The 1,153,433-nt window shown below is 44.8% G+C and overlaps 5 protein-coding genes and 2 long non-coding RNA genes across 23 annotated transcripts in view; 2 read left to right on the top strand and 5 right to left on the bottom strand.

Moving 5' to 3' along the window:
* DYNLT5 (dynein light chain Tctex-type family member 5) overlaps positions 1–8,348 on the bottom strand; it is an 18,553-nt gene extending 10,205 nt beyond the window's left edge. Inside the window, exons 1-2 of the mRNA XM_073642664.1 lie at positions 8,222–8,348; positions 103–246 (exon numbers count right to left, since the gene is read on the bottom strand). Coding sequence (XP_073498765.1) covers positions 103–221 — 119 coding nt within the window. The 5' untranslated portion in view covers positions 222–246; positions 8,222–8,348. The remainder of the gene's footprint in view (positions 1–102; positions 247–8,221) is intronic.
* A 20,142-nt stretch (positions 8,349–28,490) lies between these two features.
* On the bottom strand, positions 28,491–105,254 carry SGIP1 (SH3GL interacting endocytic adaptor 1). Of its 12 annotated transcripts, none has more exons than XM_073643836.1 (24): positions 105,009–105,254; positions 81,964–82,027; positions 81,303–81,327; positions 78,862–78,918; positions 78,567–78,627; positions 76,864–77,039; positions 65,072–65,083; positions 64,041–64,065; positions 59,701–59,752; positions 59,439–59,506; positions 58,630–58,722; positions 58,020–58,088; positions 56,782–57,675; positions 56,095–56,216; positions 55,748–55,874; positions 51,686–51,742; positions 50,244–50,303; positions 40,147–40,276; positions 35,849–36,004; positions 34,945–35,077; positions 32,962–33,164; positions 31,450–31,514; positions 31,050–31,214; positions 28,491–30,148 (listed from the first exon to the last, which is right to left on the bottom strand). In XM_073643836.1, the coding sequence occupies exons 1-24, from the start codon at positions 105,016–105,018 to the stop codon at positions 30,126–30,128; spliced, it is 2,847 nt and encodes a 948-aa protein (XP_073499937.1). In that variant the 5' UTR covers positions 105,019–105,254; the 3' UTR covers positions 28,491–30,125. The 12 variants fall into 12 exon arrangements, with proteins under 12 accessions (XP_073499937.1, XP_073499939.1, XP_073499941.1 ...); XM_073643838.1 differs by having other exon boundaries at positions 40,147–40,258; XM_073643840.1 differs by lacking the exon at positions 50,244–50,303.
* A 224,118-nt stretch (positions 105,255–329,372) lies between these two features.
* PDE4B (phosphodiesterase 4B) lies at positions 329,373–900,164 on the bottom strand. 4 transcript variants are annotated; one of them, XM_073643831.1, is made up of 17 exons: positions 899,950–900,164; positions 810,096–810,197; positions 807,436–807,668; positions 507,331–507,525; positions 506,455–506,491; positions 506,210–506,280; positions 486,267–486,316; positions 348,883–348,995; positions 336,345–336,438; positions 333,949–334,127; positions 333,169–333,267; positions 332,915–333,079; positions 332,531–332,630; positions 331,412–331,566; positions 331,197–331,319; positions 330,626–330,808; positions 329,373–330,026 (listed from the first exon to the last, which is right to left on the bottom strand). In XM_073643831.1, exons 2-17 carry the CDS (start codon positions 810,135–810,137, stop codon positions 329,667–329,669), a joined length of 2,199 nt encoding a protein of 732 aa, XP_073499932.1. In that variant the 5' UTR covers positions 810,138–810,197; positions 899,950–900,164; the 3' UTR covers positions 329,373–329,666. The 4 variants fall into 4 exon arrangements, with proteins under 4 accessions (XP_073499932.1, XP_073499933.1, XP_073499934.1 ...); XM_073643832.1 differs by lacking the exons at positions 807,436–807,668; positions 810,096–810,197; positions 899,950–900,164 and adding an exon at positions 732,104–732,817; XM_073643833.1 differs by lacking the exons at positions 807,436–807,668; positions 810,096–810,197; positions 899,950–900,164 and adding an exon at positions 605,077–605,574.
* On the top strand, positions 345,277–399,571 carry LOC141157054 (uncharacterized). Its single transcript, XR_012247741.1, has 3 exons — positions 345,277–345,419; positions 396,102–396,220; positions 397,667–399,571. It is a non-coding gene; the product is annotated as an uncharacterized lncRNA (long non-coding RNA).
* LOC141156466 (uncharacterized) lies at positions 668,240–716,604 on the top strand. Of its 2 annotated transcripts, XR_012247631.1 has the most exons (4): positions 668,270–668,350; positions 669,019–669,077; positions 706,192–706,287; positions 714,922–716,604. It is a non-coding gene; the product is annotated as an uncharacterized lncRNA (long non-coding RNA). The 2 variants fall into 2 exon arrangements; XR_012247630.1 differs by lacking the exon at positions 669,019–669,077 and having other exon boundaries at positions 668,240–668,350.
* A 59,589-nt stretch (positions 900,165–959,753) lies between the features above and the next one.
* On the bottom strand, positions 959,754–1,040,145 carry LEPR (leptin receptor). Of its 2 annotated transcripts, none has more exons than XM_073643829.1 (19): positions 1,039,994–1,040,145; positions 1,026,125–1,026,182; positions 1,024,115–1,024,426; positions 1,021,311–1,021,434; positions 1,008,130–1,008,305; positions 996,134–996,282; positions 995,105–995,249; positions 992,036–992,323; positions 990,824–990,941; positions 975,895–976,094; positions 974,492–974,652; positions 972,186–972,339; positions 970,614–970,696; positions 969,894–970,110; positions 966,979–967,158; positions 966,216–966,311; positions 962,846–962,951; positions 962,418–962,493; positions 959,754–962,206 (listed from the first exon to the last, which is right to left on the bottom strand). In XM_073643829.1, the coding sequence occupies exons 2-19, from the start codon at positions 1,026,159–1,026,161 to the stop codon at positions 961,412–961,414; spliced, it is 3,417 nt and encodes a 1,138-aa protein (XP_073499930.1). In that variant the 5' UTR covers positions 1,026,162–1,026,182; positions 1,039,994–1,040,145; the 3' UTR covers positions 959,754–961,411. The 2 variants fall into 2 exon arrangements, with proteins under 2 accessions (XP_073499930.1, XP_073499931.1); XM_073643830.1 differs by lacking the exon at positions 1,039,994–1,040,145 and adding an exon at positions 1,033,745–1,033,767.
* An 82,951-nt stretch (positions 1,040,146–1,123,096) lies between these two features.
* On the bottom strand, positions 1,123,097–1,130,334 carry LEPROT (leptin receptor overlapping transcript). The gene is made up of 4 exons (XM_073643828.1): positions 1,130,193–1,130,334; positions 1,129,046–1,129,121; positions 1,126,978–1,127,164; positions 1,123,097–1,123,612 (listed from the first exon to the last, which is right to left on the bottom strand). Exons 1-4 carry the CDS (start codon positions 1,130,206–1,130,208, stop codon positions 1,123,496–1,123,498), a joined length of 396 nt encoding a protein of 131 aa, XP_073499929.1. The 5' UTR covers positions 1,130,209–1,130,334; the 3' UTR covers positions 1,123,097–1,123,495.
* Between the last annotated feature and the right edge of the window lie 23,099 nt (positions 1,130,335–1,153,433).

Raw genomic sequence — 1,153,433 nt, 5'->3', positions numbered from 1 at the left:
AGGTCACTATGACTGATGGCCCTATTATATATAAGTGACAGTGGAAATCCCTTTAATGGCAGTGTATCTGCCTCTATCCCATAAACCATCAGATGTACATACTCTCTGGATTCCCGAGGTTTGTGGCTTTCCCGGTGTCTGACATCATGACTACTCAGAGATGAAATGCTTCCTCTCTTCTTCAGCAGGCGAGCGGCCTTGTCTTTTGCAGCGTCGGACATTGCTCTAAATATTTTGACGAGGTCACTGCAGGTGAGTGAGAAAAAGTCTTATAAATTTCATTAAAAATTGTCAAATTAGTAACAAACACAAAATAAATAAGATCCTTCTAATAGCCGGACACTGCTCTGCTGCATCTTTGTTGTTATATTATAGGGACAATATGAAAAAGTGACAGTGGACATCAGAGGAAAGTCTCTGCACACACACAAAGCTGCGCAGCAAATAACTTCAAGACAGTGTCAGATTGTGTAAGAATTAGAGATGAGCGAAAAGATTCACGCTGCCCTGGTCCGGCGTCCACTTGGGTCCTCCATGGCAAACTGGGTGCATCCTGCGATTACTAGACCCCCTGTGATGTTGTGTACTGGCTGAGGAAGTTGGCACTGCCCAGTCTTGCTACCATTGAGAACTGAAGTGGACCGGGCCAGGGTAGTGTGAATATTTTTGCTCATCTATAATAACAATTCAACCTGGATCCGGCTGGAAAGCGAGGTACAGAGTGTCCTGCCGCCGATAAGTCAAGCAATCCCCTGAGGTGAATCTGGCAGCAATTTCCCTATAGCGCCACCACGGGAGAAACAAAGAGTTACACAGTTTGCAATGAAATTAATGGACTGTCCTTGTAATGCACAAACCTGCCGAGCCTTCCAGAAGAAGAGATGCTTTTATTAGCTGCTTTGTACCCTAGTTAATACACACATGGTCAAAATTGTTGGTACCCCTCTCGTTTAATGATAGAAAAAAAAAACAATGGTCACAGAAATAACTTGAATCTGACAAAAGTAATAATAAATTAAAAATCTATAAAAATGAACAAATGAAGGTCAGACATTGCTTTTCTGCTTCCACAGAAATTTAAAAAAAATTAAACTCACGAAATCGGCCTGGACAGAAATGATGGTACCCCTGAAAATAATGTGACAAAAGGGACATGTGTAATCAAGTTGTGTCCACTAATTAGCATCACAGGTGTCTACAATCTTGTAATCAGTCAGTGGCCTGTATATGGGACTACAGATACTCACTGTGCTGTATATAGAGCTACAGATACTCACTGTGCCTGTATATAGAGCTACAGATACTCACTGTGCTGTATATAGAGCTACAGATACTCACTGTGCTGTATATGGGGCTACAGATACTCACTGTGCTGTATATAGGGCTACAGATACTCACTGTGCTGTATATAGGACTACAGATACTCACTGTGCTGTATATAGGGCTACAGATACTCACTGTGCTGTATATAGGGCTACAGATACTCACTGTGCTGTATATGGGGCTACAGATACTCACTGTGCTGTATATAGGGCTACAGATACTCACTGTGCTGTATATAGGACTACAGATACTCACTGTGCTGTATATAGAGCTACAGATACTCACTGTGCCTGTATATAGAGCTACAGATACTCACTGTGCTGTATATAGAGCTACAGATACTCACTGTGCTGTATATAGGGCTACAGATACTCACTGTGCTGTATATAGGACTACAGATACTCACTGTGCTGTATATAGAGCTACAGATACTCACTGTGCCTGTATATAGGGCTACAGATACTCACTGTGCCTGTATATAGAGCTACAGATACTCACTGTGCTGTATATAGAGCTACAGATACTCACTGTGCCTGTATATAGAGCTACAGATACTCACTGTGCTGTATATAGGGCTACAGATACTCACTGTGCCTGTATATAGGGCTACAGATACTCACTGTGCTGTATATAGAGCTACAGATACTCACTGTGCCTGTATATAGGGCTACAGATACTCACTGTGCTGTATATAGAGCTACAGATACTCACTGTGCTGTATATAGGGCTACAGATACTCACTGTGCCTGTATATAGAGCTACAGATACTCACTGTGCTGTATATAGAGCTACAGATACTCACTGTGCCTGTATATAGAGCTACAGATACTCACTGTGCTGTATATAGGACTACAGATACTCACTGTGCTGTATATAGGGCTACAGATACTCACTGTGCCTGTATATAGAGCTACAGATACTCACTGTGCTGTATATAGAGCTACAGATACTCACTGTGCTGTATATAGGACTACAGATACTCACTGTGCTGTATATAGGGCTACAGATACTCACTGTGCTGTATATAGGACTACAGATACTCACTGTGCCTGTATATAGGACTACAGATACTCACTGTGCTGTATATAGAGCTACAGATACTCACTGTGCCTGTATATGGGGCTACAGATACTCACTGTGCTGTATATAGGGCTACAGATACTCACTGTGCTGTATATAGGGCTACAGATACTCACTGTGCTGTATATAGGACTACAGATACTCACTGTGCCTGTATATAGGACTACAGATACTCACTGTGCCTGTATATAGGGCTACAGATACTCACTGTGCCTGTATATGGGGCTACAGATACTCACTGTGCTGTATATAGGGCTACAGATACTCACTGTGCTGTATATAGAGCTACAGATACTCACTGTGCTGTATATAGAGCTACAGATACTCACTGTGCTGTATATAGGGCTACAGATACTCACTGTGCTGTATATAGAGCTACAGATACTCACTGTGCTGTATATAGAGCTACAGATACTCACTGTGCCTGTATATAGAGCTACAGATACTCACTGTGCTGTATATAGAGCTACAGATACTCACTGTGCTGTATATGGGGCTACAGATACTCACTGTGCTGTATATAGAGCTACAGATACTCACTGTGCTGTATATAGGACTACAGATACTCACTGTGCTGTATATAGAGCTACAGATACTCACTGTGCCTGTATATAGAGCTACAGATACTCACTGTGCCTGTATATAGGGCTACAGATACTCACTGTGCTGTATATAGGGCTACAGATACTCACTGTGCTGTATATAGAGCTACAGATACTCACTGTGCTGTATATAGGACTACAGATACTCACTGTGCCTGTATATAGGGCTACAGATACTCACTGTGCTGTATATAGGGCTACAGATACTCACTGTGCTGTATATAGGACTACAGATACTCACTGTGCTGTATATAGGGCTACAGATACTCACTGTGCTGTATATAGAGCTACAGATACTCACTGTGCTGTATATAGGGCTACAGATACTCACTGTGCTGTATATGGGGCTACAGATACTCACTGTGCCTGTATATAGGGCTACAGATACTCACTGTGCTGTATATAGGGCTACAGATACTCACTGTGCTGTATATAGGGCTACAGATACTCACTGTGCTGTATATAGGGCTACAGATACTCACTGTGCTGTATATGGGGCTACAGATACTCACTGTGCCTGTATATAGGGCTACAGATACTCACTGTGCTGTATATAGGGCTACAGATACTCACTGTGCTGTATATAGAGCTACAGATACTCACTGTGCCTGTATATAGGGCTAAAGATACTCACTGTGCTGTATATAGGGCTACAGATACTCACTGTGCTGTATATAGAGCTACAGATACTCACTGTGCCTGTATATAGAGCTACAGATACTCACTGTGCTGTATATAGAGCTACAGATACTCACTGTGCCTGTATATAGGACTACAGATACTCACTGTGCTGTATATAGAGCTACAGATACTCACTGTGCTGTATATGGGGCTACAGATACTCACTGTGCTGTATATGGGGCTACAGATACTCACTGTGCTGTATATAGGGCTACAGATACTCACTGTGCCTGTATATAGGACTACAGATACTCACTGTGCCTGTATATAGGGCTACAGATACTCACTGTGCTGTATATAGAGCTACAGATACTCACTGTGCTGTATATAGGGCTACAGATACTCACTGTGCTGTATATAGGACTACAGATACTCACTGTGCCTGTATATAGGGCTACAGATACTCACTGTGCTGTATATAGAGCTACAGATACTCACTGTGCTGTATATGGGGCTACAGATACTCACTGTGCTGTATATGGGGCTACAGATACTCACTGTGCTGTATATAGGGCTACAGATACTCACTGTGCCTGTATATAGGACTACAGATACTCACTGTGCTGTATATAGGGCTACAGATACTCACTGTGCTGTATATAGAGCTACAGATACTCACTGTGCTGTATATAGGGCTACAGATACTCACTGTGCCTGTATATAGGGCTACAGATACTCACTGTGCTGTATATAGAGCTACAGATACTCACTGCGCTGTATATAGGGCTACAGATACTCACTGTGCTGTTTGGTGACATGGTGTGTACCACACTCAACATGGACCAGAGGAAGCAAAGGAAAGAGTTGTCTCAGGAGATTAGAAAGAAAATTATAGACAAGCATGTTAAGGGTAAAGGTTATAAGACCATCTCCAAGCAGCTTGATGCTCCTGTGACTACAGTTGCACACATTATTCAGAAATTTAAGGTCCAAGGGACTGTAGCCAACCTCCCTGGACGTGGCGGCAGGAGGAAAATTGATGACAAAATCAAAGAGACGGATAATACGAATGGTAACAAAAGCGCCCAGGATAACTTCTAAAGAAATTAAAGGTGAACTTGAAGCTCAAGGAACATCAGTGTCAGATCGCATCATCTATCGTTGTTTGATCCAAAGGAGAACACCATTGTTGAAAAAAAATTATAAAAAAGCCAGACTCGAATTTGCCAAACTACATGTTGACAAGCCACAAAGCTTCTGGAAGAATGTCCTATGGACAGATGAGACAAAAATGGAAGTTTTTGGCAAGGAACATCAGCTCTATGTTCACAGACGGAAAAATGAAGAATATCAAGAAATGAACGCTGTCCCTACTGTGAAACATGGTGGAGGCTCTGTTATGTTCTGGGGCTGCTTTGCTGCATCTGGCACAGGGTATCTTGAATCTGTGCAGGGTACAATGAAATCTCAAGACTATCAAGGGATTCTAGAGAGAAATGTGCTGCCCAGCGTCAGAAAGCTTGGTCTCAGTCGCAGGTCATGGGTCTTGCAACAGGATAATGACCCAAAACACACAGCTAAAAACACCAAAGAATGGCAAAGAGGAAAACACTGGACTATTCTGAAGTTGCCTGCTATGAGCCCTGACTTAAATCCTATTGAGCAACATTAGAAAGAGCTGAAACATGGCGTCTGGAAAAGGCAACCTTCAAACACAAGACAACTGGAGCAGTTTGCTCATGAGGAGTCGGCCAAAATACCTGTCGAGAGGTGCAGAAGTCTCATTGACAGTTACAGGAATCATTTGATTGCAGTGATTGCCTCAAACGGTTGTTCAACAAAATATTGAGTTAAGAAGAAGAAGAGAACCATCATTTCTGTCCAGGCCTATGTCATGAGGTTAATTTTTTTTTTAATTCTGTGGAAGCAGAAAAGCAATGTCTGACTTTCATTTGTTCATTTTCAAAGATTTTTAATTTATTATTACTTTTGTCAGATTCAAGTTATTTCTGTGACCATTGTGGGTTTTTCTTTCATTAAACGAGGGGTACCAACAATTTTGACCACGTTTGCAGATAAGGGTCCTGAATTTGGGGATACCAGCTGTTAACTCATTCATGGACAGGATAATTAAGGATATAGAAAAAATGGTGAGAACCAGGAATCAGGTCTATACAGACCCAGCACTGCTCAGACCGGACTGACCTGCTGCCCCGGGGGGAGTGCGACACCAGAGCTGTCAGTTCCTTAGATACCCACAACGCTGCTAACAAGAAAGGTGTCTCACATGGAGCCAATCTTCTTAGTAACCCTTCTGAGAACGGGATCTTGTGCTCCACAGGGGAACTGGACAGCAAACATACAAAAATTGTAGTGACAAATGATAAATTATTCTTAAACATCTGGGTGACCAAAATCCAGACCAAAAAGCAAAAAAAAAGCCCATACCAAGTAAAGTTGACAGTGTCTCCTGCTGGTCGGGTGACATTGTTATAGGATTTCAGCATTCCTTAAACGTCCCAGTCCGCTCCGAAGGAATACAAAAGGCTGCGGCGGTCTTGGGCCAAAACAAGGTCACATGACCTCCAGGAGACACAATGGAGGGGATCGCAGGAGCGACACCGGTCTGGGAGATAAGGGTGCACTTTTTTTATTTTCTGCACCAGACTACTAGTACAAAGAAGGGGATAACAAGGGGTGGACAAACTTAAAGAAAAGGAGCAGATTAAATCATGAATCAGACACAAATATTAGAACACTTTTTTACTTAAAAAAAAGGCGCAAAAGCAATGATGAATCAGTTCCTTAAAGGGGTATTCCCATCTCCGAGAGCCTATCTCAATATTTAGAAGGTGTAGTAATTATAATATTAGCAAATACCTCCAATTAGAAATATAGTATAATTCTTCCGATTTGCTATGTTTCTTTCCTCATGTGCATGCATTGCAGGACCTCAGGTATCCATGGTTAAGACCACTAGCAACTAGCTGTCAGTGGTCGTAACCATGGATACTTAAGGTCCTGCAATGAGGAAAGATAAAGCAAATCAGAAGAACTATACTGCATTTCTAATTTGAGGTATTTGCTAATATTATTATTATACCTACTAAATATTAGAATAGGATCTTGCAGATGGGAATACCCCTTTAATGTAGAGCGACATTTTTGCATGACACCCTGAAATCTATTCCGTTTTCATTCATCTTCGTATTTACTTCAATGTAAAAACAACAGAAGGAAAAACGGATGTTGAATGGGAGGAAGGATGGAAACACACAGGCTTGTGCAAAACTATAACCCCCAGCATCTCCCAGGTTGTCAGGGCAACCACCGACACGTGTCATAATTGTATGTAGAGAGAAGGTGTATGGAGCGGGCTCAGGAGCCAAGCGGGTGAGATAAACAACCGCCATTTGCCTCTAACAGCAGTGACTTGAGCAAGGCTCCGATCGCTGCAGTCTAACCCCTTAAATTTCGCTGTCAATCACCGTCAGTGGCATTTGAGTAGTATAATCCTGGGGGAGCACTGTTTCGGGTGTTTATTGTCCCCAATGCAACACAATGACATGGTGCTTGGTTTGCCAAGGCAGCAGGAAGCTTGCAGAAGGGCTCTGTCATTGCCATCTTGGTACTCCAGTGAAGCCCTGTCACAGGCTAAGCTTTATAGGAGGCCAGGATTTCCACTATATACTGCAATAATCAAATATAATGGTATAAAAAAAATAATAATAATCACAATCAAAAAATAAAATAATATATATATATTTATTTAAAAGTTTGACCTTCTCAGTTCAAAAAAAACTATGAAAAACACCATATTTAGAATCGCTGCGTCTGGAAAAAGTCTGATCTAACAAAATATAAAATTAATGAACCTATATGGTGAAAGCCGTATAGGGTAAAAAAAAATCAACAAAAAACTGACTTTTTTTGGATGCTGAACTTCTCTAAAAATTGTAATAAAAAAATTGCAAATAATAAAAAAAGCTCCATCCACAGAAAAATAAAAAAAAATTACCAACACAAACCTCCATTTTTTTTCACAATCGTCTGAATTTGTTTGAACCACTAATATATATATATATATATATATATATATATATTAAAAACTAAACAAGTCTGACTCCGTCATAATCACACCGACCTGGAGAGTCGCGTTACCAGGTCATTTTTACCGCACGATGATTGTCGGAAAAACAAACAATGATGGAATTATGCTTTTTTTTTCATTATTTCACCACATTTGTTTTTTTTCCCCATTTTTCAGTACGGTATACGGTAAAGTGCATGGAGCAATTCACAACTACGATTCGTCCCGCAGAGATCAGGCCCTTGTACTGCTACAGGGAAGAAGACGAGGAAACAATGAAATCTAAAAAAAGTAAATAAATAAAACGCCCAGTCATGAAGGGGTTAATACGACAGAGTCATACAATGTAATCATTCCATAGATTCCTCCACACACTGGTTGCCATGGCAGCAGGGGAGCGCTCGTATCACGGGGCACAGCACTGTGCCTCTCCCTCTCTCCCCACTGACAGATATTACGATGTCAGAGATCGTACATTATGATCGTCCGATACCCCGGTCGTTACCTGCTGCTCCTCTGCGATCAGACCCAGGACAGCGTTCCGTTGCCACGGCAACTAAGCAGCCGGTAAGAGGGCGGGACTTCCTTTTTTTTTGCCGACGAATCACCGTTTAGAAACTGGGAAAGCGACTGGCAGGTCCGATGACGTCATCGATGCCAGCCTTCAGTTTGTAGGTGGCAGCCGGGTCCTAGTGTCGTTGTGTATCGCTGCTCTTTAACAAACCTGTGCTTAGTGTATTTTAGGCTAAAGCTAGAGAAAAAAAATCGCATTGTATGTCAAATAATTTTTATGCTAATGATTATTGACTCCTTGTGCAACAGAATAGTTGCAGGTTTCCAGTTGACAGACAGGACCACCTCCAAATTTATTATGCCCCCACCCACTTCGGTTTTTATTTTTTCCTTCTCACCTTCCAGGACCTTTTTATTTTGCAATCTGAGCTGTAGCTGCTATCATCAGCACTTGGGGGTCCATAAGACTTTCTGATCTCGGTTTCTTCCATTTTCTTAGGGAGGGGATGTTATGAATAAAACATGCCAGAGCCGGTATGTCACTCTCCACAAGGAGAAACGCTACCCCTTAGACCTCCAGAGCCTCTCACCTAGCCAAATCAGTTCTCATACTTTGCACTGATGAGGGGCAATAGCCTGAAACACTGTGTCTGTCATATTGCGCGACTCCGTTAAAGGGTTGATTAGGACTTGTAGGATTGCTGTTACCAATAGGCGGCGCTATAGAGTTCAAGTCCTCTTTTTCTCTTAAGAGGCAATTTGAATAAAACAGACATTTTTGTTTGTGTTGGAGTTCAGCGTTTATGATTAATATTCTGGTATTTTATTGGTTCTGGCCGATAATGCTGCAAAACCAAAAAATAGTTTTTATTTTATTTATTTTTTTTTAGATTAGTTTTATACTTCCAGAAAAGGGGGGGCAAAATTAACTTTTATATTTGAAAGGTATATATATATTTTTTTATCAGTCTCTTCAGGGGAATTGAACCTGTGATCACTTGTACAATTTTGTAATATTGGAAGCGTTTTGAAAAATTAGCGCTCTCCTCTGAAGCCTGGTCACAGCCAGGACTCGCGCTGCCGGCCGTATGACACAGCCAGGACTCGCGCTGCCGGCCGTATGACACAGCCAGGACTCGCGCTGCCGGCCGTATGACACAGCCAGGACTCGCGCTGCCCGCCGTATGACACAGCCAGGACTCGCGCTGCCCGCCGTATGACACAGCTAGGACTCGCGCTGCCGGCCGTATGACACAGCCAGGACTCGCGCTGCCGGCCGTATGACACAGCCAGGACTCGCGCTGCCGGCCGTATGACACAGCCCGGACTCGCGCTGCCGGCCGTATGACACAGCTAGGACTCGCGCTGCCGGCCGTATGACACAGCCAGGACTCGCGCTGCCGGCCGTATGACACAGCCAGGACTCGTGCTGCCGGCCGTATGACAGCCAGGACTCACGCTGCCGGCCGTATGACACAGCCAGGACTCACGCTGCCGGCCGTATGACACAGTCAGGACTCGCGTTGCCGGCCGTATGACACAGCCAGGACTCGCGCTGCCGGCCGTATGACACAGCCAGGACTCGCGCTGCTGGCCGTATGAATGGGACCGAGATCAGACCGAAATGCACAAAATGGCCTGAAAGTCTCCCACTATGTATAGAAATATATGAAGCTGTCACACTCTGGTTGGAAGACCCAACAGCCACTCCTCCGTGTATTGCAGTCTGATCCCAGTCCGATTTCTACAGTTGTCTGAATGCACCCAAATGAGTGGACTCAGCTCCTGGAGCCAGTTATAACACGTAGCCCCCACATCAGCCATGTACATGTGTAATATCTGAGACCTGCGCAGAGTTGGCCCCAGCACTTGCCAGGGTTTGCAGGATGCTGCTGGCTCTGGCAGAGGAGACAAAACTGCAGGTGCAGAACCATTAGTTGTTGCAGTCTCCTTTAGTCTAGACCTGGTAGATTGGAAAATGGGGTTCAGGCGATTAGTACAAATATTCTGATCTGGATGGATTTGTTGAGCAGATTGGAAGGTCATGGGCAACTGTTTCTCGGGAGTATATTTGGGTTGGAGGTGACCAGTACATCATAAAAATCTGTGCAGGCCTGACAGTTGCTGTAGTTTTTTCAGGGGGTAGATCAAATAGCAATTATAGCCCATTTTAGAACATCTTGAGATTTTTAGGGTTATAGCGTGGATTCAGATGTGGCGGACACAGAGGTGCGGTACTTCACATCATAGAGCCGCCATTACAATATGGTTTCTACATTGTAGCATTTGGTTGTAATAGTAACTGCCGTAACCACAGCAAAGTAACTTTTGTAAGGGTATGTGCCCACGATGCAGATTTGAAGCAGAAATTTCCTGAGCGTTTTTGTCTCTCCTTGCCAGAAAAAACGCATGCGGTTTTTACATGCATTTTTGACACGTTTTTACATGCTTTTTTAAGCGTTTTTGAGCATCAATGAATGATTTTTGGAGCTAAATAAAGTTGGGGGGACATTGCTTAAGCCCTTGGATTACCATAAGAACTGGGGTGAGTATATTGGTTCATTTAAATGATTAAAGAATGGGTCTGTTGTATTTCAAATAAACTGTTTACACTGTGTCTGTGTGTTTCTTTACTTTGTTTGGTCATGAAAAGGTCTGATTGACACCTTGACATCACGAAACAAAAGAGCTGGGTGTCAGCTAGTCCCATTCACCCAATCTTCATTAGCATTTCTATTCACATAATTTATGCGACTGCTGTGAGCGTTTTTTTTTTAGCCTGGGAATGCTCCACTAGGCAAACATTTTCCCACAGCTGGTTCGTTAGCCCCTACGTCCCTCCTTCCCGATCAGCACTCAGCAGCGCTTTGGACACAACATATTTATGTTGCGTCCAAAACGCAGAGTTATAATGCCGCACTTTTGTTGTCGGTACAAGTGAATCCACCGCATATAATGACACTTCAATCGGTGAAAATCTGCAGCGGAGACTAGCGTGTCCGCTACAGAAGTTGACATGCTGTGGGTGAGTTTGTGTACGTGGCCACGGTCAGGAGCCCCTGCAGGTTTGACGCTGCGTGTTTATACAGCATCAAATCCGCAGCTTCCAGATGTTACAGCATAGTGGATGGGATCTCTAGAAATCCCATGTCCCCTATGCATGCATCTGAGGCTGCAAATCACCCGCGGACACTGACATGCGGCACGTCTTTCAGGACCGCAGCATGTCAAATTCTGTTGTGGAGTCACTAGTCTCCACGACAGAAATTTGGCCACTAGAATATATAGAATGCGGTAAATACGCATGGTTCAGTGAACACGTGTGGATTTACCTGCGTTCAATAGAATGCATCGTTTTGGACGCAACAAAAATTGCGTCCAAAGTGGTTCTACGTCTGAATTATAAGCACAAAGCCTAAAATTTAAAAAAAATTGGCGTAGGCTCCCACGTCATTTTTATAACCAGCAGACGGAAAGCCGACCACTGGGGGCTGATATTATTAGCCGATTAGCCGCGTAAGGGGCCATTAGCCCAACAATGTTCCATGGCTATTAATATCAGCCCACAGCTGTTTGTTTAGCCTTTACTGGCTAGATTATAGGGGGACCCCAGAAAAAAATTGACGTGGGGTCCCCCTATAAAATCGAGCCAGCAGGTGACTTATCAGCCAGAGCAGCGGTCGGATGAGAGAAGTAGCAGTCTCCTCTCCCGACCCGGGTACCAGCTGCGGCACAATTCCGGCGCGATTTTGCGCCCATTGATTTACATTGAAACGCAGCAAATCAGCATGTATATATATTATACAATCACAACCAGAAGCTAGTATCCTGTTACACTAGTTTCAAAAATAGGAAGATAACCAACATCATTTTAAAATAAATATTTTTTATTTTATGCAATTTAAAATAAACATTAGAAAATCCAGGTACTTTCAAAATGCAATCACCACCAACCACAAGCTGAAATCACAATAACTGCCGCAGAGGTCTTTCCGGGTGCTCTGCATGATGTAGGGAGAGAAACCAGTGATTTAACTTTTCAATATAAGATAACATTACAAAAAAAAAAAACTATGGTGGAATAGAACTTCCCTGGAAAATTATCAGGAACAGAAAATTATTCCTAGGGGCTTAAGAGTTCAGGTATACCCTTCATTTGATCTTGAGGAAGTTGAATTGATAGAAAGGTGGAAAGCGGCTGCTACCACCTGCTCTTTGGAATTTTTAAAGATTGTTATAGAGAAAAATACTTTGACTTTAAATGCCATAGACAAAAAAAATTGAGGAGTTACATAAAAATATAAAAAAAAGAGATGAATACAGAGAGATTTGAGGTTTATTTGAAAACCATAGAAAATGATATTGATAAATGGGAAGTTGACATCAGTAAGATTAAGCATAAAAAATGCTTACGAGATATCCAGGACTATGAAAGTAATACAATTTTCAAATGGCAGTCACGCAAAAAGTCTAATCAAACTCGTACAATTTCAATAAGTTCTATCAGTCAAGATCTCTCAGTATCAGAGAACAGTGCTTCTTGTAGCGAGAGTGAGGAAACCAATACGAAATAGACCAAACACCAGAATGAATCAGAAGAGATATCCAGAGATGTTTATCAAGAAATCAAATAGGAGACATAATGATCACCTCAAGGTAGTTAATTTATCCAATCATGTGCTTACCAATACCCAAATAAGTGTGTTAGAGATGGGTTTAACTTTCTCCCCATCCTTTCATTTAGACCGGTTTACGGTGGTGAAGGACTGACACCTTTTAGATAGAAAAGCTATTCTACAAAATCTACATTTCAGGTCCGATTTAGATCAGCTTTTTCCTACTGAACTAGAGAAAAAAGCTTTGCAAGATCTTGAGGACTTGGAGGCAGAAAATACCAATACTGGAGGTAAGTTTCCTACCCACTTGGTTAAGACAACTAAAAATTTTCCCCCTAATTCCACATGCTCTGCAGTGGAAATGTTTACCAAAATGGTCACAACGGAAATAGATGCACTTCCGGGATGTTCCACAGGAAGGTCCAATCTAAACAAAGAGGAAAGACAGGCTCTTGAACAACTGAGAACTTTGTCGGACGTTGTTATAAAACCGGACGATAAAGGGGACAACTTGGTCATCTGGCCCCATAAATTATATATAGATCAAGCCGAGATAATATTGGAATTTCCTTCATGCTATCAAAAGTTAACATATAAACCCATTAACTGAGTTTCAAAACCAACTATTAGACATACTGGAAAAGGCCTATGAGGATAACATAATTCCCAAAAGATTGGTGGAATTAATAAGGAAATTACACCCCAAACTACCGACTTTTTACTTGCTACCGAAGCTACATAAGGATTGTTTGAACCCCCCCTGGTAGACCAATAGTGTCAGGAAATGGCAGCTTATGTGAAACTATATGTACGGTCATTGATTTCTTTTTACAACCTCTGGTGTTGACCCTACCTTCATATATAAAAGATTCCACTGAGGCTCTGAGAAGATTGGACTCTTTGCAATTAGATCAAAGCTCTATAATGGTAACAACTGATGTAGAAGCATTATACTCTTCAATAAGACATGCAGATGGCTTGAAAGCAGTGTCACTCTTCCTCCATGAGAGCAACTTGGATACGCAGCTAGTGGAAGTGATTTTGACCTTGCTTAAATTTGTTCTGGAACACAATGTTTTTTTGTTTTTAATAAAAAAATTTACTTGCAGGAACAGGGCACCGCCATGGGGGCATCTTGTGCCCCGGCGTACGCAAATTTGTTCTTGGGGGCATGGGAGAGATTCATTTTCCAGAGTGATGAAATCGAGGGGATCCACCACGTACAGGGATGGATCAGATTTATAGATGATATTTGTTTTATCTGGGAAGGATCGGAGACTGGATTAATGGACCAATTAAACAAAAATGATTTGAACATAAAACTTACGTACCAACATGGAAGAACAGTACATTTTTTAGATTTACATATCAGTGCTACCACAAATGGTCTTATGGTAACAGATGTCTTCCGAAAACCCACGGCCACAAATACATTATTGCACGGGTCCTCATCTCATCTTCCTTCCACTATTAGAGGGATACCAACAGGCCAATTTTTGCATTTAAAAAAGATTTGTACTAGTGAGGAATCTTTCCAAGTGCAAGCTCAGGATCTCACACGACGCTTTAAAGATAGGGGGTATAGTAATAGGAGTATCAGAGAAGGATTCAAGAGAGCCACAAAAACAAGTAGGGAACAGCTCCTTTACGGAAAAAGGATAAAAAAATGGGAGTAAATTCCCTATTAGATTCATTACCAATTATAACAGTCAGTGGCCAGAATTAACCAATATTATTAAAAAGTATTGGAACATACTGCTGATGGATCCCGTGCTACAAAAGACCCTTCCCCCAGCTTCATCAATTGTAGCTCGACGTTCTAGGAATTTAAAAGATACTCTGGTACATAGCCATTTTGAGTCAAATCTAGAACCAGAAGACAAGTCTAAATACGTTTTTTTTTTACCTGTGGAAGGTGTAAAGCCTGTAAAAATCTAGTAAGGTGTAAAAATTTCTGCAAGAACGATAATAGCAGGATATTTGAAATCAGGAAAAATCTACATTGCACTTCTAAAGGTGTAATATATCATGCCCAAAGCCCATGCAAAAAAGTGTATGTGGGTTTAACAACTTGTGAGCTCAAAATAAGAACTAGAGAGCATGTCCTGGACATTGAGAAGTCAGCCGCAACAAATGATATTGCCTCTTTAAAAACCCTTCATTGACACTTTAAGCTATGTCATAAAAGTGACCCTAAAGGATTACAAATAAGGGGGATCGATCAAATAGATATGGGCATTAGAGGGGAGATCTGGGCAAAGCACTCGCCCATTTTGAGAGCAAATGGATTTTTAGGCTGGGTACTCTATCCCCACAGGGGCTTAATGAGCACTTTGGTTATGGTGTCTATGATTTTGGGATCTCACTGGGATGTTATATAATGGGTTATACCCTAGTTATTGCTACCCTGGAATTCTTTACATTTGGGATTCCCCCCTTTTCTCCTACATCCTGTTTTGCATTCTTTTAAAACGTTTTTTTTAAGTAGATTTTAATTGTATTTTAATTATTTAGATCTTACCTGCTATTGCGGTCCTTACATTATGATGTACGCATGAAGAGGTGGAGCCCCCCCCCCCCCCCTCCTTTTTGGAGTTGTGGCTAGGAGAGAGAATCCAGTTCGGATGACATCAAGCCAAAAAGGAAAATTGAACTTTTTGAGTGAAGAATTGGAAGATGAAGAATACTTCCTTATGGCTAATGGAACATTATGTGGAATCTTTGCATTTGTATTTTATTGGAATTGGCTCAGCAGACGGAAGTGTTTTTGTAATTTTTGGAATTCCTTACAGGATATTTTCCTTTTTATTATTAGTATGAAGATGTCATTGTCAGGCAAAAGGTATTTTTTCCCGAATTTTAAAAATGAGAGATGTTTTAAAGAAGAAAACCCCCCACCCCCTATCCGTTTGTAAGAAGACATAGAACTGCAGTGCTGGCCCCCACCCTAAGAATTTTTATTAGCGTCGTAAACCCTCAGTGTAGCGCAGCTTCCAGCTCAAACTAGATTATTCCCTCCAAAATTCCCATTGTTTAAGAGCTTGTACAGTTAATGTAGAATTTAAAAACGCACATGACAGTCACTAATCCAGGGACCAGATTTTTGGAATGCTCACATTTTCCTGGTTACAATGATATATTTTTCATAACTGGGATACCCCCAGAAATCGAGGAATTGGTTTCTTAGCTTCTGAGCATCATAGAGAGGTCCTGTTTAATATCCATCTGCATGAAAATTAGTGACGGCCAACATGATGTCTCCATCTTGGATGTGGGACCCCCCCACACCAAGATATGAAACATGAAGGTTTTTATGTTCTATGCAGCTGGGTGGTCTCACAAAGCTGCGCCCCCCTTGTGAGGTAAATAATGGGTGTCTCCCAGAGTTTTGGCTGCTTTTCTAAAAAGCAGAACGGTCATAAAACTGGCATTCTTCTCAGGGACATCGGACGCACGCACACCACGCGGCGTAGAAGAATCACCTCTAATTTCCGGGGAGCCGCCCCCCCACAGAATCTGAGACTATCACCTTGTGAAGCAGGTTTTGCTATTACTTATCCCTTTTATTTTAATAACTGTTTATGCATACATGTAAATTGTCTCTTTTATAATATCTTGCATATCTTTTGTAAACACTGCCCCCTTTTGGGAGTAAATCATTAATTATTTACCAGTTTCGTCCTTCTTGTCCTATGTCGAGCAAACACGTTCCTCACCCGCTAATTCACGTTACCTACCAGGTACCTTATCCACCTGTTAAGCGATCGGTGGTGGCAGTTTAATAGTATTTATGTGATATTGTGGTTTGAGGGTGGCTGGTCGGAGGTATATATACGTTCCTGGAAGGAACTGGTGGTATATATACGTCCTGTCACATCATGTGCCGCAATAGTCGACATAAACTAGAGCAGCTGCACCCGTGCTTATCCTCGGTCAATATCGTGTTTGACCAGCAGGATAAGGGGGCGCCAGAGAGCTGCAAGGCCTGACCCAAAAGTGGGTGTCGTTTTCCTGACAAATTGGTGGCAAGCGGTGGGATCATAGGACATTAGTGATCTGGTTTGAGCAATCATTCCTCTCACTAAAAGCTTGCACGGTTCTTACCTGGACCCTGCACAAAAGTTTTGAAGATCGAACTCAGTCTTTATTAGATCTGAGACAATACTGTATGTGTAGCAGTTACCCCTACCCTTCTTCGGTTTTTCTTTTCTATTCTTATTTTGGTGATCATGGTCGTAGTTGGGGAGTCCTGGTACCGCCAGCAGAAAAAGGACACTCTTATTGGAATATGTATAACCAGAGGCATTGACCACCGCGACAAAAACAGAGAACAAATGGCTGCTGCACTGGCGCAACTGGAGACTGAGCAAGCCCTTCTCCAGACCTCAGCAGGGCCAGGGGTCAGCCGAGACATGGACAGTACTACTGCAGGGGTCCCACCTGTAGACACACGCCGCGTCAGCGACCAGGGCAGCGTGGACCCCTATCTGCAGATGGCTCTACAGCAACTTCCTGCAGAGGATCATGAAGGATGGCTGAGAGTAATTCAACAGCACCAGGAGGCCGAGAGAGCCCAGCGAGAGGCTGAGAGAGCCCAGCGAGCCGAGAGAGCCGAGCGAGAGGCTGCCGAGCGGCGAGCGGAGGCCCAAGCTCAGAGGGCCCATGAACTGCAGATGGCCCAACTCGGGATCCCAGCATCCACCTCACGGAACGGTGAGACCAACAATGCGACCCTGTTTAAGCCCCGTCCAGAGCATTTTCCTGTGATGGAAAAGGACGGCGACCTCGACACCTTTCTGAGGGGTTTTGAAAAGACTTGCAGACAATACCAGCTGCCTGAGGAACAGTGGGCGCGATATTTAACTGCAGGGCTGCGAGGCAAAGCTCTGGATGTGTTTGTGGCTCTTCCTCCAAGCCTTGATGGGAACTATGATGCCATTAAGCAGGAGCCTCCAGCGTGGACCGCACGACAGTTACAGCGATGTGGTGCATGGGCTCCGGACCAACTTTGAGCAGTGGATCCAAGGACTGTCAGCGACCACCTTTGAGCAGCTAAAGGATCTGATGGTGAAAGACCAGTTCCTGCATCTGTGTCCGACTGAGGTACAGCAGTTTGTGATGGATCGAGAGCCACCAGATGCCAATAAAGCAGCGCAGATCGCAGACACCTACGAGGCCAACCGGAGACCAGAGGTGCGGAAGCCGGTCGTCGCCAGCTGGAAAGGGGGTAAGCCATCAACCACCATCCCTGCCCCTGCCAGCCGACCTTCCGGAGGCCATTTCCCCATTACCAATGCCCGGCCTTCATCTGATGTCCGTAGGTGTTATTTCTGCAACCAGACTGGTCATCTCAGCGCCACTTGCCTAGAGAAGCAGAGGAAGAACCCCCCATCCAAGGCCCCAGGGCCTAATGCCTCAGTTCTTTTGGTGGGTGGGCCGGTTGGGAGGGCCTGTGAAAACTTTCAGTCTGTCAGGGTGGGGGACACTGTCACTGTAGGCCTCAAGGACAATGGGGCCGAACGAACCCTCATCCGACCCGAACTGGTGTCCACTGAAGAGCTTACTCCGGGAAAGACCCTGACTGTCACCGGGATTGGGGGCGTCCGATGCCCCTTGCCCGGGTTTTTATTGATTGGGGTGCGGGGAGTGGGGTGAAGGAAGTGGGAATATCTGCAAACCTACCTGCAAATGTTTTGTTGGGAACTGATTTGGGGAGGATGTTTGCTTATTATGTCCCTGACACCCCTCCCAGATAGGAGGAGGAGGACGACGACGAGGAGGAGGAGGATCTCAGCCATGTCACTCTGCGGGGTGATGTTGCTGAGGATCCCCTAGCAGGAGCAAAGGTCAGTGCCAAGGGTAATGGGGAGAGGCAAGAGGACCATGAAGCAGGTGGTGCTGTGCCAGTGACCAGTGTCACAACAGAAGGTGACCTGGCTGATAGTCGCTGCCCCATACGTAGCACTGTGCCTGAGGTAATGGAGGATGATGAAGTAGTTCTCATGGCCTCGCATGCTAATGAGATGGTGTTATTACCCGGGGAGACGGCCTATATAGCCGCTGTTACCCGCAGTCAGAGTGCCCAGAACGCAAGTAACGCCCTGCCTTCTGGACCCTCCTCGGACAGAGGAATAACCGGATCATGTATGGACCCAGAGCTGGTCCCAGAGGGTCCCCGTGAGGACGTGGCCTTAACCTCACTTCTGGCTTCCTCCAGCCAGGAGTTTCAGGCAGCTCTGCACTCAGATGCTAGCCTGGAGACGTTAAGGAACCTTGCGGAGAAACCCACCTCCGAGTCGGATAAGGAGAGGGTATTCTGGGACCAAGGAAGGTTGTACCGGGAGACAGTTCCCTGTACACCCCAACAGGAGTGGCTGAGGGAAAGACAGCTGGTCGTCCCCTACCAATTCAGGGACGAGTTGTTGCGGATCGCCCATGAAATTCCACTCGCTGGACACTTGGGGGTCAGCAAAACCAAGGCCCGGCTGTCTCATCACTTTTATTGGCCCAAAATGAGAACAGATGTGGTGAACTACTGTCGCTCCGGTACCACGTGTCAAAGAGTGGGAAAGTCTGGGCTGGCCCCCAAAGCCCCCCTGATCTCTTTGCCAGTGATAGAGGAGCCTTTCCAGAGGATTGCTGTGGACATTGTGGGACCACTGGCCATACCCAGCAGCTCTGGAAAACGTTTCATCCTTACCGTGGTAGACTATGCTACCCGATATCCGGAGGCAGTAGCCCTGTCCTCAATTAGGGCGGATAAGGTGGCGGACGCCCTCTTGGCCATCTTTTCGCGAGTAGGATTTCCCAGGGAGATGCTTACCGACCAGGGGACTCAGTTCATGTCACGCTTAATGGAGGCTCTATGTAAGAAAATGCAGGTGCAGCATTTGGTATCGAGCGCGTATCACCCACAGACCAATGGTTTGTGTGAGCGATTCAACGGTACCCTCAAACAGATGTTATAAATGCTGGTTGAAACCCAGGGTCGCGACTGGGAGCGTTACCTCCCACACCTGCTATTTGCTTACAGAGAGGTTCCACAGGCCTCGACGGGGTTCTCCCCCTTTGAGCTCTTGTATGGCAGGCGTGTCCGAGGACCCCTTGGGTTGATAAGGGAATTCTGGGAAGAAGAGCCGAGCTCCCCAGGAGTGTCCATCGTGGAGTATGTTGTGCGCTTCCGTGACAAGATGCAGACCTTGACGCAGTTGGTGCATGACAACATGGCGCAAGCCCAGGCTGACCAGAAGCATTGGTACGACCAGAACGCCCGAGGACGGACCTACCAGGTGGCTCAGAAGGTGTGGGTGCTGGTCCCCGTACCAAAGGACAAGCTTCAGGCGGCCTGGGAAGGCCCGTACGTCATTCACCAACAGCTCAACCCGGTCACCTACGTGATCACACTTGACCACGAGCGGGGTAGGCGGAAGGCGTTTCACGTTAATATGATGAAGGCTCATCAAGAACGTGGAACCTGCGTCCTACCCGTCTGGAACCTGCCCGAGGATGGGGAGGATGACCCCCTCTTGGACATGCTGGCCCAAGCGAAGGCCAGCGGGTCCCTAGAGGATGTAGAGATAAGCGACTTGCTATCCGCAGACCAGAGGTCTCAGCTGCGAGCAGTGCTGAAACCCTTCCAAGCAGTATTCACCAACATGCCTGGCAGGACTGAGGCGGCGGTCCATGACGTGGACACTGGGAATCATGCCCCACTCCGGCGGACAGCCTATCGAATCTCCGACGAGGTGCAGTATGTCATGCGCCAGGAGGTTGAGGAGATGCTGCAGTTGGGGGTGATTAAGCGGTCCAAGAGCGCGTGGGCCTCACCTGTAATCCTGGTGCCAAAGAAGGACCGGACCACCCGGTTCTGTGTGGACTACAGGGGGCTCAACGCTATCACAGCCTCTGATGCACAACCAATGCCACGCATTGAGGAGCTGCTGGAGCGGTTAGCCAGTGCGAGCTATCTCTCCATTATGGATTTGAGTCGGGGATATTGGCAGATTCCCTTGAGCCCCGGGGCCCAGGAGAAGTCCGCCTTTATCACCCCCTTCGGATTGTATGAATCCACGGTCATGCCTTTCGGCATGAAAAATGCCTCTGCCACGTTCCAGCGAATGGTCAACCACCTGCTCCAGGGACTGGAGAGGTACGCAGTGGCGTACCTGGATGACATTGCCATCTTCAGTCCCACCTGGGAGGATCACCTCGAGCATCTGCAGCAGGTGCTCGGGCGCATTCACCAGGCGGGCTTGACCATCAAGCCGGGAAAGTGCCAGATGGGCATGAATGAGGTCCACTACCTGGGGCACCGGGTAGGTGGGGGTACTCTGAAGCCAGAGCCTGGAAAGGTGGACGCTATCGTGTCCAGGCCCACCCCCAGGACCAAGAAGCAGGTGCAGTCCTTTTTGGGCACCGCAGGGTACTATAGACGCTTCGTACAGGACTATAGTAGCCTTGCGAAGCCCTTGACAGACCTCACCAGGAAGAGCCTACCCCATTCCGTCAAATGGACAGATGAATGCGAGGTGGCCTTTAGGGCGTTGAAGACTGCCTTGAGCAGATCCCCTGTGCTAAAGGCGGTCGACGGCACACGGCCACTCTTAGTACAGACCGACGCCAGTGAGTTTGGCCTCGGTGCTGTACTCAGCCAGGTCGACTCGGGGAACCAAGAACACCCCGTGTTGTACCTAAGCCGGAAACTGCTGCCGAGGGAAGTGGCCTATTCCACCATAGAGAAGGAGTGCCTGGCCATTGTATGGGCCCTCAACCGCTTACAGCCTTACTTGTACGGGCGCCCCTTCACTGTCGTGACTGACCACAACCCTCTGAGTTGGCTGCACACCATGTCAGGTGCCAACGGAAGGTTGTTACGCTGGAGCCTCACCCTCCAGCAGTACGACTTTACCGTTCAACACCGCAAGGGCAGCGAGCATGGCAATGCCGATGGGTTGTCCCGGCGAGGGGAGCCTCCAGACATACGCTTGGAGGAGTATCAGAAGGTCCTACCTCCATAGCGCAGTCTAAAAGGGGGAGGTGTCAGGCAAAATGTATTTTTTCCCGAATTTTAAAAATGAGAGATGTTTTAAAAAAGAAAACCCCCCACCCTTGTTTGTAAGAAGACATAGAACTGCAGTGCTGGCCCCCACCCTAAGAATTTTTATTAGCATTGTAAACCCTCAGTGTAGCGCAGCTTCTAGTTCAAACTAGATTATTCCCTCCAAAATTCCCATTGTTTAAGAGCTTGTACAGTTAATGTAGAATTTAAAAACACACATGACGGTCACTAATCCAGGGACCAGATTTTTGGAATGCTCACATTTTCCTGGTTACAATGATATATTTTTCATAACTGGGATACCCCCAGAAATCGAGGAATTGGTTTCTTAGCTTCTGAGCATCATATAGAGGTCCTGTTTAATATCCATCTGCATGAAAATTAGTGACGGCCAACATGATGTCTCCATCTTGGATGTGGGACCCCCCCCACACCAAGATATGAAACATGAAGGTTTTTATGTTCTATGCAGCTGGGTGGTCTCACAAAGCCGCGCCCCCTTTGTGAGGTAAATAATGGGTGTCTCCCAGAGTTTTGGCTGCTTTTCTAAAAAGCAGAACGGTCATAAAACTGGCATTCTTCTCAGGGACGTCGGACGTATGCACACCACGCAGCGTAGAAGAATCACCTCTAATTTCCGGGGAGCCGTCCCCCCCATAGAATCTGAGACTATCACCTTGTGAAGCAGGTTTTGCTATTACTTATCCCTTTTATTTTAATAACTGTTTATGCATACATGTAAATTGTCTCTTTTATAATATCTTGTATATCTTTTGTAAACACTGCCCCCTTTTGGGAGTAAATCATTAATTATTTACCAGTTTCGTCCTTTTTGTCCTATGTTGAGCAAACACGTTCCTCACCCGCTAATTCACGTTACCTACCAGGTACCCGATCCACCTGTTAAGCGATCGGTGGTGGCAGTATACCAGTATTTATGTGATATTGTGGTTTGAGGGTGGCTGGTCGGAGGTATATATACGTTCCTGGAAGGAACTGGTGGTATATATACGTCCTGTCACATCACGTGCCGCAATAGTCGACATAAACTAGAGCAGCTGCACCCGTGCTTATCCTCGGTCAATACCGTGTTTGACCAGCAGGATAAGGGGGAGCCAGAGAGCTGCAAGCTTTTGGGTGTCGTTTTCCTGACAGTCATGTTTCCACATTTTTCATTTTTATTTTAGCACTTTATTTTGTCATTCATGTTTCACACACAAACACACACACACACACACACACACACACACACACACACACACACCCCCTTTAGAATCTTATTTTTGGTCACTTTATTATTTACTTACACTTTACACATTCACACATCCTTCAGAATCTCACTCTTTTTTATAGAAAATTTTTCATTTAGATCATAAAATTGGTTTAATAATTATCATATTTTAGTTTTGCTCACCTTACATTGTTGTGCCAGTGCCATATGTGGAATCTATGTTCATACACCACTGCAATAAGTGCGCATGGAGTTACCCAGAAACACCCTTTAGAAATGCGTTGTCATATAAAATCTTCTATTTGCTCGTAAAGCCCCTGTCCAGTAATCACCGCACCTTAGTCACACCCACTTCGAACGGTGCTACTGTTATATGGGGAACCTAGGCAATGAGTGCGCATGCGATGATCCACAAACCCTTATGACTTCCGGACCTGCGCAGTGAACACAGCATGCGTTCCATCGCATGGGTGTCAAGCGCAGCGCCACAGGAAGTCCATTTGGCATACAGGGGTATGGAGTGATCGACGCATGCGCCGTGATCTTTGCCTAGGTAGGTCAATTAAGGACAGCTGTTAAATAGCATATATGTAGTTATACGAACGGAAGTTGGTTATGCCCCCTTTTGGAAGAAGAAACGGCGTAGTCGGGGTAATGACCAACACCCCCATACACTCTCTGACACTGCTAATCTGTAAATACATTCTCCATATCATTGCTAACATAGATGAGAACATGGTAGAAATACCAACAAAAAGACCCTAGCCTGACCCCTGTATATTTGACTACTCCATGGCTTATACTTGAATATATTTTGGCACTTGCACTTTATTTGTATATGGAACTGCTATTTGATGGTCAATGGGACAGAGGGGTATGAAAGGGCCATTTGGTTCAATGAACCTGGCATTTACACTTTACAGGTTTTTGCACCTTTAATATGGGGATAGGTGCAATAAAACATTAATTTATAGAATAGAAATCTGCAGCAGTTATTGTGATTTCAGCTTGTGCTTGGTGGTGATTGCATTTTGAAAGTACCTAGATTTCCCAATGTTTATTTTAAATTGCATAAAATAAAAATATTTATTTTCAAATTATGTTGTTATCTTCCTATTTTTGAAACTAGTGTAACAGGATACTAGCTTCTGGTTGTGATTATATGATAATTGGGAAGCAATTATAATTGGACCTTGAGTGTATTAATGTATGCGGGTTTGCTGCGATTCAATGCAAGTCAATGGGCGCGATTTCGTCACAAAATCGCGCCTGAATTGGTAGTGCTGCAGTTTGTGTCGCAATGATAATCTGCAGCAGAAATTTCCGCATCATGTGCGCAGCACACGCGGATTATCATTGGTATACATGACAGACCTCTTACCAAGCGATTTTAATGCGTTTCCGCAGGGAAATAACCGCCGCGGAAACGCATTAATACCGCATCGTGTGCACTCAGCCTAATGCAGTTTGCTTATTGTCTTCTAAAAGTTCCTGCTGTGAGTGAATAGAAAAATTCTTAATGCCCAGTCAGAGGTTGCAAACTTCTTCTGACCTGAGCTGCTCACACTGAGGACTGGGTCCTGACCACTCGTGTAAGACTAGATGCATACTGCATGGATGGTCACAGTCAGGCATATATACCGATCAGACGTAAGCCCAACGGCAGCCACAATCTATTTAACCCCCGTGTTCCCTACACTTAACAGTGGGTAAAATAAGTATTTGATACACTGCCAATTTTCAAGTTTTACCCCCTACAAAGAATGGAGAGGTCTGTAATTTCTATCGTCGGTACACTTCACCTGAGAGACAGAATCTAAAAATAAGAAAACGTCACAATGTAGGATTTTTACATAATTAATTTGCATTTTATTGCATGAAATAAGTATTTGATACAATAGAAAAACAGAACTTAATACTTGGTCCAGATACCTTTGTTACAATTACAGGGATCAGACGTTGCCTGTAGTTCTTGACCAGGTTTGCACACACTGCAGCAGGGATTTTGGCCCACTCCTCCATACAGATCTTCTCCAGATCTTTCAGATTTCGGGGCTGTCGCTGGCAACGTTGAGTTTCAGCTCCCTCCAAAGATTTTCTATTGGGTTCAGGTCTGGAGACTGGCTAGGCCACTACAGGACCTTAAAATGCTTCTTACAGAACCACTCCTTAGCTGTTCTGGCTATGTTTCGGGTCATTGTCACGCTGGAAGATCCAGCCACGACCCATCTTCAATGCTCTTACTGAGGGAAGGAGGTTGTTGGCCAAAATCTCACGACACATGACCCCATACATCCTCCCTTCAATACAGTGCAGTCGTCCTCTGCACTTTGCAGAAAAGCATCCCCAAAGTATTGTTTCCCCCACTGTGCTTTACGGTTGGGACTGTGTACTCCTTCTTCCTACAAACACTGCGAGTGAAGTTGATACAAAAAGTTCTATTTTGGTCTGATCTGACCACATGACCTTCTCCCGCGCCTCCTCTGGATCATTCAGACGGTCACTGGCGAACTTCAAACAGGCCTGGATATGTGCTGGCATGAGTGGGGGACCTTTGTGTCTTGCAGGATTTTAATAGTGTGTTACTAACGGTAATGTTTGAGACTGTGGTCACAGCTCTCTTCAGGTCAATGACCAGGTCCTCCCGTGTAGTTCTGGGCTGATTCCTGGCCTTTCTCAGAATAATTCTTATCTCACGAGGCGAGATCCTGCATGGAGCCCCAGACCGAGGAAGCTTGACAGTCATCTTGTGTTTCTTCCATTTTATAATAATTGTGCTAACAGTTGTTGCCTATTGTCCTGTATCCCATCCCTGCCTTGTGCAGGTCTACAATTTTGTCCCTGGTGTCCTTAGACAGCTCTTTGGTCTTGACCATGGTGGAGAGGTTGGTGTGTGATTGAATGAGTGTATGTACAGGTGTCTTTTATACAGGTAACGAGTTCAAACATGTGCAATTAATACAGGCAATGAGTGCAGAGTAGGAGTGCTTCTTAAAGAAAAACTAATAGGTCTGTGAGAGCCAGAATTCTTGCTGGTTGGTAGGTGATCAAATACTTATTTCATGCAATTGAATTATTTAAAAATCATACAATGTGATTTTCTGTTTTTTATTTTTAGATTCTGTCTCTCACAGGTGATGTGTACCTACGATAACAATTACAGACCTCTCCATTCATTGTAAGTGGGAAAACTTGCAAAATCATCAAATACATATTTTCCTCACTGTATCTGTAGGTATTTTCATGTGTGGCAGAATCACAGAAATTTCTGCATGTGGTCGTTCTTTTCCTTAGTTGTGATTGTTTTTTTTTGCAGCTGGTGCATTTATACTAGCCCTATTTAGATGCATGGAAGTAACAAAACTTTCTACAGCAAACCTACTATGTGTGTACGATGGTATTAGATCAGTTATGAGAGCATGCCACTAATCATCTGGCAAGCAACCATGATCACCATCCTTGGTGAGTACCATGTACTGTTTATTTTCATAGACCAAAATATAGTTGAGGGAAATGGAATGAAATTGGAATAACTTGTTGATAATGGTCAACAATTTTGATTCTCAAGTCCTCAGACAGTTCTCTTCTCCTCTTTCTGTGGCACACATAATGCAAAGATTGAGTCAACTTCTCCCCTTTTTATCTGGTTTCAGGTGTGATTTTCATATTGCCCTCACCTGTTACTTGCTACAGGTTACTTTGAACGAGCATTTTTACCAACAATTTTGTAAAGGTGCCAACAATTTTATCTGTGTGTGAAATGATGTCCAATTTGCCTTTTTTTCTCTGTTTTTGTGTTGTTCCAATACACACAAAAGGAAATAAACATTTGTATGACAAAACGTGTATAATTGCAATAATTTTCTGGGAGAAATACTTCATTTTCTGGAACAATTTCAAGGGTGCCAACACTTTCGGCCATGACTGTATGTGGATATATGTAAGAGATGGTTTGACCCCCCATTAAGTGTCACTGTATGATCCAGCATCAGAGGTATAATGATAATTCATAGGGCCAGAATGAACGATATAGGAGAACGCTCGCCAGGGTCTCCTCAGTGTCTGGATGCTGTTATAAAGCTATAAAGAAAATGCGGTAAACCAGAACGTTTCTTTTCTTTTTTTAATAAAATAACTGGGATGCATTAAATAGACAGAAACTAAAATCTCAAGCATGAAACTCCGCAGACTAGAACAGGGAGACCTCACAGCAAACATTATAGCGGGAAATTCACCGAAAATGGTGACAAATTGATGCCTGGAAATAATTGGAAACAAATGTCTCTTTTCGCAGCCTCCGGGAAGCGATGAATGGAAACTTGGTCCAGGCGACATGAAGATAAAAACCATAATAAAATATAATGGGTGCTATGTGACAGTCACATTATAAAGCCTCTATATAATAATGCATCAAGAGTAAACCAACCCTTGTGTATATCACCGACCCTCCCCCTATATGATCCTGCATCGGGTTTCTATTTCCAGCGTCTCTCACCACATTTCTTCTTCGTGTTAGAGGAGTTAAAATGCCACAAAATAGTTTGCAAATTTCAAACTGAAATTATGAAAAAAAAAACAAAACGCAGATTAATTCAGATAATTTTGTCTATGGGATGTCTTTTATTGAAGCTCAGCCCAAAAGGTATAAGCAACAATAATATAGACAAAGCAATTGTCATGCCTGCATTGTATGTAATTCACCTCCAGAGGGTACTTTCTATACCTCCGCCATTCTTTACACTTCAGCTCAGCTCGTTCAGACAATGCAGTACTTAGTCCCTCTATACCTTCACAGTGTATCAGTTTTGCCCAGACTTAAATGTCTTATATTGCCTCCGTGATTTCTCTAGCCTCTTGTGGTCCGGCGGAAGACTTCCTCCCACAATCTGCACGGTCTTTGCTGAAACATAATTGTGAACTCATTGGCTTTCGTGTCTGAAAAGTGATCCGATTGGACGGCATGAGCAAAAACTGTCCCATTTTGCTATTTAAAAGGAAATAAAGCAAAAATGCTGATTCTTCCGTTCACGCCCTTTATATTGTATGTAGACTAGTATTGGCCTGTGACTACACCGCCTTTGTAATTGTTAGACTATAATAAGTGACTCTGTAGTACGTGCGACTGTTCCTCAACTTTTTCTTTCAGACGTCACAAGATTTGAAAACTTCAATGGATCAAAATATCAATATCTAAGAGAAAAAAATGTGGATGTCTTTACTTGAGTCAATGTAACTCCAGCTTTGCACCTGGATAACATAGGACACATGCTGAGGTTGCGATATTTTACATAGCACCAACTGGATGTTACAGGGATTATACATATCGGAGTTCTTATCCACACTGCCTGGTTTTTAGTTTTTTTCATAACTTCAGCGCTTTTATTTTTTTGTGGCAAATGTTTCCCATTGACGTATATTTGTTGTGTTTCTCAATGGCATTCATTAAAGGGATTGTCTATTGATAGGGCAGACCCGCCTCTATAGGCTTTTTTTTTTTAAGTGTGAACTGCCCTGTAAGACTCAAAAGGGGAAGAAGCTTCATCAGGTTTTTGCCAGAATTGTGGCGTAAAACAGTTTGAAGTGTTGCAAAATGTTTGCACAACTCGTAGTTGCGCAATTTTTTTTTGCCCTTTTTTTTTTTTTACACTAGTCCTATCAACCTTCAACAACTTTTTGGAAACTAAGCCGGGATTAACAAATCATCATAATTTAAGCCACAAAAGTGGGGTAAATTATGATAGTATCGTTAGCCAGTCCCTGACTGCATTTCTTGCGGTGGGAGACAGCAGTAGAAAGATGCACCAAATTAATTAAGAGGTGCACTCTTTAGCTCGCTTCATCAGGACGAGCTTATAAAATTCCACACTTGATAAATTGGGGCAAGAGTGTCCATATATTACATGGACGGCCATTCAACTGAATGGCCAGAATATAATACTTCAATGCTCCTGTACTGTCTCACTAGTGTCCCCCAACAAAGTCTGTTTTTGGTCAGGATGCTGATTGGAGCAGAGGTTCCAAACTTATAGGGGATGTTTTTGTTGAGAGACCCCCTTTAACCTTACTATTCAGATGTAATACTTGAAACCACCACTAAAAGACCCAAACATGTCTGGCTAGCTCTAGTAATTCAGATAGATTTCCCACAATGCTTTGCTCCTGGCATTAGTAATACCGATTCAGGGTTCCAAAATAACACAACCGCTGTAATGTCCTTTAATTTTGTATTCGAAAGCTTTATTGATTTATTTGACAAACCTTGTTCTGTGTGGGTTCTAATTTTTTTTTATTATTTTTTTTTCCCATCCCGGGAAAACCTTCTGACGTCGTCATGCAAATGTCATGTCCGAATGATTTGCATGTTTGGAGGTTGTTGTCATGTGCATAGACAAGGATTCAAGACATTGTTTACACCTTAGGCACCCCCTATCAGAACTACTGATATTATACATCTGAATCTATATATGGGTGGGCTGCAATCTGTGGACCCTCAAGTCATTATGGAGTTCAGATGTCACGCTGAGAGTTGTAATTCCACACCTGCTGGGGGGGCCGCAGATTGCAGCCCACTCTTTTATATTTACACAAAAGTCTCCTTATAAGCAGTGTGCTATTCAGCATTACTACTCCGTTGTTTTTTTTTCCCTTTATATATATTTATATGTATATATAACCGCTTAAATTACATCCATTTATCAATGGTAAAATGTTGAAACGAGAGTCTAACTGCCAAAATACAGCCTTACTGAATTAAGTACAATTTACAAATACGATAATTACATTTTTTTTTTTTTAAAACCATCAACAATGTTACACCTAGATATAAATACTGCAGGACGGGGCAACACGAAGGTCTCTGCGGAAAATGCTCGGGCTGAAGTTGACGCAACTTCCAGCAGAACTTTCCCGCGTTCCAAATAAGAGTTTATGTTCATGAGCTTTAAAATTACAACCTGTAGGGGAACATTGCTCCTTGGGGCATAATCCACCATTACACATCAGCCAGGTACTTTCCTGAAAGAAAAATACATGAAAAAAAAAGAAAATAAGCTCTAAAAGGAATAGATTTTACAAACAGTTTTGTTCATGGTCAGTCAATTGTGTCCATTAAATTCAGCCAGAAGTGAAAAAAAATGGGGATATGATGACACTTTAGAACTTTGTTCCCCAAAATTGACCCACAGGAATAAGAAACCAAAAGCCCAAAACAAGGTATAAGGCAAAGAATATCCGTTCTAAGAGGAGAAATTTCCTTTTTGATCCCAAAAATGGATCAGGCTGCATCAATGTGGGTTATGAAGTATTTACAAATGTATCTTTAATTATGTAAATGCACTAAATTTTAGAAATTAATTAAACTACTATTCTATTGAATATTTTTTGGCTACGGCCCAAGGCCGTTTCCAGGAGTTACAGTAAAATTGCTGTATTATTGCAATGTGTGCGTAACCTTCATATTTCCTACAGGGAGAACTATAGCACGGAAATCTGAAGAATTTCAACACAGAGATCCAGGACCTTTACTTCAGCACCATGTTGAAATTCTAGCAATCGTAGCAATGAGCTGTCCATGTAATGCAAGAGCATGATAGGTGTGCATTCGGTAACGCTCCTTTTGGGAAAAATGTGTACCATCCCATTTGGCTGCTATTGAAGCTTTGGTTCCTCAACAGTAAATATTTCTAGTTATGATTTACGAAGTAAAAAAGTATATTTATAATTTAGGAATTCCAGAAAAATGTCTGACAAGCCCTTTGAGAGTTGCATTAGTGCCAGATTTTCCAAATACAGATGAAAAAATATAGATGAAAAAATCCAAACACAACTGTAACTTTATATGTGGTTTCCAGTGACTTTACTTGCTGAAACGTTGCAGAAAATAAATAAAATTTGAATCACTGTTCTTTTCGCTTACCTGCTGCAAACCTCTTTTTCACAAGTGAGAACCTGTATCCACCTCCTACAAGCTCGATGTCACATCCGGACAAAGTGCTTCCTTCACTCGTGAACTGTACAGCTAATGGTGCTGGTTTACTGGGGCCTTCTGTGAGCTGGAACCTCGCGAGTAAAGAACCGACACCTTAAAAGAAACAACAAAACACAGAATAGGGCATTAAATTATGAGTCCCAAAAAAACACAAAGGCAGTGGTTTCTCACTGAGGCATGATGGGAATTGTAGTTTAGCAACAGCTCTAGAGCAATGGCTAATAACAAATACATTAGGAAATTAAAAAAAAAACAGAACAAAACAAACAAAAGCAAAAACGAAAGCCAATAATGTGTAAAAGCAGATGCAAATGTGTCCTGAATTTACCTCCATTTTCTGATTTCTGGGAAATATCTGGAATTTTCCATAATATCCTCTGTTGTTCTGCATTCCTGAAATGAAGAAAATTGGTGAATGTAAGAGACTGATCTCACAGCAGCTTCACCATCCTCCAACCATCCAAAATGCGTGCGGTAAGTGTTGTTATTGTGACATTTACACTGGTTATATGGTCATTAAAAAACTTTGTACAGAAATTAATGTGTGAGTGCGCGGCTTTAAAGGCACTCTGCCTAAAAAGCAGAAAAACAATGGATGGTAAATAACTAATTTTCCAGGTTTTCTGCTTTGGACGATCTCCTTGTGAAGCGGGTTACAGCGTTACCTGCTACAAGAGTTGAAAACTCCAGTAGCAAAATGTTTAATTTCCCTACAGCTCCCCCGCAGGAAAAATAAAGCATTACATAATTCCCATTAAAATCAATGAGAAGTATCTGTAATGCACAGATATTTCAGGTACTCTATAGACAGACACATTCCCTTCTGCAGGAATATAAAGGACAGAGGAAGGCTTATAATGAGGGGCCGCTTCTCTGTGAATTCTCATACAGCCTATTTTAAAATGGGTTTAATTAAGTTCTTTAAATAGGTGGTTTTATCCTATTAAATGGGTAAAATTGCAAACTGCTTGTAAAAACAAGCAACTTTACAATTCACCTTCAACTAAAAATCCTCTCCCTTCTCAAGAACACAGGAATATCAAATCTTGTAGTGTGTGGTTCGTTGAGAAGGTTAGCAATCATCGCAGAGGTGGCCGGTCTCCTAGGTAAAGAGAGTGAGCTTGCAAGAGGTTTGCGATTTAGCTTGCATGCATGCGCTGCTATCAAGCAGTCTGCATTGCTGGGTCTGGCCATCCTCAGCGTCCCTGGACTCCACCGATGTAAAGTTGACAGCTTACAGTTCGGATCTGCGGCTCAATCATACCACTGGACCAAGTTATCAATCTTCAGGAGCGCAATGCCTCAACCAATGCAAGCAAGAAACTGGGAAGCAGTGCGCTCCGGAAGTAAGTAACAGGACACAACCCCTCCAAAACTACAGCTTTGGATTAGAGAACTTATGATGGTTTACATTGGCACTGCAGTATTTTTGAAAGCCCAAGATCTTTCTTTCTAAAGTTTTAAGTCCGATTTTCATGCTTTCAGCTTGCGGTCAGTGAAAGGAAACATTCATTGTTTACAGAGACAAAAAAACAGCTGGAATGGGTGCACGGCTCATTACAGTGTATCGGAGATCTACATTGTAACAGAATGTGCACCTGTCTCAACCGAATAGGACCAGGACAGGATTTCCATTCGCTAACAACAGAGATGCAGAAAAAGGTGAGAAAATCTGTTAGGCATGTTAAGCCATTCATTACAATTCTCCTCCAGTCTCCAGGATTTTGATATCATTTTGGTCCACTTAATGTTCCCAATGTCTCGATGGTTGCATCAGGCTGAATCAAGAAGCGATACTTTTACATACAAACAGCTTGGGGCTATCACTATCTTCACTTACCATACAGCAGTCGGAAGCACGGCCTGGAGTTTATTTACTCCACCATCTATAGGGATGACAAACTGGACGTTGTTCAGGGCTACGGGGGAGGCCATGCACTCAGGGTTGTACTTGTAGTCTATTCGAAGATCTGTGCTGGTAGCGTCGCACCTCCAGTTCACTGCAAGATTCAGAGGCGTAGACTGAAGCCCCTGGGAAGATACCTGGTAACATACAAGAGAGGATGCCGGCTGAGCCCACCTCATGTCCTCAAATAAAACAACACAAGTGTGTATTCATTGTCCAGCACCATTTCATAGTTTGCATATTGATGCAATCTATACAGAAAATTCTGCAACACTGTACTTATATTTTACTGAACCCAAATTATGCTTCAGTGCAGCAAATATTTGTGCATACACTAATTTCACCAGCAAAATAGTGAGTGCGGCTCTGGAGCATAATACAGGATGTAACTCAGGATTAGTAATGTAATGTATGTACACAGTGACTGCACCAGCAGAATAGTGAGGGCAGCTCTGGAGTATAATACAGGATGTAACTCAGGATCAGTAATGTATTGTATGTACACAGTGACTGCACCAGCAGAATAGTGAGGGCAGCTCTGGAGTATAATACAGGATGTAACTCAGGATCAGTAATGTATTGTATGTACACAGTGACTGCACCAGCAGAATAGTGAGGGCAGCTCTGGAGTATAATACAGGATGTAACTCAGGATCAGTAATGTAATGTATGTACACAGTGACTGCACCAGCAGAATAGTGAGTGCAGCTCTGGAGTATAATACAGGATGTAACTCGGGATCAGTACAGGATCAGTAATGTAATGTATGTACACAATGACTGCACCAGCAGAATAGTGAGTGCAGCTCTAGAGTATAATACAGGATGTAACTCAGGATCAGTACAGGATCAGTAATGTAATGTATGTACACAGTGACTGCAACAGCAGAATAGTGAATGCAGCTCTGGAGTATAATACAGGATGTAACTCAGGATCAGTAATGTATTGTATGTACACAGTGACTGCACCTGCAGAATAGTGAGTGCAGCTCTGGAGTATAATACAGGATGTAACTCAGGATCAGTAATGTATTGTATGTACACAGTGACTGCACCAGCAGAATAGTGAGTGCAGCTCTGGAGTATAATACAGGATGTCACTCGGGATCAGTAATGTAATGTATGTACACAATGACTGCACCAGCAGAATAGTGAGTGCAGCTCTGGAGAATAATGCAGGATGTAACTCAGGATCAGTACAGGATCAGTAATGTAATGTATGTACACAGTGACTGCACCAGCAGAATAGTGAGTGCAGCTCTGGAGTATAATGCAGGATGTAACTCAGGATCAGTAATGTAATGTATGTACACAGTGACTGCACCAGCAGAATAGTGAGTGCAGCTCTGGAGCATAATACAGGATGTAAATGAAGATCAGTAGAAGACAAGTAATGTAGTGACTCCACCAGCAGAGTACAGAGTGCAGCTCTGGAGTACAATACAGGTGGTAATATAAGTAAGATATGTAATGGGATGTATAAAATTTGTGTGAAATAACTAAATAAACTGTAAAATTGAGTACAAAGCTGTATACAGGCTGTCACCAAGTCAAAATACAGCTCTTATTGTACTGCCGCTGCTCGCTTGAGAAATCAGTTTTTGTCTTTTATAAAAATCTGCCATTCAGTTCCAGAGATATGAGCCTTTTTTACTAGTGCTAAATGTTCTGGTCTTTACCAAGGGGGCGGTGTTCACAGGGAAATTATGCAAATTATACTAAAGACACACCCCCAGACAATCCATGAGAGAGACACGCCCTTTTGTAAAGACCATAAAAATAGAATAAATATAAAGGGCGATATCTCTGGATCCGTACGGCGGATTTTAAAAATGAAAAAAGCGCAATACTCAAGGGAGGAGTAAAATCTGACCACTTTTGCCCAGGTGACTGGTTCTCTTTAAGCTGCCATCATTACCTGATATTTCAGCATGTCTACATTATAATAAGTTGCTTGTGGCTTTTGTTCTGAGACTTTCTTCAGATGCGTCATCAGGTTTGGCATGTTGACCCAGAATTCTTTTGCATTAGGAGTGGACTGCGTGTTGTCACTGTAAGCAAATGTAAAAGTTATAAAATTATTCCTGTAAACTAATCCTACGCTTGGTCACACATATAAGTTTTAATTTTGCCAACAGTTTTCTGTCCGCAAAAATATTGCAAAATTTACAATAGCTAAACAAATCAGGGTGTGTGTGAATGAGAATTTGGTAAAATGACTATAATGAGAAACTTTGTCATCAAAACTTGAAGTACTGCAAAAACAATATATTACACCCTCAGTATGTCTTCTTGTACGGTACATAATTCACTATAGAAGACGTAACACTCGCTTTATAAATCTGGTGTTTGCTACATCTTAAACAACCCAAACGACAGGGACAGACTTTTTTTTTTTACATAGTGTGCAAGTTTTCACCCCTTTCAATCAAAATCTATGATAAAATGCAGGAGTCTAATTTTGAGGAATGATCTGGGCTATGAATTAATTTTTGTATCTGGTCTGATATCTGAATTCATGGGTGTGAATTTATTTAGAGGTCTAATTTGAGTTTAAAGTTAAATTACAAAAGGAAACATTTTTTTTATTCTGGCACAGTCACTTTCAGGATTTCCCAGTCCTAAAAAGGTGGATACACTGATATAGACAGTGTGCAAGCTGCCGTTAAATTGGACCTGCATATTTCTGACATATCTGCAGGAAAAGAGTGGCAAACTGATTTTTCCAACACTCTCCTGTCCTTACTGCGAACAAAAATATGAAGAAACATCACATCAGAAATTCATTGGTTTTGCAGCGGTAATGCAGTACGGATACTGACCAGCAGAGGAGCTGTGGGTTTGGCAGAACATGCTCTAACCGGCTGTAGTTTGTGATGCGGAAAGTCAGTGCGGCTGGTGCTGGGTTATTCGAGAAATGACGGGTGATTCCAGCTGGGAACGACAAGACCATTTCTCCTGTGATTTTCACTATCAACCTGAAACACAGAAAATAGATAAATGTTATTCACATTGATTCCACTTTTCCAGTTATGGCCAAAATGTTACATACATACACACACATTATATATCTACACTGTGTTCCAAATTATTATGCAAATAATATTTTCTCAGATTTTCCCAAATTACCTATATGAATTGCAGTCATTGTAATTTTCCAGTCAAATAACTATTAGAGTACAATTGAAAGGTTTTTGTACAAACTGCCTATGATAACAGTATCTTTTAAAAAAAATAAAAAACTCAAACTGCACTCAAAATGCATGTTCCAAATTATTATGCACAGCAGAGTTTTCAACCTTTTCATTTTAATAAAGAACAAAAAAATGGTCATTTTTTAAATTATAAGCATTAGCAGGTTATTACACACTGAAATCAAACAGTTTTCAACTCAAAACTTTATTCTAGGTGATGTTACATTTGCACATAGGACCCCTTGTTCGAAAGGAGCTTCTGAACTCTCTCGTCCATTGAATTTGTCAGGTTTTGGATGGTTTCTGCTTTAATTGTTTTGCATGAGGACAGAATACCCTCCCAGAGCTGTTGCTTAGATGTGCACTGCCTCCCGCCATCATAGACACTCCTTTTGATGATGCTCCAGAGGTTCTCAATGGGGTTGAGGTCAGGGGAGCATGGGTGCCACACCATAAGTTTGTCCCCTTTTATGCCCATAGCAGCCAGAGATGCAGATGTGTTATGTGCAGCATGAGACGGGGCATTATCATGCATGAAAATGATCTTGCTGCGGAATACACGGTTCTTCTTCTAGAACCATGGAAGGAAGTGCTGTTTGAGAAACTCAACATACATTATGGAGTTCATCTTTACCCCTTCAGGGATCCTAAAGGGGCCGACAATCTCTCTCCCCATGATTCCAGCCCAAAACATTACTCCACCTCCTCCTTGTTGGCGCCATAGCAGTGTTTGCATGGGGTGTCCATCAACCAGCCATCCTCTACTCCATCTGGACCATCGAGCGTTGCACGGCACTCATCGGTGAACAAAGCACTTTTGAAGTCAGTCTTCATGTATTGTTTGGCCCACTGGAGCCGTTTCTGCTTGTGTACAGTGGATAGAGGAGGTCGACAGGATGGCGTATGCACAGCTGCAAACCTCTGAAGGACTCTGCATCTTGTTGTTCGGGGGACGTTGGAGGCACCAGCAGCTTCAAAAACTTGTCTGCTGCTATGACAAGGCTTTTTTGCCGCTGCTCTTTTAACCTGACGTAATTGCCTGTAGGAAAGAGTCCTCAATTTTCCCTTATCAGCACGCACACGTGTGTACTGTGAATCAGCTACATACTTCTTGATTGTGCGATGATCAGGATGAAGTGTCTTGGCAATGTTGATTGTAGTCATACCTTGACCTAAACACTCCACAATTTGTTGCTTCTCAGCAGCCGACACATCCTTTTTCTTTCCCATTTTGGCAGAAAATGTAGGCTGCTTAATAATGTGGGACAGCCTTCTTAAGTAGTCTTGCCTTTCATTGGACACACCTGCCAAACTAATTAGCACAGGTGTCGGCAATTGCTTACAGTGATATAAAGAGCCCTGACACACATCACCATCAATGAGTTTAACTGACAAACAAAAAAATTCTTACCTTATCACTCCGAAACACTTTTTGCATAATAATTTGGAACACAGTGTACATATATATATAGTTATAGGATGAAAAAAGACCAAGCTCCAGTTCAACCTTTCTCTACCAATGAAACTGTTGCATTACTTGATTTGTCTTGCTGTTGGTGCAAAAATAAAAATCTGTACTTTTCATATTTCAGATGATCAACTTTCATAAACATATTTTTCATACTGAATTTTAGGTACATACTTTCTTCTCCATTTACATGCAAAATTAAAACAAACATAAAAATGAATTTGCACAAATTTAAAGACTATGGATACCATTGAGGAGGTAAAAATGATCAGAAGTCCTAATATGCAGATGGATCCAAGTGTCAGATTTTATATCTAGTGGGAGTCTCTCCCAGGAATACAGGCTGGATGTGACATCGGTCTTCATTAGCTTATATCAGCACAGCTTCTTACCTTTCACTTTATTTTGTGCTTAAGGCTATGTGCCCACGATGCAGAAATGCTGCATATTTTTTACGCTTCTCCCTGGCAGGAAAAACGCATGCGGATTTTACATGCGTTTTTCCCGCCAGGTAGAAGCGTTTGTCAAGCGTCTTTGCATGCATTTCTGCATGCGGGTTATCAAGTGCTTTTCCAAGCGATTTTAGCATCACTTGGAAAGTGCTTGACAACTTGTTCACACTATACAGATCCATGCAACCGGCATAGATTTATAGTAGTGTGACCAAGTTAGTTAAGAAAAAAGAATAAGAATGGTAAAAAATAAAAAAATAAAGTTTATACTCACCTTCCGTTGTCCTCCCGGTGTTTTGTCTGCGCCGTCCGGTGTCTTGCATTGTTCGCGGTAGTGTGAAGGACCGGCGATGACGTCATTGAGCTATGTGATGGGTCACATGACTCAGTGACGTCATGGCAGGTCCTTCACAACAGCGCGAGCAGTGCAAGACACCGGACGGCGCAGACAAAACACCGGGAGGACAACAGCAGGTGAGTATAAACTTTATTTTTTATTTAAAATTTTTCTTTTTTACAGGTTCTATGGTACCCAGGTCTGGATGAGACTCTCCTCCAGACTTGGGTACCATCCGCACATAGAAAAGCATAATATCCGTGTGTACAAATGTACTGACACGGATATTATGCGTTTCAATGCAAGTCAATGGCGGCGATTACGCTGCGTGTCTGCAAAATTAATGGACATGCTGCGGATCTTTGAGCGCAGCATAAATGCTACGGAAAAATCCGCAGCATGGGCACTGACATTGCGGCTTGTCATTGGGGACCATGGGGGGCGGATTACCAAGCGTTTATGCTGCGGAAATTCCGTAGCATATACGCTTGTAAAACGCTACGTGGGCACATATCCTAACTCCTTTTCTACAGCCTGTTTTTTTGCTGCCCTGCCTGAGACAATAAACACTTTCTCCCCTCTCTACATTGTGGAAATCTGGGTACAACCTCCTCCTCCTAGCTGCGGCTATCTTAAAAGGGAACCTGTCAACTGATTCACGCTGCCCAAACCACAGGCAGCACAAATCAGAGCCTGGCCGGAATGTTTCAGAGACAATAAAGGTCGTCATACACAGCCTGTGACCATAGCTGGAGACTAAACCAGTCCAGGTTCGCCCCCGCCCAGCTTTTCCCAGCATTGCTCCATGACTTAATGTCCGGCCACCTGTTTGTGACCTCAAGCTGAAGCGCACTTGCGTTATGCAGCAGGACAATGATCCAAAACAAAAGAAAAACAAAATGAAGACTTTGGAGTGGACTAGTCAAAGTCCTGACCTTAATCCAATTGAGATGCTGTGGCGTGAACTTAGAAAGGCGGCTCATGCTCAGAAACCCTTCAATTTTGGTGAATTACAACAATTTTGCAAAGATAAGTGGACAAAATTCAGAGCGTTGTAAAAGACTCATTGCCAGTTATCATAAACGCTTGATTGCAGTTGTTGCTGCTAAGGGCCCAACCAGTTATTAGGTTTAGGGGTCAATCAGTTTTTCACACAGGGCTCTGTAGGTTTGGATTTCTTTTTCCCTTAATAATAAAAATCTTCATTTAAAAACTGCATTTCATGTTTACTTGTGTTATCTTTGTCTAATATTTAAATATGTTTTGTGATCTGAAACATTTAAGTGACAAACAAGCAAAAGAATAAGAAGTCAGGAAGGGGGCAAACACTTTCACACCACAACTTAAAACACTTTATTATGGATTTTTTTTTTACATAAGCAACCTTCTCTTTCTTAACTGTTTGTAGCAAATAAAGGCTAGAAAAGTTTCTATAAAGTTAAAAAATTAAGCTGAGTGAACATCTAAACAGTGGCAACCCCATGGATAAAGAAGCACTATCATCTTCCACATCTTTTCTCCGCAGACACTGATACATCTCTTTGCCCTTTTGACCGTTATGAACCAAATGGAAAGAGGAAAACAGTAGTGGTCTGGTTACAGATTTGGCAAGAGACGGTGTCATACGATCCTTGTACTGGGCCGCATCATGTTACACAGCCATACTCACTTATTGGTATCAGCCCCTTTGAAGTAAGCGTTGACCGTCTCTGTGAAGGCGGCTGCCACTGGCAGGGTATCCTGGGCCCCCATGGTTAGGGGGCTTGGTCCTCGTGAAGATCCTGCAAGACAAGGGGCCGCTGATCTCTTGTTATGGGTGTAAGAATATAAAGTTGCAAACAAGACACAACAACTGCTGGGAATAGAACACACAATATGGGAGATGTAACAGTGAAAGAAAATGGAAAAGCAACAAAGCAACAAGACAGATGCAAACTGAAAAACAACATTTGCACAAATTCTCATCCAAATATATTATCTGCAAGATTGTAAATTAAAGGGGTATTCCAGTTAAAGGCATTGAAATCCCTGCTTGCTGTCCGTAAAAGGCAATATTTTTGTTTACATATGAAGACCGAAAATCTTGTAAGATAAAACAGCATTGTCTGAACTGCAAGTGTAAAACTCTCAGCTCTGAGAAGTATTAGGTCTGTAAAGTTTTCAGTCTCTGTGTAGTGAAGACTGTTTCCATTCATAAAGAATAAAAAGATGAAGTGAAAAAGTATAGTAAAAAGTTGTATAACTAACTATACATGTACAGAAAACTATGAAAAGAGTACAAAAAAAGCCGAAAAAAATGCAATGACATTTTGTTAAATGCTTCATGGGTTCTGAAAAACTGCACAACCATTAAAAGGTTGTCTTGCGCCGCTTACTTCTGCATCTAGAGGTGATCGGCACTGATGCTGAGTCTACACATTCCTGCCGTGAATAGCACAGGTCCAGAATAAATGCTCATCATGCGACCATAATACGGTAAGTTTCAATGGTGCAGGTGGAGGGCGGATGGCGAGTTATAAAAGGTATTTTCTCAGATGTGCTTTTCAGGAGGTGATGGTTTTATTTATTTATTTTTTTAAAGGGGTTGTCAACCTTTGGGGACAATCTTACTTAAATACATGTATTTGCAATTGGGTTTCCTTAAAAAAAACAAAAAAAAGGTCTATTGCTGGTCGAAAAATAAGTTAACGGAGAGTCCTTGATTCGGCCGTTGTGATGGTTTGAGAGGGAGTTTATAACTCCTCTCATCTGATTCATGACCCCACATAAAATCCAAGTTGAATGTACAAAAACACAAACAGCCAGTAAAAGGAAGGGACAAATTTTAATAAAACAAAAATTGCAAAAATTATTTTTAGACCCGAATACTTAAATATAAATAGAAAAAAATAAATAAAAGAAAATGGATGTGTCCCCAAAGGTGGACAACCCTTTAATTAATCAATCTCTGAATGAGCAGGGAAAGCAGGCTTTTTCTACGATTGGGTGTGGAAAGAAGGACTCGCATGATTTCTTTATTGAAGGGCAAAAAAAAGGACTCAAACGGTCCCCAGTGTGTAGGACACGCAGGAATTGATTGAGAACTGCAATGAACAGTTAGGCTTATTGCCCACGATGCAGAAATGAAGCAGAAATTTTCCTGAGCATTTCTGCATCTCCTTGGCAGAAAAAAGCATGCAGTTTTTACATGCGTTTTTCCAATGCATTGCATAGGCAAATCTGCATGCAGAAACGCACAAGAATTGGTCATGTCGAGAATTTTTCTGCGAGTAAAATCCACGCAGAAAAAATCCTGACCATGTGCACAGAACTTGCAGAATGTCATGGGATAAGGTATGCAATGCGTTTCTGCGCTGCAAATCCGCACCAAAAAACATACCAAAAACGCATCGTGGGCACACAGCCTTAGGCTAAGTTTCCACAATGAACTTTTGGTGAGTTTTTCATGTTGCAGATAAAAAAACCCCTCAAAAACTCATTGTGGGAACGTAGCCTCAGATTGGTTTTTGGATGCATCGCAGCCACTTTTCGGCCACTCAGAGCACGATACGTGCATCAAACCAATAAAGGATAGCTCAGTGGAATGGGATTACCGAGAAGCCGCTGTGCAGGGAAAACAGTAAGAGGACGATATGCTAAACCTACACCCTTTATTCTCAAGAACAGTGGAGGTCTGAGAAGTCCGACCCCCGCCAGCCCTATTCTAGCAATAGCTTTCACTTTTTAAGATAGGAATACCCCTTTAATTCAGCGTTCAAGGCATCGGGGGGGGGACTGTCCCTGCTTTAGGACCCCGCCAATGTGATCTAATGACAGAAGATAATGTATACTTTCCACACCTGAATATATGACAATACATGCACAATCTGGATTTACATTGTGGTCACATTCATTTGCACATTTTGATATACATTTCACTTGCTCTTATGGCAGCCCGACCTCCATAATACAGGCACCCAGACAAATGGCTAATCTGCAAGTCAAGTTACAATTGCATGACAGTTTCCTTTTGCTTTAAAGAAAATATGGATATTTGTGCCACAATCTGTATCACAGCTGAAAATTCACATCAGGACCAGGAGGTTATTCACGATACAAAAAAATATTAAGGCGTATAAAAAAACAAACAAAAAAAAAAAAATCATTTCTTTTTCCAAATGAAGTGAAGGCATGATGATTATCACAGTCGCAGTGGGGTTTTTTTTGTTTCAAGTTCCAGTCGCCAGGTCTTGTACAGATCCCTCACAATCATCTTTATAGCCGACACGGTACAAGATCACAACTCTAAGGCTGATTTCAGTCATCCGTAAAGCACGGTCCGAATATGGGCAGCAATTTCCAGATCTCACCAGCCTCGTAGGCGTATATAAGACCGGTGATATAGGTCAGGAGGCCCGCAGCTGATGTGGACATCACAGTCCAAACTCAGATTGTATTTTATGGATGTCTGAAATTATGATTCATTAAAGCAGACATCCGGTCCCCACATTGTATGAGGGTTCAGCTAGTACGAGTAACTCCAGGCTAGGTGTAGTGTCTGTTGGGAGTCTGCGGTAGTCAGAAATGTACGTCCTCTCTCGCAGTGCAACTATTTTACTCTGCAGCTCGGCTTGCTCTGGCCTGACTGCCGAGTCTCCTAACCTGAGCTAAATGCCTCACAGGCATATATGGGGCACGTAGCTCTGGCGCCCTGACAGTAAGACCTAGTACTCCGATCTGAGCACGGTCTGTGTTTCATAGACATGTGAAACCAGTCTGAGGATGCATTCACACGTTGTGGCTGTATCTGCAATATGTGAACACAGCTTAAAGATGGGGACACATGCTGGGGGGCTAGACAAATGGCTGACGCTCAGTCCACCCATGGCATTGATTGTGTAACAGCTAGCCACAGCAGGTGCCCGCACTATAAAGGAACTCTGTAGGCAAAACTGTTACACTGGCACACATGCATCAGCACAGAATGACTGTTCAAACAAAGTACAGGAGCACCCTTGGTGTGGCCAAACGATTCAGTGCCCCGTCCCACCTCAGCTCTTCTCCGGCTCTATAAAGCCAGAGCGGTCAATGGAGATGGATGGAAAACAAGTAGGCGGGACGGTGCACTGGAATGTATGGCCTCACTAAGGGTGCACCGAGCGGCTGTCCTTGGTTTGAACAGTCATTCTGCGCTGACAGATGCGCTTTAAACAAGCACCGATAAACCAGTATATAGCCGATCAATCCTAGTTCATGGGCTTAAATCTGCCAGTGTAAATGCAGCTTTAGTCAGTGAAGAAGACAGAAGCACTTGGCTTTTCTTCTAGGATTATGTTACACTTGCTTTAATAAGTAACCTAATGAAAAAAAAGGCATGACAATTTGGGAAGGGTTAGAAAGGAGCAGGAGAGGAAGATGTGGGGTTCTTGCTATATTGTAGAAGCAAAATGCCATATCAGCCAGAGCCAAGTGATATCATGCCACTAGACAGCTAGCAAACAGTGCGGACAACCTGTCGGTCATGTAATAATTAGACATAAATTAAATAAAATTACATGGCTGCACTCATGTATGGCTGATACAAACGCAACGTGGCTGCTCAGGCGAAAGGTCAGAGAAATCAACATTACTAAATTTTATATCATCCAAACCCTTAGTCCTTCGAGAAAGCGCGCGCTCCCTTCACATGGAGGAATGGGTCTCATACATGGGTCTCATACAACCTTTCCACACTTATGATTTCCTACACAGAGATCTGATTATTCTTCTCCATTTCTTCAGCTAATTTTATTACAAAACGGATCTTTCAAAAAGTAATTATTAGTGTTGAGCGAGTATGTTCTGTCCGAGTATGCTCGGGCCGAGCTCCGAGTATTTACAGCTGCTCGGTGATAAGGTTAAATCGCTCCCATGTGCATGATTTGCAACTGTTTGACAGTTTTAATACATGTGAGGAATGTGTAAGAAATAGACATTCCTCCCATGTAATAAAGCTGTCAAACAGTTGCAAATCATGCACACGGGAGCAATTCAACCATATCACCGAGCAGCTGTAAATACTCGGAGCTCGGCCCGAGCGTACTCGCCGAAAGCGTTAACACAACATACTCGCTCATCAGTAGTAATTATCCTTAAAACTTATACTTAGTGGTGTGAAGCTGTGGCTGCCTCGAGGATATACAAAGCTGTTGCTCTAAAATTAAAATGTAATTCCACCGAAAAAAGAAACTTTTAACAATCTGTTAATTTTCCCTTTTTCCCGTTGGTTAGAGTCCCTTAATAAGCATGCTTGGGAAAAATCAAAAGTCATTTTATTTGACACAAGGCTAAGTCCAGACAATGGTTGAGCTTGCAGATCACTTGTGTCTGCAAATTGTGTGCTCATCTACATAGACGGGTGCAGGAGGGTTCCTAATACTTACATGCACTAGTCTGGTCTGTAATTCAGGCTAGGCTATGCCACAATTCTATCCAAATGCACCTGCGGTTCGTGAGGAAAATAGCACATGGGCTAATATTGGTCTGTGAATGGCCTACTGCGCAAATAGATAGGGGATTTGTGTGAATTATGCCTAGGGCTGGGTTTTGACGGCCACACTAAAACTCAGGGTTAGTCAACTGCAAGAGTGACTGGCTCCGAGTGCAGCTGTGTGCTCATCCTCATAGCGGACGAGTGCAGGAGCTCGCTGCTATTTTACATGCACTAGTCTGGTCCGTATCGGGCAAGAATAGTGCATGCTACAACTATTCCCATGCAGATCGTTGGTCGAGTCCATATAACAGGCTCGTCTGAACGAGCCACAAGTGTGATCTGTGTCACTTCAATAATAATCTTGTACACATTTTGGTTCCATGTACCGATATGGCTACGCAGCACAAACCGATCAAGGCACGGCAAGGTCGTGCGAGTGTAAGGCTAGGTTCACACTTACATTTTTTAGGGGATTTATTTTTCTTCAACAAAGGATCAAGATGAATTGGACAAATGATATGGATTTTTAAAGTAAAAAAAAAAATTCTAAAAAACATTGACACGTCAGAAGATTTGTGAGATCAAGGCACGGATCATTATAAGGAAAGAGCAGAAGCGCTGCTCTACTCCAACACTGAAGACAGACGCCATAGACTTTCCATTGAGTGTTGGTGGAGAGCAGCGCTCGGCTGAATGCTTCTGCTCATGTGTTATAGCGAACGGTAGGGGTCTCAGCCTCTGCAGACTTCGAAAGTTTTTTTTTTTTAAATGTGGTTATACTTTAAAAGACTAAAGGGTCATCTGGTTAGAAAACTCATTTTCAAAACCTATAACTGCCAGTGTGTGGGAAATGGACGGCTCAAGATGGCCAGACCATCTCATAAAGGGGTATCCTGACCTAGAGAATTCCTTCAATGACGTTCTGTTTATATTCCTTTAATGGCGTTCTCAGTTTTCAGAAAACTGGTGTTCCCAGGCGTAGTTTAAAAACAAACTGCGCCTTACTCACCCTCCCCAGGTCCAGCATAGAGAGACTATTGCGGCTGCGGTGTCTGCTATTGTCTGTAGTGCTAACGTCACTTTGACAGCGCTGCAGCCAGTAGCTCAGCAGCTCGCGCCGTTTCGTTTACTGACTGGCTTCAGCACTGTAGACAAGCAACAGAGACCAGGGCAGTGGTGGATACTCAGTGCTGGACCTGGGGAAGGTGAGTGGAAAAGCTTTTATTTATTTTTTGTTACAAGAAACCTAGGATTTTGGAAAATGGCAAACCTCTTCATTTTGGACATAAAAAAAACCCTAGAAGAGAAGTGGTCCGTATTAAAGACCTTTATCTGCTTGCCAGAGTGGAGCCTGGTTACAAAGAATATATCTCACTCTGGAGGACTGATCACGTCCACATATTACACGGGCAGTCCATTGATTTTAACCCGAAAAGTGTACTGCATATTTTCTCCTGTAGAGACGCTGCAGAAAAACCGAACAGGTGTTGCTGGGTTTCGTTCCCCCATACAGCATAGCTAATTGCTTAAGGCACCAGCATTAGGACAGCCACTGATCAGTCTAATTTTCCAGGGTCTCATTTATCACTAGAAAGTGTCCTAAAGTACACAACCCCCTGTAATATAAATGAACCAAAAAAAGTGAAAAAAAACAAAAAACAAAACATTTTTTGCATCAATTGTCCAATCCATAACCTACTCAAGTAAGAAGAAAAAAATCAGGACTCGACTGCAATTTATTAAAAGTTATGTAAAAATGTTTTTTTTTCTTTTTTTTTTTGTAGTATAGTAGTAGGTAAATAGAAAATTAGAATACTGGTGTGAACGAGGCCTAAACACGTGCCGGGAGCGTATGGAACTGAATAAATGCATGTAAGATGCTGTGTACGCCCCATACATTCAGAGGGATGCATACGGCATGCTAAGAAAGGTTCAGTCCTTACCAGTATAGATCACGTAGCTAAGTGTGTCATCCCTGGCCACAGCTTTGGTGAGCACACAGACACAATAATTTATATGTCATAATTTGTGACATATGCATCTTCGTTTTTTCTCTGTTTTACAAGAAATGACTGGACAAATATATCACTTATAAACTTCCCATTTAGAAATGGGGCAATTCTGATTATTGACATCTATGGCATGTTCAGACCAGAGTTACAGACATCTCCACTTTAAGTTGTGACATTGCACAGATGCAAAATTCTAACTAAAGTTTCTCAATAAAGAAAACAGAAAATTCTCCTTGCACAGGCCGATCCATTTATCTCTCAGTCGGTGCTTTGGTAAGTGGCAATTACCAGTGCTTCCTATAAACATGTCGTTATTCATTTAGGGAAGCAGAAAAGCCATTGTGTTATAGTTATGTATAATTCAATACTTTATTCAGGAATGTCCTGTAAAATATCATAACACCCGAGCTCTGATGCAAGAACAGAACGTAGAATGGGGTCCAAAATGATTCATAGCATTCCTGAGATGCTGGACTGTAAGATTACATAAACCGTGTATGCGAAGGCTGAAAATATCAGTGGAGGATCCAGGAAAAGGGGCCCTGAGCGACTGATAATTTCATACTGTGGTTTTTTTCCCCAAGGAAAATAATTCATAGAATAGATACTTAACCATACTGTGTGATACATTGGGAACAGCATTATAGTAGTTATATTCTCGTACATAGGGGCAGTATTATAGTAGTTATATTCTTGTATACAGGAGCAGTATTATAGTAGCTATATTCTCGTACATAGGGGCAGTATTATAGTAGTTATATTCTTGTATATAGGAGCAGTATTATAGTAGTTATATTCTTGTACATAGGCGGCAGTATTATAGTAGTTATATTCTTGTACATAGGAGAAGTATTATAGTAGTTATATTCTTGTACATAGGGAGCAGTATTATAGTAGTTATATTCTTGTACATAGGGGGCAGTATTATAGTAGTTATATTCTTGTACATAGGGAGCAGTATTATAGTAGTTATATTCTTGTACATAGGGGGCAGTATTATAGTAGTTATATTCTTGTATATAGGAGCAGTATTATAGTAGTTATATTCTTGTACATAGAGGGCAGTATTATAGTAGTTATATTCTTGTATATAGGGGCAGTATTATAGTAGTTATATTCTTGTATATAGGGGCACTATTATAGTAGTTATATTCTTGTACATAGGGGGCAGTATTATAGTAGTTATATTCTTGTACATAGGGAGCAGTATTATAGTAGTTATATTCTTGTACATAGGAGGCAGTATTATAGTACATAGGCGGCAGTATTATAGTAGTTATATTCTTGTACATAGGTGGCAGTATTATAGTAGTTATATGCTTGTACATAGGGGGCAGTATTATAGTAGTTCTATTCTTGTACATAGGAGCAGTATTGTAGACTATAATACTGCCCTATGTACAAGAATAGAACTTCTATAATTTATAGTAGTTCTATTTTTGTACATAGGGCAGTATTATATCAGTTATATTCTTGTACATAGGGGCAGTATTATAGTAGTTATATTCTTGTGCATAGGAGCAGTATTATAGTAGTTGTATTCTTGTACATAGGGGCAGTATTATAGTAGTTATATTCTTGTACATAGGAGCAGTATTATAGTAGTTATATTCTTGTACATAGGAGCAGTATTATAGCAGTTATATTCTTGTACATAGGAGCAGTATTATAGTAGTAATATTTTTGTACATAGGGCAGTATTATAGCAGTTCTATTCTTGGACATAGGGGGCAGTATTATAGTATTTATAGTCCTTGTATACAGAAAGCACTATTATAGTATATTGAATTTGAACGCCCAATCCCCATGTTCTCAAAAAACTTAAAGCAAGCAGAAGATTATGGTGACGGCTCACTCATCTTTGCATGTGCATGGGAGGAGGGTGATCAGGAAAGATAGCTGTTTAGCTTGGTTCTTAACTTATTTCCTTCAACAGCAGGAAGATAAGCAGATCCAAGACACCACTACTGCCATTTCAAGGAGATTCCTAAGGGTATGATTTGAAGAATCCATCCAGTCATGGCCCAAGCACAGCCAGGAGTCTGACAGCCCTCATAGACATTAGATTGTCAGATTATCACAGAGGCCCTTAATATATAGGATTTACTGTGGTTACTGTGGCCTCAGAGTTTTCAGTGAAATCGCTCGATACTATAATTTGCATGACTGTCTTCTGACTCTCCAACAACAGACATAAAGCAGATTATATCTAATATAACATAACTGATGATGTAGAAATAAGCAGCGGCCATCAGAGTCTGACAGCACCTTTTTTCCCTTACCGCAAACAAATACACTCTTCCAACACCAATCTAAAGTGTAGGCTCTGCCTTTGCAAATTTTTTTTTCTTAACCTTAAATGAACCTAAAGTTAAAAATGAAGCTATTTTTTTAAAATAGTTTTATTAAAAACTTCGTATTATGTAGCAGTCTACAGCTCATATGCCGACCTATGTGTTTCTATAGTAAAAGACTCCAAACAACTCTGTGCAGTCTGATCTCACAGCCATTCTCCCTTCTATCTTATGTATTCTGTATTTCTTAAAAAGTTGATAAACTCTGGAACCAAACAGCATGAACCTAACATCAAACATAATCCATGTAATTATGTCTTACGTGATAGATTAGGCTTGGTCATGTTCATGCTTTTTTTTGGTTGTAGGGTTTATTGTAATGTATATGCATGATACAGTTTTGGTTACTGTGTGTTATATAATAGGGTGATTTTGCAAGAAGTGTGGGGCAGATAGAAAAGAGTATGACTACCATGGGGATGCATTGCTCTGTATAAGAGCTGTGGACATAAAATGACATAATCAGGACTATTTGCAAATTTGTTTCACTTTTTTTTTATTATTATTATTTTTGGTGCATTGTAACAGTAAAATAGGAACCCAGAACTGCTTCTATTAAACTTATCAGAAAAACATTCTGCAAAGCAACCATATGATACAGAATCAGAGTATGGTTTAGTCCTAGCTATTTTCATAGAGCTTTTAACCAGATTATCACAGGCCCACTAAGCAGAAGTCATAGCATTGCAGATGGAGCGGAGAAATGACCGATCAGACATGCAGACTGGATGTTGTATGGAAGAGGGAAAGTGTAGCAGCAATGTGAGCTTCGACTTTATCATTTAGCCAAAGTGATCCTTGTGCTGAGATTGCAAAGCCGTTTTCAGCCCCATCAGCAGCGAAAGGGTTAACTAGACAGCATCTACACTATGCAGGTGGAAACTGCCAGGGCAGGTAGGTGGTGGGGAGGGAAAGGGCAGATTGGTTTTGTATGCTATGTGCTACTTACCTTCAAAAGTCAAATAAAATTTTCCTCGGTCAAACCAAATGAGGGAAGGCTGTTCATTCTCTGTGTGGAGAGGATTGGAAGAGGGTCGGAAAAGGTTTTGGGAGAGGAGAGAGAAGGACATAACAGTCAGAGCAGGATAAGACTACAATAATGGGTAGGGGAATGGTACTGCAAGCCATGTGTTCTACATGTTTGGCGGGAGAAATAACTTACGCTTCCTAAGGATCCATAACTCATTTAAAAAGGGAACTCGTCATGTCAGATCTGCAGGCAGCAAGTTGTAGAGCGGAAGGAGCTGAGAAGATTGGTGTATAAGTTGGTAGGAAAAGATTTAGCATAACTTGTATTTAATTCACTTAAAAGTCTGACTTTTTGTGCTTTGGAGTCCAGTGGGCGGTCCTATTCACTAATAAGAACGCCCACTGGACTCATAAGTACAGAGATAGCAGAGATTAAAATGAATGAAATATGAGTTATAAATAATACTTTCCCACAAAACTAGATATAAATTTATATGCTCAGCTCCTCCGGGTCTATGACATGCTACCAACAGACAATGTGACAGGTTCCCTTAAAACATAACCTGTCCTGTACATGTTCTATTCACCTGCAATATCCCTATCAGTACTCAAGTGTTCACCTCTGTCAAATTAGGGTCAGACACCGACTTACAAGGTAGCCATCTACAGATAGCACTGGAGAAACTGTTTTCTTCAGTCTGGAGGAGAGGCATTTTGCATGCACATTGCATGCAAGACAATCTACATTAGCTGCATCTCCACAAGGAGACACAGTACCAAGAGTTGCATCACTGTGAAAAAAATAAATAATCTCATGTAGTACACCATTTCATACTGCACCCCCACAGGTTATGATTAGTACTGCAGCCACCAGAGCTTTTATATTTTTCCACCTAAAATGTAAAATATTAATTGACTTCAACAGAGAAAGCGGCAAAATAAATAAATGTTATTGTGCCACATAAAACCAAGTTTTTTTGAATGCAGCCTTAAAAAGGCCAAAGGGGTTTGGTTTGCTTAATAAACACTATGAAAATAATCTTTAGGGCATCAATGCAGGACAGAAAGGCATCACTGACAGCTGAATTCCTGAAAAGCAACTGAGAAACTGTCATGCAATGAACAATATCCTGCTGCTGCAGTGTGGGCCTGCGATGAGACCCCCCGGCGGTACCTAGGTCTCGTCACATCAGGACTGAAACATTTTACACCGGGCGTGGGCAATCAATAGAGATCTGTAGAGTCAACTAATCTGATCTGATATCATCTCTGACAACTGCTTATTACTCTGGAAAGAATTCTTTTAATCTGTAAGACAGATGGAGGATGATCCAGTTATAAAGAACGAAGGAAGAACTAGAGAACACAGCACAACATGCTAACACGGCTAGAAAGCAAGTCCCCCTCACTATAGTACAGTACCTGCAGGAGTCTCTCGTCTGTCAAACAGGGGCCGTTTGTCAGCAAATGCATCGCCTTCTGATATCATGATCAAAAGAACGAGGGATAAGTAAAAACATAGAATAAAAGCCAAGCCATGCAGAAAAGTGCTAACATACTCTGAACAGTCACGTGAGCAGAGAGGATGGCAGCGACATTGAACATTATGTCAACTGTATATTATATCCTAAAGTATCAGGAAAGTTCTATACATTTATATCCACACATGAGCAACATAAAAAGTTGGGTAACTTACAAGTACGAGATATGAAATATAATCTGTAAGAAGGTTCAGAGTTACAGCCTTATGTGCTCAACAACTGTAATTGCAATTTTGAGGGTTATCACTGGATAAGGTGAACAAAACCCCAGGCAAAATTATAACGCAGCTCCTGAGTATAATGCAATATGTAATTTAGGGTCAGTACAAGAAAAGGAATGTAATGTATGTACACAGTGACTGCACCAGCAGAATAGTGAGTGCAGCTCTGGGGTATAATACAGGATAGGATGTAACTCAGGAACAGTAATGTAATGTATGCACACAGTGACTGCACCAGCAGAATAGTGAGTGCAGCTCTGGGGTATAATACAGGATGTAACTCAGGATCAGTAATGTAATGTATGTACACAGTGACTGCACCAGCAGAATAGTGAGTGCAGCTCTGGAGTATAATACAGGATGTAACTCCGGATCAGTACAGGATAAGTAAATGTAATTTATGTACACAGTGACTCAACTTTATATGAAGTTATTTTTTATGGAGACTATAAAATATTGGACATATACTTAAATATTACAAATTCAGCCCTGCCTCATCTGAACAGAAAAAATAACAAAGCATGCCAACAGGGAAGAATAACATAACATGGTAAGGAAGTCATATTGGTAAACACTCAACTTTGCAGAAAACACATGATATGACCTAATAGAAGACGACTGAAGGACTTATCTAACGCTCATCACAAATGAGAACATATTTTTATGACAGCTGATTAGAAACGATAACCCTCTGACAACACGATATATAAGACCTTTCCTGAGGGCTATATTGTCCTTGGCATGAGGGGACTTCCATGATATATGCAGCAAGAAAATTGCAATATTATACAATGTATGTGTTATGAGAAAGATTGGAATTATCTGGGAGATTTTCTGCTTCCATGAAATAGTGCAATGATGACATCTGAGACCCCAATATGTATCACACATTGGATCAATTAACCAGTCAGAATAAAATGACTTTTTGTTGCTTAAATGGAGATTTTAGAAAATCAATGTATGACTGGTTGGGGATCTGATCCCCAATGGTCAGCAGAAAAGAGGGGCAGATGCACGTCCAGTATGGCTGCTGACCCTTCACTGGAGTTTACGACACAGTAGGGAAGATTTATTAGTAATGTCCTAAATTCAGATGGGCGGAAACTGGGCAACATTTATCACAGTTAAGAACCCTGATACATTTTGAAAGACTTGTTAACTTCCTCGCCAATCTCTTGGAAGCCTTTCTTTACAACAACAATTTGTAAACCAAAGTTAATGGCGGACGTTATTATTGAAAACTGGCAGATTTTATTGCTCCCCTTAACCTCGCTCTCTTTTATAGAGAATTTTCAAACTTGGCACCTTCTTCTTAGTAAATCGCCCCCTTTCTATCGTCACACAGGTTTGTTTGTGTCTTGGCTGCAATACTAAAAACACATGTTTATGGGTGTTTCGGCTTCCAGTACGGCGCATTGAAGGGGCTGAAACTTTACCAATCATGCACTGAAAATTCACCCTGAAGGCTCATTCAGTTGTCAGTTTTTTATGTATGACTTCTATACTAGTTTTTCACAGACAGCACTTATACCAATGATAGTCTATGGGGTGGTTCACATGTTCTATTTTTTTTTTATCTGGACCAAGTGGTCTGCACAAAAGCATCGAGACTTGTACAATATTGATCCGAGTGTCTATGGGTCTGTAAACAAAAATGGGTACAGAACTCTGATGCCATCTGTGTGCCGTTCGTTGTTCATGGACTGTTTGACAACTTTAGAAACGTCAGAGTTTTTTTTTCATCCAAGAAAAAACTGATGAAACTCTGACACTGACCAAACTGTGATATTAAACACTGATGAAACTCGGACCGTATTTTTGTGCACGAGAAAAATCACCGACATCTTGAATAAGCCCTAAGGATGAATGTGAAATCACAGAAAATCCCTTTAAGACTGGGCATGTACTTGGCTGCTTTCAGCTCCAGCACTAAGGATATATATATATATTCAGTAGTTGGAATAGTAATTGAAAAAAAGAAGTTACTAGGACCACCTTAATAATGAAGGAGAAAGTGATTAAAAAAAACCACATAACTAAAAGAAAAATTTAATTTTCGCTCGGGTCAAGCAACCAATCAAAAATTGTAAGCAAGAGGGCAAGTATCAGACAGAAAGTTAATTTTATCTACAGGTCAGTCATAAAACACATAGATGGAAATATGTTATTACATGGTGACCGTTCAGATATAAGAACATCCATGTGACACAAACTGCTGAAGTTTGTCAGGACAGCTCTTTATACTGACTCAGAGTAGGATCGTGAGGTTGGCCCCTCTGTGTCATCCATATGTGCGTACGCCATCAGACAACCTTTATGGCCATATTTCTATAAAGATTTGGTTGGGAGATTGTTTTCCTAACAGGAAAAGGCCAAATAGCAGGAAATACTATGTATCTTCATTACTCCACATGAATGCCATTATTGCCAAAACTACTTGAGGGAGCACTGAACTTTTTTTTCCTTTTCGGACCTTTTAAAATTTGGGAGATTGTTAAAAAAAATATATACAATAGGCATTTCCTTACCTGCTGAATGGCCTGACACTCTGGTGGGTCAAAAATTGATGACGTCCTGTTCCTTCATCTACTTCAGCTAATCGCTGGCCTTAGCAGTCATGTGTACTTGTGTGCAATGTGACCCCTGAGACCAATAATTAGCTACGGTATTCAGGTGACTAATGAAAAGGACATCATTTTCATGGGTGTGTCAGATGTAACAGACAGTCACTCTGCATTCTGGCTGCAGAAGGGCACTGCGTTTGGCTTTGCAGACGCCTTCTTAATCCTTCTTACTTTTGGACCCAGTGGCAACCTCCCTCCTGCTCTGATTATAAACACCCAGACAATGGTGTGTCAAACTCTCAGTATGCTTCAGGGAGTCACCGGTGATATTCTCATTTTCCCTTGTGAAGGCTTGGAACAATAGCAGTCGACTAGCTTCCTCTCTGTTGCCCTTGGAGGACGATTGGTGTTATCTCTCTGGTGTCTGCTCAAGCTAAGTCCCCCCCCCCCTTGTCTCCTTTATTATATTTAGTTTACAGTGGGGACTGACCAGTGCTCACACCCCCCTCTCTATATAGGGCCTAGCTCTAGGAACATACAGAGATTAGGTTTCCTGTTCGGCGATAGGTGCGGAACCAATATAGGGACGGTAGGACAGGTAGGGTGATATTAGATCTACCTAGGGGTCTCCACTCACCCTTTCCCTAGCGCTTGGTCTACCCTCCCCTCTTCCCTTCGTGTTGCACTTAGTCTTTCCCACACCGGGCGTGACTGTCATCCCATAGGAATCGGTGGCCTCAGTGGTCCGGTGACTGATGGAAAGGACATAATTATTTCCTATCCTGGCAGTGATCACTGGACCAGCAGGGGGTATGAATGATACGTAACACTTAATTATAATGATCACTACTCACTGCCAAATTTTGAAAATTCCCTAAAAAACCTCAAAGTGAGTACATCCACTACATGTGAACCCTCTTTACGAATCTGACTACATTGAGAGTCGGCGTGCTATTTGGACATGCTTATCACATACAGCAATGATGTGGTCCCTAATTTGCATATAGTCCTGGAAGAGACCCCTGCCAATCTATACAACCATCTCAACACCATAAAAGCCTACCTGCTGAGGCAGATTACGTATGGGTGTGTTGTATAATGTAGTAAAGTTTACAGTGAAACGCACAGAAAAATGTGACGAATGCAAAAAGTCTTTACCGACTGTTGGTGTGGTGGCTGCACTCAGGGACGTTGCTGAAGAAATGGAGGACGTGCTCTCAGCTCGTGCCAAGGGGGCAATGGGAGGTGGGCTGGATGAATGGACGGGTGGACTGAATGGTCGTGACTGCAAAAGAAAAAGTAAAGGTCATCTGTATGCACACACTTGAGGGAAGAAGACCCAGCTGTGTTCAGAAATGTTCACATCCCAGAGGTCAGACCTGCTGCAATAAAAGTTTTACGACAGCTACATAAAGCAGGAATTTAGGATCCGTAGCCAAATGAAATGAGTTATTACATCAATAATCCCGATGTATTATGTACAAATCCACAGGAAAATAACTCACATCTGTTACTGGAGGCTTCCCAGGTGGTACTTTAGGGCGAGATGGCGGACGAGGAGGTGGTGGTGGTGGGGTTGTACTGCAGGTGGCAAGAGGGGTGGCAGGACGAGCAGGCGAGGATGTTCCTTAAAAGGGAAAAAAGTAATAGTGTTGAAATGTTATAGTGACTGTTCACCTTACAGATTACAAAAACAGTAACAGCACAAGCTGAGAAATTATATTTCTCATTCTGTACTGATCCGAAGATACACCTTGCATTATACTAAAGAGCTGCACTCACTATTCTGCTGGTGGAGTCACTGCATAGATACATATACTGTACACTTAATTACTTACCCGGAGCTGATCCAAGAACCAATATGTAAATGTAGTAATAGTTATGTACACAGTGATTGCACCAGCAGAATATTGAATGCAGCTCTAGAGAATAATACAGGAGGTAACTCAGGATCAGTAATGTAATGCATGTACACAGTGACTGCACCAGCAGAATAGTGAATGCAGCTCTGGGGTATAATACAGGATGTAACTCAGGATCAGTACAGGATCAGTAATGTAATGTATGTACAGTGACTGCACCAGCAGAATAGTGAGTGCAGCTCTGGAGTATAATCCAGGAGGTAACTCCGGATACGTTTCATGCTATATAAATGATACCAATCATTGTTAGTGATCTATAATAAAACATACCACTTGCACTTCCTGCCCCACCAGGTCCTGGAGAAGACACCACAGCTCTGTACGTAGGTGGTGGCGGTGGGGGTGGTGTAGCTCTTTGACCAAGGCTAAAATCTTTAGGAGAAGCAACGGTCTCCAGTATATCATCTGTAAGAAATGACTTTTCTGCAATTTTTTTGTGGACTTCTTCCAGGTTGAGAGGTGAAGGTATATTTCGACAAGTTTCCGCAGGGGGCAGCAGTTCGCAGGGGCTGTTTGGTTCTTCAGGAGGTGGAGATTCAACCAATGTTGTGGACAGAGGGGAGGGTGGAGAAGGATCGGGAGGGGGAGATGTAGGAGGTGGTGGAGAAGTAGGAGGCATAGGAGAAAGTGCAGGAGGAGTAGAAAGAGGAGGCGGTGGTGAACGAGGGGGTGGTGGTGAACGCGGTGGAGGAGGAGAAAGAGGCGGAGGTGGGGAACGAGGGGGTGGAGGAGAACGAGAGGGTGGAGGAGAACGAGAGGGTGGAGGAGAACGAGAGGGTGGAGGAGAACGAGAGGGTGGAGGAGAACGAGGAGAAGAACGAGGAGGAGGGGGTGAACGAGGAGGAGGAGAACGAGGTGGAAGTGGAGAACAAGGAGGAGGAGAACGAGGAGGAGGAGGAGAACGAGGAGGAGGAGAACGAGGAGGAGGAAGGGGAGAACGAGGGGGACGTGGGGAAGAAGGAAGAGATGGAGAAGAACGAGATGGAGAAGAACAACAAATCTTTTCAGGGGAATGGTCATGAAATCTGATCCACTTGTCTTCAGTGTTGATAGCTACAGACTTGGGGGATAAAACGGGGCCGAAAATACTGTCTACATCACTGATAGAAGCGGGTCGTTCATCTGTGGTGGCCGTTTCTTTCTGCTCTTCTGAAGCTCCTTGATCTAAAAATGATAAAATATAGATTATATAAAATAATATCCAATACAAAGTTGAAAATGCAGAATTTAGTAAAAATGTACACATCTTTATGGTTATTTTTGGGCTTTCAGACTAGTAAAACTATTTTAAAATAAATATCATTAGATTAATGTGTTTGGAATCTATGATTCAATAAGGATTGAGCCATCTGGGATTGGGTGCTGAACGCGTTCTATGTTTAAGAAAAAATGTTAAATTTGATTATGAAAACCATAAAAAGCAGCTATTAGATAAAACACAGATTTTTATTTCCTCAAGGTTTAGCACTTGAATATAATACATTGAGAAGAAAAGTAGTAGTACTCACCTATTCCAGCTGGTGAAGCAGTTCTCGGTGGTGTGGCTGGAATATTTTTGGGTGGAATGGGTGGGGGTGCTAAAACAGAAAAAAAAATTGAAGAAACCATTTAGGCTAGAAATTGATCTGATATTGATGACCTAAATATTACATGCCTAGAAAACCCCTTTAATAGTAGAATGATGCAATAAAAAAGTAAATACTAATACTGTAAATATTACGGTATGTTAAAATATTTAATTAACAAAACCTTACTTTTGATCATCCAGAAATTGGCGAGTACCACGATTGCCTCATTTCTGCACTACCTAGCAGGTTTCGTGCCTATACAGGTTATGTATTATGGAGTCTGACGTTCATAATAATTTCCCTTTACAACTACTTTATAGCAAGGAGTTTGTATGTTCTCCCCGTGTTTGTGTGGGTTTCCTCCGGTTTCTTCCCACATTCCAAAGACATACTGATAGGGAAAGTAGATTGTGAGCCCCAATGGGGACAGCGCCCATAATGTCTGTAAATTATCTGAATTGTAAAGGGCTGCGGAATATGCTGGCGCTATATAAATAAAAAGATTATTATTATTATTATTAATATAAAGTAGCGTGGACAATCTGCTTACTTCCAGTCGGGAATGGTCGTGACAACTTTGGAGATTCTGAAGCTGCACCGCTTGTTTGAGAGGCTCCCCATATTTCAGACTGGTCTAGTGGAACTAGAAGAGAATTACATATGTCTATATAGAAGCAGATTTTGGCTACAAAAGAAAGTAAATTTCTGTTAATATTACGTAAAATTTATTTTTACAGTTTAATTTTTCTGATCCAGAGCTCCAAATTCCCTGCATTGCAGTGGAGCGTAACAGTAACATTTTGGCACCATTTGCGTCCCTCTAGGGTATTATTGCATACTGTTCAATTATTGAGTATACAGTGACCTCAGAAGCTCCCCCTTGTGGTGATAGAAATGTGTTCATATTCCACGACCTCTTATAAGGGACAGGATGCATATTACCCAGATCCTCCTTGGGGTACACTCAGGCATAGCCAGCCACATTGCAGTGATTATCCCCAGGAGATAATGGAAATGTGAACTTAGCCTTACTTTAATTCCATCAGTACTTTTTTAAAATACAATACACGTGCTGGGGAACTATGTATATTTTAATGGGGCGCAAAATATTTGCTTTGCCCTGTGCGCTGGCAAGCCACAATGTGCCATTGCTCACACAGATGTAGAGAACCCTGCATGAGCAGCCTCCTCTCAACCTACAAAGGCACACAATGGGGGCCTTGTTCTCAATATACATGCAGGTTCCTGGAGGTGAGACCTGCAGCCTTCATACATTCATAGCATATTCCGTATATATGCCATAAATGTACGAAATGTAAAGAATAAGAGGCTGGCATAAAAATATATAGATATTTTTACCTTCAGACTTTGGACCCTGAAAGGCAGACTCCAGGGGAGGACCAAATAATTCTACTGGAGCTTTCTTACTAAAGTTTATAATGAAGAAAAAAAGAAAAAAAAAAGAAAAGAAAAAAGTCAAATCGTATTTTTTTTTTTTTTTTTTTTTTTACTCGTAACAATTCAGAGCTTTGGAAAAGTTGCAAAACCAACAACAACGACAACAAAAAAAAGCTTTCCTGTGCACTTTGGTTTGCACATATTCTTCACGTTTAGCACTAACCTGGCAAGTTCAGCTGTAGGAGTAGAACGCCTTGGCCTTGCTATCTCTTCACCTGAAGAAATGAAACAAAGTTTTGATAGATGTGGGAAACTTCCCTCTTGGCCGGGCTGCACAAACTATTTATTACCCAAATGCCTACACATAAAACTCTCAAATTTGCAGTTATTTTACCCAATTTTTTTTTTGCTAAAGCTGTAATGGAAGGGTAATTTCCTATAGATCGTATGTCATTTCATCATTCATATTTAAAGCCTGTTTTTAAAGAAAGAATAGAGTAAAAGTGAAGATGAAACAACTTATTGGGTTAGTCCCATCTTGGCATCATCACTGGGCTATGCCTTCACATCATGATCGTGACGGCCGGACTTCTGGGTTCCTGGCGAAACAGGAAGAATGAAGCGCACATCCTGATCTAGTGTTTCATTTTCTTGTTTTTTTTTCCCCCTGTGTAAGAGCTCCCTGACCACCCGCTGAGGAGTGGCCTTATACAAGTGAACGTATGGAGTTAGCGGCGGTTGTTATACAGATGCGAATACAGGACTTTAGTTTTAGCATCGAGAAAGGAAACACAATGTTAGTCTACTCCATGTACAAAACATTAGGGATGCAGATGTCCTAAAACTGACTTACCAGGCACAGGTGGCCTCTCGTCTAGCTGAATTAATAATTACCATCCAGATTAGTTATTTTTTATTTATTTTTTTTTTTTTTTTTACAGAGGACCATTACCATTGCATTTTTTTTAAAAAAATATCAATTTTATATAATTTTTGTTTCTGCATATTTCTCTTCAATCTGCATTTCGCCATTCTTCTGTTATTCTAGAAACATAAATTGACAATTGGGTTGTAATTATTCCTCTAGGATGTGTTATTTGAATATTCCCTTTATTTTTTTGAGCAGTGCCTTCATCTTGCAGGAACTGCTGACACACTCCAGCCACATGAGGTCTGGCATTGTCCTGCATTAGGAGGAACCCAGGGGAAACCGCACCAGCATATGGTCTCACAAGGGGTCTGAGGATCTCATCTCGGGACCTAATGGCAGTCAGGCTACCTCTGGCGAGCACATGGGAGGGCGGTGCGACCCTCCAAAGAAGTGCCACCCCACACCATTACTGACCCACTGCCAAACCGGTCATGCTGAAGGATGTTGCAGGCATCAGATCGCTCTCCACGGCGTCTCCAGACTCTGTCACATCTGTCACATGTGCTCAGTGTGAACCTGCTTTCATCTGTGAAGAGCACAGGGCGCCAGTGGTGACTTGGCCAATCCTGAATCCGATTGAGCACATCTGGGACATCATGTCTCACTCCGTCCACCAATGTCACGTTGCACCACAGACTGTCCAGGAGTTGGCGGATGCTTAAAGCCCCCGTCTCACATAGCGAGATCGCTAGCTAGATCGCTGCTGAGTCATGGTTTTGGTGACGCAACCGCGACCTCACCAGGGATGTCGCTATGTGTGACACTTTGCAGCGATCAGGCCCCTGCTGTGAGGTCGCTGATCGCTGCAGAATGTCCTGGACCTTTTTTTGGTCATTGCACTCCCGCGGTCAGCACACATCGCTGTGTGTGACCAGCGGGACCAACGATCAGGCTGGTAACCATGATAAACAGCGGGTTACTAGGGGCACAAGCGCACTTCGTAACCCGCTGTTTATCATGGTTACCACTCTGCTACGGTGAGCGGTAACCTCCCGCTCACCATAGCAGAGTGGTAACCATGATAAACAGCGGGTTACTAGGAGCGCGTGTGCCCCTAGTAACCCGCTGTTTATCATAGTTACCAGCCTGCTCCTGCTTCAGCAGGCTGGTAACCAGGAGCAGGACATCGTGGAAAGATTCTTTCCACAATCTCGCTGCTCCCCTGATCGTTGGTGAGCCTGCCTGTTTGACAGCTCACCAGCGCCCACATAGCGACGCAGCAACGATCCCTGACAGGTCGTATCGTTGTCGGGATCGCTGTAGCGTTGCTAAATGTGACGGGGCCTTTAGTCCAGGTCTGGGAGGAGATCCCACAGGAGACCATCCGCACCCTCATCAGGAGCATGCCCAGTCGTTGTAGGGAGGTCATACAGGCACGTGGAGGCCACACACAATACTGAGCCTCATTTTGACTTGTTTTAAGGACATTACATCAAAGTTGAATCAGCCTGTAGTGTGTTTTTCCACTTTAATTTTGGGGGTGACTCCAAATCCAGGCCTCCATTGGTTAATAAATTTGATTTCCATTGATGATTTTTGTGTGATTTTGTTGTCAGAACATTCAACTTTGGACAGAACAAAGTATTCAGCAGTGTGTGTGTGTGTGTATATTATATACACACACACACATACATATGTGTGTGTGTGTGTGTGTGTGTGTGTGTGTGTGTGTGTGTGTGTGTGTGTGTATATTATATACACACACATACGTGTGTGTGTATGTATACAGGGTGGTCCAAAAGTAGGGGGACAGAAAGTGTAATAAGGTTATGAAGGGGGAGATTTATCAAACATGGTGTAACGTGAAACTGGCTCAGTTGCCCTTAGCAACCAATCAGATTCCACTTTTCATTCCTCACAGACGCTTTGGAAAATGAAAGGTGGAATCTGATTGGTTGCTAAGGGCAACTGAGCCAGTTTCACAGATCTAGTTTTCACAGATAGATCTCCCCCAAATCTGTTCTCTTTTCAGATAATTCAGATAATACATAATGGCAAATAATATAAATACAGATCAAAGAAAATATGGATTTTAACAGAGTATTAGAAATCTCAAAATGCTGAAACCGTTAGAGGAAATTGGGTTGAAACATTTGGTACTCAAGTCCCAAAGAGACAAACCATTTACCGCATCCGGTAAACCGCAGAGTCCAAAAAAGTCCTCCAGAAGAGCCTCTTTGGAACTGGAGATTTCACGAGCTTCTATCATGCGAATCCTGAAATCTATTGGGTGGAAAGCTTATCATCCATGTCTAATTCATGGTTTATTGGAGGATGATCCAGACTGGTGGCTGCAATTTAGTGTTTGATAAATCTCCCCCTTCATAACTTTATTACACTTTCTGTCCACCTACTTTTGGACCACCCTGTATACATATATATACATACATACACACACACACACACACACACACACACACACACACACATACATACATAATGATGATGTCAAAGTGCTGTTTTATGAAGAATGCAATTATTTACTAAAACGGAAATATGGGTCTATGTGTATTGAGGGGGCTGAGGAGCTGAGCGCACTCATCACAGGGCAGGTGCCGGCTGTGTCATACATCAGACATACGCCTCTAACTGCAACAATAGAGACTAAAAAATATAGCATAAAACAAAAAAGTAAATAAAATATATACTATTAAAAGCCCATAAAAAATCAAATCACTCAGTTAAAAAAAAAAAAATTAAGAAATTTAGAAACTAAATATGCATATTCGTTCAACCGCTTCTATAAAAGTCTGATCTATAAAAATGTAACATTATTTATATTTATGGAAAAAGTTGAAAAAAGAATAAAAATCTAAAAAACAAAAAAAATGTAATAAAGAGTGATTGAAATATCGTATGTACTCAAAAATTGTACAGCTAAAAACTCAAGCTCTGCAGAAAAAAAACACATGCCCTTAAACAGGTCGAATAACTTAAAAAAGTTTAACGATATAACAAACCAATTATTATTTTTTTTTTAACAAGTTCAGTTTATCTTTTTAAGGCTACTGGAATAATAAAAACCTATACAAGTTTACAAGCTCAGTAATCATACTGGTCAAGAGACATATTATCCGATCTTTTTTTTTTTTTTATAAAACCATGAACGTTGTAGAGATAAAACCCAAAAAACAATCAAGGAATGGGATTTTGTTTTTCCACCATTTCGACTCACTTGGAATTTTTTTTTTTACCACTACATTACATGGTAAAATGAATGGTGTCTTTCAAAACTTCAATTCATCTCGGAAAAGGAAAACAAACAAAAAACCCTTACACGGCTCTGTCAGTGGAAGAATTAAAAAAAAAAGAAAGTTATGTCTCCTGGAAGATGGGAAGGAAAAATGAAAGAGCAAAAATTAAAATCGGTCGCAGAGAGAAGAAATTAAGGCTGCATTCACACTGCTGTTTTATTTTGTAGATCTTATCACATTTTTTGAAGTAGTTAGCCCAAGATAGTAGGGTGGCTGTACGTGATCCCACAATTAATAGCTTTATGGTTTCTTAGATGCACAATTTGCAAAATAGACTTCTGTTCACAGTGATGGAGTCCCTAATGTTCTGTACACAGTATATACTATGAGGATACACTATGAGTCTATGAGTAAACTAAACTAGATCTTTCTACTTACTTGACAAGTGTCTCTTAATTGTGCCCTATTAATAAAAACAAACACTTATTAAAGCGCACAGCATGCACGGGTTAACACGCACTCTGCACAGACACACATTACTATCATATTAAGCTTGTTACATTAGGCAGCTTAGGAAAAAAACCAAAAGAAAAGTTATAGTCATAAAACAATCCAAGAGCCACATTTTAGTAACACCTGCTGGTTATTTAGTTGATGGAAGCAGAAAAGGAAGGTTATAGGACACACAATGATTCTCAACGTAATAAAACCATACAAGAACAAGAAGATAATAGCTTGTTTGTGTTAGCAGACTAGTAAAATCGGATTATTTGCAAGATGAGAAGGTTAAAAGGTCCGCTTACATGAATCAGCGTCAAAATCAGTTTGAAAGACATAGGGAATTTGCATACAATGCATGCAAATGGGTTTTTTGCAACCCAGTCGATAGGCAATGGAAAGTTCCCAGGCCAGTTTCAGCCAAGCATAATGTGTCTGTACTATAGGTGTAAGTTTCAGCCAGAACAAGTGTCTAAGGACCTGAACAGACAGCTATGAAATTGTCTGCACGGATCCTTACACCTGCAGTTGGAATCTGCGGGACTGGCATCCAGTACCCGAAGCAAAAATGAGGCATTACCTGCACCAGTGAGCAAAGGGCGGAGAGAGAAACGAGGGCGGAGAGAGAAAAGAGGGCGGAGAGAGAAACGAGCGAAAAAAAGAGAGAAGAGAGCGAAAAAGGAGAGAAGAGAGAGAAAAAGGAGAGAAGAGAGAGACTATAGATATTTAGCTGTAGGGACACTTGCAGAACAATGGCTTGTTGTGAGACTATCGGGAGGTATAACTGCCTCTTAAGAAATATAGCTGGTAAAACTTCTGAAATACAACTTGTTGCACTTCTGATACTGGAAAGGAAGAAAACAGATTTTTCATACTTAAAGCAAAACTTTTACACAAACGTTTTAATTGATAAAAAAAAAAGTACAAAGTAAATAAAACGTATCAGAGATATGCAGCAACGCTTATCTTACCGGGCTACGTCTCTGCGGCCAGCACAAGGGAAGAGAGAAGACACACCTAGTCAAAGAGTGATACATCAGTGATCACTAACACACAATCTATTGGGTGTCTACCAATCAATATCACAATGTTAATGTAGAAGTCAACCTATGCTTTACAATCTCATCCAGAGCTGTACATCACATACTGCTTATAAATGCAGCTCTAACTGGAGAAACACAGAAGATAATGGACTGTATATGATGCGCAAATACGAGGCTGTCCCCAGACAAACCTCTTACAAAATTCTTTAAACAAGGTTACAGGGTACATTTGCACCCAATAAATAGCCTCCCATGGAGCCTAGATCCTCTGGTGAATCAGGAGATTTGAGTAGTATTAGGTGTCATTTAATGGGTGCAGGTGCAACCACTAACTTCATTGCATTATATACAATTCTGTCTGATGAGGCTTTAAATCTTCTTTTACAGACTTTTATTCCCTGTTTCATAAGCAGCAGAATAACATTACTGTAAGGATTCAAAGTAAACATTAAGTGGCGGCTCCATTCTAGCAGATCAAGCAGCAGAAAAGTACATTATTGAGTATATACGTCCCACGATCAGTGTAGGGATTATTATCTTTTACATGAATATTTTATTTTTCAGATTTAGCACATTTACATCTAATCCTAAAGAGCATTTGCACTCAAGTGCATTTGGTTAAAAAAAAAAAAAAAAAAATGAATTCTAGTATTCCGAAGTTCCATTTATATGTAGTAAATAATGGTGCACCTAGATGCTACCCCTTTATGTGCCATCCTCCCTCCCCCACTCCATTCCAAACCTGTCGATGAGGGTAGGACATTAGTGCTGCATATTTGCAATGTGAATTTCTGTTTAGTGAAACTGCTCTTCAGGAAAAGAGAGCAGAATCAAATAGAAATCATGAAAGGTATTGGCGGCAATGGGTTAAAAACTGATTGATCAATTCCAATTTTATATCTATCATTATGACAAATCAGGAGGAAAACATTTGTTTATTACAATCATCTTCAAGCACATTCACCAGATGTAGTAACAGTGCAGCAGAGGTGAAGCCCAGTGATACTGTATGTGCAGTTTTTGGCACTGGTAACACAGCGGCAACTTTCTGATCGTTGAGTCCCGACTGCTGGGACCCCCGTCCATCACGAGAATGGAGCTCTGAAATGTCCTTTTTGGATGGAACAGTGGCCGCACGTGCATGCATTAATCAGAAAGTTATCACCTATCCTGTGAATAAGTGCTAGCTTTCAGTGTTGGGAATAAGTCTTTGATGAACACATTTTCTATGAGCTATTCCTGCAGTAATAGGATGGGTCTTGGAACCATTTCCACCTGTGCCACCACTCATCGGATTTTTTTTTCCTTTTTGACCACAGTTTTAACAATAAACTCTAAGTCTGGTATCTTGTGATTCAATAAAGAAAAATACGCAAGGCTCTTCTAATGAAGAATTGCCTGATGTTCTGTAAGTTTTAGCAGCATTCGGCAAACGTGGGACGGGAATGGGAGGTGTAGAACAGCCAAAAGGTTGGAGATCATGGATGAAGACCATATCAAAGTGTATCTTTTACTATTTAACTTCATATAAGTAAATAAAAAGTGAAAAGTTTTTATGAGGATGTCCATCCAACAACATATCACCTATGTATAATCGCTTGTCCATAGGATAGGACTCATCGATCGCGCTCAAAGTCCCTTGTGTGATGGGAGAAGTAGTGATAATGTGAAACCACTTGGTGTGGTGGTCACACATATTCACTACTTCTCTAATCAAAGAGGGGACATTGGACCACCCCGTTCTTGGGATCAGCGTGCTGTCAGCAGCAGCACCTCCAGCGATCATACATTTATCTTCTCATGGATAGGGGATAAGCAATGTTTAAGGGACACTGCTATATAAAAACTTGAGAAACTTTTCAAAAACTTTTCCCTTTTGTGATTCGGAGGTAAAATTTTTTCCTGGTTTCTTCTTGTTCATCTGAACTTTAGAGACAGCTTAGCGCCAGGGCTTCACTGTAAATTTGCCACTGCAAAATCAAGATGACAATGTCAAGCTGCTGAGTTGCAATTTATGACAGTGGTTGCATTGAGACGCACAAGTCGTCAAAAATTAGAACCTGCTGGATTCCATTAGCATTAGCTGTGAATTTGTCGTGTAGCCTTACTGTGTCCCACAATGCAATGCCCTCTGACAACAGAATTCTCAATGCAGCTTTCTGTGTGAATGGAGAGTAAATATTTAATTAAGAATTAGAAAAATGCAAAAAAAAAAAAAAAAGTATTTATGAAATCCCCAAACCCTGTGCAAAAATAGTTCTTTTTGCCATTAGAAGCCGCAGACGGTCAGACATTTTCCTTGAAGCGACCACTTTTTGGTCTGGTAAAGCAAATATGCCAGCGTCGCCTGTCCTGAGAATTACTCTGCCACTTCTGTAACACTGGAAGCAAAACACCAGACTTCTGAAGATACTTTATAATATATACTCCATATGAACCCCAAGGTTAATTTTAGAGTTGGGGGGGGAACAAAACCAACACCCCTGCACCATCAATACATAGATGTGTGTATAGCATTCTGCCAATGGAATAATACAGTACAGACCAAAAGTTTGGACACACCTTCTCATTTAAAGATTTTTCTGTATTTTCATGACTATGAAAATCGTACATTCACACTGAAGGCATCAAAACTATGAATTACCACATGTGGAATTATATACTTAACAAAAAAGTGTGAAACAGCTGAAAATATGTCTTATATTCCAGGTTCTTCAAAGTAGCCACCTTTTGCTTTGATGACTGCTTTGCACACTCTTGGCATTCTCTTGATGAGCTTCAAGAGGTAGTCCCCGGAAATGGTTTTCACTTCACAGGTGTGCCCTGTCAGGTTTAATAAGTGGGATTTCTTCCCTTATAAATGGGGTTGGGACCATCAGTTGTGTTGTGCAGAAGTCAGGTGGATACACAGCTGATAGTCCTACTGAATAGACTGTTAGAATTTGTATTAGGCTATGTGCCCACGTTGCGGAACTGAAGCATATTTTTTATGCTTCTCCCTGGCGGGAAAATCGCATGCGGATTTTACATGTGTTTTTCCCGCCAGGTAGAAGCGTTTGTGAGGCGTCTTTGCATGCATTTCCGCATGCGGGTTATCTAGCACTTCTCCAAGTGATTTAAGCATCACTTGGAAAAGTGCTTGACAACTTGTTCACACTATGTAAATCCATGCAGCCGGCATGGATTTATATAGTTTGACCAAGCAATAGTAAAAAAAAAAAAAAGAATCAGAATGGTAAAAAATAAAAAAATAAAGTTTATACTCACCTTCCGATGCATTCTCTGCCCCGTCCGGAGTCTTGAGCGGCTCACGCTGTTGTGTGCAGGACCTGCGGTGAAGTCATTGAGTCATGTGATGGGTCACATGACTCAATGACGTGGTAGGTCATTCACACAACAGCGCGACGGCGGGAAAACACCGGGAAGACATCAGAAGATAAGTATAAACTTTATTTTTTCTTTTTTTTTTTTACAGGTTCTTTGGTACCCAGGTCTGGATGAGAGTCTCCTCTCATCCAGACTTGGGTACCATCCGCACATTGATTCCGCTGCGCTTCCGCAAAATTAATGAACATGCTGCGGATTTTTGACCGCAGCATATACGCTGCGGAAAAATCCGCAGCATGGGCATTGACATTGCGGAATGCCATTGGGGACCATGGGGTGCGGATATACATGCGTTTTACAAGCGTTTACGCTGCGGAAATTCCGCAGCATATACGCCTGTAATAAGCAACGTGGGCACGCAGCCTCATGGCAAGAAAAAAGCAGCTAAGTAAAGAAAAACGAGTGGCCATCATTACTTTAAGAAATGAAGGTCAGTCAGTACGAAAAATTGGGCAAACTTTGAAAGTGTCCCCAAGTGCAGTTGCAAAAACCATCAAGCGCTACAAAGAAACTGGCTCACATGAGGACCGCCCCAGGAAAGGAAGACCAAGAGTTACCTCTGCTTCTGAGGATAAGTTTATCCGAGTCACCAGCCTCAGAAATCGCAGGTTAACAGCAGCTCAGATTAGAGACCAGGTCAATGCAACACAGAGTTCTAGCATCAGACACATCTCTACAACAACTGTGAAGAGGAGACTTTGTGCAGCAGGCCTTCATGGTAAAATAGCTGCTAGGAAACCACTTCTAAGGACGGGCAACAAGCAGAAGAGACTTGTTTGGGCTGAAGAACACAAGGAATGGACATTAGATCAGTGGAAATCTGTGCTTTGGTCTGAGGAGTCCAAATTTGAGATCTTTGGTTCCAACCACCGAGTCTTTGTGCGACGCAGAAAAGGTGAACGGATGGACTCTACATGCCTAGTTCCCACCGTGAAGCATGGAGGAGGAGGTGTGATGGTGTGGGGGAGCTTTGCTGGTGACACTGTTGGGTATTTATTCAAAATTGAAGGCATACTGAACCAGCATCTTGCAGCGGCATGCTATTCCATCCGGTTTGCGTTTAGTTGGACCATCATTTGTTTTTCAACAGGACAATGACCCCAAACACACCTCCAGGCTGTGTAAGGGCTATGTGACCAAGAAGGAGAGTGATGGGGTGCTACGCCAGATGACCTGACCTCCACAGTCACCAGACCTGAACCCAATCGAGATGGTTTGGGGTGAGCTGGACCGCAGAGTGAAGGCAAAAGGGCCAACAAGTGCTAAGCATCTCTGGGAACTCCTTCAAGATTGTTGGAAGACCATTTCCGGTGACTACCTCTTGAGGCTCATCAAGAGAATGCCAAGAGTGTGCAAAGCAGTTATCAAAGCAAAAGGTGGCTACTTTGAAGAACCTAGAATATAAGACATATTTTCAGTTGTTTCACACTTTTTTGTTAAGTATATAATTCCACATGTGTTAATTCATAGTTTTGATGCCTTCAGTGTGAATGTACAATTTTCATAGTTACGAAAATACAGAAAAATCTTTAAATGAGAAGGTGTGTCCAAACTTTTGGTCTGTACTGTATGTCAAATAAAATCCACATCAGGTTTTTTTTTGGTGCATCATCTCTAAGTAAGGTTCTTACCCACCACCATTTGTCAGAAGACCACAATTAACCCATAGATTAAAGGACCACTCTGAGCAAAAGGCGGTATGCACCAATAGAAAAATGCCAGTGCTATGCTTCACCCCAGGACCTGCACTGGGCATCAGCTTTGCCCAGAGTGTACCTTTAAGTGTTTTCTCCCCAAGTGAGTTCATGGAGGTATGTGTAAAAAAAAATAAAAAAAAAAATAAAAAAGTCCTAATTGCAAACCGGTCTTTGAGGTGCACCATGTGGACACAATTAAGTTATAATTTAGTTCAGACCGCTATATCATAAAAATGAAGGGAAAAACAAACATATATCGCTTACCGGACTTTTCCTCTACAAAATGAAGCATATTAAAATAAAAAAATAAGTACAAAAATTAGACATATGTCATTAATAGTAAACCTTGCCTATAGACCAGACTAAATCAAAATCAAAATGACATGTATAAAGGGTGCTGCATCTCTCATTTCTGCTTCAGGTAGGCCAGGAAGTAGGATGTCCTGCAAGTACCGTGCGTCCTGTTGTGAATAATAGGACATGTACACAATAACTGCAGATTAACAGGCGGCAGCAGCATTTCTCAATGACAGATATGGAAATAAAAGATGCTGCATTGTGAAGCAACCAAACAGTCTCCATGCATTTATAACATTTTTATACTTTAACGGTAATGTATCCTTGGAAAATGATATATCATTACTATCCACAAAAAACAAGTCTTGAATTATTTTAGTTTTCACACTGGGACTGAAGCTCATATTAGCTCCTCTGTGCAGACAGACAGAATTATAAGTCATCTCCATATCATTGGAGAGCAGGGTCACCTCATCACTAGATGGCAGGGTCAGCGGGGCCACCTCATCACTAGATGGCAGGGTCAGCGGGGCCACCTCATCACTAGATGGCAGGGTCAGCGGGGCCACCTCATCACTAGATGGCAGATTCAGCGGGGCCACGTCATCACTAGATGGCAGGGTCAGCGGGGCCACGTCATCACCAGGCGGCAGGGTCAGCGGGGCCACCTCATCACCAGGCGGCAGGGTCAGCGGGGCCACCTCATCACCAGGCGGCAGGGTCAGCGGGGCCACCTCATCACCGGGCGGCAGGGTCAGCGGGGCCACCTCATCACCAGGCGGCAGGGTCAGCGGGGCCACCTCATCACCAGACGGCAGGGTCAGCGGGGCCACCTCATCACCAGACGGCAGGGTCAGCGGGGCCACCTCATCACCAGACGGCAGGGTCAGCGGGGCCACCTCATCACCAGACGGCAGGGTCAGCGGGGCCACCTCATCACCAGACGGCAGGGTCAGCGGGGCCACCTCATCACCAGACGGCAGGGTCAGCGGGGCCACCTCATCACCAGACGGCAGGGTCAGCGGGGCCACCTCATCACCAGACGGCAGGGTCAGCGGGGCCACCTCATCACCAGACGGCAGGGTCAGCGGGGCCACCTCATCACCAGACGGCAGGGTCAGCGGGGCCACCTCATCACCAGACGGCAGGGTCAGCGGGGCCACCTCATCACCAGACGGCAGGGTCAGCGGGGCCACCTCATCACCAGACGGCAGGGTCAGCGGGGCCACCTCATCACCAGACGGCAGGGTCAGCGGGGCCACCTCATCACCAGACGGCAGGGTCAGCGGGGCCACCTCATCACCAGACGGCAGGGTCAGCGGGGCCACCTCATCACCAGACGGCAGGGTCAGCGGGGCCACCTCATCACCAGACGGCAGGGTCAGCGGGGCCACCTCATCACCAGACGGCAGGGTCAGCGGGGCCACCTCATCACCAGACGGCAGGGTCAGCGGGGCCACCTCATCACCAGACGGCAGGGTCAGCGGGGCCACCTCATCACCAGACGGCAGGGTCAGCGGGGCCACCTCATCACCAGATGGCAGGGTCAGCGGGGCCACCTCATCACCAGATGGCAGGGTCAGCGGGGCCATCTCATCACTAGATGGCAGGGTCAGCGGGGCCACCTCATCACTAGATGGCAGGGTCAGCGGGGCCACCTCATCACTAGATGGCAGGGTCAGCGGGGCCATCTCATCACTAGATGGCAGGGTCAGCGGGGCCATCTTATCAGTAGATGGCAGGGTCAGCAGGGCCATCTTATGAGAGAGCGAGACCATTCACTGCTAGAGATAGCCAACTATAGAGGATACATGATCAGTGTTGATTATGGGAAATCTTTATCATCTTTAAGGAGGATCTTGCACCACTTTTTGCATGTTCAACTGGCTGAAGATAAAGAAGCTGTATAAAAAGTAGTTTTTTATATTTAATTTTTCCTTCCCATTCCTTGTAAAGTTTATGGTGCCTAATATACTAATTCTCCCTTCAACCAAAAGAAGGCATTCTTCTCTTAGGACTTTTACTTTATTCGGTGTAATATGTTGCCCAATTATAATCTTTGTTGCTGCAATTTCAGCTTCTAGAGAGAAGAAATAAAAAAAAAGAAATGTATGTCTTATTCAGCCCTTTAGCCCCTTTATCATGAGATAGCCAGTTTAACAAGAAAAATTGGTGAAATGGGTAGTACTATCTAGAGCATTTATGGCAGGGCATGCTATAAATGTCCGAAGGATAATGGATACAGCGGAGCTATCTTTCAGACCAGGGCCCTGTCTTTGTCAGTAGGTCGGGGGTCACATAGGCGCAGCCTTCTCCATTCATGTGTATGTGAATCCTGAAATATGCCAAGCACGCTAGCTCTGCAATTTTCGTAAATTTCCATACAAGTGAATGTAGAAAGGCACGTGTGCATGACCCCCTCTCCATTCTTGGAGGACCAAAGAATGGAGTCCCAGTAGTGGGACCCTTCATTAATCGGAAATATATGGCAAATCCTACTGAGTTTTTTTTTTTTCTTAGAAGAAAATGTGACGTCACAGCTTCTATAACGCAGAACATTCATGCATTTGAAAAACAGAATTATCTACAGAGTTCAGTCGTGTCCATTCATTCTTGTTCAGAGGAGATAAGATGTTCTCGAGGACAAGAAAATCCTGTAATCCTGTTGAACGGCTTCCTCTCTAATAAGACAACAAGAGCTTCCGCTTATAACAAACGGCTCCAATACAAGGCTTTGATGTATAACAGTAAGTTACAGCAGTGCCGACCGCCGGGGACCAAATGTTAAAGAACCTGTCAGTATATTTTTCCATATGGAGGTAGTGGTATGTCTGTGTGGGTGCTTGTTCCGCAAGAAAAAAAATGTTCCCACAAGAGATGTACTTCAGTCAGGGATTGGAGTACATTTCTGTTATCATTTATTCCACATTTGTGGTGTAAATTATAATGAATTTGTCAACCATGCTTGGCCCGTGGTCCCTCTTCGATCGATGAACTCCAAACACCTTTTAAAAAAGTTGGAAGAGATTGAGTAATGATACAAAAAGTTTGCAATATTTTAAACAGTTTTACACCAGATTTCTGGCAAAAACTGTTTCATGAATAGTGGTCTATATGAGTCTATATGAGTATGAAGCTACAGTATGACCCATAGATATATTGATAAAGCTGCTGCAACCTGTCATTCTTACGATGCAGGTCTTACCATCTTGCACTTAATGTATGGAAGGTAAATGTAGCAATGATGAAGAATATATCTTTGATCTGCATACAACTTGCTGCGATATCTACATTATTACATGGTCTTGGAAATTATCCGATTATCTGCAGTCTTTCAGTTGCTGCAAAATTCAGTACATTTTCTAATAAACAGATGTGAAGGAAGCTTTATGGTGATGCAGGTTTATGCAGATGATACCTTGTAGAGATGGTGATTTAAAGGGGTTATCTACCTCTGGAGACATTTTTTTTTTTTTTTTTTTTACTTAAATGCATGCATGTATTTGGGACCAAAATACCATTTTTGCAAATAGGTTTCATTACAAATTCAGCATCGTGCGGCTTTTACAGAGTCTTTTTTTTCCCTGAACATTCAACTATGATGTTGTTTGTAGCCATAAATCAGCTGAGAGGAGTTCAGGAAAAGACAGAGAAGAGAGTCAGAAACTCAGCCATGGAACTGTTAAAATAAGCTCACTGACAGATTCTCAGTTAACTCACTCTGCAGCCAGAAATAGACAGAGCAACACAGAGGCTATAGAAGGTAAATGGTGCAAAATGTTTAATGAATTGCAAAAATTATTTTCAGCCAAACATACATGTATATATTTACTAAGTGCAATGAAAATGGCCTTGATTTTAGGGCATACTGCATCTATATAAAAACACTTTGTACTCTATGGGTGGCTTGCGGTTATGTGTTTTTTTTTTCAGATCACACATCTTTTGCAATAACTTCTGACTATACACAGCCTCCTACCATCCAAGTGACCCTTCTACTTAATGACAGATTTGACGTAACCATAGCAACAGTATTTGTCAAGGCAGTAGCCATAGAAACTTGTAGCTCATAACAAAAAGGGGACACACTGCACACGTACATTCACTTGCCACGTAACTGACCACAAGCTGTATCAATCAGTCGTTCATATTAATGGTGGGCTCGCAACACTGGGGTCTTAATAGGTCTCAGTTACTGACAAACACACTGCAATACAGAAGTAGTTCAGTGTATTACAGAAATGATTAAACAATGGTAATGGGACTAAAAAAAAAAAAATGAAAGAAAGGAACTTTGTAGAAAAAAGAAAATAACTACAGTTCTGCTTATAAAGTAAAACAAGGTACAATGGCAGAATTGCTGTTTTTATGCTGATCTTTCTCCCGTAAAAGAGATACAACTTTTTTTTTATGTAAAAATCAAAATGGTGCAAATGAAAACTACGGTTTGTCCCGCAAAAAAAACCCAAAAAAACAAGCCCTCACGCAGCTCTGTGGATGGAGTCATTAAAATCTTACGGGTTTTAGATTGCAGTGACAAATACTTTTATTTATTTATTTAAATAGCAAGACTGAAAAAACGATATCAAGATGATATCGCAGTAAATGTATCAACCTAGGCCACATGGTAAACTGCATAAAATAGAAAAAAGGCAGAATTGCTGTTTTTGTGTTAATTCTTAATGATAATTTTTATTTCTATAGCGCCAACATATTCCGTAACACTTTTCAAACTTCAAGATCTCCGTTTGCTGCCGCTCAATTGGAACCATCGATGTTTACTGTTAGTGGATAAAAATCAGTCCTGTTTATGTGATCGATAAACGGCGCATTAAGGCCATGTGCCCACGTAGCGTTTTGCGGCATTTTTACGGCCATGAAAACTCTTGTAAAACCGTCTGCCATGCAAAGCAATGTGAATTTGGATGTGCTGTGCACATGATGCGCTAATTTGCGCGCCGAATTCGCATTGCGTTGCAAAACGCAGCATGACCATTTCTACCGCGATTACGCTGCAAATTTGCGGCCATTGAAACGCAGCAAACCCGCAGGTATATGTGGATTTGCTGCGTTTCAATTAAATTCAATGGCCGCGAATTTGCAGGATAATCGCGGTGCGTGTGGTACCCAGGATAAAGAGGAGACTACAACTCCTCTTTATCCCGCCTACCACGCGGTGAAAAAAAGAAATAAAGTTAAAAATAAAAAATAACCTGTATACTCACCTCTCCGGTCTGCTCCCGGCGGCGCCCTCTCTCCTCGGCGTCCCGCGTTGTACTTGCAGGACCTGCGGTGACGTCAGTTAGTCAGCTGATGGTCACTTGACCATCACCTGACCGCTGACGTTAGTGGTGCCTCTTGTTAATGGTGTTACAGACTCTGTGGCCTTTCAGAAAAGGTAAAGTGCATATACTGACAGACATGTGGATGTCCTGTTACTAAGCATGTGACTTATGAAGGGAATTGCTTGCACCAGATATTTTTAGGGGCTTCATCGCAAGAGGGGTGAATACATATGCACATGCCAATTTTTAGTTATTTGATCGCATAAATGTAATTTATGCCTATATTTTTATCACTTCACCAACTTAGACTACTTAGTGCTGATGCATCACACACAAATCAGATTCCAAAAATATTTACACAAAGGTTGTAATGTAACAAAATATGAAAAAAGATAAAGGGGTGAATACTTTCTTAAGCCACTATAGTGATGGAATATCACTAGAGCATGCAATCATTTTTATAATCGATCTGACAATAAGTACTAAACCAGCACTGCGTCCCTACCCGACTATCATAGTTATAGAGAATTTCCTGGTGAAAGTATTTGATGAAAGGTCAGACAAACACATATCGGCGTGGTGCAGACCAAAAGGACACCCTTTTAAAATATAGAAAATAGAGTGACTGCAGACTTGTAGGAAAAGGACGGGCAACCCCTTTAAGGTCAGCTAGAAACCACTCAGAGTCTCTGAGGTCCAACCAGGAGGCCCAAGTGAGAGTAGCAATAATATTTTAAAGAGTTATTCCCATCTCTGCCTTTTATAGCTATGATGCTAATGTCTCCATCTGCGCTTCGACCACTCGGAGAGCAGCTGAAGTACGACGTTTCGATAAGTCCTATAGAAATTAATGTAAAAACAGAACAAATGCTCTTGAGTTTCCGCAGCTCCACCGCGAGTGGTCAGAGCCAGGACGGGGTTATTCACATCACAGCCATGAAAGACTGAGACAGGAATAACCCTTTAAACTATTCATATGATGTCAGGTTTAACCAGCAGAGAGAATTTATATCATTATTAATGTATGGTCGTTCTGTTCAGTTCAGACACTCACCACAGGCGATGGGGAAAGTGCAATGTTTCCTATAGAGGCTTTTAACTCGTCCACGGTTGCGGCGCTCTTCAGACTATCCTTGGCCTGTAGCGGCTTTATTCTGATATTGAACTTCTTCCGAGACTCTTGTTCTTCCTCAGATTCACTTGATGAATAGAAGTGTTTTCCTTTGGTAGGTGAATCACAGTTAAAGATCACACATGTTGGGATATGATAATAATAAAGTCACTGAAATATACCATTTGGACTTTAATAAGGCGCTATATATATATATATATATATATATATATATATATATATATATATATATATATTTTTAAGCATTTTAGTATCCAGAACATTGCACTAAAAAAAAAAAAATAATAATTGCAGATACTCGCCTACTGGACCTCTGCACCGCGGTGTGCCCAACCCACTCCGGTCTCAACACTTCCTCCTCCAGCAACAGATGTCAAGTGACCACTGCAGGCAATCGGCTACAACTTACTAAATGCAGCCTTACGCTCTTCCAGCTCAGACAGATCGTCATGTCTCACTGGCCATAGCAGTCACTTGATGATGATTTAAAAAAAGAAGAAGAAGTCAATGGATTGGGGAGGCAGAATCAGTGAGGAGCGCCAGTAGGTATCTGTTATTGCTTGGGTACATTTGTAATATAATAATATCTAGCATACAATGCCTTTACATGGCCGGAATCGGATCACCAATCCCAGTCGTTAGAATGCGAGTGGATCTGTTATTAGACGACTGAGCGCCCGCTCCAAGGCGGCACAGGATACCCTCACAGGGAATCTGTAATGGTCACACAAAAACATGGTGACATAGAATTAAATGCAGCCTTGCACTCTTCCAGCTCAGACAGATAGTCAAACCTTAAACTGCCAGGCATTTTGGCAGTTGTTAAAGGTGAGCTGCATTAGAAAAAAAAAAGGTAAGTAACTGACTGACTAAGGCTACTTTCACATATCTAGTAGTGATCAATTAGAATGGATCCAGCAGCAGTCCATTAGCAAAAAAGTTGTGCAGACGCAACCTTTTTAATCTGTTTTTAAATAACCGATCTCTGCTGGATCCATTTTTTTTTTTTAACATTGAAGTCTATGGAAAACGGATCCATTAATTAGCGATCCGTTTTCCTTTCAATTGTAATGGATCCGTTTTTTTGCTTACTGGATCCAGCAGAGATCAGTTATTTAAAAAACGGAATAAAAAGTTGCATCCGCAAAACTTTTTTGCCGATGGATTGCTGCTGGATCTGCTTTAACTGATCGCTACTTGAAAGATGAACATAGCCTTATTGCTAATGGAAACAGTCAACAATCAGACAGATTTTTAACAGCGATAATCAGATTAGTGTAAATTTCCAAGAAATCAAATCCACTACAAAAACTGGAACGGCAAAAAAACAACAACAGAGATTTCAGCTCTGGGGTGCATGCAAAGGGAGCACAGTGGCTCAGTGGTTAGCACAGTAACTTTGCAGCGCTGGGGTCCTGGGTTCAAAACCCACCAAGGACAACATCTGCAAAGAGTTTGAATGTTCTTTCCATGTTTGCATGAGTTTACTCCGGTTTCCTCACTCACTCCAAAAACATACTTATTAGATTGTGAGCCCCAATGGGAATTGTGATGATGATTTCTGTAAGCTGGAATTAATGGCGCCATATAAGCAAGTAAAATAAATAAATGCAACAAAAGGATATAGCCACCAGGTTCCATATCAGGTCTGATGCTGTAGCCCTCCTCATCCACCTCTGGACAAGTCTGAAAAATAAAATGCAATACATGTTCAATGACTAATAATAACAACTAGTCTCCTTGCATCCAAATCATTTGTTCATTGCACGGGTCTCACATGTCTCTCCCCTACAATGATGTACAGTCAATAAAAAAAAATTGCATGAAATTTTTATTTTGATTACTGTTTTTTTTCCCCTGATCATATGAGGAAATCAAAGCGTTATATATAAAAGAATATATAGTTGTTGGCCAACTTACATATCGCTCCCAGTCAATCTCTGCATAGAATCCATTTGGTGCTCCATTTGCTTTCTTCTAAAAAAAAGTAAAAAAAAATTACAATTAGACAGAACATAATATATACCTTACAGGTGAAAAACAGCGGAGGTCGATATTGGAGCTCCGATATTACCCCATGAGATAGAGGGAAAGTTATGCTCACAGTACAGAGACTTTCTATCATATGGGCTCATCCACCTTTGATAAATCATCTGAGGCTGTAGAAGTCAAGCGGGGCAGAATTGTTAATAAAGCCCAATTGCAAAAATGATTTTTAGCCAAAAATAAATACTTTTAAATAAAAAAAAATTGTCCTCACAAGGTGGCAACCCAACACTTTCTGTCACAGTAAGTGCATATTATTTTTCTCCTCCATGGACTGATAATTTTCAGATGTGGTTATTGTAAAGGGGTTTTGCATAAGCAGAGATCCCCGAGTTGATCACAAGGGGATCCCACTGATTAAACCCCATCACTAGTCAGGCTAAATGAAATCCACTGGGTTTAACAGGCAGATTCTCTAGACCCTGCCCTGCTTATGGTTAGCAAAAGGGGTTCTTGATGGAAGAGGAACCCCGTCTCTCTTAGTTAAACGGGTTCTCCAAGAATGTAATAAACTGGTCCTCATCGCACACTTAAAATGGCAGGTCATCCTGGTCAAGTTTCAGGATGGGCTGAAGTCTGAAGAAACGCAGCTCTTGAGACCTGTGTCTCAATTAGCAGAGGAGCTGTTACCGGAGAAGGCTTTTGACATGAGAAGAAATAAATCTTCTCCCCCATGGCTAACTGCGCTGAAAAATAAAAAATCCTTTGTGCTCAGTCAGCCAAGTAAAAGATATATTTCTTCTCCTGTCACAGCCATTCTTCTCAGCTCACCGGTTTGTGTGCTTACAATACGGCTCTCTGTCAGTTGAGACACAAGTCTTGGGAGCAGTGTTTCTACAGACTGAATCCTGCCCTGACAAATTTTTAATAAAACCCAATTACGCCCCCAAAAATGCATTTAAGTAAGAAATTAAAGTGTCTCAATTTGCAGTATCTGAACCTGCAAATATCAATAGGATCAGGCGACACTCTGATATGCCGTCTGGGGCTCCCCATGCACATGTCAGGGGAGGAGAAGTATCTGGGCGTTGGATCGCCACCAGAGAACATATGCATGCTCAATGAAGCGTTGCGTGCATGCGTAAAGGGATATTGGAAGAGAAAGCCATTAACAGCGTGTGCCCAGCTAGAGCTAACTAATGTGTATGGCTAGCCTTACTGCCTGGTGTCCTTGCAGATTACCCTGTAGTTCCCAGCATGGGAACATTGTATGAACGGCTTATTGTCAAGGGACCCTTCTAAAAAGTAATGACGGCCCAAATTGGAAGACCCCTTTAAGAAAAAGGCTCTTTAAAAACAACAATTAACATCCAGCATTGAAGTCCATTTACTGATTTCCAGTAGATGTGTGAGGAAACAGTCTAGATGTGATTGACTTCAAGGGTAAATCAGCAAACGGAAACCACATTAAAAGGAGCACTCCAGCTCTTGATTTTTTTGGCTCCTATAGTTCAGTATAGACTGTTATTACAGAACGATGTCGAATTTTGTGTAAGCCTTGTGTATACCTGTACTATATGAGCCACCATGTTTGGGTTGTCTGCCATCTTGATTCCTTCTTCCATGGTTCCCCCAATGCAGACTACATTTTCCAGGATGCCACTATCTCACTATAATGCTCTTGCGCCGATATAATGGCAGTCAGTGATAAAAGAGATAGAACTGCTGTCCCTTGAGGTATACAGTCCCCTGCTATCCCATCGCTCTCGGAAATAATAGGCAAGATTTACAAAACTGTCCAACAGAAAAAGCAACCAATCACAGCACAGCTTTCATTATACCAGATCTAAATAAAAAAAAGCGGCTCATTGGTTGTCTTTTCTGGCCACAGCAGCCAATCACAGCACAGCTTTCATTATACCAGAGCAGAATATCAATAAAAAAGCTGCTCATTGGACAGTATGCAACCAGGAGAGTGAATAAAAAAAGTCCAACCAACTTTACACAAATCAACTTTGGAAAAGAATATAGAATATTTTAGCCATCAGTAAAAATACGGAATTCATTCGTCCATCTGGCACCCAAAAGTTGACACATAGGGCAAGATTTATAAAATGACGCAAAACTAAAAGTTGAGTAGTTTCCTGAAACAACCAATCACTTTTCATCTTTCATATAAAAGGGGCTGCAATCAGATTTGCTGCTATATGCAAACTTTTTCCCCTATGTACAAGTTTGATACCTTTTTTTTTTCATTCTACAATATTGGTCTTTGCAGTTGTTTTAGTTCTCTAATGAAAGCGTAAAATTCATTTGGTGGGTATTTAAGAACTAGACAGACAAAAGCAAAATAAAGATCAAGGCTGATGACTTACAGAGCCGTCTCTGTCTGGCGATCCCCTACAGGAAGGAAAGGAAGGAGTTCATTATAAAGGAGTATTAATTGCTGCAAATGTGGAAGAGACATTAAATAGAAAAGCTCCTGTCACAGTGTAAAGATGGCCTGGAAACTCCCTGGAATCCCGTCTGATGCTGGGAATAAAAGGAGCTAAAGATTGGGGAAGTTAAAATGCGGTGGAGTAATTCCGCTGAGGATCTTGGAGCAAATCTGCAGCAAAATCCATGAGTTACATCCGGTTTGTTCTACAGATTTATAGCGGATTTCACCCCTACTAAACTTCAAGCAAAATCTGCTTCGAGCTAGCTTGTGAATGAGGTTTGTAAAATCCTATTTTCTTGATTCCACTGTGAATTCAACCTGGGCAAATCCACAGCTATGGTTGGATTCACATTAATATTTTGTTTTTATGTTGCCTTATTTGAAACAGATCCGCCCACGACGGACAGACATTGTGCTAAACGAACCCCGTTGGAGTAGTCTGGTTTTCGCTAGGGTGTCCGTCATTTTAAGGGGAAAAAAAATGGTGCATTAAGCTGCGCTTTTTATTTAGGGACAAATAACAGAACTAAAATCTATGGTCAAGTTCAGACAGACACACACATGAAGATGCTGCCAACTGCGAATTATACACTCACGTAGAATCAGTGTCCTTCTCTTTCTTCCGTATACCAAACGCCTTCCTGGTACGTTTTTTCAATCCTAAAAAAAAATAAAATAAGTGAGGTTAACATTTTATCTTCAGTTTCTTTCAAGCGATGGGTGGGTGTCACAGCATTCGGTCCCCTGCCGATCAGTCTTTGATGGGATGCATTGCAATATCCCAGAAACTGCAGAGGTGCAGAATATCAATAGGATAATTACTGGTTCTTGTCGCACACATCTGCAGACAGACTAGTGAGATCCGGATGTCAGTCACTTGGCTCAAGAGGCCTGAACATGACTGCAATTAGATTTATGGCTGGAAGAAACACCACCTGTACCGTACCATCAGCCATGTAAAGCTCAGCAAACATACACTGTGCTTTGCTCCATTCATATTGCAATGACTTTGAATTATACACACCATTTATAACATCCAGAGCTGAAATCTGAATTCTGCTGCCGTACCTAATATCTCACCATACCCCTTCAGCAATATTAAAGCTCCTTTACTAGGAAAGTGTGTAGGTATCATTTCAAAGCTACTTTTTGCATTATACACAGCAGTTAATTTAAAAACAAAACATAACTGCAGTAGAAAGCATAGGGGACAGAGCCTTGGCCTGGAATCACTGATTATAGTTTTCAAATGTGATGTTTAAAGGGGTTGTCTAGTGTTCGACACACTTGCCTCCCCACCCCCACCCCCCCAAGACAGCACCACATCTGGTTGCATTTGTTATTGCACCTTAGTCCCATTCATTTCAGTGGAGCTGAGCTTCAAGTGACACTCTGTTTGCAAGAAGGTAGCCATGCTTTTCTAATCCAAGACAACGCCTTAAATTTTTAAGACTACAATTGCACTAAAAATTTGGATATTCCCATGTTATAGATTTATAGCATATCGGCAGGATACATCATAAGCGCCCGACAGGTGCAGAACCCACCTCTAGGATACAACCAGGTACCTGCCCAACATTTGGATACGGTTATCATTCAAGACATTGTAGAAGAGCAATCAGGGACACTGAGCTCAGCTGCAGAGCTACAATTTACTCGCTCCATGGATAAGAGGAAAGCTCATCAGCGGCCCTGACCCATGGGACAGACATTAAGCCTGGAAAAGAAAGCAAATATTTTCTTTACATTACTATATGTCCCCTTCCTATTTGAATGAAACTCTTGCACAACTGTGATACAATGGTGTCCCACCTTCATGATGATGCACCACATCGCTCAACAGCAGAAGTCACCTTACTCTGAAAGGTTATCAGGACTTAAGTGTTTTTTAGGGTAGGTGCACATTGAGTCTTTGGTCAGGTCCACTTAAAAAAAATCCCTGAAAAAAAAAAATAGCTTCAAAAACGCTTGCAAGTATTTTTGGGGGGTAAAAATGACTTTTGCATTAGGTTTCATTAAAAAAAAAATTGTATTTTAGCATCTGTGTTGCATTGTACATTGCTGGCTCCAGAATGAGCTAATTATGAGTCTGTCACTGAGCTCTTCTATAAAGTTTATAATTCTTTATCTTCCTTTCTATGAGCTTCTCTCAGCTGATTTATGATCACAAAGTTCAGCTGAATTTTCATTCATAAAAAAGGAGAGCTCAAAAGATGGAAGATAAGAGTTATAAAGTCTATGTCAGAACGAGCTCAGGCCATGTTCCCAAATGTGGAAACACGGCATTTTTCTGCAGGTTTCTGCAGCAAAATACACAATAACAATCTGCATTTCTCCAGTTTTTGATGCAGATTTGAAGCAGAGTTTCGTATTGCATTTTTATAGCAGAAACACTGGGATTCTGCACAGAAAAATTCAATTGTCATTTTATATGCATTTTTACAGCCTCCCCATAAAAGCCCATAGAAAATAAAAAGTTCTAAAAAAATGCACACGATAATGGCGTCTTTAAACACAGAGAAGACATCAGCTTCATGAAATCACATCCACTTTTTGCTTCAATTGTTAAATGCAGAAAAAAAAAAAAAAGTGGGAAAAAAAAGCAGTTACGCAATGTGGGAACATGGCCTTAAAGGGTTCATCTCATATCCATACCATAAGGAATAACTTGCAGACTGCTGCAACACATAGTAATCCCGATATTGGAGCTGTAAACTCTGAGAACGGGGCTCTGCAGCACCATGAACGGAGAAGAGGTGTGCTCGATCGGCCTCCGCTCTACTCAATGTCAATGGGAGTGCCACAAGCGGAACGGAGCAGGGGCCAAGTATGTGGTATCTGCTCCATTCAAGTTGGGGCTGCAGAGCCTATTTCTTGAGATGGTTCGGGGTTCCAAAAGAAGGACGGACCCCCCAGCGATCAGCCAGTTATCCTTTATTCCAAAAATAAGGAATAACTTGTGAGGACTTGTCGCCAGATCAAAAGTGTTCAGTTTTTGCTCTTATTGGGAACATTTTAATCCAACATATAGTTGCAGAGATATGGGATTTTAGTGTTAATTTTTATGGTGTTTATCACTGGGGGCATGCTTCTAGGCTGCACTGCATATCTACTCTGTGAGCACCACAGGGTCATAAAAATTATCAATAAATAAAAAAGCCCGTATCTCACGAATATTTTGACCTGGTGATAGGTTAGATTCTACAGCCAGCAATGCACAATGCAAAACAGAGACTGTTTGTCTTCTACAATGTAACATTTTTAATAAATCCCAACGCAAAAAGTGCATTTATGAATGTAACAAAAAAAAAAAATGATGTCCTTGAAGGTGTATGTATCCACATGGGACATATCAGCTTTTTCTATTTGTGTATACACCCTAAGGGTATGTGCACACAATGTATTTTTCAGGTGGGCAATCCAAACAAGTTTTTCAAGAAGACGACGCTTCAGGAAAAGAACAATCTCCATTTACCTTACACAATTTTTGAAAATTGAACGCCAATTTTTTCGCTCGCCTAACCGATTTTATGCACAATGAAAGAGCGTTGTTGGACACATCGTTCAGTCTTTTAACCCATTCACATTACACAATTATCGTGAACGATGGGTCATTAGTGTGAGAATCTGACAGATTATCAGCCAGTGTAAATGGGACTTAAACGCCTGCTACCGAAAAGGTTAACAAATAAGAATCAGAGCGCAAAACACACTGGCACATCAGGTAGGCGTCCAGAGAGAGGATTAAAAGAACAGAAAGGCGCTCTAACATGTACATTACACCTCTATCTACACACAAGATGGAAGGAATGAATGAGTGATTGTAGATCTGAGGATTATTCCCTACTTGCTCTATGGAAGGGATTCTCTGATGGGTTGTTTTCCACACTGCAGCAGGGAAAGTGAAGGAATTGTACTGTGCACCACAGCAGGTAACACGAGCCGTTCCAGTGGAAAAGCAAACACGATCCCTTCATCAATAATTTATCTGGATTAATCTGCGGGTATAACGGACTTGATGTTCCATGGTAGAGTTAAATTTTGATATGAGCTGCTTCTGTGCAGGAGATGGATGTGTGAATTGCGCTTTATACGAAGGAACGACTGATCGCACCCTCTCACTGAGCCAAGAACACAAGGGAAGAAAAATCTACTTTTAGGCCTCACTCACACACTGCGGCTATTGTATGGGGACATGCAAGTAGGAGACGTTTGCAATGACTGCAGCCAAAAGCACTTCGTTGTTAATGGCCACGCCAGTTATGCGGCTAAACGGCAATTCAGTATGCGCCCATTAAAAAATGAAAGTGCAGTTATTTGTAAACTGGAACAATCTACATATCTTTCCTGATCGTGGCTCCAATGTGTGAACGAGGCCTTAGTAATGATTTTGCCCAGAGGCATCAGAATTTGGATGGATACAATGTGGCAAATGCTGTAGCAAGGAACAGGCATGTTGTACACCATCCTTCATGCTGCCACATTTCTTCTATACAAAAAAGATCTCTCAGTCATCAGTGGATAAAAGCAATGAACAAAATGTGTACCAAAGTCTGGCGATCTGTTTCTGCGCTTTTTCTAATTTGTAGGCCCAGTGCGACGTCATCAATGCGGCCCGATGTATGCATAAGGTTGCATCAGGTCTACTAATCAGAAGAGGTGCTAAGGATGCCGGCTGGTAGAAAGCAGCTTGCAAGGCCCCCGTCCGGAGGCGATGGACTATTGGCATGGCCGCTGGACAAGGGTCCTGCGAATCTATTTGCTCACCACTAGTATATACACTGCTCAAAAATATAAAGGTAACACTTAAACAACACAATGTAACTCCAAGTCATTCACACTTCTGTGAAATCTACCTGTCCAGTTATGAAGCAACACTGATTGTGAATAAATTTCTCCTGCTGTTGTGCAAATGGAACAGACAACCGGTAGAAATGATAGGCAATTAATAAGACAACCCCTATAAAGGAGTGGTTCTGCAGGTGGTGACCACAGACCATTTCTCTGTTGTCATCCTTTTTGGCGACTTATGCATTTTGTCATTGCCCTCACCCCCAGAGGTACAGTAGCATGAGGCGGTGTACCCACAGAAGTTGCTCAGGTAGTGCAGCTCATCCAGGATGGCACATCAATGCGAGCTGTGGCAAGAAAGGTAGCTGTGCTGTCAGCGTAGTGTCCAGAGCATGGAGCAGATAGCAGGAGACAGGCCAGTACACCAGGAGACGTGGAGGGGACCATAGAAGGGCATTAACCCAGCAGCAGGACCGCTACCTCCTCCTTTGTGTGAGGAGGAACAGGAGGAGCAGTGCCAGAGCCCTGCAAAATGACCTCCAGCAGGCCACTAACTTCCATGTGTCTGCACAAACTGTCAGAAACAGACTCCATGAGGGCCCGACATCCACAAGTGGGTGTTGTGCTTACAGTTCAACACCGTGCGAGGGCGATTGTCATTTGCCAGAGAACACCGAGATTGGTACATTTGACATTGGCGCCCAGTGCTCTTCACGGATGAGAGCAGGTTTACACTGAGCACATGTGATAAGAGTCTGGAGACTCCGTGGAGAACGTTCTGCTGCCTGCAACATCCACCAGCATGACCGGTTTAGCAATGGGTCAGTAATGGTGTGGGGAGGCATTTCTTTGGAAGGTCGCATAGCCCTCCCTGTGATTGCCAGAGGTAGCCTGACTGCCATTAGGTACTGGGATGTGAGCCTCAGACCCATTGTGAAACCATATGCAGGTGCAGTGGGCCATCCTGGGTTCCTTCTGATGCAGGACAATGCCAGACCTCATGTGGCTGGATTGTGTCAGCAATTCCTGCATGGTGAAGGCATTGATGCTTTGGACTGGCCTGCCTATTCTCCAGACTTGAATCCAATCGAGAACATCTGGGACACCATGTCTTGTTCCATCCACCAACGTCACGTTGCATCACAGACTGTCCAGGAGTTGGCGGATGCTTTAGTCCAGGTCTGGGAGGAGATCCCTCAGAAGAACATCCCCCGCCTCATCAGGAGCATGCCCAGGCGTTGTAGGCAGGGCTGTGGAGTCGATAAGCTAAACCTCCGACTCCCTCATACATGGCTCATGTTTAAAGTGATAGATTTACTGTAGCACAGATTCTTCTCAGCTAGAAGTCTAGACCCTTAGATCAGGAATAGGACAGACATTTATAGGACATTTCATAACTTTCCCAAATTCTTTTGAAAAAAATATTCCCCACAAACTGCATTGAACTACTGTACTCAACTTATTATATATTCTAGGACTGGGAGTCGGTCCATTTTATATAGACTCCACCAAAATGGACACCGACTCCGACTCCACAGCCCTGGTTGTAGGGAGGTCATACAGTCACGTGGAGGTCACACACAATACTGAGCATCATTTCTTTGTCTTGAGGCATTTCCACTGAAGTTGAATCAGCCTGTAATTTGATTTACCACTTTGATTTTGAGCATCAGACTTCCATGGGATATTAATTTTGATTTACATTGATCATTTTTATGTTTTATTGTTCTTAACGCATTTCACTATGCAATGAATAAAGATTTGCAACTGGAATATTTCATTCAGTGATATCTAGGATGTGGTATTAATAAGGTGTTCCCTTTATTTTTTTGAGCAGTGTATATTATCCTGCAGCAGCTTACTGATGGTTTCCAAGCAACAAACAGTAATACACTGTATGAAACTAAAGTGGATCTGTCATCAGATTTCACAAGCTTCAAATATAATTAAAATAAGACACTTAGTCCTGATGAGGCTGGTATACACACCTTGCCAATCCATTTCAGAATGGGTCTATAATCTGAATATCAAACTCAAGTGAACTCAAAAAAACTTTCATTTTAAAATGGGGGGAAAGAGGTGGCCATACTGACAAGGATTTTCATGATAAGCCCACCAGCCTCATCAAGCAAAAGATTTATTTACTGATACATGCAGTCTGTATTATGAAAAATGAGCTAAAAAAGTAAAATCTGCAAAAAGTAATGTGTAGACTACAAAAGGGATTGTTTGCAGACTTCTGACTAAGTAAATTAAAGAGGCCACACATACAATAATGAACACTCAAAATAAAAACCTACTTCCTCATTAATTCTCAAAAACAAAAGCGTTGCACAACCGTCCGCTGTGCAGTGAATGCAAACATTGTTCAGATCCTTGTGACGGTTTATTGTTTTCTCACAATACAGTAAATAAGGGGAACAGAGGCGTTACTGATAAATGGACTGTATTTATCCATCCATTACAAGCTGCAATTCCTGTACATAGCAGCACGTCCTCCAGTCATGTACAACATGTAAGAAGACCTTGACTTATTGTTATGGTAACCAGTAACGCTCGGGATGAAAAAGGAACACAATGGCAAAGACGTATTTCTGATAACATATATGCTCCGAGAACAAGCTCTGCGGTTTATAATTACTCACTTGTTCCAGGGTAGATTTACGAATTACAGGAATTGTGTGACCAAAGCGGACATGGCACGTCAGCATTTTCACAGTGCCTCTCCGGACATAGTGGAGCTGATTTGTAAAACCGGTTTCGGGTCACCACGTGAAAAAGAAGGAAAATAGTTCCTGACTAAATATCGCAAAAATGCCAGAACTGACGTCCCATCCAAGTGTGGTCTGACTGTTGACAAAAGCAAAATGTTCTGGTCATAAGCATCTATTCCTCTTCTGATGCATTAGTAGATTTCATTGGCTTTGGCTGCAGCTGCCTGGCACTGGTTGCTAAAGATGACTTCTGTCCAGTAGAGATGAGCGAATCGATTCGCAGGACCCTGGTCAGTAGTTCGTGGTTGCTGGATCGGAGCCTTTGGAACCGATTCCTACCTGTCTCTTCTAATTTGCAGGTCAGATGCGACATTATTTTGTAGCATGACGGATACATGACCTCATATACATCAGAATAGGCGGCAGGGATTGTAGCAGGCAGTTCTGAAGGTTTCCCGTCTGGCATTCACGGACTACTGCAGGGTCCTGCAAATCTCTACTGCTCACCAATATCACTACATCTTTTTCAGTTATAGTTTTACCCAGTGTTTTATTATTTTATACATAAAAAGCACGATCTTAAATTTATCCACATTAGTCTTCATTTACCAGTTCCCCATCATTTTCCCAAATGTGCAGAGCCATGTCCCTCCTTCTCACCGTCTTGTTTCTGGATGTAAGACAACTGGCTGCCGCAGGAGCCTCCCCTCTCCATGCCCCGGCTGCCGCAGGAGCCTCCCCTCTCCATGCCCCGGCTGCCGCAGGAGCCTCCCCTCTCCATGCCCCGGCTGCCGCAGGAGCCTCCCCTCTCCATGCCCCGGCTGCCGCAGGAGCCTCCCCTCTCCATGCCCCGGCTGCCGCAGGAGCCTCCCCTCTCCATGCCCCGGCTGCAAGTGGGTATAATGATTAAGCCCCTCCTTATATGACTAAGCTACACCTCAAGTATTTCCCCCAGATATAAATGAAACAGATTAATAGAAATTAATCCTGAATTATACTACAAGACTGCTTAGGAACATGAACAGAAAATACTGCAAACTGCTGTTTATTTGCATAATTCATTTCTAACTTCAGTGTTTTGTTTTTTTTATAACACGAATACAAAATAGCTAATCTTAGAATACCGATCATTGCTTTGGCTCAATAATCACCGTCGTTTCAACAAACTTTGCATAAGCAAGTTGGTAATAGAGCTGATCAGAGAAGTATGCCTCTTTCTCCACTTATGAGTCCCTTCTTCCCCTCCCTCCGCCTCTTGAACTCATCATTTGCTGCTTGGTCAAAACTTCTTGGTCACAATAACATGAACTCATGCTCACTGAGGGATCAGATTACAGCTGCCTAATGAAGTCTATGGATACAGTATGGCGGAGCAGGAACAGAGTAAGGCTAAGTTCACATGGGTATTAAAAATCCAGAAAAAAATAATGGACAATTTTAATAATAATAATCTTTTCATTTATATAGCGCTTTACAATTCAGACATTATCGTCACTGTCCCCAATGGGGCTCACAATCTACATTCCCTATCAGTATGTCTTAGGAGTGTGGGAGGAAACCCACGCAAACACGGGGAGAACATACAAACTCCTTGCAGATGTTGTCCTTGGTGGGATTTGAACCCAGGACCCCAGCGCTGCAAGGCTGCAGTGCTATGCTAATCGATTTTTTTCATCTGTATTGTCATTCATATGCAATCCATATCATCCATATAGCATTCATTTTTATACATTAACAGTGAATATAATTTACAAGACCAGTTTCCTACATTAATAATGGCAATGTATCCATAAAAATCAGATGCTATACGGTTGATACGAATAGGATCCAATTTTTATTTTTTGCACACCCGTACAGATGAATAGGTAAGAGACACACAGGCCTGTGCTTCTGATTTTTAGTGTCTCTCTCATTCCACTGTTGTATTCACAGCTACAATGCTCAGTAGTGCAGTACAAACTGCTGCTGCTGCTTCTGAACATTTTATACAAAGACAGGAAAGAATTAATCTCTCATGTCTGGGTGTGTTGTGTATGGGAGACATCAAAGCCAGTCTCCATCCACTAGCTCAGAAGCAACTGAAAATTAGTGATAGAGCCTGCAGATGAATAAACTGGTGAGAAATAACTTATTCTAAATAACAAGCAGGCTTTAAAGGAAAAGAACTAAAAATCATCCAAAGAATGAAAAAAAAAAAAAAAAAAAAAAAAAAAAAGGAATGAATAACATGTGTATCGCCCAAAGGTAATATATTCTGCGAACAGCTTCAATAATAGAGCTTCACTGATGGAAATTGTAGCACTGCTAATTAGAGCTGCAGTAGCTGATTAAGAAAGTGAATTTAATTTCACACTGAATAAGGAATGTTTTCCTGTTTCGTTGGCAGGTAGCCAGTGGTGATGTGGTTGCCTCTAATGCTCGGTAAACACATTTTACATATTAAGTCGCATAACTTGGTAAAATTACCCCTTAAATACAAATTATATTATATATATTATATGAATGTTCAGTACAATGAGGGTCCTGCTCTGATGACCACACATCATTTTACATCTTGAGTATATCATTGGCTGCACAATTGGTTATCGCTCTGGGATTTTAATGCAAAGAATGCTGAATGAGTAATATCGCTGAGTAATGAGATCTGTCTAGAGCTCAGCCATTAGTCACAAATGGACAAGCTGCAAGGAAAAAGCCCGCCATATGCTTCGCATGTGCACCAATCGACTACTGCATAACCACTTCTTAATCGCTCTAGTGCCCAAACTAAAGATGCTTGATACTTACCAGCGATGGTTTCCTGAGATTCCTTGTAGTCCCGTGACAGTACCATGTCACATGACTGCTGCAGCCAATCCGAGGCCATAGATCGGCTGCAGCCCCTCAGTATTCCGTCAGAGCAGACGCATGCTCTGACGAAACTGTGAAGGCTGCAACTATCACATGAGCGCCAGGAATCGCCTCACCGACATCGCTGGAACGGCCCCTCTCCAGGAGGCATGTATCAAGCATTTTATTTTATGAACAAACAATTAATAGTCAACCCCTTTAATAGTGACTTGAGGGGGAAGTGTGTAATGCATTATTTAATCTGAGGTGGCGCTGTATCACTTGCTGACAGTTACTTCCACATATTAAAGCGGATTGCTAAGGATATCATCAGTGAGATACCCTATGATTAGCTAAAGGAGTCACTCTAAGAAAACGCATTGTCCGAAGAAAACTTTGCATAAATCGATAGTGCTAGCGTATATATAAAACTTTAAAATACATCTTAATCAGAAAATCTACTTATTTCTCCACTTAAAAGACACTTCCCTTTACCCCACTGCGGCATAAACTCATCATTCACTCAAAAAACAGCTAAAATCCACCTTGATCAAGAAAAAACAGGCTGCCAGCTCAAAGATCTAGATTACAGCTGCCTATTGAAGTATATAGAGAGAGAAGTCTGATGAGAAGTTAGGAGCCAACAGAAAGGCACCGACATAGACTTGTACGGTTGCTTCCTAGGAACCGTTTATGTCACTCCGGTGTCGGTAGTGCTGGGAGAGGGACCGCAAGTATGTGATTTGCAGAATTCCGGTCACATTCCGACTGTGTCCGGCCTCGCTCAATACACTTGCATTGAGCGAGGCCATGCCCATCTAGTCGTCACATGACTGCATATACGCAAATCACATACTGGCGGTCACGCGTCCGCGGCCGGCACCAGAGAATCCTCACAGCACACAGTAAACATGATGTAAGGAGTCACAAGTCTGCAATCACATAGTATAACCTAAGGACAGACAAAACTTTTAAATTATTTTGCAGAAATCCAACCAAAACAGGCAAGTATACTTTACTTAAATTTATATGGCTTTCCTCCTACAATTCTAAATTTCTTCTTAAAGTGAATCTGTCAGCAGGATTGCACCCTCACTCCGAAAAAAAAAACTACTTATATGCAAATGTAGCTCTTACAAAGATACATCCAGGCATTCCTTTTTATAGCCAATACCTTTATTACCAAGAAATCTTCATTTGAATCGATATGCAAATGAAGTTGAAGTGCTTTGAGTGCATGAAAGCACTTCCCAAGCCTCTTTCTATTCCCTAAGTAGCACAGCCTTCTCTGGCTTGATAGCACCTGTGCTGTAACTTTTAGCAGCAGATCTACAGATATATGTTGGGGATTTGTGGAAATAGGTACAGTACAGACCAAAAGTTTGGACACACCTTCTCATTTAAAGATTTTTCTGTATTTTCATGACTATGAAAATTGTACATTCACGCTGAAGGCATCAAAACTATGAATTAACACATGTGGAATTATATACTTAACAAAAAAGTGTGAAACAACTGAAAATATGTCTTATATTCTAGGTTCTTCAAAGTAGCCACCTTTTGCTTTGATGACTGCTTTGCACACTCTTGGCATTTTCTTGATGAGCTTCAAGAGGTAGTCACCGGAAATGGTCTTCCAACAATCTTGAAGGAGTTCCCAGAGATGCTTAGCACTTGTTGGCCCTTTTGCCTTCACTCTGCGGTCCAGCTCACCCCAAACCATCTCGATTGGGTTCAGGTCTGGTGACTGTGGAGGCCAGGTCATCTGGCGTAGCACCCCATCACTCTCCTTCTTGGTCACATAGCCCTTACACAGCCTGGAGGTGTGTTTGGGGTCATTGTCCTGTTGAAAAATAAATGATGGTCCAACTAAACGCAAACCGGATGGAATAGCATGCCGCTGCAAGATGCTGTGGTAGCCATCCTGGTTCAGTATGCCTTCAATTTTGAATAAATCCCCAACAGTGTCACCAGCAAAGCACCCCCACGCCATCACACCTCCTCCTCCATGCTTCACGGTGGGAACCAGGCATGTAGAGTCCATCCGTTCACCTTTTCTGCATCGCACAAAGACACGGTGGTTGGAACCAAAGATCTCAAATTTGGACTCATCAGACCAAAGCACAGATTTCCACTAATCTAATGTCCATTCCTTGTGTTCTTTAGCCCATACAAGTCTCTTCTGCTTGTTGCCTGTCCTTAGCAGTGGTTTCCTAGCAGCCATTTTACCATGAAGGCCTGCTGCACAAAGTCTCCTCTTAAAGTTGTTGTAGAGATGTGTCTGCTGCTAGAACTCTGTGTGGCATTGACCTGGTCTCTAATCTGAGCTGCTGTTAACCTGCGATTTCTGAGGCTGGTGACTCGGATAAACTTATCCTCAGAAGCAGAGGTGACTCTTAGTCTTCCTTTCCTGGGGCGGTCCTCATGTGAGCCAGTTTCTTTGTAGCGCTTGATGGTTTTTGCAACTGCACTTGGGGACACATTCAAAGTTTGCCCAATTTTTTGCACTGACTGACTTTAATTTTTTAAGTAATGATGGCCACTCGTTTTTCTTTACTTAGCTGTTTTTTTCTAACCATAATACAAATTCTAACAGTCTATTCAGTAGGACTATCAGCTGTGTATCCACCAGCCTTCTGCACAACACAACTGATGGTCCCAACCCCATTTATAAAGGCAAGAAATCCCACTTATTAAACCTGACAGGGCACACCTGTGAAGTGACAACCATTTCCGGTGACTACCTCTTGAAGCTCATCCAGAGAATGCCAAGAGTGTGCAAAGCAGTCATCAAAGCAAAAGGTGGCTACTTTGAAGAACCTAGAATATAAGACATAATTTCAGTTGTTTCACACTTTTTTGTTAAGTATATAATTCCACATGTGTTAATTCATAGTTTTGATGCCTTCAGTGTGAATGTACAATTTTCATAGTCATGAAAATACAGAAAAATCTTTAAATGAGAAGGTGTGTCCAAACTTTTGGTCTGTACTGTATATCATTTAGAAATGCCACAAACTCCAACACTGATCAGCCTACTGATGACTGCCAGCGAATGTATGAGGAAGACACTTGAGTGCTCAGACGCTGGCCATGGTGCTGATCTTCACCAGGAAAGCTACAGTAATTGTAGGTACTGGACCTATTTTGCTGCTTACCAATAGACCAACGCAACAGGTGATGTGTGTTTTGCTTTATAATTTCTGGTATTACAGTCATCCTCTATTCTGATCCAGGTAAAGACACCAGGATATGATAGATAATTTTCCCTTTTCATATGTGCCCATCTCGCATGACTGCATGCTACTGTGTAACCTAAATCCAACAATTCCCCAAATGGTTAGCAGGGATCAAACGCCTCTCTTGAAAACTAGCAGCATCAATAATGGCTTACAGTCCAGCTCTACTAATCTTTGCCTTGATGTAGAGATTGTGAGTTCCTCGTAAACCCCGAGTTTTCATGCTTTCCCTCTGTTCTGTGTCTCTCCGGCTCTCACAGCGATACCCTCTGGCTTTCTGTCATCACAGAGCAAAAAGCAAATTCCAACTTACAGCAACGACAAGTGGAAAAAAAAAAAAAAAAAAGAGGCCAGGAACGGCGGGATCTCTCTGGCGTTTATTTTTTGCCTCTGATCCTTGTAATAGATTACTTAGTGCCAGTACGATGCACGTGAATATTACAAATTACATAATGAAAGATTGAAAATGCACCAGAGAAAATTATGCATTTGAGCCGAGCGACTATAATAGTTAATGAATGATTAATTGCCCCCTCCAAGATTAGTGTAATTGACACTTTTAGTTTGCAGTTCAGCATTTTGCAAACAAAAATAAATAAATTTTGGAGTGTGAAAACACGTACTGCCCATGAAAGATTACTGTGACAGCTTTTCTTAGAACTCTAAGTTGTATCATTCCTTGGTTATTCCACCTGGAAATGCAAAACGAATGAGAGTTACCACGACCCTGTCAATAACCTGTGTCTGTACATAGTCCAATACGGTCAGTAGTGATTTTCCAGTGTAGAAGGTTCAACTCTTTGACAATTGGAAAGGTGACATCCAGTTGTCAATTTATGCACATAGAGTACATCATTAGGAATGCAATTATTTGATATGGCAAGCATATCAGGAGGGTGGATGGGCCCTCTAAGGGTGTTAGTCAGACAGCCATATAAACCGGACCGCAATGCTCGGACTGTCTGCAGCTCTCCAGACCAGCACATGGCAGCTACATAGAAATTTATGAAGCTTGGGTTGGGAGCGCCACTCGCCAGTCAGTGAATTGCAGTTCGATCTCGGTCCAAATTATACAGTCATCTGACTGCACCCTAAGAGGCTGTAAAAAATTATGCAATACATAGAGTGAATAAATCCAGGACAGTATTCCATGGCCGCTGGATGGGAGCCCTGCTAACTGCATGCTACTTGTTGACATTCCCTAACTCTTCTTATGTTTAGCCGATCAGGCGCGACCTAGTCTGTGCGTCACATTGGAACAATGACGTCGCGATAGGTTGGCCAATCAAAAAATGACCCAAATTGCTGGCAGGTAGGAGAGGTGGTTCACAAGGCTCCCATCCAGTGGCCATGGAGTAGTCACCTAGCTGCTGGACCAGAGTCCTGAGAATTGATTTGCTCATCTCTAAATGCATATAAAACCCCACCTGTCACATAATGATAAATTGTGCCATGATACCTAATAGTATGTACGAACAGGTGAAAGAGGAGAGTATTGTTATTAGGCCTCACTAACATGAAGGAGTAAACAGTCATAATGTTTAGGTTAGTCAGTGTTAAGTGCACTGACTATAAATGCAGACTGAGCCACCCGACCACCAGTTTTATCACAGGTATACAATTTATGCTTCAAATTAAAAATCAGATAGCTCCATTTCCATGCACCCGTTATAAAGTTTTTCATGCACAGCAACACCCCCCCCCCCCCGAAACCTGACTGTGCAGCTAACTGCAGTCAACCATGTCCACTTGCATGGGGCTGACAGCAGCTCCCTGCACAGTCATAACTGGGGTAAAAAAAAAACAGTAAAGGGGAGGGATACAACGCTAAATCAATACTGTGTCCCCTTCATTCTTAGGGTCAGAGGGGATTTCAGTGGCTCGACCCACAGCAATGAAAGTGATGGTATATAGATCAATATAACAACTTTTATTAGTTGACAAGTCACTGTGTCACACAAGATCAGACCACTCCTCTCCTGCTGCTAGCTGGCACTGAATGAGTTATTCCCAAGACAGAGGATATCTTAATATCCATAGGATAGGGGATAAATTACTGATAACTGGGGTCCGATTGCTGGGACACTCACAGATTCTCAGAATGGGGCTCTGCAAAACCCCGTCTTGAATGAAATGCAGGCAATTATGCGCAAATTCTGCCGCATTCATGGTCTATAGGACTGTTGGAGAAAGTCGACAAGCAAAATGCTTATCTTATGGATAGAGGATAACTTAATATATTAAGAAGAAGAATTTAAAAAGAGCCACAATTACAACAGATTAATTTTCAAATGGATCTCAACAACTTATAATGGGGTTCATCAGGTTTCTGCCATTTTTAGTGGGAAAACTACCGGTAGCTGTACAGACTATACATCAGAACCTTAAAAGAACAAACCCAACTAAATTGTAGAATAAGTTTATATGTGAATCACAATCCACAATCAGCGATACATAATAACCTTTTCTGTCATATCTTTCCCAGTCACACGACCGAATAGCAGCCATCTTTTTCTGGTCCGATTTAAGGGGTTAGGGTCAAAAGACGGAAACTGCGGAGTTGAGATATGGGGAGTTGTTTGAACAAGTTGGTGATCAGCGATTTCTTTTTTTCTCAGTCCAATTAAATAGTATAGTAGCCATTATAATGCATAAAATAGAAAAACACTTGTGACTATTAGTGTTGAGCGAGTATGTTCTGTTCCGAGTATGCTCGGGCCGAGCTCCGAGTATTTACAGCTGCTCGGTGATATGTTTTAATCGCTACCTTGTGCAAGATTTGCAACTGTTTGACAGCTTTATTACATGTGAGGAATGTGTAAGAAATAGACATTCCTCCCATGTATTAAAACTGTCAAACAGTCGCAAATCATGCACACGGGAGCGATTAAAACATATCACCGAGCAGCTGTAAATACTCGGAGCTCGGCCCGAGCATACTCGGCGAAAGGGTTAATAGAACATACTCGCTCAACACTAGTGACTATCAATTCTTCAATGTAAGGACCATGACAGAACCCTTTATATCTCAGCTTCCTCTGCAACTGCGAACGCGTCTTGGGAAGAGTGTTTTCACTAGGTGTTTAGCAATCATTACACGCCATATAAACTGGTCGACTTCCGCCAACCCATAAATTAAGTCAATGGCAAGATATTTGCGTTATTATTATTATTGTTGTCATCACAAACCAATAGGATATCAATAATAATGAAAAATAGACATTAGACAGATCTCTTTCTTAAGCCACAGCCCCACTATCAGTATTTGGTCAGTATTTTTTCTCAAGAGTGGGAGTGGGAGCAAAAACCAGGAATGGGTGATAAATGCAGAATTGGTGACTTGTTTCTATTATACCTTTTCTCTGATAGTTCCTCACCTGGTTTTGCCTCCCACTCCTGAGAAAAAATACTGACCGAACACTGACCAAATACTGATAGAGGGGCCGTAGCCTTATGATGACCACCTCTGTACAAAAATATTTTTAATGCAATTTTAGGTGGTCTGTAATATTTAATATTCACATGTTTTTAAATCCAGGAGTGATGCGTCTAAATCTGCGCTGCTGATGAAGATCTCAGGACATCAAGAGATTTCTTCAAATGCTTTATTAATACAGGTTTTAAAAGTCAACGCGTTTCAAGGTCACTCAGGACCTCTTCTTCAAGACAAAACCCGGGTTTTGTCCTGAAGAAGAGGTCCCGAGTGACCTCGAAATGCGTTGACTTTTAAACAGGACTGTGGAGTCAGAGTTGTGGAGTCGGTGTCCATTTTGGTGGAATCGGAATAAAATGGACCGACTCCAACTCCTAAAATCTATAATAAATTGGGTACAGTAGTTCAATGCAGTTTGTGGGGAATATTTTTCATAAGAATTTGGCAAAGTTATGAAATGTCCTATAAATGTCTGCCCTATTCCTCATCTAAGGGTCTAGACTTTTAGCTGAGATTAATCTGTGCTACAGTAAATTTATCACTTAAACATGAGCCATGTATGATGGAGTCGGAGCCATGGAAATTGAGGAGTCGGAGGTTTGGCTTACTGACTCTACAGCCCTGCTTTTAAAACCTGTATTAGGCTATGTGCCCACGATGCAGAAATGTTAAGGACTTTTTCCTGAGCGCTTCTGCATCTCCTTGGCAGAAAAAAATGCATGCGGATTGTACATGCGTTTTCCTGCCAGGGACATGAGGAAGTGAAGCGTTCTTCACATGCATTTCTGCATGCGGGATGAAAAGCGATTTCCAAGCGATTTTAGCATCACTTGGAAAGTGCTTGTCAACTTGGTCACACTATATAAATCCATGCAACCGGCATGGATTTATATAGTGTGACCGAAAGAATATATACTTACCCTCTGATGGCCCCCGGTGTCTTGCTTCCCTCCGTTCTCCCTTGCCGGCAGCGGTACACTGAAGGACCTGCCGACGTCAGCGTCGCGTGACCCATCACATGACTATGACGTCAGCGCAGGTCCTTCAGTCCATAGCGAACTGCTGGCATGCAAGGAGGAGCGCACCGCAGGCCGACAGAAGGCAAGTATATATTTATTTTTTATTTTATTCTTTTTTTTTTTTACAGGTTCTATGGTACCCAGGTCCGGAGGAGAGTCTCCTGTCCTCCACACCCGGGTACCATCTGCACATTAGAATGCATGGAATGCGCATCTACATATACAGTGATGCGTAATCCATGCGTTCTAATGCAAGTCAATGGCAGCGAAAACGCAGCACTTCCGCAAAATAATTGGTAGTGCTGCGTTTTTTTCCGCAATGAAAATCTGCAGCGGAAATTTCCGCAGCATGTGCACAGCACATGAGGATTATCATTGGGGAACATGGCAGGCCTTCTACCAAGCGTTTTTTAAGCGTTTCTGCAGCGTTTTTGCCACTGCGGAAACGCTTAAAAAACGCATCGTGGGCACACAGCCTTAGGCTATGTGCCCACGATGCAGAAATGCTCTGGATTTTTTCCTGAGCGTTTCTGCATTTCCCTGGCAGAAAAAACGCATGCGGATTGTACATGCGTTTTTCCTGCCAGGGACAAGCGGATGTGAAGCGTTCTTCACATGCACTTCCGCATGCGGGTTGACAAGCACTTTCCAAGCGATTTTAGCATCACTTGGAAAGTGCTTGACAACTTGGTCACACTATATAAATCCATGCAACCGGCATGGATTTATATACTGTGACCGAAAGAATGGTAAAAAGTAAAAAAATATATACTTACCTTCTGATGACCCCTGGAGTCTTTATTCGATCCGTCCTGGCTTGTCGGCAGCTCGCGGTACACTGAAGGACCCGAGTCCTTGAGTCCACCGTGATCTGACGGCAAGCCAAGACAAGCGCACCGCGGGCCATCAGAAGGTAAGTATAATATTTATTTTTTATTTTATTGTTTTTTTTTGTTTTTTTTTACAGGTTCTATGGTACCGGGGTCCGGAGGAGAGTCTCCTCCAGACCCGGGTACCATCCGCACATTGAAACGCATGGAATGTGCAAGTACAGATTCAGTGATGCGGATTCCATGCGTTCCAATGCAAGTCAATGGCGGCGAAAACGCAGCGCTTCCGCAAAATAATTGCTAGTGCTGCGTTTTTTCCCCGCAATGATAATCAGCAGCGGAAATTTCCGCGGCATGTGCACAGCACTTGCGGATTATCATTGGGGAACATCGCAGGCCTTCTACCAAGCGTTTTTTAAGCGTTTCTGCAGCGTTTTTGCCACTGCGGAAACGCTTAAAAAACGCATCGTGGGCACACAGCCTTAGGCTATGTGCCCACGATGCAGAAATGCTCTGGATTTTTTCCTGAGCGTTTCTGCATCTCCCTGGCAGAAAAAACGCATGCGGATTGTACATGCGTTTTTCCTGCCAGGGACAAGCGGATGTGAAGCGTTCTTCACATGCACTTCCGCATGCGGGTTGACAAGCACTTTCCAAGCGATTTTAGCATCACTTGGAAAGTGCTTGACAACTTGGTCACACTATATAAATCCATGCAACCGGCATGGATTTATATACTGTGACCGAAAGAATGGTAAAAAGTAAAAAAATATATACTTACCTTCTGATGACCCCTGGAGTCTTTATTCGATCCGTCCTGGCTTGTCGGCAGCTCGCGGTACACTGAAGGACCCGAGTCCTTGAGTCCACCGTGATCTGACGGCAAGCCAAGACAAGCGCACCGCGGGCCATCAGAAGGTAAGTATAATATTTATTTTATTTTTTATTTTTTTTACAGGTTCTATGGTACCCGGGTCCGGAGGAGAGTCTCCTCCAGACCCGGGTACCATCCGCACATTGAAACGCATGGAATGTGCAAGTACAGATTCAGTGATGCGGATTCCATGCGTTCCAATGCAAGTCAATGGCGGCGAAAACGCAGCGCTTCCGCAAAATAATTGCTAGTGCTGCGTTTTTTCCCCGCAATGATAATCAGCAGCGGAAATTTCCGCGGCATGTGCACAGCACTTGCGGATTATCATTGGGGAACATCGCAGGCCTTCTACCAAGCGTTTTTTAAGCGTTTCTGCAGCGTTTTTGCCACTGCGGAAACGCTTAAAAAACGCATCGTGGGCACACAGCCTTAGGCTATGTGCCCACGATGCAGAAATGCTCTGGATTTTTTCCTGAGCGTTTCTGCATCTCCCTGGCAGAAAAAACGCATGCGGATTGTACATGCGTTTTTCCTGCCAGGGACAAGCGGATGTGAAGCGTTCTTCACATGCACTTCCGCATGCGGGTTGACAAGCACTTTCCAAGCGATTTTAGCATCACTTGGAAAGTGCTTGACAACTTGGTCACACTATATAAATCCATGCAACCGGCATGGATTTATATACTGTGACCGAAAGAATGGTAAAAAGTAAAAAAATATATACTTACCTTCTGATGACCCCTGGAGTCTTTATTCGATCCGTCCTGGCTTGTCGGCAGCTCGCGGTACACTGAAGGACCCGAGTCCTTGAGTCCACCGTGATCTGACGGCAAGCCAAGACAAGCGCACCGCGGGCCATCAGAAGGTAAGTATAATATTTATTTTATTTTTTATTTTTTTTACAGGTTCTATGGTACCCGGGTCCGGAGGAGAGTCTCCTCCAGACCCGGGTACCATCCGCACATTGAAACGCATGGAATGTGCAAGTACAGATTCAGTGATGCGGATTCCATGCGTTCCAATGCAAGTCAATGGCGGCGAAAACGCAGCGCTTCCGCAAAATAATTGCCAGTGCTGCGTTTTTTCCCCGCAATGATAATCAGCAGCGGAAATTTCCGCGGCATGTGCACAGCACATGTGGATTATCATTGGGGAACATCGCAGGCCTTCTACCAAGCGTTTTTTAAGCGTTTCTGCAGCGGAATTGCCGCTGCAGAAACGCTTAAAAAACGCATCGTGGGCACACAGCCTTAATAAACCATTTGGAGAAATCTCTTGATGTCCTGCGATCTCCATCAGCAGCGCAGATTTAGACACATCACTCCTGGATTTACAAGCTCTTTGGTCTCTTTGACCTGTGTCCTGCAGCAGCTGTTTCATGAGTTAAAAATGTTGCAAATTAGCAACGCCATCAGGTGAGCGTATTACTCTCCTTCTCTTTTCCAATTTTGTTACCAGTTAAGACCCCATTTTGCTCCCCAGTTTTCTTCTTCTTCCATGTTCATGTTGCGTTTTTTTTGTGCATTTTTTATCGCAAATTTTCAGCTGCGTTTTACAGTACCAGCAAAGTCTATGAGATTTCAGAAGCTTGTTTTTTTTTTGTCCTCAGTATTTTGTCAAATACCTTGGTTTTTGCAAAATGCAGCAGGTCACTTCTTTCAGAGTTTTTTCACCCATTGAAAGCAATGGGTAGTGCAAAAAACACTGCAAAAACCCAGGTGTTATGTTTGGTTTCGCTTTTGGTGCCAATACCTGAGGAAGTGGAATCAGGTTATTTTTTTTTATGCTCTAAACTTTATCGGCATGCACAAGAAATAAATGTACACTGACAAAAAAGCAGTAAAAACTCAGGAAAACCTGCTTTTTTGAAGCAGCTTCTTTACTGCCAATAGAGCAGGTTTTGCCTGTAGAAAAAAAACGCATCAAAAACGCAACGTGTGAACATAGCAATACAGTACAAAATTTCAGCAAATTTCATCTACAAAAAAATTGACCTGCAGGGCAGATTATTACATTTGCACCATGTGAATTTTTTTTTTTTTTTTTGTATGGATTCAATACAGATTTGTCTTTTTTTTCAACGGAAATCCAAATCCATGCACATTTTGCTGCAGGAAAAAATAAATAAAAAAAAAATGCAAAGTGTGAAGTTGAAGAAAAGAAAATATCTAACCAAGTGGTTAAATACTGTCCATATTCAGACAAGCAAGATCGGAAGAGGAGGAAGTTGTATGGATGTGCCAATAATGTGCAATGATCATGACACTTCTGCTTTGATCAGGATGGATCCATCGTTCATTGTGCAGAAGACACATTTGCACACACACTGATAGAAAGCATAGGGTCCTCCCGCTGACATCATGTGTGATTCATTCACTGCCAGCCTGGCTAATAAAGGCCGCTGTTTAATCCCGGTATAAAACATACCCAACGTGAATTAAGCTCCCGCTGACATGCAGGGCGAGATAGACGCCAAAGGCTGGGAATTCATTCAGTGCTATAGGAACAGACTGGCAGCACCAATGTCAATGAAGCTACAGCGGATGCAGGACCCCCCCCAACCCCTGCTACGTGGATATCAAGAAAATCACAATTACCATATACATCACAAGCACAGATAAAAAGCAAAAATCTAAAATCTGCTTCTCATTGCGGGCAGAGTCTTCCACATGACACTGAAATGTGCTCATGATGGGTTAATAAATAAAGCATCTACCCACATCCTAAGGGCAGACTTGTAAGCGATCTCGGGAGAAATAATCCTTTTGGAATCAATGCTAAGATTTTAGCCTGGAACAGACCTCAAGGGGAGGTTATTCATTACCCGAGCCGATACCCAGCCCTTTTAACCCTCGATGGCAGCCATGGAATGAAAAAAAAATAAATAAGGAAAAAGAAGTAGTGAGGTTTTGCAAATAGGAAACATTAAGGTGCCTCTAATGCAAAGGAAAAAGATTGCATAAAAGTGCACGCCCCGGATTAGGCTTATACCTTGGCCTTAAAGGGCTCATTTTACGTTAGCACTTGATTTAGATTCACCATATTTATTTTCCAAATATATAGATGAAAAGATTTCTGCAAAATCGATCTACGGATAGCAAAACTGACAGAGGTGCCCATTATAATGCCGCCAATCGTAAATTCTCTAAATGCAACAACAGTGACAAGAACTGACAAGCAAGAAAAACCGCATACAGATCCAATCACATGAATGATTTGCAGTGACAGATGCACAAATTAACTAATAATTGGTCAAATAGGATGGATTATCACTTGATACACGACCGGACTTGCAAACAATCCTAGGGTATACTCACATTTAATGCAAAAAGGGGAAGAAAAAAAAAATAACGGCGCCATCTGAATATACACTTTGAGAACATATAGTCCTTGGACCTCAGAAGGAGGTATATACACCAGGCCTCTTTATCCCCTTCTGCACATTGGATAACAGGTTGATTAGACATATGTGCTGCAGATGATTGCCAAAAAAAGTGGACTAGAACAATTGCAAACGTATGTGCACCCTGCCTGGGGGGGGGGTTGTGGAATTTTGCACTTGCACATACAAGGCCTAGATATACAAGGACTTTACCAAGACTGATGTCACATTTCCAATACTTTGATTTCTTAGCAGAGATTTTGCAAAAATGCAATAAAACCTGCATGGTGCATGCAATGGGGGGTCCTGCATTGGCATCCTACGTACAGGGGGCCCCCAATATCTGCTCATCCAGGACTGACCTGATTAATGCATGAAAAGGGGTGAATTGATGAATGAAGGAGACGGGGGAGGGTGACATGACATTCAGGAGCCCGGGGAGAGCGGGTGTGTGGCACTGAGGAGCAGATACGGGAGAGGAGGGGGTGAGGGGCACTGCATGGTGCAGAGGAGAAGACGAAGACACCTACCTTCCATCATGGTGGCACAATATCATTCCTTAATCTCCCAGGAGGCTGAAGAGGGGCAGTGTGTAGCTGTGAGGAGTCAGGGACCCGGTGTACTGAGGGCCCCGGGGCTGGTGGAGGTGGTGGCGGCGGCAGCGGAGGCACAGGAGGATGCTGCGAGGAGAGACTGGAGAATCACCCCGCTGCCCGGAGCCGGCCAATCCCCGCCCTCCTCCTGCATCACGTGACGCCATCTCCTCACACAATACACACCGAGCGCGGCCGCTGACGCACTTCCCGCTCACAGTGCCCGGTACCGGCCCCGGTCACCTCAGCGGACACAGGCACCCGCTGCCGCCGAGATAATGCCCTTTCACTCGGAGGGATACGGACTCACTAATCCTAGTTTAACATTTTAATCAATTTTGCACAACAGTGCAGTATAATCCGATGTGAGGTGATATTATCCGATATATGAAGTAATATCATTCTGTCTATGAGGTAATGTCTGATTTGAGGTGATATAATCCCATATGAGAATATATAATCCAATATATGAAGTAATATAAACTGTTATATGATGTGAAATCCGATATGTGAGGTAATATAATCCCATACATGTGCAAATAATGCAATATATGAGGTAATATAATCCCAACTATTAAACGATATAATCCAGTGTGCGAGGAAATAGCCTATCTATGAGGTACTATAATCTGATATATGAGGTGATATATGAAGTCAAATAATCCCATATATGAGCAAATATCCAATATTTAAGGTAATGTAATCTGATATATGAGGTAATAAAATCTGCTATGTGAGGTGATATCTGTTATATAAAGTAATATAATCCCATTTATAAGGAGATATCGGCTGTATGAGGTAATACATTCTGATATATGACCATTGGATACTGCTATCCAATGCGTTCAAGAAGTGACACACATGTGTTTGAATAAAATATACATTTTATTATTGATTTTATATTAAAACAGAAAGGAACTAAAAAATACACTGGGGCATAATCATTAATGCATTTTTATAATATTAGGCACAATTGGACTATACAAAGGGGGGAGAGGCCGAAGCAGAAAAAATGATGATCTGTAACAACAACATATTAAAATGGTATAAATTTATTAACAATAGGGGTGAAGATACACACATAAGATGCAAAGTATTAGAATGGCGCGCACATTAGATGGAAGAACTCAGGATCAGGTAAAATGTACATATGGCTACAAATACACAGCCGCCTGGACCTGAACTGACTTGAGTAAATAACAATTGTAATATAAAGCATAGTTCATGGAGACCTGATAATATATATAAACCATACTAAATAGCATGAGAACATGTCCCCAATAAAGAGTATACCTGTTCCTGTTATGTGTGCGCCAACCCCGACGCGCGTTTCGGCGATCAGCCTTTGTCAAGGGGTCTAATACTTTGCATCTTATGTGTGTATCTTCACCCCTATTGTTAATAAATTTATACCTTTTTAATATGTTGTTGTTATGGATCATCATTTTTTGTGCTTCGGCCTCTCCCCCCCTTTGTGTAGTGCTACACAATGATCCTTTACTGAATAGTCCTTAGGTAGGCAATTTGTTATAGATATGGAATATAGGGTGTGTACGAAGGCCACTATTACCATATTGCCTAAATCTACCAAGCTCTTTTGTACAATTGGACTATAGTCTAAACAAGAGGTATGGATGTGCTGAAATGGAATTATATGTAGATATAGCCATCCCTCTACATTAGTAAATTACTGCATGAAGGGTAAATATCTTAATTGTGACTACAGAGAGGCTATACTGCAGATAATCACCATTGAGGGGAAAAGTCTCCACATATATCGTTGAAAACAATAATAAAAACATTACTGCCATCAATTCCTGATAAAGACATGAGGTCTATATCCTGTATTAATTTTACTGTCATGGCCAAAAGTTTTGGGAATGACACCAAAATTATATTTTCACATGATCTGCTGGCCTCTGGTTTTTATTAGTGTTTGTCTGATGTTTATATCACATACAGAAATATAATTGCAATCATATTATGAGTACCAATAGGTTATATTGACAGTTAGAATGAGTTAATGCAGCAAGTCAATATTTGCAGTGTTGCCCCTTCTTCTTCAAGACCTCTGTAATTCTCCCTGGCATGCTCTCAATCAACTTTTGGACCAAATCCTGACTGATAGCAGTCCATTCTTGCATAATCAATGCTTGCATTTTGCCAGAATTTGTTGGTTTTTGTTTGTCCACCCGTCTCTTGATGATTGACCACAAGTTCTCAATGGGATTAAGATCTGGGGAGTTTCCAGGCCATGGACCCAAAATCTCTATGTTTTGTTCCATGAGCCATTTAGTTATCACCTTTGCTTTATGGCAAGGTGCTCCATCATGCTGGAAAAGGCATTGTTGGGCGCCAAACTGCTCTTGGACGGTTGGGAGAAGTTGCTCTTGGAGGACATTCTGGTACCATTCTTTATTCATGGCTGTGTTTTTAGACAAGACTGAGTGAGCCGATTCCCTTGGCTGAGAAGCAACCCCACACATGAATGGTTTCAGGATGCTCTACAGTTGGCATGAGACAAGACTGGTGGTAGCGCTCACCTCTTCTTCTCCGAATAAGCTGTTTTCCAGATGTCCCAAACAATCGAAAAGGGGATTCATCAGAGAAAATGACTTTGCCCCAGTCCTCAGCAGTCCACTCCCTGTACCTTTTGCAGAATATCAGTCGGTCCCTGATGTTTTTTTCTGGAGAGAAGTGGATTCTTTGCTGCCCTCCTTGAAACCAGCCCTTGCTCAAAGAGTCTCCGCCTCACAGTGCGTGCAGAAGCACTCACACCGGCCTGCTGCCATTCCTGAGCAAGCTCGGCACTGCTGGTAGTCCGATCCCGCAGCTGAAACAGTTTTAAGATGCGGTCCTGGCGCTTGCTGGTCTTTCTTGGGCGCCCTGGAGCCTTTTTGACAACAATGGAAGCTCTCTCCTTGAAGTTCTTGATGAGGCGATAGATTGTTGACTGAGGTGCAATCTTTGTAGCTGCGATACTCTTCCCTGTTAGGCCATTTTTGTGCAGTGCAATGATGGCTGCACGTATTTCTTTAGAGATAACCATGGTTAACTGAAGAGAAACAAAGATTCCAAGAACCAGCCTCCTTTTAAAGTGTCCAGTGATGTCATTCTTACTTAATCATGACTGATCGCCAGCCCTGTCCTCATCAACACCCACACCTGTGTTAATGGATCAATCACTAAAACGATGTTAGCTGCTCCTTTTAAGGCAGGACTGCAATGATGTTGAAATGTGTTTTGGGGGTTAAAGTTCATTTTCTGGGCAAATATTGACTTTGCAAGTACAGTAATTGCTGTTAATCTGATCACTCATTGACGTTCAGGAGTATATGCAAATTGCCATTACAAAAAATGAAGCAGTAAACTTTGGAAAAATTACTATTTGTCTCATTCTCAATACTTTTGGCCATGACTGTACACCAACTTGCTATACTGTATGTATTTATCAGCCATACCCTCATGCCACATAGGTGAGCAGAATAATAAGCGCAGTTATCTCTTCGCGCTAATAAGAATAAATTGCTTGTATACAAGACCAAAGTCAAAGAGGCTATTTACCTAATATAATTGCTTGATATAGACCTGCTCCTCAGTGCAGCCCCGACGCGCACGTTTCGCCCTGTTTGCTTCTTCCGGGGGCGTGTCTATATTACGGAGGATGGGTGTTTAAATACTCGAATAGTCCAATCAGGTGCCGCTATGGAGGTGACGTCATGAGCTCCGATATTCTCACAACGCATGCGCCTGCTGAACCAGCTCCATCATCACGAGGTCTGCCATCTGCGGTCAGCGCCGAAAGATACGCCCACTCCGCGTCAGGTATGACAACGGAGAAGCACATCCCGGCATAATTGACCGCAGATCCAAGCAGATCCAACGTTTCAAAGAGAGAGGCTATAGCCATAGAAGCATTAAACGTGGGTACCAACGAGCTAAAGCAACATCAAGGGAGGCTCTATTATATCAGAGTGGATCAACTCGTAAACAGAACACTGACAAGAACCAGGTATGCCTTACAACAACTTTTCATAACCAATGGGATGGATTTAAAGAAATAATAAAAAAAAACATTGGAGAATTTTATTCATGGATCCAGTATTGAGAGAAGTCTTGACACCTAATCCTTCCATTGTTGCTAAACGATCACGAAATTTAGGTGACATCTTGGTTCATAGTCATTTTGACCCCTGTGCTAACCATAAAGACATCCATGACAATCCAGGCTTTTTCCCTTGTGGATTATGCAAGGCCTGTGCCAATCTAATAAAAAACAAAAATTTCAAGAATCATGATGGCACACGAATATATGATATTATATATCATATTACATGCTCCACAAAAGGAGTTATCTATCAGACCGAATGCCCTTGCAACAAGATATATATAGGACTCACCAGCAGGGAACTAAAAATCCGGACTCGTGAACACTGTCTGGACATTGAAAAGGCCAGAAAAGTCATGGATGTCTCTTCTTTAACCCCTTAAGCCCCGCGGGTGGTTTGCACGTTAATGACCGGGCCAATTTTTACAATTCTGACCACTGTCACTTTATGAGGTAATTACTCTGGAACGCTTCAACGGATCCCCCTGATTCTGAGATTGTTTTTTCGTGACATATTGTACTTCATGATTGTGGAAAAATTTTTTCGATATCACTTGCGTTTATTTGTGAAAAAAACGGAAATTTGGCGAAAATTTTGAAAATTTTGCAATTTTCAAAATTTGAATTTTTAAGCCCTGAAATCAGAGCGATATGTCACACAAAAGAGTTAATAAATAACATTTCCCACATGTCTACTTTACATCAGCACAATTTTGGAACCAAAATTTTTTTTTGTTAGGGAGCTATAAGGGTTAAAAGTTGACCAGCGATTTCTCATTTTTCCAACAAAATTTACAAAACCATTTTTTTAGGGACCACATCACATTTGAAGTCACTTTGAGAGGTCTTTATGACAGAAAATACCCAAAAGTGACACTATTCTAAAAACTGCACCCCTCAAGGTGCTCAAAACCACATTCAAGAACTTTATTAACCCTTCAGGTGCTTCATAGGAATTTTTTGAATGTGGAAGAAAAAAATGAACATTTAACTTTTTTCACAAAAAATGTTACTTTAGACCCAATTTTTTTTATTTTCACAGGGGTAACAAGAAAAAATGGACCGCAAAATTTGTTGTGCAATTTCCCCTGGGCACGCAGATACCCAATATTTGGGGAAAAAACACTGTTTGGGCGCACTGTAGGGCTCGGAAGGGAAGGAGCGCCATTTGACTTTTTGATTGTAAAATTTGCTTGAATAATTAGCGGACACCATGTTGCGTTTAGAGAGCCCCTGTGTGCCCAAACATTGGAGCTCCCCCACAAGTGACCCCATTTTGGAAACCAGACCCCCCAAGGCACCTATCTAGATGCATAGTGAGCAGTTGCAACCCCCAGGTGCTTCACAAATTGATTCGTAAAAATGAAAAAGTGAAAAAAAAAACACTTTTTCATTGTTACGAATCAATTTGTGAAGCACCTGGGGGTTCCAACTGCTCACTATGCATCTTGATAGGTGCCTTGGGGGGTCTAGTTTCCAAAATGGGGTCACTTGTGGGGGAGCTCCAATGTTTGGGCACACAGGGACTCTCTAAATGCAACATGGTATCCGCTAACAAATTGAATGGAAAATCGGCTCAAATTGTTAGCGGACACCACATTGCGTTTGGAGAGCCCCTCTGTGCCCAAACTTTGGAGCTCCCCCACAAGTGACCCCATTTTAGAAACTAGACCCCCCAAGGCACCTTTCTAGATGCATAGTGAGCACTTGGAACCCCCAGGTGCTTCACAAATTGATTCGTAATAATGAAAAAGTGAAAAAAAAAACCACTTTTTCATTTTTACGAATCAATTTGTGAAGCACCTAGGGGTTCCAAGTGCTCACTATGCATCTAGATAGGTGCCTTGGGGGGTCTAGTTTCCAAAATGGGGTCAATTGTGGGGGAGCTCCAATGTTTGGGCACACAGGGACTCTCTAAATGCAACATGGTATCCGCTAACAAATTGAATGGAAAATCAGCTCAAATTGTTAGCGGACACCACATTGCGTTTGGAGAGCCCCTCTGTGCCCAAACTTTGGAGCTCCCCCACAAGTGACCCCATTTTGGAAACTAGACCCCCCAAGGCACCTTTCTAGATGCATAGTGAGCACTTGGAACCCCCAGGTGCTTCACAAATTGATTCGTAATAATGAAAAAGTGAAAAAAAAACCACTTTCATTTTTACGAATCAATTTGTGAAGCACCTAGGGGTTCCAAGTGCTCACTATGCATCTAGATAGGTGCCCTGGGGGGTCTAGTTTCCAAAATGGGGTCACTTGTGGGGGAGCTCCAATGTTTGGGCACACAGGGACTCTCTAAATGCAACATGGTATCCGCTAACAAATTGAATGGAAAATCGGCTCAAATTGTTAGCGGACACCACATTGCGTTTGGAGAGCCCCTCTGTGCCCAAACTTTGGAGCTCCCCCACAAGTGACCCATTTTGGAAACTAGACCCCCCAAGGCACCTTTCTAGATGCATAGTGAGCACTTGGAACCCCCAGGTGCTTCACAAATTGATTCGTAATAATGAAAAAGTGAAAAAAAAAACACTTTTTCATTTTTATGAATCAATTTGTGAAGCACCTGGGGTTCCAAGTGCTCACTATGCATCTAGATAGGTGCCTTGGGGGGTCTAGTTTCCAAAATGGGGTCACTTGTGGGGGAGCTCCAATGTTTGGGCACACAGGGACTCTCCAAATGCAACATGATATCCGCTAACAAGTTGTCGGCTCAAATTGTTAGCGGATATCATGTTGCATTTGGAGAGTCCCTGTGTGCCCAAACATTGGAGCTCCCCCACAATGACCCCATTTTGGAAACTAGACCCCCCAAGGCACCTATCTAGATTCATAGTGAGCACTTGGAACCCCAGGTGCTTCACAAATTGATTCATAAAATTGAAAAAGTGTTTTTTTTTTTCACTTTTTCATTATTACGAATCAATTTGTGAAGCACCTGGGGGTTCCAAGTGCTCACTATGCATCTAGATAGGTGCCTTGGGGCGTCTAGTTTCCAAAATGGGGTCACTTGTGGGGGAGCTCCAAAGTTTGGGCACAGAGGGGCTCTCCAAACGCAATGTGGTGTCCACTAACAATTTGAGCCGATTTTCCATTCAATTTGTTAGCGGATACCATGTTGCATTTAGAGAGTCCCTGCGTGCCCAAACATTGGAGCTCCCCCACAAGTGACCCCATTTTGGAAACTAGACCCCCCAAGGCACCTATCTAGATTCATAGTGAGCACTTGGAACCCCAGGTGCTTCACAAATTGATTCATAAAAATGAAAAAGTGTTTTTTTTTTCACTTTTTCATTTTTACGAATCAATTTGTGAAGCACCTGGGAATTCCAAGTGCTCACTATGCATCTAGATAGGTGCCTTGGGGCGTCTAGTTTCCAAAATGGGGTCACTTGTGGGGGAGCTCCAATGTTTGGGCACACAGGGGCTCTCTAAACGCAACATGGCGTCCGCTAACAATTTGAGCCGATTTTCCATTCAATTTGTTAGCGGACACCATGTTGCGTTTGGAGAGCCCGTGATGTGCCTAAACAGTGGAGCTCCACCACAAGTGTCCCCATTTTGGAAACTATACCCCTCAAGGATTTTATTAAGGTGTATAGTGAATATTTTGAACCCAGAGGTACGGCACAGAATTTGTTTACATTAGGTCATCATATTGAATAAGTTGTCATTATTCTTGAGCGCAAGTGCTCGCTACTTGAGTTTGCATCGGGTACTCAGGTATGCACCATGTACAGCGTGTGCTCGAGTGACATGCTCGAGTCCCTGCTCCGCATGTTTCACGGTTATTAGACACCCAAAAAAAAACATGTGGGGATCGCTCGTGCATGGCAGGCAATCCCCGTAAAGTTTTTTGGCCGCGAAGCATATGGGGCAGAGACTCGAGCATGTCATTCAAATACCCACGATACTCAATGCATACCAGAACACCCAATGCAAACTCAAGTAGCGAGCACTTGCTCTCAACACTAGTCGCCATATCGTCATCTTTTTTTCTTACTTTTGAAAAAAATCCCAGCCCTAACCCTAGCACAACCCTAGCCCCAGCACAACCCTAGCCCCAAACCCAGCCCTAACCCTAGCCCAATCCTAACCCAAGAGTTTATTTTTGACGCCGTTCCTTGTGCGGTATAAGTGATTAGACGACTTTATTCTTCGGGTCGGTGTGATTACAGCAATGCCAGAATCATATGGGGTTTTTATGACTGACAGCTGTCACACACTAAAAGACGCATTTTTTGTAAAATCTAGTTTTTGCATCGCCATATTTTGAGAGCTATAATTTTTCCAGATTTTGGCAGACAGTCATGTGACGGCTCGTTTTTTGCGGGATGACTTGACGTTATTGGTGCCATTTTCAGGCACGTGACATTTTTTGATCGCTTTCTATTCCGATTTTTGGGAGGCAGAATAAACAAAAACCAACAATTCAGGAATTGTTTTTTTTTTGTTTTTTTTTTATTCTGTTCCGTGTGTGGTAAAATTGATGAGGTAGCTTTATTCTTCGGGTCAGTACGTTTACAGCGGTACCACATTTGTATCATTTTTCTATGTTTTGGCGCTTATACACAATAAAAGCTATTTTATAGAAAAAAATATTTTTTAGTATCGCTTTATTCTGAGAGCTATAACTTTTTTATTTTTCGGCTGATGGAGCTGTATGGCGGCTTGTTTTTTGCGGGACGAGATGACGTTTTCAGCGGTATCATTTTTATTTATATGCGTCTTTTTGATCGCGTGTTATTCCACTTTTTGTTTGGCGGTATGGTGATAAAGCATTGTTTTTTGCTTCGTTTTTTTTTTTTTTTTTTTTTACCGTGTTCACTGAAGGGGTTAACTAGTGGGACAGTTTTATAGGTCAGGTTGTTCCGGACGCGGCGATACCAAATATGTGTACTTTTATTGTTTTTTTTTTATTTTTTTTATAATAATATTTATTGATGGGTACATTATATTTTTATTTTTGGTGTATTATTTTTTTTAATTTTTTTATAATATTTTTGCACATTTTTTTTTTTTCCCCCCACTTTCACACAGTTTATACACTTTATTACTTTGTCCCACTCTGGGACTTTCACTTTTTTTTTCTGATCGCCTGCATGGCACAGGAATGGAGCACCATCCCTATGCCATGAAGGCTGTCAGAAGTGCACAGTGTGAAGATTGCTTGGAGATGCACTGCGCATGTCCAAGCAATCTTCCTGCTCTCTGGTGACCCGGATGTTGTCATGACGACATCGGGTCGTCATGGCAACACCCGGGAAGCCTTTGCAGACTGGGCTGGAAGCCGGAAGAGGAGGTGAGTATCGCCGATCACCTCCCCTTGCCCCCGCAATGCCGCGATCGACTTCGATCGCAGCATCGCGGGGGTTAATGTGCTGGGAGCGGTGCAGGACCGCTCCCTGCACATAGTACCGGGTGTCAGCTGTGACAATCAGCTGACACCCGGTGGCGATCGTGCCCGCACAGCCTGTGTGCGCGCGCGATCGCGATGACGTACTAATACGGGTCTGGCTCTTAAGTCCCAGGGCACAGACGCGTATTAGTACGTCAGATGTTATTAAGGGGTTAAAAACCATACCAAAGCATTTAAAAAAATACCATAATTGTAACCCCAATTTATTACAAATCAGGGGAATTGATATGGTGATGATGGGTTTCAGAGGGGGTGACATAGGAAAGAGCTTGGCTAGGTAAGAGAGCAAATGGATGTATAGATTAGGAGCACTCGTCCCACAAGGGCTCAACGAAAGCTTTGGGTTTGGAGCCTTTCTTTGACTTACCTCTTGTTTTTTATCCTATCCCCCTCGTCTTTTGTCTGTCTTTCCCTTTTTCTCTGATTTATATGAGATTACCTTGTTCAATATAAAAGAAAATAATAATCATCAAGAGATAAAGTCCAGCATTTTATCTCAAGACTGTGGTTATAGGTTTTAAGGTGTGTTTTATTGTGATTTTAATTGTCCTTATGTTCTATTTAAGGACCATTCGCATTCATCATTATCTATGTGGAGACTCGGTGTCTAAATTGGTGAAACTTGGAGGATGTTGTTGTTCGCAAGGATTGTCTCCGGAAGTTTTACGTGTCAACATTATTTTTGAGATGTGACCAAGGTCCCATTCATTCCTATTGGACTTACAGTGTCATTCCTATTGCAAGCTTTATATTATGCAGTGTAACACTATCTGTGTTTCTAATCAGTTACAAGTGAAGTAATTTATTAATTTTAACTATTTGCCTTTTCTTTTTTTTTACACTTTACATTTACACTAACACATAATGTATCTACATATATCACTTATTATTTATGTATGCACACATCACACAAGTTATCTATATTAGGTAACTATTGTATGAATTTCTCTAGCGATTCAGTATTTATTTATATATAATCACTTATATATTCATATCATCCTATCACAATCACACTGTTTTCACTTTAAATTACTCATTTTTCACAATAAATTATTTTTTTTTAAAACAAAGAAGTATTATTAGATAATTAATCACAATGAATTTTTTATGATATTAATATTCACATGTTATGGTTGATTATGTAACCTTGTATGTGATTTTTTAATATTTATTTATAGTTCATATTTATTCTAATTGATGAATTATGCCATTATGTAGTTGTTATGTGCATTATTAATTTAATTTATTATTATGCGATCTATTCTTTTAATTATTGGTCCATTTCCCCCGTTTGTTCAGTATTCAACTAGAAGGGAGAATCTGGATTTATAGTGGAGCCCTGTTTACACTGGATGAATGAGAGTATGATTTAGAGATCCCCCGTTTTTCAATTGACACATGCTTCCTGTTATGCGCATGCGCAGGCTGCGTGCCCACAGAGGCTTGGATCTGCGGTCAATTATGCCAGGATGTGCTTCTCCGTTGTCATACCTGATGCGGAGTGGGCGTATCTTTCGGCGCTGACCGCAGATGCCAGACCTCGTCAATGATGGAGCTGGTTCAGCAGGCGCATGCGCTGTGAGAATATCGGAGCTCATGACGTCACCTCCATAGCGGCACCTGATTGGACTATTCGAGTATTTAAACACCCATCCTCCGTAATATAGACACGCCCCCGGAAGAAGCAAACAGGGCGAAACGTGCGCGTCGGGGCTGCACTGAGGAGCAGGTCTATATCAAGCAATTACATTAGGTAAATAGCCTCTTTGACTTTGGTCTTGTATACAAGCAATTTATTCTTATTAGCGCGAAGAGATAGCTGCGCTTATTATTTTGCTCACCTATGTGGCATGAGGGTATGGCTGATAAATATATATAGCAAGTTGGTGTAGAAATTAATACAGGATATAGACCTCATGTCTTGCACTTTATGAGGAATTGATGGCAGTAATGTTTTGATTATTGTTTTCAACTATATATGTGGAGACTTTTCCCCTCAATGGTGATTATCTGCAGTATAGACTCTCTGTAGTCACAATTAAGATATTTACCCTTCATGCAGTAATTTCCTATTGTAGAGGGACGGTTATATCTACATATAATTCCATATATAATATCCGATATATGAGGTGATATCTGAAGCAATATAATCAGATATGTGGGGAATTATCCAATATATGAGGTAATATAAACTGATATATAAAGTAATATCTGATATGTGGTGAAATAATCCTAGATTAGACAATATAATCCAATATATAGGGTGATATCTGATATATGATGTGATATAATCCAATATATGAGGTAATATCTGTTGCACAAGGTAATGTACAAGGTAATGTAATCCCTATATATGAGGCAATATAATCTTATATGAGATAATATAATCCAATATATTAGGTAATCCAATATATTAGGTAATATCTGTTATATGAATAATATATAATATATTCAGAAATTATGCAATATAATCATCAAGAGAATGCCAAGAGTCTGCAAAGCAGTCATCAAAGCAAAAGGTGGCTACTTTGAAGAACCTAGAATATAAGACATATTTTCAGTTGTTTCACACTTTTTTGTTAAGTATATAATTCCACATGTGTTAATTCATAGTTTTGATGCCTTCAGTGTGAATGTACAATTTTCATAGTCATGAAAATACAGAAAAATCTTTAAATGAGAAGGTGTGTCCAAACTTTTGGTCTGTACTGTATTAGGAAATATGTATGAGGTAATATCCAACATATAAAGTAATATAATCCCATATATGAGGAAATATGAACTGATATATAAAGTAATATCTAATATGAGGTGAAATAATCCTATGTTAGATAATATGTGATATAATCCGATATATGAGGTAATATCTGAAATGAAGTGATATAATCCAATATATGAGGTAATGTAATCCGAGATTTGTGATAATATCCAATATATGAACCAACATCCGATACATGAAGTGATATAATCCTATGTATGAAGTAATGTAATCCAATATATGAGGTTATATCTGATAAGAGGTAATATAATCTGATATATGAAGCGATATATGAGGTAATATACTCACCTGTCCTAAGTGTCCCCCGCTTTAATCCATGCGACTTTTTAAATTTTATTCTTATTTTTACAGGTGGACACCCCGGGAACAGCCTACTACTCTAATCATTATCACCTGCTGGTGCTGATCGCAGCGCCGGCAGGGTACTATGATGAGGGCAGCGTTCAGCACCCGGTGCTTGGGAACAGTGCTGTACGCTGATTCCCAGGTGCCAGTACGTGCCACACGGATGACATTGACTTGAATGGGTCCGTGTAATCTGTGCTTCTGGCCAAAAACGGACATGTCTACGTGTGGAGCACACAGACACACGGTCCGTGGAAACACACTGACATGTGCGCAGACCCATTCATTTGAATGGGTCTACTTGTCAGTGTCTCCGGTACGTGTGGAAACTCACCACACGTACCTGAAACACTGATGTGTGAAAGAGCCCTAAGGCTATGAGCCCACTATCAGTAATAGCAGCGTTTTGGACGCAGGTCACCTGCGCTGCATCCAAAGCGCCTCGTTGTAGATTAGAAGCACAGCGGATGGAATTTATAGAAATTTCATGCCCACTGTGCTTCTATTTGGCTCTTCGTAAACTCACACACGGCACGGGTTTACGAGCCGCAGCATGCCAATTTCTGTTGCCGAGACATGCGGATTTACCTGCGTGATCGGACGCAGCTCTTTGGATACAGCAAAAATACACTGCGTCCAAAGCACTGCTATTTCCTCATCGTGGGAACATAGCCTAAGTGTTAGATGAGATAATGGTGTTTCCAATTTGCGTGATCTTGCACAATTTTTCATTTGATGCCAGATTATAGGCTACTATAGGCTTCAGTGACCACTAGACCATTGAGTCCTTGGTCCATTTGTCATTTTCTGCTGCACATTGCCGCTGCCGACCAGCCAGGTTGCAGTAGACATAAGTTGCCTAGTACCAGATGACCATTTTAGCTTGTAGAGGCGAGGTTGTGCAGGGGATACCTTCTATCATGTCCAAATGTTCTAAAAAAGCATATGGGTCAGCTAAAGAGTCTGGTTTCTTAAAATTCTTGTGAAGAGTTGGTCTGTCACTTTACTTCTACAGGGCTAATGCACTATCACATAGAGATAAATGATCAAACATGGTGTACATGGTCAGGTAAAGTTTAATAGAGCCCCAATATGATGGATTTCTACCCCAACAGGGTTATTTTCTTGGAAAGGTTATATGTGGTTCTTTATTTTTTTTTGTTAAAATGTAATCCCCAAAAATCAATAGGTATGCTAGATCTGTGTCGATTAGAGATCCTTATGATCACCAAAACAGAGAGGTTTGGTCCTCCATGACCTCCGTCCACAAGACTGCAGTGAGGTGAGGCCACTCTGTACCCTGACCATGCAACTGGGAGAAACGAGGGACTGATGTCTGGCGATCGGTATGGTCCCATTTAGCATCTAGCTGGTGGATAGATAATAAATGCTATGGCAGGAACAACCCTTTAAAGAAGTTGTCCGGTACTTTTTTTAAAATTGCCCAATGTATTCAGCTTGTGGGCATAAGTATATTTGTAAATACCTTGTGTTGCTGATAATGCCTGTGAGCGGCGCTATCGATGGTCGCTCACAGGCATCACGTGACCCAGCGCTGACGTCACGATAAGTGAGGCGTGACTCAGCGCTTGGGTCCCTGTGGTGGCTGCTGGGTTGTGGGGTTATTCCAATTGTTACACCCAGCATCCACCGCGTGCTTTCCCAATGAATTGGGAGAGGGAGAGCGCACGGTGGATGCCGAGTGTGACGCAGGGGAATAACCCCGCCCACAACCCAGCAGCCACCGGTGGAACGCGGAAGAGGGACCCTCAGTTGCAGCCTGGACTTATCGTGACGTCAGCGCCGGCTGCTGCCGGGGGTCACGTGATGCCTGTGAGCGGCCACCTATGGCCCCGCTCACAGGCATTATCTGCAACACAAGGTATTTACAGAGATACTTATGCCCATATGCTGAATACATTGGGCAACTTAAAAAAAAGTACCGGACTACACCTTTAATTATCCTAAAAGTATATTTCTGCATCATTTTGTAAGATTCTTCATTGTCGCATTTGTTCTTTTTTAGGAGTATTTTACCAAAACTAGTTTGGGAAACATGGGATGAACATGTCTAAGGGCTAAGGACCGTGAACTTTACTGTCTACAAACAAAAAATCCTTTTTTGAATGAGATGAAAGAATCTACTGACTAATAGACAAACCAGTGATTTTTGGTAATTCAGATAAGTGATCACTGCTTCTAAAAGTTTAGTCTTTATTACAGTCAGATCTGTATTTTTCAGAAACGGAAATCCAAATAAAGGTACACAGCTCCAAATCTCATCTCCTGCATACACATGGAGTTGAATTCTAACATTCTTGCTGCATGTAGCCACCACTAGAGGGAGCTGACTGTATACAATTCATCAATTAATCTCAATAACAAATCTGCCTTCATTAAGCGCTGAACTCCCACTGGTAACAAATTGAGAATTTAATTTTGGCTGTGGACGAAAATCAGAGAATTTGGGGCTCTGTCAAATAAACATAGTGTTAATCGCCTATTTTGTCTCCAGACCATCTTCCCTCCTGCGTCTTCTGCACCTTCCAGCTTTCTCTGCATCTGTGCGCATCAGGATACTATGGTAACTCTGCATGCACCTCTGACGTCATCTCCCCAGCCTCTTAAGGCCCTTTTCAGGTACTTATTGCATGCTACTAATACGTACATATACCTTACCAAGCCAAACTACAAATCCAGCTCTGCTATTGCTGAGCTGTGATACTCAAAGATATCTACTGCCATCTCAGCTTTGCTACTTCAAGGTGCTGTCGGCGCATTCGTCTCTGTTATACCAAGCTGCCTGATTATGTACTTTGCTGTATCACTGTAAGTGCTAGCTGCACACTTAGCTTTTCTGTATCAGGATGTTTAAGGGTATGTGCACACAATCAGTATTGGCAGCGCTTTGAACGCAGCATGCTTTCTGTGTTCATTGAACCATGCAGATTCACCACATCCTATACATTGCACTCATAGAATTTCTCTTGCGGAGACTAGCGTCTCTGCAAGAGAAATTGACATGCAGTGGTCTGGAAAGACGCGCCGCATATCCGTGTCCATGGGTGATCCGTAGGTGCACAGAGACGCATTGTGGGCATGGGATTTCTATAAATCCCATCCACTATGCTGTAACATCTGTCCGCTGCCTGCTGCGGATTGCATCGTCCAATCCGCAGCGATTACTGATCGTGTGCACGTACCCTAACAATGTACTTTGCAGTGGTGCTCTAGACACTCTTTGCACACATTCGGCTCTTCTAGTCCAAAGTGTCCAACATATCCAACTCTGCTGTGCCACATGTAAATCTGCTGCATCAATGTCTAGTTTCCAAAATGGGGTCACTTGTGGGGGAGCTCCAATGTTTAGGCACACAGGGGCTCTCCAAACGCGACATGGTGTCCGCTAACAAATTGAATGGAAAATCGGCTCAAATTGTTAACGGACACCATGTTGCTTTTGGAGAGCCCCTGTGTGCCTAAACATTGGAGCTCCCCCACAAGTGACCCAATTTTAGAAACTAGACTCCCCAAGGCACCTATCTAGATGCATAGTGAGCACTTGGAACCCCCAGGTGCTTCACAAATTGATTCGTGAAAATGAAAAAGTGGAAAAAAAAACACTTTTTTATTTTTACGGATTCATTTGTGAAGCACCCTGGGGGTTCCAAGTGCTCACTATTCATCTAGATAGGTGCCTTTGGGGGTGTAGTTTCCAAAATGGGGTCACTTGTGGGGGAGCTCCAATGTTTAAGCACACAGGGGCTCTCCAAATGCAACATGGTGTCCGCTAACAATTTGAGCCGATTTTCCATTCAATTTGTTAGCGGACACCATGTCGCGTTTGGAGAGCCCCTGTGTGCCTAAACAGTGGAAACACCCACAAGTGACCCTATTTTGGAAACTAGACCCCTCAAGGATTTTATCAAGGTGTATAGTGAACATTTTGAGCCCAGAGGTACGACACAGAATTTGATAACATTAGGTCATCATATTGAATAAGTTGTCATTAGTCTTGAGCGCAAGTGCTCGCTACTTGAGTTTGCATCGGGTGCTCAGGTGCTCAGGTATGCACCATGTACTGCGTGTGCTCGAGTGACATGCTCGAGTCCCTGCCCCTCATGTTTCACGGTTATTAGACACCCAAAAAAAAACATGCGGGGATCGCTCGTGTATGGCAGGCAATCCCCGCAAAGTTTTTTTGGCCGCGAAGCATATGGGGTGGAGACTCGAGCATGTCACTCAAATACCCACGATACTCAATGCATACCAGAGCACCCGATGCAAACTCAAGTAGCGAGCACTTGCGCTCAACACTAGTCGCCATATCGTCATCTTTTTTCTTACTTTTGAAAAAAATCCCAACCCCATCACAACCCTAACCCCAACCCCAGCCCTAACCCTAGCACAACCCTAACTCGAGAGTTTATTTTTTACGCCGTTCCTTGTGCAGTATAAGTGATTAGACAACCTTATTCTTCGGGTCGGTGCGATTACAGCGATACCAGAATCATATGGGGTTTTTATGATTGACAGCTGTCACACACTAAAAGACGCATTTTTTGTAAAATCTAGTTTTTGCATCGCCATATTTTGAGAGCTATAATTTTTCCATATTTTGGCAGACAGAGTCATGTGACGGCTTGTTTTTTGCGGGATGAGTTGACGTTTATATTGGTGCCATTTTCAGGCACGTGACATTTTTTGATCGCTTTCTATTCCGATTTTTGGGAGGCAGAATAAACAAAAACCACCAATTCAGGAATTGTTTTTTTTTATTCTGTTCTGCGTGTGGTAAAATTGATAAGGGAGCTTTATTCTTCGGGTCAGTACGTTTACAGCGGTACCACATTTATAACGTTTTTCTATGTTTTGGCGCTTTTACACAATAAAAGCTATTTTATAGAAAAAATTATTTTTTTGCATCGCTTTATTCTGAGAGCTATAACTTTTTGATTTTTCGGATGATGGAGCTGTTTGGTGGCTTGTTTTTTGCGGGACGAGATGACGTTTTCAGCGGTACCATTTTTATTTATATTTGTCTTTTTGATCGCGTGTTATTCCATTTTTTGTTTGGCGGTATGGTGATAAAGCATTGTTTTTTGCTTCGTTTTTTATTTTTATTTTTTACCGTGTTCACTGAAGGGGTACTAGTGGGACAGTTTTATAGGTCAGGTCGTTCCGGACGTGACGATACCAAATATGTGTACTTTTATTGTTTGTTTGCTTTTTTTTCATAATAATATTTATTGATGGGTACATTATATTTTTATTTTTGGTGGATTATTTTTTTTTAAATATTTTTACAATTTTTTTTTTTCACTTTCTGGGAGTTTTTACACTTTTTTACTTTGTCCCACTCTGGGATTTTCACTTTTTTTATTCTGATCGCCTGCATAGCATAGGGATGGAGCACCATCCCTGTGCCATGCAGGCAGTCAGCGTTGCACAGTGAGAACATTGTTTGGTCGAGCACTGCGCATGACCAAGCAATGTTCCTGCTGCCTGGTGACCCGGATGTTGTCATGACGACATCGGGTCGTCATGGCAACACCCGGGAAGCACCCGGGAAGCCGCGGCAGACAGCGCTGGAGGCCGGAAGAGGAGGTGAGTATACCGATCACCTCCCCTTGCCACCGCAATGCTGCGATCGACTTCGATCGCAGCATTGCGGGGGTTAATGTGCCGGGAGCGGTGCGGGACCGCTCCCTGCTCATAGTACTGGGTGTCAGTTGTGACAATCAGCTGACACCCGGCGGCGATCGCACCCGCACAGCCTGTGTGCGCCTAAAGTTGTCATCAGAGGGCACGTGGCACACTCCTGAATGTGTATACAGGAATCGTGTCAGAAAATGTGCTTGTCTTTATCCTGTCTTAATACATCATGATGCTAACAATAAACTAAAGTTTTATCTACATGTGGAACGCTGGATTCTACTATTTCATCGCTGTTTCCTGCAGCCTAATCCTGCTGCTCCGGACAGTCCAAGTTTAATTACGGGTAAGCTGTAATATGTATTGTTATCTATTCCTGAATATAAAGTACGGTCATCTGGAAATCTGCAAAGTGGAAGGGGAGAGAGTCCATTGCAAATCTGCAGCAAGATTTTTCTTTCTATGTGTGGACTTTTCTGTGAACACCATTTGCAAAATAGGGCAAATAGAGCAGTGCAATGGTCACATCAAACTGTAACACCTTAGTAGTAGGTAATAAAAAAGGGCAAACTATTATGGCCAGTCAGGACATGCCACCTGTGCATTTGTGGCGCCCCTGCGGGTCCAGTTGCCACAGAGGTACTGCATCTCAGCTAGAGATGTGGTACCCCACTCTCAGGTAAGGAGGGAGCACTACCCAGGACCCACACACTCACATCCAACACTACACCACTTCATAAGGGAAGGTCCAGATAGCTCCTAAGGGAGAACACAGGCCTGGTCCCTGTTAGGAAGGTGGAACTAAGTAGAGGAGGTGGGTGGAGGAAGTAGTTTAGGGGAGCACTGACAGAGGAGTATAAAAGCAAGGGTAGGAACATCTAGAAGGGTTATCAGTTCTAGAGGGGTTGAGAGAGAAATAGGGCCCAGTCAGAAAGGCCCAGGAGGAGAGTGAGGAGAGAAGACCAGAGCAGTGAGGAGGGCTCCAGAGTTAGAAGGGATCCTAAGGGCACGGCGAGTGCGGGATGCCACCCGTGCTCCCGAGTTCACGCTGATCGTCGAGGGATCAGGCCGCAGAAGGGGACCGGCCCCAGACTAGTGGAGGACTACAAGACTCATCTAGCAAACCAGAGGTTGCGGTATCTTCATGTGCCGTAGCCACAGTCTACACACATTCGCTGAAAAAGTGGTCATATAGGACAAAAGGGACAGACCGGATGTCGCCCAACAAGGTCCGCGGCCACCGGCTTGGGACACTGTGTGTGAGGGGCAGGAGAGAGAGAGAGCCAGCGCAGAGAGACGACCTGGGAAGGTACACAGAAAGGGGTCCTGTTCAAGTGCACCTAAGTTATCTGAGAGTTGGCTGGAGGACACAGGACGACGTGGGCAGTTATAATTCGGTGGTTGTAGCCTGGAGCATCTTGGCAACTGTGAGTAATTACTTGAAGACTGCACCCCACTGTGTCCTTGACTAAATGCTGCTCCACCTGCCTTGCACTACACCAACATCTACCTCATCAAGTCCTATATACTGCCCTGGAGCTTAGCTCTACCCGTGGAGAGCTGAACCATCTCTGCTGCGTCACCAACAGCCCCAGTGGATCTGAATAGCAGCGGCGGCCACATATAGCCTCATACCACGGGTGGCGTCACAAACTTTATTCCCCTTTTCTTCATTGCCCAATTGACTGTTCTTTATTGACCGCCCTGGGCCACGGACTGGGTCACTGCCGCCGTGACTACCCCCAAATAGAACCGACCGGCCCGGCTACCCGACCGGCCCGGCTACCGAGTACCCCACGGCCCCAGGGGGCGCGTCACATCCACTGCAGCTACTCAAGCACCTGTGGAGGAGGGAGGCCTAACAAGTCTGTGTCCATAGTGAGTTTTCAACTGTATTGTCTCATGCAATCACAGTTCTCTGTCCTCTCTGCTGTGTCTTCTGCCATCTCTCTCCTGTGAGGGCATATGTGGAGGGCCCCACATTCTGGCATCTGACTATGGTCAGTAGATGCCCCTTTATCACGGCTGTGGAGTCGGCATCGGTGTCCATTTTGGTGGAGTCGGAGTCGCTATGAAATGGACCGACTCAGACTCCTAAAATATATAATAAATTGGGCTTATTAGTACAATGTAGTATGTGCTGTAAATGTTTTCATAAGAATTTGGTTAAGTTTTGAAATGTCCTATAAATGTCTGTTCTATTCCTGATCTTAGGATCTAGGCTTTTAGTTGAGATGAATCTCTGCTGCACTTTATGTACATGTTCAGAAGTGAGGCCGTGCTGTGGAGTCGGAGTCGGAAGTCAGGGAAATTGAGGAGTCTGAGTTTGTGGTTTGGTTTGCAAACGGCATGGATTTATATACTGTGACTGTAAAAAATGTTTAAAAATAAAAAAATAAATCTATACTTACCTTCTGATGGCCCCCGCAGTCTTGTTTTTCTCCATCCTGGCTTGCCGGCAGCTCGCAGTGCACTACACTGAAGGACCTGCCGTCACATGACTATGACATCAGCGCAGGTTCTTCAGTCCACCGCGAGCTGCCGGCAAGTGAAGACAAGGAGACCGGGGGCCGTCAGAAGGTAAATATAATATTTATTTTTTATTTTATTCTTTTTTCACAGGTTCTATGGTACCCGGTTCCGGAGGAGAGTCTCCTGTCCTCCACACCCGGGTACCATCCGCACATTGAAACGCATGGATTCCGCATCTACAGATGCGGAATCCAGGCGATTCAATGCAAGTCAATGGCGGCGAAAACGCAGCGCTTCCGCAAAATAATTGGTAGTGCTGCGTTTTTTTCCGCATTGATAACCCGCAGTGGAAATTTCCGCAGCATGTGCACAGCACATGCGGATTATCATTGGGGGACATGGCAGGCCTTCTACCATGCATTTTTTAAGCATTTCTGCAGCGTTTTTGCCGCTGCGGAAACGCTTAAAAAACGCATCGTGGGCACACAGCCTAAAGGATGCAGTCAGTTGCTGGGACACTGTAGGATTCAAACAGATTTTTTTGTTACTTGGTCTTCTCTGTCTGAAAAATCAACATCTAAAAACTGCTTCTAAGGGCTCATACACATTCACCCGGACCAATGTTATGCTATTGGGCCGTGCACATGTCAGATTTTTATCCTCAGACTGAGATGTTCCGAGGAAAAAATCTCTGCATTCACGAGTTTGATCCGATATTCAGATTGCAATTGGCATTTGGCCATGCAAGTTAATGAGTCCATGGAAACCATCGGACAGCACTCAGATGACATCTGAGTGCAGTCCAATTTCCATGGACTGACACAATGGAGAAGATGGAGACATTTTTTTCTCCATCTTCTCATCAGAGAGAATCAAATCATACTATGCTGACACTCTGATCAGAGTGTGATTTGCATAAAACACCCCATTCTCTTGGATGAGAGAATATACGGTTGTCTGCACCTAGCCTAATAGAAGCATGTTCTTTGGCACGGTTTTGTAAGGACTTGTAATTGTTGACACTGTTTTGAAGCAGGTTTTTTACACATTTTTTTCAGTGTGTTTTTTTATGTGTTCTTAATTACAATATGGCATGTAGCAACAGGGTGTGTTTTTTTTGTGCATTTCTGCGTCAAAAACCTTGGCAAAAATGCATTGTAATAAAAGCTGTAGCAAAAAATCACGCAGAACAATTGACAAGAATTGCTTTTTTTTTTTTTTAACACTTTAGGAAATGCTACATGGTAGGTGCATTTTCTCATTTTTTGCAAGGAGAATTGAAGGATTTTTTAATGTGGTATTTGTCGCAGAATTTGCATTATGTACCATGTCAAGAAACTTCATGTGGCCCATTTCAACCCATGTGGACTGCTACATTTGCACCCAAAAAAAGTGCTTTGTTGTCCTCTGTGTCCCAGTGCACCAACTATACTAATACAGACTAAATTAGCTATACGGGGTGTATTAAATTTATTGTATACGACAGGGCTTTGGAGTCGGAGTTGTGGAGTCTGAGTCGGAGCCCATTTTGGTGGAGTTGGAATCTATAAAATGGACCAACTCCGATACTTAAAATATATAATAAACTGGGTACAGTAGTTCAATGCAGTTTGTGGGGAATATTTTTTCATAAGAATTTGGGAAAGTTAAATGTCTGTCCTATTCCTGATCTAAGGGTCTAGACTTTTAGCTGAGATGAATCTGTGCTACAGTAAACTTATCACTTAAACATGAGCCGTGTATGAGGGAGTCGGAGTTGGTGTCATGGAAATTGAGGAGTCGGAGGTTTGGCTTACCGACTCCACAGCCCTGGTATACAATGGGTATTTGAAGAATTAGCAATCATACATTCTGCTGCAGATTCTTCTCACATTGCACAGTCATTACTGGCAGAACTTGCACCATGATCCTCATTAGATGATTCATTCCCACAATCCAGATGTCATTTTTTTTTCACTTTAGGTTTTTTCCTTCTTTTTTTTGGCTGAAGTTTTTTTTGTATCTGAAAATAGAACTGTATGAAAGACATCTGATGTCATCTATACATGCCAAGCCTGACTCCCCACTATCTTCAGAGCACGTAACGAAGACGTCACCCTGCACTGACACATTATTATTGTTAATAATGGTAATTCTCAGCAGATTGCATTTCCTTTTAGAGGTTGGCAAACAGTTTTTAAGGAAAATTCCTAGGGGGATATATTATTTTATTTTTATTTGCGGTTTGTTTTAAGACACAAGTAAATACATTGTTTTTTTATTAGTCGTTATCAGTGCGCACTTTATTTTGATCTGGGGCTGTGTTCAGTGACAGTGACTCTGTTGGTACTTACATCTAAAGCTTTGGAAAACGAAATTCGGGCGTATTTGCTAAGAGGGCCTTTGACTGTAATGATGCAAAGAGAGTCATACTCGGTCGGACGTGACCTACAGCCAAAAATGTGACTCCACCTGCATTACACTCAATGGCCTTGTCAGCAGATACGCCCAGATTCCATTTTCCAGGGCTTCGGACTTAAAGGGAGCCTGACAGCTTCCACATGCCCCACCAAGCCACCTTTTTGTATATATTGTTATCATAATGCCCTTCCTAAAATGACCATTTTGTTGTCTTATTGTCACGCTGGGTATGGGGAGACCCCGGCGTATAACGACAGGAAAAGGGAAGGGTGCCCTACAAGTGGGAAACGGGGAGTGGAGACCCTTAAACAGCTCAAACGACAAATCCTGACTCCCCTATGGACCCTATATAGGTTTTGCACCTATCGCCGAGCAGGAAACCTGGTCCCAGCTGACCCTAAAGCTTGGCCATAGGTAGGGAGGGGTAGAGGTGAGCACTAGTCAGTCCCACTTCAAACTAAAGTACACACAAGGGAAACAAACAAGGGAATACACTTAGCTTAACCCCTTTCTGACATAGTAATAGTACTTCCCTGTGCCCTGGGCCTATTGGGCCAGGGACGTACTATTGCTGCATAATGGGATTGCGCCCGCACGCAAGCAGTGTGGGGCGATCGCTGCCTGGTATCAGCTGATAGCACCAGGTGTTAGCTGTGACAATGTGCCAGGAGCGATACCGCACTGCTCCCGGCACATTAACCCCCGAAATGCTGCGATTGAAGTCGATCGCAGCATTCCGGTGGCAAGGGGAGGTAAGCACCGATACTTACCTCCTCTGCTGGTGTCCCGCGCTGTCTGTTCGGGCTCCCGGTGTTTGTCATTGTGACCCGATGTTGCATGACGACATCCGGGTCACGAGACAGCAAGAAGTTAGGTAGACTGTGCTCAGTGCACGGTCTAACTAACTTGTGTACACAGGGCTGCAGCCTGTATAGCATAGAAATGCTGCTGCAGCATTTCTATGCTATACAGGCAATCTGGGTGAAAAAAGTGAAAGTCTCATAATGGGACAAAGTAAAAAAGTTAAAAAATAATCAGAAAGTAAAAAAATAAAATAAAATGAAAAAAAAAAAAGGTAAATATATTTTTTTAAAAATGAAAAAAATAATCCTCCAAAAATAAAAATATATTGTATCCATGAATAAATATTATTCTGAAAAAAAAAAAACAATAACCGTACACACATTTGGTATCGCCGCGTCCGGAACGACCACACCTATAAAACTATCCCACTAGTTAACCCCTTTAGTGAACATGGTAAAAAAATAGATAAAAAACGAAGCAAAAAACAATGGTCTATCATCATACTGACAAACAAAAAATGGAAGAAAACGCGATCAAAAAGACGAATGTAAATAAAAATGGTACCGCTGAAAACGTCATCTTGTCCCACAAAAAGCAAGCCGCCATACAGCTCCATCAGCTAAAAAATAAAAAAGTTATAGCTCTCAGAATAAAGCGAAGCAAAAAAATTATTTTTTTTTCTATAAAATAGCATTTATTGTGTAAAGCCAAAACATAAAAAAAGATATAAATGTGGTACCGCTGTAAACGTACTGACCTGAAGAATAAAGCTGTCTTTTCAATTTTACCACACGCAGAACGACATAAAAAAAACAATTCCTTGAATTGTTGGTTTTTGTTTGTTCTGCCTCCCAAAAATCGGAATAGAAAGCGATCAAAAAGTGTCACGTGCCTGAAAATGGTACTAATAAAAACGTCAACTCGTCCTGCAAAAAACAAGCTGTCACATGACTCTGTCGGCTGAAATCTGGAAAAATTATAGCTCTCAAAATATGACGATGCAAAATCTAGTCTTTGCAAAAAAAATGCGTCTTTTAGTGTGTGACAACTGTCAATCATAAAAACCCGATAGGAATCTGGCATCGCTGTAATCGCACCTAACCGAAGAATAAAGTCGTCTAATCACTTATACCGCACGAGGAAAGGCGTAAAAAATAAACTCTAGGGTTAGGGATTTTTTCAAAAGTAAGGAAAAAAAAAATGATGACGATATGGCGACTAGTTTTGAGCGCAACTGCTTGCTACTTGAGTTTCCATCGGGTGCACTGGTATGCACCGAGTATCACGGGTGCTCGAGTGACATGCTCGAGTCTCCACCCCACATGCTTCGCGGCCAAAAAAACCTCGCGGGGATTGCTTGCCATGCACATGTGATCCCCCGCAAGTTTTTTTTTTGAGTGTCTAACAACCATGAGACATGCTCGGCAGGGACTCGAGCATGTCACTCGAGCACCCGCGATACATGGTGCATACCTGAGTACCCGATGCAAACTCAAGTAGCAGGCACTTGCGCTCAAGACTAATGATAACATTAGGTTATCATATTGAATAAGTAATCAATTTCTGTATCGTACCTCTGGGTTCAAAATGTTCACTATACCCCTTTATAATATCCTTGAGGGGTCTAGTTTCCAAAATTAGGTCACTTGTGTGGGGTTTTCCACTATTTAGGCGCATCAGAGGCTCTCCAAATGCGACATGGCGTCCGCTCTCAATTCCAGCCAATTTTGAATTCAAAAAGTCACACCGTGCTCCTTCACTTCTCAACCCTGCCGTGCGCGCAAACAGTGTATTTTCCCCACATATGGGGTATTGGCGTACTCAGGAGAAATTGCACAAAAGTTTTTGGGGTCCATTTTCTCCTCTTACCATTGTGAAAATAAAAAATTTGGGGCTAAAACATCATTTTTGTGGAAAAAGTTTGACTTTTTTATTTTCACGGCTCCATGTTATAAACTTCTGTGAAGTACTTGGGGGTTCAGGGTGCTCGCCACACATTTAGATAAGTTCCCTGACGGGTCTAGTTTCCAAAATGTCAGAGATGCAGATGTGTTATGTGCAGCATGAGACGGGGCATTATCATGCATGAAATGATCTCGATGGTCCAGATGAATGGAGTGGAGGATGGCTGGTTGATGGACACCCCATGCAAACACGGCTACGGCGCTAACAAGGATGAGGTGGAGTAATGTTTTGGGCTGGAATCATGGGGAGAGAGATTGTCGGCCCTTTTAGGATCCCTGAAGGGGTAAAGATGAACTCCATAATGTATGTTGAGTTTCTCAAACAGCACTTCCATGGTTCAAGAAGAAGAACCGTGCATTCCGCAGCAAGATCATTTTCATGCATGATAATGCCCCGTCTCATGCTGCACATAACACATCTGCATCTCTGGCTGCTATGGACATAAAAGGGGACAAACTTATGGTGTGACCCCCATGCTCCCCTGACCTCAACCCCATTGAGAACCTCTGGAGCATCATCAAAAGGAGTGTCTATGATGGCGGGAGGCAGTTCACATCTAAGCAACAGCTCTGGGAGGGTATTCTGTCCTCATGCAAAACAATTAAAGCAGAAACCATCCAAAACCTGACAAATTCAATGGACGAGAGAGTTCAGAAGCTCCTTTCGAACAAGCGGTCCTATGTGCAAATGTAACATCACCTAGAATAAAGTTTTGAGTTGAAAACTGTTTGATTTCAGTTTGTAATAACCTGCTAATGCTTATAATTTAAAAAATGACCATTTTTTGTTCTTTATTAAAATGCAAAGGTTGAAAACTCTGCTGTGCATAATAATTTGGAACATGCATTTTGAGTGCAGTTTGAGTTTTTTATTTTTTAAAAATATACTGTTATCATAGGCAGTTTGTACAAAAACCTTTCAATTGTACTCTAATAGTTATTTGACTGGAAAATTACAATGACTGCAATTCATATAGGTAATTTGGGAAAATCTGCGAAAATATTATTTGCATAATAATTTGGAACACAGTGTATAGCTGACACCTTGCTGTTGGCACTGACCATCGCTGTTTAACCCCTTAGATTCTTTAGTTATTTTACTCACTTATATAGCGCCATTAATTCCACAGACATTATTATGGGCGCTGTCCCCATCAGTGTTCACAATCTAAATTCCTTATCAGTATGTCTTTGGAGTATGGGAGGAAACCGGAGAACCCGGTGGAAACGCAAACATGGGGAGAACATACAAACTCCTTGCAGATGTTGTTCTTGGTGGCATTTGAACCCAGGACCCCAGCGCTGCAAGGAGGCAGTGCTAACCCCTGAGCCACCTTGCTGCCCATTAGATGCTGCTGTCAATAGTGACTACAGAATCTAAATAGTTAACAGAGTGTGGGGTCTCTCTCTTTAACCCCATCGACATCCTGAGATTTTGATTGTGTGGTCCTCATGCTTGCTATGGCAGTTCATGCCCAAATAAAGGCCTTAGAGTTTGCCAGTTATATTGATCTGTTCAGAAGTTATAATTTAGGCGGTAAAAATAAACTTTTTCATTCTTGTCATGCCACTTTTGCATTAATTTCTGAAAAGCACCTGAAGGGCTAATGAACTACCTGAAAGCAATTTTGAATATATTGAGGGGTGTGGTTTTTAAAATGGTATCACTTTTGGGTGGTTTCCAAAATATAGGACCCCCAAAGTCACTTCAAAACTAAATAGGTTACTATAAAAATAAGTTTTGTAAATTTCCTTGAAAAAATGAAAAATTACTGCAACATTTTTAAATCTTCTAAAGTGCTAACAAAATAAAAACTATTTTTTTTTTTTTTTTTTACAAATGGTGCTTATATAAAGCAGACATGAGAGAAATGTTATTTATTAATGTTTTTGTGTGGTCTGACTATCTGTATTAAAGGGATAATCATTCAAAGGCCACGGCCCCACTATCAGTATTCGGTCAGTATTTTTTCTCAGGAGTGGGAGATAAATGCAGAATTGGTGACTTGTTTCTATTATACCTTTTCTCTGATTGTTCCTCACCTGGTTTTGGCTCCCACTCCTGAGAAAGAAATACTGACCAAATACTGATAGTGGGGCCGTGGCCAAAGTTTGAAAATTGCAATTTTTTAAAAAATGTTCTCAAATTTCTGTTATTTTTTAAAATAAATGCAAAACATATCAACCGAAATTTACCATTATTATAAAGTATAAGGTGTCACGAAAAAACAGTCTCAAAACCACTAATATCCGTTAAAGCATTTCAGAGTTATTACCACATAAAAGGACAGTTGTTAGATTTTAAAAAATTGGTCCGGTCACTAAGGGGTTAATGCTCATTTACACTGCAAGATTATCGTGAGGGAGCGAGGGTTCCTAGGACTAAACAGGCTGCTGCTCACCCAAGAAACGAGCAAATTGATCATTCGTCAGATAAAGTGATCTCTTGGTCTGACCAAAAGATTAATGTTTTCGGCAGCACATTGTTCTGTATGAGTTATACATACCCCTGGCCAGTGGGAGCGGCCTTGCTCCATACACTTGTATTGAGCCGAGGCTCCCCCCGACCAGTGACGCGGAAGGCCAGTGGGCGTGTCCGACTAGAGGGCACAGCCTCGCTCCATACAAGTTCATAGAGAGCGAAGCCGCCGCCCACTGGCCGGGGGTATGTATAACTCGTACATACCATCCCTTCCCGGGTATGAAACCGGCGAATCCCCGCAGCGCACAGTGCGTGCACTGGGGGGATTCATAAGTCTACAGTCACACAGAGTAACTTCAGACATATCGGTCTTGACTGGACAACCCCTTTAAGGCACTCTTGGGTTGATGGCATTCATGGGAGACTTTGCTTTTTACTATGTACTACAACACTGTGTTATTGAAGTATATAGTACAAATGATCAGAGAATCGCAGGTTCAAGTTCCTTAAGACGACTTTAAGAAAAAAATAAAGTTGTAAAAAGTACATATTTTTTAATTTATTCAAATTACCTCCCTTTTTCCCATTAAAAATAAAGGAATTAAAAAACTAACATGAGTAGTATTGCCGCATCCGTATAAGTCCATTCTATACATTAGTTAACCAGATTAGTAAACGCTGTACAGAAAAGAAAAATCTAGCCACCAGAATTGTGTTTGATCAGTCACCACAATGCAGCAAAAAAAAAAAAATCCAATAAGAACTAGTAAAACTTAAGCCCTCATATGGCTATGTGGACAGAAAAGTAAAAAAGTTATGGCCCTTGGAAGAAGGGGAGGAAAAATGCTACCTTTATTATAAACCCTTTAAAGAGCCTTGCCACATGACTTAGGAAATAAAGCCAAACCAGAATCCTAGTCTGTGCCATATCTTATATATGAGATGCATGAGCACTAGGGTTGAGTGAGTATGTTCTGTCCGAGTATGCTCGGGCCGAGCTCCGAGTATTTACAGCTGCTCGGTGATATGGTTGAATCGCTCCCGTGTGCATGATTTCCAACTGTTTGACAGTTTTATTACATGTAAGGAATGTGTAAGATATAGACATTCCTCACATGTAATAAAACTGTCAAACAGTTGCAAATCATGCACATGGGAGCGATTCAACCATATCACCGAGCAGCTATAAATACTCGGAGCTTGGCCAAGCATACTCGCCGAAAGGGTTAATAGAACATACTCGCTCAACACTAATGAGCAGAAAAAACACACAGTGACGACTCCTGTCAGAACACTATTACGTTGTATTTACAGAACTAGGATTGCATTGAGGGCCTGACACATTACCTGGCACCTCACTCCTTCCTAGGCAAGTGAAGAAGAACACATCATGAACTTGCACTGTAGTGGAGCTCTCAAGGAGTCACTCCTGCTGTCTACACAAAACAATCTGCTGCTTCTGTACTCCCATAGAAAGTGACTGCAAATAATTAACTGTTCCATTCTCTGAAACTTTTAACAGGTTTGTCAAATCCAGAGGTGTATCTAGGTTCTCTGGCACCCGGGGCAAGAATTCGTTTTTTCCTCCTGCCCACTAAGCACGTATGTAATTTGCACACTTAGTCACATGCCGACTAGCTGCTCTTCCTAATTCTCTCAATGTTCAGTGAAAAACTGAGAAAAGCAGGAAGAAAAGCTAGTTGTCATGTGACCAAAAGTCTGAAAATCGCATATGAGTGAAGTGGCTATGTGATGATTGCTGGAACTAGCAAGCAGAGCTGAATCCTGACAGTGAGTAAATTACACTCTGTTAGAATTGCCATGCTACAGGAGGGCTTTCTTTTATAATTAAAGTGCTTGTCCAAGTTTGATTTGAAATTCTGCAGTCACTCTAGTTGACTGCAGACTTTATGAATTTTAACAGCACATGCACTGCGCACTTCTAAGATTCTCCCTTGCCTGTGGCAAGTGTGGACGGTCATGTGAGCACAAGTATGTGATTTGTATACTTCTGGCCACATTCCGACCAGAAGTGTCCAGCCTCGCTCAATTAATTTTCCTTGAGTGAGGCAATGCATGCCTAGTCTGCTCGTGACCTCATGTATGTAAACCGCATACTTGTGGTTTTGTGACCTCCCGCTCTCACTGCCAGCACCAGAGAATCCTGACAGCGTGCAGTCCGCACTGTGAGAATTCAGAAGTCTGCAGTTCAGTCACATAGAATGACTGCAAACTCATCACAAACTTGGACAACGCCTTTAATGCTCCTAACATAAATAAAAACGTAGTAACCCTTAACTTGTCGGACAGCACAACACTTTATTAACATGGCCATGTATCACCTAATCTTACAAGTTATAGATTGTTACATGTGTACAGGATCAGAACCAATAACAGCACAAGAATTCATCACCAGAACCTCCAGAAGTACAGAAATGCATCACTAGAACCCCTAACAGTACAGAAACACAGCATCACATCCCTCATCGGCACAAAAATTCATCATCAGAACCACCAGCAGTGCAAACATTCATTGTCAGAAACACCAGCAGTACAGAAATATAGCCATATAACCCCCATCAGTACAGAAACACAGCTTAAAAACCCTCATCAGTACAGGAATACATTACAAGAATCTCCATCAGTACATTAGTTCAGCACCAGAACCACCATCAGTACATGGTACATCAATTGTAATCTCAGGTCATATACATTTGTATCGCATGAACCTACAACTTCCAGTACATTCTTAATAATGGTAAGGAAATACTGAGAATTGTTACTATCAGTCAGACTGTGGACCATAGAGGAAACACAGTACTGATGAGAATTAGTCGGTATCACAAAAAACATTTACATCCAGGTACCTGATAGATGACGTCTCTGATTGGAGTCATTCTCTTTCTTTTCTTCATCTTGTCAAGACGCCATGATGACTTTTCACAGCCACAACTTGTCTCTGCACACTACCATCTTCTCTGGTCTTCTGCAGTATATCCTCACACAATACCCTTTAAAAATAGCAGTTTCACTATAATTCTCCTGAATAAAAATATCTTCCCTACTCTGAGCGCCTGAATAAATAATTGCCCCTAACTGTGTTTCCTGCACAAAATATGACCAACACACTGCCCCTCATATGGTACATGCCCTCCACACTGCCCCTTCCTTTCCATACTACTGTGCCCCCTCTTCACACTGTCCTCACACTGTGCCCCCTTTAGGGCCTAGTCTCTATACTGTGCCCCCTCATCACACTCCCCCCTCCTTGGCATACTGTCCCTTCCTGGTTGTGCCCATACACTGCCCGCCCACACTACTCAATCTCTATTCTGTGCCCACGCACACTTTTCTCCTCCCATACTGTCTCACAGATTTCCTCTTTCCTCCTCATGCTGTCTCATCTCACTTACCCACTGCTAACCATACTGTCTCATAACATTTACAACCTCGCTCTCCATACTGCCTCTTCACGCATCCCCCTGACTGCCCATACTATATCCGCACCCATCCCATCCCCCTCGCTACCCATACTGTGTCTGCATAAATTCTGCCCTTTGCTCCTCATACTGTGTCCGCATACATTCCCCCCTCACTCATACTGTGTCCGCATACATTCCCCCCTCACTCATACTGTGTCCACATTCATTCCCCCACCCACCACACCAAGTTTTTGCTACCGCATCTAAGATGAGCATGAACTAGTGGCAAAAACCCTGATCCAGCGCTGTGTAATTTTCTTGCTGTAGTTTTGATAAAGTTCCTATTTTTTTCTGCTGCAGATCTCTGAATGCTGAGCTCTGTGCAACTACACCCACATCATTGATTTAAAGCTTTCTGTCTACAATGAATGGTTGTTGGAGAGGGATTGACAAAGCTCATGAATATCAAGCACTACATTGCTGCATTTACTAGTCCACCAAGGGAGAATCTCCTGCTGATAAAACACTGTTTTATCAAAACTACAGCAAGTACACCAGAAAGCTACTCAATGCTGGATTCAGGGACTCTGCCCTTACATTATACTGCTCTCAAATGAGATAGGAATAAGCTGGTGACAGATTCCCTTTAAAACTCCTTTACCCTTTAGGAATGTTTCATCCCTCTGTGGTTAAGCCAGTTTTGGCATCAAAGGGGTTATTTACCTTTGGGGACAATTTTTTTTAATAAAATGCATGTTTGCATTGTTTTTCACTGATCATTTTGCACCATTTACATTCTATGGCCTCTGTGTTGCATTGTCTGTTGCTTGCAGCAGAATGAGTTAACTGACATTCTTTAATTTCCAAGCCCCATTTTTCCACTAAAAAAATTGTTTTAGCCTAAATTTTTAATTTTCACAAGGCATAATAGGAGAAAATGGACCACGAAATTTGTTGCGCAATTTCACCCAAATATGGCAATATCCCTTATGTGCTCGGAAACTACTGTTTTGCCAGATGGCAGAGCTCGGAGGGAAGGAGCACTATTTGATTTTTGGAGCGCAAATTTGGCTGGAATAGGTTGCAGATGTAATGTCATATTTGCAGGTTTCCTGAGGTGCTAAAACAGCCGAATACTCCACAAGTGATTTCATTTTGTAAACTATGCCCCTCAAGTAATTTATCTAGGGGTATAGTGAACATTTTGATTTCACAGGTGTTTTGTAGAACTTTATAACATTGGAACTTGAAAACAGAAAACTTTTGTTTTTTTTCCAGTAATTTTTTCGCCTTTCATTTTCACAAGGGGTAATAGGAAAAATGGACTCCCACAATTTGTTTCACAAGTTCTTACAAAAACGGCAATACCCCTAGTGTGCTTATACACTACTTTTTGGCACACAGCAGGGCTTCTATAGGAAGGAGAACTCTTTTGGCTATTGGAACACAGATTTTGTTTTTAATAAATTGTGTGCGCCCTTTGCAGAATCCTAAAGGGTATGTGCACACGGTGCAGATTTGCTGCGGTTTTGACGCTGCGTTTTTATGCAGCATCAAAACCGCAGTGGCCAGATGTTACAGCATAATGGATGGGATTTCCAGAAATCCCATGCCCACTATGCATTTTTGTGCACCCCGCGGAAACTGACATGAGGCGGTTTTTGGTGCGCTTTTTACATACTGTTTTGCAGCATGCTTTTTTTTTATGCGTTTTTCATGTCTTCATGTTGAAATTTGCAGAGTTTCAGAGAATAGGGTTTTTTTAAACAAACTTTGTTGATCATTATGTAGCGTTTTTGTGTGCGTTTCCGCTGCGGAAACGCTATTGAAACACATGCGGATTTTCCTTATCAAATCCAAGTCTATGGGGAAAATCCGCATGTGTTTCCGCAAGAGAAATTGAACAAGACGCGCCTCATGTCAGTTTCCACAGGGTGCACAAAAACGCATAGTGGGCATGGGATTTCTAGAAATCCCATCCACTATACTGTAACATCTGGCCGCTGCGATTTTGATGCTGCATAAAAACGCAGCGTCAAAACCACAGCAAATCCGCACTGTGTGCACATACCCTTTTAATAACGTTTCCGCAGGAGAAACGTATACAAAAACGTTACATGATGATCAATAACGTTTGTTTTAAAAAAAAACCTATTCTCTGAAACTCTGCAAATTTCAACATGAAGACATGAAAAACGCATGCATAAAAAACGCATGCAGCAAAACTGTATGTAAAAACCGCACCAAAAACCGCAATTAACCTAATTTGCATATTAGGTGCTGAAATGGTGCAGAAATTCTGCAGTGTCAAAACCACAGCAAATCCACACCGTGTGCACATACCTTAAAGTGCCAAAACAGCAACTTCTCTCCCCCCCACGGAAAAGTGACCCTATTTTGGAAACTACTCTGCTCAAGGAGTATTTTGAATCCACAAGTGCCTTATATAATTGTATAACATTGAGCTGTAGAAATAAAATGAAAAAAAAATTACATTTTTAATTACAATCAAAATGTTGTATTAGCTGCATATTTTTCATTTTCAAAAGGGGCTAATAAGAGAAAATAAACCCCACAATTTGCTACGCGATTCTTCAGAATTCGGTGATATCTCATATTTCAGCAGAAACTACTGTTTGGCCACACAGCAGGGCTCAGAAGGAAAGAGCGACATTTTACTTTTGGAGTGCAGATTTTGCTGAAATAGTTTGGAAGCGCAGTTTGCAGAGCGCCTAAGGTGTCAAAAAGGCAGCAAGAAAGGAGAGCGTATTTAGGAGAATATGTTTTTACACTGCTTAACCCCTTTCTGACCCAGGGTGTATTAGTACGTATCTGTGCCCTGGGCCTTATGGGCCTGATACGTATTAATACGCCCTGGCGATTTCTCCCGCACACAAGAGGTGCGGGCGAGATCGCCGCCGGGTGTCAGCTGATTGTCACAGCTGACACCCTGTGCTATGTGCAGGGAGCGGTCTCGCACCGCTCCTGGAACATTAACCCCCGAAATGCTGCGATCGAAATCGATCGCAGCATTCCGGTGGCAAGAGGAGGTAAGTGCGATACTTACCTTCTCTGCCGGCGTCCAGCGGCATCTGAATCCGGTCACGGATGTTGCCATGGTGACTCGACGTCATCATCACAACATCCGGGTCACCAGGAGGCAGGAAGTTGCTTTAGTCATGTGCAGTACATGACCAAAGTAACTTCTCCCTGTGCAGCGCTGACAGGTTGTATGGCACAGGGAGCTGCTGCTCTCTATGCCATGCAGGCGATCAGGCTGCAAAAAGTGAAAGTCCCATAGTGGGACAATGTGAACAAGTAATAAAAATGTCAGAAAGTGAAAAAAAAAAAAAATTGTACAAATTTATTGTTAAAAAAAATAATAAAATAATATATATATTGTACCCATCAATAAATAATCTTATGAAAAAAAAATAAACCAATAAAAGTAAACATATTTGGTATCGCCGCGTCCAGAACGACCTGACCTATAAAACTGTCCCACTAGTTAACCCCTTTAGTGAACACGGTAAAAAAAAACGAAACATAAAACGATGTTTTATCATCATACCGCCAAACAAAAAATGGAATAAAACGCGATCAAAAAGACGAATGTAAATAAAAATGGTACCGCTGAAAACATCATCTTGTCCCGCAAAAAACAAGCCGCAATACAGCTCCAACAACAGAAAAATAAAAAAGTTATAGCTCTCAGAATAAAGCGATGCAAAAACAATTCTTTTTTCTATAAAATAGTTTTTATTGTGTAAAAGCTCCAAAATATAAAAAAAAATAAAAATGCGGTACCACTGTAAACGTACTGACCCGAAGAATAAAAAAAACAAAAAACAACCGTGGGCTAGGGTTAGGGTTGGGCTAGGGTTAGGGTAGGGTTAGGGTTGGGCTAGAGTTAGGGTAAGGTTAGGGTTGGGCTAGGGTTAGAGCTAGGGTTAGGCTAAGGTTAGGGTTGGGCTAGGGTTCAGGTTGGGGTTGGGATTTTTTCAGAAGTAAAAAAAAAAAAATGACGATATGGCGACTAGTGAGCGCAAGTACTCGCTAAGTGAGTTTGCATCGGGTGCTTGGGTATGCACCGAGTGACATGCTCGAGTCTCCTCCCCAAATGTTTTGCAGCTGTTATGCAGCCAAAAAAACCTTGCGGGGATTGCCTGCCATGCACGAGCGATCCCCGCATGTTTTTTTTTGGGTGTCTAATTAAAACAAACATGCGGGGCAGGGACTCGAGCATGTCACTTGAGCACCCGCAATACTTGTTGCATACCCTAGCACCTGATGCAAACTCAAGTAGCGAGCACTTGCACTCAAGGCTAATGACAACTTATTCAATATGATGACCTAATGTTATCATATTCTGTGTCGTACCTCTGGGTTCAAAATGTTCACTATACCCCTTGTTAAAATCCTGGAGGGGTGTAGCTTCCAAAATGGAGTCACTGGGGGGAGGGTGGGGTGGTTTCCACTATTTAGGCACATCAGGGACTCCCCAAACGCAACCTGTATCCTTGTGAAAATGCAAAATTGGGGGCTGAAAAACATTTTTGTTGAAAAAATGTGAAAATGTTATTTTTACGGTTCAATGTTATAAACTTCTGTGAAGCACCTGGGGGTTCAGGGTGCCCACCACACATCTAGATAAGTTCCCTAAGGGGTCTAGTTTCCAAAATGGTGTCACTTGTGGGGGGTTTCCACTGTTTAGGCACATCAGGGGCTCCCCAAACGCAACATGGCGTCCGCTAATTATTCAATCAAATTTTACATTCAAAAAGTCAAATGGCGCTCCTTCCCTTCCGAACCCTGCCGTGCGCCCAAACAGTGGTTTTCCACCACATATGGGGTATTGGCTTACTCAGGAGAAATTGCACAACAAATTGCATGGTGCAATTGCTCCTGTTACCCTTATGAAAATGCAAAATTGGGGGCTGAAAAACATTTTTGTTGGAAAAATGTGAAAATTTTATTTTTACGGCGCAATGTTATAAACTTCTGTAAAGCACCTGGGGTTCAAGGTGCTCACGACATATCTAGATAAGTTCCCTAAGGGGTATAGTTTCCTAAATGGGGTCACTTGTAGGGGGTTTCCACTGTTTAGGCACATCAGGGGCTCCCCAAACGCAACATGGCGTCCGCTAATTATTCAAGCAAATTTTACATTCAAAAAGTCAAATGGCGCTCCTTCCCTTCCGAGCCCTGCCGTGCGCCCAAACAGTGGTTTTTCCTCACATATGGGGTATCTGCGTGCTCACGGGAAATTGCACAACAAATTTTGGGGTCCATTTTTTCCTGTTACCCCTGCGAAAATAAAAAAATTTGGGTCTAAAGTAACATTTTTGTGAAAAAAAGTTAAATGTTCATTTTTTTCTTCCACATTCCAAAAATTCCTGTGAAGCACCTGAAGGGTTAATAAACTTCTTGAATGTGGTTTTGAGCACCTTGAGGGGTGCAGTTTTTAGAATGGTATCACTTTTGGGTATTTCTGTTATAAAGGCCCCTCAAAGTCACATCAAATGTGATGTGGTCTCTAAAAAAAATGGTTTTGTAAATTTTGTTGTTAAAATGAGAAATCGCTGATCAACTTTTAACCCTTATAGCTCCCTAGTAATAAAAAAATTTTGTTCCAAAATTGTGCTGAAAAGTAGACATGTGGGAAATATTATTTATTAACTATTTTGTGTGACATATCTCTTTGATTTAATGGCATAAAAATTAAAATTTTGAAAATTGCAAAATTTTTATACATTTTCGCCAAATTTCCGATTTTTTCACAAATAAACGCAAGTGATATCGAATAAATTTTACCACTATCATGAAGTACAATATGTCACGAAAAAACAGTCTCAGAATCAGGGGGATCCACTGAAGCGTTCCAGAGTAATTACCTCATAAAGTGACAGTGGTCAGAATTGTAAAAATTGGCCTGGTCATTAATGTGCAAACCACCCTCGGGGGTAAAGGGGTTAAGGCAGGGCCCTAACAGGCTACTTTACCCTGAGGCCATTATTTGAACTTGGGTTTCCTAGTTCCATGGCAACTACTGAGAAGGTTAAAGAGGGAGCCATCTTCCTCTGTTAACCATCTAGATCAGTGGTTCTCAACTCCATTCCTCCAGACCCACCAACAGATCATGTTTTTAGGATTTCCTTAGTATTGCACAGATGATGGAATTATTATCTGTGTAATACTAATGAAATGCTGAAAACATGATCTATTGGTGAGTCTTGAGGACTGGAGTTGAGAACCACTAGGGGGGTTATACATCCACAATCGGTGCTGAAAAACATTTGGGGCCAATTTCCTCAGAGTATAAGCTATAATATACAGATGATACCCGCTGCATTTTTGTCTGTTGGGGGCACTATATACTTATTCCTCAGCACTGCCTTTTAACAGCTCTGAGGAGTTAGACACCTTAGACCACAGCCCCACTATCAGTATTTGGTCAGTATTCGGTCTGTATTTTTTCTCAGGAGTGGGAGCCAAAACCAGGTGAGGAACAATCAGAGAAAAGGTATAATAGAAGCAAGTGCACCAATTCTGCATTTATCACCCACTCCTGGTTTTCGCTCCCACTCCTGAGAAAAAATACTGACTAAATACTGATAGTGGGGCCGTGGCCTTAGAGGAGTTGTCCACTAATAGTACAACCCCATCTCAAGCTGAATGTTTGCCCCCATTAAAATAAAAACACATATACTCACCTCTGGTGCCTGCGCCGTTCCAGCGGTGTAGGCACTCGTGTTCCCAAGGCTCACATGAGGTTGTCATGTCACCTGAACCCAATCAGCGCCAGCTTCACTGTCCCCTCCTTCAGACAAATTGAACATCAAGAGGAAGTGAGAGAGAAGGCATACCTCTGAATTCCTGTTAATTTTCGATTCATCCAGAGGTGGGGACAGTGAAGCCGGTGAGTATAAGTGTTTTTATTTTAACGGGGGCAAACATTCAGATTGAGAAGGGGTTGTCCCAGTAGTGGACAAAACCCTTTAATGACCGCTTTTAAAAGTCATCAGAGGTGGTTAAGGGGTTAATTTTATAATTTACTGCTCGTTGCCTAGGTTACCGGCCACCACCCTAGTCTATCAGAGATCCATAGTCTCCTAGGCAAGGAGTGCAGCTCTTGCTATATCCTTGCTATAGAGCTTGTAATCATTGCTCTGAAGCCGACCGGATTGTTGGATCCAGCCAGCTTCAGTAGCACTGCGCTCCTCCAATGCTGCAGAGGCAAACCTTAGATTTGTGCGTTGAGAGACAGCATGAGGCGTTATTGCAACCCCCATTATTAGAGGTATTGTTTCAACTTTTTATTCAGGGGTCTAAAATTAATTTATGAGGCTGGTCAGTGTCAGATATTAATACAGGAAGCCTGTGTATATTTACCCTTATACCTTTTATATGATCCTCTTTCGCAAAGCTCACTCCAGTTTTTGCCATGACCTACTTTTCGATTGTCACCTTGTGAAGGGCTCTCCCAGGGCTACTTTTTGCCATGAAGTATTAAGCTGTGTTAATGCTTGAATCACACAGTATTATTTGTCTCTATATCAGTGGGAGGTCCTGTTGCCTTTTGAGGCAAAAATACTTATGATGCCATCACGCCATCTGTCCCACAAATTTGACGTTCTCTATGCATTAACAAGTAAGAAATGTGCATTCCGAGAATTTTAATGCAGTCTTGGCAGTGGTTCTGACTCAACAACCACGTAAAATGTGGATTTTGAAGTAGATCTGTTTCAAAGCCACGTTAAAAGCTCTATTTGAACCTAGCTTTCCTCTGATCACACATAAGCAATACAAGGATTCGCAAGCTGCCCCTTCTTCCACTAGGTGGTGATATTATCATTGATAAAATGTAATGCGTGTGTTTGTGTAAAACAGAGAAACTGATCACTGGCTTCAGATGGTAAGCGTTGTAGAACTAAAGAGCCACAGGTGCACATCACTGCCTTAGAGGGAACCTGTTAGAAGAATTTATCACTATAAAGTAAAGGTATGGCTATAGCACTATTAGACTATGTTCACACGTTGCATTTTTTTAATGTGTTTTTGTATGCAAATTTTCAGCTGCGTTTTACAGTACCAGCAAAGTCTATGAGATTTCAGAAATCTCATGCGCACGCCTTGGTTTTTTCCCCTCACTGTTTTTGTCAAAATGCAGCATTTTTCACCCATTGAAAACAGTGGATAGTGCAAAAGCGCAGCAAAAATGCAGCAAAAAAACACAGGAATCAGGCTTTGTTGCATTTTTGGTGCCAAAACCTGGGGAAGTTGAATTAGGTTATTTTTTCTTCACTAAACTCTATCAGCATGCACAAGAGAAAAATGTACACTGACAAAACTGCAGTAAAAAAAATGCAGCAAAAACTCAGAAAAACCTGCATTTTTGATGTTACTTCTTTACTGCCAAGACAGCAGGTTTTGCCTACGGAAAAAAACACATCAAAAGCGCAACGTGTGAACATAGCCTTACACTGATTTAAATTGCTACCTTTGTTGAAGGAATCCGATAGTAGGTTCTTTTTTAATCATGGTTTTAAGTTTTCTTCTGATGACGCATATCCAATCTGCATGCGCAGATCGAGTTCTGAGACGAGATTTCGACTCCGGCACCATTTTATTGAAGACCCGCAGACCAGACATGGAATCTCACACTACACCCGCGCAGCTCACCCAATGATGGCTGCAGTGGCTCGAAATTTCAAAATGGACGCAGGTCGCTGAATCACCAGTGATCTGTAGAAACACAGGAGGCAGACAGAGGGGCCGGAGCAGAAGAAGAACCAACCCCGCATGCCCGCCCCAATGCACAGAAGACGTCATTAGAAGAAAACTTGAAACCATGATTAAAAAATAACCTCTGATCGGATTCCTTCAACAAAGGTATCAATTTAATCAGTGTAATAGTGCCATTATGGCCATACCTTTACTTTATAGTGATAAATTCTGCTTACAGGTTCTCTTCTAAGGATACAGAAAGAGTGACTTTTTACCTCTTGTGATAGATCGACTCACTTGGTGGCACATAGAGGTGCACAGGAACACTCTGTTTAAATCTTCTGTTGAGTTTATTATGAGCACTGTATAAACTACTGAAATGTTAGCAAAACAAACACGGCCTAACAGGAAAACAAAAACATAATGTATGGCACAGTCTTTGTTGCTACGGATAACCGCCCGCTTCAGGAGCAAAACAACCCAAGGTTTAGATTTCCTTAACATGCACACCACAGCTCCAGAGCTTGTGCCTCCAGGCCCTCCCCACACCAAATGCTCTGAAAGTCTGTGATTTTATCCTGAGTTCCTCCCTTTCTACAGGTGTCCAATCACCCCAGCACCAAGATGGCTGATTTAACCCACTCGTTAGCTGGAACCTTTTTTCTATGTATAATTACTGCAGCTATTAATCTCAGTGCTCAGTGACTTTATCACATATCCCCCCCCTCTGCCCAAAGCCGTAGGTTTTGGCACCTTCAGTCACCAAACAGTGGAGTCTAAACTGGCATCTGCGTTACTATGCAGCTTTCCCTTCCCAGGCCTGTGTTCACATGAAAGATGAAGTCCTGTAGTCCTAAGTTTCAACTCTTGGAATGCCATCTCTGCTTCAAGAGACCATTTGGCCATTGACGTCTTCGTGCCCTTAAGAAGGTCGGTCATGGGTGCGGCTATCATGGCGAAATTTGAGATACTCCTCTGATAGTATCCCACCATTCCCAGAAATGCCTGAAGCTGTTCCTTGGAGACCGGTTTCGACCAATCTTGGACTGCCTCCACTTTATTTATTTGCAGCTTTACTTTGCTTCTTCGAACAATGTAGCCCAGGTATTTTCCCTTCTTTTTCCCGATGGCACACTGTCATAAAAATATCAAAAAAATATTAAGGATTTTTCCAAACCCCTCACCCCCCCCCTATACCATTTGTCAATGGAGAAGAGCTGACAATCTATGGAGCTGTCTGTATGCAAATTAGATCCCACAGGAGAAGTGGCTAATGGGCAAATGCCAGTACAAAGGGAGCTACTAACCCAATTAACGTACGTGTGTATTTTCTAGTGGCACCGGCTTGTGATAAATTTACACCTGGGTGAGGAGGATGCAGCTCGTTTAAGCTTCAAACACTACTCACAATAGCCAGGACAATTCTCAGCTACAAACTTCCGGCTCGCCGCACCGACATGAAATATGGAAGATCGGAAGTTCTATGATTCCGATAATAATGGGACACATATCTTTAACGGCAAGGTCAGCTAAGGAACAATATGCTTATTTTTCCGTAGCTGTATGCCCCGTACAAAAGTACCAAAATAACGGACCGCAGCTATGCCATGTGTAGTCTCTAAGGAAAGGTAAATTCATAATAAAGAATATGGCATCACTTGCAAGCTTCTGTGATCAACCAGCGATAAGTTATCCCAGAAGTTAGAGATTTTAATAAAAATATGAAGACTGGAGCCCAGCCCACATGATGTCATCACAGGGTGTGTGGGCAGATCCCCCCTTCGACATAAAAGACCTAGCCGAAGATGGGTCAGTATTCATTGCCGGGGGGTATAGATTCTATAAGCAAGGGGTCCCGTTTGATAACGGTCAAATCAATTTGAGCACCTCCCCTCCAGCTAGACTGAATCGCCTCTGCGATCTGTCAAGTAAGTTCTTCATTAATCCTGTTTATTTTGTGTAATTGTATATTCTGTACTGTAAATGTCTCCTTTTGTAAACCCTTCAGTATATTTTTCATAAACACTGCCTCCCTTTTGGGTTAAATATAACATTTAATAGTCCTGTTTCTTTGGTCTTGTAATCGTTCCTCCCCCGAAGCCATATACGCTACCAGAAAGCAGGCGTCCGATCAGGCCTGTATTATATTTTAAAATTGATTGTTGGTGACAGCGAATAATATTAACTGGGCTATCGTGAAGCTGGCACTGACCGTACGGGGGCGTATACACACATTCCATTGTAGAAGGGAAGTGCCCCAATATGTACATATAGATATATAGAAATCTATATACACTGTGTTCCAAATTATTATGCAAATAATATTTTCTCAGATTTTCCCAAATTACCTATATGAATTGTAGTCATTGTAATTTTCCAGTCAAATAACTATTAGAGTACAATTGAAAGGTTTTTGTACAAACTGCCTATGATAACAGGATATTTTTTAAAAAAATAAAAAACTCAAACTGCACTCAAAATGCATGTTCCAAATTATTATGCACAGCAGAGTTTTCAACCTTTTCATTTTAATAAAGAACAAAAAAATGGTCATTTTTGAAATTATAAGCATTAGCAGGTTATTACAAACTGAAATCAAACAGTTTTCAACTCAAAACTTTATTCTAGGTGATGTTACATTTGCTCATAGGACCCCTTGTTCGAAAGGAGCTTCTGAACTCTCTCATCCATTGAATTTGTCAGGTTTTGGATGGTTTCTGCTTCCAATTGTTTTGCAAAAGGACAGAATACCCTCCCAGAGCTGTTGCTTAGATGTGAACTGCCTCCCGCCATCATAGACACTCCTTTTGATGATGCTCCAGAGGTTCTCAATGGGGCTGAGGTCAGGGGAGCATGGGGGCCACACCATAAGTTTGTCCCTTTTTATGCCCATAGCAGCCAGAGATGCAGATGTGTTATGTGCAGCATGAGACCGGGCATTATCCAACTAGCACACAAATATCCAACCTAGAGGACACAAAAAGCCATATCTAGTCACTCAATTCTTATGCATGCTTATATAGTGAGATCAAAACCCATGGAACGAATCCTGTGTCCAATCAATACAAATAACAATCCCACTACTGACAATAATGGACGTTGAGTGTCCTCAGGACAAAGTGATTAAGTTCAAAGTGATATAGTGCAAAAACACATACAAGAAATATAGATAAGTCTATAACATCCCTATCCAAGCTAATCTGGCCCTATGATAAAGGCTATGAAAAATATCCTGCCTGACAGCGGAGGTTGGCACCCTAGGCGAAGATGCCTAAATCGCGCCCCCGCTCCTCGCCGGCTCTCCCTCTCTGGCCCTAAATGGCCCTATTACTATGTTGCGTCACAATTCGATGCAACCTCCTCAATTAGGAAAAGAAATTAGAATATAAAAACTTAAAGACATCTCAGATGAACATCATGGATGTAGATCCCATAAATAGCCTCAAAGGCAAGCCTCGACGCGTTTCCCCATCGACTGGTTCCTCAGGAGGCAAAAAAGATGTGTGGTAAATCCACAAGGATATCTGTTACAGTCAGATCATAGTTCCGTATTGATGACACAGTGAGTTGTCATGAGGGCTGGGATGAATGATTCACCCCTCTCTCACATAGCCCATATATACAAAATACTCCTCCCAACCTCCCATTATGTTATTGGAGTGGATTTGAAACACCTGGCATCACCTGCATAGGTAAAAATCCTACCCCCCAGTATTAGTCTCAATGCTGCCTGCATTGTGCTCTAAGCGTGCGTTCCAGCTGCTGAAGCGCTGAACTTCCGCTTTCGCTACGTCACTTCAGGTGCGCGTCTCGTATGCGTACCACCTTGACGTGCCAGAGCTGGTGTGTCACTCTCCATAAGGAAAAACACTACCCCTTAGGCCTCAGTCCTGAGCCTCTAACCTAGCCAAATCAGTTCTCATACTTTGCACTGACGAGTGCCAACAGCCCGAAACACCGTGTCTGCAAATTGAGATTCTGATTTGGCTTTTATCCTAAGTCATATTGCATGACTCGTTAAAGGGTTGATTGTGACTTGTAGGATTGCTACTTCCAATAGGTGGCGCTATAGAGTACAAGTACAAGTAGAATGTTCAGCCATGTGCTAAAACAGGTTTTGCTAGGATAATAATAATAATAATATGATGTCTGGAAATGAACAAAGGACGACCTTGCCAGTGGGCAGGGAATAAGACATAATTTCCTGTCACATTAAACTCTACACTTCCTCTTGTGTGGAGGGCTTAAAATCCCCAGAGCCAGCCACATTTTCCTCGCTCAGATACTGGATCACCATGAGACATGTGTCTCTCTCTCTTACACAATGACGACCATGATGAGTAGATCTGGCTAAGTATCTTCCCCTGTATCCCCTTACTTACTAGACCCTGCACACATAGGGATAGTTAGTTAATGTTAGACGGAAGGCCTGCTTATTTGATGTAATGTGGGTGGAAAATATATTAGGTAATTGGGAATTGTATATCCATCTTGTTATATTGCTATTATTGTGTACTGTGTTAGTATGATAACTATTAGTATATTAGCTGTAGACTTGTGCGTAATAAATACCTTTTATTAGTACACGGTTTTGTCTCAGTTGGTATATAGTAAAAGGCACAGATAACGTTAAGGCATAACTTAGTGGATATTAATTATTAATAGACAAGTTTGATGTTAATAGTTAATATCAGACCTCAATAGAGGTGTAGGAGAGTTCCCCCACTAATAACTGATATTTTTGGAGGGAAACCCGTCCTTTTACATCCATGCGTTGGAATCCGGAGGTGTGTACGCCATACGCTCACTGGTCGCTTGACGATAGCTATTGTAACGGGTCTGGGAGGCGGAACCTCTGAGCTACTATACAAGGGGGCGGTCCTTGTAAGGGAGCTGGTGGCGACAAGGCAGGCAGTCACAGCAGGTGACCGGGGCAGTCTCTGGATGAACGGGCAGGAGGTCACGGCAAGTGACCGGGGCAGTCTCTGGGTAAAGGGTTGGTACGACCTGTGGCGGCTGATGGTAGACGTGAGCTCCCAGGTGAGCAGGCGAGAGTCTCTGGATAAACGGGTGGTCACAGCATGTGACGGCGGAGCCTCCAGGAAGACCAACAGACAGGCAGCAGATGAGTGCTCCCAGGTGAGCGGGCAGGAGTCTCTGGACAGGCGGGTGGTCACAGCACGTGACGGCAGAGCCTCCAGGTAGGCTAGCAGACAGGTAGCAGATGTGCGCTCCCAGGTGAGCGGGCTAGCTGGTCCGTAGACAGACTGACAGGAGTTGGAAGGCAGACCGTCGGACCTCAGGCAAGCAGGCAGGTAGCAGATGTGCGCTCCCAGGTGAGCGGGCAAGCTGGTCCTTAGACAGACTGACAGGAGTTGGAAGGCAGACCGTCGGACCTCAGGCTAGCAGGCAGGTAGCAGAATATCAGGCAGGAATAAGACAGCAAGCTGGCAGGAATCTGGCAGGTAACTGGCAACGGGACCTGAGGGCTGAAGCAGAGTAGAGAACAGTGCAACAACATTGCTCGGGCACCTCCATTTTGGAGGAGGTGCCTTATATATGGTGAAGTCCTCCGGCCATTGGCCGGGGACTCCTTAGGACGGCGCGCGCGGCCCCTTTAAGAGGGAGGGAGCGCGCGCACGCGCGCCCTAAGCACAGTGGCCGGGAAGGAGCGCGCGCTGCCAGCAGAGCGGGAGGAGGACGCTGGGCTCGGAGCAGAGAGGTGAGGGGAACAGCGTCCCTGCCTAGCAGAGGGCAGGGAGGCCGGCGCTACAGTAACCCCCCCTTTAGGCCCCCCCTTTTTTAGGCCAGATAGAAATTTAGCAAGGATAAGAGGGGCATGGATGTTCTCCCGGGGCTCCCACGTTCTCTCCTCAGGACCAAACCCCTTCCAATCTACTAGAAAAAAGGTCTTTCCTCTTACCCTTTTGGTGGCAAGAATGTTCTCTACCTCAAACTCGTCTTCAGCAGAAACCGGAGCAGGAGGCGTACCTGTAGACTTGGAGAAAGAGTTAAGTACCACAGGTTTGAGGAGAGATACATGGAAGGAGTTACGGATCCGTAAGTTGGCCGGGAGTTTCAATTTATAGGCCACCGGGTTGATCTGACTGATGACCTCCAGAGGACCGATGAACCGAGGCCCTAACTTGTAAGAAGGTATCTTGAGTCGGACATATTTAGATGAGAGCCAGACTTTATCTCCAGGACGAAATTGTGGAGGATCCAGGCGTTTTTTGTCAGCGTGTCTTTTCATCCGCTCGGACGATTGAAGGAGTGCGGATCGGGTACTCTCCCAAATGGAGGAAAATTTGCTAACGAGAGATTCCGCAGCCGGATTGTCCACCGAGGTGGAGACGGGAAATGTGATCCGAGGATGCTGACCGAAGACTACAAAAAACGGGGATTTGGAGGAGGATTCGCTCTCGTGATTGTTGTAAGAGATCTTGGCCCATGGTAGGAGATCCACCCAGTCTGAATGATGGGCATTAACGAAGTGCCGGAGGTAAATGGTCAGGTTCTGATTGATCCGCTCCACTTGCCCATTGGACTGTGGGTGGTAAGCGGAAGAGAAGTCCAGGGTGACGTCTAGCAGTTTACAAGTGGCTCTCCAGAAGCGTGAGGTGAACTGTACCCCACGATCCGACACGATGTGGAGGGGCAGGCCATGAAGACGAAAGATGTGACGAATAAAGTCTTTAGCTAGCTCGGGTGCAGACGGGAGGCCTGGCAGGGGAACGAAATGAGCCATCTTGGAGAAGCGGTCAGCGACCACCCAAATGACCATACAACCGGCAGAGACTGGGAGGTCAGTTATAAAGTCCATTGCTATATGCTGCCAGGGGGCAGCAGGTACAGAAAGCGGAAGGAGGCGACCGGCTGGCAGATGTCTCGGAACCTTGTTGCGGGCGCAGGACACACAGGCAGAAACAAAGTCTATTACGTCCTTGTGCTGGGTAGGCCACCAGTAGTGCCGGGTAATAAGCTGGAGGGTCTTTTTCTGACCGGCGTGGCCAGCCAGTTTAGACGAGTGACCCCAGTGAAGGATCTTCTCCCGATCAGGTACTGATATGAACGTCTTTCCTGGAGGGAGACGATTTAGACTCACGGGAGCCACCTGCATTACTCTGGCGGGATCGATGATGTGTTTCGGATCTTCCTTGAGATCAGACACCAGAAAGGATCGAGACAAGGCGTCCGCCTTGACGTTTTTGTCAGCCGGGCGAAAATGAAGAACAAAATCAAAGCGAGCAAAAAACAAGGACCACCGGGCTTGGCGCGGGTTAAGTCTCTGGGCCTGCTGGAGGTAAGCCAAGTTCTTGTGGTCAGTGTAAATTATTACCGGGTGAAGAGCCCCCTCGAGCAGGTAACGCCACTCCTCCAATGCCAGTTTGATGGCCAATAACTCTTGGTCTCCTATGGAATAATTGCGCTCTGAGGAGGAGAAGAGTTTAGAGAAGAAGCCGCAAGTTACCATCCTCCCGGAAGATGATTTTTGAGTAAGTACCGCTCCGGCTCCAGAGGAGGAGGCGTCAACTTCCAGGAAGAACTGCTTGTTGCCGCCTGGGCGATGCAGCACCGGGGCGGAAGAGAAGGCCTGTTTTAAGGAAAGAAAGGCCTCCTCTGCTTCGGGTGGCCACTCTTTGGGATTAGTACCCTTACGGGTGAGCGCGGAAATTGGGGCAGTCCGGGAAGAGAAGTGTGGTATGAAGAGGCGGTAGTAGTTGGCGAAGCCCAGGAACCGCTGAATGGCCTTCAACCCCTCCGGTCGAGGCCATTTCTCGATGGCAGACAGTTTCTCTGGATCCATTCGTAGGCCGGTCTGAGAAATAATGTAGCCCAAAAACGGAAGCGAGGTCTGCTCAAAGAGGCACTTCTCGTATTTAGCGAAGAGGTGATTCTGCCTGAGCCTGAGCAGGACCTGACGAATGTCCCTCCGGTGAGTCTGGAGATCCGGAGAGAAGACCAAGATGTCGTCCAGGTACACCACTACGCAGGAGTAGAGAAGGTCCCGGAAGATGTCATTGACCAACTCTTGAAAGACAGCAGGAGCGTTACAGAGACCAAAGGGCATTACCAGATATTCATAGTGGCCGTCCCGGGTGTTGAATGCCGTCTTCCATTCATCCCCCTGACGGATACGGACCAGGTTGTACGCCCCACGGAGGTCCAGTTTGGTGAAGATTCTAGCCCCCTCAGACGATCAAATAACTCCGGAATGAGCGGAAGGGGGTACTTATTCTTCACCGTGATCTGGTTAAGGCCTCTATAGTCTATACAGGGACGGAGAGAGCCGTCCTTCTTTTTGACGAAAAAGAAGCCTGCTCCCGCCGGGGAGGTAGATTTCCGGATGAATCCCCTGGCCAGATTCTCCTCAATATATTCGGACATCGACCGGGTCTCAGCAGCGGATAATGGATAAATACGCCCACGGGGAGGAGTAGTACCGGGTAACAGGTCGATAGGGCAGTCGTATGGTCTATGAGGGGGTAGGGTCTCTGCCTCCTTTTTATTAAAGACATCAGCATAAGACCAATAAGGAATCGGAAGTCCAGGTAGATTAGCTGGGGTAGGAGAAGGACGGACGGGATGGACGGGAACCAGACAGGTCTTGTGGCAGTCCTGTCCCCAGCGAAGGACTTCTCCGGTCTGCCAGTCAAGCACGGGTGCATGTCTCTGGAGCCATGGTAGGCCTAGCAAGAGGGCGTGAGAGAGTCCAGGCAGAACATGAAAGGAGATACTCTCAGAATGCAGCATTCCCACCTGCAGAGTAATGGATTCGGTGATGAGTTGGATGGGGCGTGGTAAGAGGCCCCCATCCACGGCAGCAACAGACAAGGGTACAGCCAGAGGTTTGGTGGGGATGCGGTATTTCTCTACCAGGGACTGTGAAATAAGATTCCCGGCTGCTCCAGAGTCAAGTTGGGCTAGTTCAAAATAACGGTTCTCTCCGCAGACGATTGAGACTGACAACAGCAGAGATGGAGAGGATTTATTCTTGTCTAGGTCGACCTCTCTGAGCCAACCTAGACACAGGCGTTTCCCGACTTCTCCGGGCAGGCACGGATCCGGTGCTCCTTACTGCCACAGTAGAAGCAGCTCCCCTCGGCACGGCGTAAGTCCTGACGGGTTTTGACCATCTTGGTCTGGTCGACCTGCATAGGCTCAGGAGAGTGTACCTGGGGAGAGACGGAGGGAGTGACGAGTTTCTGAAAAGTAGGAGCTAGACGTGGAAACCTCTTCTCACGGGTGACCTCTTTGGCACGCTCCTGGAACCGTAGGTCAATCCGGGTGGCAAGAGTTATTAGGTCATCGAGAGTGGTAGGAATGTCCCGACCGGCAAGTTCATCTTTAATACGGCCGGACAGACCCTCCCAGAAGACGGATACCAGAGCGTCGTTATCCCAGGCCAGCTCCGAGGCAAGGGTACGGAACCGTATGGCATATTGGCCCACGGTGAGACTTCCCTGACGGAGGCGTAGCAGTGATGATGCAGATGAGGTCTTCCGTCCGGGTTTGTCGAAGACTTTCCGGAAAGCCGTGAGAAAGGCAGGCAAGTCGGACACCAGGGGGTCTCCTCTCTCCCATAGAGGATGTAGCCAGGCCAGGGCCTCCCCGGTGAGATGGGACATGATGAAGGCAATTTTGGCCCGGTTGGAGTTAAACTGGTGGGACAGGAGTTCAAAGTGCAGGGTGCACTGATTTATGAAGCCCCGAGCCTGGGCGGAGTCGCCTCCGAAGCGAGGAGGTGCAGAAAGCCGGGGTCCGGGGTAGGATACCATGGTATTAGTGGGCAGCGGAGCTGCCGGATTGCGAGTCATGGCACTGGCGGTGGTTGCTGGCGGAGCAGTCAGAGTGTCCAGGCGAGAATTGACACTCCGCAGGTGACCCAGGATGGACTCCTGTTGGGACCTCTGACGGGACAGTTCATGACACAGGTCCGAGAGCGAGGGAGCTTGGGTGCCACCGGGTTCCATGGCCCGAGCAAACTGTAACGGGTCTGGGAGGCGGAACCTCTGAGCTACTATACAAGGGGGCGGTCCTTGTAAGGGAGCGGGTGGCGACCAGGCAGGCAGTCACAGCAGGTGACCGGGGCAGTCTCTGGATGAACGGGCAGGAGGTCACGGCAAGTGACCGGGGCAGTCTCTGGGTAAAGGGTTGGTACGACCTGTGGCGGCTGACGGTAGACGTGAGCTCCCAGGTGAGCAGGCGAGAGTCTCTGGATAAACGGGTGGTCACAGCATGTGACGGCGGAGCCTCCAGGAAGACCAACAGACAGGCAGCAGATGAGCGCTCCCAGGTGAGCGGGCAGGAGTCTCTGGACAGGCGGGTGGTCACAGCACGTGACGGCAGAGCCTCCAGGTAGGCTAGCAGACAGGTAGCAGATGTGCGCTCCCAGGTGAGCGGGCTAGCTGGTCCGTAGACAGACTGACAGGAGTTGGAAGGCAGACCGTCGGACCTCAGGCAAGCAGGCAGGTAGCAGATGTGCGCTCCCAGGTGAGCGGGCAAGCTGGTCCTTAGACATACTGACAGGAGTTGGAAGGCAGACCGTCGGACCTCACGCAAGCAGGCAGGTAGCAGAATATCAGGCAGGAATAAGACAGCAAGCTGGCAGGAATCTGGCAGGTAACTGGCAACGGGACCTGAGGGCTGAAGCAGAGTAGAGAACAGTGCAACAACATTGCTCGGGCACCTCCATTTTGGAGGAGGTGCCTTATATATGGTGAAGTCCTCCTTAGGACGGCGCGCGCGGCCCCTTTAAGAGGGAGGGAGCGCGCGCGCGCCCTAAGCACAGTGGCCGGGAAGGAGCGCGCGCTGCCAGCAGAGCGGGAGGAGGACGCCGGGCTCGGAGCAGAGAGGTGAGGGGAACAGCGTCCCTGCCTAGCAGAGGGCAGGGACGCCGGCGCTACAGCTATGTAGTGAGTGATCGGGATCGTGTGAGCGCGAATCCCTGACAATCCTGACACACACTTCTTTGGGTTTATGGTAAACTCCACTTTCCTCAGCTCATCCAGCATGGCCTGGACCTTCTGCAGATGACTTCCCCAATCCGGGCTGAATATCACAATATCATCAAGGTAAGCTGTGGTGTACTTTTTGTGAGGGGCTAAGGTCAGGACTCCGGAAGGTAGCTGGGTCTCTTTGCAGTCCCAATTGGCTTCTGGCATACTGGAATCAACCATCAGGTGTAAAAGAGGTCCGTCTTCTTCTTGGCACTTTGAGAGAAGAGGATTTGCCAGTAACCTTTCGTTAGGTCCAGGGAGGTGATGTATCTGGCTGACCGTAGCTTCGATATGAGTTTGTCACGGGGTATCGGATATGCATAATTTTTAGCCCTTTCCTTCAAAATCACCTTGCGGCAGACTTCAGGGATTCTATATGGCTTTTGGTTCACCTACACATGTGGTTCCATCAGGATACCTTGTTCATCAACCTGCATACGTCTTGGAAACTCCGAAAACAGGTCCCGGTTGCGCTGAAGTAGTTCTCGGCACTGTTGTTTCTGGGCCGGTGACAGTGTCTCTGCCACTGTGACATCCTCAGTGTCCCCTTCTGGCTTGTCCAGTCCACATGGAGTTTCAACGGGGCTTCCCTCTGTTGCTTTGCCTTAATGGATGTCGGCATGAGAGGATTTTGGAAGAGAGAGGTGGTAGTTAACTGGCAGGTGGGACAGGACTTGCAATATCTTAGGATTTCTCTGTGACATCTGGGCCAATAGAATCTCTGCATGACTCGTTCTTGAGTTTTTTCCACCCCCAGATGGTCACCTAAGACATGTGATTGGGCTCTATCCTACACCCTTTGTCTATAGGGTGCTGGTACCAACAACTGCTCCACTATCTCCTCCCTCACTTTATTAACTCGGTACAATAAGTCCACACTCAACATAAAATAGGGAAACCTGGTGTCAGTCCCCGACTCCTGTGCCATGCCGTTTATGACGGTTACCTTATTGAACACTTCTTTTAGCGATAGGTCTCTATGTTGGGTGAACCCCAAATTTTCTCTGGTCACCCCTAATCTCAAGAATGTCTGCCTCAGGGAATACTACTTTCTCCTCTTTTTACCATCACACAGAAGGGAATCCCGTCAGACTCAGGGGTTGGTGAGACTTTTTTTAGGGGCAACCCGTTTCTTACCCGAGTAATTCAGGTCTCCGCCCCTTCCCCACAAGTCCCAAAACAACACAAATTCCCGGCCTATGATGATTGGGCGCAACAAATCCAGGACCACGCCGACCTCATGAGACTCAGTTTGTCGGGCTGTTTCAATGACCACTCTGGTCACCGAATAGTTTTTAGCATCCCTGTGCATGCAGTGGACGCCAACCTTCTTCCCAGGGATCAATTGGAGAAGGAGTGTGGCCCTCACGAGAGTTACCAAACTTCCTGAGTCTAGCAGTCCAGTCATTTGCAGACCATTCACTTTTACAGGACAAGTTTGGGGCCTCTTGCCGGGTGGACAGTCGACACTGCACGCTGGATATGCGTAGAAGGAACACCGGCGTCCCATGCTACAGTCCATTTGCTCGGTGGTCAGGGGACAATGGGCTGCTATACGACCTGGACCATGTCGTCTCCAGTAAATTACATCCCCCGATGAGGGCCTTGGCATGACCTCTGCCGCCCCCTTTGACTTTGGATGCCCCACCCCCTTTTTAACATCCGCCCCCCCAGAATGGAATGGGTTGCCTCCCCACGGACCCGTCGACCCCCTGATACCTTTTGACCAGTCCGACCAAGTCATCGGCATTCTGGGGATCAACCCATGTCTGCATCAGGCTCGGAAGGGAGTGCACAAACCGGTCCCTTACAACTCGCTCCAACATTTGCGCTGGGGTAGAACACTCCGGCTGTAACCCCTTTTGGATGAGGTGCAGCAGATCAAACATTTGGGAGTGAGGGGGTTTGTCACCGTAATATGCCCAGCGGTGGACCCGTTGTGCTCTGACAGATATTGTCACCCCCCAAGCATGCAAACATTTCTGTTTTCAATTTTTCATATTCTTTGGCGTCCTGTAAAGCCAAATCATAGTAGGCTTTTTGTGGCTCCTCCGTTAAGTATGGTGCCAGGACTTCCGCCCACTGCTCTGACGGGAGTTTCTCTCTATCTGCTACCCTTTCAAAAACTGTTAAAAAGGCCTCTATGTCATCACCCGGGGTCATTTTCTGTAAGGCTCTCTTCACCACCTTCCGGATAGAGAAATCATCAGCTGACATTGGAGTCGGAGCCGCTGCCATGCCACGAACTGCCTCTGTGAGTAAATCAATCTGCTGCTGTTATCGACTATGTTGCTGGTACTGTTGCTGCTGCTGCGGTTGCATAACCAGCTTACTTGTCTCCTGTTGTGCCAGCTGTTGCTGCAGCAGCTGCTCCTGATGCTGTTGCTGCTGCTCCTGATGGTTGTACAGTTGTTCTGTTGGAGCTGCTGCTGCTCCCGATGCTGTTGGTGCTGCTGCTGTAGCTGCTTTCGGTGCTGCTGCAGTTGCTGCTGGTGTTGGCATTGGACCAGGTGCTTGATCAGCTCCTCCATTTTGTCTGACCGCTGTTCCATGCTCACCACAGCCTTCACCCAGGAAATGCAGTTTGTCAACAGCCGTCACACTGGCTTCCTGGGGATCTTGCCCGCACTTCTAAGACCAATTGTGGTAGATAGACTCACTTGGTTTCACATACAGGTACACAGGAACACTGTCTCTTCAAATCTTCTGCTGAGTTTATTAAGAGCACTGCATAAACTACAGCAATGTTAGCAAAACAAACACGGCCTTTCTGGCCTAACAGGGAAACAAAAACATAACGTATGGCACAGTCCTTGTTGCTACGGGTAACCGCCTGCTTCAGGAACAAAACAACCCAAGGTTTTGCTTTCCTTAACATGCACACCACAGCTCCAGAGCTTGTGCCTCCAGGCCCTCCCCACACCAAATGCTCTGAAAGTCTGTGATTTTATCCTGAGTTCCTCCCTTTCTACAGGTGTCCAATCACCCCAGCACCAAGATGGCTGATTTAACCCACTCGTGTGCTGGAACCTTTTTTCTATGTATAATTACTGCAGCTATTAATCTCAGTGCTACATATTCCCCTCCAGTACTTTGCCAGTGACTTTGTCACACTCTACAATGCTGTATTAAATCATTCATGTGTCACAGGCTGATCATCCAGTTAATAATTACCCCACATACTGAAACTAATGATCCTCTACATTTTATAGTTCTCTGTATATTTTGCCATTTCCATACACATGCTAATACATTACACATCATTAGGTATATAGCACATTCTAGTGATTAGTTTCCCATACCAAAAGCAGTATGGAAGTACTACCCATAACTTCATTGCCCCAGCTTCTTATATATTTGAATACAACCATAGAAATTGATGGCAGAGCTCATAGCAAAACAAAACCTCTATTAGGAAAACTCTGTTAGGTCATACAGTTAAAGGCGCCAGTGCTTTAATTTGATAAGCGGGACCACAGAAATACCTAGAATTCCACCACATGTTTCCTGGCTTTGTGTTATGTCAAGATAGAGGGGAAAGGTTGCCCATACTGACATCATATAAATTTTACCAATGACATTTGCTAAAAACAGCATCGACCATATTACTCTATAAAAGTTGATCCTCCTTACTAATGTAGCCAACATGCTTTCTACAGCCTGAGATAATTCAGACAGTTATAACGAGTGTGGACATGAAAAAAATAGTAAAAAAAAGCAGACAGGGGAGACAGGGCAAAAACTTAGAACAAGGATGAATTCTCATCGCCACACAATAAAATAAAGAATAGATGTACCTGTGGCCAAACATTTTTGTATCCCTTATCACAGCATCATGGACATGAAATTACTGGTATTAAAAGTTAATTTCAAATCTCAGAGAGACAGGAGAATCTGGGAATACAAACTAATGACAGCCTTTGACACACTCAGAACAGGAATGAATGTGTCTCATGGATTTATGTCTTTATATATCAGCTAAGGAATGTGCTCCACAGACCTTGTGAGGGCATCACAGTCATGGACTAGACCTCAATCACATGACAAAACTTTCACACTCCTTATCTATGAACTTTTACAATATTTACGGCCACAACTGTTTATCCCTCTCCCATAATAATAGTTCTGCTTCACGTCACTTGTTTCACCTATGGCATTATTTCTGTGTCTTGTGTATAAATATGTGATTCTTCAGATTTTGTGTTATAGTATGCCTGATGAAGAGACCTGAGTAGTCTTGAAAGCTTGCAATTTGTTACCATCTTTTCAGTTAGCCATTAAAAGGTATCAACAACTGAGCACTCTCCAATCTAAATATTTTTCTATCTTCTGGCTAGCACCATACAAAGATATATATATATTTCCTGTAAATAAAGCAGTAAATCACAAAGTAATTTAATTATCTTATGTGGTGCATTATACTAGAACATAGGAGATAATAATACTGCCCCCATGTACAGGAATATAAAGTCTATAATACTACTTCTATTTACAAGAATATAATTACTTTAATGCTTGCTGCCCCGTATATACTAGATTAGAACTGTGATGAAATGGCACCAGAGAGACCCAGCAGAATCTCGCTGTTGCCACCACTTGTGATGGATCCACATCCCGCCACCCGCCTGACTTCACAATTACGTCAGACGGAGCTCGTGGTACGGACCTGCCCTCTGCACCTACGTGACATTCCGCACCCCCCTCGGGGACGTGTAAGGTCAGATTGGTACCGTTCTGCACAGACACCCCCTGTCCACACGGGTACAGGAAGGCACCAGGAAGTGAGAAGAGGAGGCCCACTCAGTCACTGATGTGGCACCACACTCGCTCACACCCCTGACAGGCTGAGAGGCTATTTCACTAGCTCCAGTGAAGCATAGCCTGGTCGGCCTTGGAGAGCTGCCACCAGTTTCTCTTTGATAGCGTGTTCGTTGGACCGAACAATGGACATAAGGTTTGTGAATCGAGATAAATGAACAGACCAAGGTTAAATTATATATTTAATCGCCTTAGGGGCACAATATACATAAGGGTTATACATACACAGTGGTCAGAGTTACAAACACAAAAGTATGGATACAAAAGATATAAAGCAGTTATTGTAAGTTAGTTACCAGTTAGATGGATGATCTGGCTTTCGGGGGAAGGGATGCCACATGGGAGGTTTGTGGGCCCTCTCTTTGTTGTTGCAGTACTTTTCCCATACGACTTGACGTCATGCTGTCCCCAGGAAAAAGACAATGGAGCCAGGGCTGCTGGAGTTCTTAACCCCTCTGGATCACTCTCACTTCTTCCTACTGGCTGTTCCCAAATCTCCTCCCCTGGTCTCTCTTAGCTAAGAAACTCCCCAAAACTAAAATCGGCCATACGTCCTGATGGGACACTCCTAGGGAGTCAGTTCTGGCGTCATCGGACCCAGCCAGGCCCCTGCTACGCGTGGATACCAAGTATCAGGGGCCCCCACAAGGCTGTGCCAGGTATCTCCCTTTCCGTACGCGCTAGACTGCGTTGAAAGCTTGGGTGACATTCTCCCGATTCGTGCGTTTCCAAAAATCTAGTTTGTTAATCACTGGGACGTATATTATTCTCATAACTCGATGTTGAATTATAGTACCTTACTCAAAGAAGCACATGGCGTGGGGGAAGGGACATCCTGTGCAGCTTACAGCTGCTGTGGGATTTGTCACCCCCCCCCCTTCTTCTGGCTGCAAAAAGTATTCAAAAGAGTCGGATTACACTGTGCATTGAAGATCTCTATAAAACCCGCCAAACAGTGCACAGTGATTGACATGGTATTATCTTGAAAATTCTTCACAAGAACTATTATAATACTCCCTATGTACAAGACTGTAACTACTATAATACTGCCACTATGTACAAGAATATAACTACTATAATACTGCTCCTATGTACAAGAATATAGCTACATTAATACTGCCCCTATGTACAAAAATATAACCACTATAATACTGTTTAATTTGGTCAAAAGATCAAAATCAGTTACTCTTTTTTCTAATGACAATAATATGCATCTGAGTTGCTAAATTACTTCTGTTCATGGCGCATCATATAAACCTTAACCTTTCATCTACTGTATATTTTTAAATGCAGAATGTTCATAATACTCCAGACATCCCATAATTTATTGGCAACATTCACAGTATATTGGCAACTGTTCTGAGCCCATCCTTCTGACCCCATGCTTGTCTGTTATTTTGTTCTCTATTGCCCAAGCTTTTTTGGGTACAGCCCATATATTTCTGTCCAAGCTATCCCAGCTGTGAAAATCAGATTGTTCTTGGTAAACTGAAGAAAGTCCCTAATGAAATCATTGTGAAATCCCCTAATGAGATTTCTGCAACTTTCCACCTATATAAATATCCAGAGCTGCCAAGAGAAATAATGGATTGATGTCATTTTTGCGCTTCTTCTTGGACAGAATTGAGAATCTATCAGTCTAGACAGAACTTCAAACTGGCCTCTCACAATTAACCCTGACAGCTGCACGTATTGTGGAAACATTTTGGTATCTATTCAATACAGACTGTCTGCGATACAATTGGGAAAACTGGTGCCTAGATAAGTGGGGAATAAGAGGGAGAGGATGGAAAGACGAAGATGACATAAAAGGTTTGCATATAACAGACCCCCACATTTACAACTGAGAATATAGATATCACGTGATCGAAACCGAGGATTCAGAGGATCATAGAATGTTAGAGGTGAAGGTACCACCAGGGTCAGGGCTGCCATCAGGGCATTACTGCCGCCAGTGACTATGTAATTTGTGTGACAAAGTAAATTTTTCATTCCCCAAAATGGCCGCCAGCGCATGCGCAGTAGTATCTCTCGATTGCTGAGAATTTCTACTGTGCAAGCGCGGGCGCCATTTTGCTGGAGGAAAAATAAATTTGCCTGCAGCAATATGGCCCCCACTGCCCGCGCTTGCGCAGTAGCATTTCTCGGTTGCCGAGAGATGCTACTGCGCATGCGCGGCGCCATATTGCTGCAGGCTAAGTCTTTTTCCTCCAGCAAAATGGCGCCCGTGCGTGCGCAGTAGCATTTCTCGGTAAACAAGACATGCTACTGCGCATGCGCTTGTGGCGGCGGCCATTTTGGGGAATGTAAATTTTACTTTGTCACACAAATTACAAAGTCAGTATTTAAAATAGTAGGCAGGTCACTGAAAGCACAGTGACTTGTCACAAGGCAGAGATAGGAATACATGAATACATAATGAGAGCACCAGTACACCAGCATATCATTATGTCAGAAATCAAAATAAAGATTATAAAAGAACCACTGGTTGGATTTCATCAACAAATGTATCATTTTGCTCAGTATAACGGTGCCCACCTGACTGTTAAAACCCTCCTGTTTGTTTTTTCCATCTTGTGTTTTGCGGTCACGTGACCATCTGCCTTTATATTCCAGCTCCGCCCTTTTGGCTGTGCTGGACTTCAGTGTTTGACTGTTTCTCTAGCCAGGTGCTTCTGTGCCTTTCTCTGTCAGTGCGTTTGGTCCTTCTGGTACCTCTTGTACTTTTTTGTCTGTTTGTCTTTTTGTGTTCTGCAACAACGTCTCTGTTTAGGAGGTGTCCCATTTTTGTCCCAGTCCTTAGTCCTTTTAGGGACCCCTCCCCTTATGCTATAGGTCTTCGTTCAGACTAGCCGAGGACAAAGGCGGGTCGGTTCGCTAGGAACAGGCAGCCCGCTACATCGTAGGGATTCAGCTTAGTTTTATTGTAGGGACAGTTTTCCCTTATCTTTCTTTAGTACTTGTTGCAGATCATAACAGTAAGTCCAGCCCAAAAAAACTAATAGGAAAGAAATTCGGGGATCAGTATGGTTTCCGTCCAGGATTTGGCTGAACACTTGCAGAGATTGTCTCTGGAGGTGTCCAAGCTCCAGCAACACGTGAGTAGCTGTTCTGAAGCGCATTTTGTAGCACCCAAGGTAGGACTGCCTGATGTTTTTTATGGTAAACAGCAAGATTTTTTTTCCTTTAAAAATGCTTGTTTGTTATATTTTCATTTGAGACCAAGGTCCTCTGGGAATGAATCACAGCGCATTGGTTTTATTATGTCACTTTTGCGCAAAGAACCACAGGGGTGGGCCTTTTCTTTCCAACCTAATGATCCATGTTTAAGGTCTGTAGAAGAATTTTTTTCTGCTATGGGGCTATTATATGACGATCCTGATCGAATCTCATCTGCTGAGGCAGAACTCAGGCGTTTGAATCAGGGGTTAGGTGATGTTGAAAATTATTGCACACACTTCAGAAGATGGGCCTCAGAGGTTAAATGGAATGATCCAGCTCTGAAATGTCTATTTCTTGCTGGTCTGAGTGAAAGGGTTAAGGATTTGCTAATTGCATTCCCCGCACCTAAGACTCTGCAGGATGCCATGCAACTAGCTGTTCATGTGGATAAGAGACTGAGATTTAGACAGAATGAGGTAAAGACTCCTGTAATGCCTGGTCCTAGTCCCCAGAAAATCTGCTCTTACGGCGGAGAACCGATGGAGGTTGGGGTGAAGTCGCTACCCTCTCAGGAAAGAGATCGGAGGTTCCCCGAGGGATTGTGTCTTTATTGTGGTAAAGCTGACCATTTGATTAAGTATTGTGAGCTTCGTTTAAGTACAGAAAAAAAAAAAAAAAAAGGTCAGTTACGCCCGTATAGCTTGTTTACGCTCTGCAGGAGTATTTCTTTCTGGGAGTACTACTTTGCAGGAAAATTTGATTGAATTTCAGGTATTTGTGGATTGTGGTTCAACACTTAATGTGATTGATAAAGGGTTTTGGAAAACCTTAAATCGAAATCCAAACCTTTGTCATCACCTATTTCTGTGATTGCAATTGATAACACTCCCTTGAAATGTATTACTCACAAGGTTGCTGCATTTCCCCTCACTATCAGTGGAGTTCACCAAGAAATTTTGGACTTGGTTGTATTTGATAATTTACCCTCTCCGGTCGTTCTAGGATTGTCTTGGTTAAAACTGCACAATCCTTTGTTGGACTGGTCTACTAATGTGATTAATTCTTGGAGTCCGAAGTGCTATGATAAATGTTGTAATGGTCGCATTGCGGCTGTGGAAAAAGGGGAATTACCTGTACCTATTCAAGATTTTTGGAGGGTTTTTTCGGAGGAGGAGTCGCAAGTTGTACCTCCTCATAGGGATTATGATTGCACCATTGAGTTTGTTCCTGGAGTTACTCTTCCCAAGAGTCGCTTGTTTAATCTGACTATCCCTGAAAGAAAGGCCTTGGAGGAGTACATACCGACTAGCCTGGCTACTGGTCACATTAGACCTTCTAAGTCACCTGTGGCAGTTGGATTTTTCTTTGTTAAAAAAAAGGGACGGGGGTTTACGTCCATGTCTGGATTTTCGTGAAATTAATAAGATTACCGTATGCAATTCCTACCCATTGCCGTTAATTCCTGATTTGTTTAACCAGTTGGTGGGGGCCAAGTGGTTCTCTAAAATTAATCTCCGGGGGGCATACAATTTGTTACGAGTGAAGGAGGGTGATGAATGGAAAACTGCTTTTAACACTCCGATAGGTCATTTTGAGAATCTGGTGATGCCTTTTGGTCTTACCAATGCACCTGCATTTTTTCAGAACCTTATTAATGACATCCTGAGACCTTTGATTGGTAAGTATGTGGTTGTGTATTTGGATGACATTTTGATTTATTCACCAGATCTACAGTCATGGCCAAAAGTTTTGAGAATGACACCAAAATTATATTTTCACATGATCTGCTGGCCTCTGGTTTTTATTAGTGTTTGTCTGATGTTTATATCACATACAGAAATATAATTGCAATCATATTATGAGTACCAATAGGTTATATTGACAGTTAGAATGAGTTAATGCAGCAAGTCAATATTTGCAGTGTTGCCCCTTCTTCTTCAAGACCTCTGTAATTCTCCCTGGCATGCTCTCAATCAACTTTTGGACCAAATCCTGACTGATAGCAGTCCATTCTTGCATAATCAATGCTTGCATTTTGCCAGAATTTGTTGGTTTTTGTTTGTCCACCCGTCTCTTGATGATTGACCACAAGTTCTCAATGGGATTAAGATCTGGGGAGTTTCCAGGCCATGGACCCAAAATCTCTATGTTTTGTTCCATGAGCCATTTAGTTATCACCTTTGCTTTATGGCAAGGTGCGCCATCATGCTGGAAAAGGCATTGTTGGGCGCCAAACTGCTCTTGGACGGTTGGGAGAAGTTGCTCTTGGAGGACATTCTGGTACCATTCTTTATTCATGGCTGTGTTTTTAGGCAAGACTGTGAGTGAGCTGATTCCCTTGGCTGAGAAGCAACCCCACACATGAATGGTTTCAGGATGCTTTACAGTTGGCATGAGACAAGACTGGTGGTAGCGCTCACCTCTTCTTCTCCAAATAAGCTGTTTTCCAGATGTCCCAAACAATCGAAAAGGGGATTCATCAGAGAAAATGACTTTGCCCCAGTCCTCAGCAGTCCACTCCCTGTACCTTTTGCAGAATATCAGTCGGTCCCTGATGTTTTTTCTGGAGAGAAGCGGCTTCTTTGCTGCCCTCCTTGAAACCAGCCCTTGCTCAAAGAGTCTCCGCCTCACAGTGCGTGCAGAAGCACTCACACCAGTCTGCTGCCATTCCTGAGCAAGCTCGGCACTGCTGGTAGTCCGATCCCGCAGCTGAAACAGTTTTAAGATAGGGTCCTGGCGCTTGCTGGTCTTTCTTGGGCGCCCTGGAGCCTTTTTGACAACAATGGAAGCTCTCTCCTTGAAGTTCTTGATGATGCAATAGATTGTTGACTGAGGTGCAATCTTTGTAGCTGCGATACTCTTCCCTGTTAGGCCATTTTTATGCAGTGCAATGATGGCTGCACGTGTTTCTTTAGAGATAACCATGGTTAACTGAAGAGAAACAATGATACCAAGAACCAGCCTCCTTTTAAAGTGTCCAGTGATATCATTCTTACTTAATCATGACTGATTGATCGCCAGCCCTGTCCTCTCATCAACACCCACACCTGTGTTAATGGATCAATCACTAAAACGATGTTAGCTGCTCCTTTTAAGGCAGGACTGCAATGATGTTGAAATGTGTTTTGGGGGTTAAAGTTCATTTTCTGGGCAAATATTGACTTTGCAAGTACAGTAAATGCTGTTAAGCTGATCACTGTTTGACATTCAGGAGTATATGCAAATTGCCATTACAAAAAATGAAGCAATAAACTTTGGAAAAATTACTATTTGTCTCATTCTCAATACTTTTGGCCATGACTGTAGAGTCCCATTGGCAGAGTGTACGTGAAGTCTTGCAGTTATTGAGTGATAATTCACTCTTTGCTAAGCTGGAGAAATGTGAGTTCGCTGTGCAGAAAATTAGTTTTTTGGGCTACATTGTCTCCAGCGAGGGCTTTGAGATGGACTCGGTGAAGGTTCAGGCTGTTCAGGAATGGCCTAGGCCTATTGGTTTAAAATCTATACAGAGATTTTTGGGTTTTGCCAATTATTACAGGAAATTCATTAAGAATTTTTCTGTAATTGTTAAGCCTCTGACCGATCTCACCAGGAAAGGTGCGAATACGGTCCAGTGGACTACTGAGGTCATTGAAGCATTTCAGTATCTCAAAGAGAGGTTCAGTTCTGCCCCTATCCTTATGCAGCCTGATGAGACCAAGCCTTTTTTGGTCGAGGTCGATGCTTCATCGGTGGGGGTCGGAGCAGTTTTGCCTCAGGAGAACAGGGATGGAGTACATCCTTGTGCCTTCTTTTCGAAAAAAAATTAGGAAACCGAACTGAATTATGATGTTGGAAATCGGGAGTTGCTGGCTATTAAACTTGTGTTTGAACTTTGGCGTCATCTTTTGGAATGCTCTAGATTTCCTACTCAGGTTTTCACAGATCATAAGAATTTGATCTATCTGGATGCTGTCAAGCGCTTGAATGCCCGTCAAGCTAGGTGGGCACTTTTTTTTTCTCGGTTTCATTTTTCTGTTACCTATTTCCCTGGTACAAAGAATGTAAAAGCCGATGCTTTATCTTGCACCTTCTCTCCTACGATTGGTGCCGAGGAGGAGGAGATAATTTTACAGAAAGGAGTTGTGGTGGCGGCATTGGACTCCGTTTTGGAGAATGGGATTCTGAAAGCTCAAGATGATGCTCCATCTAACACTCCCCATGGGAGGTTGTTCGTGCCTAGAGCCTTTAGGAGAGATTTGTTTGTGGAGTGTCATGAGTCTCGGTTGGCAGGTCATCCAGGAATTTCCGAGACTAAGAGACTTATCAGTCGCAGTTTTTGGTGCCCTGGATGGCAGAAAGAAGTCATCAAGTCGGTGCGTCAGTGTACTGTGTGTGCTAGGTCACAGGCTTCACATACTCCTGCTGTGGGGTTGCTTTGCCCTCCGGAGGTTCCTAGTGCGCCTTGGACGCATCTCACAATGGATTTTATTACTGATCTTCCTGTGTCCAAGGGTTATACTGTCATCTGGGTGGTCATGGACCGTTTTAGTAAGATGTATCATTTGGTTCCATTCATTAAGTTGCCCTGCTCCAAGACACTCGCTAAGGAGATTGTCAAGCTCCATGGCGTTCCCACGGATATTGTTTCTGATAGAGGACCTCAGTTTGTGGCTCTCTTTTGGCGTGCTTTTTGTGACAGGTTGGGAGTCTATTTGTCATTTTCGTCTGGGTATCATCCTGAGTCTAATGGACAGACTGAAAGAAAAAAACAGGATGTTGAACAGTTTTTGCGTTGTTTTGTGGCGGACGATCAAGAGGTGTGGTCTGGGTTTCTGCCTCTCGCAGAATTTGCTCTTAACAATCATACATCCTCCTCTGCTGGATGTTCTTTTTTTTTGTTGTTCTGGGAGACATCCGTCTTTTGGTTCGTTCTCCAAATTGGGGTCGGCGGTGCCGGAGGAGGAGAATTTTTCCGGTGATTTGGAGAGAGTTTGGACTAATGTACGTTGCTACCTTCAAGTGGCTAACAAGAAGTCCAAAAAGTATTTTGACAGGAAACGTAAGGAGGTTTTGGTTACTGTGAGTGACATGGTTTGGTTGTCCTCGAAGAACCTGCGGTTGAGGATTCCCTCTAAAAACACTGGGTCCTAAGTTTGTGGATCCATTTAAGGTGCTTCAGGTTGTTAACCTGTCTGCTGTTAGGTTGGATGTCCCTATTTCCTGGAAGATTAATCCTGTGTTTCATGTTTCCTTGTTGAAAAAGACTGATGTGTCAGATAGGGATACCTCTGTCACAGTTTCTCCTGTGGTGGAAGACGGCGAATATGAAATTTCTCGTATCTTGAATTCTAGATGGCATAGAGGGAGATTACAATATCTTGTCTCCTGGAAGGGTTTCGGTCCCAAAGACAACTCCTGGGTAAGGATTGATGATGTCTCTGCTCCTAGGCTTGTTAAAGCTTTCCACAAGAGGTTTCCGGATAGGCCTGGGACTGGAGGATCCGGAGGATCCTCATAAAAGAGGGAGGGTACTGTTAGAACCCTCCTGTTTGTTTTTTTCCATCTTGTGTTTTGCGGTCACGTGACCATCTGCCTTTATATTCCGGCTCCGCCCTTTTGGCTGTGCTGGACTACAGTGTTTGACTGTTTCTCTAGCCTGGTGCTTCTGTGCCTTTCTCTGTCAGTGCGTTTCGTCCTTCTGGGACCTCTTGTACTTTTTTGTCTGTTTTGTCTTTTTGTGTTCTGCAACTACTTCTCTGTTTAGGGGGTGTGCCATTTTTGTCCCAGTCCTTAGTCCTTTTAGGGACCCCTCCCCTTATGCTATAGGTTTTCGTTCAGACTAGCAGAGGACAAAGGCGGGTCTGTTCTCTAGGAACAGGCAGCCCTCTACATCGTAGGTATTCAGCTTAGTTTTATTGTAGGGACAGTTTTCCCTTATCTTTCCTTAGTACTTGTTGCAGATCATAACACTGACAGTGTGTGTGGTTTACTAAGCACAATCCTGCTGACAGTTGCACTTTAAATCATCATGATAAATTTTGGTGTCCTTGGTGCTTCGGGCCGGGACAGTGGGTAGAGTCTTCAGCTCAGAGGGCTCAGCCATGGACCCTCCGCTGCCTCTGTTGCATTCATCATCATGCATTCATTTAAATTTTGGGCTGGTGCCATCTTAGCTGTGGGTGGCGGTCTTCATGAAAATGGCATCGGTGCATGCGTAGATTATACTCCGGTGGTTTTCAGGAAAATGGTGCCAGAGGTGGCGCATGTGCAGAATGAGAACTCAACGTCATTTTCCCGAAGACTGCTGTAGGTCGATCTGCGCAAGCCCCGGCGCCATTTTCATGAAGACCTCTACCAGCGAGCGCGCCGCACACAGCTAAGATGACGGCAGACCAAAATTTAACCCCTTAAGGACCCTGGTATTTTCCGTTTTTGCATTTTTGTTTTTTGCTCCCTTTGTTCCCAGAGCCATAGCGTTTTTATTTTTTGGTCAATATGGCCATGTGAGGGCTTATTTTTTGAGGGACTAGTTGTACTTTTGAACGACATTACTGGTTTTATCATATCGTGTACGGGAAAGCGGGAAAAAGATTCCAAGTGCGGTTAAATTGCAAAAAAAGTGCAATACCACAGATGTATTTTTTTTACCATGTTCACTGAATGCTAAAACTGACCTGCCATTCTTATTCTCCAGGTCATTACGAGTTCGTAGATACCAAATATGTATAGGTTCTTTATTATTTAAGTGGCTGAAAAAAAAATCCAAAGTTTGCTAAAAAAAATGGCGCCATTATCCAAAACCCATAGCGTCTCCATTTTTCGGGATCTGGGGCCGGGTGAAAGCTTATTTTTTGCGCGCCGAGCTAAAGTTTTTATTGATACCATTTTGGGGTAGATCCGATGTTTTGATCGCCCGTTATTGCATTTTATTGCAATGTTGCGGCGACCGAAAAACGTAATTCTGGCATTTAGAATTTTTTTATCGATACGCTGTTTACTGTTCAGATTAATTCTTTTTTATATTGATTGATCGGGCGATTCTGAACGCGGCAATACCAAATATGTGTATGTGTTTTTTTTTATTATTATTTTATTTTGAATGGGGCGAAAGGGGGGTGATTTAAACTTTTTTTTATATTTTTTTAAAACATTTTTTAATATTTTTAAAAACATTTTTTACACTTTTTGCTTGCATCTATAGTCTCCATAGTAGACTAGAAGCAGCAACTGTCCGATCGCCTCTGCTATATAGAGGTGATGAGCAGATCACCTCTATGTAGCGGAAATGCTCCTGTGCTATGAGCGCCGACCACTAGGTGGCGCTCATAGCGATCAATACTGTACATGACAACCACTGGGGTCTGCTGCAGACCCAGGGTTGTCATGCCCACCCATCAGTGACCCGCAATCACGTGATGGGGTCACCAATGAGCGGGGTAAGTGACGCGCTTCCGCCGCGACGGTGTTAAATGCCGCTGTCAGAGATTAACAGCGGCATTTAACTGGTTAACAGCCGCGGGTGGATGTGATTCCACCCGTGGCTGTTGCGAGCACACGTCAGCTGTATAAATCAGCTGACATGTGCCCGGTTCAGTGCGGGCTCAGTGCCGGAGCCCTCACTGAACCGGGGGTGATTGCCTGGTGCGTACTATTACGCCCCTGGCATTAAAGGGGTTAAATTAATGCATGATGATGAATGCAACAGAGGCAGCAGTGGGGCTGTGGCTGAGCCCTCTAAGCCGAAGACCCTATCCACAGTCCTGCCCACAAGTTCCTCCTCGAAACACAGAGGAAACCAAAATTTATCATGATGATTTAACGCAAAGCAGGCTGCAGATTTTTACACTGAAGGTATGTATTAAAACAGTATGACAGCGTCATTTGGCCGACACCTTTGGTTTGACATGAATGATCCTGCTGACAGGTTCCCTTTAAGAGAGTGACCTTATTCAAACATTGAGTCAACTTGCTGCAATCTCCTATTGTTATTTACATTGTGAACTTTATTGAGTGTTTGTGTTGTTGGTGTGTAACCACTAAGGTCTGTGCCTCAACTCTCCTGTGTCACCAGGAAGATCTGTGCCTAATTTCTGGTGTTTAACCATCAAGCTCTGTACCTCAACTGCGATATATACACACGGGGTCAAAATTGTTGGTACCCCTTGTTTAATGAAAGAAAAACCCACAATGGTCACAGAAATAACTTGAATCTGACAAAAGTAATAATAAATGAAAAATCTATGAAAATTAACAAATGAAAGTCAGACATTGCTTTTCAACCCTGCTTCCATAGAATGACCCAAAACACACAGCTAAAAACCCCAAGAATGGCTAAGAGGAAAACATTGAACTATTCTGAAGGGGCCTTCTATGAGCCCTGATCTAAATCCTGTTGAGCATCTTTGGAAAGAGCTGAAATGTGCTGTCTGGAAAAGGCAACCTTCACACACGAGACAACTGGAGCAGTTTGCTCATGAAGAGTGGGCCAAAATACCTGTCGAGAGCTGCAGAAGCCTCATTGACAGTTACAGGAATCTGATGTGTCACTTGAAGATCTCTGCCTAATTTCTGGTATTTAACCATCAAGCTCTGTGCCTCAAGTGTTATGTGCAACTGTCAAGTTCTGTGCCTCGGGTTTTTGTGCCTCAAATCTGATGTGTCACCAAGCTGTGTGACATAAAACTGTCATCATGCGAGCTGAGGGAGAACAGTCGCCGACCTGTGGAATAACGCTGATGCGGTAGGTGATAATTATTATTATTATTTATTATTATAGCGCCATTTATTCCATGGCGCTTTACATGTGATAGGGATATACATAACAAAAGCATTTACATAATCTTAACAAAACGAGTCAGCGACTGGTACAGGAGGAGCGAGGACCCTGCCCGCGAGGGCTCACAGTCTACAAGGGATGGGTGAGGATACAGTAGGTGAGGGTAGAGCTGGTCGTGCAGTGGTGTTTACTGCAGGTTGTAGGCTTGTCGGAAGAGGTGGGTCTTCAGGTTCCTTTTGAAGGTTTCCACGGTCGGCGAGAGTCTGATATGTTGGGGTAGAGAGTTCCAGAGTAGGGGGGAAGCACGGGAGAAATCTTGTATACGATTGTGGGAGGAGGAGATAAGAGAGGAGTAGAGCAGGAGATCTTGTGAGGATCGGAGGTTGCGTGCAGGTAAGTACCGGGAGACTAGGTCACAGATGTATGGGGGAGACAGGTTGTGGATGGCTTTGTATGCCATGGTTAGAGTTTTGAACTGAATTCTCTGGGCAATAGGGAGCCAGTGAAGGGATTGACAGAGAGGAGAGGCCGGGGAATAGCGGGGGGACAGGTGGATTAGTCGAGCAGCAGAGTTTAGGATAGATTGGAGAGGTGCAAGAGTGTTGGAAGGGATGCCATGGAGCAGGAGGTTGCAGTAGTCGAGGCGGGATATGATGAGGGCATGCACTAGTGTTTTTGCAGAGTCTTTGCTGAGGAATGCACGGATCCGGGAGATGTTTTTGAGTTGGAGTCGGCAGGAGGTGGAAAGGGCTTGAATATGTGGCTTGAAGGAGAGATCAGAGTCCAGGGTTACCCCAAAGCAGCGAGCTTGTGGGACTGGGGAGAGTGAACAGCCATTGACGTTGATGGATAGGTCGGATGGGGGATGTGAATGAGAGGGTGGAAAGATGATGAACTCTGTTTTATCCATGTTGAGTTTTAGAAACCTGTCGGAGAAGAAGGATGAGATGGCGGACAGACATTGTGGGATTCTGGTTAGTAGGGAGGAGATATCGGGTCCAAAGAGGTAGATCTGTGTGTCGTCAGCATAGAGGTGATACTGAAAGCCGTGAGACTCTATGAGCTGTCCCAGGCCGAAGGTGTAGATGGAGAAGAGCAGAGGTCCTAGAACTGAACCTTGGGGGACACCGACAGATAGGGGGCGAGATGAGGAGGTGGTGCGTGAGTGGGAGACGCTGAATGTCCTGTCTGTTAAGTATGAGGAGATCCAAGATAGAGCCAAGTCCGTGATGCCAAGAGATGAGAGAATCTGGTAATCTGTTACTTTTATTTTACACTGGGGAGGACAGTGTTTTAAGAAGGGTTTATCCAAGTAGTGGACAAACCCTTTAAGGCTGTGTGCCCACGATGCGTTTTTTAAGCGTTTCCGCAGCGGCAAAAACGCTGCAGAACCGCTTAAAAAAATGCATGGTAGAAGGCCTGCCATGTTCCCCAATGATAATCCGCATGTGCTGTGCACATGCTGCGTAAATTTCCGCTGCGGATTATCATTGCGGAAAAAAACGCAGCACTACCAATTATTTTGCGGAAGCGGTGCGTTTTCGCCGCCATTGACTTGCATTGGAACGCATGGATTCCGCATCACTGTATATGTAGATGCGCATTCCATGCGTTCCAATGTGCGCATGGTACCCGGGTCTGGAGGAGAGGAGACTCTCATCCAGACCCAGGTACCATAGTACCTGTAAAAAAAAAAAAAAAAAAAAATATATGCTATACTTACCTTCTGGCAGCCCCCGCTGCGCACGTACTCCAATGCCGGCAGATCGCGGTGGACTGAAGGACCTGCGCAGACGTCATAGTCATGTGACGGGGCACGCGATGCTGACGTCGGCAGGTCCTTCAGTGTACCGCGATCTGCCGGCAGCCAGGACGGAGTGAAGCAAGACTGCGGGGGCCATCGGAAGGTAAGTATATATTTATTTTTTTATTTTTAACCATTCTTTGGGGTTACACTATATAAATCCATGCCTTTTGCATGGATTTATATAGTGTGACCAAGTTGTCAAGCACTTTCCAAGTGATGCTAAAATCGCTTGGAGAGCGCTTGTCAACCCGCATGCTTAAATGCATGTGAAGAACGCTTCACATCCGCATGTCCCTGGCAGGAAAAACGCATGTACAATCCGCATGTACAATCCGCATGCGTTCTTTCTGCCAGGGAGATGCAGAAATGCTCCGGAAAAATCCGGAGCATTTCTGCATCGTGGGCACATAGCCTAACAGTTATCAAATTTCTCAGTACAATCTGCAATATATCAAGCCTCCCGCTATGTATCTATATTTCATATTCTGATACTTAAAGTATAGTGTTGACTGTAATAGACATAATATGCGAAACAGTGAAGTGCAGGTGTTATTCGCACACTTTAGCTCAGTTATTTAACCCCTTAATGACCGCCGTAACGCATTTTTACGGCGGTCATTAAGGGTACTTATACCTCAGCGCCGTGAAAATGCGTCGCTGAGGCATAAGTGTATAGCGCGGCCCATCCTATTCCTGCGGGTGTCAGCTGTATATGACAGCTGACACCCTGCAGTATCGACCCTGGCCAGTTTCAATGCCGATTGGGTCCGATTAACCCCTTAAATACCGCTGTCAATTGTGACAGCACTATTTAAGTTGTTACAAGGGGGTCTTGCAACCCCCTTAGTAACCATCGGACCCCCGTAATAAGAATCACAGGTCCGATGGTTACCATGGTACCCTGAGATCATGTGATTATCCCAGGGTACGGTGGCCTGTGAGATCCAGCAATAAGCTATATCTCACAGGCAGAGTCAGTGACTCACTGACAGGTCTCATGCACTGCAGTACAGCAGTACTGTAGTGTATGAGACAAGCGATCAAACTGAAAATTACACATGTCCCACAGTGGGACTTAGTGAAAAAGTAAAAAAAAAATTAAATAAAATATGTAAAAAAACACACAAAAAAAGTGCACACAAATCACTAAAATCCATTAAGCCACTCAAAACGCAGCGTTTGTGATAAAACAAAAATAAACAAAAAACGTACACATAATTGGTATTGCCACGGAATGACCTGCTCTATCAAACTGTTATGTTATTTAGTCTGTTTGGCGAACGCAGTAAAAAAAAAAAAAAACGCCCAAAATTACGCTTTTTCATCATACTGACGAATGTAAAAAAAATATACATAAATAAAAACGCCAAACCGTCCTGCACAAAAATAATATGGCTCATTCGGCAAAAAAGTAACCTCTCAGAATGTGACGATGCAAAATCAAATTATTTTTTGTAAAATACTGCTTTTAGTCTGTAAAAATAGCAACGCATAAAAAATAAATAAATCTGGTATTGCTGTAATCATACTCCTCCGATGAACAAATCAGTCTCATCACTTTTACCACACTGTGTATGGCGCAAAAAATAAACCAATAATTCAGTTATTGTTTTTTTGTTCATTCTGTGTCTGAAAAATCTGAATAAAAAGCGATCAAAAATTACTATGTGCCCCAAAATGGTACCAAAAAAAATCTGCAACTCGTCCCGAAAAAAGTAAGCCCTCATACAGCTCTGTTCACCAAAAAAATAAAAAAGTTACAGCTCTCAGAATATGGCGACGAAAATAACTACTTTTTATAAAAAACAAACAAACAAAAAAAAAAAAACAGCATTTTTACTGTGTGATAGCAGCAAACCTAAAAAAAACATATAAATCTGGTATCGCTATTATCGCGCCGACCCGAAGAATGAATCTGCCTTAGCACTTATCGCACGGTGAAACGTGCAAAAATAAAAATAAGGACTATTCTGGTACTGCTGTCTATCTCTTCATTCTACCTCCAAAAAAATTGGAATAAGGCTCGGCTCACATTTTTCTGCGCCCTCCGCTGAGCGCTTACGTTGGGGTTTCCATGCAAATTCACCAAAACCGCAATTCAGACAATGATGAAGCCACTCACTTATGAGGCCGATGGTGTCACGCACAGTGTGGGAAAGACTAAGTGCAACACGAAGGGATGAGAGGAGGGTAGCCCAAATGTTAGGGAAAGGGGAGTGGAGACCCCTAGGCAGATCTAATATCACCCTACCTGTCCTATCATCCCTATATAGGTTCCGCACCTATCGCCGAACAGGAAACCTAATCCCTGTATATCCCTAGAGCTACGCCCTAGATAGGGAGGTGGGGTGAGCACTGGTCAGTCCCAACTATAAACTAAAGACAACAAAGGAGACAAGCAAAGGGGGGAAAACTTAGCTTGAGCAGACACCAGAGAGATAACACCAAACGTCCTCCAAGAGCACCAGAGCGGAAGCTACCCGACTGCTATTGCTCCAAGCCTTCACAAGGCAAAATGAGAATATCACTCTCTGAAGCATACTGAGAGTTTATAAACACACAGACCAGGGTGTGTCAGAGCAGGAGGGAGGTTGCCGCTGGGTCCAAAAGTCAGAAGGATTAAGAAGGCGTCTGCAATGCCAAACGCAGTGACCTTCTGCACCCAGAATGAAGAGCGACTGTCTGTTACATCTGACACACCAGTGACAGATGGAGTCCCTTTGGACTGGTCTCTGTTCCGGCGGAGTCCCATCATTTTAGGCTTTTTTTTTTTAGCGCACAAGTGTGAACGACCACAGATCTGTGTGCGCCTAAAAAGATGGATACCACGGGAGCAGACGTTAAACGGACTCCAAAGTGTCTCCATCTCCCTCATTATAGTGGGTGGTTCCATTGTGGGTTTCATCTGAATCGCATTTTTGTAGTATTTACACGGAAACCCTGACGTAAGTGATCAGTGTAGACTGGCGATTCAGTCTTATTCTGGAAGCAATCAAACATTATGTACCCTGTAAAGCGGCGGTGTTCACACCGTGCAGTAACTGAGGCAGTGACCCAAGCAAATCCAACATAAGCAGCTTTTATTCAGCAACTCACGAGTAAACATAAAGTCCTTCGGTACGCAGCCGGGTTAACCTAAGTCCATAAACAACGGTTGCCATGGGCAACGGCCACGCTGGGCCGCTCAGAGCCTGACGGGTGCAGAGCCTTCCCAGGCGTGGGTACAGCTACTCACCGATCCGCCGAGCTTTCCTGCTATGCTCCTAGCAGGTCCCAACCCTGAATAACACCAATCCTTAATGCAGGGTTTTTAAAGAACATGTGGCAAGAGCCACTGGAATACCCAGGTTGGAGGGAGGAGGCCGCCCCACTGCCTTCCTGTAGCCTCCCCCAAGAAATGAAGGTCCTGCCGGGATTTACTTAATCTGCCTTAGCCAGATAGCCTGACCAGGTCAATGCTCACCTTCATTCCTGCATTGCAGCCGCAGCTGTGTCTGTAACTGCAATGCACTCCAATGGTTTAATAGGTCTCTGTACACATTCTGGGGGATATGTAACGTCCCTCGTATACGATCCCAGTCACTACCTCACATATCCCACCCCCTCCACCCCCCTCTGTACAAACTTGTGGGGTTGAACATTTGTCATCATACAGGGTGCCCGGGACAGGGCATCCGCGTTTACCTGCGACTTCCCAGGGCGATGTTCTACAGAGAAACTGAAATTTTGCAGTGATAGAAACCACCTGGTGACTCGCGCATTCTTCTCCTTGGCGTTCCTCATCCATACCAAGGGTGAGTGGTCCGTCACCAAGCGGAACTGTCGCCCGAGTAAATAATAACGTAGCGATTCCAAGGCCCACTTAATAGCCAAACACTCCTTCTCTACCACGCTATAGTTTTTCTCTGCCGGGATAAGCTTTCTACTCAAGTAGGTGACAGGGTGCTCTTCACCATTCACTTTTTGTGACAATACCGCCCCTAGGCCTACCCCCGAGGCATCTGTCTGTACAATGAAGGTTTCCTTCATTGGGGCTGATGAGGACCAGCTGTCCACACAGGGCCAATTTCATGGACTGAAACGCTTCTTCTGCCTGAGGGTTCCATCGAACCATTACCGATTTTTTTTCCGTTCAAGAGATCGGTCAGAGCCGCCGTTCTCCCAGCAAAATTATGTATCAACCGGCGATAATACTCAAGGATGCCAAGGAATGCCCTCACCTGCTTTGTACTTGACTTTTTACGCTAGTTTTTTATGGCCTCAACTTTATTGATTTGGGGCTTGATAATTCCTCGGCCAATCACATACCCCAAATATCGGGCTTCCTCTAGCCCTATCGCACATTTTTGGGGTTGCCGTTAACCCCGCGGCTCTGAGAGAATCCAGCACCTCTTGTACCTGGGATAGGTGCATATGCCACTCGGTGCTAAAAATGATAATATCATCTAGATACGCGGATGTGTACTCCTGATGAGGCTTGAGTACTATGTCCATCAGCCTCTGGAATATAGCCAGGGCCCCATGTAACCCAAAAGGTAAGACCACATAGTGATCTAGACCCTCCGGAGTTATCAAGGCGGTCTTTTCCTTCGCCGATTCCGTGAGAGGTACCTGCCAGTAACCCTTGGTGAGATCGAGCGTGGTAAAGTACGGGACCTGCCCCAGTCTCTCAATCAGCTCATCCACCTTGGGCATTGGATAAAGGTCAAATTTTGACACTTAATTTCCGAAAATCGTTACAGAAGCGTAACGATCAGTCTGGTTTCGGAATCAGTACAATGGGGCTAGCCCACTCACTCCGTGATTCCTCGATGACGCCTAACTGGAGCATTTGTTTTAACTCAGCTGTGATGGCTTGCCTCAGGGCTTCGGGTACCCAGTACGGTCTCATTCGTCGTCCCCTTATCCCAGGTTTGGTGACAATGTCATGTTGGAGAACCGTAGTCCTACCCGGTAGCCCTGAGAACACGTCGGTATTCTGCTGCACCAGCGAGCAAGCCTCCTGTCGCTGCTGTTTAGTGAGAGCATCACTTATCCTGACCTCTCTCCCGGATGCATCTGTGGCACCCCAGGGGTCTGGTCTCCACAATAATAGCAATATTATGTCTGAGAGCAGGTGGGAGGTCTCTTGGTCAGGGATCTTATGCATGCCACACCTCCTGCCCAGTCCTGGGAGGGGAAGAACTTCCCCTATATAAACCTGGGGCTGAGGCAGGGTTAGGGGAGAGAGAACAAGAGTAGAGAAGAGAAGCAGCATAGGAAGAAACAACAGGAGCTCTGTGGGAGCAGTGCTACAAGGAGTCAGGGGCTGGCAGCTGCAGAGCTCGCCCTGACTGAGAAGTTATCACCGGACCCGGAGTCCGAGGCTGTGGGGACTAATCCTTACCCAGCAGCAGAAACCGACCGGCAGGGGATTGCAGGTCCTCTGGCCCAGAAACCCGAAGGCACGGTCACACGCGTGGGACCAGCACCGCCATCGTGGAGCGGAAGCCATTAGAAGGCCCCGAGTCACCGGCCATACGGGTGAGCACCACACGGTACACTCAGGGACGTGGGCTACTTTTACCCGCCTCTAGCAAGGTAGCCAGAAGAGTACAGTTAGCTGGGAAGGCCTACAACTCCGCCTGGCCAGGGGAGATCCCATCTGCTCAAGGACTGACCAGGCCCCGATCGCTAGCAAGTACTCCGGGAGGGTCTATCTTTGTCACCAGTAAAGACCCTGAACTACACGCATCGTCTCTGAGTGGTTCCTGCTACCCCCATCATCCACGTCGGCTGCCCTGAGGCCATACCCCTCCCGTTGGGGGTTATACCATCCCCGCTGCACCATCCTTCCACCGGCCTCAGCGGTCTGCCCTGCAGCGGCAGCTCCAAAGCTGCATTCAACGGGTGGCGTAGTCATCCAACATCTACTGCTAATAGACTCGCCACTTAGTTTGACTCCCTGGGCACGGACCGGGTCACCGCCACGAGACTACTACCCCCATCTGATCCGGCTCCGGGTAAGCCCCCATGCGCGCGATGCCGCACGACACAGAAGGCCCAGGGGCGCGTCAACTTTTGGCGTAGTTGGCAGGATTTCGTGCCCGCAACCACCGGGTACTGCGTGCCTGAAAAAGACTGTTCAAACTTACCAGTGGTGAAGTTTCCCGCCATCCGGCGCCATCTTTTGCCTTCTTCCCGCCATCCGCGAAGTTTTCCCGCCATCCGGCGCCATCTTCTGCCTTCTTCCCGCCATCCGTGGAGTTTTCCCGCCGTTGGACGCCATCTTGAAGACGCCGCGCGGGAAGAAGAGGGGCGTGGACTCCGAAGGCGCGCGAGAACTGAAGCCCCGCCTCACGTCCGGACGTTGCGTAAGGTCCTGGAAGGAGCCCAGCAGACGCCGACGTCACAGGAGCGTGACGGAAGGTCCTCGACCCTGACGATCCACTGCGGAGCCGCGGCCTACGGAAGAGGATCATCGCAAGGTAGGCCACGGTCCACTAGGGGGAGGAAGATGTCGGATACGGAGGAGAGCTTCACTGCCTCAACCCCCGCCAGCGCCAGCGCTGCTGCAGTCATGCCTTTCACCATGCCCTATATCCCGGGAGCAGGCTGGCTACCCCAATACTCAGGGGAGTCACATACCCTGAATGACTTTAGAGAAAAGCTGGATAGCCTCTTCCAGGTGTACCCCCTCACAGAAGAGCAAAAAGTGAGCATCCTGGTGGCCCAACTAACCGGGGCAGCCCAAAGGGAGGTAAAGTCCTGGCCACCTGGGAGGAGGACTGTCGCAGGGATACTAACCCGGCTGAGGGACACCTTTGATACCCGCACCTCAGCTGAGATTAAGCTTAAATTCTATGGGTGCAAGCAGCGAGCACATGAGAGTATAAGGGACTATGCACTAAACCTACAAGAGGCCCTGAGAGCCATTAAGCAGACCGACCCCGACAGCGTGGGAAACGAGGACAGGCTGTTGACCGAACAATTTATAGAGGGACTATATTGCAATGTCCACCGAACCCAGTTGCGGGCCATAGCCTTACAGGATCCTCATCTGGACTTTGCACAGTTCAAGGACAGAGCCATCCGGGTGCTCCGAGAACCGGCACCGGGTGGCGTTGTGACCCACAGGCGCCCAGCTATCACTTACCACCAGGAGGCGGCGCCCTTGTCGGCAGGGCCTGTGGGGGCTGATGCGCAGGCTTTGAACAATGACCCGGCTCCAGACCTGCACCATCAGGTCCAAGAGCTAGCTAAAAGCGTTGCTGCGCTAACCCGAACTGTGCAGTCTTTACAGGTTTCCACTCCAGGGAAGATCCAGCTGGCATCCGGACCGGAGGACATCCCGTGGCGCCGACCAAGGAGGACCCCACCGGCCAGAGGAAGACCCAGCGACCGATACAACGAGGACGGACAACCCATCTGCCGCCGCTGCAATCAACCCGGACATATGGCAAGGTACTGTCCTTTAAACTGGCACAACCTGAGGTAGAGGGCCAACCCCCAGGAAAAAGATCACCAGGCCCATCGAACTGGCGCGACAAATATGTGGGAGGATGTCCAGTCTTGCCTGTGGTACTGGATGGCATTCCTATGAGTGCCCTACTTGACACCGGGTCACAGGTCACCACCATCCCGTACGTGCTCTTCAAGCAGTACTGGAATGACTCGGATATAACCCGCTACCCTGACGACGACTTGAGTATCATCGCCAGCAATGGTCAACCCGTGCCGCAGATCGGATTTAAAGAGATGACCATTAAAATCGGTAGAGTCGAACTGGCAGCACAGGGACTGATCATTGTAGACATTGACAAGCGTGAGAGTCACCCAAAGATAACTCTAGGAACTAATGTGATTGAAAATTGTCTTGCAGAGGTGATTTTCATTTTACAGCAGGTTGCCAAGAACTCCAGCTCCGGCCAGCAGCGAGTGCTCCAGAAAGAGATCCGGGCACTGATGCGACGGCAACAGGTGGAACTCTCCGGCGGTGAGATTGGTAGCGTAAGAATGTGTGACCCTTTCCCTATTGCCATGCCCCCGAAAAGTGAAATGATGATTTGGTGCCGGGCAGCTATTGGTCTGAGAGGTAGAGATTACCAAGCAATGGTAGAACCAGCCTATTCAGACAGTAGGCCCACCATTTTGACAGCCCGGGGGGTGGTTGATGTACGCCATGGGAGGGTGCCCGTTCGCATAATAAATATCGGGAAGAGGGAAGTGTACCTACCCCGGTATGCCACGCTAGCCAAATTATACACCATCAACCAAAATTCTATACAGTCTGTGGAACCCTTGCCTCCATCTCACCCGGAGGAAGGTAACGGCTCTAAGAAAATAATGGAGGATTGGTGTCAGCAACTACATTTGGGTACTGACTCCACTCCCTCCCATCAGAAACAGGGAGTCTATCGGGTGGTTCAAGAGTACGAGAGAGTGTTTAGTAAACACCCGTTAGACTTCGGGCGAGTCAAGGGGGTGGAACACCACATCCCCACGGGAGACCATCCTCCCATAAAAGAGAGGTATCGACCCGTACCCCCTGCACACTACCAACACGCCAAGGGGATGCTTAGAGACATGAAGGAGGCTGGGGTAATCAAGGATAGCTGTAGCCCCTGGGCAGCCCCACTAGTCTTAGTCAAAAAGAAAGACAACACCATGAGAATGTGTGTAGATTACCGGAAAATCAACCGAATCACACACAAGGATGCGTACCCCTTACCAAGGATAGAGGAGTCTTTGGCTGCTTTAAAATCTGCTAACTTCTTCTCTACCTTGGATCTCACTAGCGGGTACTGGCAGGTTCCTGTAGCAGAGGCGGACCGGGAGAAGACCGCATTCACCACCCGATGGGACTTAGCGAGTTTACTTGTATGCCGTTCGGACTCTGCAATGCACCAGGAACCTTCCAACGATTAATGGAGTGCTGTCTGGGACACAGAAACTTCGAGACGGTCCTGCTGTACCTGGACGATGTCATCGTATATTCCAAGACTTATGAGGACCACCTGAAACACCTGGCGGAAGTGTTCGAAGCCCTGGCAAGTTATGGCCTGAAGGTGAAACCCTCTAAGTGTCACCTCCTGAAGCCAAAGGTGCAGTACCTGGGACACGTGGTGAGTGCTGACGGAGTGGCTCCCGACCCTGATAAGATCACCGCAATTAAGGAATGGCCAAGCCCCTCCAGCGTAAAGGAAGTGAGGCAGTTCCTCGGGTTGGTAGGCTACTACCGAAGGTTTATTCCCGGTTTCACCAGAAAGGCAGCTCCTATGCAGGACCTCCTGATAGGCCAGTCCAGGAAGGCCAAGAACCAGAAGCCACCCTTCAGATGGGAGAAGCTGGAAGAAGAGTCCTTCCGCCAGCTGAAGATGGCCCTCACGGGGGATGAAATCCTGGCATACCCTGATTATAGCCAGCCCTTTATCCTCTACACCGACGCCAGTAACATCGGGCTAGGAGCCGTACTGTCCCAGATTCAGCAGGGGAAAGAACGGGTAATTGCTTACGCCAGCCGAAAACTGCGACCCACCGAAAGAAACCCTGAAAATTACAGCTCATTTAAGCTAGAGTTCCTGGCAGTGGTGTGGGCAGTCACCGAACGCTTTAAGCACTACCTCGCTTCTTCCCGGTTCACCGTGTACACGGATAACAACCCGTTGACACACCTGGACACAGCAAGACTCGGTGCCCTAGAGCAGAGATGGATGGCCCGTTTGTCCAATTATGAGTTTACAATCAAATACCGGGCAGGACGCTCTAATACCAACGCGGACGCCCTGTCCAGGATGCAAAATCTACCGGACGTAGGGGAAGACTCAGAGGGACTGGAAGAAGTTGAACTCCCCGCATTCCACCGTCATGGGACTATCCAGTATTCCCACCGTGTAAGGAGTAAATCCGCTACGTTCAACCCTTTACCTCATTACAACTGGGCGGAGACGCAAGACAGTGACCCTGCCGTCTGACTGGTAAAGGAGATGCTGACTCGGCCAGATGCACGCCTTGACCCAGACGCTCCGGAGGAAGCCAAGCAACTGTGGGCTGAGAAGAGTCGACTGTTCCTTTACAAGGGGAAGTTGTGCCGCAGAATGGTTAACTCCCGGACGCATGAATTAATCTGGCAAGTAGTGGTGCCAAGAAGAGACGCAGCTATGGTGATGGAGGCATACCACGATGGAGCTGGGCACTTCGGATGGAAGAAGCTGGAGTTCCTGCTGCGCGGGCGGTTCCATTGGGTGGGCATGAGAGGAACCATCGAGAGGTGGTGCAGAGACTGTGGCCCGTGCAACCTAAGAAGGAAGGACCGTGCCAGCCAGAAGACTCCCCTGCAGTCCATCGTCACCCGGCAGCCGTTGGAACTGGTAGCCTTGGATCATGTAAAACTGACCCCAAGCAGAAGTGGCTACGTCTACGCACTAACCATCGTGGATCACTACTCCCGGTTCTTGGTTGTCGTCCCCGTCAAGGACTTAACAGCTCGAACAGCAGCTAGAGCCTTCCAGCAGCATTTCTGCCGTCCACACGGGTACCCGGACCAAGTGTTGACGGATCAGGGACCTGCCTTTGAAGCGGAGGTCTTCCAAGAATTCTGCACTCTGTATGGCTGCCGGAAGATAAGGACGACACCCTATCATCCGCAAACTAATGGACTTTGTGAGAAAATGAACCAGGTGGTGATAGATCTTCTAAAAACATTGCCCCTGGAAGAACGCAGTCTGTGGCCCGAGAGGTTGCCCGACCTAGTGGACCTATACAACCACATCCCGGTAGGTTCCACTAACTGTACCCCGGCTTACCTGATGAGGGCAAGACCTGGTAAGCTACCTGTTGACCTGGATATGGGAGTCCTGACACCCGAGGACACTTCACCAGAAGCAGACTAGGACACAGAGAGGCAGCAGCAGTACCGGAAAGTACAGGAGAGCGTGGAGCGTAGTCTCTGTCAAGCTAGGGAAAGACAAGAGAAAACTTACAACCAGTATGCTCCCGCTGTTCCCCTGGTGCCCGGAGAGCAGGTCTTGAAGAGGAAAAGACGGCTCCATAAGTTGGACGACCAGTGGGAGAAGGACCCGTACACCGTACTGCCCTCAAGCCACGACAACCCGAAGGTCTGTACCATCAGCAAAGACGGAGGGGAAACCACAACCATTGTATCCCGGGATCACCTGAAGAAGTGTCCCGAACAGCTACGGAACCCTGAAGAGGAACAAGAAGACCCTCGACCCGTAGAGGAAGGGAAAGATATGGTTAGTACTGTGCTCGGAGACTTCCCTCGGTCCTGGACTCAAGTCAATGGTGCAGTTGTGGTACCCGTCCTCACGTTCCTCCAACCAGCATCCCAAGTACTTACAGAGCAACAGGTAGAGCTGGAAGAACAGCCGGTCCAGGAGGCAGAAGACTCCACACAAGCAGACCAGGAGGATCAACCCTCTGCTTATAGTGAGCCTGCCATACCCCTAGTGAGCCAAAGGGTCCGTAGACGGCTGCCCAGTTTACCCTTGACAGCTCCTATACCCTGTAGCTCAGGACCAGTTAACCAGCTTCGTAGGTCCACTAGGGTCACTAGAGGCCAGTTGCCCGTACGGTGGAGGATCTAAGTGTTTAAGTTATTTTATTAATGTTTATCTGTTATTGTTGCTTGTGTATAATTCTGTGTTTCTAGTTATTTACAGGAGTCTTTGGTGGATTTACCGGGAATCCTTTGTGTATAGTTGGAGCGTAACCCAGGACGGACTAAAGACTGTTAAGGACTCGGGGCAGGACAGACCCCTACCTGGTTACGTCTCCCTGTTTTGGTGAAATGGACACCTTTGTTTTCTTCAAAGACTGCACCCGGTTGCGGACACACCGTGACCATCTTTATGTGTTTCCTTATTGTATTTTATTGTTGTTGTTATACCCTGTTATGTTTTTGTAAAATATGTTTAGTCCCGGAGTACTAAATTTCACTAGGGGGGAATGTGGCACCCCAGGGGTCTGGTCTCCACAATAATAGCAATATTATGTCTGAGAGCAGGTGGGAGGTCTCTTGGTCAGGGATCTTATGCATGCCACACCTCCTGCCCAGTCCTGGGAGGGGAAGAACTTCCCCTATATAAACCTGGGGCTGAGGCAGGGTTAGGGGAGAGAGAACAAGAGTAGAGAAGAGAAGCAGCATAGGAAGAAACAACAGGAGCTCTGTGGGAGCAGTGCTACAAGGAGTCAGGGGCTGGCAGCTGCAGAGCTCGCCCTGACTGAGAAGTTATCACCGGACCCGGAGTCCGAGGCTGTGGGGACTAATCCTTACCCAGCAGCAGAAACCGACCGGCAGGGGATTGCAGGTCCTCTGGCCCAGAAACCCGAAGGCACGGTCACACGCGTGGGACCAGCACCGCCATCGTGGAGCGGAAGCCATTAGAAGGCCCCGAGACACCGGCCATACGGGTGAGCACCACACGGTACACTCAGGGACGTGGGCTACTTTTACCCGCCTCTAGCAAGGTAGCCAGAAGAGTACAGTTAGCTGGGAAGGCCTACAACTCCGCCTGGCCAGGGGAGATCCCATCTGCTCAAGGACTGACCAGGCCCCGATCGCTAGCAAGTACTCCGGGAGGGTCTATCTTTGTCACCAGTAAAGACCCTGAACTACACGCATCGTCTCTGAGTGGTTCCTGCTACCCCCATCATCCACGTCGGCTGCCCTGAGGCCATACCCCTCCCGTTGGGGGTTATACCATCCCCGCTGCACCATCCTTCCACCGGCCTCAGCGGTCTGCCCTGCAGCGGCAGCTCCAAAGCTGCATTCAACGGGTGGCGTAGTCATCCAACATCTACTGCTAATAGACTCGCCACTTAGTTTGACTCCCTGGGCACGGACCGGGTCACCGCCACGAGACTACTACCCCCATCTGATCCGGCTCCGGGTAAGCCCCCGTGCGCGCGATGCCGCACGACACAGAAGGCCCAGGGGCGCGTCACATCCCTGGCTGAAGGTAGAGAACTCTCTGGCGGCATGCCCGGAGTGACGTCTGTAACTAAACACTCTCGATCTTTCCAAGGTTTTAGCAGGTTTACATGATAAAGCTGCTCAAGTTTCCTCCTTCCGGGCTGATACACCTGGTAATTTAACTCCCTCACCTTTTCTCGAACTTCATATGGCCCTTGCCACTTGGCCATGAGCTTACTCTCGGCTGTGGGTACCAGTACTAACACCCGATTGCCCTTGTTAAAAGACCTGACCGTGGCTCTTTTATTATATGTATGCCTCTGTGCTGCCTGGGCATCTAACAGATGTTCTTTCACGATGGGCATGACCGCCGCGATCCGGTCCTGCATACTAGCCACGTGTTCAATTAAACTCCTATGTGGAGTCGGCTCTTGTTCCTATATCTCTTTGGCTACGTCCAATAGACCCCTAGGGTGTCTGCTGTACAGTAACTCAAAGGGAGAGAACCCTGTGGAAGCCTGGGGTACCTCATGAACGGCGAACATCAAATAGGGTAGCAACATGTCCCAATCCCTTCCGTCCTTAGAAACCACCTTTTTTAACATGGACTTGAGGGTTCTATTGAACCGTTCTACTAGCCCATCGGTTTGAGGGTGATACACCGAAGTGCGCAATTGTTTTATTATTAGCAGTTTGCACAGTTCCCTCGTCATCTTGGACATAAAAGGGGTCCCTTGATCCGTCAGGATCTCCTTAGATAGTACAAGGCGACAGAACATGGCAAACAGCTCCCGTGCAATCAGTTTCGCTGAGGTGTGGCGTAGCGGTACAGCCTCTGGGTACCGGGTGGCATAGTCGACGACCACAAGTATATGTTGGTGACCACGAGCGGATTTTACAATGTGCCCTATCAAGTCCATTGCAATCCATTCAAAAGGTACCTCTATCACTGGCAGAGGTACCAGTGGGCTACGGAAACTGGCAGTGAATGTGGTTCGTTGACATTCGGGGCAGGATTCGCAGTACTTTTGGACCTCCGCGTAAATCCCCGGCCAAAAGAACCGCTGCAAGATACGTTCTTGCGTCTTTTTAACCCCAAAGTGTCCACCCTGCATGTGTGTGTGTGCCATCTCCAGAACCGCCCGACTGTACGACTGAGGTACCACTAACTGTTTCACGACCTCGTCCCTGATTTTGTCTACCCTATAGAGCAACTCACCGTTGACTACCATGCGTGGAAATACAGTATCTGCACCGGGCTGTTGAGCTACACCATTTACCTCTACCACCCTTTCCCGTGCCCGAGTCAGGGTGGGATCCTGTAGCTGAGCTGTCCCAAACGTGTCCCGGGACACTTCCAGCTTGGGGATCGATTGGGTCTCCTCGACCTTTCCTGCCAGCACCTCTGGGGGAGACCTATCAGGGTTACACTCTGTCCCTAGGTTGGACACTCCTACGGCAGGTACCCCTGGCTCGGGTTCGTCGGGTACAGCGCCTATATTACATTTTACTGGGGGAGGGTGGATTTTATTTGTATTTTTTCACAGAACAGGGCACTTCTCTTCCCAACACAGTCCCATAGGGAAGAGTTTTTACCACCCCCACCACATGTTTTATGTCGCCACATGGCGTGGACAAAACTACCTCCGCGGTTGGGTACTCTTGGAGGTCCCCATGGATACACACAACCCCGACTGTCCGTCCACTGGGGTGGTCTCCTGCCACCCGCGACCCATGTACCAAAGTCACTAGGCTCCCCGAGTCTAGGAGGGCCTCCGTGGGGTACCCATTAACCAGTACCTGGCACAGTTGGGGTTCACTGTCGGGGGGGTCGGCACTCGCAGTGCAGACGGTTTGAGCGTGCATTGAGACCTGGCGGTTATACCCGCAGTCCATGGGCCCGTAGTCAGGGGTCAGTTAGCAACCACATGTCCCGGCCCCTGACACCACCATCACATAATGGTGGGGGTACTGTTAGTTCTTATGACTGTTTGGGAGGGAACCGGTCTCCTGCCACTGTCACTCCGGGGTACCCCTTTAGCACGGGTACGGTGCTGACTGTCCTCAGCAGAGGGACGTAACCCCTTTCCCGGTTCCTGGGTTGGCTGGGGTGACGGCCGCGAGGGAGCAGAGTCCCGGATAAAGTCCTGAGTGGCCGAGTAGCGCTCGATCAGGCTGACCGCCTGGTCGAGGGTGCCGGGGTCCCCTTGCCCCTCTCAAAATTGGATAGCGGCTGGCAGAGTCCTCACCAGTAGCTCGACCACCACCCTCTCCACCATCTGGGCTGGAGTCAAAGACTCAGGCTGGAGCCACCTCTTCACCAGCTGCAAAAGGTCATAAGCCTGAGTCCTCACGTATGTATTGACCCCCAGTTGGGCAAGGATCTCACCTTTGAGCCTCTGGTAGTCCCAGGCGTCCTCCCGACTGAGGTCGAAGTAGGCCGTCTGGGCATTGCCGACCTAAAACGGAGCCACCACTTCTGCCCACTGGCCGGCTGGTAGGTTTTCCCACTCTGCTGTACGTTCGTAGATGGTCAGAAAGGCTTCCACGTCGTCCTCCTGTCCCATCTTCCTCAACGCTGAGCGAACCTTGACTCGGGCCTCTAGACGTTCCGGACTCGGCGTCGTAGCCGTTTCCCGCAGGGCAGTGGGGCTGAAAGGTGGCTTGCCAGATTGTGGTCATGCAGCTGCCGGTGGGGTATGCCTCAGTCACAATGCCCGCATTCTTCACCAAGCTGTAAAGCGGCGGTATTCACCTTCTGCAGTAACTGAGGCAGTGACCCAAGCAAGTCCAACATAAGCAGCTTTTATTCAGCAACTCACGGGTAAACGGAAAGTCGTCTGGTTCGCAGCCCTGTTAACATAAGTCCATAAACAACAGTTGCCGTGGTCAACGGCCGCGCCGGGCCGCTTAGAGTCTGACGGGTGCAGAGTAGTGTTGAGCGAACATGCTCGACACTGCTCGGTACTCGCCCGAGCATCACGCTACTCAGGATGTTCGGCGAGCACCGAGCATTTCCGGGTTACTCGGGCGGGAGCTCGGGTCTCCGCCCTGCATGTTTGGCGCTCTTTACAGAGCCAATGAACATGCAGGGATTGCCAGCCAGTCACTGTAATGCCGCAGCCATGTTGGTTGTGGGCATTACAGTGATTGGCTGGCCGCACAGCGTCACCTCGAGTATTTAAAACCAGGCGCCGCCATCTTGGACACAGTCGCTCCAGATCAGACAGTGTAGGGACAGCGCTGCTGATTTAGGGAGAGATATAAACTGCAAAATAGTTAGTGTAGGGTCTGTAAAGGCTGCCAGATCAAACAAACAGTCCTTCTCAGGACTAATATCCATCCCAGATATCAGGCAGGCAGGCTGTATAGGAGACGCAGTGGTTATACCAGCAAACGCTGCATTACAGTCCTGTGTGCTGCTCCTGTTGCTGAAATTGCTGGACTTAGCTCCAGGTCTCAGGGGACAGGAAAAATCCTTTTTTTTTTTCATCTAAATCCCCTTTTTTTTTCGTCCTTTACACTGTACAAATACCCGTCTTATTAACCTTTTGGTGTCCCCCCCCCCCCCCAAAAAAAAAGCGTGTCTCTGATTTTTCAGGCACAAATATATCTGTTGAAAATAGTCAGGTGTAGGCTAGAGAAACAGAAGTGTTGTTTTGCACTTCCACGGTTCAAACCTCTGTATTATCCACTTTTGGGCCATTTGTATCTAAAAAAAACACAGTTTGAGTGTGTCGCTCACTGTTCAGCCGCAATTATATCTATTTAAAAAAGTCTGGTATACCCCAGTAAACAATAACTGTGGTTTTGCCATCCCACGGTAAAAAATCTCAATTATTCAGGTTTTGGTATATTTTCCGTAAAGAAAAACAGTAGTGTCTCCTGACTGTTGTGACACAAAAATATATCTGTTGAAAATAGTCTGGTGTAGGCCCGACAAATCCCAGTGTGGTTTTGCAGTTCCACGGGTCAAATCTCTGTACTATCCAGTTTTGGGCCTTTGGTATCTAAAAAAACACAGTTTGAGTGTGTCACTCACTGTTCAGCCGCAATTCTATCTATTTAAAAAATCTGGTATACCCCAGTAAACAATAACTGTGGTTTTGCCATCCCACGGTAAAAAATCTCTATTATTCAGGTTTTGGTATATTTTCCGTAAAGAAAAACAGTAGAGTCTCCTGACTGTTGTGACACAAAAATATATCTGTTGAAAATAGTCTGGTGTAGGCCCGACAAATCCCAGTGTGGTTTTTCAGTTCCACGGGTCAAATTTCTGTACTATCCAGTTTTGGGCCTTTCGTATCTAAAAAAACACAGTTTGAGTGTGTCGGTCACTGTTCAGCTGCAATTATATCTATTTAAAAAAGTCTGGTATACCCCAGTAAACAATAACTGTGGTTTTGCCATCCCACGGTAAAAAATCTCTATTATTCAGGTTTTGTTATTTTTTACGTAAAGAAAAACAGTAATAGTTTCTCCCTGATTGTTCAGATTGTTTAAAAGAGTCGGGTGTAGGCCAAAGAAATAGAACTGTGGTTTTCCTCTTCCACGGTTCTAATTTACTATTTATTACCCTTTTTCCATTGATAGTGCAAGTGTAAGCTATTTTACTTCCTTTACAATGGGCAAGGTGCGTGGCAAGGGACGTGGAAGTGGACGTTCTGGTGATGGTTCGTGCAGAGGACGGGACCGTGGCCAAGGTGAAAATGTGCTACAACCAACAGCCACATCTTCTCGCTCCCACTTCTTGACCGAATTACTAGGGAAGCACAGAACAACACCAGTATTGCGAACTGATCAGTGTGAACAGGTTATTAATTGGATAGCAGATAATACTTCCAGTTACCTGGGCACCACCACCTCCGGTCTGTCTTCCACGCGGTCAACTCTTAGTAGCCGTGAGTCTCGATCGCATACTCCTCCTCACCCTGATGCTCCTTCCTCCCACCATGCCGAGTGTCATCAGACAGCAATTGATCCCACACTTGGACACTCTGAAGAGCTGTTCACTGGTCCATTTCCATATTTGTGCCCCTCGCCTGATACGCTTGAAGTGGTGGAAGAGGAGATCCCATGTAGCGATGCCCAAATATTTGAACAGCCACGGCCACAGGAAGTCGACGCTGGCAATTTGTCACAAGAGGTGGACGATGACGAGACACAATTGCCAGGAAGTGAGGAGGAGCATCGTGGTGTGCAAGTGGAAGAGGAGGAGGTGGTGGATGATCTAGTAACTGACCCAACGTGGCAGGAGGACATGCAGAGTGAGGCCAGCAGCACACAGGGTGAGGGAGGCAGAGTACCCCAACAGGCAGGAAGAAGCAGTGTGGTGGCCGCAGACAGAAGGCGGGCAACCGTTCCCCGTAACACCAACACGAGGGACGTTGCCAGTACAAGCGGTAGGTCTTTCAGAGTCTGGAATTTTTTTAAAGACTCTGCTGATAACCCCAAAAAGGCCATATGTTCCACCTGCCATGCCAGCATCAGCAGGGGTGACAAAACTACCAGCCTGACCACCACCAGCATGATCAGGCACATGGCAGCAAAGCACCCGACTTTGTGGGGCGAAACCCAGGGTCCACAACCAGTGTCAGCGGGTGTCACCACTGCTTCTTCCACTGTTGTGCGTGCAATAGAACCCCCTGTTGTGTGTGCAAGGCAATCCCCTGTCCATACTGCATGTAAAGATGCCCCCTCCTCTCAGTCTTCACTAGTTATGGCAGTTTCTCAAGAAACAGCATCAACGTCCACGTCCACGTCCCACCGCAGCGTTCAATTGTCCATATCCCAGACCTTTAAACGAAAGCGGAAATTCGCAGCTAACGCCCCACAGGCCACAGTCCTAAATTCGCACATTTCACGACTGCTTGCGTTGGAAATGCTGCCTTTTAGGCTGGTGGAGACGGAATCCTACCGCAATCTTATGGCGGTGGCCGTCCCTCAGTACTCGGTCCCCAGCCGACACTATTTTGCCCGGTGTGCCATCCCCGCACTACACAAGCACGTGTCCCAAAGCATCTGCCGTGCCCTCAACAATGCAGTTACTGGGAGAGTCCACCTGACAACGGACACGTGGACAAGTGCTTGTGGCCAGGGACGGTACATCTCTCTGACGGCACACTGGGTAAGCATAGTGGAAGCCGGGACCCAGTCGGACCTTGGGACGGAACACGTCCTCCCCACACCGAGGATTGCGGGCCCTATGTCAGTCATAGTTGCCCCCACAGTTTATAGCTCCTGCGCATCATCCTCCTCCGCCTCATGTTCAGCCTCCATCTCAGATATCACCACATCAATTACAAGCTGGAAGCACTGCAGTACTGCCTCCGCCAAGCGGCAACAGGCTGTGCTGAAACTCATAAGCTTAGGTGATAAACCTCACACTGCTTGTGAGTTGTGGACAGCTGTGAAAGAGCAGGCAGATCTGTGGCTGAGACCGCTGAACCTACATCCCGGCATGGTCGTGTGTGACAATGGCCGTAACCTGGTGGCGGCTCTGAGGCGATGTGAGACCACACATGTACCATGCCTGGCTCATGTGCTTAACCTCATGGTTCAGTGGTTTCTTAAATCGTACCCCGAGTTGCCAGATCTGCTCGTGAAAGTACACCGCCTGTCAGCTCATTTTCGCAAGTCGGCTACAGCTTCCGCCGCCCTTGCTGTGTTGCTGCAGCGTTTGCAGCTTCCGTCACACCGACTGGTGTGTGATGTCCCCACACGTTGGAACTCTACCCTCCACATGTTGCAAAGGATTTGTGAGCAGAAGAGAGCAGTTGTGGAGTACCAGATGCAACAAGGCCGTCGATATTCAGGTCAGACTCCACACATAAGACCTCAGGAGTGGACCTGGATGTCTGACATATGTACCATCCTGACAAACTTTGAGGAGGCCACCAAGATGGTGAGTGGCGATGACGCCATCATTAGTGTCAGCATCCCACTTGTCTGTCTTTTGCAACGCTCTCTGCAGAGAATTAAAGAGGAGGCATTGCAGCCAGAGTATGATGAGATGGATCAAGAAGCCGTAGTGGGCGATTACACACAGCCCAGCCTCATCTCATCCCAACGTGCATTGGGGGACAATGAGGGAGAGGAGGAGGAGGAGGAGGAAGAACAGGAGCTGCTATCATGTTCTGTAGACGGTAGTACCTGTACAAGTGTCATACCGTCGGTTCAGCGTGGGTGGCCTGAGGACAGGGGGGAGGAGTAGGAGGAGAGCATGGTCAGTCGTCATCTTGGTGAGGACACGGAAATCTTGCCCGTTACCAGTCTGGCACGCATGGCTGACTTTATGTTACGCTGCCTTAACCGTGACCCTCGCGTTGTCAAAATGTTGGGTGACAGTCATTACTGGTTGGTGACACTTTTAGACCCCCGCTACAAGGAGAACTTTCACTCTCTTATTCCTGAGGTGGAGAGGTCTACAAAAATGGGGCAGTACCAGAAGGCCCTTGCTGCAAAACTCGTAAAAAAATTCCCATCTGAACACGCTAGCGGCAGAGGTCACAGTTCGTTGCCCAACTAAGGCGTACAGGCGAGAGAGATGCAACTCCAATCCAGCAGAGGCAGGTGAACACTGTCAACGTTCTGGGACAGATTTCTGACACCCGCCCAGCTTACAGGCCCTGAGGCGCAGGGTACTCTCACAAGGAGTGGAAAGTTTCAAAAGATGGTGAGGGACTACCTTGCCGACCGTACCAGCGTCCTCCGTGACTCCGCTGTGCCTTTTAATTATTGGGTATCCAAGCTGGACACTTGGAATGAACTCGCTCTGTACGCCTTGGAGGTCCTGGCCTGCCCTGCCGCTAGCGTGTTATCGGAGCATGTTTTTAGTGCCGCTGGGGGAATTATAACTGATAAGTTCACTCGCCTGTCAACTGACAATGCTGACAAGCTGACCCTTATCAAAATGAACAAGGGCTGGATTGGGCCAGACTTCTCATCACCACCAAATGACAGCAGAGTAACATAAAGTCAAATCCACTGTGTTATTTCGGGAGGTGTATTCACATGCACCGCTTCACACCCACACATGGGTATACGCTTCCTCATTTTGGCTGTTTTATGTTCTTCTGCTTATCCTCAGCCTCCACCACCACTATACCACCAGGGTGCCAGCATTGCAAGTTGCTCCGTCCTAATTTTTGGAAGCTTTTGCTTGGAAGGCATAAGCAAATCCTATGGGAGACCCACTCCCCAATAATGGGACTTATGTTTGTAATATGCTGTACTGCATGGCTCTTGTAAGGGGCATTGCAAGTTGCTCCGTCCTAATTTTTGGAAGCTTTTGCTTGGAAGGCATAAGCAAATCCTATGGGAGACCCACTCCCCAATAATGGGACTTATGTTTGTAATATGCTGTACTGCATGGCTCTTGTAAGGGCCATTACAGTTCCTCATAATTTTTGGAAAGCCTTCCATTCACTGCGTAGGCCAACAGTGCACAGGAGACCCAGTTGCTATAAATGGAAAAAAACGTTTAGTTAAGGCCCTCTGACCTCCATGTCATTTCCAATGGGCATTGGAGTGCCTCGAAATTTTTGGTAGGCATTGCACTCACTGTATGCCCTATAACTGTGTAGCCGAACCGCTCCTTTTGTTACAGAAACATATCCTACAAGACATATCTGGTTGACTGGCCTGATATTGATGTGAATGGTCCCTGTTCCTCCTGCTCTTTCTCCTTTGCCACTACCTCATCCATCATTTATCACCTGAAGCTTTGTTTTAACGGGAGTCATAGAACTTGGATAGTAGCAGGAAAACATCCAGCAATCCTCGGAGGAGGTAGGATATGCGCCAAAACGCTGACCACCTCAGGCCTAGCCGCTACTACGTACATGCTCTTGCATTCCAACAAAACAAAGCAGATGCTAACTTCTATCATCCTCATCATGCTCCTCACCTTGGCACTCTCAACTCCCCTGATGGAGAAGCCAGGGCCCACCGGAGGAGTCTGGTTGTCTGGTGGGCTCGGCCAATGCTGCCCTAAAGCAGGCCAGGCTAAGAAAAGTGTGGGAAAGGTTACCGGGACAAATAGGGGTGGCTGGGGACCGAGTATGGACACCCGGCCGCCCCCTGGAGACTGGGGAGCAAGCGGGGACATCCGGCCACCGGGCGGCTGGGGACTGAGTATGGATACCAGGCCGCCGACGCAGCCATGGCGTGGTGGCCAGATTCCACCTCCACATGCCTAAAAGGCCCAATTTAAAGTGCAAGCAAGCAAGCAGTATGGTATTGCAGCCTGGGGGTGGGTGGGTGGCAGGCTGCATACTTGCGCTTGCATTGCAAGGAATGGGAGAGGTACAATTGAACACTGCCCTGGGACAAGGACTTGAACGGGGATAGTTGCAAGTCTGCAACGACAGGTGCAGGGTGGGAGGCATCTTCGCATGTACCATGAACAGGGGTTTGGCATGCACACACTACAGCGGAATAGGCTCTCCTTCCCACTAAATGCACTGGGGAGGGCACAGGTAATGTTTTGGTATACGCTCTTAATCTTATGTATAAGGCACACCAGGACAAATAGGGGCGACTGGGGACTGAGTATGGATACCTCGCTGCCGAAGCAGCCATGAGGTAGTGGCCAGCTTCGGCCTCCTCCAAACTAAAAGGCCCCATTTCAAGTGCAAGCTAGCAGTATGGCATTGCAGTCTGGGGGTGGGTGGGTGGCAGGCTGCACACTTACACTTGCATTAAAAGAAAACAAAGCAGATGCTAACTTCTGTCATCATCATCAAGCTCCTCACCTTGGCACTCTCAACTCCCCTGATGGAGAAGCCAGGGCCCACCGGAGGAGTCTGGTTCTCTGGTGGGCTCGTCCAATGCTGCCCTAAAGCAGGCCGGGCTTAGAAAAGTGTGTGGGGGGATGTTCCAAGGAGAAATAGGGGCGGCTGGGGACCGTTTATGGACACCCGGCTGCCCCCAGGCGGCTGGGAGCCGTGTGTGGATACCCGGCCGTGGGGCGGCTGGGGACCGAGCATGGACACCCGGCCGCCGGGCGGCTGGGGACTGAGTATGGATTCCAGGCCGTCAACGCAGCCATGGCGTGGTGGCCAGATTACGCCTCCACATGCCTAAAAGGCCCAATTTCAAGTGCAAGCAAGCAAGCAGTATAGTATTGCAGCCTGGGGGTGGGTGGGTGGCAGGCTGCATACTTGCGCTTGTATTGCAAGGAATGGGGGAGGTACAATTGAACACTGCCCTGGGACTAGAACTTGCACGGGGATAGTTGCAAGTCTGCATCTTCTGATGCGGCAAGGATCACTTATGATGGGCACACTTTTAGACAGTGACCTGGGTGTCAGAGATGCTTCCAGGGGTCTTCCCCATGCTGTTCCCATGTCTTTTCAGCACTTTATGCATGTGTCACACAGCACATGGCCAGACAAGGTTGTAAAATGTTAAAATTACATTTCCCGGTGAATGCATTTGTCACAGTTGAAAGCAATACAAAAGTGCAAAAACGCATAAAAAATGCTACTTGTGAACATAGCCCAAGGTGTGGAGGAGTATTTTTGTTTTTGGTTATTTATTTTACCTTATACACAAGTCTTTACCCTGGAAAAGAAATTCCTAAACATATTTCACAGGAAAAAAGTTTCAGTTTAGTTTTTGAACGTTTTATTGTGAGCCCGTAAAAGTGGCTTAATACCTCTGACCACGTTGTTGACAGCAGTGACCTGGGGGTCAGAAATGCTTCCTAGGCCAATCCCCATGCTGTCCCCATGTCATTTGAGCACTGTCACTATCGTTTTGGGCACTTGTTAGGCTTTTAAAAGACTGCTGGGGGTGCCACCGCAAAAATGCTCGGGTCTCCCATAGACTAACATTGGGCTCGTTGCTCGGGTCGAGCACCCGAGTATCACGGCGAGCTCGGCCCGAGCTTCGAGCACCCGAGCATTTTAGTGCTCGATCAACACTAGTGCAGAGCCTTCCCAGGTGTGGGTTCAGCTACACACAGGCCCGCCGAGCTTTCCTGCTATGCTCCTAGCAGGTCCCAACACTGAACAAGACTAATCCTTAATGCAGGGTTTTTAAAGGACCTGTGGCAAGAGCCACTGGAAAACCCGGGTTGGAGGGAGGAGGCCGCCCCACTGGCTTCCTGTAGCCTCCCTCAAGAAATGAAGGCCCTGCCGGGATTTTCTTAATCTGCCTTAGCCAGATAGCCTGACCAGGTCAATGCTCACCTTCATTCCTGCATTGCAGCCGCAGCTGTGTCTGTGACTGCAATGCACGACAATGGGTTTAATAGGTCTCTGTACACATTCTGGGGGATATATAACGTCCCTCGTATACGATCCCAGTCACTGCCTCACAACCCCAAAATGTTACCAATAAAACCTCTAATTTATCCCACACAAATCCAGCACCCTCTCAGGTCCGTCATCTGTCACTGGAACTATAGGAGGTCACACGTTACTAGTAGAACAAAGACTCTGAAGTCTGCGCTCCCGAATCCAAATGCCCCACTGTGCCTTATCCGCAGTAAGCAGCCACATGTTTGGCATTATTAAAGCAGGTAGAGTACTTAGCAATTTACAGCATAAACATGTATAAATACATCAGGGGGCAGTACAGAGATCTCTCCCATGACCTGTTTATACCAAGGATGGTGACAAAGACGAGGGGGCACACTATGCGTCTGGAGGAAAGGAGGTTCCTGCACCAGCATAGAAGGGGATTCTTTACGGTCAGAGCGGTGAGACTCTGGAACTCTCTGGGAGAGGAAGTGGTGATGTCCAACTCACTTAAAGAGTTCAAGAGAGGCCTGGACGCCTTTCTTGAGAACAATAAAATTACATCTTATGCTTAGTTAATTAATCCAGGGATTTAATCTTACTGCCAGATTGGTGTCGGGAAGTGAATTTTTCCTCAGTGATGTAAATTGGCCTATACCTCATGGTTTTTTGTTGCCTTCCCCTGGATCAACGCTGCGGAATAGCTGCAGTGCACAAGAAATAGGCTGAACTGGATGGACGCTTGTCTTTTTTCGGCCTTATAAACTATGTAACTATGTAATATGTAACAGGGTGTGTGTCACCAGGAGAAATGTATGGGGGTGCTACAATACATAGGGGCACTACACTTTATGGGAGCACAATGTATGGGCACTGAACTGCCATATTTGGAATTCTCCAGAATAAAGCCTAGCGTGGATGTTACATAATAGTCACTGCAGACGTAGATGAATCCATTGAGATGTGTAATTTCTACAATGGGGTCACTTTTGGGGTTTTTGTGCTGTTCTGGCTCCTTCGGCCGCCCACAAACTATTCTACCAAATCTATGCTCCAAAAGCCAAATAGCACTACTTCCTTCTCAGCTCTGACGTGTGACCTAACAGTAATTTCTGATGACATATGGGGCATCATCGCATTAGGGAGAAATAGCATAACAAATTATGGGGTCTGTTTTCTCTTTTTATCCATTGTAAAAATTACAAATTTGGGGCTAAAGCTACATTTTCGTGAAAAAAATGAAAATTTTCAATATGATGAACTAATATTATCAAATTCTGTGTAGTACCTGTTTATTCACAATGCTCACTATACAGCTGGATAAAATACTTGAGGGGTATAGTTTCCAAAATGGGGTAATTTGTTGGGGTTTTCCACTGTTTAGGCACATCAGGGGCTCTCCAAATGCAACATGACACCCGCAGACCAATCCATCAAAGTCTGCTTTCCCAACGTCACTCCTTCCTTTCCAAGCCCTGCCGTGCACCCAAGCAATAGTTTTCCCCTACATATGGGATATTGGTGTACTCAGATGCAATTGTTCAACTAATTTTGGGTTCCATTTTCTCCTGTTACCCTTGTGAAAATAAAAGAATTGTGGCTAAAAGTACTTTTTTGTAGGAAAAAAATGTTGATTTCTTAATTTTACAACTCTACGTTATAACCTTCCAAAATGGGGTCACTTGTGGGGGTTTTCCACTGTTTAGGCACATCAGGGGCTCTCAAAGCGCAACATGGCGTCCGCTCTCGATTCCAGCCAATTTTGCATTCAAAAAGTCAAGCGGTGTGCCTTCCCTTCCGAACTTTGAAGTGCACCCAAACAGTGGTTGTTCCCCATGTATGCGGTATCGGCATTCTCAGGATAATTTGCACAACAAATTTTGTGGTCCATTTTCTCTCGTTACCTTTGTGAAAATAAAAAAAATTGGGTGTGAGGTAAACCTTTTGTGAAAAAAAAGTTAAATGTTAATTTTTTCCTTCCACGTTGCTTCAGTTCCTGTGAAGCACGTGAAGGGTTAATAAACTTTTTGAATGTGGTTTTGAGTACCTTGAGGGGTGCAGTTTTTAGAATGGGTATTTTCTGTCATATAGATCCTTCAAAGTCACTTCTAATGTGGTGTGGTCCCTAAAAAAATGGTTTTGTAAATTATGTTGGAAAAATGAGAGATCGCTGGTCAACTTTTAACCCTTATAGCTCCCTAACAAAACAAAATGTTTCAAAATTGTGCTGATGTGAAGTAGACATGTGGGAAATGTTATTTATTAACTGTTTTGTGTGACATCTCTCTCTTATTTAAGGGCATAAGAATTCAAAACTTGAAAATTGCATTAAGGACATAATTGACTCCGTCCTTAAGGGGTTAAAAAAAATATCAATATAGTAATTTGTTGTATTTAAAATTAATCATTGTCTGAATCTGGTGCTTGAGCTCTCTGAACATTTACTGTAGGATACAGCTAGAGGGAGACATGACTGTGAGCTCATAGCAAGCCATTACCGTGCCCTTGGCTGCAACATTAGATAAGATGTGGAAGACTTCACAGAAATGGCAACAACTAATGCGCATATCAACACATATCACAATGTAGTCCAGGCCTCATGTCAAAGCTCTGCATGACCCGTTTTGTGAATTATCTCATGGATGACCCATGTCTTGAAGTCTCTGAGACTTTTGCTTTATTTGCTCTTCTTATTTCCAGGTCCTAAGCTTATGCCTAAAATATAAACGCTTGGATCCTTTTTATTTTTGCTTTCATTGCAATATGTACAGTGGGTACAGAAAGTATTCTTTAATTTTTTTCACTCTTTGTTTCATTGCAGCCATTTGGTAAATTGTAAAAAATTCATTTTTTTCTCATTAAAGTACACTCTACACCCCATCTTGACTGACTAAAAAACAAATGTAGAAATTTTTGCAAATTAAAAAAGAAAAACTGAAATATCACATGGTCATAAGTATTCAGACCCTTTGCTTAGACACTCATATTTAAGTCAATGCTGTCCATTTCTTTGTGATCCTCCTCGAGATGGTTCTACTTCATTGGAGTCCATCTGTGTTTAATTAAACTGATAGTACTTGATTTGGAAAAGCACACACCTGTCTATATAAGTCCTCACAGCTCACAATACATGTCAGACCAAATGAGAATCATGAGCTCAAAGTAACTGCCCAAGGAGCTCAGAGACAGAATTGTGGCAAGGCACAGATTTGGCCAAGGTTATAAAAGAATTTCTGCATTACTCAAGGTTCCTAAGAGCACAGTGGCCTCCATAATCCTTAAATGGAAGAAATTTGGGACCACCAGAAGTCTTCCTAGACCTGGCCTTCCAGCCAAACTGAGCAATCGTGGGAGAAGAGCCTTGGTGAGAGAGATAAAGAAGAACCCCAAGATCACTGTGTCTGAGCTCCAGAGATGCAGTAGGCAGATGGGAGAAAGTTCCACAAAGTCAACTATCACTGCAGCCCTCCACCAGCCGGGCCTTTATGGCAGAGTGGCCCGATGGAAGCCTCTCCTCAGTGCAAGACATATGAAAGCCCGCATAGAGTTTGCTCAAAAACACATGAAGGACTCCTAGACTATGAGAAATAAGATTCTCTGGTCTGATGAGACGAAGATAGAACTTTTTGGTGATAATTCTAAGCGGTATGTGTGGAGAAAACCTAGCACTGCTCATCACCTGCCCAATACAATCCCAACAGTGAAACATGGTGGTGGCAGCATCATGGTATGGGGGTGTTTTTCAGCTGCAGGGACAGGACGACTGGTTGCAATTGAAGGAAACATGAATGCCGCCAAGTACAGAGATATCCTGGATGAAAACCTCTTCCAGAGTGCTCTGGACCTCAGACTAGGCCCAAGGTTCACCTTCCAACAAGACAATGACCCTAAAATAACAAAGGAGTGGCTTCAGAACAACTATGTGACCATTCTTGACTGGCCTAGCCAGAGCCCTGACCTAAACCCAATTGAGCATCTCTGGAGAGACCTGAAAATGGCTGTCCACCAATGTTCACCATCCAACCTGACAGAACTGGAGAGGATCTGCAAGGAAGAATGACAGTGGATCCCCAAATCCAGATGTGAAAAACTTGTTGCATCATTCCCAAGAAGACTCATAGCTGTACTAGCTCAAAAGGGTGCTTCTACTCAATACTGAGCAAAGGGTCTAAATACTTATGACCATGTGATATTTCAGTTTTTATTTTTTAATAAATTTGCAAAAATTTCCACATTTCTGTTTTTTCCAGTCAAGATGGAGTGCAGAGTGTACATTAATGAGAAAAAAATGAACTTTGTAGAATTTACCAAATGGCTGCAATGAAACAAAGAGTGAAAAATTTAAAGAGATCTGAATACTTTCCGTACCCACTGTATATATGTTTTTTACTTCTAAATCAACTGTGTGGAAACAGTTTTATAATCCTTTAGAAAAGAAATAAATTGTGAGCTTTGCTGTCACCCAGTGATAAAAATGTGAAACAACACTGATTTTCAGATTTTCCGTTCACAAGTTGTAAAGATCCAGAGTTTAGTTTTAAGTTTTCAAGTTTACTTGCACTGATACAAAAAGAACCACAAAGGAAACTGATGTTAAAGTCTTTGCAGAGAAATCAGTCATTTCTATGTATTTAGTAGCAATACCCCCTAATGTAGAGAGGGGTATATTCGCAGGTGATTTGTTGCAGAACTTTTTGCAACTGACCCTTGCATATTAATGTACCTTGCAGAAATCAATGTACATGTGCATGTCTTTCAGAACCGCAACATGTCAATTTCTCTTGCTAGTCCGCATGTGGACATTCCCCATAGACTTGCATCAATGAGGAAAACCCGCATGTGAAAAAAATAATAATTGCGGCCGCTCATTTGCATAATGAGGGTGGAAGTGGTGCAGCTATTCTGCAGCGTCGGTGCCGCAGCAGCTCCTCATCGTGGGTGCATATCTTTATGCTGCCTGGTCATTTTTACCTAACGCTAAATGCCATAACAACAAAACCAAATAAACAATGGAATTGTGTTTTGTTTTGTTTTCACACCATTTCACCCCACTTGGAACTTCTTATTACCACTTTTCAATACATCATATGGTAAACAGAAGCGGGTCCTTCAAAACTACTACTTGCTCCTCAAAAAACAAGCCCCCATATGACTATTTTGATGGAAAAAGTTATGGATCACGTAGGAAGAGGAGGAAAAAACAAAAGCACAAATAAAAAATATTGGCCCACATTGCTACAATTTCATATTTTTTTCAGTGTAAATCTTTGATATTTTGCAATAATATATCATGTTGTCAAATCTGTCATATGTCTCAACATGGAAAAAAAAACAATATTGTAAATCTACTATTTGAGTTTTCCAAATAAACGTAAACGGCAGTAGTAAATCGGGAAGGGCGGGGGGCTGAGAGAGAATTGTGTCAGGTTAGGTAAATTGGGGTGTGCAGAATAAACACAGGAAAACCAGAGACACTGGGTTGCTTCAAACTACTTGCAGATTTCGTATTTGTTTCTACAGATTTGCCAGTGACACAACCCAGACTCCTTCCCTCACAGAAGTCAAATGTGCTCTTGTGTTTACTCTGTGGAGAACAAATCCTGTGCTTTTATATGTAAACACTAACGGGGGACACGAGTAAAGGCCAGGGAGAGGAAATTAATGACCGCTCCAAAATGCATCACAGTACAAACAAAATAATAGAACATGTGATAAGATAATCAAAGTTACTCTGCTGGAGACTTTCTAAAATGATGCAATGTACTTTTCAGTACAGGTTTTTTAAAAAGTTTTGCATAATTACAGGAACATGTGGAAACTTGAGAATGTGCTCTCTCTTCTAGTGACAAGTCATTGAATCATGATACCATAAATAAAGAGGCAGGCACCAGCAATAGACACTATGTGGACTCCTGTGCATTAAAAGGGTATTTTGGTGTTCAGAAATTAACTGGAATGATGATCATTGTTGGATCGATGTTGGTCGTACAGGAAAAACAGGCCAAAAGGTGTTGAGTGGAGTAGCTGGTCACACGTGCAATGTTGCTCAACTCATGGTTTTTGGGAGTGAGGATGATAGCTGAGCATAGCGCTTCTCTATCTTTGTCAGTGCCATACACTTTGAAGCTGTGGGTACACACGTGCGACCAGCTGCTTAATTCATCTCCTTTAAAATGTTGCCTTCCTGCCAGGCAAAAATTGGGGACATTCATTTAATGCATCAGTCTCTGTACTGATGGTATCATGATTAAATGTCATGTCAAAAGTACAGAGCCCATCCTAAAGAGTTTCCATATGTTTTTACCATGCTATGATTGTTCCAAACTTAAAAGTACATTGCATCTTTCTAGAAACTCACTAGAATGGGATGCCCCTTTAACAATATTTTTAAAACCACATTTGATTTTACAGGAAATCCCTATGATACAAACCAGATTCATTCTGTAGCTTTGTTCCTAACCAGGATATGTATGTACGTTGGAGCATGACCTGAGAAAAACCCCAAACTAATTTTCACCTCACTGCTAAATACTATGGCTACCCCGCTGTTTGCCACCCGCTATCCAGTCCTCTTCTTTCCACCATTGCGTTCTGCATCTCTGTCCTCTTCACTATAGACCAGGACTCCGGGCCTCAGAGGTTGCTGTGTGTCATAAAGTGGTGACTTAAATGTCGCCACCTTATGACGTGCAGTGACCTATAGGACCTGGTCGCTGTTGAAAGTGTTGGTGTTGCAGCTTGCGCCAACGGAGAAAGAAGTCTGGACGGCGAACCACAAAGAGGCAGGAGAGGTTAGTTTTTTGTTATCCAATACTCATCTTTCAAGCTGCCCCTCTTCTCGCCGCCCAGTCCTCTTTTTTTCCATTGCCAGGTGCACCGCTAGTCCGGCCTCTATAGTATAGGCCATGACTTTCAAACACTTCCAGGCCGATGCTTACTGAATGTCATAAGGTTGCTATGACGACATAACCTTAGGACGTGAATTGAGCACTGGACTGGACACCTCCGAAAGACCTAGTTTATAGTAAAGAGATGGAGATGCAATGCGTGACGCAGTTTTCATTTTTCCGTTTCTTTAGAAGAGGACTGGACAGCAGCTAGATGGATCAGCGGTGAGGTATTAGTTTTTGGGGGTTTTTTTTGAACATCTGAAGTTCGTAACTAGGATTTGTATGTAAGTCGTATGTTCATAAGTCGGGGACTCCCTGTAGTGGAAAAAAATAAGAGCTTGCTGCAGGTGTTCTAACCTATAGAATGCTAATTTTGCCTTTGCACTTGCAATGCATAGGGTGAAACCCATAAGCAAATCCGTGAGAAAAAAATAAAATCTGCAATTTGCTTCGGATTCATTGCAGATATGCAGTGGAAAATCCTTCAGGGAAATTATCCTCCACATCTGTACTTATCCTATTATTGCAGTGACCTGATATGTTAGTGATTCAATCATGGTGAAGTAAAGGTGGGATACATTCTGGATACAAGGGGTTTCATAAGTGTGGTTTTTACCATCACCCCATGGTGCGTGATGCTTCACATTCCTTTTCAGCAGGTTGATATTTGCATGCATAGTTATAAAATGGAAATTAGCCTGCAGCTGGCTTGTAAAATGAGTCCCACATGCTCCTTTATAATTCATCCAGCATATTCTAGTAAGTAACCAAAAACTTCTGCAAAATTAAGAAAACCTCCTGTTTCCCAGCAAAATGACCCTTTTTTTTTTTTTTTAAATAATTGGACTTGATTTACCGGATTCCTCATCTCGTAACATATGAAACGGTCAATTTAACAGACTGAACTAATACAAAAAGTCCTTATTTGTACGAGCGTTGTGCCAAAATTGTGCCCTGTACACCTAAGGATGCAGAACAAGAATTCTAGACTTGATGCTTGGAAATGTAAAACTAAAGTACAAAGCTGAGATGGTGCGATAAGGTAGATTAACTGTGCAGAAAAATATTGGAAAAGGCCTGAGACTGCTAAGGGTCGGCATGAAATATAGTCAAAATGCTTAAAAACGGTACTAAGTAGGGTTCTGGAGTATGGTGTTGTAACACATTAGAACAGTGATGCAGAGCCAAAACCAAGTGTTGCGGGATGTATTTTATGACCTTGGTCATCATGTAAGAAACACCTTTTATTAGGGTCTACATTTTACAATGTAGGACTGAAAAATAACTTTAGATTAAGAAAATTAAATGGTATATAACTCAGAACTTGTCAACAGGACTCACTTCACTAGAATAGCGCGAGATGATCACCTTATTACTTCGTGTGTTCTTTACATTCAGTACCAAGCCGTATTTTTAATGGCACCATTATTAATTAGCTTGTATCTATTTTTCTTTGGGCTGTGGCGTCAGTAAAAAATATGGTAATACCAAATAAATAGTTTAACACAAAAAGAAGTACGCCTGCATCTGATCAAATGAAACATTGACAAATCCCCCGGCCAAGATGGTATTCATCCACGGATACTGAGGGAATTGAGCTCAGTAATTGACAAACCGCTGAATCTCATTTTCTTAAACTCTCTAATAAAAGGGGTAGTACCACAGGATTGGAGGAACATGCATTTATATTTTGCATGCACATCAATTTATGCTGCAGTTCAGACTCCCAGGTTTCTTCTTTGTAGTCTAATGTGCAGAAGTGCATATAAGGGTGTGGCTGCCCTTTGAGCTGAAAGTTTCATTCTGCCTCTCAGGTCCATCATGGACCGTCCATGCCTCTACTAAGGGTTCAGTCTCTCTGCCCTTATCCATATGTATGTCACTTGACAAATGGTAAGGGTTTAATATTAGAGTTAGCACTGTCCCATAAGGGGTGCCGTGACATAGCGGGATGGCTTTTACATTATTTTGATCAAAATTTATGTTAACTAAATACCCTTTATTATTTATCATTATTTTTATGCACTGTGCGATTTATTCATTTACTTTTAGGTATTAGTGTATTTAGCTTTTGTCTTTGTTTTTTTTTCAAGATTTTAGTATGTATAAAAAGAGAAATAAAATCCAGTGATCCCAACATACTGTTGCCCCTTTATAAATCACTGGTGAGGCCACTGTAGCATCGGCGTCTCTGCCCCCTGCCAGGCAGAGACGCCGTCCCACTCACTTCCTCGCTCCCCGCACTCCCCGCTCTGCGTTCTCCAGCTCTCGTCTTCCTGCTGCCGGCGTGCGCAGCTCCCCGGGCACTGTGCTTAGGGCACGCGCGCGCACTCCCTCCCTCTTAAAAGGGCCACGCGCGCCGTCCTAAGGAGTCCCCGGCCAATAGCCGAGGGTCCTCCCATATATAAGGCACCTCCTCCAAAATGGAGGTGCCCGAGCAAAAGTTGTTGCACAGTGTTTCTGACTTCTGCTTCAGCCCTCAGGTCCCGCTGCTAGCCTGACTACCAGTCCTGCCCGCCAACCTGTTACCTGCCTGTTACCTGCCGTACCTGCCAGCCCGCTCACCCGGGAGCACTTGCCTGTTGCCTGCCTGTTACCTGCCGTGCATGCCAGCCCGCTCACCTGGGAGAACTTGCCTGTTGCCTGCCTGTTACCTGCCGTGCCTGCCAGCCCGCTCACCTGGGAGCACTTGCCTGTGACCTGCCTGTTACCTGCTCGTTACCTGCCGTGCCTACCCGGCGGCTCCTGCCGTCACTTGCCATGACCACCTGCCAGCCCACCTGGAGGCTCCTGCCGTCACTTGCCATGACCACCTGCCAGCCCACCTAGAGACTCCTGCCGTCACTTGCCGTGACCACCTGCCAGCCCACCTAGAGACTCCTGCCATCACTTGCCGTGACCACCTGCCAGCCCACCTAGAGACTCCTGCCGTCACTTGCCGTGTCTACCTGATAGCCGACCTGGAGGCTTCTGCTCGCCATCCTGCCTACCTGCTATTCCGGTCAGTCCCTGCCATCTGTACCGAGAGAGTCACCTGCTCCCTTACAAGGTCATCCCCAGAGTAGCACCTGGTCCCTCTGCTCGGTCAGTCCCTGGTCACGGAGTCGTTAGCCGCCGTACAACCAGGGTCGGTCCGAGTTGATACTTAGTTAAGCCCCTCTGGGTCCCTCCTTGCACCGTGGCACAGAGGTTCCACCTCCCGGACCCGTAACAGTTTGCTCGGGTCATGGAACCCGGTGGCCCCCAAGCCCCCTCGCTTACGGACCTGTACCAGGAGGTTTCTCGGCAGAGATCCCAACAGGAAACCAATCTGAACTACCTGCGGAATGTCAACTCCCGTCTGGACACGCTGTCTGTCCCAACTGTATCCACCTCGAGTCGTGTAACTTCCGCTCCGGCAGCTCCACTGCCCACCAATACCACGGCATCCAGCCCAGGTCCCCGGCTTTCTGTGCCTCCTCGTTTTGGAGGTGACCCCGTCTCATGTCGGGGCTTTGTGAACCAGTGCACGCTGCACTTTGAACTTTTGGCACATCAGTTTCCGTCCGACCGGGCCAAGGTGGCGTTCATCATGTCTCACCTCACCGGGGAAGCACTGGCATGGCTAAATCCCCTGTGGGAGAGAGGGGATCCCCTGGTGTCCGACCTTTCGTCTTTCTCGCTGCTTTCCGGAAAGTCTTCGATGAACCAGGACAAAAATCCTCTTCTGCCTCCTCTCTGCTACGTCTCCGCCAAGAGAGCCTCACCGTGGGCCAATATGCCATACGGTTCCGTACCCTCGCTTCTGAGCTTGCCTGAGACAACGAGGCTGTGGTGTCCGTCTTCTGGGAGAGTCTTTCTGGTCGGATTAAGGACGAGTTAGCCGGTCGGGACATTCCTACCACCCTGGATGACCTGGTGTCACTAGCTACCCGGATTGACATCCGTTTCCAAGAACGTACCAAAGAGACTACCCGGGAAAGAAACTTTCCTCGCCTTGCTCCTACTTTCCAGAGACCTGCCTCTCAACCAGTCACTCCCCGGGCGCACTCGCCCGAACCTATGCAGATCGACCAGACCAAGATGGTCAAATCTCGCCAAGAGTCACGCCGAGCCAAGGGGAGCTGTTTCTATTGTGGCAGTAAGGAGCACTTCATCCGTTCCTGCTCGGAGAAGCCGGGAAACTCCAGTGTCTAGGACCGCTTGGAGAGGTCATCCTAGGCAAAAGTAAGCCCTCTCCGTCCCTGACTTTGTCTGTCTCTATCTCCTGGGGAGAGAACCGTCACTTTGAAATTGCTCACCTGGATTCTGGAGCTGCTGGAAAACTTATTTCCCAGTCCCTGGTAGAGAGATACCGGATTCCCACCAAACCTCTGGCTGAACCATTGTCAGTCGCCTCCGTGGATGGAAGACTCCTTTCGGTGACCATCCTGCTCGTCACTGAACCCATAACCCTGCAGGTGGGAATGCTGCACTCTGAGAAGATCTCCTTCCATGTGCTGTCCGGACTCTCTCACTCCCTGTTGCTGAACTGGCAATCCGGTGAAGTACTCCGGTGGGGGCAGGATTGCCATAGGACCTGCCTGGTTCCGGTTTGCCCAGCTCGTCCTCCACCTACCCCGGCTAATTTACCCGGTCTACCGGCACCTTACTGGTCCTATGCAGATGTCTTCGGTAAAAAGGAAGCAGAGACACTGCCACCTCATAGGCCATATGATTGACCGATCGACCTGGTACCCGGCGCCACTCCACCCCTTGGACGTATTTACCCGTTGTCGTCGGCCGAAACCCGGGCCATGTCGGAGTACATCGAGGAGAATCTGGCCAGGGGATAAATCCAGAAATCTACCTCCCCGGCTGGAGCTGGATTCTTCTTCGTCAAGAAGAAAGATGGTTCATTACACCCCTGTATTGACTATAGAGGACTCAACCAAATCACGGTAAAAAACAAATACCCCCTGCCGCTCATCTCCGAGTTGTTTGACCGTCTTAAGGGAGCTAGGATCTTTACCAAGCTAGATCTGCGTGGGGCATATAACTTGGTCCGAATCCATCAAGGAGACGAGTGGAAGACGGCATTCAATACCCGGGACTATCACTATGAATACCGTGTGATGCCCTTCGGTCTCTGCAATGCTCCCGTCATCTTACAAGAATTGGTCAACGACATCTTCCGTGATCTTCTTTACTCTTGCGTGGTGGTATACCTGGACAATATCTTGGTCTTCTCTCCGGATCTTTCCACACACCGGAGGGATGTTCGTCAGGTCCTGCTTAGGCTCAGGCAGAATCACCTCTATGCAAAATTCGAGAAGTGCTTCTTCGAGCAGACCTCTCTTCCATTCCTGGGCTATGTTATCTCCCAGACAGGCCTACGAATGGATCCCGAGAAGCTCTCTGCCGTCTTAAAGTGGCCCCGTCCGGAGGGGTTGAAGGTGATTCAGCGATTCCTGGGCTTTGACAACTTCTATCGTCTCTTCATCCCGCACTTCTCTTCTCGGACTGCTCTCATATCTGCGCTCACCCATAAGGGATAAAATCCCAAGGAATGGTCGCCCGAAGCTGAGGAGGCCTTCCTTTCCTTAAAGCAAGCCTTCTCCTCTGCCCCAGTGCTGCACCGTCCGGACTGCAACAAACAGTTCTACCTGGAGGTTGATGCTTCCTCCTCCGGAGCCGGAGCGGTGCTCACCCAAAAGTCTTCATCCGGGAGAATGGTAACCTGCGGCTTCTTCTCCAAACTCTTCTCCTCGTCTGAGCGCAACTACTCCATAGGGGACCGAGAACTGTTAGCTGTTAAATTGGCGCTGGAGGAGTGGCGTTACCTGCTTGAAGGGGCTCTATACCCGGTGATCATCTATACGGATCACAAAAATCTGGCATATCTCCAGAATGCCCAAAGACTCAATCCGCGTCAGGCCCGGTGGTCTTTGTTCTTCGCCCGCTTCGACTTCGTCCTACATTTCCGCCCGGCGGACAAGAATGTCAAAGCCGACGCCTTGTCCTGATCCTTCCTGTCCTCCGATCAAGAGGAGGAGCCTATGCACATCATCGACCCCTCCAAAGTGATGAATGTGGCCCCCTTGAATCTGACTCGTCTTCCACCCGATAAGACGTTTGTAGCGGTACCAGATCGTGAGAAGGTTGTTCACTGGGGTCATTCATCTAAACTAGCCGACCATGCTGGCCAAAAGAAGACCTTCCTACTCATTACCCGGCATTACTGGTGGCCTAGGATGTGGTAGACTTCGTCTCGGCCTGTTCGTCCTGTGCCCGCAACAAATTTCCCAGACATCTTCCAGCAGGTCGCCTCCTGCCTCTTCCCGTACCTGCTGCCCCATGGCAGCACATTGCCATGGACTTTATTACTGATCTCCCTGTTTCTGCCGGTTGTACAGTCATTTGGGTGGTCGCCGACCTCTTCTCTAAGATGGCCCACTTCATTCCTCTGCCTGGTCTCCCGTCTGCATCGGAGCTGGCCAAAGATTTCTTCCGTCATATCTTCCGTCTCCATTGCCTACCCCTCCACATTGTGTCGGATCGAGGGATGCAGTTCACCTCACGTTTCTGTAAGCTACTGGATGTCACCCTGGATTTCTCCTCCGCCTATCAACCAAATCTTTACCAGCTACCTCCGGCACTTTGTTAACGCTCACCATACCGATTGGGTGGAGCTCCTACCATGGGCCGAATTCTCCTACAGCAACCATGAGAGCGAATCTACTTCTAAATCCCCGTTCTTCGTGGTCTACGGTCAACTTCCTCGGATTCCGTTTCCCATCTCCTCCTCGGTAGACAACCCTGCCGCGGAGGCTCTTGTCAGCGAATTCTCTACCATTTGGGAAAATACTAGGTCTGCACTTCTTCAGTCCTCCGAGCGGATGAAGAAACATGCTGACAAGAGACGTCTGGATCCTCCTTAATTCCGCCCGGGAGATAAAGTCTGGCTCTCTTCCAAACATGTCCGACTCAAAATACCCTCCTATAAGTTGGGTCCTCAGTTCATCGGTACATTTGAAGTTCTCAAACAAATCAACCCAGTGGTCTACAAGTTAAAACTCCCGGCCACCTTACGGATTCTCAACTCCTTCCATGTATTTCTCCTCAAACCAGTTGTGTTTAACTCTTTTTCCAACAATCCAGGTACTCCCCCTGCTCCGGTTTCCGCTGAGGACGTTTTTGAGGTAGAGAACATTCTGGCCACTAAAAGGGTAAGAGGAAAGACCCTTTTTCTAGTAGATTGGAAGGGGTTTGGCCCAGAGGAGAGAACTTGGGAACCCAGGGAGAACATTCATGCCCCGCTTCTCCTTGAAAAATTCCTTTCTGGCCTAAAAAAGAGGGGGCGTAAAGGGGGGGGGGGTACTGTAGCATCGGTGTCTCTGCCCCCTGCCAGGTAGAGACGCCATCCCACTCACCTCCTCGCTCCCCGCTCTGCGTTCTCCAGCGCTCCTCTTCCTGCTGCTGGCGCGCGCAGCTCCCCGGGCACTGTGCTTAGGGCGCGCGCACTCCCTCCCTCTTAAAGGGGCCGCGCGCGCCGTCCTAAGGAGTCCCCGGCCAATAGCCGAGGGTCCTCCCATAAATAAGGCACCTCCTCCAAAATGGAGGTGCCCGAGCAAAAGTTGTTGCACAGTGTTTCTGACCTCTGCTTCAGCCCTCAGGTCCCGCTGCTAGTCTGACTACCAGTCCTGCCCGCCAGCCTGTTACCTGCCGTACCTGCCAGCCCGCTCACTCGGGAGCACTTGCCTGTTGCCTGCCTGTTACCTGCCGTGCATGCCAGCCCGCTCACCTTGGAGCACTTGCCTGTTGCCTGTCTGTTACCTGCCGTGCCTGCCAGCCCGCTCACCTGGGAGCACTTGCCTGTGACCTGCCTGTTACCCGCTCGTTACCTGCCGTGCCTACCCGGAGGCTCCTGCCGTCACTTGCTGTGACCACCTGCCAGCCCACCTGGAGGCTCCTGCCGTCACTTGCCATGACCACCTGCCAGCCCACCTAGAGACTCCTGCCATCACTTGCCGTGACCACCTGCCAGCCCACCTAGAGACTCCTGCCGTCACTTGCCGTGACCACCTGCCAGCCCACCTAGAGACTCCTGCCGTCACTTGCCGTGACCACCTGCCAGCCCACCTACAGACTCCTGCCGTCACTTGCCGTGTCTACCCGATAGCCTACCTGGAGACTTCTGCTCGCCAGCCTGCCTGCTGTGCCTACCTGCTATTCCGGTCAGTCCCTGCCATCTGTACCGTGGGAGTCACCTGCTCCCTTACAAGGTCGTCCCCAGAGTAGCACCTGGTCCCTCTGCTCGGTCCCTCCCTGGTCATGGAGTCGTTAGCTGCCTTACGACCAGGGTCGGTCCGAGTTGATACTTAGTTACGCCCCTCTGGGTCCCTCCTTGCACCGTAGCACAGAGGTTCCACCTCCCGGACCCGTAACAGCCACATCCGGAATATGGGATCCAGTTTTGGGCTTCTTTTTTTAAAAAGGATATTCAGAAGTTGGGATTCGGTTGAAAGGCGGGCAGCTACATTATTATAAGGGATGGAAGGGCTCTTATATGATGAGAGGTTGAAAAAGTTGAGCTTGTTTAGCTTAGAAAAACTGCGCCTCAGAGGGGATCTCATTGACATGTATAAATACATGTGTGGTCAGTACAAAGGACTGGCACATGACTTATTCCTTCCAAAGACCATACTAAAGACCAGGGGACACTCATTACGGGTGGAAGAAAGGCGACTCCGGCACCTAAACAGGAAAAGGTTCTTTACAGTCAGAGCAGTCGGACTGTGGAATGCCCTACCACAAGAGGTAGTGATGGCAGACACTATAACAGCTGTCAAAAAAGGGCTGGACGATTTCTTCGATACTCATAACATTGTGGGTTACAGTTAAATTAGACAAAATATTACACCTATAGCAGTACATTTAGTACGGTAATAGTAATTACCTAATTAGTATCATAATTAGGTTTGATCCAGGGTTCTAGGACTGATCGTCTTTTCTCGGGGTCATGAAGGAATTTTTCCCAATAATGCAAATTGGCTGAAGAGTTTTTAGCTGGGGTTTTTGTCTTCTGGATCAATAGATTTAGGCATAGGGATTTTAGTAATGCCTTTATTAGAATCACTAGAGTAATACAAAATATAAAACTAATTAAAAAATTATAAACGGGTTCATTTTTAATTGTAAAAGAACAGCAATAATAAAAATGGTAATAATACATTGGTAATGCCTAGTCCCAGTTAGGTAGTAAGTTAGTGTGATGAACCTGTAGCCGCCATCTTGGTAATGATAAATCATATCCAGGGATGGCCACACTTCAGCAGCCCCCACCCTTGGGACCTTCTGTTAAAACGTCAACTAGATAGTTTCCCCCCATCCAGGCTCCTGTAAGATAAGAAGCCTACTTAACACTTGAATGCTAGGAGCTTCAAAGACTTCGAGAGGAAACACAGCCAGCAGGGGGGGGTGCTTCGTCTATCTGTACCTGACCATTTGTCCCATAGGACTAGTTTCTTTGTCTGTCACAAGCATGGAGGCATAAGATATAGAAACATGAAAAGTACACGCATGTTGCATGGGATGGGCCAATAAAAAAATATCACGGCGTCCCGGAGCCATTGCGCACACAAGCCTCCGCGGTAGACGTTTGTACGTGCTCTGGAAGCCAAGATATAGCGCGGAGCCATTCCTGAGGACCGTATGGTATCATAATTGATATCAAAAGGTCGGTTACGGCGGCCCGAATCCATGGGAACCCCTGGGGGTATCATGAGACCATCCCAGAAGAAGTTATTGGGTTCCATAGAATTTGGGCTTCTGATCGAAGTTAGACCTGAGGGTGGAGACTGAGCCAGCTGACCTCACCAGCAGTGGGCGGGACGGGGCAGGTAAGATAGCAGGACAGACAAGAGATAAGTCGGTCTTGACCCAAGAGTGGGGTGCTGAACATCTGAGCACCAGCTGAGGCCACCAAGGGGAGGAGCAGTTTGACCATGCGGTGGTAGGCCTCAGCCTGTAACAAAGAACCGTGCCTGCGACCGCAGAATCCTCTCCCTGCGTCACAAGAAAATCAAGAAACCGGTAACTGATATGCTGTGGTGATTCTGTGTGTTGTATTCCATTGTTGTATAGTTTAGCCTGACCTTATACCTGTGTATATTTAGTTGTATATCGTGTATCTAGTGTATTATTATAATCAATTACCTCAAGTAATTGTGGGCCTGCCTTTTATTCTGCATAACGAACGCACGTCCGTGTGAGCTCGGCTCAAGCCAAAACGCTACCCAGGGTTGGTTCCTGACCCGATATAGGCCCATTCACGGACTGGGCGTATATCTAAAATAGGGACTGGTGGCAGCATACCAACTGGGGATTGGGGAAGGCTGGTAGTGACGGTCGGAGGTTCAGATATATATATTCCTGGCGCGGCCAAGGAAGATATATATACCGCCCTCACTACAGAGGGCCCCGATACCCAGTAGGTTACAGGACAGTCTCCCTGGCGACCGCTTATCCTAGGTGCAGTTCCTTGACTGACCTGAGGCTAAGAGGGCGCTAGCGAGTTGTGCTGTGTAGTGACGTTACGGTTTAGTGACGTTGAAGGGATAACACACTACCGTGTTCCCTGCGCGGGTTGCAGCTACCTGGCACTACTTTCTCTAGGTGCAGTACCTTGACTGACCTGAGAGGTAAGGGGGCGCCAGAGAGCTGCACCCACCGGCCGGCTTTCATCACATTGGTGGCAGAGCGGTGGGATTGCAGAATAATAGTGTTGTGGGACCCCTACTCCCAGGCACTAAAGACTGCCAGTGGTAACTTCCACTGCTGGAGTCTTAAGGTCAGCCCAACATTAGACGGTCAGGCTAAAAGTATAACAAGGTGTGTGCAAACTCAGGGTTGCAGCGGTGTCGGTTACCAAGATGGCAGACGGCACCAGGAGCAAGACCCTGCAGGAGGCTAATGCTACGGTCCGTGTGGCAGGAGGGGAGGACATTGTTACTCATGGCGAGGAGGAGTCCAGCCCGGGCACCTCAGGGAGCCAGTCCCCAGTATACGGTCCCGCAGTGGGCTGCCCACCACCTACCCAGCCCAGCCTGTCCAGATCACAAGCCCTTTTACAAGCGGCTATGGCAAGTCTCCAGTCTCATGGCGATGCCATCTACAAAACCCTCCTGGCAGCATCAGAGAAGGCAGCGGAGGAGGAGCGCGAAGCTGCGGAGCGCCGGGAGGCTGCGGAGCGTGCAGAGCGGGCTGCAGAGCGCCGGGAGGCTGCGGAGCGTGAAGCTGCAGAGCGCCGGGAGGCTGCGGAGCGTGCAGAGCGAGCTGCGGAGCGCCAGCACCAACTGGACCTGGCCCAGCGGGGGCTTCCGCTAGAGCAACCAACCCATCAGGAGACCAAGTCGTCCAAAGTCCGAGCTGAGGACTTCCCTCTACTGGAGAAGGATGGGGACCTGGACTCCTTTCTGGTGGCATTTGAACGGACCTGTCTTCAGCACCATCTGGCCCGGGATCAGTGGGCCAGATACCTGACCCCCCGTTTGAGGGGTAAGTCCCTGGATGCCTTGGGGGACTTACCTGCCGGGGAGGTACAGAACTACGACTGCATCAAGCGGGCCCTGATCCGGCAGTACAACCTCACTCCCGAGTCGTACCGCCAGAAGTTCCGGAGCCTGCTGCGTGGCCCCAAGGACACCTGGACCGATCATATGCGGGCGCTGTTGAGAGCCGCAGAGCACTGGACCTCGGGTCTAGCGCTTACTACCCGCCAGGAGGTCCAGGAACTGTTCGTCACGGAGCAGTTCTTGTGGAACTGCCCAGAGGACCTCCGACAGTTCCTCCGTGACCGAAAACCAACAGGGGCTTCTGCTACAGCCGCCCTGGCAGACGAGTATGCCAATAACAGGGCGCCTGAGCTGAAGAAGTCTGCCAGCAGCACCTGGAGAGGGGGTAAGCCCAGTCATGCCCCTGTTTCCCCGGCCCCTAGAACACAAGGGGTGTATCCCCCTGTTGCCCTCTCCAGGCAAGGACCAGACGTAAGACGTTGTCATCTATGCAACAAACCAGGACACTTTAGGGCTGAGTGTCCCCAGCGCCAAAAGACCCCATCCCAGTCCCAGAGAGCGCCCAATGTTTTGTGTGTGGGAGGGGGTGGTGGTAGGTCCCTGGACAACATCCAACCCGTCACCATAGGCCGTTCTGCGGTCATGGGACTGCGGGACACGGGCGCTGAACGAACACTGGTACGGCCTGAGGTGGTGTCCCCCCAGGACTTGGTACCAGGAAAGACTCTTTCCGTCTCCGGGGTTGGAGGCGTGGAGCCGGCACTTCCCGTTGCCATGGTGTATTTGGACTGGGGTGCCGGAAGGGGGATGCGGGAGGTGGGAGTAACGCCAAATATTCCCGCAAATGTTTTATTAGGGACCGACTTGGGGCGTCTAGTATCGCAGTATGTACCCTCTGAACCCCCAAGTTCGGCCCCCCAAGAGTGTATTGATTTGTCTGCTGCTAATGCCAACCATGTTGTATGTAGTGTGTGTCCTGCTGAGGAGGAGGGAGTGAAACCTGAGGGTAACACCTGCACAGACACAACACAAACAGGGTTAGTGAAAGCAGGTGGGGAGTGTGGGGATGCCCGCAGAGGTGCTCAGCCGGCGTGCCGTGACCTCTTGTCCTCCGGTGAGGGAGGGGGCGGGCAGGATTCTGTAGAGGGAAGCTCAGGGATGGAGAGGGGGGCAGCTACCGGCAGTGTAGGGCTCCCAGGGGTATCCAGGCTGCTGAGTATAGGCCCACTGCAGGGGGAGGAACAGGCCATGGGAGGTGGGGGTGTCCCAAGAGAGGAGCCGCCAGGTAAGACCCCAGGGCAGGAGTTCCCCACATCCGAGATGTCCAAAGGCCTAGGAAGCCTGCCTGATCGGGCGGCTTGGTCAGAAACAGAGGGGAAGCAGGCACTACCCACGGTCACAGCGGTCATAGCCGCTGTCACCAGGAGTGGGAGCGCCGGAGCCCAAGGAGCCTTGCAGAGGTCCGACGGCTTCCCCACTTCTGACCAAGTGTCTGCCGGGTCAGACAGCGGCCAGGTGACATGCCCGGAGGGGCTGACGGAGGATGTGGCAGTTTCGTCGATTCTGGCCACATCAAGTCAGGAATTTCAGGCTGCGTTGGAAGCAGACGACAGCCTGAAAGCTCTCAAGGAACAGGCGGCACAGCCTCCCATGGAGTCAGACTGCGAGCGTGTGGTCTGGGACCAGGGACGGCTGTACCGGGTAACGGTCCAGCAGGGTTCACCGGAGGCGTGGCCCAGGGACCGACAGTTAGTGGTACCCTATCCGTTCAGGGCGGAATTGTTGCGGATCGCACACGAGATTCCGATGGCCGGACACCTAGGGATCGCTAAAACCAAGGCCAGGATAGCTCAGCATTTCTACTGGCCTGGGATGGGAGCCACGGTGGGTGCCTACTGCCGTTCGTGTGACACCTGTCAGAGGGTGGGGAAGGCGGGGCCGCGCCCCAAAGCCCCACTGGTAACTCTGCCAATCATCGAAGAGCCTTTCTCGAGGGTCGCTGTGGATCTTATTGGACCTCTGTCCACTCCCAGCCACTCCGGGAAATGCTTCATACTCACGGTAGTGGACTATGCCACCCGGTACCCGGAAGCGGTAGCTTTGTCGTCCATTCGGGCCGACAAGGTGGCTACCGCCTTACTGGAGATCTTCTCCAGAGTGGGTTTCCCCCAAGAAATGCTCACCGACCGAGGGACCCAGTTCATGTCGCGGCTGATGGAGTCCCTCTGTAAGCAAATGCAGGTGCAACATCTGGTGGCCAGCCCGTATCACCCACAGACTAATGGCCTGTGTGAGCGGTTCAATGGCACCTTAAAGCAGATGCTTAAGATGTTGGTCGACTCCCACGGGAGAGACTGGGAGCGTTACCTCCCACACCTCCTATTTGCTTACCGGGAGGTTCCGCAGGCCTCAACGGGGTTCTCCCCCTTTGAGCTCCTGTACGGGCGACGGGTACGGGGCCCCCTGGCTCTGGTGAAGGAAGCATGGGAAGGGGATTTGGCCACCCCCGAGGTGTCGGTCATCGAGTATGTCGTGCGCCACCGGGACAGGATGATGGCCTTGGCAAAGCTGGTGCAGGACAATATGGCCCAGGCCCAGGCCGACCAGAAGCGGTGGTACGACCAGAATGCTTGTGAGAGGACCTACCAGGTGGGTCAAAAGGTGTGGGTACTGGTCCCCGTACCACAGAACAAGCTTCAGGCAGCCTGGGAAGGTCCCTACTTCGTGCACCAGAAACTCAATGCCGTCACCTATCTGGTCACCCTGGATCACGCCCGTGGAAGGAGGAAGGCCTTCCACGTGAACATGATGAAGGCTCATCATGAGCGGGAAGCGACTGCCCACCCAGTGTGCAACCTTCCCGAGGAAGGAGAGGTAGAAACCCTCCTGGATCTGCTCACCCAAGCCAAGGCGGGTGGGTCCATCGAGGATGTGGGGGTTGGCCACCAGCTCACGGAGGACCAACGGTCCCAGCTGGGGACCACCCTGCACCCCTTCCGGGGGCTGTTCAGCAGCCTGCCCGGAAGGACTGAGATGGCTGTCCACGACGTGGACACTGGCGATCACCCGCCGATCCGGCGTTCAGCATATCGGGTCTCTTTCGAGGTGCAGGGAAACATGCGCCAAGAGATAGACGAGATGCTGAAGCTGGGGGTGATCCAGGCATCCAGCAGCGCGTGGGCCTCGCCTGTAGTCCTCGTACCAAAGAAGGACCGAACTACACGGTTCCGCGTGGACTACCGGGGGCTCAACGCTGTAACGGCCACCGATGCGTTCCCCATACCACGCATCGATGACCTGCTCGATCGGATGGCCGGGGCTAAGTACCTGACCATCATGGATCTGAGCCGGGGGTACTGGCAGATTCCTCTGACCCCCGCGGCAAGGGAACGCTCTGCCTTTATCACCCCTTTTGGACTGTACGAGTCCACAGTGATGCCATTCGGCATGAAGAATGCCCCTGCCACTTTTCAGCGGATGGTCAATACGCTGCTTGAGGGACTTGAAGGGTACGCGGCTGCGTACTTGGACGATATTGCAGTCTTCAGTCCCACTTGGGAGGATCACCTAGAGCACCTGCGGCAGGTGCTCGGTCGGATCCACCGGGCAGGCTTGACCATCAAGCCGGAAAAGTGCCAGCTGGGCATGAGTGAGGTCCTCTACCTGGGTCACCGGGTAGGCGGGGGGGTTCTGAAGCCAGAACCGGGGAAAGTGGATGCCATCGCATCCTGGCCCACTCCTAGGACCAAAAAGCAGGTGATGTCCTTCTTGGGGACCGCCGGGTACTATAGGAGGTTCGTCCCACACTATAGCACCCTGGCCAAGCCCCTGACGGACCTCACCAAGAAGAAGCTGCCCGTCGCAGTCGACTGGACAGTCGCCTGCGAGACAGCTTTCGGGGCACTCAAGGCCGCCCTAAGTAGCTCCCCTGTACTGCAAGCTGCCGACTTCGACCGGCCGTTTGTGGTACAGACCGACGCCAGTGACTTTGGCCTCGGTGCTGTGCTAAGTCAGGTCAACACGACAGGCCAGGAACATCCTGTCTTGTACCTGAGCAGGAAGCTACTGCCCCGGGAGGTGGCTTACTCCACGGTGGAAAAAGAATGCCTGGCAATTGTATGGGCCCTGCAGCGTCTGCAGCCCTACTTGTACGGGAGCCATTTCACCGTGGAGACGGACCACAACCCCCTCAGCTGGTTACACACGGTCTCTGGGTCGAATGGCAGGGTGCTACGCTGGAGCCTCGCTCTCCAGCAGTACCACTTCTCCATTCGCCACAGAAGAGGCCGTGACCACGGTAACGCTGACGGGTTATCCCGGCAAGGGGAGGGTGCAGAAGGACGCACGGGGGAACACAGGAATGTGCTACCCCCTCGCGCCCTCGTATAGGGGGAGGTGTGATGAACCTGTAGCCGCCATCTTGGTAATGATAAATCATATCCAGGGATGGCCACACTTCAGCAGCCCCCACCCTTGGGACCTTCTGTTAAAACGTCAACTAGATAGTTTCCCCCCATCCAGGCTCCTGTAAGATAAGAAGCCTACTTAACACTTGAATGCTAGGAGCTTCAAAGACTTCGAGAGGAAACACAGCCAGCAGGGGGGGGTGCTTCGTCTATCTGTACCTGACCATTTGTCCCATAGGACTAGTTTCTTTGTCTGTCACAAGCATGGAGGCATAAGATATAGAAACATGAAAAGTACACGCATGTTGCATGGGATGGGCCAATAAAAAAATATCACGGCGTCCCGGAGCCATTGCGCACACAAGCCTCCGCGGTAGACGTTTGTACGTGCTCTGGAAGCCAAGATATAGCGCGGAGCCATTCCTGAGGACCGTATGGTATCATAATTGATATCAAAAGGTCGGTTACGGCGGCCCGAATCCATGGGAACCCCTGGGGGTATCATGAGACCATCCCAGAAGAAGTTATTGGGTTCCATAGAATTTGGGCTTCTGATCGAAGTTAGACCTGAGGGTGGAGACTGAGCCAGCTGACCTCACCAGCAGTGGGCGGGACGGGGCAGGTAAGATAGCAGGACAGACAAGAGATAAGTCGGTCTTGACCCAAGAGTGGGGTGCTGAACATCTGAGCACCAGCTGAGGCCACCAAGGGGAGGAGCAGTTTGACCATGCGGTGGTAGGCCTCAGCCTGTAACAAAGAACCGTGCCTGCGACCGCAGAATCCTCTCCCTGCGTCACAAGAAAATCAAGAAACCGGTAACTGATATGCTGTGGTGATTCTGTGTGTTGTATTCCATTGTTGTATAGTTTAGCCTGACCTTATACCTGTGTATATTTAGTTGTATATCGTGTATCTAGTGTATTATTATAATCAATTACCTCAAGTAATTGTGGGCCTGCCTTTTATTCTGCATAACGAACGCACGTCCGTGTGAGCTCGGCTCAAGCCAAAACGCTACCCAGGGTTGGTTCCTGACCCGATATAGGCCCATTCACGGACTGGGCGTATATCTAAAATAGGGACTGGTGGCAGCATACCAACTGGGGATTGGGGAAGGCTGGTAGTGACGGTCGGAGGTTCAGATATATATATTCCTGGCGCGGCCAAGGAAGATATATATACCGCCCTCACTACAGAGGGCCCCGATACCCAGTAGGTTACAGGACAGTCTCCCTGGCGACCGCTTATCCTAGGTGCAGTTCCTTGACTGACCTGAGGCTAAGAGGGCGCTAGCGAGTTGTGCTGTGTAGTGACGTTACGGTTTAGTGACGTTGAAGGGATAACACACTACCGTGTTCCCTGCGCGGGTTGCAGCTACCTGGCACTACTTTCTCTAGGTGCAGTACCTTGACTGACCTGAGAGGTAAGGGGGCGCCAGAGAGCTGCACCCACCGGCCGGCTTTCATCACAGTTAGTGTAGTGTTAGTGTAGGGATTACAATTTGGGGAGGAAGGTTGAACTTGATGGACCTAGGTCTTATTCAACCTATGTTGCTATGTAAATAAGCATACTTGTTAATAGCTGTAAGCGATGATCAGGAAGCACTGTTAAATTATAAAATTCTGGCTGGCTGCCTGCAACCATCTCTGGAGGAAGCCTAGTAGCGCAATGCATACCGATTTATTTTCAGCTTAAAAGGGCTTGTTCACTACTGGACAACCTCAGCTTAATCAATTACATGCCCTGCAGAAAATAAAAACAAGGTATACTCACTTCTCGATAGCAGCAGGATAAATATATAGAGGGAGTTGGTGCAATATTGAAACACAAAAACCTACAAAAAAAAAAAGACCCAATGCAAAAACACTATAAATCTGCATATCTTTACTACATACACATGATTAAAAGCAGTTTAAAAATTAGTCAGGGAGCTGCATTACATGTAGAAAGGGACATGTGTGTGTACAAGGAAAAGCAGAGCATTAAAAAAATAGTACTAAATAGTAAAGTGGTCCTAAAACCAATAACTCCTTAAAGGGGTTGTCCACTACTAGGAACATCCCCTTCTTTATCTAAATGTTTGGCCCCGATAAAGTAGAAAAGCCTATACTCACCTCCCGTGCTGGCGCCGTTCCAGTGATGTCAGCACTTGCTTTCCCAGGGCTCTCGTGTGGTTGTATGACACATGATGCCGGGCGCCCAATCAGCGCTGGCATAACTGTCTCGCTTTCGGACGTTTTGAACATGAAGAGGAAGTCAGACATCAGCTGCAGCCCTGACTTTCTCCTCATGTTCAAAACGTTCGAATGCAAAGACAATGACGCCAGCGCATAAGAGCCCTGGGAACACGAGTGCCAACACCGCTGGAATGGCGCCGACACGGGAGGTGAGTACAGGTCTTTTTATTTGATCTGAGCCAAACCTTTAGATGAAGAAGGTGTTGTCCTAGTTGTGGACAACCCCTGATTTAAATAATTATTTATGTAATACAACAAAACTATGAGCTGCTAATGCTAGCAAGATGTAAGTGGAGATGGAATGGGTAAAGAAAAAAAGATGGCTAATGGGTCACTATACAGATATACAGTACAGACCAAAAGTTTGGACACAACTTCTCATTTAAAGATTTTTCTGTATTTTCATGACTATGAAAATTGTACATTCACACTGAAGGCATCAAAACTATGAATTACCACATGTGGAATTATATACTTAACAAAAAAGTGTGAAACAACTGAAAATATGTCTTATATTCTAGGTTCTTCAAAGTAGCCACCTTTTGCTTTGATGACTGCTTTGCACACTCTTGGCATTCTCTTGATGAGCTTCAAGAGGTAGTCACCGGAAATGGTCTTCCAACAATCTTGAAGGAGTTCCCAGAGATGCTTAGCACTTGTTGGCCCTTTTGCCTTCACTCTGCGGTCCAGCTCACCCCAAACCATCTCGATTGGGTTCAGGTCTGGTGACTGTGAAGGCCAGGTCATCTGGCGTAGCACCCCATCACTCTCCTCCTTGGTCAAATAGCCCTTACACAGCCTGGAGGTGTGTTTGGGGTCATTGTCCTGTTGAAAAATAAATGATGGTCCAACTAAATGCAAACCGGATGGAATAGTATGCCGCTGAAAGATGCTGTGGTAGCCATGCTGGTTCAGTATGCCTTAAATTTTGAATAAATCCCCAACAGTGTCACCAGCAAAGCACCCCCACACCATCACACCTCCTCCTCCATGCTTCACGGTGGGAACCAGGCATGTAGAGTCCATCCGTTCACCTTTTCTGCGTCGCACAAAGACACAGTGGTTGGAACCAAAGATCTCAAATTTGGACTCATCAGACCAAAGCACAGATTTCCACTGGTCTAATGTCCATTCCTTGTGTTCTTTAGCCCAAACAAGTCTCTTCTGCTTGTTGCCTGTCCTTAGCAGTGGTTTCCTAGCAGCTATTTTACCATGAAGGCCTGCTGCACAAAGTCTCCTCTTAACAGTTGTTGAAGAGATGTGTCTGCTGCTAGAACTCTGTGTGGCATTGACCTGGTCTCTAATCTGAGCTGCTGTTAACCTGCGATTTCTGAGGCTGGTAACTTGGATAAACTTATCCTCAGAAGCAGAGGTGACTCTTGGTCTTCCTTTCCTGGGTCGGTCCTCATGTGAGCCAGTTTCTTTGTAGCGCTTGATGGTTTTTGCAACTGCACTTGGGGACACTTTCAAAGTTTTCCCAATTTTTCGGGCTGACTGACCTTAATTTCTTAAAGTAATGATGGCCACTCGTTTTTCTTTACTTAGCTGCTTTTTTCTTGCCATAATACAAATTCTAACAGTCTATTCAGTAGGACTATCAGCTGTGTATCCTCCAGACTTCTGCACAACACAACTGATGGTCCCAACCCCATTTGTAAGGCAAGAAATCCCACTTATTAAACCTGACAGGGCACACCTGTGAAGTGAAAACCATTTCCGGTGACTACCTCTTGAAGCTCATCAAGAGAATGCCAAGAGTGTGCAAAGCAGTCATCAAAGCAAAAGGTGGCTACTTTGAAGAACCTAGAATATAAGGCATATTTTCAGTTGTTTCACACTTTTTTGTTAAGTATATAATTCCACATGTGTTAAATCATAGTTTTGATGCCTTCAGTGTGAATGTACAATTTTCATAGGCATGAAAATACAGAAAAATCTTTAAATGAGAAGGTGTGTCTAAACTTTTCGTCTGTACTGTAGGAATAGCATAAATCTTACCTGTGATGCCCTCTCCTGGATTGCCACCAAACCCTGACCCATGTTTTGGCACACCCTTCCTCAGGATAGTTCTATATGCAGAGAGCTCCCTCTTGTGGTGGCTGCTAAAATGTTATCTTCTAATTTTAGTGCTGGGTGGAAGGAATCAGAACATGTAGAACTGTGTCATAAAAACAATAAACCCACCATGAAGATACAGTACAGACCAAAAGTTTGGACACACCTTCTCATTTAAAGATTTTTCTGTATTTTCATGACTATGAAAATTGTACATTCACACAGAAGGCATCAAAACTATATACTTAACCAAAAAGTGTGAAACAACTGAAAATATGTCTTATATTCTAGGTTCTTCAAAGTAGCCACCTTTTGCTTTGATGACTGCTTTGCACACTCTTGGCATTCTCTTGATGAGCTTCAAGAGGTAGTCACCGGAAATGGTTTTCACTTCACAGGTGTGCCCTGTCAGGTTTAATAAGTGGGATTTCTTGCCTTATAAATGGGGTTGGAACCATCAGTTGTGTTGTGCAGAAGTCTGGTGGATACACAGCTGATAGTCCTACTGAATAGACTGTTAGAATTTGTGTTATGGCAAGAAAAAAGCAGCTAAGTAAAGAAAAACAAGTGGCCATCATTACTTTAAGAAATGAAGGTCAGTCAGTCCAAAAAATTGGGCAAACTTTGAAAGTGTCCCCAAGTGCAGTGGCAAAAACCATCAAGCGCTACAAAGAAACTGGCTCACATGAGGACCACCCCAGGAAAGGAAGACCAAGAGTCACCTCTGCTTCTGAGGATAAGTATATCCAAGTCACCAGCCTCAGAAATCGCAGGTTAACAGCAGCTCAGATTAGAGACCAGGTCAATGCCACACAGAGTTCTAGCAGCAGACACATCTCTTCAACAACTGTTAAGAGTAGACTTTGTGCAGCAGGCCTTCATGGTAAAATAGCTCCTAGGAAACTACTACTAAGGACAGGCAACAAGCAGAAGAGACTTGTTTGGGCTAAAGAACACAAGGAATGGACATTAGACCAGTGGAAATCTGTGCTTTGGTCTGATGAGTCCAAATTTGAGATCTTTGGTTCCAACCACTGCGTCTTTGTGCGACGCAGAAAAGGTGAACGGATGGACTCTACATGCCTGGTTCCCACCGTGAAGCATGGAGGAGGAGGTGTGATGGTGTGGGGGTGCTTTGCTGGTGACACTGTTGGGGATTTATTTAAAATTGAAGGCATACTGAACCAGCATGGCTACCACAGCATCTTGCAGCGGCATGCTATTCCATCCGGTTTGCGTTTAGTTGGACCATCATTTATTTTTCAACAGGACAATGACCCCAAACACACCTCCAGGCTGTGTAAGGGCTATTTGACCAAGAAGGAGAGTGATGGGGTGCTACTCCAGATGACCTGGCCTCCACAGTCACCAGACCTGAACCCAATCGAAATGGTTTGGGGTGAGCTGGACCGCAGAGTGAAGGCAAAAGGGCCAACTAGTGCTAAGCATCTCTGGGAACTCCTTCAAGATTGTTGGAAGACCATTTCCGGTGACTACCTCTTGAAGCTCATCAAGAGAATGCCAAGAGTGTGCAAAGCTGTCATCAAAGCAAAAGGTGGCTACTTTGAAGAACCTAGAATATAAGACATATTTTCAGTTGTTTCACACTTTTTTGTTAAGTATATAATTCTACATGTGTTAATTCATAGTTTTGATGCCTTCAGTGTGAATGTATAATTTTCAAAGTCATGAAAATACAGAAAAATCTTTAAATGAGAAGGTGTGTCCAAACTTTTGGTCTGTACTGTATATGCGAGTTATATTTAATTAATTTGTGCAATTTCTTCAAGATTAAAAATGAAATCGTTATCGTTACACTTTGATATTAAACATGAGCAGGCCACATTTTTACTGACTACCCCCAACCCCTCCTTTATATACTGTTCATTTCTGGTTCAGGAAATATAGACTTCATAAACTTGGGGAGTAGAAGGCAATACCACAAATGACATTTACTATAAATGGTAATGAGGTGTTCTTGTACCAATGTTAACAAAACAAGAGAACTTACTGGCAGATGATGCATAGTTGGCTGCTATGGGTTCTTTGTATAGCAGGATCTGTCCTGTTTTCTGGGATATGTGACATGTTATTAGGTGATGCATATATGGTTTCTGTATACGGAATTATTCCCAGCCTACAATACTGTTACCGTTGGTTCTGAATAGTGGGCATTGTGAATAAGGCAGCCGTGCAGTGTAATATGGGGCGCATGTTGTTCTGCCTCACATAACCAGTTTTAGACGGTGTAGACAAGCCAAAATTAATATGATTTATGTTACTTGGAAATTGACACAGATCAGATAATCTTCCAGGAACTACCTCTACAAATAGAATATTCTCCTTGTATTACCTTATTATTATCTTCCGTCATTACAATAACAGTGAGATACCAGATTTATATCACAATAGTCTTTTTTGTACCATTGTGGTACATTTATTGTAAGTATAATCTCTACATCAGTTGACTTTACCCTTTGGGTCTTCAGCTTTTGTGAATCTGTAACATCCAGCTTTCTCTGGCAGCCTGCACCTCATGGAAATGGTAATTTCAGTGTGCTGGTGATTCGCTGGTTGGAGACCATTGCTCCACATCATTAGTCCCCGATTGACCGATTTGAATAACCCTTTTTTAGTCAAATGACTTACCCACGCAAAGTCTTCATTTCGCCTGTAATGATGGCTATAGTGTTATACTCATGTATGTTGGTTCCTCCAAAATATGTGCTCACTGCTCTTGATCTAAAAAAGAACCATGCTCATGGCTGATTCCTCAAAGCTTTTACACCAGAAAAGACTCACAAAAATTTTGCGACTTTTTTCGTTTTTCACTCCCATTTGAAACGGCTCCACTGAAATTTTCAGAGCTGAGCTGGGGAGGATATGGGGCGTGGCCTCACCTACCTATCCAATTACTCAAAAGTGCTGGCGTTTTGTATGGCATACATAGTCGCACCTGTATCTTAATGAATTCAGCGCCTTGTTCCCCAGCAGGACTGGTGTAGCGTGAGCGTGTGCTTTGCCAGTCTTGATCAATCGGCCCCAAAATGCTTATTATGTGCAAACAAAAGAAAATAAGAGAAAATGCGCTTCATGTGAATGTCTGCAATAAGAATCATTGGGAGGAGGATTTATTGCACTCACCTCCGAGAGTTGTACAGATCAGACACAACACTGACCCCAGCAAAATGGTTCTCCTGGATCACTGCTGCACCCTCCACCGGCCTCAGACTCCTAACACTGGAATCGTAACATGAGAGAGATTAAGCGAGGTAAAAGGAATACCTTCTTGAAGCTGCGAGTGAGGAGATCAGCCAGTGTGCAAACGGGAGAGCTAAACAACACTTGACTCTTTCACAAGATAGATGATTAATGTGTGACCCCGCTGATCGCAAGAATGAGGGTCCTCCATTCCCCAATAGTTGTGTACAATTTTTGTCGGTTCCTTAGACATTCACTAAAGAAGTAGCGTGTGTCAGGGATAACAGCAGGGGAATCGCGTAGTTCCCAACGCTGCCACCAATTTGTCAGGGGACACAACTCCGCTGCCTCCAATCGTCAGGACAATTACGCAATTAACGAGTGATGCACGAGGTCGCCACTGTTTCCACTACTAGTTATTGGAGCACTCACAGTGAGCGTACGGTATATACACCTCCGATTCAAAAGCATGGAAAATATATATATATACCCCGATATGATCACTGCCAACTCCATAATAACAAAAGGAACAACTAGCTGCCGCCTCCAATCATTTATACAGGCCGATTGGACACCTGTTACAGGTAACATATTGCTTCAGGAGTGTGGTTTACAGAGCAAGAGGAACGGAGCTATTCAGTTTTATATATTTAATCCGGAAATGTAGGCAGTGTTTATAAAAAATATACAAATTGTTTACACCATGTTGTTTTGTTCCCAATCACATAGAATAAAAGGGATAAGAAAAGAAAAGTACTAAACCTGTGTCACGGAAATGGCTCAGAACTTAGTGGAGGGAAGCATTCTTTTTTAGGAAAACAGAAACACAGCAAGCTGTGTCTTCCTGGACTGACAAATGACAAAAACCCAAATTCTACATTTTATTAGATCAAGGTTACGTCCACATATCTTCCCTTTGTGAGCTCATTTGGGGGGCTGATCATTAGATGTGTTAGGTCTTTTAAAAGTTTGAGATACCCAATTTTCAGGATATCTTTCTTTGCCCCTGGAGGTCCTAGGTGGGAGATATTGCTAACATGTTTCCTGTCATGTTTCAATATTAAGTTGGAGGTGTACGGCCAGCCTTACGGTGATGTGAGTAAATGCATTATGTTTGTCCCTTGCCAAAGATATATCTCCCATAAATATCAGATAGATGCAAACCCCAATATTCATCACTGGCTCCAGAGAGTCTAAGATAATGCCTTTGAACAGAGGAAGCCCCTGTACTTTTCCACCTACAAGTATATGAATCCTAGACTTGGCTGGTTCTCAGCAGATCATTTTTGTAGTTATCTCTTCATGGCAGAAGGTTTTACTTCAATGAAGGTTCAAGTGTTAGCTCTTTCTCACTTCTCCAGTTAGAATTAATCCCATATGTTCAATGTGAGGGTGACATGTCCCCTCTCCGTGAGATGTCCTTATTGATTTTACAGTTTTTTTCTCTAAGACAACGCACATGCTTGATCACCGGCCCAGTTAAAAAAACCTCATCACCTAAATGTATGATCTCAACTTGACGACTCCTACTGATCAAAAGAATGAGGGCCCTGTTTACTCTTACGTGGAGCAGTGATTTTGCTTGATCTGTTCAGTTGGGCATGCATGTGTTTTCAGTCAGTATAGAGGAGTAACCTGCTGCCAAACACCAGAGAACAAAAGAATCAGCACGTTCAATCCTCCTGAACATCTGAACATCATTTATCAGGAGAGAAGTCTGCAGACCTTTTATATAGATTAAGTGGTTGGTTGTTCCTTCCAAAATCAGCGAATACAACCAACTTTTATCTAGGGTTTTTGGGGGCACTAATGGAAGAAAAAATTAATATATACAGTACAGACCAAAAGTTTTGACACACCTTCTCATTTAAAGATTTTCTGCATTTTCATGACTATGAAAATTGTACATTCACACTGAAGGCATCAAAACTATGAATTAACACACGTGGAATTATATACTTAACAAAAAAAGTGTGAAACAACTGAAAATATGTCTTATATTCTAGGTTCTTCAAAGTCGCCACCTTTTGCTTTGATGACTGCTTTGCACATTCTTTGAATTCTCTTGATGAGCTTCAAGAGGTAGTCACCGGAAATGGTTTTCACTTCACAGGTGTGCCCTGTCAGGTTTAATAAGTGGGATTTCTCGCCTTATAAATGGGGTTGGGACCATCAGTTGTGTTGTGCAGAAGTCAGGTGGATACACAACTATTAGTCCTACTGAATAGACTGTTAGAATTTGTATTATGGCAAGAAAAAAGCAGCTAAGTAAAGAAAAACGAGTGGCCATCATTACTTTAAGAAATGAAGGTCAGTCAGTCTGAAAAATTGGGCAAACTTTGAAAGTGTCCCCAAGTTCAGTTGCAAAAACCATCAAGCGCTACAAAGAAACTGGCTCACATGAGGACCGACCCAGGAAACGAAGACCAAGAGTCACCTCTGCTTCTGAGGATAAGTTTATCCAAGTCACCAGCCTCAGAAATCGCAGGTTAACAACAGCTCAGATTAGAGACCAGGTCAATGCCACACAGAGTTTTAGCAGCAGACACATCTCTACAACAACTGTAAAGAGGAGACTTTGTGCAGCAGGCCTTCATGGTAAAATAGCTGCTAGGAAACCACTGCTAAGGACAGGCAACAAGCAGAAGAGACTTATTTGGACTAAAGAACACAAGGAATGCACATTAGACTAGTGGAAATCTGTGCTTTGGTCTGAGGAGTCCAAATTGAGATATTTGGTTCCAACCACCGTGTCTTTGTGCGACGCAGAAAAGGTGAACCGATGGACTCTACATGCCTGGTTCCCACCGTGAAGCATGGAGGAGGAGGTGTGATGGTGTGGGGGTGCTTTGCTGGTGATACTGTTGGGGATTTATTCAAAATTGAAGGCATACTGAACCAGCATGGCTACCACAGCATCTTGCAGCGGCATGCTATTCCGTCTGGTTTGCGTTTAGTTGGACTATCATTTATTTTTCAACAGGACAATGACCCCAAACACACCTCCAGGCTGTGTAAGGGCTATTTGACCAAGAAGGAGAGTGATGGGGTGCTACGATAGATGACCTGGCCTCCACAGTCAGACCTGAACCCAATCGAGATGGTTTGCGGTGAGCTGGATCGCAGAGTGAAGGCAAAAGGGCCAACTAGTGCTAAGAATCTCTGAGAACTCCTTCAAGATTGTTGGAAGACCAGTTCTGGTGACTACCTCTCGAAGCTCATCAAGAGAATGCCAAGAGTGTGCAAAGCAGTCATCAAAGCAAAAGGTGGCTACTTTGAAGAACCTAGAATATAAGACATATTTTCAGTTGTTTCACACTTTTTTGTTAAGTATATAATTCCACAAGTGTTAATTCATAGTTTTGATGCCTTCAGTGTGAATGTACAATTTTCATAGTCATGAAAATACAGAAAAATCTTTAAATGAGAAGGTGTGTCCAAACTTTTGGTCTGTACTGTACATTCACCAGTACCATTTCACTGCAGAAAAGCTATAGTGTTTTTTAGGAGCCTGAGAAAGCTTGGTTGCATCGTGTGGGATTGATCATCACCTTAGTTGTCACCAATGTTTCCCAGAAACAGGTCCTCATGAGTAGTCTCTATACTATCCTGTAATTCAGATGCATAGTCCTGTGCCAGTCAGAAGGAGCAGAGACAATTGAAGGCGCTGTCTCCTGATGGCATTGCAGCCGGTGTGTCCCCTTTTCCTGAATGCTATGAATCCGTCTTGTATATGTTCGTTCTTTATCCCCTGTTTACTTAGTGCACAGTAAGGATTAGTGGAAAGTATCTCCGTTCCCCTTTTTCTGTTTATTGTTAGCATCCCTGAGTACGGTTCACAATTAGCATTGAACAGTAGTCCCAGTATAAGCCAGTAGTCTTGCAAAACATATTGCCAAATAGAGAGTTGTGTTGTACCAGGTCCTGTCGACTTGCAAAACCAGCTTTAGATGGTGTAGACAGGCCAAAGACAATTTCATACATATTACTTGGAAATGTGTGAGAGGAGGATGTGCTATCTTCCAGGAAACAAAACAAGACATTACCGATATTATGAGGGTTCTTTTCTCTGTAAATAATAGGTGCTCATTGTCTAAACAGTCTTCAGATTAATCAGTAGAATTTGTCATGCATCTTGGTTCATGGTGATTCATGTATTTTGCTAGTTTAAAAAAATACAGTTGATCATAAATCTCTCACTTTTACGTATTATTTGGCTTTGGCTTTGGCACATAATTCAGCCAGTGGCTGTTGCCCAGTGTTAGGGTATGTGCACACTCTGAGTATTTGGATGCAGAAATTTCTGCACCATTTTGGCATCTCTTGGCAGGAAAAAGGCAGTGGCAAAAACACACGTTTTTTATGCATTTTTCTAGCGTTTTTGGACAACAATGAATGCTATAGAGTTTGATAATAGATATAGACAGACCGACATATAGACATATAATTGAACAATGTTCCCGACATATTATAAAATTGCACCTTGTAGAGTTTATTAAACAGATTTTTATGATTAAATAAAATAAATTAAAAAAAAAACTTAGTCCAACGCTTCCCACGACGTTCCCCAAATCCATTGTCCAAAGCCTATGGAGCCTCATTCTGATGCTCCATAGGCTTTAGCAGCAGCCACTCTCTGGTCCCGCTGCGCTGCGTTACTTATATGCACAGTCGCCGGGTCTCACTGACCGCAACGTGAGTCAACGCACCAGGGCAATTGGGAAGAGCAAAGGCAAAATGCCAATGCATTTAATGTGATGAGCCACTTCTGCGGCAGCTTCAAAATGGTACTTCTAGGTATTTTTAGTCTGGGAAAGGCCCAATAACTATTGATCTTCCTAGCATGATAATATCAGCTAACAGCTATCTGCTTTGTCTTTGCACATCCATTTTTTTTCGTTTTTTTATTAGGTTAATCCATGTACAATAAGCTACACACGCAAGGCACTAATTATTTCACGGATATCTATAATCTATTTAACTCATATCTATCTATATATTTGCAAATCTTTAACACCTAATCATCTGTAACTTCTATTCTGCATTCCATTCCGGTACGTGTCACACGGACAGCAGACATACACACAGAAGCCACATGGATGGCACATGGACACGCAACACTAATAACACTGGTACTGTTTTTTTCAGTACTGGAAAATTCAGGACGTGTGAAGGGGCCATAAGTCTGGACAACACACAGGAGGCCCTCTTACCTCCACAGCTGGACTTCCTTATATCAGCAATACCACACCCCAGGTTGTGGGTATGTGAGCAGCTAGTCCCTCCCATCTCTCTGACTCTGACTTTCTAGTAAACCCGGACCTTGCCACGCCCTATTAACACTCTCAACTTCATATCTGCTGGAGCTTGCTTCCCGGCTTACATCACTGAGGACAACCACATCTGTGATACATGTTATTCATCAATGATGTGTCTGGCGGTCATCTTACATACCACCCCTGTCCAGAGCCATTAACACTGGCTGTTTCCACAGGGCTAGCTTCAGTTCCTGGAATGCTGTCTCCACTTCTGTAGACTATTTGGCCATAGCCGACTTCGTTCCCTTAAGGAAGTCGGTCAGAGAGGTGCTGCTGTCACAGCGAAATTAGGGATGAACCGACGGTAGTAGCCCACAATGCCCAGAAACGCTCTGACCTTCTTTGAGAGCAGTTGTGGCCAATTCTGGATTGCGTCCACCTTATTCACTTGGGGTTTAATCTCACCCCTGCCTGCAACATAGCCCAAGTACTCGGCTTCATCTATCCCTAGGGCACATTTCTACGGGTTGATGGAAAACCCTGCCTTCCTTTAAGCATCAGATATCGCCTAGACTTTGACTAGATAGCTTTCCCAAGCCTGCCTGAAGATTACAATGTCATCCAGGTAAGCTGCTGCTTACTCCTTGTGGAGAGCTAGAATTCAGTCCATGACTCTCTGGAAGGTGGCTGGAGCTCCTTGCAACCCAAATGGCATCCTGACATACTGGAAAAAAACATTTAGCTTTGAAAAGGCCGGCTTCTCCTTGGCCTCTTTGGATAAAGGAATCTACCAATACCCTTTCGTGAGGTACAGAGTAGTATTGTACCGGACTGGCCCTAGCTTTCCAATGACCTCATCGACACGGGGCATTGTATATGTGTCAAATTTAGAAACGTCATTCAGCTTCCGGTGGTCATTGCAGAACTACCATTCTCCATCTGGTTTCAGCACCAAGACTTTGGGACTAGACCAGCCGCTCTTGGTCTCTACAATGACTCCTAGGTTTAACATCTGCTTCACCGCCTTCAAAATGACTCGGCGAGTTTCGGGAATCTGATATGGCTTCAAATTCACCTGGACATAAAGCTCCTTGAGGACTTCATGTCCTCTGACATGAGTACATCCCGGCAACTCTGAAACCAGGTCTCTGTTCTGATGAAGCAATTCTCGGCGCTGCTACTTTTGTGCATGTGACAGCATCTCTGCCACCGTGACATCTTCCACTTCGGGTTTGGACTTAGCCACCAAACATGGAACTTCCATCGGAAGGTTGACGTGGTACACTTGATAAGGCTTCCTTCTCCCTGGTTGGTAGACTTTATAGTTGACATCACCAACATTTTTGACCACTTTGAGGGGCCCTGCCCCTTGGCCAGAAAATTACTCTCTACTAGTGCCCGATCCCCAGGGCTTAACTGTCTCACCCTTGCTGACCAATTGTACACAGTTGACTGGGCCTCTTGTGCCTGGAGGAGGTGTTCTCTCACGATGGGCATCACTTCAACAATCCGTTCTTGCATTTGAGCCACATGCTCAATTGTGCTCCTGTAGGGTGTAGCCTCTGCTTCCGAGGTCTCCTTCATTATATCCAGGAGTCCACGGGAGTGATAGACATACAATCGCTTTGTCCTACACCCCTGCCCTAAGACTTGAGTTTAGGCCATGTCTAACACTCTGCCTCAGTAGGACCCTGGCACTAGTAGCTGTTCTATGACCTCACCTCTCTGCCTAACAACACGGTGTAATAACTCCCCATTCATAACAAAATAGGGGTATCATCCCCCGGCCCTTGAGCAACCCCATTTAATACCGTTACATTATCAAACGCTCCTTAAAGAGTTATGTTCTCGAGGTGGACGGTTCCAAAGGACCCTCAGACACCCCCAGCTCAGGAATGTTGGCCTTAGGCGACGCTGCCTCATCCTCATTGCCAACAAGCACACTAAAGAGTAACCCATCAGACTCAGGCTGCGATGAGGTTTCTTTAAGGGTGATCTGCCTGTTGTCTGGGTAGCCAGGTGACCTCACTTCCCCACAAATCTCAAAACAAGGCACAGTCCCGCCCTATTATAACAAGGTGTAATAGGTTCTTGAATTTGCCAACCTCATGGGACTCTGTGCTACAGTTTGTGTTTATGACCACTCAGGCCACAGGATGGTCTTTAGCGTCCCATGGATGCAGCAGATGCCCACCATCTTCCCAGGAATTAACTGATGAGTAAGTGTGGCCCTCATTAGGGTTACCAAACTTACCAAGTCCAACAGACCAGTCATTTGCACTCCATTCACTGATACTGGACATGCCTGTGGCCCCTCGCCTAGTTGAGGGTCAACACTTCAGACAGGATATTCATAATGCAAGCAGCGCCGACCGATGCTGCAGTCCAGTGGCTCAGTGGTCATGGGGCAACGGGCGGCTATGTGACCCGGGGTGTGACACCTCCAACAAATCTATTTATTAGATGGCGCCTTTGGCAACCTCTCAGACGGCTCATGGATGCCCCCCAGATGTGACTCTAGTTCCCTTTTTTGGGTGACAGACCCCCTTTGGGAACCTCAGTTTGGAAATGTTAAGACCCCTTGTTTCCCCAGGGATCTCTCAACCGCATTGTACTTTTCCACTAGGTCATCGGCATTCCGGGAATCTCCCTGGGAAATCCAGGACTGCACCGGCCCCAGAAAGGAGTGTATGAACCTGTTCATGACAATTCTCTTCACCATCTGCGCTGGGGAAGAAGATTCAGGTTGCAACCATTTTTGAACCAGGTGTAGGAGGTCAAACATTTGGGACCTGGGAGATTTGTCACCATGATAGGCCCAGTGATGCACCCATTGCGCCCCGAAAGTCAGAGTCACTCCTAAGCGCGCCAAGCTCTCTGTTTTCAACATGGCATACTATTTTCCGTCCTGCAAGGCCAGATCATAATAGGCCTTCTGCGGTTTCCCTGTTAGATATGGCCCTGGAACGTCTGCCCACTGCTCCGGAGGTAATTTCTCCCATTTCGCCGCCCTTTCGAAAATCGTCAAAAACGCCTCGAAGTCATCACCCGGGGTCATCTTTTGCAAGGCTCTCCATACAGTCTTCCTCATTTGTGAATCACCTTAACTTGGGGGGTGGGGTGGTTGCCCTGCCATGGATCGCCTCGGCTAGGAGTTCCTTCTGCTGCCTGTGCTGCTGCTGCTGTTGCCACTGCTGCTGCTGTGATATCTGATACTGCTGGAGATTAGCCTGAACCAGTTGCTTTATCAGCTCCTCCATGTTGTCTGCTTTCACTTCTGTAGTCGCTTTTACCTAACATGTGCGGTTTCCGCGGCTATCACGTGCCCCTCGGACTCCTGCCCTTGATTATGCACCAATTGTAAAATTTTTACTCATTAGGTTACTCTTGAGGTAGGCACGGTAAGCGGTTTAAGTAAAACGTCCTGGCCGGTTTATTAAGACTCCATAAACCATGCCATAAGCAAAGGAAATAAATGGCCTCAGTGCAGGGAAAACAAAGTAAACAGTTCAAATAACTGTAATTTAGTGATAATCTAGTACACGCAAGCTGTATAGCATCCAGTACACCAACTTAGTCTGGAGACATCACACAGGAGGTCTTTATACCTCCACACACTGTGCAATAATGATACAGCTACACTTCCTTATATCCTCCATACCATGTCCCAGGGTGGGGACATGTGAGCAGCTAGTCCCTCCCATCTCTCTGACTGCTCGTAAACCCAGCCCTTGCCATGCCCTATTAACACTCTCAGCACCAAAAGTACTGAAACTTGTTCCCGGGCTTACATCACTGGGGAAAGCCACCTCCGTGATGCATATCTCCCATCATTGATGTGTCTGGTAGCCATCTTACATTACATTTCTTGAATGTGCTAATAGGCCCCGAGTGGTGGTAAAATATAAAATAACACTGCACCAGCACTGCTCCTCTATTTTCCCGAACTGTGTGCCTTCCCGGTCTCCATGCTTCCTTTTACTGTCAAGGGGTGTCTGGCGCCGCTGATTGACTAGTAGTCACCAAGCTTAGCAGAAATCATTTAATAAAAATGTGATTACACAGAAACCAGACCGCTAATATGGGCCATACAGGTATGTATAGATTCACATTTCTGTAACTTGTATGCTCATATTAGCGGTCTGAAAAGTCCCAGGGGGGACAGATTCCCTTTAACCCCTTCAGGACCCAGCCTATTTTGACCCTAAAGACCTTGGCATTTTTGTCAATTCTGACCAGTGTCCCTTTACGAAGTAAAAACTCTGGAACACTTCAACGGATCCTAGCGATTCTGAGATTGTTTTTTCGTGACATATTGGGCTTCATGTTAGTATTAAATTTAGGTCGATAATATTTGCGTTTATTTGTGAAAAAATCAAAAATATGGGAAAAAAATTGAAAATTTTGCAATTTTCAAATTTTTAATTTTTTTTCTACTAAACCAGAGAGTGATGTGACACAAAATAGTTAATAAATAACATTTCCCACATGTCTACTTTACATCAGCACAATTTTGGAAAAAAAAAATGTTGGTAGGAAGTTTGAAGGGTTCAAAGTTCATCAGCAATTTATCTTTTTTCCAGCAAAATTTACAAAACCATTTTTTTAGTTACCACATCACATTTGAAGTCCCTTTGAGGGGTCTTTATGACAGAAAACACCCAAAAGTGACACCATTCCAAAAACTGCACCCCTCAAGCTACTCAAAACTACATTCAAGAAGATTATTAACCCTTCAGGTGCATCACAGGAACTAAAGCCACATGGAAGAAAAAAATGAACATTTTTATTTTTCTAACAAAAATTTTCTTTTAGCCTACATTTTTTAATTTTCACATGGGTAACAGGATAAAATGCATCCTAAAATTTGTTGGTCAATTTCTCCTGAGTACACTGATACCTCATATGTGGTCATAAACCACTGTTTGGGCAAACGGCAGGGCTCAGAAGGGAAGGAGCGCCATTTTACTTTTTGAATGGAAAATTAGCTCCAAAAGTCAAATTGCGCTCCTTCTCTTCTGAGCCCTGCCATGCGCCCAAACAGTGGTTTATGACCACATATGAGGTATCAGTGTACTCAGGAGAAATTGACCAACACATTTTAGGATGCATTTTATCCTGTTACCCATGTGAAAATTAAAAAATTTAGGCTAAAAGAAAATTTTTGTGGAAAAAAAAGTACTTTTTTGTTTTCACAGATCATTTTGTGAAGCACCTGGGGGTTCCAAGTGCTCACTATGCATCTAGATAGGTGCCTTGGGGGGTCTAGTTTCCAAAATGGGGTCACTTGTGGGGGAGCTCCACTTTTTAGGCACATTAGGGGCTCTCCAAACGCAACATGGTGTCCGCTAACAATTTGAGCCGATTTTCCATTCAATTTGTTTGCAGACACCATGTCCCGTTTGGAGAGCCGCTGTGTGCCCAAACATTGGAGCTCACCTACAAGTGACCACATTTTGGAAACTATACCCCCCAAGGCACCTATCTAGATGCATAGTGAGCTCTTGGAACCCCCAGATCCTTCACAAATTAATCCGTAAAAATCAAAAAAGTCTTTTTTTTTCCACTTTTTCATTTTTATGAATCAATTTGTGAAGCACCTGGGGGTTCCAAGTGCTCACTATGCATCTAGATAGGTGCCTTGTGGGGTCTAGTTTCCAAAATGGGGTCACTTGTGGGGGAGCTCCAATGTTTGGGCACACAGCGGCTCTCCAAAAGCAACATGGTGTCCGCTAACAAATTGTCGACTCAAATTGTTAGAAGACACCATGTTGCGTTTGGAGAGCCGCTGTGTGCCCAAACATTGGAGCTCCCCCACAAGTGACCCCATTTTGGAAACTAGACCCCCCAAGGCACCTATCTAGATGCATAGTGAGCACTTGGGACCCCCAGGTCCTTAGCAAATTAATCCGTAAAAATAAAAAAGTGTTTTTTTTTTCACTTTTTCATTTTTATCAATCAATTTGTGAAGCACCTGGGGGTTCCAAGTGCTCACTATGCATCTATATAGGTGCCTTGGGGGGTCTAGTTTCCAAAATGGGGTCACTTGTTGGGGAGCTCCAATGTTTGGGCACACAGGGACTCTCCAAACGCAAAGGGTTCCAATTTGTTAGCGGACACAATTGTGTAGTGCATGTCAGGTTGGTGTGCGGTGTGGTATATTGTAGTGCATACACCACACACACACACACACACACACAATCTCATACACTACAACACACACACACCAACCTGACATAGCCTCCTCAGCTGAGTACGCCCTAGACTGGGATGAGCGGGACGGGCGGGACATTTTGTGTGCTTTGTGCGTGTGTAAAAAAAAAAAAAAAAAATCAAAACTTTATTATAGTGTGAGTGTACGTGTGTGTGCTTGGTGTAACCTTCTGCAGTCACGTGTGGGGGCGGTCAGGCATAGGGGGCGGTCAGGCGTAGGGGGCGGTCAGGCGTAGGGGGCGGTCAGGCGTAGGGGGCGGTCAGACGTAGGGGGCGGTCAGACGTAGGGGGCGGTCAGACGTAGGGGGCGGTCAGACGTAGGAGGGGGCTGAGGAGATGGAGGAGCCAGAAGCAGCAGCAAGGGGGGTGATCACTGGGGCAGGAGCCAGCAGCAGCAAGGGGGGGTAGGAGGCCGGCAGCATCGGGGGGTGATTACTGGGGCAGAAAGGGGAGCAGGAGCTGGCAGGAGCAGGGGGCTGATTACTGGGTTTTCGGGGGGGGGTGATCACTGGGAACAGGGGGGGTGAACACTGGGGGAGGGGGTGATTATTGGGAGGTGGGGGGTGATATCACTGGGACTGGGGGATGGTGGGTTTGATCACAGGAGCAGGGCATTTACACTGAGCCTGCTCCTGCTGTGATCACAGTCCACCGGCTGTCAGAAGGAGAGCAGCAGCCGGTGGATGAAGACGTGGGAGAGGGAGCAGAGGGAGCGGAGGTCGGGGTGCAGGTATGAAAGTGGAGGGGGGGTGGAGAGGGGGGCGGGGGGGGTGGAGGGGGGGGTTGGGGGGAGTGGCGGCAATACTTACCGCTGATCAGCGGTGGCGGCGGCAGACGCGATCCACAGGGTCCACAGCAGGGGGTCCGCAGCAGGGGGTCCACAGCAGGGGGTCCGCAGCAGGGGGTCCGCAGCAGGGGGTCCACAGCAGGGGGTCCGCAGCAGACGATCTAGGGTTGGGAAGGTGCTGGGAGGTTTCAGCCATCCCTCCATATCTGATTGGGGCTAGTATCCATGTGACGCTAGCCCCCCAATCAGATCTGGGGGGGAGGGGGGGAACAGAGGTGACACTCCCCCCAGCCAATGGCTGATGCTGTAAGCATCAGGCAATGCCCAGATTTAAATATTACACCAATTTTCATTGGTGAAATATTTAATTCATACCGATTGGCAGTTTCACTAAAAGTGAAAATGAAACAGCCAATCGGAGGGGTCCCAGGCACGGGGGGGTTAATCCACCCCCCGGGGGGTCGACTTGAGGATGTCCAGTTGCAGTAGCAACTGTGACACCTGAGCAACCCCGCCCGCAGGCGCTGCAGGGGCTCTTTCCCTCCATGTCACAGACGCTGTGACATGGGTCGGGAACGAACTGTTTTCCATGTCACAAACGGTGTGACACGGGTCGGGAAGGGGTTAAAGCATGCATCCACCTATAAGCAAATAAAACCTAAAAAGTTGATAGATTTAAAGTTTTCAAAACATTTCTTGTCTTGATCTTGAGTTAGATTTGATATCATTCTCCAGATCTACAGTCTTTATTCTGTTGGTGGAGTCACTGTGCACAATTATTACATTGCTTATCCTGTACTTATCCTGAGTTACATCCTGTATTATACTCCAGAACTGCACTCACTATTCAGCTGATGCCGTCACTATGTACATACATTATTTTACTTGTCCTGTACTGGTCCTGAGTTACATCCTGTATTATACCCCAGAGCTGCACTCGTTATTCTACTGGTGCAGTCACTGTGTACATACATTACATTACTTACTTTATACTGACACTGAGTTACATCCTGGATTATATTCCAGAGCTGCACTCACTATTCAGCTAGTGCCATCACTATGTACATGCATTACATTACTTGTCCTGTACTGATCCTGAGTTACATCCTGTATTATACTCCAGAGTTGCACTCACTATTCTACTGGTTGAGTCACTGTGTACATACAGTACAGACCAAAAGTTTGGACACACCTTCTCATTTAAAGATTTTTCTGTATTTTCTTGACTATGAAAATTATACATTCACACTGAAGGCATCAAAACTATGAATTAACACATGTGGAAATATATACTTAACAAAAAAGTGTGAAACAACTGAAAATATGTCTTATATTCTAGGGTCTTCAAAGTAGCCACCTTTTGCTTTGATGACTGCTTTGCACACTCTTGGCATTCTCTTGATGAGCTTCAAGAGGTAGTCACCGGAAATGGTTTTCACTTCACAGGTGTGCCCTGTCAGGTTTAATAAGTGGGATTTCTTGCCTTATAAATGGGGTTGGGACCATCAGTTGTGTTGTGCAGAAGTCTGGTGGATACACAGCTGATAGTCCTACTGAATAGACTGTTAGAATTTGTATTATGGCAAGAAAAAAGCAGCTAAGTAAAGAAAAGCGAGTGGCCATCATTACTTTAAGAAATGAAGGTCAGTCAGTGCGAAAAATTGGGCAAAATTTGAAAGTGACAGCCAGTCACTGTAATGCCACAGCCATGTTGGTTGTGGGCATTACAGTGATTGGCTGGCCGCACAGCGTTACCTTGAGTATTTAAAACCGGGCGCCGCCATCTTGGACACAGTCGCTATGGATCAGACAGTGTAGGGACAGCGCTGCTGATTTAGGGAGAGATATATCCTGCAAAATAGTTAGTGTAGGGTCTGTAAAGGCTTCCAGATCAAACAAACAGTCCTTCTCAGGACTAATATCCATCCCAGATATCAGGCTGGCAGGCAGGCAGGCAGGCTGTATAGGAGACGCAGTGGTTATACCAGCAAACGCTGCATTACAGTCCTGTGTGCTCCTGTTGCTGAAATTGCTGGACTTAGCTCCAGGTCTCGTGGCACAGGAAAGATCCTTTTTTTTTCATCTAAATCCTCTTTTTTTTTTCCTCCTTCACACTGTACAAATACCCGTCTTATTAACCTTTTGGTGTCGTCCCCTCCCCCCCCCAAAAAAAAAAAAGTGTGTCTCTGATTTTTCAGACACAAATGTATCTGTTGAAAATAGTCTGGTGTAGGTTAGAGAAATAGAAGTGTGGTTTTGCAGTTCCATGGGCCATTTGTATCTAAAAAAAACAGTTTGAGTGTGTCGCTCACTGTTCAGCTGCAAATATATATATTTAAAAAAGTCTGGTATACACCAGTAAATTATAACTGTGGTTTTGCTGTTCCATGGTAAAAATCTCTATTATCCTGTTTTTGGCATTTTTTGCCGTAGAAAAAATAATAAGAGTGTCTCCCTGATTTTTCAGACACAAATATATCTGTTGAAAATAGTCTGGTGTAGGCCAGAGAGACAGAAGTGTGCTTTTGCTGTTCCACGGTACAAACCTCTGTCTTATCCACTTTTGGGCCATTTGTTTCTAAAAAAAACAAACAGTTTGAGTGTGTCGCTCACTGTTCAGCCGCAAATATATATATATTTAAAAAAGTCTGGTATACACCAGTAAATTATAACTGTGGTTTTGCTGTTCCACGGTAAGAAATCTCTATTATTCAGCTTTTGGTATTTTTTCCGTAAAGAAAAACAGTAATATTTTCTCCCTGATTGTTCAGATTGTTTAAAAGAGTCGGGTGTAGGCCAGAGAAATAGAACTGTGGTTTTCCTCTTCCACGGTTCTAATCTACTTTGTATTACCCTTTTTCCCTTGATAGTGCGAGTGTAAGCTATTTTACTTACTTTACAATGGGCAAGGCGCGTGGCAAGGGATGTGGAAATGGACGTTCTGGTGATGGTGCGTGCAGAGGACGGGGCCGTGGCCAAGGTGAAAATGTGCCACAACCAACAGCCACATCTTCTCGCTCCCACTTCTTGACCGAATTACTAGGGAAGCATAGAACAACACCAGTATTGCGAACTGATCAGTGTGAACAGGTTATTAATTGGATAGCAGATAATACTTCCAGTTACCTGGGCACCACCACCTCCGGCCTGTCTTCCACACGGTCGACTCTTAGTAGCCGTGAGTCTCGACCGCATACTCCTCCTCACCCTGATGTTCCTTCCTCCCACCATGCCGAGTGTCGTCAGACAGCAACTGATCCCACACTTGGACACTCTGAAGAGCTGTTCACTGGTCCATTTCCAGATTTGTGCCCCTCGCCTGCTCCGCTTGAAGTGGTGGAAGAGGAGATCCCATGTAGCGATGTCCAAATATTTGAACAGCCACGGCCACAGGAAGTCGACGCTGGCAATTTGTCACAAGAGGTGGACGATGACGAGACACAATTGCCAGGAAGTGAGGAGGAGGATCGTGGTGCTCAAGTGGAAGAGGAGGAGGTGGTGGATGATCTAGTAACTGACCCAGCGTGGCAGGAGGACATGCAGAGCGAGGCCAGCAGCACACAGGGTGAGGGAGGCAGAGTACCCCAACAGGCAGGAAGAAGCAGTGTGGTGGCCGCAGACAGAAGGCGGGCAACCGTTCCCCGTGACACCAACACGAGGGACGTTGCCAGTACAACCGGTAGGTCTTCCAGAGTCTGACATTTTTTTAAAGACTCTGCTGATAACCCCAAAAAGGCCATTTGTACCACCTGCCATGCCAGCATCAGCAGGGGTGACAAAACTACCAGCCTGACCAGGACCTGCATGATCAGGCACATGGCAGCAATGCACCCGACTTTGTGGGGCGAACCCCAGGGTCCACGACCATTGTCAGCGGGTGTCACCACTGCTTCTTCCACTGTTGTGCGTGCAATAGAACCCCCTGTTATGTGTGCAAGGCAATCCCCTGTCCATACTGCATGCAAAGATGCCCCCTCCTCTCAGTCATCACTTGTTATGGCAGTTTCTCAAGAAACAGCATCCACATCCCACCGCAGCGTTCAATTGTCCATATCCCAGACCTTTGAACGAAAGCGGAAATTCGCAGCTAACGCCCCACAGGCCACAGTCCTAAATTCGCACATTTCACGACTGCTTGCGTTGGAAATGCTGCCTTTTAGGCTGGTGGAGACGGAGTCCTTCCGCAACCTTATGACGGTGGCCGTCCCTCGGTACTCGGTACCCAGCCGACACTATTTTGCCCGATGTGCCATCCCCGCACTACACAAGCACGTGTCCCAAAACATCTGCCGTGCCCTCAACAACGCAGTTACTGGGAGAGTCCACCTGACAACGGACACGTGGACAAGTGCTTGTGGCCAGGGACGGTACATCTCCCTGACGGCACACTGAGTAAACATAGTGGAAGCCGGGACCCAGTCGGACCTTGGGACGGAACACATCCTCCCCACACCGAGGATTGCGGGCTCTATGTCAGTCAGAGTTGCCCCCACAGTGTACAGCTCCTGCGCATCATCCTCCTCCTCATGTTCAGCCTCCATCTCAGATATCACCACATCAGTTACAAGCTGGAAGCACTGCAGTACTGCCTCCGCCAAGCGGCAACAGGCTGTGCTGAAACTCCTAAGCTTAGGTGAGAAACCTCACACTGCTTGTGAGTTGTGGACAGCTGTGAAAGAGCAGGCAGATCTGTGGCTGAGACCGCTGAACCTACATCCAGGCATGGTCGTGTGTGACAATGGCCGTAACCTGGTGGCGGCTCTGAGGCGAGGCGAGATCACACACGTACCATGCCTGGCTCATGTGCTTAACCTCGTGGTTCAGCGGTTTCTTAAATCGTACCCCGAGTTGCCAGATCTGCTCGTCAAAGTACACCGCCTGTCAGCTCGTTTTCGAAAGTCGGCTACAGCTTCCGCCGCCCTTGCTGTGTTGCAGCAGCGTTTGCAGCTTCCGTCACACCGACTGGTGTGTGATGTCCCCACACGTTGGAACTCTACCCTCCACATGTTGCAAAGGATTTGTGAGCAGAAGAGAGCAGTTGTGGAGTACCAGCTGCAACAAGGCCGTCGATATTCTGGTCAGACTCCACACATAAGACCTCAGAAGTGGACCTGGATGTCTGACATCTGTACCATCTTGACAAACTTTGAGGAGTCCACCCAGATGCTGAGTGGCGATGATGCCATCATTAGCGTCAGCATTCCACTTGTCTGTCTTTTGCAACGCTCTCTGCAGAGAATTAAAGAGGAGGCATTGCAGCCAGAGTATGATGAGATGGATCAAGAAGCCGTAGTGGGCGATTACACACAGCCCAGCCTCATCTCATCCAAACGTGCATTGGGGGACAATGAGGGAGAGGAGGAGGAGGAGATGGAAGAACAGGAGCTTGTATCATGCGCTGTAGACGGTAGTACCTGTACAACTGTCATACCGTCGGTTCAGCGTGGGTGGCCTGAGGACAGGGGGGAGGAGGAGGAGGAGAGCATGGTCAGTCGTCATCTTGGTGAGGACACGGAAGTCTTGCCCTTTACCAGTCTGGCACGCATGGCTGACTTTATGTTACGCTGCCTTAACCGTGACCCTCGCGTTGTCAAAATGTTGGGTGACAGTCATTACTGGTTGGTGACACTTTTAGACCCCCGCTACAAGGAGAACTTTCACTCTCTTATTCCTGAGGTGGAGAGGTCTACAAAAATGGGGCAGTACCAGAAGGCCCTTGCTGCAGAACTGTTAAAAAAATTCCCGTCTGAACACGCTAGCGGCAGAGGTCACAGTTCGTTGACCAACCAAGGAGTACAAGCGAGAGAGAGGCAACTCCAATCCAGCAGAGGCAGGGGAACACTGTCAACGTTCTGGGACAGTTTTCTGAGACCCGCCCAGCTTACAGGCCCTGAGGCGCGTGGTACTCTCACAAGGAGTGGAAAGTTTCAAAAGATGGTGAGGGAGTACCTTGCTGACCGTACCAGCATCCTCCGTGATTCCTCTGTGTCTTTTAATTATTGGGTATCCAAGCTGGACACTTGGAATGAACTCGCTCTGTACGCCTTGGAGGTCCTGGCCTGCCCTGCCGCTAGCGTGTTATCGGAGCATGTTTTTAGTGCCGCTGGGGGAATTATAACTGATAAGCGCACTCGCCTGTCAACTGACAATGCTGACAAGCTGACCCTTATCAAAATAAACAAGGGCTGGATTGGGCCAGACTTCTCATCACCACCAAATGACAGCAGAGTAACATAAAGTCAAATCCACTGTGTTATTTCGGGAGGTGTATTCACATGCACCGCTTCACTCCCACACATGGGTATACGCTTCCTCATTTCGGCTGTTTTATGTTCTTCTCCTTATCCTCAGCCTCCACCACCACTATACCACCAGGGTGACCGTGGTCCGTGTTGCCATTATTGAAAGTTCCTCCGTCCTTATTTTTGTCAGCTTTTGCTTGGAAGGCATAATCAAAGACTGTGGGAGACCCACTCCCCAATAATGAGAATAATGTTTTTAAGATGCTGTACTGTATGGCTCTTGTAAGGGGCATTAAAAGCGTCTTGTTAAGCTACTGCGACCTCCACCACTTTTCCGAGGGGCATTAAAAGCGTCTTCTTAAGCCACTTTGAACTTCACAGCTCTTCCAAGGGGCATTGAAGTGTTGTTTTTAATTACCTCTAACCTCCACGATTCTTCCAACGGGCATTGCATTTCCTCCTAATTTTAGTCAGCTTTTGCTTTTCAATGCAAAGGCGAAAACTAAGGGAGACCCACTCTCCAATAATGGGTAGAAGGTTTTTAGTACTCTGTAATCCACGTCTGTTTCAAGGGGCATTGCAGTTCCTCATAATTTTTAGAAAGCCTTCCATTCACTGCTTAGGCCAACAGTGTACAGGAAACCCAGTTGCTATAAATGGAAAAAACGGTTTAGTTAAGGCCCTCTGACCTCCATGTCATTTTCAAGGGGCATTGGAGTGCCTCAAAATTTTTGGTAGGCATTGCACTCACTGTATGCCCTATAACTGTGTAGCCGAACCGCTCCTTTTGTTACAGAAACATATCCTACAAGACATATGTGGTTGACTGGCCTGATATTGATGTGAATGGTCCCTGTTCCTCCTGCTCTTTCTCCTTTGCCACTGCCTCATCCATCATTTATCACCTGAAGCTTTGTTTTAACGGGAGTCATAGAACTGGGATAGTAGCAGGAAAACATCCAGCAATCCTCGGAGGAGGTAGGATATGCGCCAAAACGCTGACCACCTCAGGCCTAGCCGCTATTACATACATGCGCTTGCATTCCAAGAAAACAAAGCAGTTGCTAACTTCAATCATCATCATCATGCTCCTCACCTTGGCACTCTCAACTCCCCTGATGGAGAAGCCAGGGCCCTCCGGAGGAGTCTGGTTCTCTGGTGGGCTCGTCCAATGCTGCCCTAAAGCAGGCCGGGCTAAGAAAAGTGTGTGGGGGGAAGTTCCAAGGAGAAATAGGGGCGGCTGGGGACCGTTTATGGACACCCGGCTGCCCCCAGGCGGCTGGGGACCGTGTGTGGACACCCGGCCGCGGGGCGGCTGGGGACCAAGTATGGACACCCGGCCGCCCACTGGCGGCTGGGGACCGAGTGTGGACACCCGGCCGCCGGGTGGCTGGGGACGGAGTATGGATTCCAACGCAGCCATGACGTGGTGGCCAGATTCCGCCTCCACATGCCTAAAAGGCCCAATTTCAAGTGCAAGCAAGCTAGCAGTATGGTATTGCAGCCTGGGGGTGGGTGGGTGGTTGGCTGCATATTTGCGCTTGCATTGCAAGTAATGGGGGAGGTACAATTGAACAGTGCCCTGGGACAAGAACTTACACGGGGATAGTTGCAAGTCTGCATCTTCTGATGCGGCAAGGATGACTTCTGATGGACACACTTTTAGGCAGTGACCTGGGTGTCAGAGATGCTTCTGACGCGCCCCTGGGCCTGTGCTGAGTAGCGTTGCGCACGCGGGGGCCTACCCGGAGCCGGATCTGAGAGGGGTAGTAGTTTCGTGGCGGTGACCCGGTCCGTGCCCAGGGAGTCAAACTGAGCGGCAGTATTTAGCAGTAGATGTTAGAATGTTCGACTACGCCACCCGTTGAATGCGGTCATGAGACCGCCGCTGCAGGGCAGACCGCTGAGGCCGGTGATACGGTTGTGCAGCGGGGATGGTATAACCCCCAACGGGAGGGGTATGGCCTCAGGGCAGCGGACGGGGATGATGAAACACTCAGAGACGGTGCGGTGTAGTTCAGGGTCTTTACTGGTGGCAAAGGTAGACCCTCCCGGAGTACTGGCTAGCGATCGGGGCCTGGTCAGTTCGTGAGCAGATGGAATCTCCCCTGGCCAGGTGGAGTTGTAGGCCTCCCCAACTAATCGTACTCTTCTGGCTACCTTGCTAGAGGCTGATAAAAGTAGCCCACGTCCCTGAGTGTACCGTGTGGTGCTCACCCGTATGGCCGGTGACTCGGGGCCTTCTGGTAGCTTCCGCTCCACGACGGCGGTGCTGGTCCCTTGCGTGTGACCGTGCCTTCGGGTTTCTTGGCCAGAGGACCTGCAATCCCCTGCCGGGCGGTTTCTGCTGCTGGGTAAGGATTAGTCCCCACAGCCTCGGACTCCGGGTCCGGTAAGAACTCTTCAATCAGGGCGAGCTCTACAGCTTCCAGCCCCTGATTCCTTTTAGCACTGCTCCCACTGAGCTCCTGATCTTTCTTTCCTATAGCCGCTCCTCTCCAGACTAGACTATGTCTACATCTGGGACTCCTCTTCTTCTTCTTCTCTAACCCTGCCTCAGCCCTAGTTTTATATAGGGGAAGTTCTTCCCCTCCCAGGACTGGGCAGGAGGTGTGGCATGCATAGGATTCCTGACCAGGAGACCTCCCACCTGCACTCAGACGTAATATTGCTATTACTGTGGAAACCAGACCCCTGGGGTGCCACATTTTCCCCTAGTAAAATTTAGTACTCCGGGACTAAACATATTTTTGTAAACATAACAAGTATAAACAGAAACCGCACAACAAAGAAAAACACATTATGATGGTCACGGCGTGTCCGCAACCGGGTGCAGTTTTTGAAGAAAACAAGGGTGTCCATTTCACCAAGGAACAGGGAGTCGTAACCAGGTAGGGGTCTGTCCTACCCCGAGTCTTTAACAGTCTTAGTCCTTTCCTGGGTTACGCTCCAAACATATATACAAAGGATTCCGGATAATCCCTAAACGACACCTATAAAATAACTAAAAATACACAATTATTTACAGGCAACAATAAACAGGTAAATACAAATAAAGCAGTCAAAACACTTAGATCCTCCAACGTACGGGCAACTGGCCTCTAGTGGCTCTAGTGGACCTACGGAGCTGACTGACTGGTCCTGAGCTACAAGATGTAGGAGCTGTCAAAGGTAAACTGGGCAGCTGTCTACGGGCTCTTTGGCTCACTAGGGGTACGGCAGGCTCACTATAAGCAGAGGGTTGATTCTCCTGGTCTGCTTGTGTGGGGTCTTCTGCCTCCTGGACCGGCTGCTCTTCCAGCTCTACCTGTTTCTCCGTAGGCACTCGGGATGCTGGTTGGAGGAAGGTGAGGACGGGTACCACAACAGCGCCATTCACTTGTGTCCAAGACCGAGGGAAGTCTCCGAGTACAGTACGGACCATCTCTTCCCTTTCCTCTGCGAGTCGAGGGTCTTCTTGTTCTTCTTCAGGGTTTCGTAGCTGTTCGGGACACTTCTTCAGGTGATCTCGGGAGACAATGGCTGTGGTTTCTCCTCCGTCCTTACTGATTGTGCAGACTTTTGGGTTCTCATGGCTTGAGGGCAGTACGGTGTACGGGTCTTTCTCCCACTGGTCGTCCAACTTGTGGAGCCGTCTCTTCCTCTTCAAGACCTGCTCTCCAGGTACCAGGGGAACAGCGGGAGCATACTGGTTGTAAGCCTTCTCCTGTCTTTCTCTAGCTTGACAGAGACTTCGCTCAACGCTCTCCTGTACTTTCCGGTACTGCTGCTGCCTCTCTGTGTCCCAGTCTGCTTCTGGTGAAGTGTCCTCGGGTGTCAGGACTCCCATATCCAGATCAACAGGCAGCTTACCAGGTCTTGCTCTCATCAGGTAAGCCGGGGTACAGTTGGTAGAACCTACCGGGATGTGGTTGTATAGGTCCACCAGATCAGGCAGTTTCTCAGGCCACAGACTGCGTTCTTCCAGGGGCAATGTTTTCAGAAGGTCTATCACCACCTGGTTCATTTTCTCACAGAGTCCATTGGTTTGCGGATGATAGGGTGTTGTTCTTATCTTCCGGCAGCCATACAGAGTGCAGAACTCCTGGAAGACTTCCGCTTCAAAGGCAGGTCCTTGGTCCGTCAGCACCTGCTCTGGGTATCCGTGTGGACCGCAGAAGTGCTGCTGGAAGGCTCTAGCTGCTGTTTGAGCCGTTAAGTCCTTGACCGGGACCACCACCAGGAACCGGGAGTAATGATCTACGATTGTGAGGGCGTAGACATACCCAGATCTGCTTGGAGCCAGTTTCACATGGTCCAGGGCTACCAGTTCCAGTGGCTGTCGGGTGATGATGGGCTGCAAGGGAGTCTTCTGGCTGGCACGGTCCTTCCTTCTTAGGTGGCACGGTCCACAGTCTCTGCACCACCTCTCGATGGTTCCTCTCATGCCTACCCAGTGGAACCGCCCGCGCAGCAGGAACTCCAGCTTCTTCCATCCGAAGTGCCCAGCTCCGTCGTGGTATGCCTCCAGTACCATAGCCGTGTCTCTTCTTGGCACCACTACTTGCCAGATCAGTTCATGCGTCCGGGAGTTAACCATTCTGCGGCACAACTTCCCCTTGTAAAGGAACAGTCGACTCTTCTCAATCCACAGTTGCTTGGCCTCCTCCGGAGCGTCTGGGTCAAGGCGGGCATCTGGCTGAGTCAGCATCTCCTTCACCAGTCGGACGGCGGGGTCACTGTCTTGCGTTTCCGCCCAGTTGTAATGAGGTAAGGGATTGAACGTAGCGGATTGCTTACTCCTTACACGGTGGGAATACTGGATAGTCCCATGACGGTGGAACGCGGGGAGTTCAACTTCTTCCAATTCCTCTGGATCTTCCCCTACGTCCGGTAGGTTTGGCATTCTGGACAGGGCATCCGCGTTGGTATTGGAGCGTCCTGCCCGGTATTTGATCGTGAACTCATAGTTGGACAGGCGGGCCATCCATCTCTGCTCCAGGGCACCGAGTCTTGCCGTATCCAGGTGTGTCAACGGGTTGTTATCCGTGTACACGGTGAACCGGGAAGAGGCGAGGTAGTGCTTAAAGCGTTCGGTGACTGCCCACACCACTGCCAGGAATTCTAGCTTGAATGAGCTGTAATTCTCAGGGTTTCTTTCGGTGGGTCGCAGTTTTCGGCTGGCGTAAGCAATTACCCGTTCCTTCCCCTGCTGGATCTGGGACAGTACGGCTCCTAGCCCGATGTTACTTGCGTCGGTGTAGAGGATAAAAGGCTGGCTGTAATCAGGGTACGCCAGGATTTCATCCCCCGTGAGGGCCATCTTCAGCTGGCGGAAGGACTCTTCTTCCAGCTTCTCCCATCTGAAGGGCGGCTTCTGGTTCTTGGCCTTCCTGGACTGGCCTATCAGGAGGTCCTGCATAGGAGCTGCCTTTTTGGTGAAACCGGGAATGAATCTTCGGTAGTAGCCTACCAACCCGAGGAACTGCCGCACTTCCTTTACACTGGAGGGTCTTGGCCATTCCTTAATCGCGGTGATCTTATCAGGGTCGGGAGCCACTCCGTCAGCACTCACCACGTGTCCCAGGTACTGCACCCTTGGTTTCAGGAGGTGACACTTGGAGGGTTTCACCTTTAGGCCGTAGTTTGCCAGGGCTTCGAACACTTCTGCCAGGTGTTTCAGGTGGTCCTCGTAGGTCTTGGAGTAGACGATGACATCGTCCAGGTATAACAGGACCGTCTCGAAGTTTCGGTGTCCCAGACAGCATTCCATCAACCGTTGGAAGGTTCCTGGTGCGTTGCAGAGTCCGAACGGCATGCAGGTAAACTCGCTAAGTCCCATCGGGGTGGTGAATGCGGTCTTCTCCCGGTCCGCCTCTGCTACAGGAACCTGCCAGTACCCGCTAGTGAGATCCAAAGTAGAGAAGAAGTTAGCAGATTTTAAAGCGGCCAAAGACTCCTCTATCCTTGGTAAGGGGTACGCATCTTTGTGTGTGATACGGTTGATTTTCCGGTAATCTACACACATTCTCATGGTGTTGTCTTTTTTTTTAACCAAGACCAGTGGAGCTGCCCAGGGGCTACAGCTATCCCTGATTACCCCAGCCTCCTTCATGTCTCTAAGCATCCCCTTGGCGTGTTGGTAGTGTGCAGGGGGTACGGGACGATACCTCTCCTTTATGGGAGGATGGTCTCCCGTGGGGATGTGATGTTCTACCCCCTTTACTCGCCCGAAGTCTAACGGGTGTTTACTAAACACTCTCTCGTACTCTTGAACCACCCGATAGACTCCCTGTTTCTGGTGTGAGGGAGTGGAGTCAGTACCCAAATGTAGTTGCTGACACCAGTCCTCTATTGTTTTCTTAGAGCCGTTACCTTCCTCTGGATGAGATGGAGGCAAGGGTTCCACGGACTGTACAGAATTTTGATTGATGGTATACAATTTGGCTAGCGTAGCATACCGGGGCAGGTACACTTCCCTTTTCCCGATGTTTATTATGCGAACGGGCACCCTCCCATGGCGTACATCAACCACCCCCCGTGCTGTCAAAATGGTGGGCCTACTGTCTGAGTAGACGGGTTCTACCATTGCTTGGTAGTCTCTACCTCTTAGACCAATAGCTGCCCGGCACCAAATCATCATTTCACTTTTTGGGGGCATGGCAATAGGGAAAGGGTCACACATTCTCACGCTTCCAATCTCACCACCGGAGAGTTCCACCTGTTGCCGCCGCATCAGTGCCCGGATCTCTTTTTGGAGCACTCGCTGTTGGCCGGAGCTGGCGTTCTTGGCAACCTGCTGTAAAATGAAAATCACATCTGCAAGACAATTTTCAATCACATTAGTTCCTAGAGTTATCTTTGGGTGACTCTCGCGCTTGTCAATGTCTACAATGATCAGTCCCTGTGCTGCCAGTTCGACTCTACTGACTTTAATGGTCATCTCTTTGAATCCGATCTGTGGCACGGGTTGACCATTGCTGGCGATGATACTCAAGTCGTCGTCAGGGTAGCGGGTTATATCCGAGTCATTCCAGTACTGCTTAAAGAGCACGTACGGGATGGTGGTGACCTGTGACCCGGTGTCAAGTAGGGCACTCATAGGAATGCCATCCAGTACTACAGGCAAGACTGGACGTCCTCCCACGTATTTGTCACGCCAGTTCGATGGGCCTGGTGATCTTATTCCTGGGGGTTGGCCCTCTACCCCAGGTTGTGCCAGTTTAAAGGACAGTACCTTGCCATATGTCCGGGTTGATTACAGCGGCGGTAGATGGGTTGTCCGTCCTCGTTGTATCGGTCGCTGGGTCTTCCTCTGGCCGGTGGGGTCCTCCTTGGTCAACGCCACGGGATGTCCTCCGGTCCGGATGCCAGCTGGATCTTCCCTGGAGCAGAAACCTGTAACGACTGCACAGTTCGGGTTAGCGCAGCAACGCTTTTAGCTAGCTCTTGGACCTGATGGTGCAGGTCTGGAGCCGGGTCATTGTTCAAAGCCTGCGCATCAGCCCCCACAGGCCCTGCCGACAAGGGCGCCGCCTCCTGGTGGTAAGCGGTAGTAGGGCGCCTGTGGGTCACAACGCCACCCGGTGCCGGTTCTCGGAGCACCCGGATGGCTCTGTCCTTGAACTGTGCAAAGTCCAGATGAGGATCCTGTAAGGCCATTGCCCGCAACTGGGTTCGGTGGGCATTGCAATATAGTCCCTCTATAAATTGTTCGGTCAACAGCCTGTCCTCGTTTCCCACGCCGTCAGGGTCGGTCTGCTTAATGGCTCTCAGGGCCTCTTGTAGGTTTAGTGGATAGTCCCTTATATTCTCATGTGCTCGCTGTTTGCACCCGTAGAATCTAAGCTTAATCTCAGCTGAGGTGCGGGTATCAAAGGTGTCCTTCAGCCGGGTTAATATCCCTGCGACAGTCCTCCTCCCAGGTGGCCAGGACTTTACCTCCCTTTGGGCTGCCCCGGTTAGTTGGGCCACCAGGATGCTCACTTTTTGCTCTTCTGTGAGGGGGTACACCTGGAAGAGGCTATCCAGCTTTTCTCTAAAGTCATTCAGGGTATGTGACTCCCCTGAGTACTGGGGTAGCCAGGCTGCCCCCGGGATATAGGGCATGGTGAAAGACATGACCGCTGCAGCGGTGGCGCTGGCGGTGGCTGTGGCAGTGAAGCTCTCCTCCGTATCCGACATCTTCCTCCCCCCTAGTGGACCGTGGCCTACCTTGCGATGATCCTCTTCCGTAGGCCGAGGCTCCACAGTGGATCGTCAGGGTCGAGGACCTTCCGTCGCGCTCCTGTGACGTCGGCGTCTGCTGGGCTCCTTCCAGGACCTTACGCAACGTCCGGACGTGAGGCGGAGCTCCAGTTCTCGCGCGCTTTCGGAGTCCACGCCCCTCTTCTTCCCGCGCGGCGTCTTCAAGATGGCGTCCAACGGCGGGAAAACTCCACGGATGGCGGGAAGAAGGCAGAAGATAGCGTCCAACGGCGGGAAAACTCCACGGATGGCGGGAAGAAGGTAGAAGATGGCGTCGGATGGTGGGAATCTTCACCACAGGTAAGTTGAAAAGTCTCTTTTTCAAGCACGCAGTACCCGGTGGTTGCGGGCACGAAATCCTGCCGACTACGCCAAAAGTTGACGCGCCCCTGGGCCTGTGCTGAGTAGCGTTGCGAACGCGGGGGCCTACCCGGAGCCGGATCTGAGAGGGGTAGTAGTTTCGTGGCGGTGACCCGGTCCGTGCCCAGGGACTCAAACTGAGCGGCAGTATTTAGCAGTAGATGTTAGAATGTTCGACTACGCCACCCGTTGAATGCGGTCATGAGACCGCCGCTGCAGGGCAGACCGCTGAGGCCGGTGATACGGTTGTGCAGCGGGGATGGTATAACCCCCAACGGGAGGGGTATGGCCTCAGGGCAGCGGACGGGGATGATGAAACACTCAGAGACGGTGCGGTGTAGTTCAGGGTCTTTACTGGTGGCAAAGGTAGACCCTCCCGGAGTACTGGCTAGCGATCGGGGCCTGGTCAGTCCGTGAGCAGATGGAATCTCCCCTGGCCAGGTGGAGTTGTAGGCCTCCCCAACTAATCGTACTCTTCTGGCTACCTTGCTAGAGGCTGATAAAAGTAGCCCACGTCCCTGAGTGTACCGTGTGGTGCTCACCCGTATGGCCGGTGACTCGGGGCCTTCTGGTAGCTTCCGCTCCACGACGGCGGTGCTGGTCCCTTGCGTGTGACCGTGCCTTCGGGTTTCTTGGCCAGAGGACCTGAAATCCCCTGCCGGGCGGTTTCTGCTGCTGGGTAAGGATTAGTCCCCACAGCCTCGGACTCCGGGTCCGATAAGAACTCTTCAATCAGGGCGAGCTCTACAGCTTCCAGCCCCTGATTCCTTTTAGCACTGCTCCCACTGAGCTCCTGATCTTTCTTTCCTATAGCCGCTCCTCTCCAGACTAGACTATGTCTACATCTGGGACTCCTCTTCTTCTTCTCTAACCCTGCCTCAGCCCTAGTTTTATATAGGGGAAGTTCTTCCCCTCCCAGGACTGGGCAGGAGGTGTGGCATGCATAGGATTCCTGACCAGTAGACCTCCCACCTGCTCTCAGACGTAATATTGCTATTACTGTGGAAACCAGACCCCTGGGGTGCCACACTTCCAGGGGTCTTCCCCATGCTGTTCCCATGTCTTTTCAGCACTGTATGCATGTGTCACACAGCACATGGCCAGATAAGGTTGTAAAATGTTAAAATGACATTTCCCGTTGAATGCATTTGTCACGGTTGAAAGCAATACAAAAGTGCAAAAACACATAAAAAATGCTACTTGTGAACATAGCCCAAAGTGTGGAGGAGTATTTTTTGGGTGGGGTATTTATTTTACCTTATACACTAGTCTTTACCCTGGAAAGGAACTTCCTTAACATATTTCACAGGAAAGCAGTTTCAGTTTCGTTTTTGATCGTTTTATTGTGAACCCTTAAAAGTAGCTTAATACCTCTGACCACTTTGTTGACAGCAGTGACCTGGGGGTCAGAAATGCTTCCTGGGGCGATCTCCATGCTGTCCCCATGTCATTTGAGCACTGATACTATCGTTTTGGGCACTTGTTAGGCTTTTAAAAGACTGCCGGAGGTGCCGCCGCAAAAATGCTAGGGTCTCCCATAGACTAACATTGGGCTCGTTGCTCGGGTCGAGCACCCGAGTATCACGGCGAGCTCGGGCCGAGCTTCGAGCACCCAAGCATTTTAGTGCTTGCTCAACACTATTTGTGATCTGAAACATGCAAAAGAATAACAAATCAGGAAGGGGGCAAACAATTTTTCACACCACTGTACATTACATTACTGATCCTATACTGATCCTGAGTTGCATCCTGTATTAGGTATTATACTCCAGAGCTGCACTCACTATTCTGCTGGTGCAGTTACTGTGTACATACATTACATTACATTACTTATCCTGTATTATACTTCAGAGCTGCGCTCATTATTTTGCTGTTGTAGTTACTGTGTGCAGACTTTACATTACTTATCCTGTTCTGATCCCGAGTTACGTCTTGTATTTTTACACATAGCTGCACTCACAAGAGCTCACAGCTGGAAATCCAGAAGAGGACCGAGATTTGTGATGCTGGTACGATCATTCTCATAGGGGATAGTTTACACTTATATAGTACATTATAACAATACTTTGTATTTTGAACATATCTAAAGATTTGTAGCACAACAATCTCTACTTATGCAATTCCTATTTTAAGCAGTTTACCATTACTTCTGCATGTACTACATTCTCTGCTGCTTTGTGTATCACCTGATCCACAAGACCCAGATACTGTACTTTGTATGTTACCTTGACTTGCTCCTTGTAAGGTCACCTTTACGCCTTCAGAGCCCACTGCTCCCTGAGTCACTCTTACATTATGTGGCCTGTATGAGAACAGCCATGTGTTTTCATCACGTAGCTAATACTTAGATTGTTTGCACATACAAGTCCTTAAATATGTCCATGAGACAGAACTAGGTCAACTAATAATAGTGGTAGGATATGACAACATGGACAGCTGCCGACTGGTGGAAAATCAGGTACAATTAGATGTAGTCTTACAAGGGAGAAGTGAGAGGCCTCATTCTTCACAGGTGATGGCAGGACATTCTTCAGCACTATTGTTCCCATGTAACAGAGCATCTTCTGTCCATAATTGGCAGTCAGATTACAAGATCCAGAATTTAGATTACTAACACCCTATGTTATGCAGAGGATTGCACTGTTCCGGCTTTCACCATCCAACTTACAGCAGTTCCAGGATTTTCATTTTCACACATTTTCATAGAATGATTTGTACAAATTAACGAGGACCTTATACTTATACAAAACTTCATATAAGTTTGGATCATTTTGCAAATACAGATGCATCTCACTAAATTAGAATATCATCAAAAAGTTAATTTATTTCAGTTCTTTAATGCAAAAAGTAAAACTCATATATTATATAGAGTCATTACAAACAGAGTGATCTATTTCAAGTGTTTTATTTCTGTTAATGTTGATGATTATGGCTTACAGCCAATGAAAACACAAAAGTCGTTATCTCAGTAAATTAAAATAATTAACAAATTTGTTTCAGTAGGCTCCACAATCATGGGAAGACTGCTGACTTGACAGATGTCCAGAAGGCAGTCATAGACACACTCCACAAAGTCCCAGAGTTCCAATTTTCATTTGGAAATCAAGGTCCCAGAGTCTGGAGGAAGAGTGGAGAGGCCACAATCCAAGCTGCTGGAGGTCTTGTGTGAAGTTTCCACAATCAGTGATGGTTTGGGGAGCCATGTCATCTGCTGGTGGTGGTCCACTATGTTTTATCAAGACCAAAGTCAGTGCAGCCGTCTACCTGGAACTTTTAGAGCACTTCATGCTTCCCTCTGCCGACCGGCTTTTTGGAGATGGAAATTTCATTCTCCAGCAGGACTTGGCACCTGTCCACACTGCCAAAAGTACCAATAACTGGTTTACACACAACAGTATCACTGTGCTTGATTGGCAGCAAACTCGCCTGACCCTAATCCCATAGAGGATCTATGGGGTATTGTCAAGAGGAAGATGAGAGACACAAGAGCCAACAATGCAGACGAGCTGAAGGCTGCTATCAAAGCAACCTGGGCTTCCATAACACCTCAGCAGTGCCCCAGGCTGATCGCCTCCATGCCACATTGCCGCATTGATGCTGTAATTGATGCAAAAGGAGCCCCGACCAAGTATTGAGGGTATTTACTGAACATACATTTCAGTAGGCCAACATTTCGGATTTTAAAAACATTTTTCAAGCTTTAGTTATAAAGTATTCTAATTTACTGACTGAATGATTTTTGTGTTTTCATTGGCTGTAAGCCATAATCCTCAACATTAACAAAAATAAACACTTGAAATAGATCACTCTGTTTGTAATGACTCTATATAATATAGGAGTTTCACTTTTTGTATTGATGAACTGAAATAAATTAACTTTTTGATGATATTCTAATTTAGTGAGATGCACCTGTATTTTGCTTTACTTCTCTTAATCTCACTCCACTGTCCCTTATCCAACAAACAGTGTTGCTTTCAAACTTCTGCAAAATGGTTCAGGCTGTAAGACCTTACATGTTGCTGCTATCCACTGCTGGTTCAGTGTCTGTACAGAGCATATCCTGCAATTAGGCCGTGAGGGAGATGCAGTGGTTACGAAATACACTTTAATGTAGTTGGATATTTGAGAGATTGTCTCTTCATGATGCCCCTTTACCAAATGCAGTGTCCCTGTTAATACACAGATCACTGCAGTTTTGGAAGTTGACAACAGCAGCTCATGTATTGTTAGGTGGTGCAAAATGAATAGATGTCCATGCAATGTGATGTAGAAGCCGCTGCTTGCTGTGGTGGTGCCCTTGAGGGTGCCACTCTATGATGTGCACTAGGCCATAAGGGTAGAAGCAAACTGTGTGGATTTTCCACGTGGATATGAGTATGGAAAATCCGCAGTATGAGCTAAGTAGATTGAAAAAAATCTCACCTACATGTTTCAGAAATGTATCTTGCTTAAACTGATCTTTGGTGTGAATTTTAATCTCTGCAGCATGTCCATTCTTTCTGCAAATTTTCATTGGGGATTTTACGTTTTGCAATGCAGAAATGTTGTGCATACGCAGTAGAAAAATCAGCATCAAATGCTCTGGGTCTTTTGGGGCTATCTAGAAGTTATGGCTATGTATGACCAGTTCTATAATGTATCCTTTACCCCTTGTTCTTTCATCAACCTACCCCAGTAAAAACAGTAAACACATAAAATATACAGTAGTTAGGGTGTGCCGACAACTATCTCTCTTGACTCCCTCATACACAGAAACAGTCAGCTTGGCCAAACTGTCCTGTGTTCTGCTGTCAGAATCATCTGGCATTGGCTTACCTTCCTTCCAAACATAAGCATCAGTTATTTAAATTCCAAAGGCCATATTCTCTCCCTCAACGTCATCTGTCATGGAATAGTCGAGTGGGTCCCATAGGCAGTAGACTGTTGGCTTGATAGGGGGCAGTGCCTAGAGGGGATAACTGTCGGTGAAACACTGAAAGGCTAGAAAACGTTCTATATATTAATGTGTTCAAAAGATTGCATGTCCAAGTTCCCATGTGGTATGAGTAAGTACTGAAAAAGAAAAAAATGTTTTTAAGTATTAAAAAATTAACCCTTTAGTGACTAAGCCAGATTTATCAAATCTAACATGTATCACTTTATGTGGTGATAACTCTGGAATGTTTCACCATATCCCAGTGATTTTGAGATTTTTTTTTTCATGACAAATTTTATTATTTTTTAGTACTAAGTTTAGGTATATGTGTTTTATGTTAATTTCATGAATAATCAGAAATTTGATAAACATGTCAAAAATTTTGCAATTTTCAAACTTTGAATGTTTATACCATTAACTCCGATAGTTATATCATACAAAATGATTAATAAACAACATTTACCATATGTCTACCTTACATTATCACCGTTTGACAAATATGCTTTTATTTTGTGAAAAGGATTAAAAATTTTATGAGCAATTTTTTCATGTTTGTCGAGGAAATTTAGAAAAAGTATTTCTTTTAGGAACCTATTCAGTTTTGACGTCACTTTAGGGGATCGATATATTAGAAACCCCCCAAAAGTGATACCATTTTAAAAAACAACACCCCACAACATATTTAAAACTGCTGTCAGATAGTTTGTTACCCCTTTGCGTTCTTTTCAGCGATTAACGAAAAATGGAGTTACAGGTGTAAAAAATTATATTTTTACAACTAACTATTGACAGCAGAATCTAGGTAGTTAAACAGCCATGCAGCAGATTGTCAGCTATAGTGTTTCACCCGTCAGGGATGCTATTCTCTTATTTTTCAGGTCAGTAAAAAAGGCACATTAACCTCTTTACGTCGTGGTACGTAATAGTACGCACCACGTCGTAATCCCCGGTTCAGTGTGGTCTCCGGCGCTGAGCCCGCACTGAGCCGTGCACATATCAGCTGATCTATACAGCTGACATGTGCCCGCAACAGCCGTGGGTGGAATCGCTATCCACCGCGGCTGGTAACTAGTTAAATGCCGCTGTCAATCTCTGCCATGTCCAGATTGCTATGAGTGCCTCCCAGTGGTCGGCGCTCATAGCAAGTGAGAAAATCTGCTACATACAGGCGATCTGCTCATCGCCTGTATGTAGCAGAGCCGATCAGGCAAGTGCTGCTTCTAGTCTCCCATGGAGACTATTGAAGCAAGCCGAAAGTTAAAAAAAAATGTTTTTAAAAATCTTTAAAAAAATAATAAGTTTAACCCCTTTCTGACATGTGACCTAATAGTACGTCATGGTGACCTGGGCCGATTGGACCAATGACGTACTATTAGGTCATGGTCTTTAATGCGGTCCCTTAGTCGCATTAAATTTCCGGCGCCATCTTACCTCAGGGTAGATGGCGCCAGCATCCTGGGGGGTGTCGCAGCCCCCCCGCACCCACGATCGCTGTGATTGGCTGTTCAATTCTGAACAGCCAATCACAGCATTCTCACTGTTTCCGGCAATCAGATTGCCGGAAACAGTGATGTGCAGCCTAGGATCGGTGCTCTAACCTGTTGCTAGGAGACCCCAGCCCTGACCCCAAAGTGCTATGATCGGTGCGATCGCCGATCACATCGTAGCATGACCGCTCGGTGACAGGGCGGTCATGCGGCGGTGACAGGCTTGTAACCTGCCTGTCACCGCCCCATGACCCCCTGTAATGTGATGAAATCCCCCAGACTGTTCTGATTGGAGTGATCGATGATGACATTGATCTCTCCAATCAGAGTACCTGAATACAGATGACCCCCTGTGGTGCAGGTCCATGAGACAGTTATCAAGGCCCTGACATTTGGCAGTGGTGATGGAGCGGGCCCCAGTACTTCCGGAACTGAAGGACCTCGAATTGTACCAGGCCAGCATTTCCCAGGGGAGATCCCTCAAGTCGCAAAAAAAAGGTAAGTCACAAAAGAGGTGCCGAGTGTGTTATAAAAGGGGAATACGCAAGGACACCATTTATCAATGTGACACCTGCCCCGACAAACCTGGCCTGTGCATGAAAGAATGCTTCAAAAAGTACCATACTTCCATGCACTATTAAATTAATTTCTGACGTATGACAACCCGATGAACACTACACAACTGATGTAGTGTTCGTCAGGTTGTCATACGTCAGTTGTGTGGTGTTCTTCAGGTTCTCCTACACAACTGACGTATGACGCTACGTTATAAACTTCACAAATCAGGTATCCGTTCAAAAAAGGGGGCACTTGTTGGGCATTTCCACTGTTTAGGCACATCAGGGGCTCTGAGAACGTGACATTACGCCGACAGACAATTCCATCACAGTCTGCATTCGGTCACATTCCAAAGCGTCACTCCTTCCCTTCCGAGCCCCGACATGCGCCCAAACAGTAGTTTTCTCCAACACATGGGGTATCAGCGTACTCAGGAGAAATTGGACAACAGATTTTGAGGTCCACTTTCCCCTGTTACCTCTGTGAAAATATTTTTTTAAACATTTTTGTGGAAAAAATGTTTTTTTTTTTTATTTTTAAAAGTCAACATTATAATTTTCTGTGAGGCACCTGGGGGTTCAAAGTGCTCACCACACATCTAAATAAGTTCCTTAAGGGGTCTAGTTTTCAAAAGGGTCACTTGTGGGGGGTTTCCACTGTTTAGGCACATCAGGGGCTCTCCAAACGCGACATGGGGTCCGTCAATTGGCGCTCCTTCCCTTCCGAGCCATGCCGTGCGCCCTGTGAGGCAGTGACCGGGATCGTATACGAGGGACGTTATATATCCCCCAGAATGTGTACAGAGACCTATTAAATCCATTGGAGTGCATTGCAGTCACAGACACAGCTGCGGCTGCAATGCAGGAATGAAGGTAAGCAATGACCTGGTCAGACTACCTGGCTAAGGTAGATTAAGTAAAAGCCGGCAGGGCCTTCATTTCTTGAAGGAGGTCACAGGAGGCAGTGGGGCGGCCTCCTCCCTCCAACCCGGGTTTTCCAGTGGCTCTTGCCACAGGTCCTTTAAAAACCCTGCATTAATGATTAGTGTTGTTCTATGTTGGAACCTGCTAGGAGCACAGCAGGGAAGCTCAGCAGGATTGAGTGTGGCTGAACCCACGCCTGGGAAGGCTCTGCACCTGTCAGGCTCTGCACGGCCCGTCGCGGCCATTGCCCACAGCAACCATTGTTTACAGACTTGTGTTAACCCGGCTGCAAACCGGAGGACTGTCCTGTTTACCTGTGAGTTGCTGAATAAAGCTGTTTATTTTGGACTTGCTTGGGTCACTGCCTCAGTTACTGCACGGTGTGAACACCGCCGCCTTACAGCTTGGTGGAGAATGCGGGCATTGTGACTGAGGCATACCCCACAATTCGGCCTGCCACCTTTCAGTTCCACCCCGTGGACAAAATGGACGAACTATTAAAACAGCTGACACTCGCCCAGCAGCAGCTGCTGCAGTCTCAGCGGCAACAGCGGGAGCAGCAGCGTAATCAGCAGCAACAGCTATTCTACCAGCAGCAGCAAAAAACAAATGAACTGCTGCTGCAACAGATTGCTGCCCTGCGGGAGACACCGACGGCATCAGCCCCGGAACGTCGAGAGGCCTGGGACAAGGTTCGCTCAGCATTGAGAAAGATGGGACCGGAGGACGACGTGGAAGCCTTCCTTACCATTAATGAGCGCACAGCGGAGCGGGAAAACCTACCGACCGGCCAGTGGGCAGAAGTGGTGGCTCCGTTTCTGGTCGGCGATGCCCAAAAGGCCTACTTTGACCTAAGTCGAGAGGACGCCCAGGACTACCAGAGGCTCAAAGGTGAGAACCTTGCCCGGCAAGGGGTCAATACATACGTGAGGGCTCAGCTTGTGTTTTCGTGGGCCTATGTGGAGACCCGACCCGCCCGGTCTCAGGCTTATGACCTGCTGCAGCTGGTAAAGAGGTTACTCCAGCCCGAGACTTTGTCTCCAGCCCAGATGGTGGAGAGGGTGGTGGTTGACCAGCTGGTGAGGACTCTGCCAGCCGCTATCCAACGTTGGGTGGGGCAAGGGGACCCCGGCACACTCGACCAGGTGGTCAGCCTGATCGAGCGCTACTCGGCCACTCAGGACTTTATCTGGGACTCTGCCCCCACGCGGCTGTCATGCCGATCCCTGCCAACCCAGGAGTCGGGAAAGGGGGGTCGCGTCCCTCTGCTGGGGACAGTAAGCACCGTACCCGTGCTGAAGCGGAACCTTGGAGTGAGAGTGACAGGAGACCGATTCCCTCCCAAACTGTCATAAGACCTAACAGTACCTCCACCCTTTGGTGCTGGCGGTGTCAGGGGCCGGGACATGTGGTTGCTAATTGTCCCCTGACTACGGAACCCATGGACTGCGGATATAGCCGCCGGGTCTCAATGTATGCCCAGACCGTCTGCACAGCGAGCGCCGACCCCCGGGACAGTGAACTCCAACTATGCCAGGTACTGGTTAATGGGTACCCCACGGAGGCCCTCCTGGACTCAGGGAACCTCGTGACTCTGGTACATGGGTCGCTGGTGGCAGGAGACAACCCCAGTGGAAGGCCAGTCGGGGTTGTGTGTATCCATGGGGACCTCCGAGAGTACCCAACTGCGGAGGTAGTTTTGTCCACGCCATGTGGAGACATAAAACATGTGGTGGGAGTGGTAAAAACTCTTTCCTACAGGACTGTTTTGGGAAGAGACTTGCCCCTGTTCTGGACTCTGTGGAAAAACAAAATCCACTCTCCCCCGGTAAAATGTATTACAGACGCTGTACCCGACGAACCTGCCGTAGGGGTGTCCAACCTAGGGACAGAGTGTGACCCCGATAGGTTTCCCTTAGAGGTGCTGGCAGGAGAGGTCGAGGAGACCCCATCGATCCCCGAGCTGGAAGTGTCCCGGGACACATTTGGGACGGCTCAGCTACAGGATCCCACCCTGACTCAGGCGCGGGAAAGGGTGGTAGAGGTAAACGGCGTAGCCCAACAGCCGAATGCAGATACTGTATTTCCACGCATGGTAGTCAATGGAGAGTTGCTCTGTAGGATAGATAAGATCAGGGACGAGGTCGTGGAACAGTTGGTAGTACCTCTGTCGTACCGTCGGGTGGTTCTAGATTTGGCACACACACACTTGTTGGGTGGACACTTAGGGGGAAAAAAACGCAAGAACGTATCTTGCAGCAGTTCTTTTGGCCTGGGGTTTACGCAGAGGTCAAAAGGTACTGCGAATCCTGCCCCGAATGTCAGTTGACCTCACCCACCGCAAGTTTCTGTAGCCCATTGGTACCCCTGCCAGTGATAGAGGTACCTTTTGAACGGATTGCAATGGATTTGGTAGGGCCCATTGTAAAATCCGCCTGTGGCCACCAACATATACTGGTGGTCATCGACTATGCCACCCGGTACACGGAGGCTATACCACTATGCCACACCTCGGCAAAACTGATTGCACGGGAGCTGTTTGCCATGTTCTGTCGCCTTGGACTACCTAAGGAGATCCTGACGGATCAGGGGACCCCTTTTATGTCCAAAGTGTCAAGGGAACTGTGCAAATTGCTAAAAATTAAACAATTGCGCACCTCGGTGTACGACCCTCAAACAGACGGGCTAGTAGAACGGTTCAATAAAACCCTCAAGTCCATGTTAAAAAAGGTGGTTTCTAAGGACGGAAGGGATTGGGACATGTTGCTACCCTATTTGATGTTTGCCGTCCGTGAGGTACCCGAGGCTTCCACTGGGTTCTCTCCCTTTGAGTTATTGTACGGCAGACACCCTAGGGGTCTGTTGGACTTAGCGAAAGAGACATGGGAACAAGAGCCGACTCCACATAGGAGTATAATTGAACACGTGGCTAGTATGCAGGACCGGATCGCGGCGGTCATGCCCATCATGAAAAAACATCTGTTAGATGCCCAGGCAGCCCAGAGGTGCACATATAATAAAAGAGCAAAGAGTCAGGTCTTTTAACAAGAGCGATCGGGTGTTAGTACTGGTACCCACAGCCGAGAGTAAGCTCATGGCCAAGTGGCAAGGGCCATATGAGATTCGAGAAAAAGTGGGGGAGGTAAATTACCGGGTATATCAGCCCGGAAGGAGGAAACCTGAGCAACTTTACCATGTAAACCTGCTAAAGCCTTGGAAAGATCGAGAGTGTTTAGTTACAGATGTCACCCTGGGCATATCACCAGAGAGTTCTCTACCTTCAGCCAGGGATGCGTCCGAGGGGGAGGTCAGGATAAGTGATGCCCTCACTAAACAGCAGCGACGGGAGGCTCGCTCGCTGGTGCAGCACAATACCGACGTGTTCTCAGAGCTACCAGGTAGGACTACGGTTATCCAACATGACATTGTCACCGAACCTGGGGTAAGGGTGCGAATAAGACCGTACCGGGTACCTGAAGCCCGGAGGCAAGCCATCACGGCTGAGGTAAAACAAATGCTTCAGTTAGGCGTCATAGAGGAATCACGGAGTGAGTGGGCTAGCCCCATCGTACTGATTCCAAAACCAGACGGATCGTTACGCTTCTGTAACGATTTCCGGAAATTGAATGAAGTGTCAAAGTTTGACCTTTATCCAATGCCCAGGGTGGACGAGCTGATTGAGAGACTGGGTAAGGCCCAGTACTTTACCACGCTCGATCTCACCAAGGGTTACTGGCAGGTACCTCTCACAGATTCGGCGAAGGAAAAGACCGCCTTCGTAACTCCGGAGGGTCTATACCACTATGTGGTCTTACCTTTTGGGTTACATGGGGCCCCGGCTACATTCCAGAGGTTGATGGACATAGTGCTCAAGCCTCATCAGGAGTACGCGTCCGCGTATCTAGATGATATTCTCATCTTTAGCACCGACTGGCATACGCACCTATCACAGGTACAAGCGGTGCTGGATTCTCTCAGAGCCGCGGGGTTAACAGCAAACCCAAAAAAATGTGCGATAGGACTAGAGGAAGCCCGATATTTGGGGTACGTGATAGGCCGAAGAGCTATCAAGCCCCAAATCAATAAAGTTGAGGCCATAAAAAACTGGCCTAAACCGTCAAGTACAAAACAGGTGAGGGGGCGTTCCTTGGCATCCTGGGGTATTACCGCCGGTTTATACCTAATTTTGCTGGGCGAACGGCGGCCCTGACCGATCTCTTGAAAGGAAAAAAATCAGTAATGGTTCGGTGGAACCCTCAGGCAGAAAAAGCTTTTCAGTCCATGAAGTTGGCTCTTTGTGGACAGCCGGTCCTCATCAGCCCCAACTTCAAGGAAACCTTCATTGTACAGACAGATGCCTCGGAGGTAGGCCTAAGGGCGGTATTGTCACAAAAAGTGAATGGTGAAGAGCACCCGGTCACCTACTTGAGTATAAAACTTGTCCCGGCAGAGAAAAACTATAGCGTGGTAGAGAAGGAGTGTTTGGCTATTAAGTGGGCCTTGGAATCACTACATTATTATTTACTCGGGCGTCAGTTCCGCTTGGTGACGGACCACTCACCCTTGGTATGGATGAGGAATGCCAAGGAGAGAAATGCGCGAGTCACCAGGTGGTTCCTGTCACTGCAAAATTTCAGTTTCTCTGTAGAACATCGCCCTGGGAAGTTGCAAGCAAACGCGGATGCCCTGTCCCGGGCACCCTGTATGATGGCAAATGTTCAATCTCACAAGTTTGAACAGAGGGGGGGGGGATATGTGAGGCAGTGACCGGGATCGTATACGAGGGACGTTATATATCCCCCAGAATGTGTACAGAGACCTATTAAATCCATTGGAGTGCATTGCAGTCACAGACACAGCTGCGGCTGCAATGCAGGAATGAAGGTGAGCAATGACCTGGTCAGACTACCTGGCTAAGGCAGATTAAGTAAAACCCGGCAGGGCCTTCATTTCTTGGAGGAGGCTACAGGAGGCAGTGGGGCGGCCTCCTCCCTCCAACCCGGGTTTTCCAGTGGCTCTTGCCACAGGTCCTTTAAAAACCCTGCATTAAGGATTAGTGTTGTTCTTTGTTGGAACCTGCTAGGAGCACAGCAGGGAAGCTCAGCAGGATTGTGTGTGGCTGAACCCACGCCTGGGAAGGCTCTGCACCTGTCAGGCTCTGCACGGCCCGTCGCGGCCGTTGCCCACAGCAACCGTTGTTTACAGACTTGTGTTAACCCGGCTGCAAACCGGAGGACTGTCCTGTTTACCTGTGAGTTGCTGAATAAAGCTGTTTATGTTGGACTTGCTTGGGTCACTGCCTCAGTTACTGCACGGTGTGAACACCGCCGCCTTACAGCCCAAGCAATGGCTTTTCCCCACATATGAGGTGTCGGCGTACTCAGCAGAAATTGCACAACAACTTTTGAGGTCCAATTTCTCCTGGTACCCTCGTGAAAATAAAAATATTGCGGCAAAAAGATCGCTTTTGTGGAAAAAAATGTTTGGTTTTTTTTTTCACGGCTCTACGTCATAAACTTTTGCAAAACACTTGGGGGTTCAAAGTGCTCACCACATATCTAAATAAGTTCCTTAAGGGGTCTAGTTTCCAAAATGGGGTCACTTGTGAGGGTTTCCACTGTTTAGGCACATCAGGGGCTCTCCAAACGCGACATGGGGTACGCTGTCAATATCAGCGAGTTTTGCATTGAAAACGTCAATTGGTGCTCCTTCCCTTCCGAGCCCTGCCTTGCGCCCAAAAAATGGCTTTCCCCCACATATGAGGTATCAGTGTACTCAGCAGAATTTGCTCAACAACTTTTGGGGTCCAATTTTTCCTGGTACCTTTGTGGAAATAAAAAAATGGGGTCTAAAATAAAATTTTAGCGAACAAAAAGTTATATGTTCATTTTTTCCTTTCACGTTCAATTAATTGGTGTGAAGCATGTGAAGGGTTAATAAACTTATTGAATGTGGTTTTGAGCACCTTGAGGGGCGCAGTTTTTAGAATGGTGTCACTTTGGGGTATTTTCTGTCATAAAGGCCCCTCAAAGTGACTACAAATGTGATGTGGTCCCTAAAAAAAATGGTTTTGTAAATTTAGTTGTAAAAATGAGAAATTGCTGGTCAACTTTTAACCCTTATATCTTCCTAACCAAACAAAATGTTGGTTCCAAAATTATGCTGGTGTAAAGTAGACATTTTGGAAATGTTATTTATTAAGTATTTTGTGTGACATATCTTTCTGATTTAAGGGCATGAAAAGTTTTCAAAATTTTCGCCAAATTTCCATTTTTTTCACAAATAAACGCAAGTGATAACGAAGAAATTTTACCACAACAATGTCAGAATCAGGGGGGTCCATTGAAGCGTTCCAGAGTAATTACCTCATAAAGTGACAGTGGTCAGAATTGTAAAAATTTGGCCCTTCATTAACGTGCAAACCACCCTCAGGGGTAAAGGGGTTAAATCACCCTCTTTCGCCCGTTTCAAAATAAAGCAAAAAAAACCCATACACATATTTGGTATCGCCCGCTCAATCAATATAAAAAAAATTACTAATCCACTCCGTAAATGGCATAACAAGAAAAAAATTCAAAATGCCAGAATTATGTTTTTTTGGTCGCCGTAAAATTGCAGTAAAATGCAATAACTGGCAATCAAAACATCGAATCTACCACAAAATGGTATCAATAAAAACGTCAGCTCGGTGCGCTAAAAATAATCCCTCACCCAGCGCCAGGTCACAAAAAATGGAGACACTACGGATCTTGGAAAATGGCTTCTTTTTTTTTTAGCAAACTTTGGATTTTTTTTTTCACCACTTAAATAAAAAAGAACCTATACATGTTTTGGTGTCTACAAACTCATAATGACCTGGAGAATAATAATGGCAGGTCAGTTTTAGCATTCAGTGAACGTGGTGAAAAAAAACAACAACTGAGGAATTGCACTTTTTTTGCGATTTCACCGCACTTGGAATTTTTTTCCTATTTTCAAGTACACGATATGGTAAAACCAGTGATGTCATTTAAATGTACAACTCGTCGTAAAAAATAAGCCCTCACATGGCCATATTGACGGAAAAATAAAAGTTATGGCTCTGGGAACAAGGGGAGCAAAAAACAAAAACGGAAAATTAGCCGGTCATTAAGGGGTTAACCAGTTAAAATAAGTACAGTTTTAATAATAAAAAAATGGTTTATTTGTTAAAAAACAACGCCCTTTATAAAAGACACATATTTGGTATCGCCACATTTCATAAGGACCTATACTATAAGGCTATGTGCCCACCATGCAGAAATGCTGCATATTTTTTCCGCTTCTCCCTGGCAGGAAAAACGCATGCGGTTTTTACATGCGGTTTCCCGCCAGGTAGAAGCGTTTGTCAAGCGCTTTTGCATCACTTGGAAAAGTGTTTGACAACTTGTTCACACTATATAAATCCATGCAACCGGCATGGATTTATAGTAGTGTGACCCAATTAGTTTAAAAAAAAGAATAAGAATGGTAAAAAATAAAAAAAAGATTATACTCACCTTCCGATGTCCTCCCGGTGTTTTCTCCGTTGCGTCCGGTGTCTTGGGCGGCTCTCGGTGGTTTGAAGGACCTGCGGTGACGTCTTTGAGTTATGTGACAGGTCACATGACTCATTGACATCATGGCAGGTCCTTCACAACACCGCGACCCATACAGCAGACCAGACGGAGGGGAGAAAACACCGGGAGGACATCGGAAGGTAAATATAACCTTTTTTTTTTATTTTAAATTCTTTTTTTAACAGGTTCTATTGTACCTGGGTCTGGAGGAGAGTCTGCTCTCCTCCAGACCTGGGTACCATCCGCACATTGAACCGTGTGATATCCGCATATACAGATGCAGTGATGCGGATGCCATGCGGTCCAATGCAAGTCAATGGCGGTGATTACGCTGCGTGTCCGCAAAATTGAATAAATGACGTCACCGCAGGTCCTTTCAGAACACCACGGGACGCCAATGACAGAGGAAGCCATCGGAGAGACCGGGGGCCGCCGGAGAGGTAAGTATAATGTTTTTTTATTTTTTACGTTTTAATTCTTTTTTGTACTAATGGTACCCGGGTCGGATGAGAGTCTCCTCTTCTCCAGACCCGGGTACCATACGCGCATTGAAACCGCATAACATCCGCATGTATGCATGCGGATGTTATGCAGTTCAGTGCAAGTCAATGGCAGCGATTACGCTCAAGAAATGTTTGTGCTGCGGATTTTTCCGCAATGATAATCCGCAGCGGAAATTTCCCAGCATGTTCACAGTACATGCGGATTATCATTGGGAAACATGGCAGACAGCTTAACAAGCATTTTTAATGCGTTTTTGCAGCGGAAATGCATTAAATCCGCATCGTGGGCACACAGCCTAAAACTGACATTTTTCAACCCATGGGGGAAACCAATTGATAAAAAAATAGGAGAAACAATGCCATAATTACCTTTTTGTTAATCTCGGCTTAAAAAAATTTGAATTAAAAAGTGGCATGTATTTCAAAATGGTAACAAGAAAAACTACAGTTCGTTACACAAAAACAAGCCCTGATAGATTTCTGCAAACTGAAAAATGAAAAGTTGGGGCTCTTAAAATGACCTCCAAAAAAAGAAAAGGCTTTTTTTTTTTTTTAAATGATTTTTCTTGTGAAAAAGTAGTAAACCATTGCAAAAGATATAAACTGGGTATCTCTGTAATCGTACTGACCTGCAGAATAAAGGTAACATGTCAATTATACCGCGCGTTATAGATTTAATGTTTTCTTTTTATACTACCAAAAAAAAAAGAATTAAGCAGTGATCAAATAGTTGTATGTATCCAAAAATGGTACCAGTAAAACTGCAGCTTTTCCCAGCAAAAAAAAAACAAGTCCTCATACAGCTCCAACTACTGAGAAATAAAAAAAAAGTTAGGGGTCTCAGAATGTGGTGACTAAAACTATTTTATTTTTTTCTATAAAGTCATTTGTTGTGCAAAAGTAAGAAAACATTAACTCCTTTAACCCTGAAGGTTGTTTGCACGTTAATGACCAGGCCAATTTTTACAATTCTGACCAGTGTCACTTTATAAACTAATAACTCTGGAACACTTCAACGGATCCCACTGATTCTGAGATTGTTTTTTCGTGACATATTGTACTTAATGATAGTGGTAAAATTTATTTGATATGACTTGAGTGTATTTGTGAAAAAAATTGGAAATTTGGCGAAAACTTCGCAATTTTCAAAATTTTAATTTTCATGCCTTTAAATCAGAGAGATATGTCACACAAAATAGTTATTTCCACGTCTACTTTACATCAGCACAATTTTGGAACCAAAATTTTTTTTTTGTTAGAAAGTTTATAAGTGTTAAAAGTTGACCAGCGATTTCTCATTTTTCCAACAAAATTTACAAAACCATTTTTTTAGAGACCATATCACATTTAGGCTGCGTGCCCACGATGCGTTGTTCAAGCGTTTTTGCTGCGGAATCTCCACAGCGGAAACGTTTTTAAAACGCTTGGTAATACCCCATGGTCCCCAATGACAATCCGCATGTTCTGTGCCAATGCTGCAGATTTTTCCGCAGCGGATTTTCTGTGCGGAAAAATCCGCAGCATGTCCATTATTTGTGCATTTCCGCATGCGGATTTGCCTTCTCAATGCATTCGAAAAACGCATGGCAAATCCGCATGTCAAAACGCTTCAAAAACGCGTGTTAAAATCCGCATGCGTTTTTACTGGCAAGGACATGCAGAAATGTTGCGGAAATTTTCTGCATCGTGGGCACATAGCCTTGAAGTGATTTTGAGGGGCCTTTATGACAGAAAATACCCAAAAGTGACACCATTCTAAAAACTGCACCCCTCAAGGCACTCAAAACCACATTCAAGAAATTTATTAACCCTTCAGGTGCTTCACAGGAATTTTTGGAATGTGGAAGAAAACAATGAACATTTAACTTTTTTTTTTTTTCACAAAATTGTTACTTTAGACCCAAATTCTTTTATTTTCGCAATGGTAACAGTAAAAAATGGACCCCAAAATTTGTTATGCAATTTCTCCTGAGCACACTGATACCCCATATGTGGGGGAAAACCACTGTTTGGGCACACGGCATGGCTCGGAAGGGAAGGAGCACCATTTGACTTTTTGAATGTAAAATTTGCTTGATTTAGCAGATGCCATGTCGCGTTTGGAGAGCCCCTGATGTGCTTAAACAGTGGAAACCCCCTCAAGTGACACCATTTTGGAAACTAGACCCCTCAAGGAACTTATCTAGATGTGTGGTGAGCACCTAGAACCCCCAGGTGCTTCACAGAAGTTTATAACATTAAGCCATAAAAATAAAATTTTCACATTTTTCCAGCAAGAATGTTTTTCAGCCCCCAATTTTGCATTTTCATAAGGATAACAGGAGAAATTGCATCATACCATTTGCACCGCTCCTGGCACTGAGTGCCAGGTTTCAGCTGTCAGAATCAGCTGACACCCGGCGGCGATCGCGCCCGCACAGCGTTTGTGCGGCCGCGATCGCCATGTCGTAAAAATATGTACCTGGTCTATAAGGCACAGGGACATATTACTACGTACAGGGCTGTGAAGTCGGTAAGCCAAACCTCCGACTCCTCAATTTCCATGACACCGACTCCACGACTGCGGCTCCCTCATACATGGCTCATGGTTAAGTGATAGATTTACTGTAGCACAGATTCATCTCAGCTAGAAGTCTAGACCCTTAGATCAGGAATAGGACAGACATTTATAGGACATTTTATAACTTTCCCAAATTCTTATGAAAAAAATATTCACCGCAAACTGCATTGAACTACTGTACCCAATTTATTATATATTTTAGGAGTTGGAGTCGGTCCATTTTACACCGACTCCACCAAAATGGACAACAACTCCGACTCCACAGGCCTGATTACGTACCATGTCAGAAAGGGATTAAAAGCTATGTAGATTTGGTGTTGGCATGATTGTCAACCCACAGAATAAAGGAGCATGACAATCATACCGAACGATGACCAGTGTTGTTTTGTTTTAATGAAAATGATCAAAAAGTCACCACAAAATGGTACTAATGAAAACTTCAACTTGTCCTTCAAAAAAAATAAGCCCTCATACAACTCTTCTGACGGAAAATTGTCAACTTGTAGCCCTCAAAATATAGCTATTCAAAAACATTTATTTATTTATTGTTTTCAAAATGAGTATTTGTAGTACAAGCTATTAAAATATAAATCTATATAAATGTGGTATTGTCATAATCGTAGATTATATTTGTGCAGCATGACGAGCAGCATAAATTTTAAGAACAATGGCAGAATTGTTTTGTTCATATTCCTTCCAATAAGCAGTTAATAAAAGTTTGTTTCTAAGTTATATGTATCCTAAAATGATTCCACTGACATATACAACTCATCTAGAAAAAAAACAGCCCCCATATGACAATAACACTTACGAAGGTACTGTACAGCATATTAGATTATCCGTGATTGGTGATAGCAGCGCTGCAGAGCATTGTTACTTTGGTAACTATTTGGCACTGCATTCACCATATGGCGCTTATAATTATGCACTGTATGGGGTGGTTATTTGTCAATTTCATAACTGTATGCCAAAGGGAACATTTATGAAGGTTTTGGTGCACATCTGTTTTGCTATAAATTGTAAAATTGTTTTCCTTTTTTTATGTCACCCTCAACACCTTTCAAAACGTGGACTGCCTTTAGCATAAATGGTGGCTTGTCACATTTACTATAATTTATAACAGATTTTGGTGTAGCTCATAGTGCAGATCTATGCCATCCTATAGCTTGTGTAGATTTGATTTGCAGATACATCGATCGACGGTTATGTGAAAAATATATTAAGATGTGGCTCTTGCTCCAATGTTTTTATTTCATTAAGACTGGCATAGAAGCGGCAATCTAAAATTTCCATCAATAGAAATTACCGCACATGGTATCATCTACCGTAAGGCCTGTATATTGTCATAGTCAATAATCCTGTGTTTTATAGCTTGTCAATGCTCACTTGCGGGGAATAAAAATGATTGCTAAAAAGCCTTAGACTAGTTAAACATGATTTATAAAATTATTTGCCCTTCCCAACCTCCTGCTATTTCTGCTGCAGTGCTCACATGCGCGTGGTCACTGTTCGTCTTTGCAATTGTTATTTTAGGGAGAATTTTAGCAATTTTTATTCTTTGGAGCACCCATTTAACATAATATAATCAAAACAGTTTTCCCAACACCATTGTCGTTAGATGAATCTTGCAAAAAATTACAGTAAGAGTATAATTCATAGCACAGAGATGTGAGGTGCAGGGAGTGCTGAGGCTTCCCAGCGGTGACACATTATCTACTAGCTGTGAACTGCAAAAGATATGATGTGGAAAAATTATAGAGAAGTCCTTCTAATTGTTTGCAGTTAATGATGAAATTCTGAAGACATAGGAGATCTGTTGTGGAAATAGGTAGTAATAGATGTGACTTGGTTAATATTCACTTTCTCAGGAATTGTATGCAGAGTTCACGTTAATGGTGCTTGTGAAACATTTACGTACTGTCAAAACCCTGGGAAATGTGTAACACCCTTCACTGAAAACACGAGTGATCTGTCCATGTGCCTGTTGTGTTCCCTTCTAGTATCAGATGGAATCATTTAGACATCCTTCTAGACTTTAACCACCAGAGGCTGTCAACTCTGTGAACTTTTTTGCATATTTTATCATATAGTAGTAAGCTTAGGTTACCTTCAGATGAACGTTATTTTGATCCATGTGATGTCTTTGTGCTCATTGGACCACACACGGACACTGAGCTAATGTAAGTCACTGTTCCAGTGCTCATGTGTGATTTGCCACGTGGAGCGGAAAATGAGCTACATGTTCTAGTCTTGTCCTTTATGCAGAAAGAAAGTGCTAGTCTCACTTGCTCATGCTCCTGTCTTATGCTCCAAACACACAGACACAGTTACATTCGTGTTTTGCAGTCAATTGCCTTTAGCTCAGTTCATATTGGTGTTTTTCTTTTATATCAGAGCTTTGGCATTTTGGAAGGGAAGAATACCATAGTCTCCAGTGATATTCTTGGCATCAGAAAGAATGAAAAAGTGGCAGTCACCATAAAAAGTAAATGGGAACCATGAAGTGTAACGGGTCTGGGAGGTGGAACCACAGAGCAACTATACAAAGGGGCAGTCCTTGTAAGGAAGCGGGTGACACCCAGGGAAGGCGGGCAGGCAGTCACGGCTAGTGACGGGGACAGTCTCAGGATAAGAGGGCAGGAGGTCACGGCAAGTGACGGGGACAGTCTCTGGGTAAGAGGGCAGGAGGTCACGGCAAGTGACGGGGACAGTCTCTGGGTAAGAGGGCAGGAGGTCACGGCAAGTGACGGGGACAGTCTCTTGACAGGCGGGTGGTCACAGCAAGTAGGCTAGCAGGCAGGTAGCAGGTGGACGCTCCCAGGTGAGCGGGCGAGAGTCTCTGGACAGGCAGATGGTAACAGCAAGTGACTGCTGAGCCTCCAGGTAGGCTAGCAGGCAGGTAACAGGTGGACGCTCCCAGGTGAGCGAGCGAGAGTCTCTGGACAGGCAGGTGGTCACAGCAAGTGACGGCTGAGCCTCCAGGTAGGCCAGCAGGCAGGTAGCAGGTGAGCGCTCCCAGGTGAGCGGGCAAGAGTCTCTGGACAGGCAGGTGGTCACAGCACGTGACGGCAGAACCTCCAGGTAGGCTAGCAGGCAGGTAGCAGGTAGGCGCTCCCAGGTGAGCGGGTAAGAGTCTCTGGACAGGCAGGTGGTCACAGCACGTGACGGCAGAGCCTCCAGGTAGGCTAGCAGGCAGATAGCAGGTGAGCGCTCCCAGGTGAGCGGGCAGACAGGTCCATAGACAGACTGGCAGGGCTGGTAGGCAGACTGTCGGACCGCAGGAATGTCAGCAGAAAGACACGTATCAGGCAGGTATCAAGCAGGAAACTGGCAGGTAACTGGAAGGTAACTGGCAGGTATCTGGTAACGGGACCTGAGGGCTGAAGCAGAGTGATAGGCTATGCAACAACATTGCTCGGGCACCTCCATTTTGGAGGAGGTGCCTTATATATGGAGAGGTCCTCCGGCCATTGGCCGGGGACTCCTTAGGACGGCGCAGAGCGGGAGGAAGACGCCGGGCACGGAGCGGAGAGGTGAGGGGAACAGCGTCCCTGCCTAGCAGGAGGCAGGGACGCCGACGCTACATGAAGGTTGAAAACATCTGTCACAGCTGGAAGTGCTCCATCAACAACTCATGTTTGCATCATGATTTTCAATCGGTCACCAATTCACCTCAATGATCAAAGATAAAGAAGTATAATAATCACAGATTTTGTTAATAAAATAAAATTATTATTATTATGGGACTGATAAAAACTAATGCAAAAAAACAGTTTCCAAAAGGTGTAAAGAACAAAGGGGCGTAAATTCGATAAACAGTAATTTGTCATCTTGCCCATTATTAGCCTTAAGTCCCTTTTTGAGCTTTTTTTTTTAAATAAAACAAATGTCATGGTCATCTAGGCCCTTTCACATCACGTACTGGAGATCTGTTCTTCCATATGTAATTTTAGATCAAAAAGTTTGAATCACTTCACAAACGAGAGGAGAAATACTACAAATTCGGCCTGTCCTGTGTATGTGGAAGCAGGATTATACATGACAGCCAAACCCTGTCATATAAAATACTAAAGTATTACCCCAGTATTGCTCAAGAAGTGCTCTACCTATAATATTCACTTCTCAAAAAAGCATATCACAGTATAACTCCAAGTCAATTAATCTGTCCTGTTAGGATGCAGAAGCGATTGTGAATCTGTTTAATCTGCTATGGTGTAAATGAAAGTGACAAGTACACTGGAGAGGAACAGTAAGACAACCCCCAAAAAGGGAATGGGACCTCCTGAATGATTCTTCTCTAGTTTTTTTTAGGTGGGGGGTGTAGTTCTAGTGTTCTTGTCACTGTTGGTTGCATGAGGAAGTTCCTGCCAGTTTCATTGGTAGTTTAGCTCCTCTGGGATGTGTAATGCAGCGGCTTGCTACATTGCTAAAATGTCCAGGGGGTGTGTTCTGGCTGACCATTTACCTCCCCTCAGGTGACTGATCACATGACTGTGACATCATCACATGTCATGACAAAAGGATATATGAATCCTGGTAGTTTTGAAACAGGGAGAGAAAGAGTGGCCTGGTGAGGCCTAGGGAGAGGCCTGGTGAGGCCTGGTGAAGCCTGGAAGGCGTGTGGCCTAGAGACTACATCTGGTGAGCCTTAAACGACAGCTTTGGCAGAACAGAGCTGAGAGAAGCAGCTAAGACCCGGCAAAGGTAAAAACGCTGCTTGATGCGGACATTGATATTGTTACCTTGCTGAAGGCTGTATCTGGAGCCAAGTGGGCATATCTGTCACTGGAAGGGCTCTTGGACATTATAAGTGTAACACGTCGGCGAGCCACTGAGATGGACTATGTTATGAGCGGTTTATGATATGTAATAAACTGCTGGACTGTGAATTACCAGAAAAACTTTGCATGTGTGCTTTAATTGACCCGGTGAAGCGAGTACCCCCAGCGTGATGAATAGCGCTACCTTACAGATGGCACAATGACACATCAATACATGTTGTCAGGTTTCCTGTCTCCCACAGCACACCAAAGAGATGGAGCAAATAAAAGGACATGGGCTGTTACACAATGAAAGCTGACAGGGCTGTAGAAGGGCAACAAAATGTACAGTGGTGGCCAAAAGTATTGGCACCCCTGCAATTCTGTTAGATAATACTCAGTTTCTTCCTGAAAATAATTGCAATCACAAATTCTTTGGTATTATTATCTTCATTTAATTTTTCTTCAATGAAAAAACACAAAAAGAATTGTCCTAAAGCCAAATTGAATATAATTCCACACCAAACCTAAAAAAGGGGGTGGACAAAAGTATTGGCACTGTTTGAAAAATCATGTGATGCTTCTCTAATTCGTGTAATTAACAGCACCTGTAACTTACCTGTGGCACCTAACAGGTGTTGGCAATAACTAAATCACACTTGCAGCCAGTTAACATGGATTAAAGTTGACTCAACCGCTGTCCTGTGTCCTTGTGTGTACCACATTGAGCATGGAGAAAAGAAAGAAGACCAAAGAACTGTCTGAGGACTTGAGAAACCAAATTGTGAGGAAGCATGAGCAATCTCAAGGCTACAAGTCCATCTCCAAAGACTTGAATGTTCCTGTGTCTTCCGTGCGCAGTGTCATCAAGAAGTTTAAAGCTCATGGCACTGTGGCTAACCTCCCTAGATGTGGACGGAAAAGAAAAATTGACGAGAGATTTCAACGCAAGATTGTGCGGATGGTGGATAAAGAACCTCGACTAACATCCAAACAAGTTCAAGCTGCCCTGCCGTCCGAGGGTACAACAGTGTCAACCCGTACTATCCGTCGGCGTCTGAATGAAAAGGGACTGTATGGTAGGATACCCAGGAAGACCCCACTTCTTACCCCGAGACATAAAAAAGCCAGGCTGGAGTTTGCCAAAACTTACCTGAGAAAGCCTGAAACGTTTTGGAAGAATGTTCTCTGGTCAGATGAGACAAAAGTAGAGCTTTTTGGGAAAAAGCATCAACATAGAGCGTACAGGAAAAAAAAAGAGGCATTCAAAGAAAAGAACACGGTCCCTACAGTCAAACATGGCGGAGGTTCCCTGATGTTTTGGGGTTGCTTTGCTGCCTCTGGCACTGGACTGCTTGACCGTGTGCATGGCATTATGAAGTCTGAAGACTACCAACAAATTTTGCAGCATAATGTAGGGCCCAGTGTGAGAAAGCTGGGTCTCCCTCAGAGGTCATGGGTCTTCCAGCAGGACAATGACCCAAAACACACTTCCAAAAGCACTATAAAATGGTTTGAGAGAAAGCACTGGAGACTTCTAAGGTGGCCAGCAATGAGTCCAGACCTGAATCCCATAGAACACCTGTGGAGAGATCTCAAAATGGCAGTTTGGAGAAGGCACCCTTCAAATATCAGGGACCTGGAGCAGTTTGCCAAAGAAGAATGGTCTACAATTCCAGCAGAGCATTGTAAGAAACTCATTGATGGTTACCGGAAGCGGTTGATAACAGTTATTTTGGCTAAAGGTTTTGCAACCAAGTATTAGGCTGAGGGTGCCAATACTTTTGTCTGGCCCATTTTTGGAGTTTTGTGTGAAATGATCAATGATTTGATTTTTGCTTCATTCTCTTTTGTGTTTTTTTCCTTGCAAGCAAATTAAATGAAGATAATAAGACCAAAGGATTTGTGATTGCAATCATTTTCAGGAAGAAACTGAGTATTATCTGACAGAATTGCAGGGGTGCCAATACTTTTGGCCACCATTGTACATGTCTCTGACCAGACTGTCGATAACCAACTCAGAGAGGATGGCATGAGAGCCTGACATCCTGTAGTGGAACCTGTACTCACAGCCCAGCACCATAGAGCTCGGTTGGCATTTGCCAGTGACCAGAACTGACAGGTGTTTCATTGACATTCTCTTCACAGATGAGAACAGGTTCACACTGAGCGCATGTGACTGATGTGAATGTTATGCTGCCTGCAGCATCATCCAATATGACCAGTTTGATGGTGGGTCAGTAATAGTCTGGGGATGTATTACCTTGGAGGGTCGTGCAAATCTCCACATGACAGCTAAAAGTTCTCTGACTGCAGTTAGATACCGGGATGAAATGTTCAGTTATTGTCAGACCTTACGCTGGTGCATTGAGCAACCTGGTACCCGGGAGCAGGACAATGCTGAGTCTTATGGGGCCAGAATGTGTAGAACGTTCTTGGATGAATAAAGCCCCCGTCTAACATAGCGATATCGCTGCTGTGTCACGGTTTTGGTGACGCAACAGCGACCTCACCAGCGATGTCGCTGTGTGTGACACTTTGCAGCGATCAGGCCCCTGCTGTGAGGTCGCTGATCGCTGCAAAGTGTCCTGGACCATTTTTTGGTCGTTGGCCTCCCGCTGGCCAGCACACATCGCTGTGTGTGACCAGCGGGACCAACGATCTGGCTGGTAACCATGGTAAATATCGGGTTACTAGGGGCACGCGCGCACTTAGTAACCCGCTGTTTACCATGGATACCACTCTGCTACGGTGCGCGGAGGCTACCGTTCACCTTAGCAGAGTCGTATCCATGATAAATAGTGGGTTACTAGGGGCACACGCGCACTTAGTAACCCGATGTTTACCATAGTTACCAGCCTGCTCCTGCTTTGCAGGCTTGTAACAGGAGCAGGACATCGTGGAACGATTCTTTCCACGATATCGCTGCTCCCCTGATCGCTGGCGAGCCTGCCTGTTTGACAGCTCACCAGCGATGTATTAGCGATGCAGCAACGATCCCTGACAGGTCGTATCGTTGTCGGAAACGCTGCTGCATCTCTTAGTGTGACGGGGCCTTTAGGCATTGATTCAATTGACCCTCACATTCCCCAGGCCTGAATCCAATTAAGAAGCTTTTGAGACATTATGTATCAGTGAATCTGATGTCACCAAGTAGCATCACAGAGCTCATTACTATCCTAATCCAGGTCTGAGAATAGATCACCCAAGACAATATTTGCCGCCTCATCACAAGCATGCCGAGATGTCAGGAGTGCGTACAGTTACACAGGGACCATACACACTTCTGCGTCACATTATGATTTGCAGTGATTAAATTCATACAAATTGGATTTGGCGAAAATGTAAATTTTGTATTTTTTGGTTGATGTTTTTGGTTTCCATTGACTATCGATATGCCTTTTTTTTTCTGAATTAATTACACAATGTATATCTGGAAATATTTTTAACTTGAATCTTTTGATTATCGAGATTTGAAGTGTGATTAAAGTGTTCCCTTACATTTTTTTAACTTGCTGAATTATCCTCATTCCTGTGCTGGTGACTGGTGTTCATCTTTATCTATTCAGGGTTAAATCTAAAAAGAACTGGAGGTGTTTGTCAGTACGCCACCACTCAACTAGCTCTCCACTGGTGAAGTTGGTGTTTTACTTTGGGGGGGTCTTTTTCTAGGCAATTGTTTGAACATATTTGGAAACTACTTAGAAAAGTAGAGAAGTTGCAAGGTTGTTATTATTGTACAGTCCTTCCAGTAGGTTAAACTGCTTCTAGATGCCATCAAGAATGTTTCTGCTGAATAACGGATGCTGATTTACCATTCAGATTTTCTGAGTCTAAAATCTGAAGCATATTACAGTAGCAGCAATATGCATTTCATTTTACAAAATCTCATTCACACAATTTGGAGAAAATCTGGGTGTAATCCATGTGGAAATGGACACACAGTAAACATTTTTAATCTGCTGCATGTTACTTTATGTTGCAGATCGCTTGCAGATTTATTACAGAAGTCAAAATCCGAAACAAACCCTTATTTGTTGTGGTCTTTGATGTGGAATACCTGCTAAGTCTGATAAACCCCAAAACAAAGAACGCCAGGACTGAAATCATCACTATTAAGTTAAAAGTTTTAAACTTTATTGAGTACAAAATATAAAATATTAATATAATCCAAAATACAGACACAAACACACCTTGGTGGGTGATTAACTGAAGGGACCCCAAAGCAAAGTTGTCCTCATGTAGGGTAATATATATGTGGCACCCCAGGGGTCTGGTTTCCACAGTAATGTAGTGTTATGTCTGAGAGCAGGTGGGAGGTCCTTTGGTCAGGGATCCTGTGCATGCCACACCTCCTGCCCAGTCTTGGGAGGGGAAGAACTTCCCCTATAAAAACCTAGGGCTGAGGCAGGGTTAGTGAGTAGAGAAGAAGTAGAGACGAGAAACAGTCATAGGAAGAAACAGCAGAAGCTCAGTGGGAGCAATACTACTACGAGTCAGGGGCTGGCAGCTGCAGAGCTCGCCCTGACTGAGAAGCTTTCTTACCGGACCCGGCGTCCGAGGCTGTGGGGACTAACTCTTACCCAGCAGCAGAAGCCGACCGGCAGGGGATTTCAGGTCCTCAGGCCCAGAAACCCGAAGGCAAGGTCACACGCGTGGGACCAGCACCGCCATCGTGGAGCGGAAGCCATTAGAAGGCCCCGAGTCACCGGCCATACGGGTGAGCACCACACGGCACACTCAGGGACGTGGGCTACTTGTATCCGCTTCTAGCAAGGTAGCCAGAAGAGTACAGTCAGTTTGGGAGGCCTACAACTCCGCCTGGCCAGGGGAGATCCCATCTGCTCAAGGACTGACCAGGCCCCGTTTGCTAGCAAGTACTCCGGGAGGGTCTATCGTTGTTACCAGTAAAGACCCTGAATTACACCGCACCGTCTCTGAGTGGTTCCTGCTACCCCCATCTTCCACGTCGGCTGCCCTGAGGCCATACCCCTGCCGTTGGGGGTTATACTATCACGCTGCACAATTCTACACCGGCCTCAGCGGTCTGCCCTGCAGCGGCAGCTCCATAGCTGCAAATCAACGGGTGGCGTAGTCGACACTCAAATAACACCTATCAAGACTGCCACACACTGAGTTTGACTCCCTGGGCACGGACCGGGTCCCCGCCACTCGGAGACTACAACCCTCATCTGATCCGGTTCCGGGTAAGCCCCCATGCGCGAGACGCTGCGCGACACAGCAGGCCCAGGGGCGCGTCAACTTTGGCGTAGTCGGCAGGATTTCGTGCCCGCAACCACCGGGTACTGCGTGCCTGAAAAAGAGACTTTCAAACTCACCTGTGGTGAAGATTCCCGCCATCTTCAGCCTTCTTCCCGCCATCCGTGGAGTTTTCCCGCCGTTGGACGCCATCTTGAGGACGCCGTGCGGGAAAAAGAGGGGCGTGGACTCCGAAAAGCCCGCGAGAACTGAACCCCGCCTCACATCCGGACGTTGCGTAAAATCCTGGAAGGAGCCCAGCAGACGCCGACGTCACCGGAGCGCGACGGAAGGTCCTCAACCCTGACGATCCACTGCGGAGCCGCGGCCTACGGAAGAGGATCATCGCAAGGTAGGCCACGGTCCACTAGGGGGGAGAAGGATGTCGGATACGGAGGAGAGCTTCACCGCTTCAACCCCCGCCAGCGCCACCGCTGTCGCGGTCATGCCTTTCACCATGCCCTATATCCCGGGGGCAGCCTGGCTACCCCAGTACTCAGGGGAGTCACATACCCTGCAGGACTTTAGAGAAAGGCTGGATAGCCTCTTCCAGGTGTACCCCCTCACAGAAGAGCAAAAAGTGAGCATCCTGGTGGCCCAATTAACCGGAGCAGCCCGAAGGGAGGTAAAGTCCTGGCCACCTGGGGGGAGGACTGTCGCAGGGATACTAACCCGGCTGAGGGACACCTTTGATACCCGCACCTCAGCCGAGATCAAGCTTAGATTCTACGGGTGCAAACAGCGGGCCCATGAGAGTATAAGGGACTATGCCCTGAACCTACAAGAGGCCCTGAGAGCCGTTAAGCAGACCGACCCTAACGGCATGGGAGACGAGGACAGGCTGTTGACTGAACAATTTATAGAGGGTTTATATTGCAATGCCCACCGAACCCAGTTGCGGGCAATGGCCCTACAGGACCCTCATCTGGGATTTGCACAGTTCAAGGACAGAGCCATCCGGGTGCTCCGAGAACCGGCACCGGATGGCGTTGTGACCCACAGGCGCCCAGCTATCACTTACCACCAGGAGGCGGCGCCCTTGTCGGCAGGGCCTGTAGGGGCTGATGCGCAGGCTTTGAACAATGACCCGGCTCCAGACCTGCACCATCAGGTCCAAGAGCTAGCTAAAAGCGTTGCTGCGTTAACCCGAACTGTGCAGTCTTTACAGGCTTCCACTCCAGGGAAGATCCAGCTGGCATCCGGACCGGAGAACATCCCGTGGCGTCGACCAAGGAGGACCCCACCGGCCAGAGGAAGACCCAGTGACCGGTACAACGAGGACGGACGACCCATCTGCCGCCGCTGCAATCAACCCGGACATATGGCAAGGTACTGTCCTTTAAACTGGCACAACCTGGGGGTAGAGGGCCAACCCCCAGGAAAAAGACCACCAGGCCCATCGAACTGGCGCGACAAATATGTCGGAGGGCGTCCAGTCTTGCCTGTGGTACTGGATGGCATCCCTATGAGTGCCCTACTGGACACCGGGTCACAGGTCACCACCATCCCGTACGTGCTCTTCAAGCAGTACTGGAATGACTCGGATATAACCCGCTACCCTGACGACGACTTGAGTATCATCGCCAGCATTGGTCAGCCCGTGCCACAGATCGGATTTAAAGAGGCGACCATTAAAATTGGTAGAGTCGAACTGGCAGCACAGGGACTGATTATTGTAGACATTGACAAACACGAGAGTCACCCAAAGATAACGCTAGGAACTAATGTAATTGAAAATTGTCTTGCAGAGGTGATTTTCCTTTTACAACAGGTTGCCAAGAACGCCAGCTCTGGCGAGCAGCGAGTGCTCCAGAAAGAGATCCGGGCACTGATGCGACGGCAACAGGTGGAACTCTCCGGCGGTGAGATTGGTAGCGTAAGAATGTGTGACCCTTTCCCTATTGCCATGCCCCCAAAAAGTGAAATGATGATTTGGTGCCGGGCAGCTATTGGTCCGAGAGGTAGGGATTACCAGGCAATGGTAGAACCAGTTTACTCAGACAGTAGGCCCACCATTTTGACAGCACGGGGGGTGGTTAATGTACGCCATGGGAGGGTGCCCGTTCGCCTAATAAATATCGGGAAGAGGGAAGTATACCTACCCCGGTATGCCACGCTAGCCAAATTATATACCATCAACCAAAACTCTATACAGTCTGTGGAACCCTTGCCTCCATCTCACCCGGAGGAAGGTAACGGCTCTAAGAAAGTAATGGAGGATTGGTGTCAGCAACTACACTTGGGAACTGACTCCACTCCCTCCCACCAGAAACAGGGAGTCTACCGGGTGGTTCAAGAGTATGAGAGAGTGTTTAGTAAACACCCGTTAGACTTCGGGCGAGTTAAGGGGGTAGAACACCGCATCCCTACGGGAGATCATCCTCCCATAAAAGAGAGGTATCGACCCGTACCCCCTGCACATTACCAACACGCCAAGGGGATGCTTAGAGACATGAAGGAGGCTGGGGTAATCCGGGATAGCTGTAGCCCCTGGGCAGCCCCACTAGTTTTAGTCAAAAAGAAAGACAACACTATGAGGATGTGTGTAGATTACCGGAAAATCAATCGTATCACACACAAGGATGCGTACCCTTTACCAAGGATAGAGGAGTCTTTGGCTGCTTTAAGATCTGCTAACTTCTTCTCTACCTTGGATCTCACTAGCGGGTACTGGCAGGTTCCTGTAGCAGAGGCGGACCGGGAGAAGACCGCATTCACCACCCCGATGGGACTTAGCGAGTTTACCTGTATGCCGTTTGGACTTTGTAACGCACCCGGAACCTTCCAACGATTAATGGAGTGCTGTCTGGGACACAAAAACTTCGAGACGGTCCTGTTGTACCTGGACGATGTCATCGTATATTCCAAGACTTATGAGGACCACCTGAAACATCTGGCGGAAGTATTCGAAGCCCTGGCAAGTTACGGCCTGAAGGTGAAACCCTCTAAGTGTCACCTCCTGAAGCCAAAGGTGCAGTACCTGGGACACGTGGTGAGCGCTGACGGAGTGGCTCCCGACCCTGATAAGATCACCGCAATTAAGGAATGTCCAAGTCCCTCCAGTATAAAGGAAGTGCGGCAGTTCCTTGGGTTGGTAGGCTATTACCGCAGATTCATCCCCGGTTTCACCAAAAAGGCAGCTCCTATGCAGGACCTCCTGATAGGCCAGTCCCGGAAGGCCAAGAACCAGAAGCCGCCCTTCAGATGGGAGAAGTTAGAAGAAGAGTCCTTCCGCCAGCTGAAGATGGCCCTCACGGGGGATGAAATCCTGGCGTATCCCGATTACAGCCAGCCCTTTATCCTCTACACTGACGCAAGTAACATCGGGCTAGGAGCTGTGCTGTCCCAGATCCAGCAGGGGAAAGAACGAGTAATCGCTTACGCCAGCCGAAAACTGCGACCCACCGAGAGAAACCCGGAGAATTACAGCTCCTTTAAGCTAGAGTTCCTGGCAGTGGTGTGGGCAGTCACCGAACGCTTTAAGCACTACCTCGCTTCTTCCCGGTTCATCGTGTACACGGATAACAACCCGTTGACACACCTGGACACAGCAAGACTCGGTGCCCTAGAGCAGAGATGGATGGCTCGTCTGTCCAACTACGAGTTCACAATCAAATACCGGGCAGGACGCTCCAATACCAACGCGGACGCCCTGTCCAGGATGCCAAATCTACCGGACGTAGGAGAAGATCCAGAGGAACTGGAAGAAGTCGAACTCCCTGCGTTCCACCGTCATGGGACTATCCAGTGTTCCCACCGGGTAGGGAGTAAGCAAGCCGCTACGTTTAACCCCTTGCCTCACTACAACTGGGCGGAAACGCAAGACAGCGACCCTGCCGTCCGGCTGGTAAAGGAGATGCTGACTCGGCCAGAGGCTCGCCTTGACCCAGACGCTCCGGAGGAAGCCAAGCAACTGTGGGCAGAAAAGAGTAGACTGTTCCTTTACAAGGGGAAGTTGTGCCGCAGAATGGTTAACTCCCGGACGCATGAACTAATCTGGCAAGTAGTGGTGCCACGAAGAGACGCAGCCATGGTGATGGAGGCATACCACGACGGGGCTGGACACTTCGGATGGAAGAAGCTGGAGTTCTTGCTGCGCGAGCGGTTCCACTGGGTAGGCATGAGGGGAACCATCGAGAGGTGGTGCAGAGACTGTGGCCCGTGCAACGTAAGAAGGAAGGACCGTGCCAGCCAGAAGACTCCCCTGCAGTCCATCGTCACTCGGCAGCCGTTGGAACTGGTAGCCTTGGATCATGTAAAACTGACCCCAAGCAGAAGTGGCTACGTCTACGCACTAACCATCGTGGATCACTACTCCCGGTTCTTGGTTGTCGTCCCCGTCAAGGACTTAACAGCTGGAACAGCAGCTAGAGCCTTCCAGCAGCATTTCTGCCGTCCACACGGGTACCCGGACCAAGTGTTGACAGACCAGGGACCTGCCTTTGAAGCGGAGGTCTTCCAAGAATTCTGCACTCTGTATGGCTGCCGGAAGATAAGGACGACACCCTATCATCCGCAAACTAATGGACTTTGTGAGAAAATGAACTAGGTGGTAATGGATCTTCTGAAAACGTTGCCCCTGGAAGAACGCGGTCTGTGGCCTGAGAAGCTGCCCGATCTGGTGGACCTATACAACCACATCCCGGTAGGTTCCACCAACTGTACCCCGGCTTACCTAATGAGGGCGAGACCTGGTAAGTTACCTGTTGACCTGGAAATGGGAGTCCTAACACCCGAGGACACTTCACCAGAAGCAGACTTGGACACAGAGAGGCAGCAGCAGTACCGGAGAGTACAGGAGAGCGTGGAGCGAAGTCTCTGTCAGGCTAGGGAAAGACAAGAGAAAACTTACAACCAGTATGCTCCCGCTGTTCCCCTGGTACCCGGAGAGCAGGTCTTGAAGAGAAAAAGACGGCTCCACAAGTTGGACGACCAGTGGGAGAAGGACCCGTACACCGTACTGCCCTCAAGCCACGACAACCCAAAGGTCTGTGCCATCAGTAAAGACGGAGGTGAAACCACAACCATTGTATCCCGGGATCACCTGAAGAAGTGTCCCGAACAGCTACGGAACCCTGAAGAGGAACAAGAAGACCCTCGACCCGTAGAGGAAAGGGAAGACATGGTTAGTACTGTGCTCGGAGACTTCCCTCGGTCTTGGACTCAAGTCAATGGCGCAGTTGTGGTACCCGTACTCACCTTCCTCCAACCAGCATCCCAAGCACCTACGGAGCGACAGGTAGAGCTGGAAGAGCAGCCGGTCCAGGAGGCAGAAGACTCCACACAAGCAGAACAGGAGGATCAACCCTCTGCTTATAGTGAGCCTGCCGTACCCCTAGTGAGCCAAAGAGCCGGTAGACAGCTGCCCAGTTTACCCTTGACAGCTCCTACACCCTGTAGTTCAGGGCTAGACAGTCAGCTCCGTAGGTCCACTAGGGCCACTAGAGGCCAGTTACCCGCACGTTGGAGGATTTGAAGTGTTTAAATTGTTTTATTTGTGATCACCTGTCTGTTACTTGTAAATAATTATGTGTTTCTAGTTACTTTTAGGAGTCCTTGGTGGATTTACCGGGAATCCTTTGTACATAGTTGGAGCGTAACCCAGGACGGACTAAAGACTGTTAAGGACTCGGGGCAGGACAAACCCCTACCTGGTTACGTCTCCCTGTTTTGGTGAAATGGACACCTTGCTTTTCTTCAAAGACTGCACCCGGTTACGGACATGCCGTAACCATCCTTATATGTTTTTCTAAAATATGTTTAGTCCCGGAGTACTAAATTTCACTAGGGGGGAATGTGGCACCCCAGGGGTCTGGTTTCCACAGTAATGTAGTGTTATGTCTGAGAGCAGGTGGGAGGTCCTTTGGTCAGGGATCCTGTGCATGCCACACCTCCTGCCCAGTCTTGGGAGGGGAAGAACTTCTCCTATAAAAACCTAGGGCTGAGGCAGGGTTAGTGAGTAGAGAAGAAGTAGAGACGAGAAACAGTCATAGGAAGAAACAGCAGAAGCTCAGTGGGAGCAATACTACTACGAGTCGGGGGCTGGCAGCTGCAGAGCTCGCCCTGACTGAGAAGCTTTCTTACCGGACCCGGCGTCCGAGGCTGTGGGGACTAACTCTTACCCAGCAGCAGAAGCCGACCGGCAGGGGATTTCAGGTCCTCAGGCCCAGAAACCCGAAGGCAAGGTCACACGCGTAGGACCAGCACCGCCATCGTGGAGCGGAAGCCATTAGAAGGCCCCGAGTCACCGGCCATACGGGTGAGCACCACACGGCACACTCAGGGATGTGGGCTACTTGTATCCGCTTCTAGCAAGGTAGCCAGAAGAGTACAGTCAGTTTGGGAGGCCTACAACTCCGCCTGGCCAGGGGAGATCCCATCTGCTCAAGGACTGACCAGGCCCCGTTTGCTAGCAAGTACTCCGGGAGGGTCTATCGTTGTTACCAGTAAAGACCCTGAATTACACCGCACCGTCTCTGAGTGGTTCCTGCTACCCCCATCTTCCACGTCGGCTGCCCTGAGGCCATACCCCTCCCGTTGGGGGTTATACTATCACGCTGCACAATTCTACACCGGCCTCAGCGGTCTGCCCTGCAGCGGCAGCTCCATAGCTGCAAATCAACGGGTGGCGTAGTCGACACTCAAATAACACCTATCAAGACTGCCACACACTGAGTTTGACTCCCTGGGCACGGACCGGGTCCCCGCCACTCGGAGACTACAACCCTCATCTGATCCGGTTCCGGGTAAGCCCCCGTGCGCGAGACGCTGCGCGACACAGCAGGCCCAGGGGCGCGTCATATACATACACTGAGCAATCATATAAGCATAGTGCAATAAGATTGTGATAGCAATACACACTGAGTCAGTATTAGTGACCATATGTACAATAAGGAATATTCCACAGTTGAAAGCTGAAATCATGTATAATATACTTTTGGTAAACGAATCACCCACCAGACACCTAGCATGTGTTTCACAACTGCTTCATCATACCTGGTAACTCTGTAACTTCTAAAAGTCACATTGGACTAGGCATCAAGACAGAAGGCCAGAAATTACTCAATTCTCTATGTAATATGTGTGAGATTCGCTTTTGGCCAATGAAAGGCAACTATTGGAAAACCTATTTGTTCTAGCGGCATGTAAGGCTAGATCCACTGGATTTATAAAGGGGTAAGCTGGGTTTTGGTGTTTAAAGGAAACACCAGGACTATTATGACATATTAGGCACTACCAGTATTATTTAGTCCACATGGTAGGTGGGGACTCTGTTACAAATTTTGCATGAGTGCCCAGGAGCCTAAAGTTACATACATGGGCTTTAATATTGCTATACAAATGTGCATATTAATACAGAACAATATTTTTAATTCTTAACAGTTTTTGCTTTTTACCTATTTTACCAGTTTTTCCCTGCATGCACCAGTAGATGTAAAGATAAAGTGTGCAACGATCTGGTTGTGCCTGTCCTCACAGCACTTCTTAAGAACATGATGTTCAGGACCCCTCCAGCCTTGGACTGGACTGTGCGGCACCATCATGCTGATCACAGAGTATTGTCAGAAATAGATAATGTTTTGCGGTGTTCAGGTCTATGTCATACTTACTTTATCGGAAAAACACCTCTTTCTGTTCTCTTGTTGTAATCTCTCATCTCTGTGGCAGCTATTACACAAGGAGAACAGTGAGGCTCTTTAATCAAGCGTTTCCCAGCTGGAGTACTCGGAACATTGCCCTGTAGCGTGCGGCATCTGTGCCGCTAGGTCACATCCTACTCTGCTTGTTATTACGTCGTGCTCTAAGCCAGTCAGTTCTGTCCAAGTGTCTGCACAGAGGGGACATACGTATGTTACAATTACTGGTGAGTGGATCTTTTCCTATTTTTAAATCTTCACGTCACACATTGGAAATCGTTGAGATTTGGTGACAGGTTTCATTTAGATTATATGCTGTATCAAAGCAGTACATTCAGGCACAATTGCATTCACTAAATGGACACTGAAAGTGCCGACCATAAGAAGTTTGCCCCAACCCTAACTTTTATACCTTATTTTTACAAATAGGGTTTTTTAAGGATATGTAGAATTTTGCAACATTTCTTCCTTTTTGCTCCAAATGAATCTAAAATGAAAAATAAGTAAGAATAGTCATGGTTAAAAATCTCCATCCTTTTTGCATCATGTATGCAAACTTGTTTGTCTTTTGGTTATAGATTTTATATAAACTGTGGGGAATATTTATCAATGCTGTGTAATAAATCTTAGACTGTGCACACTTAGACTGGACAGTTTGTTTAGTAGGCCAAATGTATGAAATTGGTTCTTGCTGTGTGATAAATATGGTGTAATTTAAGCCTGTCCAGTCTAAGTTAATACCATCTTTTAATTGACTTTGTGTCTGAAATTAACACCTAAATTTTGGTGCATTTTTGGAACATTGTTACCCATCAGGCCACACCCTTTTCTGATAAATCACAGTTTACATATAGTATCTGAAACATATAATGTGGTGCAAGTCATATAAGACAGTTTGGCACAAATTAGAATTGAATTCTGGCGCATTTAACTTGATAAATATGCCCTACTGTGTGTCGTCTGATCTGGCACTCATATACACATGTATAAAAATCCGGCGTAGCCAATATTTTGTGGTCAATCAGGTGCAAAAGGTGGTGCAAGCATGTACAGTTATATGAAAAAGTTTGGGCACCCCTATTAATCTTAAGCTTATTGTTTTATAAAAATTGGTGTTTTTGCAACAGCTATTTCAGTTTGATATATGTAATAACTGTTGGACACAGTAATGTTTCTGCCTTGAAATGAGGTTTATTGTACTAACAGAAAATGTGCAATCTGCATTCAAACAAAATTTGACAGGTGCATAAGTATGGGCACCTCACCAGAAAAGTGACATTAATATTTAGTAGATCCTCCTTTTGCAAAAATAACAGCCTCTAGTCGCTTCCTGTAGCTTTTAATGAGTTCCTGGATCCTGGATGAAGGTGTTTTTGACCATTCCTCTTTACAAAACAATTCCAGTTCAGTTAAGTTTGATGGTCGCCGAGCATGGACAGCCCTCTTCAAATGATCCCACAGATGTTCAATGATATTCAGGTCTGGGGACTGGGATGGCCATTCCTGAACATTGTAATTGTTCCTCTGTATGAATGCCTGAGTAGATTTGGAGCGGTGTTTTGGATCATTGTCTTGCTGAAAGATCCATCCCCTGCGTAACTTCAACTTTATCAGTGATTCTTGAACATTATTGTCAAGAATCTGCTGATACTGAGTAGAATCCATGCGTCCCTCAACTTTAACAAGATTCCCGATGCCGGCATTGGCCACACAGCCCCAAAGCATGATGGAACCTCCACCAAATTTTACTGTGGGTAGCAAGTGTTTTTCTTGGAATGCTGTGATTTTTTGCCACCATGCATAACGCCTTTTTGTATGACCAAACAGCTCAATCTTGGTTTAATCAGTCCACAGGACCTTCTTCCAAAAAGAAATTGGCTTCTCCAAATGTGCTTTTGCATACCTCAGCCGACTCTGTTTGTGGCGTGCTTGCAGAAACGGCTTCTTTCGCATCACTCTCCCATACAGCTTCTCCTTGTGCAAAGTGCGTTGTATAGTTGACCGATGCACAGTGACACCATCTGCAGCAAGTTGATGCTGCAGCTCTCTGGAGGTGGTCTGAGGATTGTCCTTGACTGATCTCACCATTCTTCTTCTCTGCCTTTCTGATGTTTTTCTTGGCCTGCCACTTCTGACCTTAACAAGAACTGTCCCTGTGTTCTTCCATTTCCTTACTATGTTCCTCACAGTGGAAACTGACAGGTTAAATCTCTGAGACAGCTTTTTGTATCCTTCCCCTGAACAACTATGTTGAATAATCTTTGTTTTCTGATCATTTGACAGTTGTTTTGAGGAGCCCATGATGCCACTCTTCAGAGGAGATTCAAACAGGAGAACAACTTGCAAGTGGCCACTTTAACCCCTTTAAAGCCCATGACGTACTAATATGCGTCAGTGCCCTGGGCTTTAAGAGCCTGACCCGTATTAGTACGTTATCGCGATATCGCACGGACACAGGCTGTGCGGGCGCGATCGCCGCCGGGTGTCAGCTGATTGTCACAGCTGACACCCGGTACTATGTGCAGGGAGCGGTCCCTCACCGCTCCCAGCACATTAACCCCAGCAATGCTGCGATCGAAGTCGATTGCAGCATTGCAGAGGCAAGGGGAGATGATCGCAGATGCTCACCTCCTCTTCCGGCCTCCAGCGCTGTGTGCCGCGGCTTCCCGGGTGTTGCCATGACGACCCGATGTCGTCATGACAACATCCGGGTCACCAGACAGCAGGAAGATTGTTTGGACATGCGCAGTGCATCTCCAAACTATCTTCTCCCTGTCCAGCGCTGACTGCCTGCATGGCACAGGGATGGTGCTCCATCCCTATGCTGTGCAGGCGATCAGAATAAAAAAAGTGAAAGTCCCATAGTGGGACAAAGTAAAAAAGTAAAAAAACTCCCAGAAAGTGGAAAAAAAAAAAAAATTGTAAAAATATAAAATAAAAAATAATCCACTAAAAATAAAAATATAATGTGCCCATCAATAAATATTATTATGAAAAAAAAAAAAAAACAATAAAAGTACACATATTTGGTATCGCCGCGTCCGTAACGACCTGGCCTATAAAACTGTTTCACTAGTTAACCCCTTCAGTGAATACGGTAAAAAAAAAAAAACAAAGCAAAAAACAATGATTTATCATCATACCGCCAAACAAAAAATGGAATAACACGCGATCAAAAAGACGAATATAAATAAAAATGGTACAGGTGAAAACGTCATCTCATCCCGCAAAAAAACAAGCCGCCATACAGCTCCATCATCCGAAAAATCAAAAAGTTACAGCTCTCAGAATAAAGCGATGCAAAAGAATATTTTTTTCTATAAAATAGCTTTTATTGTGTAAAAGCGGCAAAACATAAAAACTATATAAATGTGGTACCGCTGTAAACGTACTGACCCGAAGAATAAAGCTACCTTATCAATTTTACCACACCCGGAGCAGAATAAAAAAATGTAAAAAAACACAATTCCTGAATTGTTGGTTTTTGTTTATTCTGCCTCCCAAAAATAGGAATAGAAAGTGATCAAAAAATGTCACGTGCCTGAAAATGGCACCAATAAAAACGTCAACTCATCCCGCAAAAAACAAGCCATCACATGACTCTGTCGGCCAAAATATGGCGATGCAAAAACTAGATTTTACAAAATATGTGTCTTTTAGTGTGTGACAGCTGTCAATCATAAAAACCCGATATGATTCTGGTATTGCTGGGGTTGTGCTAATGCTAGGGTTGGGGTTGTTTGTTTTTTTCAAAAGTAAAAAAAAAATAAATAAAAAAAAAAAAATGACGATATGGCGACTAGTGTTGAGCGCAAGTGCTCGCTACTTGAGTTTGCATCGGGTGCTCGGGTATGCACTGAGTATCGCGGGTGCTCGAGTCTCCGCCCCATATTCTTCGCGGCCAAAAAATCCTTGCGGGGATTGCCAGCCATGCACGAGCGATCCCCGCATGTTTTTTTGGGGTGTCTAATAACCGTGAAACATGCGGGCGGGGACTCGAGCATTTCACTTGAGCACCCGTGATACATGGTGCATACCTGAGTAACCGATGCAAACTCAAGTAGCGAGCACTTGCGCTCAAGAGTAATGACAACTTATTCAATATGATGACCTAATGTTATCAAATTCTGTGTCGTACCTCTGGGTTCAAAATGTTCACTATACCCCTTAATAAAATCCTTGAGGGGTATAGTTTCCAAAATGGGTTCACTTGTGGGGGAGCTCCACTGTTTAGGCACATCAGGGGCTCTCCAAACGCGACATGGTGTCCGCTAACAAATTGAATGGAGAATCGGCTCAAATTGTTAGCGGACACCATGTTGCGTTTGGAGAGCCCCTGTGTGCCTAAACATTGGAGCTCCCCCACAAGTGACCCCATTTTGGAAACTAGACCACCCAAGGCACCTATCTAGATGCATAGTGAGCACTTGGAACCCCCAAGTGCTTCACAAATTGATTCGTAAAAATGAAAAAGTGTTTTTTTTCCACTTTTTCATTTTTCCAAATCAATTTGTGAAGCACCTAGGGGATCCAAGTTCTCACTATGCATCTAGATAGGTGCCTTGGGGGGTCTAGATTCCAAAATGGGGTCACTTGTGGGGGATTTCCACTGTTTAGGCACATCAGGGGCTCTCCAAACGCAACATGGTGTCCGCTAACAATTTGAGCCGATTTTCCATTCAATTTGTTAGCGGACACCATGTCGCGTTTGGAGAGCCCCTGATGTGCCTAAACAGTGGAGCTCCCCAACAAGTGACCCCATTTTGGAAACTAGACCCCACAAGGCACCAATCTAGATGAATAGTGAGCAATTGGAACTCTCAGGTGCTTCACAAATTGATTCGTAAAAATGAAAAAGTGAAAAAAAAATACTTTTTCATTTTTACGAATCAATTTGTGAAGCACCTAGGGGTTCCAAGTTCTCACTATGCATCTAGATAGGTGCCTTGGGGGGTCTAGTTTCCAAAATGGGGTCACTTGTGGGGGGTTTCCACTGTTTAGGCACATCAGGGGCTCTCCAAACGCAACATGGCGTCCGCTAATTATTCAAGCAAATTTTACTATCAAAAAGTCAAATGGCGCTCCTTCCCTTCCGAGCCCTGCCGTGCGCCCAAACAGTGTTTTTTCCCCACATATGGGGTATCTGCGTGCCCAGGGGAAATTGCACAACAAATTTTGGGGTTCATTTTTTCCTGTTACCCCTGTGAAAATAAAAAAGATTAGGTCTAAAGTAACATTTTTGTGAAAAATGAGAAATCGCTGGTCAACTTTTAACCCTTATAGCTCCCTAACAAAAAAAAAATTTGGTTCCAAAATTGTGCTGATGTAAAGTAGACATGTGGGAAATGTTATTTATTAACTCTTTTGTGTGACATATCTCGCTGATTTAAGGGCATAAAAATTCAAATTTTGAAAATTGCGAAATTTTCAAAATTTTCGCCAAATTTCCGTTTTTTGCACAAATAAACGCAAGTGATATCGAAGAAATTTTACCACAATCATGAAGTACATTATGTCACGAAAAAACTCTCTCAGAATCAGGGGGATCTGTTGAAGCGTTCCAGAGTAATTACCTCATAAAGTGACAGTGGTCAGAATTGTAAAAATTGGCCTGGTCATTAACGTGCCAACCACCCTTTTTTGTTAGGGAGCTATAAGGGTTAAAAGTTGACCAGCGATTTCTCATTTTTCCAACAAAATTTACAAAACTATTTTTTAGGGACCACATCACATTTGAAGTCACTTTGAGAGGTCTTTATGACAGAAAATACCCAAAAGTGACACCATTCTGAAAACTGCACCCCTCAAGGTGCTCAAAAACACATTCAAGAACTTTATTAACCCTTCAGGTGCTTCACAGGAATTTTTGGAATGTGGAAGAAAAAAATGAACAATTAACTTTTTTCACAAAAATGTTACTTTAGACCCAATTTTTTTTATTTTCGCAGGGGACCCCAAAATTTGTAGTGCAATTTCCCCTGGGCACGCAGATACCCCATATGTGGGAAAAAACCACTGTTTGGGCGCACGGCAGGGCTCGGAAGGGAAGGAGCGCCATTTGACTTTTTGATTGTAAAATTTGCTTGAATAATTAGCGGACGCCATGTTGCGTTTGGAGAGCCCCTGATGCGCCTAAACAGTGGAAACCCCCCACAAGTGACCCCATTTTGGAAACTAGACCCCCCAAGGCACCTATCTAGATGCATAGTGAGAACTTGGAACCCCTAGGTGCTTCACAAATTGATTCGTAAAAATGAAAAAGTATTTTTTTTCCTCTTTTTCATTTTTACGAATCAATTTGTGAAGCACCTGAGGGTTCCAAGTGCTCACTATGCATCTAGATTGGTGCCTTGGGGGTCTAGTTTCCAAAATGGGGTCACTTGTTGGGGAGCTCCACTGTTTAGGCACATCAGGGGCTCTCCAAACGCGACATGGTGTCCGCTAACAAATTGAATGGAAAATCGGCTCAAATTGCTAGCGGACACCATGTTGCGTTTGGAGAGCCCCTGTGTGCCTAAACATTGGAGCTCCCCCACAAGTGACCCCATTTTGGAAACTAGACCCCCCAAGGCACCTATCTAGATGCATAGTGAGAACTTGGATCCCCCAGGTGCTTCACAAATTGATTCGTAAAAATGAAAAAGTGGAAAAAAAACACTTTTTCATTGTTACGAATCAATTTGTGAAGCACTTGGGGGTTCCAAGTGCTCACTATGCATCTAGATAGGTGCCTTGGGTGGTCTAGTTTCCAAAATGGGGGAGCTCCAATGTTTAGGCACACAGGGGCTCTCCAAACGCAACATGGTGTCCGCTAACAATTTGAGCCGATTTTCCATTCAATTTGTTAGCGGATACCATGTCGCGTTTGGAGAGCCCCTGATGTGCCTAAACAGTGGAGCTCCCCCACAAGTGATCCCATTTTGGAAACTATACCCCTCAAGGATTTTATTAAGGGGTATAGTGAACATTTTGAACCCAGAGGTACGACACAGAATTTGATAACATTAGGTCATCTTATTGAATAAGTTGTCATTACTCTTGAGCGCAAGTGCTCGCTACTTGAGTTTGCATCGGGTACTCAGGTATGCACCATGTATCACGGGTGCTCAAGTGAAATGCTCGAGACCCCGCCCGCATGTTTCACGGTTATTAGACACCCCAAAAAAAACATGCGGGGATCGCTCGTGCATGGCAGGCAATCCCTGCGAGGTTTTTTTGGCCGCAAAGCATATGGGGCGGAGACTTGAGCACCCGCGATACTCAGTGCATACCCGAGCACCCGATGCAAACTCAAGTAGCGAGCACTTGCACTCAACACTAGTCGCCATATCGTCATCTTTTTTTTCTTTTTTTTTTACTTTTGAAAAAAAAAAAAACAACCCCAACCCTAACATTAGCACCATCCCAACCCCAGCCCTAGCGTTTATTTTTTACGCCGTTCATCGTGCGGTATAAGTGATGAGATTACTTTATTCTTCGGGTCGGTGCGATTACAGCAATACCAGAATCATATCTGGTTTTTATAATTGAGAGCTGTCACACACTAAAAGACACATATTTTGTAAAATCTAGTTTTTGCATTGCCATATTTTGGCTGACAGAGTCATGTGATGGCTTTTTTTTTGCGGGATGAGTTGACGTTGTTATTGGTGCCATTTTCAGGCACGTGACATTTTTTAATCACTTTCTATTCCTATTTTTGGGAGGCAGAATAAACAAAAACCAACAATTCAGGAATTGTGTTTTTTTACATTTTTTTATTCTACTCTGCATGTGGTAAAATTGATAAGGTAGCTTTATTCTTCGGGTCAGTACGTTTACAGCGGTTCCACATTCATATCGTTTTTTATGTTTTGGCGCTTTTACACAGTAAAAGCTATTTTATAGAAAAAATTATTCTTTTGCATCGCTTTATTCTGAGAGCTGTAACTTTTTGATTTTTCGGATGATGGAGCTGTATGGTGGCTTGTTTTTTGTGGGACGAGATGACGTTTTCAGCGGTACCATTTTTATTTATATTCGTCATTTTGATCGCGTTTTATTCCATTTTTTGTTTAGCGGTATGATGATAAAGCATTGTTTTTTGCTTTGTTTTTTTTTTTTTTTACCGTATTCACTGAAGGGGTTAACTAGTGGAACAGTTTTATAGGCCAGGTCGTTACGGACGCGGCGATATCAAATATGTGTACTTTTATTGTTTGTTTGTTTTTTTTTCATAATAATATTTATTGATGAGTATATTATATTTTTATTTTTAGTGGATTATTTTTTTTATTTATTTTTTAATAATTTTACAATTTTTATTTTATTTTTTTTCTACTTTTTGGGAGTTTTTTTTACTTTTTTACTTTGTCCCACTATGGGACTTTCACTTTTTTTATTCTGATCGCCTGCACAGCATAGGGATGGAGCACCATCCCTGTGCCATGCAGGCAGTCAGCGCTGGACAGGGAGAAGATAGTTTGGAGATGCACTGCGCATGACCAAACAATCTTCCTGCTGTCTGGTGACCCGGATGTTGTCATGACGACATCGGGTCGTCATGGCAACACCCGGGAAGCCGCGGCAGACAGCGCTGGAGGCCGGAAGAGGAGGTGAGTATACCGATCACCTCCCCTTGCCTCTGCAATGCTGCGATCGAATTCGATCGCAGCATTGCTGGGGTTAATGTGCTGGGAGCGGTGCGGGGCCGCTCCCTGCACATAGTACCGGGTGTCAGCTGTGACAATCAGCTGACACCCGGCGGCGATCGCGCCCGCACAGCCTGTGTGCGCTCGCGATGGCGTACTAATACGGGTCAGGCTCTTAAAGCCCAGGGCACTGATGCGTATTAGTACGTCATGGGCTTTAAAGGGGTTAATAGGGGTGGCCAAACTTTTTCATATAACTGTATATGGACAGCTATGACAAGTTTTTATTTACATTTTTTTTACTGATTGTTAAAATCAAGTAAATATTTACTCCATCTGTTCCCGAGCAACGGCACAGATTGCGTCAGGATATTGTCCGTGGAGAGGTGAGTTTCTGATGACACAAAAATGCACACCTCCATTATCACCAGTCAATAATTTATTAGTTTGTGACTACCATGTTCAACGTCATACAGAAGCATGCACATCTGAATGTTTCCTTTCTTGGCTCTGACAAACTGGAAAGTGAACATGTGACACCCCAGGGGTCTGGTTGTCACAGTGATAGAGATATTACGTCTGAGAGCAGGTGGGAGGTCCTTTGGTCAGGGATCCTGTGCATGCCACACCTCCTGCCCAGCCTTGGGAGGGGAAGAACTTCCCCTGTATAAACCCGGGGCTGAGGCAGGGTTAGTGAGTCCAGGAAGAGTAGAGACAAGAGCAGCATAGGAAGCAGCAGAGTCACAAGGAGTCAGGGGCTGGCAGCTAAAGAGCTCGCCCTGACTAAGAAGATTCTTTACCGGACCCGGAGTCCGAGGCTGTGGGGACTAACTTCTACCCAGCAGCAGAATCCGTCAGGCAGGGGATTTCAGGTCCCCTGGCCCAGAAGCCCGAAGGCCCGGTCACACGCGTGGGACCAGCACCGCCATCGTGGAGCGGAAGCCATTAGAAGGCCCCGAGTCACCGGCCATACGGGTGAGCACCACACGGTACACTCAGGGACGTGGGCTACTTACATCAGCTTCTAGCAAGGTAGCCAGAAGAGTACAGTCAGCTTGGGAGGCCTACAACTACGCCTGGCCAGGGGAGATCCCATCTGCTCAAGGACTGACCAGGCCCCGTTCGCTAGCAAGTACTCCGGGAGGGTCTATCGTTGTTACCAGTAAAGACCCTGAACGCTACCATACCGTCTCTGAGTGGTTCCTGCTACCCCCATCATCCACGTCGGCTGCCCTGAGGCCATACCCCTCCCGTTGGGGGTTATACTATCACGCTGCACCATCCTTCCACCGGCCTCAGCGGTCTGCCCTGCAGCAGCAGCCCCCTGGCTGCATTCAACGGGTGGCGTAGTCATCAACCATTTTCTACCGCTAACAGACTGCCGTCCAGTTTGACTCCCTGGGCACGGACCGGGTCACCGCCACGAGACTACAACCCTAAACAGATCCGGCTCCGGGTAAGCTCCCGCGTGCGCAACGCAGCGCGACACAGGCCCAGGGGCGCGTCAACTTTGGCGTAGTCGGCAGGATCACGTGCCCGCAACCACCGGGTACTGCGTGCCTGAAAAGCAAAGACTGTTCAAACTTACCAGTGGTGAAGATTCCCGCCATCGGTGAAGATTCCCGCCATCCGGCGCCATCTTCAGCCTTCTTCCCGCCATCGGTGAAGTTTCCCGCCATCCGGCGCCATCTTCAGCCTTCTTCCCGCCATCCGTGGAGTTTTCCCGCCATTGGACGCCATCTTGAGGACGCCGCGCGGGAAGAAGAGGGGCGTGGACTCCGAAAGCGCGCGAGAACTGAAGCCCCGCCTCACGTCCGGACGTTGCGTAAGGTCCTGGAAGGAGCCCAGCAGACGCCGACGTCACAGGAGCGCGACGGAAGGTCCTCAACCCTGACGATCCACTGCGGAGCCGCGGCCTACGGAACAGGATCATCGCAAGGTAGGCCACGGTCCACTAGGGGGGAGGAAGATGTCGGATACGGAGGAGAGCTCCACTGCCTCAACCCCCGCCAGCGCTACCGCTGTTGCAGTTATGCCCTTCACCATGCCCTATATCCCGGGAGCAGCTTGGCTACCCCAGTACTCAGGGGAGTCACATACCCTGCATGACTTTAGAGAAAAGCTGGATAGCCTCTTCCAGGTGTACCCCCTCACAGAAGAGCAAAAAGTGAGCATCCTGGTGGCCCAACTAACTGGGGCAGCCAAAAGGGAAGTAAAATCCTGGCCACCTGGGAGGAAGACTGTCGCAGGGATACTAACCCGGCTGAAGGACACCTTTGATACCCGCACCTCAGCCGAGATTAAACTTAGATTCTACGGGTGCAAGCAGCGAGCGCATGAGAGTATAAGGGACTATGCACTCAACCTACAAGAGGCCCTGAGGGCCATTAAGCAGACCGACCCTAATGGAGTGGGAAACGAGGACAGGCTGTTGACCGAACAATTTATAGAGGGTTTATATTGCAATGCCCACCGCACCCAGTTGCGGGCAATGGCCTTACAGGACCCTCATCTAGAATTTGCACAGTTCAAGGACAGAGCCATCCGGGTGCTCCGAGAACCGGCACCAGGTGGCGTTGTGACCCACAGACGCCCCACTACCACTTACTACCAGGAGGCGGCGCCCTTGTCAGCAGGGCCTGTGGGAGCTGATGCGCAGGCTTTGGACAATGACCCGGCTCCAGACCTACACCATCAGGTCCAAGAGCTAGCTAAAAGCGTTGCTGCGCTAACCCGAACTGTGCAGTCTTTACAGGTTTCCACTCCAGGGAAGATCCAGCTGGCATCCGGACCGGAGGACATCCCGTGGCGTCGACCAAGGAGGACCCCACCGGCCAGAGGAAGACCCAGTGACCGATACAGCGAGGACGGACGACCCATCTGCCGCCGCTGCAATCAACCCGGACATATGGAAAGGTACTGTTCTTTAAACGGGCACAACCTGGGGTAGAGGGCCAACCCCCAGGAAAAAGATCACCAGGCCCATCGAACTGGCGCGACAGATATGTGGGAGGACGTCCAGTCTTGCCTGTGGTACTGGATGGCATTCCCATGAGTGCCCTACTGGACACCGGGTCACAGGTCACCACCATCCCGTACGTGCTCTTCAAGCAGTACTGGAATGACTCGGATATTACCCGCTACCCTGACGACGACTTGAGTATCATCGCCAGCAATGGTCAGCCCGTGCCACAGATCGGATTTAAAGAGGTGACCATCAAAATTGGTAGAGTCGAACTGGCCGCACAGGGACTGATCATTGTAGATATTGACAAACATGAGAGTCACCCAAAAATAACTCTAGGAACTAATGTAATTGAAAATTGTCTTGCAGAGGTGATTTTCCTTTTACAGCAGGTTGCCAAGAATGCCAGCTCCGGCGAGCAGCGGGTGCTCCAGAAAGAGATCCGGGCACTGATGCAACGGCAACAAGTGGAACTCTCCGGCGGTGAGATTGGTAGCGTAAGAATGTGTGACCCTTTTCCTATTGCCATGCCCCCAAAAAGTGAAATGATGATTTGGTGCCGGGCAGCTATTGGTCTGAGAGGTAGAGATTACCAGGCAATGGTAGAACCAGTTTACTCAGACAGTAGGCCCACCATTTTGACAGCACGGGGGGTGGTCAATGTACGCCATGGGAGGGTGCCCGTTCGCATAATAAATATCGGGGAGAGGGAAGTGTACCTGCCCCGGTATGCCACGCTAGCCAAATTATATACCACTAATCAAAATTCTATACAATCTGTGGAACCCTTGCCTCCATCTCACCCGGAGGAAGGTAACGGCTCTAAGAAAGACATGGAGGACTGGTGTCAGCAACTACATCTGGGTACTGACTCCACTCCCTCACACCAGAAACAAGGAGTCTATCGGGTGGTTCAAGAGTATGAGAGAGTGTTTAGTAAACACCCGTTAGACTTCGGGCGAGTCAAGGGGGTAGAACACCGCATCCCCACGGGAGATCATCCTCCCATAAAAGAGAGGTATCGACCCGTACTCCCTGCACATTACCAACACGCCAAGGGGATGCTTAGAGACATGAAGGAGGCTGGGGTAATCCGGGATAGCTGTAGCCCCTGGGCAGCCCCACTAGTTTTAGTCAAAAAGAAAGACAACACCATGAGGATGTGTGTAGATTACCGGAAAATCAACCGTATCACACACAAGGATGCGTACCCCTTACCAAGGATAGAGGAGTCATTGGCTGCTTTAAGATCTGCTAACTTCTTCTCTACCTTGGATCTCACTAGCGGGTACTGGCAGGTTCCTGTAGCAGAGGCGGACCGGGAGAAGACCGCATTCACCACCCCGATGGGACTTAGCGAGTTCACCTGCATGCCGTTCGGACTCTGCAACGCCCCAGGAACCTTCCAACGATTAATGGAGTGCTGTCTGGGCCACAGAAACTTCGAGACGGTCCTGTTGTACCTGGACGATGTCATCGTATACTCCAAAACTTATGAGGACCACCTGAAACACCTGGCGGAGGTGTTCGAAGCTCTGGCGAGTTACGGCCTAAAGGTGAAACCCTCCAAGTGTCACCTCCTGAAACCAAAGGTGCAATACCTGGGACACGTGGTGAGCGCTGACGGAGTGGCTCCCGACCCCGATAAGATCACCGCAATTAAGGGATGGCCAAGCCCCTCCAGCGTAAAAGAAGTGCGGCAGTTCCTAGGGTTGGTAGGCTACTACCGAAGGTTTATTCCCGGTTTCACCAAAAAGGCAGCACCTATGCAGGACCTCCTGATAGGCCAGTCCCGGAAGGCCAAGAACCAGAAGCCGCCCTTCAAATGGGAAAAGCTAGAAGAAGAGTCCTTCCGCCAGCTGAAGATGGCCCTCACGGGGGATGAAATCTTGGCGTACCCGGACTATAGCCAGCCCTTCATCCTCTACACCGACGCCAGTAACATCGGGCTAGGAGCCGTACTGTCCCAGATTCAGCAGGGGAGAGAACGAGTAATCTCCTATGCCAGCCGAAAACTGCGACCCACCGAAAGGAACCCCGAAAATTACAGCTCATTTAAGCTAGAGTTCCTGGCCGTGGTATGGGCAGTCACCGAGCGCTTTAGGCATTACCTCGCTTCTTCCCGGTTCACCGTATACACGGATAACAACCCGCTGACACACCTGGACACGGCAAGACTCGGTGCCCTGGAGCAGAGGTGGATGGCCCGTCTGTCCAACTACGAGTTCACAATTAAATACCGGGCAGGGCGCTCCAATACCAACGCGGACGCCCTGTCCAGGATGCCCAACCTGCCGGACGGAGGAGAAGATCCGGAGGGACTGGAAGAAGTTGAACTCCCTGCGTTCCACCGTCATGGGACTATCCAGTATTCCCACCGGGTAAGGAGTAAGCAGGCTGCTACGTTGAACCCCTTACCTCACTACAACTGGGCGGAAACGCAAGACAGCGACCCTGCCGTCCGACTGGTGAAGGAGATGCTGACTCGCCCGGAGGCTAGCCTGGAATCAGACGCTCCAGAGGAAGCCAAACAACTATGGGCAGAGAAGAGTCGACTGTTCCTTTACAAGGGGAAGTTGTGCCGCAGAATGGTTAACTCCAGGACGCATGAACTACTCTGGCAAGTAGTGGTGCCACGAAGAGACGCAGCCATGGTGATGGAGGCATACCACGACGGAGCTGGACACTTCGGGTGGAAAAAGCTGGAGTTCCTGCTGCGCGAGCGGTTCCACTGGGTAGGCATGAGGGGAACCATCGAGAAGTGGTGCAGAGACTGTGGCCCGTGCAATCTGAGAAGGAAGGACCGGGCCAGCCAGAAGACTCCCCTGCAGTCCATCGTCACCCGGCAACCGTTGGAACTGGTAGCCTTGGATCATGTAAAACTGACCCCCAGCAGAAGTGGCTACGTCTACGCGTTAACCATCGTGGATCATTACTCCCGGTTTCTGGTTGTCGTCCCCGTCAAGGACTTAACGGCTCGAACAGCAGCTAGAGCCTTCCAGCAGCACTTTTGCCGTCCACACGGGTACCCGGACCAAGTGCTGACGGACCAGGGACCTGCCTTTGAAGCGGAGGTCTTCCAGGAATTCTGCAATCTGTATGGCTGCCGGAAGATAAGGACGACACCCTACCATCCGCAAACTAATGGACTTTGTGAGAAAATGAACCAGGTGGTAATGGATCTTCTAAAAACGTTGCCCCTGGAAGAACGCAGTCTGTGGCCTGAGAAGTTGCCCGATCTGGTGGACCTATACAACCACATCCCGGTAGGTTCCACCAACTGTACCCTGGCTTACCTAATGAGGGCAAGACCTGGTAAGTTACCTGTTGACCTGGAAATGGGAGTCCTGACGCCCGAGGACACTTCACCAGAAACGGACTGGGACACAGAGAGGCAGCAGCAGTACCGGAAAGTACAGGAGAGCGTGGAGCGAAGTCTCTGTCAGGCTAGGGAAAGACAAGAGAAGACTTACAACCAGTATGCTCCCGCTGTTCCCCTGGTACCCGGAGAGCAGGTCTTGAAGAGGAAGAGACGGCTCCACAAGTTGGACGACCAGTGGGAGAAGGACCCGTACACCGTACTGCCCTCAAGCCACGAGAACCCGAAGGTCTGTACCATCAGTAAAGACGGAGGGGAAACCACAGCCATTGTATCCCGGGACCACCTGAAGAAGTGCCCCGAACAACTGAGGAACCCTGAGGAGGAACAGGAAGACCATCGACCCGTGGAAGAAAGGGAAGATATGGTTAGTACCGTGCTCGGGGACTTCCCTCGGTCTTGGACTCAAGTCAATGGTGCAGTTGTGGTACCCGTACTCACCTTCCTCCAACCATCATCCCAAGAACCTACGGAGCAACGGGTAGAGCTGGAAGAGCAGCCGGTCCAGGAGGCAGAAGACTCCACCCAAGCGGAACAGGAGAATCCACCCTCTGCTTATAGTGAGCCTGCCGTACCCCTAGTGAGACAAAGAGCCGGTAGACAGCTGCCCAGTTTACCCTTGACAGCTCCTACACCCTGTAGTTCAGGGCCAGACAGTCAGCTCCGTAGGTCCACTAGGGCCACTAGAGGCCAGTTACCCGCACGTTGGAGGATCTAAATGTTTAAGTTGTTTTACAATGTTTACCTGTTTATTGTTGCTTGTGTGTAATTTTGTGTTTCTAGTTGTTTTTAGGAGTCTTCGGTGGATTTACCGGGAATCCTTTGTATATAGTTGGAGCGTAACCCAGGATGGACTAGAGACTGTTAAGGACTCGGGGTAGGACAGACCCCTACCTGGTTACGTCTCCCTGTGTTGGTGAAATGGACACCTTTGCTTTTCTTCAAAGACTGCACCCGGTTGGGGACATCCGTGACCATCTTATTGTGTTTCCTTATTGTATTTTATTGTTCTTTGATATACCTTGTTATATTTTTCTAAAAAGTGTTTAGTCCCGGAGTACTAAATTTCACTAGGGGGGAGTGTGACACCCCAGGGGTCTGGTTGTCACAGTGATAGAGATATTACGTCTGAGAGCAGGTGGGAGGTCCTTTGGTCAGGGATCCTGTGCATGCCACACCTCCTGCCCAGCCTTGGGAGGGGAAGAACTTCCCCTGTATAAACCCGGGGCTGAGGCAGGGTTAGTGAGTCCAGGAAGAGTAGAGACAAGAGCAGCATAGGAAGCAGCAGAGTCACAAGGAGTCAGGGGCTGGCAGCTAAAGAGCTCGCCCTGACTAAGAAGATTCTTTACCGGACCCGGAGTCCGAGGCTGTGGGGACTAACTTCTACCCAGCAGCAGAATCCGTCAGGCAGGGGATTTCAGGTCCCCTGGCCCAGAAGCCCGAAGGCCCGGTCACACGCGTGGGACCAGCACCGCCATCGTGGAGCGGAAGCCATTAGAAGGCCCCGAGTCACCGGCCATACGGGTGAGCACCACACGGTACACTCAGGGACGTGGGCTACTTACATCAGCTTCTAGCAAGGTAGCCAGAAGAGTACAGTCAGCTTGGGAGGCCTACAACTACGCCTGGCCAGGGGAGATCCCATCTGCTCAAGGACTGACCAGGCCCCGTTCGCTAGCAAGTACTCCGGGAGGGTCTATCGTTGTTACCAGTAAAGACCCTGAACGCTACCATACCGTCTCTGAGTGGTTCCTGCTACCCCCATCATCCACGTCGGCTGCCCTGAGGCCATACCCCTCCCGTTGGGGGTTATACTATCACGCTGCACCATCCTTCCACCGGCCTCAGCGGTCTGCCCTGCAGCAGCAGCCCCCTGGCTGCATTCAACGGGTGGCGTAGTCATCAACCATTTTCTACCGCTAACAGACTGCCGTCCAGTTTGACTCCCTGGGCACGGACCGGGTCACCGCCACGAGACTACAACCCTAAACAGATCCGGCTCCGGGTAAGCTCCCGCGTGCGCAACGCAGCGCGACACAGGCCCAGGGGCGCGTCAAACACATATGGGAGAAACCATGGGTCTGAACTCTATATGCAGGCAATAATTGCTTACGTCCAAGTTAATCATATTTCCACTTCTCAAAGTATTGAACAAGCTGCAATTGTGTTGCATGTGATGTATTTTATAAAGTACAGCAAACTTTGTAATCCTGTTTCCAGTTATGTTCACACGCTTCATTATACCCATACAGTAGTGTTCAAAATAATACCAGTCCAATATGACTAACAAGCTTAATAAAATAAAATTAGGAGGAAAAACACAGCGCAATAGGGTTTTATGCAAGGGAGATAAAGGTGTTTTTAAATAAGGTTATACTAGCCTGATTTAGTTGTGTATACACAACATTTCAATCACTTATAAATCCAGCTGCTGCAGGTCCAATGAGTCACCAGACCGGGAAAAGACACATAAGAAGAATTTGTGGATAATCTGCGCTGCTGGTCTCCCATATGATAAATCCAACTCCAGACCGAAAGAACATGCTGTTTCTCTTTATTTAGTCAATGCGTTTCGAAGTACTACGGATTTCTTGTCCTGATGAAGAAGTCTGTAGTACTTTGAAACGTGTTGACTAAATAAAGAAAAACCGCATGGTTTAGAGTTGGATTTATTATATGAGATACCAGCAGCGCAGTATGTCATGTGTTCTAGTACTTTTATTTAGAGCATACTCTGATTTTGGCAGCTTACTTTTGTAATTGATTTATGTGTTACCTGCTCTTCATTGGTGCTCCTCCAATGTTTTATTGTTTGTGTCTGAGTATGTGATTCACATTATCGATTTATTTCTATCAATAAAATGTTGCAATTTTACGATTTAGGACTTTTTGATTCAAAGTTTTTTGCTCTCCTTGTTTTCCTGTGTATACAATTTTGCTTTGTTAGTCCTCATTACATCTGCCTATATGTCCTCTACTGGGGTATTACTAACTAGGTATATACTGTATATATTTTCTACCCTATCTTCTCTGTGTTTGTGTTACTTATATATTAAAATACTTGAATCGGTCATGTTGCCTTACGCTGAAGAGGATATGCCCTTGAAATGGGTGTTTCAACAAGACAACGACCCTAAACACACCAGTAAATGAGCAAAATCTTGGTTCCAGTCCAACAAAATTGAGGTTATGGAGTGGCCAGCCCAATCCCCGGACCTTTATCCGGTAGAACACTTGTGGGGTGACATCAAAAATGCTGTTTCTGAGGCAAAGCCAACAAATGCCAAGTAATTGTGGGATGTAGTCAAAGCATCCTGGGCTGGAATAACAGTTGACAGGTGCCAGAAGTTGGTTGACTCTTTGCAACATAGATGTGAAGCAGTTCTAAAAAACTGTGGGTATACAAATAAATATTAGGTTAGTGATTCACAGGAATGCTAAATCCCCCCAAAAAAGAAGAGAGTACATATTGTGTGTTTGTAAAGACAAATGCAGACACTGCTATTTTTTAGAACAGCCCAATGTTCATTTTTTGTTATTTTCTGTAAAGTAGTTAAAAAATTATATACTTTTCTCTTCATGTTTTGAATTAGAAAACAGTGTGCAATGTTCCCAATGCATGGAAATAAAAACTAGTATAAAGATTTTGTGCTTAACTCATGTTTTGAACACACTGCTGTTATTTTGGACACTACTGTATACAGTGAAGGAAATAAGTATTTGATCCCTTGCTGTTTTTTTTTTAAGTTTGCCCACTGACAAACACATGAACAGTCTAATTTTAGCGGAAGGTTAATTTTAACATTGAGAGAGAGAATATCCAAGAAAATCACATTGTATAAATTAGATAATTTTTTTTGCATTTTGTAGTGAGAAATAAGTATTTGATCCCTCTGGCAAACAACACTTAATACTTGGTGGCAAAACGCTTGTTGGCAGGCACAGCAGTCAGACATTTTTTGTAGTTAATGATGAGGTTAGCGCACATGTCGGGAGGAATTTTGCTCCACTCCTCTTTGCAGATTATCTCTAAATCATTCCGATTTTGAGGCTGTCGCTTGGCAACTCTGAGCTTCAACTCCCTCCATAAGTTTTCTATGGGATTAAGGTCTGGAGACTAGCTAGGCCACTCCATGACCTTAATGTGCTTCTTTTTGAGTCACTTCTTTGTTTCCTTGGCTGTATGTTTTGGGTCATTGTCTTGCTGGAAGATCCGGCCACGACCCATCTTCAGTGCTCTTACTGAGGGAAGGAGGTTGTTGGCCAAAATCTCACAATACATGACCCCATCCATCTTCCCTTCAGTACGGTGCAGTCGTCATGTCCCCTTTGCAGAAAAGCACCCCCAAAGTATAATGTTTCCCCCACCATGCTTCACAGTTGGGACGATGTTCTTAGGGTTGTACTCATCCTTCTTCCTCCAAACACGGCGAGTTGAGTTAATGCCAAAGAGCTCAATTTTTGTCTCATCTGACCACAGCACCTTCTCCCAATAACTCACAGAATCATCGAGGTGTTCATTGTCAAACTTCAGACGGGCCTGCACATGTGCCTTCTTGAGCAGGGGGACCTTGCGGGCACTGCAGGATTTTAAAACTTTAACGTGTCATGTGTTACCAATGGTTTTCTTGGTGACTGTGGTCCCAGCTGCCTTGAGATCATTAACAAGTTCCCCCCGTGTAGTTTTAGGCTGATCTCTAACCTTCGTCATGATTAAGGATACCCCACTAGGTAAGATTTTGCATGGTGCCCAAGACCGATGTCGATTGACAATCATTTTGTATTTCTTCCATTTTCTTACTATTTATTGCACCAACAGTTGTCTCCTTCTCACCCAGCGTTTATGGTTTTGTAGCCCATTCCTGCTTTGTGCAGGCTATGATCTTGTCCCTGACATCCTTAGAAAGCTCTTTGGTCTTGCCCATGTTGTAGAGGTTAGAGTCTGACTGATTAATTAAGTCTGTGGACAGGAATCTTTTATACGGGTGACTATGTAAGACAGCTTTCTTTAATGCAGGTAACGAGTTGATTAGGAGCGTCTAACTGGTCTGTAGGAGCCAGAACTCATAATGGTTTGTAGGGGATCAAATAGTTAGTTCTTTTTGCATTTTGCAGTGAGAAATATCTAATTCATACAATGTGATTTCTTGATTTTTTGGGGGGAGAAATTCTATCTCTCAATGTTAAAATTAACCTACCCTTAAAATTATAGACTGTTCACGTCTTTGTCAGTGGGCAAATACTTATTTCCTTCACTGTAAATGCAATAAGAAACACGCCATTGAATGTATGTATACATTTTATATTCATGGACAGATATAGCAGAGCTGAGTTTGTCATCCTGGAGTGATTGCTCCTATGACAATGTTAGCTCTGCTATATCTACAGAGGTATGACGGGATGTGTGTCCATTTACTTTCTTTTACCGTTGACATCAGTTTGAGAAATAACAGACAAAACATCAGTCCGGGGATGTCCCATCATTACTGGTTTCCTGATGGTTTTCAGTTTCCTGTGTTTTGTGTATGTCTTGTTGCTAGGTTAAATAACATTGGTCTAGATTGCAGCTCTGAAAGTATAGCAACCAGGGTCGAGGAGAGGACAAATATTACCGGATGCCCAATGCCCTAAACTCAATCCGGTAAGATGCTAGAAGGATGCAGGATGTTCTTCTTAAAGGTACATCTACACGTGGCAGTCTTGATATTGCAGAAAGTCTCACCGTGACCACACTGCTGAATACACGTGGCTTGTGGTCATGGTTTTAAGAGAAAACAAGTGTAGAAATATTTTCTTAGAGTTGGGATTCGGATTGTTTTCATTAGATGACTGTAATTTTGGTGAAACTGCAGCAGCTCAATGAGCTAATGGTGTGGCTTTATACTGCTTGTGAATGCACCTTAAAATGGTTAGAGCATAAATGAAAGATATCACCAATCCACAGGATGAGTGATAACTTGCCGATTGTTGTGGGTTTGAATGCTTAGACCTCCACCGGTCATGGACCTCTTTTGAATGTGACAGTTGTCCTGAATGTGCACCACCGCTCCATTCATTGTTTATGGGATGACCAGAGATAGCCGAGCACTACATTGGGAACCCCAGTGATCAACACGTTATAACCTTTTCTGTGGATAGGTAATTACTTGCATTTATGGTCCAAGCCTTTTAAAACTCTTCATATTTGTAAATTTAGATAAGAATTCAGTGTTCGCCAGTCTCACCAATAGGAGCATAGCTATAAGAAGTACAGTCATTGCAGACCACCTGTGTTCTGCACCCTGAAGAAGCTGAAAGACTAGTTTCAGTATAAGTTAAAATCTGTGCAATGATTAGTTGGAGAGAGGGAGCACCATGATAAAGATTTTGCATTGGACTCCATGTTATTTTGGTCCCTAGATTATTGGATGTGGCAGGCAGGGGCTGGAAGATAAGTTAGGGTATTTGATAAAAAAAAATGGGTCTTTAGGATTTTGGAGAGTCCCCCTAGACCATCAATATTCTCTTTGCAAATGTTGATTTTTTCCTCCCTCCTGATATTTTTTTGTACTTTGAAAAAGCGCATGGCGAATGCTTTCTTCTAAATTGAGTTGGGTATTAGGCTTCTTAAACAGGGTTATACTATATCAAAAAAGAGAACAAAGACATATACAGTGGGGAAAAAAGTATTTAGTCAGCCATGAATTGTGCAAGTTCTCCCACTTAAAAAGATGAGAGAGGCCATTAATTGACATCATAGGTCGACCTCAACTATGAGAGGCAAAATGAGAAAACAAATCCTGAAAATCACATTGTCTGATTTGGAAATAATTTTTTTTTTCAAATTTTGGTGGAAAATAAGTATTTGGTCAATTACAAACAAGCAAGATTTCTGTCTCTCACAGACCTGTAACTTCTTCTTTAAGAGGCTCCTCTGTCCTCCACTCATTACCTGTAGTACTGGCACCTGTTTGAACTTATCCGAATAAAAGACACCTGTCCGCAACCTCAAACAGTCACACTCCAAACTCAACTTTGGTGAAGACCAAAGAGCTGTCGAAGGACACCAGAAACACAATTGTAGCCCTGCACCAGGCTGGGAAGACTGAATTTGCAATAGGCAAGCAGCTTGGTGTGAAGAAATCAACTGTGGGAGCAATAATTAGAAAATGGAAGACATAAAAGACCACTGATAATCTCTCTCGATCTGGGGCTCCACACAAGATCTCACCCCGTGGCGTCAAAATGATCTCAAGAACGTTGAGCAAAAATCCCAGAACCACACGGGGGGACCTAGTGAATGACCTGCAGAGAGCTGGGACCAACGTTACACAGGCTACCATCAGTAACACACTACACTGCCAGGGACTCAGATCCTGCAGTGCCAGACGTGTCCCCCTGCTTAAGCCATTATATGTCCAGGCCCATCTGAAGTTTGCTAGAGAGCATTTGGATGATCCAGAAGAGTATTGGGAGAATGTCATATGGTCAGATGAAACCAAAGTAGAACTGTTTGGTAGAAACACAACTTGTTGTGTTTGGAGGTGAAAGAATGCTGTGTTGCATCCAAAGAACACCATACCTACTGTGAAGCATGGGGGTGGCAACATCATGCTATTTCTCTGCCAAGGGACCAGGACGACTGATCCGTGTACATGAAAAAATGAATGGGGCCATGTATCGTGAGATTTTGAGTGTAAACCTCCTTCCATCAGCAAGGGCACTGAAGATGAAACGTGGCTGGGTCTTTCAGCATGACAATGATCCCAAGCACACCGCCAGGGCAACGAAGGAGTGGCTTCGTAAGAAGCATTTCAAGGTCCTGGAGTGGTCTAGCCCGTCTCCAGATCTAAACCCTATAGAAAACCTTTGGAGGGAGTTGAAAGTCAGTCTTGCCCAGCGACAGTCCCAAAGCATCACTTCTCTAGAGGAGATCTGCATAGAGGAATGGGCCAACAGACCAGCAACAGTGTGTGCCAACCTTGTGAAGACTTACAGAAAACGTTTGACCTCTGTCATTGCCAACAAAGGATATTTAACAAAGTATTGAGATGAAGTTTTGTAATTGACCAAAAACTTATATTGCACCAAATTTTAAAAAAATTTCTTTCCAAATCAGACAATGTGATTTTCAGGATTTGTTTTCTCATTTTGTCTCTCATAGTTGAGGTCTAACTATGATGTCAATTACAGGCCTCGCTCATCTTTTTAAGTGGGAGAACTTGCACAATTGGTGGCTGACTAAATACTTTTTTTCCCCACTGTAGCCCAAATAATAAAATTAGTTATTGTACTTTAATGTACAAAATATTCAAATGATCATAAATTATAATATATGAAAGATAATAGATAAAAAGAGGTGAAAAAAGATGGGGTATTTGGGCAATGTTGTTTGGAAGCCCTATACCGTATGTAAAGGGGGGAAAGTTAGGTATAACAATTAAAGAAGTTGGCCACTACTTTTACATTGATGCCCTATTCTTAGGATAGGGCATCAATGTCTGATCAGCCGGCGTCCGGCACCCCCTACCGATCAGATGTAATCGGTGTCGGCAGCCACTGGCTGGAAGTGCTTACTTGCAGAGCTTGGCCGTCTAGTTGTAGTGGCCACCGTGGGGTACTGCACATCCGCCTCTTATTCATTTAAATGGGAGGCGGATGTGCAGTACCCCGCGGCAGCCACTACAACTAGACGGCCAAGCTCCGCAAGTAAGCACTTCCAGCTGGCGCCGCCAACACCAATAACAGCTGATCGGTGGGGGTGTCGGACGCCGGACCCCGACTGATCAGTGTAAAAGTAGTGGCCAACTTCTTTAGTATATCATTGATGGTATAATATAGATGGCATGATGGTCATAAGTAAATGTCATAAGTAAAGTACATTAAAATCCCTACATCAGACCATAATGGAATATAGTAACAAACATATAATCTATTGAAATATTTAGTCATCTCATATCTCAGTAATGGGAAACACTGTCCTCACTGAATACAGATTTTACCTTAGAATTGAGAATTTTGGTAATGAATGATCAATTTTGGCAGAGAAAGAAGCAGATTTCTCTGATAAAAAATATTACAAAGTTTCTTATTTTCAAGTGTACGATTGATTTATGAAATAAAAATTAAAATGACAGTTACTTTTTAACTTTCTTAATCCAAAGAACTATTCCAGTTTATTCCTCTTTGACCAATAAACATTGCATCACTAGTACTACCCATAACACACATGAGCTCATCATGCAAAAGCCCCAGAGCACATAGACATCTCCCTTCCTGAGTTTCTGTCTTGTTTATATGACTTGTCCACTGGTTTCAGACTGTAGCAATGTATCAGCTGGGAAGCACCTTCCTGCTGCAGTTACTAAATACTTTACTATTCCTGTCAATGAGTTTTTTTGTTGATTATTTTAATTTACTGAGATAATGGCTTTTGTGTTTTCATTGGCTGTAAGCCATAATCATCAGCATTAACAGAAATAAATACTTGAAATAGATCACTCTGTATGTAATGACTCTATATAATATAGGAGTTTCACTTTTTGTATTGAAGAACTACTTTACTGAGACCTTATCTCCTATCTCTGTGTGATACTAGCATAACTCCGCCATATTGGAGTTATGTTTGACTTGGATCTTTCTTTACTCCCTATATGCAATCACTTGCATGCTCATGCCATCTACACCTGAAAAGCATGCCTTATGACTTGCTCAGTCTCATTTTTTTATTTGCTATAGTATAAAACATAAATTTATCATTGTCACCCACAAAGCTCTGCATGACCCTACATCTCCATCTTTATCTGCCTACCTCATTTTCTCTCACTATAGTCTGCCAGTGATTTAACATCCTCCATAATCCAAAACTTTCATTTGTTGAACAATTCTCGTGCTGCATACCCTAAAAATACATCTCTTTTAGCGGCCTATCACTAACCCAGCTGTATTCTTTTTCCGCCTTCTACATTGTTCCCAAAACCCTGATCCTTTCATCCAGCAGTGTCCGCCACACTTCTTGTATCCTGGTGCACTTCATATCTGGTGATGGCTCATTGAGCCTTACCATTTTAGTTTCCCTGTTGCTATACAATCCATAATTAACTGCATCTTATGTCTAAATGGAAAGGGGCACTCCAGTCGTTAGGCCTCATAACATCTGCTTTGCCATCTACTCTAGTAGTTAAACCCATGTGGACAATGCAGAGACATCATGGCTTACCATGATTGCACCACAGGGATGTATTCCCGTCCATATGTCATACAGAGTGATCTCACTATGAAAAATATTGCTGGATTGTATGTTACATGCACATCCTGTACTGCGTAATGTAATCACTGTTTGGCAGAACACAAAGTTGTCGTCTGTTCGGTGGTGGAACCAAATAAATCATCCTCTATATGATATTTACATGGAGCTGTTTATTTCATTAATGTTTACTGTAACTTATAAATGATTCTTGGAATGGTGAATTAACGTTTTGTTCTCATCCATCATTTACCAGTTTGAGTATTATGCAATATGAATTTAGAATAATTGCTAATAGTGCGATGAATGGGATTTACACCACCTCACATTGTCATGTTCTTGGGCGGAAGGTGGTCACAGGCCATACATCTTTGTTAGCTTTTTACCAAAAGTTTGTCCAGCATACAGCAATGTCCTGAATGTGTGAACATGGCCTTATTGTGGGTCTTTTCACTGGGCTCTGCTTTTGCTTGCATGACTTGTTGAGGAGTCCAGGGGAGGAGTCCTGAGGAGATAATTTGCATATTCCCACTGCATTTTGGGGTAAGTGAAGAGTCTCCGCGAGCTCAAAGAACACTGGATTTTGGCTGTTGGAGCTGAAAAGAGGACATCGGTAAACCAGGGGAGGAGTCCTGAGGAGATAATTTGCATATTCCCACTGCATTTTGGGGTAAGTGAAGAGTCTCCGCGAGCTCAAAGAACACTGGATTTTGGCTGTTGGAGCTGAAAAGAGGACATCGGTAAACCAGGGGAGGAGTCCTGAGGAGATAATTTGCATATTCCCACTGCATTTTGGGGTAAGTGAAGAGTCTCCGCGAGCTCAAAGAACACTGGATTTTGGCTGTTGGAGCTGAAAAGAGGACATCGGTAAACCAGGGGAGGAGTCCTGAGGAGATAATTTGCATATTCCCACTGCATTTTGGGGTAAGTGAAGAGTCTCCGCGAGCTCAAAGAACACTGGATTTTGGCTGTTGGAGCTGAAAAGAGGACATCGGTAAACCAGGGGAGGAGTCCTGAGGAGATAATTTGCATATTCCCACTGCATTTTGGGGTAAGTGAAGAGTCTCCGCGAGCTCAAAGAACACTGGATTTTGGCTGTTGGAGCTGAAAAGAGGACATCGGTAAATTTTTTTTTTAAGCTTTTTTCACTGTTTTCAGAACATTAACAATAAGAACATGGAAGAGTCCAGGAGCCATTTGGTGAGCTGCATATCCTGCTACATGTTCACAGACTTGCCAGTGGAAAAGCCAAACTTCACATGCCAGAAATGCAAGCTTGTGTCCCCGTTGGAGGAAAAGTTGCGAAATCTAGAAGAGAGGTTAACTACCTTGAAAATCATTAAGGAAGGTGAAGAGTTCTTAGACAGAGCAGAATTATCTCTTCATGATTCAGAAAGAGAAGAAATTCTAACTGCACCTGACGAAACAGAGGAATGGAAGCATGTGACCCACAGAAGCAGGAGGATCGAGAGGCAGTCAGCACCCATACTGCTCAGGAACCAGTACCAGGCTCTCACGCAGGAGAACCATGAAGAAATACAGCAAAATAAGACTTTGCCAGCAATGAATAACCTTGTAAGCCCTCAGAATCCTCCTGGATGGAGAAAGAAGAATGTTGTGAAGAAAAAACGGAGAGTGGTGGTCATGGGGGATTCCCTGTTAAGAGGAACAGAGGCCGCTATCTGCAGACCAGACATAACCTCAAGAGAAATGTGCTGTCTTCCAGGAGCAAAAATTAAAGATGTGTCTGACAGGATATCAAGACTCTTCAGACCTACAGATCACTACCCATTCCTGCTAATACATGTGGGGACAAATGACACCGCAAGAAAGGACCTGGAAACCATCTGCAGTGACTTTGAAGACTTAGGCAAGAAAGTGAAAGAATTGGGAGCGCAGGTGGTTTTCTCATCCATCCTCCCAGTGGATGGCCATGGAACAATGAGGTGGAATAAGATTCTACAGGTGAACAACTGGCTACGTCGATGGTGCCGTCAACAAGGATTTGGATTTCTGGATCACGGAATGAATTACCTATACGATGGACTACTTGCTAGAGATGGGGTGCACCTTACGAAGACTGGAAAACATGTATTTGGAAGTCGCCTTACCTGGAGTACCTCTGGAGAAGACGTGTTTGAGGCGTGTGCCAGGGTTGTCGCCGTCTATGCCGAATTGTTCTTTGTGTAGGAGGTGCGGCTTCATCCAGGGCGCATAGCATTATTTTGTTATAATGCTTCAATGCAGATTCGGGACATGAGAGGGAGGAGATTGGGGCCAATGATGATTGCAACCTTTTTATAAATTTCTGGGTGTTAATGGCGCGTAAATTTCTATAAGTGTGGACGGTGGGAGTGTCTTGAGTAAAGTCACAGTTCTTGACAGAGAATGAAAGAAGATTATGGTCAGAGAGTGGAAGGGGAGAGTTAGTAAAGTCATGTACTGAGCAAAGCCGGGAGAAGATCAGGTCCAATGTGTTCCCGTCCTCATGTGTAGGAGAATTAGCAAGCTGTGAAAGGCCGAAGGAGGAGGTTAATGATAAAAGATGCGTGGCAGATGGGGAAAGAGGATCGCCAATTGGGATGTTAAAGTCTCCCATGATTATCGTGGGGATGTCGCAGGATAGAAAATTTGTAAGCCAGGCAGCAAAGTGATCCAGGAATTGACGGGGGGGACCTGGGGGGCGATAGACAACCGCCACTCGCAGGGAGAAGGGCCGGTAGAGTCTGACTGTGTGGGCCTCAAAGGACGGGAAGATAAGGGAGGGTACAGGGGGGATAACCTGAAAAGTACATTTTGTTGAAAGAAGCAGACCAACACCTCCACCTGATCTGTTGTCAGGTCGCGGGGTATGAGAGAAATGTAGGCCACCATAGGAGAGAGCTGCAGCGGCGGTGGTGTCCGACTGCTGGATCCAGGTTTCAGTGAGAGCCAGAAGGTTGAGGGAATTAGAGAGGAAAAAGTCATGGATGTAAGAGAGTTTATTACAAGCTGAGCGTGCATTCCAAAGGGCACAGTTGAATGAGACAGAAGATATGCAGGGAATATTAATGAGATTAGCAGGGTTTCTGAATGTAACAGGGAAAGAGTTAGTGTTATTATTACTGGAGGGTCCTGGGTTGGGAGAAATATCACCTGCGACTAATAGAAGGAAGATACAGAGAGTGAGCAGATGATTGAGTGATTTGTGAGAGCGTTTCCTGCGTTGTATGGTGGGAATGAATGGATCTGCGTGGTATAACATTGTGAAGAGAGCATGACAACTGTACATAGGAGAAGAGAGGAGTGAGGGATTAATATGGATGAAGTGTGCCGCATTTGTGGGTGAACGGTGAATGTGGATGATTGTAGCAACCAGAGTATAAATGGCACAGATACAAATGGTGAATACTGTTTGCCAAAAAGATGACCTGGAAGCAAGTTTGTTTAATTGTCTTGCATATCTTACCTGTCTCCTGTCCAACTGCCATTTTCTAACTGCCAGGGCACTTTGCTAAATTATGGCACTTCGATAAAGTATGCATAAATGCTATATGCATAAATGCCCCCGCATAAATGCCTCCCCTTAACTAAGTCTCAATATATAGGGACGTATCTGCTTAGATCTGCACAGATTTAACTCATTAACAATCAATCACTAGCTTAAAAGACAACAGGAGACCATAAAGTGCAGGGAAAAAAAAAAAAAAAAAAACAGACTAGTAAACTCGGCATGGATCATAAACTCTTAAAGTAAGTGTGATGACCTTTAAGTATCATGGAATAAAAAAGCTAGAGGAGTGAAAAAATATATACCAGAAATTGATAGGCTGCAGAGCATTGCATGGAGATATAATGCAGTTTTCAGGACAGATCACACAAGCAGTGAAAAATATATACCAGAAATTGATAGGCTGCAGAGCATTGCATGGAGATATAATGCAGTTTTCAGGACAGATCACACAAGCAGTGAAAAATATATACCAGAAATTGATAGGCTGCAGAGCATTGCATGGAGATATAATGCAGTTTTCAGGACAGATCACACAAGCAGTGAAAAATATATACCAGAAATTGATAGGCTGCAGAGCATTGCATGGAGATATAATGCAGTTTTCAGGACAGATCACACAAGCAGTGAAAAATATATACCAGAAATTGATAGGCTGCAGAGCATTGCATGGAGATATAATGCAGTTTTCAGGACAGATCACACAAGCAGTGAAAAATATATACCTGTAAGAAGAGAAGAAAGATGAATATTAGCAATGCCATTTTCTAACTGCCAGGGCACTTTGCTAAATTATGGCACTTCGATAAAGTATGCATAAATGCTATATGCATAAATGCCCCCGCATAAATGAAGAGCTTTAAACTAGAACAATGTGGGAAGGGAAGCAAAAGGCCAGAAAAAGCCATACAGCTGACAAATACTATTGAGATCTCTGCTACTGGAAGTGGAAAGGAAGAACAAAGACAAAACAATTTAAATAATAAAAATATGGGAGGAAGAGAAACCAATCACAAACTAAAATGTTTTTATACAAATGCACAAAGCATGGGCAACAAACAAGGAGAATTGGAACTACTAATGCAGGAAAAGGAATATGATGTCATTGGAATCACTGAAACTTGGTGGGACGATACACATGATTGGAATAAAAGGCTAAAAGGATACAACTTATTTGCAAGAAACAGACTTGATAAACGAGGAGGAGGTGTTGCATTGTATGTTAGAAAAGCGTATATCTGCACAGAGATTGAAGCTTCAGAGACTGGGAGTTCTGTGGAAACTGTTTGGGTAAGAATACAAGGAGAGAACAACGGAAAGGACACCATTGTAGGCATTTACTACAGGCCCCCTGGGCAAGCTGAAGATATGGATGAACTCTTTATGTATCAAATGACCAAGTTCTCCAAAAAATATGACGTAGTGGTCATGGGAGATTTCAACTATCCAGACATTTGTTGGGAATCTCTCTCAAGTAAAACTAACAGGTCAAGCAAATTCTTATCCTCTCTTGCTGACAACTTTATCTTCCAAAAGGTAGGGGAGAAAACAAGGGGATCTGCTACTTTGGATCTAATCCTTATAAACAGGGAGGAAATGGTTGAGGAGGTAAAGGTGGCTGGGACCCTAGGAGGCAGCGATCATGCTATTATAGAATTTTGGATAACTAGAGGAGGAAGACATGTGAAGACTCAGACTTCAAGGTTAGATTTTAGAAAGGCAGATTTTAAGAGACTCAGAAAGAGAATAGGAGGGATCCAATGGCTGGATGTCCTTAAGGACAAAAATGTCCAGGAAGAATGGGAAATTTTTAAAAATGAGATTCTCAAAGCACAATCGTTAACAATCCCGAAAAGTAGGAAGAATGGGAAGCATTTAAGGAAACCAGGATGGATGAACACAGAACTTAAACACATGCTAAAAAGAAAGAAAGAAATGTTTATTAAATGGAAAGAGGGAGGCATATCTAAAGAAGATTATAATGCAGTCTGCAGATCCTGCAGGGCACGTATCAGGTTAGCTAAAGCTGACAATGAATTAAGGCTTGCAAGAGATGTCAAAAGCAATAAAAAAGGATTTTGGGGGTATGTCAAAAGTAAAAGAAAAGTCAAAGATGCTATAGGATTTTTACAGGATGAAAATGGAGAAATGGTAAGAGAGGATGTTGAGAAGGCCGAACTTTTTAATTCCTATTTTGCATCTGTTTTCTCTCAGAAAGAAAATGTAACATCAACTGATCTTCACTGTCCTTTTAAAGGAATAGAGGAATCCAAGTTAACTGTAAACAGAAAGATTGTGAGGGAATATTTAGCTAACATAAATGAGTTCAAGTCTCCAGGTCCAGATGAATTACACCCCAGAGTACTGAAGGAGATCGTAGAAGAAATTTTAGAACCACTCTCCATAATCTTTGAAAATTCTTGGAGAACAGGAGAAGTCCCAGAAGACTGGAGAAGAGCAAATGTTGTTCCTATCTTCAAAAAGGGGAAGAAGGTGGACCCAGGGAACTATAGGCCGGTGAGTCTGACTTCTATACCAGGAAAGATCTTTGAACAAATTATTAAACAACATGTATGTAAGTACATGGATAAGAATGAAGTGATTAACCAGAGTCAGCATGGGTTTGTAACTAACAAGTCATGTCAAACTAACTTAATTTCCTTCTATGACAGAATCACTGACTGGGTGGATCAGGGAAATGCTGTAGATATAGTATATCTTGACTTCAGCAAAGCATTTGACAAAGTATCTCACACCATCCTTATTGAAAAAATGACCAAGTATGCAATGGACCAGGCAACTGTTAGGTGGATTCATAACTGGCTTAGTGATCGGACTCAAAGGGTGGTTGTAAATGGCTTCACATCCAGCTGGATGAATGTCTCAAGTGGGGTACCACAGGGCTCCGTCCTGGGACCTGTATTGTTCAACATCTTTATCAATGATTTAGATGAAGGAATTGAGGGTAAACTGATTAAATTTGCTGATGACACAAAGCTAGGAGGGATAGCTAATACTAGAGAAGAGAGAGAGAGGATTCAAAAAGACCTAAATAAACTGGAGCAGTGGGCAGCAACCAACATAATGGTTTTTAACAGGGAAAAATGCAAAGTACTACATCTGGGCAATAAAAATGAAAAAAGCATATACAGAATGGGAGGAATAGAGCTAAGCAACAGTACATGTGAAAAAGACTTAGGTATACTAATAGATCATAGACTGAACATGAGTCAACAGTGTGATGCAGCAGCAAAAAAGGCAAATACAATTCTGGGATGTATTAACAGAAGCATACAGTCTAGATCACGTGAAGTCATTATCGGTCTTTACTCCTCTTTGGTCAGACCTCATCTGGAATACTGTGTACAGTTTTGGGCACCACATTTTAAAAAAGACATAGACAAACTGGAGCAAGTTCAGAGAAGAGCGACCAGAATGGTGACTGGTCTGCAAACCATGTCCTATGAGGAACGGTTGCAGGATTTGGGAATGTTTAGCTTGCAAAAAAGAAGACTGAGAGGAGACTTAATAGCTGTCTACAAATATGTCAAGGGCTGTCACATTGTAGAAGGATCATCTTTATTCTCATTTGCACAAGGAAAGACTAGAAGCAATGGGATGAAACTAAATGGGAGGAGACACAGATTAGATATTAGAAAAAACTTTTTGACAGTTAGGGTGATTAATGAGTGGAACAGGCTGCCACGAGAGGTGGTGAGTTCCCCTTCAATGGACGTCTTCAAACAGAGGCTGGACAGACATCTGTCTGAGATGATCTAGTGAATCCTGCTTTGAGCAGGGGGTTGGACCAGATGACCCAGGAGGTCCCTTCCAACTCTACCATTCTATGATTCTATGTAGGCTGCGCATTTTTTAAAAAAAATCGTAAGAAACTAACGTGTTTTCCAGCTATGTGACATTTGGCTCGTGGCAATAGTTGTGATATGCTCACTGGTATAAACGCTTTGAAATATTTACACCTACAGGACAGTCAACTTCATGCAGAAGCAAAGCTGCATATACCAGTAGGTGTATCACTGAAGTCAGTACACAAGTGATTTCTTTACGGTTATTTAATGCAGGTATCTCAGAAGTGGCTAAATAATGGTATCACAGCTGCTACCTGGCCTCTAACACATCTGTGTAGGAATCCTTATATTGTGCAAGTATTACAAAATTGGTTGCTAAAACATTGTTACCAATTTAAGCACTGTATGTGCAGTTTAGGCTATGTGGAGGCAGCGTTTTTTTGAGTTTTTTTTATTTTTACAGCAAATCTTCGAAAGACACCACAAAAAAAAACGCCTATATATTGCTTGAAATACTTTTCCTATTCATTTCAATGTTAGTCCACTGTGCTGGTCATAAACATGCAGGTTGCATATAGAACCGAGGTGGTAATCTGGGTTTTGTATATGCATTGTAAAAAGTCCAGAGTAGAAGGTAGTCACGCACATTGGGCCAATTTAGGGAAGTGTTTAACCTTCTATTCAAAAAAAGGGGTTAAGGAGCTTGTACATTGATAGATGAGCTTTATTAAAAAAAAATGTTAAAAAAACACAAAAAATACTCTGCATCGAAAACGCTACTATTCCTGATCGTGGCCATGTACCCTTATGGTTCCAGTTGTTGTCACATCATTGTGCTACGGAATATCGTTTGGTTTGCTCTTTACCCACTAAATCCCTAGATGCCGATAGCTTGAGTCTGATAAATTTAAAGGACATGTACACCTTTGCCCCTATAATTTTTTATTGCTTATTTGCTCGCTAAATGCAAAGGTAAGCCATTTTCTAAATATGGTTGGGACGATACAGCGTAAAATCTTAATTATGCCAGACATACTTTCTGATGGCAAGAGCAGCATACCTTTATTTTTACGTTGAATCTGTGTTCTTCTTTAGTTGACTAACACAGACTATTATTTGTATAACCCTGAATGTTATCTGCTCATTGATTCTGAAACAATGATGTGTATTTACAAGAGCCCCTGTGATACAAACTATGTAAATAGATTAGCTAGAACAATGATTGCTTGCTAGATATGTTAAATACCATTGTAGGGTATTTGCCAGTCAGTCAATCTTGGGGGATGAGCTGTGGATACTCAAGCCCTGTGGAATAATAGCATCCATAATTCTTAACCTGTGGATGTGTACTTAAAAAGGAGATGTGCTTCTGTAGTACTGGAGACAGAATGAGACTTGGGACAGAGAATCAAAGAACACCAGAATGACCTTAGGAATACGTGTGACAACCTTCATGAAAGTAGATGGATTGCATGGCATCCAAAGAGACACAGAATTGTATTCTACATGATTCTAGTCTAAGGGTACCGGCCCTGACTGGAAAGATTCGGATCTGCTCCATTAACCATCAGAGAGACATGGATACATTTTGAGGAGTCCAGGAGAGAAGTCACCTGGACCCATGGATATGTTGTTTTGGGGATGCTAGGAGGGACCCACCGGTCACCTGGCCCCATGGAAACTCTCGGAGAGGCCAGGTTGGGACCCTCAGGTCTCCTGGTCTTGTACCTCAATGGACTGCTAGCTTCCGAAGCTTGCCACCTTCTCTCTGTGGGGGCCCAGCAGAAGCGGAGGGCCACTGGTTGAGGTAGTTGGCCCTGGAAGTCTCCAAAGTCACAGCTGTTCTATCCCAGGCAGGTCAGTGGAAGGGTGAGGCTGTGTAATGTTGTACCATCTTCGGTATTTGCTGGGACCGCTCTGTGTGTTTATTGTCCGCTGTGTGGTTCAATAAAGTATTACCACACGGTTTTACCCTCACCCAGTGTTGTCTGAGTAGCGTTACACCCACAAAAGACCCGAGTCTTCACAATGGTAGATACTCTGTAGCAGCAAAAAGGTAGACAATTTTAATGAAGACGAAGTCCTTTATCTAGAGAAGCGAACTGCCAATAATGTACAAATCTTTCAGAACTCCTGTCCAATTCTGATGGCTCTTTATGCTTCTCTTTTCTGAATGTTACAGATGGTAGCAGGGAGCACAGATCTATACAGTTTGGAGAGGAGAGAAAGTATCACAGAGAGAGCATGAAAAACTGTCTGAAGATGAGGAGGAACGTACATGAAGAGGAAATAAGTTCAGGATTTAAAAGCTATTGAAGACAGCAGCACCCTGGATTACACAAAGGTCAAATCCAGCCTTTATTCCTGGGAGAGACACTCACAAGAGAAAAATCTGAAACTTGGATCATGCTGCAAACTGCATATCAGGGGTTCTGAAAATGAATGAAGGAATTGCGATTTCAGTCTGGAATTTAGTACAATTTTATCAACTAAAAGGTAATTTCCATGTCAAATGTGTTCATAGCCTTTAATTCAGGTAGGACTCTCCTTCGACCAGCCATCCTAGGGTCAGACCGCTAAGAACAAATAACAGTGCAGCCGCCAGATTCTCATGCTTCTGATTTATTCACTTAATATAAAAAAATCTTAAGAATGCATCTTAGCACAATATACAATACTTGAACATACCTTGTGTGAAACTTGTCAAAATAAAATCCACACCTGGAACAATGCAGTGTCAACAGACATACAGACCCATTGTTCATGCACAAGTCAGTGCGCCTATCCCAAACATGGGGTAGCCACTTATTAGACCAAAACTTCAAAACATTATACAAGCAGAGACAAGAGATATATTTTCTCAGGATGCGTGACATTTTTTTTTTCTTTTTTATTAAAAAAAATCTGCACATCAAAATAATTAGTTATATATTAATAACAAATACATAAGGACCACAAATTTTTGAGTATTACAAGTTTTGAAGGAAAATGTGGACAAAAATAGAAGTCTGTTTGGTACCAAGGAGTGAATTCACTCAGTTAATCATTCAGGAATTCAATGTCCTCTATCAAATTGGTCTACCATGGCACTAGCCGTGGGTTCAGTATGTCTTTTGGGAGTCACTGTTCAGGCTGGCTATCTAATATAAAAAAAACAAAAAATTACAAGAAAAATGCAACTCTCATCTAGAGTTTTCTACACAATCAACACCACCAGTGACAGGCAATGTCAATTCATATAAATTAATAACTTACAAAACGGTACATTATTTACATAATAGATAATAAATACACTGTTATAAACAGTAAAGTACGTGTTAGGCAGTGCAATAAAAAGATGGTGTCGCTAATGAAGTTTGGGAGGGAGTATGGAGAAAAAAAAAAAGTGGGTTCATGCAGAACTTGGTCTCAAACACACATCACATTACACACTGCCTTCTGATACATAGACCTCAATTGTAGTGTAGTGGATGCACATGAAGTAAAAATAAAACAAATAAAAACAGCTACCTCTTATTATATTGTGCAGAATTGGTCGATTCTATTGAACCAGACATAAAAAATCTCAACACAGAACAAGCAAATATGAAATGACTTCAGGTGCACGGAAGGAATGACACTGACCAGAGACACAATCTCTCTGTGCGATTGAGAATAAATGCAATAGAGTTCACATATATTGCCCACGATAAAAGGAAGACTGCTTCTTTCAGGAAAGAGAATTTAAAATGTACACATTATTCTTTGTTCTGCTTACACTCAATATTGTGTAATTAATAGGCATTTCAGAGACAATGGAAGTTTTACAAAAAAGGCACACACGTCCTCAGACAGCCGGACAGAGTTTTTCAACAAAGACCTATCGATTCATAACTTCTAGTATCTATCAGGTTTTTTGTGTTTTTTTTTTTTAAATTCACGTTATAAAAAAAAAAAAAAACCGAACAAAATTCTCTCAGTTTTGTGTCATTTGTTTTCTACAAACAAGTTTGACTTTTGTGTTTTTTTGTTTTTTTTTCAAGCTGTTATCAGAACACAACAATGCGGGTTGTTTTCCTTCTCTCTTCTACCTCGGAAACGATGCCGAATGATTATTACGTCCATCATCTGTTAAGTTTCCTGAGCAATCTTTCACTTCAGCATCCTTACCCACAGCTCCACTGACGAGCAACAGGAAAGATCTTTTAGCCAGGCTAAATCAAGGCCTAAGATCGAGATTACATGCTTGTCAAAACAAGACAGCTTTGCACGTGCTCTCCCCTTTCTGAGTTCTCTGCCCAGACGCAACCTATGTATCCAAAGGTGATGTATCGTCTGTCAGTATTTCCGTGTCGCCCTCTGGAGAGTCAATTCCCGGATCCACAATATGGAGTGTCTTGGTGCTGCTGTAATAGGTAATACAGTCCCCTTCTTTATCGTGACCTTCTGAATCTTCTTCCTCGAGGGTAAGCTCAAAATGGAACTTTTCAGACACACCTGGGCAGTCCTTATCCTGCTCGTCCAAAAGAGGAGAAGGACTTTGAGGTATCATGCTTTGGTACCAGTTCCTATTGTCCTCCAATGTATCCAAAATATCCTGAGCATCTGGCTGCACCAAATCTGCCCACGTTTCCCAAAGTGGATGAACAATGTAGTCAATAAACCCAACCTAGAAGACAGAAGAGGAAAATTTAGTATTCAAGATTGTAAAACTATGTCACAGGCAGCACTAGGAAAACTACAGTATCTACTGTGTGCATGCCCTGCAAAATCCCATTATATCTCAGCTTCCTGGACATTCAAAAATATAATATGCTGGCCCACTATCTGCCGAAAGAGCACTCCTTTGGGATGAACATGTTTAGTATGAATGTTGGGAGCTTTCTTGGGGTACACGCCAAACATGTACTAGAAAACAAGATGTGACCTGAACCTTAAACTAATGCAATTATTTCAGATTACACACTTATAGTTCTTTTTCTATCTTGCTTTAACTTAATTATCTACAAAGAAGTTCCAATCATAATGACTTGGACACTTTATTTCTTCCAAAGAAATGTTAACATGTTTGTGCGCTCCATCGCCATAAAATGTTTATCTGGGCAGATGGACATAACAGGATGATTTCCCTCCTGGGACACACTGTATTAGCATGAGTGTAAAGCTGCTGCCAAGAGGCTTCAGCCCTGGAGGACCTGATGTGACCATGTGCATCATGCTTTTCTACTTTTTCGCATTGGTACTTTGCATTACAACATTTGACCATACCTGTGATTTCTCCACAGAAGCTGTGTGTTTGTCACACATAGGGCTGATCTCCATTCCACGCTCTCGTTCTTTGTCTCCTTGCTGGAAGAACTCCTCCATTATCCTGTCTGTCCATTGTCGGTACAATTCAAGAGATTTTGTGGGATTGCTTAGATCAGCACAATGCACCATATTCCTGAGAACCTGAAACAAGAATTAACAATCCGTGAGCTCAGCACTGCCTCATGCTCTGCATAGGAAATGTCTCTTCTAGACAAGCAACAACTATTTCCTGACGTCTAGTCATTCCTTTGTCATTTTTGCTACTGCCAGTAAAAAATATTCCATCTTTTATCACTCTATTCTGGAAACGAGACCTTTGGAAGAATACCTGAATCTGCCAGGCACCAATTTGTACTTGTGTGAATGGTCTATTGTCTGATAATTCCACTGGTGGGATTTATTAAATCCTGGGATAATTTCTGATCTCCCAAATGATCCTGAGCTCTGTGGTGCCAGAGCGGCGGGCATTAAAAGTGGCAGAGATGGAGCTGGAGAGCTCCAGGAATTAGATAAATCTGTTGGTAATTACCTGTATACGATCAGTGTAGTTATCAAGGAGGAGAACACCGGAGCTGGTCACTTTCTTGGTTTCCACCATTGTTTTCAGGTCAGCCAGAAGGCTCATGTGCTTGGACATGTCTGTTGCAAGCACCTATGGAGACATACAGGATGGAGATTGAGAAATGTTCAAGAGATTGGCTCCTTTTATAGCAACTTATAATTACTCTTGCTCCCAATTCTTACCATGTCTATCACCATTTTCCTGAGGGACTGCCTCTGCTTCTTGGAAAGATTCTGAAAGATGTCACAATGTTCTTCCTGTAAGAGTTTAAAGCCGACTGCCAGATGGTGATTCTCTAATACAGACTCGTCGTTGTACATCAGTGCAAGTTCGGAATCTAGAAGAGAAGTAGTAGACAATGTAAAAACCTTTATCCTGCTCAAATTGACAGGTAAAGACTGCAAAATGAAGCTTGCCACACATCGTAGATACCGGTCTGCCAATCGATTGTTAAGCCAAAAGCTAATTTCCCTGACTCCTACAGACACATGTACACTCAACATGGTAAAACGTGCATGTGTTTTCAATAGGGAGAGGGAAATAAGATGCTGCAAGACATCTCTGGAAGTGGATTATCTCCCTTGAGATCAATAGATGTGGGTATGTCCAAATTCAACATGCTTCACCATTCTTTCCCTTGTTTGCTGCTGCTGTAGGAGTGGATTCAGGACACCCCAATAGACTTTTATAGGTTGGTCTTTTCAAAAATGCTCTCCCCACAGTCTAAAAAAAGGTTTGGAGTCAAAAGTCTGTATGGTCGCCTCCTATGAAGTGCAGATTAGTGAAGAAGTGGACCCTTGTTTGTGGAAGTCTGTAAAGGGCAACCTGCATCTATCAGACATATACTTTTAAGATAATGGTAATAGCCAGTTAGGTTTTATCGCCTTCTTTGGGCCGAGTGTAAACAAATATGGTTGCCATTATATTTCCTACTTGGTTGCCAGACAGTAATTCTAGAATGTTACTGCAAAACTGGGAGAGATAGGTGGCATCCCCTAAAATGGTGCCACTATTGATAGTCATCCAGTTTTGCAATAACTAATAAACAAGTGAGTCAAGTTTTTAACAACTTAAGAGGTCACTTGACATGGGACAGTCTAATGTTTATGTCCTGTACTATATTACGTGAACTTGATCTTGAGTAGCCAAATGAGTTGAAATCAAACTATAAGCAATGGGCTCTGACTTAGACATTGAACACATGCAAAATTTTTCATAAGTTTCAAGCTACTATATACATTACACAGACTAAAAGATTTTTGCAGCAGTGAAAGAAAAGAAAGAAAAAAAAAGAAGCTTACTTGTATTGATAAGGAACTGATTGGAGACTCCAGGGTGGTCTACATCATGAATTGCAGCTGCAAATATTGCGGCGAGAATTTCTAAGTCGGTAAAGACGGCCTGTAAGAAAATATAACATTACTGATACATTCAGAAAATCTCCAGTATCTACCTGTATCCTGTCCAGAGAACTACTTGCTTATTCTCATACCTACTCTTCCCACTAGGGGATGCTGTGACACTAGTGTAAAGAGTGAATGAGGACAGGACAACTACTTGGAAGGTGTCCTCTGGGTTAGTACTGTATTAATGATTTCTAATTTGGACTGATGAACAATAATTTTACATCCACCCAAATTACATGAGTTCCTGTCATATACCTGTGCCTCGCAACTGGCACTTACATCTAGAGCAGGAGTAGATAGCAGCACATGGGTGGACTGTGTAACATCAGCTGCATGAAGGCTGTTGTGATATGCGACGTCTAAGTGATAGTGATCTTCCAAGGTCATCGTGTAGGTGATCAGTGTATCAGTCGGTATCTTAAAGGTCTTCAGCAGATCCCTCTCCTGTTAATCAGAATAAAAGCACAAATCAGAAACCTGGGACATAAACAAGATTCAAGGAGTAAGACTTGTGAGGATGTTGCAGTACCTACCTGGAATATAGCGTACATAATGCAGGTCAGGGGTCGATTGCAGGAATACCCTGCCACCTTGAAAATATTTAGTCCCCATTTATTGAGGTCTTCCAATTCCTAAAAATGAAAAATCATCAGATTAACTAAGGGAAAAATGCAAATCACGTGGACTCAAATGTCATGGCAATGTAACAGAAGGCAAGAAAAGTCTCTACACTAAAGTATATAATCTTGCTTTGTCATATCTAGGGGTTGGGAGTTACTATGCATTAATAGAGGGAAACTTCTCACTGTGCCCCCATAAGGTGCCCATACCCATTAGATGGTTATCGGTAAAATCTGCTGGATATGTATGGCGGTTTCCTGATATTCTACAACAGCAGATGGGGGGGAAAGAATGATCAGGCATGTTGCATGTTAACATGCATACTCCTTATTTTTTAGGAGTTGTTATAGGCTGCTACCAGCCGTGTCTTGGCATTTTCCTTTCTTGCCATCCTCTCTCCATTGTGAACATCTGCATGGATATGTCCTGGGAAAATTGAAGGGCTGGTGCCACAGTGATGTGGAGATAAACAGTGAACCTCATTGAGGACAGGTTTCTATATTATTGTATAAAGCTGTGGTAACATTGCTGCTATGTGCGATATAGGTGGGTAAGTTAGATACTTTAAGTAATCAAGTAATTTGATCATGAAAAGATATTATATGAATCACTCTGAAGATTGTGATCTTAACCGGCAGAAATGAAGGAAAATCAAATTCCACACTAATACCAAATACCGCCATCATCCGCACCTTAGACAGCAAATCTTCATGCTCCGTCTTGACACCAAATCTGGACATGCTTGTGTTGTTCAGGCTTGAGCTGTGCATTAACTTCTTAACCCCACTGATTTGTGTCATCAGCTGGTGCCTTTTCTTTTTCTCTCTGTCTTTCTGTGTTGGGGACGGGATCTCCACGTCATTTTGTTTGTCTGTAAAGACAAAAAGACATAAACATTACATTTTTGTTAAAAAAAAACCAAAACAACCTGATTAAATGTGTAAAAAAAACAAGAGTAAGAAATATAGACGATATTACAACTGTTTCTGGGAAGTCTGGGTGATATGGCGCCTTTTTATCTCCCATGGGGAAGTCCCACACCTTTTCTAGAATCCTGAATGACCGATCTGTTTAGTTACATAATTACACAGGAGCCGCTGGTTGAAGCAAGTCTCATTATACTCTGCTTTTTCACAATCAGATATAACTACAAAATAACTAAATAGACTTGTATTCATGGCTAAGCTGCGGCCCAGAGGGAAACACCTATTATTAACCACTTGGATTTACGATGCACACGATTATTATATCATTTAGATTCATGCAGGGGATCCCTTGCATAATAATGGTGCTATTCTAGCACTACCATATTATCTGAGATGATGTGTGCAAAGGGTCCTAACAACAGAGCCCTTGGACCCTGGGGTTGGCGGACAGACGATTGTGAGGTGTGATAAAGTAGGTTATGGCGTTCCTCATTCCTTGCACTTAGCCATCTTGAAGAGGCCCCATATATGCACTTGCTTTTTAATTAAAGCCTCTGCACAATAGAGAATAATTGAGCTGATCTGCAGAGGTGTCTGGAGCGCTGCAGTAAAGAAAGCTGCTATTATTCACTTGCGCCATCACCTTGACAGTAATAGGTGTTTCCCTCTGGGCCGCAGCTTAGACGGGGAGAATTGATGAGCAGTTCCTGCGTGGAATCTCCTGGAGAGCCTGTGAAATCACCAGTCACCTCCAGAAGCCACCCCAAGAAAAGTGCACCTCGGATATTTAGATGACTGCCGGTGGTTTATAGATAGTATGATGTCACCATCTACATCCCAAATGACATCCTAGGCTTCAGATTTTAACATGCTCTCAGACTCCTCAAGAAAAGGGATTCCCCACGTGTCATTCTTATTCATATCCTTCCCTGTTAAAGCCCTATGCCATCCCCCTGCGATTATGAAAATCTAATCACACTTGAATTTAAAAGCAATGAAAATATGAAGGAAGGCATATACATCTCCTTCCTACGGGATCCACTGCCAACTTTGGCTCAAACATTTATATGAAAAACTTCATGCGTGATTTCAGTCTTATTCTGGCCATACACATCAAACACTGTAGGTCACGGGCAGCTGACTAATGAAGAGCCCCAATTCTAACTACATTATCAAGCCATCTAAAAATCACAAATTAAAACGGCATTAATACAAATAGAATACAGATCCAAGCCACCAGGTCCACAGACCACCGGACCCCTAAATATAAGATTCATACACAGGCAGCGATTCCTTATCATAGTGGAAAATGTGGCAGTTTATTCAATGCCAAAATATAAAACGTTTTGGCTCCAAGTGAGAAAGGCTCAGAATTGAAACAGAAACATCTTATACTTCGGCATGGAATAAATTGTCACCTTTTTCACTTTCATTATATGGAAGTGCTGCCTGTGTTTTGTTTTGTTTTTTTATCTCTCTATACAATATAAAGTATCTATATAAAGTCTAAATGTTTTATTTATCCTATATGTATCTCTTATCTCTCTATCGAATATCTAGTAACTAAGTCTACCTAATAATCTATCATATATCTTTAGAAAACATTTCCTGTCAAAAAAATTATTTTCAACCTTTTTTTAGTTTTCTGAATGACAGATGTGCCTAGTTATGTAGTGATCCATTAGAAGATTTGTCCTTCAGGACTGTAGGCCGGATGACATACTCTGTGGAGGCCAAATTTGCTGCCACAGAATCATTGGCCTCCTGCAGATTCAAACACAATCTTCCTATTTTTTCTATAAATAAACCTGCATCACAAATCTAGCTGTATTGTATCATTGAGCCTAAACTCAACAAGTCATTTTAATTTTTTTGTGTTGGGAAGATCTTAATTCATCTGAGGAGTGGACTGCTGTAATGACATGTGTCTGCCGAGATCTGATTCATATGTGACCTTAAGCGCAACATCCATTTTGCCTCTTCCATGCTGCACAATGCGTCTCCTGTATAGTATATGTAACAAATCTGAGGGAGTTCCCGTGGAATTCCACTGGAATAAAGAGATTCACCTGCCTGCAGCGATTTAATAATGGCCATTTAACAAGAGCTGTGTCAACCAGGCAAAGGATTGTGGGTATGCAGCAAATCAAAGGCGCCCTTACCCAGGAATGTGCTGGAGATATACTCAGACACCTGGTTTCCTGAACGGCTCATTTCAGAGAGGTGGGTGAGCTCCCGATTCAACATCCTTTTGAACTGTGACAACAAAGAAAAATGTAAAAATTTAGCCACATGTATATACATAAAATTATTTGTCCTTATTTGTTAAAAGGATCACAAAATCCTTATGCTCCCCAACCCCTTATCTCTGCATGGAAAATTTTAATATAAAAAAACTCCAGATCCCATGTCCAGATCCAAAACGGTGGACTGAGAATATCACAAGTCATAAAAGATTAAACTTCTATGTGATTGATGAGAGCGATCATCGTCTCTCATAGCAGATGCGGGACCATCACATGACCGCATCTGCTTTATCATGTAAAGATCAAATATTGCTGTCCTAATCACATTTTTACAATGCACAAAGTCCAGGATATCACTTCATAGAGAAAGCATACAAAATGCAGAAATACATGTGAAAAACTTAATAATGGTCATTTAAGGCAAATCTTGTAATAAAGAACGCTCCAACTGCATGATGAGAAATGGTCGACTAGGCAAAACCATGCATGGAGATTTCCAAAAATATACAGTTAAGCTTAGTATGCCCAAATGAAACATTGTTTAATATTATAAAATAGTGCCGAAAGTAATCTATAACACAACATAATACAATACTAAATTATTAAAAATATACAAATTAATACAGAAATATATATGCATAAAACACACATGTAGACATTATATGCCCATATGAATTCATGGTGGTCCCCAGATACCAAAGATACCCACCTTGATGTAGCCCCAAGACACAGAAAGCAAGTAATTTGCTTCAGGCATTTTGGAATCGTCTCCAGATTTAAAAGCAGATCCCTTGCAAAGAACTCAGATCTCATACAGAGGAATTCCAAAGCGATCACTAGATCCCAGGAAATCAGTTGTGGTGGCAAGCAAAAAAAAAAATAATAATCAACCGCTGGGACTTAGCTCCCGGATCCCAAATGTCTTTAGATCAAGGAGGCGAGAGCCCCTTAATTCCATGGTAGCAGAGCACAAACTATGGGCAGGGATAGCACAAAGGATGCAGATGGCAAAGTGCAGGCGGTCGTCTGAATGCAAGCACTTAGTGCCCATGAGCTGTCCGGGTTTTAGTGGGGATTCTGTATCACATTAGTCGTGCTTCGCTGAGCAATGCAGTGAAGTAATAATTATTCGATGGAGAGGGGGCTGTCAGTCTTGGTGCACCATCGCTCTGAACAGAGAGATTAAGATGGTGGAAGTCCCTGCATAATTGAATAGAGCATCACCACCCCTGTAGGTGGCACATCTCAGCCTGGGTATTTAACCCTTCAGTGTTGGGAAATCACTGCAATTTATTTTGAGGATTAGCAAATGGCAAAATTTATCAAAAGGTGTCGGATTCGACAGCCCCATTCACAGAGCATCCTTCTAGTCAGCAAAATGTGTAATCATTTTAAAGTGCATGCAATTTCTATGGGATATCTAGAGGTTTGTTATGCCTCTCACCTCATGGTAGTAACACAATCTAATCACTGTAGGATACGGTAATGCAATTAAATGAAGAGAAACAGATTCAAAATTTCAGGATAAATTGGGATCTATTGTTTTCGGCTGTGTTAAATAATTCAGTTTCGCCTGGTTGAGGATGACATCACCCCCACTACATATCCCCCCTCCCTCTCTCTCAATCTGCTCTATTCGTGGGAAACCTAGAGATGCAGTGTGCAAATCCCTGCAAACCCAGGAGCGGCTTCCAATCCAGCCAATTTAAGGAATATTCTGTTGTCATGGCAACTGCATCACATGAGCCTCCGTACTGTACTGCTCCTGTTTAGATGAAATCATTCATTAAATATGGTGTTCCTGCAATCATTCTCACTGTGGGATTCCACGGCATCCCCTTCCATATTAACCCTTTATCTGGCCCCTAATGGATGGACGTCTCCACCTCTGTCGCTGTGCATCCTGGCTTTACATTAAGAAAGGATCGCTGGATCGCAGTGCCCTAAATTGCTGCCTCAAATAGCTGACCCAGTTTTGTAGATTGCAAGAAATGTAAAAGACCGTGAATTTTTGCTGTGCTTTGCAAGGGTCACTCTCAGCGCTTAGATTAGAAAATTTGCACAGGAGGGCATGTTCGCATTCTAGTTCAGTATGCCACCAGGACTCTAAAATACCACTATTGATCACACACAATAGTGACTATATAACTAACCTTGTGATTGGGGCTGGCACTTATTGGGTCAAGTCATAAATACCCATCACTATTACATATTTCTGCTTACAAGTGAACTGCTGATCTACCAAGTACAGCACACACCTCTGCTGCTAGTGTTTAAAGACACACAGGTGCTCATCGTGAAAAAAACACAAACACAATGGCGAATACCCCATACTCGTTTCAGATGCATCTCTGCGGCTTTGGGAGAACCCCCAATTTATGAATGTAGCAAATTAATAGGACATTTCCGAGAAATTCCCTCAGGCTCCTCCTTGCCCTCCCGCTACTTGCACAATGACCTCTGCACAGAGCAGAGCAGGACCACAACACTGTCCCACAAAAGTCATCTCATTATCATCTCAGACAGAATTACAACTAAATGTATCACCCATATATAGATTACAAAGGGTCCACCATTTACAATGAGTAGTGTCACCTCTTTCCTCTCGCTGCACAGTGACCTCCACACAGATCCCAAGAGCTTGTCCACAATACTCCCATAAAAAAGTCATTGAACAGTTTATCCTATGGTTCATGTGGCTGCTGTAAAACAAATCTCTAAATATAGTTAACCAAAGCTCAGGCAAAATGGCCGATCCCATTATCATGTACAGAAAATAGGTAAAAAATATATATATATAAAAATCAGAACTCATGATGAGGAAAAAAATATGGTTCAGTACCTGAATTTAATGATAATATAGGCGATGCATTCCCATTAAGAATTTAAGAGGTTCATATAACACAGACGGCTCTTTAATTGTAACGGACACTGAACCTCTAAATTTTCTTAATTGAGCAGTTGAATTAAAAAAGATATTGTTTTCTGTTATCAGCCATTTTATAACAGTGTGATGTGACTCATAGGATTATGACTCCACAATGTCATCTCCATTGCGGGGAATCTCCATAGAGGTGGATGATAGTAGCAGCATTTTCATTTAGATTAGCTGTTGAGTTTGTTTAGTGTTCCTTTAAGAATCAACAGGGGTCTTATTTTATCGTTTTACAAAGGATGGTCCCTTAAACACAAGGGTGCATCACGTGTGCATGTTCATTCGTGAGGAGATGGGGCAGGAAATTTCCCATTCATCTTGCTAGAGTGTTTCTTTTCTGGAATGGTGCTGCCATTTGCTGGAGATCCCTAAAGGGGGAGGTCGCATTGTGTTGTCTGTACAGATCACTGAGCAATTCTCCGTGAATATTCATTTCATGAATTGTTGGATAACCGAGACTGACAGAAATGGCACAAAAAAAAAAAAAAAATCCATAAACCTGGAAGATGCTCAGTTTCTGACAGTCTGGACAGAGATTCTGGTGCACGTCGCCGTTTGATTTTTGGGTCTTGTATAAAGGTCATGTTCTCACCAGTGACTAACACGCTTCATTGACATTCATCAGATGTAACGTAACGTGCGCCTGACCTAAATGGGGTTTCCCTGGTTGAAGTTTTATGTTCAACTGCTAATCAAACCAAAACCTTTAAGACGACTTAAAAGAAAGGTTCACACGTGGAGATGAGATAACAGACCTCGTTTAACCCTCCTATTTCTCTCAAGGGTCTATCTATGATGATGGCAATGTAAGAGTCACTTGATGACCTCAATGGGAAGTCTACATAGACGGGGGATTATCGATGTGGGTGTAATTGTATACAATTTTTCACTACAATCAGAAATTAGAGAATTACTTAAAGTGAATGACAGAATTAAAAAAAAAAAAAATACATGGTTGCTTTCTACTACAAATAATGCCACACCGGTCTGCAGGCTGACTGTAGTATTGCATCTCAGCCATTTTCAATTCAATGTAGCTGAGCAATAATACCTCACAACCAATGGCAAGTGTGGAAGAAATCGGCCACGTTTTTGCATCCTTATTTTCCAATGCTACTGAAACGTCCGAGAAGTTCTCAAAAAAAGGCGAAACCTCATGAATTCCCAGAAGAGTTGGCAAATCTTGGGGGCACCAACAAATCCTAATAGAAAACAGCAATCCTGATATGTTTCTTGTTGTCAGGTGTCTTGGTAGATGGCATAAAGGGGGAGACTATAGGCATGCAGAGGCGGAGAAAACATGTTGAGGAGGTGTAGTATTCAAAGGAGGCCGTTCCTCGACACAAAATTTACAATAACCTGTTCTGCATGTTGAGAGACTGATGCCAGTGACTAAAAGCAAATATGTACTATATGTGCTATATAACTAGGTTAAATTGGCCAGGTTTCCATCTTTTCCGATAACTAAGAAATGGCTGAACAAAATTTTAAATTTTTTTTTTTTTAAACTGACAGAAAAAGGTCCTCAAACTTATGCTGGCTGACGTTTAGCGTATACAGGCTGCTATAAACAGCCACCATAGCTCACTGCTTACTTTAGCACCGAATTTACGACTCCAGTGGTCAAGGGAATATTTCCAATAATAATGGAATTGATAATCAAGTAATCCCTTGATACAATGTTCTAGGATCACCGAATATAAACCCACCATGCAGATCTGATAAAGATGTGCGTCTTTTACAAATTCCACGTATTTTGTGCATTAATCCCAACCTACGCAGTGGTGTAAAGAAAGATAAACATACGTGAAGCTTCCCTTTGATCTGCTATCATCTCCTAGAGCTGTGTGGCAGGCCCCGGCCTCAGTGCACACACTACACATAATCACAGACATGCCTGGCAGGAAGTGGTTTACAGACTTTTCTCGTTTTATGGTTCATGTGGGTTTTTGATGACGTTAATCGTTTTGCAAAACTCTTGCAGAATAAAGCAGGACTGTGTGCGACTGGGGACACGAAGCATGTGCAGCCCCCTGGCGCGGCTCAGGATGTTCAGAGCAACTAAATAATGATACAAAGCCTGGACTCCTGCACATATCATCCCTCTGCTATTTGGCTGTGCGGTGTCATAGGCTGTGAGAGTCTCAGCTTTCCCACACTGAGTGACAACCATCTTGAAATGTCTTTTCAGGATTCCTGAACAGCTGTTCATGGCTTTCTCCAGAGCTCAGTACAAACTTAAAGCAAAAGCAGATGCAGTGGAAGTTTAAGGCTAGCTGTACTCAGGTCTATGGTCTCAAAAGGGATATGCTTCCATTTAGTGACTGGGCGGTACATGCATTTTATGGTTTCTGGTCTTCTTTTTTCCTGGTCTCATCCTTTCCAGTTTGAATTGTGCCATTCTTCACCATTGTTAAATCTACATTTTTAAGCCATTACTTAGTTTTACTTATATTTGGGGAGACCATATATTTCCATAATGGCAGATAATTCTAGTTGTGCACAGATACAGAAGCAGGGGCTGTAGGAATATATATATATAAAAAAAAAAAAGTTTGTCAAAATAGGTGACAACCACTGTACAGATCTCCCTAGCTGACTGTATAAACAGATAAGTTATTAATTTGACAGAAGAGGGAGACCTGAGACTCATCCATTAGATCAATGGCAGGGTAAGCAAGTAGGTAAACTGTGACCCTTGATCTGTTGTGGATCTACAAATACCAGCACAGCCAATGCCCGATTTTTCCAGAAAAGAATTGGGGAGGCCTTACAATCCCTCATAGGACTGAACAAAGATGTTAAAAAAAGACAAAGTTGTCGTTGTACAGGCCTCTTCTACAAGGTGAGGACGTGATCTTGCTGGCAGGATAATGAAAACAAAGCATTTTTGTTATGGGCCGCACCATGAACGAATGTATCTTAAAAGCTGTGTTATCTTAAAGGCAAATCATATAGCAGGAACAGTAATAGAAAGACTAAACAACCTGGTAGCAGGCAGAGGAAGTGACATGTATTAGTGGGTAAACTATCTCCCCTGGCAGTCTAACAAAACAAATGATACCGGCACGCTGTGCAGAGAGGCACATAGGCTCTTGGCCAAGAGCCCAAAAATAGCGTTAGATGTAACAGACAGAGGCAGTAGATGGATCTCCACAATGCCTCGTACGTGTTATTCGACCATGCTGGGGAAAAGTCATCTACGCCTTTGCCCATATTAATGACAGAAGTGCCCCTTCCTATTGTCTCATTGAATTTCCTTTGTTTCAGTGTTTTGCCTTGAGATACACGTACTCCGAGGAGGGTTCCTGTGCAACTACAGAGTAATAATTCCTGTTCTGCTGTTTGTACCAATGTCACGTCTTGTCTTTTTCATCAATTTCCTCCTTCCGCGAATTTATTGTCCGGGTACTGCAGCTCTACGGGAACAGGCAGCTAAACAGTCGCTCTATTTTAGAGATCTGAGAAGACTAGAATATATATGGATTTGAATGTGGTGGAACTTTGGAGGTGGAAGATCATGGAAAAAAAAATTTGTCTGATGCTGTTTCATCCATATAGTCTTATACATGGTGTTCTTCAATGCCAGTATACTTCTGCTAAGTACCAACACAAGATTATAGGTCATGATGCAGCACACACCTTAGATGGAGCTTGTAAATCAAAGTGGCTTCCATTTTCCTTTGGGATAAGAACTTCAACAGGCCAGGAAATGCTCTTGGAAAATGGGTATCTAAATTAGCGTTCCTCCAGAATGACCCAAACTTGTCTCTCTTTTGCAACCTATTAGAGGTACTGACCCCCTAAATGATCCTTGAAACAGGACCCCAGAAAATTAGCCATATAAAAAGTCAGAAGCACCTATAGATTGTTGTATAGGTTGTCTGTGCCACTATGAAACTTGGACTGTCCATGGTTGACTTTTCCAGTCTTTTTTTTTTTTCATCTTGGAGATAAACAATGGAAGTGCTGTCTGGTGTCTCGTGATCTGCCATGGGCATGCATGTTATTGAGTAGACAACTGTTGGCCAAAACTTTGTGACAATAAACAGAGCCAATTTCACTCTTTACTCAGAGAATCAAGTGGGTTGAGTGACTGGTAGACAACTGTTGTGCCTCTTATCTCAGGGAAAATAATCTAGCCTGTTGGTGAAGGAGCTATTTAATGTCCAAATCCATTGGGCATAAGGATGCTCAGACTCCAGTCTGCTGTAGGGATGATTAACAGATCTAATAACGTGTTATACTGATCACAAAGTAAGCGCTTCAGGCCGGACCTCGAATGAGTTCCTTATTCTTATTTCTTCTGCATATTAAGAGGTTACAAAGGAAGTAATTTATGCAGTTTCAGCTATCTATTGTGTCCTTTGTATTAAAGCAGTTTCCTTCCCGCTGCCTTCCCAGAAAAAGCCATCACAAGCCTTAGTCGGATTTTGTTATTGAAGGCACTGGTAACTTACACGCTACATGTAAGGACAGACGTATCAATAAACTTAGCCCTGTAGTTAAAGTGGGGGCGAAATGGGGGGGGGGGGGATGGGGGGAGTGAGATCCCTAAATACAGATTTTATTTTTTATATCTGCTCTATATAAGGTCTGGACAAGTTGTAGGTTTTCTTGCCAATACCCAGAATCACTCTGGCGCTGTATACCATCTCGGCAGAGTCATTTTAATTATGTGCTATGTGACTCAGTGCAAAAACAAAATTCTGAAATAAAAGTGACAAACATGTTGAGTAAACTCTCCTGGCAAACACATTTTCCAAATTCCTTCACTAGTTAATTAACTGGAGCAAATCAGGAAAAAGTGACCAAACAAAAACCTATTTATCCTGCGAGTAACATTTCCAAACCTCCGGTGTAGCTCCCTGGAAGTAAAAATCCGGATGGCCGTTGCCAAGCTGTCATGTTACATGCTGACTTATGTTTTATAACCCTGCTGAGCTATGAGGGGACAATGGCTGCATTCAGGGATGGAGGTGTCACTGGCCTGGACCGTTCATCAGACAACCTGAAGGCAGAGCAGAGCTAGAAACCCACAACTCAACATCACAGTTTCCCTATAATCCCTGACTGCAGGATGTAGTCAAAAAGTGTACTGTCCCCTTCCAATGTAGCAGAGCTGAATTTGTAATTTTTCATAATTTACAGTGATATCATGATAGATTTACTTGCTGAATTCTTAGTGAGTTATCCGAACCAGACAAAGGATAAATTCAGCTCCGCTACACCAATGTTAGATAAACCTCCCTCTTTTCAGTAATTGCATATGGCAGCCATAGTACTGATTTTTTAAATTCCAATATGCCCTATAACTAAATGTGCTACTTACTTTCGCACTGATACATTGATGAAGCCAATTTGTATTATCCCAACACAGTAATTCCATGAAATCCCAGTTTTACTAAATCTGTTATAGCAGTGCTATACAATCGCCATGTCATTTAGACCTTGATTTGACAACGCTTTCAGGACTTATACGTAAAGGAATAATAGGTACTGATCATTTTTTTTTATTCACCTCTGTTGGAGTATTACTTAAAATGTCCCACAACTTCAATGGTGCAAAAATCACATTTGTGTCACACAGGAACCAGTCTTTGTTTTACCACCACTGAATTAATTATCCTTCCCTTTTGCATGAATTGTACACCATTCCTGCAGTAAGCAGGCGATAGCTTCTTTTTCCGCACTCAAGGTCAAATCCAAGTTCCAGACGGTGAAATTGGAACAATATTCGTATCCATACCACCGACTTAATACTGGCTTCCTAAACAATAAATACCCAATGGGTGTTTTCTTTCCACACAGAACAAGGCTTTGCATGAAATATCATGTCTCGAAATGTCTTGAATCAATTTGGCTAATCTCCTGCAGTCTGGAGAGAGCTGAGGCTTTTGTTGTTGTAATCATAGTCTCTTCTACCTAAGTCAGGAAGGAGACAGGAAACTGGAGTCACACTTAACAGCTGTGTCTTGCCCACTCTCCCGCTGCCATGACGTAGTTTGGCTGGGGTAACGCCAGGCCAGGAACTCAGGGAGCGAGGTGTCAGGAAGGTGGGTCACATTTTAGAGTGTTATTGGAGAAAGGGGGGTCCTACTCATTCTTTCTACTCATTCCCAATCTCTTCCTCTTATTCTTTCCCGAAACATCCTGTTTTCAAAACAAGTGTCTATGAGCATTCGATCATAGGCTACATAGTATTGTCAGGGGGCTGCATAGTATTACCAAGGGGCTACCTATTATTATTATTGGGGTACATAATATTACTAGGGGGCTACATAGCATCATCATCAGGCTACATGTTATTACCAGGGGACTACATAGCAACATCAGGGAGCTGAATACTATTGGGCTACATAGCACATACATAGTATTTATTATAAGGGGGCTACATATTAAATATAAAGTAATATTAGGGGGCTATGTAGTACATATATAATATTATCGGGCTACAGAGTACATACATATTATTAGGGGGCTACATAATATTATAAGGGGGCTACTTAGTACATAGAGACTAACGTACCCTAGGTCCATCACTCTTAAAGGGCAGGTGCACCCCAATTTATGTTCGAATAGGACGCAGTTGTAGGGCTTTGTGTGCTGGGACGCTTGCACTTCATAGTAATAAATAGATTATGCTGCAGGTTTACAGCAATTTATATCTTAAAAATATCTAGAATATTAGAAACCAGTACATTTCTCACTGTGTCAAATTATTTTGATCATTAAGAATTAAGTGTAGTGAAAAACAGCTCCACTAAAAATCTGTGGCAGGGATATTATATTTCCAGCAACTGAATAGAAAACAGTTGATCTATAAATTTGGTCGGTCAGATGTATTATAGTGAATGTGCCACGATGTAATTGATAGAAATGATGAGACCGTTTGGTAAATGTATGCCAATCAATCTATGCCATTGCTGTGTGGTAAAGAAAAAAACAAATCTGCAGCTTTGTAACCAAAAACTTCACTTAGTAAAAGATAAATGATATAAAAGATTTGATGCTGTCCTAACAGGTGGTCACTGTGTAGCAAAAATAATCTCAGTTAGATGTTTGTTTACACCGAGTTTCCTATAGACACCAATATTATATCCATTAAATTCAGCTCTGCTATATCTGTAAAACTCAGCCTTGCCAAATCTGTGAAATCTAGAAGTAATATATCCATAAAATCAAAGCTCCAATATATTTGTAGAATCCAGCTCTGCTACATCCATAACACCTCTCATACACCAATAAAAAAATCATCTTTACTACATCTGTAGCTCCGATGTATAATTGTAAAACACGACTGTGCTGTATAATTGCAGCCCTGCAACACCTATAAAACCATTCAATTATTAATTGTGAAGGTAACGAGTGTACAGCTTGTAAAATTTAACAAACAGGCTTTGATCCTCTGAGGCTATGTGCCCACGTTGCATTTATGAAGCAGAAAATTTCTGCTGCATAAATGCAAGTCCTCTCCCGGAAAAACGCATGCGGAATTCCGCACGCGTTTATCGCGCTTTTTTCGCGCGTTTATCACGCGTTTTCCACATGCGGAATTGCCTTGCGTTTTTTATGCATTGAACAAAGGCAATTCTGCTTGCGGAAACGCAAAATTAAATGACATGCTGCGGATTTTTGAACGCAGCATAAACGCTGCGGAAAAATCCGCAGCATGTGCATAGAACTTGCGGAATCCCATTGGGGACCATGGGGTGCGTGTTACCAAGCGTTTTTCAAGCGTTTACGCTGCGGAAATTCCGCATCAAAAACGCTTGAAAAATGCTACGTGGGCACACAGCCTAAGTCTTGTATTTTTTTTTTTGTACAATCCCCAACCAAAGTGGTCAGAGGCAGTCACTGCACTGTGCCGAAATCTCTGTAATACCCTCATAATCGGTAATCAGACCTGGTGAACGTGCAGAGAGATGAGAGGTTTGTGAAAGTTCTTTGGGTAATGGACTAGTGGAGACAAATGATTGCATTTAAGATACGACAAGTGCACAAAGTAATATTCACTCCAAAGAGTCCACAAATGCACAAAATAGCACTCCAAAGATACGACTAATACACAGTCCATATATACAAGAATTGCACAAAGTAAGGTTCACTCCAAAGATACGACAAATGCGCAAGGTAACTTTCAGTCCAAAAGATACAAGAAATGCACAAATGAACGCTCACGTCAAAGATACAACAAATGCACAAAGTAATGCCCATTCCAAAGATACGACAAATGCAAAAAGTAACACTCAGTCCAGCAATTGTCAGGTTTGAATATCATACATACACATATATATTATATTTAATATATGTGGATGACTAGCCTGTGGTTGTCAGTACCAATATCCAAACCAATGACCTGCACGTAGCGACAACCCAAAAGTACCTCTCCTACTGTAATATACTGGGATGGCATCACAGACAACTGATAAACCCCTCTGAATAAACACAGCACGTCTGACAGCCTGACTGGGTTAAATAAATTATAATAAATGCAAAAACCTGACAGTTCTAGAATATGAATCTTATAAAACAGGGACCTATATCATATATGTTTCCTGTGAAGTTATACACACATTTAATGCCAAGCCAGATTCCTTGCAGTAGTGATATCACCCCAAAGCACAAACTCGGCTCTACTTCTACGACCATCTCAGCATTTCTGTATTCACCATTGTTACGGATTAGGTTCTACATAATGATAACCTCCACGCGTTACATATTCAGGATCATTAACTTTCCACAATTCTATAACTGGTGCCGGACTTCATTTCTCAGTTTGCTTGGTACAGGTATTCTGGAATTTGTCATTGCAGTGTCTATAAAAGTATTATGTTTTCATCACCGAATGACAAGACATTAAAATTATCTTTTCACATAAGCTGAACAATTCATAGAGAATATAGATTTAGCAGCCATATATTGTGTAGCATGGAATGCTGTTACCACAACTGGAATATATTTTGTAAGTCAGTGTAATAATAGTGCAAGATTCATAGCAGGCAATGTCATGCACATGGTGGTCTCCGACCTGTGGCTTTTCAGCTGTAATTACCAGGCATTCTGAGAGTTGTAGTTTTGCAACATATAGAGAGCCACATAGGAGCCATACTGGAATATTGTGGTTTGGACACTTACTATAAATAATCAGGGAGAATTTATCAAACCATTTGTGACAGTTTCTGGCAGAAAAAAAGTTTCCCATTTCCCCAAACCAATTTTGGGGAAAAATGTGCTACTTTTCTTTTAAAATACTTTTTTTAAATTTACACAGCTCGTCACTTTTCCAGATGATCACAGCTGACATAGGTTTCAGGTGGTGGCCTTAATTTATTAGGTGTGAGCTTACTCCAGTGGGCTGCATGAAACGCCAGTATTAGTGAACTCCCCGCATTGTATGTTACATATTTTTCTTGCTCCTTTAAGACGTCTTCTATGTGCTTAGATATTCCTTTAGTTATCTTTCAGACAGAGTAAACACACATAGGACATTGCTGGTGGTCCATGGCAGACACTCACCTTATTTGATGCCATCTCACTGACCGATCTGTATGTCTGAATGGTTTCCAGCTGATCCAAGCACCAGTCCAATTCTTCCAGGGTGTCCATGGCAAGTTTCTGATAGGAGTCCTCTGCAAACAAACACATGGACATATATTCAGGCTCCAGGCTCTGCATGGTGGCTTCAGGTCCACCACCGCAGCTGAGACACACTGGACTGTAAGCTGAGCAATGCTCCTTCATCATGGGCAGCAGCAGCCTGTCCTGTCCTCTCTACTGTTCAGCACTAATCTGAGCTCCACACAAGCATTGCCTGTTTTCTATCAAGCCCTGTGCTGATGTCAGATGAGAACTAACTTCCTGCATGGGGTGGGAGGATCATCAGCCTGAGCACTGGCTGCATACTTTTCCAGCCCTGCCATTCCTCAGAAGCTGCTCTTCACTTCTTATAAGCATTAATCACCACACTCATACAGTTGAGCAACACAAAGCTTTCCAAAGTTTCCACTTATTAGAAATACAACAGCTGCAATCAACGTATATATCATCTTCCAATATACTACATACAGTACAGACCAAAAGTTTGGACACACCTCATTTAAAGATTTTTCTGTATTTTCATGACAATGAAAATTGTACATTCACACTGAAGGCATCAAAACTATGAATTAACACATGTGGAATTATATACTCAACAAAAAAGTGTGAAACAACTGAAAATATGTCTTATATTCTTGGTTCTTCAAAGTAGCCACCTTTTGCTTTGATGACTGCTTTGCACACTCTTGGCATTCTCTTGATGACCTTCAAGAGGTAGTCACCGGAAATGGTCTTCACTTCACAGGTGTGCCCTGTCAGGTTTAATAAGTGGGATTTCTTGCCTTATAAATGGGGTTGGGACCATCAGTTGTGTTGTGCAGAAGTCAGGTGGATACACAGCTGATAGTCCTACTGAATAGACTGTTAGAATTTGTATTATGGCAAGAAAAAAGCAGCTAAGTAAAGAAAAACGAGTGGCCATCATTACTTTAAGAAATGAAGGTCAGTCAGTCCGAAAAATTGGGCAAACTTTGAAAGTGTCCCCAGGTGCAATTGCAAAAACCATCAAGCGCTACAAAAAACCTGGCTCACATGAGGACCGCCCCAGGAAAGGAAGACCAAGAGTCACCTCTGCTTCTGAGGATAAGTTTATCCGAGTCACCAGCCTCAGAAATCGCAGGTTAACAGCAGCTCAGATTAGAGACCAGGTCAATGCCACACAGAGTTCTAGCAGCAGACACATCTCTACAACAACTGTTAAGAGGAGACTTTGTGCAGCAGGCCTTCATGGTAAAATAGCTGCTAGGAAACCACTGCTAAGGACAGGCAACAAGCAGAAGAGACTTGTTTGGGCTGAAGAACACAAGGAATGGACATTAGACCAGTGGAAATCTGTGCTTTGGTCTGATGAGTCCAAATTTGAGATCTTTGGTTCCAACCACCGTGTCTTTGTGTGACGCAGAAAAGGTGAACGGATGTACTCTACATGCCTGGTTCCCACCGTGAAGCATGAAGGAGGAGGTGTGATGGTGTGGGGGTGCTTTGCTGGTGACACTGTTGGGGATTTATTCAAAATTGAAGGCATACTGAACCAGCATGGCTACCACAGCATCTTGCAGCGGCATGCTATTCCATCCGGTTTGCGTTTAGTTGACCATCATTTATTTTTCAACAGGACAATGACCCCAAACACACCTCCAGGCTGTGTAAGGGCTATTTGACCAAGGAGGAGAGTGATGGGGTGCTACGCCAGATGACCTGGCCTCCACAGTCACCAGACCTGAACCCAATCGAGATGGTTTGGGGTGAGCTGGACCGCAGAGTGAAGGCAAAAGGGCAAACAAGTGCTAAGCATCTCTGGGAACTCCTTCAAGATTGTTGGAAGACCATTTCCGGTGACTACCTCTTGAAGCTCATCAAGAGAATGCCAAGAGTGTGCAAAGCAGTCATCAAAGCAAAAGGTGGCTACTTTGAAGAACCTAGAATATAAGACATATTTTCAGTTGTTTCACACTTTTTTGTTAAGTATATAATTACACATGTGTTAATTCATAGTTTTGATGCCTTCAGGGTGAATGTACAATTTTCATAGTCATGAAAATACAGAAAAATCTTTAAATGAGGTGTGTCCAAACTTTTGGTCTGTACTGTATGTAATCACCTGATAGTGGGGGAAGACTGTGGCTCCATGCAATGACCTTATACAGCGGGGTGATTGTAACTTCATACAACTGGGGGCAACAATAGCAAAGCGTGGCGAATGGTGCAAAATGGTTAACTAAAGAAACATCTGCTTTTCAGAGGATCTCCTATTTTAATACCATACAATTTTAGGTCTTACAGTTTGCGCTGTTAAACTTTTTAAATTTTAATAAATTTATTTCAATTAAAGTTCCTTTTTTTCTGATACAGAGCTCCAAATCCCCTGCATGAACACAGGGGTAAATAATACAATTTTAGCTTCCTGCAGTTACCAATAGGGGGAGCTCACTTCTTAGTGTTTTATTATTCAGTTCAATGGAAAAGCAATATACAGTCGGCTTCCTCTAGTGGTGGCTGCAGCCTGGGAGCTAGAATTTTATCCCTAGGGTATTAAGAGACTACATATCAGAAATAAGGAGCTCCAGCAGCTATCATGATATATTAAGAAATCACCTATTTAGATAAAAATACACACATCAAAATTATATTAACCCCTTAATTACCGCCAATATGACTTAAAACTGACCTGCGATAAAAGAGACTAGCATACTCTGACGGGTGACGGTACAGCAGCTATCAGCTGTACACTATGGCTGACAACTTTCTGCATCAGCCATGATCAGTGTTGGCAATTATCATGGCTGTTTAACCCCTTAAATTCAGCTGGCAATAGTGACTACAACACCTAGATGGTAACAGGAATGTGGGGGCTTCCTCTTTAACCCCATCGGCACCCTGGGATCTTAATCGTGTAGTCCTGATGTTTGCCATGGCAATTCATGGCCAACTAATGGCCTTAAAGTCTTCCAGCTATAGTGGCCTGTTCAGAATGTATCAACATTTAGGTGGTAAAAATACATTTTTTCATTCCTGTCATGTCACTTTGCATTAATTCCTGAAAAGCACCTGAAGGGTTAATAAACTTTCTGAAAACCATTTTGAATATGTTGAGGGGCGCTGTTTTTAAAATGGTATCCCTTTTGGGGATTTCCAGTATATAGGACCCCCAAAGTAATTTCAAAACTGAATAGGTCCCTAAAAAAATACGTTTTCGTAAATTTCCTTGAAAAAAATGAAAAATTACTGCTACATTTTTAAACCTTCTAAAATGTTAACAAAATAAAACAGCATTTTACAAATGGTGCGGATGTAAAGCAGACATGAGGGAAATGTTATTTATTAATGTTTTTGTGTGGTATGACTAGCTGGATTAAAGGGAAAATCATTCAAAGTTTGAAAATTGTTAACTTTTTTAAAAAATTTTGTCACTTTTCTGATATTTTTACAAATAAACACAAAACATATCAACCTAAATTTACCACTATCATAAAGTATAACGTGTCACGAACAAACAGTCTCAAAATCAATTGGCTATGTTGAAGCATTCCAGAGTTATTACTACATAAAGTGACACATTAGATTTCAAAAATTTGGCTTGGTCATTAAGGAGTTAAAGGTGGAGCGTCCTATAAAGTTAATTTAAGTTAAACGTGGGATTCCTAACCTGTTTAACAGTGTCTTTACTATGGATTATGCGTTTCAATATCCACTGCTCAACATTGATAATGCAACAACAAGAAGGTAATGTCATAGAATTATGAAAATCACAGGATCGATAGACAAGTTCATGATCTGCAAATGATGAAAAAATGGAAACATTTTCAAAATGTTTCAATTTATTCAGTCTGGAGCATGAGCGCCACGTGCAATTAGACTTGGCTGCTATCAGTGAGGTTATTAATGGTCTTCTGAGGAAGGTTCTGCCGCTGAATCCACTTGGGCAAATCATCAAGATCCGCTGCTGACAGCTCCTGTGTAACTGCCAGCCAATGATGTCCCATATGTGCTTTATGAGCGACAAGTCAGAAGACGCTGCAAACCATGGTTGCAGGTTTAGGCCACACATGCTGGCTCACAGTAGCATGAGAAGTATGCATCTTAGCATTGTCATGTTGAAAAACCGCTCCTGGGACACTTTGGAGAAGTGGCCGCATCGATGGTTGGCGATTGATCCTTTCTGTGCAAGTGAAATTGTGTCTACACAAAAACCAACAAAAGGTGTTTCCATGACATTGGGCTACGAGCCAGACATCCAGATATAGGTGTCCACTGACCTCACCCCACCACTCTCAAGGGCTAACATGATGCAGAACAAGATGGTAATGGAGGTTGGATTGGAGGTTTATCCTCTTCAGAGATGAGTCCCACTTTTATCTTGAATGCAATGATAGCCAAAGATCGGTCTGGAGATCACGTGGGAAACTCCATAACTTGGAAACATCACACTGATCCTACTCCCAGGATTATGGCATGGGTTGGCATAATGTTCGATAGCCGGACCCCTCCTTTAGTCTTTAATTCATGTACAGTAACATAACAGTTCGGTGTTACATTGATTTAGTCATGAATCAAGCGGTGCATCCATTTCTCCAAAGTGTCCTAAGAGCCATTTTTTAACATGAAAACACCAGACCGCATGTTGCTGGTGGTACTGTGAGCAGCCTGTGTGGCCTAAACTTGCTAATATGGCCTGCATCGACTCCAGACTTGTCTTCTATCAAACACATCTGGGATGTCATTGGTTGGCAATTGCAAAGGGAGATGCCAGTGGTGAAACTTGAAGTTCTATTTTTAAAAAAAAAAAAAAAAAAATTGCTACATTTAACATGTTGCAAAAAAAAACCAATGAATTAGTACAAATGGATACAATCAAATTAGTAGTTACATATACAGAAACAGGAGTCATATTTTTACAGCCTTGGAGAATTAATACATGGACCAGAATAAATATAAAGGACTTGCTGACTAGATAAGACATCAAGACTGATTGAGACTCCAGCCATGAGAAAAATGGCAGAAGAATGCTGGTATCAGAGACCCCAATACTTCAGACTGAGATGAGGGAAGGAGAAACAGAACACACATAACAAAAGAGAACACATCAAGAAAGAAATGTAACCACTGCGATACTTGAGGGTCAGGAGACTATCTATCCAAAGATCCCAGACCTTTTTGAAATTTAGCAGGACATCCTCCATTTTGAAAGATAGCTGTCTCATATGAAATAGGAGTATTAACCAGGACTTTCCAACTGTTAATTGTGTGTCATCCATCCAGTGGAGAGCAGTTTTTCTGGTTAAGAATAAAATTTCCCTGAGAAAGATATGTGTGATGCTGTCACTGTTCTTCGATATACAGCCGAAATAAAGCCTAAGGGGTTCACATAATATAGGAAATGATAATAGAGAAGAAAGCAACCTAAAACATTAATCTAAAAAGAGGATATGGGTGCAAGACACTATCGTATGCCAAAAATCAGCATTCGCGGAATGGGGATCTTGCTGACATGTGTGCCCAAGTGCATTTGGGACGCAGAACCTTCCTCATACAGTCATTAATAACCTCATTAATAGAAGCCGGGGCTGTAAGGGCCTGGATTTCTGCACGTGGCGTCATACTCCAGACTGAATAAATTGAGATATTTTGAAAAGTTGTTTTTTGTTTTTTCATCATTTGCAGATATTAACATGTCTATCGATTCTCTGGTTTCCTTAATTCTATGACTTTTCCTTCTCGGTGTTGCAATTTTATTGTTGAGGAGTGTATATTGTCTTTGGGCAGTTTCATTTTCTTATGTTTTAATACAGATATCAATATTTTCATTTTGTTAAGGGCTCTTGCACATGATTGTACTGTGAACTGCATAATACCGATCTATAACACCACAACATAGATGGCTGCAATTCCATGTGATACTGGAGGAGTATTAGTCAGTGCACATCTGTAGAGGCGGGCTACGTTTCTTTAGTCCATGTGCACCTGTTGTGCATTTATTTATATGCGTCAGCTTCTCCATTTGAAATGTGAATTACAAAAACCTCCTGTAACTCAGATTATAAAACCAGATGGAAATGCACATGTTGGGAAAAGTGAAACTGTAACTGTGGTGTTAATCTTATTCTGGTTCTGAAACCTTATCTTAATATACCCTATTAGGGAATTCTGAATTAATAGAGGGAGGGACTTTCAGGCTCTTCATTTCTTGGCCTGAGTTGGTAGCATTAATAAGAGTATCTCACACTCTGGTCCTGCATTAGATGGACAGCCATTGGTGTGAATGGGCTCTGTGTAATGCTTCATCTCTCCTATGGTGGTGCTGCAGTGAAATTGAATATATGCTTTCAGGTTTCTCCACAGATAATATATGATTATTGGAGGACCCAGCAGGAGGACCCTTTCTGATCTGCTTATTGTCAAGAGTACATTTTGATAATCTTCGATTTTCATAGCGGAGAACCCCTTTAAATCAGCCCTATACAGATAAATAACTAACAGAAATCTGCATGGATGCCACTTTCTAGTACACATTTGACCTAACTATTGGGAAGCAAGGAACAGTACTGTGATTTTTAATTAGTAACCCTGGGCCTGGCACGGATATCGGTTACACGGGCTGGAGCAAATTTTTATAGGGGCAAGTGTATGTGCTTAATCTTGAATTTCCTTTTGACAAAATGTTTCTTACACACTACATACACCACATATGCTGCTAACACCATAGTTGACCAAATAGCTATTCCTTCCACCTCCTCTGCTGGGTGTGCATGTGTTTTTATATAGGGAGAGATGTCTGTCAGCGACTTAGACATTGTGGGAACCATTAATCTAGCATGTGAAAATCCAACATATCCAATAGTTCATTACAGTCAACCTCTGCCATTAGAAGAGAGGACACCCCTATATATACACATTAGATGGTCGGACACTCCTGACAACAATAGTGGTTGCAGCTCACTATATCTAATATGTATTTGCATCCTAAGGTGTTGAATTGTGACATGAACATAGGTAAGACAGTACCATTGTTTTGCATGAGATTAAATTAAAACTTCATCCTATTTCTGCACATTTTCTACATAATTGCGCTACGGATTTGACATCCATAACCCATGACACGCTGGTGGGTGTGGATCTACTGCACCTCAGACCGGGGAGAGCCTGGAGGAGCGTAACTAAGCAACCACCTGTTTCTTCACTAAAGCCCCTGGTGAAGGTGCCTTAAGTACTAAGTGCCTCCCAGCCATTGGCTTGGGACACATCAGGTGCGTGCACTGTCACTTTAAGAGACAGGGTGCGTGCACCCTAAGCATGCTGCCAGGAGACCTGCGTGGCATGCGCAGGCCCTGGGACACAGGAGGCGCTGTGAGACCCAGAACAGAGGATGCAGCTAGGCGGCCGTGGCAGTGAGTATGTCAGTGTCCCTGTCCGGGTTAGGGGGCAGCAGTGTGCAAGGATGCCTGCTTTACAACATGCCATTGAAATATATGATGTGTTTGTTATGGATGCATTTTGGGGCCACTGTGGCTGGCAATGATATGGTGTTTGGTAACTGTTATGGATGCAATTGTGAGGCATTAATGGCTAGTTGTTAGGGTATGTGCTCACGATGCGACCGGGCCAGCGGCCCAGACACTGCGGAAGCATAAAATGAGCGGCGGCCTTTTTTTTCACATGTGGACTTTCCTCATAGAGGTTAGGTTTATGGGGAAAGCCCGCATGCGGACCCACAAGAGAAATTGACATGTTGCGGTCTCAAAAGACGCGCCTTATGTCAGTTTCCGTGGATGAGCCGCAGACGCATAGTGGACATGGGATTTCTAGAAATCCCATCCACTATGCTGTAACAGCTGGCCGCTGTGGGTTTGACACTGCATAAACACGCAGCATCAAACCCGCAGCGGCTCCGGATCGTGGGCACACAGCCTTATGGATGCACTTGCCAGGCACTGTGGTTGGCATTAGACTTCTGAAAGATAAAGCCACGCTACACTTAAGGTGACGCACACACCTGTCCATCTTTTTTACCTCTCTTACTTAAGCAGTCAGCACCCATTTGTGTTGTTATAGTCACAAGTTGGCTGCTGACATGTTGGGGGTCTATGTATGACCCATGAAAATTTATACAATAAAAAATCTCGACAATAGTGGGGAATAAGAGGTAATGAAATAATGGAAAGACATGACAGCTGAGAGTACAGATGCGGATAAGTCAAGCTGCTGTGTGTTTCACATAGAGTATTAATGCGCTAAGCCAGATACCAGTGGCGCCTTAGTGATGCAGGTTGCACTAGTGTTATATAAAATAACACTTAATGAGCTGCAAAATCTGCAACACATTTATAGTGATCAAGGCCAGTTATGTGGCAGAGGAGGCACCAGGAATTGGGTGGAACTGAACACCCATACGATATTAATTACACCCGCATTAACTGTGGTGATTTAACTTTTGCCGAGTTTCGGGTGTTTCTGTGTTAGATCAATCACACTCAGACGACTGTTTATTTCCTTGCGCATTTAATAAGTTATGACTCAGACGGGATGATGCATGGAAGAGACCAGACCTGCCAAGGACTGCAGCTTCAATGGTGTAAAACAAAATACGACATTTATGACATATTGCAAGTTTGTCATCAAACATCCGTCTGATGGGGTCACCGGACCGGATGAATGAGCACATTACATATTTGATCATTAGGAGTCAGTATGCTTTGCTGATGTGGAATCTATTAAACTTGGGCAAATAAAAAGTTGGCACTGGCAGGGTTTCAGCTGCGTGTGTGTTTTGTAGCCACTTCCTTGACGTAAGTAGTGTTTATTATTTCATTCATGCCCTCGTCCCACCACTGACAATTCCCCTACGCCCCACAGTAATGGCGTTACAATGTTATGTAATACAGCTTACTAGTTCTGGCACCAATAGGCCAGAGGTACCTGAGCAATAGAAGATAAATGCACACTAAGGCAGGCATGCTTTCATTTTGGCACATGTGATTCTTGCACAACACTTTGCAATTTTTGGGGGACTCCTAACACTTTTTAAACACCTTTACGCCCCTCCTAACACTTTTCAAAAATGCCCATGGTCAGCTGTACAAATGAGTCTTTCGCTACACTTATTAATTGCAACTTTAGAGACAAAAAATAGACAGAAATAAGTCACAAACTCACTCCAGTAAAGACACTGCATAAATAGTGAAATAAGATTTGTAGACAGAAGTGTAATATCTTAAAATGCGCCAAATTGACAAAAAAAAATCTTACGACGTTTGATAAATTTGGCACAGGTAACGGCAACGTAAGAAAAGTGAGTTTGACAAGTCCTCTAATAACATCTTTATTCTGCCATACACAGGATGCGACGGTTCAACCTATCACGTGTTTTTCGGTCACGAAAAGGCTAAAATCAAAATCAGGCTCAAAATGGGCAAAAATAACAAGCGCAAATGTAACAATGAATCAGAGCCTGTGTCTCAAGTGCATCTAATTAGAAGCAGCGCTAAATGCTGTAGGTATGAATTCAGCCCCTAAATAACAGCTGTTGAGATACAGGGAGCTCTCTTTATGCTTAATATATTGTATATTAAACCTTTCGCAACCCTGGGATTTTCAGTTTTTGCATTTTCGTTTTTTGCTCCCCTCGTTCCCAGATCCATAGCGTTTTTATTTTTTGGTCAATATGGCCGTGTAAGGGCTTATTTTTTGCGGGACGAGTTGTACTTTTCAACGCCATTACTAGTTTTACCATATCGTGTGCGGGAAAACGGGAAGAAAATTCCAAGTGCGGTGAAATTGCAAAAAAAGTGCAATACCAGAGATTTTTTTTACCACGTTCACTGAATGATAAACCTGACCAGGCATTATTATTCTACAGGTCATTACGAGTTCTTAGACACCAAACATGTATAGGTTCTTTTTTATTTAAGTGGTGAAAAAAAATTCCAAAGTTTGCTAAAAAAAAAAAAAAGGTGCCATTTTCCAAGACCTGTAGCGTCTCCATTTTTTGGGATCTGGGGCCGGGTGAGGGCTTATTTTTTACGCGCCGAGCTGAAGGTTTTATTGATTCCATTTTGGGGTAGATCCGATGTTTTGATCGCCCGTTATTGCATTTTATTGCAATGTTGCGGCAACCAAAAAACATAATTCTGGTGTTTAGAATTTTTTTCTCGTTACGCGGTTTACCGATCGGATTAATTCTTTCTTTATATTGATAGATCAGGCGATTCTGAACGCGGCGATACCAAATATGTGTATGTGGGTTTTTTTTTATTATTATTTTATTTTGAATGGGGCGAAAGGGGGGTGATTTAAACTTTTATATTTTTTAAAAACATTTTTTTTTCACTTTTTGCTTGCTTCTATAGTCTCCATAGGAGACTAGAAGCAGCACTTGTCTGATCGTCTCTACTACATACAGATGATCAGCAGATCACCTCTATGTAGTAGAAATGGTCCTGTGCTATGAGCACCGACCACTAGGTGGCGCTCATAGCGACCAGCTCATGACAACCACTGGAGTCTGCTGCAGACCCAGGGTTGTCATGCCAACTAGTGTTGAGCGAGTATGTTCTGTTCCGAGTATGCTTGGGCGAGCTCCGAGTATTCACAGCTGCTCGGTGATATGTTTGAATCGCTCCCGTGTGCATGATTTGCAACTGTTTGACAGCTTTATTACATGGAAGGAATGTGTAAGAAATAGACATTCCTCACATGTAATAAAACTGTCAAACAGTCGCAAATCATGCACACGGGAGCGATTCAACCATATCACCGAGCAGCTGTAAATACTCGGAGCTCGGCCCCGAGCATACTCGGCGAAAGGGTTAACAGAACATACTCGCTCAACACTAATGCCAACCCATCGGTGACCCGCGATCATGTGACGGGGTCACCGATGGGCGGGGTAAGTGACGTGCTTCCGGCGCGGCGCTGTTAAATGCCGCTGTCAGAGATTGACAGCGGCATTTAACATGTTAACAGCCGCGGGTGGATCGCGATTCCACCTGCAGCTGTTGCGGGTACATGTCAGCTGTAATAATCAGCTGACATGTGCCCGGTTCAGTGCGGGCTCAGCGCCGGAGCCCTCACTGAACCGGGGGTTACAGCCTTGTGCGTACAAATACGGCACAGGTTGTAAAGGGGTTAAAAGGTAATCTGTCAGTAGGATTAACCCTCCTAAATCACCTAGATGGGCATGTAGACCATAGTAAGCTGAAAAAGATGATACCTTGATATCTGAGATCTGATGCCTTGTTCCAGAGAAATCCATGTTTTTTGTAAATGAGCTGGCAAAATCAAAATAAAATAACCAAGTAACGTTCAGTAAATAAATAGCAATAGTGCATGAAAATAATATAGGGTACTTTGTTAACATAATTTTGATCAAAAAAGCTTAAAAGCCATCTCACCACGTCACGGTGACCCTATCCGGGGCGGTCCTAACCTCTAGTATTGAAACCTTACCATATGTCTTAATGATGTAAATGTGAATAAGGGCCAAAGGGACCAAGGCCCAGACTAATAGATACCCAGAAGTGGGGAGCTATATAAATGTAATGTCCAGCTTAAAGAAAAGGGAGGCCCTTGTTTGAACAGAGTGCAAAAACCTGAAACAAAAAACAAAAGAAATGAACCTTTTTTCTGTTTAGTGGCCAGTGTGAACATTCGCCTACACGCTCCATACATACCTACTTATATTCCGGTTCATTTCTGTCAGTTTTTGTTCCAGGTTTTTGCACTCTGTGCAAACAAGAGTGTGTCTTCCCTTTTCTTTGAGCTGGACATTACATTTATATAGCTCCGCACTACTGAGTATCCATTAGTCTGGGCCTTCGGTCCTTCTCAGCCCTTATTAACATTAACGTCATTAGGCATATGGTAAGGTTTTAATACTAGAGGTTAGGACCGTCCCGAATAGGGTCACGGTGATATGGTAGAATGGTTTTCATGTAAGACCACCTTTCATTTAAAATAATCTATGGAGGCAGATTCTCAGGGAGAGCGATGTCCGACCCATAGATCTTATTAGCTCATTTAAATGTTAAGAAAAATATGGATTGTCATCGGATCGCAGATATAAAGGTATAATTATATTCAGCTTCCTATGACTTACATGCCCATATAGACAGATAAGGAGGGTTGAGCCTACTGACAGATTCCCTTTAGCAACTTATTTCATGTTGGCTGCAATGTGCTTGATGCCCAGATGATGCTACTGCCTGGCACTCGCCCCAATCAGACATTAATGGAATATCCTATCTATAGGTTATACATTTTTAAGATAGACATAACTGTATAAATTGCTCAACTCTGCCTTGTCTCATGTTCTCCAATGGGAATAGTGCCGATAATATCTGTAAAGCGCTGTGGAATTAATGGCGCTATAAGTGAGTAAAATAAATAAATAAAATAAATGTTCATTCTTCAGGAACACACCACTCCCTTGCCTCCAAGTTTCCTGCTTATTGGGGCTGGTGTGCTTCTGAAGAGTAATAGTTCAGGCCAGTTGCATGGCTGTTGTGCTGGCCCATACTGTGTGCTCTCCAGACTGCAAGCAGAGACAGCTTTGCCTCTGCAGCATCGGAGCAACGTCGAGCCACTGATGCTGGCTGGATTGCGTGGCTCGACCAGCTTCAGAGCAACACTTGCAAGTTCTAAAAAAAGAGCTTGCAAGTGCGCTTTCCTTACCTAGAAAACTGCCCACTGCTGATCGACTGCAGTGGTGGCCAGTGACTGAGTAAACAAGCAGTAAACTATGAAATTAAAAAACCCTCTGTTCTTGAGAACATAGTCGATTTTTAATAAGATGTAAATTGCAGAGTTGCTTCTTTTTACTGGCACTTTGCAATTTTACACAGTTAACAAGATTAGAATTACCCATTAAAGTTTGATACAAACTATGTGCTGGGGTATCCAAAAATGGTGAGAGATTGAAACGTGGCTCCAAGTCATTAAGCAGTTTGCTGAAGGAGAACTGTTGTAAACATTGCAAAATTTTAGTGCAACACATACTGTAGTTGTGCAAAATTTTTGTGACTTTTGGCAGATTTATGCCCGCTCCCCGAACTTTTTAAAAAAAGAGTGGTGCTTAATGAGATTTGTGTGGCTTAAAACTGCCCAAAAAATTCATTATAATTTACGCCACAAAGGTGGCATAAATGAAAGTTTATTAAATTATATACATTCTTGGCTCTGCAACATTGTAGCTAAAAAGTGCACCAAATTCATTGAATGGCAGTCCTCTAAATGAATTTGGCGCATTTTAATCCAGTGGACACTGGAACACAAGCGTCGATCAAAAGAATATTCTTCATAAATCAGCACAAATGTTTAGAAAGTTGCAAAACTGCTCATAATTAAGCTTTACTTATATAAAAGCATAAAAATATCTGATTATCATCTGTTATATCTGCTTTTTACGGCTAAACCTCTTGTAGCAATTTATCACATCTGCATAGATTTATTTTTATTTGCTCTTTCAGTCACAATGGAGTTTATCTAGTGAGTGGTTTCACAATGATCTTAGCAGAGAAAAGGTTAAGACGCCAGTGGTTGGAAGTGATACAGTTATCAGCTCCCGTGACGTTTTATGTTGATCACAAATCACATGACCCCCTGGTGCTCAGCACTGAACAGGTCACACATAGGATGCTACATGCAGGAATTTACTGTGTGATTTTTTTTTTCTTCTTTCAGTAAGTAGTGACAAGTTCTGTGGTCAGGAGTATATGGCAGGAAAATGTTTAACTAAACATTTATCAGTAATAAGAATTTTACATTATTAAGGTCTGACAAGAGAAGACATTGCATTCTCATCTGCTTATTACCTACACTCAGTTCATATACATGTAATACTGTGAAAAGTGGTATAACTTAGTACAGACTTCTTATATATAGATGACAATGATACTGGACTGTATGTGTTAAAAATAAATGCTCAGCTTACATTTTTCAGTTTATTTAAATAATTAATGCACCAAATATGGTAAGATAAAGCTTTGTGCACTTATGACGCACCCCTGGGCCTGTGTCGCACAGCGTTGCGCATGCAGGAGCTTACCCGGAGCCGGATCTGTTGAGGGTTGTAGTCTCGTGGCGGTGACCCGGTCCGTGCCCAGGGAGTCAGACTAAGTGGCGCTGTATCAGCGGTAGATGATGGACGACTACGCCACCCGTTGAATGCAGCTATGGAGCTGCCGCTGCAGGGCAGACCGCTGAGGCCGGTGGTAGGATAGTGCAGCGTAGATGGTATAACCCCCAACGGGAGGGGTATGGCCTCAGGGCAGCCGACGTGGATGATGGGGGTAGCAGGAACCACTCAGAGACGATGCGGTGTAGTTCAGGGTCTTTACTGGTGACAAAGATAGACCCTCCCGGAGTACTGGCTAGCGGTTGGGGCCTGGTCAGTCCTTGAGCAGATGGGATCTCCCCTGGCCAGGCGGAGTTGTAGGCCTCCCAAACTGACTGTACTCTTCTGGCTACCTTGCTAGAAGCGAGTATAAGTAGCCGGTGACTCGGGGCCTTCTAGTAGCTTCCGCTCCACGACGGCGGTGCTGGTCCCATGCGTGTGACCGTGCCTTCGGGTTTCTTGGCCAGAGGACCTGAAATCCCCTGCCTGACGGATTCTGCTGCTGGGTAGGAGTTAGTCCCCACAGCCTCGGACTCCGGGTCCGGTAAGAAATCTTCTCAGTCAGGGCGAGCTCTGCAGCTGCCAGCCCCTGACTCTTTGTAACACTGCTCCCACAGAGCTCCTGTTGTTTCTTCCTATGCTGCTTCTCTTCTCTACTTCTGGCATGGCCCAGGAGCTGGGCCCAGCCGGAGCCACAGCTCCCTGTCAGCCCTCCTGGCTGAACTCTCCCTCTCAACTCTCTAACCCTGCCTCAGCCCCAGGTTTATACAGGGGAAGTTCTTCCCCTCCCAGGACTGGGCAGGAGGTGTGGCATGCATAGGATTCCTGACCAAGAGACCTCCCACCTGCTCTCAGACATAACACTGCCGTTACTGTGGGAACCAGACCCCTGGGGTGCCACATTCCCCCCTAGTGAAATTTAGTACTCCGGGACTAAACATATTTTTAGAAAAACATAACAAGGTATAAACAATAATAATACAATAAGAAAAACACATAAAGATGGTTACGGCGTGTCCGCAACCGGGTGCAGTCTTTGAAGAAAACAAAGGTGTCCATTTCACCAAAACAGGGAGACGTAACCAGGTAGGGGTCTGTCCTGCCCCGAGTCCTTAACAGTCTTTTAGTCCATCCTGGGTTACGCTCCACTAACTGTACAAAGGATTCCCGGTAAATCCACCAAGGACTCCTATAAATTACTAGAAACACATAATTATTTACAGGATATGGCCGCTCTCAGTCCTCGGCCAGTGGGGATAAGGATTGGCTGCTCACAGTCCTCAGCCTGGTAAGGGATAGGGGATGGCTGCTCACAGTCCTCAGCCTGGTAAGGGATAGGGACACACGGGGAACAATTCACTAATCCCAACGGGGACCATATTTTAATTAGCAGCAGTCCTTGTACCCTAACGGGTAACTATGTACAGCTCTTTATTCACGCTACTTCCCTTCAGTAGCTATGTCCTCTTTGTGCTCCCTCCTGAGGGTAGTCCTCAGACCCGTCCGGGTCCTCTTGGCTTTCCTCGTATTGGTAGTACTGCAGCTCCTCCTCGGTTAGCTGGGTTAGTATCTCTGCGACAGTCCTCCTCCCAGGTGGCCAGGGCTTTACCTCCCTTTGGGCTGCCCCGGTTAATTGGGCCACCAGGATGCTCACTTTTTGCTCCTCTGTGAGGGGGTACACCTGGAAGAGGCTATCCAGCTTTTCTCTAACGTCATGCAGGGTATGTGACTCCCCTGAGTACTGGGGTAGCCAGGCTGCCCCCGGGATATAGGGCATGGTGAAAGGCATGACCGCAACAGCGGTGGCGCTGGCGGGGGTTGAAGCGGTGAAGCTCTCCTCCGTATCCGGCATCCTTCTCCCCCCTAGTGGACCGTGGCCTACCTTGCGATGATCCTCTTCCGTAGGCCGCGGCTCCGCAGTGAATTGTCAGGGTTGAGGACCTTCCGTCGCGCTCCTGTGACGTCGGCGTCTGCTGGGCTCCTTCCAGGACCTTACGCGACATCTGGACGTGAGGCGGGGCTTCAGTTCTCGCGCGCTTTTGGAGTCCACGCCCCTCTTCTTCCCGCGTGGCATCTTCAAGATGGCGTCCAACGGCGGGAAAACTCCACGGAAGGCGGGAAGAAGGCTGAAAATGGCGTCGGATGGCGGGAATCTTCAACGATGGCGGGAAGAAGGCTGAATATGGCGCCGGATGGCGGGAATCTTCACCACTGGTAAGTTTGAACAGTCTTTTTCAGGCACGCAGTACCCGGTGGTTGCGGGCACGAGATCCTGCCGACTACGCCAAATGTTGACGCACCCCTGGGCCTGTGTCGCACAGCGTTGCGCATGCAGGAGCTTACCCGGAGCCGGATCTGTTGAGGGTTGTAGTCTCGTGGCGGTGACCCGGTCCGTGCCCAGGGAGTCAGACTAAGTGGCGCTGTATCAGCGGTAGATGATGGACGACTACGCCACCCGTTGAATGCAGCTATGGAGCTGCCGCTGCAGGGCAGACCGCTGAGGCCGGTGGTAGGATAGTGCAGCGTAGATGGTATAACCCCCAACGGGAGGGGTATGGCCTCAGGGCAGCCGACGTGGATGATGGGGGTAGCAGGAACCACTCAGAGACGATGCGGTGTAGTTCAGGGTCTTTACTGGTGACAAAGATAGACCCTCCCGGAGTACTGGCTAGCGGTTGGGGCCTGGTCAGTCCTTGAGCAGATGGGATCTCCCCTGGCCAGGCGGAGTTGTAGGCCTCCCAAACTGACTGTACTCTTCTGGCTACCTTGCTAGAAGCGAGTATAAGTAGCCCACGTCCCTGAGTGTACCGTGTGGTGCTCACCCGTATGGCCGGTGACTCGGGGCCTTCTAGTAGCTTCCGCTCCACGACGGCGGTGCTGGTCCCATGCGTGTGACCGTGCCTTCGGGTTTCTTGGCCAGAGGACCTGAAATCCCCTGCCTGACGGATTCTGCTGCTGGGTAGGAGTTAGTCCCCACAGCCTCGGACTCCGGGTCCGGTAAGAAATCTTCTCAGTCAGGGCGAGCTCTGCAGCTGCCAGCCCCTGACTCTTTGTAACACTGCTCCCACAGAGCTCCTGTTGTTTCTTCCTATGCTGCTTCTCTTCTCTACTTCTGGCATGGCCCAGGAGCTGGGCCCAGCCGGAGCCACAGCTCCCTGTCAGCCCTCCTGGCTGAACTCTCCCTCTCAACTCTCTAACCCTGCCTCAGCCCCAGGTTTATACAGGGGAAGTTCTTCCCCTCCCAGGACTGGGCAGGAGGTGTGGCATGCATAGGATTCCTGACCAAGAGACCTCCCACCTGCTCTCAGACATAACACTGCCGTTACTGTGGAAACCAGACCCCTGGGGTGCCACACTTACATCACAACACTTATCCTATACTGATCCTGAGTTACATCCTGTATTATATACTCCAGAGCTGCACTCACTATTCTGCTGGTGCAGTCACTGTGTTCTTATATTACATTACTTATCCTATACCGATCCTGAGTTACATCCTGTATTATACTCCAGAGCTGCACTCACTGTTCTGCTCGTGCAGTCACTGTGTACATAGATTACATTACTGATCCTGTACTGATCCTGAGTTACATCCTGTATTATACTCCAGAGCTGCACTCACTATTCTGCTGGTGCAGTCACTGTGTACATACATTACATTACTGATCCTGAGTTACATCCTGTATTATACCCTAGAGCTGCACTCACTATTCTGCTGGTGCAGTCACTGTGTACATACATTACATTACTGATCCTGAGTTACCTCCTGTATTATACTCCAGAGCTGCACTCACTATTCTGCTGGTGCAGTCACTGTGTACATACATTACAATACTGATCCTGAGTTATATCCTGTATTATACCCCAGAGCTGCACTCACTATTCTGCTATGGAGTCACTGTGTACATACATTACTGATCCTGAGTTACATCCTTTATTACACTCCAGAGCTGCACTCACTATTCTGCTGGTGGAGTCACTGTGCACAGAAATTAAATTACTTATCCTTTTATTATGCTCCAGAGCAGCACTCGCTATTCTGCTGGTGCAGTCACCGTGCACATACATTAGATTACTTGTCTAGTATTGGTCTTCTTCACATCTTACATTATTCTTCTGTGATCATGTTGATAATATTATAGAACATGATATGTTGGCGTATTATGCGTTTATTCATTTTAATATATTTCACCAGACATCTGGTGGGTTGAAACCTGCTGCAATGTCCCAGAGTGCACAGCAGTGCCTATAGGTCAGCAGAGCATTGCTCTTGCCAGAACTCATCTATCGGGCTGGATGTGTGTTTTTCCTCTGGTGTATATGTGCTATGAACTTGATCCCAACACAGAAGTTCTGCTGCTTGAGCAGGTCTATCATTCCAGGCCAGGAACGTTAATCATTCCTCATGTCATGAGATCTTCCTGTCCCTGGTATCCCTGTGACCTTACTGTAATGTATCTTCTCACACAGGCCTAAGATGTTAGGGATCACTAGACAAGAGGCAGCAGCCTGTACTTTGGACTGTAGGATCCTTGCAGGATCCGAGCCACAGAAACAACACTGACAATGCAGAAATAAAATATGGACTTCTGTGTTTTAGGTAAACGCGTGTCCTGTTATAGAGAAAAATAATTTCAAAGCTATCTATATATAGTATTTGTCCTTTTCTAAGAATGCATTTGCCATACTGATCCTATGTTACAGATTATTGAATGGCCACCGTCTGCAGTAGTCCCTCTATTCATTTTAGCCCTAGAAATACATAAAAGGGGTTGGCCAGGGTTTTAAAATTAATTTGGGCTCCAATTTATCAAACAGTTTTATCCAGAATTCCCGATTAAGACTATTTGAAGTGTCGCAAAAACGTTGCGACTTGGCATTTCATTGTCAGTCCTGGCCAGCTCCTTCAGGCAGTGTTACAGTGCAGATGACAAATTCATCATAATTTATGCCACAAAAGGGTGTAAATTATGACAGGAGTATATTCCAGTCCCTAACTGGAGTACATTTCTTCATGTGATGCATGGCCGCTGGAAGATGCAGCAAATTAATTGCGCATATCTCTTAATGAATTTGACGCATGTGGACTATTCATCAAGACCAAACTTTTGCAATCAGGGCCTTGGACTTTTAGGGCCCAATTCATCATTTGCAGGTTTTTTTTTAATTCCTCTCTCTTTTTTGTGTTGTGATATTCATTGGTCTTTTTAGTACCAATTCTTCAAAATGGTGCACGTAGGTTCATGAATTTTGCACAAAATAAAAAATGCTCTTTATTTTTGTCTTTTATTTTTGTTGCACCTTTTTAGAACAAAAAGTGACATGATTCAATAAACTGAAAAAAATTGGCAAAAAATTCTGGTGCAGAAAGAGACTCAATTGAGTACATTTCATCAAAAACTTTGTGACTTTTCAAAAAGTCGCAAATAATAAATTGACCACAATCATCTGGCCTGCAGAAAACAAAGAAAAAAAACAGACAAGCAAGTAGAAAATAGACTTGAAAATAGGTGCAAAACAAAAAACAGCCTTAAAATAGGAAAAATTACATACCTCTTGGACAAGCTTTTAACATACCAGTCAATTCATACTTATGTGTATGTGGGTTCAGGCTCATCTCACTCCCCCTCCCTGATATCCTCGACAACAAATGTCAAAGGAAAGAAGCATCAGGCAGTTGGTTCGCAATATTTCCAATCCTTTGTTCTTAAGACAGATAAACCACTGTCAGAGGATTCTGGCAGCAGTTTATTCTGCTAATTGAGCATACATGTACAATCAGCGTACATGTACAATCAGCTATGGTGAGCATTCATTTGTATGCAGGAGCCAAACGGAATAGCTGTCGGCCAACACAATAAACAGATTGGAGCTCGGTGGCAGAAATTGTGACTTGTAATATATTCCAATGAATCTATTTGGCAATTTCTGTGTCCTATCCTGTTATATCTAGTGCCAAAAGAAACATGTAACATAGCAAAATTCAATTTTTATTATATATCTGGTACCAATTTTAGGAAGCAAAATAATACTATTGAGTGAAACTGTTCCAAACTAGAACAAGTGACACACCTGGTTCCAGGTATGTTGTATATCACAGCAAATGTAAAATCATAAATCAACATCACTGACGCCTTCTCTAAATCAGTTCTCATGGGATATAAGCAAAAATGTGGAGGGAAAATTATTCTATCTCCACCTTGACTGCAATCATCATCCTCCCCCAGCATTCCTGCCCACAACAGCCAAAACTACTGCTGTGACCCTCTGGCATGGACAAAGGGTAAAGTGTGATATAACATGCAAATTCTAAGGAAATACTTGCGATTATTAAGATGCACTGAGCAGCATTCACACTCTCCGGCATTACTGCAGGCTGGATATCTTATGAGCTGTCATAACATGCCTGTAATATCATGATGACACATCAGGCGTCGGCCTGGCAGCCAATATTTCTCTTTACATAGACACATCTGGCCTGAGCTGTATTCACTGTTTCCAGCCAGATTTAATTACAAGACATTTATGAGGAAACCTTTGTATTTGAAAGAAATGAAAACTTTCAGCAATACCCACGCAATTAAAGGTTTGGTGGGATCAGGGGCACGAGGTCTAGATCCAGGTGAAGCAGAGAAGACAGCACAGGCGATGAACACACATATGAATCAGAGAAAATAAATCTCCATCTGTGCAATCACTGTCTTTATTATATTAGTGAATTGCCTGAATAGCAATGCTATATTGTTGGCTGAATTACAAAAGGCAGCGATCTGATATAATCTACTACTCACAAAAAGTTAGGGATATTTGGATTTCTGGTGAAAATTCAGGATGATAATATAATGCACTCCAACCTTTTCAGGTGAACTTATTCCATGAATTGCCCAATCAATTTCAGGGTTCAGCTACATTTGGTATTAAACAGTCCTCCAGATCATGTTGTTCACATTTTGACATCATGAGACCAAGATGACACCTAACAACTGATCAACAGTACCTCGCCATTGCGAGGCTTCAAGCAGGATGTTCTGAGATGGAAGTTGCCACTGAGCTTAGAGCAGGGGTCTCAAACTCAGCTGGGCAAATGGGCCGCACACGGAATAACATTTAATTTGGGGGGGGGGCCGCATTATTTGCATGACAAAGTGACATTTTTAGTGATACCATTTTATTTTCTATACACCTTTTGAACTGGTCCTCATCTTGCAGACATGGTCTCCCCACCCGGTCCCCCATATTGCAGACATGGTCTCCCCTCCAGGTCCCCCATATTGCAGACATGGTCTCCCCTCCAGGTCCCCCATATTGCAGGCATGGTCTCCCATCCAGGTCCCCCATATTGCAGACATGGTCTCCCATACAGGTCCCCATATTGCAAACATGGTCCCCCATCCAGGTCCCCCATATTGCAGACATGGTCCCCCATATTGCAGACATGGTCCCCCATCCAGGTCCCCCATATTGCAGACATGGTCCCCCATCCAGGTCCCCCATCCAGCAGACATGGTCTCCCATCCAGGTCCCCCATATTGCAGACATGGTCCCCCATATTGCAGACATGGTCCCCCATCCAGGTCCCCCATATTGCAGACATGGTTCCCATATTGCAGACACGGTCCCCCATCCAGGTCCCCCATATTGCAGACATGGTCCCCCATCCAGGTCCCCCATATTGCAGACATGGTTCCCATATTGCAGACACGGTCCCCCATCCAGGTCCCCCATATTGCAGACACGGTCCCCCATCCAGGTCCCCCATATTGCAGACACGGTCCCCCATCCAGGTCCCCCATATTGCAGACATGGTCCCCCATCCAGGTCCCCCATATTGCAAACATGGTCCCCCATCCAGGTCCCCCTTATTGCAGACTTGGTCCGACATCCAGGTCCCCCATATTGCAGTCATGGTCTCCCATATTGCAGACATGGTCTCCCCTCCAGGTCCCCATGTTGCAGACATGTCCCCCAGGCCCCTCCCCCATACTGCGCACAGGTTCCCCTCCCCCATACTCCGCTCAGGGTACCCGTCCCCCATACTCCGCTCAGGGTCCCCGCCCCCCCACACTGTGCTCAGGGTCCCCGTCCCCCATACTGCGCACAGTGCCCCCCCCCTATACTGAGCACAGGTCCCCTGTGCTGTATTTCGCATGACAGAGAAAAAAAAAAAGGATTCTCACCTGTCCTCCGTTCCCTCGGCGTCCTTTCTGCACCTGTAGCCCGCAGGCACATAGACCTAGTAATGATCGCGGCTCTCTCCAGCAGCCGCCGACATCAGCGCTGTAATGCAGTGTATTGCTGGGCAGAGACCGGCTCTCTGCACAGCAATACCAGTGTCAGCCGCCGGCCTATCAGAGGCCAGCAGCTGACCTCTGCGCATGGCAGTGACGTCATACGCCGCTGGGACGCAGAGGTCAGCTGCTGGCCTCTGATAGGCCGGCGGCTGACACTGGTATTGCTGTGCAGAGAGCCGGTCTCTGCGCGGCAATACACTGCACTACGGCACTGATGTCGGCGGCTGCTGGAGAGAGCCGCGATCATTACGGGGTCTGTGCCTGCGGGCCGCAAGAAGCGGCCCGCGGGCCGCGTGTTTGAGACCGCTGGCTTAGAGTGTCACAGAGTGTCATCAGCAGGTTACAACAGAGATACAGAGAGACTGGAAGAGTCAGACCATTGTAAACCATTTACATCAGTATGGTCTGCGTGCTAGACGACCTGCAAGGGTACCTGACCACACCACCAGGCACAGGCATCATCTATGCTGGAAGAGGGACCAGTGGGCCTCAGTTCTGTTCACTGATGAAAGTCGATTCACGCTGAGCAGAAATGATAGCTGCCAACGATGTTGGAGACGTCAAGGAGAGCGCTATGCATCAGCCACTGTTGTCACCAGATGAGCCATTTTTGGAGGTGGCGTTACAGTGTGAGCAGGTATGTCTAGTCAATACAGAACTGCCCTACACTTTGTGAATGGTACAGTGACAAGCCCCTACTACTTGAACAACATCATTAATCCAGTCTTTGTGCCTTTGCATGAACAACACATACCTAATTTCATCTTCATAGATGATAATGCTCCCAACTCATCGAGGTTGCATCATTAGGGAACAGCTGCTGGAGACTGAGGTACCTCAAATGGAGTGGACTGCACTTTCTCCAGACCAGAAATCCCATAGAAAAACGATGGGATCAGCTGACTCGCCGTGTAGTGGCTCATACCTCTGTACCCCAGAACCTCAATGACCTCAGGGCCGCCTTTCAAGAAGAGTAGGATGACATACCTCAGCAGACAATAATTCGACTTATGAACAGCATGAGACGTCGTTGTCAAGCTGTAATTGATGCTTAAGGCCACATGACAAGTCATTGAGACATTGACTCTGTAGTGCCGGCGTCCCTGCCCTCTGCTAGGCAGGGACGCTGTTCCCCTCACCGCTCTGCTCCGTGCCTGGCGTCCCTCTCCCGCTCTGCTGGCAGCGCGCGCTCCTTCCCGGCCACTGTGCTTAGGGCGCGCGCGCGCGCCCTCCCTCCCTCTTAAAGGGGCCACGCGCGCCGTCCTAAGGAGTCCCCGGCCAATGGCCGGAGGACTTTACCATATATAAGGCACCTCCTCCAAAATGGAGGTGCCCGAGCAATGTTGTTGCACCGTTCTACTCTGCTTCAGCCCTCAGGTCCCGTTGCCAGTTACCTGCCAGATTCCTGCCAGCTTGCTGTCCTAATCCTGCCTGATTTCCTGTTACCTGCCTGCCTGCCTGAGGTCCGACGGTCTGCCTTACAACTCCGGTCAGTCTGTCTAAGGACCAACTTGCCCGCTCACCTGGGAGTGCACATCAGCTACCTGCCTGCTTGCCTGAGGTCCGACGGTCTGCCTTACAACTCCGGTCAGTCTGTCTATGGACCAGCTTGCCCGCTCACCTGGGAGCGCTTCTCCGCTACCTGCCTGCTTGCCTGCCCGGAGGCTCCGCTGTCACGTGCTGTGACCACCAGCTATTCCAGACTCTTGCCCGCTCACCTGGGAGCGCTTCTCCGCTACCTGCCTGCTTGCCTACCTGGAGGCTCCGCCGTCACGTGCTGTGACCACCTGCTATTCCAGAGACTCTCGCTTGCTCACCTGGGAGCACACATCCTCCATCTGCCTTGCTAGCCTACCTGGAGGTTCAGCCATCACAGGTCGTACCTACCCCTTACCTAGAGACTGCCCCGGTCACTTGCCGTGACCTCCAGCCCGTTCTTCCAGAGACTGCCCCGGTCACTTGCCGTGACCTCCAGCCCGTTCTTCCAGAGACTACCCTGATCACTTGCCGAGACCTCCTGCCCGTACACCCAGAGACTGTCCCGGTCACCTGCTGTGACTGCCTGCCTGGTCGCCACCCGCTCCCTTACAAGGACCGCTCCCTTGTATAGTAGCCCAGAGGTTCCGCCTCCCAGACCCGTTACAGTTTGCTCGGGCCCAGGAACCCGGTGGCACCCAAGCTCCCTCGCTCTCGGACCTGTGTCATGAACTGTCCCGTCAAAGGTCCCAACAGGAGTCCATCCTGGGTCACCTGCGGAATGTCAATACTCGCCTGGACACTCTGACTGTTCCACCAACAACCTCCGCCAGTGCCATGTCTCGCAATCCGGCAGCTCCGCTGTCCACTAACACCATGATATCCTACCCCGGACCTCGGCTTTCTGCACCTCCTCGCTTCGGAGGCGACTCAGCCCAGGCTCGGGGCTTCATAAATCAGTGCACCCTGCACTTTGAACTATTGTCCCACCAGTTTAACTCCGACTGAGCCAAAATTGCATTCATCATGTCCCATCTCACCGGGGAGGCCCTGGCCTGGCTAAATCCTCTATGGGAGAGAGGAGACCCCCTGGTGTCCAACTTGCCTGCTTTTCTCACGGCTTTCCGGAAAGTCTTCAACGAACCCGGACGGAAGACCTCATCCGCATCATCGTTGCTACGCCTCCGTCAGGAAAGTCTCACCGTGGGCCAATATGCCATACGGTTCCGTACCCTTGCCTCGGAGCTGGCCTGGGATAACGACGCTCTGGTTTCCGTCTTCTGGGAGGGTCTGTCCGGCCGTATTAAAGATGAACTTGCCGGTCGGGACATTCCTACCACTCTCGATGACTTAATAACTCTTGCCACCCGGATTGACCTACGGTTCCAGGAGCATGCCAGAGAGGTCACCCGTGAGAGGAGGTTACCACGTCTAGCTCCTACTTTTCAGAAACCCGTCACTCCTTCTGTCTCTAACTAGGTACACCCTCCTGAGTCTATGCAGGTCGACCAGACCAAGATGGTCAAGACCTGTCAGGACTTACGCCGTGCCGAGGGGACCTGCTTCTACTGTGGCAGTAAGGAGCACCGGATCCGTGCCTGCCCGGAGAGGTCGGGAAACGCCTGTGTCTAGGTTCGCTCAGAGAGGTCCACCTAGACAAGAATAAATCCTCTCCATCCCTGCTGTTGTCAGTTTCAATTGTCTACGGGGAGAACCGTTATTTCGAACTAGCCCAACTGGACTCTGGAGCAGCCGGGAATCTTATTTCACAGTCCCTGGTAGAGAAATACCGCATCCCCACCAAACCTCTGGCTGTACCCTTGTCTGTTGCTGCCGTGGATGGGGGGCTCTTACCACGCCCCATCCAACTCATCACCGAATCCATTACTCTGCAGGTGGGAATGCTGCATTCTGAAAGTATCTCCTTCCATGTTCTGCCTGGACTCTCTCACGCCCTCTTGCTAGGCCTACCTTGGCTCCAGAAACATGCACCCGTTCTTGACTGGCAGACCGGAGAAGTCCTTCGCTGGGGACAGGGCTGCCATAAGACCTGTCTGGTTCCCATTCATCCCGTCCGTCCTTCTCCTACCCCAGCTAATCTACCTGGACTTCCGATTCCTTATTGGTCTTATGCTGATGTCTTTAATAAAAAGGAGGCAGAGACACTACCCCCTCATAGACCATACGACTGCCCTATCGACCTGTTACCTGGTACTTCTCCTCCCCGTGGGCGTATTTATCCATTATCCGCTGCTGAGACCCGGTCGATGTCCGAATATATTGAGGAGAATCTGGCCAGGGGATTCATCCGGAAATCTACCTCCCCGGCGGGAGCAGGCTTCTTTTTCGTCAAAAAGAAGGACGGCTCTCTCCGTCCCTGTATAGACTATAGAGGCCTTAACCAGATCACGGTGAAGAATAAGTACCCCCTTCCGCTCATTCCGGAGTTATTTGATCGTCTGAGGGGGGCTAGAATCTTCACCAAACTGGACCTCCGTGGGGCGTACAACCTGGTTCGTATCCGTCAGGGGGATGAATGGAAGACGGCATTCAACACCCGGGACGGCCACTATGAATATCTGGTAATGCCCTTTAGCCTCTGTAACGCTCCTGCCGTCTTTCAAGAGTTGGTCAATGACATCTTCCGGGACCTTCTCTACTCCTGCGTAGTGGTGTACCTGGACGACATCTTGGTCTTCTCTCCGGATCTCCAGACTCACCGGAGGGATGTTCGTCAGGTCCTGCTCAGGCTCAGGCAGAACCATCTCTACGCTAAATATAAGAAGTGCCTCTTTGAGCAGACCTCGCTTCCGTTTCTGGGCTACATTATCTCTCAGACCGGCCTACAAATGGATCCTGAGAAACTGTCTGCCATCGAGAAATGGCCCCGACCAGAGGGGTTGAAGGCTATTCAACGGTTCCTGGGCTTCGCCAACTATTACCGCCTCTTCATCCCGCACTTCTCTTCCCGGACTGCCCCAATTTCCGCGCTCACCCGTAAGGGTACTAATCCCAAAGAGTGGCCGCCCGAAGCAGAGGAGGCCTTTCTTTCCCTAAAACAGGCCTTCTCTTCCGCCCCGGTGCTGCATCGCCCGGACGGCAACAAGCAGTTCTTCCTGGAAGTTGACGCCTCCTCCTCTGGAGCCGGAGCGGTACTTACTCAAAAATCATCTTCCGGGAGAATGGTAACTTGTGGCTTCTTCTCCAAACTCTTCTCCTCTTCTGAGCGCAACTATTCCATAGGAGACCGAGAGTTATTGGCCATCAAGCTGGCGTTGGAGGAGTGGCGTTACCTACTCGAGGGGGCTCTTCATCCGGTAATAATTTACACTGACCACAAGAACTTGGCTTACCTCCAGCATGCCCAGAGACTTAACCCGCGCCAAGCCCGGTGGTCCTTGTTTTTTGCTCGCTTTGATTTTGTTCTTCATTTTCGCCCGGCTGACAAAAACGTCAAAGCAGACGCCTTGTCCCGATCCTTTCTGGTGTCCGATCTCGAGGAAGAACCTAAACATATCATCGATCCCGCCAGAGTAATGCAGGTGGCTCCCGTGAGTCTAAATCGTCTCCCTCCCGGTAAGACGTTTGTTTCAGTACCTGATCGGGAGAAGATCCTACACTGGGGCCATTCGTCTAAACTAGCTGGCCACGCCGGTCAGAAAAAGACCCTCCAGCTTATTGCCCGGCACTATTGGTGGCCTACCCTGCACAAGGACATAATAGACTTTGTTTCTGCCTGTGTGTCCTGCGCCCGCAACAAAGTCCCGAGACATCTGCCAGCCGGACGCCTCCTTCCGCTTCCTGTACCTGCTGCCCCCTGGCAGCATATAGCAATGGACTTTATAACTGATCTCCCCGTCTCTGCCGGTTGTACGGTCATTTGGGTGGTCGCTGACCGCTTTTCCAAGATGGCTCACTTTATTCCCCTGCCAGGCCTTCCGTCTGCACCCGAGCTGGCTAAAGACTTTATCCGTCACATCTTCCGTCTTCATGGCCTGCCCCTCCACATCGTGTCGGATCGTGGGGTACAGTTCACCTCACGTTTCTGGAGAGCCACTTGTAAACTACTAGACGTCACCCTGGACTTCTCTTCCGCTTACCACCCACAGTCCAATGGTCAAGTGGAGCGGATCAATCAGAACCTGACCAGTTACCTCCGGCACTTCGTTAATGCCCACCATTCTGACTGGGTGGATCTCCTACCATGGGCCGAGTTCTCTTATAATAATCACGAGAGCGAATCCTCCTCCAAATCCCCGTTTTTTGTAGTCTTTGGTCAGCATCCTCGGATTCCTTTTCCTGTCTCCACCTCTGTGGACAACCCGGCTGCGGAATCTCTCGTTAGCAAATTTTCCTCCATATGGGAGAGTACCCGGTCCGCACTCCTTCTGTCATCCGAGCGTATGAAAAGACACGCTGATAAAAAACGCCTGGATCCTCCACAATTTCGTCCAGGAGATAAAGTCTGGCTCTCATCTAAATATGTTCGACTCAAGATACCTTCTTACAAGTTAGGGCCTCGGTTCATCGGTCCTCTGGAGGTCATCAGTCAGATCAACCCGGTGGCCTATAAATTGAAACTCCCGGCCAACTTACGGATCCCTAACTCCTTCCATGTATCTCTCCTCAAACCCGTGGTGCTTAACTCTTTTTCCAAGTCTACAGGTACGCCTCCTGCTCCGGTTTCTGCTGAGGACGAGTTTGAGGTAGAGAACATTCTTGCCACCAAAAGGGTAAGAGGAAAGACCTTTTTTCTGGTAGATTGGAAGGGGTTTGGTCCTGAGGAGAGAACGTGGGAGCCCCGGGAGAACATCCATGCCCCTCTCATCCTAGCTAAATTTCTATCTGGCCTAAAAAAGGGGGGGCCTAAAGGGGGGGGTACTGTAGTGCCGGCGTCCCTGCCCTCTGCTAGGCAGGGACGCTGTTCCCCTCACCGCACTGCTCCGTGCCCGGCGTCCCTCTCCCGCTCTGCTGGCAGCGCGCGCTCCTTCCCGGCCACTGTGCTTAGGGCGCGCGCGCGCGCCCTCCCTCCCTCTTAAAGGGGCCACGCGCGCCGTCCTAAGGAGTCCCCGGCCAATGGCCGGAGGACTTTACCATATATAAGGCACCTCCTCCAAAATGGAGGTGCCCGAGCAATGTTGTTGCACCGTTCTACTCTGCTTCAGCCCTCAGGTCCCGTTGCCAGTTACCTGCCAGATTCCTGCCAGCTTGCTGTCCTAATCCTGCCTGATTTCCTGTTACCTGCCTGCCTGCCTGAGGTCCGACGGTCTGCCTTACAACTCCGGTCAGTCTGTCTAAGGACCAACTTGCCCGCTCACCTGGGAGCGCACATCAGCTACCTGCCTGCTTGCCTGAGGTCCGACGGTCTGCCTTACAACTCCGGTCAGTCTGTCTATGGACCAGCTTGCCCGCTCACCTGGGAGCGCTTCTCCGCTACCTGCCTGCTTGCCTGCCCGGAGGCTCCGCTGTCACGTGCTGTGACCACCAGCTATTCCAGACTCTTGCCCGCTCACCTGGGAGCGCTTCTCCGCTACCTGCCTGCTTGCCTACCTGGAGGCTCCGCCGTCATGTGCTGTGACCACCTGCTATTCCAGAGACTCTCGCTTGCTCACCTGGGAGCACACATCCTCCATCTGCCTTGCTAGCCTACCTGGAGGTTCAGCCATCACAGGTCGTACCTACCCCTTACCTAGAGACTGCCCCGGTCACTTGCCGTGACCTCCAGCCCGTTCTTCCAGAGACTGCCCCGGTCACTTGCCGTGACCTCCAGCCCGTTCTTCCAGAGACTGCCCTGATCACTTGCCGTGACCTCCTGCCCGTACACCCAGAGACTGTTCCGGTCACCTGCTGTGACTGCCTGCCTGGTCGCCACCCGCTCCCTTACAAGGACCGCTCCCTTGTATAGTAGCCCAGAGGTTCCGCCTCCCAGACCCGTTACAGACTCTTTTTTTTAGGAGGGGAGGTATACCCACCACTGTTCCTGGCTTTTGTTTCAATAAATTGTTTGAGATGAGGAAATCACCATCCATTGCATGCTTCTACTTAATGCCCTGCTTTCATGATAAAATATCACTGTTGTATGAACTTTTTACATTTTCCATAAATTTCACCCGAAAGAAGCCAGATGTCACTAACTTTTTGTAAGTAGTGTGTGTGTACATTATATATATATATATATATATATATATATATATATATATATATATATATATATATATATATACACACACACACACAGTGCAGACCAAAAGTTTGGACACATCTTCTCATTTAAAGATTTTTCTGTATTTTCATGACTTTGAAAATTGTACATTCACACTGAAGGCATCAAATCTATGAATTAACACATGTGGAATTATATACTTAACAAAAAAGTGTGAAACAACTGAAAATATGTCTTATATTCTAGGTTCTTCAAAGTAGCCACCTTTTGCTTTGATGACTGCTTTGCACACTCTTGGCATCCTCTTGATGAGCTTCAAGGAGGTAGTCACCGGAAATGGTTTTCACTTCACAGGTGTGCCCTGTCAGGTTTAATAAGTGGGATTTCTTGCCTTATAAATGGGGTTGGGACCATCAGTTGTGTAGTGCAGAAGTCAGGTGGATACACAGCTGATAGTCCTACTGAATAGACTGTTAGAATTTGTATTATGGCAAGAAAAAAGCAGCTAAGTAAAGAAAAACGAGTGGCCATCATTACTTTAAGAAATGAAGGTCAGTCAGTCTGAAAAATTGGGCAAACTTTGAATGTGTTCCCAAGTGCAGTTGCAAAAACCATCAAGCGCTACAAAGAAACTGGCTCACATGAGGACCACCCCAGGAAAGGAAGACCAAGAGTCACCTCTGCTTCTGAGGATAAGTTTATCCGAGTCACCAGCCTCAGAAATCGCAGGTTAACAGCAGCTCAGATTAGAGACCAGGTCAATGCCACACAGAGTTCTAGCGGCAGACACATCTCTACAACAACTGTTAAGAGGAGACTTTGTGCAGCAGGCCTTCATGGTAAAATAGCTGCTAGGAAACCACTGCTAAGGACAGGCAACAAGCTGAAGAGACTTGTTTGGGCTAAAGAACACAAGGAATGGACATTAGACCAGTGGAAATCTGTGCTTTGGTCTGATGAGTCCAAATTTGAGATCTTTGGTTCCAACCACCGTGTCTTTGTGCGACGCAGAAAAGGTGAATGGATGGACTCTACATGCTTGGTTCCCACCGTGAAGCATGGAGGAGGAGGTGTGATGGTGTGGGGGTGCTTTGCTGGTGACACTGTTGGGGATTTATTCAAAATTGAAGGCATACTGAACCAGCATGGCTACCACAGCATCTTGCAGCGGCATGCTATTCCATACAGTTTGCATTTAGTTGGACCATCATTTATTTTTCAACAGGACAATGACCTCAAACACACCTTCAGGCTGTGTAAGGGCTATTTGACCAAGAAGGAGAGTGATGGGGTGCTACGCCAGATGACCTGGCCTCCACAGTCACCAGACCTGAACCCAATTGAGATGGTTTGGGGTGAGCTGGACCACAGAGTGAAGGCAAAAGGGCCAACAAGGGCTAAGCATCTCTGGGAACTCCTTCAAGATTGTTGGAAGACCATTTCCGGTGACTACCTCTTGAAGCTCATCAAGAGAATGCCAAGAGTGTGCAAAGCAGTCATCAAAGCAAAAGGTGGCTACTTTGAAGAACCTAGAATATAAGACATATTTTCAGTTGTTTCACACTTTTTTGTTAAGTATATAATTCCACATGTGTTAATTCATAGTTTTGATGCCTTCAGTGTGAATGTACAATTTTCATAGTATATATATATATATATATATATATATATATATATATATATATATGTATATATATATATTACGCTTTTTGTCATCAAATTTAAATTTGGAGAAATTTCACTGACCGCCATCTATCTATCTACAGTGGCTTGTGAAAGTATTCACCTCCCTTGACATTTTTCGTGTTTTGCTACCTCACAACTTGGAATTTCACTGATTTCTTTGAGGGATTGCATCATTTCATGTAAAAACCATGCTTACAACTGTGAACATTTGGTTTTCTTTTTATTGTGAATCAAACATCAAATAGGACAAATTAACTGAAAACTTCAGTGTGCATAATTATTCACCCACCATAAAATCGGTACTTTGTAGAGTGTTCTTTTGCGGACATTACAGCTGCAAGTCACTTTGGATAAGTCTCTATGAGCTTTCCACATATTGCCACTGGGATTTTTGCCCATCCCTCAAAGCAAAACTGCTCCAGCTCCTTCAAGTTAGATCGTTTCCTCAGCAAACAGCAATTTTCAAGTCAGACCACAAATTCTCAATTGGATTATTACCATTTTCCCTGTTCCTGCTGACTAAAAACATTCCCATAGCATGATGCTACCACCACGTTTCACTGTGGGGATGGTGTTCATGGGGTGATGAGCTGTGTTGGTTTGGCGCCAGACATAGCGTTTACCTTTGGTGGCCAAAAAGTTAAATTTTAGTCTCATCTGACCACAGCACCTTCCTTCGTACATTTGGGAAGTCTCCCACGTGTCTTTGGGCAAATGCAAAACAAGCCTTACAATTTTTGTGTGTAAGTAAAGGCTTTTTTCTGCCCACTCTTCCATAAAGACCACCTCCATGGAGTGTATGGCTTATTGTGGTCGTATGGACAGATACTCCAGTCTCTGCTTGGGAACTCTGTTGCTCCTTCAGGGTTACATTTGGTCTCGGTGCTGCCTCTCTGATTAATGCCCTCCTTGCTCGGACTCACAGTTTTGGTGGGTGTCCCTCTCTTGGCAGGTTTGTTGTGGTACCATGTTCTTTCCATTTGATGATAATGGATTTGATGGTATTCCGGGGGATCATCAAAGATTAGGATTATTATTATTATTTTTTTTTATAACCCAACCCTCACTTGTATTTCTCAACAACTTTGTCCCTGACTTGCATTTTCATAAGGGTAACAGGAGAAATTGCACCATGCAGTTTGTTGTGCAATTTCTCCTGAGTAAGCAGATACCCCATATGTGGGGGAAAACCATTGTTTGGGCGCACGGCAGGGTTCGGAAGGGGAGGAGCGCCATTTGACTTTTTGAATGTAAAATTTGCTTGAATAATTAGCGGACGCCATGTTGCATTTGGTGAGCCCCTGATGTGCCTAAACAGTGGAAACCCCCCACAAGTGACACCATTTTGGAAACTAGACCCCTCAGGGAACTTATCTAGATGTGTGGTGAGCACCTTGAACCCCCAGGTGCTTCACAGAAGTTTATAACATTGAGCCATAAAAATAACATTTTCACATTTTTCCCACAAAAATGTTTTTCAGCCCCCACTTTTGCATTTTCATAAGGGTAACAGAAGAAATTGCACTATGCAGTTTGTTGTGCAGTTTCTCCTGAGTTAGCAGATACCCCATATGTTGAGGAAAACCACTGTTTGGGCGCACGGCAGGGTTCGGAAGGGTAGGAGCGCCATTTGACTTTTTGATTGTAAAATTTGCTTGAATAATTAGCGGATGTGCCTCTGATGTGGGTAAACAGTGGAAACCCCCCACAAGTGACACCATTTTGGAAACTAGACCCCTCAGGGAACTTATCTAGATGTGTGGTGAGCACCTTGAACCCCCAAGTCCTTTATAGAAGTTTGTAACATGGAGCCGTGAAAATAAAAAAATCAAACTTTTTCCACAAAAATTATGTTTTAGCCCCAATTTTTTTATTTTCACAAGGGTAAGAGGAGAAAATGGACCCCAAAAACTTTTGTGCAATTTCTCCTGAGTACGCCAATACCCCATATGTGGGGAAAATACAGTGTTTGGGCGCACGGCAGAGTTCAGAAGGGAAGGAGCACTGTGTGACTTTTTGAACGCAAAATCGGCTGGAATCGAGAGCGGACGCCATGTCGCATTTGGAGAGCCCCTGATGTGCCTAAATAGTTGAAACCCCCCACAAGTGACCCCATTTTGGAAACTACACCCCTCAAGGATTTTATCAAGGGGTATAGTGAACATTTTGAACCCAGAGGTACGACACAGAATTTGATGACATTAGGTCATCATATTGAATAAGTTGTCATTAGTCTTGAGCGCAAGTGCTCACTACTTGAGTTTGTATTGGGTACTCAGGCATGCACCATGTATCGCGGGTGCTCAAGTGAAATGCTCGAGTCCCCGCCCGCATGTTTCACGGTTATTAGACACCCCCAAAAAAACATGCGGGGATCGCTCGTGCATGGCAGGCAATCCCCGCGAGGTTTTTTTGGCCGCGAAGCATATGGGGTGGAGACTCGAGCACCCGCGATACTCAATGCATACCTGAGCACCCTATGCAAACTTAAGTAGCGAGCACTTGCGTTCAACACTAGTTGCCATATCGTCATCTTTTTTTTTTTTTACTTTTGAAAAAAAAAAAAACAACCCTAACCCCAACCCTAACATTAGCACAACCCTAACCCCAACCCTAACTTTAGCCCAACCCCAGCCCCAACGTTTATTTTTTACGCCGTTCCTAGTACGGTATAAGTGATTAGATGACCTTATTCTTCGGGTCGGTGCGACTACAGAGATACCAGAATGATATTTTATGATTGACAGCTGTCACACACTAAAAGACACATATTTTGTAAATTCTAGTTTTTGCATCGCCATATTTTGAGAGCTATAATTTTTCCATATTTTGGCCGACAGAGTCATGTGACGGCTTGTTTTTTGAGGGATGAGTTGACGGTTTTATTGGTGGCATTTTCAGGCACGTGACATTTTTTGATCGCTTTCTATTCCAGCTTTTGGGAGGCAGAATAAACAAAAACCAACAATTCAGGAATTGTTTTTTTTTTTTTTGTTTTTTTTTATTCTACTCCGTGTGTGGTAAAATTGATAAGGCAGCTTTATTCTTTGGGTCAGTACGTTTACAGCGGTACCACATTTATATAGTTTTTCTATGTTTTGGCGCTTTTAAACAATAAAAGCTATTTTATAGAAAAAAATATTTTTTTGCATCGCTTTATTCTGAGAGCTATAACTTTTTGATTTTTTCGGATGATGGAGCAGTATGGCAACTTGTTTTTTGCGGGACAAGATGACATTTTCAGCGGTATCATTTTTATTTATATTCGTCTTTTTGATCGCGTGTTATTCCATTTTTTGTTTGACGGTGTGATGATAAAGCATTGTTTTTTGCTTCGTTTTTTTTTACCATGTTCACTGAAGGGGTTAACTAGTAGGACAGTTTTATAGGTCAGGTCGTTACGGACGAGGCGATACCAAATATGTGTACTTTTATTGTTTGTTGGTTTTTTTTTCATAATATTTATTGATTGGTACATTATATTTTTATTTTTGGTGGATTATTTTTTTAAAATATTTTTACAATTTTTTTAAAAAAATTTTTTACTTTGAGAGTTTTTTTACTTTGTCCCACTCTGGGACTTTCACTTTTTTTATTATGATCGCCTGCATAGCATAGGGATGGAGCACCATCCCTGTGCCATGCAGGCAGTCAGCGCTGCACAGTGAGAAGATTGTTTGGTCATGCACTGCGCATGACCAAAAAATCTTCCTGCTGTCTGGTGACCCGGATGTTGTCATGACAACATCGGGTCGTCATGGCAACACCCGGGAAGCCGCGGCAGACAGCGCTGGAGGCCGGAAGAAGAGGTGAGTATTGCGATCACCTCCCCTTAGCCACCGCAATGCTGCGATCGAATTCGATCGCAGCATTGTGGGGGTTAATGTGCCGGGAGCGGTGCGGGACCGCTCCCTGTACATAGTACCGGGTGTCAGCTGTGACAATCAGCTGACACCCGGCGGCGATCGCGCCCGCACAGCCTGTGTGCGCGCACGATTGCGATGACGTACTAATACGGGTCAGGCTCTTAAGTCCCAGGGCAACGATGCGTATTAGTACGTCATGGGCTTTAAAGGGGTTAATGGTGTTGCAGCCTTTGTGGCCTTTCAGAAAAGGTAAAGTGTATATACTGACAGACATGTGACACTTAGATTGCACACAGGTTGGACGTCCTGTCACTAAGCATGGGACTTATGAAGGGAATTGCTTGAGCCAAAACCTGTTAGGGGCTTCATAGCAAAAGGGGTGAATACATATGCACATGCCAATTTTTAGTTATTTGATCCCATAAATTTAATTTATGCCTACATTTTTCTCACTTCACCATCTTAGACTATTTAGTGCTGATGCATCACACACAAACCTGATTCCAAAATATTTAAAACAGGTTGTAATGTAACAAAATAGGTAAAAAGCCAAGGGGGTGAATACTCTGGATCAACATGTTAGGCTATGGGTTGAACTAGATGGACTTAGTCTTCCTTCAACCTTAAATATTATGTTACTATATCTATATATGTTATATCTATCTCTCTATCAATCAAAAAATGGCACTCCAGGTTGAAAAGGGTTTCTTTATATCACCCATCTGTGGGCAATATTTCAGCTCTAAAATCATGAGCCTCTCTCTGTCACATTATTTTTCTCAGTGTCATATTCTCTAGCACAATAGGTTAGTCTTCTCGTTTTTTGTATGATCAGTTTCAGCCACTGGGTTTTTCCCATTTGCCACTATTAGACCTAGTAAGTGCGACCTTCACATTTATAGTAAAAATTGTTATCTAGATGTTGTTTCCTCATTCTTAGACAGAATCTGCTATTAATTCTTGAAAATGCTCCTGCCTGCAGTTCTTTGGCAGGAGTGAGAAAAGGGGCGGGCCACGGACTTTCTTAAATGACTATTGACGTCAATGGCATAGCTGAAATAGTTACTAGCCAACATGAATCTGAGTCTCTGGGGTGTGTGCTTAAAAAAACATGCAAATAATAAAGTAAAATCTATGTGTATAAAGTAAAGCACCTGACTGAAGAAACTGCTAAGCCTTGTGTGGTGTATGGAGCACTGTGAAATGCTGGACAATAGATAACCGGCTATGGACAATTCATACCGGGAGACGGGTGCATGAAAGGACAAAACTAAACAACTGTTGTATGTAGAAGGAGAGAGACAGTTTCCAGTTCAGCATCTGATACTCAAAATGTCTGATGAAAGCCACAGAAAAAAAACAAGATAGGAACTTCCTCCTTGTTAGAAAACAAAGAGATATAGTAGCAGATTCATGTCTTCACTGTAGTTTTACAGACTTTTCTGGGACAGTCCAAAATGCTGGAAATCTAAAGATACTAAACATATCAGGTTCCATTATTGTCATGTTGAAGAAAGATTATATAGATAGCTATGAGATGTATAAAGATAGATATTTCATAGATAAATGCAGATAGATGCGAGATAATAATTCACTTTAAAACATTCTGGATTATCCAGTGTTTCAGTGACCATGGTATTAGTGCAGAGAACTGTGTGTGATACTATAACTTTGAGTTTCTTGCAGCACTGGATTTGTTTTGCTCAATCTGGTCTTCAGTCATTTCAGCCCTTTGCTACAAATATGTATCTTTAAACTTTGAGTTATAGGACTCTTAATTAAAGAAAGGTAACTGTATACACAGTATACACTATATAAAGAAAAGTATGTGCCCCCTCCACATTGCACATACAGGAGCTTTTCTGACCTCCCATTCTACATCCATAGACATTAAAGAAGTTGTCCAGTACTTTATATTACCCCCCCAATGTATCCCCCCGGGGCTCCTAAGGATTTTTGTAATTAGCTTACGTTGCAGATACTGCCTGTGAGTGGCGCTATCCTTGGCCGCTCACAGGCATCACGTGACCCCGCGCTGACGTCACGACAAGTGAGGCGTGACTCAGCGCTGGGGTCCCCGCGGTGGCTGCTGGGTTGTGGGCAGGGTTACCCCCCGCGTCACACCCAGCTTCCACCGCGCGCTTTCCCAATGAATGGGGAGAAGCAGAGCATGCGGTGGATGTGACGCGGGGGGGTAATCCCGCCCACAGCCTGGCATCCACCTGGAACACGGAAGACAAAGACCCCCGGTTGCTGCCAGCACTTGTCATGACGTCAGCGGATGTCAGCGCCGTCTGCAGCCGGGGGTCACGTGATGCCTGTGAGCGGCCAGTGATAGCGCCGCTCACAGGCAGTAACAGCAACGTAAGCTACTTACAAAAATCCTTAGGGGCCCCGGGGGGATACATTGGGGGGTGAAATATAAAGTACTGGACAACCCCTTTAATATGGAGTCGCCCCTCTGCAGATGTAACAGCTCCTGCTCTTTTGGGAAGTATTTCTATAAGATTTTGGTTGTGTCTATGGGAATTTTTGCCCTTTCATCCAGAAGAGCATTTGTGAGGTCAGACACTGGGCCAGGCTCAGTTCTAGTTCATCCCAAAGGTATTGGATGGGGCTGAGGTCCAGGCTCTGAGTCGCCGGTCATGTTCTTCCAGTACAAACTCTAACCATATCTGTATGAACCTTGTGCACTGGGCACAGTTATGGGGAACATACGCGGGCCTTCCATAAACTGTTGCCACAATTGTCCACAATGTCTTGTGCTGAAACATTACGATCCCTCCACCGAACTAGGGGGTCAAGGCCGACCCCTGATAACAAGCCCATAGCATTATCCTCCTCCATCAAACTCTACAGCAGAGACAATGCACTCAGGCGAGTAGCGTTCTCCTGGCATTAATCAAATCTAGACTCCTCTAGACGCCAGATAAAGAAGTACGATCCGTTACTGCACAGAACATGTCTTCTTCAGAGTCCAGTGGCGGCTTAACACCACTCCATCCGACACTCAGCCTTGTGTTTGGTGATGTACGGCTGCATGCAGCTGCTCAGCCATGAAGCTCCCGATAGTGGCGCAGTGTTTGTGCTAATGTTATAGCTGAAGAGGTCTGGACTCTATAGTTATGGGGTCAGCCGAGTGGTGGTGACTTTTCTATCCTCTGCTCCTCAGCACTCGGCCCCCCGCTCTGTAACGTTATGGGGTCTCCACTTTATGACTCAGTTGCTGCGGTTCCTTCCACTTCTCTATATTATCACTTACAGGTGATGTGATACCAGCGCGGTGCTATAACAGGACCGCTCTGGTATCAGTGAGCTCTGCGCCACCGGCCGTTTTGTCACATTAGTAAAGGTAGACGGCATGGCAGGGTGTTTATATATTGGACTGAATAAAAAACCTAAATTCAATGATTAAGATATGTGTCCCAATACTTTTCTAAATATACACTGTGTTCCAAATTATTATTCAAACAATATTTTCGCAGATTTTCCCAAATTACCTATATGAATTGCAGTCATTGTAATTTTCCAGTCAAATAACTATTAGAGTACAATTGAAAGGTTTTTGTACAAACTGCCTATGAAAACAGTATATTTTTTTAAAAATAAAACACTCAAACTGCAGTCAAAATGCATGTTCCAAATTATTATGCACAGCAGAGTTTTCAACCTTTTCTTTTTAATAACGAACAAAAAAATGGTCATTTTTGAAATTATAAGCATTAGCAGGTTATTACCAACTGAAATCAAACAGTTTTCAACTCAAAACTTTATTCTAGGTGATGTTACATTTGCACATAGGACCGCTTGTTCGAAAGGAGCTTCTGAACTCTCTCGTCCATTGAATTTGTGAGGTTTTGGAGGGTTTCTGCTTCAATTGTTTTGCATGAGGACAGAATACCCTCCCAGAGCTGTTGCTTAGATGTGACCTGCCTCCCGCCATCATAGACACTCCTTTTGATGATGCTCCAGAGGTTCTCAATGGGGTTGAGGTCAGGGGAGCATGGGTGCCACACCATAAGTTTGTCCCCTTTTATGCCCATAGCAGCCAGAGATGCAGATGTGTTATGTGCAGCATGAGACGGGGCATTATCATGCATGAAATGATCTCGATGGTCCAGATGGATGGAGTGGAGGATGGCTGGTTGATGGACACCCCATGCAAACATGGTTGCGGCGCCAACAAGGAGGAGGTGGAGTAATGTTTTGGGCTGGAATCATGAGGGAGAGAGATTGTCGGCCCTTTTAGGATCCCTGAAGGGGTAAAGATGAACTCCATAATGTATGTTGAGTTTCTCAAACAGCACTTCCATGGTTCAAGAAGAAGAACCGTGCATTCCGCAGCAAGATCATTTTCATGCATGATAATGCCCCGTCTCATGCTGCACATAACACATCTGCATCTCTGGCTGCTATGGGCATAAAAGGGGACAAACTTATGGTGTGGCACCCATGCTCCCCTGACCTCAACCCCATTGAGAACCTCTGGAGCATCATCAAAAGGAGTGTCTACGATGGCGGGAGGCAGTTCACATCTAAGCAACAGCTCTGGGAGGGTATTCTGTCCTCATGCAAAACAATTGAAGCAGAAACCATCCAAAACCTGACAAATTCAATGGACGAGAGAGTTCAGAAGCTCCTTTCGAACAAGGGGTCCTATGTGCAAATGTAACATCACCTAGAATAAAGTTTTGAGTTGAAAACTGTTTGATTTCAGTTTGTAATAACCTGCTAATGCTTATAATTTCAAAAATGACCATTTTTTTGTTCTTTATTAAAATGAAAAGGTTGAAAACTCTGCTGTGCATAATAATTTGGAACATGCATTTTGAGTACAGTTTGAGTGTTTTATTTTTTAAAAAAATTACTGTTATCATAGGCAGTTTGTACAAAAACCTTTAAATTGTACTCTAATAGTTATTTGACTGGAAAATTACAATGACTGCAATTCATATAGGTAATTTGGGAAAATCTGAGAAAATATTATTTGCATAATAATTTGGAACACAGTGTATTGTGTGTAAGTGAGGTTTATTACCTGATAAATCAGAACATTTGATAAAATCCATCACTTATCAGGCCCTCACTATTTTCCAATTATTTCAACTAAATAATTATTTATCATATTGGCAGTTGAGGGTTAGCCATAATTTTGTGGCAGATTTTGGTTGTTCTTCTTGGGTTGGCAGCCAGCCATATTTGCACAGGAAGCAGCACTAGATGAACCTCGTCAGAGAGCTGCCTTCTCTCTTGTGTCTTACCTACTGACTAACACTGTATAAACCTGTCTTGAGTCACCGCAGCAGACAATGCACTTTCCATCTTGGAGTTGAATTAAGAGTTTCATAGTCTGAGCTTTGGTTACTCATTGGGGGCCGCTTCCTTCTCTGGAGGGACAGTTATGTACATTATCTGCTCTCCCCAGGTTATATATCTGCTTGTTTGTTTTACTTGTTGATTTTTCTTAATATAACTGCTGTTAAAATACTAATGGCCGTAGTTATATGGGGTGCACACACCCCAAATGATGACCCACATGGCCTTTATGAATGAGTGGTGTCCCAAAAAGACACCAGCCTGTCTATAATTGTCACTTGTAGTGAGGGTGTTGTGTTCATCAGGAATGCACACACCTAGATTACACCCAGCCAGGGCTTATGTACACATTGGCTTAGATCCCATGGCAGAACATGTCAGTCTTATATACAGAAATGACCAGAACTCCCACTGTCCATTTCAGTCTTTGTTGGACAATAGATGTTCTCTTAGCTAATAAAATGAAATGCAGCATTATATAGATAAAACTGGGATTTTATATTAACTATATTGCGATATATTTTGAAAACTTTAGCAATTTTCTAATATACCCTGTGTATTAATTCTACACAGTTACAATATCTGTGCTTGCTGTCATTAAATACGTACTTTTAGCGGCATTTTACCAAAGGTCTCTGATAGCTGTGCCACAACTGTTATGTGGTGTGTGCGCCCTGAAATTAAATAATGATTCAGGGAATTACTGCCCTTACTACTGTACTGGGCCCCATGAGCAGCAGTACAGACGTGGGGTCCCCCCTCTTGTGCTTCTGCTCACGGGGCCCGATGCTGTAACAAAGCGCCGAGCGCTAGGGCGCCACCTTTGGCAGTGCACACCTCGGCGCTCAATGCCTTACCAGAGCTCTGCAGCCGCACAGCTCCCTCATACTTCTCCTGACTTCTGGTCAAGGGACATTGCGTACGCGCCGCCACCTGGCCAGAAGTCAGGAGAACCCGGCGGCGTACATCTCATCAGCACTGGGATCCTAGGAGCGCTTACAGCCTTCAAGACTGAATGACCACACAGCAGCTCCAAGGGAGTCCCTCCTCCCCTTCAGTGAAGCGCTGGTGAAGGCGCATATGCAATGGCTCATCGCGTATGCGCCTGCAGAGAGCGCCAGGGTGCCAGTACGGCTGCAGTGATTGTATGAGAGGTAAATATAAAAACTTAAATTTTTTTAAATAGCATTAATTAAATGGTCTTGGGGGTGAGAACATGATGCATTGGGTGTGGGGGGATGAGCATATGGAGAATTGGGAGTGGGGGGATGAGCACATGGCGAGTGGGAAGAGAACATGAAGAATTGGGAGTGGAGGGTGGGAAGAGCACATGATGAATTGGGAGTGGAGGGTGAGGAGAGAACTTGGGGAATTGGGAGTGGAGGGTGGGAAGAGCACATGCTGAATTGGGAGTGAAGGGTGGGAAGAGCACATGGTGAATTGGGAGTGGAGGGTGGGAAGAGCACATGGTGAACTGGGAGTGGAGGGTGGGAAGAGCACATGGTGAACTGGGAGTGGAGGGTGGGAAGAGCAAATGGTGAATTGGGAGTGGAGGGTTGGAAGAGCACATGGTGAATTGGGAGTGGAGGGTGGGAAGAGCACATGGTGAATTGGGAGTGGAGGGTGGGAAGAGCACATGGTGAATTGGGAGTGGAGGGTGGGAAGAGCACATGGGGAATAGGGAGTGGGGGTGATTACAGAAAATGATGAATTGGGAGTGGGGGGGTGGGGAGAGCACATGATGAATTGGGAGTGGTTAGTGGGGAGAGCAAATGGTGAATGGGGGTGGAGAGAACAAATGATGAATTGAGAGTTGGGGAGAGCAAATGATCAATAGAGGGTGGGGGTGAGGAGAGCACGGACATGACATAATGAATTGGGGCAGAGGGTGCATGTAAATATAATGAATCGGGAGAGCAGGAGGTACAGAGTAGGGGGCTTTGAGGATGCAGGCGTGTGACTGGTAAATTGGGGGAAAGAGTACAGGTGCTAATTAATTTATATATTTATTAGGTGGGGAAAGTGGCTATTTACATTTAGTGGGGGCACAGTGGTGGATTACAATTTTTATTTGGAATGGTGGGTTGCATAATAACTAATTATATATTAATGGTGGGTGCACGTCTGTATTCAGCTGCGGAGTGTAGAAGACGGGGAATGTTCTCTAGATAACTGTGTGTTATTTTATGCAGAGACGAGTCCTGGCTGGAAGAAGTGATGGCGGTCTGTGCTAGATGAAGGAGAAAAGCGAAGATGAAGGACTTCAACTAGAGATGTCACCGGTGAATTAGTGTGCTATCTGTACACTGACACTATACACTATATACTATGTACAGGGCTCTTGTGTATAATGTCACTGGTGATCACTGTATTACCTGTACACTAACACTATATACAGAGCTCCTGTGTATAATGTCACTGGTGATCCTTGTATTACCTGTACACTGAAACTATATACAGAGCTCCTGTGTATAATGTCACTGGTGATCACTATATTACCTGTACACTTACATTATACACTACATACCATGTACAGAGCTCCCGTGTATATTGGCCCTTATGGTAATATTGTGTTTTTTTTTATGAATGATCAGTATTGTATTATTCGGTCACTATGTAGTGCTAATATGTGTTCTGGTCATGGTTTGGCGGTTTTTGTCCCTTTTATGTGGTATTATTCGGTCACTATGTGGTGGTAATATGTGGTCTGGTCATGGTGTGGTGGTATTTGATCATTGTAAGTGGTATTATTCGGTCACTATGTGATGGTAATATGTAGTGTGGTCATGGTGTGGTGGTATTATTCGTCATTTAAAAAAAATGTATATGACACATTCCCTTAAAGTAAAATATACCTAAAAAGAGTATTGGATATTTTAAGAAATTTTTAATCGGTTAGAGTTCAGTAGGACCCAGCCAGAAGAGTCTACCTTATCGTGGTGGCAGCTTTAAAAATCTTTTTGTCAAAACAAAAGCTAATGGCTATGTGTGATCTGGTGTTCACTGGGAACTGGTACTATGTGATTGGTGAGGACGTGGTGCAGAAGTGGAGTTTTTCCAAGAGCGGGCGGTGGGGCTGTAGAAGGTTTGGGGGATGGAGGCGGAGCTGGGGTGGAGCCTGGGCGGAGTCTCAAGGGGACCCGAAAATTTTGCCAGTATGGAGCCCTGAAATTCCTGGTGGCAGCCCTGTAATGATTCAATGACTGCAAGCAGAGATGTGCGAGAGGTTAAATGAGTAATAATAATAATAATTTTTATAGCGCCAACATATTCCGCAGCACTTTACAAATTTTAGGGGGGACTTATACAGACAATACAGAATAAGCATATCTCATATCGAAAGGAGTGAGGGCCCTGCTCGCGAGCTTACAGTCTATAAATACACCATAAATTAGTGATAGATGTTGGTCCCTTCACCGGGGCCTGCAGTTATCTCAAGAAAAGGGCCCCATGGCGCCACTGCCAGTAAAGAGGTGGTAACGAAGGTGCAGCTCTCTAGATTCATTAGTATAAGTGCTCTAAAAATTATCGAGTGCACTTACTCTGTGATTTTTGGAGCTGCTATAACAATTAAGAGAGACGGCTGCCTTCCTTAAAAATACAGAGGTGCAATATGGGAGCCACATTATAGAAGGTTACAACAAATCAGTGTAAACGTTACATATTGTTATTGTTTACTTTGAGAATCAGTTCCTTACGTTTTTCAAGATCTCCGCGTTCAGTCATAATATGAGACATGTCACTGTTTATGGAGAGGATGAAAATCTGTCCAGATAATGTCCCTGTGACAATGGTTGTTACAGTATCCTTATCAGAGGTTTAGATAATATTCTGTGTTATTGTAAAAACAAGAAGAAAGCTTTCCTCACTCCTTTCTGCATTTCTGCTACCCCTGAGAACCTTTCTCCAGACCCATCAGGTTGTGTCCTAACATAACCCATTCTCCACAGAAGCTCGGAGGCATGATCCATGCAATGCAGTGAGGAATAGCTTAAAGGATTCTTTAATTAAAAAGAGCTTTAATTTCCTCTGTGGTCGGCAGCCACTGAATAAAAGAAGGCCACTTCTTAAAGACTGGTTTTGCTTCCTTTTCTTTAGACTTCTCCTTCAAGTTTCTGAATGCCCAAGAGATGTTTCAAAGTGGCCACAAGTTTATGAAGTTTTGTAAGGTGCGGTTATATCATACATATCAGACTGGGGTCCCTTAGTTGCACCAAAAGAAATTATTCTGAGAGTGAACCCTCCATCTATGAAAAACTTGGGCTCATGGGTTATCCATATGATCTTATTTATTATTATATTAGCCACTAAAGTTGGCCATAAACATTGGATAGCTATTGGCTGAAAGATTGTTCGACCGACAGTCATATCCCCTGACTCCCCCATACGTAGGAACGCTATACTGGGCTGAACATTCCTGTGTGCTCTATTAGAGAGCCGCTGACAGACACCTCTCTACTGTGCACTAAATGAAATGATCGAGGGCGGAAATTCAACAGGCCGAGTCCTTCTCTTCCTCCATATCATCTGTCCAAGGAGATTCTAGAGACCCTGTACATATTAGATTATTAACTAATCCCATCTAACTTGTCGAGTTCAGCTGACTTTTATTTTTTATATGCAGGTGATTGGTTCCAAAGTTACCCCCATATACGGCTGCATTCGAATTGAAAAGACTTTCTGAATTTGCAATTGCATTTTTTTCTTTTGATTTGTTGGGGTATATAACAGATAACAAAATCAGCTTTAAGAGGTTTGTCTTAAAACATATTTCTTTTAATTCAGTCAAGACTAAAGGCTGATCTCGGTGAGACCTGCTGAGCCAACCATGTGATGTGTCTGGGGGAGTACCGACTCTCCCCTGGTCCATAATGTTCCGGGAGAGAAGGATCGGGTTTTTGTAATTTCAGCTCCAGATCCTTTTGTTTTCAAGGGAGATATGGCAGCAGGTTTTTTATTTTGTTCTCTTGAAAACACATGAATGCTTGAAAAAGTCAAGCACTTATGTATGGGGAGTCAGATGTAGAACTGTCTGCTGCTGAACTCCCATCTCGTGTGTATGGCCTTCTTGAAGGGTTTGTCCAGGCTTGGGGTTCAAATCTGCAGTCACTCTACAGAATGTGACTGCAGACTTGTGAATCCTCACAGTGCACACAGGATTCGCCAGTGCCATCAATGCAATTTGCATACTTCTGGAAACATTCCGACTAGACGTGTCCAGCTTTGTTCAATTCACATACTTGTGGTCACTCACCAGCTCTCTCCCGGCACAGGAGAATCCTGACAGCATGCACTATGAAATTTCACTAGACTTGAACCCAAAGCCTGGACAATACCTTTAATGCCAACACTTCTTTTGACTAGCTAAGTGTGGTTCTGAGAGGAGGATGTTCATTGGGGAAGGTGCAGACGGCCGTAGATTCTCTCATATGAGAGTTTGATCAGAGTGTGAGCACCGTGTGATCTGATTCTCTCAGATGATGAGAAAACATCTTCTCCATTCTGTGAATGCACTGAAATTGGACTACACTCAGATGTCATCCAAGTGCAGTTCGATGTTTCCCTAGGCACTTATTGACTTGCATGGCCGAGTGCATAACGACTCAAACTTGGGCATGCAGCAACTTTTTCCTCGGACAGTCTCTGTCCGAGGAAAAGAATCGGACATGTGCACGGCCCCATAGACTAACGTTGGTCGTCATTTGACCACAAGATGTCTCGCTGCTATGACCCCGGCAGTACATGAGAAACCTGTCAGCAGGTTTTTAAATCCCCCTGCAGCACCACCACATGAGAAATGAGGCATTACAATGAAATCAGTTGGCTGTCCATGTAAAGTACAGACTGTTGGGTGCTCCAGAAGTATGGTCTCTCTAAGTAAATGCTCTTTACCTTGGCTTATAGAAAAGGATCCTGAATAGGTGACCTCCTTTATTAAAGAGACATTCTCATCTCTGACATTTATGGCATTTCTGCGGATTACCTGCCAGAAATGTCTGATACAGACAGGTCTCACCTCTGGTTCTCAAAAATAGAGCCTTGTCTTGCATAGCTGTGAATGGACAGGTGGCTGTACATGGGTGACTTTCTCCATTTACCTAGCCATAACATTTTGAAGATGAGACTACCCCTTTAAGTATAACCCTATTTTCCTTGAAGTTGTATTTTAGCCCCCTGACTGGCACTTTCATTGCTGTAATTTCACCCACTACTGGTTTATATCTTTTTCTCAGTCTAGACCGTGCATTCTGAGTTTGACCTCCGCTAAGTACTAGGCTGGCAAAGATGCCAAAAGACATAATCCTGGGCAGCCCAGTGCGTTCCTGAGTCCTCAGTGACATCAATACTTCAGGTGTGTACACAGATGTGGGATTCAGGGGTGTTAATGTCTGGCCCTCGCCTCTTCTGTCCATTACCCATGTTACCTCTGGTGGGTTCGGCAGAAAATACCTTTCACACATTCTAATTTATTCCTGGCCAGTGACTCAAACGGTAAAGCTTCCAAAAAGTGATGCTCTGACATTAAACTGATGCAAGACTGTGTCTACAGTGTGTGGTTCACAACATTTTCTCAGAAAAGAGGAAATTTGCAGTCCCGGTGCCCACCGCACCGCCCGGCCATGCAACCACTGACAAATATGAAGCATTTCTAAGGTAATTGTGTGAAAGGTGCACAGATAACAGCCCAGCTTAAACCCCATCAGTAGTTATATCTCGGCAGCTGGTATCTCGCATCTTAAAGATCACAGACATCTGCATTCTCTTGTGGGTTTATTATTGCTCCTGCTACACTATGTTCTTGCCAAGAAACAATCCACCATAAATGTTCAGACGTTTGGTTTGCACCAGACATCTTCATCCCAAGAAGCCAATGACCTCCTCAACACATTCTTTGTCCAAGGGTTGTCCATTCCACAAGCAAAATAAGACAGAGAAGGTCCAAAGCCTGAGGCTGCAACACTGCTAAAGTCTGCAGATAATATGCCTAAATTAATATCTACATCCTGACTGGCTTATAAAGGGGAGTTTGCTCAAATATTGATTTGGATGGTGATACAGTGAACACACAATGTACTGAAGGAAACGACAAGGAGTCATACTGTCATATGAACTTGTCAGTTGAGCGGCTTCAGGCTTTGGGCTTGTCATTTCAAGCGACACAAAATTATAATAGAATTTGTATTTCAGTTTTTCTACTATTCTTAATAATAATAATAATAATAATAATAATAATAATGAGATGTAACAAGTGACAAATGAATGTTTGTTGTATCAAACAATTGTTTATTTCGCGCCACATCAAGCGTAAGCATGACAAAAAAGCTCATTAGGGTAGGCCAAGCAAAGCCTGGGTGACAACATTACGGGTTGTAGGTAGCTTTCCCACCAACCAAATTAGAAACATCTGATTAGAACTTGACAGATGGAAAGAATTTACACTTTGTAAGACATTTTTAGATTTTGGGGCATCAAACAATTTCATTAACCAAATTATCTCCAAATTCGGAGTTACCTTTTTACTGACTTTTAGTATAGTTAGGGTTATGGCCATTTTTTTGTCTGCATGTTTTCTAAGGCATTGTATAGAGATCACTGTGCAATATGATGAAAATATCTTGGAACAAGTCCATTAACAGAATGTGTCGAAGGACCTTATAAGGCTTTTTCCTGTACCCTCGGTGACAGTGTTTATCTAGGTGACCTGTACATCCAGGTCCTTCCTTTCCTGTTTACATCTTCCTCTTATTCTGTACAGTGTAAATCTTACTCACTGCTTGTATCCCCTCTTATCAATAAGTGACTGAATCACAAGACGTCAGCTCTCCATGTATCACAGCAAAACAACCACCTGGCTGTACAAAGAGGCTTGCTGTCAAAACACCGTGCGACTTCCCTGTCCCCCGGAGGAGCCACACTTCCTCAAGACGCCTATAGGCCCACAGGAAGACATACATCTTGTTTATCTATTTTTGATAGTCAAGTTTTTACCTATTTGATATTCTGTTTGTCTTTTTGTCCTTCACTTACAGTATATGGTCTCTATTGTAACTAAAGTAAAAATATGGATCAAGGTTATCTAAAGTTTAACTGACATAATTTTAGAATTTCTTTGCTAGGTATAAAAATAAAAAAAAATGAAGACAGTCATTCACTTTGACCATCTTCAATCAATTTTTTGACCGATTCAATATGCTTAGTGCTTATACAATGGTTGTAATTCAGCTTTCTTTAAGTGGCAAATCAATGTAATTGGGCCTCAATTATATCACTCTTGGTGGGTCTGCCCTTATATAAATTGGGGGATTGTGGCACAAGACAGAGGGGAAACATTACCAGGGTTATAACTATAAGGAGTGGAGAAGTAAGGCCTCCATACTCATTAAAGTCAAGTTGTCCTAACCCTCTGAATATTGGGGGATCGGTCATCATCATCACCTCATATGGATGGGGACATCCAGCATTGTCCCTAACAAATAAGCAGATCTTTTGGGGGGGCAATAGGGATCAGCCATGTTGACTTTAAATGCCTGATTCTTTTGTTCTCGGGGAAGATAAACCACAATAAGTGGTGTCTGGCCGCATTTTGCGCCCTCCTTTTTAATGCCTGTCTATCCCTTTTAAGTCTGAATTTGCATATATGTAGAAATAGCAGATGGCTCTCACTACTGGAAATAAAGGAGTGAACATGGGGCTCTCCCTTACCTGAAATGGCTGATAACAGGGACCAATAGATTATATGTTAGTGCACAACAAAAGAAGATTATATAAATTGGAGGGCAGATTCCCATTCATCTGATAAATGTAGTTTATCATTCACATCTGCTTAGAGAAACTAACAGCAGATGTGGGTGTTGTTGCCTCTCCACTATATTGTTATATATGTTAATTTGTTTATTAAGAATAATTATTTGAGATTATGTGTAATGCAATGGAGTATCTGGTAAAGCCCAAATATTCCCCTCCCCCTGCATACAACACAATGTTCTGATTGTTTGTTACAATGTATCAGTGCATATAAAATGTTAGTCTAGGATCATCTTTACTGGATACAATTGATGCAAATGCTCAGCTATGACAACATAAGGACTGTACAGGTTTCCATCCTCTGTATTTAAGCAAGTTTTCATTCACTTACAACAAAAATATCCTAATTCATATGATCAATAGAAAAATCAGCACTGAACATTTCATTAAAAATAGTGTCCTTTATTTCATGTGGCGGGATAATCCTTTTAGAAAAGCAAGGGGAGCGGGGAGATGGATCAAGACAACAGCCGTTTCACGCCTATTCAAGCGCTTCTGCGGGTCCAAGTATACCAAAACACCCACATTTACGAAAAATATCCTAATCTTTATTTACATTTCATTATTAAAACAGCAGACTTTATGTTTATATAAATTATCAGAGATCAGAAGTTACTGAGTGAAGCAGCATAGATTTCTCCTGCAATATCCACTGACTGATTACGTCTCTATTTTTACTTACAGAGCCCCTCTATTGATGTCCAGTTTTCCTAATAAGGTGTATGGATAGGGACTGACGTTGTAAGACAACCCCTTTAATAACTGGTTCATTCTATAGATCCAAAACAACCTACGTTACTGCCCCTGTATACAGCATACCTCCTGTAAATGATAGAGCAGCTCTGTGCTATGTTCAAAGGCAAAGAAAATACACATGTTCTAATGCACAGATGACAAAAAGTGCAGTGATGATAAATGTATTTTATCAAGAAGAGGGGGTGTAATAACACGACTGCAGGATTAGACTATCCAGGAGGCTCATAGCACAGGCATAGAAGCTGTGTACACGAAACAGTGATCTTTCATGTCAATCTGCAAAGTTGCTGTATTTTATTTTTTAGATGCTTCTGAGCAATAAAAAAAACTAATGGAAAAGTCTCCAACCCTTTCTTGAGAAAGACACTATTGTTGGTCTGACTCTGACTCTCTATATAGAGTAAACCATTGTTTTATATTAAAAACAAGTTATAATTAGGCGTCAATCACAGAATCATTGAATTGTAAACATTTATTAAGCATGGACTATAATGGTTTTTCAGGGCTGGGACATATTTTCACAGCTGTATAATTAACTGTATAGTTTCCGCATATGCTTCAATTTTAGATGAACGCTGGTTATGAAAACTGTACTTGTAAAACCTGGTATCTGGGTAATAGATATTCATCAATTTCTTTTCCTTTTTACTTTGCACTCTGCTGTATAGAATCCCTAAATGGACAGTTTTGTTACGTAATTGGGGTGTCTCAGGTTACATTCCAAATTTTCTATTGTGGATTTGCGTGCGAAAAATCTGCTGTGTTGCTTTGCGAATGAGATTTTAGGAAATCTCATTATGCACTGCGAAGAAAATTGATTAGACCTGCTTTTCATCTTTGATATCATTAGTATGTCAATATACGAGTATACTGTGGATTTCAGCTATGACCACTTTGCCATGGAAAAAAAAGGAAATTACAGGAATTGTTCAGGTTTGTGAGTATGCATATCGTATACTTGCAGTCACATGACAACCCACTCTTGCCACCGGCACCGGAGAATCCTGATCATGCTTTTAACGCGTTGTAAGGATTCAAAAGTCTGCAGTCACACTTTCGTCATAAATCTGGACAACCCCTTCAAGCATTTTTTTTTTCTGCAACTAAATTTTGCAGCAGTGATAGCACGTGTGAACATGCCATTACGGTTTTCTCACATACGTCAGATTTGGATTTGTGGGAAGAAAATTCGCACTGCATTACACAGGCAGCAAAGTGGATGAGATTTTACTAGATCCCATTCACACGCTGTAGAGAAAATCTTAAATATAACTGAACTATACGTCACTCTGTATAAGGCTTTATTCACACATCAGTATTTTTATGTCAAAACCTGGAGTTTCTTCAAAACACATACAGGTGTCAATCTTAAATTACTGTATTTTTCGGACTATAAGACACACAGGACCATAAGACGCACCTAGGTTTTAGAGGAGGAAAATAGGAAAAAAATTGTAAGCAAAAAATGTGGTCATGAAACATTGTTATGGGGAGGAGGTCTGCTGCTGACACCGTTATAGGGGTAATGTCCCCCAATTATGTACTAATATCCCCCATCCTGGTATATATGGACCACATCCTAATCCTGACATGCATGGTCCCCTAATCCCCATCCTGGTATGCATGGCCCCCTATCCCCATCCAGGTATGTATGTCCCCCCATCCTGGTATGCATGGCACCCCTCATCCCCATCCTGGTATGCATGGCACCCCTCATCCCCATCCTGGTATGCATGGCACCCATCATCCCCATCCTTGTATGCACGGCCCACATCCTGGTATGCATGCCCCCCCATCCTCATCCTGGTATGCATGGCCCCCCCATCCTGATATGTATGGCCCCCCATCCTGGTATGCATGGCCCCCCATCCCCATCCTGGTAAGAATGGCCCCCCATCCGCATGCTGGTATGCATGGCACCCCTCATCCCCATCCTGGTATGCATTTCCCCCCATCCACATCTTGGTAGCCAGGGCCCCTCATCCCCATCCTAGTAAGAATGGCCCCCATCCCTATCCTGGTATGCATGGCCCCCTCATCCCTATTTCTGGTATGCATGACCCCCCCTCATCCCCAATCCTGGTATGCATGGCCCCCTCATCCCTATCCTGGTATGCATGGCCCCCTCATACCCATCCTGGTAAGCATTGCTCCCTCATCACCAATCCTGGTATGCATTGCCCCCCCATCCCTATCCTGGTATGCAAGGCCCCCCATCACTGCACACATGGAAAAAAATAAACAATTCTACTCACCTTCCTTTCCTCTGCTCCAGCGCTGCGTCCTGTTCTGCCAGCAGCTGATCTCAGCATGCGAGCAGCGCATGACATCACTGCCATGCGCCCTCACACTCTGTTATCAGCTGCCGGGATATTCAGTCCTCTCCACGTCGGGACTATAGGCATGGATAGGAGTGAATATTCATTTTCTTTAATAGCTCGCACACTGTCAATTGCAGCCGCTACTTATGCTGCGGCTAGGTGATCACGTGTGCCCGCTACCAAAGAGAATGAATATTCATTCCTCTTCACACCCATGAGAGTGGGGAGGAGTGAATATTCATACTTTCTAATAGCGGGCACACAGGATCGCCGAGTCGCTGCAGGAAGCCGACGGCTGCGACTTGCAGTGTGCACTATTAAAGAAAATGAATCTTCACTCTTCTCCACTCCCATGGGCGTGGAGAGGAGTGAATATTCATTCCTTCAGTAGCGGACTGGAGCAGCAGCAGGCTACTGCTGCTACCTGTGCCCCGCTTCTCCGCCGCAGCTCCCCCACCACTACCCTCCACAGCCGGAATGTATTTCTGGACTATAAGACACACCCCCTACTTTTCTCCAAAATTTTGTAGGAAAAAAGTGCGTCTTATAGTCTGAAAAATACGGTACAGCTTTTCTTTGTAAGTTCCATTGCTGGTTTTGGAATACAAACACTGATGCAAAATACTGACCAAATACTGACGTGTGAATAAAACTTAAGGACAAAAAAATCTAAAGCAGAAATTAATCTTCAGTACAGATTTAAAATTCGCAGTTTTTCAGTTTATGCAGTGACATTATGTTGAAATCCATGTAAAAGCTGCATCAAAATTCAATGAGGAAGTGAAGATGGATCCAGCTCAACACACCGGGCAATTAATTAAAATTCAACAATCTTTATTGGCAAATCCTTTTAAAATCTTCTACACAAGACAAAAAATGCACATCTCAGACGATAAAGCATATACTATGGGGTGGTGTGTATAAAAAATACCATACGCGTTTTGAGTGAAAAACTCTTGAACACTGGCTAGTGTTCACCGGTGTGTTGAGCTGGATCCATCTTCACTTCCTCATTGACCCAGGAGCTGTGCAGCAGCAATGACTTCGTGCTCCATGCCAGACTGGGATTACATCTCAGGGGTGAGCTGAAATTTTCTCTTCAATACAATCTCTATGTAACACATTTGAGTTTTGATGTGGTAAAATACACAGTGGAAAACTTGCACAAAAAATGTGTACATGTGAAAGTATCTTGATTTTTTCATTAATCTTTTTACAGTGTTTTTTCATATTATAAAGTAATGACATTTTCATAGGATATGTACGGTAATCACGACAATTGACCCCACTGATCATAAAGTAATGGCAGATCCTTTCGTCACTTTTGAAATGGAAATAATCAACCACAATTTCTAGATTATCGAATGCCAGATTACAAGAATTTCCCTGTACATACTATAGTATTTGCAAAACACGTGTGCTGGTACTCTGCAGCATTCTGATATTTCCCATAGAGACTTCCCTAAGGTCATACAATTATCCTTTGTCCTTCCTCCTGCCCGGCTTCCTTAACTCAGTAACAAAAGGTTTCATTTAGGGACACGGTGTCTGAGGGGATGAAACGTGCCTTATGCTCATTGACAGTAACAGGATCTTGGTTGGGCTCATTGTTCATGATGAGGAACCAGCTGCTTGTATGGGCATGCTGCACGATTCACGACCAAACCCAGCACTGAGCTCATAAATCCTCCTCCCTGCTGCTCCTCTCTCAGCCTCCATGTGAGTGCCCAGCCCCAGTGAGCACTCCTTACGTGTGCCGACACATTCACGTGCCCCTGTATAATGCAGTCTATAAGCAGGCATGACTGGCATCAGTGCCCACCCTTTACTTCATGTATTAAAACATTATGAAAAGTACAAAATCCTCACATCTTTTCGTTTAAAAGTCACGGTCACTTCTTTATAGTCAGTAACCGGTAAGGTACCTGGTTGACCAGAAGACCTATGGGTCTAATGTCCGTCCACAGCTTGGTAAATTTGACTAACTGTCATGCTCACATAGTGTGCTGCTGAACAACTGTATCTTAGCTTATCACACATGGTATTGTCTGATAAACCACTGAATCTAAGGTTATCATGTGTGATACCATCTGCTAAGCCACCCACCTTCAAATATTCTCACTGATTACAAAGTGTTGGCCTGCTAGGACCCCCGCACAATCTTCTGTAATGTATAGGAACACCTGGCAGCAAGTGTTTCATTTACCGGCAGCGCCACCCCAGGGGAAATGAAGCATTACACTGTGCTCGCTAAAATCAATGGAGTGTCTGTGTAATACAGAACAGGACTGGTCCTCCAGAACAAGAGACAATTTTTGCAGTTTCCTTGAATTGAAATAATCAGGCATGAAGGGTGACCTGTTTATTCCCGAGAGCGGCATCCAGGGCCCTGCTTTCGAGATGGATGTAGTTCAGTAAGTTTTACATCCTGTGACTCAGTTGACTAAGAAAAATGTGTAAAAAAAAAAAAAAAAAAAGTCTCTGCTTGTTTCCCTATGACAACACTTTCTATCCCTATGACTTGGGGGTTTGCAGTTTTTTTCCTTTCTTTAACCAGTTTTCACTGTTTAGTAACACAAGTAGCAAAATGAGAGATCCGACTGCTTGCTAAGAAGGCAGTAATCACTACTATAACACTGAGCTGCCAGTGATCATAGCCTTGAAGCATTGTCATAAGGACACAAGACTGTCTTTTTGCACAAAGTTCTAGGGTAAAGATCTGGAAGGAAAGAAATTTCAGTGAATGGAGGAAAATTGTGATTAAGGAGAGGCAGTATTGGCATGCCGAAAGGAGAGTCCTTTAATGTGAAGTTTTCTTATACCTTACCCAGGAGATATGCAGATCCTTTCATGGGTGAAACGAGGGGATGTCCAGGAATCTAGCTCATAAATGGATACAGGAAATACTGTACGCCCTTTGGAGCAGTTTATAAACTCTGGTGAAGTTAATAACATTTCTGTCAGCCCTCCAGCCATGCAGACATGTCGTGCCAGGGTCTCTGGTTAATCTCAGACCTTCCCGAGCTCACTAATCTCACTTACAAACACCCACCACCTTATACCAACCAGCGGAAAAAAAGAGATCCAGGAACGCAAACCATTCCACTCACACTCTGAAGAGCGTGATGTAGCAGACACTCCCCCTGAATTACTGGTGGTCCTCAGTTATGTGCCCACAGTGGCTGCAGATCTCCCATATTGGCGCCTTTCTTCCTGTTTCATATTCCATTGCATAACTCAATCCCAATAATGTAATAAACCAAACATGACAAAGATAAGTGGATGGTCCTGCTATAACATGTGAAATGGTTTCCCATCAACTTACAAAACTTTTCAATAATACTGTGTCTCAGGTCGAAGGATAACTCATTTCTTCTTTTTGCTCATTTTCGCATTCTACCATCTGTACAACACTTCGGGCTAAAAAAGTGACAACTATATTGAGTATGTTTTTCATGTTCCAAATGGTTGTAAGTTCCCATCTCCCACTCAGTCGTAAATGAAAGTAAAGTTCTGCTAACCCAGACCAAAGATTCTCTAAAGGTTTCTAATGGTTGTATTTAAGCAGATGCAGTGTACTGGTTGGATCCATAGCGTCCACACACAGTGAAGATCCCAGAATGTCAGGGGATATCTGCCCTAATTTTTAAAGGAAACCTATCAGAATTATTTTAGGAATGAAACAATTTGTATGGCTGTATAGCACCTCAAAAGTGCATTCGGCTCAAAGCCACATACTCAGAGTGTATTGTCGCGTTCCTAATCCACTTTTAGGCTAATTTTTATGAGCTTTCTCTTAAAACCACTATTGCTTCGGCTTTTTTTTTTTTTTTTTTTTTAGCTTCAGTTTCCTAAAGTTATACATTTTTTATTTGTCTGTCTGCATAGCCACGAGGGCTCATTTTTTTGTGAGATAAGTTTCAGTTTTAAATAACACCAATTAATTTACCATATAATGTACTGAGATATAGAACCCATAAAGTGATTAATAGTTTTATATACTTTATTTTATGTTTTACTATCTTTTAAAAAAAAAAAAAAATATTCTGAGATTCATAATTATTTTTAATTCTCTCAATGGAGCAGTGTGAGGGTTTTTTTGCTGAATAAACCGTAGTTTTTATTGCCATTATTTTCAGATACATAATACTTTTTATTTCTTCTTAACGGTATTTAAATATTTTTAGAAGACTGTGTGACCAAAACACAGCAATAACATGATATTTTAATAGTTCTGAGGTTTAAGGATGTGGCCATAACCATTATGTTTATTGATTTTTTTAAGTAAATAAAAAATGGGAACAGAGAGTAAGGTTATTAATATATAATTGTAATCTTTATATTTTGTGGATTCTTATATACAGTGTATACGTTTTTAGTTTGTTATTATTATTATTATTATTATTATTATTAATAACTGCTCTTAAGGCTTTTCACCTTGCTGTATCTAGTGTAGACAAGGCTCTGTGAGCTAAATTCAATGGACCTGATCTGTGCGCCTGCTGCTGATGTGTTTAGACTTAGAAGCTTTCTGCGACTTGTCTGACAAGGGGGCATGGACTCTCTGAAATGGGGTGTGGCTTGTCAGGAAAAGCGTGTGCCCCTACATGTGACACCATACGTTAATTATTTGAATTTAAGGCTCAAAGAAAGCCAACTAATAATTGGTGTAAACTTAGAGTAATCCAACTAAAAATGCGCTAGATTTATCAAACAGCATGGCCCATAATTATAATTTTGGTGTGTTTTAAAACTGTCTAGTGAAAGGGATGAATTCATGAAGACCAGAGTCTTATAGGCCACGCTCCCCCTCTTGTTAAGTCCTGCCCATTTTCCAAAAAGTTGTCATCAAAATGTCATAAATCGTAAAAGTTGTGAACGAGTACACACTGTGCAAACATTTGTGACTCTTCTATGCTGGTTTTCTAATGAAAGGGACTTGATGAATTCCCCTCTGTTCGCATTAAGAATTTGACAGTATTAATTAACATGGCACAAAGTCTATTGGAAAGTTGTAGAACTTCTCATTTATAAGTAGATTCGTTACCTAAAACCCGAAAATCTGCTTAATGAAATAAAAAAGTCTCTATGACTACAAGTTCTGAAAAAAACATTTTAATGTAAAATATTGTAAACTAACTTTCCCTTGTAAACAGCTCTGCTCTGGAAACTATTTGTGAGTGGTACACAAGGAACATTTATTCTGCGGATGTAACGATAATGTGCTGGTGCGGACATAGGTGAGCTGAGGATTAATGAACACTACGCTCGCAGCACTGAGATAACTTCCTGCAACTTGTAGACTAAAATGGTAGCCATTGTTTTATACGGAAAACAGGATGGGGATGAAGTGGTCAAGTGCTGATGAACGTGTGGAGGACATGATGTTTGTGCCTGCATTCTCTAATGCCCCCCTACATTCCTCGCTGTCTAGCCTAGTTGTGCCCCCTTTACCAATGACGTCAATGAGAAACCCTTCGATGTGTCAGTATAAAGTGTCCAGTACTATAATTTATCCTTATGGGAATTCTGACTTTATGTAAAAGCTCATGCAGCTTTTAACCTACAGATGCTGCAAAATAACCCACATGGCATCTAACATTGATACCTTAGCGGCCCTGCACTGCTTGTATAGGTAGTCACTTACTTACTTTGTGTAATGAGCAGCCATGTATCTGGCATGGTGCAATTTTTAAACAGAGTAGCAAGCCATGTGCTGCTACATCTGTAATAGTGACATAGCTGCCAACAGTCCAGAATTTGCCAGATTTACTGTCCCAATTTTTCAGATCTGGCCCCAGTAAATTGGGAGCATACTAGGTCAAAGTGGTGTGTGATTTATGTAAATGTTGCCCAAAAGTGGGTGTTGCCAAGTTGTACTTGGGGCGGGACTTACATATCCTTATGCAACCAATACTAATGTTAGTAGTACCAGGAGGAATTGATAAATTGTTGGCCTTGAATATTTCTGGCAGAGAAAAATAAATTCCTTGCTATGGAAACAAGTACTAACTTTGACACGTGCACATGCTAAGGTTTCACAGAAAAGGTTATGTCATTTTGAAATTGTGATTAAAACAACCTGTCACATCCTCTCTACTATCTACTCTGCCCCCATTGCTTTGTTAGTGATGCAATGTGCTTCACTATCAAGCTTGTTTCATTAAAATCGGTGGCAGTATAATGATTAATGATTTTATAACATTATATACACTTTGTCCTACCTGCTGTATTCAGTCATAGGGGTGTGATCCTGAAATTCAGTCATGGGCAGCACCGCATTCACTCACTGCTGGCGCCGCCCATGTATTTCAATACTGCTACCGGCAAGGTTGCGTCTAGATCGGAGGTGATTTTTTGTGGTCCTCACTTTTTGCCACTCCGATATAGACGCTTCACTGCTGAGACTAGGATCCTAGTTGCTAGAATGAGGGCCTCAAAAAATCAACTCCAATCTAGAGGCAACCTTGCTGGGAGCAGTATTGAAATACATGAGCAGCGCAAGTAGTGAGTGAATGCAGTGCTGCCCATGACTGAATGTGAGAACACACCCCTATGACTGAATACAGCAGGTAGGACAAAGTGTATACAATGTTATAAAATCATTATGCTACCACCTATTTTAATGAAATAAGCTTGTTAGTAATGCACATTGCATCACTAACAAAGCAATGGGATCAGTGTAGATAGTAGATAGGCTTAACTTTTCTTAAAGGGAACCTGTCACGTCCTATCAGGTGAATATTGGATCTTGAGCAAAAACTTTTGCAGGACAATGCGCCTGCCCTCAAGTCTTGTATTGCCCTGCAAAGTTGCAATAAAGTCAGCTTTGAAATTGTCGATCATCTGCCATATTGTCCTGATTTTAGCCCCATCTGATTACGTCTTTCCAAAACTCAAAAAATCATTGAAAAGACAATAACTAGGACATACGAGATGGTAATTGATGCTCTGAAGTTGTGGTTTTCAGAACAAGATAACAACTTTTTCTGAAGGATGAAAATTACCGTTACTTTTTGATTGATGCATTAAATGTATGGAGTTGAGAGGTGATTATGTTGAATAAAATAGTGTTACTTCAAAAACATGTTGTTATGTTAGGCTAGGCTAATTATATATCAATATCTATCAGTCATTTAAGTTCTAATCTCTTGGCCAGAGAAGAGCCGCTGTGAGGAAAGTCTCTCCTTCTAGGTGACCCAGCACATTCTTGCATTACATGACAGACCACTGACTTAATTGAGCATTGTGTAATGCTTAAATTGCCCTCTGGAGGCGCTGTGGGAGAAATGAACACTTGCTTCGGGATTCTACCACAGTTTACAGATCAGATTAGTTACATCTGTTTTCTGATATATTTTTGCACCAGTGACAACGGCAGAGAACAGTCCTGTAATTCTAGGAGCCATTTAGAGCCATATTATTTACTGCTCTTAGAATCTGGTGTGATGCTCCCACATGGCGACTTTGGGAGCTGCAGGGGTGACGTGTTTGCACATAAGTTCCACTTAAAATTTTATTAGAGGGAAATCTGAAATTCCAAAGCTATCTAGACTGGTTTCCATTAAAATACGTCTGGTCAGCATCCTTGAGAGATAGAAATGCAGACGCCCCAAGCAGATTTAGATTTGTCATGTAGCGTATATTAGGATAATGAGGAGCAGACAACTGCAGAAAACAGCTGTCTCTACTGAGACAGAGTTTAGGAAGGAGAATTAGAGGGTTGTGAGAAAGGAGTTTCCTGGAGAAGTAACAAAAATCTGGATAATAAAAATGATACATTGATAATAATGATATCAATTATCACAATCATTTCTCAGTAAGTTTAAAGGGGCTTGTGGAATTACAAAAATAGCTTATTTTCCATAATCAGCACATCTTCTGTGGACTCGCCCTGTTTTTTTTTTTTCGTATAACTGAATTTTATTGCATTTTTAGAAAGGTATTACATAAGAGAAAAAACGACAAAAAAAGAGAAAGAAACCAAAAGCATAGAGCTTGAAATAGTAACAGTAGATAGCTCTTCTTGTTGATAGAGAATGTATCATCAATAAAGAGTGAACTTGACACACAGTCTATATCTTAATATCTAATATATATAATTGTCTTATCCCATCTGTCTGTCTGTCTGTCTGTCCAGGAAATCCCGCGTCGCTGATTGGTCCGGCTGCGGCCAATCAGCGACGCGGCATTTCAGAAAAACATGGCGGCCGTTAGCGGCTCATCTGTCGCACGGAGGTGAGCGGCGATGCAGCCGGCTGCTCGCAGCATAAGTCCTCCGACCAGAGGCGCCGCTGACCTCCATGCAGCTACCGTCTGGAGATCAGCACCCGGCGCAATACTTACCCCTCCCCATGCCTCCACAGTAGCTCCTGTCCCTTGCGCTGCAGCTCTGTGACGTCTCAGGTTAGAGGGCGCGGTGATGTCTTTCCACCGCGCTCTCTCCTGAGCAGTCACAGCACAGAGCGGGAAGATGCCGGCGCGCGTGAGGAGTCCAGAGCAGCGGCAGCAACAGCAGGTGAGAAGTGAGGTGAGTATTGGATTTTTTTTTTTTTTTATTGTATGGGGGCATAGGGCATTAAATGGTGGGGTGGGGGTGTGTGACATCGTGGAGGGGGCATTATAAACGAGGGGGTGTGTGACATCCTGCATGGGGCACTATGGGGGGGATGTGACTTCCTGCATGGGGCATTATAAGGGAGGGGGGGATGTGATATCCTGCATGAGGCATTATAAGGAAGGGGGGATGTGACATCCTGCATGGGGCATTATATGGTGGGGGGGGATGTGGCATCCTGCATGGGGCATTATAAAGGAGGGGGGGATGTGATATCCTGCATGGGGCATTATAAGGGAGGGGGGATGTGACATCCTGCATGGGGCATTATATGGTGGGGGGATGTGGCATCCTGCATGGGGCATTATAAAGGAGGGGGGGATATGACATCCTACATGGGGCATTATAACGGAGTGGGGGTGACATCCTGCATGGGGCATTATATGGTGGGGGGGAGTGAAAGGGGGGGATGTGACATCCTTCATGGGGCATTATAAGGGAGGGGGGGATGTGACATCCTGCATGGGGCATTATATGGGGGGGGAAGTGACATCCTGCATGGGGCATTATAAGGCAGGTGGATGCTCCCCGGTCCTCGCTAACACGGTTCGCTGATTGGTCGCAGCCGCCGGCCGCGACCAATCAGCGATATCGGTGCCAAACTTAAACACCGCTCTGCTGATTGCTCGCGGCCGGCCGCCGAAACCAATCTGCGATTGTGGCGCCAAATTTAAACACGGTCTCCGGCCAATTGGCGGCAGATTTAAAATAAGTATGCCACCGTCGGGAGACATATTCTAGAATACCCGATGCGTTAGAATCGGGCCACCATCTAGTATTATATAAAGAAGAACAATGACACGTCACGTCACTGAGACAGAAGATCCGGGAGAGAGGGGAGGTAAGGAACCTTACTTTCTCCTCCTATATGACCCATGTCACCTTTTGCAGCTACATTTGTTAACACCCAGTATGTGTCAAAAGAGTCCAGACTACTTCAAAACATTCAATAGTGTTGTTTAGTAAAGCTGTAAGATATTCCAAGCTTCGAACATCTTGTATTCGCATCTGAAGTTCATTATTTGATGGGGGGTGTTGAACAGACTTCCATTTTCAGGCTAGCAGACATCTAGCGGCTGTTCTCATGTGCATTAAAAGCTGGTTAATTTTTACGATCTAGTTGAAACAATGGGATATTAAGTAGATAACATTTTGGATCCAGGGGGATTTGGAGGCCAGAAACTTTACAAATAAGGGACTTAACAATTTCCCAAAAACCTTGAAGATTTGGGCAGGACCAAAACAAATGGGGTAGGTCACCTTTTGTATGTCCACATCTCCAACAACAGTTAGGGGTGGCAGGGTTAAGTTTATACAAGAGTGAAGGCGTATGATAACAAAACATGAGTAATTTAGGCTGTGTGCCCATGATGCATTTTTTAAGCGTTTCCGCAGCGGCAAAAATGCTTAAAAATCGCATGGTAGAAGGCCTACCATGGTCCCCAATGATAATCCTCATGTGCTGTGCACATGCTGCGGAAACTTCCGCTGCGGGTTATTATTGCAGAAAAAAACGCAGCACTACCAATTATTTTGCGGAAGTGCTGCGTTTTCGCCGCCATTGACTTGCATTGAATCACATGGATTACGCATCACTGCATATGTAGATGCGCATTCCATGCGTTTCAATGTGCGGATGGTACCCGGGTGTGGAGGACAGGAGACTCTCCTCCGGACCCGGGTACCATAGAACCTGTAAAAAAAAGAATAAAATAAAAAAAAAATATTATATTTATCTTCTGACGGCCCCCGCTGCGCTCGTCCTCCCTTGCCGGCAGCTCGCGATGGACTGAAGGACCTGCGCTGACGTTATAGTCATGTGACGGCAGATCCTTCAGTGTAGTACCGCGAGCTGCCGGCAAGGGAGGATGGAGCGAGGCAAGACTGCGGGGGCCATTAGAAGGTAAGTATAGATTTATTTTTTTATTTTTAAACATTCTTTAAGGTCACACTATATAAATCCATGCCTTTTGCATGGATTTATATAGCGTGACCAAGTTGTCATGCACTTTCCAAGTGATGCTGAAATCGCTTGGAAAGCGCTTGTCAACCCGCATGCGGAAATGCATGTGAAGAACGCTTCACTTCCGCTTGTCCTTGGCAGGAAAAACGCATGTACAATCCGCATGTACAATCCGCATGTACAATCCGCATGCATTTTTTCTGGCAGGGAGATGCAGAAACGCTCAGGAAAAAAATCCAGAGCATTTCTGCATCGTGGGCACATAGCCTTATGTTGGTTTTCCCTGTAGGTAAAACATGTAGAGGTTTTGACTGCATTTCTCCAAATCTCCTGCCAAACACAAGGTGAGAAAGGCTCCCCTAGAAAGCTTTCCTATTTACTCATGTAGGAATACGACTTGGCCTGCTTTTAAAGATCAGCTCCACTCAAGTGAATGGGGCTAATTTACCACATCAGATACAGAACATGTACCTTTTTGGAAAAATATGCTTATTTTTTAATTAAATACAACCCCTCTATTGTGAACATGTCATCAGAAAATGTCTATTGTTTAAATAAGGTTTTTAATTTACAAAAAAATGTTTTAACTTTCACACTGGCTACTAGTCTTAATATTAGAATTTTACATTGTGTTCTTTTTAACAGGCACATGGACATTAGGTGCAATAGCAAAGGTCATTGTGTAGGGTTGGTGGTGTGACCGCAAGTTTGCAAATCACATAAGAACTGTCACGTGATGCGGAATCCTGACCGTGTCAATATTGCACATGTTAGAATGCAGTCTATTAGTGTGACTGCAGAAATCCACACCTAGCCTGGAAAACCCTTTTAAACAATAGGTAATTTTTCCGATGACACATTCTTTTTAAAGGAGTTGTATAGGCTTTTTTAAATGGGCAAAATTGCAATGTACTTGTAAAAACAAGCAACTTTCCAATTTATTTCTTGTTAAAAATCCTCTCCTTTCTCAAGAATGGAGAGATTTTTAATACTATAGTTTACAGCTTGTTGCCTAGGTTACTGACCACCTCTGCTTTCAATTAGTGGTGGGCGGTCTAGTCAGGGAGTGCAGCGCTTGCAAGCTCTTTCCTATTAGAGCTAATAATGGCTAATCTGATACGGGCTGGATCCAGGCACCTTCAATGCTCTTGCTCTACTCCAAGGCTGCAAAGGCAAAGCTGCCTCTCCTTGCAGCATGGAAACACACAGTTAGTTCAGTCTGCAGTGCAGCCATGCCACTAGTCTGAAATATCAGTCATTCGGGGGGCACCTTCCCTCCCCGACCATCAAGCCGGAAATTGGGAGGCAGAGGAGTGGTGCGCTCCTGAAGATAGGATCATGAGAAAACCCCACTAAGCGCATGTTCACACACACTGTTCTTGCTGCGTATTTTATGCAGCATATTTGGAGCAAAAAATATGCAGCATTTTACAGTGCCAGCAAAATCAATGAGATTTCTGAAATCTCATGCACAAGCTGCTTTTTTCCCATATGTATTTAGAGCCTGACTGAGTTTTTTTTACCAAAATGCAGCATATCAATTATCACAGTATTTTTCACCCATTCAAATGAATGCCTTAAAAACACAACTAAAAAGCATGAAAAATGTGCGTAATGTTCACAGCGTTTTTCCTGCCAACACCTGCAATTTTCATGTGGAAAAAAATGCAACAAAAACGCCAAGTGTGAAAATACCCTAAGTATCTGTCTTTGGTCTGTGTAAAATGCATTTTAGATAAAGGTATTTCCCGATCAAATATATCTATCACATATGTGTAGTATAGGTGTTATATGGTTGATAATGGGGGGAGGGTTGTGGTCTGATGTTTTATCAGTTTCTAAGAAATGAATTCACACCAAAGATCAGTTCACACATGGGACACCCCATTTGTAGGATCAGTGGGGGTTTCCAGCAGTTGGACTCCTAGCAATCATATGTTTATGACCTAGCCTAAGCTCTGGTCCCCTCACCAATCAAATGAAGTGGGGTCAGAAGTATCCCTCTAGAATGGAGCAATAATCGAACATGGACACAGGTGCTCCATTCAAAGCCTATGGGACAGACAAAGATAGATAAGTAGAGCACTATCTGAATTAACCTAATTTCCTCTATTTTACCTTGTTCTAGTTAGAATTATTAAACTACAGAGATGCTATAACTATTATACTGCAGGGCTGCACAGATTGTCCAGAGCTGCATTCATAATTCTGCTAGTTATGATTGGAAACAGTAAAATGGCTAATTGTCATCACAGTACTTGGACCAGTGTCAAGGTCAGAAGTTATATCTTGGAGTTTACTGAAATTACTGGCAGACAGATTCCCATTTACTGTAATCCTTATAACCAGGAGTGCTTTGGTTCAGGAATCTCAGTTTGACTCTTTAGGAAATGTAAAATTAAAATTACAAATCATATTTATGGAAAAATAGCTCTAAATTTTGTTTTTACAATAAGATGACTAACAAGGGATCTGTTTTACAGCTATTTATGAATAATGTGGATTATACAGACAAATGGGGGCAGTGCTAGGAAGTCATTATTACTCTTTTATAAACATAATGAAAGGATCTCGCTTACATCCAGTTTCCGCTGAACAGGACTTATGATACTGAATACCTCAATAACAGAGGCCCTCAGAGAAGGGGATGTTTCCAGCTGTGATGTTGTACAGCCTGGGTTCAGGAAGGAAAGGGGGGAATGCAAATCCTCTCTGCTATTTAAGAGTATTTTCCATGTCACTATCTATGTTAAAAAAATATCCTGAAATCTTCCAGTTTTCACTCAGCCACTAAACCTTGGCTGACATTTCTTAAAGGGGCTGTCCAGCGAAAAGAGTAATTTTTGGTCACTGCTGGTGTTGCGGCAGAAGTAGCTGTTGAATTGAGGCAGACACTATCTGCCACCTTCGCCTGTGTCAAGACCAACAGAAAATGAAAGGTGTCTGGACAAGGAATGGAGGTCTCCACAGGTGGATCCCAGCAGAATTGATCAGTAAAGTCAACCAGTATTTATTTAGTTAGCTTTCTTAGTCACCGTTCACCACCTCCCTATACAGTGACCTCTGCGCTGGTCAGGAGAGCATTCCCACAACACTCTACCATAGACATCAATACATTTATCTAGACTACAGGTTTCTATGGTCTATATGGATGCTGTAAAACAAATCCCTTAATGCGGTTACCAGTAGCTCAGGCAAGATGGCTGACCCCATATTCATTTACAGAAAATAGAATAAAAATCAAATATTAAGAAATTAGAAAAAAAAAAATATCTGGTTTTAACTAGTAAAGGTGACGCGCCCCCAGAGCCGTGGGGTACTCGGCAGCCGGGCCTTATGGCTGCTTTTGGGGGAGATCACGGTGGCTGGCTCGGTCCGTGACGCAGGGCGGTCAGTGCAAAAAGGGGGATATATTTATAGGGGATTGGTCGTGACGCCACCTGTGGTGTCTGGTGAGGATCACCAGCGCTGCAGCAGTCCTCTGAGGCGGATGGCAGGGCAGCTTGTGATGGAACGGCTCCCCACAGGCGGAGCAGGCCTCAGGGCAGTGTAGATGAATGGAGGTGCGCTGTGCGTTGTAGTGCAGGGAGGGAAATGGCACCAGCGAAAGAAAGGAGTGGAGGCAGCTCAGTGCAGTCATCCAAGATTTACTCACAGTTCTTAGACAGTCCACAGGTGCACTGTACTGGTCAAGCCTCCCGCGTCGCGCTGCGTTCACCGGGCAGGGGCTCAGTCCTTCCTCAGGCAGTTAGGGTGTGCCTGGCAGAACCCCACTTTCTTAAGTACCTCTCTAGACTGACTTCACGCTGGGTCTTTACTCCCTCCTGCCCTGCACTTCCCACTGTGAATCCTGTTCGGGTGCTGCTAGGTCCCCCCTGTCCGTCGGAGTTGCACAGACCTGCTTGACCTTACTTGGATTGGAGTGGGAGTTCGACTAATGGCTATAGAAGCCAGAAGCCTCTGGTTTTTCCAGCCGAGGCTTGAAGCTGCACGACTGGGCCAGGGGCCGGTCCCCTTCTTGCGGCCTAGATCCTCCTGACACTTGGCAGGTTCGGGGTGTACAGGTGCCACCTGCACTCGCCGTACTCCCCTAGGATCCCTTCTGTAGAACGGAGCTTACTCCTGCTCCCCTCCTGGGCCTCTGTCCTAGGCCCTTGTAGTGGAGCAGAGCTCCTACAGAGACTCTGCTCCCAGACTGTTCCTCTGAACTGTCCCTTCTCCAACTCCACTAACTACTGTTAAGATGTCTACCTTTTATATATCTACTGTATGAGTGCTCCCATGAACTACTTCCTCCACTCACACCCACTACTGGTTCCCCCTAACTTTGGGTTCCCCCCACCCCAGCCAGGGTCAGGGCTCAGCAGAAAACTACATTGCATCTTGCCCCGCCTGCTGGCCTGGGGTAGTGTAGTGTTGGATGCAGGTGTTGGGGTTCTGTGCAGCACTCCCTCCTTACCTGAGTGAAGGGAGACACCACACCTCTGGGTGAGGTGCAGTACCTCTGTGGCGACTGAACCCTCAGGGGTGCCACAAAAGCAAACAAGCAAAATAAATAATATGATTTGGTAGAACCTTCCCTTTTGTAAACTGCAGAAAAATGGGGAGGTCGTTAGCACCCTGTATATCCTAACCTCACAATCCAGTCGGCTAAGTGTACTTTATAGTCATGTAGATAAAGCATTATCTATCTCCCCTGTTTTCAGTCTACACTTGTAGATAAATTAAGGTGTCTCTGAATGTGAGAAGTCATAACAAGAAGACAATGACTGCAGCTCACAGGAGGTTCGCCGTAAAATATAGCTGTGTTGTTAATGACTTGCCATAGAGCCCGGGAGCACAGGCCCCGCTGCTTTATTTCTGTTATTTGACCTTGCAGCAAAAAAGTAACTGTTATCTGTTTGATCTAGGGGCACTGTTGAAAGATTTTATGGGGGCATTCTGGCTAAAATCCTTATGGGGACAGTGTCACTGTTGTGATGGACAGTGTGGAGTTTGGACTGTAATGTTCTCATGATCTAGGGACACTTTGTTAGAATTTTTTTGAAGGTATTAGGCTGGAATTGATTGATAAGGGGGCAATTATACAGCAGTATTGAGCAGTGTACCTGTAAATCCAGCAGTGAGGTGAGATAAAACACTAGAAAGCAACATCATCTGTGTGTGTGTTTCTCTCACTCTGCCTATCTCCCTCTCCTTTCCATAAACTTTATTAGGCAGCTGTAACCTGACCCCTCAGTGAGCTGGCAGTCTGTCTTGATTTTAGCTGTTTCAGAGTGAATAATAATTTCAGGAGACATGGGCAGGAGAAGAATTGACTCCTGCCCATGTCAGCTTTCTCTCATAACATATATATAAAGGGTTTTTTTTATATTTACTTGTACTATTCATTTGTGAGTATTGTTAAAATGACAATCACCATCTAGGTTACCCTGTCTACAGCTGTAACAGCATGCTGGGACGTGTAGTTTTACAACATCTGGAGTTCACTGCCAAAGGTTATGTGGTTATATTAGTAACTTCAAAAACACACAACATTCCCTAGAAATCTTGGTCTCAATCTGAGACTTTACAGAACTTCATGACATCTTTATTTAGACAACACTTCCTATTTTAAGAGAATTTCTAGAGTAAGATAAAATAACAGACTGAGATGATTTACATCGATAAAGTTCTGTGAAACATAATGATATTATGAGTCAGTTACCTGTATCAGCAGAGATGGATTACTGCAGTGTTGTCCAGAGAATTGTGGCTCTGCAGAAGTTGTAAAACTATAACTCCCAGCATACAGAGACCACTTGTCCTGTGGGTGATAAATCATTTCCTAATATGCCTTTATTGGAGCTCCATGTTTTTTTTAATACAGCACTCCAAACACCCTGTAGACAGCAGTAAATTATAAAATTCTGTCTAACTGCAGCCACCACTAGGGGGAGCTCATACATACTGTGTTATTACTATGAGCCCTAAGTATAAAGAGCATGCAATTATCTCACAAATTTCCTCATCTGGTGGTTAGGACAGTCAAGGCATACTTGGAGGGGAATTATAATTTTTGACCACTTTTAGAGCCACGGGTTGGAGACCAATGATTTAAAGGTAGAATAAAACTGGGACAGACAACCAAACAATGGTTTGCACAGAGTCCTCTATGGGCCAATAACCAATTTTTGATTTCCAAAAAATCAGTGACTCCAAGGCTTTAAGACTATAACATTTACCCTTTAGCGGTTGAATATGTTCATTATCAGAACAGATGGAGATTGCTTAGACTCATACATTGTAACAAATGGGAGCTGAGTGAGTAGAAATGTGGTCAAAACAGCAAAACTTTCCCAAATCCTTCTGGTAAGCACTCCTTTTAGAAGGGTTCTTTCACGGAGGCGGCATGGGGCAGTTGTCTGAAACAGGGGTGTGGATACGGGGAAAAATTTGCAGCAGCACACTTTGCATGCCACATACATCACCTTCAATTTGGTCCTTTCCTAAAAGTCAGAATATAGGCCTAAAGCATTAGTTACATCTGGAAAATCCTTTTAAGGGAGTTAAGAAATATTTAGGAGAATGATGCTGATAAAAAATTGGACTTTTTAGTATTTTGTTAAGTGACGGAAAAAAAAAAATTCTTTCTTGAGTTGTTTCCAAACTCCATTCTGTAAAATCCCAAATTGGCGGATATACGTGAACATGTAGCAACACGCTGCTCACACCTTGCAGCTATGTGATACACTGACATCCTGGATGAAAGCCTCCACTGCCTGCATCGACTTTCATGATTGACACATATAGGCAAATTATTTCACACTTTTTCACAACAGGATATAAGTCATTTAAACAGTAACAACGAGTGAGCCATCAGTATTGTGCTTCCTGACAGCCTGACGTCAATGCCGGCTGATCAATGCTAGAAGAGAGGCCTTCTGGGTGATTTTTGGCAGCAGTTCGTAACCTGACTACCTCAGCTCAGAAATGTGGATGAAGTGTCAGAGCGAGCTGTGGAGCAGACCTGCTGAGCGACAGTGGACGAAGAGCAGGCGCAGAGGCTCTTATAGGTGTGCTGTCATCCATAGACAATGCTTTACTGTAAAAATACCGCACACGAGGGAAGGAAGGAGAATAATCACATCACATGGATTTACCATAAACTATAGGAATTCTGAATGGTTATTTTACTGCAGAAAAGAAGAATTATTGGTCAAAAATATAGTAAGTTAGACTTGTACAGTTGAGCTCAAAAGTTTACATACCCCGGCAGAATTTTTCCTTTCTTGGCCTTGTTTCAGAGAATATGAATGATAACAAAAAACTTTTTCTCCACTCATGGTTATTGGTTGGATGAAACCATTTATTATCAAACTACTGTGTTTTCTCTTTTTAAATCTTAATGACAACCAAACACACCAAAATGACCCTGATCAAAAGTTCACATACCCTGGTGATTTTCGCCTGATAACAAGCACAGAATTTGACACATGGGTTTGAATGGCTACTACAGGTAATATCCTCACCTGTGACCTGTTTGCTTGTAATCAGTGTGTGTGCATAAAAATTAGTTTCTGGGATCCAGACAGACTCTTTCATCCAGCCACTGACTTTTCTGGATTGTGAGTCATGGGAAAAGCAAAAGAATTGTCAACGCATCTACTTGAAAAAGTAGTTAAACTGTATAAGGCTGTGTGCCCACTATGCGTTTTTTAAGCGTTTCCACAGCAGCAATTCCACTGCAGAAATGCTTAAAAAACGCTTGGTAGAAGGTCTGCAATGTTCCCCAATGATAATCTGCATGTGCTGTGCACATGCTGCGGAAATTTCCGCTGCGGATTATCATTGCGGAAAAATCTGCAGCACTAGCAATTATTTTGCATAATCGCAGTGTTTTCGCCGCCATTGACTTGCATTGAATAGCTTAATATCCGCATGAATACATGTGCACATGCGGATGTTAAGCGATTCAATGTGCGGATGGTACCTGGGTCTGGAGAAGAGGAGACTCTCCTCCAGACCCGGGCACCATGGTACCTGTAAAAAAAAAGAATTAAAATAAAAAATATACAGTATACTCACCTTCCGATGGCCCCCGGTCTCCATAGCGATGCATCCTGGCTCCCCGGCAGCTCGCGATGGTCTAAAAGGACCTGCCATGACGTAATTTAGTCATGTGACGGGTCACGTGACCGCTGATGTCGGCGGTCGCGTGACCTGTCACATGACTAACTGACGTCATGGAAGGTCCTTTTACACAACCGCAAGACACCGGGAAGACCGGACGCTTCAGATAAGGAGACCGGGGGCCATCGGAAGGTGAGTAAATGTTTTTTTTTTTTTTTTAACCATTTCTATTCTTTTTTTTTAACTAACATGGTCACACTATATAAAATCCATGCTGGTTGCATGGATTTATATAGTGTGACCAAGTTGTCAAGCACTTTCCAAGTGATGCTAAAATCACTTGGAAAGCGCTTGACAACCCACATGCGAAATTACATGATCAAAACGCTTCACTTACGCTTGTCCCTGGCAGGAAAAACGCATGTAAAATCCGCATGCGTTTTTTCTGCCAGGGAGATGCAGGAACGCTCAGGAAAAATCCGGAGCATTTCTGCATCGTGGGCACTTAGCCTAACACAGGAAAGGGATACAAAAAAATATCCAAGGAATTGATAATGCCAGTCAGCAGCGTTCAAACTGTAATTAACAAATGGAAAATCAGGGGCTCTGTAAAAACCAAACCACGGTCAGGTAGACCAACAAGAATTTCGGCCACAACTGCCAGGAAAATTGTTCGGGATGCAAAGAAAAACCCACAAATAACATCAGCTGAAATTCAGGACTCTCTGAAAACTAGCGGTGTGGCTGTTTCAAGATGCACAGTAAGGAGGCACTTGAAGAAAAATGGGCTGCATGGTCGAGTCGCCAGAAGAAAGCCATTACTATGCAAATGCCACAAAGTATCTCACCTACAAAATGCCAAACAGCACAGAGACAAGCCTCAAAACTTCTGGAACTAGGTAATTTGGAGTGAGGAGACCAAAATTGAACTTTTTGGCCACAACCATAAACCTTACATTTGGCGAGAGGTCAACAAGGCCTATGATGAAAGGAACACCATTCCTACAGTAAAGCGCGGAGGTGGATCGCTGATGTTTTGGGAATGTGTGAGCTACAAAGGCACAGGAAACTTGATAAAAGTTGAAGGAAAGATGAATGCAGCACGTTATCAGCAAATACTGGAGGCAAATTTTCACTCATCAGCCCGGAAGCTGCGCTTGGGACGTACTTGGACGTTCCAACATGACAACGATCCAAAACACAAGGCCAAGTCGACCTGTCATTGGCTACAGCAGAACAAAGTGAAGGTTCTGGAGTGGACATCTCAGTCTCCTGACCTCAATATCATTGAGCCACTCTGGGGAGATCTCAAGTGCGGAGTTCATGCTAGACAGCCCAGGAATTTACAGGAACTGGAGGCTTTTTGCCAAGAAGAATGGGCAGCTTTACCATCTGAGAAAATAAAGAACCTCATCCACAACTACCACAAAAGACTTCAAACTGTTATTGATGTTAGAGGGGGCAATACACGGTATTAAGAACTGGGGTATGTGAACTTTTGATCAGGGTCATTTGGATGTTTTTGGTTGTCATTAAGATTTAAAAAGAGAAAACACAGTAGTTTGACAATAGATGGCTTCACCCAACCAATAACCATGAGTGGAGAAAAAGTTTTTTTGTTATCATTCATATTCTCTGAAACAAGGCCAAGAAAGGAAAAATTCTGCCGGGTATGTAAACTTTTGAGCACAACTGTATACTTACTGTCTGGTAACATTTAATACATTACCATTTTCAAGGTATCACTGTATAAGGGAGAACGCATACATGACCACTGATATATTTAGGGAACAGGGACCCATGTTCTCATCAGTGCTAGATTCCCAGTAATAGTAGATTTATTAACTATCCCTTGTATTTGTGATAATTGTTGTGTATAGGCTAAACCCATAAAGGCTGAAGTGCATACAGATTTCCCACCAATTTAAATGGGAGTATAAACCTCCTTGATTAAGCGCCTTCTAGTGGAGGCTTGAGGGTATGTGCGCACAATCAGGATTTGAAGCAGAAATTTCCTGAGCGTTTCTGCATCTCCTTGGCAGGAAAACCGCTGGGCGTTTTTTACGCGTTTTTGTACATCAATGAATGTTTTTTGGAACTAAATAAAGTTATTTGGTGGTACATTGCTTAAACCCTTGCATTACCGTCAGAACTAGAGTGAGTATATTGGTTAATTTGAATGATTAAAGTATGTGTCTGTTGTATTTCAAATAAAGTGTTTGCTCTGTGTTGGTGTGTTTATTTAACTCTTTACTTTAATTAGTTTTGGTCACGAAAAGGTCTGATTGACACCTTGTCATCACCAAACAAAAGAACTAGGTGTCAGCTAGTCCCATTCACCCAATCTTCATTTAGCATTTTTATTAATCTAATTCATGCGGCTGCTGTGAGCTGGTGTTTTTAGCCTGGGAAAGTGGCATTTGCAAACATGGTCCCTTGCTATTAACAGCTCATAACTGTTTCGTTAGCCGCTATGTCCAACCGATCTGCACTCAGCAGCGCTTTGGACGCAGCGCATTTTTGTTGCGTCCAAAACGTGGTGTTCTAATGCCGCGCTTTTGATGTCGGTACATGTGAATCCACCACATATAATGACACTTCAATAGGTCAAAATCTGCAGCGGAAGCTAGCGTGTCTGCTACAGAAATTGACATGCTGCGGGTGAGTTTGGGTACGTGGCCACGGTCAGGAGCCACTGCAGGTTTGACGCTGCATGTTTATACAGCGTCAAACCCGCAGTGTCCAGATGTTACGGTATAGTGGATGGGATCTCTATAAATCCCATGTCCACTATGCGTGCATCAGAGGCTGCGGATCACCCGTTAACACGGACATGCAGTGCGTCTTTCAGGACTGCAGCATGTAAAATTCTTTTGCGGAGTCGCTAGTCTCTGCAACAGAAATTTGACCACTAGAATGTATAGAATGCGGTAAATACGCATGGTTCATTGAACACATGTGGATTTACCTGCGTTCAATAGAATGCAACGTTTTGGACGCAGCAAAAAATATGCGTCCAAAGCGCTGCTACGTCCAGATCGTGGACACAGAGCCTAAAATTAAAAAAAAATGGCGTGGGCTCCCTCATCATTTTTATAACCAGCAGAGGGAAAGCCGACCGCTGGGGGCTGATATTAGTAGCCGGGGAAAGGGCCATTAGCCAACAATGTTCCCTGGCAATGTTCCCATCAGCTGATCAGTGACGTCAGCGCAGGTCCTGGCAGCTCGGTACACTGCGGGGAGCGAGCCCTCTCCTCGCAGTATACCGCTGGCTGCCGGGGAGACAAGTGAGTATAAGGTGTATTTTTACTTTTTTTTTTTTTTTGAACGCGGACTGGGCAGAGCAGACTACTGCTCCTCCCATCCATGCAGCTCTCGCTGTTATCAACGAGAGCAGCGGTCGGATGAGAGGAGATGTTGTCCTCCTCTCCCGATCCGGGTACTACCCGCAGCGCGTTTCCGGCGCGATTTCGCACCCATTGACTTTCATTGAAACGCAGCATATCCGCAGGTATAGACATATACCTGCGGGTTTGCTGTGATTCAATGCAAGTCAATGGGCGCAAATTCACGGCGGAAACGCCCAAACAATGGTCATGCTGCAGTTTTTACCGCAATGCGAATCCGGAGCGGAAATTTTCGCATCATGTGCACAGCACATCAGGATTCGCATTGCTATACCTGGCAGACCTATTAACAAGCGTTTTCGCAGCGTATCCGCGGCGGTAAAACGCATCGTGTGAACTTAACCTCAGGCAGACAGGATTTTACCTTCTAACTATTCCAATGCAGGGTAGTTGAAGCCCAGTATCAAATTAATTAAATTATGAAATGTATAAACGCAGGATTTTTACCTATGTTGATCGAAAATACCACATAATAAAGAGAATGTTGACTCTTGGACAACATTTTGTGTTAAAGTAGCTAAGGCTTAGTGTTTTTGATAAAGACCCACAATTCCAACTTTCTGGAGATCACAGAGGTTTAGTGTGGACCGGAAATCGCTTTCGCCTTGTTCTAAGGCTCCATAACCTTACATGGAAGGAATAGACAAAAGAACAAACAATGGAGTAGCCACGAAGTGTGTACCCCATGGGAATAGGTATAGTAGGGCACAACAAGTTGACACAGATAAATAGGATATACAAAAAAATAATTTGTGAAGTAACAACCAACAATGTAGTTATAACCAATCCTTTATTGTCTCAGTTTGACCTGTTACGCTGTTATACTGTGACAATATAGGATTGTTGTGCCCTACTATACCTATACCCATGGGGTACACACTATATGGATAAGTTTGACACTCATTATTCCTCCTGTACAATACCTCATTCCAATATGCTATATATTTTTTAATGTATTTTCATCAATAAAATTTGTTCGTTTTTATTCTATTTGGTGGTTCATGGCTACTCCATGGTTTGTTCTTTTGTCTATAGATTTTGGGAGTACCCCACCCCCTCATGATTTCTTTACTAGTGTGAGGGAACTCAACGGTTCCTATGGTTGCCAGCACGGTGATATATCATGTGCTATTTGAATATTTGTTTAATTACATTGAAGGAAGTAGCTCTGCCCCAATTGTCCTTGTATGAGTTAGCAAAAAAAGAGGAGCGTCGTGTGACCTAGAAGAGCACCGGAGCGGTGCTGGAAACCAGGGAAGAGGGTGATTGGTAACTATATTACCACACCTAAACTACATTACATAGATGGTTAAACAGGATTAGGAAAACAAAATAGTTTAGAGTGCTTCTTTAACACTATGCCTCAGTTGAGCTATGAATCAGAAAAACTGAGCTCCAGCTAAAGATCTGGAAAACATCGCTCTGACTACTATAAAGATATAGTGAGAAATTATTTTAAATCTTCCATTATCTTTTAAAGTAAACACCATAGAAGTAGAGTGGCCACAGCTTATATCAATGGATACTCCGAATGTTCTCTCATGGTTTTTTTTTTACTTTGTTTTTTTTTATTACAATATATATAGCGCTCTGTCTACACAAGAGCACCAACATCTTCCACCGTATTGTACATATGTGCCAGAACAAGGGCGGACACATCCAGAAGAGGCCCCTGTGCAAGAACAATATACTGGCTGTTTGCAGTCCAGTAACCAGTCATAATGCACAATTCCACCTTCTTTGAAAAGCTCATTGAGAAGGTACCACCCATGAACAGAAACACGCCTGACTAGTGTCCCCACACAGCACACAAGCTGCTTGTGCACACTCACAGGGATGAGCTAACAAACTTCAATGAATACAAACTATTGATAAGGACAACACCCTCACCTAGCAGGACATCATAGCGGAAAAAAAAAAACATTTTTGGGAAATCACCTAATTCTCATTATATGTAGACTAAGCAGTTTCTGGGCAAAAGAGGTCACCCCCCCCCCCCTCCAAAACTGCCTGAAGCAAATAAACAAGGAGGAAGTAGCCTCATCTTTAATGCAGAATGTCGTCATCACACTGGGCTGCAGGGAAAAATCATCTAGTTAAAACAAGTAAAATTTTCAGCGATGACTAAGAATCCAGAATTCGTATTCTATTGTAATTCTTGTTTATCTTTTACATAGCTTCTTTGCCAAAAAAAGACTGCAGCAGTTATTGGGTTGGGACTACGTACTGCAGAAGCAGCCCCTTTTAAATGCTGAGGGTCCCTTGTGAAATAAGGAAGCTGCTTAGCTCCCCTTTCCCATGGATAGTGTGAATTTTTCCATGGATCAAAGTCTCCACAAGCAATGCAGCATTACTAAAGAAGGGGAATTCAACAAAGGGTGAGAAGATGGGAGAACCAATAAACTTGGGCTTTCATGCTGCAGAATGGGGGTACAGTGTGGCATAAACCAGTGGCAGTAATGAAGGACATTTTGATTTTTGCAAATGTCATTTTTAACTCGTAACACTGACCCACACCCCAATTAACACAGTTTAATAATTTACTAGCAATATACATCAACCACATTTCCAAAGGAGATGAGGCTGCTAACTGGCATTGAGCATAATTGTAATAGACTTGCAACCTCCTCCTCAAAAACATGCCGTGGCATTTTATCCATTATCACTGGGCTACTGACTTACGCAAAATCCCAGCATGGTCATCTAAACCAGCTAACACAAAATGGATGGAAATTGAAAAACATTGGCTCGCCTCCGGAACACCCGAATTCTCTGATATGGAATGGGTTTTACATTCCTTCTTCCGGCTATGTGCCCACGATGCAGAAATGCTCAGGATTTTTTCCTGAGCGTTTCTGCATCTCCCTGGCAGAAAAAAATGCATGCGGATTGTACATGCGGATTGTACATGCGGATTGTACATGCGTTTTCCTGCCAGGGACATGCGAAAGTGAAGCATTCTTCACTTGAATTTCCGCATGTGGGTTGACAAGCGCTTTCCAAGAGATTTTAGCATCACTTGGAAAGTGCTTGTCAACTTGGTCTCACTATATAAATCCATGCAAACGGCATGGATTTATATACTGTGACCCGAGAGAATATCAAAAAATAAAAAAATAAATATATACTTACCCTCCAATGGCCCGCGCTGGCTTGCTTCACCATCTCGGCTGCCGGCAGCGGTAGACTGAAGGACCTGCCGACGTCAGCGTCGCGTGACCCGTCACATGACTATGATGTCAGCGCAGGTCCTTCATTCCATCGCGAACTGCAGCCAAGCAAGGAGGAGCGCCAGAAGGTAAGTATATATTTATTTTTTATGTTATTCTTTTTTTTTTTACAGTTTTCAATGGTACCCAGGTCCGGAGGAGAGTCTCCTCTCCTCTAGACCTGGGTACCATCCACACATTAGAATGCATAGAATGCGCATCTACATATACAGTGATGCGTAATCCATGCGATCTAATGCAAGTCAATGGCGGCGAAAACGCAGCACTGCCGCAAAATAATTGGTAGTGCTGCTTTTTTTTCCGCAATGATAATCCGCAGCGGAAATTTCCGCAGCATGTGTGCAGCACATGCGGATTGTCATTGAGGAACATGGCAGGCCTTCTACCATGCGTTTTTTAAGCGTTTCTGCAGCGTTTTTGCCGCCGCGGAAACGCTTAAAAAACGCATCGTGGGCACACAGCCTTAAACGAGCTTCTGGATCCAATGAAACTCACCAGAGACATCTGGAGGACCGGTTCCAAAAAATTCAAGTTATCATCCACAAACTCCCCTGTTACTTGATTCCTATTCCACCCAAATTTTCCTGAAAGCTTGACTTCCTCAATAACGGGAACGTGAGTGAGCTCAGTGTGAGCCCATGTGTGGCTTGTTTAATTTTGCAGCGTGGCTTGTTTCATTTTGCAGACCTAACCAATTATAAAACAAGGACCTTGCTCTCTTATGATGAGACTAGATGGTGGCCCGATTCTAATGCATCGGGTATTCTAGAATAGGTATGCGGCCGACCTTGCGCAATCAGCAGAGCTGTGTTTAAATTTGGGGCCAAAATCGCTGATTAGTCGCGTTCGGCAACCGCGACCAATCAGCAAAGCGGTGTTTAAATTTGGTGGCAATATCGATGATTGGTCGCGGGGGGCGGCCGCGACCAATCAGCGAACCGTGTTAGTGAGGACTGGAGAGCGTGTTTAAATTTGGCACCAAAATCGCTGATTAGTCGCGACCAATCAGCAGAGCGATGTTTAAATTTGGCGCCAATACTGCTGACTGGTCGCGGCCGCCGACCGCGACCAATCAGCAGAGCGATGCAGAGCGGGGTTTAAATTTGGCGCCAAAATCGCTGATTGGTCACCGGCCGCGACCAAACAGCAGAGTGTTGTTTAAATTTGGCGCCAAAATCGCTGATTGGTCGAGGCCGGCGACCGCGAACAAACAGCAGAGCGTTGTTTAAATTTGGCGCCAATCTCGCTGATTGGTCGCGGATGGCGGCCGCGACCAATGAGCAGTGCGGTGTTTAAATTTGGCACCAAAATCGCTGATTAGTCGCGACCGCGACCAATCAGCAAAGAGGTGTTTAAATTTGGAGACAATAGTGCTGATTGGTCGCGGCCGGCGACCGCGACCAATCAGCAGAGCGATGCAAAGCGGTGTTTAAATTTGGCACAAAAAGCGCAGATTGGTCGCGGCCGGTGGTTGCGACCAATCAGCAGAGTTAGGTTTACATTTGGCGCCAATACTGCTGATTGGTCACGGCCGACAACCGCGACCAATCAGCAGAGCGTTGTTTAATTTTGGCACAAAAAACGCAGATTGGTTGCGGCCGGTGGTTGCGACCAATCAGCAGAGTGAGGTTTAAATTTGGCGCCAATACTGCTGACTGGTCACGGCCGACAACCGCGACCAATCAGCAGAGCGGTGTTTAAATTTTGCGCCAATACTGCTGATTGATCTCGGCCAGCGACTGCGATCAATCAGCAGAGCGTTGCTTAAATTTGGCGCCAATCTCGTTGATTGGTCGCGGCTGGAGTCCGCAACCAATCAGCAGAGCGTTGTTTAAATTTGGCGCCAATCTCGCTGATTGGACGCATCCTGCGTCCGCGTCCAATCAGCACAGCAGTGTTTAAATGTGGCGGCAAGATCGGTGATTGGTCGCGGCCGCTATTTAAATGTGGCGCCCAAATCGGTGATTGGTTGCGGGCAGCGGCCGCGACCAATCAGCAGAGCGGTGTTTAACTTTAGCGCCAAGATCACTGATTGGTCGGGTGTGGAGAGCGCGACCAATCAGCGAATCGTATTGGTGAGGAGCGGGGAGCGGAATCGTATTAGTGAGGACCGGGGAGTGCCGCTGCCTGTGTGGCTACTTCCGCTGCGAGAACCCGGGACATGAGCGGGCGCTCGGAGCAGAAGTATCCCGACCCGCAGCGCCGCTCCCCGGTCCTCCCTTCACACCCTAGCCGCTGATCTCCCCACAGTATCCGCATGGTGTTACAAAGGTCCGGACATTTGTCTTAAAAATCGCTGATTGGTTGCTGGCGCTGCTCGCGACCAATCACCGATTTGGGCGCCAAATTTAAATATCGGCTGCGACCAATCACCGATCTTGGCTCCACATTTAAAGACCGCTGTGCTGATTGTTCGCGGCCGATATTTAAATGTGGCGCCCAAATCCGTGATTGGTCGCCGACGCTGCCTGCGACCAATCAGCACAGCGGTGTTTAAGTTTTGCGACCGCGACCAATCATCGAATCGTCTTGGTGAGGACCGGGGAGCGGCGCTGCCTGTGCGGGTACTTACGCTGCGAGAACCCGGGACATAGTGGGTGCTCGCAGCAGAAGTATCCCGACCCGCAGCGCCGCTCCCCGGTCCTCCCTTCCGCATGGAGGTCAGCGGCTCCGGCGGTCCTTCCGCTGATACCGGCCGGGAGATGAGCGCCTCGCGCCGCTCATCTCCCGGCTGAATCTCCGTCCCGCAGATGGGTCCGGCGGTCGGGTTCCTTCTGCTGTTGCCGGCCGGGAGATGAGCGGCAGACAGACGGGATAAGACAATTATATATATAGATGAAATCTACATTAGCCGTTCCTATGCTCCTGTTATTCCAATACATTAAGATCAGGCATTTTTCCTCATCCCTATTTCGCAGTTTACAAATTTCTTTCCCAACATCCTTTGAAAGACTTTGTAGAAATGGTCCCTCAACAAAAGACTTAATCTCTGATGTCTATAATATTATTCAAAACCCCAATGGAAACTCCTTGACTAGGCATCCATATAGTGGGTACAGAAAGTATTCAGACCCCTTAAATTTTTCACTCTTTGTTTCATTGCAGCCATTTGGTAAATTCTAAAAAGTTCATTTTTTTCTCATTAAAGTACACTCTGCACCCCATCTTGACTGAAAAAAAACAGAAATGTAGAAATTTTTGCAAATTTATTAAAAAAGAAAAACTGAAATATCACATGGTCATAAGTATTCAGACCCTTTGCTCAGACACTCATATTTAAGTCACATGCTGTCCATTTCCTTGTGATCCTCCTTGAGATGGTTCTACTCCTTCATTGGAGTCCAGCTGTGTTTAATTAAACTGATAGGACTTGATTTGGAAAGGCACACACCTGTCTATATAAGACCTCACAGATCACAGTGCATGTCAGACCAAATGAGAATCATGAGCTCAAAGGAACTGCCCAAGGAGCTCAGAGACAGAATTGTGGCAAGGCACAGATCTGGTCAAGGTTATAAAAGAATTTCTGCATTACTCAAGGTTCCTAAGAGCACAGTGGCCTCCATAATCCTTAAATGGAAGAAGTTTGGGACCACCAGAAGTTTCCCTAGACCTGGCCATCCAGCCAAACTGAGCAATCATGGGAGAAAAGCATTGGTGTGAGAGGTAAAGAAGAACTCCAAGATCACTGTGGCTGAGCTCCAGAGATGCAGTAGGCAGATGGGAGAAAGTTCCACAAAGTCAACTATCACTGCAGCCCTCCACCATTCGGGCCTTTTTTGGCAGAGTGGCACGACGGAAGCCCCTCCTCAGTGCAAGACATATGAAAGCCCGCATAGAGTTTGCTCAAAAACACATGAAGGACTCCCAGACTATGAGAAATAAGATTCTCTGGTCTGATGAGACGAAGATAGAACTTTTTGATGATAATTCTAAGCCAGTGGTTCTTAACCTTGTTTGAGGTACCGAACCCACCAGTTTCAAATGCACATTCACCGAACCCTTCTTTAGTGATAAATCAAATATGATTTTTTTCCAAATTCAAGACATAGGTATATGTTTTTTTTACTGGTACACAAAATGAACCGTGCATGAACATCACCTTGATCAAAGAACAAAACCAACACAGTGCATGAACTCACAACAAATTACATACCTGCAAATCAGTGTGACTTCTGCTGTTGTTTTTGAGAGACCAGTTCAGATATGCATGGCTTCACCTTGGCAAGTGCTACTCTCATGTCATTTTCACAGCAAAGTCTGTTCCTTTTCTTTGTTTTTATGTCCAGCATCCTCGAAAAGGATTGTTCGCAGAGATATGTTGTAAAAAATGGTATAAAAAATTCCAGGGCTTTCTTAGCAATAATTGGGTACTTTTCCAACTGTCGACACCAAAACGTTGAGAGTGTTGTTGTTCTGAAGAGTTGCTGTTGAACCTGGCTCTGCTGAATTTCAATGATTTCGTTGAGGTATTCATAATTGACATCTGCTGTCTCAACAGCAAACGTGAACGGCTGTCTCACCCATGCTGGATATGACTCTCTTGTAGGGAAATATCCGTCGAGAGACTTTGCAAGCTCATCTAAGTGCGTGGCAATTGTTTGCTTCAGTTCCATGGATACAGAAATGTCTCCGATTCCAGACACATCTTCGATCTTACTTACACAGTCGTCCAGAAGGGGAAAGTTTGCGAAGTTATTGTTCTCTGTTCGTCGTTTCCATAACGGTAGTTTTTTTTGAAAGGCCTTCAGGTTTTCTTCTGCTTCCATGATGTTGACTCCACCACCCTGCATCTGCTGATTGAGATGATTTAGAGCTGCAAATATATCAGCCATGTACGCTAAAATGAGAATGAACTCAGGATTTTTGAAGCAATCAGCATGACAATGTTGGTGCTCTTGCAAAAACAGGGCTAATTCCACACGCATGGCAAAAACACGATTCAGCATCTGTCTCCGGGATAACCACCGAACATTAGAATGGTACAGGAGTACCTCGAATTCAGAGCCTATTTCTTTACACAGCTCACTGAAGATGCGGTGCCTCAGAGCACTATTTCGCACATAGTTCACACATTCCACTATAGTTTTTAATACTTCTGACATTTTTGGAGGCAAGGTTTTTGTTGCCAACGCATGCCTGTGCAGAATACAATGCGTAACAATGATGTGTGGTGCATCGGCTTTTACTAGTGCACCAAAACCAGACTTTCTTCCCAGCATGACTGGAGCTCCGTCCGTACAAACTGCAGAAACCATATCCCATGAAAGATTGCTGTCTCTGAGGAAGTCATCCACAAGCTTCTTCACATCGGCTGCCTTAGTTGTTGTTGTAAGAGGCTTACAAAATAAAAACTCTTCTTTTATCATGTTGTCTTTCACATAGCGTTAGAAAACAGAAAGCTGGCTTAGATTAGAAACGTCTGTGGTCTCGTCGAGTTGAAGGCTGAATTTTGCTGGACTTGAAATTAGATCTGCGACTACTTGAGCCAAGATGTCTTTACTCATGCACTCTATTCGGTCACTGATGGTGTCATTTGAAAGAGGAATTTGGGATAATTTACCTTCGACCGCTGTTCCGAGTATCAGATTCGCCATCTTTAACGCTGCTGGTTTTATGAGTGTTTCACCGATGGTGTGCGGCTTGCCCTGCTTTGCGATCAGGTAAGCAACTTCGTACGATGTGGTGAGGATCGGTTTGTTCATGGGTACAAATCCAAGAGCAGGCAGAGTGGCCCTTTCATCGAATCTGGCTCTTTTCACCTTGAATTCAGCAAGCGTTGTGTTCTTGTATTCCCCATCTCCATGCAGCTTCAAGAAGTGTTCCTTCAGTTTTGCCGGTGCGAGACTAGAGTTGCTCAACTTGGCATTGCAAATCATGCAGATAGGAAGCTGACTCCCATCACGTTCCGTGATACATGTGAATCCATGTTGTACATATTCGTCCGACCACTTTCTTTTTTTGCTCGACATAGTTAGTATGGATTAAAATATTAAGAAAGAAACCACACAACGTACGACTACGACAGTCACACGGTGACTACTGAGCACACTAAATTCCCCGCAGCACTGATTGGCCAATTAATGTAACGTGATCATCTGCAGCAAGTGATGGCCAAGCGGGGCACGTCATCACGAATTAACTTAATGAGTCGGGTGTGTCTTGACCTCCGTGGCGGAGGCTCCGCCGAACCCCTGAGATCGACTCACCGAACCCCTAGGGTTCGATAGAACCCCGGTTAAGAACCACTGTTCTAAGCGGTATGTGGAGAAAACCAGGCACTGCTCATCACCTGCCCAATACAATCCCAACAGTGAAACATGGTGGTGGCGGCATCATGCTATGGAGGTGTTTTTCAGCTGCAGGGACACGACGACTGGTTGCATTTGAAGGAAACATGAATGCAGCCAAGTACAGAGATATGCTGGATGAAAACCTCTTCCAGAGTGCTCTGGACCTCAGACTTGGCCGAAGGTTCACCTTCCAACAAGACGACCCTAAGCACACAGCTAAAATAACAAAGGAATGGCTTCAGAACAACTCTGTGACCATTCTTGACTGGCCCAGCCAGAGCCCTGACCTAAACCCAATTGAGCATCACTGGAGAGACCTGAAAATGGCTGTCCACCAACGTTCACCATCCAACCTGACGGAACTGGAGAGGATCTGCAAGGAAGAATGACAGAGGATCCCCAAATCCAGGTGTCAAAAACTTGTTGCATCATTCCCAAGAAGACTCATGGCTGTACTAGCTCAAAAGGGTGCTTCTACTCAATACTGAGCAAAGGGTCTGAATACTTATGACCATGTGATATTTCAGTTTTTCTTTTTTAATAAATTTGCAAAAATTTCTACATTTCTGTTTGTTTTTTTCAGTCAAGGTGGGGTGCAGAGTGTACTTTAACCCCTTAACAACATTAGACGTACTAATACACGTCTGTGCCCTGGGACTTAAGAGCCAGACCCGTATTAGTACGTCATCGCGATCGAGCGCGCACACAGGCTGTGCGGGCGCGATCGCCGCCGGGTGTCAGCTGATTGTCACAGTACCGCTCCCAGCACATTAACCACAGATACTCACCTCCTCTTCCGGCCTCCAGCACTGTCTGCCGTGGCTTTCAGGATGTTGCCATGACGACCCGATGTCGTCATGACAACATTTGGGTCACCAGACAGCAGGAAGATTTTTTGAACATGCGCAGTGCATCTCCAAACTATCTTCTCCCTGTCCAGCGCTGACAGCCTGCACGGCACAGGGATGGTGCTCCATCCCTATGCTGTGCAGGCGATCAGAATAAAAAAAGTAAAAGGCCCAGGGTGGGACAGAGTAAAAAAGTGTAAAAACTGTCAGAAAGTGAAAAAAAAAAAAATTGTAAAGAAATAAAAAAAATAATCCACCAAAAATAAAAATATAATGTACCCATCAATAAATATTATTATAAAAAATAAAAAAAACAACAATAAAAGTACACATATTTGGTATCGCCGCGTCCGGAACAACCTGACCTATAAAACTGTCCCACTAGTTAACCCCTTCAGTGAACACGGTAAAAAAAGAAAAAAAAAACGAAGCAAAAAACAATGCTTTATCATCATACCGCCAAACAAAAAATGGAATAACACGCGATTAAAAAGACGAATATAAATAAAAATGGTACCGCTGAAAACGTCATCTCGTCCTGCAAAAAACAAGCCGCCATACAGCTCCATCAGCCGAAAAATAAAAAAGTTATAGCTCTCAGAATAAAGCTATGCCAAAAAATAATTTTTTCTATAAAATTGCTTTTATTATGTAAAAGTGCAAAACATAGAAAAACTATATAAATGTGGTACCGCTGTAAACGTACTGACCCGAAGAATAAAGCTGCCTTATCAATTTTACCACACGCGGAACAGAATAAAAAAAACAAAAAAAAACAATTCATGAATTGTTGGTTTTTGTTTATTCTGCCTCCCAAAAATCGGAATAGAAAGCGATCAAAAAATGTCACGTGCCTGAAAATGGCACCAATAACAAAGTCAACTCATCCCGCAAAAAACAAGCCGTCACATGACTGTCTGCCAAAATCTGGAAAAACTAAAGCTCTCAAAATATGGCGATGCAAAAACTAGATTTTACAAAAAATGCCTCTTTTAGTGTGTGACAGCTGTCAGTCATAAAAACCCGATATGATTCTGGCATCGCTGTAATCGCACCGACCCGAAGAATAAAGTCATCTAATCACTTATACCGCACGAGGAACGGCGTAAAAAATAAACTCTCGGGTTAGGGTTGGGCTAGGGTTAGGGCTGGGTTTGGGGTTAGGGTTGTGATTTTTTTCAAAAGTAAGAAAAAAAGATGACAATATGGCGACTAGTGTTGAGCGCAAGTGCTCGCTACTTGAGTTTGCATCGGGTGCTCGGGTATGCATTGAGTATCGTGGGTATTTGAGTGACATGCTCGAGTCTCCGCTCCATATGCTTCACGGCCAAAAAAACTTTGCGGGGATTGTCTGCCATGCACGAGCGATCTCCGCATGTTTTTTTTTGGGTGTCTAATAACCGTGAAACATGCGTGGCAGGGACTCGAGCATGTCACTCGAGCACACGCAGTACATGGTGCATACCTGAGTACCCGATGCAAACTCAAGTAGCGAGCACTTGCGCTCAAGACTAATGACAACTTATTCAATATGATGACCTAATGTTATCAAATTCTGTGTCGTACCTCTGGGTTCAAAATGTTCACTATACACCTAAATAAAATCCTTGAGGGGTATAGTTTCCAAAATGGGGTCACTTGTGGGGGAGCTCCACTGTTTAGGTACATCAGGGGCTCTCCAAACGCGACATGGTGTCCGCTAACAAATTGAATGGAAAATCGGCTCAAATTGTTAGCGGACGCCATGTTGCATTTGGAGAGCCCCTGCGTGCCTAAACATTGGAGCTCCCCCACAAGTGACCCCATTTTGGAAACTAGACCCCCCAAGGCACCTATCTAGATGCATAGTGAGCACTTGGAACCCCCAGGTGCTTCACAAATTGATTTGTAAAAATGAAAAAGTTTTTTTTTTCCACTTTTTTATTTTTACGAATCAATTTGTGAAGCACCTGGGGATTCCAAGTGCTCACTATGCATCTAGATAGGTGCCTTGGGTGGTCTAGTTTCCAAAATGGGGTCACTTGTGGGGGAGCTCCAATGTTTAGGCATACAGGGGCTCTCCAAACGCGACATGGTTCCAATTTGTTAGCGGACACCATGTCGCATTTGGAGAGCCCCTGTGTGTCTAAGCATTGGAGCTCCCCCACAAGTGACCCCATTTTGGAAACTAGACCCCCCCCCAAGGCACCTATCTAGATGCATAGTGAGCACTTGGAATCCCCAGGTGCTTCACAAATTGATTCGTAAAAATGAAAAAGTGGAAAAAAAAATGACAACTTATTGACAACTTATTCAATATGATGACCTAATGTTATCAAATTCTGTGTCGTACCTCTGGGTTCAAAATGTTCACTATACACCTTAATAAAATCCTTGAGGGGTATAGTTTCCAAAATGGGGTCACTTGTGGGGGAGCTCCACTGTTTAGGCACATCAGGGGCTCTCCAAATGCGACATGGTGTCCGCTAACAAATTGAATGGAAAATCGGCTCAAATTGTTAGCGGACGCCATGTTGCGTTTGGAGAGCCCCTGCGTGCCTAAACATTGGAGCTCCCCCACAAGTGACCCCATTTTGGAAACTAGACCCCCCCCAAGGCACCTATCTAGATGCATAGTGAGCACTTGGAATCCCCAGGTGCTTCACAAATTGATTCGTAAAAATGAAAAAGTGGAAAAAAAAAACACTTTTTCATTTTTACAAATCAATTTGTGAAGCACCTGGGGGTTCCAAGTGCTCACTATGCATCTAGATAGGTGCCTTGGGGGGTCTAGTTTCCAAAATGGGGTCACTTGTGGGGGAGCTCCAATGTTTAGGCACGCAGGGGCTCTCCAAACGCAACATGGCGTCCGCTAACAATTTGAGCCGATTTTCCATTCAATTTGTTAGCGGACACCATGTCGCATTTGGAGAGCCCCTGATGTGCCTAAACAGTGGAGCTCCCCCACAAGTGACCCCATTTTGGAAACTATACCCCTCAAGGATTTTATTAAGGTGTATAGTGAACATTTTGAACCCAGAGGTACGACACAGAATTTGATAACATTAGGTCATCATATTGAATAAGTTGTCATTAGTCTTGAGCGCAAGTGCTCGCTACTTGAGTTTGCATCAGGTACTCAGGTATGCACCATGTACTGCGTGTGCTCGAGTGACATGCTCAAGTCTCTGCTCCGCATGTTTCACGGTTATTAGACACCCAAAAAAAAACATGCGGGGATCGCTCGTGCATGGCAGGCAATCCTCGCAAAGTTTTTTTGGCCGCGAAGCATATGGGGCGGAGACTCGAGCATGTCACTCAAATACCCACGATACTCAATGTATACCCGAGCACCCGATGCAAACTCAAGTAGCGAGCACTTGCGCTCAACACTAGTCGCCATATTGTCATCTTTTTTTCTTACTTTTGTAAAAAATCACAACCCTAACCCCAAACCCAGCCCTAACCCTAGCCCAACCCTAACCCGAGAGTTTATTTTTTACGCCGTTCCTCGTGCGGTATAAGGCATACAGGGGCTCTCCAAACGCGACATGGTTCCAATTTGTTAGCGGACACCATGTCGTGTTTGGAGAGCCCCTGTGTGTCTAAACATTGGAGCTCCCCCACAAGTGACCCCATTTTGGAAACTAGACCCCCCCAAGGCACCTATCTAGATGCATAGTGAGCACTTGGAACCCCCAGGTGCTTCACAAATTGATTCGTAAAAATGAAAAAGTGGAAAAAAAAAAACTTTTTCATTTTTACGAATCAATTTGTGAAGCACCTGGGGGTTCCAAGTGCTCACTATGCATCTAGATAGGTGCCTTGGGGGGGGTCTAGTTTCCAAAATGAGGTCACTTGTGGGGGAGCTCCAATGTTTAGGCACATTAGGGGCTCTCCAAACGCAACATGGCGTCCGTTAATTATTCAAGCAAATTTTACAATCAAAAAGTCAAATGGCGCTCCTTCCCTTCCGAGCCCTGCCGTGCGCCTAAACAGTGTTTTTTCCCCACATATGGGGTATCTGCGTGCCCAGGGGAAATTGCACAACAAAGTTAGGGGTCCATTTTTTCTTGTTACCCCTGTGAAAATAAGAAAAATTAGGCCTAAAGTAACATTTTTGTGAAAAAAGTTAAATGTTCATTTTTTTCTTCCACATTCAAAAAATTCCTGTGAAGCACCTGAAGGGTTAATAAAGTTCTTGAATGTGGTTTTGAGCACCTTGAGGGGTGCAGTTTTTAGAATGGTGTCACTTTTGGGTATTTTCTGTCATAAAGACCTCTCAAAGTGACTTCAAATGTGATGTGGTCCCTAAAAAAATGGTTTTGTAAATTTTGTTGGAAAAATGAGAAATCGCTGGTCAACTTTTAACCCTTATAGCTCCCTAACAAAAAAAAATTTTGGTTCCAAAATTGTGCTGATGTAAAGTACACATGTGGGAAATGTTATTTATTAAGTATTTTGTGTGACATACAGTTATATGAAAAAGTTTGGGCACCCCTATTAATCTTAAGCTTAATGTTTTATAAAAATTGGTGTTTTTGCAACAGCTATTTCAGTTTGATATATGTAATAACTGTTGGACACAGTAATGTTTCTGCCTTGAAATGAGGTTTATTGTACTAACAGAAAATGTGCAATCTGCATTCAAACAAAATTTGACAGGTGCATAAGTATGGGCACCTCACCAGAAAAGTGACATTAATATTTAGTAGATCCTCCTTTTGCAAAAATAACAGCCTCTAGTCGCTTCCTGTAGCTTTTAATGAGCTCCTGGATCCTGGATGAAGGCATTTTTGACCATTCCTCTTTACAAAACAATTCCAGTTCAGTTAAGTTTGATGGTCTCCGAGCATGGACAGCCCTCTTCAAATGATCCCACAGATGTTCAATGATATTCAGGTCTGGGGACTGGGATGGCCATTCCAGAACATTGTAATTGTTCCTCTGCATGAATGCCTGAGTAGATTTGGAGCGGTGTTTTGAATCATTGTCTTGCTGAAAGATCCATCCCCTGTGTAACTTCAACTTTATCATTGATTCTTGAACATTATTGTCAAGAATCTGCTGATACTGAGTGGAATCCATGCATCCCTCAACTTTAACAAGATTCCCGGTGCCGGCATTGGCCACACAGCCCCAAAGCATGATGGAACCTCCACCAAATTTTACTGTGGGTAGCAAGTGTTTTTCTTGGAATGCTGTGTTTTTTTGCCGCCATGCATAACGCCTTTTTGTATGACCAAACAACTCAATCTTGGTTTCATCAGTCCACAGGACCTTCTTCCAAAACGAAATTGGCTTCTCCAAATGTGATTTTGCATACCTCAGCCGACTCTGTTTGTGGCGTGCTTGCAGAAACGGCTTCTTTCGCATCACTCTCCCATACAGCTTCTCCTTGTGCAAAGTGCGTTGTATAGTTGACCGATGCACAGTGACACCATCTGCAGCAAGTTGATGCTGCAGCTCTCTGGAGGTGGTCTGAGGATTGTCCTTGACTGATCTCACCATTCTTCTTCTCTGCCTTTCTGATGTTTTTCTTGGCCTGACACTTCTGGCCTTAACAAGAACTGTCCCTGTGTTCTTCCATTTCCTTACTATGTTCCTCACAGTGGAAACTGACAAGTTAAATCTCTGATACAGCTTTTTGTATCCTTTCCCTGAACAACTATGTTGAATAATCTTTGTTTTCTGATCATTTGACAGTTGTTTTGAGGAGCCCATGATGCCACTCTTCAGAGGAGATTCAAACAGGAGTACAACTTGCAAGTGGCCACTTTAAGTAGCTTTTCTCATGATTGCATACAACTGGCTATGAAGTTCAAAGCTCAATGAGGTTACAAAACCAAAAAAAGTGCTTTAGTAAGTCAATAAAAAGTAGGTAGGAGTATTTAAAACAAGAAAATGATAAGGGTGCCCATACTTATGCACCTGTCAAATTTTGTTTGAATACAGATTGCACATTTTCTGTTAGTACAATAAACCTCATTTCAAGGCAGAAACATTACTGTGTCCAACAGTTATTACATATATCAAACTGAAATAGCTGTTGCAAAAACACCAATTTTAAGAAAACATTAAGCTTAAGATTAATAGGGGTGCCCAAACTTTTTCATATAACTGTATCTCTCTGATTTAAGGGCATAAAAATTAAAATTTTGAAAATTGCAAAATTTTCAAAATTTTCGCCAAATTTCCGTTTTTTTCACAAATAAACGCAAGTGATATCGAAGAAATTTTACCAAAATCACGAAGTACAATATGTCACGAAAAAACAATCTCAGAATCAGGGGGATCCGTTGGAAGCGTTCCAGAGTTATTACCTCATAAAGTGACAGTTGTCAGAATTGTAAAAATTGGCCTGGTCATTAACGTGCAAACCACCCTCAGGGGTTAAGGTGTTAATGAGAAAAAAATGAACTTTTTAGAATTTACCAAATGGCTGCAATGAAACAAAGAGTGAAAAATTTAAAGGGGTCTGAATACTTTCCGTACCCACTGTATATGGAAAGTTATTTGGGTAGAACTCTAAGCGATGCGGATTGGAGATTTGTATGCTCTAGAGTAGCCATTTCGGCATCTTGTAGCACCTTTAAAGAGAACCAATACAAGATCTTCCACTTCTGATACCACACTCCTAAGCTTCTACGTAAATTAGATCCATCTATCTCCTTCTTGTGTTGGAAATGTGCCTTGTTGACAGGATCTATATTTCATCTATTCTGGGACTGCTCCCTGATAAGACCGTTCTGGACCAATATGCAAACTTTGATTAAACAGGTCTTTGATCTAGACCTATCATTAGATCCTCAACACTTTTTACTTAATATTTTCCCACAAAATATATCTAAAAGAACTGTTAGGCTGTGTGCCCACTATGCGTTTTATAAGTGTTTCCTCAGCGTAATTTTCCCCGCGGAAACGCTTAAAAAACGCTTGGTAATAGGTCTGCACTCTGCAATGGTCCATTAATCGTCCATTAATTTTGCGGAATCGCGGTCGCCATAGACTATCATTGAGCCGCTTCAAATCCGCAAGCATATAAAAATGCTTGCTGATTTGAAGTACATTTGCTTCGATTTTGTAGCACAAAACCGCAGCAAATGGGAAGTGACCTCATGAGGGGGTGTTCCTGCTATCCCATGAGCATCCCATAATCCAGGAAGACGAGAATCCCATACCATTCCAGTCTTCCTGGATCATGGCTGCTCACCTGGGGTGGTACAAGAGGATGGATCTCAACGTGGTATTCATGATAAGTGTGGTAAGTGTCCTGTGTGTGGTGTATGTGGGGTGTGTGCAGGTGTCAGCAGGCAGACATAGACCGATGTGAGACTACTACTCCCATCGGCCTATGTCTGTCCCCCGTTCAGTAGTGCCAGCAGGAGCAGCTTGATGGAAACAGTAGTTCCCATCAGCCTGCTCCTGCTGTAAAATGTGCCCCATATTGTCCCCATATATTTGCCCCATAAATGTTTTTAATTTTTTCCCCCATATTTTTTTATTTATTTTTTGCCCCCATATATGTTTTTATTTTTTGCCCCCATATTTTTTTATTTATTGCCCCCATATATTTTTATTTATTTTTTGTCAACATAATTTTTTTAATTTATTGCCCCCATGATTATTTATTAATTTAATGTCCCCCTTTTATTTTTATATTTTTTGTCCCAAGAAATTAATTACATTGGAGGCCAGTGGTTACCTTAAAAAAAATAAAAAATAAAGTAGTCCATACATTACCTGTCCCCGCTGAACGCCACCTAAAATAAAATTCAAAATAAAAAAATACACCTATACTCTCCTAGACACCTAATTCCTCAAAGCCATCAATCTCCTGTAATAAAAAATAAAATTACAAACCACAACCTTATCCTTACCCCTCCGTAGTAGTCCAAATTGAGTGTCCCACAAAGATCTCCAGTTTAGAGCGGCCACATAAAATGTGACCGCTCTAAACGAGTGCCGCTGATACAATGAAAATCGTTCCTGTCATTGCGTCAGCGATTTCACCAGAGTTCAGTTCGCGCTGCTCCCTGTAGCTCCTTTACGGCCCCACTGACCGTGAGAAATTCCCATGGTACAGCAGGGCCGTAAAAGAGGGCACCGGAGCTGCGCTAATGCACTCCGGTGACCTCATTCTGCAGCTCACACTGCCGGGAGCGGATGTGTTCCCGGCAGTGTGAGCATACAGCAGCCATGCACAGCTGTCACATTTCCAGATGTGACTGCTGTGCATGGGAGATCAGCGCTGGAACGTGGACAGATAATTATTTTTTTTAGTAAATTAAGAATTAATTAAAATGGTGTGTTTTATTTCAATTCAATTATTTTTTTCTGGGTGTTTGTGTGTTTATTTATTTTTTATTTTTTAACTCTTTGTAGGTTAGTAATGGTGTCTTATAGACGCCCCTCATTACTAACCTGGGCTTCATGCCAGCTGCCGCTGACATGAACCCCAACGCATTACCCCCTGCCACCGCACCAGGGCAGCGTGGAAGAGCGAGGCTAAGCGCCAGATTTGGCGCACAATCTGATGTGCCAAATCTGGGGCGGCTGAGGGCTGATATTAAAGCCTGGTAGGGGGCCTATAACCATGGCTCCTTTCTAGGCTATTAATATCACATCACAGCTGTCCACCTAGCCTTTGCTGGCTACAATTTATAGGGGGACCCCATGTAATTTTTTTGGGGGGTCTCCCTGTATAGTAGCCAGAAAAGGCAAAGAGGCTAGCCTTTGCTGGCTACAATTTATAGGGGGACCCCACGTAGTTTTTTTTGGGGGCCCCCTGTAGAATGGCCAGTAAAGGCTAAGCTAACTGCTGTGGCCTGGTATTAATAGCAAGGGAAGGGGCCATGATTTTTTGGCTGCTTCACAAACTATAACATCAGCCCTCAACCGTCTGCTTTACCTCTGCTGTTTATTAAAATTACGCGGGAGCCCACCTAATTTATTTTTTTAATATATTGAAATGTAAGATTATTGTACAAAGCAAAATGGTGAAGGGGGGTTGGACTAGGAAATTAAATCATTAGTGCCCTATTTTTTTCACCTAACTTTATTTGTGTTCAAAAACGCTTACAAAAACGCATGTAAAATCCGCATGAAAAAAACGCGTCAAAAACGCACCTAAAATCCACTTGCGTTTTTCTGGCAAGGGAGATGCAGATATGCTCAGGAAAACTTCTGCTTCATTTCTCCATCGTGGGCACTTAGCCTAGACTTCTCCTATACATATTGATGGCTGCAAGATGTTTGATAGCTTTACACTGGAAGCAAACCTCCCCTCCATCTATATATGACTTATACACCAGGATCAAAGATATCAGAAATTTTGAATATCGCACTGCTCTGAATGATGAAAAGGTTGAGAGATTTAACATTATTTGGTCCCCATGTGACTCCTTCTGGGTACTTCTGAATATTTAGGAACCTTATTCATTAAGTAATATATGGCCTTCCACCCTTCAACCCCTAACTCCTTTATTTATCCCCTTTCCCTTCTGCCTATTTATATGTCTTGTATGTATCCCCCTCTTTTTTTTTAGTCTGTTATATACAGTATAAGAAATTTGTATATCACAATAATATTTTACATACAAATGTCACAAAGCTGATTTACTTTGTTTTCATTGTAATCTGCTAATCTTTATTCCTTTTTCCTAGTCGGTTCTTTGTTGAATATGAAAATCTTTCAATAAAAATGACAATTAAAATAAAAAAAAACATGCCGTGGGATCGTGCTCCTACCACAGACTTGATCCTTGGCAATCTTTGCAGCGACATGGCTGCTTACATGGAAAAGGGCTATTATGTTATGGTTTGGGGCTTTTAAGTGGCTTGTAAAGGTTTTCTTGAATTTCTTTGGTGTCTGCTAATACGTCTGATAATATAGTCCCTTCTTACTTGACCTGAAGAATGTATCTACTCAGATATACTGCCTTATACCGCAGCAGCTCTGCTCCTTCCCTGACAAGCAGGGAGGAAAACTATTTCTATTGTGTAGTGAATGGAAGATCACAATGCTAAGTCCGGAGCTTCATCGTCGCCAAACTATTTACATTGCTGATTAGAGTAATAAAAGACATTTTAAAACATTTTCTTGTTCACATATTGATATTCCATTGCAGGAAAAATCTAGTTTGGATTCTTTTGTAGATATTATTATTATTTATTTATATAGCTCCATTGATTCCATGGTGCTATACATAAGGAGGGGTTACATACCAAATACAGTTATCACTTACAGTAAACAAACTAACAATGATAGACTTGTACAGAGGGAAGAGGACCCGGCCCTTGCGGGCTTACATTGTACAGGAATGGGGAGGGAGTTAGTAGGTTGGGGGGTTGAGGTAGGTCTGGTGTTGAGGTGGCAGCAGGCAAGGTCATGGCAGGCTGTAAACTTGTTTGAAGAGATGGGTTTTCAGGTTCCGTCTGAAGGATCCGGATGTGGTGGATAATTAGACGTGTTGGGGCACAGAATTCCAGAGGATGGGGGATAATCGGGAGAAATCTTGGAGGCAATTGGGCGAGGAACGAATAAGTGTGGAGGAGTGAAGGAAGTCTTGGGAGGACCGGAGATTACGTAAGGGAATATATTGGGAAATTAGTTCAGAGATGAGGTTATGAATGGCTTTGTAGGTCAGTGTTAGTAGCTTGAACTGGATACATTGGGCAATTGGGAGCCTGTGAAGGTATTTGGAAAGGGGGATAGCAGAGGAGTAGCGAGGCGAGAGATGAACAGATCGCGTAGCAGAGTTAAGGATGAACTGGAGGGGTGCGAGAGTGTTAGCAGGCAGGCCACAAAGGGGGATATTGCAGTAGTCAAGGTGGGAGATGATGAGGACATGCACAAGCAGTTTAGTAGATTGAGGGTTGAGGAAAGCACGGATTCTGGAAATATTTTTGAGCTGGAGGTGGTGAGAGCTTGGATGTGGGGTTTGAAGAGCAGGGCAGAGTCCAGTGTTACTTCAAGGCAGCGGATTGCCGGTACAGGGGAAAGTGTGATGTCATTTATTGTGATAGAAAGGTCAGGTGGGGAAGATACACGAGAAATGCGGGAAAGATGATGAGTTCAGTTTTGTCCACATTGAGCTTGAGGAAGCGCGAGGAGAAGAAGGAGGATATGGCTGCTAGACATGCTGGGATTCTGGACAGCAGAGAGGTGACGTCTGGGCCAGAAAGGTAGATCTGGGTGTCAGATATAGCTGCAAAGTTCACCAAAAGCAGGCCAATTTATGGCAAGTGCACCAATACCCTGCATTATTTCCTTCCTGGATCCACCCCACTGTGTTTTAGTGATGTCTCTTCAGCGCTTCTGATAACAGTGATGAAAATTTAACTTTTAACCACAGTATTCTTCTTTTACTTATGTCATACTGCTGAGATATGGGCAGCTGTTTTTTTCAGTTCCTTGTGTTGTGGAGCTGCTACATACAGTATGTCTGCATTGCATGGGACAAGGAGGAACTGTGGTCAGAAGTTTTTGGTTTTTTTTCTAAACTATTAGCTATGCAGCTTTTGAGAGTCCAAATAACTTCAGTGCAAGTAATCCAGGAAAGAAAACAGAGTTCCCCGATGTTACAGGCAGCACATGGACAACAAATGCTGCTCTACAATGTGAGGACCATGCAAGTAGTTTCTCATATGTTGTATTTTTCTTAGGCTTTCCCTTTGGTACTGCTAATCTATGTTGCTGGACAGAATCAGTCTCCCCCCCCTCTGGCAGCAGACAATATAGTCCCTTTTTACTTGACCTGAATATAGTGTCTTCTCATCTACAGTGCCTACAAGTAGTATTCAACCCCCTGCAGATTTAGCTGGTTGACACATGCGGAATTAACTTGGCATTGTGACATTTGTGCTGTAGATCAGCCTGGAAGTGGGAAATGCACTGCAGCAAATTTTTTTTTTTTTTTTTTAAATGTTAAAAGTTAATTCAGAGTGTCATTTATTATTCAACCCCTCAAACCACAAGAATTCTGTTTGGTCCCCCTAAAGTATTAAGAAGTAGTTCAGGCATAATAATGAGCTTCACATGTGTGGATTAAAGATCTCTTCTGCCAGCCTTTTCTGACTATTTAAGACCCTCCCCAAACTTGTGAACAGCACTCAGACATGGTCAACATGGGAAAGACAAAGGAGCATTCCAAGGCCATCAGAGACAAGATCGTGGAGGGTCACAAGGCTGGCAAGGGGTACAAAACCCTTTCCAAGGAGTTGGGCCTACCTGTCTCCACTGTTGGGAGCATCATCCGTAAGTGGAAGGCTTATGGAACTACTGTTAGCCTTCCACGGCCTGGACAGCCTTTGAAAGTGTCCTCCCGTGCCGAGGCCAGGCTTGTCCGAAGAGTCAAGGCTAACCCAAGGACAACAAGGAAGGAGCTCCAGGAAGATCTCATGGCAGTGGGGACATTGGTTTCAGTCAATACCATAAGTAACGTACTCCACCGCAATGGTCTCCGTTCCAGACGAGCCTGTATGGTACCTTTACTTTCAAAGCGTCATGTCAAGGCTCGTCTACAGTTTGCTCATGATCACTTGGAGGACTCTGAGACAGACTGGTTCAAGGTTCTATGGTCTGATGAGACCAAGATCGAGATCTTTGGTGCCAACCACACACGTGACGTTTGGAGACTGGATGGCACTGCATACGACCCCAAGAATACCATCCCTACAGTCAAGCATGGTGGTGGCAGCATCATGCTGTGGGGCTGTTTCTCAGCCAAGGGGCCTGGCCATCTGGTCCGCATCCATGGGAAGATGGATAGCACGGCCTACCTGGAGATTTTGGCCAAGAACCTCCGCTCCTCCATCAAGGATCTTAAGATGGGTCGTAATTTCATCTTCCAACAAGACAACGACCCAAAGCACACAGCCAAGAAAACCAAGGCCTGGTTCAAGAGGGAAAAAGTCAAGGTGTTGGAGTGGCCTAGTCAGTCTTATAAAAGACGATTATTAGCTGTAATTGCAAACAAGGGTTATTCCACAAAATATTAAACATAGGGGTTGTATAATAATTGACCCACACTTTTATGTTTAAAATTTAATAAAATTCAACTGAGCAACATAACTTTTTGGTTTGTAAGATTTATGCTTCTGTTCATAAAACCTACTCTTGTTTGCAGTTTGAAGGCTCTAAATTATTTGCATCTTATCAAACCAGCTAAATCTGCAGGGGGTTGAATACTACTTGTAGGCACTGTATGCTGCCATCTACTGCTGAAGTTCTGCTCCTTCCCTAAAAAGCTGGGCAGAAACCTACTTCTGTCAGCTGCAATTACTAGGCACATGTGCCATCAGAACTAGCTCACTTGGTGCTCGTACTGTACAGTGATCACCAGGTGACGCCATGCCGTGTAAGTAAATGTCTAAATGTGAGAACTCTTCACTAAATAGTTGTTTTTTTTTTACAGCAGTTAAATGGTTAATATTTAATTTGTTATGCATTTTTTTAATCAGTACAATGAAGATGATATATAATAGGGGAACAACCACTTTAAGGGGAACCTGTTATGTCGGTTTTCCATCATACAGGCTTTAGTACATAGTAAGCGGTGGCTATAAGTACGCTCTGGCACTTTGACTGACAACCGGCTCCGCAATTCATTAGTGCTGGGGTGTGTTTACGTGGCGACACGCCTGTATGACGAAGTCGGTGGCTACCAGGAGGAATAACGTTAATTTTACCCCGTGTGCTGCACTTTACAGCAGCAAGGCACCTTCCTTACACTCTATCAATCTGCAGATTAACTCTATATCTTCAGGTTAATAGCTATAGCCAACATGACAAGGTGAAAGAAATGTCAATAAATGTTGAGCCTTCCTAAAAAGTATTTCTTCAGAGAGAAATTCTGACTGCCAAGTGGAAGACTCGTGTCTGTGCCAACAATAACAATAAGTTGGCTGTTGATGATGATGTAATGTAGGTATATGTTAGAGTCATGTTTCCTTTTTACTTTATCAATCTCTGTAGCAGACACGTGGGCAAAATAAAGGCGAAACCGGCGTTCCTGCCCCGACCTGCTCAAGAGCTCATTACTGATCTGTCTTGCGTAAAAAATGTCCATACAGTTTACTAATCACCTGCTAATTAGACATGAAGATATTGCAACAGTGGCCATCACTAAGATCTAGGAGAGAGGTGGCTCCTGAACACAGGTAACTTCTTGGAAGGGTGCAGTCACGTTTCATTGCAAGCAAGACTGAGCTGAGCACGTACGCTGCCTCACACCCTGCAGGCTTCCCCATGGCCTCTCTTACAAAATACCAGCTCATCTGATTGCACTCAGGGCATATTGTTATCTGTTATGTTGTGAGTTGGTTCAGACTACACAACTATGAAAACAGCGCTGGTTCATATGCAACATTTAACTTTTTATATCTAATGTTTATTAGATGATTTGTGTTAACCCCTTGCCCCCGCAGACAATTTTAGTTTTTACTTTTGCATTTTTTTGCTCTCCTTCTTCCAGAAGTTACAACTTTTTTATCTTTTTATCCACCTAGTCATATGAGTAGTTTTTTTTTTTTTTTTGTAGGATGAGTTGCAGGTTTGAATGACACCATCCATTTTACCATGTAATATAATGAAAAATGGGAAATAAGTCCCAGTGGAATAGATTGTAAGCTTGCGAGCAAGGCCCTCACTCCTCTTGTGATTATTGTTATTCTGTAATGTCTTTTATTGTCTGTACAAGCCCCCTCTAAAATGTAAAGTGCTGCGGAATATCTTGGCGCTATAGAAATAAAATTATTATTATTATGAAAGGGTGAGAAAAATGCAATGCAACACTGATTGACAATCAATTTCACATGCTGCTGTGCAAATGGAATAGACAATAGATGGAAATTACTGGCAATTATCAAGACACCCTCGATAAAGGAGTGGTTCTGCAGGTGGGGACCACAGACCACATCTCAGTACCAATGCTTTCTGGCTGATGTTTTGGTCACTTTTGAATGTTGGTTGTGCTTTCACACTCGTGGTAGCATGAGACGGACTCTACAACCCACAGAAGTTGCTCAGTTAGTGCCGCTCATCCAGGATGGCACATCAATGCGAGCTGTGGCAAGAAGGTTTGCTGTGTCTGTCAGCGTAGTGTCCAGAGTCTGGAGGCGCTACCAGGAGACGTGGAGGGGGCCGTAGGAGGGCAACAACCCAGCATCAGGTCTGCCTTTGTGCAAGGATAAACAGGAGGAGCACTGCCAGAGCCCTACAAAATGGTCTCCAGCAGGCCACAAATGTGCATGTGTCTGCACAAACGGTTAGAAACCGACTCCATGAGGGTGGTATGAGGGCCCGACGTCCACAGATGGGGGTTGTGCTCACAGCCCAACACCGTGCAGGACGCTTGGCATTTGCTACCGAACACCAGGATTGGCAAAGTCACCACTGGCGCCCTGTGCTCTTCACAGATGAAAGCAGGTTCACACTGAGCACATGTGACAGACGTGACAGAGTCTGGAGACGCCGTGGAGAGCGATCTACTGCCTGCAACATCCTTCAGCATGACCGGTTTGGCCGTGGGTCAGTAATGGTGTGGGGTGTCATTTCTTTGGAGGGCCGCACAGTCCTCCATGTGCTCTCCAGAGGTAGCCTGACTGCCATTAGGTACCGAGATCCTCAGACCCCTTGTGAGACCATATGCTGGTGCGGTTGGCCCTGGGTTTCTCCTAATGCAGGACAATGCCAGACCTCATGTGGCTGGAGTGTGTCAGCAGTTCCTGCAAGATGAAGGCATTGAAGCTATGGACTGGCCGCCCGTTCCCCAGACCTGAATCCGATTGAGCACATCTGGGACATCATGTCTCGCTCCATCCACCAACGTCACATTGCACCACAGACTGTCCAGGAGTTGACGGATGCTTTAGTCCAGGTCTGGGAGGAGATCCCACAGGAGACCATCCGCAACCTCATCAGGAGCATGCCCAGGCGTTGTAGGGAGGTCATACAGGCACGTGGAGGCCACACACAATACTGAGCCTCATCAGGAGCATGCCCAGGCGTTGTAGGGAGGTCATACAGGCACGTGGAGGCAACACACAATACTGAGACTCATTTTGACTTGTTTTAAGGACATTACATTAAAGTTGGATCAGCCTGTAGTGTGTTTTTCCACTTTAATTTTGGGGGTGACTCCAAATCCAGGCCTCCATTGGTTAATAAATTTGATTTCCATTGATGATTTTTGTGTGATTTTGTTGTCAGCACATTCAACTTTGTGCAGAACAAAGTATTCAATGAGAATATTTCATTCATTCAGATCTAGGATGTGTTATTTGAGTGTTTCCTTTATTTTTTTGAGCAGTGTATATATATATATATATATATATATATATATATATATATATATATATATATATATATATATTAGGGATTCACGCTCTCAGATAGGCATTAGGTAGCGTTCACACAGGCAATGTGGCTTGGTCGGTACCACAGCAAATAAGCAGTTCATTCAGCAGATACATATATGTCAGTGCAGGCTCACCCGAACAGTCCTTTCTCCAGGGGTAAAAGGTTATACACAGAAGCGGTACGGTCCTACCAGTCGCGGTTAGCACCTTCAGTCTGAGCTCCAGCAGCTTCCAGCGCCAAGTAAAAGTGTTCAACTCCATGCACAGTTCACACTAAACAGGCTGCTGTTTCCACCCATTATGCTGCAGCTTCAACACATAGACTGCTCAGCTTTCCTAGCAGATCCATGCAGTCTCCATTCAAAGAGAGACTCTGGCTTGTCTCTCTCCCAGCTACAACTCACATTTTGGTTAGTCACTCACCAGATTCAACACACTCCACTCTGCTCAACATTCACCAGACTGACACACCTATTTTTTAGTCCCCCTTAGGGAACTTTGATCTGCTATTGTCTGATTGCTTATATTATATACGGCCATACCACAGTATTGCAGTGTATAGTGAAAATTAGGGTCTTATATGAAGCTCAACCTGTGAACAAAAGTTTTTAAGATGGCAGCTACGGGGGCTTTCAGTACTCCCCCGACTCCCATGATAACCCATCGTTGCCCCGTGATTGCAGAGACTGTCAGCAGCATCTAAATAGTTAACAGCAACGATCTGAGCTCAGCATCAGCTAATTCAGTTGAGAGAGATTCGGCTGTGTAATATAACTGACATCTACCACTTGTGGAGGAAGCTCAACTACTGAGCGCAGCACTGACATACAAGTAAATGAGTCTATAAGTCTATTTAACGCTACGTGTGAGATCACATGGAGCAGCTAGCTGCAAACTCTGCCCACCCTTGATGGCTAATAGCCCCATGACTTTGTTTCAAATTAATTTGGTCATGGCCAGTGGATAGAGTTTCATCAGCATGTAGCCAGCCACCCCTTATTATGTTAGCGGAATGGAAAGAAATACCATAAAACAACCATTGCTGCTCCAGCTCCACCGCTGTCTGTTGACTTCTGTTTACCTTTCTTCAATGGTTACATTGTCTACCGCTGCAGTCAATCACTGGGCTCAGCAGTCAGCAGCGGAGACTGCTGTAGGGAAGAAAACAGATTCTGGTGTGGCGCTCCGGAGTGACAGAGGATTCATTTAGTAAGTATTGGGGTTTTTTGTGGTTAAATAATTAATTGCCTTAACCAAATTTTTGTAGTTTCCATAAAAACTTTAATTTCTGAGGCCTTGTTCTTTTCTCTTTAGCTACACTAGGAGTAGGCTTAAGAATCAGCTACACAACTTATATGATTGGTCCTGCTGACTATGAACAATCTTTTGAAGGAATTCGGAGTCTGCAAAGTAATGTGAATAAAAATGAGAATGCTAAAATGTCACACTGATGGAAATATCATGTGTGTGTCAGTGCACGCTGCATGATTTCTCTTTATACTTTTCTTTCTGTTCACATTCTCATAAGCCCTATGGTAGAGCAGAGCTCTTGTGTTACTATGGATAAACTGTTTTTTTTATTTCCTTTCCTTGCATAACCTTGGCCTACACAAACAGAAAATCAAGAGGTGAGCTTAGCACATAAGGGTTCACTTTTTAAAAATTTAATTAAAAATGTGGAAAATCCCTTTAAATTATTAGTAACCTCATAGAGACCACAGTTTCCACGGTTCTTAAAGAGGTCAGAATCTTTATTGGTTTGGTCATAGAAGCATTACAATGGGATTCCGCAAGTTCTATGCACATGCTGCGGATTTTTCCGCAGCGTTTATGCCGCGTTCAAAAATCCGCAGCATGTCATTTAATTTTGCGTTTCCGCAAGCGGAATTGCCTTTGTCCAATGCATAAAAAACGCAAGGCAATTCCGCATGTGGAAAACGCGTGATAAACGCGTGAAAAATGCGCGATAAACGCGTGCGGAATTCCGCATGCGTTTTTCCGGGAGAGGACTTGCATTTATGCAGCAGAAATTTTCTGCTTCATAAATGCAACGTGGGCACATAGCCTAAATCCATGCCGGTTGCATGGATTTTTATTGTGTGATCAACTTGTCAAGCACTTTTCCAAGTGATGCTCAAAATCGCTTGGAAAAGTGCTTGAAAAAACGCATGCGAAAACGCATGTAAAAACGCTGACAAAACTCTTCTCTCTGGCAGAAAAAACGCATGTAAATCTGCATGCGTTTTTTTCTGCCAGAGAGAGGCAAAAACGCTCTGCATCAAATCTGCTACGTGGGCACATAGCCTTAGGCTATGTGCCCACGTTGCATTTATGAAGCAGAAAATTTCTGCTGCATAAATGCAAGTCCTCTCCCGGAAAAACGCATGCGGAATTCCGCACGCGTTTATCGCGCTTTTTTCGCGCGTTTATCACGCGTTTTCCACATGCGGAATTGCCTTGCGTTTTTTATGCATTGGACAAAGGCAATTCCGCTTGCGGAAACGCAAAATTAAATGACATGCTGCGGATTTTTGAACGCGGCATAAACGCTGCGGAAAAATCCGCAGCATGTGCATAGAAGTTGCGGAAACCCATTGGGGATCATGGGGTGCGGGTTACCAAGCATTTTACAAGCGTTTCCGCTGCGGAAATTCCGCATCAAAAACGCTTGTAAAACGCTACGTGGGCACACAGCCTAACAACCACAGTCTTTTTAGTAAGGTTGTCAGACTGCTGAACCTAGAAACCAGTCTCAGATTACTCAGGTCTGCAGATTAGCAATAAGGTGACTCAGCCGAACAAAAGGTCCAGAACCAAATTATGGGCATCCTACCCACAGTTCACACAGTTGTGTAGTGATGCAAATTAGAAACTTTAAAAAGCAGATAACCTGACAATACTTTGGAAATAATGAACTCCAAGACTGAGGTCACAGAGTTAAAGGTTCTTCTATTGCCAAGAAACGGGAAGGAAAACGTTATGAATCTCTAATTCCAGAGATGAGTAATTGTTAAATAATGAATGCATATCAAAACTTTATAGACAATTTGTACAGACTGAGTTATAGTCACTGCATAGAACTAGGGCTGAATGGATGAAGGCACCAGTTCCAGGGCTTACTCCATAGAGGGGCTTCTTTTTTTTTTTACTAAGCATGATCTTGTATATGCACATCTGGAGACCTTCACTTCATAGCTGTTTGGTAGACCTGGTGCTAATGCACTAAGCCGGTGGACAGCTCATGAGCCACATATCATGGGTCCACGAGCCACATGTGGCTCCTGAGCCTCAGGTTGGGGACCCCTGCTCTGTTATAAACTCAGACTGATGACTCATTGCATACAGTGGTGTGAAAAAGTGTTTGATCCCTTCCTGATTTCTTATTCTTTTGCATGTTTGTCACATATGGTGGTGGTAGTGTGATGGTCTGGGGCTGTTTTGCTGCTTCAGGACCTTGTTTTGTCATCTGAAACATTTTAAGTGTGACAAACATGCATAATAATAAGAAATCAGGAAGGGATCAAACACTTTTTCACACCACTGTATATATTGTAAGGTTGCTAACTGACACATAGTGGATGGGAGGTATGTATCACAGAGATGGCTGTCCTATATGATGTAACTCGGAGTGCTGCTCTAGTGCACGTAAGCACTAAGAGGACTGATTGGTGCACCTGGGTCCGGGTTACGGGTAGCTTGAGAGATGGGTGGGTCTTTTAACCACATACCTCACCTCTGGGTGTAGTTAAGATATAAAATGGAGGCTGTTGTTTGGCACATGGTCTGTGTTTGGAGGGAGAAGGCCTCCTGTGTGTTGTTGTCTCCAGACCAAGCCAGTATACTGGATGCTACCCAGCCTGTGTGCCCACAGGACTGGCTAACCAGAGACGTTGCTTAAAGAACTCTTTACTTTGTTTTTGCCTGCACAAAAGGCTGTTTGTTTTCCTTTTGCTTTTGCCTGGTTTAAGAGGTGATAAACCGACATGGATATTTAAATTAAAACGCTTCCTATTTGCCTCCCGATGCACTTGAGTGAGTAGAAGCCCTACAATATGAATTACTTGTATACATGATATTATCTAAGCACTATTAATGTGGCATTACAGTGGGAGCCATGCAATGCTGCTATATGGCACTGTATGGTAGTAGTATTTAGCTGCAGTATGCTTACAGCATGGCTATTAAGGGCTACATGACAACATGTATCAGTCGACATAAGGATCGTACTGCTACGGTATCAGAGTTGATGAAATCTGTTGGATTTCTGATCACAAGTCGTAAGCCAATCGCAGCTTTGCCCCCGTAGACTTCAATTTAGTTGGGTCTTACTATAACGGCCATGTGACAAATTTGTGACTTGGATTTTTTACTGCTAAATTGCAGCCAGAATTGTTTTTGGTCATGCATCTTGTCGAGGCTTTCACCTTGTATCCTTAGCTGATTATTTGAACCTCAAGGCTATTACCGAGGACCCTTTGGTTCACCAGTGCCCACAACAACCCTGAGGATTAATTTCAGTCTGCAAAAAAATAGTGACACTATACAGCTGCCTTAGCTGAAATCTAACTTCCGGATGATATCCTATTTCTGAAATCTAAACTACTGCCCTTAAGCAGCAATGTACTGACGTCACTAATCCCAGCCTGGAGGACCAGGGCATTGTTAGTGAACACCCCAGGCCTAAGGCAGATGGGCATCTGTTCATATGATACATGTGAAGCAATATTTGTATTTTCACACATTGTAGCCCAGACTTTCCAATATTCCAGTTAAGGAAGGATGCGATAGTATAGAGAGAATATAGGAGTGTCCAGCAATACTGTCTCCCCCATATGTAAAGTCCTGGCCATAGCCATTCCTTGCCTTGTGGATAATGAGGTCCAGCAGCCTGCTACTATTCAGCTCTACATAGTCTCAAGAAATGGCAACAATGTCTCCTGTACAAACAGGCACTTGTTACATTGTTCTACACAATACACTCAATACAAGCCAGGTCTCAGCACCAGCCCCTCTGTATTGTCTGTAGAGAAGGTTGCGATATACACACAAGCTGCAAGTTGTGATTGTGATCAAATGTCAAGTGTGTATCTTGAGGATATGGTGGTGCGACCTTTTGGGTGTGGGTGCGATGATGTAAGTGAATGTTATTTGTATGTATACATTCGTGAAAACAGGACTGAAAATAATGGTTATAAAGGGCACAGCAGCCAGACACTTATGTCAATAGGATCTTGTGCACGACACGTGGTCCGATGAAAAATAACATAAGTATGTGGTGCTCGCATAGTTCTGTGCTCCAAATCCCCGGACACTGTTGAACAACATTCTACTTTTATTGGTCATTATGGTGTTTTAATATTTCCTGGACTAGAGAACCACCAGATAGAAATTGTAAACACAGCCTACTTGGTGCCAGATGAAAAACGTAGGTCATTCAATTCCATCTGACAATCGTTTTGGCCAAACGCACACACGCATAGGGAGTCAAGAGAGATGTCAGCTGAATGAGCGTTCAAAAAATCTTTATTTTAAGAAGTCTGCTGGCTGATCTATGGATCCGTCTACATTGTGCTGACAGCCACACCTCAGAAGATTATGTAAGTTACCGCACCCTGAGACCTAGCAGAAAACGCACTGTTTTAGTGTCACTTGGATACTGCAGTTAAATACCTATAAAATAGATAGGGGCTGAGCTGAAGTACCCAAGAACAGCCACTACACAGTGTATGGCGCTGTGCTGTTCCATTCCGTACACTGTTTACATCGTCTGTAGGAGCTGAAACCATGATAGGTCAGGGTGCTAGGTGTCGGACCACAAACAATCTGATATTTATGACCTTTTTTAAGTTTAGTAAACCTTGAAAACTCCTTTACATGGTCACTGCCATTTCTATAAACCTAAACTCAACTGATGGTTAATATAATAACTAACAAAATTGTACAATACTTTATTTAACTCAAATTACATTTTCTGTCCCTGACACTGCATACTGAGTGGTGGGCTTTCAGTTTAGGGCAGTCAAGCTATTACACAATGGCAGATGCAGTGCATGCTGGGCAGGGCCGGCTCCAGGTTTTCGTGGGCCCCGGGCGAAAGTCTCGGTGGGCCCCTTTAACACTTACCACGATTCATGATGCACAGATACGGCAGAAGTATAGGTATTGTACAATGCCAAATATTTCACTTACTTCTTCCATTATATGAGTGATATCTATTGTAATTTCTACAATAGCTCAGAAACCGGCGAATCCTCACAGAGCACAGTGAAGACCGGACAGTATAGTCCTCCATACAGTATTATGGGCACTACATAGTCTTCCATACAGTATAATGGACCCCATATAATGCTCCATACAGAATAATGGGCCCCATATAGTGCTCCATACAGAATAACGGATCCCATATATTGCTCCATACAGAATGGGCCTCATATAATGCTCCATACAGAATAATGGACCCCATATAATGTTCCATACATAATAATGGACCCTATATAATGCTACATACAGAACAATGGACCCCATATAATGCTCCATACAGAATACTGGACCCCATATAATGCTGCAAACAAAATAATGGACTCCATATAATGCTTCATACAGAATAATGGATCCCATATAATGCTCCATACAGAATAATGGACCCCATATAATGCTGCATACAGAATAATGGTCCCCATATAATGCTCCATACAGAATAATGGGCCCTATATAATGCTGCATACAGAATAATGGGCCTCATATAATGCTCCATACCGAATTGGCCTCATATAATGCTCCATACAGAATGGGCCCCATATAATGCTCCATACAGAATGGGCCCCATATAATGCTCCATACAGAATAATGGGCCCATATAATGCTGCATACAAAATAATGGGCCCCATATAATGTTCCATATAGCGTTCCATAGAGAATGAGCCCCATATATTGCTCCATACAGAATGTGCCCCATATAATACTCCATACTGAATGGGCCTCATATAATGCTCCATACAGAATATTGAACCCCATATAATGCTCCATACAGAATATTGAACCCTATATAATGCTCCATACAAAATAATGGACCCCATATAATGCTCCATACAGAGTAATGGACTCCATGTAATGCTCCATACAGAGTAATGGACCCCATACAATGCTCCATACAGAGTAATGGGCCCCATATAATGCTCCATACAGAGTAATGGACTCCATATAATGCAGCATACAGAATAATGGGCCCCATATAATGCTGCATACAGAATAATGGACCCCATATAATGCTGCATACAGAATAATGGGCCCCATATAATGCTGCATACAGAATAATGGGCCCCATATAATGCTGCATACAGAATAATGGGCCCCATATAATGCTGCATACAGAATAATGGGCCCCGTATAATGCTGCATACAGAATAATGGGCCCCATATAATGCTGCATACAGAATAATGGGCCCCATATAATGCTGCATACAGAATAATGGGCCCCATATAATGCTCCAAACAGAATAATGGACCCCATATAATGCTCCAAACAGAACAATGGACCCCATATAATGCTCCAAACAAAATAATGGACCCCATATAATGCTCCAAACAAAATAATGGACTCCATATAATGCTCCATACAGAATAATGGACCCCATATAATGCTCCATACAGAATAATGGACCCCATATAATGCTCCATACAGAATAATGGACCACATATAATGCTCCATACAGAATAATGGGCCCCATATAATGCTCCACACAGAATAATGGGCCCCATATAATGCTCCATACAGAATGAGCCTCATATAATACTCCATAGAGAATGGGCCCCATACAATGCTCCATACAGAATGCACCCCAAATAATGCTCCATACAGAATGGGCCCTATATAATACTCCATACTGAATGGGCCTCATATAATACTCCATAATGAATCGGCTCCATATAGAGTGGGCCCCATATAATGCTCCATACAGAATGGGCCCTATATAATACTCCATACTGAATGGGCCTCATATAATACTCCATAATGAATCGGCTCCATATAGAGTGGGCCCCATATAATGCTCCATACAGAATGGGCTCCATACATAAAAAATAAATAATCAAATACTCACCTCTCTTCGTGTCATGACCTGCGGCCAGTGGGGAACGAGGATAGGTGAGTATTTCAAACTGTTTAAAGCACGGGGGCCCCCCTTCTGACTCAACGCGAGCGTGTGGGTTCCCCTGATTGTTCAGGGCCCCGGGGTGTGCTGGGTTGCGACTCTGGCCCTGATGCAGGGAAGTGAGGGATAGGAAGTTAATTTCTTATAGTGCTGGTAGAATGCTAATGAAGAGGCCCGCTCCACTAAAAAGAGTAGATGGTAAGTTACAAAGCATGAGAATTTGGACAGATCCTGGATTTATGAGACTGGTATGTGCAGAAAAAGCAGTTTTAGCTTGTGTTATGGCAGATGAGGGCCTACTTTTTTACAGGTTTTATGCAACAGGAAAGGTACGCTTTAGATTTGATTGTTGACATTTTAATAAACTGTTGCAACATTTTTAGAAAAAAAAATGAACACCGATTTTGGGATACAGATAATAAAATGTTGGAAAGAGAATGGAGATCCTGTGATCTGACAAGTACCCAGGAATGGCTGAGGACATAAATTAGCCACAGCTCTGGAAAATTATAATGTGTGTAATCAATTTATCAACCTTAGTGCAGCATGGTTGATCAGTGGTTAGCACCATAGGCGGATTATAATGAGGGCAATCCGGGCTACCGCCCGGGCCCCGAGCCTGCAGGGGGCCCGCGGCTCCGGGCGGGGTGTCTAATGCCAGATTGCCCTCATTATATGTGCGGGCCGCCGCGGCACATACCGGTAGCAGTGGCAGGAGGTGGGGCCCCGGACCGCTCCCCCAGCAGCAGCCGCCGCTACTTCTTCATCGGCCGGGCCAGCACTGCAGCAGTTAACTTCCCTGTGCTGGCCCGGCCGTGTCACTACTAGGAGACACGGCCCTGTGCGCGGCCGTGTCTCCTAGCTGTGACGTCACGCAGTGCGCGCCCGGCCTTCACTGCTGCAACGGAGAAGTCAGAGCAGGCAGGAAGAATGGAGCCGGGTGATGGTGAGTCTGTGTGTGTGTGTGTATGTGTGTGTGTGTGTATGTATGTGTGTGTGTGTGTGTGTGTGTGTGTGTGTGTGTGTGTATGTGTGTGTGTGTGCAGGCAGATATCATTGTGTGATGTCTGTTTATATGTATTTTTGTGTTTCAAATGTGTTTATGCGTGTATGTATATGTCTGTATATGTTTGTGTGTGTGCGTGACTGCATGCGTGACTGCGTGCGGCCTCCTGCTGAGTATAGTTGGCGCCGTGCGGCCTCCTGCTGTCTCTGGGGGGGGGGCGCCGTGCGGCCTCACACTGTGTATAGATGGCGCCGTGCGGCCCCCCGCTGTGTATAGATGGCGCCGTGCGCCCCCCCGCTGTGTATAGATGGCGCCGTGCGGCCCCCTGCTGTGTATAGATGGCACCGTGGGAGCCCTGCTGTGTATAGATGGCGCCGTGCGGCCCCCTGCTGTGTATAGATGGCGCCGTGCGGCCCCCTGCTGTGAATAGATGGCGCCGTGCGGCCCCCTGCTGTGTATAGATGGCTACGTGCGGCCTCCTGCTGAGTATAGATGGCGCCGTGCGGCCACCTGCTGTCTCTGGGGGGGGCGCCGTGCGGCCTCCCGCTGTGTATAGATGGCGCCGTGCGGCCTCCTGCTGTGTATAGATGGCTACGTGCGGCCTCCTGCTGAGTATAGATGGCGCCGTGCGGCCTCCTGCTGTCTCTGGGGGGGCACTGTGCGGCCTCCTGCTGTGTATAGATGGCGCCGTGCGGCCTCCTGCTGTGTATAGATGGCTACGTGCGGCCTCCTGCTGAGTATAGATGGCGCCGTGCGGCCTCCTGCTGTCTCTGGGGGGGCGCTGTGTGGCCTCCCGCTGTGTATAGATGGCGCCGTGCGGCCCCCTGCTGTGTATAGATGGCGCCGTGCGGCCTCCTGCTGTGTATAGATGGCGCCGTGCGGCCTTCTGCTGTGTATAGATGGCTACGTGCGGCCTCCTGCTGAGTATAGATGGCGCCGTGCGGCCTCCTGCTGTCTCTGGGGGGGCGCTGTGTGGCCTCCCGCTGTGTATAGATGGCGCCGTGCGGCCCCCTGCTGTGTATAGATGGCGCCGTGCGGCCTCCTGCTGTGTATAGATGGCGCCGTGCGGCCTTCTGCTGTGTATAGATGGTGCCGTGCGGGCTCCTGCTGAGTATAGATGGCGCCGTGCGGCCTCCTGCTGTCTCTGGGGGGGCGCTGTGTGGCCTCCCGCTGTGTATAGATGGCGCCGTGCGGCCTCCTGCAGTGTATAGATGGCTACATGCGGCCTCCTGCTGTGTATAGATGGCGCCGTGTGGCCTCCTGCAGTGTATAGATGGCTACATGCGGCCTCCTGCTGTGTATAGATGGCGCCGTGCGGCCTCCCGCTGTGTATAGATGGCGCCGTGCGGCCTTCCGCTGTGTATAGATGGCTACGTGCGGCCTCCCGCTGTGTATAAATGGCTACGTGCGGCCTCCCGCTGTGTATAGATGGCACCGTGCAGCCTCCCGCTGTGTATAGATGGCTACGTGCGGCCTCCCGCTGTGTATAGATGGCACCGTGCTCAATATTGAGTCATACAATTAATGTAAGGCTATGTGCCCACAATACAGAAATGTTCCGGATTTTTTTTGAGCGTTTCTGCATCTCCCTGGCAGAAAAAACGCATGCGGATTTTACATGCGGATTGTACATGCGGATTGTACATAAGTTTTCCTGCCAGGGACATGCGGATGTGAAGCGTTCTTCACTTGCATTTCCGCATGCGGGTTGACAAGCGATTTCCAAGCGATTTTAGTATCACTTGGAAAGTGCTTGACAACTTGGTCACACTATATAAATCCATGCAAACAGCAACCAGCATGGATTTATATAGTGTGACCGTAAAAGAATAGTAAAAAATAAAAAATATATACTTACCTTCTGATGGCCTGCCGACGTCAGCGGTCGCGTGACCCGTCACATGACTAAATGACGTCACGGCATGTCCTTTCAGACCATCGCGAGCTGCCGGCAAGCCAGGACGCATCTGATAAAGACACCGGGGGCCATCAGAAGGTAAGTATAATATTTATTTTTTATTTTATTCTTTTTTTTACAGGTTCTATGGTACCCGGGTCCGGAGGAGAGTCTCCTGTCCTCCACACCCGGGTACCATCCGCACATTGAAACGCATGGATTCCGCATCTACAGATGCAGGGATGCGGATTCCATGCGTTCTAATGCAAGTCAATGGCGACGAAAACGCAGCGCTTCCGCAAAATAATTGGTAATGCTGCGGATTTTTCCGCAATGATAATCCGCAGCGGAAATCTCCGCAGCATGTACACAGCACATGCGGATTATCATTGGGGAACATGGCAGACCTTCTACCAAGCGTTTTTTAAGCGTTTCTGCAGCGGAATTGCCGCTGCGGAAACGCTTAAAAAACGCATAGTGGGCACACAGCCTAAAAAAGAATATTATAATTAATATTGTGCCAAATTAATTTCACGTGAACTATCACAGGGGATCATGTGACATGTCACGTGATAAATCAGGTGTGTGTGTGTGGGGGGGGGCCCGCGCCTTCTAAACTGCCCGGGGCCCTTGCTACTCTTAATCCACCCCTGGTTAGCACTGTTACTTTGCAGCTTTGGGGTTCTGGTATCAAATCCCACCAAGGACAACATCCTTAAAGGGGTGGTCTGGTCCGAACCGATAAGTCTGCAGTCACTCTGTGTGACTGCAGACTTATGAATCACCCCCAGCGCACGCACTGTGCACTGCGGGGATTCGCTGGTTTCAAACCCGGGAATGGAGGGTATGTATGAGTTATACATATGCCCGGCCTCGCTTCCATACACTTGTATAGAACGAGGCCGCGCCCTCTAGTAGACCACGCCCACTAGACAGTCATGTCACTAGATGGGCTGTGGCTCTATACAAGTGTATGGAGCAACTCCACGCCCACTGGCCGGGGGTATGTATAACTCATACATACCCTCCGTTCCCGGGTCTCAAACCGTCAAATCCCCACAGCACACAGTGCGTGCACTGGGGGGATTCAGAAGGCTGCAGTCACACAGAGTGACTGCAAACTTATCGGTTTGGACCGGACAACAATTTTAAAACAGTGTTTTTAAGCCAAAACCAGGAGTGGGTGAAAAATGCAGAAGTGATGACGTGTTTCTATGATACTTTTCCTCTGACTGTTCCTCTCCTGGTTTTGGCTTACAAATCCTGATGTAAAATACTGACCAAATACTGACTGTGTGAATGTGGCCTTATCAGCAGTCTATAAGCTGTATGCCCATATTAATAGTTTAGATAGGTCAGATGTGGTGGCAGATTCCCTTTAAGCAAGAATATTTTGGCTCACTGACAGCATGCAGAAATCTTAGAAATTATGAGACATTGAAAGAGAAAAATAAATTGCAAATCTTTGCGCAAGTCATGTTTGCAAACAAATCGGTGACTTTTCTTCTTTTATCTTGTGCAAACGCAACACTTAAGTAAAAAAATAAAAAAGGGAAAAAAGCTTGTGGATCTATTGTGTGTGTGTGTGTGTGTATGGGGAGTCGACCACATTCAACAGATTTATGAAATAATTTTCAGATATTATAACAGAAATCCATTTCATCTCATAACTCATGTGGTTTTTACTCTCTGGCGCTAAAAAGCTGCTCCAGTTTTATTAGAAAATGTTCACCTCTTACATTTGTCACATATAGTTTAAGATTGGTCTTGTTAAATTCCCTGCAATGCATGCTAGAAAGCTGCAGAACTTAAAATTATCCTTTATTTTCATAAAGTAAGAAAACTAAAGAGCAGAAATAGGCCATACAAATTTAATTCTGATTATTTATCCCTTTACGTCAAAACCACTAAGAAATAAAGCCATATGATATCCTGGCTGTTATCTGAGCCTGACTGGTCTTTTCTGCTGACCGCTGGATCGGGCCGTGATAGTCACCAGCAGCACAAACATGCAGAAAGTGTGATCCGGTGACGTCATACCCACCCTCTGCCTCACACAGGCCTCTTTGTCTCCAGGGAACAATCCATCAGAATTGTTCATCCCCACAGAAATGTGTTACTTGATTTTCACAGCTCAGCTTACTGCAGATGGGAATGAAGTGAAAGCACCAAAAAATAAATCTCTGGTTGAGTTTACCAAAGTAGTGCAAGTTTTGGAGACTATACTTACTTAATGCACGCTTAGTTAAAAAAGAAACCTTTAGATATGCATTAGAAGTAGTGCTGCCAGACGTGAGTATAACCATCTGATTATAGGGTCCCTTTATTATCACCATCTTAAATTTAGCTTGAAACAAGACCAGGCAGAAATAGTAGTGCATGATGTGTGATACATTTGCCTCGCCTAGATATTATGTGCTCTTTTCTTCTGATTCCACCTCTTGGTTGTCATACTTTATCTCAATATTATGTTCTAAAAATTATTGAAAAGTTTGTGCATGTAAGCCATTCCATTTTTTCCTAAACCATGCCTTCTTTACAAATACACCATTTAATGACGCGTAAAAAGTGTCTAAAACACAATGTAACGGGTCTGGGAGGCGGAACCTCTGAGCTACTATACAAGGGGGCGGTCCTTGTAAGGGAGCGGGTGGCGACCAGGGAAGACGGGCAGGAAGTCACAGCAGGTGACCGGGACAGTCTCTGAGTGAACGGGCTGGAGGTCACGGCAAGTGACCGGGGCAGTCTCTGGATGAACGGGCAGATGGTCACGGCAAGTGACCGGGGCAGTCTCTGAATGAACGGGCAGATGGTCACGGCAAGTGACCGGGGCAGTCTCTGAATGAACGGGCAGATGGTCACGGCAAGTGACCGGGGCAGTCTCTGGATGAACGGGCAGATGGTCACGGCAAGTGACCGGGGCAGTCTCTGGGTAAAGGGTTGGTACGACCTGTGGCGGCTGATGATAGACGTGAGCTCCCAGGTGAGCAGGCGAGAGTCTCTGGATGAACGGGTGGTCACAGCATGTGACGGCGGAGCCTCCAGGAAGACCAACAGACAGGCGGCAGATGAGCGCTCCCAGGTGAGCGGGCAGAAGTCTCTGGACAGGCAGGTGGTCACAGCACGTGACGGCGGAGCCTCCAGGTAGGCTAGCAGGCAGGTAGCAGATGTGTGCTCCCAGGTGAGCAGGCAAGCTGGTCCATAGACAGACTGACAGGAGTTGGAAGGCAGACCGTCGGACCTCAGTCAAGCAGGCAGGTGGCTGAAGTGCGCTCCCAGGTGAGCGGACAGGCTGGTCCTTAGACAGACTGACAGGAGTAGTAAGGCAGACCGTCGGACCTCAGACTAGCAGGCAGGTAGCAGATAATCAGGCAGGAATAAGACAGCAAGCTGGCAGGAATCTGGCAGGTATCTGGCAGGTAACTGGCAACGGGACCTGAGGGCTGAAGCAGAGTAGTGAACAGTGCAACAACATTGCTCGGGCACCTCCATTTTGGAGGAGGTGCCTTATATATGGTGAAGTCCTCCGGCCATTGGCCGGGGACTCCTTAGGACGGCGCGCGCGGCCCCTTTAAGAGGGAGGGAGAGCGCGCGCGCGCGCGCCCTAAGCACAGTGGCCGGGAAGGAGCGCGCGCTGCCAGCAGAGCGGGAGGAGGACGCCGGGCACGGAGCAGAGAGGTGAGGGGAACAGCGTCCCTGCCTAGCAGAGGGCAGGGACGCCGGCGCTACAGTACCCCCCCCTTTAGGCCCCCCCTTTTTTAGGCCAGACAGAAATTTAGCTAGGATAAGAGGGGCATGGATGTTCTCCCGGGGCTCCCACGTTCTCTCCTCAGGACCAAACCCCTTCCAATCTACTAGAAAAAAGGTCTTTCCTCTTACCCTTTTGGTGGCAAGAATGTTCTCTACCTCAAACTGGTCCTCAGCAGAAACCGGAGCAGGAGGCGTACCTGTAGACTTGGAAAAAGAGTTAAGTACCACAGGTTTGAGGAGAGATACATGGAAGGAGTTAGGGATCCGTAAGTTGGCCGGGAGTTTCAATTTATAGGCCACCGGGTTGATCTGACTGATGACCTCCAGAGGACCGATGAACCGAGGCCCTAACTTGTAAGAAGGTATCTTGAGTCGGACATATTTAGATGAGAGCCAGACTTTATCTCCAGGACGAAATTGTGGAGGATCCAGGCGTTTTTCGTCAGCGTGTCTTTTCATCCGTTCGGACGACTGAAGGAGTGCGAATCGGGTACTCTCCCAAATGGAGGAAAATTTGCTAACGAGAGATTCCGCAGCCGGGTTGTCCACAGAGGTGGAGACAGGAAAAGGAATCCGAGGATGCTGACCGAAGACTACAAAAAACGGGGATTTGGAGGAGGATTCGCTCTCGTGATTGTTATAAGAGAACTCGGCCCATGGTAGGAGATCCACCCAGTCTGAATGATGGGCATTAACGAAGTGCCGGAGGTAACTGGTCAGGTTCTGATTGATCCGCTCCACTTGACCATTGGACTGTGGGTGGTAAGCGGAAGAGAAGTCCAGGGTGACGTCTAGCAGTTTACAAGTGGCTCTCCAGAAACGTGAGGTGAACTGTACCCCACGATCCGACACGATGTGGAGGGGCAGGCCATGAAGACGGAAGATGTGGCGGATAAAGTCTTTAGCCAGCTCGGGTGCAGACGGGAGGGCTGGCAGGGGAATAAAGTGAGCCATCTTGGAAAAGCGATCAGCGACCACCCAAATGACCGTACAACCGGCGGAGACGGGGAGATCAGTTATGAAGTCCATAGCAATATGCTGCCAGGGGGCAGCAGGCACAGGAAGTGGAAGGAGGCGACCGGCTGGCAGGTGTCTCGGGACTTTGTTGCGGGCGCAGGACACACAGGCAGAAACAAAGTCTATTACGTCCTTGTGCAGGGTAGGCCACCAGTAGTGCCGGGCAATAAGCTGGAGGGTCTTTTTCTGACCGGCGTGGCCAGCTAGTTTAGACGAATGGCCCCAGTGTAGGATCTTCTTCCGATCAGGTACTGAAACAAACGTCTTACCGGGAGGGAGACGATTTAGACTCACGGGAGCCACCTGCATTACTCTGGCGGGATCGATGATATGTTTAGGTTCTTCCTCGAGATCGGACACCAGAAAGGATCGGGACAAGGCGTCTGCCTTGACGTTTTTGTCAGCCGGGCGAAAATGAAGAACAAAATCAAAGCGAGCAAAAAACAAGGACCACCGGGCTTGGCGCGGGTTAAGTCTCTGGGCATGCTGGAGGTAAGCCAAGTTCTTGTGGTCAGTGTAAATTATTACCGGGTGAAGAGCCCCCTCGAGTAGGTAACGCCACTCCTCCAACGCCAGCTTGATGGCCAATAACTCTCGGTCTCCTATGGAATAGTTGCGCTCAGAAGAGGAGAAGAGTTTGGAGAAGAAGCCACAAGTTACCATTCTCCCGGAAGATGATTTTTGAGTAAGTACCGCTCCGGCTCCAGAGGAGGAGGCGTCAACTTCCAGGAAGAACTGCTTGTTGCCGTCCGGGCGATGCAGCACCGGGGCGGAAGAGAAGGCCTGTTTTAGGGAAAGAAAGGCCTCCTCTGCTTCGGGCGGCCACTCTTTGGGATTAGTACCCTTACGGGTGAGCGCGGAAATTGGGGCAGTCCGGGAAGAGAAGTGTGGTATGAAGAGGCGGTAGTAGTTAGCGAAGCCCAGGAATCGCTGAATGGCCTTCAACCCCTCCGGTCGAGGCCATTTCTCGATGGCAGACAGTTTCTCTGGATCCATTCGTAGGCCGGTCTGAGAAATAATGTAGTCCAAAAACGGAAGCGAGGTCTGCTCAAAGAGGCACTTCTCGTATTTAGCGAAGAGTTGATTCTGCCTGAGCCTGAGCAGGACCTGACGAACGTCCCTCCGGTGAGTCTGGAGATCCGGAGAGAAGACCAAGATGTCGTCCAGGTACACCACTACGCAGGAGTAGAGAAGGTCCCGGAAGATGTCATTGACCAACTCTTGAAAGACGGCAGGAGCGTTACAGAGACCAAAGGGCATTACCAGATATTCATAGTGGCCGTCCCGGGTGTTGAATGCCGTCTTCCATTCATCCCCCTGACGGATACGAACCAGGTTGTACGCCCCACGGAGGTCCAGTTTGGTGAAGATTCTAGCCCCCCTCAGACGATCAAATAACTCCGGAATGAGCGGAAGGGGGTACTTATTCTTCACCGTGATCTGGTTAAGGCCTCTATAGTCTATACAGGGACGGAGAGAGCCGTCCTTCTTTTTGACGAAAAAGAAGCCTGCTCCCGCCGGGGAGGTAGATTTCCAGATGAATCCCCTGGCCAGATTCTCCTCAATATATTCGGACATCGACCGGGTCTCAGCAGCGGATAATGGATAAATACGCCCACGGGGAGGAGTAGTACCAGGTAACAGGTCGATAGGGCAGTCGTATGGTCTATGAGGGGGTAGTGTCTCTGCTTCCTTTTTATTAAAGACATCAGCATAAGACCAATAAGGAATCGGAAGTCCAGGTAGATTAGCTGGGGTAGGAGAAGGACGGACGGGATGGACGGGAACCAGACAGGTCTTATGGCAGTCCTGTCCCCAGCGAAGGACTTCTCCGGTCTGCCAGTCAAGCACGGGTGCATGTCTCTGGAGCCAAGGTAGGCCTAGCAAGAGGGCGTGGGAGAGTCCAGGCAGAACATGAAAGGAGATACTCTCAGAATGCAGCATTCCCACCTGCAGAGTAATGGATTCGGTGATGAGTTGGATGGGGCGTGGTAAGAGACCCCCATCCACGGCAGCAACAGACAAGGGTACAGCCAGAGGTTTGGTGGGGATGCGGTATTTCTCTACCAGGGACTGTGAAATAAGATTCCCGGCTGCTCCAGAGTCAAGTTGGGCTAGTTCGAAATAACGGTTCTCCCCGCAGACGATTGAGACTGACAACAGCAGAGATGGAGAGGATTTATTCTTGTCTAGGTCGACCTCTCTGAGCGAACCTAGACACAGGCGTTTCCCGACCTCTCCGGGCAGGTACGGATCCGGTGCTCCTTACTGCCACAGTAGAAGCAGCTCCCCTCGGCACGGCGTAAGTCCTGATGGGTTTTGACCATCTTGGTCTGGTCGACCTGCATAGGCTCAGGAGAGTGTACCTGGGTAGAGACGGAGGGAGTGACGGGTTTCTGAAAAGTAGGAGCTAGACGTGGTAACCTCCTCTCATGGGTGACCTCTTTGGCACGCTCCTGGAACCGTAGGTCAATCCGGGTGGCAAGAGTTATTAGGTCATCGAGAGTGGTAGGGATGTCCCGACCGGCAAGTTCATCTTTAATACGGCCGGACAGACCCTCCCAGAAGACGGATACCAGAGCGTCGTTATCCCAGGCCAGCTCCGAGGCAAGGGTACGGAACCGTATGGCATATTGGCCCACGGTGAGACTTCCCTGACGGAGGCGTAGCAGTGATGATGCGGATGAGGTCTTCCGTCCGGGTTCGTCGAAGACTTTCCGGAAAGCCGTGAGAAAAGCAGGCAAGTTGGACACCAGGGGGTCTCCTCTCTCCCATAGAGGATTTAGCCAGACCAGGGCCTCCCCGGTGAGATGGGACATGATGAATGCAATTTTGGCTCGGTCGGAGTTAAACTGGTGGGACAATAGTTCAAAGTGCAGGGTGCACTGATTTATGAAGCCCCGAGCCTGGGCGGAGTCGCCTCCGAAGCGAGGAGGTGCAGAAAGCCGGGGTCCGGGGTAGGATACCATGGTATTAGTGGGCAGCGGAGCTGCCGGATTGCGAGACATGGCACTGGCGGAGGTTGCTGGTGGAGCAGTCAGAGTGTCCAGGCGAGTATTGACATTCCGCAGGTGACCCAGGATGGACTCCTGTTGGGACCTTTGACGGGACAGTTCATGACACAGGTCCGAGAGCGAGGGAGCTTGGGTGCCACCGGGTTCCATGGCCCGAGCAAACTGTAACGGGTCTGGGAGGCGGAACCTCTGAGCTACTATACAAGGGGGCGGTCCTTGTAAGGGAGCGGGTGGCGACCAGGGAAGACGGGCAGGAAGTCACAGCAGGTGACCGGGACAGTCTCTGAGTGAACGGGCTGGAGGTCACGGCAAGTGACCGGGGCAGTCTCTGGATGAACGGGCAGATGGTCACGGCAAGTGACCGGGGCAGTCTCTGAATGAACGGGCAGATGGTCACGGCAAGTGACCGGGGCAGTCACTGAATGAACGGGCAGATGGTCACGGCAAGTGACCGGGGCAGTCTCTGGATGAACGGGCAGATGGTCACGGCAAGTGACCGGGGCAGTCTCTGGGTAAAGGGTTGGTACGACCTGTGGCGGCTGATGATAGACGTGAGCTCCCAGGTGAGCAGGCGAGAGTCTCTGGATGAACGGGTGGTCACAGCATGTGAAGGCGGAGCCTCCAGGAAGACCAACAGACAGGCGGCAGATGAGCGCTCCCAGGTGAGCGGGCAGAAGTCTCTGGACAGGCAGGTGGTCACAGCACGTGACGGCGGAGCCTCCAGGTAGGCTAGCAGGCAGGTAGCAGATGTGTGCTCCCAGGTGAGCAGGCAAGCTGGTCCATAGACAGACTGACAGGAGTTGGAAGGCAGACCGTCGGACCTCAGTCAAGCAGGCAGGTGGCTGAAGTGCGCTCCCAGGTGAGCGGACAGGCTGGTCCTTAGACTGACAGGAGTAGTAAGGCAGACCGTCGGACCTCAGACTAGCAGGCAGGTAGCAGATAATCAGGCAGGAATAAGACAGCAAGCTGGCAGGAATCTGGCAGGTATCTGGCAGGTAACTGGCAACGGGACCTGAGGGCTGAAGCAGAGTAGTGAACAGTGCAACAACATTGCTCGGGCACCTCCATTTTGGAGGAGGTGCCTTATATATGGTGAAGTCCTCCGGCCATTGGCCGGGGACTCCTTAGGACGGCGCGCGCGGCCCCTTTAAGAGGGAGGGAGAGGGCGCGCGCGCGCGCGCCCTAAGCACAGTGGCCGGGAAGGAGCGCGCGCTGCCAGCAGAGCGGGAGGAGGACGCCGGGCACGGAGCAGAGAGGTGAGGGGAACAGCGTCCCTGCCTAGCAGAGGGCAGGGACGCCGGCGCTACACACAATATATCTGGCACAAGACAATTATGCCAATTTTTGCCACAAACAGGCAAATTTATGGCATATTTAGTTTACAGATTCAGCTGTCTTTTCTTGATGTGATGCCAGCCAATCATATGTTTCTATGCTCCTGCTCTATCTCCTACCGCTGCTCACCTCTTTACCCCCACACAGATCCAACGGTGACACTCTGACGGTCCTCCCAGACTTTGATAACGAATAGCTGGCATGTGACTGCAGTAGCATCAGTGGTCTCCGCAAGTCACTTGCTGTACTACTGACAGTATAACTCCAGTGATGCCAGTCGTACAGCACATAAACAAGTTGACCACTGATTGGCTGCAGCAATCACATGCTGACCACTTGTAATCCAGGACCTGAACAACCAATAGAGTATCAGTCCTAGATTTGAAGGGTAAAGAAGAAATTAGTTTTATTTTTATGTCATAAAAAATGCCGTCGGGGCATACGTCCAACCCCCCGCAAAACAGGATTCGGGTATATTTGCAGACGGGGCTATTGACTATAATGGTGCCGGCAGAGCGCATGTTTGGTGCTGGAAGAGCAAACATGCGCTCTGCCGTGCATCATTTTCAAACGTGTAAGTCTACTGGAGGCGGTCACTCAGATGTAGTAGACTGCTAGTCCTCATATGCTACATCAATAAAAAAATGTTACAGCTCCTGGAATGCAGTGGCATGAAAATAACTTTTTTTAATATATATAAAGCATGTTATTATGCAAAAGTACTAAAACATAAAAAAACCCATATAGATATTAGATATCACTGCATTTATACCGATCAATGTAATTACGTTTAACTTGTTTTTTTTCTTTTTACCACACAGAAAAAGCAAAAAAATTAGCTAAAAAACATTAGCAGTATTTTCGCATTCCTCAATATGTGACCAGTGAAGGTGCTTTGCTAATTCTCATGCAAATCTTGTTTTCTTTGCAGTTTCAGAGCAGAGGACACAACGTTATCACATAGATACAGTTTCATTCTTAAAGTTCCCTATTGTTCATATGAAAATTAGGGTTAGAATTTGTATGAACTGTGGTCAGGTCAGTACATCCTCTCCAGTAATATGGAAAATAGGGAAGTCATTCATTACTCTGTAATTCCAGTAAATAAAGAAGTAGATTTGCTGTAGTTCCAGTTAAGCAAGTTATATATATATACATATATATATATACAGTACAGACCAAAAGTTTGGACACACCTTCTCATTTAAAGATTTTTCTGTATTTTCTTGACCATGGAAATTGCACATTCACACTGAAGGCATCAAAACTATGAATTAACACATGTGGAATTATATACTTAACAAAAAAGTGTGAAACAACTGAAAATATGTCTTATATTCTAGGTTCTTCAAAGTAGCCACCTTTTGCTTTGATGACTGCTTTGTACACTCTTGGCATTCTCTTGATGAGCTTCAAGAGGTAGACACCGGAAATGGTTTTCACTTCACAGGTGTGCCCTGTCAGGTTTAATAAGTGGGATTTCTTGCCTTATAAATGGGGTTGGGACCATCAGTTGAGTTGTGCAGAAGTCAGGTGGATACACAGCTGATAGTCCTACTGAATAGACTGTTAGAATTTGTATTATGGCAAGAAAAAAGCAGCTAAGTAAAGAAAAACTAGTGGCCATCATTACTTTAACCGGTTCCCGACCGCCCACTGTACATAAACATCGGCACTTGCTGGGCTCTGTGCAGCGCCGACGTTTAAAAACGGTGGGTGGTCCCGCAGCGCTCAGGACCCCCAGGGTCCTGCTAGCGCTGCGGTACCGGTTCAGAGCGATAGCTCTGACATGTGGCATCATGGGGACCTGATTGGATGAGGTCCCCATGATGTTAACCTGTTCCTATCTTCTAGATGCCGCGATCCATAGCGATCGCGGCATTTAAAAGATAGTGACAGCCGGTGGTTGGCGATCGGGACCCCCCACATACCTTACCAGCGGCGGGGATCCCGGTGCTGTGACCTCTGACATCATCGAGACCTGATTGGCTCAGGTCTCGATGATGTCAGCGTCACACCAGCCAATCAGAGAGATCACCAGGGAAGTTTGTTTTAGCAACAAACTTTCCCGGGCGATCTGCCTGATAAATACATTGTTTCTCCTCCGATCTCAGTGAAAGAACAGAGGAGAAACACTGTGACAAGAGCTGTCAGCCTTGCCACTGTGAAAGTGCCTAGGACCCGTTATGAAATGCTCATGCGGTTTTGGCATTTTAACGACAATAGTCAATGCCTGCCCAGAAATGCCCCAGAACATGACAGGTTATATAAAATTAGACCCATCATTGAAAATTTGTCAGAAAAATTCTTAAGCCTCTACACCCCAACACAAAATATTTCTATAGATGAGTCCCTTGTAAAATTCAAAGGAAGACTGCACCTCAAGCAATTTATCCCATCTAAAAGGGCAAGGTTTGGAATAAAGATCTATAAAATGTGCGAAAGTTCAACCGGATACACATCCGCTTTTCGCATATATGAGGGGAAAGATAGCAAACTAAACCCACCAGGATGCCCTACTTCTCTGGGGACATCTGGAAAATTTGTTTGGGAGCTGATAAGTCCATTTTTTCAAAAAGGCTACAATCTATATGTGGACAATTATTACACCAGCATACCCCTATTTAAAAGTCTGGTTGAACACAACATCGGGGCTTGTGGGACCATCCGTAAAAACCGTCAGGGGTTTCCACAACCATTAGTCAACCAAAAGTTTCAAAAGGGGCAGTCAGGGGCTGTACGCAACGGAGAGCTGCTTGCCCTGAAATATAGGGATAAGAGGGATGTTTTTGTCCTCAGCTCGATCCACACAGATGCCACAAGGGCCACTGTAGAACTAGGATCCACCACTCCGAAGCAAAAACCTGTGTCAGTCATTGACTACAACAAACACATGAGGGGTGTGCACCTTGCAGACTAGGTTCTACAGCCATACCAGGTATCAAGAAAGTCCTATACCTGGTATAAAAAGTTGGTTATTTCTTTGTTTCAGGTGGCCACATAAAATTCTTTTGTGTTGTACAAAAAAGGAGGAAATTCAGATCCTTTTCTTGATTATCAAGAAAAGGTCATTGAAAATCTTGTCTTTCAAAGTGTTAGCCCCGCTCATCCATTAGAATCTGAGGATGTGAAAAGACTCACTGAGCGACATTTTATTGCACTTATTCCAGCAACGGAAACAAGAAGGAACCCCCAGAAAAGATGTCGTGTATGTACTAAGAGAGGAATGAGGCGTGATACCCGCTACTATTGCCCACAATGCCCATCATTGCCAGCCTTATGCGTCACTGACTGCTTTAAAATCTTCCACACAGAACCACGTTTTTAAACTGGAAAAATGTATCCCAATTTGTCAAACATTTGGTTCATTTAGTGAATGACACATTCGAGTAGAGCTCACTTAATTTCCAGGGGGGGTTCTCCAGAATCTAAACCTTCCATTGCTTGCTTGTTTCTGGAAATCATCCATTGAGTTAAAATGGTCACTAAACCCATAGATGAATTCCCAGAGGGGTGTCATTTCCAAAATGGGGTCACTTCAGGGGGGATTCTTTAGTTCTGGTACTTAGCGCCTCTGAAAAGTGCCAGAACAGCAGAATCCCCCCTGAAGTGACCCCATTTTGGAAATGACACCTCTCTGGGAATTCATCTATGGGTTTAGTTACCATTTACCTATCTACTTATTTTCCCACCACTAGATTAATTTATACAGAGGAGTAGATTGTAAAATTCGGTCACTTGTTGGGGGTTTCCTCTGTTTAGGCACCTCAGGGACTCTCCAAATGCAACATGGCGTCCGCTATCCATTCCAGTCAAATTTCCATTCCAAAAGTCAAATGGCGCTCCTTACCTTCCGAGCCATGCCGTGCGCCCAAACAGTGGCTTTGCACCACATATGGGGTATCAGCGTGCTCAGGAGAAATTGCACAACACATTTTGAGGTCCATTTTTTCTGGCTGCCCTTGTGAAAATTAAAAATTTGAGGCTAAAGTAGCAGTTTTGTGTTAAAAATTTGTTTTTTTTATTTTCACACTTCAACATTATAAAATTCTGTGAAGCCCCTGGGGGTTCAAGGTGCTCACCACACATCTAGATAAGTTCCTTGAGGGGTCTAGTTTCCAAAATGGGGTCACTTGTTGGGGGTTTCCTCTGTTTAGGCACCTCAGGGGCTCTCCAAATGCAACATGTCGTCCGCTATCGATTCCAGTCAAATTTCCATTCCAAAAGTCAAATGGCGCTCCTTACCTTCCGAGCCATGCCGTGCGCCCAAACAGTGGCTTTGCACCACATATGGGGTATCAGCGTGCTCAGTAGAAATTGCACAACACATTTTGGGTCCATTTTTTCTGGCTGCCCTTGTGAAAATTAAAAATTTGAGGTTAAAGTAGCAGTTTTGTGAAAAAAAGTTAAATGTTCATTGTTTTCTTCCACATTCCAAAAATTCCTGTGAAGCACCTGAAGGGTTAATAAACTCCTTGAGGGGTGCAGTTTTTAGAATGGTATCACTTTTGGGTATTTTCTGTCATAAAGGCCCCTCAAAGTCACTTCAAATAAGAGGTGGTCCCTAAAAAAATGTTTTTGGAAATTTTGTTGTAAAAATGAGAAATCGCTGGTCAACTTTTAACCCTTATAGCTTCCTAAAAAAAAAAAATTTGGGTTCCAAAATTGTGCTGATGTAAAGTACACATGTGGGAAATGTTATTTATTAACTATTTTGTGTGACATATCTCTCTGATTTAAGGGCATGAAAATTCAAAGTTTGAAAATAGCAAAATTGTAAACATTTTCGCCAAATTTCCGATTTTTTCACAAATAAACGCAAGTGATATCGAAGAACTTTTACCACTATCATGAAGTACAATATGTCACGAAAAAACAATCTCGGAATCAGGGGAATCCGTTGAAGCGTTCCAGAGTAATTACCTCATAAAGTGACAGTGGTCAGAATTGAAAAAATTGGCCCGGTCACGAAGGCAAAAACTGTCTCTGGTGCGAAGTGGTTAAGAAATGAAGGTCAGTCAGTCCAAAAAATAGGGAAAACTTTGAAAGTGTCCCCAAGTGCAGTTGCAAAAACCATCAAGCGCTTCAAAGAAACTGGCTCACATGAGGACCGCCCCAGGAAAGGAAGACCAAGAGTCACCTCTGCTTCTGAGGATAAGTTTATCCGAGTCACCAGCCTCAGAAATCGCAGGTTAACAGCAGCTCAGATTAGAGACCAGGTCAATGCCACACAGAGTTCTAGCATCAGACACATCTCTACAACAACTGTGAAGAGGAGACTTTGTGCAGCAGGCCTTCATGGTAAAAGATGGCCTAACTTAAAGATGTGTCCAAACTTTTGGTCTGTACTGTATATACAGTACAGACCAAAAGTTTGGACACACCTTCTCATTTAAAGATTTTTCTGTATTTTCATGACTATGAAAATTGTACATTCACACTGAAGGCATCAAAACTATGAATTAGCACATGTGGAATTATATACTTAACAAAAAAGTGTGAAACAACTGAAAATATGTCTTATATTCTAGGTTCTTCAAAGTAGCCACCTTTTGCTTTCATGACTGCTTTGTACACTCTTGGCATTCTCTTGATGAGCTTCAAGAGGTAGTCACCGGAAATGGTCTTCCAACAATCTTGAAGGAGTTCCCAGAGATTCTTAGCACTTGTTGGCCCTTTTGCCTTCACTCTGCGGTCCAGCTCACCCCAAACCATCTCGATTGGGTTCAGGTCTGGTGACTGTGGAGGCCAGGTCATCTGGCATAGCACCCCATCACTCTCCTTCTTGGTCAAATAGCCCTTACACAGCCTGGAGGTGTGTTTGGGGTCATTGTCCTGTTGAAAAATAAATGATGGTTCAACTAAACGCAAACCGGATGGAATAGCATGCCGCTGCAAGATGCTGTGGTAGCCATGCTGGTTCAGTATGCCTTCAATTTTGAATAAATCCCCAACAGTGTCACCAGCAAAGCACTCCCACACCATCACACCTCCTCCTCCATGCTTCACGGTGGGAACCAGGCATGTAAAGTCCATCCGTTCACCTTTTCTGTGTCGCACAAAGACACGGTGGTTGGAACCAAAGATCTCAAATTTGGACTCATCAGACCAAAGCACAGATTTCCACTGATCTAATGTCCATTCCTTGTGTTCTTTAGCCCAAACAAGTCTCTTCTGCTTGTTGCCTGTCCTTAGCAGTGGTTTCCTAGCAGCTATTTTACCATGAAGGCCTGCTGCATAAAGTCTCCTCTTAACAGTTGTTGAAGAGATGTGTCTGCTGCTAGAACTCTGTGCGGCATTGACCTGGTCTCTAATCTGAGCTGCTGTTAACCTGTGATTTCTGAGGCTGGTGACTCGGATAAACTTATCCTCAGAAGCAGAGGTGACTCTTGGTCTTCCTTTCCTGGGGCGGTCCTCCTGTGAGCCAGTTTCTTTGTAGCGCTTGATGGTTTTTGCAACTGCACTTGGGGACATTTTCAACGTTTTCCCAATTTTTCGCACTGACTGACCTTCATTTCTTAAAGTAATGATGGCCACTCGTTTTTCTTTACTTAGCTGCTTTTTTCTTGCCATAATACAAATTCTAACAGTCTATTCAGTAGGACTATTAGCTGTGTATTCACCGCACTTCTGCACAACACAACTGATGGTCCCAACCCCATTTATAAGGCAAGAAATCCCACTTATTAAACCTGACAGGGCACACCTGTGAAGTGAAAACCATTTCCGGTGACTACCTCTTGAAGCTCATCAAGAGAATGCCAAGAGTGTGCAAAGCAGTCATCAAAGCAAAAGGTGGCTACTTTGAAGAACCTAGAATATAAGACATAATTTCAGTTGTTTCACACTGGGGAAAATAAGTATTTGATACACTTTGAAAAACTTTTGTAAGTTTTGCCACCTACAAAGAATGAAGAAGTCTGTCATTTTTATCGCAGGTCACTTCACCTGTGAGAGACATAATCTAAAAATAAAAAACAGAAAATCACATAATAAATAATTAAATTGTATTTTATTGCATGAAATAAGTATTTAATCACCTACCAACCAGCAAGAATTCTGGCTCTCACAGACCTGTTATTTTTTCTTTAAGACGCACTCCTGCTCTGCTTTCATTACCTGTATTAATTGTACCTGCTTGAACTCACTATCTGTATACAAGACACCTGTCCACATAATCAATCACACTCCAACCTCTGCACCATAGCCAAGACCAAAGAGCTGGCTAAGGACACCAGAGACAAAAGTGTAGACCTGCACAAGACTGGGATGGGCTACAGGACAATAGGCAAGCAGCTTTGTTAGAAGGCAACAACTGTTGGCACAATTATTAGAAAATGGAAGAAACACAAGATGACTGTCAAGCTTCCTCGGTCTGGGGCTCCATGCAAGATCTCGCCTTGTGGGGTAAGGATGATTCTGAGAAAGGTCAGGAATCAGCCCAGAACTACACGGTACAACCTGGTCAATGACTTGAAGAGAGCTGTGGCCACAATCTCAAACGTTACCATTAGTAACACACTACGATTTCATGGATTAAAATCCTGCAGAGCACGCAAGATCCCCCTGCTCACGCCAGCACATGTCCAGGCCCATTTGCAGTTTGCCAATGACAATCTGTATAATCCAGAGGAGACATGGGAGAAGGTCATGTGGTTAGATGAGACCAAAATAGAACTTTTTCCCCTCTCCCATGACAGCACACCTTGAGAGAGGATCCGCCCCACCAAGGACAGGAAACCGTCTAAAATAAAAGGGTGGCACCTCTCCCTCCCTTCAGTTGGTTTCCTGTCCTTGATGGGAACCTGTCTCAGTAAGAAAAGAAGACTTACCTGGGGCTGTCCTGGTGTGGAAGAGCGGGCACTGGCCTGTGCACCGGGTTCAGTATCCCAGAAGCGCAATCCGCAGCTTCCCCTGGGGTTTCTGCGCCGAGCGGGGCGCATGCGGTGAGGCAGGCTCTGTCCTCCCGGAGACCGCGGCGCCATCCTCCCCCTGCCGTGCGAGCGCTTCCGGGTGTGATGCGCCTGACGTCATGGCACAGGGCACGCTGGGAGCGGCGCGCTGGGTGACGTCAGGAGGCGGCGCCCGATCCAAGATGGCGGCGCCCATCGGAGCGTTCCAGGCCGGAGGTTTTTTTCGATAGAGCTCCGGCCTGGGGAAGGGGGAGGGCCCACGAACCGGAGGAGGCTGGATGGCCCTATTTTTAAGGAGGGGCTATCCTGGAAGCGTGGTACGCTTCTGAAACATGGCTGACCAGGATAACCAGGAGCAGCAGCTTACCCCCCCCCCCCTCAGCAACGGAGTATTCCATGCCCAGGCCAGGGGGTTCCATCTTTCGGTATGGAATTTGAGAGGTCACTATTGAGTAGCAAGGGGTTTTCACCAGGCTTAGTTTTTACTTTATTGGGGAGCAGAAAACCAGTTACAACTAAGATTTATAGCAGGGTTTGGGGTAAATTCCTAGAGTTTATAGATGTCCCGTTATCGAGCAGACCTCCGAACAGAGGGATCCTGGAATTTCTACAAAAGGGGCGGGACCTGGGTCTAGCTACAGGGACTCTTAAGGTTCAGGTTTCAGCTTTGGGGGCACTCTATAATTGTAATCTGGCTGGGAATACGTGGATCTCGAGGTTTATCAAGTCCTGTGCCAGAGCAGGACCGGTTAGGTCCATGGGAGTTCCTCCTTGGGACCTGAATTTAGTCTTGAACGCTCTTACCAGCGAACCGTTCGAACCCCTACACAAGGTCTCTCCAAAGATTCTCACCGTCAAGATTATCCTCCTAGTGGCCTTAACGTCAGCCCGTAGGGTGGGTGATCTGCAGGCCCTCTCGGTTAATCCTCCTTACACACAAATCTTTGAGGATAGGGTCACCTTGCGGCCAGATCCAGCATACCTTCCCAAAGTGGTATCTAGATTTCACCGTGGTCAGGAGATTGTGCTACCCTTGTTCTGCAGCAATCCCAAGAACCCAGGGGAAGTCAGGTTCCATAGCCTAGATGTTAGGAGGTCCCTGCTACAGTACATTCACATGACTAGTCTGTGGAAGAAGGACTATTCCTTGTTCCTGGCCTTTCAAGGGCGTAGGAAAGGTCACGGGGTGTCCAAGGGTACCATCTCTAGGTGGCTTAGGGAGGCCATTTGCTTAGCCTATACGTCCACAGGGGTTCCAGCCCCGGACAATGTGAGGGCTCATTCCACCAGAGCCGTCGCAACCTCCTGGGCAGAGAGGGCAGACGTCTCGATCGAGCAGATATGTAGCGCTGCTACTTGGTCTACACCATCCACCTTCTTTAAGCACTATCGGTTGGATCTGTCCTCTTCTGATCTCACCTTTGGGAGAAGGGTACTTCAGGAGGTGGTCCCTCCCTAGGGTGCTCATAAATTCTCCAAAATTCTCTCAAGGTGTGCTGTCATGGGGGAGGGGAAAACACCAAGGTTACTTACCGGTAGCCGGTTTTTCCTGAGCCCATGACAGCACCCGTAGGTTTCCCCCCCTATTTTTTCTATGTTTCTCACACCCTGGTGTGCACTGTTTTGGGTGGTGTGTATATGTATATTGTGGGTGTTGGTTATATGCCTAACCTGTTTAGGGAGGTCCTCTCAATGCTCTGTAAACAACTGAAGCGAGGGAGAGGTGCCACCCTTTAATTTCAGACGGTTTCCAGTCCTTGGTGGGGCGGATCCTCTCTCAAGGTGTGCTGTCATGGGCTCAGGAAAAACCAGCTACCGGTAAGTAACCTTGGTGTTTTGGTATCAACTCCACTCACCGTGTTTAGAGGAAGAAGAAGGATCAGCACAACCCCAAGAACACCGTCCCAACCGTGAAACATGGTGCGAGAAACATCAAACTTTGGGGGTGCTTTTCTGCTAAGGGGACATGACGACTGCACTGAAGGGAGGATGGATGGGGTCACGTATCGTGAGATTTTGGCCAACAACCTCCTTCCCTCAGTAAAAGCATTGAAGAAGGGTCGTGGCTGGGTCTTCCAGCATGACAATGACCCAAAACACACAGCCAGGGTAACTAAGAAGTGGCTCCATAAGCAGCATTTCATTCAAACATTTTCAAGGTCCTGGAGTGGCCTAGCCAGTCTCCAAACCTGAACCCAATAGAAAATCTTTGGAGGGAGCTGAAACTCAATGTTGCCCAGCTACAGCCCCAAATCCTGAAAGATCTGGAAAAGATCTGGATGGAGCAGTGGGCCAAAATCCCTGCTGCAGTGAGTGCAAATGTGGTCAAGAACTACAGGAAACGTCTGACCTCTGTACTGGCAAACAAAGGTTTCTGTACTAAATATTAAGTTCTGTTTTTCTATTGTATCAAATACTTATTTCATGCAATAAAATGCAAATTAATTCTGTAAAAATCATATTTTCAGGATTTTTGTTTAGATTCAGTCTCTCACAGTTGAAGTGTACCTATGATAAAATTACAGACTTCTCCATTCTGTGTAGGCAAAATCAGCAGTGTAATGAATAATTATTTTTCCCACTTATACACACACACAAAAAATATGGAAGTGAGTCCCAGTAGTGATAATGAGACTGCAGATATCAGTATGTGTAATACTTGCTGCTGGGGGAATGGGGGAGACAGAGTCTTATTCCACCACTGACAGAGGAGGACCATAGCATCCCACAGTGCTGCAGGCAAAGCATTGTATTTCCATTTTAATTTATGCATCGTAGTGTAGATACTTGGTTATCAAAGTTCCAGTCCAGTGAATGTGGTCTGAAATATCCCTCATGCCAGTTCTGAGAAATACTTAACTAAGATAAGGATGCCATTACTGAGGATCACGTGAGTGATAGCGTGTTCTGCTCTTTTCAAGATCCTATGACTGAAAGTCATATTCGCCTAGAAAATGATAAGTTGTGTTGTTTGAAAAGTGGGGGCTTGTAAAAGAGAAGGTCATAATTATGTTTGGTCTATGGGGTGGGGTTGAAATAAAAATGTCAACTTGATAGGGCTACAGCTGGTAATTTGTATCTAATACACGGTCCATATAAGGTGCAAATAATAAAAACAAATGCCATGTGGTAGCAAAAATGAATAAACCTACTTAAAGGGAATGTATCATTGAAAAGTGATCTTTTTAAAGGGATCTGTTGCCAAGTTTTTGCCACTTAATCTAAGAACAGCATAATATAAGGACGGAGACCATGAATCCAGCAATATATCACTTAATGGCTGCTTGCTGTAGTTTTGATAACATTTCTGTTTTAGCCACAGGAGATTATCACTAGAGGACTAGTAAACTCGCTGCCATGTAGTCCCCCATATTCAGGAGCCTTGTATAGCAGAGCTGTCACCAGGACCGAGTAGCAGCTTTCTGCCTATGCACTACGTACACAGAAAGCTGTCAATCAGTGGTGTGGTCGGGGATATGCAGAGGTCAGCATTCAGACAACTGCTAGATCTGCAGCAGAGAAAACAGAGATTTAACAAAACTGAAGCAAGCAATCCAGTAAATGACACATCACTGGAGAATCAGGGTCTCTGCCACTACATCATGTTGCTTTCAGATGAGGTAGCAAAAACCTGGTGACAGATTCCCATTAAAGAGAACCTGTCACTATGAAAATGCAGGCACCATGTTATAGCGCAGGGGGAGCTGAGCAGATATAGTTTTGTGAGAAAAGTCTCAGTATATGCCATTTTCATCATCTAATCCTCTGTTCTTTCTGGGATTTTGGGTCCAGTAGTCGGTCCTATCAGTGACTGACAGCTTCCATTGTATAAGTGTGCACACGGAGTTAGCTGTCAATCACTGATAGGACCGCCCCCTCACCCAAAATCCCAGAAATAACAGAGGTTTAAAATGATGAAAACACAGGTCATATTGAATTTTTCCCCACAAAACTATATATTACAGTTCCCCCTGCTCTATAACATGGTGCTTGAAGATTGGACGGCATTTTCATGGGGACATGTTCCATTTATAAGAAGTTTTTATGTTACACATACTTTTTAAGAGTTTTGGTTGATGTGTTTTTTTTGTTTTTGTTTGCCATGTTGTTATCTAACAATCTTGGAACCTTCATATTAGGATGACACCTCCTGTAAAGTTCACACCTATAGAATATAGGTGCTCCTTCACTCCATCCCAGTAGTGCGCTGGCAAAATTGAAAAAAATCTTCTCGCCTAGCTCTGTTCCTATGATGAGCTGCTCCGGCCTGCGCGGTGTGTGGCTCGGTGCAGGAGGCACAATCTAGTGCCGTCATCACGTCTGGGGCACCAAGACTCAGATTGCTCAGCTGAAGGCTTCCCGATCTACCATTGTATTCAACTACATCTGCATCCTGAAGACACAGATACAGTTGAAATTGGGACATATCGCCATATTTCCGGGATAGCTTCCCAAATCCAGGAATGTTTGGCCGGATCCAGGATGGTTGGGAGGTATGATGACTGTTCTGTGTATCCTGAATGCAGCAGTCAGGAGATGGTATGGCAACAAACATGGTTCCAGCATTTATGACTTAATCTGCAAAATAATCTGTGTAATCTCCGGATTACAGCATGGAGTGCCAACCTGCTGCATCTACAGCTAACAGGCTTTTGTATTATATTAGCAGGGGGATGGCATGGAGAGAAAAAAGTCTGTGGAGCAGCCTCATCTCAGATATGAAGGTATGTAAGATCGCAGTTATGAGCAATAGAATAGGCAAAGGAAGAATTAGTGTTGTATTTACCCCACCCTCCAAAATGTATTGGTGTAATGTGGTTTTATGGGACATTAGTGCTTGTGTAAAACAGGCACCTGTAACAAGACTCATTTCCCAACCCCTGATTTATGCAAGCAGCAGACAGACAAACAATGACGACGCATAACAATTGCAATAGATGGAAAATTTTCGGTATTATTGACATTGCACCCTCCCATTATCCTGTCCATCTCAGCTTCTGACAACCCTCTGGTATTAGAAGGAACATCGAGCAATCAACCATAATCTGTCCAGAAGCAAAGTGTACTGTTCCACTGCAGCGCTTCAACAAGGAAAATGAGGCATTACAAAGCTCCTATTGATATCAATGGATTGTCAATGTAATGTGCAGATCTGCTGGGTCCTCCAGGGTGAGAGAAGCTTGTGAAGCCATTCTCTCTACTATGGCTAAACGAAGAGGATCCTGAATGGGGGACTTCTATTAAAACTAAAGCAATGAAAGACTGAGCCTGATGTGCACCAGGCCTGACTACTGTATGTTCTGTGATATACATATATTAAAGGAGTAGTCAGACGCTCAATATTCACGCTGCATACATCCTGTTAGAAATGTGCCAAGAAATAACAGCTAATTTTATGCAGCTGGCACTGACTTGTATATACCGTAATGCATGGAAATACCTGATATACAAATAGTGACTATAGATGAATATATACTGCTGCTTTATAAAACCCTGCTGATCACACCATTAAATCCGAGACTCCCATAGATAAATATTGCGCCAATATTCCTACTCACAACTAGATCTGAAATACAAGGTGATCCCATACAAGAATGGAGCTTATTACAAACATATATAATTAAAAATATAAGCTAAAAAGTTTTCCTCAAGTTTCTAGAAATTTTTTTAAAGAGAATTTTTGCTGTCAAAAAGATAATCAGTAAATCTTTGACTTGTCCTTTCAAGGGATTTTATCATATAAAGTCTTGACATATTGCTGGAATATGCCATTAAGATCGGTGGGTGTCCCAGAGGTCTTCGAGATCCTGAAAATGTACGGTGAAGCTTTGGACCACGTACCCTCTGACCCATATTCATTTACCTGACCGCAGAATTGGCTACAGGGTGAGGTGACTGATGGATAGGATGGCATTATTCCAGTCCCAACAGATGACCACAGCGGTGGTGCAACAGCACATTATGCAAGTCCGTAATAAGTAAGACTTCTTTCTTCATTTTATACATCTCCCTTACCCCTGACCCCTTTTTCTTTTTTTAAATAAGAGTTGTATAAAATCTTGAATCAGGTTTTTATCCTTATTCAATTTTTTATATTACTATCTACATGGAAAAAAACAAAAATCTTCCAATTTTCACACTAGCCTCTAATCTTTATACTAAACTCCTTGTTCTATACAGATAATTCTTCAGCAGCCTAATCACAGTAAAGGATAACAATGACTGATAACACCTCTATATACAGTAGATCACAGTTTCCACCATTCACAATAGGTGATGTCACAGCTCACCTCCTCCTTCTCCTGTACAATGACTGATAACACTTCTATATACAGTAGATAAGTTTTCAGCATTCACAATAGGTGATGTCACAGCTCACCTCCTAAACAATGACTGATAACACCTCTATATACAGTAGATAACTCGGGATCCACCATTCACAATATGCAATGTCTCAGCTCACCTTCTCCTGCTGTTCAATGAACTTTGATCAGATTAAAGCATGTTCAGATAATACTTCTATACAAACAAATATGGACTGAGTCTGTCTACTTTTGCAAATGTCCATGTTAACAACAGGACCTACAAGTCTAGTATTAGCCATAGTTACCAGTAAAAAAAAAATACATTAAACCCAATTTAAACAATAGGCCATTTTCTGATGACACATTTCCTTTAAGAAGATGATAGTAATAGTTATGTTACTTGGGGCTGTGTTTTGACAGCTACAAGTTGTAGCAAATTATCCATTTTTTAAAGATCGATTGCAGCCTAAAGTGACATTTAATTACAACTATTAAGAAGATTAGAAGATGTTTGACATATTCCAATGTGTGCATTTTCAGGTTGCAGGTCATAGCAACCTATGGAATTTAATGGAAACTTGGCTTAGTGTGCAGTACATCAAATCACTCACCGTGTGGCAGTGTTATGTGCAATCTATGGAAGACAAGTCTACTGACAGCAACAATTTTATGTTGGCCACAGATGTAGATATTTTCCCAGATCAGATCCACAGGAATCTTTGATCTGTCTGAAACCCCACATCCCTCTTCACTGTATGATCGCAGTGAGCAGTGTGGTCCCATGTGCCCTGCACCTCCATTTTTCAGTTTATGACCAAAATATTTGTGAAAGGTGCTCAGCTGTTTACATCGGCTCCATAAAAATGATTACATACTTGCCTGTCCCAGATTTTTTGGTAAATAGTCGGTGGCATGGCATGGGGTGAGGTTTGCAAATCTACGGTCCTATGTGGGTTTTGGAGCGGAATGGGGCTCCACATAATAAAATGTGCTCAGTGTTGGCTCATGTCTGCCCATGTCACAGAGTCTACAGCCCTCACACTTCCCATACGTTCCATCAGAGAAGGTTTCTTTTTTCCCACTTGTTTGCAATCATTGCTTTGTTAATGTATTGGGGGAGCCCATAGGAAATGTGAGATATTCTTAGGAAATGTGAAGCCATGGCGCTAGGTAATAAACTATAGTACTATAATTTGAGACGCAGCTCTTTGCTGGTCATTAGTAATTTTATATTCCAGTAATATCAAAGTATTGTAAAAGACATTCATATTAAATGATATATAGCTTTATAGGTATGAGAAAGAAAGCTATTACCGACCTTGTATATTAACCCTGGAGATCTGCGGATGGTTGGACATTGGTGACCTCCTGTAGAAAAGGTAAAAGAGAAATTATTTATAAAACCGTTTACACTTAACACAGGACAACTCTTATCAAGTGCTGCTTATGTCACATGCTAGAAGACAAAAGGGCAGTATTATCACTCAGGATGGAGATAAGCTGGAGGTATGCGCCTGCACATGATGTGTCGGTGCGGGCACCGTGACACTGTTTACTGAGTGTGTGATAACTGCAACCACTGGATGTTTCTTTTGGGCATAGAAGATGTTGCATGTGCTTCATAACTTTTGGTTGGTTGAATATTGATGGTCGTTAAGACGCACAACATTTCACCATATTACCTGTGCAGCTACACAACAAAACTTAATGCAACAAGAAACACCAACATCCATCCGATCCAGGGAAAAGTGATGGAGTCTGGTGTACAGCTCCTGGTAATCCAGGTCCACCACTCTAGCAATGTAACTTCCACATTTGGTTAAACTTGGTTTGGTTACTTGGATAACTAGGTGCACCATCAGGTTACTAAAGTGGCCTCACCTCACTTGTATTTTGGTTTTATTACTAGCGTTTGTTTGTTGATACTTAGATTTTAATTATTTTCTAATAAAGATATTTTTTAATTAGTCCAATTACTGCTGATATCTATTGAATCTATTTGGGCATTCTACTTATCCCTTGCTTGACTTATCATTCCAGCAATGTAACTTCTACATTTGGGCATCATTAAAATAAAAGGAGATTACAGATTATAAAATGCTATATTATTAGAATTTCAGCATCTGTAGGACGACCGCAACAGAACCAAATCTAATCGTGATCTAAGTATGGTTTGGTTTGAACATGGGAGGTTTTGGTATTGCAACTGAAATCTCAGAACTGTCAACTTTCTAAAAATGTCTGGACAAAGGGGAGACCTCTTGGATTTCAAGAACAGTTGGTGGTTTTCCCAGGTACTGCCAAACCCTCCAGAAACCTCCTGAATAACAGCGCTTCCGTATGGTTTCTTGATCGGAAATAAAAGCATGTGGATTCACCACTACACTGCTCAGTACTGATGTATAGTGTCCTCCATGCTGATTCTCCTTTAAACATGTACTATGTAGAGACGGGAGAGCAGGAATCCATCATGTCTGTCTGTGCTGTGTATGAGAGCCATCATAGCAGTTTGTCTCTGTCCACCAGCTCAGAGAAAACTGAAAATTAGAGATGAAAACTGCATAGGGGAAAACTGATGAAAATGCAGGATACAAGTCATATAATGACTGCTTATTCTGAAAAGTCCCTCGTAATGATGGGTGATACGATAAGGACTTGCTATTCATTCAATTGCGTAAGTACCGATTCATCAGATTTACATCTGGGTTATCTAGCACAGATTACTAGCATATAAAGAGTTCATCAAATTGATTGGAAATGAATGAGGAATATAAATAAGTGAAGAATATAAATAAGTGTGAAAAAGACAGATTATAATTGTGCAATTACTGCCCAACAATGCAACAACTGTCCAGCAGTGCACGTGTTCAGTAGTCGCCTTCCTGCTTCATGAAAAGCCTTCTGTATCTGTAATGGAGGCTTTTCAGTTCCTTATAGTTTACCGTATTTTTCGGACCATAAGACGCACTTTTTTCCTCCAAAATTTTGGAGGAAAATGGGGGGTGCGTCTTATGGTCCGAATGTTGGAGGGGGGTGTATATTTATGTGTGGTGTGGGGGGAGCGGTATCGGTGGAGGAGCGGGGCACAGGAGGCAGCAGCCGCCTACCGCAGCCTACACTGTCCCCGCTGCTAAAGAAAATGAATATTCACTGAATATTCATGCTCCTTAATAGCGGTATACAGTGTAGCAGCGCTGCGGCTGCTGCCGGCTATCTCCTGTGCCCGCTCATTAAAGGGCATGAATATTCAACCTCTCTCCACGCCCATAGGCGTGGGGAGAAGGTGAATATTCATGCCCTTTAATGAGCGGGCACAGGAGATAGCCGGCAGCAGCCGCAGCGCGGCTCCGCTGTGTGCCGGCTATGAAGGAGAGTGAAGTCACTGCTCCCCGTGCACACAGACCCGGCATGGGGAGCAGTGACTTCCGGCAGCTGATCTCTCCTTGTGAGCCGCGCATGGCAGTGACGTCATGCACGGCTCACATGGAGAGATCAGTGCAGGCAGACCGGACGCAGCGCTGGAGGAGAGAAGAAAGGTGAGTAGGAGTGTTTATTTTTTTTTAATGTGCAGCCTGATGGGGATTAGGGGGACCATGCATACTAGGACAGGGATTAGGGGTGCCATGCATACCAGGACAGGGATGAGGGGTACCATGCATACCAGGACAGGGATGAGGGGTGTCATGCATACCAGGACAGGGATGATGGGTGCCATGCATATCAGGATAGGTATGAGGGGAGCCATGCATACCAGGATAAGGATGAGGGGTGCCATGCATACCAGGATGGAGGGATGTCAGGCATACCAGGATGGGGATGGGGACCACATATAAAAGAAAGGGGGCGGCATATATACCAGGATGGGGGACATTACCCCTATACCAGTGTCAGCAGAAGACCCCCTCCCCCTTAAAAGTGCATCATGACCACATTTTTTGCTTAAATTTTTTTTTTATTATTTTCCTCCTCTAAAACCTAGGTGCGTCTTATGGTCCGGTGCGTCTTATAGTCCGAAAAATACGGTATCTCATCCTAAGATTTCCCATACGGATCTTTATAAGTCCTGAACTATAGATATTATTGTCCTTTAGGTCACTTTAATCAGAAATAATGAACATTGATTGGACAGTATCCGATTGAGGGACACGACTCTCAAATAGTACCACCAATTGTCAATATAAACTTTCAGGAGGAATAACAGGAGTGGCAAAAAATAGAGCTGTAAGAAGATGTTCTAGAATTATTATTTCATGGGAAATACAATCAAATATTGAAACTGACATATTAGGATTGGTGACTGGTCCTTTCTAGCTTATGTTCCCATGTGGCAAATATTTCTGCTGCAAATTTGCAGGCAGAAAATTTGCAGCATATTAAAGTATCAGCAAAGGTGCTGCTATGAATTTCCCATCTCAGAAATTCAGCAGCATACTAGTTTTATGTAGATAAACCATAAGAGTCCAGTGGGGCAAATACGTGGGATTTGCATACAAAAAAATCCTCTGCCTAGATATTATAATAATAATTTTTTATTTTTATAGCGCCAACATATTCCGCAGCACTTTACAATTTTAGGGGGGACTTATACAGACAATACAGAATAAGCAAATCTGATATCGAAAGGAGTGAGGGCCCTGCTCGCAAGCTTACAGTCTATGAGGAAATGGGGGAGGCACAAAAGGTAGAATGTACATATATTGTATAATGCAGCCTTGATATACTAAATAGGATAAATAATACATGGACTGGTCGCCTGCCAGTATGTGTGCAGTCCTGACCGAGGCTATTAAGTGCATGGTTGGTATGAATCTGAAATTGAAAAAGATTTTAATATGGGGGAAAACTGGGATGGACAGATAGTGTGTTGAGGCCAGTCTAAAGAAATGGGTTTTTAGGGTCCGCCTGAAACTGTGGGTATTGGGAATTAATCGAACTGTCCTGGGTAGTGCATTCCAAAGAATTGGCGCAGCACGCGAGAAATCTTGGAGACGGGAGTGGGAAGTTCGGATTATGGAGGATTTTAGTTTGAAGTCATTGGCAGAACGGAGGGCACGGGTAGGGTGGCAGACTGAGACAAGGGAGGAGATGTAGGGGGGTGCTGAAGCATGGAGCCCTTTGTGGGTAAGCGTGATAAGTTTAAATTGAACTCTATATTGGATGGGCAACCAATACAATGACTGGCACAGGGAAGAGGCATCGGTGTAGTGGTTGGCGAGGAATATGATCCTGGCTACTGCGTTAAGGACAGATTGGAGAGGGGGGTGTTTAGTAAGAGGGAGACCAATTAGTAGAGCGTTGCAATAGTCAAGACGAGAATGAATAAGAGCTACAGTAAGAGTTTTTGCCGAGTCAAAGGTGAGAAAAGTCCTGATTCTTGAGATGTTTTTGAGGTGTAGATGACATGAACGAGCGAGTGATTTGATGTGAGGAGTGAAGGAAAGATCTGAATCAAAAATGACCCCAAGACAGCGGGCTTGTTGCTGGGGAGTAATGGTTGAGCCACAAACGGAAATGGCAATATCGGGCACAGGTAGGTTAGTGGAGGGAGGAAAGACGAGTAGTTCAGTTTTTGACAGATTCAGTTTTAGACAGAGGGAGGACATAGTGTTAGACACAGCAGGAAGACAATCACTGGTCTTTTGTAGTAATGCCGGGGTGGTGTCCGGAGCAGAGGTGTATAATTGGGTGTCATCAGCATAGAGATGGTACTGAAAACTGAATCTACTGATTGTTTGTCCAATAGGAGCGGTGTATAAGGAGAAAAGAAGGGGGCCTAGGACTGATCCTTGAGGAACCCCGACAGTAAGGGGAAAGAGAGAGGAGGAGGAGCCGGCAAAAGACACAGAGAAGGAGCGGTCAGAGAGATAGGAGGAGAACCAGGAGAGAACAGTGTCCTTGAGGCCGACAGTGCGGAGTATAGTGAGGAGGAGCTGGTGATCCACAGGGTCGAATGCTGCAGAGATCCAGGAGATCAGCAGGGAGTAGTGACCATTAGATTTAGCTGTTAGTAGATCATTATAGATAGTAGATATTATAGTACTATGGATTTCACAAAATTTCATTTACAACGAGAAAAAATTCTGCCGCGTTGACCAGTGAGACGGATTTGAAATCCACAGCAGGTCAATCCATATCAATGCAAAAGGTGATATGTGCAGCAAAACCATACATTTTTCACCAAGAACTAAACAGATTCTGTTTATTATGTCTTGGTGTCACCAGATGCCACACAACACTTTAGGTCTTGTGGAGTCCATATCTTGATGGATCAGAGAAGCTGAATCCACAAAAAATTAGGCAGGTGATTTGATGGGTGATTTGATGTTGTGACTATTGAGTGTTTGAAGCATATTTTTTATAGAGATGAAAAGAATAATTTTTGGGTCACACATTGGTCTGATACTCTGGAAATTTATAAGGTGAGTTGAAAGAACTCAAGAATTCAGATTGGTGGTGGTCTGAATTCGGAGACCCTCAAAACACTATAGAGATGACTGGAGTTAAGCAGAGGCACTCATCTCCTGCATGAGCAAGGTATGGATCTATCTATATATAATCGTCTTATCCGGTCTGTCTGTCTGTCTGTGTGTCTGTGTGTCAGTCTGTCCAGGAAATCCCGCGTCGCTCATTGGTCCGCCAGCGGCCAATCAGCGCCGGGGGATTTCTAAAAAAAGATGGCGGCCGTTAGCGGCTCAACTGCGGGACGGAGCTGAGCGGCGATGCAGCGGGGAGATGAGCGCCGCGAGGCGCTCATCTCCCGGCCGGCAACAGCAGAAGGAACCCGATCGCCGGACCCATCTGCGGGACGGAGATGCAGCCGGGAGATGAGCGGCGCGAGGCGCTCATCTCCCGGCCGGTATCAGCGGAAGGACTGCCGGCGCCGCTGACCTCCATGCGGAAGGGAGGACCGGGGAGCGGCGCTGAGGGTCGGGATACTTCTGCTGCGAGCGCCCGCTATGTCCCGGGTTCTCGCAGCGTAAGTACCCGCACAGGCAGCGCCGCTCCCCGGTCCTCACCAAGACGATTCGATGATTGTTCGCGGTCTTCGGACCCGACCAATCACTGATCTTAGCGCAAAACTTAAACACCGCTGTGCTGATTGGTCGCCGACACTGCCCGCGACCAATCACCGATTTGGGCGCCAAATTTAAATATCGGCCGCGACCAATCAGCACAGCGGTGTTTAAATGTGGAGCCAAGATCGGTGATTGGTCGCGGCCGATATTTAAATTTGGCGCCCAAATCGGTGATTGCTCGCGGGCAGCGCCAGCGACCAATCAGCGATTTTTAACACAAATGTCCGGACCTTTGTAACACCATGCGGGTACTGTGGGGACATCAGCGGCTAGGGTGTGAAGGGAGGACCGGGGAGCGGCGCTGCGGGTCGGGATACTTCTGCTCCGAGCGCCCGCTCATGTCCCGCGTTCTCGGAGCGGAAGTATCCGCACAGGCAGCGCCGCTGACATCCATGCGGCTAGGGCGTGAAGGGAGGACCGGGGAGCGGCGCTGACATCCAATTGCTCGCGGACGCTATTTAAAAGTGCCGCACAAATCGGTGATTGGTCGCGGTCTTGGCCCACGACCAATCACGGATCTTGCCGCAAAAGTTAAACACTACGGTGCTGATTGGTCGTGGACGCTGCCCGCGACCAATCACCGATTTGGGCGCCACATTCAAATATCGGCCGCGACCACTCACCGATCTTGGCCCCACATTTAAACACCGCTGTGCGGATTGGTTGCGGACGCTATTTAAATGTGGCGCCAAAATCGGTGATTGGTCGCGGCCAGCGTCGGCGACCAATCAGCACAGCGGTGTTTAAATGTGGAGCCAAGATCGGTGATTGGTCGCGGCCGATATTTAAATTTGGCGCCCAAATCGGTGATTGGTCGCGGGCAGCGTCTGCGACCAATCAGCACAATACTGTTTAACTTTGGCCGCAAGATCAGTGATTGGTCGCGGGCCAAGTCGGCGACCAATCACCGATTTGTGCGGCACATTTAAATAGCGGCCGCGACCAATTGGATGTCAGCGCCGCTCCCCGGTCCTTCCGTCACACCCTAGCCGCATGGATGTCAGCGGCGCTGCCTATGCGGATACTTCCGCTCCGAGAACCGGGGCATGAGCGAGCGCTCAGAGCAGAAGTATCCCGACCCGCAGCGCTGCTCCCCGGTCCTCCCTTCACACCCCAGTCGCTGATGTCCCCACAGTATCCGCATGGTGTTACAAAGGTCCGGACATTTGTGTTAAAAATCGCTGATTGGTCGCTGGCGCTGCTCACGACCAATCACCGATTTGGGCGCCAAATTTAAATATCGGCCGCGACCAATCACCGATCTTGGCTCCACATTTAAACACCGCTGTACTGATTGGTCGCGGACGCTATTTAAATGTGCCGCCAAAATAGGTGATTGGTCGCACACAGCGGTGTTTGAATTTGCCGCCGAGATCGGTGATTGGTCGCGGCCGATATTTAAATTTGGCGCCCAAATCGGTGATTGGTCGCGAGCAGCGCCAGCGACCAATCAGCGATTTTTAACACAAATGTCCGGACCTTTGTAACACCATGCGGATACTGTGGGGACATCAGCGGCTAGGGCGTGAAGGGGGGAGCGGCGCTGCGGGTCGGGATACTTCTGCTCCGAGCGCCCGCTCATGTCCCGGGTTCTCGCAGCGGAAGTAGCCGCACAGGCAGCGGAGCTCCCCGGTCCTCACTAATACGATTCCGCTCCCCGCTCCTCACCAATACGATTCGCTGATTGGTCGCGCTCTCCGCACGTGACCAATCAGTGATCTTGGCGCTAAAGTTAAACACCGCTCTGCTGATTGGTCGCGGCCGCTGCCCGCAACCAATCACCGATTTGGGCGCCACATTTAAATAGCGGCCGCGACCAATCACCGATCTTGCCGCCACATTTAAACACTGCTGTGCTGATTGGACGCGTCCAATCAGTGAGATTGGCGCCAAATTTAAACAACGCTCTGCTGATTGGTTGCGGACTCCAGCCGCGACCAATCAACGAGATTGGCGTCAAATTTAAGCAACGCTCTGCTGATTGATCGCGGTCGCTGGCCGAGATCAATCAGCAGTATTGGCGCAAAATTTAAACACCGCTCTGCTGATTGGTCGCGGTTGTCGGCCGTGACCAGTCAGCAGTATTGGCGCCAAATTTAAACCTCACTCTGCTGATTGGTAGCAACCACCGGCCGCGACCAATCTGCTTTTTTTGTGCCAAATTTAAACAACTCTCTGCTGATTGGTCACGGTCGCCGGCCGCGAACCATCAGCAGCATTGGGGCCAAATGTAAACCCCGCTCTGCTGATTGGTCGCGGTCGCCGGCCACGACCCATCAGCATTATTGGTGCCAAATTTAAACCCTGCTCTGCTGATTGGTGGCGGCCGTCAGCCACGAACAATCAGCGAGATTGGCGCCAAATTTAAACACCGCTCTGCTGATTGGTCGCGGTTGTCGGCCGTGACCAATCAGCAGTATTGGCGCCAAATTTAAACCTCACTCTGCTGATTGGTCGCAACCACCGGCCGCGACCAATCTGCGTTTTTTGTGCCAAATTTAAACAACTCTCTGCTGATTGGTCACGGTCGCCGGCCGCGAACCATCAGCAGCATTGGGGCCAAATGTAAACCCCGCTCTGCTGATTGGTCGCGGTCGCCGGCCACGACCCATCAGCATTATTGGTGCCAAATTTAAACCCTGCTCTGCTGATTGGTGGCGGCCGCCAGCCACGAACAATCAGCGAGATTGGCGCCAAATTTAAACACCGCTCTGCTGATTGGTCACGGCCGACAACCGCGACCAATCAGCAGTATTGGCGCCACATTTAAACCTCACTCTGCTGATTGGTCACAACCACCGGCCGCGACCAATCTGCGCTTTTTGTGCCAAATTTAAACACCGCTCTGCTGACTTGTCGCGGCCGGCGACCAATCAGCGATTTTGGCGCCAAATTTAAACCCCGCTCTGCATCGCTCTGCTGATTGGTCGCGGTCGCCGGCCGCGACCAATCAGCACTATTGTCGCCAAATTTAAACACCTCTTTGCTGATTGGTCGCGGTCGCGACTAATCAGCGATTTTGGTGCCAAATTTAAACACCGCACTGCTGATTGGTCGCGGCCGCCATCCGCGACCAATCAGCGAGATTGGCGCCAAATTTAAACAACGCTCTGCTGATTGGTCGCGGTCGCCGGCCTCGACCAATCAGCGATTTTGGCGCCAAATTTAAACAACGCTCTGCTGTTTGGTCGCGGCCGGCGACCAATCAGCGATTTTGGCGCCAAATTTAAACCCCGCTCTGCATCGCTCTGCTGATTGGTCGCGGTCGGCGGCCGCGACCAGTCAGCAGTATTGGCGCCAAATTTAAACACCGCTCTGCTGATTGGTCGCGACTAATCAGCGATTTTGGTGCCAAATTTAAACACGCTCTCCAGTCCTCACTAACACGGTTCGCTGATTGGTCGCGGCTGCCACCCGCGACCAATCATCGATATTGCCGCCAAATTTAAACACCGCTTTGCTGATTGGTCGCGGTTGCCGAACGCGACCAATCAGCGATTTTGGCGCCAAATTTAAACACAGTTCTGCTGATTGCACCCGGTCGGCCGCATACCTATTCTAGAATACCCGATGCATTAGAATCGGGCCACCATCTAGTAGAAGATAATCCTCCATGCAGAACAAAACGTCAGAGCTGAGCTCTGTACATAGAGGCCTGGATGTATCCATACACAGCAGGGTGGGGGCCAATCGGAATATACAGATCAGAAATCTTTGTCTCTGCTAGATGTTGAGGTGACTGATAAATGTATAGGTGGCCACATAAACATCTGTTTATTCTATGCCAGACACCACTGACCGTTCTGTGTGAAAAGAGTGCCATCTAGGGGCTGAAGACAATAGCGCAATGTTGGTTATGTAATGGTATAGCACGTGTCATGGAAATGCCTGAACATAATAGATCGATGTTTGCTATATACACACACATATTTATTTTCCTTATTTTTTCTTAATAGTAAACTTTCATGTTAGTGATCTGTGTAAACACACTGTTATACAGTTGTCACATGTTCTCCTGCTCTCTTTAGTGCAGCTTTCCTAACAGACTGCACAGCTCTCCAGTCCATACAATGGCGGCTGATGGAGGAGCATGTGACCAGACCATTCATCAGCCTCCCCCAGTAGAAAAGCAGTTTCCCCACATGTAAAGATAATGTAGTTAACCTCCTGAACTGATTCTGCAGCCAGCAATAGACAGTGCAACACAGAAGCTATAGGAGGCACACGGTGCAACATTTTTGATGAAACCCTATTGCAAAAATTATTTTTGCCACAATTGCATGCATTTAAGTAAGAAAAAAATGTAATCAAAAGGTGGACAGCCCCTTTAAAGAGTAACTAAACTTTCCATTGTATTTTAAAATTTTGTCCAGTACGGAAAGTTATGAAACTTTGCAAATCATTTTATTGGAGGATTAGTCTTCATTCCTGAAATAAAAATTACATGTAAGTGGCTTCCAATCTTTTACTTTTCCCCAGTCTATTTGCTGCCTTCAGTTACATTGATGTCAGAACATTCTCATTTGGAGTACAGATGATGGCAGTAAAGGGACATCACCTGTCTCCACCTCTGAGTGTAATGCTTAGGCCACGGCCCCACTACCAGTATTTGGTCAGTATTCGGTCAGTATTTTTTCTCGGGAGTGGGAGACTAAACCAGGAGTGGGTGATAAATGCAGAATTGGTGACTTGTTTCTATTAGACCTTTTCTCCGATTGTTCCTCACCTGATTTTGGCTCCCACTCCTGAGAAAAACTGACCAAATACTGATAGTGGGGCCATAGCCTTATCAGAACTATCTCCTACGGCGGCTTGACAGACCCTCATAGCCCCTGTATAGTATACTCTAAAGCAGAGCCCTCGTAATGATTGCGGCCTGGTCCTGAGGGCTGCCGAAGTCAGTGATTTTTTTCAGTTGAATGTTCTACAAGTTAGGGACCAGGATGGGCACATTACTACAAGACAGGGACCCGGATAGGTACATTACTACAAGACGGGGACCGGGATGGGGAACATTACTACAAGACGGGGACCCGGATAGGTACATTACTACAAGATGGGGACCCGGATGGGCACATTACTACAAGATGGGGACCCGGATGGGCACATTACTACAAGACGGGGTCCGGGATGGGGCACATTACTACAAGACGGGGACCCGGATGGGCACATTACTACAAGACGGGGACCGGGATGGGTACATTACTACAAGACGGGGACCCGGATGGGCACATTACTACAAGACGGGGACCGGGATGGGGAACATTACTACAAGATGGGGACCAAGATAGTGGACATTACTACAAGACGGGGACCGGGATGGGGCACATTACTACAAGACGGGGACCGGGATGGGCACATTACTACAAGACGGGGACCGGGATGGGCAACATTACTACAAGACGGGGACCGGGATGGGGCACATTACTACAAGATGGGGACCGGGATGGGCACATTACTACAAGATGGGGACCGGGATGGGCACATTACTACAAGATGGGGACCGGGATGGGCACATTACTACAAGATGGGGACCGGGATGGGCACATTACTACAAGACGGGGACCGGGATGGGCACATTACTACAAGACGGGGACCGGGATGGGCACATTACTACAAGACAGGGACCGGGATGGGGACATTACTACAAGATGGGGACCAAGATAGTGGACATTACTACAAGGAGCAGACAAGGATGGGGACATTACTACAAGATGAGAACATTACTACAAGAAGTTGGTCAGAATTACTATATGATGCTAATTGTAAGAAAAATCACTGTATGAGGCCAATTAGGGGACACAAAAAGGAAATAAAAATTGTAAAAACTGTAAACTTGTAAAGACGATAAAACTGTACCATAGCCAATAAAATGAATGCCATTTAAAAGAATAAAATAAAAAAAGCCAAAAATGTTCACAAAATGATCCATAAAGTGTATTAAAAAAACAATATGGTATCCTTAAAAATTTCATATCATCCTGCAAAGAATGCGGCCCTTCAAATTCACATTTTTTCTATATACTTAGCCAAGTTTGAGACCCCTGCTCTAAAGGAAGCATTGGATTACTGCGACAAGCCCCCTGTTCTCATTATGCCCCCCTCCCTCCAGTGATGCATACTGGGTGATGGTGGAAGCAAATCCAATGTTACTATTCCAGTATACAGGGGGCAGTGAGGGACTAATTATTGACACCCATCACAGACATTATTTATCTAAGTTGAGCGTAAGGAGAGAGGGCCCTATTCATCAAAACTTTTAAGTCAGTATTCTGGGGTAAACAGCTTTGAAAAATCACAACATTTTGGCGCAACTCAAGGCTGCGCTAAAGTTTTGCAACTTGTGGTGGTCTCTCTCCATTTTCACCCAACTCTGACTAAGTGGGCTGAGCTGGGGCGGGACGGGACCATCACTCATCTAACTCATGACGAGCGGTGGCATTCGCTACATCACAAACCTCACTCCAGCAAGGACTGGAGTAGGATTTATGGTGAGATGCACACCACTTATCCGACGTTCCTGATTCATTAAGAGGCGTGCTCTTAATGAATCAGGAGCGTCTGACTCCAACCCATCTCCTCATCAAGACCGGCATGAACAATGCCGGTGATAATGAATCAGGGCCATAGTGCTATGAGTCAGACCAGCCGCACAGCAATGTGACAGGAGCAATAAGAGCTCTGGCTGAGCGCACTAACTCTGGGGAAAAGCTGCTGCGGGAGATAGTTCTGATGAGAACACTCAGAGGAGGAGACAGATGCTGACCCATCACTGCCATCATCTGTACTCCAAATAAGTGTATTCTGATCAATGCGCCTAAAGGCAGGAAGATAGACTGGAGGAAAGAGGTTTGGAAGCCACTTAGAAGGTATTTTCTTTCTTTATACAGGAATGTTTACTAATCCCCTAATAAAGTGATTTGCAAAGTTTCGTAACTTTCCATTACTTAAAAAAAAAAAAAAGTTTAGTTATCCTTTGATTTTGGTTTGGTCACAAACCATCTTTGTTGAGTTAATGAGTCAAGGCTTAGACTCCATCAGTAAGAGCTCACTTACTTATTCACTGGTAACTCATTTTGCAGTCTGCTGTATACCGTGATAAATAGACGACGTAGAAGACAAACCGTTCAAAATATTTAAAGAAACCCAATAGCTGAAATGATTTTTCATCAAAAATACAAGAATTTGCGTAAATAAATGTCTCAGAAGATATACATATATCTTAAAGGAGTTTCCAGTCTCAACAAAAAATGGAATAATTCTAGGATGCCATCTCTATATGATTAGTGTAGTGACCACCACTGATTCTGAGAATTAAAGGGTAGCATTTGTAATATTACACTGGGTCCCCTTCTAATTTTTCCAGTTCTCGTATACTCAGCTGTGCAAGAAACTGCAGCGGGTTCCATTGATGTTACAGTGGCAAATCAGAATGGTCGGGAGCAGCTCTGCATGTAAAAACTGTGGAGCTGAAGTACTATCCAAACTCAGCATCCTTTTAATTTTGAGGATCATTGGGAGCCCTAGAGGTCAAACACATGATTATAAAGTGGTGCCATTGATATATCGTTGCTTTAAGGGCTCGCTCACACGGCCGTATATTCTCTCATGCGAGAGAGTTGGGCAGATTATGATAATGAAACATTGGGATTAAATTCTGTCAGAGTTTGCACTCAGTGTCATCTTAGTGTGATCCGATTTTCTCCCATGAGAGAATTGCATCACAGGTGCGGAGGAGATGGAGAACGTAATTTCTCCTTTGTCTCTGTGCGCGTACATCGGACTTCACTCGGATGTCATCTGAATGCAGTCTGATGTTTCACACGCACCCATAGACTTATATGGGTGTGCGTGATCTGATTTCCAGAGCCACTCGATCGTTTCCTCATGCCGATTTGCAGATCTGCACTTCCTATAGTAAAATATGTGATAAAACATCAGATAGTACTCGGCCATGTTATACGCTAGTGTGAGCGAGCCCTGAAAGTTTTGAATACTCTTTTAACATATTTTGATAATAAGAATGAATAAGGGAATTGCTACAAATGCAGCTGCCATACATATCAGTGCAGGTTTACGTGTGCATCTTAGTGACTGAGATCATTTTGATGTAGTATGAAATAGATTTGAGTAAGTTAATTAATATTTTCAGATAAGGGAGTGCATATAAAACCTAAATATTACTCAGGAAGCAAATTAACTGCAGAGCGAGAGTGAAAATCCCACAAGTAAAGCCGATCCAGTGCTATAAATCCCCACTCCAGGCATATAAAGATTCATTGATCAGTGAACGCTCAGCCCCAAACCACGTGGCACTGCCCCGTTCAGGAGTCCATTCAAGGACAGCAAACACTCAGAATCCCCCATAGCCTCTGCATGAATAGGGGCCTTAATTGCTGGAACCAGCAGCAGCCTAGTTAATGCCAAAGCAAATTAAACGGATGGCAATATACATTCCTGCCGTGCATGTGTTGTGCGCTCCTCGCTCTACTGGTTTCGGAGGTGATGGCATATATATTGGCAGCCTCAGATATGGAGGCGTCTGCTGATTTTGGATGGTTAAAACTGTGTAAAAAATGAGCAGTGGAAAATTCGATGCTCTGTGAATGTCTGACCTGGACACGTCATGGGAAGGCTCCAGAGAGGCAGATGGGTGCCAGCCACTCATACCCACAGATCAAGATGCTGCTCAATATATGAGGGCGGTGGGTACAGAATTGTAGGAAAAGGCAGCACAACTTAAATAGCTTAGAAAATCTGGACCTTATTTCAACAATATCGATTCTAAAAATTCTTCACAGACAGAAGAGATACGATAAAAGATGAGGTCCAACATTTTGTGTCGATAAATTTCAGAATATATCTTTATAAAAATCAAAGCTGTATAGACATAAAGGTTAAAAGGGTTGTACACCTCTGTGGCCAATTTATTTTATTTAAATGCAGGTATTTGGGGCTAAAAATCATTTTTTTGCTATTTGGATTCATTAAAATGTTTGCACTGTTTTGCTTTTAAATGCTATTTATTTCCCTGCACATTCAACTTTGATGTGGTCTGTGGTCATCAATCAGTTGAGAGGAGATGAGAGAAAGTCATATTAAACCCTCCCATTGGACAGTCAGAAGCTCACTAACGGATTCTCAGTTAACCCATTCTGCAGCCAGTTATAAACAGTGCAACATGGAGGCTGTAGATGGCAAAATAATTAAAAATGTTTAATTAAACTAAATTACTAAAATTATGTTTAGCTAAAAAGATATCCCCAAAGGTGAAAAAAAAACCCTTATTGATAAAATACTAATTGGCTCACTGCCACCACAAGGGGGAGCTCAATAAATAAGATTTCGTCATTAAAGGGATTTTCTGTTCAAGAGAAATTTCTGCAGTCGTTGTATGTGACTGTAAATAGCAGAATCAGTAGAACATTGAGAGAAGCGGATGAGAATCTAGTTGGCATGTGACTGTAAGTATTCCACTCACGCTGGAAATAAAGGAGTATTCTGACAAGTGGGCACATTGCACACCATGACAATTAAGCAATCCGCAGTCACTCTGTGAGATATATACAGTGATTGCAGAAATTTCTCTTCAGCCTGGAAACTTAATTTAAATTCAATAACTGTTTGTTCTAAGCTCCCTCTAGTGGTGACTGGAAGCAGATAGACTTCTTTCATTTAAATTTATCTCAACTGCGCACCCTGTATATTGCTAGATATGCTAGACACTTTCCTCTTTTTACACCATTTTATGGTCAACCCACTTTACCACTTTAACGTGGTGCAAAATTTTACTCATTCTCTACGATCCTCATATGTTTTCGTATTTTCCCTTCCTGGGTATTCGGTATTCTGAATACTGTCCTACTGGCCTCCATCAATGATGTATAGGAATCAGTGGCACCCAGTGCAGCTATCGCTTGTATCTGTTGAGGGTTATCATCGGACGGTAAGATTCTGAAACAGGGAGGGAGGCCAGGAAGCATTGAAACAGGAGAGGTGGAGGATCAGTGAATGTGACTCATTTTGGTAGTTAACATTATTCAAAGCTCTTAGTTAAAAAAAAAAATCAGGGGGCTGGACAACCCCTTTAAAAGGGGTTGTCTACTACTGAACAACGCTTTCTTAAATGCTAAAGTGCTCATCATAAAATAATAATAATCTTTATTTTCATATAGCACCAACATATTCCACAGCGCTTTACATACATTATCATGGCTGTCCTCATTGGGGCTTACAATCTAAATTCCCAATCAGTATGTCTTTGGAGTGTGGGAGGAAACTGGAGGAAACCCAGGCAAACACAGAGAGAACATACAAACTCCTTGCACATGTTGTCCTTGGTGGGATTTGAACCCAGGACCCCAGCGCTGTAAGGCTGCAGTGCTAAGCACTGAGCCACTGTGCTGCCCTAACATAAAAAATACATAACTCCCTGACCTGTGCCAATTCAGTGATGTTGGCGCTGTGTCGCCCGGCAGTCAGGTAACATTATTAGTCTGCAACGCTCTCGCGACATATCAGTGAACACTGGAGCCGATCAGCAGCTGCTGATTGGTATGTCCCGTGAGCGCTGCAGCCAATCTCATGTGAGCACCAGGAGACATAGAGCCTATATCACTGGAACAGAACCCGTCTGGGAGGTGAGTATATGATCTTTTTATTTTATCTGGAGCACTCTATGAAGGGGTTATGGGTTCGTGGACAACTCCTTCAATGCAGTTTTGAGGTCTAGTTTTAACATTAATTTTAGAAATCAGTGAAGGATCTAATCTCATGAATTTCAGCAACAGAATCTGGGATACGGCAGGTGATCACCTTTTGGTAGATAAGATACCTCTTTACGTATTTAATTTAACCAGTTCTTATACCCCGTTCCTCACCAGGCACATATTCAGATTTTTTTGTTCGTGTGGGATGTAGTAATGTAAGAAGTAAGTGAAATCTTTGGCCTTGTACTATACCTATATTTCTCTGCGGTATCTGTGCATCATGAATCGTAGTATTTGTTAAAGGGGCCCACTGAGACTCTTTCGCCCGGGACCCATGAAAACCTGGAGCCGGCCCTGGATGTAATTTCTCTGTTTTTTCATACTTGCTTCTTTTATTGTTTTGCCAATATTTTTTTCTTTATAACTACAAAGCACCTCTGAAGTACATTTTAAAATATGTTCCCTTTCCTTAACTTATATTTCTATATATCGGACACATTTTTTTTCGACTTGGGCCAGGCTAGTAACAGTGATTTGGATTGGCAGCGGCTTTAGTTTTAAAAATACTTTTTCCCCCAATTGTTATTTATCCATATTTTTATTTATATTTTATTTATTTCACTTATTGTGCTCCCCATAAGGCCATAAATGATCTTTGGAGTTAGGGTGTGGCGGGTTGAGGGGGGAGGGGTCATTTTAACATTTAAATACTTTTTTTTTAACCTGATTTTCCCTGTAACTTGGGCTGATATTTTAGCCTCCTGGCTAAATAGCAGAACTGTTTAGGTCTCCTAGTACCCAGGTCTCCTGCTCCGCATCACCTACACCCAGCGATCACATGACCGCTGGGTCCGGTGGAGGAAACACTGTTAGTGTTTCTTATCACTGCATACACAGCACTTGTTTAGCTCTGTGCATACAGCGATTGAGAAGGCAAAGATAATAATAATTCATCTCAGCCTTCTGTATGGGGAGTTCAGCTGTGTCTGATAGCCAGCTACCCACTCCTGCAGCTGCACAATCGTGCTCTACTATGCAGTGACATTTTTGAACATCAATGCAGAATAGGACCACCCAGATGTTTATAGTCTATGGGTGGTCCGGAAGTAATTAGCCCTAAGTTTGCATTGTTACGCTGTAATACTACCAGAGCAGTAAGCTGCATTTATACTAAAGCACTGTATAGTAAAGCCACCCTTTGCTAATAAACAGGATTCTGGATTCTTATGTTCTTTTGTGAGGGAATCACTGCACATTATATTCACCTCACTGGAATATTTCATACAAGTCTATGAAATCAGACAGCTCCATCTAGTGGATACATCACATTACTACCTAAATGTTTATAAGCAGGAAAATAGAATGAATAGGAGCAGTTAAGCATTACACGGCAGCGGCCTTAGATTTAGTACAGTATAATGGTCCCACATATCCCTCCAAATATTATAATGCCCACCACATAATCTAATGGGCCCCTTAGTCCTTCATATTGTATACTGCGCCCCATAATCCTCCATATATTAAACTGTATGACATAGTCCTCCATATAGTATAATGCATCCCCATAGTCCTCCATACAGTATAATGCACCCCCATAGTCCTCCATATAGTATAATGCACTCCCCATAGTCCTCCATATAGTATAATGCATTCCCTATAGTCCTCCATATAGTATAATGCACTCCACACAGTCCTCCATATAGTATAATGCACTCCACACAGTCCTCCATATAGTATAATGCACTCCTCATAGTCCTCCATATAGTATAATGCACTCCCCATAGTCCTCCATATAGTATAATGCACTCCCCATAGTCCTCCATATAGTATAATGCACTCCTCATAGTCCTCCATATAGTATAATGCACTCCTCATAGTCCTCCATATAGTATAATGCACTCCTCATAGTCCTCCATATAGTATAATGCACTCCCCATAGTCCTCTATATACTATAATGCACTCTCCATAGTCTTCTATATAGTATAATGCACTCCCCATAGTTCTCTATATAGTATAATGCACTCCCCATAGTCCTCCATATAGTATAATGCATTCCCTATAGTCCTCCATATAGTATAACGCACTCCCCATAGTCCTCTATATAGTAGAATGCACTCCCCTTAGTCCTCTATATAGTACGCACGTGGTCAAAATTGTTGGTACCCCTCGTTTAATTAAAGAAAAACCCACAATGGTCACAGAAATAATTGAATCTGACAAAAGTAATAATAAATTAAAAATCCTCCATAATCCTCCATACAGTATAATGCACTCCCCATAGTCCTCCATACAGTATAATGCATCCAATAGTCCTCCATACAGTATAATGCATCCCATAGTCCTCCATATAATATAATGCACTCCCCAGGATGGCGATACAGTTGAACTTGTGATGACGGGTGGGGGGCTGACGGGCCCCATAGCAGCCACGTGGCCTGCCGCCATTGCCGGTACGCCACAGACACCAGGTGTCAAACCTCCGTTGCTCTGATAAAGAAGCTGCAGCACCATATCAGTCCACTTCTACATTTTCTCTGCACAGCAGCGTTGACTATCCAAAAGCCTGGCCCAGTCACTAACATAGTTGTGCAATGGCTCCCTGTACGATGGTTAGCCGGGGGCCACTGTGTAGTAACAGTAAAATACAGGTCTGCAACATCTACAGTCTCTGGATTGTGGGGTCCCAGAGGTTGCACCCCCATGATCATAAAGTTATTGCAACGTCTAGCAATATGCATTCACTCCTTTTCGTAGGGCCTATGTATAGTATACTGAGTTAGAGTACTTTCATATTGCATTCTTGCCCATGTTCAGTGGTCCAATCGGGGCTTGTGTCTGAACCCCCTGCAAAACAGGATTCGGCGAAGGTGCCATTGACTAAAATGGTGGCGACAGAGTCAACGTGTGCTCTATTGTACATAATTTTCAGACTTATGCGCCTACTGAAGGGAGACACTCAGGCGCAGTCCACTACGTCTGAGTGTCCACCTCCAGTAGGTGTAAATGCCCAAAAATGATACATGACAGAGCACATGTTGACTCTGTCAGCACCATTTTAGTCAATGGCCCCATCGGCGCATACGCCCGAATCCCATTTTGCGGGGGGTTCAGACGCAAGCCCCGATGGGACCACTGAACGCTGGCAAGAATGCAATGTGAAAGGGGACTTACTGACCTAGTTGATGGGTTTGTTACAATGTATCACTGTACAAACCTCTGTGAGCTAAACAGCAGCACAAATCTCTCTCCTGCCCAAGACTCTCTCATCTACATTGAAGCAGGCCCATCAGCAGGACTGGAATATTTCAGCTCTTTCTGGATCTAAACAAGAATATTTCCATTCAATAACAGCATGCAGAAACTAGTGTAAGTAATTGAAGAATAAAGCTAATTTTAACTCTCTTGGAGGTGCCGGTGATGCTACAACATGGGCAGATTTGCAGTTTTGGGTGGGTTTCTTTCTGTTCACACTTACTTGTTTGGCGCTCCATGAAGATTGGTTAATAATGTGAAATTATTCCTGACACTGCGCAGACTGGCCAGCACCTGCAACAGAGACCACGCACATCAATCACTCCGAAGTAGCCAATCAGGTGCCCGCTTTCTTTTTTCCTGTATGCTTTTCAAAATGAGAGCTGAAATCTGATTGACTAGTTTTGATATAAATCTCCTAAAATAAAAGTAGCACATTATAGATAAGGACACAAGACACAGACATACCTGGGCGAATGGAGTAACAATCAAGTCATCCCCGTGCCTAAAAAAAAAAAAAAAGGCAAGAGAACAGGTTAGAGAGCATTATATATAAAATTGATGGAAAACTGTGAAGAAGGATGGAGGAAGAAGGAGAAAGAAAACGCTATTAGCCTGCGGATTTACCCTATATCTGCAGGTTAATGGTGTTTTTTGAAATGACAAGTTCCCTTTAAATGATAAAATTCATCATCCACTGACACCACTAGGGGGAACTATCTGACCACACACTAAAACCAATCATACAACAGAATGCAGTGAGCTCCCTCTAGTGGTGGTTGCAGGCAAAATAATGTTAAAGATTTGGAACTCTGTATCAGAAAAATACAGCTCTGATCATTATAAAGATATATTACTTACAGCAGAATGTTTAACCTAAAATACACATGATGATAAAAAGTGAAGATTTACTTAAAGGGTTATATCCAACATTAAAAGTTATTGCCAATTCACATAATTGATAATTATGAGATCGATGAGGTCCGACCTCTGGGACTCCCACTGGCTGTCCACCGGCTCTAATATACCCACTTGGGACTATGGGACTATTGGAGATGCAGTGATCCATTTTTTCTGAAATTAACATAGAATGGAGTGGTTATGCGCAGGCCACAGCCCCATTCTGATGGGTGATAACTGTTAATATGGGGAATAACCCTTTAAAGTCTAATGTACTGAAACAATAAAGGAGGAGCTGACCTGCTCCAGGATAACACGTTTATGGTGATCATACACTGTCAGAGATAAAAGTCAGCGGTGACTCTAATCAGGACACTATTATGAGGAGGCCTGGGGAGGGATCGGCATGGATTATGTTACTACAAGGAATCAGTCTTGACTTACTGCTCACTTGCAGCTGAGGAGTTCCTGGACATAGTCTTTGGTGATAGGTCATAATCACTGTCCGACCGGTAGAGGAAGGATTCCCGGCGCTGGTTGTGACTTGGGAAGTTTGTGTGAAGAACGAGTCCTGAGCCCGGGCTGGTCTGATGGTCCAAAGGGCTACGTCCTGCAGCTGGGCCATTTTCAACATCGAAACTGCCATAAAACAAAAGCATAACAAAATAAAATATTACATCATAAGACTATTATACGTTAACAGTATGAGGTGTGTGTGTATATATATATGCATCCTAACAATGTTGTATAATTTAACATAGTATGTCTCACCAAATGTTTAATTGTGGTCATGTTTAATATATATATACAGTAGATATACAGTGAAGGAAATAATTATTTGATCCCTTGCTGTTTTTATAAGTTTGCCCACTGACAAAGACATGAACAGTCTATAATTTTAAGGGTTGGTTAATTTTAACATTGAGAGATAGAATATCCAGAAAAAAAAATCAAGGAAATCACATTGTATAAATTAGATGCATTTTGCAGTGTGAAATAAGTATTTGATCCCCTACAAACCATTATGGGCTCCTACAGACCAGTTAGACGCTCCTAATCAACTCGTTACCTGCATTAAAGACAGCTGTCTTACATAGTCACCTGTATAAAAGACTCCCGTCAACAGACTCAATCAGTCAGTCAGACTCTAACCTCTACAACATTGGCAAGACTAAAGAGCTTTCTAAGGATGTCAGGGACAAGATCATAGAACTGCACAAAGCTGGAATGGGCTACAAAACCATAGGTAAGACGCTGGGTGAGAAGGAGACAACTGTTGGTGCAATAGTAAGAAAATAGAAGAAATACAAAATGACTGTCAATCAACATTGATCTGGGTCACCATGCAAAATCTTACCTTGTGGGGTATCCTTGATCATGAGGAAGGTGAGAGATCAGCCTAAAACTACACGGGGGGAACTTGTTAATGATCTCAAGGCAGCTGGGACCACAGTCACCAAGAAAACTATTGGTAACACATTATGCCTTAAAGGTTTAAAATCCTGCAGTGCCCGTAAGGTCCCCCTGCTCAAGAAGGCACATGTGCAGGCCCGTCTGAAGTTTGCCAATGAACACCTCGATGATTCTGTGAGTTATTGGGAGAAGGTGCTGTGGTCAGATGAGACAAAAATTTAGCTCTTTGGCATTAACTCAACTCGCCGTGTTTGGAGGAAGAGAAATGCTGCCTATGACCCAAACAACACCGTCCCCACTGTCAAGCATGGAGGTGGAAACATTATGTTTTGGGGGTGTTTCTATGCTAAGGGCACAGGACTACTTCACCGCATCAATGGGAGAATGGATGGAGTAATTTACCGTAAAATCCTGAGTGACAACCTCCTTCCCTCCGCCAGGACATTAAAAATGGGTCGTGGCTGGGTCTTCCAGCAAGACAATGACCCAAAACATACAGCCAAGGCAACAAAGGAGTGGCTCAAAAAGAAGCACAGTAAGGTCATGGAGTAGCCTAGCCAGTCTCCAAACCTTAATCCCACAGAAAAGTTATGGAGGGAGTTGAAGCTCAGAGTTGCCAAGCGACAGCCTCAAAATCTGAATGATTTAGAGATGATCTGCAAAGAGGAGTGGACCAAAACTCCTCCCGACATGTGCGCAACCCTCATCATCAACTACAAACAACGTCTGACTGCTGTGCTTGCCAACAAGAGTTTCGCCACCAAGTATTAAAGGGGTATTCCCATCTCAAAGATCCTATCCCAATATGTAGTAGGTGTAATAATAATAATATTAGCAAATATCTCCAATTAGAAATGTAGTATAGTTTTTCGATTTGCTATGTCTCTTTCCTCATGTGCAGGCATCGCAGGACCTTGGATATCCATGGTTACGTCCACTGATCAACTCACAGTTAGTTAGCTAGTTGCTAGTGGTCGTAACCATGGATACCTAAGGTCCTGTGATGCCTGCACATGAGGTAAGAGAGATAGCGAATCAAAAATACTATACTACATTTCTAATTGGAGATATTTGCTAATATTATTATTATTACACCTACTACATATTGGGATAGGATCTTGGAGATGGGAATACCCCTTTAAGTGTTGTTTGCCAGAGGGATCAAATACTTATTTCTCACTGCAAAATGCAAATACATTTATCTAATTTATACAATGTGATTTTCTTGATTTTTTTTGGATATTCTAACTCTCAATGTTAAAATTAACCTACCCTTAGAAATTATAGACTGTAAACTTACAATAACAGCAAGGGTTCAAATAATTATTTTCCATCACTGTGTGTATATGTATATATATATATATATATATATATATATATATATATATATATATATATATACAGTACAGCCCAAAAGTTTGGACACATCTTCTCATTTAAGGATTTTTCTGTATTTTCATGACTTTGAAAATTGTACATTCACACTGAAGGCATCAAAACTATGAATTAACACATGTGGAATTATATACTTAACAAAAAAGTGTGAAACAACTGAAAATATGACTTATATTCTAGGTTCTTCACAGTAGCCACCTTTTGCTTTGATGACTGCTTTGCACACTCTTGGCATTCTCTTGATGAGCTTCAAGAGGTAGTCACCGGAAATGGTCTTCCAACAATCTTGAAGGAGCTCCCAGAGATGCTTAGCACTTGTTGGCCCTTTTGCCTTCACTCTGCGGTCCAGCTCACCCCAAACAATCTCGATTGGGTTCAGGTCTGGTGACTGTGGAGGCCAGGTCATCTGGCGTAGCACCCCATTACTCTCCCTCCTTCTTGGTCAAATAGCCCTTACACAGCCTGGAGGTGTGTTTGGGGTCATTGTCCTGTTGAAAAATAAATGATGGTCCGACTAAACGCAAACCGGATGGAATAGCATGCCGCAGCAAGATGCTGTGGTAGCCATGCTGGTTCAGTATGCCTTCAATTTTGAATAAATCTCCAACAGTGTCACCAGCAAAGCACCCCCACACCATCACACCTCCTCCTCCATGCTTCACGGTGGGAACCAGGCATGTAGAGTCCATCCGTTCACCTTTTCTGCATCGCACACAGACACGGTGGTTGGAACCAAAGATCTCAAATTTGGACTCATCAGACCAAAGCACAGATTTCCACTGGTCTAATGTCCATTCCTTGTGTTCTTTAGCCCAAACAAGTCTCTTCTGCTTGTTGCCTGTCCTTAGCAGTGGTTTCCTAGCAGCTATTTTACCGTGAAGGCCTGCTGCACAAAGTCTCCTCTTAACAGCTGTTGAAGAGATGTGTCTGCTGCTAGAACTCTGTGTGGCATTGACCTGGTCTCTAATCTGAGCTGCTGTTAACCTGCGATTTCTGAGGCTGGTGACTCGGATAAACTTATCCTCAGAAGCAGAGGTGACTCTTGGTCTTCCTTTCCTGGGGCGGTCCTCATGTGAGCCAGTTTCTTTGTAGCGCTTGATGGTTTTTGCAACTGCACTTGGGGACACTTTCAAAGTTTTCCCAATTTTTTGCACTGCCTGACCTTCATTTCTTAAAGTAATGATGGCCACTCGTTTTTCTTTACTTAGAATTTGTATTATGGCAAGAAAAAAGCAGCTAACAGTCTATTCAGTAGGACTATCAGCTGTGTATCCACCAGACTTCTGCACAACACAACTGATGGCCCCAACCCCATTTATAAGGCAAGAAATTCCACTTATTAAACCTGACAGGGCACACCTGTGAAGTGAAAACCATTTCCGGTGACTACCTCTCGAAGCTCATCAAGAGAATGCCAAGAGTGTGCAAAGCAGTCATCAAAGCAAAAGGTGGCTACTTTGAAGAACCAAGAATATAAGACATATTTTCAGTTGTTTCACACTTTTTTGTTAAGTATATAATTCTACATGTGTTAATTCATAGTTTTGATGCCTTCAGTGTGAATGTACAATTTTCAAAGTCATGAAAATACAGAAAAATCTTTAAATGAGAAATTGTGTCCAAACTTTTGGTCTGTACTGTATATATTAATATAAATATAAATATATATATATATATATTAATAAATATAAAAAAGTGCATAATATCACCACCTGGTGGTCAGATTGCGGCAATGCATCTGTATCTGGCACATCAGGATTTTGTTTGAATTTTATTTTTTGTTTCAATTAATTGAATCAGGATAACGCAGAGTTTATTGCAGTACTAAAAATTGAAAAAATAATATATCTAGTAAGCAACACATAATAGTAAAAAAATCAGATTTGCTTCATCTGTGTATATATTTTTTTAAATATTAACAACGGTTTTGTGATTACATGTTCTTGTCGAAGGGGCAGAGTGGCCACTAAAGAGACCAAAAGAAGTTGCACTAGAGGGGCCCTTTAGTAATAAACTACAAGCTAGAAAATGCCCTGTAAATATAAATCTTTATTAAATAAATATTAAAATACTGGAGGAAAAGGACATGTATATAGGAAGGTCCAAAAGTTAGACAGGGGTGTGGATCTACATTCCCCTAGTTGTAACCTACGGTACCCCTACCTGTCCGTAGAGGTTGGCACCATAGGAAAGACGATATGGCGCCCCTGCTCACCGTGGACTACCCCTACATGACCCTATAAGACCCTAATAATAATTTGACCCCAGATCACTAAGTGAAATACAACAGTAAAATGCTGCCAAGAGGCAGGTAGTGAGTGGAGGACAGCTCCTTACTCTAGGATTCTGTCATGGACACAAGTATGGGCTTTGGGAAGATCAAAAAAGTGTAAAATGATGCAATTATACACCTGTATCATAAAAGAAAGTAGGGAGAACAATGCCACATAGTCAATAACTACCAAGCCCATTGTACTCAATGTCCAAGCCACTCAAGTTCAAGGCCAGAAAAGGGAAAGTAAATACTGCAATCCCATCCCCCACAAAGTATACTGGGGTTTATATACCAGACATGTTACATGGGCAACAAATGTCCCTTAATCACAGCAGGGATTCTGACAATGCAGTAAGGATGTTCCATATAGTTCACACTTATCTGTATAACATCTTCTGGGCAGTCCCGGATTGCCAACGCGTTTCCCCCCTCTTCATTCTGCGTTTGCTGAGTTCCTTTGGGTCCCTTATTGATGATGGAGTGTGGACGTGGATGCCTACCATAGGCACCGCTCCAGGTTGCCAGAGTCCCCTGATGAACCACTAGAATGCAGAGGGGGGAAACGCGTTGGGAATCTGGGACTGCCCATGAGGTGTTATACAGATAAGTGTGTTTCTGATAGATTATTCCATGCTCTGGCGCAACCAATAAAATACCGTACATCTTTTCACCACTTCTCCCAGGCTCCTGACATTCCAGGCCAATATATTAACTGGGTATGACATTCCCAATCACGTAGATATGTATGCCAGTATATAACTTATACTTTAGATAGAAATTCTCATAACTAATGATAGATTACATCTGATGAAAAGGGCATGGGTGGGCAGGGAATTTCACTCCGTATATTTCACTCATACCAGGGGTGTTAGTGTATTTATTAATAAATCTATCCCTTTTACTTGTCAAGTGACAAAAATTGATGCAGAAGGAACATTTATCTGCATTGCATGTGAAGTGTACAATACTAACATCATTATTGTAGTATTGTAAATCCCTCTCCCATACTCCTCGGAGGTCTTGAAAATAATACTCTCCTTTGTAGATGATTTTCCGGAACTCCCGTTGATTGTGGTGGGTGACTTTAGTGTCTATCCACATCCCTAATGGGATAAACATCATTCGGGCTCCATCCCGCAAAATACCAGACCAACATCTTTACATTAGCTACTATCAGAAACGGGAATGTCTGACCTTTGGCGTTTATATCATCCAGGAGTTAAACAATATTCTTGTTATTCCTCTTCACACCGATCATTATCACATATAGATTTGGCCATTAGTAATGAATGAAAATATATTCATTTACATTAAGTCTATAAAATTTCTAACTAGAAACATTTCAGACCATTCACTGCTGATTATACATCTACAATTGTGGGAGGGATGTTCCTTGGGAAGGACTCTTTGGCATTTACATCCTTATTGGTTGCAGGTTATTAAAGGGTCCATCTCATCCAGAAGTTTAGAATATGTTTGCACTAGCGAAGGAACCGCCAGGTAAAGTATAGTGTGGAATGCCATGAAGTCATATATACGAGGTATTTGTATAAGGGAAATTAGCTAAATAAAATCTAAAATATGGGAGAAATCCCAGGAATTGCAGCAAGAGGTCAAGCTGAGAGAAGCAATTTATATAGAGAATATATCTGAAGAAAATAGACAACAGTGGGAGCACTAAAAGCAATGGCAGACGATTACTAACCCTATCATCTCAGAAGCATATGTTCACCAAACCCAAATATTTTATTGAGGAGGAAAGCGCGGGCCATCGATAGTTAAGGCACAAGAGGGGTCCTCACATGTAGCTAGACTAGTGTCAGCTAAAGGAAATATAATTACCAACACTTCCAATATTATATCTGTGTTAAGCTTCTACTATAGAGATCTAAACACTTCTAAATCCTCGGCTCATGAGGAGGATATACCGTATCTGCGTATCTAGACAGCATAAAGCTCCCTAAACTATCCACAGATTCTAGTAGGTTCTTAGACTGGCCAATAACTGTAGAAGAGCTGGAGGAAACGCTGGGCAAACTTCAGAACCAAAAGGCCCGAGATCTAATGGTCTCCCTGGACAATTCTATAAAGAATATAAATAGATTTTACTTCCAAAATATTTGGCGGTGTTTGAGGAGACTATTAGTGGGGAGTTTATTGTTCGGCTGCTGAAGCCAGGAAAAAACTCTGAATATCCAAATTCATACCGACCAATATCCCTGCTCTCTGTAGATGTAAAATTATTAGATAAAGCACTCTCCATCGGGTTAAATAAACTGATAACTGAAATGATCCATGGAGACCAAACATGATTTGTGCCTAATAAGTCTACTGCCATCAACATACAACATTTATACCTTAACCTAAAACTAAGTAGTGCGGATACTGGACATAGAGCAATAATGTTCCTCGATGCTGCGAAAGCTTTCAACAGCGTTGAATGGATTTATGGAAGGTACTAAATAGAATAGGGCTTGGTCATAAGTTCATAAATGGGGTTTAACTATTGTATGGGTCACCGACCACCAGATTTAGAGTAAATGGTCGACTATCATGTCCTTTTGCGCTGGGAAGTGGCTAGCGTTAGGGCTGCCCGCTCTCAATTCTCCTTTTCACTTTGGCAATGGAACCTCCGGCATGCAAACTGAGGAGCTCGAGGGAACTCCTAGGGTTTATATGTAACAATATAGTAGAATATGCTGATGACATGCTACTTTATGTGGGGGATATAGAATCATTTATTGGTCCAATAATGGCAGAAATAACGGAGCTTGGTCAATGGTCAGGCCTGAAAATCAACTGCAAAAAATTATCCTTGATGCCAATAGACCCTCTCCCCCCTTTAGAAACAATTGCTCTGTCTCCGATATAGGTGGTGGAAAGATTTAAATACCTTGGTGTAGTGGTCGGTTTAAACACAATGGATCATATAAAGCTAAATATAAACCCTTTGCTAGATACCGCAGATTTCGGTCCAAAATAAATACATTCTGTAGATTTCCCATGTCAGTAATAGGTAGGGGGGGACCTCATCAAAATGATTTTGATTCCACAATTGCTCTACGTACTACATAATTCCCTGTGCTGGATCCCTCCACCTATTTTCCGCAAACTACAGCCTTTGTTCAGAGAACTATTATGGTGCAAACGAAATGCAAGAATTAAACTGATGACTTTCCAAAGGGAAAAAAACGTGGGGGTGTGGGGTGGCAATTCCAGATCCATTGATTTATTTTAAAGCCTCTCAGATACAACATTTTCATGTCTAGGAAAGGAGAGAGAGCATGGGCAAAATAGGATGTCTTGTTTTACGAGAAAAATTTGTTGTCACCCTTTCATGTACTGGAAGTGAGCGCCGGGTCCATAGATAAAGATCAGCCAACTTGCATTGATGTATAAAGTATGGAACAGGGGGAAGAGATCACTGGAAATTTCAGGATTTACCCAGTTGTGGCACAATCCTCAACTGGTGGAGTTTAATAAATGAATTGGCTTTAGAGGTTGTGATGTGAGAGGAATGAAAACCTTAGATCATTTAACAGAAAATGGGATAGTTAAAAGCTTAGTAAACTCCAACAAGAGTTTGGCCTTCCTCATAATCTCTTTTTCCAATACTTGCAACTAAGGCACGTGTACCAGACTCAGTTTAATGTTGCTGCGCCAGATATATAGAAAAGGACTATACACGAGACTTGATGGCTTCTGAAAAATATAAGACAGGTTTAATTTATAAAACATATCAGCAACTTTTGCAATCCTGCATTAATAAACATCCATAGGTAGTTCATGCAAAATGGGAAGCGGATGTGGGCCCAATTACAGAAGAACAATGGAAAGATGTGTTGGTGCTTACTCCTAAACTGTCCCCCTGTAAAGCTCATAGGCTCTCACAAATATACCTCATTCATAGAGACTATAGGACGTCGAGTTACCGTTTTACAATCGGGGTTCATCCAAATGCGGACTGTCCCAGATGTGGATTGGAGGATGCGCATTTAATGCACATGTTCTGGGAGTGCAATAGATGGGGCTCATATTGGAAAAACACACTATCTCTAATAAAAAAGGCTATTTGGGGTACAACTTCATGCAGATCCTAAAATTTGCATATTGGGATATCTGGGATACTCTGTTGATTTTAAATCCCTGTTAGCTATAGGTTTATCACGAATGCTGTACCAAGCGCACAAACTCATTGCATTACATTGGCTAGATACTCAACCACCATTTGTTAATGAGTTAATAAATAAACTAAATAATATCCTTATTGCAAAAGGGCTGTAGCGCCAACAGATAATTTTGGACCATGCGCAGCAATACATGCTGCTGACAAATCAAAGGCCATCAGCATATTTCGGGGTGCACATAACCGGGGGCACATGGCAGTGACATCATGCGCTCCCGGCGCACACTGAAGTCAGCTGCCGGCTTCAGAAGAGGATGCCACACAGTAGGGAAACGGAGGGAAGGTGAGTATTTATTTATCTATTTTAAATCAGTGGCCATACTAGTACATGGATGACTATGAGCTGTGCATTATACTTTATGGAGGATATGGGCTGTGCATTATACTTTATGGATGACAGAGGTGCATTATACTTTATGGATGACTATGAGGTGCATTATACTATACAGAGGACTATGGACTGTGCAGTATATTATATGGAGGACTATGGGGGTGCATTATACTATAGGGAGGAGTATGGGCTGTACATTATACTTCCGCCAAAGGGCCCCATGACTCCTATGTATGCCCCTGGAGAGTATAATAGTATATTTTTTTCTATACATTAAAGAATAGCGGCAGGATGGGGGATATATATATACCAGGATAAGCTACAGGAAGGGGGATATATATACGAGGATGGGGTCAAGGTGATGGACATATACAGTATATATACCAGGATGGAGGGTGCATATATATATATATATATATATATATATATATCGAGTATGTATGTATATGTATATATATATATATATATATATATATATAAAGTACAGACCAAAAGTTTGGACACATCTTCTCATTTAAAGATTTTTCTGCATTTTCATGACTATGAAAATTGTACATTCACATTGAAGGCATCAAAATATCACATGTGGAGTTATATACTTAACAAAAAAGTGTGAAACAACTGAAAATATGTCCTATATTCTAGGTTCTTCAAAGTAGCCACCTTTTGCTTTGATGACTGCTTTGCACACTCTTGGCATTCTCTTGATGAGCTTCAAGAGGTAGACACCGGAAATGGTTTTCACTTCACAGGTGTGCCCTGTCAGGTTTAATAAGTGGGATTTCTTGCCTTATAAATGGGGTTGGGACCATCAGTTGTGTTGTGCAGAAGTCTGGTGGAAATACAGCTGATAATCCTACTGAATAGACTGTTAGAATTTGTATTATGGCAAGAAAAAAGCAGCTAAGTAAAGAAAAACGAGTGGCCATCATTACTTTAAGAAATAAAGGTCAGTCAGTGTGAAAAATTGGGAAAACTTTGAAAGTGTCCCCAAGTGCAGTTGCAAAAAACATCAAGCGCTACAAAGAAACTGGCTCACATGAGGACCGCCCCAGGAAAGGAAGACCAAGAGTCACCTCTGCTTCTGAGGATAAGTTTATCCGAGTCACCAGCCTCAGAAATCGCAGGTTAACAGCAGCTCAGATTAGAGACCAGGTCAATGCCACACAGAGTTCTAGCAGCAAACACATCTCTTCAACAACTGTTAAGAGGAGACTTTGTGCAGCAGGCCTTCACGGTAAAATAGCTGCTAGGAAACCACTGGTAAGGACAGGCAACAAGCAGAAGAGACTTGTTTGGGCTAAAGAACACAAGGAATGGACATTAGACCAGTGGAAATCTGTGCTTTGGCCTGATGAGTCCAAATTTGAGATCTTTGGTTCCAACCACCGAGTCTTTGTGCGACGCAGAAAAGGTAAACGGATGGACTCTACATGCCTGGTTCCCACCGTGAAGCATGGAGGAGGAGGTGTGATGGTGTGGGGGGGCTTTGCTGGTGACACTGTTGGGGATTTATTAAAAATTGAAGGCATACTGAACCAGCATGGCTACCACAGCATCTTGCAGCGGCATGCTATTCCATCCGGTTTGCGTTTAGTTGGACCATCATTTATTTTTCAACAGGACAATGACCCCAAACACACCTCCAGGCTGTGTAAGGGCTATTTGACCAATCAGGAGAGTGATGGGGTGCTACGCCAGATGACCTGGCCTCCACAGTCACCAGACCTGAACCCAATCGAGATGGTTTGGGGTGAGCTGGACCGCAGAGTGAAGGCAAAAGGGCCAACAAGTGCTAAGCATCTCTGGGAACTCCTTCAAGATAGTTGGAAGACCATTTCCGATGACTACCTCTTGAAGCTCATCAAGAGAATGCAAAGAGTGTGCAAAGCAGTCATCAAAGCAAAAGGTGGCTACTTTGAAGAACCTAGAATATAAGACATATTTTCAGCTGTTTCACACTTTTTTGTTAAGTATATAATTCCACATGTGTTAATTCATAGTTTTGATGCCTTCAGTGTGAATGTACAATTTTCATAGTCAAGAAAATTCAGAAAAATCTTTAAATGAGAAGGTGTGTCCAAACTTTTGGTCTGTACTGTATATATATATATATATATATATATATATATATATATATATATATATATATATATATATACTCTATTATTTTTTTTGCATCGGAACCCATCAGACTCTGGTTACCCATTGGAAAAGGGAGTATATGGAAAGAGAAATGCAATCAAGAAATTTGACAACATTTGGGGGCCCTGGCTGGACATTCCAGGTTTACTGGAGCACTGTTGAGAGATGGGGTATGGCAGCTTTTGATCTCTTGAGAAATTACGAGTGTTACATCATTCCCAGATAATTACTTTATTATCATAGAATGGTAGAGTTGGAAGGGACCTCCTGGGTCATCTGGTCCAACCCCCTGCTCAAAGCAGGATTCACTAAATCATCTCAGACAGATATCTGTCCAGCCTCTGTTTACAGTATAATGACATGTAATATATCTGCTTTTGCTGAATGGAGGAACTGCCAAAGCATTTGCATTAAAAAACAGATTGAATATAATTATCTCTGGTGTGCTGCTGGGGGGAGGGAGGATAAGGCTATGTGCCCACGTTGCATTTATGAAGCAGAAAATTTCTGCTGCATAAATGCAAGTCCTCTCCCGGAAAAACGCATGCGGAATTCCGCACGCGTTTATCGTGCATTTTTCGCGCGTTTATCACGCGTTTTCCACATGCGGAATTGCCTTGCGTTTTTTATGCATTGGACAAAGGCAATTCCGCTTGCGGAAACGCAAAATTAAATGACATGCTGCGGATTTTTGAACGCGGCATAAACGCTGCGGAAAAATACGCAGCATGTGCATAGAACTTGCGGAATCCCATTGGGGACCATGGGGTGCGGATATACATGCGTTTTTCAAGCGTTTACGCTACGGAAATTCCGCAGCATATACGCTTGAAAAATGCTACGTGGGCACACAGCCTAAGGGTATTCTTTTTCGCTTTCTTTGGATAAATAAATTCTAAATAAATATGACAGTTTAAATTTACTCTGCAAAAGAAATTATATACATTATGATTTTCTATGATAATATGTAATGATGGATATTTCATTGCTCATGTGATTTTGGAACAATGTTATTTGTTCCTTTTTTCTCAATAAAAAATGATCTGATTAAAAATAAAAAAGAGTTCAAAAGGGTCCTGGACGGCCTTTTTGAGCATTACATTATTACAAATTATGGTTGCAAGATTTCTGGTGATTGATCATTGATCAACGGGTTTATCCTGTTGGCCATTTTCAGTCTGTAATGAATGTGTTTCTTAAGATAATATTTTGCCTTTTAAAGGGGTTTTGCCTTCCCCCTTAATCAACATTACAGAAAAATAATCTAAACTGAATAGACTTGTCCACCTTTTTAGCCTTCCAAACTATTTGTTACAATGTAACAGCGCAACAACATGTCATCCTCATTGCACTTTACAACTGTATTATACCTCAGCAGCCAGTAGAGGACGCTCATGCTTTACAAAAACAATCCTGCATTGAGCAGCGAAAATCCACGTTCCACACACAGGTCCTGAATTGATACAACTAAGCCTCCAACATAAAAGGCAGAACTTACAATGGTGAACAAACCCAGTAACGTTTAAGAATGATACAGAGAAAGTACTGATAAAAATAGCTGCAGTTCAGAATTCCATTCATAGATCATTCACTAAGTTGTAAAACAGAGTTATCTGCACTCCCCGAACTGTCAGTAACTATGATCTATGACTTGGACTCGGATACTAATGCAGAATGAGAGTGCTTATCCATCATATACATGTTATATGGGAGACTACAGAGTGATGCTATGGAAATAACATTTACACACCAAGAAAAGTGAAGGATCAATAACATGTCTTATTGGAAATACAAGTGTTTAATATAATTTCTTGATATCAGATTGATCTGGATGAAAAAGAGGAAAAGCATGATGTTCTTACGGCTGCAAATAGGAATAAGGTTTATATGTGAGCTTCTATGTGTTTTAGGGTCCATCTGCTGCACCACCCGGACACTGCTAGCTGCAAAATTTAAAGTTGCCCCTCAAAAAATATATCAAGAAATTCAAGATATAGAGGATAGGTGATAGCTTCTGGATTCGTAGGGTCTGACTGCTGGGAACCCCATTGATTGCAAGACTGGGGCACTTTTGTCTCCATTAGAATGCGCATGCTCGTCCGCAGCTCCAATCACTCTCTATGGGATTGCTGGAGGTCGCATCATTCTGGTGGGTGGTGGCGGTGGGCAGCGGTCGGAGCCGCACAGATCAAGAAGTTAGCATCTATTTTGTGACTTCACTGGATGGATTTCGTGATAGTTATCGTACATTTATACCCAGCGTCAGTCATCTATCTGACGTGTTTGATGCAACCTAGTTGTAATTAACTCATTCTGAGGCTGGGGAGTAGCTACATTTTGGGATATTCACCTCCTGATGGCACTGAATACAGATGTGTCCTTCTCTACCTTTCCTCTTGGTGTAAAGCACCACTCCAGTGTTGTTTTTTTATTTCACCGCTGGAGTGGTGCTTTAAATATAAGTCCCTTGCCCCCTGTCTGATACTCACCTTCCGGTGTTTTCATCTGTTTTCACCGCTGCTCCAGTCGGTCTCTGGTGAAAAGCGAATGCTTCATGGAGCTGGGCGGTCACTTTTCAATACAAGTCTATGAGAGACTCATCCTTGTTGTCATAGACTTGCATTGAAGCTTGTGACGTAGCTTCTGACTTCCGGCCAGTCAGAAGCTACTGTCACAAAATGGCGCTGTGGGACCGGAGCGGTGCAGAAAAACGGTGAAGACGCCAGAGGGTGAGTATATGACGGGGGGCAGGAGCTTACATTTAAAGTGCCACTACAGCGATGAAAACAAAACAAAACACTGGAGTGGTGCTTTAACATATCTCTTTGAAAAACAAAATTGTTATAATTTCGTTGCCATGTGTCAAATGTAAATTGCCTCATATTTCCCCAAATTCTACTGAAAAGATGAAAAAAATTTTGTAAAAATGCAATCCCAACACTCACCACCAGGTGCTACCCTGAAACCATGTAATGAAATTCAGAGTTTGGAAAAATTTAGCAAAAAGTTTGTGCCAAAAATGTGGCGTAAATCTGTTTGAAATGTTGCAAATTTTTTGTGCAACTCATAGTTTTCACGTCAGCTGCACAGCGCTTTAGCGGGATGGAGCGTGTTTCGACAAGTTAATGATAATTTACGCCACAAAAGTTTAGCACATTTCTGAAGCTGGCACATGGAAGCTGAAAGATGTGCCAAATTTATTAAGAGGCACACGCCTCTTACTCCAGCAGATTCTTCATCAATATTGACATAAAAAACACTAGTTCTTTTCTCAAGCAGCTCGTTAAATGGAGTCATTATCAGTAGAAGTTTGGTCACCCATGTATTATTACATTGCTCTCATTATTGTCTTATATGGATGCAATGCTACAGCAAGAGCAGCTCTTAATTTTGACTAATAGAAGGGTACTAGTAAAGCAATGGACCTCAATGAACAGTTGCTATATGTGGAGGAACCCAGCAGCATTCGATCAATTTGTAAAGTCGCCACAGGAGAAATTAAACTGCAGGGAGTTACATAACTCATGGTCACCATATCTATTAAAAGCTCTTTAAGGGATATGCCTAAAATGATTTGTCCTGAGAATTGGAGAGTAGATTTAAATATATGGGTGTCATTTCAGTGGTCCATTAGAGCAGATAGTTTGTAGTGGGCTTGGGAACCTGCAAAACAAATTTCTAGTCCTCATATGGCCCGATCCGATGTTTGCTTTTTGGGCCTAATTTATCCCACTGGGGAAATGCTCTTTAAATTATCTGTGCATATACACACTCATAAATCTAAGTAAAATTTAAAGGGTTAATCATTTTAATGTCAATATTCTGGTTTAACAATTTAGGATAAATTCATTACCAGACATGAACCACATGCTGAAACTTTTGCAGACACCATGACACTGTAGTGATCAATTACTGTCATAAATAAAAGACTCCAAATAATGTGAATAATTCATCAGTGTACTAACCAGCAGTGCAGAACGCAGAACCGCCTCAATCACTACAGGACGCCGTCTGGAACTGGACCCTTAAGAGGCATCACTTGTGCAACATCAGCTAAGTGGCAAAAACTACTGTGACCCCTATTGTTAAAAATGTATCCTAAATGGTCTATACAGTGTTATAGGGAACGTGCCCCTATAGCAACCATTCTACTTGTTACTGGTACAGTGCCTAAGAAAATAACTTTTAATTCATATGCAAATGAGGAGACTTTGGTGCACCCTTGGCATGGCAAAGAGTTTGGTGCACTGTCATGCCTCCTTCTTTTCATATTTGGGCACTTCCCCTGCTTCTCATTGACAGCGCTTGCTTCCTAGAGCAAGCATTTTCTGAATGCTGCTGGCGTTTGTTCGGCCGCACATGTACTCAGTGGCTGTGCGCGTTCCCCTCCCTGTAATTACCAGGCTATTTAGCTGGCTCTCTGCCTCCAATTACTGCCAGGTGTAGCTTAGCTCAATTGGTGTGCACTTGCTGTGTACTCTGTGTTCTTGTATTTGATCTTTGTTGCAAGACCTTGGACCTTGCCTTTGACCATCTGTTTGCTTTGCCCCTTTGTTTTGATCTGCTTCCTTACTGGACTTCTGACATCGACTGTGACCTGACAACGCCTTTGCCTTACCCCTTTGTTTTGATCTGCTACCTTACTGGACTTCTCACCCTGGACTGTGACCTGACAACGCCTTTGCCTTACCCCTTTGTTTTGATCTATTACCTTCCTGGAATTCTCACCCCGGACTGTGACCTGACTATGCCTTTGCCTTACCCCTTTGTTTTGATCTGTTACCTTCCTGGAATTCTCACCCCGGACTGTGACCTGACTATGCCTTTGCCTTACCCCTTTGTTTTGATCTGTTACCTTCCTGGAATTCTCACCCCTGACTGTGACCTGACTATGCCTTTGCCTTACCCCTTTGTTTTGATCTGTTACCTTCCTGGAATTCTCACCCCGGACTGTGACCTGACTATGCCTTTGCCGTACTCCTTTGCTTATGACGAGCCCTCTTGGTATCTAGCCCCGAACCTCTTGACTACCCTTGTCCGTGAGTAATGATTAGCATCACATTACCATGACAGCAATGCAATAGGGGGGATTTGTAAAGTTAATCAGGGTACAGGAACTATAAGCCTTACAAAGGCTTACCAGCCAGGCCTCCGTATCAGCAGTTCCCTGAGATGTCGCATGCCAAACATACCATTTTTTCCCCAATAAAACCAGGGACACCACCGGCCAGGCACACTAATTACGTTTCTCAGACATCCTATATTGGATTACAAACCCCTGGACATTTCATACCTTATTTTAAGGATATCCTTCTGTGGCACCCCAGGGGTCTGGTTTCCACAGTAATAGCAGTATTACGTCTGTGAGCAGGTGGGAGGTCTCCTGGGCAGGAATCCTAAGCATGCCACACCTCCTGCCCAGTCCTGGGAGGGGAAGAACTTCCCCTACATAAACTGGGGCTGAGGCAGGGTTAGAGAGAGGAGTTCCAGACAGAGACGGAGTCTGGTCTGGACACGCAGAAACAGGGACAGATAGACATCAGGAGCTCTGTAGGAGCCAAGGAGAAGCGCCAGGGGCTGGAGCTGTGCAGAGCTCGCCCTGGGAGAAGGTACTAAAACCGGACACAGGAGTCCGAGGCTGTGGGGACTAAGATATACCCAGCAGCAGAATCCATCCGGCAGGGGATTCCAGGTCCTCTGGCCATAAAAGCCCGGAGGCTCAGTCACAACGAAGGGACCAGCACCGCCACCCCGGAGCGGAGGCTAACAGGAGGCCCCAGGTCACCAGCCATACGGGTGAGCACCACACGGTATACTCAGGGACGTGGGCTACTTGTAACCGCCGAAAGCAGGGTAGCCAGGAAGGGTACAGACTAACGGGAAGGCCTACAACTCCACCTGGCCAGGGGAACTCCGGCTTACTCGCAGACTAACCAGGCCCCAACTACTAGCCAGTACTCCCGGGGGAATTTGCCTTGTACCATCAGTAAAGGCCCTGAACTGTACCCTCGCGTCTCCGTGCTTCCTTGTCGCACCGTTAGTGCTGGGACATCCACACCATCACTCCCAACATCACCCACATCCGCTGCCCTGAGGCCATACCTCTCCCGTTGGGGGTTATATCAACATTGCTGCACACCTATACCACCGGCCTCAGCGGTCTGCCCTGCAGCGGCGGTTTCATAACCGCATTCAACGGGTGGCGTAGTCGGACACTAATACCATCATACCAATAACTGCCACTTAGTTTGACCACCCTGGGCGCGGACCGGGTCACCGCCACACGAAGACTACTACCCCCATCGGATCCGGCTCCGGGTATCCCCCGCGCGCACGCGCGCCGCACTACAGCACTGGCCCAGGGGGTGAGTCAACTTTGGCGTAGTCGGCAGGATTACGTGCCCGCAACCACCGGGTACTGCGTGCCTGAAAAAAGAGACTTTTATACTTACCTGTGGTGAAGTTTCCCGCCGTCCGGAGTCGTTTCCCGCCATCTGGAGCCGATTCCCGCCATCCGACGCCATCTTCTGCCTTCTTCCCGCCATCCGTGGAGTTTTCCCGCCATTGGACGCCATCCTGAGGGCGCCGCGCGGGAAGAAGAGGGGCGTGGACTCCGAAAGCCCGCGAGAACTGAAGCCCCGCCTCACGTCCGGACGTTGCGTAAGGTCCTGGAAGGAGCCCAGCAGACGCCGACGTCACAGGAGCGCGACGGAAGGTCCTCAACCCTGACGATCCACTGCGGAGCCGCGGCCTACGGAAGAGGATCATCGCAAGGTAGGCCACGGTCCACTAGGGGGGAGGAGGATGTCGGATACGGAGGAGAGCTTCACCGCCACAGCCGCCGCCAGCGCCACCGCTGCTGCGGTCATGCCTTTCACCATGCCCTATATCCCGGGGGCAGCCTGGCTACCCCAGTACTCAGGGGAGTCACATACCCTAAATGACTTCAGAGAAAGGCTGGATAGCCTCTTCCAGGTGTATCCCCTCACGGAGGCGCAAAAAGTGAGCATCCTGGTGGCCCAATTAATCGGGGCAGCCCAAAGGGAGGTAAAGTCCTGGCCACCTGGGAGGAAGAGGACTGTCAGAGACATACTAACCCGGCTGGAAGACACATTTGACACCCGCACCTCAGCCGAAATAAAACTAAGATTTTATGGATGCAAACAACGGGCACATGAGAGTATAAGAGACTATGCTCTAAACCTACAAGAGGCCCTGAGAGCCATTAAGCAGGCAGACCCTGACAGCGTGGGAAATGAAGATAAGCTGTTGACTGAACAATTCATTGAGGGTCTACTGTGCAATGCCCACCGGACCCAGTTGCGGGCAATGGCCTTACAGGACCCTGACCTGGACTTTGCACAGTTCAAGGACAGAGCTATCCGGGTGCTCCAAGAACCGGCACCAGGTGGCGCTGTGACCCACAAGCGCCCTGCTATCACTTATCACCAGGACGCGGCGCCCTTGTCTGCGGAGCCTGTGGGGGCTGATGCGCAGGCTTTAAACAGTGACCCGGCTACAGACCTGCACCATCAGGTCCAAGAGCTGACTAAGAGCGTTGCCGCGCTAACCAGAACTGTGCAGTCTTTACAGGTCTCTTCTCCAGGAAAGATCCAGCTGGCATCCGGACCGGAGGACGTCCCGTGGCGCCGACTGAGGAGGACCCCACCGGCCAGAGGAAGACCCAGCGACAGATACAACGAGGACGGACGACCCATCTGCCGCCGCTGCAATCAACCCGGACATGTGGCAAGGTACTGTCATTTAAACGGGCACAACCTGGGGTAGAGGGCCAACCCCCAGGCATAAGACCATCAGGCCCATCAAACTGGCGTGACAAATATGTAGGGGGACGTCCGGTCTTGCCTGTGGTACTGGATGGCATTCCTATGAGTGCCCTACTAGACACCGGGTCACAGGTCACCACCATCCCGTACGTGCTCTTCAAGCAGTACTGGAATGACTCGGACATAACCCGCTACCCAGATGACGACCTGAGTATCATCGCCAGCAATGGTCAGCCCGTGCCGCAGGTGGGATTCAAAGAGGTGACCATTAAGATCGGTAAAGTCGAACTGGCGGCACAAGGACTGATAATAGTGGACAGAGACCGTCATGAGAGTCACCCTAGAATCACCCTGGGAACCAATGTAATTGAAAATTGTCTTGCAGAGGTGATTCTCATTTTACAGCAGGTTGCCAAGAACGCCAGTTCCGGCCAGCAGCGTGTGCTCCAAAAAGAGATCCGGGCACTGATGAAGCGGCAACAGGTGGAACTATCTGGTGGTGAGATAGGTAGCGTGAGAATGTGTGACCCGTTCCCTATTGCCATGCCCCCAAAAAGTGAGATGATGATTTGGTGCCGGGCAGCTATTGGTCTAAGAGGTAGAGACTACCAAGCAATGGTAGAACCCGTCTACTCAGACAGTAGGCCCACCATTTTGACAGCACGGGGGGTGGTCGATGTACGCCATGGGAGGGTGCCCGTTCGCATCATAAATATCGGTGAGAGAGAAGTACACCTGCCCCGGTATGCCACGCTAGCTAAATTGTTCACCATAAACCAGAATTCTGTACAGGCCGTGGAACCCTTGCCTCCATCTCAACCAGAGGAAGGTAACGGCTCTAAGAAACCAGTGGAGGACTGGTGTCAGCAACTACATCTGGGTACTGACTCCACTCCCTCACACCAGAAACAAGGAGTCTATCGGGTGGTTCAAGAGTACGAGAGAGTGTTTAGTAAACACCCGTTAGACTTCGGGCGAGTAAAGGGGGTAGAACACCACATCCCCACGGGAGACCATCCTCCCATAAAGGAGAGATACCGACCCGTACCCCCTGCACACTACCAACACGCCAAGGGGATGCTTAGAGACATGAAGGAGGCTGGGGTAATCAGGGACAGCTGTAGCCCCTGGGCAGCTCCACTAGTCTTAGTGAAAAAGAAGGACAACACTATGAGAATGTGTGTAGACTACAGGAAGGTCAACCGTATCACACACAAAGATGCGTACCCGTTACCAAGGATAGAAGAGTCCTTAGCTGCATTAAAATCTGCTAACTTCTTCTCTACTTTGGATCTCACTAGCGGGTACTGGCAGGTTCCTGTAGCAGAGGCAGACCGAGAGAAGACCGCATTCACCACCCCGATGGGTCTCAGCGAATTTAACTGTATGCCGTTCGGGCTCTGCAACGCACCAGGAACCTTCCAACGGTTGATTGAATGCTGTCTGGGACACCGGAACTTCGAGACGGTCCTATTATACCTGGACGATGTCATCGTCTATTCCAAGACCTACGAGGACCACCTGAAACACCTGGCAGAAGTGTTCGAAGCTCTGGCAAACTACGGCCTAAAGGTGAAACCCTCCAAGTGTCACCTCCTGAAACCAAAGGTGCAATACCTGGGACACGTGGTGAGTGCTGACGGAGTGGCTCCTGACCCTGATAAGATCACCGTGATTAAGGACTGGCCAAGACCCTCCAGCATAAAGGAAGTGCGGCAGTTCCTCGGGTTGGTAGGCTACTACCGAAGATTCATTCCCGGTTTCACCAAAATGGCAGCCCCTATGCAGGACCTCCTGATAGGTCAATCTCGAAAAGCCAAAAACCAGAAGCCGCCCTTCAGGTGGGAAAAGCTGGAAGAGGAGTCCTTTTGCCAGCTGAAGATGGCCCTCACGGGGGATGAAATCCTGGCATATCCAGACTACAGCCAGCCCTTTATCCTCCACACGGACGCAAGTAACATCGGGCTAGGAGCCGTGCTGTCCCAGATCCAGCAAGGAAAAGAACGAGTAATCGCTTACGCTAGCCGAAAGCTACGACCCACCGAGAGGAACCCTGAGAATTATAGCTCATTCAAGCTGGAGTTCCTGGCAGTAGTGTGGGCAGTGACCGAACGTTTCAAGCATTACCTTGCCTCCTCCAAATTCATCGTGTACACGGATAACAACCCGTTGACACACCTGGACACTGCAAGGCTCGGTGCTCTGGAACAGAGATGGATGGCTCGCCTGTCCAACTTTGAATTCACCATCAAATAGCGGGCAGGACGCTCAAATGCCAACGCGGATGCCCTGTCTAGAATGCCAAACTTACCGGACGTAGGGGAAGATCCAGAAGATCTGGAAGAAGTTGAGCTCCCTGCGTTCCACCGTCATGGGATTACCCTGTATTCCCACCGTGTGAAGGACAGACGCTCCGCGACGTTCAATCCCTTGCCCCACTACAACTGGGCGGAGACGCAAGATAGTGATCCTGCAGTCCGTCTGGTGAAGGAAATGCTGACCCAAGCCGATGCCAGTCTGGACCCAGACGCCCCAGAGGAGACTAAGCAACTGTGGAAGGAGAAAAGTAGGCTGTTCCTCTACAGGGAGAAGTTGTGCCGGAGAATGGTTAACTCTCGAACACATGAGTTGACCTGGCAGGTAGTGGTCCCCAGACGAGACGCGGCTGTGATTCTGGAGGCGTACCACAACGGAGCAGGACATTTCGGGTGGAAGAAGCTGGAGTTCTTATTGCGTGAACGGTTCTACTGGGTAGGCATGAGAGGAGCCATCGAGAGGTGGTGCAGAGACTGTGGACCGTGCCACCTAAGAAGGAAGGACCGTGCCAGCCAGAAGACTCCCTTGCAGCCCATCATCACCCGACAGCCACTGGAACTGGTAGCCCTGGACCATGTGAAACTGGCTCCAAGCAGATCTGGGTATGTCTACGCCCTCACAATCGTAGATCATTACTCCCGGTTCCTGGTGGTGGTCCCGGTCAAGGACTTAACGGCTCAAACAGCAGCTAGAGCCTTCCAGCAGCACTTCTGCCATCCACACGGGTACCCGGACCAAGTGCTGACAGACCAAGGGCCAGCCTTCGAAGCGGAAGTCTTCCAGGAGTTCTGCAACCTGTATGGCTGCACGAAGATAAGAACAACGCCCTATCACCCACAGACTAATGGACTCTGCGAGAAGATGAACCAGGTGGTGATAGACCTCCTGAAAACATTGCCCCTGGAAGAACGCAGTCTGTGGCCTGAGAAGCTGCCTGATCTGGTGGACCTATACAACCACATCCCTGTAGGTTCTACCAACTGTACCCCGGCTTACCTAATGAGAGCGAGGCCTGGTAAGCTGCCTATCGACCTGGATATGGGAGTCCTGACGCCCGAGGACACCTCGCCAGAGGCAGACTGGGATACAGGACGGCAGCAGCAGTATCGGAAAGTGCAGGAGAGCGTGGAGCGAAGTCTGTCTCAAGCTAGAGAAAGGCAAGAGAGGGCTTATAATCAGTATGCTCCCGCTGTTCCCCTGGTACCTGGAGAGCAGGTCTTGAAGAGGAAAAGACGGCTCCACAAGTTGGACGACCAGTGGGAGAAGGACCCGTACACCGTACTGCCATCAAGCCATGAGAACCCAAAGATTTGCGTGATCAGTAAGGATGGAGGAGAAACCACAGCCGTTGTCTCCAGAGACCACCTGAAGAAGTGTCCCGAGCAGCTGCAAAACCCTGAAGAAGAAGATCAAGAAAACCCTCGACCCGCAGAGGAAAGGGAAGAAATGATCAGGACTGTACTCGGAGACTTCCCCCGGTCTTGGACACAAGTAAACGGTGCTGTCGTGGTACCCGTCCTCACCTTTCTCCAGCCAGCCCCGCAAGTGCCTACAGAGGAACCAGTAGAGCTGGAAAAGCAGCCGGCCCAAGAGGCAGAAGAGTCCACACCAGCAGTACAGGAGGATCAACCCTCTGCTAGTAGTGAGCCTGCCGTGCCCCTAGTGAGCCAAAGAGTGCGCAGAAAGCTGCCCAGCCTGCCCATAACACCTCCTACACCCTGTAGTGCAGGACCAGTTAGTGAGCTCCGTAGGTCCACTAGGGTTACCAGAGGCCAGATGCCAGTACGTTGGAGAATCTAAGTTGGCTAGTTGCTTTAACTATTTTATGTTTACCTGTTTTGTTGTAGCCGTTGCTAATTATGTTTTTCAGTTACAGATTTCTTTATATGGACTGACAGGTTATGGACAGTTAGTAACCGGAACTCTGTTGTAAATATGTTTGGAGCGTAACCCAGGAATGGACTAAAGACTGTTAAAGACTTGGGGCAGGACAGACCCCTACCTGGTTACGGCTCCCTGTTCTTTGGTGAAATGGACACCCTTATTGCTTCCCGATTACGGACACGCCGTGACCATCTCATGTATTTAATTGTTATTGTTTATACCCTGTTATGTTTTGAAAAAAAAAAAAATATATGTTTAGTCCGGGAGTACTAAATTTCACTAGGGGGGAATGTGGCACCCCAGGGGTCTGGTTTCCACAGTAATAGCAGTATTACGTCTGTGAGCAGGTGGGAGGTCTCCTGGGCAGGAATCCTAAGCATGCCACACCTCCTGCCCAGTCCTGGGAGGGGAAGAACTTCCCCTACATAAACTGGGGCTGAGGCAGGGTTAGAGAGAGGAGTTCCAGACAGAGACGGAGTCTGGTCTGGACACGCAGAAACAGGGACAGATAGACATCAGGAGCTCTGTAGGAGCCAAGGAGAAGCGCCAGGGGCTGGAGCTGTGCAGAGCTCGCCCTGGGAGAAGGTACTAAAACCGGACACAGGAGTCCGAGGCTGTGGGGACTAAGATATACCCAGCAGCAGAATCTATCCGGCAGGGGATTCCAGGTCCTCTGGCCATAAAAGCCCGGAGGCTCAGTCACAACGAAGGGACCAGCACCGCCATTCCGGAGCGGAGGCTAACAGGAGGCCCCAGGTCACCAGCCATACGGGTGAGCACCACACGGTATACCCAGGGACGTGGGCTACTTGTAACCGCCGAAAGCAGGGTAGCCAGGAAGGGTACAGACTAACGGGAAGGCCTACAACTCCACCTGGCCAGGGGAACTCCGGCTTACTCGCAGACTAACCAGGCCCCAACTACTAGCCAGTACTCCCGGGGGAATTTGCCTTGTACCATCAGTAAAGGCCCTGAACTGTACCCTCGCGTCTCCGTGCTTCCTTGTCGCACCGTTAGTGCTGGGACATCCACACCATCACTCCCAACATCACCCACATCCGCTGCCCTGAGGCCATACCTCTCCCGTTGGGGGTTATATCAACATTGCTGCACACCTATACCACCGGCCTCAGCGGTCTGCCCTGCAGCGGCGGTTTCATAACCGCATTCAACGGGTGGCGTAGTCGGACACTAATACCATCATACCAATAACTGCCACTTAGTTTGACCACCCTGGGCGCGGACCGGGTCACCGCCACACGAAGACTACTACCCCCATCGGATCCGGCTCCGGGTATCCCCCGCGCGCACGCGCGCCGCACTACAGCACTGGCCCAGGGGGTGAGTCACTTCTATTTTACAATTTCAGATATTTAACATTAGGATCAGGAATTATAAGATATCTACAATTGATCTTTTAGTCCAATTTTTTTAGTGCCCAATTTTTTTAATTGATTAATGTATGCCTACTGTATAATCCATTGATTTCTATGTGATTTTTGCACCAGATTATATATGTCCAGTAATATTTGGTATTTCATGTATATATAATTAATATATTGTTGAATATTCAGGGTATCGCTGTAACAACTACCTCTTAGCATGATGCGTTACTCTCACCGAGCTCTTACACTTTCTTTTTGTCACTTTTCACACTGAAGGACGAATGTGCCAATCAGTACCATTATTTTCTGTCTGGCTTACAGCCCGAGTATTCACTTAAAAATCGTATTTATATCATTATCTGTGTGAATTTTGATCACTAAGATGCGAGGTACTTAAGCCACAGTATTTCGTCTTGTTATTTCTCTAGGCATAACCTGCAATTTACTGGTATTATAATGGTGTCTATGTACTGGGATAACATATTGTTATAATTTGTAGCTTCTGAAGCGCGGTGATCCTCTTTGTATGTTTGTTGTATCTTTTAGCACACTATCTTTCATGCCACGATCTCCTATTGCATCAGGCAGACATTTTGTGTTGGTTCAGTCGTTAATGTTTCCATTATTCAATTTATGCAGGTACAATCCCTATAAGCCTCACATAGCTGGGTTTTTCTTCATCCAGAGCAAAGATTTTGTTTTCTGTCCTATCTCTGTATCAAAATACCCTGGAAAAACTAAAAATAGTTACTTAGTGCCTTCCCTCACGCACATCATACCACGCCGACCACTCCCCAGATGCACCTCGGGACCCGTGGAGCATTCATACAAGGTCTGGGGACTGAATGTCTGGATATTTAGTTGCATCCCATCTATCTAATTAAGTCATTGAGGGAAAACATGATCTTAATGAAAAGATACAATAGAATAGATGTGATAGGCAGTTACGTAAAACCCCAGCAACAAGCCTTCCCAGGCCCAAGATGAAAGACGGGGCCGCTTAGAAAACTAATCTAATCCTTTATCGCAACATGAAGCTCCCACTTACATGGAGCTGACGTTATTCCTCTAGATTAGCTTAATAAACCTCAATAAATATCAACAGGATTTAAGCTCATAATTGGGAAAAACTCATTTCGGAAATGCACAATCGGAGAACACGTTTGTAATTGTGAAGAAGCTCTCGGCAAGGAAGAGCGATTTGATTTCTAGATTCACACAGAGATGTTCAGAAGAGCGTTGATAAATGGGAGCTCGTATCATTGCTTTCATAGCCAATGAGTCACTCGAGCAACTGGGAGAGCAACCAAAATCATCATCACATATACTGCACCGAGCCAAAGACAGCAGCTAAGCAAACAAGTAGGGTCCCCGACCGCACCGCGTGTGAGGAGGTGTACGGCTACTAAACCCAGAGCATTCCCAATCTGGAGTCTGTACTGGCAGAGTAGCTACAGGTCTGAACTAGGAATATGTCTCACATGTGGCCCCTGCCGCCATCAGAGGACCACACTTGATGATCAGCCTTGATTTGGCATGAGTCCACAGTTATATATACGGCTAAATAACAGTTATGCATTTAGAAACATCCATAAATATGTAAAAATACATATATACATACTGGCATACAAAGATAAATATGTACAAATAGAGATCCAATTGCATGAATATACATACGTATTTATAAAATTAAAGTATTGAGACACACGTCTTAATAGTTGAATTCAGCTTTTTCGGCACAGGTGTGTAACATCCGCCCCGCCGCCCTGCCGTCTGCCTTTACTACCATGTGACAGCCGGTGATGCAGAGCTCACTGATACCAGCGCGGTCCTGTAATAGGAGCCACCGAGGGAACAAGTCTGTTCATGACATTTCTTCCTTCCTAAATCTTCCACCATCACCTGTGAGTGATTTGGGAAGTGGAAGGAACCGCAGCAACTCAGACATGAAGCAGAGACCCCGTAACGTTACAGAGCAGGGGGGGGAGGGGCGAGTGCTGAGGAGCAGAGGACAGGAAAGTGACCAAAGCTCAGCTGACTCCACAATTGCAGAGTTCAGACCTCCTCTGGTATAACAAAAGCATAAACACTGAGCCTTCGCCCGGGAGCTTTATGGCTGAGCAGTTTCATGCCACCGTACATCACCAAGCACAATGCCAAGCGTCAGATGGAGTGGTATAAAGCCCAATACAATGTGCTATTTATAATACCAGTGTTATCTTACATGACAAACAGACATTTGGGCTCCCCAGATACCAGGGCCAAGTATAAATGGAACCTTTAGCTACACTTGTGGTAAAATCAGCGCATAAAGACATTGGTTTTTTAGAAATATAATTGGGTGAAGTCCATCCTGGGATCAGAATGATAGATATTTAGAAAGGGTTGTAACAATAGTGGGTGCAGAGGTGGCATCTGAGCCCTGGAGCCTAGAGGATCCAGAAGGCCCTGTTGGCCTGTATGAGAAGACATAAAAGACCTGTGATAGCTGGAGGTGCTGTTGAAAATTTTGCATTGTGGACCATAAACTTCAAGTTACTCCTCTGTTGTAAAATACAAAATAACGCTCCATAATGTAGGAACTGCAACCAATCAGGCCACTTATGCCAAAAAACTGGAATCTGATTGGTTCCCACAGGCAAATCTTTACATTATATAATTCTAGTTGGATGGCCGCAGCTTTCATTTAGAACTAGCAAGTGTGAACAAACAGAGTGTATTGTGGGGGTCGTGATGACATTCCACTCGTCCTCCAGTCACTCCAAATTCAAACTATGAGCATGGGTCAACCATTCAAAGAATGAGTCAGACAACAAGCTGGTTCAAACTCAGAGCATGCTCAGAAGACTACTACAGACAACGTTCTCAGCAATGTTCTATGTTTATTTTTTACATGCACAAACCTAAATACACTACATAATGGGAGGGGAAAGGGGTTGTCCGGGGCGGGGTAAGCCATGAAAGTCCAGTGTCTGGCCACTCCTGATTGGTCCTCATCTCCTTATCTCAGTCTCTGGGCAGATATTGCAGCCGTCAGCTTATAATCTTGTTTCGTTTCTCTGAAATAAGTCTTGGCAACACTGGAACTGTCTTAGTTTAAGTTTCGATTTGAGTAATACATAGCAAGGAAAGCTTATTGTTATAGGACACAAAATGGTGGTTAGTACATTAGCAAAAAAGCGTATAAAAACTTACAAGAATATAAAAGTGGAAATATATATATTCTCTTTTACCCTGACATTCCCCCCTAAACACTAAGCTTTCCTTTGCTTCGGGGCCTTTGAGACTGTCCATGTGTGGGGAGAGGGGAGGTGGATTTCTTCACCCAATCATCTTAGAAGCTGCCCCCTTATGGGACGCCCCCAGACAATCGAGCCCTATCCTGGATAACACATGGAGTTCTCCCAACTGATCCTAAACTGAATCTTTCAATTGGACTTTGTCATGGGGCTGGTCAGGCTTGTTCAAAGGAGTGTATTTCTCCATATCTTCCTTTGATTCAGAAAGGTCCCGGAGGTTGGGACAGCATTGGTTATAGCTTTCCTGTATAAGGGGACTATGCAGCACAGGACCACCAGGCCCAATACTAGTAGACCTCCCATTACTAGACAAGCTTGCTGGAGGAATCCCTTGAGCCCTCCCAACCAACCTGAGAAGAAGGAGGTATCTACCCCTGTGTGGTAGCTGTCCACCCTGGGACAGACAGTAAGCATATGGAAAGGATATAGAAGAAGGTAGTCATCTTTTATAGACTCGTTCTGTCTTTCTTGCAGTGGGAGGCGTGAATCCAGGTGCTCTTGCCCTCAAGCTTCAGAGCCGTCGGGGTGGTGAGAAGCACAGTGTACGGTCCCTCGAACCGCGGCTGGAGGCAGTCTTTCCGGACAAACTTCTTCACATACACTAGATCGCCTGGGATGAAATCATGTACTGCATCACCTGTAGATTCTGGGAGAGAAGCAGATACTGGAGAGCGGGTGTTAGTCAATTCTCTAGACAGAGCAATCACAAATTTTACTACTCTATCATGTGTTTCAGACAACTCTTGGGGCCTAATCTCTCCTATCTTGGGTGGGGTCCCAAACAAAATTTTATAGGGAGTTAGCCCATGTTTGGCCTGAAGAGTGTGTGTGATATAATACAATACTATGGGGAGTAGGTCGGGCCAGGGGAGGGGATGATCTTAGGTCATTTTCAAGAGCTGGGTCTTGAGTGTGGAATTCATTCTCTCCACTTTGCCTGAACTGGCAGGATGGTATGGAGTGTGGAGGCCCAAATCTGTTCCCAACATGTTCCAGAATTCTTCGTAGATATTTGCTGTGAAAGCTGGTCCTTGATCCGATTCTATGACTTGGGGAACTCCAAATCTGTAGGCAATTTCGGTGATCAGTTTCTTGGCTGTGACTTTAGCAGTCATGTTGACAACCGGGTAGGCCTCGGGCCAGGCTGAGAACATATCCACGGCTACCAAAACGTACTCCTATTTTCCTGCTTTAGGCATTTGGATATGGTCGACTTGTATTCTCTGCCAAGGGTAGTCTGGTTTAGCCAGGTGTTGGAGAGGGACCCGTGCCGTACACGTTGGGTTGCAGGTAGCGCAGACACAGCAGGATTTTGAGTACGCAGTCACAGTGGAAAAGATTCCGGGTGCAAAGTACAGTTTCTTGATACATGCCAAGGCTTGATTCTTTCCTCTGTGTGTAGGCCCGTGAGCCCATGCTGCCACAGCTGAGTACATGCGTCTAGGCAAGCAAGGCTTCCCATCCACTTGGTAAAGAGTCGAGTTGACCTTTAAATCTTTGCGACCTGCCAGCACGGCTCCTGCCGCTTTCCATTGCTTGACTTCTTCAGTGGGGGTCTTCTTTTGTTCCTCACACAATTTTTCTTCAGGCATCCTGACCCCCCTGGATTCCACTCGTGTCTCCGCTGGACTTGTATGGTCTTCCGCCGGCTGTTCTTTGGCTCTTGCTCTAGTGAGCGCCACAGCTACGGTTTGCAGGGTCTCCCCCATCTCTTCTTCCTTTTCCTGCCACTTTGATGACACATTCTCCACTGCTGCAGTCTTGGCTGCTTGGTCAGCTAGGTGGTTGCCCCTGGCTTCTCTGGATTCTAGTCTTCCATGAGCCTTGACCTTGATAACAGCAACCTGAATGGGTAGTTCCAGGGCCTCCATTAGGGCCTTAATCCATGAGGCATGTTTCACTGGTGTACCTGCAGCTGTGATAAATCCTCTAGACTTCCACAAGAGTCCAGAATCATTGCAAATTCCATGTCCATACCTGGAATCGGTATATATATATATTCGCCTTTGTTCCTGCTGCCAGGTGGCAGGCTTCTGTGAGAGCCACAAGTTCAGCTTCTTGTGCAGACATGTATGGTGGTAGAGCTTCAGCCTTGAGGACTGTTAGGTCTGTTGTGACAGCATATCCCGTGTGGAACTTCCCTTGAGGGTCTGCGAAACGGGATCCATCAGTCCATAGGTGCAAGGCAGGGTCTGCGAGCGGATGTGCCACCATATTCTCTGGAGCAGAAGTCTCTTCCTGCAAAATTTTTATACAATCATGAGGTTCCACCAATGGACCTTCACCCTCTTCACCTTCCCCCCTAGAAGGTGGAAACAAAGTGGCAGGGTTGATAGTCAGACATCTGGTAAATGTTATATTGGAGGGCAACAATAGGGAACACTGCAGACGCAGGTGTCTTTGGTTGGTTAGATGTTTGTTGCAGAACAGCTGAGAGATCATGACCGGCCTGTATAACTAGATCATGTCCAAGGACGATATCAGCTGATTTGTCAAGGAGGATGTGAGCAGCGTGGACCGCCTTAAGGCACGTGGGGGCAGTTCGGGCGACAGGGTCCAGGCGGGCTGAGTAGTAGCATAAAGGCCGATACTTATGATCATAGCGTTGTGCTACAACTCCAGAGGCATGACCTTCCGATTCAGAGACAAAGAGGTGAAATGGCTGAGTATAGTCTGGTAAGCCCAAGGCCGGGGCAGAGACAACAGCCTGTTTAAGACGGTCAAAACATAGTCTGTGTTGATGAGAAACACGTGGATCTTCAGCATGAAGCCAAACTGAGCCTTCATCCTTGAGACAGTCGTACAGAAGTTGCATGAGCTTTGAGGCATCAGGGATCCATTGCCTGCAGTAAATGATGAGGCCAAGGAAAGTCTGCATAGCGGAGTAGGTGGTTGGGAAGGTGATATCCATGATGGCTTGCTTTCTTTCTTCAGTCAGATGTCTAGCACCTTGTGAAATACAATGTCCGAGAAAAATGACCTTGGGCAGACACCATTGGACTTTGCCTTTCGAGACTTTACAGTTAGCTGAGTGAAGAAACCAGAGAAGGGATGCTGACATCTCTGGCAAATTTTCTTCAGTGCCACAGAGTAAAAGATCATCCACATACTGTAGAAGGGTGACCTGAGGGTTCTCTTGAACCCATGGCTCCAGAATATACTTCATAGAATGAGTGAATTGGTTAGGAGAGTTCTGGGCTCTTTGCGGAGTCCTGGTCCATGTAAGCTGTGCTCCTTGAAAGGTGAAGGCAGAAAGAAACCACGAATCTTCATGTAAGGGTATACTGAAAAAGGCGTTGGCCAGATCTAACACCGTAAACAAGGTGGCCGTTGGAGGCAGCTGAGACAAGAGGGTGTTTGGGTTGGGTACTACTGGAGTTTCTAAAATGGTAGCTGCATTGACGGCTCTGAGATCCTGAACCAACTGGTATCTTGGAGACTCTCCCGGAACGGTTTTCTTTTTTACAGGAAAGAGGGGTGTATTGCATGGAGATACACATTTGACAAGGACTCCTGATTCCAGGAGGGAAACGGTTTGGGTACCCAAGCTTTGTTCTTGTGCAGCCTTGAGGGGGTATTGTGGCAACCGTGGGTACCTGTGTCCAGACTTGAGGTGTACTCGGACCGGGGGAACCTGCAGGAGGCCGACGTCCTCTGGCCCACTGGACCACAGAGAGTGAGGGAACTGTGAGGTTGTATGGTCATCATCATGAGAGGGAAGGCTTTAAGAACACAGCGGTCTTCAGTCCCTTGTTCGGAATGAGGGTCCCGCAAAAAAAAGCTCCATACCATGGTTTCCGAAGGTAATTGTTGCCTTCATCCGTTCTAAGAGATCGGCTCCCAACAGGTTGACAGGGCAAGTTTCAGAGACCAAGAATCTTGTGAGTACTCCGGTGAACGGTCCTGCAGACACAGGGACTGTGAGTGGAGAGGAAATATGTTGGCCTTCCACCCCAACACAGGTGAAGGTATCCGGTGATAGGGATACAGAAGGAGGGAGCTGTGCAGAGGAAATGACAGATGTGGCCGCCCCAGTGTCCACCAGGAACTCCAGTGGTTGATGATCCACCTGGTTGTGTGGACCATCACGGAACGACCGGTCATGGTACTATCTGCGGGTTGGACAGTCTCTGAGGATGTGGTCAAGGCTACCACACTTCCAACATAGCATTCATCCTTCAGAATCACGAGGTTGTCTTCTGTTTCTAGATGATCCCTTGTCATCTCTTCTGTCTTGTTTTCTATATGTGGGAGGAGTATCATCACCTGTGCCTTTAACCATTACCCACTTGATTCCATGTTGGTTGCCAGGGGTGGGTAGCTTTCTTGAGCTTGATATACCATGGCAGGTGCGGCTTTCTTCCTTGGCTTAGTATCCTTTTCCATTTTTAGCATTGATTTTTGGAAAGCTTTAACGATGTCCACCGCGTCGTTGAAGTAAGAAGAATGAATCTCGGGCCGTACTCTCAGGACTTCATCTCTGAGAGCGTCTTGTAGGCCATCTACTAGGGCCTGAACCAACAGGGCGGCCTGCGTCTTGACGTGAGGACTGTATCCGAGATCCTCAAAATGCATGCTGAGTCTTGCAGCATATCTTTCCACAGATTTATCAGGGTCTTGTTGAACATCTTGTACAGACCCAGCTTGATCTGACAAGCGATTCTGAGCCCAGGCCTTTAACTGTTTCATGTATTCTAGGCCGGATTCATACGTACTAAGGGATCCTGCTTTTGTGGAATCCATGGCCTTTTGAAAGCTCTCCGTTTTCGGCTAAGTGAGCCTGGCAATCTGCAGCCAGAGTAGAACCAGCAGCAAGGGCAATTTTACGAGCCAATCCTCCAGCATGGGTCATAGGGTGTTCGCGGGGTTGACTATGGCCCCCACCCGATGTGTAAGGATGTCACCATAGCCTATTGACAGAGTGACAGGGCGTCCTGATGGGTCTACTAGGTTCCGGGAGCGGCAGGGGTCCCAAACTTCTGAGGGGCTGGGGGGGTGGTGCTCTTTCAGCAGTTGCTTGGAGCAAGGGCCGGAGTATGGGCAATGAATGTGGGGTGGAGGATGCCATAGGAGACGTATGGGGTAAAGGAGGGGGGGGCTGGAGTATCTTGAGCCCATCCCTCATCTGGCTCCGTATCGTCTTGAGTAACAGTATGTTGGCGGAGGGAGAGCAGTCTGGCCTGAAATTCTGGGGAGTTGAGGAGGATATCCCCAGGGTTGTGGGTGAATCCCATAGGAAACAGGGGAAGCGTCTCAGCATCGTGGACTGGAGCAGAGGGTGTCACATTAGTTTCAGATGGGTGCTCTGGGACTGCGGGCTTTTCCACCTGTGCTGGTGGCTGGTAATATGCACCGGACGGATCTAGTAGTGGATATAGGTCGGATTGGGGCTTTCCGGGCCTCCCACAACAAGTAAGAGGTGTAGCAAGATGGCCGTGGGAGGGAGGAGGTGGGAGTGGGGGTGGGATTGTTCTTGGGGGCAGGCTGGGCATCGTGCCATGGGCGGCCCGTCCCCCACAGACACAGCAGAACTTCGCCCAGGGCGGGTTCTGCTGTCAGCACATACGACACGTCCATCCTTCCGATGATTTAGCATGGGCGCCATTATAGGGTGGTGGCTGAGGGCTCGGTGTAGTGACAGGCATCAACGGGGTTACGGCCAATTTAGGGTCACATAACAAATCACATTCTGCAGCTTTCATGTATCCGAACAAAGGCTCGGCATTCTCTGTTCCCCCCTGCACCATCTACTTATTTCCAGCCTTCAGACTTCAAATCACTCGCTACTCTAAGATGTGCTTGAGCCTGGTGCAGAAGTCCTCACCCAACTTTCCCAACTTCTGTGTAACACATTCATTCTACACTGAAAACTAAAGCCTGCCTGTACTGGATAAGCTTATCATGTTATACAAATTCCTAACATTCTTCTTGCCTTCTTGCCTTCCCGTAACTCCACTAATTGGCTTAACTCCCACAGCAGCATTCCGCAACTTACGAGATCTTTCAAATTTGAATATACACAACATTTTCTTATAGAATGCAATGATCTGTCGCGACTCAGATCACTGGTGCAGCCGACAGGTCGCCACCCGTCAGCGTAGAGTACTCCTCAATACACTGATAAGATAGAGAGTACCTCTCAATCTATCCCTTCCCTAACCTTGAATGGCGACTTTACAGTACGACTCACCACGGCACCCTGACTGACAGCAGAACCCCTCCTTATGAGGTTTCTCTGTATAAGACGAAGAGTACCTCTCAATCCGTCTTCTTTCCTACTACGGCACCACCCGTCAGTGTAGAGTACACCTCAATACACTGATGAGATAGAGAGTACCTCTCAATCTATCTCCTTTCCTACCACGGCACCACCCGTCAGTGTAGAGTACACCTCAATACACTGATGAGATAGAGAGTACCTCTCAATCTATCTCCTTTGCTAACCTTGAATTTAGAGCAGTCTCTGTGTTAGACGAAGAGCACACCTCAATTCGTCACAGATTCTGACAGCACAACACCTCCTTACACTACAATTCAGGAATGCTTTGAAACTTCGACTATCAGTTACGGGAGGCAGCTATCTAAAGAGAGTTCAGTGACCGGAGGAGGAGGAGATGGTGTTCACACGAGCACGCGCAGGCATGCGACATCACTCGTTTTAACACTTGCTGGTTCAGGACGTGGTGCGGGACGCCTGAGGTCTCACCACTCGACCGATCACCCACCCAGATCCAACCTGACAGCCCCACAGAAACCGCTGCGGCTGACACACAGGCAAGTGAGACATATAAAATACATCTCAACTTACCGTGTTCGATGGAGGTTTATCAGGCCTCAAATTCAGCCACCACGGTCACCACCAGGGAAGTCAGCAATATGGGTCCGGGAGGGCGGCGTACCGCTAGCCACGCCGCACGTTGAGCGCCATTTGTGGGGGTCGTGATGACATTCCACTCGTCCTCCAGTCACTCCAAATTCAAACTATGAGCATGGGTCAACCATTCAAAGAATGAGTCAGACAACAAGCTGGTTCAAACTCAGAGCATGCTCAGAAGACTACTACAGACAACGTTCTCAGCAATGTTCTATGTTTATTTTTTACATGCACAAACCTAAATACACTACATAATGGGAGGGGAAAGGGGTTGTCCGGGGCGGGGTAAGCCATGAAAGTCCAGTGTCTGGCCACTCCTGATTGGTCCTCATCTCCTTATCTCAGTCTCTGGGCAGATATTGCAGCCGTCAGCTTATAATCTTGTTTCGTTTCTCTGAAATAAGTCTTGGCAACACTGGAACTGTCTTAGTTTAAGTTTCGATTTGAGTAATACGTAGCAAGGAAAGCTTATTGTTATAGGACACAAAATGGTGGTTAGCACATTAGCAAAAAAGCGTATAAAAACTTACAAGAATATAAAAGTGGAAATATATATATTCTCTTTTACCCTGACAGTATTAATAGATCATTTTTGCATGGCTGTCATGTCTTCCACATCATCACATGCTCTAATTAAGCAATTAAACACTACACGCCGCACATTCATTTTGCTTGAAGTGAAGCTACATGAACAAAATGTGGGGATGTAAAATGGGCCACGCCAGCTACAGTACAAGCTCCGTACAGAGAAGTGGACCCTCTTTGTACTAGAACAGTGACCCTGGCTGCTGAGCTCAGGCAGCACCCCCACAGGAAAAGCAAAGCATTACACTCCCTCCATGTCCATTAGGTTATACTATGTAATATTTTCAGCAAGTACCATTTCTATTCTTCCAAGGCTTTATCTTCTTAAATTATTTTTGCTTCCTAGTAATACATATCATATCCATGCTTTTAATAATTTTAGTGCACATACCAAACACTGAAATGGCAAAGTCAGCTTTGCTACATCTGAATAACATTTCAGTTATTTACTTATATTGCTTATGTCATTATCCTTTCCCAATAAATGTCATCCTGTGATAATGAAATCGGTGAGGTGGTACCAACACACACAGACATGGCCCCACCTTGTGCTTTGAGTGCCCCGTTCCTACCTTCTCTCACCTCGCCCCATCTAGCTGTGTTATAGCTCTTCATACTGAACAGACAGCTGTAAATCGGGAGGCCTCAGGGAACAGGGTGACTCAGACTGAGACTGATTTTAAGATGTTTGAATACGTGACTGCAGGGTTGTGATATTCTCAAATAAGGACAGGGCTGCAGGCTTTACTTCTCCAAGTGCCATTTAACCTTGGATGCTTGAGATACCCTTGTCGCTAACACACTTACTGAAATATTCAAGATGATAAAGTTATTCTGATTAAAAAGGAAAAATAATACCAAAGTGTACAATTTATTTCAGGTTTAGTTACGTGTACTTGATTATTCAAATCCCCTCCACCCTGCAATAGAATTAAAGCAGCAAATTTTGATGGCAAAAACTATTTCACAGAGTACATACAGAATTAATCTATGAAAAGGTCAGAAACTGTATCCATATATTACATTACTATTCCTGTACTGATCCTGAGTTACATCCTGTATTATACTCCAGAGCTGCACTCACTATTCTGCTGGAGCAGTCACTGTGTAAGAGTACATACATTACTGATCCTGAGTTACCTCCTGTATTATACTCCAGAGCTGCACTCACTATTCTGCTAGTGGAATCAATGTGTACTTATTTTACATTACTGATCCTGTACTGAATCCTGAGTTCCTGAATCCTGTACTGAATCCTGAGCTCACCTGCGCTGCATCCAAAACTCTGCGTTGTACAGTAGAAGCACAGTGGATGACTTTTATAGAAATCCCATGCCAACTGTGCTTCTACTTGACGCCACGTAAACTCACCGGCGGACGCGACTTTACGAGCCGCAACATGCCAATCTCAGTTGCGGAGACGCTAGTCTCCGCAGCAGAAATTTCCACAATAGAATATATAGGATACGGTAACTCCGCATGTGCTCAATGAACACATGCGGATTTACCTGCGTGATCGGATGAAAATACGCTGCGTCCAAAGCGCAGCTATAGCCTGATCGTGGCCACGTAGCCTTAGACTCCAGAGCTGCACTCACTATTTTGCTGGTGCAGTCACTGTGTACATACATTACATCCTGTATTATACTCCAGAGCTGCACTCACTATTATGCTGGTGCAGTCACTGTGTACATACATTACATTACTGATCCTGTACTGATCCTGAGTTACATCCTGTATTATACTCCAGAGCTGCACTCACTATTCTGCTGGTGCAGTCACTGTGTACATACATTACTGATCCTGTACTGATCCTGAGTTACATCCTGTATTATACTCCAGAGCTGCACTCACTATTCTGCTGGTGCAGTCACTGTGTACATACATTACATTACTTATCCTGTACTGATCCTGAGTTACATCCTGTATTATACTCCAGAGCTGCACTCATTATTCTGCTGGTGCAGTCACTGTGTACATACATTACATTACTTATCCTATACTGATCCTGAGTTACATCCTGTATTATACTCCAGAGCTGCACTCACTGTTCTGTTGGTGCAATCACTGTGTACATACATTACATTACTGATCCTGTACTGATCCTGAGTTACATCCTGTATTATACTCCAGAGCTGCACTCACTATTCTGCTGGTGCAGTCACTGTGTACATACATTACATTACTGATCCTGTACTGATCCTGAGTTACATCCTGTATTATACTCCAGAGCTGCACTCACTATTCTGCTGGTGGAGTAATTTTGTATTCCATTATATTTCTTATCCTGTACTGATCCCGAGTCACAGTTTAAATTATTCTCCATTCACAATTCTACAGGCTTGAGAACTAAGGTATTTTATTGGAAATGTGTTTTGTGGGAATGGATACAATTGTAGAAAAAAAAGTTTATGAATGGGGTTTCAGGGTAAAGCCAGCAACACAAGCATAACTTTTAGGGACCTAAAAAAACATTTTCAATAACCCTTAAAAAATATTTTTACATAGAAACTTGATTTAAACAATAGGTCATTATCTGATTATGAAGTTGACGCGCCCCCTGGGCCATATTCTTTAGGGGAATACCCGGAGCCGGATCAGATGGGAGTTGTAGTCGCCGAGTGGCAGTGACCCGGTCCGTGCCCAGGGTGTCAAGCTCAGAGTATGTGGCAGTCCTACAGATGTTATAAAGTTCTTTATGTCGACTACGCCACCCGTTGTATTGCGGTCACTACGGCCGCCGCTGCAGCAGGGTCCGCTGAGGCTGATGGTGTTGGTGCAGCTTTTGATAGTATAACCCCCAACGGGTGGGGTATAGCCTCAGGGGGTCAGGTGCAGAGGATGGGGGTTGTGGTGGTGCAGCATAGATGATAATTAAAGACAGAGTCGGGTTGTGCAGTTTAGGGTATTTACTTACTGCTGATGTTCCGGTCACTCCAGCTTCAAGTGACCACCCGAGCCGTGCTGCGTCCACCAGGTCCTGGATTCAGCCAACCCCCAAGCAAGTCCGGAGCGTGACCCTGAGCCCTCCTTCCTGTCCTGTCTTCTGGCCGTCCCCACCAGGGATCCACCTAGGTCCAGCTCCCTCGGGCCTTCTGTTGGGAAACCCTTGGCCTTGGGTTCCCTGACCCTACACGTGGTTTGCCTTCAGGGTGGATGTGGTGGGTGGCCGTGGCAGATCCTGCCCACGGCCTCCGGTCTCTGGCTGAGGTGTGCTTTAGCCCCCACCAGTTTGGGATCCGGTACCCTTTTGCCAACTCTTCACCCTGTGTTTGTATGTGGGTTCTCAGAGTTCCTTCTGTTTCCCCCTCTGGGTCTTTCTTGCTCCACTCTCACTCTCTCTGGGGCTTGGAGCTGCTCTTCTCCTCTGCTCTCTTCAGGTTACACTCTGACAGACTGACCCTGATCTTAGATGGTGCCCACCTTAAATACTCCCTCTATGTGTGAGCTCAGGTGACCAGCACCCAATGAGCTCCTATCTTTACCCAGGCTGCTCCCCCTATCTGCCCCTACACTACTGGGATGTACCACCCCTCTCCCACTCCAGCCAGGAACAGACTCGGTCGTACCTGCACATTTCTAAGTGGGAGTACCGTTGGTCTGTTCCTCGGAAATGGGATGTGTGTAGTGCATGCAGCTTTCTGGGCTCAGTTTCACACTCCATCCTTACCCGGGAGTGGAATACCACACCTCTGGGTTGAGGTGCAATACCCCTGTAGCAGCCGAATCCTCAGGGTGCTACATTCCCCCCTGGTAAACCACAGCACGTCCTCGGGCTGTAAGATATGAAACACCAAAACATACATTTTTTTTTTTCATATAAACAACATAATAAAAACATATAAAATATCATATATATATCAGCATCATCATAAAACTTTTCATATTAATAACATTCTCGTCGCCTCTGGCTCCTCCTCCGGTCACTGTGCAACGTGTGACCGGGTAAAGTGCGACAGTCTTTGGAACTCGTGGCTTTCCTATAAAACCAGTAGGGGGCGCTTTAGGACGCGCAACTATTTACAAGGAATATGGCCGCTCTCAGTCCTCGGCCAGGTATTAGGGAGGAATGACCGCTCTCAGTCCTCGGTCAGTGGGATTTAAGGGATAAACGGGTAAACAGTTCACACTTGCTGGTCCCAACGGGGACTATATTATCAGCAACAGTTTCTTTGGTACCCCTACGGGTAACTATATACAGCTTCTACTATGCCGTACTCAACGACGACGTCCTCCTGCTCTTTCTTTGTGGTTACCTTTAGCTTCAGACCCGTCCGGGTCCTCTTGCTCTTCCTCCTCACACCGCAGCTCTTCCTCCGTCAGGCGATGCACATGGAGGGCGTAGGGTCCTTTGGCACACTTGTGCCGGGTAAAGGTGACCTCGTCCCCGATGTAAAGGTCACGACCTCTGTGTCCCTCCGGTAGGTGGGACTCAACGTCTCTCCTGGTCACGAAGACGTCGCCTGGGGTGCGGTGGTCTCGGATGAAACCCCACCCATGCTGCATGTTAAACTTGATCACAGTCCCGGTGGAAGGGGGACCATGAGCTGCACGGGGACTCCTCCTGGCCCGGCTCTTCTGCTCCGCGCTCCTTATCTGGGCTTGTTGTTCCCGGACCCGCCTCTCTCTCCGCTCCCTCTCAAAGACCTCGAGCTGCTGCCGGCAGCACTCTGCACGCTCCGCTGCAGCTGCCCGGGTCTCCTGAGTGAACCCCATGAGATCTTCTCCGGTGGGGTCCCACTCAAACTGTGCCTCCTCTAGCGGGGGCGAGGTCCTTTTTACGGGCTTTGGAGCCGGGATCAGGGGTTCATCTAGGAGTCTCTCTTTCCGGAGTCGGGGATGGTGAAACTCCGGTGGCCAAATAAAGGGCTGCCCATCCGGGCACGTATGTTGGGCAAACAGATCTTCTCCCAGATGCGGCACTCTTGGTTTTATGGGCGCGGTGGTGGTGGCGCCCGGGTTGCCCAGGCCTTGCGGCCAGGCCTGGGGCACCTGGAAAGTGAAGGGCACCGTAAGGACGGCGGCGCCCTGGGCTACTTGGCCCTGCGACCAGGCCGGTGGCTCCGCGGAGGTAGGGGGCGCTGTTGGTATTGCGGCGCCCGGGGGTACTAGGCCTTGCGACCAGGCTGGTGGTACTTCCTGCTTGGTCACGCTCGGGGTCGAGGCGTGTGACGTCACAGGGGTCGCGGCTGCGACTTCCGGTTGAGGCCTAGTCTGTGGCGGTGACGTTGCGGTTACGGGCACGGCAGGGGGTACTTCGGGCTCTGCGACGGGGAGCTGGGGCAGGTACGCGGTTTCCCGGTTTGGGGTAGAGACGTCCCCTTTACCTGCCTCCTTTCGTTCGGCTCCCTTCTCGGCGCCGTCTCCGGCCTTGAGTCCTCCTGCGCCATCCTCAGAGGCGGTCTGTCTCCTCGTCTCGGGTGGCGTGCTCCGCTGACGAGTCTCGGTCCGCTGGGCCATCTCTTGGCTCCACTGCGCCAACGTCTCTCGTTGCACCCGGGCCATCCTCCTTGCGAGGCCCTCCAGAGCGGTCTGCGCACACTCCCGGTCTCGGGGGAGCTGTGCTAGGACCTCCACTAGGCCTAGTGGGGTCGTTGCTTCTAGCAGGCTCCTGACCAACGGGTCGGTGCTGCTCTGCTCTCCTTCTGCTGTTCCCGGCAGGCTCCTGGCCAGCGGGCCGGTGCTGCTCTGCTCTTCTCCCATCTCCGGGTAAGCTTCTTCTGGACTCAGCTCTAGGCTTCTTGTCTCCGGGTGCGCTCTCTCCAGACTGCTCCAGGCGACACCCATCTTTGCTCTCTCCTTCTCAGTCCTCCCACTTCGAGGGCGGTCCCGGGGCCACTTGGTGATTGTCAGCTCCAGGGGCAGTTCTTTCACGCTGACAGACACCTCTAGCATCACAGTCTCTGTTGGTGGGGGCGGTTTCCACTTTTGGCGCCATTTTCGGTCCTGGCCCACGATGGGAGGTGGCCTCTTGCCACCCTCTGGCACGCCCATAATGGCGTCCGCTCTTCCAAGGCGGGAAACCTTTGGAAATGGCGGGAATCGTCTCCCAGTGGCGGGAAACTCTGCAGATGGCGGGAAAAAGCTGTTAATGGCGGACAACCGGCGGGAATCGACCTGTGATGGAGTCCGATGGCGGGGACCCTCCGGAACCGGCAGGAGACTTCTTTTTGAGGTAAACTCGTTCTTTTCTTCAGGCACGCAGTACCCGGGTGTTGCGGGCACGAGATCCTGCCGACTACGCCAAAGTTGACGCGCCCCCTGGGCCATATTCTTTAGGGGAATACCCGGAGCCGGATCAGATGGGAGTTGTAGTCGCCGAGTGGCAGTGACCCGGTCCGTGCCCAGGGTGTCAAGCTCAGAGTATGTGGCAGTCCTACAGATGTTATAAAGTTCTTTATGTCGACTACGCCACCCGTTGTATTGCGGTCACTACGGCCGCCGCTGCAGCAGGGTCCGCTGAGGCTGATGGTGTTGGTGCAGCTTTTGATAGTATAACCCCCAACGGGTGGGGTATAGCCTCAGGGGGTCAGGTGCAGAGGATGGGGGTTGTGGTGGTGCAGCATAGATGATAATTAAAGACAGAGTCGGGTTGTGCAGTTTAGGGTATTTACTTATGTAGCACCCTGAGGGTTCGGCTGCTACAGGGGTATTGCACCTCAATCCAGAGGTGTGATATTCCACTCCCGGGTAAGGATGGAGTGTGGATCTGAGCTCGGTAGGCTGCATGCACTACACACATCCCATTTCCGAGGAGCAGGCCGACGGTACTCCCACTTAGAAATGTGCAGGTACGACCGAGTCTGTTCCTGGCTGGAGTGGGAGGGGGGTGGTACATCCCAAGTAGTGTAGGGGCAGATAGGGGGAGCAGCCTGGGTAAAGTTAGGAGCTCATTGGGTGCTGGTCACCTGAGCTCACACATAGAGGGTGTATATAAAGTGGGCACCAACTAAGAACAGGGTCAGATGCAGAGAACAAGTCAGGAGCAGAGGAGAAGGAAAGACCCAGAGTGAGAGAGGAGAGAGAGAGACCCAGAGGCACAGAAGAACAGGACTCTAAGATCCCAAATTAAAACCCCGGGTGAAGAGTCGGCATCAGGGTACCGGAACCCAAGCTGGTGGGGGTAAAAACATTCCCCAGCCAGAGACCGGAGACAGCGTTTGCCACGGTCACCCACTACATCCACCCCGAAGGCACACCACATGAAGGGTCAGGGAACCCAAGGCCAAGGGTGTCCCAACAGAAGGCCCGAGGGAGCTGGACCTAGGTGGATCACTGGTGGGGACGGCCAGAGAACGGGACAGAAGGAGAGCTCAGGGCCACGCTCCGGACTTGTTTGGGGGTTGGCTGGATCCAGGACCTGGTGGACGCAGCACGGCTCGGGTGGTCACTCGGAGCTGGAGTGACCAGTACAACATCTGCAGTAAGTAAACACCCTTAACTGCATAACCCGACTCTGTCTTCACTGCCGTCTGCACTGCACCACCACAACCCCCATCCTCTGCACCTGTCCCCCCTGAGGCTATACCCCTCCCGTTGGGGGTTATCATCACAAGCTGCACCTGCATCATCAGCCTCAGCGGACCCTGCTGCAGCGGCGGCCACAGTGACCGCATCACAACGGGTGGCGTAGTCGACACAAAAGAACTCTTAATAACATCTGTAGGACTGCCACATAACACTGAGCTTGACGCCCTGGGCACGGGGCCGGGTCACAGCCGCTCGGAGACTACAACCCCCCATCTGATCCGGTGCCGGGTATTCCCCTCAAAAAGGAATATGTCCCAGGGGGCGCGTCACTTACTGCTGATGTTCCGGTCACTCCAGCTTCAAGTGACCACCCGAGCCGTGCTGCGTCCACCAGGTCCTGGATTCAGCCAACCCCCAAGCAAGTCCGGAGCGTGACCCTGAGCCCTCCTTCCTGTCCTGTCTTCTGGCCGTCCCCACCAGGGATCCACCTAGGTCCAGCTCCCTCGGGCCTTCTGTTGGGAAACCCTTGGCCTTGGGTTCCCTGACCCTACACGTGGTTTGCCTTCAGGGTGGATGTGGTGGGTGGCCGTGGCAGATCCTGCCCACGGCCTCCGGTCTCTGGCTGAGGTGTGCTTTAGCCCCCACCAGTTTGGGATCCGGTACCCTTTTGCCAACTCTTCACCCTGTGTTTGTATGTGGGTTCTCAGAGTTCCTTCTGTTTCCCCCTCTGGGTCTTTCTTGCTCCACTCTCACTCTCTCTGGGGCTTGGAGCTGCTCTTCTCCTCTGCTCTCTTCAGGTTACACTCTGACAGACTGACCCTGATCTTAGATGGTGCCCACCTTAAATACTCCCTCTATGTGTGAGCTCAGGTGACCAGCACCCAATGAGCTCCTATCTTTACCCAGGCTGCTCCCCCTATCTGCCCCTACACTACTGGGATGTACCACCCCTCTCCCACTCCAGCCAGGAACAGACTCGGTCGTACCTGCACATTTCTAAGTGGGAGTACCGTTGGTCTGTTCCTCGGAAATGGGATGTGTGTAGTGCATGCAGCTTTCTGGGCTCAGTTTCACACTCCATCCTTACCCGGGAGTGGAATACCACACCTCTGGGTTGAGGTGCAATACCCCTGTAGCAGCCGAATCCTCAGGGTGCTACACATTCACTGTAAGGACAGGGTTGACAATCAATGATCTGGGTAAGTTAGGGGTGGGGTAGAGCACTGTAAGCGTTCGTTTACACTGATCGATAATCATATGAACGATGCGACAAGCAATGTAATACAAGTGTATATGGGACGAGAATTGTGAATGAAATGGTTGAATCGTAACTAGTGTTGAGCATTCCGATACTAAAATATCGGGTATCGACCGATATTCGCGGTATCGGAGTTCCGATACTGAGTTCCGATACTTTTAGAATATCGAATACCGGAATCGGAAGTTCCCATAATGCCTGCGCTCTGCAGTGTCTCTGAAGGATGACAAGCTGGATGGCAGCGCTCAGCTTACTGTACTTGTCATTTAGTGTAAAGGATTTATTAAAAATAATAATAGTGTTTTCATGCACCGTCTCTTAAAAAAAGCCGGCCGGCAATTCCGCAGCGGTACCCAACAATTTAGAATAGAAAGAATAGAGTATCACACATAGATTAGATAGATAGAAACATGTCAGTCACATATATAAGAAGTACGGTGATAGTGTTGCTTACTGTACTTGTGATTTAGTGTAAAGGATTTATTTAAAAAAATAATAGTATTTTCATGCACCGTCTCTTTAAAAAAGCCGGCCGGCAATTCAGCAGCGGTACCAGACAATTTACAACAGAAAGAATAGAGCATCACACATAGATTAAATAGATAGAAACATGTCAGTCACATATATAAGAAGTACAGTGACAGTGTTGCTTACTGTACTGGTCATTTAGTGTTAAAATAAAGGATTTATTTAAAATAAAATTGGCGTGGGGTTCCCCGTAATTTTAGGCTCTAGCGGAGGTTAAGCAGACAGCAGGGGCAGATGTTTGAAGCCTGGGAAGGGGGTAATACCCACGGAGCTTCCCAGGCTACTAATATCAGCCCCCAGCTGAATCCTTAGCCTTTACTAGCTATTAAAATGGGGGACCCCCCAATAAAAATGACGTGGGGTCCCCCCTATTTTAATAGCTAGCAAAGGCTAGACAGACAGCTGGGGGCTGATATTAATAGCTCAGGAAGGGTGCCATGAATATTGGCCCCCTCCCAGGCTAGAAACACCAGCCGTCAGCCGCCCCAGAAATGGCGCATCCATAGGATGTGCCAATTCTGGCACTTAGCCTCGCTCTTCCCACTGCCCTGTAGCGGTGGCAGTGGGGTAATAGGGCTGGGGTTGATGTCAGCTTATAATGCCAGCTGACATCAAGCCCAGGTTAGTAATGGAGAGGCGTCTATAAGACACTCCCATTACTAACCCCATAGTCAAAGTTACAAAAAAACACAAACACCCAGAATAAAGTCCTTTAATTGAAATAAACACACAATTCTTTATTGTTCTAAATTAAACAATACTTACCATCACGCCCATTCCAGCTGAAGCCAACGATCTCCTGCAATAAAAGAAAAATAACAAAGCAACATCATCCTTACCTTTCCATGGTTCCCACGACAGCTTCAGCTCTGCTACATTCACATGACAGGCTGGACCGCAGCAGAATGCTGCCATCCAGCCTGTCATCCCGCAGACACTGAGAAGCGCAGGCATGCTTGCGTTCTGCAGTGTCTGGCTGTGACAGCATCCAGATGAGCCGAGGTCATGTCCAATGAACTCAGCTCACCTCATGCACGTCACTGACAGCGTGGGAAAATTCTCCTGCGCTCAGCGCTTCAGCAGGAGAATTCTCTCACGCTCACCGCATGCGCAGGGGAATTCTCCCACGCTGTCATTGACGTGCATGAGGTGAACTGAGTTCATTGTCGGCTCATCTGGATGCCGTCACAGCCAGACACTGAGGAGCGCAAGCATACCTGCGCTTCTCAGTGTCTGCGGGATGACAGGCTGGATGGCAGCATTCTGTTAGAACCTTGCTCTTAGTTTTTTTTTCCTTTGCTGGTCACATGACCTTGTTGGCCTATTTAAGCCTGCTCCGCCCTTCTGGCTTTGCTGGACTTCATTGTTTATCTACTTTCTAGCTAGCCTTTGCTCTGTATCTACTCTGTTAGTTTGCTTGGTCTACGGACCTCTGTGTTCTTTCTATTTTGTTTGTTCGTCTGTCTGCTACTATTTCTGTTAGGAGGTGTCCCATTTTCCTCCCAGTCCTTAGTACTTGTAGGGATTCCTTCCCCATATCTATAGGTCTCCGTACAGACTAGCTTAGGACTTTAGCAGGTCTGATCGCAGGATCAGGTTCCCTGTTACATCGTAGGGATTCAGCTGAGTTCTATCGTAGGGACAGATCTCCTCTCTTTCCTTAGCTCTGGTAGCAGAACATAACAGTAAGTCCAGCCTGCAAATTCTCTAAGGAAAGATTTTTCTGTTCCATCATGGTGTCGGTTCAGGATTTGGCTCATCGCCTGCAGGGACTCTCTCTGGAGGTGGCCGAGCTCCGTCAGCACGTGAGTAACTGTCCTGGAGCACATTTCTTGGAGCCTAAGGTATGTTTGCCGGATTTATTTTTTGGTGAACACCGAGAATTTTTTTCATTTAAAAATGCTTGCTTATTGTATTTTCGCTTGAGACCCAAGTCCTCTGGGGATGAATCCCAGCGCATAGGGTTCATAATGTCACTTTTGCGCAAAGAGCCTCAGGAGTGGGCCTTTTCTTTGCAACCTAGTGATACATGCTTCAGATCAGTGGATAGTTTTTTTTCTGCTTTGGGGCTATTATATGATGATCCTGACCGTGTCGCATCAGCTGAGACTGAGTTAAGACGTTTGAGACAGGGATCAGGTAATGTGGAAAAATATTGTACTCATTTCCGTCGTTGGTCTACTCAAACAGGGTGGAACGATTCTGCTCTGAAAAGTCTATTTCTTGCTGGGCTCAATGAAAGGGTTAAAGACCTGCTAATTGCTTATCCTACACCTGAAGATTTGCAACAGGCTATGCAATTAGCTATACGGGTGGATAGGAGACTGCGTGCAAGGGTTAATGAGAGCAAATCCTCTGCTATGTCAGTTTCTGGTTATGAGAATGTGTGTACTAACAGTGGTGAACCGATGGAGATTGGATCGGTGGCACCTCGCTCTCAAGAAAAAGACCGTCGATTTTCTGAAGGCTTGTGTTTCTATTGCGGAAAATCTGGTCATTTGATTAAAGGCTGTGAGCTTCGTATGAAGAAAGAAAAAAAAATGGTCAGTCATGCCCGTATTGCCTGTTTAAATTCCAAGGGTATATTTTTAGCTGCTTCCACGATTGCTCAGGAAAAATTAATGGAATTTCGGGTGTTTGTTGATTGTGGGTCTACTCTGAATGTAATTGATGGGGGATTCTTGGAAAGACTCAATTTAAAACCCGAACCTTTATCATCCCCCATTGCTGTGGTTTCTGTGGATGGTTCCCCTTTGAAGAATATTACTCTCAAGGTCTGTGAATTTCCTCTCACTGTTAATGGTGTTCACCATGAGAAATTGGATTTGGTAGTTTTGAATAACTTGCCTTCTCCAGTAATATTGGGATTGCCCTGGTTAAAATTTCACAATCCTGTACTGGATTGGTCTACCAGTGAAATTAAATCCTGGAGCCATAAATGTTATGACAAGTGTTGTAACGGGCGTATTGCAGCTTTGGATAGAGGAGAATTGCCTGTTCCTATTCAGGATTTTTGGAGAGTTTTTTCTGAGAAGGAATCGCAGGTTTTGCCTCCCCATAGAGACTATGATTGTTCTATTGAATTTGTCCCTGGAGCGACTCTTCCTAAAAGTCGTTTATTTAACCTTACTATTCCTGAGAGGAAGGCTTTGGAGGAATACATACAGACAAGTTTGGCCGCCGGTCACATTAGGCCCTCTAAGTCTCCTGTGGCGGTTGGATTTTTTTTTGTAAAAAAAAAGGACGGCGGTTTACGTCCTTGTCTGGATTTTTGTGAGATTAACAAAATTACTGTACGCAATCCTTACCCACTGCCATTGATTCCTGATCTGTTTAACCAGTTAATGGGGGCCAAGTGGTTCTCTAAAATTGACCTTAAGGGGGCATACAATCTGTTGCGCATGAAGGAGGGTGACGAATGGAAGACTGCTTTTAACACTCCTGTGGGTCATTTTGAGAATCTGGTTATGCCTTTTGGTCTTACTAATGCTCCTGCATTTTTTCAGAATCTTATTAATGACATCCTTAGACCTTTGATCGGCAAAAATGTGGTTGTGTATTTGGATGACATTTTGATTTATTCGCCGGATCTGGAGTCTCATTGGCGGAGCGTACGTGAGGTATTACAGTTATTAATGGACAATTCGCTTTTTGCTAAGCTGGAGAAATGTGAGTTCGCTGTACAGAGAATTAGTTTTTTGGGTCATATTATCTCCAGCGAAGGTTTTGAGATGGACCCGGTTAAAGTTCAAGCTGTACAGGAATGGCCTAGGCCTATTGGTTTGAAATCGATACAGAGGTTTTTAGGTTTCGCCAATTATTACAGAAAATTCATAAAAAATTTTTCTAGTATTGTCAAACCTCTGACCGATCTCACCAGGAAAGGTGCTGATGCGGTTCAGTGGTCTTCTGAGGCCATTGAAGCTTTTGTGTATCTCAAGGAGAGGTTCACCTCTGCTCCCATCCTTATGCAGCCTGATGTGACTAAGCCGTTTTTGGTTGAGGTTGATGCTTCCTCTGTGGGGGTTGGCGCAGTATTGTCTCAGGATAACGGGGATGGATTACATCCCTGTGCCTTTTTTTCAAAAAAATTTTCGGAGACTGAACTGAATTACGATATTGGTAATCGGGAATTATTGGCTATTAAACTCGCATTTGAACACTGGCGCCACTTCTTGGAAGGTGCGGAATTTCCCGTTCAGGTTCTTACGGATCATAAAAATCTGATATATCTTGATGCTGCCAAGCGCCTGAATGCCCGTCAGGCTAGGTGGGCACTGTTTTTCTCGCGGTTTAATTTCTCCGTTACTTACATCCCTGGTACTAAGAATGTTAAGGCGGATGCCTTGTCTCGCAGTTTTTCTCCCATAGTCGGTGCTGAGAAAGAGGAGAACATTTTACAAGAAGGTGTTGTGATAGCTGCTTTGGACTCCGTTTTGGAAGATGAGATTCTTAAAGCACAGGAGAATGCCCCATCTAACACTCCTCATGGGAGGTTGTTTGTGCCTGGGACCTTTAGGAGAGATTTGTTTGTTGAGTGTCACGAATCTCGGTTGGCAGGTCATCCCGGAATCTCTGAGACCAAGAGACTGGTGGGTCGCAGTTTTTGGTGGCCTGGATGGCAGAAGGAAGTCATTAAGTGGGTGCGTCAATGTACTATATGTGCTAGATCTAAGTCCTCACATACTCCTGCTGCGGGGTTGCTTTGTCCTTTGGAGGTTCCCAGTGCTCCTTGGACACATTTGGCTATGGACTTTATAACTGACCTTCCCCCCTCTGAGGGTTTTACTGTCATCTGGGTGGTCGTGGACCGTTTTAGCAAGATGTGTCACTTGGTTCCCTTCGTCAAACTGCCCTGCGCTAAAACTCTCGCTAAGGCCTTTGTCAAGGAAATTGTCAGACTTCATGGCGTTCCTACTGACATTGTTTCTGATAGGGGTCCTCAGTTCGTGGCTCGTTTTTGGCGTGCCTTTTGTGACAGGTTGGGAGTTCATTTATCGTTCTCGTCCGGATATCATCCTGAATCTAATGGCCAGACAGAAAGGAAAAACCAGGATGTTGAGCAGTTCTTGCGTTGTTTTGTGGCAGACAATCAAGAGGGGTGGTCTGAGTTTCTGCCACTTGCTGAATTTGCTCTGAACAATCATACATCTTCTTCTGCTGGTTGTTCGCCTTTTTTTTGTTGTTGTGGGAGACATCCGTCGTTTGGGTCGTTCTCCAAGTTGGGATCTGCCGTGCCTGAGGAGGAGAATTTTTCCGGTGATTTGGAGAGAGTTTGGACGGATGTGCGTGGTAATCTTCAGGAGGCCAACAGAAAATCTAAGGACTACTTTGATAGGAAACGACAGGAGGTTTTGTTCGCTGTTGGTGACATGGTTTGGTTGTCCTCTAGGAATCTGCGGTTGAGGATTCCTTCTAAGAAATTGGGTCCCAAGTTTGTAGGGCCCTTTAAGGTGCTTCAGGTTGTCAACCAATCTGCTGTTAGGTTGGAGGTTCCTACCTCCTGGAGAATTAATCCGGTATTTCATGTCTCTCTGTTGAAAAAAGCTGTTGTATCGGATTGTGACGCCTCTGCCTCTGTTCCTCCGGTGGTGGAGGACGGGGAATATGAAATTTCTCGCATCCTTAACTCTAGACTGTATAGAGGTAGTTTGCAGTATCTTATGGCCTGGAAAGGTTTCGGACCCGAGGATAACTCTTGGGTGAGGTCGGATGATGTTTCCGCGTCCAGACTTATCAGAGCGTTTCACAGGAGATTTCCTGATAAGCCTGGTCCTAGGGGATCCGGAGGATCCTCTTAGAAGGGGGGGTACTGTTAGAACCTTGCTCTTAGTTTTTTTTTCCTTTGCTGGTCACATGACCTTGTTGGCCTATTTAAGCCTGCTCCGCCCTTCTGGCTTTGCTGGACTTCATTGTTTATCTACTTTCTAGCTAGCCTTTGCTCTGTATCTACTCTGTTAGTTTGCTTGGTCTACGGACCTCTGTGTTCTTTATATTTTGTTTGTTCGTCTGTCTGCTACTATTTCTGTTAGGAGATGTCCCATTTTCCTCCCAGTCCTTAGTACTTGTAGGGATTCCTTCCCCACATCTATAGGTCTCCGTACAGACTAGCTTAGGACTTTAGCAGGTCTGATCGCAGGATCAGGTCCCCTGTTACATCGTAGGGATTAAGCTGAGTTCTATCGTAGGGACAGATCTCTCTTTCCTTAGCTCTGGTAGCAGAACATAACACTTTCTGCTGCGGTCCAGCCTGTCATCTCGATGTAGCAGAGCAGGAGCTGTCCTGGGAACCATGGAAAGGTAAGGATGATGTTGGTTTATTATTTTTCTTTTATTGCAGGAGATCGTTGGCTTCAGCTGGAATGGGCGATACGGTTAGTATGGTTTAATTTAGAACAATAAAGAATTGTGTGTTTATTTCAATTAAAGGACTTTATTCTGGGTGTTTGTGTTTTTTTGGAACTTTGACTATGGGGTTAGTAATGGGGGTGTCTTATAGACGCCTCTCCATTACTAACCTGGGCTTGATGTCAGCTGGCATTATAAGCTGACATCAACCCCAGCCCTATTACCCCACTGCCACCGCTACAGGGCAGTGGGAAGAGCGAGGCTAAGTGCCAGAATTGGCACATCCTATGGATGCGCCATTTCTGGGGCGGCTGACGGCTGGTGTTTCTAGCCTGGGAGGGGGCCAATATTCATGGCACCCTTCCTAGGCTATTAATATCAGCCCCCAGCTGTCTGTCTAGCCTTTGCTAGCTATTAAAATAGGGGGGACCCCACGTAATTTTTTTTGGGGTCCCCCATTTTAATAGCTAGTAAAGGCTAGGTATTCAGCTGGGGGCTGATATTAGTAGCCTGGGAAGCTCCATGGGTATTACCCCCTTCCCAGACTTCAAACATCTGCCCCAGCCATCTGCTTAACCTCCGCTAGAGACTATAATTATGGGGAACCCCACGCCAATTTTTTTTTTAATAAATGCTTTATTTTAACACTAAATGACAAGTACAGTAACCAACACTGTCACTGTACTTATTATATATGTGACTGACATGTTTCTATCTATCTAATCTATGTGTGATGCTCTATCTTTCTGTTCTAAATTGTCGGGTACCGCTGCTGATTTGCCTGCCGGATGGCTTTTTTAAAGAGACGGTGCATGAAAACACTATTATTTTTTTTTAATAAATTCTTTACACTAAATGACAAGTACAGTAAGCAACACTGTCACTGTACTTATTATATACGTGACTGACATGTTTCTATCTATCTAATCTATGTGTGAAGCTCTATTCTTTCTGTTCTAAATTGTCAGGTACCGGTGTATGCCGCTGCTGAATTGCCAGCTTTTCATGTTTCACTGTGAGCACTGTTCCCATCGATTTGGGCAACCACCTCCCCCAATACATTCTACATTATTGTTAGTTGTTTTCCTTCATGTAGAATTAACCTACAAGGAAAGAAAGGGTTTATTTTCATTCCGATATTTGTGTCCCATTGACTTGCATTGGTTTCCGGTATCGGAATCGGTGATATCCGATACTTTTTGAGTATCGGCCCGATCCAATCCGATCCGATATTTCCTGATATCGGAAGGTATCGCTCAACACTAATCGTAACATCTTACATTGTGCACCGTGTTCACAGACAATCTGAAGTGTAGGTGCGTTTAACTTTCAAATCTCATAATTGATACTATTTATTTTGATGTCATGAATTCATAAAGTATTGTGCAAACATTTCCGTTGATAATGTACAAAGAAAATGTATTTGAATAAGTGATAAAATGTTTGACAATCATTTTCACAGTTGTATGTGAACAGTAATATTTGCAATAATAACAAAGAACTATATGACTTGAATGTGTCCTCGTTCCAAAGCTCCAACTGCTACTTAATAATTGGCTTGAAACATGATCGACCAATCATTGAAAGACATAATGATTTAAGACTTGAATTTCCACACCTCCATTTTGCCGGTTTAATCATTGAATGAATAAAAATCTCCATTTCACTGGCGGACATAGACTGAAAAGGGCCCCTGTGCAGGAACAATATATGGGCCCTTTGCAGCACTACAGCTCACCATAATGCACAATTCCACCAGCTTTTGATGTGGAAATGAGTCCCCTAACCTCTTGGGCCCCTGTGGGGCTGCACAGCTTGCACCAATGATATGTCCACCCCTGCTCCATTTACATTATACAGTTTTCGAAAGATGAATGAGAATAAACTATTCCATGCACGATGAACAAGCGTTTTTGGACTCATCGTTGAATTGCTCAAAACATTCACATTACATAATTATTGTGAGTAATGGGTCACTAACATTAGAATCTGACGGATTATCGGCCACTGGAAATGCGCCTTAACTGTGTTGCTCTTGTTCAACTGGAGTCAACCCTGATTATTATGTGAGGTTGTTAAAGTTTCTTGATAGTGATATATGTACATGTGTGGCAATAGTGATTTTAAGAGGCTTGGGGATCAGTGGAAAAGATTGGGGTGAGGAAACTTCAAACTTAAAATACACACATGCCAAATATCAGAGAAAAGACTTCTCACTAGAGACCTTAAAGGGGTTGGTTCTATCTTCTGCCTTCAGGAGTGAACTACTCTTCTGCCTCCTGGCTTCCTTTTTGCCGAAGGTGGGTGTGGAGGGCGATGCGTTCCTGATGATGGACAGTTCAGACCAGTGGCATGGTTGTGTCGCTTGCCTGAATTGGCTTAGTTCTCCCATGCTGTAAGCAGATGCAGCACAGGAGAGGAACAGGGACACTGTAGTCGGCCAGATCCAGCATTCTGGCCACTTTCAGATCAACATTTGTAAGGTAGCCAATACCTTGTAAGCGCTGCGCTCCTTGTCTAGGAGACCACTCACTGCAGATACACTTCTGAGCAGTAGACAAACAAGAAAATTAAAAATCCCTTCTTTCTTGAGAACGAGAGGATTTTTAGAGGCAAAATGCAAAGTTGCTTGATCTTGCAAACCCTTTATAATTTTACCCATTTTAAGAAATAAGACAATCCCTTTAATTAAAATGTACGGTAGATGTGAAGTTCAGTATAGGAGCACTTATTAATCACATCAGAACTCCGCATGTATCTAGGTCATGTAACTTTGTACTTGTTAACTTTATAATAACATTGTATTAAGCATGTGAATAAGGGAACACAAAGTGGCCAGATATGCATATTGCGCATGTGATCCTCTATATCCCTTTGTGACTGCTGACAATTCTCGTGTTGTCCATCATCAGTAACTGTGGAATTGATGATATATTACAGCAATAGCAGCACAGTCACCATACACTTCAGTACATTACTTAGCACACTGAATGACATTGGCACGTACGCAGTCAGTGTCACAAAGTATTACATGTGACTCTACTATTAGATTATTTTAGCTTCTAGTAAGGATTCTTGTTTGGTCTTGCAAAGCTCAGTTCATGCTCCAGCACTCACCCAACAGTATAGATGCCAGGCAGTGCCCATTACAGACAGTTGGGTCACTGAAGTCATTTACTGCCTATTGTTCGGAGGAAGCTCACCATATAGTAGTTTCTGGGCTTGTAACAATGGCCACTCACCACTATCCAGCAGATGGGAATTGGTTAGCAAGGCTTAGAGGCAAATGTCTGAGGGATTGTGTTTTTTTATGGACATCGTTTTAATTGTTGGCACCTCCACATGCTTTTACCTTTTTTCTTTCTGCTATAAAAGGTAAAGTGAGGAAACCTTATATATAGATATCTGCTTTTATATCTATGTTTGCAAAGAATAATGTTTTCAGCTATTTGCATAGAGGGCAGTGAGATTGTGGCATTAACGGCCCGTAAACGTACAACAACTGTCAGCCATCAGTTTATCTTCTTGCACCCCACAGCTGATCATGCTTGAGTTTTCTATGTGGAGACAATAATAATACTTCTTCCAGAGGGTCATGTACCCTAGGCACAAAGGATCTTGCATGTTAAAAACCAATATCTCTGATCCTTGTTCCCATCAACATGTACCATGGAGGAAAGTTGGGACACCCCCATACTTATTAGTTAGCTGTTTGTCTGATAATACTAGTGCATCTTCAGACTACCTGGTCTAAAGGCCCCCCATTCACATGTCAGATGACCAAACACGTAGATGTCGGGAGGGCTGGATGAGCCTCTGATCTGTATAGGGGTCTCTGGACTCTCCCTGACAGATGAGATTGGGAGAGAGAAAGATTGGGGAGTTGGAATTGTTACATCCAAACCTTTTGCTTTCAGAGAAGAAATACATGAACGGTTGGCTGAGCCGAGCACCCGTCAGACAAATGAACGTTCAGCTGACAGCTATCTTATGTGTATGGCCAGCTTAAATGTATCAGTAAATTTGGGCTAATATATTAGGGTCAACGGTGTTCCTCACATTCCTATTCTATTAGGGTAGTTGTAGGTTTCTCTTGTTTTTTTTGTTTTTTTTAGAAGGAGAACATGATGTTAGTGCAGGATTGTGCTGTGTGATGAGTCAGACGTAATCTACATTGGGACGCGCTGATAGGAGTTGGCTGCTCAAGCTGTTTATGTGATTGTGTAAAATTCCGTTTCAGAAGCAATCCACCCAAATCTACAGCCGGCACACTCCCAAATTCATGACACATTGCACCGTACATGAAAAGATTGAGGTCATATGAAATCAGCAGGTGGCTCATCCTACAGGACAACACTATGGGCTGACGGGATGGGATGTGAGGTCATGACCACTGTGATGAGCCATACATTGAAGGCTCCCAGCTGCTGCACTCATTGAGCCTCATGTAAAAAAAAATTAAAGCAAAAATGCAATGGGGTATAATTTTATTGGGTTATTACAGCACTGCGTGTCAAAATTTAGCATTGGTATCCTGCAGCACTTGAATTCGATATCTGACCATGGGGAACATCTATCCAGAATCTCATGTGGGTCATGATAAACATTAATCAGGAACTCAAGGCTGAAGAAGACAATGGTGATTCCTCCGTTAGCGAAGACCACTTTATGAAAGCGTGGGGAAGGTGCCCTCTATTTAGTCTAATGCTTGATTTTAGCTATTGCTTCATCATAATGACTCAACGGGGAAATAAATATTCTAGCCAAACCCAGCACCAATTTCATGTGAATACAGTATCTGTAGTGCCATGACATCGTTCTGCATTGGTGGTGAGTGCACAGAAGAAGTAAATGCTACGGCTATGTTCACACATGTTGTGTTTTGCAGCGTATTATGCTGCAGATGTTTATGCAAATTTTCAGCTGCGTTTTGCAGTATCAGCAAAGTCTATCAGAAACCACAATTCTCTGTTCACACATCTTGTTTTTTTTTTGCTGTGTATTATGTGCCTTGGTTGGGTTTTTGGAAATAGAGCATGTCACTTCTTTCAGCGTTTTTTCACCCATAGGAAGTAATGAGTGGTGAAAAAAACGCTGAAAAAGCGCACCAAAAAACGCAGGTCCATTTTCGCAGCGTTTTTTCAGCGTTTTTGATGGCAAAATAGAATGGGGTTCTTTTTTTTCACAGAACTTTATGTACATGCATAAATAGAGACAGAAAGACAGTGACAAACAAGCATCAAAAACGCAACAAAACCTGCAGATTTGATGCAACTGATTTCCTGCCAGAGATCATTTTTGCTGCAGTTTTCTGACTGAAAAAAAAAACACAACATGTGGGAACATAGCCTTATGGCTGTTGAATTCCTTGAGGTGCAATGACTAAAGGGTGATGGAAAGAAGGGTGTCAAGTCCAGTCCTGCATTCCCTTCCACAGTCCCCATCGTTTTCCCTGATTATGGTATATACTAGGTCTTTCATTGCTGATTGCTCTCTATTTAGGATTGCTAAAGAAGCTACAATGATCACACAGACGCAAGCCCCTGTAGACCCAAGGTGAAGCCGCCTCTTTACAGTAGGAAAGTCTTTCAAATGGGTTGAAAATAAATAATCCATTTAACTAATTTGCTAATTAACCATTTAAAAGGCGCTGTGACTGTCTCGGCCAACTGGAGGGCTTATGGATACCACTACATAGGACCCTGCCATGGATCCAGAACAACTTATATCAAGGTATTCATGATATAACTGGAGCAGTACACCATTAATGCACTATAGCAACTAGATATCCGACAACAGCAGAATGCTGATGGTTTCCAGGCAGATTTCTATATAATGAAGATACATTACAAAGAGGCTGGGTCTTATGTTTACAAACTGTAGAGTCAATGTTAATCTGGGGTTCAGCGTTACTTTAATAAAATTGTTTTCATGAACAGCTGTCATCGTCTTTTACTTACAGCTGAAGCAAAACGCTTCACGTAATTCTTACAAGGATTTTGCAATACAGGAAAAGTTATGTAAGCGAGATCGAGCTCCATCGCTATCAGGCAAAACACAGCTAAACGGAATTAGAGGAAGAGGGAAATCCCTGCATGTCGCTCAGTAGCAAACACACAGAATAGGTTTGTAACCTGCCAGGAAACAAGGAGGCATCTGTGTTCACTGGGGGGAATGAGTCAAGCGGAGATACGTAATATGGCCGCACTACGGGAGGTAACTCGTACTCAGGAGACGTATTCCTACAGGCAGAATGCCGGGAAGAACAGATGTGCTGCAGACACATATTCACTTTCATTAGGAACGTGTTTGCAAGACAGTCAATTTAACCAGATTTAAAGGAACAGTTCCGCAGGAGCATAGCCTAAACTTAATATACCTGGGCCCAAAGCAAAATCTGTATTAAAGGGTATTTCCAGCCCTAGGCTGCGTGCCCACGATGAGTTTTTCAAGCGTTTTTGCTGCGGAATTTGCGCAGCGTAAACGCTTGTAAAACGCTTGGTAATCTGTCCCCATTGACAATCTGTACTTTCAATGCCCATGCTGCGGAATTTTCCGCAGTGTTTTTGATGTGCGGAAAAATCCGCAGCATGTCCATTATTTGTGCATTTACGCATGCGGAATTGCCTTCTCAATGCATTAAAAAACGCAAGGCAATTCCGCATGTCCAAAACGCTTCAAAAACGAGCGAAAAACTAGTGTCAAATTCCTCACGCGTTTTTCTGGGCAAGGACATGCAGAAATGAAGCGGAAATTTTCCGTTTCATTTCTGCATCGTGGGCACATAGCCTTAGACTACAAGTCTGCAGTCACTGTAAATCCTCACATTGCAAGAGTGAGGATTGCCCGGTGCCGTGGCATTGCGCACGGTGTGAGGATCTACAATAATGTTAAGATTTTTTGTTAAGATTATGTAAATGTTTTTGCTATGTATATCCCTATCACATGTAAAGCGCCATGGAATAAATGGCGCTATAATAATAAATAATAATAATAATGTGTGTAATGCGCTGTGGAATGTGATGGTGCTATATAAATGAGTAAAATAAATAAAACCATTTTCAACCATGAATTCCCATTACATATTGCATAAAAATTAATTACGCTAATTTTTGATGGCATTTCCCCAGCCACATGTGCTGTGTTACAGTGGGGAAAAAAAGTATTTAGTCAGCCACCAATTGTGCAAGTTCTCCCACTTAAAAAGATGAGAGAGGCCTGTAATTGACATCACAGGTAGACCTCAACTATGAGACAAAATGAGAAAACAAATCCTGAAAATCACATTGTCTGATTTGGAAAGAATTTTTTTTCAAATTTTGGTGGAAAACGAGTATTTGGTCAATTACAAACAAGCAAGATTTCTGTCTCTCACAGACCTGTAACTTCTTGTTTAAGAGGCTCCTCTGTCCTCCACTCATTACCTGTAGTACTGGCACCTGTTTGAACTTGTTATCAGTATAAAAGACACCTGTCCGCAACCTCAAACAGTCACACTCCAAACTCCACTATGGTGAAGGCCAAAGAGCTGTCGAAGGACACCAGATACAAAATTGTAGCCCTGCATCAGGCTGGTAAGACTGAATCTGCAATAGGCAAGCAACTTGGTGTGAAGAAATCAATTGTGGGAGCAATAATTAGAAAATGGAAGACATAAAAGACCACTGATAATCCCCCTCGATCTGGGGCTCCACACAAGATCTCACTCTGTGGGGTCAAAATGATCTCAAGAACGGTGCGCAAAAATCCCAGAACCACACGGAGGGGGACTTAGTGAATGACCTGCAGAGAGCTGGGACCAACGTTACACAGGCTACCATGAGTAACACACTACGCCGACAGGGACTCAGATCCTGCAGTGCCAGACATGTCCCCCTGCTTAAGCCATTACATATCCGGGCCCATCTGAAGTTTGCTAGAGAGCATTTCGATGATCCAGAAGAGTATTGAGAGAATGTTATATGGTCAGATGAAACCAAAGTAGAACTGTTTGGTAGAAATACAACTCGTCGTGTTTGGAGGAGAAAGAATGCTGAGTTGCATCCAAAGAACACCATGCCTACTGTGAAGCATGGAGGTGGCAACGTCATGCTTTGGGGCTGTTTCTCTGCCAAGGGACCAGGACGACTGATCTGTGTACATGAAAGAATGAATGGGGCCATGTATCGTGAGATTTTGAGTGCAAACCTCCTTCTATCAACAAGGGCATTGAAGATGAAACGTGGCTGGGTCTTTCAGCATGACAATCATCCCAAGCACACTGCCAGGGCAATGAAGGAGTGACTTCGTAAGAAGCATTTCAAGGTCCTGGAGTGGCCTAGCCAGTCTCCAGATCTAAACCCTATAGATAACCTTTGGAGCGAGTTGGAAGTCCGTGATGCCCAGCGACAGCCCCAAAACATCACTGCTCTAGAGCAGATCTGCATGGAGGAATGGGCCGACATACCTGCAACAGTGTGTGCTAACCTCGTGAAGACTTACAGAAAACGTTTGACCTCTGTCATTGCCAACAAAGGATATCTAACAAAGTATTGAGATGAACTTTTGTAATTGACCAAAAACTTATTTTCCACCAAAATTTGAAAAAAATTTCTTTCCAAATCAGACAATGTGATTTTCAGGATTTGTTTTCTCATTTTGTCTCTCATAGTTGAGGTCTACCTATGATGTCAATTACAGGCCTCTCTCATCTTTTTAAGTTGGAGAACTTGCACAATTGGTGGCTGACTAAATACTTTTTTCCCTCACTGTATATCCCTTTCATGGCATATTCATGTGGTGTATGATATCCACATCACGTGGTATTCTGTGTGTTTTCTTATTTCTCCATTCTATTATTTCAGCTTCTATGTCAGTTCCTTAGTATTGTGCACCCTTCATTCCCAGGCACATTAACATGATCTAATACTATAGGAACGCTAAATATTTTATCAGCAGTTGTGGCTTCTAATAAAATGATTGCAAGGAAATAATTCTTCCGATTTGCAGTTAATTCGATTTGTAAGGTCTCTTATGCCTGATATATTCACATTACTGTAATTAGCCGCAGTTTCCATGTTGTTTGCAACTCACTGATGCTTTGCTGCTTTATCTGGATAGCGGCATGCTCTACACTGCTGGATGGCTGTAGATTCTGCTAGAGCCATGCAATATTATACAATGAGCCATCATATAGGGGCACTATCAAGCTGCCATCATCATTTGTGGCTGCTTCTAAATGTCTTACTTTGGGGTTATAACTAGTGTTGAGCATTCCGATACTGTAATATCGGGTATCGGCCGATATTCGCGGTATCGGAATTCCGATACTTAATTCCGATACTTTTACAATATCGGATACCGGAATCGGAAGTTCCCATAATGCCTGCGCTCTGTAGTGTCTGTGAAGGATGACAAGTTGGATGGCAGCGCGATCCAGCCTGTCATCAGAATGCCATCCCAGCGGGGGAGAATTCTCCTGATTGTTTAAAAGCCGGCGGGCGGTATAAAGCCGCCGGCTTTTAAACAATCACACAGCCCCATACTGCTTCCCCGCAGCCTCCCACCCCGATCCTCCGCTCCCCTCGCCACCTCCCATCCCGATCGTAAGTTAGGACCGGGCGGGGAGCGCAGCTCCAAGGAGCGGGGAGTGAAGGACCCGGGCGGGGAAGCCGGCAGTGAAAAGACTTCACCGCCGGCTTTCCCGTTCTGTGCTGCGCTTTCCCGCCGGTTATTTCAAATGAACAGCTGAGGTATCAGGTGATGCCGATCAGCTGTTCATTTGAAGTCGCCGTGTTGCCCTCAGAGGGTTCATGTGAGTTCATGCTTGACTGCATGAACTCACATGAACTTTCCCACGGCCGCACAGGTCAGCCTCACCTCCCAGACCCGTCATGATTAGTGTGTGCGGGGTGTGTGTGCGGGGTGTGTGTGCGGGGTGTGTGCGCGATGTTTGTGCGGGTGTGCGCGGTGTCTGTGCGATGTGTGCGGGGTGTGTGTGCGGGGTGTGTGTGCGGGGTGTCTGTGCGATGTGTGCGGGTGTGTGCGGTGTGTGTGCGTGCAGGCAGACATAGGCCGATGTGACACTACTACTCCCATCGGCCTATGTCTGTCCCCCGTCCACTCCTGCCAGCAGGATCAGCTCGATGGGAGCAGTAGTTCCCATCAGACTGATCCTGCTATTTAAATTGCCCTACTGTGTCCCCAATAAATGTTAAATACATGTCATTGGTGGCCAGTGGTTACCTAAAAGAAATTAGTTCATACATTACCTGTCCCCGCCGATCGCCACCTAAAATAAAGTAAAAAATAAAAAACTACACCTATACTCACCAAGACACCTAATTCCCCGAAGCCATCGATCTCCTGTAATAAAATATAAAATAATAAACCACAACCTTATCCTTACCCCTCCGTAGTAGTCCACGAGTGTCCCACGAAGATCTCCAGTTCAGAGCAGCCACATAGAATGTGACCGCTCTGAACCGCTGCCGCCGCTAGAATGACAGCATAAGCGGGTTCACCGGAGTTCAGGCAGCGCTGCTCCGGTTAGCTGCTTTACGGCCCTGCTGTATAGTGAGAAATTCCCACGGTACAGCAGTGCCGTGAAGGAGGTCTCCGGAGCTGCGCTGACTGAATGCACTCCGGTGACCTCAGTCAGTGGCTCCCGCTGCCGGGAGCGGACGTGTTCCCGGCAGCGTGATCTTACAGCAGCCATGCACAGCTGTCACCATCTCCAGATGTGACACCTGTGCATGGGAGATCAGCGCAGGAACGTGGACAGGTAACTATTATTTTTAGTAAACTAAGAATTAAATAAAATTGTGTGTTTTATTTCAAATAAATTATTTTTTTCTGGGTGTAGTGTGTGTTTTTTCTTTTTAACACTTTGTAGGTTAGTAATGGGGGTGTCTTATAGACGCCCATCATTACTAACCTGGGCTTCATGGCAGCTGGCGCTGACATGAACCCCACTACTATTACCCCCTGCCACCGCACCAGGGCAGCGTGGAAGAGCGAGGCTAAGTGCCAGAGTTGGCGCATCCTATGGATGCGCCATTTCTGGGGCGGCTGACGACTGGTGTTTCTAGCCTGGGAGGGGGCTAATATTCATGGCACCCTTCCTGGGCTATTAATATCAGCCCCCAGCTGTCTGCCTAGCCTTTGCTAGCTATTAAAATAGGGGGGACCCCACGTCATTTTTTTTGGGGGGGTCCCCCATTTTAATAGCTAGTAAAGGCTAGGTATTCAGCTGGGGGCTGATATTAGTAGCCTGGGAAGCTCCGTGGGTTTTACCCCCTTCCCAGGCTTCAAACATCTGCCCCAGCCGTCTGCTTAACCTCCGCTAGAGACTAAAATTATGGGGGATCCCACGCCATTTTTTTTTAAAATAAATCCATTATTTTAACACTAAATGACATTTGAGGAGTTAATAAAGATGCAGTCCCTAAATTATTATTTATTTTTTAATTAATTTTTCCCAAAACTTTTGACGTGGGCTTCGCCATATTTTTGTATGCCAGCCAGGTACAGCATCCAGCTTCTATGAACGCGCCATTTTCCGGGGCGGCTGCGGACTGCAATTTTCAGCGGGGGGCAGAAAGCTTGGGCCTCCCTGCGCTGCAGATTCCATCCCCCAGCTGCCTAGTTGTACCTGGCTGGACACAAAAATAGGGAGAAGCTCCACGTTTTTTTTTTTTTTAATTATTTCATGAAATTCATGGAATAATTAAGAAAAAAAGGGCTTCCCTATATTGTTGTGTCCAACCAGGTACAAATAGGCAGCTGGTGGTTGGGGGCAGCCCGTTCCTGCCTGCTGTACCTGGCTGGACCCAAATATAGTGCAAAGCCCCACGTCAATTTTTTTTTAATTATTTCAGGAAATTCATGAAAAAATTAAAAAAAAATTATGTGGGGCTTCGCCCTATATTTGTGTCCAGTCAGGTACAGCAGGCAGGAACGGGCTGCCCCCAACCACCAGCTGCCTATTTGTACCTAGCCGGACACAACAATATAGGGAAGCCCTTTTTTTCTTAATTATTCCATGAATTTCATGAAATAATTAAAAAAAAAAAATATGTGGGGCTTCGCCCTATTTTTGTGTCCAGCCAGGTACAACAAGGCAGCTGGGGGCTGGAATCCGCAGCGCAGGGAGGCCCAAGCTTTCTGGGCCCCACCCGCTGCAAATTGCAGTCCGCAGCCGCCCCGGAAAATGGCGCGTTCATAGAAGCGCCATCTTCTGGCGCTGTACCCAACTCATCCAGGGCCCTGGTGCGGTGGCTCACTGGGTAATAAAGGGGTTAAGGCCAGCTTGGCATTATCAGCTGGCCCTAAGCCCGAAATTCATGGGGTCACGCCAATATTAGACATGACCACCATGAATTTCTAGTAAAGTATTTAAAAAAAACACAAACACCCAGAAAAAAGTCCTTTAATTGAAATAAAGACACAATTCTTTATTGTTCTAAATTAAACCATACTTACAGTCACGCCCATTCCAGCTGAAGCCAACGATCTCCTGCAATAAAAGTAAAATAATAAAGCAACATCATCCTTACCTTTCCATGGTTCCCAGGACAGCTTCAGCTCTGCTACATCGAGATGACAGGCTGGACCGCAGCAGAACGCTGCCATCCAGCCTGTCATCCCGCAGACACTGAGAAGCGCAGGCATACTTCCACTCCTCAGTGTCTGGCTGTGACGGCATCCAGATGAGCCGACAATGAACTCGGCTCACCTCATGTACGTCACTGACAGCGTGGGAGAATTCTCCTGCACTCAGCGCTTCAGCGTGAGAATTTTCCCACGCTGTCAGTGACGTGCATGAGGTGAGGTCATGTCCAATGAACTCAGCTCACCTCATGCACGTCACTGACAGCGTGGGAGAATTCTCCTGCACTCAGCGCTTCAGCGTGAGAATTCTCCCACGCTGTCAGTGACGTGCATGAGGTGCGCCGAGTTCATTGGACATGACCTCACCTCATGCACGTCACTGACAGCGTGGGAAAATTCTCACGCTGAAGCGCTGAGTGCAGGAGAATTCTCCCACGCTGTCAGTGACGTACATGAGGTGAGCCGAGTTCATTGTCGGCTCATCTGGATGCCGTCACAGCCAGACACTGAGGAGTGGAAGTATGCCTGCGCTTCTCAGTGTCTGCGGGATGACAGGCTGGATGGCAGCGTTCTGCTGCGGTCCAGCCTGTCATCTCGATGTAGCAGAGCTGGAGCCGTCGTGGGAGCCATGGAAAGGTAAGGATGAGGTTGGTTTATTATTTTTCTTTTATTGCAGGAGATCGTTGGCTTCAGCTGGAATGGGCGTGATGGTAAGTATGGTTTAATTTAGAACAATAAAGAATTGTGTGTTTATTTCAATTAAAGGACTTTTTTCTGGGTGTTTGTGTTTTTTTTAAATACTTTACTAGAAATTCATGGTGGTCATGTCTAATATTGGCGTGACCCCATGAATTTCGGGCTTAGGGCCAGCTGATAATGCCAAGCTGGCCTTAACCCCTTTATTACCCAGTGAGCCACCGCACCAGGGCCCTGGATGAGTTGGGTACAGCGCCTGAAGATGGCGCTTCTATGAACGCGCCATTTTCCGGGGCGGCTGCGGACTGCAATTTGCAGCGGGTGGGGCCCAGAAAGCTTGGGCCTCCCTGCGCTGCAGATTCCAGCCCCCAGCTGCCTAGTTGTACCTGGCTGGACACAAAAATAGGGCGAAGCTCCACGTTTTTTTTTTTAAATTCATGAAATTCATGGAATAATTAAGAAAAAAAGGGCTTCCCTATATTGTTGTGTCCGGCTAGGTACAAATAGGCAGCTGGTGGTTGGGGGCAGCCCGTTCCTGCCTGCTGTACCTGACTGGACACAAATATAGGGCGAAGCCCCACATCAATTTTTTTTAATTATTTCATGAATTTCCTGAAATGATTTACAAAAAATTGACGTGGGGCTTCGCACTATATTTGTGTCCAGCCAGGTACAGCAGGCAGGAACGGGCTGCCCCCAACCACCAGCTGCCTATTTGTACCTGGTTGGACACAACAATATAGGGAAGCCCTTTTTTTCTTAATTATTTCATGAATTTCATGAAATAATTAAAAAAAAAAAATACTTGAAGCTTCTCCCTATTTTTGTGTCCAGCCAGGTACAACTAGGCAGCTGGGGGATGGAATCTGCAGCGCAGGGAGGCCCAAGCTTTCTGCCCCCCCCCCCCCCCCGCTGAAAATTGCAGTCCGCAGCCACCCCGGAAAATGGCGCGTTCATAGAAGCTGGATGCTGTACCTGGCTGGCATACAAAAATATGGCGAAGCCCACGTCAAAAGTTTTGGGAAAAATTAATTAAAAAATAAATAATAATTTAGGGACTGCATCTTTATTAACTCCTCAAATGTCATTTAGTGTTAAAATAAAGGATTTATTTTAAAAAAAATTGACGTGGGGCTTCGCCCTATATTTGTGTCCAGCCAGGTACAGCAGGCAGGAACAGGCTGCCCCCAACCACCAGCTGCCTATTTGTACCTGGCCGGACACAACAATATAGGGAAGCCCTTTTTTTCTTAATTATTCCATGAATTTCATGAAATAATTTAAAAAAAATTGACGTGGGGCTTCGCACTATATTTGTGTCCAGCCAGGTACAGCAGGCAGGAATGGGCTGCCCCCAACCACCAGCTGCCTATTTGTACCTGGTTGGACACAACAATATAGGGAAGCCCTTTTTTTCTTAATTATTCCATGAATTTCATGAAATAATTTAAAAAAAAAATGCGTGGGGCTTCGCCCTATTTCTGTGCCCAGCCAGATACAACTAGGCAGCTGGGGGCTGGAATCCGCAGCGCAGGGAGGCCCAAGCTTTCTGGGCCACCCCCGCTGCAAATTGCAGTCCGCAGCCGCCCCAGAAAATGGCGCGTTCATAGAAGCGCCATCTTCTGGCGCTGTACCCAACTCATCCAGGGCCCTGGTGCGGTGGCTCACTGGGTAATAAAGGGGTTAAGGCCAGCTTGGCATTATCAGCTGGCCCTAAGCCCGAAATTCATGGGGTCACGCCAATATTAGACATGACCACCATGAATTTCTAGTAAAGTATTTAAAAAAACACAACACCCAGAAAAAAAGTCCTTTAATTGAAATAAACACACAATTCTTTATTGTTCTAAATTAAACCATACTTACCATCACGCCCATTCCAGCTGAAGCCAACGATCTCCTGCAATAAAAGTAAAATAATAAAGCAACATCATCCTTACCTTTCCATGGCTCCCACGACAGCTTCAGCTCTGCTACATCGAGATGACAGGCTGGACCGCAGCAGAACGCTGCCATCCATCCTGTCATCCCGCAGACACTGAGAAGCGCAGGCATGCTTGCGCTCCTCAGTGTCTCTCTGTGACGTCATCCAGATGAGCCGAGTTCATGTCCAATGAACTCAGCTCACCTCATGTACGTCACTGACAGCGTGGGAAAATTCTCCTGTACTCAGCACTTCAGCGTGAGAATTTTCCCACGCTGTCAGTGACGTGCATGAGGTGAGCTGAGTTCATTGGACATGAACTCGGCTCATCTGGATGACGTCACAGAGAGACACTGAGGAGCGCAAGCATGCCTGCGCTTCTCAGTGTCTGCGGGATGACAGGCTGGATGGCAGCGTTCTGCTGCGGTCCAGCCTGTCATCTCGATGTAGCAGAGCTGAAGCTGTCGTGGGAACCATGGAAAGGTAAGGATGAGGTTGCTTTATTATTTTACTTTTATTGCAGGAGATCGTTGGCTTCAGCTGGAATGGGCGTGATGGTAAGTATGGTTTAATTTAGAACAATAAAGGATTGTGTCTTTATTTCAATTAAAGGACTTTATTCTGGGTGTTTGTGTTTTTCTTTAACTTTGACTATGGGGTTAGTAATGGGGGTGTCTTATAGACGCCTCTCCATTACTAACCTGGGCTTGATGTCAGCTGGCATTATAAGCTGACATCAACCCCAACCCTATTACCCCCTGCCACCGCACCAGGGCAGCGTGGAAGAGCGAGGCTAAGTGCCAGAATTGGCGCATCCTATGGATGCGCCATTTCTGGGGCGGCTGACGGCTGGTGTTTCTAGCCTGGGAGGGGGCCAATATTCATGGCACCCTTCCTGGGCTATTAATATCAGCCCCCAGCTGTCTGCCTAGCCTGTGCTAGCTATTAAATTAGGGGGGACCCCATGTTATTTTTTTGGGGGGGTTCCCCCATTTTAATAGCTAGTAAAGGCTAGGTATTCAGCTGGGGGCTGATATTAGTAGCCTGGGAAGCTCCGTGGGTATTACCCCCTTCCCAGGCTTCAAACATTTGCCCAGGCTGTCTGCTTAACCTCCGCTAGAGCCTAAAATTAAGGGGAACCCCACGCCAAATTTTTTTTAAATAAATCCTTTATTTTAACACTAAATGACAAGTACAGTAATCAACACTATCACTGTACTTCATATATATGTGACTGACATGTTTCTATCTATCTAATCTATGTGTGATTCTCTATTCTTTCTATTCTAAATTGTCGGGTACAGATGCTGAATTGCCGGCCGGCTTTCTTAAAGAGACGGTGCATGAAAACACTATTATTTTTTTAAATAAATCCTTTACACTAAATGACAAGTACAGTAAGCAACACTGTCACTGTACTTCATATATATGTGGCTGACATGTTTCTATCTATCTAATCTATGTGTGAAGCTCTATTCTGTCTGTTATAAATTGTCGGGTACCGCTGCTGAATTGCCGGCCGGCTTTTTTAAAGAGACGGTGCACGAAAACACTAATATTTTTTTTAATAAATCCTTTACACTAAATGACAAGTACAGTAAGCAACACTGTCACTGTACTTCATATATATGTGACTGACATGTTTCTATCTATCTAATCTATGTGTGATGCTCTATTCTTTCTGTTGTAAATTGTCGGGTACCGGTGAATGCCGCTGCTGAATTGCCGGCTTTTCATGTCATTCTACATTATTCTTAGTTGTTTTACTTCATGTAGAATTAACCTACAAGGAAAGAAAGGGTTTATTTTCATTCCGATATTTGTGTCCCATTGACTTGCATTGGTTTCCGGTATCGGAATCGGCGATATCCGATACTTTTTGGGTATCGGCCCGATCCAATCCGATACGATATTTCCTGATATCGGAAGGTATCGCTCAACACTAGTTATAACCTTTTCAGTTGTGATTTTATTTTTCTTTGTTTTTATTTGGGCACTGTGCTCTCTATACTGAATGACATTATTATGTAGACATTGTATAGCAGAACTATATGTGGGAACTGTATATTTTATTTATATCTTTACCATAGGTCACTGATTTGCAGACATTTTTTGGCTGAATTAAGTGGGCATTATAGGATACTCCTGTGTATTGTATGACATTTCTGTTTGGACACTGTATCCCAGGTATATGTGCATACTTTATATAGACACTTTATGGCAGTACTATGTGGGTATTTTATGGTATTCATGTGTATTGTATGCAGTGGCGTAACTAGAGTCCGATGGGCCCCGATGCAAGATTTGGGCCTGACCCCCCCTTGCTGGATACCAGTCATCCGGGCTCCATCATGGTATATATGCTACAGTACAGACCAAAAGTTTGGACACACCTTCTCATTTAAAGATTTTTCTGTATTTTCATGACTATGAAAATTGTACATTCACACTGAAGGCATCAAAACTATGAATTAACACATGTGGAATTATATACTTAACAAAAAAGTGTGAAACAACTGAAAATATGTCTTATATTCTAGGTTCTTCAAAGTAGCCACCTTTTGCTTTGATGACTGCTTTGCACACTCTTGGCATTCTCTTGATGAGCTTCAAGAGGTAGTCACTGGAAATGGTCATCCAACAATCTTGAAGGAGTTCCCAGAGATGCTTAGCACTTGTTGGCCCTTTTGCCTTCACTCTGCGGTCCAGATCACCCCAAACCATCTTGATTGGGTTCAGGTCTGGGGACTGTGGAGGCCAGGTCATCTGGCGTAGCACCCCATCACTCTCCTGATTGGTCAAATAGCCCTTACACAGCCTGGAGGTGTGTTTGGAGTCATTGTCCTGTTGAAAAATAAATGATGGTCCAACTAAACGCAAACCGGATGGAATAGCATGCCGCTGCAAGATGCTGTGTTAGCCATGCTGGTTCAGAATGCCTTCAATTCTGAATAAATCCCCAACAGTGTCACCAGCAAAGCCCCCCCACACCATCACACCTCCTCCTCCATGCTTCACGGTGGGAACCAGGCATGTAGAGTCCATCCGTTCACCTTTTCTGCGTCGCACAAAGACACGGTGGTTGGAACCAAAGATCTCAAATTTGGACTCATCAGACCAAAGCACAGATTTCCACTGGTCTAATGTCCATTCATTGTGTTCTTTAGCCCAACCAAGTCTCTTCTGCTTGTTGCCTGTCCTTAGCAGTGGTTTCCTAGCAGCTATTTTACCGTGAAGGCCTGCTGCACAAAGTCTCCTCTTAACAGTTGTTGTAGAGATGTGTCTGCTGCTAGAACTCTGTGTGGCATTGACCTGGTCTCTAATTTGAGCTGCTGTTAACCTGCGATTTCTGAGTCTGGTGACTCGGATAAACTTATCCTCAGAAGCAGAGGTGACTCTTGGTCTTCCTTTCTTGGGGCGGTCCTCATGTGAGCCAGTTTCTTTGTAGAGCTTTATGGTTTTTTCAACTGCACTTGAGGACACATTCAATATTTGCCCAATTTTTCAGACTGACTGACCTTCATTTCTTAAAGTAATGATGGCCACTCGTTTTTCTTTACTTAGAATTTGTATTATGGCAAGAAAAAAGCAACTAACAGTCTATTCAGTAGGACTATCAGCTTTGTATCCACCTGACTTCTGCACAACACAACTGATGGTCCCAACCCCATTTATAAGGCAAGAAATCCTACTTATTAAACCTGACAGGGCACACCTGTGAAGTGAAAACCATTTCCGGTGACTACCTCTTGAAGCTCATCAAGGGAATGCCAAGAGTGTGCAAAGCAGTAATCAAAGCAAAAGGTGGCTACTTTGAAGAACCTAGAATATAAGACATATTTTCAGTTGTTTCACACTTTTTTGTTAAGTATATAATTCCACATGTGTTAATTCATAGTTTTGATGCCTTCAATGTGAATGTACAATTTTCAAAGTCATGAAAATACAGAAAAATCTTTAAATGAGAAGGTGTGTCCAAACTTTTGGTCTGTACATATATATACTATTACTGCTTGGTATCATTTCAGCTCCTATGTCAATTGACAGTAAAAGCATTTACTCTATAACATTGTTATGTAGACACCCAACTAATTCTATATGCATGTAGTTCTTTCACAGACATTTTCAGCAATACCTTTACATGGCCAGTCCATTCCTCCATTACTGAGAAACCAACCTTTGAATCGATATGCAAATAATGCTTAAGAGCTAGTGTAGATCTAAAGCCTCTGTCACTCCAGCTCTATTCCCCGCTCAGAGCCACCTCCTCCTTTAGCATGAATAGAGCTGAAGTGACAGAGACTTAAGATCTACACTAACTCTTAAGCCTTATTTGCATATCAATTCAAAGGCTCATTTATTAGTAATGGAGGAACGGACTGGCCATATAAGGGTATTGCTGGACTAGCCTGTGAAACAGCTACATAGACATATTAATAGTTTGAGGGGTAAAATCCTGCTAATAGATTCCCTTTAAGGTAGTGCTATGTGGTCACTGAATGCTGCTCTTATGTGTTAACTTACAGTGGTAAAGCACAGAATCTTATGGAAAGTAACATAGTAACATAGTTTTTTAAGGTTGAAGGAAGACTAAGTCCATCTAGTTCAACCCATAGCCTAACATGTTGATCCAGAGGAAGGCAAAAAAACCCATGTGGCAAACACCAAGCTCCACATTGGGGAAAGAATTCCGTCCCGACTCCATACGACAATCAGACTAATTCCCTGGATCAACGCCCTATCAAGGAATCTAGTATATGTAACCTGTAATATTATACTTTTCAAGAAAGGCATCCATGCCCTTCTTAAATGTTAGTAGTGAATTCCTCATTACAACATCATGCGGCAGAGAGCTCCATAGTCTCACTGCTCTTACAGTAAAGAATCCCCATCTGTGATTATGATTAAACCTTCTTTCCTCCAGACGTAGAAGATGCCCCCTTGTCCCCATCTCTGTAGAAAGGTCTTTGAACTGTCCCCTCATATACTTGTACATAGTAATAAGATCCCCCCTAAGCCTTCGTTTTTCCACAGTAAATAACCCCAAGTGTAATAACCTGTCTTGGTATTGCAGACCCCCCAGTCCTCTAATAACCTGTCTTGGTATTGCAGACCCCCCAGTCCTCTAATAACCTGTCTTGGTATTGCAGACCCCCCAGTCCTCTAATAACCTTGGTCGCTCTTCTCTGCACCCGCTCTAGTTCAGCTATGTCTTTCTTATACACCGGAGACCAAAACTGTACACAGTATTCTAAGTGTGGTCGCACTAATGACTTGTATAGAGGTAAAATTATCTTCTCCTCATGAGCATCTATGCCTCTTTTAATGCATCCCATTATTTTATTTGCCTTTGCAGCAGCTGCCTGACACTGGCCACTAAGCGTGAGCTTGTCGTCCACCAATACAACCAGGTCTTTTTCAGTTACAGTTTTGCCCAGTGTTTTACAATTAAGCATATAATTATACATTTTATTTCCTCTGCCCAAATGCATTACCTTACATTTATCCCCATTAAAGCTCATTTGCCATTTATCAGCCAAAGCTTCTAGTTTACATAGATCCTCCTGTAATATATCCTCTGTATTGATTACCCTGCAGAGTTTAGTGTCATCTGCAAATATTGAAATATTACTCTGTATGCCCCCTACAGGGTCATTAATAAATATGTTAAAAAGAAGGGGGCCCAATACTGACCCCTGTGGTACCCCAATACTGACCCCTGTGGTACCCCACTGTTAACTGAGACCCAGTCTGAGTGTTTTCCATTAATAACCACCCTTTGTTTCCTATCACTGAGCCAATTCTTAACCCACATACATATATTTTCCCCTATCCCCATTGTTCTCATTTTATGTATCAACCTTTTGTGTGGAACCGTATCAAAAGCTTTTGAAAAGTCCATATACACAACATCCACTGCATTTCCTTGGTCCAGTCCAGAACTTGCCTCCTCATAACTACTATGTGGGCACTAGGTGTTCCAAATATTTTTACTGTGTGGCGCTGTTAAGTAGATACAGTATGGCAGTATTATAGAAATATGCTAGCTGTAACTATTAAGTGTTTACTGTATGGTGCTGTTATGTACAAAATATATGGTAGTTGTAGGTGTTCACTAGATGTTACTATTATGTGTTTCATGGCACCATTATGTGGACTGTGTATGTCAGTATTATATGGGTGCTGTATAGTAGTACTGTTATGAATTTTCTATATCACATTTATGTAGGCACTGTATGGAGGTATTACATGGGTGTTATACGGTACTGTTTTGGTGCTGTCACTGTTCCTTAGATTGTATGTCATTTGAGACTCTACCCTAGTAAGCTGCATGCTGAGAGTTATAGTTCCACAATTGCAGAGCAGTAACACTTTCTTCTGTCAGTGCAGGTGGCATACCCTTTTCTACTATTTTAATCTCCTAATTCAGCGTCTTTACTTTTCTTCAGTACAAAGTGTCTGATCTTAAATTCCTTATGTAAAATGCATATTATTTCTGGCAGCACAGAGTTCAGCTGAAGTTTTCTTGTCTGTTAACACCTTCAGAAATTATTTAATTAGCTGCCAAACCTACAGAAAAGTCTGAGCCTTGAATGTCTTCATGACAACGTGATAATTAGTTCTTCCAGAGCAGCGCTCCCAAAAAACATCCACCTGTCGTCTTAGGTGCTCAGTTACATTAGCTGCATCCTGTTTATAAAGCATCTCCACCCAAAATCCAAAGAATCCGAGTCGACAAAAAAAAAAAAAAAAAAATCACATTTAGCGTTCATTTTTTTTTTAAAGGTAAGTGCTGTTTAAAAGGGTCAGGTGTAGGGGGGCAATGTATAGCTTTTATGATGGGGAAGATGGAGAAAAAAGCCGGGATCTTCCAGTATAACTGAACCCTGGTCTATGAATCAGCTTCCCTCCGCTTTGTATCATCTGTGTAGATTTACTAGACTCGCAGGCCTGATCTGAAACCTCCTAATGACGTCAATAGGGCAGAGAAATTAGAACGAAGCGAGACAGCTGCAGTGCACCCAGTCCGCTGAGGTTTTCTTCCTCTCTCACAGGGTGACATGCAAGACAGATACCATCAATCAAACCCACCCTGCAAAACCCCACAGCTCTTCTTCATCATCCTATAGCCTGAGCTTCAATTTACCTCTATTTAGCTCATGAACACAATTAAAATCTTAAATAACCTGATTCACGTCAAGGTTGTGTTCTTCGCCCAGATCCCTGATTCTGCAGAGACATCGCTCTGTTAACAAAATGTTGCCGTCTATATTACTATGTTCTTAAAGTCATGTTACCCAGACAGTGGCTGCCAATGGGGTGGGGGGAGACGTGGATTCTGTATTACAGCTCAGCTCCAACAAAGTGAAAAAGCATGTAGTACCACATACAGCCTGTGCCCAAGTGTGCTGCCATTTCCAGAACAAAACAGACATGTTTTTCTGACCGTGGACAAGTCATAAGTCCAGGAGATTCAGAAATTTAGTGGATTTGACCTGGTGATTTGCACAGGTAGTATTTGCCATTGTTTACAGTATCTAACATGCGCAGGAAGAATGGAGTTATTTCTTGATTTTCCCTATTGACTTTAAAAGGTTTTTCTGGTTTATGATACTGACAGGCTGTCCTTAGGATAGGTTGTGAATATCAGATTATTGGGGGCCTCCCACCCAGCACCTCCACAATCAGCTCCAGAGGTGCCTGGGTGTAAACAGTGTAAGGAGCCAAACAGGACAGCGCCGTACACTGTGTATTGGTCATTGTTAGGTACTGCAGCTCAGAACACATTTTCTTCAATAGTAGCTGAGCTGCAGTACCAGAGGACGGCTAATACCCAGTGTATGGAGCAGTGCTGTTCTGACTTTATACACCGTTTGGGAGCAGAAACCGCTGATCGGTGAGTGTGTCCGGGGTCCCATCTGATTTTGATGACCCAGCCTAAAGAGAGGTCAATAATATCAAAAGTCTGGAAAAAAATTTCAATTGAATCCTAGTGTTGTGGATTATGCTGCGGATTTCCTGAGAACCTAAATAAAAATGGTAAGCGAGGATAGCATATAAGATACAAAGAAAACAGTATACTTACCTTTCTTCCCTATTGCTTCTACTATGCCCAAGCTTGCCTGGCTCCCACCGGTCTCAGTTCTTCAGGCTCCATAAATGACAGATGACAGACTAAGCAGTCACATACAGGTGCAGCTCACTAAATCATCAAAAAGTTAAGTTATTTCAGTTCTTCAATACAAAAAGTGAAACTCCTATATTATATAGAGTCATTACACACAGAGGGATCTATTTCAAGTGTTTATTTCTGTTAATGTTGATGATTATGGCTTACAGCCAATGAAAACAGAAAACTCATTATCTCAGTAAATTAGAATACTTTATAACAACAGCTTGAAAAATTAATTTTAAAATCAATCCGAAATGTTGTCCTACTGAATTGTATGTTCAGTAAATGCCCTCAATACTTGGTCGGGCTCCTTTTACATCAATTACTGCATCAATGCGGCAATGTGGCATGGAGGCGATCAGCCTGTGGCCCTGCTGAGGGGTTATGGAGCCCAGGTGGCTTTGATAGCAGCCTTCAGCTCGTCTGCATTGTTGGGTCTGGTGTCCCTCATCTTCCTCTTGACAATACCCCATAGATTCTCTATAATAGATTCTCTATGGGGTTAAGGTCAGGTGAGTTTGCTGCCAATCAAGCACAGTGATACTGTTGTTTGTAAACCAGGTATTGGTACTTTTGGCAGTGTGGACAGGGGCCAAGTCCTGCTGGAGAATGACATTTCCATCTCCAAAAAGCTTGTCAGCAGAGGGAAGCATGAAGTGCTGTAAAATGTCCTGGTAGACGGCTGTGATGACTTTGGTCTTGATAAAACACAATGGACCTCCACCAGCAGATGACATGGCCCCCAAACCATCACTGATTGTGGAAACTTCACACTAGACTTCAAGCAGTTTGGATTGTGGCCTCTCCACTCTTCCTCCAGACTCTGGGACCTTGTGGAGTGTGTCAATGACTGCCTTCTGGACATCTGTCAAGTCAGCAGTCTTCCCCATGATTGTGGAGCCTAGTGAAACAGACTAAGGGACCTTTTTAAACACTTAGGAAGCCTTTGCAGGTGATTTTTGTTAATTATTTTAATTTACTGAGATAATGACTTGTGTTTTCATTGGCTGTAAGCCATAATCTTCAACATTAACAGAAATAAACACTTGAAATAGATCAGTCTGTTTGTAATGACTAATTATAATATAGGAGTTTCACTTTTTGTAATCCATAGCGGTAAATCCAGAGCAGGAGCCACACAATTTGATGTGGACTTGCTTTGTGGATTACCCTGCAGATTTTTGTGGTCTTGCTTCAGAAAATCATCCGAACTTATCTTGAGGCTAGGTTCACACAAGCATATAAAAACCATCTGTTTTTTTTATCCAGAAAAAAAAGGGATGATTTTTCATCAGTATTGTCATGACATTCATTTTTCTACATCAGTATTTATTAGGATTTACAAGACCAGATTCTATGTTAAAAAATTGCACTAGGATGTTATAAAGCTGATCTGTATGGGATCCGATCTTTCTTGAGCACTTATAGAGTAGAATAGGTGAGTCTCATCCGAAATATGGAAGAGAATAGTGCCTGCTGCAACTCTTTTCCCTAAAACATTTTATTGATGAAAAAAATGGTGATCTGATCATCCCTACTGAACAACATTAGGACGGTATCACACGTCCGTATATTTCCGGTACCGGAGATATCCGTGCCCCGTGTGTCACACGTGTGGCAACAGTGTGCCGCCCATGTGCCGCATCAGGATCGCACGGACCGGCGCCTGGGAATCAGCGCTACAGTTAGCGTTGTTCCCAAGCGCCGGGTGCTGAACACTGTCCTCATCATGGTTCAGTGATGAGGGTTGTAGTGTCAGCTCCCACAGTGTCCACCAGTAAAAATAAGATTAAAATAATTAAATCCATGTACTCACCTAAGTGTCCCCCGCTGTAATCCATGCTACTGATCAGCAGAGGAGCTGGTGAGAATGAGCCGCTCCAGCAAGCGGGCCCTGGAGCTGCTCTCAGTGAGTGACAGGACACCGCTCCTGAGCTCAGCTCCAGGACAGGTCAATATATGGATTTTATTATTTTAATCTTATTTTTACAGGTGGACACAGCGGAAGCAGACTACTACTACCCTCATAATTGTCCCTGCTGGTGCTGATAGCAGCGCCGGCAGGGAACCATGATGAGGGCAGGCGCCGGTCCATGTCACACTGATGACACACGGATGTCATCCGTGTGTGTTCAGCGTGAGACACTTTTGCGGACCGTGCATCTGCAAAAAAAGGACATGTCAACGTGTGGAGCACACGGACACACAGTCCGAGGAAACTCACTGACGTGCGCAGACCCATAGACTTGAATGTGTCTACGTGTGTCAGTGTCTCCAGTACGTGTGGAAACTGTCTCCACACGTACTGGAAACATGGACGTGAGAAAGAGCCCTTAGACCATGGCCCCACTATCAGTATTTGGTCAGTATTCAATCAGTATTTTTTCTCAGGAGTGGGAGCAAAAACTAGCAGTGGGTGATAAATGCGGAATTAGTGCACTTGTTTCTGTGGCGCATTGGTGCCACAGAACCCAGAAGGGTGCATGGATGGACTTCTCCACAAGAGGCCCTCACACATACACACACCTCCACCCTACCACCTCAGACCAGCAGAGGGAGCCCTGATAGGGATATATATAGGGAGGGTGGAGCCAGGCAGCTCAGTTTAGTTTGGAGTTCCTGCTCAGACATAGAGAGGGACAGAGCTCAGAGTGAGCTGAGAGCGTGCTGACGCTCAGAGAGCAGCGAAGAGGCAGCACACTGGCTGCTGTGTTTAGGCGAGCCAAGGCCTACAGCACGTGTGAAGGCCTAGTGAGGGCCTTGAGTGGGCTGAAGGCGAGAGGAGAAGGAAGAAGTAGCAAGGGGGCAGAGGAGCATACCAGGCTCACCCCGAGATATATACCGGACACCGGGTCCGCGCCTACAGGGACTCTTTACACCCAGTAGGGACCACCGGAACCCCTGGAGGACTACAGGTCCCAGGTTTGCCAAACGCTGACTACAGTACCAGTGCTAGGAGTCACGGCGGCCCCAGCGCCCAGGGAGAGTGATCTCCAAAGAGAAGGCCCTATCACCAGGTCAGCAGGTGCAAGGGAGGGAGAGACAGTAACCAAGCTAGACCTAGTTCCAGGCAGGCCAGAAGCTTAGCGAGAAAAGTCATGGATCAGGAGGACCTATACCCGCTCACTGGGGAGAGTCCAAAAGTGCACCCTTCGCCCGGAGTACCCTGGACCGTGCCTGCAGCATCACCAGTAAAGGTACTGAAGCTTACCCCCGTGTGAGTGTCCGTCTTTCCTCCGGGACTGTCCTGCCATCTCTCCCCAGCATCCTCCATTACACCCCACGCTGCCCTGGAGCTAGCTCTACCTGTGGAGAGCCACACCATCCCTGCTGCTGTAACACCCGCTCCAGAGGACTGCTCCGCAGCAGCGGCACCCCTTTTGCCGCATTCCACAGGTGGCGTCACGAACTTTCCAAATCCCCTATAAATTCCCCTTTTTACTAACCGCCCTGGTTCACGGACTGGGCCAGCCACCATGATATCCCCCACCGGCATACGCAGCGGCCCGGCTGCCGAGTACTCCCACGGCCCAGGGGGCGCGTCAGCTCTATTATACCTTTTCTCTGATTGTTCCTCACCTGGTTTTGGCTCCCACTCCTGAGAAAAAATACTGACCGAATACTGACCAAATACTGATAGTGGGGTCGTGGCCTAAATCTGAGTGCTATCAGATTTTTTCATGGACAGCACTAGGACTGAATAGGCCTATCACACGACCATAATAAGTAAGTTCAGCTAATTTGCAGCAAAATTCTCTGTTTCATGTGGTCTTGCAACAAATATCGTCACCACAGAATTAGAAAGGGAGAAATCCGTACTAACTTCCGCAGAATGAATTGACATATGTAAATATTTGTGCTTAAATATTCTAACGCGTGTAGATGAAAGTTCTTTGTTTCTCATCTACTTAGCTCATACTGTATTATGCTGCAGAGTTTCTGGTATGAAATCTGCATGGAAAATGTGCAGCAAATGAATTTACCATAAGGTTTGACGTGGTCACAGTAAAGGACAAAGTCTGGTGTGATGTGCACATGGGACATATACACAGCTACTTATTACACTCCTGGTAGTTTAGATGGCCATTATATGAAATATCATCCACACGATGTGTAAATTGAGTGGCCCTGTGGAATTCAAATCTGCAACGTGTAAATGTAAGCTGAAGATTACACTGCAGATTTTGCCCATCCTGCAGTGATTTTTGCAGCGGATGAAAATCTACAGGAGTTAAATTCCATGTACACATAACTTAAAACAGGGCGTTGCAGCATTTTACTAACACAGTATAGACGGGAGCTGAAAAAGAAAAAATGCAGGAAGACTTTCCATATTGTGATATGGAGAAAGTTCAGGAGCCATGGAGTCAGATCAGGATTTATACCGAAGGAAGGGTAAATCCATTGTAACTCCATTCAGTTATGTATCTTGGATTTAGCATCCTCTTACATGCTGCTAATAGAAATAAACAGATCTCATTATTGCAGCCCGCAGGGACCCCCATCACTGTGATTCATTGTTATCCGTGAGAGGACCATCATTGTAGGCTTCCTCAGAGAAGCTCTCAAGGAGTTGAGCAAGGGCTTTCTCTGAGCTGACGCCAGCCATTTGTTTGCTTGATCTCACCAAACAGACGTCACATTCACACAATGTACACAGCGAGTGAGCACACAATACACAGAGGAATCCCTAAACGCCTCTTTCAGAAGCGCTCTCGGGCGCGGAGGGAGGGGACAGGTGACATTAGCTACTCTTGGGATTTTTCCATTATTGACAGAGCAAAGAACAAACCTGGGAACGCTTAGCCTTTCTCTCTGAGGTCCTGGGGTTCTTATAATATATTATAGGATTCTCGTCAATAATTCAGAATCTTCTCTCGTCAATATCTTAGGTTAAAATAAAGGAACTTTAAAACAGTACTATTCCTATATTCCAGCATCCAATGATCCAGACATTTCCTTTTGCAGGTAAACGCCAAGAAAGAGGGCGGAAGACTCGTTTATAATGTGTTATTGTCAGGTAGAAATATAGGAGGAGAAAAAGAGGTAACTGCCTCCGAGGTGTCCACCTCTAGCTCAAGGAGCTTTCTGAATCCAGTTAATTAGACATTACTGCACGATGCTGTTACAGTTAGCACTGATGAAGGAGTTGGAACAACTCCGAAACGCGTTGTCAATAAAATTCCCCTCTTTCTAATCTCCTGGTCACCCTGTTTCCTCTGGACCCGGAAGTGCCCGCAAACGCCACCTTTTCCCTCAAGTTACAGTTAGCAGGCATTGTTATTTGGAAGCGATATGGTTATTTGGGTACTATCTGGTTCTGTTTTATGGAAAACTGTACACACCTTCTATACTTTAGACACTGAATAATTCTTTTACTTGTACACTGTATGGATTGTTAATTTGGACACGGTATGACTTTGAAGAGGTGTGAAACATAACGTCCATATTACAAACACTGTCTGCTGTTTTTTGGGCATTTATGTGGTACTGTCATCTGGACACTACAAGGACTTACTATTTGGACACTGTTTGGTGCTTTCTTTTGCATACTGTATGGCATTGTTATTTGAACACTTTATAAAAACTATCATTTGAAAACTGTAAGGAGTTATTTGTGCACTCGTAGGGTGCTTTAATATGGACAGTGTATGGTACTGTTATTTGGACATAATATTGAGCTGTAATTTGGGCACTTTTTATTGTGTTTCTGCTTTTGAAAAATGTATTATATTGCATTTGCACACACCTTATCTTTGACTTTTTTAAGCTGCTCTCATTTTTCCAGGGCCCTATGTAGACTGTGATCCAGCCCAACATGTTTCAGATTTTCTCTGGCTGTTACTATGATTGTTTAGGTACTAAAGAGTTTGGCGTGCACTCGATCGTCTTGGGACATGCTGGTGGAACGGGGTACGAGACCCCCTAGACCAAGGCAGGAAATTTCAACGCACACTCTTTGGCTTAGGTGATGCAAAATAATTTTATTATTGTCCGTGAAAGTGAAAAATATAAAGGCATTGGGAAATAAGAGACTATATTACATGTAATATAATTTCTTATTTCCCAACACCTTTTGTATTTTTCACTATTGATTGTTTAATCAGCTTTACATGCAAGCGGAGCAATGAACAAGAACTATACCAACAGCAGCGGAAGTATTTTCTTCATATTATATCATTTTCATTATTACAAATGTACTGTATTTCAATGCATGCCCATTTAATGATGGCCGCTTAGTTGGTTTAATCTATGTGCAGCCTAAACAGACCACATGTTTATTCCCTCTATGCGCATATGATTGTAGTAGAGGGGCATCCTCCCCTTAGTGACCCTTCTAGAAGGAATACTGGAAAAACAATACAAAAAGTGGCCCTGAAAGCGCTGTCTAGTCCGTGCATAACACAGAATGACCATTTCTTCGGCAGATTGGACATATTGGAATTTCTCATTTGTGCTGCACCATTTCCTCCACTGGATCCAAGGAACCTCAGTCTGACACCTACGAAACCTCATACATGGTGAACACGCCGCACCGTTTTCTCTGGGGAATGAGCAGCAGCGTCATTGGGATTTCAAGTTTAAATGCCGCCTGTAAGAGGATACTTGCCTTTCACTGACGATGTGCAAGTCTTATGAGAGTCACCTTTGTTGTGCTGGTCGTCATGGTGAAGTGCATTGTACATCCAGTATGTAGTCTTTATGTAGTGAACGTGACCACACGCATCGCTCTGGCACAATAAATGTTATGAAACGCGTCAACAAATCGATAGAAAGAATCGTCTTACCTCGTTTAGTGTATACAATACCGAGCCACAAAGACTCAAGCCATGTACTTAATTAGTTTAATGGGAAGTACTGCACAATGAGGTCACTGACTCCCAAATATTTGCCTATTGATGCTCCTGTCAACCCAGCACCAGCATTCAACCCGGAGTAGCCTTTTTCTGAAATGCGGCAGTTCTCCAGAACCGAAAATATGGCCCGTTTACAAGGCACGATTTTCTGTGCCGATGTCCGATCTGCGCTCATGACGTGTTTAGCCCAACACAAATCATATGGGACAGAACAGTGGTTAAAGGGTAATTCTCATCTTGATAAATGGGTATTGTCGGATAGTGCCTGTAAGTACAAGCAATTTTGCAATGTTATGCTTATTAAAATTTTCAGCCATTCTTGAGATCTTAACACTTCAGTACCCATCTATGAAGATAGATATAACCCTTTAATATGATTGACCTGTCCCCATACATGTGCATATTGTCAGAAGGACATCTGGTTACATGAGGCAATGTTCTGCTGACAATAATTTAACGGCCCGCAAGAACCTTCCAATCAAAGTGCTCGTTCGACGGCTGATCAGCGATATTTTTATGGTGAAACCACAAGATGCATCGGGCCTCATGAGTCCCAATGGTTTCAGAATCATTGGCTGATTGGGCTGTGTGGTGGATTGAGTTTTGGACGCATGAAGCCAGACGCAACATGTGGCATCACCCTTAGGCCAGTTTTACACATCCATGAAACTTGCAGTGTTTTTGGATCAGGATACCCATCCCACCCCTGGGTATCTTTACCTGTACTATCAGCCTCACATATGAGGCAGTGAAACCAGCCTTAGGCCTCATTGAGACTGTCATTTTTCACATGCGTGTGGAAAACAGACAGCAAATACGCCCCTATTTATCATTTGTTTTTTGTTTTGTTTTTTTAAGTCACTTTCCTTTTTTGTGGTATTAGTTGCCGTTTTTGCCACCATATTCATCACAATGGTCCACGTGATTCATAAATTTCAAACAAAGTAAAACAAAAAGGGTTTATTTCCTTTCAGCTTTTACGAATTTTGGAGCCTGTCAATTTGGTGCCAAAGTTCACAAAAATTGGGCCAAAACTTTGGCGTACTTGAAAATAGACCGAAGTGGGGACTAGGGTGGAGTTACACCACATTTTGCGACTTTTTAAAAAGCTGCAATTGATGAATCAGGGAAAACGTCTAGAATTGCTAAACTTTACCCACAAAGTGGAAAAACAAAACAAAGGGGCAAGCGCATATAAATACTTCAAAAAAGTTGCAAATAGAATGATGGATTGGGGGCAAACAAAAAAAGGCACAAAATATAAAACTAGACAAAAAACAGGCGCAAAGGCAATGATGTAATCTGGGCCATAATGTTAGCTTATGTGCTAGTGCACGTGACCTAGTTTTCACATGGACCTCAGGTTAGTGTAAAAAAATACAGCATGCTCTAGTCTGGTCTGATTTACGAATTCACCCAAAAATGTATATGCACGTTCAACTCCACCTCATATGCATCTCCAATATGGACCGATGGACCTGTGACACCCCAGGGGTCTGGTTGCCACAGTAATAGAGATATTATGTCTGAGAGCAAGTGGGAGGTTTCTCTGGTCAGGATCCCTAAACATGCAACACGGTCCGCCCAGACCTGGGAGGGGAGGAATCTGCCCTTATAAACTGGGTCTGGGGCGGGATTAGAGTCAGAGTCTGGAGAGGGAAAGTGAGATCAGGAGCTCTGGAGGAGCAGTAGCTGAAGTCCAGGGGCTGCAGCTGAGCAGAGTTCGCCCTGGATGAAGATACTAAAGCCGGACACAGGAGTCCGAGGCTGTGGGGACTGATATACACCCAGCAGCAGAAACCAGCCGGCAGGGGATTCCAGGTCCTCTGGCCATAGAAGCCCGGAGGCTCAGTCACAGAGGAGGGACCAGCGCCGCCATCCAGGAGCGGAGGCTAACAGAAGGCCCCAAGTCACCAGCCATACAGGTGAGCACCACACGGTATACTCAGGGACGTGGGCTACTTGTAACCGCTGACAGCAAGGTAGCCAGGAAGAGTGCAGATAAACGGGGAGGCCTACAACTCCACCTGGCCAGGGAAACTCCTGCTTGCTCGCAGACTGACCAGGCCCCTTATACTAGCCAGTACTCCCAGGAGGGTCTGCCTTGTACCATCAGTAAAGACCCTAAACTGCACCTCCCGTCTCTGTGATTCCTTGCCGCTCCTGCACCATTAGCACTGGGACCCTCACACCATCACTCCCATCATCTTCCACATTAGCTGCCCTGAGGCAATACTTCTCCCGTGGGGAGTCATCCCATACTCGGCTGCGCGAACAACATCAGCCTCAGCGGTCGGCAGCGCAGCGGCGGTCCCCACTGACCGCAATCCACGGGTGGCGTAGTCGGACACTTATTACAATACAAATAGACTGCCACTGGTTTGACCACCCTGGGCACGGACCGGGTCACCGCCACGGAGAACTACAACCCCCAGCGATCCGGCTCTGGGTATTCCCCCTGCACAGCAGCACAGCATAGGCCCAGGGGGCGCGTCAACTTTGGCGTAGTAGGCAGGATTTCGTGCCCGCAACCACCGGGTACTGCGTGCCTGAAAAAGAGACTTTTATACTTACCTGTGGTGAAGTTTCCCGCCGTCCGGAGTCGTTTCCCGCCATCCGGAGCCGATTCCCGCCATCAGACGCCATCTTGGACCGTTTCCCGCCGTCTTCTGCCTTCTTCCCGCCATCCGCAGCTGCTTCCCGCCTTCGGACGCCATCTTCGGGACGCTGCAGGGGAAGAAGAGGGGCGTGGACGCCGAAAGCGCGCGAGATCCGAAGCTCCGCCCCACGCTCCGCCCCACGCTCTGACGCTGCGCAAGGTCCTGGAAGGGAGGAAGAGCGACGCTGACGTCATCGGAGCGCGACGCCAGGTCCTCAACCTCGACGATCGACTGCGGAGCCGCGGCCTACGGAAGAAGAGCATCGCAAGGTAGGCCACGGTCCACTAGGGGGGAGGAGGATGCCGGACACCGAAGGGAGCTCCACTGCCACAGCCACCGCCAGCGCAACCGCTGCAGCAGTCATGCCATTCACCATGCCCTATATCCCGGGGGCAACCTGGCTACCCCAGTACTCAGGGGAGTCACATACTCTAAATGACTTTAGAGAAAGACTGGATAGCCTCTTCCAGGTGTACCCCCTCACAGAAGAGCAAAAAGTGAGCATCCTGGTGGCCCAATTAATCGGAGCAGCCCAAAGGGAGGTAAAGTCCTGGCCACCTGGGAGGAAGAGGACTGTCAGAGACATACTAACCCGGCTGAAAGACACATTTGACACCCGCACCTCAGCCGAAATAAAACTAAGATTTTATGGGTGCAAACAACGGGCACATGAGAGTATAAGAGACTATGCGCTAAACCTACAAGAGGCCCTGAGAGCCATTAAGCAGGCAGACCCTGACAGCGTGGGAAATGAAGATAAGCTGTTGACTGAACAATTTATTGAGGGTCTACTGTGTAATGCCCACCGAACCCAGTTGCGGGCAATGGCCTTACAGGACCCTGACCTGGACTTTGCACAGTTCAAGGACAGAGCCATCCGGGTGCTCCGAGAACCGGCACCAGGTGGCGCTGTGACCCACAGGCGCCCTGCTATCACTTACCACCAGGAGACGGCGCCCTTGTCTGCAGGGCCTGTGGGGGCTGATGCGCAGGCTTTGAACAATGACCCGGCAACAGACCTGCGCCATCAGGTCCAAGAGCTGACTAAGAGTGTTGCCGCGCTAACCAGAACTGTGCAGTCTTTACAGGTCTCTTCTCCAGGAAAGATCCAGCTGGCATCCGGACCGGAGGACGTCCCGTGGCGCCGACTGAGGAGGACCCCACCGGCCAGAGGAAGACCCAGCGACAGATACAACGAAGACGGACGACCCATCTGCCGCCGCTGCAATCAACCCGGACATGTGGCAAGGTACTGTCATTTAAACGGGCACAACCTGGGGTAGAGGGCCAACCCCCAGGCATAAGACCATCAGGCCCATCAAACTGGCGTGATAAATACGTAGGGGGACGTCCAATCTTGCCTGTGGTACTGGATGGCATTCCTATGAGTGCCCTACTAGACACCGGGTCACAGGTTACCACCATCCCGTACGTGCTCTTCAAGCAGTACTGGAATGACTCGGACATAACCCGCTACCGAGATGACGACCTGAGTATCATCGCCAGCAATGGTCAGCCCGTGCCGCAGGTGGGATTCAAAGAGGTGACCATTAAGATCGGTAAAGTCGATCTGGCGGCACAAGGACTGATTATAGTGGACATAGACCGTCATGAGAGTCACCCTAGAATAACCTTGGGAACTAATGTGATTGAAAATTGTCTTGCAGAGGTGATTCTCATTTTACAGCAGGTTGCCAAGAACGCCAGTTCCGGCCAGCAGCGTGTGCTCCAAAAAGAGATCCGGGCACTGATGAAGCGGCAACAGGTGGACCTATCTGGTGGTGAGATAGGTAGCGTGAGAATGTGTGACCCGTTCCCTATTGCCATGCCCCCAAAAAGTGAGATGATGATTTGGTGCCGGGCAGCTATTGGTCTAAGAGGTAGAGACTACCAAGCAATGGTAGAAACCGTCTACTCAGACAGTAGGCCCACCATTTTGACAGCACGGGGGGTGGTCGATGTACGCCATGGGAGGGTGCCCGTTCGCATCATAAATATCGGGGAGAGAGAAGTATACCTGCCCCGGTATGCCACGCTAGCCAAATTGTTCACCATAAACCAGAATTCTGTACAGGCCGTGGAACCCTTGCCTCCATCTCAACCAGAGGAAGGTAACGGCTCTAAGAATCCAATGGAGGACTGCTGTCAGCAACTGCATTTGGGTACTGACTCCACTCCCTCACACCAGAAACAGGGAGTCTATCGGGTGGTTCGAGAGTACGAGAGAGTGTTTAGTAAACACCCGCTAGACTTCGGGCGAGTAAAGGGGGTAGAACACCACATCACCACGGGAGACCATCCTCCCATAAAGGAGAGACACCGACCCGTACCCCCGGCACACTACCAACACGCCAAGGGGATGCTTAGAGACATGAAGGAGGCTGGGGTAATCAGGGACAGCTGTAGCCCCTGGGCAGCTCCACTAGTCTTAGTGAAAAAGAAAGACAACACCATGAGAATGTGTGTAGACTACAGGAAGGTCAACCGTATCACACACAAAGATGCGTACCCGTTACCAAGGATAGAAGAGTCCTTGGTAACGGGTGCTGACGGAGTGGCTCCCGACCCTGATAAGATCACCGTAATTAAGGACTGGCCAAGACCCTCCAGCATAAAGGAAGTGCGGCAGTTCCTCGGGTTGGTAGGCTACTACCGAAGATTCATTCCCGGTTTCACCAAAATGGCAGCCCCTATGCAGGACCTCCTGATAGGTCAATCTCGGAAAGCCAAAAACCAGAAGCCGCCCTTCAGGTGGGAAAAGCTGGAAGAGGAGTCCTTCTGCCAGCTGAAGATGGCCCTCACGGGGGATGAAATCCTGGCATATCCAGACTACAGCCAGCCCTTTATCCTCCACACGGACGCAAGCAACATCGGGCTAGGAGCCGTACTGTCCCAGATCCAGCAAGGGAAAGAACGGGTAATCGCTTACGCCAGTCGAAAGCTACGGCCCACGGAGAGGAACCCTGAGAATTATAGCTCATTCAAGCTGGAGTTCCTGGCAGTAGTGTGGGCAGTGACCGAACGTTTCAAGCATTACCTTGCCTCCTCCAAATTCACCGTGTACACGGATAACAACCCGTTGACACACCTGGACACTGCAAGGCTCGGTGCCCTGGAACAGAGATGGATGGCCCGCCTGTCCAACTTTGAATTCACCATCAAATACCGGGCAGGACGCTCAAATGCCAACGCGGATGCCCTGTCTAGAATGCCGAACTTACCGGACGTAGGGGAAGATCCAGAAGATCTGGAAGAAGTTGAGCTCCCTGCGTTCCACCGTCATGGGATTACCCTGTATTCCCACCATGTGAAAGACAGGCGCTCCGTGACGTTCAATCCCTTGCCCCACTACAACTGGGCGGAGACGCAAGACAGTGATCCCGCAGTCCATTTGGTGAAGGAAATGCTGACCCAGGCCGATGCCCGTCTTGACCCAGATGCTCCGGAGGAGACCAAGCAACTGTGGAAGGAGAAAAGTAAGCTGTTCCTCTACAGGGAGAAGCTGTGCCGGAGAATGGTTAACTCTCGAACACATGAGTTGACCTGGCAGGTAGTGGTCCCAAGACGAGACGCGGCTATGGTTCTGGAGGCATACCACAACGGAGCAGGGCATTTCGGATGGAAGAAGCTGGAGTTCTTGTTGCGTGAACGGTTCTACTGGGTAGGCATGAGAGGAGCCATCGAGAGGTGGTGCAGAGACTGTGGCCCGTGCCACCTGAGAAGAAAAGACCGAGCCAGCCAGAAGACTCCCCTGCAGCCCATCATCACCAGACAGCCACTGGAACTGGTAGCCCTGGACCATGTGAAACTGGCTCCAAGCAGATCTGGGTATGTCTACGCCCTCACAATCGTAGATCATTACTCCCGGTTCCTGGTGGTGGTCCCGGTCAAGGACTTAACGGCTCAAACAGCAGCTAGAGCCTTCCAGCAGCACTTCTGCCGTCCACACGGGTACCCGGACCAAGTGCTGACAGACCAAGGACCAGCCTTTGAAGCGGAGGTCTTCCAGGAGTTCTGCAACCTGTATGGCTGCAAGAAGATAAGAACAACGCCCTATCACCCTCAAACCAATGGACTCTGCGAGAAGATGAACCAGGTGGTGATAGATCTGCTAAAAACATTGCCCCTGGAAGAACGCAGTCTGTGGCCTGAGAAACTGCCCGATCTGGTGGACCTGTATAACCACATCCCTGTAGGTTCCACCAACTGTACCCCGGCTTACCTAATGAGAGCAAGACCTGGTAAGCTGCCTATTGACCTGGATATGGGAGTCCTGACACCTGAGGACACCTCGCCAGAGGCAGACTGGGATACAGAACGGCAACAGCAGTATCGGAAAGTGCAGGAGAGCGTCGAGCGAAGTCTGTCTCAAGCTAGAGAAAGGCAAGAGAAGGCTTATAACCAGCATGCTCCCGCTGTTCCCCTGGTACCTGGAGAGCAGGTCTTGAAGAGGAAGAGGCGGCTCCACAAGTTGGACGACCAGTGGGAGAAGGACCCGTACACCGTACTGCCATCAAGCCATGAGAACCCAAAAATCTGCGTAATCAGTAAGGATGGAGGAGAAACCACAGCCATTGTCTCCAGAGACCACCTGAAGAAGTGTCCCGAGCAGCTGCAAAGCCCTGAAGAAGATCAAGAAAACCCTCAACCCGCAGAGGAAAGGGAAGAAATGATCAGTACCGTACTCGGAGACTTCCCCCGGTCTTGGACACAAGTAAACGGCGCTGTCGTGGTACCCGTCCTCACCTTTCTCCAGCCAGCCCCGCAAGTGCCTACAGAGGAACCGGTAGAGCTGGAAGAGCAGCCGGCCCAAGAGGCAGAAGAGTCCACACCAGCAGTACAGGAGGATCAACCCTCTGCTAGTAGTGAGCCTGCCGTGCCCCTAGTGAGCCAAAGAGTGCGCAGAAAGCTGCCCAGCTTGCCCATAACACCTCCTACACCCTGTAGTGCAGAACCAGTTAGTGAGCTCCGTAGGTCCACTAGAGTCACTAGAGGTCAGATGCCCGCTCGCTGGAGAATCTAAACCAATGCACTGTAAAGTTGACTGTTTATTGAAAAATGTTTATGGTTTATGTTTGTTGCCTGTTACTAATTATGTTTCTCAGTTACCCTGCAGATTTATTTGGACTGACAGGTTGTGGACGCTGGATAGCCGGAACGGTATTGTGGATGGTTGCACCTTGGTGCCTCTTGCGAAGACGGCCGCGGAAGAGAAAACCTGTCTGGCGTGGCCTACTTGCGGCCCAAAGTAGTTAGTCTACCCTTGCAGCCACGCCCAAGGACAACGCAAGGGGTTTGCTTTGGACAGGTCCCCTACTTCCCTTAAAACTTCACCTTGGGTGATATGGACACCCGGTCACGGAAACGCCGTGACCTCTACAGACTAAAGCTTCTTGTAAATATGTTGTCTTGTTATTGTTATACCCTGTATTTATGTTTCTTTAAAAAATGTGTTTAGTCCCGGAGTACTAAAATTTACTAGGGGGGAATGTGACACCCCAGGGGTCTGGTTGCCACAGTAATAGAGATATTATGTCTGAGAGCAAGTGGGAGGTTTCTCTGGTCAGGATCCCTAAACATGCAACACGGTCCGCCCAGACCTGGGAGGGGAGGAATCTGCCCTTATAAACTGGGTCTGGGGCGGGATTAGAGTCAGAGTCTGGAGAGGGAAAGTGAGATCAGGAGCTCTGGAGGAGCAGTAGCTGAAGTCCAGGGGCTGCAGCTGAGCAGAGTTCGCCCTGGACGAAGATACTAAAGCCGGACACAGGAGTCCGAGGCTGTGGGGACTGATATACACCCAGCAGCAGAAACCAGCCGGCAGGGGATTCCAGGTCCTCTGGCCATAGAAGCCCGGAGGCTCAGTCACAGAGGAGGGACCAGCGCCGCCATCCAGGAGCAGAGGCTAACAGAAGGCCCCAAGTCACCAGCCATACGAGTGAGCACCACACGGTATACTCAGGGACGTGGGCTACTTGTAACCGCTGACAGCAAGGTAGCCAGGAAGAGTGCAGATAAACGGGGAGGCCTACAACTCCACCTGGCCAGGGGAACTCCTGCTTGCTCGCAGACTGACCAGGCCCCTTATACTAGCCAGTACTCCCAGGAGGGTCTGCCTTGTACCATCAGTAAAGACCCTAAACTGCACCTCCCGTCTCTGTGATTCCTTGCCGCTCCTGCACCATTAGCACTGGGACCCTCACACCATCACTCCCATCATCTTCCACATTAGCTGCCCTGAGGCAATACTTCTCCCGTGGGGAGTCATCCCATACTCGGCTGCGCGAACAACATCAGCCTCAGCGGTCGGCAGCGCAGCGGCGGTCCCCACTGACCGCAATCCACGGGTGGCGTAGTCGGACACTTATTACAATACAAATAGACTGCCACTGGTTTGACCACCCTGGGCACGGACCGGGTCACCGCCACGGAGAACTACAACCCCCAGCGATCCGGCTCCGGGTATTCCCCCTGCACAGCAGCACAGCATAGGCCCAGGGGGCGCGTCAGACCCACAGCCGTGTTCAGACAAAAGACTCCTATTGGATGAGCACAGAATTTGTGCTCAAAAGACCAGGGGTAGATGTTTCAACGCTCAATCTCCAGAAAATATATAGTAAAAAGCAATGATACTTTATTCAAGAACCGATCACACATACTGGTTCGAAACGCGCAGGACAGTGTTAGTTTTTTGACCAGGATGTCCTGCTTTTCATTGTTTTTTTTAAAAACTTTTTATGGATCGAATAAAGCATCATTGTTTTTTTTTACATTGTATTTTCTTGAGTTTGAGTGCCTGGATACTTTTGGGAACAAATTTTGCAAATTGTCTCTTCAGAGAGGAAGAGGACTAGAACTCTAGTGCCACCTACAGGAAGCAGCAATCCTAAAAGTCAATAGTGTCCCTTTAACGAGCCTTATCACATGACTTAGGATAAAAGCCAATACCAGAAACTCAATTTGCAGACACTGTGTTTCGGGGTACTGCCCCTCGTCAGTGCAAAGTGTGAGTTCTGGTTTGGCTGGATGAGAGGCGTCAGACCAGTATCTAGGGGTAATGTTTCTCCTTGCGGAGAGTGACGTGTTAAGCATGTCATGTGAGGAGACTTTTAAAGCCGGCTTTAAAAGTCTCCTCACCTGACGTGCTTAACACGTCACTCTCCGCAAGGAGAAACATTACCCCTAGATAATGGGAACAAATCTTCTAATTTAAAGGACCAGACTAGAGCATGTAAATAGCAAGGAGCCCCTGCATGGATAGAACAAGTACCCATTATGTATGGTCTACAGTGCTAATCCCTTGGAGCCGGCCATGTCCTATAAATTCATCGGCCGTGTGAATTTATGTGTAATCTGTGTGCTGTCCATTTTTTACATTTATGGGACATCTTTTCCATACAAAAAAATTACTAATGAAACACTGATAGTAAAAATAACACACTGACCAAACACAGATTAAAATATGATTCAAAACACTGATGACAAATGGTCCGTTTTTTTCACACGAAAAAGCAGAAGTCTGAATGAGCCCTTACATGGACCGATGATCAGGAACGAGCATTCTTAGGAATGCTTATTTGCTAATTGGCCCATGTGAATGGGCCTTTAGATGCTTGTAAATTACTAGCATAATCTAAGCTTGGTTCAGCAGAACCACAGGACATCCAGCGTTAAGATATTAATCTGCACTATGTTCGTATACTCTGATTTTGCATTAACAATTGCCGTCAGAAAATAAAGATTTTCATAATGTAAGGAGAAGTCATTGTTCACTTGTTGATCTCTGTTTGTTCTAATGAACCTGCGCCTAACCTGAGGACAATACAGCTCAGCTCACAGCTTTCCGACAGATACACAAACCAGACATTTATCTTCGATGGAAGGCTTGTGCTTATATCAGTGTTTAAGCATACAATAAATTGGATTCCTAATTATACAGTGGCATAAGGTCCAATTAAAACAACAACAACAATAAAACGTAACCATCCCAAGTACAAGGTTTCTTTGAAATGTATCTCTGTATAGGAAGTTACTCCAAAACTCTTGACCTCTGTTGGGTGAATGGAACCCTATGGATATGGTTGACATATAGGCCGGAGCTTTGTCCGGTATTCATGCTAAATGCATGGCTCTGACACATTGGGCAAAGACCCACCCCTGGTCAAAATTACTGTTATTGTTTACATTTAAGCAAATTGAAGAAGAAATTATCTCTAAAAGGGCTAAAGTTAAAGATGACACATTTCCTTTGTATTTTAGACAAAAAAATATATATATTGTCATTTTTTAAATTTTAAAAAATTACAAAAAAGAAAATGGGCTGATGCAAAAGTTTGGCCACCCTTGGAGATGTGTGTGCTCACATAACTTTGATCAAGGTTTTAGACGTTAATTAGCCTGTTAGGGCTATGGCTTGTTCACTATCATCGTTAGGAAAGGCCGGGTGATGCAAATTTCCCAGCTTCATAAAAACCAAGCCTCCTCTAACCTTGTGTCAAACACTAGCAGCCATGAGTTCTTCTAAGCAGCTAAGAAGATAGCAAAGCGTTTTCACGTTGCCCTTTCCTCAGTTCGAAATGTAAATAAGAAATAATAATATAATAATAATAATCTTTTTATTTATATAGCGCCAACATATTCCGCAATGCTTTACAATTCAGACAATTTACAGACATTATCAGCACTGTCCCCATTGGGGCTCACAGTCTACATCCCCTATCAGTATCCTATCAGTATGTCTTTGGGATGTGGGAGCAAACTGGAGAACCCGGAGGAAACCGACGCAAACACGAGGAGAACATACAAACTCCTTGCAGATGTTGTCCTTTGTGAGATTTGAACCCAGGACGCCAGTGCTGCAAAGCTGCAGTGCTAACCACTGAGCCACCGTGCTGGCAAAAGAAAAGGCAGTTAACAGGAACAGTGGAGGTCAAGATAAGGTCTGGAAGACCAAAGAAAATTTCAGTGAGAGCTGCTCATAGAATTGCTTGAAAGGGAAATAAGAACCCTTGCTTGACTGCAAAAGACCTTCAGAAAGATTTAGCAGACTCTGGAGTTGTGTTACATTGTTCTACTGTTCAGAGACACCTGCACAAATATGGCTTTCATGGAAGAGTCATCAGAAGAAAACCTCTCCTGCGTCCTCACCATAAAATTCAGCATCAGAAGTATACAAAAGAACATCTAAACAAGCCTGATGCATTTTGTGAACAAGTCCTGTGGACCGATGAGGTTAAAATAGAACACTTTGGCCACAATGATCAAAGATATGTGTGGAGAAAAAAGGGCGCAGAATTTCAGGAAAAGAACATCTCGCCAACCACTAAGCATGGGGGAGGATCAACCATGCTTTGGGGTTGTGTTGCAGCCAATGGCACGGGGAACATTTCATGGGTAGAGGGAAAAATGGATTCAATGAAATTTCAACAAATTCTTGATGCAAACATAACATCATCTATAAAAAAAGCTGACGTTGAAAAGAGGATGGCTTCTACAAATGGATAATGATCCTAAACACACGTCAAAATCCACAATAGACAACCTCAAAAGGTGCAAGCTGAAAGTTTTACAATGGCCCTCACAGTCCCCTGATCTGAAAATCATTGAAAGTCTGTGACTAGACCTCAGAATAGCAGTGCAGGCAAGACGAGCCAGGAATCTCACAGAACTGGAAGAATTTTCCAAAGAAGAATGGATGAAAATCCTTCAAACAAGCATTGAAAGACTCTTGTCTGGCTACAAAAAGCGTTTACAAGCTGTGATACTTGCAAAAATGGGGTGCTACTAGGCACTAACCATGCAGGGTTCCCAAACTTTTGCATCAGTCCAGTTTCATTATTGTAATTTTTAAAATGTAAAAGATGAATATATATACAGTACAGACCAAAAGTTTGGACACACCTTCTCATTTAAAGATTTTCTGTATTTTCATGACTATGAAAATTGTACATTCACACTGAAGGCATCAAAACTATGAATTAACACATGTGGAATTATATACTTAACAAAAAAGTGTGAAACAACTGAAAATATGTCTTATATTCTAGGTTCTTCAAAGTAGCCACCTTTTGCTTTGATGACTGCTTTGCACACTCTTGGCATTCTCTTGATGAGCTTGAATGTACAATTTTCATAGTCATGAAAATACAGAAAAATCTTTAAATGAGAAGGTGTGTCCAAACTTTTGGTCTGTACTGTATATTGTTTGCCTAAAATACAAAGGAAATGTGTCATCTTTAATTTTAGCCCTTTTAATGATCATTTCATCTTACACTTTCTTAACTGTTCACAATAACAGTAATTTTGACCAGGGGTGCCCAAACTTTTACATGCCACTCTATATATACAGACTTTTTGCTTAATCTTCATTCCGATTTTTTACATTCCTCTGCTTTGTCCAACTTACAATTAAATTTTGAGAAGATAAATCTTCCTTCTGATATAATTTCAGACTATTGCTGTAGTTATAGTTATAGGTTTTTGTTTACTTTTTTTTTGCAAATGTTTAAAAAAAAAGCAAAAAACAAACATTCAAACAAACATTGTCTCCGAAATCGTAATGGCTCTTAACACATTATTTAAACTGTGTGGTGAACAATATATATTTTTTCCCAAAATATAGTACTTTGTCTGTTTCAATTCCTTGCCATTTTCAAACTCTCTGCTTGCTGTCAGTAAATAGGAATATGTCGTTCATATATCCTGGGGGTGCAATCTTGTCCTGATGACACACTTGGATCGCTCGTTATAAAAATAAGGGCTCATTTACACTTCTGTATTACCTACACATATTAATTTAAAAACTGGAACTAATGCATTTAAAGTAGTTTTATTCACATTTCTCATGTTTTTATTTTCACTCTTTTTTAGGGATCTGTATAGGTGTCATTTTTAGCCTATAGCAGTCATGGGATTGTTTTTCATAAAGCATGCTCTCTTTCTGCATTGTTCACATGTGTGTACTTAACGTAGTTGTTAGTAAATCTTACCCAGAATTCTACAATCTAACACGTATGGCAACCACCTCCACTGCAGCTGCTGCTACCTGTCACTTGCGCTGTCATTTCTGATTTTCTTTTACCTGTGCAATCCGTGTTACTGAAAAAGGTCCATTTTAGGACCGAAATGTCTGTTTTGAATTTCCTGCACAAATAAATATCTATTGTTTTCACATCCGAGTGCCAAGTTTACTTTACACACTTAAAGGGATAGGATCCTACTGGGGCACCGAATATGGGAGTGCCGTGCTTAAGGCTATGTTCACACATCATCGTTTTTTCAGCGTTTTTTTGATGCAGTTTTTTATGCAACTTTTCATCTGCCTTTTGCAGTACCAGCAAAGTCTACGAAAAAACAAAAATACGCTAAAAAAACGCATCAAAATTTGTATCAGCGTTTTTGATGCCAAAATAGAATGGGGTTCTTTTTTTTTCACAGAACTTTATGTACATGCATAAAAATAGACAAAAGGACAGTGAAAAAAAACGCATCAAAAAAGCACGAAAACTGCAAGAAAAATCCTGAACAAAATGCCCTTGAAGATCAGGTTTTGCTGCAGAAAATTGATGCCAAAAAAAACATGATGTGTGAACATAGCCTTAGTCTTCTACAGTATGGCAACCACCTGACTGACCCCCAATAGGAGCAAGGTTGGATTTTAAAGTCTTGTTCAGTCCGTTCATTTTTCACGCATGTACCTATTTCAGTCTATGGGCCTGTTCACATGCCGTTTTTTATAATGGATGCATGTGCTTCTCCATGTGTGGTCAGTGACGCATACAGACAGCACACGTCCATATAATATGCTCCTCTAATAAGCCGTTAAGGCTCATTCAGACTTGTTCATGTTTGTGTTTTATCTGTGAGTCTTTAAACTCCTGGGGTGCAATGCAAAATCTCCAACTAGACCCCTTAAGTGTCGTTAATAGTATTGGTCTTCTCTTGCTGGCCTATGGGACCCTTTTAGTACCTCCAGGCTGCGGGACCCTCTTGATGCAACCTCTCATACCCATTATAGTTAGGCCCTTGGACTGAGCTTTTCCAGGAGCATTATATAATAAGGAATTATAATACAGAACATAATAAACAGTTGCTAATAACTCCTAGCTGCGATATCAGAGTAAAACACACGTCCTAATCTATACCGCTGGAAGTACACAGTGAGACCGAAAAATGCAGACTAAGGGCGATTTTACGGTTTCATTGATGTCACTCCTAGGACAATGACGTGAGAAGTGGCAACTGCTAATACTGATAACATTAGAAATGGACAGATTAAAATGAGGCCTTAGGCTTAGTGCCCACGATGCAGAAATGAAGCAGAAATTTTCCTGAGCATTTCTGCATCTCCTTGGCAGAAAAACGCATGCATTTTTTACATGCATTTTTGACGCGTATTTGACGTGTATTTGCATGCGTATTTGCCGTGCGTTTTTCCAATGCATTGTATAGGCAAATACGCATGCAGAAACGCACAAGAATTGGTCATGTCCGTATTTTTTCTGCGAGTAAAATCTGCACAGAAAAAATACGGACCATGTGAACAGAACTTGCAGAATGTCATAGGAAGTCATGGGATACAGTATGCAATGCGTTTCTGGAGCGTTTACGCTCTGCAAATACGCACCAAAATACGCACCAAAAACGCATCGTGGGCACACAGCCTAAAAACCTGCACAAGTTCAATCCTGCAGGGTAGTGGTGAATCAGCGCCGCTTTCTTGGATCCTATCAGCTGACTCCATTGTTCTCACTTATACCCGCACACTTTCACAGCAGATTAAACAGAAGGCATCGGTATCAACAGTTGATATGAAGGTGATGACGGATGGTGGGACTGGCAAAAAAACATTTCTTACTTTAAAAGTGATGTAGCAGAGCTAAATTTGTCTTTTGGTTTAACTCATGTGCAGGGTAACCTGTCAAATCATCTTGGAGAACTTGTCGAGCCAAGAAAGACCCCTTTACAAATGCAGATGCCCCTTATTTGATATTGTCCAGTAATATGCCACTATCCTTATGTATGTTTTTATAGATTTTGCCTGAATATTATATAGATGAGTTTGTCACAACTAAGGTGATGGATCGTTAAAGGGTAAATATGCCTGTAGTTCAATAATTCACCTCTGCTACATACACACAAGGTTGGGTCCATACGTTGTGGCCGTAATCGCACTGACATGTGGCTGAATCGGTTTATTGCATGTTCGTTACCAATGAAACTCCTTTCAACTCCAATCAATTTGAAAACCGCGCCAATCTGCGCATCCAATGCCACGTGTGAATCCAGCCATAAATATATCACTATAACGCACACCGTCACACAGAACCCTTGCAACGTAATCCTGTTTTTACAAGCGCTCGCCAACATAATAGCTTGTTTAACACAATCAGTTGACAAGCGAGTAAAAGCAGGTGTTCACTTTTCGCTATCCTATACAGGTGGCAAATACACGAGGCACACCGTTTTCACCCAACATGTGCTGAGCACTTCACTTCAGATTTATACATTTACACTATAAGGTTGCAAAACTCTAAAAAACTGCATGCAGAGGTAAACTAAAAAGTAACAAAAGCAATAAAATAAACTGCAACAACGTAAGCATTCGCTGATGCGATTTTGAATATGCAATTTCCTTTTACAAATGCAGCAATAGTTAATTTGTTAGATTTACAACTCTGCACTATTATGCGAAACCAAAAACAGTCAAATCAGCTCTAACAATATCAGCTCTACTACATCTGTACATTTTAAGTATCTCTAGTGCTCTCAAACTTTTTTTCCATACAAGACTTATTCTATAAGAGACACATACCATATCCACGAGTGACGCCGACTTGGAAACTCTTTAACTGTTAGCATGGCTGATGCGTCTCTGTACTTGCGCTGCTTGGCTACTAAAAGGGGTAGTTATCACTCTCCGTCCTTCCCTCCCACCCTGTACTAGAAATCTTTAGCTCCGAGCTGATGAATAATATTCACAATGATGTGTTCGGAGGTGTTAGTAGTCCAAAAAGTCCTGCTCCTTCAGCTAAAACAGAAGGTTCTCTGGTCTCGTCTCTAATCTGTTCAGCACAAAATCCTTTTCCGTTGACCAGTTAATAAGGAGTTTAGAAAGAATTCAGGATTCTGTTTTCAAACAAAGCCTTTGTTTCTTTTTCCAGGTACAAGCCTTAAAAGTAAAGAGCGAGACATATTTTGAGGTCCTCTGCCAAAGTCCACATGACTAAGATTAGTCAAGTAAAATTTCATTTCTTCACTCCACATCGTGTCAGTAGCTGCTGTATGTCCTGTTTGACTAGTTCTAGATTATTTAACCTATTGAATGAAAACTCAGGAACACATAACACGTGAGATCAGATTTCCTGAATGACAAAACCTATAGGACAGCGGCAGTGAACGCCAAGGGCTCCCCAAGCTCTAGTCACTGCCTAAGCTACAGTAAAAGCAAACATAAAACTATCTGCTGAAATGTGATTAGCCATTTCAAAAGGACTTTCATTTTAAGTGTTTTTATGTAACCCCTTAACTGCCTTGTATTTTTCAAGAGTAAGAGGACTGATACAGTAAATATGGTAAAACAGTGCAAGAAAAAGCTTTAGAATAATGAATAATATAGAGACTGTAATACTTCCTCCTATGTACAAGAATACAACTACTATAATACTGCCCCCTATGTACAAGAATATAACTACTATACTACTGCTCCTATGTACAAGAATATAACTACTATAATACTGTCCCCTATGTACAAGAATATAACTACTATAATACTGCCCCCTATGTACAAGAATATAACTACTATAATACTGCTCCTATATACAAGAATATAACTACTATAATACTGCTCCCTATGTACAAGAATATAACTACTATAATACTGCTCCCTATGTACAAGAATATAACTACTATAATACTGCCCCCTATGTACAAGAATATAACTAGTATAATACTGCCCCCTATGTACAAGAATATAACTACTCTAATACTGCTCCCTATGTACAAGAATATAACTACTATAGTACTGCCCCCTATGTACAAGAATATAACTACTATAATTCTGCCCCCTATGTACAAGAATATAACTACTATAACTCTGCCCCCTATGTACAAAAATATAACTACTATAATACTGCCCCCTATGTACAAGAATATAACTACTATAATACTGCCCCCTATGTACAAGAATATAACTACTATAATACTGCCCCCTATGTACAAGAATATTACTATAATACTACCCCCTATGTACAAGAATATAACTACTATAATTCTGCCCCCTATGTACAAGAATATAACTACTATAATTCTGCCCCCTACGTACAAGAATATAACTACTATAATACTGCCCTCTATGTATAAGAATATAAACAACTTGTCTCCTCCATACATCTGTGACCTAGTCTCCTGGTACTTACCTGCACGCAACCTCCGATCCTCACAAGACCTCCTGCTCTACTCCCCTCTTATCTCCTCTTCCCACAATCGCATACAAGATTTCTCCCGTGCATCCCCCCTACTCTGGAACTCTCTACACTAACATATCAGACTCTCGCCCACCATGGAAACCTTCAAAAGGAATCGGAAGACCCACCTCTCCCAACAAGCCTACAACCTGCAGTAACCCTCGCTCTACCATACTGCTGCACGACCAGCTCTACCCTCACCTACTGTATCCTCACCCATCCCTTGTAGACTGAGCCCTCGCGGGTAGGGTCCTCGCTCCTCCTGTACCAGTCGCCGTCACGTTTTGTTCAAAATTATTGTAATTGTTCTTGTATGTATACCCCTTTTTCACATGTAAAGCGCCATGGAATAAAAGGCACTATAATAATAATAATAATAATAATAATAACTACTACATTACTGCTCCTATGTACAAGAATATAACTACTATAATACTGTTCCTATGTACAAGAATATAACTACTATACTACTGCCCTTATGTACAAGAATATATTTGCTATAATACTTAAAGAGGTTGTCCACTACTTTTTCATTGATGACCTATCTTTAGGATAAGCCATTAATATCTGATCAGCCGGGGTCCGACACCCGGCACCCTAGCTGATCAAGCTTGCGTTCTTCTGATAGTGGCTGAAGCTTGGTACTGCACATCCACTTTCTATTCAAATCAATAGGAGGCGGATGTGTAGTACCCTGCAGTGGCCACTACCAGAAGACAGCCAGCTCCGCAAATGATTATTTCCGACTGGTGGTCGCCGCCGACACCGATAGAAGCTGATCGGCGAGGGTGCCGGGTGTCGGACCCCAGTCGATCAGATATTGATGATGACCTATCCTGTGGATAGATCAACAATAAAAAAGTAGTGGACAACCTCTTTAATATATCTACTATAATAATTTTTCCACTGCAGCAGTGAACACAAAATAATTTTCATGTTTAACCACAAATTTCAAGTCATAGGCAGTGATGATGTCACATCCATTATTTGTGTGACCAATGTAGCCAAACACCGACCTCAGTGATTGGCTGCATTGGTCACACAATGAACAGGACATGACTGCTAAGGTTAGTGATTGGCTACAGCGCACTTATATTAATGATGGGCATGACATCATCATTGCAGGACTGTCTGGGACATGGAGTAGCAGGGGTTGAATTTGTAAGTGATGTTTATTTTATTATGTTAACACATTCCCAGCTCTTCACTATTTTTTTTTTCAATCCCGGACAGTTCCTTTAAAGAAGCACTATGCCCATCAAAGTTTTTTCCTCTTAATATATTGCAACCATCATATTATACAGCACTGTGTACTTACAATTGCTTTTTTGCCCTTCTACCCGCTAATTCTTCTCTTTTCTCTGCTCTATGTAGAAACAGGAAGTCTCTTGTCCCTGTATTTATCATTCCCCTCTTCAACTCCTGACCCAGCTGCTCTCTCCTCCTCCCCCCAGCAAGGGACTTTTGCTGTGATTTATAACTCATACAGGGAAAATTAACCTCCTGTTTCTACATAGAGCTTAGAAGGATTCAGCTAGGCAGTTTTTAATCATGTGATGTAATAGACCTAATGGAAAAGAGAAGAATAAACTGTGTAGAAAGGCAAAATGAGCAATTGTAAGTACACAGAGATGTATAATATGATGACTGCAATATATTAAGAGGATTAAAATTTTGATGAGAGAAGGACCAGAAGCAGTTCTTCTTTAAGAGTAACAAGATGCTGCACACTTGAAGTTACGGTTAGAGATTTTTATCCTATAAACTGTTGTACTAAGGACGTTGGGTAAATATGCACTTATCACTAAATGACTATGTTTCCTGCATATCAGGGGTGTCTCACTGAAAAGTAAAATACCAAAGAATCTTTTTTATTTATAGCAAGCAACAGATATTTGACTGATAAATATGAGCTAAAAAATCTTATTATTATCCATTTCCAATACTTTGTTGCTATTCACTATTCTGCTTGCTTCAGAGCTGAAATCTTTTAGCAGCTCTTTAATGTTCAGTGTCTGCACAGTGTGATTAGCTTCTAGTTATGTGTGTGGTGGATTCAGAATTTGACATTGTGGATGAAGGGGCACAATCAGCAACCATTGCCTGCAGTGCAACGATAGATTGTTGCACCCCTGCCCTCTTTCATGGGCATCTCTACTAATATCACTTTATTGGCATCCTTGCCTAGCATGTGTGTATTTTATTGACATTATGGGTTAGATGGCTCATTTTATACAGGTGTGGCTTTTAATTTAAAGTTTCCTTCTTATCACCACAAAGACAGACTATTTTCTATATAACCTGAGTCTAGTTTCAGATTTATCTATGTTATGTAATATTTAAATATTCATTTATATTAATATTTCTGCCACAGATTCCACTGCAAATACACGGCAGATGTTTGATTGTACGCATAGTGTCTTTTAGGTTCAGGTTTAGGTTTTAGGTTAGAGAAACTGAGCACACAGACTAGTCCTATAGCAGATGTGACGGCTTATATATCTGTGACCACATAGTTGTTTCTATACGGTGATGTGTGCGCTTTAGAGAAATGTGTACAGTCAAAGAGAGATTCGAGAGACATGGAAGGCAGAGGCATGAGGTGAGAACAGAGAGAGAAGTGGGGATGCAGAAAGGGACAGGAGCTGGAAATAACAGAGATGGGGAGGCAGAAAGAGATGTGAGCAGAGGAGAGAGAGATGAGGAGGCAGAAAGATGTAAGCAGAAGAGAGAAAGTGATGGGGAGGCAGAAAGAGATGTGAGCAGAGGAGGGACAGATGAGGAGTTTGAAAGAGATGTGAGCAGAGGAGGGAGAGATGAGGAGGCAGAAAGTTGTGAGCCGAAGAAAGAAAGCGTTGGGGTGGCAGAAAGATGTGAGCAGAGGAGAGAGAGATGAGGAGGCAGAAAGCGATGTGAGCAGAGGAGAGAGAGATGAGAAGGCAAAAAAGAGATGTGAGCAGAGGAGAGAGAGATGACGAGGCAGAAAGATGTGAGCAGCGGAGAGAGAGATGAGGAGGCAGAAATAGATTTGAGCAGAGGAGAGAGAGATGAGAGCAGAGGAGAGAGAGATGAGAAGGCAGAAAGAGATGTGAGCAGAGGAGAGAGAGATGAGGAGGCAGAAAGTTGTGAGCCGAAGAAAGAAAGCGTTGGGGTGGCAGAAAGATGTGAGCAGAGGAGAGAGAGATGAGGAGGCAGAAAGCGATGTGAGCAGAGGAGAGAGAGATGAGAAGGCAAAAAAGAGATGTGAGCAGAGGAGAGAGAGATGAGGAGGCAGAAAGATGTGAGCAGCGGAGAGAGAGATGAGGAGGCAGAAATAGATTTGAGCAGAGGAGAGAGAGATGAGAGCAGAGGAGAGAGAGATGAGAAGGCAGAAAGAGATGTGAGCAGAGGAGAGAGAGATGAGGAGGCAGAAAGTTGTGAGCAGAGGAAAGCAGATGAGGAGGCAGAAAGAGATTTGAGCAGGGGAGAGAGAGATGAAGAGGCAGAAAGAGATGTGAGCATAGGAGAGAAAGATGAGGAGGCTGAAAGAGATGTGAGCAGAAGAAAGAAAGTGATGAGGAGGCAGAAAGATGTGAGCAGAGGAGAAAGATGAGGAGGCAGAAAGATGTGAGCAGAGGCGAGATGAGGCAGAAAGATGTGAGCAGAGGAGAGAAAGATGAGGAGGCAGAAAGAGATGTGAGCAGAGGAGAGAAAGATGAGGAGGCAGAAAGATGTGAGCAGAAGAGAGAAAGATGAGGCAGAAAGAGATGTGAGCAGAGGAGAGAAAGATGAGGAGGCAGAAAGATGTGAGCAGAAGAGAGAAAGATGAGGCAGAAAGAGATGTGAGCAGAGGAGAGAAAGTGATGGGGAGGCAGAAAGATGTGAGCAGAGGAGAAAGATGAGGAGGCAGAAAGATGTGGCAGAGGAGAGATGAGGAGGCAGAAAGATGTGAGCAGAGGAGAGAGAGATGAGGAGGCAGAAAGATGTGAGCAGAAGAGAGAAAGTGATGGGGAGGCAGAAAGAGATGTAAGCAGAGGAAAGGGAATTATGGAGAGGAGAAAAGGGATGTCTGCGTTCAATAAAGAAACTTGGAAGGCAGAAAGAGACATGAGCCAAAAATAGAGAGTGTGATGGAGATGGCAGGGAGAGATATGAGCTGAAAATATAAAGGGAAACAGAGAAGCAGAAAGATGTGAACTTGCCCCATTGGGACAGCGATGGTAATGTACGTAAAGCGCTGCGGAATATGATAGCGCTATATAAGCAAAGCATAATAAACTGTCGATAGAGAGACAGACATGGAAGGCAAAGAGAGAGATGGGCTGGGAATAGAGACAGAGAGATAAAGAGGCAGGGGCTGAAACACCAGTTGTGCCTGACACAGAGTGTGCAAACCATGGAGCCTAACAGTGAGGTAAAGGGGCCTTTTCACCTCCAAGCCAGCTCCTGTCTTAGACACGAAAAGGGGCCTATATTCTGTTCTTTCACAAGGGCCCTTTTCTGTCTGTGTCTGTTTCTGTTGAGAGGCATAAAGAGATGTGAGCTGGGAATAGAGAGAGGAAGTGAGATGTGAGGCAAAAAAGAAGACATGAGCCAAGAATAAAGAGAAATGAAAAGGCAGAAAGGATACGTGAGCTGGGGATAAACAGAGAGAGAGATGGGGATGCAGACAGAGACATGGAGACAAAAATAGAAAGATGCGGAGGGCAGAAAGAGGCATGAGCTGCAGATAAAAAGAAAAGAAAACACAGAAAAAAAACAAAAAGCCAAGGTTAGAGATAGGGAGGGCAGAAAGAAATGTGAACCAAGGATAAACAGAGGTGGGGAGAGTAGAAGAGAAAAACAAAAATACTAGAGACAGGGATGGTATGGGGAGAGAGGGGCAAGGAAAGAATCACGTAAAACAGGGCAAGCAATAAAGGAAATGTATCATCAGAAAATTACCTATTACTTAAACCAAAGTTTAAGCCATACGGCATGGTGATGTACAGTGGGTATGGAAAGTATTCAGACCCCTTTAAATTTTTCACTCTTTCATTGAAGCCATTTGGTAAATTCTAAAAAGTTAATTTTTTTTCTCATTAAAGTACACTCTGCACCCCATCTTAACTGAAAAAAACCCAGAAATGTAGAAATTTTTGCAAATTTATTAAAAAAGAAAGTATTCAGACCCTTTGCTCAGACACTCATATTTAAGTCACATGCTGTCCATTTCCTTGGGATCCTCCTTGAGATGGTTCTACTCCTTCATTGGAGTCCAGCTGTGTTTTATTAATTACAAGGCACAGATCTGGCCAAGGTTACAAAAGAATTTCTGCATTACTCAAGGTTCCTAAGAGCACAGTGGCCTCCATAATCCTTAAATGGAAGAAGTTTGGGACCATCAGAAGTCTTCCTAGACCTGTCCGTCCAGCCAAACTGAGTAATTGTGGGAGAAGAGCCTTGGTGAGAGAGATAAAGAAGAGCCCCAAGATCACTGTGGCTGAGCTCCAGAGATGCAGTAGGGAGATGGGAGAAAGTTCCACAAAGTCAACTATCACTGAAGCCCTCCACCAGTCGGGCCTTTATGACAGAGTGGCCCAACAGAAACCTCTCTTCAGTGCAAGACATATGAAAGCCTGCATAGAGTTTGCTCAAAAACACATGAAGGACTTCCAGACTATGAGAAATAAGATTCTCTGGTCTGATGAGATGAAGATAGAACTTTTTGGTGATAATTCTAAGCGGTATGTGTGGATAAAACCAGGCACTGCTCATCACCTACCCAATACAATCCTAACAGTGAAACATGGTGGTGGCAGCATCATGCTATGGGGTGTTTTTCAGCTGCAGGGACAGGATGACTGGTTGCATTTGAAGGAAACATGAATGCGGCCAAGTACAGAGATATCCTGGATGAAAACCTCTTCCAGAGCACTCTGGACCTCAGACTTGGCCGAAGGGTCCCCTTCCAACAAGACAATGACCCTAAGCACACAGCTAAAATAACAAAGGAGTGGCTTCAGAACAACTCTGTGACCATTCTTGACTGGCCCAGCCAGAGCCCTGACCTTAACCCAATTGAGCATCTCTGGAGAGACCTGAAAATGGCTGTCCACCAACGTTCACTATCCAACCTGATGGAACTGGAGAGGATCTGCAAGGAAGAATGGCAGAGGATCCCAAAAATCCAGGTGTGAAAAACTTGTTGCATCATTCCCAAGAAGACTCACGGCTGTACTAGCTCAAAAGGTGCTTCTACTCAATACTGAGCAAAGGGTCTGAATACTTATGACCATGTGATATTTCAGTTTTTCTTTTTTAATAAATTTGCAAAAAGTTCTACATTTCTGTTTTTTTCAGTCAAGATGGGGTGCAGAGTGTACTTTAATGAATAAAAAAGTGAACTGTTTAGAATTTACCAAATGGCTGCAATGAAACCAAGAGTGAAAAATTTTAAGGGGTCTGAATACTTTCCGTACCCACTGTATATTTCAGGAGAATTGAAGACAGTAGACAAGTGAGAATAGACATCTTTACAGGGTTAATGCTACAACAATGGCCAGTAATGTGGAAGGAGGTAGCGTATAATAAATGAAGGAGACAAGGTGACACAACTAGGTTAAAGGACAGACAACGCCTAGAAAGTAAATCAGTCACCTGAATAGGTATCAGAACAGGTCTACATAAGCTTTACATTGCAACATATGAGCAGAGGTAGGTGCAAGTGTGATAACACCTGTCTTATTACATCACCCTTCAGGCATGATAACGCGATGATGTCATCGGGCGGGTGGGGACACATTCCTACAATGATCTTTTAATTGTCTTAAGGGTAACTGTAGTTCATGGATAAGCAAGCTGTCATTAGTAATATCAGTTCCTCCTACTGCAGGTTATGCAGATTAGAAATATCATAGTACCTTTATTCCATTCCCCTTACACTTTATGCTGCGGCAGAGTAGTGTCATGGGGAGTTTGTGTGGCCTCAAGTCACCATCAATGTCCACAACCACCTTTAGAGATTGCTAGTACGTGGGTATTGATGTGGAAAGTAATTTGCATTTAGACAAGGTTCCCATGATAAGACTGAACAGTCAACAATTGACAGGGAAAGGTGTCATGGGGTCACTGGTGCAAAGGTGTTATAGGCTCCAAAGAATGAACAGTCCACAAAGAAATACAGTATAACACAATCTGAACATCAAATCTAGTTTCTTTCAAGAAAAGTGTCTCCAGACATGTCACAGCTGCATATCTTATAGGTAGAGTAGGATGGGAGTGGCAGGGTAGGAACATTCAGCTGACAAGTATAGGCATTTTAGGGTTTGTGTGTATACTGTAACCATGAAAACAAATAGGACGGCATAGGAACTGTATGCTCAAAATCATGGTGTGTATGCAAAGTTCCCTAATTTTTATTTTAGATGCATTGGAGCAATAACAAATAGTTGAAAAGTGTCCGCACCCATTTAGAGAGTTCGAGTTTGGCTTGATGCGATTAATCAGAAGTGCAGACATACTTGCCTTACATGGTACTGCTGGTGATGGGAGGGTTAACTTCACAGTAAATTAAAGATCCCTCACAGCGTTTCTTTAGCATGTTGTTTGCAGCTCTGGGAACAATATACATCACACTGCTCTGTGACATAATAACTGGTTTTCCTTCACTGTGACACTGAAAATACAGCATTTAACACTGGTTCTATTTAAATCTCCACGCTAGACACCAATTTACAGTCAGATAATATAGGAAATAGAAAAGGCATTTGTACAAAGTGCCGCCACATGTGCATGTTTGGTGTCATAATTGCTGTCTCACATAAACTTGTCCTATAGCCATGCAAGTTACAGGATATCATGGTAAGATATATCTGGTTGAAACAGTGGCTGACTGACACATTGTTAGAAAGTATTATTTTCTATATGACAATTGCTAAAAGAGAAAAATATGAAATCTGTGGAATTAAAAACTGAATGTCAAAAACTCAATCCCACTTTTACAATGGGGTTTCCCATCTAAGGGTACGTGCCCACGATGCGATTTTCAAGCGTTTTTGCTGCGGAATTTTTGCAGTGTAAACGCTTGTAAAATGCTTGGTAATCCTTCTCCCATGGTCCCCAATGTAAATCCGCAATTTCAATGCCCATGCTGCGGAATTTTCCGCAGCGTTTTTGATGTGCGGAAAATTCCGCAGCATGTCCATTATTTGTGCGTTTACGCATGCGGAATTGCCTTCTACAATGCATTAGAAAACGCAAGGCAATTCCGCATGTGCAAAACGCTTCGAAAACGCGCGAAAAACGCATATCAAATTCCGCACGTGTTTTTCCGGGCAAGAACATGAAGAAAAGAAGCGGAAATTTTTTGCTTCATTTCTGCATCACGGGCACATAGCCTAAAAGAAATTGCAAATCTGCAGGATACCTTCAGAGCCTGCCTGATGGTGCAGAAAGTACCCAGGGTTCTGTATTACTGAAGTGTTGAATAGTGTCGTAGCGTGACTTGCCAGTGGCCATGGCAAAGCAAGTATTTTGCATCCACACCCTAACCTGTGAGCTGTTAGCATTACCTGGGTCACTTCCATCAATCCAGTATCGAGTCTCATGTATTGTAATTCGGGGAAAACACTTTTATGTAATTATAGTTTGCGCTTTCACCTCGTAGTTTTTTATGCTTTTGATTAAATTAGACATATTATTTTAAATATAAACAGTTTATCCGTTGTTATATATTTTGTTGTTACTTTTTATGTAACAATTTTTTTACTCTAGCCCTATCTTTAGGCCTAAAGCCCAATATGCTTATTAGATGGTGTTGGCCAAATGATTGTTCGGCCAATCGTTCGGCTGTCAGTCATCTTGGCCGGCTCTCCCATACACAGGCGCTCGTTCAGCTGAGCGCTCCTGTGTACTATACATATAAGGCTATGTTCACACATCCAGTAGTGATCCATTAGAACTGATCCGTTAGCAAAAAAGTTGTGCCGATAAAATTTTTTAGTCCTTTTTTAAATAACTGATCTCTGCTGGATCCGGGTTTTTTTTTAACATTGAAGTCTATGGAAAACGGATCCGTTAATCAGCCATCCGTTTTGTTCCACTTGTAACGGATGCGTTTTTTGGTTACTGGCTTTTACTGTAGGTATTTTTTATGTGCAGTTTATATGGTTTATTTAATGCTAGTATATACTTTTTGTACGGTTTACTCACTGCTGGCATATATTTAAGTATACAGTTTATCCACTGCTGGTATATATGAATATAGCCCATGGGAATGTTCAGTTTCAGATACAAAAATACAGTTTTAGATTCTCTTCACTCTTAGGAGATAACATGTGGCTCTGACCATTAGTATGGGGCACAGAGATTTTTGATGGTACCTCTGGATTCTGGTATTCTGTTGGGAAGTTTGTTTTATTATGATGGTGACCATGTAGAATGGTCATGTTATTTGGATGAAGATGACTCCCACATTAGTCATGTTATTTTGCTGCTGTTTGCTCAGTCTTGACACAAAATAAGGCAGGAACCATACCATAGAAAAACTTAAAAGAGGAAATGGGAGGGTGTTCATTCTGGAAAGTATGTAAAGCACCCAACAGATATAATCCTCACTCAGTAGATACAATAGACACCTCTTATTCACAAGCCCTACTTATGTTCTCACTCTGGAAAGTAGTAGGTTTTACTCTACAAAACTTGTACCATGATTAAACGAATCTTACAAAACATTGCACAGAATAAATGGAGCGTGATCAACTATGTATCTTAGCATTTCAATGTCAGCACAGAAATTTGATTAATGCTCAGGCTTCTTAATGATGTAGGGTAAGGTTAATAAGATTGTTGAGACCTTATGGCCATGGTCTACGGGGAGGTCCAGACATATCTCCTCTTATAAGTAGTGTCCAATATTTAAATGAGTTAGTAATTTTCCTTCTGCTAACTATGGATTTGGGGGCTAAAATCCACAGTCGTCTGACTATTAAAATCACGAAATTACTTTATCAACTGACAACTGTATCTTTAATGAGGTTGTCCCTTTTGGACAATCTAACCGTGTTAGAAATTTCCCACAGATTCTCCCATTTCTGGGATCTTCTGTTATCAGCCATAATATACACTGACGAGCAAAAGGGTAACAATGTTTTGAACTTTTGAATTTCAGGCTCAATATCTCACCATCCACTACTGCTTTGAATGTGAGACTACCATAATTGTATAGACAATTATCTTGGCTATCTCATACATAAAATTTTACTTGCACATAATTAGCATATTATTAGTTATGTGGATTCTTGTCATGTCACTGCATTGTTACTGTTTTGCTCCTAAAAATCGAATTTTAATTTTTATTTTTTTGTTAGTATTTTGCAAATCCACCTTTGGCTTTCAACACTGCCTGAATCTTTCTGGACATGCTCTCGATCAGATTCAAGCATGTCTGAGCCCAAGTTCCCAAAGTTGATGCATACTGTCATGCAAGGTGAGGGAAGGAACAAGTGAACAATGAAGGGAGGAAGTGGAAGGGAGCCCGACAACTAGGGAAAGGGGGAGTGGAGACCACTAGGCAGATCTAATCTCACCCTGACTACCCTATCGTCCCTATATAGGTTCCGCACCTATCGCCGAGCAGGAAATTTAATCCCTGAATGTCCCTAGAGCTAGGCCCTAGGTAGGGAGGGGACAGGGTGAACACTAGTCAGGCCCCACTGTAACTAAAGACAACAAGGTAAACAAACAAAGGGGATACACTTAGCTTGAGAAGACACCAGAGAGTTAACGCCAACTGTCCCCCAAGGGAAGTCCAAGAAGAAACTAGCCGACTACTAGTACTCCAGGCATGGACAGAGGAACATAGAACTATCACTGGCGACTCTCTGGAGACACAGAGTTTTTAACTACTAAGCAAGGGTGTGTCAACTATCAGCAGGAGGTGGAGGTCACTGCTGGGTCCTAAAGGGACCAGGATATCACTACACTACAGAGATGAGAGGATCAAGAAGGCGTCTGCAATGCCAAGCGCAGTGACCTTCTACAGCCGGATCCAAAACGACTGTGTCACACTTGATACACCCGTGACACATACTGGTCGACTCACTTGAGTATGTATACAGCTTTTCTTCAACTCTACCCACAAGTGTTCAATTTGATTGAGGTCTGGGGACTGTGGGGGCCAATCCAGCACCTCTCGCCACTTATCGCCAATGTCAACGCATGCTTCGAGTCATTGTCATGATGGAACACTATGTCGTCCTTTTTATACCCATACTACTCAAGTGTACGAAGTAACTCGTCTTGTAGGATACTCACATAAATCTCAGCAATGAGACCACCATCGATCCTGTTCAAGTATCCAATGCCTTTGGCTGTGAAACAACCTCACATCATCAGACTTCCTCAACTGAACTTGACAGTTCCTTCAATTTCTCGATCCATTAGCCCTTTCCAGACCCATTTGCACCCATCAGAGTCTGGTCTATTGACTTTTGTCTCATCTCTCCAAATCACTCGTTTCCAGTCTTCTGCTGTCCACTTTTCGTACTGATTTGCAAACTCAAGCTTACGCTTCTTATGGCGATACTGAAGTTGAGGCTTCTTCACATTTTGTCGGTCCACCATCCCAGACTTGTGTAACGTGCGTCGCACGGTGCTTGCAAGGACGTCTGTTATCTCACTGTTATGAAGCATACGAGTCACCTCCACTGATGTGTTTGTCATGCCAGAACTGATAGACCTTGTGATGAGCCGACATGTTGACTCCGATATTTTGCCTGGACGTCCACCTCTTGGCTTCTGAATGGATGGACGGACTTCATTTCATATTTTTCCAACTTTCATGGTGCTCACAAGATGCAGTTTGGAAATTTTCTTGACAGAGAGACCGCTATCACTGAGCTGGATGATGCTGTTTCTTATTTCTTGGGAAATCTTCTTCATGGCGGCTCCTCGATCCAAACCAGTTACTCTCACTTGGGAATCAACCTAATAACACACTGAGCTATTAGGGAATGTGAGAACAGGTTGTATTTTGTAGTGTGTAGGAAGAAAAAGATTTTTCCACCACCAGGAGCAAAACAGTAACAATGGAGTGACATGACAAGAATCTGCCTAACTAATCATATGCCAAATAGTTGCCAGTCAAATTTATGTATAAGATAGCCAAGATGATACTCTATAAAATGATGGAAGTCTCACGTTAGAAGCAGTAGTGGATGGTGAGATATGGAGTCTGAAAGTCAAAAGTTCAAAACATTGTTACCCTTTTGATCATCAGTGTATAGAAGAATCTGTCAACAAGTGCTAAATTTCCCTGCAGCACCAGTAGAGGTGAAATAAAGTATTACACATTTCATCTTGTAATAAATGGATTGTTAATGTGATGCACAGATGCGTCACATCCTCCAGAACATGAGCTGCTGTATGAAAAGATTCTCCTTTCTGAGTGATAGCTCCCTCTTCTTCCCTCCGTGCCACACAGTGATCATAGAAGCTGAGATAATTGAAGCTGTTTGCAGGGCAATTACACTACAGATCTTATTTACTTGATTGTCCCTAGTATATGTTACTGATTTTCCAAACAGAAAAGAAAAGTTTGCAGTTGCTCTACATGACTGCAGACTGCTGAATCATGACAGTGTGCAATGCGCACACTGTCACAATTCCCTGGTACTGGCAGTATGATTGGTATGTGATTTGCATATTTGTATGTGATTTGCATATTTGCTGTCATGTGGAGACTATAGTCACAGTTGCTTTTTTCAACAGAACATTTAGAGAAGCCGATGAGAATCTAGTTAGTATATGACCTTAAGTATGTAAATCATATTCGTGTGGTCACCTGACTATCCATTTGCACAGAAAATACTGAGGAATCGTGACATTGTGTGCATTGCACACTGTCAAGATTCAGCAGTCTGCAATCACTACAGACTTTTACTTTCCAGTCTGAAAAAAAACCTTTATTAGAATATTTGCAGGCAAAATGTCAGAGGCAAATTACTGACGCCCTACGATATTACTGAATCTTCTTCCCCAATGTGTCTTGCATATTTCCCGGACCCAAAAAATAATCGACCCAAAAAATAATCAACCCAAACTACACATCCTTATTACATGAATATTCTAATTCTCATATTAAAATTTAGAAGTTACAGACAAAAAAAAAATTAAACAATTTTGCAAACAAAGAGTCTGATCAGCATGCAAGAAAATTGCACGGTGTTCCTTCCAATTTAGACCTTGTGGTGTAATTTCTAACAGATTACAGAAAATCGAGGCATAGTGAGACCCAGCAGGATGGGATGAAAAGACTCAGAAGTCATATTTTGGAACACAATATACAAGTTACTTTCTGGAATATTACCAGAAATATCGATGAAAATGCCTCCTATGAGCCGCTTATAAAGCTCGACCGGCAATTAGAGCTCTAGTGGAAACACTTTGCATCTTAAATGTGCAACATACTGGTTCTTCTATATATTAAATGGATGCCCAATTGGAAGGCTCTGCATACTCTACCTCTGAATCTAACTGTTAAGGTATTCATCTGCCCACATGATTAATTTACTGCCAATCTTCTATAAAGAATAAAAATATTTTTACATATATTTATATACCCAAAGACCAGGACATGTCTACTTAAAGGAGCTGCAGGTTTAGAGCTCGATGGGTGTTATCTCTGCAGCTGCTCTCTTTTGTTCACAGTTTTTGTAAATACGTTGCCTCTTAGGGTATACAAAATGCTGTGTATGAATATTAGAAACCTGTGTAACGTCATTTGTCTCTCCAGTGCCAAGAAGGAATCATGACTTCAGGGTCAGACTACACATAGCATTTGTTTGCACTCTGTATTTGAAGCAAAAGTAATAAAGAAAATGACAACAATAATTATTATAGTACCAATCTTAATAACAGCAATAATAACCTACCCCAAACAGACCAAATACAGATTACAAATATTAACTAGCACATAGTCTGGCCCCAGGAAGGCTTGACTGTATTAGTGATGGGGTAGTCATTATCCGGTGGGCAAGCCTGGCACTGTTTTGTAAATACACGCCTATCATCTCCCTTCTGGACGGCCGCTTGGCATTGAGCTGCATTGTACCATTGTTCTGAATGTAATGAAGACATACTTCTCTTCCAGACGCATTTCTCAAACAACCAGCTCTTGTTTCATGGCGTTTACATACAAATAAATATGTATTATTAACAAATGTTTTGATACAAAAAGTCTGTCCTTGTGATGAATAGAGGTGTATATTGTGACACTGCTTGTCCTGGGGTCATTGTTGGCATATACAATAGAATCAGACCAGACGGCGACTATAGGCTACTGGTGAGAGTCAACGAAGCCTAGGTTAGTCTTGGCCTATTCCTATCTCAAAAAGTATTGGCATATTACAAGGATATGCTGTCACTAAATGATTGATGGGGGTCCAACCTTTGGGACACTCACCAATCCTGAGAATGAAGGGTCCACTTAGCCCCTTACTATTTTTTCCCATGCACAACTGCCACCTGTCTACTCTTGGAACTGCAACATTGCCTCATTCAAATGAATGGCACTGACTGCAGTCGTTCGCACGGCTGGGTGGCCAGGATCTTTTATGCAGGGGAAAATTAAAAAGGATACACAGTGGTCTACCCATGATGCGTCCTTTTTCTTCTCTGACATGGTGAGGATTTCAGAGACTGAATCCCCACTGATCATAAAGTGATGGCATATCTTATATATGATATAAGCTATCATTTTATGAGATGGAACAACCCCTTTAAAAAAAGGAGGCAATAATCTGCACATACAAGTGCTTCTAACTAAATTAGAATATAATCAAAAAGTTAATTTATTTCAGTTCTTCAATACAAAAAGTGAAACTCATATTATATAGAGTCATTACAGAGTGATCTATTTGAAGTGTTTATTTCTGTTAATGTTAATGATTATGGCTTGCAGCCAATGAAAACACAAAAGTCATTATCTCAGTATATTAGAATACTTTATAACAGCTTGAAAAAATGTTTTTAAAACCTGAAATGTTGTCCTACTGAAATGTATGTTCAGTAAATGCCCTCAATACTTGATCGTGGCTCCTTTTGCATCAATTACTGCATCAATGCGGCAATGTGGCATGGAGGGATCAGCCTGTGGCTGCTGAGGTGTTATGGAAGCCCAGGTTGCTTTGATAGCAGCCTTCAGCTCGTCTGCATTGTTGGGTCTGGGGTCTCTCATCTTCCTCTTGACAATACCCCATACATTTTCAATGGAGTTAAGGTCAGGCGAGTTTGCTGCCAATCAAATCAAGCACAGTGATACTGTTGTTTTTAAACCAGGTATTGGTACTTTTGGCAGTGTGGACAGGGGCCAAGTCCTGCTGGAGAATGAAATTTCCATCTCCAAAAAGCTTGTCGGCAGAGGGAAGCATGAAGTGCTCTAAAATGTCCTGGTAGACGGCTGTGATGACTTTGGTCTTGATAAAACACAGTGGACCTACACCAGCAGATGACATGGCTCCCCAAACCATCACTGATGGTGGAAACTTCACACTAGACCTCAAGCAGCTTGGATTGTGGCCTTTCCACTCTTCCTCCAGACTCTGGGACCTTGATTTCCAAATGAAATGCAAAATTTACTTTCATCTGAAAACAACACCTTGGATCACTGAGAAACAGTCTAGGTCTTTATCTCCTTGGTCCAGGTAAGACGCTTCTGGCGTTGTCTATTGGTCATGAGTGGCTTGACACAAGGAATGCGACACTTGTAGCCCATGTCCTCGATACGTCTGTGTGTGGTGGCTCTTGAAGCAATGACTCCAGCAGCAGTCCACTCCTTGTGAATCTCCCCAAAATTTTTGAATGGCCTTTTCTTAACGATCCTTTCAAGGCTGCGATTATCCCGGTTGCTTTTGCACCTTTTTCTACCACACTTTTTCCTTCCACTCAACTCTCCATTAATATGCTTGGATACAGCACTCTGTGAACAGCCAGCTTCTTAAGCAATGACCTTTTGTGGCTTACCCTCCTTGTGGAGTATGTCAATGACTGCCTTCTGGACATCTGTCAAGTCAGCAGTCTTCCCCATGATTGTGGAGCCTACTGAAACAGACTAAGGGACGTTTTTAAATGCTTAGCAAGCCTTTGCAGGTGTTTTTTGTTAATTATTCTAATTTACTGAGATAATGACTATTGTGTTTTCATTGGCTGTAAGCCATAATCATCAACATTAACAGAAATAATTGATCACTCTGTTTGTAATGATTCTATACAATATAGGAGTTTAATTTTTTGAATTGAAGAACTGAAATAAATTAACTTTTTGATGATCTAATTTAGTGAGAAGCACTTGTAGATGTAGTCTCCACATTTGCAATATAACAAACAAGGAAAATGTACTCAAGTCATGAAATTAGGTTGATTTATTACGGGGGGCTATATATGTGCTAATGTCAAGCAGCAGCTGAAAGAGGCCTGAATTCTTTGTTTGTTATGGCACCACAATCATTATGTAAACCACTGCCTATAAGAGTTTACTTCCACTGCGATGCATATTGATAGTTCCTGTATTATAGATTGAGACGTAATAACAAGGGATTTTTCAAGAAAATGACTTTATGCCTCCTCGTTAGAGTTCTCTTTTATAAAATATCTTTAGTCTAAATCCCTCATTGAGACATCCGGTAGTATATGATTCCTGAACCACAAATATACAGTAAAACCACAGTACTGCTTGTAGAACTTTCCTTGTAATATAGCAAAGTTTTACGATGTTCCCTGTTTCATTGCTGTGCTTTAATTGAAGCATTCTTTACTGTGTACATACACTGTGTAAAGAGAAGGGTCAAACTACACAGTATACAAATAGAATAGGTCCAAGAGCACTCACAATAGTCCTCTCTGTTCAAACACAACGTAAATGGATTGTGAATTATTAAATGTGCATAAGACCAAGTCAATTTAAAAAGAAGATGGATCCTAAAGTGTATACTCAAATAGATCAAGTCACCAGGTTTTACCCCCATAGACAAATCCCATCCTGATGTACTAAATGTTGGAAAAATAAACCTTTCTACACCAATAGGTATTAGTCCCCAAACTCGTATGCAAACCATATGCAAATTGTTGGCTCCCAAATGTCTGCTGGGCACCACCAGACATATAAGGGTCCTTTTGAGCCACACTTGACCCACTGATTGAAATGGATGACACTTCCTATGTCATCCACAGTTCACTAAAGTCTAATGTTGGACAGTGTAAAAAAAACAAAATATGCAAAAAGGGTGCACGAACAATATGTTTTCTCTCATGTGGTCAGAGAATTAATTTCTTTTCTGTGTATGCATCATTTCTTTCTTTGATGACCTGGAAGAAAGAGTGAGACCAGTAGATGTGCAGAACAGAAAAGAATGCTACGCCAACACTTGGGAAAACATACTGCGCATGCGCCTGTTCTCTTCTGCTCCATACAATGCAAGACTCTAGTGGACTGTGGATGACATAGAAAGTATCATCCAAGTCCATGCATGAATCACACATTGACTCAAAGGGATACTTGGATGGTCTTGTAATGATTAGTGGGGATTTGAAACCCAATTTCAAGTTTTTTTTTAACTTCTTTTTATAAGGTATGCTGTGTTACTGAGGAGTAATAGCTATCAACTTAGAAAGGTCTTGTCACGACTCGGGTATTCCGGGGCTCCTTCCCTGTCCCTAGCGCTAGAGGCGCCCTAGCTATCCCTGCTCCCCAGATTACTTCTAATTGTGAAGACGCCAGGGCCACATAGCTTGCTGAGCTCCTGAATCCACCCTTAGTCTGTTCCCTCTCCCCACCCAGAGAAGAGGGGAGTAGTAGTGTATTGCAGTACAACAACCAGACTAACAAGGTAATACGTACATGGATAAAGGAAAATACCAATCATACAAATATGCAGTCACAAACAACAGAGTGGAACACCGGGGAGTCAAGGAAGGGAAAAATCAAGGCAAGAGAAGAAGAGTATTTGCACACAACTAAAACCAAGCAACAGTCTTTAGATAAATCCACCAAATGCCGCCTCAAACAACAAATCTCCACCAACTCCTGAACTATGTATCATGAAGCTAACGTGGGCAATGCCTGCTCGCCAGAGGCGAATATATAGGGGAGTGGCCAACAATGAACAGCTGAGAGCATCAAGCAGGAAAGCTTCCAGGAGCTCTCAACTGAACAGATTAACCCCTGCACTGCTAGAAAAAAACTGCACTGTTTAATAAGAAGGTGAAGTGCATCTAATCAGTGCAGGAGTAGGAGAGGTCAGACAGCACGGTCTTCTGGCTCTTCTCTGTCGCAGTAAACCTGTAACAGGTCTTTTCCTAAAATCCATCATGGTGAGAATTGCTTATAAGGATAAAATCTGGTAACTTATTCCCTTAAATGCAAAAATAAGATACTGTAGTAGAGTGCAATGAACCAGCAGTAGAACTCTTTCAGGATGTGCCAGAGATGAGGAGAGATTGCCATCTGCTGGTGAGGCAAAATCAAGCTGAACCAAGTTGTGCTAGAAGAGTTGAAGGGGGAGCAAATTCAGATGCCGGACATGATCAGGTGACCTCAAGGAAGGATTTTTCTGGATATAAAAGTCCAGCGCGCCAAGACACAGGAAGGTCTGGCGCCAGACTTCAGAGTGGAGTAGACGTGTTCCAGAGGGACCGCAGAGCCCAGCTCGACAGGCCTCAGCCAGAGGTCTGCATCACACCAGAGCCGGACATCGCCTGATAAGCTCCGGACTTCTCACATAAGTGCCCTGAGTTCTGCGCATGTTGGTCAGAATCAGGACCTGCTCTCCACACTGAGTAAGTTCCCGGAACCCGACGCCGCCTGCCAAAAGCCGAGGTCTGGACTCCCGTACCTCAAGCGTGGGAGACTAACGTCGACGGTCAAGCTGAGAAAAGCTGAGAGAGGACTGCGACAGGAGAGACGCAGCAGCAACAGCGGAGGAATCGAGCAAGTGAATAGGGCTGTCACTTCCAACTCTCCCCTATGGTACTAGGGACAGTTGAGATTAGGACTTCAGGTTGGAAGGGGCCGGTTGGTGCATGGGAGACTAAACTGGATCTGATAGACTTTATCCGGAAGAAACTTGCGACCTAGCAGGAAGAACCGGTGACGCCCGCTAGGGTCATATAATGAGAACTCACGTGGTGACTCCCACGACTAGGTGCATCACACTTTTGCAAAGAACTTCACTGTTATTCACTGAAAATATTTCTTATTGTTATTCCAAGTTGCTGTTTATTACCCTTGTTACTAACCCCCTTGCATAATGCCCCCTGACTGTTCCAGCCATGTGTCTCTGTACGTTGCATCCCAGCACCTATGTTACATTACCAATGAGGGGGGCTCACTTGGCTACTAAGCAGGTTAGCTGCACAGTACCTTGTATGATGTCTCCTGTTGGGACCCCCCATACGTTAAACTGTCATTCAATGCACTAATAACTATACCATATAGAACATAATTATCAGCATCAAACAGCATGGTGCGCCAACAACAGTAACAGAGGATACCAAATAAAATTTCCATACAGTTGTCTAAGTCCTGGCTATAAAGCCTGAGGCATAAGTACCCCCCAAAGACTACACCCATTGGTTTCACACTGAGATGGTTCTGCTGCTCAACTCCTTAGAAAACGTCAAGCAACTGTCTTATGACTTGCACTAGTCAGATGCAACCTGTGTAGCTGTTAAATTCCTGTCTTATTGCATTATACGGAACAAACCGGCCATGAACATCAAGCAATATATGAGCTGGGTCTTGATCATTATACGTCGAGACTGATTTTGCAGGAGTGTTATTTTAAAAGTCAGCCAAGGATCCAGAAAAGAAAATTTGGATTTGTTACATAGTCATGAATTGTACATTTGGGAAAGTAATAATTGCTCCTCGATGTGTATAATAAGCGTGAGATTAATTAGCGCAGAATTCCAGACACTGTCTTCCGGTGAACTTGTCTTTTGTGTATTAGATTGTCCTATAGCGGCTAAGCCTCTCCCTGAGCTCATCAGCTTTTCAATATTTGGAAATTGTTTAGCCAAGTTATTATATTGCATGAGTTCTACGTAATGCTGTACAGCACTGTGTGAACTCGCGTTAACATTCCTGGGGACAATCTTCTATGGTTCTGTGCAGGCTGATAACATTTTTTCCCCTTGGTTTACATTGGAAAAAGCTTTATGTCCTCCATATACAATTAAATGGGACATAAGTCATTATTTTAGCGTAAACATTGACCACTGTTTTGGTACATGCAGTCATATTAGATGTATGTGTGAGAGTCACAATAGGCCCCCCGCCTACCCTATCCTCAGCTAGACAGGTGTACAACGTGGGGACATTGGAGCCGATTCATCAAGACTGGCGTAAGAGCTCAGTAGAATTGAATCAAACTGATGTTAAAATGGAAAGAAAAAAAAAAAAAAATCACAAAAATTTTGTGCATCTTCCCATCTTGCAAAAATGTTGCTTCTATGAACCTTTTCTGGCGTTAAAGCTTTGATGGATAGGTGCTGAAGTGAACAAAGACTGCAATATTCATTTAATGGAGAACTTTATGGAAAATATATTTTCCATAAAGTTCTCCATTAAATGAATATTACAGTCTTTTTCCTGATGGTTGTTTATATGGGACGGTCTAATATCTGGTATTTGCTATTCTATATCTTAGGGATTTCTGCACATTCTATTAAAGTTACCAACATCTGGTAATTGTTGTGGCAATTTTTGGATATTTAGTTGACCGCCTCCAAACCCACCAAAGGCCTCCTTTTTGTGTTAACCCTTCCAATTTTGACCCTGTACAGCCATGAATAGTATTAAAAAAAACTGCTAAATTTCTAGGAAATCTGGAACTGTGGGCAAGTGTGTAAGAGACAAAGGTGTAAGTTACAATACTTCTGAGGAACATTTTATAGAATGTTTATATAAAAATACTAAATGCAGAAAACAGACAAAAAATCCCAGTAAGTCATCCCATTGTCTCTTCTTCCTGTTGATCTAATCCTGTTTTATATTGCAATCAAAGCTGTGTAATATAAACAGTAAATAAGTTTTTCTTAAGTGCCCTAGGAGATCATCAATTTTTTTCCTCCTTCACATAAACTTCAGATGAGACTCATGTCTGGCTGTAAGGCTACTAGCTGCAGCAGGAGCTCTCCCACCTTGACTATGTGCATTAGGAGACCAAGAACACTAAACTCTACCTCTTGCCTGGAAGGAATAAGGTGGAAATCAACAACTTTTGGTTTTTGGAACTTTTTAAAAGTTCAGACAATCTTGCAAACATTTGCTTTTAGTCAAAGGCAAAAGTACTTTTTTTCTGGTCATATCCTGATACTTTGCTGAAGTTATGAGGTTTGGATCCTGTTTTGAAGACTACTTTTGATCTGGCAAACCAGTGTGAAGACAGATTATGGGGACATATTGCATTCTTGGGAATCCAAAAATATTAATTCTATCTGGGTCTTCCAATGCCAGACTGGATTAAAAACTATTGTAAATGGCACATTTAAGCATTACAGACCATATTGAAGTAAAGAAATGTTACCGTATTTCTAGTTCATGATCCGGACATAGAAAACCTATGTCTGATATAATAGGTGTGTTATGTGTTTCCATGAAACTGGTGAAAAAAGGAAGCTGAAGATGCTATATTCAACATATATTTTTTTGTGGCGGTGAGGGTGTAATGTAAATTTCATCTTGTCATTTTGTATTTTTAGTACATTTTTCACTTCTAGTGCTTGGTTGTGTTGTGACAAGAAGCAGAGAGTAACGTGTGACTCACTGAAAAATCCTTCCATGATGGGAATCATAATGAAGGAGAAGCAAAACACACGTAGACACCAGGATCAGCTCACAAAAACACCAGGATTATAGGAGTGTCATGAAATCTACAACCTATAGGATAGTTGCCTTCATTTTCAGTGCTAGACTATGGCAATTACAGACCCCAGTTGTTTGCCCTTATAGACCCCGTCCCCTCTCATGTTCTATAGATGTGCTTTCCTACACACAGGAACAAATGCCTCAATCCTTTGTGTTAGGTTACAATTTAGGAGTATTCATCAAAAAGGGCAACTTCCATGAGACCCATCTACGTTTGATTGTTTAGAACCATCAAAGTTTATTTGACATCCTGCTACATACCTACAGACCCCAAGAACAGGAAAAGGTTGAGATGGACAACCTGGAGGGGAAAAATTACCGGAAACCACAGACCATCATTGCAAGTCTGCACCAATAAAGAGTTAATCTGGCTACTGTGCCATATTGTTTTCAAGGATACAACCCTATTTTGACTTTCAGATCACCCAATGGGGATTTACTCCCAGATAGTCCCATTGATGAACACTACATGATCAGCTGTTTCCACCAGGGTAAGCAAATGAAGGGGCTAGTAATGCAATAGCAAGAGATATAAACACGGACTCTTCCAGAGTGAGGGAGGCTATCTGTAGTGACTTTATACCCCTCTATCATAAGCAGCGAAGCCTTTTCCATAAATTGTATGGTATATTTCCATGACTCTACATAATAGGTAAAGGTTTTTTGATATACAAAGCTTTTTGAGTTACATGCCACCAGATGGTGCTGCATTTTATTATACCCGTGCCCTCTGGTGGCCATAAAGTTAGAAACAAGGTTTGGTAAACTGTTTCAAGTAAAAAATAGATACATGTATAGGAGAATGTGTCCTAAATTAACATCTGGCTTATACTTACCATTGTATGTCACAATATTGCATATATTTTTGGATTATAGTCCCACCAACATGATTATGTTTCTCTGCTGGGCCCCACACTGTTTTGTCATGTCTCACGCATTTCAGGGGACTCTGATTCTGTTTGCAGATATATTAAGCTTGTGGAAGTTTTTATATTTCCTTTCTGTGGTTGGAGAAAATATTGTTTTTCATTAAGGTCTCCGCATCGTCCTTATCCGTCTTTGCTTTATTTTGTCTATTTTTTTTTGTATTCCAGAGCAAATCATCATCATTGGGACTTTTCCATGAAGTAGGCAATCACCCCATGTGTTATGTGGAGGTCTCTTCTCCCGGGCAGTGCAGATTAACTCTGTTGCTTAGCAGCCTGATACCGCAGACCTTATGTTTTATTTCCATTAGAAAGCAAATTATGAGGGAGAACACCTTGAGATAAGTATCAGGTGCACAGTTATTGTTTGTGCCATGAAATATATATTTATTCTGCAATATAGGAAAACCTCAGATTCAGGAGGGGGACAGGTGATATGGGGTCTGGAGACAGTGTGAGGACAATAAGACAGGAGACAGGTGTGGTCTATACTTAAGAGATGTTTGTTTTAATGTGCAAATATCATGCAAATTACACATGCTGCATTCAAAGTCAGGTTTTGTCTATACTTAGCTCTTTGCATCTGTTATTGGGGATTTTGCATGTTGTTCTATACAGGTTGTGTCATCATTATACTTGACTGTAATTATTGCTTTATGGGTTATTTTATATCTATCTCATAAATGTACCTATCTAATAAAGATTAACTAGTAACTACGTGTTAGCTATCTATCATCAGTCTATATCTGTATATCAATCTCTGCATCTAAATAGCTATATATCTCATAAATCTATCGTATAGCTATATAGTATCTATTTATTATTGAATCAATCTTACTATATATCTTACAGCTAGCTATTTATTCTATCTATCTATATTATATATATTATTATGTATCTACCTGTTTATTTATATTTCCATCTAAATATCGCTATCTGTGTGTCTAGATTTTCATCTAATTATAATTATCTATCATTTTAAGTTATAATGGGCAGCTGACGCCATATTCAGACCATGATTTACTTATAATAGGAGAGAGTGTTGTGAGCATGCTCAGTGACCTGTGCTGAGGCCAGTGTGCATGGAGAGGGAGGAGGAGAGCAGTCCTCTTCTCTTTCCTCTTATCATCTATGTCTAGAGCAGCTGCGGACACAGACAGAAGAGGGCCCTGCCCCATGTGCAGAACAGTGTATGGGCTCTTTGCAGTCCAGTAATACATCTGTGACTGAAGCTGCTTTGGATTTGGAGGTGGTAGTGGCCCCCTTTCATCTTAGACCCATGTGCAGTTGTATAGGTTGCACTAATGATATGTCTGCTCATGGCCTAAATAAATGTAAAATCTGCAGAAAGCATGCCTCATCTATGCAAACATTTGCTTATATAAAATAGTGCATAATTAATGTTTGCTATGTACTACAGTCTCCACCAGGAGGCATCCTACCAATATATGGCCATGCTAATTTTTAGGAGCTTCTTTATAACCACCTAACCACCTGCTCCAAAATGCAAATATTTACATTTCAATGTGTTTCCATATATTCCTTGCAATAAATCACAGCAAATAACACTATGCTGACAAGAGTCCAATTGTACAGTCAATAATTATTATTTTTAGGTGCTCTTAAATCTATATAATTTTTTATCTTCACGAGACACACTGGGGGTCGTGTACGGATAGCCTAATTTAGAGAAAACAATGACTCAATATGCGGACCAAAATGTTAGATATGGTGACATTTATACAATTCTGCATAACGGTCCTATAAATTTGGTGCAACTCATAGGAAGCCTGCAGAACAGGTCTATCCTGTACATGTCATTTTCTAGTAAATAAGCTGTACGCACAAAATGATAGATTTTAGTAAAACAAGACTATTTGCAAAGATACTTCACTTTTCATTTGGGATGCATTGGAGCAATAAAAGCATGGTTACAAAAGTGCTCATACTCTTCAATGTGCTGATAAACGTATTGTATTAGGGATATATGTAGAAATTAAGCAGCCCAATATCTTTGCAAATTTTTTTCAATTTTTTTTGCATTTTTGGTTTTAGAAGGTATGAATATACCCTAGTCAGCAGCGTAGCTACCGGTGGGGGCAGAGGGGGCAGTCGCCCCGGGCCCCGCGCTCTGAGGGGGCCCACCCGGAGCTACACTATTGTAACTGTAGCGGCGTGAGCAGCACGCCGCTACAGTTACATTCCAGGCAGAGCAGGGGGACTCAATGTCCCTGCACTGCCTGGCAGCCGCTATGGAGCCCTTGAGCAGGATGGGGGGCCCCCGGTGCCCCCCCACCATTCACCGCAAACCGCGAGCTCAGTGATGGGAGAGGGAGCGATGCTCCCTCTCCCATCAGTCCCCATAGCGTCCTCTGTGTCTGACGTCATCACTTGGCGCCCGGCCCACTGTGCTAAAAATGTGTGTGGGCCGGGCGCTCAGAGCAGCGGGGGAACCAGGAGGAGAGAGAGGTGAGTATTGTGCTTATTTATTTTTTTCTTATGGGGGGATTATGCTACAGACTGCCTATGGAGGATGGGGGGATTATGCTACAGACTGCCTATGGGGGGTGGGTGGGTTATGCTACAGACTGCCTATGGGGGTGTGGGGGGATTATGCTATAGACTTCCTATAGGGGGGTGGGGGGATTATTCTACAGACTGCCTATGGGGGGTGGGGGGGATTATGCTACAGACTGCCGATGGAGGGGGTGGGTAGATTATTCTACAGACTGCCTGTTGGGGGATTATGCTACAGACTGCCTATGGGGGGTGGGGGGATTATGCTACAGACTGCCTATGGGGGGGGGGGATTATGCTACAGACTGCCTGTGGGGAGATTATGCTACAGACTGCCTGTGGGTGATGTGGGGATTATACTACAGACTGTCTATAGGGGGTGGGTGAATTATGCTACAAACTGCCTATGAGGGGTGGGAGGATTTTGCTACAGACTGCCTATGGGGGTGGGGGGATTATGCTACAGACTGCCTATGGGGGGGGGATTATCCTACAGACTCTGCCTATGGGGAGTGCATTATACTATATTGAGGACTATCTGGTGCATTATATGGAGGTTATTTATACAGTGTGGGGATTACAGTTAGGGTCATACACTGTGGGATTATTATGTGGGGTCTTTGAACAGTGTAGGGGCCATCATACAGTGTGGGAGATAATGTGGGGTCTTTGTATATTGTGGAGGCCATCATACAGTGTGGGAGATAATGTGGGGTCTTTGTATAGTGTGGGGGCCATCATACAATGTGGAGATAATGTGGAGTCTTTGTGCAGTGTGGGAGCCATCATACAGTGTGGGAGATAATGTGGGGTCTTTTCACAGTGTGGGGGCCATCATACAGTGTGGGAGATAATGTGGGGTCTTTGCACAGTGTGGGGGCCATCATACAGTGTGGGAGATAATGTGCGGTCTTTCCACAGTGTGGGGTCCATCATACAGTGTTGGAGACATCAGTTTGGAGGCTACTAAGCGGTCAGTATACTGTGTATTGGGTACTATACAGTGAGGGGGCATTATACTGTGTATAGGAGAGCATCATACTGTGTATAAGGGAGCTGTACATGGGGGGAGACTCAGGACATTATTAAATGTTAAGTGGGCACTTATCGTTATAGGGGAACTCAGGTTATTGTGACTGTCAGAGGGGCACACAGAGGGCATTACTACTTTCTAGTGGGCAAAATGTGGTCACTGTTTTCTAGGACACTTACACACAGCATTACTATATTCTATAGGGTTGTTTTACCATCTAGAGGGCTCACAGTAGGTGCAGTAATATGGACATGTACAGCAACAGAGGCTCAGTATTGGGGTGTCAGCAGGAAGAGGTGTTTGTGCAGGTTGGAAATAGATGGGGACGGGGCCTGAAATGTAAGGAGTCAAATGTGTCTTTGTTGTGATCTCTGCAGACCTGAGACTCTGAATCCTGGCTGGAGAAGTTGCCGTGTCGGTCTGGGCCAGATGGAAAAGACGGGAAAAGTGAACAATTTAATCAGAAAGAACGTCAGCTGTAAGTTACTATATATAACTGTGCTGTGATCTCTTATATGTTCTGCAGGACTGGTATCTAGCAATATGTCACCATATGGCGGTAATAGCAGTGTTGCTCTTTGTATAGAGATTATTTTCGGTAACAGCGCTGTTATCTGCTGAGGTTCTCCTACATCCACTATCTGGGTGCGCCAGTATAGTTGTAATCAGGGTTACCTGGTTAGGGGCCCACTCAAAAGTTTTGCCCCCCCCAAACCAAAACCCTAGCTACGCCTCTGACCCTAGTGACTTCATATGCCCATTTAATTGTCCTTCAACTAAATGGACAATGGAAAAGCCATTGAATAATAAAGAATTCTATGTAAAGTTGTGTCACGGCTGTAATCTCTAATTATTGTATTAGTGTGGAATAATAATGGCGTCACTAATCAGTGTCACAGGGGATTGCTCCACCAGAATCATGTGTCATCACTGAGGAATGTCACAAGCAATAAGAGACTCTACGGGAAATGACACCTAGAAAGTCAGGAGACCACAAAAAGACAAACATCTTACTAGAAATCGAGGCTTTTCTGCTGTCAGATGATCAAGGTGGAGCCGGGGCAAGGAATATTTTCTTTTTTTATTTTTCTAGCAATGCAAGCGAAAGAATTTGTTACCTTGGAAACAAAAACTCTTTCACCTTCATTGCACAAAATCTTAAGAAATCTGCAGCGCGTTTTATAGATCGTCTATTTTAAGGCTCTAAATTGGTGGAGTTGGCTATTAACAAGGTAATATATTTATAACAGAAGAAAAATAAATGAGGGGGATGATGGCGACCTCGAGAAAGTAAATGTTTCTGAGGAGCTAATGATAGATTATTATAGAGAGTTAAGGTATGTCATGCAATGAGCTATGTTATTAGCACAGTTTAATAGTCATGGTTATATGATTATGATATATGATACCCCCTATGGACAATAATATAAACACCATAACACTGTTACTAATAGACAATTTAACTATAATACAAGTCTCTATGTACAAGAAGCTAGCTATAACTACTATTATGCTGCCCTTGTGTACGAGAATATAACTACTATAATACTGCTCCTATGTACAAGAATATAACTACTATAATACTGCCCCTATGTACAAGAATATAACTACTATAATACTGCCCCTATGTACAAGAATATAACTACTATAATACTGCTCCTATGTACAAGAATATAACTACTATAATACTGCCCCCTATGTACAAGAATATAACTACTATAATACTGCTCCTATGTACAAGAATATAACTACTATAATACTGCCCCCTATGTACAAGAATATAGCTACTATAATACTGCTCCTATGTACAAGAATATAATTACTATAATACTGCCCCTATGTACAAGAATATAACTACTATAATACTACCCCTATGTACAAGAATATAACTACTATAATACTGCCCCATGTACAAGAATATAACTACTATAATAATGCCCCTATGTACAAGAATATAACTACTATAATACTGCTCCTATGTACAAGAATATAATTACTATAATACTACCCCTATGTACAAGAATATAACTGCTATAATACTGCCCCTATGTACAAGAATATAACTACTATAATACTGCCCCTATGTACAAGAACATAGCTACTATAATACTGCCCCCTATGTACAAGAATATAACTACTGTAATACTGCTCCTATGTACAAGAATATAACTACTACAATACTGCTCCTATGCACAAGAATATAATTACTATAATACTACCCCTATGTGCAAGAATATAACTGATATAATACTGAACCCTATGTACAAGAATATCACTATTATAATACTGCTCCTGTGTACAAGAATATCACTACTATAAAACTGCTCCTATGTACAAGAATATAACTACTATAATACTGGCCCTATGTACAATAATATAACTACTATAATACTTCCGCTATGTACAAGAATATAACTAATATAATACTGCCATCTATGTACATGAATATAACTACTATAATACTGCTCCTATGTACAAGAATATAAACTGCTATAATACTGCTCCTATATACAAGAATATAACTACTATAATACTGCTCCTATATACAAGAATATAACTACTATAATACTGCCCCTATGTACAAGAATATAACTACTATAATACTGCTCCTATATGCAAGAATATAACTACTATAATACTGCCCCTATGTACAAGAATATAACTACTGTAATACTGCTCCTATGTACAAGAATATAACTACTATAATACTGCTCCTATATACAAGAATATAATTACTATAATACTACCCCTATGTACAAGAATATAACTGCTATAATACTACCCCCTATGTACAAGAATATAACTGCTATAATACTGCCCCTATGTACAAGAATATAACCATTTTCATACTGTCTCATGTACTACTTCCCTATGTACTATGTTTTCTACTAGAATGTAACTACTTTAGTACTGCTATGTATGTAAAAAACTGCTATAACACTATTTTATACATACACGAGAATCACTATCATAATACCTCTATCGTATGAACAAGAATATAACTCCCTTAATATTACCCTAAGACTAGTTTAATAGAAATTGTTCTGTCTCATGGCGGTCCATGGATTCCCTGTTCATAATCTTTTCTACTGCTGGTGAACATTTACTCTGCTGCATTGATGTAGATCATAGGAAAGATACGAGGATCAGATACGGTGCGGGTTCAGTTATGTTCACAGAGTTTCTGTTTCTTTCTTTTCTTGCTTTTTTTTTTTTTTACTTATCTTACAAAGCTGAACTTTTGTCTAACTCTCAACCTTTAGCTATTACTGTATTTTCCTGTCAATTAGACATTTATTCCGCTATGGACACATGCTATCTGTAGGAATTAGACCAATTGCTCAATTTACTGTATTTTCAGCTGCACATTTATAAAGTTTCCAAGTTGGTAGTTACAGTGACATGTCATTACTATATGCGGTTGGGAAATATGTAGAGCGTGTCTATTTGAAATTGGAGTGGTCTTATTAGTTGAAAAATATGGTGTCCTTTTGCCACAGGAGCAGTACCACTTTTACCCAAGTGGTTAAGTCTGGTATTGCAGCTTTTATTGACCATGTTTAGAATCTTGTACAAATCCATTCAGTGTGACCCAAAGATGATCACTAAGAGATCTGACAAGTATCTAAGCAGAAGTAACTGTAATTTATATCTATGTTCATCCTGTCTATGATCTTCCTAGTTATGCAGCCAAGTTAGAACCAGGGTCTTTTACATTCTTGTGAGATAAGAGCGGATTTGGTGATCAAATGGTTAAAGGTTAGGGATACCTTTTACATGGTAAAAAGGGTATTTTTACATATGTTAGTGCTTACCTATAGTTCATAAAGTTATTTCCTTCATTGATTTGCAGACTTCGTGATGACAATTTTTCAGCCTGGTTAACATTTTTTTTCTTCTGGGGGTGCCCTCCAAGTATTATAGGCTGGATGTGAGCTCTATGTGTTTATCCCAGTAATATAGGCTGGATGTGAGGTCTGTGTGTCTCCCAATAATATAGGCTGGATGTGAGGTCTGTGTGTTTCTCCCAGTAATATAGGCTGGATGTGAGGTCTGTGTGTCTCCCAGTAATATAGGCTGGATGTGAAGTCTGTGTGGCTCCCAATAATATAGGCTGGATGTGAGGTCTGTGTGTCTCTCCCAGTAATATAGGCTGGATGTGAGGTCTGTGTGTCTCTCCCAGTAATATAGGCTGGAGTGTGTCTCCCAATAATATAGGCTGGATGTGAGGTATGTGTGTCTCTCCCAGTAATACAGGCTGGATGTGAGGTCTGTGTGTCTCCCAATAATATAGGACGGATGTGAGGTCTGTGTGTCTCCCAGTAATATAGGCTGGATGTGTGGTCTGTGTGTCTCCCAGTAATATAGGCTGGATGTGAGGTCTGTGTGTCTCCCAATAATATAGGCTGGATGTGAGGTCTGTGTGTCTCTCCCAATCATATTTATTTATTTTACACACTTATATAGCGCCATTAATTCCACAGCGCTTTACAGACATTATTATTGGCTCAATGTGTCTCCCAGTAATATAAGCCAATTGTGAGATCTGTATGTGCCCTCCAAGTATTATAGGCTGGATGTGAGCTCTGTGTTTATTCTCCTAGTGTAACGGGTCTGGGAGGCGGAACCTCTGAGCTACTATACAAGGGGGCGGCCCTAGTAAGGGAGCGGGTGGCAGTCTCTGGATGAACGGACAGGGAGATACGGCAAGTGATCAGGGCAGTCTCTGGGTAAAGGGTAGGTACGACCTGTGATGGCAGAGCCTCCGGGTAGGCTAGCAGGCAGATGGTAGATGTGTGCTCCCAGGTGAGCAAGCGAGAGTCTCTGGAATAACAGGTGGTCACGGCACGTGACGGCGGAACCTCCGGGCTGGCAAGCAGGTAGGTAATGGAGAAGCGCTCCCAGGTGAGCGGGCAAGAGTCTCTGGAATAGCTGGTGGTCACCGCACGTGACAACGGGACCTCCGGGCTGGCAAGCAGGCAGGTAACGGAGATGCGCTCCCAGGTGAGCGGGCAAGAGTCTCTGAGATAGCTGGTGGTCACAGCACGTGACAACGGAGCCTCCGGGCTGGCAAGCAGGCAGATAACGGAGAAGCGCTCCCAGGTGAGCGGGCAAGCTGGTCCATAGACAGACTGACCGGAGTAGTAAGGCAGACCGTCGGACCTCAGGCAAGCAGGCAGGTAGCTGATATGCGCTCCCAGGTGAGCGGGCAGGCTGGTCCTTTAGACAGACTGACAGGAGTAGTAAGGCAGACCGTCGGACCTCAGACTGGCAGACAGGTAACAAGTATTCAGGCAGGAATCAGGCAGGTAACTGGCAGGTAACTGGCAGGAAACTGGCAACGGGACCTGAGGGCTGAAGCACAGGTGAGACACAGGTGCAAACAACATTGCTCGGGCACCTCCATTTTGGAGGAGGTGCCTTAAATATGATGAAGTCCTCCGGCCATTGGCCGGGGACTCTTTAGGGCGGCGCGCGCGGCCCCTTTAAGAGGAGGGGAGCGCGCGCGCGCGCGCCCTAAGCACAGGGGCTGACAGCAGAGCGGGGGGAGGAGGCCGGGCACGGAGCAGAGCGGTGAGGGGAGCAGCGTCCCTGCCTAGCAGAGGGCAGGGACGCCGGCACTACAGTACCCCCCCCTTTAGGCCCCCCCTTTTTTAGGCCAGACAGAAATTTAGCTAGGATGAGAGGGGCATGGATGTTCTCCCGGGGCTCCCACGTTCTCTCCTCAGGACCAAACCCCTTCCAATCTACCAGGAAAAAGGTCTTTCCTCTTACCCTTTTGGTGGCAAGAATGTTCTCTACCTCAAACTCGTCCTCAGCAGAAACCGGAGCAGGAGGCGTACCTGTAGACTTGGAAAAAGAGTTAAGCACCACAGGTTTGAGGAGAGACACATGGAAGGAGTTAGGGATCCGTAAGTTGGCCGGGAGTTTCAATTTATAGGCCACCGGGTTGATCTGACTGATGACCTCCAGTGGGCCGATGAACCGAGGCCCTAACTTATAGGAAGGGATCTTGAGCCGGACATATTTGGACGAGAGCCAGACTTTATCCCCAGGGCGGAATTGAGGAGGGTCCAGACGTTTTTTGTCAGCGTGTCTTTTCATACGCTCGGATGACAGAAGGAGTGCGGACCGGGTACTCTCCCATATGGAGGAAAATTTGTTAACAAGAGATTCCGCAGCCGGATTGTCCGCCGAGGTGGAGACGGGAAACGGGATCCGAGGATGCTGACCGTAGACTACAAAAAACGGGGATTTGGAGGAAGACTCGCTCTCGTGATTGTTGTACGAGAATTCGGCCCATGGCAGGAGATCCACCCAGTCAGAATGGTGGGCATTAACGAAGTGCCGAAGGTAACTGGTCAGGTTCTGATTGATCCGCTCCACTTGACCATTAGACTGTGGGTGGTAAGCGGAGGAGAAGTCCAGGGTGACGTCCAGCAATTTACAAGTGGCTCTCCAGAAACGGGAAGTGAACTGTACCCCACGATCCGACACGATGTGACGGGGCAGGCCATGAAGACGGAAGATGTGGCGGATAAAGTCTTTAGCCAGCTCGGGTGCAGACGGAAGACCTGTCAGTGGAATGAAGTGAGCCATCTTGGAGAAGCGGTCAGCGACCACCCAAATGACCGTACAACCGGCAGAGACGGGCAGATCAGTAATGAAGTCCATCGCTATATGCTGCCAGGGGGCAGCAGGTACTGGCAGGGGTAGGAGGCGGCCGGCCGGCAGGTGTCTCGGAACTTTGTTGCGGGCGCAGGACAAACAGGCAGAAACAAAGTCTATTACATCCTTGTGCAGGTTAGGCCACCAGTAGTGCCGGGTAATAAGCTGGAGGGTCTTTTTCTGACCGGCGTGGCCAGCTAGTTTAGACGAATGACCCCAGTGTAGGATCTTCTCCCGATCAGGTACTGGTACGAACGTCTTACCAGGAGGAAGACGATTTAGACTCACGGGAGCCACCTGCATTACTCTGGCGGGATCGATGATATGTTTCGGATCCTCCTCGAGATCAGACACCAGAAAGGATCGAGACAAGGCGTCCGCCTTGACGTTTTTGTCAGCCGGGCGAAAATGAAGGACAAAATCAAAACGAGCAAAAAACAAGGACCACCGGGCTTGGCGCGGGTTAAGTCTCTGGGCATGCTGGAGGTAAGCCAAGTTCTTGTGGTCAGTGTAAATTATTACCGGGTGAAGAGCCCCCTCGAGCAGGTAACGCCACTCCTCCAATGCCAGTTTGATGGCCAATAACTCTCGGTCTCCTATGGAATAGTTGCGCTCAGAGGAGGAGAAGAGTTTAGAGAAGAAGCCACAAGTTACCATCCTCCCGGAAGATGATTTTTGAGTAAGTACCGCTCCGGCTCCAGAGGAGGAGGCGTCAACTTCCAGGAAGAACTGCTTGTTGCCATCTGGGCGATGCAGCACCGGGGCGGAAGAGAAGGCCTGTTTAAGGGAAAGAAAGGCCTCCTCTGCTTCGGGGGGCCACTCTTTGGGATTAGTACCTTTACGGGTGAGCGCAGAAATTGGGGCCGTCCGGGAAGAGAAGTGTGGTATGAAGAGGCGGTAGTAGTTGGCGAAGCCCAGGAATCGCTGAATGGCCTTCAACCCCTCCGGTCGGGGCCATTTCTCGATGGCAGACAGTTTCTCAGGATCCATTTGTAGGCCGGTCTGAGAGATAATGTAGCCCAGAAACGGAAGCGAGGTCTGCTCAAAGAGGCACTTCTCAAATTTAGCGTAGAGATGGTTCTGCCTTAGCCTGAGCAGGACCTGACGAACGTCCCTCCGGTGAGTCTGGAGATCCGGAGAGAAGACCAAGATGTCGTCCAGGTACACCACTACGCAGGAGTAGAGAAGGTCCCGGAAGATGTCATTGACCAACTCTTGAAAGACGGCAGGAGCGTTACAGAGACCAAAGGGCATTACCAGGTATTCATAGTGGCCGTCCCGGGTGTTGAATGCCGTCTTCCATTCATCCCCCTGACGAATACGAACCAGGTTGTACGCCCCACGAAGGTCCAGTTTGGTGAAGATCCTAGCCCCCCTCAGACGATCAAATAATTCTGGAATGAGCGGAAGGGGGTACTTATTCTTCACCGTGATCAGGTTTAGGCCTCTATAGTCTATACAGGGACGGAGAGAGCCGTCCTTCTTTTTGACGAAAAAGAAGCCTGCTCCCGCCGGGGAGGTAGATTTCCGGATGAATCCTCTGGCCAGATTCTCCTCAATATATTCGGACATTGACCGGGTCTCAGCAGCGGATAAAGGATAGATACGCCCACGGGGAGGAGTAGTACCGGGTAGCAGATCGATGGGACAGTCGTATGGTCTATGTGGTGGTAATGTCTCTGCCTCCTTTTTATTAAAGACATCTGCATAAGACCAATAAGGAATCGGAAGTCCAGGTAGATTAGCTGGGGTAGGAGAGGGACGGACGGGATGGACGGGAACCAGGCAGGTTTTATGACAGTCTTGTCCCCAGCGAAGGACCTCTCCGGTTTGCCAGTCTAGCACGGGTGCATGTCTCTGGAGCCAGGGCAGACCTAGCAAGAGGGCGTGAGAGAGTCCAGGCAGAACATGAAAGGAGATACTTTCAGAATGCAGCATTCCCACCTGCAGGGTAATGGATTCGGTGATGAGTTGAATGGGGCGAGGTAAGAGGCCCCCATCCACGGCAGCGACAGACAAGGGTACAGCCAGAGGTTTGGTGGGGATGCGGTATTTCTCAACCAGGGACTGTGAAATAAGGTTCCCGGCTGCTCCAGAGTCAAGTTGGGCTAGTTCGAAATAACGGTTCTCCCCGTAGATGATCGAAACTGACAACAGCAGGGATGGAGAGGATTTATTCTGGTCTAGGTGGACCTCTCTGAGCGAACCTAGACACAGGCGTTTCCCGACCTCTCCGGGCAGGCACGGATCCGGTGCTCCTTACTGCCACAGTAGAAGCAGCTCCCCTCGGCACGGCGTGAGTCCTGACGGGTTTTGACCATCTTGGTCTGGTCGACCTGCATAGGCTCAGGAGAGTGTACCTGGGGAGAGATGGAGGGAATGACGGGTTTCTGGAAAGTAGGAGCTAAACGTGGAATCCTTCTCTCACGGGTGACCTCTTTGGCACGCTCCTGGAACCGTAGGTCAATCCGGGTGGCAAGAGTTATTAAGTCATCGAGAGTGGTAGGAATGTCCCGACCGGCAAGTTCATCTTTAATACGGCCGGACAGACCCTCCCAGAAGACGGAAACCAGAGCGTCGTTATCCCAGGCCAGCTCCGAGGCAAGGGTACGGAACCGTATGGCATATTGGCCCACGGTGAGACTCCCCTGACGGAGGCGTAGCAACGATGATGCAGATGAGGTCTTCCGTCCGGGTTCGTCGAAGACTTTCCGGAAAGCCGTGAGAAAAGCAGGCAAGTTGGACACCAGGGGGTCTCCTCTCTCCCATAGAGGATTCAGCCAGGCCAGGGCCTCCCCGGTGAGATGGGACATGATGAAGGCAATTTTGGCCCGGTCGGAGTTAAACTGGTAGGACAAAAGTTCAAAATGCAGGGTGCACTGATTTAAGAAGCCCCGAGCCTGGACGGGGTCGCCTCCGAAGCGAGCAGGTGCAGAAAGCCGGGGTCCGGGGTAGGATACCATAGTATTAGTGGGCAGCGGAGCTGCCGGATTGCAAGATATGGCACTGGCGGAGGTTGTTGGTGGATCAGACAGAGTGTTCAGGCGAGTATTAACATTCTGCAGGTGACCCAGGATGGCCTCCTGTTGGGACCTCTGACGGGACAGTTCAAGACAGAGGTCCGAGAGCGAGGGAGCTTGGGTGCCACCGGGTTCCATGGCCCGAGCAAACTGTAACGGGTCTGGGAGGCGGAACCTCTGAGCTACTATATAAGGGGGCGGCCCTAGTAAGGGAGCGGGTGGCAGTCTCTGGATGAACGGACAGGGAGATACGGCAAGTGATCAGGGCAGTCTCTGGGTAAAGGGTAGGTACGACCTGTGATGGCAGAGCCTCCGGGTAGGCTAGCAGGCAGATGGTAGATGTGTGCTCCCAGGTGAGCAAGCGAGAGTCTCTGGAATAACAGGTGGTCACGGCACGTGACGGCGGAACCTCCGGGCTGGCAAGTAGGTAGGTAATGGAGAAGCGCTCCCAGGTGAGCGGGCAAGAGTCTCTGGAATAGCTGGTGGTCACCGCACGTGACAACGGGACCTCCGGGCTGGCAAGCAGGCAGGTAACGGAGATGCGCTCCCAGGTGAGCGGGCAAGAGTCTCTGAGATAGCTGGTGGTCACAGCACGTGACAACGGAGCCTCCGGGCTGGCAAGCAGGCAGATAACGGAGAAGCGCTCCCAGGTGAGCGGGCAAGCTGGTCCATAGACAGACTGACCGGAGTAGTAAGGCAGACCGTCGGACCTCAGGCAAGCAGGCAGGTAGCTGATATGCGCTCCCAGGTGAGCGGGCAGGCTGGTCCTTTAGACAGACTGACAGGAGTAGTAAGGCAGACCGTCGGACCTCAGACTGGCAGACAGGTAACAAGTATTCAGGCAGGAATCAGGCAGGTAACTGGCAGGTAACTGTCAGGAAACTGGCAGGAAACTGGCAGGAAACTGGCAGGAAACTGGCAACGGGACCTGAGGGCTGAAGCACAGGTGAGACACAGGTGCAAACAACATTGCTCGGGCACCTCCATTTTGGAGGAGGTGCCTTAAATATGATGAAGTCCTCCGGCCATTGGCCGGGGACTCTTTAGGGCGGCGCGCGCGGCCCCTTTAAGAGGAGGGGAGCGCGCGCGCGCGCGCCCTAAGCACAGGGGCCGGGAAGGAGCGCGCGCTGGGAGCAGAGCAGGAGGAGGACGCCGGGACGGAGCGCGCGCTGACAGCAGAGTGGGGGGAGGAGGCCGGGCACGGAGCAGAGCGGTGAGGGGAGCAGCGTCCCTGCCTAGCAGAGGGCAGGGACGCCGGCACTACACCTAGTAATATAGGCTGGGTGTGAGGTCCTCTTGTCTCTCCCAGGAATATAGGCTGGATGCGAGGTTGGTGTGTATTCAATGTGCGGCTGTCTTCATTAGCTCAGGTATGAGCACAGCTCTATCCAGCACTTATTTCCTCTTCATGTGCTTTCCTCGTCTATTGCTTGTTTTCCCTGCTGTCCATAAAACTTTAGATACTGTATATCTGCAGTAGAGAGGGGGGAATGTATGTATCATTCCCTCCCTAAAAGAGAAGGGAGAGGGAGCAGAAAGCCATCGGAACCAGGAGCTCTGGTGGGTTTGTAACTTTTTCTTTTGCAGATCTCTCAGCTGCATAAAGGATTGACATTCGGCAGCAGCAAAATGGTAGAACGTTTTTAATAAAAACTAAAAGGTTGCCTAATTTTGCATTTGGAAAGCACATGAACAATAAAAAAACATTCTCTGTGAAGGTGTAGATAGCCTATAAATGGAAACGACTGTATGTTTCTGGTCGGTAGAGCAAGCTCTCCAAGATAGCATTGGACACCATACTTATTACCAACATTTGAATTAAAAATACAAGACATTTTAGGAACATCCATAACCATCCCCAAAACTCCTACTTTTGGGAGTGGCTTTAGCAAAACACATCCCTTTAAGTCTGGTTTGCGCAATTCTCCTGGCAATATTGGAACTATTGGTAAGAATGGGACATCAATGTAGGGCTTATTTTACAGTGGCATAAAAAAAAATGCGCTGTGGAATAAGGCCTCTTAATGAGTGCCATAAAGAGGACACATTGGCTTAATTAAGGGGTTAAACTATTAACGCGTGTCATTGAGATGTATCAGGAGACAACTTCAGCAGATCATCACTAATTGTAAAAATGAAGTAGCCATTCGACTTTGACTCTACCCTTAATTATGTAGATAGGAGTCCCTGTTGAAATTAATGGCACGGTAATGGGCATGTGTCACGGCCTCTTCAATCCTATGATCGGTGGGGATCCCAAATAAAAGATCTCTAGTGAGGCTATCTAGTCCAGTCACGTCTCAAGGTCAGATCGGGAAATAGTTAAAGGTGCACATATCCTTTAAGGCTGCTACAAACATTGCAGTGTCCTCATAAACCCCATTCAAGGTTGCTTTATATTTGCTTGAACACAAATCTTTCCAGTCATTCACTGTTTTTCATATATAGATCTTCAAAATATTGGAGCGGAGACTTGACTTTTTCTCTGTTCTGAGATACAGCCGTCATATAAAGCCAGGAAGGTAATTGGCAAGTAATAGAATTTCATTAGCATACGCCGGTTTGGCAGCGGGTCCCGGAGTGTTCTACTGTAACAGATAACGTATCTATGGAAACTACGCAGGACGACACGCCGAGGGAGGGAAATCATTTTGGCTCTCACAGGGGCACTATGTGAAATGCTTGAAATATTCATTTTCATTACTGGGGAGATTTGGGAATTAAAGGGAAAGAGAAGATTTAGAAAAACACTTCTGTTCTCCCTGCTTCTCTTGTCTATTAGTGACAGAAACCAGTAGTACAAAAGAAACAACTTTTAATTGCTTTTAAAACTGAATTGTGCTATTTTATATTAGGTCATTGGGTTAAAAGCAATTTTATCATATAGTTGTGAACAGGAGCAGTCGAAAAATATAGTTGGACTTAAATGCAGGTGGTTTCATGGAAGGTTTGCCCTAGGCAGAATAAAGACTGTTGCAAGTGATAGCCTGTATTCTGCTAACTATCTTGGAATATAAAGACCAGGAACTAGATTTCCCCATTGCTGCCAGTCTATATAATATCTATATAATAGGGAATGATCTTATATACCTGTTTTTGAGTGTCCTATCCCTCAGTGTATCCATAAAACATCAAGTCATGATGCTCTAACAAAAGTAGCAGCCATCGATATCCCTTTAATGTTAGCCGGCTTCTCCAGAAGTTTTTGCCACTGTCCTTACAAACGCTAGCAACAATAACACTCTAAGGGTCCATTTACATGGCACTTGCCCATGCATAGAAACTCTATAGCAGTCCCTCTATTTATAACTTGTGTCACTATATGGTGCTACAAAGATGCCTAAATTAAGGGAAAATGCCTTCATAAATTATAAAACATCATTACAACAACTTGCATATGACATCATAATCGCCACACCAAGGCACAGTATCAGCCTGTAGAATTTTAGAAGTGATTTATTATAAATCACTAAAACATGTGTCTATAAAAGGTGTGCATGATGCCTTAGTATTCAGAATAGAGTTTACACCTTCCAGGTATGTGTATATAGGCATATAGGTGGACATTTACTAGGCACTGTACTGTTTCAACACACTTTGCATAAATTAATGCATTTATACAAGCAAATATATTTGTCTTATCAGCCAAGTTTACTTGTTTCTCAACTTAGAAGCCACTTCTCCTCCTTCCATGCCTCTAGAACTAATTGAGGGATCAAATTATGGCTGCCTATTGAAGTCTATGGAAAGGAAAGAGGAGGAGACGGTACAAACAGGATGAGAGGTAGAGAGGCTCAGACACACACATATCCATGCAGTTGTTTTCTAGTATGTGTTTATCTCACCCCAGAGCTGGATTTATAGTTATACTATTCAGTACTGCTGTATAATGTTTTCCAAGCTCCTGATTTTTAGTAAGTGTTTAGCTAATTGCAGTGCTGGATTCACAGATGCCCTGCTCAGTACTGATGTAGAATGCTCTCCATGCTGCTGCTTCTGAATATGTGCTACATAGGGACAGCCAATAGTATAGTTTATTGCAAATAGATTTGCAGGACCCGATCCATCTTCCATGTCCATCATCTCTAGCTGCTGGAATGGAGACATGAAAACCGTCTCCTATGTAACGGTATCAACAGTGAAGGAAACAATTATTTGATCCCTTGCTGTTTTTGTAAAGTTTGCCCACTGACAGAAACATGAACAGTCTATAATTTTAAGGGTAGGTTAATTTTAACATTGAGAAATAGAATATCCTAAAAAAAAAATCAAGAAAATCACATTATATAAATTTGATAATTTTTTTTGCATTTTGCAGTGAGAAATAAGTATTTGATCCCTCTGGCAAACAACACTTAATACTAGGTGGCAAAACCCTTGTTGGCAAGCACAGACGTTGTTTATAGTTGATGAGGTTTGCGCACATGTCAGGAGGAATTTTGGTCCACTCCTCTTTGCAGATCATCTCTAAATCATTCAGATTTTGAGGCGGTCGCTTGGCAACTCTGAGCTTCAACTCCCTCCATAAGTTTTCTATGGGATTAAGGTCTGGAGACTGGCTAGGCTACTCCATGACCTTACTGTGCATCTTTTTGAGCCACTGCTTTTTTGCCTTGGCTGTATGTTTTGGGTCATTGTCTGGCTGGAAGACCCAGCCACGACACATTTTCAGTGCTCTTACTGAGGGAAGGAGGTTGTTGGCCAAAATCACGTGATATATGACCCCATCCATCTTCCCTTCAGTATGGTGCAGTCGTCATGTCCCCTTTGCAGAAAAGCACCCCCAATGTATAACGTTTCCCCCACCATGCTTCACTGTTGGGACGATGTTCTTAGGGTTGTACTCATCCTTCTTCCTCCAAACACGGCGAATTCAGTTAATGCCAAAAGGTCAAGTTTTGTCTCATCTGACCACAGCACCTTCTCCCAATAACTCACAGAATCATCCAGGTGTTCATTGGCAAACTTCAGAAGGGCCTGCACGTGTGCCTTCTTGAGCAGGGGACCTTGCGGGCACTGCAGGATTTTAAACCTTTAAGGCGTAATGTGTTATCAATGGTTTTCTTGGTGACTGTGGTCCCAGCTGCCTTGAGATCAATATCAAGTTCCCCCGTGTAGTTTTAGGCTGATCTCTCACTTTCCTCATGATCAAGGATACCCCAACGAGGTAAGATTTTGTATGGTGCCCCAGATCGATGTCGATTGACAGTCATTTAGTATTTCTTCTATTTTCTTACTATTGCACCAACAGTTGTCTCCTTCTGACCCAGCGTCTTACTTATGGTTTTGTAGCCCATTCCAGATTTGTGCAGGTCTATGATCTTGTCCCTGACATCCTTAGAAAGCTCGTTGGCCTTGCCCATGTTGTAGAGGTTAGAGTCTGACTGATTAATTGAGTCTATGGACAAGAGTCTTTTATACAGGTGACTATGTAAGACAGCTGTCTTTAATGCAGGTAACGAGTTGATTAGGAGCGTCTAACTGGTCTGTAGGAGCCAGAACTCATAATGGTTTGTAGGGGATCAAATACTTATTTCTCACTGCAAAATGCAAAAAAATGTATCTAATTTATACAATGTGATTTTCTTGATTTTTTTGGGGGATATTCTATCTCTCAATGTTAAAATTAACCTACCCTTAAAATTATAGACTGTTCATGTCTTTGTCAGTGCGCAAACTTACAAAAACGGCAAGGGATCAAATAATTATTTCCTTCACTGTATGGCTCTTATTTTTATAAGCCTTCATGGCGGAATGTCGCATGTGTGTCGTGCTGCAACAATGACATCGCTCCAGGTGGTTTGTTAAAAAGATGAGCCGCAGATGTGCAGGAGGTAGGAAGATGTTCTTAGAGCTCCCATCCAGTAGCAACCGATTACTGATGTGGCCAATGGACCAGATTCTGAAAATCGATTTGCACTAACTCTACACACTAGCTAAGAGACAACAGAAAATTAAAGACACAGCCTGCGGAGGGGAAAACTGTTAATAAAAAAGTATGTGTTCTTCTGAAACGTGGCCTGAAATGATGGGAGTGCTTTAACAAATTTAGGACAGCCTAACTGGGTTTGACCAATTTCTGATGTAAATTATCGTAAATTTGTTGCACTATGAGATTAGCTCTGTTCACTTTAGAAAAATGACAAAAGCAATGGAAAAAGTATATAAAAAAAAAACAATTTTTGTCACAAGTATAGCTGACACAAAAATATGTGAATTTTTAATACAGAAATGCTAGTATACTTTCATAGTCTCCACATTGTCCTGGAGGGTAAACTGTATTTTATCTCATCATTTAATTGTTGACTGATGACAGCTTTTTACTCATCATTTTCTTGTTCTCTTTCTTTTCAATTCATTGTATATTCTATTCTATTATTGTTTTACTTGTGGGGAAGGGGCTGGTATAAATTTTTAATTAAACAAAGTGGACCTGGCTCATTTTTGCTTATGTAATAATACGCTATGGGATTATGTTAGAACTATTCTGGGCCAGGTAATGGTTCCTGTAGTTCTCGCAGAGCTGTCAGCATCAGTTGCCACCTGCGCTACACGCTAATGAGCAGAAGTTCAAAGCTGAAGGCTCCTTGGACCGTCTTTTTTCACATTTTGCTTTGAGGCCTTGGTATATTAGACGAGGTAACAGTTTAATGGGCAAACATTTCATTAAAACAACTTTATTTCTTTGAAGATTTCTGTTCTCAGCAGGAGACAACAAAATGGTAGAAGACCGTAAAAGATCTGTAGAGGAGCAACCAATGAGCAGGAGCCAAGTATGAAGATTAACTGATCTGTCCCATATAAGCTATTTTCAATAGTCACTGTCGTTTCAACAAACTTGGCATAAAACAAGAGTAAAAACGAATATAGAAATCTTTATAATATATGTTGATACAGAAATCTGCTTCTTTTTCCATGTATGAGCCATTTCCTCTTGTCCGCCTCATGAATTAATTTACTCTGAAAAACTGCTAAAATCTATCTTGCTTAAAACAACAGGTACAGTCAGCTCACTGAAGGATCAGATTACAGTTGTCCAGATGAGAGATGGAGAAATAGTGTGAAAGATAATGACAGAAAACACACACAAACTGCTGTTTTAGTAAGTTAAGTTTTAGTTTAGTAAGTTCTAGCAAGTTTAGTTCTAGGTTGTTTTTTTTTTATTTCTCTCCAGTGCTGGATTCACAGCTACACCACTCAGTATTATTTATTTATTTTACTCGCTTATAAAAACGCCATTAATTCCACAGCACTTTACTGAGATCATCATTACTGTCCCTAATGGGGTTCACAATTTAAATTTCCTATCAGTATGTCTTTGGAGTTTGGGAGGAAACCGGAAAACCCAGAGGAAACCGAATCAAACACGGGGAGAACATGCAAACTCCTTGCAGATGTTGTCCTTGGTGGGATTTTTACCCAGGACCCCAGCGCTGCAAGTCTACAGTTATAACCACTGAGCTACCATGTTGCCAGTATTGCTGTATAATGCCCTTTATGCAGCTGCTGCTGCTGCTTCTGAATATATGCTAAAAAGAGAAAGGAGAGCTGGAATCCCTCAATTCTGTGTGTGCTGTGTATAGGAGACATCATCTGGTATCCTTCCAGTAGCTCATAAACAACTGAAAATCAGAGATCTAGGTTACAGAGGAGAAAACTGGTAAGGCTATGTTCACACATCATGTTTTTTTTTTTTGAGTCACAAATCTGCAGCAAAACCTGATCTCTCAAGGGAGGTTTGTTGCAGATTTTTCTTGCAGTTTTGGTGCTTTTTTTATACGTGTTTTGTTAGTTTTTTCAGCGTTTTTTTCACTGTCCTTCTGTCTCTTTTTATGCATGTACATAAAGTTCTGTGAAAAAAAAGAATCCCATTCTATTTTGCCAATCAAAAACACTGAAACTAATTTTGATGCGTTTTTGGTGCATTTTTTCAGCGTTTTTTTCACCACCCATTACTTCCTATGGGTGAAAAAATACTGAAAGAAGTGACATGCTCTATTTTCCAAAAAAACACGCAAGGCACAAAATCTTGAACAAAAAAAAAAAACATGATGTGTGAACTAAGAATTCTGGAATCTCACAGATTTTGCTGGTACTGCAAAAGGCAGAAGAAAATTTTCATAAAAAAGCATAAAAAAAACACTGAAAAAAAAACATAATGTGTGAACATAGCCTAAAAATTAATGATACTACTGATATAATGGCCAGAAACAGGCCTAATGTTCATGTACAAATGTAATAGCTAATGCTGACAGTAATGGTCTTGGTGTCTAAAGCTGAGCTCATATGCAGGTTATGGTTGGACTACTTCACCTCAGGTGCCCTGCCATTGAATATACCTGCTATATCCTTCACCTCTGTTGATAAGCCCCAGCAGTGTGTGGCTGTTGATAATCTGCATACTTTTTAGAGCATAGTCTACATGTCTCCATACTTCAGCTGGTCTCATTCATGAGAAGCATCCCCCCACCAGAGCGGCATCTCGTTCAGCCACCCAGTACCTTGCTCTGTACTGACCAGGTTCAAGTATACTGAAACATCTGTCTAAAAGATGGGATTGTGGTTTAACTAATATCTATAATTATGTTGCAACTCTGGAAATGGTTGTACATCAATTTATAGGGTAACTACCTTCAATAAATGTCAACAAAAAGACAGTTTTCTTACGGCTGTAGAATAGCTGATTCTCAATAGTTTTGAAGGTGTTCAATCAGGTGTCATCGGGACAACCAATCCCTATTTATTTTCCTGAAAGCAAGGTGCCTATGAGTGCTGCCTGTATCATGCTTATAGCCTGTTGCATTGATGGGATTTCCCTCCTCTATGGGCAACATAGGATTTCCCATCCAATACAGATCTCTCCCTAGTGGATGATTATACTAGGCCTGTGATCAATGTATGTACACAAAAGATTGAGAAAAAAAATAATTTTATCGTTCATACCCATAATACCTATAAAAGGTGTGAATTATTATTTTTTTTTTAAAAAGAGTTCCATTCACATATTAAAAGACTATACTACGCCCTCCCGAAAAACATGACCTTATAACACTAAGTTTATGATAAAGATTTTCAGAGCATCGATTCCCTTTCTCCCATTTTTTTGGGCAAAACTGCGCATAGTGGTAGAAGCGATCAGATAAGAATGTGAATTTAGACCTCATCATCCAGTTTTATAAGACTGCTACCACCAATTACATTATTGAGTTGTTATTTATCCAACTCTCTTTTATATTTTTTATTGTGACTCTAAAGGTGGAGTGTCACTTTAAGAAAAAGATGTGGTAGTATATACAAATAAGTAATCAAAAACAGGATAACCCATGAATTATGTTATACTAAAATTACTGAAAGGCTAGTAGTAGATGTCTTAAATTAATTTCCAGTGTAAACAAAACCTTTTTATCGTTTTCTGCTTGCATGTGCCTCCCCTGGTGCTGTTATCACTCTGCTACTGCTGCAGGTGGTTTCTAGAAAGAATCAGTTTCCTTCACCCTCTGGAAGCTGGCAATATAGTCCCTCCTTACATTCCCTATAGTTGTCTCATCTGTACTGCCACAGTCTGTGGTCCTTTACTGACAAGCAGGTAGAAAGCTATTTCTATTGGTTGCCCGGCAGTGAGCAAGGGATTACTATGCAGAGACCTAGCTGTAGAGAGAATGACTGAATAATGACAAAAAATATACAATGAATATACACTGTGTGCACAATTATTGGGCATATTAGTATTTTGAAATACTGTCATTTGTATTCAAATTTTCCTACTGCAATAATAATTCTGCACACTAATAGCTGCCAAATAATTCTGCACAAATATATATTCTCCTACAAAAGAAAAAACATTATTTTTACGCTCTTAAATATTCAGATTTCAGGTTTATTAACCTTTTGGATTGCTGGAGATGTTCAATAATAAAATGAATCATCAAATTGCCTAATAATTGTCCACACAGTGCAATATGTAATGTTGGGCGACCCGTTTACGGAGGCTTTTTTCCCATAACGGCACAGAACATTACTGATAACATAGTGAAGGAGCCAAAAAGAGTTTTGTGTTTGGAAATGAATCCATTTAAGGAGAGATACACTTGGCCGGCTCATTAATGTGTATGTGACTGTGGAGGGAGAGGTTTATTACTTTCTATTTCATGTTATATAACAGGATATTAGGGGTTGTATAAGGCAATTTATACACTGCATTGGAGCCTTTCAATACAAGGAATGGAGTATGTTCAAATGAGCAATATTCCATTAAGGAAATCATCCAGTAATATAGATTATTTATTAATCCAATGCCATTAATTTCAGATTATAGGGAATTCCTATATTTTTACAGATTTTGTAGCACTCAGACTCCAGACAGGTCTGTATTTATACTGAACAGTGAACTAAACTAGAGAAATTAATCTACTGAGAGCACAGAAATCTCCCATAATCTCATTGTTTTGCATGAGAAGATGAAAGTGGCAAGAAATGGCTCAGTATTTCTTCTGCAATAAAACATATGGTTAAGATTTTATCTGGAAGAAACAGGTGTTTAAGTGATATCGTTATTGGCTATAGATCCAGGATAAAGTATATGACACAGTTTCTGCAATGTGTAGGTACTTGCTAGCATTGTAAAATATCCACAGGAACAGTGTGATGCTGTTTCTAAGCTTCTGTGGGTTAGCTTTTATATTAAATTGCTCACTCTGCTTCTTTTCATTTCTGGCTATCCAAAGTTACTACCAGGGGAGCTCAGTGATACACATCATGCCTGCAGCAACCATTAGGGGGAGCTCCCTCTATACATGATAAGATCCTGTCTGCAGCCACCACTGGGGGGGCTCCCTGTGTACAGAGATACATGATAAGATTCTGTCTGCAGCCACCACTAGGGGGAGATCCTTGTATACAGAGATACATAAGATTCTGTCTGCAGCCACCACTAGGGGGAGCTCCCTGTGTACAGAGATACATGATACGATTCTGTCTGCAGCCACCACTAGGGGGAGATCCTTGTATACAGAGATACATGATAAGATTCTGTCTGCAGCCACCACAAGAGGGAGCTCCCTGTATACAGAGAAACATGATAAGATTTTGCCTGCAGCCACCACTGGGGGGGGGCTCCCTGTGTACAGAGATACATGATAGGATTCTGTCTGCTGCCACCACTGGGGGGAGCTCCCTGCATGCAGAGATACATGATAAGATTCTGTCTGCAGCCACCACTAGGGGGAGCTCCCTGCATGCAGAGGTACATGATAAGATTCTGTCTGCAGCCACCACTAGGGGGAGCTCCCTGTGTACAGAGATACATGATACGATTCTGTCTGCAGCCACCACTAGGGGGAGATCCTTGTATACAGAGATACATGATAAGATTCTGTCTGCAGCCACCACAAGAGGGAGCTCCCTGTATACAGAGAAACATGATAAGATTTTGCCTGCAGCCACCACTGGGGGGGGGCTCCCTGTGTACAGAGATACATGATAGGATTCTGTCTGCTGCCACCACTGGGGGGAGCTCCCTGCATGCAGAGATACATGATAAGATTCTGTCTGCAGCCACCACTAGGGGGAGCTCCCTGCATGCAGAGGTACATGATAAGATTCTGTCTGCAGCCACCACTGGGGGGGCTCCCCGTGTACAGAGATACATGATAAGATTCTGTCTGCAGCCACCACTAGGGGGAGCTCCCTGTGTACAGAGATACATGATAAGATTCTGTCTGCAGCCACCACTAGGGGGAGCTCCCTGTATACAGAAATACATGATAAGATTCTGTCTGCAGCCACCACTATGCTTCTCCTAGTGGTAATTTCTGACATCTAGAAATTAATCACTTCTCTCTTTGTATGCATGAAAATAGAATATTTGAAACTATGTGTCAGATAAAGCTCCAACTCTTGTATTATAATCATGAACTCAATATTTACAGAAATTGGACCTAAAAATAAAAAGCTGATCAAAGAGGGACATGTATAACAAAAAAAAATAGAAAAAAAATAGAAAAAAAAGTATTTTGGAGTTAACTGGAAACATCAAATAATCCAGCATCCATAGGAACTTCGGCTAAGTGTTGTCTAGGATTTTACATGTTTGGCCCCAGAGTAGGGAATGTTATAAAAAAAAAAAATAACGATCGCTTCTTGAATCCCCTTTTGCTCTATAGTAGCACAGCTCCAGTGGTCCCTGCAGTGGTGTAATTTCGTCCATCATTCACGTGACTGCTGCAGCCAATCAATGGTCTCAACTGCTATGCATGCAACTGTTAACACGGTTAGTGTTGGGTTACAGTGGTCATGTGACTGATGGATGGGACGTCATTACTGCAGGACCAGCAGGGTACATCAGATTGGTGGCACACCCTAATCCAGAGATACAGTAACTATACAAGTAATATTTAACATGTTTGTGCTGTAAAAAAAAGGTGAAAATTATTGTGCATGTATTTTTTGCATCTATTTATATCCCTTTTTATGCTGCTTACTGCACTTTTCTTAAACGTGGGTAGAGCTTAGAGGCATGACCACCCGTGGCTTGACACATTTGTGATCATTTACAACAGAAATTCTAGCTAAATTTACTTAGATTTGATTTATTGGCCCATGAGTTGCCAGAGATGCGCCTCATTATGAATCAGGAGTATCTTGTTGAAACTGGCTTATTATGAAGATCAGCTTATAAAATGCCCGTCTTAATAAATTCCCTCTATATCGCTAACAGTACAATGCCACATTGGTGTAATGTAATGCAATGGTGTGCTAAATACGAAGTCTTGGGGTATGTTCACAGTAGGCTTTTTTTAGCGCTTTTTTTCTGCAGCAATACCTGATCTCTTGGCAGGAAAGAAGCTGCGGCAAAAACGCAGGTTTTGGTGCGTTTTTTGGAGCATTTTTCAGGATCCCAAAGTTCAGCTTTACTTCCACCACAGAAGCATGAACACAGGTCACCAATGGCAGTGCATTTACTTACTTTCACACTTTGGTCTGCCATTGAGTTGCTCAGGCATTGTTCAACTTCACACCTTTGTCAGCCATCCTTTGGATTAGTACAGTTTAATTAAATTAGTGATGCGTAAAGTAAACATTGACTGACCCATGTTGTGAGATTGAACAATAGTTGTCAGCCAATGGTTACATTGTATGCATCACTAATTTAATTAAACTGTACTAATCCAAACTGCCATCTCAGGTGACCAAGACAAGATGGTAAACTTGGGAAAATCACAAAAATAAATGAGTTTCACATACTGTGGTACTTGTTTTTTTTCACTAAAAACGCAGCAAAACCTGATAGTTGGGCAGCACGGTGGCTCAGTGGTTAGCACTGCAGCCTTGCAGCGCTGGGGCCCTGGGTTCAAATCCCTCAAAGAACAACATCTGCAAGGAGTTTGTATGTTCTCCCTGTGTTTGTGTGGGTTTCCTCCAGGTTCTCTGGTTTCCTCCCACATTCCAAAGACATACTGATAGGGAATTTAGATTGTGAGCCCCAATGGGGACAGTGCCCATAATGTCTGTAAAGCGCTGTGGAATTAATGGTGCTATGTAAGTGAGTAAAATTAATAAATAGCTATGTTCACACTAGGTGTTTTTTCAGCGTCTTTTTTTACCTACCCATTAGTTTCAGTGGGTGAAAAACGCTGAAAGAAGTGACATGCTCTGTTGTGCAAAAAAACATGCAAAGCACAAAATACTGATGATACAAAAAACAGTATGTGTGCATGAGATTTCTGAAATCTCATAGACTTTGCTGGTACTGTAAAACGCAGCTGAAAATTTGCATAAAAAAACGCTGAAAAAACGCCTAGTGTGAACGTACCCTTACAGTGCAGAGCGGCAGTAAACTCTTTGGGTGCGTTCCCACGTTCAGGATTTGCAGCGGCCAGATGTTACAGCATAGTGGATGTTATTTCTAGAAATCCCATGTCCACTATGTGTCTCTGTGCACCTGCGGATCACCCGCGGAAACTGACATATGGCGCGTCTTTCAGATCGGAATTTCCCCATAGACTTGCATCAATGAGGAAAATCTGCATAAAAAAGAAAATGCACGGTAGCTCATTTGCATAATGAGGGCAGAAGTGGTGCGGCTGTTCTGCAGCGTCTCCTCATCGTGGGAACGTACCCTTTGGTGTTGGGCCTGTTCTCTTTCAGTGTTCCAGGGTTGAGGATGGTTCCTCAGAAGCTTGCACTGTTAGCACATCAGACACGCAGATAAAAATATGAGTGGGAATCAGTCCTGTCCCTTGTTAAAGTGTCCTAGAAGCCGGTAACAAATCCCTTATCAATGGCTGGTACAGGTCATCCCTCAGCAGGTAGAAAGCTGCAGGAAACAGTTAATCCTCCCTTAGCTGCAGGCACCTTCATCTGCCCAAAGCTCATTTTCTTTTCAAAAGTGAACATTTCTGCACTGCTGCAAGAAAAATACTCATTTCCTTCTGTAATCCACCCTGCTGAAATTACCATCAGACAATTTGTCTACATGAATACAAAAAAAGCTGCAACCCTTGGGTGGGCCGTCCAATCACGAGAGCTGTTAATTACAGAGGTAAGTTATAAGCGACATACTTCATGCAATGTGTTGTGCTTTAGATATTGCATGCCAAAAACTTATTGTAATTTCCATTCATTTTGACATACTTGCCAACTTTTAAAGACTTGCATCCCAGAGGCTGGCAGGGGCAGCATGTGCAGCCCATCAGTAGAATTATTTAACCAAAACCAGACCTAAGCCCATTCCATGCCCACGCACATTCAACATCCAAGCCCATTCTATGCTCTGCCAATTCCAAGTCTCTACACATTCTATACTATAAAACTTCCTGAACTGCTGCTTTCTGGAAGTTGTCAGCAGTGCCCATATCATTTGCCAACTCTTCTTGGAATCCGGGAGGCCTTCATTTTTTCTGGAAGGATTTAGCAGGGAAGCCTTTATTTTAAAACCAAAATTACAACTGTATGGTCATATGCAAAATTGTGACAATATAATATTGCGTGGTATTCTGTGCCTTAAGTTAGGATATACCATCATTTAAGATTGGTGGAAGTACCCACCAGACCTGAGAATGAAGGAACCGTAGCGCTAGTTTAGTGCTCTATGTCCTATTAAGTGGTGCCCCCGACCACCCTCTATGCAGCTCATGTCTATGTGGCACCACAATGCATAGAAAAACAGTAAAGGCGATGCGTCACTAAATCAATGCTGGATCACAGAATCAGTGGGGGTCAAAGACGTTGAATCCTGACAAAGCAGCAAAGGAGAAAGTTTGTATTCAGTAAAATCGCATGGGATTTCCATATAAGGGCTCTTTCAGATGTCAGTGTCTCCTGTACGTGTGGTGACAGTTTCCACAAGCACCAGAGACACATAGGCACGTAGACCCATTCAAATGATTGGGTCTGTGCACATGTCAGCGTGTTTCCACAGACCGTGGGCAATGCACGCTGACATGTCCGTTTTTTACCCGCTGCACAGGCCGCAAAACATCCCACACTGATGACACAAGGATTACATCCATGTGTCCTATGTGTGACACGTATCGGCGCCTGGGTATCAGCATACAGTTAGTGCTGTTCCCAAGTGCCAGGCGCTGAACGAAAAATCCTTATACTCACCTGTCCGACGATGTCCCCTGCTGTAATCCATGCGACCGGTCACGCCGAGGAGCCGGGGAAAATGAAGCGCTGCAGCGAGCAAGCCCCGAAGCTGCGCTCAGTGAGTGATAGGACACCGCTCGTTGAGCTCAGCACCGGGATCCGCTTGCTGCAGCACGTCATTCTCCTCGGTGTGAGGAGTCTCATGGATTACAGCGCGGGACACTTCGGACAGACTACTACTCTCAACATTGTCCCCTGCCGGCGCTGATCGCAGCACCGGCTGGGGACAATGAGGAGGGCAGCGTTGAGCAGCCGGCGCTTGGGAACAGCGATAACTGTACAGCTGATTCCCAAGCGCCGGTATGTGTGATCCTTAAGCAGCACACAGTTGCCACACAAGTGCACACGGACACGGATATCTCCGATACTGTTTTTTTCAGTGTGAAACCGGCCTAACCCTGTAGGCTGATAAATCATTACCAAACCGCAGATACATGATGTTGCATATGCTGCAAGGGAAGTGGTACTGAACAACCAGGTGGCTTTGCCATTCAGGGGTGTGGGACAGCTGAGTACCCTTGTTAGACCTATGAAGGTAGCCATATTTGATCAGATTTTTATTTACATTAATTTAATTTCTTTATTTTTATAGGCCACTTCCATTTCGATAAATTCATTGGTTTAGTGACACAGATCAGATTTTTTTTTTTTTTACAGATTTTCTGACTTTGAGATTTCACAGACTTTACTTTCCTGCTGAATGAATAGATTTATATGAGCAAACATTGGGTGACGTTGCTGAATCAGTATCAGGAGAGAGCACATCCGGCCCGTATCCGGGGTCAGATGTTCCAGGTGAGGTGTCTGCTGATTTAGAAGAAATGAAAAAGACACGGAGAACATCTGTGGCCGATAAATCAGGAAGAGTCGTGAAGAAAAATGATAAACAGGACAGAACTGAATCTTAAATCTGTTTATATAGAAGTGGATCTTGGAAATGACTTCATCAGATGGAAGGCTAAGAGGTTTCTTCTATATTTGCTGATCCTGACTGACTGTATTGGTCTATGTTGGGATGGTTCTAAAGCTAAAAGGCAATCATTTTGGTGATGGAGAATAAGGTACAGTCATGACCTAAAAGACATTCATAACCAGTTTATACCCCTTTAAGAATAAGAAACATCAAATTAGATCAATAATTCTCAACCTGTGGCTCTCTGGCAGTTGCAAAACTACAACTCCCAGCATCACCTGGGAGTTATTTTGAAAAAGCCAGAGATTGGCCCTATTGACAAATTCCACCTGTGAAGTCACTGATCACCCTCAAGGCAATACTGACAATCATTAAACAAATGCAACTAAAAAAAATAGCCACAAAGTACTGTAGTTCTTACAGCTGCAAACCCATCAACCCACAGTTACTAATGCTGACCACGCAGTCTGATAATGCGCCAAATTTACCAGAGTAGCGCATGCTGTGTTATAGATTCTGTGCATTTTGCGAGAAGTTACAAACTTTTTTCGAACTTATGTTAACTTAGTTATCTTACTTTAGACTAGTGTCCCCAACTCCAGTCCTCAAGAGCCACCAATAGGTCATGTTTTCAGGATTTCCTTAGTTTTGCACAATTGGTGGAATTCTTGGCTGTGCAGATGATGTAATTATCACCTGTGGAATACTAAGGAAATCCTGAAAACATGATCTGTTGGTGGCTCTTGAGGACCAGAGTTGGGGAACCCTACTTTAGACCATTCATTTCCCCCTAAAAAATGGTACTCACCCATAATAAATGTGGCACATTTTAGAAAAAAAAACAGAAATGTCTCGTGAAGTGCAAATAACTATCTTTTTGGCGCAAATCAATAATTTGTGTAATTTGATTTGCTCCATTCCTGAATGGGTGAGCATAGAGATATGAAAGTTATAGATTTAAGGATCCAGTCAATCACCATTGGCATTTTACTGGTAGGACAGCTGTTATACTGCAGTAGATGCATTGATGGGAACTTTATCTCTCCACAGTACGGGGCGATCCAACACGTTCTGTATGGCCATCTACCTGTGCAGGATGAGCTGCTCCTTTGACCACCAAGTGAACCAGGCGACATCATACTTTTCTAGTGTACTGTGTGTAATATACAAAACCCCGAAGAAGGTCCTGACCTCTACCTAGAAAAAGATTTACAGCTTCCAGTAGTTCTTTCTGTCTTACATGTAAGGAATGGCTTTTTCTGTACTATTTATCTACTTACTTTCTTTAAAGAAAACCTGTCAGCTGATTCACGCTTCCCGAACCATGAGCAGACCGAATCAGACACCAGTTATTGCAGCCACAAAAACTTTACTCTGAAACTCTGCAACGTTTCAGAGAAAACCATGGATGACTAGTCCAAGAGGCAGGTCGCTTTTTCTTCTCCTTGTCCCACTTCCCTAGTCTGAGAAGTGTTTCCATACACATAAGGAGAGATCTGTCTCTTTCCTCATGTGCAGGCATTGCAGGACTTTAGGTATCCATGGTTACGACCACTGATATAATGACAGTTAGCTAGTTGCTAGTGGTCGTAACCATGGATACCTAAGGTCCTGCAATGCCTGCACATGAGGAAAGAGACATAGCAAATCAGAAAAACTATACTACATCTCTAATTGGAGGCATTTGCTAATATTATTATTATTACACCTGCTGCATATTGAGATAGTATCTTGGAGATGGGAATACCCCTTTAAGATTATTATTATTATTTAAGGTCCCAAGATACAATGGTAGAGCTGTAACTGATTAATAGTGTTTGAGGGACCAGTTTAATATTTGATGTACCATTTTGATGTGTGATTAATGTAGTTCCTTCCACTAACCTCTAGATGTCATTAAGACAAGTGCTGCCAGTAGACAAAATTTGGCAAATTACTATGTTATCGCCATACAACATACAGTGAAAACAGCGCCACCTGCAGGAATAGATATGAGATGGATAGATTAATGGACACATGAATGGATATTAGATAGTTAGATAGATAGATACTATATAAAATGGATAGATTAATAGATATCGATAGATGAGATTGATACTGTATAAGATTTATAGATAACCATGGATAAATATGAGATTAGTACTGTTTGAGACTGATAGATAGATCAATAAATATTAGATATGAAATACATACTGCATGAAATAGATAAATGGATAGATAATTATGTACAGTACTGTGTAAAAGTTTTAGGCAGGTGTGGAAAAATTCTGCAAAGTAAGAATGATTTAAAAATAGAAGTGATTATAGTTTATTATCAATTAACAAAATATTAAGCGAATGAACAAAAGAAAAAAACTAAATCCCATGAATAGTTGGTGACCGCCCTTTGCCTCCTTCAGTTCCAAGTTCTTTTCACTTGTACATAGTTTTTGAAGGAACTCAGAATGGAGATTGTCCCAAACTTCTTGGAGAACTGACTCCAGATCTTCTGTGTATGAGGCTTGTGCGGATCCTTCTGTCTCTTCATGCGATTCCAGACAGACTGGATGATGTGAGATCAGAGCTCCGTGGGGCCGGATCGTCACCTCCAGGACTCCTCGTTCTTCTTTACGCAGAAGATCGTACAAAATGACATTTGTTTTATGTTTGTGGCTGTTGTCTGGCTGCAGAATAAATTTGGAGCGAACCAAATGCCTTCCTGATGATATTACATGACGTATAAAGTATCTGCCTGTATTTCTCAGAATTGAGGACACCACTAATCTTGACCAAATCCCCAACTCCATTTGCTAAAATATTGCCCAAAATCTTTAAGGAGCCACCACCATGCTTCCCTATTGCATTCAGACACTCATTGTGCCGTTCTGCAGCTCTTCACCTAATAAACTGCTTTGTGTTATGTTCAAATACTTCTAATCTTGACTCTTCAGTCCTGAGCACCTGCTGCCATTTTTCTGCAGCCCAGATCATATTTTTGTTGTTAATAGTTGAATTGATTGACTGTGTTTCTGTATGGAAAGGTTTTTGTTGGCCTCAATTCTTCCATGAAGATTAATTCTACCCAGACTTCTCCGAACAGCAAATGGGTGTAGCCGGGTATCACTGGTTGCTGCCAGTTCTGTTGGCACTGCTGGACATCTTCCGATTTCAAAGGAAAGTAATCATGATGAATCTTTCATCTGCTGAACTAAGTTTCCTTGGCCGACCTCTGCGTCTATGGTCCTCAATGTTATCCATTTCTTAGTGCTTCTTCAGAAGGGCTTGAATATCTTGAAACCCCAGTCTGCTGTGAAATCTTTGCCTGGGTTAGAACTTGCTGATGCATTATAACTACCTTGTGTCCAGTTGCTGCGAACAGTCTTGTCAATGGTATATGACCTGCGATATGAAATTGTCTTTCACAACCTCTTCTTTGTAGCAGATTTTGGCTGTTCCTCACCCAGTTTAAAGCCTCATGCACAGTGATTTATGTTTCAGGTAATGACTGTTTAAACCTACATTTGAAAAGTGATGACCATTATCATCTGTTTGGTATTATTGGCTGCTCATGGGACTATAATCCTACAAAATCCCCAACTTTGTACAAGGGTCCCTAAAGGAATATCCAGTGGGTCACACCAAATATTAATTTCATTTAGATTCCTTTTTTCATTCACTTTGCATTTTGTTAACTGATAAAAGATAAGCTAGTAACAATTCTGTTTTTGAAGGCATTCTTACTTTGCAACATTGATTCCACACCTGCCTAATATTGCGACACAGTACTGTACATACTTTACTAGCTGGATACATTTTGTGTTAGTCTAAATTTACTTGTCTTTACAAATAAATTGATTGACTCTCCCAGGGATACATTTCCAGCAGTGCTCAGAGTAAATACCTGTAAATGAGTGGCTTCTGTGTTCCTTCACTTGAAAAGTGCGTCTATAAAAGTAGGAGACATACAAAGCCGCCGGACCACCTGTCTGGGTGGCGTTGGAGAACGTTCTTTGATTGCTTGGCCTTTCTGAAGTGGATTTTTTTTTTAGCACAATCAATATATATGTATATACCAGCAGATGGTCGCCCGCTGGATGTGCGCCTCTAATTCTTACATCTTACTGCCTTGTAATAACTCAAGATTGTGCGGCTATTGACTTTGCAGCTGTCAGGGCACTTTTAATGGTGAACTTGCTGTACGTAAAAGAGATTACATTCCTATCACACAGAACATTTTGCTTTGTCCCTGGAGCTGAGCCTTTAAAGCAGCAGATAGAATGCTGTGCAAGGACTGGGTCGCTGCAGTAATGAAGTAATAGGTAGCGTTTACGGCATCTTAGGGTCAGTGCGTTTAAAAAGACTTGTTCAAGACAATTGGGGAAAAATAATAAAAATTGATGCTAAGTGGAGAGCCATAGCAACTAGTAGATTATTTTTATGGAAGGCACTTTTCTCCCAGTTAGTTATCATACTTTGGCCATTCAAGGACTTTATGACACTGACCATTTCTAAAGCTGCAATGTTAATAAGACGGAAGGACGCTGGGTAGCACTGATGCTCTAAGGCAGAGATACACATTTTTTTCTGGTCCAAGGACCACATTATCAGATTGCATCACTCCCAAGGGCTGAAATAAATGGGTCATTCCCATAGGGGATATTTTTAGTGGCTCATAGGTGGTGGGTTCACTTCTGGTATTCCCACTTTTGAGGAAAAAGCTTGTCTGTCCATGTCTTCTCCATTTGAGAAGTTTCACACATACTTGCCAAATGTTTGGTAGACTTCTTGAAAAAAGGGGACACCACCCAAACTCGTGGCTCATTAGACAAAACCCAGCGTCCAACAAACGGGCAAGACAGATCTGTGAAATGGAGCATGGCAGAGGTGTTACAAAGTCTACCCAGTGCACGATTAGTACTTGTCCCTGCGCTTTCCCTCTTTTGAGCCACCCAACCCTGATGCTTAGGAGTCACGCAGAATGGCAATGCGGTACAAATGCAGCTACTAGAGGTGAAATCACTACTACTAATGCTTCTAGTATTTCACTCTACAGTCACCACTAGGGGGAGACCACTGCATACAAATTCATACTTGGGAGACACAGATTCATCTACTGCAGGGATGTCAAACTCAAATACAGAAAGGGACAAAATTAAAGACCTGGGACAAAATCGCGGGCCAACATTGATATTTATTAAAAAAAAAGTCTACAATTGAGGAAGTTTTTCCTTATCATCAAATATAATGATGAAACTTTTCATATGGAAATAAACTTAATGGGCTTCCAGACGAACAAAGTACATTTTAATTAATCGATCTTAGAATAAAATTAGCATATAATCACAAATGGGGCATACTGGAATAATATAATATGTTATGTAAGAGAAGTAAAAAGCATATGGCCCAAAGGCCTAATTTAAATATGTAATGACAAAGGATAAAAAAACCCTTGTATTAATAATTAATACAGATAATAAAGTTTGATGCCAACAAATGTGCCCCCCAAACACAGTATGATACCTCCACAGTGAATTCCTGCACTGTACCCTCCACACGCACGGTATGATGACCCCCCCCCCCAACAAAGTATAATGACCCATCACAGTTTGATGCCACTACTGTGATCCCCACAGTCCTCCACATAGTCCTCCATACAGAATAATGGGCCCTACATAGTCCTCCATACAGAATAATGGGTCCCACATAGTCCTCCATACAGAATAATGGGCCCCACATAGTCCTCCATACAGAATAATGGCCCCACATAGTCCTCCATACAGAATAATGGGTCCCACATAGTCCTCCATACAGAATAATGGGTCCCACATAGTCCTCCATACAGAATAATGGGCCCCACATAGTCCTCCATACAGAATAATGGCCCCACATAGTCCTCCATACAGAATAATGGGCCCCACATAGTCCTCCATACAGAATAATGGACCACACATAGTCCTCCACACAGTATAATGTGCTCCACATAGTCCTCCATGCAGTATAATGGCCTCACATAGTCTTCCACACAGAATAATGGGCCCCACATAGTCCACCATACAGTATAATGGCCCCACATAGTCCTCTATACAGAATAATGAGCCCCTCATAGTCCTCCACACAGAACAATGAGCCTCACATAGTCCTCCATTCAGTATAATAGGCCTCACATAGTCCTCCATACAGTATAATGGGCCCCACGTAGTCCTCGATACAGTATAATGGGCCCCACGTAGTCCTCCATACAGTATAATGGGCCCCACATAGTCCTCCATACAGTATAATGGGCCCCACACAGTCCTCTATACAGAATAATGAGCACCACATAGTCCTCCATACAGTATAATGGCTCCACATAGTCCTCCATACAGTATATGGACCCCAGATAGTCTTCCATTCAGTATAATGGGCCCCACATAGTCCTCCATACAGTATAATGAGCCCCACATAGTCCTCCACACAGTATAATGGCTCCACATGGTTCCCTGCATCGCGGGTCAAATATAATCACCCTGAAGGCCAGATTTGGCCCGCGGGCCAAAGTTTGACAGGTGTGATCTACTGTGAGCTCCCAAGAGCCCCATGTAAATAGAGCGCTGGTTGATCGGGCGCACTATCACTTCTTTCATTGTTATAGGAGTTCCACAGACCAGCAGAGCTCAGTGTTCAGTATCTCCAGCGGTTCCATTAAGAATGAATGCAATGTGTATGAACTACAGCTCCATTCACATAGGGCTCTTCAGAACCCCGGTTTTTGAGCTCGGTGAGTGTCACAGCGATCGTGAACTTATCCCCTATCTAATTGAGAATTTTTAAAAACTTTGAAAATGTAGATATTTACTTTAAGGAAAAAAGCAATAGTATAAAATTTTCATAAAAAATTCTGATAATTCAGCATTTTCAGACCATTTAGCCAGAATATGATAGATTTCAGTTTTATTTGCTAGTGGGTGTTTTACCGTTTTACTATTTTAGGATGGACATGCTATATGAATTCACCACATGACTATATAACATGTATAGACAACCCCAAAATAAATCCCCACTATCTAATACTTCAGAGACCTCTGTTCCCTGTCATTTCCAGACGCTGGCTGCAGTACAATGAAGCAGTCAAAGCGCGTGGCTCCTCGGACCAGTACAAACGACCTGACCTTTGGTGTGCAAGCCTTTGTGGGAATTGCTGTCATCAGAGGGATTCGGATATGTACTGTGCGTTTTACTGGAGTCCCGCTGATATTCAGGACTTTGCACGCGGCTGCACTATCTAATTCACATTTCAAGGCTTTGTACTTTTACTGACATTCTTCACCTTATTATGTCCAGACAGATAATCAACCACATGAAAGACCGAAAAGCGAACTCCTGTGACTGGAGATGGTTTATTGGGAGAGAAAATGGATAAAATGTCTCCCATGCATGGCTCTGGAAGCAAGTCTTTATATTAAAAACTATTACTGGTCACTGAGGCATGAGGTACAATTTACCCGGATTTTCAATTTCTTGTCGAGTTACTGCATCAAGATGCTCAACCTATAATAACCCATCTTTTATGAGAAACACCTCACGGCATGAAAAAAATATTTGCAATAGCATAGCAGTATTATTATATACAGAGTGGCGGCATTGTGTGAGCTTTGTTTGAAAGTATTATTAAGCATTGTATAACAGTATTTGAGCAGTGAATAGCAGTATTGTATGGGCTATGCTTGGAAGTATGTGCAATTGTGTGGTAGTATTATTTGGCATTGTATGGACTTTGTTTGGAAGCATTATTTTAGCATTTTATGGCAGTATTATTTAGACACTGGATGGCTTTATTATGAACACTTGGTCAGTAAATGGCGGAATTACCGTATTTTTCGGACTATAAGACGCACCTAGGTCCGTGGGGAGCAGTGACCATTCACTCTTTTCAATAGTGCTCACACTGTAGCTGCAGCGCGACTCCTGCGGCCGGCGGTCAGAGATCCCGCTATTAAAGACCATGAATATTCACTACAACCCATGGAAGTGGGTTGTAGCAAATATTCATGAGCTTTAATAGCGGGCACACAGACCGTCGGCCGCAGCAGGAGCCGCGCTGCGGGTACAGTGTGCGCGCTATTAAGGAAAATGAATATTCATTGCTCTCCACGCCCATGGGTGTGGGCAGTAGGGAATATTCATTTTCTTAAGCAGTGGGCACAGTGTAGACTGCAGCAGGCGGCTGCTGCCTCCTGTGGCCCGCTCCTCCACCGCTACTGCTCCCACCCAGCCCCCCACCACCCACAGAACATATGCTCGGACTATAAGACGCACCACCCACTTTCCTCCAAAATTTTGGAGGAAAAAAGTGCTTCTTATAGTCCGAAAAATACGGTATGTAAAATGGTAGTGTGTAAAGTCTGTGTTATTTAGCATAGTATAGCAGTATTATATGAACAGGGGATGGTAGCAAAGTGTGGACTTTGTTTGCAAGTACTATTGAACATTATATTGCAGTATTATTTGGCTGGTAAATGTCGCCGTTAGGTGAAACAGTCGTATTTTGTAGGTTTAATTTGGCAGTATTATGTAGCATTGCATGGCAGTATTATGTGCGCATTAGGTGGGAGAATTAGGGTATGGGTTTAGCATGAAAATATTATTTGCCCCTGTATAGCAGTATTATTTAGAAGTGAATGGGAATATTGTGAAGGCTTTGTTTGGTCAGGGCATGGAGGTATTATATAAGTTTGGTTTTGAAGTATTGTCAGCATAGTATGGAAAATGTAAAAATTAATATATGGAAATTTGTGCAAAATGTGTTTATTATATATAGTTTATTATGTGGGATTTGTTTAGAATTACTATTTGTAAATGAATGGCAGTATTGTGTAAACTTTGTATAGAAGTATTATTTAGGCACTGAATGGTACAATTTTATGAGCTTTGTTTGGCAGTGTTATTTGCCATTGAAAGGCGGTATTATTTGGGCAGTGAATGCTAGTATTGTCAAGGCTTTGTTTGGCAGCATTATTTGCACTGCATGGAAGTGAGCAGCATTCATAGAAATTCAGGTAATACGTGTAAAGGTTTTTCTTTTCCTATAAAACCGTGAACATATAGACAGATATTTAGACTGCAGAACTGGCAGCGGATTAGTTAACAGTGTCAGTGTTGCAGAAAGTGCGCTGAGATAAAAGCTTTAAACTTCTCCTGATAGTTTGTCATCCTATATCCCTCTGCGAGGTTATCATTTGCCTCACGAGTATCTGAAGGGGAGGATGCCAGAAATAGCAGTGGAAATTGGGTCAGCAACAACCCACATTTGGCACAATTGTAACTATGTTAAAATGTCTTATTACTGTATGAAGCAGCATATGGATCCTGGGGTCTGCGATCAATACAAGCGCTTATGTTTGTTTAAACTCTTCTATATCGGCAGAAAAACACTATCTGGCTTCATTGTCTTATTATCTCAAAGCTTTTACCAAGTATCACTGTAAAACAAGGCCAATTATGTATATTTGTCATTCCTGCCTTCTGCACAGTACAGTAATAGATAGCATAATTTACAGATATGGTCCCTGGTATAGGAAATCTTTCCCAACACTGAGCCTATTCTGTATGCTAAATTAGAGTAATTCCAGTCACAACTGATATTACCATCCATGGTGCTGTAATCATTCCTGACTTTCGGAAATGTTTTTTTCATAATGTTTGTTTATTTTTTATATATATTCAGAATATCACTCGTATCACCATGCCACACAAAACGCCACAGATTTCATAAGATCTACCCAGGTAGGAACTTTACTAGTGTACAACTCGGTAAAATATTTGTAGTAAGCGTTAACATAACCGCAACTGCCCCCTATGTACAAGAATGTAACATCTAGATCACTGCCCCCTATGTACAAGAATATAACTACTATAATACTGCCCCCTATGTACAAGAATATAACCACTATAATACTGCCCCTATGTACAAGAATATAACTACTATAATACTGCCCCTATGTGCAACAATATCACTGCTATAATACTGCCCCCTATGTACAAGAATATAACTACTATAATACTGCTCCTATGTACAAGAATATAACTACTATAATACTGCCCCCTATGTACAAGAATATAACTACTATAATACTGCTCCTATGTACAAGAATATAACTACTATAATACTACCCCCTATGTACAAGAATATAACTACTATAATACTGCTCCTATGTACAAGAATATAACTACTATAATACTGCTCCTATGTACAAGAATATAACTACTATAATACTGCCCCCTATGTACAAGAATATAACTACTATAATACTGCTCCTATGTACAAGAATATAACTACTATAATACTGCTCCTATGTACGAGAATATAACTACTATAATACTGCCCCTATGTACAAGAATATAACTACTATAATACTGCTCCTATGTACAAGAATATAACTACTATAATACTGCTCCTATGTACAAGAATATAACTACTATAATACTGCTCCTATGTACAAGAATATAACTACTATAATACTGCTCCTATGTACAAGAATATAACTACTATAATACTGCCCCTATGTACAAGAATATAACTACTATAATACTGCTCCTATGTACAAGAATATAACTACTATAATACTGCTCCCTATGTACAAGAATATAACTACTATAATACTGCCCCTATGTACTAGAATATAACTACTATAATACTGATCGCTATGTACAAGAATATAACTACTATAATACTGCCCCTATGTACAAGAATATAACTACTATAATACTGCCCCTATGTACAAGAATATAACTACTATAATACTGCTCCTATGTGCAAGAATATAACTTCTATAATACTGCTCCTATGTACAAGAATATAACTACTATAATACTGTTCCTATGTACAAGAATATAACTACTATAATACTGCCCCTATGTACAAGAATATAACTACTATAATACTGCTCCTATGTGCAAGAATATAACTTCTATGTGCAAGAATATAACTTCTATAATACTGCTCCTATGTACAAGAATATAACTACTATAATACTGTTCATATGTACAAGAATATAACTACTATAATACTGCCCCTATGTACAAGAATATAACTACTATAATACTGCTCCTGTGTACAAGAATATAACTACTATAATACTGCTCCTATGTACAAGAATATAACTACTATAATACTGCCCCCTATGTACAAGAATATAACTACTATAATACTGCTCCTATGTACAAGAATATAACTACTGTAATACTGTCCCTATGTACAAGAATATAACTACTATAATACTGCTCCTAGGTACAAGAATATAACTACTATAATACTGCTCCTATGTACAAGAATATAACTACTATAATACTGCTCCTATGTACAAGAATATAACTACTATAATACTGCTCCTATGTACAAGAATATAACTATTCCGCTGCTCTTCTCCATCTACACCTTCGTCCTGGGACAGCTCATAGAGTCTCACGGCTTTCATTATCACCTCTATGCTGATGACACACAGATCTACCTCTCTGGACCTGATATCACCTCCTTACTAACCAAAATCCCACAATGTCTGTCTGATATTTCATCCTTCTTCTCTGCCAGATTTCTAAAACTTAACATGGACAAAACAGAATTCATCATCTTTCCGCCATCTCATTCAACCCCCCCAACTGACCTATCTATCAACGTCAATGGCTGCCCACTTTCCCCAGTCCATCAAGCTCGCTGCCTTGGGGTAACCCTGGACTCTGAACTCTCCTTCAAACCACACATCCAAGCCCTTTCCACTTCCTGCCGACTCCAACTAAAAAATATCTCCCGGATCCGCACATTCCTCAACCATGAGTCTGCAAAAACACTAGTGCACGCCCTCATCATCTCCCGCCTTGACTACTGCAACCTCCTGCTCTGTGGCCTCCCTTCCAACACTCTCGCACCCCTCCAATCTATCCTAAACTCTGCTGCTCGACTAATCAACCTGTCCCCCCGCTATTCCCCGGTCTCTCCTCTCTGTCAATCTCTTCACTGGCTCCCCATTGCTCAGAGACTCCAGTTCAAAACCCTAACCATGGCATACAAAGCCATCCACAACCTGTCTCCTCCATATATCTCTGACCTAGTCTCCCGTTACATACCCGCACGCAACCTCCGATCCTCACAAGATCTCCTTCTCTACTCCCCTCTTATCTCCTCCTCCCACAATCACATACAAGATTTCTCCCGTGCTCCCCCCCTACTCTGGAACTCTCTACCCCAACACATCAGACTCTCGCCTACCGTGGAAACCTTCAAAAGGAACCTGAAGACCCACCTCTTCCGACAAGCCTGCAACCTGCAGTAACCACCGCTCCACCATACCGCTGCACGACCAGCTCTACCCCCACCTACTGTATCCTCACCCATCCCTTGTAGACTGTGAGCCCTCGCGGGCTGGGTCCTCGCTCCTCCTGTACCAGTCGCTGTCACATTGTGTTCAAGATTATTGTAATTGTTCTTGTATTATACCCCTTTTTCACATGTAAAGCGCCATGGAATAAATGGCGCTATAATAATAAATAATAATAATAACTACTATAATACTGCCCCTATGTACACGAATATAACTACCATAATACTGCTCCTATGTACAAGAATATAACTACTATAATACTGCTCCTATGTACAAGAATATAACTACTATAATACTGCTCCTATGTACATGAATATAACTACTATAATACTGCCCCCTATGTACAAGAATATAACTACTATAATACTGCTCCTATGTACAAGAATATAACTACTATAATACTGCTCCTATGTACATGAATATAACTACTATGATACTGCCCCCTGTGTACAAGAATATAACTACTATAATACTGCTCCTATGTACAAGAATATAACTACTATAATGCTGCCCCTATGTACAAGAATATAACTACTATAATACAGCCTCCTATGTACAAGAATATAACTACTATAATACTGCCGCCTATGTACAAGAATATAACTACTATAATACTGCTCCTATGTACAAGAATATAACTACTATAATACTGCTCCTATGTACATGAATATAACTACTATGATACTGCCCCCTGTGTACAAGAATATAACTACTATAATACTGCTCCTATGTACAAGAATATAACTACTATAATGCTGCCCCCTATGTACAAGAATATAACTACTATAATACTGCTCCTATGTACAAGAATATAACTACTATAATGCTGCCCCCTATGTACAAGAATATAACTACTATAATACAGCCTCCTATGTACAAGAATATAACTACTATAATACTGCCCCTATGTACAATAATATAACAACTACAGTGGGTATAGAAAGTATTCAGACCCCTTTATATTTTTCACGCTTTGTTTCATTGCAGCCATTTGGCAAATTCTAAAAACTTCATTTTTTTTCTCATTAACGTACACTCTGCACCCCATCTTAACTGAAGAAAACAGAAATGTAGAAATTTTAGCAAATTTATTAAAAAAGAAAAACTGAGCTATCACATGGTCATAAGTATTCAGACCCTTTGCTCAGTATTGAGTAGAAGCACCCTTTTGAGCTAGTACAGCTATGAGTCTTCTTGGGAATGATGCACCTGGATTTGGGGATCCTCTGCCATTCTTCCTTGCAGATCCTCTCCAGTTCTGTCAGGTTGGATGGTGAACGTTGGTGGACAGCCATTTTCAGGTCTCTCCAGAGATGCTCAATTGGGTTTAGGTCAGGGCTCTGGCTGGGCCAGTCAAAAATGGTCACAGAGTTGTTCTGAAGCCTCTCCTTTGTTATTTTAGCTTTGTGCTTAGGGTCATTGTCTTGTTGGAAGGTGAACCTTCAGCCAAGTCTGAGGTCCAGAGCACTCTGGAAGAGGTTTTCATCCAGGATATCTCTGTACTTGGCCGCATTCATGTTTCCTTCAATTGCAACCAGTCGTCCTTTCCCTGCAGCTGAAAAACACCCCCATAGCATGATGCTGCCACCACCACCATGTTTCACTGTTGGGATGGTATTGGGCAGGTGATAAGCAGTGCCTGGTTTTCTCCGCACATATCGCTTAGAATTATCACCAAAAAGTTCTATCTCCGTCTCATCAGACCAGAGAATCTTATTTCTCATAGTCTGGGAGTTCCTTCATGTGTTTTTGAGCAAATTCTATGCGAGCTTTCATATGTCTTGCACTGAGGAGAGGCTTCCGTCGGGCCACTATGGCTTAAAGGCCATAATGGTGGAGGACTGCAGTGATACTTGACTTTGTGGAACTTTCTCCCATCTCCATACTGCATCTCTGGAGCTCAGCCACAGTGATCTTAGGGTTCTTCTTTACCTCTCTCACCAAGGCTCTTCTCCCACGATTGCTCAGTTTGGCTGGATGGCCAGGTCTAGGACTTCTGGTGGTCCCAAACGTCTTCCATTTAAGGATTATGGAGGCCACTGTGCTCTTAGGAACCTTTAGTAATGCAGAAATTCTTTTGTAACCTTGGCCAGATCTGTGCGTTGCCACAATTCTGTCTCTGAGCTTCTTGGCAGTTACTTTGAGCTCATGACTCTCATTTGGTCTGACATTCACTGTGAGCTATGAGGTCTTATATAGACAGGTGTGTGCCTTTCCAAATCAAGTCCTATCAGTTTAATTAAACACAGCTGGACTCCAATGAAAGAGTAGAACCAGCTCAAGGAGGATCACAAGGAAATGGACAGCATGTGACTTAAATATGAGTGTCTGAGCAAAGGGTCTGAATACTTATGACCATGTGATATTTCAGTTTTTCTTTTTTAATAAATTTGCAAAAATTTCTACATTTCTGTTTCTTTCAGTCAAGATGGGGTGCAGAGTGTACTTTAATGAGAAAAAAAATTAACTTTTTAGAATTTACCAAATGGCTGCAATGAAACAAAGAGTGAAAAATGTAAAGGGGTCTGAATACTTTCCGTACCCACTGTATATCACTGCCCCCTATGTACAAGAATATAACTACTATAATACTGCCCCTATGTACAAGAATATAACTTCTATAATACTGCCACCTACAGTGCTGCTCACCATTATTGGCAGCCCTTCATTTTTTTTCATAGACTGTACAATATCTTCATAAATAAATAGAAATGTACCAAAGTTATATCCTCAGGATTTTTTAATTAGTAGTCCAAAGTAATACAACAATAAAACATTGAAATGTCAACATGGAAGTTGAAAAACAAAGAAGAAACAGAGTAACCATCATGTGCAGCAATAAAGGCACCCCTAATTAGTACTTGGTTGCACACCCTTTGGCATTGCTGACAGCCTCCAATCATTTCTTTTAGCCATCTTTAAGCTTCTTGCACTTCTCAGCTGGAATTTTCTCACATTCTTCCTTTGCAGTTTGCTCAAGCTCTTGAATGTTTGCAGGGTTCTTTTTCCCAATGGCAGATTTCAGCTCACCCCAAGGATTTTCAATGGGATTGAGGTCAGGACTCATTGCTGGCCATTTTAAAACCGTCCATTTTTTATTTTTCAACCATTCCTGTGTACTTTTGGATGTGTGCTTTGGGTCATTGTCTTGCTGGAGGATCCATGATCTTCGACTCAAACCAAGTTTTCTTACACTGGGTAGGACATTTTGCTCTAAAATCTCTTGATAATTCTCTGATATCATGATTCCTGTGATACGGTCAAGGCCTTCATTACCAGACTCAGCAAAGCAACCCCACAGCATTATGGATCCTCTACCATGCTTAACTGTTGGTAAGGTGTTATTTTCCTTCTACGCTTCATTGTGCCATCTGTAAACAAACTGTTGCTTTAAATTGCCAAAAAGCTCTATTTTTGTTTCATCTGACCACAGAGCATTTTCCCAGAAGGATTGTGGTTTGTCAAGGTACTCTTTGGCAAAGATCGGTCATTCCTTTTATGTCTTTACTTCATCAATTGTTTCTTCCTTGGCCTTCGCCCATAAAGATCTGCTTGGTTTAGAGTGTGGTGTATGGTACTTGCTGAAACCATGACCCCAGACTGTTCCAGATTGGAAGTCAGGTCTTTGGATGTTTGACGTGGTGTTTTTTCCACCAATCACACCAACCTTTGAAGACATCTCTTGTCAATTTTCCCCCACGTCCAAGAGGTTCTTGATGGTTCCTTGCTTGGAAAACTTCTTAATAACATTGCACACTGTTGAAACTGGGATACCAAGGCTTTTGGAGATAGCTTTATACCCTTTGGAAGTCTTGGTTTTGCTAATATTAGCAGTTCTGATGTCCTCAGACAGCTCATTTGTTTTCACCATTGTGACAAAGGAACAGGGCCTAGTATGGGTTTTTTTAAAGCGGTGAAGTCATCATTGATTGGCTAATTCATGTCACATGGGCACCAATATCACAGGTGAATCTCTTTTGTGATTTACCACAGGAGAGTCAAAATGTGTTTCCATACTAAATTAATGTAAAGGATGCCAATACCAGTGACACAAAGCTTTAGGCTTTTTTATTTTTCCATCCCATAGTTTTTGGTTTTAAATTATTGTTTATCATTTGCTCTTTTATATTTAATACGAGTGCTCTATACAAAAATGTTTTACTTTATTCACTTTTTCAGGAGATATTTCACATTATGTACTTAAACTTCATGGGATGGGTGCCAATAATGAAGACCAGGACTGTATGTACAAGAATATAACTACTATAATACTGCTCCTATGTACAAGAATATAACTACTATAATACTGCTCCTATGTACAAAAATATAACTACTATAATACTGCCCCTATGTACAAGAATATAACTACTATAATACAGCCCCCTATGTACAAGAATATAACTACTATAATACTGCCCCTATGTACAAGAATATAACTACTATAATACTGCCCCCTATGTACAAGAATATAACTACTATAATACTGCCCCTGTGTACAAGAATATAACTACTATAATACTGCCCCCTATGTACAAGAATATAACTACTATAATACTGCTCCTATGTACAAGAAAGTAACTACTATAATACTGCTCCTATGTACAGGAATATAACTACTATAATACTGCTCGTATGTACAAGAATATACCTACTATAATACTGCCCCCTATGTACAAGAATATAACTACTATAATACTGCTCCTATATACAAGAATATAACTACTATAATACTGCCCCCTATGTACAGGAATATAAGTACTATAATACTGCTCGTATGTACAAGAATATACCTACTATAATAATGCTCCTATGTACAAGAATATAACTACTATAATACTGCCCCTATGTACAAGAATATAACTACTATAATACTGCTCCTATATACAAGAATATACCTACTATAATACTGCCCCCTATGTACAGGAATATAACTACTATAATACTGCTCGTATGTACAAGAATATACCTACTATAATACTGCCCCCTATGTACAAGAATATAACTACTATAATACTGCCCCTATATACAACAATATAACTACTATAATACTGCCCCTATGTACAAGAATATAACTACTATAATACTGCCCCTATGTACAAGTATATAACTACTATAATACTGCTCCTATATACAAGAATATAACTACTATAATACTGCCCCCTATGTACAGGAATATAACTACTATAATACTGCTCGTATGTACAAGAATATACCTACTATAATACTGCCCCCTATGTACAAGAATATAACTACTATAATACTGCCCCTATATACAACAATATAACTACTATAATACTGCCCCTATGTACAAGAATATAACTACTATAATACTGCCCCTATGTACAAGTATATAACTACTATAATACTGCTCCTATATACAAGAATATAACTACTATAATACTGCCCCCTATGTACAGGAATATAACTACTATAATACTGCTCGTATGTACAAGAATATACCTACTATAATAATGCTCCTATGTACAAGAATATAACTACTATAATACTGCCCCTATGTACAAGAATATAACTACTATAATACTGCTCCTATATACAAGAATATACCTACTATAATACTGTCCCCTATGTACAGGAATATAACTACTATAATACTGCTCGTATGTACAAGAATATACCTACTATAATACTGCCCCCATGTACAAGAATATAACTACTATAATACTGCCCCTATATACAAGAATATAACTACTATAATACTGCCCCTATGGACAAGAATATAACTACTATAATACTGCCCCTATGTACAAGAATATAACTACTATAATACTGCCCCTATGTACAAGTATATAACTACTATAATACTGCTCCTATATACAAGAATATAACTACTATAATACTGCCCCCTATGTACAGGAATATAACTACTATAATACTGCTCGTATGTACAAGAATATACCTACTATAATACTGCCCCCTATGTACAAGAATATAACTACTATAATACTGCCCCTATATACAACAACATAACTACTATAATACTGCCCCTATGTACAAGAATATAACTACTATAATACTGCCCCTATGTACAAGTATATAACTACTATAATACTGCTCCTATGTACAAGAATATAACTATATAACAGAGGCGGTTGATCCAGCACTTCCAATAAAATGTGTATTTTTATTCAGAAAATTTCATCCATAAAAAATATATAATTTCATAAGAAATCCACAAAAACATATGGAAAAGTGTGTCATCTGAGGAAATCGTCCCAAGGGAGATACATTCAGAGTATTGGTTGATGCGTGTCGAAGTGATACTTCTTGTTCATAACCTACAAGGTTATTTTATACCCTTACTAATAATGCAGAATCATATTAATTTTGCATTAATTTAATTAATTTAATTGCTCTGTTAGAGGGGGAGATCGCAGAAGAGCTTTACTGAATCACGAGGCATATTGGATACTAATGTTAAACACCTCTTACCCTGAATAAAAGAACAAATCTGATTCTGCATTATTAGTAAGGGTATAAAATAACCTTGTTATTACCTATATTTTAACTTAACATGTCTTTGTATTTTAGAGGATTTTGTGTGTTTTTTGTTACTACTCAGGTGCTGCATTTATTAACTAGTCTTTGCTCCATGTGTGCAGAGATGTGGCTACCTAGGAGAGTTTTTATTCTGTTTGAGCTTCATTCCCATAGTAGGTTATGAATAAGAAGTATCACTTCGAAACGCGTCAACCAATACTCTGAATGTATCTCCCTTGGGACTATTTCCTCAGATGACACTTTTCCATATGTTTTTGTGGATTTCTTATGGAATTATATATTTTTTATGGATGAAATTTTCTGAATAAAAATACACGTTTTATTGGAAGTGCTGGATCCAACTGCCTCTGTTATATGGACTATTCCCTTTGGAACTTGGATCCGTGCACACCTGCATCTGTGGATAGGTGAGCTGATTGCCTACAATTTTTCTTTGCTAAGAATATAACTACTACAATACTGCCCCCTACGTACAAAAATATAACTACTATAATATTGCCAGCTTTATACTAATATATGTGGTGGGATCCACATAAATCTGGTATTCATGACGTATGTAGTGAACAAACCAAAGTGTTCCTTCAAACTGAGAGATGCAAGTGCTAACCCTACCATGGCAAGTAGTGTGTGGTCTGCTGAGCATGTGTTCCAAGTGTGTGGCATAGTAGACATTTTGAACCCACTAGACACATTTTCCCTGTAAACACACATATTTTTAAGCAAGCCAGGTCAGCTGCTTTTAGCTGATAACAGACTGGGCGCGGGCGGCTGACAAATAAACATTGATTGTATTCTATCCCTTATGTGGCTACAATTTGCTGTGAAGTTACTTTCTAGAGCAAAAGCAATCAGTACTCATTGCGAGGAACCTTCCTCTGAAATGAATCATACTTATTATACAGCAGATGCAGCAGATTTTTACAAAGAGAAGCAGCTTCATGTATCTTGCAGGTTTCATGCACCCAATCATCCAAATGTAGCTCTTTCATTAAGCGAGCTTGCACATGCACAGACTTATGTATACTTCTCAGCTCGGAGTTCGCCTTGGTTGTATTGAAACCATATGATAAAGTTGAACTTGCTGGACCTTTGTCTTTTTGCTACCCTAATAACTATATAACCATGCAACCAGATTGCTCACAAAGTCACCTCCAGACCCTAATCTCCAGTGAGCAAGACAAGTACATTCAATTCTTTCCACTAATACATCCCATTAGTGTAGCAAAGAACAACACTCGGCCATAGACGTCTTGTGGGAAACAATTGTATAGGCATACCTCCTATTTTTATAAGGTTACAGGGAGGAAGGTCTATGAAGAGTTGCATAAAAGGGTTGTTTCTAGGGAATGTCGAGGCATTTACAGCTGGAATTGAGACATTCTCAACTGTGGACAATTCCTACTTCTTAAAAGGATTTGCTAACAACCAGCTGATGAAAATGTGTGTGACCCCCCCAGTAATCAGCTGTAGTCTGTGGGGAAACCTGGCAGTAAGTGTTTACTTTCTCACCAGCACCACTACAGGATAAAGGGAGTATTACACAATTCATGTTATTGCACTGGCAGCCCGAGAAAATGCTGAGAGCAAGTCAGCCTCTGCCACGGGTATAACAATCGCGGTCGCAGAGGGCGCGACAGCAACTGGGCCTGTGCGGGAGGGGGTCCTCCGACACCAATGTCACTTGGATGTGTGTCCATCACTTTGACCAAGAGAGGAGATTCTGTACAGAACACTAACACTTATATTAACTCAGAGATTCACTGTCTAATGACTTCTGGTCTCCACTGACTTCTTTGAAGCCCATAGAAGTCGATAAGTAGCTAAACATGAGCAGTAACAAAGTTACTATGCACACTGTGCACCGTTTATAAGCTTCAATGGAACCAATAGAAGTCTATGACGATCTGGCATTTGTGAAAATTGCAGCAGGGCACAACTACTATCATAGGTCTATAATAGTATTGGTCTTCCCATATGGGCCACCGGTCGGGTTAAAGGATTATTCCCGTCTTGAATATTTATGGCATATCATATAATTATAGCTATGATGAATATAATAAGTCATAAAAAGAGATTAATCCGCACATAACTTTGTACTTATTTAATAAGAATTATAAAAGGTTAATATTCACTTAAGTGTCAGCATAATCAGTAATTTCTACTGTCCAGTGTGCCCAAACCTACTAAAAGGGATAAAGTCCCAGATTTGATATTTATGTTGAATGTTGATATCACTTTGAAGAGAACTATTAATTAATCTTGTTTCTCAAGTGACTGAGGAGGTTTCATCTTCTCCTGATGTCACAGCCTTATCTGTTACCTGAAGTAATTGCCTTGCATTGTGTTGGGTTGAGCGCAATTCTTATACTTATAAAAAAATCTATATAAATATGTTTACTCTCTCGAAGATAGGAAGACACCTTAGTATTCTTTCTGTTTTATCTCTGTATGTGGGAAAATAATTGGACCTTCCCACACACCCCGAGGGAATATGGAGAGGGTATGTCAGGAGATATAATCCAGAAATGACGACATCAAAGTGTCTGAACCGAATATGTTTTACGTGTCATATAAATAGATCTTCAGCGCCACGGGCTTGTCAAGGTTTCTAGGACAAAAGATGGCAATTGGGTGTTCAAAATCAGGTTGTAGCATAAAATATAATGTGAAGATAGAGATATAAGATACACATACAGACAGAAAAAGTGTTCAGATATATAAATATATAGAGATATACTGGATAGATAGTGAGAAAGAAAGATCTAAAAAAGGAGTTTGAATTTAAAAAATAGATAGATTTTTCTTGGGAAGAATGTAAATTTATCAGCTTCGTTATAAGAAGAATACGTCGCTCTTCTTTTTCAGAAGTGGTGCAACCTCCTATTGACTTGGCCTTGAACATGGCTGGCACCAGAACCACAGTAGATAACCCATGCACTTTCAGACGGCATAGGGCAGCCTCCACATGGGGAATAATGCACTTGTTCTATGAACAATAATTGACCACCTACTTTTGTCTTTGGAGAAGGTTTGTTCATCTGTTCCGCTATATTAAAGTATCGTATAATTTACTTGAAAATCTGCTGGCAGTGCACTGTGCAATTATCTGGCACACAATGTTTGTGATTTACATTCTGTGCTGATTTGGGGGTATAATTAACATTGTTGATCAGTGAGTTGAAACAAATTGGCCAACACTCATATCCAGCCTGACAGAGAATACAAACATTAGCTGAATATAAATACAGACCTTCTGTTTTTCTGGGAAGAAACCAAAAAGATTTCAAGGGTTCAAATTCTCTGGCCCAAATTGAAGGAGACATGTGTAGAAGCTAATCAGCCTGACATTTCAGCTTCAGGACCCCTCTAGGTCTGGTTACCAAACAAATCAAAAGTTATGCACATTCTGGGAAATGTTTTTTTTTTTTTTATGAAACCTATTTCACATGAAAGCGGAAAAATATATTTTGGAATATAATGTTCTTGATGCATCTTTGTAGAATTTTTTTGCACTATTTTTTTATAAAGGTGACAAACAATGTTGATAAAAATGCATTGAAAACCTGCAAAGGGCTGTACTCTCTTTGTTCTGAACTCTTAGCAAAGGAAGAAAGGAAAAAATATATTCTATTTATGCGAATAGATTGAGGGCACCAAGATCTTCTGACTATTACAGGTAGTCACTAGTCAGCCGTGTGCTAGTGTTACACAGCTTGAGAAGGAGACCGAATTTTTATCTTTGCGATGTGTCACCTCCTTCACAGAGAAGATATAATTTCCATCAGGTTTCCCAGTGAGTAAAATGTATTAATAACTAGCATAACTTCACTTTTAAATTCTGAATGATCTACCATGTCATATTTATGGTCTGCAGTGTTATCAGCATCTGTCTAAATCTAAGTTATTCTTAATATTTAAATTTGTATCACTAGTAAATTTTGACCATGAAAATGTTACAGTACTCATTATCTGGATGGATAGTGTAAACGGATGAGAGTCCTAAATTACATCCTGTATTATACTCCAGAGCTGCACTCACTATTCTGCTGGTGCAGTCACTGTGTACATACAGTACATTACTGATCCTGTACTGATCCTGAGTTACATCCTGTATTATACTCCAGAGCTGCACTCACTATTCTGCTGGTGCAGTCACTGTGTCCATACATTACATTACTGATCCTGAGTTACATCCTGTATTATACTCCAGAGCTGCACTCACTATTCTGCTGGTGCAGTCACTGTGTACATACATTACATTACTGATCCTGAGTTACATCCTGTATTATACTCCAGAGCTGCACTCACTATTCTGCTGGTGCAGTCACTGTGTACATACATTACATTACTTATTCTGTACTGATCCTGAGTTACATCCTGTATTATACTCCAGAGCTGTACTCACTATTCTACTGGTTGTTTTAGAAACAGTCAGCAAGCTTGTATTCAGACACATCTGTGACATTTAAGCTAAGCTTCTATAGAATTAGTTTCCTTGCTTACTTTGGGTTAAGATTTCAGCATTTGAGTAAAGCATACTCTATGGGGTCGCATTGTTCCTGCATTGTGCTAACTGACTTTCTTGCAGCCCTATGTAAAAAGACATACAAAACTTCAAGATGAGTTAGGTCAAATGTGAAGCCCATTTCTATTACATCTTTATAACCAAGCTGTGAATCTTTCCTTGCAGAGACAAACTTTTCAGGAAGCCAGAACTTCCTGACGCAGCGCAGAGCACCCTGACATTGTCATTATCTTGTCTTATCCTGTCAGATATGAAGCAGTGACAGCGTTGTTATTTTACACGTCCTCCACATATCACTTGTGAAGACACAGAATACTGACCCTTATAAAATAATGTATTTTTGCATTGACAAAAAGCTTTTTCTCATCCGGTCTTTTCAACCAGAGAAGGAGGAAATGGGAAGAATAATATTTACCTAAGTAAAAATCTATGGATAAAAAGATTTTCTGAATGTGTTTAGGAAAAATAAATCTATAAGATTTCCTATGGGTGACCCTGAGTGTCAGTCAACAGAATATATCCTATACATATACCACAGGTATATTATGAGCAATTTCAGAAAAGATGCAGGATTAAAGGGTTTTCCACAACACGGATATTGATGACCCATTGGTCATCAATATTAGAATCCGTGCTGGAGGTGGCGGGCAACCTTGAGATTTCTTGGGAATAACAGCTATTAATCTGTTTATCTTTTATTTCTGGCACCAAAAACACTTTTACGGCACCCTCCCAAATTTTCTACCTTCCTGTCCCGTCTAGGAGTCTTTGGCAACCCTTCATTTTATCTCGTGTCCTTCATACTCTCGGCCCCATCATGAAAACCTTACACCAGGAATGTTCTAGGGCTGGCTTTGCTCCGTTTTACGTGGGCAGATAAACTGAATGAGCAGTGGTGATTTAGGGTATGTTTATGTGGCGCCCCTGAGGGTTCGACCGCCACAGGGATGCTGCACTTCTCTAATGGAGTGTAGTGTTCCTCCTCTGAGGTAAGAACAGTATGATAGTCGTGACCCAAACCTTGCATCCAACACCACATTTCTCCACCAGAGGGGGCTAGTATGCACTAGGTGCTGCTCCCCTGGTTACAGGGAGACTGGGGAACCAAGAGTTAGGGGAACCAGTTAGTGGGTGAGGGTGGAGGACTGACAAGTTAGTTACACTTTAAATTTGATATTTAATAAAAAGCCATCTTTGGTCTTGGTCTTTTGATCGTCATTAGCCTAGCTCTTTGACTGTCTTTATGCTGTCAATTGCTGAGGGTGCTGTGATCTCCCACCCCAACGCGGATCCTGTGTGGGCCTGCATCGGATGGAGACACAGCCCTCGTACCCTGGCCTTGGGACGAGGTAGGTTGTAGACAAGGAATGTCTCGACCCGGTCAAGGACCAGGAGCAAGAAGGCCCGGAGCTTAGGAGTGTGGCTCCACAGCAAATGGATCCCAGGCAGGATGCAGAAGGAGCGGTGTATGCCACCTGTCCTCGCCATGCTGATATATTCAGAGGGAGTCTGGCTGCAAGAGGGGTACCGGCCCCCGACACCCGACCTTGCTACTACATGTCCTGGTCGGGAAAGCCCGGTAGGCCCTGAGGATCCCACCGGGTATCGGACGGAGCGGAGCTGCCACCCATACCCTTGGTCTGAGAGGAGCTCAGGGGGAGACCCGGCCTATTTGCACACATACGGACAGGAAAGGATTCGGTCTGTAGTTCAGGAACACTCAGGTGTAGGGTCCCGACTGAATGCTGGACTTACTCGGAGGTTGTCGGACCCCCGTCCCTGGTGACCGCAGGACTCCGCGGAGAGCAGGGAGTCGCCTTCTTTCAGCCATCTCTAAAGTGAGTAAAGCCTTGGAAGTTCACCCCTATGGCCTCCGGACTGTTTATTCTGCGCTACACCGCACGACGCGGCTCCCGTCTTCCTCTACTACTACCCCCTCCATCCTGTCCCTCTGCCCTGAGGTCTTGCTCCGCCTGTGGGGAGTAGTAATAACTCTGGCCGCCATAACACCATGCCTCAGCGGACTGCAGCGGCGCTGGTGGCCTTCACCAGGTGCCACAGGTGGCGTAGTTGTAAATCAGCCACTCAACCCGGATAAGCCCACACCATCCTTTTAATGTGACGGCCCTGAGCACGGGTCGGGTCCGGGCCACGGCTGCACCCCATCTCTCCATCACAGGACCCGACTCCGAGTCCCCCATCTCCCAGGGTAAAATAAAGGGCTTTTTCGAGTAAGAGGCGTCACATTTACATGGGTAAGGATTGGGTATAAGTGTTTATATGATGGTTTGTTCTGCTAATTATCCGCTGTGTACAATGGTCCTTACTTCCTCTTAGATTTTTGGGGGGCTTTGTGGTGGGCACAGATGGGAGCTGGCAGGTGACATCTTACCTCTCTGCTGGAGTCTCTCTCTACATTTCCTATATCTGTAATAATAATAATGGATATCAGTGGATATTTCCATTTTCTGTTTTCTTCAGAAAAAAATGTAATTGGTGTTATCTTTCTTAAAAGACTGCCAAGCCGACATCTCAAAATAGAAAATATTCCTCTCTCATATAAACTAATTACAGAATTCCCCTTGTGCGCATCAGCCCAGGAAATGTACATTAGTGGCACAAGGAGAAATGGCGCATCCACGCTCGAGATGTGTTCTTCTTAAATATAATTGCCGTTTAATGGCCGGCAAGGAGAAGTGTTCAGCAATAGTCATTCTTGCATTTGGAAATGGAGGTTCTGGAGAAATCGCTAAAGTGCATTGCTAGAGGACTCTTGAGATGGCCCAAGGAGCCGTGTCTGTATACTGGCAGTGGATGGCCACATTAGTAAGGGAAATCGCCGTGCATATTTGACTATTGAGTGGTGGATAATAGGCAGTGGGTGACCTGTGCTCCTGGGTACAGAATGTGTTATTTTCTCCTCATTATTACAATGATTCTCTTCCATTAAGACATTGCTGTTACTCATTCCGGATCTTAAAATGTTCCTGTGGCATCATATAGCAGAAGGCTTTATATGCATAGAAAATGTGTCGCCATATGATGCCATGCTTCAAGGAGAGAATACCTGCATGTTGTTTTCTGATTCGTACAGAATCGAGCAGGAAAAAAAAAGATAAAGTATGCGTCTGTATAAAATTGGAGACATACAGTCATGGTTGAAAGTGTTGGCACCCTTGAAATTGTTCCAGAAAATGAAGTATTTCTCTCAGAAAATTATTGCAATTACACATTTACTTCCTTTGTGTGTATTGGAACAACACAAAAAAAGAGAAAAAAAAAAGGCAAATTGGACATAATTGACACTAAACCCCAAAATAGGCCAGACAAAATTGTTGGCACCTTTAAAAAAAAATGTGGGTAAACAACTTTGTTTCAACCATTTGATGCTCGTTCAAACTCACCTATGGCAAGTAACAGGTGTAGGCAATATGAAAATCACATCTGAACCAGATAAAAAGGGGAGAAGTTGACTCAATCTTTGCATTGCGTATCTGTGTGTGCCCCTATAAGCATGGAGAACAGAAAGACGAGAAGAGAACTGTCTGAGGACTTGAGAACCAAAATTGTTGAACAATTTCAACAATCTCAAGGTTACAAGTCCATCTCCAGAGATCTTGATGTTACTTTGTCAACGGTACGCAACATAATTAAGTAGTTAACAACCCATGGCACTGTAGCTAATCTCTCTGTACGTGGACGGCAGAGAAAAATTGATGAAAGGTTGTAATGCAGGATAGTCCGTAAGGTGGATAAGCAGCCCCAATCAAGTTCCAAAGAAATCCAAGCTGTCCTGCAGGCTCAGGATGCCTCAGTGTCAGCACGAACTATCTGTCGACATTTGAATGAAATGAAACGCTATGCAGGAGACTCAGGAGGACCCCACTGCCGACACAGACTTAAAAAAAAGCTAGACTGCAGTTTGCCAAAATGTACGTGAGTAAGCCAAAATCCTTCATATGAGACCAACATAAAGGTGTTTGGTAAAGGACATCATTCGACTGTTTACCAAAAACGGAATGAGGCCTACAAAGAAAAGAACACAGTACCTACAGACAAATATGTTTTGGGGTTGTTTTGCTGCCTCTGGCACTGGTTGTCTAGACTGTGTGCAAGGCATTATAACATCTGAAGATTACCAAAGGATTTTGGGTCACAATTAGTGATGGGTGAGCACTAAAATGCTCGGGTGCTCGTTGCTCGGGTCGAGCACATTGGAATACTCGGGTGCTTGACCCGAGCAACGAGCCCAATTTAAGTCTATGGGAAACTCAAGCATTTTTCAGGCGGCTGCCCCCGGCGGTCTGCAGAGGGCCTAAAAATTGCCCAAATCGATGGGAACAGTGCTCAAATGGCATATGAACAGCATGGGGAAGACGCCTGGAGGTATTTCTGACTCCCAGGTCACTGCTGTCAACAATTTTGTCATAGGTATTACGCCACTTTTACGGACTCACAATAAAACATAGAAAAACAAAACCAAAATGGATTTTCCTGGGAAATATGTTAAGGAACATCCTTTCCAGGGTAATGACTTTGTATATAAGGCAAAATAAATAACCCAAAACAAAAATACTCCTCCACACCATAGGCTATGTTCACATGTAGCGTTTTTGATGCGTTTTTTCACTTTTGCATTGCTTTCAACCGTGACAAATGCATTCACCCGGAAATGTAATTTTAACATTTTACAACCTTATCTGGCCATGTGGTGTGTGAGACATGATCAGACACATCCTGTTTCATTTATGAAGGAGGGACTCTGAAAGTCACAAAGCCTATTTTTATAGGGCCATCAGGTGGCCTTTACGATTCTTAAAGGGCCAGCAGTCGGCCCTCACTATTCTTAGAGAGCCATCAGCCGGCTATGCTTTGTTGTTTCCATTACTAAAGAGTGGGTCTCCTATACTGTTATTGCATATGCAGTGAGTGGCAGGGCTGCCCAAAATTTGGATGTACTTCAATGCCCCTTGGAAGAAACGTAGAGGAGGGCCTCCTGAAAACAATGTTCCCATTATTAGGAAGTGGGTCTCCCATAGTGTTGGCCTATGCAGTGAATGCAAGGGTTGCCAAAAATTGGGAGGCACTCCAATGCCCCTTGGAAGAGACGTAAAGGGCCTCATGAAAAAATGTTCCCATTATTAGGAAGTAGGTCTCCCATAGTGTTGGCCTGTGCAGTGAACGCAAGGGCTGCCAAAAATTGGGAGGCACTCCAATGCCCCTTGGAAGAGACGTAGAGGGCCTCATGAAAAAATGTTCCCATTATTAGGAAGTGGGTCTCCCATAGTGTTGGCCTATGCAGTGAATGCAAGGGCTGCCAAAAATTGGGAGGCACTCCAATGCCCCTTGGAAAAGACGTGGAGGAGGGCCTCATAAAAAAATGTTCCCATTAGAAAGGAGCGGGTCTCCTATACTTGTAATGCCCATGCACGAAGTGTATGGGCTGACAAACAAACAATTAACCCTGGTGGGTATACATGAACATACTGTATAAATTATTATTTTTTTACGGGCATCAAACACCCTTTAAAAAAATTATGTGGGTGTTGCATCACGGACCACGGTCACCCTGGTGATGTGGTGGAGGATGAGGAGAAGGAGGAGGACAAGAGCAAATAGCCAAAATCAGGAAGCGTATACCCATGTGTGGGTGTGAAGAGGTGCATGGGAATACACCTCCCAAAAAAAAGACACTGGATTTGAGTTTATGTTATGCTACTATGATTCGGTGGTGTTGAGAAGTCTGGCCCAATCTAGCCCTTGTTCATTTTTAAAAGAGTCAGCCTGTCAGCATTTTCAGTTGACAGGCAGATGCGCTTATCAGTTATCATTCCACCAGCGGCACTAAAAACCCGCTCTGATAAAATGCTAGCGGCAGGGCAGGCCAGGATCTCCAAGGCGTAGAGAGCAAGTTCATTCCACGTGTCCAGCTTGGATACCCAATAATTATAAGGCACAGAGGAATCACGGAGGACGTTGGTACGGTCGGCAAGGTACTCGCTCAGCATCTTCCCAAACTTTGCACTCCTTGTGAGAGTACCCCGCGCCTCAGGGCCTATGCGATGGGAGGGGCTGAGAAAATTCTCCCAGAACTTTGACAGTGTTCCCCTGCCTCTGCTGGATTGGAGTTGTGTCTCTCTCGCCTGTACTCCTTGGTTGTCGAACGAACTGTGATCTCTGCTGCCAGCGTTTTCAGATGGGAATTTTTTTAATAGTTCCGCAACAAGGGCCTTCTGGTACTGCCCAATATTTGTAGACCTGTCAGTCTCAGGAATAAGATAGAAATTTCTCCTTGTAGCGTGGGTCTAGAAGTGTCACCAACCAGTAATGGACTGTTACCCAAAATTTTGAGAACGCGAGGGTCATTGGAAAGGTAACAAACTCTGCCATGCTTGCCAGACAGCTAACAGGCAAGACTTCCGTGTCCTCACCAAGATGACGACTGACCATGCTGTCCTCCTCCTCTCTGTCCTCAGGCCATCCATGCTGTACAGACAGTATGACAGTTGTGCAGGTAGTACTGTCTATTGCGCATGAAACTAGCTCCTGTTTTTCCTCCTCCTCCTCTTCCTCATTGTCACCCAATCCACGTTGGGATGAGATGAGGCTGGGCTGTGTGTAATCACCCTGTATGGTTCCTTGCTCCATCTCATCGTGCTCTGCCTGCAATGCATCCTCTTTGATTGTGAACAGAGAGCGATTCAGAAGACAGAGAAGCGGGATGGTGACGCTAATTATGGTGTCATCGCCACTCACCATCTTGGTGGAGTCCTCAAAGTTTTGGAGGATAGTACATATGTCTGACATCCATGTCCACTCCTGAGTCTTATGTGTGGAGTCTGAACTGAAAACCAACGGCCTTGTTGATGCTGGTATTCAACAACTGCCCTCTTCTGCTCACAAATCCTTCCCAACATCTGCAGTGTAGAGTTCCAACGCATGGGGACATCCCAGACCAGTCTGTGAGCCGGAAGCTGCAAACGCTGCTGAAACATGGCAATTGTGGCGGAAGCTGTAGGTGACTTTCTAAAATAGGCACACAGGCGGCATACTTTAACAAGCAGATCCGGCAGCTCCGGGTAGGATTTGAGAAACCGGTGAACCACGAGGTTAAGCACATGGGCCAGGCATGGTACGTGTGTGAGCTCGCCTCGCCTCAGAGCCGCCACCAGGTTCCGGCCATTGTCACACACGACCATGCCTGCCTGTAGGTTCAGCGGTGTGAGCCACAGATCTGCCTGATCTTTCAGAGCTGTCCACAACTCTTCAGCATTGTGCGGTTTGTCACCTTAGCATACTAGCTTCAGCACAGCCGGTTGCCGCTTGGCCAAGGCAGTGCTGCCAGATTGTGACTGATGTGGTAATTTCGGAGATGGAGGCTGAAGAGGAGGAGGAGGCTGAGGTGCAGGAGCTGTAGACTGTGGGGGAAACCCTGATTGACCTAAGGTCCGCAATCCTCGGCGTCGGGAGGAAGTGTTCCATCCCAAGGTCCGACTGGGTCCCGGCTTCCACTATGTTAACCCAGTGTGCCGTCAGCGAGATGTACCATCCCTGCCCACAAGTACTTGTCTACGTATCCGTGGTAAGGTGGACTTTACCGGTAACCGCGTTGTTAAGGGCACGGCTAATGTTTTGGGACACGTGCTTGTGTAATGCGGGTACGGCACAGTGGGAGAAATAGTGGCGGCTGGGAACCGAGTACCAAGGGACGGCCACCGCCATCAGGTTGCGGAATGCTTCCGTCTCCACGAGCCTAAAAGGCAACATTTCGACTGCAAGCAGTCGCCAAATGTGGCAATTTAGTAGTGTGTCCTGTGGGGCGTTGGCTGCGTATTTGCGCTTGCATTCCAAGGACTGGGGTATGGACAACTGAATGCTGAGCTGGGACAAGGACGTGGACGTGCTTCCTGATGCTGCTACTTGAGAGTGTGCAATGACAGGTGCATGGCTGGAGGCATCTTCGCATGCACCATGGACAGGGGATTGGCTTGCATGCACAACAGCGGAAGAAGCAGTTGTGCCACCCGCAGACACTGTTCCTGGACCCTGGGGTTCGGCCCACAAAGTCTGGTGCTTTGCTGCCATGTGCCTGATCATGCTGATGCTGGCCTGGCAGGTGGTGCAAATGGCCTTTTTGGGGTTATCGGCAGAGTCTTTAAAAAAGACAATGGAAGACCTAACAGTTGTACTGGCAACTTCCTTCGTGTTGGTGTTACAGGGAACGGTTGCCTGCCTTCTGTCTGCGGCGACCACACTGCTTCTTCCTGCCTGTTGGGGTTCTCTGCCTCCCTCACCCTGTGTGCTGCTGTCCTCGCTCTGCATGTCCTCCTGCCAGGTTGGGTCAGTTACTATATCATCCACCACCTCGTCTTCCACTTCCGCACCCTGGTCCTCCTCTTGACTTTCTGGCAATTGTGTCTCATCGTTCACCTCTTGTGACACTTTCCCACCGTCGCCTTCATGTGAACGTGGCTGCTCAAATATTTGGGCATTGCTACATGCCCCGCTTCAAGCGGACCGGGCGAGAGGCCCGAATCTATAGATGGAAAAGTGAACAGCTGTTCGGAGTGTCCATGTGTGGGATCAGTTGTCTCCGGGCACTCGGCATGGTGGGAGGAAGGAGGATCAGGGTGAGGAATATGCAGTCCAGACTCACTGCAACTGAGACTTGACCGTGTGAAAGACAGGGTGGTGGTGGTGGCAAAGTGATTGGAAGCATTATCCGCTATCCAACCAACAACCTTTTGACACTGCTCTGGGTTCCTAGGGATTGGGACAGGAAAGTCAGGGCGAGAAGATGTGGGTGTTTGTTGTGGCACAATTTCAGCTTGCGCACTGCCTCGGCATGCACCATCAGGTCCAGTTCCCCGTCCCTTGCCACGCACCTTGCCCATTTTAAATGGAGGACAATATCTTCCACGCGTACTACAAATGGCTAAATTTGGAGTGAAGTTATATGTGATCCGTGTGACAGACAAACCACAGTTTTAGATACCTGGCCTGTAGGTAACTATTTTGAACAGCAAACCGGTGTCAAAAACTTCGCTGACACTAAAATTTTTTTTTAATGGAGGCCAGAAATGGCAGAATTTTCTGAAAATGTAAATGTGATCCGTGTGATGGAGAAACCAGTTTTAAACAGCTGGCCTGTAGGTAACTATTTTGAGCAGCAAACTGGTGTCAATAACGTCGCTGACACACTGCAACAAATTTTCAATGGAGGCCAGAAATGGCAGAATTTTCTGAAAACGAATATGTGATCCGAGTGACAGAGAAACCACAGTTTTAAATAGCTGACCTGTGGGTAACTATTTTTTAATAGCAAACTGGTGTCAATAACTTCACTGACACACTGCAACAAAATTTCAATGGAGGCCAGAAATGGCAATATTTTCAGCGCAATTATATGTGATCCGTGTGGCGGACAAACCACAGTTTTAAATAGCTGGATTTTTAGCACTGTAATATGGAAAGGACCTGGCTGTATTCTGCAGTGCCAACAAGCAAATGGCACAGAAAAACGGTGTTCTCTGGATTGCTTTTTAAGCAAATAATGAGGATTAAGATCCAAAAAAAAATTATTCCTAGCCCCTGAGACCTGGGCCTATGTCTAGAAATGTCTAACAGCAGCAGCAGACAGAACTGGAATGGAGCCTCTTGTGCTATATGTGTAGCGCCCCGAGGGTTCGGTCGCTACAGAGGTATTGCATCTCACCCAGAGGTGTGATATCTCACTTCCAGGTAAGGATGGAGTGTGGCTCAGAACCCTAACACCCACATGCACTACGCCACATTTCCGGGGGACAGGGCAACAATGCTCCCAAGCGTGAGCACAACGGCCCCTGTCCCTGGCTGGAGTGGGAGGAGGGAACACCTAGAAAGGGGGAACCCGGTAGTGTGTGGGTGGGGAGAGTAGATTCTGGGTGCACTGGAAAGTAGGAGTATATAAGGTGGGCACCATCTTAGAGTCAGTGAGAAGAGAGAGGAGAGAGCAGAGAGAGAAGGAGGCTGGGAGCAGGGGCTCTGCATGGGCTCTGCTCCGCAGGCAGGCCAAGTCTTGAGGCCTGGGCCTGGAGGAGAAGAAAGGAAAGGAGAGGAACGGAGGAGGCTCCAGGAGTGGAGTGAAGGGACCCCAGGGGTGCGGACCGGCCAACCGCCACCGCAAGCCCGCCGCTACCAGAGTAGGGGGGTCAGGCCAAGAAAGGGAACCGGATCCCTCATCTAGTGGAAGAGAGCAACTACCCTCAGCTAGTAACCGGAGGCCATGGCATTGTACGTGCACGACCCCTCACTACACCCGTTAGGAAGGCACCATATAGGACCCAGGGAAATGGAACATACGTTTGACCGCCAAGGCCCGAGGCAGCTGGACAGAAACGTGGTCAATTGTGGGGTACGACAGGCCAGAGAGAGGACACACGAAGGGGGTCCTGAAAAGCATTCCAAAGGTACCTGGGAGTTGGCCGAGCCCCTCACCTGGTGAGCACAGCACGACGTGGGCAGCCATTACCTGCAGAAGTGGCTTGGAGTGTAAAACTGTGAGTAAAGACCCTGGACTGCATCACTGGACTCTGAGTCATTACTGTTGCTCCCGCGCACCATCACCCCCACCATCTGCACTCACTGCCCTGAGGCTATACTCCTCCCGTGGGGAGTTATAGTACCCTCTGCTGCGCACACAACATCAGCCTCAGCGGTCTGCCCCGCAGCGGCGGTTCTCAGTGACCGCAATCCACGGGTGGCGTAGTCGGACATTTCAACATTAAAAACCAAGTAAACAGATCCGCCACTGGTTTGACCACCCTGAGCCACGGGACCGGGTCGCCGCCATGGAGACTACAACCCCTGACATTACACAGAGACCCGGCTCCGGGTATTCCCCCGTACACGGCCCAGGGGGCGCGTCAACTTTGCCGTAGTCGGCAGGATTTCGTGCCCGCAACCACCGGGTACTGCGTGCCTGAAAGGAAGGAGAAAGGGACTGTTTCACTGTAGCGGATGTGGCGCCCGCCCCAGAAGAAAGGGCGCCGTTATGTGCGCGCCAAAAGACAACAAGAAGCCACCTCCCATCGTGGGCCAGGTCCCAGAATGGCGCTAAAGACGGAGCCCACCCCCAACAGCCATGAGTGCGGCTGTAGAGATGTCCATCAACGTGGGGGGGCTGCCCCTGAGAGTGATTGTCAGCAGACTGCCACGGGACCACCCCCAACAGGGGCGGAGGGGAAAGAAAACCGAAGTGCAGGGTGTGGTTTGGATCAGTCTTGGCAGACCACACCCGGGGATGGCGGGGAGCACCAGTCCCAGCACACTGACCAGTGGCCTGCTGCAGGCCGAAGTGGCTCCCTGCAGCCTCGCGGAGCTGATGGCCCAGCTCCCCGGAGAGGACCCTGAATTCCTCCGGGCTGGGCTGGAGGAATTGGACCGGAGGATGGTCCAGGCGCAGCGGGAGGCCATCGCGGGGTGGAAGGAAGAGATGGACCGGCGGGTCGCAGCCCGGGAGCAAGTGGCGCTGCAAGCACCCGACAGCGTGCCTGCCCCTGAGGACAGAGGAGGACCACCGGAGGCTGAGAGCAGCGCTGCACAGGGAGCAGGTAAGGGGGATGCCCCTGCTACAAGCCCGGACGCCCCTAGCCTGCCCCTGGACCCCGTCGCGGAGCCGATCGCCCCGGAAGTCGCTGCACCTCCTCCGCTCACACCACCTACACCTAGGCCCCAGGCCCCGAGCGCAGCCACCGGACCACGACCCACGCCGTGCCTCTTGATCCAGGGTGCGGTTGGAAGCGGCCCGCTCCAAGCCTGGTCGCAAGGCCTGATGCCCCCAGGCGCCTTCCACCAACGGGCGCCCCCGGTCCCAACACTACCACCCCTGGGCACGGACCTATATAGTCAGCTTGCCGGTCCTGGTGGAGAGCCGGTCCCTCTGCTACGCGGATGGGTTCACCCTTGCCATCGGAGGGACCTGTCCGCAGGGGCCAAAGCCCCACTTCCTCCGCTCCTGCCTGGTCAGCAGCCAGTCACCATCCCCCAGCTCCCGGATGATGAGGTCCAAATAGAGTGGGACCAGACCGGGGAGGACTTGATGGGGTTCTCATAGGAGACGCGGGCGGACGCAGCTCGCAGGCGGGAATTCTGCCGCCGGGAGATAGCACAGTTGGAGAAGGAGAAGCGGGCGCGGCGCCAGAAACAGGAACAGCTACAGGCCCGGAGCGCGGAGGAAAAGACCCGGACCCGCCGAGACCCCCAGGCTGCACGCGGTCCCAAAGTCACCGGGTTCGTGGTCAGGTTTCACCAGGAGAAGGGGTGGGGGTTCATTCGGGACCCGACGACCGACACAGACCTCTTTGTCAATCGGAGGGATGTGGAGAGTCGCTTGCCCGCGGGTAACCCGAAACGGGATCTATTTCCGGGGGATCAGGTGTCATACCCCCGACATCGAGGCCTGCGGGGGGTGGTACGCCATCAACGTTCAGCGAGTAGAGGAACAGCACTGCCCTGAATCCTGTTAACCGGACGGGTCTGAAGAATATGAGGAGCAGGAACGTCCATGAGGGAGACACCGCCACTAGAGAGCAGCGGCAGAAGTTGTACATAGTTACCCGTCAGGGTGGAGGAAAAAGAGTTATGCCATTTGGAATTATAAAGAGTTCACCCGGTTCGGGATTGCTGTCTATTTATTTGTTAAAGTTACGCGAAAAGGGTCTGTGAACTATCCGGCTGAGGACTGGGAGCAGCCAAACCTTGCAAATAGTTGCACTTCTTAAGGTGCCCCCTATTGGTTTTATAAACACCTACCTTAAAAAAAAAATACCTGAAGGTGTTTGTTGCACTTAGTAAAATTGCACCTTATTGGGTGACATGGACACCTGGTACCGGCAAGGACTGTGGCCTGTTAAAGAGACTTCGCCGTTGAAATATTGCTGATAATGTTTTATATTTTCTACTTAAAAGAATGGTGATGGAGAAAAATGTTTTATATGTGACAGATGTGTTTATGCAAGTGAAGAGTTTTATAATGTCTTATGTATATGAAGAAAGTATTATAATATTTTTGAAAAAAAAAAAGTTTTATGACAAGTAACGTTAAAAAAAAACAAAAAAAACTTTAATTCTGCATGTCTTGAAATCAATTGTCTTTTGCTCTGTTCCAGCCCGCGGACGTGCGGGGTTTACCAGGGGGGAATGTAGCGCCCCGAGGGTTCGGTCGCTACAGAGGTATTGCATCTCACCCAGAGGTGTGATATCTCACTTCCAGGTAAGGATGGAGTGTGGCTCAGGACCCTAACACCCACATGCACTACACCACATTTCCGGGGGATAGGGCGACAATGCTCCCAAGCATGAGCACAACTGCCCCTGTCCCTGGCTGGAGTGGGAGGAGGGAACACCTAGAAAGGGGGAACCCGGTAGTGTGTGGGTGGGGAGAGTAGATTCTGGGTGCACTGGAAAGTAGGAGTATATAAGGTGGGCACCATCTTAGAGTCAGTGAGAAGAGAGAGGAGAGAGCAGAGAGAGAAGGAGGCTGGGAGCAGGGGCTCTGCTCCGCAGGCAGGCCAAGTCTTGAGGCCTGGGCCTGGAGGAGAAGAAAGGAAAGGAGAGGAACGGAGGAGGCTCCAGGGGTGGAGTGAAGGGACCCCAGGGGTGCGGACCGGCCAGCCGCCACTGCACGCCCGCCGCTACCAGAGTAGGGGGGGCAGGCCAAGAAAGGGAACCGGATCCCTCATCTAGTGGAGGAGAGCAACTACCCCCAGCTAGTAACCGGAGGCCGTGGCATTGTACGTGCACGGCCCCTCACTACACCCGTTAGGAAGGCACCTGGTGAGCACAGCACGACGTGGGCAGCCATTACCTGCAGAAGTGGCGTGGAGTGTAAAACTGTGAGTAAAGACCCTGGACTGCATCACTGGACTCTGAGTCATTACTGTTGCTCCCGCGCACCATCACCCCCACCATCTGCACTCACTGCCCTGAGGCTATGCTCCTCCCGTGGGGAGTTATAGTACCCTCTGCTGCGCACACAACATCAGCCTCAGTGGTCAGCCCCGCAGCGGCAGTTCTCAGTGACCGCAATCCACGGGTGGCGTAGTCGGACATTTCAACATTAAAAACCAAGTAAACAGATCCGCCACTGGTTTGACCACCCTGAGCCACAGGACCGGGTCGCCACCACGGAGACTACAACCCCTGACATTACACAGAGACCCGGCTCCGGGTATTCCCCCGCACACAGCCCAGGGGGCGCGTCATATGCACTGCAGTCTGCTATATACACTGCCTACCTGCCTATATACACTACCTGCCTGATATCTCTACAGATGGATTAGCCCTCAGAAGGACTGTTTGGAGATGGATATGTGTAATATACTTCTGTTCTACCTACACTACCTAATAAACAAGCAAATCTCTCCCTAGCTCAGCAGCACCTCTCCCTACACTGTCTGATTGCGGAGTAGACTGACAAGCACGATAGCGCCAGGTCTGATATACACCTGATGACGCTGTGGGGCCAGCCAATCACTGTAATGCCACAACCAACATGGCTGCGGTATTACAGTGAGTGGCAGGCAATCCCTGCATGTTCATTGGCTCTGTAAAGAGCGCCAAACATGCAGGGAGGGGACCCGAGCATCCGCCTGAGCATCTCGTAAGTACTCGGCGAGCTCTGAGCATGTCGAGTACTGAGATGCTCGGGCGAGTAAAGAGTACTTGCGAGTATGCTCGCTCATCACTAGTCACAATATAATGGGTTTGCGTCCTAGGTCATGGGTCTTCCAGCAGGACAATGACCCCAATCATACTTCAAGAAGCCTCCAGAAATGGATGGAAACAAAGCACTGGAGAGTTCTGAAGTGGCAGCAATGAGTCCGGATCTAAATCCCATTGACACCTGTGGAGAGATCTTAAAATTGCTGTTGGAAGAAGGCGACTTCACATATGAGAGACCTGGAGCAGTTTGCAAAAGAAGAGTCCAAGATTCCAGCTGAGAGGTGTAAGAAGCTTGTTGATGGCTATAGGAAGAGATTGATTGCAGTTATATATTCCAAAGAGCGTGCAACCAAATATTAAGTTGAGGGTGCAAACAATTTTATCTGGCCCATTTTTAGGGTTTAGTGTGAAATTATGTCCAATTTGTCTTTTTTTCCTCTGTTTTTTTTGTGTTGCTCCAATACACACAAAAAGAAATAAGCAAAATGTGTAATTGCAATAATTTTCTGGAGGAAATACTTCATTTTCTGGCACAATGTCAAGCGTGCCAACACTTTCAGCCATGACAGTATGTAGGTATAAAATGGTCTCATAAATTTTCAAGCTTCAAATTATAGTTTCATGCAGCTCAGATGTTTGGAAGCTCTTCAAAAGGAGACCATGTCCACTATCCTAACTCTTATTTCCCATTTTGAATCATATTTTATCATAGTGTTCATCTGCTATTCCTTCAGGGAATGCATTTCCCCAGGACTTGCTCAACATTTAACGTATGTGAAGGCCACCTTACTACATGTTTCATTATAATGCCCAATTCTTTTTTTTCCCCTGTGGAATTTAAGCTGCCGATACAAGTTTCCAAAAGCTGCTTGCTCCTCTCTCCCTATTTAGTACGCAGGCACACTCAGCCCAATTGAATGTGCATGCATATGGGGGATGGGTCAGAAGAGATAGCCGTCTGATGTATGACGGACTGAAACCTTTTAATATTGATTGAAGAATATGACAGTCTATAGACACATGCTCCACTGACCGTGGGAAAGGTAACACACAGTTATCAATTTGTTCATGCATTTCTAGGATATGGGCTCAGCATTCAGTGATCTGCTAGATCTGCAGTAGATAAAACTGAGATTTTATGAAAATGACAACAAGCAGCCCAGTAAGTGACACATGAACGGAATCAGGGTCTATGCCCCTACATTGTGCTGCACTTAGATGGGGTAGTAAAAGCCTGGTGACAGATTCCCTTTAAGGGAAAGAAAGTCACCAGATTTACTATAACCAATTGTTTGTGAATTTTACTGTAATAGGCCAGTTAAGTCCTAAATTCCTCCTAATGTTACTTTATAATCCAGTTTAGAAAGGACAAAAAGTTCCAAATACAAAAAGATGATAGAAATGTTCTTGAGCTTAAATGTGAAGTCCAAAAATAAACACTAGAAAAGAACAGTAATGTCCAAGGAAAATCCAACACAGTGCAAACATACAAGACATGACAGATGATACAAAGACTTATTATGGCAGCTGTTCTCAGGGATGGGACGGCACAATGTCTAACCTAGTACTCATGCACATGCTAAACCTAGTGTCTGGACCCTCTACACCACACATGTCAAACTCTGGCCCATGGGCCAAATCTGGCCAGCAGGGTGGTTTTATTTGGCCCGCGACACCAGAACTACCAGGACTTTCTGGGGCTCAGTATACTGTATACTGGTTGGCCCACGACTTTGTGCAAGTTTTCTATTTTGGCCCTCTGTGTTTTTGAGTTTGACATCCATGCTCTACACACTGTCTCCATGAAGGGCCATATTCTCCCAGAGCAATGTAAGTATTAGTTATTCTCCTATCAATAGCTTCCCTTTACCATTACTTTACTACTACTGTCATTGTGCTGGTCTCTTCTGAAGTTCTGGCATTCTATTTCTGGTCTAGTATATTGTAGGAGACCAGTGATATAAGTTTCTCCAAATGGAATAATGTGGGTTTAACATGCATGAGAAGAAAATGTAAATTGTAATATAGCCAATCTTTCCTTTTAAGGCTATGTTATCGGGAATAAGAACAATATTTTAATAGATTTTGGAAAAAAAACTGCAGATCTTTGCATCTCCATGGTAACAGACTACAAACAATCCCTGTGTAGTCTGATCCTGCAGTTATCCATCATCCAACTCTCTACAATGAATGTATGCCGAAAAGAGGTGTAAAAAGGTTAAGACTGGTCTGACTTCCTTTAGACCACATGTCAAATTCTGGCCCGCAGGGTGAGTATATTTGGCCTGTGACGCCGTTATACTGTATAGAGCGCTATGTGGGGCCCATTATACTGTATAGAGCACGATGTGAGGACCATTATACTGTATGGAGCACTATGTGGGGCCCAATATACAGTATGGAGCACTATGTGGGGCCCATTATACTGTATGGAGAACTATGTGGGGCCCATTATACTGTATGGAGCACTATGTGGGGCCCATTATACTGTATGGAGGACTATGTCGGGCCCATTATACCGTATGGAGCAGTATGTGGGGCCATTATACTGTATGGGGGACTATGTGAGGCCATTATACTGTATGGAGCACTATGTGGGGCCCATTATACTGTATGGAGGACTATGTGGGGCCCATTATACTGTATGGAGGTCTATGTGGGGCCCATTATACTGTATGGAGGACTATGTGAGGCCATTATACTGTATGGAGGAGTTATGTGGGGCCATTATACTGTATGGAGGACTATGTGGGGCCATTATACTGTATGGAGGACTCTTTGTGGCCATTATACTGTATGGAGGGCTTTGTGGGGATTACAGTTGGAAAAACATACTGTGATGGGGTCACCATTCTTTGCCAGGGGGATTGAAGGAGGGGTGTACAGTAGGGTCATCATACCATGCGTGTGGAGTGTACTATTGAGGAATTCACTGTTGCGGTATTACACTATTTTTGGGGGCACTTTTGTTTGCATCATACTGTATCTATATAATTCAAGGTTTTTTATCCTTTGTTATTATATATTTAAATTAGGCCATTGGGCCAAATGCTTTTTACTGTTCTTACTTAACATATTATAGTATTCCAATATTTGATTCTAAGATCTAATTAAAATGTTCTTTGTTCGTGGGACAAACAACCCCTCTAAGTTTAGTTACATATGAAAAAATTGATCATTATATTTGATAAGGAAAATGTAATCAATTGTAGACCTTATTTTAAAATAAACATCAAAGTTGGCCCGCGACTTTGCCCAAGCTTTTAATTTTGGCCTTCTGTGTATTTCAGTTTGACATTCTTGCTTTAGGCTGTGTGCCCACGATGCGTTTTTTAAGCATTTCCGAAGCGGCAAAAACGCTGCAGAAACGCTTAAAAAACGCATGGTAGAAGGCCTGCCATGTTCCCCAATGATAATCCGCATGTGCTGTGCACATCCTGCGGAAATTTCCGCTGCGGATTATCATTGCGGAAAAAAAAGCAGCACTACCAATTATTTTGCGGAAGCGCTGCGTTTTCGCAGCCATTGACTTGCATTAGATCGCATGGATTACGCATCACTGCATATGTAGATGCGCATTCCATGCGTTCTAATGTGCGGATGGTACCCAGGTCTAGAGAAGAGGAGACTCTCCTCCGGACCTGGGTACCATAGAAACTGTAAAAAAAGAATAAAATAAAAAATAAATATATACTTACCTTCTGACGGCCCCTGCTGCACTCGTCCTTTCATGCCGGCAGTTCGCGATGGACTGAAGGACCTGCGCTGACGTCATAGTCATGTGACGGGTCACGCGACGCTGACGTTGGCAGGTCCTTCAGTGTACCGCTGCCGGCAAGGGAGAATGGAGGGAAACAGGATACCGGGGGCCATCAGAGGGTAAGTATAGATTTATTTTTTTATTTTTTAACATTCTTTCGGTCACAGTATATAAATCCATGCCGTTTGCATGGATTTATATAGTGTGACCAAGTTGACAAGCACTTTCCAAGTGATGATAAAAATCGCTTGGAAAGCGCTTGTCAACCCGCATGCGGAAATGTAAGTGAAGAACGCTTCACTTCCGCATGTCCCTGGCAGGAAAACGCATGTACAATCCGCATGTACAATCCGCATGTACAATGAGCATGCGTTTTTTTCTGCCAGGGAGATGCAGAAACGCTCAGGAAGAAATCCTGAGCATTTCTGCATCGTGGGCACATAGCCTTAGACAGACAAATATCCATTCACTTCAGGAAGTAGAGACAAAGACGGATTTTGGTAAGACCTTACCTGTAAAATCCTTTTCAGCGAGGGAAGGAAGGGAGACACAGATCCATTACTAGTGGGGTAGGCGGAGCCCCACAGGGATAGTTCACCTCAGGTTAGAAAAAGTGACGACCGGCCCCTCCAGCTTAGGCTCCTCCTACTCCCATGTCCTTCAGTCCGTACACAAGCTAAGGAAGAGCAGACAACACCAGCAGAACAACACAACCCCTTCTGAAAAATCAGAAATGCGAGAGAACAGGTTATGCATATAACAGAAAGAACACACAGTCCCAGGCACTACTCACTGGACCTGACAACTGCGATGAGCTGGCAATGCTGGAACAGAGTCCTAGCGCGCCGACCCCAGTCCAGATAACCGCCATCAGAGAGGAGTCGCGCCGCATCTGGAAAACAATAATACACTTCTGCCCTGGGAGGGTGCTGTGTCTCCCTTCCTTCCCTCGCTGAAAAGGATTTTACCGGTAAGGTCTTACCAAAATCCGTCTTTCAGCAGCAGAAGGGAAGGAAGGGAGACACAGATCCATTACTAGTGGGACGTCCCAAAGCAGTCCAGAACTCAAGGGTGGGAAACAGTGGCAGAATCGCCAACTTAGTCAAGTGCGCAACAAGCCCCGAAAAGGAGATAAAGAGATAACCTAAACCACCGCCGCCTGCAGGACCCTGCGCCCAAGGCCGCATCGGCGGAAGCACTCACGTCCACTTTATAAAATTTAGTAAAAGTGTGGACGGAGCGCCAGGTAGCTGCCCGGCAGAGCTGCGCTGCCGAGGCCCCCTGACGAAAAGCCCACGACGAACCAACAGCTCTCGTGGAATGAGCTCGAACCTTAACCGGACAAGGCTCGCCCTTGAGCCGGTACGCCTCCAGGATAGACGAACGTAACCACCGAGCTATAGTGTCCTTGGAAGTCCGCTGACCACGTCGACGACCAGCAGGAATCACAAAAAGAGAGTCCGACTTCCGAAACCCTTGGGTGATTGAAAGATAGAACTTCAATGCTCGCACCAAATCCAACGAGTGCAAGGCCCGCTCCTTTGGACTCTTCGGTTTCGGACAGAGGGAGGGCAACACGATATGCTGATTGACGTGGAACCTCGATACCAACTTAGGCAAAAAATCGCCACAGGTACGAAGCACCACACGATCCGAGTGGAATTCCAGGAAAGGGGGCGAGCAAGACAGTGCCGCCAACTCAGAAACCCTTCTCAAGGAGGTGACCGCCACCAGCAAGGCCATCTTCCAAGAAAGCAAGTAAAGCGTAGCTGAATCCAAAGACTCAAACGGCCCATGTTGAAGAGCCTCCAAGACTAGATTGAGCCGCCAAGGAGCCGCAAACGCCCTCCGAGGCGGAAACTGACGTGCAATCCCGCGAAAAAACAAACGCACATCTCTGCGCGAGGCAATAGCACAGACAGTGCAGATACCTGACCCCGCAAGGTACTAACTGCCAGACCCTTGACCAAACCACATTGCAGAAAGGCTTAAGAAGTTGGGAATGGAAAAAACCCTCGGGTTTCTTGATGAACCAGAACACCATGAATTGAAGGCCTCCCCAGTTCTGTGATAAATCCTAGCCGTAGCTGGACCTCTGGCCGCCAGTAAGGTGGCAATGACATCGGCTGAAAACCCACGACGGGTCAAGATCTCGGTCTCAAGAGCCAAACGAAGAGACTTCAAGTCCGGATGGCGAAAGGGCCCCTGGGTTAACAGGTCCGGACGAAGAGGCAGTGGAAACGGAGGCGCCGCCAGAAGAGACACCAGCATTGAATACCACACTCTCCTCGGCCAATCCGGCGCCACCAAAATCACTGAGATCTGTTCGAGTTTGATCCGCCGGAGCACTAGAGGGAGTAAGCATACCGGCGGAAACACGTAGATCAGCTCGAACTGGTCCCACGGGGCCACTAGAGCATCTACCGCCACAGCTTCCGGGTCCCTGTACCTGGACATGAAGGTCCGGATCCTGGCGTTCAACCTGGATGCTATAAAGTCCACTTGGGGAGTCCCCCAACGGGAGCACAGCAGTGCAAAAACTTCCGGATGAAAGCTCCATTCTCCGGAATCCACCTGCTCGCGACTGAGGAAGGCCGCCGTGATATTCAGCGCTCCTGGGATGTGAATCGCAGATATGGCTGGAACCCTGGACTTGGCCCAAACCAGGATCCGAGAGACCTCCATCATGAGTCTGGAACTCCTCGTCCCGCCCTGATGGTTGATATACGCAACAGCTGTCGCATTGTCCGTCTGAATCCGGACCGGCAGACCGTCCAATGTCGGAGACAGAGAAAAAATGCTCTCAACTCCAGGATGTTGATCGGCAGAGACGACTCCTCTGACGACCAGACATCGTACAAGACATCGTACTGCGACAGGGCTGCCACGACAGAGCGAAGAGACTCCCTACGGCGAAACTTTTCCTCCTTTTTGGGGACCACAAAAAAGGTTGGAGTAAAACCCCCTTTCCCGGTCCTCCGGTGGAACCGGAACCACCACACCCTGCTGCAGAAGAGTGTCGATCTCCCGCAGCAGTGCGGCAGCCAGCTTGGGCTCGGACGGGCTGCGTGACTGGCGAAACCTGTCCGGGAGTCAAGAATGAAACTCTATGAAAATAGCCTGCCGACATAACCCGCGTCACCCAGTCATCCGATACGTGGGACGCCCAAAACGACCCGAAGTGTAGCAGACGACCTCCCACCCGAGAGCCCTCGGGTGGGTTCCTGGTGTCAGTCCGCCTTATTGGGCTTTTTGTCAACCTCCCGTTTGTCCTGACGGAAGTGTTGTTTCCAGGGAGTACGGGATTTCTGGGTGGTCTTTTTCCCGGAAGATGAGGGACGACCCGATCTCCAAGAGGGCTGACGGAACCGTCCCCTGGGCTGAAAGGACCGGCGACCACTACCTGCAATTGACTTGCCAGACGTAGAAGCCGCTACCTTCCGCTGCGGCAAAGCCGAATCCTTGGCCTTTGCCTTGGCAATCAGCTCCGTGAGGTCTGAACCAAAAAGCTGACCGCCCTTGTACGCCAGACTCAGCAAACCTTGTTTGGATACTGCGTCTCCAGTCCACTGTTTAAGCCACAGTGCTCTCCTGACTGTGACGGCCGAGGATTGAGCCCTGGACAGAACCGAAGTAGTATCCAGCACTGCGTCCCTGCCATATCGGGCCGCCTCTTCCAAAAGCTGGAAGAGTCTTTCCACTTCAGACAGCGGATTGCACTGCAATGGTGAGAAAAAACAAAGGAATCTTCTGCCTTAAGAGACAGAAGTGACTCACCAGCTGGCCGCGTTGTTCCTAGAGCCTGTGTGTGTGTGAGGGGGGAGCAGGGAGCAAGGAGAAGGAGGTAAGAGAAGGGAGGGGGGGGCCGGGGACAGCTTCAGCACGCGCTTTTCGGGGCTTCCTGCTTGAGGCTATGATGGCAGGCAGCCAAGAGCGTGAAGCCACGCCCCCCAACACTAACGGAGCCCGCGTTCCTCTGTCCCTGCTCCCCTGCCACCCGGGGAAGAGGAGAGGGCTGAGGGCTATGCATCACCAGCTACTGTTCTCTGTGCTCAGCCAGTCATGGAATCTGCCCGCATGTGGGTCTCTGAGGGTCTTGTGATTCCGGCTCGGGGTGCGGCAGGAAGGAAGCACCCGTCTCCTCAGCAGTCAGGGCCTTACACCGGGGTGCCGTACCACTCTGCCTGCAAGGACAAAAAGGCAGTCACCATTCTGTCAGTAACAGCGGCTGCCGCTGCAGCTGCTGAAGCTCTCCGCACACAGAGGGCACTTACCCAGCTGAGCGCCACAGGAACCCCCAGGGATGTGTGGCGCCATGGCCCTTCGCTCCCCCCCACGGCGGAGCGCGCAGGGACCCCACATGAGCGGTGTGCGTCTCCACCAGGGAGCGCCCTGTATCCCCCGGGGCCAGCAGGGTTCTGCGGGGACCTCCTTAGGGGGTACGCAGATCCGCCAGGGGAGGGCCAGGGGTCCCAGCAGCGCTGAGACCCCCTGAGACCTCTAGACCACGGGGGGTCCAGGTCTCCTGGTAAAAATAAAAAATTCTTCTGAGGAGCTGCAAACGCAGCGACTATCCTCTGCGACCTCAAATTTTAGACTGAAGGACATGGGAGTAGGAGGAGCCTAAGCTGGAGGAGCCGATCGTCACTTTTTCTAATCTGAGGTGAACTATCCCTGTGGGGCTCCGCCTACCCACTAGTAATGGATCTGTGTCTCCCTTCCTTCCCTTCTGCTGCTGAAAGATGCACCTCTGCTGTCTGTATGGAGGCAAAGGCCCGACCCATTCTCCGTAATCTGTCTGCCTATTTCTGCTGCTAGAGACAGATTACACTTAACAATAGGCAGTGGGCAGAATGTTAGACAGAACTTGAAGGGAGATACACAGGCTCTGATTTGATTCATCAAACAGTTTTCAACAATTCTGGGAGAACACGGTTTGAAATGTTGCAAAATTTTTTACACATCTTGTATTTGCGTAAAAATATTGTGACTTTTGGTATTTTTATGTCATTGCAGATAGCGCTGCCAACATATTGAAAAGTGAGTGGATCTTAGTCGGGAGCAGTAATGACGAGTACAGCCAACAAATTAATCATAATTTACATCACAAAGGTACACGTCTCTTAATGACTTTAGTATAACTTACTCCAGCGCATCCTTCATCAATACTGTCATACAAAACCTAGTCTCGATGAATCAGGGCCCTAGTGTCCAGGACTTTTGAATGATTTTTTTTTTTTTTTCGAGGTAAAACAACATAATTTTTAAATAAATAGACGATCTTCAAATCACTTCATCACAATTATTTATCAAAAGAGATTAAGTTGTATGATAAAACAATGACCATTTAAAAAACTCCTGCCTGAAGTCATGTAAGCATGCTGGGACATGTTGTATCTGTGTTTAAATGATGGAGGAAGACACACTGTAATATATCTCTCATATATGTATTTAATATTTACAATTTGTTTTTAGATACTGTTGGGTTATTTTGGCTGTTTATTACTCGTATATATCTATTTTATGACGTACTTGGAATCCCAGGCTTTGCGTTGCATTTGCTGCGACTTTTGCTTGTGTTTATGTTGAGTGTTTGGTTTGTAGGATGTGGTAAGGACATTATTTGGAAAGGATTTTGTGTTCTCTTGTGTTAATTTGGCCCCCCGGCCAAAAAGCAATGTTTGCAGCACTTAGAAACCAGGACACAAGCTGGGATTATTTCTTTGAGAGCGCTCTGAATGAATCTCCTGACCCAATCATGGCTTCAGCAAAGAAAGAGACCTATGCAAATATTTGTCCTGCGTTTTATAAATGTAATCTGACGAAGTCGCCGGCGAGAGCCGCTGGCGTCGCTTGACAGAAACTCAAAGACAAACTTCAAACTTGTGCTGGCAGATTCACTGACGTCCTTAAACTGGGAGGGAGGTGGAATGTCAACTACTATGGAATTAAGACATTTTATTCCAAGGGCATGCAGATTCAAGTGTATTAACCCTGCTGCTGGGAAGACAGCAGAATATAGCCTAAAATGTAGCCTAACATGTATAGTGAGGGAGTACAGAAAGTCTACATCTGCTAAATATCATACAGAAGCAGCACCGAGGAGAAAATATATTCCCAGGAAACTGGTCCAGTTATGTGTCAACTATTTTATTGTATGTTATTTCTACAACTGTGTTATTATATACTATACTGAAATACTAGTAACTATTTAAAATATATGCTACTTACAAATGTGTTAATACAGGCTATAAGGCTATAAGTATTGTATTATATATTGTTTTATTTTTTCATATACTGTTATAGTTATTAGGGTTGAGCGAGTATGTTCTGTCTATTTCTTACACATTCCTCACATGTAATAAAGCTGTCAAACAGTTGCAAATCATGCACACGGGAGCGATTTAACCATATCACCGAGCAGCTGTAAATACTCGGAGCTCGGCCCGAGCATACTCGGCAAAAGGGTTAATAGAACATACTCGCTCAACACTAATAGTTATCTTATTATACACTATATTTTAGTGTATGCAATGTACTGTGATAACTTTGTTATTATATGCTATATAGGTATAGCTTATTATACTAGATCTTAAACTTTATATACTGTATGCCTTAATGTTTTATTTCATTAATTATAAAACTAAGTATTTTATGGAATACTATTGCAGTGCTATGATAAATTGTACCTATGCTTTCATACATTATTACATTATAATTAGATTACAAGGTAATAACCCCAGTGCTTGAATATCTACATGTGTCCTATAGACTTTGAATTGACACTTCTGTGACCACTATTTCCCATGAACCGGGAGAAAGGACCCCTGTTCTGGTGATCGATGAGGGCCCCAGTTTTCTGATCCTAAATGATTTAGCAGTTATTGATAAAACTGGAATAATTTATACAAGTACTGTATTATATACCTTCATGGGTGTACACAGAAATTGCTGGGCCTCAGAACAAAAGTTGTAATTGGGGCCCACCACTCTTCTCAACAAAATTAATCAGCAAAGTAGGTAGGGTCATATCTCCCAACTTTTATAAAGAGGGACATGTATTATGGCACATACACAGTAATTATGCCCCTATTGAAGCCCCTAAGTGTTCTCACCCATGATACCCCTTTCATGTCCATTATATAGAATATAATGCAGCCAAATATGCCCTCACCCACCGAGTTTAATATCCCCACAGTCAGTCCCAATTTCACCCCACAGTCCCCCCTAGATGTACAATGTGTCACCATAGTGCATCAGCACAGCATGATGCCCAAAAAGTGTCTCCCCCTACAGTATGATATCCACATAGTTCCCCCACACAATGATTGTCCTCATTCAGCATGAAGGCCCCTACTCAGATGCCTCCACACATTATGAGGGCCCCTCAGTATAATGCCCCCACAGCCACCATGATAGCCCCCACAGCCCTTCATTCAGTATGATGGCCCCACTGTTAAGCGTCAGGTGGTCAGAATCATCTGTGGTCTCCCATTCTGGTCCAGCCAGGGCAGATGCTGCTTAGCATCACCATCAGTCCCGACGCCTAGCCAGTGCACAAGAAGTACAGGCTGTCTCTCAGGTCCTTGTTCCTAGTAATGTTAAGCATAGGTTGTGGAGGGGAACAAGGGCTGCTACAGCCTAAGTCCAGGATGCACTGCACTGAGCATGCCTGTGACATAGCGGACCGTGATTGGTGGTTTGGTGTCAACTGATCCGGTGACCTGGCACCGCCTGATTGGCCGCTGGTGACGTCATCAGTAGCGCGACCAATAATGCGACGGTGGGCAGGGCTTAGTCTTTAAGTAGCCCGCCCACAAACATGGCGGTGCGCTCTGATCATTGAGCTATGGTTGTGTTCATGTGTGGACGCTTGTATGTTTGAGCTCCACGTGCTCTCTTGCTGCTTTAGCTTTGGACAGGCAGGTTTAGCTGGAGGGAGGCAGGTAGTTCCGTTTGACAGTCTGGCTCCGACTAAGAGGTCGCTATACACCCCGAGCAGACTGCGGACTCCGTATTCCTGGCACCGCCTGTTAGCCACGTGGAGAGTTACTCCGCAGTCCGGTAGCACACCGGCTGGGAGCACGTATACGCCGGCGTGAGTCACACACACGTCCTAGCGCCTACTGCGTAGCCTCTGTGCAGTTAACAGGGCTACGGCTACATTATTTGTTGCACATCTCTCGTGCAGTTAACGGAGATAGTGTGAATCCCTTTTCCCGTCCCAGTGTGCAGTAACACTGGAGGGATTTATATATTAAATGGTTGTTTTACCTTCTTACCCGGAAGGTGCTCGGCCGCAGTCTTCCAGGCTGCATCGCGAACCCCGGGTTCTGTTGCTTTCCAATATTAATAAAGTTGTTTGCAACCGTCCCCTTAACAGTATCAGAGCGCCAGGGTCTTGCCGAACATGGCTGACAACCAGCAACTGCAGCGCTATATACAGAAACTTGAAGCCAGACTTAGGACTCTGGAACAAGCTGCCCCGGTGGCTGATATCACTGCAGTAGCGACCCAGGCAGCTTCTCAGGCAGCCAATCTGGTCAACACGGCTGCAGTGAATGCTGCGGCAGCTGCAATTGCCCCATTACCCCGTTTTACTCTCCCGGAAAATTTTTCTGGTGACAGCAAGTCCTGCAGAGGTTTTATTAATCTGTGCTCCATTCAGTTGGAGATGATGGCGGCACTGTTCCCCTCCGAAAGGGCCAAAGTGGGTTTTGTCATCTCGTTACTTTCTCACAGGGCCTTGGAGTGGGCTACACCTCTGTGGGAACGGAGTGACCCGGTAGTGGCTAATGCGGGTCTCTTTCTTACAGCACTAAAAAATGTTTTCCTAGGTCCTCAGGTCACACATGATACGGCTCTTAAGCTTCTTGCGTTGGTCCAGGGTTCGGTCACCGCCAGCCACTATGCCATCCAGTTCAGAACCCTAGCGGCTGAACTGGATTGGTCTGAGCGGTCTTTAACCCCTGTGTTCTGGAAGGGTCTGGCTGGGCATATTAAAAATGCTCTATCTACCAGAGAGATTCCAACCTCCCTGGAAGAGTTAATCTCTCTCGCTAACCGAATAGATTTGCGTCATGCAGAACACAAGTTAGAGCTGGAGGTCTCCAGACCTCAGTTTCGGTTGGCACCTTCATTCTCTAGACCAATTTCCAAACCCGCGACTTCCGACCCAGAGCCTGAGGCTATGGATATATCCTGGACTGAGTCTAGCCCCTTATTCCCGACCTGCACATCCCTTGGAGTACCTCATTAATAAGGGTTCCAAGCGGTCGGGAAATCGAGTGTGTCTAACCGCCGTTGGAGGAGGTGTGTTAGATTCCGTGGCTTCTTCCTCCAAATTATTGTATAAGGTGACGTTGCTCTTCGCAACAACCACGGTTACTGCCAAGGCGTGGGTGGATTCTGGCACCGATGGCAATTTTTTGTCATCTATGTTTGCCCAGAAGCACGCCATTCCTATGGAGTTACTGCCAAAACTAATGAACATTGGGATAGTCAACAGTTCACTGCTGGACACGCAAATCACTCACCAGTCGATTCCCCTCACCATGTCATTCCCTCAGGGTCACCAGGAGGTTGTCTCATTTCTTATTATTCCCGGTAGATTGGATGAGGTGCTATTGGGTCTTCCATGGTTACGTTGTCACACTCCACACATTGACTGGAGTACGGGGAGAATTTCTTCCTGGGGTGAGAATTGTGTGTCTCAGTGTATGGTTACAGCCACCCAGAGGGTAGTCTCTGAGCCTTCTACCGACTTGGCCGCTCTCCCTGTGCAATATCAGACTTTTGCGGATGTCTTTCCCAAAAAGGCTGCAGACACTTTACCTCACTGCCGACCGTATGGCTGTCCTATTGATTTGGTCCCCGGCACGGATCCTCTGTCTGTCCCCGAGACCCAGGTCTTGTCAGATTATATCAAAAAGAGCCCTCGGGTAGACCCTTTGTCCCGGTCCATGGATAAGGCTGAGGACGATGACGAGCCCAGGCTTACCATTCCTTCGGGAAGTATGCGGATGGTGGCTCCAGTGTCCCTAAACCAGGTTCCTTCTGGGAGGACATTCGTTCCTCCTAATGCACAAAATGAGGTGCTCTCCTGGGCACATGCCTCTAAGATCGGAGGTCATTTTGGGGTCAAACGTACCACGAAGTTTCTCCAACGGTCGTATTGGTGGCCCCGGTGGCGCCAGGACGTTAAGGAATATGTTCTAGCGTGTGTCTCCTGTGCGAGAGATAAATCATCCCGTCAAAGTCCGGCTGGTCTTCTCCATCCGTTACCTGTGGTGGATTCCACAGATCAGACTCCGCTTCTTCTGAATAATGGCCAACATCCGCGCGTTCCGTTTCCTATGCCAGTTCCCTCTTTGGAACCTGGGGTCAGAGATTGAGCTCTGGAGGTGTGGGAGGTTTGGGACCATAACCAGGATGCTATACTGGCCTCCAAGAATCGATGAGAGAGTCGGCTGACACTCTTCGTCGTCCAGCCCCGTATTCTATCCGGGCGACAGAGTGTGGCTCGCGGCTCGCAATATCAAAATACGCGGGGAATCTGTTAAGTTTGCCCCACCCTTTATTGGTCCCTTCAAAATTTTGGCCCAAGTAAACCCCATAGTGTACCGCTTACAGTTACCACGACACTTTTCATGTGTCGCTCCTTAAGCCCGTTCACCTGACAAAACTCGCTGAACCCCAACCTGCTACAGACACCAGGGGTGATGATCTTGAGGTGCAGGCTATTGTGGGGTCTAAGATGGTTTGTGGAAAAAAAATATTCCCTGATACACTGGAGGGGTCATGGATCTAAGGATCGCTCCTGGGAACTGGTGGACTACATTCATGCCCCCCTGCTCATTGAGGAATATGAGCGTCAAGTGTTGGGGGATAATGTTAGGTGTCAGGTGGTTGCTGGACCCGAAATTGGTTTAGAATCATCTGTGGTCTCCCATTCTGGTCCAGCCAGGGCAGATGCTGCTCAGCATCACCGTTAGTCCCGACGCCTAGCCAGTGCACGAGAAGTACAGGCTGTCTCTTGGGTCCTTGTTCCTAGTAGTGTTAAGCATAGGTTGCGGAGGGGAACAGGGCTACTACAGCCTAAGTCCAGGATGCACTGCACTGAGCATGCCCATGACATGGCGGACCGTGATTGGTGGTTTGGTGTCAAATGATCCGGTGACCTGGCACTGCCTGATTGGCCGCAGGTGACGTCATCAGTAGTGCGACCAATAATGCGACGGTGGGCAGAGCTTAGTCTTTAAATAGCCCGCCCACAAACATGGCGGTGCGCTCTGATCATTGAGCTATGGTTGTGTTCATTTGTGGACGCTTGTATGTTTGAGCTCCACGTGCTCTCTTGCTGCTTTAGCTTCGGACAGGCAGGTTTAGCTGGGATAGGCAGTCTTAGCTGGAGGGAGGCAGGTAGTTCCGTTTGACAGTCTGGCTCCGACTAGGGGGTCGCTATACACCCCGAGCAGACTGCGGACTCCATATTCCTGGCACCGCCTGTTAGCCACATGGAGAGTTACTCCGCAGTCCGGTAGCACACCGGCTGGGAGCACGTATACGCCGGCGTGAGTCACACACACGTCCTAGCGCCTGCTGCGTAGCCTCTGTGCAGTTAACAGGGCTACGGCTACATTATTTGTTGCACATCTCTCGTGCAGTTAACGGTGATAGTATGAATCCCTTTTCCCATCCCGGTGTGCAGTAACACTGGAGGGATTTATATATTAATTGGTTGTTTTACCTTCTTACCCGGAAGGTGTTCGGCCGCAGTCTTCCAGGCTGCATCGCGGACCCTGGGTTTGGTTGCTTTCCATTATTAATAAAGTTGTTTGCAACTGTCCCCTTAACACGCACACTCGTATAAATGCTTATACAGTCTCTCACTTATATAACCAATACAGTAATGAAAAAAATACATAACTAATTTAAAAATATATATAATCAGAAAATTAATTACATATATAGACAAAAATTCCCAATATGGAGCACAAAACCCACAGCCCCTCACTTAATTCCCCCAAAGTCCCTCATTCAGCATGATGTCCCTCAAAGCCCCCCTTCTCAGTGTGATGACTCAACAACCCATTCCTCACTCAGTATGATGGCACAAACAGCCCCCTACTCTAATATGATGGCCCCCAGTCTCCCACTCCATATAATAGTCCCCACAACCCCTCTCTTAGTATGATGGCCCCACAGCTCAACCCCTACTCAGTACGATGACCGCCATAGCACCCCACACACAGTGTGATGACCCCCACAGCTCATCCCCACTTAGGATGATGGACCCCACAACCCCTCACTCTTTATGACAGCCCCCATAGCCCCTTACTTAGTATGAAGCCCCCATTCCCACAGTATTATGAACCCCTCATCTCCTCACTAAGTATGATTCCCCCAAATCACTCACTCAGTATGATGCCCCCACAGCCTCTCCCTTGGTATGATGGCCCCCACAAGTATTGGTATTTAAAAAAAAACAAAAAACACTACTACTTACTTCAGCAGGCATGATGTAGTAACATCATTGCACCTGCAGTGTGCTGAGTCTCAGATGCATAGGCTGCAGTGTGGATCAGACAGCCTTTGGATCTCTGACACCATTCTATTCAGCAGTACCCGCATCCAGAGGATGTGCATTCTGCAGAAATTGTGATGAAGGGAGAGCCACTGCCGGAATGGACGGTAAGCCCCTGCATACTATATTAACATAACTACTTTATTTTATACTATACTATTAGAATTATGTTACTATATACCATAAAATTGTACTATATTATTCCAAAATATTTTTTACAACTTCAACTTTTGTAAATAGAATTAATCTTTCATATCCTTATGCATATAAAATAGTGAGTTAATTCTAATATTGGTTTCTGGGTTGATCATGATAACTCTTACCCAGGACCTGACTTACTGCCAACTTCATCTCATTTGATAGATAATGTGCTAATTTACTTTTGTTAAAAATTAAAAATTCTGTTTTACCCCAGAAAAGTTACTCCTAAGATGCTGGCACGTAAGTGTCTTCCTTGTGAATAACTCGCTGTCTACTGCCTGTTGTTAAGTGTAATTTGTCTAACTGCAGAAACACCAGAACTCATTGCTGAAATTGGTGGGCAGGTTCTATTTCTACAGGAAGTAGGGGCAGGTCTTATTTTTCTTTCAAACTAGGCAAGCCTTTCAACAATAGAAGGAGCAATAAATGTTGGGAAATGATGGAAAGGAAGTTCCAGCACTTAGAGTGCTGAAAAAGAATGAATGGGAAGTTACCAAGCATGAGAATTAGGACAGATAGGAGCAGCCAAACTATGATTACCCACAAGCTTTATGTGTGTAAGAATGTGTGCACTTTAGGGAATGAGAGGAGGATGGTTTCTTCCTTCAGTTCTGTTGTTCGTGGTTTATCTCCCCAAATAATTCTACCCTCCTACTAGTAATTGCAACATAGCGGCTGCTCCATTCACAACCCATGTGTTGCCACAAGCTGGTGCTTAAGAAGCCAAATGCAAAATAATCTTCCAAGTGCAAATAGGTCTTGTGCAGAGTGTTGGCAGCCCCTCTTCATTAAGCAAAAATAAACACAAATATGAGGAAGTTGCTTGTAAATTTCCAGAAAGAACAGAGAAAACATGGAAATGTTTTTTTTTCTGTTTGGAGATTTTTTTTTGCAGAAAGCACGGCATGAAATATGGAATAAATAACTCAATGTGATTCTTATTTTACCTTTATTCACAGAGAGATCCCCGTATGAATTGCGAAAACCTGTCGAGAAGGAACAAATCTCCGTATGAGCAACACTGAGAGCAACATTATGGCTGGGAGGAAGTAAGCCGCACTGGGTCCAGTTTCCATGCGAACCACAAAGGAATTAATGCTTGCTCACAATGGTATAATCAGCACTTTGCTGGCACCGCCTGATTGACAGGTGTCAGAGGAGCTGACAAAGGTTATGACAGGACGGCATGACGGAAATTATAGTGGACTGCTTAAACAGCATTCCCAAATCTGAACTGGGGCTGAAAGCCAAAACCCACACACGATGGAACGAAATCTGACAGTTTACACTTAGTTGTCAAAATTCCAGTCTAGTAAGGAATATTATAACTCGATTACGTTCAATATACTCAGCATTCTAATATTAATGTGAAAGCAGGATCCCAGAAATACACAATGATGACCTATTCACACCCCCAAAACCCCATGATTAGCAGATCATTAAATTAAAACTTTTTATTATATAAGCATTGATACAATAGTCATCACAATTGTCTAATAAAGGAAATTATGCTTATCCATCAAGTATTACCAACAGGGAGGTGTCGTATGATTGGCTCCAAATTTATTCTGCAGCAGAAAAATAACACCAAACATACAGCCAATGTTATTAAGAACTCTAAGAACTATCTTCAGCTTAAAGAAGAATGAGGAGTCCTGATCTCACTTCATTCAGTCTGTCTGGGATCACATGAAGATCACATGCACAGAAGATCTGGGGTCAGTTATCCAAGATGTTTGGACAACTTTTCTGCCGAGTTCCTTCAAAAGCTGTCAGCTAGTGACAAGTGACCGAGAAGAACTGATGAAGGCAATGAGGGGTCACCAAACACTGATTTAATTTACATTTCTCTTTTCTTCATTCACTTTCCATTTTGGTAATTACTAAAAATAAACTATTAACAGTTCTATTTTTTAAAGGATTATTTTCCACACCTCCCTAAACCTTTTGCACAGTATTGTATATACAAGGCAGTATTATACAACCCCTGGCAAAAATTATGGAATCACCGGGCTCAGAGGATGTTCATTCAGTTGTTTAATGTTGTTGAAAAAAAGCAGATCACAGACATGGCACAAAACTAAAGTCATTTCAAATGGCAACTTTAGGGCTTTAAGAAACATTAAAAGAAATCAAGATTAAAAATGTGGTACTCAGTAAGGGTAAATGAGGGGTTGTAGTAGTCATATTTTTGTATATAGAGTGTAATGCACACGCCCAGACTGACTGGCGTGTGCGTGTTTAGTGGTTCCACTGTGCCATGAACCGGAGAGTGCCTGGAGGAGCGTAACTAAGTATCTGCCCGTTCCAGCCAAGGTCGCACGACGGCATACGACGCCAGTGCACCAGGGAGGAACCGAGCAGAGGGACCAGGGTCTACTCCAGGTCAGACTCCGGACACGGCTGTTGACCCACACCGGGGAATACAGGAACAGGCAGGCTGGGTAGGGTCCAGTACAAACTGGGAGGCAAAATTCAGAGCCGCAGATGCGGTCAACAAACAGAGTAAAGCGAAACCGCAGGTGTGGTAGACAAGGCAGAGCAAAGCGAAACCGCAGACGCGGTAGACAAGGCTGAGCAGAGCGAAACCGCAGACGCGGTAGACAAGGCTGAGCAAAGCGAAACCGCAGACGCGGTGGACAGGGCTGAGCAAAGGGAAACCGCAGACGCGGTGGACAGGGCTAAGCAAAGCGAAACCGCAGACGCGGTGGACAGGGCTGAGCAAAGCGAAACCGCAGACGCGGTGGACAGGGCTGAGCAAAGCGAAAGCGCAGACGCGGTGGACAGGGCTGAGCAAAGCGAAAGCGCAGACGCGGTGGACAGGGCTGAGCAAAGCGAAAGCGCAGACGCGGTGGACAGGGCTGAGCAAAGCGAAAGCGCAGACGCGGTGGACAGGGCTGAGCAAAGCGAAACGCAGACGCGGTGGACAGGGCTGAGCAAAGCGAAAGCGCAGATGCGGTGGACAGGGCTGAGCAAAGCGAAAGCGCAGACGCGGTGGACAGGGCTGAGCAAAGCGAAACCGCAGACGCGGTGGACAGGGCTGAGCAAAGCGAAACCGCAGACGCGGTGGACAGGGCTGAGCAAAGCGAAACCGCAGACGCGGTGGACAGGGCTGAGCAAAGCGAAACCGCAGACACGGTGGACAGGGCTGAGCAAAGCGAAACCGCAGACGCGGTGGACAGGGCTGAGCAAAGCGAAAACGCAGACGCGGTGGACAGGGCTGAGCAAAGCGAAAACGCAGACGCGGTGGACAGGGCTGAGCAAAGCGAAACCGCAGACGCGGTGGACAGGGCTGAGCAAAGCGAAACCGCAGGTGCGGTAGACAAGGCTGAGCAGAGCGGACAGGGCTCTGTTCACACGGAACAGACTGGAAGGGAAAGGCAGAACCAGATACCCACAGGGTTCTTGCAGTGAAGTAGCGAGTGGACCACAAACTCACAAACGGAAGTACAGTGACAACGAACAGGAGTAGGTACGAGTTCAGACTCTGCAGAAAAAGGAAAGGTACGGACATAGAGAAAAACAGGAAACCGGCTATAAGAGTATTCAGACAAGAACAGACACAGTAACAAGATACAGGAGCGGGTCTAGGTATGCAGCCCCTAGAAGGCGGGAGGAACAGGCTAGGAGCGTGTTCAGACAGGCCTGGAAATACAGCCTCCAGGAAAGGCAGGCAAGCAAACACAGAAAGGGACCTGGCACGTTCAGAGTGAAAGAGCACACTGAATGAAACACAATGCTCAGGCAGGGATTCATTGGAGCAGCTGGGTTAAATACCAGGTGACAGACAGCAATAGGCTGAGGACGCACAAGGGGTGTGCCCGCAGCAGGTACAAGAAACAGGAAGTGATCGGGCGCCGCCCTTAAGCAGCAGAAACAGAGGCAAGCAGACAGCATGGAGGGAAGCCAGGCTAGCAGACTGGACTGGAGATCAAGTGCGCGCTCTTGCACAGTGGGAGATGGACCACTATGCAAGGACGCCGCCAGGTATGTTACATAGAGTGTGATAGTATAGTAGTTTTATTCTTATACCTAGGGGGGCAGTATTATAGTAGTTATATTCTTGTACCTAGGAGGCAGTATTATAGTAGTTATATTCTTGTACATAACAGGAAGTATTATAGTAGTTATATTCTTGTACATAGGGGGTAGCATTATAGTAGTTATATTCTTGTACATAGGGGGTAGTATTATAGTAGTTATATTCTTGCACCCCTTTAAATATGATTTTACTGGAAGGGAGATGTAATTACATGTACAGTATTAGGATGCTGATTATAACCATTGCATTCTCTGAGACTTTATGTGTTAAGGTGTTACATCTGTTAAAATCAACTGAAATACTAATGGAAGTGTTTTTTATGACGCCTGGTAAATCTCATTTACAAATAGCTTCCTGTTCTGTTTGGGAGTATTATAATAGACCCTGGTTTAGCACAATTTTACAAACAGAATCATTAATGTCAGATCTGAAAAGCGATGTTTATAAAGGGCACTTCCCTGAGCAGCACTTTCTAGTTTATGTTTGATATTTTGCATGTGTTGAACTACTGATTTATTATTTTTGTTCCATGTGCAAAAGTGAATGAAACAATGAAGTGATAAAAAAAAAGGGAGCGAAAAGCAGAAAAAATAGTTTTTGGGTGAAGGAGCACAAAATGCCCTCCAGAGCAGAGGCATGATGTGGTCAAAGACCACAGGTGTTCCAGTAATCTAGGTTGGATTTTTACCTGTCGAATCCTATTGTTTACTCTTTGATGTCATTTATCCTCATTGTAGTGGAAACATGCACATACTGTATGTCTAAGATGAGGTTCATAGTCAGCTGTACATTGTCAGTAGTCCTTAAAGAATACATCAAAACCGAAATACAAAATGTTGGTTTATGCATCGTTTAACTGGATGCCTATGATCAGTCATCAAACTTTATATAACCACATTGGTTACATAATTTCACCTATGCACCTTCAATTGACATCTAAATTTTGATCAGAAAGTATAGTAAATTCATCCACTGTCAATACAGGAAATCTGCAACATTATTTGCTAAAAACATACTTAAAGGGGTTGTCCACTTTATATTTATTTTAGCAAGTGTGTTAGGCACATAATTTTGTGGTACTACTGTATATACATATACACACACACACACACACACACGCTACAGGTTCTCCAAGATAAAAGTCTGTCTGCAGCCACCACTAGGGGGAGCTCCCTGCATACAGAGATACATGATCATATCCTGTCTGCAGCCATCACTAGGGGAGCTCCCTGTATACACAGATACACAAGATCCTGTCTGCAGCCACCACTAGGGGGAGCTCCCTGCATATAGAGATACATAATAAGATTCTGTCTGCAGCCACTACTAGGACGAGCTCCCTGTATACAGAGATACATGATAAGATTCTGTCTGCACCACTAGAAGGAGCTCCCTATATATAGAGATACAGTACAGACCAAAAGTTTGGACACACCTTCTCATTTAAAGATTTTTTGTATTTTCCTGACTATGAAAATTGTACATTCACACTGAAGGCATCAAAACTATGAAGTACCACATGTGGAATTATATACTTAACAAAAAAGTGTGAAACAATTTAAAATATGTCTTATATTCTAGGTTCTTCAAAGTAGCCACCTTTTGCTTTGATGACTGCTTTGCACACTCTTGGCATTCTCTTGATTAGCTTCAAGAGGTAGTCATCGGAAATGGTCTTCCAACAATCTTGAAGGAGTTCCCAGAGATGCTTAGCACTTGTTGGCCCTTTTGCCTTCACTCTGCGGTCCAGCTCACCCCAAATCATCTCGATTGGGTTCAGGTCTGTTGACTGTGGAGGCCAGGTCATCTGGCGTAGCACCCCATCACTCTCCTCCTTGGTCAGATAGCCCTTACACTGCCTGGAGGTGTGTTTGGGGTCATTGTCCTGTTGAAAAATAAATGATGGTCCAACTAAACGCAAACCGGATGGAATAGCATGCCGCTGCAAGATTCTGTGGTAGTCATGCTGGTTCAGTATGCCTTCAATTTTGAATAAATCTCCAACAGTGTCACCAGCAAAGCACCCCCACACCATCACACCTCCTCCTCCATGCTTCACGGTGGGAACCAGGCATGTAGAGTCCATCCGTTCACCTTTTCTGCGTCACACAAAGACACGGTAGTTGGAACCAAAGATCTCAAATTTGGACTCATCAGACCAAAGCACAGATTTCCACTGGTCTAATGTCCATTCCTTGTGTTCTTTAGCCCAAACAAGTCTCTTCTGCTTGTTGCTTGTCCTTAGCAGTGGTTTCCTAGCAGCTATTTTACCATGAAGGCCTGCTGCACAAAGTCTCCTCTTAACAGTTGTTGAAGAGATATGTCTGCTGCTAGAACTCTGTGTGGCATTGACCTGGTCTCTAATCTGAGCTGCTGTTAACCTGCGATTTCTGAGGCTGGTGACTCGGATAAACTTATCCTCAGAAGCAGAGGTGACTCTTGGTCTTCCTTTTCTGGGGCGGTCCTCATATGAGTCAGTTTCTTTGTGGCGCTTGATGGTTTTTGCAACTGCGCTTGGGGACACTTTCAAAGTTTTCCCAATTTTTCGGACTGACTGACCTTCATTTCTTAAAGTAATGATAGCCACTCGTTTTTTCTTTACTTAGCTGCTTTTTTCTTGCCATAATACAAATTCTAACAGTCTATTCAGTAGGACTATCAGCTGTGTATCCACCAGACTTCTGCACAACACAACTGTTGGTCCCAACCCCATTTATAAGGCAAGAAATCCCACTTATTAAACTTGACAGGGCACACCTGTGAAGTGAAAACATAATATACACGATAATATGCCTCTATGCAGCCACCACTAGGAGGAGCTCCCTGCATACAGAGATACATGATAATAATATGCCTGTCTGCAGCCACCATTAGATGGAGCTTACTGCATATTGTCTTATCACGGAGTTCAATGTTTACTCAGTAGGCAGAAGTCTCCTAAAATTCTCGTTGACCCTCTGATTGGAGGGTAAATTTAGGTCAATATGACAGTGATCCATCAATGCAGAAGATTTGAAGAAAACTGTAGATTTTTTCTTGTTTTTACTTAAAAGACAAAATATCACAAAATATATACCTTTAAAATTTTAAAGAACAAAAAGGGAGACAAACTTTATCCCCCTGCATTGGGTTCTGAAAGGGAAGCTTGAACTCTGGCAACCTGTGCCGACCATAAAAATGGCTATTTATTTGAATGGTTGCCATGTAATACTACAAATATCTTGCTGGCTTTCCCCAGTGAAGTCAACTGTTCACAGGGGATACTGCTATCCTGCAAACCTGCAGCATTACCACAGGAGAAAAGAGGCATCACGTAGTTCTCATTGAAATCTACAGGCTGCCCATGTTATAGCGGACATGTCAGGTCCTCTAGAGCAACAGTGAGATGATCTTTGAAACCATACTAAATTAGTATTAGCTGGCTAATTCGGATTTCTCTAAAACAATGTTTAAAAATGCATTTTCTAGACCAGATGACTTTGTTAATAATCGCCCTTTTCTGGATTTTATGATGGACATGACATTTAATATCTTTTCATATATATTAATATTTCCCTCAATTATGATATTGTAGCTTGTATAGCTCACAGTTGCTTCTAGCAAATCACATACAGAAAAGGCTGTGTAAATTCACCCCTGACTTGCCAGAGATGATTATTCCAGGCCTGTAGAAGCCATGGACATGTGGACAGTAGCTGTAGGCTATTCTTACACTCTGAAATGTGAGCAAATGTAATTTGTTAAAGCAAAAAAAAAAAAAATCAATGAAGGACCGAGCAGAGAAAGGCACAGCCCACAAACAGGTTCCCTTAACATCGCTACGTGTATCCATTTACCTCAAGTCTCTGGGAAAAAAATGTAATGTTGTGAGCTTGTGTGTCCTTTATATGTCATTGGTGACAATGTGTCGGTATTCACTACCTCAAAGACACATCACATTTGGATTACTGCAATATATATACAGAAATACATATATAAATATGCACAAACAATGGTGGGCATGGTGCTAGGAATCATTTGTTTACAGTTTCTTTTATGCTTTCCCTGCTGTCAAATATATGTAACTCACATTAATGAAAAGCAGTCCATTCTAAATACTGTCCTGAAGAGAGTGCTATTACAGTAGTTATATTCTTGTACACAGGGGGCAGTATTATAGTAGTTATATTCTTGTACATAGGAGCAGTATTATAGTAGTTATATTCTTGCACACAGGGGCAGTATTATAGTAGTTATATTCTTGTACATAGGAGCAGTATTATAGTAGTTATATTCTTGTACATAGGAGCAGTATTATAGTAGTTATATTCTTGTACATGGGGGCAGTATTATAGTAGTTATATTCTTGTACATAGGGGGCAGTATTATAGTAGTTATATTCTTGTACATAGGAGCAGTATATTAGTAGTTATATTCTTGCACACAGGGGCAGTATTATAGTAGTTATATTCTTGTACATAGGGGGCAGTATTATAGTAGTTATATTCTTGTACATAGGAGCAGTATTATAGTAGTTATATTCCTGTACATAGGGGGCAGTATTATAGTAGTTATATTCTTGTACATAGCGGCAGTATTATAGTAGTTATATTCTTGTACATAGGGAGCAGTATTATAGTAGTTATATTCTTGTACATAGGGAGCAGTATTATAGTAGTTATATTCTTGTACATAGGGGGCAGTATTATAGTAGTTATATTCTTGTACATAGGGGGCAGTATTATAGTAGTTATATTCTTGTACATAGGAGCAGTATTATAGTAGTTATATTCCTGTACATAGGGGGCAGTATTATAGTAGTTATATTCTTGTACATAGCGGCAGTATTATAGTAGTTATATTCTTGTACATAGGGAGCAGTATTATAGTAGTAATATTCTTGTACATAGGGAGCAGTATTATAGTATTTTATTCTTGTATATAGGGGCTGTATTATAGTAGTTATATTCTTGTACATAGGGGACAGTATAATAGTAGTTTTATTCTGTACATAGGGGACAGTATAATAGTAGTTATATTCTCGCACATAGGGGCAGTATTATAGTAGTTATATTCTTGTACATAGCGGCAGTATTATAGTAGTTATATTCTTGTACATAGGGGGCAGTATTATAGTAGTTCTATTCTTGTACATGGGGGCAGTATTATAGTAGTTATATTCTTGTACATAGGGGGCAGTATTATAGTAGTTATATTCTTGTACATAGGAGCAGTATTATAGTAGTTATATTCTTGTACATAGGGGCAGTATTATAGTAGTTATATTCTTGTACATAGGAGCAGTATTATAGTAGTTATATTCTTGTACATAGGAGCAGTATTATAGTATTTATATTCATGTACATAGGAGCAGTATTATAGTATTTATATTCATGTACATAGAGGTCAGTATTATAGTAGTTTTATTTTCGCACAAATGAGCCAGTGTTATTTTCTGGTTGTTAGGGAGAATGAAAAGAAAACACAAGACAGTATTTTACAAACTTGTAAGAACTTTTTAGTATACGTATAATCACAAAAAGTTAGATAACTGATTTATCTCGTCATAGTATATCAGAGAACTCTGTAACTCTATGGTAAGAAGAATGCTAATCATCGGAGCAAGCTCTGTGTAGACACTGAACAAGCAAGGCTCTCTATGCATTATAAACTCACAAACCTGTAGAATTATGAATCCAGCTCTAGATGTGAATACACAATAAGGCTATGTGCCCACGTTGCGGAAATGAAGCATATTTTTTACGCTTCTCCCTGGCAGGAAAAACGCATGCGGATTTTACATGTGGTTTTCCCGCCAGGTAGAAGCGTTTGTGAAGCGTCTTTGCATGCATTTCTGCATGCGGGTTATCAAGCGCTTTTCCAAGCGATTTTAGCATCACTTGGAAAAGTGCTTGACAACTTGTTCACACTATATAAATCCATGCAACCGGCATGTATTTATAGTAGTGTGACTAAGTTAGTTAAAAAAAAGAATAAGAATGGTGAAAAATAAAAAAAATAAAGTTTATACTCACCTTCCGATGTCTTCCCGGTGTTTTGTCTGCTCCGTCCAGTGTCTTGCACTGCTTGCGGGGGTGTGAAGGACCTGCGGTGACGTCATTGAGCCATGTGATGGGTCACATGACTCAGTGACGTCATGGCAGGTCCTTCACATCAACGCGAACATTGCAAGACACTGGACGGAGCAGACAAAACACCGGGAAGACATCGGAAGGTGAGTATAAACTTTATTTTTTATTTTAAATTCTTTTTTTTACAGTTTCTATGGTACCCAGGTCTGGATAAGACTCTCCTCTCCTCCAGACTTGGGTACCAACCGCACATTGAACCGTGTGATATCCGCATGTGCAAATGCAGTGATGCGGATGTCACGCGGTCCAATGCAAGTCAATGGCGGCGATTACGCAGCGTGTCCGCAAAATTAATGGACATGCTGCGGATTTTTGAGCGCAGCATAAACGATGCGGAAAAATCCGCAACATGGGCATTGAAAGTGCGGCTTGTCATTGGGGACCATGGGGGCAGATTACCAAGCGTTTCCCAAGCGTTTATGCTGCGGAAATTCCGCAGCATAAACGCTTGTAAAACGCTACGTGGGCACACAGCCTAACTTCTTTAACTAAGGATCTCACCCCTACATGATATGTGAAGGGGAGCGCTGTTTTGGTGTTTACAGTATTATTTAATAAACTGTGCAAAAAAGTTTTCATTTTTTTTCAGACGAAAGAAGAAAAAAAATCATATTTATAAACCCAGAGTAAAGAAAATGTGGAAGAGCTACTTACTGCATTCTGTAGAGTCAGAGCTTTCATTTTCTAACCTACTTTACAAGATGGCAGATGGGAGCTATTTTCTCTCTAATAGTTTTCATAAATCATCCCCAATGTGCTCTTCTCAAGCACATTGACTCAGCATCAGAGCTGCATACGGATTTATACTGTTAATGATTTTACACAGCTCAAACGTATAATTTCAGATCCAATCATCTACAGGCACCTATTTCATGCTTCCCTTATATTTTATAATATCCTCCGGACTTTCCAAGACATCACTTGCCCTCGATCTCTTCAAGTTCTATCTCAGCATCTGCTCATGGTTTATTTTCAGACATTTTCCTTCCAATGAAAAACCAAAAACAAGCAAAATACCCAAATAACTGGAAGTAAATGGATAGATCGCACAGTGCAAAAATAATAATAAATAATAAAGGGTATTTAGTTAACATAATTTTGATCAAAATAATGTAAAAGCTATCCCGCCACGTCAAGGCAACCCCTATAGGACAATCCTAACTCTAATATTAAATACCTCACCATTTGTCAAGTGACGTACGTATGGATCAGAGCAGAGAGACTGAATCACTAGTATAAGCATAGACCTGAGGCAGAATGAACCTTTCAGCTCAGACAGAGGGCGGCCACACCCTTTCATATGCACTGAAGCACACTGAACTACAAAGAAAAAACCTGGAAGTCTGAACTGAAACATAAATTGATGTGCATGCAAAATGTAAATGCATGTTCACACAAGGTATTTTCCTTCCAATGTGTAAGAAATCTTCATTAATAATCTCCTACTCTTTTGTGTATACAGCTCCTATGTAGATCTATGTGTTTCTCTGGTTCTAGACTACAAAGAAACACTGTGTAGTCTGATCCTGCAGACTTCTCCACCATTACAGAAGACCATGTCACACCTCACCACCTGCGAACTTAATCCAATCCCGTCCCACTTCATCCCTAACCTTACCACAGTCTTCATCCCAACCCTAACCCACCTCTTCAACCTGTCACTAACAACCGGTGTCTTTCCCTCATGTTTCAAACACGCCTCAATCACACCCATCCTCAAAAAGCCCTCCCTTGACCCATCCTCTCTGACAAGCTACCGCCCCATATCACTTCTCCCCTATGCCTCAAAACTACTGGAGCAACACGTCCACCTTGAACTGTCCTCCCACCTCTCCTCATGTTCCCTCTTCGACCGCTTACAATCTGGCCTCCGACCGCATCACTCGACTGAAACTGCCCTGACCAAAGACCTACTAACCGCCAAATCCAAGCTACATTACTCCGTCCTCCTCCTCTTGAACCTGTCATCTGCCTTCGACACAGTCGACCATTCCTTCTTACTACAGACTCTCATCTTTTGGTATCACAAACTTGGCCCTATCTTGGATCTCCTCATACCTAACAGACAGGACATTCAGTGTCTCCCACTCACACACCACCTCCTCATCTCGCCCCCTATCTGTCGGTGTCCCCCAAGGTTCAGTCCTAGGACTCTGCTTTTCTCTATCTACACCTTTGGCCTGCGACAGCCCATAGAGTCTCACAGCTGTCAGTATCACCTCTATGCTGATGACACACAGATCTACCTTGTCATTTATCCCCCCATCTGACCTATCCATCAACGTCAATGGCTGACCACTCTCCCCAGTCCGGCAAGCTCGTTGCCTCTGGGTAACCCTTGACTCTGATCTCTCCTTCAAACCACATATCCAAGCCCTTTCCACTTCCTGCCGACTCCAACTCAAAAATATCTCCCGCATCCACGCATTCCTCAGCATAGACTCTGCAAAAACACTAGTGCATGCCCTCATCATCTCCCACCTCGACTACTGCAACTTCCTGCTCTGTGGCCTCCATTCCAACAGTCTCGCGCCCCTCCAATCTGTCCTAAACTCTGCTGCGCGACAAATACACTTGTCCCCCCACTATTCCCCGGCCTCTCCCCTCTGTCAATCCCTTCACTGGCTCCCCATTGCACAGAGAATCCAGTTCAAAACCCTAACCATGGCATATAAAGCCATCCACAACCTGTCTCCTCCATATATCTGTGACCTAGTCTCCTGGTACTTACCTGCATGCAACCTCCGATCCTCACAAGATCTCCTGCTCTACTCCCCTCTTATATCCTCTTCCCACAATCGCATACAAGATTTCTCCTGTGTATCCCCCCTACTCTGGAACTCTCTACCCCAACATATCAGACTCTCGCCTATCACGGAAACCTTTAAAAGAAACCTGAAGACTTACCTCTTCCGACAAGCCTACAACCTGCAGCAACCCTCGCTCCACCATACCGCTGCACGACCAGCTCTACCCCCACCTACTGTATCCTCACCCATTCCTCGTAGATTGTGAGCCCTCGCGCGCAGGGTCCTCTCTTTTCCTGTACCCGTTGCTGACTCGTTTTGTTAAGATTATTGTAAGTGTTTTTGCTATGTATACCCCCTTTTTCACATGTAAATGGAATAAATGGCGCTATAATAATAAATAATAATAATGTGTTATTGATAATCCTCAGACAGTACATGAGGGGGAAGTAAGATAAGAATACACATCGGGGTTCGTGTATAGGCTATAACTGTAGAGACGTGTTTGCGTGGGAGCTATAGACACAAAACGGGAGGGGATTTTTAGTCAAGACTATTTGCACCGTTGCTTCTTTTCAATTCTTTTGGTGTTGAAAAAAATAATATTGAAATGATGGACATGCCCTTTAATTCAGTAAGCAATGCAAATGTATTACTATGCCGTGGTATACATGAATCAGGCCAAGTACTTGATTTTGCTCCCTGATAGAATAGACTGGTGATTGTTGATCCCTCTAATTTTCATAGCCATTGGGACACCTAAGGGAGTAGGACCAACAAGGGCTTGACCCAAAGAATGGTTTACAGTAATTACAACTGCCTCTAAGTTACATACAGAACGCCATTGACACTACACTTCACATCTGAGAAAAAATAACACTGCAACTTTCTTTTGAAAACAGCACCACACCAGTCCACAGGTTGCATATGGTATTGCAGCTCAATTCTATTGAAGTGAATGAGGCAGAGTTGCAATATCACACACAACCGTGGACGAGTGTTACATAGATTTTGGAAGAGAGAAGCCATGTTTTTCTCATCTTTAACAACCCCTTTAAACTATCTTCATTGGTTCTGCTGCAGTCCTATAAGAAAACTACAGATAACTCAGTGAGCCACATTAAGGCACACATCATGTTTTTTTCAGCGTTTTTTTTCTGCAGCAAAACCTGATCTCTAGCCAGGAGGTTGTTCAGGATTTTTCTTCATGTTTTTGGGGTGCATTTTTGCAGCGTTTTTTTTTCCACTGTCCTTTTGTCTCTTATATGCATGTACATAAAGTTCAGTGAAAAAAAAATCTCATTCTGGTTTTGGCACAAAAAAACGCTGAAAAAAACTGACACCTGCGTTTTTTTGGTGCGTTTTTTTCACCACCCATTACTTCCAATGAGTGAAAAAAATGCTGAAAGAAGTGACATGCTCTATCTTGCAAAAAAGCATGCAAAGCACAAAATCCTGAACAAAACAAACCCATGATGTGTGCATAAGATTTCTGGAATCTCATAGACTTTGCTGGTACTGTAAAACGCATCTGTAAATTTGCATAAAAAACGCATAAAAAAACCTCAAAAAAACATGATGTGTGAACATAGCCTAACTTTCTCAGCTCTGCTGCATCTGTAATCACATTCTCTTACATCTAATAAATGTAGATGGTCGTTTAATTGAAGAATAGATAAAATAAGATAAGTAATATATCAGACTGCAGAACTAGATATTAGAGTCTCTTGCATATAGACGGTGCTCATCTCTACCATGGAGGACCTTCCACCTTCCATACTGAACTGCAATTAGCTTTAAGCAGCTGACAGCAAGCAGGGCTACTCAGTCTGACAGCAGAAAGATAAAGCCTCCAGCCGCACCATGGAGACTGTTGTCAAGGGACAGCTCCTGTGGACGTCAATAATCTGTAATTGCTTCACCGGCCCCTTTAAGATATAATAAGATCCAGATACATTTATGTGAATGTTGGGAATTGTTATTACTGGTAATGGAAGCTCCTTATAATGGCCATACTCTAAAATCGTGGGGTGCCAAAATTCCACCCTGACCCTACTCCAGGGTGTTGTTCTTAATAAATTGACATATTTTTAAACACCCTTTAAGCCAGGTTCCAGAATCTCAGTGATTACAGAACTCTTTGTGTCAGTACGTACTGCGACCAGAAACATGTGTTTCATTTGGGGAATCCTATGTGGCATAATTGTGGAAATATCCTATGTGTTCCTATGTCATTTATCTGTGCATCCTATGTATCAGAATAATTTTTCTCAGTATCCAAAGTGTCGTATGTAATTCTGCTGGGGTCCTAAATATCGTTGCCTTTCTCCTGGGTTTCTATAGGTCAGTGTCATTCCTCTGGGGATCCCATATGTCAGTATTTGACTCTGGGGCAAAAAACTGTCATTCTTCTGGGGATGCAGGTATTATAAGTAGTTCTTCTACGAATCCTATGTGTCTCTGTATTGTATGTCAGGCCATCCTAAATGTCAGGGTTATTTTTCCAGTTATCCTATCTGTTGTATGTAATTCTTCTGGGATCCCATATGTCAGTGTTTTTACTCTTGGGGTGCTACATACCATTATCATTCTTCTGGGTATCCTAGGTATTATAAGTAGCGCAGCTAGAAATCCTATGTGTCTCTGTATTGTATATCTGGGTGTCCTAAATGTCAGTAACATGTTTCTAGCTATTCTATGTTTTATATTTAATTCTTCTGGGGTCATAAACAAGACTGTCCTTCTTCTGGGGACCTTTTTATATTATTGTTCGTTCTGTCAGGTCCTATATGTCAGGCTTTTTACTCTGGGTATTCTATATACCATTGATATACTTCTGGGGATTCATTATATCATTGTCATACTTTAGTGGATCCAAAATATCGTTGTCATTCTTCTGGGGTTCCTACCTGTCTACATAACATATGTTTGGGGTCCTATAAATCAGTGTCTTGATTTTAATAATCCTTTATATGTCATTGTCATTCTTCTGGGGATCGTGTGTATCAATATGTCATATGTCAGGGGGTCCTATATAACACTGTAATTATTCTTAGAGTCCTATTGTATATTAAGTGATTGCATTCTCCTGGATATCCCAGGTATCATATGTCATTTTTGGGATCTTATTTGTCTGTATATCATTCTCCTCATGATCCTATATGTCACGGTCACTTATCTTAGGATCCTATGTGCTAATATGTCATTCTGATGGGTATTCAATATATATGTCTTCTGGTTATCATATATGCCAGTGTTAAACCTATTTATTGCTGTGTAATCTGTGCCGGTTACTTTCATCTTGCTTTCAGCCATCATACATCCCTTGGACATGGAGAATTTCAGCTTTTTAAAGGCAGGTATAAAGCATGGATTAGCAATCCTTCCTCAGACTTTGATCAACCTCACTTGAAATCATAAATTATTCATATTACATGTTTTGATCTTTTTCATCGATCCTGCCTAACCATTCAAGCACTTCTCCTTGTCTATAATCCCATTATATAATGGGCACATATGGACCTTCAATAAGGGCATCTCTGAATGCGGCACTAAGACCACCCATGATACTACCCCCTGACGGACAGGGCTTTCCTCATGCTGTGCCTTCTAATTTTCCAGAGGGTTGATCCAGTATATGGGCCCCTTTGTATTTTTGTTGGGTTGTCATATAGACTATGCTATGCTCTGATAGAAACCACTAATTACCCCATTTCTGTGCACCTATTTAGATCCTTGTAGTAATACTGAACTAAAATGCATTGTACTATACTGTAAGATGGAAATCTCCAAGCAACCTCCCTGTTTTATGCAAACAATGACAACCCAAGTTCATGGATCCCCAGCGTTGTCATCTCATCATACGTCAAAGAATTCTGGTTTACCCTTTAAAGGTCTTTTTCACTTTGACGGTTCCCGGTTGCATATGACGTGTCTATAGGATACCTGCCGGTTTATGTCAGGTCTGTGACCAAATGAGACAATATGTGTCTTTGGAAGTCTCAAACTGAAAGGGCAGTGATCATAGTACTGTTTACAACCCTCTCTGGTCATTTATGATACCTCAGCATCACTTTGGGTCAAACAAGCCACAGACACTATAAATCATATACATCTGAGTTCTTAGCATATCCTTTAAATCTCACTCCCACCATTATGATACAGATACCAGACTAACCAGTCAGTGGCAATGCCTCCTAACCTGATCATAGCATAGACAGGTAACCTCTGGGTTATACTTTAACCTTGACATAAGGTCATTCCCACTGAAGGTGGGAGATGTCTATTAGTCTAGGACTCCCGCTACGCCTGTGTGCTACATTGTATCACGCACTCCTGTACATTATCAGCATCTTGCAGGCAGGATTGCCTCCCTGGTCCTCTGTGTCTGGCTGAAGGAGATAATGAGAGGACAAACATATTGACATTTGTTGAATTTCAGACTCCTCCCGAGTTGCTAGAGGAGCGAATCCACCCTTTAAATTGTGATAGAGGCAACAATTAACTCTTAGCATTCCTCATTTGTTGTCATTACCAAATCCAGGCCCCAAAATATTCATTACCATTTCATAAGTCATCACCAATCTCTTGTTAAAAATAAAAAACAACAGAAAACAAAACTGTATACATTTTCGATGAAAAAGCAAAGGCTTAATAACCTCTACAGATTCTCTGCAAATAGTCACATACCAAATACAGGATATTAATCAGGAGAATTGAACAGAGTGTCATGTGAAAGACAATGGAATTCAGTATCTTACCACAAATATGGCTCATAAAAATTAAAAACAGTTTAAGAAGCTGAAGAGGTAAATTTCAAGGAAACGCTACGATAATCTATAGTCATAGTGATTCTGAATTTGCTAACTCTTTGCGGTTACATTGCTTGTGCATCATGATAACTCAATGTCAGGGGCGTAGGTAGAAGGAAAAAAACTGGGCTTGTGCCTTTGGTGCTGGAAACCAACAAGCAACTTTGTCCAAGCAAGGGTGGTGAACTGAACCTCTGCCCTTTGGTTAAGGAAAACCTAGCTATGGCTCTGCTCTCTTTAAAAATAATGCTGTAGGTTTTCTTGCAGTCCTATGTAAAAGCACAAATGACACACAAAAATAACCGGTACCAAACACGGCATTCTTACATATGTACAGATGTGGCCTATATGTCCTAAAAAGTCTATAGGAGAACGAACACCCTATTATAACAATACAAACTACTTCTTACCATGTATGTGCTACCGTGAATCGTCGCCGCTGGCGGATGCTCTTATTGACCAGCAACTTTCTGAAAAAGCATGGAGAGTTCCTTGGAGAACTGCGAGGGGAGATTTTGGGGGATGTGGTTGTCCTTTTCCCAGAATGTCTGGGAAGTTCAAGCTCTAAGTGCATATGTTCCTTGAAAGTCCTGATGTAGACGTCGGTATCCGGAGTGGAGAGCTCGTTGGAAGATTCCTTAGATGTCATATCTTAGATGTTCACTCAGATGCGCTGCCCTAGAAGCATAATACCACGAAAGTAATTCTGGAGAGGGCTAAGGTGGCGGTGGTGGCAGGATGGAATGGAAAGGCGCCGGCGGATAAGGAGGCAAAATAAGAATTTTGGGTACCAGAGGAAGAACTGAATGGACGTGGCTTTCCTTCTTCTTAAGTGTCAGGTCCGGTTTGTTATGAATGTGGATTGACTGCAGGCTACACACTGCCAGCTCCTGGATTCATTCAGATGAACGCAGCCGCTCATGCAGTATTGATGGAAGTCCCTCATCCATCCTTGTTTACAAAGACGTTGACCTCAGAAGAAATAGAAACAGCAATAAATCGCTAGAATTGTGAAAGAGAAATAATAATGTGAAGCTCTTGTTAAACCGCGTCCTTTAGAGCCATACGCTTCACTGGCAAGATTCCTTGGATAGAAAATGCTCTTCATTCAGAATTCCTTACTGAGATGCTGAATCCAAACAACGCTGGCTCCACCTAATGCTCGGCTATTGGAGGACAGACCTCTGACAGCTCAGCTTCTTCTCGCTCGTCTTATGTGGGTTATGCTGTGAACTTCACCATTAAGAGTATTATATTACCGCTGTTGTCTTATAAAGGAAAATAAAATAAAAACAATAGGCAATAGCTGTCAGTGAATACAAGGGCTGCTGCTACTTACATATCCAATACTGGCAAGTAATAATGAAGGAAGTAATGCATAGGAATAAATGATCAGAAATAATAATGAATAAATAAAATAATAACAAACTAGGTAAATATCAATAAATAAAAGGAAATAATACATAAAAGTAAATAATAAATAACAGGGTAATAATAAATATAAAAAGGGTCCAAGTCCTTAAAAAATATAGATGTTAAAAGGGTTGTCTCAAACATTTAGCATGTATACACATGACATATGATAAATATATGAATGCTGGTTGTTCGGTTGCAGAGACCCCCTCAACCCCAGGACGGGTGTCAAAGGTGCCCAGTGTGTATGGAACAGTAGTAAGCATGTGTGGCCACCACCGAATGCAGTACTGGTATATGTGCACTACTGCTCCATTCACACTGGAAACTGTAGAACCTGCAATCTTGTAATCAATGGTGGCCCCAGGGGTCAAACCCCCACATTATACATTTTTTTTTAAGTATCCTGTAGAAAGGTGATATGTTGTTCATGGGACAAACCATTTAATGGAATGAACTCAAGTATTTCTTGTCAGCACATCAGGCATATGAGCTGCAATACCAGACATAACCCATGGACGGATGTGGAGCTCTTTTGGAAGAAGTAACCTTCTATAACAACTTTAATAGCTGCTTATTGTAAGTTTGACCAATAGATCCAGGAGTAGTTTGCTAATAGAGGTTGTAGAGGCTTACACAATGAAGGCTATATCCAAGGTGAATGAACCTCCTTCCAAATGTAGTCCATCTGGAGATGAGCTAATTGTAGGGAATCTGTCTGCTGAATCTCTAGATAAGGTAAAATCTACACCTACACATATGATACTATAGTGGCCAAGTAAATTGATGAGTGACCGTGTGAGATGCCCTCTACATGACTAAGAGGTCATCTCACACGGTCTGGTGAAATAGGGAAGTTCCGAGTGGGTAACACCTACTGTATGTTGTGGATATTTACAAAATATGGATTAGGGATATTCTGAGTTCAAAACCCATTTTACAGTTTTATGCAGGGGATGATCACAGTGAGAGAGCCAGGCATTCTCCCAATGTAAGAGCTTCAGTGCATGAGCGCATTACAGATTTCTGCTGGAATGGTGTATAGTATAGCATGCCAACTATAGCCAGTTATACTGCTATAACAGTGCCGCTCTTTGTCTAATCTTATATGGAAAAAAAATAAAGAGAATGTGACAGATATTTTCCTCCAGAGACATCATTTTGGGGGAGAATATGTCTCCTAATGGTACCATATGGTGGCTCACAGAGTGCAAAATGGGCCACAGGGAGACAAATGGGCTGCTGTACAGGGTCCTTACCATTAAAGAGGAAATTTCACTTCTCATAAAAAGGTATTTCTTTTTACATATTGCTTTTGTTATTTCTTTTGTACCTGCATCCCTCAATCTTGTTATATTCCATGTATATAAATCTAGTCTGGTTAGCCAAGAAGGAGTGGCCCTCAAGAAAATGCCCACAGAGAGCAATTGAGGACCCTGCCCCTTGACTGATCTATTAGTCCTGTTATTTAATTCAATTTATTATGATTGGTCCTGCCATTAATGTTCTTTGAGTCTGCTTGGTGCATACTGCTAATAGCCCCTGGGGCACAGCTTACTAACCCATCATTACCCAAGTTTTAGTACTAATATGTTATTCAGAGTATTTTATCTTTAATGAGCTGAATTGCCCTGATTATTTAGAATGTGTATTGTCATTTCATATTAAGATTCTTCAGTGGCAGCTAGCCTGATTGGTGGCTCTTTCCATGTTAGCATTTTTAAGTAAGCTGCACAAATTAGAAAAGAAACTTAAATATCAGCTAAATATGGTTACGGTAAAGAGTCAAAGAGTTACAGTATATCCCGGACTCCCCTAATTAATTAGAATATATACAGTGTAGCGCGGCGGTGTTCACACAGTGCGATTTAATAGGCAGTAACCCAAGAATGTCCAACTTAAAGTTTTTATTGTCCAAATAACTCACACAGTGAAGGCAGCTTTATCCTCCGGATCGCAGCCGGGTTGTCCACAATAGTCCGTACAAATAAACACCGTTGCCGTGGGCGATTGCACCGCCGTATCACTCCAAGGTGTGTCAGAATCTTTGCCTTCCTGGGGCTCTGTGTTCACTTCACACAGGCCTCTATAGCACAGAGCCGCCTGCTCTGCAGCTTGCAAAACCAAAGACTGAAACACCCAAACCTTTTCTGCAGGTTTTTAAGTGAAAACTGTGGACATGAGCCACATGCAAGACACGGGCTAGAGGTAGTGGACCGCCTCACTGCCCTCCTGTAGTCTACTCCAAGAATAAAAGCCCATGCCGGGTTCTACTAAATCTGCTTTGGCCAAATAGCTTGACCAAGTCCAAACTTACTTTTATTCTGCACTGCAACCACAGCTATGTCTATGATTGCAATGCACTCCAGCGGGTTCAATATGCCTCTATGCGCATCCTGGGGGATACATACTGTCCCTCGCATATGATCCGCCTCACAACGGTCATAATAAGATTAGTTGGCAGAAACTAACTTGCTTGTTCACTGATTCAATGAAGCATTTTTGTTAACCAAGGCAAATTTCCAACGGTTGAGAGATGATCTTAGTGCAATAAACTGGGACGATATCCTGAGACATAAAGCTACACAAAGCAAATGGGAGACATTTATTAACATCCTGAATAGGACCTGTGCACAATATATACCCTTTGGGAATAAACATGCTAGAAATAGGAGGAAACCACTATGGCTAAATAGAGCTGTAAGGGGCGCAATAAGTGACAAAAAGAAAGCATTTAGAGAACTAAAGCAAGTAGGTAGTGATGAGGCATTAAATAAATATAGAAAATTAAATAAATTATGTAAAAAACAAATCAAGGCAGCAAAGATTGAGGCAGAGAGAATCATTGCCAGAGAAAGTAAAAATAACCCCAAAATATTCTTTAACTACATAAATAGTAAAAAACTAAAAAATGATAGTGTTGGCCCCCTTAAAAATAGTTTGGGTGAAATGGTGGATGAGGATGAGGAAAAAGCCAATATGCTAAATGATTTTTTTTTCAACCGTATTTACACAAGAAAATCGCATGACAGAAAACATGATTAGTGATAACAAAAATTCTCCATTAAATGTCACCTGCTTAACCCAGCAGGAAGTACGGCGGCGTCTAAAAATCACTAAAGTTGACAAATCCCCGGGCCCGGATGGGATACACCCGCGAGTACTGAGGGAATTAAGTAACGTCATAGATAGACCATTATTTTTAATCTTTAAAGATTCCATAATAACAGGGTCTGTACCACAGGACTGGCGTATAGCAAATGTGGTGCCAATATTCAAAAACGGGACAAAAACTGAACTTGGAAATTAAAGGCTGGTAAGCTTAACCTCTACTGTGGGTAAAATCCTGGAGGGTTTCCTAAGAGATGCTATACTAGAGTATCTGAAGAAGAATAACCTCATGACCCAATATCAACATGGGTTTACGAGGGACCGTTTGTGTCAAACTAATCTGATCAGTTTTTATGAGGAGGCAAGTTCTGGACTGGACCAAGGAAATGCAGTGGATGTTGTGTATATGGACTTTTCAAAAGCTTTTGATACGGTTCCACACAAAAGGTTGATACATAAAATGAGAACAATGGGGATAGGGGAAAATATATGTATGTGGGTTAAGAATTGGCTCAGTGATAGGAAACAAAGGGTGGTTATTAATGGAAAACACTTAGACTGGGTCTCAGTTAACAGTAGGGTACCAGAGGGGTCAGTATTGGGCCCCCTTCTTTTTAACATATTTATTAATGACCTTGTAGGGGGCATACAGAGTAGTGTTTAAATATTTGCAGATGACACTAAACTCTGCAGGATAATCAATACAGAGGAGGACAATTTTATATTACCGAAGGATCTATGTAAACTAGAAGCTTGGGCTGATAAATGGCAAATGAGCTTTAATGGGGATAAATGTAAGGTAATGCACTTGGGCAGAGGAAATAAACTGTATAATTATATGCTTAATTGTAAAACACTGGGCAAAACTGTAACTGAAAAAGACCTGGGTGTATTGGTGGACGACAAGCTCATGTTTAGTGGCCAGTGTCAGGCAGCTGCTGCAAAGGCAAATAAAATAGTGGGATGCATTAAAAGAGGCATAGATGCTCATGAGGAGAACATAATTTTACCTCTATACTAGTCATTAGTGCGACCACACTTAGAATACTGTGTACAGTTCTGGTCTCCGGTGTATAAGAAAGACATAGCTGAACTAGAGCGGGTGCAGAGAAGAGCGACCAAGGTTATTAGAGGACTGGGGGGTCTGCAATACCAAGACAGGTTATTACACTTGGGGTTATTTACTGTGGAAAAAAGAAGGCTTAGGGGTGATCTTATTACTATGTACAAGTATATGAGGGGACAGTACAAAGACCTTTCTACAGAGACGGGGACAAGGGGGCATCTTCTACGTCTGGAGGAAAGAAGGTTTAATCATAATCACAGACGGGGATTCTTTACTGTAAGAGCAGTGAGACTATGGAACGCTCTGCCGCATGATGTTGTAATGAGTGATTCACTGTTAAAATTTAAGAAGGGCATGGATGCCTTTCTTGAAAAGTATAATATTACAGGTTATAAATACTAGATTCCTTGATAGGGCGTTGATCCAGGGAACCAGTCTGATTGTCGTATGGAGTCGGGAAGGAATTTTTTTCCCCAATATGGAGCTTAGTGTTTGCCACATGGGTTTTTTTTTGCCTTCCTCTGGATCAACATGTTAGGCTATGGGTTGAACTAGATGGACTTAGTCTTCCTTCAACCTTAAAAACTATATTACTATGTTACTATGTAAATTAAGAGAACCCTAAATGGATATTCTCCAAAAGACAAGTATTAATAGGTTGATCAGAATATTTGCTCTTTAATGAGCTGAACTGCCCTGAAAACCTGCTGATCAAATAAACAGGGACCTGCAGCACTGTATTGAATGGAGAGGAGGTGCGCATGCTCGGCCTCTGCTCCATTCATTGTTGGTCAGTGTGAGATCTTAGTAGCAGGATGGAGAAGGGGCACTGAGGAACTGTCAATCAAGGTGAGTGGGTAAAGACTGCATACACTTTGACCCATAAGGTCTCTCACTATTCAGTTGGACTCATAAAATGCTCCTTTTAATAACATGATTTTACAGCCATTCTGACGTAGATTTTAATAGCAAATACATCACTCTCATCAGGTCTAAGAGATCTATTTATTGACAGATGTGGTGTCTATTTCAAGAGGCTCTGTTACCAGATTTTAGAAAGTGGATGTCCATCATTTATAACCATTTCATTTTAACTTTGTTTTGATTAAGTTCTTGATTTATCTTTATAGTGGTCAATGTTCTGATTTTTAACACTAGAACTACTGATGGAGTCATTTTGACTCCTTTCGTTTTTTATTTCTCTTCTGTGACTACATTTTTCAGAATTCCGGCTTGAAACTCGGTGACTTTTCCTCAAATATGATGTGAAAAAAGATTTTGTGAGAATAAATAATTTTGGTGAAAAATTTGCGCGTTTTTTTCAAAATTTACCAAGAACTACTGAAGGGAGTCATTTTGACTCCCTACTATATTTTGAGGTCCTTTTGTCACTAAATGTTGCTATAAAGTTTTGTGCATAATTTTTTCACTCTGTCTTATTTACCCTGATGTTCATATAGATGTAGTTCAATTTACATGTCAACTTTTCACATTTTCCTTGTGTTTTACCTGCTTGTATTACTGTGTAATGCTGAACAAAATAGCTTGTTTACTCTAGGCTCTTATCTTATGCTAATGAAGGGTGGTGTTTTTCTAAGGTCCTAGCAGGAGACAGTATTCTGGATAGTAACTTTACTTTCAGTTCAGCTGAAGAGACAAAGAGAACAGACGCAGACATACGAGCTCTGAAGACTCATACAGGTATGAATTGTTATGAAATAGTTTAGCTGTCTGTCAACTGATTCAGCCCACCTACTTTTGAAGGTGGCAGAACAGTTATTATTTCTTTTAGTTTTCATTTCATTTCTATTTTTCAGCAGGGAACTATATAGAATTATGGAATTTGTGAGGAATATGGAGAGAAGACGTTTGATAAAGCCTCAGGATATTCTGGCTACTTTGCAATCCATACCGGAGGATGAATCGGAATCCGAATTGCAGGAACATGTATTTGATTCTGACAGTGATGAAGATTTCATTCCTCAGAACATATCAAGTGAATCTGAAGACTCAGAAGGAACAAATCCAGAAGGTAAGTAGTTATGTGTATTTATTTGTTCTTCCACACACTGAGTTAGGGCCTGTGCACACTAGCAGAATTCTGGCTGAATAGCCATCTGGATATTCTTGCCGCAATACAGGCCGTACCTGCCCGCTCATGCCTGAAGCTCCTCTCCGAACCCCGGGCTGGAGCCGCTGTCAGGGACAGAGCAGCGCTTGCTTACGCGCGAGCACGGCTCCGTCCCAGACAGCGGCTCCAGCCCGGGGTTCGGAGCGGAGCTTCAGGTATGAAACTCCGCTCTGTACCTGAGCGGGCAGGTACGGGCCGGATTGTGGTGAGAATATCCGGTCGGATATTCCGCCGCTAATCCAGCCAGTGTGCACGGACCCTTACAATACAAAAATTCTAAATATTCATCAACTTTTTTACAGATATTCCAAGCACATCAACTGGGGATCGGGCTCATGCAGTTATGTTGCCTCGTGACCATCCTCCTGGTCGTGAACAGAAAAAATCAGCAAAACGTCCCAGAAATGAAAGAACAACAGATAACGATGGCGGCGAAGGTAATGCAACAACAAACACCAGAGAAGGCGAATCTGAAGGAATACTAGTTTCAGCGGATGGTATTCAATGGAAACCTGTTGAAATTGGAGAACACTTGCCTGGTAGGCGTGACAGCCAAAATATTCTTCGAGAAGCACCTGGCCCTACAGGATACGCCAGAAGAAATATCATTATCGATAGTCCTTTGAGCGCATGGCGTTTATTTTTTGATTCATATATATTGACACATATAAAGAACTGTACGCTTGCAGAAGCATGCAGGAACAATAATTTACAGTTTACTCTATCTGATGAGGAGCTAGATGCATTCATTGCGATATTCTATGCTCGTGGAATATCTGGCACGAACCGTCACTCGATTAGCAGTATTTGGTGTAATGACTGGGGAATACCGTTTTGCAAAGCGACAATGTCTAGGGACCGCTTTGTTGAAATTATGAGGTTTCTCAGATTTGATGAGAAATCTACTCGATCGGAGAGACTGCAAACGGACAAGTTTGCTCTATTTTCTACTGTGTGGGACAGGTTTATTGAAAATTGTATTGCGTGTTACAAACCTGGCCCATACATAACGGTGGATGAGCAACTTTTCCCAAGCAAAACTAGGTGTCCATTCACGCAGTACATGCCTTCCAAACCAGATAAATATGGCCACAAATATTGGCTAGCTGTTGATAAGAGGAGCAAATATCTGGCAAATGGCTTCCCTTATCTAGGCAAAGATGACACACGCGGTGCTGAGGACCGTTTAGCTGACCATGTGGTAATGAAGTTATTGGACCCGTTTTTGAAAAAAGGTCGCAATGTTACAACCGATAATTATTTTACTTCAGTAAAATTAGCTAAACAGCTAAAAAGCAAAGGAACAACTATCGTGGGAACACTGAACAAGATAAGGCGAGAAGTGCCTAAAGAAATAAAATCCATGAAAGAGGAATTGTACAACACTAAAGTGTTTAGAAATGAAGACAATTTTACACTTACAGTAGATCAAGGAAAGCCCAACAAAAATGTTGTCATTTTGAGTTCCGTCCATCCAGATGTTGTTGTTGCGTCTGATTCCGCTAAAAAAACTCCAGAAACGGTAAAGTTTTACAATGAAACAAAATATGGAGTAGATGTAGTGGATCAGATGGCACGAAAATATACCACACGAACATGCACAAGGAGATGGCCTGTTCATGCATTTGAAAATGCCTTAGACTTTGCGGGTATAAATGCATGGATAATATTCAAGGAGATTACCCACCAAAAAATGTCACGCAAGGCATTTTTGCAAACGCTTGTGAGAGAGTTGAGTGGTCCTTATGTCACAGATAGGGAAAAGGGTTCCACGTCCCAAGTTTCTACATGCTCAGAAGTGATGGTTCAAACAAAATTTTGCCAGATCAAAGAAAAGTGCAAGAAAAATAGATCTGTCGAAAATTGTAAGACTTGTGGTAAGTCTTTGTGTGGGCAATGTACTGCCATAAATCAAAGGCAATGCCTAAAATGCGAAACACCAAATGTTTAGAAGGTGAATTCTGCGCCATATTTTCATTTTTATGCTCCTCCACCTACATTTTCTCTGCTTTTTGTTCTTCAGCTGTTGTTTATATGTGTGCACTTGAATAAAAAAAAAATGTTTGAAAAACGTCTATTATAATTATTGTTATTTTCTGTAGAAAAATAAGAAAAGCAGAAAAAAAACAATCAAAAGCATTACTGTTGGATCTCACAATAATAATACATTACAAAAAATATAATTATTAATAAATAACCACAAATGAAACTCTAAAAATAAACGAAAACAAGCAAGGAGTCAAAATGACTACTTTCAGTAGTTCTAGGCGGGGTCACGAGTCCAGTAGTCCTAGTGTTAAAGTCCATATGAGTTAAAAAGAACATTTCACTAGATTTTTTAATTTTAGCCGAGTACCTCCTCCAATTGCAGCTGTTCCACTGATTCTGGAAGTTTTTTTCTTTTCTGTGTCCCTTCATTCCAAAGTTATGCCCCCTCCAGTAATAAAGTGCACCTAATATGCAAATTTTCCCCTCAGCCAAGTGGGCGCATATCACAAAATATCTCTTTGGGCGCTTGCTGTTTTTTTTTGTTTATGATGCTGGTCAATTAAAACACGTTCGTGCCCACAGAGATAATTTTCTGATATTGCAGCGATGCAGCTCAAGAGGCATAATAGCAGGAAGGTAGGAGGCAATAGAGGATTTCTCAGCATGTTCACGTGAGACATTTCTCACCTCAGGAGAACACACTGAAGCAGGCTGCAGCTGTGACCTTCTCTGTGGGCGTTTGCTTTTTTCCCTTATATGACTTGGTCGTGTTTTGATTGCTCCGTGTCATAAAAGAGAAACAGTAGTCGCCCACAAAAAAGTTCTGTGGTGGACGCTCACTTGGTTGAAGGGAGAATTTGCCTATCAGGCGCTCCTAATTTCCAGAGGGCATAACTGTTACAAAATTAGTTGAACAGCTTCAATTTGAAGAGGTACTCACCTCAAATTAAAAAAAAAAATCTGTGAAAGGCCTCCTTTAAGAGTTAAAGTACAAAATTCTGACTACCTGCAGACACCATTAGGTACAGCGCTCTGCATAATGTGTTTTCATCAAACTCAATGTATAAACCGTACAAAGTAAGCTCCCTCTGGTTGTGGCTGCAGAAAGTCGGAATTCTAGAATTTAGTGCTATGGCAAGTCAGGTAATTTGGAGCCCTGTATGAACTCTGACCACTATAAATGTAGATCTTCGCTTGAAGTATTTTTATTGCGTCTGCTCCAATGTATGACCAAATTCCCCAAATTTATACTTTAGATAGATTCTGAACAAACATTTAATTTAGCTGATAATTATTTAATCCCAATCAATCCTTTTCACCAAACACACACACAAATTGTGACTGTGTTCTCGATAACGAGAAGGGTGAGTAGCTTATCTTCCCTGAGAACACAGGATCAGATGTTCAAAACTCAACATACTGATCCTTCTTTACACATTTGTAGGAATCATACAACATTCAGCTAAGTATATGACTACCTTAAGACATTTTGTGCTCCTTAAATTAAGCCAGCCAGCCTAAATGGGGAAATTTACTTGAAAGTATACAGATTGATTCATCTGACTGTTCCGAATGAGCTTTCATATGTGTGTACATGAAAGCACATTTTATTTCTGCCCATTATATGACTTGTATCCTTTATTTGCACCAGTTTTCCCTTTTGCAGATTCTATTTCTAATTGTCAGTTGTCTTTGTGTTAGTGTGGGTGGAGATGTCTCCTATGCACATTACATACAGACATGAGGGTATTCTGATCTCTCTGTCGCTATGTGACACATGTCCAGAAGATGCAGCAGCAGCATGAAGGAGATTATACAGCAGTACTGAGCAGTGTAGCTGTGAATCCAGCTCTGGGGTGAAATAAACACGTAATAGAAAGCAGCAGGAAAATCTGTGTCCTTCTCTGCCTCTCACTCTGCTCCTCCACTGCTCTCACGCTATAGACTTCTATAAGCTGTAATATGATCCTTTAGTGTGCCAGACAGATTTTATTATTATTATTTATTATTATAGCGCCATTTATTCCATGGTGCTTTACATGTGAAAGAGGTATACCAGGGGTTTTAGCTCTTTTTCAGAGTGAATGATGAATTGAGGAGACAGGAGGGGCAGAGGAAGTGAAACATAAGTGGAGAAAGAAGAATATCATTATGATGATTTTTATTACAAAGTTTCTTATAGTTCATTGTTCTATTGATTTTTGGAAAGTTTGTTAAAACCACAGATTAATATTTATAATTACAATATTTACAATAGTTTAATTTCTCAACAATTCAGAAGTCTATGACCCTAACAAGAAATGACATTCCTATAAACTGACCCAGAAATTACCTAAACTTGAAGATTTCAATTGTCTTTTGGAATCATTCTGACCCCTGATACATAATTATGAATGTAAAGAGTAGGAGGTCACTGAGGATCTTAAACCTTTAAGCAATGGCTCTTTAGATAATGACTCAGATAGTATCTCCTTAAGTAATGATTATAAAACTGACATAAAAGGTACAAAGTTGCAGCTGTGAGCATTGTGCGTCCACTTCCTGTATGTAGTATTGTGAGAACAAGGTTTTGTTGCTTTGTGGAAATTTTAGCAAACAATAACATGATCGGACTGACCCCGCAGAGATGGATGATGGGAGTTCCCATGAAAAGTTGTGCTGGTTAATAAATCAAAGACTGGATTTTTTCCATGGAATGTCTGCATAAAAATATTTCACATTATAGTGCACTGTCTGACATACAATGAAGATGGACATTAGCAAGAAATCAATTATACAAGTCATGGGTATCTGCTAGTAAACTATAATTTCTTATAATCAGGGCCTGCGTTACGGTGTTGGAAAACTGGGCAATTGCCAAGAGCCCCCATGCTCATAAGGGTACCCATGCTCAAAAGGACCCTCAGCATATACAAGCAGAAACTGCACTGATAGTAGCAGTCCTGCATTATCAGTGCAGTCTCCAAAGTTAACACTGCAGCAGGACCTTTGGTGACATCACGGTCATGTGACCATGATGTTGCCAAAAATCTTTTACCCTGTGGATCTTAGTAGAACTGAACAATAAAAGACAGACTAGTAAGTGCTCTCTCTCTCTCTCTCTCTCTCTCTATATATTGAATGTACAGTACAGACCAAAAGTTTGGACACACCTTCTCATTTAAAGATTTTTCTGTATTTTCATGACTTTGAAAATTGTACATTCACACTGAAGGGATCAAAACTATGAATTAACACATGTGGAATTATATACTTAACAAAAAAGTGTGAAACAACTGAAAATATGTCTTATATTCTAGGTTCTTCAAAGTAGCCACATTTTGCTTTGATGACTGCTTTGCACACTCTTGGCATTCTCTTGATGAGCTTCAAGAGGTAATCACCGGAAATGGTTTTTACTTCATAGATGCCCCCTGTCAGGTTTAATAAGTGGGATTTCTTGCCTTATAAATGGGGTTGGGACCATCAGTTGTGTTGTGCAGAAGTCAGGTGGATACACAGCTGATAGTCCTACTGAATAGACTGTTAGAATTTATATTATGGCAAGAAGAAAGCAGCTAAGTAAAGAAAAACAAGTGGCCATCATTACTTTAAGAAATGAAGGTCAGTCAGTCCGAAAAATTGGGCAAACTTTGAAAGTGTCCCCAAGTGCAGTTGCAAAAACCATCAAGCGTTACAAAGAAACTGGCTCACATGAGGACCGCCCCAGGAAAGGAAGACCAAGAGTCACCTCTGCTTCTGAGGATAAGTTTATCCGAGTCACCAGCCTCAGAAATCGCAGGTTAAAAGCAGCTTAGATTAGAGACCAGGTCAATGCCACACAGAGTTCTAGCAGCAGACTCATCTCTTCAACAACTGTTAAGAGGAGACTTTGTGCAGCTGGCCTTCATGGTAAAATAGCTGCTAGGAAACCACTGCTAAGGACAGGCAACAAGCAGAAGAGACTTGTTTGGGCTAAAGAAGACAAGGAATGGACATTAGACCAGTGGAAATCTGTGCTTTGGTCTGATGAGTCCAAATTTGAGATCTTTGGTTCCAACCACCGTGTCTTTGTGCGACGCAGAAAAGGTGAACGGATGGACTCTACATGCCTGGTTCCCACAGTGAAGCATGGGGGAGGAGGTGTGATGGTATGGGGGTGCTTTGCTGGTGACATTGTTGGGGATTTTTTCAAAATTGAAGACATACTGAACCAGCATGGCTACCACAGCATCTTGCAGCGGCATGCTATTCCATCCGGTTTGCGTTTAGTTGGACCATCATTTATTTTTCAACAGGACAATGACCCCAAACACACCTCCAGGCTGTGTAAGGGCTATTTGACCAAAAAGGAGAGTGATGGGGTGCTACGCCAGATGACCTGGCCTCCACAGTCACCAGACCTGAACCCAATCGAGATGGTTTGGGGTGAGCTGGACCGCAGAGTGAAGGCAAAAGGGCCAACAAGTGCTAAGCATCTCTGGGAACTCCTCCAAGATTGTTGGAAGACCATTTCCGGTGACTACCTCTTGAAGCTCCTCAAGAGAATGCCAAGAGTGTGCAAAGCAGTCATCAAAGCAAAAGGTGGCTACTTTGAAAAACCTAGAATATAAGACATATTTTCAGTTGTTTCACACATTTTTGTTAAGTATATAATTCCACATGTGTTAATTCATAGTCTTGATGGCTTCAGTGTGAATGTACAATTTTCATAGTCATGAAAATACAGAAAAATCTTTAAATGAGAAGGTGTGTCCAAACTTTTGGTCTGTACTATATATATATTTTTTTAAATTTTACATGGGGCACTTTAGTGTTTAAGAACTAGATGTCCAAGAAAGGCAGAAAAAGGTGCAAATACATCAAAGCACTGGCTTAAGAGGAATGATAAATTCCTCTCTTTTTGCACCTTAGTTATTGTGGGTATAGTGTATTGGATGGGACGTGGCCTAAAATTTCACAATTTAGGATAAAATAGCACCTAAATTTTGGTGCAAAATAGTGATATAACCTAAACTAACTAATTAATGGTGTAAAATTAAACAATAATCTAAAGATGCAACAAATACAGCATCCAGCATGAGCCACTTTGATAAATTTGCCGTATTGTTAGACTGTCATTTTCGCTGTCTATACACTAGACAGGATTACTAAGTAAATCTGCCCCAGTGTCTGACGCTCCGTGCACAATTCTGGAGCTCTGCATACAGCTCTCAGCAGGAAGCTTTCATTACTGACCTTTACCACACAAGGAGCATCTGCTTCATATTCTCTGACTTCACTGAAAGATTTGCTTATCTTACAGCTGACATTTTTCCATGGCATAACGGTTACATCCCATAGATGAGCTATTTGAAGATCGTTTCATATCTACTGCTGTTTTTTTGGATGAGTACCAAATATCAATCCAAAGCCTTCGTCAATACGGAGCACAGCCAGCGTGCAACTAACAGGATTGGATTAAATGGTTCCAAATTTAATTGCAACATTTTTTTTGTCACCAAGTTTTAAATGTATCTATGCCCTAATGGCAGGAAGATGTTGCCAATTTATGAGCTAAGCTGCTTTTCAGTCCTTTGGTTGCTGAGCCTTGGGGCATATAATGCCTCATTTTGCAAATTTATAGGCTGGCAAAAGGTTTTAGTTACAAAATTGTATTTTCCACCATTAGACAATGAGGGTTCAGCCGGAAAAAAAAAAGAAAAGAAAATAGAGCAGCGAATTTGCTTTATATATTAGATCTTAACTGTCAAGTCATCTACCATTCTATATCTATGTAGAAGACAGAACGTCAACTGCTATTAGTCTAGATTTATTCTGACAAGAGAATGCATTTCTTCCACGGAAACAAGGATATGTCTAGACGTTTTGCTGACTGAGAATACATTGACAGAACCCCCCAATCCTTCCCCCATAATTGTGATCATATAAAGTAGCAGCAACATTTGTATTATTATAATAATAACGTATTATAACCTGCCCTGTGCACAATTGGATTGTACACATAATGACGCGCCCCCTGGGCCATGTTGTTAGGAATACCCGGAGCCGGATCAGATGGGGGTTGTAGTCTCCGAGTGGCTGTGACCCGGTCCGTGCCCAGGGTGTCAAACTCAGTGTGCGGCAGTCCTTACAGATGTTCTAGTGTCGACTACGCCACCCGTTGATTTGCGGTCAAGAGGCCGCCGCTGCAGGATGGTCCGCTGAGGCTGGTGGTGTGTGTGCAGCTGTGGTAGTATAACCCCCAACGGGAGGGGTATAGCCTCAGGGGGTCAGACGTGGAGGATGGTGGTTGTGAAGGTGCAGCAAGGAGACTCAGAGGCATGAAATGCAGTTCAGGGTTTTTACTCACTGGTGTTGCTCGGGTCACTCTGCAGATCAGTGACCACCCAAGCCGTGCTGCGTCCACCAGGTCCTGGACTCGGCCAACTCCCGGGCAATTCTTGAGTATGGTCCTGAGCTCCTTTCTGACTCTCCCTTCCTCTGGCCGTTCCCACCAGGGATCCACTTTTGGCCGGCTCCCTCGGGTCTCTTGGTGGTCAAGCCTCCTCTGGGCTCCCTGACCCTATACTTGGTATGCCTTTCTAGTGGATTTGGTGAGGGTCGCGGCAGATCCTGACCACGACCTCCGGTTCCTGGCTAAGGTGTGCTTTAGCCTCTGCCAGCTTAGGATCCGGTACCCTTTTGCCGACCCTTCACCCTTATCAGCTCTCATACGGGCTCTTGGGGTCCCCTCTCGTCCTGCGCCTCTGGGTCTCTCTCCCTTCTCCTCTCCTGGAGTACTGCTCACTCACAGACTCTCTAACTGACTGACTGACTGACCCTGTCCTAAGATGGTGCCCACCTTATATACTCCCTCTATGTGTGAGCTCAGGTGACCAGCACCCAATGAGCTCCTACATTTACCCAGACTACTCCCCCTATCTGCCCCTACACTACTGGGATGTTCCACCCCCCTCCCACTCCAGCCAGGGACAGACGCTGTCGTACCTGCACATATACTGGTGGGAGTACCGTTGTTCTGTCCCCCGGAAATGGGATGTATGTAGTGCATGCAGCCTACTAGCTCAGTTCCATACTCCATCCTTACCCGGGAGTGGAATACCACACCTCTGGCTTGAGGTGTAATACCCCTGTAGCAGCCGAGCCCTCAGGGTGCTACATTCCCCCCTGGTAAATCACAGCACGTCCTCGGGCTGTAAAAGAATAAAATATCCAAAAACATACAATTTTTTTTTCAAAACATCAACATATAAAACATTTAAACACTTTCAGCAGCATAAACTTTTTCTTGTTCCTCCGGCCACGGTGCAACTTGTGACCGGGTAAAGTGCCACAGTCTCTGGTAGAAAAACAACAGTTTCCTATAAAACCGGTAGGGGGCGCCTTAGAAAGCGCAACTATGTACAAGGGGAGGTGTGGCCGCTCTCAGTCCTCGACCAGTGGGGGAAAAGGAATGGCTGTTCACAGTCCGCAGCCTGTTAGGGGATAGGGACACACGGGTACAATTCACACTTGTCCCAACGGGGAACATATTTAATTTAGCAGCAGTTCTTATACCCACACGGGTAACTATCTACATATTCTATTTACAGTTCATCAGTGGCGGTGTGCTCTTGGCTGAGGGTAATCTTTAGACCCATCCGGGTCCTCTTGATCCTCCTCACCCCGTAGCTCCTCCTCAGTCAGTCTATGCACATGCAGGGCATACGGGCCCTTGGCGCACTGATGCCGGGTGAAGGTGACCTCATCACCCAGGTATAGGTCACGACCTCTGTGTCCCTCCGGTAGGTGGGACTCGACATCTCTTCTGGTCACGAAGACGTCGCCGGGGGTGTGATGGTCTCTGATGAAGCCCCAACCGTGCTGCAGTTGGAATTTTATTACAGTCCCGGTGGCACGGGGACCGTGGGCTGCACGGGGGTTCCTTCAGGTCCGGCTTTTCTGCTCTGCACTTTTTATTTGCAGCCGCTGCTCACGGACCCGCCTCTCTTTCCTCTCTCTGTCGAAGACCTCTAACTGCTGCCGGCAGCACTCCGCACGCTCAGCTGCAGCCGCCCGGGTCTCCTCGGTGAATCCCATTAGGTCCTCACCGGTAAAGTCCCACTCGAACTGGGCTTCCTCCAACGAGAGTGGGGTGATCTTGGCGGGCGCCGGAGCCGGGATCAGGGGCTCATCCAGGGGTCTTTCTTTCCGGAGTCAGGGATGGTGGTACTCCGGTGGCCACACAGGGGGCTGCCCATCCGGGCAGGTGTCTTCACCCAGGTGTGGCGCTGTGGACGTTGAGGGCGCGGTGGTGGTAGCGGCGCCCGGGTTTACCAGGCCTTGCGACCAGGCCTGGGGCACCCTGAAGGTGAAGGGCACCGTGAAGACGGCGGCGCCCGGGGTTACTTGGCCCAGCGACCAGGCCGGTGGCTCGGCTGTGGTATAGGGCGCTGTTGGTACTGCTGCGCCCGGGGGTACTCGGCCCTGCGACCAGGCCGGGGGCGCTTCTTGCTTGGCCACGCTCTGAGTCGAGGCGCATGACGTCACAGGGAGCGCGGACGCGGCTCCGGCCGCTTGAGGCCTAGCTTGGAGCGATGACGCAGCGGTTACGGGAACGGTGAGTGGGGCTTCGGGCTCTGCGACGGGGAGCTGGGGCAGGTTTACGGCTTCTGGGCACGGGATGCTGTCGTCCCCATTACCTGCCTTCATCTCTTCGGCTCCCTCCGCGGCGTCGTCTCCGGCCGTCGTCCCTCCTTCGCCGTCCTCAGAGGTGGACTTGCTCCTCGCTGCGGGTGGCATGCTTCGCTGGCGGGCTCCAGCCTGCTGGGCCATCTCTCGGGTCCACTCCGCCAGTGTTTCCTGCTGCACCCGGGCCATCCTTCGTGCTAGGCCCTCCAGCGCGGTCTGTGCACGCTCCCGATCTCCGGGGAGCTGCGCCAGGTTCTCCAGCAGGCCTTCTGGAGTGGCGACCTGCAACAGGCTCCTGACCACTGGGTCGGTGCTGCCTGACTCTCCCTCCATCTCCGGGTGTGTTCTCTCTGGACTCTCCTCCAGACTCCTCCAAGCTGCTCCCATCTTCTTTCTTTTGTTCTGTCCACGCCCATCCTGAGGGCGGTCCTGGGGCAACTTTGTGATTGCCAGTTCCAGGGGCAGTTCTCTCACGCTGATGGACATATCAATTATCACAGTCTCTGCTGGTGGGGGCGGTTTCCACTTTTGGCGCCATTTTCGGTCCTGGCCCACGATGGGAGGTGGCCTCTTGCCATCCTTTGGCACGCCCATAATGGCGTCCGCTCTGCCAAGGCGGGAAATCTTTTCTGATGGCGGGAATCGCTTCCCAGTGGCGGGAAACTCTGCGGATGGCGGGAAAAGACTGCAGATGACGGGCAAATGGCGGGAACTGATCCGAGATTGCGTCCGATGGCGGGGACCCTCTGGAATTGGCGGGAGACTTCTTTTTACGGTAAACATGAACTTTTCTTCAGGCACGCAGTACCCGGTGGTTGCGGGCACGTGATCCTGCCGACTACGCCAAAGTTGACGCGCCCCCTGGGCCATGTTGTTAGGAATACCCGGAGCCGGATCAGATGGGGGTTGTAGTCTCCGAGTGGCTGTGACCCGGTCCGTGCCCAGGGTGTCAAACTCAGTGTGCGGCAGTCCTTACAGATGTTCTAGTGTCGACTACGCCACCCGTTGATTTGCGGTCAAGAGGCCGCCGCTGCAGGATGGTCCGCTGAGGCTGGTGGTGTCTGTGCAGCTGTGGTAGTATAACCCCCAACGGGAGGGGTATAGCCTCAGGGGGTCAGACGTGGAGGATGGTGGTTGTGAAGGTGCAGCAAGGAGACTCAGAGGCATGAAATGCAGTTCAGGGTTTTTACTCACTGGTGTTGCTCGGGTCACTCTGCAGATCAGTGACCACCCAAGCCGTGCTGCGTCCACCAGGTCCTGGACTCGGCCAACTCCCGGGCAATTCTTGAGTATGGTCCTGAGCTCCTTTCTGACTCTCCCTTCCTCTGGCCGTTCCCACCAGGGATCCACTTTTGGCCGGCTCCCTCGGGTCTCTTGGTGGTCAAGCCTCCTCTGGGCTCCCCGACCCTATACTTGGTATGCCTTTCTAGTGGATTTGGTGAGGGTCGCGGCAGATCCTGACCACGACCTCCGGTTCCTGGCTAAGGTGTGCTTTAGCCTCTGCCAGCTTAGGATCCGGTACCCTTTTGCCGACCCTTCACCCTTATCAGCTCTCATACGGGCTCTTGGGGTCCCCTCTCGTCCTGCGCCTCTGGGTCTCTCTCCCTTCTCCTCTCCTGGAGTACTGCTCACTCACAGACTCTCTAACTGACTGACTGACTGACCCTGTCCTAAGATGGTGCCCACCTTATATACTCCCTCTATGTGTGAGCTCAGGTGACCAGCACCCAATGAGCTCCTACATTTACCCAGACTACTCCCCCTATCTGCCCCTACACTACTGGGATGTTACACCCCCCTCCCACTCCAGCCAGGGACAGACGCTGTCGTACCTGCACATATACTGGTGGGAGTACCGTTGTTCTGTCCCCCGGAAATGGGATGTATGTAGTGCATGCAGCCTACTAGCTCAGTTCCATACTCCATCCTTACCCGGGAGTGGAATACCACACCTCTGGCTTGAGGTGTAATACCCCTGTAGCAGCCGAGCCCTCAGGGTGCTACAATAACATGTAAACTTCTAATAATGAAGACGTAGACAATAAATATATAAAACCACAGCAATAAATGCAATACACCTGCGCTAACTCACTATACATGGATTTGTATCCCAGCTGAACCAGATCCACTATACTTCCTTTCAAACTGCTACACTAAGCGGAGATATAATGGAGAAAGTGTCTTGTTTGGCTTCATATCCTAATGGCAAGGCTCATTAAAGGCAATCTGTCACCAGGTTTTTGCTACCCCATCTGAGAGCAGCACAATGTAGAGGCAGAGAGCCTGATTCCTGCAACGTGTCACTTACTGGGCTGCTTGCAGATCTATCAGTTCCCTGATTGCTGAGCTTTGTATAACCCCACCCACACAACTGATTGGCAGCTTTCTGCCCATGTACAGTGTACACAGACAGCTGCCAATCAGATGTGGTGGGCAGGGTTATACCGAGCTCATGAATACAGAGGACTACCTGGCAGTAGATTTACGAGTCCTCTAGTGATAATCTCCTTATGATAAAAGAATGATTTTATGAAAACTACAAAACTACAGCAAGCAGCCCAGTAAGTGACACATTGCTGGAATCAGGTTAACTGTCTCTATATTATGCTGCTCTCAGATTAGGTGGCAAAAACCTGCTGACAGATTCCCTTTAATGGGTTCATATTGACTTTTAGGATCACTATATCCAACAGGTTGCTAGAGTTCAAGACCTCGTCCTCTCTGAAGAAGCTATTTGCATATTTACATTTCCCAGAGGAGCAATGCATGGCCTATAAGTCTCCTTATGCTAGCTTGGCACTCTCCACAAGGAGAAACATCCCCCCTTAGACCCTCAACATTGTGAGCACAAGAAATTGAGCTACGGAAGCTGTTTATCTCTCACTACTATTGAATTTATGTAGACTTAAAACCAACAACCAAAGGATCCCTCTGGATCTTCATTGTCAATAGGGATTTACAGTGGATCTAAAAAGTCCACACACCCCTGATAAAATGCCAGGTTTTTGTCATGCAAAAAAGTTCTACCAAGAATAATTTCAAAACTTTTTTTTACCTTTAATGTCAACTAATATGTACAATTCAATTGAAAAACACACCAAAATCTTTTTTTGTGGAAAAAGAAAAATAAAGAAATAAAATAATGTTGTTGCATAAATATGCACAGCCTTAACCCCTTAGTGACAGAGCCAATTTTGACCTTAATGATCAAGCCAAATTTTACAATTCTGACGAGTGTCACTTTATGGCAGGCAATCCCTGGGTGTTTTTTTGGCTGTCTAACAGCCGCGAAACATGCGGGGCGGGACTCGAGCATGTCACTCGAGGACCCACGATACTCAGTGCATACCCTAGCACCCGATGCAAAATCGAGTAGCGAGCACTTGCGCTCAACACTAGTCGTCATAATTTTTTTTTACTTTTGAAGAAAAAAAAAAACAATCCCAACACAACCCTAACCCCAAGGAATGGAAAAATTATTTTTATTTTATGATATAATTTTCATCTAACTAAGGGAATGACAAAGGGGGATTTGATTTATAAAAATGTTTGGCTTTTGATCACTGTGAAAGGGTCTATCACAGTGATCAAAAGGAACCAATATGAAAAATTCCCTATTATTGCCAGGTACCGGCGCCCGCAATTTGTTTCCAGGAAGATGACGTGGTGGACCGGGGGATAGAGCAGGAGGGACTGGGGGATGGTGGAGGCAACGGGGTGGTTCGAGGGACATCATTTCTCTCTCCTCTGATGTATATCATGTCAGAAGAGACAGATGATGATTTTAACAGCAGGCACAGTTTTTTTTTCTTCGTGATCGCCATTATTCACTGAATAATGGCGAACATGTGATCGGGGACCGGAAAATCCAGCCCCGATCATGTTTTCCAGGCAGCTGAGACCCCAGAGATTTTCCGACTCTGGAGGGGGCGTAATAGGCTTATTCCTGATCGCCGTTTTAAAACAGCAATGAGGGAATAAGGCCCCTTAACGGCCGCTGTTTTAATGCGTATTGGTGGTCGTTAAGGGGTTAAACTAGTACTTTGTTGACGTATCTTTTGAGTTTAAGACAACGTTCAGTCTTTTTAGGCAGAATCTATCAGCGCGACACATATAGAATTGGCAATCTTTGCACCCACTTCATTGCAGTAGCTCAGATTGTGGGGGCAACTCCTGTGTACATCGCCCTCTTCAGGACACCCACAGATTTTCAATTGGATTCAGGTCTGGGTTCTGGTTGGGTCATTCCAAATCTTTGAACGTCTTCTGGTGAAACCATTCTTTTGTTGATTTGGAGGTCGCTTAGGGTCATTGTCGTGCCAAAATGGGACATTTCTCTTATTGCTCATATTATGCGTATCCGGCCTGCAGTGTGAACTGTCCACCCAGCGAGGGGTGGGTGGGCCGCAAGCGTGTCCTGTGAAAGTAAACTGGCAGTAGGTAACGGCGCTGCTAGACTCTGGGAGTCTGGTGACCCAAGGGTCACTCTTCCTCTCCAACTGATCCTGGGGAAAAAAGTCGGCGTACGATGCATTCATGGCGATGCTAAGGACTACTCCACGGCCAAAGTGGACATTGAAATGGCCCACGGTACTGAGTCCTACGAGGTCAGCGTCGTTCAAGACTTGCTGCACCCTATTATTATAGGCCGGGACTTCTGTTTATTCTGGGATCTGTGGGGGAACGGTTCAGGGTTCGCTGGCATGGTGAAGAAACCAGATAACCCTGAAGAGATATCACCACACCCAGAGTCAGACGGGTTTCTCTTTTGTGTCCTTGTGGGGGAGGAGGAGGTACTGTCCCCTGAGTCTGACATTCCTGAGTTAGGGGTGACCAGCGAGAATTTTGGGTCTGCCCAACATAGGGACCTAACTTTGAAGGAAGCCTTCAATAATGTCACGGTCATAAATGGAGCGGCACAGGAGCCCAGGGCTGTCACCAGGTTTCCCTATTTTATGATAAGTGGGGAATTGTTGTACCGGGTCACGAAAGTGAGGGAAGAGCTGGTGGAGCAGTTAATAGTGCCAGGTCCCTATAGACGGAAGGTGTTGGATATGGCCCATTCGCATATCTTGGGGGGACATCTATGGGTGGAAAAAATGCAGGAACGGATTATGCAGAGGTTCTATTGGCCCAGGTGTCACTGAGAAATATTAAAGTATTGCAGGTCCTGCCTTACGTGCCAGTTAACTGCTCCCACCTCTCACTTTCGAAGTCCCCTCGTGCCATTGCCCATTATTGAAGTGCCGTTCCAGAGAATCGCCATGGACTTGGTTGGTCACCTGGTTACATCTGCTCGTGGGCATCAATATATCTTGGTCATCCTGGACTATGCAACACGCTATCCAGAAGCAATTCCCCTGAGAAACTCCTCCGCAAAGAATATAGCCCGCGAATTGGTACACGTTTTTTCCCGGAAAGGTTTACCAAGGGAGATTTTGACCGACCAGGGAACACCTTTTATGAGTAAGGTGATGAGGGAGTTATGCAAGGTCTTGAAAATCTCCCAACTGCGGACTTCAGTGTACCATCCTCAGACAGATGGCCTGGTGGAAAGATTTAATAAGTATGCTGAGGAAGGCCTTAGAAAAAGATGGTAGAGACTGGGACTGTCTCCTCCCGTAACTGTTGTTCTACTTTCGAGAGGTTCTACAGGCCTCTACGGGGTTCTCGCCATTCGAACTGCTGTATGGCCGACATCCGCATGGTCTCCTGGATGTAGCAAAAGAAACCTGGATAGCCAAAGTCACTCCCTACAGAAGCATCATCGAGCATGTCGCTCTGATGCAGGAGAGGATTGCGAAGGTGATGCCCATCGTCAAAGAACACCTACTCCATGCACAAGAGGTGCAGGCAGGGTCTACAACGGCTCAGCTAGAGTGCGGCAATTCAATCCTGGTGACAGAGTCCTCATTCTGATACCTACTGTGGATTGCAAGTTCCCACCAAGTAGCAAGGACCGTATGAGGTGGTGGAAAAGGTTGGCGAAGTGAATTATAAGGTTCACCAACCGGGACGACGTAAGCCATACCAGATATATCACGTCAACCTCATCAAGCCGTGGCAAGACAGATGTGGTGGAAGCTCCATGCTTGCTCGTTAAACCAGAAGGCGAGGTTGGAGGGGTCGCAAGAGCAGAGACGCTAACGAAGGAGCAAAAACAGCAATGTCGGGAGTTGCTGCAGAAGAACAGGGACCTGTTCTCAGAATTGCGGGGCTGCACAAGCGCCATAGAACACGAGGTTCTGATGGAGCCACATGTGCAGGTGAACTTGAAGCCCTATCAGATATCTGAGGCCCGACAAGAGTTGATCTCTAAAGAGGTGGCTCGTATGCTGAAGCTTGGTGTCATTGAAGAGTCCAAGAGCGGTTGGTCGAGCCCGATTGTCCTGGTCCCAAAACTCGATGGTGAGTGGAGATTCTACAGCGACTATCAGAAATTGAATGAAGTCTCCAAATTCGACGCGTATCCGATGCCATGTGTCGATGAGCTGATTGAGCGTCTTGGGCCAGCAAGGTACATAACGACCTTGGATTTAATGATGGGATATTGGCAGATCCCCATGGCACAGGGAGCCAAGGAGAAGACTGCGTTTTCTACGCCGGACGGATGCTTCCAATATGTCCAGATGCCGTTTGGACTGCAGGGGGCCCCTGCAACCTTCCAGAGAGCTATGGATCAAATCTACGCCGCAGCATACCTGGACGATATTGTTATCTTCAGCCCGGACTGTGAGAGTCATCTGGAAAAGGTCCAGGTGGTGTTTGATGCTCTAAGGAAGGCAGGGTTTTCAATAAACCCGAAGAAATGTGCCATGGGGAAAGAAGAAGCCAAATACCTGGGTTATGTAGTAGGGAGAGGTGAGATAAAACCCCAAATCAGTAAAGTGGAGGCAATCCAAACCTGACCGAGACCGCTGTCAAAGAAACAGGTTAGAGCCTTCCTGGGGATCGTGGGATACTACAGGAGGTTCATCCCAAACTTCGCCATGATGGCCGCACCCCTGACTGACCTCCTAAAGGGGACGAAATCAGCTATGGCCAAGTGGACTGCAGAGACGAAAGTCAGCCTTTCAAGAGATGAAGGTGGCGCTGTGTAAGCAACCGCTCCTTGTGGCCCCCGACTTTAAGAAAGGGTTAATACTGAAAACGGATGCCTCGGAAGTCGGTTTGGGAGCAGTCCTTTCCCAGGAGATACAAGGGGAGGAGCACCCTGTTCTCTACCTGAGTAGGAAGTTTAGATTGGTATCCGACCATGCCCCACTCAGATGGCTGAGGGAAACAAAGGGTAAAAATGATAGGGTCACCCGCTGTTTTTTAGCCCTATAGGATTATAACTTCCATGCAGAACATAGAGCAGGGAGGCTACATGGTAATGCTGATGCCCTATCGAGAATCCTCTGTCTGGCAGTAGAAGGTGCCAAGCCCCATGGCTTTAGGCAGAGGGGGGAGGTATGTAAGGTGGCTAATTGTCGTTTAGTCAATGGGAGGCATGTATCACAGAGACAGCTGGTCTCTGTGAAGTAACCCGAAGTATTTCTCTAGTGCATGCATGCACTAAGAGGTCTAATTGGTGCACCTGAGAGACGGGTTACGGGTTGCTAGGAGAGAATGGGCGGGTCCAGCAACCCACATACCTCACCTCTGGGTGTGGTTACCAGCCTATATAATGGAGGCTGTTGTTTGGCACATGGTCTGTGTGTCTGGAGGGAGAAGGCCTCCAGTGTGTGGTTGTCTCCAGACTCGGCCGTGTACTGGACGTTACACCAGCCTGTGTGACCACAGCGCTGGCTAACCAAAGAGTTTTGTTAAAAGGACTGTTTACTTTGCTTTTTGCCTGCACTAAAGACTGTTTGTTTGCATTTTACTTTCTGGCCGGTTTATGAAGCCAATAAACTGTACTGTACATTTAAAGGAACGTGTCTTCTGTTTGCCTCACATCGCAACTGAGTGAGTATAATCCCTACAATACCTAGACTTTTTCCGCACAATTTTGCAACATTTTTAGTGGACCATTGAACTTTTTGCTTAAAAAAAATGCAAAAAAAGGCAAAGACAAGAATATAGAGCATTTTTAATGTGCACAAAATTCTGAACCACGTACAACCATTTTGACAAAGTTGGCTGAAAAACATCAACGTATGCCAGAATAATAATAAAAAAAAACGTAAAAACCAGTATAAATGAAGAATCAGGCCCTTTGTGTATCAATTCCTTACCACTTTGAGGGTATGGGCACACGGTCCGGATTTGCTGCAAGTTTGACGCTGCGGACTTATGCAGCGTCAAACCTGCAGCGGTCAGATGTTACAGCATAGTGAATGGGATTTTTAGAAATCCCATGGCCACTATGTGTCTCTGTGCACCTGCAGATCACCCACGGAAACTGACATGCGGCGCGTCTTTCCAGACAGCAGCATGTCAATTTCTATTGTGGCTCCGCATGCGGGCTTTCCCCATAGACTAGCCTCTATGAAGAAAGTCCGCATGTGAACAAAAAAAATGGCGCCGCTCATTTGCATAAAATGAGCAGAAGCCAGCAGTGGGTCTTCCACAGCGTCAAACCCGCAGGCCCGGACGCATCGTGGGCACAAAGCCTAAAAAGCTATGCTTGCTGTCAGTGGAAAATACTGGTTTGCATTCTGAACATCGGTACATGGCTAAATCAATTCACAAATTCAGTTTGTTTTCCTTTTAGGAACTAGATGGACCCCATAATAATAAATGAGTCCTCTCTGATTTTGTTTGTATCAGTTAAACAGCTGATCTGTTTTGGATATACATTCAATTTGTCTCTTCCTAAAAAGAGAACAGACAAACTGCCCGAACACAGGTGTGTACATCACCTAATTCAGTTGGATATTTGTTGCATTTGTCTGCAGCACAAATTTCTTTTGTCCTGAATCTTTGCTACAATGCATGTGTTCACATTGGCATTCTGGCTCATGTTTTTGTAAGAATAATGACAAGAAAGGTGTTCCTGAACTTATCTGTTTGGTTGTCTTTATCTTTTTAGGTAAATTCATTATTTTTTTTTTTTATAAAGACAAGATTTGCATAATTTTCTGTCTTGGATTTTGATGAATCTCTCTGAAACCACCTGGTCACAACTCCTTCCTCTCCAAGTAACTTACCCACTTTTCTTGCCAAAAATGTGTTTTTATTTTGTTTTACAAAAGTGGCGCAAGTGGATTATTAAGTTTGTCTCATAGAGGTTTGTTATCTGTAGTAGCTACTAGGGACAGCTCATTACATACAAGTTTATACAGCTCCCATTGAAAGTATGTAAGAATCAATGAGAGTGTCCCGATTTGAGAGGGCACAGTCCCACTGTCTTGGCAGGTCAGGCCTTTGTCCCGACTTCCACTCACTTTTCTCAGTGTGAAGTCTTTTTTCGGAGTCTTCATCACTTACATTAATTAAATAAACAGTTATTTTCTTTGTGATCTGGTCTCCCCGGATATCAAACTCACAGCCTCCATCATTGTAGGCAGCAGGTAAATATGCCACAGCCTACGGTGACAAGAATGGAAGGATTTTGTATACTTCAAGCTGCATAGCAGGCTCCGCAATTACAGGCAGATTATAATGGTACATAGAGGTATATCTGTATATAGCAGTGTATGTCTATGTAGCTGTATTCTAGGGTTAAAGGAAAAGTCCAGGATTTCGGTCTACTGCCTGCAGTCTCGGGCATCTGCTGAATGACCCTCACTGCTATCACACCCTCTAATATCTCCTCCTGCCATAGTAGAAAGAAATAGTAAATGAATGTTGCTTGGGGCGTGGCCAAAATTTGAGATGGTGCATAGTGTGCCGCATAGCTTATCCCTCTTTCTATTCTGTAAAAGTTGGAAGATATGCAATAGGAAATTACTTTGTACAGAATTTAGGACTTAGAAATTACATATATAAACACCCATCATTGCTATAGGTTGTTTATTCCTCTTGGAGCCTATGTGGCCCTGTAATTTTTGTGTATGCCCCTGGTTAAAGCAACAGGAAAACAAGGCGGAAACAGTCATCTCTGCAGATAGAAAAGATACCTACGTGTCTTGGGCCAGATAAGTCAGAAGACGGCATGCATAGTAACTACATAATAAGCTGCTCTGACGTCTTGCAGTCTGCAGCGCTCCTTCGTTGCTGGATAAGTGGTGATACGTGTGAGGAGCAATCTGAGCTTTTCACCAAGAAGCTTGTGTAAAGGTCAAAGGAGAATGCAGAGACTGTGTCATGGGAGCATGAAGATGGAAATAGATTTAATGGGGAATAATTGAACCAAGTGTGGAAATTTCAAGATGATGCAAAATATATTATACAAATCCTGCCCCAAGTCTCACTGCTGTCAGTAATGTTCCCACATATAACATTCACAGGAAATGCGCCACAGCCCCAGTCCTCTATGTACCAGAAAAATATTGTAATAATGAGCTGGAATAGTGTTAAAACTTGCATTATGTTGTTTTTTCTTCAAGAAAATGAGACAGAGGATCTTAAAACATCAGTGGCACAAGCCCCAAGACATATGTGCCCCCCAAATATTTATATACATATATGGTTATCATATAGCAGTATTGCCACTATACCGGGACTAAACCATGAAAGATTATCATCATACGGTGATTACATATTACCTACATTCTGTCATTGAACAAAACATACTATACAAAAACCATTATATCCCCATACTATTAATAAATAACTGTTAATACTGAGCCCTAACACTCACATGGGGATGAATAAACCAGGGGAGATGTTAAACCTGCACACCACAGGTTAATATACAGACTTGGCAAATCCCTAACCTGAACCTGATTTGTCCCTGCCTGACCGAGGAGGTTGGCACCCTAAAATTATGCAATGACACCCCCATTCAACGTCGGCTGACCCTGAGTGTCCTTAATTGCACACTTAATTATACACATAGTGTAACTCAAAACAGCAGAATGTAGTGCACACAGACAGAGGGTGAGACACAGGGCTGAAGATGTGTTCACACAGTCATACATGAAAGATGGAAGAAAAGGAAAGGAACCCAAAAAAACCTTCGGTATACATGAAAACCCCGAGGCCCTGAATGTAACAAAATGGGAAAAGTTCTGAGAAGGGGAACACACAAACAAACCACAGGAGAAGCAATAGAAAAACCTCAGCAAGATAATCCTTCACTGGGGAGCTGGGACTCCAAACATCCATCTAACTTGGAATATAGCCAGCAAAGACTGCATGTTCCAGGAGAGTATACAGTAAATATCCCCTCTGAGGATGTGATAGGACAAACCAAAGCAAGGACGTGAAAACACTTGCATAGAAGCAACACAGCAAAGCATAGACAAGAGCATTATCAGCAGTTGGACAGAGACAACACAGGCTGTGGTCAAACAGAGAGGGAATCCGCCTCACAGCCAGAGGTCACTGGATTGAACCCTAGAGTCGAGCCATGACAATAACAACCACTATGCAAAGACCAACATTACCACCATACAGTGACCACATAGTGGTATATACAGGTTCTTCAGAAAGTACAAAAGATTACACTACAGTTCTACCCAGCAACGTATTCTCTAATTGGTATCATTCACTTTTACGATCTGCTTTATCATTCCCAGATCGCCATGACTAATTCTTCCAATCATGACTTCTGTCTGCAGAGTTTGTTAATTGGACATCTTTGTCTTCCTGCTATATTTGTACCCTCCCCATTCTTTCCAACTTACACAAACTCCCCATCCTACCACCACCCATAACTCTATGCCTATTGCCACCCCATCTTCAGGCTTGGACTGGTCACAGGGGAACCGATGAATCCCTGGGTAGGCCGCTGTGCAGGAGTGGGCTCCCCACCCCTGTATGTACATAGTGTAACAAGCGTACTGTATCAATTACTGCTCAGACAAAGGCAGCATCTCATCAAAAATGTTACAAACTACCCAGTTTATTATTATATCGAAGCACAGAAAAAAATTGTGTAATTCAATATCTACATGTAAATGAACAGTGGAACCCAGACCCAATGTTAATGGTGGGCCCTTGGCACCCCAGTCTGTCACTGCCCATCTGCACCTACTAATGAACCTGCTGTGCTCCACAGAGCCCAAAAAAACTATACATCAGAAATTACAGAGTAATAAGCATAGTTACCATGGACCCTTATAAAAGTGCCACACAAACAATACCAAACAGACTGCACATCATATTTTACCCCAGATAGAAATCGTGCTCCATCCAGTGAAATTGCATTCTTTTTGTACTCAAACAGTAATAGCACCCCCTTTTCTACCGTACAATGTAAGGGTTTGCTCCTACTTGTCATGCAATCGGTTAAATATAAGTCTATGGGTGCGTGTGAAACATCGCACTGCACTAGCATATCACCCGAGTCCAGTGCGATTCCCGCCGCTGCCAGCAACAGAGGAGATGGAGAAATGAATTTCTCAGTCTCCTCCGCAGCTGTGCTGTGATCCTCTTGGAGAACAGAGCACTGACACTCGGCTCCCTCTCGCTCCCGAGTATCATAGGCATAGGCGGATTATAATGAGGGCAATCTGGGCTACTGCCCGGGGCCCCAAACCTCCAGGGGGCCCGGGGCTCTGCGGTGTCTATGGCCAGATTGCCCTCATTATATGTGGGGCGCCGCGGCACATATCGGCAGACAGTGGCGGGGGGGCCCATGGACCGCTCCCTCAGCAGCGGCGCACGGCCGCTGCTTCTTCTTCGGCCGGGCCAGCACTGCAGCAGTTAACTTCCCTGTGCTGGCCCGGCCGCTTCACTGCTAGGAGACACGGCCCTGTCCGCGGCCGTGTCTCCTAGCTGTGACATCACGCAGTGCGCACCCAGCCTGCAGTGCTGCACCGGAAAAGAGCAGGAGGACTGGAGCCGAGCCGGGGGATGGTGAGTGTGTGTGTGTATCTGTGTGTGTGAGTGAGTGTATGTATGCATGTATGTGTGTGTGTGTGTGTGTGTGTGTGTGTGTGTGTGTGTGTGTGTGTGTGCGCGCAGGCAGATATCATTGTGTGATGTCTGTTTATATGAATTTTTGTGTTTCAAATGTGTTTATGCGCGTATGTATATGTCTGTATATGTTTGTGTGTGTGACTGCGTGCGGCCTCCTGCTGAGTATAGATGGCGCCGTGTGGCCTCCTGCTGTCTCTGGGGGGGGCGCCGTGCGGCCTCCCTCTGTGTATAGATGGCGCCGTGCGGCCTCCCGCTGTGTATAGATGGCACCGTGCGGCCTCCCGCTGTGTATAGATGGCACTGTGCGGCCCCCTGCGGTGTATACATGGCGCCGTGCGGCCTCCCGCTGTGTATATATGGCATCGTGCGGCCCCCTGCTGTGTATAGATGGCATCGTGTAGCCTCCCGCTGTGTATAGGTGGCACCGTGCGGCCTCCCGCTGTGTATAGGTGGCGCCGTGCGGCCCCCTGCGGTGTATAGATGGCGCGTGCAGCCTCCCGCTGTGTATAGATGGCATCGTGCGGCCCCCTGCTGTGTATAGATGGCATCGTGCGGCCTCCCTCTGTGTATAGATGGCACCGTGCGGCCCTCTGCTGTGTATAGATGGTGCCGTGCGGCCTCCCGCTGTGTATAGATGGCGCCATGCGGCCTCCCGCTGTGTATAGGTGGCGCCGTGCGGCCTCCCGCTGTGAATAGATGGCGCCGTGCGGCCTCCTGCTGTGTATAGATGGCGCCGTGCGGCCTCCCGCTGTGTATAGATGGCGCCGTGCGGCCTCCCGCTGTGTATAGATGGCGCCGTGCGGCCTCCCGCTGTGTATAGATGGCGCCGTGCGGCCCCCTGCTGTGTATAGATGGCATCGTGCGGCCTCCCGCTGTGTATAGATGGCACCGTGCGGCCCTCTGCTGTGTATAGATGGTGCCGTGCGGCCTCCCGCTGTGTATAGATGGCGCCATGCGGCCTCCCGCTGTGTATAGGTGGCGCCGTGTGGCCTCCCGCTGTGAATCGATGGCGCCGTGCGGCCTCCTGCTGTGTATAGATGGCGCCGTGCGGCCTCCCGCTGTGTATAGATGGCGCCGTGTGGCCTCCCGCTGTGTATAGATGGCGCCGTGCGGCCTCCCGCTGTGTACAGATGGCGCCGTGCGGCCTCCCGCTGTGTATAGATGGCACCGTGCAGCCTCTTGCTGTGTATAGATGGCTACGTGCGGCCTCCTGCTGTGTATAGATGGCTACGTGTGCTCAATATTGAGTCATACAATTAATGTAAGGCTAGGTGCCCACGATGCAGAAATGCTCCGGATTTTTTTTGAGCGTTTCTGCATCTCCCTGGCAGAAAAAACGCATGCGGATTGTACATGCGTTTTTCCTGCGAGGGACTTGCGGATGTGAAGCGTTCTTCACATGCATTTCCGCATGCAGGTTGACAAGCGCTTTCTAAGCGATTTTAGCATCAATTGGAAAGTGCTTGACAACTTGGTCACACTATATAAATCCATGCAACCGGCATGGATTTATATAGTGTGACCGTAAAAGAATGGTAAAAAATAAATATATAATTACCTTCTGATGTCCTGCCGACGTCAGCGGTCGCGTGACCCCTTGTAACATACCTGGCGGCGTCCTTGCATAGTGGTCCATCTCCCACTGTGCAGGAGCGCGCACTTGATCTCCTGTCCAGAATGTCTCTCTGGCTTCCCTCCATGCTGTCTGTTTGTGTCTGTCTCTGCTGCTTAAGGGCGGCGCCCGATCACTTCCTGCTTTTTGTACCTGCTGTGGGTCACACCCCTTGTGCGTCCTCAGCCTATTGCTGTCTGACACTTGGTATATAGCTCAGCAGCTCCCTTCTATCCCTGCCTGAGCATAGTGTTTTCCTTCAGTGTGTGTTTGCACTCTGAAGGTGCCAGGTCCCGTCTTTGTTTCCTTGTCTGCCTTTCCTGGAGGCTGTATTTCCAGGCCTGTCTGAACTTAGTCCTGTATGTCTCCTGCTTTGCGGTATTAGTTCCGTGTCTGAACTGAGTCCTGTATGTCTCCTGCTTTGCGGTATTAGTTCCCGTGTCTGAACTGAGTCCTTTCTTTGTATCTTGTCTGTCCTGTCTGAACACGCTCCTAGCCTGTTCCTCCCGCCTTCTAGGGGCCGATTACCTAGACCCGCTCCTGTATCTTGTCTGTCCTGTCTGAACACGCTCCTTGCCTGTTCGTCCCGCCTCTCTGGGGGCAGTATTCCCAGACCCGCTCCTGTATCCCGCTGCAGTGTCGGTCTCCTCCGTACACTCAGTTCCAGTCTGAACTCTCTCCTATCCTTTACCTGTTTTTCCTCTATGTCCGTTCCCTTCCTTTTTCTGCAGAGTCTGAACTCGTACCTAACTCCTGCCTGTTGTCTCTGTACTCCCGTTTGTGAGTTTGTGGTCCACTCGCTACTTCACTGCAAGTACCCTGTGGGTGTCTGGCTCTGTCTTTCCCTTCCTGTCTGTTCCGTGTGAACAGAGTCCTGTCCTGCCCTGTTTCTGCCCGCTGCTCCGGCAGTCCTGTCCTGCCCTGCTTCTGCCCGCTGCTCCGGCAGTCCTGTCCTGCCCTGCTTCTGCCCGCTGCTCCGGCAGTCCTGTCCTGCCCTGCTTCTGCCCGCTGCTCCGGCAGTCCTGTCCTGCCCAGCTTCCGCCCGCTGCTCCGGCAGTCCTGTCCTGCCCTGCTTCTGCCCGCTGCTCCGGCAGTCCTGTCCTGCCCTGCTTCTGCCCGCTGCTCCGGCAGTCCTGTCCTGCCCTGTTTCTGCCCGCTGCTCCGGCAGTCCTGTCCTGCCCTGCTTCTGCCCGCTGCTCCGGCAGTCCTGTCCTGCCCTGCTTCTGCCTGCTGCTCCGGCAGTCCTGTCCTGCCCTGCTTCTGCCCGCTGCTCCGGCAGTCCTGTCCTGCCCTGCTTCTGCCCGCTGCTCCGGCAGTCCTGTCCTGCCCTGCTTCTGCCCGCTGCTCCGGCAGTCCTGTCCTGCCCTGCTTCTGCCCGCTGCTCCGGCAGTCCTGTCCTGCCCTGCTTCTGCCCGCTGCTCCGGCAGTCCTGTCCTGCCCTGCTTCTGCCCGCTGCTCCGGCAGTCCTGTCCTGCCCTGCCTGTACCCTTCTGCCTGTATTGTTCCTGAGTCCCGGTGTGTACTGGGTCCTATCCCGCCTGTGTTCCTACCTGCTAGTGCCTCCCTGTCTGCACTCTTGCTGTGCTTGCCTGTACCCCCCTGCCTGCTTACCCGCCTGCCTGCATACCAGTCGTGCCTGCCTATACCCACCAGTCTGTGTGCCAGCCTACCAGTCTGTTCCCGTATTCCCCTGTGTGGGTCAACAGCCGTGTCCGGGGTCTGTCCTGGAGTAGCACCTGGTCCCTCTGCTCGGTTCCTCCTTGGTGCACTGGCGTCGTATGCCGTCGTGCGACCCTGGTCGGATCGGGTGAATACCTAGTTACGCCCCTCCAGGCATTCACTCTCCGGCACGGTCCAGTGGAATCACTACCAATCACACGCACACGCCGCTTAGCCCGGGCGTGTGCATAACAGCATGCTCAGGCCATGGTTCCCGTTGAGCCCCACGGCCTTCGCTCTCTGAGAAGTTTTTCCAGCGAATACATGCATTAAAATAAATAAATAAATTTTTTTTTTCCCTTAGCTGAGTTCCAGGCGAATTAAGCACCGTCCAGATGGATCTATCAGCTCTCGTTCCTGCGGATCCGCCACGTTACTATGGGGATCCAAGACAGTGTCGTGCATTTGTGGAGCAATGCATGCTACACTTTAAGGCCTACCCTCTCTATTTTCCTTCCGATTGGGCTAAAGTGGCCTTTATTATGTCTTACCTGGCGGGTGATGCCTTGGAATGGATCAACCCCCTATATGAAACACAGGATCCGATCCTCCGGGACCTAATGGCCTTCCTGGTGGCCTTTCTAATGGTCTTCGATGATCCTAACCCGGAGGCTCCTGCTGAAGCTTCACCTCCCAATATCCCGGAGCAGCCCCGATGGGTAATGTGTGTGGGTAGCGCAATAGTCCTCCAGCCCAATGAGACTACTGCCCACCCAGAATCCTCACAGGGTGACTACGCTTTCCGGAATACTTCTCTCAACCTCAAGAGGCAGTCCAGACGTGCTAGACTTAGAGGCAAGCCGTCACGCCAGGGTCTGTCCTCCCTGAGACCTCCTGACCCCAACCTTGAAGTCCCTACTGAAGCTTCACCTCCCTGTATCCCGGAGAAACCCCAATGGGTAATGTGCATGGGTAGTGCACCAGTTCTCCTGCCCGAAGAGACTTCTGCCCATCCAGACTCCACACAGGAGAACTTCCTGCACCCGGCATCAGATGCTTCTCTCTCTTTAACCGGTGTGCATGTCCAAGGATGCTCCAAAGCTGTGGTTACCTCTGAGTCTGTGCACCTCTACTACCTGGCGGAGGATCCCCTGTTGCCTCCTGAATCCTCCGGGATACCACTCGATGACAAATGGAGAGAGACTTCTCTACACCCGGTACTCAATACTTTGTCCGCTTCGTCCTGTGAGCCTGACAATGGGTACCCCAAAGTGGTAGTTACCTCCGAGTCTCTACACCCCTCCGACCAGGCGGAGGATCTCCAGTTGTCTCCTGAACCCTTCGGGGTGCTACCTGGTAGCGAAAGGACAGAGACTTTCCTATACTCGGTACCCGATACCTCGCCTGCTTCCTCCAGTGAGTCCAACCTAGTGTACTCCGAAGCAGAGGTTACTCCCGAGTCTCTACACCCCTCCGACCAGGCGGAGGACCTCCAGTTGTGTTCAGAACCCTTCGGGGTGCCACCTGGTGGTGAATGGACAGAGACTTTCCTATACTCGGTACCCGATACCTCGCCTGCTTCCTCCAGTGAGTCCGACCTAGTGTACTCTGAAGCAGTTGTTTTCTCTGAGCCTCTGCACTCTTCTGACCCGGCGGAGGACCTCCAGTTGTTTCCTGAATCCTCTGGGGTACCACCAGATAACAAAGAGACAGTGACTTTTCCTCATTATGTACCTGATAACCCGTCTATTTTTTCCTGTGAGCTTGACAAGATGTACCTCGAAGCAGAGATTACCCTCAAGTCTCTGTCCCCCTCCAACCCAGTGAACGACTGGTCCTCGAATTCCCTGCGGAAGATTCTGGCAGGCCTGAAGAAGAGGGGGCGTAAGGGGGGAGGTACTGTAACATACCTGGCGGCGTCCTTGCATAGTGGTCCATCTCCCACTGTGCAGGAGCGCGCACTTGATCTCCTGTCCAGAATGTCTCTGGCTTCCCTCCATGCTGTCTGTTTGTGTCTGTCTCTGCTGCTTAAGGGCGGCGCCCGATCACTTCCTGCTTTTTGTACCTGCTGTGGGTCACACCCCTTGTGCGTCCTCAGCCTATTGCTGTCTGACACTTGGTATATAGCTCAGCAGCTCCCTTCTATCCCTGCCTGAGCATAGTGTTTTCCTTCAGTGTGTGTTTGCACTCTGAAGGTGCCAGGTCCCGTCTTTGTTTCCTTGTCTGCCTTTCCTGGAGGCTGTATTTCCAGGCCTGTCTGAACTTAGTCCTGTATGTCTCCTGCTTTGCGGTATTAGTTCCGTGTCTGAACTGAGTCCTGTATGTCTCCTGCTTTGCGGTATTAGTTCCCGTGTCTGAACTGAGTCCTTTCTTTGTATCTTGTCTGTCCTGTCTGAACACGCTCCTAGCCTGTTCCTCCCGCCTTCTAGGGGCCGATTACCTAGACCCGCTCCTGTATCTTGTCTGTCCTGTCTGAACACGCTCCTTGCCTGTTCGTCCCGCCTCTCTGGGGGCAGTATTCCCAGACCCGCTCCTGTATCCCGCTGCAGTGTCGGTCTCCTCCGTACACTCAGTTCCAGTCTGAACTCTCTCCTATCCTTTACCTGTTTTTCCTCTATGTCCGTTCCCTTCCTTTTTCTGCAGAGTCTGAACTCGTACCTAACTCCTGCCTGTTGTCTCTGTACTCCCGTTTGTGAGTTTGTGGTCCACTCGCTACTTCACTGCAAGTACCCTGTGGGTGTCTGGCTCTGTCTTTCCCTTCCTGTCTGTTCCGTGTGAACAGAGTCCTGTCCTGCCCTGTTTCTGCCCGCTGCTCCGGCAGTCCTGTCCTGCCCTGCTTCTGCCCGCTGCTCCGGCAGTCCTGTCCTGCCCAGCTTCCGCCCGCTGCTCCGGCAGTCCTGTCCTGCCCTGCTTCTGCCCGCTGCTCCGGCAGTCCTGTCCTGCCCTGCTTCTGCCCGCTGCTCCGGCAGTCCTGTCCTGCCCTGCTTCTGCCCGCTGCTCCGGCAGTCCTGTCCTGCCCTGTTTCTGCCCGCTGCTCCGGCAGTCCTGTCCTGCCCTGCTTCTGCCCGCTGCTCCGGCAGTCCTGTCCTGCCCTGCTTCTGCCCGCTGCTCCGGCAGTCCTGTCCTGCCCAGCTTCCGCCCGCTGCTCCGGCAGTCCTGTCCTGCCCTGCTTCTGCCCGCTGCTCCGGCAGTCCTGTCCTGCCCTGCTTCTGCCCGCTGCTCCGGCAGTCCTGTCCTGCCCTGCTTCTGCCCGCTGCTCCGGCAGTCCTGTCCTGCCCTGCTTCTGCCGCTGCTCCGGCAGTCCTGTCCTGCCCTGCTTCTGCCCGCTGCTCCGGCAGTCCTGTCCTGCCCTGCCTGTACCCTTCTGCCTGTATTGTTCCTGAGTCCCGGTGTGTACTGGGTCCTATCCCGCCTGTGTTCCTACCTGCTAGTGCCTCCCTGTCTGCACTCTTGCTGTGCTTGCCTGTACCCCCCTGCCTGCTTACCCGCCTGCCTGCATACCAGTCGTGCCTGCCTATACCCACCAGTCTGTGTGCCAGCCTACCAGTCTGTTCCTGTATTCCCCTGTGTGGGTCAACAGCCGTGTCCGGGGTCTGTCCTGGAGTAGCACCTGGTCCCTCTGCTCGGTTCCTCCTTGGTGCACTGGCGTCGTATGCCGTCGTGCGACCCTGGTCGGATCGGGTGAATACCTAGTTACGCCCCTCCAGGCATTCACTCTCCGGCACGGTCCAGTGGAATCACTACCAATCACACGCACACGCCGCTTAGCCCGGGCGTGTGCATAACACCCCTCACATGACTAAATGACGTCACGGCAGGTCCTTTTCAGACCATTGCGAGCTGCCGGCAAGCCAGGACGCATCGGATAAAGACACTGGGGGCCATCAGAAGGTAAGTATAATATTTATTTTTTATTTTATTCTTTTTTTACAGGTTCTATGGTACCCGGGTCCGGAGGAGAGTCTCCTCTTCTCCAAACCCGGGTACCATCCGCACATTGAAACACATGGATTCTGCATGTACAGATGCAGTGATGCGGATTCCATGTGTTCCAATGCATGTCAATGGCGGCGAAAGCACCGCGCTTCCGCAAAATAATTGGTAGTGCTGCGGATTTTTCCGCAATGATAATCCGCAGCGGAAATTTCCGCAGCATGTGCACAGCACATGTGGATTATCATTGGGGAACATGGCAGACCTTCTACCAAGCGTTTTTTAAGCGTTTCTGCAGCGGAATTGCCGCTGCGGAAACGCTTAAAAAACGCATAGTGGGCACACAGCCTAAAAAAAATTATTATAATTAATATTGTGCCAAATTAATTTCACGTGAACTATCACATGATCTATCACAGGGGATCATGTGACATGTCACGTGATACATCAGGTGTGTGTGTGGGGGGAAGGGGGGGGCGCGCCTTCTAAACTGCCCGGGGCCCCTGCTACTCTTGATCCACCCCTGATCATACGTTACTGGGACCCGGGTCCCCGGTCTAACAGTGATCTTCTCAGTGAGCGCAAACTGTAATACTGCCCAATTTAACCCCGAAACAAAAAATAGTGCCTTTTTTTTGCCCCACATAGTAATAATGCTCCTAACAAAGTAAATATGCCCTTTTTCTTCTCTCGACATTATTAAATCCCCCTCTCTGCTCCTTAGAAAGTAATAATGTGTGACGCCCTGCTGTGCATGGAGCCACAGATCCTGGAGGGGTGCATTTCAGGATTTCTCCACAAGAGGCCCTCAGAGCATACACACACCTCCACCCTACCTCAGACCACCAGAGGGAGCTCGGATAGGGATATAAATACGGAGGGTGGAGCTAGGCAGAGTCAGTCTGTGAGTTAGTTCTCCTCAGGAAGTGAGTGGAGACAGAACAGTCTGGAGTCCACAGCCAGTTCCTGCAGAGTGAGACACAGAGAAACAGGTCAGTCTGCAGTGGAGCTCAGTCAGACTCAAGCAGCTCGAGTTAAGTGAGCTAGGAGCGTTGCTGATGCTCAGAGAGCAGCAGAAGAGGCAGCCAGCCAACTGCCAGTGTGTATAGCCTAGTGAGGGCCCGAGTAGGCCGAAGGCTAGAGGAGTGAGTAGCATTGGGGGCAGAGGAGCTTTACCAGCTCACCCCAGAAACCATATACCAGACACCGGGTCCGAGTCTGCAGGGATTCTTTAAATCCAGCAGAAGACAACCAGAACCCCTGGCGAACTACATGTTCCAGGAATACCAAACGCTGACTGTTATACCAGGGTCAGGAGTTACTGAGGCCCCATATACCAGGCAGTGTGTACTCCAACAGAAGGCCCAACCACAGGATCAGCCGGTGCAGAACCGAGACTAAGTTAGGCCTAGCTCCAGGCAGGCCAGAGACTAACACTAAGCGGCGAAGAAACAGGAGGCCCTACACCTGCTCACTGGGGAGAGTCCTGCAGTGCACCCTTCACCTTACAGTGCTCCGGACGGTACCTGCATTTCCACCAGTAAAAGGTACAGAAGCAAACCGTGTGTGTGTGTCCCCTGTTCTTCCTTGGACCCGGCTGGGTCACCGCCATATCGTGCACCTCGTCAAGCATCACTGCCCTGAGGCCTAGCTCCACCTGTGGGGAGCTACACCATTAACGCTGCCTTAACACCGGCCTCAGTGGACTGCCGCAGCGCTGGTGATCCTCACCAGACACCACAGGTGGCGTCACGAACTTTAACATTTAATTTTCCCCTTTTTTAAGAGAGACCCCAGGGTACGGGCCCAGGAGCCGACCACCGCGACATCCCCCAAGACCAGGCATTAAGGCCCGGATGCCGAGTAGTCCCCATCCCCTGGGCGCCACAAATGCCCGTATGTGCTCTTTAGAAAGTTATAACACCCCACAGATAGTAATAATTAATGCCTCTTGAAAGTAATAAATCCCATGTGCCTCTTTAAGGTAAAAATACCTCCTATATGCCTCCATACAAAGTAAAAATACTTAAAACAGTCATTTATGCTCCACACATAAAAATAATTTCCACGTCTGTATTCCCCCAACCATATTAACTTTACACTCACCTAACAGAGAACCTTGAGGAGCAAGTGGCATGATGTCTAAGATTGCCTAAAAATCAGAAAATGGTTGGAAAGGAAAACTTTGGTTTCCTTCTCTACCTTAGGTTTCCACCATATTGGTGCCCTGCTGACAGACACAGTTGAAAGGGGAACTAGCCTGGGGTATTGGGCCTAAAGTTCAGTCATGTGCCCCGTGTACCAAGTGCTAGTGAACCATCTGAAAAAAAGCAGTTTCTCTACCCAGTGGCAGATCATAGGCACAAAAGACCTAGCATCAGTACAACAAAAGCTTTGAATTTGTTTTTTCAGTCCTTTACGCAACTGTGAAAAAATGGAGTGCTGACTACAGTAATAATATAAGAATAAAATGAATCGGAATGGTGGACATTCCCATCAACAAAAGAATCAGAATCAAGTGAAGTCCCACAGCAACAGTCTCATACATGAGTGAGAAAATAAAAAAAACATTACGACACGACCTGCATCCAAATCTCTAAAACAGGTTATAAGTAAGAATTACACCTTGAACATGTCATCTCCAGAAATGCTATTCACCTGCAGGTATAGTTTTATCTACAGGTAAATAGCGTCTAGTGAACAGAAAGGCTATAAGTCTGTTTTTCCACAATACTTTCTCTTTAATTTGTGGCACTTTTAATATATTTTCACTTTTTACAAGGTGTTTGGATTACTCCCCACTCTCCATACTCCTAATCCTTCTCCATTGTGCACACTGGAACAGTTTTTGGATAAACTCCACCAATTGTTCCCACATGTCTGTGCCTCCATTATATATAATAACTTTAATTAAGAGCAAGGATGGCAATTGTTTGCACTGCCACTTTTGGCAGGCATGATATGACCTAGCAAGTCATGGGAAAGCATTTATGCCAAAATCATAAATTATAATACTGCTGTCAGCGATACAATAGAGGCTCCTGTAAGCGCAGCTGCATGTATATCACTTTAGGTGCTTCATATGAGGGCTGGCTATAGATCTGCTAGCCTTATATGCTACAACATGCATCTCTAAGCCAGAAAATATGATTTAGGAACATTTAGCTCCCTGAAATCTTTTGGCTGACTATAGACATACTGAATGATACCAATCAAAGGGCAATGCATTAAATTAAATCAGCGCCGCCTAGAGGCAAAAATATGAAAATTAGTAAACTCTACTGCTGCTACATGCTTGTGGGTAGTTTATGGGCACATAGTAGGGCTAAATGAAAGACATTTGGGCCCAGGAGGAGCGAGGGGGAGGTCCCTTGAACATTTTGACTATTTTGCTCTGGGAGATCTGATTCAATTTAATTTAAAACATTATCAATATTGATTGATTAAAACAGCAGATGACGCCAGTGTCTTGTAGCCAGCTCTAGTTGCCTGGTGGCGTTTTGATGCCCAGTTATTATAATTATATTATGTTAGAATAAGCTGCGACTAAACTGTTGGGCACCCAAAATGCATGCTTGCCAACTTTTTGCAAGCTGTATTCAGAAGGAAAAAGACTTTCCATTAAGCATTTATAATAATCTTTCTTTTTATATAGCGCCAACATATTCTGCAGTGTTTTGCATACATTATCATCACTGTCCCCATTGGGGATCACAATCTAGATTCCCTATCAGGATGTCTTTGGAGAGTGGAGGTAACCGGAAAATCCAGAGAAAACGCACACAAACATGGGGAGAACATACAAACTCCTTGCAGATGTTGTCCTTGGTGGGATTTGAACCAAGGACCCCAGGGCTCAAAGGCTGCAGTGCTATGCACTGAGCCACTGTGCTACCCTATTTCTTCTCTTTAAGGGTTTGGGAGGATTTGGCATGCTCCTCAGAGGTTTTTACTTTTTAAAAATTGCCCCTTGGATAGTCCAGGAGAGTTAGCAAGTACCGTATTTTTCCGACTATAAGACGCATAAGGCGCACCTGGGTTTTAGAGGAGGAAAATAGGAAAAAAAATATTTAAGCAAAAAATGTGATCATGATGCCCTGTTATAGGGGAGGGAGTCTGCTGCTGACACTGGTATTGGGGTAATGTCCCCCAATTCTGTTAATATCCTCCATCCTGGTATGTATGGCCCCTCCTTCCTGGTATACGTGGTGTTATGATCTGCAACATAAACTAAGGAAAGAATGGGAAAAGCTGTCCCTACAGTAAGACTAAGCTGAATTCCTACGATGTAGCGGGCAGCCTGTTCCTTGTGAACAGACCCGCCTTCGTCCTCGGCTAGTCTGAACGGAGACCTATAGAATAAAGGGAGGGGTCCCTAAAAGAACTAAGGACTGGGACAAAAATGGGACACCTCCTAACAGAAGTTGTTGCAGAGCAAAAAGACAAACTGACAAAAAGTACTAGAGGTCCCAGAGGACCAAGCAAACTAGACAGAGATAGGCACCGAAGTACCTGGCTAGAGAGACAGGCAAAAAACACTGAAGTCCAGCAAAGCCAGAAGGGCGGAGCTGGAATATATAGGCAGCTGGTCACGTGACCGCAAAATACAAGATAGCAAAAACTAACAGGAGGGTGCTAACAGTACCCCCTCTTCTATGAGGATCCTCCGGATCCTCCAGGCCCAGGCCTATCAGGAAACCTCCTGTGGAAAGCTTTAACAAGCCTAGGAACAGAGACATCATCCGTCCTTACCCAGGAGTTGTCTTCGGGACCGAAACCCTTCCAGGAGACAAGATACTGTAATATCCCTCTATGCCATCTTGAATTCAAAATACGAGAAATTTCATATTCACCGTCTTCCACCACAGGAGGAACTGAGACAGTGGCATCCCTATTAGAAACGTCAGCCTTTTTCAACAAGGAAACATGAAACACAGAATTAATCTTCCAGGAAGTAGGGACATCCAACCTAACAGCAGAGGGGTTAACAACCTGAAGCACTTTAAATGGACCCACAAACTTAGGACCCAGTTTTTTACAGGGAATCCTCAACCGCAAGTTCTTCGAGGACAACCAAACCATGTCACCCACAGTAAACAAAACCTCTTTACGTTTCCTGTCAAAATACTTCTTGGATTTCTTGTTAGCCTCTTGCAGGTTACAACGTACATTAGTCCAAACTCTCCAAATCACCGGAAAAATTCTCCTCCTCCGGCACCGCCGACCCCAATTTGGAGAACGAACCAAAAGACGGAAGTCTCCCAGTGCAACAAAAAAAAGGAGAACACCCAGCAGAGGAGGATGTATGGTTGTTAAGAGCAAATTCTGCGAGAGGCAGAAACTCAGACTGTAGCGCTGGCGTCCCTGCCCTCTGCTAGGCAGGGACGCTGCTCCCCTCACCGCTCTGTTCCGTGCCCGGCGTCCTCTCCCCGCTCTGCTGTCAGCGCGCGCTCCTTCCCGGCGTCCTCCTCCCGCTCTGCTCTCAGCGCGCGCTCCTTCCCGGCCACTGTGCTTAGGGCGCGCGCGCGCGCGCTCCCCTCCTCTTAAAGGGGCCGCGCGCGCCGTCCTAAGGAGTCCCCGGCCAATGGCCGGAGGACTCCATCATATATAAGGCACCTCCTCCAAAATGGAGGTGCCCGAGCAATGTTGTTTGCACCTGTGTCTCACCTGTGCTTCAGCCCTCAGGTCCCGTTGCCAGTTACCTGCCAGTTACCTGCCAGTTTCCTGCCAGTTTCCTGCTAGTTACCTGCCTGATTCCTGCCTGAATACTTGTTACCTGCCTGCCTGCCTGAGGTCCGACGGTCTGCCTTACAACTCCGGTCAGTCTGTCTAAGGACCAACTTGTCCGCTCACCTGGGAGCGCACATCAGCTACCTGCCTGCTTGCCTGAGGTCCGACGGTCTGCCTTACAACTCCGGTCAGTCTGTCTATGGACCAGCTTGCCCGCTCACCTGGGAGCGCTTCTCCGCTACCTGCCTGCTTGCCAGCCTGGAGGCTCCGTTGTCACGTGCTGTGACCACCAGCTATCTCAGAGACTCTTGCCCGCTCACCTGGGAGCGCTTCTCCGTTACCTACCTGCCTGCCAGCCCGGAGGTTCCGCCGTCACGTGCCGTGACCACCTGCTATTCCAGAGACTCTCGCTTGCTCACCTGGGAGCACACGTCTACCATCTGTCTGCTAGCCTACCCGGAGGTTCTGCCATCACAGGTCGTACCTACCCCTTACCCAGAGACTGCCCTGATCACTTGCCGTAACTCCCTGTCCGTTCACCCAGAGACTGCCACCCGCTCCCTTACAAGGGCCGCCCCCTTGTATAGTAGCTCAGAGGTTCCGCCTCCCGGACCCGTTACAGTTTGCTCGGGCCATGGAACCCGGTGGCACCCAAGCTCCCTCGCTCTCGGACCTCTGTCTTGAACTGTCCCGTCAGAGGTCCCAACAGGAGGCCATCCTGGGTCACCTGCGGAATGTTAATACTCGCCTGAACACTCTGTCTGATCCACCAACAACCTCCGCCAGTGCCATATCTTGCAAACCGGCAGCTCCGCTGCCCACTAATACTATGGTATCCTACCCCGGACCCCGGCTCTCTGCACCTCCTCGCTTCGGAGGCGACCCCGTCCAGGCTCGGGGCTTCATAAATCAGTGCACCCTGCACTTTGAACTTTTGTCCCATCAGTTTAATTCCGACCGGGCCAAAATTGCCTTTATCATGTCCCATCTCACCGGGGAGGCCCTGGCCTGGCTAAATCCTCTATGGGAGAGAGGAGACCCCCTGGTGTCCAACTTGCCTGCTTTTCTCTCAGCTTTCCGGAAAGTCTTCGACGAACCCGGACGGAAGACCTCATCCGCATCCTCTCTGCTACGCCTCCGTCAGGAGGGTCTCACCGTGGGCCAATATGCCATACGGTTCCGCACCCTTGCCTCGGAGCTGGCCTGGGATAATGACGCTCTGGTATCCGTCTTCTGGGAGGGTCTGTCCGGTCGTATTAAAGATGAACTTGCTGGTCGGGACATTCCTACCTCTCTCGATGATCTAATAACCCTTGCCACCCGGATTGACCTACGGTTCCAGGAGCGTGCCAAAGAGGTCACCCGTGAGAGAAGGATTCCACGTTTAGCTCCTACTCTCCAGAAACCCGTCATTCCCTCCATCTCTCCCCAGGTACACTCTCCTGAGCCTATGCAGGTCGACCAGACCAAGATGGTCAAAACCCGTCAGGACTCACGCCGTGCCGAGGGGAGCTGCTTCTACTGTGGCAGTAAGGAGCACCGGATCCGTGCCTGCCCGGAGAGGTCGGGAAACGCCTGTGTCTAGGTTCGCTCAGAGAGGTCCACCTAGACAAGAATAAATCCTCTCCATCCCTGCTGTTGTCAGTTTCGATCATCTACGGGGAGAACCGTTATTTCGAACTAGCCCAACTTGACTCTGGAGCAGCCGGGAACCTTATTTCACAGTCCCTGGTTGAGAAATACCGCATCCCCACCAAACCTCTGGCTGTACCCTTGTCTGTCGCTGCCGTGGGTGGGGGCCTCTTACCTCGCCCCATTCAACTCATCACCGAATCCATTACCCTGCAGGTGGGAATGCTGCATTCTGAAAGTATCTCCTTTCATGTTCTGCCTGGACTCTCTCACGCCCTCTTGCTAGGTCTGCCCTGGCTCCAGAGACATGCACCCGTGCTAGACTGGCAAACCGGAGAGGTCCTTCGCTGGGGACAAGACTGTCATAAAACCTGCCTGGTTCCCGTCCATCCCGTCCGTCCCTCTCCTACCCCAGCTAATCTACCTGGACTTCCGATTCCTTATTGGTCTTATGCAGATGTCTTTAATAAAAAGGAGGCAGAGACATTACCACCACATAGACCATACGACTGTCCCATCGATCTGCTACCCGGTACTACTCCTCCCCGTGGGCGTATCTATCCTTTATCCGCTGCTGAGACCCGGTCAATGTCCGAATATATTGAGGAGAATCTGGCCAGAGGATTCATCCGGAAATCTACCTCCCCGGCGGGAGCAGGCTTCTTTTTCGTCAAAAAGAAGGACGGCTCTCTCCGTCCCTGTATAGACTATAGAGGCCTAAACCTGATCACGGTGAAGAATAAGTACCCCCTTCCGCTCATTCCAGAATTATTTGATCGCCTGAGGGGGGCTAGGATCTTCACCAAACTGGACCTTCGTGGGGCGTACAACCTGGTTCGTATTCGTCAGGGGGATGAATGGAAGACGGCATTCAACACCCGGGACGGCCACTATGAATACCTGGTAATGCCCTTTGGTCTCTGTAACGCTCCTGCCGTCTTTCAAGAGTTGGTCAATGACATCTTCCGGGACCTTCTCTACTCCTGCGTAGTAGTGTACCTGGACGACATCTTGGTCTTCTCTCCAGATCTCCAGACTCACCGGAGGGACGTTCGTCAGGTCCTGCTCAGGCTAAGGCAGAACCATCTCTACGCTAAATTTGAGAAGTGTCTCTTTGAGCAGACCTCGCTTCCGTTTCTGGGCTACATTATCTCTCAGACCGGCCTACAAATGGATCCTGAGAAACTGTCTGCCATCGAGAAATGGCCCCGACCGGAGGGGTTGAAGGCCATTCAGCGATTCCTTGGCTTCGCCAACTACTACCGCCTCTTCATACCACACTTCTCTTCCCGGACGGCTCCAATTTCTGCGCTCACCCGTAAAGGTACTAATCCCAAAGAGTGGCCACCCGAAGCAGAGGAGGCCTTTCTTTCCCTTAAACAGGCCTTCTCTTCCGCCTCGGTGCTGCATCGCCCAGATGGCAACAAACAGTTCTTCCTGGAGGTTGACGCCTCCTCCTCTGGAGCCGGAGCGGTACTTACTCAAAAATCATCTTCCGGGAGGATGGTAACTTGTGGCTTCTTCTCTAAACTCTTCTCCTCCTCTGAGCGCAACTATTCCATAGGAGACCGAGAGTTATTGGCCATCAAACTGGCATTGGAGGAGTGGCGTTACCTGCTCGAGGGGGTTCTTCACCCGGTAATAATTTACACTGACCACAAGAACTTGGCTTACCTCCAGCATGCCCAGAGACTTAACCCGCGCCAAGCCCGGTGGTCCTTGTTTTTTGCTCGTTTTGATTTTGTCCTTCATTTTCGCCCGGCTGACAAAAACGTCAAGGCGGACGCCTTGTCTCGGTCCTTTCTGGTGTCTGATCTCGAGGAGGATCCGAAACATATCATCGATCCCGCCAGAGTAATGCAGGTGGCTCCCGTGAGTCTAAATCGTCTTCCTCCTGGTAAGACGTTCGTACCTGTACCTGATCGGGAGAAGATCCTACACTGGGGTCATTCGTCTAAACTAGCTGGCCACGCCGGTCAGAAAAAGACCCTCCAGCTTATTACCCGGCACTACTGGTGGCCTAACCTGCACAAGGATGTAATAGACTTTGTTTCTGCCTGTGTGTCCTGCGCCCGCAACAAAGTTCCGAGACACCTGCCGGCCGGCCGCCTCCTACCTCTGCCAGTACCTGCTGCCCCCTGGCAGCATATAGCGATGGACTTCATTACTGATCTACCCGTCTCTGCCGGTTGTACGGTCATTTGGGTGGTCGCTGACCGCTTCTCCAAGATGGCTCACTTCATTCCACTGCCAGGTCTTCCGTCTGCACCCGAGCTGGCTAAAGACTTTATCCGCCACATCTTCCGTCTTCATGGCCTGCCCCGTCACATCGTGTCGGATCGTGGGGTACAGTTCACTTCCCGTTTCTGGAGAGCCACTTGTAAATTGCTGGACGTCACCCTGGACTTCTCCTCCGCTTACCACCCACAGTCTAATGGTCAAGTGGAGCGGATCAATCAGAACCTGACCAGTTACCTTCGGCACTTCGTTAATGCCCACCATTCTGACTGGGTGGATCTCCTGCCATGGGCCGAATTCTCGTACAACAATCACGAGAGCGAGTCTTCCTCCAAATCCCCGTTTTTTGTAGTCTACGGTCAGCATCCTCGGATCCCGTTTCCCGTCTCCACCTCGGCGGACAATCCGGCTGCGGAATCTCTTGTTAACAAATTTTCCTCCATATGGGAGAGTACCCGGTCCGCACTCCTTCTGTCTTCCGAGCGTATGAAAAGACACGCTGACAAAAAACGTCTGGACCCTCCTCAATTCCGCCCTGGGGATAAAGTCTGGCTCTCGTCCAAATATGTCCGGCTCAAGATCCCTTCCTATAAGTTAGGGCCTCGGTTCATCGGCCCACTGGAGGTCATCAGTCAGATCAACCCGGTGGCCTATAAATTGAAACTCCCGGCCAACTTACGGATCCCTAACTCCTTCCATGTGTCTCTCCTCAAACCTGTGGTGCTTAACTCTTTTTCCAAGTCTACAGGTACGCCTCCTGCTCCGGTTTCTGCTGAGGACGAGTTTGAGGTAGAGAACATTCTTGCCACCAAAAGGGTAAGAGGAAAGACCTTTTTTCTAGTAGATTGGAAGGGGTTTGGTCCTGAGGAGAGAACGTGGGAGCCCCGGGAGAACATCCATGCCCCTCTCATCCTAGCTAAATTTCTGTCTGGCCTAAAAAAGGGGGGGCCTAAAGGGGGGGGGTACTGTAGCGCTGGCGTCCCTGCCCTCTGCTAGGCAGGGACGCTGCTCCCCTCACCGCTCTGTTCCGTGCCCGGCGTCCTCTCCCCGCTCTGCTGTCAGCGCGCGCTCCTTCCCGGCGTCCTCCTCCCGCTCTGCTCTCAGCGCGCGCTCCTTCCCGGCCCCTGTGCTTAGGGCGCACGCGCGCGCGCTCCCCTCCTCTTAAAGGGGCCGCGCGCGCCGTCCTAAGGAGTCCCCGGCCAATGGCCGGAGGACTCCATCATATATAAGGCACCTCCTCCAAAATGGAGGTGCCCGAGCAATGTTGTTTGCACCTGTGTCTCACCTGTGCTTCAGCCCTCAGGTCCCGTTGCCAGTTACCTGCCAGTTACCTGCCAGTTTCCTGCCAGTTTCCTGCCAGTTTCCTGCTAGTTACCTGCCTGATTCCTGCCTGAATACTTGTTACCTGCCTGCCTGCCTGAGGTCCGACGGTCTGCCTTACAACTCCGGTCAGTCTGTCTAAGGACCAACTTGTCCGCTCACCTGGGAGCGCACATCAGCTACCTGCCTGCTTGCCTGAGGTCCGACGGTCTGCCTTACAACTCCGGTCAGTCTGTCTATGGACCAGCTTGCCCGCTCACCTGGGAGCGCTTCTCCGCTACCTGCCTGCTTGCCAGCCTGGAGGCTCCGTTGTCACGTGCTGTGACCACCAGCTATCTCAGAGACTCTTGCCCGCTCACCTGGGAGCGCTTCTCCGTTACCTACCTGCCTGCCAGCCCGGAGGTTCCGCCGTCACGTGCCGTGACCACCTGCTATTCCAGAGACTCTCGCTTGCTCACCTGGGAGCACACGTCTACCATCTGTCTGCTAGCCTACCCGGAGGTTCTGCCATCACAGGTCGTACCTACCCCTTACCCAGAGACTGCCCTGATCACTTGCCGTAACTCCCTGTCCGTTCACCCAGAGACTGCCACCCGCTCCCTTACAAGGGCCGCCCCCTTGTATAGTAGCTCAGAGGTTCCGCCTCCCGGACCCGTTACACAGACCACACCTCTTGATTGTCTGCCACAAAACAACGCAAAAACTGTTCAACATCCTGGTTCTTTTTTTCAGTCTGTCCATTAGACTCAGGATGATAACCAGATGAAAATGACAAATGAACTCCCAACCTGTCACAAAAAGCACGCCAAAAGCGAGCCACAAACTGAGGTCCTCTATCAGAAACAATATCCGTGGGAACGCCATGGAGCTTGACAATCTACTTAACAAACGCCTTAGCGAGTGTCTTGGCGCAGGGCAACTTAATGAATGGAACCAAATGACACATCTTACTAAAACGGTCTACGACCACCCAGATGACAGTAAAACCCTCAGACACAGGAAGATCAGTAATAAAATCCATAGAGAGATGCGTCCAAGGCGCACTAGGAACCTCCAGAGGGCAAAGCAACCCCGCAGCAGGAGTATGTGAAGCCTTTGACCTAGTACACACAGTACACTGACGCACCCACTTCATGACTTCCTTCTGCCATCCAGGCCACCAAAAACTGCGACTGATAAGTCTTAGTCTCCGAAACTCCTGGATGACCTGCCAACCGAGACTCATGACACTCCACAAACAAATCTCTCCTAAAGGCTCTAGGCACGAACAACCTCCCATGGGGAGTGTTAGATGGAGCATCATCTTGAGCATTCAGAATCCCATTCTCCAAATCGAAGTCCAATGCCGCCACCACAACTCCTTTCTGCAAAATGCTCTTCTCCTCCTCGGCACCGACCGCAGGATAGAAGCTGCGAGATAAAGCATCGGCTTTAACATTCTTAGTACCAGGGATATAGGTAACAGAAAAATGAAACCGAGAAAAAGAAAGTGCCCACCTAGCTTGACGGGCATTCAAGCACTTGGCAGCATCCAGATAGATCAAATTCTTGTGATCTGTGAAAACCTGAATAGGAAATCTAGCGCCTTCCAAAAAATGACGCCAGTGTTCAAACGCAAGTTTAATAGCCAGCAACTCCCGATTTCCAACATCATAATTCAGTTCGGTTTCCGAATTTTTTTTCGAAAAGAAGGCACAAGGATGTACTCCACCCTTGTTCTCCTGAGACAAAATTGCTCCGACCCCCACCGATGAAGCATCGACCTCGACCAAAAACGGTTTGGTCTCATCAGGCTGCATAAGGATAGGGGCAGAACTGAACCTCTCTTTGAGATACTCAAACGCTTCAATGGCTTCAGTAGTCCACTGGGTCGTATTCGCACCTTTCCTGGGGAGATCGGTTAGAGGTTTAACAATTACAGAAAAATTCTTAATGAATTTCCTGTAATAATTGGCAAAACCCAAAAACCTCTGTATAGATTTCAAACCAATAGGCCTAGGCCATTCCTGCACAGCCTGAACCTTCACAGGGTCCATCTCAAAGCCCTTGCTGGAGATAATGCAGCCCAAAAAACTAATTTTCTGCACAGCAAACTCACATTTCTCCAGCTTAGCAAAGAGTGAATTATCACTCAATAACTGCAAAACTTCACGTACACTCTGCCAATGAGACTCTAAATCTGGTGAATAAATCAAAATGTCATCCAAATACACAACCACATTCTTACCAATCAAAGGTCTCAGGATGTCATTAATAAGGTTCTGAAAAAATGCAGGTGCATTGGTAAGACCAAAAGGCGTCACCAGATTCTCAAAATGACCTACCGGAGTGTTAAAAGCAGTTTTCCATTCATCACCCTCCTTCACACGTAACAAATTGTATGCCCCTCGGAGATCAGTTTTTTAGAACCACTTGGCTCCCACTAACTGGTTAAACAAGTCAGGAATTAACGGCAATGGCTAGGAATTGTGTACGGTAATCTTATTAATTTCACGAAAATTCAGACATGGACGTAAACCGCCGTCCATTTTTTTAACAAAGAAGAATCCGACTGCCACAGGCGACTTAGAAGGTCTAATGTGACCAGCAGCCAGGCTAGTCTGTATGTACTCCTCCAAGGCCTTTCTTTCAGGGATAGTAAGATTAAACAAGCGACTTTTGGGAAGAGTAGCACCTGGAACAAACTCAATGGCGCAATCATAATCCCTATGAGGAGGTAAAACTTTCGACTCCTCCTCTGAAAAAACCCTCCAAAAATCTTGAATAGGTACTGGTAATTCCCCTTTTTCCACAGCCGCAATGCGACCATTACAACATTTATCATAGCACTTCGGACTCCAAGACTTAATCACATTAGTAGACCAGTCCAACAAAGGATTGTGCAGTTTTAACCAAGGCAATCCTAGAACAACTGGAGAGGGCAAATTATCCAAAACAACCAAGTCCAAAATTTCTTGGTGAACACCATTGATAATGAGAGGAAATGCAGCAGTTTTGTGAGTAATACATTTCAAAGGAGTGTTATCAATTGCAATCACAGAAATAGGAGATGACAAAGGTTTGGATTTCAATTTAAGTTTTTCCAAAAACCCTTTATCAATCACATTAAGTGTTGAACCACAATCCACAAATACCTGAAATTCAATCAAATCTCCCTGCAGAGTAGTACACCCAGAAAGGAACACTCCTGCAGAGCGTAAACAAGCTATACGGGAGTAACTGACCTTTTTTTTTTTCTTTACTTAAACTACGCTCACAATACTTAATCAAATGATCAGCTTTACCACAAGAAAGACACAAACCTTCGGCGAATCTCCGATCTCTTTCTTGAGAGCGGAGTGACATAGCTCCAACCTCCATTGGTTCTCCGCTGTCAGAGCAGATTTTCTGGAAACTAGGACCTGAAGTTACAGGAGTTTTTACATCATTGACCCTGGACATTATTCTCCTGTCCACACGAACAGCTAACTGCATATCTTCCTGCAGAGTCTCAGGTGCAGGGAATGCAATTGGCAAATCCTTAACCCTTTCACTCAGACCAGCAAGAAAAACTTTTCAGCACCGAATCATTCCACTTAACTTCTGAAGCCCATCTCCTGAAGTGTGTGCAATAAATTTCAACATCATCTGACCCCTGATTCAAACGTCTAAGTTCCGATTCAGCAGATGAGATTCAATCAGGATCGTCATATAATAGCGCCATAGCTGAAAAAAATTCCTCAACAGAACTTAAACACGGATCATTCGGTTGGAGAGAAAAGGCCCAACCCTGTGGTTCTTTGCGCAAAAGTGACATAATAAAACCAATGCGCTGTGATTCATTCCCAGAGGACCTCGGTCTCAAACAAAATATAACAAACAAGCATTTTTAAAGGAAAAAAAATCTTGCTGTTTACCATAAAAAATATCAGGCAGTCCTACCTTCGGTTCCACAAAATGCGCTCCAGGACAGCTACTCACGTGTTGCTGAAGCTCGGCCACCTCCAGAGACAATCCCTGCAGGCGTTGAGCCAACTCCTGGACGGAAACCATATTGATCCCCGAATTTCTTTCCTTTTAGTTTTTTTTTTGGGCTGGACTTACTGTTATGATCTGCAACATAAACTAAGGAAAGAATGGGAAAAGCTGTCCCTACAGTAAGACTAAGCTGAATCCCTACGATGTAGCGGGCAGCCTGTTCCTTGTGAACAGACCCGCCTTCGTCCTCGGCTAGTCTGAACGGAGACCTATAGAATAAAGGGAGGGGTCCCTAAAAGAACTAAGGACTGGGACAAAAATGGGACACCTCCTAACAGAAGTTGTTGCAGAGCAAAAAGACAAACTGACAAAAAGTACTAGAGGTCCCAGAGGACCAAGCAAACTAGACAGAGATAGGCACCGAAGTACCTGGCTAGAGAGACAGGCAAAAAACACTGAAGTCCAGCAAAGCCAGAAGGGCGGAGCTGGAATATATAGGCAGCTGGTCACGTGACCGCAAAACACAAGATAGCAAAAACTAACAGGAGGGTTCTAACAGAGGGAACCAAAGTAGGGGGAACCATGTTGTGGGTGTGGGTGGAGGACGTAAATCAGGGGAGCATTGAAAGGAGTGATATAAAAAGAGGGTGGAACAATCTAGCTGGTGCCTATCTCTGTCTAGTTTGCTTGGTCCTCTGGGACCTCTAGTACTTTTTGTCAGTTTGTCTTTTTGCTCTGCAACAACTTCTGTTATTAGGTGTCCCATTTTTGTCCCAGTCCTTAGTTCTTTTAGGGACCCCTCCCTTTATTCTACAGGTCTCCGTTCAGACTAGCCGAGGACGAAGGCGGGTCTGTTCACAAGGAACAGGCTGCCCGCTACATCGTAGGGATTCAGCTTAGTCTTACTGTAGGGACAGCTTTTCCCATTCTTTCCTTAGTTTATGTTGCAGATCATAACACCCTCCACTCCAACCAGGGACAGGGCTCAGCAGGAAGCGCGACACATCTTGCCCTTCCAGCTGGTGAGATGCAGTACCTTTGTGGTGACCGAATCTTCAGGGGCACCACACCATCATGGTATGCATGGCACCCCTTGATCCCCCATCCTGGTATGTATGGCACCCCTTGAGCCCCCATCCTGGAATGTATGGCACCCCTTGAGCCCCCATCCTGGTATGTATGGCACCCCTTGAGCCCCCAGCCTGGTATGCATGGCACCCCATGAGACCCCATCCTGGTATGCATGAGCCCCCATCCTGGTATGCATGGCACCCCTTTATCCCCCATCCTGGTATGGATCAGCCCCCATCCTGGTATGCATGGCACCCCTTTATCCCCCATCCTGGTATGCATGGCAACCCTTGAGCCCCATTCCTGGTATGCATGGCACCCCTTGAGCCCCCATCCTGGTATGCATGGCGCCCCTTGAGCCCCCATCCTGGTATGCATGGCACCCCTTGAGCCCCCATCCTGGTATGCATGGCACCCCCCTGATCCCCATCCTGGTAGGTATGGCACCCCTTGATCACCCATCCTGGTATGTATGGCACCCCTTGAGCACCCATCCTGGTATGTATGGCACCCCTTGAGCCCCCCGCTTGGTATGTATGGCACACCTTGAGCCCCCATCCTGGTATGCATGGCACCCCTTGAGCCCCCATCCTGGTATGCATGGCACCCCTTGAGCCCCCATCCTGGTATGCATGGCACCCCCCTGATCCCCATCCTGGTAGGTATGGCACCCCTTGGTCACCCATCCTGGTATGTATGGCACCCCTTGAGCACCCATCCTGGTATGTATGGCACCCCTTGAGCCCCCCGCTTGGTATGTATGGCACACCTTGAGCCCCCATCCTGGTATGCTTGGCACCCCTTGAGCCCCCGTCCTGCTGCCCACAAAAAAAGATAAACAATCATACTCACCTCCTCTATCCTTCAGCGTTGTCCCGCTCTGCTGCTGACACTCTCACTGTGTGAGCCGCGCATGGCGTCCCCCTGCCATGTGCCTGACTCGCCCAGGGGGATATGGGGGACTCGGTACCCGGGCCTTTACCTTCTTTGTAGGATGTCACGGCAGTCGACTCCCGGGCCCGTCCTCTGGGGTCACTCTTTAAAAAGGGGGTTTTTGTTAACAGTTTGTCTCGTGACGCCACCTGTGGTTCCCGGTAATGAATACCGGCGCTGCTGCAGACCTCCGGGGGGTGATGGGATGGCAGCTGGGATGTTTCTGCTCCCTACAGGCGGAGCGGGCCCCCGGGGCAGAGTTGATGGAAGGGATGCAGGTGAGAGGTGGCCCAGCCGGGCCAGGGGAGAATAACAGACACGCACACAGGGGGTTCGCTTCAGCACCTTTACTGAAGCGAACCTGATCCGTTTCTTCCTCTCACTCTGAAGCTTCTGACCAGCCTGAAACTAGGCCTAGCTTCTGTACTCTTTCCCTCTCCTTACCTACATGCTTGGTGGTAAGAACTTTCTTCTGGCTACCACTATCCCTGGACGCTGGGGCCTTCGTGGTTCCTAGTTCTTTAAATGATTGCAGCTTCAGGTTGACCAGGGGTTTAGAATCCTCCTGGTACATCGGTTATTCCTACTGGGCGTAGAGGACCCTGTAGGCGCGGACCCGGTGTCCGGCTTGTATTCTGAGGTGAGCCTAAGATGCTCCTCTGCCCCCATAACTCCTCTCACTCTTCTCCTTGCCTCCGGCCACGCTCTAGGGCCCCAGGGCTTCAGCACGTGCTTTAGGCCCTGGCTGGCCCTCAGCACAGCAGCTCACATGCAGCTTCTTCACTGAACTCTCATGCCAGCACACACTGACTGCCTAACTCCACCCTCCAGTATACAGTACAGACCAAAAGTTTGGACACACCTTCTCATTTAAAGATTTTTCTGTATTTTCATAACTTTGAAAATTGTGCATTCACACTGAAGGCATCAAAACTATGAATTAACATATGTGGAATTATATACTTAGCAAAAAAGTGTGAAACAACTGAAAATATGTCTTATATTCTAGGTTCTTCAAAGTAGCCACCTTTTGCTTTGATGACTGCTTTGCACACTCTTGGCATTCTCTTGATGAGCTTCAAGAAGTAGTCACCTGAAATGGTTTTCACTTCAGAGGTGTGCCCTGTCAGGTTTAATAAGTGGGATTTCTTGCCTTATAAATGGGGTTGAGACCATCAGTTGTGTTGTGCAGAAGTCTGGTGGATACACAGCTGATAGTCCTACTGAATAGACTGTTAGAATTTGTATTATGGCAAGAAAAAAGCAGCTAAGTAAAGAAAAACGAGTGGCCATCATTTCTTTAAGAAATGAAGGTCAGTTATTCCGAAAAATTGGGCAAACTTTGAAAGTGTCCCCAAGTGCAGTTGCAAAATCCATCAAGCACTACAAAGAAACTGGCTCACATGAGGACCGCCCCAGGAAAGGAAGACCAAGAGTCACCTCTGCTTCTGAGGATAAGTTTATCCCAGTCACCAGCCTCAGAAATCACAGGTTAACAGCAGCTCAGATTAGAGACCAGGTCAATGCCACACAGAGTTCTAGCAGCAGATACATCTCTTCAACAACTGTTAAGAGGAGACTTTGTGCAGCAGGCCTTCATGGTAAAATAGCTGCTAGGAAACCACTGCTAAGGACAGGCAACAAGCAGAAGAGACTTGTTTGGGATAAAGAACACAAGGAATGGACATTAGACCAGTGGAAATCTGTGCTTTGGTCTGATGAGTCCAAATTTGAGATCTTTGGTTCCAACCACCGTGTCTTTGTGCGATGCAGAAAAGGTGAACGGATGGACTCTACATGCCTGGTTCCCACCGTGAAGCATGGAGGAGGAGGTGTGATGGTGTGAGGGTGCTTTGCTGGTGACACTGTTGGGGATTTATTCAAAATTGAAGGCATACTGAATCAGCATGGCTACCATAGCATCTTGCAGCGGCATGGTATTCCATCCGGTTTGCGTTTAGTTGGACCATCATTTATTTTTCAACAGGACAATGACCACAAACACACCTCCAGGCTATGTAAGGGCTATTTGACCAAGAAGGAGAGTGATGGGGTGCTACACCAGATGACCTGGCTTCCACAGTCACCAGACCTGAACCCAATCGAGATGGTTGGGGGTGAGCGGGACCGCAGAGTGAAGGCAAAAGGGCCAACAAGTGCTAAACATCTCTGGGAACTCCTTCAAGATAGTTGGAAGACCATTTCCGGTGACTACCTCTTGAAGCTCATCAAGAGAATGCCAAGAGTGTGCAAAGCAGTCAAAGCAAAAGGTGGCTACTTTGAAGAACCTAGAATATAAGACATATTTTCAGTTGTTTCACACTTTTTTTTGTTAAGTATATAATTCCACATGTGTTAATTCATAGTTTTGATGCTTTCAGTGTGACTGTACAATTTTCAAAGTCATGAAAATACAGAAAAATCTTTAAATGAGAAGGTGTGTCCAAACTTTTGGTCTGTACTGTATATCCCTAACAGGGCTCCCTCTGGTGGTATGAGGTGGAAGGGTGGAGGTGTCTGTTATGTAATGAGTGCCTCTTGTGGAGAAGTCCGTCCATGCACCCTTTTGGGTCCTGTGGTACCTGTAATAGCAGGGTGCCACACGCCCTCACACAGTGTGAGAGCGCGCACACTGTACCTGCAGCGCGGCTCCTGCTGCCGCTCTGCGGTCAGTGTGCCTGCTATTAAAGACCATGGATATTCACTAAAACCCATGGGAGTGGGTTGTAGTGAATATTCATGAGCTTTACTAGCGGGCACAGACCGCAGAGCGCAGCAGGAGCCGCGCTGCGGTACAGTGTGCAGGCTATTAAGGAAAATGAATATTCCCTGCTCCCAACGCCAATGGGCATGGGGAGCAGGGAATATTCATTTTCTTTAGTAGCGGACATAGCGCAGGCTGCAGCAGTCGGCTGCTGCCTCCTGTGCCCCGCTGATCCCCCGCAGCTGCTCCTCCAGACCTCCTACCATGCAGAGCCACAGTATATACAGGGAGATAGCATTCGGACTATAAGGCTGCGTGCCCACGTTGCGGATTACAAGCGTATTTGCTGCGGATTTTCCGCAGCGGAAACGCTTGTAAAACGCTTGGTAATCCGCATCCCATGGTCCCCAATGAGAATCCGCAAGTTCTATGCCCATGCTGCGGATTTTTCCGCAGCGTTTATGCTGTGTTCAAAAATCCGTAGTATGTTCATTAATTTTGCGTTTCCGCAAGCGGAATTGCCTTATACAATGCAATAAAAACCGCAAGGCAATTCCGCATGTCGAAAACGCGTGAAAAACGCGCGATAAACGCTTGCAGAATTCCGCATGCGTTTTTTCGGGAGAGGACATGCGGAAATGAAGCAGAAATTTTCTGCTTCCTTTCCGCAAAGTGGGCACATAGCCTAAGACGCACCCCCCACTTTCCTCCAAAATTTTGGAGGAAAAAAGTACGTCTTAGGCTGTGTGCACACGATGCGTTTTTAATGCGTTTCCGCGACGTTTTTGCAGCTGCAGAAACGCCGTGGAAACGCATTAAAAACGCATGGCAGAAGGGCAGCAATGTTCCACAATGGAAATCCGCATGTGCTGTGCCCATGCTGCGGATTTTTCCGTAGCATTTATGCTGCGCTCAAAAATCCGCAGCATGTCCATTAATTTTGCGGAAACGCGGCGTTTTCGCCGCCATTGACTTGCATTAGAACGCGCCAATACCGCAAGACTGCATTTGTACTTGCGTTATTGGCGCGTTCTAATGTGCGGATGGTACCCGGGTGTAGAGGAGAGGAGACTCTCCTCCACACCCAGGTACCATAAAAAATAAATGTATACTTACCTTCTGTCGGCCCGCGCACCGCTCCTGCTTGGTTCCCGGCACTTTGCAGTGAGTTGAAGGACCTGCGCTGACGTCAGAGTCATGTGACGGGTCATGTGCCGCTGACGTCGGCAGGTCTTTCAATTCACTGTTGCCAGCAAGGGAGAACGGAGTGAGCGGGACACCGGGGGCCATCGGAGGGTAAGTATACATTTATTTTTACCACTCTCTCGGGTCACACTATATAAATCCATGCTGTTTGCATGGATTTATATAGTGTGACCTAGTTGTCACAAGCACTTTCCAAGTGATGCTAATCGCTTGGGAAGCGCTTGTCAATCCGCATGCGGAAATGTCAGTGGGACCGCTTCATTTCCGCATGTCCCTGGCAGGAAAACGCATGTACAATCCGCATGCGTTTTTTTCTGCCAGGGAGATGCAGAAACGCTCAGGAAAAAATCCTGAGCATTTCTGCATTGTGTGCACATAGCCTTATAGTCTGAAAAATACAGTATATGAAAGAATGTAAGAGCACATAACAGGGGCACTCTATGCTGATTTAAGGAGATCACCTTGCTCCAAGTCAGCCAATCACAGGTCAGGTCACGATATCCCAATTATCTGCTTACTGTCCTGCCAGTTATAATTAACTGTACAATGTAAATACAACACTTGCAATAAGGAAGCATGAATGATATTGACAAAAATTCTAAAAAATAATTATATCTATGCATAATGACTGAGTACTGAGGAAAATGCCCCCATTCCTTTCACAGAGATGTCATCTGAAGTCAGTAGGGCGGATTGCTTTCAGTCACTGGCAGCCTTTGACACTGATTGGCTGAGCATCTTGTATTTGGTGACATCACTGCACTCAGTCATGATGATGTCACAAGTTATAGCTTTCCTGCTGTACCGATGTTATAATACACAGCGTGCACATCTGAATATATTATATTACATAAATATTTCAATATTTTTTCTTTACAAGGAAAAGTTAAGATAACTGTTGAATACCAGGCTGGCGAGACTATTTTCCGTTACTCCTGGCTTTGCCTTTGTACGTCACCTTGTCAAAACGGTTATCTCCTTTTTAAGTAGCATTTTCTCTGTTCTAAAAAAAAAAAGAAATCAATGTGCTTGAGAGAAATCCCATAAGCAGCGCCTTGAAAATCACCAAAAGCATCCTTGTTGCGTTGCCTTTGATTGGAACACTCTGCGAGATCCATTATGATAAGATGTACTGGAGTTGCTGGACCTGAATTCCCAGACAGATACGGCTCTCCACTTCACAGAACGACGGATTCTGGAAACTGCCTGCCACAGATCAAACAATTAAAACCGCTGCTTAAGGGAAAGGTCAAGCAAAAGGATTATTCTAAAGGCATTTTGCCCAAGCAAAGAACATTTTCAGGCCAATAAGATGACTGACTTTTAAATGAAATGCAGCTTTTGCTTTTAAAGAGAAAAAAAATGTATTTATTGAACCGGAAGAATGACCACCAAGTACGCCGGCTGTATATAATATAGTGCAAAAGATGCATCATCATGGACATGGTGCACTTCATTTGTGCGGCATGTCTTTTAAATATAGGAGCAAATTTAGTCACTTACTACATGTCTATCTTTAAGCATCGCTCTCTAATCTATGGATAAATCACCTGTGTCTCATATCAGCAGTCTATGTCTGAATTTTAACCTACTTCATGGCTAGTGCTCCAATAGGCTAGATAGAACCATCACAAAACTGTAGGTCTATAATGGTTCTGAGAGTCAGACATGCCCCCATGGATGGATTATATATAGGGCAAATGGAGCCTATGCCCTGAGACCTCCTAATCTTTATAGATGTAGGGCTCCTCCAACATAAAGTTTCCTCAAGTTCTTCCAAACTTAGATGTTTAAAAGTATTTAAAGTATTCCTCCAACAATAACATTTTTTAGAAAGATGAATATCAGCAGATATGACTCTGCTTATCTCCAAGATGAACATATGATCATGTGTGTCAAAATGCAACATGATGAACTGCCCCAACATTTAATTCTGTTGTATGATCCTACTGATTTCAATCCGAGTCCAGTGTAACTTTGTAATGATTTATATGATTCTGCTGCTGCTAGGAAAGGAACCACTACCACATATTTTGCCTCTACCAACCGTTAGCCAACTCTGCATGACCCGGAATAGATACTGTATGTAGAGAGACACAAGGAAACTCTCCACCTCTATTGGGTGCCAAAACCCACCACATTGTACTCTAGCTATTATTTTTATAACATATGTAATGTGTCTAATTATAAAACTGTCTGTCCATTTAGAGTGTACACACTTTATAGAAAATATTCACTTATTATTATGTAACATTTTGATGGCGTAAAACCAGATGCAGCGAAACATCAACTAATGAATTAACTCAGCGCAGATGATATCTTAATTGCAAGATGAGGCAGCATAATTGAAGCATGTACAATGAGACAAGGAAAATGAGGAAACGGCTTCAGCGTTGTGTGTGCATGAGGTTACACAGATTTACACATCATTTAGGACGACAAACATGATATATGACTTGAAGCACACTTGTGATCATCAATGGGCAAATCCTCATCAAAACAGCTGACATAACAGATTGCTTCATTATAGTAACAGGGCCACTAACGGGTGGCCCAAACGCAATGTGAACCCAGCCTTATAAAGTGATGGCACGTCGCTAAGATAAGCCATTTGGTGGGAACCTGACCTGTAAGACTACCACTGATCTTGAAAGCAAAGGATAAATGCTGCAATGATTTAGTACTGTGTTCCGGCACAACTGGAGGGCTTGTAGCCATTTTTTGGCAGTTTTGGAGCAGGATTTTTTTTAAAACTTGTAGACCCCATTTCGGGCTTTAAGGATGACGCTGTTTCATTCCAAGAGCCATAACTTTTTCTCCCATTCATGTAGACAAGATGAGTTTCATATTTCAATAACATTTTTGGATACATATGATCTTCTAATTAACTTATATTAACTATTTCTTGGAGTCAAATAGAATAAACTATGGCAATTGCATTATATGGTTTCCACCCTTTTTTTTTTTATTCTGCAGTTTCCATTATCCTAAATCGGTAAGAAGGGGGTGATAGAAAATATGTAGAGTTACTTTTATTTTTTTTTTAGCAGAATAATATGTTTCATGGAAAAATATTATTGTTTATGTTGTTGCATTTAAAGAGCAATAACTAACTATTTTAACTTTTTTCTTGTGAGGGGATTACAAAACTGAAATGTCAATTTTTTTATGCCATGTGCTATATATTTACAGTGGATATGGAAAGTATTCAGACCCCTTTAAATTTTTCACTCTTTGTTTCATTGCAGCCATTTAGTAAATTCTAAAAAGTTCATTTTTTTTCTCATTAAAGTACACTCTGCACCCCATCTTGACTGAAAAAAAAACAGAAATGTAGAAATTTTTGCAAATTTATTAAAAAAGAAAACCTGAAATATCACATGGTCATAAGTATTCAGACCCTTTGCTCAGACACTCATATTTAAGTCACATGCTGTCCATTTCCTTGTGATCCTCCTTGAGATGGTTCTACTCCTTCATTGGAGTTCAGCTGTGTTTAATTAAACTCATAGGACTTGATTTGGAAAGGCACACACCTGTCTATATAAGACCTCACAGCTAACAGTGCATGTCAGACCAAATGAGAATCATGAGCTCAAAGGAACTGCCCAAGGAGCTCAGAGACAGAATTGTGGCAAGGCACAGATCTGGTCAAGGTTATAAAATAATTTCTGCATTACTCAAGGTTCCTAAGAGCACAGTGGCCTCCATAATCCTTAAATGGAAGAAGTTTGGGACCACCAGAAGTCTTCCTAGGCCTGGTCGTCCAGCCAAACTGAGCAATCGTGGGCGAAGAGCCTTGGTGTGAGAGGTAAAGAAGAACCCCAAGATCACTGCGGCTGAGCTCCAGAGATGCAGTAGGGAGATGGAAGAAAGTTCCACAAAGTCAACTATCACTGCAGCCCTCCATCAGTCGGGCCTTTATTGCAGAGTGGCCCGACGGAAGCCTCTCCTCAGTGCAAGACATATGAAAGCCCGTATAGAGTTTGCTCAAAAACACATGAGGACTCCCAGACTATGAGAAATAAGATTCTCTGGTCTGTCTGATCAGACGAAGATAGAACTTTTTGATGATAATTCTAAGCGGTATGTGTGGAGAAAACCAGGCACTGCTCATCACCTGCCCAATACAATCCTAACAGTGAAACATGGTGGTGGCAGCATCATGCTATGGGGGTGTTTTGCAGCTGCAGGGACAGGACGACTGGTTGCAATTGAAGGAAACATGAATGCGGCCAAGTACAGAGATATCCTGGATGAAAACCTCTTCCAGAGGGCTCTGGACCTCAGACTTGGCCGAAGGTTCTCCTTCCAACAAGACAATGACCCTAAGGACACAGCTAAAATAACAAAGGAGTGGCTTCAGAACAACTATGTGACCATTCTTGACTGGCCCAGCCAGAGCCCTGACCTAAACCCAATTGAGCATCTCTGGAGAGACCTGAAAATGGCAGTCCACCAACGTTCATCATCCAACCTGAAGGAACTGGAAAGGATCTGCAAGGAAGAATGGCAGAGGATCCCCAAATCCAGGTGTCAAAAACTTGTTGCATCATTCTCAAGAAGACTCATGGCTGTACTAGCTCAAAAGGGTGCTTCTACTCAATACTGAGCAAAGGGTCTGAATACTTATGACCATGTGATAGTTCAGTTTGTTTGTTTTTAATAAATTTGTAAAAATTTCTACATTTCTGTTTTTTTTCAGTCTAGATGGGGTGCAGAGTGTACTTTAATGAGAAAAAAATGAACTTTTTAGAATTTAACAAATGACTGCAATGAAACAAAGCGTGAAAAATTTAAAGGGGTCTGAATACTTTCCATACCCACTGTAATAAATGTTTTTTTCAACAAGAGGTCATTACACTGTGGTAGTACTATATATATATATATATATATATATATATATATATATATATATATATATATATATATATATATATATATATATATATATATATACACACATACAGTACAGACCAAAAGTTTGGACACACCTTCTCATTTAAAGATTTTTCTGTATTTTCATGACTATGAAAATTGTACATTCACACTGAAGGCATCAAAACTATGAATTAACACTTGTGGGATTATATACTTAACAAAAAAGTGTGCAACAACTGAAAAGAAGTCTTATATTCTAGGTTCTTCAAAGTAGCCACCTTTTGCTTTGATGACTGCTTTGCACACTCTTGGCATTCTCTTGATGAGCTTCAAGAGGTAGTCACCGGAAATGGTCTTCCAACAATCTTGAAGGAGTTCCCAGAGATGCTTAGCACTTGTTGGCCCTTTTGCCTTCACTCTGCGGTCCAGCTCACCCCAAACCATCTCGATTGGGTTCAGGTCTGGTGACTGTGGAGGCCAGGTCATCTGGCGTAGCACCACATCACTCTCCTTCTTGGTCAAATAGCCCTTACACAGCCTGGAGGTGTGTTTGGGGTCATTGTCCTGTTTAAAAATAAATGATGGTCCAACCAAATGCAAACCGGATGGAATAGCATGCCGCTGCAAGATGCTGTGGTAGCCATGCTGGTTCAGTATGCCTTCAATTTTGAATAAATCCCCAACAGTGTCACCAGCAAAGCACCCCCACACCATCACACCTCCTCCTCCATGCTTCACGGTGGGAACCAGGCATGTAGAGTCCATCCGTTGATCTTTTCTGCGTCGCACAAAGACACGGTGGTTGGAACCAAAGATCTCAAATTTGGACTCATCAGACCAAAGCACAGATTTCCACTGGTCTAATGTCCATTCCTTGTGTTCTTTAGCCCAAACAAGTCTCTTCTGCTTGTTGCCTGTCCTTAGCAATGGTTTCCTAGCAGCTATTTTACCATGAAGGCCTGCTGCACAAAGTCTCCTCTTAACAGTTGTAGAGATGTATCTACTGCTAAAACTCTGTGTGGCATTGACCTGGTCTCTAATCTGAGCTGCTGTTAACCTGTGATTTCTGAGGCTGGTGACTCGGATAAACTTATCCTCAGAAGCAGAGGTGACTCTTGGTCTTCCTTTCCTAGGGCGGTCCTCATGTGAGCCAGTTTCTTTGTAGCGCTTGATGGTTTTTGCAACTGCACTTGGGGACACTTTCAAAGTTTTCCCAATTTTTCGGGCTGACTGACCTTCATTTCTTAAAGTAATGATGGCCACTCGTTTTTCTTTACTTAGAATTTGTATTATGGCAAGAAAAAAGCAGCTAACAGTCTATTCAGTAGGACTATCAGCTGTGTATCCACCAGACTTCTGCACAACACAACTGATGGTCTCAACCCCATTTATAAGGCAAGAAATCCCACTTATTAAACCTGACAGGGCACACCTGTGAAGTGAAAACCAATTCCGGTGACTACCTCTTGACACTCATCAAGAGAATGCCAAGAGTGTGCAAAGCAGTCATCAAAGCAAAAGGTGGCTACTTTGAAGAACCTAGAATATAAGACATATTTTCAGTTGTTTCACACTTTTTTGTTAAGTATATAATTCCACATGTGTTAATTCATAGTTTTGATGCCTTCAGTGTGAATGTACAATTTTCATAGTCAAGAAAATACAGAAAAATCTTTAAATGAGAAGGTGTGTCCAAACTTTTGGTCTGTACTGTATATATATATACAGTATATATATGTTTATGCTTAACCATCTTTTAAGCAAAGAATAAAATAAGTTTGAAAAAAAAAGTTTCACTACATGTGAATGAGATTTACCCAAATCACATCCATTTTCTTTCTACTATTCTTTTATGAAAACAAATGCTTAGGGACAGGTAAAAAAGCAATGCCTAGGTTAAAGAAGTGAATATGAAGGATTCCCTTAAAAAATACTTTTATTAAGTATACAAATAGTTATAATGTTAAAAGCACAAAGTGCGTCAAGGAAAGGGACACTAAAAAGGCCGCTCAAAACCTATACAGTAAATAATGCAACAGATCACAAAGAAGGGGCAAATGAAAGTTCTCCAATCCCCAGTCTGTTCCAACCCATATACATAGTAGTACATTAATATTAGTGAATAAGTGGGTATAAACAGTGTGTAATCATCATGATAACTATAGAAGTAGAAGTAGTTCTTTGCTATAGATAACTGCTGCTGTAAATATAGGTCAGCCCTCGTACACCACCCCAACAAGTGTTTCGCCCTGCTTCATCAGGGTGCAATTCAGTACATTATACATATTATATTCATAAGAACATTTTACTGCTTTCTAGTGTAGATTTTCTTTGTGCAAATCCAAATGGAAAAATCTATTTTGTGCTCTTTAATGAAAACACCATTTATCTACTACATGACTGGCATTAGTCTGAGCCTGTGCAGAACTGTCTATTAACACAGTGTACAAGTATCCATACCATATAGTGCCCAAATAATACTACTAGAGTTGTCTCAGGCCTCATTTAGACATCAGTGAATCACGTATGTGTTGTGACAAATTCAGAGATGCTAATTTTTTTCTTTTCTGTTTATTTGCGCCTTTAAAGAGCAAAAAGTCACTCGATCCTTGGAAGTGTCGCACATTAGTCTTCAACTGGGCAAAAAATAAAATTAGACATATTCTGTATTCTACCAGGGTACAAGGACAATTGCACAAAAAAAATTTCAGTCATTTGGAAAAGTGACAAATGATGAATTAGGCTAAAACATCTTGATAATGAAAACCACAGCCATAAGGCCAAACAAAAAAAAAAACAGCCAAAACAAGTTGACTTTAAAAAGGCAGAAATTGAATTATGAATAAGGAGCAGACCTAAAAGTCACTGTTAGAACCAATTTTGCTCCAAAAAAAGGCACAAAGACAATGATGAATCGGGGCTTTAGCCTACAAAGTCTAAAACTACACCACGTTTAACAGACAACTTGATCCACTATGATAAAACCGGCGCATTTTAAGACTGTCAAATCTAAGTGTAAACAATCCAAGTGTTGCACAGTATTGATAAACTGGCCCCATTATGTTCTATTCTGGGCGGTGTCATGGCCCAATGTTGGAACACTTGGATCTGAAGAAGAGCCTTTGACTCTGGTTTTGGGTCTGAAAGTATAGATCGAGTATGGGGTCTGAAAGAAGGAATCAGGTCTGGGGTTTGAAAGTGGGGATCAAGTCTGTAATATGAAAGATGAGATCTGGTGTCTAAAGTAGGGGTCTCAGTTGGACTAGACATGCACTTGGTGAGCAGAAGCAATAAGCATTTTACAAGCGATGATACAGTAAATGTTGATTACTGGGTACTGGATCAGCAAAACCTCAGGATTATCTCAGCATGGAGCCAACATCGTTTCCTGCACATATCCCCCCCCTCCGTCCAGAACATGTGAATATTCCCTAATACTGTCTAAGCCTCCTGACTTGTTTTTTTTCAAAGCTTTCTGAAAATACGACCTTTATTCTCTATCTGGGAATATAAGAGTTGCTGATTTGACATAATAATCCAGTAAATGAAATCATATGTGCATGTTTAGACAACATCTGGCTGGAGATGAAATCGCCGAGTCTTCATCTGTGCAAGAATCTTGACGTCTTCCTGAACCCAGCTGGTTGTCAAGGAGACTCCCGATAATCACCGTAATTCTTGTCTCCACACCAGCCTATCATTTATAGTATCCAGGAACACGCTTCTATAATTAAGAGCTTTTTTTTTTCCTTCCCATAGACTGCATTCGATTCCCTCAAGAGAATTCTGACCCCTTGCTCGACAACCAAGCCGGAGCCATTTCCACAATTGTTTATCTTCATCCTTAAAAATGGAGCAGGATTCAACCTCAAATATATTTCCCGGATTATGCGGTTACGTGTCGCAAATCTGTTCTTGTGCGAAAATAAAAGCTAAAATTGTCTTTAAAATAAAATCTTAATTGGATGGAATTTAAAGGGCTCATCACTAACCTAAAAAATCATAGCTATTAACAAAAAATAAAAACTCTAAAACCAAGTAGTAATTTAAAAACATAATTACAAGAGTAATTAGACTCTATTTGTTGTGCGCCTTTAATGAAAACAATCCAATTTCTTTGATTAAAAAAATTAAAAAAAATCATACGCTAATGACATATAAATAGTCTGTCAATTTTTCAGATTCAGGAGAACAGTGACATTTATGCCTGGTGTGGTAAAAAAATACATATTTATGGCAGGTAACTAGTCCTCTGATACACATTAAAGAAGGGTTTCCTGGTCAGCGGCATCATCCTCCTTGAGAAAAAGATTGCATGTGGTGTAACATAATGGTGACGATGCCATTGATCTGTAATAACAAAGTGCACACCACATTCTGTAATGCAGCGCAGGGCAGTAGCCGTGGGAGAGGTACTTGTCTTTCATGCCCCGGAACGTTACATGAAGATGGGGCTGGCCGGGTGTGTAGACTTAGACTATGGGGGTACCAAGCCCTTGCAGGCCGCATGCTACCGATGACTTTGGTTGGCCAGGACCAGTTGTTGTTGAAGTTCAATGAGGAAGACCACCAGATAACAATAAACAGTCTTTCACTGGACTGCAATTTGGTGGAAACTATATACAATATATAGAGGATGGATAACTTCACAAACATTTCCTTTACAACATGGAGCATCTTCACACATGGTCTCTCTACCTCTTCCAGCCTTACTTTTATCTTCCCCCAAATTCACCACAACCCAGCACAGTACTACAGTCCAGTATGTCAGAGTCCCCTCCTCAACCCGCGGCTCCTCTTCATCTTTTTCCCTTAGGAGAGCTAGATTGCCACTATGGCCATTACTTAACTTCTTTGCTAGCTGATACCTTAGAACTACTGCCTGGGGCATTCTGTTCATCTCACATTCCCTGTTCTATCCTGGCTCGTTACCTCTCCAACTTGTGTACTTGGGCCATTCTGGTAGGCGTCCTGTCCCAGGACCAGTCTCCGATGCATCACTCTGTCCTTCTGTCACTTTTCCTTTCTGTACTCCGGATCTCGCTATCCACTGTCTCGGTCTCCACTGAAGTCCAGGACACCCACATCACGGGGCTCTGCTGACTAGTCAAACCTTAGGTCTGCTTCTGGCACATGCTGGGCCCTATCTAACTTCTTGACAGAAATCAGTCTCTGTCTCTTTACTTTAGCCCCTACCACTCTGGGCTAGTCCCAAACATTAACCCTAACTCTCCATACTGTTGGTCAAACTACAAAGCCGTCACTAATAACGCACATCACAATACACATTATACATCATAACAGTACTGTGTGTCTTTAAGGGGGAATGTGGGCAGTATGTCCATCTCCTTAAAATTTTCTGAGAAAAAAAATCGGAATATTTGACCTTGAGTTATCTTGTATTCAGCCATTTCTTACATGTAGCCATAAGAAATTGGCTGAAAACCTACATGGCCACCCTCTCCGAGCTAAATATTCCACAATAAAGCCAGCTTTTAATTAGCAGTTCTGACCTGGCTAACAGAGGAGATTCTTAGCAGCCACCCCATGACTTCCATATGCACTGACAGAGCTAATATTGGATTCCTCAGGTGCTGGGTCCGACTGCTGCTTCATGACTTTAGTTTTACTCTTAGAAAGATCTTGTAGTAATCATGATGATCACTAAGTGAGAAATGACATGATAGTACAAGCTCTCAAATTAATGACCCCCTAATTACTGTAAAATCTGCTCTAGATGGTCCTTCAGTGGATGTACTGACCATCTGCTGAGCATCCTGCTTTTTACAAGGACCATTACTAGGCCGGGTTTTCGCCAGTCATAATATTATAAAAAGGCATAATGGGCCTTCACTCAAGACAGACCGGAGCCCGGTGAACCTCCTCCTACTCGCCGGAATCCCTGGATCCTCTTCTGATCAGTAAGACCAGAATGACGTCATGTGCATGTCATGCCTCAACAATGACGTCTCACTGGAGCTGCAAATCAGATATCATTATTATTAAGGCGGTTTATAGGGCTTTCGTCTGCCAGCCAAGGACTATGGATGAGACAGCTGGACCAAGGTCCAACAAATTTACTCCAGACAGTATAAAACATCACACACCACCCTAGAGTCAGTATACTTGCATACAACCTCACACACCAATGGCAATCCAGAATACCTCTATTTAACATTAGACACTATCATAGAGCCAGAATACCGATATATCACCTCATACCTGTATATAATGTCACACACACACACATCACCATAGAGCCAGTATACTGTATAGAATCTTATACACCACCATAGGGTGAGGATACCTATTGTAAGGCTTTCATTCTTTGGTAGTCGCCAGGTTAACACAGGCACAAAGCTTCTTAGTGCAAATAGGAAAGTTTTAGACTTCATATACTTTCAGCTAAAGGAAAGAAAATGCCTTTCCTTCGGCCTAAAGACAAACCAAAATCAAACAGAAAATAAATGGTCCATACGATAGCAGGGCTCGACCTTTCAGATAAATGTCCAACTCTTAGTCTCTGGCAGAGATAAAACAACAACAGAGGTCTTTAAAACACAGACACTGAGTGAGGCAGCTGGACTGCCTTAAATAGGCCATTCCAAGGCCTGGAACTGAAGCTATGGGAATGGCAAGTCCCACCCATCTCTAGTGGCCATTCCTAAAACCTGGACCCAAAGTCTGGGCCCATTAAAAATCTCTCACACTATCCGTGCTGGAGCCTGCTCTCCGGGTTTCACATCACCGAGGCTTGCCATCTCGGTGACACATACACCCCATCCAGGACTTGTCTGGCTGCAAACCTTACACTATATATAACCTCATACACCAACGTAGAACCAGTATACCTTTATATAACCTCATACACCATCATAGAGCCACTATACTGTATATAACCTCGTACACCACCATAGAGCTAGTATACTGTATATAACCTCATACACCACTATAGAACCAGTACACCTCCATTTAATCTTTCTCAAGTCACTTGGGTAAACGGGGTATACCTAGTTAAATATGTGCTTTAGACATACAAGCACTGGCTGCAGGGAAATCTGGTCACATTGTGAAATGGGCTGGCTAGTTTGCATAGTTTTGGGTTCACTGCCACTAGGGGATCGATGGATATACTGTAAGTACAGTATATGGTCTCTGGAAAGAAAACAGGGTTACAGGATTTTACACTTATAATCCTGTAGAGAAAAGGTATAATCCCTGTACATATAATATAAGAAAGGCATTCCTGGGGCGCGCCAAGATACTTACACAATGTCCACAGTATTTAGAGGTTATATGCTGCCCCCTTGTGTGCAGATGCCAGAATACAAGAAAGTCTAACTTTTCAGAAAATAGCAGTTTGCTAATATAACGTTCCTTTTACTTAATGAAATATCCCATATCTACTGGCCTCTCTGCCAGGAGAGATTAATATTCCCACTTGAGTTGTCTACAGATCACACACAGTCCTATGTTTCTGGAATCTAGAAGCCACGTACTGGTGATATGATATTAGCAAATTTGCAATCTCTATGTTTGCTAACAATCTTGTACCTATGGAGAGTGGAGGCCTGCACAAGATTTTGCAACTAATAGCAAATGGAGTGGGATGAACCAGGGCTGGGATCCCCTACCTCGAGTGGCCTTAGGCTAAGTGCCCACGATGCAGAAACGCTGCAGATTCTTTCCGCATCTCCCTGGCAGGAAAAACGCATGTGGATTTTACATGCGTTTTTCCTGCCAGGTAGAAGCGTTTGTCAAGCGTTTTTGCATGTATTTCTGCATGCGAGTTATCAAGCGCTTTTCCAAGCGATTTTAGCATCACTTGGAAAAGTGCTTGACAACTTGGTCACACTATATAAATCCATGCAGCCGGCATGGATTTATATAGTGTGACCAAGTTAATAGTTAAAAAAAAAGAAGAAAAATGGTAAAAAATAATAAAAAAAACATTATACTCACCTTCTGATGGCCCCCGGTCTTTTCTCTGGTGCGTCCGGTCTGTTGTACGGCTCGCGGTGGTGTAAAAGGACCTTTCATGACGTCATTTAGTCATGTGACCACTGACATCAGCCGTCGCGTGACCTGTCACATGACTAAATGACGTCATGGAAGGTCCTTTTACACCATCGCGAGCCTCTGGGGAGGCAGGACGCATCATACAGGAGACCGGGGGACATCGGAAGGTGAGTATAATGTTTATTTTTTATTTTAAATTCTTTTTTTACAGGTTCTATGGTACCCGGGTCTGGAGGAGAGTGTCCTCTTCTCCAGACCCGGGTACCATCCGCACATTGAATCGCTTAATATCCGCATGTGCACATGTAGTCATGCGGATAATAAGCGATTCAATGCAAGTCAATGGCGGCAATTACACTGCGTGTCTGCAAAATTAATGGACATGCTGCGGATTTTCCCGCAATAATAATCCGCAGCGGAAATTTCCGCAGCATGTGCACAGCACATGCGGATCATCATCGGGGGCCATGGGGCACGTATTACCAAGCATTTTTTAAGTGTTTTCGCTGCAGAAATTCAGAGGCAAAAACGCTTGAAAAACGCATAGTGGGCACGCAGCCTTATAGTCGCCTTGTGGTCTGTCTGTTTAGTGTGAATGTACTTAAAAGGGGTTTTCCCACGAACAAAAGTTAATTTTAATCAATAGATCTTGGAATAATAATAAGTTCCACAATTGGATGTGTTTAAATAAAATGTTCCTGTGCTGAGATAATCTTATATATGTGCCCCTGCTGTGTACTGTGTAATGGCTGTGTCTGACAGTACAGGAACACGGTCTGATCATACCACATCTCCTGGGCCGTGGTTGGTGTATACAGACATAACAGGACAGGATCGCAAATAATTCTTTCTTTGAAGTAAGACATTGTTTAAAAACAGGCAGTGAAATGTTGTGCCTCACAAAAAGAGTCAGCTGCGATCCCCTGCTGTCCTGTCGGTATTCTCTTCCTTCCTCCCCTGCCCAGGAGCTGTGGTATGATCAGACCATGTTCCTGTATGGTCAGACACAGCCATTACACAGTACACAGCAGGGGCACATATATAAGATTATTTCAGCATAATTATCTAAACACATCCAGTTGTGAAACGTATTATTCCAAGATCTATTGATTAAAATCAACTTTTCTTCGTGTGAAAACCCTTTAACTCCTCTAATAAATATTTAAAGGGGATATTAATCAATTTCATATAGAAAAAAACCCACAAAATTTTATTAAATGCTATTTTAAATCAATTGGTAAAATTTAAACCCAAAAATGTACACTTTTCCTGTGTTTTTTTTCTTCTCCGGGCATTCTCCCCTTACCAGCAAGCTAATCTGCTCTATTGTGGCCGAGCTGCTAGGCTGTGTCACAGAACAAGTTTTAATGTTTTCTGTTTACAACTCCCTAAACCCCTTGCATGCACTCCAAAGGGATCATATTTTATTGCATTTGTTCCTATTTGTGTCTAGGTTTTCCGATTTTAAAGCTTTTTTTTGTTTTGTACTAAATCTTTTGTAAGTTGCGCCTATTTTACACTTGTTTTTTTTTTTTTTTCTTTGTTGGCTATTATAGGTGTGGTCTTTTGCAATCCAAATGTTTACGGATGATTCACGATTCCCTTTTTAAAAAGTTGCTAATTTTTTGCACAAATGTACTCCAGTCCTTCTCCCTGCAGTGATTTTTTTACAGCAGTCATTTTTGTGCACTTATTATAGTTGAGTGCAACATTTTAATGGAAGATGCAGTTTTTTGCTGTAAAAAGGCACAAAAAAAGTAAAAAACAAAAATAAAAAGGCACAAAAAAGGTAAAAGATTTTGCACAAAATTCATGATGCCGAGTGCGCTATTGTGAAGAATTTGGAGCTAAAATGGGTAATGAATAGCACAAGACAAAAAATAAAGATGTATTTAAAAGAAAAAAAGAACTACTAATGATGAATCGGGTCCTCCATGTATTTTACTCTTGTGTGCATTATCATCAGTCAGTCTCCTTTGCCCTCTGGCAGCTGTAAATATAGTTCACAAGAAGTTTATTGCTCATTTGTACTTCCCCTCTAGCAGCTATAAATAAAATTCAGAATTAGTTTCACATCAGTCTCCTTCCCTCCTTAGAGCTGTAAACATAGTCCTTAGTAATCAGATTAATCGGTCTCCTTCCCCTTCTGGTAGCTGTAAAGATAGTCCCCAGTAAGTTCACCTACAGATATTGTATAATATTTCTACCGTGCAGTTTAGTGCAATGAAAAGAAATAATACTTATTTTAAGGTGTTAGAAGTAGTTTTTCCAGTTGTACTGCACAGGATCTGTTCCTCTCCCAACAACCATGCCGACAAGCAGGCCGAAAGCTATTTCTACTGGCTGCTCTGTATTGAGTAGAGCAGGGTTCCCCAACTCCAGTCCTCAAGGCCCACCAACAGGTCATGTTTTCAGGATTTCCTTAGTATTGCACAGGTGATGGAATTATTGCCTGTGCAGGTGATGCAATTATCACCTGTGTAATACTAAGGAAATCCTGAAAACATGACCTGTTGGTGGGCCTTGAGGACTGGAGTTGGGGAACCCTGGAGTAGAGGAACACTATGCAGAGACTACGGGGTGAATGACTGAGCATATGTGTCCAGCAGCATTCAGCTTAGCAGGTGGATGTTCACATTGCTGTATGCTCTAAACACCAGGTGGCGCTATAGTGTATAAATATTATTCTCCACTGGTTCGTATTTTAATGCATGTAAATGGCAAATATTGTTATTTTTTTATTTGTACAATGAATAGATGCCAGTGTGACAACCCTCTTAATTAATTGGTATGATAAGAAAATACAGCGAGCGATCAGAGCTGCGTTTCTTGGCATCTGGAGATTTTGACGTTCGATATGCGGCGAATATAAATTCTACTAACAAAGGTGGTGACAAAACTTTTACACTTCTGTTTAGCTATGATGGAGCTCATGATGAAAAGCTCAGAATTAAATAAGAAATTCTATAAATGCAATTTACTTGTTTTAGTTCCGTACATTTTTCTTGTCCTCGAAAATATCAACAGAAGTTCTGCCATCTGTTTACCGCCAGTTAACACTCGGGTGTCAAACATTAAACATATTTCAATAAAAATAGAAGTATAGAACGTGTTGATACAAACATACAGGGAAATATATCCAATCAGCTTCCCAACATGGTCATTTCTATTTCTTTACTCATATAAATATTCTAGAACTCAGATTAAGATACAAAATGCAATAAAATATTAACCCTTTGGGTCTACGTTACAAATTTTATGTACAAACATGTAAGTCAAATTTTCATTGCCTGCAGTCACCATTAGGAGGAGCATGAGTTTACTGAATACTATTTATACATGGAACTTTAAAATAAATGTATTCAATGGACGCCCTCTAGTGGTGACTGCAGGCCGGCACAATTTTATCATTTAAAAAGTGGCAGACAGAGAGATCAGTGTAAACATTTCTGTGATGATCGTCATGCAGGATGCATGGCTGAGAAATCTACGTTAATAATTCTGCTGTGTAGATAATGGTATTTTATTTACCTGTCAATCTCCACCGGCGTTACAGCGATTCTTGGTAGTGGAAAAAGGGGTAAGGTGGTGGGCCTATGAATGTAATCAGGTGTCTTTGCCCTCCGGACCTGCCTCTGGTGCAGAGGGGGTAACTGCAGTGTCCCAGAGCAGAACCGTTTTCCTCTCCATAAGTCTATTCCGATGTTATAACCGTAGGAGCTATAAGATTTGCTCAGGTAACAATCTGATAAATCTTTTGCGTCCTGTGTAAAAAAAATATTATTATTATTATTATAACATCTCAAGAATCAGGACTTTTCTCACCTTTGACTTGGCAAAAACTCTTACTGTCGCTCTTATTCATTCTCGTTTGGACTACTGCAACTCTCTACTTATCGGTCTCCCTCTTACTAAACACCCCCCTCTCCAATCCGTCTTTAACGCAGCAGTCAGGATCATATTCTTCGCCAACCACTACACCGATGCCTCTTCCCTGTGCCAGTCATTGCATTGGTTGCCCATCCAATATAGAGTTCAATATAAACTTATCACGCTTACCCACAAAGCGCTCCATGCTTCAGTACCCCCCTACATCTCCTCCCTTGTCTCAGTCTACCACCCTACACGTGCCCTCCGTTCTGCCAATGACTTCAAACTAAAATCCTCCATAATCCGAACTTCCCACTCCCGTCTCCAAGATTTCTCGCATGCTGCGCCAATTCTTTGGAATGCACTACCCAGGACAGTTCAATTAATTCCCAATACCCACAGTTTCAAGCGGACCCTAAAAACTCATTTCTTTAAACTGGCGTATCGCCTCCACACACTATCTGTCCATCCCAGTTGTCCGTCCCAGATTTCCCCCATATTAAAATCTTCTTCAATTTCAGGTTCATACCAACCATGCACTTAATAGCCTCGGTCAGGACTGTACACACACTGGCTGGCGACCAGTCCATGTATTATTTATCCTATATAGTATATCAAGGCTGCATTATACAATATATGTTCATTCTACCTTTAGTCTCTCCCCCATTTCCTCAAAGACTGTAAGCTTGCGGGCAGGGCCCTCACTCATTTCGATATGAGATATGTTTATTCGGTATTGTTTGTATAAGTCCCCCCTAAAATTTGTAAAGTGCTGCGGAATATGTTGGCGCTATAAAAATAAAAATTATTATTATTATTATAGGAATCTATTTAAGAGCAAATACCCCTAAGATAAAGACATCATAAAAAATGAATGTGTTTTATGTTTAGAGTTTTACATGAACAACTGTATGGTGCATAGCATGAAGTGCTAATTTTAAATGCCAAAATAATTCACACTAAAATAAAATATAACATAAGTCACAGTGTCCATTGCCCATCATTTGTATCAATCATACAATGAAACTGGCATTGTAGTATGGTATCTGCTGTAAGCTTGACCTGACAGAAGAAGGCAACACATCTCAAAATATAAATAAAATAATAACAAAATCAATGACAAATCTGTCAACCGCAGCTTGTTGAAAGCTTCCTGGCTAGATGTTTTGCATTATTTTGTTAGCATTCATTTTTTGTAATGTAAACTCGATAAAGCTGTATAAGTAGAAAAAAAGTAATAAAAAGATATACAAGAAAAAAAATATAGATTTGACATCTGCTAAGGTCATGTGTACACCTTTGCATAGAATTTTTTTTAATGTTCATTTCTTTCCTAAATGCAGAGTTAAGTACCATTACTTTCTAAATAGTTTTAATTAAAAATGTTCTATCATTTTGCTGCTCCAGAGGGTCTGTAAGTCCTTTAGCTTATTGAGCTGCAAAAACTATACAAATCTGTCAGAGCTATGGTTTCTACTGCTCACGGCTCTCTGCTCCCTCCACCCTACTCTCATTATTAGAGGTGGCAGCAGGGAGGGGGTTGTACACAGAGTGGACAAAGGGGGATGTATTTAAAGTTTTATGGAGAGCAGAGAGATCTGACTGAATGTACGGAGGAAAGCACATGAAGAGGAAATAAGTACAGATTTGGAGCTGTGCTGATACATGAAAGCAATGAAAGCAAGTGAGGACATTAGTACCTTGGATATACACAGAGCTCACATCCAGCCTATATTACTGAGAGAGACACACGGAGTTCACATTTATCTTATATTACTGTGAGAGAATTACACATAATTCACATCCATCCTATATTACCAGGAGAAACAAACAGACAAGACAAACAGACATCATATCCAGCTTATATGACCGAGAGCGACAACTAGGGCTCTCATCCAGACTATATTACTGGAGAAGACACATGGAGTTTACATCTATCTTTGTTACTAGGGGAGAGACACACACAGAATGCACATCCATCCTATATTACCAGAAGGGACAAACAGACCTCATATCCAGCCTATATTAGTGAGAGGGAAAAATAGAGCTCACATCCAGCCTAAAATACTAGCAGAAGCTCGCATCCTGCCTATATTACTGGGAGAGATACTCCTACAAGCAAAAATCTAAAGGTTGGATCAGGCAGCAAACTGCATATCAGGGGGGTCTGAAAATGAATGAAGGAAAGAAGATTGCAGATTGAATTTTAGTGCAATTTTATTAAATATATGTGACTACTAACATATTTAAAATATTTATTTTTATGTCAAAGTGTCCATAGCTTTTAATAAGACAGGATAAAAGATCGGGTAAGGACTTACCTCCTCCGCTGTGACTGTCATCACACTCCTACTTTTCTTCATTTTAATGTCCAGGTATCGTTTTAACCGTGAGAATAATTGATGTCAGTAGATGCGGTGAGCCTAATGAAAAAAATAAATAAATAAATTTCCTGGATATTCCATCCATGAAGCTTGGAAAGCGACTTCTGTGGTTTTTGAGCAACAACAAGTCCGTGGCCAAGGTGTGCTCCTAGACCACGGAGGACAAAGGACCATGTTTCTTTAAAGTTAACTGTATTTGGTAATCAGGTACAATATGTGGGTCTAAGGCCCTGCACCCCTTACCATGACACCAGTCAAGTCATCAATCCCGACCCCCATCCCCCGACTGTTGTCACTACAGCATGCAGTAAAATGAGAGTTTGGTAGATCTTGATTCTTGTCCGAGACCTCAAAATGTTTTGTTTACATAAAAGGTCAGATTCAACTCTGCAATGTATAAGGGGAGTCACTACCACCTTAGTAAGGCAGATGCATTGTGTCTTGTGTAGATATAATTGCTTCTACCTGGAGTCACCACTAGAGGGAGCTTTGAAGATTTCCGCATACATTTAATAATAAAGGAGATGTCTACCTCTAGTGGTGAATTTCAGAATATTTTTCCTATGCAGGAGTTCTATAAAGGACATTGGAATATATAGACGTAAGCAATTAATTGGTCCAAAATGATGCAGCTATTGATCAGCTGTCTATAATGGATAATATTAAAATGTCAGTAATGACAGGTAATAACAAATAAAAATAGTCTTTTATTGCATTTTAGTCATTATATACCATTAAAGGGGTACAGCATTTTTTTATAACATAATATTTTGAGGGTTTTTTCTACACTGGTGAACTATCCTTCTCTGTACAAGTAATCACATCTCATAATTTATGCTTTCAAACTGTAAATTCACAGAACCTACAGGCTTAATCTTCTACAATCCACGGAGGTTGAGGTTTAAATATACAGCTTTACGTCCGTGGGAAGATTTCTTGTAAGCATTTCAGGGTCACACATGTTACAGCGAACTTTAGAATAGGATTCACATGCACAATTATAGTTATCAATTAGGTCTACTTGTAGCAATTTGCAGAGCAGTTCTATTTACTTTCATTAATTTTAGTTACATTCATTAGTTCCCCTAAAATGCAGACTACATTTCTCATAATGCCAATTACTTTACAGAGGGGGCCAAGTCTCATCAAGTGGCTCTTCCTCCAATCAAATGGCAGAAGTTTCAAAGTATCTAGAAGAAAAATTGCCGTTTATCAAAGCACCTAATCACATTGCAGAGTTTATTTTTTGCATAAAAGGTGCAGTTCACTTTTGGGGCCATTTTTTTCCCTCTAAATGCATATATTTGGGCATAAAATAAATTTTTGTAATTTGGTTTAATTAAAAATGTACCATTTGGCTTTTACTGTCTTTGTTTTACTGCACATTCCACTTTGATGTGGTCTGTGGCCATAAATTAGCTGAAAGCAGCTCAGAAAAAGACAGATAAAAGTAACAGCTTCGCCCATTAGACCATCAGAATGAGCTCACTGACAAATTCTCAGTTGTGTTCTGCAGCTAATATTACACAGTGCAACAAAAAGGCTGTAGGAGCTAAATGGTGACACATTTTTAATGAAACCAAATAGGAAAAAATGATTTTTAGTCCCAAATATACCCAATTAAGCTTTTTAACCCCTTAACGACATGTGCCGTACATGTACTATACATGGCGCGTCTCTCCCTTTGGTGCGGGCTCCGGCGATGAGCCCGCACCTTTACGGGTACATGACAGCTGACCTGATCAGCTGTCATGTGCCACAAACAGCCGCGGGTGGAATCGCCATCCACCCGCTGCATTTAATATGTCTGCGGCGGAAGGAGCGCCCATTTCACATGACCGCGGGTCGCCGATGGGTTGGCATGACAACCCGGGGTCTGCAGGAGACCCCTGTAGTTGTCATTGACAGGATGCTATGAGCGCTGCCCAGCGGTCGGCGCTCATAGCAAGTGAGCATTTCTGCTACTGTCACGCCAGGTGTGGGAAAGACAGTGCAACACAGAGGGAAGAGGGAAAGGGAGCCCAGATACTAGGGAAAGGGGGAAGTGGAGACCCCCTAGTCTGGTCTAGTGTCACCCTGTCTGAACTACCGTTACTATATTGCCTCTTCAGCAATCGCCGCACGCGTGCCTCGCCCTGTATTTCCATGGCGTAAGGCTACGGTTAGGGATGGGAGGAGATGAGCACTAGTCTATCTCCACTAAACTCTATAGACAACAAGGGTACAATGCTTAGCTTTAGACGACTCCAGACAAATGCGAACTTGGCCTCAAGCTCCAAAGAGGATGAAATTCTGCTCTTGCTAAGCCTTCACAAGTAGAAATGAATATAGCTGGCACCTCCCTCTCAGACACACCAGGTATATATACACCCAGGCCAGGGAGCTAATTACCAGAGAGACGTAGCCGCTAGGTCCTAGAGACAGCCTCTCATCTAAGAAGATGTCTATAATGCCAAACGTAGAGATCTCCTGCAACCAACTGCAGGGCGACTGTCTGTCACCTCTGATACATTCGTGACAGCTACACACAGGCGATCTGATGATTGCAGCTTCTAGTATCCCATGGAAACTAATGAAGCAAGTGAAAAGTAAAAAAAAAAGTTTTTTAAAAATATTAAAAAATTAAAAATTTTAAAATATATAAAAGTTTAAATAACCCCCCTTTCGCCCGAATCAAAATAAAACAATAAAAAAAATTAAATATACACATATTTGGTATCGCCGTGTTCAGAATCGCCCGATCTATCAATATATAAAAAGAAGTAATCCGATTGGTAAACGACGTAATGAGAAAGAAAATCGAAAACGCCAGAATTATGTTTTTTAGGTCACCGCAACATTGCAATAAAATGCAATAACGGGTAATCAAAACATTGTATCTATGCCAAAATGGTATCAATAAAAATGTCAGCTCGGCGCGCAAAAAATAAGCCCTCACCCAGCCCCAGATGCCAAAAAATGGAGACTCGTAAAATGGCGACTTTTTTTATTTAACAAACTTTGGAATTTTTTTTTCACCACTTAAATAAAAAAGGACCTATACATGTTTGGTATCAGTTTTAGTATGGTAAAAATTGCACTTTTTTTCCAATTTCACTGCACCTGGAATTTTTTTCCCGTTTTCCAGTACACGATACCGTCAAACTAATGCTGTCATTCAAAAGTACAACTTTTCCTGCAAAAAAATAAGCCCTCACATGGCCATATTGATGGAAACATAAAATAAGTTATGGCTCTGGGAAGAAAAGGAGCAAAAAACGAAAGCGCAAAAACGGAAAATGGCCTGGGGGTGAAGGGTTTAAAAAAATTTGTCCTCTGAAATGTTAATGAGCTGGGATGAAAAAACACACTCCTGGAATATTGCTTTTGAGTTACCAGTATATCTGCAATACAGTTTGCTGGCATGTTTCTTTAATTTCATAATATCTTTATAGGAGTCACATTTTTTCTGACACAGTAGGCAGATTTACTATTGCAGACAAGGCAGTCAGACGATGTGCCAAATCTATCTGATGTGGTTCAACTACAAAAGTAACTATGCCCCAGTGTGCTATATCGCCTACATAGACAGAGTTAGATGAAAAAATCTATCTGCCTGCAGCCACAATTAGGGGCAGCTTACTGTACTGTATACTGTTTCATTATTAAAACACCTGTCATTTCAGGTGACTTTTCAGGATAAGCTTTCCTGTGTGTATACATGAAGAACAACACATAACTATTAAATGACTTGTATCCTGTATTTTTACACAAGTTTTCCTCTCTGCAGGCTCCGTCTCTAATTTTCGGTTGTCCATAAGATACTGGGTGTGTGTGTGGGGGGGACGGACTAGCTGCTACACAGCACACACAGACATAAGAGATTCCGGCTCTCCTGTCTCTATGTAGCACATGTTCACAAGCAGACACAGCAGCTTGAAAGATATTATACATCATTATTGAGCAGTGTAGCTGGGAATCCAGCACTGGTGACTGGAATGAGGCGTTTGTCACGGGTGTGTCAGAAGTGACAGACAGTCGCCCTGCTGTTGGTAGCAGAAGATCTCTTCATTTGATATTACAGACACCTTCTTACCTGTCTCACTCTAGGACCCAGCGGCTACCTCCCACAGGCGAATTGACACCCAGGCCTGGGTGTTTAAATACTTGCTATGCTAGAGGGAGGTGCCGGTGATATTCACATGTTTCCTGGTGAAAGCTTGGAGCTAGTGCAGTCTGCTTACCTCTTCTTTGGTGCTAAGATGTGTGTGTAATCTCTCTGAAGTCGGCTCAAGCTAAGTTACTTTCCCCCTAGTCTGTGTACCTAGTTGTCTTTAGATGTTAGTGGGGACTGACTAGCACTCATCCCCCCCTTCCTTAGACAGGGCCTAGCTCTAGGGAAATACAGGGCTTTGGTTCCTGACAGCGATTGGTGAGGAACCAATATAGGAATGTTTGGTGAGACAGGGTGATATCAGATCTCCACCCCCCCTTTCCTTAGTGTCTGGGCTCCCTTCCCGTCATCCCTTCGTGTTGGACTTAGTCTTTCTCACACCTTGCGAAACAGCATCATTGGAACTGCCTTGGATGATATCATGATCCAATCAAAGGCCTCAGCTGTCAGCTTACCAAAGTAGATGACTTCATCTCTTCTGGCAGTGAGCACCTGAGCAACTTATGTTGGATCAATAGGGATTAGAGCTGGTGAGTATGATTGATTGTATTGCTTATAAACTTAGCAGTGTTAAAATGTAAAAATTTGCTAAATGTAATATACAAAAAAAAAAAGGAAAAAAACTGAAAAATAATGTATATTAAGTGTCCAATTCTTTGTTGCCGTCATCCTAGAACAATGATACTTGTGCTGCGGCTCTTGATATCTACAGTACAAAAAGCCCTTTTCAGCTCTAAGTGGAGCCGCCACCTTATATTGCCCATATGAGACTCATTGAGACCGACTGTCTTCAGGTTTCTCTAGTAATTGGCAGCGATTTTCCACCAGTTGTCTCTAGGGAGAAGGTTACCTTTTTTTAATGGAAAGAATCATACATTTCTGGAAGTGAGCTGAGAACAATTAGTCTTTAGGGGATTATTATAATGACAGCACCAAGTCATTTGCAGAGTCAGTAATATACAATTCAGTACACACAGTCAAAACACATATCCTGTCCGTTGACCTGTAAGACAGAGGGACATGCAGCCCCCACCTTCACTGTAATTGGAGCAAGGAACAAAAATCACAGTGTAAGTTAAAATGCTAATATTAAAATTCTCTATTAAATTTCCCTGTATTTATTGCATTAACCCTAGAACGCATGACCATAAAAATCTACACTTTTACATACCTGGGGCCTTTTAGGCCCGTGTGCAAATAACATGGAATAACTCAAACTCAAATGACAAACAACTATATACATGAAGAATGCCTAGAGTTTCAAAATTCTAACTAAAGTAATCTTGCAGAAAATAGAAAACAATTAACAGGGCGGGCCTGCGAGGCCCCAGGTATGCGTTCTAGGGTTAAACATCAAAAATATCCTAAAGTGCACCTTAATATCTACTAACAACATACAAAGCTTATCTGTTATACTCTACATTATTATATTTAATGATAATATTTCCTTAATTTCATAATGAGAGCAGTATTATAGTAGTTATAGTCTTGTACATAGTGCCAGTATTATAGTAGTTATATTCTAGTACAAAGGAGCAGTATTATAGTAGTTATATTCTTGTATATAAGGGACAGTATTATAGCTGTTAGAACCCTCCTGTTTGTTTTTTTCCATCTTGTTTTGCGGTCACGTGACCATCTGCCTATATATTCAAGCTCTGCCCTTTCGGCTGTGCTGGACTTCAGTGTATTTTGACTGTTTTGCTAGCCAGCTGCTTCTGTGCCTATCTCTGTCAGTTTACTTGGTCCTTCTGGGACCTCTAGTACCTTTTGGTCACTTTATCTTTTTGTGTTCTGCAACAACCTTCTCTGTTCAGGAGTTGTCCCATTTTTGTTCCAGTCCTTAGTTCTTTTAGAGACCCCTTCCTTTATGCTATAGGTCTTCGTTCAGACTAGCCGAGGACTAAGGCGGGTCTGTTCGCAAGGAACAGGCAGCCCGCTACATCGCAGGGATTCAGGTTAGTCTTACTGTAGGGATAGCTTTCCCCTTTCTTTCCTTAGTACTTGTTGCAGATCATAACAGTGAGTCCAGCCCAAAAAGACAAAAAGGAAAGAAATTCGGGGATCAGTATGGCTTCCGTCCAAGATTTGACTCAACGTTTGCAGGGATTGTCTCTGGAGGTAGCCGAGCTCCAGCAACACGTGAGTAGCTGTTCTGGAGCGCATTTTGTGGAACCCAAGGTAGGACTGCCTGATTTTTTTTATGGTAAACAGAAAGATTTTTTTTCCTTTAAAAATGCTTGTTTGTCATATTTTCGTTTGAGACCAAGGTCCTCTGGGAATGAATTACAGCGCATTGGTTTTATTATGTCACTTTTGTGCAATGAACCACAAGGGTGGGCCTTTTCTCTCTAACCTAATGATCCATACTTAAGGTCGGTAGAAGCATTTTTTTCTGCTATTGGTCTATTATATGACGATCCTGATCGAATCTCATCTGCTGAAGCAGAACTCAGGCGTTTGAATCAGGGGTTAGGTGATGTTGAAAATTATTGCACACACTTTAGAAGATGGGCTTCAGAAGTCAAATGGAATGATCCTGCTCTGAAATGTCTATTTCTTGCTAGTCTGAGTGAAAGGGTTAAGGATTTGCTAATTGCATTCCCCGCACGTGAGACTCAGCAGGATGCCATGCAATTAGCTGTTCGTGTGGATAGGAGGCTGAGATTTAGACAGAATGAGGTAAAGACTCCTGTAATGCCAGGTCCTAGTCCCCAGAAAATCTGCTCAGATGGCGGAGAACTGATGGAGGTTGGAGCGATGTCGCTCCGCTCTCAGGAAAGAGACCGGAGGTTCGCCGAGGGATTGTGTCTTTATTGTGGTAAAGCTGACCATTTGATTAAGTTTTGTGAGCTTCGTTTAAGTACAGAAAAAAAAAAGGTCAGGTACGCCCGTATAGCTTGTTTACGCTCTGCAGGAGTATTTCTTTCAGGGAGTACTACTTTGCAGGAAAATTTTATTGAATTTCAGGTATTTGTGGATTGTGGTTCAACACTTAATGTGATTGATAAAGGGATTTTGCAAACCCTTAAATTGAAATCCAAACCTTTGTCATCACCCATTTCTGTGATTGCAATTGATAACACTCCCTTGAAATGTATTACTCACAAGGTTGCTGCATTTCCCCTCACTATCAATGGACTTCACCAAGAAATTTTGGACTTGGTTGTATTAAATAATTTACCCTCTCCGGTCGTTCTAGCATTGCCTTGGTTAAAACTGCACAATCCTTTGCTGGACTGGTCTACTAATATGATAAAGTCTTGGAGTCCGAAGTGCCATGATAAATGTTGTAATGATCGCATTGCGGCTGTGGAAAAAGGGGAATTACCTGTACCTATTCAAGATTTTTGGAGGTTTTTTTCGAAGGAGGAGTCGCAAGTTTTACCTCCTCATAGGGATTATGATTGCGCCATTGAGTTTGTTCCCGGAGCTACTCTTCCCAAGAGTCGCTTGTTTAATCTGACTATCCCTGAAAGAAAGGCCTTGGAGGAGTACATACAGACTAGCCTGGCTGCTGGTCACATTAGACCTTCTAAGTCGCCTGTGGCAGTTGGATTTCTCTTTGTTAAAAAAAAAGGACGGGGGTTTACGTCCGTGTCCGGATTTTCGTGAAATTAATAAGATTACCGTACGCAATTCCTACCCATTGCCGTTAATTCCTGACTTGTTTAACCAGTTGGTGGGGGCCAAGTGGTTCTCTAAGATTGATCTCCGGGGGGCATACAATTTGTTACGAGTGAAGGAGGGTGATGAATGGAAAACTGCTTTTAACACTCCGGTAGGTCATTTTGAGAATCTGGTGATGCCTTTTGGTCTTACCAATGCACCTGCATTTTTTCAGAACCTTATTAATGACATCCTGAGACCTTTGATTGGTAAGAATGTGGTTGTGTATTTAGATGACATTTTGATTTATTCGCCAGATCTGGAGTCCCATTGGCAGAGTGTACGTGAAGTTTTGCAGTTATGTAGTGATAATTCACTCTTTGCTAAGCTGGAGAAATGTGAGTTCGCTATGCAGAAAATTAGTTTTTTGGGCTACATTGTCTCCAGTGAGGGCTTTGAGATGGACCCGGTGAAGGTTCAGGCTGTGCAGGAATGGCCTAGGCCTATTGGTTTGAAATCTATACAGCGATTTTTGGGTTTTGCCAATTATTACAGAAAAATTCTTAATGAATTTCCTGTAATTGTTAAGCCTCTAACCAATCTCACCAGGAAAGGTGCGAATACGGCCCAGTGGACTACTGAGGCCATTGAAGCATTTGAGTATCTCAAAGAGAGGTTCAGTTCTGCCCCTATCCTTATGCAGCCTAATGAGACCACGCCTTTTTTGGTCGAGGTCGATGCATCATCAGTGGGAGTCGGAGTAGTTTTGTCTCAGGAGAACAGGAATGGAGTACATCCTTGTGCCTTCTTTTCGAAAAAAATTTCGGAAACCAAACTGAATTATGATGTTGGAAATCGAGAGTTGCTGGCTATTAAACTCGCGTTTGAACATTGGATTAATTTTTCGGAAGGCGCAAGATTTCCTATTCAGGTTTTCACAGATCATAGGAAATTGATCTATCAAGATGTTGCCAAGTGAATGCCCGTCAAGCTAGGTGGGCAATTTTTTTTCTCGGTTTCATTTTTCTGTTACCTATATCCCTGGTACTAAGAATGTTAATGCCGATGCTTTATCTCGCAGCTTCTCTCCTACGGTCGGTGCCGAGGAGGAGGAGAGCATTTTACAGAAAGGAGTTGTGGTGGCGGCATTGGACTCCGTTTTGGAAAATGGGATTCTGAAAGCGCAAGATGATGCTCCATCTAACACTACCCATGGGAGGTTGTTCGTGCCTAATACCTTTAGGAAAGATTTGTTTGTGGAGTGTCATGAGTCTCGGTTGGCAGGTCATCCAGGAATTTCTGAGACTAAAGCCCCCGTCTAACATAGCGAGATCGCTAGCGAGATCGCGGCTGTGTCACAGTTTTGGTGACGCAACAGCGACCTCACCAGCGATGTCGCTATGTGTGACACTTTGCAACGATCAGGCCCCTGCTGTGAGGTCGCTGATCGCTGCAAAGTGTCCTGGACCATTTTTTGGTCGTTGCTCTCCCGCTGGTCAGCACACATCGCTGTGTGTGACCAGCGGAAGCAGCGATCAGGCTGGTAACCATGATAAACAACAGGTTACTAGGGGCACACGCGCACCTAGTAACCCGTTGTTTATTAGGGTTACGAGCCTGCTAAAGTGAGCGGTAACCTCCCGCTCACTGTAGCAGAGTGGTAACCATGATAAACAACGGGTTACTAGGAGCGCGTGTGCCCCTAGTAACCCCATGTTTACCATAGTTACCAGCCTGCTCCTACTTCAGCAGGCTCATAACCAGGAGCAGGACATCGTGGAAAGATTTTTTCCACGATGTCGCTGCTCCCCTGATCGCTGGTGAGCCTGCCTGTTTGACAGCTCACCAGCGACCACATAGCGACGCAGCAACGATCCCTGACAGGTCGTATCGTTGTCGGGATCGTTGCAGCGTCGCTAAGTGTGACGGGGCCTTAAGAGACTTATCAGTCGCAGTTTTTGGTGGCCTGGATGGCAGAAAGAAGTCATCAAGTGGATGCGTCAATGCACTGTGTGTGCTAGGTCAAAGGCTTCACATATTACTGCTGTGGGGTTGCTTTGCCCTCTGGAGGTTCCTAGTGCGCCTTGGACGCATCTTACAATGGATTTTATTACTGATCTGCCTGTGTCCGAGGGTTTTACTGTCATCTGGGTGGTCGTGGACCGTTTTAGTAAGATGTGTCATTTGGTTCCATTCATTAAGTTGCCCTGCGCCAAGACACTCGCTAAGGCGTTTGTTAAGGAGATTGTCAAGCTTCATGGCGTTCCCACGGATATTGTTTGTGATAGAGGACCTCAGTTTGTGGCTCGCTTTTGGCATGCTTTTTGTGACAGGTTGGGAGTCCATTTGTCATTTTCGTCTGGGTATCATCTTGAGTCTAATGAACAGACTGAAAGAAAGAACCAGGATGTAGAACAGTTTTTGCGATGTTTTGTGGCGGACAATCAAGAGGGGTGGTCTGAGTTTCTGCCTCTCGCAGAATTTGCTCTTAACAATCATACATCCTCCTCAGGTGGGTGTTCTCCTTTTTTTTGTTGTACTGGGAGACATCCGTCTTTTGGTTCGCTCTCCAAATTGTGGTCGGCGGTGCCAGAGGAGGAGAATTTTTCCGGTGATTTGGAGAGAGTTTGGACTAATGTACGTTGCAACCTTCAAGAGGCAAACAAGAAGTATTTTGACAGGAAACATAAGGAAGTTTAGTTTACTGTGGGTGACATGGTTTGGTTGTCCTCAAGGAACTTGCGGTTAACGATTCCCTTTAAAAAACTGTGTCCTAAGTTTGTGGGTCCATTTAAAGTGCGTCAGGTTGTTAACCCGTCTGCGGTTAGGTTGGATGTCCCTACTTTCTGGAAGATTAATCCTGTGTTTCATGTTTCTTTGTTGAAAAAGGCTGACGTATCTGCTAGGGATGCCACTGTCACAGTTCCTCCTGTGGTGGAAGACGGCGAATATGAAATTTCTCGTATCTTGAATTCTAGATGGCATAGAGGGAGATTACAGTATCTCGTCTCCTGGAAGGGTTTCGGTCCAGAAGCTAACTCCTGGGTAAGGACGGATGATGTCTCTGCTCCTAGGCTTGTTAGAGCTTTCCACAAGAGGTTTCCGGATAGGCCTGGGCCTGGAGGATCCAGAGGATCCTCATAAAAGAGGGGGTACTGTTAGAATCCTCCTGTTTTTTCCATCTTGTTTTGCGGTCATGTGACCATCTGCCTATATATTCCAGCTCCGCCCTTTTGGCTGTGCTGGACTTCAGTGTATTTTGACTGTTTTGCTAGCCTGCTGCTTCTGTGCCTATCTCTGTCAGTTTACTTGGTCCTTCTGGGACCTCTAGTACCTTTTTGTCAGTTTATCTTTTTGTGTTCTGCAACAACCTTCTCTGTTCAGGAGGTGTCCCATTTTTGTTTCAGTCCTTAGTTCTTTTAGAGACCTCTTCCTTTATGCTATAGGTCTTCGTTCAGACTAGCCGAGGACTAAGGCGGGTCTGTTCGCAAGGAACAGGCAGCCCGCTACATCGTAGGGATTCAGCTTAGTCTTACTGTAGGGATAGCTTTCCCCTTTCTTTCCATAGTACTTGTTGCAGATCATAATAATAGCAGCTATATTCTTCTACATAGGACCAGTATTATACTAGTTATATTCTTGTACATAGGGGCAGTATAATGGTAGTTATATTGTTGTACATAGGGGCAGTATTATAGTAGTGATATTCTTGTACAAAGGAGGCAGTATTATAGTAGTTATATTCTTGTACATAGAGGGCAGTATTATAGTAGTTATATTCTTGTACATAGGGGCAGTATAATGGTAGTTATATTGTTGTACATAGGAGCAGTATTATAGTAGTTATATTCTTGTACATAGGAGCAGTATTATAATAGTTATATTCTTGTACATAGGGAGCAGTATTATAGTAGTTATATTTTTGTACATAGATGGCAGTATTATAGTAGTTATATTCTTGTACATAAAGGCAGTATTATAGTAGTTATATTCTTGTACATGGGGAAGTACTATAGTAGTGATATTCTTGTACATAGGAGGCAGTATTATAGTAGTTATATTCTTGTACATAGGAGCAGTATTATAGTAGTTATATTCTTGTACATAGAGGGCAGTATTATAGTAGTTATATTCTTGTACATAGAGGGCAGTATTATAGTAGTTATATTTTTGTACATAGGAGCAGTATTATAGTAGTTATATTCTTGTACATAGGGGACAGTATTATAGTAGTTATATTATTGTACATAGGGATCAGATTAACAGCAGTTATTTTCTTGTACATAGGAGCAGTATTATAGTAGTTATAGTCTTGTATATAGGAGCAGTATTATAGTAGTTATATTTTTGTACATAGGAGCAGTATTATAGTACTTATAGTCTTGTACATAGGGCCAGTATTATATTAGTTATATTCTTGTACATAGGGATCAGTATTATAGCAGTAATATTCTTGTACATAGCAGTATTATAGTAGTTATATTCTTGTACATAGGAGCAGTATTATAGTAGTTATATTATTGTACATAGGGGACAGTATTATAGTAGTTATATTATTGTACATAGGGGACAGTATTATAGTAGTTATATTATTGTACATAGGGATCAGATTAACAGCAGTTATTTTCTTGTACATAGCAGTATTATAGTAGTTATATTCTTGTACATAGGGGCAGTATTATAGTAGTTATATTCTTGTACATAGGGGCAGTATGAAAGTAGTAACATTCTTGTACATAGGGGCAATATTATAGTAGTAGCATTCTTGTACATACTTTAGTTAATAGTTTTGTACATATCTAAAAGTTGTTATGAACATACCATTGGTTCAACTTGTGCAGCCGCACAGGGGCCCAAGAAGTAATGGGCTCCAGTTTCACCTCAAAAACAGGTGGACTTGAACAGTGAGAGTGAGCTTTCTCACTGGCTCTAATGAAAAGTGTCATAGGTCGGCAAGAGAGCACACTGTGAGTGCGCTTTGTAAGGAGAGAACGCAGCAAGCAGGAAAAGCAGAAATCAGTTCGCCCCAAAAGTGACATCACTTTCAGGGGAGGCTCTGGTCTCTGCTAGCTGCTTTCTCTCCTTACAATATGCACTGACAGTGTGCTCTCTTACTCTTCTTCATCATTTCTCATTAGAGCCGGCAAGGGAGTGCACTGTCACTGTGCATTGAAAATAATATTGAACACTGACAAGGGAGCTCATACTGAGCATTCGCCGGAATTGACAAATGATGCATGCTCAGTAAAGCAGTAACTAGCTCAGCCCCTGAAATGGACATCACGGATGACGCTTCAAATCAAGATGGGGACAAAGGTTGTGGCAATGACCGCAGCCTCTGTTCCTTTATGTCGGCATCTACTGGGGATTCTGAAACGAGATGTCATCAAACCGGAAGTAGGTAAAAATAAAGCAGTTAGATAGCATAGTGAGGGAACCACAGGGACTTTTTAATTAAAGTATATTAGAAAGGGATTAGATTATTACATTAAATAGACAGACATTTAGGATTAAAATCAATTTTTGTTCCAGCCCCATCCCCCCCCCCCCCTTTAAGTTTTTGAAATTGAAATACTTGTACTTTCTGCTTTAGGAATATATAGGACAGAAATACAAAATATAGCTTGAACTGGTCTGAAGCGGACATAATATATGAAACTGGAGTATATGGACTGATGTCAATAAATACACAGTCCTTTGTAATAAAGTGTAAATATCATTAAAGGGGTTATCCTAGACTATATATTTATTTTTATCTTCTGGACCTGTGAACTTAAGAGCAGGTAATTGCCAACGACATGCCTGCTGTGCCCGGCACCAATTTTTGCTGACTCAACGCAGTTATGGACCACTCCTTCCGACGATTCTATGGCTTCCGGTGACATCATGTTGACAGAGCAGCAGCTTCTTCTCCTCTCAGCTCTGTGGACAGGGCGTGACTGCTGATGTCATGCTGATTGACAGCCAGGTCCCCGCAGTTATTCAGCAGGGAGCCGTCTGTCAATCAGCATGACGCTGGCAGTCATGCCCAGTCAATACAGAAGCCCGGAGGGGGAAGAGCTGCTCCGTTGAGTGAAGCAGCCGAGTCACCGGCAGGAGCAGTCTGTGACCGCTCCGAGTCAGCACCAGGCAGAACAGGCAGGTAGTTGAAAACTACCTGCCTGTCAGTTCTTAGTCCCATGAAAAAAAAATAGTCCCGGATAACCGTTTTAAAAGTCTTTTAGTATCTTGCCCACATAATAAATTGAGATAATGTGTAATACGAGCAATAACCTGCAGGTGGCACCATAGAGATGCAACAACATTTATATTTTTTAAAGCAAATCCTAGCTTTTTCAGTGGAAATTGTATTTGAATTTCTATAATATTTACCATGTTCCCACAGCCCCAGGGGTTGGGATAGAGCAGGAGGGAATTAACAGAACTTAAAATGTGGTACAGTGTTTGCATTAATTAAAGCTTCACAATATTTTTTATATATTTTTTCCAAACCAACATAAACTGCACGAGTCTTTTAAACTAAATGGAAAAAAGCAAAGTGATATAGATCCCTTTTTTAATAATACAGTGCTACTGTAAAGCATAGTATTCTAAGAGCTTACTAATCACATCCTACGCTGGAGAAACGTGAATCAGTGCGTTACTCATAACAAAATACAAGGAGGCCGTTTTAATTTTTTGGAAGATCAGAAAGTGAGTTGAGCTGTCATAGGCCATGGCACTGGGTTGTAAGGAATCAAGTAAGTCTGGAAGTAACTAGTAAAATAATTTCAGATACACTGAGAGGAGGCCAATGATGCCCAAACCTGCTGCAGTATTTATTAAAGAGGCATCCCACCAGATAAATGATATTTGTGTGTCATCCTGGCCTGGATGCCACAAGTGTAATAAAGCTGTGTCTGAGAGCAAGGGGGAGGTTCTCTGGTCAGGGGAACATTAGCATGCAATACCTCCTGTCTCAGGCCAGTAGGGGGAGCAGGCTGCCCCTTTAAAAGCTGGAACTGGGGGCAGGGTTAGGGAGAACTGGACGACCTGTCTCAGCACTGAGAAGTGTCCAGAGCAGAGAGGGACAGCTGTATTGCACCCTAAGAGGAAGTGTGGCAGAAGGAGAGCCACAAGCCAGAGACAAGAGGCGAAGTGAGCCTGTCTTGGCAGATAAAGGACTTAATTTACAAGACTTTGGTGTCTGAGGCTGGGAGGATTCCACATCCTACAGCAGATAACCAGTCCGCAGGGGACTGTATATTCCTGGGCCTAAGAAGCCTGGAGGCTCTGCCACAACAGAAGGGACCAGCACAGCCGTACCAGGCCGGGAGCAGAAAGGAACCCACGTCGCAGGCCATACAGGCGAGAGGACACGGTGAGCTCGGGACCGTGGGCTGTTACCCTAGAAGGAGGAGATAGCCAGAAGGAGCGCAGAAAGCACGGTAGGCCTACACCCTCACCCTGACCAGGGCCAATTTCCCAATTGCTCTCAGACATCCAGGTCCCCTCCTAGCCGGGACTGTTTGTGGGTCAGTTTATCTGTTTTAGTAAACCCTGGACTGCAACCTGTTGTCTGTGTGCTCCTTGCTCCTCCAGCACTATCAGCACTGGGACTCTCACCACCATCACTCCCACCATCCACTACACTGCCCTGGGGCTGCACTCTTCCCGTGGGGAGTCACACCACCTCAGCTGCATACACCATCAGCCCCAGCGGTCTGCCCTGCAGCGGCGGTTCTTAATGACCGCAAATCCACGGGTGGCGTAGTCGGACGTTATCAACAGCACTTAGCAGACTACCACTGGCCTGACCACCCTGAGCCACGGAACCGGGTTGCCACTACTACCCCCATCGTTCCCCTATTGCCCGGATCCGAGTGCCCCACGGCCCAGGGGGCGAGTCATATGTTTAATCAAGCTCCGAACACTAGGATTTCTAGAAATCACTACAATCGAGAACTCCGCTTCCCGCCTGACAATGTTTAGGAGGAGTTAGTATGGAGCGATTGTAGATTCTACTGCTCCATACAAGTCTATGAGATTTACAAAAACAATCAAGTGTATCAAACACTTAATATTCTTTCAAGCAAGCCTCTTTTAGTGGCTTTTTGCTTTGTTAATCAGCATAAACTAGCTTTTATAACCTGGCCTTTGATATGTTAATTAGTGGGTGACTAGGTTGTGGGAGCGCTGCTTTCCCCAGGCAAATTGTTCCACTAATCATGTTATTGCCCTCTGTGGGTGTGAGTGACATGATTTGCAAGAGTGGCCCTAGTGTTGGCTGTTAAGTCCCTCCCCTACAATGTGCACTGAAGACAGGTGTGCGCACCCCAGCTTCATCGGCACCCTGCTCATTCCCAGGGAGGCAGTGGTGACGTAGGACATAGCCAGCCAGGAGATGTGCAGAGACGGCAGTAACGGCTGGCTGAATCCTGTGTCACTGCCGCCTCCTTGGGAATGTGCAGCTCTTGCAATCATGTCACTCATGCCCACAGAAGTGATAACATGATAAGTGGGACAAATAGTCTGGGGAAATAATACCCCCACAACTAGTCACCCACTAATTAGCATATCACATGCTAAACAAAGCAATCAGCTACCAAAAGGGGCTTGTTTGAAAATTATAGTAAAGGGAACCTGTCAGCATGTTTTGACATACAGAAGTAGTGGCATGACTGTATAGCCGCTTGTCCCCCAATAAAGATGATACCTTTCTTGCACAGATTCGATGTCCCTGTCAAGACAAAATTAACATAGAAGCCATATGCAAGTCTGGTTGGAAGTGCACAGAGGGGCGTGGCAATGCACTTGGTACAAGCAGGCCAGATGCACTGACACGCCCCAGCCTGATTTGCATGTGATTTCTACTCTAAATTTTTCATTACTGGCACATCGGTTCTCTACAAAGGAAGGTGTAATTTTTCTTGGAGGACAAGCACGTATACAGAAATATCACTACAGTCAGATGTAAAAATTTGCAAACAGGTTACCTTTAAGGGTTGAATGCAGGTTTCATTTAAACAAAATATTTCAACGCTGTAATTCAATTTTGCAACAAGATCAGCAGAGAATTCCTTTGATATCTGATGCAAAATTCATATATCACATGTAGGTTTTGACATAGATTTTGTAGCGGAATTACAGCAGACTTTATATATTGCAAAAGTGATGTCTGCTATGATTTCCGCAAAATTAATCAAAATGCTGTAGATTTAAAAATCTGCATTGCATGTTAACACAGAGAAAACTTCCTCAATGTGTTTTTAAAATCTCATCTACAAAATACATTGCTGATACTGTATTATGTTGTGGATTTGCAGATGAAACATCCATGTGTCAAACTTTCCTCTATGGAGTTTTCCAGGATTTGGTTTATTGAGTGACTAACTCCATGGCACGGCTGTATGTTCACTTTTGCCCATATCCTCACTGCTTGCAGTAGAATTGTTGAATAAACCAGTCAGCACATTTTTATATGGAAGTAGTGGTATGGCTGTATAGGTGGCTGGTACCACAATATAAAGTATACTTTTTTTGTAGACATCCAATGTATGAGTTTTGATAAATCTATCAATCATAGCAGACATGTGCATATCAGGCAGGAAGTTCACTGGGGGACGTATCAATGCACTTGGAAGAAGCAGTGAACATGCACCGACAACCCACTGTGCACTTCCAACCTGACTTCATTGTGGATTTTTATCTCCCTAAATTTAGTTTTGTAGATTTTGCTGTGGATTAAATCTGCTGGTGCCAATAAGTGAATTAAATATACAAAAAAAACCTTTATATAATCCCATGCCACTCTCTTTCTCACATTAGCCTTTAGCTAAAACACAGCATGTTAACCCTGCCCAGGCTGCAGCATATACACATTGTTGGTGGAGACAGGTGAAATCTAGACCGTGGGGGGACAAAAAAACCTATTGGCATAGGAGTGGCATGAGCTTGATAAAACGTGATATATTTATTTTTAATCTTAAAAGATGAGATTTTCATCATCAACTGAGGCAAAATTGCATCAAAATCTGCAAATCTGCATTAAAGGGTTCTGTTTTACTCCCCAAACTATTTATATGCACAAGTAGCTCTTTCAGCTAACAGCTCCTTTGCCTGAAGTCACACAACATAGAGGCTGTCAGTCAAGCAGAAGGATGCGGTGCTAGTTGGGGAATAGAGCTGGAGTGACAGAGGCTTCAGATCTACAAATAGATCTTCAGCCTCGTTTTGATAAACTGACCTATGAGGACAAATAAAAGAATCTGTGCAATCCCAACCGGACCCTATCTGTACTTAAAGTGTTAAGTACATCGATGATATTTTCTTGATCTGGCATGGCACTACCGAGGAGTTACACCAATTTATGAAATGTCTGAATCAAAACCATTTGAATATCCACCTGACATACCAGAGCGATATGAGTTCCATTGATTTTCTGGATATATTATGCCACATGCCCATGTTCACTGAACTATGTGGGGCTAACAACCCGCCAATTAAAGGTTAGGGTACGCGAACATGTTCTCGGCATTGTGGCAGCAAGAGAGATTAACGATTTGTCCCTCTTAAAGACATTACCGAGACATTTCAAGCAGTTCCATGGATGTGATGCGTCACTGCTCAAAGTCATTGGCATTGATATGATTCCATCAAATATTAGAGAAGGAAAAATCAGTAAGTCCCTGGCCCAGCTTGAAACACGTTGGATCTGGACATTAAAAACAGTGTGTCCACATGGGTTAAATGAAAACATTAGTTATGTCCCATTCCTGTGACCAACATAGTCCTTGAACCAGTGCCTTGTCTTTGTTTTTAATTGATCTTATTCTGTTTTAACTATTTCCCTTTTCTTACAGTGTATTATTGATGTGATCTCTGATGTCATCGCCAGACTGGGGCTCCATGTGTCGTGAAGGATCTGTGACTGAAGACTTGATATTGCTACAGCGTCTCCCTTTCCTTCCCCCTTCCCTGGTCCCTTGTCTTTTCCTTTTTCCCTCCCCCTCTTCTCCCCCCTTTCCCCTCTTCTCCTTCTCCCCCCCCTTCCCTCCCTGTGTTCTCTCCTTTTCCTTCCCTCCCTTTTCCCCCCTTCTTCCCCTCCCTCCCCCTCCTTCCCCCCTCCCCCCCTTCCCTAGGTTGTTGTCCCCCTTTCTTGTTCCCCATCCTCTTTCACGGATTATGCTATTATATGTTACGCACTAAACGCTGCCTGCTTACATCTACCAGTATACAGCTGGGCGAACGTGTCCCTGCGTTATTCTGATTGGGGGACACATTAATTATGCATGCCCTGGTCTACATTGATTGGTCACATCTACCTTTATACATGAGGTGGTTCATATGGACGGTACCCCCTGACGAAGGACGTGTGTCCGAAACGCGCATCGGGGTTGGCCGCGAGGTGCCATTCACATAAGCTGCTTTATATACAGATATGCCATTCATCTTCTGATTGATTGTATGTTGTCACCTTTGACATATAGCACCGGCTGACCAGATGTACTTGGTATGGATTTGGTCATAATTATTGTACACATGGGACCTTTACTTTACGTATATTAGTTGGCCATCCACCTACTATATACTCTGGACCCTCAGGTGACCCTTACCATACGTAATATGTATATCCATTAATACTGTTTGGTATATGTACCTGTTGCCTTACTACTATGGATTTTACAGTGCAGCACAAAATTCAACTATTATTGTGTGATTTATTGTTGTGTTTGGACACTGCAATGCGGCCCTCCTTCTGCATGTAGTGCCACTTTTTACCTAAGCACTAATAAAGGCTATTTATTCAAATCCTTTGCCTTATTGGACCTATCATTCAGTGGTTCTCTCTTGTTTCGTGTGTGTTACCGAATGGTCTGCCATTCCTTATTGGTCCATATATTAAGTACTTGGTATAGGTAAGACCTGGCTAATTTACAGGGTATATTATGGTCGGTGACCTGTGCTTCGGTATTCAGTGTTCTTTGCGTCACTTAAAGTGTTAAGCAGAGACATACAAGAATAATTATTCCACTAACACCAACTTGTTGATGGTGTCTTTACAAATTCTCATGCTATCTCTACAGTATAATAGTGCCCCAAATTAGTAGTAATCCTTACTGTTCAAATTTCCGTGAAGTCAGGATACTGGATATCTACTGGAAGCAAGTTTGATACTAGCAACAACCTAGAGAATTGTTACTTAAGCAATTCCTTAACATTTTCTACTAATTACCACCAGAGTGGAGTTCTACTGTAAGTGTTTAGGTTTTCCACATCCTCTTATGTATTACAAATGTTGGATATAATATATTTCTGTATAATCTCCAAACGTTTTGGAGCTTAAAAGATGAGACCCCAGAGATAGGTGAGATCTGACAAATTCTAAACCTCGCCAAAGCACTTCTCTGATCTCTGCTGCTAATGTGCAAATTATCTGCAGAAAAAGACATTAAGAACTCTGCAAAAGGCAAGTTATGAGGCTCTGGACGATATAAGTACATACATTGATATACTCTCTCCCAGTGCGATAGGAAAGCAGAGCCGCTCCCCTGCTGGGGCAAGAGAGCTGGAGTTAAGCCTCAGCAGCCCATTAAATAAAGTGAGAAACGTGTGATATATAATGATTTCCTGCACAAGTCGGCTCGTCAGGAGAGCACAGATAATGATGGAAGAGGCTTTGATGGAGCAGCCCCAAAATCTGCTGCAATTTGATGTTTTCTATAAAATGCCAAGTACACAGACACAGGATTTGGACACAATATGCTCCAGAGTCCATACAGATTAACCTACCAGAGCCCTGTATATGAGTTTTATTCTGTTAATTCTATAACAATTTTATATCAAAAAGCATTATATTTAGAATAGACCCCAAGCCTCACACCGCTCCTTTTGTACAACGTTCCCTTCATGACGGGCAATTTTTTTTAGTTTTGACTTATGTTTTTTTCCTCACCTTCTTCCAAGAGTCATAACTTTTTTACTTTTGCACCGACATCGCCACAAGACACCTTGTTTTTTTGTGGGACGTATTGTAGATTAAAATAATACCATTTACTTTACCAGAGATTATACTGAAAAATAGGGAAAAAAATCCAAGTAGGTTGAAATGGTGACAATAATATGCAACTTCGATACTATTTTTTGGGCTTCATTTTTATGGCATTGATATTCCAGTAAAAATCCTAGGACCTAGGAACATGATTCTTTAGATCAATAATATTATAAAAATAGTATATTTTTTCATATTTTAGTGGCTAAAAAAAAAATCAGTCCTTTGTCAAAATAAATCTCATTTGAAACGGTATTTTCTGAGACATGCAACTGTTTATTTTTCTGTTGATCGACCTTTATGAGGGCTTGTTTCTCATCATATCAACTGTAGTTTCATTGGTAACATTTTGAGGTACCTATGTCATTTTGATCGCTTTTTATTGTTTTTATGGTGCAGATGCAGTGAACAAAAAACAGCAATTCTGACATTTATTTTTTTCCCTTTATACCACTTACTGTATGAGTTAATAATTTGATAGATCAGACTTCTATGGACACAATAATACCAAACGTATTTTCATTTTAAATTGGGAAAAGGGGGTGATTCTATTTTTTAAACATTTGTTACTTTTCACTTATACTGTTAGTCTCCCAGGGGAACTTGAGCAATGGAGAATTGAGTGCTTGTACTATATACGGAAAGATTTAGTGAAATCAAAAACATCTTTGAAGAACAGCCTGTGCTGAGACACAGAATTTACTAATTAAATGTGAAGGATTTATCACTAAGAGATTAACATTGCCAGAGTAGTCCGGCAACTAAACAGCTCACTGTCTAAGGACTTTGTACATGGAGAGACTAGTATGGGTGGGGTTAGCTGTGGTGTGGGCGGGCGCAGCTTTCTCAGCTCTGCTTCATTCTAAAGCGAAAAGCTCTGAATGTATCAGAACAGCTGCTCCTTAAGTGATACATCCTTGGATTCAGCTTCTCTTCGCCTACATTATGATGCTCTCAGATGAGGTAGCTAAAACCTGCTGACAGATTCCCTTTAAAGTGAGGTGAATAAACCTGTATGCAGTGAGCTCCTCATAATGGAGGCTGCAGGTAGCTACTATGACAATGGTACAATAACAAAGGGTACCAGCTCATTCTAGATCCTGTCCCATCATGACTCTTCTAGTATGGTGCTGCAGTGTGAGTTTGTCATTAGGTTAAAAAAAAGGACAAAGAAGAGGTGTAAGACATAGAGGCAGACTGTTAACCTGTGTCATGTTTGGAAAGCCATAACTATCTTAATGACTTCAAAGTGTTTCTAAACAAACCTGTCAAATAATATCCAGAAACAACTGTAAAATATTAAAGTCTCAATTTGCCAAGAAACAAACAATCTTACAATTCTAAAACCCCCAAAAATATCAAACTTGCGGCTTATTTGCTGCAGTCTTTTAATGAAAAGCAAGGACAGAATGATAACCAGGGCAACTGTGCAAGCAAACAAAATTTTTTTATCATTTATTCCCATGAGACAAAATTAGAAGCCTTTAACCTTAAAATAATGAAACACCAGGAACATATTTGCCATAACAACTTGCTAAGCTGTGGTCTCCTAGCACATGAGGACATCAGAAGCAGAGTAATCACTCACCAGAGATGGATGTTAAAGAGAATCCAAAATAAAAATAATAATATCAAACATCTGAGGCAATGTGGTTTGTCTGATCCAGTCTTATTAGTGTATAGTTTAGTGTATCTTTTCTTTTGTCCCTGTCTGGTCTCTTATGTGGATGCATCAGGAAGGGCTCATCCATTATATGCTTATGAGCGAGACGTAGTCATTTATGCCATACTACGCATCATATTATATAACCAACACTAATTTCTGAGATAAGAATATAATCCCCCAAAAAACAAGAAGAGAACTATGACATTTGATATTTTAATCTTATGTATTATAAATAGATAAAACATAAATAATATGACAGGGAATACCTCAAGGAGAGGGACATAAAAAATACCTGGACTTGAATAAATATATGATTCAGAGAGTGTGGCTACAAGGGATAGAGAGATGATGCAAAACTAATGTATAAAGATCATAAAGTGCCTCACATCCCCTCAGCAAATAAATGCCAGTCTGAGTCTAAGGATAGATGTTAAAGCTCCCACCGATATGCAAAACTAATATATACACATGTAAAGGTTAGAAGTACCTCATATATCCATTTTGGATCTGCGGGTAATAAGCCAGGCTTCAGTGTCCCTCCACCCCGACGCGCATTTCGCCTTGCTTCTTCTGGGGCGTGTCTGAGTGGGTGGACGGTTGCCTAGCTATAGTGTCTAAGGGCCAATGGGAAAAGGCTCCATCAAGTTGAGCCAATAATAGAATAGGTGGTATAAAGGAGGAGTCTGACGCAAACGCCATAAGTGGTGCATAGCACGTTGTAAAATATTAATATTCTAATAATAAAAAATATATCTGAATTAACATGCTCAGGGTCTAACAAGCAGGCAAATACGTTTTAGTGAAGGGACAGATATTTTGAGAATCTTGGCAGAGACATATGTTCGGTCTATCAGAACTATATGACTTAAAGGTAAAAATGGTTATTTGGGTATAACAAATACAGTACTCAAATCTCATAGCTATAGGTTTTAAGTGTCCCAAAATGAGATAATATGCAAATAACTAAAATGAATTTTCCACTAGTTCTTCTAATATGGTAGAAGCTACAAAGATAGAAGCAATACCATATGAGGCAACAAAACAGGAAAAATAGTAACCAATGTTAAAGGGAACCTGTCAGGTCCTCGGTGCCCCCAGAACCAGCAGCAGTTGAGTCTGCATATATTAATTCCCTGGAAATTACGGTCATGCGCAGTGCGCCTCTCTGAAGCCGGGACGCGTACCCCCGCCTTCAGAAGATCAATGACGAGAGGGGAAGCAGCGCATGCGCGAGGTTAGTATAGCGCTTGCCATGTCACCGCGCTTGCAAATTATGTTATCACGCCCACACGGGTGTGGTGATACTGTGGTGACACTGTTGTTGGGGATTTATTCAAAATTGAAGGCATACTGAACCAGCATGGCTACCACAGCATCTTGCAGCGGCATGCTATTCCATCGGTTTGCGTTTAGTTGGACCATCATTTATTTTTCAACAGGACAATGACCCCAAACACACCTCCAGGCTGTGTAAGGGCTATTTGACCAAGAAGGAGAGTGATGGGGTGCTACACCAGATGACCAGGCCTCCACAGTTCGCCTGGACACACCTTCTCATTTAAAGATTTTTCTATATTTTCTTGACTATGAAAATTGTACATTCACACTGAAGGCATCAAAACTATGAATTAACATATGTGGAATTATATACTTAACAAAAAAGTGTGAAACAACTGAAAATATGTCTTATATTCTAGGTTCTTCAAAGTAGCCACCTTTTGCTTTGATGACTGCTTTGCACACTCTTGGCATTCTCTTGATGAGCTTCAAGAGGTAGCCACCGGAAATGGTCTTCCAACAATCTTGAAGGAGTTCCCAGAGATGCTTAGCACTTGTTGGCCCTTTTGCCTTCACTCTGTGGTCCAGCTCACCCCAAACCATCCTGATTGGGTTCAGGTCTGGTGACTGTGGAGGCAAGGTCATCTGGCATAGCACCCCATCACTCCCCTCCTTGGTCAAATAGCCCTTACACAGCCTGGAGGTGTGTTTGGGGTCATTGTCCTGTTGAAAAATAAATGATGGTCCAACTAAACGCAAACCGGATGGAATAGCATGCCGCTGCAAGATGCTGTGGTACCCATGCTGGTTCAGTATGCCTTCAATTTTGAATAAATCCCCAACAGTGTCACCAGCAAAGCACCCCCACACCATCACATCTCCTCAATGCTTCACGGTGGGAACCAGGCACGTAGAGTCCATTGGTTCACCTTTTCTGCGTCGCACAAAGACATGGTGGTTGGAACCAAAGATCTCAAATTTGGACTCATCAGACCAAAGCACAGATTTCCACTGGTCTGATGTCCACTGCTTGTGTTCTTTAGCCCAAACAAGTCTCTTCTGCTAGTTGCCTGTCCTTAGCAGTGGTCTTCTAGCAGCTATTTTACCATGAAGGCCTGCTGCACAAAGTCTCCTCTTAACAGTTGTTGTAGAGATGTGTCTGCTGCTAGAACTCTGTGTGGCATTGACCTGGTCTCTAATCTGAGTTGCTGTTAACCTGCGATTTCTGAGGCTGGTGACTCGGATAAACTTATCCTCAGAAGCAGAGGTGACTCTTGGTCTTCCTTTCCTGGGGCGGTCCTCATGTGAGCCAGTTTCGTTGTAACGCTTGATGGTTTTTGTAACTGCACTTGGGGACACATTCAAAGTTTGCCCAATTTTTCAGACTGACTGACCTTCATTTCTTAAAGTAATGATGCCCACTCGTTTTTCTTTACTTAGAATTTGTATTATGGCAAGAAAAAAGCAGCTAACAGTCTATTCAGTAGGACTATCAGCTGTGTATCCACCAGACTTCTGCACAACACAACTGATGGTCCCAACCCCATTTATAAGGCAAGAAATCCCACTTATTAAACCTGACAGGACACACCTGTGAAGTGAAAACCATTTCCGGTGACTACCTCTTGAAGCTCATCAAGAGAATGCCAAGAGTGTGCAAATCAGTCATCAAAGCAAAAGGTGGCTACTTTGAAGAACCTAGAATATAAGACATATTTTCAGTTGTTTCACACTTTTTTGTTAAGTATATAATTCCACATGTGTTAATTCATAGTTTTGATGCCTTCAGTGTGAATGTACAATTTTTATAGTCATGAAAATACAGAAAAATCTTTAAATGAGGTGTGTCCAAACTTTTGGTCTGTACTGTATATATGAATGAATAAAATATTCTCATTGAATACTTTGTTCTGTACAAAGTTGAATGTGCTGACAACAAAATCACACAAAAATCATCAATGGAAATCAAATTTATTAACCAATGGAGGCCTGGATTTGGAGTCACCCCCAAAATTAAAGTGGAAAAACACACTACAGGCTGATCCAACTTTGATGTAATGTCCTTAAAACAAGTCAAAATGAGGCTCAGTATTGTGTGTGGCCCCCACGTGCCTGTATGACCTCCCTACAACACCTGGGCATGCTCCTGATGAGGTTGCGGATGGTCTCCTGTGGGATCTCCTCCTAGACCTTGGCTAAAGCATCGGCCAACTCCTGGACAATCTGTGGTGCCACGTGACGTTGGTGGATGGAACGAGACATGATGTCCCAGATGTGCTCAATCGGATTCAGCTCTGGGGAACGGGCGGGCCAGTCCATAGCTTCAATGCCTTCATCTTGCAGGAACTGCTGACACACTTCAGCCACATGAGGTCTGGCATTGTCCTGCATTAGGAGGAACCCAGGGCCAACCGCACCAGCATATGGTCTCACAAGGGGTCTGAGGATCTCATCTCTGTACCTAATGGCAGTCAGGCTACCTCTGGCGAGCACATGGAGCACTGTTCGGCCCTCCAAAGAAATGCGACCCCACACCATTACTGACCCACTGCCAAACCAGTCATGCTGAAGGATGTTGCAGGCAGCAGATCGCTATCCACGTCGTCTCCAGACTCTGTCACGTCTGTCACATGTGCTCAGTGTGAACTTGCTTTCATCTGTGAAGAGCACAGGGTGCCAGTGGCGACTTTGCCAATCCTGGTGTTCTGTGGCAAATGCCAAGCGTCCTGCACGGTGTTGGGCTGTGAGCACAACCCCCATCTGTGGATGTCGGGCCCTCATACCACCATCATGGAGTCGGTTTCTAACTGTTTGTGCAGACACATGCACATTTGTGGCCTGCTTGAGGTCATTTTGCAGGTCTCTGGCAGTGCTCCTCCTGTTCCTCCTTGCACAAAGGCGGAGGTAGCTGTCCTGCTGCTGGGTTGTTGCCCTCCTACGGCCCCCTCCACGTCTCCTGGTGTACTGGCCTGTCTCCTGGTAGCGCCTCCAGCCTCTGGACACTACGCTGACAGACACAGCAAACCTTCTTGCCACAGCTCGCATTGATGTGCCATCCTGGGTGAGCTGCACTACCTGAGCAACTTCTGTGGGTTGTAGAGTCCGTTTCATGCTACCACGAGTGTGAAAACACAACCAACATTCAAAAGTGACCAAAACATCAGCCAGAAAGCATTGGTACTGAGATGTGGTCTGTGGTTTCCACCTGCAGAACGAATCCTTTATTGAGTGTGTCTTAATAATTGCCAATAATTTCCATCTATTGTCTATTCCATTTGAACAACAGCATGTGAAATTGATTGTCAATCAGTGTTGCTTCCTAAGTGGACAGTTTGATTTCACAGAAGTTTGAATTACTTGGAGTTATATGCTGTTGTTTAAGTGTTCCCTTAATTTTTTTGAGCAGTGTATATATACACACACACATGCATCTTTGTGTTAAATGTTTATTTTATGTATAGTTCATTTTTAGCAATTAACAAAAGTGAAAGAACAAAAGAGAAATTAAATTGCATCAATTTGGTGACAGTCCTGTACCTTAAAAACAGCATTAGTTCTTCTAAGTACATTTGTACACATTTTTTAAGGAACTCAGCAGAATAGTTGTTCCAAACATCTTGGAGAAGTAACCACAGATCTGCAGAACCTCATTATTGTGCTGCTCTTCTTTGAAGAAACTGCTTCTGTTGCAACTGAATACTTCACATTGTAACTCATCAGTCCAGAGCACATGCTGCCATTTTTTACACCGCAGTTCCTATGTTTTTGTGCATAGTTGAGTTGCTGTTTCCATGTAGAAAATATGCATTTTTGGACACAATTCTTCCATGAAAACCTCTCCTGGCCAGACTTCTCTGGACATTAGATGGGTGTAGCTGGATTCCACTGGATGCTGCAAGTTCTGAGCTTATGGCACTGCTGCACATCCTACGATTTTGAAGGGAAATAATAATGATGCGTCTTTCATCTACAGCACTAAGTTTCTATGGCCGTTCTCTGAGTCTATGGTCCTTGTTGCCCATTTCATGGTGTCCTCAATGCTGAGAAATCCAGGCAGCTACTTCTCCATCATGTAATACCATCAGGGAGGCGTCTGATTGGCTCTAAATTTATTTTGCAGCCAGGGAACGGCCCTCCAAAATAAAGCCAATGTCATTAAGAACGAGGAGTCCTGAAGGTGATGATTCGGCCCCACAGAGCTCTGATCGCACATCATCCAGTCTGTCAGGGATCACATGAAGAGACAGAAGGATCCTCACAAGCGTCATACACAGAAGATCTGGGGTCAGTTCTCGAAGTTGTTTGGGACAACTTCCCTGCTAAATTCTTTCAAAATCTGTGTGAAGTGACTGAGAAGAATAGATTGAGGCAACGGGCGGTCTTCAAATATTAATGGGATTTAGATTTTTCTTTTTTAATTCATTTTGCATTTTGTTAATTAATAAAAAATAAACTATTACCACTTCACTTTGCAGCATTTTTCCCACATCTGCCTATAACTTTCACACAGTAGTGTGTGTATCACATGAGCAGTATATGAATAGTAAAGATGTTACATTAATGTTAAATGTATAGTATATTTATTTATTTTACTCACTTATATAGCGCCATTAATTCCACAGCGCATTACAGACATTATGGGCACTGTCCCCATTGTGGCTCACAATCTAAATTCCCTATCAGTATGTCTATAATATATGAGCTTCACTTTTTGTTTTGAAGAACTGAAATAAATTAACTTTTTTGATGATATTCTAATTTAGTGAGAAGCACTTGTATATCAATATATAAGTCCTTGACAGACCCTTTAATGAATGGAAGTTTTATGCATCTTATAGCAGAGGCTGCATATAGCTTCTACGGCAGTGACACAGTAAGAAGGATAGCAGCTCATCGTGAGGCTCCATCCCAATACAAGCTGGGTACAAAATAATGTTGCCATACTTTGCATAAATAATGCAGTGCTCTCATAATTTTGTTATTATCGGCTCTGTATTGTCAAATATAGGCCTCAGACACGTGGTCATATTATACAACACAAATCTAAGAAGCAATGTTCTCCCTTATCCATCTTCTTATACTCTGTATGGCTTTAATTTCACATGGAACTGACTTGCCCCCTGGGCCGAGGGGCACCCGGAACCGGGCTTCTGGGGGGTTGTAGAATCCGTGGCGGTGACCCGGTCCCGTGGCTCAGGGTGGTCAGGCCGATGGCAGTATTTTGTGGGGGTTTTAGGTTAATTGTCCGACTACGCCACCCGTGGATTGCGGTCAGTGCGGACCGCCGCTGCAAGGCAGACCGCTGGGGCTGATGGTGTATGCAGCTGAGGTAGTGTGACTCCCCACGGGAAGAGTGCAGCCCCAGGGCAGAGAATGTGGATGATGGGAGTGATGGTGCGCGGGCGTCCCAGCACTAGTAGTGCTGGTGCGGCAATGAAGCACAGAGACGTGGGGTTGCAGTTCAAGTTCTTTACTCACAGTTCTTTATGTCCCAAGTCATTCCGTGGGCAATGACTGCCCAAGCCGTGCTGCGTCCACCAGGCAGGGGGCTCGGTCAACCCCCAGGCAATTCCAGAGTGTGTCACAGGACTCCCTTCTACTCCTTTCTCTGGCCGTGCCCCACCAGTGACACTACGTCTGTCCAGCTCCCGCGGGCCTTCTCTTGGGAGGGCTTCGTGCTCACCTCCCTGACCCTATGTGGTATGCCTTTCTAGTAGGTGTAGTGAGGGGTCGCACCAAGATATGATCGCGACCGCCGGTCCTTGGCTGAGGATTAGTCGCCTCCACCAACTTGGGATCCGGTACCCTGTTCTGCCAACCCGTCACTCGCAATCTCCTGGGCCTTTGGGGTTCCTTCTGCCTTCGTGTCTCTGGGCCTCTCTTGGTGTTCTGTTGCTTTCTTCCTTTCCTTTCTGTTCCTGTCTTTTCTGCTGGCTCTGGCCTCACAGGCTAGGCCCGCCTCCGGAGCAGAGCTCCACAGAGGCCCTGCTCTGTCACTTCCTCTCTCAGACTGAACACTGTTCTAAGATGGTGCCCACCTCTTATACCTCCCTCTCTGTGTATAAGCCCAGGTGACTTGCAACCAATGGGCTCCTACCTATGCTCAGAAACCGTCCCCTATCTGCTCCTACATCACTGGGTATTCCTCCCCCCTCCCCACTCCAGCCAGGGACATGGTCTGTCGTGCCTGCATTTCTGTCTAAAGGGAGCACCGTTGAACTGTCCCTCGGAAATGGGGTGAGTGTGCTGTATGCAGCTAACTGAGCCCTGGTCCACACACCATCCTTACCCGGGAGTGGAATATCACACCTCTGGCAGAGGTGCAATACCCCTGTAGCGGCCGAACCCTCGGGGCGCTACAGAACCATGCAGAGTTAAACATGAACCAGGTAACCATATGCATTCACTTTCAACCACTTCACTCATCAACGTAGCAGTGGCGCATATGACAATTTCATGTAAATCACTTATATAGAGGAATTGCATTGAGCTGCACAGGAAAAATCTTAAATTGTAGCAACACACCTGTGGAGGATTATAATTTATCCTCAGCTATTTACAGTTTATTTTACGTGGTATATATGATTCAACAAGTTCCACAGTAAAATTAAGTTTATGTTTGTGAAGTTCCCTTCTTTCTTGTCACAATCGTGCACTCTGGGCTATTGTGTCATCTAGAAGTTTGCGGCCATAGAGGGAAACATCTACAGAGGTTAACAAGAACATACACACATCCTGAGGAACCCATTTCACTATTATCTAGGGCTGCAACAAGACACATTAGGCCTTGCAACCCTCAGGCTGGGCTCAGACGAGCATATGAAGAATCGTCTAACTTTTATCCAAAAAACTTGTCCATATTGTTATTCGTATTTCATCCATGTGCCATCCATGTGTCCATATCTTACTACCACATGACATCCGTGTGACATCTGTATTTATACATCAACATTTTAAAATGTACCTGAATAAATATAATTTTCTAGGTTAATAATAATTACATGCGGTCTGATTTTTACTCTGACAGCTGTAGGGATTGTACTCACTCAGGTGCGATGAGAGGCAAAAAGGAGGCATGTTCCTTCAAATGTGCATACCGGTTTATTAGCTTCATAAACCGTCAAAAGAAAAATGCAAACAAACAGCCTTTAGTCCAGGCAAAAGTAAAAGAAAGACAGTTCTTTTAGCAAAGTCTCTGGTAAAGTGGACCTGTGGTCACACAGGTTGCTAAGCATCCAGCACACAGCTCAATCTGGAGACAATATACAGGAGGCCTTCTCCCTCCAACCACAGATCATGTGACAAACAACAGCCTCCATTATATAGGATGTTAACCACACCCAGAGGTGAGGTATGTGGGTAGCTAAACCCACCCAACTCTTCACAGCTACCCGTAACCCGGTCCCAGGAGCACCAATTAGTCCTCTTAGTGCGTGCGTGCACTAGAGAAAATACACAGGGCTACATCACAGAGACCAACCATCTCTGTAATACAAACCTCCCATCGACTACGCGACCATTAGCCACCTTACATACCTTCCCTCTGCCTAAAGCCATGGGGATTGGCACCTTCTACTACCAGACGGGATTCTCGAGAGGGCATCGGCATTACCATGTAGCTTCCCTGCTCTATTTTCTACCTGGAAGTTGAAGTCCTGTAGGACAAAAACAAAACCAGCGGGTGACCCTGGCATTTTTTCCCTTTGTTTCTGAGTGGGGAATGGTCAGATACTAATCTAAATTTTCAACCTAACAGATAGTACCGCAACATGTCCACCGCCCACTTTATGGCCAAGCACTCCTTCTCTATGACCAAATAATTTTTCTCGCAGGAGGACAGCTTTCTACTCAGGTAGAGGACAGGGTGCTCCTCCCCATCTATCTCCTGGGAAAGGACTGCTCCTAAACCGACATCTGAGGCATCTGTCTGGAGAATAAACTCTTTCTTGAAGTCGGGGGCAACCAGGATCGGTTGCCTACACAGAGCCACTTTCATCTCTTGAAAGGCCGTCTCCGCCTCTGCAGTCTACTTGACCATGGCTGATTTTGTCCCCTTAAGGAGGTCAGTCAGGGGTGCGGACATCATCGCGAAGTTTGGGATGAACCTCCTGTAGTATCCCACGATCCCCAGGAAAGCTCTAACCTGCTTTTTTGAAAGTGGTCTTAGCCAGGTTTGGATTGCCTTCACTTTACTGATTTGGGGTTTCATCTCGCCTCTGCCAACTACATAACCCAGGTATTTGGCTTCTTCTTTCCCCATGGCACATTTCTTTGAGTTTATTGAAAACTCCACCTTCCTTAGAGCATCAAACACTGCCTGGACCTTTTTCAGATGACTCTCCCAGTCCGGGCTGAAGATAACAATATCGTCCAGGTATGCTGCGGCGTATTGCTTATAGGGAGCAAGGATTCGATCCATAGCTCTCTGGAAGGTGGCAGGGTCCCCCTGCAGTCCAAACGGCATCCGGACATACTGGAAGCATCCGTCCGGCGTAGAAAATGCAGTCTTCTCTTTGGCTCCCTGTGCCATGGGGATCTGCCACTAACCCTTAGTCAAATTCAAGGTGGTTATGTACCTTGCTGGCCCAAGTCGCTCGATCAACACATCGACGAGTGGCATGGGATATGCATCGAACTTGGAGACCTCATTCAACTTCCAATAGTCATTGCAGAACCTCCATTCACCATTGCCTTTGGGACCAGGACAATCGGGCTCGACCACCCGCTCTTGGATTCCTCAATGACCCCAAGCTTCAGCATACGAGCCACCTCTTTGGAGCTCAACTCTCGTCGGGCCTCAGGTATCCGATAGGGCTTCAAGTTAACCCGCACATGTGGCTCCGTCAGAACCTCGTGTTCTATGATCTCTGTGCAGCCCGGCAATTCCGAGAACAGATCCCTGTTCTTCTGTACCGACTACTGAAATTGCTGTTTCTGACCCTTCGTTAGCATTTCCACTATTGCGACTCCTCCAAAGTCACCTTCTGGCTTGCCCAGCAAGCATGGAACTTCCACAGCCTCTCTGTCTTGCCAGGGCTTGATGAGGTTGACTTGGTATATCTGGTACGGCTTACGTCGTCTCAGTTGATGAACCTTGCAGCTCACTTCACCAATTTTTTCCACCACCTCATACGGCCCTTGCCATTTGGCCAAGAACTCACTCTCCACCGTAGGAATTAGCACAAGGACTCGGTCTCCCGGACTGAATTGCCTCGCTCTGGCTGACGGGTTGTAGACCCTGATCTGAGCTTCTTGAGCCTGGAGGAGATGTTCCTTTATGATGGGCATCACCTTTGCAATCCTTTCCTGCATCAGAGCGACGTGCTCGATGACGTTCCTGTAGGGTGTGACCTCAGCTTCCCAGGTTTCCTTTGCGACATCCAGGAGACCCCGCGGATGTCGGCCATACAGGAGTTTGAATGGTGAGAACCCCGTAGAGGCCTGTGGAACCTCTCGGTTGGAAAACAACAGATACGGTAGGAAATAGTCCAAGTCTCTACTCTCCTTTTCTACGGCCTTCCTCAGCATACTTCTCAGAGTCTTATTAAACCTTTCCACAGGGCCATCTGTCTGAGGATGGTATACTGAAGCCCTCAGTTGGGAGATTTGCAGGACTTTGCATAACTCCCTCTTCACCTTACTCATAAAGGGAGTAGTAAAGGGACCTCCTGATGAAACTGCTGTGTGCAGTGAAACGCATCAGAGCATAAGGGGGATCCAGCTCTGTTGGCTTCCACGACAGGTCCACCATGGCTACAGGTAAAGAGTGATATGTCCTGTTGCTGTATTTGTCTATAAATTGAGAGTACAGGAAGGTGCTTGCAATTATAGACTGTGAGACTGTGACCATTTCCTATATGCATGCTATTTATATTAAGGCAATATTGGAGAATCTAGTGTGTAGAAATGGCCACACACTACTGTTTTGACTAAGGCAGCTGTGGAATACTTCTACCAAACAGTACTTTATTATAAGTGGTGTTGACTAGTGTTGAGCGAGTATGTTCTGTTAACCCTTTCGCCGAGTATGCTCGGGCCGAGCTCCGAGTATTTACAGCTGCTCGGGCCGAGCTCCGAGTATTTACAGCTGCTCGGTGATATGTTTGAATCGCTCCCGTGTGCATGATTTGCGACTGTTTGACAGTTTTAATACATGTGAGGAATGTCTATTTCTTACACATTCCTCACATGTAATAAAGCTGTCAAACAGTTGCAAATCATGCACACGGGAGTGATTCAAACATATCACCGAGTAGCTGTAAATACTCGGAGCTCGGCCCGAGCATACTCGGAACAGAACATACTCGCTCTACACTAGTGTTGACCTAATACTATATAGTGGTAGCATCAGAGCTGCCCCCTATTAGCTGCTAGTTTGTTTGCATACTGTTTGTCTTTATTTTGCTATTTTGGCAGCTTTTAATAGTTTCATAATAAAATTTATATTTTTTATATTAACTTTGTGCCTGGTACTCCTTCTTGGTGCTCTATAGGTTATATATTCAAGTATGAGGGACCTTATATATACTGATGTTGAGGATATTTTTTCTTCTCCATTGTCATAAAGGGAGCTCCCTGGTCAGTCAGGATCACCTTTGGTAAGCCTGTTCGGGAAAAAACGTGGACCAACTCGCGGGCCATACTCTTTGCGGAGGAGTTTCTCAGTGGAATCGCTTCAGGATAGCATGTGGCATAGTCCAGGATAACCAATATATATTGATGCCCGCGAGCAGATTTAACCAGGGGACCGACCAAGTCCATAGCAATTCTCTCAAAGGGCACTTCAATAATGGGCAATGGCACAAGGGGACTTCAAAAGTGAGAGGTGGGGGGCAGTTAACTGACACGTAGGGCAAGACCTGCAATACTTTAAGATTTCCCGGTGACATCCGGGCCAATAGAACCTTTGCACGATCCGTTCCTATGTTTTTTCCACTCCCAGATGTCCCCCCAAGACATGTGAATGGGCCATGTCCAACACCTTCCTCCTTTAGGGCCCCGGCACTATTAACTGCTCCACGCGCTCCTCCCTCACTTTCGTGACCCAGTACAACAATTCCCCACTCATCATAAAATTGGGAAACCTTGTGTCAGCCCCAGGCTCCTGTGCAACCACATTTATGACAGTGACATTATTAAAGGCTTCCTTCAGAGTTAGGTCCCAATGTTGGGCAAACCCAAAATTCTCGCTGGTCACCCCTAACTCAGGGATCTCAGACTCAGGGGGCACTACCTCCTCATCCCCCACAAGAACACAAAAGGGAAACCATTCTGACTCTGAACCCTTCCCCCACAGATCACAAAGTATACAAAAGTCCCGGCCTATAATGATAGGGTGCAACAAGTCCCAAACGACACCGACCTTGTGGGACTCAGTACCATGGGCCGTTTCAATGTCCACTCTGGCCATCGGATAGTCCTTAGCATTGCCATGAATGCACCGTACGCCAACTTTTTTTCCCGGGATCAGTTGGAGAGGAAAAATGGCCCTCACAAGGGTCACCAGACTCCCGGAGTCTAGCAGCGCCATTACCTGCTGCCCGTTCACTTTCACAGGACACGCTTGTGGCCCCTCGCTGGGTGGACAGTTCACACTGCAGGCCGGATACGCGTAATAAGAACAGCGGCGTCCTATGCTGCAGTCCATCTGCTCGTGAGTCAGGGGACAACGGGTGGCTATGTGGCCTGGGCCGTGGCACCTCCAGCAAATGACCTCACCCGAAGGGACCTTGGGCATCACATCCCCTGCCCCTTTGGACCTTGGATGCCCCATCCCCTTTTGGGCCTCCGCCCTCTGTTGGGACCCCCAGTATGGAGTGGGCTGCCTTCCCAAGGAACCCTCGACCCCCTGGTATCTCTTGACCAGTCCAATCAATTCATCAGCATCCCCGGGATCACCCTGAGTAACCCAGGTCTGTATAGGCCTTGGCAGGCCATGCACAATCCGGTCCATTACCACTTACTCTACCATCTGCGCAGGAGTAGAGGACTACAGCTGCAGTCATTTTTTGACCAGGTGCAAAAGGTCAAACATTTGGGAACGGTAATACGCCCAGCGGTGGACCCGTTGTGCCCTGACAGTCATCGTCACCCCGAAGCACACCAGAATCTCGGTCTTGAGTTTACCATACTCCTTGGCGTCCTGTAAAGCCAAGTCATAGTAGGCCTTCTGGGGCTCCCCCGTCAAGTATGGCACCAGCACCTTGGCCCACTGCTCTGGCGGAAGTTTCTCCCTCTCGGCGAGCCTTTCAAACACAGTCAGGAAGGCCTCTATGTCATCCACAGGGGTCATTTTCTGTAATGCTCTCCTTACTGTCTTCCTGACGTGTCAATCATCACCTGGACTTGGGGGTGGTGATGTTGCCCTGCCACGGATCACTTCGGCTAGGAGCTCCATCTGCTGTTTGTGCTGCATCTGCTGCTGTTGCCACTGCTGCTGCTGCTGTTGATGCTGCTGGAGATTAGCCTGCACCAGTTGTTTTATTAGCTCCTCCATGCTGCCAGGTGTTCCCTGATGGCTGGCGGCCTTCACCCAGGACATGGAGTCCTACCTGTAGCAGTCACACGTATCTGCAGGGAATGCAGCCCATATTCTCCACCAATTGTAGGGATTGTACTCACTCATGTGCGATGAGAGATAAAAAGGAGGCATGTTCCTTTAAATGTCCATAGCGGTTTATTAGCTTCATAAACCGTCAAAAGAAAAATGCAAACAAACAGCCTTTAGTCCAGGCAAAAGTAAAAGAAAGGCAGTCCTTTTAGCAAAGTCTCTGGTAAACTGGACCTGTGGTCACACAAGTTGCTAAGCATCCAGCACACAGCTCAGTCTGGAGACAACATACAGGAGGCCTTCTCCCTCCAACCACAGACCATGTGACAAACAACAGCCTCCATTATAAAGGATGTTAACCACACCCAGAGGTGAGGTATGTGGGTAGCTAAACCCACCCAACTCTTCACAGCTACCTGTAACCCGGTCCCAGGTGCACCAATTAATCCTCTTAGTGCGTGCGTACACTAGAGAAAATACACCGGGCTACATCACAGAGACCAGCCATCTCTGTGATACATACCTTCCATCGACTACGTGACCATTAGCCACCATACACAGCACATGTTCATATAATGTGCTCATCTGAACGAGCCCTTACAGCTATACTGTTTACAAAGAAAGACAGTGAAGCAGCATTATCTGTACCTAGACCTATTAGATGAAAATACAGAAAGGCAGTACTCTCTGTACCGTACATCATTAAAAATAAAAACTGAGGCAGTACTATCTGTGCATACAGTATATTATTTACAGGTAGAGATCATCTGCATAATCTAAATAGAAAAACAGAGAGGCAGCATTATCTGTGCCGATATTGTTTACAGAGTAAGACAGGGATGTAGTACTATATCTATTTTATTTATATAGACAAAAGAAAGTCAGCACTATCTGTGCCTATAATATTTACATATTTACAGAGTAAGACTGAGTGGTAGTACTATCTGTGCCTATATTATTTACAGAGTAAAACTGAGTGGCAGTACTATCTGTGCCTATATTATTTATAGAGTAAAGGCCCCGTCACACTTAGCGAGGCTGCAACGATCCCGACAACGATGCGACCTGTCAGGGATCATTGCTGCGTCGCTATGTGGTCGCTGGTGAGCTGTCAAACAGGCAGGCTCACTAACGATCAGGGGAGCAGCGACATCGTGGAAAGAATCTTTCCACGATGTCCTGCTCCTGGTTACGAGCCTGCTGAAGCAGGAGCAGGCTGGTAACCATGGTAAACATCGGGTTACTAGGGGCACACGCGCACCTAGTAACCCATTGTTTATCATGGTTACGAGCCTGCTAAAGTGAGCGATAACCTCCCGCTCACTGTAGCAGAGTGGTAACCATGATAAACGGGTTACTAAGTGCGCGTGTGCCCCTAGTAACCCGATGTTTATCATGGTTACCAGCCTGATCGCTGCTCCCGCTGGTCACACACAGCGATGTGTGCTGACCAGCGGGAGGGCAACGACCAAAAAATGGTCCAGGACACTTTGCAGCGATCAGCGACCTCACAGCAGGGGCCTGATCGTTGCAAAGTGTCACACATAGCGACATCGCTGGTGAGGTCGCTGTTGCATCACCAAAACTGTGACACAGCAGCGATCTCGCTAGCGATCTCGCTATGCGAGACGGGGGCTTAAGACTGAGTGGCAGTACTATCTGTGTCTATTATTTACAGAGTAAAACTGAGTGGCAGTACTATCTGTGCCTATATTCTGTAAAAAATAATGTAGACACAGATAGTACTGCCAGTCAGTTTTACTCTGTAAATAATATAGACACAGATAGTACTGCCACTCAGTCTTTCTTTTTTAGTCAGGCACTATATGTACCTACATTATTTATACAGAGACAGTGCGATTGGGTGGCAGTACAATTTTTCCTACATCATTTAACAAGTGAGAGTAAGGCAGTACTATATGAGCATACATGATTTTCAGTGAGAGTCAAGGACATAGTGGGATCTACTTTACATGAGAGACCAGGGCATAGTACTATCTGCACTTACAGCATTTGACAAAAATATAAAGGAATACATTTATACTTGTGCCTAAGACTGAATTGTAGAGGGAAAAAAATTTTCTTTAAAATTTTTTCTTAAAAAAATCAAGTTTTTGTTTCTTTGTTTTCCAATTGTAAGTAACCTTGCATCATTCCATCGCCTGGCGACATAAGTTCTGTGCCAATAGTCATGTTCTCAAATAGTAATTATCATAAGAATGCTCACAATATTGTTTATATGGAAAATTTTTGTATACAGCTCCTCGGTATTAATGCAAAAAGCAGCAGAAAGCATTATCACTGATTCCGCCTGTGCACAGACCCTTTCTTATTTAGAAAAAAGATTTTAGGGCTGCAGCCGGGTGTAACTCTTTGAAAATGACATATTTTAGATCTTTTGAAGATTTTATGGAACAACTGTAAAACCTCTTTCCCAGATGGATTGCTGTGAGGAGTGTGTATAAAGCTAATATAGGTCTTCTAATAACAGATCCTGCTATGGAGCCCTTAAGAGGTGGCCTTCTTACATGGGCACAAGCCTTTTGTGCATTTAATGGAACAAATCTGTAATGAAGATATAATTACATATCATTTGTAACTAAAAAGAAAATGACAAAAAAAATTCTGAAAGCAGAATAGAAATTACCAGCACCAATGGATAATGGAAAACACAGATTTTTCACTGTTATTCTGTAAAGCTTTATGTAAGATTAGAGACAATTTCCTAGATGTGGAATTATTTTTATTCAAGCACTGAACTACTTCTCTAACTCACCTGATGCTGTCATACCAAATACATGCAGCTCCCACAGAAATACAGCTCCATTTAATTCAATACGAGCTGTATGAATCCATAAGTTGCTAGCTCCAACCAGTGGCTGCTGTATGCAGACAGAATTATGCAATTTATTAGGTCTCTATTCATATAAATATTATAAAATTAATCAACACGAAATTTTGCATTCAAAAGAATTTTTCTTTTATCATAACTGAGAATTAGTTCCGGATAAATGATGTATTAGATACAGTGTGTAGACAGTGACTTCACATGCAGAATAGTGAGTGCAGCTCTGGAGTACAATACAGGATGTAACTCAGGATCAGTACAGGATCAGTAACGTAATGTATGTACACAGTGACTTCAGAGCTGCATTCACTATTCTGCATGTGAAGTATAATACAGGCTGTAACTCAGGATCACTACAGGATAAGTAATGTAATGTGTGTACACAGTGACTGCACCAGCAGAATAGTGAGTGCAGCTCTGGAGTATAATACAGGATGTAGCTCAGGATCAGTACAGGATCAGTAATGTAATGTATGCACACAATGACTGCACCAGCAGAATAGTGAGTGCAGCCCTGGGGTATAATACAGTATGTAACTCAGGATCAGTACATGATACGTAATGCAATGTATGTACACAGTGACTGCACCAGCAGAATAGTGAGTGCAGCTCTGGAGTATAATACAGGATGTAACTCAGGATCAGTAATGTAATGTATGTACACAGTGACTGCACCTGCAGAATAGTGAGTGCAGCTCTGGAGTATAATAATGGATGTAACTCAGGATCAGTACAGGATCAGTAATGTAATATATGTACACAGTGACTGCACCTGCAGAATAGTGAGTGCAGCTCTGGAGTATAATAATGGATGTAACTCAGGATCAGTACAGGATCAGTAATGTAATGTATGTACACAGTGACTGCACCAGCAGAATAGTGAGTGCAGCTCTGGAGTATAATACAGGATGTAACTCAGGATCAGTAATGTAATGTATGTACACAATGACTACACCAGCAGAATAGTGAGTGCAGCTCTGGAGTATAATACAGGATGTAGCTCTAGGTTAGTACAGGCTGTAATGCACTGTATGTGCACACTTTATGTAGAATAACGATAAACATAATCTGTTCACTGTTCATTAGAGGTAGAAAAAATGCATACCGAGTTCAATATCACAGCTGTCCAAACTATTCCAAGATATCCTATTTTTCTTTAGGAAGCTTAGCTTGTGTATCCTATTAAAGAAGCCCTCCTCCTCCTCCCATCAAAGTTTTTTATCCTCTTAATATATTGCAATCATCACATTATACAGAACTGTGTACTTACAATTGCTCATTTTGCCCTTCTACCCAGCTAATTATTCTCTTTTATCTGCTCTATGTAGAAACAGGAAGTCTCTTGTCCCTGCAGAAATCATTCCCCTCTTCAATTCCTGACCCAGCTGCTTCCTCCTCCCCCTTGTCATAGACTTTTACAGTGACCTATGAGTCATACAGGGAAAACTGACCTCCTGTTCAATTGAACTTAGAAGGATTCAGCTAGTCTGTTTTTAATCACGTGATCTCATAGACCTAATGGAAAACAGAAGAATTAGCTGGGTAGAGGAGGAAAATAAGCAATTGTAAATGCACAGTACTATGCAATATGATGACTACAATATAGTAAGAGGATAAAAATTTTGATGGGAGGAGGAGTGTTTCTTTAATGTAAAAGGACATACCATTCTCTGCACCTCTTTTTGTGATAGGGATCCACCAACAATGAGCTGGCCTTGGCATGTATTGACCTGGAGGTGCATTGGTGTTCATGGTCACCCTTGTATATTGTATTTACCCATCATTGGCCATATTATGGAAATGTCTGCATGGCCGCAGCTACCTCTAGCACTATTATCTGATTGACTAATTCATTTGACAAAGGAAGTCTTGATAAGACAACTTATTTAATGGATGAACGAATAAATGGATAAATATATATTTTTGCAAAGTATTTCTACAGTATATAAACTGAGGAATAACCTCAGGCGACTTTATCCAGACAAAGCCTCTGATTCAATTACATTTTGCAGATCCTCCAAGGCTGCTTGATACGTGGGCAATCTATTTCTGGCATCAAATTCACACATTCTCTTTTTGTGGTGTGAACACTCAAGTCAGGGGCGGAACTACCGCCCGTGCAGCCGGTTCATTGAACGGGGGCCCCGAGGGAGAGGGGGCCCCTTCAGCCTCCAGCAGGGCCGCCATCAGGGCATGACTGCCCTGACTCCAGTATGGGGCCCAGCCGGTAGGGGCCCCCTTGGGGGCCCCCCTCTTGTGCGTCTCTCTCCTCATGGGGCCCCCGGCCCCATGCTAAGCGCCGGGGCCGGGACATCTCAGCGCTGCGCTGCTGCGGCAGCGCTTTCATGATTCCCCTGACTTCCGGTCATGTGACGGCACCGTCACATGACCGGAAGTCAGGAGAACCTGGTGTCAGCGATTTGGACGAGCGCCAGGATTCTGCAGGGATCGCATGGGGGTAAGTATAACAAGTTTTTTTTTTTTTTTTAAATACAATTTACTAGGAGTGGGGGGAATGGGAGATGCACATGTGGGGGAGGGGGATGAGAGAGGTGCACATGTGGGGGAGGGGGATGAGAGAGGTGCACATGTGGGGGAGGGGGATGAGAGAGGTGCACATGTGGGGGAGGGGGATGAGAGAGGTGCACATGTGGGGGAGGGGGATGAGAGAGGTGCACATGTGGGGGAGGGGAATGAGAGAGGTGCACATGTGGGGGAGGGGGATGAGAGAGGTGCACATGTGGGGGAGGGGGATGAGAGAGGTGAACATGTGGGGGAGGGGGATGAGAGAGGTGCACATGTGGGGGAGGGGGATGAGAGATGTGCACATGTGGGGGAGGGGGATGAGAGAGGGGCACATGTGGGGGAGGGGGATGAGAGATGTGCACATGGAGGGGTGAGAGCTGCACATGGGGGAATTGGGAGAAAATGAGCTGCACATGGGGGAATTGGGAGTAGGGGGATAATGAGCTGCACATAATGAATGTGGGGTGGGGGACAGTAAATGATAAATGATGATGGGGTGGATGGGGTGGGGAGAGCAGGACATGATATAATGAATTGGGGCAGGGGGTGCATGTAAATAATGAATGCGGGGAGCAGGAAGTATAGAGTAGGGGGCGTTGCGGATGCAGGAGTGTAACTGGTAACAAATTGGCGGAAAGAGTAGAGGTTCTAATTAAATTATATATTAAGTGCCTATTTACAGTTAATGGGGGCACCGTGGTGGATTACAATTTATATTTGGAATGGTAGGTTGTATAATAACTAACCATATATTGATGGTGGATACACGTCTGTATTCAGCTGCGTAATGTAGAAGTTGGGGAATGTGCTCTAGATAACTGTGTTATTTTATGCAGAGACGAGTCCTGGCTGGAAGACGTAATGGCGGTCTGTGCTGGATGAAGGAGAAAAGCGTAGCTGAAGGACTTCACCTAGAGACGTCACCAGTGAGTCAGTGTATTACATGTACACTTACACTATATACTATGTACCGGGCTCCTGTGTATAATGTCACTGGTGATCACTGTATTACCTGTACACTGACACTATATACAGAGCTCCTGTGTATAATGTCACTGGTGATCACTAGATTACCTGGACACTTACATTATACATACCATGTATAGAGCTCCCGTGCATAATGACACTTATGGTAATATTAGTAATGTGGTGGTAATATTAGTAATGTGGTGGTAATATGTGGTCTGGTCATGGTGTGGCAGTTTTTCCCCCTTCTGTGTGGTATTATTCGGTCACTATGTTGTGGTAATATGTGGTCTGGTCATGGTGTGGCGGTATTCCCTGTATGTGGTATTATTGGTCATTTTAAAAAAAAATGTATATGACACATTCCCTTAAAGAAAACTAAATAAAAATATATCTAAAAAGAGTATTGGATATTTTAAGAAAATTTTAATAGGTTAGAGTAGGGCCCTGCCAGAAGAGTCTACCTTATCGTGGTGGCGGCTTTAAAAATCTTTTGGCCAAAACAAAAGCTGATGGCTATGCATGTGGCACCGTCTGGTGGCAGCGACGTGGACGAGCGCCAGGATTCTGCAGGGATCGCATGGGGGTAAGTATAACAAGTTTTATTTGTTTTAAATACAAGTAGTTAACTAGGAGTGGGGGGGATGAGAGATGCACATGGGGGGGATGAGAGATGCACATGGGGGGGATGAGAGATGCACATGGGGGGGTGAGAGATGCACATGGGGGGGATGAGAGATGCACATGGGGGGGTGAGAGATGCACATGGGGGGGATGAGAGATGCACATGGGGGGGATGAGAGATGCACGGGGGGGATGGGAGATGCACAGGGGGGATGAGAGCTGCACATGGGGGGGATGAGAGCTGCACATGGGGCGGATGAGAGCTGCACATGGGGGGGATGAGAGCTGCACATGGGGGGGCGAGAGATGCACATGGGGGGGGTTATGTTTAGATAACTTTGTTGCCTTATGAAGCGCAGGGGGGGGGGCCCAAAAAATTTCTTGCACAGGGGCCCACTACAGTCTGTGTCCGCCCCTGACTCAAGTTATTGTGTATATTAGGGCAAGGGGGAGGGGAACCAAAAAAAAGAAAAAGTAAATAAAATTTACCATGATAATATTATAGAAAATATAATAATCCTCATATTACAGCTGCGATCATACATGTATCATCACAGTTTGTTTGCATCACCGTCTAAGACTTGCCCTAAAATCTTTTATCTCCTTAGTGAGCAGTTCTAGATTTCTATGGAGGTGTGAAGGGGAATTATTTTTTTAGATGGGGAATATTTTATGCAGATTTGACTGTAAGTATTCCAACTGAATACCTTGAGATGCAGCAGAAGTTTTCCATCTGTAGTTGTGTACATCTTCCATCAGGTCAGTAAATAATTAACTATTTCTTCTATTTCCAATCGGATCAGGAAGAGCTGTGAAACTCTATTATGTAATTCTACACACTGTCACAGTTGGGGGTCTGTGAGTATGAGGACAAAGCCCAAAGCATACTGTAATCTAGTTCTACTGTGCTGCTGATTGCCTTTATCCTCCTCTAGTCATATTTTTTTATTTTCCTCACTTATATAGAGCCATCATATTCAGCAGCTCTGTACAGACATCATCACTGTCCCCATTGGGGCTCAGAATCTAAATTCCCTATTACTATGTCTTTGGCTTATGGAAGGATACCAGAGAACCTGGAGAAAACCCACGTAAACACTGAGAGAACATACAAACTCCTTGCACATGTTGTCCTTTGGAGGATTTGAACCCAGGACCCCAGCGCTGCAAAGCAACAGTGCTAACCACTGAGCCACCGTGCTGCCCATGAATTACTGTTTTTGGGGTTCATTATTTTTTTTCATGGAAATTTTTTGTAATAGATGGGAAATGTCTTTCTACTTTATAGGATATGGAAACTCAACAGTGCAAGCAGTAAAAACATGGCGTAGGTGGGCACTCTGTGACCTACCTATTGTTTAGCAGGAAGGGAACTGGACAAAGTAAGGTGGGACACTACAGTGGTATGTTGAGTATAGATAGTGGTTTGGGTAAGTGCAATGGCATCTTGAGTATAGACAGTGATTTGGGTGTGGGCAATGGGTTATTGAGTATGAGCAATGGTTTGAGTATGGGCAGTAGCTGGTTATAAATGGTGTTACTCACCTGCCCCGACTCCAGGCTTACATCCTTTCTTCCCCCACAGCTGGCTCCTTCTGTGCTTGTCTGGGATGAGTTATTGTGGTAACCCGGCATACACCCTTCATATCTTCATCTGAGCCTGTCTGAGGCTGACTCAGGTGGTCTGAGTATTCAGGTAGTAGTGCACTCTGCAGCCACGTGCTTTCCAGGAGTCAAGCATCACTTTCCAATTGTCTCTGCTTCAGTCAGGTATCTAAATTTCTTCTCAGGTGCTCTGTCCTGACTGACCCAGCAACCAATACCAGCTATTCCTGGTGCTGTCACACCCTGAACTCTGCTGAATCAAGACAGCTCATAATTAACTGATCTAATCTATTCTTGGTGCTGTCCGCACTCACAACTCTGCATTTTCACCTGCAACTATGCTAATAAGGTACCTGATAATCAAGTCTTCTCTACCAACTCTGGTGCTGTTAAAACCATCAATTCTGCTGAATCAAGATACCTGATTACTAACTTGTCTCAGCTATTCTTGGTGCTGTCCGCACTCACAGCTCTGCTCTTTCCACCTACAACTATGCTAACAATTCTGCTGAGTCAAGATACTTGATCACTAACTTGTCTCAGCTATTCTTGGTGTTCTCTGCACTCACAACTCTGCTTTTCCTGTGTGTTATTGCACTCCTGCAACAAGGTACCAGATTGCCCACACTCTGCTACTCTTATGCTGTTCGCACATTTGGCTTTGCTGCATTTAGTACTTCCAGCTCTGCAGATCCACCTGTCGTCCTGCATATTCGGCTCTTCTGGTCCTTGCTGTCCCTTGTGCCTTCTGGCAAGTCCAGTACCTCAGCTTCTATCTATTCACCCTAACTTATAGCTTAGAAAATCCACCTCACTTAGTCTATAACATATTGTATAGGCATTAGTTTGGGTACGGGCAGTGATATATTCAGTAGGGCAATTGTTTGGGTATGTGCAATGATTTCTTGAGCACAGGCAGTAGTTTGGTTATGTGCAGTGATTTGTTGAGTACGAGCAATAGTTTGGATATGGGTGGTGGTTTGCTCAGTATAGGCAGTGGTTTGGGTAAGGACTGGTTTGTAGAGTGTACGCAGTGGTTTTAGTATGGATGGTGGTTTGATAACTAAAGGCAATAGTTTAGCTAAGGGCAATGAGAACAGTCAGTGACTTGTGTATTGGTATTGGCAGTAGAATGTTGAATCTGGGTCATGGATGTTGAGTATAGACAATTGTTTGAGTATGAACAGTGGTTTGTTGAGAATGGACAGTGGCTTGGTTTAGCCATCGGTATGTTAAGTATGGGCAAAGGCTTCATTTGCGCAGTGGCATGGTTTGGTAGTGGAATGTTGAGTATGGGCAAAGGTTTTGCTATGAACAGTGCTTTGTTAAGAATGGGCATTGGCTTGGTTTGGATAGTTGTATATTATGTGCAATGGTTTTGGTATGGGCAGTGGTATGTTGAGTATGGGCAATGGCTTGGTTTGGCCATTGGTATGTTGAGTATGGGCAATGGTTTGGGTATGGGCATATGTTTAGCATTAACAATGGTGTGTGGGTGGTGGTATGCTTTCAATATGATTTTTTAATGTATGCCAATTTGGAGTTATTAAATAGGCAAGGGATGGTTTCTTTAAAAAAAATAAGAATAGTTTTTGTGAACATCTGATGTTTTATAACTTTCTCATTTAGCATTTATATTTTTTATGTCAAAAAATCTAGCACAACCTGTCCTGTCCTGTTTAGCACCAGAAAATGGAATTACCATTATCCAAAGAATGATTTTCTCAGCCTGCCAATATGTCAAGCAACTGGAGGAGGCTCACCATCACTTCCAGCTTGCCGCCAAAGCATATGTGTTATAAATCCATAATAAAGAATGGATTGGTCTCCGGCAGCGATACTATCATTAAACTATTACCACGTAGTCTGTATGAGGCTGCTAAATGCCTTGAATGGTACAAAGCACGAGCGGCTTACAGGTCACCAGCTCTCAGCAATGTGTAACGGATTATTCAGAAGGGCTCGGTTCTGCTCTGTGGAGAATCAGTGGTTCTATGTGACAGGGAGGCGGATATGTGCCAGGTTTATATTCAGGGGTCTGATTTTACATTCACAGCAAAGACTACAGACTGTCACAGGGTACAAAACCTTTCAAGAGCATTTTCCTAAAATTTGTGAATTATGTTCATATTTTTCTGGGAAAATGTTTTAGCATTAATTGTTGCAGTCCTTAAAAATGAGATCAGAGAATCTCCCATAATAGTGTGTGCTTGTCCAGATGTCCCCTTTCGTGTCTTTGCCCCATGAAGAGCTCTAATTAGAGCCAGCCCCAGATGATCCCATTAAGTGGGCCTTACCTTAGCGCCGTTGCCCCTTTCATTTCAAGTGTCTTTACCCCTGGTAACTCATTGATCCCTTAATACCCACAATCTGCAATACTGTTACTCTTACTGCCAAACAGTGCTCAAAGAATCCCATGCTTTTCCTATAAAAAGCAAAGCAATGTTCATATGCTCATAGTGTCATACCAATTGGAACCAACGATACTGGCCACAAAGAAAATATTTAGAGCTTTAGGTTCCTTTCACACTGTGTTCTTGCCCATATTCAGTGGTCCCGTGGGGTCTTACGTCAGAACCCTCCGCAAACCGGGATTCGGGCTTATGCACTGTTGGGGCAATAAACTATAATGATGCCGACAGACAGGGACGGCATCACAACCCAGCGCACCCGGGCTAGTTATGGGGCCCTGAGCAAGCAGGGGGAGGCCACTCGGCATTGGGGAGACCGATACGCTATGGGGCCAGTGAGTAGAGGGAGCTTGGTCCCAGCACCCGCGAGTGGGCCCCCTCGCTTGCTTAGGGCCCCAGCAGTTGCAATACTCACCTCTCCCTGTTCCTCCGCAGCTCCGGTGTCTTCCACGTCTTCTGACTCTCAGGGCAGAGGGCGCAATGACGTCACTACAGCGCACCCTCTGCTCTGAGCAGTGACAGTGCAGAGTGGGAAGACGCTGAAGGAGTCCGGAGCACTGCAACGGAGATCAAGGTAAGGGGAGTATTTATTTTTTTTAAATGCATGGAGCAATTTATGGGGCCCATTCTGTATGGAGCTATATATGGTGTTCATTATTCTGTATGGACCTATATATGGGGTTCATTATTCTGTATGGAGCATTATATGGGGCCCATTATTCTGTATGGAGCATTATATGGGGCCCATTATTCTGTAAGGAGCATTATATGGGGCCCATTATACTGTAAGGAGCATTATATGGGGCCCATTATTCTGTATGGAGCATTATATGGGGCTCATTATTCTGTATGTAGCATTATATGGGGCTCATTATTCTGTATGGAGCATTATATGGGGCTCATTCTGTATGGAGAAATATATGGGGCCCATTCTGTATGAAGCAATATATGGGGCCCATTCTGTATGAAGCAATATATGGGGCCCATTCTGTATGAAGCAATATATGGGGCCCATTATACTGTATGGAGCATTATATGGGGCCCATTATACTGTATGGAGCATTACATGGGGCCCATTATACTGTATGGAGCATTATATGGGGCCCATTATACTGTATGGAGCATTATATGGGGCCCATTATACTGTATGGAGCATTATATGGGGTCCATTATTCTTTATGGAGCATGCTATTATATGGGGCTCATCATACTGTATGGAGCATTATACGAGGCCCATTATTCTGTATGGAGCATCATTATACGAGGCCCATTATTCTGTATGGAGCATTATACAAGGCCCATTATTCTGTATGGAGCATTATATGGAGTCCATTATTCTGTATGGAGCATTATATGGGGCCCATACTGTATGAAGCACTATATGGGGCCCATTATTCTGTATGGAGCTATATATGGGGCTCATACTGTATGGAACTACAGTACAGACCAAAAGTTTGGACACACCTTCTCATTTAAAGATTTTTCTGTATTTTCATGACTATGAAAATTGCACATTCACACTGAAGGCATCAAAACTATGAATTAACACATGTGGAATTATATACTTAACAAAAAAGTGTGAAACAACTGAAAATATGTCTTATATTCTAGGTTCTTCAAAGTAGTCACCGGAAATGGTCTTCCAACAATCTTGAAGGAGTTCCCAGAGATGCTTAGCACTTGTTGGCCCTTTTGCCTTCACTCTGCGATCCAGCTCACCTCAAACCATCTCGATTGGGTTCAGGTCTGGTGACTGTGGAGGCCAGGTCATCTGGCGTAGCAGCCCATCACTCTCTTTCTTGGTCAAATAGCCCTTACACAGCCTGGAGGTGTGTTTGGGGTCATTGTCCTGTTGAAAAATAAATGATGGTCCAACTAAATGCAAACCGGATGGAATAGCATGCCGCTGCAAGATGCTGTGGTAGCCATGCTGGTTCAGTATGCCTTCAATTTTGAATAAATCCCCAACAGTGTCACCAGCAAAGCACCCCCACACCATCACACCTCCTCCTCCATGCTTCACTGTGGGAACCAGGCATGTAGAATCAATGGTTGGAATCAAAGATCTCAAATTTGGATTCATCAGACCAAAGCACAGATTTCCACTGGTCTAATGTCCATTCCTTGTGTTCTTTAGCCCAAACAAGTCTCTTCTGCTTGTTGCCTGTCCTTAGCAGTGGTTTCCTAGCAACTATTTTACCATGAAGGCCTGCTGCACAAAGTCTCTTCTTAACAGTTGTTGTAGAGATGTGTCTGCTGCTAGAACTCTGTGTGGCATTGACCTGGTCTCTAATCTGAGCTGCTGTTAACCTGCGATTTCTGAGGCTGGTGACTCGGATAAACATATCCTCAGAAGCAGAGGTGACTCTTGGTCTTCCTTTCCTGGGGCGGTCCTCATGTGAGCCAATTTCTTTGTAGCGCTTGATTGTTTTTGCAACTGCACTTGGGGATACATTCAAAGTTTTTTAAATTTTTCGGACTGACTGACCTTCATTTCTTAAAGTAATGATGGCCACTCGTTTTTCTTTACTTATCTTCTTTTTTCTTGCCATAATACAAATTCTAACAGTCTATTCAGTAGGACTATCAGCTGTGTATCCACCTGACTTCTGCACAACACAACTGATGGTCCCAACCCCATTTATAAGACAAGAAATCCCACTTATTAAACCTGACAGGGCACACCTGTGAAGTGAAAACCTTTTCCGGTGACTACCTCTTGAAGCTCATCAAGAGAATGCCAAGAGTGTGCAAAGCAGTCATCAAAGCAAAAGGTGGCTACTTTGAAGAACCTAGAATATAAGACATATTTTCAGTTGTTTCGTACTTTTTTGTTAAGTATATAATTCCACATGTGTTAATTCATAGTTTTGATGCCTTCAGAGTGAATGCACAATTTTCAAAGTCATGAAAATACAGCAAAATCTTTAAATGAGAAGGTGTGTCCAAACTTTTGGTCTGTACTGTATATATGTGGCCTGTGAAGACCCGGGGTCTTCCATGGGTATAATACTACTCAGACAACACAGGGTGAGGGTAAAACAGTGTGGCAATAATTTATTGAACCACAAAACGGACAATAAACACATAGAACAGTCCTAGCAAATACCCAAGATGGTATAACATTACACAGTCTCATCCTTCTGCTGGCCAGCGGAGAATAGACCAACTGCAACTTTGGGACTTCCAGGGCCAACTAAATTCAACCAGTGGCCCCCCACTTTTGGCGGGCCCCCACAGAGAGGAGATACTGGAAAAGCTTAGGAAGCTGACAGTCCATTTAGGTACAAGGCCAGGAGACCTGAGGGTCCCACCCTGGCCTCTCCAACAGTTTCATTGGGGCCAGAAAACTGGCTGGTCCCAATCTGGCTTCTCCGAATGTCTCAATGGGTTCCAGGTGACCGCAGGGTCCCACCTGGTAATCCCAAACAATATATCCATGGGGCCAGGTGACTTCATCGTCCCAACCTGGTCTCCCCAAATGTATCCATGGGTTCTCTGATGGTAAATGGAGCAGATAAGTATCCTTCCAGCTACCAGTCAAGAAGTATACCATTAGGCCGGAATCATGTAGAATCCAAATCTGTATCTCTCTGGATTGAGCCATGCTACCAACCTACTCTCCTGAAGAGTGTGTCTGATCTTTGATTCTCCCTTTCAATTCTCTTTGCAGCAGGATAGAAAAACACTTTTTTATATTCACATATGTGGCTAAGGTCATCAGTCACAGGTCAGAGGTAAAGGTGCAGGGCTCACTCAGGTCTCATTGTTTGAGCTAATCCCACTGCTCTTGTAAATAAACTAGCTAGCTTAGTATAATATGCAATTAGTATAGTAACAAACATCATTGTTCCCAAACACTGAGTCACTGTCCTTCTTGACCAGCCAAAGAAACACATACATTCAAAGGTCAACAGAAAGATAATAGTGTATTTCTCCTGGCTTAACAAATCTAGAAGTCTGGCTGATTAAGATTAGAAGCTGTTTCGTCACAGGGCCCATGCTGTATGGAGCTATATATGGGGCCCATTCTGTATGGAGCTCATTCTGTATGGAGCAATATATGGGGCCCATTCTGTATGCAGCATTATATGGGGCCCATTATACTGTATGGAGCATTATATGGGGCCCATTACACTGTATGGAGCATTATATGGGGCCCATTATACTGTATGGAGCATTATATGGGGCCCATTATTCAGTATAGAGCATTATATTGGGCCCATTATGCTGTATGGAGCATTATATAGGGCATTATATGGGGTCCATTATTCTGTATGGAGCATTATATGCGGCCCATTATACTTTATGGAGCAATATATGGGGTCCATTATTCGATATCAAGCATTATATGGGGCCCATTATTCTGCATGGAGCGCTATATGGGGCCCATTATTCTATATGGAGCAGTATATGGAGCTCACTGTACAGTATGGAGCAGTATATGGGGTCCATTATACTGAATAGAGCAATATATGGGGTCCATAATACTGTATGGAGGACTATACTGTCCGGTTTGCACTGTGCGCTGCGTGGATTCGCCGGTTTCTGAGCTATTGTAGAATTTACAATAGATATCACTCATATAATGTAAAAAGTGAAATCTTTGGCATTGTACTATACCTATATTTCTCTGCCGTATCTGTGCATCATGAATTGTGGTATTTGTTAAAGGGGCCCACTGAGACTCTTTCGCCTAGGGGCCCACGAAAACCTGGAGCCGGCCCTGCCAATAGAGTCAATGTGTTCTCTGACGTGCATGATTCTTGGGCGTATACACCTACTGGAGGCAGACACTCAGGCCAGTTTCACACGTCCTGATATTTCCGGTACCAGAAAAAACAGTACCAGAGATATCCGTGTCTGTGTGTCCGTGTCTACCTGTGTGGCAACCGTGTGCCGCATCAGAATCACATGTACCAGCGCATGGGAATTAGTGGTACAGTTAGCGCTGCTCCCAAGCACAGGGTTGTGAACACTGCCCTCATCATTGTCCCCTGCTTGCGCTGCGATCAGCACCAGCACGGGACAATGTTGAGAGTAGTATTCTCCTCCCGCTCTCTCCAACTGTAAAAATAAGAATAAAATAAAAAAAGACTCATACTCACCTGTCCGAGGATGAAATAAGTTTCCCGTGCTGTAATCCATCCGATCGCACACGCTGAAGAACATGGAGTGACTCGCTGCAGCGAGCGGGCCCCTGATCTGTGCTGAGCTCATGAGCGGTGTCCTGTCACTCACCGAGCTCAGCACATATCAGGGGCTCCCTCGCTGCAGCAAGTCATTCTCTGCTCTTCAGCGTGTGCAGTTGGATGAATTACAGCGTGGGACACTTATTTCATCCTCGGACAGGTGAGCATGAGGCTTTTTTTTATTTTATTCTTATTTTTACAGTGGTATACACCAGCATCCCGTTTTGTGGAGGGTTCAGACACAAACCCTGATGGGACCACTGAATGTGGGCAAGAACGCAGTGTGAAAGGAACCTTACTCTTATAACTGGTAAACATAACGTAAGTGCAATTTTATATGGATGTGCAGTCCCATCATCACATTGAGCATCTGTGTAAGTACTTATTTTGCAGATTAGTGTAAAATGCAGGAATAAATGTAGCTACCCACTTCTGCATTGATAAGATGCACTATACCTAATTCATATGGCAGCTAGTAGTCATTTATCAGGCAATGTGAAATTGCAACATTATAATTTAGTTTTTTTCTCATTTTTACAAAAGAATAAAATGCATTCAGCAAGCCTTGAATCAATCACAATCATACTGCCTCATGTGTAAAAGAATTTAACTACAATAACACTGCCCACTATGTATAAGGATATGACTATAATACTGCCCCTATATACTAGAATATAACTACTATAATACTGCTCCTATGTACAACGATATAACTACTATAATACTGCCCGTATATACTAGAATATAACTACTATAATACTGCCACTATGTACAAGAATATAACTACTATAATACTGCTCCTATGTACAAGAATATAACTACTATAATACTGCCCCCTATATACTAGAATATAACTACTATAATACTGCCCTTATGTACAAGAATATAACTACTATAATATTGCCCCCATGTACAAGAATATAACTACTATAATACTGCTCCATATATACTAGAATAGAGCTACTATAATACTGCCCCATATATACTAGAATAGAGTTACTATAATACTGCCCCCTATATACTAGAATACAGCTACTATAATACTGCCCTATGTAGAAGAATATAACTACTATAATATTGCTCTGTGTATAATATAACGAACATAAAGCTGCCCATATGTATAATAAAATATTTACGTTGCTATTGCCCCCATGTACAAGTATACTGCCCCATATACAAATATATAAAATACTGCACTCTATGTGAAATGGTATAACTGCAGTAATATTGCCCCTATATATAATAATATAACTACTATAATTCTGCCATATATATACAAGAATATAACCATTATAATATTGCCCCTTATATACAATAATATAACTACTATAATACTGCTCCTATGTACAAGAATATCACTACTATAATACTGCCCCTATGTACAAGAATATAACTACTATAATACTGCCTCCTATGTACAAGAATATCACTACTACTAGTGTAACTGTAGTCTAATTAGTATAATACTGCCCCATGTATGAGAATATACAGTTAGGTCCAGAAATATTTGGATAGTGACACAAGTTTGGGCATGTTAGCTGTTTACCAAAAAATATTCAAGATACAGTTCTATAATCAATCTGGGCTTAAAGTGTAGACTCTCAGCTTTCAATTGAGGGTATTCACATCCTAATTTGAGTAAGGGTTTAGGAATTACAGCTCTTTAATATTTAGCTGCCTCTTTTTAAAGGGACCAAAGGTAAATGTTCAATTATCCTAAAAGCTCTTTAATGGGCTGATGGGCTATTCCCTCGTTAATCCATCATCAATTAAGCAGGTAAAAGGTCTGGAGCTGATTCTATGTGTTGCATTTGCATTTGGAAGCTGTTGCTGTGAAACTACAACATGTCTTGAAAGGAGCTCTCAATAGAAGTGAAACAGACCATCATTAGGTTGGAAAAAAAGAAGAAATCCATCAGAGAGATAGCAGAAATGTTAGCAGTGGCCAAATCAATAGTTTTATATATTTTGGCGAACTTGGGAACTCAAAAAGTGGATGTTCATGGAAGACAACAGTGGTGGATGATTGCAAAATCTCTTTCATGGTGAAGAAAAACCCCTTCACAACATCCACCCAAGTGAAGAATACTCTCCAGGAAGATGGTGTCTCAGTAGCTAAGTCTACTATAAAGAGAAAAGTTCATGAGAGCAAATACAGAGGGTTCACCACAAGGTGCATATCATTAATCAGCCTGAAAATAGAAAAGCGGGTCAGCCTTTACCAAAAAAACATCTATAGAAGCTGTCCAGTTCTGGAAAAGTAAAACTAAGATCAACCTGCCCCAGAATCATGGGGAAAAAAAAGTATGGAGAAGGCTTGGAATATCTCATGATCCAAAGCACAAAACATCTTCTGTAACACAAGGTGGACGCAGTGTGATGGCGCGGGTGCCGGGCCTATGGATTCCGGTATGGGGGGGATATCACGGTGGCTGGCCCTGTCCGTGACCCAGGGCAGTCAGTCTAAAAAGGAAATTTATAGGGGATTTGGAAAGTTCGTGACGCCACCTGTGGAATGCGGCAAAAGGGTGCCTCCGCTGCGGAGCAGTCCTCTGAAGCTGGTGTTACGGCAGCAGGGATGGTGTGGTTCTCCACAGGTAGAGCTGGCTCCAGGGCAGTGTAGGAAGTGTAGGTTGTGCTGGGCGCTGTAGTGCCGGGAAAGATGGCGCAGATGAAAGAAGGGACGGAGGCAGTGCGGTGTAGTCATCCGAGTTTTTACTCACAGTTCTTATGACAGTTCCACTGGTGCACTGTTCAGGTGTCGGCCTCCAACGTCGCACTGCGTTCACCAGGCAGGGGTTCAGCACTTCCTCAGGCAGATTAGGAGTACCTGACAGAACCCCACTTTCTTGTGTTCCTAGCTAGACCGTCTTCACACTGGGTCTTTCTCCCTCCTGCCCTGCGCTTCCCACTCTCAATCCCGCTCGGGTGCTCTGAAGTCCCTCCTGTCACGTTGGAGTTCCCGGACCAGCTTGACCCTCACGGGGATTAGAATGAGGCTTCGGCAACTGACTATATAAGCCAGAAGCCTCCGGTTTTCCCAGCCGAGACGTAGAGTAACACAGCTGGACAAGGGGCCGGTCCCCTTCTTGTGGCCTACGATCCCTCTGTCTTCTGACAGATTCGGGGCGTACGGGTGCCGTCCTGCACTCGCCGTACCCCCTAGGATCCCTTCTGTAGATCGGAGCCTACTCCTCTGCTCCCCACTGGGCCTCTAGGACTGGGCCCTGCTTGTGGAGCAGAGCTCCTACAGAGACTCTGCTCCCTGACTAACTTCTCCACTTACTGACTGACCTGCCACCCTAAGATGGCTTCCCTTTTTATATCTCACTCTATAGTGCTCCCCTAAACTGCTTCCTCCACCCACACCCACTACTGGTTCCCCCTACCTCTGGGTTCCCCCCACTCCAGCCAGGGTCAGGGCTCAGCAGGAAACACATTGCATCTTGCCCTTCCAGCCGGCCTGGAGCAGTGTAGTGTTGGATGCAGGTGTTGGGGTTCCGGACAGCACTCCCTCCTTACCTGAGAGAAGGGGATACCACACCTCTGGGTGAGGTGCAGTACCTCTGTGGTGACTGAACCCTCAGGGGCGCCACACTCCCCCCTGGGAAAACACAGCACGTCCGCGGGCTGGAAATGAGTAAAACAGGGATATTATTGACATGCAAATTTTTAAGAATGCATTCACATATAAGATAATAAAACTTTCTTCCCTTTATGGGAGGCACATCACTTTAACGTTACAGGTTATATTTATCAAACATTATAAAACACTTTTCATAACGTTCTGGTACCAGGGTGTCCTTTTTACTGGTAACCGAGTGCAAATGTAGCAGCATGAGGAACCCATCCGCAAACCCTCAAAGTAGGCCCTGGGCGTGGCTGCAGGGCATAAGTGATCCTGGTGCTGGACCACGTCTTCCGCCACGCCAAACAGGTTTTTCTTCTGAGGTCATGTGATTGTACTTATAAAACCAATAGGAAGCACCTTAAGAAGTGCAGAACTATTTACACAATCAGTCTTTGGCTGTTCACAGTCCCCAGCCTGGAGTCTGTATACCCTTACGGGTAATTATGAAAACACACACTCTAAGAAAAACATTATTTCCAACTTCAACTACTGTGCCCTTACGGGTGACTATGTACAGTTCTTAGTACCATCTACTGGACTAGTAGTGTTCCCGCCTGGGGTACTGCTGATTCTTACCTGACCCAGCCGGATCATAAGGTACGTCCTGCGGGGGGTGTCCTCGATGACGCGGAACACTTGCAGGGCGTACCACCCGCGCTCCCCGTGGTGACGTGTATAGGTTACTCGGTCACCGGGGTATAGATTCCGGTCGGGATGGCCCTGTTCCAGCTCGGGCTCAACATCCCGCCAGTTCACGAAGATGTCCCTCGCGAAGTCGGGATCCCGTATGAAGCCCCACTCAGCCTTCAGGTCGAACTTCACTACGAGTTCTTCTTTGCGGGGGCTGGGGTGGGCTGACTCCGCCTGACGCACTTGAGCCTTTGCGGCCTTGTTCCAGGCCTCCAGACGCTCGCAGTGTGCCCGTCGAGCGCGCCGCTCCTTCTCCAGCTGCTGGAGCTCCCGCCTGCAGAATTCCTTCCTCAGCAGGGCTTCGGCCTGGGTCTCCTGCGGGAACCCCATCAGGCCCCCCCCCCGGTTGTCCCAGCAAAACTCCTCTCCGCTGGAGTAGGCAACCAGGGGCGCTGGTGTCGGGAGTAGCGGGCACGGCTGCTGGTCCTCGCACTGGGCGGACCAATCAAAAGCCGGCGCGCCGTACACCCACTTGGGTGCCGGAGGTGGAGGCTCCGGGAGGGAACCAAGCAGAAGGTTCCTGGCTTCAGTGCCCGGCATTGGCGGTTCCAGGAGGCCACTAAGTGGAAGGTCCTCAGGGTCAGCGCCCGGGGTGGAGGTTCCGGGCAGAGCAGCTGCTCCGGAGAGGGCATGGTGGAATACGGTGAGTGTTGGTGAAGGAGGCCCAGGAGCAGGTCGGCGCTTGCAGCGCCCGGGACAGGGGAACTCTTCCTACCTGCTCCTGTGCTGTATACGGCCTCCTGGTGCTCCTCTGCCTCCGCTGGGGCTGGGATTCCGCTGCTGGTATCCGGTGCTGCTCTCCGCCATGCTGCCAACTTCTCTAGCAGCTCGCTCCTCCATTTGGTGACCTCTGCTTGCTGGGCCCGTTCCACTTGTTGGCTCAGCTCCAGGACTTCACTCTGGAGGAACTCCGCGTCCTCCGGGGATAGTTTTCCAGCTTCTTCCTCCAGGGTGAGGGGGGTCGCTTGCCACTGTAGCAGGCCAGAGGCGGAGGCTTGTTCTTGGCGTCCGTCCATGCTGGCTGCCGGGTGCGGTCTGTCTAGACTGGTTAAGACAACACCCTGTCTCCATTTCTTCTCTCCTCCTCCTCTCCCCTTTCGGGGGCGGTCCCATGGCAATCTACTGTCGGTCACTCCTTGCGACGTCCTCCCTGCCTTGACGGACACATCTATGCGGACAGTCACTGTTGCAAGGGGCAGGGTGTGCTTTTGGCGCCATTCTGGGACCCGGCCCACGATGGGAGGTACCATATTGTTGTCTTTGATCACGCACATAATGGCGCCCGTTCTTCTGGGGCGGGCGCCACATTCAGTATCATAACACAGTTCTTTAGGCACACTTTACCCGCCGATAACGGGTTGGTCACGTATCCTGTTCGTGACGCCAGAAGCTGACGCGCCCCCTAGGCTATGGGGTACCCGGTGCCGGGCCTATGGATGCCGGTATGGGGGGGGGATATCACGGTGGCTGGCCCGGTCCGTGACCCAGGGCAGTCAGTAAAAAAAGGAAATTTATAGGGGATTTGGAAAGTTCGTGACGCCACCTGTGGAATGCGGCAAAAGGGTGCTCTGGAGCTGGTGTTATGGCAGCAGGGATGGTGTGGTTCTCCACAGGTAGAGCTGGCTCCAGGGCAGTGTAGGAAGTGTAGGTTGCGCTGGGCGCTGTAGTGCCAGGAGGGAAAGATGGCGCAGATGAAAGAAGGGATGGAGACAGTGCGGTGCAGTCATCCGAGTTTTTACTCACAGTTATTATGACAGTTCCACTGGTGCACTGTACAGGTGTCGGCCTCCCACGTCGCCCTGCGTTCACCAGGCAGGGGTTCAGCACTTCCTCAGGCAGATTAGGAGTACCTGACAGAACCCCACTTTCTTGTGTTCCTAGCTAGACCGTCTTCACACTGGGTCTTTCTCCCTCTTGCCCTGCGCTTCCCACTCTCAATCCCGCTCGGGTGCTCTGAAGTCCCTCCTGTCACGTTGGAGTTCCTGGACCTGCTTGACCCTCACAGGGATTAGAATGAGGCTTCGGCAACTGACTATATAAGCCAGAAGCCTCTGGTTTTCCCAGCCGAGACGTAGAGTAACACTCCTGGATCAGGGGCCGGTCCCCTTCTTGCGGCCTACGATCCCTCTGTCTTCTGACAGATTCGGGGCATACGGGTGACATCCTGCACTCGCTGTACCCCCTAGGATCCCTTCTGCAGATTGGAGCTTACTCCTCTGCTCCCCACTGGGCCTCTAGGACTGGGCCCTGCTTGTGGAGCAGAGCTCCTACATAGACTCTGCTCCCTGACTAACTTCTCCACTTACTGACTGACCTGCCACCCTAAGATGGCTTCCCTTTTTATATCTCACTCTATAGTGCTCCCCTAAACTGCTTCCTCCACCCACACCCACTACTGGTTCCAGCTACCTCTGGTTTCCCCCCACTCCAGCCAGGGTCAGGGCTCAGCAGGAAACACATTGCATCTTGCCCTTCCAGCCAGCCTGGAGCAGTGTAGTGTTGGATGCAGGTGTTGGGGTTCCGGGCAGCACTCCCTCCTCACCTGAGAGAAGGGGATACCACACCTCTGGGTGAGGTGCAGTACCTCTGTGGCGACTGAACCCTCAGGCTGAGTGCCCACGTCCCGTTTTTCAAGCGTTTATGCTGCGGAATTTCCGCAGCGTAAACGCTTGTGAAACGCTAGGTAATCCGCACCCCATGGTCCCCAAGGGGATTCCGCATGTTCTATGCACATGCTGCGGATTTTTCCGCAGCGTTTATGCTGCGTACAAAAATCCGCAGCATGTCATTTAATTTTGCGGAAGCGCAGCGGAACTCCCGCCATTGACTTGCATTGAGATGCATAGAAACCGCGACTGTACATTTTTGCAAGCGGCTTCTATGCGTCTCTATGTGCGGATGGTACCCAGTTCTGGAGGAGAGGAGACTCTCATCCAGACCTGGGTACCATTCTACCTGTAAAAAAAGAATAAAATAACAAATAAAGTTTATATTCACCTGTCCGGCGGCTTCTCTCTGAATGCCGGCATCGCTTGAGGACCTGCGGTGACGTCACAGTCATGTGACCGCAGGCCCTTCACCGCTCTGTCTCGCGATATGCCGGCAGCCAGGAACCAGACAGGAACGAGCGCTGCAGCCACGCCGGGGCCTCGGGGGTGAGTATAGCTTTATTTGTTTTCATTTTTACGGTTCACACTATATAAATCCATGCTGTTTGCATGGATTTATACAGTGTGACCTAGTTGTCAAGCACTTTCCAAGTGACGCTATCGCCTAGAAAGCGCTTGTCAATCTGCATGCGGAAACGCATGTGAATCCGCATGTGGATCCGCATGTATTCTGCAGGAAAAACGCATGCACAATCTGCATGCGTTTTTTCTGCCAGGGAGATGCAGAAATGCTGCAGAAATTTTCTGCTTCATTTCTGCATCGTGGGCACATAGCCTCAGGGGCGCCACATTGGCATGCATGGCTTCCATTGGCACCGAGTCACTAGTGTTTATTGATGATGTGACTGAAGACAGAAGCAGCTGGATGAATTCTGAAGTGTACAGGGCGATACTTTTATGCTTACATTCAACCAAATGCAGCAAGGTTGATTGGACAATGCTTCCCAGTACTGATGGACACAAACCTAAAACATACTGTGAAAGCAACTCAGGAGTTTAAGGCAAAGAAGTGGAATATTCTGCAATGCCTGAGTCAATCACCAGATCTCAACCCCATCGAGCTGCATTTCACATACTTAAAACAAAACTTAATGCAGAAAGACCTACAAACAAGCTACAACTGAAGTCAGCCACAGAAAAGGCCTGGCAAAGCCTCACAAAGGTGGAAACCCAAGGTTTGGTGACGTCCAAGGCTTCCAGACTTCAGGCAATTATTGCCTGCAAAGGATTCTCTACAAAGTATTAAAAATGAGACATCTTATTTATGACAACGTTCAATTTTCCTGAAATGAGGAGGCTTTGTTGAAAAATGGTTGCAATTCCTAAACGCTTCACAGAATATTTACTGTCAACCCCTTTAACTAAACCTGAAATTCTCCACTTCAATTGGATCTCAGTTGTTAAATAAAAAATAGTGGCATGCAGAGCCCAAATCACGAAGATTCGGTCACTGTCCAAATATTTCTGTAACTGTACAGTAACTTCTATAATACTATTCCGAATATGCAAGATTATAATTATAGTAAACCTGATCATGTGTACATTAATATAACTACTATATTAACCGCTGTTTACAATAATATAACTACTATACTACTATCTCCTATATGTATGAATATAATTCTTATAGTACTGCCCCAATATGTAGAAGAATATAATGACTATAAAATACTGCCCCTACGTACAAGAAAAAAACTACTATAATATTGTCCCCTATGTACAAGAATATAAATACTATAAAACTGCCCCCTATGTACAAGAATATATCTACTATAATACTGCCCCAATACGTACAAGAATATAACTACTATCATACTGTCCCTATGTACAAGAATATAACTACTATAATACTGCCCCTATGTACAAGAATATACCTACTATAATACTGCCCCTATGTAAAAGACTATAACTACTATAATACTGCTTCCTATGTACAAGAATATAACTACTATAATATTGCTTCCTATGTACAAGAATTTAACAGTTGTAATACTGCTCACTATGTACAAGGATATATCTACTATAATACTGCTCCTATGTGCAAGAATATAAATATTATAATACTGCCCCAATACGTACAAGAATATAACTACTATCATACTATGCCTATGTACAAGAATATAACTACTATAAGACTGCCCCTATATAGAAGAATATAACGTATTTTTCGGACCATAAGACGCTCTTTTTTCCCAAAAATTTTTTGGGGAAAATGGTGGGTGCGTCTTATGGTCCGAACATTACCTGCGGTGGTGGTGAAAAGGGATCGCAGGGCCCTCCCTCCTTCAGGAACGCGGTGGTGGTAGCGGCAGCGGCACCCACTTTCCCCGAAATGTCTATATGTGATGTAGTATATATATATATTTTTTATAACTGTAGATTTTTCTAAAGAACAGTTGTAAATAATGAGAAAGAGACAGGTAAAGGTACGGTTTATTAGTATATTATCCCTTTTGATATATAGTGTTGGGGGTGTTGATTGGGTTTGAACCCTGGGATGAAAGTTTGCTCCCCAAGGGTTTTGGAGATGTGCGCTATGCATGGAACTATGGTTCTGGGCCATTTGCGGTGCAAGATGAGAGATGCAGCACACACTTACAAACCACTAAGGGTGGTGGTGGTTTCCATGGAGAGAGGAAGTGCTTAGCGCCCCACTGCGCATGCGCCGGCATAGCAGTTCCGGACAGAATACCGTGCACTTACAAGTGCGGCTTCCGGTGCAAAGTCTGCATCTCCGGGGTGTGAGCGCGGTATACATGATCGGACTCACAGCTGTTTCCAGGGTAATTATTTTTAACATTATATATATATATATATATATATATATATATATATATATATATATATATATACAGTACAGACCAAAAGTTTGGACACACCTTCTCATTTTAAGATTTTTCTGTATTTTCATGACTATGAAAATTGTACATTCACACTGAAGGCATCAAAACTATGAATTAACACATGTGGAATTATATACTTAACAAAAAAGTGTGAAACAACTGAAAATATGTCTTATATTCTAGGTTCTTCAAAGTAGCCACCTTTTGCTTTGATGACTGCTTTGCACACTCTTGGCATTCTCTTGATGAGCTTCAAGAGGTAGTCACCGGAAATGGTTTTCACTTCACAGGTGTGCCCTGTCAGGTTTAATAAGTGGGATTTCTTGCCTTATAAATGGGGTTGGGACCATCAGTTGTGTTGTGCAGAAGTCTGGTGGATACACAGCTGATAGTCCTACTGAATAGACTGTTAGAATTTGTATTATGGCAAGAAAAAAGCAGCTAAGTAAAGAAAAACGAGTCACCATCATTACTTTAAGAAATGAAGATCAGTCAGTGCGAAAAATTGGGAACACTTTGAAAGTGTCCCCAAGTACAGTTGCAAAAACCATCAAGAGCTACAAAGAAACTGGCTCACATGAGGACCACCTCAGGAAAGGAAGACCAAGAGTCACCTCTGCTTCTGAGGATAAGTTTATCCGAGTCACCAGCCTCAGAAATCGCAGGTTAACAGCAGCTCAGATTAGAGACCAGGTCAATGCCACACAGAGTTCTAGCAGCAGACACATCTCTTCAACAACTGTTAAGAGGAGACTTTGTGCAGCAGGCCTTCATGGTAAAATAGCTGCTAGGAAACCATTGCTAAGGACAGGCAACAAGCAGAAGAGACTTGTTTGGGCTAAAGAACACAAGGAATGGACATTAGACCAGTGGAAATCTGTGCTTTGCTCTGATGAGTCCAAATTTGAGATCTTTGGTTCCAACCACCGTGTCTTTGTGCGACGCAGAAAAGGTGAACGGATGGACTCTACATGCCTTGTTTCCACCATGAAGCATGGAGGAGGAGGTGTGATGGTGTGGGGATGCTTTGCTGGTGACACTGTTGGGGATTTATTCAAAATTGAAGGCATACTGAACCAGCATGGCTACCACAGCATCTTGCAGCGGCATGCTATTCCATCCGGTTTGCGTTTAGTTGGACCATCATTTATTTTTCAACAGGACAATGATCCCAAACACACCTCCAGGCTGTGCAAGGGCTATTTGACAAAGTAGGAGAGTGATGGGGTGCTACGCCAGATGACCTGGCCTCCACAGTCACCAGACCTGAACCCAATCGAGATGGTTTGGGGTGAGCTGGACCGCAGAGTGAAGGCAAAAGGGCCAACAAGTGCTAAGCATCTCTGAGAACTCCTTCAAGATTGTTGGAAGACCATTTCCGGTGACTACCTCTTGAAGCTCATCAAGAGAATGCCAAGAGTGTGCAAAGCAGTCATCAAAGCAAAAGGTGGCTACTTTGAAGAACCTAGAATATAAGACATATTTTCAGTTGTTTCACACTTTTTTGTTAAGTATATAATTCCACATGTGTTAATTCATAGTTTTGATGCCTTCAGTGTGAATGTACAATTTTCATAGTCATGAAAATACAGAAAAATCTTTAAATGAAAAGGTGTGTCCAAACTTTTGGTCTGTACTGTATATATATATATATATATGTATATATATATATATATATATATATATATATTGTAATGCAGCGGCTTGCTGCATTGCTAAAATGTCCAGGGGGTGTGTTCTGGCTGACCATTTACCTCCCCCTCAGGTGACTGATCACATGACTGTGACATCATCACAGGTCCTGTGTGCACAAAAGGATATATAAATCCTGGTGGTTTTTGAAAATAGTGAGAGAGAGGCCTGGTGAGGCAAGAAGCCTGGTCCCTGTGTCTGGGACTCTACTAACCTGGAAGGCAGAGGCTGGATCCCTGTATCTGGGATACCAGTAGCCTTGGAATGCAAGAGGCCTGGTCCCTGTGTTTGGGACTCCACTAGCCTGGAAGGCAGAGGCAGGATCCCTGTGTCTGAGATACCAGTAGCCTTGGAAGGCACATCTGGGAAGCCTTAAAGCCACAGCTGTGGCACAACAGAGCTGATAGAAGCAGCTGAGACCCGGCAAAGGTAAATCGGCGCTTTAAGTGAATATTGTTGCTGTACCTTGCTGAAGTCTGTATTTGAAGCCAAGTGGGCATAGCTGCCACCGAAAAGGCTCTAACATGTGTAACATTCCTGCGAGACACTGAGATGGACTATGTTATGAGCGGTTTATGATGTGTAATAAACTGCTGGTCTTCATATTACCGGAAAACGTTGCATGTGTGCTTTAATTGATCCGGTAAAGCGAGTACCCCCAGCGTGATGAATAGCGCTACCTTACATGTGGTTGGAGAATGCGGGCAACTGCAGCCTGGTTGCTAGGGGTAACGGCACAGGACGACGATTGTGGATGCAAGCATCTTGCTGTGGCTCGGCGGGGTCACGAAGATTAAAGCATCTGGCTGTAACTCGGTGGGGTTACGAAAATTGTCGTCGCACTCAAACCTGGTTTGCTGTGGCTTGGTGTGGCCACGAAAATTTTCCGGGGAGAGCAGTGTGAAGTGTCTAGTGTGAACAGTGTACCACGAAGCTGTATCCCCAGTCGAAATGGAGAAGTGGTTAGATAACCGGCTGCAAACGCTCTTCAGCAAAATAGAGTTTTCTGAAGAAATGCAGGAGCAGATAAAGATGGCTGTGAAGGGAGCAGAAAATGAGACTGAAGCTATTGAGCAATTAAAGTGCCTGTTGCAGCAGCAGCAGGACGTGGTACAGGAACGGCAGGAGCTGTTGGCACGTTACAGAATGGCGGCAGAGGACCATTCTGTGAGTTTTCCTGGGGCGCCGGTATTGTTCCAGAGTGCCCGGGGAGGTGGTAAGAGATGTTGTGAACTGGGTCCTAAGACTATTGCTGTTTTTTTTTTTTAAAGTACCCCCTACCGGTGTGGTTGTTAAAGAGGGGGCGGAGTAAAAAAAGGGGGTGGGGCATATAAAACCAGAATTGGTTACTGGTCGTGTGTTGGTACCGCCTAAAAATGACAATTTGACCGTTGATAACGGGGTAGCTCCTGTAGAAGGTGTTGACGTCAAAGTGGGAGGTGACTTGTTGGTCCACAACCCCATGGGGAGTGACACAGACCCCATAGCTGACAGTGACACTACTAAAGTAGAAAGAGAGTTCAGTCAGGAGGAGCTAGACGAGGTGAGAAAGTCCCCCTCTCGTCGTCGAAGGCGCAAGGGTCACAAAAAAGGTGCTCCTGTAGCCTTTGCAGAAAGGGTAAATAAAGAAAATGCAATGCTGTGTGCCTTTATTCCTAGTGTGGATCCTCCTTTAGAAGCAGAGGAAATCAGGAGGGAAGAGGAGGTGACATTGCCAGTAGTAACCTCCGGTACAGTATCAGACGACAATGAAGATCAGGTGGAGGAGTTGGATGCAGTTCTACAGATTTGTTGCAAGCAGGATGATCTACTGAGACAGAAGGATCAGGAACCAACAGCCCTGAAAGGGGTGCTGAAAGAGGAGGTGGCCAATCATGACCAAGAGCTGGAGCCTGTCAGGCAGCAGTATCAGAGTGACGTGCAGCAACTAAGGAAAAACCTGGAGAACGTGTCCTCAGACCAGCTGAGCCTGGAGTCTGAACGGCAGAAAATAAACTAGGTTGTGAGGAACTTGCAGCGAGAACTGGAGGAAAGCAGCGAGGAAATCAACAAATGGAAGGAAAAGTTCCAGAAAAATAAAGAGGAGGTTTTTCAGTTGGAGCTTGACAAAGCGGAGTTTGAAGATGAGTCGTGCGAGGTGAAAGATCGTTTCTCCCTGGTACAGTTAGAGCTGATGCAGGTGAAGCAAAAGCTGGATGAGGGTCTACACCAGAGGGATAGGGAGCTGTCTGCCTTAAAAGAGGCGCTGCAGGATGAAGTTTCTGGACGTGATCAAAACCTAGAACGACTGCGCTAACAGTTCAACCTGGAGCTGTGTGACTCCAAGAAGGAGCATGGTGAACTCATGAGGGAGCTGCAGCAATTCCAGGACCAATTAAAGCCTCTAATGAAGGAGAAGGAGCGGCTGGTGGACTCTCTGTACCAGCGAGACCGGGAGCTATCCGCCCTGAAAGAGGCAATAAAAGATGAAGTGTCTGGTCACGACCGTGAGGCAGAAAAGAGGCATGAAAAGTTCAATAGGGAACTGCAACAAATCAAGAGAGACTATGAGGATCTCCTCAAGGTTAAGGAAAAACTAGAGGATGATAAAACTGATGCAGAGCACATGCGCCAAGTGATTGAGACTACTCTGCAGGACACCCGTGATGAGAATGATGATCTCCGCAGAAAGATCCCAGGACTGGAAGCTCAGGTGAAGGAGCTGCAGACGTTCTGTGGTGATCTCCAGAGGGCAGAGACGTGCCTTAAGGATAGGATCTGCAGAATGGAGGAGTCTATCGGAGAAGGGAGGTATGAAGCAAATGCCTCCCCGAATAATGCGAGCTTGGATGATTCGGTGGATGTAAGAGCCGAGATCAAGGAGCTCAAGGAGACACTACAAGCCCATTTGAAGCAAGAGAAGCTTGAGAGGCTGGCTGTCGAGAGCCAAGTGGGCGCATTGGAGACAGAGAGGTCTGAGAAAATTCTGCTGATAAAGGAGCAGTTGAAGCCGGAAGAGCTTCAGAGATGGGTTGCAGAGAGGCGAGTAGCTGAGCTAGAGGAAGAAGTTTTCGAGCTCAAAGGTCGCCTGGCAAAGTACCAATCAGTGAACGAGGCCTCCTTGGAGAAGGAAAAGGGCAAACAAGTTGCGCTTAATCCTTTATACCATGAGAAGGTGGACCTGGGAGAGCTGCGAGAGTGTTAAAAGAAGATAAGCATGAAATGGAAGTGGTCAAGACGAGAATTCTTGAGTTCATAGCGGTGAGTCAGCTCAGGGGAAGCATACAGGGTGAAGAAGCTGAAAGTCAGTTGTCCCTGAAACCTGAGCCAGATGATCATTTGGAGACCCCTGGTGAGACGGAAACATCTCGGTACAAGTGCCTCATAGATGTACCCGAAGATTTGGGAGAAGAATGCACCAGAGCATCAGTGCATGAAGAGTTTAAGAAGGCCATGGGAGCCTGTAAGGTGTACTCGACCTCAGAAGCTAAACAGCTGGTGGTCCTGTCCACAACAGAAGTCACAGTGAAGAGGGTGGCTATCCTAAGTGACATGCACTGGCGATGTATTCGCACGAAGCGGTTTGTCCGGTTGAAAACGGAACAAGCCATTAGACAACTGGAGCTTATGAGAAAAGCTCAAAGTCTGCGGAAAGAAATCATCCGGGTGCCTCATGCTCTGGTAAGAAAGCTCATTGGGAGAAATGGCCGAACCATGCAAATGATGGTAAAGAAGTCTGGTGTGATGAAAGTAAGCAGTCCACGTGATCGTCAGGACTGAATACCAGATGAAGACGGCACGGTGTCATTCTCCGCTGTAGGAACGGAAGACAGTCTTGCATATATACGCATGCTGATGGAGTACCGAGTGACCTACCTGCAAGAGGTAGAACAGTTGAATCTCGCCAGACTGCGAATAGAAAGACAGCGTAACCTGAGCAGCAGAAGGTGGCAGCCGTCTATAAATTGTGAGACCAGACAGAGAAAGGGCCCTCCAAATAATAGAACGGTTACAGTAGAAGTTAGAGACCTTTCAGGATGTCCTGAGGATAGTGGGCGTGGGTTTAGAGGTAGTGAGACCTCCAGTAACTCAGGTCTGAGAGGCCTATACAAACGACCCAATAGAGTACAGGACAGCACGAAGTCAGACCTAACCTTAGATACAAGGGCAAGTGAGTTACACTGCTGTATTGACCGCTGGGAGCGGGGGAGGTCTGACAAGGTTACGACTGACCGCTGGCAGCGGGGGAGGTCTGACCAGGTTACGACTCGGAAATGTGACTTGACGAAGTTTGTGACAATGACAGATGGTAGGTCCCTAAGGAATGGGCATTGTTGATGACTAATTTTACAGGGGCTGAGCTGCGCAAATGTCAAGTACATGGTCTCTGTGTGAACTGTGGGTTGTAATGATTGTGTATATTATGTGTTCAACCCCACAAGTTTGAACAGAGGGGGGGATATGTAATGCAGCGGCTTGCTGAATTGCTAAAATGTCCAGACTGCTACAAGTAAATCCATAGCCCCTTATGAAGCCACTATGGGTGGTGACACGCATCGGGCAAAATAGCCCACTCACTTGACTCTTCTTGGCAGCGAATATGGGTTATCCAACCATACATTCTTTTTCTATTTCCCTGTCTCCTTACTATCCTGCATTTATTTATTAGCAGATGTTTATTGATAGGGCTAACCCTGATGCAGCAAGCCAAGATTTTCCTCCCTCCTTCTAATATTTATGCATAGGTTTTTAGAACAAACACATGGGAAGATCTGCCAGCAGCAGGCTGAGGGTATGTGCAATATATTCTGTAAATTTTTGATATTTCTAATAGGTCTCAGGTCTTTAAATAGATAGGTGGTCTAAACAATTTATGCATTGCATTGGGAGTTTTTCTCCTTTCTTTACAGGTTTATACATACTGAATATATACAATTTTTGGGCTTTGGAGCATCAAAGGGCTTAGTTATGCATTGTGCATTACTGTACAATAATGATGTTTAGGTGTTTATGACCTGATTATAGCAACTAAAATACATTGACCATCAGAGACACCCTTTAGATATTAATTATCTTGTTTCTGTCGGGGTAAAAGAGAATATATATATTTGTAACTTTTATACTTTTGTATTTTTTATACGCTTTTTTGCTAATGTACTAACCACCATTTTGTGTCATATAACAATAAGCTTTCCTTGCTACGTAATACTCAAATCGAAACTTAAACTAAGACATTTCCAGCGTTGCCAAGACTTATTTCAGAGAAACGAAACAAGATTATAAGCTGACAGCTGCAATATCTGCCCAGAGACTGAGATAAGGAGATGTGGACCAATCAGGAGTGGCCAGACACTGGACTTTCATGGCTTACCCCGCCCCGGACAACCCCTTTTCCCTCCCCATTATGTAGTGTATTTAGGTTTGTGCATGTAAAAAATAAACACAGAACATTGCTGAGGACGTTGTCTGTAGTAGCCTTCTGAGCATGCTCTGAGCTTGAACCAGCTTATTGTCTGACTCATTCTTTGAATGGTTGACCCATGCTCATAGTTTGAATTTGGAGTGACTGGAGGACGAGTGGAATGTCATCACGACCCCCACAAATGGCGCCCAACGTGGGGCGTGGCTAGCGGTACGCCGCCCTCCTGGACCCATATTGCTGACTTCCCTGGTGGTGACCGCGGTGGCTGAATTTGAGGCCTGATCAACCTCCATCGAACACGGTAAGTTGAGATGTATTTTATATGTCTCACTTGCCTGTGTGTCAGCCGCAGCGGTTCCTGTGGGATTGTCAGGTTGGATCTGGGCGGGTGACCGGTCGAGTGGTGAGACCTTGGGCGTCCCGCACCACGTCCTGAACCAGCAAGTGTTAAAACGAGTGACGTCGCATGCCTGCGCGTGCTCGTGTGCACACCACCTCCTCCTCCCCCGGTCACTGTACCTTTCTTTAGATAGCTGCCTCCCGTAACTGATAGTCGAAGTTTCAAAGCATTCCTGAATTGTAGTGTAAGGGAGAAAGGATCTGTGACGAATTGAGGTGTGCTCTTCGTCTAACACAGAGACTGCTGTAAAGTCAAGGTTAGGAAAGGAGATAGATTGAGAGGTGTACTCTCTATCTCATCAGTGTATTGAGAGGTACTCTACACTGACGGGTGGTGCCGTGGTAGGAAAGAAGACGGATTGAGAGGTACTCTTCGTCTTATACAGAGAAACCTCATAAGGAGGGGTTCTGCTGTCAGTCAGGGTGCCGTGGTGAGTCGTACTGTAAAGTCGCCATTCAAGGTTAGGGAAGGGACAGATTGAGAGGCGTACTCTCTGTCTTATCAGTGTATTGAGAGGTACTCTACACTGATGGGTGGCGACCTGTCGGCTGCACCAGTGATCTGAGTCGCGACAGATCATTGCATTCTATAAGAAAATGTTGTGTATATTCAAATTTGAAAGATCTCGTAAGTTGCGGAATGCTGCTGTAGGAGTTAAGCCAATTAGTGGAGTTACGGGAAGGCAAGAAGGCAAGAAGAATGTTAGGAATTTGTATAATATGATAAGCTTATCCAGTACAGGCAGGCTTTAGTTTTCAGTTTAGAATGAATGTGTTACACAGAAGTTGGGAAAGTTGGGTGAGGATTTTTGCACCAGACTCAAGCACATCTTAGAGTAGCGAGTGATTTGAAGTCTGAAGGCTAGGAAGAAGTAGATGGTGCAGGGGGGGAACAGAGAATGCCGAGCCTTTGTTCGGATACATGAAAGCTGCAGAATGTGATTTGTTATGTGACCCTAAATTGGCCGTAACCCCGTTGATGCCTGTTACTACACCTTTCCCTGCCCCCAAGAACAATCCCACCCCCACTCCCACCTCCTCCCTCCAACGGCCATCTTGCTACACCTCTTACTTGTTGTGGGAGGCCCGGAAAGCCCCAATCCAGCCTATATCCACTACTAGATCCGTCCGGTGCATATTACCAGCCACCAGCACAGGTGGAAAAGCCCGTAGTCCCAGAGTACCCATCTGAAACTAATGTGACACCCTCTGCTCCAGTCCACGATGCTGAGACGCTTCCCCTGTTTCCTATGGGAGTCACCCACAACCCTGGGGATATCCTCCTCAACCCCCCCAGAATTTCAGGCCAGACTGCTCTCCCTCCGCCAACATACTGTTACTCAAGACGATACGGAGCCAGATGAGGGATGGGCTCAAGATACTCCAGCCCCCCCCCCCCCTCCTTTACCCCATACGTCTCCTATGGCATCCTCCACCCCACATTCATTGCCCATACTCCGGCCCTTGCTCCAAGCAACTGCTGAAAGAACACCACCCCCCCCCCCAGCCCCTCAGAAGTCTGGGACCCCTGCCGCTCCCAGAATCTAGTAGACCCATCAGGACGCCCTGTCACTCTGTCAATAGGCTATGGTGACATCCTTACACATCGGGTGGGGGCCATAGTCAACCCTGCAAACACCCTATGAGCCATGTTGGAGGATTGGCTCGCAAAATTTCCCTTGCTGCTGGTTCTACTCTGGCTGCAGAATGCCAGGCTCACTTAGCCGAAAACGGAGAGCTTTCAAAAGGCCATGGATTCCACAAAAGCAGGATCCCTTAGTACGTATGAATCTGGCCTAGAATACATGAAACAGTTAAAAGCCTGGGCTCAGAATCGTTTGTCAGATCAAGCTGGGTCTGTACAAGATGTTCAACAAGACCCTGTTAAATCTGTGGAAAGATATGCTGCAAGACTCAGCATGCATTTTGAGGATCTCGGATACAGTCCTCACGTCAAGACGCAGGCCGCCCTGTTGGTTCAGGCCCTAGTAGATGGCCTACAAGACGCTCTCAGAGATGAAGTCCTGAGGGTACGCCCCGAGATTCGTTCTTTTTCTTTTAACGACGTAGTGAACATTGTCAAAGCTTTCCAAAAAGCCATGCTAAAAATGGAAAAGGATACTAAGCCAAGGAAGAAAGCTGCTCCTGCCATGGTATATCAAGCTCAAGAAAGTTACCCACCCCCTGGCAACCAACATGGAATCAAGTGGGTAATGGTTAAAGGCACAGGTGATGATACTCCTCCCACATATAGAAGACAAGACAGAAGAGATGACAGGGGACCATCCAGAAACAAAAGACCATCTCGTGATCCTGAAGGACGAATGTTGTGTTGGGAGTGTGGTAGCCTTAACCACATCCTCAGAGACTGTCCAACTCGCAGACAGTACCATGACCGGTCGTTCCGTGACGGTCCACACAACCATGGACCTTCCCGTGAACCATCTCATCCACGCCAAAGACGGCTCGGTCAACCAGTGTCCACTTTCCCGGCTACGCATCTCACGGCCGCCTGTGGGACTGTCACTTTACAGGTGGACCATCAACCACTGGAGTTCCTGGTGGACACTGGAGCGGCCACATCTGTCATTTCCTCTGCACAGCTCCCTCCTTCTGTATCCCTATCACCGGATACCCTCACCTGTGTTGGGGTGGAAGGCCAACATATTTCCTCTCCACTCACAGTCCCTGTGTCTGCAGGACCGTTCACCGGAGTACTCACAAGATTCTTGGTATCTGAAACTTGCCCTGTCAATCTGTTGGGAGCCAATCTCTTAGAGCGAATGAAGGCAACAATTACCTTCGGAAACCATGGTATGGAGCTTCTTTTGCGGGACCCTCATTCCGAACAAGGGACTGAAGACCGCTGTGTTCTTAAAGCCTTCCCTCTCATGATGATGACCATACAACCTCACTCTCTGTGGTCCAGTGGGCCAGAGGACGTCGGCCTCCTGCAGGTTCCCCCGGTCCGAGTACACCTAAAGCCTGGACACAGGTATCCACGGTTGCCACAATACCCCCTCAAGGCTGCACAAGAACAAAGCTTGGGTACCCAAGTCGCTTCCCTCCTGGAATCAGGAGTCCTTGTCAGATGTGTATCTCCATGCAATACACCCCTCTTTTCTGTAAAAAAGAAAACCGCTCCGGGAGAGCCTCCAAGATACCGGTTGGTTCAGGATCTCAGAGCCGTCAATGCAGCTACCATTTTAGAAACTCCAGTGGTACCCAACCCAAACACCCTTTTGTCTCAGGTGCCTCCAACGGCCACCTTGTTCACGGTGTTAGATCTGGCCAACGCCTTCTTCAGTATACCCTTACATGAAGATTCGTGGTTTCTTTTTGCCTTCACCTTTCAAGGAGCACAGTTTACATGGACCAGGACTCCGCAAAGAGCCCAGAACTCTCCTAACCAATTCACTCATTCTATGAAGTCTATTCTGGAGCCATGGGTTCAAGAGAACCCTCAGGTCACCCTTCTACAGTATGTGGATGATCTTTTACTCTGCGGCACTGAAGAAAATTTGCCAGAGATGTCAGCATCCCTTTTCTGGTTTCTTCACTCAGCTAACTGTAAAGTCTCGAAAGGCGAAGTCCAATGGTGTCTGCCCAAGGTCATTTTCCTCGGACATTGTATTTCACAAGGTGCTAGACATCTGACTGAAGAAAGAAAACAAGCCATCATGGATATCACCTTCCCAACCACCTACTCCGCTATGCAGACTTTCCTTGGCCTCATCACTTACTGCAGGCAATGGATCCCTGATGCCTCAAAGCTCATGCAACCTCTGTACGACTGTCTCAAGGATGAAGGCTCAGTTTGGCTTCATGCCGAAAATCCACGTGTTTCTCATCAACACAGATTATGTTTTGACCGCTTTAAACAGGCTGTTGTCTCTGCCCCGGCCTTGGGCTTACCAGACTATACTCAGCCATTTCACCTTTTTGTCTCGGAATCGGAAGGTCATGCCTCTGGAGTTCTAGCACAACGTTATGATCATAAGTATCGGCCTTTGGGCTACTACTCAGCCCGCCTGGACCCTGTCGCCCGAACTGCCCCCACGTGCCTTAAGGCGGTCCACGCTGCTCACATCTTCCTTGACAAGTCAGCTGATATCGTCCTTGGACATGATCTAGTTATACAGGCCGGCCATGATCTCTCAGCCGTTCTGCAACAAACATCTCCGAAACATCTCACCAACCAAAGACACCTGCGGCTGCAGTGTTCCCTATTGTTGCCCTCCAATATAACATTTAACAGATGTCTGACTATCAATCCTGCCACTTTGTTTCCACCTTCTAGGGGGGAAGGTGAAGAGGGTGAAGATCCATTGGTGGAACCTCATGATTGTATAAAAATTTTCCAGGAAGAGACTTCTGCTCCAGAGAATATGGTGGCACATCCGCTCGCAGACCCTGCCTTGCACCTATGGACTGATGGATCCCGTTTCGCAGACCCTCAAGGGAAGTTCCACACGGGATATGCTGTCACAACGGACCTAACAGTCCTCAAGGCTGAAGCTCTACCACCATACATGTCTGCACAAGAAGCTGAACTTGTGGCTCTCACAGAGGCCTGCCACCTGGCAGCAGGAACAAAGGCGTATATATATATATATATATATATATATATACCGATTCCAGGTATGGACATGGAATTTGCAATGATTCTGGACTCTTGTGAAAGTCTAGAGGATTCATCACAGCTGCAGGTACACCAGTGAAACATGCCTCATGGATTAAGGCCCTAATGAAGGCCCTGGAACTACCCATTCAGGTTGCTGTTATCAAGGTCAAGGCTCATGGAAGACTAGATTCCAGAGAAGCCAGGGGCAACCACCTAGCTGACCAAGCAGCCAAGACTGCAGCAGTGGAGAATGTGTCATCAAAGTGGCAGGAAAAGGAAGAAGAGATGGGAGAAACCCTGCAAACCGTAGCTGTGGCGCTCACAAGAGCAAGGGCCAAAGAACAGCCGGCGGAAGACCATACAAGTCCAGCGGAGACACGAGTGGAATCCAGGGGGGTCAGGATGCCTGAAGAAAAATTGTGTGAGGAACAAAGGAAGACCCCCCACTGAAGAAGTCAAGCAATGGAAAGCGGCAGGAGCCGTGCTGGCAGGTCGCAAAGATTCAAAGGTCAACTCGACTCTTTACCAAGTGGATGGGAAGCCTTGCTTGCCTAGACGCATGTACTCAGCTGTGGCAGCATGGGCTCACGGGCCTACACACAGAGGAAAGAATCAAGCTTTGGCATGTATCAAGAAACTGTACTTTGCACCCGGAATCTCTTCCACTGTGACTGTGTACTCAAAATCCTGCTCTGTCTGCGCTACCTGCAACCCAACGTGTACGGCACAGGTCCCTCTCCAACACCTGGCTAAACCAGACTACCCTTGGCAGAGAATACAAGTCGACCATATCCAAATGCCTAAAGCAGGAAAATAGGAGTACGTTTTGGTAGCCGTGGATATGTTCTCAGTCTGGCCCGAGGCCTACCCGGTTGTCAACATGACTGCTAAAGTCACAGCCAAGAAACTGATCACCGAAATTGCCTACAGATTTGGAGTTCCCCAAGTCATAGAATCGGATCAAGGACCAGCTTTCACAGCAAATATCTACGAAGAACTCTGGAACATGTTGGGAACAGATTTGGGCCTCCACACTCCATACCATCCTGCCAGTTCAGACAAAGTGGAGAGAATGAATTCCACACTCAAGACCCAGCTCTTGAAAATGACCTAAGATCATCCCCTCCCCTGGCCCGACCTACTCCCCATAGTATTGTATCATATCGCACACACTCCTCAGGCCAAACATGGGCTGACTCCCTATAAAATTTTGTTTAGGACCCCACCCAAGATAGGAGAGATTAGGCCCCAAGAGTTGTCTGAAACACATGATAGAGTGGTAAAATTTGTGATTGTTTTGTCTAGAGAATTGACTAACACCCGCTCTCCAGTATCTGCTTCTCTCCCAGAATCTACAGGTGATGCAGTACATGATTTCATCCCAGGCGATCTAGTGTATGTGAAGAAGTTTGTCTGGAAAGACTGCCTCCAGCCGCGGTTCGAGGGACCGTACACTGTGATCCTGACTACTCCTACAGCTCTGAAGCTTGAGGGCAAGAGCACCTGGATTCACGCCTCCCACTGCAAGAGAGACAGAACGAGTCTATAAAAGATGACTACCTTCTTCTATATCCTTTCCATATGTTTACTGTCTGTCCCAGGGTAGACAGCTACCACACAGGGGTAGATACCTCCTTTTTCTCAAGTTGGTTGGGAGGGCTCAAGGGATTCCTCCAACAAGTTTGTCTAGTAATGGGAGGTCTATTAGTATTGGGCCTGGTGGTCCTGTGCTGCATAGTCCCCTTATACAGGAAAGCTATAACCAATGCTGTCCCAACCTCCGGGACCTTTCTGAATCAAGAGAAGATATGGAGAAATACACTCCTTTGAACAAGCCTGACCAGGCCCCCCCATGACAAAGTTCAATTGAGAGATTTAGTTTAGGGACAGTTGGGAGAACTCCATGTGTCATTTAGGGTAGGGCTCAATTGTTTGGGGGCGTCCCATAAGGGGGCAGCTTCTAAGATGATTGGGTGAAGAAATCCACCTCCCCTCTCCCCACACATGGACAGTCTCAAAGGCCCCGAAGCAAAGGAAAGCTTAGTGTTTAGGGGGGAATGTCGGGGTAAAAGAGAATATATATATTTGTAACTTTTATACTTTTGTATTTTTTATACGCTTTTTTGCTAATGTACTAACCACCATTTTGTGTCATATAACAATAAGCTTTCCTTGCTACGTAATACTCAAATCGAAACTTAAACTAAGACATTTCCAGCGTTGCCAAGACTTATTTCAGAGAAACGAAACAAGATTATAAGCTGACGGCTGCAATATCTGCCCAGAGACTGAGATAAGGAGATGTGGACCAATCAGGAGTGGCCAGACACTGGACTTTCATGGCTTACCCCGCCCCGGACAACCCCTTTTCCCTCCCCATTATGTAGTGTATTTAGGTTTGTGCATGTAAAAAATAAACACAGAACATTGCTGAGGACGTTGTCTGTAGTAGCCTTCTGAGCATGCTCTGAGCTTGAACCAGCTTATTGTCTGACTCATTCTTTGAATGGTTGACCCATGCTCATAGTTTGAATTTGGAGTGACTGGAGGACGAGTGGAATGTCATCACGACCCCCACATTTCTTATGCAATGGGAGGATATATACAGTGGATGGGTCTTTACTCAGTGGGACGCATGCAACTGAGCTTTTTACTTGTGTTTTAGGTTTTCTGGGTTTCTAGTGCAATTGTGGATATGAAATAAAATTTACATATTTATATTGACTTTAAAGTAGTTTGGGTGATTAATGCAAATATAGTGTACCTTTTTCTCTTTGTTTGATATGCAGTGTTTTTGGACACACTGCATGTAGATCCCCAGTATTTGGGTGGTGCCCTCCAAGTGTGTTGGCTCTAGTGGAATAAGTGCTGGGAGTGGCCCAGTCTTGTTTTGTCTCCCAGCTTTTCAGGAGTGTTGGCACATCCAGAATCACTATAAGGCTATGTGCCCACGATGCAGAAATGCTCAGGATTTTTTCCTGAGCGTTTCTGCATCTCCCTGGCAGAAAAAAACGCATGCGTATTGTACATGCGTTTTCTTGCCAGGGACATGCGGAAATGAAGCGTTCTTCACTTGCATTTCCGCATGCGGGTGTCAAGCACTTTCCAAGCGATTTTAGCATCACTTGGAAAGTGCTTGACAACTCGGTCACACTATATAAATCCATGCAAACAGCATGGATTTATATAGTGTGACCCGAGAGAATGTCAAAAAATAAAAAAATAAATGTATACTTACCCTCCGATGGCCCCCAAGACTTGCTGCGCTCCTGTGCTGGCTGCCGGCAGATCGCAGTACGCTGTACTGAAGTGTAGCACCCTGAGGATTCGGCTGCTACAGGGGTATTGCACCTCAACCCAGAGGTGTGGTATTCCACTCCCGGGTAAGGATGGAGTGTGGAACTGAGCTAGTAGGCTGCATGCACTACATACATCCCATTTCCGGGGGACAGAACTACGGTACTCCCACCAGTATATGTGCAGGTACGACAGCGTCTGTCCCTGGCTGGAGTGGGAGGGGGGTGGAACATCCCAGTAGTGTAGGGGCAGATAGGGGGAGCAGTCTGGGTAAAGCTAGGAGCTCATTGGGTGCTGGTCACCTGGGCTCACACATAGAGGGAGTATATAAGGTGGGCACCATCTTAGATCAGGGTGAGTTCAGCCTGAGGAGAAGCAGAGCAGAGGAGCTCAGCCAGGAGGGCTGACAGGGAGCTGTGGCTCCGGCTGGGCCCAGCTCCAGAACAGAGCCTGCTGAGAGAGAGAGAGAGAGAGAGGAGTAAGAAGGACCCAGAGAGGAAACAAGAAGAGAACCCCAAGATCCCAGAATAAGGACAGAAGGGTGAAGGGTTGGCGGACAAGGGTACCGGATCCCAAGCTGGCAGAGGCCAAAACAAACCTTAGCCAGGAACCGGAGGTCGTGGTCAGGATCTGCCGCGACCCTCACCAAATCCACTAGAAAGGCACACCAAGTATAGGGTCAGGGAGCCCAGAGGAGGCTTGACCACCAAGAGACCCGAGGGAGCCGGCCAAAAGTGGATCCCTGGTGGGAACGGCCAGGAGGAAGAGAGAGAGACAGGGAAGCTCAGGACCATGCTCCGGACTGCCTGGGGGTTAGCCGAGTCCAGGACCTGGTGGACGCAGCACGGCTCGGGTGGTCACTCAAGGCCAGAGTGACTAAAGCAACATCAGTGAGTAAAAAACCCTGAAACTGCATCTCCTGACTCTGCCTCTCCTTCCTGCATCATCACAACCCCCATCATCCACACCTACTGCCCTGAGGCCATACCCCTCCCGTTGGGGGTTATACCATCACTGCTGCACATATTCCACCGGCCTCAGCGGACTGCTCTGCAGCGGCGGCTTCAAAGCCGCACTCAACAGGTGGCGTAGTCGACACTTAACAACATCTACTGCCATAGACTGCCACTTAGTTTGACACCCTGGGCACGGACCGGGTCACCGCCACAAGGACTACTACCCCCATACAGATCCGGCTCCGGGTATCCCCTTGAACATGGCCCAGGGGGTGCGTCAACTTTTGGCGTAGTCGGCAGGATAACGTGCCCGCAACCACCGGGTACTGCGTGCCTGAAGAAAAGTTCATATTTACCATAAAAAGAAGTCTCCCGCCAATTCCGGAGGGTCCCCGCCATCGGACGCCATCTCGGATCGGTTCCCGCCGTTTGCCCGCCATCTGCAGTCTTTTTCCCGCCATCCACAGAGTTTCCCGCCATTGGGAAGCGGTTCCCGCCATCTGAGAAGATTTCCCGCCTTGGCAGAGCGGACGCCATTATGGGCGTGCCAGAGGGTGGCAAGAGGCCACCTCCCATCGTGGGCCAGGACCAAGAATGGCGCCAAAAACGAAGACCGCCCCCACCAGCAGAGACTGTGATGCTTGAGATGTCCATCAGCGTGAGGGGACTGCCCCTGGGACTGACAATCACCAAGTTGCCCCGGGACCACCCTCAGTGTGGGCGGACCGAGAACAAACGAGAGAAGATGGGAGCAGCTTGGAGGAGTCTGGAGAAGTCGTACCCGGAGATGGAGGGGGAGGCAGGCAGCACCGACCCAGTGGTCAGGAGCCTGTTGCAAGCGACAACCCCAGAAGGCCTGGTGGAGATCCTGGCGCAGCTCCCCAGAGATCGGGAGCATGCACGGACCGCACTGGAGGGCTTGGCTCAGAGGATGGCCCGAGTGCAGCGAGACGTACTGGCCGCATGGAGCAGAGAGATGGCCCAGCAGGCTGGAGCCCGCCAGCGGAGCACGCCACCCGAGACGAGGAGTCAGACCGCCTCTGAGGATGGCGCAGGAGGAATCAAGGCCGGAGACGACGCCGAGGAAGGAGCTAAAGAAACGGAGGCAGGTAAAGGGGACGTCACTACCCCGAGCCGAGAAGCCGTGAGCCTGCCCCAGCTCCCCGTCGCAGAGCCCGAAATTTCCCCTGCCGTGCCCGTCGTTGCACCGTCACCGCTCCCGACTAGGCCTCAAACAGAAGCCGCGGCCGCGCTCCTCGTGACGTCACGCGCCTCAAATCAGAGTGCGACCAAACAGGAAGCGCCATCGACCTGGTCACAGGGCAGAGTACCCCCGGGCGCCGCAGTACCCACAGCGCCCTCTACCTCTGCCGAGCCACCGGCCTGGTCGCTGGGCCAAGTAACCCCGGGCGCCGCTGTCTTCACGGTGCCCTTCACCTTCAGGGTGCCCCAGGCCTGGTCGCAAGGCCTGGTGAACCCGGGCGCCGCTACCACCACCGCGCCCTCAACGTCCACAGCGCCACACCTGGGTGAAGACCTATTTGCCCAGCACACTTGCCCGGATGGGCAGCCCCCTGTGTGGCCACCGGAGTACCACCATCCCCGACTCCGGAAAGAAAGACCCCTGGATGAGCCCCTGATCCAGGCTCCGGCGCCCGCCAAGATCACCCCACTCTCGTTGGAGGAAGCGCAGTTTGCGTGGGACCCCACAGGAGAAGACCTCATCGGGTTCACCCAAGAGACCCGGGCGGCCGCAGCTGAGCGTGCGGAGTGCTGCCGGCAGCAGCTAGAGGTCTTTGACAGAGAAAGGAGAGAGAGGCGGGTCCGTGAGCAGCGGCTGCAAATAAAAAGTGCAGAGCAGAAAAGCCGGACCCGAAGGAACCCCCGTGCAGCCCACAGTCCCCGTGCCACCGGGACTGTAATTAAATTCCAGTTGCAGCACGGTTGGGGCTTCATTAGAGACCATCACACCCCCGGCGACGTCTTCGTGACCAGAAGAGATGTCGAGTCCCACCTACCGGAGGGACACAGAGGTCGTGACCTTTACCTGGGTGATGAGGTCACCTTTACCCGGCACCAGTGTGCCAAAGGACCCTATGCACTTCATGTACATAGCCTGACGGAAGAGGAGTTGCGGTGTGAGGAAGGTCAAGAGGACCCGGACGGGTCTGAAGCCTACCCTCAGGAAGGAGCAGGAGGGCATCGTCACCATTAAGAGGTGAACTGAAACTGTATATAGTTACCCGTAAGGGTATATGCCATGCTGCTTAATTAAAATGAGTTCCCTGTTGGGACAAGTGTGAACTGTTCCAGTGTGTCCCATCTCCCCACAGGCTGAGGACTGTGAACAGCCATTCCTTTTCCCCACTGGCCGAGGACTGAGAGCGGCCACCTCCCCTTGTATATAGTTGCGCTTTCTAAAGCCCCCCCTACCGGTTTTATAGGAAACTGTTGTTTTTTCTACCAGAGACTGTGGCACTTATCCGGTCACAAGTTGCACCGTGGCCGGAGGAACAAGAATGTTTACTATGAAAAGTTTTATATGAAAAGTTTTATGCTGATGATATATATAGTGTTTTATATGTTTATGATGTTTTTGAAAAAAATTTGTATGTTTGTGGATGTTTTTATTCTTTTACAGCCCGAGGACGTGCTGTGATTTACCAGGGGGGAATGTAGCACCCTGAGGATTCGGCTGCTACAGGGGTATTGCACCTCAACCCAGAGGTGTGGTATTCCACTCCAGGGTAAGGATGGAGTGTGGAAATGAGCTAGTAGGCTGCATGCACTACATATATCCCATTTCCGGGGGACAGAACTACGGTACTCCCACCAGTATATGTGCAGGTACGACAGCGTCTGTCCCTGGCTGGAGTGGGAGGGGGGTGGAACATCCCAGTAGTGTAGGGGCAGATAGGGGGAGCAGTCTGGGTAAAGCTAGGAGCTCATTGGGTGCTGGTCACCTGGGCTCACACATAGAGGGAGTATATAAGGTGGGCACCATCTTAGATCAGGGTGAGTTCAGCCTGAGGAGAAGCAGAGCAGAGGAGCTCAGCCAGGAGGGCTGACAGGGAGCTGTGGCTCCGGCTGGGCCCAGCTCCAGAACAGAGCCTGCTGAGAGAGAGAGAGAGAGAGAGGAGTAAGAAGGACCCAGAGAGGAAACAAGAAGAGAACCCCAAGATCCCAGAATAAGGACAGAAGGGTGAAGGGTTGGCGGACAAGGGTACCGGATCCCAAGCTGGCAGAGGCCAAAACAAACCTTAGCCAGGAACCGGAGGTCGTGGTCAGGATCTGCCGCGACCCTCACCAAATCCACTAGAAAGGCACACCAAGTATAGGGTCAGGGAGCCCAGAGGAGGCTTGACCACCAAGAGACCCGAGGGAGCCGGCCAAAAGTGGATCCCTGGTGGGAACGGCCAGGAGGAAGAGAGAGAGACAGGGAAGCTCAGGACCATGCTCCGGACTGCCTGGGGGTTAGCCGAGTCCAGGACCTGGTGGACGCAGCACGGCTCGGGTGGTCACTCAAGGCCAGAGTGACTAAAGCAACATCAGTGAGTAAAAAACCCTGAAACTGCATCTCCTGACTCTGCCTCTCCTTCCTGCATCATCACAACCCCCATCATCCACACCTACTGCCCTGAGGCCATACCCCTCCCGTTGGGGGTTATACCATCACTGCTGCACATATTCCACCGGCCTCAGCGGACTGCTCTGCAGCGGCGGCTTCAAAGCCGCACTCAACAGGTGGCGTAGTCGACACTTAACAACATCTACTGCCATAGACTGCCACTTAGTTTGACACCCTGGGCACGGACCGGGTCACCGCCACAAGGACTACTACCCCCATACAGATCCGGCACCGGGTATCCCCTTGAACATGGCCCAGGGGGTGCGTCAGAAGGACCTGCCGTCACATGACTGTGACGTCAGTGCAGGTCCTACAGATCTGCCCACGATCTATCGGCAAGCACAGGGAAGGAGTCTGGGGGCCGTCGGAAGGTGAATATAATCTTTATTTTTTATTTTATTCTTTTTTTACAGCTTTTAATGGTACCTGGGTCCGGAGGAGATTCTCCTCTCCGCCACACCCGGGTACCATCCGCACATTAGAACGCGCCAATTACGCAAGTACAGATGCAGTCTTGCGGAATTGGCGCGTTCTAATTCAAGTCAATAGTGGCGAAAACGCAGCACTTCCGCAAAATAATTGGTAGTGCTGTGTTTTTTCCCGCAATGATAATCTGCAGCGGAAATTTCCGCAGCATGTGCACAGCACATGTGGATTATCATTGGGGGACATGGCAGGCCTTCTTCCATGCGTTTTTCAAGCGTTTCGGCAGCGTTTTTGCCGCTGCGGAAACACTTAAAAAACGCATCATGGGCACACAGCCTAACATGGATCTTTCAGCCTGGGAAACAGCATGGAGTAACCGAGCTCTGGGGGTGTTTGAGACAATAGTGCAGCAGAGAGCAGACATGGTGACAGGTGACTCAGACTTTTAAACATTGTCCAGAGAATTAACTAATCTACATAAGTCCTTAACAAAAGTCTGATGGAATGTTAGGAGTTTGGAAGAATATTAAAGACTGGGACTAGTACCACGGGGATTGCGTGTACAGATTTTCCCAGTTTGGGAAGCTGAGGAATCTTTTCAAAAAACGTGGGAGCAAGGTCTGATGAAGTGCTCCACTATCATAATGGATATGTTGATTGAGCATGATCAGGTGCTCTTGAATAAGATCAAAGAGGATATTAGAGGTAGGGAGGAGAGATTAAAGAATTTTGATGAAAATACTTTGGTGGCACCATTTAAACAACGTGTTAAGATCACTATTGATCAATTTGAAAAGGATATAATAAATGGTAAAAAAAAATTCAAAGGGATGAAATAGATTTTGAAAGTGGGAAAACCTTCAGATGGAATCAAAGAGGAAATAAACGCTGGGGCATGGTCGAGACAAGGTCCCTAGCGGAAGGCAATATGCGACACGAATTATTCTCGAGCGATTTTTTTGTCATCAGATCCAAGCGACACCAAAGGGGCAGTCGGAGGACAAGAAAAAGCTGGAATTATAAAAGGGAAGAGAAACAGGGGATACAGAGTGTGATCCCCGTCATATAAGCGAGAAACCTGAAACAACAATAAATATTAGGTGAGAACATTGATGTCTTAATAGCTGATCAAAAGGATGACTTACAAATCAGTTTATCGGATTATGTTTTATCTGAGATTTAAACTACAGTGTTGAGACGGGGGTTCTCTTTTTCACCGATGAACCCCTTAAATAAATGTGAAGTCATTAAAGATCTGTATCTCTTTTTCCGACAATTGACCTTTTAACTCTTATACCATCAGCCATCCCTTATTGATGATTTGCCAGTGGATGAGAGACAGACGTTTCAGGATCTGCTAGATCTCCTACAAGAAAGTGATGATCCCAACCCACAGAAAAGATTCTTAGGTAGATTACCATCACAGACTACACCCCTGTTTTCAATGTTCCCAGTGGTGCAGATAGTTTTTGAAAATGTGAGTAGGGATATTAAAAATTTGCATATTGAAAAACACAAGCGGGACAACTTGAGCCATGGGGAGAGAAGAGCTTTAACCAAACTAAAGACAAATCAGGATTTTATTGTTAGAGAAGCCGATAAGGGGGGGCAACATAGTTCTGTGGCCCAATGCCCTCTATATTAAAGAGGCCAAGAGACTGTTATTGAACACTGTATGTTATTTAGAGCTGACCTCTGATCCTACATCCTTCTTTAAGAACAAATTGGATCTATTGATCTGTATGGCTGGACTTAACAATATTTTAAATAAAAAAGAGATGGATTTTCTCATCACGCCATATCCGGTAATACCTACGTTCTATTTGGTACCTAAGGTACATAAATCAAAGGTAGAGCCACCAGGAAGACCTATTGTCTCAGGGATAGGAGGGCTTTTCGAACACTCATGCATATACTTGGACTATTACTTGCAACCGTTGGCCACTGCTCTAAAATCTTATGTTAGGGATTACTCTCATCTCATCCAACAGCTAAAGGGTCTCACCATCTCGGAGGACACCATATTGGTGTCTTTAGATGTGGAATCCCTATATACCAGCATTTCACATGACTTGGGAATAAAAGCGGTCACACATTTTCTAGACCAATGCATGACAGGTGACCGTAAGCATGACTCCTTCATCCTAGAACTATTGAATTTTGTCATGGACAAAAATTAGTTTGTCTTTGATAGAGAATTTTACAGACAGCGGGGACGGCAATGGGTGCATTGTGTGCACCTTCGTACGCTAACCTTTATCTAGGGTGGTGGGAGGAACTGTGGGTTTATAAAAATCAGGCCTTTGAGAATTCGGTATCTACATGGTTCAGATTTATAGGCGATGTCTTTTTCCTTTGGAATGGTACTCAAAGTGATTGTGAAGCCTTTATTGGTGATCTGAATAAGAACGACTAGAATATCAAATTAACCTATAACCTTTCTAAAACAGAAATTAACTATTTAGATCTCAAATTATTAAGAACTGGAGATAAGATCGGTACCACCCTTTATAGAAAAACAACCGCGACTAATAACTTGTTGCACTTCAACAGCTTCCACCCAACACATCTGCGCCGGGGAATCCCGAAAGGGCAATTTCTCCGTCTGAAAAAAAATTGCACCACAATGGAGGAATTCCAATGCAGTCAGGTGATTTGACCCAACGCTTTATCAAGAGGAGCTATCCGCGAGGCATAATCTCCTGCGCTTATCAAGGCGCAAAAGGTAGGAACCGGGACGAGCTACTACAGACTAAATCACAAAGAACTACTAGACCATTGAGTTTAATTACCACGTTTAATAATCAGTGGCAGGACATCCGAGATATTTTGACAAAAAACTGGGGAATACTTTTGAGTGAACCCAAATTAGTTAAGCATATAGCATCAGCTCCGAGCATGGTGGCACGTAGAGCAAAAAATCTCAAAGATAGCCTATGCCGGAGCCACTATACGCGCCCCAAAACTAGAACTGCTGGGGGTGGTAAACTGTTTGGAACTTACCCTTGTGGTGGCTGCAATATCAGTCAGTATGTGGTAGCTAGGAAAGAGATATCGCTCTCTATTGATCCATATCAAATCCGATCTAGGTTCTATTTTAATTGCAGGACACGAAACGTAGTGTACGCCATCATTTGCAGATGCCCAAAGATTTATACTGGACAGGCAACACAAGAATTGAGGAAGAGGGTCCAGCAGCATCTTTCAAATATATCAACTGCAAAGCGTGACCGTGATAAGAACAAGGCAATTACAACAGTGGCTGCGCATTTTCTGGATTTCCATGGTGGGAGAGAATCGGGCCTACAGGTAATGGGATTAGAAGAAGTGCGAATGAATATCAGGGGAGGCAATATAACAAATGCTCTCCTAAGATACGAGTCCAAGTGGATATATAATCTACATAGCCTAGCTCCTCATGGACTTAATGGAGAATTGCAATTTACAGGTTTTTACAAACAGTTATAAAATCATTACCTGTAGCTCATTAACATCTTTTTCACTATAGGGGACAGTCAATACGAAGCTTTCTCCACTGGATGCCTGGTTAACTGCCGTGACAGGCATGGTTCCAAGTGGACCTATGGACACGACCTGCACCAACCATGAGAACATGGCTATGCTGCTATATCAGAAGTAACATTAACTTTGGCAGACCATTGTATAAAATGTGAAGAATCGGAAGGCTGCAATCAATCGAAAAGTGGGATCCATAGACTATTGGAAGAACTAAGCTGACTACTCCTATGCATAATTGTACAATAATGATGTTTAGGTGTGTATGACCTGATTATAGCGATTATAATACATTGGCCATAAGAGACACCCTTTAGATATTAATTATCTTGTTTCTTATGCAATGGGAGGATGTATACAGTGGATGGGTCTTTAGTCAGTGGGACGCATGCCATTGAGCTTTTTACTTGTGTTTTAGGTTTTCTGGATTTCTAGTGCAATTGTGGATATGAAATAAAATTTACATATTTATATTGACTTTAAAGTATTTTGGGTGATCACTGCAAATATAGTGTACCTCTTCCTCTTTGTTTGATAGGCAGCGGCAGCAGAGGTGAGGCAGAGCGGCTGGGGCAGGTGTGCGCGGCCATCTTCCTAGAGCTGTGATCTACAGGAAAATGGCCAACCGAGCCGGCGCATGCGCAGACCGGGAGCTCCAACTGCCATTTTCCTGTAGATCACAGCTCTAGAAAGATTACCGCGCACACTGGAAACCTGCAAAGGCCGCTCTGTTTTACCACAGCCCGGCACCAGCCCTGTACAGGCCCCTAGTCCGAGGCTCCAGCCACAGGCCCCGGCATCAGCCACAGGCCCCGGCCTCAGCCTCAGTCACAGGCCTCGGCATCAGCCACAGGCCCCAGCCTCAGCCACAGGCCTCGGCACAGGAACTGGCCAGGCACAGGCCCCAGTCAGGCACAGGCCCCGGCCAGGCACAGGCCCCGGCCAGGCACAGGCCCCGGACAGGCATAGGCTCCACAGCATCTCCTCACTTCTGCTGCAGCCTCCGGCTTCCTGAGGGACCTGCCTCCTATGACCCTCGCTCCACCGCCCCCCAGGTAAGATACCTATATACCATACCTATTCAGACTATAAGATGGACCCCCATCTTATAAAAATTATTTTTTTTCTATTTTCCACTCCAAAATTTGGGGTGCATCTTATGGTCCAGTGCGTCTTATAGTCCGAAAAATACGGTAACTACTATAATACTGCTCCTATGTACAAGAATATAGCTACTATATTACTGCTCCTTTGTACAAGAATATAACTACTATAATACTGCTCCTTTGTACAAGAATATAACTACTATAATACTGCTCCTTTGTACAAGAATATAACTACTATAATACTGCTCCTTTGTACAAGAATATAACTACTATAATACAAAGCCTATGTACAGGAATATAACTACTATAATACTGCCCCCTATGTACAAGAATATAACTACTATAATACGGCCCCTATGTACAAGAATATATTATAATACTGCTCCTGTGTAAAAGAATATAAATACTATAATATTGCCCCATATGTACAAGAATCTAATTACTACAATACTGCTACTATATACAAGACTATAACTATTATAATACTGCCTCTATGTACAAGAATATAACTACTATAATATATATACTCATTGAAAAAGCCTCCAGGCGAAACGTGCATTGGAGTTCTGGGGTGGCCTTGCATGCTATTGTTTTCCCATTTCTTCCCTGTCTTTTTGAATGTTATATACTATGCTTATTTGAGTATATATATATATATATATATATATATATATATATATATTGCAGCATGATTATATGTAAACTATCCACTTGAACTTATTTATTTGATTAATTTATTTAATGTTTTGTATGTTTATGCATTTTTTGCTGCTATACATTTGTGTCTACATATATTTATATTGTATTCATTCAGGGAAACCATTATTTATTTTACATACCCATTCCCCACATCCTTTTTCTGGGATTACGTCTTTCCCGTGTAAATTTCCTATTTTTCCCCCTGTTCTATTTTATCTCTATGTATTAATAAATAAACTATATATTTTATTGGATATCTTGAGTCTATTCACTTTTCTTCAAGGAGGATATACTATAATACTGCCCCTATGTACAAGAATATAACTACTATAATACTGCCCCTATGTATAAGAATATAACTACTATAATACTGCTCCCTATGTACAAGAATATAACTACTAATATAACTACTATAATAATGCCCCTATGTACAACAATATAACTACTATAATACTGCCCCTATGTACAAGAATATAACTACTATAATACTGCCCCCTATGTACAAGACTATAACTACTATAATACTGCTCCTATGTACAAGAATATAACTACTATAATACTGCCCCTATGTACAAGAATATAACTACTATAATACTGCCCCCTATGTACAAGAATATAACTACTATAATATTGCACCTATGTACAAGAATATAACTACTATAATACTGCCCCTATGTACAAGAATATAATTATAATACTGCTCCTATGTACAAGAATATAACTACTATAATACAGCTCTTTTCTGACATTACATAACTGAAGGAGAATTATTAGTTACTACATATATTACCACTCCAGTAATAAATAAGAACAACAGTGGATTTTGAGTGTAATGTTCTCCATTTTACAACAGGTATATCCTATGATATTGCACATCAGCTCCTCATATTTATTAAACTGTATGTAATTAGGCCAAATGTCACTTTGCTCTACCTGCACTTACTGAATAACCAGGCTGCGCTCATACCATAGCCATGTGGCATAAGTGCCACATACCAGGCAGGTATGTTGCACTTATATTATAAAATACAGTATTTTACTGTAGCATATAGGAAAGTTTTCACAGATGTTGTTTATGGTTGAATCAATTATTGTTGCGCAGTTTATCACCACTTCCAGGGTTATGATCATATTATATACACACTATAAGCAGCTTCTATAATTTGCATTGAAATATCAGATGGATTCGATTTTACCAATGGAAGACTGTAACTTCACTGACTCTTCTCAACTCTTAGTTATTAAACTGGTACAGCTATAGTGGTGGACTCAAGGAAACATGGTAGCATTCTCCAAGAACTGACTTATTTTAGAAACTATGGGTATCAAGGAAGGTAAATCATGACCCCTAATACATCAATGCATTAAATTGTAATTCTTATGTACAATATATGTATAATAACCATAGTAATAGGCATAATACTGACAACAATAACAAATGCAAGTAAAGGCAGAGCAATAACGTCCTCAATACAACAGAGTAATGCACCTTGACATTTGCTTTCATTGAAAGTTCTCTTAGGACAGTTGTGGCAGAAGCCTATTTATGTCACTAACCCCCACCCTCTCCCTAATTTGTGGTTTCAGCTCCACAAGCAGGGATCCTATGAAGTTTGCAGGAGTGCATGCATGGAGCAGTGATGGCTGATGCCTCCATGCTTATGTACAGATTCAGTGAGCTGAAATGAACATGAGCTCATTAAGAATGGATACAATGAAACATACAGAGTGATGTAACAGAAGACCCCAGACTCACCCATTCATAAAGAAGACCTTTTGCATTTGCTCATCCTGATCCCTCTGGTGTAAACAAACTGGCAGTATAGTGAGAGGTAGAGGAGGATTGTTCCTGATCCCCTATTGTCCTGTATCCAGAGTCAATGGCCTTGTACTGGAGAGTTTAAAGCCCCATTCATAAGACACAGGCTTCCTTCAGTCACACACCCGCAGATTCCAAACCCACCCCAAACCGCCACCATCCCCCCCCCCTTCCATCTGGATATTCAGTCACGGCGCTGTCAGGCAGCCTCTGTGCACAGCGCTTTGGGAATTGAAAGCCTTTCCCCGGCACCAAACAAAAGGATAGATTTCCTTAACTTGCACAATGGTGTCTGTCTTATTCTGATACCAGCTCTCCTTTATAAAGGGTACAATTATCTTTCCGGTATGATTCATGGAAATGCCAGGTGCGTAACCAGAGAGCACCGTCCTCCCCTAGATTTCCATAGGCTGCTTCATTAGGAGACATGGATGGTATAGAATACTACTGGAGTCACAGGAAGCCTTCCTGCAAGAATCATAAATCCTTGACTCGTCCTCATCTGACCAGATATTAAACGTTGGATCCAGCAAATTACCGAATATGTTATATCTGGTTGTGGGAAAGCCAAGTGGCAACTTATTAAGCCCACCCTTACTACTACCCAGCTTTCCCAAAGTCCAGAATGGCAAATTTGACTAGTTATATAGCTACATAGGAGATGAGGATGTTGCACTGTTGCTGTTATCTAGATTTTGTTTGTTTTTTGCATGATGTGCAGATTTATTATTATTTATTTATTATGCTATGCTTATATATCACCATCATATTCCGCAGCGCTGTACAGACCTCATCATCACTGTCCCCATTGGGCTCACAATCTACATTCCTTATCAGTATGTCTTTGGAGCGTGGGAGGAAACCCATGGAAACTCGGGGAGAACAAAAACTCCTTGCCGATGTCCTTGGTGGGACTTGAACCCAGGACCCCAGCGCTAGCAAAGAAACAATGCTAACCACTGAGCCACCGTGCCGTGCCCACCAAATTGAGCAGTAGCAGAGTTGAGTTTTCAGTGGCATACAGCATTCATTAATTTAATGAATATGAAATATATATATACACATACATACAGTACAGACCAAAAGTTTAGACACACCTTCTCATTTAAAGATTTTTCTGTATTTTATTGACTTTGCAAATTGTACATTCACACTGAAGGCATCAAAACTATGAATTAACACATGTGGAATTATATGCTTAACAAAAAAGTGTGAAACAACTGAAAATATGTCTTATATTCTAGGTTCTTCAAAGTAGCCACCTTTTGCTTTGATGACTGCTTTGCACACTCTTGGCATTTTCTTGATGAACTTCAAGAGGTAGTCACCGGAAATGGTCTTCCAACAATCTTGAAGGAGTTCCCAGAGATGCTTAGCACTTGTTGGCCCTTTTGCCTTCACTCTGCGGTCCAGCTCACCCCAAACCATCTCGATTGGGTTCAAGTTTGGTGACTGTGGAGGCCAGGTCATCTGGCGTAGCACCCCATCACTCTCCTTCTTGGTCAAATAGCCCTTACACAGCCTGGAGGTGTGTTTGGGGTCATAGTCCTGTTTAAAAATAAATGATGGTCCAACTAAATGCAAAACGGATGGAATAGCATGCCGCTGCAAGATGCTGTAGTAGCCATGCTGGTTCAGTATGCCTTCAATTTTGAATAAATCCCCAACAGTGTCACCAGCAAAGCACCCCCACACCATCACACCTTCTCCTCCATGCTTCACTGTGGAAACCAGGCATGTAGAGTCCATCCGTTGATCTTTTCTGCGTCACACAAAGACACGGTGGTTGGAACCAAAGATCTCAAATTTGGACTCATCAGAGCAAAGCACAGATTTCCACTGGTCTAATGTCCATTCCTTGTGTTCTTTAGCCCAAACAAGTCTCTTCTGCTTGTTGCCTGTCCTTAGCAATGGTTTCCTAGCAGCTATTTTACCATGAAGGCCTGCTGCACAAAGTCTCCTCTTGACAGTTGTTGAAGAGATGTGTCTGCTGCTAGAACTCTGTGTGGCATTGACCTGGTCTCTATTCTGAGCTGCTGTTAACCTGCGATTTCTGAGGCTGGTGACTCGGATCAACTTATCCTCAGAAGCAGAGGTGACTCTTGGTCTTCCTTTCCTGGGGCTGTCCTCATGTGAGCCAGTTTCTTTGCAGCGCTTGATGGTTTTTGCAACTGCACTTGGGGACACTTTCAAAGTTTTCCCAATTTTTCGGACTGACTGACCTTCATTTCTTAAAGTAATGATGGCCACTCGTTTTTCTTTACTTAGCTGCTTTTTTCTTGCCATAATACAAATTCCAACAGTCTATTGAGTAGGACTATCAGCTGTGTATCCACCAGATTTCAGCACAACACAACTGATGGTCCAACCCCATTTATAAGGCAAGAATTTCCACTTATTAAACCTGACAGGGCACACCTGTGAAGTGAAATCCATTTCCGGTGACTACCTCTTGAAGCTCATCAAGAGAATGCCAAGAGTGTGCAAAGCAGTCATCAAAGCAAAAGGTGGTTACTTTGAAGAACCTATAATATAAGACATATTTTCAGTTGTTTCACACTTTTTTTGTTAAGTATATAATTTCACATGTGTTAATTCATAGTTTTGATGCCTTCAGTGTGAATGTACAATTTTCATAGTCATGAAAATACAGAAAAATCTTTAAATAAGAAGGTGTGCCCAAACTTTTGGTCTGTACTGTACATACATACAGTACATACACACACACACACTGCTCAAAAAAAATAAAGGGAACACTCAAATAACACATCCTAGATCTGAATGAATGAAATATTCTCATTGAATACTTTGTTTTGTACAAAGTTGAATGTGCTGACAACAAAATCATACAAAACTCATCAATGGAAATCAAATTTATTAACCAATAGAGGCCTGGATTTGGAGTCACCCCCAAAATTAAAGTGGAAAAACACAATAAAGGCTGATCCAACTTTGATGTAATGTCCTTAAAACAAGTCAAAATGAGGCTCAGTATTGTGTGTGGCCTCCACGTGCCTGTATGACCTCCCTACAACGCCTGGGCATGCTCCTGATGAGGTTGCGGATGGTCTCCTGTGGGATCTCCTCCCAGACCTGGACTAAAGCATCCGCCAACTCCTGGATAGTCTGTGGTGCAACGTGACGTTGGTGGATGGAGCGAGACATGATGTCCCAGATGTGCTCAATCGGATTCAGGTCTGGGGAACGGACGGGCCAGTCCATAGCTTCAATGCCTTCATCTTGCATGAACTGCTGACACACTCCAGCCACATGAGGTCTGGCATTGTCCTGCATTAGGAGGAACCCAGGGCCAACCGCACCAGCATATGGTCTCACAAGGGGTCTGAGGATCTCATATCGGTACCTAATAGCAGTCAGGCTACCTCTGGCAAGCATATGGAGGGCTGTGCGGCCCTCCAAAGAAATGCCACCCCACACCATTACTGACCCACTGCCAAACCGGTCATGCTGAAGGATGTTGCAGGCAGCAGATCGCTCTCCACGGCGTCTCCAGACTCTGTCACGTCTGTCACATGTGCTCAGTGTGAACCTGCTTTCATCTGTGAAGAGCACAGGGCGCCAGTGGTGACTTTGCCAATCCTGGTGTTCTGTGGCAAATGCCAAGAATCCTGCACAGTGTTGGGCTGTGAGCACATCCCCCATCTGTAGACGTCGGGCCCTCATACCATCCTCATGGAGTCGGTTTCTAACCATTTGTGCAGACACATGCACATTTGTGGCCTGCTGGAGGTCATTTCGCAGGGCTCTGGCAGTTCTCCTCCTGTTCCTCCTTGCACAAAGGAGGAGGTAGCAGTCCTGCTGCTGGGTTGTTGCCCTCCTATGGCCCCCTCCACATCTCCTGGTATCTGCTCCATGAGCTCTGGACACTGTGCTGACAGACACAGCAAACCTTCTTGCCACAGCTCGCACTGATGTGCCATCCTGGATGAACTGCACTACCTGAGCAACTTCTGTGGGTTGTACTGTAGACACCGCTTCTTGTTACTGTACCTCTAGGGGTGAGAGCAATGGCAAAATGAAAAAGTGACCAAAACAACAGCCAAAAAGGATGAGAACAGAGAAATGGTCTGTGGTCACCACCTGCAGAACCGCTCCTTTATAGGGGGTATCGTGCTAATTGCCTATCATTTCTACCAGTTGTCTGTTCATTTGCACAACAGCAGGGGAAATTCAATCAGTGTTGCTTCATAACTGGACAGGTAGATTTCACAGAAGTATTATTGACTTGGAGTTACATTGTGTTGTTTAAGTGTTCCTTTTATTTTTTTGAGCAATGTATATAAATATATATATATATATATATATATATACATATATATATATATATATATATATATATATATATAATAGATAGATAGATAGATATAATAGATATATATATATATATTAGTATAGTTATTACTTGATATAGCATATGTATCCCCTGGAGAGTTTGAGCCTATTCCAATTTGATCGTATTCCCATTTTAAAGGGAATTTTTCAGTAGGATCAACCCTCCTAAACCATCTATATAGGCATAGAGAATGTAATAAAATGATGCCTTGATATTAGCAATCCAATGTCCTATTCCCAAGAAATCCACGTTTTTTTTTAAATTTGTAAATGAGCTGATAAGATCTGTAGGCAGGACATAGATCTCCCTGAGAATCTGCCTCCAGAGCTTATTTTAAATAAAAGGGAATGTTACCAGTGTGAGACATGTAATGCCTGACAGTCATCTCTCCTGATCTACATATCTAACACTGGTAACATCTCCTTTCATTTACAATAAACTCTGGAGGCAGCTTCAGGCCCATAGATGTTAACAGCTCATTTACATACTAAGAAAACATGTATTTCTTGTGATTAAGACATCGGATCGCAGATATCAAGGTATCATTTTAATCATCTTTCAATGGCCCATATAGATGGCTTAGGAGGGTTGGTCCTAATGACAGATTCCCTTTAATGGGTGGTAAGAAGCTGCACAGGAAGCTACTGAAATGTTAGTAAACAAAAAAAAAATGCACCTGAGTGATAAAAATGAGACACCAAGGTTACTTACCGGTAGCCGGTTTTTCCTTAGCCCATGACAGCACACCTTGAGAGGGATCCGCCCCACCAAGGACAGGAAACCGTCTGAAATAAAAGGGCGGTGCCTCTCCCTCGCTTCAGTTGGATTACAGAGCATTGAGAGGACCTCCAGAAAAGGTTAGACACATAACCAACACCTACAATATATATATATAATCACCCAAAACGTAAAGTGCTTCACCAGGGCGTGAGAAAGACAGGGGGGGGGGGACTACGGGTGCTGTCATGGGCTCAGGAAAAACCGGCTACCGATAAGTAACCTTGATATTTTCCCCTCACCCATGACAGCACACCTTGAGAGAATTTTGGAGAATATGAGCACCCTAGGGAGGGACCACCGCCTGAAGTACCCTTCTCCCAAAGGTAAGGTCAGAGGAGGATAGATCCAACCGATAGTGCTTGTAGAAGGTGGAAGGTGCAGACCAAGTAGCAGCTTTACATATCTGGTCAATTGAGACGTCTGCTCTCTCTGCCCAGGAGGTCGCTACAGCTCTGGTGGAATGAGCTTTAATACCATCCGGTGCCGGAACACCCGTAGATATGTAAGCTAGACAAATGGCCTCCCTAAGCCACCTAGAAATAGTTCCCTTTGATACCAGTGACCTTTCCTACTCCCCTGAAAGGCCAGAAACAAGGACTTGTCCTTCCTCCACTGACTAGTCATGTCTATGTACTGTAGTAACGCCCTTCTAACATCTAGATTGTGGAATCTAACCTCCCAGGGTTTTTTTGGGTTACTGCAGAATGAGGGAAGCACAATCTCTTGTTTACAGTGGAATCGGGAAACTACTTTCGGAAGGTATGCCGGATCTGTACGTAGGACGACCCGGTCATCATGAATTTGGGTGTATGGGGGATCAACAGAAAGGGCCTGCAGGTCACTCACCCTACGGGCCGACGTTAGGGCCACTAGGAGAATGGTTTTGAGGGTGAGGAACTTTGGAGAGATAACCTGCAGGGGTTCAAATGGGTCGCCAGAGAGTGCGTTTAAAACCAAATTCAGGTCCCAGAGAGGAACTCTGAGAGCCCAAACTGGTTTAGCTCTGGAACAGGATTTAATGAATCTAGAGACCCACCTGTTCCCCGCCAGGTTGTAATTATAGAGCGCCCCTAGGGTGAACACCTGAACTTTAAGTAGCTAACCCAAGGTCACGTCCCTTCTGTAAAAATTCTGGGACATCTTTAATTAGAGGTTTATCCGACAATGGGGAGTCTATAAAATCTAGGAATTTTCCCCAGATTCTGGAATAAATCTTAGTTGTTATGGGCTTCTTACTACCCAATAGGGTGGAAACTAGGCCTGGTGAAAACCCCCTATTGCTCAGTAACAACCTCTCAAATTCCAAGCCGCCAGATGGAAACCTTCGGCTTGTGCATGGAACATCGGCCCCTGGATGAGAAGGTCCGGCCTGTCCGGCAGGACCCAGGGATCCGAGATCGACATTATGCAAAGCAGGGAGAACCAGGGTCTTTTTGGCCAAAAGGGGGCTATCAGAATTATCCTCGCCCCCCTCCTCCCGAATTTTCCTCACAACTGCTGGGATCATTACTATCGGTGGAAACGCGTAGGCCTTCCTGAACTTCCAGGGTATCTGGAGAGCGTCTACAGCATAGGGATTCTCTGTTGGATTTAGTGAACAGAATCTCTCCACCTTCCTGTTCGCCCTGGTGGCGAACAAATCTATGTCCGGTGACCCCCATAGTTGGATAATCTGTTGGAAGACTATCGGGTTTAGAGCCCACTCTCCTTGTCTTAAAGTGTGGCGACTGAGGAAATCTGCCCTTGAATTTTCTACCCCCCCGGATGTAAAGAGCACTGAGGGATGGGAGATGCTGTTCTGCTAGTTGCAGGATTCTGTTTGCCACTACTATAAGGGAGCGTGATCTTGTTCCTCCCTGGTGATTTATATAAGCTACTGTCGTCCGATTGTCGGACCTGATCTGGATATAGCGACCCTGTATGTGGGGAAGGAAGCCTATCAGGGATTTCTCCACTGCCAAAAGCTCTTTTAGGTTCGATAATGTCTCTATTTCGTGACGTAGCCAGAGCCCCTGAACCGAGAGATCTGCTAGATGACCCCCCCAGCCGGAGCCACTTGCATCTGTTGTAATTGTATGGTCGATTGGTCTGGACCACTGCAAGCCTGAGGTCAGATTCTCCCTGTTTGTCCACCAGGAGAGGGAGTCTACTGTCTCCAAAGAAAGAGATAGTCTTTTTTCTAAATATCCGTTGAAGGATTTTTGCGCTGACAGGACCTCCCACTGAAGAAGCTTCATATAACTTTGGGCCCATTTGACTGCCAGGAGACAGGAAGTCATGGAGCCTAGTAGGGACATTGCTCCTCTCAGGGACATCACTGGAGACTTTATGGCCCTTGAGACCAGGCTGATTATTTTGCAAACCTTGTCTTCCGGGAGGAAGCAGGATTGGTGTTGGGAATTTAGGGTCAAGCCCAGAGAGATCTGAGTCTTTGAGGGGGATAGTTTTGATTTTTGAATATTTATCAACCATCCTAGGTGATGTAAGGCTGTCCTGACCTCTAAAAGTTGAGAGGAACAGTGGTCCTATCAGAAAGTCGTCCAAGTAGGGAACAATGACCACGTTTTTGATTCGGAGAAAAGCTGTCACCTCCGCTATAACCTTTGTAAACATTCTCGGTGCTATCGAGAGTCCAAAAGGTAGGGCAGTAAATTGGAAATGTCTCAATTCCCCTTGGATGAATAGGGCTACCCTTAGGTACTTCTGGTAGTCTGGGTGGATTGGGACGTGATAGTAGGCATCTTTTAGGTCGATAACTGCCATGAATCAATTGTGGTGTAGGAGTTTTACTGCCGAGTTCACTGATTCCATCTTGAAGGTCTGGTTCTCTATCAGCTGATTTAGACTTTTGAGGTTGATAATGGTTCTTAAGGACCCATTTGTTTTTTTATCACGAATAGGGGGGAATAAAATCCCCGTCCCCATTGTGAATTTGGAACTTCGTGAAAGACCTGCTTATTGACTAAATCTAGCACTTCCAACTCTAGGGCTATCTGCTCCTCCCTGGACTTCCTCCTGGAGGTGATCATGAAGGTTCGGTGAGGGACTTGACTGAAGCGTATCTTTAGGCCATTCTTTATGATACTCAACACCCAGGGACTTGAAGTAATGGCTTCCCAAGCTGGGATAAAATGGGAAAGCCTTCCGCCAACCTCTAGCCTCGTGTCATTGGGGAGATTTTTTGGTACTGGAGGATGGCCCCCCAAACATGCTCCCATCTTTTCCTTTCTCCCGGAGGGCGACCCCGGTTAAATCTTTTCCTCCGAAAGTAGGACCTTTTTGTGTCCCCCGTGAACCCTGGGAAACCTCTCTTCCTGTCGCCAGCCTTCTCCAAAAGCTCGTCCAGTTTTTGGCCAAACAAGAGTTTACCATCAGAAGGAAGGGAACATAGTTTATGTTTAGATTGTAGGTCTCCTGGGCAACCCTTGAGCCACAGTGCTCGTCTGGCAGCATTAGATAAGTTTGCAGACCTGGCAGCGAGTTTAACCGAATCCGCTGAGGAGTCGGCAAGGAAAGCGGACGCTGCTTGTAGCAAAGGTAGATTGGAGAGGATTTTATCTCTGAATATCTATTTATCCTTGAGCTGGTCTCCTAATTGTTGAAGCCACACCATGAGTGACCTAGCGTCAGAAGTGCCTGCTACCGCTGGCTTCAGGCCCCCTGCCGCCGCTTCCCAGGTGTGACGCAGGAAGGAATCTGCCTTCTTATCAAGAGCATCCTTTAGACTGCCTGAATCTTCCAGGGGTAGGGACGATTTTTTGGATGATCGGGCAACAGACCCGTCAACTTTAGGAATTTTATCCCAGGACCCAGAGACACTATCCTCGAAGGGGTACCTTCTTTTAGAGGATGAGGGCAACACTCCCGATTTCTCAGGCTTCCTCCATTCCCGGTCTATAAGGGTCTGAATTTTAGGATTCATTGGAAAGGAGCGTCTCTATTTTTCCTTCAGGCCTGCGAACATAATGTCTTCCAGGGACCTGGCGGCCTTTTCCTCCCTCAACCCCATGGTAGATCTGACCTCTCTGACCAACTTGTCAGTACCCTCAATAGGGAAACAGGGCCTACCACTGTCTGATGAAGAGGAGGATGCTGAATCACTGAGGCATAGATCCTCTGACTGGGAGGATGAATCATAGTCGGAGGAGATATCCTTATGGGATCTCATTTTCCCCTTAAGTAAGCCTTTCAGGGAATCCTGAACCTCTGTACGGATTACAGACCTCAAATTAGAAGCAAAATCCGGGGTGCTCTCCGCTATGGTTTGGTTAATACAGCTAGCACAAAGCTCTTTCTGCCAATCTATGGAAAGGGGGACTTGGCATAAGGCGCAAACCCTGTGCTTCTGTTTGGCGCTACTCTTCTTAGGTTCCTAAGGAATGAAGCACATAATAACTTTCCATTACTATTAAGTGACATTCACGAAGATCACTCACCCCTGAAGTCACAAAAGGGTACCGGATTTGGCAGCTGTGGCGGGACATAAGATGAATCCCTTCTGGATGGCCCTGAAGCGTCCGACACCTTACTTCTCCTGCTGCCGCTACGGTTGCTGGAGCGGTCATCCGTGTGAGAGGCATCCGACTGCTTCTTTTGCTGGCGTTGTGGAGATGGAGGGGTCAGCTGCTGCTGCTCCTGGCTGTCCTGGTCTGCCATAGCTGCTATACCACAAGCATGAGTATAGGCAACGTTTGACCAGGACAACCCCTCCACCTTAAATAGGGCACATCCGGAACCCCCTCCGGTTCTTGTGTCCTCCCCCCTCCTGACACCCGCCGGCCGAGGTTTGAAAAGCCGGCCGGCAAGCGCTTACAGGGCGCCGCCATGTTGGATCCGGGTGCCGCCCCCCATGTCATCGGGAACACCTCTCCCAGCGTGCACCGTGCCGTGACGTCAGGCGCGTCGCACCTGGAAGACGCCGCTTCTTCAGACAGGTTCCCATCAAGGACAGGAAACCAACTGAAGCTAGGGAGAGGTACCGCCGTTTTATTTCAGACAGTTTCCTGTCCTTGGTGGGGCGGATCCCTCTCAAGGTGTGCTCTCATGGGTGAGGGGAAAAATGGGGTTACCAAGATCTTTTAGGTTGGTTAGCTAAATATGTGATGGTATCAAACAGCAGCTGAAAGGGCTCTAATTTTTTATCTTTACTATGTCCGCGTTTGTTAATCAGTGTCAGCCACTGGCGTTGGACAATATATGGGCATGTGCTACACATTACAGCAGCATTAATTTTATGAAATCTCATTCTCATGCTTTGGAGAAAATCTGCAATAGAAATTGAATGGTACTGTAGATTTCAGTCTTTGCAATTTAGAGTGTGAAATATGCAGCAAATCTGAAGAATTTCCATAATGAAATCTCAAGCAGCTTTTTGCAGCAGTGGATTTCTCTGCAGATTTTCAGTCCTCTGTGGATGTATTAATAGAAAGTTGAACATAGACTATACAGTATATCCCTACTGTTTGCTGTGTATGTAGAGAATAGATCTATCAATATAGATTATGCTGTCTTGGAATTTCATTACTGGTTTAGAGGCACTCATGATACTTCAAATACTTAATAATTTACAGCAGGGAGTTCAATATTCAATGAAATCCCCTTAATATAATGATAGATATTTCTGTCTCACTGATTAGAGCTCTGTGACTTTGCTTCCAGAAGCCATAGAAGTTTAGATGTTGGTTATAAATATAATGAAAGGGAGGTGTATGTGCTTCCTATAATGCTATGTACTGTTCCCTGGCGTAGAGCGAATGCTGACACATTGACATGACTTACTAATTGCCCTGACAAGTCACAGCATCTATCTCCCCATGTCCACAGTCACAGAAATCAAAACTGAACCCCCATCGGGGCAGCAGATGGTTCTTCCCCTCCCGAGACTCCTGCTTATATGTAACCCTTTATAACCTGCCTGTTCTGGTGTAGAGATAATTTACATCCATTCTGCGGAAAACGCAACAAAAAAAAAAAAAAAGATTTATGAAATATAATAGGAAATGATACATTGTATATTTTATGCCTTCTAGTGTTTAAATCAGTAAATGATTGATTGACGGATGATTAAATACAACCTGCATATGAAAATATGATTATGTAACTGGAAATCATTGCTGTGACTGTCACATAAACCGCGGCCCCAGATCGATGTTATTCCCAGAAACTTACTGAACGCTATAAATTATGTTCACGGTAGATGCCTAAAATTGAATTTCAAACAACCTGATAGGAATAATGCCAATAGGTTAAAATGGTTGTTTAGGATTAGAAAAACATGGTTGCTTTTTTTTTGCTCCGAAAAAAGTGCTACACGTGTCTACAGGTTGTGTATGGTATTGCATTCCAACGATTCTTTGTACTATGTATCACTTATCACTACTAATGAATCATTCTCCAACTCTTATTTGCATTAATAGTTATGTACATCTGTAGCTTGCAGTACTATAAACCACCACAGTCTTAAGCACATATTTTCCATAGATACTTATACAACAGCGCCCCTTTTACCAATCAAAGTTCATCATAAAATAGGTGGTCAAACCTTTGAAGGGCTATTCCCATCTCATAAAGTGACGGCAAATAGCTAGGATTCTTTGTCACTTTATCAGCAGTAGGGGTTCAATTTCTGATACCGCCACTAAACCTGAAAATTAAAGGTGTTTTCTCTGTGCCCCCATTTCTCCCTGCAAAAAAAGCTCTCCCGACCACCTGGGAGTGCAGCAGGTAACTGCTACCTGCTCTATTCACTTTAATGTGACTTTGCTGAGGTTCCCTGGGCAGGAGGGGGCTTTATGTAGGATAAAAATAGTGAAGGACCAGCATTGTAGCTCTTTCATTATCAGGTTGGGTGGGGATCCAGAAGGTCTGACCCCCACAATTCATAGAGTGATGGTACTTTGAAGCCATTTGAGATGGGAAACCCCAGTTAATTTGATGATGTTTCTCCATGTGATTTTAGCTTTCTAAGTAAGTGTAGTGACATACACATAGATCAAATTAACCTCATAACTTTTTGTGACAAAATAGGAAATTCCCCTTTAAATCTGGAAAGGTTCAGTACTGATGATGGACTGACATGCACTGGGAGCATAGAGCCATGGATGCCATGAATTGTGTCTCTCGGTTGATACATTGTAACATGGCGTCAATATATATTGGATTTAGGCTATTAGTGGGAGCTCTGCAGGATTTCAGATCAACACATTTCTTTTACAGCAATTCCCGTTTCTTTCCAAGATACACTAAAGGAGTTATCTGTCACAGCAGGTGCATGACTTTCCAGTGAGGTCTGAAGGAAAGTTCATCCAACACAAACCATAGATTCCTCCTGCTTCCATTGATTTGTAATGCTCTACATTCATATGTCTGCACTCTGAGTCAATGGATGTTTCTATCTAGGGAAAAGACTAGAATGAAGGTCTGTACTACATGCTGCAAAATGTCTGCTAGGAAAACTAAAAATAATTCAAAGGTGAGTTCTGATTTCTAAGTTTTATATAAGTCATTACTAACAGTGCACCATTTCTGTAATAGGATTCTGCTGGATATTCTCCAACCACCTAGCTTGATTGACAACTCTTCATTGTCCCTCCACCATTATGTTGAGCCTCCGCCCATCTAGCCTGATTGACAGCTCGACAAGCGCAGGCTGTGTGGGCAAAGTGACCTCCATTTAAATCATAATTTAAATTGTGTCACTTACTACTATGGCTACGTAAATGGTAGCATGACCTTTGGAGTTCTGTAATCAAAAAATAGAGCTTTGATCCTTGACTACAAATAGATTAAAGAAGTAATCCAGGACTAACTTATTGACCACTTACATATACAAGAGGACATCAATATCACATGGAGGGGGTCCTACACCCTGCACCTCCACTCTTCAGCTGTTATCAAGTTTTTGGGCCTGCTAGATGTAAAGAGTGTACAAAGCTAGACTAACAAGACTCGGCAAAATGTCTTGTGGGTACTGAAGTTCATTGTATTGAATGTGATCTTATCTGCAGTACCAGAGAACGGCCACTAAACAATGAACTGCGCTGTGCTGTGCTGTGCTGTTCTGGTTTCCTACATAGTTTACATCCAGCTGCTGATGACAGCTGATTGGTAGGGGTCCTGGTTGTCATACCCCCCCCCCTGCCTATCTGATATTATTGACCTATCATAAAAATAGGTAATCAATAGCTCAGTCCTGGACAACCCCTTTAATTTAGAATTTAAATTAAAAACGGAAACATATTAGGAAATTGTATTAGCAGAAATTCATTAAGGGGATGTCCGATGGAAACAAGTTATCAACTGTCCACAGAATAGGTGATAACTTATAGATCGGTGGGAGTCCAACAGCTGGGACCCGCAACGACAGACAAATCAGGGCCCATTTATCCCCTTTAAAATGGAGCGACGGTGCACATGCTCAACTGCTGCCCCTATGAGGCTGTGCTCGGCTTTTTCCAGTTGCCCCATAGAGGATAAATGCAGCAGCATAGGGGCATCTGATGTGCTCCATTCTAACGGGCATAAAAATTCCCAGTTCTGCCAATCGTTGCAGGCCACACCTTTCGGAACACACCGATCAGTAAGTTATCATTTATCCTGTGGACTGCCCCTTTAATATACAGCATAGCTACTGTCTGAGACTGAGTACAATCAGTGGGAGTGATCCACGGAGTGTGGATGGGAGCAGGGCGACTGCTGGGACCTCCAGGACCCTGGGGCTCTTAGTGCTTCTCCAGCTGTGATACTTAGGACAAGACATAGCAGTTTGCCATCTTTTCCCTCATGTTAGGAAGGTACCAACTACGTCCCTCTCACAACTCTTCCTGGCAGTTCCATTTCTCTCACTGTGCAGAGAGATGTGCTTATTTTTTTTTAAACTGGGATATCAGAAAAAATCGGTGACATATTGATCGCCAATCAGCTCCTATAGAGGACCTCATCTTTATCATTGCTGGGATGGTTAAAACAGAACCTTGTGGGGATAATGTAAGGACGATGCACTCACCCATTACTGGAGCGAATGGAAGTCCACACGCCGTCCACCATCATGTCCAGTAGCCACAGGCTGTCCACCATCATGTCCAGTAGCCACAGGCCGTCCACCATCATGTCCAGTAGCCACAGGCTGTCCACCATCATGTCCAGTAGCCACAGGCCGTCCACCATCATGTCCAGTAGCCACAGGCTGTCCACCATCATGTCCAGTAGCCACAGGCTGTCCACCATTATGTCCAGTAGCCACACACCGTCCGCCATCATGTCCAGTAGCCACAGGCCGTCCACCATCATGTCCAGTAGCCACAGGCTGTCCACCATTATGTCCAGTAGCCACATGCCGTCCACCATCATGTCCAGTAGCCACAGGCCGTCCACCATCATGTCCAGTAGCCACAGGCCGTCCACCATCATGTCCAGTAGCCACAGGCCGTCCACCATCATGTCCAGTAGCCACAGGCCGTCCGCCATCATGTCCAGTAGCCACAGGCCGTCCGCCATCATGTCCAGTAGCCACAGGCCGTCCGCCATCATGTCCAGTAGCCACAGGCCGTCCGCCGTCATATCCAGTAGCCACACGCCGTCCGACATCATGTCCAGTAGCCACAGGCCGTCCACCATCATGTCCAGTAGCCACAGGCCGTCCACCATCATGTCCAGTAGCCACAGGCCGTCCACCATCATGTCCATTACCCACACTCCATCTGCCATCATGTCCAGCAGTCACACGCCATCCGCCATCATGTCCAGCAGTCACACGCCATCCGCCATCATGTCCAGCAGTCACACGCCGTCTGCCATCATGTCCAAACCATGTATACAGCTTATTGCTGGAGCAGGAAGGTCTGGACATTGCCCAGCAGAATAGTGGTGTGTTTCTGTGAATGATCCTGTGTGTACATCACCCTCCGCTATTACAATGCGCCATGTTGTACTCACATAGGACACGACACAACTCTGCAGAGAAACAGGAAGGAGAAAACGGCTCCAGTCACTTCTTACATTGCTGAGGTAACATGAAAGTCGAGCTCTGATTGGTTGCTCTGATAAAATCAAAGCTGAGCACTGCTGAGGTAAAATGAAAGCCGAGCTCTGATTGGTTGCTCTGGTAAACTCAAAGCTGAGCACTGCTGAGGTAAAATGAAAGCCGAGCTCTGATTGGTTGCGCTGGTAAAATTGGTAAAATCAAAGCTGGGCAACACTGAGGTAAAATGAAAGCCGAACTCTGATTGATTACTATAGACAACACCGTTTTCTGTAAGTTTCAAAGAATGAGACCCAGTAAGGGTACAACAAACCAGAGGAGAGCACAAGGGTAGAGCAGGCTCAGGAGCTGAGCACCCTCCAGGCGTGGCAGATGTGGACTGTGTTACATACACGGCTCAACTCGCTGCTGTTAATCATTTAGATGCTGCTGGTAATCTCTTACAGCAGCATATAAATAACATCATTGTGCGTCTCCAGGTGCAACGTTTTTTATCCATGAAAAACCAGTGAAAAAAATGAATTGAGCAAACAAGCCCATATTCTGGTATTGCAGTATATAGTATAAGCGCTCGGGCGATCGCAGCTTCAAGTTCCTTGAGAAAACTAAAGAATAAAGAAAAAATATATAATTTATTTTTAATTTGATACACTATCTTGTATCCTGTTAAAAATAAATAAAAAAACATATTTGGTGTCTCACATTCACGAAAGTCCGGTCTATTAAAATATAAAATTCATGAAAAAGAAAAAAAAATCAAAAGTCATAACTGCAATTTTTTCGCTGACCGCACCTTCGTGAAAAAATATAGTGATTAAAATAAGCTATTAAAAATTTCATATACATCCTAACATGTTATCAATGGAAACAACAGTTTGCCATGCAATAAAAAAATCACAAGACCTCACATAGGTCCATCCATGGAAAAATAAAAAAGTTACGGGACTTGGAAAATGGCAACAAGAACCAAAAATTTTTATATTCAATCTTTCAGAATTTTTTTCACCTCTTACATGATAAAAAAATCTTTGCAAGTTTGCTATCGCTATAATCGTACTGACATCCAGAATTATGTTACCAGCTTAAATTTACCATTCAATGAACGCCATAAAAACAAAACCTAAAAAATTCACTATTTTATCCAACTTAAGACTTTTTTTCCCCATTTTTCAGTACATTATACGGTAAATTGAATGATGTCATTCAAAACTACAAATCAACCTGTAAAAAAACAAGCCCAGATATGGGTAATCAGATGGAAAAATAAAAGAAGTAATAGGTCTTGGAAAGAGAGGAGAAAAAAAAATGAAAATGCAATAATGAAAAATGGCCCGGGTCCTGAAATTGTTAAAGGGTTGTTCAGGATTGAGGTATAAGTCTGCAGACACTCTATGTGACAGTGCGCACTGTCAGGATTCTCCGGTGCCGGCACCGGGAGCAGGCGTTCATGTGACCTCAAATATGTGATTTGCATACTTCCGCCATATTCCAATTAGATGTGCCTGGCCTTGATCAATACACTTGCATTGAGTGAGGCCATATACGTCTAGTTGGCATGTGACCGCATGTATGCAAATCACATGCTTGCAGTCACGCGCCCGCCGCTCCCTGCACTGGAACATATAGTGACAGCAGACTTGTAGCCTAAGGCCGGACAACCCCTTTAAAGATGCTTTAGATCAGGTAATTGTAGATGAACATGAGGTGGCATTAAGGAGTTAAGCCTGTGTCATGTGTTTCTCATGATTCATATATAGAGTGGGAGATGTGACGTGAAATAAACATCCTTTAAAGGACGCGCTATACATCCAGTGCATGTGACATAGAAATCCTTAATGAATCATGCCTTTTGACACAGATGTGTGATTAATATGCATACAATGGAGCTCTAGGAGCCAGAGTGCAGTTAGTCAGCTGTGAACCGCGCCGTCACCACGCCACTTCTATTATACGCGCCTTGCGTCATTCACAGATATGTCCCTGTGTGCTATTTTAGAAAGTGGCGTCACAGGGATTTAGGAAATTGCATCTAATATCTGTAATTTGTACCATATAAAGCCATATTGCACAGAGCAGAGCCAGTATAGTGGCACACAGACTACAAGACCATAGGTACTGCATGTGCCCATATAGTGCTTCCAAAATACACCATAATACAATGTACTCAACCCTAGAAGCAATTCTTCTAGACGCCAATATCTTTGTTACCAGGGCCGGCTCCAGGTTTTTGTGGGCCCCGGGCGAAAGAGTCTCAGTGGGCCCCTGTAACACATACCACAATTCAAGATGCATCCCTTCACTGTGTAAGTCCCCCAACATGCAGCCCTGTGCACGCAGCATCAGTCAAATTTCATGTGCAAGAGGAAAGAAATGCAACATCACACCCTTACATATGCAAGGCCCCAACATGCAACATTAACCCATTTCCTGTGCAAGCTCCCACAACATGCAGCACATTCATGCATCACCCCCTTCCCTGTGCTAGACCCTCAAGATCACCCACATGCATATGCAAGCCCTCAACATGCAATATCACTCCCCTATGCAATCCCCCACAACATGCAGTGCCAAGCATGCATCACCCCCTTCACTGTGCAAGCCCCCCCAACAAGCTACCCTGTGCATGAAGTGACGCGCCCCCTGGGCCATATTCTTTAGGGGAATACCCGGAGCCGGATCAGATGGGGGTTGTAGTCTCCGAGTGGCTGTGACCCGGTCCGTGCCCAGGGTGTCAAGCTCAGAGTATGTGGCAGTCCTACAGATGTTATAAAGTTCTTTATGTCGACTACGCCACCCGTTGTATTGCGGTCACTACGGCTGCCGCTGCAGCAGGGTCCGCTGAGGCTGATGGTGTTGGTGCAGCTTTTGATAGTATAACCCCCAACGGGTGGGGTATAGCCTCAGGGGGTCAGGTGCAGAGGATGGGGGTTGTGGTGGTGCAGCATAGATGGTAATTAAAGACAGAGTCGGGTTGTGCAGCTTAGGGTATTTACTTACTGCTGATGTTCCGGTCACTCCAGCTTCAAGTGACCACCCGAGCCGTGCTGCGTCCACCAGGTCCTGGATTCAGCCAACCCCCAAGCAAGTCCGGAGCGTGACCCTGAGCCCTCCTTCCTGTCCTGTCTTCTGGCCGTCCCCACCAGGGATCCACCTAGGTCCAGCTCCCTCGAGCCTTCTGTTGGGAGACCCTTGGCCTTGGGTTCCCTGACCCTTCACGTGGTTTGCCTTCAGGGTGGATGTGGTGGGTGGCCGTGGCAGATCCTGCCCACGGCCTCCGGTCTCTGGCTAGGGTGTGCTTTAGCCCCCACCAGTTTGGGATCCGGTACCCAGTTGCCAACTCTTCACCCGGTGATTTTATGTGGGTTCTCAGAGTCCTTTTCTTTCACCCCCTCTGGGTCTTTCTTCCTTTCTCCTCTCTCTCTCTCTGGGGCTGCTCTGCTCTTCTGCTCTCCTCCTCTCCTCTGCAAAGACTGGCTGACTGACCCTGATCTTAGATGGTGCCCACCTTAAATACTCCCTCTATGTGTGAGCTCAGGTGACCAGCACCCAATGAGCTCCTATCACTACCCAGACTGCTCCCCCTATCTGCCCCTACACTACTTGGGATGTACCACCCCCCTCCCACTCCAGCCAGGAACAGACTCGGTCGTACCTGCACATTTCTAAGTGGGAGTACCGTTGGTCTGCTCCTCGGAAATGGGATGTGTGTAGTGCATGCAGCTTTCTGAGCTCAGATCCACACTCCATCCTTACCCGGGAGTGGAATATCACACCTCTGGGTTGAGGTGCAATACCCCTGTAGCAGCCGAATCCTCAGGGTGCTACATTCCCCCCTGGTAAATCACAGCACGTCCTCAGGCTGTAAAAGAATAAACACCACAAACATACAATTTTTGCATAAACATATAAAAACATCATATAAAACATTATATATATATATCAATAAAACTTTTCATATAAAACATTCTTGTAGACTTTTCCTCGCTTCTAGCTCCTCCTCCGGACACTGTGCAACGTGTGCCCGGGAAAAGTGCAACAGTTTCTCTAGAAAAATGGTTTTCCTATAAAACCGGTAGGGGGCGCTTTAGGACGCGCAACTATTTACAAGGGATATGGCCGCTCTCAGTCCTCGGCCAGGTATTAGGGAGGAATGACCGCTCTCAGTCCTCGGTCAGTGGGATTTAAGGGATAAACGGGTAAACAGTTCACACTTGCTGGTCCCAACGGGGACTATATTAGCAACAGTTCACTGTGCCCCGACGGGCAACTATATACAGCTTGTACTCTGCTGTACTTAACGACGACGTCCTCCTGCTCTTTCTTTGTGGACAGTTTCAGTTTCAGACCCGCCCGGGCACGTATGCTGGGCGAACAGGTCCTCACCCAGGTGCGGTACTTTAGGTGTTATGGGCGCCGTGGTGGTAGCGGCGCCCGGGTTGCCCAGGCCTTGCGGCCAGGCCTGGGGCACCTGGAAAGTGAAGGGCACCGTAAGGACGGCGGCGCCCTGGGCTACTTGGCCCTGCGACCAGGCCGGTGGCTCCGCGGAGGTAGGGGGCGCTGTTGGTATTGCGGCGCCCGGGGGTACTAGGCCTTGCGACCAGGCTGGTGGTACTTCCTGCTTGGTCACGCTCGGGGTCGAGGCGTGTGACGTCACAGGGGTCGCGGCTGCGGCTTCCGGTTGAGGCCTAGTCTGTGGCGGTGACGTTGCGGTTACGGGCACGGCAGGGGGTACTTCGGGCTCTGCGACGGGGAGCTGGGGCAGGCACGCGGTTTCCCGGCTTGGGGTAGAGACGTCCCCTTTACCTGCCTCCTTTCGTTCGGCTCCCTTCTCGGCGCCGTCTCCGGCCTTCAGTCCTCCTGCGCCATCCTCAGAGGCGGTCTGTCTCCTCGTCTTGGGTGGCGTGCTCCGCTGACGGGTCTCGGTCTGCTGGGCCATCTCACGGCTCCACTCCGCCAACGTCTCTCGCTGCACCCGGGCCATCCTCCTTGCGAGGCCCTCCAGAGCGGTCTGCGCACACTCCCGGTCTCGGGGGAGCTGTGCTAGGACCTCCACTAGGCCTAGTGGGGTCGTTGCTTCTAGCAGGCTCCTGACCAACGGGTCGGTGCTGCTCTGCTCTCCTTCTGTGGTCTCCAGCAGGCTCCTGGCCAGCGGGCCGGTGCTGCTCTGCTCTTCTCCCATCTCCGGGTAAGCTCTTTCTGGACTCAGCTCTAGGCTTCTTGTCTCCGGGTGCGCTCTCTCCAGACTGCTCCAGGCGACACCCATCTTTGCTCTCTTCTTCTCAGTCCTCCCACTTCGAGGGCGGTCCCGGGGCCACTTGGTGATTGTCAGCTCCAGGGGCAGTTCTTTCACGCTGACAGACACCTCTAGCATCACAGTCTCTGTTGGTGGGGGCGGTTTCCACTTTTGGCGCCATTTTCGGTCCTGGCCCACGATGGGAGGTGGCCTCTTGCCACCCTCTGGCACGCCCATAATGGCGTCCGCTCTTCCAAGGCGGGAAACCTTTGGAAATGGCGGGAATCGTCTCCCAGTGGCGGGAAACTCTGCAGATGGCGGGAAAAAGCTGTTAATGGCGGACAACCGGCGGGAGTCGACCTGTGATGGAGTCCGATGGCGGGGACCCTCCGGAACCGGCAGGAGACTTCTTTTTGAGGTAAACTCGTTCTTTTCTTCAGGCACGCAGTACCCGGTTGTTGTGGGCACGTAATCCTGCCGACTACGCCAAAGTTGACGCGCCCCCTGGGCCATATTCTTTAGGGGAATACCCGGAGCCGGATCAGATGGGGGTTGTAGTCTCCGAGTGGCTGTGACCCGGTCCGTGCCCAGGGTGTCAAGCTCAGAGTATGTGGCAGTCCTACAGATGTTATAAAGTTCTTTATGTCGACTACGCCACCCGTTGTATTGCGGTCACTACGGCCGCCGCTGCAGCAGGGTCCGCTGAGGCTGATGGTGTTGGTGCAGCTTTTGATAGTATAACCCCCAACGGGTGGGGTATAGCCTCAGGGGGTCAGGTGCAGAGGATGGGGGTTGTGGTGGTGCAGCATAGATGGTAATTAAAGACAGAGTCGGGTTGTGCAGCTTAGGGTATTTACTTACTGCTGATGTTCCGGTCACTCCAGCTTCAAGTGACCACCCGAGCCGTGCTGCGTCCACCAGGTCCTGGATTCAGCCAACCCCCAAGCAAGTCCGGAGCGTGACCCTGAGCCCTCCTTCCTGTCCTGTCTTCTGGCCGTCCCCACCAGGGATCCACCTAGGTCCAGCTCCCTCGAGCCTTCTGTTGGGAGACCCTTGGCCTTGGGTTCCCTGACCCTTCACGTGGTTTGCCTTCAGGGTGGATGTGGTGGGTGGCCGTGGCAGATCCTGCCCACGGCCTCCGGTCTCTGGCTAGGGTGTGCTTTAGCCCCCACCAGTTTGGGATCCGGTACCCAGTTGCCAACTCTTCACCCGGTGATTTTATGTGGGTTCTCAGAGTCCTTTTCTTTCACCCCCTCTGGGTCTTTCTTCCTTTCTCCTCTCTCTCTCTCTGGGGCTGCTCTGCTCTTCTGCTCTCCTCCTCTCCTCTGCAAAGACTGGCTGACTGACCCTGATCTTAGATGGTGCCCACCTTAAATACTCCCTCTATGTGTGAGCTCAGGTGACCAGCACCCAATGAGCTCCTATCACTACCCAGACTGCTCCCCCTATCTGCCCCTACACTACTTGGGATGTACCACCCCCCTCCCACTCCAGCCAGGAACAGACTCGGTCGTACCTGCACATTTCTAAGTGGGAGTACCGTTGGTCTGCTCCTCGGAAATGGGATGTGTGTAGTGCATGCAGCTTTCTGAGCTCAGATCCACACTCCATCCTTACCCGGGAGTGGAATATCACACCTCTGGGTTGAGGTGCAATACCCCTGTAGCAGCCGAATCCTCAGGGTGCTACAGAAGCAACATACATCCATGTGCAAGACCAATGACATACAACATAACCCCCCTTCCCTGTGCAAGACCCACAAAATGCTACATTAAAGGGGTTGTCCACTACTAGGACAACCCCTTCTCCTACCCCACGCGTGGCCTCGATAAATTAATAAAGCTTATACTCACCTCCCATGCTGGTGCTGTTCCCGCAGTATCGGTACTCGCGGTCCCGGGGTTCTCGTGCGGTTGTTGTGACACGTCACCCCGATACCCAATCACCGTCAATGTCCCCACCTTCGGACAAATCGAACAGGAAGAGGAAGTCCGGCTGCAGCTGATCTCTGACTTCCCCTTCATGTTCCATTTGTCTGAAGGTGGGGACAGTGACAGTGATCGGGGTCACAAGTCACAACAATCACATGGGAGGCCCGGGACCACGAGTGCCGATACTGCGGGAATGGTGCCAGCACGGGAGGGGAGTATAAGCTTTATTATTTTATTGGGGCCAAAATAGGGGTATGAGAAGAGGTTGTCCTAGTAGTGGACAACCCCTTCCCTGTGAAAGGCCCCAGAACATGCATGCATCACTACCTTCCCTGTGCAAGACCCCCAACATCACTTACTTATGCACGACTCCAACATGCAACATTAACCCATTCCCTGTGCAAGCCCCCACAACATGCTGCACATGCATGCTTCACCCGTCCTCTGTGCAAGACCCACAACATCACCCCGTTACTTATGCAAGCCCCCACTACCTACAGAACCGTCCGTGTAACTTATGCACATTCCCTGTGCAAGACAAACGACATTCAACCCCATATGTAGTAACTTGATCCACTTTTTATGCCCCCAAAACGCAGTATTAGACCATTTACACTTAGACCTATATATACAAAACTAAAATGCATAATTGCTGTCGCCACACAGACCCATTATGCAGCTCCTCAGTCCTCTCAGGATCTGTAGTGAAGTATCACCATTCACCTCATCTCCAGCAGCACCACTCTGCTTCCTGGTATTGGTCCACACTGAACTGGAGGAGACCCCACCCCTTCCAATCACATCATCACATCCTGGGAACAACTCCAGTATAGATGCTACGCTGAGCTGATACCAGGAAGCAGCTTTGTCCCAGACGGCCAGTGGGCCCCCTGTTTGCCCAGGGCCCCGGCACTTGCCTGGGTGCGCCGGGTGGTGGCGCCGGCCCTGTTTGTTACATGTGTGACAAAGTCACTGGTAAAATGCTGGAGGGGAGATATTTTTCCCTGAGGCAATTAGCTTCAGTGAATTAAAACCGTTAAGTTTCCTCCAGCATGTTATTTGCTGAGAGGGGTTAAGCACTATTTTTAAAAGGGCGTGTTTTTATGAGAACAACTATAGAGCGGGTGGGAGGTTGTTCTCCATATTTCCACCCCAGGGTGTGGTCTGGGGTTTAAATACTCGGCCTGCTGAGGCATTCAGTGTTCAGTAGGTCTGGAGAGAGGAACTCCAGATCTGTTTGTGTGGCGCTAGCCTGAACCACTTGGAGTTGCTGAACACTGAGCAGCTGGATCCCTGCTACCACAAAGACTGTGCTTTTGTGTTACCATTTTGCTTTGTTTTGCCCAAAGGGCCGTGTATACTTTCATGGACTCAGTGTTGGTTTATGCTGCATTTTAATAAACCAAGCAGAAGTTTTAAAGAGACAGCGTACCTGTGTCTACCTCCGTGTGCAGCTGAGTGAGCGATCTACTACACATGGCACTGTTTTTTGTAAAGCCTGTGCATGCTTTCTTGAGAAATGGGAGGTACATACGGGAACAGTATGGGTCCATAGGTGTCTTTTACTGTTGTATTATCTGTCTGTACTTTGTGGAGTCAGGTCCTCAAGTCTGAGTATGCAGTCACACATGGGTATTTAGGGCACATTTAAAAAAAAGTTGCATCCAAGAAAAGGTGAACACTTTAGTGCAAATTACATGATTTGTTCACAAATATAAAAAGTAAAGTCTGTCTCTAGAAATTAGCAAATTGACTTTAAAGGGGTTGTCCGGCTTGCATGCTGTGAGGACTCTCTGGTGCCTGCGGCAGGAGCGGGCAGTCATTTGACGAAAAGTATGCAATTTGCATACTTCTGGTCACTTTCCGACAAGACATGTCTGGCCTCGTTCAATACACTTGCATTGAGCGAGGCTGTGCACATCTAGACGGCTGTATGTAAATCGCATATGACTCGCCCCCTGGGCCGTGGGGCACCCAGAACCGGGCTTCAGTGCAATGTTGGGGGTAGTAGTGGCAACCCGATCCCGTGACTCAGGGTGGTCAGACCAAATGCTGTGGCAGTCTATTTGTAGGATTTTGAATGTCCGACTACGCCACCCGTGGATTGCGGTCAGGGATGACCGCCGCTGCAAGGCAGACCGCTGAGGCTGATGTTGGTATGCAGCACAGGGATAGGATAAATCCCCACGGGAAGAGTGTAGCCTCAGGGCAGTGTAATAGGATGCTGGGGGTGATGGTGCAAGCTGCAATAATAAGGGTTCAGAGTCTGCTTCAAACAGTCCAGGGTCTTTATTGTAGTTAGTACTAATGACCCGACAGGAGTACAAGGTAGGAATGGGCCTGGTTGTCTGAGAGCATTCGGGCAAGCCCCACTGGTCAGGGTGAGTGGGTAGGCCTACCGTTCTCTCTCTGCCCTTGCTGACTATCCCCCTTTTCGTGGTGTGATAGCCCACGTCCCTGAGCTGGCCGTGTACTACGCCTGTATGGTTTGCGACTCGGGCCTTAGGTACCTGTTGCTTCTCTGTGCTGTACTGGTCCCTCTGTGTGGCGGAGCCTCCAGGCTTCTTAGGCCAAGGAACCTGAAATCCCTTGCGAGTTGGTTATCTGCTGCCAGGCTTGCAACCCTGACAGCCTCGGACCCCAGTGTCCGGTTGTGTAGTTCTCTCTCAGCCAGGACCGGCTCTCGTTGCCTCTGTCCCTGGCTTACTGTTCCTCCTCTGCCTCCCGGACTCCTCAGCTGCTGCTGACCTGTCCCTTTCCTCTGGGAACCCTTCTGGATGCTTCAGAAGTGGGTCCTGGTCTCTCTAACCCAGCCCTCAGTTCCAGCTTTTATAGGGGCAGCCTGCTCCCCCTACTGGCCTGGGACAGGAGGTGCTGCATGCTAATGATCCCTGACCAGGGAACCTCCCTCTTGCTCTCAGACACAGCCTTTAATATTTGTGGCATCCAGGCCTGGGGTGACACATTCCCCCCTAGTAAATTTTAGTACTCCGGGACTAAACAAGAAACACAAATACAGGGTATAAATGCATGACCATAAACACAACAGGGAAAGAAATAACAAACAACACCACATATTGAGTTCTTTAGGTCACAGTGTGGTCTGTAACCAGGTGTCCATATCACCAACAAAAGAAGAGGGTCACAGTATGCTCCGTGACCGGGTGTCCATTTCACCAACACAACGGGAGCCTTAACCAGGTGGGGGTCTGTCCTTGCCCCGAGTCCTTGACAGTCTTTATTCATTCCTTTGGTTAGGCTCCGAACATATTTACAAGGAAGTCCCGGTTACTCAAAGTTCATAACCTGTTAGTCCATATATCTAGAAAAACTGGAGAAACATTATTAGTAACCAGGGTACAAACATAACACATTAAATATATACATTATACATTTAGATCTTCCAGCGAGCTGGTATTTGACCCCTAGTGCTCCGGGTTGACCTCCGTAGCCCACTGTCTGGTGGTGGTCTAACCTGGCTTTCCCCACTAGTATTAAGGGTACAGCTACTAGCTGGGTTCACAGGCAAGGCAGGCAGCTGTCTGCGGGTCCTTTGGCTTACCGCAGGCATGGCAGGCTCACTGTCAGCAGAGGGTTGACTCTCCTGGGCTGCTGGCATGGGTTCTTCTGCCTCCGGGGCCGCTTGTTCTTCTTGTTCTTCTGTAGGCTCTTGCTGGGTAGGCTGAAGGAAGTGTAAGACGGGTACCACTATGGCGTCATTTATCCGAGTCCAGGACCGGGGGAACTCTCCCAAGCACTGTGCTGATCATTTCTTCCTTGTCCTCTGCGGGCTCAAGGTCATCTTGATCTTCACTTGGACTCTGTAGCTGCTCAGGGCACCGTTTTAGGTGGTCTCTGGAGACGGTGCTAGTGGTTTCTCCTCCATCCTTTTTCCTTTTTTTTTTGGAAGTGCATTGAGGTGAAGGGTACATTGCTGGAAAAGGAAGAAAAAAGAAAAAAAAAAAAACTCTTTAAATCTCTTAGTTTGCGAGTGTGAACGAGCTGCGTGTGTCCGGAGCGTAAGTGCGAACGAAAGTAAGTGTGTGACTTGTTTTTCAGTGAAGAGGTATTTGGGAATCCTGCAGTAAATACCTGTGTGAATTGCGGTGAGTGCTGCATTGTGACCTGCTGAGTGCTTTTCTACCTGTTTAGATTTATTGGGCTTTTTAAAACCTATTTTCTCACTACAGTTTTAGTTTCTTAGTTTACTACCTGTGTATTTAAGGGTTAACTACATTGCACTAAAATCCTGAGGTGTAGATTTACTCACAAGGGGTTAATTAAGGGGAAGGGGTCATAATTAAGGGTTTATAAGGGGCAGCTGGTTGGACATCAAGTCCTTTGGAAGTGCATTGAGGTGAAGGGTACATTGCTGGAAAAGGAAGAAAAAAGAAAAAAAAAAAAAACTCTTTAAATCTCTTAGTTTGCGAGTGTGAACGAGCTGCGTGTGTCCGGAGCGTAAGTGCGAACGAAAGTGTGTGACTTGTTTTTCAGTGACTTTGTATTCAGGGAGTTTGGAAGGGAGGACTTTGGACTGAATTGCTGACTGTATTTCATTCTTTCTTTACTTTACTTTTTACTTAATTAATCCACCTGACCTACTTATCTGATTCCCCCGTCCATACTTGATACTTAACTGATCCCCCGCCGATATCTAATTGATACACTTGCACATCCCTAATTGATCCCCGTCCATACACCTATATATAAATAATTGTGTTTTGTACTTGTATATATATACTGACTGTATCCCCATATTTAGAATGACGTCCATGTTGGCCGGAGCCGTGCAGTGTACATCTTGCGCAATGTATGCATTCCGTGAGCAACCGCTCGAGGATCCATACTGCTGCGAGAGATGTGAGCATATCGTGCACTTGGAAGCCCAAATTCTGGATCTAAGTGCTCAGATAGCGGTACGGAGGAGCATCGACAACATGGAACGGAGTTTGCTGCTCACCGAGCAGACACTCAATGGGTCAATACTGGGGGTGGAGCATAGAGGGGAAGTGCAGGCTGAACAGGCAGGGAGCTGGATAACAGTTAGGAGGGATAGAGGGAAGAAGTATAGGAAGGCTGGTTCAGAACCGGCATTATTGGAGCACGACAGATCCTCTGACCGCCGGGGGAGTGTATGCTCCAGTAATGAGGGGGAGGGGGGAAGTGTAGGGCAGGCAAGACAGGTTCTGGTAGTGGGTGATTCTATTATTAGGGGGACAGACAGGGCAATCTGTCACAAAGACCGGGATCGCCGAACGGTGTGCTGCCTCCCTGGCGCTCGAGTCCGGCACATCGCGGATCGGGTTGACAGGTTACTGGGTGGGGCTGGCGAAGACCCAGCGGTCATGGTCCACATCGGCACCAATGACAAAGTGAGTGGTAAATGGAGGGTCCTTAAAAATGATTTCAGGGACCTAGGTAGGAAGCTTAGGGCAAGGACCTCCAAGGTAGTTTTCTCAGAAATACTACCAATCCCGCGAGCCACACAGGAGCGCCAACGGGAAGTTAGGGAGGTGAATAAGTGGCTAAAGAGTTGGTGCAAGGCAGAAGGGTTTGGGTTCATGGAGAACTGGGCCGACTTCGCGGTCGGCTACAGGCTCTACCGTAGGGACGGGCTGCACCTCAATGGGGAGGGTGCAGCGGTGCTGGGGAAGAAGATGGCTAATAGGTTGGAGGAGTTTTTAAACTAGAGACGGGGGGGGGGAACCAAGGAAATAGGTGGGATGTGAGGCAAGCAAGGGGGAAGGGGAGAAGTGAATATAATGAGGGTGGAGAGGGGGGTGGGGATAGTACAGTTAGATCGTTAGAGAAGAATAGGATGCTAAATAACCCCAAAGTTTTATCTTGCATGCTGACCAACGCAAGAAGCCTGACCAATAAGGCGGATGAGCTGCAGGCGCTTATATCGGAGGAGAGGTATGACATCGTAGGTATAACAGAGACTTGGCTAGACGATAGCTACAACTGGGCGGTAAATTTATTAGATTATAGTTTATTTAGAAGGGACCGGAAACAGGGGAAAGGCGGAGGAGTCTGCTTATATGTAAAGTCATGTCTAAAACCCAGACTAAGGGAAGATATAGGAGAGGGAGAAGAGGGGGTCAAGTCCATGTGGGTAGAGATAGAGGGAACTAAAAATAATAATAAAATATTACTGGGGGTCTGCTATAAGCCACCAAATATAACAGAGGAGAATGAGAAGCTGCTATTAGGACAAATAGACAAAGTAGCAAAACATAATGAAGTGATTGTAATGGGGGATTTCAACTACCCGGATATTGACTGGGAAACAGAAACCTGTAGATCTCAGAAAGGAAAAAGGTTCTTGACAAATATTAAGGATAATTATCTCTCCCAACTAGTGCAGGAACCAACGAGAGGGAAGGCAGTGTTGGACTTATTATTGACTAATAGGCCTGATAGAATAACTGAGGTACAGATAGGGGGGCACCTAGGTAATAGCGACCATAATATTATCGACTTCAAAATGCCCTTCAGTAGGGTTATCAATAAGGGAACAACAAAAACATTAAACTTTAGGAGGGCGAAGTTTGATCAGCTGAAAGAAAGCCTTCAACTTATTGACTGGGACAAAGTTCTTAATCAAAGGAATACGAATAGTAAATGGGAAACCTTCAAAAGAATTCTGAATACTCAGTGCAAGAGATATATACCGTATGGGAATAAAAGGGCCAGAAATAAGAGGAAACCAATATGGTTGAACAAGAACGTAAAAGGGGCGTTAAATAGCAAAAAAGAGGCATTCAAGAGATTAAAACAGGAAAACAGTAAGGAAGCACTAATGTGTTACAAGAAAAAAACGAGAACCTGTAAAAAACAAATAAAAATAGCGAAGGAGGAAACAGAGAGACATATTGCTAGGGAAAGTAGATCAAATCCAAAACTGTTCTTTACGTATATAAATAGTAAAAGGATTAAATCGGATAATATTGGACCGATAAAAAGTGAGGAAGGCAAAATCATAGAGAAAGATGAGGATAAAGCTAATCTATTAAATAATTTTTTTTCGACAACTTTCACAAAGGAAATCGAACTAACAGGAGAAATGAGAAGTGACAAGCTTAATCCTCCACTAAGTATGACAAATCTAACCCAAGCTGGGGTACAGAAACGCCTCAGTAACATTAAAATAAACAAATCACCAGGACCTGATGGCATACACCCACGGGTACTAAGGGAACTAAGTAATGTGATAGACAGACCGTTATATCTTATATTTAAGGACTCTGTTGAGACTGGGTCTGTGCCACTTGATTGGCGACAGGCGAATGTAGTGCCAATATTCAAAAAGGGAGCGAAAAGTGACGCCGGAAACTATCGGCCGGTGAGTCTGACGTCCGTTGTGGGCAAAATTTTTGAAAGCTTCATTAAAGAGGCAATTATGGAGCATCTTGATGCTAATAATCTTTTAATCCCGAACCAACATGGATTCATGAGGAATCGCTCCTGCCAAACAAACCTGATTGACTTCTACGAGGAGGTTAGCTCTCGAGTAGATCAGGGGAAACCAGTGGATGTCGTGTATCTCGACTTCTCAAAAGCGTTCGATAGCGTGCCACATAATAGGTTGGTATACAAAATGAGAATGATGGGGCTGGGGGAAAATGTCTGCAAGTGGGTAGCTAACTGGCTAAAGGATAGAAGGCAGAGGGTGGTTATAAATGGAATATACTCAGATTGGGTAAGCGTCACTAGTGGGGTACCACAGGGGTCTGTACTAGGCCCAATGTTATTTAATATCTTTATTAACGACATAGTCAACGGGATAAATAGTAAAATATCAATATTTGCAGATGACACAAAGTTATGTAAAACAATTAATACAAAAGAGGACAGTGCAGACCTTCAGAGGGATTTGGATAAGCTGGGTAGGTGGAGCATTAAATGGCAAATGAGGTTTAACGAGGAGAAATGTAAGGTCATACATATGGAAAGGAAAAATGGAAGTCACCAGTACTCACTGAATGGGAAATCATTGGGGAATTCAGAGATGGAGAAGGACTTGGGCATCTTGATTGATAGCAAACTAAATTGGAGTGCCCAAAGTCAGGCCGCTGCTGTAAGGGCAAACAGGGTAATGGGATGTATTAGAAGAGGTATAGCTGCAAAGGATGAGAACATTGTTCTTCCACTGTACAAAGCACTGGTCAGACCACACTTGGAATACTGTGCTCAGTTATGGGCCCCAATATATAGAAAGGATATAAATGAGCTTGAAAAGGTACAAAGGAGGGCAACAAAATTAATAAAGGGAATGGAGGGACTGCAATACCCAGAGAGGTTGGCAAAACTAGGACTATTCAGCCTGGAAAAGAGAAGGTTGAGGGGGGACATAATAAATGTGTACAAATATGTTAGGGGACAGTATAGAGATCTTGCCCGGGATTTGTTCAAAAGGAGGGATATTACGGTAACAAGAGGGTATTCACTAAGACTGGAAGAGAAAAGGTTTCAGCACCAGCATAGGAAGGGGTTCTTTACAGTAAGAGCAGTGAGAATATGGAATTCACTGAGTGAGGAGACGGTAATGTCGGATTCACTACACCAGTTCAAGCGGGGACTGGATGCATTTCTAGATACCAGGCAGATTTCAGCATATACTTAAAAATAAAATAAAATAGTAGGTTGATACAGGGATTTATTCTGACTGCTGGTTTCAGAGTCGGGAGGGAATTTTTCCTCAGGTGAAGATTGGCCAAATCATTTGGGGTTTTTGCCCTCCTCTGGATCAACTTTAGCAATTACAGAACTAACAGGTCGAACTTGATGGACGCAAGTCTTTATTCGGCTTTACAAACTATGTTACTATGTTACTATCCTTGGTAATCACACATACCTTCAGGTTGTTGTGGTCGGACTGCAGTACTGTGTACGGGTCTCTCTCCCACTGGTCGTCCAGCTTGTGAAGCCTTCTCTTCCGCTTCAGGACCTGCTCACCAGGTTCCAGGGGACCAGCAGGGGAGTGTTGGTTGAAGAGCCTCTCTTGCTTTTCTCTCGCTTGAGCCAGACTCCTCTCCACACTCTCCTGTACCTTCTTGTACTGTAGCCGCCGTTCCGTATCCCAGTCCGCGTCTGGGGAGGTGTCCTCGGGTGTCAGGACTCCCATCTCCAGGTCTATCGGCTGCTTACCTGGTCTTGCTCGCATCAGGTAAGCCGGGGTGCAATTTGTAGCATTCACCAGGATATGGTTGTACAAGTCAATCAGGTCTGGCAGCTTCTCCGGCCACAGGCTGCGTTCTTCCACGGGCAACGTCTTAAGGAGATCAATGACGATATTGTTCATTTTCTCACACAGCCCGTTGGTTTGTGGGTGGTAAGGCGTTGTCCGAATCTTCCTACAGCCATAGAGGTTGCAGAACTCCTGGAATACTTCAGCCTGAAACGCTGGACCTTGATCTGTCAAGACCTGTTCCGGATACCCATGTGGACAGCAGAAGTGTTGCTGGAAGGCTCTGGCCGCTGTTTGGGCTGTCAGGTCTTTAACAGGAACCACCACCAGGAACCGGGAGTAAAGGTCCACAATCGTGAGGGCATAGACGTAGCCGGACCGGCTTGGAGCCAACTTCACATGGTCCAGAGCTACTAGCTCAAGAGGCTACCTGGTGACGATGGGCCTCAAGGGTGTCTTCTGGCTGGCACGGTCCTTCCTTCTGAGGTGGCATGGGCCACAGTCCCTGCTCCACTTCTCTATGGCCCCTCTCATATCGACCCAGTATAACCGCTCTCTCAGTAGGAACTCTAGTTTCTTCCACCCGAAGTGTCCCGCTCTGTCATGGTAGGCCTCCAGGATCATTGCTGCATCTCGCCTCGGGACCACTACCTGCCAGGTCAGCTCGTGCGTCCGGTGGTTGACAAGCCTTCTGCACAGCTTGCCCTCGTAGAGGAATAGCCTGCTTTTCTCCTTCCATAACTGCTTGGCTTCCTCTGAAGCGTCCGGGCCAGGGCTAGCGTCTGCCTGGGTTAACAGGTCTTTCACCAGGCGAACTGCAGGGTCACTATCTTGCGTTTCAGCCCAGCCGTGGTGGGGTAAGAGGTTGAACGTGACGGTGGTTAGGTCTTTGTCTCTTACCCGGTGAGAATACTGAGTGGCCCCATACCGGTGGAACGCAGGGAGCTCTACTTCCTCCAGCTCTTCCGAGTCTTCTTCTCCTTCAGGTAGGTGAGGCATTCTTGATAGGGCGTCTGCGTTGGCGTTGGTTCTGCCTGCCGGTATTTGATGGTGAAGTCGTAATTGGATAGCCGGGCCATCCACCGCTGTTCTAGGGCACCTAGTCTTGCATTGTCCAGGTGTGTCAGCGGGTTGTTGTCCGTGTACATGGTGAACTTTGCGGAGGCCAGGTAATGCTTAAACCGTTCTGTGATGGCCCACACCACTGCCAAGAATTCTAGCTTGAAGGAGCTGTAATTCTCTGGGTTTCTTTCAGTGGGCCTCAGCTTCCGGCTGGCATACGCGATCACCCTTTCTCTGCTCTGTTGGTTTTGTGACAGTACGGCTCCCAGCCCCATATTACTGGCATCTGTGTGGAGGATAAAAGGCTGGCCATAATCGGGGTAGGCCAGGATCTCATCCCCCGTGAGGGCCATCTTCAACTGGCGGAAGGACTCCTCTTCCGGCTTGTCCCACTTGAAGGGTGGCTTTTGACTTCTGGATTTGGATTGACCTATCAGGAGGTCCTGAATTGGAGCTGCCATCTTAGTGAACCCGGGGATGAACCTTCGGTAGTAGCCTACCAACCCGAGGAACTGCCTCACTTCTTTGATGTTAGAGGGGCTTGGCCAGCTCTTGATGGCTGTAACCTTGTCGGGGTCGGGGGCTACTCCTTCAGCACTCACCACGTGTCCTAGGTACTGGACCTTCGGTTTCAACAGGTGACACTTTGATGGTTTCACCTTCAGGCCATAGCCTGCCAGGGCTTCGAACACCTCTGCCAGGTGTTTTAGATGGTCCTCGTAGATCTTCGAATAGACGATCACGTCGTCCAGGTAAAGTAAGACTGTCTCGAAGTTTCGGTGCCCTAGACAGCATTCCATCAGCCTCTGGAAGGTCCCTGGTGCGTTGCAGAGCCCGAAGGGCATACAGTTGAATTCGCTCAATCCCATCGTGGTGGTGAAGGCAGTCTTCTCCTTGTCAGCCTCTGCCACAGGAACCTGCCAGTACCCGCTAGTAAGGTCCAAAGTAGAGAAGAAGTTAGCTGATTTTAGGGCTGCTAAAGACTCCTCTATCCTAGGTAACGGGTACGCGTCTTTATGGGTGATACGATTGATTTGTCTATAGTCCACGCACATTCTCATGGTACCGTCTTTCTTTTTTACCAGAACCAAGGGGGCTGCCCAGGGGCTACAGCTATCTCTAATGACCCCAGCTTCTTTCATTTCTCTCAGCATGCCCTTTGCGTTCTGATAATGTGCAGGGGGTACAGGTCTGTGTCTCTCTTTTATTGGTGGGTGGCTCCCCGTGGGGATGTAGTGTTCTACTCCCTTTACTCGGCCGAAGTCTAGCGGGTGCTTACTAAAAATTCTCTCGTACTCCTGAACCACCCGGTAGACTCCTTGTTTTTGGTGCAAGGGAGTGGAGTCAGCACCCACATGGAGTTTCTGGCACCAGTCCTCCTTGTGTTTCTGGGAGCCATTACCCTCCACCGGGGGAGATGGAGGCAAGGGTTCCACGACCCTGATAGCATTGTGTTCGACAGCAAACAATTTGGCTAGTGTAGCGTACCGGGGCAAGTGTACTTCCCTTTCCCCGATGTTTAAGATCCGAACGGGCACCCTTCCATGGCGGACATCAACCACCCCCCTGGCTGTCAAAATGGTGGGCCTGCTGTCTGAGTACACGGGTTCTACCATGGCTTGGTAGTCTCTCCCTCTTAACCCGATTGCAGTCCGACACCAGATCATCATTTCGCTTTTGGGAGGCATGGCAATGGGGAACGGGTCGCTTATCCTCACGCTACCGATCTCACCACCAGACAGTTCTACCTGTTGCCGTCTCATCAGGGCTCTTATCTCTTTCTGGAGGACCCTCTGTTGGCTGGAGCTCGCATTCATCGCCACCTGCTGCAAAATCACAATTACTTCTGAGAGGCAGTTTTCAATCACATTAGTACCCAAGGTTATTTTAGGGTGACTTTCACGACGGTCAATGTCCACAATGATGACTCCCTGTGCCGGCAGGTCCACCTTACCAATCTTGATGGTCATCTCTCTGAACCCCACCTGCGGCATGGGTTGGCCATTGCTGGCGATGATGCTTAAGTCATCGTCTGGATAACGGGTTATATCCGCGTCACTCCAGTACCGCTTGAAAAGTGCGTAGGGGATGGTAGTCACTTGGGACCCGGTGTCCAGCAGTGCACTCATGGGGATACCGTCCAGCACTACGGGTAAGACCGGGCATCCCCCCACGTACTTATCACGCCAATTGGACGGGCCTGATGACCTTATGCCTGGGGGTTGGCCCTCTGCCCCAGGTCGGACCCATTTAAAGTACAGTACCTTGCTATGTGTCCTGGCTGACTGCAACGGTGGCAAATCGGCTGTCCATCCTCAGTGTAACAGTCAGCGGGCCTCCCTCTGAACGACGGGATCCTCCTCTGTCGACGCCACGGGACATCCTACAGACTGGAAGCTACAGCGCCACCTGGTGCGGGTTCTCGAAGCACCCGGATGGCCCTATCCTTGAACTGCGCAAAAGTCAGATCGGGGTTCTGTAGGGCCATAAGGCGCAGCTGGGTTCTATGGGCGCTGGTCAGCAGACCTTCTATGAACTGGTCAGTCAACAGTTTATCAGTGTCCTGCACGCTGCCAGGGTCAGCTTGCTTTATTGCTCCCAGAGCTTCTAGCAGGTTCCAGGCATAGTCTCTGATACTATCTTGGGCTCGCTGCTTACAGCCATAGAACCGCATTTTGATCTCTGCTGAGGTACGGGTGTCAAAGGTACTCCGCAGCCGGGTCAGAATGTCCTTTACAGTCCTTTTCTCCTCGTCTGACCATGATTTCACTTCCCGCTGGGCTGCACCGGTTAGCTGCCCCGTCAGAATGCTCACTTTCTGTTCTCTGTCAGGGTATAAACTTTAAATAAACTGTGCAGTCTTTCCTTAAAGTCAGTTAACGTATGGGATTCCCCTGAGTATTGGGGCAGCCAGGCTGCTCCGGGGATGTAGGGCATGGAGAACGGCATCACCGCTGCTGCAGCCACGCTGGTGGTAGAAGGTCCCTCCGCGTCAGTCATCTTCCTCCCCCCTAGTTAAGGGTGGCCTACCTTCCGTTGATCCTCTTCCGTAGGCCGCAGCTCCGCTGGTGCTGCTCCGGGCGAGGACCTTGCGTCGCGTCCTGGTGACGTCAGCGTCGCTCTCTCTCCTTCCAGGACCTTGCGCAGCGTCGGTGCGTAGGGCGGGGCTTCAGGTCTCGCGCGGTTTGGACGTCCACGCCCCTCTTCTTCCTGCGCGGCGTCCTGAAGATAGCGTCCGATGGCGGGAACATGGCTGAGGATGGCGGGAAACGGCTGAAGATGGCGGGAAACCTTTTTTTCAGGTAAGTGTACAGTCTTTTTCAGGCACGCAATACCCCTTTGTGGCGGGTTGGTCACAATCCTGCTGACTACGCCAAAAGCTGACTCGCCCCCTGGGCCGTGGGGCACCCGGAACCGGGCTTCAGTGCAATGTTGGGGGTAGTAGTGGCAACCCGATCCCGTGGCTCAGGGTGGTCAGACCAAATGCTGTGGCAGTCTATTTGTAGGGTTTTGAATGTCCGACTACGCCACCCGTGGATTGCGGTCTGGGATGACCGCCGCTGCAAGGCAGACCGCTGAGGCTGATGTTGGTATGCAGCACAGGGATAGGATAACTCCCCACGGGAAGAGTGTAGCCTCGGGGCAGTGTAATAGGATGCTGGGGGTGATGGTGCAAGCCGCAATAATAAGGGTTCAGAGTCTGCTTCAAACAGTCCAGGGTCTTTATTGTAGTTAGTACTAATGACCCGACAGGAGTACAAGGTAGGAATGGGCCTGGTTGTCTGAGAGCATTCGGGCAAGCCCCACTGGTCAGGGTGAGTGGGTAGGCCTACCGTTCTCTCTCTGCCCTTGCTGACTATCCCCCTTTTCGTGGTGTGATAGCCCACGTCCCTGAGCTGGCCGTGTACTACGCCTGTATGGTTTGCGACTCGGGCCTTAGGTACCTGTTGCTTCTCCGTGCTGTACCGGTCCCTCTGTGTGGAGGAGCCTCCAGGCTTCTTAGGCCAAGGAACCTGAAATCCCTTGCGAGTTGGTTATCTGCTGCCGGGCTTGCAACCCTGACAGCCTCGGACCCCAGTGTCCGGTTGTGTAGTTCTCTCTCAGCCAGGACCGGCTCTCGTCGCCTCTGTCCCTGGCTTACTGTTCCTCCTCTGCCTCCCGGACTCCTCAGCTGCTGCTGACCTGTCCCTTTCCTCTGGGAACCCTTCTGGATGCTTCAGAAGTGGGTCCTGGTCTCTCTAACCCTGCCCTCAGTTCCAGCTTTTATAGGGGCAGCCTGCTCCCCCTACTGGCCTGGGACAGGAGGTGCTGCATGCTAATGATCCCTGACCAGGGAACCTCCCTCTTGCTCTCAGACACAGCCTTTAATATTTGTGGCATCCAGGCCTGGGGTGACACACATACTTGCAGTTACATGCCTGCCACTCCTGGCACCGGAGAATCCTCACATGGCTCTTGTAGCCTAATGCTGAACAACCTCTTTAATTTAGAGATGAGCATATAAATTTGCATGACCTTGGTAGAGTACTCCATGGTCACTTGCAGGGAGTCATGTGAACCTACTAACTGCTGACATCCACAGCTTGTCTTTCGACTAGCGAGCCTGGCGCGACGTCATGTGTGTGGCACGTCGCAATGATGACTTTGCGTCAAGTTGGCTAATCAAAAGAGGAATCAGGTATGATGCGGTTCATAGGGCCCCCATCCAGCAGCCATGGAATATTGACCTGGCCATTGGACCAAGGTTCTACAAATCAATTCGCTCTAAATTAACCAATTTAGCTACGAGTTTCCACAGTATAGGGATTGTAACAGATTTTCCACCTCCAACCTCCCTTTAGGGAGATTCATTCAACTCCAGCTAAGGGCGGTTTCACACATCCGGATATTTCCGGTACCGGAAAAAACAGTACCGGAGATATCCGTGTCCGTGTGCACGAGTGCCGCATCAGTAGCACACGTACCGACGTTTGGGAATCAGCGCTACCGTTAACGCTGTTCCCAAGTGCCGGGTGCTGAACGCTGCCCTCAGCAAGTTTTTAGCAATAAGGTTCGGATACTGCTTTAAAGAAGGCAACCACTTCTTTAGTATGATATTACGATATTGCATACACTTTTGCAGATTAAAGTTTACAAAGGTTAAATACTTATAAAGGTTACATACTTACTATTAGAAGAAGAAAAAAGATTTCCCTAGTAGCATGTACATCATCCGTCCAGAAACTTCAGCTGGAGAAGCGTTCAGCGATAGGCAGAGAATGCGTCCTAGGTTCTACACTGTGAAGAGCGTCCTCTTCACAGGTCCACAATGCTTCTGCCATAACTGAATTCTTCAACAGCTTTTATATTTTAGAAAAAGGCTTACCCAACCTAATATTACAAAAGCATGAAAGTACATACCGTATTTTTCGGACTATAAGACGCACTTTTTTCCTCCAAAATTTTGGAGGAAAATGGGGGGTGCGTCTTATAGTCCAAATGTTGGGGGGGGGTGTATACATATGGTGGCTGCGGGGGGAGCGGTAGCGGTAGAGGAGCGGGGCACAGAAGGCAGCAGCACCCTGCAGCCTACACTGTCCCCGCTGCTAAAGAAAATGAATATTCACTGCTCCCCAGGCCCATGGGGGCGTGGGGAGCACTGAATATTCATGCTCCTTCATAGCCGGCACACAGCTTAGCCGCGCTGCGGCTCCTGCAGCTGCGGGCTATAGCGTGTGCCCGCTGTTAAAGGACATGACTATTTAACCTCTCTCCACGCCCATGGGCGTGGGTGAATATTCATATCCTTTTAATAAGCGGGCACAAGCTATAGCCGGCAGCTGCAGGAGCCGCAGCGCGGCTAAACTGTGTGCCGGCTATGAAGGAGAGTGAAGTCACTGCTCCCCGCGCACACAGTCCCGGCAGTGACTTCCGGCAGCTGATCTCTACTTGTGAGCCGCGCATGGTAGTGACGTCATGCGCGGCTCACATGGAGAGATCAGTGTGGGCAGACTGGACACAGCGCTGGAGGAGAGAAGAAAGGTGAGTAGGAGTGTTTATTTTTTTTTTTTTTATGTGCAGCATGATGGGGATTAGGGGGACCGTGCATACTAGGATAAGGATACATACCAGGGTAAGGATGAGGGGGCTATACAAAGCAGGGTAAGGATTAGGGGTGCCATGCATACCAGGATAGGTATTAGGGGTGCCATGCATACCAGGATGGGGATTAGGGGTGCCAAGCATACCAGGATAGGGATTAGGGGTGCCAAGCATACCAGGACAGGGATGAGGGGTGCCATGCATACCAGGACGGGGATGAGGGGTGCCATGCATACCAGGATAGGGATTAGGGGTGCCATGCATACCAGGATAGGAATTAGGGGTGCCATGCATACCAGGACAGGGATGAGGGGTGCCATGCATACCAGGACAGGGATGAGGGGTGCCATGCATACCAGGACAGGGATGAGGGGTGCCATGCATACCAGGACAGGGATGAGGGGTGCCATGCATACCAGGACAGGGATGAGGGGTGCCATGCATACCAGAATGGAGGGGTTCCATGCATACCAGGATGGAGGGACGACAGGCATACCAGGATGGGGATGGGGGCCACGTATAAAAGGAAGGCGGGCATATATACCAGGATGGGGGATATTGTCAGAATTGGGGGACATTACCCCTATACCAGTGTCAGCAGAAGCCCCCTTCCCCCTTAAAAGTGCACCATGAACACATTTTTTGCTTACATTTTTTATTTTTTTATTTTCCTCCTCTAAAACCTAGGTGCGTCTTATGGTCCGGTGCGTCTTATAGTCCAAAAAATACGGTAGGTTGTTGTCCAACATTCCAATCCCGTGACTGTGGCCAACTATCACAGATAAGCAATACTGGACAAGACCTGTTCACGGACCATTCTACTTCTGTTATAATGTTTACATATAATAAGAGTAAATCCTACACCGGATTATAAATCAGAACAAGGTTTTCTTCCCAGACAGTATATTGTGTTAAGAAGCTATGTATCAGTGAGATACATTCATAGATAAAGTATACCTTAACACAGAATATATAATCAGAATATTAATTAAAGGTTGGATACATCATAATGGGTTTCAGATAGCCACTTATATTTTTAGTACTACAATAAGCTTCTCCATCTTAAGCCATATGCCTGTAGTCTTATTTATAATATTGTGCAATTGTCTGTCTCAGGTTCCACCTCAGATCTCTAATGGCAAACACAGTGTATACAAAGTCTAATTCCCTTCAGTAATAAAGATTAAACCTCAGACTGTTAGCAAACTCAACCTAAAGCTATGTTTTAGTATGTCTGGACTAATGACCCCTAGTCTACTGAGGTAAGATACCTACAAATGCTAACTTGTCTGGTTCCTATTTTTTCAATATGGATTTGAAATATAAAATAGCCATTTTTCATGTTCATACTATAGTAGTCTGCTCCCACAGTGTCCATGTGTAAAAATGGGAATAAAATAAAAAAGTTCTTATACTCACCTTTCCTGAGATGTCCCACGCTGTAATCCTCTGACCGCTGACACCGAGGAGCCCTGGAGAATGAGCCGCTCCAACGAGCGGGGCCCGGAGCTGTGCTGAGCTCAGGAGCGGTGTCCTGTCACTCAGTGAGCTCCGCTCAGTGCAGCTCATTCTCCCCGGCTCCTCGGCGTCAGCGGTCAGAGGATTACAACGAGGCAGTTTTAAGATTTTATTATTTTATTCTTATTTTTACACACGAACACTGCGGAGGCAGACTACTACTCCCAATATTATCCCTTGCTCGTGCTGATCACAGCGCGAGCAAGGGACAATGATGAGGGCAGCGTTCAGCACTGCGCTAACTATACTGCTGATTCCCAAACGCCGATACGTGCCACACTGATGACACACAGATGTCATCCTTGTGTGTTCAGCGTGAAACATTTTGCAGACTGTGCAACATGTAAAAAATGGGCATGTCAACGTGTGGAGCACACGAACACACGGTCCGTGAAAACACACTGAGATGTGCACAGACCCATAGATTTGAATGGGTCTGCATATGTCAGTGTCTACGGTACGTGTGGAAACTGTCATCACACGTACCAGACACACTGACGTGTGACAGAGCCCTAAGTCTACCACTGCTAGTTTTTACATGCATCTCAAATAACAAATAAACCAACTATACAAATAGTCGAGACTATAAAAAATATCCTACAGTTTTGTGTATACTGCTACTTTTCGCAGATCAAAGTGTGTCCACAGTTACAGAATAAAAGCAAACTCTGTGTTGCTAGTCACATAACCAACATAGGAATGCAGAACTCCATCACTCAAATGCAAGAAGCATGCATGGCTTGTTACATTGTTTTTTTGCTATAAGGGAAAATGATAATGAGGATTAGAGATTATATATCAGATGTGTCAGTTTTCGCACACAAGCTGCAGTGCTACAGTGAATGGCACCTGGTTACCTTTAGTGAAAATTGTTACCAGTGCATAAATTAGTAGGTGCAAATAAACTAATAAATAATATAAATGTCACTTTCATAATGGAAAAAAGTCTATATAAATTGTATTTAATACGATATATTAGGTCATGTGTACAAAAATATTTGGTAACAAATTTGAAGGCTGCTATACTAATACTTCTGAGTGAACCATCAGATGAAGTCTAAGTGAATGTGTTATCCAGTCACACACCCTGTAACTCTTTCCAGTTGATATGCACTTAGTTTGGAAATAAAGGAAGTTGTTTTTTTTTATGCAGCTTATTCCGGTGTTACAGATTATAACAAAGGGGCTGTTTTATAAACCAATATATATCTTTTATGAACAGGAGCAGTGATAAATGTATGATCACTGTGGGCTTGTTAGACCCCCAACTGATCACTAGAATGGGGATTCCAAGGTCCCTGTGTGAATGAATCGGTAGTGAGCATGTGCAACAACTGCTTTATTCACTATCTATAGGAGTGGTGGTCGCACATGCTCACTACTGCTCCATTCACACAAGATACTTAGGGCTACCTGCTCTCAGGATCAGCAACCCATAGATAAGCGAATCGATCCGTAGCAAATCAAATTAGTTACAAATTTCTAGCAAATCCAAGATTTGGGGGTTTTGATTCACCCAAGTGCAGCAATATGGTGGTCTACTATCTGCCATTTTGCACTATTCTTATCACGAGGGGGGCCTCAGTGCCAGACAAACCAATGACCCGTGCAGAGGACTTTGGAGCTGCTGTGGAGGCAGCTAAACGAATAACTTAGGACAGATATGTATGTGTTTTTTTTTTTTATCTGGTATCTAAGGGGTAACTTTTCTCCTTGCGGAGAGTGACATGTTAAGCATGTCAAGGTGAGGAGACTTTTTAAGCCGCAATGCTCCTCTGGGAAATATGCAATTTGCATTTTTTTAATCTTTCACATTTTTAATCTCTGCGCTCCCACATATGAAACCTCAGAGCATAATAAATGACGTTTCATGGCAATTTGAGTATTTTTGTTTCCGACCGATTTTATTTGGACTAAAACAAAACTGTCTGCTAATTCAAGCTAATCTGCCCAAAATGAATTTTGGGAGATTTATTTATCTCTAATGATGAAAATTGTCTATGAGACAACTAATTTAAAGGGTTATTCACAAAATATGAAGTTAACTCCTATCCGCAAAATAGAGGATAACTTACTGATTCCTGGGATCCCCAGAGATTCCGAGAATGAGGCTCTGGAACCCGGGAAGTCGGCTCTGCAGAGCCTCGTGTCGAATGGAGCAGAGGTGCACATGCTCGATCTCTGATTAGTTCATTGTCTATGGGTGCCCTTTGCTTTGCTCGGGAGTTGCACAGACAATGAATAAAGCATAGGTCTAACATGCGCACCTCCTCTCTGTTCAAGACGGGGCTCTATAAAGCCTGCTTTCCAAGTTTCTGAGCCCTATTTTGGGGATTACTGGGGGTCTCAGAACTTTCTGTGTAATGTCCCAAGTTCCAGAGACCCATTCTCAGGATTACTGGGGGTCTAAGCAATTTAATCTCCAGCAATCAGTAAATTATTCCCAATTCAGTAGATAGGGGATAACATCATATTTTCTGATTAACCCTTTAAGTCACTGCCTGAAGTAAAATCACTAAATTGACCCACAGATAACCCTTCAATATAGTTGTAAACACATGTAACAATGTAGCTTATTCATGTCTATTAATTTCTTATTCATTCTATATATATTTTCTTTTCTTTTATTATTTGGCAGTTTTAGATATAGTCCATAGATTTATTTGGGCAATCTCTCCCCACTGTTTACACACACCATCAGATAAGGGAATAAATAAGAAAAAAAATATGAAGGATTTAAAATCTACATTGTTGCACATGGTAGCTATTATAAAAGCTATCCTGAGTTTGGTTCAGTGAGCTACATTGATTGGGAAGATCTAGAGATAACATTTCCCACAGACGGCAGAGATAGGATTTCTTCTTTTGTATTTATTTACTAATAAACCTGCATTTAACCCAATCGAACATTAATTGCAGATTTCAAAGCATGAAAAGCATCTCTATGGCCATAGGATATGGAACGCCATAAATCATGAGATGCATGTAAACTAAGTGAAGATACTGTATAATTAGGTCGTATAAGGAGCTTTACCATCCTCGTCTATAGTAACAGCTGACTAATTGCCATTCTAGACATAATTGCGGTATAGGAGAAATCTGCGCCTCATTAATAGAAATAAACCAACAACCTCCAATTCATTTATTACAATTTCTCTGTGATATAAGGAGAATGCTGATTCTCCGGCTTTCAGATTTCTATGGTATGTGGATAGAATTCTGGAAATGGGCAATCGGTGGTTAAAAGGATATTCATATTCTTCAATTTTTTCAATATACTTTGCTCATTAGTTCCTCAAGATATTGCAGGATCTATGTTTGTCAGCTGATGAATGAGAACAGTCTCTCTTTTCTTCCATAGATTTAAAGGAACCTGTCAGCAAGTTCTCCCAATAAAAAGTACAGGCAAATTTTTACGGTAATCTAGTAAACTGTATGTAAGTAGCCAATCCACTCTGCATAACACAAAAATACCTTTTATTGTACCCCTATACGGTGTGGTCTAATGGGCATCACTGGTCTTGATCCGGCACATCCTCTCTCATTGCAATCGCATTCTCCTTCCCTGCTTCATGTAGATGATGGGTCATCCACATAGTGCCCTCCAATCGTGCTCCTGCGCTGGCACACTTCACACTGCCCTGCTGAGGGCATAGCCAAGTACTGCGGTGTGCATGCACCGGCTTTACTTCTGGGTCATGGGCGCTCTCTGTCCTCTTCTGGCACATGCGCATTACAGAGGACCAGAGTGGTGCTAGAAACTGGGGACGACGACTATTAGTAAGTCTGTTAACGCACCTACTCTACATAGACAGAATTAGGGAAAAAATATTGAGAGTGTTTCTTTAAACTAGTAACACTGTAGACAGAGGACTATTAAAATCAATGACAGTAATCTTGGAATGCTGTTTTAGATTTTCAGTAAGAGAAATATCATTATCTAGAGACTCTCTTCAGTTTAGAAATCAGTGGTGCATGAGACGAAAGACTTTGCCAATGTCATACTATTGATGCTCTTAGTACAGACAGAGAACATTTATCTCCTGTAATGAAGGATGTGAATTGTATTTGGAAACTTTTAATAAGTTAATGGACTTTTTATCTTTCTATTTACATTGTTACTGGAAGGAACGTCCGCCAGCCATGTCCAGTCTGGAGGATCTACAGTGATACATTGTTACAAATCAGCAGTTTCAATAGAATAATTTCTACAACACAGTTTATTTATGATGGTGCTTGTTGCACAAAACTGGAACAGTGTATAAAAGGGTTTGTGACAAGTTTAAGGGTATGTTCCCATGGTCAGGAGCCGCTGCTGGTTTGACACTGCGTGTTATGCAGTGTCAAACCCGCAGTGGCCAGCTGTTACAGCATAGTAGATGGGATTTCTAGAAATCCCATGTCCACTATGCGTCTGTGGCTCACCTGCGGAAATTGACATGCGGCACATCTTTCCAGACCGTAGCATGTCAATTTCTCCAGTGGGTCCGCATGTGGGCTTTCCCCATAGACCTAACCTCTATGAGGAACGTCTGCAGGTGAAAGAAAAATATAGCGCTGCTTATTTGCATAAAATGAGCGGAAGCCGGAGTCGGCCACTCCACTGTGTTGGGGCCACAGGCGGCCCTGGACAGTGTACTCAGACCCTTAAAGTTATCCTTAATCCAACCATACACACTTAATGACTGCTGGCCAAACCATTTCAACTGGCTTTCTCTGACATGTCTAGCGGCGGCTTATCTTTGGGAGAAGATCGAACATGCCAAATCCTTAACTCTCCCAACAATGAATTGTCCTGGGCCCCCATACAGGAAAACTCGTCAATATCAGCAGGTTCGGCTGAAAAAAGTGTATGGGGTCTTTACAGGTTATGAACCCCTCCTGCTAACCTGACATCAAACCTGGCGCTCATGGAGGTGCTGATTTCCTTTAAAGGGGACAAACTGGTGCTGATTTCCTTTAAAGGGGAGAAACTGAACATGAAGAGGAAATCCAGAATCAGCTGCAGCCCTGGCTTCCTCTTCATGTTCAGTTTGCCGAAGGTGGAGACAGTGACGCCAGCGCTGATTGTGCGCCGGACATCACATGTCATTCCACTGCATCACATCCCCGGGACCGCTAGCGCTGATACCGCTGGAACGGAGGTGGCAAGGGGGGTGAGTATAGTTTTTTTTTATTTTATCGGGGCCGAATATTTAGTTTAAGAAGGGGTTGTCCTAGTAGTCTATGTGTCTCTTACCTTTAATTCCCCTTAATTCCCCTTAAAAGGGTTTTCTGTTTTCAGATGCAGTTTGTTTAAAAAACATACAAATGTTACTCATCCTTCCCAGGTCCAGTGATTAGTGTCTACCTCTCCACAGCGGATTAATCTTCTGGCGACATATCCTCTTATTGAAAACCTTCTTATTGTTTCTTAATTGTTTTCTACTTTGAGGTTTATTGAAAGTTGTTTTTGCAAGAAAAAAAAAAAGTTCTTAAAGGAGCCCCATAACTCAGTATTTTGCAGCGGATTTTGGCTGTATTTTACGAACAGATAAGAAAACATTTCTGCGCTACTGAGCCAGAACAGCTTGGCAGGTGTGCACCCTAGATTCATTTTCTGTATTTGATCCTGAAGATATTTTTACCATCGGTGATGTCGTTAATTTGCTTTAGAATTTTTTTTTTCCATTTTCTGTAGAACTCAGCTCAGATCACATCCTCCCACACAGTTAAATCTCATGGCAATAACAGCCCCATTTATACGTATTACAAGTGACAGAGTAAATAAAATGTAATAAAAATGTAAGGGATATGAAGGCTGGAGGGGGGGCGCTCATTGACCTACAGGGAATGATTCTGCTGTCCAAGCCGTGCACGAGATATAATAGAGAATTTTTGATCAGACACAGAGCTGGTTACTGTTATCTCAGTGGGAATCTCATGTACATGATATATATTACAGTACCAGCGGCTGCATATTTGCATTATTACACTATAATGTGAAGTCGTATATGGGAAAAATAGACTTAAAGGGCTCCATTCTCCATTGCTTTTTTTTCAAGATCTGTAGGCGTCACAAACAACTTCATCTGTAGCTGATGACAGGCTAAGATCCAAGTTTCAAAAAATGGTTGTTATTAATATTTCTGAAATCAGTAAATTATTCCTTGATGTTTTTGTGGGTTTTTTTCAGAGTGCAATATTATATTGGATGTACAATTGTCCAAGGCTTCTTCCTAAAATCATCATAGACCTGCCCTGTTTCCTGTTTCACAGTTCCACAAAATTTGGGACTGTTTGCAAGCATAGAAATGTCATTAAAGTGGATCTGTCAGCAGGTTTCCCAATACAAACTGTATATATTATTATGTAGATTCTAGATCTGACAAGGCTGGTGTACTTGCTATGAAAATCCATGTCAAAGTGGCTGTGTAGTAGTCCTAATATTAAAATGATCATTTTATGAGTCCTGGTAAAGAGTGAGAGTGTTACTGACCTGTATCAGACCCAGCGCTGGGCCTTAAAATCTCTGACATAATCACTCAAGGAATTTTCAGGCCAGCTCATGCAGTTGCCAACTGCTTGAGTATTCAGGAAAGTACTGCACCTAGCTACCACGTGCCTTAGCAAGAGTTAACCTAATTTATCTGAAGACTTTGCTCTGGCCAGTTTTCTAATTACCTTCCCAGCAGCTCCTTCCTGCTTTCCAATATCTAACTTCAATTTTCTGGCTCAGACCTGTGAATCCTCTCTCAGCTTTGTTGATTCAAACTACAAATAACTAGTCCATTTCTGCTACCAAGGTCACTGTTCACATATATGTCTGTGGTGTTAACCTTATCCCTGCTGCAATTACCTAATTGCATATACTTCTCTGCCGTCAGCTCTGTTCCCTGCACAAGTATGGAATACCGCTATTAATGGGTGTGAAGAATATTGGAGATATAATCCCATGTCAATCACTGTATCCTATTTGGCAAGATTTTAAAGGTCTATAGTGTACAGTTGTAACTGGAAACTTCTGCAGCCAAGGAGGAGGGAGAGGGCGAAGAGACAGTGAGTAACCAAAATCTCACTTAGCAGCTCCAAGTCAAGGAGTTACACCCCCACTAGCTAGCTGGTGGGCTACAACAGAAAGACCCCCTGTGGATGCAAGCCATGCGGCCTTTCCTTTGTGTTAATTATAATTCAATACCGAGTTATGGAAATACAATATGTCCTAGTTATTCATAAAATAATTTTCCAGATCCCAAGAAAATGGGAAATGTCAGCCTGGCTCACAGCCCAGTCTAGCAAGTAGGGATGGGGAGATTCCAGGCACAGACTTTCGGAAACCCCTAAGGCCACTGTGTTTGGTCTCCATGTGTAGCAGGGGCTCGCTGGATCCGATGACACCAGAACCGGCTCACTAGGAGAGTCCACTAAGGAATTACAACCCATTTTAGTTTCTAGAGTATATAGCTGATGGAGGCCAGGGGTGGAGATTTAGGTCCAGCCCAGGGAGCAGGAGGGGGGTGACCTATAGAGGTTAAAAGCTCCTGCAGCTCTGGCCTAGTGCTTTTTCTCTGGGAGGTCACAACAACACATTGTGTGAGGGAAGTCACAGAGGGACCCACAAGCCTCCCACGTGGCAGCCCATCCCCCGCAAGCCAGGCTTTCCATCTGACTGGTAAGTGAGTCTTAATATCTGCATGCTTTGTACCACTACTATTGTGTTTGCCTCTCTGACCATTATGTATGTATAGCCCTTATGTATATAGTGTTCCCTTAAGGCGATTAAATATATAATTTAACATTGGGCTGCTCTTTTGTCTCGATCCACAAATCCACACGTTCGTTGTTCGGCTTAATCCTGGTTCTGGCCCAATATTATCCCCCGGTCTGCTAACATGAATTATATTTAATAGGAACTGGTGGCAGCTCTACCAGGCTGACAGGGTTCTGTTTGACTGGGGTCAGTGAGAGGGACCTCTCAGCCTGTCAGGGGTGTGAGCGAGTGTGGTGCCACGTCAGTGACTGAGTGGGCCACCTCTTCTCACTCCCGGTACCTTCCTGTATCCGTGTGGACAAGGGGAGTTTGTGGTTTGTGTAGAACTGTACCAATCTGACTTTACGTGTCCCCGAGGGGGTGCAGAACGTCACGTTGGTGCTAAGTGCGGATCCATATCACGTGATCCGTCTGACGTAATAGTGACATCAGGCAGGTGGCAAGGTGGGGATCCTTCACAATGGGGAAACTGAAAAAACAAAATTATGGTGTCGGAAGATGGAAATGGACATCTCAGATCGTATACAAATTAAATTTAATGGATTTAACTGACGTGAGCTATTTTATCTGTTTTAAGCAAAATATTGCAATTAAGACCTTCAGATAATAAAAGATAATCATTGTACTGTGTCAGTTTCAAAGCCGGTAAAAAGTTTATTTAGGTGGACATGGAGAGGAGTTGGTGGACTCTTAAAAATTCCAAAGCGTTGTGAAGGTTACTTCCATGTGTTTTGTAGTTAACCATATCCCTGTGACAATACCTGATAGCATATACATCTCTGCTATTAATCATATACCTGCTGCAAGTACCTGATTGCATATACGTCTCTGCTATTAACCACATTCCTGCTGCAAGTAACTGATTTCATATTTAAATCTCTACTATTAACCATATTCCTGCTGCAAGTATCTGATTGCATACATGCATCTCTGCTATTAATCATATCCCTGCTGTAAATCCTAAACTGCGTTTACTTCTCTGCTGTTCCTGTGTATGACTGCTCTCAAGCAGCAGTTAATGTTTCCAACTTCACTCACACCATCTGTTGTCCTGTATTCCAAGATGTCCTGGTCCTCGTTGATCCACGTGCCATTCTTTTCTGCCACATCATTGGCTCCCGGCCCATGCTGTTCACCCTGACTTACGGATAAGTGAATCCACCTCACCAGGTGAGTCCATAACAGAGATAGCTTATCAGTCCAAGTATAGTCATTCTCCACCCATCTACCCTGATTGACAGCTGTAGGTTTTACTGACCAGTTAATGATTTTAGCAGCAGGAAGGAGGGACTCTGAGGATATGCTAATCAGGATAGATAGGCATTAGTGATGAGTGATTGACACGCCCCCTGGGCCAGTGCTGTTCTGGGGATTACCCGGAGCCGGATCAGATGGGGGTTGTAGTCTCCGAGTGGCGGCGACCCGGTCCATGCCCAGGGTGTCAAACTCAGTGTGTGGCAGTCTTTACAGATGTTGGTAAAGGTCCTTAGTGTCGACTACGCCACCCGTTGATTTGCGGTCAAAAGGCCGCCGCTGCAGAAGGGTCCGCTGAGGCTGGTGGTGTGTGTGTGCAGCTGTGATAGTATAACCCCCAACGGGAGGGGTATAGCCTCAGGGGGTCAGTTGTAGAGGATGGTGGTTGTGAAGGTGCAGGATGAATCAGCAAGAAGACTCAGAGCCGGGCTGTGCAGTTCAGGGGTTTTTACTTACGGGTGTTCTTATGGTCACTCTGGCCTGAAGCGACCACCAGAGCCGTGCTGCGTCCACCAGGTCCTGGACTCGGCCAACCCCCAAGTAATTCTGGAGCGTGGTCCTGAGCTCCCTTTCTGACTTTCCCTCTCTTCTGGCCGTTCTCACTAGGGATCCACTTATGTCCGGCTCCCTCGGGTCTCTTGGTGGGTACACCTCTTCTGGGTTCCCTGACCCTATACTTGGTATGCCTTCCGAGTGGATTTAGTGAGGGTTGTGGCAGATCCTGCCCACGACCTCCGGTCTCTGGCTGAGGATTAGTGGCCTCCACCAGCTTGGGATCCGTACCCTGGGTGCCAACCCTTCACCCTGCTGCTTGTATTCTGGGGTCTTGGGGTTCCTTCTCCTTCTCTCTGGGTCCTTCTGACTCCTCTCTCTCTGTCTCTCTGTCTCGGCCTTGGAGCTGGGCCCAGCCGGAACCACAACTCCCTGTCAGCCCTTCTGGCTGAGCTTCTTTGCTCTGCTCCTCTGACTCTGACAGACTGACCCTGATCTAAGATGGTGCCCACCTTATATACTCCCTCTATGTGTGAGCTCAGGTGACCAGCACCCAATGAGCTCCTAGCCTTACCCAGACTGCTCCCCCTATCTGCCCCTACACTACTGGGATGTTCCACCCCCCTCCCACTCCAGCCAGGGACAGACACTATCGTACCTGCACATATATTGGTGGGAGTACCGTCGATCTGTCCCCCGGAAATGGGATGTATGTAGTGCATGCAGCTATCTGAGCTCAGTTCCACACTCCATCCTTACCCGGGAGTGGAATACCACACCTCTGGCTTGAGGTGTAATACCCCTGTAGCAGCCGAGTCCTCAGGGTGCTACATTCCCCCCTGGTAAATCACAGCACGTCCTCGGGCTGTAAGAGAACAAAAACATCCACAAACATACATTTTTTTTTCATAAACCATAAACATATAAAACATCATATATTATCAACATAAAACTTTTTCATATAAACATTTTTGTTCCTCCGGCCACTGTGCAACTTGTGACCGGGTAAAGTGCGACAGTCTCCTGTAGTAAAACAACGGTTTCCTATAAAACCGGTAGGGGGCGCCTTAGAAAGCGCAACTATATACAAGGGAAGGTGGCCGCTCTCAGTCCTCGACCAGTGGGGAAAAGGGATGGCTGCTCACAGTCCTCAGCCTGTGGGGAGATGGGACACACTGGAACAGTTCACACTTGTCCCAACGGGGACCATATTGTAACTTAGCAGCATGGCATATACCCTGACGGGTAACTATGTACAGTCTCTTTACCGTACTTTAATGACGGCGTACTCCTGCTCCTCCTTCAGACCCGTCCGGGTCCTCTTGCTCCTCTTCACACCGTAGCTCCTCCTCCGTCAGCCGGTGTACATGGAGGGCGTAGGGTCCTTTGGCACACTTGTGCCGGGTGAACGTGACCTCGTCCCCTACATATAGGTCACGACCTCTGTGTCCCTCCGGCAGATGGGACTCCACGTCTCTGCGGGTGACAAAGACGTCGCCGGGGGTGTGATGATCCCTGATGAAACCCCAACCGTGCTGCAGCTGGAATTTAATTACAGTCCCGGTGGCACGGGGACCGTGGGCTGCACGGGGGTTCCTCCTGGTCCGGCTCTTCTGCCCTGCGCTCTGTTCCTGCAGCCGCTGCTCTCGGACCCGCCTCTCTCTTCGCTCCCGGTCGAAGACCTCTAACTGCTGCCGGCAGCACTCCGCACGCTCAGCTGCGGCTGCCCGAGTCTCTTGGGTGAATCCCATGAGGTCTCCTCCGGTGGGGTCCCACGCAAACTGCGCTTCCTCCAACGAGAGTGGGGTGATCTTAACGGGCTTTGGAACCGGAATCAGGGGCTCATCTAGGGGTCTTTCTTTCTGGAGTCGGGGATGGTGGAACTCCGGCGGCCACACAAAGGGCTGCCCATCCGGGCATGTGTGCTGGGCATACAAGTCTTCACCCAGGTGCGGCACGGTGGACGTTGAGGGCGCGGTGGTGGTAGCGGCGCCCGGGTTCACTAGGCCTTGCGACCAGGCTTGGGGCACCCTGAACGTAAAGGGCACCGTGAAGACGGCGGCGCCCGGGGTTACTTGGCCCAGCGACCAGGCCGGTGGCTCAGTGGAGGTAGAGGGCGCTGCTGGTACTGCGGCGCCCGGGGGTACTAGACCTTGCGACCAGGCCGGTGGTGTTTCCTGCTTTGCCGCGCTCAGGGTTGAGGCGCGTGACGTCACAGGGGTCGCGGCCGCGGCTTCTGCTTGAGGCCTTGTCTGGAGCGGTGACGATGCAGCGACGGGCACGGCAGGGGGAATTTCGGGCTCTGCGACGGGGAGCTGGGGCAGGCACGCGGTTTCTCGGCTCGGGGTTGTGACGTCCCCTTTACCTGCCTCCTTCTGTTCAGCTCCCTCCTCGGCGCCGTCTCCGGCCTTCACTCCTCCTGCACCATCCTCAGAGGCGGTCTGTCTCCTCGTCTCGGGTGGCGTGCTTCGCTGGCGGGTTCTTGCCTGCTGGGCCATCTCTCTGCTCCATGCGGCCAGGACGTCCCGCTGCACTCGGGCCATCCTCTGAGCCAAGCCCTCCAGTGCGGTCTGTGCACGCTCCCGGTCTCGGGGGAGCTGTGCCAGGATCTCCACCAGGCCTTCTGGGATTGTCGCTTGCAACAGGCTCCTGACCACTGGGTCGGTGCTGCCTGCCTCTCCTTCCATCTCCGGGTACGACTTCTCCGGAGTCCTCTCCAGACTTCTTGTCTCCGGGTGCGCTCTCTCCAGACTCCTTGTCTCCGGGTGCGCTCTCTCCAGACTCCTCCAGGCTGCACCCATCTTCTCCGTTTTGTTCTGTCTCCGCCCACATTGAAGGTGGTCCCGGGGCAACTTTGTGATTGTCAGTTCCAGGGGCAGTTCTCTCACGTTGATGGACATCTCCAGCATCACAGTCTCTGTTGGTGGGGGCGGTTTCCGCTTTTGGCGCCATTCCTTGACCTGGCCCACGATGGGAGGTGACCTCTTGCCACCCTCTGGCACGCCCATAATGGCGTCCGCTCTTCCAAGGCGGGAAATCTTCTGGAAATGGCGGGAATCGTCTCCCAGTGGCGGGAAACTCCGTGGATGGCGGGAAAAAGCTGCAGATGGCGGGCAACCGGCGGGAAACGATCCGTGATGGCGTCCCATGGCGGGGACCCTCTGGAACCGGCGGGAGACTTCTTCTTAAGGTAAATTTGAACTTCTCTTCAGGCACGCAGTACCCGGTGGTTGTGGGCACGAAATCCTGCCGACTACGCCAAAGTTGACGCGCCCCCTGGGCCAGTGCTGTTCTGGGGATTACCCGGAGCCGGATCAGATGGGGGTTGTAGTCTCCGAGTGGCGGCGACCCGGTCCGTGCCCAGGGTGTCAAACTCAGTGTGTGGCAGTCTTTACAGATGTTGGTAAAGGTCCTTAGTGTCGACTACGCCACCCGTTGATTTGCGGTCAAAAGGCCGCTGCTGCAGAAGGGTCCGCTGAGGCTGGTGGTGTGTGTGTGCAGCTGTGATAGTATAACCCCCAACGGGAGGGGTATAGCCTCAGGGGGTCAGTTGTAGAGGATGGTGGTTGTGAAGGTGCAGGATGAATCAGCAAGAAGACTCAGAGCCGGGCTGTGCAGTTCAGGGGTTTTTACTTACGGGTGTTCTTATGGTCACTCTGGCCTGAAGCGACCACCCGAGCCGTGCTGCGTCCACCAGGTCCTGGACTCGGCCAACCCCCAAGTAATTCTGGAGCGTGGTCCTGAGCTCCCTTTCTGACTTTCCCTCTCTTCTGGCCGTTCTCACTAGGGATCCACTTATGTCCGGCTCCCTCGGGTCTCTTGGTGGGTACACCTCTTCTGGGTTCCCTGACCCTATACTTGGTATGCCTTCCGAGTGGATTTAGTGAGGGTCGTGGCAGATCCTGCCCACGACCTCCGGTCTCTGGCTGAGGATTAGTGGCCTCCACCAGCTTGGGATCCGGTACCCTGGGTGCCAACCCTTCACCCTGCTGCTTGTATTCTGGGGTCTTGGGGTTCCTTCTCCTTCTCTCTGGGTCCCTCTGACTCCTCTCTCTCTGTCTCTCTGTCTCGGCCTTGGAGCTGGGCCCAGCCGGAACCACAACTCCCTGTCAGCCCTTCTGGCTGAGCTTCTTTGCTCTGCTCCTCTGACTCTGACAGACTGACCCTGATCTAAGATGGTGCCCACCTTATATACTCCCTCTATGTGTGAGCTCAGGTGACCAGCACCCAATGAGCTCCTAGCCTTACCCAGACTGCTCCCCCTATCTGCCCCTACACTACTGGGATGTTCCACCCCCCTCCCACTCCAGCCAGGGACAGACACTATCGTACCTGCACATATATTGGTGGGAGTACCGTCGATCTGTCCCCCGGAAATGGGATGTATGTAGTGCATGCAGCTATCTGAGCTCAGTTCCACACTCCATCCTTACCCGGGAGTGGAATACCACACCTCTGGCTTGAGGTGTAATACCCCTGTAGCAGCCGAGTCCTCAGGGTGCTACATGATCGTGCTCAGATAAGAGATTATCTAAGCATGCTCGGGTGCTAACTGAACATCTTCGGCGTGCTCGCAATGTAGGCTTGCGTCGCCGCGGCTGCATGTCTCTCGGCTGTGGGACAGTCGCAACACATTCAGGGATTGCCTACTTGTCAGGCAATCACTACATGTCTCGCAGCTGTCAAACAGCCACAAATCATGCAGCCGTCGTGACGCGAGCCTATTTTGCGAGCACGCCGAAGATACTCGGTAAGCACCCGCGCGTGCTTGGATAATCCCTTATCTGAGCACGTTTGCTCATCACTAATAGGCATATATTGAGTTTAAACTTTCAAAAAGGAACATACAGCTATTCCAACATTGAGTTTAAAAGTAAGTACAACCGTTTTATCAAGTCTAAAAGTTATTTTTCATTATGTACGCAGTTTGTATTATGAAATCTATTGCATTCATAATTCATTGCAGGCTGTGTATACCTTATATTGCTTTATACTTGCAAAAATATGAGCTAATGGCACTAAGAGCAACAGGAGACCTACGAGAAGTAGTGAATCTGTTGTATTGCTCTGGGTTTGGCTAGTTACAGAAGAAGTCTCCATTAGCAATGACTGATGATGAGACGACAGATGACACCTCTTTACACTACCAAAGACAAAGTGGATTTTTTAGAAGGTTAGGGCTGGCAGCGTTCTTGCAACAAAGGTAACAGACAGAAAGTCAGTGCACATAGCAGACAAGGAATAGTAGTCAGGAAATAGTTGGGTTGGAACCAATAAAAACGAGTTAGGACATTCACCTTAGCACCTAACAGAAATTTGAGAACTTTTGTTGCTCAGGGAATAGCATTGGGTGAAAAACCGAGGGGGACGCAGTGCAGCACCAGTACCATCATTCTAAGGCAGAGCTGGGCAAAGTGTGGCCCGTGGGCCACATCTGGCCCTCTAGCTTTTCCAGTCCTGTCAGCAGACCGAGACAGCCGAAGAGCTGAAAATGGTGGCCCATGGGCTGCACCATGCCCTTGCCCACCAGCACCGCCAGCTTCCAGATGTCACAACTATCCGCATCCTCAGGGTACAGACAGCGGTGAATACATTGGTGGAGGATGGAGCCACCGACTCCTTCTTCATCCAAGCGAGGTGTTCTAAGGCAGTGTTCCCCAACTCCAGTCCTCAAGGCCACCAACAGATCTTGTTTTCAGGATTTCCTTAGTTTTGCACAGGTGATGGAATTATTGCCTGTGCAGATGATGTAATTATCACCTGTGCAATACTGAGGAAATCTTGAAAACATGACCTGTTGGTGGGCTTGAGGACTGGAGTTGGGGAACCCTGCTCTAAGGGATGGTGGAGGTCTCATTTCCTAATGATATTCTATTTCTTTATAAAATGACAATAACCTGTTAAGTCTTTATAATGTGTTGTACATTGGATTACTGGGTTAGCTAAATTGCATACTTTTTCCCACTAAGCTTAGCCTGTAAGAATCTGTAAACCAAGTGGATTTCTGTACCTTCCAAAAGCTTTTTTCTTTTAGACATATACATCTTATCCAGAGGGACATCTAAATGGACAGTTGTTTTAAAGCTAGGGTAAATAACAATTTCACTAGTCTTCAGGATTCAATGCAAATTAATTATCACCAATGCCCGTCATTTCCAGCAACCACAATTCATGGAAAGTGGCATCACTAATTTTCATAGACTTGGGACTGCCTCGTTTTCTGTTTTAAGCCACCAGGGCACTTCATAGAGTTTATGAAAGAGCAGACTTTGGAGCGGTTGACAGGCTGTACTTTTTATAGTCATTGTTCTGTCACTCCCAAGATCCGTGAAAACATCCATGCAATTAATATGACTGTTCTGTAAATTCTCGGAGGACTGCTCTTGCTATAATTATGCATCTTCTCTTCAAAGTTTTACCGGCTGCTGAGAAAGTGTTAAGAGCAATTAACTTGTCAGCTGTAGGGATCTTCTCGGGGGAGGGGGGATTCATTTCTCTTTTGCTGCGTACATTTTTGCACACTGATCAAGGCGAATTACATATTCTGGTCTGACACAGGAAAACACGGGCTGTGCTTATATCATAGATGAGAGACTATTTTAGAAGAGCTTTCCCACTTAAAAGGGTTTTCTATGATATTATGAAATTTAACAGCAGGCAATGCAATTGCACAATGACATAACCATAGTGTCAGGACTAATGCTCTAGTGGTCACTGCCAGTCTTTCAGCCGGTCCAGTGGGTTTATCATTCACATGATTGCTGAATCAATCACTAGCCTTAGTGGTGATGCTGGCATGTATTGTATGTGAGCAGTGAGGCTAGTGATTGGCTGCAATGGTTAGATGATTGATATATAACACCTGACCTGCAGCAGGACTGGTGAGGACCACCGCAAAATCAGTTAGGAACACTCATTTTTAGATCAGGAATTTGTTGAGGAAAGGGTCTTAGGAATGAGGCATATTAGTACCTGAATTATTTCCATAGTTTTTAGTGATTTGTTTGGTGGAACAATGAAGGAGCCCCTAAAATGCCTTTTCTTAGAATTATAATATTTCATGATATTCACTTTTACATAGTTACATAGTTACATAGTTTATAAGGCCGAAAAAAGACAAGCGTCCATCCAGTTCAGCCTATTTCTTGTGCACTGCAGCTATTCCGCAGCGTTGATCCAAGGGAAGGCAAAAAAAAAACATGCGGTATAGGCCAATTTACATCATTGAGGAAAAATTCACTTCCCGACTCCAATCTGGCAGTCAGATTAAATCCCTGGATTAATTAACTATCACTAAGCATAAGATGTAATTTTATTGTTCTCAAGAAAGGAGTCCAGGCCTCTCTTGAACTCATTAAGTGAGTCGGACATCACCACTTCCTCTCCCAGAGAGTTCCAGAGTCTCACGGCTCTGACCGTAAAGAATCCCCTTCTATGCTGGTGCAGGAACCTCCTTTCCTCCAGACGCATAGTGTGCCCCCTCGTCTTTGTCACCATCCTTGGTATAAACAGGTCATGGGAGAGATCTCTGTACTGCCCCCTGATGTATTTATACATGTTTATGAGGTCTCCCCTAAGCCTTCTCTTTTCCAACGTAAATAGGCCTAATTTTGACAACCTCTCTGGGTATTCTAGTCCCTCCATTCCCTTTATTACCTTAGTCGCACTCCTTTGTACCCTCTCTAGCTCCGATATGTCTTTCCTGAGCACCGGAGCCCAGAACTGTGCACAATATTCTAAGTGCGGCCTTACCAGCGCTTTATACAGAGGAAGAACAATGCTCTCATCACATGCCCCTATTCCTCTTCTGATGCATGCCATGACTCTATTTGCCTTCGCAGCTGCTGCCTGACACTGGGCACTCCAATTTAATTTGCTATTAACCAAGACGCCCAGGTCCTTCTCCATGTCAGATTTCCCCAACGGTTTCCCATTTAATATGTATGGGTGACTGCTGTTTTTCTTTCCCATGTGCATGACCTTACATTTATCGGCATTGAACCCCATTTGCCATTTTTTGGCCCAACTCCCCAATTTATCTAAATCCTCCTGTAGCTGTGCCCTATCCTCATCTGTGTTAACTACTTTACAAAGTTTAGTATCATCTGCAAATATTGCTATTTTACTATGCAACCCTTCCACTAGATCATTAATAAATATATTAAATAATATAGGGCCCAAGACTGACCCTTGAGGCCCCCCGCTAGTAACCCTGACACCCCCTGAGCTTACACCATTGATAACCACCCTCTGCTTTCTATCACTCAGCCAGCTATTTACCCACTTGCACACATTATCCCCCAGACCAAGCATTCTCATTTTATATACCAACCTTTTGTGTGGCACGGTATCAACCGCTTTGGAGAAGTCAAGGTATACAACATCCACTGACTCTCCCCGGACTCTCCCATTTTCTACTTTGAAAGTATGTTGCTCAGCTTTTGGAATCCTCAGCAATCAGCTATAATCCGCCAGCAAGCGTTCATTTTCCCTGCAGCACCACCACAGGGAAAATGATGGTAAGTATTACACAGTTAGGGCTCTCTCACAAGAACATATAACTATGGTGTGGTATGCGATGTTTTATCGGCTATCACTCGGGCAAATGTTATACTATGGGTTGGTGCAGATCTGCGTTTTTTTTCTCATTCAGCAACTGTAAAAAAAATTCCAACATGCAGCGAGTGGCTGTAAAAATTGGACCATGCGCACCCATTCAAGGCTATGGGTGCGTGTAAACCATCAGACTGCACTTGGATGTCATCCGAGTGGAGTCCGATTTATGCAAACACAGACAATGAAAAAGATGGATAAATACGTTCTCTGTCTTCTCCGCACCTGTGATACAATTCTGTCATGCGACAGAATCGGATCACAGTAAACTGACACTCGGCTCAAACTCTGATCAGAGTTGTAGCCGAATGTCATTATCTTAATCGCTCATGTGAGCGAGCCTTTAGTGTTTGTGCACACAGAGTTTTTTGAAGCAGTAAAAAACAATGAGTTTTCTAGTGGAGTTTTTAATTTCATGAAGTGGCTTTGAAGAGTTTTAAGGGAATGTGCACCCGCGGTAACAAGTGAATATAATGCCCAGCAATGTAAAAACAACATTGCTCTGCACATTTTCAGACTTTTGTTACTTCTTTTAACAGTTTCAAGGTTCGGAAACCATAAAGTAGATACAAAAAAGTAACATGTTCATTCTTCTAGATACAGTTTTAAAAATTGCAAATAAGACACCAGCTGCAGAGCAGCCATAAAAACAAAGGCAAGACTTCCAGCGAAGCTGCTTCAAGAAAAAGACTGCTGGCTTTTTTTTCCCAAAGTATTTTGGAAGATTTTTTTTTTTTCTTAAAGAGTTTTTTGCAGCTTTTTGATTTGACAATGACTAGTTTGGAGCGGGTCCCATCAGAATCTCCTTCAAAGAAGTGACATGCACTTTCTTTATTACCCATCAGGCATTTTTCAAAACCTGAAGTAGGAAAATAAAAAACACTCAAAACACTGAATTTATTAATGGCAAAGTGATTTTACAATAGAAATAAATCGGGAGAATCTATTTTGAGAGGTGTTTCAAACTTTTTTTTAGGAGAGGACCTGCTCTAAAAAAAACTAAAAAAACTGTGCGCACATAGCCTTACAATTAAAATCAATGCGTTGACTTGTCATGTCCGCCACAGTAAGTGCTCCACATTGATCCTGGAAACGGGAATAACTCACTTCCATGATAATTAAATTTTCTCAAAACAGTATTTAAATACTAGTTTTCTAGCCAAGAATGTCCCTTTAAAGAGAGGGCTAATGTAAAGGGGTGATTGGCAACTGCATAATATTGACAAGGTTTGTGTAGTGTTGTTGGAGGTGATGACGTGCACCGAGTCAGTTGCCTTAAGCTTTTGGTTATAGACATTTTTTTTGTTTGGATGAACCTCAGGTGTTGATTGTTGCTTGACTTCATGCTGGGACTTCTTGCTGTGATAGATGCATAGAAGAGAAAAAAAAACTTTGCAACTGGCAACAGCAGATCCTAAAATTTACACACATGATAATTTACTGCTCACAAAACTCGATTGGGATCAAACTCTGTAGTTCTACTCCCATTCGTAAATGGAGATCATTGTAAGGAAGAACCTAAATCACTTCCGTTTATTTAATTTTTTTTTATAACTTTGAGATTGTTGAGACACAAAAATATAACATTTATCTGAACATCTTCATGTAGGGTACATATACAAAAATAGTCTTACAATCTATACATCTTTAAGTTTAGGGTAAAATATATCACAGGGTCCAAAAATAGCTTTATATTGATAGAGTAGCAGCCAGTTTACTGGTAGAATATAATAAAATGGTCTTTAAAAAAAAAAATAGATTGTTTGTAGATGGGCAAAACTGTACTGTGGAAATCCCATAAGGGTTATCCCTGTCCGTATATCCTATAAGGCAATATGGAAATCATACAAGGAAGTCTCCTGTTTGGAACCCACTCTCTATAAGCTACAGCAATGAACAACTACAATCAGGGGCTTCTGCCTTAGAAAACAGGACTATGTAAGACATGGTCACCTGTTTCTTTAAATGCATGTCATATAAAACTACTTGTCGCCTACAGCATTTGCCTTCAGGTTCTCCTGGAAATATCAGGCCCAGGCAATTTCCTACTTGATGTTTCCTCAAGGGTCAGAAATGTTAAGGATCTTCAATGGTTTACCGTAAAATATATTTTTGCACTTTTCTCTCTTGTCCTGCTAGTTTTCATCCTGTAGTAGCAATCTCATCATGCTTCCTGATTGAATGGGATTCTAAAACAAGTCTGTATAACATGGAGAGGCAGTTTGTTGTACAGCAGAAAGAATGTCATCCTGAATGAACTATTTGCACTGAAATGGTGGCCACCTAGGCAGCAAATTTGTCAGTTTCTATGCAGAAAAGAAGAGCGTTAATGAAAAATAATGCAAGTGTACAATATATGATACTAATAATACTGTGTCTATTGCTACAGCGCATATGCATTTATGTTCCTCTCCATCCTGAAATTGCAGTGGCGTCATTCTGTTCTTATACCAAACTAACTTTTCTGTATGAACAGTTTATAACTTGACTTCGGCTCTTATTTAAAGGAACAGAACAGCTTTAAAATCTGGGGAAAATATTAAAAGTGGAGTTGTCCTTTAATGTATTTCAATCCATGTACATAGGGTCTATGTTTTTTTCTGATACTAACCATTTCCGGTCTCTAAAAGGGACCAAAAAATCCCTACACCTCAGTCACTGTATTACTACGTATATGTGTAGGGATAACATCAACCTATCCGCTCTAATAACAAGACTGCATTTATCTAAATGAATTCTGCTGAATTTTAATTGCCCTGTCTTTGTAGTTCACTTATTTTTACAACAGGTTACACAGAGCATGCAATTAATTTGCTCCATGTAGAGAATGTGCTTTCTATAAAATAACTGTGAATCCAACAAATGTGACACATATCCTATACTGACTGCAGCTGGACCTCCAGACAAGGGTTAGTGATGTCACAAGTCAGATGCAGTGACATCACATTAGGCCGATTGGCCAACTAAAGATCAAACGCTGTGAGTGGAGCACGGATGGTTTCTGGAGGTATCCACTTCAAGGATCCACCACCAAAGTGGAAAACAAAGGAGATCCAATCGGTCTACAACATTCGAAAACCCAAATACTTAATCCACTCCTTGTGAAATGATCATCTTTTAACATTCTTATATGACTGTGTGGAATGCATTATAGACAATGTATCACGTACACATATCAAACACCTCTGTGTCATCCGGAGACTGGCTCTGAAACTGTGGCACGTACGGAAGCAACGTTCTTTTCAGAAAACCAGGTTGCCCATAGTCATTTTCTATTATCTTGGAAGACTTTTCTCTCCGAAAGTCCAGCTCCTGATATGAAATATTTTCTTGGATGTGGTAGGTAACCAAGGGATTTTTTGAGAAATAATTGTCCTGTTCATTATTTTCATTGGGATCCAGACCCAAGTAGTACAGATTTCTCTCCGGGCTGTCTCCTTCAAAACTTTCCTCCTGATCAGTAGGCTCAGAAAACCCTTCGGAGGATACAGTAGAGTTTGAAGACATCATCGTTGGTTCCTTTGTATGTAATCCAGCCATGAAGAGAAATGCCTGTGTCTTTTCTTCAAGATTCCCGATAACAATAGGATTTTTTGTCAAAAAACATCCATCTCCGGAGCTGACGCTAATTTTTCTCTCGTTGATGCTTGGCTTGCCTTGATGAGGGTTGCTGATTATGGTGGCATATTTTACACTGGATTGGCAAGAGATATCTCTATAGATTGAAGTCTCGGGTTCATCTTCGTACGTGCAGCTGCTGCTAAAATGGCTTGTGGCACATGCAGAATCATGGTCGTCGGTCAACCGGTCAACTATCGAGACGTTGTCTATGTCTTCTTTCTTCCATCCTTTATCGATGTTCAGATTTTCAAAAATAGATTCAGGTTCTAAAATAAATGGAAAGTTGTGTGCCAGGTGTTGACGATGCTTCATGAAAAGGTTTTCTAATGTATCTGGCTGGACAAAAATGCAATTATTTATTCTTATTTATGCTTGTTCATGCCGGGAAACACAGTAACTAGATTAGAGGAAAGCTCACGAATCTCAATAATGGATGATTTATGTTTAGATTTAATAACTTAATATGATTTTTCGGGAACACTTTCTACTGAACACAAACTCATAAATGCTCAGACCAAAATAACTCAACTGATGTGGACAAACTAACCTTTTGAAAATTGACTCCTTGAGCCCAGGAGCAGTATTTGGGGTTGGGCACTTCCTTCCAGAACAATTGCTTCATTCTGAAATACAATACATGACAGGTATTGATGAAAAAATATGTAAGACATCTAAAATTATACATAAAAAGCCAAATTATTTTCATGATTTTCTCATGAAGCCAATACCCTCCTTTAAACATCTAGTCATTGACTAGCTGGTCATCTCATATCCAGTTAATAGAACCATCTGGAAACAAGTACAGTAGAAGACTTTTGCAGCAACACTATTAGCGAAGTGTCCTCATTTTTTTTTATATTGGATGCTTTACAATAAAAAGTGATTGTAAATTGTTGTTTTAAATTTACTGACAGAAAGTAAACAAACAGTATAGAATTTGAGCGAAATATACAGTACAGAAAATATTTGCATTACCTTTGACGTGATATTGCAAGAGTTATCACTAGCAGAAAAGACGTTGCGGTAATTACAGGTAAAATAATGTATAAGCCTGTGTTATTCTGCATTTCATCTGTGTCCTCTGAATGGATAAAAAAAACGATAAATCAGCTATAATCAACACAATCATCACGGAACAGTGCAATTATCAAAATTGTTTACTAAATCATCAAAACAAATTGGGAGAAATATTATTCAAAAGATTGAGCTAAGAATACATCAGGTGAGCCATTGTGACTGATTTCTATTTATATTACTGCCCCCCTTCCCCTGAACTATATAGTAGCAGCATTATAGTAGTTACAGTTGTGCTCAAAAGTTTGCATACCCCGGCAGAATTTTTCCTTTCTTTGCCTGGTTTCATAGAATATGAATGATAACAGAAAAACTTTTTCTCCACTCATAGTTATTGGTTAGGTGAAGCCATTTATTATCAAACTACTGTGCTTTTTCTCTTTTTAAATCTTAATGACAACCAAAAACATCCAAATGACCCTGATCAAAAGTTCACACACCCCAGTTCTTAATACTGTGTATTGCCCCCTTTATCATCAATGACAGCTTGAAGTACTTTGTGGTAGTTGTGGATGAGGTTCTTTATTTTCCCAGAAGGTAAAGCTGCCCATTTTTCTTGGCAAAAAGCCTCCAGTTCCTGTAAATTCCTGGGCTGTCTAGCATGAACTGCGCGCTTGAGATCTCCCCAGAGTGGCTCAATGATATTGAGGTCAGGAGACCGAGATGGCCACTCCAGAACCTTCACTTTGTACTGCTGTAGCCAATGACAGGTCGACTTGGCCTTGTGTTTTGGATCGTTGTCATGTTGGAATGTCTAAGTACATCCCATGCGCAGCTTCCGGGCTGATGAGTGAAAATTTGTCTCCAGTATTTGCTGATAACGTGCTGCATTCATCTTTCCTTCAACTTTTACCAAGTTTCCTGTGACTTTGTAGCTCACACATCCCCAAAACATCAGCGATCCACCTCTGTGCTTTACTGTAGGAATGGTGTTCCTTTAATCATAGGCCTTGTTGACCTCTCTCCAAATGTAATGTTTATGGTTGTGGCCAAAAAGTTAAATTTTGATCTCATCACTCCAAATTACCTTGTTCCAGAAGTTTTGAGGCTTGTCTCTGTGCTGTTTGGCATATTGTAGACAAGATACTTTGTGGCATTTGCACAGTAATGGCTTTCTTCTGGTGACTCGACCATGCAGCCCATTTTTCTTCAAGTGTCTCCTTATTGTGCATCTTGAAACAGCCACACCGCTAGTTTTCAGAGAGTCCTGAATTTCAGCTGATGTTATTTGTGGGTTTTTCTTTGCATCCCAAACAATTTTCCTGGCAGTTGTGGCCGAAATTTTTGTTGGTCTACCTGACCGTGGTTTGGGGTTTACAGAGCCCCTGATTTTCCATTTGTTAATCACAGTTTGAACGCTGCTGACTGCATTATCAATTCCTTGGATATCTTTTTGTATCCCTTTCCTGTGTTATACAGTTCAACTACCTTTTCCCGTAGATCCGTTGACAATTCTTTTGCTTTCCCCATGACTCACAATCCAGAAACGTTAGTGGCTGGATGACAGATGCAAGAGTCTGTCTGGATCCTAGAAACTCATTTTTATGCACACACACTGATTACAAGCAAACAGGTCACAGGTGAGGATGTTACCTTTAGTAGCCATTCAAACCCATTTGTGTCAAATTCTGAGCATGTTATCAGGCCAAAATCACCAGGGTATGTGAACTTTTGATCAGGGTCCTTTGGATTTTTTTGGTTGTCATTAAAATTTAAAAGAGAAAACACAGTAGTTTGACAATAAATGGCTTCACCCAACCAATAACCATGAGTGGAGAAAAAGTTTTTTTGTTATCATTCATATTCTCTGAAACAAGGCCAAGAAAGCAACAATTCTGCCGGGGTATGTAAACTTTTGAGCACAACTGTATATTCTTGTACATAGGGCAGTATTATAGTAGTTATATTCTTGTACATAGGGGCTGTATTATAGTAGTTATATTCCTTTACATAGGAGCAGCATTATAGTAGTTATATTCTTATACATAGGGGACAGTATTATAGTAGCTATATTCTTGTACATACGGGCAGTATTATAGTAGTTATATTCCTGTACATACGGGCAGTATTATGGTAGTTATATTCTTGTACATAGGGGCAGTATTATAGTAGTTATATTCTTGTACATAGGGAGCAGTATTATAGTAGTTATATTCTTGTACATAGGGGGCAGTATTATAGTAGTTACTAGATGGTGGCCCGATTCTAACGCATCGGGTATTCTAGAATATGTATGCGGCCGACCGGGCACAATCAGCAAAGCGGTGTTAAAATTTGGCGCCTATATCGCAGATTGGTCACGGCCGGCGGTCGCGACTAATCAGCAGAGCGGGGTTTAAATTTGGCGCCAATAATGCTGATTGGTCGCGTTCGCTGGCCGCGACCAATCAGCAGAGCGGGGTTTAAATTTGGCGCCAATAATGCTGATTAGTCACGGCCGGCAACCGCTACCAATCAGCAGAGCGTTGTTTAAATTTGGCACCAAAATCGCTGATTGGTCGCGGCCGGCCACCGCGACCAATCAGCAGAGCGGGGTTTAAATTTGGCGCCAATCTCGCTGATTGGTCGCGGCTGGCATCCGCGACCAATCAGCACAGCAGTGTTTAAATGTGGCGCCAAAATCTCTGATTGGTCGCGGGCGGAGACCGAGACCAATCAGCGAATCGTATTGGTGAGGACCGGGGAGCGGAATCGTATTGGTGAGGACCGGGGAGCGCCGCTGACTGTGCAGCTACTTCCGCTGCGAGAAGCCGGGAGATGAGCGGCTTCTCGCAGCAGAAGTATCCTGACCCGCGGGGTCCTTCTGCTGCTAGCGGCCGGGAGATGAGCGCCTCGCGCCGGTCATCTCCCGGCTGCATCGCCGCTGAGCTCCGTCCCGCAGATGAGCCGCTAACGGCCGCCATCTTTTTTCTGAAATCCCGCGTCGCTGATTGGCCGCTGCCGGACCAATCAGCGACGCTGGATTTCCTAGACAGACAGAAAGACAGACAGACGGGATAAGACGATTATATATATAGATATTCTTGTACATAGGAGCAGTATTATGGTAGTTATATTCTTGTACATAGGGGCAGTATTATAGTAGTTATATTCTTGTACATAGGGGCAGTATTATAGTAGTTATATTCTTGTACTTAGGGGGCAGTATTATAGTAGTTATATTGTTGCACGCTATGCCATCAAGATTTCAAGTTGAATTAAAACCATGGTGTTTTACAGTACTTTGTGATTTTTAGGTGCGAACATGCATTAGTTTCTATAAGATTCTTACCTTTAGAGAATTCATATGTAATGTGAGGGCTGCCAACACCTTCCAAAAACACAGGAGTCAGGCTAAACTGGTATTTCTCAATGGCAAAGAATTTGTCTGTAAATGACAGATAACAAACAGCATGAAAAGATTTTACTAAGGTTGTCTGTGACACCATTGTCTGGCTATCCTTTTCCTGAATAACCAGCTACTACAATATATCAGTCTATGAAATCACCTGTAACTGGCCTTCACTGGACTCCAGAATGAAATACACTGATACATTGTAACAAACTTTTAAACACAGTAACATACTCTGACAGTAAATGAGAAATGGTTTCATTCACTTTCATGATACAGATGTCTGGAAAATAGTGAGAAATTGAAACCTAATTTGTATTGAAAAGAAGCTACTAATATATGGCTCTATAATGGCTGCAGTATAGATCTACAGCACAGAGGTATAGTATGGCGCTTCCGGGAGCCATGCGAAAGTAACTGTGTGCCTCTGGGTAAAATTAGGAGGCACATTGCGATATGGTATTTCTGATCTAGTCATGTGTGAGACTTTAGCTGGTTATTTTGCACTTGCCCAGGTAATACCTATGATTGGGTCTAAGCTGGAATGCCTGTCTCATCTCCACTTTATGTTATCCCATATATATTGATATAATAGATTTTATGTATTTCTCCTGTAGTAATTAATTCCCATGGTGATAACAGCTAATTGCAGGCTATTATACATATAACCTGGGGTTATTCAAACCTTTATTGTTGCACTTACCTTCAATGTAATATCTGCAGACATTACGCGGAATATACATCCAGCGGACTTGGGACCTTACTCTCAGATTTTTCCATTCCAGCACAAACCCCATAAGATTGTACGGGACTGGAGACATTTTCCACACTGCAAGCACCGTGCTATTTTGGGAGTAGATGTTCAACGATTGCACTGCCTTCACTGAAAGGGTTAAAACACGACTAATGACGAGCTGGATATATACAATATAATTACATTAATTTTTGGCACAAACCCCGATGATCTATTCCTCGGTCAATGCATGTCACAAATAAATGTCAAAAGATCAATAAGGAAGAAAAAATGTATAATCAGTTTATGGTTATACAACTTTTGCCTCTTAACCTTTACTTCCTTATCAATCTTTATATATACAAAATAGACTAGTAATACATATAAAATAACAGACAATACATTATAATAAGAGACAATAATACATATAGAAAGATAATACACATATAAAATACTGATGATGGAAAAACTGATAACATCCAAATAATAACAGATTCATCATATATCTATGATAATGATAATTCACATATGCCAGAATAATCATGGAGTATACATATATTAACAGACTAATATTTATATAAAACCATGATAAGTGCATATCATACCGAAAAAATCATTTATACCAACAGACTATCAATATTTGTATTACAAGACATTCTGTATCACTGTATATAATGGAATACAGGCTTACAATGTATAGATATGTCAATTGTGTAAAGGAATATACAGTTGAAACCAAAAGTTTACATACACTATATAAAAAGACACATATGCATGTTTTTCGCAATATCTGACATGAAATCCGAAGAAGCCTTTCCCCTTTTAGGTCAATTAGGATTAACATCATTTTTAATATGTCTCCAAAAATTAAGGTCTTTGTTCCTGTGTGCATTTGCAAACATTAATCTGGCTTTTTTATGTTTCTTTTGGAGTAATGGCTTCTTCCTGGCAGAGTGGCCTTTCAGCCCATGTTGATACAGTACTCGTTTCACTATGGATATTGACACAATCTTACCAGCTTCGACCATCATCTTCATAAGGTCTTTTGCTTTTCTCCTTGGGTTGATATGCACATGTTGGACCAAAGCACGTTCATCTCTGGGACACAGAACCCATCTCCTTCCTGAGCGGTATGATGGCTGGACATTCCCATCTTGTTTGTACTTGCGTATAATTGTTTGTACAGAGGAATGAGGCACCTTCAGGTATCTTGAAATTGTACCCAAGGATGAGCCAGACTTGTGCAAGTCCACAATTCTCTTCCTGATATTTTGGCTGATTTCTTTAGACTTTCCCATGATGCTACACAAAGTAGCAGTGTGTTTCAGGTGTGCATTAAAATACATCCACAGGTGTGTCTCTAATTAACTCAGATGTTGCCAAAAAAACTATCAGAAGCTTCTAAACACATGACATCATCATATGGGCAGTCCAGAATTGTTTAAAGGCATAGTAATCTTAGTGCATGTATGTATGTATTGCAGTAAGTAATAAAAATGCCTTAAAACATTCTCTCTCTCTCGTTATTCTGGCATTTGGCTAATATTAAAAATTATGGTAATCCTAATTGACCTAAAACGGAAAGGTTTATTCTGATTTCATGTCAGATATTGAGAAAAACATGCATATGTGTCTTTTTATATAGTGTATGTAAACTTCTGGTTTCAACTGTAAGTAGTCATGATAGCAATTCAACATAATCCTGCACCATACACTAATGGTAGTATACATTAATATATGCATTATTTATACATAGGAGCCTATGGTTGATGTTTGGCCGTCTGATGATATATACTTTATTTCCATGTTCACTTAACATCTTGTGTCATACATATCGGAATATGTCAAATGTAGAAACAAGTTAAAGGGGTTGTTCAGTGAAAGGATAGGGTAACTACACAGGGAAGGTGATAACTTACTGATCAGTGGGGGTCCAACCGCTGGGACCAATCAGCAAAACAGGGATTTTTTTTTCCCGATGGGACACTTTACACCATTGCAAAATGGAGCGACAGGTTGGATGCCCAACTACCTCTCCATTCATTCTCTATGGGGCTGCCGAAAAAAGATGATGGCGGTGCTCAGCAGCCACATAGGGAATGAATTGAGCAGCAGCCGAGCATGTGCAATGCCACTACATTCTATGATGGGGATAAAAATGCCCCCCATTCTGAAGATAGGTAATGGTCCTTGCAGTCGGACCCCCACCAATCAATGATTTATTATATTTCCTGTGGATAAGTGAGAAGTAGTTTTCTCCAGACAACCCCAATAAAGGAAGGACACATCTGTGTATTAGATTGATAATAACTATATAATAACAGACTAAAAATATACTTACAATAAACTGATAATATACTAACAGACTGATACAACGCTTACAATAAACTAATATAAGCAAATCAGATTCCTAATACGTCTATAATAACTGAAAACATATACCTACAATAGTCTGATAACACACATAATAACAGCTAATATACCGTACATATACCACACTAATGTATACATTTAGAATATTATTAAGAATATAATATACTGGTAATACACACATAATAATTGATGAATAATAATAGGCATAAAATATCCTGATAGTAATTGTATAGTAACAGAATAATAATACACTTATAATATCCTGATAATAGATGTGTAATAACAGGCTAATATACATATAATATGCTGATAATAAGCTAATAATGTTCATATTATGTAGTGATAATATGTATAGAATAGCAGACTAATAAAACACACTCAGAGGGGACAGCGATGGTGATGTCTGTACAGCTGTGAAATATGATGGCGCTATATAAGCTAACTAAATCATATCGTAATAACACATATGACAAATGTATTATATGAGTGTAAGTTTTTTTATGATTTGTTACCTTTGCTCACGTCTTCTGACAGCGTTAAATTGTGGTTGATCTTTGACTGTCCCAGAGAGTTGACTGCTCGCAGCGTCAGTGTGACGGCGCTGTGCTGCAGGGTCAGTGTGTAGTTGGTGACATTGCCCACATTCGTGGACCAGCTGATGATATTGGACACTTGTTGTACAAGTTCATAGCCATGGACGCTACACAGTGACTGTGCCCTCTGTAGTGGCTGCAAATAAAGTAAAAAAAAAAGTTACCTATTGTGCATGAAATGGTACAGACCTGACTCCTCACAGCCACGATTCCCCTCATTAAAGTTACACTCATAATAACCGTATTTGGGTATAGCAGCTCAGACCCTCAGCGATCTGATGTTGATGTCTTATACTATGGATAATCATTAATATCATAGTTCTGGAGACCCCTTTTCATGGTCAGGGTTGATGTTGATTCCTACCCAGGGGTGGACATATCATTGGTGCATCCAGGGGTCCAAGAGGTATGAGGGCCACTACCACCTCCAAAACAGGTGGAATTGTGCATTATTATGAACTGTTACCCTGCAAAGAGCCCATATATTCTTCTTGCACATGGGCCCTTTTTTCATTGTGTTCGCCAGTAACCAGGGAATTAGTTAGGCTGCAGGGCAACTGACAAGCACAGTGTAAGTGGTAGGTGTGGATATGGAGATGAAGGGGTTGAATGCATTTTTCAAACACTCATGTTCTTTACCTTCCAAACCAATGTAACGTTGTCCCCCTTCTGAATGGTATTTTTTGTCATAATTCTCCAAAATTCTGGACCACTCGAAGGTTCTGTAAAACATAAAATTAACCTGAGATCTCATAAAAAAGATCATCACACAGGACATGACTTCACGTAAGATATGACATCACTTAAGACATGCTTTCATAAGACATGATAATATCAAGGGGGCATGACATCATCCGAGAAATAATATCACACAAGACAGAACATTACACAAGACGTTACATCACACAAGACATGTGTCAGGATTCCAGTTGTCCCTCCACAGTTTGACCACTAGTGGCTGCTATTGTTCACCTTGATAATTGTGCTGCAATCCCACTCCTTACCACTGGAGACTGCTATTGTGTTTTCCAATTGTCCTTTACTAAGATGACAGATTCTGAACCTATGGGATCCATCTTGTTTCCTGTTTGGGTCTTCTTAAAGCCGCATGAATCTCTCACTCATTGCTTGAGTATTGTGTCTAGCTGTTAGCCTAGTTTCCAGTCTCCAAGCTCCTGAACATTCTTACCTCGATTGTTCTCACTTATCTATGGCTTGTTTCCTACAACTTCTTTTGCTAACTACAAGAACTTCTACTATCGCTGTTCCTGTATGTGCTCCTTCGGTCACTGGTTTCCAGCAGTACTACACCAGTATCATAACAAGTCATCAAATAGACATTACAGCAAATTACTTTACACAATGACGGTCAGTCTTTTGATATTTGTATACATAGGCTTTCTGACTGAGCACTCCACCCCTATGCCTCAGGCGGTTTTAATTATAGCAGGATCCTACCTTCCCATATACATGTAGACTTTAGTCTAAAAGAGGATTCACACTAGGTAGGTTCCCAGCAACGAGAGTCGCCTTACCGTGTCTGCCGGTTACACATGAATTGGCCAATTTATATGCTAAGAATTATCAGTTATTTCTATTTTCTAGAGCAGCATTGCTATTCAAATTTCATATATTTAATGTTAGCATACTATAGAACTAAAGAGTGCTACATTATTTGTTAGTTATATATGGAGATGGCTACTGTTAATAAGCACCTGTACACACTAGTTTTCTGTTTTGGAAGTGATGGTCAGTCTTCTGAGATTTGTATTACACAGGACATGACTTCACACAGAACATGACATTGCACTAGACATGAAATCACACAGCACATGACATCAAACAGGATGTGATATCACACAAGAAATTGCATCACATCACACAAGACGTGACATCACACAAGACGTTACGCCACACAGGATGTTACATCACACAGGACATGGCATCACACAAGACAGGATATCACACAAGGTGTTACATCAAAAAGGACATGACATTACACATGATGTTACATCACACACAAAAATGACATCACGCAGAACATGACATCACACAAGAAATTTAATCACACAATAAATGACATGACATCACACAAGATGTTACATCACGGTAATGACATCACACAGGATATATCGCATAAGATATTTCATCATACAATTCATGACAACTAAACTCATTCACATTTTGCTGTGATTGAATGAATATTCCAACCTTTGATGTCTTTGAAGACTGTATCAAGAGGATTGGTCCAATTACTCCAGATGTCAGACATATTAACCACTTGGCATCGGACCTGAATGGTGTAAGCCTGGCAGACATCTACTTGAAGTATGGTAGCAGATTCATTTCTGTAAATGTCTATAACCTGTGAAGGCAGACGTTTGAGGCTTTGTTATGTACATCTCCTAATTACAGTAGATGTAAAAAGTGTACACACCCCTGTTAAAATTCCAGGTTTTTGTAATTTAAAAAAATCCTACCAACAAGAATCACTTCAGAACTTTTTCCACCATTAATGTCATCTATAATTTGTACAATTCAGTTAAAAAATAAACAAAAATATTTTTTGGGTTGGACAAAGAAACATAAAAAACTTAAATTATACGGTTGCATAAATATGTACTCCCATCAATACTTTGTTGAAGAACCTTTGGAATTTATGACACAATTCAGTATTTTGGATAGTTTTCTATCAGCGCGGCACATCTAGAATTGGTGATCTTCGCCCCCTCTTCCTTGCAGTAGCTCCAAATCTTTCGGATTGCGAGGGCCTCTCCTCTATACAGTGCCCTCTTCATGTCACCCACAGATTTTCAGTTGAATTCAGGTCTGGGCTGGGATTGGGCCATTGCATAACTGTGTCCTTCTGGAGAAGTCATTCTTTTGTTGATTTGAAGGTGCTTAGGGTCATTGTCGTGCTGAAAGGTGAAATTCCTCTTCATCGTCAGTTGTTTTTGCAAAGGCCTGAATGATTTGTTACAAAATTGACTGATATTTGGAACTGTTCATAATTCCTTCCACCTTGACCAAAGCCCTAGTTCCAGCTGACGAAACACAGCCCCAAAGCACAATGTTGTGTTTCCACCATGCTTCGCTGTGGGTATGATTTTTTTTGGTGATGTGCAGTTTTAGCATTGCACCAAACATAACTTTTGGAATTATAGCCAAAAAAGTTCCACCTTGGTCTCATCAGATATAACACATTACCCCACTTATTTTTTGTTAATTTGATGTAGTTTTTGGGCAAAACATAGCCAGGCCTGGATGTTTTTCTTTGTAAGAAGAGGCTTCCATTCTGCCACTAAAACCTGCGGGCCAGACTTATGAAGAGTACAAGAGATTGTTGTCACATGCAGGACACAACTAGGACTTGCCAGAAATTCCTGTAGCTCCTTTAATGTTGTTGTCGACCTCTTGGCAGCCTCCCAGGCCAATTTTCTTCTTGCTTTTTAATACATTTTTGAGGGACGTCCAGTTCTAGGTAATGTCACAGACGTGCCAAATTTAAGCCACCTCTTGATGACGTCTTCACAGAGCTCCATGGTAGATCTAATGCCTTGAAAGTTTTTTTGTACCCTTCTCCTGATAACTTTAAACAATGAGATCCCTTTGCTGTATTCTAAGCTGATTATGGACCATGACCTATGCTGTAAATGGAAGAATATTTCAGGAAAATCCTCCTAAAACAGTGAAACTTTATATGGAGTTAATCAAAATCATTGTAAATGATGGCAGCCGTGCACTGGCTACTATGTAACATGAGTGTAAATATGATTGGCGAATTCTGAACACAACTAATCATAAGAAGGTGTTGACACTTATGCAACCACATTATCTTAATTTTGTTATTTTTATTTTCCCCCTCAAAATGATGTTAGTTTGTTTCCCAATGGATTTGTACAGATTATGGGTGACATTAAAGGTGAAAAAAATTCTGAAATTATTCTTTTTGGTAGGATTATTTTTACATGACAAGAACCTGGCGTTTTATCAGGGGTGTGCAGACTTTTTATATCCATTGTACATTCTTAATATGTATAAATAGTGTGTCCAATTATGACAATAACCTATTATACAATTTTATATTGTACAAAATTATATTTTAATCTATATAGGCCTAAAATGTTATTTTTAGGCAAAACTTCAAATCGTATATATAGACATAGAGCTAACTGATAAAACTCAGGTTAATGGTCTACACCACTAGGTGTCAGTCTTGGTGACTTCTCTTGCAGTGACGACAGGTCATAAATGTATACGTGATCGCTGTGGTCAATCACTGCCTTCAGCAGTACTTTGTTCTCTCACATTTGCTTCCATCAGCTACATTTTTTAAATTGACAGAAAATCCTATAAATTCTGTATTAACTCGGTTATTATTAATTTTTACAAATATCAATATTTTTAGATCCTTTTTGCTGTAATGACTACCTTTTGTGGACGTTCGCTTGTGCTTTTTTCTGATAATCATGATTTCTGACTATCATGCACATATGAGTTGTTCAGGGACTAAGTACCTGCCATTCTGCCTCCTGTCCTTGTAGCCGATACCTGAGCTGGTAACGGATGTCGTCCACTACAAGCCTCGGCCGTCCCCAGGTCACGTGCAAACGTCTCATGGTATGTTCAGTGTCCGCCATCATCTCAGCCTGCACCATCCGTGGAGCATACGGCTTCACTATATACAGAACAGACAATCTGTACAGAACTATTGCATATAATTGGATATTGAAAGCACATTATGAATAGTGTGAAGTTCTGCAGCTGCTGAAGTGTGTATAAAGAGGTTCTGCAGCAGCTGAGGTGTGCATAATAAAAATAATAATAATTTTATTTATATAGCGCCAACATATTTGTATAATGAGGATTGACAGCAGCTGAAGTGTTAAGTTCTGCAGCAGTTGAGTTGTGTATAATGCAGTTCTGCAGCAGCTGAGATGTTCATTATGAAGTACTGATGCAGCTGACATGTGTATGATGTTTTGCAGCATCTGAGGTGTGTATTATGAGGTTCTGCAGCAGCTGAGGTGTATAAAGTAAAGTTCTGCAGCTGCTAAAGGTATTATGATGTTCTACAGCAGGTGCAGGATGTATTATAATGTTCTGAAGGAGTTAATTTGAGGCATGTATCATGATGTTCTGCAATAGCTGATGTATGTATTTTGATATTCAGCAGCAGCTGAAGTATGTATCACATAGCACTACTGTCAGACTATAAGATTAATAGGAATTGCAACATGTATCTTCATATCTGTCAGAGATGTGTAAATTCTACCCTCTACCTGCAGGTGGCGACAAATAAACATGGAAGAACAATTGCGATCAAGTATTTTATGCACAGAGGTTCATCATATTCATCATTGCTGTTTCTCCATTTTTATGGACCGATTTGCTCCTTTTTTAGTGTCTTCAGCATTTGCGCCTTATTTTCTATACATTTTACACCAATTTTTAATTTGTCTCTGCTTAAGTCTTTTTTTTTTTCCCTCAACAACTTTTCTTATCCACACAGATTCACGAAATGCAACTTTTATCAAATATTGCATTTTTTGGCACATTTAATCCAGTCCTCCCCTGGAGTAAGATTTGTGGAGTAGTTTTCGGTATGGCGTGTTTTTGCCATTTTTTATAGGATTTACGACTTTTGGTGCTGTGAAGTTGCAAAAATAATTAAAGACATATAAAGAATATTTTTGATTTTTCTCAAAATTCATGAACCACGTGCACCATTCTGAATACTTTGGTCCAAAAACCGTTAGCCACAAGGCAAAAAAAAAAGAAAAGCAACTTCAGTAAATGGCAAGTGATGAATCGGGCCCAGTGCATTTTGGGGATTCTTCATTATATCAACGTGAAACGTGATGCAATATGACAATCTTCACATTATACAGACAACTATGCAATTCAGCTTGCTTCTTACCAACATCTATGGGCCTCAGAGACACAGGAGGAGATCGCAGGGTGCCGGTTGGGTGTTGTATTTCAACCCACATGTAATAACTGGACATGATCTTGATTGTATTGAAAATGCATTTATAGGAACCGTCCGACTGCTTCTCACAGCTCTTCATAGTGGAAGCATTGTATTTTATATCTGTCTCAGATGAATAGTTTATCTCCCTTAAACAAACAAAATAACAATGCAATTTACGATTAGTCACCGACTTGTTCGTGGTCGTATCATCTGCAGGAATAATAATAACAGGAAGGGTCGTAGGAAGGGTCGTAGTAACAGTTTTACCCTTCATGAACACAAATGTGTTGCAGCTCGGTGGAACCATATTTCAGAGGTATTTTTCCCTTGCAGCATTGTTTCTGGGAGAAAGTAGGTCTATAATATAGAGCACCATATGGCGAGACACATTATGTAGCTTGGAGCCACGGAGACGCCACGTGCCTCTCTACAGCTTCCAGCTGTGTACATATAGGTTATAATACCAGCATAATTGTCATTATAAAGAGTAGTGATTGTGGCAATAATAGTATTAAGAGTAATATGAGTAGTGATAGTGTTAGTATTAATAATAGTACTAGTAGTGCTGGAAGAATTTGTACAGAAAGTAATAGTTGTAATAGTAATAATAATAATAATAACAGAAGTAGTAATGATAAAGTGTAGTCTCATGTTATTATGCAGGGAGGGCATATTGGAGTCATGAAAAGCTGGTGAGTTCATTTTTTTTTTTAATCTCAATTGTCAATTGAAATTAATACCAGTGTCCCTGGTGTCTAATAGATTAATACATGTATCCCTGGTGCAGGGGCGGAACTACCGCCCGTGCAGCCGGTTCATTGAACGGGGGCCCCGAGGGAGAGGGGGCCCCTTCAGCCTCCAGCAGGGCCGCCATCAGGGCATGACTGCCCTGACTCCAGTATGGGGCCCAGCCGGTAGGGGCCCCAAGGGGGCCCCCCTCTTGTGCGTCTCTCTCCTCATGGGGCCCCCGGCCCCATGCTAAGCGCCGGGGCCGGAACATCTCAGCGCTGCGCTGCTGCGGCAGCGCTTTCATGATTCCCCTGACTTCCGGTCATGTGACGGCACCGTCACATGACCGGAAGTCAGGAGAACCTGGTGTCATCGATTTGGACGAGCGCCAGGATTCTGCAGGGATCGCATGGGGGTAAGTATAACAAGTTTTTTTTTTTTTTTAAATACAATTTACTAGGAGTGGGGGGAATGGGAGGTGCACATGTGGGGGAGGGGAATGGGAGGTGCACATGTGGGGGAGGGGAATGAGAGAGGTGCACATGTGGGGGAGGGGGATGAGAGAGGTGCACATGTGGGGGAGGGGGATGAGAGAGGTGCACATGTGGGGGAGGGGAATGAGAGAGGTGCACATGTGGGGGAGGGGGATGAGAGAGGTGCACATGTGGGGGAGGGGGATGAGAGAGGTGCACATGTGGGGGAGGGGGATGAGAGAGGTGCACATGTGGGGGAGGGGGATGAGAGAGGTGCACATGTGGGGGAGGGGGATGAGAGAGGTGCACATGTGGGGGAGGGGAATGAGAGAGGTGCACATGTGGGGGAGGGGAATGAGAGAGGTGCACATGTGGGGGAGGGGAATGAGAGAGGTGCACATGTGGGGGAGGGGAATGAGAGAGGTGCACATGTGGGGGAGGGGAATGAGAGAGGTGCACATGTGGGGGAGGGGGATGAGAGAGGTGCACATGTGGGGGAGGGGGATGAGAGAGGTGCACATGTGGGGGAGGGGGATGAGAGAGGTGCACATGTGGGGGAGGGGGATGAGAGAGGTGCACATGTGGGGGAGGGGAATGAGAGAGGTGCACATGTGGGGGAGGGGAATGAGAGAGGTGCACATGTGGGGGAGGGGAATGAGAGAGGTGCACATGTGGGGGAGGGGAATGAGAGAGGTGCACATGTGGGGGAGGGGGATGAGAGAGGTGCACATGTGGGGGAGGGGGATGAGAGAGGTGCACATGTGGGGGAGGGGGATGAGAGAGGGGCACATGTGGGGGAGGGGGATGAGAGAGGGGCACATGGGGGGGTGAGAGCTGCACATGGGGGAATTGGGAGAAAATGAGCTGCACATGGGGGAATTGGGAGTAGGGGGATAATGAGCTGCACATAATGAATGTGGGGTGGGGGACAGTAAATGATAAATGATGATGGGGTGGGGAGAGCAGGACATGATATAATGAATTGGGGCAGGGGGTGCATGTAAATAATGAATGCGGGGAGCAGGAAGTATAGAGTAGGGGGCGTTGCGGATGCAGGAGTGTAACTGGTAACAAATTGGCGGAAAGAGTAGAGGTTCTAATTAAATTATATATTAAGTGCCTATTTACAGTTAATGGGGGCACCGTGGTGGATTACAATTTATATTTGGAATGGTAGGTTGTATAATAACTAACCATATATTGATGGTGGATACACGTCTGTATTCAGCTGCGTAATGTAGAAGTTGGGGAATGTGCTCTAGATAACTGTGTTATTTTATGCAGAGACGAGTCCTGGCTGGAAGACGTAATGGCGGTCTGTGCTGGATGAAGGAGAAAAGCGTAGCTGAAGGACTTCACCTAGAGACGTCACCAGTGAGTCAGTGTATTACATGTACACTTACACTATATACTATGTACCGGGCTCCTGTGTATAATGTCACTGGTGATCACTGTATTACCTGTACACTGACACTATATACAGAGCTCCTGTGTATAATGTCACTGGTGATCACTAGATTACCTGGACACTTACATTATACATACCATGTATAGAGCTCCCGTGCATAATGACACTTATGGTAATATTAGTAATGTGGTGGTAATATTAGTAATGTGGTGGTAATATGTGGTCTGGTCATGGTGTGGCAGTTTTTCCCCCTTCTGTGTGGTATTATTCGGTCACTATGTTGTGGTAATATGTGGTCTGGTCATGGTGTGGCGGTATTCCCTGTATGTGGTATTATTGGTCATTTTAAAAAAAAATGTATATGACACATTCCCTTAAAGAAAACTAAATAAAAATATATCTAAAAAGAGTATTGGATATTTTAAGAAAATTTTAATAGGTTAGAGTAGGGCCCTGCCAGAAGAGTCTACCTTATCGTGGTGGCGGCTTTAAAAATCTTTTGGCCAAAACAAAAGCTGATGGCTATGCATGTGGCACCGTCTGGTGGCAGCGACGTGGACGAGCGCCAGGATTCTGCAGGGATCGCATGGGGGTAAGTATAACAAGTTTTATTTGTTTTAAATACAAGTAGTTAACTAGGAGTGGGGGGGATGAGAGATGCACATGGGGGGGGATGAGAGATGCACATGGGGGGGATGAGAGATGCACATGGGGGGGGTTGAGAGATGCACATGGGGGGGTTGAGAGATGCACATGGGGGGGATGAGAGCTGCACATGGGGGGGATGAGAGCTGCACATGGGGGGGATGAGAGCTGCACATGGGGGGGATGAGAGCTGCACATGGGGGGGATGAGAGCTGCACATGGGGGGGCGAGAGATGCACATGGGGGGGGGTTATGTTTAGATAACTTTGTTGCCTTATGAAGCGCAGGGGGGGGGGGGCCCAAAAAATTTCTTGCACAGGGGCCCACTACAGTCTGTGTCCGCCCCTGCCCTGGTGCCTAAATAGTTAATGCTATTGCTGAGTTCTCTCTAGAGAATAACAAATTACTATATGTTTACAGGAGCCTTTTGGGTTAATAATACTATTCCTGGTGTCCTGTGGGTTAATACGTGTGTCTCTGATGTCTCCTGCTAATACTTGTGTCTCTGGTGTGTCCTGGGTTAATACTTGTGTTCCTGGTGTTTCCTGGACTAATACTTGTGTCCCTGGTGTCTCCTTGGCTATTACTTGTGTCCCTGGTGTCTCCTGTGATAATACTTGTGTCCCTGGTGTCTCCTCGGCTAATAATTGTGCCTCTGGTGTCTCCTCGGCTAATACTTGTGCCCCTGGTGTCTTCTGGGCTAATACTTGTGTCCCCGGTGTCTCCTGGGCTAATACTTGTGTCCCTGGATTCACTTGGGAATCTTGTTTCCCTGATGTCTCCTGGCTAATACTTGGGTCCCTGGTGACTCCTGGGCTAATACTTGTGTCCCTGGTGACTCCTGGGCTAATACTTGTGTCCCTGGTGTCTCCTAGGCTAATACTTGTGTCCCCAGGTCTCGCCTGTGCTAATACTTGTGTCCCTGGTGACTGCTGGGCTAATACTTGTGTCCCTGGTGACTGCTGGGCTAATACTTGTGTCCCTGGTGACTGCTGGGCTAATACTTGTGTCACTGGTGTCTCCTGGGCTAATACTTGTGTCCCTGGTGTCTCCTGGGCTAATACTTGTGTTCCCGGTGTCTCCTGTGCTAATAATTGTGTCCCTGGTGTCTCCTGGGCTAATACTTGTGTCCCTGGTGTATCCTGTGCTAATAATTGTGTCCCTGATGTCTCCTGGGCTAATAATTATGTCCCTGATGTCTCCTGGACTAATATTTGTGTCCCTGGTGTCTCCTGGGTTAATACTTGTGTCCCTGGTGTCTCCTGGGCTAATAATTATGTCCCTGATGTCTCCTGGGCTAATACTTGTGTCCCTGATGTCTCCTGGGCTAATAATTATGTCCCTGGTGTCTCCTGGACTAATACTTGTGTCCCTGGTGTCTCCTGGGCTAATAATTGTGTCCCTGATGTCTCCTGGGCTAATGATTATGTCCCTGGTGACTCCTGGACTAATACTTGTGTCCCTGGTGTCTACTAGACTAATACTTGTGTCTCCGGGGCTAATACTTGTGTCCCTGGTGTCTCCTGGGCTAATACTTGTGTCCCTGATATCTCCTGGGCTAATAATTATGTCCCTGGTGTCTCCTGGGCTTATACTTGTGTCCCCGGTGTCTCCTGTGCTAATACTTGTGTTTCCGGTGTCTCCTGTGCTAATACTTGTGTCCCTGGTGTCTCCTCGGCTAATAATTGTGCCTCTGGTGTCTCCTCGGCTAATTCTTGTGCCCCTGGTGTCTTCTGGGCTAATACTTGTGTCCCCGGTGTCTCCTGGGCTAATACTTGTGTCCCTGGTGACTCCTGGGCTAATGCTTGTGTCCCTGGTGTCACCTGGGCTAATACTTGTGTTCCCGGAGTCTCCTGTGCTAATACTTGTGTCCCTGGTGTCTCCTGGGCTAATACTTGGGTCCCTGGTGTCACCTGGGCTAATACTAGTGTCCCTGGTGTCTCCTGGGCTAATACTTGTGTCCCCGGTGTCTCCTGGCTAATACTTGTGTCCCTGGTGTCTCCTGGGCTAATAATTGTGAACCTGATGTCTCCTGGGCTAATAATTATGTCTCTGGTGTCTCCTGGACTAATATTTGTGTCCCTGGTGTCTCCTGGGTTAATACTTGTGTCCCTGGTGACTGCTGGGCTAATACTTGTGTCCCTGGTGACTGCTGGGCTAATACTTGTGTCCCTGCTGTCTCCTGGGCTAATACTTGTGTCCCTGGTGTCTCCTGGGCTAATACTTGTGTCCCCAGTGTCTCCTGTGCTAATACTTGTGTCTCCGGTGTCTCCTGTGCTAATACTTGTGTCTCCGGTGTCTCCTGTGCTAATACTTGTGTCCCCGGTGTCTCCTGGGCCTATACTTGTGTTCCCGGTGTCTCCTGTGCTTATACTTGTGTCCCCGGTGTCTCCTGGCTAATACTTGTGTCCCTGGTGTCTCCTGGGCTAATACTTGTGTCCCTGATGTCTCCTAGGCTAATAATTATGTCCCTGGTGTCTCCTGGACTAATACTTGTGTCCCTGGTGTCTCCTGGGCTAATAATTGTGTCCCTGATGTCTCCTGGGCTAATGATTATGTCCCTGGTGACTCCTGGACTAATACTTGTGTCCCTGGTGTCTACTAGACTAATACTTTTGTCTCTGGTATCTCCGGGGCTAATACTTGTGTCACTGGTGTCTCCTGGGCTAGTACTTGTGCCCCTGGTGTCTCCTGGGCTAATACTAGCATCCCCGTTGTCTCCTGTGCTAATACGTGTGTCCCTAGTGTCACCTGGGCTAATACATGTGTCCCTGGTATCTCCTGTGCTAATACTTGTGCCCCTGGTGTCTCCTGGGCTAATACTTGTGTCCCTGGTGTCTCCTAGACTAATACTTGTGTCTCTGGTGTCTCCTAGACTATTACTTGCATACCCGATGTCTCCTGTGCTAATACATGTGTCCCTGGTGTCTGCTGGACTAATACTTGTGTGTCTAGTGTCTCTGGGGTTTATTCTTGTCTCCCTGGTATCTACTGGGCTAATACTTGTGTCCCTGGTGTCTCTTGGGCTAATACTTGTGTCCCTGCTGTCTCTTGGGCTAATACTTGTGTCCCTGGTGACTGCTGGGCTAATACTTGTGTCCCTGGTGACTGCTGGGCTAATACTTGTGTCACTGGTGTCTCCTGGGCTAATACTTGTGTCCCTGGTGTCTCCTGGGCTAATACTTGTGTTCCCGGTGTCTCCTGTGCTAATACTTGTGTCCCTGGTGTCTCCTGGGCTAATACTTGTGTCCCTGATATCTCCTGTGCTAATACTTGTGTCCCCGGTGTCTCCTGTGCTAATACTTGTGTTTCCGGTGTCTCCTGTGCTAATACTTGTGTCCCTGGTGTCTCCTCGGCTAATAATTGTGCCTCTGGTGTCTCCTCGGCTAATACTTGTGCCCCTGTTGTCTTCTGGGCTAATACTTGTGTCCCCGGTGTCTCCTGGGCTAATACTTGTGTCCCTGGATTCACTTGGGAATCTTGTTTCCCTGATGTCTCCTGGCTAATACTTGGGTCCCTGGTGACTCCTGGGCTAATACTTGTGTCCCTGGTGACTCCTGGGCTAATACTTGTGTCCCTGGTGTCTCCTAGGCTAATACTTGTGTCCCCAGGTCTCACCTGTGCTAATACTTGTGTCCCTGGTGACTGCTGGGCTAATACTTGTGTCCCTGGTGACTGCTGGGCTAATACTTGTGTCCCTGGTGACTGCTGGGCTAATACTTGTGTCACTGGTGTCTCCTGGGCTAATACTTGTGTCCCTGGTGTCTCCTGGGCTAATACTTGTGTTCCCGGTGTCTCCTGTGCTAATACTTGTGTCCCTGGTGTCTCCTGGGCTAATACTTGTGTCCCTGGTGTCTCCTGGGCCTATACTTGTGTCCCCGGTGTCTCCTGGGCCTATACTTGTGTTCCCGGTGTCTCCTGTGCTAATACTTGTGTCCCCGGTGTCTCCTGGCTAATACTTGTGTCCCTGGTGTCTCCTGGGCTAATACTTGTGTCCCTGATATCTCCTGGGCTAATAATTATGTCCCTGGTGTCTCCTGGACTAATACTTGTGTCCCTGGTGTCTCCTGGGCTAATAATTGTGTCCCTGATGTCTCCTGGGCTAATGATTATGTCCCTGGTGACTCCTGGACTAATACTTGTGTCCCTGGTGTCTACTAGACTAATACTTGTGTCTCTGGTGTCTCCGGGGCTAATACTTGTGTCACTGGTGTCTCCTGGGCTAATACTTGTGTCCCTGGTGTCTCCTGGGCTAATACTTGTGTTCCCGGTGTCTCCTGTGCTAATACTTGTGTCCCTGGTGTCTCCTGGGCTAATACTTGTGTCCCTGGTGTCTCCTGGGCTAATACTTGTGTCCCCGGTGTCTCCTGGCTAATACTTGTGTCCCTGGTGTCTCCTGGGCTAATAATTGTGAACCTGATGTCTCCTGGGCTAATAATTATGTCCCTGGTGTCTCCTGGACTAATATTTGTGTCCCTGGTGTCTCCTGGGTTAATACTTGTGTCCCTGGTGACTGCTGGGCTAATACTTGTGTCCCTGGTGACTGCTGGGCTAATACTTGTGTCCCTGCTGTCTCCTGGGCTAATACTTGTGTCCCTGGTGTCTCCTGGGCTAATACTTGTGTCCCCAGTGTCTCCTGGGCCTATACTTGTGTCCCCGGTGTCTCCTGTGCTAATACTTGTGTCTCCGGTGTCTCCTGGGCCTATACTTGTGTCCCCGGTGTCTCCTGGGCCTATACTTGTGTTCCCGGTGTCTCCTGTGCTAATACTTGTGTCCCCGGTGTCTCCTGGCTAATACTTGTGTCCCTCGTGTCTCCTGGGCTAATACTTGTGTCCCTGATGTCTCCTGGGCTAATAATTATGTCCCTGGTGTCTCCTGGACTAAAACTTGTGTCCCTGGTGTCTCCTGGGCTAATAATTGTGTCCCTGATGTCTCCTGGGCTAATGATTATGTCCCTGGTGACTCCTGGACTAATACTTGTGTCCCTGGTGTCTACTAGACTAATACTTGTGTCTCTGGTGTCTCCGGGGCTAATACTTGTGTCACTGGTGTCTCCTGGGCTAGTACTTGTGCCCCTGGTGTCTCCTGGGCTAATACTAGCATCCCCGGTGTCTCCTGTGCTAATACATGTGTCCCTAGTGTCACCTGTGCTAATACATGTGTCCCTGGTATCTCCTGTGCTAATACTTGTGCCCCTGGTGTCTCCTGGGCTAATACTTGTGTCCCTGGTGTCTCCTAGACTAATACTTGTGTCTCTGGTGTCTCCTAGACTATTACTTGCATCCCCGATGTCTCCTGTGCTAATACATGTGTCCCTGGTGTCTGCTGGACTAATACTTGTGTGTCTAGTGTCTCTGGGGTTTATTCTTGTCTCCCTGGTATCTACTGGGCTAATACTTGTGTCCCTGGTGTCTCTTGGGCTAATACTTGTGTCCCTGCTGTCTCTTGGGCTAATACTTGTGTCCCCGGTGTCTCCTGTGCTAATACTTGAGCCCCTGGTGTCTTCTGGGCTAATACTTGTGTCCCTGAAGTCACCTGGGCTAATAATTGTGTCCCTGGTGTCTCCTGGGCCTATACTTGTGTCCCCAGTGTCTCCTGTGCTAATACTTGTGTCCCTGGTGTCTCCTGGGCTAATACTTGTGTCCCTGATGTCTCCTGGGCTAATAATTATGTCCCTGGTGTCTCCTGGACTAATACTTGTGTCTCCGGTGTCTCCTGTGCTAATACTTCTGTCCCCGGTGTCTCCTGGGCCTATACTTGTGTTCCCGGTGTCTCCTGTGCTAATACTTGTGTCTCCGGTGTCTCCTGGCTAATACTTGTGTCCCTGGTGTCTCCTGGGCTAATACTTGTGTCCCTGATGTTTCATGGGCTAATAATTATGTCCCTGGTGTCTCCTGGACTAATACTTGTGTCCCTGGTGTCTCCTGGGCTAATAATTGTGTCCCTGATGTCTCCTGGGCTAATGATTATGTCCCTGGTGACTCCTGGACTAATACTTGTGTCCCTGGTGTCTACTAGACTAATACTTGTGTCTCTGGTGTCTCTGGGGCTAATACTTGTGTCACTGGTGTCTCCTGGGCTAGTACTTGTGCCCCTGGTGTCTCCTGGGCTAATACTAGCATCCCCGGTGTCTCCTGTGCTAATACGTATGTCCCTAGTGTCACCTGGGCTAATACATGTGTCCCTGGTATCTCCTGTGCTAATACTTGTGCCCCTGGTGTCTCCTGGGCTAATACTTGTGTCCCTGGTGTCTCCTAGACTACTACTTGTGTCTCTGGTGTCTCCGAGACTATTACTTGCATCCCCGGTGTCTCCTGTGCTAATACATGTGTCCCTGGTGTCTGCTGGACTAATACTTGTGTGTCTAGTGTCTCTGGGGCTTATTCTTGTCTCCCTGGTATCTACTGGGCTAATACTTGTGTCCCTGGTGTCTCTTGGGCTAATACTTGTGTCCCTGCTGTCTCTTGGGCTAATACTTGTGTCCCCGGTGTCTCCTGTGCTAATACTTGAGCCCCTGGTGTCTTCTGGGCTAATACTTGTGTACCTGAAGTCACCTGGGCTAATAATTGTGTCCCTGGTGTCTCCTGGGCCTATACTTGTGTCCCCAGTGTCTCCTGTGCTAATACTTGTGTCCCTGGTGTCTCCTGGGCTTATTCTTGTCTCTCTGATGTCTCCTGGCTAATACTTGTGTCCCTGGAGTCACCTGGGCTAATAACTGTGTCCCTGGTGTCTCCTGGACTAATACTCGTGTCCCTGGTGTCTCCTGGACTAATACTTGTGTCCCTGGTGTCTCCTGGAATAATACTTGTGTCCCTGATGTCTCTGTGGCTAATAATTGTGTACCTGGTGACTCCTGTGCTAATACTTGTCCCTGATGTCTCCTGAGCTAATACTTGTGCCCCTGGTGTCTCCTGGGCTAATACTTGTGACCCTGGTGTCTCCTGGGCTAATACTTGTGACCCTGGTGTCTCCTGGGCTAATACTTGCATCCCCGGTGTCTCCTGTGCTAATACGTGTGTCCCTGGTGTCTACTGGACTAATACTTGTGTCTCTGTGGCTTATTCTTGTGTCCCTGGTGTCACCTGGGCTAATACTTGTGTCCCTGGTGTCTCTAGGGCTAATACTTGTGTCCCTGGTATGTCCTGTGCTAATACTTGTGTCCCTGGTGTCTCCTGGGCTAATACTTGTGTCCCTGGTGTCTCTTGGGCTAATACTTGTGTCCCCGGTGTCTCCTGTGCTAATACTTGTGTCCCTGGTGTCTCCTGGGCTAATACTTGTGTTCTTGGAGTCACTTGGGAATCTTGTCTCCCTGATGTCTCCTGGCTAATACTTGTGCCCCTGGTGTCTTCTGGGCTAATACTTGTGTCCCTGAAGTCACCTGGGCTAATAATTGTGTCCCCGGTGTCTCCTGGGCCTATACTTGTGTCCCCAGTGTCTCCTGTGCTAATACTTGTGTCCCTGGTGTCTCCTGGGCATATTCTTGTCTCCCTGATGTCTCCTGGCTAATACTTGTGTCCCTGGAGTCATCTGGGCTAATAACTGTGTCCCTGGTGCCTCCTGGACTAATACTAGTGTCCCTGGTATCTCCTGGGCTAATAATTTTGCCCCTGCTGTCTTCTGGGCTAATAATTGTGTCCCTAGTGTCTCCTGGACTAATACTTGTGTCCCTGGTGTCTCCTGGACTAATACTTGCGTCCCTGGTGCCTCCTGGGCTAATAATTGGGTACCTGGTGTCTCCTGGGCTAATACTTGTGTCCCTGGTATCTCTGGGGATAATAATTGTGTTCCTGGTGACTCCTGGGCTAATACTCGTGTCCCTGGTGTCTCCTGGGCTAATACTAGTGTCCCTGGTGTCTCCTGGGCTAATACTTGTGCCCCTGGTGTCTCCTGGGCTAATACTTGCGCCCCTGGTGTCTCCTGGGCTAATACTTGTGCCCCTGGTGTCTCCTGGGCTAATACTTGTGTGTCTAGTGTCTCCTGGACTAATACTTGTGTGTCTAGTCTCTCGTGGAATAATACTTGTCTCCCTGGTGTCTCCTGTGCTAATAATTGTGACCCTGGTGTCACTTGTGCTAATACTTGGGTCCCTGGTGCCTCCTGGGCTAATAATTGGGTACCTGGTGTCTCCTGGGCTAATACTTGTGTCCCTGGTGTCTCTGGGGCTAATAATTGTGTACCTGATGACTCCTGTGCTAATACTTGTCCCTGGTGTCTCCTGGGCTAATACTTGTGCCCCTGGTGTCTCCTGGGCTAATACTTGTGCCCCTGGTGTCTCCTGGGCTAATACTTGTGCTCCTGGTGTCTCCTGGGCTAATACGTGTGTCCCTGGTGTCTCCTGGACTAATACTTGTGTCTCTGGGGCTTATTCTTGTGTCCCTGGTGTCTCCTGGGCTAATACTTGTGTCCCTGGTGTCACCTGGGCTAATACATGTGTCCCTGGTGTCTCTAAGGCTAATACATGTGTCCCTGTTATCTCCTGTGCTAATACTTGTGTCCCTGGTGTCTCCTGGGCTAATACTTGTGTCCCTGGTGTCTCCTGGGCTAATACTCGTGTCCCTGGTGTCTCCTGGGCTAATACTCGTGTCCCTGGTGTCTCCTGGGCTAATAATTTTGTCCCTGGTGTCTTCTGGGCTGATAATTGTGTCCCTGGTGTCTCCTGGACTAATACTTGTGCCCCTGGTGTCTCCTGGGCTAATACCTGCATCCCCGGTGTCTCCTTTGCTAATACTTGCGTCCCTGGTGCCTCCTGGGCTAATAATAGGGTACTTGGTGTCTCCTGGGCTAATACTTGTGTCCCTGGTGTCACCTCAGCTAATACTAGTGTCCCTGGTGTCTCCTGGGCTAATACTTGTGCCCCTGGTGTCTCCTGGGCTAATACTTGTGCCCCTGGTGTCTCCTGGGCTAATACTTGTGCCTCTGGTGTCTCCTGGGCTAATACTTGTGCCCCTGGTGTCTCCTGGGCTAATACTTGTGCCCCTGGTGTCTCCTGGGCTAATACTTGTGTGTCTAGTGTCTCCTGGACTAATACTTGTGTGTCTAGTGTCTCCTGGACTAATACTTGTTTCCCTGGTGTCACCTGGGCTAATACTTGTGTCCATGGTGTCACTTGTGCTAATACTTGTGTTCCTGGTGCCTCCTGGGCTAATAGTTGGGTACTTGGTGTCTCCTGAGCTAATACTTGTGTCCCTGGTGTCTCTGGGGCTAATAATTGTGTACCTGATGACTCCTGTGCTAATACTTGTCCCTGGTGTCTCCTGGGCTAATACTTGTGCCCCTGGTGTCTCCTGGGCTAATACTTGTGCCCCTGGTGTCTCCTGGGCTAATACTTGTGCCCCTGGTGTCACCTCTGCTAATACTTGTGCCCCTGGTGTCTCCTGGGCTAATACTTGTGCCCCTGGTGTCTCCTGGGCTAATACGTGTGTCCCTGGTGTCTCCTGGACTAATACTTGTGTCTCTGGGGCTTATTCTTTTGTCCCTGGTGTCTCCTGGGCTAATACTTGTGTCCCTGGTGTCACCTGGGCTAATACTTGTGTCCCTGGTGTCTCTAAGGCTAATACATGTGTCCCTGTTATCTCCTGTGCTAATACTTGTGTCCCTGGTGTCTCCTGGGCTAATACTTGTGTCCCTTGTGTCTCCTGGGCTAATACTCGTGTCCCTGGTGTCTCCTGGGCTAATAATTTTGTCCCTGGTGTCTTCTCGGCTAATAATTGTGTCCCTGGTGTCTCCTGGACTAATACTTGTGCCCCTGGTGTCTCCTGGGCTAATAATTGGGTACCTGGTGTCTCCTGGGCTAATACTTGTGTCCCTGGTGTCTCTGGGGCTAATAATTGTGTACCTGGTGACTCCTGTGCTAATACTTGTCCCTGGTGACTTCTGGGATAATACTTGGGTCCCTGGTGACTCCTGGGCTTATACTTGTGTCCCTTGTGTCTCCTGTGCCAATATTTGTGCCCCTGGTGACTGCTAGGCTAATACTTGTGTCCCTGGAGTCACCTTGGCTTATTCTTGTCTCCCTGATGTCTCCTAAACTAATACTTGTGTCTCTGGTGTCTCTGGGCCTAATACTTGTGTCACTGGTGTCTCCTGGGCTAGTACTTGCATCCCCGGTGTCTCCTGTGCTAATACGTGTGTCCCTAGTGTCACCTGGGCTAATACATGTGTCCCTGGTATCTCCTGTGCTAATATTTGTGTCCCTTGTGTCTCCTGGGCTAATACTTGTGTCCCTGGTGTCTCCTGGGCTAGTAATTGTGTACCTGGTGACTCCTGTGCTAATACTTGTGTCTCTGGTGTCTCCTGGGCTAATACTTGTGTCCCTGGTGTCTAGAGGGTTAGTATAGTTAAAACTGCTTTTTCCTTGGAGCATTTTTAGTTACAATATATTCATTATACTTTTGTGAGTTGATACTATTATCCCAGCTATATAGTGGGTTGATATTTCTATCTTTGGTGTCTGGGGGGTTAGTATTGTCATTCCTAATTTCTCTCTGGACAATATTGAGTACCTATATTTTTCACTGATTTGTTGTGGCTTAGTACATGTATCCCTTGTGTCTTGTGTGTTAATATTTGTGTACCTAGTTTATCCCTGGAGCATATTGGGTTTATTTATCTTCCACTTCAGTCTTGTGGGTTAGTACTTGTATCCCTAATGTCTATTGGTTAATATTTGTATCACTGGTGTTTTATGGCATAATACCTTGTGTCAATAGTGTCTTGTGCTTTAATATTGTGATCCCTGGTGTCTAGTGGGCTAATACTTGTGTCACTGGTGTCTAGACAGTCAGTATTGTACCCGATTTCTCCCTGAAGCATTTTGGGTCACTAAAGTCTTGTGGGTTAGTACAATTATCCCTGGAATCTAATGTGATAATACTAGTGTCCCTGGTGTCTAGCGAGTTATTATTGCTATCCTTGATTTCTCCCTGCAGCGTATTGTGTTTCTGTATTTTTTTTCTAAAGTCTTGTGGGTTAATACTTCTTTTCTGGGTGACAAGTGAACTAATAGTTGTATCCCTGAATGTATTGCATCACTGGTATCTAGTGGGTTTATATTTTGATCCCTGGTGTCTAGTGGGTTAATATTTTGTTCCCTGGTGTCTAGTGGGTTAAAGAGGTTTTTCCGGACTTAGCAATTGATAACTTAACCATAGGATAGTTCAATATGAGCTCGGTGGGTGTTCGAAACCTGCCACCCTCACCAAACAGCTGAAATCTGCTCCGGCAGCGGCCTGATGTGGGTGGGGGGCAAAATACAGCAGCCCTATACATTGCTAAGTGGCCACTGCCAAGTAATGCATTTTAACCTCCATTTACTCGATTTCAGCACATCGAAGGGGTGCGCCAGTGGGTGTCAGGCTCCCACCGATCCCATATTTATGATCCATCCAATCAATCAATTCATTAATTGTTAATTCCTGAAAAAGGCAATGTCTGGTTCCTGGTGGTCCAGTAGTCACTTTTAGTGATTGGAGATTATCAATTTTTATTAACTGTCCTGTGCTATCACATACTGTATGCCCAGTGCAGTTGAGAAAAGCAGTTCTGCTATACTCATAGTAAACCACTGGATGGCAGCAAAGTCTCATCTCTTTGTACCCATAGAACACAGGCTCGTACTTACTTATAATATCGGAATGTCATGGTGATGTCTTTTAGGGGGATGATTTGCTTGGGCATCCACCTGCAGGTCATAACTGTAATTTCTCCATTGGTTTCACAGGTAATGCTGATATTAGTGTCTATTTAATGATGAAATAGATAAAACAGAATTACTATATATGCAAGGAGAGGAAGCAATAGGGGGTGTCGAGCTGTCAGTCATACCTGGGTCCAGGTGCCTGAGGGGCTGCCACATATAAAGACACCAGTGTTATAAAAGACACATGGTAGATGGGGGTCCCAATACAGATTTTGCATCATAGTTATGATACACTTGAGCATTCTTTGCTGACCGTGCCTATCTTTCTGTAACAGGTTCTACATCTGAATAAAGGATTATGTGTCCCTTTTGATCATGACTCTTTGGGCAATGCCAAAATGATCTTGAATATACTTTGCTATAGTTGCTCTTCCACAAAGTCAAAGTTCTATTACGAGAAGGATAACATGAAACCCTATAGAGGATAAAATAAATGTGCTTAAAGGAAAAAACAATCTCTGTAGAATATGGTCCATTCAACAACCAACCAAACCTTGACTGAAGGCCAAAAGTTCTTCTTCTTAAGCTAAACACTTCGTTCAGGTAGCCCCCAACCCTGCTTATCTTTGCAGATGGACCAGTCTGTTTTGAGAAATTGCACTCTCCTAGATAAATGAAGCTCCATCGCATTTGCAGATATTTGTAATTCTATGCAGATGTGCTCTATAAAAATATATAGAACAAATACCTTGGACCTGGATTACTGTCTATAGGATATTGCAACCTAAAGAAGATTTATTAAATCTGGTGCAAAGAAAAAATTAACAAGATAACCATAGCAATCAGTTTGATACAATCTGTTTCAGTTTCTATTTGTGCTTCCTTTGTAGTAAATTTTATAAATCTTCCTCAAACCAAATGGGATGACAAAATACCGAGCCACACCATCACATCCTTATCCAACTAGCAGAAAATGTCCTTGACCCATTAGATTTCCTCCAAATACTGTAAGATACGTCAGGTCATGAACAGGGAGTAACTTCAAGCTCTTGGCTTCAATTCAGGATCTGTAACAAGGCTCCCACCTGGTGTCTTCCTGCCTTTTAAGCCCCCTCAGGCATCAAGATCAGGGTACGACTGCTTCCCCCCTATAGCTACAGCCCCACAATCAAAAGCAGACACCAGTATTGTTACCTATGACTAGGATTTCTGCATATCGGGGTTGGCACTTCTGGACGCAGCAATACAATGCATCAAACTGGTACTTTCCCTTTGGTGTTGTTGTATTTAGATTATCAATTGTGACTTTTCCAACGTATTCGCTCACTGATGTATAATGCTTAGAGGAGTTCTGCTTTGCCAGGTTCAGACCCCAGGTTATGGCCTTGGATGGAATTTTCTTATTTTTATCACAGACCATGCAAAATACTGAAGCGCTGGATCCGCTGCCCACGACAAGCTTCTGTGGAAAATAATATCCGCCTGTAGAAGGGAGTGAAAATAACACAAGTGACATAATAATAATTATTAACAATCAAAGTGTAAATGATGAAAATGACCAATCTGTTCACATCCATTTTGATGGGAGCAATATTAAACCAGTTAAATTCTTATACAAAGGTGCAGTATTATAGTAGTTAGTTATATTCTTGTACATAGGAGCAGTATTATAGTAGTTATATTCTTGTACATAGGACCAGTATTATAGTAGTTATATTCTTGTACATAGGGGCAGTATTATAGTAGTTATATTCATGTACATAGGAGCAGTATTATAGTAGTTATATTCTTGCACATAGGGGCAGTATTATAGTAGTTATATTCTTGTACATAGGGGCAGTATTATAGTAGTTATATTCTTGTACATAGGACCAGTATTATAGTAGTTATATTCTTGTACATAGGAGCAGTATTATAGTAGTTATATTCTTGTACATAGGGGCAGTATTATAGTAGTTATATTCATGTACATAGGAGCAGTATTATAGTAGTTATATTCTTGCACATAGGGGCAGTATTATAGTAGTTATATTCTTGTACATAGGGGCAGTATTATAGTAGTTATATTCTTGTACATAGGGGCAGTATTATAGTAGTTATATTCATGTACATAGGAGCAGTATTATAGTAGTTATATTCTTGCACATAGGGGCAGTATTATAGTAGTTATATTCTTGTACATAGGGGCAGTATTATAGTAGTTATATTCTTGTACATAGGACCAGTATTATAGTAGTTATATTCTTGTACATAGGAGCAGTATTATAGTAGTTATATTCTTGTACATAGGGGCAGTATTATAGTAGTTATATTCTTGTACATAGGAGCAGTATTATAGTAGTTATATTCTTGCACATAGGGGCAGTATTATAGTAGTTATATTCTTGTACATAGGGGCAGTATTATAGTAGTTATATTCTTGTACATAGGACCAGTATTATAGTAGTTATATTCTTGTACATAGGGGTAGTATTATAGTAGTTATATTCTTGTACATAGGGGCAGTATTATAGTAGTTATATTCATGTACATAGGAGCAGTATTATAGTAGTTATATTCTTGCACATAGGGGCAGTATTATAGTAGTTATATTCTTGTACATAGGGGCAGTATTATAGTAGTTATATTCTTGTACATAGGACCAGTATTATAGTAGTTATATTCTTGTACATAGGGGTAGTATTATAGTAGTTATATTCTTGTACATAGGGGCAGTATTATAGTAGTTATATTCTTGTACATAGGAGCAGTATTATAGTAGTTATATTCTTGTACATAGGGGCAGTATTATAGTAGTCATTTTCCTGTACATTGGAGCAGTATTATAGTAGTTATATTCTTGTACATAGGGACAGTATTATAGTAGTTATATTCTTGTACATAAGGGCAGTATTATAGTAGTTATATTCCTGTACATTGGAGCAGTATTATAGTAGTTATATTCTTGTACATAGGGACCATATTATAGTAGTTATATTCCTATACACAGGGACAGTATTAAAGTAGTTATATTCTTGTACATAGGGACAATATTATAGTAGTTATGTTCTTATACACAGGGACAGTATTGTAGTAGTTATATTCTTGTACATAGGGGGCAGTATTATAGTAGTTATATTCTTGCACATAGGAGTAGTATTATAGTAGTTATATTCTTGTACATAGGGGGCAGTATTATAGTAGTTATATTCTTGTACATAGGGGCAGTATTATAGTAGTTATATTCATGTACATAGGAGCAGTATTACAGTAGTTATATTCTTGTACATAGGAGCAGTATTATAGTAGTTATATTCTTGTACATAGGGGGCAGTATTATAGTAGTTATATTCTTGTACATAGGGGCAGTATTATAGTAGTTATATTCATGTACATAGGAGCAGTATTATAGTAGTTATATTCTTGCACATAGGGGCAGTATTATAGTAGTTATATTCTTGTACATAGGGGCAGTATTATAGTAGTTATATTCTTGTACATAGGACCAGTATTATAGTAGTTATATTCTTGTACATAGGGGTAGTATTATAGTAGTTATATTCTTGTACATAGGGGCAGTATTATAGTAGTTATATTCTTGTACATAGGAGCAGTATTATAGTAGTTATATTCTTGTACATAGGGGCAGTATTATAGTAGTCATTTTCCTGTACATTGGAGCAGTATTATAGTAGTTATATTCTTGTACATAGGGACAGTATTATAGTAGTTATATTCTTGTACATAAGGGCAGTATTATAGTAGTTATATTCCTGTACATTGGAGCAGTATTATAGTAGTTATATTCTTGTACATAGGGACTATATTATAGTAGTTATATTCCTATACACAGGGACAGTATTAAAGTAGTTATATTCTTGTACATAGGGACAATATTATAGTAGTTATGTTCTTATACACAGGGACAGTATTGTAGTAGTTATATTCTTGTACATAGGGGGCAGTATTATAGTAGTTATATTCTTGCACATAGGAGTAGTATTATAGTAGTTATATTCTTGTACATAGGGGGCAGTATTATAGTAGTTATATTCTTGTACATAGGGGCAGTATTATAGTAGTTATATTTTTATACACAGGGACAGAATTATAGTAGTTATATTCTTGTACATAGGAGGCAGTATTATGGTAGTTATATAGTATTATTGTAGACAAGTGGAGTGACAAACAGAATCAATTTTGTAGTTTTTCATTGAGTTCTTTTTTTATATCAAACATGGGAAGTGAGATTTCATGCAGTCACTTCTTTGTTACACAAGTTACCTTCAGATTTAAAGACCAGGGGAAGACTCCAGTTACTCCAAACACCAAGGTGAGGGAATCGTCTGCATCGCACCTCAAATACAAGTGGTGAGCAGGATTCTGGGACATCCAAGATGACATAGGTTTTCTCCACTAACACGTAAAACTGTAAAGATATGAAAAGTTATTTTTGGACAATTGCAAGAGCTGAAATTCATTTTTTATTTAATTAATGCATAAGATTTGAAACAATCTTATTGTACAAGAGACCCTCTAGAGCAGCAGCCAAACCTTAAGAATTTTGATTTTCAGTATTATTCTGCATTGTTGTAGACATTGCAGAGTCATAATAGGAAGTGCAGTCATATTGGTTATCACATTTTATAAAATTAGCTTTTCATCAGCAAGGGCAGACGGTCCATTCCAACAATTAAACACTTCCATATATTTTAATATTGAATAAGATCTTCATTTTTTTGTATACAGAGGGCCAAATCCTTTCCTGTTATGCTAAATTATATAATTCTGGCTGTTTGCAGTCACCACTAGGGGGAGTTTACTGCATACAGATTTGTACAGCTGGTATTGACGTCAATGAGATCTGTAAGGAAACCATATAGGGAGAGCTCCCTCTAGTGGAAGATGCATTCATCCAAAATGTTATTATTTTGCTTAGTTATGTAAGAAATAATCAGGAAAACAATCTATTTTTGTGTTGGAAAAAATTTGCTTTAAACTGCATGATCCAAACCAACTTTTGCCCAAAGACTACATATTAGAGGACCCGAGAACTTTCTGCTATCCCCTCTCCCATCTCTTCAACATTGTGCAGTATATACATTCCTCATTAGCAGAAGGTTCCATTGATTTACATTAGATAAATACATTATAAACCTTACAATTTGTCCTTTTCAGACTCTCATACATGACAGGCTTCTAATAATGAAGCCACTTATTACCCTCGGAGGTCAGTGATGGGGTCATAGTCTTAGTTAAGTTGTGTCTACATATTACTGGAGCCTGATCGTATAATGACATGCAGGTTTTTACCGGAGGTGAGATCTTCTCCGCTGTGCTCAGATAATGTTTCACTTGACACTGAAGCTTATGGGAAGTGGATGCAAAATTGGACCAGAGAACTTTTAACTTTCCATCACTGGTTATCTCTGTCCGAAGGTGACTTGGTGGATCTGGCATTACTGTGGAAAATAAGAATATGGTGATTGGTTTACAGGTGTCTAGGGGGCAGAAACTATCTATTCTATGAGTGGAATTACAATATACTAGGTGTTCTTCCCACTAGTGCCTTCCACTCGCTACAGTTTTCCAGTTTAAGGGCTCAGTCATGCCACCGTATTTATCGGACAAGTGCTATCCGATTCTTTGAGCTTTTGATGCTGCGATTTCACTCCAAAATCGGAAGCCACTTACTCATTAAAGTCTATGGGTGGCTGGAAAACATTGGAGTTCACTCAGATGTCATCTGAGTGCAGTCCGATTTGTGTGGACACAGACAACGGAGAAGATGGAGAAATTACATTCTCCATCTTCTCCGCATCTAGGCTGCAATACTCTCATGACATGAGAGAGAATCGAATCACAGTAGGCTGATACTCAAAACAAACTCGGAAGAGAGAATTATCGCTGAGTGAGCCCTAAGGCCACGTTCACACATTCAGTATTCGGTCAGTATTTTACATCAGTATTTGTAAGCCAAAATCAGGAGTGGAACAATCAGAGGAAAAGTATAATAGAAACAAGTCACCACTTCAGCATTTATCACCCACTCCTGGTTTTGGCTTACAAATACTGATGTAAAATACTGACTAAATACTGAACGTATGAATGTGGCCTAAGGTCACTGCCCCACTATCAGTATTCGGTCAGTATTTTTTCTCAGGAGTGGGAGCCAAAACCAGGAGTGGCCGATAAATGCAGAATTGGTGACTTGTTTCTATTATACATTTTCTCTGATTGTTCCTCTAATCCAGTCACCAATTCTGCATTTATCACCCACTCCTGGTTTTGGCTCCCACTCCTGAGAAAAAATACTGATCGAATACAGACTAAATACTGATAGTGGGACTGTAGCCTAAGGCTATGGCTACACGAATGGTTGATCATTTTCAAGTCATGGAAATCTCGTGCCTTTTCCATGATCATGATGCAGCCTGAATATTTCTCTATAGAAAAAGGTATCAAGAATCCTCTAAAAGTTAGCCAAAAATCCAGAACTCTTTGGGTATATGCACACAATGTCTTTTTCAGGCAAGTCTTTCTGAGCGTCGACACTTCAGGAAACATAAGCGTTTTTTTTCCAAAAGTTATTTTTTATCTCTTTTTTATGTTTTTGACCAGCCGTAGATTTTTTGAGCGTTATTACAAAATTTTATAGCATCATTTTTGCAGTTTTTTTTTTTTTACTTCATTCAGCAATGTAGAAACACCAAGCGTTTTTTCAAGCAAACATGCTCAATAAGGCTATGTGCCCACGCTGCGGAAATGAAGCAGAAATTTTCTGCTTCATTTCTGCAAGTCCTCTCCCGGATAAAAACATGCGGAATTCTGCACGCATTTATCCTGCGTTTATCGCGCGATTTCCACATGCGGAATTGCCTTGCGTTTTTTATTGCATTGCAAAGGCAATTCCACTTGCGGAAACGCAAAATTAATGGACATGCTGCGGATTTTTCCGCGCATCAAAAACGCTGCGGAAAAATCCGCAGCATGGGCATAGAACTTGCGCATTCCCCTTGAGGACCTGGGGGGCGGATTACATAGCGTTTCATAAGCGTTTACGCTGCGGAAATTCCGCAGCATATACGCTTGAAAAACGCTACGTGGGCACATACCCTAAGACACTTGGCTTCTTCCAGGCATCTGTTCCGCCTTCCCATTGGCTTGTATTGTAAAGTATAGAGTCTTCAGAGCAGAAAACTCCTGAACACTTGTCAAGTCACTTTCGTTTAACTATTTGGCGCCTTTGGAAACCTGAAGCGGTTTAAAGACTCTGAGACTGAAAACATGAACAGCGCGTCGTCTTTACATACCAATGTACTTTTGGTTTAGCGATTTGGAGATGGCATTTCACCTTTGGTGATCTGTTTTTGTTTCGGTCATTATACCAATGTACGTATTCATCCCTTTGAGCGTTTTGTTAGCGCTTTTTCAGGCGGATGTTGGAGCGGAATCTGCCTGAAAAATACGTCTTTTGCACAATCCCTTAGGCCAAGTTCCCTTGATGACTAATTTTCAGTGAGTTTTTTTACATGTTTTTTTCCTCTGGGGTTTTTATTTCTTTTTGGTATGTCAAGTTTTAGATATAACTACTTTGTTTCAGAAACTTCCTGTTTGTTGAGCTTTGATAAAACGTTATTGCTATAGTAATGTGAATTACATGCTTTTTTGTTGCTTTTCTATTGTGGGGAAAAGCAAAAAAAATACTTTATCTTTGGATTTTCCACATCTCCTTCAAGTCTATGGGGAATAAAATGCATAGTTTCTGCAAAAGAAATTGACATATTGCAGATTTCAAACTTATTCCGCAGGTCAGTTTCTGCAGAGTAAAATAACCACAGTGTGAGTGAGCTTTATATAAGTCCCATACACTTTCTGGAACTGCAATATTCTGCGTTTTTTGGCAAAAACATGCAAATGAAACGATGCACCAAATACTCATCGTGGGAACTTAGCCTCTGGTTTTACATCAGCTCAGCAATATTACGGCAAATCACAGGCAACCAAGTAGTCACTTAGACTCTAATCTTACGTTTTGATCCATGGTGGTCCAAGAGCAGACACTCACATCGACTGTTAAAATAAGGGGGTCTATAAGTCTAGTGGAGCATGGTGCCCCGACATTTCTATTCCTCCCTGCTAAGCTCATGCAGCGCATAGATTCATAGTACATAGACCATGTTCCCCATCCCATCTTTAAGCAATTAAAAGGGTCTTGGCACCTGGCCCCCACGAACATGCGGATGTCTCTGAAAACGCTCAGTACCCTTTAATCATTATATAAAGAAAAGTTCTAAAAAAAAAAAAAAAAAAATCAATGAAAAACTTCCTAATATATTTTTTGCTTTAATTATCGACCAACTTCAAGAGCCCTGCTTGACGCCACTGAATTGGATTTTTTTTTGTTTACAACTAGTGTTGAGCATTCCGATACTGAAATATCGGGTATCGGCCGATATTCGCGGTATCGGAATTCCGATACTTAATTCCGATACTTTTACAATATCGAATACCGGAATCGGAAGTTCCCATAATGCCTGCGCTCTGCAGTGTCTCTGAACGATGACAAGCTGGATGGCAGCACTCAGCTGAGATCCAGCCTGTCATCAGAATGCCATCCCAGCCTGGGAGCATTCTCCTGATTGTTTAAAAGCCGGCGCGCGGTAAAAAGCCGGCGGGCGGTAAAAAGCCGCCGGCTTTTAAACAATCACACAGCCCAATACTGTTTCCCCACAGCCTCCCACCCCGATCCCCCGCTCCCCTCGCCACCTTCCATCACGATCGTAAGTTAAGACCGGGCGGGGAGCGCAGCACCAAGGAGCGGGGAGCGAAGGACCCGGGCGGGGAAGCCGGCAGTGAAAAGACTTCACCGCCGGCTTTCCCGTTCTGTGCTGCGCTTTCCCGCCGGTTATTTCAAATGAACAGCTGAGGTATCAGGTGATGCTGATCAGCTGTTCATTTGAAGTCGCCGCGGTGCCCTCGGAGGGTTCATGTGAGTTCATGCTTGACTGCATTGCATGAACTCACATGAACTTTCCCACGGCCGCACAGGTCAGCCTCACCTCCCAGACCCGTCATGATTAGTGTGTGCGGGTGTCTGTGTGATGTCTGCGGGGGTGTGCGGGTGTCTGTGCGATGTCTGCGAGTGTGTGCGGGTGTGTGCGGTGTCTGTGCGATGTCTGCGGGTGTGTGCGTGCAGGCAGACATAGGCTGATGTGACACTACTACTCCCATCGGCCTATGTCTGTCCCCCGTCCACTCGTGCCAGCAGGATCAGCTCGATGGGAGCAGTAGTTCCCATCAGCCTGATCCTGCTATTTAAATTGCCCCATGGTCCCCAATAAATTTTAAATACATTTCATTGGTGGCCTGTGGTTGCCTACAATAAATTAGTTTATACATTACCTGTCCCCGCCGATCGCCACCTAAAATAAAGTAAAAAAAAAAAACTACACCTATACTCACCTAGACACCTAATTCCCCGAAGCCATCGATCTCCTGTAATAAAATATAAAATAATAAACCACAACCTTATCCGTACCCCTCCGTAGTAGTCCACGAGTGTCCCACGATGATCTCCAGTTTAGAGCAGCCACATAGAATGTGACCGCTCTGAACCGCTGCCGCCGCTAGAATGACGGGGTCGTAAAGCAGCCCCGTCATTGCATAAGCGGGTTCACCGGAGTTCAGGCAGCGCTGCTCCGGTTAGCTGCTTTACGGCCCTGCTGTATCGTGAGAAATTCCCACGGTACAGCAGTGCCGTAAAGGAGGTCTCCGGAGCTGCGCTGCCTGAATGCACTCCGGTGACCTCAGTCATTGGCTCCCGCTGCCGGGAGCGGACGTGTTCCCGGCAGCGTGAGCTTACAGCAGCCATGCACAGCTGTCACCATCTCCAGATGTGACAGCTGTGCATGGGAGATCAGCGCAGGAACGTGGACAGGTAACTATTTTTTTTTAGTAAACTAAGAATTAAATAAAATGGTGTGTTTTATTTCAAATAAATTATTTTTTTCTTGGTGTAGTGTGTGTTTTTTCTTTTTAACACTTTCTAGGTTAGTAATGGGGGTGTCTTATAGACACCCATCATTACTAACCTGGGCTTCATGGCAGCTGGCGCTGACATGAACCCCAGCCCTATTACCCCCTGCCACCGCACCAGGGCAGCGTGGAAGAGCGAGGCTAAGTGCCAGAGTTGGCGCATCCTATTGATGCGCCATTTCTGGGGCGGCTGACGGCTGGTGTTTCTAGCCTGGGAGGGGGTCAATATTCAAGGCACCCTTCCTGGGCTATTAATATCAGCCCCCAGCTGTCTGCCTAGCCTTTGCTAGCTATTAAAATAGTGGGGACCCCACGTCATTTTTTTGGAGGGGTCCCCCATTTTAATAGCTAGTAAAGGCTAGGTATTCAGCTGGGGGCTGATATTAGTAGTCTGGGAAGCTCCGTGGGTATTACCCCCTTCCCAGGCTGCAAACATCTGCCCCAGCCGTCTGCTTAACCTCCGCTAGAGACTAAAATTATGGGGGATCCCACGCAAATTTTTTTTTTAAATAAATCCTTTATTTTAACACTAAACGACATTTGAGGAGTTAATAAAGATGCAGTCCCTAAATTATTATTTATTTTTTAATAAATTTTTCCCAAAAATTTTGACGTGGGCTTTGCCATATTTTTGTATGCCAGCCAGGTACAGCATCCAGCTTCTATGAACGCGCCATTTTCCGGGGTGGCTGCGGACTGCAATTTACAGCGGGGGGGGGGGGCAGAAAGCTTGGGCCTCCCTGCGCTGCAGATTCCAGCCCCCAGCTGCCTAGTTGTACCTGGCTGGACACAAAAATAGGGAGAAGCCCCACATATTTTTTTTTTAAATTATTTCATGAAATTCATGAAATAATAAAGAAAAAAAGGGCTTCCCTATATTGTTGTGTCTGGCCAGGTACAAATAGGCAGCTGGTGGTTGGGGGCAGCCCGTTCCTGCCTGCTGTACCTGGCTGGACACAAATATAGTGCGAAGCCCCACGTCAATTTTTTTTTAATTATTTCAGGAAATTCATGAAATAATTAAAAAAAATTGATGTGGGGCTTCGCCCTATATTTGTGTCCAGCCAGGTACAGCAGGCAGGAACGGGCTGCCCCCAACCACCAGCTGCCTATTTGTACCTGGCCGGACACAACAATATAGGGAAGCCCTTTTTTTCTTAATTATTTCATGAATTTCATGAAATAATTAAAAAAAAAATACGTGGAGCTTCGCCCTATTTTTGTGTCCAGCCAGGTACAACTAGGCAGCTGGGGGCTGGAATCTGCAGCGCAGGGAGGCCCAAGCTTTCTGGGCCCCACCCGCTGCAAATTGCAGTCCGCAGCCGCCCCGGAAAATGGCGCGTTCATAGAAGCGCCATCTTCTGGCGCTGTACCCAACTCATCCAGGGCCCTGGTGCGGTGGCTCACTGGGTAATAAAGGGGTTAAGGCCAGCTTGGCATTATCAGCTGGCCCTAAGCCCGAAATTCATGGGGTCACGCCAATATTAGACATGACCACCATGAATTTCTAGTAAAGTATTTAAAAAAAACACAACACCCAGAATAAAGTCCTTTAATTGAAATAAAGACACAATTATTTATTGTTCTAAATTAAACTATACTTACCATCACGCCCATTCCAGCTGAAGCCAACGATCTCCTGCAATAAAAGAAAAATAATAAAGCAACCTCATCCTTACCTTGCCATGGATCCCACGACAGCTTCAGCTCTGCTACATCGAGATGACAGGCTGGACCGCAGCAGAATGATGCCATCCAGCCTGTCATCCCGCGGACACTGAGAAGCGCAGGCATGCTTGCGCTCCTCAGCGTCTCTCTGTGACGGCATCCAGATGAGCCGAGGTCATGTCCAATGAACTCGGCTCACCTCATGCACGTCACTGACAGCGTGGGAAAATTCTCACGCTGAAGCGCTGAGTGCAGGAGAATTCTCCCACGCTGTCAGTGACGTGCATGAGGTGAGCCGAGTTCATTGGACATGACCTCGGCTCATCTGGATGCCGTCACAGAGAGACGCTGAGGAGCACAAGCATGCTTGCGCTTCTCAGTGTCTGCGGGATGACAGGCTGGATGGCAGCGTTCTGCTGCGGTCCAGCCTGTCATCTCGATGTAGCAGAGCTGAAGCTGTCGTGGGAACCATGGAAAGGTAAGGATGATGTTGCTTTATTATTTTTCTTTTATTGCAGAAGACATTGGCTTCAGCTGGAATGGGTGTGACGGTAAGTATGGTTTAATTTAGAACAATAAAGAATTGTGTGTTTATTTCAATTAAAGGACTTTATTCTGGGTGTTTGTGTTTTTTTTTTTAACTTTAACTATGGGGTTAGTAATGGGGGTGTCTTATAGACGCCTCTCCATTACTAACCTGGGCTTGATGTCAGCTGGCATTATAAGCTGACATCAACCCCAACCCTATTACCCCACTGCCATCGCTACAGGGCAGTGGGAAGAGCGAGGCTAAGTGCCAGAATTGGCGCATCCTATGGATGCGCCATTTCTGGGGCGGCTGACGGCTGGTGTTTCTAGCCTGGGAGGGGGCCAATATTCATGGCTCCCTTCCTGGGCTATTAATATCAGCCCCCAGCTGTCTGCCTAGCCTTTGCTAGCTATTAAATTAGGGGGGACCCCACGTCATTTTTTTTGGGGGGGTCCCCCATTTTAATAGCTAGTAAAGGCTATGTATTCAGCTGGGGGCTGATATTAGTAGCCTGGGAAGCTCCGTGGGTATTACCCCCTTCCCAGGCTTCAAACATCTGCCCCAGCTGTCTGCTTAACCTCCGCTAGAGACTAAAATTAAGGGGAACCTCACGCCAATTTTTTTTAAAATAAATCCTTTATTTTAACACTAAATGACAACTACAGTAATCAACACTGTCACTGTACTTCATATATATGTGACTGACATGTTTATATCTATCTAATCTATGTGTGATGCTCTATTCTTTCTGTTATAAATTGTCGGGTACCGCTGCTGAATTGCCGGCCGGCTTTTTTAAAGAGACGGTGCATGAAAACACTATTATTTTTTTTAATAAATCCTTTACACTAAATGACAAGTACAGTAAGCAACACTGTCACTGTACTTCATATATATGTGACTGACATGTTTCTATCTATCTAATCTATGTGTGAAGCTCTATTCTTTCTGTTGAAAATTGTCGGGTACCGGTGTATGCGCTGATGAATTGCCGGCTTTTCGCATAGTACATTCTACATTATTCTTAGTTGTTTTACTTCATGTAGAATTAACCTACAAGGAAAGAAAGGGTTTATTTTCATTCCGATATTAGTGTCCCATTGACTTGCATTGGTTTCCGGTATCGGAATCGGCGATATCCGATACTTTTTGAGTATCGGTCCGATCCAATCCGATACGATATTTCCTGATATCGGAAGGTATCGCTCAACACTATTTACAACCAAAGACTAAAAAAACCATCAGAACAAACATCTCACAGCTGAGAGTTTGTTACATTTGTATCCAGAGTAGACAATCCTCTGTGAGCTAAACACAATGGCAGCACAAATCTTCCTTCCAAAATTGCCAATGGTCCAGATAAAAATGGGATGAATTTTGTAAACCCATAGCCAAAAGTGGGCATTTTGGGGGAGATCCCAGGTGTTCTCAGGGTGGGTCTTAAATGCCCTGAATTTCTATGGTTAAATTCACACATTGCATATTTTTTGCACATTTTTCCACAGTATATTTGCTGTATAATCTGCAAGTGTTACATTTGAATTACCCTGTGGATTTTGTTGTAGATTTCAATTTTTTTTACTACAAAGGTTTAAATCTGCACAAAGAATTGACATGATGTAAAGTTAAAAATCTGCACCGCAGTTCAATTTATGCACAGAAAATATTCACAAAGTGCAAAATGAGATTTATTGAAATCTCATCTAATTAGCTGGTACTATTACACTGTGAATTTTCTACATGCAAAATGTCACAGAAAATTTGCACCAAATATGCAACGTGTGAACTTAGGCCATGGCCCCACTATCAGTATTTGGTCAGTATTTGGTCAGTATTCGGTCAGTATTTTTTCTCAGACGTGGGAGCCAAAATCAGGTGAAGAACAAGCAGAGAAAAAATATAATAGAAACAAGTCACCAATTCTGCATTAATCACCCACTCCTGGTTTTGGCTTCCACTCCTGAGAAAAAATACTGACTGAATACTGATAGTGGGGCCGTGACCTTAGCCTAAATATTGGTAAGCATCCTCTACTGTCCTGGTAGTTTGTTCCAATGCGTCAGTGCAGGTATAATGTAGCAATCTGGGGTCCTTGCTGTTAAGCCCATAGAGGAAAGGCTTTGGCCACGTTCACACGTTCAGTATTTGTAAGCCAAAACCAGGAGTGGAACAATCACAGGAAAAGTATAAGTATGAGGCTGCGTTTTTCAAGCGTTTTTGCCGCTGAATTTCCATAGCGAAAACGCTTAAAAAACGCTTGGTAATACGTGCCCCATTGTCCCCAATGATAATCCGCATGTGCTGTGCACATGCTGCGGAACTTTCCGCAGCATGTCCATTAATTTTGCAGCGTAATTGCCGCCATTGACTTGCATTGAATCGCTTAATATCCGCATGACTACATGTGCACATGCGGATATTAAGCGATTAAATGTGCGGATGGTACCCGGGTCTGGAGAAGAGGAGACTCTCATCCAGACCCGGGTACCATAGTACCTGTAAAAAAAAGAATTTAAAATAAAAAAATATACATTATACTCACCTGCTGATGGCCCCCGGTTTCCTGTACGATGCGTCCTGGCTCTCCAGCGGCTCGCGATGGTGTAAAAGGACCTTCCATGACGTCATTTAGTCATGTGACAGGTCAAGCGACCACTGACTTCGGCGGTCGTGTGACCTGTCACATGACTAAATGACAGGTCACACGACCGCCGAAGTCAGCGGTCGCGTGACCTGTCACATGGCTAAATGACGTCATGGAAGGTCCCTTTACACCACCGCGAGCCGCCAGGGAGCCAGGACGCATCGTACAGGAGACCAGGGGCCATCAGGAGGTGAGTATAATGTTTTATTTTTACATTTTTACCATTTTTATTCTTTTTTTTTAACTATTAACTTGGTCACACTATATAAATCTATGCCGGTTGCATGGATTTATATAGTGTGACCAAGTTGTCAAGCACTTTTCCAAGTGATGCTAAAATCGCTTGGAAAAGCACTTGATAACCCGCATACAGAAATGCATGCAAAAACGCTTGACAAACGCTTCTACCTGGCAGGAAAAACGCATGTAAAATCCGCATACGTTTTTCCTGCCTGGGAGATGGAGAAAAAATCTGCAGCATTTCTGCATCGTGGACACTTAGCCTAAGAAGTATATCACTCCTGTATTTATCACCCACTCCTGGTTTTGGCTTACAAATGCTGATGTAAAATACTGACCAAATACTGAACGTGTTTTTGATGTTGCAGATTTTCTGCACTCATTAAGTAAAATAGGTTACTTACATTTTGTCAAAAATACGCAGCGTAAAAACCTCATCGTGGAAATGTAGCCTAATGTAACAAACCCTAAACTGTGAGACGTATCAGATCTGTACTGTTTTTCATCCAAGATTGTTCTCAGCAATCAGAATATGAAAACGATGAATAATTAAAACACCAAGTCTATTTGAAAGTTGTAGGAAGTTTTATTATAGAAAATTGGTATTTCTATAAATCTCTTTTACATCGTGTTCACTTTGTTATTTTATGGAATTAAATGGCTATCGCGGCTTTATTGCTTCAGCTCTGCAATCCAGCACCCATTAACTTACGAAGTGGGTGACAGATGATGTGACAGGTGCACAATATCGCTTCGCTTACACCACTCCGTTACAGTAAATAAGTGATCGGAGCTTTACATCGAGCACTGACACGGTTATCGATCTGCGGCCAGTAGGTGAGATATGAGAGCCAAGCTCCTCCAGGTAATAACTCATTACATGAAGCCCATTAGGATTCCAGGGAAGTGTCTGTCCACGAGGTTGGACAGTCTGGAGGGACAGCGGCAATTATCACTAATGATAATATTTATCAAAGTCTGGAGGAAAGAACACCAGGAATGAAGACGACAACACAATTACCAGGAATGTAATTTCTACATCACCAAAGGCCAAGAAGGTGCAAATTCTTGTATCGCTGAAGGTCGTCGTCAGCCCATTAAGTTGTTATTTTTCTCATTAATAAGAACTTAAGAAATAGATAACAAATAGATACATTGATAAATAGATATGAGAGATCGATATAAGAGATATAAGATGGATGGATGATATATATTTTTTAGATAGATTAGATAGATAATTTATGTGTGGGAAAAATTGCAGATATCTGAATGAAGCTTTAGGGCTCGTGCAGACGTCCGTGGATCTCAGTCCGATCACGAACCCCAATGCACGGACTGGCAGCGGATCTCCTGACCTGAGCATGACAGCCTCATAGAAATTTATGAAGCTGTCATGCCCTAGTAGGGAACCCACAGCTAGTCTGTGCATCCATGGTGGGACAGAGATCCACAATGTCTACAAGAGCCCTAAGGCTGTTTTTAAGGCTGTGTGCACATGTTGTGTTTTTGCTGCTTTTTTTCAGTGCAGATTTGTAACAATAGATAAGAGCAAAGTGAAAGAGAATCCTGAAGTCTCTTGCACATGTTGCTTATTTGTGACTTGCAGATTTGGTGAAGATTTATATCTGAAGCATGTCAATTCTTTCTGCGTTTTTGATGCAGATTTCACTCTTACTAATAAGTGGGGAAAATCTGCCCCAAAAACTCAAGTAAAAAATGCAGCAAAAACTTGCGTTTTTGCCGCTGAATTTTTATTGCCAAGAGATGCAGAAATTTCTGCACCGAATACTTAATGTGTGCACATACCCTACCCTACATGACTTTTACATTTGTAGGCTTTGTCCCAGGAGAGACATATCTGATTGAAAAGGTTAGGGCCTCATCAGAAAAAGGTCGCAATGACTTGACTGGTGGGCTCTCATTAATTGTAATTAGATAGATTTTGCTGATATACGTAGTTCTGATCTTTGCTGGTACACTGACTAATGGAACAATACTTTTAGCAAATACTGTAGAAATCTATACACGCTCAGTGATTAATTCCGAATGTAACTCCTTTAAAATAAGTAATAAACCCATGAACATGCAGCATTAGTAACTGGTATGTTATTATGTGACTCCAGTTACCATTTTTCTATATAGAGCCCTCTGAAAATGTATAATTTCTCGGGTTTGTGAAGTGTCACTTACTAATGGTCGCAGCTCGGAGGAGCACAGGAGGGTAGTACAGAGATGTGACAGGACCGACAATTTCCATCCACAGGGTATAGGACTCATTGTATGCGGCAGGAGAGATGCGGCACTCGCACCGCTCATGTCTGTGGCATCTGCAATCAGCTTCCATTTTGTCTTCATCCTTGTCATTCCTACATAAATGTAAAGGAAATTTCTGAACGATCTATACCCCAGGAGACAATCCATCAAAAGCGAGTGTGATTAGAGAGACGTCACAACAGCTACCATATAACGGCACTTACATATGAGCCTCATTAACATAAGCGACAGCTTCATGAACCCCCCACCTCACCCTCATCCTGTGCAATAAGAATCACTTTAAGCACAGAGCTAAATATAAGCAAATTGTGTGTTAAACTCTATTCACATCCAAAGCTGCGTTTAAATTTCTGCTGCATTCCTGTTAGCACTCAGGTTTCTGGATACTTCTAATTTGATCTCAGTTTAGTGCCTGCACAGAACCGGTGAATTCTAAGTTAAAGAGATGAGTAAATCATAATTTATACTCCAGTTGCAACCCAAGCTGCATTTAGAGTTCTACTGCTTTTCCTACAGTTTTCAGGCTGCAGGATATTTGCTTCAAGATCTAAATGGTTATTTATGTTTTATAAAATGATAACATCACTGGGATATGCAATCACTTTATGATTGATGAGGGTCTCACCTCTGGGACCCCCACCCCACCAATCCTGAAAGTGAAGAATTTGCAGCATTGACTGATCCCTGCTAAACGTCCTGGTGTTTCCCAGCACAGCAGAGCAGCTCTGGATCACTGGATCTGGGAGTAATATAAGTAAATTATGTTCTACTAGATGGTGGCCCGATTCTAATGCATCGGGTATTCTAGAATATGTATGCGGCCAACCGGGCGCGACTAAGCAGCGAAGCAGTGTTTAAATGGGTTGTGCACTACTTCAAATTAACTTCACAATGTATCCCCTCGGTGCCCCTAATGAATTTTGTCATTACGTCATGTTGTCAATACTGCTTGTGACAACATCACTGACGACGCACAGCCAGCAAATAATTCTCCCGGCTGCAGCGGGCTCTTGCTTCCGCTTACATCGCGACTATTTGCGGCTGCAGCCAGGGGTCTGCTGTTCCGCGTAGCACAGTGAATGACGGGCTGTGGCCGGGCTTATCCTCCATCGTGTCACACCCAGCGGAAGCAAGAGCCAGCTTCAGGCGGGGGTACATGCTGCCTGTGCGCGGTCACCCGAGTATAAGCCGAGACCCATAATTTTTCAACCAAAAAAAAAGGGACAATTTATTGACTTGAGGATAAGCCTAGGGTGGGAAATGCAGCACCTACTGTTAAATTTCCATATGCTGGTATGTATGCCTTCCTCATTCTGTAATTGTGGTTTGTATGGCTCCGTCATTCCCCTAATCCTGGTTTGTATGGCTGACTTATCTTGGATTGTACGGCTTCCTCATCCTAGCTTGTATGGCCCCCTTATCCTGGTTTTGTATGACCTACTCATTCCCCCATCTCCACAGCACAGTTTAAAAACTAAACCCTAATACTCACCTTGTTTCCTTTTCTCTTCTCCAGCGCTGTCTGCTCTGTTTTCAGCAGCTCCTCGTAGGATGTGAGGCACAGCACGCGCTCTCAGATACTGCCGTGATTTGCTGCTGTGTGTAGATTCAGTCCTTTCCACGCCGGGACTAAGTGCGTGGAGAGGCACAAATCTGCATTCAGTTTAGTAGCACATGCTGCAGATGACGCTATGAAGATTTAAGAATGATACAATGAATACACAGAATTTTCTGTGTAAAATAATACTTTATTATTAAATATTATTGCTTATAGAACTTAATACAACTGAACAAAATTAGTAAACAGATGATCGAAATATATAAACTATTCCATGAATATCTAACTATATTTTAAAATAAATCATCGGACAAAAGAAGTACGACCCTAGAATATATTTCTTAACAATATCAACCTAAAATATTTTTGTACACAATATTTTTGGTGAATACTTTTGGACTATCTGTAAGCAACTTTCCTTGTAAATGGGTATCCAAAACTTGCACCTTGACATTGGATCTCATTTTAACTCTTGAAAATGCAACATAGAGTTGTCCATGATCAAAAACGGGCTCCGGTAAATATATGCCAACACGGTGTAGAGTTTGACCTTGTGACTTGTTTATTGTCATGGCAAATGCTGGTTTTACTGGAAACTGTCGACGTCGAAGCCTAAATGGAAGACCGGTGTCTGAAGGACATAAATCAATGCGTGGAATGAACACTTCGTCTCCTTTTGCAGATCCAGTGATCACTCTTGATTTAATTATGTGCGAATGGAGTCCAGTAACAATAAGGCGAGTTCCATTACATAGATCATTTTTTGTATTTAGATTCCGCAGCAACATTACGATTGCTCCAACTTTAAGTTGTAGTCTGTGGGATGGCATTCCTGATGGCGTAACACTATTTAAAAATTCAACTGGATAATGCTCTCATTCATCTTCATTGTCTACATCCACCGAATCATCACTTTTGTACAATTTGTACTCTCCAGGCATTCTATCCATCACACGGGAATTTAGCAGAGCTACGTCATCGTTCTTGGGACAGAGAATTGCATAGGAAGAGGCCCTCTCAACACTGCTTTGGTCGTTCACATCAATTTCAACACGTTGTCCAAAAACATCACTTACGATGCAGTCAGTGCACAACATGTCTTTTGGTATTTCAATAATGTCTTCTCCGAGGTTATATTCATTGGTAAGTTCACCATTACCAAGTTTAAGAAGCCAGTTGCTGTACTGTGGGTTAGAAGATCGCATGTTGTTAATTAGTTGGAGTTTATTAAACTCTTTCCAAAGGTCAGACATTTTTAAGGTGGACTCGATAATATTTGTTCTTGTTCCATTTGGTACAACTGGAAGGCATTGCCTAAAATCTCCGCCAAGGACAAAAACTTTACCTCCATAAGAAATTTCATTTTTTTCTGCAACATTTGTAGTCATAACTTCACGCAGAAGTCTGTCAATTAAGCTCAAAGCATATTTGGGTGCCATGGTGCACTCATCAAGTATCAAAAGATTTGCACTGTTTAACTTTTTTCCTGCAAATGTGTCTTGTTTGATTCGGGAAACGGAGATTTCATTGACTGGAACTGGTATCCCAAAGAGTGAATGCATAGTGCGGACTCCTCGTAAAAGGTTTGCTGCAATACCTGTTGTAGCCGCTGGCAATACGACTTTTCTCAACCCTCTAACGTGACGCATTAAAACTTCATAGAGGTATGTTTTACTGCTGCCTCCAGGACCGTCAATAAAGAAACATTTTGGCGTTGGATCGGCTTGGTTTTCTACAGCGCTCACAATAGTGTCATATGCAATCCGTTGTTGTTGATTTAAGGAGTTTTTCTTCTCTGTTGCCAACAATAATTCATAAGCTTCGTCATACTCTTGAGTTTGTGGAACTTGACTTGCAGGCTGTGGCAAATTAAAGTCCGAAAACATTTTTCCATGCAGTAGTAGGACATTTTGGACATCTTGCATGGCTTAAGATTCTCAATTTTGACAATTTCCACTTTTGTTGTGAAGACGTAAGCAGTAATCTTCAATTATATGTTCTTTGAAATTTGTCCAAAGTTGAGCCGGATTTGTAGGCGGTCCAAAGACACAAATGTAGGCAAACAATTCACGAAGTTTCTTAGGCATATGTAGGATAACTGCGTCTTCTAAAGTAAGTGTTCACCTAGTATCATCCAATAGAAGTCCTAAAGCCAAAGCTGCAGCTTTAAATGTATGGTGCAATACTCCATTAACTGTTTTCAAATCTTCGTAACTTCTAGCTCCTTTGACATGCAGTACTAACAGCCGAAGGCAATATGTTTCTTGATCCTTGACACTAACAGTATACATGCGTCCAATTATTCTGCTAAGTCCTCGTTGTCTTGGCTTCCAAGTTTTATTCCAAACATAATGCTCTGTAATCTCTCGATACAAATACTGCCTTGCGTTTTCGTCACGTTGGTTCAGCAAAAACCATTCCATTAATGTTGATGTTGTGCTTAAAGTTTTTGAGACATCTTCGACTTGAGCATTTTCAAAGAAATAAAGCTGCTGTTGATTTCGTAAATGAATAGCTAAACGTATAATGGCATGGGACTGTGAATGCATTGGAAACGCAAATATTCTCCAAGCAGCTTCTGCAGCACTGACATATCTTGAGTCAACAAAACGTGATGATTCATTGTGATTGACTGTTTTCTGTTGTATTTCGACGTTAGCTTTGTCATGCCCCTTGTAGATGTACTTGAAAAGATATTTAACACTTTTTATTGAAGCGCAGATTTCAACGTTGATGTGACAGTTGTAGCGTTTTCATAAGTACGGGTTGTATGGAACTATCCATGAGTTATTTATAATCTTTTTGTTGTGTACAATGTTATCAATCAGTTGTCGCCGGTAGGATGTGTAGCCATCCAAATCTTTAACAGTGTGCTGTTTCAACTGCTTTGGAAACCCTTTTGTACACTTTCTGTTTTCCATGCATGGACTTTTTGGATTTGCTACACCGCATGGGCCATGAACCATATTACAGATTACAATATTATACAATTCAGGATACTTTTCTTGGTTAGGAATTACAGCCCACACTATGTTGTCAATTTCGTCCTCCGAGCGAAACTTGGAATCCGCGTCTAAAATAATTAGTATATGCGCATGTGGGAGACCTCGTTTCTGAAACTCTATGACGTGTACCATTGCTACGACTGTTCCAAAAAGCCAATTTTTGATGTCTTTAAAAAGGCTGCTGAGTTTTAGTCGAAATACGTGTGCAACTAAGTCCGGCCTGTTTTCAACTTGCTGCCAGGGTTGTAGATTTTCGGTAATTTCCGGCCATTTAGGATTACAGGTCATTGTTAAAAAAATGTCAGGTCTTCCATACTTTGTTACTATTGCCATTGCATCTTGATAACGCTGTTGCATGTTGCGGGGTCTACCTTCAAACGACGACGGGAGAATGACTGTTTTTCCAATTGGAATTCCTTTTTGAATGGATTGTTTTTGCAAATGTTCTTGAAGAATGCAGTAGTCTTCAACTTTAAGTTGTTTTTGGTTAATTCGTATGAAATTGAGCCAATTAGCTTCAATTTTAACGTATGCGTCGACTAAGTACTGTTGTGTCAGTTTCCCACCGTTTAAAATAGGATTGAAGTAATTTCGGACAGACAGAAGAAAACTGTAGTACTGTAGTTGTGTAATTCTTCTTGAAGTTCCTTGCTGGTGTAGGTTTTCATGCCACCCTTGATCACCGCTTGGAAAGAATAGCGGATACAGAAGAGCATCAAGGTTGCTGTGCAAAATGCTCATTCGTTGTGTTTTAGGAACGAAAGTGTTGTTTTTGTCTGGCTTAAGATGGACTAATATATCCCTTTGAAAAGGAAGCTCTCCATCATCGTTTTGAAAAACAACTGCGACCTCACTTACACGTGGTTTGTTGTAACATCGGGGATCTTGTTGACGTTCTTGTTTAATGGCCATGATAATAGAAGGCATTTCTGTCCCATTTTGTATAGCTCTCTGTTCCTCCTCAGCTTCGACGTCTTTTAGCATGCGATATGCGGCAGCAAATGGTCTGATTGTTTGTAAATGTACGGCAATTAGGTTCATCAATTCTGCATTACACTTTTCATTTTCTTTCAGGTTCATCCTTTGTTCTGTAGCCTCATTTGGATCAAAGATGTATAATTGTGCAAATTTTGGAGGTTGTACTAGTTCTGGGTGAAGTGTTCCAGTGCGGTGGTAGATCTGGCCATGAATTTTAAAACAATACGGTCCGAATCCAGGGGGCGGTGCAATGTTGGCACCAAATGAAGCAAACGCATGAGAACTGTTGATACTTCTGATATTTTCCATAAAATTTCTACTGTGTTCATGCGTTCCTTTCATCAACTGCTCAAACAGATCTGAGTAGTGACGTCTTGGTAGCATAACTTTTCCTTTTTGGCACCATTGAGTAAACTGATTGTCAGATGGTTTTTCCTCAATGAAATTCAGAGAGTCGCATTTAGAACAAACTACATTCATATTCCCACAGTAGTGTTGAATAATTATAGTTTAATTGTCTGTTACGTAACGTGCAAGTTGTTGAATGTTCTGCTGGGTTTGCCTTAGTTGGTAGAGCATTCGTTTTTGATAAATTTGGCGATCGTGTTGTTCTCGGTTTGTCCTGGATTTTGGAGATTCATTCAGCCGACATTGTCTATGGGATTCCGCATCGTGTTCCTGTCTAGCTGCAGTGTGCTGCGGTGTTTCCCGTTCCCGACGTTGTCTGTGAGATTCCGCATCCTGGGCTTGTCTGGCGGCAGTGTGTTGTGGTGTCTCCTGTTTCCGACGTTGTCTATGAGATTCCACATCCTGGGCTTGTCTGGCGCCAGTGTGTTGTGGTGTCTCTTGTTCCCGACGTTGTCTGTGAGATTCTGCATCCTGGGCTTGTCTGGCGGCAGTGTGCTGTGGTGTCTCCTGTTCCCGACATTTTCTGTGAGATTCCGCATCCTGGGCTTGTCTGCCGGCAGTGTGTTGTGGTGTCTCCTGTTCCCGAAATTTTCTGTGAGCTTCCGCATCCTGGGCTTGTCTGCCGGCAGTGTGTCGTGGTGTCTCCTGTTTCCGCAGTTTTCTGTGAGCTTCCGCTTCCTGGGCTTGTCTGCGGGCAGTGTGTTGTGGTGTCTCCTGTTCCCGGCGTTTTTGGTGAGATTCCGCATCCTGGGCTTGTCTGGCGGCAGTGTGTTGCGGTGTCTCCTGTTCCCGGCATTTTTGTTGAGATTCCGCATCCTTGGCTTGTCTGGCGGCAGTGTGTTGCGGTGTCTCCTGTTCCCGGCGTTTTTGGTGAGATTCCGCATCGTGGGCTTGTCTGGCGGCAGTGTGTTGTGGTGTCTCCTTTTTCCGGCGTTTTTGGTGTGATTCCGCATCCTGGGCTTGTCTGGCGGCAGTGTGTTGTGGTGTCTCCTGTTTCCGGTGTTTTTGGTGAGCTTCCGCATCCTGGGCTTGTCTGGCGGCAGTGTGTTGCGGTGTCTCCTGTTCCCGGCGTTTTTGGTGAGCTTCCGCATCCTGGGCTTGTCTGGCGGCAGTGTGTTGCGGTGTCTCCTGTTCCCGGCGTTTTTGGTGAGATTCCGCATCCTGGGCTTGTCTGGCGGCAGTGTGTTGCGGTGTCTCCTGTTCCCGGCTTTTTGGTGAGATTCCGCATCCTGGGCTTGTCTGGCGGCAGTGTGTTGCAGTGTCTCCTGTTCCCGGCGTTTTTGGTGAGATTCGGCATCCTGGGCTTGTCTGGTGGCAGTGTGTTGCGGTGTCTCCTTTTTCCGGCGTTTTTGGTGAGATTCCGCATCCTGGGCTTGTCTGGCAGCAGTGTGTTGCGGTGTCTCCTGTTCCTGGTGTTTTTGGTGAGCTTCCGCATCCTTGGCTTGTCTGGCGGCAGTCTGTTGCGGTGTCTCCTGTTCCCGGCATTTTTGGTGAGCTTCCGCATCCTGGGCTTGTCTGGCGGCAGTGTGTTGCGGTGTCTCCTGTTCCCGGTGTTTTTGGTGAGCTTCCGCATCCTGGGCTTGTCTGGCGGCAGTGTGTTGCGGTGTCTCCTGTTCCCGGCGTTTTTGGTGAGATTCCGCATCCTGGGCTTGTCTGGCAGCAGTGTGTTGCGGTGTCTCCTGTTCCTGGTGTTTTTGGTGAGCTTCCGCATCCTTGGCTTGTCTGGCGGCAGTCTGTTGCGGTGTCTCCTGTTCCCGGCATTTTTGGTGAGCTTCCGCATCCTGGGCTTGTCTGGCGGCAGTGTGTTGCGGTGTCTCCTGTTCCCGGTGTTTTTGGTGAGCTTCCGCATCCTGGGCTTGTCTGGCGGCAGTGTGTTGCGGTGTCTCCTGTTCCCGGCGTTTTTGGTGAGATTCCGCATCCTGGGCTTGTCTGGCGGCAGTGTGTTGCGGTGTCTCCTGTTCCCGGCTTTTTGGTGAGATTCCGCATCCTGGGCTTGTCTGGCGGCAGTGTGTTGCAGTGTCTCCTGTTCCCGGCGTTTTTGGTGAGATTCGGCATCCTGGGCTTGTCTGGTGGCAGTGTGTTGCGGTGTCTCCTTTTTCCGGCGTTTTTGGTGAGATTCCGCATCCTGGGCTTGTCTGGCAGCAGTGTGTTGCGGTGTCTCCTGTTCCTGGTGTTTTTGGTGAGCTTCCGCATCCTTGGCTTGTCTGGCGGCAGTCTGTTGCGGTATCTCCTGTTCCCGGCATTTTTGGTGAGCTTCCGCATCCTGGGCTTGTCTGGCGGCAGTGTGTTGCGGTGTCTCCTGTTCCCGGTGTTTTTGGTGAGCTTCCGCATCCTGGGCTTGTCTGGCGGCAGTGTGTTGCGGTGTCTCCTGTTCCCGGCGTTTTTGGTGAGATTCCGCATCCTGGGCTTGTCTGGCAGCAGTGTGTTGCGGTGTCTCCTGTTCCTGGTGTTTTTGGTGAGCTTCCGCATCCTTGGCTTGTCTGGCGGCAGTCTGTTGCGGTGTCTCCTGTTCCCGGCATTTTTGGTGAGCTTCCGCATCCTGGGCTTGTCTGGCGGCAGTGTGTTGCGGTGTCTCCTGTTCCCGGTGTTTTTGGTGAGCTTCCGCATCCTGGGCTTGTCTGGCGGCAGTGTGTTGCGGTGTCTCCTGTTCCCGGCGTTTTTGGTGAGATTCCGCATCCTGGGCTTGTCTGGCGGCAGTGTGCTGCGGTGTCTCCTGTTCGTGGCGTTTTTGGTGAGGTTCCGCATCCTGGGCTTGTCTGGCGGCAGTGTGTTGCGGTGTCTCCTGTTCCCGGCGTTTTTGGTGAGATTCGGCATCCTGGGCTTGTCTGGCGGCAGTGTGTTGCGGTATCTCCTTTTTCCGGCGTTTTTGGTGAGATTCCGCATCCTGGGCTTGTCTGGCAGCAGTGTGTTGCGGTGTCTCCTGTTCCTGGTGTTTTTGGTGAGCTTCCGCATCCTTGGCTTGTCTGGCGGCAGTCTGTTGCGGTGTCTCCTGTTCCCGGCATTTTTGGTGAGCTTCCGCATCCTGGGCTTGTCTGGCGGCAGTGTGTTGCGGTGTCTCCTGTTCCCGGCATTTTTGGTGAGATTCCGCATCCTGGGCTTGTCTGGCGGCAGTGTGTTGCGGTGTCTCCCGTTTCCGACATTGTCTGTGAGATTCCGCATCCTGGGCTTGTCTGGCGGCAGTGTGTTGTGGTGTCTGTTGCTCTCAACGTTGTCGTTTTCTTGCTGCTTCTGCTGCTTCTCTGTCTTCCTCCATGGCGTATTTTCGCTTACGACCCATTATAAAACAGGAAGCGTAAAGAAGTATCTCTTCAGCGCGCTGTCACTGGCAGAACGTATTCAGTAAAGCTGACAGAAGTCCCTCGCACAGTGTGACTGAAGTCCCTCGCACAGTGTGACTGAAGTCCCTCGCACAGTGTGACTGAAGTCCCTCAGACAGTGTGACTGAAGTCCCTCGCACAGTGTGACAGAAGTCCCTCGCGCAGTGTGACTGAAGTCCCTCGCACAGTGTGACGGAGAAAACATGATCAGTACGTTATGGGCAGTTGGTGAGTCACATGACCACATGGGCGGAGTTAGCCCTGCTATCTCCCGAAGGTGGTGTACTTATTTGAAATCCTGCGGTAATTGGCCGGAGAGCGTGTTTAAATTTGGCGCGAAAATTGGTGATTGCTCGCGGGCGGCGTCCGCGACCAATCATAGAAGCGGGTTTTAAATCTCGCGCAAATATCGCTGATTGGTCGTGGCCGGGGGCCGCGACCAATCAGTGAGCCGTGTTACTAAGGACAGCACAGCAGTGTTTAAATGTGGCGCCAAGATCGCTGATTGGTCGCGGCCGCTGTTTAAATTTTGCGGTCAAATCGCTGATTGGTCGCGGGCAGCGTCCATGACCAATCAGCACAGCAGTGTTTAAATGTGTCGGCAAGATTGCTGATTGGTCGCGGGCAGCGTCCGCGACCAATCAGCACAGCAGTGTTTAAATGTGGTGCCAAGATCGCTGATTGGTCGCGGGCAGCGGCCGCGACCAATCAGCACAGCGGTGTTTTAATGTGGTGCCAAAATCACTGATTGGTCGCGGCCGCTGTTTAAATTTTGCAGTCAAATCGCTGATTGGTCGCGGGCAGCGTCCGCGACCAATCAGCACAGCAGTGTTTAAATGTGGCGCCAAGATCGCTGATTGGTCGCGGGCAGCGGCCGCGACCAATCAGCACAGCGGTGTTTAAATTTTGCGCCAAGATCACTGATTGGTCGCGAATCGTATTGGTGAGGACTGGGGAGCGGAATCGTATTGGTGAGGACCGGGGAGCGGCGCTGCCTGAGCGGCTACTTCCGCCGCGAGAAGCCGGGAGGGGAGCGGAATCGTATTGGTGAGGACCAGGGAGCGTCGCTGCCTGTGCGGCTACTTCCGCTGCGAGAAGCCAGGAGATGAGCGGCTGCTCGCAGCAGAAGTATCCCGACGGCAGCGCCGCTCCCTGGTCCCCCGTTGACAACCTAGCCGCATGGAGTTCAGCGGCGCCGCCGCCGGTCGGGATACTTCTGCTGCTATTGGCTGGGAGATGAGCGCCTCGCGCCGCCTCATTTCCCGGCTGCATCGCCGCTGACTTCCGTCCGGCAGATGAGCCGCTAACGGCTGCCATCTTTTTCTCAAATCCCGCGACGCGGGATTTCCTGGATAGACAGACAGAAAGACAGACAGACAGAAAGACAGACAGACAGACGAGATAAGACGATTAAATATATAGATTCTCCAATCACATCCAAAGCTGCATGCAAAATTCTATGGGCTGGAATTCAGAAGTATGAGCAAACTGTATCCATGAACTCGTATGTATAAGGGAAATTACAACTTAGGCTACTACAGAAGTTTCTTACGCCATAACGTTGTGCCATCATTTATGATTTTTTTGCAGCTTTGGATGTGAAAAGAGTATGCGACATGACGCATTCCTGGAAGTGGCATACTAAAAAGCCTAACAGACTGAATACTACTCAGAGCAGAGAGGATTTGACATTGCATCCAATCTGGACAATCCTCTGTGTGAGCTAAACACATCAGCTGCGCACATCTCTCTCCTGCCCTGACAGTTTGTTACAATGTATCAGTGCAGGGACATAGTAAGTCTGTACAGGTTAACATGTTTCCATTCACTGACAGCAAGTGGAGATCTTTCCATTCACATAACTTCTCATCTTTTCATTATACATTGACTAAATATTCAAGATCTTTATTCTTCCCGTAGATCACTTAACGGATGGGCATGCAAACTTTTGCAACCTATGTTTGTTTTCATCCAATTAAGCAAAATGTTTGCAAATGTTTGTACACCCTTTACATTTTATAAAATAAAAAAAAGACTGCGCAGAGCAAACGAAGCTCTCAGGGAGAGCAGCACATATGGAACAGTACATCGTACTTCTGCTGCGGGCTGGTTTTCTTGGAATTCTGGAATCTTGGCACATTAAATATGAATCGTTTACAGGCGAGAGCGTAAAAATGGACAACGCTCTGTTTTGAATCTTTCTTAATCCCCTGCAAGGATACACGCTGTTCCTTCTGGCTAACCTCTAATGTTCTGTGTTCATGTGGCCGACACATTGAAATTATTCTACTCGTGTCGCACATACTGTATTATGCCCAAAAACAATCAGAAACAACAAAAAAAAAAAAACAGAAATGACTAAAAGAAAAATGTAAAAATCAGACCCTCGGGAGCTTTTCATATAATGATCCAACAAATAGTCATTGAATATAGTAAATTCTTGACTTGTTTCCAGTAAATAACTAAATTCTCAATCTTACTCTTTTATTGTGGTTCCTGATACATCCAACCTCAAAAATGCCGCTTGTATACGAATAGCGACATTGCAGAACAGCAGCTTTATTGTTTGTTAAGTCTCATATACAGATGTGGCCGACATCTTTCCACATGTAATCGCCGGTCCTTCCAAGACCTCCTTCTCTCCTCCACACTTATACGTTCCTCACCCAATCGCCTCTAAGACTTCTCTCGAGTGTCCCCCATCCTCTGGAATTCTGTGCCCTAACACGTCCGATTATCCGCCACATTCGGAATTTTCAGACAGAACTTGAGAACCCATTTCTTCAGGAAAGCTACAGCCTGCAATGACCCCCTGCCACCTAAACACCACCAGAGCTACTGCAACCCTCCAATTTCCCATTATCCTGTAGACTGTAAGTCTGTAAGGGCAGGGTCCTCTCTTTCCTGTACCAGTCATAGTTTATTGTTGTTAAGGTTTCCTATCGCGATTTTATCTTCCTATAGAGATGAAACATGGCATGGATAGCATCATCCATCAGACCGATATTAAGTTGGAGGCATGAAGCCGGCCTTACGGTGATGTGAGTGAATGCATTATATTCGTTCCTTCAATGCAACACTGAAAATATATCTCCCATAAATATCGGATTGATGCAAACCCCAATGTTCATCACTGACCACTAGCTCCAGAGTGTCTGAGATAATTCCTTTGAATAGAGGAAGCCCCTGTACTTCTTCGCCTCTGAGTATATGAATCCTAGACTTGGTGGCTGGTTCTCAGGAGATCTCTGCTGTAATTGCCTGCTCACGACAGGATGTACCTACTTCAATTGAGGTTGAAGTGTCAGCTCGTTTTCACTTAACCAATTATAATTAATCCCATATGTGAGGGTGATATTATGGAAATTGAACTGCTGATTAGTGTCCAAAAAATGATTATTGCCACACAATGCCTAAATAATAAAATCAAGGCCTCATTCAGAAATTTGTCATTTTTCTCGTACGTAAAAAAAATCTTCCGAGTTTCACACAGTGGTTAAGTTTTTACTATCAGCATCATATGTGATATTCACATATGAAATAATTAACACATTGCAACTTTTATTACAGATGGAACATTAAACACTGATGATATCCGTCTGCTGTCTGTCTTTTTTTGGCCTATAGACATGTTTGGGCAATATTGATCCTTGACTCTGATCAAAAACAGACATGTCTCTGTGATGTCTCTGTGATTTTTTGGCGGACACATGGTCTTTAGACTTTAATAAGTGAAATTCAAAGTATGTGATTCACTGACATCTGAATGCGGCCTTAAAGTGAAGTCCCAGGTGGTCCATTGAAGTGAAGGGGCCGCACATACACACTCACCTTGCATAGTGTAGATGAGGCATAAACTCCAGGTTCATCACTGCCTCCTGTGTCACATATTGGATCTCACAGTTAATTTGATTTGTATTTTCTCTCATATAGCACAGCAACTGCCACGTGTAATCTGTCATATGAAGAAATACGTGTAATATTATATAATAATAATATGTATTATATGTAGAGACCCTATTATTTGGCAGAAGGGCTTTAGGACCCTCTTAGGCGTCAGTACCCCGAGGAGGTTGCTACCTCTGCACCCTGTATACCTGCACCAGTTAGTTTCAAAAATAATTTTCAAATACTGCTTTATGGAATCCTGGGTTAATAGAGGAGTATTCCTAGTTCAGCATCTCCATCTATGCATCAAAGGGGAAACAACTACAAAGAGCAACCACTGCTCTGGAGGCCCCAACATATTACTTGTGGTGGTGCTGTATGGAAATGGAATACTTGCTGCTGCACTCATTATTCTGCTGGTGCAGTTACTGTGTATATACATTACATTACTGATCCTGAGTTACATCCTGTATTATACTCCAGAGCTGCACTCACTATTTTGCTGGTGCTGTCACTGTACATACATTACATTACTGATCCTGTACTGATCCTGAGTTACATCCTGTATTATACTCCAGAGCTGCACTCACTATTCTGCTGGTGCAGTCACTGTGTATATACATTACATTACTGATCCTGAGTTACATCCTGTATTATACTCCAGAGCTGCACTCACTATTCTGCTGGTGCAGTCACTGTACATACATTACATTACTGATCCTGTACTGATTCTGAGTTACCTCCTGTATTATACTCTAGAGCTGCACTTACTATTCTGCTGATGCAGTCACTGTGTACATACATTACATTACTGATCCTGAGTTACATCCTGTATTATACTCCCGAGCGGCACTCACTGTTCTGCTGGTGCAGACACTGTACATACATTACATTACTGATCCTGTACTGATCCTGAGTTACATCCTGTATTATACTCCAGAGCTGCACTCACTATTCTGCTGGTGCAGTCACTGTGCACATAAATTACATTACTGATCCTGAGTTACATCCTGTATTATACTCCAGAGCTGCACTCACTATTCTGCTGGTGCAGTCACTGTACATACATTACATTACTGATCCTGTACTGATCCTGAGTTACATCCTGTATTATACTCCAGAGCTGCACTCACTATTCTGCTGGTGCAGTCACTGTGTATATACATTACATTATTGATCCTGAGTTACATCCTGTATTATACTCCAGAGCTGCACTCACTATTCTGCTGGTGCGGTCACTGTACATACATTACATTACTGATCCTGTACTGATCCTGAGTTACCTCCTGTATTATACTCTAGAGCTGCACTTACTATTCTGCTGGTGCAGTCACTGTGTACATACATTACATTACTGATCCTGTACTGATCCTGAGTTACATCCTGTATTATACTCCAGAGCTGCACTCACTATTCCGCTGGTGGAGTCACTGTGTACATACATTATATTACTGATCCTGCACTGATCGTGAGTTACCTGCTGTATTATACTCCAGAGCTGCACTCACTATTATGCTGGTGCAGTCACTGTGTACATACATTACATTACTTATTCTGTACTAATCCTGAGTTGCATCCTGTATTATACTCCAGAGCGGCACTCACTATTCTGCTGGTGCAGTCACTGTGTATATACATTACATTACTGATCCTGAGTTACATCCTGTATTATACTCCAGAGCTGCACTCACTATTCTGCTGGTGCAGTCACTGTACATACATTCCATTACTGATCCTGTACTGATCCTGAGTTACCTCCTGTATTATACTCCAGAGCTGCACTTACTATTCTGCTGGTGCAGTCACTGTGTACATACATTACATTACTTATCCTGTACTGATCCTGAGTTACATCCTGTATTATACTCCAGAGCAGCACTCACTATTCTGCTGGTGCAGTCACTGTGTACATACATTACATTACTTATTCTGTACTGATCCTGAGTTACATCCTGTATTATACTCCAGAGCGGCACTCACTATTCTGCTGGTGCAGTCACTGTGTATATACATTACATTACTGATCCTGAGTTACATCCTGTATTATACTCCAGAGCTGCACTCACTATTCTGCTGGTGCAGTCACTGTACATACATTACATTACTGATCCTGTACTGATCCTGAGTTACCTCCTGTATTATACTCCAGAGCTGCACTTACTATTCTGCTGGTGCAGTCACTGTGTACAAACATTACATTACTTATCCTTTACTGATCCTGAGTTACCTCCTGTATTATACTCCAGAGCTGCACTCACTATTCTGCTGGTGCAGTCACTGTGTACATACATTACATTACTGATCCTGTACTGATCCTGAGTTACATCCTGTATTATACTCCAGAGCTGCACTCACTATTCTGCTGGTGCAGTCACTGTGTACATACATTACATTACTGATCCTGAGTTACATCCTGTATTATACTCCAGAGCTGCGCTCACTATTCTGCTGGTGGAGTCACTGTGTACATACATTACATATCCAATACTGACGCTCGGCTACATTTATTACAGCACAGAATTGCACTAATAATTTTGCAGACTTAAAAGAAGAAATCCCCCAGCATTCCCTGCTTGGTCTGTGTCTGCACAGATCTTGTGGTGATTTGCATTTTGGGAAATCTGTCAAATCATCTGATGTTTGCTAACAAACAACTGAATAGTGAGTGCAGCTCTGAAGCATAATACAGGATGTATCTCTGGACACAATATTTATTTGCATAGTTTTGTTGTACATTACCCACACACCTATTACATGTGAATCTGAAGGGAACATAATCTTCTTGAACACCACATAATCCCGCGCCATTGTGTCAGCATCGTGCCCGGTCCCATTCCACAGACACAGGACGCCATATTCTGCAGTTCTGTTGTGTTCTGCTTGGATACATGAGACGTTTCTCTGCTGTACTTCTCCTTGCTGCTCTGTGGACTCTTCTGGTTTCAGACCTCTCAGCGGTGCAGAATATGCAGTTGCATTAGTCAATAGGTAAGAGAGATAAACTCCTGGAGGAGGAATTATGTGCACCTCAGACGATATGATGGATATTGTCAGACAGTCTAGAATGAAAGAGTAATCATTATTAGGGGATTAATCTATAGCAGCGGCCTCTAACCTGTAGCCCTGCAGATGTTGGAAAACTACAACTCCCAACATGCGCTGACAGCTGACTGATCTATAGCATTTCAGATACTTTGCCTTGTTACAGGTCTCAGGAAGTCTCCCCTTTGTTACTGTGTAGATCTACAGTGATGTGAAAAAGTATTCAACCCCTTCCTCTATTAAAGCAGAAGTTTCCCCACAATGATCTTTGATCTTTAAATGTAAGGCAATCATAATCTGAGATGTCACATGATACTTAATTAAAGGGTATGCAATTATCTGTTTAAATTATCCAATGTATCCAGGACAAAAAATGAAGCAGCTTTACAATCAGTCTTGATTAAAAATCTCCGACTGCTGTATGGTTACAGAGTCCAAGCAAACCTTGTGTGTAGTCTGACCCAGCAGTCAGTCTGTTCCATCCCTCCCTTTAAGAAGACGGGGAAGAGGCAGTGAAGTAACACAAGACTGCGGGATCAGACTACACACAGTTTGTTCTGTAACCATGAAGATGCATAGATCTGCATAAGAGCTGTATGCACATAACAGTAGGACATTATTCAAAGTTAACAAAGTTGCTTTGTTGTTTATAGTTTTATGATCTGAATTATATAATTTCATATACTCTAGTCACCCCCAAAGCTGCAATTAGAATTCTGCTGCAAGATGTAAAATTAGCAGAATAGATTATAAATCCCATCCTGAAAAGTGACTGTTGTGCACAGCCTATGGCGTACGCCCTTACACATAGTTATTATGGGGCCCAGCTATGTCCAATTCCACCCATAACAATCACTATTCAACAGAACGGAGTCTTCAGCATTACACATTTTCACGCAGATAGTAAAATCTCGGTGGAAAATATTGAAATAAGAAATCTCAAACTGTATTTTCTATTTCCTCACACACTGTGACGCTCAGCCAGGGAACAGAGCCGAACAATCAACCTACCAGTATATTAATAAGCGGTTTATGAGTGTGATGGTCTGTGAGTGCAGATTGTTCATGTCACATAACAGCTCTGCTAATCACCCACTTTACACACGGTGATGGCAGAAAGTATTCAGTCTATCAAGTCACCAGTTCATTAGGACCCAGTCATATGACAATAGCATCAAATATGTGAATATGTGTGTATATCACAAGTGGCAACACAGTAACATCCAGGCCTTGGGGATTTAACATTGTTTTTAAGTTAATATGCCCCCCAAAAATTAAACTCCGGTAGGTATAGAACAATAGATAGATAGAAATAGACACATGTAAAGATCGAGGATTACAGATAGAAAAATAGAAAAACATAAATAGATAAAAAAAAAAGAAAGAGAGAAAGAAAGAAAGAAAGAAAGAATGAAAAGTGGAAGCTGCACTTGTCCCAAAAATCACCAAAGCGGCACTTGTCCCAAAAAGCAGTTGGTGCACATCTCTTAATTGTCACCCACAAAACTTATAAAGATCCAAAAAATGCAAGCAAAAATGGCTCAAATATCTGGAAGCTAAATGTTACTGCTTTTGCACATAGGCAAATAAAACTACACCTTTTTATATTTGAATTATTGGAGTGTTGCCTGGGCTTTTTTGGATCTAGATGAATAGAAATAAATAGATAGATAGATGAAAAGATAGATAGATGGATAGATAGATCTTTTTTTTACCTTGAAGTAGAGCTGCCAATATCCATCTTAGGACCATGTCTTTTTCTTAATGACAAACCTGAAATACAATATGTCATTATTTTAACACAGAAGAGCAGTAAACTTTCTTCATGACCCCACATTAACATTCCTGCCGCATGCAAGGCTTATTGATTAATCTATTCCCTGTCAGTAGGATCCAGATTAACACCTGTGTGATTGACCCCTGCCCCCATCCCGCTCCTCGGGTCTTATCTAATTATCATATTAATTCAGGTGAGTTATGTTTCCTGCAGATTGCTGCTCTGAGGGTTGGGGGTTATTTGTATGCAGTGATAAAGAGCTGTGGTGAATGAGTAATGTACATGTGAGATCTGATACACCGTATGCAATGAACAACAGGGACCTATAGAAGCTTAATTAGAAAGAACTATCTCACCACACAAAAGAAGTGACCACTGAAAGAAAATGTCATTGATTGTAATTCTAAGTAAGAGACTAGAAAATAGCAAACACCTTGGCATTTCAGCTTTAAAAATATTAATTAGTTATATCAGTCTCTAAGAAAATTGAGTGACAACCAATATCATCAAGATATTCATTCCCTAGGGTACAAATGAGGAGGGAGTGTGACTGTAAGATCAGACTACACAAAGTGCGTTTGTAGTCTGTTACCATGGAGACAAATTGAATTGTACTGGAGCTGTAAACAAAACAGCAGATTTTTAGTTAAGATGGTTTATTTCTTATTTGAGATGCAAAGGTTGTAAAGCCGGACATAACATAGAGCCAGTCCTTCTGTATCTCATTAAAAATCGAGTCACTTGCAAGCCCCCTGAGGAGTCACTTGTGAAGACTTTCTTATTGTTTTCAGGTTGCAGGATTATAGTAGAAATGGAATTTGTTACATTATAAAAGAATTGCAACATTAACTCCAATACCGCACTGATTCAATGTCAATGGGAATCCCCCCTGCAGGTATAGCATAAGTATTGATGTATATAGAAGTAAGTACATGGCCGCTGCAGGTTTCCTCTCTATTAAATGAAAGCTAAAGTTGGTAAAGGTAAACAGTGATAGATAGATAGATGGATAGATAGATAGATAGATAGATAGATAGATAGATAGATAGATAGATAGATAGATAGATAGACAGGTGCATCTCACTAAATTAGAATATCATCAAAAAGTTAATTTATTTCAGTTCTTCAATGCAAAAAGTGAAAGTCATATATTATATAGAGTCATTACAAACAGAGTGATCTATTTTACGTGTTTATTTCTGTTAATGTTCATGATTATGGCTTACAGCCAATAAAAACACAAAAGTCATTATCTCAGTAAATTAGAATACTTTATAACAACAGCTTGAAAAATGTTATTAAAATCCGAAATGTTGTCCTTCTAAATTGTATGTTCAGTAAATGCCCTCAATACTTGGTCGGGCTCCTTTTGCATCAATTACTGCATCAATGCGGCATGGCATGGAGGGATCAGCCTGTGGCCCTGCTGAGGTGTTATGGAGCCCAGGTGGCTTTGATAGCAGCCTTCAGCTCGTCTGCATTGTTGGCTCTGGTGTCTCTCATCTTCCTCTTGTCAATACCGCATAGAATTTCTATGGGGTTAAGGTCAGGCGAGTTTTCAGGCCAATCATGCACTGTGATACTGTTGTGTGTAAACCAGGTATTGGTACTTTTGGCAGTGTGTACAGGGGCCAAGTCTTGCTGGAGAATGAAATTTCCATCTCCAAAAAGCTTGTTGGCAGAGGGAAGCATGAAGTGCTCTAAAATGTCCTGGTAGACGGCTGCGCTGACTTTAGTCTTGATAAAACACAATGGACCTCCACCAGCAGATGACATGGCCCCCAAACCATCACTGATTGTGGAAACTTCACACTAGACCTCCAGCAGCTTGGATTGTGGCCTCTCCACTCTTCCTCCAGACTCTGGGACCTTGATTTCCAAATGAAAATTGGAACTCTGGGACCTTGTGGAGTATGTCAATGACTGCCTTTTGGACATCTGTCAAGTCAGCAGTCTTCCCCATGATTGTGGAGCCTACTGAAACAGACTAAGGGACCGTTTCAAACACTTAGGAAGCCTTTGCAGGTGTTTTTTGCTAATTATTTTAATTTACTGAGATGATGACTTTTGTGTTTTCATTGGCTGTAAGCCATAATCATCAACATTAACAGAAATAAACACTTGAAATAGATCACTCTGTTTGTAATGACTCTATATAATATATGACTTTCACTTTTTGCATTGAAGATCTGAAATAAATTAAATTTTTGATGATATTCTAATTTAGTGAGATGCACCTGTACAGAGATAGATAGAAAGATAGATAGATAGATAGATACAACATACATCTTAGCACTTACAAAGGCGGCTGTATTCTTTTGTTTGTATATTATGCAGTCAAAGCAACTTGTACCTGTTCACACTTGCTTTATTCTGTAAGCAGATGCTGAACAGTTTTTTTTTTTTGTAGCTCCCATTTGTAGATGGTGACTGCCTCAATAGTTGGCTGAGCTCCTCCCATCAGCCTAAGGCTGTTTTTAATTAGTGCTGGATCCTACCTGTCATTTAGATTTGTCAGCTTTTAATTCAGGAGAGGCATGTTTGATAGAGATTAGGTTTTAGGGTTCTATCAAAGGGCGGTCGCCTTGTTGTGACTGATGTGATCACATGAATTGGCCCATTTGTGCGCTAAGAAGTACTTTCATTTTATAAGTATAAGTAATGCCGTTTACATTTCATATATACAGTATTTTCAGACATCTTAGCGTATACCGAGTACTGATGTATTCTGTTAGGAGGTGCTTTTGTAGATAGATAGATCTCCATCCTCCCAAGACGTCTTTCTCTCCACCACACTTATACATTCCTCACCCAATCACCTTCAAGACTTAACTTGGGTATCCCCGCATCCTCTGGACTTCTGTGCCCCAGCATGTCCAATTACCACCACATTCGGAACTTTCAGAAGGAACTTGAAAACATATGTCTTCAAGAAAGCTACAGCCTGCAATGACCCCGTTGTCACCTCACCACCACCGGAGCTGCCGCCTCACCACCACCGGAGCAGCCGCCTCAACACCACCGGAGCTGCCGCCTCACCACCACCGGAGCTGCCGCCTCACCACCACTGGAGCTGCCGCCTCAGTACCACCGGAGCTGCCACCTCACCACCACCGGAGCTGCCGCCTCACCACCACTGGAGCTGCCGCCTCACCACCACTGGAGCTGCCGCCTCAGTACCACCGGAGCTGCCGCCTCACCACCACTGGAGCTGCCGCCTCAGTACCACCGGAGCTGCCGCCTCACCACCACTGGAGCTGCCGCCTCAGTACCACCGGAGCTGCCGCCTCACCACCACCGGAGCTGCCGCCTCACCACCACTGGAGCTGCCGCCTCAGTACCACCGGAGCTGCCGCCTCACCACCACCGGAGCTGCCGCCTCACCACCACTGGAGCTGCCGCCTCAGTACCACCAGAGCTGCCACCTCACCACCACCGGAGCTGCTGTAATCCCCAATCTACTGTCTCCTTCCCATTATCCTGTAGACTGTAAGCCTGCAAGATCTGTCATTGTTAGTTTGTTCATTGTAATCTTTATTTGTTATTTTGCATGTAACTCCTTCTCATATACAGGCCATGGACTCAATGGTGCTCTAAAAATAAATAAAAATAATAGATAGATAGATAGATACCTTACATGATTTGTTGGACCTTATCCAACAGATTACATCTTGAGTCCATGGTCCTATATCAGTCACAGCTGCTGCCCCTGGACTAGACCTCTGTACCTCCCTTGCCCTTAATGGCAAAAATAACTTTGGAGCTCACAAGGCTTGAATTTCAGATACTTTGATTCATGTACATCTCTGGATTTCTATGCATGATCTCTGGATCTCCTGGATGGAAGAATCTCAATGCCAAGGTGATCCCACTAATATCCTGAAGCATCACATACCGTTCTGCATTTATGATATCCTTGTCTTAAGACAGTAACGTCTGGTGTCCTCATTATCTATAAGACCCTCGAGGACCAATATCAAGGGAGGTTCTCCACTTCCCTTGATGGTGACTTGTAAAAATAATTGATATTCTGAAAGCCCTCAAAAGACATCAATTCATACTGATAACAAGAATCAATTTCATAATCTGAGGACCGATTTGACAGAACCATCATCCGTATCTCCCAGGTCGCAGGCGTTCGATCTCCTCAGCTGAATTCTTATTATAAAACTCTTCCAGATGGAAGAATAATTTAACGTTCAAGCTCAGTCTAATTGGCAATATACAAATTACAAAAAGCCGATTAAAGGGCTGGTAAGCAGTTACAGATATAATCATTGTCATTACTCTCATTATTTCCCTTTCAAACAACCTGAGAGACACGATGTTCTGTCCTTTCCAAGCAGGGAAATGTGACTTTTTGAGGTCCTTTCATTTCATAATACAAGTTGACGTCATTTTCAAGAAAAAAAGAAAAATAATAGCTACAAGATGCACTTCGATAACGAATACATAGATGGCAGAGGGGGGAATTATTATTAATCCCTAGTGCTTGGTGGGGTCCAAAGACTCCAGTGTCACATTAGAGGACAGCAGGTCTATAAGAGACAACGGAGGGTCTTGAGAACAAATTGGATGTCAAGGAGCTTCAATCTATGTCTTTGGATTACGGTTTCAATGAAAACTCAACACGGGTTAAAAGGTTTGCTCCCTTTTCAATCATATTTGGAGATTTTAAAAAAATATAATGGTCCCTCATTAAGATCCTCATGGATTATAAAGTACAAATGACATCTTGTACTTTGGAGGACTCAGAATGTATGTGCTTTATACAGACAGTTTATTCATTTCAATAGGAATCATGTAATACCTCATTTCTCCTGTGGGGGTGCTGCATGAAAACTGAACAGAGGATAAGTGCATACAAATTACAGTGCATTATTAGTATTGGACATCCTTTGATCAGCTTATCAAGAAGAGACAGAATTGTCTGAAGCAAACTCCTTTTAAAAGGGTTGTTCCCTTAACGACATAAATCCTGTGGATGGGTGATAAATGTTTGTTCGCTGGGGATCCCCACCAACCAAGAGAAAGTAGGTACCAAAGTCCTGTGTGAATGGAGTGGTAGTGAGCATGTGCAACCAGTGATCTATTTGCTGTCTATAAGCGTGGTGGTTGTACATGTTCAGTCACACAAGGGGCTTCGGGACTTCTGTTCTGGGGATTGTGGGGGTCTCAGCAACCAGACCCAGAGTGATCATACATATATTACCTATTACCCTGTAAATAAGGGATGAAGGTTGTTTTTGGGACAACCCCTTTTAATGCCAATATTCTCTGTGCCTGCAGATGCCACTAGGCAGGCGGAGAACTCAATTAGCGCAATGCTAAAAGGGAGGTCCACATTAAAACATTACACAGATTATTGCACCGTGGATCATAAGCACGGTGCAATATTAAGGACTGATCTTGTGGCCTTTTCATCAGACCGTTCACTTTCCTATCAGGATAATGTTGCTGCATACACAGCTGGCTTCTCTGTAGTTTCCATGTGCAATGTCTTGGGGATAAATTAATGTTTAGGGACATAGGGCCACCATGGTCATCCAATCTCACACCTCCAGATTATGTTCTGTAGGGAGCTATGGACCAAAACACCTTACATCACTAACAACAGCCAACATGGAAAAGTCACGAAACGCGTGGGAGGCAGGTCCAACATCTCTTGCCGCAGGTACTGTATGCCTAGAGTTATGTTATTTGCAAAGCGGTTTCTTTGCCTTCTGTATAATGCTCTCATGCTGCCTTCCTTTAAATGGCTGACCTGCTAACCTTAATGCACGCCTCCCAGCAGGGACTTCTGCACCATGCACTTCGCGTCCTGTTCTAGTTTTGCTTTTTTCCCAGTAGTCCTGGCTGGTTTTACAGTAAAGTTCTTATTTGACACAAGTAAAATGTAACATTCGCATCTATAATGGAGGAAGTCAGGCGAAAGCAGGTATGATGGTGCTCATTACCATCTCGTCCTGCCAGGTCCATGCTGCGCTTATTCTGCAGGTGAAGCAATTAAGTGCTAGTTAGAAAATATGTCCCCGGTTCTCCTAAAAGCTTTGTAATATTGAACCTGAGCAAATAACAGAGACCTTTCCATATCGATTAATATTCTACCAAGAGGAAGGTAAATATGGTGAGTAAGATTTCCATGTTCGTTCTCTGGTTAATTTACAAAACCTCCACTGCTATAAACAAAATAACATTTCTACAAGATTTATCACAATTTCTAAAATGCAGCGTTTAAAAAAGTTGTGTTGCCTCTTGTCACCTACAGGGGGCGATCCATACTAGAATCCTATGTTGGTCAATAAAAGCCACACGCAAAAGTAAACTGATGTCCCCTAGTGGTGACGAGTAACAGAACATCAGAAAAGCGTCCAGGGTTAGCAAGTGAAGCAGCATAGAGAAAAAAAACAACAATGCAAAACTTCTTCATAGCTCATCCGTTATTAACTTCAATGGAGCAAAGCTGCAATACCAGACCAAACCATATTTAGGTGTGGTGCTGTTTCTTAAAGAAAGCAACCATGCCCTTCTAATCCTGCACAAAACCTTTAATTCTTCTATCTCTTAGGTCATGAGCAGAAATTAGGCAGATTTGCAGTAAATTTTAAGTGCAGATATTGCATCCGAAATAAAGAAGAAGTACAATACAATGCAAGTTATAATTAACTAAGATGGTTCAAGGTTAAAGGGAACCCAAACCGCAGGGAGCATGAATCACAGACTGGTTGCACGATTGCAGTCAGGTATGATAAATACTTTGAAGATCCAGTCGAGGAGCATAGCTGGAGACCAGAATAGTCTGGCTCCATCCCCGACCGGCTCTTCTTAGCACGTCTGCAGGTGATTGACAAATCTCTACCTGTTGTGTACCTAGGGAGAGACCTGTCAATTACCTGACAGTTTCCCTTTAAATTATTCAATTCTGTCTGCAGCCACCACTAAGGGGAGCTTACCGCATACATATTTATTACTGAGTTCAATGCGTGAGTTGTATGCAGTGAGCTCCCCCTAGGGGTGATAGAGCTAAATTATAATAATTTGTCTGTCTGCTATGTTTCTGCATTACTCTGCACATATATTAAATCAAAATGTTGTTAAATGATTAATCTTTCCTCTGCCACTGACTGATTAGCTAATCTTGGTGATTTTAACTTATTTTGGGTCATGAGGTCACTGTCTTTGAATTCATGGTGATCTAATAATGACATCATCATCACATGCAAATGAAGAAGCCCCTGGAAAGTTGTTGTGCTACTGTCTGTCCCAGCCCTTCTGTATAAATCACAGCGGGCTGGTAACATGATTCCCCTTGAATTCCGGGAAGCATCGATATCCAGGCAAATCACTGAATGAATACTCATTATTTCACAAGCAGGTGCCGCTCTATAAAACTCTCAGTTATCAGAGCTCATTAACATCTTCCTAACGAACCTTCATATAAATGACTAGATCAGATTTATAGACTGAATCCACATTGAAAGGGGAAAGGACAACCGTGTTCTTAGTCTACCGCAGATACAGTGTCCTAAACACATTAATACAATAAGATGCTAATTACCTTCTTGCTGACTGTTTCTATTCAACAGATACTTAAATACTTTGATAACTTTTTTTCCAGCTGATAAACATACTGCATTGAAGAAAAAAGGGATTTATTAATAACATTTTCCTTTTATTTTGTATTATAAAACTGCATGAGTGCAAAGTGATGTCACGTCCAGCAGAAAAGTAATGTCACGTCCAGCAGCAATGTGATGTCACGTCCAGCAGCAAAGTGGTGTCATGTCCAGGAGCAATGTGATGTCATATCCAGCAGCAAAGTGATGTCATGCCCAGCAATAATGTGATGTCACGTCCAGCAGCAAAATGATGTCATGTCCAGCAGCAAAGTGATGTCACGTCCAGCAGCAAATTAATGTCATGTCCAGCAGCAAAGTGGTGTCATGTCCAGCAGCAATGTGATGTCATGTCCAGCAGCAATGTGTTGTCATATCCAGCAGCAAGGTGATGTCATGTCCAGCAGCAATGTGTTGTCATATCCAGCAGCAAGGTGATGTCATGCCCAGCAATAATGTGATGTCATGTCCAGCAGCAAAGTGATGTCATGTCCAGCAGCAATGTGATGTTATGTCCAGCAACAATGTGATGTCATGTCCAGCAGCAAAGTGATGTCATGTCCAGAAGCAATGTGATTTCATGTCCAGAAGCAATGTGATGTCATGCCTAGCAGCAAAGTGATGTCATGTCCTGCAACAATGTGATTTCATGTCCAGAAGCAATGTGATGTCATGTCTAGCAGCAAAGTGATGTCATGACCAGCAAAGTGATATCAAGACCAGCAGCAAAGTGATGTCATGACCAGCAATAATGTGATGTAATGTCCAGCAACAATGTGATGTCATGTCCAGCAGAAATGTCATGTCCAGCAGCAAAGTGATGTCATATCCAGCAGCAAAGTGATGTCATGTCCAGCAGCAAAGTGATGTCATGACCAGCAGCAAAGTGATGTCATGACCAGCAATAATGTGATGTCATGTCCAGCAACAATGTGATGTCATGTCCAGCAGCAAAGTGATGTCATGTCCAGCAGCAATGTGATGTAATGTCCAGCAGCAAAGTGATGTCATGTCCAGCAGCAATGTGATGTCATGTCCAGCAGCAAAGTGATGTCATGTCCAGCAGCAAAGTGATGTCATGTCCAGCAGCAATGTCATGTCATGTCCAGCAGCAAAGTGATGTCATATCCAGCAGCAAAGTGATGTCATGTCCAGCAGCAATGTCATGTCATGTCCAGCAGCAAAGTGATGTCATATCCAGCAGCAAAGTGATGTCATGTCCAGCAGCAAAGTGATGTCATGACCAGCAGCAAAGTGATGTCATGACCAGCAATAATGTGATGTCATGTCCAGCAACAATGTGATGTCATGTCCAGCAGCAAAGTGATGTCATGTCCAGCAGCAATGTGATGTAATGTCCAGCAGCAAAGTGATGTCATATCCAGCAGCAATGTGATGTCATGTCTAGCAGCAATGTGATGTCATGTCCAGCAACAATGTGATGTCATGTCCAGAAGCAATGTGATGTCATGTCCACCAGCAATGCGATGTCATGTCCAGCAGCAAAGTGATGTCATGTCCAGCAGCAAAGTGATGTCATGTCCAGCAATGTGATGTCATGTGCAGCAGCAATGTGATGTAATATCCAACAGCAATGTGATGTCATGTGAGCAGCAAAGTGATATAATGTCCAGCAGCAATGTGATGTCATGTCCAGCAGCAATGGGATGTTATGTTCAGCAGCAATGTGATGTCATATCCAACCGCAATGTGATGTCATGTCCAGCAGCAATGTGACGTCATGTTCAGCAGCAAAGTGATGTCATGCCCAGCAATAATGTGATGTCACGTCCAGTAGCAAAATGATGTCATGTCCAGCAGCAAAGTGATGTCACGCCCAGCAGCAAATTAATGTCACCTCTACAGCAAAGTGGTGTCATGTCCAGCAGCAATGTCATGTCATGTCCAGCAGCAATGTGTTATATCCAGCAGCAAGGTGATGTCATATCCAGCAGCAAGGTGATGTCATGCCCAGCAATAATGTGATGTCATGTCCAGCAGCAAAGTGATGTCATGTCCAGCAGCAATGTGATGTTATGTCCAGCAACAATGTGATGTCATGTCCAGCAGCAAAGTGATGTCATGTCCAGAAGCAATGTGATTTCATGTCCAGAAGCAATGTGATGTCATGCCTAGCAGCAAAGTGATGTCATGTCCAGAAGCAATGTGATGTAATGTCCAGCAGCAAAGTGATGTCATGTCCAGCAGCAATGTGATGTCATGTCCAGCAGCAATGTGATGTCATATCCAGCAGCAATGTGATGTCATGTCTAGCAGCAATGTGATGTCATGTCCAGCAACAATGTGATGTCATGTCCAGAAGCAATGTGATGTCATGTCCACCAGCAATGCGATGTCATGTCCAGCAGCAAAGTGATGTCATGTCCAGAAGCAAAGTGATGTCATGTCCAGAAGCAATGTGTTGTCATGTGCAGCAATGTGATGTCATGTGCAGCAGCAATGTGATGTAATATCCAACAGCAATGTGATGTCATGTCCAGCAGCCAAGTGATGTCATGACCAGCAGCAAAGTGATGTCATGTCCAGCAATAATGTGACGTCATGTCCAGCAGCAAAGTGATGTCATGTCCAAAGGCAAAGTGATGTCATGTGCAGCAGCAATGTGATGTCATATCCAACCGCTATGTGATGTCATGTGAGCAGCAAAGTGATGTAATGTCCAGCAGCAATGTGATGTCACGTCCAGCAGCAATGGGATGTTATGACCACCAGCAATGTGATGTCATGTGAGCAGCAAAGTGATGTCACGTCCAGAAGCAAAGTGATTTCATGTCCAAAAGCAATGGGATGTTATGTCCAACAGCAATGTGATGTCATGTGCAGCAGCAATGTGATGTCATGTGCAGCCGCAATGTGATGTCATGTGCAGCAGCAATGTGATGTAATATCCAACAGCAATGTGATGTCATGTGAGCAGCAAAGTGATGTAATGTCCAGCAGCAATGTGATGTCACGTCCAGCAGCAATGGGATGTTATGACCAACAGCAAAGTGATGTCATGACCAGTAATAATGTGAAGTCATGTCCAGCAGCAAAGTGATGTCATGACCAGCAACGATGTGATGTCATGTCCAGAAACAATGTGATGTCATGTGCAGAAACAATGTGATGTCATGTCCAGCAGCCAAGTGATGTCATGACCAGCAGCAAAGTGATGTCATGTCCAGCAATAATGTGATGTCACGTCCAGCAACAATGTGATGTCACGTCCAGCAACAATCTGATGTCATGTCCAGCAGCAAAGTGATGTTACATCCAGGAGCAATGTGATGTCATGTTCAGCAGCAAAGTGATGTCATGACCAGCAATAATGTGATGTCATGCCCAGCAGCAATGTGATGTCACGTCCAGCAGCAGTGTGATGTCACGTCCAGCAGCAGTGTGATGTCATGTGCAGCAGCAATGTCATGTCATTTCCAGCAGCAATGTGATGTCACGTCCAGCAGCAGTGTGATGTCACGTCCAGCAGCAGTGTGATGTCATGTGCAGCAGCAATGTCATGTCATATCCAACAACAATGTGATGTCATGTGAGCAGCAAAGTGATGTCATGTCCAGCAGCAATGTGATGTCATGTCACTTCTGTTTCTGGAGGGGTCCTTGGGTTCAGTGGGGCAGGGAATAAAATGCACTGTGAGTTTGGATTGTAGGAAACGTTCCTCACAGATCATGTGATACAAGTGACATTACTACTCAACACAGTTACTACATAGCTACCACATAATCAGGAGCGGACACAGTCAGAAGAGGCCCCGTTCAAGAACAATATATGGCCCCCTTGTAGTCCATTAGCTCATTATAATGTACAATTCCTCTTGTTTGGAGGTGGTGGTGGCCCTGACCTCTTGGGCCCCTTTGCAGCCACACAGATTTCACCAATGGTATGTCCTCTCCTGCATATAATATTGTATCCTTATTAGGTCTCGTATAAGAAATCAGGTTCATAGAAAATCTGGAGGTATTGCTTCTAACAATCAACGAGATCCCAGCATTGATCTTTATCACTACGGCTTAAAATTTACAAATCACAAACAAAAAAATTTCACTATAAATAATAAATTAAATGGCTGCCAAGACATTAGTTATACAATCCTAACCAAAGTCTCTCAAGTCTTTTAATTTATGCAGCCAAAAAAAAAAGACTTTGTAATATGTAAATAATACTGGATCCATATAAAATGCAAATAAAGTAATAATAACACATAACCGTGGTACAAAAGGTGTAAATAATTAAACTGGTTGTATGAGATTAGAAAAACAGGCCACAGACAGCGCTGCCTCTAGTCCAGTATTGATGTCAATGCTGATGTGCTGCAATACCAGCCACCTCCATGTGGACATGAATGGCGCTACTTCTACAGAAGCCATATTTTTTAATCTCATGCAACACCTTTAAGACTAAGCCTGATCACAGCCAATGGTGAGAGATAGGTGCATGTTAGTGTTCTTATTAAAGCCACAGCGTCTGGACCTCACACGGTTCCCTTGGACTGAATGGAAGCCTGAAATACAGGTGTGGAGATTGAATTATATGGTATAATAGTGATACATTGTATCCACCTCTAATATAATAGTGATACATCGTATCCCCTCTAGTATAATAGTGATACATCGTATCACCTCTAGTATAATAATGATACATCATATCCACTGCTAGTATAATAGTGATACATCGTATCCCCTCTAGTATAATAGTGATACATCGTATCCCCTCTAGTATAATAGTGATACATCATATCCACTGCTAGTATAATAGTGATACATCATATCCCCTCTAGTATAATAGTGATACATCATATCCACTGCTAGTATAATAGTGATATATCGTAGCCATCACCAGTATAATAGTGATCCATCACTAGCGGTGGCTACGATGTATCACTATTATACTAGTGGTGGCCACAATATATCACTATTATGCAAGCAGTGGACATGATGTATCACTATTATACTAGAGGGGGATACAATGTATCACTACTATACTAGCGGTGGATACATAGTAGTGATACATTGTATCCACCTCTAGTACAATATTGATACATTGTATCTCTACCTCTTCTATGATAGTGAAGCACTGTATCCACCTCTTGTATAATAATGTATACAACCCTAGTTTAATAGTGATTCATTGTATCCACCTTTACTATACTAGTGATACATTGTATCCACCTCAATTATAATAATGATACATTATATCCACCTCTAGTATGGCATATTACTACTGAATCAATGTATCTACCTCTAGTATGTTCCAATTGTCATACATTGTATCCATCTCTATTATAATAGTGATACAATGTATCCACGTCTATTATAATAGTGATATATTGTATCCACCTCTGGTATAATAGTGATACATTGTATCAACCTCTAGTATAATTATGATACATTGTATCTACCTCCAGTATGGTATAATATGGATACAATAAATCCGTCTCTAGTATTCTTCCAATTATATTTTGCACTCAGTTCTCTATTATAACTCATCTAAAGTCATTCCTTACTGACTGCCTTAAAAGTTTCTGATACTTGACAACCATTCACACTGACGCTCAGCACATACACATATAGTCATGCCATCAGCTGCCAGTGAACATAGATGCATACAGTAGGATATATGACTATAATACATACACAATTTTAGGTGACGATACAGATTCATGCCTTTATATTGACTTTGATAGTAAAAAATAAACAAGTGTATATAGGAAGATGCTGGCAGTCTCCATGTGTATATGACCCTGACAGCTAACAATAACACAATGTGTGATATCAGACAATATATACATAGCGCATATGACAAGTAACAGTAAACAATGACATAAGTTTATATGCTGACATTGAAAGCTATTATTACCTAAATATAATGATATATAGTTACTGCAAGGCTCTGACAGTTAACACTATAAAGCATGATATTAATACTGACATATAAAAAATATGCAATTATTCAGATTTTCTGATAAACTCTTATTAAAGTATAATTATGGACAATGTAGCAGAGCTGCATTTGTCATTTATCTTTTTATTGCTGCAGATAGCTTCCAAGGTTAATACAGCAGATAACACCTAGAGTTGTGCCAAATGACAAATTCAGTTCTGCAACATCTGACAAACTAGGAATGGACAGTAATAAAGTGTCAGGTATTGATGTAGAATATTGTACATTACCAGCTCAGCAGCAGCAGTGGTGGGTCAGTGTGTGAAGTAGTCACAGGCGCTTTCAGCTTTGTGTGCAGTTGCAGATCCTGATGTGGGTATGTGAGCTATCACCCCACCTAGAAGAGCCAGCCCAGCTCCCACACATACACAGGGGAGGGTAGGGGGCTGACATATGCTGAGGACTGCAAAGCTGAATCACAGAGCTGTTCATTGAAGGGTGAAGTGAGCGGGCAGAGATGCCATCCAGACACCAGGGACATCTGGATCCATTAGGATCTCTCATTCATCAGGGAGCAGGAAAGAAGAAATGTTATCAATGCAATTAGCAAAAGCAGCAATGTGACAATCACACCGTAGACCAGAAGAGATTAAACGTGCCTTAGCGCGCTCACTGGCTAATAGCCCTGTATGATATACAGTATCTGGAGCCATCCTATAAATCCAGCATGTGAAGGTGCATGTAGTCCACGTCAATGATCAGTTCTTCTTGTAATTCTGAGAATCGATTGCTGATCTTAGACTCACCCCTTAAATTAAATGCAGATTTCAGTCCCCCCAAAATAAATGCAGATCTCAGAATTAATACAGACGTCAGATCCGATTTTCATCTTCAGGCCACGTTCACACGTTCAGTATTTGGTCAGTATTTTACATCAGTATTTGTAAGCCAAAACCAGGAGAGGAACAATCAGAGGAAAAGTGTAATAGAAACACGTCACCACTTCGGCATTTATCACCCACTCCTGGTTTTGGCTTACAAATACTGATGTAATATACTGACCAAATACTGAACGTGTGGACGTAGCCTCCATGTGTTAATTTTTACCGTCTGTTTTTCTCGTTTGAGAAAAAAAAATGAAGGAGGTTTCTAAAGCTTCTGGCGATAGTGAAAAGCGGACATCACTAGGATGCATTCACCGGCATGGGCAAGTTTGTTCTGCAAATTGGATCAAAATCGGACACATATTTATCTTTTGGGTTTTTTTGCAAATTATTTGATATGTGAACAGTCCCATAAGCTAGGATGGGTATTATTATTATTATTATTTATTATAGCGGCATTTATTCCATGGCGCTTTACATGTGAAAAAGGGGTATACATAGCAAAAACAATTACAATAATCTTGAACAAAAACGTGACGGCGACTGTTACCGGATTAGAGAGGACTCTGCCCGTGAGGGCTCACAGTCTACAAGGGATGGGTGAGGATACAGTAGGTGAGGGTACAGCTGGTCGTGCAGCGGTATGGTGGAGCGAGGGTTACTGCAATTGTAGGCTTGTCGGAAGAGGTGGGTCTTCAGGTTCTATCCACTAAAAAGTGGGTACGTGTTCAATCCACTAAAAAACATAGAGAAAAAGAAAAAAAAAAGCAGCACAAGCATGCAGAAAAAAGGTAACACGGGTGCAAATCTTCCAGGCAATTACCAATCCTCCAGATAGTTAAAAAAAAACTAAAGCAACACTCCATTCAAGGAATTAGAAAAACTGTGGTTTAATAGCCCATTGGGGCTCAGCAACGTTTCGGTTCTAAAAACCATAGATAAAACACATGCGTGGAACTCGGCCGTGTGAATGGGGACTAAATGAAATTCTTTTATTATTCCATGTGTCGTTCATTTTTCTCATGCTGAAAAAAGTTTCTCAAGCTTTTCCTTGCAACTTAAAACTGGACAGTACATGGATGGCATCTATGTGCTGTCCACTTATTTCACTGACCTACTCACTTGAATGGGCAAGTTTGGTTCGCAAATCAGATCAAAGTAGTACATCTCTGTTTTTTTCATGCGGACCATCGATCAGCCCAAAAAAATGTGGAAAGGATGATACAGTATCTGAAAATTATGTGAACAGACCCATTAAAATATGTGATAAGAAAGTGAAAAATACTGACAACACACATAGGAAAAACAGTGATGTGTGAATGAGCCCTGAAAAAACAGCACAGGAACTAGTACAATAAACAGTACAAATAGAAAAACAGCACAAGAAGTGACACAGAAATGTACAAATCTCAGCATAAAGAATGACACAAGGAAGGGGACAAAAAAGTACACAAACAGCACAGGAAATGGCATGTGGTCAGAAAATCCAATGCTGGCTTTCAAGAGAAGTCACTTAAGAAATCCAAAAGTGACCCTCGGATTTATGCAGTGGATTGGCAGTTTGATCGGTTGTGGTTTGCAGATAAACAACATTTAATGGGAATGATCTGCAGGTTGCTACTCAGCATAGATTTTACACAAGAATAAGCACAAACAGTACACACAACACAGAAAAGTATATTAAACAACACAAAAATGCAAAAGCAGCAGCACAGGACAAAGCACAAAAAGACAAAACAGCAGCATAAAGAACAGCACAGGAAACAAGACAGAAAAAGTCTAAAATTGCATAGGAAACAGCACACTAAAATTACATAAATAGCAACACAAGACACAGTTAAAGGAGCAGCACAAGAATCAGCACAGGACACGAAACAAAAAAATAAACCGCACAAATAACAGCCCCAAAATGCAAAGCATCATAAACAAAGGCATAAAAGAACTCCCCCACTCCTGCCAAAAATAGTATACTTAAAGGGAATCTGTAAGGTGATTTTTGTGTACCATACTAGTAGTATCCTGAAATAGGGTTTGGGCAGCTCTTTCAGAATATGTAATTTTTATTGCTGTACATTGTGCTCCGTTGTCTTGCTATAAGCCCCGGAGAATATATAGTCGCATGCTGGCTAGTCAAGCGTATGCAGCTGTCGGGAGAGCAGACGACCAGTCCAAGGATTGCAATGTGATCCTCACAATACGGCAGTCTGACTGCACCAAATCACTGATGCCGGCGCAGGGGGATGAGAGGGATTGTGGGTGGAGGAAAGGGGTGAATATTCATTTTACATTTACATATACTTGACTTGTGCGCATGACAGTGAATTTTAAGGGGTTTACAGCAAGACAACGGAGCAACGTACAGCAATAAAAGTTACATATTCTGAAAGGGCTGGCCAAGCCCTAATTCAGGATACTATTAGTAAGGTACACAAAAATCACCTGACAGATTCCCTTTAACCCCTTAATGACCATTTAACCCCTTAGAACCCCTTAACTGATAACTAGTTAAATGCCGCTGTCAATCTCTGACAGCAGCATGTAACTCGCGCAAACCGGATGCGCGTCTTAGCTCCGCCTATCGGCGCCCCTGTCACATGATCGCGGGTCGCCGATGGGTTGGCATGACAACCCAGGGTCTGCAGGAGACCCCTGTGGTTGTCATTGTCGGTGAGCATTTTGTTACACATAGCACGGCCGAAGCCCTGCTATATGTAACACAAGCTATCAGAAGATCGCAGCTTCTAGTCTCCCATGGAGACTATTGAACGAAGTTAAAAAAAAAAGTTTTTAAAAATATAAAAAAAATTTAAAAATATAAAAGTTCAACTCACCCCCCTTTTGCCCCATTCAAAATAAAACAATTAAAAATATACACATATCTGGCATCGCCGCGTTCAGAATCACCCGATCTATCAAAATATAAAAAGAATTCATCCGAAACGCCTGAATTACATTTTTTTGGTAGCCGCAGCATTGCAATAAAATGCAATAACGGGTGATCAAAACATATCTACCCCAAAATGGTATCAATAAAAATGTCAGCTCGGTGCGCAAAAAATAAGCCCTCGCCCAGCCCCAGATCCCGAAAAATGGAGACGCTATGGGTCTGGGAAATTGGCGCAATTTTTTCTCTTATTTTTTAAACAAATTTTGCATTTTATTTTCACCACTTAGATAAAAAAGAACCTATACATGTTTGGTATCTACAAATTCGTAATGACCTGGAGAATTATAATAGGAGGTCAGTTTTAGCATTTAGTGAACTTGCTAAAAAAAAATAACAACAATTGTGGAATTGCACTTTTTTTCAATTTCACCGCACTTGGAATTTTTTTCCCATTTTCCAGTACACGATGTGGTAAAAGCAATGGTGTCGTTCAAAAGTACAACTCATCCCGCAAAAAAACAAGCCCTCACATGGCCATACTGATGGAAAAATAAAATACTTATGGCTCTGGGAAAAATGGGGAGCAAAAAACAGACATGCAAAATCGGAAAAACCAATGGTCAATAAGGGGTTAAAGGCTTTAATAGCTCAAAATAGTCTGAAAAAAAAAACATAAGGAACAACACAATAAACAGCAAAAGGAGCTTCACAAGAATCAGCACAAAAGTACAAACTACAACACAAGGAAAATCACAAGAAGCTGCAAAAGTAACAGCATAGGTAAAAACACAAGGATCAGTACAGAGAGCCGCACTTATTATCATTATTGATCAGTTATATCTAAATCTATAAAATCAACAATCCCTTTAGACAAATTACACAGCCCCCCTAATAAATCAATAATGAACGGGAGATCCTCCTGTTTACAGTCAGTAACTCCACTTTAAGTCTGAGCGCCGTCATCACTGGAGTATTAGGAAAATCAATAGCTATTCATTATAGAGGCGGTGACGGCGGGTAATTGAATGCACTTAATTCACTACTGTGTTAAGAATTTATTGGATCAGAGGCTGCAGTCCTTACACTATATATTCTTACTGTATGTCTGAGTGACTGACAGATATTAGAAGAGTCAGGATGGATCTTAGGGATCTATTGGAGCACCATGGCCCTGTGTTCAATCCCCATATCACTTTCTTTTTGCATTGACTTCAAGGTTTATTTGGTTAGGAGGGTCCCGTTATAGTGAAGATCACAGGGTGAAATGCCCCATGATCAACTGTAATCTGTGACTTAATCTGGCAGTAAGTGTACTGTATGTAATGAAGCATTATTCAGTTCCCATTGTTATCAATGTAATGTATGATAGTGCTGGTCCTCCAGAGTGAGCGACGCTCCATGTAGCTAACCTGCCTAAAAGATGAGGATACTTGGCAGGGATCTCACAATACAATCACCATTAATTCAGAGTGGGCTAACATGGTATTAAAAAACTGTTTTTTTTTAGCTAGGCCCTGTTCAGACTGCATTGCTGCAGTGCAATTGGGAATTCCATCTGACCCCCTAACAAGCAGAATTCAGAGGAACCTTCGATGGGGCCATAGCCTGACATGACACTAACGGAGTGCAAATGAACTCCGTTTCTGTTTTTTTCTGAACGTGTTTGTCACATCAAACAGGCACAGAAATGTAGTCTGAAATGAGAGACATGGTGAGGAAATAAGCACCCATGAAGTTCATTTGAACTTAATTAGTGTCAGGACAGCGTATGGCTCTATCGGGGGTTTATCTAAATCCCATTTTTATAAGGAATAAGATGGAACCCTCAAACACACTGCAAAAACGCAGTGTGAATAGGGACTAAAGCAGATATGCTCTATATTACTATTATTTCTGTTTATCACCACTTATATAGAAATAATGGTAATATAAAACAAGCTTTATTCCGGAAGCAATGTGTGGACTTAGGTCAACAAACTGCTACAATGTGAACTTCTCATATACATCCATGACATTTCTTTCCTCTCCATTTTCAAACCCACCCACCTTTCTTTGATCCTTCCCTTCATTATTAATTCTTATTTTTTCTGTCTTCCTTCTGACTTCCCTTATTCTCTTCCTCGCTCCCTCCATTCCTTCTTTATTTCCAATCTCACTCCCCTTCTGTTCATCATTCCTTCAATCTTCCATTTTTCTGTCACTTATTTCCTTTCTCTCTCCTCTCCTTCCATTCCCTTCAACCATCCCATCATGTATTCCATACTTCCTTCTTTCCTTCTTCCCTCCCTTCCTCTCTCCCATCCCTTCTTTCTTTCTTTCTTCCTTCCATCCTAATTCTTTCCTCCCTCCCTTTTTATCTCCCTACCTATCTTCATTCCATCCGCCCATCCATTCATCAGTTCATCAATCCATTATCCTTTGTGTGAACTTAGTCAACAAACTTCTACAATGTGAACTTCTCCTATACATCCATGACATTATCTTCTTTTCCGCTCGCAAACAAAACCCCCTTCCTTTGATCCTTCCCTTCATTATTAATTTTTATTTTTTCTGACTTCCTTCTGACTTCCCTTAATCTCTTCCTCCATCCCTTCCTTCTTTATTTTCAACCTCTCTGCCCTTCTGTTCCTCATTCCTTCTATCTTCCATTTTTCTCTCATTTCTTTTTTCCTTTCTCCCTCCTCTCCTTCCATTTCCTTCCACCATCACATCCTTTATTCCTTACTTTTTTCTTTCCTTCTTCCCTCCCTTCCTCTCTACCATCCCTTCTTTCTTCCTACTTTCTCACTTTCCTCCTTCCTTCTATCCTTTTTCCCTCCCTTTGTAATATCTCTGTCCCAATATCTCTGTCCCTGATTTCCCTCTTCTCTATCCCCTCCTTCCTTCTTTGATTGCTTCATTCTCCCTTCATACCTCCCTTCCTAACTCCTTTCATCCATTCTTCTACCTTGCTCCGGTCCTTCTATCCTTCGATTCATCCATCATTCTTTCTTCCTCCGTCCCTCCCTTTTCTCTCCCTACCTAGCTTTCTTCCATCCATCCATTAATCCATTATCCCTACCTCCTTCCTTCCTTCATCCCTCCGTCCCTTCCTACCTCCTTCCATTCTTTCTTCATCCCTCCAGTCCGTCATTCCTTCTGTTCTTCTTGCCTGCTTTCCTTCCTTCATTCCTTCCTGCAATTACCCATCTGTCTATTCATCCATCCATGCGTCTTTCCTCCCTCCAAGTATCATTTCTTTTTTTCTGTCCTTCCTTCCTTCCTTCCTTCATCCCTCCGTCCCTTCCTACCTCCTTCCATTCTTTCTTCATCCCTCCAGTCCGTCATTCCTTCTGTTCTTCTTGCCTGCCTTCCTGCCTTATTTCCTTCTTGCAATCAACCCATCTATCTATTCATCCATCCTTGCTTCTTTCCTCCTTCCTAGGATCATTTCTTTTCTCCTTCTTTTCCTTCCTTCTTTCCTTTCCACCTGCAGATGACAATATACACCCAGCATTGTGTCAGCAGTAAATTTTCATATGAAACTGAATATTTTAAACATGGAAATACAGGAGATCTCATGTAACCCAGACATCAGGATTTGCTGCTGCACTTGAGATGTGTAGAATAACAGTTAATATCCGCTATGAATATCCAATACTTTTCATGTTCTGTTACCTGGAACATTACGTACAGAGTAGCATTATGCAAACATTTCATTTTGGATCTTAATGAGGCTAATGTGATAACAATCTGCTCTTTGCTGCTTTGGTACTGGACACAATAGTTACTTTCAAATTTTAAAATATATATTTTTTAAAGTGAATTATTAAAATTGTGTCTCAGAAAAGTGATTTCTTTCTTACTGATTATCATAATGAAAAAGAACATGACTGCTGATTTTACATGTTTCTCTGGGAGCTGGAGAACAATGCTTATTAACACACACGGTGGGGAATTTTCCTGACTTTTTCAGTATTTTTGCCCATTTTTCGCCTCTCATGTTGCACCCTGGGTATTCTGACTATTGTACAAATTGTCTCTTTTTCACATGATGTTTCCTTTTCTTGTTACCGAAATTTTACAAACATCATAATTTCCTGTTAAATAAGAGAACTTCAAAATATCAAGTCCTGCTGCTACAGGACAGGATACGGGTCTCGGCTTGAGCGGAATTCAGTGATTCCAGTAACTTTGTGTAATAGAACAATAGTTATAACTATATCAATATAAGAGTATAATGACTGACAATAATGATAATGTTACAAAACTTTCAGAATTGTCCGTAAAGCTGAACCTTGGCAAAAATACGGTTCAAACACATTTCCATGGAAAACATGTCACAGACAGAATATTCTGAGTGGATAGTAATGTAATAATGTTACTGAAGATTATGGATAGTAATGTCACGGAACATTCTGAGTGGATAATGATGTCACAAAGGATTCTGAGTGGATTACAATGTGACAGAATATTCTGGATGGAAAATGATGTCACAGTACATTCTGAGTGGATAATAAGGTCACAGAAGGTTCTAGGTGGATAATGATATCACAGAACATTATGGGTGAATAATGATGTCACAGAACATTCTAAGTGGATAGTGATGTCACAGAGTATCCCAAGTGGATAATAATGTTCCAAAGCATTTTGAATGTATAATGATGTCACAAAAGATTTTGAGTGCACAGTGACATTGCAGAGTATTCTGAGGGTATAATGATGTCACAGAAGATTCTGAAAGGATAATGATGTCACAGAAGATTTTGAGTGGATAATGATGTCACAGAACATTCTGAGTAGATAGTGATGTCATAGAGTATCCTCAGTGGATAATAATATCCCAAAGGATTCTCAATGTATAATGATGTCACTAAAGATTCTGAGTGGATAATGATGTCACTGAAGATTCTGATACAGGGGCATATTTAGGGAGGTGGGGAAAATAACCTATTAAATCTACAAGTCCTCATTTTATTTCATTTTCGTTTTAAACAGATCTGTCAGCTAAATATGATGCCATATGGAATAAAACAATTTTGCGGTCTAGTCTGGTGTCTGTATTTATTTGGGGGTTTGAAACAGGTGAAATGATTTAGTCATAGTGCGCAGTCAGACAGCAGTACAAATCGGAGCGAAATCGGAACGTAGTGCATGGACTGGCTGGCGGCTCTCCTGACCTGAGCATGACAGCTGCACAGAATTACATAAAGCTGTCACGTCTGAGTAGGGAGAGCCGCCAGCCAGTCTGTGCACTACTTTCCGATATTGCTCTGATTTCTACGCCTGTCTGACTGCGCCCTAAAATATATTAATGCCAGACATACTGATGGTAGAATTGCAGCTATAGGGTGCAGTGATTAAGAACTGACTGGCATTGCAGCTTTCAACTTAAAAGATGAAAAATCTGCCCCAGCAAGCACCTCTGCCTGTTCTCTGTGTGTGTATGTGTGCAATACTCAGAGTATGGGCATAGAAATACTCAGAAAGTAATGTGCTGCCTCCTAGAGGCCATCAGTCTATTACCCTAAATATTTTTAATGGACCCCACTGGAGAAGTTTTTTTGTGTATTCGAATACGTCTGTCTCATAGATGGAACGTTTCTTATTGTACAGGGGGTTACTCAGGAATGCCGGATACATTTCTTGAGCCTTTTGGGATATTTTTTCGTTTTCTAACACAAATCACTCTGCAGCTGCGAACAGTCAGCCAGTCTATGATGTTATAAGCGTCCCCTATTATGTAACAATCCCTCTCACATGAAGGAGCGGACACAAGCCTTATATTTGTAATCATTTTGATGGAATTAGCAACATTTTAATTTTATGCATTGCTGCCGGATGAGTCACTTGGTCTTTTGTGGAATAACGCTACATTCCTGTATATTAGTCCAAGTTTTGGTCCATTGTGTGATGTCTATTTTAGGGTTGTTTGTTTTTATATATAATATTTGTCAGGTCTGGACTATATTTTATACAGCTGATAGATTTGTTACAATGTTCAAGTCTTAGAGCACATGTACATCGCAGATCCATCCGCAGGAGTGTGGTGGTGCCGTATGCTGGAGATATTATCTCCCATAATCAGTGCTTCTAGGGGGTATATCTCGGTAATGCAGCATTTGATGGGACATGCCGAAAACATATTTGTGAAATCAGAGGCATACACAGGTATAGTACAATCCCATAGTAGTCAATTGGTGCCGTATTACAGCTCTATTCAGAGGATGTACTGCATGTATATCGCCATATACATGAGGCCTTACTGACATTAATCTAGAGTCCAAAACAAGTGTCTCTGGTGTGTCAGAGGTGACAGACAGTCGCCCTGCAATGGTTTGCAGGAGATCTTCACGTTTGGCAATGCAGACAGCTGCCTGGATAGGAGACTGTATCTAGGACCCAGCGACTACCTCCCTTTAGTCTGGGTGTATATATATACCTGGTGTGTCTAGGTGGGCATCGCCGGTTATACTCATTTCTACTTGGAACTTGGCTTAAGCAGCATCACGTCCTCTCTGGAGTCTTGAGGCCATGTGCCCTGTTGGAGTTCTTCTAAAGCTGAGTTGTTGTTCCCCTGTGTTGTCTTCCCCTTTCGTCTTTAGAGTGCTAACGGAGGTTGACTAGTGCTCATCTCCTTCCACCCCCAGCTATAGCCTTACACCAGGGATAGTAGGGCGAGGCACGTGATCGGCGACAGTTGCGGAGGCTGTATAGGGATGTTAGGGGGAGACAGGGTGACGCTAGTCCAGATTAGGAAGTCACCTCTTCCCCCTTTCCCTAGTGTCTGGGCCCTCTTTCCCTTTCCCCTCTGTGTTGCACTCACACCTGGCTTGACTCTCTGTGTTGCACTCACACCTGGCGTGACAACAGGAGAGAGATTTCTGCTGCTCTTTTGCTTCGATCACAGATCTTCTTGATACAAAACGTAGCAAACTGTAGCTGTATAATCAGGAATTGGGACAGGATAAGTTTCAGCTTCTAAATTCATTTCTCTGACAGTGAGCAGAGATATTGTAAATGGAGGGTCATTAAAACGCTATGCATATTAGAAAGTCGAATAACTCTTTGTTATACTGTGGTTGTGAGGTAATTGTAACAAGTTGCTGATGTTGAATTGTTTGTTCTGACGTTTCCTTACGTTGTTACATTATTTTTCTTCTTTTAAAGGGAATCTGTCAGCAGGATTTCACATCCAAACTATATATATGTGCATGTTGCTCTTCAGAGCAGCATTGTAGAGGCTTCCTCTCTGACTGACCCCTCTACCATCCACCTTTTTAACCCCAACCCTCCTCCCGGATGCCTCCCCAATAAACAGACGAACACAGTTTGCATAAAGTTGGCCAAATCGGCCTTTATTATAGCAAAACTTCCAATAATAAATAACTTGAAGATGAAGAGGTTCTTGGAGCTTCAAAACCTGGCGGAAACTAATATAATAATAAACCATCCAGCATTACCCCTAGCCGCGACCACAGGCTCGGGGGCACCTATGTTGCACCTCTGTTAACCATTTCCATATCTCCGACTCCCAGGGACCCCACCCTGAACAGTCCTGAAATCCGCCAGGCAAATAACCAAATTCCGAACATAATGGGAAGGTTACCATCTACCAGATGTACATCCCCCCACCACAATTTTACAACCAACTCCATGAACCCCCTATCCACCGCTTGCAGAAATGACCCAATGACCACCCATACCTTAGTCGAATAAATTCAAGTTTACTTACTCCCAAGTTGACTAGGACGGAAGGGTGGGACCTTTCACAATGGTGCCTACGTGCAGTTTAGCAGCCCCCTCCCTAACAATACATATGCCCCTCTCTTTCTGCCAACCACCCCCCCCCTTTTACCACCCCTTAAACTTTTGACCCAACAAAACAACCACACTAAACTAGTCACTTTGCTTAATCCCTGCTTGACCTACAAAGCTGAGTCCTGGGTCACTACGCTCATGACTGTGCTGCGGCTTCGTTTTTCCTTTCAAAGACAAGTCCAGCAATCTTTTTACATGGCCAGTCCATCCTCTGTTACTGAGAAATCAGTGTTTGAATTGATATACAAATGAGGCTGAAGAGCTATGGTAGATCCGAAGCCTCTGCCACTCCAGCTCTATTCCCTCTATTGGTTTGTAAAGCTTTTGCCTTTGGCATGAGGGAGTAATTGTTCCTCCTGCGGTTGGTGAGATTGATAGCAGCAGAGGCAGGAAGTGCGGGGATTTCATACTCGGTGCTGAATAAATCAAAATGTTTTGAAAATGTTCTTTCCATTTTATCATCATTTCCAGATCAGTAACATGTCTGTCGATTCTGTGATTTCAATAACTTCATGACTTTTCCTTCTTAATGTTGAGCAATGTACACACATTTACATGCATGTGAACAGCAATTTTTTGGACAATGCATTACGGTATGAAGTGTTAATCTGCATGAACCGCAACATAAATATCTGACCATTTTATACAATGTTTCAACTTCAGAAACTCCCCCTTCTCCCTCCCAAATGTATTCCTATGACATAACATGTATGTGGGTAATGTGGTTGTGTCGTTTCCATAAACTTTTGAGAAATAATTGAATCTGAACATTTGCTCATCCTCAGATCATTGATAAACTTTTGGGGACACATAATAGGGTTGTGGTTAGTGTTGAGCGATACCTTCCGATATCAGGAAATATCGTATCGGATTGGATCGGGCCGATACCCAAAAAGTATCGGATATCGCCGATTCCGATACCGGAAACCAATGCAAGTCAATGGGACACAAATATCGGAATGAAAATAAACCCTTTCTTTCCTTGTAGGTTAATTCTACATGAAGTAAAACAACTAAGAATAATGTAGAATGACATGAAAAGCCGGCAATTCATCAGCGGCATTCACCGGTACCCGACAATTTACAACAGAAAGAATAGAGCTTCACACATAGATTAGGTAGATAGAACCATGTCAGTCACATACAGTACAGACCAAAAGTTTGGACACACCTTCTCATTTAAAGATTTTTCTGTATTTTCATGACTATGAAAATTGTACATTCACACTGAAGGCATCAAAACTATGAATTAACACATGTGGAATTATATACTTAACAAAGAAGTATGAAACAACTGAAAATATGTCTTATATTCTAGGTTCTTCAAAGTAGCCACCTTTAGCTTTGATGACTGCTTTGCACACTCTTGGCATTCTCTTGATGAGCTTCAAGAGGTAGTCACCGGAAATGGTTTTCACTTCACAGGTGTGCCCTGTCAGGTTTAATAAGTGGGTTTTCTTGCCTTATAAATGAGGTTGGGACCATCAGTTGTGTTGTGCAGAAGTCTGTTGGATACACAGCTGATAGTCCTACTGAATAGACTGTTAGCTGCTTTTTTCTTGCCATAATACAAATTCTAAGTAAAGAAAAACGAGTGGCCATCATTACTTTAAGAAATGAAGGTCAGTCAGTTTGAAAAATTGGGAAAAATTTGAAAGTGTCCCCAACTGCAGTTGCAAAAACCATCAAGCGCTACAAAGAAACTGGCTAACATGAAGACCGCCCCAGGAAAGGAAGACCAAGAGTCACCTCTGCTTCTGAGGATAAGTTTATCCGAGTCACCAGCCTCAGAAATCGCAGGTTAACAGCAGCTCAGATTAGAGACCAGGTCAATGCCACACAGAGTTCTAGCAGCAGACACATCTCTTCAACAACTGTTAAGAGGAGACTTTGTGCAGCAGGTCTTCATGGTAAAATAGCTGCTAGGAAACCACTGCTAAGGACAGGCAACAAGCAGAAGAGACTTGTTTGGGCTAAAGAACACAAGGAATGGACATTAGACCAGTGGAAATCTGTGCTTTGGTCTGATGAGTCCAAATTTGAGATCTTTGGTTCCAACCACCGTGTCTTTGCGTTACGCAGAAAAGGTGAACGGATGGACTCTACATGCCTGGTTCCCACCGTGAAGCATGGAAGAGGAGGTGTGATGGTGTGGGGGTGCTTTGCTGGTGACACTTTTGGGGATTTATTCAAAATTGAAGGCATACTGAACCAGCATGGCTACCCCAGCATCTTGCAGCAGCATGCTATTCCATCCGGTTTGCGTTTAGTTGGACCATCATTTATTTTTCAACAGGACAATGACCCGAAACACACTTCCAGGATGTGTAAAGGTAATTTGACCAAGAAGGAGAGTGAAGGGGTGCTACGCCAGATGACCTGGCCTCCACAGTCACCAGACCTGAACCCAATCAAGATGGTTTGGGGTGAGCTGGACCGCAGAGTGAAGGCAAAAGGGCCAACAAGTGCTAAACATCTCTGGGAACTCCTTCAAGATTGTTGGAAGACTATTTCCGGTGATTTCCTCTTGAAACTCATCAAGAGAATGCCAAGAATGTGCAAAGCAGTCATCAAAGCAAAAGGTGGCTACTTTGAAGATCCTAGAATTTAGGACATATTTTCAGTTGTTTAACACTTTTTTTGTTAAGTATATAATTCTACATGTGTTAATTCATAGTTTTGATGCCTTCAGTGTGAATGTACAATTTTCATAGTCATGAAAATACAGAAAAATCTTTAAATGAGAAGGTGTGTCCAAACTTTTGGTCTGTACTGTATATATGAAGTACAGTGACAGTGTTGCTTACTGTACTTGTCATTTAGTGTAAAGGATTTATTTAAAAAAATATTAGTGTTTTCATGCACCGTCTCTTTAAAAAAGCCGGCCGGCAATTCAGCAGCGGTACCCGACAATTTATAACAGACAGAATAGAGCTTCACACATAGATTAGATAGATAGAAACATGTCAGTCACATATATATGAACTACTGTGACAGTGTTGCTTACTGTACTTGTCATTTAGTGTAAAGGATTTATTTAAAAAAATATTAGTGTTTTCGTGCACCGTCTCTTTAAGAAAGCCGGCCGGCAATTCAGCATCTGTACCCGACAATTTAGAATAGAAAGAATAGAGAATCACACATAGATTAGATAGATAGAAACATGTCAGTAACATATATATGAAGTACAGTGACAGTGTTGATTACTGTACTTGTCATTTAGTGTTAAAATAAAGGATTTATTTAAAAAAAAATTGGCGTGGGGTTCCCCTTAATTTTAGGCTCTAGCGGAGGTTAAGCAGACAGCTGGGGAAGATGTTTGAAGCCTGGGAAGGGGGTAATACCCACGGAGCTTCCCAGGCAACTAATATCAGCCCCCAGCTGAATACCTAGCCTTTACTAGCTATTAAAATGGGGGAACCCCCCAAAAAAAATAACGTGGGGTCCCCCCTAATTTAATAGCTAGCAAAGGCTAGGCAGACAGCTGGGGGCTGATTTTAATAGCCCAGGAAGGGTGCCATGAATATTGGCCCCCTCCCAGGCTAGAAACACCAGCCGTCAGCCGCCCCAGAAATGGCGCATCCATAGGATGCGCCAATTCTGGCACTTAGCCTCGCTCTTCCCACTGCTCTGTAGCGATGGCAGTGGGGTAATAGGGTTGGGGTTGATGTCAGCTTATAATGCCAGATGACATCAAGCCCAGGTTAGTAATGGAGAGGCGTCTATAAGACACCCCCATTACTAACCCCATAGTCAAAGTTAAAGAAAAACACAAACACCCAGAATAAAGTCCTTTAATTGAAATAAACACACAATTCTTTATTGTTCTAAATTAAACCATACTTACCATCACGCCCATTCCAGCTGAAGCCAACGATCTCCTGAAATAAAAGAAAAATAATAAAGCAACATCATCCTTACCTTTCGATGGTTCCCAGGACAGCTCCAACTCTGCTACATCGAGATGACAGGCTGGACCGCAGCAGAACGCTGCCATCCAGCCTGTCATCCCGCAGACAATGAGAAGCGCAGGCTTGCTTGCGCTCCTCAGTGTCTCTCTGTGACGTCATCCAGATGAGCCGAGTTCATGTCCAATGAACTCAGCTCACCTCATGCACGTCACTGACAGCGTGGGAAAATTCTCCTGCACTCAGCGCTTCAGCGTGAGAATTCTCCCACGCTGTCAGTGACATACATGAGGTGAGGTCATGTCCAATGAACTCAGCTCACCTCATGCACGTCACTGACAGCGTGGGAGAATTCTCACACTGAAGCGCTGAGTGCAGGAGAATTTTCCCACGCTGTCAGTGACGTGCATGAGGTGAGCTGAGTTCATTGGACATGACCTCGGCTCATCTTTATGCCGTCACAGCCAGACACTGAGGAGTGGAAGTATGCCTGCGCTTCTCAGTGTCTGCGGGATGACAGGCTGAATGGCAGCGTTCTGCTGCGGTCCAGCCTGTCATCTCGATGTAGCAGAGCTGAAGCTGTCGTGGGAGCCATGGAAAGGTAAGGATGATGTTGCTTTATTATTTTACTTTTATTGCAGGAGATCGTTGGCTTCAGCTGGAATGGGCGTGACGGTAAGTATGGTTTAATTTAGAACAATAAAGAATTGTGTCTTTATTTCAATTAAAGGACTTTATTCTGGGTGTTGTGTTTTTTTAAATACTTTACTAGAAATTCATGGTGGTCATGTCTAATATTGGCGTGACCCCATGAATTTCGGGCTTAGGGCCAGCTGATAATGCCAAGCTGGCCTTAACCCCTTTATTACCCAGTGAGCCACCGCACCAGGGCCCTGGATGAGTTGGGTACAGCGCCAGAAGATGGCGCTTCTATGAACGCGCCATTTTCTGGGGCGGCTGCGGACTGCAATTTGCAGCGGGGGTGGCCCAGAAAGCTTGGGTCTCCCTGCGCTGCGGATTCCAGCTCCCAGCTGCCTTGTTGTACCTGGCTGGGCACAAAAATAGGGCGAAGCCCCACGCATTTTTTTTTTTAATTATTTCATGAAATTCATGGAATAATTAAGAAAAAAAGGGCTTCCCTATATTGTTGTTTCCGGCTAGGTACAAATAGGCAACTGGTGGTTGGGGGCAGCCCATTCCTGCCTGCTGTACCTGGCTGGACACAAATATAGGGCGAAGCCCCACATCAATTTTTTTTTAAATAAATCCTTTATTTTAACACTAAATGACATTTGAGGAGTTAATAAAGATGCAGTCCCTAAATTATTATTTATTTTTTAATTAATTTTTCCCAAAACTTTTGACGTGGGCTTCGCCATATTTTTGTATGCCAGCCAGGTACAGCATCCAGCTTCTATGAACGCGCCATTTTCCGGGGCGGCTGCGGACTGCAATTTGCAGCGGGGGTGGCCCAGAAAGCTTGGGTCTCCCTGCGCTGCGGATTCCAGCTCCCAGCTGCCTTGTTGTACCTGGCTGGGCACAAAAATAGGGCGAAGCCCCACGCATTTTTTTTTTTAATTATTTCATGAAATTCATGGAATAATTAAGAAAAAAAGGGCTTCCCTATATTGTTGTTTCCGGCTAGGTACAAATAGGCAGCTGGTGGTTGGGGGCAGCCCATTCCTGCCTGCTGTACCTGGCTGGACACAAATATAGGGCGAAGCCCCACATCAATTTTTTTTTAAATAAATCCTTTATTTTAACACTAAATGACATTTGAGGAGTTAATAAAGATGCAGTCCCTAAATTATTATTTATTTTTTAATTAATTTTTCCCAAAACTTTTGACGTGGGCTTCGCCATATTTTTGTATGCCAGCCAGGTACAGCATCCAGCTTCTATGAACGCGTCATTTTCCGGGGTGGCTGTGGACTGCAATTTTCAGCGGGGGGGGGGGGGGCAGAAAGCTTGGGCCTCCCTGCGCTGCAGATTCCATCCCCCAGCTGCCTAGTTGTACCTGGCTGGACACAAAAATAGGGAGAAGCTTCACGTATTTTTTTTTTTAATTATTTCATGAAATAATTTTTTTAAAAAAGGGCTTCCCTATATTGTTGTGTCCGGCCAGGTACAAATAGGCAGCTGGTGGTTGGGGGCAGCCCGTTCCTGCCTGCTGTACCTGGCTGGACACAAATATAGTGCAAAGCCCCACGTCAATTTTTTTTAAATCATTTCAGGAAATTCATGAAATAATTAAAAAAAATTGATGTGGGGCTTCGCCCTATATTTGTGTCCAGTCAGGTACAGCAGGCAGGAACGGGCTGCCCCCAACCACCAGCTGCCTATTTGTACCTAGCTGGACACAACAATATAGGGAAGCCCTTTTTTTCTTAATTATTCCATGAATTTCATGAATTTAAAAAAAAAATACGTGGAGCTTCGCCCTATTTTTGTGTCCAGCCAGGTACAACTAGGCTGCTGGGGGCTGGAATCTGCAGCGCAGGGAGGCCCAAGCTTTCTGGGCCCCACCCGCTGCAAATTGCAGTCCGCAGCCGCCCCGGAAAATGGCGTGTTCATAGAAGCGCCATCTTCTGGCGCTGTACCCAACTCATCCAGGGCCCTGGTGCGGTGGCTCACTGGGTAATAAAGGGGTTAAGGCCAGCTTGGCATTATCAGCTGGCCCTAAGCCCGAAATTCATGGGGTCACGCCAATATTAGACATGACCACCATGAATTTCTAGTAAAGTATTTAAAAAAAACACAAACACCCAGAAAAAAGTCCTTTAATTGAAATAAACACACAATTCTTTATTGTTCTAAATTAAACCATACTTACAGTCACGCCCATTCCAGCTGAAGCCAACGATCTCCTTCAATAAAAGCAAAATAATAAAGCAACCTCATCCTTACCTTTCCATGGTTCCCACGACAGCTTCAGCTCTGCTACATCGAGATGACAGGCTGGACCGCAGCAGAACGCTGCCATCCAGCCTGTCATCCCGCAGACACTGAGAAGCGCAGGCATGCTTCCACTCCTCAGTGTCTGGCTGTGACGGCATCCAGATGAGCCGAGGTCATGTCCAATGAACTCAGCTCACCTCATGCACGTCACTTACAGCGTGGGAAAATTCTCACGCTGAAGCGCTGAGTGCAGGAGAATTTTCCCACGCTGTCAGTGACGTGCATGAGGTGAGCTGAGTTCATTGGACATGACCTCGGCTCATCTGGATGCCGTCACAGCCAGACACTGAGGAGTGGAAGCATGCCTGCGCTTCTCAGTGTCTGCGGGATGACAGGCTGGATGGCAGCGTTCTGCTGCGGTCCAGCCTGTCATCTCGATGTAGCAGAGCTGAAGCTGTCGTGGGAACCATGGAAAGGTAAGGATGAGGTTGCTTTATTATTTTGCTTTTATTGAAGGAGATCGTTGGCTTCAGCTGGAATGGGCGTGACTGTAAGTATGGTTTAATTTAGAACAATAAAGAATTGTGTCTTTATTTCAATTAAAGGACTTTATTCTGGGTGTTTGTGTTTTTTTTAAATACTTTACTAGAAATTCATGGCGGTCATGTCTAATATTGGCGTGACCCCATGAATTTCGGGCTTAGGGCCAGCTGATAATGCCAAGCTGGCCTTAACCCCTTTATTACCCAGTGAGCCACCGCACCAGGGCCCTGGATGAGTTGGGTACAGCGCCAGAAGATGGCGCTTCTATGAACGCGCCATTTTCCGGGGCGGCTGCGGACTGCAATTTTCAGCGGGGGGGTGGCCCAGAAAGCTTGGGCCTCCCTGCGCTGCGGATTCCAGCCCCCAGCTGCCTTGTTGTACCTGGCTGGACACAAAAATAGGGCGAAGCCCCACGTATTTTTTTTTTAAATTATTTCATGAAATTCATGGAATAATTAAGAAAAAAAGGGCTTCCCTATATTGTTGTTTCCGGCTAGGTACAAATAGGCAGCTGGTGGTTGGGGGCAGCCCGTTCCTGCCTGCTGTACCTGACTGGACACAAATATAGGGCGAAGCCCCACATAATTTTTTTTTAATTATTTCATGAATTTCCTGAAATAATTAAAAAAAAATTGACGTGGGGCTTTGCACTATATTTGTGTCCAGCCAGGTACAGCAGGCAGGAACGGGCTGCCCCCAACCACCAGCTGCCTATTTGTACCTGGTTGGACACAACAATATAGGGAAGCCCTTTTTTTCTTAATTATTCCATGAATTTCATGAAATAATTAAAAAAAAAAAAAACGTGGAGCTTCTCCCTATTTTTGTGTCCAGCCAGGTACAACTAGGCAGCTGGGGGCTGGAATCTGCAGCGCAGGGAGGCCTAAGCTTTCTGCCCCCCCCCGCTGAAAATTGCAGTCCGCAGCCGCCCCGGAAAATGGCGCGTTCATAGAAGCTGGATGCTGTACCTGGCTGGCATACAAAAATATTGCGAAGCCCACGTCAAAAGTTTTGGGAAAAATTAATTATAAAATGAATAATAATTTAGGGACTGCATCTTTATTAACTCCTCAAATGTCATTTAGTGTTAAAATAAAGGATTTATTTAAAAAAAAAATGGCGTGGGATCCCCCATAATTTTAGTCTCTAGCGGAGGTTAAGCAGACGGCTGGGGCAGATGTTTGAAGCCTGGGAAGGGGGTAAAACCCACGGAGCTTCCCAGGCTACTAATATCAGCCCCCAGCTGAATACCTAGCCTTTACTAGCTATTAAAATGGGGGACCCCCCCAAAAAAAATGACGTGGGGTCCCCCCTATTTTAATAGCTAGCAAAGGCTAGGCAGACAGCTGGGGGCTGATATTAATAGCCCAGGAAGGGTGCCATGAATAATGGCCCCCTCCCAGGCTAGAAACACCAGCCGTCAGCCGCCCCAGAAATGGCGCATCCATAGGATGCGCCAATTCTGGCACTTAGCCTCGCTCTTCCACGCTGCCCTGGTGCGGTGGCAGTGGGGTAATAGTGGTGGGGTTCATGTCAGCGCCAGCTGCCATGAAGCCCAGGTTAGTAATGATGGGCGTCTATAAGACACCCCCATTACTAACCTACAAAGTGTTAAAAAGAAAAAACACACTACACCCAGAAAAAAATAATTTATTTGAAATAAAACACACCATTTTATTTAATTCTTAGTTTACTAAAAATAATAGTTACCTGTCCACGTTCCTGCGCTGATCTCCCATGCACAGCTGTCACATCTGGAGATGGTGACAGCTGTGCATGGCTGCTGTAAGCTCACGCTGCCGGGAACACGTCCGCTCCCGGCAGCGGGAGCCACTGACTGAGGTCACCGGAGTGCATTCAGGCAGCGCAGCTCCGGAGACCTCCTTTACGGCACTGCTGTACCGTGGGAATTTCTCACGATACAGCAGGGCCGTAAAGCAGCTAACCGGAGCAGCGCTGCCTGAACTCCGGTGAACCCTTATGGCCCCATCATTCTAGCGGCGGTGGCGGTTCAGAGCGGTCACATTCTATGTGGCTGCTCTGAACTGGAGATCTTCGTGGGACACTCGTGGACTACTACGGAGGGGTAAGGATAAGGTTGTGGTTTATTATTTTATATTTTATTACAGGAGATCGATGGCTTCGGGGAATTAGGTGTCTAGGTGAGTATAGGTGTAGTTTTTTATTTTTTACTTTATTTTAGGTGGCGATCGGCGGGGACAGGTAATGTATGAACTAATTTATTTTAGGTAACCACTGGCCACCAATGACATGTATCTAACATTTATTGGGGACACAGTAGGGCAATTTAAATAGCAGGATCAGGCTGATGGGAACTACTGCTCCCATCGAGCTGATCCTGCTGGCACGAGTGGACGGGGGACAGACATAGGCCGATGGGAGTAGTAGTGTCACATCGGCCTATGTCTGCCTGCACGCACACACCCGGGCACACACCCGCACACACACCCCGCACACACACCCCGCACACACACCCCGCACACAAACATCGCACGCACACCCCGCACGCACGCACACCCCGCACACACACCCCGCACACACACCCCGCACACACACCCCGCACGCACGCACACCCCGCACACAAACATCGCACACACACCCCGCACACACACCCCGCACACAAACATCGCACACACACCCCGCACGCACACCCCGCACGCACACCCCGCACGCACACCCCGCACGCACACCCCGCACACACACCCGCACACACACCCCGCACGCACACCCCGCACGCACACCCCGCACACACACGCAGACATCGCACACACACCCCGCACACACACGCAGACATCGCACACACACCCCGCACACACACTAATCATGACGGGTCTGGGAGGTGAGGCTGACCTGTGCGGCCGTGGGAAAGTTCATGTGAGTTCATGCAGTCAAGCATGAACTCACATGAACCCTCTGAGGGCAACGCGGCTACTTCAAATGAACAGCTGATCAGCATCACCTGATACCTCAGCTGTTCATTTGAAATAACCGGCGGGAAAGCGCAGCACAGAACGGGAAAGCCCGTGGTGAAGTCTTTTCACTGCCGGCTTCCCCGCCCGGGTCCTTCGCTCCTTGGTGCTGCGCTCCCCGCCCGGTCCTAATTTACGATTGGGATTGGAGGTGGCGAGGGGAGCGGAGGATCGGGGTGGGAGGCTGCGGGGAAGCAGTATGGGGCTGTGTGATTGTTTAAAAGCCGGCGGCTTTTTACTGCGCGCCGGCTTTTAAACAATCAGGAGAATGCTCCCAGGCTGGGATGACATTCTGATGACAGGCTGGATCTCAGCTGAGCGCTGCCACCCAACTTGTCATCGTTCACAGACACTTCAGAGAGCAGGCATTATGGGAACTTCCGATTCCGGTATTCGATATTGTAAAAGTATCGGAATTAAGTAACGGAATTCCGATACCGCGAATATCGGCCGATACCCGCTATTACAGTATCGGAATGCTCAACACTAGTTATGGTATTTACATAATAAAAGTTGAAACTTAAATTTTATCTAGAAGTTGACAGACTTACATCTGGTAAAGGAATGGGGTGAATCAGAGCCTGCAGATGGTGGGGGTTAGAATCTCCCTACACAACTGACTCATCCCCCATAGTGATGCACATACAATGGATGAGCAGTCCTCTGCTGGCTGAATGTGTGCCGCCGTTCACTTCTATTCATCTCCTCTTTACGTATTGTGCCTGCGCCGCTGCACCGTCTCATGGTCGTCCTCACTCCTTCTAAGGACTGAACAGAACGTTTTGTGGATGTTATCTCATCATCTTCAAACGTTCTCAAAATTTATAAGAAAACTTTCATCGTTATATTCGTCCAGCTTGTCTCAGTAGATCCAGATGACCAGTAATGTAGTGAATGCGCATCAACCACTGGTGCATGGGGTGGAAATAATAAAACATGAATACACAGATCAGTCAAAACATTACACCCACCGAGGGGTAAAGTGATTAACATTATAATCTGGTGACGATGGTGCCTGTCAGGGGTGGGACGTATTAGGTGGCAAGGGAAAGTCGGGTCTTGAAATTGATGAGTTAGAAGCAATAAAATTGGGCTGACTCTGAGAAAGGCCAAATTGTAGTGTCTGGACGACTGACCAGAGGATCCAGCATATGGCAGGTCTCATCGGTGTTCACAGTATACGTCAGCTCTTGTGGGATGTTCTTAGTATATTGTTAACTTGTGGGGTGTCCCCAGAATGTAGCAGGTCCTGTGGGGTGCGCCCAGTATATGGTAGGGCTTGTGAAGTGTTCTAGTAAACAGCAGGTGTTTTGGGGTGCTCCCTATATACAGAAAGGATTGTGGGATATTCCTTACAGTAGGTCTTATGGGGTGTTCCCATCATACTGCAGGTGTTGTTGGATGTTCCTGGTATACGGTGGGTTTTGTAGGGTGTTCCTAGTATACGGTGGGTCTTGTGGGGTGTTCCTAGTATACCGTGGGTCTTGTAGGGTATTCCTGGTATACCTGGTATATGGTGGGTCTTGTGGGGTGTTCTTGGTATAAGGTGGGTCTCGTGGGATGTTCCTGGTATACGGTGGGTCTTGTGGGGTGTTCCTGGTATACGGTGGGTCTTGTGGGGTGTTCTTGCTATACGGTGGCTGTTGTGGGTTGTTCCTACATATAATTGGTGTTGTGGGTTATTCCTGGATATGGTCAGTGTTATGGGTTATTCCTGGTATACGATGGGTCTTGAGGGGTGTTACTGGATATGGTGGGTCTTGTGGGGTGTTCCTGGTATACGGTGGATCTTGTGGGGTGTTACTGGTATGTAGTGGTTACTGCTTACCAAAAATAATTCAGGGTAGAAAAATTGGTGAACCAGCGACAGGGTGACGGGCACCCAGGGATCATTAATGTGTGTGGCGAGTGAAGACTTGCTGTCTGATCCAACATCACAGGAGAGCGACTGGAGCACAAATTGCTAAAAAAGTTGTAATGTTCTGCTAGAAAATGGCAGTGCCCTTTTTAATGGTAATCTGTCACCAGGTTTTTTTCCACTCCGTCTGAGAGCAGCATAATGTAGGGGAAGAGACTATGATTCCAGTGATGTCTCACTTACTGGGCTGCTTGCTGCAGTTTTGATACAATCACTGATATACCTCAGATATAACTACTGCATATCTAGCATCTTATATGAATGTTAAAGTCTGATAGCAATGAATAAAGGATGTTGTCCAGTACTCGGAGAACGTCTTCTCAATCCTAATGTTGCCCCCTTGTAAAATAATAACACTTATAGTCCCCTCCGATGCCAGTGATGTTCCAGCGGTGGCGGCACTTGCCCTCCCGGGTCTTGTGTGACATTCTTATGTCACTGGACCTGTGCGGACAATCAGCGCTGGCTTCACTCTTCCCGCCTTTGGACAAATCACATCACATACATCAGGAGGAAATTAGAAAGACAACCCCTTTAACAGCTGTCTAGGTACACTGTGCATAGGCAGAAAGCCTTATAGGATCAGCTTTTGTGCCAGACACTACAGGACACCTTCGGATGTTATGTAGAGTCTATATGGCAAATTCAGAACAGTTTTCACGTACAGAATGGTAAATGTTAGGTCACAGGCTGAGAGTTATATAGTAGAAACAGTAGTCTCCCTGCGACACAGAGTATTTCAGGAGTGGAGAGTGCTGCTTTTACAGCAATGATCTGCCTAATCCTGTGATAATGGCATGGAGGACAGGGCTGCCATTGACGGGGTGGGGAATGGCGACGCATACCAGAAAATGAGACTTTAGATGCGTCAGGTCTCATAGTGACTGTGATCTTCTGGCTCTTTCCTCTGGTGCGCTGTTTCTATGTCTCCAGTATCAGCAGCTGTAGACTCACAGCCGGAGTCTTATGTCTGCCAAGAATACAGAAGTTAAGAGGAGCAGCAAATCCTGCGTACATGACACTCATTCACCAGCAGATTATTCAGACAAAATGCTGAGTAAAACCCAAGAAATGAAGACTAATCCTCATAAATACTGAGCAGGGAGTGCGAGCGACGTCACCGCTCCTCTGATAGGTCTCATCACTGGCGGACACCAATAGAAGAGGCTGACGTGGGTGCAAGAACAATATATGGGCCCATTGCAGTCCAATAATTCATCAGAATGCAAATGATACCTGCTCTGGAGCTGGATTTTGCCTCCTTACCTCTTGGATCTTTGCGCAGCTGCACAAGTTGCAGAATATGAGACCCAGGGGCAGATATACCATTGGTACAAAGCCCACTCCTTACATAGAAATAGGGTGAGGGGCCCGCTCACGCCAGCAAATGCTTCAGCTGGATGTGCATCCTCGGACGCACTTACAGTTGAAGTGTATTGCGGCGCGCGCGTCCGCGCACCACAATACACGCTGCCGGCCAATCAGAGCCCAGCAGCTGACGTTGGCATGCACGTGACGGGCGCATGGCAGTGACGTCACACGCTTCCGTCACACGCCGAGCACTGCTGGCCTTAAAAGAGGACGCGCGCAGCGCGGGAGCAAAGGTACGGTGAGTATTCATTTATTTTTAAAAATGATTGGCCATATTACTATGGATGTATATGGGGCGCATTATATTACTATGGATGTCTTAGGAGTGCATTATAGTACTATGTACAGTACAGACCAAAAGTTTGGACACACCTCATTTAAAGATTTTTCTGTATTTTCATTACTTTGAAAATTGTACATTCACACTGAAGGCATCAAAACTATGAATTAACACATGTGGAATTATATACTTAACAAAACAGTGTGAAACAACTGAAAATATGTCTTATATTCTAGGTTCTTCAATGTAGCCACCTTTTGCTTTGATGACTGCTTTGCACACTCTTGGCATTCTCTTGATGAGCTTCAAGAGGTAGTCACCGGAAATGGTTTTCACTTCACAGGTGTGCCCTGTCAGGTTTAATAAGTGGGATTTCTTGCCTTAAAAATAGGGTTGGGACCATCAGTTGTGTTGTGCAGAAGTCAGGTGGATACACAGCTGATAGTCCTACTGAATAGACTGTTAGAATTTGTATTATGGCAAGAAAAAAGCGGCTAAGTAAAGAAAAATGAGTGGCCATCATTACTTTAAGAAATGAAGGTCAGTCAGTCCGAAAAATTGGGCAAACTTTGAAAGTGTCCCCAAGTGCAGTTGCAAAAACCATCAAGCGCTACAAAGAAACTGGCTCACATGAGGACCGCCCCAGGAAAGGAAGACCAAGAGTCACCTCTGCTTCTGAGGATAAGTTTATCCGAGTCACCAGCCTCAGAAATTGCAGGTTAACAGCAGCTCAGATTAGAGACCAGGTCAATGCCACACAGAGTTCTAGCAGCAGACACATCTCTACAACAACTGTTAAGAGGAGACTTTGTGTAGCAGGCCTTCATGATAAAATAGCTGCTAGGAAACCACTGCTAAGGACAGGCAACAAGCAGAAGAGACTTGTTTGGGCTAAAGAACACAAGGAATGGACATTAGACCAGTGGAAATCTGTGCTTTGGTCTGATGAGTCCAAATTTGAGATCTTTGGTTCCAACCACCGTGTCTTTGTGCGACGCAGAAAAGGTAAACGGATGGACTCTGCATGCCTGGTTCCCCCTGTGAAGCATGGAGGAGGTGTGATGGTGTGGGGGTGCTTTGCTGGTGACACTGTTGGGGATTTATTCAAAATTGAAGGCATACTGAACCAGCATGGCTACCACAGCATCTTGCAGCGGCATGCTATTCCATCCGGTTTGCGTTTAGTTGGACCATCATTTATTTTTCAACAGGACAATGACCCCAAACACACCTCCAGGCTGTGTAAGAGCTATTTGACCAAGAAGGAGAGTGATGGGGTGCTACGCCAGATGACCTGGCCTCCACAGTCACCAGACCTGAACCCAATTGAGATGGTTTGGGGTGAGCTGGACCGCAGAGCGAAGGCAAAAGGGCCAACAAGTGCTAAGCATCTCTGGGAACTCCTTCAAGATTGTTGGAAGACCATTTCCGGTGACTACCTCTTGAAGCTCATCAAGAGAATGCCAAGAGTGTGCAAAGCAGTCATCAAAGCAAAAGGTGGCTACTTTGAAGATCCTAGAATATAAGACATATTTTCAGTTGTTTCACACTTTTTTGTTAAGTATATAATTCCACATGTGTTAATTCATAGTTTTGATGCCTTCAGAGTGACTGTACAATTTTCAAAGTCATGAAAATACAGAAAAATCTTTAAATGAGAAGGTGTGTCCAAACTTTTGGTCTGTACTGTATGTTATAGGGTGTATTATACCACTATAGATTTCTATGGGGGTGTATTATACCACTATAGATGTCTATGGGGGTGTATTATACTACTATGGAAGTCTATGGGGGTGCATTATACCACTGTGGATGTCTATGGGGGTGCATTATACCACTATGGATGTCTATGGGGGTGCATTATACTACTATAGATGTCTATGGGGGTGCATTATACTACTATGGATGTCTCTGGGGTGCTTTATACTACTATGAAAGTCTATGGGGGTGCATTATACCACGATGGATGTCTATGGGGGTGCATTATACCACTATGGATGTCTATAGGGGGTGCATTATACCACTATGGATGTCTAAGGGGTTGCATTTTACTACTATGGATGTCTCTGGGGTGCATTATACTACTATGGAAGTCTATGGGGGTGCATTGTACTACTATGGATGCATATGTGGTTCATTATACCACTATGGAAGTCTATGGGGTGTAATATACCACTGTGGATGTCTATAGGGTTGCATTATACTACTATGGATGTATATGGGGTGTATTATACCACTATGGATGTCTATGAGGGTGTATTATACCACTATGGATGTCTATGGGGTGCATTATACTACTATGGATGTCTATATGGGTGCATTATACTACTATGGATGTCTATGGGGGTGCATTTTGCTACTATGGATGTCTATGAGTTGCATTATATTACTATAGATGTCTATGGGGTGCATTATACCACTATGAATGTCTATGGGGGTGCATTATACTACTATGGATGTCTATGGGGTGCATTATACTACTATGGATGTATATGGGGTGCATTCTACCTCTATGGATGTCTATGGGGGTGCATTATACCATTATGGATGTCTATGGGGGCGTATAATACCACTATGGATGTCTATAGTGGTGTATTATACCACTATGGATGTTTATGGGGGTGCATTCTAGGACTATGGATGTCTACAGGGTGCATTATATTACTATAGATGTCTATAGGGTGCATTATACTATTATAGATGTCTGTGGGTGCATTATACTACTATGGATGTCTATTGGGGTGCATTATACTACTATGGATGTCTATGGGGGAGCATTATACCACTATGGATGTCTATGGGGGTGCATTATACTGCTATGGATGTCTATGGGGGTGCATTATACTACTATGGATGTCTATGGGGTGCATTATACTACTATGGATGTCTATGGGGTGCATTTTACTAATATGGATGTCTATTAGGTGCATTATATTACTATAGATGTCTATAGGGTGCATTATACTACTATAGATGTCTATGAGGGTGCATTATACTACTATGGATGACTACGGGCTGTGTATTATACTTTATTGATGACTACGGGCTGTTTATTATACTTTATGGATGACTATGGGCTGTGCATTATAACATGGATGACTATGGCCTTTGCATTATACTTTATGGATGACTATGGGCTGTGCATTATACTTTATAAATTACTATGGGCTGTGCATTATACTTTATGGATGACTATGGGCTGTGCATTATACTTTATAAATTACTATGGGCTGTGAATTATACTTTATGGATGACTATGGGCTGTGCATTGTACTTTATGGATGACTATGGGCTGTGTTTTGTACTTTATGGATGACTATGGGCTGTGCATTATACTTTATAAATGACTATGGGGAGTGCATTATACTTTATGGATGACTATGGGCTGTGTATTGTACTTTATGGTTGACTATGGGCTGTGCATTATACATTATAAAAGACTATGGGCTGTGTATTGTACTTTATAAAAGACTATGGGCTGTGCATTATACTACATGGATGACTATGAGCTGTGCAGTATATTATATGGCGGACTAAGGGGGGGTGCATTATACAATACTTCTTATATGTACGCCCCTGGTGAGTATAATGGTTTATTTTCCTCTATACGTTAAAGAACAGTGACAGAACGAAGGACATATATACCAGGATGGGAGATATATACCAGGATGGACGATATATATACCAGAGTGGGGCCAGGATGAGGGACATACATACCAGGATGGAGGACGCATATATATATATATATATATATTTATTTATTTATTCAGGATGGGGGCGGCCCGGTCCAAATCTTGCACCGGGGCCCATCAATATATAGTTACGCCACTGCTGGTGTCCAGTGGTTTAGTTGCATGGTCCCTTGTGTCCAATATGTAATTTATTCTAGCCTGCATTGATTGGTTTAGTGTCTCAGTATATGTTTCCATCCCTTGCTTCTGTTGACCAGTAGTTAGTTTGCCAATCCCTTAGTATGTTATTCTCTGGTGTCCATTAGTTGTGTGCAGAGTTGGCAACGCCGGGCAAGTGCTGGGGCAACACTGCAAACTGCATATACGGAGTAGGCTCAGGAGGCGTCATACAGCATGGGTGCCGGCACCCAAGTATAACTTTAACCTCTTAGATGCTGTCATCAATTGTTACAGTGGCATTTAAGAGTTGGAAAAAGTAAGGAGAGACCCCATCATCGCTCCTTACCTCCCCCCCACAACATGATTGTGGCAATTGTGGGTTGTTGATGGCATTGTCATGGTGACCCAGGGCCTACTGAAGGGCTTCATAGAAGAATGGTGATTGTATAATACACTAGACTATGATAACATTCAGTATTGTACAGCAACCACAGGTTCAAGTCCCATAGGGTGGATGAGGGTGTGGGAGATAGGGGCTAATCAAAATGTACAATCAGTTAAAAGTTCTCAGAAAAAATAAAAGTTCATATAAAAAATAATATATTTGGTATCATCTCATGTGTTACTGTCCGAACTAATAAAATATCATAATACAGTGAACAACAAAACTAAAAAAAAAAAAAATTAAATAAATCGAGTGGGATGTTTTTTTGGTTCCTTGACCTCCAAAAAAAAAATGAATAAAAAAAGATGAGAAAGTTGTTTGCAAACCAAAATGGTGAAGCTAAAAAGTACAGCTTGTACAGAAAAAAAATCAAGCGACTGAAAAATAAAGAAGTTATAGCTCTAAGAAGAAAAAATTGTAAGAGGGGCCACTGTCAGTATCCATTGTATTAGTATAGTGGCCCCGGTGTCCAGTGGTTTAGTGACCCCGGCTCTACAAGGAGCATGTCACTCTCTGGAGGACCCGCCATGTCCATGCATTACACAAATGCCCATTCCCTCTATATAGGGGAGTGTAATGCTTCACCTTCGCTGTGGTGGTGCTACAGGAAAACTGAGCAGCTGCTGCTTGGGGTCTTAGCAGCCGGAGACGCTGAGAGTCATTGGACCCCTATAACTAAATAACATTGTCCACAGGAGGCAATGATTTTTGGCACCAAAATAGCTGCAGGCAACCCAGGGGTTAAGCCGCGTTCACATTCATTACTTGTATGGAAACAAGATCTGTTGTTTAGTTATTTTGTCGTGAAGAAGCGCAGGAATATGAGGTAATTCAATCTAGTGATTGAATCCACAGAAAGTCAGCGTGAATGTATTATTAATGCAGCGCTCCCCGCAGACGAGCGGCCTGTGTCATCACTTATGAAAGGAGGAGGCAAAACGCTCCATGGGTGAAATTTTCACCGTTTTATTGCATCAGGCTTAGTCATTACTAATTAAAACATTGTTGGATCTTACTGACTTGGAGAAATGAGGATGAAGCAGATGTTCTGCAGCCCATTACCATGAAATAACAAATGTGGTGATATATGTAATATGGTAATATGGACAGGGGGTAATGTAGATACTACAGATAATATGGTAATATGGACATGGGTGATGCAAATGCTACAGATAATACTGTAATATGGACATGGGGTAACGTAGATACTACAGATAATATGGTAATATAGACAGGGGGTAATGTAGATACTACAGATAATATGGTAATATGGACAGGGGGTAATGTAGATACTACAGATAATATGGTAATATGGACAGGGGGTGATGCAAATGCTACAGATAATACTGTAATATGGACATGGGGTAACGTAGATACTACAGATAATATGGTAATATAGACAGGGGGTAATGTAGATACTACAGATAATATGGTAATATGGACAGGGGGTGATGCAAATGCTACAGATAATACTGTAATATGGACATGGGGTAACGTAGATACTACAGATAATATGGACATGGGGTGATGCAAATGCTACAGATAATACGGTAATATGGACATGGGGTAATGCAGATGCTACAGATAATACGGTAATATGGACATGGGGTAATGCAGATGCTACAGATAATACGGTAATATGGACATGGGGTAACATAGATACTACAGATAATACGATAATATAGACATGGGGTAACATAGATACTACAGATAATACGGTAATATAGACATGGGGTGATGCAAATGCTACAGATAATATGGTAATATGGACATGGGGTAATGCAGATACTACAGATAATATGGCAATATAGACATGGGGTAACGTAGATACTACAGATAATACGGTAATATGGACATGGGGTGATGCAAATGCTACAGATAATATAGTAATATGGACATGGGGTAATGCAGATGCTACAGATAATATGATAATATAGACATGGGGTAACATAGATACTACAGATAATACGGTAATATAGACATGGGGTAACGTAGATACTACAGATAATACGGTAATGTGGACATGGGGTAATAATATGGACATGGAGTAATATAGATATTACAGATAATATGGTAATATGGACATGGGGTAATGCAGATACTACAGATAATATGGCAATATAGACATGGGGTAACGTAGATACTACAGATAATACGGTAATATGGACATGGGGTAATGCAGATGCTACAGATAATACTGTAATATGGACATGGAGTAATAAAGATATTACAGATAATATGGACATGGGGTAATGTAGATACTACAGATAATACGATAATATAGACATGGGGTAACATAGATACTACAGATAATACGGTAATATAGACATGGGGTAACGTAGATACTACAGATAATACGGTAATATGGACATGGGATAATGCAGATGCTACAGATCTATATATATAATCGTCTTATCCCGTCTGTCTGTCTGTCCAGCAAATCCCGTGTTGCTCATTGGTCCGGCAGCGGCCAATCAGCGGCGGGCGATTTCTAAAAAAAGATGGCGGCCGTTAGCGGCTCATCTGCGGGACGGAGCTGAGCGGCGATGCAGCCAGGAGATGACCGGCGCGAGGCGCTCATCTCCCGGCCGGCAACAGCAGAAGGAACCCGACCGCCGGACCCATCTGCGGGACGGAGATGCAGCCGGGAGATGAGCGGCGCGAGGCGCTCATCTCCCGGCCGGTAGCAGCGGAAGGACCGCCGGTAGCTGCGGGTCGGGATACTTCTGCTGCGAGCGCCCGCTATGTCCCGGGTTCTCGCAGCGTAAGTAGCCGCACAGGCAGCGCCGCTCCCCGGTCCTCACCAAGACGATTCGATGATTGGTCGCGGTCTTCGGACCCGACCAATCACTGATCTTAGCGCAAAACTTAAACACTAGTGTGCTGATTGGTCGCCGACGCTGCCCGCGACCAATCACCGATTTGGGCGCCAAATTTAAATATCGGCCGCGACCAATCACCACAGCGGTGTTTAAATGTGGAGCCAAGATCGGTGATTGGTAGCGGCCGATATTTAAATTTGGCGCCCAAATCGGTGATTGGTCGCGGCCGATATTTAAATTTGGCGCCCAAATCGGTGATTGGTCGCGGTCAGTGTCCGCGACCAATCAGCACAATAGTGTTTAACTTTGGCGCCAAGATCAGTCATTGGTCGCGGGCCATGACAGCGACCAATCACCGATTTGTGCGGCAATTTTAAATAGCGTCCGCGACCAATTGGATGTCAGCGGCGCTGCCTGTGCGGATACTTCCGCTGCAAGAACCAGGGACATGAGCGGGCGCTCGCAGCAGAAGTATCCCGACCCGCAGCGCCGCTCCCCGGTCCTCCCTTCACACCCTAGCCGCATGGATGTCAGCGGCGCTGCCTGTGCGGATAGTTCCTCTGCAAGAACCCGGGACATGAGCGGGCGCTCACAGCAGAAGTATCCCGACCCGCAGCGCCGCTCCCCGGTCCTCCCTTCACACCCTAGCCGCTGATGTCCCCACAGTATCCGCATGGTGTTACAAAGGTCCGGAAATTTGTGTTAAAAATCGCTGATTGGTCGCTGGCGCTGCCCACGACCAATCACCGATTTGAGCGCCAAATTCAAATATCGGCCACGACCAATCAGCACAGCGGTGTTTAAATGTGGAGCCAAGATCGGTGATTGGTCGCGGCCGATATTTAAATTTGGCGCCCAAATTGGTGATTGGTCGCGGGCAGCGCCAGCGACCAATCAGCGATTTTTCACACAAATGTCCGGACCTTTGTAACACTATGCGGATACTGTGGAGACTTCAGCGGCTAGGGTGTGAAGGGAGGACTGGGGAGTGGCGCTGCGGGTCGGGATACTTCTGCTGTGAGCAGTCGCTCATCTCCCGGCTTCTCGGAGTGGAAGTATCCGCACAGGCAGCGGCGCTCCCCGTTCCTCACTAATACGATTCCGCTCCCCGCTCCTCACCAATACGACCGCGACCAATCAGCAGAGCGATGCAGAGCGGGGTTTAAATTTGGCCCCAAAGTCGCTGATCAGTCGCGGCTGACGGCCGCGACCAATCAGCAGAGCGTTGATTACATTTTGCGCCAAAATCGCTGATTGGTCGCGGCCGATATTTAAATTTGGCGCCCAAATCGGTGATTGGTCGCGGGCAGCGCCAGCGACCAATCAGCGATTTTTAACACAAATGTCCGGACCTTTGTAACACCATGCGGATACTGTGGGGAGATCAGCGGCTAGGGTGTGAAGGGAGGACCGGGGAGCGGCGCTGCGGGTCGGGATACTTCTGCTCCGAGCACCCGCTCATGTCCCGGGTTCTCGCAGCGGAAGTACCCGCACAGGCAGCAGCGCTCCCCGGTCCTCACTAATACAATTCCGCTCCCCGCTCCTCACCAATACGATTCGCTGATTTGTCGCGTGTGGAGAGCGCGACCAATCAGTGATCTTGGCGCTAAAGTTAAACACCGCTCTGCTGATTGGTCGCGGCCGCTGCCCGCGACTAATCACCGATTTGGGCGCCACATTTAAATAGCGGCCGCGACCAATCACCGATCTTGCCCCCACATTTAAACACTGCTGTGCTAATTGGTCGCGGACGCCAGCCGCAACCAATCAGCGACCTTGGCGCCAAATTTAAACAACGCTCTGCTGATTGGTCGCGGACTCCAGCCGCGACCAATCAATGAGATTGGCGCCAAATTTAAGCAACGCTCTGCTGATTGATCGCGGTCGCTGGCCGAGATCAATCAGCAGTATTGGCGCAAAATTTAAACACCGCTCTGCTGATTGGTCGCGGTTGTCAGCCGTGACCAGTCAGCAGTATTGGCGCCAAATTTAAACCTCACTCTGCTGATTGGTCGCGGTGGTTGCGACCAATCTTCGTTTTTTGTGCTAAATTTAAACAACGCTCTGCTGATTGGTCGCGGTCGCTTGCCGCGACCAATTAGCAGTATTGGGGCCAAATTTAAACCCCGCTCTGCTGATTGGTCGCGGTCGCCGGCCGCGATCCATCAGCATTATTGGTGCCAAATTGAAACCCCGCTCTGCTGATTGGTCGCGGCCGCCAGCCGCGAACAATCAGCCAGATGGGCGCCAAATTTAAACACCGCTCTGCTGATTGGTTGAGGCCGCCGGCCGCGACCAATCAGCGATTTTGGCGCCAAATTTAAACAACGCTCTGCTGATTGGTCGCGGATGCCGAACGCGTCTAATCAGCAAGATTGGCGCCAAATTTAAACAACGCTCTGCTGATTGGTCGCGAACTCCAGCCGCGACCAATCAACGAGATTGGCGACAAATTTAATCAACGCTCTGCTGATTGATCGTGGTCGCTGGCCGAGATCAATCAGCAGTATTGGCGCAAAATTTAAACACCGCTCTGCTGATTGGTCGCGGTTGTCGGCCGTGACCAGTCAGCAGTATTGGCGCCAAATTTAAACCTCACTCTGCTGATTGGTCGCAACCACCGGCCGCGACCAATCTTCGTTTTTTGTGCCAAATTTAAACAACGCTCTGCTGATTGGTCGCGGTCGCTTGCCGCGACCAATTAGCAGTATTGGGGCCAAATTTAAACACCTCTTTGCTGATTGGTCGCGGTCGCGACTAATCAGTGATTTTGGCGCCAAATTTAAACCCCGCTCTGCTGATTGGTCGCGGTCGCCGCCCGCGACCAATCAGCGATTTTGGCCCAAAATTTAAACACCGCTTTGCTGATTGGTTGCGGCCGCCAGCCGCGACCAATCAGCGAGATTGGTGCCAAATTTAAACACCGCTCTGCTGATTGGTCGCAGCCGCCATCCGCAACCAATCAGTGATTTTGGCGCCAAATATAAAACAACGCTCTGCATCGCTCTGCTGATTGGTCGCGGTCGGCGGTCGCGACCAATCAGCAGTATTGGCGCCAAATTTAAAAACCGCTCTGCTGATTGGTCGCGACTAATCAGCGATTTTGGTGCCAAATTTAAACACGCTCTCCAGTTCTCACTAACATGGTTCGCTGATTGGTCGCGGCCGCCGCCCGCGACCACTCTCCGATATTGCCGCCAAATTTAAACACCGCTTTGCTGATTGGTCGCGGTTGCCAAACGCGACCAATCAGCGATTTTGGCGCCAAATTTAAACACCGCTCTGCAAATTTCGCCCGGTCGGCCGCATACATATTCTAGAATACCCGATGCGTTAGAATCGGGCCACCATCTAGTAATATGATAATATGGACATGGGGTAATGCAGATGCTACAGATAATACTGTAATATGGACATGGAGTAATAAAGATATTACAGATAATATGGTAATATATATGGACATGGGTAATGCAGATACTACAGATAATACGATAATATAGACATGGGGTAACATAGATACTACAGATAATACGGTAATATAGACATGGGGTAACGTAGATACTAAAGATAATACGGTAATGTGGACATGGGGTTATGCAGATAATACGGTAATATGGACATGGAGTAATATAGATATTACAGATAATACAGTAATATGGACATGGGGTAACGTAGATACTAAAGATAATACAGTAATATGGGCATGGGGTAACATAGATACTACAGATAATACAGTAATATAGACATGGGGTAACGTAGATACTAAAGATAATACGGTAATGTGGACATGGGGTAATGCATATACTTAAGATAATATGGTAATATATATCGACGTGGGGTAATGCAGATACTACATATAATACGGTAATATATATGGACATGGGGTAATGCAGATACTGCAGATAATATGGTAATATATATGGACATGGGGTAATGCAGATACTACAGATAATATGGTAATATATAGGGACATGGGGTAATGCAGATACTACAGATAATATGGTAATATATATGGACATGGGGTAATGCAGATACTACAGATAATATGGTAATATATAGGGACATGGGGTAATGCAGATACTACAGATAATACGGTAATATATATGGACATGGGGTAATGCAGATACTACAGATAATATGGTAATATATATGGACATGGGGTAATGCAGATACTACAGATAATACGGTAATATATATGGACATGGGGTAATGCAGATACTACAGATAATATGGTAATATATATGGACATGGGGTAATGCAGATACTACAGATAATATGGTAATATATATGGACATGGGGTAATGCAGATACTACAGATAATATGGTAATATCTATGGACATGGGGTAATGCAGATACTACAGATAATATGGTAATATATATGGACATGGGGTAATGCAGATACTACAGATAATATGGTAATATCTATGGACATGGGGTAATGCAGATACTACAGATAATATGGTAATATATATGGACATGGGGTAATGCAGATACTACAGATAATACGGTAATATATATGGACATGGGGTAATGCAGATACTACAGATAATATGGTAATATATATGGACATGGGGTAATGCAGATACTACAGATAATATGGCAATATAGACATGGGGTAACGTAGATACTACAGATAATACGGTAATATGGACATGGGGTAATGCAGATACTACAGATAATATGGTAATATATAGGGACATGGGGTAATGCTGATACTACAGATAATACGGTAATATATATATATATGGACTTGTCCGCATACAGTGTACATTGCAGCAGCTTACTCTTCGGGGTAATATACAGGGATGGCAACTTTGTCCTGTGTTGTACGCGGAGTAATGTAATATGTATTGACCACCTGGGCTAATGGTTCACGCCGGTGGAGAATCGGCAGCAGAGGCGTCAATATCTGGGATGTTTGGCTGTAAATATGTCATTACTGTGCAGAACCGGACAACGGGCAGGAGGGAGGCTGCGTGGGAGCAAATGAAGCTCCAGTCACCTCCTCAGCAATAACCTGGTCATGATCTAATACTTTATACAGACATGTACAGATATACAAGGCTGGACGGGGAGAAGTCAAACATGGGCTTCACCTCCCAGGGGTCACAACTCTCAGTCCATCCTAAGCTTCCTAGTAAATCAGAGGAGTCCTGAGGAACAGGACAAGCCAGCGCTGGGCTCCCTCTCCCCAAGGGCCCCAAATCCCTAGCTGCTTTCATACACAAATTACTATCAGGTCCTGGTGACACAAGCGGTTTCAGCTGATAGACACCTAATGTTCTGACCCTTATATATAATATATGCAGTATATGGCTATAACAGATGTGGGGTATATACAAGTCCTGAACTGAGTAGTATACAAATTACACCAAGTAATGACAAACTTTGGAAAAAGGGTTCTCTATACCACCTGGTGGTCATCACAGGTCCTGCAGTTACAGAATATATATGACAAACACTAGGAGAGTTGAAACAATAGTTTGGATGTCGGTGAATTTACAGTCTGAAATGATTCTTCTTCTGCCATCATGTGAATATCAGAATGAAATGTTCTTTGTTCTGTATTTATCTCTAGGTTTAATAATCTCTTTAAAATGAAAGGAAATTACTATGCGCAGACACAGAGCACATTCTCCATTAGCAAATCGCTAAGTTTCTACTTTGCAAACATTATAACCAGAGGAAAAACAGTTTTCTCCCAAAAGTAAATCTCTGCACAACAGATCAATGTGTCACAGATAATTCCGGAACATTTTTTTTTATATTTTGTGTTTTTGGTAACTCTGCTGTTTAGACCTCTAAATCCTTTCATTCGTTAACTGTCTCTATTCTACTTTTTACATCATGCATCACACATTCCTCTCCTAAAATACTCTGTGCTGCAGTGGGTCCAGCTTCTTCCACTAAAGCTCAATTGAAGATTTGCCACTTGTCTCCATTTCTCTCCTATCATCATGAAACTGATATTGCCGCAGGATGTCCTGTCCTCCACATTATCATAATCACAGGAGTGGATGGGTCACTGCCCCCAACAAGCTAAAAACACCCCTCACCTAAAATACTCTGTGCTACTGTGTGCTACACAACTCTTAAACAGTACCTCCTCCTAAAATGTTTTCATTCCTTTACTAAGTACACTTCCCTTACTAAAATAGTGACAGGTTGCTGCATTCCCTAAAATTTGCACAATTTCTCAAAATGCTCTGTGCTGCTGTAGTACACTATTCTGACAATATTTCTTCAATCTATCCTCATTTCATATGTCACATTATGAGCTCCCATCTAATGTGGAGAGGTCACTCAGTTTCACAAAATCACTACACTCTCCTCCTGAAAATACTCTGTGCTGCTGAAGATCCATTCTTTCCATTATATTAGTCTGAGATCTCTCACTGATTGATTTCTCCTCCATTCATGGCTTTACTGCTGTCACATGCCTCACTATTCTTATCAATATTGATATTGGTTGACAAGTCACTTTCCCTCACAATGTCAGCACACTCCTCTCCTGCTGCTGTAGTCATTTCCATTATCAAACTGCCTGCAATAGCGTTAAACTGAAGCCAGGACACCACAGCTCCATACACAGCGCAGTGGCTGTTCTTGGGTACTACAACTGAGATAACATTGCCTTCGATAGAACCTGAGCTGCAGTATCCAACAATGACCACTATGCAGTATATGGCGCTGTGGTGTCCCAACTTTATACCATATTTATTTCCAGCTGCCATGAAACAATGATTAGAGGGGATGTTGGGTGTCTAATCTGACCCACCCTAAGGACTGGTCATCAATGTCTGGACAACCCCTTTAAATAATATAATTGAGGCTGCCGTCAGCTGACACTAGGTGAAGCTCACTACATTGTGATCTATTTAGCTCCCCTTAGTGGTAGATACAAGTAGTGAATATTTCATCCTTTACTTCTATGAGCATTAACCTTACAGGAAGACACAGCTGTCAGTGCTTACCTGAAATACTGGAAAGCAGAGAACAATAACTGTCTCCCAGACAAAGTGCTCTTTAAAATATTCAGTAAAAACTTAAAACTAATTCACTGAATATGGAATTTTATCAAGAGCATTACTTTCGAGGGCCTATTTCCCCAGTTTTTGAAGAAACTCCACTTTTGGCCATTAAGATCAATTTGTAGCAAACATTGATATTTGCTGCAGGATTTAAAGACTTGAGTGGCTCATCGACTCTCCCATCACCACTTAGAGGGCCTCATAGAGTGCACCGTCATAATGGACCAGAGGCAAAGGAACAAAACAAGAAAAAAGCATCATTGACAATTATGCTCTTGAAATACTAATCGCTGGTAGAGCAGAGCTGAGCTGTATCTGCCATTATGCTGAATGTTTCCTTAACTAATGAATAATCTCATGGTCTGTACCCACTGAGCCACTATATCCGGCATTACCCATCATCAAAGCAACGGACAGTGCATTTTCCACTTATAGACAAATTACTGATTTCTTGTAAGTATTATGGCAGAGCTGGCAGTGTGGCCAATTATTGAGGCACAACAAGTCGCAGATTTATGTCCTAATGCAAAAATGTCCACTGGACTCCCCACCTATCATGTGCAATCTATAACGCTGATGTCTTCTTATGTGACAGAGGGGACCAATGGACCTCCTCAGACACCAGGGCCAGGTTGTGACTCCAGTTCTGCAGCCCGTGTATAGGTTATAATCCATGGTAACTAGAAATTAATAATTCTTTTTCAGTGGGCAGTTACTCTTCATCAGCATCTTGCCTGCACTATGGGTGCTGCAAAATCCTTTTCCTTGACATGCAAGCTTGTATTTCACCTGCCATCTACCTGTACACAATGTAAAAGAAAGGAAAGCAAGAACAGAGAGACAATGAACTGGCCCACTTGCTGTAAAGACAAAACCCCACTCCACTTCCTTTAGAGACAAAGACCCGCTCCCACTTCCTGTAGGAAGACAGACCCGCCCCCACTTCCTGTAGAGAGACAAAGACCCCCCTCACTTCCTGTAGAGAGACAAAGACCTGCCTCCATTTCCTGTAGAAAGACAAAGACCCGCCCCCACATCCTGTAGAGATACAAAGACCTGTCCACTAGAGAAACGACCCTACTTTAAGTAGAAAGACAAAAACCTACCCCCACTTCCTGTAGAGGGACAAAGACCCACTCCTACTTCTTGTAGAGAGACAAAGACCTGCCCACACTTCCCATTGAGATAAACACACTTACTTTAAGTAGAGAGCTAAAGACCCACTTCCTGTAGAGAGTTAAAGATCCATCCCCACTTCCTGTGAAAATACTGACCTGCCCCCACTTCCTGTAGAAAGACAAAGACCCATCCCCACTTCCTGTAGAGAGACAAAGACCCACCCTCACTTCCTGTAGAGAGATAAAGACTTGCCTCCACTTCCTAAAGAGAGACAAAGACCCACCCCCACTTCCTGTAGAGAGACAAAGACCCTCCCGCACATCCAGTAGAGAGACAAAGACCAACCACACTTACTGTAGAGAGGAAAAATAGTCCCCACTTTATATAGAGATAGAGAACCAACCACACTTCCTTTATCAACCATAGAGAGATAAAGAAACGCCTCAACGTTAAGTAGAGAGATAAAGACCCACCTCTACTTTCGGTAGATAGTTAAAGATCCTTCCCCACTTCCTGTGAAAAGACAAAGACCCACTCCCACTTCCTCTAGAGTGACAAAGACCCACCCCCACTTTCTGTATAGAGATATAGACCCACTCCCACTTCCTGTAGAGCGATGTAGACCCACCCCACTTCCTGTACCAAGATATATACACTCCCCCACTTCCTGTAGAGCGATGTAGACCCGCCTCACTTCCTGTACACAGATATAGACCTGCTCCCTACTTCCTGTAGAGAGGTATAGACCCGCCCCACTTCCTGCAGGGATATAGACACGCCCCCAGTTCCAGTAGAGATATAGACCCGCTCCCATTTCCTGTAGATAGATATAGACTTGCCTCACTTCCTGTAGAGAGATATAGACCTGTCCCCACTTCCTGTACATAAAAAAAGACCCTCCCCCACTTCATGTAGTGAGATATAGACCCGCTCCCACTTCCTGTGGTCCATCTTAACCTCTTTCCTGTTAGAGATGGGTAACACTTAATCACAGGCCCTTTTCATCAATTTTTGAGGGATGTCCAGTACTAAGTAATGTCACTGTTGTGCCAATTTTAAGCCACTTCTTGATGATGTCTTCATAGTGCTTCATGGTAGATCTAATGCCTGGGAAACATTTTGAACCTTTCTCCTAACTAATAACTGTCAACAATGAAATCCCTTTGCTGTGTTGTAAGCTGTTTATGGCTTTTGTTGTAAAATGTAACTAAGAAAATGACAGGAAAATCCTCCTAAAACAGCAAAACTTTCTATGGGGTTAATAAGAATCGCTCTAAATGATGGCGGCCGCGCACTGACTACTATAAAACATGAGGGTAAAATGTGATTGGCTTATTCTAAACACAATCAAATAATAATCTTTATTTTTATATAGCGCTAACATATTCAGCAGAGCTTTACATACATTATCATCACAGTCCCCATTGGGGCTCACAATCTAGATTCCCTATCGGTATGTCTTTGGAGTGTGGGAGGAAACCCACACAAACATGGGGAGAACATACATACTCCTTGCAGATGTTGTCCTTTGGTGGGATATGAACCCAGGACCCCAGTGCTGCAAGGCTGCAGTGCTAACCACTGATCCACCATGCTGCCCGTGCTAATCTCCAATTATAAGAGGGTGTGCACACTTATGCAACCATATTATCTTAGTTTTGTTATTTGTATTTTCTCCCTTCAAAATGATTTCATTTTTTTCTTAATGGATTTTTACAGATTATGGGCGACACTACAGGTGGAAAAAGTTCTGACACTATTCTTTTTGGTATGAATTTTTTTAACAAGACAAAAACCTGGCTTGGTGTGTGTAGACATTTCATATCCACAATATAAACAGTAGTGTTCAAAATAATAGCAGTCCGATATGACTAACTAGATTAATCCCTGGTTTTGGTATAAATTATATCACCACGTGTCAAACAATTTACCAGTTGCTGCAGTAGATTCTAAGAAAACCACCAGACTCAGCATTCATGATCTGCATGTTTTTGAGTTTGTGTATTTGAATAATTAATTGGTCGGAGGTGTGTTCAAAATAATAGAAGTATGGCGTTCAATTAGTGAGGTCAATCATTCTGTGAAGAAACAGGTGTGAATCATGTGGCACTTATTTAAGGGTGAAGCTAGCACATGTTGTATATGCATTTCTCCTTGAAAGCGTGAGAAATATGGGTCATTCGAGACATTGTTCAGAAGAACAGCGTACTTTGATTAAAAAGTTGATTGGAAACGGTAAAAAAGTGCAGACAATGATAAACTGTTCAGCTAAAATGATCTCCAATGCTTTAAAATGGAAAGCAAAACTAGAGAGACGTGGAAGAAAACAGAAGACTACCATTTGAATGGATGGAAGAATAGCCAGAATGACAAAGGCTCTGCCAATGATCAGCTCCAGGATGATCAAAGACAGTCTCAAGTTACCTGTGAGGACTGTGACAGTTAGAAGACGCCTGTGTGAAGCTAATCTCTTAGCAAGAAGTCCCTGCAAAGTCCCACTGGTAAAAAAAAGATATGTACTGAAGCGGATACAATTTGCCATAGAACACATCAACTGGTCTAAAGAGAAATGGAGAAATACAGACGAAAAATATATATATAGAAATATATACTGCTCAAAAAAATAAAGGGAACACTTAAACAACAGAATATAACTCTAAGTAAATCAAACTTCTGTGAAATCAAACGGTCCACTTAGCAAGCAACACTGATTGACAATCAATATCACATGCTGTTGTGCAAATGGAATTGACAATAGATGGAAATTATTGGCAATTATCAAGACACCCTCAATAAAGGAGTGGTTCGGCAGGTGGGGACCACAGACCACATCTCAGTACCAATGCTTTCTGGCTGATGTTTTGGTCACTTTTGAATGTTGGTTGTGATTTCACACTCGTGTAGCATGAGACGGACTCTACAACCCACAGAAGTTGCTCAGGTAGTGCTGCTTATCCAGGATAGCACATCAATGCGAGCTGTGGCAAGAAGGTTTGCTGTGTCTGTCAGCGTAGTGTCCAGAGGCTGGAGGCGCTACCAGGAGAAAGGCCAGTACCCCAGGAGACGTGGAGGGGGCCGTAGGAGGGCAACAACCCAACAGCAGGACTGCTACCTCCGCCTTTGTGCAAGGAGAAACAGGAGGAGCACTGCCAGAGCCCTGCAAAATGACCTCCAGCAGGCCACAAATGTGCATGTGTCTGCAGAAACGGTTAGAAAACGACTCCATGAGGGTGGTATGAGGGCCCGACGTCCACAGATGGGGGTTGTGCTGGCAGCTCAACACCGTGCAGGATGCTTGGCATTTGCCACAGAACACCAGGATTGACAAAGTCACCACTGGCGCCCTGTGCTCTTCACAGATGAAAGCAGGTTCACACTGAGCACATGTGACATATAAACATATAATGAAAAAATCAATGTTAGTATGTGCCTGGAGGGCACTATGGGGTTAATCCTATAAATAATGGTATAGGGGTTCGCCCAAGGTTAAAAACAATTAATCTCTGGGCAGGTATAATGTATGCCGAGTAAAAAAGCTCATTGGTGCATGCAAAAGTGCAGCTGTGCTTAGTCCAGGATATGCACTTCACCAATGTGGTGGTCAGGCAACTCACTGTTTGGTGGTCGAGGTCTGCAGATCGTCGTAGTCTGGAGAGAGGAGAAATTACTCCTGTGGCAGAGGTAAGTCTTTGGTGGGGAGAGGGGAGGAGCAGGGTCCTGGCTTAAAACCGCGGCTCCGTGCCGCTTCTCCGGGTGCCTGTATTCTGTGGTGCGCAAGGACCTGCTCTGTACACACGGCGGATGTTCAGGACCTGCGTGACGTCACGTCTCGTGTCTAGTACCAGTACGGGAGCCTAGAAGGGTCAGTTCCTGTCCTAGCTGCTTTTTTCTTGCCATAATACAAATTCTAACAGTCTATTCAGTAGGACTATCAGCTGTGTATCCACCTGACTTCTGCACAACACAACTGATGGTCCCAACCCCATTTATAAGACAAGAAATCTCACTTATTAAACCTGACAGGGCACACCTGTGAAGTGAAAACCATTTCCGGTGACTACCTCTTGAAGCTCATCAAGAGAATGCCAAGAGTGTGCAAAGCAGTCATCAAAGCAAAAGGTGGCTACTTTGAAGAACCTAGAATATAAGACATATTTTCAGTTGTTTCACACTTTTTTGTTAAGTATATAATTCCACATGTGTTAATTCATAGTTTTGATCCCTTCAGTGTGAATGTACAATTTTCATAGTCATGAAAATACAGAAAAAACTTTAAATGAGAAGGTGTGTCCAAACTTTTGGTCTGTACTGTATATATACAGACATGCTGGAAGGAGAAGGATCCATACACTTAGAACTGTCTCTTTGTTTTATTAATGGGTTAATATTATTTTGCGAATATAACATGCAGTAATGTTTTAATTATATACATTTAACCCCTCAGACACCTGACATTCAAACTCCACCAAGTTCCATCCAATTATTTTTCTTCTTGTCAAATGAACGCTCATCAGCTTATGCAGAACTGGAAACTAATTAGGAGATATATGTTTCATTAAATTGCATACACCTGACCCTCACAGATAAGTACAAATGTTATTTGAGCACGGCGCTAATTGGAGCCATTTCCAATATAAGAAGTTTATGGCGCAGAAATGGGCACCTGACGACAGTGGCATTTGTAAAAGTTATTACCGTCTATCACCAAAATTCTATACATTATCTCCGCTAATCTCTTCATTAATTTATTGCAAGAAGGAATATGCTACAGATATCATAGTTAGTAAGTAACAAAATTATGGCGGCTCACAAGGAAATGGAGGCAGAGTAAAATGTAACATACTGTACATCGATTAGGACAACACATGGCATTAATCATAAAATAAATGTAGCATTGCAGCTCAAGCCCAAATCCAGATAGTGTTTCACAATTCATTCAGCACAAATCAGTAATGTAATGTATGTACACAGTGACTGCACCAGCAGACTAGTGAGTACAGCTCTGGAGTATAATACAGGAGGTAACTCAGGATCAGTACAGGATCAGTAATGTAATGTATGTACACAGTGACTGCACCAGCAGACTAGTGAGTACAGCTCTGGAGTATAATACAGGATGTAACTCAGGATCAGTAATTTAATGTATGTACACAGTGACTGCACCGGCAGAATAGTGAGTGCAGCTCTGGAGTATAATACAGGATGTAACTCAGGATCAGTACAGGATCAGTAATGTAATGTATGTACACAGTGACTGCACCAGCAGAATAGTGAGTGCAGCTCTGGAGTATAATACAGGATGTAACTCAGGATCAGTAATGTAATGTATGTACACAGTGACTCCACCAGCAGAATAGTGAATGCAGCTCTGGAGTATAATACAGGATGTAACTCAGGATCAGTAATGTAATGCAAGTACACAGTGACTCCACCAGCAGAATAGTGAGTACAGCTCTGGAGTATAATACAGGATGTAACTCGAGATCCACACAGGATAAGAAGTGTTTTTAAAACATAGTGACTTAACTTTATGTACATTTAATCTAGATGACCACTGTTCTATGGATTTACATATGGGTCATACACAGGCAACCCTTTAGCAAGAATCAATAATCTGCTGAAATGCACCAGCAGAATATAGATCCAGCAGAACAGATGAAGCTAGATCCACTCTATTAGTTTTCATTTCTAGTTTAATCCATTCTGTATCTTGGTATTTCTGATCCTTGGTCCTGTTCTGTCATTCTTCTAGTTCCTGTACAGAGAGATGAGGAAGGCCAAACTACCCAACCTGGCGCTCCCTCTCCTTAGGCACCATATTACCTGCATGTTTGCTTTTCCATGTCTTTCTTACCTTTATTAGATCTAATCTGTTACATCCCAAACACAGTGACAAATATGGGTCCTCCTTACAGACGTCTCTACTGTAGTAACGTGCGAACATCTTGCAGATAGGCGTCCGGTCTTGCTCAGTGCTTGTCTCTTGTGTTTCATTGTCAATAACTGTAATATTGATACATTGAGCTGTTTTCAAACTGCACATTTCATTGTGGTTACAAATGAATCCATTTAGTCTAATAGTGTCCATAAAAACGTATGAAATCTTCGCACAAGCCTCTCCACATAAAAGATAGTTAAGTGCCCAAACATCTAAGATGTAACATGGCTGAAGAAGAAAAATGCAATACACCATTAAATACCCTACATTCCAAAGCTTGGAGTCAACTCTTTCAGATTCTATAGATGCCTTAGCGCCAAGGAAATGTGTCCATATCGTCCGTGTTTTACCTATAAGTAAAGTTCACTGATTATAGAATAGTGCAGTCCCCATATAGCACATGCAGTGGGGAAAATAAGTATTTGATACACTGCCGATTTTGCAAGTTTTCCCACCTACAAAGAATGGAGAGGTCTGTAATCTTTATCGCTTTTTCGTCGGTACACTTCACCTGTGAGAGACAGAATCTAAAAATAAAAATCCAGAAAATCACATTGTAGGATTTTTACATAATTAATTTGCATTTTATTGCATGAAATAAGTGCATGAAACAGAACTTAATATTTGGTCCAGAAACCTTAGTTTGCAATTACAGAGGTAAGACGTTTCCTGTAGTTCTTGACCCGGTTTGCACACACTGCAGCAGGGATTTTGTCCGACTTCTCCATACAGACCTTCTCCAGATCTTTCAGGTTTCGGGGCTGTCGCAGGGCAACATTGAGTTTCGGCTCCCTCCAAACATTTTCTATTTGGTTCAGGTCTGGAGACTGGCTAGGCCATTCCAGGACCTTGAAATGCTTCTTACGGAGCCACTCCTTAGTTGACCTGGCTGTGTGTTTTGGGTCATTGTCATGCTGGAAGACCCAGCCACGACCCATCTTCAGTGCTCTTACTGAGGGAAGGAGGTTGTTGGCCAAAATCTCGCAATACATGACCCCATCCATCCTCCCTTCAATACGGTGCAGTCGTCCTTTTCCCTTTTCAGAAAAGCACCCCCAAAGTATGATGTTTCCCCCACTAGGCTTCACGGTTGGGACAGTGTTCTTGGGGTTGTACTAATCCTTCTTCTTCCTCCAAACACAGTCAGTGGAGTTGAAACCACAAAGTTCTATTTTGGTCTCATCTGACCACATGATCTTGACCCATGCCTCCTCTGGATCATCCAGATGGTCATTGGTGAACTTCAAATGGTCCTGGATATGTGCTGGAGTGAGCAGGGGGACCTTGCGTGCCCCGCAGGATTTTAATCCATGACAGCGTAGTGTGTTACTAACGATAATGTTTGAGACTGTGGTCCCAGCTCTCTTCATGTGAGTGACCAGGTCCTCCCGTGTAGTTCTGGGCTGATTCCTGACCTTTCTCAGAATCATTCTTACCCTACGAGGCGAGATCTTGCATGGAGCCCCAGACTGAGGAAGATTGACAGTCATCTTGTGTTCCTTCCATTTTCTAATAATTTTGTGAACAGTTGTTGCCTTCTCACCAAGCTGCTTGCCTATTGTCCTGTAGCTCATTCCAGCCTTGTGCAGGTCTTCAATTTTGTCCCTGGTGTCCTTAGACAGCTCTTTGGTCTTGGCCATGGTGGAGAGGTTGCAGTGTGATTGAGTGTGTGGACAGGTGTCTTTTATACGGGTAACGATTACCCTCATAATTCTTTAAGTACCCGTATGAATAATAAAGTATCTTTATATTGTTAATGTTGCCATGCAGCACTGCCCATAGAAATAGTGCCATAAATAATCAATATAACGTAAGTGGTGTCATAAATTACTCATACAATGCCCATATAAATAGTACCATAAAGTACCAAAATAATTCATACTGTGCCCATATAAATAATGCCCTTGAGTTTAATATAAATAGTGCCAAAAAGTGTCCCTAAAGTGATGCCATAAAATACTCATATAGTTCATGCAGTGCTCATATAAATAGTGCCATACAGTATCTGTATAAATATTTTAATGTAGTGCTCATAACAATAGTGCCACAACGTCCACATATAAACAGTATTATAAAGAACCCATATGGTTCATTTAGTGCCACACAGTCATGGCATAAGTATAGTGGGTGTATGGGTTGCAGTTGCACATTGGCCCTGGAGATTAGAGGGGCCCAAAAGGTATCTTTGGCTCAACTGAGAAGACCAACATCATTAAAGATCAGTGACAGTTGGGGGCCATGTTGGAAATTTTGCAATGGGCTACGAGCTTCAAGTCATACTACAATCCACAGAGCACATATAAGTAGTGCTATAGCATACCCATACAATACATACAGTGCCCATGTAAATAACACCACCTAGTGCCCCAATCATCATATCCAGTGCCCATAAAGAGCCCATAACTTGCCTCTACTAGCCTGTGACTCTGTGCTCCTCCGCAGCTGAACAGACTGAAGACTCGATATGTCCATCCATAAAATGTGGAGAAAAAAACAATGCTAATAAAAAGCATCGCAAAACATTTTCCACCAGGTTGTCTAAATGGGGTCCTTAATCTTCATGGTCCAGCCACATACTGGCCTTCACTCGGCATATATGATGCGGCGATGCGGCCTCCAGCTGGACACCTGATATCTTCATGAAATATTCACCAGAGACTGTGTGAGACGAGCAGGTGATTGAGAAATCCCACTGAGCTTAAAATCAAGAGTCCTAGAGAACAGCAAGGATGGGAGACGGGGGTCTCACTGTGATGAACATATTGTAGATGTTCCCATCAGACACCAGAAGATATTTCTGCCATTTATTTCTACATTTCAGATTCAGAAACTTTCCATTCCTGAACTTATGTCTTACGCTCTAGTCACATCCAAAGCTGCACTCAAAATTCAGCTGCCCCCAGGATATGTTCACACGTAGCTTTTTTGATTAATTTTTTTTCAGAATTTAAAAAAAACACAGAAAACTGAAGCAGCAAATACGCCCGTATTTGGTGCTTTTTTGGTGCTAAGCCATTTTTATCTCAAAGGGGAAAAACTGCAGAAAAAAAATGCTGAAAGAATTGACCACAGGCCAAAAGTTGCAAGGAGATAAAAAGTGCAGTGATTTAGAAAGAATCTTAATTTTGCAGTTATTGTAAAATACTGCTGTGTTTCTCTAACACAAAAAATGCATAGAAAAAAACGTATGTGTGAACAAACCTTACATCTTCCTGCAACCTTAACAGTGTACAAACAGAGCTGGCATCATTTTACTGCTCAGTTTCTGTCTGGTTTTGTAAAATTACACTAAAGCTTTGAATCATATGCATTCACTCTAACATGGTCCATAGAACTGTACATTCTCAGTAAGTCCATCCCATAATGCAGATTCTCGCTTTATGTGTCAGGGGCCCTTTAAGACTGCATTACATTTCTTTCTCTATCTGACATATGTCATTGGTTCTCTGACATCAGCTGTTATTCCAGTTCTTACAACCTTCCAAAAATCCTTTCTACACAGAATATCTCACAGGATGGTGGAAATAAAAAACATCAGAAACCGCTCATGCTTAAAAAGAAAGATGGATGACTTAAAGGGAATGTGTCATCAGAAAATAACCTCTTGTTTAAATCAGGTTTTTGTGTTACATGCATTTTTTTATTTATTTTATATTTATTAAAAAACAAAATGACTAATCTTTCCAATTTTTACAATGTCCACTGAGAACTTGTATTTCCTGTCCCTTCGGGAAGAATTTTTAGCAGTCTCCTTATCATCAGAGGAAGGATTACAATCGCAGGTAATACCTCTATACACAGCTAATAACACAGGATCCAATAATCACAATAAGTGATGTCACAGCTCACTTCCTCCTCCTATACAGTGACTGATAACACCTCTATATATAAGTGATTATACAGGATCTACCATTCACAATAAGTGATATCACAGCTCACCTCCTCCTCCTGTACAATGACAGATAACACCTCTACATATAGTAGATAACACATAATCCACCATTCATTGTAGGTGATGTCACAGCTCCCCTGCTCCCCCTTCCTTCACAATGATTTTTGCACACACTCATTAGATGCTTTAAAACAAAATATTTGGTCTGTTCATTGCTGCTAATGTACATATGGATTACTTAAATCAATGGCAAGTTAGAGTCTATAAAAGTCCAATTGACCAGTGTGATAACTGCAATATTTCTGTTTTTTATGATTAATGCAGATTGTGATATGGGAAAAAAAACATTGCAAAACAAAAGTAAAATAAAACAAATACATTTAACAGAAAAACTTGCTTTAAACAATAGGTCATTTTCTCTTGACACATTCCCTTTAAAGTATCCAAGTCAACTTCCTTAACACTCAAGCAATTCCAATAAAGATCAGTCTTAAAACATTCTGGATCATTAATTTGAATAAATTCCATATCATCTACAAGATCTCTGCCTTCTTACATATTGCTTACATTCAGAGGTGAAGGACTTGTTACAGTGTTTCAGATTGCTCACTTATAGTTTACCATACATCGGGTATCAGTTGGTTAGGATCAGACTGTAAAACAGCAGATTTTCTGCACAGAGAAATCTAGTGGAAAAAATGCAGCATTAATGGTACCTTAAAACATGGCTTAAATGTGAAAAGCTGCATGCGCTTTTGCCAACATTTTTCTTTGCAGTTGTCTTTTTTTAAAGGTCAAATATATAAGCTATGTGTTTCATCTGTAAAACTAAATTGAAAACGGCACCAGAAATGCACGATCCCGCAGTTTCCGGTGTGGCTTTAGGGCTTGTTCATACATCGCGTTTTTGATGCATTTTTTCCGTTAATTTTTTGGAAGATAAAAATGTTGCATTTTGCAGTAGCAGCAAATTAATGAGATTTTGAAAACATCATTCACATTGTGCAATTTTTTTTTTGCATTTTCCAACCTGATGTGTGTTTTTTATGCACCATGTCAATTATTTCAGTTTTTTAATGCATTTTTTTTCTCAATTTAATTCAATGGGGCTTTGCAGCAAAAAAAAAGGAGTAAAAACGCATCAAAATTTTAAAATTTTCCACACATTTTGTTAAGCTATAGTTTGATTTTCACGCAAAAAATGCATAAAAAATGATACTTGTCAATATATCCTAAATCTGCACCAAACAGCACAGTCTGAACATGCCCTAGCCCTGGGTTTACACTTTGTGCTTTTTTGTCAGTTTGGAAAATCGCAGCGAAAAACACACTGCGGTCATAACATGTGAACCTAGACTTAAGGGTCTCCAATAACTTCAGATCGCACCTTAGTAATTAAAGGCACAACTGGTGGATGACAACACAGGATGTTCATCCCTTTGTGTCGTCACAATGGAAAGATACTTTGCAAAGTGAGAGTGGATTGTTTTATTTGGCGCATATTCATTATGACGGTGAATACCATACTGGATATGCTTCTTTTTCTATGGACGTCCAAGATAAATGCATTAAATTATACAGTACATACCAAACGTTTGGACACACCTTCTCATTTAAAGATTTTTCTGTATTTTCATGACTTTTAAAATTGTACATTCACACTGAAGGCATCAAATCTATGAATTACCACATGTGGAATTATATAGTTAACAAAAAAGTGTGAAACAACTGAAAATATGTCTTATATTCTAGGTTCTTCAAAGTAGCCACCTTTTGCTTTGATGACTGCTTTGCACACTCTTGGCATTCTCTTAATGAGCTTCAAGAGGTAGTCACCGGAAATGGTTTTCACTTCACAGGTGTGCCCTGTCAGGTTTAATAAGTGGGATTTCTTGCCTTATAAATGGGGTTGGGACCATCAGTTGTGTTGTGCAGAAGTCAGGTGGATACACAGTTGATAGTCCTACTGAATAGACTGTTAGCTGCTTTTTTCTTGCCATAATACAAATTCTAAGTAAAGAAAAATGAGTGGCCATCATTACTTTAAGAAATGAAGGTCAGTCAGTGTGAAAAATTGGGAAAACTTTGAAATTGTCAACAAGTGCAGTTGCAAAAACCATCAAGCGCTACAAAGAAACGGGCTCACATGAGGACCGCCCCAGGAAAGGAAGACCAAGAGTCACCTCTGCTTCTGAGGATAAGTTTATCCGAGTCACCAGCCTCAGAAATCGCAGGTTAACAGCAGCTCAGATTAGAGACCAAATCAATGCCACACAGAGTTCTAGCAGCAGACACATCTCTACAACAACTGTTAAGAGGAGACTTTGTGCAGCAGGCCTTCATGGTAAAATAGCTGCTAGGAAACCACTGCTAAGGACAGGCAACAAGCAGAAGAGACTTGTTTGGGCTAAAGAACACAAGGAATGGACATTAGACCAGTGGAAATCTGTGCTTTGGTCTGATGAGTCCAAATTTAAGATCTTTGGTTCCAACCACCGTGTCTTTGTGCGATGCAGAAAAGGTGAACGGATGGACTCTACATGCCTGGTTCCCACCGTGAAGCATGAAGGAGGAGGTGTGATGGTGTGGGGGTGCTTTGCTGGTGACACTGTTGGGGATTTATTCAAAATTGAAGGCATACTGAACCAGCATAGCTACCACAGCATCTTGCAGCGGCATGCTATTCCATCCGGTTTGCGTTTAGTTGGACCATCATTTATTTTTCAACAGGACAATGACCCCAAACACATCTCCAGGCTGTGTAAGGGCTATTTGACTAAGGAGAGTGATGGGGTGCTACGCCAGATGACCTGGCCTCCACAGTCACCAGACCTGAACCCAATCGAGATGGTTTGGGGTGAGCTGGACCGCAGAGTGAAGGCAAAAGGGCCAATAAGTGCTAAGCATCTCTGGGAACTCCTTCAAGATTGTTGGAAGACCATTTCCGGTGAATACCTCTTGAAGCTCATCAAGAGAATGCCAAGAGTGTGTAAAGCAGTTGTAGCGCCCCGAGGGTTCGGTCGCTACAGGGGTATTGCTCCTCAACCAGAGGTGTGATATCCCACTCCCGGGTGAGGATGGTGTGTGGACCAGGACTCGGTTAGCTGCATGCATCACACACACCCCATTTCCGGGGGACAGCTCAACGGTGCTCCCATTAGTACAGTAATGCAGGCACGACAGAACATGTCCCTGGCTGGAGTGGGGAGGGGGGAGGAAAACCCAGTGATGTAGGAGCAGGAGGGGACGGTTTCTGGGCATAGGTAGGAGCCCATTGGTTGCAAGTCACCTGGGCTCATACACAGAGAGGGAGGTATATAAGGTGGGCACCATCTTAGAACAGTGTTCAGTCTGAGAGAGGAAGTGACAGAGCAGGGCCTCTGTGGAGCTCTGCTCCGGAGGCGGGCCTAGCCTGTGAGAGAAGAGAGTTCAGTCAGAGGAGTGAGAGGAGTTCAGCCAGAGAGGGCTGACAGGGAGCTGTGGCTCAGTCTGGGCCCAGCTCCTCGAGGCAGACCTAGAGTGAAGGCCAGAGCCAGAAGAAAGAAACAGAAACGGAAAGGAACAGAAACAGAAAGGAACAGAACACCAAGAGAGGCCAAGAGACACGAAGGCAGAAGGAACCCTAAGGACCCAGGAGATTGCGGGTGACGGGTTGGCAGAACAGGGTACCGGATCCCAAGTTGGTGGAGGCGACTAATCCTCAGCCAAGGACCGGCGGTCGTGACCATTTACTGGTGCGACCCCTCACTACACCTACTAGAAAGGCACACCACATAGGGTCAGGGAAGTGGACACCCAGCCTCCCAAGAGAAGACCCGAGGCAGCTGGACAGGAGTAGTGTCACTGGTGGGGCACTGCTGACGAAAGGATAGAAGGGAGTCCTGTGCCACACTCTGGAATTACCTGGGGGTTGACCGAGCCCCTTGCCTGGTGGACGCAGCACGGCTCGGGCGGTCCTACCTGCGCACTAGTGACCTGGATGAGAACTGTGAGTAAAGAACCTGAACTGCAACACCTTGTCTCTGTGCTTTCTCACCGCATACAGCACTACTAGTGCTGGGACGCCCGCACCATCACCCCCACCATCTACTACACTACCCTGGGGCTGCACTCCTCCCGTGGGGAGTTACACGACCTCAGCTGCACACACCATCAGCCCCAGCGGTCTGCCTTGCAGCGGCGGTTCGCACTGACCGCAATCCACGGGTGACGCAGTCGGACATTAAACCACAAAAACCCCATAAATATACTGCCACTGGTTTGACCACCCTGAGCCACGGGACTGGGTCGCTGCCACGGTGACTACAACCCCCAGCGTCCACAAAAAGGGCCCGGTTCCGGGTTCCCCACGCGGCCCAGGGGGTGCGTCACAGTCATCAAAGCAAAAGGTGGCTACTTTGAAGAAACAAGAATATAAGACATATTTTCAGTTGTTTCACACTTTTTTGTTAAGTATATAATTCCACATGTGTTAATTCATAGTTTTGATGCCTTCAGTGTGAATGTACAATTTTCAAAGTCATGAAAATACAGAAAAATCTTTAAATGAGAAGGTGTGTCCAAACTTTTGGTCTGTACTGTATATCGAGATGAAGGATCTGTATCAAAACTGCCCATATATGATTGTGAAGTCTGTATCCGGAATATTTAAGGGTGAGAGATTGGAACAAAGCGACGGCTTCTCCCCTTAATTACCCAGGAGATATCAGTAAGATGGATGTTCTACGCCGGGCTCGTCTGTTCTATGCTCGCTGCTGCTAACAAGCGTGTAAATTGGCTCTTTCCAGTATGAATGGAATAAGCAGGAAACCTCATGTGTTATATTATTATGCATCGTCGTTATATTCATTGTAACAAGTTTCCTTTACTTATGTTCTATGGGTTCTGAGCAAAGTGTTGATTTCTTTTCCAATCACAGCCAAAGTAAAAGAAAAAATTCAGCTTTTATGTGCCCTTAAAGGAGAACTCTATCTGGGTCCCTGTCCTCTGATCGCCCATAATTCGCTGCTTCATATCTAAGGTTACGTTCACATGTTTTTTTTACACTAAAAGAAAAAGTTCTGCGAGCTGTGCTTTTTTGCCATTCTAAAAACTGATTCTTTAAGGGAATCTGTCAGCAAGATTTTGCTACCTAATCTAAAAGCAGCACAATGTAAGGGCAGAGACCCTGATTCCAGCAATGTGTCACTTACTGGGCTGCTTGCAATAATTTATATAAAATAACTGTTTTATCCGCAGGAAATTATAAGTAAAAGACTAGTAAACCTGCTGTCAGGTAGTCCAACCACAACCCCCACCACTGATTGGCAACTTTCTGCCTATGCACAGTGTACACAGAAAGAGGCCAATCAGTGGTTTGGACGAGGATCTAGAGAGCTCAGCATGCTGCGATTTTTCCTGACACCAATTAGAAAAAATAGGCAGATGAGCACTGCCTCATTGAATAACATTGGTCAGAAGGCAATGCAATGTTTTCGCGCATTGCATTCCTCCCTATTATATGCCAGTGTGAGTGAGCCCTTATAATGTTGCAATATAACATGGTGTCACTGCGTTCCTTGGCCAGCCAACACTTCACATTGCCAATATCTCTGTACAGCTCCAGCCTTAAGCTTTATGTTTCATCATCATCATGTCGTTTTTAGGAGCAATATTCTTTGCTGATTATTTCTTAATATACCTTCAGAACATGTCAGAGCTCCATTATACTGATCCAGGACTCCAAATATCCTGCATATATATAGATGTTAACGATAAAGTTCTGTCTGCTTGCAGCCACCACTAGAGGGAGCTCTCTGCATACAGTTTACATATAACTGCATTGCATGTAAAGCAGGACCTGGGAGCGGTATGGTTAATGAAACGGATCAAAGTGGGCAATTTTGATAGATCTTAATGGGTGTAAAATGCTTTATGAATGGGGTCTCAAATGTTGAGAGGTACGCTTTAGATATTAGGTTTTTGACATTCTCACTGTGGAGAGGTAACATTGCCTGGTGCAGCCAAACACAATGTTCTATTTGCTCAGCAATGTTTTGTCTACACCGGACGCCAGCACCAAATGTGTTAGTGTAAGTGGCAGCCTGGCCGATGTGAATGCCCCGTGGGGGCGATGTACGTGAATTCGCTGTCTTGTAATTTAACTACCTGCAGTAATGTGATTTTCGGCAGCAGTAAATGTCGTCTTTTCATTCAGTCTGTACCAGTAATAATATTACGGTGATGGCCGCCACCGCGCATAAAAGATTATTTAGTCATATCATCGGCACATCCGTGATTTAAATTTCAGGAAGACAAATAATTTGTATACTAATTTTCTTTAATTCCAGTTTTATCACATTGCAACCAAACTCTTTTCCCTGAACCCCATCCTCCTTCCTGGCAGCTAAGCTGATGTATCTAAGCCAACCATGTGAGATACTGCCTCCTGAGCCAGTGTATATAATCCTGTCATGGGTGATACTATATTCATGCTGAGCCTGTGTATCTAAGATAATCATCTGTGATACTGTCAATTGCGCCAGTGTATCCAACCCTATCAAGTGTGATAAGATATACTGACCTAGTGTATCTAAGTTCTTCATATGTAAAACTATCTTCTGAGCCAATGTATCTACGCTTATCAGGTGTGATACTGTTGGCTGAACTGGAGTATCCAAACGTATCAAACCTATCAAATATGATACTATCTGCTGAGACAGTGTATCTAAGCTTATTAGGTGTGATGTTGTCTGATGAACAGGTGTATCTAAGAAAATCACATGTGATGCTGTCTGCTGGTCCTGTGAAACTAAGATTATCATTTGTTAAACTATCTTCTTTGCTCTCGGTATCACACCATTGTTTGTACAAAGTACAAGAAACTACAGCAAAACCAAACAAATGAGCTGGAGAATAAGTTGGTATAAGTTGGGCAGCACGGTGGCTCAGTGGTTAGCATTGCAGCGCTGGGGTCCTGGGTTGAAATCCGATCAAGGACAACATCTGCAAGGAGTTTGTATGTTCTCCCCGTGTTTCCTTCAGGTTCTCCAGTTTCCTCCTACACTCCAAAGACATACTGATAGGGAATGTAGATTGTGAGCCCCAATGGGGACAGTGCTGATAATGTATGTAAAGCGCTGCGGAATATGATAGCGCTCTAAAAGCAAACGCATAATAAATAATAATAATAAATAATATGTGCAATGTGCAGGAGCACGTTCACCCTATGGCCATTTCACAGACAAAACCCAAGAAAATAAAACAAGGAAAAAATATATATAAACTGTTTGGCTGATGTGTCAATAAACTGTGACTTCAATTGTAAAATGAGTTACTCAAGACTGCAGTATCAGACTACACAGGGTTTGTTTGTAGTCTGTAACAATGGAAACACACAGCTTAGCATAGGAACAGTATATTTTTATTGACTATTTGCAAAGCTGCTTTCATGCATATATAAATATATTAAAGAAAAAAATAAGCTCTTAAATCCTGAAAAATATTGTTAAACCCTGAAAATTATTTTTAGATACGTACAGGAAGACGGAGTTTTGCCTAAACCATACAAGTCCAAAGTCAAGAATATCACAGCCTGGGAAAGTCACGCAGAACCACCCACTGTGATCTTTGGAGCAAACAGCTTTCTGCTGCCCCCTATCGTCTGGACAATTACATGATTGACCAATGATTAACGGAGGAAGCTGCAGGCTGTTCGCACTAACAGGCCGGTTATCAGAAAACTAGCAGTGAGCGTATGGTATATACACCTCTGATTCCAATGCATGGAATATATGTATATACTTCCAATACGGTCACTGCGAATTCCATGACAACCCAAGAAAGATTATTAGCTGTCACCACCAGTCGGGTTTTACAGGCTGACTAAAGGCCTGGTAGGTAGCGTATGGCTTTGAGGCATGGTTTACAGAACAAAAGGAACAGAACTATTACATTTTACATTTAGTACAAAAAGAGGCAGTGTTTATGAAAAATATACAAAAGATTTTGCAAAGGGGACGAAACAATACAGCATATACAGTTGCAGAAAATAAAAGGGATTAACAAAAGAACTTACTACGCCACTCACAGAGATGAGTCAACCTAGCCGAAGGAGAGCGCTTTGCTTGGGGATGTTCAGGGAACGTGTGTAGCTCTCTACAGGGCCATGAATCATAATTCGGCTTAATCTTTTATTAGCACCTGAGTTCCACCCCCACACCCTCCCCGTGATGACCTCACATGGGCCGGGTTGTGGGTTGTTCCCAGCCCTTCAGGATTTTATGGAATTCTCAACTTCTACAATAATTCTTCTCTGGATTATCACAGAAGTTCGAGATTGCCGCAATATTTTTATCGAGATTTTACCTGTACCCAGAGATCAAACATGACATGACATGTTATCTGGTTACTATTGATTTGTGGTTTATAGGCAGGGGTTACAGTTATGAGAAAATATGCATCTTCTTCCCTGATTTGCCCTGGCGCAGAAAATGTATGTCTCATCAATATCGTATTTATATAAACTTTGATATTCAATATTTTCTTTCAGAGACATTGTCTGGGCTAGCTTATTGTAACATTTCCCCTGCAGGAAGCCACAGTGTTACCTAAATCCAACATGCATTTCCTGTGGATGAAAATTTCTCCCACTTCTCTGCCTATGTATAAACACAGGTACCCTATTGTTATCTGAAAAGACCTTTTGTCTAATTACCTGTCCATTCTAAATCTCAGTCTTTCTCACAAAAGGCATCTTCTTTCAGTTACTTGGGCTTCAAAAGGACTTCATGCATTTTAATTAGGATGGTTCACTTCCCTATGTCCATTGCCATTTTACATAAATGCAGCTTTAGATTGCTAGCTCTTGTCTCCTTACTGGAAATCGGTGTGAGAGGAAAAAAGAGGGAGGTGGGGTGAGTGAATGTGGCCTGGCACCAGTCTGTTGTACAATCCTACACCTAAGAGACTTAGACTGTCAGCTATTTTTGCCCCTACAATCTCGTGTGGCATAGAGATTTTATTATTTTCTATGACATCCAACATGAGTATAAATACTGAGTTGATGTGTACATTGGCTGAAGTGTGCACTGACTCATAGACAGAGACATTACATTGAAGATAATTGTTTTAAATTATGCATAATGAATGCAAATAACTGAGAGAAATTAATAATTAGTAAATTACAAACACCTGCATGTAGAAATCTGTTTATGGAGCAAACATCTCAAAATGTGTCATTAAAGGGAATCTGCTAGTAAGATCAATCCCCACAATCCACATAAATGCAAGTCTTGGAAATTAAATCCATCAACGCCTTTACATCGTCTATCTGTTGCTGCATTCCCCAGTAAATAGCATTGTATTAATATGCAAATTAGGTATTAAGTGCTCTGGGCTTGACAGAGCACTTAAGATGCTTCTGCCTCCCCAGGTTGTTTTGTCGCCCAGCACCTGCCTCTTTAGCTTTATAAATAGCTCACTACCAGGCGACTTCAAGATCCAGGCAAGGAAATCGGACAATGAACTATCAGTCAAGCTAAAGAGGTTGGTAATCGGTGGGGAATAAACCTGTGGAGAAGGAAGCTCCTTAAGTGCTTTGTCATGCCCATGCTCATTTGCATAATAATTAAAATGTTATGAACTTGGGAATGTGCAACAGCAACAGATAGAAGATATACATGGTGTCGATGGATATGTAATATCAAAGACCTGCATTCCCATATATGTGATTTTGGGAGGTTTTTCTTACTGACAGAATCCCTTTAAGGAAGAAGCAATGAAAGGCATATAGAATAAATATTTTACTTGGTTTTACAGTTTTAATATTATTTATAATACTTATATTCTTGCATATAGGAGCAGTATTATAGTAGCTATATTCTTGTACATAGGGGACAGCATTATAGTAGCTATATTCTTGTACATAGGAGCAGTATTACAGTAGTTATATTCTTGTACATAGGAGCAGTATTATAGTAGTTATATTCTTGTACATAGGGGCAGTATTATAGAAGTTATATTCTTGTACATAGGAGGCAGTATTATAGTAGTTATAGTCTTGTACATAGGAGCAGTATTATAGTAGCTATATTCTTGCACATAGCAGCAGTATTATAGCAGTTATATTCTTTTATATAGGGGCAGTATTATAGTAGTTATATTCTTGTACATAGGGAGCAGTATTATAGTAGTTATATTCTTGTACATAGGCGGCAGTATTATAGTAGTTACTGTATATTCTTGTACATAGCATCAGTATTGTAGCAGTTATAAAAAAGAGCGCCAGAGCAAAAGCACAGAAGTGCAGGTCACCAGCGCCGTTTTCAGGCTTATGTGAGAAGTTCCTCAGGCCTCTGTGCCACCCTATGGAATAATCCTAGCATGAACACTACCTCTACGTGTCCATTAGACTTTATCACATTGATATTCTGATGAAGGCTTAGATATTGGCCGAAACGTCAATTGTTGTTTTCAGTGGATTAATCTGTATCATTAAATTCTAATGTTATAGCAGTTATATTCTTGTATAGAGGGAGCAGTATTATACTAGTTATATTCTTGTACATAGGGGGCAATATTATACTAGTTATATTCTTGTACATAGGGGGCAGTATTATAGTAGTTATATTCTTGTACATAGGAGCAGTATTATAGTAGTTATATTCTTGTACATAGGGGGCAGTATTATAGTAGTTATATTCTTGTACTTAGGGGGCAGTATTATAGTAGTTATATTCTTGTACATAGGAGCAGTATTACAGCAGTTATATTCTTTTACATAGGGAGCAGTATTATAGTAGTTATATTCTTATACATAGGAGCAGTATTATAGTAGCTATATTCTTGTATATAGGGTGTGGCAAGACGACTCACTCGGCTGCAGTAGACACAGGAACGGTTTTGGCTGTAGGTTTATTTTACCAGCATAAAGCTCTGCAGACTTCAGCAAAATAAAACTCAGCCTTGTTAGCATAAAGGTAAAACAAAAGACAAAGGATAACACAGTCCATATGTGTACGGCTTCTCCTGCACGACTTTGCAGCTCTTCCTGAGCTGAAGTTCCACAGTCTGGAGATTTAACTCTCCAAACTCCCAACAACAGAAATAAAACAGTGACTGAGCACTTAACCTTGCTCAGCCACATCCTGAGGTGGAGATAAGGTGAATGACTTCCCTCCCTTCTCTATGTCATTCACACAAAACCACTCCCTTCACAATGGTGATTTAATCCCCCAACATATAACATGCTGGAGAAAAGTTGTGGGTTCAGTTCCCTAAGGCTAGTAGCCATAGTGAAACATATTTCCCCTCACATATAACACCAGTGACTCTGTCGCAAGGGGCAGTACTATAGTAGGATTACCTGTGATTTGGGATTGAAATATTGCTAGATATATAGAGAGGGAAATATTTAGCTTTACATAAATAATTCTTGCACGAATATAAAGGAAAAACAGAAACTTTAGATATGATCCATTCTTGGAGGACAATGGTTAGAAATGCGTGGGCTGCAGTGGACTGAAATAGCACAATATAATTGTATATATTTTTTCTCTATGTTGCTCGGACAGAGTACATGTATAATTACTGCCAATTACCATCCAGCTTCTGTCATTTTCATACATCTTTTCACTATTTAAAGACACAATGCTCCATTCTGAGGCTTCCAGTATTGCTCTCAATAGTATCAGCAGAAACGTGTGCATTGCAGAATGCTGTTGTGTCCATAGAGAACACAAATAATTCTAGTTCATAGATCTAGTCCCGTTTACAGCAAGAAAAGAGCTGCAGACTGTGCTCCTCTTGCCATCAAGTAACGGAAACCCAGGACAGAAAGGCTAAAATGCAAATGTGAACAGAACATTATGTAGCAAGTTTTGGAACGGATGATTATGGATCTGAAATAAATGGAAGCATAATTCCAAGAAAATATAAAATGTTAGTGGACATTTTCATAATTCCCTTTGAGATCTAAGAGACAGATTATTTCATGGAATAGTAGTTTCCCTATTATGGTGGTTGCATGCCCATGGATCTGGCGTCCTTTTGCACTGCATTGTATGGTAGTTTGGTGTGGCATAGGCATGTACTGTCCTGTTCACCCACCTGATATCATCAGGGCAAAGCACCGGGCTGCGCAGCACACACCATGCATGCGATATACGCTTCAGGTTGGTTAAACAATAGACATTTTCTGACTATTGATCTTCTCCCAGCATTGTCAGAACACCCCCCGATGAAGCTGATGCAATATGCAGGCTGGGTGCAGTGTGGTGCTGAATTACAACACGGTGTTTGCTGGGTGGTGATTTAGCAGATCTCTAGACTTTACCAACAATTTTAATTCTGTTTTTTTATTCATTTTTTTAATTTTCTTTACCCCCAAAACCTACGTATCAGATTATTAGGACATGCTGGGAGTTGTAGTTTCACAACAGCTGCAGTGCCGGGTTGTTGGAGATTCTTATTTGTGTTTGGTAATGAGATCTGGTAGGTTTATATTTCTATTTCCTGTGAAGGTTGAAGCAACCTATTGCTCCCTGTTATCAGCCATTCACACAGTAGTGTTTTTCAATAGGAAAAATTACCATAATTCAAAAAAACCCCTCCCTGTTCTCACATATACTAAAAAGAACCCCCCACACACACACACCCCTGGACTTGAGTCACTGTGGATTTATGTAGCATATCGACCTCTATCTGGACTATACATCCTGCAGTGAGAACTGTAAGATGCTCTATAGCACTAATCAATACTATACCGGCAGCATGAGATTTATGTTTTATCTCTTCTCATATGCCTCCTTCCACATATTTCCATCACGCTGTAAGGCCTTTACGAGATCAGAAAATGGGTTTCATCTCTTACAAGGCATTCCCCGGGTCAACTAATCTGCAGGAAGAGTCCACTCATTAACTTTACAAGAACTACGACGCTTTACAGAAAGTTTTCCTCCAAGTTATATCCGTTCCAGGAAGGCTCCGCAGATAAGATAACGGCATGTTTTATGTATGTTTATACTCAATCCTCGCTTTCTATTCCAGGTAATTAGGTATCTAGTCTTGGCGGAATCCATATTGTTCTTCTTGGTTCATGAATAGAGAGCAGAGAAACAAGAGCGAGAGATCGACACGGAAACATAAATGTATGATAATGTAGGAGGATAAACTGCTGCCTGACAACCCAACAGGCATTGTCATGTCCACTATTAGTTGTTTGGGATATGAAAAGACCTGGAAAAAGCGAACGACTCAGTAACATATAAACCTACGTAATATTTATTTAAAAAAAAAAAGTTACTGGAATTACATGTAACGCCTTTTAATCTCTTTTGGTTTGCTCCGTGTTGTATGAATATATTTTAACTTTATATTATCGGTTATTCGAAATGCACTGTCAAATATGTAAAAAAAAATGTTTTACATTTTATTAATTTTGTCTTTTTAAATAAGTTGTCTAGGATTTATGGATCCCATACACATGAAATAAGTGGGCTGAACCTTCCGATTTTGGCGTGATTGGCCAACCCTCTCATGTGTATGGGTCTTCCTGACTCTCCTCCAACATCATGTTTCGGGGTAGAGTCTGGAGGACCCCCCATGCACATTAGATGATTAACCAATCTTGCCAAAAAAACAATCAGCCGGTGGTATTGCAACCACCAATCTATTTGTACCCTTTGGAGACACAGGAGCGCTTGGCCGAGCGATTCTATACATGGGGAAGTTGGGAGCGATAGCTGTCAGCCCAACTATCTTAGGAGTGTGAACATCTTTAGATAGCAATGATGTATCCCTATAAATCAGAGAGAGACTGGACTGCAATGCAAGGACTGGCGGGTATCCCGATACAAGCATGACAAATGAAAATTTACAGGGTGGTTCCATAATTTTTTCCTCAGAATTGAGTGATTCCATCATTTTTTCCCTCTACTTTGTCTGAAAAAAATTACCCTTACTGAGTACCACATTTTTAATCTTTATTTCTTTTAGTGTTTCTTAAAGCCCTAAAGTTGCAAAGTTGAAATGACTTTAGTTTTCTGCCATGTCTGTGATCTGCTTTTTTTCAACAACATTAAACAACTGAATGAACATCCTCCGAGCCCGGAGATTCCATAATTTTTGCCAGGGGTTGTATTTCTGACGCCTGGCACTTCCCCAATCAGCTCTTTACAGCTCCCACCATAGCTGGATGTCCACAGTGTACAAAGCAAGAACACCACAGCTCCGTACTGTGCAGTCGCCTTTCTCAGGCACTTCAGCTCAGCTCCCATTGAAGTGAATGGGAACTGAGCTGAAGCACCCAAGAACAGCCACTGCACAGGGTATGGAAAATAATGCAGTATCTGCCAACTGATTGGCAAGGGTGAGGGATGTTGGACCCCAACGGATCTCATACTGATGACCTATAAATATCTAAGTCCTAGAAACCACTTTAACCGGTTCAGGACCGCCCACTGTACATAAACGTCGGCGCTGCCCGGGCTCTGTGCAGCGCCGACGTTTAAAAACGGTGGGTGGTCCCGCAGCGCTCAGGACCCCCAGGGTCCTGCTAGCGCTGCGGTACCGGTTCAGAGCGATAGCTCTGACATGTGACATCATGGGGACCTGAATGGATCAGGTCCCCATGATGTTAACCTGTTCCTATCTTCTAGATGCCACGATCCATAGCGATCGCGGCATTTAAAAGATAGTGACAGCTGGTGGTCGGCGATCGGGACCCCCCACATACCTCAGGAGTGGCGGGGATCCCGGTGCTGTGACCTCTGACATCATCGAGACCTGATTGGCTCAGGTCTCGATGATGTCAGCGTCACACCAGCCAATCAGAGAGATCACCAGGGAAGTTTGGTTTTAGCAACAAACTTTCCCGGGCGATCTGCCTGATAAATACACTGTTTCTCCTCCGATCTCAGTGAGAGAGCAGAGGAGAAACAGTGTGACAAGAGCTGTGTCAGCCTTGCCACTGTGAAAGTAAAAAAATAAAATAAAAAAGAAAGTAAGAGTTAGGGTTAGTCAGTCCTGTCAGATCTATCAGTCAGTCAGTCCTGTCAGATCTATCAGTCAGTCAGTCCTGTCAGATCAGTCAGTCAGTCCTGTCAGATCAGTCAGTCAGTCAATCCTGTCAAGTCAGTCAGTCAGTCCTGTCAGATCTGTCAGTCAGTCAGATCTGTCAGTCAGTCAGTCCTGTCAGATCTGTCAGTCAGTCAGTCCTGTCAGATCAGTCCAGTCAGTCAGTCCTGTCAGATCAGTCCAGTCAGTCAGTTCTGTCAGATCTGTCAGTCAGTCAGTCCTGTCAGATCTGTCAGTCAGTCAGTCCTGTCAGATCAGTCAGTCAGTCCTGTCAGATCAGTCAGTCCTGTCAGGTCAGTCCGGTCAGTCCAGTCCGGTCAGTCCTGTCCGTTCAGTCCGGTCCGTTCAGTCCGGTCCGTTCAGTACAGTCAAAAAATCTAAAAATAAAATGGCCCGTCAGACTTATACCGCAGAGGAGGTGTATGCCCTGCTGTGTTCTGACACTGATGACAGCGCAATCTCAGATGGAGATATGGATTTTGAGGGCTTTAGTAGCGGCGACACTGAGAGCTCAAAAATGAGCAGTGATTCTGTTCCATCCTTAAGCCCAAGGACCAGTACAGCAATAGGTGCAAATAGCGCTACTGGAGAAACGTCTCCAAATCAGGGAACACTGCCCAGTACAAGCGCTGTCCCTGCTACTAGTGAATTGGCGCACCCCAGTGTACAAGGGGCTTTGCCACATGATCTAGCATTTCCCAGATGGGAGGCTTCGGATTCGGCTGCTCCATTCAGCCCTGATTTCAACGCCACTCGTGGTATAAATGTAGAGGTGGAAGATTTTGGACCAATTCATTTTTTTAATTTGTTTTTTACAGACAGCTTGCTAGAGCATATTGTCGTGCAAACAAATTTATATGCATCCCAATTCATAAGCCAGAATCCCCGATCTTACTATGCTAGGGCAAATTTATGGACACCAACTAATGTCCCGGAAATAAAAAAATTTTTAGGACTTACATTTGCCATGGGGCTTGTTAAAAAACCGAGCATTCGATCCTACTGGTCCAACCACCCTGTTCAAGCCACCCCTATGTTTTCAGTCATTCTGCCTAGGACCCGTTATGAAATGCTCATGCGGTTTTGGCATTTTAACGACAATAGTCAATGCCTGCCCAGAAATGCCCCAGAACATGACAGGTTATATAAAATTAGACCCATCATTGAAAATTTGTCAGAAAAATTCTTAAGCCTCTACACCCCAATACAAAATATTTCTATAGATGAGTCCCTTGTAAAATTCAAAGGAAGACTGCACCTCAAGCAATTTATCCCATCTAAAAGGGCAAGGTTTTGAATAAAGCTCTATAAAATGTGCGAAAGTTCAACCGGATACACATCCGCTTTTCGCATATATGAGGGGAAAGACAGCCAACTAAACCCACCAGGATGCCCTACTTATCTGGGGACATCTGGAAAAATTGTTTGGGAGCTGATAAGTCCATTTTTTCAAAAAGGCTACAATCTATATGTGGACAATTATTACACCAGCATACCCCTATTTAAAAGTCTGGTTGAACGCAACATCGGGGCTTGTGGGACCATCCGTAAAAACCGTCAGGGGTTTCCACAACCATTGGTCAACCAAAAGTTTCAAAAGGGGCAGTCAGGGGCTGTACGCAACGGAGAGCTGCTTGCCCTGAAATATAGGGATAAGAGGGATGTTTTTGTCCTCAGCTCGATCCACACAGATGCCACAAGGGCCACTGTAGAACTAGGATCCACCACTCCGAAGCAAAAACCTGTGTCAGTCATTGACTACAACAAACACATGGGGGGTATGGACCTTGCAGACCAGGTTCTACAGCCATACCAGGTATCAAGAAAGTCCTATACCTGGTATAAAAAGTTGGTTATTTATTTGTTTCAGGTGGCCACATACAATTCTTTTGTGTTGTACAAAAAAGCAGGAAATTCAGATCCTTTTCTTGATTATCAAGAAAAGGTAATTGAAAATCTTGTCTTTCAAAGTGTTAGCCCCGCTCATCCATTAGAATCTGAGGATGTGAAAAGACCCACTGAGCGACATTTTATTGCACTTATTCCAGCAACGGAAACAAGAAGGAACCCCCAGAAAAGATGTCGTGTATGTACTAAGAGAGGAATGAGGCGTGATACCCGCTACTATTGCTCACAATGCCCATCATTGCCAGCCTTATGAGTCACTGACTGCTTTAAAATCTTCCACACAGAACCACGTTTTTAAACTGTAAAAATGTATCCCAATTTGTCATTCAAACATTTGGTTCATTTAGTGAATGACATATTCGAGTAGAGCTCACTTAATTTCCAGGGGGGGTTCTCCAGAATCTAAACCTTCCATTGCGTGCTTGTTTCTGGAAATCATCCATCGAGTTAAAATGGTCACTAAACCCATAGATGAATTCCCAGAGGGGTGTCATTTCCAAAATGGGGTCACTTCAGGGGGGATTCTTTAGCTCTGGTACTCTGAAAAGTGCCAGAACAGCATAATCCCCCCTGAAGTGACCCCATTATGGAAATGACACCTCTGTGGGAATTCATCTATGGGTTTAGTGACCATTTACCTATCTACTTATTTTCCCACCACTAGATTAATTTATACAGAGGAGTAGATTGTAAAATTCGGTCACTTGTTGTGGGTTTCCTCTGTTTAGGCACCTCAGGGGCTCTCCAAATGCAACATGGCGTCCGCTATCCATTCCAGTCAAATTTCCATTCCAAAAGTCAAATGGCGCTCCTTACCTTCCGAGCCATGCCGTGCGCCCAAACAGTGGCTTTGCACCACATATGGGGTATCAGCGTGCTCAGGAGAAATTGCACAACACATTTTGGGGTCCATTTTTTCTGGCTGCCCTTGTGAAAATTAAAAATTTGAGGCTAAAGTAGCAGTTTTGTGTTAAAAATGTGTTTTTTTATTTTCACCCTTCAACATTATAAAATTCTATGAAGCCCCTGGGGGTTCAAGGTGCTCACCACACATCTAGATAAGTTCCTTGAGGGGTCTAGTTTCCAAAATGGGGTGACTTGTTGGGGGTTTCCTCTGTTTAGGCACCTCAGGGGCTCTCCAAATGCAACATGGCGTCCGCTATCGATTCCAGTCAAATTTCCATTCCAAAAGTCAAATGGCGCTCCTTACCTTCCGAGCCATGCCGTGCGCCCAAACAGTGGCTTTGCACCACATATGGGGTATCAGCGTGCTCAGGAGAAATTGCACAACACATTTTGCGGTCCATTTTTTCTGGCTGCCCTTGTGAAAATTAAAAACTTGAGGCTAAAGTAGCAGTTTTGTGTTAAAAATGTGTTTTTTTATTTTCACCCTTCAACATTATAAAATTCTGTGAAGCCCCTGGGGGTTCAAGGTGCTCACCACACATCTAGATAAGTTCCTTGAGGGGTCTAGTTTCCAAAATGGGGTGACTTGTTGGGGGTTTCCTCTGTTTAGGCACCTCAGGGGCTCTCCAAATGCAACATGGCGTCCGCTATCGATTCCAGTCAAATTTCCATTCCAAAAGTCAAATGGCGCTCCTTACCTTCCGAGCTATGCCGTGCGCCCAAACAGTGGCTTTGCACCACATATGGGGTATCAGCATGCTCAGGAGAAATTGCACAACACATTTTGGGGTCCATTTTTTCTGGCTGCCCTTGTGAAAATTAAAAATTTGAGGCTAAAGTAGCAGTTTTGTGTTAAAAATGTGTTTTTTTATTTTCACCCTTCAACATTATAAAATTCTGTGAAGCCCCTGGGGGTTCAAGGTGCTCACCACACATCTAGATAAGTTCCTTGAGGGGTCTAGTTTCCAAAATGGGGTGACTTGTTGGGGGTTTCCTCTGTTTAGGCACCTCAGGGGCTCTCCAAATGCAACATGGCGTCCGCTATCGATTCCAGTCAAATTTCCATTCCAAAAGTCAAATGGCGCTCCTTACCTTCCGAGCCATGCCGTGCGCCCAAACAGTGGCTTTGCACCACATATGGGGTATCAGCGTGCTCAGGAGAAATTGCACAACACATTTTGGGGTCCATTTTTTCTGGCTGCCCTTGTGAAAATTAAAAATTTGAGGCTAAAGTAGCAGTTTTGTGAAAAAAAGTTAAATGTTCATTGTTTTCTTCCACATTCCAAAAATTCCTGTGAAGCACCTGAAGGGTTAATAAACTTCTTGAATGTGGTTTTGAGGACCTTGAGGGGTGCAGTTTTTAGAATGGTATCACTTTTGGGTATTTTCTGTCATAAAGGCTCCTCAAAGTCACTTCAAATAAGATGTGGTCCCTAAAAAAATGTTTTTGTAAATTTTGTTGTAAAAATGAGAAATCGCTGGTCAACTTTTAACCCTTATAGCTTCCTAACAGGAAAAAATTTTGGTTCCAAAATTGTGCTGATGTGAAGTAGACATGTGGGAAATGTTATTCATTAACTATTTTGTGTGATATATCTCTCTGATTTAAGGGCATGAAAATTCAAAGTTTGAAAATTGCAAAATTTTCAAAATTTTCGCCAAATTTCCGATTTTTTCACAAATAAACGCAAGTGATATCGAAGAAATTTTACAACTATCATGAAGTACAATATGTCACAAAAAAACAATCTCAGAATCAGGGGGATCCGTTGAAGCGTTCCAGAGTAATTACCTCATAAAGTGACAGTGGTCAGAATTGAAAAAATTGGCCCGGTCACGAAGGCAAAAACAGGCTCTGGCGCGAAGTGGTTAAAGAAAAAATACTAAAAATAAAAAAAAAGTTTTAAAACAAACTTTTTTTTTAAAGGTAAATATGCATTCAAATCATCAGTGACATCATAAAGACATATGAGGAGTTTTGACTGGTGGTGGTCTGGGTGCTGAGACTCCACAATCATCGAGACCCCCTTCTGCTCTTCTTCGACAAATATTGTTAGCTGATGACGATCACAGAAAGTCAGAGTCATCAGCTAAAAGAGCTGAGCACTTTTGCCCCTTCTTTTAATTGATAGGAGGAGTTCTCGGCACCTGGATCACTACTAATTAAACTTACCAACTTGTAACTATAACTATTTTTTTAAGCAGCATCTCTTTAAGTAACACACTGGGACTTGGATTTGTCATCCTGCTTTGATCTTTTATCATAATATCCTGCATGGACTGGCAATAACCACATACGCCCCTGTGTGGGAACCTTTAAGGAGCTATTGGAACCCCAGTAGCTTCTATTTGTTAAACTCCTTAGATGCTGCAGTCACTGTTATTGATTGTGGCATCCATACTTGCGAACAGTCTCAAGTTTCCTGGTAAATACTGAAAACTAGACAACAAAAAGGGATGATTTTAAGATAAATTACATCCAAAAAAATGACTTTTGAGCTATTCCCAGAAGTTGCGATTAACTTTCTCATTTAAAATGGCATGAAAGTCAGCCGTCCCGAGATCAGTTATCCCTGATCCCGGCCAATAAAGCAAGATTTTGATGACAGAGATCAAGTGCCCATACCACAATCTTACCGTAATAGTACGGTCATTTGCAATGTCAACGCGCTCACCATGTTACCTTATTAGATTATGGTGCCACCAAGTAGTTTATATCATGTCGTTATGGCAGAGCGGCACCAGTTTATGACGTTGGGGGGACAAAGGCTTTTCTTTATAGATATTCACAGTACGGGTATATTGAGTGCAATGCACTTGCTGTAATTGTGGGAAATGTAGCTTTATTTGATACAAGTATTGTACAGTACGTCATCTTGATAAATGGTTAGTGTGCGCCTGACATCTGTGTGCTGGCAGGTTTCTCACAAGGCTAAGGGTCCATGCCACGATGCGTTTTTCAAGCGTTTATGCTGCGGAATTTTTGCAGTGTAAACGCTTGGGAAACGCTTGGTAATCCTTCTCCTATGGTCCCCAATGAAATGAAGCACTTTTAATGCCCATGCTGCGGAATTTTCCGCAGCGTTTTTGATGTGCGGAAAAATTCACAGCATGTCCATTATTTGTGCGTTTACGCATGCGGAATTTCCTTCTACAATGCATTAGAAAACGCAAGGCAATTCCGCATGTGCAAAACGCTTCGAAAACACGCGAAAAACGCATATCAAATTCCGCACGCGTTTTTCCGGGCAAGGAGATGCAGAAATGAAGCAGAAATTTTTTGCTTCATTTCTGCATCGTGGGCACATAGCCTTAGGGGAATTTTGCTTGCAGCTTTGCAGGTGACTGGAGTACGAGACTTGACGTTAGTTAATATTTTATCATTTGACATTTTTCATTAGACAGGCTAATTCATAATCCAGACATGAAACGGATGAGTCAGTAATTTATTGTCTTTCAATTCAAAGCAGTGATGTAATATTTTATCCAAAATTAACATTACAGTTTGCAACGGAAAAAACTTCTGGGTCAAATTCAAGCGACATCAGCAGACAGAAATCTTTCACTATAGCATTATGGCTCATCCCGAGTGTCAGTAAAAGACCACGGCCCCAATATCAGTATTCGGTCAGTATTTTTTTCTCAGGAGTGGGAGCAAAAACCAGGAGTGGGTGATAAATGCAGAATTTGTGACTTGTTTCTATTATACCTTTTCTCTGATTGTTCCTCACCTGGTTTTGGCTCCACTCCTCAGAAAAAATACTGACCGAATACTGATAGTGGGGCCGTGGCCTAAGCCACTGGATACTAAAATAAGTATACAAAACTGACATGTTCTAGATAGAAAATCCAAAAGGGACAAGATGCTATTTTAAATGTGCCTGTCATCTTAATATTGTCAGGTCAGACTTGGTTGCCGATTGCTAGTGTAAATAACGAGGTGCATTACTAGAATCTAAAAGCATATGGCTGTGATATGGAAAGGAAGTTCCAGCACCCATAATGCAGGCAAAATGCCAGTGAAGAGGAACCGCCCACTTAAATAGATGACATGTTACAGATCATGAGAATCAGGGCAGTTTCTTGATATGTGCAGTTTTATCTTGTTGTTAGGGGCAAAGTCAGCAAAACCAAGCTTTTCTACAGATTGTATGTGAAATACGTACAACTTAGGGCAAAGAGACACATTCCTCTCCTCAGAGCAGCTTATAGTTCCTCTAATGTTCAAACACACATCTGTAACATGTAAATTCAGTAAATATGAGAAAGGAAAATTTAGGGAAGGGAGAGGAGGGAGATGCAGCTGCAGTGTCAGCATCAGGAGCAGCAGACAAGGAAATATCTGATTAGTTTGAGCACACAGCTCTGACATCACATCAGAAAGAGCCCGTCCGTCACGGATAGAATGAGCAATTATACAAACATCAGCAGACGGAAGGAAAAGTACCCAAAATTCTGCTAGTCACTCACATTTCTGGTTGTTCTCCATCTGATAGACAGCTGTAGATGGCGGCAGATATGATAGGCACGGTCGTCATATTTAAGCTACTGTGGAGGTATTTTTTTTCTATTTCTAGGAAATAAAATGTCTTTTTTTCTTGCCTGGAACATAATCAATATTTTTCAGCAGACTGTCCTCTTAGATCATCTGTCTAGAGACGTCAGTACAGTATTTATGAAATTCTCACCACTCTGAGGGGGAGCCCTTAAACCATCGCGATTTATAGTTTTACTGTCTATACAGAAAATCACTTATTTAAAGGTAAAGTACACTTAATCCACTGGCCTGTAATCTCTCACTGAGAGCACAAGTCAGAACCAAGGTTTCTAAAGGGCAAATCTGCAGAGTTCAAAAGGTATTCTCATCTCGAAACCCCCCAGATTTGTTTTTCTTTAATGGACATCTGCCTTATCAACAGCTGATCACTGCAGATCCAGGCTCTCCCTTGTAATGCCCATATGATCAGATATAGTTTAGGATTGCCAAGATAAGAGGACCCCATAGGCATTTACCATTTAACCACAAGATAGGTGGTAAATACATGACCTCTGGGGGTCTGCCCCCTCTGGTCCTCCACTGCTACCCAGAGTCCCCCGCATAAATGGAGTGTCTGCACTTTCTATGGGACCACAGTACAGCAAGGAATCAAACAATCGTAAGTTGAAGTCCCCCTAAGATGACTCAAAAAAAAGAAAAATAAATAAATAAATAAATAAATAAATACTCACCCCTTTTCCACAACCAAAAAAAACAACAAAAACCCATGTGGTATTGCTGCGCTTATAATAGTCCAGTCCAGCAAAGTTGAAAATTATTAACCCATAAGATAAACACTGTAAATATATATATATATAAATGTAATTTTATATATCGTAATGTCAGAACTGTAATTTTATTTTTTGGTCAGTACAATTCTGTTAAAAAATGCAGTAAGAAGAGAAAATGGCTTTTTATGTACCCCATAAAGGATATGAATATAAATATCAGCTTGCGCCCTAATTTTTTTAAAATAGAAAAAAAAAAACTATAAAAGTATGGTATTGCCGTTGTCAGATCAGTAGTGGGTAACACTCCTGTTGATCAGCTGATTCATTACTTTAACTGAATATCAAGAACAGCATTGTCCTGTTAGTGGTAGCTATGCCTAGTATTATTCCAACATTGATCGGCACTCCACTGGTTGTAGTGGTGCATGTAGAAAAATAAATAGTTCCTTTATTCAACAAAGCTGAACGCGTTTCAGCCTATCCAAACCTTTCATCTCCTGAAACGCGTCCAGTTTTGTTGACTAAAGGAACCAATAAAAAAAACAAAAAACTGTGAGTGCCGAGATCATCTTGACTTCACATGCCTGGTATTACAGATGAGACGATGCCGTAGTGAGCTGTGACACCAGACACAACGGTTACCAAAAACACTGCACTGTGCAACAATGAAACCCTCCGTACAGTAGACAATCAAGAGCGCGGGAAGTTGGACCCCGACTAACCTAATGCCGATAAACTGTGTGAATAATTAACCATCAGTTTTGAAGACCTGGAGATCACCTTTAGCCTTTTGTATTCTGAAGGGAAAAAAAAGGGACAAGCTCTGGGAAGTGTAATTACATGATAAAACTCAGCAAGTGGATGGATACACAATCTGGTTTCATTCCCAGTTATTGTGGTCAGGGCTTTGAATGTAAATTATACCATGAAACAAATGTGTAAAATTGGTTGGACGCCATGGAATGTGCGCTTATACAGGACGCGACATTCAGGGCAACGGATGGTTTATTTACGGTTTATGAGGAAGCAGAATGAAAAGGAAAACAGTGGTTAGTGGAGCTGTGTCCTTAACATGAAGTATCTAAAATAAAGTTTCTGTGCTGATAAATTTACCCAAATATTTCCATGTTCTCAAGATTCTCTTTTCAAATGTGTTACATAGACACAAAGCCAAAAATAAAATCCACACTGCCTGCAGTCACCACTAGAGGGAGCCCAATGTCTATATTGAACGCTATAAGAAATATTCCATCAGTGAGTTCCCTCTAGTGGTGGCTGCAGGCAATGTAAATTGTGGCTGTTGCACAAATTAGAGTTCCCTCATTGCCTTTGTGAGTGGGAAGTGAAGGCACAAAGTCCGAGGTTGTCGGAGAAGAAAACAGAAAACGTTTCACAAGTAAAGCCTTTGGTAATTGCTGTAAAAAAGAAATCATTCAGTTCTAGATATAAAGATAAATCTGTTTGTACAAATCTGATTCCCACTATATTACATGAAAAATTATCTTCCCTCATTTTTAACAAAACGGCTGGTAAGTCATTATAATCTTGTCTTTATTCACAGGCTGCCAGCCTTATTCATGGCGAAGGTGAAAACTAACTAAGGTTAAGCCTAACAAGACTGACTAGGCCTCATACAGCATCAGGGCAGCACGGTGGCTCAGTGGTTAGCTTTGCAGCGCTGGGGTCCTGGGTTCAAATCCCACAAGGACAACATTTGCAAGGAGTTTGTATGTACTCCCTGTGTTTGCGTTGGCTTCCTCCCACATTCAAAGAAATAAAGATAGGGAATTTAGATTGTGGGCTCCAATGGGGACAGCGATGATAAGGTCTGTGATGGCACTATATAAGCAATGCATAACAAATAAGGACTTGGGCTTCATTGGCTCCAGAGACAGTGAAGATACAGTGCAAAGAAGACTGGCAGCCTGTGAATAAAGACCAGAACTTCCAAGAGGGAAGCTGTGTGGAGAAAATAATAGCCAAGGACAGGCAAATATTTTTTTTAATAGTATGCACCATAAGTCGACACATTGGATCGAAATCAAATAAATTCAATGCAAATCAAATTTCCAAGCAAAATTCAAGCAAAACGGCCAAAGTCAAAATTCGGCAGATTCACTCATCACTAGTCAAAGGCACTAAACTAAACTTTACTGACAGCTACGGAGGAAATGTATTATTATTACAGTTGAGCGAGGATGCTCGACGCGGCTTGTTACTCGCCCGAGCATCACGCTACTCGGGATATTCGGCGAGCACCGAGCATTTCCGGGTTACTCGGGCGGGAGCTCGGGTCTCCGCCCTGCATGTTTGGCGCTCTTTACAGAGGCAATGAACATGCAGGGATTGCCAGCCAGTCACTGTAATGCTGCAGCCATGTTGGTTGTGGGCATTACAGTGATTGGCTGGCCGCACAGCGTCACCTCGAGTATTTAAAACCGGGCGCCGCCATCTTGGACACAGTCACTCCGTATCAGACGGTGTAGGGTCAGTGCTGCTGAGTTAGGAAGAGATATATAGTGCGAAATAGGTAGTGTAGGGTCTGTAAAGCCTGCAAAATCAAACAAACAGTCCTTCTCAGGACTAATATCCATCCCAGATATCAGGCAGGCAGGCTGTATAGGAGACGCAGTGGTTATACCAGCAAACACTGCATTACAGTCCTGTGTGCTCCTGTTGGTCAAATTGCTAGACTTATCCCCCAGTTTCAGGGGCCAGGAAAATTATTTTTTTTTATCTAAATCCTGTATTTTTTTTTTTCCTCAGTCAGACTGTCCAAATACGAGTCTTAATAACCTTTTGGTATTCCTACCCCCCCCCCCCCAAAAAAAAAAAAAATTGAGTGCGTCTGTGACTGTTCAGACACCAATATATCTGTTTAAAAGAGTCTGGTGTAGGCCAGATAAATATAACTGTGGTTTTGCAGTTCCACGGGTGAAATCTCTGTATTATCCTGTTTTTGGCATTTTTTGCCGTAAAAAAAACTGTAATAGTGTCTCCCTGACTGGTCAGACACCAATATATCTGTTTAAAAGATTCTGGTGTAGGCCAGAGAAATAGAACTGTGGTTTTCCTCTTCACGGTTCTAATCTTTTTATTACCCTTTTTCCATTGATAGTGCGAGTGTAAGCTATTTTACAATGGGCAAGGCGCGTGGCACATTTACACCTTGGCCACGGCCCCGTCCTCTACACGCACCTGGACGTTCTGGTGATGATGCGTGTAGAGGACGGAGCCGTGGCCAAGGTAAAAATGTGCCACAACCAACAGCCACATCTTCTCGCCCGAATTACTAGGGAAGCACACTACAACACCAGTATTGCGAACTGATCAGTGTGAACAGATTATTAATTGGATAGCAGATAATACTTCCAGTTACCTGGGCACCACCACCTCCGGTCTGTCTTCCACACGGTCAAGGTTTAGTAGCCGTGAGTCTCGACTGCATACTCCTCCTCACCCTGATGCTCCTTCCTCCCACCATGCCGAGTGTCGTCAGACAGCAACTGATCCCACACTTGGACACTCTGAAGAGCTGTTCACTGGTCCATTTCCATATTTGTGCCCCTCGCCTGCTCCGCTTGAAGTGGTGGAAGAGGAGATCCCATGTAGCGATGTCCAAATATTTGAACAGCCACGGCCAGAGGAAGTCGACGCTGGCAATTTGTCACAAGAGGTGGACGATGATGGGACACAATTGCCAGGAAGTGAGGAGGAGGATCGTGGTGCGCAAGTGGAAGAGGAGGAGGTGGTGGATGATCTAGTAACTGACCAAACGTGGCAGGAAGACACGCAGAGCGAGGCCAGCAGCACACAGGGGGAGGGAGGCAGAGTACCCCAACAGGCAGGAAGCAGTGTGGTGGCCACACACAGAAGGTGGGCAACAGTTCCCCTTAACACCAACACGAGGGACGTTGCCAGTACAACCGGTAGGTCTTCCAGAATCTGGAATTTTTTTAAAGACTCTGCTAACCCCAAAAAGGCCATTTGTACCACCTGCCATGCCAGCATCAGCAGGGGTGACAAAACTACCAGCCTGACCACCACCAGCATGATCAGACACATGGCAGCAAAGCACCCGACTTTGTGGGGCAAACCCCAGGGTCCACGACCAGTGTCAGCAGGTGTCACCACTGCTTCTTCCGCTGTTGTGCGTGTAATAGAACCCCCTGTTGTGCGTGCAAGGCAATCCCCTGTCCATACTGCATGCAAATATGCCCCCTCCTCTCAGTCTTCACTTGTTATGGCAGTTTCTCAAGAAACAGCATCAAAGTCCACATCCCACCGCAGCGTTCAATTGTCCATATCCCAGAGCTTTGAACGAAAGCGCAAATTCGCAGCCAACACGCCATAGTACTAAATTTGCACATTTTACGACTGCTTGCGTTGGAAATGCTGCCTTTTAGGCTGGTGGAGACGGAATCCTTCCGCAACCTTATGGCGGTGGCCGTCCCTCGGTACTCGGTCCCCAGCCGACACTATTTTGCCCGGTGTGCCATCCCCGCACTACACAAGCACGTGTCCCAAAACATCTGCCATGCCCTCAACAACGCAGTTACTGGGAAAGTCCACCTGACAACGGACACGTGGACAAGTGCTTGTGGCTAGGGACGGTACATCTCCCTGACGGCACACTGGGTAAACATAGTGGAAGCCAGGACCCAGTTGGACCTTGGGACAGAACACATCCTCCCCACACCGAGGATTGCACACAGTGTACACCTCCTGCGCATCATCCTCCTCCTCCTCCTCATGTTCAGCCTCCATCTCAGATATCACCACATCAGTTACAAACTGGAAGAACTGCAGTACTGCCTCAGCCAAGGGGCAACAGGCTGTGCTGAAACTCATAAGCTTAGGTGATAAACCTCACACTGCTTGTGAGTTGTGGACAGCTGTGAAAGAGCAGGCAGATCTGTGGCTGAGACCGCTGAACCTACATCCAGGCATGGTCGTGTGTGACAATGGCCGTAACCTGGTGGCGGCTCTGAGGCGAGATCACACACGTACCATGCCTGGCTCATCATGTGCTTAACCTCGTGGTTCAGCGGTTTCTTAAATCGTACCCCAAGTTGCCAGATCTGCTCGTCAAAGTACGCCGCCTGTCAGCTCATTTTCGCAAGTCGTCTACAGCTTCCGCCGCCCTTGCTGTGTTGCAGCAGCGTTTGCAGCTTCCGGCACACCGACTGGTGTGTGATGTCCCCACACGTTGGAACTCTACCCTCCACATGTTGCAAAGGATTTGTGAGCAGAAGAGAGCAGTTGTGGAGTACCAGCTGCAACAAGGCCGTCAATATTCAGGTCAGACTCCACACATAAAACCTCAGGAGTGGACCTGGATGTCTGACATATGTACCATCCTGACAAACTTTGAGGAGTCCACCAAGATGGTGAGTGGCGATGACGCCATCATTAGCGTCAGCATCCCACTTGTCTGTCTTTTGCAACGCTCTCTGCAGAGAATTAAAGAGGAGGCATTGCAGCCAGAGCATGATGAGATGGATCAAGAACCCGTAATGGGCGATTACACACAGCCCAGCCTCATCTCATCCCAACGTGCATTGGGGGACAATGAGGGGGAGGAGGAGGAGGAAGAACAGGAGCTGGTATCATGCGCTGTAGACAGTAGTATCTGTACAACTGTCATACCGTCGGTTCAGCGTGGGTGGCCTGAGTAGAGGGGAGGAGGAGGAGAGCATGGTCAGTCGTCATCTTAGTGAGGACATGGAAGTCTTGCCCGTTACCAGTCTGGCACGCATGGCTGACTTTATGTTACGCTGCCTTAACCGTGACCCTCACGTTGCCAAAATGTTGGGTGACAGTCATTACTGGTTGGTGACACTTTTATACACCCGCTACAAGAAGAACTTTCACTCTCTTATTCCTGAGGTGGAGAGGTCTACAAAAATGGGGCAGTACCAAAAGGCCCTTGCTGCAGAACTGTTAAAAAAATTCCCATCTGAACACGCTAGCGGCAGAGGTCACAGTTCGTTGACCAACCAAGGCATACAGGCGAGAGAGACGCAACTCCAATCCAGCAGAGGCAGTGGAACACTATCAACATTCTGGGACAGTTTTCTGAGACCCGCCCAGCTTACAGGCCCTGAGGCGCGGGGTACTCTCACAAGGAGTGTAAAGTTTCAAAAGATGGTGAGGGAGTTCCTTGCCGACCGTACCAGCGCCCTCTGTGATTCCTCTGTGCCTTTTTAATTATTGGGTATCCAAGCTGGATACATGGAATGAACTCGCTCTGTACGCCTTAGAGGTCCTGGTCTGCCCTGCCGCTAGCGTGTTTTTAGTGCCGCTGGGGGAATTATAACTGATAAGCGCACTCGCCTGTCAACTGACAATGCTGACAAGTTGACCCTTATCAAAATGAACAAGGGCTGGATTGGGCCAGACTTCTCATCGCCACCAAATGACAGCAGAATAACAAAGTAAAATCCACTGTGTTATTTCGGGAGGTGTATTCCCATGCACCGCTTCACACCCACACATGGGTATACGCTTCCTCAATTCAGCTTTTTTTTGCTCTTCTCCTTATCCTCAGCCTCCACCACCACTATACCACCAGGGTGACCGTGGTCCGTGTTGCCAGCATTGCAAGTTCCTCCGTCCTAATTTTTGGCAGCTTTTGCTTGGAAGGCATACGCAAAGACAATGGGAGACCCACTCCACAATAATGGGAGTAATGTTTTTAATATGCTGTACTGCATGGCTCTTGTAAGGGGCATTAAAACAGTCTTGTTAAACCACTCTGACCTCCACGTCTCTTCCAAGGGGCATTTAAACCAACTTGTTAAGCTAATGCGACCTCCACCACTTTTCCAAGGGGCATTAAAACCGTCTTGCTAAGCTACTGCGACCTCCACCACTTTTCCAAGGGGAATTAAAGCCGTCTTGTTAAGCTACTGAGACCTCCACCACTTTTCCAAGGGGCATTAAAGCTGTCTTGTTAAGCTACTGCGACCTCCACCGCTCTTCCAAGGGGCATTAAAACCGTCTTGCTAAACCACTCTGAACTCCACGTCTCTTCCAAGGGGCATTAAAACAGTTTTGTAAAGCTACTGTAACCTCCACCACTTTTCCAAGGGGCATTAAAACAGTCTTGTTAAGCTACTGCGACCTCCACCGCTCTTCCAAGGGGCATTAAAACAGTCTTGTTAAGCTAATGCGACCTCCACCACTCTTCCAAGGGGCATTAAAACAGTCTTGTTAAGCTACTGCAACATCCACCACTTTTTCAAGGGGCATTGATATTGTCTTTTTATTCCACTGCGAACTCCACCATTCTTCCAACGAGCATTGCATTTCCTCCTAATTTTAGTCAGCTTTTGCTTTTCAATGCATAGGAGAACACTAAGGGAGACCCACTCCCCAATAATGGGTAGAAGGTTTTTAGTATGCTGTAATCCACGTCTGTTTCAAGGGGCATTGCAGTTCCTCATAATTTTTGGAAAGCCTTCCATTCACTGCTTAGGCCAACAGTGCACAGGAGACCCAGTTGCTATAAATGGAAAAAACGGTTTAGTTAAGGCCCTCTGACCTCCATGTCACTTCCAAGGGGCTTTGGAGGGCTTCAACATTTTTGGTAGGCATTGCACTCACTGCATGCCCTATAACTGTGTAGCCGAACCTCTCCTTTTGGTACAGAAACATATCCTACTAGACATGTGTGGTTGACTGGCCTGATATTGATGTGAATGGTCCCTGTTCCTCCTGCTCTTTCTCCTTTGCCACCACCTCATCCATCATTCATCACCTGAAGCTTTGTTTTAACGGGAGTCATAGAACGGGGATAGTAGCAGGAAAACATCCAGCAATCCTCGGAGGAGGTAGGATATGCGCCAAAACGCTGACCACCTCAGGCCTAGCCGCTACTACATACATGTGCTTGTATTCCAAGAAAACAAAGCAGATGCTAACTTCTGTCATCATCATCATGCTCCTCACCTTGGCACTCTCAACTCCCCTGATGGAGAAGCCAGGGCCCACCTGAGGAGTCTGGTTCTCTGGTGGGCTCGTCCAATGCTGCCCTAAAGCAGGCCGGGCTAAGAAAAGTGTGGACACCTGGCCGCGGGGCGGCTGGGGACCGAGTAGGAACACCCGGCCGCCCCCTGGTGGCTGGGGACCGAGCGTGGACACCCGGCCGCCGGGGACTGAGTATGGATACCAGGCCGCCGACGCAGCCATGACATGGTGGCCGGCGTCTGCCTCCACATGCCTAAAAGGCCCAATTTCAAGTGCAAGCAAGCTAGCAGTATGGTATTGCAGCCTGGGGGTAGGTGGGTGGCAGGTTACACACTTATGCTTTCATTCCAAGAAAACAAAGCAGATGCTAACTTCTATCATCATCATGCTCCTCACCTTGGCACTCTCAACTCCCCTGATCGAGAAGCCAGGGCCTACCGGAGGAGTCTGGATCTCTGGTGGGCTCATCCAATGCTGCCCTAAAGCAGGCCGGGCTAAGAAAAGTGTGTGGGGATGTTCCAAGGAGAAATAGGGGCGGCTGGGGACCACGTGTGGAGGTAGTGGCCAGCTTTGGCCTCCTCCAAACTAAAAGGCCCCATTTCAAGTGCAAGCAAGCTAGCAGTATGGTATTGCAGCCTGGGGGTGGGTGGGTGGTTGGCTGCATACTTGCGCTTGCATTGCAAGGAATGGGGGAGGTACAATTGAACGCTGCCCTGGGACAAGGACTTGCACGGGGATAGTTGCAAGTCTGTATCTTCTGATGCGGAAAGGATCACTTCTGATGGGCACACTTTTAGGCAGTGACCTGGGTGTCAGAGATGCTTCCAGGGGTCTTCCCCATGCTGTTCCCATGTCTTTTCAGCACTGTATGCATGTGTCACACAGCACATGGCCAGATAAGATTGTAAAATGTTAAAATGACATTTCCCAGTGAATGCATTTGTCACGGTTGAAAGCAATACAAAAGTGCAAAAACGCATAAAAAAAAAAGCTACTTGTGAACATAGCCCAAGGTGTGGAGGAGTATTTTTATTTTTGGTTATTTATTTTACCTTATACACAAGTCTTTACCCTGGAAAGGAAGTTCCTTAACATATTTCACAGGAAAACCGTTTCAGTTTCGTTTTTGAACGTTTTATTGTGAGCCTGTAGAAGTGGCTTAATACCTCTGACCAAATTGTTGACAGCAGTGACCTGGGGCGATGCTGACCCCATGTCTTTTGAAAACTGACACTATCATTTTGGGAACTTTTTAGGCTTTCTACAGACTGCCGGGGGTGCCGCCGCAAAAATGCTCGGGTCTCCCATAGACTAACATTGGGCTCGTTGCTCTGGTCGTGCACCCGAGTATCACGGCGAGCTCGGTTCGAGCTTCGAGCACCCGAGCATTTTAGTGCTCGCTCAACACTAATTATTAGTCGATGACTATTCAGATGAGTGGCTGCCCTTGTAGTAAATGCACGACACAAGCTCGCGAGAGATGTCGTATGGTGGGAAAGTGTGATCCATAGACCCTCATAGGAAGTATGAACGGATAATTAAACAACCCCTTTAAATGGAGAGAAAGAAAAGACCAAAAAAAAAAAAAAATCTATTTTTCAAAAGATAAAAACTAATGAATGAAACTGTAAAAAAAGTTAATAAAGTTATATTAAAAGTACAAATATTACCGATCATTAATTTTAACTTAAAGGTTATACAAAAAAAGTGTCAGTCATTTTTATTTATTTTTTTTAACCTTTCTGCATAAATTGTTACAAATATGGAAAAGTGCTTCAGTCTCAACAACAAAAAAATAAAAATAATAACACATAAAAAGCAGTAGAAATGACACGCTGAATATTCCAAGTCTCAATATGATATACATTTATAAAAATCAGACCAGCATACACGTGTAAAACACGTATGTCTTTCAGGAAAAAAAAAAGTTTTTATCACAATAGGAAAGTTTACAAAACTAAACATATTTAAGAAGAAAAACTGGACGTACGGCCTCCTGCTGCTCCCTCATCATTAGATATACCGGCCATGATCAATATACTAGTGTTGTATATACAGAGAATCAGCGTGCGCCTGTCTATACAATATGATGAGAGGCTGCTGCTGTTCACCACTGCTCCCAGCTAAAGTCATCGCCTCTTCCAAAGACTATGAAAAATCCCAGAATCGTTAGGAAAATCACTGCATTCCCTGCAAGGACCAGGCCACATGCTCCCCAGAGGATCTGAAAAAAAAAATACACAACAAACAATCCAGTAAGAAGAACATTTTCACATGGAACCACTGAAATAATTGCAAGCAAATCGTCTATTTCTGTTGTTATCCTTGGACGCCACCTAGTGGTAAAGTCTCAGCACTACTGGACGGGTTATCCACCCATTCTCGTTTTTTCCTCCCCTTTTAAGAGCCATATTTTTTAACTTTTTTTTCACTATAGAATCGTAGGAGAGCTTTCTTTTTTTTTGCAGGACGAGTTGTAGTTTTGAATGGCACTATACATTTTACCAGAGAATGTACTGTAGAAAAAAAAATCCAAAAATGTATTTTGGGGTTTTCATTGTGTAGTAAGAATGACCTGGATCCTACAGGTCAGTAGGATTATGGCTATAAATAAAAAAAAAAACTGGTAAAAAAAAAATCCCAGAAATTGGAATATAAATATATATGTGCGATTTGTGTTCCCATATTTTGGAGACTTGTTGCTTTTCAATTTTTCCATCAATAGAGCCGCCTGAGGGATTGCTCCTGTGCCAATAAGTATTAATAATGACAAACTGACATTTTTAATCAATAGTATTTTGGGGTAGATAACTTCTTATAGCATTTTGCTTGCTTGGTGCGTTCCTCCTCATAGGGCCTGCTACATACATGCACTATTCTAATCTATAAAACAGACCAGACCAGTGCATGATACAGTTATGGCGTCCATGCAGAAAACCACACATGTGAGCTGGCAAAAAGGGTACAAATGAAACTGGACAGATTAATGAGAATTTCCATGTGTGTATCAGATGTTTTTGTTATTATATTGCAGTTTGGGATGAGATGCTTTTAGAGGCTTTGGGTCTTTTACAGACAGACCTGCTAAAAAGAAAAATTTTAAAGGGGTATTCCCATCTCACAACCTGATAGTATATTGCTAAATGTGCACAATTACTGTATGATCAGTTGGGGTCTGACCTCTGGGGTCTCACAGATCCTGAGAGTAAAAGCCCGACCGCTGATTTAGCCCTGGGCCCTTTTATTAGAGATGCAGAGAACCACAGCACAGCGCTGTTCACTTGTATAGGGTTTTGTTGCAGTTTCCTGCATAGTTGACAGTCGGGATGCTGTTGTGTGGTGGGAAAATAGGAGACTCAGTGCTAAATCAGTGCTGTGGCCTTTTCAGTCTCAGACCCCTGCCAATAAAAAATTAATGGCATATCCTAGCAATATACTATCTCTGCAACATAAAAGCACAGAAGAGCTATAACTGGGGAGAATCATGGGCTCATATGATTCTAGTTACCCGATGGTGGTAAATATTTTCTTAGTTCTCTGCACACTGAAACTGTGCGATGAAAGCTTCTATAAAATCATGTTGCAGTTATTCAGAAACTGCCTCTATGATCACTTCTCCAATAAAATCTGTATTCCTACCTGAAAACTTAGTCCAGATCTCACTGCCCCAAGGATTGTTTGGACAGATGAGATAATAGTCTGGAAAAAGAATCTGCAAGGCCTCCAGAGGTCTGTCCTATTAAGCTATTTAGGAGAGGCGTCAGCACCATCTGGTGGCATTTTTCAAAATTGCACTGTGGTCAGCCAATGGGACCAGCTTATAATGGAGGTGAGCAAATACATTCACCCTGGTCCAGCGGCCATGTCAGCAGTCAGGGGCCGCCGGGCGGGGACCCTGCAGACTGCCTGCCGACCTCCCTGGACTCTTCTGATTTGTAGGCCCAGTACAATGTCATTATTACAGCATGACGAATGCACAATGTTGCATCAGGACTACTAGTCAGAAGAAGTGCCAAGGATGGCAGAAGGTATGAGAGTTCCTGTAGCTTATAAGTCTGTGACTGCATACGTTTGATCCCTGAATGTCTGATCCACTGAAATTGACTCTCCTCAATGAAACATAAAAGGTTTCCTCTCTTATGATTGCACAGAAAGCCAGAACTTGAAGTAGAAGATCCACTGAACTCTAGCAAAATCCGTGAGGCATAATGAACAGTAACGGATCAGTTAATAGAGGACATAAAGGGACCCTCATCCATTATCGTCTTTCGCATAGACTTTAATGTTAACAGATCCAGTTGCTATCCAGACTGAACAAAAGCATTTTGCAGACTAGGTGCTTTGTTCCTGCTAAAAAAAAAATGGATTGCAGCCAAACAGAAGATAGTTTAGGCCATTTCTATCTCCATTCAAATGAATGGATCCTGTACTGAACATTTTATTTTTGTCATCCCACAATGAATCTAAAAATGGATCTAACAACTGGATATGTGAACAGAGCCCAACAACTATATATGTGAATAAAACAAGATTAACCATTCATAACAGATCATGTCACAGCTCACCTCCTCCTTCTCAAACAGGATAAGTCAGGTAATGTATGTACACAGTGACTGCACCAGCAGAATAGCGAGTGCAGCTCTGGGGTATAATACAGGATGTAACTCAGGATCAGTAATGTAATGTATGTACACAGTGACTGCACCAGCAGAATAGTGAGTGCAGATCTGGAGTATAATACAGGATGTAATTCAGGATAAGTCATGTAATGTATATACACAGTGACTGCACCAGCAGAATAGTGAGTGCAGCTCTGGAGTATAATACAGGATGTAACTCAGGATCAGTACAGGATCAGTAATGTAATGTATGTACACAGTGACTGCCCCAGCAGAATAGAGAGTGCAGCTCTGGAGTATAGTACGGGATGTAACTCAGGATCAGTACAGGATCAGTAATGTAATGTATGTACACAGTGACTGCACCAGCAGAATAGTGAGTGCAGCTCTGGAGTATAATACAGGATGTAATTCAGGATAAGTCATGTAATGTATATACACAGTGACTGCACCAGCAGAATAGTGAGTGCAGCTCTGGAGTATAATACAGGATGTAACTCAGGATCAGTAATGTAATGTATGTACACAGTGACTGCACAAGCAGAATAGTGAGTGCAGCTCTGGAGTATAATACAGGAGGTAACTCAAGATCATTTGCGTAATGTATGTACAAAGTGAATAGTGAGTGCAGCTCTAGAGTAGAATATGGGTTAATTTCTGTAGATTATTTATATGTTTAAAATTGTAAAATAGTGCTTAAAGTAGAACACAAGCTTTAATATTTTTTACATTCAATAAATATTTAAAAGGAGCTACTCCTAAAAAATATAATCTAAAAGTTTAGACAAGAGTCATTTCAGCTACTGAAATTCCACACAATCCAGAAAACACGAGATACCGTCAGTACATACCAACTCATTATCTTTTCAAATGAATGGGAATTACAAAAACCCAACTTCAGATGGTCAAGATTTTTTACTCCATACCATTTTGAGGTTAACCTCTTCCATGGGAATCATACATTACGTACCACATGCATCCTGGCAAGAACAATGGGAAGGCCAAATGCGGAGACCACAATCCCAGTGGTGAAGAAGTACGCCAATTCTCGGCAGGCACTGCTCGCTGCATCGCTGTCATCACTGACTCTTGTGGCAATGAAATGTGGAATGGGGCTGATAACGTAAAATATTAAAACAAAGAGGGGCCAATAGGTTCTGAAAAAAAGAAAGAGAATTTAGGTAGCAGAAAGGTAAACTAGGGACAACAATTATTAATCTGGCGCCACTTGAATGGCTGTGAGATAAGCAAATGATAGTCTGGAAGGTTAAAGAGGTGATCTACTTTTAAACTTTAACAGCCAAAAGGCTAAATATAAAAAAAAAAAAAAAAAAAAAAAAAAATCAATCAGTCTTAAATACCATCTCCTGCGCCAGAGCTACTCATCAATGGTCAATGTTTACACAGCTGCAGTGGTGAAGTGACATCTACTGCCTGTGACCACTGCCGCCAATCACTGGGCTACGCTAAAATAGACTGTACAAGACCATTATAGACAGTGATTGGCTGCCATAGTCACGTTCTGTCTATTGGAAGTCATCGCTCCAGCCGTGTGAACAAAGACCGTCAAGGAGCAGAAGAAGAAGAAGCGGTTTCCAAATTCAGAGAAATTGAAAAGTAAAATAAATAAACACATTTCCACCATGTTTTTTTTGCTTTTATGACGTTCATTGTGCAGTTAAAATGATGTAGCAATATGATTCGCCAGGTCAGTGCAATTCCAGTGATACCGAATTCATATGTTTTCTTGTTTTTTTATTTAAGTGGTCAAAAAAAAAAAAAAAAAAATTGAAAAAAAAATGTGTCCCTATTTTCAGAGACCCGTAATGTTTTCATTTTTTTGTTTGATAAGAGCTGTTTTTTGTGTGGCAAACTGACTTTTTTTATTGACATTATTTTGTGGTAGATACAACATTTCGATCCCTTCTTATTACATCCTTTGGCAGAGTTATGGCAACTGAAGATCCACAATTCTGGCATTTCTAATTTTTTTCTCAACACAGCATTTACCGATTAAGGTCATTTTATATTTTGATAGATTGGACTTTAACAGACACAGCAATACCACATATGCTTGTTTTTTTTTTTTAGTTCTTTACTTTTAATGGGGGGGGGATGTGGGATGTGATTTGAATTATTAAAAACATTTTCTTTTTTCACTTTATTTTTTTAGTCCCCTTTGGGGACCAGAAACTGTGGTCGTCTGTTTGCATGTACTATATATGCTGCAATATATGGTATTGCAGTATTTAGTAAAAAAATCACAGTCTCCTAAGAATGCCAGGAACAAGAGCATTGTATATACAGGGGCCTTCTGTAGGACCTAAGCAGCCATATCAACCTGTTGTCACCCCATGATCACTTCTGAGGGTAAGTGGAAAGGCGACACACCCCAGTGCTTAGCTCCACTCCCTGCTGCTGGAGGCAGACAAATACTGGCTGTGTAAGGATATGTTCGCACATCATGTTTTTTTTTCAGCGTTTTTTTTATGCAAATTTTCAGCTGCGTTTTGCAGTACCAGCAAAGTCTATGAAATTCCAGAAATCTCATGAACACATCATATTTTCTTTTTTGTTCAGGATTTTGTGCTTTGCATGTCACTTCTTTCAGCGTTGGAAGTAATGAGTGGTGAAAAAAAAACTCTGAAAAAATGCAGGTGTCAAGTTTTCAGCGTTTTTTGTACATAAACCAGAATGAGATTTTTTTTTCCACTGAACCTTATGTACATGTATAAGAGACAAAAGGACAGTAAAAAAAAAAAAAAAAAAAAAAAAAAAAAAAACGCACCACAAAAAAAAGCAAGAAAACAGCAACAAAAATCCTGAACAACCTCCTGGCAGGAGATCAGGTTTTGCTGTAGAAAATGAACGCAGAAAAAAAACATATTGTGTGAACATAGCCTAACACGGCCAGCGTCAGCCGGGTTTGATGTCGACATGGGATGTTTCAGTACGGCCAATGTCAGGAAGGGGTTAAAGTTTAAAAGTCCCCTTTAACAACTCACATGCCAACCAGAAATATATTACAACATCCTTACTTGTAAGTCTCTAAGGCACATCCCAGCATGAGAAAGGTTAAACCAATGGCTCCACTAAATGATAAGGCGACAAGTGCTAAAAAAACAAATAAAAAAAAATGAAATAAGTGTAATAACCACAATTATCACATACAAGTGTAATGCAGAGTAGATTGTGTGTCCAGAAACGCTTTATATATAAAGTTCAATCAAGCAATAATTTATATATTATCTGATTCGACTGAGGATAATGAGCGCACATGGGGGCACTTATTTCATCGAAACTGAAAGCCAGTTGTATAATATGGCGCCAAAATGAACAAGATGACGCAGGTGACACAAGGCCGAGCTCAGGTGTCCGTTCACACCTTTTAGGAAGTTGACAAATGAAATTCACATGTAAAAGTAATCAGTAATACAAATGGAAGCAGAAGTGCCACGTCAGTCGTTTACGGTATATACCAGAATTCAATTTGGAGCATTAAAAAAAAAAAAAAAACACTATGCGCCTCCATAAAAGAAATGCAATCAAAAGCGGTCACAACACCGTAAGAAAACCAAAATGATACCAATGAAAACTACAGCTCGGCGCGCAAATAACGAGCCCTCAAACTGCGCCTTCATTTGTTAAAAAAAAAGAGTAAATGGCGACACAAAAAAAAAAATTTTAAACAAAGTTTTGAGTTGTTTTTCACCACTAAAATAGTGGAAAAAAAAACCCCGATACAAGTTTGGTATCGCTGTCCTCGTACCGACCTAGAGAATAATGCCGCCAGTCAATGGACAACAAAACCCCAAAATAAGGGTGGAATTGAGTTTTTGTCTTCTTTTTTTTCTCCATTAGACTCAACATTTTTTTTAATTAAACGGTAAAATAAACAGCGGCGTTCAAAACTACCACTCGTCCTGATAAAACCGAGCCATCATACAACTAGGTGGATGGAAGAATAAAAAAAAGTTATGGATCTTGGAAGAAAAGGAGGAAAAAAAGAAAAGAAAGCATGGTCATGAAGGGGTTAAGTCAATTGTTCCAGTTTTCAGCGTTTTGTGCACAGATTTGCAGCAGTTGTTTCATTTACGGCAGGTAACGGTTCGTCCTCGTTACTTTATACACAGGACTGAATTTCGTGCGCCCTGTTTGCATAGTATATAAAGAACCACGCCATACCTTTTATCCCCGCCATGTTGGCGCACGGCTATCTTTGGTACAGTGTTTACACCACAGCTTCCTGACTGTGAGCCAGTGAGAGGAAACAGGAAGTGCTCACAGGAAAGCAAAACGCCGCACTGTGATTGGTCATATTCACCTGTCACTCACGTAACATAGCACCTGATTGGTCGCGTAGATCTCCCGCCTTCGTTCTTTGTAGTTTTTTTTCCCCTTCAGTTGCTGTGAAAACATAGTGACAGAGAGGGCAGATAACCAGAGAGAACGTTCTGATTGGCCGGGAGGAACGCGTCAGGAAGAGTATGGCACTTTTTGATTGGAGGATAGGAGTGGCTTGATAAAGACGTGCGTTTCTATTGGACGTTCTTCTTTTCTGTCAGGGAAGCAACTCTGTGTGACGTCGTGCAGTCAGCTGCTTTGTGGGGAGTCTCCAGTTACCTCATCCATGTTTTTCCTGTGACTTCTTCTCTTCAGTCTGACTGCAGATTTGTCATTTTTCATTTGTAAGTATTTTAGGGCACAAAAAAATTAAATAATAAAAAAATCTGCACCCGTCATATTTGTAAATTTTTTTAGATATTTTCTTTTAAATGTATGATAAAAATGTCCTGATAACATGATTCTCCAGATAGCTACGATTACAGAATAACAAATGTATCATTTTTTGTTGTATTTTTATTTTTTTATAGAACTGTGACTGAAAAAAATCCACAATTCTGGCGATTAGATTTTTTTTAATCTCTTTAGAGTATTTACTGAATGGGTTAATTTTTATATTTTGATTAGTGTTGAGCGCGCATGCTCGACACTGCTCGTTACTCGCCCGAGCATCACGCTACTCGGGATGTTCGGCGAGCACCGAGCATTTCCGGGTTACTCGGGTGGGAGCTCGGGTCTCCGCCCTGCACGTTTGGCGCTCTTTACAGAGCCAATGAACATGCAGGGATTGCCAGCCAGTCACTGTAATGCCGCAGCCATGTTGTTTGTGGGCATTACAGTGATTGGCTGGCCACACAGCGTCACCTCGAGTATTTAAAACCGGGTGCCGCCATCTTGGACACAGTCGCTCCGGATCAGACGGTGTAGGGAGAGTGCTGCTGAGTTAGGGAAAGATATATAGTGCGAAATAGGTAGTGTAGGGTCTCTAAAGCCTGCCAAATCAAACAAACAGTCCTTCTCAGGACTAATATCCATCCCAGATATCAGGCAGACAGGCAGGCTGTATAGGAGACACAGTGGTTATACCAGCAAACGCTGCATTACAGTCCTGTGTGCTCCTGTTTGTCAAATTGCTAGACTTATCACCCCGGTCTCAGGGGCCAGGAAAAATATATATTTTTTCATCTAAATCCTGTATTTTTTTTTTCCTCAGTCAGACTATCCGAATACGCGTCTTATTAACCTTTTGGTATCCCCCCCCCCCAAAAAAAAAAATTGAGTGTGTCTGTGACTGTTCAGACACCAATATATCTGTTTAAAAGAGTCTGGTGTAGGCCAGAAAAATAGAACTGTGGTTTTGCAGTTCCACGGGTCAAATCTCTGTATTATCCTGCTTTTGGCATTTTTTGCCATAAATAAAAACTGTAATAGTGTCTCCCTGACTGGTCAGACACCAATATATCTGTTTAAAAGAGTCTGGTGTACGCCACATAACTAGAACTGTGGTTTTACAGTTCCACGGGTCAAATCTCTGTATTATCCTGCTTTTGGCATTTTTTGCCGTAAAAAAAAAAACAGTAATAGTGTCTCCCTGACTGGTGAGACACCAATATATCTGTTTGAAAGATTCTGGTGTACGCCACATAACTATAACTGTGGTTTTGCAGTTCCACGGTTCAAATCTCTGTATTATCCACTTTTGGGCCTTTTTTACATAAAAAAAAACGGTTTGACTGTGTCGCTGACTGTTCAGCCCCAAATATATCTATTTAAAAAAGTCTGGTATACGCCAGTAAATTAGAACTGTGGTTTTGCAGTTCCACGGTTCAAATCTCTGTATTATCCAGCTTTTGGTATTTTTTCCGTAAAGAAAAACAGTAATAGTGTCTCCCTGTCTGTTCAGTCACAAATATATCTGTTTAAAAGAGTGTAGGCCAGAGAAATAGAACTGAGGTTTTCCTCTTCCACGGTTCTAATCTCCTTTTTATTACCCTTTTTCCATTGATAGTGCGAGTGTAAGCTATTTTACTTAATTTACAATGGGCAAGGCGCATGGCAAGGGACTTGGAACTTGACGTTCTGGTGATGGTGCGTGTAGAAGACGGGGCCGTGGCCAAGGTGAAAATGTGCCACAACCAACTGCCACATCTTCTCGCTCCCACTTCTTGACCGAATTACTAGGGAAGCACACTACAACACCAGTATTGAGAACTGATCAGTGTGAACAGGTTATTAATTGGATAGCTGATAACACTTCCAGTTACCTGGGCACCACCACCTCCGGTCTGTCTTCCACACGGTCAAGTTTTAGTAGCCGTGAGTCTCGACCGCATACTCCTCCTCACCCTGATGCTGCTTCCTCCCACCATGCCGAGTGTCGTCAGACAGCAACTGATCCCACACTTGGACACTCTGAAGAGCTGTTCACTGGTCCATTTCCATATTTGGGCCCCTTGCCTGCTCCGCTTGAAGTGGTGGAAGAGGAGATCCCATGTAGCGATGCCTAAATATTTGAACAGCCACGGCCAGAGGAAGTCGACGCTGGCAATTTGTCACAAGAGGTGGATGATGACGAGACACAATTGCCACGAAGTGAGGAGGAGGATCGTGGTGCGCAAGTGGAAGAGGAGGAGGTGGTGGATGATCTAGTAACTGACCCAACGTGGCAGGAGGACATGCAGAGCGAGGCCAGCAGCACACATGGGGAGGGAGGCAGAGTACCCCAACAGGCAGGAAGAAGCAGTGTGGTGGCTGCACACGGAAAGCGGGCAACAGTTCCCCGTAACACCAATGAGGGACGTTGCCAGTACAACCGGTAGGTCTTCCAGAGTCTGGAATTTTTTTAAAGACTCTGCTGATAACCCCAGAAAGGCCATTTGTACCACCTGCCATGCCAGCATCAGCAGGGGTGACAAAACTACCAGCCTGACCACCACCAGCATGATCAGGCACATGGCAGCAAAGCACCTGACTTTGTGGGTCGAATCTCAGGGTCCACGACCAGTGTCAGCGGGTGTCACCACTGCTTCTTCCGCTGTTGTGCATGTAATAGAACCCCCTGTTGTGCGTGCAAGGCAATCCCCTGTCCATACTGCATGCAAAGATGCCCCCTCCTCTCAGTCTTCACTTGTTATGGCAGTTTCTCAAGAAACAGCATCCACGTCCCACCGCAGGGTTCAATTGTCCATATCCCAGAGCTTTGAACGAAAGCGCAAATTCGCAGCCAACGCCCCACAGGCCACAGTCCTAAATTCGCACATTTCACGACTGCTTGCGTTGGAAATGCTGCCTTTTAGGCTGTTGGAGACGGAATCCTTCCGCAACCTTATGGCGGTGGCCATCCCTCGGTACTCGGTCCCCAGCCGACACAATTTTGCCCGGTGTGCCATCCCCGCACTACACAAGCACGTGTCCCAAAACATCTGCCGTGCCCTCAACAACGCAGTTACTGGGAGAGTCTACCTGACAACGGACACGTGGACAAGTGCTTGTGGCCAGGGATGATATATCTCCCTGACGGCAAACTGGGTAAACATAGTGGAAGCCGGGACCCAGTCGGACCTTGGGACGGAACACATCCTCCCCACACCGAGGATTGCGGGCCCTATGTCAGTCAGAGTTGCCCCCACAGTGTACAGCTCTTGCGCATCATCCTCCTCCTCATGTTCAGCCTCCATCTCAGATATCACCACATCAGTTACAAGCTGGAAGCACTGCAGTACTGACTCAGCCAAGCGGCAACAGGCTGTGCTGAAACTCATAAGCTTAGGTGATAAACCTCACACTGCTTGTGAGTTGTGGACAGCTGTGAAAGAGCAGGCAGATCTGTAGCTGAGACCGCTGAACCTACATCCAGGCATGGTCGTGTGTGACAATGGCCGTAACCTGGTGGCGGCTCTGAGGCGAGGCGAGATCACACACGTACCATGCCTGGCTCATGTGCTTAACCTCGTGGTTCAGTGGTTTCTTAAATCGTACCCCGAGTTGCCAGATCTGCTCGTCAAAGTACACCGCCCGTCAGCTCATTTTCGCAAGTCGGCTACAGCTTCTGCCGCCCTTGCTGTGTTGCAGCAGCGTTTGCAGCTTCCGGCACACCGACTGGTGTGTGATGTCCCCACATGTTGGAACTCTACCCTCCACATGTTGCAAAGGATTTATGAGTAGAAGAGAGCAGTTGTGGAGTACCAGCTGCAACAAGGCCGTCGATATTCAGGTCAAACTCCACACATAAGACCTCAGGAGTGGACCTGGATGTCTGACATATGTACCAACCTGACAAACTTTGAGGAGTCCACCAAGATGGTGAGTGGCGATGATGCCATCATTAGCGTCAGCATCCCACTTGTCTGTCTTTTGCAACTCTCTCTGCAGAGAATTAAAGAGGAGGCATTGCAGCCAGAGTATGATGAGACGGATCAAGAACCCGTAATGGGCGATTACACACAGCCCAGCCTCATCTCATCCCAACGTGCATTGGGGGACAATGAGGGAGAGGAGGAGGAGGAGGAAGAACAGGAGCTGGTATCATGCGCTGTAGACGGTAGTACCTGTACAACTGTCATACAGTCGGTTCAGCGGGGGTGGCCTGAGGACGGGGGGGGAGAGGAGAGCATGTTCAGTCGTCATCTTAGTGAGGACATGGAAGTCTTGCCCGTTACCAGTCTGGCACGCATGGCTGACTTTATGTTACGCTGCCTTAACCGTGACCCTCGCGTTGCCAAAATGTTGGGTGACAGTCATTACTGGTTGGTGACACTTTTATACACCCGCTACAAGGAGAACTTTCACTCTCTTATTCCTGAGGTGGAGAGGTCTACAAAAATGGGGCAGTACCAGAAGGCCCTTGCTGCTGAACTGTTAAAAAAATTCCCATCTGAACACGCTAGCGGCAGAGGTCACAGTTCGTTGACCAACCAAGGCGTACAGGCGAGAGAGACGCAACTCCAGTCCAGCAGAGGCAGGGGAACACTGTCAACATTCTGGGACAGTTTTCTGAGACCCGTCCAGCTTACAGGCCCTGAGGCGCGGGGTACTCTCACAAGGAGTGGAAAGTTTCAAAAGATGGTGAGGGAGTACCTTGCCGACCGTACCAGTGTCCTCCGTGATTCCTCTGTGCCTTTTAATTATTGGGTATCCAAGCTGGACACTTGGAATGAACTCGCTCTGTACGCCTTGGAGTTCCTGGCCTGCCCTGCCGCTAGCGTATTATCGGAGCGTGTTTTTAGTGCCGCTGGGGGAATTATAACTGATAAGCGCACTCGCCTGTCAACCAGGGTGACCGTGGTCTGTGTTGCCAGCATTGCAAGTTCCTCCGTCCTAATTTTTGGCAGCTTTTGCTTGGAAGGCATAGGCAAAGACTATGGGAGACCCACTCCCCAATAATGGGAATAATGTTTTTAATATGCTGTACTGCATGGCTCTTGTAAGGGGCATTAAAACCGTCTTGTTAAACCACTCTGACCTCCACGTCTCTTCCAAGGGGCATTTAAACCGTCTTGTTAAGCTAATGCGACCTCCACCACTTTTCCAAAGGGCATTAAAACCATCTTGTTAAGCTACTGCGACCTCCACGTCTCTTCCGAGGGGCATTTAAACCGTCTTGTTAAGCTACTGCAACCTCCACATCTCTTCCAAGGGGCATTAAAACAGTCTTTTTAAGCTAATGCGACCTCCACCACTTTTCCAAGGGGCATTTAAACCGTCTTGTTAAGTTACTGCGACCTCCACGTCTCTTCCGAGGGGCATTTAAACCGTCTTGTTAAGCTACTGCAACCTCCACGTCTCTTCCAAGGGGCATTAAAACCGTCTTGTTATGCTAATGCGACCTCCACCACTTTTCCCAGGGGCATTAAAACCGTCTTGTTAAGCTAATGCGACCTCCACCACTTTTCCAAAAAGCATTTAAACTGTCTTGTTAAGCTACTGCGACCTCCACCACTTTTTCAAGGGGCATTGATATTGTCTTTTTATTCCACTGCGAACTCCACCATTCTTCCAAAAGGCATTGCATTTCCTCCTAATTTTAGTCAGCTTTTGCTTTTCAATGCATAGGTGAACACTAAGGGAGACCCACTCCCCAATAATGGGTAGAACGTTTTTAGTATGCTGTAATCCACGTTTCTTTCAAGGGGCATTGCAGTTCCTCACAACTTTTGGAAAGCCTTCCATTCACTGCTTAGGCCAACAGTGCACAGGAGACCCAGTTGCTATGAATGGAAAAAAACGGTTTAGTTAAGGCCCTCTGACCTCCATGTCACTTCCAAGGGGCATTGGAGTGCCTCGAAATTTTTGGTAGGCATTGCACTCACTGCATGCCCTATAACTGTGTAGCCGAACCTCTCCTTTTGGTACAGAAACGTATCCTACTAGACATGTGTGGTTGACTGGCCTGATATTGATGTGAATGGTCCGTGTTCCTCCTGCTCTTTCTCCTTTGCCACCACCTCATGCATCATTCATCACATGAAGCTTTGTTTTAACGGGAGTCATAGAACTGGGATAGTAGCAGGAAAACATCCAGCAATCCTCGGAGGAGGTAGGATATGCGCCAAAACGCTGACCACCTCAGGCCTAGCCGCTACTATATACATGCGCTTGCATTCCAAGAAAACGAAGCAGATGCTAATTTCTATCATCATCATCATGCTCCTCACCTTGGCACTTTCAACACCCCTGATGGAGAAGCCAGGGCCCACCGGAGGAGTCTGGTTCTCTGGTGGGCTCGTCCAGTGCTGCCCTAAAGCAGGCCGGGCGAAGAAAAGTGTGGGAGGATGTTCCAAGGAGAAATAGGGGCGGCTGGGGACCGAGTATGGACACCAGGCCGCCCCCTGGCGGCTGGGGACCGAGCGTGGACACCCGGCCGCCGGGCGGCTGGGGACTGAGTATGGATACCAGGCCGCCCCCTGGCGGCTGGGGACCGAGCGTGGACACCCGGCCGTGGGGCGGCTGGGGACCGAGTATGGACACCCGGCCGCCCCCTGGCAGCTGGGGACCGAGTGTGAACACCCGGCCGCCGGGCCGCTGGGGACTGAGCATGGATACCAGGCCGCCCCCTGGCGGCTGGGGACCGAGCGTGGACACGCGGCCGCCGGGGACTGAGTATGGATACCTCGCTGCCGAAGCAGCCATGAGGTAGTGGCCAGCTTCGGCCTCCTCGAAACTAAAAGGCCCCATTTCAAGTGCAAGCTAGCAGTATGGTATTGCAGCCTGGGGGTGGGTGGGTGGCAGGTTGCACACTTACGCTTGTGTAGCGCCCCGAGGGTTCGGTCGCTACAGAGGTTTTGCACCTCAACCAGTGGTGTGATATCCCACTCCCGGGTAAGGATGGTGTGTGGACCAGGGCTCAGGTAGCTGCACACATTACACTCCTCATTCGGGGGGGGGACAGCTCGATGGTGCTCCCATTAATATAAATGCAGGCACGAGTGACCTTGTTACCTGCCTGGAGTGGGGAGGGGGGGAACCTAGTGATGTGGGAGCAGATAGGGGCTGGTTTCTGGGCATAGGTAGGAGCCCATTGGTTGCAGGTCACCTCGGCTCATACACAGAGAGGGAGGTATAAGAGGTGGGCACCATCTTAGAACAGTGTTCAGTCGTTCAGAGAAGAAGTGCAGTCTGTGAGGAGAGGTGACGGGGGGGGGGGCAGAGGCTCTGCAGGAGCTCTGCTCCAGGGCCAGGCCTAGAGTAGAGGCCAGGGCCCGAGAGAAGAGAGGAGAACAGAAAGGAAAGTAAAAAGGAACAGAACACCAAGAGAGGCCCAGAGACACGAAGGCAGAAGGAACCCTAAGGACCCAGGAGATTGCTGGTGACGTGTTGGCAGAACAGGGTACCGGATCCCAAGTTGGTGGAGGTGACTAATCCTTAACCAAGAACCGGTGGTCGTGATCATTTACTGGTGCGACCCCTCACTACACCTACTAGGAAGGCACACCACATAGGGTCAGGGAAGTGGGCACCCAGCCCTCCCAGGAGAAGACCTGAGGCAGCTGGACAGGAGTAGTGTCACTGGTGGGGCACGGCTGATGAAAGGATAGAAGGGAGTCCTGTGCCACACTCCGGAATTACCTGGGGGTTGATCGAGCCCCCTGCCTGGTGGATGCAGCACAGCTCAGGCGGTCCTACCTGTGCACAAGTGACCTGGATGAGAACTGTGAGTAAAGAACCTGAACTGCAACACCTTGTCTCTGTGCTTTCTCACCGCGTCAGCACTACTAGTACTGGGACGCCCCGCACCACAACCACCATCATCACTCTACACTGCCCTGAGGCTAAACTCCTCCCTTGGGGAGTTATACTACACTCTGCTGCCCTCACAACATCAGCCTCAGAGGTCTGCTCAGCAGCGGCGGTTCTTATTGACCGCAATCCACGGGTGGCGTAGTCGGACATTCAAAACACTGATAAATAGACTGCCACAATTTGGTCTGACCACCCTGAGCCACAGGACCGGGTCGCCACTACTACTCCCAGTATTGCCCTGAAGTCCGGCCCAGGGGGCGCGTCACTTGCATTCCAAGAAAACAAAGCAGATGCTAACTTCTATTATCATCATCATGCTCCTCACCTTGGCACTCTCCACTCCCCGGATGGAGAAGCCAGGGCCCACTGGAGGAGTCTGGTTCTCTGGTGGCCTCGTCCAATGCTGCCCTAAAGCAGGCCAGGCTAAGAAAAGTGTGGGGGTGTGGCACCCCAGGGGTCTGGTTTCCACAGTAACAGCAGTGTTATGTCTGAGAGCAGGTGGGAGGTCTCTTGGTCAGGAATCCTATGCATGCCACACCTCCTGCCCGGTCCTGGGAGGGGAAGGACTTCCCCTATATAAACCTGGGGCTGAGGCAGGGTTAGAGAAGAAGAATAGAGAGAAGAAGAGAAGCAGTGATAGGAAAGAAAGATCAGGAGCTCTGTGGGAGTCGTGCTAAGAGGAGATCAGGGCTGGAAGCTGTAGAGCTCGCCCTGATTGAAGATTTCTTACCGGACCCGGAGTCCGAGGCTGTGGGGACTAACTGCTACCCAGCAGCAGAAACCGACCGGCAGGGGATTTCAGGTCCTCTGGCCCAGAAACCCGAAGGCTCGGTCACACGTTTGGGACCAGCACCGCCGTCGTGGAGCGGAAGCTACTAGAAGGCCCCGAGTCACCGGCCATACGGGTGAGCACCACACGGTACACTCAGGGACGTGGGCTACCTTTACCCGCCTCTAGCAAGGTAGCCAGAAGAGTACAATTAGTTGGGGAGGCCTACAACTCCGCCTGGCCAAGGGGGATCCCATCTGCTCAAGGACTGACCAGGCCCCGACCGCTAGCCAGTACTCCGGGAGGGTCTATCTTTGTCACCAGTAAAGACCCTGAACTACACCGTATCGTCTCTGAGTGATTCCTGCTACCCCCATCATCCACGTCGGCTGCCCTGAGGCCATACCCCTCCCGTTGGGGGTTATACCATCCACGCTGCACCATCCTCCCACCGGCCTCAGCGGTTTGCCCTGCAGCGGCAGCTCCATAGCTGCATTCAACGGGTGGCGTAGTCGTTCTACATCTACTGCTAATATACCGCCACTTAGTCTGACTCCCTGGGCACGGACCGGGTCACCGCCACGAGACTACTACCCCTATCAGATTCGGCTCCGGGTAGTCCCTGCGTACGCAACGCTACATCACATAGGCCCAGGGCGCGTCAACTTTTGGCGTAGTCGGCAGGATCTCGTGCCCGCAACCACCGGGTACTGCGTGCCTGAAAAAGACTGTTCAAACTTACCAGTGGTGAAGATTCCCGCCATCTGGCGCCATCTTCTACCTTCTTCCCGCCATCCGCGAAGTTTTCCCGCCATCCGGCGCCATCTTCTGCCTTCTTCCCGCCATCCGTGGAGTTTTCCCGCCGTTGGACGCCATCTTGAAGACGCCGCGCGGGAAGAAGAGGGGCGTGGACTCCGAAAGCGCGCGAGAACTGAAGCCCCGCCTCACGTCCGGACGTTGCGTAAGGTCCTGGAAGGAGCCCAGCAGACGCCGACGTCACAGGAGCGCGACGGAAGGTCCTCAACCCTGACGATCCACTGCGGAGCCGCGGCCTACGGAAGAGGATCATCGCAAGGTAGGCCACGGTCCACTAGGGGGGAGGAAGATGTCGGATACGGAGGAGAGCTTCACTGCCTCAACCCCCGCCAGCGCCACCGCTGCTGCAGTCATGCCTTTCACCATGCCCTATATCCCGGGAGCGGCCTGGCTACCCCAGTACTCAGGGGAGTCACATACTCTGCATGACTTTAGAGAAAAGCTGGATAGCCTCTTCCAGGTGTACCCCCTCACAGAAGAGCAAAAAGTGAGCATCCTGGTGGCCCAATTAACTGGGGCAGCCCAAAGGGAGGTAAAGTCCTGGCCACCTGGGGGAAGGACTGTCGCAGGGATACTAACCCGGCTGAAGGATACTTTTGATACCCGCACCTCAGCCGAGATCAAGCTTAGATTCTACGGGTGCAAGCAGCGAGCACAAGAGAGTATAAGGGACTATGCACTAAACCTACAAGAGGCCCTGAGAGCCATTAAGCAGACCGACCCTGACGGCGTGGGAGACGAGGACCGGCTGTTGACTGAACAATTTATAGAGGGTTTATATTGCAATGCCCACCGAACCCAGTTGCGGGCAATGGCCTTACAGGACCCTCATCTGGGATTTGCACAGTTCAAGGACAGAGCCATCCGGGTGCTCCGAGAACCGGCACCAGGTGGCGTTGTGACCCACAGACGCCCCACTACCACTTACCACCAAGAGGCGGCGCCCTTGTCGGCAGGGCCTGTGGGAGCTGATGCGCAGGCTTTGAACAATGACCCGGCTCCCGACCTGCACCATCAGGTCCAAGAGCTAGCTAAAAGCGTTGCTGCGCTAACCCGAACTGTGCAGTCTTTACAGGTTTCTACTCCAGGGAAGATCCAGCTGGCATCCGGACCGGAGGACATCCCGTGGCGCCGACCAAGGAGGACCCCACCGGCCAGAGGAAGACCCAGCGACCGATACAACGAGGACGGACAACCTATCTGCCGCCGCTGCAATCAACCCGGACATATGGCAAGGTACTGTCCTTTAAACTGGCACAACCTAGGGTAGAGGGCCAACCCCTAGGAAAAAGATCATCAGGCCCATCAAACTGGCGTGACAGATATGTGGGAGGACGTCCAGTCTTGCCTGTGGTACTGGATGGCATTCCTATGAGTGCCCTACTGGACACTGGGTCACAGGTCACCACCATCCCGTACGTGCTCTTCAAGCAGTACTGGAATGACTCGGATATAACCCGCTACCCTGACGACGACTTGAGTATCATCGCCAGCAATGGTCAGCCCGTGCCACAGATCGGATTTAAAGAGGTGACCATTAAAATCGGTAGAGTCGAGCTGGCAGCCCAGGGACTGATCATTGTGGACATTGATAAGCGCGAGAGTCACCCTAAGATAACTCTAGGAACTAATGTAATTGAAAATTGTCTTGCAGAGGTGATTTTTATTTTACAGCAGGTTGCCAAGAACGCCAGCTCCGGCCAGCAGCGAGTGCTCCAAAAAGAGATCCGGGCACTGATGCGACGGCAACAGGTGGAACTCTCCGGCGGTGAGATTGGTAGCGTGAGAATGTGTGACCCTTTCCCTATTGCCATGCCCCCAAAAAGTGAAATGATGATTTGGTGCCGGGCGGCTATTGGTCTGAGAGGTAGAGATTACCAGGCAATGGTAGAACCAGTTTACTCAGACAGTAGGCCCACCATTTTGACAGCACGGGGGGTGGTCAATGTACGCCATGGGAGGGTGCCCGTTCGCATAATAAATATCGGGAAGTTGGGAAGTGTACCTGCCCCGGTATGCCACGCTAGCCAAATTGTATACCATCAATCAGAATTCTATACAGTCCGTAGAACCCTTGCCTCCATCTTCTCCGGAGGAAGGTAACGGCTCTAAACAACAAATGGAGGATTGGTGTCAGCAACTACATTTGGGTACTGACTCCACTCCCTCCCACCAGAAACAGGGAGTCTACCGGGTGGTTCAAGAGTACGAGAGAGTGTTTAGTAAACACCCGTTAGACTTCGGGCGAGTCAAGGGGGTAGAACATCACATCCCCACGGGAGACCATCCTCCCATAAAAGAGAGGTATCGACCCGTACCCCCTGCACACTACCAACACGCCAAGGGGATGCTTAGAGACATGAAGGAGGCTGGGGTAATCAGGGAAAGCTGTAGCCCCTGGGCAGCTCCACTAGTCTTGGTCAAAAAGAAAGACAACACCATGAGAATGTGTGTAGATTACCGGAAAATAAACCGTATCACACACAAAGATGCGTACCCCTTACCAAGAATAGAGGAGTCTTTGGCTGCTTTAAAATCTGCTAACTTCTTCTCCACCTTGGATCTCACTAGCGGGTACTGGCAGGTTCCTGTAGCAGAGGCGGATCGGGAAAAGACCGCATTCACCACCCCGATGGGACTTAGTGAGTTTACCTGCATGCCGTTTGGACTCTGCAACGCACCAGGAACCTTCCAGCGATTGATGGAGTGCTGTCTGGGACACCGGAACTTTGAGACGGTCCTGTTATACCTGGACGATGTCATCGTCTACTCCAAAACCTACGAGGACCACCTGAAGCACCTGGCGGAAGTGTTTGAAGCTCTGGCAAGTTACGGCCTAAAGGTGAAACCCTCCAAGTGTCACCTCCTGAAGCCAAAGGTGCAGTACCTGGGACACGTGGTGAGTGCTGACGGAGTGGCTCCCAACCCTGATAAGATCACCGCAATTAAGGAATGGCCAAGCCCCTCCAGTGTAAAGGAAGTGAGGCAGTTCCTCGGGTTGGTAGGCTACTACCGAAGGTTCATACCCGGTTTCACCAAAAAGGCAGCTCCTATGCAGGACCTCCTGATAGGCCAGTCCAGGAAGGCCAAGAACCAGAAGCCGCCCTTCAGATGGGAGAAGTTGGAAGAAGAGTCCTTCCGCCAGCTGAAGATGGCCCTCACGGGGGATGAAATCCTGGCGTACCCTGATTATAGCCAACCCTTTATCCTCTACACCGACGCCAGTAACATCGGGCTAGGAGCCGTACTATCCCAGATCCAGCAGGGGAAAGAACGGGTAATTGCTTATGTGACACCCCAGGGGTCTGGTTGTCACAGTGATAGAGATATTACGTCTGAGAGCAGGTGGGAGGTCCTTTGGTCAGGGATCCTGTGCATGCCACACCTCCTGCCCAGCCTTGGGAGGGGAAGAACTTCCCCTGTATAAACCCGGGGCTGAGGCAGGGTTAGTGAGTCCAGGAAGAGTAGAGACAAGAGCAGCATAGGAAGCAGCAGAGTCACAAGGAGTCAGGGGCTGGCAGCTAAAGAGCTCGCCCTGACTAAGAAGATTCTTTACCGGACCCGGAGTCCGAGGCTGTGGGGACTAACTTCTACCCAGCAGCAGAATCCGTCAGGCAGGGGATTTCAGGTCCCCTGGCCCAGAAGCCCGAAGGCCCGGTCACACGCGTGGGACCAGCACCGCCATCGTGGAGCGGAAGCCATTAGAAGGCCCCGAGTCACCGGCCATACGGGTGAGCACCACACGGTACACTCAGGGACGTGGGCTACTTACATCAGCTTCTAGCAAGGTAGCCAGAAGAGTACAGTCAGCTTGGGAGGCCTACAACTACGCCTGGCCAGGGGAGATCCCATCTGCTCAAGGACTGACCAGGCCCCGTTCGCTAGCAAGTACTCCGGGAGGGTCTATCGTTGTTACCAGTAAAGACCCTGAACGCTACCATACCGTCTCTGAGTGGTTCCTGCTACCCCCATCATCCACGTCGGCTGCCCTGAGGCCATACCCCTCCCGTTGGGGGTTATACTATCACGCTGCACCATCCTTCCACCGGCCTCAGCGGTCTGCCCTGCAGCAGCAGCCCCCTGGCTGCATTCAACGGGTGGCGTAGTCATCAACCATTTTCTACCGCTAACAGACTGCCGTCCAGTTTGACTCCCTGGGCACGGACCGGGTCACCGCCACGAGACTACAACCCTAAACAGATCCGGCTCCGGGTAAGCTCCCGCGTGCGCAACGCAGCGCGACACAGGCCCAGGGGCGCGTCAACTTTGGCGTAGTCGGCAGGATCACGTGCCCGCAACCACCGGGTACTGCGTGCCTGAAAAGCAAAGACTGTTCAAACTTACCAGTGGTGAAGATTCCCGCCATCGGTGAAGATTCCCGCCATCCGGCGCCATCTTCAGCCTTCTTCCCGCCATCGGTGAAGTTTCCCGCCATCTTCAGCCTTCTTCCCGCCATCCGTGGAGTTTTCCCGCCATTGGACGCCATCTTGAGGACGCCGCGCGGGAAGAAGAGGGGCGTGGACTCCAAAAGCGCGCGAGAACTGAAGCCCCGCCTCACGTCCGGACGTTGCGTAAGGTCCTGGAAGGAGCCCAGCAGACGCCGACGTCACAGGAGCGCGACGGAAGGTCCTCAACCCTGACGATCCACTGCGGAGCCGCGGCCTACGGAACAGGATCATCGCAAGGTAGGCCACGGTCCACTAGGGGGGAGGAAGATGTCGGATACGGAGGGGAGCTCCACTGCCTCAACCCCCGCCAGCGCTACCGCTGTTGCAGTTATGCCCTTCACCATGCCCTATATCCCGGGAGCAGCTTGGCTACCCCAGTACTCAGGGGAGTCACATACCCTGCATGACTTTAGAGAAAAGCTGGATAGCCTCTTCCAGGTGTACCCCCTCACAGAAGAGCAAGAAGTGAGCATCCTGGTGGCCCAACTAACTGGGGCAGCCAAAAGGGAAGTAAAATCCTGGCCACCTGGGAGGAAGACTGTCGCAGGGATACTAACCCGGCTGAAGGACACCTTTGATACCCGCACCTCAGCCGAGATTAAACTTAGATTCTACGGGTGCAAGCAGCGAGCTCATGAGAGTATAAGGGACTATGCACTCAACCTACAAGAGGCCCTGAGGGCCATTAAGCAGACCGACCCTAATGGAGTGGGAAACGAGGACAGGCTGTTGACCGAACAATTTATAGAGGGTTTATATTGCAATGCCCACCGCACCCAGTTGCGGGCAATGGCCTTACAGGACCCTCATCTAGAATTTGCACAGTTCAAGGACAGAGCCATCCGGGTGCTCCGAGAACCGGCACCAGGTGGCGTTGTGACCCACAGACGCCCCACTACCACTTACTACCAGGAGGCGGCGCCCTTGTCAGCAGGGCCTGTGGGAGCTGATGCGCAGGCTTTGGACAATGACCCGGCTCCAGACCTACACCATCAGGTCCAAGAGCTAGCTAAAAGCATTGCTGCGCTAACCCGAACTGTGCAGTCTTTACAGGTTTCCACTCCAGGGAAGATCCAGCTGGCATCCGGACCGGAGGACATCCCGTGGCGTCGACCAAGGAGGACCCCACCGGCCAGAGGAAGACCCAGTGACCGATACAGCGAGGACGGACGACCCATCTGCCGCCGCTGCAATCAACCCGGACATATGGAAAGGTACTGTTCTTTAAACGGGCACAACCTGGGGTAGAGGGCCAACCCCCAGGAAAAAGATCACCAGGCCCATCGAACTGGCGCGACAGATATGTGGGAGGACGTCCAGTCTTGCCTGTGGTACTGGATGGCATTCCCATGAGTGCCCTACTGGACACCGGGTCACAGGTCACCACCATCCCGTACGTGCTCTTCAAGCAGTACTGGAATGACTCGGATATTACCCGCTACCCTGACGACGACTTGAGTATCATCGCCAGCAATGGTCAGCCCGTGCCACAGATCGGATTTAAAGAGGTGACCATCAAAATTGGTAGAGTCGAACTGGCCGCACAGGGACTGATCATTGTAGATATTGACAAACATGAGAGTCACCCAAAAATAACTCTAGGAACTAATGTAATTGAAAATTGTCTTGCAGAGGTGATTTTCCTTTTACAGCAGGTTGCCAAGAATGCCAGCTCCGGTGAGCAGCGGGTGCTCCAGAAAGAGATCCGGGCACTGATGCAACGGCAACAAGTGGAACTCTCCGGCGGTGAGATTGGTAGCGTAAGAATGTGTGACCCTTTTCCTATTGCCATGCCCCCAAAAAGTGAAATGATGATTTGGTGCCGGGCAGCTATTGGTCTGAGAGGTAGAGATTACCAGGCAATGGTAGAACCAGTTTACTCAGACAGTAGGCCCACCATTTTGACAGCACGGGGGGTGGTCAATGTACGCCATGGGAGGGTGCCCGTTCGCATAATAAATATCGGGGAGAGGGAAGTGTACCTGCCCCGGTATGCCACGCTGGCCAAATTATATACCACTAATCAAAATTCTATACAATCTGTGGAACCCTTGCCTCCATCTCACCCGGAGGAAGGTAACGGCTCTAAGAAAGACATGGAGGACTGGTGTCAGCAACTACATCTGGGTACTGACTCCACTCCCTCACACCAGAAACAAGGAGTCTATCGGGTGGTTCAAGAGTATGAGAGAGTGTTTAGTAAACACCCGTTAGACTTCGGGCGAGTCAAGGGGGTAGAACACCGCATCCCCACGGGAGATCATCCTCCCATAAAAGAGAGGTATCGACCCGTACCCCCTGCACATTACCAACACGCCAAGGGGATGCTTAGAGACATGAAGGAGGCTGGGGTAATCCGGGATAGCTGTAGCCCCTGGGCAGCCCCACTAGTTTTAGTCAAAAAGAAAGACAACACCATGAGGATGTGTGTAGATTACCGGAAAATCAACCGTATCACACACAAGGATGCGTACCCCTTACCAAGGATAGAGGAGTCATTGGCTGCTTTAAGATCTGCTAACTTCTTCTCTACCTTGGATCTCACTAGCGGGTACTGGCAGGTTCCTGTAGCAGAGGCGGACCGGGAGAAGACCGCATTCACCACCCCGATGGGACTTAGCGAGTTCACCTGCATGCCGTTCGGACTCTGCAACGCCCCAGGAACCTTCCAACGATTAATGGAGTGCTGTCTGGGCCACAGAAACTTCGAGACGGTCCTGTTGTACCTGGACGATGTCATCGTATACTCCAAAACTTATGAGGACCACCTGAAACACCTGGCGGAGGTGTTCGAAGCTCTGGCGAGTTACGGCCTAAAGGTGAAACCCTCCAAGTGTCACCTCCTGAAACCAAAGGTGCAATACCTGGGACACGTGGTGAGCGCTGACGGAGTGGCTCCCGACCCCGATAAGATCACCGCAATCAAAGGATGGCCAAGCCCTTCCAGCGTAAAAGAAGTGCGGCAGTTCCTAGGGTTGGTAGGCTACTACCGAAGGTTTATTCCCGGTTTCACCAAAAAGGCGGCGCCTATGCAGGACCTCCTGATAGGCCAGTCCCGGAAGGCCAAGAACCAGAAGCCGCCCTTCAAATGGGAAGAGCTAGAGGAAGAGTCCTTCCGCCAGCTGAAGATGGCCCTCACGGGGGATGAAATCTTGGCGTATCCGGACTATAGCCAGCCCTTCATCCTCTACACCGACGCCAGTAACGTCGGGCTAGGAGCCGTACTGTCCCAGATTCAGCAGGGGAAAGAGCGAGTAATCGCCTATGCCAGCCGAAAACTGCGACCCACCGAAAGGAATCCCGAGAATTATAGCTCATTTAAGCTAGAGTTCCTGGCCGTGGTATGGGCAGTCTCCGAGCGCTTTAAGCATTACCTCGCTTCTTCCCGGTTCACCGTATACACGGATAACAACCCGCTGACACACCTGGACACGGCAAGACTCGGTGCCCTGGAGCAGAGGTGGATGGCCCGTCTGTCCAACTACGAGTTCACAATTAAATACCGGGCAGGGCGCTCCAATACCAACGCGGACGCCCTGTCCAGGATGCCCAACCTGCCGGACGGAGGAGAAGATCCGGAGGGACTGGAAGAAGTTGAACTCCCTGCGTTCCACCGTCATGGGACTATCCAGTATTCCCACCGGGTAAGGAGTAAGCAGGCTGCTACGTTGAACCCCTTACCTCACTACAACTGGGCGGAAACGCAAGACAGCGACCCTGCCGTCCGACTGGTGAAGGAGATGCTGACTCGCCCGGAGGCTAGCCTGGAATCAGACGCTCCAGAGGAAGCCAAACAACTATGGGCAGAGAAGAGTCGACTGTTCCTTTACAAGGGGAAGTTGTGCCGCAGAATGGTTAACTCCAGGACGCATGAACTACTCTGGCAAGTAGTGGTGCCACGAAGAGACGCAGCCATGGTGATGGAGGCATACCACGACGGAGCTGGACACTTCGGGTGGAAAAAGCTGGAGTTCCTGCTGCGCGAGCGGTTCCACTGGGTAGGCATGAGGGGAACCATCGAGAAGTGGTGCAGAGACTGTGGCCCGTGCAATCTGAGAAGGAAGGACCGGGCCAGCCAGAAGACTCCCCTGCAGTCCATCGTCACCCGGCAACCGTTGGAACTGGTAGCCTTGGATCATGTAAAACTGACCCCCAGCAGAAGTGGCTACGTCTACGCGTTAACCATCGTGGATCATTACTCCCGGTTTCTGGTTGTCGTCCCCGTCAAGGACTTAACGGCTCGAACAGCAGCTAGAGCCTTCCAGCAGCACTTTTGCCGTCCACACGGGTACCCGGACCAAGTGCTGACGGACCAGGGACCTGCCTTTGAAGCGGAGGTCTTCCAGGAATTCTGCAATCTGTATGGCTGCCGGAAGATAAGGACGACACCCTACCATCCGCAAACTAATGGACTTTGTGAGAAAATGAACCAGGTGGTAATGGATCTTCTAAAAACGTTGCCCCTGGAAGAACGCAGTCTGTGGCCTGAGAAGTTGCCCGATCTGGTGGACCTATACAACCACATCCCGGTAGGTTCCACCAACTGTACCCCGGCTTACCTAATGAGGGCAAGACCAGGTAAGTTACCTGTTGACCTGGAAATGGGAGTCCTGACGCCCGAGGACACTTCACCAGAAACAGACTGGGACACAGAGAGGCAGCAGCAGTACCGGAAAGTACAGGAGAGCGTGGAGCGAAGTCTCTGTCAGGCTAGGGAAAGACAAGAGAAGACTTACAACCAGTATGCTCCCGCTGTTCCCCTGGTACCCGGAGAGCAGGTCTTGAAGAGGAAGAGACGGCTCCACAAGTTGGACGACCAGTGGGAGAAGGACCCGTACACCGTACTGCCCTCAAGCCACGAGAACCCGAAGGTCTGTACCATCAGTAAAGACGGAGGGGAAACCACAGCCATTGTATCCCGGGACCACCTGAAGAAGTGCCCCGAACAACTGAGGAACCCTGAGGAGGAACAGGAAGACCATCGACCCGTGGAAGAAAGGGAAGATATGGTTAGTACCGTGCTCGGGGACTTCCCTCGGTCTTGGACTCAAGTCAATGGTGCAGTTGTGGTACCCGTACTCACCTTCCTCCAACCATCATCCCAAGAACCTACGGAGCAACGGGTAGAGCTGGAAGAGCAGCCGGTCCAGGAGGCAGAAGACTCCACCCAAGCGGAACAGGAGAATCCACCCTCTGCTTATAGTGAGCCTGCCGTACCCCTAGTGAGACAAAGAGCCGGTAGACAGCTGCCCAGTTTATCCTTGACAGCTCCTACACCCTGTAGTTCAGGGCCAGACAGTCAGCTCCGTAGGTCCACTAGGGCCACTAGAGGCCAGTTACCCGCACGTTGGAGGATCTAAATGTTTAAGTTGTTTTACAATGTTTACCTGTTTATTGTTGCTTGTGTGTAATTTTGTGTTTCTAGTTGTTTTCAGGAGTCTTCGGTGGATTTACCGGGAATCCTTTGTATATAGTTGGAGCGTAACCCAGGATGGACTAGAGACTGTTAAGGACTCGGGGTAGGACAGACCCCTACCTGGTTACGTCTCCCTGTGTTGGTGAAATGGACACCTTTGCTTTTCTTCAAAGACTGCACCCGGTTGCGGACATCCGTGACCATCTTATTGTGTTTCCTTATTGTATTTTATTGTTCTTTGATATACCTTGTTATATTTTTCTAAAAAGTGTTTAGTCCCGGAGTACTAAATTTCACTAGGGGGGAGTGTGACACCCCAGGGGTCTGGTTGTCACAGTGATAGAGATATTACGTCTGAGAGCAGGTGGGAGGTCCTTTGGTCAGGGATCCTGTGCATGCCACACCTCCTGCCCAGCCTTGGGAGGGGAAGAACTTCCCCTGTATAAACCCGGGGCTGAGGCAGGGTTAGTGAGTCCAGGAAGAGTAGAGACAAGAGCAGCATAGGAAGCAGCAGAGTCACAAGGAGTCAGGGGCTGGCAGCTAAAGAGCTCGCCCTGACTAAGAAGATTCTTTACCGGACCCGGAGTCCGAGGCTGTGGGGACTAACTTCTACCCAGCAGCAGAATCCGTCAGGCAGGGGATTTCAGGTCCCCTGGCCCAGAAGCCCGAAGGCCCGGTCACACGCGTGGGACCAGCACCGCCATCGTGGAGCGGAAGCCATTAGAAGGCCCCGAGTCACCGGCCATACGGGTGAGCACCACACGGTACACTCAGGGACGTGGGCTACTTACATCAGCTTCTAGCAAGGTAGCCAGAAGAGTACAGTCAGCTTGGGAGGCCTACAACTACGCCTGGCCAGGGGAGATCCCATCTGCTCAAGGACTGACCAGGCCCCGTTCGCTAGCAAGTACTCCGGGAGGGTCTATCGTTGTTACCAGTAAAGACCCTGAACGCTACCATACCGTCTCTGAGTGGTTCCTGCTACCCCCATCATCCACGTCGGCTGCCCTGAGGCCATACCCCTCCCGTTGGGGGTTATACTATCACACTGCACCATCCTTCCACCGGCCTCAGCGGTCTGCCCTGCAGCAGCAGCCCCCTGGCTGCATTCAACGGGTGGCGTAGTCATCAACCATTTTCTACCGCTAACAGACTGCCGTCCAGTTTGACTCCCTGGGCACGGACCGGGTCACCGCCACGAGACTACAACCCTAAACAGATCCGGCTCCGGGTAAGCTCCCGCGTGCGCAACGCAGCGCGACACAGGCCCAGGGGCGCGTCACTTACGCCAGCCGAAAACTGCGACCCACCGAAAGAAATCCTGAGAATTACAGCTCATTTAAGCTAGAGTTCCTGGCAGTGGTGTGGGCAGTCACCGAACGCTTTAAGCACTACCTCGCTTCTTCCCGGTTCACCGTGTACACGGATAACAACCCGTTGACACACCTGGACACTGCAAGACTCGGTGCCCTAGAGCAGAGATGGATGGCCCGCTTGTCCAACTATGAGTTTACAATCAAATACCGGGCAGGACGCTCCAATACCAACGCGGACGCCCTGTCCAGGATGCCAAACCTACCGGACGAGGGTGAGGATTCAGAAGATTTGGAAGAGGTCGAACTCCCTGCGTTCCACCGTCATGGGACTATCCAGTATTCCCACCGTGTAAGGGGTAAGCAAGCCGCTATGTTCAACCCCTTACCTCACTACAACTGGGCGGAAACGCAAGACAGTGACCCTGCCGTCCGGCTGGTGAAGGAGATGCTGACTCAGCCAGAAGCTCGCCTTGACCCAGACGCTCCGGAGGAGGCCAAGCAACTGTGGGCAGAGAAGAGTCGACTGTTCCTTTACAAGGGGAAGTTGTGCCGCAGAATGGTTAACTCCCGGACGCATGAACTGATCTGGCAAGTAGTGGTGCCAAGAAGGGACGCAGCTATGGTGATGGAGGCATACCACGACGGGGCTGGGCACTTCGGATGGAAGAAGCTGGAGTTCCTGCTGCGCGGGCGGTTCCATTGGGTAGGCATGAGAGGAACCATCGAGAGGTGGTGCAGAGACTGTGGCCCATGCAACCTAAGAAGGAAGGACCGTGCCAGCCAGAAGACCCCCCTTCAGTCCATCGTCACCCGGCAGCCGTTGGAACTGGTAGCCTTGGATCATGTAAAACTGACCCCAAGCAGAAGTGGCTACGTCTACGCATTAACCATCGTGGATCACTACTCCCGGTTCTTGGTTGTCGTCCCCGTCAAGGACTTAACGGCTCAAACAGCAGCTAGAGCCTTCCAGCAGCACTTCTGCCGTCCACACGGCTACCCAGAGCAGGTGCTGACGGACCAGGGACCTGCCTTTGAAGCGGAGGTCTTCCAAGAGTTCTGTACTCTGTATGGCTGCCGGAAGATCAGGACGACACCCTATCATCCGCAAACTAATGGACTTTGTGAGAAAATGAACCAGGTGGTGATAGATCTTCTAAAAACATTGCCCCTGGAAGAACGCAGTCTGTGGCCTGAGAAGCTGCCCGACCTGGTGGACCTATACAACTACATCCCTGTAGGTTCCACCAACTGTACCCCGGCTTACCTAATGAGGGCAAGACCCGGTAAGCTACCTGTTGACCTGGAGATGGGAGTCCTGACACCCGAGGACACTTCACCGGAAGCAGACTGGGACACAGAGAGGCAGCAGCAGTACCGGAAAGTACAGGAGAGCGTGGAGCGAAGTCTCTGTCTAGCTAGGGAAAGACAAGAGAAAACTTACAACCAGTATGCTCCCGCTGTTCCCTTGGTACCCGGAGAGCAGGTCTTGAAGAGGAAAAGACGGCTCCACAAGTTGGACGACCAGTGGGAGAAGGACCCGTACATCGTACTGCCCTCAAGCCACGACAACCCGAAGGTCTGTACCATCAGTAAAGACGGAGGGGAAACCACAACCATTGTATCCCGGGATCACCTGAAGAAGTGTCCCGAACAGCTACGGAATCCTGAAGAGGAACAAGAAGACCCTCGACCCGTAGAGGAAAGGGAAGATGTGGTTAGTACTGTGCTCGGAGACTTCCCTCGGTCCTGGACTCAAGTCAATGGTGCAGTTGTGGTACCCGTCCTCACGTTCCTCCAACCAGCATCCCAAGTACTCACGGAGCAACCGGTAGAGCTGGAAGAACAGCCGGTCCAGGAGGCAGAAGACTCCACACAAGCAGATCAGGAGGATCAACCCTCTGCTTATAGTGAGCCTGCCATACCCCTAGTGAGCCAAAGAGCCTGTAGACAGCTGCCCAGTTTACCCTTGACAGCTCCTACACCCTGTAGTTCAGGGCCAGACAGTCAGCTCCGTAGGTCCACTAGGGCCACTAAAGGCCAGCTACCCGCACGTTGGAGAATTTGAAGTGTTTAAATTGT

Source organism: Phyllobates terribilis, unplaced genomic scaffold (assembly GCF_046119375.1).
Source record: "Phyllobates terribilis strain yellow unplaced genomic scaffold, ASM4611937v1 Scaffold_8__6_contigs__length_399053987, whole genome shotgun sequence".
Lineage (NCBI taxonomy): Eukaryota > Metazoa > Chordata > Amphibia > Anura > Dendrobatidae > Phyllobates > Phyllobates terribilis.
This window is presented reverse-complemented; position numbering and strand designations above follow the sequence as displayed.

Bases quoted from the DNA above. Each gene is read 5' to 3' on its own strand.
- SGIP1 (XM_073643836.1), bottom strand. The intron at 57,676-58,019 runs GTGAGTACTACT...TATCATTTTTAG, and splicing joins TGCTTCACCAGCTGGAATAG to ATCAAGGAGCTTCAGAAGAG. The intron at 51,743-55,747 runs GTAAAGACTTTT...TCATGATATCAG, and splicing joins AGCCACCACACCAACAGTCG to AAGGCGATGCATTTGCTGAC.
- PDE4B (XM_073643831.1), bottom strand. From the start codon at position 810,137: ATGAAGAAAAGTAGGAGTGTGATGACAGTCACAGCGGAGGAG. The intron at 486,317-506,209 runs GTAAGTGTGAAC...CCTTTTCTACAG, and splicing joins CTTCATGGAGCGCCAAACAA to GAGGTCACCAATGTCCAACC. The intron at 330,027-330,625 runs GTATGGTCAAAT...TCTGTCTTCTAG, and splicing joins CTTCTGTGGAGAAATCACAG to GTTGGGTTTATTGACTACAT.
- LEPR (XM_073643829.1), bottom strand. From the start codon at position 1,026,161: ATGGTCCTAAGATGGATATTGGCAGCTCTACTTCAAG. The intron at 990,942-992,035 runs GTAACAATACTG...ATCATTAAATAG, and splicing joins TGCAGAAATCCTAGTCATAG to ACACTAATATCAGCATTACC. The intron at 967,159-969,893 runs GTAACAAATCAT...TAACCCTTTCAG, and splicing joins GTCAGAAGACGTGAGCAAAG to TGAAGGCAGTGCAATCGTTG.
- LEPROT (XM_073643828.1), bottom strand. The intron at 1,127,165-1,129,045 runs GTAAGGATGTTG...TCTTTTTTTCAG, and splicing joins TGTGCCTTAGAGACTTACAA to AACCTATTGGCCCCTCTTTG. The intron at 1,123,613-1,126,977 runs GTACGTAATGTA...TTTTTTTTTCAG, and splicing joins TTCTTGCCAGGATGCATGTG to ATCCTCTGGGGAGCATGTGG.